Source organism: Desmodus rotundus, chromosome X (assembly GCF_022682495.2).
Source record: "Desmodus rotundus isolate HL8 chromosome X, HLdesRot8A.1, whole genome shotgun sequence".
NCBI lineage: Eukaryota > Metazoa > Chordata > Mammalia > Chiroptera > Phyllostomidae > Desmodus > Desmodus rotundus.
Window position 1 is genome coordinate 25,165,665 of NC_071400.1, and position 1,153,433 is coordinate 26,319,097.

General features: G+C 38.6%; 5 protein-coding genes, 1 non-coding gene and 3 pseudogenes across 9 annotated transcripts in view; 5 read left to right on the forward strand and 4 right to left on the reverse strand.

Moving 5' to 3' along the window:
- Window positions 1–8,904: 8,904 nt before the first annotated feature.
- On the forward strand, window positions 8,905–9,900 carry LOC112310549 (casein kinase I-like). Its single transcript, XM_024566749.2, has one exon. The coding sequence runs from the start codon at window positions 8,905–8,907 to the stop codon at window positions 9,898–9,900; it is 996 nt and encodes a 331-aa protein (XP_024422517.1).
- Window positions 9,901–17,769: 7,869 nt separating this feature from the next.
- Window positions 17,770–872,330, forward strand: TENM1 (teneurin transmembrane protein 1). The gene is made up of 36 exons (XM_053917142.1): window positions 17,770–18,261; window positions 33,780–33,846; window positions 69,276–69,376; window positions 161,564–161,593; window positions 271,967–272,247; window positions 337,582–337,842; window positions 339,467–339,523; window positions 502,415–502,655; window positions 535,459–535,697; window positions 568,906–569,058; window positions 602,316–602,515; window positions 603,757–603,967; window positions 609,918–610,019; window positions 611,375–611,569; window positions 614,458–614,658; window positions 688,026–688,211; window positions 689,762–689,785; window positions 692,403–692,549; window positions 703,849–704,065; window positions 721,178–721,297; window positions 728,515–728,776; window positions 730,999–731,266; window positions 746,605–746,748; window positions 753,756–754,005; window positions 762,829–762,849; window positions 768,058–768,290; window positions 800,569–800,723; window positions 830,409–830,775; window positions 832,425–832,935; window positions 845,831–846,003; window positions 847,136–847,371; window positions 855,603–855,899; window positions 861,899–862,286; window positions 863,134–864,354; window positions 865,326–865,468; window positions 866,838–872,330. Exons 5-36 carry the CDS (start codon window positions 272,031–272,033, stop codon window positions 867,594–867,596), a joined length of 8,199 nt encoding a protein of 2,732 aa, XP_053773117.1. The 5' UTR covers window positions 17,770–18,261; window positions 33,780–33,846; window positions 69,276–69,376; window positions 161,564–161,593; window positions 271,967–272,030; the 3' UTR covers window positions 867,597–872,330.
- On the reverse strand, window positions 389,323–389,400 carry LOC112310898 (small nucleolar RNA SNORD69). Its single transcript, XR_002975408.2, has one exon. It is a non-coding gene; the product is annotated as a small nucleolar RNA SNORD69 (small nucleolar RNA).
- Window positions 666,547–667,300, forward strand: LOC112310426 (small ribosomal subunit protein uS15m-like; annotated as a pseudogene).
- A 2,224-nt stretch (window positions 872,331–874,554) lies between the features above and the next one.
- Window positions 874,555–896,656, reverse strand: SH2D1A (SH2 domain containing 1A). The gene is made up of 4 exons (XM_024567139.3): window positions 896,315–896,656; window positions 882,624–882,687; window positions 877,646–877,787; window positions 874,555–876,238 (listed from the first exon to the last, which is right to left on the reverse strand). Exons 1-4 carry the CDS (start codon window positions 896,449–896,451, stop codon window positions 876,198–876,200), a joined length of 384 nt encoding a protein of 127 aa, XP_024422907.1. The 5' UTR covers window positions 896,452–896,656; the 3' UTR covers window positions 874,555–876,197.
- Window positions 896,657–909,343: 12,687 nt separating this feature from the next.
- On the reverse strand, window positions 909,344–911,753 carry TEX13D (TEX13 family member D). The gene is made up of 2 exons (XM_053917450.1): window positions 910,610–911,753; window positions 909,344–909,441 (listed from the first exon to the last, which is right to left on the reverse strand). Exons 1-2 carry the CDS (start codon window positions 911,751–911,753, stop codon window positions 909,344–909,346), a joined length of 1,242 nt encoding a protein of 413 aa, XP_053773425.1.
- A 71,100-nt stretch (window positions 911,754–982,853) lies between these two features.
- On the forward strand, window positions 982,854–983,382 carry LOC112310816 (ferritin light chain pseudogene; annotated as a pseudogene).
- A 7,186-nt stretch (window positions 983,383–990,568) lies between these two features.
- On the forward strand, window positions 990,569–1,001,143 carry LOC112310548 (ATP synthase subunit g, mitochondrial pseudogene; annotated as a pseudogene).
- A 96,454-nt stretch (window positions 1,001,144–1,097,597) lies between these two features.
- The window catches only part of STAG2 (STAG2 cohesin complex component), a 125,910-nt gene continuing 70,074 nt past the window's right edge, over window positions 1,097,598–1,153,433 (reverse strand). For 3 of the 4 annotated variants that reach the window (XM_045201051.3, XM_053916883.2, XM_053916884.2), the window contains exons 6-34: window positions 1,150,566–1,150,642; window positions 1,148,477–1,148,681; window positions 1,143,179–1,143,330; window positions 1,140,901–1,140,974; window positions 1,139,685–1,139,808; window positions 1,138,832–1,138,930; window positions 1,138,659–1,138,738; window positions 1,135,375–1,135,482; window positions 1,134,148–1,134,259; window positions 1,133,438–1,133,555; window positions 1,132,920–1,133,023; window positions 1,132,108–1,132,200; window positions 1,131,880–1,131,969; window positions 1,131,077–1,131,280; window positions 1,129,524–1,129,594; window positions 1,129,122–1,129,209; window positions 1,128,949–1,129,029; window positions 1,126,647–1,126,739; window positions 1,121,999–1,122,173; window positions 1,120,833–1,120,972; window positions 1,119,103–1,119,204; window positions 1,116,458–1,116,606; window positions 1,114,906–1,115,034; window positions 1,110,830–1,111,053; window positions 1,108,357–1,108,546; window positions 1,108,156–1,108,266; window positions 1,105,183–1,105,309; window positions 1,104,227–1,104,304; window positions 1,097,598–1,099,502 (exon numbers count right to left, since the gene is read on the reverse strand). In XM_045201051.3, the coding sequence (XP_045056986.2) occupies window positions 1,099,479–1,099,502; window positions 1,104,227–1,104,304; window positions 1,105,183–1,105,309; window positions 1,108,156–1,108,266; window positions 1,108,357–1,108,546; window positions 1,110,830–1,111,053; window positions 1,114,906–1,115,034; window positions 1,116,458–1,116,606; window positions 1,119,103–1,119,204; window positions 1,120,833–1,120,972; window positions 1,121,999–1,122,173; window positions 1,126,647–1,126,739; window positions 1,128,949–1,129,029; window positions 1,129,122–1,129,209; window positions 1,129,524–1,129,594; window positions 1,131,077–1,131,280; window positions 1,131,880–1,131,969; window positions 1,132,108–1,132,200; window positions 1,132,920–1,133,023; window positions 1,133,438–1,133,555; window positions 1,134,148–1,134,259; window positions 1,135,375–1,135,482; window positions 1,138,659–1,138,738; window positions 1,138,832–1,138,930; window positions 1,139,685–1,139,808; window positions 1,140,901–1,140,974; window positions 1,143,179–1,143,330; window positions 1,148,477–1,148,681; window positions 1,150,566–1,150,642 (3,422 nt within the window). In that variant the 3' untranslated portion in view covers window positions 1,097,598–1,099,478. The remainder of the gene's footprint in view (window positions 1,099,503–1,104,226; window positions 1,104,305–1,105,182; window positions 1,105,310–1,108,155; window positions 1,108,267–1,108,356; window positions 1,108,547–1,110,829; window positions 1,111,054–1,114,905; window positions 1,115,035–1,116,457; window positions 1,116,607–1,119,102; window positions 1,119,205–1,120,832; window positions 1,120,973–1,121,998; window positions 1,122,174–1,126,646; window positions 1,126,740–1,128,948; window positions 1,129,030–1,129,121; window positions 1,129,210–1,129,523; window positions 1,129,595–1,131,076; window positions 1,131,281–1,131,879; window positions 1,131,970–1,132,107; window positions 1,132,201–1,132,919; window positions 1,133,024–1,133,437; window positions 1,133,556–1,134,147; window positions 1,134,260–1,135,374; window positions 1,135,483–1,138,658; window positions 1,138,739–1,138,831; window positions 1,138,931–1,139,684; window positions 1,139,809–1,140,900; window positions 1,140,975–1,143,178; window positions 1,143,331–1,148,476; window positions 1,148,682–1,150,565; window positions 1,150,643–1,153,433) is intronic. The other variant, XM_024567024.4, reaches the window with a different exon arrangement.

Below are 1,153,433 nucleotides of genomic sequence, written 5' to 3' on the forward strand. Positions count from 1 at the left end.
TCCTGGGATATCTAGAAGCTAGAATGAAACGAACAAAAACATATTAGACTGAGGTCAGTCTATTGCCATCTGCTTCTCCGTCTCGTGATATCTAGGGTTTATTCACCCATTGCCTTAATTTCTGCGTCTTTGCTTCCTTTTGGTAAACTATCCTACACTACAGTCAGGCGCTTGCCCTACCACTGCAAGTAAACTGTTGTCACCAAGGTCCTTAATGTCTCCTGGTTGGCAAATGCAGTGGTCACATTGATTTGACATACCAGTCAAAGACTGTAGGCCATTCTTAAAAGACCATTCACTTTGGCTCCTATGACACTATTTTTCTCTAGGTTTTTCTCCTATCTCTTATACCCCTCTAACCATCCCTTACATATTAATGTTCCCCCACATTCTCTCCTAGGATCTCTCCTGTTTGTACTTCATACCGTCTCTTTTGCGAAGAGAATCCCTTTCCCCTCATCTCACTCCATTCACCACCATTACCATTACCCAGATGCTGGACCTGTCTAATTCTGTCTGGTTTGTTAGGGTTTGGCCCAGGAATTCTCTCTGAGGAGCCTTTTTGACTCCTTTCTCTCCCACTTCTCAGAACCTCTCATACTTCTTCACTTTTAAAATAGGTATTCATTAGCTCTTACCTTTATTTTGTCTTAAATTTTTAAATGTTACTTTCCCGAGGCCCTTGGTATATTATGTAACTATTTACAGGGTTTTTTTTCTTCGTTCCAGGTTTAAAAGGGGTCATTTTCTCTGACTGCTTCTATTGCTGTCATTTCCTCAGTCAGTTCTGCATTGTCAGTAAATACAAAGTCCAAAGCAGGGTTTCCCGTAGGTGCTTTCTCTTTCTTTGTGAGGAATTAAATTGTTAGCAACATCAAGACAAGAATGTACAAGTGTTCCTACTGTTAGCAGAAATAGGTCTAAATATGTGTATAGGTTAAGTTCTTGCCCCTATGATATCTTGCCTTTGTAAGAACTGGGATATTTTAAAACAGATATCTACCATAGTCTCTCTATTTTGGTAGTGTATGTATGTTTTAAAATCATATAATTTCTCTCTTCTCCTTTAACCTTATACAATATTCTCACCACATTTCTATACTAAGATTCTTGGAGTTTCGTACAGGTGTCCATTTTGAAGAAGTGTCATTCTACAATCCTTATTTTTTTTGTTTCTCTTATTATATTCCAATTATGAGTCACATTTGTCATAGGCAGCGTTCTGTAATGCTCCCAAAGTTTCCCCCCCTGTGGTGTACAGGCTTTGTATAAGTCTCTCCTCTTAAATATGATCAAACATGTAAAAATGATGAGATATCACTTTTTTAATTAATTAATTTATTTTTATTCAGTTACAACTGTCTGCATTTTCTCCCTATCCCTCCACCCCACCCCAGCCAGTCCCACCTCCCTCCCCCACCTCTACCCTCCCCCTTGATTTTGTCCTTGTGTCCTTTATAGTAGCTCCTGTAGACCCCTCTCCTCACTGTCCCCTCCCCACTCCCCTCTGGCTATTGTTAGATTGTTGTTAACTTCAATGTCTCTGCTTATATTTTGTTTGCTTTTTTCTTTTGTTGATTATGTGATTAGTTTACTAATCAGTTGGCTTTAAGTTAATCAAAAGATAGTGGGCCTAGCATAATCAGGTGAGGTTTTTGTATAGTATTTTCTTCCCCTTCCTTTTCTTGCCTTTCCTCTTCTATCTTCTTTTCTCTTTCCCCTCTTTGTACCATACTACTTTTGCAAGTTAATTGAAACTTATACAAATAATTTTTAGCTGCATGAGATGAGAGAAGGCAGTGAGATAAATGAGTCTTTCAAAGTTCTCATGGTCTAGAGTTACAAGAGACTTAAAAGTCTGAAGTCTTAGAGCTATGAAACTTCTCTGGGATGGATGTAATTCTAAAACATAATTCAGCGTGACCTAGCGAGTGGTCTAATCAAAATAAATGAAGTGAGGATTAGAAAAAAATTAGATGAAAGTGTTATTTCTATTAAGGCTTTCTGGAATGTCCAGGGATTTTTTTCCTAAAAAGCTTACTTAATAAGCATAATCTTTAAATAATATATTTTAAAAGTATATCTACATATAGGTTGTAAAAAAGAAAAAAAGGGATATCTATCTGAAAATCAGGGGAAACCATTATTGTTTGGACCATGAATTCCTATTTCACAGTACCTTTGCTAACTGGGAGTAGTGATCATATTTGCAATAAAAGCAGCTAAATGAAAAAAAAACATAACTCTAGTGAGATTAACTTGCAAACCTCAAGTTATGCAGTAATCGCAAACATCATGTATGTCAGTGTAATAGTTGCAAATGTGAAACATGATCTAGTTTAAACCATAATTAATCAGCAATGGGCAGTGGTTCAGAAATGTAATGTTTCCATTTTAAAGATGTTAAAATTCATTAGTATATTAGCTTCATGTTTTTAAAACTTTTGGACACTGGATTTAGGCCCAGAGGGATTTCAAAAATCAAAATTGACAGTACATATTTAACTATCATAACCACTCAGCCATTATGTTTAGCTGCTATATTCTCATCCAATAACTCTACAGTCTAGGAACTTCTGTGCATATTGAGATTCCTATGGAAGTTATAGCATTAATGAAATTGAGTTTTAAATTTCCCTAGGCTCAACCTATAAGAATATAAATGTAAATTAACAGAGAAGAACTAGCAGCCGTGAATACTAACACTCAAATCACATTCATTTTCATTTAAATTTTACGAAGACATCAGGGAAACAATTTCTCCTCCTTTCCTCCAAAGAAATTATATTAATAATGTTGGCAGTCTTCCTGTGAAGGAACAATGTGAAACATCTTTACATTACGTAGAAAACAAGCATATTGAAAACTAACAGTTGATGGATGATGCTTGCTTTGCCGGTAGGACAATTTTAGAGACTATATGGTAAATAGGCTACTACTGAGTTTAAGGAGATTCTAAGGTTTTAAAGTATGAGTTGAAAATACAAACCAAACACTGGCCTGTTAATGGTATAGAGTGCTATCAAGTGTAACAAATGGAAGCATAAAGTAAATGGTTAAAACAACTTTGCATAATGTTATAACTAGTAGATTCTCCTACCCACTGTCTTCCTAGAAGATTCTGCTGTGACTAGAGGGATTTATATAAACTGTGAGCTGTTTATTTGGTTTACTTGACATTGGGTAAAGGAAGGAGACTTCTATAGGTGGAAGGACAGTTCCAAGTAGTTTGGGGCTTCTGGGCAGAAGAGTGAATATCAAAGTCAGTCCCTACTGAGAGCAAAGTGAAAGTTATCCAGTGAATAATTTCACTTCAAGGTTGTTTATTCAAAATGTGCATTTATTCAATTAGGTAAGGTTGAGTAGGACAACGAGAGCAAGAAGCTTAGCTTATGTGTCCCAGCTCTTGGGCCTTTCATTCAAGATAAGGATTTGATCCTCCTCATTTGCCTCATGGGGTCTCCCCACCTAATTTCTCTGTGAATTTCTCATATGCACTCTCTTCTCCGATAGAGGGTTACTCCTTCGTGTTATGGATAACTTTCCTGTGGAAAATGCATTCCTAAATATTAATTGTCATATAACAATAACCCAAATTCACAATCAACTTTCCACAGCATTCCTGATAGACAGGGATGGGAGGTTAATATTAAAAAAATTCTGGATAGTAGAAAGATCTTGAAAGTTCCTATAGGTAAAAATGTGACAAATATATACTTTTATCCACAAAAAAAAGTTAAAAACAAAAGAAGAGTGAGAGAGGAAGGGAGATGCTTTACTGGAGAGATTTCAAAACACTATAAAATAATGTTAATATTGTATATAGTATGACATTAGTTCAGGAAAGTCAGTCAAATCAGTGGAACAGAATTGAGAATTTTTTAAAAAGATGTATAAAGGTAGGTTAATTTGAATTATAATAAACTTCAGATTACTGAGGAAAGAATGCACTTGCAATAAAAGTTTTGGGACAAGTGGCCAACTAAATGAAGAGAAGAAAATAGGCTGTGCCCTCAACAGAAGTCATTAGCGAAAATAAACTTTAGAATTATGATTTTAAAAAAAATATTGAAAATAATAGAAGAAAGAATGGATATTTTATTTTATTGTCCTCATCTGAGGATATGTTTATTGATTTTAGAGAAAGAGGAAAGGAAGAGAGGGGGAGAGAGAGAGAGAGATGAGGGATGAGAGAGAAGTATCTATTGGTTGCCTCCTGTAAGTGCCCTGACTGGGGATCAAACCCGCAACCCAATCAGGAATTGAACCCACAACCTTGTGTACAGGATGACACTCCACCTAACTGAGCCACCTGGCCAGGGTAAATTAAAGAATGGATAATTTTTAAAGCGTGGGTGGCAAAGTCATCCTAAGCAAACTACAAAACCCAGACTCTATGAAAGAAAAAACAAATGGATTTGGCAACATCAAGTGATATTGGCAACATACACAACAAAACAGTAATGACTAGAATATATCAGAATTCTAACAAATCCATGAGAAAAAAGAAAATGATCCATTGGAAAATTGAGAAAATGACAGAAGGTACTTCACACACAAAAAATTTAAAGGCAATAAGCATATGAAAAAGTCCTACCCTACTAGCAATCTAGGATACATGTATGAAAACATCAATGAAATATTTTTGCCCATTAAATTTAAATCATTTCATAATGTACACTATTGTTGAGTACAGGGAAAATGGACACTTTCACACACTCCTGCCTTTTTGAAGGGTTATTTGAGAGTATACAACTTAGTCTTTAATCCACCAAATGTACTCTAGGAGTCCTTTCTGAAGAAATTCTCATACAAGCACACAAAAATTTATAATGAAAAATGAATTCAAGAATGTTTATTGCAACATTATTTGTAAAAGGAAATAATTGGAAACTACCTGAGTGTTCATGAATAGAAAATAGTTACACAAATTATAGTATCTCCACAGAATGGAATGCTATGCAGCTGTTTAAAAAATGAGGTAGATCTACAGGTACTGACATCACCTTGCTATATTTTTAAATAGAAAAAGCAAGTTTCAGAATCTTGCATATAATGTGATGCAGTTTAGGTAAGAGAAGGCATATGAACATATTTCTGTACAATATGTGTACAGAAATAATAATAATAATAAATGTGTAGAAGGAGGCTAAAGAAATGCATACCACATTGTTGACAGAGTAAAAGTAGGGGCAAGACTAAAAACAGTTATAGCAAGTGGTTAAAAACATAGGCTCTGAGGTCACAGAATATAGTGGGGTCATAGCACATGGTGGCTCTGCTACTTACTATTTGACCTTGGCAAGTTTCTTAACCTCTCTCTGCCTCAGTTTCTTTATCTACAAAATGCTGGTGATATAATTGCTTACCTCAAAGACTTGCTGTGAGGGTTATATGGAACAATATATGTAAAGCACTTAAAATGAAGCTTGGGACATGGTATAAGCTTATAGTGTAGGAGTTTGCTATTATTATATTCCTTAAATATTTTACAATAATGCATTCATGGATTTCCTATGTAAGAAAAAAGAAAAGGAAACTAAAATGAGAATGTGACAGTGCTTCTGAATAAAAAAAAAGAAAAAAATTATATCACCTACATTGGAATTTTAACTATACCACAATGAATTGAATTTATAATAATTCATATTTTCTGCATATGGAAAAACAATAACAAAAAAGCATGACCACAATATTTTGCAGTTTCTCTTACCAAGAGATGAAGTCTATTTCTCTGGTCCTGTGATTTTCTTTGAATAATAAACAAACAGAAGTAATACTGTATGTGTTCTGGAGCCTAGGCCTTTCCACACATTGTAGCTCCTACCTTGGCCATCGTGGGGTGCTGCTCTGACACCAGCAACCAAGGCGGCTGGTGTTGTCTATTCGAGAATGAGAGACCATGTGTAGAAGGACAACTAAGGCATCTGGACAGCACTCAGCACCTATTGCCAAACATGTGAGTGAGGTTACCTTGTACCTTTCAGGCTAGCCAGCCCTCCAGCTGAAAGCAACTGCACACATGTGTCAAAATCCGGCAGAGCAAGCCTGTAGTTAACCCACAGAATTGTGAGAGATAATTGCTGTTGGTTAAGCCACTAAGTTTTAGGGTCATCTGTCATGCAACAATAATTAACTGACACAGAAAATATGAGATCTCTTGGAGAGAGACCACATGGAGAGAGAGGCCCAGACGCCTCAGTTTTCTAGCCACTCCAGCGTAGATACCAGACATGTAAAGCCATGTGGGATGAACCCAGCCCCAGGTGACCTGCCATAAATGTAGCTACTTGAGTAAGCCCAGACAAGACCAGAAGAAACAATTTCCATCTCATCCACAAAAAGGTGAGAAATGGCAAAATGTTGTTTTAAGCTATTAAGTTTTGAGGTAATTTGTTATGTAGCCATGGATTATTAATATCATATCCAAGAAGCTTAACTTACTAAATACATAAAATCTCTTTTAAATACAATATTACCTCTTAGCCATGGCCTAAGGATCATGTTAAATCAAGGCACTAGATTTTAAAGAGAGTTTCCTATATAAGGCAGGAAACGATAATTTGGATTAAATTTGATCAAACAGAACATACATATTTCTCTCAGTTCTTCCTATTTTAATCCCTTGTTTTAGAAACAAAGCTGTTAAATGAATAATTTGTGTCCAGTTATCTTTGTAGGGTCTATTACATATAACCAAGATATACAGAAAGACATCCCTACCTTCAAAGAATAAAAGTACAATAGGAGAAATAAACATCTAAATAAATAATTATAATACAAAGGATTGGGATAAGGGCCAAGAGAGAAAAAACACTTTGGCAGTTCAGAGGACAGACTATTTCAGGATGGAAGTTCAGGGAGGGCTTCTTAGAAAAGGCAGGAATGGAAATGAGTCTGGTAAGTATGGAAAGACAGCTGGAATGGAGAAGGAAGGGTGTCCCCGGCAGATGCAGAAGTAATGTAAATTAAAGACAATTTAGGCTCTATTCATAATACAATTTGAACAAAAGGATAGACTGCCACCATTGTAACCATCCATTTGATGGCTGGTGGGATAAACTGTACTGCATACAATTTCAAGACAGACAGACAGAGCTGGAGTAGTGTGTAGCATTTAGAACTTCGAACATGGCATCAGGTATCTGAGCAAACGGATGAACCTACTTTGTGGCAGTGGGTGACTCCTGCCTATGTCCATTCTGTGATTGGAATTCCCTTGGTGATAAAACAAAATGGTTCTGGGGCAGTTTGCATTATTAAAATAATTATTACTAAAAAAATATGTTAAAAGCAAATGATGGTATGAATAGAATCATACCTTTAAAATGAAAGGCAAGAAGAGGCATAGGACTTACAACAATGATTAGTTCTGTTTTACTTTTTAAATAATAGCTGATTATGTATTAATACATACTTATGGAAAATATAGACAAATACTTTATTTTTTTATAATCTTTCTCATGTTTCTTTTTTTTAATTTTTATTGTTATTCAATTACAGTTTCATGTTTCTTTTTAAAAAGATTTTATTTATTTATGTTCAGAGAGAGGAGAAGGGAGGGAGGGAGAAAGAGGGAGAGAAACAATCAATGTGTGGTTGCCTCTCCAGTGTCCCCAACTGGGGACCTGGCCTGCAACCCAGGCATGTGCCCTGACTGGGAATCGAACTGGGGACCCTTTGGTTCGCAGGCGGGCTCTCAATCCACTGAGCCACAGCAGCCAGGTCACAAACATTTTAAAAATTAAAATCACAAAAAATCCTCTTAATCACTATTAATATTGTGAGTTTTCCTAGTCGTTTCTCCATGAATGTATTTGTAAATATTTTAGTTTCAGCCAATTCATATGAACATGATACTAAGCTTTTTTAATCTTCCATTTTTCCTATTTAAAATATACATTGGGGAATTTTTCGTTGGCTGGAGCCATTATAACAAGAAGGCCGCGTGGGCGGAGCCACGGGCTACTTCCGGGCAGGAGCCAGCGGTAGCCATGGCAACAGTGTCATCACAATAATTATTGTTCCCCTTGTCCAGTCCTGGACGGAAGCGAGACTGCTGCGGGCGCCTAGAGACTAGTAGACCAGCCTGGTATCAGCGAGAACAGCTCACAAACTGCGGCCTGACTGAGCGGAGGTAATAAGGTTTCCTGTCGGAATCTGGACCCTTTCAGACCAAGAGCCTAGGTTTTCCGCTTTCTGTCCCTTTCTCCCGAGGGCGTCACTCCCATCGACGACCTGGTGTCAGAGGGAACCCCTGACAAACTGCGGCCTGTCTGAGCGGAAGTAATAAGGTTTCCTGTCGGAATCTGGACCCTGTAACACCAAGAGCCTAGGTTTTCCGCTTTCTGTCCCTTTCTCCCCAGGGCGTTACGCCAGTCGACGACCTGGTGTCAGCGGGATCTCCTCACAAACTGCGGCCTGTCTGAGCGGAGGTAATAAGGGTTCCTGTCGAAATATGGACCCTCTAGCGCCAGGAGCCTAGGTTTTCAGCTTTTTGTCCCTTTCTCCTCAGGGTGTCACTCTGACTGACGACGTGGTGTCAGCGGGATCTCCTCACAAACTGCGGCCTGTCTGAGCGGAGGTAATAAGGGTTCCTGTCGAAATATGGACCCTCTAGCGCCAGGAACCTAGGTTTTCAGCTTTTTGTCCCTTTCTCCTCAGGGTGTCACTCTGACTGACGACCTGGTGTCAGCGGGATCTCCTCACAAACTGCGGCCTGTCTGAGCGGAGGTAATAAGGGTTCCTGTCGAAATATGGACCCTCTAGCGCCAGGAGCCTAGGTTTTCAGCTTTTTGTCCCTTTCTCCTCAGGGCGTCGCTCCAATAGACGACTGACAGTCAACGAGCCCAGAGGCCTACTTACATCCTACCGGAAGTGTCCGGAGTTAGCTCGTCTGTCAAGATGGCGACCGGTGGTAGCAGCAGCCCCAAGCCAGAAGTCGTCATTGGGGGGAAATATAAACTGGTACGAAAGATCGGGGCCGGGTCCTTTGGGGACGTGTATCTGGCACTTAACTTAACCAATGGCGAGGGAGTGGCAGTAAAGGTAGAATCTCAGAAGGCCACTCATGCCCAGTTGCTGTACGAGAGCAAACTCTATAAGATTCTTCGTGGTGGCATTGGCATCCCTCGCATATGGTGGTATGGTCAGGAAAAAGATTACAATGTGCTGGTCATGGATCTTCTTGGACCTAGCCTCGAAGACCTGTTCAATTTTTGTTCAAGAAGTTTCACCATGAAAACTATACTTATGTTAGCTGACCAGATGATCAGTAGACTTGAATATGTCCACTCAAAGAATTTTATTCACAGAGACATTAAACCAAATAACTTTGTAATGGGTACTGGGCGTTATTGTAATACAGTATACCTTATCGATTTTGGTTTGGCCAAAAGATACAGAGACAGAAAGACAAAGCAACACATACCATACAAAGAAGAAAAAAGTCTCACTGGCACTATCCATTATGCTAGCCTCAATGCACATCTTGGTATTGAACAGAGTCGCAGAGATGACCTTGAGTCATTAGGGTATGTTTTGATGTACTTTAATAGAAATACCCTGCCATGGCAAGGAGTTAAGGCTGCCACAAAGAAACAAAAATATGAAAAGGTTAGTGAAAAAAAGATGTCCATCACTGTTGACCAGTTATGTAGCGGGTTTCCTGATGAATTTGCTATGTACTTAAAATACTGTCGTGGGCTTGGCTTTGAGGAAACTCCAGATTACAAATATCTGAGGCAGCTATTTCTCAATCTTCTACGTACCCTGAAACAACAAGGCGACAGCAGATTTGACTGGACAGTTTTAAAGCAGAGAGCAACACAGCAGGCAGCCCTTTTAAGTAGGCAGGCTCAGCCTGCCCAAGCCACCAGTGGTGTCCAAGCACCTAAGTAACAGAAGAAGTAGTAAAAGTACTAGGAACAGCATTTGTTTCTCCTGAAACTTAGAACTTTGAATTCATATGCACACTTGCAGACAAATGGTTGTGGACAACTATTTACTTGGTGTAAAGAATTTAACTTCAAAATAAACTACCTGTGGTCAGCATTATGTTGTGTTCTGAGTTGTGGCCTCTGTAATTGCGAGTATTAACTGAGAAAGCGAAACATAGTGTCCAGTGTACTATTGTATGCTTTTCAAGTAGAAAAGTTAACGGAATGGTTGACAAGCACAAATTGGTGGATAAATTGTTCATATGTTATTTTTTTAGTTAGAATCTTTTGCTGTGTTTTATTTCATTGAATTAATTTTACTGAATTCAGAAATTGTTTTTACCTAAATGTTTAAAATTAGTCTCTAAATAATCTATTTCACCTTGCAAATGTAGACCAGACTTTGTGGCAATTACTTTGTTTTTTTGTTAAAATCTTTTACTTTGAACTATACTGCTTTGAGATGTCATTTCAGAAGAACGGCATGAACAATCTTCAGCCACAGTTGTGATGGTTGCAAATGTTCACAATTGTGCATATATCCATCCCTGGGGTTTGCAAGTTCTTCACTTAAAACATTCTTAGAATGGTTGGCTTCTTGTTTGCAAGCCAGCTTGTATGGTAGCTACCAAAGATTCCAATGTTTATTGCTTACCTGTGCTAGAAATAACATCTAAAGTGAAGACTTAAGAAAAACTTAGTGACTATTAGGTTATACTTAGGACTCTGCATTAACTCTGTAATGTTCTTGGTATTTAGGAAAAAAGTATATGTGTCACAGAAATTTAGTTAACATCTTAAAACTGAACATGTATGGATGTTGCTTAGATAATAAGTGTAATACCTGTAAACATGTAAATGATGTGTGATTTTGTTTTTCTTTTGAAATGGGAGCTTTTCTGTTTACAAGTTCATTAAAAATTAAAAACTGAAAAAATATATTGGGAATCACTTCTGTTTTAAACAAGTTTAGTTTGAGGTAATTTTGAAATATTAAGGAGTAAATGTCCAGGCAACTGTTAGAGATGGAGCCCAGGAGGAATGTTGGGACAGGAGATACAGTCTTGAAGATATAAAATAGAAGTAATTATTTAAACCTGGAAATGGAGTGAGATCATCCACATTTTTTCAAGTGTGGGTTACTGGGTTAAGAAAACAATTGATTCAGTTGGAATAGAATAGAATAATTTCAAAATGCATTACACAGTAGTTGTAAGTAATCATTCTGGATTGCAACGTAACAGTCAATTTCTTATTGCCAATCTAAGGACTGAGGATTTTGGAACAGTAAAAGACACTGATAGAAAGGAAGCCTCAACCAGTTTTAAGAATAGTTGTGGTTTCTGTTCAATGGTTGGCATTGGTCTCTGGACCCATGTATACTCCTAACATTTTTTAAAGACCCCAAAGGGCTGTTGTCTTTGTGGGTTATCTCTATTGATATTTATTTATCAGAAGTTAAAACAGGCAGGAGTTAAATATTTATGTATTGATGTCCTTAAGGTAATGATAATAAACTCATTCATTCCATGTTAACATAAATAAGATTTACATGAAAAACTATTTTCCCAAACAAAAATTGAGAAGAATTGTATTGTTATTTTTTGTGCCTGGCTTAATAAAACATAACTAAATTCTCATATCTGCCTTTGCATTTTTTAAATATTTATTTTTTTTAGAGAGAGGGGAAGGGTGGGAGAAAGACAAAGAAACATCGATGTGAAAGAGAAACATCGATTGGCTGTCTTCTGTACACACCCAGACCAGGGATCGAACCTGCAATCCAGGCATGTGCTGCAAGCAGGAATTGAACCCACAACCTTTTGGTTTGGGGGGCTGATGCCCAAATGAGCTGAGCCACAGCTGCTTTTGCAATTACTTAATTGAGTTATATTTGTAAGAGAATGTGAATGAAAGGCAAATAACATCTTAGTATTATGGAAATAATCTTGACTACACAGATACCCTGAAAGTTTCTAAGGAACCCTCAGTACCATAGAGGTCAGAAAGAATAAGGATAGAAAAAGTGTGGTATCTGAGAGTTGGCCATGTATAAGGATTTGATTGATGCAGGTAGAGATGCACTGAACAGTAAATTAGATCATATCACACTTTCCCATTGTCCTCAGGGTAAAATCCAAAATCCTTATCAAGTCCCCTAAATATTTATATGATTTGGCTCCTTTCTGCCTCTCTTGTCTCATTTTATGTCAGCACCTCCCCTCCCCCCACATACACAAGTTGTGCTCACTACATTCCAGATGCTCTTGCTATTGTAAAGCTATTTCTCATGTAAATACTGTACCATAGCTTCTTTTCTGCAGGCCTGGGATGCTAACTACTATTCATTCTGGCCTCAGATTAGTAGCCACTGCCTCAGGGAAGCTACCTAATCACTCCAACCCCAATCTAAATGGAATCTCTTCTGTTGTTTTCTTGCCAATACTGTGTTCTTTTCCTTCAGAGTGCTCACCAGTTTAAAACTGTATACCTTATTGTGGGATTGGTTATGTTGGTCTCCTGCCGGTGGATTGTAATCTCCACAAAAGCAGAAGCAGGTGTGTTTTATCACCCTCTTTCCAGTACTGAGCACTGAGTAGACACATAGTGGGTTTTCTATAAATCTTTGCTTCACAAAAGTATGAATGAGAGAATGAAGATACATATGGGGGACCTGTTTCCTGGGTCTAAGGAGAAATTATTCATGTTTATTGTGTTGTATAGAAGATGATAACATCCTAGTCCCTAATTTTCATATAAAACACATTTAAAATCTGTTTATAATAGACTATCCTAATAATTGTTAGCATTTAATAGCAATTGTTAATGTATGTAGCTATAAAAGTCTGCTTATGGCTGTTATTAAGCATGCGTTTTAGAAGCACTAAATGCTTTAGTTATTTCAATACAAATTAATAGTTACCTGTAAGTCAATCATGATGATAATTCACTTAAAAGGTTAAGGTCACGAATTTAGAGAGAAGTTCAAGTGCATTTAAATGCCAACAGAACAATCCTAATTGTTCTGTACTCTTTTCAAATTCTTTTTCTGGAGTGTAATTTCATTTCTCAGACAGAAATCATGGCACATTTTGAAATCAGTATTTCCTTTTTTCAACTGTGATAGCTAAAATGTGCCAAAAGTATACTGTATTCTTAAAAGTATTTCCAGTAAAAAGACAAACACTATCATAATGCCAGCTTTCAGATCTGAAAGGGAAAGCACTATGTTATCTTTGAGGGTAAAATTATTGTTATTGCCATAGTTATAGGTGTATGCATATCACATATAAGTGAATTTCATATAAATTAAAGACCAAGCTGCCATTCTTTTAACTTTCTATAATTTTAAATTTGGACAATCATTTTAACCCACATAGCAGTAACACGAATGAAGTGCCACTGCACCCTATTGACACACGTTTGTTTTTGAAGGTTAAAATCAATCTGTATGAGAGATATTTTATTTTGAGAGTAAGGTGCAGCAGCATTGATGGGGCCTTTCCAATGAGGGATATTCTGTCTGAATGTACACTTCCATTAGCAAGGCTTGCTATGTTGAATACAAAGTGATTTGCTAAAGCCCAAAGTTTAAAAATTTTTTTTGCTTTTCCTTGGAACTCTACTCAGAAAAGTGCATCCACAGGATCCATTTGTCTATTTGGATACTAAATAGGAACAGGTAGAGAGAAGACTTTAATTGGCTTGTCACTTTATCTCCTGAGCCTTACTTGGGTATGTGAAAAATAACGTGTCTGACTCTGTTCTGAACAGATGGATGCAGGATCCCGGCCACCAGCTGTTCACATCCAGGCTCAAATGAGCTTCCTCCAATGTGGCTGCTTTCCCCAGAGGGGCCCACAGTGGGCCAGATATGGGCACTCCCTAGCAGCAAGCTGGTGACTGCAATTTTACAGATCTGTTTATGGAAACTGTTAGGGTAAAAAATCATTAAGCTACCCTTCCTCCTCCCAGTCTTTGTAGCCAAAGGGTAAGGTGCCAGGACCATTCATAATCTCTGGTAGCTGATCTCTGGATGACATTGTTATCAGTCGAAATGGGAAAACGGTTTACCACAACGAGTACATTTGGAAAGTGTGCCTTTGAAAACATCTTCCCATTAGACAAGAAACAAAACAAAACCCCTTCATTTCAGATGGTTCACATTGATTTTCTTTATGTGATTGTTATTGACTTTAGCCTTCTAATATTGTTGTACTTATACTCTTACTTATGAGAGTACTTAGAAACAAGATTGAAATAAGTGATATTTTCCATTATGCATTCTTTGTAGAGAATACAACCTATGGATTCAACGAATATGTTTAAAATATCAAGGCCAGAATATCTACATACTGTTTTCTTGAACTTTATTGTTCCAGGTACATGGTAACAGCCACTCAATATATGCTTCTTTGATTATTGAAATGTTCACATATCTTTGAAAATCTCTTAGCTTCTTAAAGCCTCCATTTTTTTTTAACATATTCCCAGGGCTGGCACAGTTCCTGGAACATAGTAGATACTTCAAGATCATTTTCTGGGTTGAATTTTTGTAATTGCATTAGTTCTGGGAATAAATATACAAGGGTGTACAAGTTCATGTGTGTGGTCTTTGTTAATGAAAAGGCACATCTCTTAAAATTACTAGCAAATTCTTTGAATAATCTAGGCAACTAGGCAAATGTCTTATACAGATTGCATGCTCCATTATGATTGGTTATATTTTCCTTTACATTGGCCATTCTGAAACTGGCAATTTAGTGTGCCTTCTCCCAGATGTCCACCTTTGAAATAGAGATCTTGGTCCTATGAGCAAAATGACTTGAGAGTGCTGCAATTTCCTGGTGCTTAAATGATCTAGGGAATCTCTAAAGTTTAATAAGTGCTTTAGGAAACCCAGCTACCGCATCAGGTTGTGGGCCTCCAGAAGCTGTAAATCAGTCCTTCAGTAAAGGAGAAAAGTGACAGAGCCCTTTGTACGTTGGAATTAAAAAGGGAAACAATGTTTTTGAGAGAACTAAAGGGAGACAGGTGCAGAGCAAATGAATTAAGGGCTCCAGGGAGCTGTGGAAGACAACTGAGGAAAATGAGAGGGAAGAATGTGAGAAAATATAAAGAAGAGGCGGTAGAGGAGAAAGTGTTTTCTTTTTTTAAAATGATTAAACCGACTGTTGAATTGCCAGGAGAGAAACAAGCTGTTTTCTTTCATGAAATCCCTAGGCATCAACTGTCCCTTCCTCGTGTCTTCAAAAAGAGTAACAAAGAGACAGCAAGTGTGAGAGTGAGATGATCATGGTTTTAAACCCTATATTACATTTCCACGGCTGCTGTGGCTTGTCCATGTCCCATTCTGCCTGAATTCCCTTTTCATTAATGAGGAGCTGTTTCTTTAATCATTGGTTACAGAATTCCTTAGACTTCACAGTGTTTTTGAATCACTGGAAAGGTGACTGGCCAAATGTTTCTTTTTCCTCCTTCTAGAACTCTTAGGTGGGAATTGAGGAGGTATCCTGAAAGTCTTTTCCATCCACAGTTCAGGGTGCGGGTAGTTCTTAAAGAGGACTCTTTTATTTAGGATTAAAAGCTATACACACATTTTGTTTTGGGTAAGGGTAGGTGGGCTTTAGTAAGGTTCATTTACATATGGTGCAAGACACAGGTTTTACAACCATCGCCTTCCTTATTGCTTCTTCAACAGCCCAGCAGAGAGATGGTTCTGAAAGCAGTTGTTATGCCCCTAGAGTCGGGTTGTCATCTTTTGTTTCTTTGTTGCGATGGGGTGGGGATGGGTGGTGGGGTGATGGTATGCTGCTGGGATCCAAACGATTCCTGCCCGAAGCTGAAGGCAGTGTTGGAAAGGGGACGATGGAAATAAACGTGCTTGATTCTCCGATTCTTTCCCCCGAGAGTGCTCAGCTCTGTATATTTCCAACCCTCGGTGGTGTGCTGGGCTTACAGTGCTCCCTCTTTGCAAATACCTGTACCAAAAGCCAGGAAGACGGGAACAGAAGGTTACGAGATCTCCCCCTGGCGTCACCCTATTCTACCTTTTTCGGAAAGCAAATCCGGTCCCCCAGCTCAGGAGCGCAAGAGACCATCCAGCCTGGAAGCCGTCCTCTCGCAGCTGCCACCATCCAGTGTGGAGAACAGCTTGAAGCTTTAGTGCGCGCCCACCGCACCGCGAGGAACTCTTCCCGATAATAGGGCCAGCCAAGGATCTAAATGTGCCTTATTGTAAGCCCCGGAGGGCTTTCAGCTCAACCATAGTCTCTCGCTTCCCTGTCCCTGCGCTAGCGGAGAAAAATTATAAACGTACGTGCACACACATAGATAAGCACACGCACCCTGCTTTCTTCACTCAAGAAAACCAACAGTATACGTCTTTGCCCCAAAGAAGGTTCGAGTCTTCGCGCTTTCTTTTCTTTACCTAGAGGTTAGTAGTCACTCTTTGCTGTTCTGCGCGCCCCCTACCTGTGTTTGGCCCCGGTGGCGTTGCAGGGAGGGGGTCTGGGAGTACTCGACACTCCGGTTTTCTCCAGTTGGTGCAGCTCCCCTGGCTCTGCACTTGGTATCTCCCACGGTCAGGCTCTCGCTGGGAAGCCGGGAAGGAGAAGGCGACTGTGGTCGTTGCCGCCGCCCTCCCTGGAACCGGAGTCAAACTCTAATCCGGCGCCAAAGCCTCACGCTTCAGACGCACATCTGGCCCAAACGTGCAGATGTGGGCGACTGGAGAGTTCCTCCACGCCAGGCTCCCCAAGTCCTGAGCATGCCCAATATGACTCCTAAGGCTCCCGAAGCGAGTTTATGGGCATGCAGATTCCGCTTTTCCGCTTTTTCGAGGAAGCTGAAGGGGTGGAAAGGGAGGGATCCAAGGCTTTGGGCAGCGTGCCGGGTTCGCTGGGGTACGTGCCCCGGTGCCCGGCTGGGTGAGGGGCGGAGCCGGTTGGGGAGCCCAGGGAACTGGGCGACCAGGCGGGGCTGGAGCTGGAGCATTGGACCCCCCTCCAGACGGACATTGTAAGTGCTGACTTGACGCGCAGCCAGGAGGCTGCATGTGGCCGGCCTTGGCGCGCTGGGGTCGCACTGTCAGCGGGAGGCAGTCGGCAGTGCTCTCACGCAGACTTACACGAGAGCTCGCGGGTCACTTAAGCTCCGCAGTCACGGGCTTGGCGTTTCTGGAAGGCGGGGAGAGGCGAAAGGAGGAACCCCAACAATTCCTCTCTCCCTCGCTTTTTTTTTTTTTTTTTTTTGCCAAAGTTATACTGGCAAGAGACTTGGCATTCTTTCTAAGTCAGTGTTGAGGTTTTACACATCGAGCAGTGATCGCACTCCATTGTGTGTGGTATGTGTGCACGCGCGTTTGCGTTTGTCATGACTATGGAACCCTGTCCCAGGTTGATCTTGGGGATGACAAATACTCTTCCGAACTCCCCATCCCATCTAACCCTTGGGAAAAAATAATAAAAGCTGCACGAGAGTCCCCTGGCCAGGTACTCATTGTACTAAACCTAAATTTTGTTTATCCATATTCCTTCCTCTGCTCCCACCCTCAGCTTTCTCCTACCCTATCTCCACCTTCTAACACCCCATCTTTCTTCGACTTCCCTTCCTCTGCCCGATACCTGCTCCCTCAGCCCTCCTGCTCCCTCAGCCCTCCTCCTCCCTCCCCCTATCTCAGCTGCGGCTAAAACCTGGAGTCTTGGGGAAAAGGGGGGAAAAAAACCCTCGGCTGTGGAGCTGTCAAACCGGGCATGCTCAGTAGACAGGGCAGGTTTTTGGTCTCGAGTAGCGGAGAAACATTTTTTGCACCGCCGCGACCAGCCTTAGAGCGCGGCGGCGGCGGCCACGGCAACATTAACGCAGCTGTGCAGACGCCCCGCACCCCGGAGCGCTGCAGGCTCCGGCTTTGCTTGGAGTTCACCTCCGAGTGCCCCGGGGGCTGAGCTCACCCCTTTTGCTCGCACAGACACGCAGACTCTTTCACGAACACACACGCGTATACACACTCTCGCACACACGTAGGACCCGGGGCGCAAGCACCCTCTTGGCAGCCGGCGTCCGCTGGCGCGGTGGTAGCCAGGTTCGGTCCCTGCCCTCGGCGGCTGCTGGCTGAGAGTACCGCTGCCCCAGGCCGGAGGAGAGCGATGCAGGGGCCGGAGCGGCAGTTCGAACAGTAATGTGGATTTACAGTCGTTTCCTGCAGGAACCGGCTGAGACGCCTGAAGTCTGGGGTGCCGGCAACGTCTGGAGGGGCTGAGCACCTGGCAAGGGGGCGGGGGACCGCACCTGGGGACCGCATCAAAACTTGTGCCCGGACCAGGTAAGTGCATTTCTCCCTCTGGCTCTCCCCCCGCCCCCCACCTCCCAACCCAAGGACTCCAGGCGAACTTCGCCCCGAGGCTGCTGGCGCTGGAAGGCGGCTCCCGGCCGTGAGCGTCGAGCTGTGTCGGCTCTGGGAGTCCTGCCCGAGGTGGCAGAACCTCTGCTCCTTCTTTCGGGCTCTGCCGGGCTCGGAGCTCGAGACCACCCGGGGGAGAAAGGAGGTCGGCCTGGTTCGAGGTTCAAGCGGGGCCGTGGGGGGCGCTGCCCTTCGAGGGCTCCCTGGGCTTCTCAGGTGACAGTTTTGCCAACCAACTCCTCGGGTTCTGAAAGGGGGGTCCTCGCCTGGACTCTCACGCAGAGTCCCGGCAGTCTAACAAGTGGACACGGACGAAGGGTGGAGGGGCCTGGGTCCCAGGAGAGACTATCGGGGCGCCTCTCCTTGGGTATCCCTCCCACCTGGAATGTCCGCCCGAGGCTCGGCCACTAGGATTAAGCTCCTGCCATCTCTCAGAAGATGCCTAGGGGCTAGGACACACTTTAGTACCTGTTTGCTTCTGAATATCTCTTCGAATCTCACTCGGGGAGCGCAGGTTCTGGGAGGAACTTCAGGACCTCCTAACCTATGCTGTCTGGGGCCCCACCCGATGCGTCTTCTCTACACCCCAATCTTTGTCAAAAGGGGCAGTCGTTACGCAGGAGTGGGTGCCCTGGGAACCGTCGGTTTTGGCTCTAACTACGCGCTCAGCTACCGGGGTTGGTGCGTTTTCACATTTCATCCTGAGAATTGGTCCCGGGAATCTAGCAGCAGCCAGCCCATCTGCCCAGCGCCTAGTACCTTCTCGGCTGCCTCGGGAAATGTAACCTCACTTTCGTCCACGCCACAACCGGCAGACTGCCAATTCAGTTTTAGGATGCTTTTTCCTAGAGGTGGAGAAGGGGAGACTGTTGGCGCTACTCGGTGAGTGGATATGTTTGCAGTCAGGAGTGTATTTAAACATTTCAGCGAACACAGTGCAGCCGGTTGTTTACAGTTACGGAGACAGACGATCTCACTCCACTAGTAGATGCCGTCTCGACATTCATTTCGCCACGGAGAGAGTAGGGGCGGGGACGGGGGCTGGTTTGCAGTTCGAGCTTGCCCTCGGCAGCTTCGAGTTTAGCCGATCTGCATCACTGCTACTGACTATATGCTAATATGTGGAGAAAAACTCTACATGTCCAATATGAAGCAAATGGTCAGGAGAAACCCTGAACTTTCTCATCCGCCCCCCTCCAGAGGTGTTTTTGAGGTGATCCGAGGAAATATAAAAAGAAGTTTCTGGTGCCATAGATGGGAAATTAGTAGCCATTTGGTTTTAGAAACCAAAAAGAAACGAAACACCCCAGTGGACTCTGATAGGTACTGTTATATTAGCATTTAATTGATCTCGTTTGCGATAAGTAAGGGTCGTAGCTTCCTTGAATTTTAGATGGTTGTTCTATGATTAAAATTAACAAACCGGGTACACTGTACTGTGAGAATCAATCGATACTCTTAACCTGTTTGGGGAAGGCATTGCAAATGTCTGCTCTATTATCTTTCGGCTGAATAATCCTAGTCCATCTTCTTAGTCCGCAGACTTTCGATTTGGAGCATAGGTTACTCCAATGCTGCCAAGAAAGAGTCTTAAGAAGGAAACAGTTATTATTTTTATTGTTATGAAAAGGAGATCCACAGCTTTACATTCTACTCCATGATTACCCAGCATTGGCTTGTTTGCTCACCCCCACCCCTTGCTCTTCATATCTGCAATGTGGGGGGAAAATGAATTTTCATGAGGCATAGTATGACCCTTAAAGTAACTAACTGGAAAAGCAGAATCCCGGTTTTGCCAATTTTTGTCTGAGTTCATAAGACTTTGTTTTGGTGATGTGTTAAATAATTTACTATCGCAAAGTTTTTTTTTTTTTTTTTTTTTTAAGGGTAGTTAAGAGCTTTCAAGTATGCCAAAGTCATGTTGGAACCTTTTAGTGATAACAAAAGTCACAATGTACATTTGAAAATGGGTTCATGTAATTTGTAAAATGAATCTATGCTCTTAAGTGTTATTTAAAAGTTTTCAGATCGTCCCCCAAATATTTTTGAAAAGCAGCTGTTCTGAAAAACAACTCTAGGAAGAAATGTTAGCATTTGCACAATAAAACTAAGAGTCTTGTCCTTAGAACAAGGCCAGGCACATAGTAGAAAACGAACATATTTGAATACATGAATTATTTGCCATTAGTTCTAGATTCCAGTTATGATTAAAAAACGGTCATGTCATTTGACGAACTATACAATAGGGCTGAAGGGAAGAATGCTTTGTAGAATCATTGTGCTGTAATGGTGATTAAGTGACATTCCAAATATTCAAACATGTAAGTGTGTTAAAAAGTAAAATCAGATTATATGTAACTACCATCTCATTCTAAGGCCTAATTGGAAGTCTGAATACCCTAAAGGCCTCAGAGTTTCAGTTTAGCTATCAGATGTGTAAATAACACTGACATGATCATAGTTTCCCTTATAGTCATTGTACCTTTCTGGTGCCTTTAATACAAAGATTTGGGCTGAAGCAGAACATTTAAACATTCAAGTTTATTCTGTACAGTATTATTTTAAATTGTCAAACTGCAAAATATTCTTTTGACATGTTGCTTCTGAGAACAGAAGGCTTAGTATGGAACTTCAAAACTTGGAAGGGGTAAGAAGGATCAATATTAATACAACAAATTTTCTATTCCGTTCCACGTTAGAGATAGCAATTAGAATTCATGTAGTCTTTGCTTGAAGCTTCCTGAAAGTCCATCATTTTCAGTTTTAAGTATATTTATCAAGTGCTTGGTATAAATTATGGTTAATAAATTTCCTGAGGTTTCCCAAAGAAGCGATTTATTTATTTGTGTATTTACCTACCTACTGACCTGAGGTCAAAAGAAGACCAATACTTTGAATACTTGACTCAGTGATTAATTTTTTAATGAAAACAAATTTTCTTCGTACTCACATATTTGTTCTCTCTCATACACACAGACAAATGCACACACTTAAAAGCAATCTCATGAGAATGCCATGGATCAGATAGACACGATGTATAATAATTTCATTGAAATTACATATTTCTTTAAATTCCTTTCAGTGTGCCTTCAAAAGTAGTAATCTGTGCATACTTAACAAAAAAGAAATTTCTTATCATTTACCATTTGGAAAAAAGGTTTGAACTGGATTACTAGCACAACTACAGGTAGATTAAATGATGAAGGGTATCGTAAGGGATAGTTTCTAGCAATCCTAATCAATAGCACATGTATATATATAGCTGGACGTGTAGCTGCTGATTACAATAAAAGTGTAAGGAATCAAATTTCAGAACTGTTCCCATATACAATAACTGCTTAAAATCATCTGCAGATTCTGAATGTTAAATCAGAATCTCTATTAAGTGGAGATTAAATCACTCTTCTAAATGGAGATTACTATTATTTTTTCCTTCCCGTTAACAGGTACAACATCCTGAAATCTGGATTAATATATAATTTCTACTCCTTTCTGTTTTCCATGGACTATTTTAGACCTGAGAAAGTAAATATCAAATAGTATCAGGTAGAACTGTGCTTAGTTTGAGCAGGTGAATGCTATAACATGTTTTATGCAGCTTTTGATTATTCCTAACACCCGTGATGGTCCAATCGTAGGTGTCTCTTCAGTATGCAGTACTCTGTTCTGACAATTTATATAATGTATAGAGTTTTTGTAGTTTGCTAGACGTACTATGGTATCATTTAACCAGACCAACAAAATTGCTTACATTGGAACCCATGAAAAATAGAGCTGAGGAAATTGGACCATGATGGCACAAACTGAAAATTATTATATAATAATATTTATATCAATTGCCCTGCTAACATTTCTATAATCAAAGCAAACTGGTTTTAATTAGAGATAGTAAATATTTTTACAGTAAATGTTAAAGCCTGTTAAATTCTTATGTAACATCAGGACTCATTTCTAGACCTGGAAGTATAATCTTGGATGATTTACAACTTAAAAAAAAATTCTGAATTTTACTTCCTGTCCAAGCCTCCACTTTAGGTAAACAATAGCATATGGTGAAACATGCATATATGCCAACTAACCACTACCTCTTGGATGATGTTTTCAATGTGATGTAATGATTCTGAAATATTGGGTTCTCCATCCCGCCCTCCTGTTAGTGTGTGAGTGGAGAAATTAATTGGGAAATGAACACAGGAAAATGTGTTAAATAATCTCTCTTCGTATTAGTAGCTCACTGTCTGTGAAGCTTATACTTAGGGGATTCAAATCTTTGTTTATAGTAGGTATGTGCCAAGATTAGTATGTTTTTTTCTGGGTACTTATGACAAGTCTTTATGGCTGTATCCAGGTGACACCCCAATATGTGAGTGAAAAGTTCCGTCAACCACCCAGCTGTTCGGGTTGATGCAAACAAACAATGGCTGAGAGAATTTTTTACTTAACTTCTGTACGATTTGGAGTCATTTAATATGCTGACAAGTTTGCATATCTCTGTCAAAAATAAAGAATAAAATGCAACACTTTAAAACACGGAGTACCTTAGACACTCTTGGGTTGCTGTAAAATGAACTAATGAACTAAATGCCATCCTGAATCTACAGCCTTGTATGATATGTACAAAGGATGTTGCTTGCAACCCTCAACAAGTACAAAAACAAAAACACATTGGCCTTTTCAACAAGCCAGGAAATTAAAAACTTTAACTTCAATTCTGCCTCTTCCCTCCACCCCCGGTACTGATTCATCAGTTTAAAGAAATCAACTTGAAGAGTTTGATATGTTGGCTTTTTACAATTTCCTGCACCTCATTTTCTACGATTCTTTTACTGCCATGGAAACTAGATGGGACAGACAGCTGGGAGTCACTAATTCAGGATGGGAACCTGCTTGTTAATTTAATTTCATGCCAGCCTGTTGGTCCCTGAAAGTAACTGTAAAAGGCTGGGGAATTGAATTTTCGAGCAACAAATGATTAAGCAGAACAAAAATCAGTGCCATCTTTGTCATTTTCCTGAGAATCTTACTGCAACCCTCTTTGTCCCTACTCAAGCAGTTCTTTGAAAATAATCGCAGAAACAGAGGTTTGATTTGTGCATTCCTATTAGTGTTTATATACGCTATAGAGCATTTTTGTTCTATGAGGATGTTCACAGCTGTAATAGTTTCATAATAGCTATTTCTTTGGAAAAATATGTTCTTTCAAATTATGATTTTGTAGGCTTTGAAGAAACCTAGTTAGTGATAACAATAAAGTATAAATGATGTTTAAATTTTCTGGTAGGATTGGTTATTTTTCCTTTTCAAATATAAAAACAATTTTATTAAACTATATATGTCCCACTTCTTTTTATTGCAGAGACCAAATGGATTTCAATACATTTCTTTGAAATCTGTAAGACACTCATTTTACCTGCCACCATAAAGCATACTGATGGTTTTAATTTTAATTGACTAAAGAGTTCAGTTGATAAATAGTTGACAATGAGGAAATTGCCTTTTAATGTTTCTCATATTCTGTTCTAACATTTTTGTGGTTGATTAAAACTTACAAAATGGAAATTTGGAATCACAAACTCTAATATGAGCTCAATTGCAGTCCATGTTAAACCCTTTGCAATATTATCAACTTGGCTCTGAGAAGCTAATATTTTTTTTCTGTAAATTTATAGCTGTGAACAAATTTCTAGATTATGGCTAAGAAAGAGTGATCCCCAAAAGGGATTTTAGTAATGAAAAGAGAATGGAGATCTAAATCTATATCTATACTGTATCTCGCCAGGTATTTTTCTGTTTGAAAGTGACTAGAATTTCAAAATATAAATACCCCAGACAGAATTATTAAAGATAGAATGAAGTAGTGATTTAGAAGTTTAGGAAGTATTCTATTTTCGTTTCTACATTTTAGGGAATATTGATGATATCAGTATCCAGTTTTGGGGTGTTGGATTACATAGGTTTTGTTAACTATTTAGTTTGTTTTCACTTCTTGAGCTGTATCTGTGTGATATCAGAATATCTGAGTAAAATATGAAAAATTCAGTCAGTCGTCATTGTTGAACATGTAGATTTCCTAGAATCTATCTGTGCCTTATCCTCTGTGTCCCATCGACTTCCTCAAACCTTTCGGCAGATGGCTCGCATTTGGATGCACAATGAAATAAAAATCAGTCAATCCGATCATCTGGATGGCTCCAAATACCTGATCAGTGAATTTTGACTGTTCATCCAAATGATGTTCTGGATTTATAGCCTCAGTTTCCTTTTTGAAATTACTATGTATTTACTTTTCAATTGTTTTCCTAATTAGCCGAGAAGTACTGTAGTTATTCAGAATGCTGATGCAGGTATGTGTGTGTGTTTGTGTGTAACTTTCAGGAGAATTCCTATATGGTTCTATCAAAGGGAATCATTTTCATTTTCATGTTTAGAAACACAATTTAGTGTTTTTAGCTGCCTGTATAAATGATGAAGGGTTTAAAAGCAGCCAAAAAAAAGAAGTACATTGCTATCAGTTTGCATACTTCAGGGAAAATTTGATCTTAGTTAAGGTCAAGGAGAAAATTTCCCAGTTGTATGGTTTTGCATAATTGGTGAATTTTAAGTGTTTATATTACTTCTGATGCCTCTATCTGCTTTAGACACCTGTCAAAGAGAAGGTGCCAGATTAGACGGACAATTGGTTTATTAGATATTGCAATCCCTGTGTCCCAGCTGTATGTAGACATTTGAAGAAAACTCTTCAGTTGTTAAGAGAAATTAGAAAAAGATATGCAGATGGCCTATCTCAATCCAGGTTTTTTCAAGTACATTTAAAATTAAATGTCCTAAGAGATGATTAATTCAGGAAAGTTATTGATAATGAACTCATCTTATGCTACACATCCTTTGCACCCATGATGATGCGTTATTAAAGGTGTCTCAATCTTGCTAATTACCACCTGTGTTTAAATATAGAGGTGTATAAATATACCACAACCACACAGTGACTTGAAGCCTTCTAGACCTGAAATATTCCTAGCTAACTCAGTTCCCATCAACAAAATGTTTCCGATCAACATTTTAAATTTGTTCTCTGCACATTACCCCCCTTTTAGTGTTAATGATTTTCATTTTTTAAAGCTGCTCTCTTCAATTGCAAGCATTTGAGTGATATTGATGTGTGATCTCCTGCTCTATTAACTAGCCCAAGAATATGTTTGTGTTCATGTGTGTGGGGATGGAATTTTTTTCCTAAAGGAATATTTATTGAAAAGTATATGTACATTTTAGACATAGATTCACAAGCATAATTTACAGATATATACAAGTACATCACCTATTTGCTTGCTCTATGCCCAAAAAGAATATGGTTTTGTGATTGTGACTCGTTATATGATTAATGCTTCAAGCAATTTAAGGAAGCATTGACAGAATTGCTATGCAAGTCAAATAAGCTCCTTTTGGAAAGATAGTATTAATTTCACTAATGAGATCTAGTGACCACGGAGGGAAAAGGCTGTGCAGTTGACTGACTAATTGATACCTATTGCTTAGCCTTGAGAAGACTCTTGTACCTTGAAGTACCAATAAAATCACTCTCATGTCTTCCTTCCTCACTCCCCTCTTTCCCTCTTTCCTTCCAGTCCTTCCACCTTTCTTTTGTTCCTTTCTCTTTCTTTCAACTATTTCCAAGAGTTGAGGTAGTATATATAGGTTTATGAGAAAGAAAGCTCTGGGCCAATTTACTGAAGTATTAAGATTGATTAATCTTTTTGTTCTCTTTCTAAATCTGACCAAGTCTTTATGTATATCCTAGATCATTATAAGTATAATAAGAAATATTATTCTTTATGTTGTTTTTGGCTCATACATTCTTTCAGTTATATTGGGTAGGAGCTAAAATAACACCTATTTCCTGGGTTGGTACTGTTTATTACAGATCTACTCTGTGCACATATCCATACATTGTTAGTACGTTTGTGATTTATCTCTCATGTTTAGTCTAATAAAATGTCAACACTTATGTGTAATACCATTTATGTTTGGTTGTGAATCCATGAAGTGTTAACACAAGGGTGCTAACATTTTTTTCATTGTTTTGTTCTTTTCCCCTGTTTGAGATATTGCCTTGATGAAACATTGGACAACTTGTGAAAGTAAGGTAATTTTAATGTAAACAATTAGAATTCAGTGCAAGGGCAGTATCTTAAGGGTAATTTAACACGGAACACAGCAAATTTTAACAATAGATTTCTATAAAACATGGAATAAAACATGTTTCAGACACTGCGTAAAACAGCAATAGATGTAGCGAGATAACAATGTCCCACACCTCTAGCAAAATCTTTCAGGCTGCTTTGCTGTTGAAAAGGCAGAAGAAGAATCAACATTTACACAGAGCTCTGGAGCAGTCTTCGAGTCTCAAGTGTTTTCCACAAAGACTACAGGTCTCATGGACTGGACTCTTTCCCCCCCCAAAGACTTTAGTATTGCATGGTTTTTGGTTATGCGTCATAAATCAATCTTCATGAAGAAAAATATCCATCTGTTCGTTCACTTCATTCATTCATTCATTCATTTATTTGCCAAAACTTTTTAAATGCTTCTGCTTACCCAGCCATACGAAGATATTAAAAAAATTTAGTGGAGGAGGCAAACATGTAAACTTATTCTTATCATGTAATGGATGCTCTAGAAGAGGAATAATTAGAATACTCTGGCAAAGGTACGTATGATTTTATAAAGGATATGTCACTTGAATTGGCTTTTAAAGAACAGCCAGGAATTTTTTTTCATTAGAGACTATGGAGAACTGCATTCCACGTGGCAGAAGGATTCTGAAAGGGCACATGGGTTAAATTAGCAATGGAAAATACCCACCCAGGATAATCAAGTGTCATTTTATTTCTTATCCGAGTCTGGCGAACAGAGCTCAGGAATAATGTCTTATTTTATTTACTTCTGAGTGCATGACATACAGAAGGTGCTTAGAACATATTTGTTAAATGACTGAATCTGTTTGGTTTTGCCTGCATGGAGAGTTATACGGAGGGAAGGGTGGTTTTTCTAATGTTTATCCAAAATCATGCAATGTACTACTTTGTAACAGTCTGCTGAAATAGATGAGGTGCTATAAAGTGGGGAGGGGAGGGCGGGTCACTGACTTTGGGTTTTAGAAAGATGACATCTGTATGAAGAGTGGATTGAAGTGGATTGAGTGTAGTAGCAGTGAGACATTGAGAGACTGTGTTGCAGTTGTAAGCAGTCTTGACGGTATGAACCAAGGCAGTGACGGTAAAGATGGAAAAGAGGAGAAACACTTGAGATCCAATCATAAGTTAATATCAATGGGGCCGGGAGATCGATTACATTTAGAGAGTGAGGGAGAGGGAGGACTGATTGAGGCTTTTGGTTTGGGAAATTAAGTAATTCCATTAAGCAATATAAGAACACAGAAGAAAAATATCTGTTTGGGTGTGGATAATGAGGTCAGGTTTGGATTTATTTAATGTGAGATACCATCAAGACACCCAGATGGAGAAGATTTGTGATGGATAGAAATTGCACATCTGCAGATCAGGTCCAGAGGTAGAGATTTGTGTGACATTAGTCAGTGTAGGTAGTTGAAATCATAACAATAGGAAGATGAGTTCACCTAGGGAGTATATACAGAGTAAGAGAAGCAAAGTTGAAATCTTGAGAAACGCTGAACTTGAGGCTGGTGAAATAAGACTGAGCCTTCAAAAGAGAGCAAGTCAGAATAACATTGCAGAGGTAGAAGGAAAACCAGAAAATAATGAAATAGAAGCTAAGGAGGAAAAAATTGTATAAATGCCTCATAAGAGGAAATAAAAATGGCCAGTAAATGTGGAAAACCCCTCAATTTTCTTTTTTTTTGAATACTTTATTTATTCATTTAGAGAGAGGGGAAGGGAAGGAGAAAGAGGGAGAGAAACATCAACTTGTTGTTGCCTCTCATGCACCCCCTGCTGGGGACCTGGCTTGCAACCCAAGCATGTGCCCTGACTGGGAATCGAACTAGTGACCTGTTGGTTCCCAGGCCCCACGCTCAATCCACTGAGCTACAACAGCCGCGGTGAAAAAAACCTCAATTTTCAATGATGAAAACAAATGCAAAAGAGAGCCAATAAATACAAGGATTTTTTTGTTTTGTAAGATCACACTCAGTATAATTGCTCAAGCCTCAAACCTTAGAGACTTTCTTGATTTCTTTTTTGCATCCAATCAATTAACAAATGCCAACTCTACCTTCAAACCATATTCTCTATCTGAATCATTTTCTCCTCCCTCATCTTTAATACCTCACACCAAATCACCATCATCTCCCACCTAGACTACTGAAATAGCCTCCTATCGCTGCCTGTATATACCTTCTTGCCCCCATATAGTTTTCTATACAGCAACCAGGGTGATCCTTTTAAAATATAAACAAGATTTTGTGATTTTCCCACTCTGCCCTCCAATGGCTGGCTTCTTATCACACTTAAAACAAAATTTAAAAAGTAATTTAGAACTGGCTGGTGTGGCTCAGTGGATTGAGTGCCACCCTGTGAACCAAAGGGTTTCCAGTTCGATTCCCAGTCGTGACAGATGCCTGGGTTGCAGGCCAGGTCCCCAGTTGGGAACGTGTGAGAGGCAACCGATCGATGTATCTCTCACACATTGATATTTCTCCCTCTTTCTCCCTCCCTTCACTTTTCTCTAAAAATAAATAAATAAAATCTTTTTTTTAAAGATGCAGTTCAGGTCCGCAGTAGGGGGCGCTCGAGAGGCGACTATACATTGATATTTCTCTCTTCTTCCCTTCCCCTCTCTAAAAAATAACTAAAATAAATAAAATCTTAAAATTCAGAAAGAAATGTCTACTATGAGTTACACGACCCTACATGATTTGCTCCCTGACTATTTATTGGGCCTCATGTCTTATCGTTCTCCCCACAAAACCTTCCTTATAACATTCTAGCCACACTGCTTTCCATTTTGTTTTTTAAACATGTTATGCATTGTTTTCTGTCAGGGCCTTTGCACTTGCTATTTCCTGTGCCTGAAATGAATTTTCTCCAAGATTTCTATAGGCTTACTGTCTCACTTCATTCAGATCTTTCATCAAATGTCCCCTCATCAGAGAGGCTTTCCCTGACATCCTGTGTAAGGAGTCCTATCATCATTCTACTTTTATGTGCCTTTATCCACTTTTTTAAAAAAAATTATTTATTTATTTTTATTCGGTTACAATTGTCTGTATTTTCTCCCCATCCCTCCACCCCACCCTAGCCAGTCCCACCTCACCTCTACCCTCCCCCTTGCTTTTGTCCTTGTGTCCTTTATAGTAGTTCCTATAGACCCCTCCCCACCATCCCCCCCCACTCCCCTGTGGCTATTGTTATAATGTTCTTAATTTCAGTGTCTCTGGTTATATTTTGTTTGCTTTTTTCTTTTGTTGATTATGTTCCTTTATCGACTTTTATTTTTACTCATATTATTCATCACTACCTGGTATCAAATTTATCAAATCTACTAGCATATTAACTCCATGGGAGCATGGTCTTTGTGTGTGTTTTGTTTATTACTGCAGCCATATGCATCACCAAGCGCAGTGCCTGGCATGGACATAGTAGGTGTTTAACAAGTTGAATAAATGAATAGTAAGGACATGATGAAGTGTCAGTTGGTATAGATTTTGCAGTTTGCAGCAAAAACCTTAAAAATGCCCCTTCCATTTGACCCAGTAATTCTGCTTCTGGGATTTTGTCCTAAAGAAATAATGTGAAGTGCAGAAATAGCTTTATTTGCAAAGATTTTCATCAAGCATTATTTGTAATGGAGGAAAAAATGAAAGAACCTGAATGTTCAATCAGGGAATTGTTAAGTGATTTATGGTACATCTAGACAGTGTAATATTTTATGGCCATTAAAGATGATGTTTACAAATATTCTGATAAGAGGAAAATGTTTATGTTATACTATCAAGTGATGAGGCAGTATACAAAATCATATATTCCCAATATGTGAGAAAGAAGAAAAGACAGGAAAAAGGTGCGTAAAAGTGCTAAAATAATTATCTCAGAGGTGGAGTGGGCAATAGGAGATTTTTTTCCCTTTATACCTTCTGTGTTTTCCAGATTTTCAATAATAAGCCTGTATAACTTTATTATGGAAAAAATACATTTGCAAAGCAAACAAGGAGGAAACAAAAAAAAACCCCACCAAAATAAATATTACCACCTTAGAAGTGTGGATTATGTAATAAATAACAAGGAGGATAAACCAATTGTCCTTGAATGATGGTGCTGGAAGGAAAGGAATTTACCAGTTGTACTGGGGCCAACTGGTTTTCTGGCTAAAGAAGTCTACAGACAGGGGAAATAATTGAGATCCACTGACTCAATCTAGTCTTCACCCACTGGAGAACCTAGGAAGGCTGAGTTTATCCTGGCAGGATTTAACCAGGATGTTCCAGGGAGATTAGGTAAGTTAAGGCTTCTTCATATGGAAAGCACCAGCAATTTGCTTCATGTAAAACAGAAGTGATTACTCACTATATTCCTTCATGTCATGTAGTAAAAACAATGAAGTGAAGTTGGACTATAGATTACTTGGCTATTCAGCCACAGTAACCTCTAATGGAAAAGAAGAAAAATAGCATTGACAAGTTTTGGCAGGTCTCATCATTAGAAATGCCCATATTGCCAGACAAAAAAGAAGCTGCAGCCAATAACGTGAACCTCGAAGTTCTTTAGGCCCTAAGGAAGAAAGTGACAATACGGAGTGTTGTAGCATTTATTGTCTGCGAGCACTGATCATTGTAATGGGGAAACTGTCTCTGTTATTAACGCAATTATTTTCTACAAGGTCTTTGAGGAAATGTCCCATTAGAAAAATAGCATCAGAGGTTTGAAAGCATGTGTAGCAAAATGTAAAGATATACTCATTAGTAAAACAAAGTGTTACCTATATGTAGCCCAAAGTCCCTTGAAAATAAAAAATAGTGTTAATATAGGTGTTATAATTAGTATATAATTGAGTAATTATTGAAACACATTTAAAAGCATCCCATTTTGTAAGCAAATAGAAATTATACTTTTTAAAATCCACCTGAGAAAGATATTTATCCATATACACGTATATGCATATTCACACATATGTACGTATTTTTGGACTGGACTTTTAAACCTTTCTTCTGCTCACCTCCAATTTACACATTTCATCTCCATAGCCAAGCTCAGATGCTAATTTCATTTGAGGAAGCTGAGAACTGAAGGATGTAGAATATTCTCTACGTAGGACCAAACGAGAGGCAGTAACACTACTGAAAGTCTGGGTTAGATGATCTCTTAGTGGGCTGTTCAGATTTGGAATTCGGACTCTGCTTGTAGGCTCTAGCCTTATCTCCAAAACCAATAGTCATTTCCGTGAGATGCATTTCAAACATTCGTGGCTTCTGCTGCTATTGCCTCTAGTATGCATTATTTGGCTGCATTTGATGACGGTTCTGTCAGACATTCTAACTTTTGTTTTTCTTAAAGGGCAGCTAGCCCACATGCAGTATTAAGACAGCCAACAGTTTCTCTTTTGAAAGTGAACCCTTGAGTCCAATAGAGGTAAAAGGTGAGGGAAGTGGTACATGTTTGGAACTGGTAAGTAATGGCAAGTAACCTGGGGGATCATATATAGATCAATGTGTGATGAACTGGCTTTCTCTAATCATAAGTGGGAGATACACTCCTAATGGCTATATCATTTTAAAGTCTTCTTTCCCATTCTTATGTGTATCTCACCGAGGCAAAATGCTGCATGTAGGGCAGTTTATTTTCTTAAAACATTTTTGCTAACCTCCTTGCAGAATAATCTTGATGGGTATGAAGCCAGTTTCTACAGAATTACTCTGGTCTGTGTGGCGGGAGAGCCAGAAATACTTTTTGTAGTCTAGACCCAAGTACTTTCTGAAATGTTTTCCCTTGAAAGATTCTAACTTAGCACTATTATGGGACCACATAAACGTTTGAGCAGAACTATGGCTTTTGTGAGAAACATTAACAGTGATGAAAATGTACATCGGCAATTAGATTGCAACTAATCAAGAGCACCACTTCAGTCTATTATGAATGATTTATATATAGTGTATTGGATATGGAGATCATTAATAATAATATAATACTCTATCATCATTACGAGGTCACCTTGGTGATCTTTATCAAAGGTGACAATGATGTTATTGACCTACATTTTTTAAAAAATTGTATTTAGATATTACCTTGTCTCTTACAGTGGTGAAATTTTAAATTATTGCCTTTACTACTGAGATTTTGCCTCAAATATAAAAAAATAGGTTTTGGGATTACTTGATTGATAAATTGGGGCCATAAGGTTAATTAAGTGCCAATCATAAAATATTGGAATGTTAAAGTTTTCTTTTTCTTTTTGCTTTTGCTTTACTTTACCATACTGCCTTTTCTAGAATGGGTTTTTGAAGAATTTAAAACATACAGCTTTTTAAATATAAGGGTAATACCTGCTCATTGTAGAAAAATTAGAAAATCCAAATAATATATTTTACATACATATTTACCTTTTTCTAAGCAAGATTTACACTGTGATTACTTTTTCATTTATCAGTATATTAATATTTTATGTCAAAATATATATCTGATCCATATACACATACCACCCACAGATATATATATATATATATATATATATATATATATACACACACATATTTAAAAAATACATGGCATTATACAAGCCAGAGAAGTGTATCTCTCAAGCTGAGTAATTGGTGGGGATCATTACAGGGCCCAGTTCCTGCCTTATTGCCCAGGACCAAGGGTGGCATACGAAGACATATAGTTAATTTTCTAACTGTTAAATAAAAGAAGTCACATGGGACATTAGAAACGTAACTGAACTAAAGTGAGGGGACATGGATTTTAGTCCTGGCTTTACCAGTAACCGCCCGTGTGTGTTTGTGTAAGCCACTGAGCCTCTCTAGGCCTCGGTCTCCCAATTTTGTAACAGGGTTGTTTTGAGGATTACATGATATATGTAAGGGACTATCTTAATGAAGGAATTACAATTACTATAAATTGTTTACATTGATGAAAACTTCCTGAAACTGCGGGCATTTCATTTCAAAATGAGTGAGATATTGAGCGAAAACTGAATAGTGTTAAACTGGGAGAGTCTTCGTGGGTAAGCGTTCCACAGGCTTCCAGGTATGCTCATCTGTAATGAAGGAATTCTCTATTAGCAACATAGTTAATATAATGGTTTGCAGTTTCAAGGAGGCCTTTTAAGAAACCGAAGTAAATGATAAAATGAAGTCAACCCCCACCCCTACTCCCAGCCCACATGTGTCTCTTCCTTTCTCTTATATAAGGACTGTTTTAGACTTGCTTGTACATATATTTGAAGGATAATTTTGCCTAATTTGTTTACAGGAATTACAAGGACGAACTTTATTCAGCTGTCTCCTTTTTGATTCCCGTAACCTCTGGCTCTATCAAGGTATGTGCATTCTACACTGAAATTTACTTCGGGAATTGAACACACAGCTATACCATGTGAAAAAAATGGAAAGTTCCAGTGACATATTTTGTTATATTTATTGAGTGCCACGTTAATGAAATTGCATTGTTTTAAACTTTAAAAAAACTTTCTGACCATTGTATATGTAAGCTTGTGTCCGTACTCCATAATTGTTATTGTTAGTCTTTGCAAAACCAAATGGGGAGGTTGTGCTACATATTTGAATAATTCTGTGACGTTTTCCACACACAGCTACTCCTTGACTAATAAGAATATCTGCCAGGTACAAGGGAACAGCAGTAGCCAATGAGGAATTCGGTAACACCAAAGTTAATAGTTCTCATTGACTGCAAAATAAACATGGCATTTCTCCTTATCACTTGCAAAAATATTTCCATTCAGATAATTTGATTGACAAAAAATCTTTGCCTCCTGAAATGAATGCTTAAATTTTTAAGAAAAGTTTGAAGATAAATTATGTGTATTGTCACGGTATTGCATTCATCCATTGATCCATATGCTGAATAAATATTTATTAAGCAGCTACTGAGTGCCTTTTCTTTTGCTCAAGGTACCAGTGTAGGTAGAATTAACCCGGAACAGTGAGAAAGTGATTGCTTCTATATTCAGCCCTCTGTTTTAGATGGAATATGTGAGAAACTGGCCAGATGAGGGGAGATCTCAGATTACAGTCGACTCTTGAACAAAACGGGGGGATAGGGCCATTGACTCTCCCCTGCACACAGTCAAAAATCCACATATAAATCTTGATACACCAATCTTACAATATATAGGACTTAAGTCAGAGCCCTGTGGTAGTGACCATGTTTTATTACTTATACCCTTTCTTTTTCCTTCAAGTTTACATTTCATTGAATATGAACTAAAACTAATTGAGGTTGATTGTGGAAAAATTGGCTCATTTTAACAATCTGGGTTACCTCTGGGACACTACTGGCCAAAGCTGTGTGACCCACAAGGCAAAAAGTAAGATAACTAGAATACTTTTTCCTGTTGTCTTGTTTCCATTATGGAATTTTTACAACTTGAATTTTGGATGGTGTTTTGTACTGTGTAATAAATTTATTAAGAGTATACGTAAGTAACTGATATTTTAGTAAACCATAAATTGACCTTAAAAAAGTCGGCATATATGTTTTGTTTCCCCCTAACTTAACTACAGCCTGCCTTCATCCGCACTTTCAACTGATCCGGAGGAAAAACTGTTTTCTCCCAACGTCTTGGACTCCATGCTTGGGAAACTGCTGTTCAGAATGCGAAAATAGTTTTCCCATCTGCGGTTGGTTGAATTTGTAGATGCAAAACCCAAACCGGATATAGGAAGGGCTGACTGGATTTATTTGAAAAAAAAATTGCGGGTAAGTGAACCCATGCGGTTCAAACCCTCATTGTTCAAGGATCACCTGTGATTGAAATTCTAAGTCACTTAAAGGGCTCCCCTCATTGGTCTGCATTCTTACGATTCCTTGGTAAATACGGAACAGGAGGCATTGCGTATCTGGCAGCGCTACACACGTCATTATTCAAACAAGAATTCTCATCCCAACTTACAAACAAGTCAAAAGGATGATCTGAAGTTTTGGTAAGTCTTTGGAATTCCTTGATAATTTCTCTAAGTATGTTAAAATAATGAAATTGCATTAAAAAATGAAATCCTTAAAATCTTGGAATTTGCATCACCCTTCAAAAAAATATAGTACAAGTACAAATACATTAAGGATTTTTTAAAAAATAATTGGGTTCCAGTTAATTGAGATTAACCAGTAATAGGAATTTAAATTGATTTGTCAGTTTTAACTTCGTGATTCTTCTAGGGTACTGTCTTTAAGGGAATACTACTGCCAAAAAGTTCAGATCACTATAGGGAAAAAAAATTAGGATCAGAAAATAAAATGACAGATTAAAAAAGAAACTTACCGAGGAAGTTGAGATTTTTGCATATTGTATCATTTGTGAAAATAATTTTCTTAATTTGGTAATTGTGAGTCTGATCGTTACGTAGTATTAACTTGAAAGGTATTTTTTTCAGACTAAGAAGGTAAAATGTGTGAAAAATGATTGTCTTACTAACATAATGTGAATGAATAGATCAGAGTGGAGGATAAATGCCTAAGAGGCCAAAAGAATGCACACTTATGAAAATACTGGGCTCTAAATATTTAAAAGGTTCAGAGAGCAGCTGTGTTTACTCCCTTGGAGAACACTGTGTAGTAGAAAAGCCCTTGACTGCCAATCAGTAAACCTGGGCTCTACTCCCAGTCTTACACTAAGGATGTGTTCCTCCTCAGGCAACTTCTCCACTCTGAGCCTTGGTTTACTTATTCTATTATAAAAGCTTTGGGATGGATAGCTCCAACTTTTTTCCTACTCAAACACTCTATAATTTTTAGAAAATTAAGGATTCTTCTCAAGTATGCAAATTGGAATCAAGATTGGCCATTAAGTTGCAATACACCTGTTGTTAAAAAGATTGCTGCTTGTTTAAGCGGCTTATTTCTGTGGTAATAGGATGTTTATTTATTTTTTATCTGAAAGCACTTGTGTATCTTAACACCACTAGCACCACCCCCATTCTCCGTGCACACCAGTATTGGCATTATATTACATAGATTCGAGTAGGGGTTTAGTTAGTAGTCTCATTTTCCTCCTTGATAAAAATGCTTAACTTTGGGATGCTTCTATGCTGCTCCTCTCTGTCAGTCTTTTGAAGTTCAGCAAAACTATGTTTTCTGCCTCTTGCAAGGTGGTCATTCAAGGTCAAGCATCTCTCTGTAACTTCGAACCAGCCAAGTGCATAACCTGATGACTTCAGACTCCAGTGCTTTCAATCTGGCACCCTTCATGAGCATCAAGTTTATATTAAAGAGTTTAAAATATATTCTCCTTCATCTACATATCACAGCAATAACAACCTGGGCACAGGACAGTTCCTGGGAGCAAATAACCACTTGGAGTTAATGATCTGAGGGGCAGCTGAAGGACCATTGACTCTTCCTAGTCATTCCTTCATCCCTATAAAATACCTATCCCTGAGATGCCAAGCTTTCAATAATTTTTCTGTTTCGCATCAGATTAAGTAGTGGCCATAAATAATAGCATTTAATACATAATAATGAGATGTGGTAATGCAGTAAAATGTCAACAATTCTAATACTGTATAAAGATGGCCATTCTGATCAACGCCACCCCCCCCCAAAAAAAAAACCAAGTGGTAAATGAAGTTCATGAATCATAATGTTTAAAAGTGACTCTCCCTTTATTGGTTTGAAATGAATATAAGTAAGAATTCATATGGTTTAAGGGAGCAGTTCCCTTTCTTTTGCTCCTTATTCCACTGACAAGTGATCTATTTTAGAAATAATAAAAAATGCCTCTGATATCTATTTTAAATGACTTTTAATACAGTATATGTTCAGCTCCCCCCTCCCTTTTTACCCATTGATTCAGTTTCGAGATACGTACGGCTCTGAACTGACAAATACAATTTTACAGCTGCTCTTTTCCAGAGGAAGCATTTTTAATTTCTTTATCATTGTGACAAACATCAATAGGTCCCTACAGTGTGCTGGGTACGGTGCTGGGTGCTAGGGAAACAAAAATCAATAAGGGACAGTGTTCCTAACCCCAGGCTCATGTTAGAGAGGTGAGGACTGATCTGTATACAAAGAAATAAAATAATCAAGTGTCGTGGGTATGGAATGCATATGAATTGATTTACTCATGGCATTCATATTACTTTTCTAACTTAGAAATGATTCATACATGAGAACCTACTCTGTAGGGCAATGAGATATATAATCTCAAATAGTTCCCACTCAAAAAATACACAGGAATCACTGGTCATGGTAGGCAGAATGTCCCCTCCCCCCACCAAAGATGTCCATGTCTTAATCCCTGGAATCTATGAATATGTGGCATCACATAGCAAAGGGAAATTAAGATTGCAGCTGGAGGCCTGATCAGTGTGTCCCAGTTCCACAAAGCCAAAGGTCACAGGTTTGATTCCTGGTCAGGGCCAGGGCACATGCCTGGGTTGCGGGTTCGGATCTCTATTGGGGCATGTAGGAGAGGTGACCAATCGATGTTTCTCTCCCTCTCTTTCTACCTCCCTTCTCCTCTGTCTCTAAAAATAAATAAAGGAAGTTTAAAAAAAAAAGATTGCAGATGGAATTAAGGTTGCTATTCCGCTGACCTTAAGATACAGAGATGATCCTGATTAACTGGGTGAACTCAACATAATCACAAGGATCCTAAAAAAGAGGAAGAGGGAGGCAGAAAAGAGAACCAGAGAGGTGACAGCATGAAAACTTGGCCTAATATTGATGGCTTTGAATCCAGTGGCCATGAGTGAAGGAATGAGAGTAGCTTCTAGAAGCTGGAAAGGGTAAGGGAAAGGATTATTCCCTAGAGCATCTAGAAAGAAGTGTAGCCCTGCTGACACCTTGATTTTAGCCCATCAAGACCCATGTTAGCCCTGGCTTGTGTGGCTTAGTGGATCGAGTGCCAGCCTGTGAACCAAAGGGTCACCAGTTCAATTCCCAATCAGGGCACATGCCTGGGTTGCGGGCCAGGTCCCCAGTAGGGAGCATGTGAGACGCAACCACACATTGATGTTTCTCTCCCTCTCTTTCTCCCTCCCTTCCCCTCTTTTAAAAAATAAATAAATAAAATCTTTAAAAAGAAACTTAAAAACAAAGACCCATTTCGGACTTCAGGCTTCCGGAACTGTATGATAAATCTGTTGTTTTACTTCACCGAGTCTGTGGTAGTTTATTACAGTAGCAGTAGGGAACTGCTACACTGAGGTTTACTTGGCACAGAAAATTTGGAGAGAAGGCTCTGTCCACAGTCATAATTGCTGCAAGGCATGGTACCCGCTGACTTTGGTGCACAGGAATGTTTGTTTAGTGACCAGTTTTTCCTGGATATCCATATCAAGTCCCTCCATTTCAAGTACAGCCCTGAAATACCTGACAGTTCCCCGTTGCTCCCAGTCTCAGGGGAAATATACCATTTTTTCTTCTTCTGTGGACCATTTGTACCCCTTCGTCCCATCCCCTTGTCCCCCATCCATCTGCCTTGATGTCTAGGATGCAAGGTTTGTGGATTGGTGAAAAGTGGAAAATTATCTTTCTTTCATGTGGTACCTAGAGCTGCAAGAAAGATATGGGCACTGCTATCCTAATAAATTATCCTGGCGTGGGTTTTATGACACACATAAAGTTGGGAATTGAGTGTAGTACGAAACAGGAGTCTCAGGCTACTGACCTTTTGCTTAGAATCAGTCCTCAGATTTGTTTTGTTTGTAACACAGGTCTCTTCTACTCCACCCTCCCTCCCCTCCCCTCCCCTCCCCTCCCCTCCCCTTTTAAAATGCTTATAGCTGGAGTGTACCTTTTCAGTTCCATAGTGTCTGCCAACCCTACTGACTTATTCCCTACTCACCTGACTTAAGTAAAATGAACCTGGTCCTGTGTTGTAAAGGTTAAGTGCATATGTTTAAAGTTTGTTTTTAAATTTATTGATTTTAGAGGGAGAGAGAGGAAGGAAATGAGAGAGAGAGAGAGAGAGAGAAAGAGAGAGACAGAGACAGACAATAGCATTGTTTTGTCATTGCCCTTAATCATGGATTCATTGGTTGATTCTCGTATGTGCCCTGACCGAGGATCAAACCCGCAACCGTGGTGTATGGGGATGATGTTCTAAACAACTGAGCTACCCTGCCAGGGCTTAAGTGCATATGCTTTGAGATTTAAATAGGTGAGATGATCCAGTTCTGCCAGACATTGGCTGTACAACTTGGGCAAGTAGATTAAGTATAATCTTTCTAAATGTTAGTCTCCTCACCTCTAAAATGGGGGTAATAATTATACCTCGTAGACTTGAGAGGTTTACAATGGAATGCACGTGACATATAAGGCACTTTGTACAATACTTGAAATATAATATAATACATGCTCAATAAATGTTAATTACCACTTCTACCACTAATATTGCCACTGTGAGGGCACAAAGGGGGGAGGGTAATCAATTCCATCTAGAAGAGGTATGAGAAGCAGCATCTTAAAAGACTTCATGGAGAAGGTACGTTAGCGCCATTCTGTCCGTGTGGACCGGTAGGGGGTAGGGAATAGCAACTTGGTATTATCTGATGAACAAGCAAATGGTAGGGGTGTGCAGATGTTTTAAGCAAATGAAGCCGTGGCACAGAAACATCAAATAATCTGGTCTCTTACAGGAACCTCAATCATTGTTTTGAGCTAGAGGGTGATGTGGAAGGTAGACATGAGAAGACATGAGGCTGGAGAGGTAGGCTGGGGACAGATGAAGAGGGACTTCTTTGTCCAAAGGAGCCTCTCCTTTTTCCTATAGGCCAGTGGTTTTCTAAAGCTACTTGTGAACTTCAAATTTTGGTGCATTACCTGCTGAGCCTGTCTGGCCTAAGGGCAGCCTTTGAAACAAATTCACCTAAGAACACTGTTTAAAAGCCACTTCTATAGGCATGGAGAAACTAGGGAAGGATTTTAATTACATTTTTTATAGAGAGCAGCAATTTTCAACCAGTGTGCTTTAAGAATTTTTAAAACATACAATATCCGACTATTTAGTCAGGGGCACTGACCTCTTTTCCCTTAGACTGTCACATGAGAAATTGACAACAACCAACATAACAATAGCCGTCTGGTGTGAATGCCTTGTCTTGAACCACAAATATCACTATATCACTTTTCACCAGAAAAGTTTATCACTATATTTGAGTTTGGTCATCATCTTCTCTTTATGTAAAACTGGAATAGTCAAGATGCAGGTCCAGATGTAGTTAGATTGAGCTTTCATCTGCTAACTTCCTGTATATTTGCAGTCAATCCTATAAGGATTTCTGTGTTAGATTTGCTCATAGCTGACAATCACCTTTTTATAGTACAGATTAATGAATCCAAAACATGTTTATCTTTAAATTCCCCTTGAACATTCCTGTGACCTAACTTTTACCACTTCACCAAAAAGAAAAATCAAAGTATGGTAGAATATCCATGCCATTAAGTAAGGAAGAATAAGAGAGTATCATGTAGATTGTCTTTTTTTCTTCCCTTCCCTTCCCTCCCCTCCCCTCCCCTCTCCTCCCCTCCCCTTCCTTTCCCTTCCTCCTCTTCCTCCTCCTCCTCCTCCTCCTTCTTCCTTCACCTTCTCATCCTTCTTCTTCTTCTCCTCCTCCTCTTCCTCCTCCTTCTTTTTGTGTGTTGTGTGTGGCCTATTTTATTAATGGTCAGATTTCCCCCTAGTGCTACAAGCTCTCTCTCTAAGGTTGAGAGTAGGCAAAGAAAAGATCTTACAACAGGATAAAGTACCTGTATGCAATGCTAAGATAAGGAATAAAACAGATTATTAGCCTTTAGAGGAGCAGAAGTGGATACTAAGTAAGAAGAATTAAACTGATACACTTGATTTCATTGCAAGGGGGCACTTATACAGGTAAGTTGATCTTTTGTGGCATATGATGTATACTGAGCGAGAGAGGGGGGCGGATTCTCAGTTCACTTACTTGTCAGCTCATAACCCCATGATATTGTATAATCGTCTTAATGTGGGGGCAGAAATATGGTAAGATGGTTAACTTTACCCATTCACTGCCATAGACTTCCCTGAAAAGACATTGAATAGTGCCATCATTCTTCTTTGGAGTCTACTAATCTTAATGCCTAATTACATTCTTTTATTTTGTGGATAGGACAGCCATTCATACATTTCCATGTATGTGCAAGGCACATGATGAACCTTAGCTTGTAGATTCCATTCATTTTCTTGTATCATTTAGCTCCGATCTTTTCAAGAAAAATAGAAGCATCGCTATTTTAGAAACACACACACACACACACACACACGGGATAAAACAATCACAAAACTGAAAACAAAGCCTTGGTTGTTGCTAAGTATTTATAGATAAGCCGGAATCTGAAATGCATCCATGTTTGCCAACAGTAAGTCCAACATTGGAAGTTTAAGACGTGGGATCAGAGTTAATAGAAATGGCTCTTGTGGTTTCTGGGAAACCTTTCTGGGCAGACGATCTTCCCCATGATATTGCGAGCCTGACAGCTGGATGCAGCAAAGTGTCTTTTGGGTGAGGCCAAGTCCAGCTCTTCATCTCACCTTAATAAATTTGAAATTATTATTTCTTCAGCCTAACACACTTACAAAGCTTATTGAGAATCGCTATATAGTCTTTTTTTGTAAGGGTAAAGAAAAATAAAAACCCAATGACAAAGATTCTGAAATAAGTACAAAGGGGCAATGTAATCTGAAGTAGTCTAGTCAGGGTGTTTACTATAGGATAGATGTTGAATTGGCGACTTTCAAATATTGTCCTATTTTCACTAGATGTCTCACAAATGTCATTTGAAACTATTCAACTCGTATGATTTTAAATGGCAGTTTTCTGAAAACATAGCACCTACTTATTTTGCCTCAGACTAAGTGCCTGCAAACTTTAATTTTAAAAGGTACACTTTAACACAGGGCTCCCCAACCTCCAGGCCACTGACTGGTACCGGTCCCTGCCTATTAGGAACCAGGCCACACAGCTGGAGGTGAGCTTGAATGTAATGCACTTGAATCATCCCCAAATCATTGCCCCCTCAGCCTGTGGAAAAATTGTCTTCCATAAAACTGGTCTCTGGTGCTTAAAAGGTTGGGGACCACAGATTTAAGGGACATTGACTATCACTCTGTGTAATAGGTAACTGATGTTGTTCTCTTATTTGCAGAATTCTCACTTGGTTAAATGGGATGGATATAATTCATAGTGTATGATGTAAACCATCAATGAAAGGTTAATATAGACAATACAAGTTATCAATGCCTTTCTTCGTTTTATTTAATCTCACACATTGCTTTGTTCAAAAGTGCCCTGATTGATGCTTGAATATTTCGTACACTGTGAATGAACACAAAATGAAAGATGCTCTTGTGTGCACACCTTCATCTGAGCTTCCATCTATGTACTGTATGATGTGAGTGCTACCCGTGAGTCCTAATTTGCATCAGGCTTCTGGTTTTAATCATAAGAGAGCACCTGAAGGTATTGCTCATTTTATTGTTGACAATAGTTTGAAGAGGTGGAGTAAAGAGCTCAGAGAAGAATGTTTGGTAATTCTAAGAAAGACTGATTTTCCGTTAAGTACATTTTTGTAAGTCATTTTGTCATTTGGTAAACACACAGTGATTATTCCTTCAGACAGATGAAATATTCATTAGCAAGAGAACTGAGGAAAGTAACAGTGCACTGTGCTATTACAGAGTAGCAAGGGAGAGGGCGGCCAGTCAATGATACCCTGACCCCAGGAGAAAGAATCAGAATTAGCATAGAGAGGGGCCACCAAAAAATGGAAACTTAAAAGGGTTATTTCCATAAAGTCTAAGGAAATCTTGGCCTCCTTTAAGATTTTTGTCCCTGAGAGCCTAAACTGTAAGTATGGTATGTGCTTTGTCTGCAGAATAAAAAAGATCTTCGCTTAATCATTATCTTGGGAGCTGAACATCCTGCTACATTTGAATAAAAATGCCTATTTCATTACTGATGGAGACACAGAGTTCGGTGTATCAAATGATTTATGGTAGAACCTACTGACAGGGCTACCATATAAATGAGTGAGCTATTTAAAGTATACTAGTTGTTGCCCTAGTTGGTGTGGCTCAGTTGATTGGAGCATCACTCCATAAACCCATCCTGTAAACTGGAAGGTTGTGGGTTTGATTCCCAGTCAGGGCCCATACCTAGGTTGCAGGTTTGGTCCCCAGGTGGGGCATATATGAGAGGCAACTGATTGATATTTCTCTCTCTCACATTGATGTTTCTCTCCCTCTCTCTCTTCCTCCCTTCCCCTCTCCCCCAAATCAATAAGCATGTTCTCTGGTGAGGATTAAAGGAAAAAAAAACTGTTATTGTGTTTACTATCAAATGAAGTATATCATGCACAGAAATTCTAAGAAATCTGCCAAGTGAGTGCTGTCTATTAAAAATAGTTCTATTATACCTTTAAGTAAAATGGAAAGTGATGACAGAAAAAAAAATTCCGATGCATTAACAATACAGTTTTTTTTTCCACTAGTGAAGTCTCTTAAACTGTGGGGATACATAGAGTTTACTGAGCTGCAGAGGACCTTGAGAAATCATTTAGTCTAGGCTTCTGCGTTCAAGCATGTGAACGTCTGCACAAAGGGTTAGAGAGTCATGTTGTACAGTAAGTCCTCATTTAATGTCTTCTATAGTTTCTTGGAAACTGTCACTTTAAGCAAAACTACGTAAAACCAGTTTTGCTGTAGGCTAATTGATATAAACAAGAGTTAAGTCCCTATGGCATATTTCTGGTCTCAAAGACATCATCAAATTCCTAAATAAAGACCCAAAACACTCCTAATATTAAACATTGAAATAAATGTGAGCTCTACATCCATTTAGGAAAGAGGAATAAAAACAAGTAAGAGAATTGCAGACTGCTTATTACAGTTCAGGGTCTCCGGTGGCTGGAGCCTGCCTGTTCTGGCAGCTCAGGTCGCGCAGCAGGACCCACCCTGGCCAGCACACCCTCCCACACAGGGGGAGGCAGTCACCCCCCCACACACCCACTGGGACTGGGACAGTGTGGACACTTCAGTTCATCTCACATGCACATCTTTGCGATGTGGAAGCAAACCAGAGTCCCTGGAGAAAACCCATGCAGACATGGGGAGAACATGCAAACTCCACACAGACAGCCATCCGGGCTGGGAGTTGATTTTCTTTCCTATCAACATTGTAATGAAACGCCATTATTTGAGGACCTGCTGTGCAGAACTCTTTATATAGCAAACATATAGAGCATTTACGTGCCAGGCACTGTTTTAAGCACTTTACAGATATTAACTGGGCACACTTATCATGGCACTATCCCCCGCCCCCCCAGGTCGTTCTCTTTCCCTTTATTTTTTCTCTATACAGGGGTGGGAAAAAGTAGGTTTACAGTTGTTCATATGGAAAAAGACATGCAGGTTATGATTACTGTAATAGCTTTATTAACGCAAAAGAATGTCACAGTGGCACATCAGCCTACTTTTGCCCGCCCCTGTACATCTTTTCTGTTACCTTTTCCACCACCCTCTTGTCAGGTTTGCCATTGGCCTTCCTTTGCACTGTTACAGGCTTGTCGGTTCCCTCCAGTGTAGTGAGGATCCTGAACTCTAGTGTAAGCCTTTTTGTCTCATTTTGTAAAAGAATGGCATGGTGTTTAAATCAGTTTTTAACAGAGATCAAAATAGATGATCGTTTTGCCTTCATCTCTGTGATTTGTCATTTTTATCATGGAAGGATATGAAATGGGCCTAGAATATTCAATATCCACATAGCATTGATGGTTACTTACAATGTTTTAAGATCATTTCTTTAATGACAATACTTTTTAATAAGACAACTTGGAACTACATATAGACTATTCCTTGAATAATAATTTCCCATTAAAAATTTCCAGCTTACCAAGCCCCATGAAAATCTACTCCTTTTTTCTCATTCTTGATATTCGGCAAAAGAGAGTGAATATGCTTTCTTTGTTTTATACTTTCTCATTCTTGAGTTTTCATTTTTGTTTTATACACTTAGTAGGTCTTTATAACTGACTTCTCATCTTGTTCTTTCACTTTTCTGTCAGGATGGAGATAATCTTATGTGCCTGACATACTTGTATATTAAATTACAGTAGAAAATTCAGTATTCAACCTACTTTAAAAAAGTTATGTCAGCTTCTCTACGTTGTTTATTGACAAGTGTATGTGTGCAGTATAGCAAGTTATGAACAATTATTTTATAAAAGCCAAGAACTGTTCTATCCATTTTACATCTGTTATCTCATTGAATAACAGTAACCTCCTGATGCCTGTACTATTATGTTGTCATGTCCCATTCGGAAGTTTAGAAGACTGAGGCCAGAAGAGGTTAAGTAGTTTGGCTAAGGTTAATAGTATGTGGTGTGGCCAGTATCCAGACAGGGTTTCAGCTACTATTTTCCCACATCTCCATTTGTTACTAAATCAATGACCAGGAGAATTCTGGGTTTTAAAAATCTGACTTATTTTTCTTGTTTGCATGTCTAAGTTTAGGAATTTCTAAGTTAAGGCATCTGAATCTTGAACCAGATTGTTGGATGTGGCAGGTTCGTTTCAGACACCCACCCAGACAGCGCTCTTTAATGTGACCCCTCCGAAGTGTGATTCTAATAGGTATATTCTGAAATATAATCTTAAAATATTTTCAGTAGCCAAAGTAAATGGATAGATAGACGGGTAGATAGATAATGGTAAGTGAATCAGAGGAAGCTCATTTTATAGTGCCCCTAATCCTTTGCTTAACACATACCACCTTCCTGAGAATAATCTGCCTGTCTTTTCTTTGATGTCAGTATTGTTCATTTCCCATGAAGCCTCCTTGAGTAAGGAAAATAGAGATATTTTCCTGGATTATTTTCTTTTTCCTATCCTCAAACTGTGAATATACTCAAGATTCCTTATTTGTTTTTCTTCCTCTACCTTTTTTTTCCTTGGGGATTTCATCTACCTTTATAACTCTAATTGTTATTTCTTATATAAGTGATTTTTAAAAACCTGTTTCTTACACCATGGTCCCATGTGTCCAACTTCTCGTCTCATGTTTACACATGAATATTTTGCTGAAACTCCTTGTGCTTCCAAAGATGATGTGATTGTGAGCACATCATCTTTCCAAGGTTGGATCTTCCATCTACTTTCTCAGTCTCTGTCAGCGATACCATCATTTTCCCAGCTACCCAGGCTTGAAACTTTGTTTTCTTCGCACCCTTCTTGTACTTTGCTTTCCGTATATAATCATTCATTATGTCCCATCAGTATTTCATAATGTCCTTCACTTTCCTCGTTTTTGGTACCACTGCCATGAGCTCTACGTCCAGCTTAGACAGTTTGCCAGGTTGCTCATTGATCCCCTACTAAAGCTTAGTGTACTGCCTTGCCCATAGCAGGGAATCTATGCATTTTAGTTTTGTGATTGATTAAGATGCAGGTTACACCTCTTACCTCCAACAATACTGAGCAAGTCACTTTTGGAACCACATTTTTTTTTGGAGTCTATCTTTTTCTGCATGTGTGCATCTCTCTGTTTGTAGTCAGGTATATACGAAAGGCCTGTCCGGAAAAAATCTAGCCACTGTTACTCTAATGAAAATGGTTTGCATGACATCAATGGAAGCTGGCAGCCAAGGAGAGTGGACTGGAATTCACATGTGTGAACAATGATGGCTTCACTGTACTAGTCAGTGGGGGCATTAGATGCCAGTGAGTAAACATGTGTGCTGTGTGACCGTCACATTCAAAATGATACCGTAGAGCAACGAATCTGCATCACATTTTGCATTAAGCTTGAACATTCCTCTGCGGAAACTATTTGGATGACTCAGAAGGCCGAAGCTATGGGCAACTGCTGATTGGCAGCTTCATCATGACAGTGTGTCAGTCATGAATCACGTCTCGTGCAGAGATTTTTGGTGAAACATCAAATCACCCAGGTGACTCAGCCGCCCTGCAGCCCAGATTTCACACTCTGCAACTTTTGGCTTTTCCCAAAACTAAAATCACCTTTGAAAGGGGACAGCCCTGGCTCAGTAGGTTGAGAGGTGGCCTGTGAACCCAAGGGTGTCTTGTTCCCAATCAGGGCCCATGCTTGGGTTATGGGACAGGTCCCTGGTTGGGGGCGTGCAAGAGGCAACCACACATCAATGTTTCTCTCCTTCTCTTTCTCCCTCCCTCCCCCTTCTCTAAAAAATAAATTTAAAAAATCTTTAAAAAAAAGAAAGGGAAAAAATTTCAGGTGGTCCATAAAATTCAGGGAAATATGATGGGGCAGCTGATGGAGATTGGGAGAACTGTGTGAGGTCCCAAAGTGCCTACTTTGAAGGGGACTGAGGCATCATTGTCTTATGTACAGTGTTTCTTGTATCTTGTATCTCAGGGGTGTTGAACTCATTTTCACGGGGGGCCACATCAGCCTGGCAGTTGCCTTCAAAGGGCCAAATGTAATTTTAGGACTGTGTAAATGTAACTTACCCATTAACAGTTAAGCGAGAGCTCGGTGTTGCTGCTGAGTAGAAACGAGGTGCCGGGCCGGATAAAACAAGGTGGAGGGCCGTATTTGGCCTGTGGACCTTGTGTTTGCCACCTGTGTTGTATCTTCTTCAATAAATGTCTCTATTTTTCATATTACATGGCTGGATACCTTCTGGAGAGAGAGAGAGAGAGAGAGAGAGAGAGAGAGAGAGAGAGAGAGTGTGTGTGTGTGTGTGTGTGTGTATATAATCTTGTGAACTACTGGGGGAAGGAGACTTAAACTGATCCTGAATTAATGAGTTCTAATGCTTTAGAAGGGTAATCAGTACAGTTTGTCCAGTAAGGGGGAGATAATACGCTCCATGACGATGGAGACTATACATAGACTTCATTCATTACCAGATCCCTCACCTAGCTCTGTACCCAGCATCTAGTAGTTATTGATGAATATGTGTTGGATGAATTAATAACACATGTCAATGGTAGTGATAAGTATGCTGTCCCAAAACAAGAGAGCAAAAGTCTCCTGATGACGTGCCTCATTCACTCTAATATATATTAGACGGAAGGGATTGTACCCAACAATAGTCTGGGATTTTTCTACATAGTTATATATTTAAGGCAATAATTGAACTTTTGAGTACAATTTATGTCCGTGACAAATTGCGCTTCGTATGGGATATCACGGCATGGTTTTATTTGGGCACTACCAACTTTATGATGGGGTGAAATGTGTCTTAATGTCTGTTTGTAAAATGTGGAATATTACTGAGTTACTTTCAATCTCCTGTTTGAGATGAGTTTAGGCTGGTTTCTTTGGGTTGGACACTTTTCAGTCTGTCATCCTGTCCTCAGAGAGATGGAGAATTAAATGGAGACACTTAATTTAATTCATAAGCTTGCTTACAGCTATGCGGTTTATCAAGGCAGATGTTGGTAGCTTCACTTTCTTGCAGCTCAGATGTTGCCAGAACATAAACTTGCTTCTCCACATCAGGGAATAACATGTAAAAAAAGGAAGAAACTTTCAGACGGTCAATCTTAGGGTAGTTCGCTGGGCAGTGACATTTTTTAAACATCATTGGCTGATTTTGAAAAAGAACAAAGATTAGATTATAATTCATCCATAAAACAGGTTTAATTCTATTTCTTGGGAAATCCTGTTCCCTGTGTATCTGATGACATAACTCCCATGTTTACAATACGACAGAAATGCTATTCTAGCTTCATCCCTCTTCCTCCCCAGAAATTGTTTTTTGTTGTTTAAGTGCAATAGATTTACTCAAGTTTTTATGGTTGTACTGTCAACATTTCTGGTTTCTCTTTTTAAAATTGGCTTAGACAGGCCTTGGCAGGGTAGCGCAGTTGGTTAGAGTGTTGTCCTGATATAGCAAGATTGTATGTTTGATCCCTGGTCAGGGCACATACAAGAATCAACCAATGAATGTGTCAATAAGTGGAACAGCAAATCGATGTCTCTCTCTCTCTCTCTCATCAAAAATCAATAAATAAAAATTAAAAAAATTGATGTAGACATACTTCCAGCGAGAAAGTATGCATCTGAGTTTCTCTCCCCCAGTGAGGTTTCATGGTGTAATGATCAGCACTCTGGCCTCTGAATTTATCTCCCCCAATAGTAAACAAAGAGCCTCTGATTAATTTAAGCAAGGCGGTAGGAGGTGGCCTGAAGTGATAGGAACAAGGAAGAATTTCTCCCGGCACAGCACACATCCATGGTGGGTCCTTGGGTAAGTCATTTGCTCGATCTGGGTTTATTTGTTCTCATGTAAAATGAAGAGTTAGTTTCCTTGCATGTTCTAGAATTCTCTGAGATGCTTTAAAGTCCTAGGCAGCCTTTATTTCAACACTCTTTATTAAATCCTTTCCATCCTTTAGGGCCCATGAAACATTACAAGCTGCATGACTCTAATTTGATTTTATTATTTTCCTACAGCACTTATGTAGTCAGAATAAAAAATTTGGCATGTTGGTATAGTCATATTTTGTTATCTAATTCCTTGTTATGGATCAAAATGATCTCCCCAACTATATTGCAAGAATCTTGAATATATAGGAAGCTGTTTCCTGCCACTCCTGTTTCCTTCATTAAATCTGTTACATTATGAAGTATATAAGATTATTGATTTGGATGAGATGCGCATCACTTATCACCTGGATTGAACTTTTAGTATAAGCAAAGGCTTTTCACTGAAGGCTGAGTCACTTGGTAGCTTAAAAGAATATAGTGCCCTCCCCTGAAATTACTGTTCTAGAGCCCTTAAATTGAAGTAGTATTCAAATCATAAAGGATTTTTTTCTAGGTCTTTAGATCTGGGGATTCCGTTTGTGAGAAACAAGTCCCTATTTGGCAGAAAAGAGCTATTTGGGGCACTTTTCTTTTCCGGACTTCTAACATCAACTTTCTAATCCAATCCAGCCAACACACATTGAGTGCACGCTATGTGGCCTGTACTGGGATAGACACTGTGCTGGGTAGAAGGAAGATCACTGCATGTAAAGATTGATAGGACATAATTTTTGCCCTTACAGGGTTCCCGGTGTAGAAGTTGGGGTATAAGTGAAATAAAACAAACAAAAATCCTTTCATTATAATGTAATAAGAAGAGTAAAAGATATAAGTGAAGTGGTTTGGAATGATAAACAAGGAAGCTTCTGGCTGTATCTCATGTTATATATCTGGGAATGTACTGCAGAAAGGTGAGGTTTATTTGGGCTTTAGGAAATGACCAGGAACCTGACTGTTAGAAAAGATAGGGAAGTTAATCTAAGGTGGATATGTTAAAATAAGTAAAAGCATAAAGGTGTGGAGGCTAAAATAATAATACATTTCTTCTTACCATCTAAGTTCTTTTACCTGGGCCAAACAAGTTAACAGAGGCGGATTCACAGGAGAAAATCAAAATTTTCATACACGTGCATGGGGAATTCACACAAACATGCAACTTTCAGACAGTGAGGTAGCATTGAGTAGACATGATGTTTTTGGATAGAGGAGAAAGGGGAGGGTGTGGGTACTAGGGTGGGAAGTAGGAATGGTGATTTACAGGTACTTGAGGGAGAGCTGGACACGCAAGGCAGGAAAATCCTTGCTAGGCACCTCAGAAACAGTGGGACCTGAAGGGACACATCTAGCTAACAGACCTTCCCTGCTTGAAGCCCTCTGTTAAGTTGGGCTAAGGCAACATCCTAAGATTCCTTTACTGAAGCAGATTTTTCTGTCTGAATCTCTTGGGCAAGAAAGGGGTGAGGATCAAAGGGTCTTTTCGAGTCTTTTGTTTCTTAGTAAACAGCTTAAAATCAGTATCCCCAAAAAGCTGCTTCAGAGTGGCAAAACTTTGATTACTTTCAAAAGCATACATTCTGTGGTGTGTCGGAGGGACCATTTGCTATGGCTACGTTAGGGTGTTTAGGGAACTATTTCAGAAGAAAGGATTGGAGTAGCAGGCTGGCTTTCTAACTTGTCACAGATCTTTGAAATTCACTTGATTCTCTAGATGATATACATCCTTGAGCATTTTCTAAAAGTAATGAAGGCCATGGGGTGAGAGAGATAGTATAGAAGAGGAACTTATGGAAATAGATTCCTTTCTGCCATGAAATTTTCAGAATCAACTTCTTCAACTGCCCTATATACCCAAGAGAGTAATTTTGGGGGACCTTTTCACTTGCATGTGTGTTAAGAATGATGAGATTGCCTTAATTCATTTTATGACTAATGAAAGTAGAAAAAAAGTCTCGAAGTATGCGTCTGAAACGGAAGCCTTCCAGCTCAGAGCAGTAGGCAGCAACAGACGCCACCGACAGTACATTGCACTCAGGCTTCAATACGGGAGATTTCTTCAGCAGGTTTGGAAGGTGGACCTCACTTTCTTGTGTATATTTTCACATCTCAGTGATGGGTGTCTCCTCTCCCCTCAGGCAACGAGGGAATTTACCCTCCTCCTTTGCGTGTACTCTCTGGAAAACATAAAACCTATTCTCACAAAACGAGCTAACAAACTTAGTCATTTAGAACCTTAAGCCACATAAGGCTCTGTGGGATGGTCTCCCAGTGCTGTTTGCATTTTAACCAGGGGTGAAGGGACTTGCTCAACCTAAATAACAGACCTTAGAATCCCCCGGTGGCTACCACCTCAACATGAACAATGAGCCACTGATAACACTTCATGTCCTTTTATTTAGTCCAGTAATATTAAGCTACTTGAAGTTTGGTCTTTCTTGCAACTGAAATGAGAATATATAGGTAGATTTTTATTTAAAAAGCACTATGAAGGATTTGATTCTCCGTGCTATTTTGCACCCTTACTGTTAGCCTTTATAGTAATGAATAACTAATCTTTTAGCTAGAGAGAAAACGAGTGTGATAACAAAACAGACTGAATGAAAAAATGAGTTTTTAGGCCTCGGGTTCTTTCCTATGGGATCTTAATTTTGGCTTCTGTATGTTGCTGAGTTTAAGAAGCTGGTTTTTGATTGGCAAGAAGAATGTTAAGGTTTTGATTAGAAACTTAGCTATTGGGAGAAGTGTATTGTTATTTTACATAAGCAGATTAGCACGGGGCTCAGGGTGTTTAGTTTTGAGATAAAACTAAATTTGTTAAAAACTCTCTGAGGGTCAGATATAAAATAGATATCTCAGTTACTTTTAAGAGCACATAGCCTGACTGAGAAGCAAATTAAGAAAGAGGAAAATAATTCTGATTTATACCAGCCATGTGTGGCCACCATAGCCAGTTTGTTAGTCAGTTCATTGTAATTGGATTTCTGAATTATTTTTTCATCCTACATTATTGCCATCTTTAAAAGGAATGTGATCATTTTTCAGCTTCATGCATTGATAAGTAGGTACACAACTCGCACTGTTTTTCACGTGTGTCTAATTTTTGCCACTCTGCTGAAAAAATATGTGGCAAAATAGAAGTCAGTATATTGTGTTTTACTTCCCCAGTCGAAAACAGTTTCAGCAGAGGGTAAATATAATACCTAGTGCTCACAAGTAGAAATAATTTATTCCGGCCTGCAAGCACGTCTGCGGTATTCTTGGCTGGGTCCTAGGCACCGAGAGAAGAAAGGCAGATGTGTCTTCTTCCCTCAAAATGCTTATCCTCTAGGATGAGAAATATGATCTGTGCACACACCGAGTATGTTGGTTTTCTATGGCTGGTAACAAATTATCACACCGAGTGGTTTACGACACCATCAATTTATTACTTCACAATTTCTGCAAGTCAGAAGTCTGGGCATGACTTAGAAGATTTCTCTGCTCAGTCTCACAAAATGTTGGCTGGGCTCATTCTCATCTGGGGGCTAGACTGGGGAAAAATCCACTTCCAGTTCCCTTACACTGCTGGCAGAATTAACTGCTTTGCAACTGTAGAATTCATGACAGCTTGCTGCCTCAACACCAGCCATGGAGAGAGAAAGTGCCTGCTGCTTCAAGTCTTGAACTTCAGATACGGCCTGTACCCTCTTCTAAAGGACTCTCCGGACTAGGTCAGGCTTACCCAGAATAACTGCTGTTTTAATTAAGCTAAAGTCCATGCATCAGAGCTTCTGATTATGCCTGAAAAATCTCTTTGCCTTGTCTATATCCTATTGATTAGAAGCAAGTGACAGATTCTGTCCACACTCAAGGAGAGGGGATTACATAAGGCCATGACTTATTGGGGGTCACACTAGGATGTGTTTGTCACATACAACAAACACTAAATACAAATGATGACAATACAAGGACCTTGCTACAGACAACAAAACTAAGTGGAAAGTGTGCGCAGGGTCTGAGGGGACACAGAAAACGGGCGATGCCTGTATGAGGGCAGCTCATTTATTCAGCCAGAGTTTACCGTGCACTTAACACGTACCAGGCCCTATCGTAAGCTCTGAGCCTGATGTAAATGCTGAATGGCAAGAGCCTTAGGTTACTCTGGAAGACATTCAGAAGACTGCAAAACCCTATTAGATGTATTTGTCCAAAAAAGAAAAATGAAAGAAATAGATGATAGTAAATATGTTTCCTTATAGCCATGAGTTCCTTGTATCTTGCTGTGGGCGTACACTAGAGACACACACACATGCACACATGTCAACCAAGCAATATGAATTTGACTGAATATAGCAATCTGCAAATAGTATATCCCCTGACACAAATTTGTGATGGCTTTATTCTGGCTTCTTTATTTACTTTATAAGGAAGGTGGACAATTGTAATGATCAAGGCCAGGGTTTGGTGATCTCAATATTGAGTCTTCAGATAATGCATATATGGTGAGCAAAGAAGCTTCTCAGATCAGTTGGTGCATTTAATGTGTTACGTAGTTTGCCCTGGCTGGTTTGGCTCAGTGGATTGAGTGCCGGTCTGAGAACCAAAGTGTCACTGGTTCGATTCCCAGTTAGGGCACATGCCTGGGTTGCAGGCCAGGTCCCCAGTGGGGGGCAACCACACACTGATGTTTCTCTCCCTCACTTTCTCCCTCCCTGCCCTGTTCTAAAAATAAACAAGTAAATTCTTTTAAAAAAGCATATTACATAGTTTGTTTAAATCTTTTTCTATTTATTACCTTAGTGGATCTGAACAACAGCCCTATTACATACACAGAGCAAAGCTCCACTCCCACTTTACAGAGGAATTCCTCATCTAGAATTACATGAGCAGGATAGCAGAATACAAGGGCTAAAACCCAGGTCTTTTCACTCCAAATCCAATGTTTTCTATATAGTAGTTATGACTCAACAGTAAGGAAATAGGATGTAGGAAAAAATAATATAGAAAACAAAGTATCCAGATTCTCCAGTTCTCCCTTTTATTGATAATATAAGATTTTCCCATCTTATTCTGTGTTTGGGTCCTTTAGCACCTTGTTTATTTTTAAGCCCCAAATTGTGGTGACTGGAATCAGTATTTATACTCAAGGTTTTATGAAAATAAAAGTCTTTGTCCCTAAAAAGTACCCTTGGGCTCACCTAAGTGGGACCACGTCGTCCAAATAGGTCCTAGGCTCTCTGAGCCCCTGAGTTTCTTGATGTCTCTACTGAGATTGCAAAGAAGAAAACCGTTTCACAGTGATTGTAATGATGTGAACATCTGCCCATTGGGAATGAAATTGAAATCCCCAAATCATTTCATATAGCCTATTGCACAGCTGACAGTTACGCTAATAAATTTTAGGATGCTGCTGTCAGCTTGTTCAAATCCGCTTTGGGATGTTTGCAGTTCATCCAATTTTGCCCCATATTTTCTGTTCTTACTATTATTCAAACTATATCAGGACAAACATTTGGTCAGGTTTTCATTTTGTAGCCTTACCGCCTGCATCCGGGCTTTACGTAGCGTACGGCTTGGTCACCTAAAGCTGCTGCAGCCCGTCAGTGGCAGAGCATGTGGGGCGCTAAGTCCTGAGAAGAATGGGCATTTGTTCATATGGGCACCTCACAAGTTCATTCCGAGGGCCTGCTCAGGATTCTACTACAGCGTTTGTTTGTTTTCTGCAGGTGAAACTCAAAGATTAAACAGTAGTCTCATATCTGGCTGAAGCTAATAGGCTCAAAGTAAACTAGTTATGGGGATTTGATTATGGGGAAATGGAATTTAGAATCTGTAAGTCATCAGATACTACCTAATATGCAATTTTATCTGTCTTCAATTATTTGTATTTCATTTCACAGACCCATTAAAGATATACCAACCCTCATATCCAACCATTTTTGGTAGCCCGTTTCTTCAAAAATCTCTTTACAAGATTAAATAAAAAAAAATTTCTAGTATCACAATATTTAATGTGTTACAGCATAAACATAATGAGACTTTTATTTCACACTACGAGTACATTAGATTAGTAATCTGGTCCTTGAATTTTAATTGCTCTTTGACGTTGAGAAAGTCATATATAACCTCTTTAGGCCTTGGTTTTCTAGTTTATTTCCCAAGGCTATCGTGATGAAAAACCACGTTAGTGTATGCAAAGATACATTACAGGAAATGAAGTGCTGCGGACAGGCTAGTTAGTCATAATAGCAAATGTTGGTGACTTGGTTGGGGTTGCCATTTAAATTTATCATATGGTCAAACTTTTGTAGATGATGCGAATACGGACATTCTTAAATCAGCATTGTTTCACTTCAGCCTCGATGCTGTTTTCTAATGAGGTTGTCACATTTTACAATGATCAAGTGTAAATGAAAAGGGCCCAGTTTTTCAAAGATTCCTAATAATATGTTTCTTAAAGTAAGGCATTATATGTTATTAAATTCTACGCCTTAGCAAGTAGGGCACAAAATGAGGAACAGATATTGATTTGTTTGGCCGGCAATGCTCTTATGCATCCACATGCATTTTAAAAAACATTCTCTGTCTCAATTTATATTACATGTGCAAAACTCGAGTGTCGCTGGCAACAAATCATTTGAGTTATTCTTTACTAAAATTATTTTTCTAAGAATTGTGGCTCTCGAAGCACGCAGAAAGTAAAACTGTGATGGCTTAAAAATGTGACTCCTGTATTAGTGATCGTAGTGGTAAAATATGTGGTAAACGGGGCGAAGACAGTGTTTTCCAAAAGAAATGTCCATGTAATTTTCACTGTCTGACTTCTCTGTTAGAGAAAAGTTAAGGAGTTTTAGCATAGTGCTCTTAGTGGTCTTTCAGTAGTAGTTTTTTTGTCTTCCTACTGTCATGGAAAGCATCTCTGCTTCTCTTCCCCCTACCTGTGTCCATGGAAGACTCCCCACAACAAGGAACGTTATCTGTCATTGTGATGGCTCTGTGATGCAGGAGTGTACGTTTTTCTCTTTCCATTTTTTATTTCATGCAGTGCAGGAAAGTAAATTTAGGCTTCCCATGGAGAGGACATCTTATAAATAAAATAATGTCTCAGATCTGCATACACATTTCTCTATGTTAGTGCCTAATGATTTTGTTTTGATCCATGGGTGTATTGTCTATTAATAGAGCCAGAGAATATGGCAAAAATCCAGCCTCCTCCACATTTCTGTTTAATATACAAAATCAATCCTTCTCCATCCTGTTTCTCCCGGCCTATTTCTCCTGTGACTCTTTCATCCTCACAATGGTTTTAAGAATTGATATACAATAATTTCAACCCTGACCAGTTTGGCTTAGTTGGCTGGGCATCATCCTGTAAAGCTAAAGCCCACCAGCCTGGTCAGGACACTTGCCTGGGTTGTGGGCTCAGTCCCTGGTGGGGATGGGTATGAGAGGCAACTGATCGATGTTTTTCTCTCATGTTGATGTTTCTTTTAAAAAATATATATGCTTATTATTGTTCAGGTACAGTTGTCTCCATTTTCACCCCACCACACTCCCCACTCCACCTTTTCTCACCTTCCAATTTTGAACCTACCCCCTTTGGCTTTGCCATATGTCCTTTATACATTTTTCTTGATAGCCCTTCCCCTATTTCCCCCATTATCCCTCTCCTACCTCCCCTCTGATTACTGTCAGTTTCTTCTTTATTTCAATGTCTCTGGTTATATTTTGCTTGCTTGTTTGTTTTGCTGATTAGGTTCCACTTAATAGGTGAGATCATATGGTATTTGTCTTTCACCACCTGACTTTTTTCACTTAGTATAATGCTCTCCAGTTCCATCCATGCTGTTGTGAAAGGTAGGAGCTCCTTTCTTTCTGCTGCATAGAATTCCATTGTGTAAATGTACCACATTTTTTGATCCACTCATTTACTGATGGGCGCTGAGGATACTTCCAGTACTTGGGTATTGTAAATTGTGCTGCTATGAACATTGGGGCGCACAGGTTCTTTTGGATTGGTGTTTCAGGGTTCTTAGGGTATAATCCCAGCAGTGGAATTGCTGGGTCAAAAGGCAGTTCCATTTGTAGTTTTCTGAGGAAATTCCATACTCTTTTCCACAGTGGCCTCACCAGTCTGCATTCCCACCAACAGTGCACTAGGGTTCCCTTTTCTCCACAACCTCGCCAGCAATTGTTCTTTGTTTATCTGTTTATGGTGGTCATTCTCACCAGTGTGAAGTGGTATCTCTTTGTGGTTTTAGTTTGCATCTCTCTGTCACATTGATGTTTCTTTCCCTCTCTTTCTCCCTCCTTTCCCCTCTCTCTAAAAAATAAATAAATAATAATTAAAAAAAAGGACTTGATATAATTTCATTAACTAGAGGTTATGCAAATTAATACAGAAAGATTCTTTTTTAAAGTATATTTTATTGATTATGCTATTATAGCTGTCCCATTTTTTTCTCTCCTTTATCCCCCTCTGCCCTTTAACCCCTTCTAACCAGCATTCCCCCCCCCCTTAGTTCATGTCCATGGGTCGTACATATAAGTTCTTTGGCATCTCCATTTCCTATACTATTCTTACCCTCCCCCTGTCTATTTTGTACCTGCCATTTATGCTTCTTATTCCCTGTACCTTTTCCCCATTCTCCTGTTCCCTCTTGATAACTGTCCATGTGATCTCCGTTTCTATGATTCTGTTCTTGTTCTGGTTGTTTGCTTAGTTTGTTTGTTTTTGTTTTAGGTTCAGTTGTTGATAGTTGTGAGTTTGTTGTCATTTTACTGTTCATATTTTTGATCATCTTCTTTTTCTTAGATAAGTCATTTCAACATTTCATATAATAAGGGCTTGGTGATGATGAACTCCTTTAACTTGGCCTTACCTGGGAAGCACTTTATCTGCCCTAGAAGGTTTCTTTTGATGGCCTAGATAATGTGACTGAGAATGACTTTCTCACTGTAAACTAATCTGTAGTGACAGACACTCAATGTCATTTGCGTCACTGATAGCTTTTTATGCAGGTTTTTAGGAACACCTCTCCTACTGAATCTAGCTTGTTTTCTCCTCATAAAGATGATATCCCATCATGAATATCATTTCATAGAAGTTGAATGGAGGAGGTGGTTGGTATTGGAAGTAAGCCATAACTCTCCAGAAACTTCCTTTACTTAGGCTCCATGCAGGTTGGCTCCATTTTGTTATGACTGCAGGGACAGAACAATGCCTGTAACTATGGTGTATGTTATGTGCCATGGAATTTGCTGTGAATTTGCTGCGGCCACCCTGTGAGTGAGTGACGTTCACAATGCCCTGTCCTGAACAGCCCTTCTCAGCTCCTGAAGACTCATGCCTATGGCATCTTTTATGGAGTCAATCCATCTCATATTTGTTCTTTCTCATTTCTTGTTACTTTCTATTTTCCTCAGGATTATTGTGTTTTCCGAAGAAACTTGCCTTCGCATGATGTGACTGAAGTAGGACAGCATCAGTTTCGCCATTTTTGATTCCAGCTATATTTCAGGGTTAATTTGTTCTAGGACCCAGTTATTCATCTTGCTGACAGTCCAGGTTATCTGTAGAGTCCTCCTCCACACCTTATTTATACAAATTAACAGTGATTCAGCGGAGAATTAAAGGCACACAACAAAGGAGCTTTCCCCTGTTACTTACTCAGCGAAGTATAATTTGGAAGGTTGCTATCACGCCTTAGATACGTGCTTACTTAGTCCAATGGAGCAAGTCCGTGAAGCAAGTGTCTACAATGTACTAGGTATTCTGTTAGGTACTCTGCCAGATCCAAAGCAATAATTTTGACATTTCAAGTGTTAACTTTATGTTCTTTAGATTTTAAGTGCAATGCAAATCCAGAGCAGAGAAACAGTGCAGACTGTAGTATTTCTGGATGCTTTTGTAGATTGAGACACTGGGGCTTGAGGAAACTACAATGTGGAGAGAGTGAGCAGAGGAGTGAAAACAATTCCATTTGGATAGAATGATATAATCAAAAGCTCAGACTTTATTTCGTAAGCAATAAAAATTATTTGATGATTTTAAGACATGATAAAGTGGTATAGTAGTTCCCCCTTATCCACGGGGGATACGTTCAAGAGCCCAGTGGGTGACTGAAACCACAGATAGCACCAAACCCTGCATAAACTATGTGTTTTCCCACACAGCTGAACCTTAAAGAACATGGGGGTTTAGGGACACTTGACCTCTGTGCAGTTGAAAATCCATGTATAGCTTTTGACTCCCCCCAAACTTAACTACTAATAGCTTACTGCTGACTGGAAGCCTTACTGATAGCCCAAGCAGTCGATGAATACATATTTTGTATGTTACATACTGTGTTCTTACAATAAACTAAGCTAGAGAAAAGAGCATGTCATCCAGGGAATCATAAGAAAGAGAAAATACACTTGCAGTATTTATTGAAAAAAACCTGCATGTAAGCGGACCCACTCAGTTCAAACCCTTGTTGTTCAGGGATCAGTTAAGAGACAGATCTTTATAAAGTTTGTTTATAAAGTTTATTTTATAAATTAGTCACTGTAAGAGATTAACAACAAAACTAATAACAAAATAGAACAATTATAACGATATACTGGAATAAAAGGTATGCTGATGTGGTCTCTAAAATTTTTCATTGTACTGTACTCATCCTTCTTGAGATGATCTGAGATGATACAATGTCTGCATGATTGAATGAAGTGAGGTGAATGAAGTAGGCATTATGACGTAGTGTTAGGGGACCATTGACCTGTCATTTGTCAGAACGGGGATCATCTGCTTTGGTGATCCTGGATCGTTAAGCCATAATGCCATCGATGGCTGGTGAAACTCAATATGTTCCAACTGAGGTTGACTGCGGGTAACGGAAACCATAGAAAGCAAAACCTCAGATAAGCGGGGGTTATTATGGGAGAGACTGAAAGTGGCTTGAGAGGGTGGGGGTATATCATTTGGAAGAGTATTACAGTAAGTGATAACATTACTTAAATAAATGGCCTGTTCAGGCTTTGTGTACACACATGACTAAAATCAGTCACAGAACTAGTTGTTTTGAAATTAACTGACTTGGAACTGTTGTGAAAACAACTAGTGTGATTGCATTCAGTCGTTTCTCTCTAAATCAGCTCATTGTTAGAGAAGCACTATGTGTTAATGACACGCAGAAAAAATATCACTTAAGCTTGTTGTTTCATGGCTCATAGGCAAACCAGCTTGTAGATTACCTCAAAATTTGGCTTTTCAGTTTGAAGTTTCAGTGCGGTGTTGATAGAGCCTTGTAAGAGCTGCATAGATATTGGCAGGCTGTGCTAAGATCTGTTAGAATTACTAGGTGTTAAAAAACAGACAAGTTATCACCCATAGCAAAATAAATCTTTGAGAAAGAAGTGACAAAAACCCATATGGTGTACTTATTTTATTTTTTATTTATATTTATTCTTTAAATACAGCTGACACACGATATGATATTAGTTTCAGGTGCACAACATAGTGATCAGCCATTATATGAAGTGATGACCCTGATAAGTCTAGTACTATATGCTATACTTATTACATTATTTTCAGTAATTTAGAATTTACTAACTTAAAATTAAAGTTCACAGAATAGAGAATGGAATAGAAGACAAAAGTGACCAAAAGGCACTTTATTGTATATACCACATTTTTCAGACTATAAGACTCACTTCCCTTGCCCCCCATTTTGGTAGGAAAATGGGGGTGCGTCTTATAGTCTGAATGTAGCTTACCTGGCTTGATACAGGATTTCTGCTTTAAAGGGTGTTATCAAATATTTTACCACATTTTTTGCTTCAAAATTTTTTTCCCTATTTTCCTCCTCTAAAACCTAGGTGTGTCTTATGGTCTGAAAAAATAGGGTATCATGTTTAAAATTGTCTATACTGAAGAATATGCTATTTTTAGGAAATAGGCTTTTCTGAAGAAGCATTCACATATTCCAAAGGGTTAGTACAAGACTAAACATTTAGTAGAGGTCAGGAATATTTCCTTTTAAAAAAAAATTGATTCCAGAGAGAGGGGAAGGGAGGGAGAAAGAGACGGAGAGAAACATTGATGTAAGAGAGAAACATCATGCGTCAGCTGGTTGCCCCCTGCACATGGCCCTCCTGGGGACCGAACCCATAACCTAGTTGTATGCCCTCACCAGGTATCAAACATACGACCTTTCAGTTTGTGGGACTATGTTCAACCAACTAAGGTACACTGGCCAGGGCAATTTTTTAAACACTTATCTTCTCAGTTCTGATTGTCATTTTAAACTTATTTTTCCTGAAGGAATGAGCACCAACCGCTCTATCTTTGATGCTATTCTGGGACATCTTTATTTTTACTTCTCATAGTCAACCTAAATATAATAGTTATATCGGTCTCTCTTCAATGTTAGCTACTGATGCTTTCTAGGTAGCCATTACAATGGTGTAGTCAATGCTGAGCGAGTTATCTGGTTGTGACAACCTGTGGCAGACATTACTCACTGGCTGATGGCACCCACCCAAGGGTAAATGGGACATTATGAGGCAAGAAAGTCCCTTTGAGAAAAGAAGCACTTTCTCTGTGGCAGTTCTTGCCCAACAACCACCTACTGCCAACTACTGATTTCTTTTCAGCTTCCAATGTATAGCTATATCGGCGATACAGTATCCAGAGAGATTAGAGGTAGAAATACCATGTAAGAGGCTGTCAGCACAGCCTAGGAAAAGAGTCAATGGGGGTCTGAATTAAAGTAGTGGCACAGGGGATAGCGAAAGATGAATGTATGGTATAGAAATATGACAGTTGAATTTTTAAACTCTGGTATCTCTGGAAAGATGACATGTTAAGAGAGGGAAGATCAGAATGAACCCAAAGGTCCAATGTTGGGCCCCTGGGAGTGTGGGCACTAGTATATGTAATGGGACATTCAAGAAGTGGAGTAGATTTGTAATAGGGAGGGATGTTCCATTGTGGACTTACTGTCTTTGAGGTGTCCCGGGGGGTGCTAGTTCACCGACTGTTGATCCTGTAATATTGGGGTTAGGTGAGAGGTTGGAGTAGGAGATGTACGTATGGGAATCCTCAGTATCCTCAGAATTTATTTAATTGCAGCTGTGGTAATGGACACAATTACCAATGGAGATAATGTGGAGATTCAATGAAACAAAATGAAATGAAATGAGGAAAATACCTGAGGTGCTGGTAAAGGGAGAGTAGCCAGCGTAAGAGTTAGTGAAGAGACAGAGTTAGAATGAGAACCATGATAATGTTAATGTTTTGGAGTCTAAAAGAAAAAACACAGAATCAAGAGGTGTGAGGGTGGTCAGCCCTATCAAATATTGCAGAAAAGTTGAAGAAACTGGAGATTGAACAAAGAAAGGCACTTGGATTTGGTACATGGGTGATCTTTTTTTTTTTTTAAAGGAACAATTTCAGTTGAGTGTGAAGAGGAGATACCAGATTACAATGCGTTACTGAGGAAGTAGAAATAGGAATTATATGCCATGTCACACATCATCAGTGATAGGAACTATAGTGGTAAAGTAAAAGGAAATGTGAAAATTGCCTTAGGTTTATGGATTTAACTGTGACAGTGCACAAACACTTCATTAGGTGGTGTCCTCAGTCCATACGCTTGTCCCAAATTAATCCAGTATATAGCACTGTGATATTCTGTCAACAGACATTATCATTTTCACAGCCAAAATAGGGAGCAAGAGAGGTAAAGTAGCCATTTCTCTTACTGAGTCCTTTTCCAAGTTCCTCTGGGTCTCACAGTGTCTGGCACATAGTAGGCACTCCCCAACTGTTGATTTAATTGAATTGAATGCCTTGAGAATATCTTAACACACTAACACACGGATTGTGTTAGGGAAAAAATTACCAAATAAAAGCTTTTCCACTGGTCAGGGTCCGTAAACTTCACGTCTTTGGGGAGAGAAGAAATTGGTATTTTAATTCCTCAGTCACAGTGTTTGGTACTGGGCTTGTGGTGAAATGCCCCTGATTTCTTTGTTTTTCAAAGCAATTTTCATTACTAAGGACTTCATGTATATTAGCGAATGATCTTAATGGAAACTTCTTGTAACCTAAAACACATACACATGCCCCCCACAGAGTCTTAAACTCTATTGTGAAATGAAGGATTTTCTGTCTGGAACTGAGAATGACGTAGAGTTTGGTTTCATTAAACATTTGTTGTGATTTTGCAGATAAAACATTGCTAACATTCCTTCATCTGATTGGTTTATTATCCAGACTTAAGAATCTGCATCAAATCTACTTAACCTGGTTATTATGATTAGAACAAGCTGTTAACTTACAAATTCTAAACTTTTTTAGTGCATATGCTTCATACCACAAATGTTTTTGCATGTTTTTCTATCATATTAAGATTTTTACATCAGATTACATACAAGGAAGAACTTTCTGGGAGACCTGTTTAACACTAAAAGTAATGGAGAAAGACAGTGAAACTAAGAAAATTATGTGTTAATTTTCTAAAAGCCTATTAATGGTTTAAATAATTAAAAAGTCTATTAGTGATTTAAATAATTCTCTCTCTCATAATAGGGTACAGAGGTAGGTGGTCAGATAGGGTTGATGGCTTTGGTAACTCTTATCTTTCAACGGTTAGCCACCTCAGGTCATTTTGGTTTAAGATGGAGTATAAAATAAAAAGCTTTATTTTGGATGTTCTTGCGTATAATTTGGAAAAAAAACACAATCCAGAGAGACTTTAACAATAAAGAGATTCATTATCTCACATAACAAGAACTCTGAAGATAGGATTGGTCCTTCTGTGGCACAAAGACATCATTTTATTTCCTGTTTTTCATCCACAGTGTGTAGGGGAGTTTGTTTCTCATAATATAAATATGGCTGCGACAGTTCCAGGCACCATTCTCATACAACAATGCAGAAAGGGACACAAAAGAGAATTATTTGTTTCTTGTAATTCTATGTGCTAAGAAATCTTTCTCAATCTTTTACCTCAAGAAACCTTTCCCTTTTGACCAAACACCGGATTGGTCAAAATTGGGTCACCTGAGTCTTCTTTAGTCAAAGAGAATTGCATCAACATAATCCACTTACATTGATCAATATTGACACTATGTGATTAAGTCTGGGTCTGGATCCAGGCTTGCAGTTTTAGGTGGGATTAGGGCTAGGGCTGGGCATAGACATTTTTTAAAGCACTTTTATAGAGATACAAGTTACATACCATAAAATTCACACATTTAGTGCGTACAATTCAATGGCTTTTGATCTCTTCACAGAATTGTGCAGTCATTACTGAAGTTAATTTTAAACATCTTCACCACCCCTAAAGGAAATCCCATACCCTTTAAATAGTCACTCTCTATTCTCCTTTCTCCCCAGCTCCTAGCAACCAACCACTAATCTACTTTCTGTCTCTGGATTTGTCTATTCTGGAAATTTCATATGATGGAATCATACATTGTGTTGCCTTTTATGACTGGTTTCTTTCACTTAGCATAACGTTTTCAAAGTTCATCCATGTTGTAGCATGTATTCACACACCATTCCTTGTTATGGCTTTATAGATATTCCATTTTATGGGAATACCACATTTTGTTTATTGATTAATCAGTTGATGGACAATTGCGTTGTTTCTATCTTTTGGCTATTGTGAAAATGTTGCTATGAACATTTGTGTACAAGTATTTGTGGAAACATATGTTTTCACATGTTGTAGGTATATCCCTGATAGTGGAATTGCTGGGTCATATCAAAACCCATTGCTGAACTTTTTGAGGAATTGTCAAACTCTTTTCCACAATGTTTGAACAATTTGCCACAATTTCTCCACATTCTCTACAATATTTGTAATTATCTGTCTTTTTAAATTATATTTATCCTGGTGGGTATGAAGTAGCATTTCATGGTGGTTTTGGCCAAGTGGAGGATCAATGATACCTGAACAAATCTGGGATCATGTTATTGAGAATGTAGAGGGAACTGGCTGTTACAGGCCAGGCATGGATTTTGATCACAAATCAATAAAAAATAAGTTTTTTCATTTTATATTTTTATTGTTGTACAGTTATAGTTGTCCCACCTTTCCCTCTGTTGCTCTCCCCTGCCCCATCCCCCACTCCCACAGTCAATCCCCCACATTGTGTGTGCCCGTGAGTCCTGTATTCGTGTTCCTTTGCTTGTCCCTTCCCCTTCTTTCCCCGTTATCCCCCTCCCCCTTCCCCTCTAGTCACTGTCACTTTGTCCTTTATTTCCAAGTCTCTGGTTCTGTTTTGCTCATTTGTTTGTTTTGTTGATTAGGTTCCACTTATAGGTGAGATCATGTGGTATTTATCTTTCACCGCCTGGCTTATTTCACTTAGCATAATGCTCTCCAGTTCCATCCATGCTGTCATGAAGGGTAGGAGCTCTTTCTTTCTTTCTGTTGCATAGTATTCCATTGTGTAAATGTACCACAGTTTTTTGACCCACTCATTCACTTATGGGCACTTAGGCTGTTTCCAACACTTTGCACAGCTGTAAATTGTGCTGCTATGAACATTGGGGTTCATAGGTTCTTTTGGATTGGTGTTTCAGGATTCTTGGGGTATATAATACCAGCAGTGGAATCACTGGGTAAAAGGGCAGTTCCATTTTTAGTTTTCTGAGGAAATTCCATACTGTTTTCCACAGTGGCCTCACCAGTCTGCATTCCCAGCAACAGTGCACTAGGGTTCCCTTTTCTCTGCGTCCTCTGCAACACTTGTTGTTTTTGATTTAAAAATAAGTTCTCATTTATTTATTTATTTATTTTATTTTTTATCTTTTGTTTTTTTTAATTTCTAAATTATTTTATAAAAACAAATTCTTATTTAAACTAATTTGATAACCTTATTTATTTTACATTAACTTACATATGATATGTTTTGAATTCTCAGAATTTCTCAGTTACTAATTCAAGAAAAATTCAGTATAATAAGCAAGTGTATCTGGGTATCGTTAATTCTGTAACTAAAATACTTCATGAAAAATGCATCTCTTCAAATTCATTCGGGCTGGTGTATTAATTACCTCAATAGATGATATTCATAATACACTAGTTAATCAATTCTCAGAAGACCGCAACATCTGCCGAGCCCACTTCTCCCAGGACTGGGAGTTGAGTTTGGTAAAGAATGGCAAGGAGTAAAAATTTTTGAAGAAACAATCATGGGCCTAAGAAGGCTTATTTAGGAGATAGGTGTGTGAGTCTTATAGATCCAGGCCCAAGCTAAATTCAGTGTGAGAGTTTTAAGGGGCTAGTGTGTGAAGTTAAGGGGCCGAAAACCAAGAGAGTCCACAGCTTCCTTCTTATGAGTAGCAACCATATGCCCATAGCTTTGTGTGGATCTCCCCGATCATTGGTGGGTCATGGTACCCAACTTATTTTTTTTGACTGCACTCAGTTTCCTACTGGTTAGTTGTGACATTTTTGCGTCTCATAATCTCACCTCTTCATGTGTTCATGAACCGTTTCTGCCTTTGTTTTCCTACACAGCTTGGATATCTGGAAGCTGACTCTAAGCCTCCTTATTTAAATAAGCACATTTATTTGTGATCAGATACTGCTATTTTCCTATTCAACAATCATTTTGTCTTCCTGTTGTTAACATAGTATCAGATTGTTCAGTTATCCTAGAATCCTGGAGTCATCATATTTGATATTTTATACGTGAAATGGAACTTAGAAGTCATTTAATCCTCATTTTCTAACTTTGGGAACTGCATTCAAGCCTATATCCTGCAGTTGGGCCTGGCACCTCAAGCACTTACCTCTATTAGTACTTATGTCCACAAATACACGCCGGTTCCTTCACACCAGTCTGAGCATCAGTGTGGGTGATTTTGCTTGTTAATGCCATTTGGGCCCTTATTCTCTCTTGGGAACCTATTAAATCAGAGTCTCTGGGAATAGAACCCAAAATTGGTACTTTACGAGCTCCCAGGGGTGATTAAAATGTGCATCTAGTGCTAAGAGCTGCTGGCTAGTCTAACTTTCCCAAAAATTGCTTTGAGAAATATGGATGTTAATGCCATAAAGGGCTATGCTCGGGTACAACCCTACATTTTTCTGGTGGATACCACATACCCAACTATGACCATCCATGTTCCAAAATGCACCTTGATACCCCCGGAAAAGACCATCTTGACTGGACAGGACCATAATTGATTCAGTTTGGTGTGTTTCATGATTTAAAAATATATATATTTATTATCTATGTCAGGATATAGGGAAGAACACATCCAAAAAATATTCCTTCCCCTCGATAAATTTGATGACTGTATTTTTGGTTTAGGGATGTGTGTCTCAGAAAGCTCATTTCTTCACATTAGTGTGAGGTATACATTCGGTTTAAAAGGTGTGTTTTAGGAATGCTGAAGCGTATTGAATATTCTTTTACCTTTTGTCAGTGAGTGAGTTTGTTCAAATCCTGACACTCTCCCCCTGATTTTTAAGATTATTGCTCAGTTATATGTTCAAGTGAAGGTTTCTGGCGTATATACCGTATTTAGGCATTTTTTGGTTATGTTCTGTGAATTGTACCGTAATTAAACTCTGAATAACATATGGTAGTATTTTCATACCTTGGTTTTGGACTCCTTTCACTTTAGAAATGCATTCCGAACATGGCCATCCGCATTGAATTCATAATGCAAAGTTATTTGGAAATCACGGCATGTTAGTTTGTTCACACCAAATAGACTTGTTGGGAGGTCAGCCATTCTTGGAAATTGCTCCCAGAGAAACCAATCATCATCAAGTTTTATTACATGTGCATGGTGCAAAGTGCTCCAAAATCTATAATAACAACAGAAACATGGTACCAGTTGAGGGATGCAAAAGCATATGTAATGTATAAATGTCTTATCTGCATGCACTCTTGTTCTGAGTACTTGGACTGTGACCTGCTGCTGACACTTCTATTTTCAAGCTGTATTGCATATTGGGCGATTTCTACAACCAGCTAGTTAAACAGAAGCAGAAATTTGTCCCAGAGCTTCTCATATAAGGCAGATAGCCTATGCCCTACATGTATGACTATGGAGCCATTTTCTAAGTGGTTTAGCAAAAATTTAGATTAGCTACACCAGCAGCTCTCAACTCTGCCTGCATGTTAGGATCACTAGGGAGAGGTAAAAAAAAAAAAAATGGCACCCAGTCTCTATTTTCACAGATTCTGATTTAATTGGTCTGGAGGAGGGCCCAGGCATCAGTATTTTTTAAGTCTCTAGGTGATTCAAACATGCAACCACAGTTGAGAATGACTGGGTTTGTTTATGCCTTGTGAGGATAGGCCAGTGTCTGACCCCAAGCAATTCCATAAATACTTGTTTCACGCAGAGTTAGCAGCAGTGCAGTTGGTAGAAAGCTGAACATTTAGATTTGTTTTTTCAAGCAGTCAAATGGCAACATTTGCTAAATGTTTTGAGTATAGGTGTACCTTGTTTTATTGCACTCTGCTTTATTGTGCCTCACAGGTGTCGTGTATCTTACAAATTGAAGACAAGACCCTCCACCAGCAGAAAGATTAGACTCGCTTTATCCTGTGGTCTGGAACCGAACCCACAAGACCGCTGAGGTATGCCTGCAATAAGAGAGCTGAGTGCGGTTACAAAGAATATGCTCTCACAAAAGCCCTCATTGGGGGAATTTCTTAACTAATGGTCAGTTATGCCTGTGTTTTGCCTACAATACAAAGGTGTCAAAAACAGAAATACATTTAGCCCCTGACCTCAGGGTGTTTGTAATCTACAGACTCTACTAATTTCCCATGTTCCCCTTACTGTGTGGTTTCCTTCCTGCTCTTAATTCCCGTTGATGTGGACAAATTCTACATCAGGTGGGTCTGCTTTTTCCTTACATAAAAATATGAAGAGGAGGAAAGCAAAAATATGTTGAATAAACAGCAAGATATCTCTGTGGAATTATTAAATTTGTATTTATTGATTTTAGAGAGAGGAAGTGGGGGGGGAGAGAGGACATTGATTTTTGTTGTTCCACTTATTTATGCATTGGTTGATTCTTGTATGTGCCCTTACTGGGGATCCAACCTGCAATCTTGGCTATTCGGACTATGCCCTAACCAACTGTGCTACCTGGCCAGGGCTCTCTGGAATTTTCAAGATCATTTCCAAGTCTGTTAGCGCAGTAATGTCTCAGTTAATACTCTTGCTGTCACTTCCTGCTTTGAGATCTAGTTTACTCTTAATTGCATCTCAAACTTTTCCAAGACAAAAGTTTTCAAACTAGTTGTGTCACTTAAACTTTGTCATAGTTCCATGACTTCGGAGTCTTATCCCAAACCCAAGGGTTATGACTCCAATTTAAATATGTAAATTTAGGAAATGTAATGCCAGTGCCCTTTCTTTTTAGTGTAGATTGGCTCTGAAAGCTGGCAAAGCTGGGACTTGATAATTACTTTGGCCTATAGTAAATCTAGTTGGGTCGTGAATCAGGTAACATTTAACTAATTGATTGTATTTTCTTTTTATTAATTCCATGTTTGCAATTGAGTTATGTACGAAGCAGTAAAAACATCCCGCTGTTCCTTGAATATGGTATTATGTTTTATCACACAGTGTCTTAAGGATACTAATATTTAAGGAGATGACAGGAGGATTAAAAGGCAGCTTTAGTTTATGGAAGAAATAGCTCTCAACAGTAGTCGATACAACATACGTGTAGTGAAGATGACAATCAACTGATCTATTAAGCATGGAGACAGATGTCTTGTGTAAAAGATTTCTGTGTTATTGCTGGGAGACGTGCGTGTGTATTATTCATCTCTACTCAGGCACCACATTCAAACCCCTTCAAGTGATTCTTTTGAAGCACTTTTGTGCTGAATTTCTGTCTGTGAATTTGTGTGCCTTACATTTAACACCCGATTTGACTTTTTGCAAGCACAGTAGTGAAGTAGGGTAGAAACAAAGGTCAAAAAACAGCTTCATCTGAAAATTCCAGCTTTATGTAGATACAGTTGATATAAGAGGACTCCAGTGAGTTAGTGCTTTGTGAAAATGAGAGTTCTGCAATGTTAGAGGGGATTATTATACATATGCTTGGCATTAAAACACCCTCTGTTTTGCTGCTTAGTAAATTTTCTCTAATTACCCATCAAGAAGAAGAAAAAAGATAGAAATAACTTTCAGTTCTCTTTTAGTAATATCACCTGAGGAATTTAAGCCAGGTTAGCCTTTTTGGGGAGTGGGATGAAGTCAGGATATTAATTCGCTTTACATCTAAAAGAGGAAAAGACTTTTTTCTTAAAAGGATGAACTAGTGCAGTAAGTGATATTATGGAAATTATGTTTGAATAGAATTCCCTCCCCCTAAGAGCATTTTAACAGTTGAAACTGATAGAGACAAGCCAACGTGTCTTACCTTTTCTGTGTTAAAAGAGAAGACTTGGTGGCAATCCTCCTTAAGCACCAAATTTCCTTGATTTTAGTTCTTTCTTGGGGGAAACAAAAGAGTTTCCCTCAAGCTTTTCTCCTGACAGATTTTTACTCTAAGTAGTAACTGAATTACTAAGACATTTCCTCCAGTGAGAAAACTGAAGTTGGGAGACTATAGCCTTATGATTGCATTTTCATTTGAGACTCTCCTTGCTCAGGAAGGAATTGTTTCTTTGGGATTTTTAGACACACTTCCAGTCTTTACATTATCACTCACTTAATTGTTCTCTACTCCTTTTCTTTGCTCCCTTTTTTCAAGCAAGTCTTTCAGCGACTGTGGTTTGGATTAGCCTCATCATGTGGTCCTCGTCAATAGCATGTACCAGCCTCTTGGCCATATAACACATCTTGACTCCATATGGTATTTTTGGGTGCCAGTAATCTTGGTTTTCACAGACTTCCTTCTTTACAATATCATTGTTAGCACAAACGATTCAGGCAAGTTTGGTTCTATATGCTCCTCGAACTATATAGCTGAGACTTCTCTGTAATAAAAGACATGTTAACGGTGGAAAACAAACAAGTTTAACAACTACTTCCTGTATACACTGGAGAGACCCAGGAAAAATAAGTAACTCCCCCAAATGGCCTAAGCCAACAACTTAAAAAGCATTTCCAGCTAAAGACAAAGGGAAGCTATCAGGAAAAACACAGTAAACAAGGGTAAGACTGATATGTAGACGTAGGTAGTTTACTTCTCCATTGATGAGAGTGTCTAAGAATTTTACTCATCCTCTCCTTCGGTACCCAGAGGGAAACCCCTTATAAATGGAGGTTTCCCTGGTAAGTGTAAATTTCTCTTACAAAGGGTAACTTAGCAGTTTTCAGAATTTTTCCTAAGTGTATTGTTTCTTAAAAGTAATCAACCTAAAATAACCTTTATATCAAATTGGCATGTTTTGCGGTGGTATATCCTACTCCCCTACATTGGTGAAGCCATTTCTTGCCTTCTTAAACCCATACACATTTACACACACAATTCTCTGCACATTCACATGACTTCTTACTCTTTTTAAAAAAATAATTTAAAAAATATATTATTTATTTACTTTTAGAGAGGGGAAGGGAGAGAAACATCAATGTGTGGCTGCTCTCGCACGCCCTCTGCTGGGGACCTGGCTTGGAACCCAGGCCTGTGCCCTGACTGGGAATTGAACCAGTGATCCTTTGGTTCACAGGCCGGTGCTCAATCCACTGAGCCACACCAGCCAGAGTGACTTCTTAGTCTTCACTGCCTTCCATGAAGTATACTGCCCTACCAGATGACTGTACCAAGTAGCTTTATTATAATGCTTTCTAGGAAAACCCATAAATTAAAAGCAAAGACTTACAGGTGAAAATATCTTTAAATATGTTTTCTACAGTACATGGACATGAGATTCAAGGTTATATTCTTTATACAAAAAGCAAAGATTTATAGGTGAAAATATCTTTCAATATGTTTTCTACAGTACTTGGACATGAGGTGAAGATTATATTGTTTGTGACAAATTTCAGTTCATGTTAGCTAAGGATGTTGTAATGTCTCAGTATATTCATTCACTTACGCCAGGGTTTTTCCACAAAGGCACTATTGACATTTGGGGTTGGGTAATCCTTTGTTGTGAGGGAGTTGTCCTGTGTATTGTAGGATGTTTAACAGTGTATATAGTTAAAGAACAAAATTCAGCTGAGTAAATTTGAAGATCTAATTGGCTTTATAAGTGATAAATGAATCAGGCAGCATCCCATCTAGCAACTACAAGGGTGCTTGGAGGGGTTGTACAAACTGGAAGGTTTTTATAGTAAGAGGGGTGAGGCAAGGGGAGCTATTAATAAGAGAAAGGATTATTTTTGGACCAGGACATCTTCGGGGGGCACAGTGGCATGGTTTTTTAAAAATTATGCACATTGCCTCTCTGTATGGCGGAAAGGGAAGGCCCACTAAGACAGACTACCCTAGTTGTGCTTCACCTGAAAATTGCAGACTGGTTGATTAAGATTACATATCTAGAAGTAGAAACTGCAGTTAGATCATGTATTAAATCTAGTTTTGGTATCATGAGCTTTTAGCATAAGTGACGCCATTTTGAGCCTGTGGTTTTTATATATATACAGGGTCTGGCACAAATAATGCCTCTGTTTATTACAAAATCATAAGCATGTAATTCTGTAATGTAACAATATCATGCTCAAGCACACCATATGACATTTTAGGTGAAATGTTCATATTACAACTACAAATAATTACATCCATATTATTACCCTACCAACAGTTGTTTCTTCTGCCAGACCCTATATATCTATACCTGTCTATAGCTATATCTATATAATATTCTATGAACCTAGTTCATAGTACACTATAGCTATCTATGGTGATAAGTCCTTCCTTGAATAGACTTTCTATCTTAAATTTCTTTAGGCTGTTAGGGGGAAGGTGAAAGATTCTTCTTGAGACTTTTGGACCTTAAAGATAAACATCTTAAAATAATCAATGTCCCAAAGAGGCATCATTGGAGTGGCAAACTCTGCTATTCTTCAGCAGCAACGCTGGCTTGTGCCTGCGACTCGCCACCAGCACACCCTCCACCAACTGCGACAATGGAAAATGTCTCCAGACATTGTCAAATGTCCCCAGGTGGGCATGGAGTAGGGATAAAATTCAACCTCAGTTGAGAACTCTTGGGTTCAAGTATCTGGAACTTGGCTTTTTATTAAAGAGATGCAATCACTTTTTAATGTAAACCATATATACAATTTTCAATTATTGCCAGTTATATTATTTGTTTGTACCACCCTTTTAAGCCTCGATGTACTTCCTGTATTTGAAGAGTTAAAAATAGCCTATCTGTATTCTTTGATTGTGACATGATTATCCAAGTACTTTATAATACCCTCACCCAAGCCCCATTTTCAAGCATTTCCCCTTACAAAGCAATAACCTCTAATACGCCACAAACAGTTCATCTGTGTCATTTTCTGCATTGGTCTCTCATCCATGTGTTGTGCTGACTTGCCATTAATTTTAAAGGAAAGATGCTAGACTATTTGAGATAAATACTTTCATTGCTTTGTAACTATGCTGGAAAGATTAAAGATACTTTATTTTAATATTTTGGGTGATTTCTTTTCTACTAAGGATTTTTAGCCAGCATTGCTTTTTAAGCTATCATGTTCTGATGATTTATTTGTTAACTTTACCCTTTCGGTGTAATTGCTGCTAGAAGCTCGAGATGCCTCATACATTTCCAAGACCTGTCAGCCCACTAGAATTTCAATTTTTTCCCCCCTCATATGCACAGGAATTTTATCCAGACAGATTTCCTATTTAAAGATAACTTTGATTTTGTATAAACCTCACTGTGCCATTTAAGTAATAAATATTGGTGCATGAACTGGTTTGACTTTCTGCTGAGAACTGCTAAAAGCCTTTTAATAGAAAACAATAGGGAATGTCAAACACTGAATCACGATCTCACAGAAGCAATTTTTCTTAGGAAGGTTTTCATCACACAGAAGTTTTATCCTTGCTCAAATTTTTTCCAGAAATTACATCTGGTTAAAATCTATTGCGATGCTTTCTGCAGCTTGTTTACCCCTGTTTCTATGAATAAAACACATGTTTTTCATATGTTGCTACCTTTTAACTTGTTTTAACTTTTATCTGTAGATAGATTTAAAGACAAAATGAGATTATGACTTTATTTTAGGTTAGGGATTCACTAGGAGATGTGGCATAATAACCACATGTATGTTTCCCAGTATATAACTGGTCGCTTTGAAGTAAATAGGCCAGTATTCCCCCAACTCAGCTACTTATTTTTACTCTGTCTCCTTGCCAGTCTGTGCCCTCTAACCCAGGCCAGCTGTCTCACAAAAGAGGCCATGTGAAAGGAACGTAGACTTGGCAGAGTTCAGTCACAACTACGGAAAAACTTCTCGAAAAGTATAAACTACTTGGTTTATTTATTTTAGTATTTTTCAACTGTAATATGCTCTCTATGAGTTTTGACTTAGTCTTAATTTTTACAACTCACATAGACGTATAACATTTAGGACAGTGGAGAAGGGGCCATAGAAATGAAAACCAAACAATAACTCAGACTACACACTCTGGTTTCATGTAAACACAGTGGGAGTGTGTGAAATGTGAAAAGTACCTTTCCACAGCTGCCCACCATTTCAGGTTTTTCCTTATCTTCCTCAATCCCTTCCTGTCTTCCTCTCTGTCTCTCTCCCTCCCTGTCTTCCTTTCTTTCATTTCTTGCTGGAAATGTTTAGCTGGCCATGGTTCTCAGTACACATGCTACGAATGTGTTTATTGCTGAAATAAGTTTAATAAGGCTAAAAAATAAGACTGCTGATTGCGTTGAAACTTGAAGGAGGTGGGTCCTAAGATAATGTAAAAAATTTAAGTTATGCTTAGATTGTATCGTCATATCCCTTCATTGCAGACTTCCATCCGTATTCAATGCTTCACATATGGAAGGTACTTAATTTTATATTTGTCTTTGATGATTGCATCTTTATAAAAAAAGGATCCTGTATTCTTCTACTTTTAGTTTCTTCAGTGATCAAGATTACTTCCTTTTCCCTGGTGGGGACAAAAAATGCTTTTATATATAAGTGTTACAGTGCAATATCTTAAATAGGCTCAACTCACAAATAAAGTATTAGAATGTATCCTTTGATGCATGGAAATTATTTTCCTTAGTAATTAAATGCATTAGTTCAATCATTTACTACTACAAATTCATTGAGAAATAAATATTTACCATATATATGTCCTATGCTAGGCAGTGGGGATGCATAAGTATGAAATGTCACTTCTGCCCTCAGAAACTAACAATCTAGTGGAAGAGAAGAAATAACCATGGTCTGGTGGAACAGAAGCTATAATACAGATCTGTACACTGTACCACGGCAAACAGAGGGAGACACTTTTGTGAAGGGAGACACAGAGTGGGCTATGGAGGGAGAAGACATTTGAGCTGGTCTTGAAAAGTGGATAGGAGCTTATCAGTTAAGGACACATGGACAAAATCGGGGGGGATGGTGGAGGTGGGGGAGGGAGGTGGGTTCAGCTGGGGTGGGATGGAGGGATGGGGAGAAAAGGCATACAACTGTAATTAAATAACAATAAAAATTTAAAAATAAATAAATAAATAAAGAAGTAAAGAAGTAAAGAAGTAAGAGTGTATGTTGGTGGTGGGGATAGGATCCTTTCCAAACTGCTGGAACAGCATGGGCTAAGGCATGAAAGTACATGACTTATCTAACATGTGTGTCATATGTTCCAATGTGGCTGGAGCACAAGTTGCATTTGCACAACTTAAAGCATATAATACTAGAAAGATAGAACCTGAGTGCCAATGAATGAATTTACACTTTATAGTGTAGGCAGAGAGAGCCACTGAAGTGTTTTAAGCGATATTCTTAAGCAGCATTGCTGAGAACCCACACATGGGAGGATAAGGTGTAGTGGAATAGAAATAAAAGAGTGTCCCCAGCTTCCCAGTGTCTCATCTCCATCCATCCTCCTGTGGAAGAAGTCCAGTTTTGTCTTCATGAAGCCCACCAGTAGGACCAAGGTCCAGAAATTATGTGCCATTGTTTTTTTGTTTTTCAATTTTGTCACCTGAGGACATGCTTATTGATTTTAGAGAGAGGGGAAAGGAGGGAGGGAGGGAGAGAAACATTTATGTGATAGAGAAACATCGATTGGTTGCCTCTCGAATACACCCCGAGTGGGGACCAAACCGACAACCCAAGTATGTGCCCTGACTGGGAGTTGAACCCATGACCTTTTGGTTTACAGGACAAAGCTTCAGCCAACCAAGCCATAGCAGCCACGGCTCTCCCATTGGCTCTTAGTCCAGTTCAGTTCCTTTCCCTACCTGGCTAGCTTAGCCTCTGTTCCCGGTTGCATTCCGGCTGCACTGAGGTATTCTACCCAGGCTTGCATTTGGAGCCTGCCTGGTGCCTGCATGGTTGTTGGGCCCAGACTTGGAGCCTGTACTTTGGGCCCATGCCTGGGGAACAGAATGTGGGCCTGCACAGCTGCTAAGTCTGCATGGCTGCTACAGAAAGAGAACATGCAACCCAGCAGGTGAATGAATACATGTTAGCAGGCCAGAGGCCTTTGTTAGCCTCTGATTATATTATCTCAGGCTTGGGATAGACCAAGCACTCTTTCAAACTAACCAATCAATTTCCCAATTTTTCAGGGCTTGTGCTGGGCCCTCCCCCTAACCAACCCATTTCCTGGACCTTCCAGGGTTCTGTGTCTCTTATCTAACCTGATTATTTTCCCAGACTAGAGACTTCCTCCTTATGGTTGCCATTTTGGCTTCTCCTGCATACCTCAAATAGGTTAATGACTGGTAATGATCCTTCCTTCCCGCTTCAGGGATTAGGTCCCATGTTTGGAGGATGCAGTGCCCCCCTGGAGAGCCTATGAGTGCTGCAATTTCTTGGTGAAACAAGATTATTGTCCAAATCAGCTCCCTACTAGGTTATGCTTAATGTCTGATTTCCTTTGATCCCTTCCTTTATTAATACTAGCTAGCTACTCACGCTAACATTCTGGTGTGATATGGTTTCCATTTTATAGACAGAAGTTTAGTAGCAGCATTGAAGACGAATTAGAGGGAGAGGATGTGGGATGTAAAGGAACCCATTAGGAGTTCGCTACAATTGTCCAGGTGAGAGATGTTGAATGCCCGAATTTGGACATGGCAGTGTAAATGAAAAAGAAGAAATATTTTGTAGACATGATAGACAGAACATAGTAACTAATTGTATGTAAGGCATAAAGAGCAATAAAGAAGAAGGGATCCCAAGGCTTCAGCTACCTCCTAAGGGAATACAAGAGGAGGAGGAGGAGGAACAGGTTTGATTTGGAAAGATGAAGTTGGATGTGTTTGTCATAACATACCTATAGAACACTGGGCTTTCAGAACTGTAGAAATGGAGCTCAAGAGAAAATTCAGAGCTGGAAATATCGATTTGAGAATCATCAGCATAGAGGGGATAGTTAAAACCATGACCCGAGTGAAATCGCTCAATGAGACCATTTAGAATGAAAAGAGAACAGGGAAGAGGACATAAGCCGGGGAAAGACAGATTTTAAGAAGCTGGTAGAGAAACCGAAGCAGACAATGACACCAAGAAGTGTGGCTAGGGATGTAGTAATTAGACTGGAGGAGAACCAGGATATAGTGCTGTTGAGAACTGAAAGAGGAGAATGAGACATGACAGAAGGAATGGTAGGAGAGAAGTTAAGGGAGGGAGAAAGATTGAGAGAGAAACTGAAACACTTGAGAGATTGAGAAAGAGATTCAATGTTGGAGGAAGCAAGAGAATGAGCAAGAGAAAGACAGGTTGAAAAGGAGAGTGAGATAGAGATATATGTTGAGTGGATTAGAGATAGAATTTTGAGAGAGAATATACAGTTGATCCTTGAACAACACATGTGTGGGTCCACTTAAACGGGGATTTTTCTTCAATAAATACATACAATACTGTAAATGTACTTTTTCTTCCTTATGATTTTCTCTGTGCTTTGTCTAGCTTACTTTGTTGTAAGAATACAGTATATAATACATATAACATACAAAATAACTTTATGTTATAGGTAAAGCTTCTGGTCAACAATAGGCTATTAGTAACGTTTTTGAGGAGTCAAGTTCCGTGCAAATTTTCGATTGCTTTTGTATGGTATCCCTCACTCTTGTGTTGTTACAGGGTCAACTATAATTGATAGAGCAGATTTTCAGAAGATGCTGTACAGGAGAGATAGGGGTTAAAAGCTCAGATGAGGGAAGATTCTTGGAAAATTAGAACATTTTTCCTCTTTGTAGAAGATAAAGGAGTAAGACCAGGTGAAAATATATTTCCAAGGTATAGGTAAGGGAAGTCAAGAGTTTAGACCTGATGACTTTTGGTTTTTCTTAAGAAGAAGAGAAAAAGTCATCCATGAAGACAGTGAGTTGGCCCCAGTGAAGTAGGGTTGAGTAAAAGCATTAATGGTACATTTTTAAGGACAGATGTTGTTTAAAAAGATCACAGATCTGCAATGGAACCAGCCAGCAAGAAAATGTGGATTTTCTCTTTCAGCAGCCTGTGAGCAGGAAGAGAAAAATAACAAAGGGGGTGTATCTTTAAGTTGTGAATTGGCAGGTCAGGGGCATAAGATAAGGGACCAGCAGTCACTGAGGGGGGTCAGGCACCCGTGAAGTGTAATCAGAAGAGGTTGATAGACCAAGAACTTAGAGAATAGTATGTGACCAGAGGTTTCATTGAGGCTGAGGAATAAATTTAGTGGGAGTGAAGAAGTATATTTTAAAGTCTAATTATAAGGTTATAGTTTTGCAGATTTAAACAGAGTCAGTTATGGCTCAACTAATTTTTATAACTAAGAAGTAATGTTGAGTAAAACATAAAAAGAATCTTTAAACTCCTGTGAAGTATATTCCTGTGATTAGAGTTGTGAAAGATTATAGGGGTAAGATGAGAAAAAGTGAAGCTGGAAAGAAGTGCATGCTTCTCTCTTTGATCACATACATATTGTCATACATATTAATATTTATATATAGTATGTATTTTATCTATATTTCTTTTAGTCTATTTAAAACAAGATAAGCTTGAAAAAATGTGATGAGTCTATATTTAAATGAAAAGGGAAAGATTGGACAGAGAAGAACTAATGGAAATCATTAGGGTCTGTGCTTAAGATTCTTGGTAGCTGGGCTTAGAATTCAAAGTGAGTTTAATATGTTGAATAAGTGATTAGAAATCAACCAAATTCAATTAGGGCATGTTATGGGGTACCTGGGAGGCAAAAAACGGGTGAGGATGGCTTGGCTTGCTAACCATAAACATTTTAATTTTTTAAATGCCTCACTAAATATGTGTTCTATTAACTTAACATCTGAGTAGGTTTACCTCATTAATAAGACAAAATCTGCCAAGTGACTCTACCCTCCACTCTATTTACTCATATTTCTCTTTGTCTCATTTGCTATTCAGTTGGTTTCTAATTATGTTTGGTTCTATTCAGAAATACCTTCTTGAATAGACCTTTATACCTCTGTGTTGACATACTAACCTTATGTTTGCATGAAATTTACATATGTTACCTGGTAAATTTTGCTCATTTTTTCTGTCCATTTAAAGGTAATACACTAACCACTCCCCCCCCCCCAAAAAAAACAAACAATAAAACTAAAGGTAATACACTGGGTGTAAAAGCTCTTTTTGAAAAGAGACAGAGTTTTAGTTAGTTTTGCTCTCACTAGTGGCCTGAATCAATACGGTTTCCATGATTAAGAAAGTTTGAAAGCAAGTTGTAAAAATTTAACTTTCTCCTACGCTTGTGAACCCAACCTTGATCAAACCAAACTTGCATTCTCAGCTCCAAGAGAGCATTTGTTCTCACTGTCTTTTCTGCTTAATTTCCCTCAGTTGAAGCGAAATGCATGAAGAATTTTAATTTGTCTTTTTTTGCATTCAAATATAAAAAGTCATTGGGTGTTAGTTGAAAATTTATGAAGTGACAGTCATGTTAATAAAGATAAATGAGATGGCTTGTTTTATTAATATTAATGTTGCACATAATATAGCTTTGCTAAGTAAATATAGGGTTCCAATTTGCAAATTTTGCAAACTAAGAATCTATGGCAGTCGTACAGCTTAAGGCCAAATTATAATTTTCAGGTGCATTTTAATGGGATGGTAAATTAAAAAAATTGGAGAATCACTTGAATTTATTTGAAAGATTTTGGGGAGACCTAGTTACAACCTTAATGATTTCCAGTATTTGTGGTGATCTCTCAATCATCATACCTACAATAATGAGGACTAATGCAAAAAAAAAAAACAAAACAACCCAACAACCTGGCAATTGAGAAGCAGAATCCTCCCTTCTCTCCCACTGCAAGTCAATCCTGTCACTATGAACTCCACAGAGGAGGCACATCTCTAGCTACAGTGAAATGCTTATAGTGCAAAGAAGAAACAGGGCTCGGATTTTCTGTGGGAGATGGGGATTAAATCATTAGTTAGAAGGGAATGGAAAATGGGAAAGGAGGAGGCCTTGGGCATGTCTTTATTTCTCTCATTTACTCAATGGTTAAATATTTATGAGTACCTATTATGTGCCAGGTCTATGATAGGTCCTGTGAATGAGACAAAGCCCTTGCCCTCATGGGTGGGCATTCATCACATTTCTCAGCTGTGATGCTCATCTGCCCCTTTTGGTAGCGTTAACTGTTTGGGGAATTTGGCTGGGTCTTTCCAGTCAGGCCTAACTTACCGAAGATCATTAAGATGTTGAGGTGGAGAGAAGGGAGGAAGAGTTGTAGCGGAGCAGAATTGATGTGAAGAGTTCACTTGTTCTCTCCTTACCTCTTGCCCTCTTCACTGCTTTTGTAATTTTCACGATGGATTAGCAAAGGTAATTTGTTCTATAGGCAGCACATGACTCCCTTTCAAATTTTCATGATCAGTTTGCAAAGTGACAGGAATTATAAGCCCAATATTGACAATACAGGATTTAAGGGTGACATTTATGCCAGACCAGGTTTTTTTCCTCTTTATTTTTATGGTGTAAATTCTGATTGTAAGTGTGACTGTATTATTCAGTCACAGCTTAAATGTTATATGTTTTCAGAGTGAATATTAATGTCTAAGAGAGGGGCACGATATAAAAATTGAGTCGTATCTTTGGATTTATTGGAAGGTTAGTTTTCCTAGCTTATACTTACAAATGACTCAGGAGCAGAATTTGCCCCACAGTTATCATCAGAATGATGCTCAGACCTTGTGCACATTTGGATTTACCCGAACACCATTCTGTACTTCAATAGGGATGGGCCATTGTCTTGAGGGATTTAGTTACGTTTTGCTTTCTTAAATAAAAAGATTTGCGTTATGACCCAAAGTGACTGTGTCAATGAGACATCAGAAATATTTATAAAAAATAAAAATCTATAAGTTATCCAGGTGCTTTTTAAACATGCAGGTGTTTAATTTCATGGTCTAGGAAAATTAACCTGTAGATTGACTATCTTTCCTAACACCTGAAATTGATATTTTAGATAATGTAAAGGGATAGGAAGTTAATGCTAGGTTAGTCTCTTTTCCAATAACACCTGTGGCTTTTTTCTAATTTTTTTCCTTATGGGGTCAATCATCACTGTATTAGAAAAATTCTTATTTCACAATCTAGGCTATATGCCTTTGTTTTGTGTAGAGAATAGTTAATTTTTTTTGATAGACTTTCTAATTCCTAACACCTCCTAGGTTAGCATATAGGTATTTTGTATTTTGGTGCTAGGTACTTGAAAGGAAAGTTACAAAAATGGTTACAATTCTTTTACCGAGCAGCTAATATTAGTTTCCATGGCAGAGGATATATAAGTTATTGTCAGTCTTGACAACATAGAAATAAGATCAGCTTTGCTCAAGAAAGTTTTCATTTAGGTTAATAATATTACAGTAAAATCCCAGCTGAGTCTATATCAGGAAATCTTTTATGTTCTGATATCATTACACATTCAAGAAAAACAACCTTTCCTTTAAATAAAATTAGAGAGACTCGGTTTGAAGCTGAGTAAAAAAATACATTGGAAAACTGTGTATAGTGGAGATATATGCTCTTGCTCTGTTGGGAACCCATTTATCTCTGACTCTGAGACTAATCATATTATTAATAGTCATACACACTCTGGGCAACTTGAAAAACAGTTTGTTCAGTTCCATAAGGATCCTCTGAGATAGCTTCTCTTGCCTGAGAAACCCTCAGTTTGATTCCCTCTCTTTATGAAATTATTAATATGTTCCTATGGGGTTTTTTTTTGCTTTTGCTTGTGTATGCATCCCATGGTGATGCTTTATTATTCATAGTCTTATATTTCATTTCTTCTCATTGCTGTGGCCCCTGTCAAGTACTCCTGATCATTAGCAGATGTGTTCTTGGTGAGCTAGTGTGGAGGCCTACATGCTCTTGCCAAAGGGGTCTCGGCATAGCACTGTCTGGTGACTTCAAACTTCCACTGCTCTTTGGGATAAGTTGACTCATGGCTGTGTATGAGTGCATATATCTATATTTAAGATACACTTAAGATCAGTTATATTTCCAGGTGGCAGTTCCAATCCCTGCTAGAATGACCTGAAGCCTAGTGGTTATAGCTGTGTTAGGGGGAGGTCACTAAAAATGTGGAAGAGTTGGACTCCCGGGAAGGTTGCAGCCTCGGCACAACTGTCTATGCCAAGGGCAAACAGCCATGCTGTACAGCAGTGTGGTTTTATAGTGCTTTTTCTTAGAGAAGTGCAACCATCTCTATAAGGGAAATCTTACGTGGAACCCCAATATCTAAAATTATTAAGAAAACGGAGTTGTCCAGGTGAGAGACAGGGCTGAGGCCCATTCTCTCATCTACTCGCCTTTTGCTTGGCCTCTTCCTCATGACCCTCAAATAACCTCTCTGATGTCCTAAAGCTCTGAGAAAAGAGATTGCAATTCACTGGGGATAATAATAATACATTTTTAAGAAACCATTGATCATTGAGTATGAATTGTTTTTCAATTTTTCACATGTCAAAATTGGAGTGTCAGCTATTTAGGAAATTCATATCAGTTCACCTAAAAATCATAGTTCTACTGTGCAAACTGGAATCTGGAAGAATTAAAAGCCAGTCCTTCTTTGCCACCTTCATAAAAGATTGAGTAAACATAAAAAAATGATGTAATTTGAAAGGTAAATTTCACACCCCACCCCCCATAGCCACTACACTGACAGAAGCGGGAGTAACATTGTTTGAGCACTTACTACCTGCCAAGCACCCTGCCGTGGGCATTATACTCTCTAATTTAAATCTCCCAACAACTATGGGAGATAGAGGTTATTCCTGTTTTACAAATAATGAAAATTTGACTAGGAGCGATAAAGAAACTTACCTAAAGCCACACAGCTAAGAAGTGCAGAACCTGGATTCTGGACCCTAGTCTCGGTGGTTTAAATGCCCATCCGTACCCTGTCCCCAGTGTTAGGCTTCTGTCTCAAGGATATAACGAGGGGCAGGCAAGGGCGTCATGAGAGATAAACATGCGAGTGCTGAAAACTTTGTGCAGAGGTGCCTTTGATCACAAATGCAGTCTTTTTTATTTACTACTATGTTTGTGTCTTTTTTAGTTGCAATATATTTAGAATTTTCTTTCTATACCCCTCTTTTCCCCCATGACTCTCTACTCCTTTCTCCTTTTTCTTCTCTCTTGCCAACTGCAAGGGACAAAAATAATTTTATTTCTTCTCCTCTAAATTGGTCTGGCTGGTATACTAATCAAATTGACATGAGACTGATTAACAGGAGAACGTGACCAAATTTATTACATATGTACATACAGGGTTCCATAAGAACATGGAAGCTGAGGATATACTGGGCAGCTGAGGTTTGTATGCCATTCTAGACTTAGGAGAGGGAGATAGGGGTCATGGACTACACAGAGAAAGTAGGAAATTCACAGGTGGATGACAAAGAACAAAGATGTGGTAAATGAATTGTTACTGGAACACCCGGAAACAATGGGGAGTCTAACAAACAAACCTTGCAGGCTCTGACGTGTCTGCCACACTTACATCATGTTATGCTAAGGTGACAGCTCTTTTGCTTTAAGTACACTTTTTTATTGTCAAAAGTATTCATTTTTTATTGATGTTTGAATACAGCTGTCTCCATTTTCCCACCACCCCTTTCCCCCACCCTACCCACGCCCACCTCCCATCCTCAATCCCAGCCCCCTAAGTATGCTTTTAAAAAATATTTTATTTATTTATTTTTAGAGGGGGTGGGAGGGGAGAAAGAGAGGTAGAGAAATATCAATGTGTGGCTGCCTCTTGTGCACTCCCTACTGGGGACCTCACCCGCAACCCAGGCATGTGCCCTGCCTGGGAATTGAACCAGTGACCCTTTGCATCACAGGCTGGCACTTAATCCATTGTGCCATGCCAGTCAGGGCTTAAGCACACTTTTCTATATTAATTTCTTTGTGCATGTAAAGGAGGATGATCAAAGTTCTTTCTGAGGTTTTTCTTTCTTAAAAATAACCAGCTTAAAAAAATCACTATCCCAAAAAGTATAATTTAGGGTGACAAATTCTGCGTCTCCTTACATTTCCTCACATCTTAAGGGAGTTGTTGAGTTTTCCACTCTTTCAGTTAGTTCCTTTTGGTTACCAAAGAAAAAAAGAAAAAGAAAAGAAAATCTCTTAACATCCTAAAGTGGGAAAGTTATTGAAAGAATCTAAAGATACTTCATAGAATGCAATGACAAGATGTCACTACTGTATTAGAAACTTAGGTGGCTCTTTGCACCTCTCTGTGAGTGCAGTTTTTGTTGTGTCTGCTCTTTCTCATGGCTTCTCTCTGTACATCTGCTCCTTCTCCCCTCACACCTCTGCTTTCCTTCATTGGCTTCCTCTTCTTTGTCATCTTGAGCATTGCTTAATATGGACATCTAGGCTCTAGTTCTGCGTGAGCTTTCAGATCCAGTACCTGGATTATTGCTTCACATCTCTAGGTTTAAATTCTTGATGCCATATGATTGGCTCATCCCAGCTCATGACTAAGCCCTCATTCTTGCATTAGGTGTTCAACCCTGGTGCAGTCAGCTGTATTGATGTGGTAGGTCACAGGTTCAAATATGGTCTCTTCAGTAGAGGCTAGAGTTAGGATCTGAACCCTAAAACATGTCCAGTATACTTTTCTTTATATTGGATTTTGCTTCCAGGCATATTCTCCTCCCTTGTACCTTAATTACTCTAGACTCAGAGGGAACAGGGTCTCCTGTCACTAGCAGGACATTCTCTCTCTCTTTTTTTAACGAGACATACTGAGAATAGAGAAGGAAGGCTTTGCCTTGTCCAGAAGGACTTTCTTCTTTCTTCCCTTTATTTTTTATTATAGCTTATTGATTATGCTACTAGAGTTGTTCTGATGTTTCCCCCTCTGCCCCCGCTCCACACAGCATGCCCACTCCCTCAGGTAATCCCCCTCCATTGTTCATGTCCATGGGTCATGCGTATAAGATCTTTGGCTGCTCCATTTCCTATACTGTACTTTACAGCCCCATGGCTGTTCTGTAATTACCTGTTTGTACTTCTTAATCCCCTCACCTCTTTGCCTATTCTTCCCCTACCCCCTCCCATCTGGCAACAATCAAAATGCTCTCCATATCCATGATTCTGTGTCTGTTCTTGTTTGCTTAGTTTGTTTCTTAGATTTAATTGTTGAGAGATATGTATTTTTTTGCCATTTTATTGTTCATAGTTTTGATCTTCTTTTTCTTAAACAAGTCCCTTTAACATTTCATATAATAATGGTTTGGTGATGATGAACTCCTTTAGATTTTTCTTGTCTGGGAAGCTCTTTATCTGTCCTTCCATTCTAAATGATATCGTTGCTGGGTAAAGCAATCTTGGCTGTAGGTCCCTGCTTTTCATCACTTTGAATGTCTCTTGCCAGTCCCTTCTAGCCTGCAAAGTTTCTTTAGAAAAATCAGCTGACAGTCTTATGGGAACTCCCTTGTAAGGAACTAACTTTTTTCCCTTGCTGCTTTTAAGATTCTCTCTGTATCTTTAAGCTTTGGCATTTTAATTATGATGTGTCTTGGACTGGGCCTCTTTGCATCCACCTTGTTTGTGACTCTCTGTGCTTCCTGTACTTGCCTGTCTATTTCCTTCACCAAATTAGGGAAGTTTTCTTTCATTATTTTTTCAAGTAGATTTCCAATTTCTTGCTCTTTCTCTTCCCCTTCTAGCATCTCTATGATGTGAATGTTGCAATGCTTGAGGTTGTTCTAGGAGCTGCTTATACTATCCTCATTTTTTAAAATTCTTTTCTCTTCCTGTTGCTCCAATTGGTGGGTGTTTTGTTTTTGTTTTTGTTTTTTTTTGCTTCCTTATGCTCCAAATCATTGATTTGATTTGTGGCTCATCCACTCTACTGTTGTTTCCTTGTAAATGGTTCTTTATTTCAATTAGTGTATCCTTTGTTCCTGACTGGATCCTTTGTATGCTGCTGAGGTCCCTACTAAGTTCCTTGAGCATCCTTATAACCAGTGTTTGGAACTCTACTTCTGATAGATTGCTTATCTCCATTTTGTTTAGCCCTTTTTCTGGAGATTTGATCTGTTCTTTCATTTGGGCCATGTTTCTTTGTCTTCTTGTTTTGGCAGCCTTCCTGTGCTTGTTTCTATGCATTAGGTAGAGCTGCTTTGACTCTGTGTAGTGTGGCCTAATGTAGTAGGTGTCCTGTAGGATCCAGTGGCACAGCCTCCCCATCACCCAAGCTGGGTAGTTGAGGTGCACTCTACATGTGGGCTGAGTATACCCTCCTCTTGCAGTTGAGCCTTGGTTGCTGTTGGCAGGTCAATGGGAGGGACTTACCCAGGCCAGTCAGCTGCAAGGACTGGCTGTGACCACTGACCACCAACCTCCACCCTCCATTGAGGATCAGCTGTGAAGGGGCAGGGTGGTGGTGCTCCGATGTGGTCTGTAGCTGTTCATTAGGTGTGCTGGCCCTGGAGTTTCCCCCGTGGTGCAGGCCAAGGTCAGCCCCCACCTGTGTTTTGTCCAGGGCCACCCTGCACGGGCTATAAAGCAATCTGAGATGGCTGCTAATTGTGCTGGGCTTGGAGATGCCCAGGTGAAGCCAAGCTGTGAATCTAGGCTGGCTGCTGCTAGTGTGGGGCCGGGGCTCAATGAGGCCAGCTGTTGCTTGTTTGAGAGGATTTAGGAAGTTGTGCAGTATGAGCCAAGACTAGTCATTCATATGGAAAAGCAGCTTGGGTGGGCTCATAAATTGGGTGGGGTCGAGTCTCTGGGGATCTCCAGGGCTGGTCAAACAGTGTTAGCCAGGTTGATGGAATCTCAGATATGGCACAAGCTTGCTGGCTTTGTGGCTCTGTCGGGGGTGAGGATTTAGAAAAGGGACAATGGCCTCTGCTCACCTCGATGCCAGACACTTCAGTTACTTCCTTTATGCCACTGGGGCCTTTCCAGCTGCTATCCCAGTGGTGGAGCTCAGAGGGAGTGAGTCTGAGTAGGTGAATCCATGTGTGGGTTTTAAGAGGAACTGCTTCTGGATCCAGAAGTTTCTTCCACTGACTTAGTCCCCACCAGTTTTTGCAGCTAGAAGTTGTGGGAACTTATCTTCTTGGCGCTGGAACCCTGGGCTGGGGGGCCTGGTGTGCAGTTGGGAGTCCTTGCTCCTGAGATATTCGCCCTGAATTTTTCTCCACCACACATGGGTGAGGGACCAGCCCAGCCCGTTCCACATCTGCACCTCTCCTACCAGTGTGGATGGATGTGGTTTCTTTAATTCCATACTTGTCAGACTCCATTCAACTCGATTTCTGATGGTTCTGCGTGATGGCTGTTCTCTCTTTTAGTTTTAATTTCGATGTGGTTGTGTGACAAGGTAAGCCATGTCTGTTTACGCTGCCATCTTGACCAGAAGTCCAGGACTTTTATCTTTAAAGGAGGTCAAATTAGGACTTATCGTGGGAGACATGTTAGCACAATCAGACCTTGGGCATCCCAGAGTATAGCAAAGGCTCAGAAACCTTTGTAGGAGAATAAGTGGAAAAATTGGATATTTGCTTTTGCATGGAGTCAATCCTTATGAAACAGCTCTTTAAATGAGAATGAACATGAAAAGCCTTTACGTGTGGCACAGTTGCTTTAGACGTGGGTGAGAAACATGACAGTAGTCCACGTTGCCTGAGGTTGACTTACTTGTGCAAATAGTAGGGAACATGTTTCTGTAAATTAGTGTTCTTCATTTCTAGCAGATTCATCCATACTTGAAAGAGAAGTACTTATGATGCTGCTGCTATTTAAGGCCTGGTAATACATTATAAAATCACCTGAAAGAACATCCTGAAACTAGTGCAGCCCCTTTTAAACTGTAATTTAATTTAGTTTTTTAATATATTTTATTGATGATGCTATTACAGTTGTCCCATTTTTTCTCCCCTTTACTACCTCTGCCCTGCACCCCTCCTCCCGCCATCATCCCCCTCCCCCACTTAGTTCATGTCCATGGGTCGTACATATAACTTCTTTGGCTTCTCCATTTCCCACACTATTCTTTTTATTTTTTATTTTTTATTTTTTATTTTATTGAATTCTTTTTTTTTTAAATATATTTATTGATTATGCTATTACAGTTGTCCCATTTCCCCCCCCACTCCACTCCATCCTGCCCACCCCCCTCCCTCCCACATTCCCCCCCCATAGTTCATGTCCATGGGTCATACTTATAAGTTCTTTGGCTTCTACATTTCCTACACTATTTTTACCCTCCCCCTGTCTATTTTCCACCTATCATCTATGCTACTTATTCTCTGTACCTTTACCCCCCTCTTCCCCTCCCACTCCCTTATTGACAACCCTCATGTTCTAGTTGTTTGCCTAGTTTGCTCTCGTTTTTGTTTTATGTGTGGTCGTTAATAACTGTGAGTTTGGTGTCATTTTTACTGTTCCTATTTTTGATCTTTTTCTTAGGTAACTCCCTGTAACATTTCATATAATAAGGGCTTGGTGATGATGAGCCTCTTCAACTTGACCTTATCTGAGAAGCACTTTATCCTCCCTTCCATTCTAAATGATAGCTTTGCTGGATACAGTAATCTTGGACGTAGGTCCTTGCGTTTAATCTTGGGTAATGTAATTATGATGTGCCTTGTTGTGTTCCTCCTTGGGTCCAGCTTCTTTGGGACTCTCTGAGCTTCCTGGACTTCCCGGAAGTCTATTTCCTTTGCCAGATCGGGGAAGTTCTCCATTATTTGTTCAAATAAGTTTTCAATTTTTTGTTCTTCCTCTTCTCCTTCTGGCACCCCTATAATTCGGATGTTGGAACGTTTCAAGGTGTCCTGGAGGTTCCTGAGCCTCTCCTCATTTTTCCAAGTTCTTGTTTCTTCATTCTTTTCTGGTTGGATGTTTGTTTCTTCCTTCTGGTCCATACCATTGATTTGAGTCCCAGTTTCCTTCTCATCACTATTGGTTCCCTGTACATTTTCCTTTGTTTCTGTTAGCATAGGCTTCATTTTTTCATCTGTTTTTTGAATAGATTCAACCAAGTCTGTGAGCATATTGATAACCAGTGCTTTGAACTGTGCATCCGATAGGTTGGCTATCTCTTCGTCGCTTAGTTGTATTTTTTCTGGAGCTTTGAAGTGTTCTGTCATTTGGGCCATTTTTTTTGTTTGTTTGTCTTGGCGCGTCTGTTACTTTAAGGGGCGGAGCCTTAGGTGTTCACCGGGGCGGGGTAATGCTGGTGGCTGCACTGTGACGCTGTACGTGGGGGAGGGGCCGAGAGGGAGCAATGGCGCCCGCCTCACTCTCCTCTGGATTTCAATCTTTGCTCCGCTACCCACAATCAAACTGGGCCCCTCTGGTGCTGGTTCCCGAGTAAGTGGGCCTGTGCACACTCTAGGCCCCTGTGGGTCTCTCCAACAACCTCTCCTGTGAGGCTGGGAGTCTCTCCTGTTGCCGCCCCAACCCCCACGGGCGTTTTCAATCAGAGGTTTGAGGCTTTATTTCCCCGAGCTGGAGCCCTGGGTTGCGCAGCGGTCTGCTTCGCTGCCCGCCGTTCGTCCGGTTTATCTGTGGGCGAATGTGGTGCCCCAATGTGCTACCCGCCGCTCTGCCTGCCCCACTCTCCACCACTCTGAGTCCGGCCCGCTGGGTTTATCTGTGCAGATGTGGGGCCGCAGGGTCTGCTAGTGCTCGGACTGCCTGCGCCATTTGTCCCACACTCCGCCAGTCTCAGTCCCTCCACAGCCACGCGAGTCCTCTCCACCCCGGTGCCCGTCTCCGCCCCTCCTACCAGTCTGGATGAATGATTATTTTCTGTTTCCTTGGTGTTGGTCCCCCTTGCTGTTCGATTCTCTGTCAGTTCTGGTTGTGCGAGGAGGCGCAGTGTGTCTACCTACGCCGCCATCTTGGTTCTCCTCCCACACTATTCTTAACCTCCCCCTGTCTATTTTGTACCTACCAATTATGCTACTTATTCCCTGTACCTTTCCCCCCATTCTCCCCCTGCCCCTCCCCGCTGATAGACAACCCTCTATGTGATCTCCATTTCTGTGATTCTGTTCCTCTTCTAGTTGTTTGCTTTTTTTTTTTTTCCTAAGGTTCAGTTTGTTGATAGTTGTGAGTTTCTTGTCATTTTACTGTTCATATTTTTTATCATCTTGTTTTTCTTAGATAAGTCCCTTTAACATTTCATATAAGGGCTTGGTGATGATGAACTCCTTTAACTTGACCTTATCTGGGAAGCACTTTATCTGCCCTTCCATTGTGAATGATAGCTTTGCTGGATAGAGTCATCTTGGATGTAGGTCCTTACCTTTCATGACTTTGAATACTTCTTTCCAGCCCCTTCTTGTCTGTAAGGTTTCTTTGGAGAAATCAGCTCATAGTCTTATGGGAACTCCTTTGTGACTGTCTCCTCTCTCTCGCTGCTTTTAAGATTCTCTCCTTTTTAATCGTGAGTAATGTATGTATTATGTGCCTTGGTTTATGTTTCCTTGGGTCCAACCTCTTTGGGACTCTCTGAGCTTCCTGGACTTCCTGGAAGTCTATTTCCTTTGCCACATTGGGAAAATTCTCCTTCGTTATTTTTTCAAATAAGTTTTTCCATTTCTTGCCCTTCCTCTTCTCCTTCTGGCACCCCTATGATTCAGATTTTGTTACGTTTAAAGTTGTCCTGGAGGTTCCTTAGCCTCTCCTCATTTTTAAAATTCTTGTTTCTTCATTCTGTTCCAGTTGAATGTTTATTTCTTCCTTCTGTTCCAAACCATTGACTTGAGTCCTGGTTTCCTTCCTGTCACTGTTGGTTCCCTGTACATTTTCCATTATTTCACCTTTCTTAGCCTTCACTTTTTCCTCTGTTTTGTGATCATATTCAACCATTTCTGTGAGCATCCTGATTACCAGTGTTTTGAACTCTGCATCCGATAGGTTGAGTATGAACTTAATCGTTTAGTTCTATTTTGGGAGCTTTGATCTATTCTTTCATTTGGATCATATTTTTTTTGTCTCCGTTACATAGTAAGGGACGGAGCCTTAGGTATTCACCAGGGTGGGGCAACCCATGTCACTGCGTTGTGGTGTTGCCTGTGGGGGAGGGGTCTGAGAGGGAACAATGCCAGTTGCTTGGCTCTAGGCTGGCTTTCTGTCACTTTCCCTGCTACCCACAAGCAAATTGGGCCCTTCTGGTGCTGATTCTGGGGTGGGTGTGTTTGTTTATATTCTAAGACCCTGTGGGTCTCTCCAAAGAACTCTCCTGTAGGGCTGGGAGTTTCTCCTGCCTCCACAACCCCCATAGGTTTTAACAGTCAGAGGTTTTGAGGCTTTATTTTACCCCACTGGAACCCTGGGTTGCAAGGTCTGTCTCCTCCCCAGTTGTTTTTCCCGGTTTTTCCACATGGAAATGTGGGACTGCCTGGTCCATCAGCTGCTGCCTTGCCACGAGTCCTCTTCACCCTGGCTGCCTATCTCTGCCCCTCCTACCATTCTGGGTGAATGTTTCTTCTTTTAATCCTTGATTGTTGGGCTTCCATACAGTTCCATTTTCTGGCAGTTCTGGTTATTTTTTGTTTTTCAATTTGTTGTTGTCCTTCTTTTGGTTGTTCGAGGAGGCACAGCATATCTACCTACGCCTCCATCTTGGCCAGAAGTCTTAGCACAGCCCTTTTATAGTGCTTGTGTGTGTGTGTGTGTGTGTGTGTGTGTGTGTGTTTTGGGGAGACTGATTTGCAGTGTGAGGCTGACTAATGCTTGTACTGTAGGCTAATGATATTATAGCAGACTTTGGCTCCACAAGTTATGATTTGAGTGTATATTAAGAGTCATGATATATAAGGACTTGGTTAAGAGAATTCTAGCAAGCCTGAGTCTATTCTTGGTGTATCATTTGGTGAGCTTGCAACTCTTTAATTTTCTAAAAATTCTAAAATGTTTTCCGTGGTAGTCCTCAGCCATCTTTTCTTCTGAACACTTAACTAAAGAAGTAACAATTATGGTCAAAATCAACCAGTCTTCAAATTTGGCAGCCAATCTCTTTCATGTTTGTGAGTTTTTCCTGGAAATGGTTTGTTTTTTGGTATCACCTCTTTTCTTCCCCACAGTGTCAGCAGGTTTAGTAGTAGCAGTGGAAGAGCTAACCACTCTGTGGTTGCTTAGTTAGGCTTTTCTACCCCAGGTCCTTTACATATGATGATTCCCCTAAAACTTCATGGATGATGACTTCTCACTTCAGGGAGGCCCTCCCCAACCAGCCTAACTAAATCAGACCTCCTCATCCTCTCCCATTATCTCACTTTATACTTCTTTTATTACATTTTATCACAATCTTCAGTTATTATATATCATTGTTTTATGCTTTACTGACCACCTTTCCCATCAGGCTGTAAGCTCTGAGAGGACAAAGACTATATACCTTGTATAAGTCAGTCACTATTGCGATTCCCAGGGCATCATACAGTGCCCAGCTTATGAAAGGTGCTCAAAGAGTATTTGATCGATAGATAAATGAAGAAAGCCAAAGCACACTCTCATCCATGATTACAAAGGAGGCATAGAAACCTTTGTTTTACTTTAGAACACAGAGAAATCTATTGGCACACTGGCTGTGTCTGTGTTCACTTGGTTAGTGTTAGTGTTATCCATGGGGAAAGGAATGAGGCATTTGGGCAAATCATACTGCATGGAAAGTCCCCATACTTAGCTTTTAAAAATAATATTTATCAAAATTTAATATACATAAGTGTACAGGATGATGATTTTTCATACACTGAACACACCCATGAAGTCAACATATGGATCAAGAAACTGAATATCTCCAATACCCTGGAAGCTCCCCTCATGCCTGCTTCCAGTCACCATCCTTTCAAGGTTAAGTACCATTTTGTCCACTAACCGTATACATTAGTTTTGCCCATTTTTACTTTATATAAATGGAATCATACTTTGCACTCTTTCAAGATTATGATTGTGAGAGTCATCCACCAGCCGTATTGATGCATGTTCATGCTTAATATTTTTAAACAAGTGAAAATGAATTCTAAGATAAGCGAGAGGCCAAGGTAATGGGACAAGGAGGTTAGTCATACAGAGTAGAGATTGGAGATTTATGTGCTGAAGCGAACCATCTTCTATTCAATTCATTTTACCTTCTTTCTCCCTCTAGCGTTGCTTCCCAAATCATAACATGTAGTTTACAAATACCTGCCCTTGGGAAAAATACTCATCCACTGAAAATCCGTCTCTGCTCCTGCAAAACGAATAAACAAATAATCTTTTGAGCCCATGTTCTCTGCCTGGAGTGTGTCAATTGTACCATTTCTTTTTATCAGGGGCAGAATTTTTGTTTAATTCATCTTTTTGTGAAAACATGTAAATTTTGTATATCTTGAATACAATTACATCTTTAATCCTTTGATGATCACTGTGAACAGAACCCAATTTATGTGAAAATCACATATTAGTGGTTTTGCTGAAGTTAATGGGAAAGAATAAATTTAATGGAATAAAAATTGGTAAATTTATGTAATTATTGATTTTTAAGGCACATGTCCTCATGGTGTTTATTAAACTTTAGGGATATTTTACTTTTCATCTCGATGCATCACTTCAGGAGATACCTATGGGTGGGGGGGGGTAGCCATGGAAAAAACCGTTTAAGTTTTTGGACTTTACACAGAGACAGATACAAATAAGGTACTGTAGGTAATTCAAAATAACAGGCCTTCTGTATGAAGAAATCTATTTGAGTTATTAATCAAGAGTCATATGTTTTTGTGACAGTGAAAGGTAAAAGCTTTAATTAAATATACCTTAATAACCTTTCTTTAGAAAATCTCTTTTCAAAAATAAATGTGGCACCCTATCCGGGTGGCGCAGTTGGTTGGAGCGTCGTCCTGTACATCAGAAGGTTGCAGTTCCTATCCCCAGTCATGGTTCGTGCCGGAGGCAACTGATGGATGTTTCTCTCTCTCTCTCTCTCTCTCTCTCTCTCTCTCTCTCAGTCTCTCTCTCTCTCTGAAGTCAATAAGCACATCCTGTCCTGGGGTGAGGATAAAAATAAAGAAATAAGGCATAAAAAAATCTATGGAAGGTGTGGAGTAGCTCTTCTAGAGGCCTACGTAATGAGGGAGCGCTCTCTGACATAGAAGCTTGCCAAGCTTTTACAAATTACTGAAGAAGGCTGGGGAATCGATGGCCATCTGTTCAGCCTGATTCTCAAGGAAGTGTGCCTGGAGCCAGGGGCCTGGATGACATGATCTTAGAAGGAAAGGACCTTTCGTTTTTCATTTGATAGTTATCAGGGTTCTTAAAACCTAAAAAATGAAATGTCTGAAAACTTAAGGAATGAAATAAGATGTTCCTTTGGCTTATTCATTCTCTCTGTCTCTGTCTCTCTTCTCTCTCTCTCTCTGTCTCTCTCTGTCTCATTTTCAGACTTTATATTGGAGACCACTTGGAGGCAAAAGACACCATTTATTTTACTGTTTCCACTCTTAGCACTGCACACTAAAAAAAGAGAAAGTATTGTGCTATTGCTTGGGTAAAGAGCTATTATTTACTAAACCTCATTTTAAAATGTTTTTATTGCTTTTTAAAGTGGCCAAAATGACACTTTTAAAACCCACAGTTTTGTGTGACCTGCATATTGAACCATGCCAGGCACCACTTGAGAGTTCTTTGTAGGCTACTATGGCTCCATACACAATAATAATCAATAGCACTTAGACTACTTAGTGAGTACATATTAGGTGCCAGGAACTGGTAGGCACTTTACATATATAATCTCATTTAATTCTCTGAATGATCTGGCAAGGTTCAGGTATCATTATCACTCCTTTTATAAATTAAGGAAGTGTGTCTTGGCCAAGTCAAATAACTAGCCCTCAGTCATAGAACTACCTTTTTTCAAGCACTGAATTATGGATTCAGGTCTGCCTGACTCCAGGGCCCATGTTTCTTTTCTATACAGTATTATACTTTCCTAACACTTTGAGAATCCCGGGCTATTAAAAATAAGACTCTGAAAAAAAAGCACAGCTTCTGATTTGGATATATTTCTAGACTCAACTGATTTGTTTCCTAGTGATTTTTGACATATTGCTAAGTTTGGGTTTTAGAATTAGATAGTCCTGGGTTTGAACCTTGCCTTTTCCACTTGTCACCTCTGTGACCTGTGACAAGTTACTTAATCTGTCTGAACTTCAGTTTCCTCTTCTATGAAGTAGATCAAATAATAGAGCCAACCTCATAGAGCCGTTGTAAGAATTAAAGGAGATGATGCAAATGAAAGCATATGTTAAGATAACAGAGTATGTAGTAAGTATTCAAGAAATATTAAAAACAATGATCCTAGGAATGGTTTTTAAACTTACTGAATTTTGGTAATTTCTCCCTTCCCCTGCTCAGTATTTCACTTGATCGCCTCCCTCAGAAGCCTTTCTTATCCCATCAGGCCCAGAAAATGTTTTCTACCATCCAGAGTTTAGGTCCACCAGTTGAATGGAGGCTGCCATTACTAAAGAGTCTTGTTTTTCAAACTTAGATTTTTTAGCAGCTTGCCTTCCCATCCCAAGATCCAAAGAATAACCACAAAAATCTAAATGAGCCCCAGTTGAATTCTCCCTTGTCCTGTTATCTCAAATCATGAAAATCTCATCATACCCAAATTCATGCCTGTTTACCTAGCCCTACAATTCTCATATATTCTAAGGCAAAGATGGGGACACATGGTCTGGAAAGAATTTTGTTTTAGATTTGTAATCTGATTTATAAGATAAGATTTATGGAGACATAAACATTAAATTGCATTTAGTTTGACGTTTTTATGAAACACTTTTATGGGAAAGAATATAGGAATTCCATAAAGTTGAATTCTCCCACAGATCACGTACATGTGCTACTACACATCTGTGAGTGAAAGCCTATCAGCAATCGCTTGAGTATCCTTGAAAAGTACCAAGGTAAAAGGTCATCAGTATCTTTTGCAATGTTAATAACTTCATTCCACAATTTTCTTTGGTTTCTGTTGTATAGCGTCATTCTTACTAATGCAAAGCTAAGCTTATAGAAACACTTGCATTATCTAATTTTTGGTGTTGGTAAAAGTGAAGCATATTCAGTGGGGGGATAAAGATAATTAGCTCCAGTGTTTGATAGATGTCATTTTAATCTAATATTCTGCATGTAACCAATTACCATTTTAAGGAGAACTTCAATTTTTAAATGCCCTAGCCAATTTCTTTCATTGTTGCAAAACATTTAAGAGCCAACGATGTGGAAGTCACTTTACATTATAAGCCTGTGTTAGAAATGGGCACATCCCAGGGAGCTAAAAACACAGATCACAAATGTATAATGATCTTTTTATTCTGAGTATTATATAATTTAGACTTTGAAAAATGTTTTATTAAGGAGGAAACCAAGCAACTTTTTAATGGTAAAAAGTACTTTGCAACCATGTTCATAAAAAACCCACCCAAGGCCTTATTTTCTACTGATCTTTCGAAAGGAATTGTACTATCTGAAGTGAATGTAGATAAAGCACATCGATGGCAGTGGGTGTTAGCAAGATTCTTGTTGGGATTCTGCAGGTTTCTGTGTGGCTTTTGCTGTAATGAGCCTTGCCTGCTTCTTGTCTCCCATGCACTTTCTTCTACCTGGTCTTAAAGAGATCGCCCTGTTAGTTGAGTGTGATTCATTTCTACTAGTGGTGAAAAGGCATTTTCATCTACTACTCTGAGGTAGTATTAATCTGCTAGGCCTTCATAAATTTCACTGTGAAGAGACTTAATTTGTTTCCATTATGAGAACTTTTGAGCCCATTCAGTTATCATAATCAGAAAGTACTTAACTGCATGTGTGCTACGCCGAGAGAATTACAGAGACACATTTTCTGCCCTCTGAGTGTTCAAGTTTAAGAGTAAGTGCCAGGTTTTGTGGGTCACTGTGCAGAAGAGCAAGATGATGCATGATCTTGGCATGGAAATTTAGGGTCAGGGTGTCAGACAAAACCAGGGGACTTGTGTCACAATCGGGAGTTTTGGGGGAGCTGGGAAGAGATATGAGAAGTTCAGCCATGGTAGGGACACAATTGGGAGCCTGGCTAATTTTTGTAGATTAGAGAACTGTGTCCATAGATCAAGTACAGCAAGAGGGTACAGGCAAGGAGTGGAGTTCCACATACAGGCAAGTTGGTCAGGATTCATGTTAGGCAAGAAGAAACGGGTGCATTTTGGCCCAGGTTCAAAACAGATGGACACATCCACTTAATACAGCCATGGTGGGAATCTATATTTCTTCCCCTGCCCTGATTTTAGACAACCTTTTTTAATGTATTTGGATTAGGAATATGGGTTTGTGCTGCTTCCTTAGGTGAGGCAAGCTGCTACAGATGCTAGCTATTGCAATACAGATCGGGGTCCTGGAGTAAGCTCTTCTAATTTTACTTTTGAGACCACATTAATATGAACTAACATTCTTTTGAAGGTCAGATGATAGCTAGTGTCTTAGGGTTTCAGTGTATGTGGACTTTTTCTTATGATTTCCTTTTTCTTGGCAGTGAAATACATAATACAGGCTGAGGTTCATCAAAGCAGCTTTTAACATTTACAACTGAGAAACCAATTGGCATCTGAATAGAGCCTTCTCACCCTCTCCCCTCCCCCCATAATTGCTTAGTCCCTGAAGGTGGCAGATACCCTAGAAAGGAATTTTAGATTGTAGTATATTCCAGGTGATCAGTGAATCTATTCAGTGATAAATACCAACTTGGTCCCTGTTTTTCAATTTTTTTCAATTTTTATTTTTAACTTTTTTTTGAGGAAAAGTAATCATCCCTTTAGCTGCAGGACTTTCTCTTGGACCTGTAGTCATCATTTAGTTTGATGCTCATTGGCCACTACAGTGATTTCAACTGGGATAATGATACTGTTTCTGCTTAGTGTCAGCTGTGATTTGATAAAGGGGTACTTTATTCCTTTATGGAATAAAGGCAAACATAAGGCCATGGCTGAGTGAGAGGGGAGGAGGCAAAGACTTTAAAGGATACTTAACAAGCTGGTAATTACTCTTGTTGGCATTATGCCAGTGTTTATGTATTAAGGATGATTTTGATGTTGGAGCACTGAGCCAGGGGAGAGATGGTTGAGGAGACTGTTCTAAAGAACTCTGGGGCAATCAGTTCACACAAATTAGGGCTTTACTTGAGTTTGGCAAAAATAAGTTCTCAGTGATACCTGAAGAATTGAATAGTCTCTTAGGTTCCTAAGAAAGGAAGAGGGAGAAATTGGAGAGAAAGTCACCCACTACTCATGCATTGTATCTTCATAATAACATCGAGTAGGTATATATGATGATCCTTGTTTTACAGTTGAGTAAACCGAGACTCGAAGAGATTCAGTAACTTGTTTAAGTATTATGCTTCACAATGAAGGCTCTGGAAGTAGAGGGAGCCGAGTTTGAATTCTGGCTTCCCCTCCTTTCTGGCACTATGATCTTTTTTTTTTTTTTTTTTTTTTTTTTAACATATCAAGATTTTTATTTGTGTGTGTTTTTTTTTAATTATTTTTTTATTTTTTATTTTTTTTATTTTTATACACAGATACTTGAGCTTCCTGTGCCTTGGCTTACCCATGTATAAAACAGGCCTACTAGTAGTACCTATAGTCAAAGGAGTTTTGTGGATATTTGATGATGTAATGTGTATTACTTAACACTCTATGCTTTTAGTGAGTGCTCAGTAACTGTATCTGTTCGTAGTCATCATCATCTTCATTATCACCATTACTGCCTAAATGTGTCAGACAGCAAAGCTCTTGCTCTTTTCACAACAGTATGAAGCCTCCAAGTATTGGTAAGAGGAGCCAGGGAAAGTCATTATGTACAAGTAGAAGAGGAAGAGGTAGGTGAAAGGAAAAACAGGAGGGGAAATCTAAAAATGATTAGAACTTTATACTAAGAGGTATGGTCACTAGAAGGCCACCGGCTAGCAATCATCACAGGTGCCATATTGAGTTTGTCCTGTCCTACAACTACTTTTTATTTCTGAACTTCTAAGAGCTCTAGATTATAGAGAAAAAAAAAATCCATGTGATTATGGGTGGGGAAAAATAATTCTCTTACCTTTCTAAGTTTTTCTGGCTGAACTAAGGAACCAACATGAGATTGATTAACAGGATAAAATGACCACATTTATGATGCATATGTACATACAGGGATTCCATAAGAACAGGAGGCCCAAGGACACATTGGGCCATTGAGGTTTATATTCCTCAGGAGAGCGAGGCCGGGGTCTGGGATTTCAAGGGGAAAGCAGGCAATTCACAGGTAGAGGAGAAAGAGCAAACCTGTGGTGAACAGTTTCTTACTGAATCACCCAAAACAATGGGACCCAGAGGGGAATCTTACAGACAGACATTGTTGGATCCTCCCGTCTGACACACTTAGTTCATATGTGCTAAGGTGAATATGCCAAGGTTCCCTTCCCCATGCAGGTTTTTCTATCTGCATTCCTTTGGGCATGTAAGGAGGGTCAAAGGTTCTTTTTCAGTTTTTTCTTTCTTGAAAATAACTCATTGAAAATAATCAATATCCCCAAAAGGTGTATTTTGGGGTGGCAGACTCTGCTCCCCCTCATGATCAATCAATGAGATTAATCTACCAACCTTCATTAACCTACACGTGTAAGACCACTGCATAAAATTCATATAATCAGTCTGGCCCCTAACTCAAAGGAGTTTATAAACTAGTTCTAAGGCCATTCATACGCAGCAAAAAATAATGGTCAACCCAACATGTTTATCTGTCTCAATGACTGAATCAAATCTGTTCCATGACCCGTGGCATACAAAGAATGGTCATTAAGTTTTAATTAATAAAAAAATTAAATCTCTCGACCTTCCAAAACCATGGATTTTCTGTGTGCCAAAAATCACTCAAATTGTGGAAAAGCTGTGTGAAAGTAGTATATTGCGTCGCTTTACCTCAATTTTAAATCATTTTATGAACTTTGAGGTCACTTCTTATGGATATTCAACACAACAGCACCCAACAAAGTACCTGACTATGCGCAGCCCCTGGAAGAGGAATGACTCTAAAATCTGTAGCTGTATGGGAAAGTTAACTTTTTTATAAGCCAGATGGAGCTAAATTAGCCTCATGAATTCATCTTCCCTGTGCTCGTTGGTTTGACCTTCATTCTAATATACAAATGAGAATAAATAGGATCCTTTTTACTTGTTCCTCTAGTAATTGATCACTGTTTGTACTAATTCATTCTCAGTCTCTACCCCATTCTCCAAGGGGAACCAGCCAGATGCCTTCCATCTGAGAGATCCCTGCTTCCATGCTTGAGTTACTTTCATGAGTATTGAAGTTCATCATACAAAACTATAGGACAATACCTGTTGAAGATTTAACTGTTTTTTGGCCAGGTAGGACTTTAAAGTTCTGGGTAGCCATTTCCCACACTCTGAGATTTGAACTTTTGACCTGGTGGGCAGCTGATACCTCAACCAAAGCAGAATTCTCTTTGTTCACAAGGTGTCAGGAGCTCCTTAATATAATTGTGCAGGCAATCTATAAATGCATGTTTAGACCAGTGCATCAGTAAAGCTGTCATCTTAGAGAAAGGAGAGTACAGAGTACATGCAAATGTGAGCCCATGAAATATTAAAACAGCCTATGAGGAAAGAAACCCTTTGTGTTAAGCACAGCAGTTTAGGATTTAATAAAAGTGAAACAAGACTATTGTTCCTTTACATAATGCCATTTTGAAGAAATTCCAGTAGGAAGTTAACTGAAATGGAGCGAATTAATCAAATAATTATTCCTATGTGTTTTGCTGTTTGAAACTTAACTTTCTGCCTATCTCTGCTAAAATGTTATCTTATTAGTGGGGCCTTAACTCTGCTAGCGCTCCCTAGCCCCCTGGTGTTGCCTTGTTTTTCTCCACAGCACCTTCTGCATTCTGACATACTTTATAGTTTACTTGCTTATTTATTTACTGTGTGTCTGCCCTGCCTGCTTTAGAATGAGAGCTCCATTAGGGCAAGGGCTTTGTTTTATTTCCAGTGAAATAATGTGAACAATTGTCCAGTGGACAATGACTAGTTCATAATGGGAGCTCAATATACGTTTGTGTCATGGGGGGGTGAATGACCATAAGCAAATGAATGTAAATTCACCCGGACCTAAAAGTTGAATTTGAAATTCTTATTTTAGAAACGTACTTTTCATTAACTGTGATTAAAGCAAACCTTTTATAGTATACATGTTTTACTTTTATTTTTCTATAATTATAAAATACTACCACGTAAGGACACTAGTCTTTAGGTTAACACTTGATGGTATCTAAGGTAATTAATTTTTAAGTAATTATGCCAAATTTGTCACCGTTTTTATATCATTAATTAAGATACTGAACCTTGTCACTGATAACACTACAATTTACAAGTATTTTGCTCTTTGATTTCAGTTTTTATTTGGTTTGTGCAGTTATGTAATATTTTAGGAAAAAACAGGGATTAAAATGGTGATGAAATGAACAAGTGAATTTAAAGAATGTCTGTTACGATTTTTAAAAACATATTCAAACTGCCTTGGGAAGTATATTTTTAAAGTTTTAGTTGTGCTTTTGTAAAGACAGTCAGGCTGTTTATTTAAAGGCGTAGGTTTATAAGGCAGCGAGAAACATTTCTCTTGGCTTTGCCACTTATTAGCTAGATGACTTTGGCAGAACAGTAAATACTTTCAAGCTTCAGTTTCTTTATATATGAAGTTGGGATTATAATTTCTGTGCTTTTTATTCATGGGGTTACTGAGATAGATCAGAAATTCTCTATGAAATGTAAATTTCTATTCAACTATAAGGAGTTATACGATGCTAGTAAATAATTTCATTGTCGAATGATTTGGCCTTTAGAGTTAGAGGTATTTTTTTTTAATGTGCAATATTGTCATGCGATTCTTTCCTTGAATGAAATACAATTGAGTTGAGGAGTATGTTAGTATTAGAAGAAATGCAGGGACAGAGCAGGTGTTTGTAAACCTGGCATGTGGTCATCAGTGTGAGCTTCTTCAGACTCAGGTAAAGAAAAGTGAAAGCTAAAACGCTATTGCACTTGCCTTTCGGGAGGTTGTTGGTTTCGTTACTGTGGCACTGGAAATTCAATTTCAGAGGGTGAAAGAAAACGTGGAAATAGACAAGGGAATATAAAGCACTTTGTTATGTGGTTTGATGGTGTAAGAAATCTGGGACTTGGTGATGAGCCTGCTACAACCTTGACAATGGATGATTAAGATGGGGGGAGAGGCTTCTATGTCAGCGTGCTGAAGGGTGTCTCAGGTGAGAGGTCAGGTCACTGTTACCTAAAGTATATTGTGTGTGTTTGTGAACGCCTGGAAGGCAGTGTGGAGAAGGATTCTGTAAGCTTATGGGGGAGCCCCAATCAGAGGCCTAACAAACTGGATACTCAGTCAGAACAGAAGACAATAGGTTATTAGCCAAGAAGCTAACAAATCCGAGGGGAAACATTGGTTTGTAGGTAGTGGCACCATATAGTTTTAAAATCTAAACAGTATATGTGGTAAGCATGTGAGCCTAGTGTGTTTTTCTTATCTATTGGCATTTTAGAATTGCTGAACCAGGGTAGATAGGCAGCAGGGATGAAGAGAAGATTCAGTTTCATTCAATCTTGATCATGGAAATTTTTTTCTAATGACAAAGGGCTAGCGTACATGATAGCAATAAACTTTGACAAGGATCTCAAGTTTCCTGTTGAATATTCAGCATAGATGGACCTTACCTAAATTTCTCTTCAGTGATACAGAATATGGCATATACTTTTCTGATATTCTCATGCAGGACTTTGGGTATGCTCAATCTGCCATGACAAAATCCCATATGCTGGGTGACTTAAACAAGAGAAGTTTATTTCCTCAGAGTTCCGTATACTACACATCCAAGATCAAGGTTCAGGCCAATTCACTTTCTGGTAAGAACTCTCTTCCTGGCTTGCAGGCGGCTGTCTTCTCACTGTGCCCTCACTTGACCTCTTCTTTGTACCTGTGGAGCGAGGGTTAGCTTTCTGGTTTGTCTTCTTATAAGGGCACCAGTCCTATCTGATCAGAGTCCTGCCCTTATGACCTCAGTACCTTAATTACTTCTTTAGAGGCCCCATCTCCAAACACAGCCAAATTGGGGATTGGGGCTTCATTCAAGGAAAGAATTTCAGGGTGTCACAAACATTTAATCCATAAGAAACCCCAACAACATCACCACAATAATGTTTATAATAACTAACTCTTATTGAGCACTCTTTTGGGTGTACCAGGTACTGTGAGAGGTACTTTAAATGAATTATCTCATTGTGTTAGTCAACTACTTTGGTGACTTATCACAATACACAATTATTTGTCATTCGTGTCACAATTTCAGGAGGGTCAGTGAGAGGAGCTCTTTTTCCATGTACTTATTTAAGACCCAGGCTCTTTCCATCTTGTGGCTCTGGTCTCCTCTAAGTCCCAGGACTCTTCTCATTTAGTCAGTAGATGTTTAAAGAGAGTGAGGATTTCAGTAGGTTTTTAAGCGCCTTCCGGGAAAGTGGTACATGACTACTTTTCATTTGCAAGTACTTCATCACATACCCATACCTAACAGCTCAGAAGTGCAGGCTACCTCCGTGTCCAGGAAGAGGAGAAGGAAATACAGGTATGGGCGTGCTTTAGCAGTCTCCAGCACACTCATTGACTCTTCACAATAATCCAGTGGGGCTCCTTCCTTCATTGTCCCTATTTCACCAATGAAGAAAGGGTGAGGGCTCAAAGTAACACTACTACTGCTTAGGAGTTGAACTCAGTCTGTCTTCAGAGGGTTGCTTTCAGCCACTGTGCTGACTTTTCTGAGCTCCGGAGAATGTTGCAAATGTTTGCAGCACCCCTTACAGATGTTTTAGCAAAGTATTATGTAAAGCTAAGTAAAAGATCAATCACATACTTTGTTTAGTTTTGATCTGTTTTGTTGCTAAAGGAAGGAAAGAAATAAGAAAGGAAAGAAGGGAGGAAAGGAAAGAAGGAGGGAGGGAGAACGAAGAGTAACAAGCTTTTTGTGGAGGTGTTGGATGCTGTTTGTTATAATCAATATTATGACTACTTGTTAATACTAGCTCATTCACCACTAGAGTATTTTCCCCTCCTTGGCATAAACTATAATGATGCCATGAATATGTTTAGGGTATCATTGTGATATCAAAATATATGGGCTCTTTTTTAAAAGATTTTATTTTATTTATTTTTGGACAGAGGGGAAGGGAAGGAGAAAGAGAGGGAGAGAAATATCAGTGTATGGTTGCCTCCACACGCCCCCTACTGGGGATCTGGCCCACAACCCAGGCATGTGCCCTGACTGGGGATCGAACCAGTGACCCTTTGGTTCTCAAGCTGGTGCTCTCTTCACGGAGACACACCAGCATATGGAGTCTTTTGTCTGTCCCCTCATAACTGCCTTTCACAAAGGAGATTGTACTGTCCAGGGAGACCATGTAAACTGCTCTCAGATTTTGACTCTGTTTGTCCATATTGAGCACGAGTTGGAAGGTGAAGGACTAGGAGACTGCTTCCCACTGAGCTAGGGGGTTCCTGAAGTGATTGGGAATATGAAGATTAGGAACTCCCCATTCCCTTTTCTCTACGAGAATGAAGTGCTGAACATGAATTACATTAGACTGCCACTTCTTTTTTGGGCCTGGGCTTCCTAACCATTGTCCCACCTTAAAGGATGCATTGGTTGGTTTGCAGTATTCAACAAACGTCTGTTGTTTTCCCATTCTTATATTGTAGCTGAGAGAGAGTTCATTTTCTTTTGATAGATAGTGCAGTGCTACCCTAATTCTAGCTAAGTTGCACTAACAAACTACAGAATATGAAATTCTAAGCTTCTAAAAGTTATTTTCCTACCATTCAGATGATATGTTTCTTAAAATGCCAACATATCCCCCAAACAATTTAATTCAGCCTTCTTAAAGCACAAGAAGGAAGTATTTCACTAGCAAAGCTGTTCTCTTACCATATTAAGTGAAATTCTTCCAATACTATAATAGATCTGGTAGCTTTTGAAGGTGGAGGGAGATAAACTGTTTAGACAGAGTGTGAAAGAGCTTAAATGTTTCCTTCCTGTATTAAGGAGAACAGCACTCTGGGATGGTTTCATCCTAAGATAAATGTGTGCTCTAGGGTTGATGGGAAAGGAATACGGAAGTACATTGAAATGACATGTTCATTATTGAAAAACAAGTCAAGAGTGGTGCCTGTGCCTATATATGTGGTCAACTGAGAATTCATAGACAGTGATATTATGTCATTAGGCTTTCATCTGCTGCTGTGGATAGTAACAATAACATGGCTGAGACCTATCTTACCAATTCTGAAACACTCTATAATCTGAGAAAACATTGCAATCAGACTTGTAGAACTGAATTAGAGATGTGTGGGTATTAAAATACTCCATCCAACCCCTTTCCACATGTACCATCTGTTGTTTCCAGATGTACTGTTTCCTAGAAGCGGTATTCATGGGCACGGCATTATAACAACAACAACAACAAGATCGGCATTCCTAGTTCTGGGACTTAATTCCCAGAAATACAAGTTTTCATTGGCCGCACTTCAGGGAATTAGACTCCTCTGTGGCTGGGGATATGCCTTTACAAGCACGGTAACAGAAATAGACCAATTCAGAGTTTATAAGGCATCAGGGAGCCTTCAAGTTGGGAACAGTGCAAAGTTTCTCTCAGGTGTCTGTAACTCAAGGTAAGTTAAGCAACACTATTAATGCTCTCCCCTTGGTGATTAGATATGCTAGCTCATTGTAGATAAGGTGTTGGAGGTAGCTCTTCTATGTTAAGTTTGATAAGGGAAGTTATAAAATGCTCCAAAGGCTCTAGAGTATATGCTTAAAGCCTCGTGTGTAGTCCAGCACCTTATTCTGGTGCTGTCTGTAAAGCAATGGGCTGTCACCTCCCTCAAGACCACTGCTTGCCTCATTAATACCACTGGAACAAATTATCACTTCACAGCCCAGAAATCTTCTATAGCAGTTGTGGTGATTGATGTAACAAGGCTAAAAAATAATGATGAAATGCATGTTCCAGAAGACAGATTCAAATGGCAGGAGCTTCAAAGGCAATTAAATGTGACAGAGAAGGAGTCTTCCTGGAATAAAGTATTTTCAAATAAATGGTAAGATAAGTGTGATAATCTCCTAGTCTCACATTACACATAAATTAGCTTGATATGAATAATTATTTCTGAAGGCTTAGCATGTATTGAAGTAAAAGTGTAGAAATAGCCAGTTGAACCATTCATTCACACACACACACACACACACACACACACACACACACAGAGTGTAAGATGGGGCAAAACAGCAATGCTTTTGGGAGTGGCATATATGCTGATGATAGAGTTTATTTAATTGTAGCCATAGCATTTGTTTGTGTTGCATTTTTAAAATTTAATCTGTATTGTACTTTTCTCCAGTAGCCATAGTATTTGAATGACATCTTTTGATATGCTTTAAAGTTTTCTGTTGGTTGTAAAGTAAAGAATCATGACTACAGATGTCAAGTTTAACTGCCGTCTTCCAAAGTGAGGCAGATGATTGTTATGATGTATTGATTCTATACCACTGAGTTACTAGGTAGGCTGCGGGAGGAGCCTGCGTACTTAAGAGAGTGCAGGTGTACATTAGACAGGCACATCAAGGTCGCCGTGAAGGGCGAATTCAAGACATGTGCAAGCAACTGGAACAGCTGGGCGAAGTTAAAGCACTCTGGCATCTGAAGCCTTGGAAAGGTAAACCTCAAACTGTCATTTTGAATCTGTAGGTATTACGCCCTGGTTTTCTTGAAATTTGAACACTGGACATATGAGAAATATACTGGGTCAGATGCTGCAAGAAAGAGATTATTTTTATAGGGATTTTTTAATTAAAAATTTAATTCTAGGACTGGATTTCCAAAGAGACATTTAAGAATAAGTTTTAAATAGTAATTTTTAAAAAGCATGTTGTTTTTGGTAGGTGTAAAATGATTTGACCTATATTGGATATTTGTTTAGAGTTTTCTCTTTACTAATCTATTCTTAGCCCAACCTGATAAGGTCATTTGTTAATTTCTTGGCATGGCCAGAGGCACACATTTATTTAAGGTTGAGCATATTTCGATCTCACTCAGAAGGAATATCTAGATATGAGTCACTGCAATTAAACCATCATTTACTGTACTTTAATAATAATCAGTTTGGCATTTATTTGTAACAATATCTTGACTGGCTTTTTCAGAGATATACTCAAATGATTCAGAAATTTGTTTCTATTTGTAGAGGCCATCATTAACACTGCTAATGACCCTGAGGGGGCTGAAGTGTTGTATTGAAATAAAAACTAAAGACCGCTTTGACCTAGTTCCTTCAGATAAGTAACACTTTTATGCCAGGACACTGGTTAATAGGTGGACCAGGAGCAGAAACACTCACCAACTGCCAAAAGCGACTCAGAAGTTAAAGCTGTCTGTAATTCACTAGGTCAGACAAAAAGACACATACATGACTTAAGTGACTTATCTTTTTAAGTGGGCTTTAAAAGAGTGTCTTAACCTCTTAAAAACTTTGAGTTTAGACTTGGGAAATTCTGCCTTTTACTTACCTGACCTGTTAACAGGTTAGAAATACTAAAAATACATACTCATATATCATGGATGGCAGGAAAGACATATGTCTAATACAACAGCTGCTTGAAATAGAAAAAGCAATAAAATGACTTTGTACTTTTATGACACATTTATAGACTAGTAATAAAGCTCCTTCCTTAATCTCATTCTCTCATCACAGCACCCAAGTGATTTGTGTAATTATTATTTTATCTATCTTTTTTTAAACAGTGGAAAAGCAAGATGAACCTAATGACCCAACATTCATTTTATTGGAATCATCCTTCAACTACATGTATACTCTTAATCATTTCAGAAAACGCTGATTTTTAAAGTTTTATCAAAAAGACATGTCACTAAATTCCCATATGTTAATATTTTAAGAAAGGAAATATATTTCCACGTGCTGAGTGCCTGCCCTGGGCCAAATACTGTCACATATGTAAACATATTTAACAACAACTTCGCAACAACATTGTGCTATAATTATTTTTATTCCTCTTTTTGTGGAGGAGGAAACCCAACTTCAGAAATGTTAAGTAGCTTCTTCAATGTCACACCAACTACTTAGTGGCAGAGCCAATATTCAAATGTACATCTGCCTGGTTCTAACTACTACATTACATAGCTTTTAAATAAATGTGAAGAATATGTTTGATAATAATGGCTAAATAGAAATACATTGGAATAAATGTGTATAATGGAGATCATATTGTAAAAATAGGCTTTCGTTTATTAACTTGCTTTGTCCAAGACATTGGGATCAGTTAAATGCCTGAGTGATATCAGAATTTACAGAATTGAGTTTATTACATTAATGCTATTTTATCAAGTATAGTAATGAATGATGGCTAGGAATAGTCTGTATTATTTCATAGATAAAATAAGGTTAAGTAAAGTTACTTGCATCTAAATAGTCATAAAATTATGGTTTTTAAAGGTGAAATTTCTGTTTTCTATAACTTTATATATAAAATAAACCAAATACCACAACTAAAAATGATATTGCTTCAGATTTGAGCTATCTGTTGCTCTGTGTGAGGACTTAGCGATAGTCTGGTACAAGTTACTCTTTAAAAAGAGGGCTTAAATTAAATATATTCAGTGGTATAATATACTCTTGGCTTTAGGTTATAATATAATCAATTATTTCATCGTGATTTAATATTGACACATTTCTGCAGGAGAAAAAGGCCAATTACTATGGAAAACAGTTGTATCATTCTACATGTGTACAAGTCTTGCAATATAATTGCATTCCTGTTATTTTTTCTACTAATCATTTATGAACATTTAAGGCCTTTTATTGTTTTCACTTTCAATTCAAATGACACTTTTTGTTTGCAGAATTACAGAAAAAATAAATTAAACCTAGAAACAACTGTGTTACTTATTCAAAATAGTAACTATTTCAGAAAGTGAAGCAAAATAAGTTTCCATTTCTTCACCAATGAGTCAGTGCTAAGCATCTATGACAACCCATTAAGTCCATATGACGTTGTAGTTCTATAACCTCTCGGAGCCCATAACGTTTTTACCTACAAAATTGGATAATAACTACTTCTCTGGGGTGCTATGATAACTACATAATACCGTGTATGAAAAGAATAATGAGCAGCACCTGGCAATGAGTAACTATCAAATTATTATTGAATAATTTCATATTTGTGCATATAACTCAGCATTTTTGAAATATGATTTGGAAACATCTTATAATCTGATGCAGAAATTGATTTTAAAAATAAGTGAAATCTCTCCGTGGCTAGTATTGCTCAGTTGGCTGGAGCATCGTCCCATGAAACACAGGGTTGCGGGTTCACTTTCTGGTCAGGGCACATGCCTGGGTTGAGAGTTCAGTCCCCTGTCGGGGTGTGTGCAAGAGGCAACTGATCAATGTTTTTCTCCGTCCTTTTCCCTCTCTCTAAAATCAATAAGCATGTCCTCGGGTGAGCATTAAAAAAAGTGAGATCTCAATTATCATGCAGCTGTTTATCAGATCTGTTTGATCGCTCCCTCAACACTGATCAGAACAATATAGATCTTGAGAGCACGTCTCCTTCGCTACATCTTACCTTCTGTGTTTCACTATAGCTTCTTCTCAGAGCAGAACAGTTTGATGTGGCTATTTGACATGACTATTTTGATAGAGGCATATCAGCATGACCACATCTAAAGAATTTTATCAAATGTAAAATCACTGTTTTTTATTTTTTTACTTCCAAGGATTGTATATCAGACACTTTTAACATAGTTCTTTCTTTCACTCTCAGCCAGACTGCATGGTTCTTTTTCTTCTTACTTTAGTCATATTTGAATTGTTTGGTTTTCCTTTTTCATTAAAATATATTTGTTTAGTAGTTATGAAAGCAGAACTATTAAAAAATGCATACAATTGAGTTAGCCTTCAAGTGGGGGGTGATTTTTGTCCTCCAAAACCATTGTTATAAGAGTATTACCTCATAAGTTATGTGTGTCACTGTGCAAATTGTTAGAGAGCTTATTGTCCTAACTCGTCCCCAGTGTCTTACAGGGTTAGCAAAATCAAGAAAGCTACTCAAAACAAGTAGCCACTTAAAAAAATATTTCCTTCTGGAAAACAGAATGAATTTCACGATTACAAGGCAAAATCTGTATTTCACTAGAGATCAAACAAATATGAACATTGTAGCTTTAAGAGATTAGATCATTTGAAATGGTGACCATTTAACAAACAAAATGAATTATGACCGATACCCCTTTATGAAAAAAACATGTATGATAAGCATGTGTGGCTCCTAGTTTTATACTGTGTGGACGGCAGGTGGTGCCTAACCCCTACCTCATCCTTTACCCCATTTCTGAGCTTCTTGACATCTCATACTCTCGGGGCATGTAGATCAGGTGCGGGGTGAGGCTGGAAGACAGGATGAGTATGATTGCTTCACATACTGCTTGATTTAAAGTGACCAGAATATTTAATAATTTTGTTATTTAAACCTTGTCACATTATCAAAATACTAGATACTCTCTTCCTTTTATTTCTATATTATTTCTCTTCCCTCTACCAAAATATCATGTGGTAGACAGTTGTGTTGCAGGTCAGGGTTTTATGTTTGTGTGTGTGGATATTGGTGGGTGCGGGTGGGGTGGAGAATAATGTGTGCAATTGGTATAAGAGGTTGGGCATTCTTTTCTTTTTTTTTTCCATTTTGATTCCCTGTTTTTATGTCATAAAACAAGTAAAAGTGGTATGATATTGCTGAATAATAAAGAATATTAAAATGTGCTTTCAAACTAAAAATTAATTCCTACTTAGAGATAATGTCTTGGAAAATGCAGTGGAAAGGCTAGAACATCTGCAAAATGTACAGTTTACTCATGCTATTATGGGAGAGATGCGATAGATTGTAGGGGTAATTGTGTAAAAAAAAAACCCAACAGGCCTTATTTTTGCAAGCAACCTGCCTGACTATAGTTATATAGTAATAGACAAAAATTTAAGTGAGTAGAACGATAGTAGAAAACACCAATGTAGAACAAGCTAGTGATCGCCTTTATAAGGCCATGTTGGTCATGGCTTGTCCCATTCAACAGGCAGATGTTAAGCTAGTGTTAGTAATTATGCACTTGTTGAACATCGATGAGCAATGTGTTTTTTATAATGTAATGGATGCAGATTTTTAATTATAACTATACAATTCTTTTTTAAGGTTTTATTTATTTATTTTTAGAGAGAGGGGAAGGGAGGGACAAAGAAAGGGAGAGAAACATCAATGAATGAGAGAAACATCAGTCAGTTGCCTCTCACCCTCCCCCAACTAGGGACCTGCCTGCAACCCGGGCATGTACCCCAACTGGAAATCGAACTGGTGACCCCTCAGTTTGCAAGATGACACCCAACCCATTGAGCCACACCAGTCAGGGCCAGACATTTGAATTCCTGCCTTTAGATGTCATTTAGTCTAGAGGGGAACCACAGAACATGCCAACATGCAATGGGTTGCACATACAATGGGTTGTAAAGAACAGTTTTTTTTAAAGATTTTATTTATTTATTTTTAGACAAAGGGGAAGGGAGAGAAAGACAGGGAGGGAAATATCAGTGTGTCGTTGCCTCTCACACACCCCGGACTAGGGACCTGGCCAGCAACCCAGGCATGTGCCCTGACTGGGAATCGAACTGGTGACACTTTGGTTCACAGGCCAGCACTCAATCCACTGAGCCATACGAGCCAGGGCAAAGAACAGTTTTTAAAATAATGCTTAGACAGATACTTAAATATTGTTAGTGCATAAGACTGACATAGTCTGGGTTAATCCAGAAAAGGTCTCTGAACCAAGTGAACTTTAAGATAAAATTTTGAGGAAAGGGTTTTATCACTCAGTCTTATTTTTGAATCAGAGTTATTTTAAAGACTATTCAAGGGATCCTGCAATTTATATTATTTTCTAAACCTAGCCTGAAATTTATTTTATTTTCTAAACCTAGAGAGGAAGAGTGCTGTCATAAGAAAAATTTTGTGAAGAAAGACTGATAGTGTCTTTGGTTGGGTTTAGTGCATGCAGATTTTATGGTAGCAATATGTCATCAATCGTACTATAAAGGTATTGCAAACCACCCACACAATTAGAAGATAGCAACCATTCATTGCCATTTTGATCATCTTTCTTTTTATCTAGGATATTTGTAGCTTATAAAATAGGATAACCTGATTAAATTTAGTCCCTTGAATCACAAGGAATTCTAGATTATTTCCTTTTTAATTCTGGGAGAATTTAAGCCATCTGTTGCCTTGAAGCAGAGAGATTTAGTAATCAGGCACAGCAGTAAGAAGATATTTGTCTAGGGATGCTATTAATTAACAAACTTGGGAAGCATTCTGAATTTCTTACCTTGAAGTCAAGGCACTCCTCACAAGTACATTGGACATTTATATCAGCAAAACCTGTCTTGGGTCAGATTCAGTATCGTTAACTGTGGTGATACTGCTATACATTAGACCTACAGAATTTACTCATCTTGCATAACTGAGCCTTTCTAAAAATTTTGTCATTATTATTTTATTCAATTAATGTTTTAGATATATCCACAGATTTTATTTACTCTCTCTGTTATTCTTTTTTTCAGTTAGTATTTATTTATTTATTTATATATTTTTTTTATTGTTGTTCAATTACAGTTGTCTGCATTTTCTCCCCACCCCTCCACCCTACCCCAGCCATCCCCACCCCCCTCCCCCGCCTCACCCTCCCCCTTGATTCTGTCCATGTGTCCTTTATAGTAGTTCATGAAAAGCCCTCTCCCCACTGTCCCCTCCCCACTCTCCTCTGGCTATTATTAGATTGTTCTTAACTTCAATGTCTCTGGTTATATTGTTTGCTTTTTTCTTCTGTTGATTATGTTCCAGTTAAAGGTGAGATCATATGGTATTTGTGCCTCACCGCCTGGCTTATTTCACTTAGCATAATGCTCTCCAGTTTCATCCATGCTGTCACAACGGGTATGCTCCCTCTTTCTCTCTGCTGCGTAGAATTCCATTGTGTAAATATACCATGGTTTTTGGATCCACTCACTTGCTGATGGACACTTAGGTTGCTTCCAGTACTTGGCTATTGTAAATTGTGCTGCTATGAACATTGGGGTGCATAGGTTCTTTTGGATTGGTGTTTCAAGGTTCTTAGGGTATAATCCCAGCAGCGGAATTGCTGGGTCAAAGGGCAGTTCCATTTTTAGTTTTCTGAGGAAATTCCATATTGTTTTCCACAGTGGCCTCACCAGTCTGCATTCCCACCAACAATGTACTAGGGTTCCCTTTTCTCCGCATCCTCTCCAACATTTGTCTGTTGATTTGTTTATGTTGGCCACTCTGAGCGGTGTGAGATGGTACCTCATTGCATAACTGAGCCTTTGTACCTCCTTCCCCCAACCCCTGCTGACTACCATTATACTCTCTGTTTCTATGAGTTTGACTATTTTAGATTCTACTTACAAGTGAGATTATACATTATTTGTCTTTCTGTGTGTGGCTTATTTCACTTCACTGTAGGTCCTCCAGGTCCATCCATGTTGTTGCCAATGGCAGGATATTTTTTGAGGCAGAAATATATATATATGACATTTTCTTTATCCATTCATCCATTCATATACATTCCATATATTGGAATAGCATGAATAATGGTGCAGTGAACATGAGTGTGCAGATATCTTTTTGAGATCCTGGTATTTTCCCTTTGAATATATATCCAGAAATGAAATTGCTGAATCGTTAGGTTATTCTATTTTTAATATTTTGAGGACCCTCCATACTTGTTCCCATAATGGTTATACCAATTTACATTTCCAAGAATGCACAGGATTCTCCTTTCTCCACATCCTTTCTAATACTTGTTATCTCTAAGTCAGGCGTGAGATGATATATCATTGTGGTTTTGATCTGCCTTTCCCTGATGATTAGTGATACTGAGCACTATTTATATACATTTTGGTTATTTGTATATTTTTTTTTGAGAAATGTTCATATTCAGGTCCTTTCCCTGCTTTTTAGTTGGATACTTTTTTTCTGGCTATTGAGTTATGTGAGTTCCTTATACATTTGGGATGCTGACCCCTCATCAGATAGATGTTTGCAATTTTCCCCCCATTTCATAGGTTGCCTTTTCATTTTGTTGAGTTTCTGTTTTTAAGTACCTCCAAGGTTCATAGGTAAGTCAAGAATGTCCAGTCCAGACTTTGACATCAAGCAGACCCGTGTTTGAATCCCAACTCTTCCATTTACTATTACCTTTTTACTTTTGGAGTTTACTTAACCCCTTTAAATCATTGCTTCCTCAATTCAGAGTTAATGATAGCACTTTATGGATATGGGTATTGCTAGAATTCCAGTGGCCAGGGGGGACTGGGGTGGGGACAGTGGGAAGAGGGGATTGCAGGAACTATTATAAAGGACACATGAACAAAATCAGGGGGGATGGTGGAGGTGGGGAAGGGAGGTGGGTTCAGCTGGGGTGGGGTGGAGGGAGGGGGAGAAAAGGCATACAACTGTAATTGAATAACAATAAAAATTAAAAAAAAAGAAAAAAAAAGAATTGAATGAGATAATGCATGTAAAATGTTTTTACAACAGTGGCTGCCACTTAGACGGTTCCCATAAATGTTAGGCCCTTTCTTTTTCTTTTCTGTCCCCCTAAGAATTAGCTTTATTCTTTTAAATTAAAAAAATTTTTAAAAAATTTAATCTATTTATCTTTCGAGAGAGGGGAAGGGAGGGAGAAAGAGAGGGAAAGAAATATCAGTGTGTGGTTGCCTCTCATGTGGCCCCTACTGGGGACCTGGCCTGCAACCCAGGCATGTGCCGTGACTGGGAATAGAATTGGCGACCCTTTGGTTCGCAGCCCTGCGCTCAATCCACTGAGCTACACCAGCCAGGGCTTTATTCTTCAATAGACTTCCACAAAACCCATGTTTTCCCAATCCAAACTATCCTATAAACCATAGCCATAGTAGGAATCTCCTAAAAATACCTTTTGGATCACATTGTGCCTTGCTAAACAGTCTCCAATATCGCCCTATTGTCTTCTGGATAATATTTAAACTTCTAAGCCCAATATGCAAGCTCCCCATAATCTGAGCCCAGCTATTTCCTCCCTACCACTCTACATAAACATTTCACTCAGGCTCACTTAGTAGGCAGCAGTGTTTCTCCAATGGGTTGGAGGGCTTGCTTCTTAAGGACAGGGCAGTTTGGTGTTATGGGATGGCTGGTGGTATGATAGTGAAGCTGCTGGTACAATTTCAAATCGGGTAGGGCAGGATCCAAGAAAAAAATTTCTCTACTATACCCCCTATGAAAATATTCCTGCATGTAATATGCCCAGATCCTGTTAGGAATTTCTGAGACCACTCACTGGGCACCAACTCTGTATAAGATAGTAACCTAGGAATGAAGGCTTTGGTGATCTTCTCCTTAGTGAGTTCATCACAAGTAGGGGAAGATAGACATAAAAATAATTTAAAAGTGATAATATGATGTGATAGTACCTTCCTAGGTGTACATGCATGTGTACGGGCATATGTGTGTATGGGTGTGTTATGTCAAAATAGAGGCAAGTGTGACAAATTTATGTAGCCCATCATTCTCTAAGAAGATAACATTTGAGTGTGAATTAGGTATGTGAAATTTTAAGGTGAATGAAAGCACTGAGTAATGGTAAGACAAGGGAAGACATTTGGGAAAGAAGAAATTGAAGATGGAGAGAAAGAGAGGTGAAAGGGTTTGTGTTCAGGGAATCACACAGTGTCTAATGAGGTTTCAGTATAGGAAGAGAGTGGGGATGGAGTGCAGAATACTGAGAAATGTGGCTCTGAATGTATATTGGGGCCAGTTTGTGGATTATGTTATGACATTTATAATTTATTGAACACTTACTACGTGCTAAGCACTGTGTAAAGTGCTGCATATGAATTGCCTTTTTCAAAGATTTCTATCAACCATATGAAAATGAAAGGATATGATATCCATGTAATTGCTCAAGGTCACCAACTGGAAATGACAAGGCCAAGACTAAAACCTAGGTGTATATGACCACAGAGTCCATGAATATGCATGAAGTAAGGTAGTGACTGTAGCGATGTGGCCATAAAGCAGAGGGAGTAGATTATGAGGCATCCTTTGAACTAGAAAAATAGTGTTAATGTGGCTTCCTTACTGATTGGATTTTGAGGGATAAAGTAGAGTGAGTCATGGAGGAACACTCTTGAGTGTTCTAGGTTCAGAGATATGGTTTTGGAGATAGGGTACTTCCGTTATCAGAGATGGGAAATTTAGAAGGGAAATGAGTGGGGAGGTTATTAATGTGCTTGGATTTGAATGTTTCATAAACTTCATGATCTTCCAGTGGACTGAAGGTGGTCATTAGACCATTATTAAATGCAGGTTGAGAGGTCTGGAGTGAACATACAGATCTAGTAACATCAGCATATTGGCAATAATAGGAGGTTTAATCAGAGATAAAATTACTTAGGGAGAATGTGTAAAGGTAAAAGAGAAGAGCACCAAAGGTGGAATGTTCCTTCCTTTCCAATTTTTAATTATTTTCCTTGCTAAATAGAATAAGCTTCCTAGTGTTATACAGTTTTCTTTTTTTCTTTTTTTTTTTTTAACATTTTCCGATATCTATGGGGTTATCAGCTACTTGAGGACAAATAACCTCTCTGAGTTTCTACAAGTCACCGACATTTAGCACAGAGCCTTAGGCATAGTGTGAGTTCATTATATTGGAATTTCCTGGAGCATGGGATGTGTTAGGGATGGGACTCCGAGAAACCGTTAATGAAGGGCTTGGACTGTTAGCTAAGAGTCAGGGAGACCACTGTGCATCTGGAGCAATGGAGGCAGGGAGAACATGTCTACTGCTCCAGTCTTCCCAAGGGTTGGGCTATTACCCTCCTTTAAAGGTAAAAATATAATCATGTAACAAAGTATAAATTTTATGTTTTATTAAGTAATTATTCTCAGGCTTGGAGCTGGATAGAATTTAGAAGTCTGAACTTGAGTTCTCACATTCTGAGGAAAATTTCTGATTGTAATAAATAACAACTGAATTTTTCTTTGTCCTAAAATTTAGGACTAATATTTTAACTATGCCTCACAATGCAACTGTTTAAATGAACTATTCACCCATTACTCTGGGATTTGAGAGGATACAGGGCACCCAATAAAAGCCAAGTATTGTTATTTCATTGTTGCTAAAAGACAAAATCAATACTTGATTACTCTGAATTAGTATATCCACCATGCAAATCTTTAACCTCAGATTAACTAACTGTAGGACTGTGACCCAACCTACAACAGTAACATTTAGAAGTAGAGAATTAACTGATGCAGAGCCCATTTGTAAAGCGTGGAGTTGCACTGATGCCCCAGCTAGTTTTCTGATTATCATTCTGTTTAAAGTAGCTGCAGAATTATGGCAGCCAGAATTTTAACTCATTGGCATTTCTGTGACCCTTCCTTCTTCCTATCTCAACTACCCATTATATAGGACAGCTTATAAATGAAATCTTCCTATGCCTGGTGGTACTTTACATCACAATAAAGGTTGTTTCCTCTGTTAACGTTCCAAATAGTTTTACAAATTGCCATTTGTCACATCCCTAAATATTCATTAAGTCATTCAGCATTTAACAATTATGTATGGAGTAACTGCCCTGTGTCAGGTAGTATAGCAGCATACTAGGCACTGGAGATGTTGTGATGAGCAGAACCGTCAAGGATCCTTTCTGCACACTCTGATAGGAGAGACAGATAATACATGAACAAAGGTGTACGTAAACTTGGCAATTTCTGATAGTGCTTAGTGCCATGTAGATAGTAACTTGTTTCTACATGGCACTATGTCTGGGGATAGAGTGATTAGGTGGCAATGGTAGTGAATGCTTAAAACACTGTCATCAGAGAAGGCTTCCCTGAGCAGGTGACATTTGACTTGAACCCTGAGTGATAGGAAGGACTTGGCCAAGCAAAGATATGGGAGGAGAGGGTCCCAGACAGAAGGAACCGCAGGTGCAAGGACTCTAAGCTGGGCATGAGTTGGCAGGTCTAAAGCCTATAAAGATCAGTGTGGATGGGGTGGAGTGATGGGGAGTGGGGAATACATGAGATGTGATCAGGGAAGCAGGCAGAGTCTGGATCACTCAGGGCCTCATGGGTCATCATGCACAGCTTGGATTTGATTCCAAGGACAGTGGGAATTCCCTGTTGGGTTTACCACTACAGCTTCTCAAATTTGCCTTAGTTTCCTCTGTTTCCTTGCTGCCTGCTTCTTCCCAGAGTGACTGGTGCCCGGTTTTCATTGTCATGGAGAACCAATTAGATCTCTGGTGCTTTAGAACCATCCATTCTGTGCTGTCACAGCCCTCCCCAATTTCACCTCTCCCTGTGAGGCTCTGAGAGGGAACTCATCATTGCTCTCAGCAGAGGGGCTTGCCTAGGATTTGGGGACCAGGCCAGAAAAAGACTCCCCCTGAAAGGAAAGGCAACATGAATCTTCCTGGAGGAGATAAGTGCACTTTCTTGCAGCAGCCCCCCTGTAACAGGTGCCTGAAGATGCAGCTGATAAGGTGGGGGTGTCCCTTAAGGCCAAATGGGGAAATATCCCCAGGAAGGCATCCATGGTAGAGGGAATTCATGGGAGAGCCCCCACAGTATCACTGATTTCAACATGCACCTCACGAGGAGGTGTCAGGATGGTGGAAGCTTTTGATGTCTGATGAGGAGTTTTGAAGAGGTGTGTTAGATATGTGGGATTTCTCTGTGTGTCCAAGAGACAGAGCCTGTGTGGAGGCTTCAAGCCCTACAAATGTGGTCTCTGTAGTGCAGTATGGATGTCTTGAATTCCTCCAGAGTGGGGGTAATATGGCCTACAGAACTCTCTAGGTCCCCTTTCTCAGATTCTCTGTGCACCAAACTGCCTTGTTATTGTGAAAAATAATCTCTTACATTTGTACTTTGCTCACAAGTATTGCCACATATGCAACGTAATTAGTCATCAAATCAACCCTACAAGGTAGATTTTATTCTATGTCAAAAATCATGAAACTAAGGTCTATCGAAATGCCCCCAGGAAAATATCAATCTCCACATAAAATGTAGGGAGATGAATAAATGTGGTGAATATCTTGGAAATAGAGCCAACAGGATTTTATTATGGATTAGATATGGAAGATGAATAATATAGCTTCTTTGTTATTGCTACATACAGGGAAATTGAATTATTAAATAGTTAAAATTAGTCCATAGTTGTCGCTAGAAAGCAGCTGTTAATTATTCCAACACATTGTTGTGTTTGGGATTCTGACAACTAAAATAAAAACTTTTAGAAGGACTTTTCCTTTTCTTTTTTTCTTTTTAGTTATTTCATCAATGGGGTAGTTTTAGATTAAGTCATCCAATTGTGAGTATTCTATTTGTTGATATTAAGTACTCTGTTTATTAATGTAAAATGCTCTTTTTTATTTTTTTAAAAGATTTGATTCATTTATTTTTAGAGAGGGGAAAAGGAAGGAGAAAGAGAGGGAGAGAAACATCAATGTATGGTTGCCTCTTGCACACCCCTACTGGGGACCTGGCCTGCAACCCAGACATGTGCCCTAACTGGGAATCGAACCAGCAACCCTGTCGTTTGCAGGACAGTACTCAATTCATTGAGACACACCAGCCAGGGCTAATAATGTAAATGTTCTTTTTTTAATGTGAGGAAATTGGATGTTTGCTTTAGCAGGTCAAGAGATGTGACTGGGGATACAGGGAGTTGGACCTTTGAAATGGGAGAAGATGCTCTTACTAATGAAGAGTAGACACCAGGGATACAGTGACAGATGGAGTCCAAGGAAGTCTGAACTTTTGTGAAGGAGATTTGCCAATGTCTTTAATGGCAGGATGGAGTTAGAGGTACATTTCGGTTTCCCTAGGCTTTTGTAGTCAGTGAAGTGCTGCATATATCACTTCCCTTTCACAGCGTTGTTGGTCTTAAGGAAAAGTTTTGAAGTAACTAGGAAAGAGAAATTGAACTCACATTCATAGACTACCTACAGTGTGCCAGGAACTGCGGCAAGGTTTTCCTGCATGTTATTTCATCAACTTTCCACAAAAACATGGGAAGGAGTAAGCCTTTAACAGACAATAATACACCACTGATCCTTAAAGAGGTTAAACAACTTGCTTAGGGGACAATGATGGTAAGTGGAAGGTTTAAGATTCAAACCCAGGTGACTCCACAGTGTAACTTCTCTTTGCACTGCAGCCCTTGTTGTGACATGAATGAACTGCTTTGATTAAAATTGTATTTTTAAATGTGTATCATAACCAAGCTTCTGACTGCAGCTGTCTTTTTTAAAGTATATTTTATTGATTATGCTACTACTTTTCCCAATTTTCCCCCCCATTATCCCCCCTCCACCCTGCAGCCCCCACCCCTCCAGCATCCACCCTTAGTTCATGTCCATGGGTTGTACATATAAGTTCTTTGACTTCTCTGTTTCCTATACTATTCTTAACCTCCCCCTGTCTATTCTGTACCTACCAATTATGCTTCTTATTCCTTGTACCTTTGCCCCCATTCCTTCCTTCCCCCTCCCCACTGAAAACCCTCCATGTGATATCCATTTCTCTGATCTGTTCCTGTTCTAGTTGTTTGCTTAGTTTTTGTTTTTGTTGTTTTTCTTTCATTTATTTTTTTAGGTTCATTTGTTGATAGTTGTGAGTTTGTTGTCATTTTACTGTTCATACTTTTGCTCTTCGTTTTCTTAGGTAAGTCCCTTTAACATTTCATATAATGGCTTTGTGATGATGAACTCCTTTAACTTGACCTTATCTGGGGAGCACTTTATCTGCCCTTCCATTCTAAATGATAGCTTTGCTGGAGAGAGTAATCTTGGTTGGAGATCCTTGCCTTTCAGGACTTCAAATACTTCTTTCCAGCCCCTTCTGGCCTGCAATGTTCCTTTTGAGAAATCAGCTGATAGCCTTATGGGCACTCCTTTGTAGGTAACTGTCTCCTTTTCTCTTTCTGCTTTTAAGATTCTTTATCTTTAATCTTGGGTAACTTGATGATGTGCCTTGGTGTGCTCCTCTTTGGGTCCAACTTCTCTGGGAATCTCTGAGCTTCCTGGACTTCCTGGAAGTCTATTTCCTTTGCCAGATTGGGGAAGTTTTCCTTCATTATTTGTTCAAATAAGTTTTCAATTTCTTGCTGTTGTTCTTCTCCTTTTGGTACCCCTATAATTTGGATATTGGAACATTTCAGGTTGTCCCAGAGGTTTGTAAGAGTCTCTTCACTTTTCTGAATTCTTGTTTCTTCATTTTGTTCCATTTGGATGTTTATCTCTCCCTTTTGTTCCAAATCATTGATTTGAGTCCTGGTTTCCTTTCTGTCAATGTTGGTTCCCTGAATATTTTGCTTTATTTCATTTTGGACCTATTTCATTTTCTGACCAAGCTCAATCAGTTCTGTGAGCATTTTGATTACCAGGGCTTTAAATTCTCCATCAGGTAGGTTGGCTATGTCCTCTGCGGTTAGCCCTCTTTCTGAAGTTTTGCTCTGTTCTTTCATTTGGGCCATATTTCTTTGTCTCAGGGCACCTGATAAGTTGTAAGGAGGTATTCACCAGGGCAGGGCAACCCTCCTTGCTGCACTGTGGCACTGCCTGTGGGGGAGGGGTCAGAGAGAGAACAGTGCAGCTTACCTGCTCATCTCTAGTTCATTTTTGAACCAACTCTCATGTGAGACTGGGAATTTCTCCCACTGCAGCAACTGCAATAGTCCACAGTCACTTCTGAGTCTCAGTTTCCCCTCAAGTCAGCCCCGCCCATGCCAGTTGCTGCCTTGTCACAGCCAGACCCTCCTGCACGGTCTACTGGCTCACATGGTCTCTCTCCGTCTGCTGCCTTACCAGTCTTGTTCTGTTTGACTGTTTAATTCCTTGGTTGTCGGAGTTCCGTGCAGTTTGATTTTCTGGCACTTCTGGTTGTTTATTGATTTTTATCCTCCTTTTGGTTGTGCAAGGAAGTGAAAGATTTCTACCTACACCTCCATCTTGGCTGGAACCCAGTTGTCTTAATTTTACATTAAGCAAGGAAGATTCACCTACTTCATTTTGGAAATCACATGAATGAGTTATGGAAAGATGCTTTATGGAACCACTTTATGTGACACTTCATTTTGTTGTCAGGCTTCGGAGAAGAATCCCCCTTAATATCACAGTTTTTGACTATTTGATTAGCTTCTTCTTGGGATTGTCAAAATGTATAAAGGATTATATTGAAAACAGAGTCCCAGAAATGTGAAAACACTAGCCAGCATGGGAAGTAAGGCACCTGATTATGTACTGAGACCTACATATATTAATATTAAGACCTACAGTATTAGCTTCTAATGAGAACAAAATGGGACCAGAATGTCTACAGTCTTCATGATGAATTTCTAATACTGAAACCAAATTAACCTAGGGAGCCATTTTATAATATCTGTGTCAAAAACAAAACTGCTAGAGCTGGGAGAATCTAAAAAAAAAGCCAGTAAGAACTGAAAACGGAAATCTGTTTCACTGGATTAAAAAAATAAGAGTATATAAATCCAAAAAACACCTGCCATTTGTATTATAGTTGTAAAATTTTTTTATTACAAAGGAACGTATGTTGGCAGCGTTAAGTCGGCAACCTCAATGAGAATAATTTGAGTCAATATGTGAGATTTTAAAATCATTTCAGATTACAATTATTGTCATCATGGGTATTGGTTAGTTTGTTTCTTATACTTGAGCAGAATTTTCCTCAGTATTTTGGCTTAAGTTTCCATCTCCAGGACCTAATCTTGCAAGATCACCTCTCACCCTTTTCTCTTGGTGACTGGGTACTGAGATGGGACATTATGAACTTGATCTGACAACTTAATAAGATGTAATAAGACCTGAAACAGGGGCAGTGCTCTCTCAACTGAGAAGGTCTAGATAGCAACAGAATCTTTTCAAGGGTATGTCTAACTAAATTCCCTTTAAGACTTCCCTGTAAAGCATTAAATGTCTTTTCCTGTTTGAAACTAGATTGTGATCAGTTGGAATATTTGTGAGGAACAGGTCATTAGCGAAAAGTCCAATGAAGACAATTGGCTTTGGGTTTGATTTTCCTGTTTTTGCGGTTAGCTTAGCACCAGATGGTGCCCTAGTGAGTTCTGTATAAATAATACAATCATAGGGTTGAGTGATTCTCTACCAGTCACAGACTGAAGCAGAAAATAGCACTTGTCTTTCCATATAAGCCCATGTAGATTCTCTTATTGCTGAATTGTTCTTATGTAGCTCGAACCCTTAAATTGTTGTTATGGTTGACGTTTTTTCCATTTCTTTATTGGGTTAGCAAGCAGTCAAATCCTCACTGTGACCAGAGGGAAGGGCTACTGATCTGAGAATCTTTAGCTGATACATCCACCTACTGCCCAGAGGAAGAGAGGCAAAGAAGCGAAAATCTCTACATTCCTTCTCTTGTTCCTGAAAGGGAGGGAAAGAGCGGCCCCAACACTCCCTTGACAGTTGGTGCGCATTAGGGGGTGATGGAACTGGCTTTGCTTACACAAGCACTGTGGCAAACCCTCACAGGCTTTCAAGGTCCATCCAGCTCAAGTGCCAACTCCAGTCCATGATGCTCAGTGATCTTTCCTCTTTATTGGTTCATATGGCAGTTACCTATTGCACCTCAAGATCGAGCTCTTCATTTTGTACCGTTCGGTATTACACTTTCCCTGTGCTGCTCGCTGTGAATGTTCCTATAGGATTCTAAGTCGCTGAAATCTATTTTCTTACAACCTGAAGTACTTAACACAAAATCAGACATTTAATACCTGTTGTTGACCTGACAACACACATGGGGGTCACAGCTCCCACACACTGGAGCATAGTTTTAATGGTCACTGCCCCATTCAAAGAACACAGTTCATCCATGGTGACTCAAAGAATTTTTTAAAAAGATTTTATTTTGTATTTTTTTAGAGGGACAGCAAGGGAGAGAGAAAGAAAATGAGAGAAACATCAATGTGAGAAACATTGATCAATTGCCTCTTGTATGTGTCCTGACTCGGGACTGAACCCGCAACCCAGGCATGTGCCCTGACCAGGAATTGAGCCTGCCATCTTTTGTTTTGCGGAACAATGCCCAACCAACTGAGCCGCACTGGTCAGGGCAAAGGATTTTAGTTCCTTAACAGTGATAGAGAAAAAAAAAAAGAGAGAGAGACCTCCCCTGCTCTTCTGTTTGTCTTTACTGTCCTAAGGATTTGACCCATACGGTAGCAAACCACAGAAAAGCCGATGTGGCATATTGGAGGAAAACAGGCAGAATCACCAGGTATCTTTCTTCTTTTGAAAGCTGCCTGTATTTTTACTTTGGAATCACAGATAACTATGTAATGTGTCCAGCCTTCACATAGACCTGCAATAAAATTGACCTACTCAAGTGTCTTTCTGAGCAAGCTTGGGGCACCTTTTCCACATGATTGTTACTTTTTATGTATTAGATGTTTGGAGTGACCTCAAAAATGTCACTTAGCTATTCAGATAATTTATTAATTACATGTGGATGATTCATTTCACATACTTCTTTTTTTAAAAAAAAGATTTTCTTTATTTATTTTTAGAGAGAAGGGAAGGGAGGGAGAAAGATAGGGAGAGAACATCAATGTGTGGTTGTCCCCTGCATGCCCCCTACCGGGGACCTGGCCTGCAACCCAGGCATGTGCCCTGACTGGGAATTGAACCAATGATTCTTTGCTTCACAGACCCCTGCTTAATCCACTGAGTTACATCAGCTAGGGCCATTTCACATATTTCCCTAAGTATTTTATGGCCTGCTGCAGGGTTCTCCAAGTCTGTCCTGTGCAATATTAGTGTTCCGTGAGATGTGAATAGATGCTTCTTGGGAAAAAATTGTCCGTTTGGTTGTTCGGAGAAGGGTTGCTTACTCTGTTTGCCTCTTGGGACATCACATAGCATATTAAAGACTCCAAGGAGTCCTGCAGGAAAAAGATCTGTTTAATTTGTTTAACTTGGCATTCAGCAAACATATCTGACCTTAGGTAGAGAAATAATCTTTTGTGAGTATTGTGTGCCAGGTATACATTAGCTTATGGAAGTTGCACAGTTAAGGCTCTAAATTAGGTATTGTTATCTATACTTAATGATGGGCAACTTAGGTTCTGCTTTATGTACTTATTTTTATTCTCACTCAAAGACATGCTTATTGGTTTCTTTTAAAAGAGAGGAGAAGGGAAGGAGAGTGAAAGGGCGAGATGCCTCTTGTAGGTATAACCTCTGGGGACTGAACCCACAATCTTGGCCTGTGCCTTGATTGGGAATCAAACGTATGATCTTTTGGTTTACAGGATGGGACGATGCTCCAACCAACTGAGCCACACCAGTCGGGCAGTTCTGGTTTATTGAAGGATTTGCTCTGGGTCATACAATGACAGATTCTTGTATAGTGAGTTCTCATGTTGACTCTGCCACCAATTAGCTATGTAGTACCATTATGGATAAATAATTCAATTTTGTCTAAATTTCCTCATTTAACAGTCACATTAAGTAATAATGTGGTTTGAAAATGGAAGGAGTTGAATGTATATGACCATATTTTGGTTTGAAAAAGTGCTACATAAGTATCATTTGTACGTTACAAAAATAGGGGGAGAAGGAAGAGGGCAACAAACAACGAGTCTCGGAAACCATGTTCACTCATAACATGTAATGCTAAGTGCTAGACTTTTATCAGAGACAGCAAGCCAAAGAAATAATAGTTGTGGCTGCCCTGAATGCTCGTCAGTGCACATACATTTTCATTTGTGAGCACTATGTATTTTTGATAGTCAGACCCTCTGACTCATGGATTGATCAAGTTGGGTAGTACAGCATTAACGCGCCCAGCGGTACTGTTGTGAAATGTTAAGACTAGAAATATATTATGCCTAGATACTGGTGCTTTGATCCTTAACTGCAAATTTTCTTGCTTCTGTGTCTTTAAGCCAAAAGCTGAGCTGCTTTCAATTTAGGTATGTATCATTCATTAAGCAGGCATTTTATAAAGCACTTGGGGCTCTGCCTCACTCCACCAATCCCATCATATGGTACCTGATTCTTTGGGCTCCCTTGTCTCAACTTGTCAAATTCACCATATGAGGTAAACCCATTTCTACTCGGCCCCTTGCAAGCTTAATTTTGAACAATTTTGATACAGATATACCCCGCTAAATTTTGAGAGTCTTTATATAATTGTTCTACCTGTAACGTCTCCAAATAAATACATAACCTACCATATAATACATACTTCCAGTTTTCCCTACATTTATTCCATATACTGACCTGAATGTGGTGACAGGTTTATGACAAAGGGAAAGACGACTGCTAATTAGATGTCTGCCATGCCAAATTGGAAACTGATTTCCTTGTTACCTAAGTTGAACTGAATCCCATTTTCAATCTAGAAGTAATTACCAAGGCAGTGCACAACGGAACGGAGGCAGACTACATTCTGCATTCTGCATCCCTGAACTATCATTAGCTGATATCATAAATATTGATATATAGTATAATTCTCCACCAAGTTTATTAAAAGAATTATTTAGAAGCCCATAGTGGGTTTATTATCCAGGGTTCTAACATTCTCAGAAGTGTGATGAGTGTTTTTGTGGTTTTCCTAGATTTTGTATTTATGAGTTGTTTATGGCTCTGACATTATTTTATGCCAGAATTCATTAACCTTTAAAAAGTTTCTGATATGGTTAGGCACTATTGTCACTTCTGGTTTCTAGACACACAGAATGCATCCTAAAAAAGAGAAAATGGAACTGATAGCATTCAGAGTCACTGGAAGCTGCTTTCTGTGGCCACTTGGTCTCTGAGGTGCATTGCTGGGTGTTGTGGAGAGGGCAGCACTGCCTTTGCTGTGGTGACATTCCAGTTCTTTTGTTAAGAGCCCCAAATTACAAGCTCTATTCTTTGATAACTGATTTTGAAAGGTGTGCATCTGTATCCTTGCTGTAAAGAATAGAAGAGAAATAGCGCCACTATTTAAAGAAAGGTTTCAATATACGACAAAGGGTAATTGCCATGGAATCTGTGCATAGTAGCCCCAATTGAGTTCATAACCATTTCTCTAAAGGCAACTCCAAGGGCAGATTAATCCTACTGTCTGGGTTCTGCCCAGTAGTGCTTAAGGGAGTGAATGGGATGGACAATAAAAAGCAAACAGCCATAAAAACAAAAACCTCTTCCATTCCTTTCTAAACCCTTTGGTCTTTATGTGGCTCAAAAGATACAGCAAGTGTCTGAGGTCCTTTTTTAAATCTTTTATTTATTGATTTCAGAGAGAGAGATTGATTTGTTGTGTCACTTATTGATGCATTCATTGGTTGATTCTTATATGTGTCCCTGTTGGGGATCAAACCCATGACCTTAGTGTATTGGGATGATGCTCCACCTAACTGAGCTGTCCAGCCAACGCCTCAGAAATACCTGTGACACGTATTAAATACTGAACCTCTTGCTGCTAAGCAGTAGCTTAGAAAGGACTGAAGCTGAAGTTAGGTCTATTTTGATATTCATCCTGGCCTGAAATAAATGTTTATGTCCTTGAAATAATTTTCTGGTGGTGTCGATACATTATTTTCTTTATATATCAAATAGGAATAAATAGCCGGTGGGTCTCTTTTAAGTTCTGGATGGGTTAATTAGCCATTTGTAAACCAATCCAGTACATATTTCATCTGGATAAATTAATTTATAGTTTTGTATTTAAATGTAATTAAAAGGTAGTTGCAATTAGGTTTTACTCTCTAATTAGCAATTACTGTTACTCTGTACATGAGTTGGATGGTGAATTTCATTAGCTTATTTTCCTGAGCAAAAGGAAGCATCTAATCACAGTCTCTGATCCATAAAGCTGAAGACCAAACCCTTGCCTTCAGTTTGCTAAGCAAACTGCTCTGTTTTAACTATATTAGGACAAAGATATTCCTTTTTGCCTTGATACTGTTTTTCATTTCCCTCATGTTCTCTTTATATTTGACAATACCTGCCCTATGAACTTGAAAAGAAATAAAGGTTTTTTTGGTTGCAGTTTAAGCCAACATTCACTTATTTTCTTCTACATAAATGTCAAGTACAATTGCTATCAATCCATTAGTTTGTCTGCCACTGCTGTGTAAAAGGAAATTTCAACATTGAAGCTCACCCATTCACTCATGTATTCTGTCACTCAAGAAATATTGGTGTGATTACACTGTTCAAAGTATTATGCTGAATAGACCCTATAATGTTTTTTTTTTGTGAACATAGTAAGGCAATTTATTAAGTTTAAACTTTAAAGTTAGTAAAATTAAAAATTTTACTATGATTTTTACTAGAATGAGGGCAAATTGGTGATGACGATATTTATCATAAGCATAGTGCATTTTCACAACTTTAATACTTAGTAACTAATTGTATAAAGAACAACATATCTGCTGAATGAGTGACTGTTTTGGAAATTTAAATTGTTTGGTAGCCCTTTAAGAAAACACTGACAGACTTTTCTGTAACAGTCTGTGCAGTCATATGACTCACATTGCTAAGCTTTTTTTTTTTCCTTGGAAGGCACATTACCTCGAGATCAAAATAAATACTGCATTATGTTTGTGTCACAGACCTCAATTTTAACACATTTAGTGAATCAAATTGGACGAATTAAAAGTCAGTAGGGCTTTTGAGTTGTGAGTTTATTTTGAATTTGGGGTAACAGCTCTTTGCACCTAAGGTGAGATTTAAAAAAATGCTTACTGTTGCTTCACAGCATTGCTTGATTTTTGTAGAAATGTGGTTTTGTAATTGTTTCTACACACACACGCACACACACACACACCAGTTGAAACCCCAGTTTAAAAAAAGAAAGTTGGATCTAGTCAAAAGTAGTAGATACAACATACTTAATGAATGCACTTGTCTAACTGAAAGTATACTTCCCTGATTGCTGAGGGAATGGGCCAGTATAACACTCTGGAGTGGGAGCTACATTACATTATCCAGAAAAAGGGTAAAGAAGGCGCAGAAAATACCCTATTACCTAAACTTATTGTCATGCGTCAGGTCACCACCACCACTCAGTAGCAGAAATCCAGTCTTCAGTAGGTTGATCCAGATAGGTAGCCAGCTGTCTGACATTAGGGTAGGGAGGTGGTGGTTGGTGAGCATGTAGGTTGGACAGCCCTCGGGTACAGGGCTGCACTGTTTTGTGGTGGCTGAGCACACAAAACAGGGTGCCACTCTTTGACTAGCTTCTCTGTGCCTTTCGTTTTTAAACATATTTTGTTGATTATGGTATTACAGTTTTCCCATTTTCTTCTCCTCTTTATTCCCCTCCACCCTGTATCCCTCCTCCCACCAGCATTCCCCCCACTTAGTTCATGTCCATGGGTCATACATATAAGTTCTTTGGCTTCTCCATTTCCCACACTATTCTTAACATCCCCTGTCTATTGTGTACCTACCAGTTATACTACATATTCCCTGTTTCTTCCCCTCCATTTCCCCACTGGTAACGCTCCATGTGCTCTCCATTTCTGTGGTTCTGTTCCTGTTCTAGTTGTTTGCTTAGTTTGTTTATTATATTTTTAGTTTCAGTTTTTGATAGTTGTGAGTTTGTTGTCACTTTACTGTTCATATTTTTGATCATCTTTTTCTTAGATAAATCTCTTTAACATTTCATATAGTAATGGCTTGGTGATGATAAACTCCTTTAACTTGACCTTATCTGGGAAGCATTTTATCTGCCCTTCCATTCTAAATGAAAGCTTTGCTGGACAGAGTAATCTTGGATGTAGGTCCTTGCCTTTCATGACCTGGAACACTTCTTGCCAACCCCTTCTTGCCTGCAAGCTTTCTTTGGAGAAATCAGCTGATAGTGTTTTGCGAACTCCTTTGTAGGTAACTGTCTCCTTTTCTCTTGCTGCTTCTAAGATTCTCCCCTTATTTTTAATCTTGGGTAATGTAATTATGATGTGCCTTGGTATGTTCTTCCTCTGGTTCACTGGCTGTTTTTCTCTCTCTCTCTTTTTTTAAGATTTTATTTATGCATTTTTATAGAGGGGAAAGGAGGGAGAGTTGTGTGCTTCCTTGGGTCTAACCTCTTTGGGACTCTCTGAGCTTCCTGGACTTCGTGGAAGTCTCTTTCCCTTGCCAGATTAGGGAAGTTCTGCATCATTATTTTTTCAAATAAATTTCCAATTTCTTGCTCTTCCTCTTGTCCTTCTGGCACCCCTATGATTCGGATGTTGGAATGTTTAAAGTTGTCCCAGAAGTTCCTAAGCCTCTTGTCATTTTTCTGAATTCTTGTTTCTTCATTCTTTTCTGGTTGGATGTTTCTTTCTTCCTTCTGGTCCACACCATTGATTTGAGTCCCAGTTTCCTTCCCTAACTGTTGATTCCTGGTACATTTTCCTTTATTTCACTTTTCATAGCTCTCACTTTTTCCTCTATTTTGCAGCCATACTGAACCATTTCTGTGGGCCTCCTGATTACCAGTATTTTGAAATCTGCATCTGATAGATTGACTATCTCATCATTGCTTAGTTCTATTTTTGGAGCTTTGATCTGTTCTTTCATTTGGGCCATATTTTTTTTTGTCTCGGCACACTTGTTATGTAGTAAGGGACAGAGCCTTAGGTATTCACCAGGCCGGGGCAACCCATGTTGCTGTATTGTGATGCTGTGTGTGCGGGAGGGGTCCAAAAAGGAACAATGCTGCTTGCTGAGCTCTCAGCTGGCTTTCATTCACTTCCCCCACTACCCACAATCAAATTGGACCCATCTGAAAAAAAAAATCGGGCCCATCTGGTGCTGATTCCCAGGTGGGTGGTTTGTGTATCCTGTGGGTCTCTCCAGGGAACTTTCCTGTGAGACTGGGAGTTTGTCCCACCTCCGCAGCCCCCACAGTTTACAGTCAGAGGTTTTGAGGCTTTATTTCCCTGTGCTGGAACCCTGGATTGTGGGGTCTGTCTGGTTCCCCAGTTGTTTCTCCCTGCACGCAAATGTGGGATTGCCCAGTCCTCCATCCAATTCCTTGCCACGGGTCCTCTCTGCCTCAGCTGCCCATCTCTGCCCCTCCTACCAGTCTGCATGAATGTTTCTTTTAACTCCTTGGTTGTCGGACTTCCATACAGTTCAGTACTCTGGTAGTTCTGGTTATTTTTTGTTTTTAAATTTGCTGTTGTTCTTCTTTTGGCTATGCAAGGAGGCAAAGTGTATCTACCTATGCCTCCATTTTGGCTGGAAGTAGCTTCTCTGTGTCTGACCCGGCTCTTGTTTTCACACTGCCATTTCTAACATCTTTTCTCCAATGATTGAATAATCCTTCTGCCAAAATTTTACCATAAATGAAGTTGAAAAGACAGTCCTTGTGCTTGTTGAAGGGAACCGTTTTCCCATCCTTCTGCTACTGTGGTAGATCTGTAGAGAAGCTTCCCTCACTAGAAACTCTGCTCCTGGTATCACAGGGCATTAAGGTTCTTTATTAGGTCCAGGTCATCAAGCATCATAGATTCCCAGGGTAAGAGGAGACCTTATGATCATTTAGGCCAACATTCATGTGATCTTTGGATTTCTTCTTCTTTTAAAAAGTGTCTCCACTCTGACCAGTGTAGCTCCAGTTGGTTGGGCATCATTCTGCAAAGCAAAGGGTTGCTGGTTTGATTCCTAGTCAGGGCACATGCCTGGGTTGTGGGTTCAGTCCCCCTGTCAGGGTGTGTGTGAGAGGCAACTGATCCGATATTTCTCTCCTGCATCAATGTTTCTCTCCTCTTTCTCCCACCCTTCCCCTCTCTCTACAAATAAATAAATAAAATATTTAAAAAGTGTCTCCCTTTTAAGGAACTCATTCATTGCCTCCTGAGACAGCCCTTATCCAATTTTTCCTCTGAGGTGTTCTCCGTAAAGCAGTCCCATAGAAGTACTTGAGAAAAAGAAGTGTTCCCTGGTCAAATAAGTTTAAGAAGCAATAGTTACCATTTAGGCTCTGAGTGTTCCTCAAGAAAATAGACTTGTTTAAATTAACCTGGAATTTCTCTCAATTGACTGGACCTCTTTCTCCCACATAATTGTTTTAATATTTTAATACAATTAAAGTATTAATTATATTAATTAATATTAATGATTCAGTATTGGATCATTACTGAAAATGATTCAGCATTTGTTTTTTTCAGATAATATTTATTAAATCAGTTTAAAATTGAAGTGACTTTTTTGGCCTCATATCAAGCTGCCCTTTGACTCCTTGAGTCTTTTTCTCTAGTTCAACTTGCTGTTTAGCCACATCTACTTCTCGTTTTGCTATGCTTGGGTTTTTGCACTCAGTATTGGTCTTTTTCACATTTTATGTTATTGGATCCAGCCCACTTCCGTAGCTTGCCTCTTTGGGTCCCAGCTATATCATATGGTACATTCGTCAGTGGTCTGAGATCTGTGTGATTCACTGATGTCACAAGCATGACATCTCCATCTTTATTCAATGGGTGGATTAGGAATGATCAACAGGACCGGGTACGGTTAGTACTGTTTTGGCTCAGGGCAGGCTGTCTCAAGATATTGCACAATGACATATTGATTATTTTGAACCAAAATCACCTGAGAGGTAGAACAGCAGAACGAAGAGCTCTCTGACTCTCCTCCATCCCCCAAAAGCAGGAAATAAATTTCCATGACAGGTGCCCTCCCTACTGCTGAAGAACTGTGAGACAACCTTATCATAAGGTTTATCAAATCCAGAGTCGAAAAAGCATGTATAAACACACCTTGTACTGTCTTTACTCACTTGCTGCCCAAGCCCAAACTTTGTTTAGATTCCTTTCTAATGAGCACTCACTTTCTTTGTCCTGTCAATTGTTCAAAAATTTATTGTTTGTCAAAAAAGTATAAAGAAGTGCCCAATTTGATCAGTTCCTTGAGCCTCATTTTATGATCTGAACATCGTATTGTGATTTTCCCCTGTGCATGTATTAAATTGTTTTTTCTCCTGTTAATCTACGCTCGTGTCTATTTTATTTTATAACTAGTCTAGCCAGGGGAACTAAAGAAGGGTAGGCTGGAGGAACTCTCTCCCCTCCCCAACAGCATCATTCCATAAGCCATCAATCACCCTTTGGTTTCAATTGCTAATCTCCCTAATTACTAACGAATACTTTATAAGAGTCTCCAATAGTCCATGCCTCTAGTTTTTGTGGTTTGCATACCTCTTCCTTCAAAAGGCAAATCATGTTTTACTATTTTTAGCTTCCCAGTTTTTTCCTCCAAAGCAAAACTAGTAATGATTTTGTTTCTAAATATAGTGGCTCATCAACTATTCATAAAACTTATTCCACCTCTTTTGAAGAAGTAATGTTAGTCAAAATACTGCTTATATTTTGCAGAAAGTATTTTTTGGATGTTTTATAACACTCATGGTGGCTTTTTGTGCATAAATAATTTAATTTGCGTGGTTTCTGTGTATTTGTGTTGCAGTTTTCTATCTGAAGGAATAGTCTCTTGAAATTGTATATAGTAATTAGTATAATTTGTAAAATAATAGATACTTTTGAATGTGTGGGAAGTGAGCCTTTCAAATGCAACATTTAAATATAATTGCTGTTTAAGCATTTCACTTGAAAGATATCTATTAATTACTTTTTTATAACTGCAGGTTACGATGGTCTGTTGTCAATTAATATCTGTGCAACGCCCCCCAAAAACTAAATCCAATGTATTTCTCAAACTTGCCCCGACCATCCAATTTTAACATTTTATTTATACTTACGCAAATATATTTGCAAAAGGTTATCCCCAATTATTTATTTCTAGTAAATTGAACCCTGGAAGAAAATTTTTGCATTGTTTGCAACCACTAGGATTTTTCACTGTTGAGGTCAGCTTAGGAAGGACCGTGTCAGAACCAGTGGAGAGCTTAAGTTTTGAGACTAAAAAGACAGGAATTCATCATTGATGCCATGTCATTTCCTAGCTGAGGTACCTTGAATGAGTTGGTTAATGTGTCTAAACCTCAGTTCCTTATTTGTAAAATGGAGATGAGGATGATGATGGATACCTACATTACAAGATTGCTTTAAAGATTACATGAGGAGAATTCAAATAAAGCACTTAGCACATTGCCTTACATTGAGAATTGGATAAGTGATTATCAGTCTTCTAAATTTCGTCTTTAAGCAAAACCCTTAAAATTCTAGAAAAAGTTGGAATGTTGTAAGTCAAACTTTTGTTTGCACAGGGCTCTGGCAATGAACATGGTTTTGTTTCTCAAAAGTCTTCAATTTTCATGATAACTATGGATCACATTATCTTACTTAGAGTGATACAACCGTTCCAGACAGTTTATGTCATATAGCCGCCGATAGCCCCCCAAACATAGCTCAATCACAGCACCACAGTATACTCAAATGTATAATTGAAGTATTGGATTGGCCAAAAAGTTTGGTTTTTTCCATATTATGACTCTAGTAGACTTAGTTGTCTTTAACTTCATTTGAAACAGTTTTGTTCGATTGTACTATGACAGCTGTCATCGCAGCATGCGGTTTTTAAAAAACTTATCAAAATTGGTGAATTTTTGTGTACCCATTTTAGCAGTGAGGATAGAAGAAAACACGCAACATTTTTTGCATATCATGCTTTATTATTTCAAGAAATGTAAAAAAGCAACTGAAATGCAAAAAAAGATGTGTGCAGTGTATGGAGTAAGTGCTGTGACTGATAGAATGTGTCAAAGTGGCTTGCGAAGTTGTGTGCTGGAGATTTCTCTCTGGACGATTCTTAATGACTGAGTAGACCAGTTGAAGTTGATAGCGATCCAATTGACACATTAATTGAGAACAATCAACATTGTACCACGTGGGAGATAGCCGACATACTGAAAATATCCAAATCAATAAAGTTATTGCTGAAAATGTAAAATGTCTTTCATATTACAGACAAAAAAATAAGTGAACTTTTTGGCCAACCCAACAGGGTAACAGGGTCTGCGGCACTTGCATGGCCCAGACACGGTCCAAACGGTCCGTTTGAAAAACAAAACAAAGCAAAACAAATCAGCAGTCCCTTTCTGCAGGGCATATGACTATTCGGAATTTGTCCAAGTGGAAATGGGCTTGTTGAAGATGACTTGAGTTTAGGACATGGTACTACATGTTTTGTTTCCCTATCAAAGCCACCTAATTTGGTTCAAATTTTGTCTGGGTATTTTTCTTTTCTTAGGAACAACCTAAGTTACAAAAATACAGCAGGTTGTACTGTGCCTCAGCATATAACATGTTTTTGGATGGAGCATACCCCTATTTAATAGTGAAAGGACAATGAAGTTCAATGATCACCAGTCCTGTAAGGACCCAGGTGAGGAGAGTAGCCAGCAGCCCGTGTACTTTGGAGTGACAACCCCAGAGATCAAATCCAATAAGTGGTATCAGGCACTAAGCAGGGTCTCAGGGATTCTTGTGCAATTAAATTCCTGCACAAAGATGCCCTATTGAGAGAATACAAGTTTAGGCTGAAATATAGCCTGCACTTCATTCACTGTGGGTCCTTTGTAGTTGTTCTGCCTGGAGATGGCATCTTGTGGTCATTCTTCCAACCAGAGGTGTGTCTTGTTCTATTTTGCACAAAGGTGCTTGAAAAAGCGTACAGACCTGGTCATCAATCAGTCACCACTCAGCCTTTTGTTCTATTACCTTCTGACTGTAGCTTGAAGGGACAAAACCCTTTTGTAAAGAGCTTGTCCTCTCATAGGGGCTGAGGAGACTAAAACTGCCCCCTCTCAGAATGATGTTCTTTGTTCCTGCACTATTGTGATTTATAAAAATATATATATTTGGTCATCCCGGGTTCCTAGCTCTTGGACTCCCAAAACCTTTGGAATTTTCCTGAAGTGCTAAGAATGGTGAAGGTGTCTTTGTTATTTGGCTTTTGGAAAGCTCCTGAGGATGGGGAACTGGTCTCCAGTCCAACACCAGATTAGAGGGTTGGAACTTTCCATCCCTCTCCTCCCCACCTGCCAAGTGTTGAATCAATCCTCAGTGGCCAGTTATTTAGTCAATCATGATTATGTAATGAAACCTCCATATAACCCCTAAAGAATAGGGTTTAGAGAGCTTCCAGATTGGTGAACACATGGAGGTGCTGGGAAAGTGGTGGAAAGGGCATGGAAGCTCCTCACTCCTTCCCCATACCTTGCCCTACGTATCTCTTCCATCTGGCTGTTCCTGAATTACATATTTTTTATATTAAACCAGTGATTTAATAAGTAAAATCTTTCTCTGAGGTCTATGAACCGCTGTAAAAAATTAATTGGACCCAAGGAGGAGGTCATGGGAATGTCTTATTAATAACCAGTCAGTCAGAAGCACAGGTAATAACCTGGCCTCGTGATTGGTGCCTGGAGTAGGGAGGCCAATCTTGTGATACTAGGCCTTCAATACTAGTCTGGTGCTATCTCTGGGGAGGAGATAATGTCACAATTGAGTTGAAGTATAATAGGACACCCAATTGGAGTCCAAGGATTGCTGGGTGGAGTGGGTGACCCCCCTCCACATTGGATACTGAGTTACAGAACACCGAAAGACTTCCACAATATTTCTAGAGATGATACAAAGATCACATTAGTGACATAATGAAAAGAACTGAGAATTTGTAGTCAGAAAGCCGAGGATTATAACCCTAATTTCAACGTTTACTAGCTTTGTGATCTTGGTTATGTTAATGAAAAATGTGAGATACACCATCCTTTCTATGACATTTTAAATGGTCATATATGCTGTGGATTTTATTAAATTTCAATGATATTTGATACATGAGTGGAAAGAAACAAATGGTTTTGAGGCAAAGAAATGAATCTGTTTGCTATTTTAAAGCAAAACTGTCATTGTGCCTACAATATTTATCCTAGGTAAAAATCATCTCTGGTCCATGTTGTCTGGTAATAATTATTACAATTGTATGAATTCTAGAATTCAGAGAACCACCTTTTGTATAATGACTGCCTCTGGGGTTTAAAGGAAGTTTCTCCTGTGCTGTAATGTGGCTCCCTGGGATTCGAGCTGCAGGGGGGACTGGCCCCGCGCCACTACATTTTTATTGAAATTTGAGCGCAGCAAATCAGATCACAGAAACTAGTCATTGCATTATGCACTGTGCCATCCTTATACATATATTTCAAAAACTGATAGGCGGCCTACAAGGATCCCATTCTGCTAAGTTTTATTTTTCTTTAATTTCTCAAGTAGAAATAGTCTGTGGAGAAGAACCCATTGCATATACATTTAGTTATCAGCAATAATATTCCAAGGTTGTTATTTACACAGGAATGATGAAAACTTACTGGAGGTTCTAAGTAGCTTTTTTAAAAAAAAGTTTTTTGTTTTATTTTTAAGTTTTAGAGAGAGGGGAAGGGAGGGAGAAAGAGAGGGAGAGAAAGAGCAACATGGGAGAGAAGCACAGATCGGCTGCATCCTGCAAGCCCTCAACTCGGAACCTGGCCTGCAACCCAGGCGTGTGCCCTGACTGGGAACTGAACCAGCAACCCTTAGGTTCGCTGGCAGGTACTCAATCCACTGAGCCACACCAGCCAGGGCTAGGTAGCCTTTGATTGTTACAATAAGCAGTGTATATAAATTCTGCAGTTAGTCAGGCAGAAGTGGTTCTGTAGGAATCCTGAGGTGTAACCTAAGAATACATAACCACAAAATCAAACTTCACTAATAATATTCTTATAATTCTTACTATCTCCAGAAATATCATGAGAAACCCTTCAGAAAATGATTTTCTTTCAAGTAAATACTTTTAGTAATTAATATTGAATCAGAATGTTTTGTGTATTATTTGCTAGTTTTATATCAATAATTTGATTTGTGATTGACATATTTAATTCTTTTCGTATCTGTTCCTTATTATTTTCTGGTGGTACTTGGGTCAGAACCCACATTAATTTGTGGCTTGTCTAGCTTACACATTGTTACTTCTGTGGAGCACAGTATCCCATGAGAGACCATAGAAATAAGCTCTACCCAGAAATTGGTTTTTCTAGCATTTACATTCCTCAAAATCACATCTGCTGTTGAATTTTACTTTCCTGGAGAGTATTGCCTTTCATATGACCACTTTAATGTATCTTGGGTTTTTTACATTGTTGCTTCAATGTTAAATTAGTTCTACAACTTTTTGGGGCTACTATAAAGTCTACAAAGTTTTAATTGCCGAGTAATATCTGGAAAAATAATAATCTCATAATGCATAATGCACTTAATCAAGTTTATTACGACCTTTGCCCTTCCTTTTCTTGATTGAATAGCTCTATCCTGTTGGGATCCTTAGATTGAGAAGCTAGTGAAAGAGGGAATATGTTTGCTCGGTAGATTGTTTGAGTTATCACATTCTAGATATGTGCCTTGATTAAAGAAATTTATATACAAGGGTGAATCATGATTTCAACAGTTGGTAAGGGATTATTAAGAAAATTTTTTTATACTCTCATGCCTGTATCTTTCTATTCAAATGTTCATATTGGCAGATACTGGTCTAAGTCTAAACCAAACCACAAAAAAGTTCTAACTATCCGTTGTCCTAATGACTGTAAAATCCATTTTTTTCCCTAAAAGATACTATTCATGGTTTAAAATATAGTTTCAAACAAAAGAAAAAAGAAACCCTGGCTGGTATAGCTCAGTGGATTGAGCGTGGGCCTGGGAACCAAGGGGCCACTGGTTCGATTCCCAGTCAGGGCACATGCCTGGGTTGCAGGCCAGGTCCCCAGTAGGGGGCGTGCGAGAGGCAACCACACATTGATGTTTCTCTCCCTCTCTTTCTCCGTCCCTTCCCCTCTCTAAAATAAAATAAACAAAATCTTTAAAAAAGTAAAATATAATTTCACATTAGATGCAAAGGAAACATTTTCTCTTCTTACTACTTCAGTTTAGATGCTGGGTTCGCTAGCTGATAGATTTGGATCTCATGAATCTGTAATGTGACTGAACAGTGGCTAGGCTTCCTGATACCTGAAAGGCCTTTGTGGTGTTCTGTTTCTCTGGGAGCAGGTTTCTGGCTGCCTGTCCTATACTCCCCCATTGATCAATTTTCATGACACCCCGGGTCATTTGCTTAACACACTCAACCTTCTTGGTCTCCTGTTAGTTGACTATACTACAATTTAAAGTTTCTGAACTTTGCTGAGCCCTCAACATTTCTAAAACAATTTTTTACCCCTTCAAAGTACGCTTCTTTTTTCTGTTCCACTCAATAGCTGTCTCCAGCCATGTCTTCCTCCCTCAGAGTAGATGATTAGGCCTCCTAATTTTACTAAAAAAGTGGAGGTTATCAAGCATGAACTCTCTCAAATTTCTTCATCACTGCCTTTAAAGTATTGTCAAGCCTTTTTCTCTTTCCTTCATTTTTGAGTAACAAGACTGTTTACCAGTATTTTTATTCTGTCCTTTGGCTTTCTACTTCCTTTGTACAAGTCCCATAATTCAGGCTGTCACCATCTGTCATCTTCTAACTATCATTGTCTCTAGTCTTGTCTCCCAGCCCGCCAATCCATTCTCCCCAGCGATGTACCACTCTAATCATGTCACTCCCCTGTTTCCAATTCTTCATTGCTTTAAGATTAAAATTTAAAATACTTAACTGAGTGAACAAAGTCCTTCCTAATCTGGCATGTGATAAACCCACTGTCCACCATTCCGTTTGCTGCAGACATAGTCACTGTTTCCTGATCACACCTGGTAATTTTAAATCTTTGTTCTTGGCCCACGTAGCTCTCTCCATTCCCTTCACCTAGAATGGCTTACCCACCTTCTGGATATGGTAATCTCCTATTTATTCTACAAGACCTAGTTGAAATATTGCCTCCATGGGAAGCCTTTTTCAGTCCATCCCTGTGCAACATTCATTCCCTTATTTTCCATGGCCCTCCTTGCATACTTCTATTACAGTGTCTCTGTATTCCTTTATAATGATCTGTATCCATTTAAATACCTTTTTGTCCTTACTAGTCTGGTGGTCTGGTGAGCATCATGTCTTTTTTTAAAAGATTTTATTTATTTATTTTTAGAGAGAGGGGAAGGGAGCAAGAAAGAAAGGGAGAGAAACATCAATGTGTGCTTGCATCTCGCACACCCCCTACTGGGGACCGGGCCCGCAACCCAGGAGTGTGCCCTGACTGGGAATTGAACCAGTGACCCTTTGGTTTGGAGGGTGGTGCTCAATCTGCTTAATCACACCAGCCAGGGCTCTTTTTAAAAAAATATTCACTCGAAGATATACTTACTGATTTTAGAGAGAGAGGAAGGGAAAGAGATAAAGAAACATTAATGTGAGAGAGAAACATCGATCAGTTGCCTCCCATATGCACCCTGACCAGGGATTGAACCCGCAGCCTTTTGGCATATGGAACGACACTCCCACCAATTTAGTCATCTAGTGAAGGGTATTTTGTCTTAATTATCTTTGTCTTTTTAAGCTTCTAGTGTAGTGTCTGATATGCCATGGATACTCCATATTGTTGAATGAGTAAGTGGAAGAATGACAAGTGAGTAGCACAGGTTTCATTTTGGATAGTCAGGCATAACTTGAAGCTTGAAACTCCAGACATTTGGAAACATAAGCAGCATTACAACAAATATGGCAAAAATCAAAGAGGGACATGACATGCACAGTGGCAGAGATAGTTACTAGATCACTAAAGCCATATACTAGCTGAAGCTTTTGTATGGTAGTGGGGGAGTAGGGGAGGCAGGGATAGAAAGAAAAGTAGCAAGGCAGAATGAATGACTGACAATAACGAGTCCCCTCTCCACCCCATGGACTTTACACACACGGAGATTTTCTCTGTGGCATCTTCTATAATTAATCCTCTTACATGACTATAAGAAGTCAGTATCTTTTATATCTCTCCAGAAGTACCTTCCCAAAGAGCCATGTTTACCATGTGACTGTGATGTTCCCTGAATGGCCGTCCCTGTGCCCCTCCAATGTAGAAACACCAAAGGGAAGAAGGTGGTTCACCTTCCTTCCTCTCTCATCTACTAGCGTCTTCAGACTCCTCCCATTTAGCTTTATCCCATACAATGTGCCAAGTATTTTTTATTATTCTGTCTTAAAAGGCTTGAAGTAGATCTAACTGCCCACTAAGGGGCATGAGATAAATTTAAATTACTAGCTTCTAAATCAAATGTGTTGAAAGACTGCCCTACTTATTCTTTTATACATTAACTCAACAATTGATTATGAGTGCCTACTGTGCGCCAAGCCACAGAGTACTCAGAAAGATGTTCATTATGCCCTCAGGAGCTAGTATATTTTTATATACTAATTGAAATCCTGGAGTCCCCCTACTTTTTTAATTTTAAGTAGTCTTTTTTGGAGTTTTGTTACCAGTCATGTACAAGGATGAGAAAAGTTACGTGGTACTAATCAATAATCTTAGACCCAACAATCTTAACATGATCTGATTGCAGGTAACTCCAGGACAATTTTGACAAAATAGGGTCTTATCAAATAATTGATTTTCCCAGCCAATTTGGTAAAAACATAATGGAGGGATCCTTAACGGTGAGGATGATCTTGAAAATTTATGAACCTTCTCTGCAGATCTTCATATGGGATGAACACCTCACTAATATGTTATAGACAATCATAAACTTGGATCAGTTGATCTTTTTGAGGTCCTTAAAAATTCTAAGATGTTATGGTTAGAATCAGTGCTTGATATCACGGATTCTAGGACAAACTTCTCTTCAGCTCCTGATCCTTTCTTTGACATCTCATTTAGGAAGGTGAACTAAAGTAAGCAGTCTTGGGGCTATTTTGGAATGCAGTGAGTCCCCTTTACATCACTGGTGATGGGGAAAAAGTGAGTTATATTAAGATTTTACTGTCTACAGGTATCTTTGAAGCTATGGTTTGACTCAGGACGTATCACTTTCTGTTCAAATGAGCTGTGTTTTGACATTGACGTTTAGATAAAGTGGATTTGATATTAGGAAATGCTTTTCTGGTGTTGGCTTTATACCTATTTTCCTCCAAGAGGTCCATTTTTCCTCTTTTTTCACTATAATCCCCTAATTTTCCTGACCTCTTTGCTGTTTTTAAAAATAAATGTAAAAAGTAATAGATTATGATTTATATTTTTAAAATATTATTCACTGTTATTGTTTATTCTATTATAGTTGTTCCCACTTTTTTCCCTTTCCCCACCTCCACCTTGCCCCACCCGCTTCTCTCCTTAAGTCAATCCCCATATTGTTCTCCCTGTCCATGGGCTGTTACATAGATGTTCTTTCGATAATTCCTTCACTCACCCATGCTCCCCATGTCCTTTCCAGCAGCTGTCAGTCTCTTTCCTGTATCTAAGCTTCTGTTACTATTCTGTTCATTAGCTTATTGTGCTCATTAGATTCCACATATAAGTGAGATCATGTGGTATTTGTCTTTCTGTGACTGACTTAATTCATATAGCGTAATGTTCTCCAGGTCCATCCATGCTGTTGCAAATGTAAGAGTTTCTTTTTTCTTATTGCTGTGTAGTATTCCATAGTGTAAATGCACTACAGCTCTTTTATCCACTCATCTACTGATTTTTAGAACTATTTTAGGTTTACAGAAAAATTAAGCAGATAATACAAAGATTGGTCATTTCCTTCCTGCCTAGAATTTCCTCTGTATTAACATCTTGTATTATTATGGTACATTTGTTAAAATTAATGAACTCACATTGATTCATTATCATAAACCAAAGTCTATAATTTATATAGATTTCCTTAGCTTCTATATTGTGACCTTTCCCTGTCCAGGATCCCATCCAGGTTACCACATTGCACTCATTTGTCATGTCTCCCTAGGGTCCTCTAGCCTGTGATCTTTTCTCAGACTCTGTTTTTGATGACTTTGGCAGCTGTGATGAGTACAGGTCTGGTATTTTATAGAATGGCCCCCTATTGGAATGTGTCTTATGTTTTCTTTATCATTATACTAGGGTTATGGGTTTTTTGAAGAACACAAAGGTGAATAAATGCCATTTTCTACACAGAATATTGAAGGTACATACAAGGGGGACCCCCCAAAACTGGAATTATCTTTCCTGGACATCCACCCCCTTGTAATACAGGCTTCCACCACTAGATGAATGTTCTAGGAACCCATCTGCATCAGTGTGCCAGCTGGTGTTGTTGTGAGAGGCTGAATTTGTCTTCAGTGAATTTTTTTTGAAGCCTCTTGCAACATGTTTTCCCATTTTATGATGGGTGATTTATGAGCTCACCTGCCCACAGTACCCTGAGTGTTCAGCAGTTTCTGACCAAAAAGGGCATTGACCCCCCCTTGCCCCACCCTCCTTATTCACCTAATTTTACCCCCAGCAACTTTTTTTTGTTTGTTTCCCTGGATGAAAAAAATCCTCAAAGGGAAACTTTTTGCTGATGTGGGAGAGGCAGAACAAAGGAAGTACTTAAAAGGCATCAAAACCAATAAGTTCAAAGACTGTTGTAGGCAGATGGGAAAACATCTTGATAGGTGTATTGCATCAAAAAGAGAGTATTTTGAAGGTGACTGAAGTTTAAATATGTAAAAACAAATATGCAATTTTTTATAAATAAATTCCATGTTTTGGGGGTCGCCCCTCGTAATACGAACATGGCTTATTGTAGATGTTGGCCATGGATCACCAAGACAATGTTTGTCAGGTTGCCCCACCGTAAAGTTACTCTTCCTCCCCCGCTCCTTTCTGTAATGTATGCTTTGGAAGGAAGTTGTTACGTGCAGCTACCCTTCATGAGTAGGAGTATGACTCCACCTCCTTAAAAGCAGAATATCTACATAAATTATTTGGAATATTGCACAGGAGATTTGCCACTTCTCCCATTCATTTATTTATTCAATCATTCACTGTTATCAGTATGTATTTATGGATATTTACTTTATAGTTTGGATTATAATTTGATAGTACTTATTTTGTTGCTCAAACAGTTCCAACTTTGGCCATTATGAAATATTTCATTGATTCCTATGCCCGTCTGACCTACCTACATCAATGTAGGTTTTTATTTTTTAAAAACGTTTACTTAACTTTTTTGAAAAATGGTATGCTCCTCTTTTTCATTCCATTTCATTTTGTATATGTACCTCTTTGCTTTCAGTCTCAGTGATCTTCATACAAGTGCTGGAAGATCACAGATGACCAGAAAATGCTTAATGGTTTAGAAAAGTAAGGTGACCTCATGCCTTCACTAGTCTCTCATCAGGTTGACTTCAGGTTGTAGGTAACAAGAATTCTTATGTTTTATATTACTTTCCCTCAAATTTTAACCGTTTTCTACATTAGAAAACCAGACCGATGATGACTTTGATATACAAAGTCTTCAGTGGATTTTAGATTCACTGAATAAACCTGCATCTTTACAAGAAAGTAGCTGATATATGTGAAAAGGTATCTGCACCCCCATATTCACGGCAGCACTATTTACGATAGCTAAGACAGGAAACAACCTAAGTGCCCACTGATGGATGAATGGATAAAGAAATTGTGGTATAGGTACACAATGGAATATTATTTGGCCATAAAAGAATGAAATCTTGCCACTTCATAAAATATGGGTGGATCTTGAGGTCATTATGCTAAGAGAAATAAGTTAGACAAAGGAAGACAAATACTATATGACATCTTTTATATGTGGAATCTAAAACCCCCCAAAAAACAAAAACCCACAGTCATAGATACAGAAAAAAGATCAGTGGTTGCAAGAGGCAGGGCTTCAGGGTGGGGACTGGAGAAATGGTTGAACTCCTGTTTTGTTTCTTTTTAGTTTAAGAAATAATAAAGGGCATGCATAATTTTTTAAAAGAAGATGAAACTAGCTTATCTGTTCATGCCCAGATATCATAGGCATTATTTCTAATGAATGAGTTAGAAGAGAATGCTTTTCTATATAAGATATTAAAAATATGATATATTGTTTATTGAAAAATTATATTGTAGTAGCTTAATGGGTGACAATGGACATTAAATATGATAACTAGAATGATTTTAAGAATAAAACCTTATTAGATTATATACACTACCTATGTATATAGATATTGTCCTTTACATGTAAGTGGCATTCGAGGTACCCGTGATACTACAGTCTCCTCTCATAAGGTCTGTCAGCATTTTCATTATAAACCAGCTTTTCAAAGGCATGTAACATCTCTAAAATTTCATTTGGGGTTTAAACTTGCCAAACACAATTGCAGACTGAAAATTTCTTCTGAAAATTTAATAAGAATCATTGTGTTTTTCCCAGTGCTTTGACTTGTGTGATAGCTACTTTCTTTCTTCCTGTGTCTTGATAAATGGTTTCGCCCTCATCTGAGAGTGATGCCTGTTGAATGAGAACATGGCCTTAAATTCCCCGGGTTTGATGGGGAGCGTGTAATGTCATAACCCTTTGATTCTGCAGCGGATGACCTTCCACCAGGGAATATGTTTCCTAAATGGCAGTGTTTGTCCTCCTCCTCCTCCTCCTCCTTCCTTCCTTTTTGTAGTGATCTATTAATGTAGTCCCTATGGGTTGTACTATAGTTTTCTGTTGACGTACCAGCAATAACCAGTTAGAAATTATTAATACGAAAAAAGAGTTTGTTGGCAGTATTTAAAAGGAAGACTTGTCAAATTCTAAGAGCAATTTAAACAAGAAAATCATAAGGCTTATATTTTTTTCAAACTACCATATTTCCTGGAGAAATGAAGTAAATTTTGAATAAATAAAGAGATATACTATGTTTTTGGCTAGGATATCTGAATATTTAAAATATATGTTTTTCCAGTTTAATTGATATACAGGTTGATAGGTGTAGAAAATTCAAAATTATTTTATAGGTTCTATATAAAGTTAACAAGATTCCTGTTCACTTTTAAGACAATGGTTCTGAAGTTCATATTGCAAGGATAAGCAGATTTTAATAGTTAAAAATACTTTTATACATCAATAAGAGATATTAAAAGGTACCACAGTTGTACTAATTACTAGTATGGCAAGGTTGTAAGAATGGAGAGATGAATAAAATGAAGTAGATGATGGTCTTGAAAAAATACTACTTTTTATAATAGAAAAAACATCATAAACAGTGAAGAAGGAATCATTTGATAGTTGTTGGAAAATTGGCTGTTTGGAAGGTGAGGGAATTTACCATAATATATCAAATTACAGTCACATTTCACACCATATGCCTAAAGAAATTTTTGAAATATTTAAGAGCTAATTGTTCACAAAGTTTAAAAATAGAAGCAAATAGAATTGACTAACTGATTTTATGAAAAAAATCACAGGAAAAGGATGATGAATTTAAATCTATAACAACTGATTTTTTTTTCTTAAAATCATCATTAACAGAATGAAAAGGCAAATTATAAACATGGAAATGCATATTTAAAATATATTATATGGAAAATATATATGAAACAGAGGCTTAATGTCTTAATGTATCTCTTAGAAATCAGTAAGAAAAGGATGAACACTCCTATAGGAAAATGGCAGAGATATGAACAGAACATGAAAAGGAATGTAAATGGAAAATAAACATTTGGAAAATACAAATACAAATTGAAAACAGGGTTTAGTGTTTGTTGTCGTCCATCACACTTACAGAGATTAGAAATAAGATTTTGTGAAGATGCTGTGAGACAGACACTCGTGTAGACTTCTAGAGGAGTGTAAATTAGTTTAATCTTTCTGGAATGCAAATGGCAGTATACACAAAGATCCTTAAAAATCTATTAAGCTTTGTTTTTAAAACTATTAAGCTTTAACCCAAGAATCTTGTATCTAGAAAATAATCAAGAGAAAATTATCAGGATATGTACAAATATGCGCAAGGACAATCATTTTATTATTACTACTAATGATGAAAAACTGAAAAAATCTAAATGCCAACAAGATGCAAACACGGGAAGCAATTCTGGTACAGTGATTGTGAGAGAGTAATGCACAGGCATTTACAGCCGTGGTGCATAAACAATTACAGTTGTCATTTGCGTAGGTAACTCTTTTTCCCCCTTGCACATTTCATCCCTGAGCCTGATCAAATTAAAATATCAAAAAGAAACTTAACAGAATTTCCAAAACTCTAGACGATCAACAGTTCACTGCTTTCTGGTTAGATCATTTGGCCTCGGCCAGAACAGCTCTTTGCTCTTTTATAGGTATCAGATTACATTCACGACTTGCTTAAGTGATCTAACCCCCAAAAGACCTCCGGAAGTTTGTCGGGTAACAAACTGGGCTTCTTTTCACAAATAGGCACATCAAAAGGTTGACCATTTCATTCGACCATCACTTCCCTAAAACTCACTTCTCTTTACTACTGGGTCATGACTCTTCCTCCTGGTTGTTCTCTCATATATCAGTTGTTCCTTTGCCATCTCCCTAGTATGATGGTGGAGGACCCATGCAGGCCTATCAAACAATCCTGCCATTCAAAATGGCTGTGCTTTGGATTAAGACTCTTAATCCACCGTGAAACAGCATTACAAATTCAGGATTTGGGGAGTGATTTTAGGCAAATTACTTAACCTCTCTGAGCCTTAGTTGTTATGGTTTAAGAGAGAAAATGTATATAAAACATTTAGTTCATTGCCTGGGATATAGTAGGCAATTAACATGGTCTCTATTGTTATTAGTATTATGCATTAAGGACTACAGGAGACTAATTTATTTCTAGAGACAATACTGATGTTTTTACGAAAAAGTACTTTATTGTTATTAATAACAGTTGATGCTACCAAGACAGAATATCAGCTGAGCTGTTAGTCTAAGTACTTAAGATATAAAGGAGGGAATTAGCTCTCAGGAAATTCTCCTTAAGTGGCACTTAAAGATCATGCTTCATCACCCCTCCATCCCAAGCACCTAGCACCATTCCCAGCAGGTTGTAATACTCAATCAAGATTTGTTGAATAGATAGATGGCTACCTGGCTGGCCAAGGTGTTACATATCATAGCCCCTGGTAGCCAGGGAGTAATGGGAAGGAATCTAGTGCGTGTGTATCGGGAGAAGAGAGGATATATGTATGGGGAAAGAGAAGGGACAGGTGAGACAGAGGGCGATGGAGTGATATGAAACGATACCTCCCCACGTTTTCAGCTACAAACCTTCTGTCCTCTGTTTTGTTTTCACACTCAGCTAAAAACACCTGGGAGCATATTGGAAGAAATGAAAACTCCTACGGTCTCACTGATGGACCTGAGAACCCCCTCCTTGATTCCCACCCTCCTAGTGAAAATTGGTGAGGAGATGACAAGGCAGAGACTACTCTCTAGTAGTCTGTGGGGATCCAGAATCTAGGCTAACAGACCAATAGGGCCATGGCCATAGTGACCTATTATCTGAGCCTTAAATAGGGACACATGGTCTGATCAAAGATTCTTTCCCCTAATATGTGAATGAATTCATGGTGACAATCTCACAAGATATATACATTATATCTCCTTTAATTAATTATTGTTATTGGAAATAAAATTCTGTGAAATTAGGGTTGTTCCAAAAAGCTAGAAGCATATGGTTGCCATGGTTTTTGGCATCTTTTAAAATACAAGGATTTGGGTGGGTTGTGAAAGCTTTGATGATGTTTTTGATCTCACACACACAGACACACTTCTTTGTTTTATTTATTTATGTTTATCCTCACCCAAGAACATTTTTTCATTGATTTTAGAGACAGGGAAACATCAGTGTGAGAGAAAAGCATGGATTGGTTGGCTCCCCTATGCACCTGAGCTGAAGATTGTCTGTGTCCGGATCAGGGATCAAACCCATAACCTACGCATGTGCTCTAACCGGGAGTCGAACCTGCAATGTTTTGGTTATGGAACTATGCCCCAGCCAACTGAGCCATACTGGCCAGGACACACCTTTCTTTATTTTAGGAGATCCTATAAGGTGGTTTTCCTACTGCTAGATTTTTCCATAGTCATGACAAGAGTACAAAAGCCCAGGTAGGACACGTTCAACCTCAGAAGTAGTAGAGGAGCAATAGATGTGCAGTTAAACAGACTTGACTGATGAGGGTGAAAAATACAACCTAGACCCCAGGCATTCAGGAATAACTATGGGGCTAGAAGGGAGGATTAAGCTTTTACTGGGATTGGAGTATGATAATTATGTATGCTTTGTAAGTAAACCAAGAAGCAGGTGCATTTGTTCAATGGGAAATTAAGTCTTTGTGGAAAGACCTTAAGAGATGTTGGGCTTTATGAAAGAGGAAAAATGTACATATTCATTTGGCTCAAAAAGAGAACAGAATGAGGAAGATTTCAAAGACAAAGGTGGTATCCGCCACCATTCATTCAGCCAACAAATATTTTTGGCTTGCTTACCACGTATAAGATAGTGTTCTAAGCTCCAGGGATCCAACAGTAAACAAGATCTACCAAATTCCTGCTTTCATGGAGCTCGCATTCTAGTGGGGCACAAACAATAAATAAATAAACAAATATACATATAATGGGCTTGGTAAGGATACATGTTATAGAAAAAAATAAACTAAGACAAGGGGATAAAGAATGGTGTAGTGCAGCTTGAGTGTTACTTTAGCTCTGATGGTCAGGGGCCTTCCCTCTGGGGGAGTGACACTGGAACAGACTCATTAATAAGTGAATACGCCCTGAGGTGTATGGTATTAAGCGTGGAGTATGAGAAGAACTGAAAGCAAGCCAGGAAGGTTGGAGCTTAGTGATAGGAGCAGTTTGTGTGGGGCACTGAAGCCCATGGTTGGGAAATCTGTTTGGTTTTCAATTTGATGGAAAGCCTTTGGAAACCTTTGGGTGGAAGAGTTGGGTGATCTGATTGATGTTCTCAAAAGAGCACCCAGGTTGCTGGGTAGAAAGAGTTTAAGGAGGCAAGGATTGAAATAGTGAGGCCAGTTAAGAGGTTATTGCCATAGTCTGGGTGCCTTTTGATGATGAAGTGGACAAGAATGGGAGTGGTAGAGGTGGTGAGCAGTGACTAGATTCAGAAGATATTTTGAAGGTAAACTGCTATTATAACTTGTTGATGGATGGATTGATTGGAAGGAAAGAGGGAAGGATGCCAAGGTTTTTGGTCCGAGTAACTAGGTAAGTAGTGATGCTATTTATAGAGGTGGTGTTATAAGGGTGGGGAAGGTTTGGGAGGGAATTCAAGGGACAGGTTTGGAACATTAAATTTGAGATTCCCATACTGTAACTAAGCGATGATTACCAAGTGGTAAGCTGTTGGATACATGAGTATGAAATTCAGGCTATGGTCAGGATTGAAGTTATAAGTTGCGGAGTGGACACGTAGTTTATAAACTGTGGGAATTGCCATAATGAATTGCATTGAATGAATGTGGATAGAGAAGAGGTCCAACAAATCTGCATTCCATAGAAATTGTTCCCCCACCTTTTATTTGTTCAGTCAACAAGTATAGTAGTCCCCCCTTTGTCTGTGGTTTCTCTTTCCACAGTTTCACTTTCTGCAGTTTCACTTATCCATAGTTAACTGTGGTTTGAAAATATTAAATGGGAAATTCCAAAAAAACCAATTCATAGGTTTTAAATTGTGTGTCATGACCTGGCTGGTGTGGCTCAGTGGATTGAGCATCAGCCTGTGAACCAAAGGGTCGCTGGTTCGATTCCCAGTTAAAGCACATGTCTGGATTGCGCGCCAGGTTCCCACTAGGGGGTGCATGAGAGGCAGCTACACACTGATGTTTCTATACCTTCCTTTCTCCCTCCTTCCCCCTGTCTAAAAATAAATAAATAAAATATTTAAAAAAATTGTGTGTTATTATGTTTAAATGTGATGAAGTTTTGTGTCATCCTATTCCACTCTAAACAGGATGTGAATCATCCATTTATCCAGCATGTCCATGCTGTATGTGTGCCTTGCATATTAGTCACTTAGCAGCTGTCTCAGTTATCAGATCAACTGCGTTTTATGGCAGGGCATGTGTTCAAGTAACCCTTACTTTACTTAAAGCCGTTCACATAACTTTTATTACAGCATATTGTTATAATTGTTCTATTTTATAAGTTATTGTTGTTAATCTCTTACTATGCCTACTTTATAAATGATCATAGGTATGTATATATAGGAAACCTGTGTGTGTGTGTGTGTGTGTATAGGGTTCCATAATCAGCAGTTTTAGGGATCCACTGGGGCTCTTGCAATGTATATCCTGCTGGTCAGGGGGGTACTGTATTTCTGAGTGCTTATGTCATGCTAGGCACTGTTCTAAGCTCTGGGGATATAGTGGAGAGGCAGATGGATAAAGCTACTGCCCCTACAGAATCCTGGCCCTACAAAGCTTGCAATGAAAAGCTACATGGCTGATAAGAGGATCAGGACAAAGGTGTCTCCCAGAAAGCTAGATTAAAACGTTGCGCTTTACAAAGAATAAAACAAACCTAACCATTGCTAAGTCAGTATGATTCAGTTAAGCCAGAAGACAGAGAGAATGAATGTTCAGTATATGTGTGGTGGATGGGGAAGCCTGAGAGGACCAAAGCCAGGGACACCTCCACGAGTGAGGTTATATATCTCTGGAGAACATGCAGGCAGAGCTGAATGAAACCATGAAGAAAAAATTTTGCACCTATTGGGAAATCGTCTTTCTAACCTAGAGTAGATATGGGATGGAAGTGCATTCACGTTGTGTCAGAAAAGACAGCCAGGAGTCACAACTAGAGAACAGATCAGAGAGGCAGTAAGTGGTTATGAGCTTAGGTTCCACAGTCAGACAGATACGGCTTTATGTTTCCCACTTTTAGCTGTGTGATTTAGACACTGTAGTCTTCCGGAGTCCCAGTTTTCCCATCTGTAAAGGAGGGAAGAAAAGTACGGACCTCATATAGTAGATGTGAGGATTAAAGGGACAATGCGTGGAAAGTATCTAACAAGATGTTTGATGCATAATAAATGCTCAATGAATGTCATCTTATAATAATAATACTGATTCTGATGATAATAAAGTGAGAATTTTCTACAGCTTAGCTAGTTTCTATCTCCTTCCGGCTGATATTTACTCCCAAAAAACTAAGGAAAGCAATGGGGTTAGCGCAAGTAAGTTTGTCCATGCTTGATAAATATGTGTGCTTTTGTGACTTTTCCCTTAATTTCACCCTTTCATTTTTCATTGTTTATGGGGCAAGACCTTTTCTTATGTTCCCTCTCAGCTCTCTCAGAGAGAAATGAAAATTTTTCTCCAAGTGGGCATCTTATCTCTAGAGCAGCGCTTCTCCAACATGAATGTGCAGGGGAGTCACCAGAGCATCTTGTTAGAGTGCCGATCCAGGTGCAGTGGGGCTGGGGCATAGCTGGAGAGTCTGCATTTCTAACACACTCCCAGGTGATGCTGATGCTGGTGCTGCTGCCCATGCACCAACCTTTGAGTAGCACTGAGCTGGAGAACACCAGGAAACATGAATGAGGTGCTGGAGCTGGGGCAGCCAGTGACCTGAATCTCAAATAAGTGAGGCATGCTAACCATGACTACTCCTGTTTCTCATCTCAGCCTCAAGTGGTTCCTTACATTGCAGCCAGTGTAAAGAGATGATTTAAGGGCAGGGAACAGGGTTATAAAAACAGGAATGCTGCACATGATCCCTTACCGCTTCCATGCTGCCCTGAAACAGATGTGAGTGCACAGCTGTCTGCTACACAGAGAGCTCCTGAGGAAGGTCTCCATGGAGCAATACATCTTACTTTTATTATTTTCCTCTTTATGATGTTTTCTTTACTCAATCCCATGAAAAATCACATAATGGGATTTTATTGTAGTCTGTTTGAATAGATAGGACAATGGAGAAATAATGTAGTCAAGAAAGTGTTCCCACAACTAAAAGAAGTTTATCTGAGAAATGTTTGTGGCAGAACATAAACAACCATTAGAAATGAAATTTGGGCAAGATGAGAAATCATTCAATATAAATTGCATATTGTTGATCAGAGATACTTGTAATATACAGAAAGATTTTCATTATGATTATTGTGATAAAAATGTGGCTTTCAAATATATTGTTCCAATATGACCAGCATTTTTTATTACAGAAATAGTCCTTACTCAAAAATGGTCTCTGATAAATGGAGATTGAATTAGACAGTATATTTAGATGCTACTGAATATCCTCAGATATCTTGCTTTTCAGCAAGTAAAACAGAAATTGATGGCAGCAGTATTCCTGGTTTGTTGGCCTTTCAACATGTTCCACCCTTTTAATGAATGAAACATTGAGTTTTATTCCATTAGTTTACAGACATTTATTATCTTTGTATATTATTCAGTCTTTCTTGGTTGTTTAAATCATTTCGTTTTCTTTTTTAAAAATAATTTTTTATTTTCAATTACAATTGATGTATAATATTATATGACTCTCAGGTGTACACCCCAGTGATTAGACATTTATATAGCTTAACACAGTGATCACCCTGATAATAAATCTAGAGCCCATCTGACACCATAGAAAGTTATTGCAGTATTATTGACTATACTTCCTATACTGTACTTTACATCCTCATGATTTTTCTGTAACTATCAATTTGTACTTCTTAATCTCCTCATAAGATCATTTAGTTTTCAATCCACAGCCCTTCATTTACTTTTCCTGTAGCTGATTGATATGAAAGGCAATATAGTGAGGGGTTTCAGAGCATGGGCTTTAGATTTGAATCTTGCCTGTGCGGTCAGTTTCTTCATCTGTAAAATGGGAATAATAATAGTCCTTACTTCGCAGAATTGTTGTGGGTAATGAGTTAATACATATAAAACAGCCAAAACAATGACCAGTGTAGTTGTAAACATTTAACAAAGTGTTCAAATATTTTTTTAACTAATCTGATGAATGATGTTACGTGGTAAACCATTTATGTCAATGCTCATGTTTATCTCCGCAGCCAGATGACAAACACATATTAAGGATAGGGACAGTATCTTTTATTTTTTATTTATTTCCTTCAATGCCTTTCTTATTTCTGCATGTTTGCCATCATCACTATGGATTTGGGCTGCAGATGCAACTACCAAGAGGTTCATTATAAACATAAAACTGGAAACTGTAATAAGGAAACACTCCCAATCAATAAGCAGTAGGTAATGAGGTGGGGTAAATGGGAACACGTATTTTCTCAGTAATAATACTAATTATAACAAACCTATTTATCAAGTACCTATTTTACTGTGAGACACTGTGTCTTCTCTTACTCTTCACAATAATTCTATGAGTTAGAAAACTGAAATTCATCGAGGTTTAATAGCAAGTTTCAGGGCACTAAACTAGAATTCCAACTGATTTCTCTCTCATTGCAAACACTTCATTGCATCATCCCTTTTTAAAAAAATTCATTCATTCATTCATTTTATTTTTTTCTATTACCATTTATCCTCTTCCACCTTCCCCCTAGCAGTCACCACAATGTTGTCCATGTCCATGAGTCCTTTTTATTTTTTGTTAGATCCCTCCACCCCACTGTGCCCCCAGAGCTGTCAAATATCTGGAACATAAATCTCAGTTAAAACAGCTGAACTGGGTTTACATAACAGTTCCGCTTCTCACTAACCACATGACAACTTAGAATCCAGAACTCCTGTCTATACAGAAAGACCCTCTAAGTCTGTATCTAAAGTTTCTTGCTAAAAAACTTTGTCCTCTGCCATTTTCCTGCCAGGCTGTTGCTCCTGCCTCCAGAATCCCTGAGTTGATCACTTCCTCCAAATTCCCCATCTTTGTTATTAAGTCCTAAGATTTGTCCTCCTTTTCATATAATTTATGATAATACATTTCTTTTTTGTAAAGATTTTATTTATTTATTTTCAGAAGAGAAGGGAGAGATAGAGCGAGAGACACATCAATGTGTGGTTGCCTCTCATGTGCCTCCTACTGGGGACCTGGCCTGCAACCCAGGCATGGGCCCTGACTGGACATCAAACCGGCAACCCTTTGGTTCACAGGCTGGCACCCAATCCACTGAACCACACCAGTCAGGGCTGATAATACATTTCTGATTTTTTCATTCAGTGGAAATAATCCAAGTATGGAAACATTGTATTTCTCCATCTGTTTGAACACTCGGGCCCACTATCACATTTTAATTAGTTAAGTACTACTCTAAAGCAATGCTCCAGAACAGAAAGAGAATGATCAATACTGCTGGTTTAAGTCCAGATGTATGATAATGAGCATCTTGCTCATAAACAGGATTACTTCTTGGCATTGGCAGATTATTAAACCACTAAAAATCTCCTAGTTCCACGTTCCCTGGGGCCAGTAATTTCAAGGAATTTTCTCTTTCTGATCACTTCTATTTATTACTATTCTTATGGAGCATGTGTCGGGTAAGGGAGTTGGTCAAAGGTAAAAGTAGAGATGTTGAGCCTTGGCTGGTGTGGCTCACTTGGAGCATCGCTCCATAAACCAAAAGGTCATGGGTTTGATCCATGGTCAGAGCACATGCCTAGGTTGCCGGTTTGATCCCAAGTCGGGGAGTGTATGAGAGGCAACCGGTCAATGTTTGTCCAACATGAATGTTTCTCTCCCTCTCTCTCTCTCTCCCTCCCTACCCCTCTCTCTAAAATCGGTAAGCATGTCCTCGGGTGCGGATTAAAAAAAGAAAAATAGTAGAGATGGCGATAGACCAGAGAATAGGAAGATCTATGTATGAATGTACTTTCTTGTTCCCAGGAGTCATTAGTATGAGAATATATTTTGCCTCGTATTGACTCAGCCACCTGAATAATATGTGTCTTTAAGGTTTTGATTACAGTTCCTTCATCATTTGCTTTTCTTCCAATTTGAGTATCATTTGCAAACTAGGAAATGTTTTCAATATCCTCATCCAAATAATTACATTCATATAAAAAATCTGTTAATGAAACATTAGAGCTAAGGGTTTAATTGCTGAAAAATCAACTCCCAGAGCTAGAAAATTCAGTTAAGTTTCCATGGCAACAAGATCTATTATTAACTGTATAAATGTTATCTAATAACATTTTGAAATTAACGTGCTGGTTTAGGTACTTTCAGGACTATATATAAGGTAAAGTGCTGTTTAAAAATAAAATCAACATTTAAATAGTTTCCCTAGTTGGAAATTATGGAAAACTTCATGTTCCTTCCAATTATTTTATTTCTTATCGAATTTTGTACTCATTTTTCCATCAGTTAATGAGAAAACGCTTCATTTCTTTTGAAATATGACAGCGTTTGATGCTCATGAGTCCTATTTCTGTCATTTTTCTAAACAAAAGTACTAGCAGTAAAGGAACCTGCAGACACAAACTTAGTGAGGCGGGCAGCCTGGTGTAGGGTGTGTCCTAAGAAGGGAATCCAGAAGAGCACATTGTCCTTTGAAGGGAAGAGTTCTAGACATGAGGAAGTAATTTTGAAATTTTAAAGTACGAAAAGGGTGACAAAATTATCTCAAGGTGAGGAAAGGTAATACATACTTATTTGCTACAAAGAAGTAAAAACTGACCCAGGTTAATAAAGATGAGTATAGGAAGGTGGTAAGAGTTTTTAGTAAGGACATTATTTATATCAAGGGAAAAAAGGCTGAATATTGAAACTGCTGAATATATGACTGAAAACTTCTAGTAAGCATATTGAAAAGATGATTCAGGAATGAAAAGCACTGGTGAGATTTTTCTCATTCAAACAGTGCCCATGCCACCGATAGCAAAGCAGGGGGCCAAGGCTGGGCAGTGATTTCCCCAAAGACACCCAGCACAATAGTAGTGAGCTGAGCACATGTAAGAATGCCCCACTCCACTCCTCCAGAGAAAAAGGAAATCATCTTGAGGGACTCCTTTATGATGATGGTTTTCAAACCCTGGAAGAAGTATTTATTAGACACATGCTGTTTATTCACCCCTGTTGCTTAACACGGGGATCCAAAACCAAATGACATGGCATTTGCCCATGAGAAGCTTTTCATCAGCTGGGGAAGACAAGGTCTAACATATTTACATTAACACCGAGAATAAATCCAAGTTCAGGCACAACATAAGCATCTAAAAGACAATGTGGTGCAGACTGTACACATGTTACTGGAACATCTCCAGTTAAAGGTACATGGTTCTGGGATGCATGGCTCTAAAATATGATGCAGCTTCAGCTGCTGGTGCTCTCTTGACACTAAAGGACAAAGGGAAATTGACTTTTAATAAAAGCAGAGGTTTAGGTTAGTAACAAGGATTACCTTGCATTACTCAAAAAATATTGAGCTGTTTTTACGGCATTTTCTGGGACTTGAGAAGAAGTCAAAAGATATACTACACACTTCCTGTTCTTCCTAAGCTAATGGTTTAGTTGTAGAGACAAGGTATCATTTTTGAGGTATAAGAAAGATAAGGAAGTTGCTGAGTACCTGAGGAGATATGTAAACAGGAAGTCAAATCAGCATTCTGGAGTGATCTCAGAGCAGAGGGACTCTGAGGATTAGTGACAGGCTGGTGATGTGGAAAATACTGTAAGCTGCGGAGTCACACACATTAGCTTCAAATTCAGGCTCTGATACTTAGCAGGTGTGTGGCTTGGCTGAGCCTCTATTTCTTTACCTATAAAACTGGGGATATAATACCTAACTAATAGAGATCCTGTGAAAATTGTCAGCAAGGATATGGGGCTTCTTTTCAGGGTAGTGAAAAATGTTCAGAAATTGATTGTGGTGATGGTTGCACAACTCTGAATGTCCTAAAATCCATTAAGTTGTACTCTTTAAATCAGTGAAGTGTAACATATATATATATATATATCCAAAAAAGTTATATACATATATATATACATATATACATTAACAGACACACATATATACATATATATCCAAAAAGTTATATCCACACATACATATATCCAAAATAGTTAAACATAAATTTACCATAGATCTAACAATTCTACATATATACATATATATACATAGTATATATATGTATAGTATGCATATACTATGCATGTTTTATATAGGCATAGTAAAAAATGCATGTCCAAAAAACCACGATTGAATGTTCCTGACAGCGTTGTTTTCCTAGTAGTCAAAAATCTGACACAACCCAAATGTCTATACTCTGGTGACTGGATGAGTAAAACGCAGTAGATCCATACGATGGAATATAATTCAGCTATAAAAAGCAGTGAAGTTCTGATACATGCTACACATGAATAAGTCTCAAAAACATTATGCTAAGTTAAAGAAGACAGAAGCAGAAGACCACATACTGTATGATTCCATTCATACGTAATGCTCTGGAGAGGCAAATCTACAGAGACACGTACTACATGAGTGTTTACCAGTGGCTAGGTGTGGGAACAGCAGGTGACTGCAAATGAGCACAACAAATGTTTGGGGGGTGATGTAAATATTCTAAAATTGTTTTGTGGTGATAGTTGTACAACTCCTTGACTTAACTAGACAGTCATTGAATTATACATTCTACATGGGTGTATTTTATGGCATGTACATTAATCTCAATAAAGCCAGAATGGATTCAAAGTGTCGAGTAATACATGCTTAATAAGTGGTAGCTTCTATCATTGCTGAAGCAATTAGGGAAAGCCTTCTGAAGAAAGGGACCTTTAATGATAGGTGATGGGTAGTGTGTGGCTAGATGTTGGGGAAGGGAAGAAAGAAGGGTAGGGACATAGTATGAGCAGTGGCCTGGAGTGAGAAATAATCCTGGTGTAATTAGTGTTGTTACAGAGCTGACTCGAGTTAGGGAGTCTGTGCTAAGGGATATTGGTAGATAAGGAACTGTTGGTAGAAGGATGGGTAGTACATGGCTGACACGTACCATTGATGAGTAGGTAGAAATGCAGAGGTTCAACTGGTAGAGGCTCTAGGTGATAGAGATAATATATCACCTGGGTGGTGCTGATCCATAATATTTAGAGTCAGGAAGAGCTTAGGTGTTAGGATGTGATGTGGTGCGGCATGGTAAGGTGTGGTATGACAGGTGCCTAAGCAGTAACTTATATAAGGTTAGTTTTGTGTCTGAGCAAGTAGGCTAGAAGGGTCAGCCAGAGGGAGGAGCCAAGCCTTGAGTGATTAGTATGAGAGCGGGCGAGGTAAAGATAGTGTTGTGGAGACATGTAGGGAAAAAAAAAACAAAGAAAAAGGGTGATCATCCAACTGACTATCTTTTCTCTGACTGCTCGAGGAATCATGTAAGCACTGACTAAGCTGCCTTCCAGTCTCGTGAGTTCCTGAAGTAAGCAGCCCTGTCAACACCAGACCCTCCAGCTTTCCAACGAGTGCAGTGAGGTTGTAGGGGGAGAAGTCTCGGAGTTTCTTCTCAAAGTTGTCTAGCATTTTAAAGATTTCCCAACCAACTTGAAGCAAACCCTTCTAGTGCTTAATCTAAGTGATGTGATAAGATCATGACCTTTTCAGAAGTGCCTTTGATGTCAATCCTAATTGTACCAAATTTTACCTGACAGGGTGAGAATGAAACATGATAAGCTAGTTTGTCAAGCATCTCAGTGATCAGTTGTGGCAATAATCTGCTGCAAGTCAGCGCTGCGGTGATGAGCCTGGTGAATGGTATTCCTTGACTTGGAAGGAACTTATTACGTGTTTGATCACTGATTAATGAAGTAGAAATGCACTAGGTAGACCTTGAAGTGATAAACTGAACAGTAACCTTGGCAACCGTTAGTGCCTCCTGCCCACGGTCCGTACTGTCATTTATTTTGAAAATAATGGCTGCTCGTTTTCTTATCCACAATGACTCAGAAAAACCAGTGTTGACAATCAACAGAAACAGAAATGAAAAATATTGCAGCTAACTCCTATTTTGAGTTTTCATCACCATTATAAAAATGGAAAAAGGGTGCCCAGAAAGTATTAGAGTTGTAAAAGCCAATTTTTCCTCAAATGGCCTTTCCGATGTGTAAATTAAAAAACTATGCTATCATTTCTGATACTATAAACATAAAAGATCAAGTAAATTGAAATTACATTTTTATTTTTTCAGGTGCACTTTATGATTGGCCATAACAGCAAAGTAAGTATGTGATATTTTTAAGTTGATCATCCATTCACTTTTAGATGCTTTTAATCCCTTGTTCATCAATGTATCCCATTTTCCCAAAGATCGTAGATAGATACCACAGTTCACAAACTGAAGGAATGGGGATTATTTTGGTCTTTATTGTTTTTCATAACAACTTCATAAGTTATCAGGTTTCTTTCGGTTAGAATTTCACCCCACGTGCACACACATTATTGAGCACGTAGAGCATGCAGCATGCTAATTGTCCCGCACTCTGCTTTGTACCTCAGTGTGATGCACAGGTGTGATCTGAAATGTCTAGATTCCTTTTATGGACTAGCAGCTCATGAATCCCTATTGAGGTTTGCCTGCCATGAGGAACTTTTTTCTTTTAAAAAAATTTTAAAAAATGAATGAATGAATTAATTAAAAATTTTATTGTTATTCAATTACAGTTGTCTGCATTTTCTCCCCATCCCTCCACTCCATCCCAGCCAATCCCACCTCCTTCCCCCACCTCTACCCTCCCCCTTGATTTTGTCCTTGTGTCCTTTATAGTAGTTCCTGTGAACCCCTCTCCCCACTATCCCCTCCCCACTCCCCTCTGGCTATTGTTACAATGTTCTTAATTTCAATATCTCTGGTAATTTGTTCGCTTTTTTCTTTTGTTGATTATATTCCAGTTAAAGGTGAGATCATATTCTCATTCCAGACTACAGTCTTTGAACGTTCTTTCTAGAGATAATCTCGCAATGTGATCATAGGTCAACTGACTGAAAATACCTCTTTTTATCATAAAACACCATGCATAACATTCTGAACATAGAATAACATAACGTTCATAATGTTCAAAACCACTTGAAATCTAAAACCAAGGTGGCACGGAAGTTTCCATCAGGCATGCAAGGTTGACCAGTGTTGCCTTGCAATTTCTTCCCTACACTTCTGAAGATTTTTTAGTTATTACAGCCCCTCAAATGTTTGAATACTACTACCCCAAACCTTGCTTCGGGACAGTCCCTGTGTGGGCAATTCATTTGCCAAGAATTACAGTTTCTTAACAGTGAAGTGAGAAGTCATTACTTTGATAACACAAAGCCACACTTCATGTCTTGGTGACCGACGGGTAGTCTTATAAATTACTGACAAATAATAGGAGATGGCAGTTCCTGCACTGCCGCTGCTGATAGATAAATCTGTGCCATATTATTCTGGCCTTTATTGTCTCTTAAAACATCATCAGATTGATTTTACAGTAGCAGGGATATAAAATAAACATACAAGATACCTTTACAATATAAGGGAGGAAAACCAGCCTTCTTTATGCCAGAAAATTCCATTGTCGAAATGGAATGACATTTCTAAGCAACTTCTTGTTTCAGCACAAAAAATGTATATCTGTTACCTACTTTACTTTAAAAACCGTAGCGCCAATTTGTTGTAGAAGGAAAATCACAGGACTGAGAGAAGGAGAAACCAATGTTTTAGTTCTGCCTCTGTCGCTAACAAGCTATATGACCTTTAACAAGTCGCTTAAGTTCTCTGCACCTTAGTTTCCGCCTGTGTAAAATTATATGGTTAAATTAGATGACCTTCAAGACTGCTTTTGGTTTTAATATCTTATAATCTAATATGATGAATGCACAATAATGCCACATGTACCATATTTATATTTCCATATCTTAATCGCATGGCCTGACAGCAGTATGCGACTGCAGAGAGCTTGCGCCTTCTTGAGAATGAAAAGAGAGAATGTGGCTACTGAGGCAGGCTAGTACAATAACTAACACTTGTATATTAATAATTCACCCAATAAATATTTACTGAACACGTAGGTGCCAGATCGGTGGTAGGTATATAGGTAAAAATGAAACATTCCCTTTCCCTTCACACATCATAGAGAAGGACATGGGTCTTTAATATAGAAAAGTCTTGATGAAGTAGATGCTTAGGGAAGAGGATGTTAATTGAGGCTTTTTAAAAATGAACACAGCTAACTTTTATTTGCCTTTGTAGTTGAAACATTTTATAAAACTGCAGACCATTTTACTATCATTATAAATACAGTTTAGTGAACATAATTGCATTTTATTTTTAGTACTTGGGAATTTTTTTCAGGGTCTCATGTTCATCATATTAAAAGCAGTTCTTACTGTACAGGACGAGTAGGAGATGGGATGATTTATAGTGGCCCAGGTCACCTCTTGGGAGATGAGTTTGTTTTTATTTCAGTAAATTCAACATAGCTGCTTGCTTGGTCATCATGTTTCTTTTTCTCATAAAAGTTGAGTATAGAACGTGAAACAAAATGTTTCATTAGTTGGGCTTCAGTTAATTAAAGTTTTACTTACATAAAATCCCAATTAGTAACCTAGGGATCTAGTTGCTTTTTTGGCAAGTAAGTAGGATGCTTAGTTTTTGGTGTCAGATTTAGTTAGGAACATGGGCTGACCACATATGATGGCATCCAGAAGAGATGAACCAGAAAGTGGCAGGTGAAGCATGCTGTCATTACTGGGTTTTTTTTTACCCAACGTTATTGACATATAATTGACATAAAACATTGTGTAAGTTTAAGATATATTATGCAACAGGGATAAAGGAAGTTAAAGTATTTGGGGTAAAGAAAAAAGAGCAGGAGATATCTCTATCTTCTGTCTATCTGAAGAGCTGTCTTGCGGGGGAGTGAGGAGAATCCCACTTGGAAGGGATCTGAAAGGTTGTTCAGTCCAATACTTCCGTAATATATTTATGTAATATTTGAAGATCTTCCAAAGCATTAGGTCACTGAGGACATTTGGGGAACTTCGGAAGCAGCTTATTCCACCCATGACTGCCCTGTGAGCTCTTCTTTATACTGAGCTCAAATACGTCTGTCTACTGGTGTGACTCACACAGGATGCATCACACCACAGCCCCTTAGATATTTACGAAACAGTTAAGCGTGTCCTCCTATTGGATTTAATGTTTGCTCTCCTGAATCTGTACAAGTAGACTTGTTCTCCAGAAGGTAGAGCTGGCATTTAAGGGCTCTGCCTGCCTTTGGCCTTAATTCTCATTATTTAACCTATGCCAGCCATACATCAGCCTCCCCGGAGCTTTCTCTCTGTCATTAACAGGTTATTTATTTTGTGCCCATCATGCCATTGGCTCTTCTACAATAGCCCCCTTTCCCTTCTGAGACCAGTGAGTGAACCTTTAAGTAATTGTTTAAGGCCCAGGTCAAATGCCCTCTCTTTTGTCAAATCTGCCTGCTCATCCCATCTCATAATCATCTCCTCCCCTCAGAAAACTATTCCCTAATATGTACTTATATTCATAGCCCATGCCTCTTTTAAATCATTTATAACATTTTAACATGTTCAGGTTTCGTGTATTTGCCCAGCTAAGATGTGAACACTTGAGGTTAAATACCATGTCTTATTCATATTTTCCCCTCAGTTTAATGTATTTTAAAAATTAATGTATAAGTGATACACTCATATAAAGTAGTAGTACTTCATTTCATCCATTGCTCATAAATTTCATTTATCAATTTCATGTGATGTCACCTAATTTTTACCTTCTAAAGTGTGATTTATTCAATCCAGAACTTCATTTGTTAGCCTCCCATCACACACCTTTCTTCCCAGCCTTTGTCTTTCCAGGTGAAGACACTTAATACTTTTTTGTCTGTTCCCCAGTCTATTAATTCAGGTTTTTCTGGATCTTCCCCATAAGATATCATGGAGCACAATAGTGAACAGGAATAACTGGGGGCGGGCTGGGAGGAGGGGGCCTAAACAGTGTCACTCCGCCGCCACCACTTGTCTTCATTCTGGATTGTTTCCCCCGGGACGGCTCCTGATTCTCACTGAGTCGCAGAGCAGTTGTGATTATTTCCAAGTCATTGGCTTATTATTAGTTTGCCTTTCTTTGCTCAGCAATGAAAATTAGAGAGTGTTTTACTTAAAATTATGTGCATTTTAACATATGGTGTTAGAATATTAGTTCTTACTCTGCCTTCGAGCATTGTGTCACAAAGCATTCAGGTCAGTTCTTAATCAGCTTTTCACTGGAGTTTATAGAAAATTATAGAATATGTTAAAGTCAACTTCTATTCTCTCAGAAAAACAAAAGAGGGAGGAGGAGGAGAAAAAGTGTAAAGGGTTGAATGGGAGCCTGAAGTTAGCTTGTTTTGGTCAAAGTTTGGTAACGAAAAAATCCTACTTCCAAAACAAAAAATAAAAGAAAAACAACCACCTCAATAAGCCGTTTCAGACTTTAGCAGCGTTAAGAAGCCCGTGGCCTGCTACGCAGTTCATTCATGATAGGATTTGCCTGCCTCACCACTCGTTTCAGAATAAACGCTCTTGAACTTGAGTTGCTGAATGCTCAGATGAGTGATACAATAGATCAACTGGAACCCAAGAAGTAATGACCAGAGATGAATACTTTTCAAAACAGAGGGGAGCAGTAGGAAAAGCTTTTATGAGATAAATTATATATCTTCCTCTCCCTGTCAACAAATAGCATTGCAGATTATTTCCCCTAGAGTCTCTGGCACAACAGTCCTTATCCAGAAGGCTCCCACATAAACTGAAATCTATTTGAACCCCAGTGTTATTTGGGAATAAATGGTCTAAAATACTTGGGAAGAAGCTGCTCGTGTAACTGGATTTTTGTTGAGATTGGATTAAACCTCAGACCCCTTGACTTGGATTCTAAGGAAAATTAACCTTCTCTTTGGTGGTATTGAGACAAGAATCTGCAAACTAATGTACTATTATGGTGAGAAGTAAACATTGATTTTCTGAGCTGCCATTTCTATTTCTGAGAAAAACTGTTTGAAAGTCACTGAAAATGAGGAATTTTTGTCTGAATTCCTATAGCTATAAATATTATATGTTTGGGCCTTTTACTTTTTCTTCATGCCAGATATTTTTCCCTTTAAGTAAATGACATATTTAGGCTCAGATATGTGAGTTGAATCAAAAACTAGAAGGAGCCATTCTAGCCCTGGGTTGTGTGGCTCTTGATGAGTGCTAGCCTGCAAACCAAAGGGTCGCTGGTTCGATTCCCAGTCAGGGCACATGACTGTATTGCAGGCCAGGTCCACTGTAGGGGTATGCGAGAGGCAACCACACATTGATGTTTCTCTCCCTCTCTTTCTCTCTCCCTTGCCCTGACTCTAAAAAATAAATAAAGTTTTGTTTTTTTTTAAAAAAAGGAAAATAATTCCGTGAAACAAAAAGGGGTCATTATAACTTCAAGAAACCCTGCTTGGGGAAATTCATAGCAGGCATTCCTAGGCTCACTCCTCTTCTGTGGTCTTGTAGGGCTTTAATAAAAATGTTAAATAGGATCTCTTTCAAGCATTGAACAAGTTCCTTTTTTTGCTTGATGTAGGATTTGCTGTGCTAGGAGGCAGCTCTTTAAACAACGATCATGTAAAATTCTACCAAATTGAACTAATGTTGAAAAAACTGGACCTAAGTTTAAACCAGTCAAACAAATATCAAACAAGAGAACATTTAAAGCAATTAGAATTAGAAATAAAATGGTTTGCATGAATCACTGAACTTGAAATTTCTTAGCATTCTCTGAACCCAATATGTTGCAGGGCAATATTTCATTCAGTTTAATTCACTAAATAAAATGATGGCTTATTTTCATGCTTTGTTATTGCCTTTAAGCAATCCATATAATATTATTAAAAAATTAACCCATTAGCAATAGAATTATAATAATATATTTTCTTTTTTTTTTTTAAATATATTTATTGATTATGCTATTACAGTTGTCCCATTTTCCCCCCCCACTCCACTCCATCCTGCCCACCCCCCTCCCTCCCACATTCCCCCCCCATAGTTCATGTCCGTGGGTCATACTTATAAGTTCTTTGGCTTCTACATTTCCTACACTATTTTTACCCTCCCCCTGTCTATTTTCCACCTATCATCTATGCTACTTATTCTCTGTACCTTTACCCCCCTCTCCCCCTCCCACTCCCTTATTGACAACCCTCATGTTCTAGTTGTTTGCCTAGTTTGCTCTCGTTTTTGTTTTATGTGTGGTCATTAATAACTGTGAGTTTGCTGTCATTTTTACTGTTCCTATTTTTGATCTTTTTCTTAGGTAACTCCCTTTAACATTTCATATAATAAGGGCTTGGTGATGATGAGCCTCTTCAACTTGACCTTATCTGAGAAGCACTTTATCCTCCCTTCCATTCTAAATGATAGCTTTGCTGGATACAGTAATCTTGGACGTAGGTCCTTGCGTTTAATCTTGGGTAATGTAATTATGATGTGTCTTGTTGTGTTCCTCCTTGGGTCCAGCTTCTTTGGGACTCTCTGAGCTTCCTGGACTTCCCGGAAGTCTATTTCCTTTGCCAGATCGGGGAAGTTCTCCATTATTTGTTCAAATAAGTTTTCAATTTTTTGTTCTTCCTCTTCTCCTTCTGGCACCCCTATAATTCGGATGTTGGAACGTTTCAAGGTGTCCTGGAGGTTCCTAAGCCTCTCCTCATTTTTCCAAGTTCTTGTTTCTTCATTCTTTTCTGGTTGAATGTTTGTTTCTTCCTTCTGGTCCATACCATTGATTTGAGTCCCAGTTTCCTTCTCATCACTATTGGTTCCCTGTACATTTTCCTTTGTTTCTCTTAGCATAGGCTTCATTTTTTCATCTGTTTTTCGAATAGATTCAACCAAGTCTGTGAGCATATTGATAACCAGTGCTTTGAACTGTGCATCCGATAGGTTGGCTATCTCTTCGTCGCTTAGTTGTATTTTTTCTGGAGCTTTGAAGTGTTCTGTCATTTGGGCCATTTTTTTTTTTTTTGTCTTGGCGCGTCTGTTACTTTAAGGGGCGGAGCCTTAGGTGTTCCCCTGGGCGGGGTAATGCTGGTCGCTGCGCTGTGATGCTGTACGTGGGGGCGGGGCCGAGAGGGAGCAATGGCGCCCACTTCACTCTCCTCCGGATTTCAGTCTTTCACTTCGCTACCCACAATCAAACTGGGCCCCTCTGGTGCTGGTTCCCGAGTAAGTGGGCCTGTGCACACTCTAGGCCCCTGTGGGTCTCTCCAACAACCTCTCCTGTGAGGCTGGGAGTCTCTCCTGCCGCCCCAACCCCCAGGGGCGCTTTCAATCAGAGGTTTGAGGCTTTATTTCCCCGAGCTGGAGCCCTGGGTTGCGCAGCGGTCTGCTTCTCTGCCCGCCGTTCGTCCGGTTTATCTGTGGGCGAATGTGGTGCCGCAATGTGCTATCCGCCACTCTGCCTGCCCCACTCTCCGCCACTCTGAGTCCGGCCCTCTGGGTTTATCTGTGCAAATGTGGGACCGCAGGGTCTGCTAGTGCTCGGACTGCCTGCGCCATTTGTCCCACACTCCGCCAGTCTCAGTCCCGCCACAGCCACGCGAGTCCTCTCCACCCCAGTGCCGTCTCCGCCCCTCCTACCAGTCTGGATGAATGATTATTTTCTGTTTCCTTGGTGTTGGTCCCCCTTGCTGTTCGATTCTCTGTCAGTTCTGGTTGTGCGAGGAGGCGCAGTGTGTCTACCTACGCCGCCATCTTGGTTCTCTATAATAATATATTTTCAATCTGAAAATTACCTGAGAGTCTAATCTGACTGCCTCCTTTCTCAGGTGACAAAATCGAGACCCAGAGAAAATGTGCAAATGCATGTCTTATATAACCTTGGTACTCAGCTCAGTGATTTTGCAGTACGGGAAGATGTTCCCTATGCAGTCAAGTCTTTTGGGGGCTGTAACTTGAAGAGAGCAATAATGAAGGATATTAAAAATTGCTGCCCTGGCTGGTCTGGTTCTGTGGATTGGGCATCATCCTGCAAACCTAGAGGTCGCTGGTTCGATTCCCGGTCAGGGCACATGCCTGGGTTGTGGGCCAGGTCCTCAGTTGGGGGTGTGTGAGGGGCAACTGGTCGATGTTTCTCTCACACACTGATGTTTCTCTCCTCTTTCTCCTTCCATTCCGCTCTCTCTAAAAATAAATTTTAAAAAGTTAAAAAAAATTGCCACTATTTTTCTGCTTCCCTTCATTAGCATAAGTAGCTAGACCCAGAATCAGGTTTATTGGAGGGAGAGCCTCTGGGCTGGAAGCCAGAAGTAGGTGGAACTATGGAAGGTAGTCCCAGACTATCTGAGTTTCGGAGAAAAGCGGGCCCAGGCAAAGATCTACCTGTGTAATACTCTTAACCCTGTAGCCATCCTGTGCTCTTTAGTTCCCAGCTTCCTACCAGCTCTCACTCCTAGCCCCCAGCTGCTTACAAGTTTGTCCAGTTTAAGTCACAGACTTAGATTTAGAAGAATCCTTATACATAAGTCATCTATTCCTATTGTTTGAGTCCTTTCCATAATTTTCTTCACAAGTAGCCATTATACATATGCAGCTATGACATAACTTCATGCCATTCAGCTATTCTACTCACTCTCTTCTCAACAGTCTCTCTTTGGTCCATGGCCTTTAAGACTTTTTTCTTATTTTAAATATTGTGGGTATACAATATTATATTGGTTACATGAGTTTCAGATATACAATATAGTGATTCAGACTTTTAAAGATGGGCAGCCCCTAACTGAATACACCACTTCAGGTATAGTTTGGGTACCCAAGTTAGATCCAGAATATCATCTTTATCTTTCTAGAGCCTACATTCCATTCACATAGCCTATGCTCACATCAGCCACATTTTCCTGCCAAATCATTGTGCTTGCAGACAACTAAAACTTCTTAGTCTCTCTATACATGCTAATTTAAAGCCAATTTTCCCCATGATGTACTTAGGTCGCAGAGATATTTTTTAATACAGATGCAAGATGTTAGATTTCTGTCTATGAAATTATTACATGTCATATTTGGCTCATAGTTACATCTTGGCATGAATTCGGGGTGTCACAATTGTATCATTCAATAGGCTAGCTATTCAGACTAGTTCTATGTCATTTAAAAACTATTTCTTCACCCATGGCCTGAATAAAAATGTTAAATAGGATGAGGGGAAGGAGATCACAAAGAGACAAATTAACCAACTACAACCGTGGTATGGTTGTTCATTCAATTATGTCAACTTAAGTGCACCATCATGTATCTTATATACTGTTTAATCCTGTGTAATAGTATATTATGAAAGGCATTGCAAACTGCTTTACGGATATGAAGTGCTTATATCCAAGCATTTCCTTGTCCTGTCAATTTAGTCAGTCTGCTCAAAAGGAAAGTGAATTAGTCTGCCAAGGCATATTGCAAGGATGCCTCTGCTGAGCACTGGTGCTCGCTGCTTCCTCATTCAGGGCTAATTCTGTACTCTCAGAAATCTTTTATGATGGCTAAGAAACCTAAATGTTATTATAATACTACCTCCTCATGAATCTTGGACTTCAATTTATTCTTACTAATGATTCTATTATTCTTTCTAGTCAAAAATTAAATCTCTTTGACAGAAAAGACAGATGGAAAATAAGGGCTATCTACTTATTGATTCCAGGATTTGTTTGACAAGTAGGATCACTGTACCACTGACTCCAGCAGTGTTTTTATTCACTCATTTTTAATCGTGCCCTAGGTATACCTTAAAAAACCTCCATGCTTGAATTTATTTATTTATTTATTTTTACACAGAGGAGAAGGGAAGGAGAAAGAGAGGGAGAGAAACACTGTGTGGTTGCCTCTCATGTGCTCCCTACTGGGGACCTGGCCCACAACCCAGGCAGGTGCCCTGACTGGGAATCGAACTGGTGGCCTTTTGGTTCGCAGGCCGGTGCTCAGTCTACTGAGCCACACCAGCCAGGGCTCTTCCATGTTTAAATCTTTTGGCCTGAACTTTTTGGCCTCTACATCTTTCACAGATTATATTAGTTTTAACTAGTTAGACCCTATTTTTAGTAATATGCTATTGTTTTTATCTTTTCTTATCACCTTAAATACTGTGTGACTTTGGCCATGCAAGAGGCAACCACACATTGATGTTTCTTTCCCTCTCTTTCTCCCTCCCGTGCCCTGTGTCTAAAGTGTAAATCAATAAAATCTTTAAAAGTATATATGACTTTGTCAAAAAGTTCTAATTTGTGGCCATATCTTAATCCTATGGAAATTTCTACTTCATCCCCCACTACTACTACTAGGATAATGATGGCGAAGCTTATGAAGATGCCAATGACAACAGAAGTATTAAAGGAGTTAATAGCAATTAAGTTCTTATTATGTGTCATGAACTATGCTGTCTTAGGCTGCTCAGGTTGCTATAACAAAGTACCACAGCTGGATGACTTATAAACAACAGTAATATATTTCTCGTAGTTCTGAAAGCTGGGATGTCCAAGATCAAGATACCAGCGGGTTTGGGTTCTGGTGAGAGCCTGCTTATTGCTTTGTCCTCCCATGGCAGAAGGGGCAAGAGAGCTATATGGGGTGTCTTTTATAAGGGCACCAATCCATGCTTGAAGACTCCATCCAAAAGACCTAATCACCCCGATAGGTCCCACCTCGTAACATTATTACATTGGGGGTTATGATTACAATTTATAAGATCTGGGAGGACATAAACCTTCAATCTATAATATAGTCAAGGTGCTTTTCCTGTGTTAACTCTAATTTTTACACTAACCCTTTGAGATGGAGTCTATTATTATCTCCACATCACGTATAGGCATATGAAGGCACGGAGAGTTTAAGTGCTTTGTCCCAGATCTCACAGCTGAAAGCCCAGCAGTATGATTTCATAGCCTGAGATCTCAACTGTATTGCTTGAGAACAGAGGTGAGACACTGAAAGGTTGAATTGTTGGGGGCATTATGCTGCAGTCTCAGAACATTTTGTAGGCAAACTCACAGGATATACAGAATTAGTTTTTGGCACGTCTCATCTCCTCTTCCACACATTTAATTCCTCTTATTGCTTCCTGGTGCCAGCCTCTGAGTTTCCTCTACTTGTAAGCTGTCCCTAGCTCTTCAGCTAAACTCTGAAGTTCGAGTGTATGGTTTAGGTTGTAGATACTCCTTTGTTTCCCATGTATTGTAGCCAAGCACATGCTACATTTGGCTTGTACGTGAAATCCTTGCGGAATTAAATAAATGACAAACTTTGGGATTCACTGGTTAAAGAACAATAATGAGTTGGGTTCTAGAGGAAGGTGCACACACATTCAGGGATGTTCTCAAATGAACTGCAAGTAGTGAGGGAAACACAATACCTGGCATAGAGCCGTGTTCAGTGAGTGTCTGCTAACTGAGTAAATGAATGGGTCAGAGAGGCAGAGAGTTTCCCTGGATTACGATCAATATCAATTGTCCCTGTACCTGATATCTGTACAATATAAACTCTTTTGGAGCTTAACTGATGCCGTGCACTAAAGTCTTTCATTCAGATCTGAGTCATAGTAATTATGCCAGCAGTTTAAAATACTATTTCATTACAAGTTCATTTAAAAATTCAAGTGCGGATCTGTATGCAGTGGATGCACGCACGGACACACAATCTCCAAAGAGAAATAAGGATATTGTGGGTTTTTGTTTGGGTAAACAGATCAACTCCTAGTGTCTTTCAGCGAGGTTAATACAGTTTTATTATCTGAATATCTGTGTAAATCTTGAGGTGCAAATTGACTCAGACCTATTCAAATTTGATATCAGACTTTAGACAAATCCTTTCATAACAAAAAATAAATGGAGAACATATGATGGCTTAGGTCTTTTATATATAATTATATGGTTCCCAGAGGGGACTTATAATTGAATTATAAGCTGCCTCATGAGTATTCTAGCTGGTGTTTAGAGAACCGCGAAGCAGAGCTGAGCAATTTTTTTTCACCAGCTAGTATGTGAACAAGACACCCTATAATTCAATTATAACTAGCCTCCAGGAACCATATAATTATATTATAAAGTAGTTTGGGGAAACTGGGAAACTGAATGTTTTTCAACACATTCTATATGTTGAAATGATAACTTGATAGTTTTGCTTTACGTCTCACCTTTCCTAATTACATAGGCATAGGGACTCTTTGTGACCTATTCCCATGTACTTTTCAAAACTTCAGAATAAATTATCACTGTAGGAAGTTCTTAGCTTATTCTCCTTTGTTGTAGGTCCTCAGTTTTCTCAACTATGAAATGACAGGATTTGATTTAGATGATCTGTAAAGTACTTCCTTACACTAACACTCACTGAGTCTTGTATCGGTGAGGATCTGCAGAGAAGCAGAACCAATAGGACAGATCTATCAATTGTGTGTGTGTGTGTGTGTGTAGGGGGGCGGGGGGAGAGACAGAGACTTTAAGGAATTGGGCTTGCACATCCAGAATCTGCAGGATAGGGCGGCAGGCTGGAGACCCAGGGAAGAGTTAATGTTGCAGCTTGAGTCTGACCCCAGTCTGAAGCAGAACTCCCTCTTCCTTGGGGCACCTCAGTCTTTTCTCTTAAGGCCTTCAACTTATTGGACGAGGCCCACTCACATCATGGAAGCTAATCTGCTTTACTCAAAAAAAGAAAATCTGCTGATTTAAATGTTAATCACATAAAAAAAAAAACACTTTCATGACAACATCTAGGCTGCTTTTTGACCAGTGAGTATCATGGCCTAGGCAAGTTTACACATAAAATTAACCATCAAAAGTCAATATAGCAAGAAAATTTTGGACTCTTCAGGGTCTGCTTTTCCAGATTGTGGAGTATGTTTCAGGGACGTGAATGTAAATGAGGAAGGTGAAACTTTAAATCTGAAGCTGTGGTATTATAATTCAACATTGCCGTGAATGTACGCAAGTAGATGTTTGTATTTGTAACAAACTCATCCTAAGTAATATGTTTTCACAAAAGTAAAATGACCCATTTAAGTCTCTTTCCTATTGAAGACCTCAAAATTTCCATTCTATAAATAACTAAAGGTGCAATAACTCTCCACAGACAATCCACCCATATCTACTTTTCCACGATCTTAGCATTTTAAGGGAGGTTTCCTCTGAGCAAACTAATAATTGTGGTGGCTATATTAATTTTTAAGCTTGAACTAGTTTTTAATAAAAAGTAATGCATTCAGCCCTGGCTGGTGTAGCTCAGTGGATTGAGTGCTGGCCTGTGAACCAAATGGTCGTGGTTGGATTCTCAGTCAGGGCACATGCCTGGGTTGTGGGCCAGGTCCCCAGTAGGGGGAGCACGAGAGGCAACCACACATTGATGTTTCTCTCCCTCTCTTTCTCTTTCCCTTCCCCTCTCTCTAAAAATAAATACATCTTTTTTAAAGTAATGCATTCAGATGCATGTGAATGCTCATAATGACATTATTCATAGTAGCTGGAAAGTAGAAACAACCCAAATGTCCATCAAGTGGTCAGAGGATAAAGAGAGTGGAATATTATTCAGCCATAAAAGTGAATGAAGTTCTGTTCATGCTACAGTAATGATAAACATTGAAAACACTATGCATGCTAAGTGGAATAAGACACTCACAGAAGGCCACATATGGTTCTATTTATATGATTATTTTCCCCCAAACACTGTTCGGTCCCTTGATTTTTCACTCAGTGATGTTTTCAGACTCTTCCTGTATCAGCATATATACACCTTTAACATTGTTTTGAACAGCTGTGTCTTACTCCTGTATGTGGATACGTCAGATTCTATTTAAACATTTCCCTCCTGAGGAATTCTTAGTTCTTTCCAGTGCTTGTGAAAATGCTGCATAGACACTCTTTCATATCTATTCACAAGGCAGTGCAAAATATATCTGTAGGATAAATTCTTAGACATGAAATTGTCTACTCCAAAGGAATTTTTAGATTTTGATAGGTACTGATCGCTGCACTGCCCTGTACACTAGTGGGACCAATTTAGATGCCACAGACAGCGCCTCAGGGTGATTGTTCCACCAAATTAACACTGGGTATTTTTAAACTCATTAATCTTTGTCAATATCATGGGTAAAAAAAATTCTCATTTCAGTTTTATTGTTAATGAAGTGGAACATCTTGTAATTTGCCACAAGTATATTTTCCCATGAATTTTCGGTACACTTTCTTCCCTTTTGTATTGGAGTATTGGTCTTTTAATTATTGATTTGTAAAAGCTCTCACACATTAAGGAAATTAGCCCTTTGTCCCTGGGTTCTTGTCTGCTGCCAGGATTCCCTACATTTTCATTTGTCTTTATCTTGTGTTTATGGCACTTTTTGGATTGGTACTTCTTCAAAGTTGTTGTTTTCTTGCTTTCAGTAGATTGGAATGTACAATGGAAAATATAGTCCAAGCTGAAATCACACATTTATATACCTTATTATTTTTCAATGAGGCCATCAAGTCTGCTCTGGAGAAATACTCACATCACCAGTGGGCTCACTATTCTACTTCACAGATTCTTGTCCTCATGGTATTGGGTTTCCCTTAATTCTCATCCTGAAGTTTGCTTTTAATTAAATTTTTTAAGAGATTTTTAAATTTATTTTTAGAGAGAGGGGAAAAGAAGGAGAAAGAGAGGGAGAGAAACATCAATGTGTGGTTGCCTCTCACATGCCCCCTACTGGGGACCTGGTCTGCAACCCAGGCATGTGCCCTGACTGGGAATCGAACCAGGGACTCTTTGGCTCACAGGCCAGCACTCCATCCACTGAGCCACACCAGCCTGGGCTGAAGTTTGCTTTTAGATAAGGGTATTTTTTGTGCTTTTCTTTTTAATTGGTCACAGATTGATCAATAAAAACATGAACAGTGAACAGATTTCAGATCTTTTCTCTTTGTCAAGTCATTCTCACTTCACTCAGTAGAACAGCTGCCACAGTACTTACGTATTTGCTAATTTAACTCTGTTACTCCTTTCTCATATACCATACACACAATTCTAACGTGGAGACAAAAAGACATAAAATAGTTTAGAGTAGAAAATGCAATTCAAAAAAAGAAAGGCCTGACAATAGTGTATTTGCTATTAGGAGTACTTTCATTTTCTCTTTCCTCCCTCCCTCCTTTCTTCTCTCCCTCATTTCTATTTTAGTTTTCTCATGTTTCCTTTTTCCCTTTCTTTCCCTCCTCCTTTCTTCCTTCCCTCATCATTCTCCCCTAATTATGAAAGAAATACATATCTACAGTAAAATATACACAGTGGGGTAAAAGTAGGCTTACAGTTGTTCTTATGGAAAATAATACAGTAATTAATAAATAATACAAGAATAAAATCTGTTTTGCATAGTTACTACAGTAAACCTACTTTTGCCCCATCCTATATGTATGTATGTATAGAGATAAAAACATAGTGATTTATCTTCACAAACAGGATATATAAATTTAAACCAGCACTACCCCTCCCAGACAACTCTCTGTTCACGTGACTCAGAAAGTACAAGTTTTCTTAGTGTATTTGTCTTCAAATTTTCTACTGGAGTACCAATGGGAGTGTGGGTAGGTGTATGCAATATAATATATTGTCTTGGAAGAGTATGTGCATAGAAGTGCATGTGGGTCCCTTGAGAATAATTATCTCAGGCTATGCCCTGACTTCAGTGCTATCATTGCTAAAATTTTTCTTAGGGTTTCTTTTTGCCTATTGATTTTAGACCTTGGGAATTGTCATGAAATACTCTTACTGGCAGAATTTGTTTTCTTTGAAGACGGGTTTGATTTGGGGTAACAACCAAATTGTATTTGCAGGCCAGTCTGTTGAATATAGGTTTTTAAAATGTGAGGTATGACCTTTGATCAAAAACTGTAGTAAAGCTGATTTTTTAAAGCAGCTCAAAAACAAACACTGAAGATAGTCATTAAGGAGGAATTCTAAAAATGTTTTCAGTAATGACAACATTATTTCTATGTTTAAGGCATCACAAGTCGGCAGAATCCATGAAGGAGCCAAGGCTCATTTGGATGTATGAATTCTGCTGTGCTGGTTTTTGGATGTCAGAGTTTTGCTTACAAAGTTTGCCTTAGTTCCCCTCCTTAAGAGCCTGAGAAGCCTCAAAGTAGGTTAGCAGTGTGGTACATCCAACTGACTTCTGCTTCTGACAGTAGCCCTGAGGGATATAGTGACAGTCTCAGAGGTGATGAAGAGCCCCCTGGGTTTCTTTGGTGGTCTTTAATAACCTGTTGTACAGTTGCTCCTTCTATTTTTTAAATCTATTTTTTTAAAATGTCTGATTACAGTCTGTTTTTTAAACAGACATATTGTTTCAGTTAAATTCATTTCTTATCTCTTCAGAGAAGCAAAATATATGTCTTATGACATTCTCCATCATCATTCACATGAAGCTACTTCCTTGAAAAAAAAAAAAAACCTTTTCCAAAGCTGCCACGTGATGAAATCATTATTATATCCTAATGTTCAAGAATTCCTTGCTTAAGACTGCTTCTATTTTCATTGGCTTTGATGGCCAGTATGGAAGCTTAAAATTTCAATTAACGAAGGGCACAATAATAATTGTTATTTTTTATTCTGTAACACGTGCAACTTCTTGGTGCAGTAGACCTAGCAAAGACATTTCAATGCGACTATAAAGAGGATTTGTGGCACTATGCGTGGGGCACGAAAGAAAGTGATCTTAAAAGCCATTCAGAGGAAGTGAGCCTTGATTTCTAAGCATGATAGGGTACTCAGGAGGAGGCCAGTTATTTGGACTTTTGATAAGAGCCCTGATCTTCAAAATGAAGGACAGTGTTCTCAATTAACTGCGTATTTCCTTCAACATTTGTTTAGATCCATGTGATGGGTCCGCCCTATGTTGATGAACTGTTTTCAGTACATACTGGTTGAAGTCTGCAGTGAAGCCTTCTCTCGGACAGCCCCAGCTGTTGTTAAATAAAGACTTCCGTGCTCCTTTCCCTGCGTTGTTCCTCTTTGACATGTGGCCTGTCGCTGTAACTGAATGGGTAAAATGTGGATGAAAGTGGCTTAAAATAGTTTTATGGAATCTATGTGAAAATGCCATTTCTTCATTCAGAGAGCACGTGTTGAATACCTACTATGTGCCAGACACTGTGGCAGTTACTGGAGATAGATGAAAGGAGGTCATGGCCTGTGCCCTCCAGGAACTCTAGTCTGAGGACAGAAGTTGGAGTAGGGAGATCTGATCACCAGGGCAAACAAGTATAAAAGGGGGTGGCAAAGAAGTGTCTGTGTGGTGTGGATTGGCTGTATTAAAGACTTCCTCAAATCTCCTCCCCCATTAAAAAAACTCAAAATAAAGAAAAGGCAAGCCTGAATTTGAATCTCAGCCCTACCTTTTACTAGCTGCACACCTGGGAAGAATCTGGTGAATGTTCTCCAAATTCTGTGAGCCTTTGTTTTCTCTTTGTACAATTGAGATAATGATAATCATTATGTAACAGAATTTAGATGAGCTTTATAATTTATGCTTATCGTATGACTAGCCTGTTTTTGAGTAGTCGATAAATGGTGGCTAGGATCACAATTCTTAATATATAATTTGTGCGTAGGGATTGCATGATGTGTGACTGAGTTTTTTTTCTTTTCAGAAACGAGATTTTTACAATTTGAAAGGTGACAGACGTTAGAAAAGAAAGTGACTGTATTTCCCTAAAGCCTTACACATCCTTGTAGATCACACCAAACATGCTTTTATGGGGATGCATTTTGTATCTGTCTAGCATGGCATGCATATTATGCTGGCCTTAACCACAATAATTTCATTTGCCACTTAACTTCTGTCAGAGACATTTTCCCTTCATACGTCCCTTGTGAAGAGTCCTGCCAAGAAAATCTGTGCATAGAAAAAGGTTGTCCTCCCCTCCTCCAAATGTCTCCTTTCTATTCTCTGATATCTTCCCCTGTCAAACTGAAGCCTTAAAATTGGACTCACTTTAGGACATGAAAGCCAGCACTGAATAAAGAAACAAAAGCACTTCAACCTGACCTGTGGCAGAAACTGGTATCTACTGTTTTCCTCTTTCTGTCCTTTACTGCTTTCATGCTTTCTGTACTTAATATGAAATATTCAGTCATTGAGGGAAAAAAATCAGCCAAATTAATGGGCCATTTATAGACAGATTTAAAAAAATATTTTTATTTATTTATTTTTAGAGAGGGTAAGGGAGGGAGAAAGAGATGGAGAGAAACATCAATCTATGGTTGCCTCTCGAGCGCCCCCTACTGGGGACCTGGTCTGCACCCAGGCCTGTACCCTGACTGGGAATTGAACTGGTGATCCTTTGGTTTGCAAGCCAGGGGTCGATCCACCGAGCCACACCAGCCAAGGCTGAAAGATTTTTTTAACTGCTTGAATTTTTTGGAGCTTTTTGACTTTATGATATGTTGGTACAGACTTAAATGTATTTTTCAAATGAGGAATAATATTTGCTTTGGAGCGGGAGTGTCAATTTAATCACATTTTTTTGTTAACTGGATATTAAACCTATATTTGTTTTCAGTTTATTGCTAGTTAAAAACCCAATGAGTAATTTTACTTCCTTAGTAAATTCAATATAAGCATGGACACCACATTGTATGTGTATTAAGACATATGTGTCTATTGTGTGCTAGCTATTGTGGTATGTATGAAGGAAGCTGATAAGATGTTAACCTGCTCCCCCCATCATGAAGAAAAGTCACCTTGTAAACAGAAACTTATTATAGAAATCTGCTGAGTACTATGATAGACATATGAACATACAAAATAACACACTTAACTGGCATTTATTCATTTAAGAACTATTTCTTGAGCACCTACTATATGCCAGTCACCATGCAAAGTGCTAGGTATTTAACAATGAAATAGATAGACTCAGTCTCTGCCTTTACGGATCTCACCTTTAACTGGAACATAATCAACAGAAGAAAAAAGCAAACAAAATATAACCGGAGGCATTGAAGTTAAGAACAATGTAACAATAGCCAGAGGGGAGTGGGGAGGGGACAGTGGGGAGAGGGGTTTACAGGAACTACTACAAAGGACACATGGACAAAATCAAGGGGGAGGGTGGAGGCAGGGGAGGGAGGTGGGTTCGGCTGGGGTGGGGGGATTGGTGAGGGGAAAATAAAGACAAATGTAATTGAACAACAATGAAATAATTTCAAAAATCAAGTTAAGAGGGACCAAAAACAGCTATAAATTAAAGTTGTGATAAGTATGCTGAAGGATAATTATCAAATGCTATAGGAAAATATATCAGGGGCCCGAAACCCAGTCTGGTGGGCCAGGAAGGCTCCTCTAATGTTCATCCTTCTGAAATCTTCTCTTTTGCTGTCCCAGATTGTAGCTAGAGATGTTACAGGAAGGTTAGTTGCTTTTATCTTGAGGCTACCCTGTGACTAAATTCTGATATTAGCTTAATATCATTGTAGAACTACAGAATTTTTAAAGAAAAAGAGGTCCTTAGAAGTCATATAGTTTAGCGGCGTTCAAATTTTACATTTTATTTATTGAGTTAATTTTTGAAATAACATTGGTTAATAATATAATACAAGTTTCAGTTATATATTATAATTCAATATCTGTATACAGTGTAGCTTACTCACCAAATTGTTAAATTTGACAAGTTTAGGTAAAATGTATAGTGAGGGATGGAAAATTTTACCTCTTATTTTTTTGAAGCAACAGAAACTTTTGAGACAGCACAGCACAGTGGTTAAGAGCATGTATGGTGGAGCCAGGCTGCCTGGGTTCCATTTCTGCATCTTTTCTTTACCAGCTGCAAGAACTCTGGAAAATTGCTTAACTTCTCTGTCAATTGATTCTCTCATTAGAAACATGGAGATCTGCCCATTGAATTGCAATTTTTTTCATATTCTGGCAATGTTTATTTTCACATTATTATTACTATTGTTATCCTTAAAGGAGGTGAGAAATCTGATTGTTTCCTTTGATAAGATATTTTAATATACTTGGTTGACTGGCACATGGTAGGACTTGAGCTTGCTCCTACAGGAGAAAAGCAAGGTTTTGGTGACTTGGGTTGGGTTCTCTCCAGCATAAGTGTCTTTGGTTAAAACTTAATGCCTTATATTTCTTCCCTGCATCCAAATACTTCAGTAATTGACGAGGACAACATTCACTTTCAATTTCTGAGTGTTGATTTTGCATTCTGCTTCTTTGCTGAATTTATTTATTAGTCTAATTGTTTTTTGGTAGAGTCTGTAGGGTTTTCTATTTACAGTATCGTGTGGTCTACAAACAATGGCAGTTTTCCTTTCTCCTTTCCAATTTGGATGCCTTTTATTTCTTTTTCTTATCTGATTGCTGTGGCTAGGACTTCCAATACTCTGTTGAATAAGAGTGGTAAAAGTAGAAATCCCTGTCTCATTCTTGATCTTAAGGGGAACACTTTTAGTTTTTGGCCACTATGTATGGTGTTGGCTATGGGTTTGTCATAATATAGACTTTATTATGTTGATGTATGTTTCCTGTATTGTCACTTTGCTGAGAGTTTTTATCATAAATGGGTGCTGGATGTTATCAAATGCTTTTTCTGCATCTATTGATATGATCATGTAACTTTTATCTTTCATTTTGTTTATGTAGTGTATCACATTTATTGATTTGCAGATATTATACCAACCTCACATTCCCAAAATAAATCCTACTTGATCATCGTGTTTGATCTTTTTAGTGTATTGCTGGATCGGGTTTGCTAATACATTGTTGTGGATTTTAATATCTACGTTTGTCACAGATATTGGCCTATAATTTTCTTTCTTTGTCTTGTCTTTATCTAGTTTTGGAATTAAGATAATGCTGGCCTTGTAAAATGACCTTGGGAATATTCCCCCCTCTTCTATGTTTTGGAATAGTTTGAGAAGGAGAGATGTTAATTCTTCTTTGAATGTTTGGTAAAATTTACTTGTGAAGCCATTCATTCCAGGACTTTTGTGTTTTGGGAAGTTTTTGATTATTGCCTCAATTTCATCATGTGCAATCACTCTATTCAGATTTTCAGATTCTTCCTGATTCAGTTTAGGAAGATCGTATGTTTCTAAGAATTTATCCATTTCACCTCCGGCGGACAGAATCCACGTTGATTTTTACAGCCAGATGTTATGTGAGCACCTCTTCCTGGCTGTGGCACTCCAGGCTGGGAACCTGACATGGATTGAGACCCCACCCTCCTCAGAGGGAACTTTTGCATCTGAGATAATCCTCCAGTCTCAGCTGCTACCTGCCCATGGGAGCGAGGTCGACCCTTTTTTTGTTTCTGCCCTTCCTGCCAGTGTTAACATGATGTTGCTTTTGTAAATTGTTGGTTATAACACTTCTGTTCAGCTAGTCTTCAGTTGATTTTTCAGGCTGATTGTTTTATTTTTTAGTTGTAATTTGGTCCTGGGAGGAAGTGGGTGTACCTTCCACCTCTGGGATCCTTTTTTACAACAGCATTCCACTTTTAATTATGTTTTCTTGTTTCTGTGTTTCTTTTAATTTATAGAATAATAAAAAGTAAAGCAATGAAAAAACAATCATTTGAAGAGCCATTTGGTACTGTTCCTATTTGACCCTGTTCATTTGAGGCATCCAGATTTTCAGTGATTTTTGGTCTGTCTGCCTTCCCAGTCATGGTTTGCTAGTTTCACTTGTTATTTTCAACAACACATTAAGTGTCTCCTGTGACCCTGATTTTTGGATAGCATTTAATGATGTTTCTGCTGTCACTTTTATAATTTCTGTGCTTCTCGGGCTGTCAGGTTCTGCAGTAATCATCCAGTGTTGCTTACATGAAAACATTTAGAAATTACAAGGAAACATGAATGAGGTTGTGATTGCATCGGTATTTTTGATGAGCATTTGTTTACTTCCTATAGTTAATAATAATAGGACGGCGAGGGGTACAGGGGAAGGAAAAGAGGAATACACTATCAATAAATTGAAATGAAGCCCCATAGAATTGGAGAAACTATTTGTAAACGATATATCTGAAAATGGACTTGAAGTCAAAAAATACAAAGAAATCTGTAGGTCAATGATATAAAAATACATAACAATTAAATAATGTGTGGTCATCAGCAAGATGATGAAACAGAATGTATCGCTCTCATAGCCCCCCCCCCAGCAAAAATCATTTGATAGCCATCTACGGGCAAGTGTGCTGTCATGAGAACTTTGAACTTCAAGTATTTGTGAAACCCTATTGGAGCCCATGACTGACGTGGGCCATTTTGAGGAGTCAGATCCCGCCCAGGTGGTAGATTCTCCAATTGTAATTTCCAGAAACAGCTCTGTTTCCTTGTAGACTTAGCTGTAATACCATTTGGCTTTGGTCCAGCCACCAGCATCATCTGCCAAGAATTGGCAAGAGTCACACCTGCCTATGCCCTGTGTAAGAGGCGTGCTGAACTCAGTCTTGGCTATGGACCATGAAGCAGCTGTGAATGGGATTCAGGCACCCTGAGCCACCAGTCCTGCCTGCCTAAGGACCAGGTAGGAGGCATGCCTTACTGTGCCCCTGAGACAGTGAAAACTACTCATTAAGGCATGAAAGAGGTATTTGCTCCGTCAAATGGACAAACAGCAATCCAAGGCTACACAAATCATGGAGAATCAGGCAAACATGACACTATTAAAGGAAACTAATAAAACTTCAGTAACTGACCCCCAATGAAATGGAGATCTATGAATTGCTTTATAAAAAATTCATATAATCCTCCTAAAGAAACAGGGATGTGCAAGAGGACATAGGTAGACAACTAAATATATTCAAGAAAACAATTTATTAAAGAATGAAATGTTTAATAAAGAAATCCAAACCAAAAAAAAAAAAAAAAAGAATACAGTGAGTGGCAGAAGAGAAACATTCTGTAGAGAGCTTCAACAGCCTACTCAATCATGTAGAAGAATCGGTGAACTTAAAGAGAGGTCAGTTGAAATTAGCCAGTTAGAGGAACAAAAAGGAAAAGACTGCAAACATACACATATATGGTCAGTGAATCTCTGACAAGGGCGCCAAGAATACAAAATGGGGAAAGGACAGTCTCTTCAATGAGTAGTGTTGGGAAAGCTGGATGTGTACATGCAAACGACTGAAACTGGACACTTACCCTACATCAGACACACAAATTAACTTGAATCGGTTTATAGATTTATATATAAGACCTGAAATCGTAAACTTTATTGTAAAAACATGGCTAAAAGCCTCTTGATACTGGTTTCAGGAATGATTTTTTGAATATATGGTGCTTATGGATACAATGCCAAAAGCATGGCAAGAAAATTGAAACTAAAAATGTGGGACTACATTAAAGTAAGCAACTCTACAGCAAGGATAACCATTGACAAAGCTAAAAGTCATCCAAGGGAATGTGAGAAAATATTTGCAAATCATATATCTGATAAAGGGTTAGTATATAAAATATATAAATATCCCCTACAACTTAACAACAAAAAAATAAAATTACCTGATTTCAAAAATGGGCAAAAGAGCTGAATAGACAGTTTTTCCAATAAGACACACAAATGGCCGATTGGTATCTGAAAAGGTATACAACATCAGTAGTTGTCAGGGAAATGTAAATCAAAACCACAATGAGATATCACTTCATACCTGTTAGGGTGCTTATTATTAAAAAGACAAGGGATACCAATTATTACCCAGGGTATAGAGAAAAGGGTACCCTTTTACACAGTTTCTACTACTGTTGGGAATGTAAATTTACAGTAATTATTGAAAATACTATGGAGGATCCTCAGAAAATTAAAAGTAAAACTTCAGTATAATCTAGAAATCCTACTTCTGGGTATTTATGCAATGAAAATGAAAACAGTGATGTAAAAAAGATATATGAGGTTTGTCCAGAAGGTATCCAGCCATATAGTATGAAAAAATAGAGACATTTTTGAAGAAGATAAAGACACAAGAAACATTGTACATAGGACAATGATGCCTCTGTCCCCTTCAAAGTAGGCACCTGGGGACCTCACACAGTTGTCCTAATTGCCATTAGCTGCCCCTTCGTATTTTCCTGAATCTTATTGATGATATGAAATCTCTTCCCTTTCAAAGGTGATTTTATTTTTGGGAAAAAAACAGAAGCTGCAGGCCACCAGATCTGGGCTGTAGTGGGGCTGAGTCACCTGAGTGATTTGATGTTTTGCCAAAAAACTCTGCATGAGATGTGATGCATGAGTGGGTGCATTGTCATGATGAAGCTGCCCATCACCTGTTGCTCACAGCTGCGGCCTTCTGAATCATTCAAATAATTTCTGTGGAGGAACGTTCAAGCTTCATGCAAACTGTGATGCAGATTCATTGCTCTCCTTGCTCAGTCATTTTGAATGTGACGGCCACACAGTGCGCATGCTCACTCAATGGCATCTACCACCCCCACTGACTAGTGCAGTGAAGTCGTCATTGTTCACACATGTGCATTCCAGTCCACTCTCCTTGGCTGCCAGGTTATATGGATGTCATGCAAACCATTTTTGTTATATTAACAATGGCTGGACTTCTTCTGGACAGACTGTACACACACACGCGTGCACACATATGTGTGTGTATACATACATACACACACACACATAAGCTGGATACACACACAGACTGGTTATGTATATGTATACACATACAATGGAATATTACTTAGCCACAAATAAGAATGAAATCTTGCCATTGGTGACAACATGGATGAACTTTGAGGGCATTATGCTAAGTGAAATAAGTCAGAGAGGGAAGACAAATACTATATGGTCTCACTTATATGTGGAATCTAAAACAAGACAAAAACCCGAGCTCATAGAGAACATATTATTAGTTGCCAGAAGTGGAGAGTAATGGCTGGGTGAAATGGGTGAAGGGGTCAAAATGTCCAAATTTTCAGTTATCAAATAAAGAAGTCATTGGTATGTAATGTACAACATGGTGACTATAGTTAATAATACTGAATTGCATGTTTGAAAGTTGCTAAGATGGTAAATCTTAATAGTTATCATCACAAGAAAAAAAACTCCTACATATGGTGCCATGTTAACTAGACTCCCTGCGGTGATCATGTCAGCCTACAGAAACATGTTTCAGACCAGAAACTGGTATGTTTTATGTTCCTTATACTTGAATCAGATATATAAATAGTGTAAGTATATTGTATTTAATAAATATCCATAAATATAAGTATTCTCCTATTTAAAAAGATATTTTTGTTTACTTTTATATCCTATCAGTTGTGAACATTTAAAATGTTGCCATGTTATCCTGTGCACACGTCTTGGACCTAGAGACCTTCTGTACTGATATAAAATGGTGGGAAAGAAAGTTCACAGGAGTTTTGATTTCCCATCTTGATGAAAACAAGCAAAAAATTCCCCCAAACATACATCCATTTTACTAGAGTGCTCATAGCAGCATTATTCATAGTAGATAGGAGGTAGAAGTCCACAAAATGTCCATCCTGCGATGAATGGATAAACAAAATGTGAACTATCCTTACAGTAGAATGTCATTCAGCCAAAAAAGTGTCCAGTTCTGATACATGTTATGACATGGATAATCTTAAATACATGCTAAGTGAAAAGGCAACACAAAGAAAACTATGTACTTTATGATTCTATTTATCTGAAATATCTGGAACAGCCACATTCATTGAGATAGAAGGCAGACTAGTGGTAGGCAGAGCAGGGTGACAGCTAGTGGCCGGCGGTGGGGGGAGGTTAAGGGGTGGATGCTGGGGGAGAGTATAAGGGGACTAAATGGTAATGTAAAAATGCAATGAAAATTCAATTAGAAGAAAAAATAAACTTGAATTAGCAATAAACTTAATATGATTTTAAAAATTAAAAAAATAGAAAGTAGATTACTGATTGCCACGTGGAAGAAGAAAAAATAGGGATTGATTTCTAATAGATGGAGCATTTTTTTTGTAAGGGATTGTTGGGAATATTCTGGATTTAGATAGTGGTTGTGGTTGCACAGTTAAGTGATTGTACTAAAAACAACTTAATTGTATACTTTAAAATGTTAATTTTATGCCCTGGCTGCTGTGGCTCAGTGGATTGAGCACTAGCCTGCAAACCAAATGGTCACCAGTTCGATTCCCAGTCAGGGCACATGCCTAGGTTGTGGGCCAGGTCCCCAGTGCAAGGAGCACAAGACACAACTGCCATATATATTTATATATATAATAAATACATATAATAAATATATATGAATACATATATTTATATTTATATATATATATATAAATATATAAAGAAAATCTTTAAAAAAATGAAATGTTAATTTTATAATGTATGAATTAGATCTCAACAAACCTGTTTTCAAAGGGTAGTAGAACAATAGCCAAAATTGAGCACTGAATCATTTATAGACATTAGGCTAAGTACTTTTCCATGCATGATCATGTTTAATGTTCACAACAGATGTATGTGCACGCAGATACTATATTTTTCCTCCATTTTACAGATGTGAAAATTGAAACTTAGTAATGTTATTCAAGTTACTTCATAATTTGCCTAATGTCCCATAAGCTAAAAGTCTAGCAACTGAAATTGAGGGTCTAGGTAGCCATCCTGTATTCTTTGTTTCTAATCCTCACCCAGGGGTATGGTATTAATTTTTTGAGAGAGAGAGAATGGAAAGGAGAGAGGGAGATGGGGAGAGGGAGAGGAGAGAGTGAGAGAGAGAGAGAAAGAGAGACATTGATGTGAGGAATATCCATCAGTTGCCTCCTGTATGGGCCTGGACTGAGGCCCAAGCCTGCAATGTAGGTATGTGCCCTGACCAAGGATTGAACCTGTAATTTTTTGGTGTTCCTGAGGATGCTCCAAGCAACTGAACTACTTGGCCAGGGCCACCCTGTATTCTTGAATATTACATGTACTTCCTGCCTATAGTTTTCATTATAGCTTTGTAAGATACAATCAACTTAACGTATAATTTGCCCACTTAAAGGTACCACCCATTTAATGTTTTAAGTATATTCACAGACATCTGCGACCGCCACATAGGCAATTTTAAAACATTTTCATCATCTTATAAACAACACCTCCCCACCCCCCAAGCCATCACTAATCTGTCCCTGGTGGTAGATTGGCACTGCCACCTATAGCCACCTGTGTTGTTGTATTATCTGTTAAAATTGTGTGTGTTTTAGTGGATACAACCACGGATTTATGAAACAGTAGGGTTTTTTTAAAGAGGGTTTGGAACCCTCCATTAGAAGAAAAGAGATGAACTAAATATGATTTAAATGTACTCCGTAAGGGAAAGGAAGGACATTACAGGTGTCGATTCGATTTGTTTCTGCCATTACTTGTATTGTTTTACTCTGCGGAGCTAGGTCTACTCAAAAAAAAAAAAAGAAAAAGAAAGAAAGAAAAAAGAAAAGAAGATCTCGATTGCAAAAAGTGTATTTTGCTTCTGAAAAATAAAGCAGAAATTATGAGGAACTTTCTTTGCCTTGGAAATTGGCATAATGCCCTCTAGCTAAATGGTTTTGCTAAGTGGCTTTGCTAGAAAACCTTTCCTACCCTGCTTGTCCTGAAGCTACTGCTTTTCCGCCTGACCCTCTTGACTTCAGTTTGAGTATATGTCTTCCAGTTAACAAGTAATTTAGGGGAGTGTCAAAAGGTAACTAGTGTCCCCTGGGTTACAATTAACCTAAAAATTAAAAGGTGGAGTTTAAAATCCTCATTAAGTATAATAAAAAAAGGGAGTTTCTAAATTGGACTTGGATTTAGAAAGTCACCTTTGAATTAATGAAACTGACCGTACTTGACTATATACCAAGCTAGGTATTTGAGAGAGGTTATCTATATTTGGGAGAGAGGGTATATAGTGTAATTTAGTGGCAATTAGTGACTTAGGCAAAATGAATAGAAAAAATTCTTTCTAGGAGCCTTTTTCTGTGCTCCCACTCACCGTGCACATATTAATGCCCTTCAGTTTTAATCACCTCTAATTTCTGAAATATGCTTATGACTTATGTTATTTGAATTGAGAATTACTGTTTTCTCATTTAACCTGGCCAGATATTTGGCAACATCTTATTTCCCTGAGAAATTTTCTTGATGATTTATTTTTAAAGGTAGAATAATAAAAACAACTGGGTTCTCTAAAAATGATTTATTGTGAGCTCTGATAGCTTAGTAGTAAATTCTATCTAATGTGTATTACTCATGATGGAAGCCTGTAGCTTGTGAACTGAGCTGATTATTGTTACAGTTCTTCTCATGTAAACTTTAAGACCATTTTCTGCTCAATATACTCAGAGCATGGTGGATGCTTAAATATTTAATAAGTGAGATATGTCTGTTTATTTTTAAATAACTCTAAAATCAGTTCTAAACACAACAAAGTTCTTAAATAAAATAGCCATTATAAGTTTTTTATAAATTTTGGATATTAACCTGTTATCAGATATATTGGTGAATATGTTCACGCATTCCATGCATAGTCTATTCATGTTAGTGACAGTTTCCTTTGCTGTGCAACAGCTTTTTAATTTGATGTAGTCCCATTCGTTTATTTTTTTTCTTTTTCCATTTCCTGGGGAGATACATCCAATAAAATATTGCTATGAGCAATGTCCGAGATTTTTTTTTTTTTTAATGTCGGAGATTTTGTTGCCTATGTTTTCTTCTAGGAGTTTTATGGTTTCTGGTCTAACATTTAAGTGTTTGATCTGTTTTGAATTTATTTTTGTGTGTGGTGTAATAAGTTGGTCTAGTTTCATTTTTCTGCATGTATCTGTCCAATGTTCCCAATACCATTTATAGAATAAACTATCTTTTTTTAAGATTGTATTTATTTATTTTCAGAGAGAAGGGAAGGGAAGAAGAGAGGGAGAGGAACATCAATGTGTGGTTGCCTCTCGCACACCCCCTACTGGGGACCTGGCTGACAACCCAGGCATGTGCTCTGACTGGGAATCAAACCTGCGACCCTTTGTTTCTCAGGCTAGTACTCAATCCATTGAGCCATACCAGCCAGGGCAGAATACACTATCTTTAGCTCATTGTATGCATTGTCTTACTGCCTCTGTCAACTATTAATTGACTAAAACTCAACACCACCCCTCCCCAAATGATCCAATTGAAAAATGGATAAAGGACTTGAATAGACACATCCACAAACAGGACATACAGATGGACAATAGACATATGAAAAGATGCTCAACATCACTAATCATCAGAGAAATGCAAATCAAAACCACAATGAAATACCATCTCACACCTGTCAGAATGGCCATCATCAAGAAATCAACAAACAACAAGTGCTGGTGAGGATGTGGAGAAAGGGGAACCCTAGTGCACTGTTGGTGGGAATGCAGACTGGTGCAGCCACTGTGGAAAGCAGTATGGAGATACCTTGAAAAATGAATCTGCCTTTTGACCCAGTGATCCCACTGCTGGAAATATATCCAAAAAAACCCAAAACATTAATTCAGAAGAACATAAGCACCCTTATGTTCATTGCAGCATTATTTACAATTGCCAAGATATGGAAGCAGCCCACGTCCATCAGTAGATAAGTGAATAGAACAACTATGGGACATTTACACAATGGAATACTACTCAGCCGTAAAAAGGAAGAAAAATTTACCCTTTGCAACAGCATGGATGGACCTGGAGAACATTATGCTAAGTTAAACAGCCAGTCAGAGAAAAAGACAAGTTCTATATGATTACACTCATATGTGGAATCTAACGAACAAACTGAACCAACAAGGAAAATAGAGACAGATTCATAGATAGAGAGCAGGCTGTCAGTTCTGGGGGCTGGGAATTGGGGGTGGAGGGATTGAGCAAAAGGGAGAAATGACTCATGGACATGAACAACAGTGTGGTGATTGTGGGGGGAGGGGGTTATAAGTGGACTAAATGGTGATGGAAAAATACAATTAAAACTAAAATAAAATAGCCTTCAGAATCCCATTTTATGGAAGTCAGTGTGTGCTCTCTAGAAGTAAAGCATATAAATATCGTAATTATCTACTGAACAGGAAACATTGTGGAAGGTTAAAAATTATTCCTGCTTTTTTTGAATATTCAAAACTAAATTGCTCTTACACATGTACATCCCCCTTGTTAAATGGTGCTTGGGTGTAATAAGCCTTGCTTACATAAATATTTAAATATACTTCTTTTACCGCGTCACCCAAACACATACCATTTGAATACTTGAATGATCACGTATGCTATGGGTTCACATATTGACTCTTAACCTTGTCAGTTCCCTGGCTTTTAGGGAAATTCATGTGGGGGTATGGAAGGATTTAAATAGGAAATGAAAATGACCCCACTGATTCACAGTCAGTGGGACACGCCCCTTGGGTTTAGAAAAGCAGGTGGCCTTGCCAGTTCCTTTGTAGCCTGTGGGCACGCATTTCTGCAGCAGCTGATTGGGTTAGGCTTTCTTCTGTATCCATGCAACAGAGAAAAGATAACTGGCCCATTTGAAGATCGAACCTCCACCTTGGTCTCATGAGTGCTGGGCTTTAACCAGTGGAGATGGGATTACATAGAAGCTAACAAGTAGCAAAGGGCAACTAGGAATTTCATAGCTGCATGACAGAGATGTAGCGTAGGTATCTAGGACATGTTCGTCTCCGTTAGGAATGCCTCTGAAGGCCCCCACACTTCAGTTCTTCGGAGAGCCATTTAATATATCTCATGTGTAAAGTTACTCCTGGATTCAGACTGTAGGTTTTTTGACTGATGTCAGAAAAAGATTTTTCGTTGGTATGACTGCATGAGCAATCTTGACTCTTTTAAACACATGCATCTAGATAAAAATAATACCTTCTAAAAGGGGAGTGTTTTTGTACTTATTTCCTTCATCTTTCAGTACATCTGTAAAAAGTGAACAGATTTGAATACTTAGTAAGACTCCTTGCTTTTTCACCAGAAATGGATTGGCAATATTTAGAATTTGATTTTTTTTCCCTGTTTTTAGTGCTACTCTTCCATTTTTTGCAAGCTACCTACAAATCAGAAATGCAAATGTAGGAACTGGTTGCTCTGCTTCTTCAAGAGTAAAAGATGTTTCTTTAAGAGTAAAAATAGATTTCTAGTGTTTGTAAATGGAAAAAATGATGCACAACACATATGGAGGGGGTCTTCTGATTAAAATTAAGTTGAAATTAATTGGTGAAACTGTTTTTGGCTTAATTTGAATGAGTCACTGATGTGCCTCAAACTCTCAATAAATGAAGAATATGGGAGGGGTGGGCAGGGAAGGGGAGAGCAACAAGGAAAATGGTGCGACAACTGTAATTGAACAATAAAAAATATAGAAATTAATATGACCACACACATTAATTATGAATATGACTTTTCTGAATCCTGAATTCATAATTTTATAATGTCCCTGATTTTTAATACTGATCAGCTACAGCCACAGGTAGAAAAGCATTCAGGAGTGAAGGATAAACAAACACCGACATAGCTCCAAGCTTTCCCATGGATACGTGTGTACAGATGCACTACATCTTAATCTAGACTCTAGTTTACTTTAAAACTGGCAACAAAACTAGAGAGCACTCTATAGCTTTGTGATTTTGTAGAATATCATTAATTTTAGGTATATTTCAGAAAGAAATCAAAGAACTAACCATTAAGAAATGAATCACTAATAACATCTCTAGTGTTATATTATCTTTTAATAAATTTGAAATTATTCATATGGCTAGAAGATTTGGTAGTATGTTAGCTCTCCATTCCTCCATTTAATGTAGAAGAAGGTTGAGTTTTGGCTTGGCTTAGGAGCGAGAGAAGCAAGTCTGAAGATTCTATTATTGTCTATTTTGCTACCAAGTCAGAGGTCTGTAAAATTACTGGTGTTGCCTGCTAAGACTAACAAGGGGAGGGGTATAGAAATAAGAAAAGAGGACTTAGATGGACAAGCAGATCTACAAACTCCAGCAGTACAAACCCCTACTTTACTGTTCTGTCCAAACCTGATTCAAAAAGCTAGAAGTAACTCAGCTCATTACTGGCATTCACTTCAAGGTATATTGTTGCTTTCAAACTGAAACTGTGACTAATTCTGTGATGAAGAGAAATTAATGAACAACCTCAGCTTTCAAGTACTTTTTTTTCTCTGAGAGTACTAAAGTCATACTTGAAGTTGTTGAAGGGAAAGGTGCCCATCAATTGAAGTGCAGGGTATGTCCAGACACGAAAGGCTTTATTATCGTGTGCAATGAATTATATAATCTTTAAAAGTCATTAAAGTACACACATTCAACTTGACCTGCTCTATATACATGAGCTTTGCCAGCATTTACCCATATGGTTATATCCTCTTCAATTTTCCCCCTTTTATCCTCTTTAGTATTTATCCATGCTTCCTTCAGCTGTTCTTGACATTGCTAAGCTAAAGGAATCTATAACCCCCTGAGGGATGCTACCAAGACTTATTTGCTAAAGAGTGTCTTCTGCTTTGCCTTACACTTGTACTTGAAATTTCCACCATTTTGGTTATGGTTTGTGGCCAAGGCACTAGCCTTAAAAATCAAACAAACAAACAAACAAACCCTAAGGATTGTGCATATATCCAAAACAAGTCAACACATTTATTCTTTAGAGGCAGAGAGAAGATAAAATGCTCCATTTCTTTAAGAATCCTATAACCCAGCATGTTAGAGTTGGAAAAGATCTTTGAGGTTATCTCTAGTTTTTAATTAAAGTTGGATTCTTTTGTTTCTTGTTTGTTTTGTTTTAGAATCCTTTCATTCAATGAGATTTAATGTGGCAGCCCAATGAGGAAGCCAGATGGAAGGCAGAACATTAGGGCTCCCCTTCTCTGTTCATGATCAGTGTTTTAGAAGCTCAGTGGTTCCATGGAGTTTGAAATGAGGTCACAGTCCCACAGCTCTTTTGTGGAGAAAGTATTACTGGAAGCCCATTCTGATTACTAATCCAGGGCTCCTTCCATTTATGCATCTCATCTTCGTGATTAATTTATTCTTTAACTCACTGGGGATTCTTCTCTTCTATGGAGGTATTCTTATCACCATGCTATATAATAAATCTATGGTAGTATTAAACAGTGAAATGAGAGCCATGGGGAAAATAATACCAAGGGAAAAGAAGAAGGATGGTTCTGAAACAGAAATCTTCTTTTCCAAATTTTGAAGAGAATCTCTGAAAGACAGCTGACTGTGAAGATTGGGTAAAAGTGTTGTATCATTGGTAACTTTTATTGTTTTAGCGACTCCCCAATTGACATTAAAGCGATATCCAAGTAAAGTGGCCTTTAATAGAAGGGGAAATGAATTGTGGGTCAGATTTTCCCAATTCCAGAAGATTACTTTCTGCAAACAAATAGCAATATCTGGTGAAAACCAGTTTACTGAGGTCATGAGCCTAAATTTTATTGCAAAGCTCCAAATGATGAATAGTATCAATTTTTCCCTTCAGCTCAGACTTTTAACATCAGAGGAAAGGATGTTATATATGGCAAAATAGATGTAATGAGCGAGTCCAAATAGAACAGTTACTGTGCGGTGAAACACTGGATCCAAATGGAATCTTATTCATCTGAATATACTAATTAGGACAGTTGATGTCATACTGTATGTCTAGTGATGCTTTAAAATATTGTAACCCATGAGAGCTGCCTGTATTAAACATCTGACTGGGTTTTTGCAGTGGCTGGACTGTTTCAATTTCCCAGCATGTGGGAACTGCAGTCTTAGTGTTGCAAAGGTGCTGACCACGATGCAGATAAATAAATACCGTATCGTGACATTTTATGGTCCTAATTTCCATAGAGTTCCAATTATTTGACTCGTTTGGTCCTAAGTTGCTACAGCTTTTTCTTCAGATTCAGAAACTCCTCTTCTGGAAGACATACAGGAAGGTGAAGATGAAGGTTTTGTTGGGACCTGAGGTTTATACAATGTGGGGGCCCCCCTTTTAAAAAGGGATGTAAGATCAGAAATGATAAATTGGGTGCGAAAGTGAATATTTAGAAAAGGACTACGGAAGTGAGGGGCCCTGAGGCTTAATCTTCAAGGTAAATCCACTCCTGCGTGCAGAACGCACCACTAAATAATTTAGTGGTTGATCAGTGAAGGAGAGGGAAGATTTTCAAAAGCCGCAACCCTTTGATATCAGAAGGGTTTCTGATATGTTAATGACATGTATAAATACAAGTGACAAGATTGCAATCATTTGGTCTAAGAAAGACAGAATTATAATGCGCTTTGATAAGATGAGATCTAAATTAGATCAATTAAACTTTGATAATGCCGTGGCAGTCTGGTTTGTCTTCATGCAATGCATCTTGAGGAATTTAGTTACAATTATTTTAAATCACTGATAGTATACTTTGTACCAATGATATGGGAATTACCAAGAAATATATCCAATCTCATCAAGGTTAATAAGAAAAGGCTCAACATTTTCATAAATGTCTTTTTAAACAGATGGTCTTGTATCACATGGAAAATGAAATCTAAGATTTAAGTAATGATTCACTTTTTAATTTGTGATATAAACTGCAGTTTAATCTGGACTCACTATACTTTTAGGCATCTGAATCTATTGTCTGCGTTGTTCACTAAATAACAGCATCTAGTTATATTCAGCCTCAATAAGAACCTTTGTGTGCATATTTTTTATGTATGAGTTTCTGGTTCGGCTATGTCTGTTTTCATTTAAATTCACTGGAAGCTTAATTTAAAGTCTATCTATATCATTACTAGCAGGAAAATTAGAATACATACTGATGATCACTTATGTTGGATGGACACAATAGATTCATGCATTAGGGACCAGCCATAAAGGTTAGGGACGCATCTGGCTCCCTGAGTGGCACCAGAAGATCTTCTTGCAAGGTGTCTCCTTGTCTGAACTACACTGATATCTGAAATTCTGGTTTTGGTTATGTCTGGGTGTCAAAATACTGGTCTTTTAGAAATACAAATCATCATTAAACCTGCTACAAATAAAAAAAAAAAACCTCATCTAATATCTATCCGCACCAAATATAAAACTGATAAGAGCTTGGCTATAAATCCACTTAAAGGTGTATAGTCAAGAACAAGATAATGAGTGTAATTGGAGTATATTCATAGGTACACAACTTGAATGTAGGGATAGAGGCATGATAACTTGGCTCATTGGTTGTTTGCTAACTGTATGACTTCAGCAAAGTCACTTGAATTCTGTAAGTTATCCCTCTCTGTAACATGTAGAAAGTGGTCCCTTCCAGAAACAAAAGTCTGTTTATTTAAATATATGTTGAGTATGTATTTGATTTTTTAGCTTAGTCTTCTGGAATGATGCAGACAAATAAATATCGTATCGTGACTTTTTATGATCCTAATTTTCATAGAGCTCCAGTTATTTGACTTTTTTGGTCCTAAATTGCTACAGCTTTTTCTTTAGATTCAGCTTTTTTAATCCAGCTTGTCACGGATGATCCTAGTAGTTACCATTGGCTGACGTACTACTAAGTTCACATTCAGTGTCCCTTCCCTACTATTCACTTTTGGTGTAGAGGTCTAGGTCAATTATAGTGGTTTCGTGAGATAAAAAATAAAGTGTAAACACCAACTTTATACGGCGACTTAAAATCTAACTTATAAATCGTCTGCTGTAGATATGCATGTCATAATTCAACACAGGTGTGTATGTCCATGTGACCACAATACCTGTTGCATATAGTTGAATGTGGCCCACAGAGAAAATTATAATGGAGGTCTCAGTTTGGATAGTAGACTATTCCATGTACCTATAATAGCCATTATAAATAATAAGGTGATTTTACAAGGCAAATGTATATATGTAGCACTTACTGTGAGTCAGGTGCTGTTCTGAGTGCTTTAATGTTTTCTGATTTAATCTTTAGAGTACATCAGTGAAGTTTGGCACTATTATTACCTCCATTTAAAAAAATATTTATTTTTAGAGAGAGGGGAAGGGAAGGAGAAAGAGAGGGAGAGAAACATCAATGTGTGATTGCCTCTTGAGTGCTCCCTACTGGAGACCTGACCCACAACCCAGTCATGTGCCCTGACTGGGAATCGAACCAGCGACCCTTTGGTTCGCAGGTTCATGCTGAATACACTGAGCTACACCACCCAGGGCTATTACCTCCATTTTACAGATAACAGAATTGAGACACAGAGAGGCTACGTAACTTGCTTAAACACACAGAGCTCAAAGTGGCAAATGAAGGAATTAAACTGTCTTGACTCCAGAGTCATACTGAAAAAAGTAGGAAAACAAAGGAAGGCTAACCAATCAAAGAGCATCAAAACATCTTATAATTAGCTAAGCAAAGCTATTTCACACCTGGAAAAATATATTCTAAAGAATATATAGTTATTAAGAGCTCCTTACAGCAATAATCTACAAGAGTGACTAGTATGAGAAAAAGATGAAATGTGAGGACAGCATGGCTGGGCACATGTGGACACCTGGACCACGAGGCTCTGTTGTTTCCCTGACTCCGTCTTGCTTTCTTGGGATGAAGGTTACAGCCCTTGCAGGACTATACCTCTGAATGCGGCGGTCTGTCTGCCAATGCAGAGCACAGCAAGTTCTTTCCTAGTTGCTTCTGTTGTCATGACATGTGAAGTAAAGGCACCTTGTAACAAAAGTCTGGGAAACTGTTGTGCACAGTACTGAGGACATCCCAAGAGTGACTAATTTATGAGTAAAGATTAAAAGGATTAATTACATAGAGCTCAGCTAAGTAATGACTAATGAGAAACATGCAAACTGTCTATAAAGTATTTGAAGAACAAACACACCAAGGAGAGAAGGGATTTACTTAGTTGGGCACGAGTAGACGAAACTAGAAGCATTGGTTGAAGTTATAAAAAGGATTGTTTTGGCATACTCACATAATAAAACTTTTTAAAAAAAGATATCCTCACTGGAGGACATTTTTTCATTGCTTTTAGAGAGAGAGGAGAGAGGAAAGGAGAGAGAGAGAAACATCGATGTGAAAGAGAAGTATTCTACCAGCTGTCCCCCCAGACGTGCCCAGACCAGGGATCATGCATGCCCGGACCAGGGGTTGAACCTGCAACCCAGGCATGTTCTCCAACCAGGAATTGAACCTGCAACCCCTTGGCTATGGGACGATGCTCCAAATAACTGAGTCACATTCACCAGGGCTATCAAAGGTTTTGACTGGTGATATCTACTAACTGTAAAATAGATTCAGAAAATAAAACAAGCAGGGCTCTGTGTGGCCTTGAAGAATATCAGCTGGGTTTTTGGGAAGGTGCAAGGATGCATGTTATAAAGTATAGTTTAGGTTAAATACTCTGGTTTGAGAGTATGATCTCTCTTAGATTTGGGAAGGTCACTGCCCATCTCGCTCATAACAGTGGTAATAGTGCAATGTAAGGTTTTTATGTTTTACTTTTCATTGCCCAGTGGCATGTACAGTAACTTTGGTGCGTGGTCTCTAGATAGGTGTTGCTATAGGAAGAGAGGGGCGCCAGTGAGAAACAAAACCATTCTCTCGAGGGAAGTCTTGTTTTAAGCAGAGCCCAGGTGCCGGAGCCCAGGAGATTATACATTGCAAGTTGAGCATTTTATTTAACATTGTAGATGTTCGCTTATTATTCACAGAATGCATAAATGGATGAATGAACAAACCTCACTGAATAGAAATATCCTGATCTGTAAAATAAGGTTAGCAAAAAAAACATACCCATTAGTTAAAATTTAGAAATTAACTAAAGCATATGAAGCTTGACAAATAATTTATACTCATTAAATGGTAGCTATTATCCGTTGCTCAATGAACTAGTACAGAATGATATTTAAGCTCTTCCTTTGACTGCTACCTGCCCTTGCACCCTGAGCGGGAAGATGTCTACAGGGGTCATATACTTAAACTCCTTGGGGGAAGTCAGGAGTACAGAATGAGGCACTATTGATACATTTTCTTTTGGATTTGAATGAAATCATTCTTCACAGAGTGGGAGCTTGATGGTGCCACTGAAAAGAAAAAAAATAAATTACCATGTTTCACAATATTGCTCTGATAGAGAAAATTAAGATTATTTTATACCACAGGTTGCTGAAGCATTTCCTGTCCTTTTGCTTCTCTGTCACCAGAAAACACCCGCGTTCATTAAGTTAAATGTCCCATTTGGCGATTGGAATATTCTCATAGACAGTCCAAGTTTGGATGGGCATCAGAATATATGTGAATACGAATATACTATGCCCTAACCTCTCCCAACACTCTGTGCTAGAGCGGAACTCTAGGTAGTCTTTGTCTTTATTTTCCCTTTACAAGTCTCTGTACATTTTGATACCTTAAGGCACAAGCATTTCAAACTTAAATGTGTTTCTAATTCTCAGATGTTAAAAATCAACACAAATATGTTGCAAAACCATGATGCTTTATTTAGGGTGAAAACCATTCTTTTTAAAGATATAGTAGTTGGGCTTTCAACAAATACATCCGAAAATGAATATTAGAAAAGTACTACTGCCCTGGCTGTGTAGCTCAGTTGGTTAGAGCACTGTCCTGATAGGTGGATTTTGTGGGTTTGATCTCTGGTCAGGGCACATACAAGAATCCACCAATGAAGGAATAAATAAGTGGAACAACAAAATGATGTCTCTTTCACTCTCTCTGTCTCAGAATCAATGAATAAAAATTAAAAACAAAACAAAAGCACTACCAAGCATAAATTACATTCAAAGATAAATCAGGTAGGAGTAAGAAAATTTTAACTGTCAACTGCTACATAATGTCCCTGCGACTTAAAGACACATCTCTCTGAAATGTCAGTTAATGAGGACCTGGCCCTGGCTGGTGTGGCTCAGGGGATTGAGTGCCAGCCTGTGAACCAGAGGGTCGCCAGTTCAATTCCCAGTCATGGCACGTGCTGTGGGCCAGGTCCCCAGTAGGGAGCGTGCGACAGGCAACCACACATTGATGTTTTTCTCCCTCTCTTTCTCCCTCCCTTCCCCTCTCTCTAAAAATAAATAAATAAAATCTTTAAAAAAATAAGGACCCAGAGTTTTTGTTAGAGTGAGCATGTGTTCTAATTGTTTCTCTGAAATTTTAATAATGATTCAATTGTCTTTGTAATTGGATTACTAACCCTCAGTCTCTAGAGTAGTCTGGGAGATGATACATGAAGTAGCTCCCGTAATCTTCTTCATAAACTTATGAGAGTGACATGCTATTGTTTCTAATGAAGCACCGTAATGGGAGACAGCACACCTTCTCCATTCACAAGGGATAGGCCCTGAGATCTTCCTGACTCCCCACATCCTCAAATACCACTCTAGCATATAATTTCCCTCATAAAATGCAGTAAAGTATAACTGAAAAATTTAACAGACCCTTTTTCAGATCATTAATGATTCTATAAATACAAGACTAAAGTCATTTACAAAGCCATTTTCTGGCTAAGAACTAGCACTTCCTTTTCACTGCCAGTATTAGCAGTAGCAGTTGTTTTTCTTTTCAGGGCCATTTTTCACATAGAAATAAAGTTAAATTTTATCACATCAGTGGAGTTGCTGTGTACAGCCCAACACGTATAGAAGGGCATAGAGTTTTGGACGCTGGGCAGTTGGCCAGCTCCCCTCACTAGCTGTATCAACTTCCCAATACCAGCCTCTCACCACCAAAGATCCAAGTTCATGGCTCAGCAACGTTACAAGTTACTATAGGTCACGGACCCACGGTGTCACTCGATGAAGAGTCGAAATTGCAAATGTTAAATCGATAAATCCCAAGGATCAACTATATTTACCAGCTTAATGAGGTTAGAAGTTGCATTTCACTGGTTGCATCAAATGCATTGAACTCTTTAAGGGACTCTTGGTGCTATTATCAAGTCTACAAAGAAATCTGGAAAAATGTTTTACATCATAGGTGTTGAAGGCCAACACTGGTCTTTATGCTTCTATTCATGTTCACTTTTTCAGATTCCCAAATGTAGTATACTGCTTATAGTCAATTTTATTTATTTTACTAGTAAGAATTTAGAGAGCATTTTATTTCTCTTAAAATTAGATGCTGAAGAGCAGCACGTACAGTTGTTGACCCTTGTACAACATGGGTGTGAACTGCACGGGTCCACTTCTACCTGGATTTTTTCAGTAAATACTGTAAATGTATTTCTTTTCTTTGATTTTCTTAACATTTTTTTCCAGCTAGCTTACTGTATTGTAAGAATGAAGTATATAATACATATAACATACAAAATATGTGTTAATTGAGTTTGTATTGACTGGTAAGGCTTCCAGTCAGCAGTAGCCTATTAGGAGTGAGGTTTTGAGGAAACAAACATTACGTGGGGATTTTTGACTGGGGGTGGTTGTTGCCCCTTACCCCAGCATTATTCAAGGGGCCAACCCTATAAACACTACCTGCTGTATCCAAACACTGTGCTTGGCGCCCTGGGGACTAAAAATGTTGATATAGATGCCTTCATTTATTGGGTCACTCACCATATGTGAGACATTGAGCAATGCCTTTACACGTATCATCTCGTTTCTCCTAATGATGAACCTTTGAGGGATTCTCCTTGCCCTTAAGGAGTGTGTAATCTGTTTGAAATGACAAGTCATAAATGTTACATTCGCTTGGTTCATTAGGATGGCCTGAGAGGCACAGAGAGTTTTACCCCAAAATATCCTAGGAGTCCAACATCCAGTTTTCCCAGTCAACTGCATTTTCTTTTTGTTCTTTGCTTTTCTTTTTGTTTCCTACAAACTAACTTACACTTTCTATTAATTTAAGTAGATATCTCTGAAGTTAACCGTTCTGTATCTAATTTTTAATGTTTTATCCAGAATATTAATAGGAAGATATTGTAGTAAAAACCTTAATCTTCACTGGTCAATCTGCTTTAGGGTTTTTCATTCCAAAGCTTCTAATTGGATATAACAGGATATTTATTTTCTATTAAAGTAGAATCTACAGCCCTGTTGGACTTGTATTAGTTTGGGAGTCACTATAATCCTACCAGTGAGCTTAGATCAAATTTTTTATTGTTTTCTATGCGAGTTGCAGGCATGAGACAGTCCCAAGCTTGTTCCTTTAGAGCTCAACTTACTGAGTTAGAATTTGTTGATCATTGCAGATTGTAGCTAATTTTTGCAAATGACAATTTCTGTTCTCACGCCTCCTCTGGCGTATAGTTCACGAACAGCATTGTAACATCGAAAATCCTGTGAAACCAAACAGATTGTAGAAGTCTAGCATCTCGGGTGGTATGTAGATTTGTTGCTTTTCCTGGAGGACTCTTCTTATCTATGAAGCAATAAAGGCAGATAAATAAAGTCTCCCTAGTAATATATTGTCTAGGGAGTCAGGAACACTGGCTTCTAGTCCAGGCCTTGACACAGACCATGTGATTTCTAAGAAGTTACTTTATCTCTGGGGACCAGGTTCTGACAGCTATAAAATGGGGTGGCGACGTCTCTCCCATAGTGCTAATATAAGGGTGAAGGCAAAAAAAAATGAGCTCCCTTTAGAAGAAACGCACAATATACATCCAAAGTAGTGTTCTTAGCTGTGCATATATGCATTTTTTTCATTGTTGACATGTTTAATGAAAACTGTTTGTCATTTTACTTAAGTGTTGCAGCCCAACAAGAGGTACAGATGAATAAAACTTGGTTATAAACAAAGAAGGAATGTTGCATAGATGAGCTCAGTAAATTTTTCTCCTGCAATGTATGCTCTTTATGATCGTTACAGTCAGGAAGAGGATATGAAAAAAGAAAGCAAATCTGCAGTTATTCAGCACCAATCTGTACAAGGTAAAATGCTCTCTCATCCACCCATGGTTCAAGAGAAGGAATTGTAGTTCCAATGCTTTACCGACACTTTCTTGTTCCCTGTCTCCTACTACTTATTGTCGGAGGCTGATTTTTCCACTCTCAAAACTTCATAGCTGGCCCTCAGGAGGTTTAGCATGCTCTGTTGTCACACTTGTCCTCTTCGTTGATTTCAAAATGCAGTGAGGATGACATGATTATCTGTAGAACCATCCGTCCCCTGGAGGACATAATATACATTGAACTTTAGGGTTTTAAAAATATGTTTCAAGTCAGTAAGTTTTTACCTAGTAGCTACCAAGGATCCTGACTAGTATTAGGTGCCACAAGGGACCATGAGAAAATACCCAGCACAGTCCTGATACCGAATGGTTTCCATGTGGAGATGTAACACTTTTATGTGGGGCACTCATGCCATATTCCCTTTGAACTCATAAGCTCATCGAGGCCATAACTCATGTCTGTTTCTTTTCCTTTTTTTATTGTTGTTCACGTACAGTTGTCCCCATTTTCCCCCAGCCACACCCCCACCCCACGCATCCCCACCTCCCACCCTTGAACCTACCCCCCTTTGGCTTTGTCCATGTGTCCTTTATACATGTTCCTTGATGGCCCTTCCACTGTTATCCCCCATTATCCCCTCCTACTTCCCCTCTTGTTACTGTCAGTTTGTTCTTTTTCATTTTAGGGTCTTTTCATACTCACCTTTGAAGACGGAGAATTCTTCAGATAATGGAACTGCCCCACAGCACTGAATGATAATTATTACCCCCGGCCACTCTGGCATCTCATAGTCACTCTAACAATCGGAACCACCTGCACACATTTTCAAATTTGGGGTGACTCTCCCCGCCAAATGAGAGTCGCTGTTTTATACTCTCATACACGTTACCTTGTACATTACAGGAGCTCTGTGAATATTATATGAAGAAATGAATTCATGAAACAACAATTGGAGAATAATTCAGCAGAGCATCAAATCACTTGCAAGAATCTTTAGAACAGAATACTAGTATACTAGGGCTCTGGGAAGAGAGACCACATTATGTTAAGCTGTGTGAATTACTATCTTGGTCTGTGCCTTAAAGCATAGGTGGGCTTTCAAAACTGATTGGGAGTACAGCAGGCCTTGTAAGTAAGAGTCACGATTTACATAAGCACAATTTTTGGAAGTGGCGTGCTGTCAGGCTTGGAGGACTGTTCTGGAGGATAGTATAAGGAATGTTTGGATATGTAGGAGTGACTCAGCTGAAGAGTCTGGACCTGAGCCTGTACCCAGCATTTTGCTCCCAAGGGCTTTTTTTCTTCAGTGTTATAACAAGATGGAAGTCTTCTTTTAGCAAGACGAATTTGGTTATTTGTATATAAGTGGATTTAAGGAGGTACATACATGAGACAGGTGACTAGTTAAGAAATTATTGCCATAATTTAGTTGGGAAATATGTTATTCTTCCTTCTTTTTTGTGTGTTTTCCCACCCACATTTTCTGTTTTGTTTCTTCACTTTTAAGTGGTGCAATATTATTTTGATACCGAAAGCCATTAATGTTTTCTTTCACTTCACCTTATCCGTCTAGTAGCAATGGAACATATTCTATTACTTTTATGATTTAAAAAGATCAGCTTAGTTTTATCTTCTAGCCCTTATTTCACAATTTAAAAACCTTACACTTAAAGTACTGGAAGATGAAAATAAAAATAAACTCAGTGATCAATCTCTTCTGCTCCTAGGAGAAATGGAGGAATAAGAGGAAATATTTAACCCTAAATCTGAAGGTTCTCATATATGAATGGATGAAGTTCACAGAGGAGCAATACCTTCTAGCTTCGGAAAAGAAAAACTTGATGATGAGTTGAATTATATTAAACTCATGCTTCTGTTTGCAGATTCTTTTTTAAAAGGTTTTATTTATTCTTAGAGACAAGAAGGGAGGGAGAAAGAGAGGGAGGGAAACATCAATGTGTGGTTGCTTCTTGCAGGCCCCAGTACCGGGGACCTGGCCTGCAACACAAGCATGTGTCCTGACTGGGAATTGAACTGGTGACCTTTTGGTTCACAGATTCTTTTGTTCAGCTGTCAGTATTTAAAAATTTCAGTTGGAAGGGGGTTAGGAGAAGGAATAATATATGTCCTTATTTCTCAGATCAATTGTTACATGCTAAGATAACCAGAAAAAGGGCACTATAGTTAATATAGCAATGTACCATGCCAACAACTCATTAATTTTTATTACTTTATTTATGCTAAGTGAAATAAGCCAGCTGGTCAGGGACAAATACCATATGATCTCACCTTTAACTGGAACATAATCAACAGAAGAAAAAAACAAACAAAATATAACCAGAGACATTGAAGTTAAGAACAATCTAACAATAGACAGGGGGGAGTGGGGAGGGGACAGTGAGGAGAGGGGATTACAGGAACTATTATAAAGGACACATGGACAAAATCAAGGGGGAGGGTGGAGGTGGGGGAGGGACGGGGGTTTGGCTGGGGTGGGGCGGAGGGATGGGGAGAAAAGGCATACAATTGTAATTGAATAACAATAAAAATTAGAAAAGAAATAAATAAAAATCATATTAACATATTAATACAAGGTTCCTTGGTTGGTTAAACTTTTAAAGGAGTGTATTTCAAAAAAATATTTTTATTCGAGCAGACATTTATATAAAAGTGATCAATATGTGAGTTTCAAAGTATTTTTATTTACTCATTTCATGTCCCAAGGGACCACCATATTGACACTTAGCATTACTGGAAATCATTGTTTGCAAATTATTGAAACTATTATATTTATTAAAACATTTTACAATTTAGATATTTAAAAATCACAATTTGCTCACATCACTATGATTTTACTCTGTATAATTTGTGTTAACATATAACATTAAGTGGAACGACTGTTAGATTGTTTAAGTGGAGATCAAGAACTTTTGGCATCTGTCATACATGGTTTCAAAAAGCATTCCAGGGGAAAGAAAGGATAAGATTGAACATTTTCATGAACAATTCACTAAAAATGTATAGAATATCAAATCCTAGATGATATAGCTAGTTATTTTTGTGGCTCAAAACCAGAGAAAACTAGAGCTTTTTACCTCGATAATTAAATTTCCTTTGACATCTCTGTGAACTAAAGTGTTTTGGTAGGCTAACAAAAGACCAATTAGAGAAAATACATTTACAGAGCAAATAAAACCATATAGTTACAAATGAGATGTGTATTTTCCCCATAAGTAACATTCTATTTTAGCTTTATGGGTTCCCAAATGCCAGCCTTCTTCAAATATTTCAGGATTTGACTTCCATAATTTTTAAAAAATATTTTATTTTTTTATTTTTAGACAGAGGGGAAGGGTGGGAGAGTGGAAGAGAAACCTCAATGTGTGGTTGCCTCTCCCACGCCCTCTCCTGGGGATCTGGAGACCTGCAACCCTGACTGGGAATTGAACCAGAGACTTTTTGGTTTGCAGGCTGTCACTCAATCCACAGAGCCACACCAGCCAGGATATGACTAAAACTTTTAAAACTATATTTTAAACTGACTCACTTTTAAATAAAAATGTATTATATCCTCCTACCTTGACAAATATACCTTCATAGTGATCTAGAGGGCCAAGTTTACACTTGGACACCTGTAAGTGTCCTCACATAGACACAGTTGACATCCCAGCTAATGTGTAAACTCCATTCACATGTCCTGCAAACAGCTCCCTCTTGATCCAGTTGAACCCGGGGATGTGTACACAAAAACCATGTCTACCGTTAAGTAGGTGTAAGGATTTGAGGTAGAAACCCTTATAAATCTTGGAAATGGATTCCACATATTTGGGTGGGAAATTCCAGAGTCTCAGACACCTGGAGCATGGTCTCTGCCTCCCTCTCCCTTTTCTCCCCCTCCCTACTCTCCCCTTCCTCTCCCTGTTGTCTTGTATATGGGAAGTTGTAGGTAATTTTATTCTGTAAGATATTTGACTTGTAAAGCCAAATGTCATTACAAGTACCTACCTTAGCAGCAATTAGTAATAAATTTTTAAATTTTCACTCAGCCCACAATTTTTAGGTTTCTTTGGTTTCTCTCCTGTCCCAGTATTTTTTTTGGGGGGTGGCATTACATTACATTGTATTCATATATATTTAAATCTGCTTGTCTGGTCCTTTAAATCAGTTAATACTGCATGGATTTATTATATTTGGAGTTAACATTTGGAAATCTTCAGTGGCATGTGAAGTCAGCATACAGCTGCTAAATGCCAACTTTTACTAGAACCTGAGTACAAAACTTTTAATTCTGGATGAGTTTATCCTGAATTTTTCATGGCATACAGGTTTCTAAACTGGAGACAAGTTTTTAGGAGCTTTCTATGAAAAAGTTTTCATTTTACTTTAAATAGATTTTTTATTACTGATGAAATATGTTAGATGTACAGGGATTTCACACAGCAAATACTCATATACCCATCACTCTTGTACTGAGCTCAAACCTAACATGTTAACATATTTTCTGTAGATTTATTTTCAGGAATTAGAACATTACAGACAAAACTGAATCTTCTTATGGACCCCATCCCACTTCTTTCCTCTCTAATGTTAACCCTCAGATGTAACCAGTGTACTAAATTTGAGATTTATCATGCCCCTTTATGCTTTATTATTATTTTTACAACATTTAGATAGGTTTTCCTTAAACACATATTCTTCTTCAGTGTTCTTTTGTCTGTTAACATTGTTTCATGGATTGAAATGTACTGGTACGTGAGGCTCTGTTTTATTCTGATCCTCCCTTGTTAATGGACATTTAGAGTGTTTCCCAAATTCAGTTTTGTAAACAGTGCTGCAGTAAACATTCTCATTATTATTTTGGGGGAAACAGTTTATATTTTTAATTTTTTTAAAGATTTCATTTATTTATTTTTAGAGAGGGGGAGGAGAGGGAGAAAGAGAAGAAGAAAAACATCAGTGTGGTTGTCTCTCCTGCGCCCCCTCCTGGGGACCTGGCCCGCGCAACCCAGGCACCTGCCCTGACTGGGAATCTAACCGGGGATCCTTTGGTTCGCAGTCTGTTGCTCAATCCACTGAGCCACACCAGCCAGGGTTCTCATGAGTATTTTTGTATCTGTTTGTGTGAGAGAGTATTTTGCTTTTATTTTCATTTTTATTATTTATCCTCACCTGAAGACATGCTTATTGATTTTAGAGAGAGGGGAAGGGAGGTAGGGAAAGAGGGAGAGAAACAGTGATATAGGAGAGAAACATCAATTGGTTGCCTCTTGTATGCGCCCCAGACCTAGGTAGGTGCCCTGACTGGGAATCAAACCTGGACTTTTTGGTTTATGTGACTTTTTTTTTGGTTTTTGGTTTATGAACTAAGCCATACAGTCCAGGGCTATGTGAGAGAGTATACATCTGGAAGTGGAATTTCTGAGTCAAAGAGAATGAATATCCTCAACTTTGCTAGGTATTGTGAAATTGCTCTCCAAAGTGCATGAGATGAGATTCCAACCATCAGTACGTGAAATTTGTTAGTGTTAAATTCTTGCCAGTCTGCCTTCACGTTACCAGTCCTCACTGACGTAATTCATATACTATGCATTGCTTATGAGGAAGGGCTTTTTCATGTCTATCATCCATTCAGATTTCCTTGTCCTAGGATTGCCTGTTGGTATCATTTGTTCATTTTCCTACTTCTTGTTTAGTTGTAATTTAAAAAATAAATGAATCCTGGATACCAATCTTTGCAGTCATGATCTTTGCAATTGTTGTCTCCAAGTTTGTGACTTGTTTTCAGCTCATTTCCTGCATCTTTGATTGGTATTGCATCAAATTTATAGATTAATTCTAGTACAATTCATATCTTTATGAGATAGAATCTTCCAATTCCTGAACATATTTTATCTCTCCATTCATTATAATTTTTTATGCCCTTCAATAATTTTTGCAGCTTACTCCATAAAAGTTCTGCATAGCTTTTGCTAGATTTATTCTTATGTTCTTTTTTGCTTTTGTTAATACTATAAATTGAATCTTACTTTTTTTCTATTGAATTACCTAATTGGTTATTACTTGTATGCTATTGATTTTAGTATATTGATTTTGATTCGAGCAACCTTGCTAAACTTTCTTTTCCTAATAGTTTGTACTTACTTTTGGATTTTTCGATGTAGACAGTTATAGCTTTGGAAATAAGAGTTTTGACTCATCTTTCCATTTTTATACCTGATGTATTGTCTTTGTTTTATTACATGGTCTAGGACGTCCATTAAAGTGTTAAATAGAAGGGGTGAGAGTAGGTGTTTTTGTCCCTACTTTAACGGGAACACTTCTACAATTACACTGTTGATTATTATGTTTACTGCAGGATTTTAATAGAGCCTTCACGAAGTCAAGGGACTACTGCTATATTCCTAATCGGTTATATGTAAAAACACTTTTAAACATAAATCTTAATTTTTGTTAACTGCCATTTCTGTATCTATTCACATAACATACGTTTTTGTTTCTTTATTTGGTTAATTACATTAATTCTTCTAATGTTAAACCAGCCTTTCATTTCTTGGACAAATTCAGCCCGGCCAGGACGTATTATCAGTTTTTACAGTCCAGGATTTGGTTGCATATTTTGTAGAGGATTTTTGCACGAGTAAGATTAGTCTGCAATGCTCCTTTCTCGAATTGCCCTTGTCAGGCTTTTGTATCGTGGCTACACACGCCTCAGTGAGTGCGTTGAATGGTTTTCCTTCTTTTTTTAGTCTCCAAAACAGTTTATATAGACGGAAGTTATCTGCTCCTCGAGAGTCTGGTAAATTTTGCATTTAAAATGGTGGGAACCTGTTGTATTGTAAAGACAGAGACTTTCGATTATATATTCCATTTGCTTAATGTTTTTTGTTTATTTTTAAATTTGTATTTCTTTACTCTGAGTGTTTACATAAAGATGATTATGGTTATATTTTGGTTTCTGTAATTTTTATTATATCAGTATTTTATCTTTTTAGTCTGTTTTTTTTCTTTTCTTTTTTTTTATCAGTTTTGCCAAAGGATTGTTTATTTTATAATTTTCAAAAATTCACCAGTTTTTACTTTTACAGTTTTTTTTGTATTGCAATAATTTCTGTGCTTATATTTCCTTCCTTTTACTTGTTTAGTCTGAGGTTATTTTTCTAACTTCTGGAAATAAATGTTGAACTCACTTATTTTTTTTACCTTTCTTGTTACTTAATAAAGGCATTTCATGCTATCTGTTTCCCTCATTCTGTACCTTCAGGTGTACCCCACACGTATTAATATGCAGTATGTACTTCTGTTCTCTAAGTTCTAAATATATTTTTTAAAATTTTCATTGTGATTTCATCTTTAACTCAAGAGGTAGTTAGCAGTGTTTTTAAAGTTTTTATACACCTGGAGGTTTAGGATTGTCATCTTGGTGTTGACCTTTTAGTGCTCATTTTGTGCTTTAGGGTGTCACTAACCGCGTCTCTGAGCCAGTGCGTCCCTACCGCATTGCTGGAGTGGGGAGCCTGTACCTTTCCTGTTCTCTCTTCTTCCTAGCTTAGCAGTTCCGTATCAATTTGTAACCACGCTCAAGAGCCCTGCCTTCAGGGCCTTTGGCTATTCATCTCGGCTGCCTCCGAGCACTTTTATTGCTGAACCGTCTCTGGAACTGAAGTCTTGGGCAGCACTGCGTACTTCTAGACTCCACACCCCACACCTGGCCGGCTTCCCACTGCTTTGCAGTTTCTCTTCTGTTCCTAGTCCAAAGAGATGTTGATCTTGTCTTTGAATTTAGCTTTTTATGTTTTGCTTTTCTCTTTTTATGAATTACCTATTATTTCTATGTACTGAGAGTAGAGGGATGAGTCATTTTCACCTTCAGTATCTTTCATCCTCCTCTGCAACACTGAAGAACTGACATCACATCCTCGCTTGCCACTTCCCAGCCCCCCCAAAACAGTGTGTGTACTTATGGTTTCAATTAATCTTTTATTTTAACTAAACCCTCTTCTTCGTGCAATCTTCAAAATTCCTCTGCTTTATAGTCATGCTGCACTATACTTACAGGAACATTGTCTTCTGGTTTTTGGCTCTTCAGAGTCATTATTCCCAAATAAAATAAGAATTTTGCCTTGTGTTGAATAGTCTCAATATTTTTAAAACTTCAACATGTCAGTATGAAACTGAAGGCAATGCTGCCTGTTGATAACTAGCTCACTCAAGTAACAGTGAATCATGAGGCCAAATGAAATTAACTGGGAGTTGGCAGGACGCTCTGCATTCTCAGTGCTTATCAGGAGATTTAGTGAAAGCTAATCACTCCCCTGCAAAAACAACTAAAATGAGAATAATAAAGCTCACTAACTACATTATTCTAAGCATATATATTGTAATGGGTAATAAGAGTATAGGTCTTGGCTTGAGGGGGAGGCATTGGAAAATGCATCCAGGACTGAGAGTAGGGGCTACACACGTTAGACCGAATCATCCAGGAGCATTATCGAGCATTACTGATACCATCGCCCCTCCACTAAATTTTAAAAAAGATTTTATTTATTTTTAGAGAGAGGGGAAGGGAAAGAGAAGAGAGAAATATCAATGTGTGGTTGCCTCTCGTGCACCCCCTACTGGAGCCCTGGCCCATAACCCAGGCATGTGCCTTGACTGGGAATTGAACCAGCGACCCTTTGGTTCGCAGGTTCACGCTCAATCCACTGAGCCACACCAGCCAGACCTGGTTTATTTCTTTTTAGAGAGGGAAAAAGAGAGGAAGAGAAACATTGATGTGAGTGAGAAATATCGATTGGTTGCCTCTCATATGCACTCTAACCAGGGACCAAACCCACAAGCTACGCACATGCCCTGACTGGGAATGGAACTGCAACCTTTCACCCAATCAACTGACCCATACCTTGAGGAATGAATTTTTTTTTTAAGGTTCTTCTGTCATTGTACATGAGGCATAAGCTACTCAGTAAATTTGTATGTATGTCATCGTCTTTTATTATCCAGAGTTACTTTTCTGCAGAATTATTTTCTCCAAAGTCTTAAGCTGCCTGCTTGATGAAGAACCATTAAGACTGTGGTCAGTCTTCTAAATAGAATGCCAGTACATATCCTTGGCTGAAACTTAACTCAGTGCTGGATCGCACAGCTTGATACTCGCGGCTTACAGAACTGAGGGGGTCCAAAACTTAGTGGGCCCCTTTGTTCCTTTAATTCTTTAGTGTATATTATTTCTACACATTCCATACGCAGAATATGTGATTTGAAATACATATACATTAAGAAGGATAATAACTGAACACAAGAAAGCTAAATGAAAAAAGGTTATGAAAGAGAACCAAGATGGCGGCGTAGGTAGACACACTGCGCCTCCTCGCACAACCAGAACTGACAGAGAATCGAACAGCAAGGGGGACCAACACCAAGAAAATAGAAAATAACCATTCATCCAGACTGGTAGGAGGGGCGGAGACGGGCACCGGGGTGGAGAGGACTCGCGTGGCTGTGGCGGGACTGAGACTGGCGGAGTGTGGGACAAATGGCGCAGGCAGTCCGAGCACTAGCAGACCCTGCGGCCCCACATCTGCGCAGATAAACCCAGAGGGCCGGACTCAGAGTGGCGGAGAGTGGGGCAGGCAGAGCAGCGGGTAGCACATTGCGGCACCACATTCGCCCACAGATAAACCTGACTAACGGCAGGCAACGAAGCAGACCGTGCAACCCAGGGCTCCAGCTCCAGGAAATAAAGCCTCAAACCTCTAATTGAAAGCGCCCCTGGGGGTTGGGGCGGCAGCAGGAGAGACTCCCAGCCTCACAGGAGAGGTCGTTGGAGAGACCCACAGGGGCCTAGAGTGTGCACAGGCCCACTTACTCGGGAACCAGCACCAGAGGGGCCCAGTTTGATTGTGGGTAGCGGAGTGAAAGATTGAAAGCCGGAGGACAGTGAGGCCGGCGCCATTGCTCCCGCTCGGCCCCTCCCCCTCGTACAGCGTCACAGCTCAGCGACCAGCGTTACCCCGCCCTGGTGAACACCTAAGGCTCTGCCCCTTAAAGTAACAGACGCGCCAAGACAAAAAAAAAAAAAAAAAAATGGCCCAAATGACAGAACACTTCAAAGCTCCAGAAAAAATACAACTAAGCGACGAAGAGATAGCCAACCTATCGGATGCACAGTTCAAAGCACTGGTTATCAATATGCTCACAGACTTGGTTGAATCTGTTCGAAAAACAGATGAAAAAATGAAGCCTATGCTAAGAGAAACAAAGGAAAATGTACAGGGAACCAATAGTGATGAGAAGGAAACTGGGACTCAAATCAATGGTGTGGACCAGAAGGAAGAAAGAAACATCCAACCAGAAAAGAATGAAGAAACAAGAACTTGGAAAAATGAGGAGAGGCTTAGGAACCTCCCGGACGCCTTGAAACGTTCCAACATCCAAATTATAGGGGTGCCAGAAGGAGAAGAGGAAGAACAAAAAATTGAAAACTTATTTGAACAAATAATGAAGGAGAACTTCCCTAATCTGGCAAAGGAAATAGACTTCCGGGAAGTCCAGGAAGCTCAGAGAGTCCCAAAGAAGCTGGACCCAAGGAGGAACACACCAAGGCACATCATAATTACATTACCCAAGATTAAACGCAAGGACCTACATCCAAGATTACTGTATCCAGCAAAGCTATCACTTAGAATGGAAGGGAAGATAAAGTGCTTCTCAGATAAGGTCAAGTTAAAGAAGCTCATCATCACCAAGCCCTTATTATATGAAATGTTAAAGGGAGTTACCTAAGAAAAAGAAGATCAAAAATTGGAACAGTAAAAATGACAGCAAACTCACAGTTATTAACGGCCACACATAAAACAAAAATGAGAGCAAACTAGGCAAACAACTAGAACATGAGGGTTGTCATTAAGGGAGTGGGAGGGGGAGAGAGGGGGAAAGGTACAGAGAATAAGTAGCATAGATGATAGGTGGAAAATAGACAGGGGGAGGGTAAAAATAGTGTAGGAAATGTAGAAGCCAAAGAACTTATAAGTATGACCTATGGACATGAACTATAGGGGGAGAATGTGGGAGGGAGGGGGGTGGGCAGGATGGAGTGGAGTGGGGGGGAAATGGGACAACTGTAATAGCATAATCAATAAATATATTAAAAAAAATAAAAAAAGAAAAAAAAAAGAAAAAAAGAAAAAAGGTTATGAAATTGTATTCCTTGGGGATCCATATAGAATATACACATATTTAATATAGACCTAAGGTTTTCAAATATATAATCTGCTGTACTTTAACTTATACGTCAGAGGAATAAGTGGTCTGTTTTCATAGGAACTCCCTTGCTCTAAATTAAATAGCACCCCTTGATGCTTGGGGTGCTAAATAGAAAACTTTAAAAGTAATGTAGTCATAGAAATGCTCTTTTAAAGGTCCATTATGTATCCTATTTGAGACCGGAGCGTTTAGAGCATTGGGATAGTATTGAATTTTCTAAAACTAAGGATCAAACCGCTACTTAGAGTAATAATTTTGCTACTTGGCCCCATATGATAATGCCACCTAATTCTTTGAGGAGTTAACCTAAAACTATTCAATAGATTATATGTTTTATACATTTGGACCTGGAAGTTTCCATGTTGTCTTCACCCTAACTTTACCGAACCTTGAATACCACTTCTGTTGGTTTTTTGTTGTTATTGTTGATTTTTTGTTTTGTTTTGCTTTGCTTCCCCCTTTGCACTAGATCACATCAGTATAAATAGGACTGAAACGTGTAAGGATCAGGTTTTATTTCTCCTATAGCTTTAGTTTCTTTGAAAAATCGATATGGGATTTTTAGTCACTGAGTATATGTGCATAGTAAATGAGGACCATCCCCGATGCAATGTGCCCAGAAAAGCAATAAAAGCCTGTCCAGGCAGGGGTCGGGGCCCTCTCTCACTCAGAGAGTGGCCATGCCATTCCTTTTTCTCCACAGGACTTCCACCGTCTGTGTGAATTTGTCGCAGCCACAACACACAGACCCCGCTGGTTGGAGTCCACATCAAGTACAGAGTCACTAAGTGCTAAAGCAAAGACTTTGTCCTTGTGGAGGAAATTATTTGACCTACAGGTGTGAGGCACATATTAATATTTGAATTTTGGGAGGAAATTTGGGAAGATTTAGCAACCTTCCTTTATAGTCAAATAAGCACTCAAGAAATAATTTGCTGAATGAATGAATGGTCATAAACTCTTCTGAACTTGCTGCAACTTCCTTGGTTTTTTAGTGCTGTATCTGTCATCATCAGAGGTAAACGGGGATACTGATTGCTGTCATGTTCAGTGTCCTGGGACTGCTTGGAGTGGGGGTTGGCAAACTACAAACCTCAGCCAAACACAGCCTGCCTCCTGTTTACGTATGGTTCATGAGCTAAGAATGACTTACATTTCTGGATGGCTGAAACAAAAAGCCAAAAGAAGGATAGGATTTTGGTACATGTGAAAATTATATGAAATTCCAATTTCTGTGCCCATAAACCAAGCTTTATTGAAACACAGCCATGCCCATTTACTTACATCCTGCTTTTGCATAAGGGATGAGCTGTGTAGTTATGGCAGATTCTACATGACCTGCAAAGCCTAAAATTTTACTATTTGTCTTTTTACAGAAAGAAAAGCTTGCCAACCTATTACTTAGAGGACTGATGAAATGGTTTTCATAAAGAAACCTACTAGGGGGGAAATGGTGCTATGTAAGCACAAAAGTGTTGTGACTTTCATTTCTAAATCTGTTTTTATTATTTCTGAGCTATTTGCTTGCAGGCCTTATAACGGTAACGGGCGCTAACGCGCAAGAATAGAACGATAGCTCCTGCCATAATTGTCCGCATTCATAGAAAACTGCAGGTATAGTTGTAGCCAGATGTTTAAAGAATGGGAACTAGAATGAAAATGTAAAAGTATTTACTGGAAGAAAAGGATAAATAGTATAGGACTTGTACCTAAGACCTGGGAAAAAGCCCAGGCAAAAGAATTATTTGTCTTTAATTCATGTTTATAATCCCCTGGGATGGATTTTTAATAGACAGCCTTACAAAAAGCTCAGAAATTTTTACAAGACCATAAAACAGTTTTCTAAGGCAAAAACTTTAATTTCCTTGAAAGTTATGTAGCAGCAACCACTTTAAGCTAGAGCTATATTTTATTACCAATGAATCATATAGAAAACTTTGGCACTTTATTTACAGTTATAATGTAAAGCCTTGGTGAGATGTTTATGTTCTTATGGGGTAAGTGTGTCAAGTTGTAATTCATTGGCAGAATGGGAAAAAGAATGAAAATTTAAAATTTTGAATAATCTAAGGAAACTTGAGCAAATTTTAGGACCACATTCATTTTTAGGGCCCAAAACTTACAACAAAGGTTATCTTAAAACAGAACAAATGGAAGTGAAGTTTAACTAATGGAGTTCATTTAACTAATGTAGACAATAAAACCAGATATTTCACTCTCCGAATGGGATTACATTTTGGCAGTTATCTAGTTAATTTGATTCATGGGGAGTTATAAATTGGATCATTCAGAGTCCACAGTGAAATGGTGAATTAAATGCAGCCCAATGGCCTCTGGAGAGATAATCAGTTCTTTAGAATTCATCTGAAGAATTAAGTTTTATCCTAATTACTCACCTGGAGAATTAGCTTGAATTTTGAAGCATTTGACTAGGAAAAAAATAAACCTGGGTGTTGCATTTAGGCCAAAAACCCTCTAGGGAACAACTTTGGAAAAATTCAAGCCCAAGAACTGATAGGCCAGAAGCCTACTTTCTTGATCGAAAGGGGAAAAAATCAGTTGTATTGCTTGCTGGAGTTCGCTAATCCATTCACTTCTGTATTTAGTAAATAGTTATGAAATAATTTTGTGTGCCAAGTACTTGTGTAACCACCGGGAATACAGAGGTAAACATGTAGACAAGACAAATAAATTCTGTACCTTCTTGGAACTCACATTCTTATGGAGAGGAGATAAATGATAACTACGTTGTAGTTTCAGGTGGCAACGCATTCCATAGAATAAAATAAACCAATTTTATAGAGATTGAAATAAAAGGCACTACTCTAGCCACTGCGTTCAAGGAGGGCCTCCCTGAGGAGGTCACTCTGGAGCTGAGACCTGCATGGTGAGAAGGAGTGGATCATGGCCGCTGTTAGAGAAGATACACCCAAACTGCGAACTTAACCTTAGTACGGAGGCAGATCTTATTCCAGAGACTGTGATTTTGCTCAACATCAAAACCCAACCCGTGTTTTCCAATCAATGCTCAGAAATGCCGATGAGGGACAATTATGCCATGGATTTATTACAGTCATTATTGTTATAATTAACCTTTTATAATACTTAGAAGTTAAGAGATGTTTTCACCAATATCATTCCATGTGAACCTCATGTGATGTGGGTACTAATATATCCTCATTTTATGGAAAAGAATTCTTGGGGTTCAGGGACATCAAGTAGATCACTCAAAGCCACTCAGGGAACTGTTCAGTTATTGTGGAGATAGGGCCTTGGAGCCAGAAGTTTTGTTCCAGATTTCCAAATTACTCATTTTATTACACCATTCCACCTTAAGCTATACCTGTAATTATAAGATAAGAGTCTGAATACTAATTAATATCCACAGCAGACACTATATTTGTGTCTGATTAAGTAAGATTGCTTAATATGGTGCTACTTTAGGAAAAATAATGAGAATAAACTTTTCCATCTGAAATTTCATGATGGTTTAGGACCAAAGGAGAGGATATGATTGGTTTTATATACTATCACACATGATTACCCATGGGAGTAAATATCAACATTGTTACTGGTTTACTTTTTAAAGGAAAATTGTTCTTTGAACATAAAATTAGTCTTAGTGTAAATTTGCAACTTCTGAGCAGTTTGTTTGGTTTATTTTATTTTAATTTTTAAAGATTTTATTTACTTATTTTTAGAGAGAGGGGAAGGAAGAGCGAAAGAGAGGGAGAAAAACATCCATGTGTGGTTGCCTCTCGCGCCCCCTACTGGGGACCTGGCCCACAACCCAGGCATGTGCCCTGACTGGGAATCAAACCGGTGACCCTTTGGTTCACAGGCCAGTGCTCAATGCACTGAGCCACACCAGCCAGGGCTGCTTTAGTTTTTGTTTCATTTTTGGTTTTGAGCTGCCCTGGCATTTACCCTAAAATGCCCACCTGCACTGGCCTGGGCCCGTGGGGTATTCATTGACTTTGTGTCCGTAGTAAAGTGGCTCACATCATCTTATGTGGGAAGCACATTTGGCTGTGGTTGACAGGATTTTCATTTTCCATTCACAGATGTAAAGTGTTTTCAGTATAACACAAGCCTCAGCATAACAAAGTCAGCAATTTATGAGAGGCACACAGCTCTGCTTACCTTTCATTTGTCAAAGGTTGATGGGAAACATCTATATTGCTTGTTCAATCTGTTAATTGTATGTTTTCATCCAAGCTGAACTGTCAAGCTAAGATCTGTTCATTCATATTAGTCTATAGGGATGTGTTTGTCAATAAGGCCTTTAAACTGCTTTACGTGTGACCTGTAACTCAAGTAATTCTTACTAAAACATTATTCAAAAGGTTATATACACTCTAAAATTACTGTTGTGCCACACTCTGAAGAACAGGTTACATCACCTCCAGTATAATCATCTCTAAGGCTTGTAATTTAGTTAATTTTTAGATGGGTTAACATTAACTTTGAGGAAGGAGTCGCAAAATTTATCACAGAAAACAATATGCTTTTAATTTTTAAATTACTCAAACTTTTACAAGGAATTCGGGGAAGTTTGGATAAGTAACATCGTGAGCATTCTGTCCAAATAAGGGCTGAAGGATCATTTCAAAATCCAGATTGTAGAATATCCACTTATAGAGGCATATTGGCCCATGAGCCCCTTGATAGGAGTATTTCAACTCCTTAGTGCCAGCTCTAGTATATTAAAGGTGTTCAGTAAACAACCGATGAGTAAATCACAAATCTAACTTTCTAATTTCAATATTTTGGATCCTGACGCCCAAAGAGGTGCAATGACTTTTGCATAGTCACATAATATGTTCATGGTAGAAAAGGAAAGAGAATTCTGGTCCCTTGAACCCCAGCCGACTAACTGCCCTTTCCTGTACCATGTTTCTTCTAATGTACTTACTTACTTCCACAAGCCTAATTTCCAGTGACTTGGGGTGAGTAGAGGAATGGCAGTTTGGGCTATGCCCCAATACAAGGCTGAACTCTCAAAATGAAGAAAGTGTAGATAGTGTATCAAAGCATGTATTATATCAAGCTTTAAAGTTGTGGGAGGAGAAAAAATAATTTTCTTTCTTCCCTTGTAAGTTCTTCCGGCTGGACTGAAAAATTAACATGAGACAGATTAACAGAAGAAAATGACTGAGTTTATTATATGTGTGCATACTGGGGTTTCATAAGAACATGAGACCCAAGACATATTGGGCTGTTGAGGCTTATATGCCATTCTGGACTAAAAAGAGGGAGGCAGGGCTCTGGGACTTTAAAGGGAAAGATGGCAATTTACAGGTAGATGACGAAGAGCAAGAATGTGGTAATCAAATTCTTTTAGGTCCACTCAGAAACAATGGAGAGTCTAACAGACCTTGTAGGTTCTTCCCCGTCTGCCAGACTTACTTCATATTATGCCATGGTGATAGCTCCCCTCAGGTTTTTCTATCTGTTTTCCTTGAGGCAGGTAAGGGCAGTGGAGTGGGGGTGGGGATTGGTCAAAAGCTCTTTCTGAGTCTTTTGTTCCTTAAAAATAATCACCTTAAAATAATTACTATATCAAAACAGCATGTTTTGGGATGGGAACTCTGCTTCCTCTCAAAGGTTAATAAGGTTTTCTCCATAAAGGGGTAAGTTTTTATTTGCTGTTTCCACCAGAGGTTGAATCTCTGGTGGTGACAGCTAGCACAGCTTTTTCTCACTAAGGAGCTATTGGGCAACACTGGGAGCAAGAACATTTTCTGAATAAATGATCCAGTTGAATTGCTTGCTATGACATATTACATATACGCTCCTATGATATATTGCATAATTCTTTAGGAAGTGTTATCTTATTGATGCGCTGGAGGGAAGGTGTGGCTCACTAAGCATTGCCAGATAAAACACAAGATGCACAGTTAATTTTTAACTTCAGTTAGACAATATTTCTTTTTAGTATAAGTATGTCCCAAATGAGAATTGTTCGCTAAATACGGCAATCCTAGATTATCTGTCATACAAAACACCCAAGGATGTCTTGATTTGTTTTTTGACAACCTGCTCTTTATTGCTTGCTTTCAATAATTGTGGTGATTGCTTTGCTCACCATCCTCTTTCATGGGTGTCGGTGAATCTTCTGTGCACTAACTGTGGGCCGGTTGCTAATGCTGACAATTTGTACGGCCTGCTAACAGAGTAGTTATTCAGGCATAACAGAAACCTTTCCCAGAGCCTTTTGGGAGCTGGGGCTGAACATTCAAAACTCATTTTTAACCTATTCAAACACATATCTCCTTTTAAGAAACATAAAAACTTATGTCCCTGAACTCCATTGAGAGTGTTATTTTCTATAGATTCTTTTATGAAAATATTTTATCTTTTCCATTTTATAAATATAAAATTATACTATGATAGTAACTTTTTTAAGTTACACTCCATATAACATTGCTGTAGAGACTTTGAAACGCACCCCTAGAGAACAAGGTCCCCAACTGAGAATCAGTGATCTAGGCGATGCCAAAACCGATCAGTGAAAAGTCAAGTATTGAATCAGGCTACCCATTTAAATTTTTCTTTTATCTTTATGTTTTTTTTTAACAGTACAGAGGTCTTTTTTCTTTGTTTCTTTCTTTTTTTCTTACACTCACCATGCCATGAATCTACAGGGAACGGGTTCCAGCAGCTCAGGCTCCTTTCCACTGGTTCTCACACAGTGTGCCGCTCTGGGTGGAGCAGGCCACTGCTTCAGTTGAACCCAGGTACCTTTTTCCTTTTCTTCTCATTATTTTACTTCATACATTTCAGGAAGCTACCTCAGCTCTTAGAGTGCTTAATATGCTCAATAGGTACATTAATTCCCTCGGCAAGAATCCTGCCCTCAACTTGTTTGTTTACAACAATGCCCACCGCATGCTGGGGGACACTGTACGCTCTTCCAGTTTTGCCCTGGAACATTTATGAGGCATTCCTTTTTGGTGATGTCTACAATATCACCTTTCTTCTAGATTTGCATGTCTGTGGCCAAAGGGACAACTCCATGTTTTGGCTGTTCCAGCCAAAAAGCTAATTTTTTCTTTCTTTTTTTTAAAAGATTTTATTTATTTATTTTTAGAGGGAGGGGAAAGGAGGGAGAAAGAGAGGGAGAGAAACATCAGTGTGCGGTTGCGTCTCATGTGCCCTATACCCGGGAACCTGGCCAGCAACCCAGGCATGTGCCCTGACTGGGAATCGACCCAGTGGCCCTTTGGTTCGCAGCCCACACTCAATCCATTGACCTACACCAGCCAGGGCTATTTTTTTTCTTTTTTATTTATTGCTAAAATCAGTATTTTGCAATGAGTAACTCCAACAGAAGTTAAATAATAATTACATAATTATTTTAATGTATGTTAGAAAACAATGTTTTCCATTCTGTTGTAGAAATAGAAAACTTCAGTTTGGAAACTACTGGTCCATGTAAAACCAAACGAATAGTTTGCTTCTATGGGGGCTGAAGAAATATAACTTCCCTCCCATCTTACATGTTCTTCTAGCTGGGCCAATAACCAAATTAACATGAGACAGATTGATAGGAGAAAATATGCATTTCGGAGGTGCCATAAGATAAGAGACCAATAGGCAGTTTAGGTTAATGTGCCATCCTGGGCAAAGGAGAAAAGGCGGGCAGGACTCCGGGATTTTAGAAAGTAGGCAGTTCACAGGTTGATGAGAAAGAGCGAGCATGTGGCAGTCAGCATCTCCCAGGGCTGCCCAGAAAAAGTGGGCCGCAGAGGGAAGTCTAACAAACACTTTACTTGGATGCTCCTGGTGTGACACACTTAATTCCTATCTGCTAAGCTGAATGTGTTAATGTCCCCTTCCTGAAGCAGGTTTTTCCATTTGATTCCTTTAGGCAGGAAGTGAGGAGAGTCGAAGGTTTCTCTTGAGTCTTTTCTTAATAGTGAGCTTAAAATCAATATATCTAAAGGCACATTTTTGGGGTGGCAAACTTTGTCCCCCCAACCTTTCAAAAAGTTCTGTTACCTTTCACTTTCCTCTCTTAAGTTGACCAGCTGTTTGGGTCTTTTGTAGGTAAGCAGAACACTGCTGCCTTTAAAGACAGCAGGCTACTCACAAATATGAAATGCCTTCATTTTTTGCATTGATACTATTACAGAGGGCCTCCATTTCACCCCCTTTGCCCACCTCCACCCACCCCAGTCCCCCACCCCCTTGCCTTTACCACACTATTCTCTGTGTCCATGGGCTATACATATATGTTCTTTAGCTAATCCTTATTATTAATGGTAACATTGTAATACTTTGCATTTGTTCTCATTTATCTTTTCAACACAGGAACGTGATTATTTTATTCCCATTTTGCAGATGAAGTTGCTAAAACTCAGAGCGGACAGACACCTGGTGAAACTATTGAGGGTCAGACTATAATCTTTATTATGAACTACAGCTTGTCTTTATTTCCATGGAATTACATTGTTGCACACTTCTGTGCTCCAATATCTACTGATATATAAACAATTAGATTTAAAGGAGGACGTTTTCATGAGAAGACTAATATCTAGGCAATTATAGCCCCAGGAAAGAAGCTTACAGATATGTATTAACTCTCCTTATAGATACTTGTTTTATTTTCACCCAAATGATAGGTTTAGTGTCATGCAAAGAAGTATGTAATAGCCAGGTTTTTATTGTATCGTCCACTTTTGGATTAGGTTTACTGAGCTGTGGTAGCAGCCCAGGGTTCACACACTTAATCTGGTTAGGCTGTTGTCTGCCGATTAACTAGGATTTATTGATTTCTTTTCAAGTTGGAGAGCAGTCTGACTCAGAAATCTTTACCCCTGATTTAATCAACCTAAAATAAATACCAAACTTAAACTGATTGCTGAGTTCATCACATAATATTGATAGAGTAGGCAGTTAAACAGGCATGAGCAGAGCAAGAACAATAGGCCAGGTACAGAGTATCACCGGGGCAGAAAGTTCTGGATGCCTAGCAACCAACAGAACTAGAGGAAACAACTATTACAGGCTAGGACCTTGCCCCCAGGGTGATCTTTTCTCCCCTAGCATGTCTCTAGTCACGTGGTTTAGACCCCCTGACCTTTCATATCACTAGCCTTGTGGTTTAGACTCCCTTAGATGCACAAGAAAGGGGTTGGAAAAAAGCCTCACATGAATCCCATAGAAGCCCTTGCATGACCGCTCCCTTAAGCATTAAGCTCCCAGGACAATGAAGCTCTGATCAGCATCAAATAATCTTAGGGAACAAAGCCTCCAGTCTATTGACCAAAGAGACAGATTTTTGGTCAAACTAGAGAAAACATTTAGACCTCAGTTGTGTTTCAGCTCCAAGACCAGAAAAGCAGCAAAACCAGACCAAGGGACACCAAGGCTGACATCAGGACCAGGTGCAATGAATAATGACCCCCTACCCTAGTGCTGACCAAGCAGTACACACACAACCCTGAAAGGGCACACCTGAAAAGCTGATGGATATTCTATTGAGATCCTCCCCTGAGATGGTCCTTAAAATTCCTGCATTTAGAAAACAGATAAAAACCCTTAACTCAAGGGGCACCAATGTGCATGCATGTTATCTCTCTCTCTCTCTCTCTCTCTCTCTCTCTCTCTCTCTCTCTCTCTCTCTCTCTCTCTCTCTCTCTCCCCCTTTCTCTCATTCTCTCTCTCCCTCCCACTTTCTCTCTCTGTCTCCTTCTCTGTCTCATGCCTTTGCCTTTCCTCCTCTTCTTCCCTTAGGTGTGTTACCTTTATTTTCTTTCTCCTGAGCTCCAAAGGCCCTTCTTTTGCCTCTGTACCTTGTTTCCTGAGTCTAGGCAGCCCAGCTGAGTCACTTCCTCTACTTCTCTGACTTTGTAAATGAACTTCTTGCATTAGAGTCCCTACCTCTGAATTCTTTCTTAGCCAAACTCAAGAACTGAGGTTGCTGAACCGAGGTCTAACACCACTGTTAACAACATCACTCAAGCATGGACCATCATTTATCACTGTGGCATGTCCTGGCCTCTTAAATAAAAAGGAAAACACAAATTACCTAGTGAAATTTTTTGGTGGAAAGTTTTGAAAACAGCATTTTACTGATTACTTAGATATCCAACATCACTTCTTCATGTTAAGCAAAGGCAGAAGTGAATACTCAGGATTTGTAGTGGTTACTGTAATATGAATTATGTATTTCAAGGGTATTGCAGATTACTAAGGCATTAAGCACTGATTACTATTAAAATTAAATACTAAGATATTTATCAGGCTCACTTTAAAATGCATAGTCTATCTTGAAACAAAATTTCTACAGCAATAAAATTTAGATAAAATGTCTAAAATGCTAACCTACAACGATCATTTTGTAGTTACTCTTAATTTATAATGCCTGCTCCTGTTTGCCTAAACATGTTGAGTTTTGACACAATTAGTTTCATGTTTTCTGCTTATCATCATCGAATATCTAAAAAGATTACCAGCTGCTTTGGAGGACAGGACAGTGTAGGAAGATTATGTTACTTCATGAAGGACTTTTCTAAACCTTCTTCCTCAGCTAGCACTAGAACAGAATTATAGATACTGAACATTTTGGGGTTCTGTCTTCCTGGTGAAAAAATACTCATAGGTAAGGTGAAATATTACCTGTTAAATTGGTAGTCAGTCTATACAATGCCCAACTTTAAAGTACGTTGAAAATATCTGGTTGATTATTTTTTATAAATCAGTCGCTTGACAACCTTGCTAACCTAACCATCTTGTATGTATTTACACAAAGCTAAAGAACCTTGTTAGTCAATCAGCTAGACACCAAACAAACTCAGCTAATACCTGTGAATTGTCTTGACCTCGTACACACTCATCTGTGGTCTTGTGCCACAGCACTGTTTTTGCATCCTTCCTTTGGCCTTCATTTGCAGTGATTTTCGGGATAACCAAGTGTAATTCATGTTAAATATACTTCTCTTTTTATTTGGCATGTTTTTGCAGATAGAATTATTATACTATTTTGTGAATAGCTAAGTCACTTTCAAATGACTATAATGAGATTATCAAACTACATATCAAAGAGAATACTTTAATTAAATTATTACAACCTAAAAACCTGGTTGTGGCTATGATGTGATTAAGTTATTATAATTATATGATACTTTTATTTTAAAAGACAGTTATAAATATATTTAATTAGGAAATAGAATTTAATAAGTTAAACTCGTAAGGAGTCAATTCACTTCTACATGAGTAGTCTCATTTTAATATTCGAAAGTGGACAGGAATCTGTTCCTAGTTTCTCTTACTGGAATATTATATCATTTTTCCTTGAACGTTTTCTTGAACACATAAAGCAAAGCAAGCCCTATATTCACCTAGTGATGCATTTATCAAAACATGTTTTCTGGAGATTGACCTTAAACAACAAAACACATACACAGAGCAACAATAACAACAATCCAAAGTTTATTATTTGATATAATAGAAAAATAGTACATACTTATTATAGCATCATCTTGGAGCTTCCCAATGTATATTAGTTTATTAGAGCTTTAAACAGTTTTGCAATAAATAAACCTGTCTATTTAGCCCAGGGTTTCCCAAACTTATTTTGACATACAACTCTTTTTGTGGTTAACACCCATTTGCCTGAAGAGTGACTATTATGTAGATTGTACCTTGGCCAAGGTGGGTCTAGCCTATGAAAGTAAAAGTACAGTATAAAAGTGTATGTTCTTTTTATGTACAGAAATATGAGTATGGAGGGTGAGAAATATTGGGTTGGCCAAAAAGTCCATTTAGGTTTTTTCTGTAAAATAAAAAACACATTTTTCATTTTCACCAATAACTATTGATTTGGATATTTTGAATATGTCAGCTATCTCCCACCTTGTATAACATTATTTGTTCTCAGTTAATGTCTTGATTTTATCACTGGCATTTTCAACTGGTCTACCTCACCGTGGAGCATCGTCCAGTGAGAAACCTCCAGCGCTGAACTTCGCAAACCACTTTGACACGTTTGATCAGTCACAGCTCCTTCTCCACACGCTGCACAATATATTTTTATTCAGTTGCATTTTTACCTTTCTTGAAATAATAAAGCATAATATGCCGAAAATGTAGCGTATATTCTTCCATCTTCAATATTAAAATGGCTGCATAAAAATTCACCAATTTTGTGAAGTATGTTTTTAAATGCACGCTGATAATGACAGCTGTCACCATACAATCTAACACAATTGTTTTGAATGGAGTTAAAGACAACTAAGTGCTACTAGAGGCATCGTTAGGAAAAAAAATATTTTTTTCTGGCCAACCGAATATCATGACATCTTGGATTTACTTTAAAATACTCTGGCTAAAACATAAATTAAGCAAATTTTTCAAAATGTAAGTAATTATTTAATAGAGTTGATACATAGGTAGGTGTTTATTATACTACTCTATTTTATGTTTGAAGATTTTCAGGTAAGTTTTTACAATTCAAAAAAGTTACACTCTTTTTATGTAAAGCTGGGTGCAATTACTAATTCAGACATGTTTGCATGATTTCATAGGACAGACTATAAGATCGCAAAGAACGATGCTTATTTTGCCATCTTGTCCTCTCTATAACCAAAGGCAGACATTTGTTGAACTGTCAAGTATGGTTAGGGTGGTCACATCAGAATTGTCCTCAGTGTTAAAACAATGGACTGAGCCCTGGCTGGTGTGGCTCAGTGGGTTAAGTGCTGGCCTGCGAACCAAGGGATCGCTGATTCGATTCCCAGTCAGAGCACATGCCTGGGTTGTGGGCCAGGTCCCCAGTGAGGGCACGCAAAAGGCAACTACACATTGATGTTTCTTTCCCTCTCTTTCTCCCTCTTTTCCCCTCTCTCTACAAATAAATAAATAAAATCTTTAAAAACAAACAAACAAACAACAATGGACTGAAATGAGCTGAGATTTGAATTTAAAACTTTAGCATCATTATGACCATGCTGTAACACGGTAATTCTCAAAGTGTCTCTGTTGAACCAGCGGCATCAACCTTGCCATGTGGACTTGCTCAAAATGCAAATCCACAAGTCCTCTTCTGGACTGAATCAGTAACTCTGGGAGTGTAGTCTAGAAATCTGTGTCATAACAAGGTTCCCCTGCCATGATTTTGATGCCTGCTCAGCTGTGAAAATCACTGCTCTTATCTATTGTGCTGATCTACACATAGACTTGCAGTTTGAAATTTCTACCATTAGCATTGTGTAAATGCTTTCTTCACTTGATAATAGGAAAATGTTAACAGGGATTGTGCCATTGGTTGCCATGCTGCTTCTCCATCTTTAGAACACTATTTAGACATGTTGAGCAGATTGAGTTAGGAACTGAGAATGTAGCTATTATTTTAATGATGCAACAATGGTCCCATCCTGCTTAGAGGATACAATGAGAACCTGTAAGTTCATTCTGCAAGTGCTGGGTTGACCAAAAAGTTTGTTTGGTTGTTTCTGTAAGATGGCTCCAGTAGTGCTTAGTTGTCTTTAGCATCACTCAAAACAATTTTGTTAGATTGTATTGTGACAGCTGTCATCAGTGTGCATTTAAAAAATACTTATCAAAATTGATGAAATTTTATGCAGCCAATTTAATATTGAAGATGGAAGACTATACACCACATTTTTAGCATATTATGCTTTATTATTTCAAGAAAGGTAAGAACACAACTGAAAGACAAAAAAAAGATATGTGCAGTGTATGGAGTAGGTGCTGTGACTGATAGAATATGTCAAAGTGGTTTGCGAAGTTGTGTGCTGGAGATTTCCCTCTGGACGATTCTTCACGACTGAGTAGACCAGTTGAAGTTGATAACAATCAAATGGAAACGTTAATTGAGAGCAATCAGTGTTATACCATGCAGGAGATAGCCGGCATACTCAGAATATCCAAATCAATAAAGTTATTGATGAAAAATGAAAAATGTGGTTTTTATTTTATGGAAAAAACCATATGGACTTTTTTGGCCAACCCAATATATTTAGACATGTCATTTGAGTTGTTGTTGTTGGCTTATTATCTTGGTGTTTGTGACAAGGATATTCTCTAGCAGGGTTTGTTTATCTGTGGATGGTGGATGGCAGCCCATCTCCATGTCTGCAGTGTATATAAAAGCACACAAGTTACTGGATCACAGAGTTTGGGTTCAGTTGCTATTTAAGTAGGAACTGGTCACTGAAGCAGAAGCATCCCTCTTAGTTTGGGTTAAAAAAAAAAAAAAGGAATACAGTCATTAGACCAAGGCTTCCAAAAGTTATAAAGCAGCCCAATCTTCCCCCCTTGAGGCTTTAAGGTAGAAGTAGCTAACATGTTATGTCTTGAAAATAAAACCCTAGATCAAGCTTCTTTAGAGGAATTCATAAAGCTTTGCATTCCACTATGAACTTGTTTAATTAGAGAAGAGGAGAATTACTTTTATAGATGGGGAGATTGATGAGGAAATGGAAATTTGGGGACTTTCCTTTAGTTGTATACTTGGCCTTAAGTATGTATTCTAATTGCAAAGCTATATAAAGCCCCTGTATTCTTACATTTTTTTTAAATGAGGAAGGCCATTTTGTTTATCATATTTCATTTCTCATGCTAATTCTTGGCAAAGGTTCTTCCCTAATGTTCATGGAAAGACAGGATCAGGTATAGTATCACAGGTGGTTTTCTCAAACCCTCTCCCTGTTTCTGCTGCCCCATCAACAAATAGCAGAAGCTTTTGGCTTCATAGACACCATGGCCATTTGTAATCATGACGGCTGTAGTGAGTTTCACTGACATTGTCCTACTGGCAAATCAAGGGCATGTACTTTGTACATGGAATCACTATTGGAATACATCTTACCATTTACAATGTTTGTTTTCCTGCTTACTTTCTACTTATGCAGTTCTCTTCTTTAAATATTTTTATTTATTTATTTTTAGAGGGGAAGGGAGGGAGAGAAACATCAGTGTGAGGTTGCCTCTTGCACACACCCTACTGGGGACCTGGCCCACAACCCAGGCATGTGCCCTGACTGGGAATTGAACTATCGACCCCTTGCTTCACAGGCTGGCCTCAATCCACTGAGCCACACCAGCCAGGGCTCTATTTATTCAATTCTTGAGCAATTAGGACTGTAATAAATTCCCAGTCCCATTTAACAAATGTCTTGGGATAGTCAAGAGTTAAGTCAGTTTATGAAGAAGTGAGTTGTCAAAACCAGAGGGCCCTTTAATTAGTTAATAGAATCAGTTGGGGTAGTAAAGGAAGGACCCTTTTCTGGGTCTGTATCTGGCAGTTGCTACAACAGAGTCTAGTAAGGAGAAAAGATGAGGGATCATTGTTACCAAAGTGGACCATTTCTTTTCTTTTGGTTGATTTTAATCTAAATCTATATGAAACATTTTATAACTAAAACCCATTTGGAGAGGGCTTAATTTTGTGAGCCAAATGCATAGCAATAAATGTTGATGCTATTTTTAGCTTTAGTAAGCTATAATTGGCAAATAAAAACTGTATGTTATTTAAGGGATACAATTAAGCTAATTAACGCATCCATTACCTCGAATGGTTACTATTTTTGTACAGTGAGAACACTTAGGATGTACTCCCTTCACAAATTTCAAGTACACAATAGAGTATTGTTAACAATCTACACCGTGTTATACATTAGATCTCCAGAATTTATTCATCTTATAACTGGAAGTTTTTACCCTTGGACCAACATTTTTCCCACTTCCCCTAACCTCCAGCCCCTGGCCACCATCATTCTTTTGATGTTGGAGACTCAGGCAGGAAACCAGGCTTTCAGTCTCGGTCAGGTTAAAGGCAAGTTTGAGATGAACAGGAACATGGTTCAGGAGATTTGAGGGTACCGAGACCCTTGAGCTTTGGCTTAGGCAGGAAAGGGCCATCAATCACTCACGGGGAGAGAAAGTGATTTAGGGAACAGGTCTGACCGAGGGCCTTTGCGTATACAACCCCAAAACTCTTTTGTTGGCCCCAGAAGGTATTCTCCACTCACGGTATTAAAAGAAATTCACCTAATTCAGACCTCGATTAAAGGAGTATTTATTGAGCACCTTGCTCCGTAAAGGAGACAGGCAATATAGATAGTGATCGCAATATAAAGTGATACATGCAATGATAGCTCAAGGACTGGGTGCACGATGTACTTTAAGCCTTCATTCATTCACTACTATTGAATGTCTAGTAATATTTCACAAATATTTACTAGACACTTACTATGCTCCCAGCACTAGGTTCTGACGATGCTGTCATGAATAAAAAAGACATGACCCCTGCCTTCCCGGGGCTCGTAGTCTAGGAGGGAAGAAAGCCTAACAGCTGTGTATTCCCCCAGGTGTGATCAGTCTAGTAATTCTCGGGTCATAGAAACCTTCATGATAGGGAGTACGAGTCAACTTTTGACATGAAGTGTGTGTTCGCGTGTATGTGTATAATGTCTAGACAGAGGTAGAAGCTGAAGTAGAGGTAGATATGGAGGTAGAGATAAATATATGTGCGTACAAAGTTAGTCAGGGCAAGTAATACTGCTGTAACAAAGAACCCTAAAGTCATAGTGGCTAACCACACAATGAAAGTTTGTATTTTTGCCTACTTCACAGTCCTATGTGGATTGGTGGGGGTTGGAGTTTAGAGATTCCACTCTCTGCACCCATGCCTCTCATTTTGATATACAGCCTTTTCCTACCCTGCATTGTTATGTATCCTTGTAGGAATATATTTTATCTCCCTAATTAGGTTTCTAGCCTCCTTCAGACTCTTAGACCTCTTTGTTTTCCCAGCGCTTATAATTTGTTTGTTGAAGATAATTTTCTAGTTGTGTGTATATTATTAATTCAAATAACGGAGCAGATTCAAAGAGCGTTGAATCATAGTTACAGTGGGGAAAAGAACTTGGAGGTCATTTAGTCCCAACTCCCTCTTTTTAGAGATGAGGAAACTTGAGATCTAGAAAATATGTAGTCCTAAGGTTATCACTTCTCTCAATGAATCTCACCAGATACAGTATGCCAAGCAGAAGCCCCATCTCATATAGAAAGGGCACTGTGGGACCAAAGAAGATGATAGCAGGTAATTAACTATGGTGTGCCTTGCTTCCTATTAGCTTGCAAGGTAGGCTAGGAAGGGTATTTTAGCTAATCCACATTGTTTCTGGTGTTTGCCTCCACCCATCCCACCAATTTATACATACAAGGATCCTTTAAAATTTAGAATTTGAGAATAATTGAAGATAGACCGAAAAACACATGTAATTATGGGATGTCTGCAGCACACTCTCTCAGGATACTGGCCAAACACTTGGCAGACTTGTTGTACGCAAAGTCTCCTCTGGAATTTAATCAAGACACTAATTTGAGCGGAAACAAGTGGGGGGCGGCGGGAAGTGAGCTCATTCAACTATAGTAAATCGAATTCCAGAGGAGTCAGTCTCTCTTTGGTTGTGATTAGAAGCCTTTGGAAGCCTTAAAAACTAGAAATAGGAACCTCAACCTCAGAGAGTCATCAGCTAAAGATGAGTTTGAGAAAGGTTTTATTTCCAAATATACCCCTTAAATGGCTGGACTTGCTGGCCAGCAAAAAACCATTTGGCTGTAACAAATACCACATATACATGGTCATTTCTCATTTTATGTGAAAAAGCGGACTCAAATAGGGTTTAGAATTTTGTATGTGGTTTATCACTCAGTGCAAACAAAAAGACTTATTATTTTGATATTAAGTCATACCTCTTCTGTTCATGCCAAAAGCTAACTCTCCTCTCATATTCATAACATTTGCATTTTGGAAATACACTTTTAAAGGGATCCCAGGAATATAAATACCACAAAGCAATGTAATTTTCCTTTGTTCAGGTTTTCTATCCTGACGTAAATAAAAAGATGGCTCCAGCGTTCTGAGACTTTTTTTCTCAACTGTGAATTTCAGGTGAACTTTCAAGTTTCCAACGTTTTCCTTGCTCTAGGTCAGATAGTATTTTCAATTATTAAAACCGTAATCTTGAAGACAAGCATAATTTTTGTAGCTTACTTGTAAATTTGTAATCTTAATGACTTAGTTTATGCTGAACATGAATAATAAACTATCACCTATTAAACCTGGAGAGCACCAGAAGTCACTAATATGATTTACAATGCACTGCAAAATGGGATTCATTATTATCTTGCATTTTAAAGATTTGCAGTACAGTAGTGTAAACAAGTATTTACTTTAATTAATGAAATAGCAAGGAGGTTTTAAGGCTGTATTTTATGTAGAAAATAATTATCCATCAACCAGAAAGCCCATACTTGGTAAAACCAATTCTTTGCATTTACTGAATTCCACCAGAAATTCTGTTCATTTTTTGGAAAGACAATAAGGCATTTCTAAGAGCTCATCTGCGAGCTGCTGATGGTCCCTTCCAGTTCCTGCAGCTTGCCCTGTCTTTAAAGCAAGGTCAGTGGGAGGGCCTTTACTCAAGGGAGAGGGAATTTGAAGAATCCATGTTACTTTTCTTAAATTGCCTTTGTAGAGCAAGACATCTGTTAGATGGCAGATTCTGGAGGTTACAAAACCACAAGTGGTGGTGGTGGTGGGGGGGTAACAGGCTGGCTTTAGATCATGTTCAGACTCCCCAGCCAGAATTCATGAGGTAACCCGTCCCCCTGTTATCTGGGTCCACCATGCTATGTTTGCCTCTCATTGCTCTCTAATATTAGCATCTGCTTTGGTTGGCATTTGGTTTCAAAATGGGCTTTAGGAGGGCTGCTGTTTCATATGGACTAGAATCTTTTTCGAGTCCACTTTTATTAGCTGATGAATGTGAATGGAAAGTAAGTAAGATTTCTCTCCCCTACATGGAAGATGTTTTCCCTCACTTACTGAAGTTTAACTAATTCTCTGAGCCCAGGTCATCCGTACTTCTTTCCATGAAGCCATTGTCAACTAATCTGTAGTCCTTGTTGATTTCCACATATTTGAGTAGCTATAGTACTTATAAGGTATCTGTGACTTATATCTCATATGTAGAAATATCATTCTCTTACAGAAAATGTGTGATGTAAGAATGAATAGACTCTGAATTTTAATATAAACAACATTTACATTTTAATATGAACAAACATACCACAAGCAGAATTTATAGAGTTCAGTTTTCTTCTTGGGAAGTGGTGACTGATTTTACAGATGCTGCCACTGTTCCAGAATTTGGGGGGATGCTTTCCCAGAAAAATTCCATCTCATTTCTTCATGTCACATCATATTTTTTAACTCCAAATGATTATCCATGGATTATCTAGCTTGATAACTCACTTCATTTGATGGACTTTATTCCAACTTATTTTTTTAGGTATTTCCAAAATTTAAATTTAACCTCAAAGATTTACACTAGTGAATAAAAGGGTGTGTGGAGGAGGAACAAAGTTTACTCTCAAGGTTCTTTTCTCTGTCTAATAATGAAATGGGTGTGAGACAGATTAACAAGAGAAAGTAACCAAATGTAAAATGTGCATATGTATGGGAACCCCACATATATGAGAGAGTCAGAGACCCCCACATACAAGAGATGTTTAGAAACAGAAAGGGAACATGGATATATAAGATACTATGAGCTAGGGATGATGTAATGCACCTTGGCGCTTCAGAAAGCCATAGCACAGAGAGCACATATTACATAGTTGTTCATTTGCCCTGCTGTATACATAAGTATCGAGTCATTTCTGGTGGTAACTCTTGTCATGGGTCAGGCTCCTAATTTAAATTCATTGAGATAGTTAAGGGCAGAAGTTTCTCTTGAGCCCGCAGGGTCTCCATTGCCTCTAGCTCAAAATAATCCATGTGCCACTGAGACACTTTTGGGGGGTTTGTTCTGAACCTCCACAAATGTGTTTCAGGTTTAGAACACAATCACTAAAGAAGAATTACAAAAGTGTTTGTGTAATAAGTGTAGGGCTCTCTATGGTGACTACTTTGAAAAATACAATTCTCATTTGTTTGAATGAATTTTGCTCTATTGTTAAAAATAAATCCATGGTTACTGTGTTCTCAGAAGTCATATATTAAAATTTGTATGTGGACAATGATATGCCTTTGAGTGGTGGACACACAATGCAGTATACAGGTCATGTATCATAGAACTGTACACTTGAAACCTATATGGTCCTATTAACCAGTGTCACCCCAGCAAATTTAATAAAAAGATAAAATAATATTTTAAAAATATTTTAAAAGATTTTATTTATTTGTTTTTAGAGAGGGGACGGGAGGGAGAAAGAGAGGGACAGAAACATCAATGTGTGGTTGCCTCTCAAGCGCCCCCTACTGGGTACCTGGCCCGCCATCCAGGCATGTGCCCTAGACTGGGAATCAAACCTGCGACCCTTTGGGTCACAGGCTGGTGCTCAATCCCCTGAGCTACATACTCAGGGCACATACCTGGGCGGCCACATTGAGCCACAGCCAGGGCGATAAATAATTTTTATAACATACTCCTGGCTGGTACTTTTAGTAAGAGAGAAACACTTATGAAATGGATGATTAAAACCAAAGGGAATCACTGATTTATTTCTGCTCTACTCAATACCAAGAGCACAAAAAGTGAATAAAGAACCTTTAGAAAAGACACAAACTTACAGTTCCAAGAAAAAAAATAGTGAGAAATATTCATATTGTTTTAGAGTAATCCTTTGAGCATTTTAATCAAGTTGACAAAAATAAATTTCATTTCCAACATTATTTAAAAACAAATAAAGTGTATGTCCAAGTCTCAGAGCCTCAACCAGGCATTTAACCTTAGGAAAGTTCAGGAACAAGTTTTCTGTGCCTCACTTTTTCCATAAGTCAAATGGTTATAATAAAGCCTGTCTCACAGGATGCTATAAACACTAAATGAGAATACACGGAAAGCAGTTATACATTGAGCCTGCCATGCCGAAAATACTTAATAAACGTTAGCTGCTCTTATTATCATTGGTTCTTTGGAAAGCCTTGTTTACGTCTACCCAGTTTAATCAAATCCTGGGTTCAGATTTCATTGTTTGGACCCCAGTTGTCTTTTATTTAGGTGACTATGCAGAACACTCCAGCTAAAATCATCTTTATCTGTTTCCAATCTCATTCCTTGAAGCCTCTTAGTGGCTTCCTATTTAATTCTATTCCAACTTCAAACCCCTTGAAGCCAGTTTCAACGTTTATATCCTATTACACTCATTGAAGTCAGAGACTATACTTCTTTATGGTATCTAGTATCATGTAAATTACAATAATAAATAACTATAATAACATAATGAGCTGCATTGAAGAACTAGAAGGAAATTGAAAGGCACTTAGGGGACATACTGGTGGGAAATCTCATTTTTCTAAAATGAAACTCTAGTTTGAAGTCACATGGTGATTGGCCATAAGTCAGGATCACACACGAAGCAATTGAAAAACCCACCCCCGTCTAAAACGAACATGGACAACTGATGCTGTTAATAAACAAACTCAAGGATCACTGCCTTGACCTTGTACACAGATGAAAACAGAGTGGTTTAGGAGATGGAGGCTGTCCAGAGTGGTTTAAAAATGGTCAGAGGTTGTTCTACTTGACCAATCTTACTATCTATGTTGAAAATGGGACAAGGGAGTAATCAGATCTAAAATAGAAAATTACAGCCCAATCTGTGTTCAGGTCTCCTCTGTGTCTCCTTTTGGTGTCCAGAGCCACTGCATCGTACCCAGCACTAAATATACCAGGGAATGCAAGACTTTAGCACTTGACAGAGTACATTGTCAAAGTTCTTATAGTTCACTTGACCTAAATTAATGGAAGGGTTCATGACGAGGACATACCAATAGTGTTAACGTACATTAAATTGAGACCTTTTGTCTCTGTGGAATACTGCTCTGTTTTGAGATTTCTCATTATATAAAGTAATGAAACAGCCAAATTATTATGTACATCTGTATTTGTTGATACTTGACATTTGGTTTTAAAGTGAGATAATCTGGGCTGGACTCTCCTGTGATCCAATTTATTTGCTGCCATTTAGATTTCATTCCTATAGTCGAAGCCTCCAGTTGCCCCAACCTAAAATGAAAAGGCCTTCCTTCCTTAATTAATTATACTTACCATATTCTGCTCCATTATTCAGCTCATTCACCTTGAAGAGTTGGAATTAACTGTATCTCAGGGCCATAGACAAATGACACTCTCAGCTAAACCAGTGCTTTGGAGAGGTTTTGGAATATAGTTGTAATTGCTATTGGCTCAGATTCAAACTCCTTAGCCTATCATCCGAAGCCTTCCATAATCTGGCCCCAATATACCTTATCCTGTCATAAAAATCCCTTCCACGTTCCTTGGATGCGTAGTTGCTTAATAAATCAGATATGTTCTTCCTCGTCTGCAGCTTTCCTTGTGATTTAATCAAGCTGGTGTGTCTATACTTCTACACTTTTTAATCCACCCATCCTTTAAATCCACTGATGTCCCACCCTTGCTTGAAAGTTTTCCTTGTAGTATTATGTTTGGCTACTCTTTCTCTTCAGTTTCTTTGTGATTAGGTGCTAGATGCTGGAGGTTAGTTGATAAAAGCTTCACATAGGTAGATATTTTCATCAAGAATATAATGGTCAAATGGGTAAGGACCACAACTTATGCACTTATATATCCTCCAAAATGTCACATACAGTGCTAAGCTGATCAAGTGATTGATTGGCCTGCTGTAACTTTGAAATAGGTTATTTGATGAGTATACATTGCCTACATAAGGGGGATTCTGAGAAAGTCAGAATTTCATGATAAATGATATATGGGGTTGAATTTCAGTTGAAAGTACAATTATATTATTCTGGAAGGATAAAAGTGGTTGATTTTTTTTAATGTTATTTGCCTTTTAGCTGTAATGGAATCAGTAAATCCCCTCTTGATTTAACATGGAATAGGTTGGTAAGCGGCTGTTAGGTTTCTAATCCTGAAATCCAGAAAATAAAATTGGACTTTCAAGTGGAATTTCTATTTTAGGAGTGCTGTATTGGACATATGTTTTCCTATGGACTACTCAGCACCCAACCACATCTGTGAGATAGTTGTTAACATAGGGCAACCTGAATAAATTAGTTTCTTGTGTCAGTAAAATATTTCCAGGGAATTAAGAATGTTTTCAAAAAGCTAGGTCAAAAGTTAATATGGAGAAGGATTAAAGAATTTGAAAGATCAGGCACCTATTAGATGATTATAGTACTTTAGGATTATAACTCGGATTTTTCTAAAGAATATGCACAATTCTAAGATTTCACTATTAATAGTCTGCTTATTAGTTTAAAATAAGAAGCTTCTATAAGTACTTTTTTCAGGAAAACATTTTATAAATTTTCTTTAATATTGCACATAGCTTTAAAAGTATTAAAATGTATATAGTTCAGTTTATGCTTTTTTGAAAAAGAAGAACAGTGATCTGGGATTTTTTTTCCTTCCGAATAAATAGCAACTTAGTCTGTGAAAGGTTGTGGTGTTTCTATAAAAACATTAGTCATTTAAAAGAAAAATGAAATTCAGAAACAAATTGAAAGTATTGGGGAAAAGCAGTGAGTCTGTTATGTAAAAAAAAAAAAAGGGGGGGGGGAGATATAAAGTGTAAAACTGTACCTGTGAGAGTAAGTGTGTGGAAGACACAGTGCTATATTAGAGCACAGAATAGGGGAATTTGAATAAGTCAGGAAAGTCTGAACAGGCTTCCCCAAAGAAGTGTTGATTAAAGCTTAAAGGCACAAACTAGACAAAGGGGGAGAGAGAGGATCATTCCAGACATGGGAAAAGCATGTGCAAAGTCCTGGTGGTTTTAGGCAGCTTGGGAAGTATAAGGGATTAAAAGCAAGTTAGAGCAGGGGAAGTGAGGATGAAGGTGGGAGAAGATGAGACTACAGAGGCCAGCAGGGGCTAGATAGTGTAGGGCTTTTGTGGGTTAAAGGGTTTGTCCTAAGATCAATGGGAGGTCTTTGAAGAGTTTTAGGCAGAGATAGGTTGTGATCAGAGTTGCATTTCGAAAAGATCACTGACTGCAGCATAGAGAGCAAATCAGAATGTGGCCAGAGGAGAAGCAGCGAGGCCATTTAGGAGATGGTTGCCGTGAATGGTACAGGGAACAGTGACGACAATTTAGACTAGGATGGTGGCAATGGAGTGAACTGGCAAGATTCAATTGGGAGGCTGTAAAATTGAAAAAGCTTAGATTGGATCTAAGCTGGGATGATGAAGGTGGAGGCTGTCAGGGATGGCTTGTACATTTTAGGTTTGTATGACTAGGTAGATTGTGCCAGTCCTTGAAATGAGAAACACTATAGAAGAACTGTTATTGTTTCGGGGGAGGCCAGCAGGGTAACAAAGACTATGCATTTTAATCAGATATATTGGGTTTGAGTCATTTAACCCGTTCCACTTCAATTTCCTAATTTATAAGATAAGGTCTGTGAATCATTGAGGTCTCTTCTAGAGCAGGGGTTAGCAAATTTCTTCTGTAAGGGACCAGAGAGAACACGCGGTTTTTGTTGCAACTACTCCACTCGGCTGTTGTGGCTGGACTAAAGCATTGCACGTCAGTCATGAGATACAACAACCCTTACACCAGGTCGGCACAAACCCTCCAACTTGGTCAATTGCAAGAAAAAATCAGTGAATTTTAATGAAGAACTGTTTGTGTCATGAGTTAATGAGCCAAATCAATAAAATTCTGCCATGGCCTGTGTGGCTTAGTTGGTTGCAGTGTCATCCTGTACCCCCAAGTTTTGGGGGATTGATTCCTGGTCAGGGCACATCCCTAAGTTGTGAGTTCCATCCCCGGTCTGGGTGCCTATGGGAGGTGATCAGTGGATGTTTCTTTCTCACATTGATGTTTCTCTCTCTCCCTCCCCCTTTCTCTCTCAAATCATTTACAGTATATTAAATTTTTTTAAATCAGTAAAATTAGTTGATGCAGTAGACTTGAATAGACATAACTATATGAATTACAAATATCACAGACCCTGCCATCCACCTAAGGGGTCAGAAGGGTATGGATTACCCAGTAAGGCAAAACCTAAACACGGTAAATCAGAACAATCATTGTGAAATGAGAACTCTACTAAGCACTTGCTCTCTGAGTACAAGTTACTGTTTTTGCTAATGTTGCTTCCTATCGTTATGGGTATTGGTACTGCCTGTGTCTTGGAGCCTCAGGTGTGACTGTTGGGACAGCCCAGCAATAGGGATGCTGTGTATATGGGCACACACACATTTAGGAAAAGGAAATTAGATGATATATATTATATTGTAATTTGATTTTTTTGCTTAATTGATGTTTTGAACATTTATTAATTTTATTTTTAAATTTATTTTATTTTTCAAGATTTTATTCATTTATTTTTAGAGAGGGGAAGGGAGGGAGAAAGAGGGAGAGAAACATCAATGAGTGGCTGCCTCTCACACGCCCCCTACTGGAGACCTGGACCGCAGCCCAGGCATGTGCCCTGACTGGAAATTGAACTAGTGACCCTTTAGTTCACAGGCTGGCACTCAATCCACTGAGCCACACCAGCCAGGGTTATTAATTTTATTTTTGTTGGAAACATGCTTATCCAAACTTTATGAATTATCTGTATTGAATTATCATTTGACTTTGTCCTTGCTGCCCATAATTTCAGAAATAGCTTCTTTTCCGCCTTGGTTGTTATATATTTTATCTATAGCCACAATTCAATATATGTTTGTGTGAGAGTGTGGTAAAAGCACGAAATAATTTACTCCTAAAGCTCAGAAAATCTAGGTTTTGAGCAATATTGTTGATGAAGTGATTTTCTGCCCCTTGCCATTAACAGGGATGTTCAAGGGTTAAGCATGTTCGAATATGACGTATACTAGGTATATGCAAAATGAGGCTTCTGAGTATATGGACTATGGCAATTGGGTGAGTAATTGACTATCAGGAAAAAGTAAAAAATTTAATCGAGTCATACCCATAATTCATCCTTATGAAATACTAGTTCATTTCCATTCTTTACAGCTTGTTATGAATGAATATAACAAAGCTAAGCTTACAGCCAAAGATATTTTTCATAAAATTCTTTCAATTTGAGACAGGTAGGTTGACATTTCCATGATTTATTTAATGAGGTCCTTTCTCTCCCATGCTACATTATTGTTTTCTAAAATTTATTGAACACGATAGACTGACTGAGGTGGTTGGAGGGAGAAAAGAAGGGAGTTTGTCAAGTCTTAGTTTTCACGAATTATGTGCGAAATTTTCCTATCGCCTTGAGTCAAAACCAGTAGCTCTGCCTATTGTGACTGGAACCTGGCCAGCAGTAAGGTAGCCCATAGCAAGTGGCGAAAATCTGGAAGCCAGGCAGACGGAGAAGGACTAGACAGAGCATTACCAAGATCCAGAACTCAGCAGTGGAGAGAAAATATGAGGAAATCGAGACATGTAGATAACTGCCTCTGACACGCTGAGCAATAAATACAAAACCTAACAAGTAAGTTTAACATGCATCAGAGAAGGAGATAGGTGGATATTCTGGTAGTCACTAAATGCCAAGTCTAGCTATATACTAGGGGATGATGGAGCCTGAGATTCGGACCCAGGTTTCTATTCCCCCAGAAGGACTGAAGGGAAGGCACTACCCACACCCTGGGGGAACAGTTTTAGGAAATAATGTTACAACGAGGCAAGACAGAGACTAGATTTCTGGAATTAGGACCAAGGATGTGGCTTAACTGTGAAGGAGCAATAATGAAATACTAAAAGAGTTCACAGGGTTACAGCAAGTCCAGCAGCAAAGCTGATATGATGCCAGACGTTTGAGTCATTTAGAGCCTTTTGTGTTATTCCACTTGTCTAGTTCATAATTGGTCTCAAATTCAGGAACGTGGGTGGGGTGGGTGCCGGATGCTAAGTGGAATAAATTACTTTTTTTTATCAATCATTTAACTGAAAATCTGAAAATTGTGATGAAACAGTTATGAGAATTTGCTACATGAATCTGAATTCTCTGTTTTCTCTCTCTCTCTCCTCTCTCACACACACATACACACACCCACACACACCTCACAGTCTCACAAAACTGTGGATCCACAAGAAGAGAGCTGTGCTGGCCGAAAGCATACATGCCCTTCCCTGTGGTGAGATGTGCTCTCTTCCAACCCTAGCCATTTCCCACTATGTCTGGCTTGAAATCCTTCTATTGAGGATTTCAAGATCCTCAATAGAGACCACCTCAATATAGAGACCACTCCTTTGGGAAGAAAAAGAGATGGTTGCTGCATAGTTGCACTGAGGAAAACATATTCCAGATTATTTCAGGGAAAACAGAGAAGGGTTAGGGAGTATCTCTTTATCCAGGGCTAATCCTATAGAAAATTTCCTACGCAGGGGTGAAATCGATTTTTGCCTCCCTCCTACCTCACCTTTTATAATAATAAGCTTGTGATCTAGTAAGTAAAATATTTCTCTGTGTTCTGTGAGCCACTGTAGCAAATTATTTGAACCTAATGAGGGAGTCCTTGGAACTTTGACCACCCCTCAGAAGCACAGGTAGCAACCTGGACTTGAGACTGACATATGGGGTGGGGGAAGTCTTGTTGTTGACTTAACCTTAAACCTGTGGAATTTGGTGCTTTCTCCAGGCAAATACTCAGAATTGAGTTGAATTGTAGGATACCTAGCTGTTGTCCCAAGATTTTGCTTGCTGGTGTGAGGGACCCCCACACACATTGGAATTGATACCAGAACCAATTTAATAATAATAATAATCCTAGCAGCAACCATTTTTTGAGCTTTCTTTGGGCCAGGCATTACATTAACCACTTAACATGCATTATCACATTCAGTCCTTAACACAATTCTGTGAGGGTTCACGTTGCCTTTCTCTCCAGGCACCACATTCTTTTCCATATCTGTGAGAAAGGTTGAAAAGGAATGTGTTCTTGGTGCTAGCCTTACTGACTGGCACCGTGGCTGTCATGTTATAGGCAGTCAGTGGAAGACTACTGTTTGAGTGACTGCTTTTCCTTTGCTCGTCAAATCCTCTAACCATGATGTGCTACGTGGTCTTGGGTACTTGAGCTCATCCTTAGCTCCACCCACATTAAACTGTATCTTTCCTATATGTGATACCCTCAAGGCTTTTATTTCTGCTGGACAGTTGATAAATTAATCCTGATAGGATGATAGCAGCAGATAATTACTGTGTGTATGTTAATGTGTCACCCCTCCTACATAACGTATTTGCATTTTAATGGAGCAATTCTGGAGATAATCCCTTAAGGCAAATGAATGAATCTTGAGGGTGAGAAAGCTTGGATGAAATCAAGCTGCAGTTGCGGGAGTGGGCAGGAAGGTGGTGATGTACACATCTCAGGGCTGACATCATAGGGACAGCTGCCACTCCACCTCTACGTTGTGCCAGCTTTGATGAATAATTGTTAAAAGCCAGAATTAGGATCTATTGCTGTCTTTCCTTACTTTTAAAAAATTTATTTGTAGAGGAGAGAGGAAGGGTAGGAGAAAGAGAAGGAGAGAAACATCTATAGGTTGCCTCTCACACGTGCCCTGTCCAGGACCGAACGCACATTCCACGCACGTGCCCTGACCAGGGATTGAACTGGAAACCTTTTGCTTTCGGGAACAACGTGCAACCAGCTGAGCCACACAGGTCAGGTCTGTCTTGCTTTAGTTTTATATCACCTTTGTTGATTCTCTAGAGCAAAACCTCAAGCCTTTTGGGCTAAGAGGAATGGCTAAGCCTCATGAGATGCAAGGTGCTATGAAATTAGATTAATTAACTAGGATTTGAATTAAAGTTGTCTTCTTAAATTTGGCCACAGTGTATTCTTGTGAAACGTTTGTTTGCTGCACCCTACCCTATGCCACACTGAATGTACTTCTCTTGATACTGGGAAAGGGAAGCATGTAGTGGGGCATCTCAGAAGAGGAGAAAAAAACATTACACTATACCCTTCTCTCCTCTAGAAGGCTTCAGTTTAACTCAGCATGGCATACTATATTTTGGTCAGTTATATCTTTAAGGGGTGTATAAGAAGTACAATACCTGGCATTTAAAAAAGTTTAGTACCTTCACCTAAGACATATGCGCATAGTCAGCTTTTATATGTAAATGATTTATTTTGAATTTTATAGAGCTAGGTTATTTTCAAGTAAGAGGATGATGTCTTTTACTACAGAGAATTAATTAAGTCTCTCCCAAATGGCTTATTGCCCTAGCATGAATGCTTAAGATGGTCATTTATTCAACAAATGATTGATGAACACCAACTATATACCTGAAACTACGAACAACATAATGGGAATGTAAGGATTATTAATAAATAAATATATTTTATATATCTTCAAATCAGATCTGGGGTTTCAGACTCTTTTCCCCTGCAGAAAACTTAACTTTTAGAAATTGCTTCCATTTAGTTCCATTGATCTGTTTATTTTTTCTTACACTACTATACAATACTATACTTTCTTGATTACTGTCATTTTGTAAGAAGTTTTACAATCAGCATAATTCCTTCAATATTGTTCCTTTTCAAAATTGTGTTTTGGCTATTCTGAGTCCTGTGTTTTCTACCTAAATTTTAGAATCAGATTATCAGTTTTGATTTAAAAAGCCCTCTGTTATTTTGATCGGGAAGGCAATTTGGGGAGAATCAACATCTTGATATATATCCATAACCACAGTATATTTTTACATTTATCTAGATCTTGCTTAATTTCTCTCAGTAATGTCACATAGTTTAAAGCATAGAGGTACAGGATATTTCTTGTTAAATTTTTCTGAAATATTTTATGTTTCTTGATGCTATGGTAATTGGCATTTTAAATTTGATTTTCCATTGTTTGTTGCTGGTATGTAGAAGTACAATTGATTTTCATATATTGACCATGAATCCTGTGACCTTCCTAAATTCACTGATTAGTTTCTAATAGCTACTTTGTCAGTACCTTAGGGTTCTCTATGTGTACAGTCATGTCATTTGCAAATAAAAGCATTTTTGCTTCCTTCTTTAGAATCTGTATCCCCTTTATTTCTTTTGCTAACTTCATTGGGTGGTCTAGGTCCTTTAGGAGGTTATTGAATAGGAGTGGTGACACTAGACATCCTATTCTTGTTCCTAATCATAGGAGAAAAAGTTTCAGTTTTTCACTACTAAGTATAATGTTAACTGTAAGTTTTTTTTAAAGATGCCCTTTAGAGGCTTGAGGAAATTTCCTTTATAGTTTACAGGAGGGTTTCTTTAAATTAAAACAAAGAGTGTTAATTTTTTGCAAATACTTTTCTGCACTTACTGAGGTGATCACATGATTTTTTAATATTAGCTTCTCAATAATGTGAATAACATTGATTTTTGAATGTCATAGCAACCTTGCTTCCCTGTGATAAACCCTGCATGGTTATGATTTATTATCCTTTTTTATATATTGCTGGATCGCATTTAATGATATTGTGTCAATGATTTTGTGTCTATGATAGGTATCGCTGTATAATTTTTTTCTTGTAAAGTCCTTGTGAAGCTTGAATATCAGGGTTATACTGCCCTAGTAAAATGAGTGGGGAATATTTCCTCTTCTGTTTTCTAAAATAGTTTAAGATTGTTGAAATCCAAGATGTCAGTGGAGTAGGTGGAAGCTACATTCACTTACTCCTAGGACCACACTGGAAGTACAATTAAAGTATAGAGCAATCAACCTGAATAACCACCTGACTACCTGCATAGAAGTCTTATAACCAAGGATTTATTGAAGAAGGCACATAGAAACTGGTAGGAAATATGGAGACCCAAAAAGGTTGGCCTTGCTCACATGGGTGGGAGGCAGCTGAAATTATGGAAGGATATCTCAGCTGTAAAGGTTCCCCCCTGAGAAGTGTAGGGGCTGTAAACCAAGCCTGGCTTCCCAGCCCAGTGCACCAGAGCTGGGAAGAAGTGCTCACATAAAGTTGTTATTAGTTATTTTTGAAATGTTTGATAGGATTCAATAGTAATACCATCTGGGTCAAAAATGCTCTTGGAATTGGTTTGAAAACTATAAGTTTAATATCTTTAGTAGCTATGGAGGTAATGAGGTTTTCTATTGCTTCTTATGTAAGTTTTGGCAATTTTTTAATTGTTTTTTAAGATTATTTATTTATTTATTTTTAGAGAGAGGGGAAGGGAAGGAGAAAGAGAGGGAGAGAAGCATCAATGGGTGGTTGCCTCTCATGTGCCCCGCACTGGGGACCCGGCCCACAACCCAGGCATGTGCCCTGACTGGGAGTCAAACTGGTGACCCTTTGGTTCACAGGCCGGCACTCAACCTATTGAGCCACACCAGCCAGGGCAGTTTGGGCAATTTTTAAAGGCATTTTCCCATTTCATCTGTGACTTTGAATATGTTGCTATAAAGTTGTTTCTTGAGGGGGAGTGGTGGGGGGTAAGTGCAGACAACTGTACTTGAACAACAATAAAATAATTTTTAAAAAAGTTGTTCCTTCAATTCCTCTATTTTATCCTCTTTAATCTCTATGGGATCTGTAGTGATGTTCTCACCTTCATTCCTGTTACGTTTTGTACCTTACTGGGTGGTAAGTAGAAATAGGTCAGTCTCAAATGATGTGTAATTATGCATGCCCCTCCTTTAGATTGCATAGACAGTCTTTCTCAATCTCCAGGCGCTTGTTTCTGTCTCTTCCATAATCTACTAATCCTTCCTTCTCAAACAATTAAAATTACAAATAAAAGCCATATTTTTCTATATAGTCATGTATCACTTATTGACAGGGATATGTTCTGAGAAATGTGTCCTTAGATTTCATCATTGTGTGAACATCATAGGGTACACTTAAACAAACCTACATGGTGCAGCCCACTACACACCTAGGCCATATGGTATAGTCTATTGCTCCTAGGCTACAAACCTGTACAGCATGTTACTGGAAGCATTTATAAAACAATGGTAAGTATTTGTTTATCTAAACATAAAAAATGTTCAGTAAAAATACAATATAAAAGGTTAAAAATGATATACCTGCATAGGGCACTTACCATGAACAGAGCTTACAGGACTGCAGGTTGCTCTGGGTGAGTCAGTGAGTGAGTGGGGAGTGAATGTCAAGGCCGAGGATACTACTGTACACTACTGTAGACCTTCTACACACTGTACACAAACATCACCACCTACATGTGAGTAATGCATTGTGCTGGGATACCACGAAGCAGTAGGAATTTTTCAGCTCTATTGTAATCTTATGGGACCATATATACAGTCCATCATTGATTAAAATGTCGTTACATGGCACATGACTGTGTAAACTGCTGCCGTTTTCTTCCAGGGAATTTTTAATCAATAAGAAACAATCTATTATCTCGAGTCAGTCAAACTGGACTCCAAAAATAGCTGCCACCTTTGAACTTTGATGAGCTACAGTAATTTTCAGATGGTTTGAAGAACAACCAAAAATCTGGTGTCAGTGTGAGTGTTTGAATTAATAATCCAGAGTTCACAGTCCTTTAAGTGTTTTTCTAAAATGTTGGGGAGTGAAACATAAAAGTAGTTAGGAAGTATAAAATCTCAGCTGAAAATTAGATTGATGTCTTTTAAGACAGCCTCATACAAACTTTGAAATTTAAAAGATATATAAGGGAGAGCTTGTGGACAATATACATCAACCACAATTTCAACTTCTTAACGGCTGTCATATTTATGCATTGTGATTTGGTCCTTTTTAAGTGCTTTCATTTGGTGCTTGTTTATGCACAGATTTGTTTGACACTTATAAACAATAGGGTATATTTATTTTTCCTTCACTTAACATATCATAAACATATTTCCAAATCTTTACATAATTTGCCTTTACAAATGGGCACATAACAGTAAATCAAGTGACTCTACCAAAATAAAACTGTTTACTTACTTTGATGCATTGGATTTTCCCCCCAGTATTTGAATTCTCTAAACGGCGCTGAAATTAACGTCTTCACATATATAAGACTTTTTTCAATATTATGCATTTTTAAATTAGGATAGGTTCATAGAGGTGAGATTATTATCAGATGTTTAATAGGAAAGCCACTGGATTTTTTAAAACTTTGGTTAACTATAGAGATGTTGTGATCATACAATTCTCCTTAGAATTTCTTTTTTAAAAAAATATTTTATTCATTTATTTTTAGAAAGAGGGGAAGGGAGGGAGAAAGAGAGGGAGAGAAACATCATTGTGTGGTTGCCTCTCATGGGCCCCTTACTGGGGACCTGGCCTACAACCCAGGCATCTGCCCTGACTGGGAATTGAACCAGAGACCCTTTGGTTCACTGTCCAGGACTCAATCCACTGAGCCACACCAGTCAAGGCATCTTGTTGGAATTTCTTATGTGTTGAAGACAGTGATTAGTATTGTCATAATGGGATCTCAGTTTGGCATAGTAAAAAAAAAAAATTGTAGCAAAAGGCAAGGCACAATGTAGCAGAAACATAGGCAAACTAAGCCTTTTAAGATCATGGATTCATAAGGACCCCAGAGCTTGAGGAAAGGTGCGGTGAAGGAATGGTGGGGCTGGGCATGCTTTTAATTCCACTGAAGAATGAGAAGGCATCTAACAGCTTAAGAAGTTTCAGTGCTGAGAAGTCTGAGACGCATCTATCTACTGAGAAGGTCCTTGTTTCACAGAAAAGTCATTGAAATAATTCTGTAATAATTCAAAGCTGCATACAATATGATTGCTTCTAAAGCTGCTGGGCATTAATACTGGCTTGTATTCACAGGGAAGCATTCAAGTATTTCGTAGGAGAATGCCTCAAAAATAATGGTGTATGGTCAAGTAAACCACTCCACACTTGAAAGAATCAAGGCTTTCGAAATCTTTCTCAGGATAAGGTTTAGGTATTATGATCGTGACAACTGTGTTTCATTTCTTAATCAAGAGGAGCAATATCACCCTGACCATTATGCTCAGAAAGATTCATGAAAAAATTCAGAAGTATTTTATGATACCATTGGAGAAATCGCACACCTTAATATTTCATTTTCATTGACTGTAAGGACCAGGCAAAAGCGACCATAAGAAATGAACATGAAAGAACTCTTTATTTAACATTTACCTGATTTTGAGTAGAATTAGTAGTAGTAGTAGTAGTATTTGTAAAAATTAACAGCGGTCACATCTCCTTATGTCACAGCTTGTACACCATTCTTTCTAACTGATGTCCTGAGCATTGGGCATCAAAGTTTAAAGTTTATACTTTCTGCTAGCACTCCCCCCTCCCAACCAGCACTGCAGCTCAGTATACTCGATGTGCCACGTTGAATTTCCAGTGCTTTTTAAAAATGATATTTGAGTTGTGATGTCGTGTAGAAATGTCAGGGCTGCTGACTTGTCAACCTCATTATGCCGTGCTCCAGTGACTACTTCCCACACATTAATTACATTGCACAGAGACCATGTCTATTGTTTTTCATTTTCCCCCCTTTACACTATGAACTTTAAATTGCTTGAAAAATTAAACGCAGCTAATTAGTGTTTATAATATTCTCTTAATTAAACACAGTTGGAAGTCCAGGCTGCGTGTTGTAGGGAACACTGACAGCATTGCCAAAGGAGAGCCCGCCCTCGTTCATTTTCTGTGACAAGTACTTTGTAAGTGATTACGGCTCGTGCCGCATTTATCATCCGATGTGTATTCTGATGTCAAGACACCTTAGAGATATAAATGACTACTTATCACTAAGCATGGTGGATGTCACCCATGTGCTAGTCACACTTGCTCATGAGTAAATGCTTTAAGGTGACACTGCATCAAAGAAAGTTGTAGCGGGCTTAGAGGGGGCATTCGAAAGTTCATGCCTTGATGGTAGTGCTTTTATAAATTCAGGACTGAAGAATCAGATGCCCCCTTTAATCAAATAATATGCTTTGTACCACTTCCAGGGAGTGAGAGTTCAGTTAACTATATTTAAATGTAATGCTGGAATGAATGGAGATAGTCCTTCTTTGAATATCCAGAAGGCACTTCCAGTTTATGCTGTTCTTCAGGGTCATTGTGAGACATATCTATTATGGTACCGTCTGAAGCTCCAATCAATAGACATTTCTTGCTGACAGTACGCCAGAACCTAGAGTGTTGACTGTAATTCACATGCTTTGTTGGAGACGAAAGGGTCAGAGTCAGTTACTGTGGCCTTTTTAACCTAGATATTTGAAACAAACACCAAATAAGCCTCAGTAAGAAAAATAAAGTTCTAGAAATACCGATTCCTTTTCAGAAACTCGAAGTCAATGGCTTATTAAGACTGAAGACTGACGGAGGAGGAAAAAGCCCTACCTTTGTATCACTGAATGCTACTAGAGAAATTGCGTATAGGCACATGAATACTACAGTTCATAAGAAGTGCCAAATTCTCAACCTATGCAGCAGTATTAATTCATATGTCCAAGCAACCAAGGGTGTGACACTGAGTCCCTCTGAGGCTGTAGAGGGGACAAATTCATGTGTTAGTTTCGATCTAGGGATGAACTTAATTCTCTTTACTTAATATTAAATCCATGAAGACATTCTGTGAGGATTTAGTCCAGTACCGCCTCTGTCCTCAGGCTTGAAGAATCGTGTCCAGCTGGAACTCAGTCCCATAAAGGCAGGGGTTGCTGGAATACTTTGCCTTTGCAGGCCCAAAGGAAAGCCTGCTCCACACAAAGTAATTTCCTTAAAGGTCTCCTGTGGGGCGTAAGTTTCAAAACTGGAAATTAATACCTTTAATCAAATATGCTGAATTTCCAAATGACCTCTGTAAAAATGAACTTCTTCCGGGAGGAATAACTCATTTAGCTCTGATTAGTCATTAATCATTTTGAATAAGTTGTTGACACGTAGACATCTGGAAAAGACATGAGAGAAACATGTATGTAGAAACATGTTTGATGAAGGAGAGGAAAGAGGGATCGATTTGGAGTAGGGATGAAGGGAAGGTGCTATAGTAAGACTTTTAATTCAGTTTGGAAACAGCAAAAAGACATTGGGATTCTGAAGAAGTGAGGGGAAGAGATTTCCACTGTGTGTGTGTGTGTGTGTGTGTGTGTGATCGAGAGAGAATATGCTGATGTTCAAGAAAAATTGTACGTGCCTATTGTAATCTATGAGAATTGGTAAATTGTTATTGAAGAGCATTGTTATTTTTAAATGTTTATCACTTTCTCCTTTTCTTGGTGTGATTCCATGACTCTCTGTCAGATCTTCTTATTACGTCTGGCACACACTGTCCTCTTTTCAAACTTCTGCTCCATTTCAAGCAGTCTGATTAAGTGAGAGACTATTGTGTGTTGCTCAAGTTTGGGTTGCTGGCTTTCTCAACCAAGTCTACTTATTCACGACTCATGGAATGAGGTGCAGCTATATATGTGTATATCTCAAGCAGTGTGTCAGACATTTTACTTGCTTTTGAGATATATACAGTTGAATAAACTGCTAAAACTCTTTAAGCCTCAATCTTCACAACTATAGTAGGAACAGTAATATGATAATTAGTTCATTGACGATAGCAGTGATTCATCCAACAATGAGGAAGTGGGTGCTCATTGTGTGCCTCAGGAACTTTACATGTATTATTTTTAAAATGATGTGTCATGATTCTTTTCCTCATTAGAATATTAGAATGTGCTCACTATAAAAGAAACATAAGAGAATAAAAGGAAAACTACAAAAATATGCCTTTAGTGCCACCATCTAATAACCCACTGAAGCATTGTACCATCTAGCTGTTGTTGGTTACTTGATGCTGTATATATGTTATACTTTTTGCTGCAAAGTACAGCCAGCATATGCTTTTGGCAATTCTCACACCAGCATGCAAGTATATGTTGTTATTACAGTTTTATAGGTAAGCAAACATGAAGTTATGCGAATGGAAGAGCTAGTCTGTCTGAATCAAAAGCTCTGAGATATGCTGGCTTCTCATTATTTGTAAAAGAAATATTCAAGGACGCGTATTCCTCCCTGTAGCCAGTAGATGTCTGCACTCGGAATGAACTCTAAAATAGTTCATTTCTTTTTTAGAAGATTTTATTTATTTATTTTTAGAGAGCAGGGAAGGGAGGAAGAAAGAGGGAGAGAAACATGAAATGGTTGCCTCTCCTATGAGCTTTGACCTGGAATCAGAACCAGTGACCTTTTGCTTTGCGGTGTGACGCCCGACCAACTGAGCCACACTGGTTAGGGCCGTAATGTTTCATTTCTTCTCCTATACACACCAACTTCCCAGCAAGGAGTCATCTGCATGGAAGACAAGGTTTGCCAAATGAAAAGTCATCCACAGCGACTGACACTTCTGGTAAAACCCTTCTGTCACCCAGTGACCCCTTTACGTAAACATAAGGTCTTCTTTCTCAATTGGTATTTTACCTGATAGTTTCTACAGAACTGTTAGCAAATGTTCTTATAGCAGAGCAAAACTTTCTTCTTCAAAATCTAGAAGTGTCTTCCTCAAATAGCTCATGGTACCCCACTCTCAGCATCTCCCTTCCTTGCTGGAGATGAGGTAACCTTATTTGCAATGATTATATCTTTTGTATCAAACTAACAGGCAAAACAACCCTCCATGGCAAAATAAAGTGACAAAGATATTATTCCGTATAGAAGCATTTAGTGACTTCTGCCCTACACTTTTAATGTTCTTGAACGCCTCCTGGTTTAACTTTTATTTTCTTTCCTGGATATTACTTCTATTCTCTGAAATTATAATCCTTATTCTCTAGCCAAAGATAAACCTAAGACTCCATTGTATCCCCAGTTTTTCTGAGCTGATAGGGAATCCAGATGACAACTTAGAATCCTCCACAGTGGATACTCTGGGTGGTTTGTACCCACAAATGGGTCAAGCATATTGCATTCAGTATTCCATCAAGTCATGCCAAGTCCATGCTCTCATGGGTTTAGATTTCAAAAGAAAGGGCTTGGAGGTTGTGCATTTCTTGGCATGTGGTATACCTCTTACTGCAATGAAAGACACTTTGCAGACCAAAAGCTGGCATGAAACATACCTTTGATTTCATCAGCAAGCATGCCATATGTCACAGAATTCTACTGCTTCCTCCCTGTTATTTCATCTCAGTGCCTCTTTCCTGCACATGGCTCTTGGTTGCAGTTAAGCAAAATGGATAGTATAGTCAATTGATGTAAATAACTGCAATTCAATTGGGCCTGAGTGAGGTAGTTAATCATTACTAAATTAATTGTATTCTGAGTTTGATACTCTTTATGGGAAGCCATGGTGTTATAGTGAAAAGAACACTAGAATAGGAGTAATGAAACCTAGGTTCTTATCCAAGGTCTGTTACTGCCTTGCTATGATTTACAAATATGTGAGGCTCTGTTTTCTCATCCGAAAGTGGGAGTAATAATATCCTCCCCATGTGGCATGTCAGAGGGGTGTAAACGTATAAACTGTAATAATACTGCATGTGAAATTTAAATGTTTGAAAATGTCTACAAGTGCTTTGCAAAAATGCAAGCTATTAATATATGCCGTCTAATGAATGGCCCACTGGCAAGAACATACAATGGGGTAAAGATAGTCCAGTCAATAAACGGTGTTGGGAAAGTTAGACAGACAGGCAAAAAAGTGAAACTAGGCCACCTTCTTATACCATAAACAAGAATGAACTCAAAATGGATTACAGGCTTAAACGTTTGACTCAAAAGCATACAAATCCTAGAACAAAACATGGATAGTAAAATCTTAGATGTTTCTTGTGGGAACATTTTTTCTGATATTTCCCTTCAGGCAAGGGAAACAAAAGAAAAAAATAAACAAATGAGACTATGTCAAACTGAAAAGTTTTTACACAGCAAAGGAAAACATCAACAAAAAGAGAAGACAACTGACTGAATGGGAAAACATATTCACCAATGATATATCTGATAAGGGGTTTATATCCAAAATTTACAAAGAATTTACAAACTCAACATCAATGCCCTGGCGAGATTACTCATTTCACTGAAGCATTGTCTTGTACACCAAAAGGTTGTGGGTTTGATCCCTGGTCAAAGCACACACCTGGTTTATGGGTTCACTCCCCTGTCGGGGCATGTATGGGAAGCAACTAATTGATGCTTCTTGTATCAATGTTTCTCTCTGTCTCCCTTCCCCGTCTCTAAAATCAGCAAGCATATCCTCAAGTGAGAATTATAAAAAATAATCTCAACACCAATTAAAAAATGGGCAAAGTACCTAAAAAGAGTCTTCTCTAGAGAGGACATACAGAGGGGCCCATAGACATATGAAAAGATGTTCAACATCACTAATCGTCACAGAAATGCAAATCACAACAACAATGAGATACCATCTCACACTTCTCAGAATGGCTGTCATCAATAAATCAGCAAACAACAAGTGCTGGTGAGGATGTGGAGAAAGGGGAACCCTAGTGCACTGTTGGTGGGAATGCAGACTGGGACATCCACTGTGGAAAGCAGTATGGAGATACCTCAGAACATTAAACATGGATCTGCCTTTTGACCCAGTGATCCTACCCCTGGGAATCTATCCAAAGAAACCCCAAACACTAATTCAAAAGAATATGTGCACCCCTATGTTCATTGCTGCATTATTTACAATCACAGCAATGAACATAGGGGCTTTGGAAACAGCCTAAGTGCCCATCAGTAGATGAGTGCATAAAAAAGCTGTGGTGCATTCACACAATGGAATACCACTAGGCCATAAAAAGGAAGAAAATCTTACCTTTTGCAACAGCATGGATGGACCTGGAGAGCATTATGCCAAATGAAATAAGCCAGTCAGAGAAATACAAATACCATATGATTTCTGTTGTATTTGAAATCTAATTAACAAAATAAACCAAATAGAAATAGACTCTGAGATACAGAAATGGACTGACAGTTGTCAGAGGGAAGGACGTAGGGGGTTTGGGTGAAAAAGGTGGAGGAATTAAGCAAAAAAAAAATAGAACAAACAAACCTCATATACAGACAATAGTATGGTGATTACTATAGGCAAAGGGGGGTTTGAGGAAGTAGAGGAGCATAAAGGGTTATAAATGATGGAGACTTGGCTTTGGGACTGGTGAACACACAATACAATGTACAGATGATACATTATAGAATTGTATCACTAAAATCTATATAATTTTATTAACTAATGTTATCCCAATAAATTCAATTTAAAAAGTAATATATATTTAATGTGGGGAACAGGGAATAAAAATCACACATACAAAACACACACAAATAAAAATATACCTCATAATCACAACACAGCGATAATTGCCATTAGTACAAGGTGGAGCAAAAGTAGGTTTACTGTTTAAATATGCGAAACACAGAATTTATTATTCTTAGTTTTTTAAAGATTTTATTTATTTTATTTTAAGACAGAGGGGAAGGGAGGTAGAAAGAGAGGGAGAGAAATAACAACGTGTGGTTTCCTCTCCCACACCCCCTATTGGGGACCTAGCCCACAACCCAGGGATGTACTGTGACTGGGAATTGAACTGGTGACTCTTTGGCTCACAGATTACACTCAGTCCACTGAGCCAATCCAGGCAGGGCTATTCTTATTTGTATTAATTATTGTATTATTTTCCATATGAACAACTGTAAGCATACTTTTGCCCCACCCTGTATTTTGATATATTTCCTTCTAATTTTAAATTTTTGTTCAAATAATTGGTAATAAACCTTTATGTATAAGGCATATTGTTTTTCTGATTAAAAATTAGTAGAAGTTAATTAAACAGAATTTAATAGAAAGTTAAAGTTCTTTGCAATCACCCCTTCTTCTCATGAAACTAATTTTAACAATTTTCTATTATTAATTTCAGTTTTGTATCCTACTGTTTCATTTAATATTGCATTCTAGTGTTTTGCCAAATTATTACCAGTTATTGGAAACTTTTTATTATCCAAAATTTTAAACATATAAAAGTAGAGAGCATAATTGAATGAACCTAACACTCATTCATCATATAACTTTGGAAATTTACAATGCATGGGCAATTTTGCTTCATCTACCCCCTCACCCAATTCCCTTTCTTACCTCCCTAGATTTTTTGAAGTAATTCCAATGTGTTATATATAATTTTATTCATAAAACTTTAGAGTCTGCTTATAAGAAATACAGAATCTTCTTTAACCTAACTATATTACATATTACACCTTAGAAAAAACCAATAATTTTTAATATGATCAAATATGCTGTACACTTCCCAGTTCCCCAGACTAGCTCATAAATGTATGTGTTTTCTCATTTCCTTCTTAAAATGTGAATCCTACAAAGGTGTACAATTACAATTTATAGCTGTATCACTTATATCTCTCTTTTGTTTTAAAGATTTTCTTTATTTATTTTTAGAGAGAGGGGAAGGGAGGGAGAAAGAGAGGGAGAGAAACATCAATGTGTGGTTGCCTCTCACACGCCTCCTACTGGGGACCTGGCCTGCAACGCAGGCATGTGCCCTGAGTGGGAATGGATCTGGTAACCCTTTGGTTCACAGTTCGCTCTCAATCCACTGAGCTACAGCAGCCAGGGCTCCCTTATATCTCTTTTAATCTCATTTCCCTTTCCATTTTTTTTCCTTGCAATATATTTGTTGAAGATAGAAACTGGGTAATTTTTCCTATAGAGTTTGCAGCCCTATTGCATTTTTTGATGTTTCTGTGTCCTAGTATTTCCCATAAATTGGATGTTAGATCTAGACTATTACTGCTTAATAGAATTATAATGCAGGATGCATAAATATTTGCTTAATTTTGGGAGCCACATTAAAGAAGAAAAATAAACAGGTGAAATTAATTTTTATAATATATTTTACTTAACCCCATATATCAAAATGTTATCAATATATAATCAATATAAAATTATTCATGAGACTTTTTTACATTGTCTTTCTTACATTAAGTTTTTGAAATCCTAAGTGAAATAGTGCAAATTCCTAATGTATAACATTTCTATAAAGTTTTGCTATTAAAAGGTCAGTGATTTAGGCAGGAGTTTTGGTTGTGGCCTGGTGAGTATCTACAAATTCACTTAAAAAAAAACAACTATGATGCATTAAGCTTGACAAGTAAGTTGTCAAAAACAACACTTTCAGCACCCTGGAAATCAAGCAAAGGCCTACAATCTAAGAATCAGTTATACTTGAATAAACTATTGGATAATAAAAGTGAGAACCTATGGTGTGTTGGCCTGGTGATGCTCATGCTCCCCCCCCCCCCACACACACAGGTTGGTCGATGCCCATGGTGGGGCAAGATGTAAGAATTGTGGCTGCACTGTCATGGCAGACGAGGTTCATGTGATACGGAGAGGTGCATGATGAGCACTTCCAGTGACATAGTTGGCAGTAGTGACCATCTTGGTGAAGGCGGGCCGGTATGGTGGGCCACTAGTTCTGCTAACCTGAGGCTGTGAAAACTGTATTCCTGTCTGAGACTGTGTACGTGCGCAGCAGACAATGGAGACTTGAGAGGGCTCAGGCCAGTCACATACCATTAATTAACCCCAAGGCAGTGCACAGAGGAGATATGAAAAAGCTCAGTGGAAAATAAAAGTTGTGGCAAACTTAAAAATGTATAAACTTTGAATGTGCTCCCTTTCCCATACACAGATCTATTGGCAGGAGATGGAACCCCTAGAGACTCGAGGTGGTTGAGCACAACCTCTGCGTAAACACTGACAACAAAACTACAAGGACACCGAGTTCACCCTTAGGAAACCAGATATATAAGAAAAACTCCTCATATATATTCAAAAATGTCCAATTTTCAACAAAAAGTGAATTATACAAATGTGAGAGCAGGACATATACTCAGTAAAAAAAAAATAGTCGATTTGAATTCCTCTGTCTCCTGATGTTGCAATTAGCAGACAGGTCTTCAAAGCAGCTATTATTAATATGTTCAAAGAACAAAGGGAAGCCATGAATAAAGACTTAATGGAAAGTATAATGAAAATGAACAAACTAGTGGTTTTCAAGAAGGAAGGTGATATTATAAAAAGAACCACATGGAAATTCTATGATTGGGAAGTACAATACAATAATTGAAATGAAATATTCACTGCGGGGACTCAACAGCAGATTCAGGTTGGCAGAATCTGTCTGTTAACTTGAAGACTGACCTACAAAAACTGTCCATTCTGAAGAGTAGAGGAAACAGATCAAAGAAGAATGAACAGAGCCTCAGGGACATGTGGGGCAACATATAAGAGGAACTTGGTGAGCAAAATAAACCTAAGAGCAAAATAGAACCAGAGGCATGGAAACAAGGAACAGACTCACAAGGACCAGAGGGGCTTGGAGAGGGGGATAAAGGTGGAAAGAAGGGGAAGGGGCTAGTCAAGGAGCATGTAAGGAATGACCTATGGACATGGACAACAGGGTAGGGAATGACTGGGGGAGCTGAGGATGGGCTGGGCAGAGGAGGGCAAAGGGTGAAAAATTGGGACAACTGTAATAGAATAACAGTAAAATATGTAATAATAAATAAAATTATGAAAGCACAAAAAAGGAATACTAACATATACATAATAACATGAATCCTAGAAGGAGAGGTGAAAAAGAAAGGGCAGAATATCCTGAACAAAAATGTTTGCAGTCCCCTCTGGTGTATCTCAGTGGATTAAGCGCTAGCCTGTGAACCGAAGGGTCACCGGTTCGATTCCTAGTCAGGGCACATGCCTGGGTTGCAGGCCAGGTCCCCAGTGTGGGGCGTGCAAGAGGCAGCCACTCATTGATGTTTCTCTCCCTCTCTCCTTCCTTTCCCCTCTCTCTAAAAATAAATAAAATCTTTAAAAAATATTTGCAAATTTAACACAACATGTAAAAAGAACTTATGTTCAGAAAAAAAGTGACTTGCAATACCGATACATGCTGCAGCATGGGTGAATAAGAGCATTATAGAAGTGTTCTTAAAGAAGCCAGATGTAAAGACCACATATTATATTATTCCACATGCAGAAAATGTCCAGAATAGCCAAATCCATAGAGACAGAAAGTATATTACTAGCTGCCAAGGCCTGGAGGGAGGTTAAACTGGGAGTGACTGCTTAATGTATGTGAGAATTATTTTTAGGGTGAAGAAAATATTTTAAAACTCAATGGTGGTCATGACTTTATAACTCTGTAAATGTACCCCAAATCTTTGAATTTAACGTTTAAAATGGGCAAATTGTATGTCATATAAATTACACGTCAATAAAGCTGTTTTATAAAGAAATAGTAAACAAACCAACAAGAATAAAACAATATCAGTAACGTTGACTTCCTGAATTTTTTTCAAAACTATAGATAACTTAGAATTGATACATTTATAGTTGCAAAACTTACGAATTTACAACTGTAGCTATAAAATACTTTTTACCATTTACCATGGTGTTCTCAGATATTTTATTGGAGTCATCTGCCAGCACTCTGAGAGAGAAGGGCATTTGGCCTTTATTATGCCAAGGAAAAGAAGTTAGCTGATTTATTCAATTTCATACAGTAAGTGACACAAGATGGGCCCAAACTCAGACTTACTGACTCCAAGTTCAGCGCCCTTTCCACTACATTATGCCAACCCTATTCTCTGTGGCGGCAAGCCACTTGTAATTACGTTGTATTACTCCCTGTAGGTGAATATGGAAACTTAGATATTGGAAGAGGGAATCACAAAGGTGAAAATTACTGTGCAATCTGTGCTGTGTTCTTACTGAGTATTTGTTGGTATAGAGGCTGAGGATCTAGTAAATTTTCTGCTTGTGGCCTGGAATGGTGCAGAGATGTGTATCTGACTGATTACAGATTGACCCAGCAACACCAAGTCAATTCGAATCTTCTCTCATCTGCCGTGTCCAGTAAATGCAAATTGTAGTAAGCAGGGGAAACCGTGTTGCAGACTGACACTTGATATCTTTGCAGAGAAGCCATGGTTTTATAGTGTGATTGGTTTCACTCATGGCATCTTAGGACCGTTCCACTCTGGTCTTAATTTCCTCTTTCCATGGTATCTTTATTATATCCTTGCCCAAGAAGCGTATTTTCTTTGTTACATAAGCAAAGCATAATACCACTCAGATGCTGTGTAGCATCTAGAGGTTACTTGTTCTCCTTCTGAGCTGCAAGCTAAAATCTTGCCTGAGTTTCCAACTCTGGTTCCACCTACAATACTTTTTTGAATCTTACTATCAGAGAATCTGTGACCCTTGTATAGCAAAGAGGTTGGGAGTACAGGCTCTGGAGCTGGACCTTTTGGATTTGAATTCTAGCTCCACTAGCTGTGTGATCTTGGTGAAGTTACTTAACCTCTCTGTGCTTCTGTTTGTAAAATGAGGAAAACATGCCATTTGAAACTTTCAAGGGTAAATTGTAATTACGGATGCAACAGTCTTAAAAGAGTGCCTGAATCTTCTTTCTAGTCCTTTTACTTTTGATTATTATTACTAGTAACAGTAATAATAATATTATTATTTAAGCAAGCCAAGAACTTGAATTTACACTAGTGGCTTCCCTGTGGTACTTGGTTTTTAAAACTTTCAATCATATTGCTTTTCATGTGCTAGCCATAACAGCCCTGTGAGGTTCATGGAATTGATGATATTAGGGTTCCCCCCAACTTTATAGATAAGAAAACGGTGGCACACTGCTGCGTCATAAACCTGGGTCTAGAACCTACGTTTTTAAGATTCTGTCATAGGGCTCTTTGTAATACAACCTGCCGACTTTTGTCTAGTTTACTTTTACACAGAGAAGGGGAAGAATGAGTGCGAGCCTCTGCAATCAATTACAATATCAACCCCTATTTCTACCTCTGCCATTAAGTCTCTTAAGAATCGGCTTGTTTGTAGCATGTGTTAATTTGCTTCGCTCCTTTTCCATCTAAAACTTAAGATAATTGAAAATGAGTTTCCTGTGGTAAGCAGTGAAAGCAGTTCTGCTCCCAGCTGTTATACATAAGACTTGAGAGGGTTACAGGTAAAGTGCAGATTTACCGAACTAATGGAGAAAATACACGGCAATAGAGAGCTCTGCTAATACTTGTTATTTGCAAGCTACAAGAACGTGATATCTCTGGTTGTTCAATACCATATTTAAAGCCTATCACTTTTCAAGATAGTATATTAAATTTGATGCTACAATTTGGATAAGTATGTTAATGCTAAAATTACTATGAAATTTACAAAACCCTAGTGGAATTCATTGTAAGAAAGATGAATTGCATATGATTGTTTACTTGGGGAAATAAGCAGCTATTGTTCTTCTCCAAAGAGTAAAAAAGCTTTTTATACATTAAATTACCTTCAATTTTCTTGAAGATTGTTCCCCATATTAACTGTTTAGCTCATTTACATAATCTATCTCAAAGGGTATTGAGAAGTTGTAAGGGAAAGATAATTTGAAATTACTTTAGGAAGTTGTTTCAGTTCCAAAAGAAATTGCTGTTACAGAGATAGATGTCACTGCAAGTCAGGGTTATAGTATTATTTTCAAATAACTCTGGGATAGAGATGTTGTAGGTACTTAGACACATTAAAAAAAGCCCTGTCTCAATGGATTTGAAATGTGAACCAGAGATTGTGGGCTCTCATTTTGGCATGCACTAAGCCATTTATCTAATAGATATTATGAAATACTCAATACCTTTACAATTCTGACATATATAATTTCAGTCCCCAAGAACTTTGCCCAGACTTGTTTGTGCATGTGTGTGGTGGCTGAGGGACTTTTACAGTCCAGATCCCTAAGCAACACTGGCGAACACTAAATGAGTAAAAGTCCAAAACAATTGTTCTGGAGTTCTGGCTGTTGATTTTTCTTTTAAAAACATTTTCCTGGTTAGAGTTTCTTTGTGGAGTCTGGTGACACCACCACCTTTTCTGTTCATTATTCTCTCTCTCCATTTGTCTCATGTGCTCCAGCATCAGTATCTATAAAAAAAAATATTTAGAGTTTTTATCCAAAAATTATGAGGAAAAAAAGATACAAGCATCCAGGAAAAAACCCCCACAGCATCTACAGAAAAAGGTGTGACATTAATTAATCATCACTATTAATACTTGTGATATTAAGTGACTTCCATGTTTCTCTTTCAAAATCGCCTGAAGGGCCATGAGCACTTCTGAAGCTATTCTTGCAACTGAGTCAAATCAGGTTTGGAGAGTTATTTTTCCAGGTGTGACCTTTTATCCTCCCACATTAATATTTAAAAAATGCTAATAGAATGATTAGCTTAAACCACAGGTGGCAAACACAAGGCTGGCAGGCTGAATCCGGCCCTCCACCGGGTTTTATCCGGCCCAGCACCTTGTTTCTACCCGGCGGCAGTGCCGAGCTCTCGCTTAACTGTTAAGGAGTAGTTACATGTACACAGTCCTAAATTACATCCGGCCCTTTGAAGGCAACCGCGAGGCTGATGTGGCCCCCGGCTTAAACAAACACATGTGAACCAATGTAAGCAAGCAGAATTTCAACTCTTGAGCGTTCTCTCTTCCATATAGTGAGTATCTTTGTGCCATAAAAGCAGTCTACTTCGAAAGCCATCATTTCCTAAATAAGAAGTTTCATATGAAATACATAAAATCCTCAGCTTATCTCCTGAAACATGATGATGTATTTCTTTTTATTTACTAAAGTGTTATGGTGGTAGTCATGAGACCGACATAACTGACCATTTCGATGACAAAATCAAACTTGTACCTTAGGCTTTATGTACCTATCTAGGTTCTCATCACAAAAAAATTGATTTTTTTTAAATAGTAAGATTCAATCAACGTACAGTTTATTTGGTGAATAACTCTGAAGTCCATCAAACAGCTGATGAGTAATTATTTACTAACAAATTATTTTCAGAAAAATTCTCGATTTTACCAAGTTTATCCTATTTTTCTAAAGCAACTGATTTATGTCTGGGCAGAGATCATGCTTTGCTCTTAGTATAATGTCCATTCATCTAAAAACGACAAAAATAAAAAGGACAAATGACAATCTATGAAAGGTACTTTCAGCAAATACTAGAAAGGCTTGATTTGCTCGTTATATTATACCAATATAGTTTCATTTTTTAAAAAACTTACTAATATCCCCGGTAGATAAATGCACAAAAGCCGTAAATAGGCGGTCCACAAAAAAGGAAATAGAACCAGGAAACACGTGTAGGGACAATATTCAGCCTCACTAAAAATCAAGGAGTGCAACTACAAGAAGATTTCTTTAATTTTCCTTTTTTAAATAGACATTAAAAATAATAAAGTTTCCAAGGACGCAGTGAGAGAAGAGTGTCCCCACACATTGCTCATAGCCGTGTAAATCTACCCTAAAGCCCCCAAACGTTCAAACCTTTTAGCTCATTCAGCTTTTTGGAGTCCATTCTAGGGAAATAATAAAAATATTGAAGATGCTCATGTTAATCTTTATATGACTTCAGTTTAATACTTTAAATGGGGAGAGAAGAGTGGAAATAGCCCACAATAGGGAATGACAATGTAACTTATGGTACGCCCACTCTGTATTGCTCTTAAAGATCATGGTTTATCGATATTGTGTAGAAATGTCCAGAAAATACCTACAATGAAGGAAGCAACATTACCAAAGTGTATGTGTGTATTGTGCCTAGAAGGAAATGAGCCGGCGTGACAGCAGGCACTGTTCCAGGCTGCTAGGGTTAGGGTGGAGATTTCTTCCTCTATTTTGTGAAGATTCCAGTGATTATGCTACTTTTATCGCTTCTTCCCCCACTTGTAATACTTTACTACTTAATTGTTTCCGTAAGAGAAACAAACAAGGGTGAGAGAAGAATCAGTGGAGAGTCCATATTTCTTTTAATGGCTTCCTAAGTCCAGGATTTTCTGAATCGGTATATATTCATGTAAAAGGTCCTTGTTGAGGAAGTTATTGTGGTATTTGCAAACAGTACTACCCCGCTTTGCTAGGTGTTCTCCAGGTACTGCGTGGCCTCCTTTCCTCTGACTGTTGTGCTATGAAGGTCTGCTCTCTTTGGACAATAGCCTATGACCCTTTAGTTATTTTCGGGAGTGGAGTGAGCCTGTTTGGTGAAGGCCCCAACCTATACATAGTTGCTCTGAGTAGGACAGGCCTGTCTGTGCTGAGGGTGAACCAGGTCCATTTTCCATTTGAAGGAGCATTGTGTATGACTAAGAATGAGAAATGGAACAGGAAGGGAGGTTATCCCCAATGCATAGATACAATATACACACACGTGTGTGGATTCAAAATCATTATTTTAGTTAAGCCGCCCTGTAATAGATTGGAATATGTATAACAGGGATTGGGAGAGAAAGAGGAAAGGAAGGGAAAGGAGAGAAGCGGCAGGGGGAATAATACATAATGTAAACTTAGCCTTGAAAATACCCACTGTTTTTGTTTTGTTCTGTTTTTGTCAGTGTATGCTTATTTCAATTTCAAATACAATCATGAGATTTTAGAGCTGGAAGAGCTCTGTGAGATAATCTAATCTTACTGCATTCATAGAAATCTTGTGAGAGGGGAAGTGATATACCTAAGGCCACTCTGCCAGGTGTTCTTTGATTTATTATTAACTAAAGTCCATATTTATTCAGATTTCCTTAGTTTTCACCAAATGCCTCCCCATTTTTTGTGCCAGGGTCCCATCCACGAAACCACACTACATATTGTTGTCATATCTCCTTAGGCTCCTCTTGGCTGTGACAGTTTCTCAGACTTACCTTGTTCTTTTTTTTCTTTTAAATTATATTTTATTAATTATACTGTGACAGTTGTCCCAATTTTCCCCTCTTTGCTGCCTTCTACCCAGCACCCCCCACTCCCTCAGGCAATCCCGCACCATTGTTCATGCCCGTGGGTCATGAGTGTAAGTTCTTTGTCTACTCCATTTCCTGTACTGTACTTTACATCCCCATGGCTATTCTGTAACTACCTATTTGTACTTCTTAATCCCCTCACCTCTTCACCCACTCCCCCTTCCCATCTGGCAACTGTCAAAATGCTCTCAATTGACATGAGCATTTTCAGAATCCATGATTCTGTCTCTGTTCTTCTTATTTGCTTATTTTGTTTTTTAGATTCAGTTGTTGATAGGTATGTATTTATTGCCATTTCATTGTTCATAGTCTTGATCTTCTTTTTCTTAAAGAAGTCCTTTTAACATTTCATAGAATAATGGGTTGCTGATGGTGAGTTCCTTTAGTTTTTATTCTTGTCTGGGAAGCTCTTTCTCTGCCCTTCGATTCTCAATGATAGCTTTTCTGGGTAGAGCAATCTTGGCTGTAGGTCCCTGCTTTTCATGATTTTGACTATTTCTTGCCAGTCCCTTCTTGCCTGCAAAGTTTCTTTTGAGAAATCAGCTGACAGTCTTATGGGAACTCTTCCAGGTATTCTTCTGAAAGACAGCGTGGAATACTAATTAAGAATGTGGCCTTTGGAGACGGATTGCCTGAATTGAAATCTCAGATCTATAGCTTACTAGGTGTGTGACCTTTGGCAAGTCATTTAACTGCTCTGTTCTTTGCTTGTCCTTATCTATAAAATTGGGATAAATCCCTGACTGAGTGGCTCAGTTGGCTGGAGCATTTTCCTGTACACCAAAAAGGTTGCAGGTTCAATTCCTGCTTAGGGCACATACCTAGATTGTGGGTTCCATTCTCAGTCTGGGCATGTATAGGAAAGAAGTGATCAATGTCTCTCTCTCCCTCTCTCCCTCCTTCCTTCCCTCTTTAAAATGAATAAAACATATCTTTGGGTGAGTATTTTTTTTAAATGTGGATAAAAATGGTACTTATCTCATAGCATGCTATAAGAATTAAAGGAGTTAATATGTGAAAAGCACTTAAAACAGTGCCTGGTAGCCTGGTACCTGATAATTGCCATATGAGGTAGCTGCTGCTGCTGCTGCTGCTATTGTGATAATTCTGCCATTCCAAGACCAATGATTTCCACCTGGGAAATGGTCTCTCTGTGGCCTTATGGTGACTAAAGAAATCAACAGAAACCTCCATGGGTCTCCTCTGAAGTCACCTTGGAGTTTATCTTGTTAACAATTAGAAAGTGGAAAGCACAAGGGTGAACCCCAGATGGTGACATTTGAGTTTTTATTGTGGAATCTATCTGAATGGGTCTCCTGCAGAAGCAGGGATAATTGACGTACTTGTTTTGCACACTGTTCCTTAGCATCATGCGTTTTAACGATACATTACAAAAAGAAGTTTATTATTATATCTCAAGATAATAAAGGCCATATAATATGACAAATGGATAGCTAACATCATACTCTAGGGAAAAACTAAAAGCATTCCCCTCAACATCAGGAATAAGACAGGGATGTTCACTTTCACCATTTTTACTCAACATAGTACTGGAAGTCCTAGCCACAACAATCATACGAAAGTACATAAAAGGCATCCAAATTGGAAATGAACAAATGAGACTGTCATTATTTGCCGATGACATCATACTGTCCATAGAGAACCCTGAAGATTCCACCAACTAACTAGTAGAACTGATAAATAAATTCATCAAGTAGCAAGGAACAAAATAAGTATTCAGAAATCAGTTATATTGTTGTACACCAATAATGAATTATCAGAAAGGGAAGCTAAGAGAATAATCCCACTTACGACTGCATAAAAAATAAAATACCTAAGAATAAATTTAACCAAGGAAATAAAAGACCTACACTTGGGAATTTATAAGACACAGAAGAAAGGCATTGAAGGAAATACAAATAAGGGGAAGCACATATCAAACTCATGGATTAGAATAATTAACATTGTTAAAATATGTATATTGCCCCAAACAATCTATAGATTCAGTGCAATTCCTATCAGAATTGCAATGGTGTGTTTTGCCGAATGAGAACAAATAATCCTAAAATTTATATGGAATGACAAAAGACCCCGGATAACTGTAGAAATCTTAAGAAAGAAGAACAAAGTTGGAGGTTTCACACTACCTGATATCAAAGTATACTACAAGGCTATAGTAATCAAATCAGTATGTTACTGGCATAAAAACAGACATTTAAAGCAGTGGAACAGAATACAGAGCCCAGAAATAAACCCACTGCGAGATGGTCAATTAATATTTGACAAAGGAAACAAGAACATATACAAGGATAAAGACAGTCTCTTCAATAGATTATGATGGGAAATTGGACAGATATGTGTGAAAAAATGAAACTATACCATTTCTTACACTAGATACAAGAATGAACACAAAATGGATTAAAGACTTAAATGTAAGACTTGAAACCATAACACTCCTAGAAGAAAACATAGACACTAAAATCTCACACATTTCTCTTAGTAATACTTTTTCTGATTTATTTACTTAGGCAAGGGAAAGAAAAAATAAACAAACGAAACTACATCAAACTAAAAAGGTTTTGCACAAAGGAAAACATCAAAAAATGAAAAGAAAATCCTCTGAATGGGAGGATATGTTCACCAATGATACATCTGATAAGGTGTTAATATCCAAAATTAATTAATTAATCAATTAATTTTCATTTATTTATTAATTATATGTTAGGTTAACTTTTTAATTTATTTTTTCCTTTCTATTGAATTTATTGGGTGATACTGGATAACAAAATTGTACAGGTTTCAGGTGTACAATTCCACAACATGTCATCAGTACACTGTACTGTGTGTTCACCACCCCAAGTGAAGTCTCCTTCCATCCCCTTTTATCCCCCCTATACTCTGCTCCATTCCCCTTCACCTCCCCCCTGCCTCCGACAATCAGCACAGTGTTGTCTGAACCCATGAAGTTTCTCTCCATTTTTGTTTTGGCTCAATCGCTCCACCTACCCGTAGCCTTCACCCCTGCTGCAGCTGTCATCCTATAAATTTCTTTCTTTTCTATAGCCAAGTAGATTCCATTGTGTAAATGTCTCTTCTTTTTATCCACTAATCAACTAGTGGGCACGTGGGCTGCTTCCAAATATTGGTGACTGTAAATAATGCTGCAATGAACATAGGACAACTTATATTCTTTCTGATTAGTGTTTCAGGTTTCTTTATATAAATTCCCAGAAGTGGAATCACTGGTTCTTGAGGCAATTTTGTTTTTAGTTTTCTGAGGAAATTCCATACTGTTTTCCACAGTGGCTGCACCAGTCTGCATTCCCACCAACAGTGCACGAGTGTTCCCTTTTCTCCACAACCTCACGGGCACTTGTTTGTTGGTTTGTTGATGATGGGCCATTCTGACCATGTGAAGTGGTATCTCATTGTGGTTTTGATTTGCATTTCTCTGATAATTAGTGATGTTGAACATCTTTTCGTATGTCCATTGGCCATCTGTATGTTCTTTTTGAGAAGTGTCTCATGAATTTTAAGACGAGAAGTTGTGGTTGAGGTCAGGGATCAAGGAAGGATTATTTTTTTCCCTTGGTTTATACCGGTTTTGTGGTTTTAAGGAAGATTGTTTCCAAGGACACTCAGTCACCTTGAATAGGTCTGACATTCCCTGGCTGAAGAATAGCTGTGAATAGCTGTAATTTGACCTTCAACAATGACTTGAAATGGCTATAGGAACCCTCCCCCTCTTTCTCATTGCAAAGAATGCTGAAGGAAAAGAGAATTTTTAGATTTTCATACATAAAATATAAGGGTGATTTGAACATGATAAATCATAAATGCCAAAACTCACCATTACTCATTGGAAGTGAGATGTTTTTCATTTTTAAATTTAGGTTGTTAGTTTTGAGTAGAGTTTAGATAAGTATAAACTCATCACCAACAGATACTTGAGAGTGCGTCTTATTTTGGCTGTGCTTCTGCCATGTTAATTCCACTCAGAATGAACCAAAGACTTGATTGCAAAACCTGGTGGCAGATGGGAAGTATACTTTAGAAAATAAAATGTTATCAATTTCTCTCTCTATTATAACAGAAAGTATTTTAAGTTATTTTTAAATATAATGTTCTTGATTGATATTTTTGTATTATCAATGTCCTTATGTGGAAAATGGCTCTCCACTCCTACTTGATAAACTTTCATTTTTTAATGAACAAAGAACTCTATGTGTGTGTCAGCTGAAATGAAGTTAGATGAATTTTATTGATTAAAGGGCGAAAGTACAATCCTCAGCTACAAAGATGCATCTCTGACGTCTGCTATCGGTACATTTCTCACTGTGTACTGTTTGTAGCAAAGTCAAGGCCTATAATCCAGGAAAAGATCCCTTACCCTTTAGTTCTCCTGTGTGGTTGAATAAATCAAACAACATACAGCAGATTAACAGGAGAAAATCAAAATTTTAATAATTGTGCATGGGGAATTTACAGAAGCGTGAACATTCCAAAGACAGTGAGGCACCACTGGGTACAATATAAGACATTTTTGGACAAAGCAAAAGAAGGAGGATGGGGTGTTGGACTTCAGAAGTTCCAGTGGGTGATTTACAGATATTTGAGGAGAAGTGAAACACATGACAGGGAAAAATTTTTGCTGGGGATCTCGGAAACAAGGGGACAGAACGGGTGGGGTGCCTAGCCTCACAGACTTGGAGTATAAGTCAAGGTTCCCTTCCTAAAGCACGATTTTCTGTCTGAATCTCTCTTTAAGAAAAGGGAGAGGTAAAAATCTGTTCCTGAGCTTGTTGGGCTTTAATTGATTTTAGTTGGAAACAATCTGTATGTGAAGGTGGTACATTTCAGGGACACTTCCTCTGGACCCCCACATAATTGTGTACCTTCTGACCAACATGCAATGGGAATCTAAGAATAAAGCAAGTAAAACTGCCGTTGTAAGGTAGATGCTGAATGGAATTTCAAGTGATTTTGGTGATGGCGTTAGTGAGGAACAAAGAAGCTAATCAAGTACAGTCCTTTCCCAATGTCTTCATTGTTGGTCCTCAAACACTGCTTTGTCTTTCTTTATGAGTCATTGCATTCTGCTTTGTAGTAGATTTGCTTATCACTTGAATTAAGCTGTGAGCTTCTTGGGCAGAGCATATGGCCTGCTCATTTCCTCATTCTCTTTGGCCCCTATTATGAGTTCTTAGTGGTCTTTATTCAAATCATTCAGTAAGTGTTATTCAAATGACTACTGTATGCCAAACATTTTGCTTATTCTAGGGCTATAGTGATGAATTGAACAAATAAAAGTTCCTAACAGCATAGAGCTTACATTTATAGTGGGAGAGACAGGTATCAGACAATCAACATATAACCAAGATAAAATAGCATCATCTGTTGGTAAGTACTATGAAAGACAGGAAAACAAGGTGACAAGTGACATTTTTGGTGGTGCACAATGGGAGGTTGCAAAGGGTCTGAGGTGGAAACATAGCTGTTCTTTTCAGAAATAGCAAGAAGGCTGGTGCATGTGGAGTACACGAGACAGGGAAATTACCAGGGCATGCGTTTGGAGAGGTTAGGTTAGGTTAGGTTGAGGTGGACCTTGTAGGAGCTTTCTAGGTTTTTGTAAGGATTTTTGCTTTTATTTTGAAATAAGCATGAGGATATGACTTGGATTTTAAACGCTTCATTTTGGCTGTCGTATGGGGAATGTGCTATAAGGGAGTGATGGCATAAGCAGCGGACCAATTAGAAGGCTATTGCATTAATGCAGGGGGGAGATGATGTGAGGGCTTGAACCAATGTGGTAGTAGAGAAGTGGAGAGGTGTCATTGGATTCTGGATATATTTCAAAGGTAGGACTGATAGGCTTTCCTGATGGCGTGCATGTGAGATGTGAAAGAGGAATCCCGGATGACTTCATGTTCTGTGGCCTGAACAAACAGAAGAATGGAGTTGCCATTTCCCAAATTGGAGAAAAGTGTGAGAGGAACAAGTTCGGGAGTGGGTGGGAATCAGGAGCTCAGTTTTAAACATACTAAGTGTAAGATGCCTTTTAGATATGTAAGTGGAGATACTGAGCTGGATAGTCAAATCTACAGCTCAAGGGTGAGACCCATGCTGGAACTACATGTCGGGGAGTTATGAGGGTTTAGGCAATATGTGGAGTCATGAGTTAGCATGAGATTAGATTGCTGTAGAATCATCAGTATATATTCATTTATAATGTGCAATCTGCTTTCTTTCTCTAAGTATGCTCATCTTTGACATTATTTTCGGACCACAGTAGATTTCTCTGTAGACCATTTATAGAGTCTGTAGGTTCAGGAGTTAAATAGCTTCTACTATGTATGTGCCTAGAGTAGTGCTAAGTGCTATGGGGGACACAAAGAAATATGAGACTCAAATTCTGCCTTTGAGGACCTTACCATTAGGTAAGGAAATAAGACTGACTTGTGAAACTTTGTCCATACTGCAAAGCATTATGTACCATTGAATGCGTAGCGTATCAATCCATCCATATGCTTCACTGAGTGCTTGTGTATGTGTGTGTCTGTTACACACGCAATGGGAAATTGGAAAGGTAAGGTGCTTCACATAGTTGAGGAGCCACCATCTAGATGTCCGTAGATTCCTTTGAAAAAGACATGTGGTAAAAAGCTGAAAATATTATTTTATTTCAGTATAAAATAAAATAATAGAGTTGTTTGTTTTCAAACTAGTTTTTTTTGTTTTTTAACGTCATATGAAAGGACCAAGTTGCAGAATTGCAGCGGTGGATGAAAATCATGATCAAATAATGTAAAGAATGAACATAAGCACGTTTTTCCTAGAGCTTTAAACTCCTCAGGTGACTTTGGCATCTCAGATGGCATTTGATCTTCTTGACCCTCTCAGGTCTGAATAAGGCAGATGATGCCTCGCTGGCCCTCAGAGCCTCAGTGGCTCCTAGCCCAGCACTCTGTGGAGAATGGGGTTCTCTCAGTGATTTATCATGAAGTTTACAATTTTTATTTCTAAACCTGATTTAGATCCTGCTGTTCCTCCACCAGTGTACTCACCCAGAAGTGTTGTTTACATTCTTTCGATACTATGAAGAACAAGAATTTACCACCACTCAGCTCATTAAAAATGCTCTGCAAGCCTGAGGCTTAAAAGCCACAATATGAACACAAAAAGCTCAGTGCCCCTCAAGGACACTATTTCCTGAGATTCTCTCACTCAGAATCCTTCCCTTCCTCAGAGCCTCTGTCTTAAATGCAGTATTAAACCAGAGGCAAGAAGGTGTTTTTTTCAGAATGTAGTTCCCTTACTGGCTTTCATTTCAAACATGGGCTGTGCTGGGTTAATATTTGTACTCCTGGCCACGTTCAAATCTTGTAATTTTTTTTTAATCAAACAATGGGCTTCAAAAACACATACGCACCATACAACAGCATGGTGCCTTCCAAAACAAGTATTTTTCAAGTCTGCCTCTCTTTTACCTTGAGTAATTTTTGATACGGCAACCTCCGGCTTAATCCTAAATTCTTGACAATGTATGCATGTAACTCAGAGTGAGTGTTATTATTGCCTCCGGCTAGCTTCATGTCATCTAGTTTGTCTTTTGCTCCACTCCTTTGATAGCAGGATCAGGACCAATTGTGAATCTGCCAGATGCATTTCCTCGCAAAAGGACAAACCTAAGACGGCTTATGTTTTCCCCTCCCTCTTTCAGGGCTGCTCACATTAAAGGAGTTCCTCTTGCTTTCTTTCATGAGACTGAGCTTGCTTGATCAGAGATGGAGCAAACAGACTGCAAGCCCTACCAGCCTCTGTCTAAAGTCAAGCATGAGATGGATCTAGCCTATACCAGTTCTTCCGATGAGAGTGAAGACGGAAGGAAACCAAGACCGTCATACAACTCCAGAGAGACTCTGCATGAGTATAACCAAGAGCTGAGGATGAATTACAATAGCCAGAGCAGAAAGAGGAAAGAAGTAGAGACATCTACTCAAGGTATGTTTCTTTTTATCTTTATAACCAATATTATTTCTCACTGGGGAATGTCTGCATGCATAAACTTATATTTCAAAAACAAATTTGCTGATGTTGAGTGGTTAATAATCCACACCGTTTACATATGTTTAGTGAATCCTTGTCATATGCCAGCCCAGCTGAGGTTGTAGGTCACATGTGCTTTTTACGGATTATGCATGAATTTGGATACAACAATCCTCTTATCAGAGCATTCAAAATTTGTCTAACCCTACAAATAGCCATTTACAGACTGAAGGATAAATAATTCCCAGTAAGATGAAAAGTAAATAGCTAAGTGCTTTTCCAGCCATTGCCTATATGGGATGAAATTCTCAAATATTTGCCTCGTCACAGAGCTTTGGAAAGGTTAGTGGAGACCGCCAAACAGGTGCCCAGAAAGTCTTTCCACAGAGCAGCGAAGCCCTCTGCAGCACAGTCTTAAGAGAAAGTAAGAATCGTTGGAACCTTTCCTGCCATGGCCGTCCTGTGGGGCGCCTCCTTAGGACAGCCTTGCTGTGCCGGTTATGCGCTGACGGGAAAGTTTCTAACAAATAGAAACAGGTGGATAGAAATACGGGTTTCTTATTTCTCTTCAGTTGAAAGGCAGGCAGTATTAGGCACTATTTTAACTACATAGAAAAAGGATACTGACATTGCCACATGCGACCTTTTTTAAAGAATAAGTCAATGCTGAGGTTAAAAAAACATAAGCGATGTGCTTATCTGGATCTGTTGTTCTCAAAGTGTGTGAGTTGAGCCGGTAGCAGCAGCATCGCCCACAGTCTTAATTCTCAGGTACCACCGGAGACATGTAAAATGTAGTAATTACAAATGAAAACTACTATAGTCTAATGAGTATTCGAATTTCATAATAGAGAAACTTTAAATTGAGTTAAAGATTTAAGGTAGTCATGCTAACATTGAAATATGCATTAAATGTTTATTATATTAAGTATATTGCTCATTTTTAGTTCTTAGCATAATTGGTAAAAGTTTTTTTTTTCAAGTAATTCATTTAAATATTCCCTATTGATTCGGTTAAAGACAGTGTAAATTTGGTACAAAATTATTTTATTATTCTGCCTACCTGGAGATTGGGAAATGTTTTCCTATGGGAACTTTTTGGCTGTATTATGCTTTAAGACATGTTTCTCTGTAAGTTTGTCTTTAAAGAATATGGACTTAACAGTTGTGAGTTGTAGCTTCTACGTTTGTAGTATAGTGACCTAACATGTTTTGAGTTGAAATAAGAACACACTTCTATATGCCCTGGCCAGTGTGCCTCACTTAGTTGGAGTGATGTCGCATAACCAAAAGGTTGTGGGCTCGATTCCTAGTCAGGGCACATGCCTTGTTGTGGGTTCAAACATGTATGATCTCAGTCCAGGCTCATATAGGAGGCAGCCAATCGATGTTTCTCTCTCGCCCTTCCTCTCTGTCTAAAAGCAATGGAAAAATGTCCTCAGGTGAGGATTTAAAAAAATCGAATACACATCTAATGACAGTTCTAAAAACACAAGCAGTTTTGTTCTGAGTCAGTATAAAGAGCTAGCCAGCTTCCGATTTTGTTTCTGTGCATTATGATCAAAATGAATTTACGGATGACAGATGTTTATCTTCTATGATGCCATCCTAATGTTCTTTCAAATAACCTATTACTCAATTGGCTCGTATTTACCACTTGCTGTGTGTCAGGCTTTGAGTCAGATACGGACGGAGATGACTATGATATTTTCTGCTTGAAACTCATAATATGGTGGAGAAAATAGACGTCAAAGAGGTCACTGCAATTAAATGTAGCAAGTACTTCTACAGATTAACAAAGTACTGTGGAAGAACATGAGAATTGGGGTCTAGAGAAATGTGGTATTTGATCTAGGTCTCAAAAGGTGAAGAAGAGTTTACTAGGAGAAGGGCATTCCAGGAGGGTAAATTAGCAGGTGCAAAAGTATAAACCTGTAAGAAGGCCTGGAACAGTGGAAGTTTCCATGTGGCTAGAGTAAGGTACAGTGGAGCCACGTCATGAAAAGTCTTGTATGCCTAATTTAGGAGTTCTTTTTTTCCCCTTAAAGATTGAAAGAAGAAAAGCTTTTAAGTGATAGGGCATTTCATGGTGAATTGTAATTGTTAGGATGAGAACTGTAGAAAAGAATTTTAGATGTATAAACAGTGGTATAGAAAATTGATTGCAGTTGGGGAAAATTTGATAAAGGGAGACAATTTGTGAAGCTACTGAATCAACCCAGGCTAAGAACAGTGCTAAAGGTCTGAACTCCGGCTATGTCAGTGGGGGTAGAGAAACATATTCAAGAGATATTAGTGTGGTGGCATTGATACAACTTGGTAATTGATTACTTGTCAAGGCTGAAAGAGATAACAGGGTGAAGGATGACTTGAAATTTCAAGTTTGGGAAACTGGGAGAATGGAGATTCATTTACCAAGACAGGGAACATGGGGGAAGGGACTTGACAGGAAGAGGACAAGTTGCTTTCTGGACATGTGAGGTTGAAAATGCTCAGGGGACATCCAGGTGGATTTTCTCATCAGGCAGTTAGAAATGTGTGTCTTCAGGAAAGATGTGCCCTGTTGATATACGTAGATTTGAGCTCATCAGTGTCTTCTAGTAGGAGTTGCCCGGGGATTAATGAGATCACCCAGAGAGAATGTGTAGGGCGAGACTAGATAAAAAGCCATGAACAAAACTCTGAACCTATCTTCCATGTACTGATACAACCATATGTTCAGGTTGTCTACACTTGCAGCTGGCCCTGGCCTTCAGTGTGCTCACATATAAACTGAAGTGTAAAGGTCCAGAAGGTGGAAGTCTGGAAACTGAGAATCTTATCGGCCAGCGACTTGCTGATTTTTATAGAGACCTAAGAGAGAAAATATGTACGTCTTTGGGAGAGAAATGAATTATCCTACATTAGGCAAAACTTGCGGCCCGATGATCATCTCTTTTGTGAGGTCTGGAATCTTCTTTCTTGTTTTATTTATTACCATATATTTACTACCTATAAGTAAAAGAAAATGTTCTTAATTTTCACAAATCTATGTCAGTGGTAGCATCGTGAATCAGTCTAGCTAGAGTTGAAGTTGATTCATTGTTTTTTTAAAGATTTTATTTATTTTTGGAGAGAGGGGAAGGAGGGAGAAAGAAAGGGAGACAAACATCAATGTGTGGTTGCCTCTCGTGTGCCCCCTACTGGGGACCTGGCCACAACCCAGGCATGTGCCCTGACTGGGAATTGAACCCGTGACCCTTTGATTCACAGGCCAGCACTCAATCCACTGAGCCATGCCAGCCAGGGCTGATTCATTATTTTTTAATGAACAAAATTATGAGAATATCATTGAGTTTTAAGTCAGGAGGGAATAAAGCAAACCTGTTGATGGGGCACCTACTACAGTGCCAGACACTGTGCTTCATGTAGCCTTTCAGTCTTACTAGCGGTGCAGCCTGCAGCAAGTTACTGAAGCTATCTGGGCCTCTATCTTATTTGCAGAATTGACTTCATCTTCATCATCATGAGCAGCAGCAGCAGCATAATCACACTAATAAAAATAGAAGTAATAATAATGTATCTTGGATAGTATCTGCTCTGTTCCAAGACTCTGTTAGGTGCTTTATATTTGTTCGTCATAAACACCTTATGAGGTATGGAATATTATCCCCAGCTCACAGATGAGGTGACAAGATTGGAGAGAAAGAACTTGCCAGAGACTCTACAGCTAAGAAGTGGTGAGAGTTGGGATTGAAAATCAAGTCCGTGACTTCAAAGTTCCCATTGTTCACTGTGTTACACTGCCTCCCATACCCACATCATGAGGGCGTGACAAGGCTTAATTGTAATCCTAAGTGTGAGAGTGTTTAAACACTCAATAAATGTTAGTTTCCCTTCCCCAACAGCCTTGCCAGCCTCTTGACATTCCAGTGACCAAGGGTTTACAAGGAAGTTTCAAAAGCCTTTCCTTTCTGATTATCTTTAGAAAAGTACCAATGATAGCCTGTAATTTATAATGAAGTATTCTTCAGTCTGGTTGTTAGTTTCTAATTCAGGGCTTGTTTAGGGGAGATAATTAACAAGAAGAAATACTTGCTTGATTCCATCTGAAAATATCTTCGTATTCTTATCTTTATTTGCCAAGAATGAGGCACCTCCCCTTCCCCATGTACACCCATAATGCTGGATTTTAAAACCGATTTTCTTATTTTCCAAAAGCTTTCAAATTAAGGGATGGACACTAATCTAATATTATTCACAATTCTTTACTAACAGGATGAATGAGCCCCGGGCAAGCTTATTTTATATGACTTTTGGCAGGTGTCTAATAGCAGGGCTGGATTTCCTGGAGGCACACAGTCTATAGCAATTGTTCCCAGGCAGCCTCGCCTCCAAGGGAGGCATCAATTAACTAAGAGATTAGTATAAGACAAATGAAAATATAAATATCTGGATATGTAAACCAAGGATAGTAATTTTGATGATGAGAATTGCCCTATAATTTTTATAACAGATAAGATTGTTTTTGAACATGCTATTTTACTGAATCATAATTATGAATAAAAAGTCACTCTTGCATAAAAAGGATGTATGGTGAGGACTTATTACAAGTCCCACACGATCATAGACTCCTGACATACTACGGCTGATACAAACGTCTTATTTCTTCCATCTTAAACTGCTCTTTTGTGCTTCTATTTCTTCTACTATGGGTTTTGTTTGGTTGGTTGGTTGTTTTTCTATATTACAAGGAAGCGTAAATCTCACATTATCGCCATCTGGTGGAAGAAATTTAAAATTGCCAATTTGTATTGACAATTGGATGGAAAGCTCATCTGTCCTACATCCATCCAGCTATCCATCCATCCATCCATTTTTTTCATTTACTCCTTTATGCATCAAACATTCATTTGTGTCAACTATGTTTGAGATACTTTGCTAGGTGGATGAAGTTCATTCTGAAATAAACAGCCACATGTGACTCTTATTTCCCCTCCTTGCCCCAGGCTTCATCCCACAGCTGCACAAATAGCATTATCACTTGTAGGTTCGAGAAGACAGAAGCCCAAACGTGAAAAGTACATTTCTTAATTCTTATTTCAAGCACTTAGTAGTACTATAAACTATTGTTTGCTTATATCTACACAGTTCCTACAAAAATCTTGAAAACAGAACTCGTAATCTCAAGGTCTGTATTTATGTGATAAAGGTCACAGATGGCAGGAATAATATAACGTTGCAAGGCTTTGAAAATGAAAATTTCAACCGCCTTTGATCATCGGTAGTGAATTTTCTGCTGTGAGCATGTTTATACTTCTAGTTGTCACAAGTTTCTAGTATAAAAATCTATAATGAGTGCCCAGAAAGAACTTAGATTCTAAGAGAAAGCTGTTATTTCACAGCAATTGCAATCGGCTCATGTCTTTCAGCATCATTTGTTCATGGGAACTTACAGTGCATCTAAAAGTGGAATGGAATGTCTGTGGTGCTTGTGCCACTGCTCCCTTTACCTGTCGTGCCCTACACATCCCGAATCAAATCACGGGGCTTGCTCTTGTTGAGCCAAACTCGGCCTCACATCCTCATCAACATTGCATTCCATGCAAGCATCACCAATCAATTAGAGTTGGCAAGACAGATGGCATCTATTTCCTATCTGTGGCCTGCTTCTCTTTGCCAAGTCCTGCGTTAAAATCTGAAGATATATAGATGAATAGGAAGCACTTGTTGCCCTCAAAGAATTCGGAGTACAGTTGGGAAGGCAGATATAAACCAGCAACAGTGGTGCAGTATAATTGATGTTATAACAGTGATATTTATAAAGTACTGTAGGAGTCTAGAAGCTAGAACCGTGTGCTCTGCTTGAGGAATGATAACAATGGTTATAAGAGAAATACTTAACATTTATTATGGACAGGCACTGAATAAGAATAAGGCACTTTAGATGGATAATGTTGTTTAATCTTTCTAATAATGTTATGAGGTTGGGATCATTATTCCCCCTATTCTACAGATGAGTAAAGTGGGGCACAGAGATACTAAGTCACTTGCCTAGTATTACAGAGGTAGTAAAGAGTAGGAGTGGAATTGGAACCCAGGCAGCCTGACATCAGAGCGCACTGCCAGAACTATATGCAGAGATACACAGCTCTGAGTTTGGATCTTGAGTTCAAGAAAATGGTGTAATTACGTACGTGTGTAGATGGACTCTTCTATAGATAGTTCCTGCACCATGTAGTAGAAGAGATCATCCAGTGACAATATGTATAGGTAGAAACAAAGAGAGCCAAATATGATAACCTGAGAAACAATGGAATGTAAAATAGTGGGTAGGAGGAAAAAGGCGGTCTTCAGGTGGCAGAGAAGACCTGAAAGGAAAGGGTATCAGATAAGCCAAGGGAGGGGACTTTCTAGCTGGAAGTTGCGACTAATACTGTCAAACACTTCAGAATCAACATGTACAATGAAATTGACAGAAGGCAGTAAAATAGGCAGTTTAGAAGGTCATTGCTGACTTTATACTGGAGATTCCCCACTTGCCTGGACATTAAAATTGCCTGGGGCATTTTTAGCCGTGGCCTGGTAGCTCAGTTGCTTAGAGTGTCATCCGGATGCACCAAGGTTGTGGGTTCCATCTCCGATGGCACATACAAGAATCCACCCATGAACACATGAATAAGTGGAACAACAAATTGATGTTTCTCTGTCTCTCTGTCTCTCTCTCTCAAGTCAATAAATAAGAATTAAAAAAGTAAAACTACCTGATGTATTTTACAAATCCCAGTGCCAAGATTGCTCTTCAAACCAACTAAATTATTATTTCCAAAGGTAGGCCCCGGCCATTTTTAAGTTCTCCTCAGGGTATTCCAATGTGCATCAAAGGTGGAGAGTCACTGCCTTAGAGAAAGATGCCAAATCATAAGGATTTGAAGAATAAATGCAAGTGAATATAATGACTGGAATAAGGCTCTGTTGGTGAGTGTTTCATCTCGGGTGGAAGGGAAGGCTTTGAAAATGTTCAGTGCTTCCTCTGAGACAGCAAGTAAGTTCCTACACAGAATGGCAAGAGTTCAAGTTCATGTCTTATTGATCTCAATTTTCATGGATAAAAAAGAGACAAGGTTAGCTTCTGGGAGCGTGGACTGAGTCAAGAGATTCAGATGAGTAACGAGAGAGATTTTTGACTGGGCCAGGATGGAGTTGTACATACATGGATCTGGAGCTCAGGTGAGGTGGGACTGACGATGGAGATGTGGGAATATTAACGATAGTGAATGGGATTGGCCATTATGTGTCAAGTACTCTTCCGGGCAGCCACACATAAAGAGTTTTTATTTATCTTTATCATAACTCGATGATGTAGAGATAGTCATCGTGACCCCTATTTTACAGAGTTACACAGCTCGTGTAAATAGCAGAGCTAAAATATAAATCCATGACTCTCTGACTAATGCCTGTATTCTCTCCCCTACATGATTAGGTGCAGCTCTAGTGGGTAACGGCCTCACTGTGCAATGAACTTTAAGTATTCATTCTCATTTGGAAAATGTGGTTTCCAGTCACAATTGAGTGCCAAACTAAAATTGGAAATTCTATACTTTGGGGGTGCCACTCTGTAACAGGTTTAATGGAGATAAGATATGTACTTTGTGTGTTAAAGTTCATTCTTCTAATGTAAAAGGGACTCCAGACTCTCCTCTGTATTGTTACCAGTGATCATTCTAAAACGCACATCAGATCGTGCCGTTCTTCTGAGAATCTTTCAATGGCTCCTGATGCTCAGAGAAATGGTTCTTCACAGTGGGGTGCAGAGGAGGGGACACTACCTAATTCTTTGAGAATCCGCTCAAAGGTCTGAATCTTTTTTTCAGGAAAAATGCACATATGCACAATATTTGTCACACATTTCAGGGGCTCAGGAAGCCCTTGAGGTCCCGCATCCATGGACCATGGGTTAAGTTTCTCTCCTAAGGGAATTTCATCTTGTCTTGGGAATGCTCCTTAGATCTCCCAAGATTTATCACTAAAAGGAAAAGCTGTTGTGGGTGGGAGGCCACCAAGTAGTAAACCCAGCCGTTGCATTTCAACTTGCTTTGGCGTGTGTCACCTTGATTTACTACTACCATCATCAACTGGGAGATTTTCCATGCAGTGCTACATCCACAGATGGTCTGGATTTTGTTTCTAACAAGGGAGGCAATATTTCTTTATATAGACATTTATATTACACACCCCTACATACAAATGATATTGTGAAGTGATGCAGATGTGTGCATAAGTTAGGAGCCCGGTTTTGGAGAAGAGAAGGGACCCCGATAGGAGGAAGAATGGAGGAAGGGGATTTACTGTGATTCAGTACCGAAGTTGCACCTTCAAGCATCTCTTTGAACGTCATCATTTCTGTAAAACTTCCCTTTTCGCCTCGTTCAGTTAGCCACGGTGAGTCACAATGTGTCAGTTGTTAGATACCAATACGTTATCCATTGGTAGGATTCACTTAGCAGGGCTAAATTTCCCTGGAAATAACTTAGGAAATCAATGGTTAAAACTAACTTTGTGAAACCACACATGGTTACTAGTAATTGTAGATACATGACGAAAGTGTGGGTTTACCTCACACCATCTCTCTGTCTCGTTGATGGATATTCTTAATCCAGGAATAGCTGGGTCACTGTCTCAGCTCTGTTACTGTGCTGCTTCTGAGGCTCTGTGACCTTCTGCTCTCAGTCTGAAAATATCTCTTGCCTCTGAAACTCATTGCATTTCTCCTGTCTATCCCTGAGCCCACTTTGCTTAATACTGTGTTTAACCCTTTAACGCTTCTCCCCAAATCTCAATGAAAGCCTGCAGCATAGTATAGGGAACAATTCTAGTGTGCTGATCTTAAATAACTCTTCCCTCAGTGGAGTTGTGCATTTTCCTTTCAGGATCTACATAACTGCAGAATGAAAAGACTGGCTCCCTGGCTAAGTGTCACAGAGATGGCTGTGCCCAGGGAAACAAAGCCACTGTCCTCTGCTCAGTACATAATTTGGTTCCTTTCTTTGAATTGCTTCAGTTACAGGGCAGGATCAAAAGGGGTATATATAGGCCTGGGTTTGGGAAGACTAGGGGAAAAAAGCTTTTCTTCTTTTCCTTTTAACTCTTTAGGGCCCGCTTTTTATATGGTTAACACAAGGGCTAGGCACAGCTAAATCAGGTAATTTGAATGGCAAACAGTAGATAACATGGCTGAAGCAGAGAAACTATTGAAGATTGATGAAACAGAGAGCTTGGTGAAATACAGGAGGAAGCAGCTCTTAAACGTAAAAAGTTTAGTGAAGGGGCACGGACGTGCTTCAATAGATAACAGGGGGGCTCTGCAGCATATTGAAGTATTTTAGTTCCTCGAGGTGATTGAGACTACATCCATATTGCATGTTGATTCTCTTTTATTACAAAGATTTGAACAAGATTCAGAATTGGCATTTCAAAAGGCAGCTTCATGGGAGCGGTCAAAGGCAGTTTTAAATACCTGCAAAGGCATGGCTGTGAGGCATCGCCAGCATGTCTCGTCAGGAAATCGTCCTGTCAGGAAACTGTTATTCTGCTTTTCTGGTCATCTGTGATGCAGAATTAGCTCCATATCCAAATAAGTTCTATTTATTTTCAGCACTCTTCTTTCTCATTATAATTCTGCAAAAGTCTATAGGTGACAGAAGATAAATCTTGAATCCCCTGGAACCTTGGAAATATTCTCATTTGAAGCCTTTCTACCAAAAGCCGAGGATTCTGCTGCCTTGTCAGTGTAAACCAAGCCATATGCAGTGCTAGTTTGGTGCCAATCGTTCCTGTAACACACGAAGTGTTTAATTTTATTGCTTTTGGGTCTTTAACTGTTTAAGCAGATGACCTCTAATGTCTTTTATGACATGTAAGAAAGCAGTTAGAAAGGAGCTCAAAGGCAAAAATAATTAATAAGTACATGCCCAAATCTTTTATAGAATTTAAAGGTTTGAGTTAAGATTAATTTCTCTATCTTCAACTAAGACATTCACAAGGCTTCGCTACTGAAGTCCAATTATGTCTCCTCATTAACGGTTCAAGTCTAGAGTTTGAAGAACACTTTAAAAACTTATCACATGGACATACAATCCGGCTGGATGCTAACATGTTTCAAGTTAATCAATAAATATGCCCAAACATCACCTTTGCAAATTGGAAGCCTTGGGAACCTCCTTCCCTCTAACCCTCTCAGGTGGCTCCTCCCACCTTCCAACCTACCTCAAACATGACTCCTCTGAAGCCATTGTTTCTCCACCAGCCACTGTCCTGGAGCCTGCCCCTCGCTGCCCCATTTCAAAAAGCCTCAGTTCCCACTGCAACCCTGAAACTGTTACTCTTATGTTAAACACCAACAAACATCAATTAAAAAAATAAAATAACCCTGTTCATTTGTGCAGTACTCCATCCAACTAGAGTACTTTACCGACCTTCCAGGCACACACAGTCCCTCATTTCTTTAAATTTTTTGTGCCTGATACATTTTTGCTGTTGATTCTCAGTTGTTGATATAGCCCTGGGTTCACTTGTACCAGCTTTGATTTGTGACTGAACCATTGGTGTAAACCTCCGTTCCCTTCTTCAGTTGGCCTCCTCACCCTGTGAGTCTCCATTTGGAGCCTGCCGGCCCTGGAAAGCCTTCCTTGACCCTGTGCAGTCTGGACTGGATTCCCTTCCTATGTGCTCCTACGGCACCCTGTACATGCTCCTGCCGTACTACCAGCCACCCTTAATTGTAATTGACTGTTAACTTTTTTGTTTCTCTAACCGAACTGTAAACTTCTTGAGGGCAGGGACTGTCTTTTTTACTCTTAAAACTCTATCCCATAGTGAGTGCTCAAAAATATATTTTTTTCCTTTAATGAGATGACTTTTACAAGGTTTTGTGTTTTCTTATGTGAAGTGAAGATGTTATTTCCTCACTGTGGTGCAGAGGATCGACTGAGATTGTATATATAAATCATTCTGAAAACTGCTGGGACACCAATGTTGTCCCTAATTGTCAAATCCTTTCACAGTGCCTTCAACTCAGAGGATGCCAGTTACAGCCATTTTCAGAGTGATTTCCTGCCCATCCTTAGGATCTAGGAAATTGTGTCACTGGAATTAACATGAAAATGAATGAAGTAGAACTTAATGCACGGGAATAAGGGAGCATCCCATGTCCACAGCCAATCCGATTTCATTGAAAAGTGTGGGTTTCCATGCACTTGCTCTATGCTCAACTATACGGATGAGCACTAGTGGAAACGGGCTAAACAAACTTTTTAGTCTTGTCATGGTGACTGTAGTTGTAACACCTTCAATCAAACTGCTATAGAACACCAGAGAGTGGTTTTCAGCTCAAATCTTCTCGAGAATGTCCCTCTTGAAAATGACATGGTTAACACCAGATAATAAAAGTTTTACATCCTGAAAGAGTATTGATGAATATCAAATTCCTACCACCCATCATTTTCAGTATTGTAGTCATGCGCATGAAGCAATTGGATTAGAAAAGTCATACTATTCTGTAATCTGCTACAGGCAGACTGGCTTTTGTTATAATGTAGGTCTTTTAAAACTCTCGCCAGAGTAGTTTTCAACACTAGAACATGTATTCCCAGTAATACTGACTGATGGCATTGACCTCAAGGATGCGGTTTTAGTGACCCTTCAACAGCAGATGAGACTTACCCTTTTGGAGTCTTCATCAGCTCTCTATTGCCTTCATGCCACAAACCCATTTGAAAGGTTTTATGATGCAATCTCATTTCAGTAACCATCATTGCACACCCATATTTATTCAAAATTCAGTGTCTGCTAATGCATCTGTTATGTTGGGAATGCTCAGGAACTGGTAAAAAAAACAACCTGAACAAATTAATCTGAACACTTTCCTTTATTGGTAGTGTATAGAAAGCACATACTATTGATGTTGTAGTTTGAAGAAGAGGAAATAGTGCTCTTTAGTTTATTATCCTGATGACCTTCCTAACTAAGCATCCACTGGATTAGTTTACAATTTAGTCCGCTCAGAGTGAGAATGGGAGAGTTTCTCATCTTCCAGGGGATTTTTCCCTTCCTTGAAAGGTTATGATAACTAGATTTGGTAGCTCATAAAAAGCCCAAATCAATATTGCCATTGACTTAATCCACATAAGAGGCTTAACTTCATAGGTGACTTCTGAACAACTGAAACAAAACAAAAATCAGTCTCTGGCGAGTCCCCAGATTAGAATAAAGTTGAAAGGTGGTGCAGAAAAATGCTTCTAGACTAACAAACACAGCAGGGCGGGACCTTGGAAATAATTATATTTCAGCAAATAAATCCTCTTTCCATTTTGAAGGATAATAAGAGCTAATATTTATTATGTTAGGCACTGTGCTGAGCATGATCCCATTTAACCTTTAAAACAACCCTATGGCGATGAGACACACTTATAACCCCCGGTTCACAGGTGACAAAGTTGAGATTTGGAGAAGGAGGTTAATTTTCCCAAGATAACACATCTGCTCAGTGGCCCAGTTGAGACTTTTTCTTGGGTGCTGGACACTAACAGTCATGCCTTTAACCTGTATAAAGTTACGTAGATATGAATAAAATATCATTCATCAGATAGAGTAGTTGATGTTCAAATGGGTCTTAAATGGAAGATGGTACTCCTTGCCTACTGTTAGAAATATCTGTGTAGTTCTTCTAAATATAGGAAACCCCCTGAGCCTTCTGCACTTTAATGTTAGGAATCCACTGTGATTAACATCAGGCCAGGATAATTTGCATGATGGCTGTACAAGACTGAAGTGTATGCCCTGGCCATGGACAGTGTTCTTTTCTTTGTCAGGATAGCTGTCTGGGATGAAGATCAACATCTTGACCTTATTCTTTCTCATGTTATGCACTAACCACCTAAATTAACGAGCCAGGGGTCATTTACTCATCGATAACCAATGTATTCCAAGGCCTTAAGTTTAACAGCCTTTCTTCTCGTGTAATTCATACCACCTGACTTTTGTTTTCTCCTCCCTCCTACTTCATTAATGTGGTCTATCAATATGCAGCTATTGCGAGGCGTTTTTCAGTGTCCAATTGTTGTACTGAGGTCTTCTTCGTTTCATTCTCTACTAATCCCTACAGGAAATCCAATATTTAGGTTGACAACTTTTCTAATGTCTAAGGCTTAGAGTTCCTTTACATTATTGGCGATTGCTCTTGTCAAGATCACCAAGGCCTCTGCCTTGCTAACTTCAACGATCAATTCTTAGTTCTCATGTTGACCTCTCAGCAGCCTTTGACATCAATGATCACTTCTTATGCTTCACTTGATCTTCAAGATATCATATTCTTCTGAGTCCTCTCGTGTCCCCTTGGCCACTCCTTCTCAGGCATGCTATGATTCTTTGTTGGGTCTTCTTATCTTCCAAACCATAAACCACTGGAGGGCATGAGGGCCCTGACTGAGGTCCTCTTCCCTTATCTGAAAAATTTAATCCCTTGGTCATATGATTTTGTCTCATGATTTGACCAAAAATATTTACAGCTGTAGCTTGGACCTGTCTCTTCAAATTCAAATTCACATGTCCAGCTGGCTATTTTTTTTTTATCTGCACTTGGATGGTTGATAAGTAACTAACCATTATCAGACACCTCTTGTTTTCTAGCGCACGTTCTCTCATTCCACCTTCTTATTGCAGCTGTTGCATCACTTACCAACTGCTTGCATAGTACGCTAATAGCTCATCTTCTCAGCTGCACCAGGTAGCTCTCATTACCTGCCTTTTCTGCTACCTCTATGTGGAATGCCTATAACAACCCATTCGACCATTCCGAGGCGTGTGCAAACCTGAAAGTGTGAGAGAGTTAATATAGCATGGGACAACTCTGACCTGGAAGAGATAGAAAGCCAGTCATGAAGGCCTCCCTCTTCTGAGTTCAAGCAGACAGTCTTTCAGGCATTTTACAAGCTCCTCAGAGCGTCCTCAGAAAGATTAAGCTTCAGTTGCTGGTAGCTGTGACAGCTAAAAAACTCACCCTTGGATTGACTTTTCTTACTTCCCTATTTCACTTTTACTGGTCCTCCATTCCCATTTTGGGAATCGCTTTCCAAAGTTCACTCCCTGTACATAGTCCCTCTCTCATGCTTTTCGGGAAACCGGACTGAGACATTTTTCAAAACCAAACTCCTGATCCTCGCTCCAAAACTTGCTTCTCCTTCATCCTGCTCCATCTCAGATTATGGAAACCCTTCTTTCCAGGTCCTTTAATCAAAAATCTTGATGTAACCCATAGCCTCATCCATTTTATCAGCAAGCCTTGTAATATCTACCCTTAGGATATATTGAGAATCTGATGAATTATTTCTACTTTCTCTGCTACTACCCTGGTCCAAGCCACCATCATTTCTCATTGAGTTTTGCAGTAGTCTTGTAACCTATCTTCCTGCTTCTGGCCTTGCACTCCTGCAATGCATTCTCAATACAGTAGCCAGAATGACACTTTTAAAACCTAAGGCAGATCATCCCTATCCCCCCCAGTCAGAACCTGCATTGGCTCCCTATCTCTATCTCACTCAGAACACAGGAATGTACATAAAGTGCTCTCCCTTTCATTGTGATCTCATCTCCTACTACTGACTCCTTCGTTTGTCCCGCTAAAACCACGGTGTTTCTCAAACAATACAGGCATATTTCTGCCCCAGGGCCTTTGCAATTACTATTCTCTCTGCATGATATGTTCCTCACGTTGATTATCTACCAGGTTTGGTCTCTCAGCTGATAGAGATTCTGAGTCAAAATGTAATTTTTTTTCCAGTGAGCCCATTTCTGGACTATATTATTGAAACTTACAATCCTCTTCCTGCATACTCCTTTTCTGCCATTTTTACTAGATAATTGTGATCACTTAGATGACTTAAGTAAAACTTATTGTTATTATATGAAATGTTAAAGGGAGTTACCTAAGAAAAAGAAGATAAAAAATAGGAACAGTAAAAATGACAGCAAACTCACAGTTATTAACGACCACACCTAAAACAAAAACAAGAGCAAACTCGGCAAACAACGAGAAGAGGAGCAGAACCATAGAGATGGAGATCACAGGGAGGGTTGTCAATAGGGGAGTGGGAGGGGGAGGGGGGGAAAGGTACAGAGAATAAGTAGCATAGATGATAGGTGGAAAATAGACAGGGGGAGGGTAAGAATAGTGTAGGAAATGTAGAAGCCAAAGAACTTATAAGTATGACCCATGGACATGAACTATAGGGGGGGAATGTGGGAGGGAGGGAGTGGGCAGGATGGAGTGGAGTGGGGGGGGGGAATGGGACAACTGTAATAGCATAATCAATAAATATATTAAAAAAGAAGTTGAATCTGATGCTGTATACCTGACATTAATGTAATATTGTATGTCAAATAAAAATAAATTTTAAAAATTAAAAAATAATAAAGTGAAAGGGTGCACTAGACATAATCACACTAGGAGCACAGTTGTAAATGAGGATTGTCTGAGACATCATACCTCCCCTACCATCTGACACCACTTTACTTACTTTTATTTGTACTTTATATACTGTATTTTCCCATGTATAATGCATACTTTTTTTGGCCCAAATTTTGGAGGGAAAAATACATGGGTAGTACTAATTCCACATCTATATAAATGTTCTCAAGTATTTTATTTATGCTTACGCATTAAAAGTGGAACTCTAGAAAGCGGTAATGATATCCATATGCAAAATAACACCCTGGAATATGATCATTGGCTTTGTTTCTAAATATAAAGAAATAAACATTTTAATTGAGAAATTGAAACAAAAGATTTTTTTTTCCTGCAAGTTTGGGCCAAAAAACATGGGCACGCAGTATACATGACGAAGTATGGTTATTTTTATTTATACTTTGTATATATACTTTATATATTTATACTTTATATATTTCATTTAAACCATATGACACTATTTTAGTTATTTTTATTTGTAGTTTATATACTTATTTTTATTTATACTTTATGTGTATACTTTATTATGTTATTTAAACCACCTGACATATTTTACTTATTTTAGTTGTACTTTATATAGTTCCTTGTAATTACTATATATGTAACATGTACTCTAGTCTGTAATAAATATTTATTTGTGCTCATCACTATGTTTTTTATTTTACTCATTTATTTTCTGCCTCTGCACAAATATCAACTTCTATGAGAATATGGATTTTTATCTATTTTGTTCTCTGCCGAATCCCACTGTTTAGAACAGGGCCTGGAACATATCAGGCATCTGATAAACAGTTATTGAATTAACACAAATCCACTAGAGTAGTGTCTGGCACCTAAGTAGTTTTCAATGAATATTAGTTATTGTTATCAATTCTTATTATTATTTATCACCAAACAGAGTGATTGATTTAGCCTTGACTCAGAATGCTGTTTCTTGGGTGGCTTTATTCTATTTTATTTACTCCTCAGTAATGTTTTTATGGGCTACCTGCATAGAAATACTTGCAACTGTCAGATAATTTTTTATGGAAATGGTCTGCTCACTCCTCCAGTTTTTCAATCAAGATGTCTAATAGTTGAGTGACTTACAGTCCTTTGTGATTTATGACATCCTGATGAATTGTTCTTTGTACACCAGGGCAGATAAAAAAATTAACTGGTAAAAGCTTGAAGTGCCTGTTTTAATACATTGGATTAACTTATTTAAAGTCCAGCTGTGAACATTTTTTAAACAATGCTTAAACTTATAATTGTAATACCAAGTAGCATATCTCTTGTAGACTTTTTACACTTTGAGAGCGTGGCTAAAAATATCTTTGAAGAGTGATTTTGAGTTCTTTCAGTAGTATTCTAGAAATGCAAATTTAGATAATTGTAATGATCAATCATTTACTGGTATGTTAATTTCTTAATGCATTCAATTTATCAGCTGCCGGTTTTTTTCTAATTCTAAAGAAGCAACGTGTAATTCTCTTTTTACTGATTAATTGTAGAGAATTATACCTCTGGCAATTGACAAAGGGACTTACATGGCTTGCTTCAATACCGTTCAAGACATAGGTAAACAATAAAAGTAAACAATTCATGAGAAGTGGAAACATAATTAACAGCAATCTTATGAACGTTTGTCTCTTCTTGCAAAAATCCTCATGTGCAAGCAATGGCATGAGTTTCCAGTTGTCTTTGGATGAGAAGTATTTGTTAGCTAATCAATGTGTAATCCCAAATGCTCCTTAAACGTTAAAAAATTGACATTAGCCAATTAGATAATTCAATTGGACAAGCATTTATGGAACATTTACTATTTAAAGAATTTTCCTTTGGTCACAGACACAAATTAAATACAGCAGCAATCTCTGTAAAGCTGATGTTTGGAAGCATAAATGGTAGCTTTTTAATTTCGGCTTTGTCTTTCTGAGCTTTTGTAGTTAAGTCACTGCGTTTTCTCTGCAGTACATCTGTAGCCTTATTATCTCGGGCTGTGTTATAACAGGATTGTGCTTTATTGAGATAGAACGGTTGCATTGAAAGTTCACTTGGTAAGTTCTTTCATTTTAATACTGAATTCCATGCTGAGAAGCTTTGTCTTCTAACCTTTTGTGCACATAGTGTCTCTTATTCCCATTTGCCCCCTTTTGGATTGCCTCTACTATATTGTCTACTAGAAAGATCACATCACTGGGTCAAGACACACGCTTTTAATTTTTCTTCATTCACTCACTGAATGACCTTAGGTCTTCTTTTAACTGCCTTTACTAGTGTATTAATAGTCACCTGGGGTCTTGTGGCACAGTTAATCAAAGTCCTAAAAATAATTTGAAATGTGCGGCCCTCCCTCTGCCTCTAGAGAGAATCTTTGAACCAAAGAAGAAAAGTAAAATGGAAAAGGAGATTTGCTGAGATAATCAACAATATCGCTGTGTGATGATTTCCTTTTTGGCACTGGCCTGTCTGATCCTTCTTAGTCTCCTAAAACTGAAATACTGTACTCATTTCTGACATTCTTTTTTATAATTCCTCATTTGAAGAACAGACCTTAGAAAATGATAAGACTGGCATCTATTTGAAATAAAAATCATAAAACTGGTGATGTTTCTTTATGATGCCCGAGTTGAGGTACAAGAGTACAGAAGTGGCTCCTAATATGTGCTAATCATACAATATTGGGCATGATCTGCATGTAGATTTGGCTCAGAAGACGTGATTGAACTCTAGCAATATCCAAATTGTAACAAGAAGTCAGGCAAGAATTTAATTATCCTCTAAATTCATTACCATCCTTTTTTTTCCCCACTATGTTTACCCCTCTGTCCAATGTTATCACCAGTATTCAGTGACGTCCTGTGGCCATTAATAGACTTCTGCTTAGTTAATTACAGCCTTATCAAAATAACTTTGAAAAAGTCAAAGGTACATTTTTTACCTATTCCTAGTGAGCCCAGTGAGTGAAAATGTACACTCTTCCAGGTAGACTTTGTTGTGCTCTAAGTAGGTTCCTTTATACCGGGGAGGACTTCATAACTTGCGCTTTCTGTTGGCAATGTGGTGGATACACTGCAAGAGTAAAAGACAGATTGAAAGTTACCAGTCAGGAAGCTATTGTGGTGACCTAGAGAAGGAGATGATGAGGGCCTTGACTCCCCATTTAATGCCTGAATAAAGAAAAGGAAAAGAAAGGAGACATACATCTGAGAAGATTTAGAATTGGCGCGATTTACTGGCTGGTTGGATATGGATGACAAAGGAGGGAAGGGAACAAAGGTTTTCACGGTTGATAAGTCAGTGAAGAAGGGTGCTAGCTGTCAAGGTAGGGGAGCAAGAAAGGCAGAGTTTTAGATTAAAAAACTGTTCTCTTTTGAATGTGACTTTGCAGGAACTGAAGGTTTTTCAGGTAGAAATATCTAGTATGAAGTTAGACATATAAACTTGGGGTAGTGATGCTAGAAAATGGATTTGGGGGCTGTTGATATATAAGTAATACATGAGAGTGGATGCGATCACACAGTAAGAGCACAGGGAAAAAAAAGTAATGTGCAAAATCATGCTGCACACCGACGTGGAGAGTGCTGGCAGGAAGAGGAGCCCAGAAGAAACACTGAGTAGTTAGAGAACTAGGTGGAAAATCAAGACAAAGTAGTATTACAAAAGTCAAGAAAGAACAAAGAATCTAGAAAGAGGAGATAACAGTATCATATAAGAGGGAAGGTCTAGTAAAAGACTCTGAAATCTTCACCAGACTTTGACCATGAGAATTTTTAACGTGATAGTTGATGCAGGAGGCAGGTTTCAGTGGGTTGAAGATTGAGTGGAAAGGAAAGAATTGGAGACTTTAAGCATAGGCTTTTAATATCCTTGACTCACAAGGGATGGAGTGGTCAAGGAAAGGAGCAGTAGTATAAGAAGAACACAGGTTCCAGGAAGGAAATTTTTGTCTTGTTTTATGGATTAAAGAAAATATTGAACATGTAGGCTGGTCTAACCCTGTACTTCTGACAGTTGCAGTTAATAAATATTTCAAATATGAATGAATGAATGCTTATGGAATGAGGGAAAAGGATCGATGAAGAATGAAAATTTTAAGTGATAGGCAAGAGAGGTAATGTTTGATGGAGCAAGGTCCTGGAGAAAGCTTAAAGGGATGAGATTTAGAATACATATGGAAGGTTTAGTCTCTGAAACACGAGAAAAGGAGGGATAATTGGGATAATTGAAGTAGTTCATGATGTCTCATGACATCTGTTTTCTATGATAAGTAAGAGACATGTCATTTGGCAAGTGAGAGAGGCTTGCGAGTAGAGTAGGAAACATCATTAGCAGAGTGAGTAATTAAGAGATAGAACAGACTAGGAACAAATATGCTAAGTGGTATGAGGGTTACAAGGAAGGTTAATATGTAAATTAGGATCTTGGATGTAAGTGACAGAAAGTTAACTCAAACTAACTTATGCAAAAAGAGGGGATTTATTGATTCAGGGAATTTTAGAAAAAAGTGTTTTAAATATCAAACTTCAGTGAGGGCAGAGGTATGACTAACATCAGAAACAACTAGAGCTAGTGAATCAAATATGATCAGCAAAGACTAAATCTTTCTAGTGGTCTTTATATTTAAGCTTCATTTTCTTTTATGAACATCTTCCTCTACAGAATGAGAAATATGACTGGCAAGGGCTCATGAGCTTCTCCTCTTATAGTTCAAGGCACCTTGATGGAGCAGGAATCTATTCTAGGAGGCCCAAGTCCTAAAATACTAAGCAAGGACTGATTATCCTTTCTTGGTTCAGTTGCCTACTCCTGGATCCATCAGTCTTGCCCGGGAGTGGGATGGACCTTGATTGACAAGCTTTGGGTCAGACGCTCACACAGGAACTGATCATCAATGACAATTTATTATATCATTCAGCAAGTAAGCATTGAGTGCTCACAATGTGCCAGGTCTTCCTCTAGGTGTTGGTGACATAATGGTGAAAAACAGACATGGTCCCTACTTTGGAAAGCTGATCCTCAAGTAAAGGGAGATTATCTCTGCCTATTGATATATTCTCTAAATAAAGCAAAACAGGTTTATAATAGAGAGTAACTAGTGGTGGGGTCTCCTTCTGACTGGACGAGCAGGGAAGTCTGAATAGTTGACACCTAGATCACAAGAAGAAGCCAGCTACTTGAAGAGTTGAGCGAAGATCATTCAGGTAGAGGGAAGAACAAGTGCAGAAGCCCTGAGCAGGGAATTAGCTTGGCATATTTTATTTATAGAGTGCGAGACTTTCTGTCAATTTCTGTGACTGGACCTTAGTGAGAAGAGTTGTATGAAATGATGTCAGGGAAGTGGGCAGGAGACGGTCACCACAGGACCTTGTAGACCATAGTAAGGAATGGCCTGTTGGGTTGGTCCACTTAAACAAAGTGGGCAGTCTCATAGCAACCATTTGGATGGAGGGCAATATCCCTAGAAACACAAATACAGAGCACAGTAATATTCAATTCCTTGTCAGTCCAGGTGTAGGGACAGTGGAATCCTACACGCAATGTCTTGCAGGATTGACAGGGAAGGTCAAGTGGGAAGATGAGGGAGAAAGGAGGGGTAGTGTAGCTGAGAGACCAGCTGAAATGAGTGCTCCTAGATTAAGGACCACCAGAGAAAAGAGCTGAAGCTATGGTGGGACTGACAGACTGGGAGAATAAAAAGAGCTCATCAGCCTGGTGGTCTTTGTGAAGGCTGAAAAGTAGGTTTTATGGCCATGTCCATCGGTACAAGGGTAGAGTATCATTGTCAGAGTGAGGTTTTCTAGTCAAAGACGGTGCAGTACCCTTTTGTGTTCAGATGAATACTTATTTTTCTATATTTACGTATATCCAACCTAAGCCATGAATGCCATGTTAATATACCTAGCTTCCAGGAACTCGCTGATGTGTGTTCAAAATACCTTCTCTGTTTCCCCCTCCCTTTTTAAAGTGTGATCTCTCCCATTATTAAACATTGGCTTTTTTCCCAGGGATGGCACTGAAGAAGAAAATCAATGACATATCTAGCCAGCCGCCTTGGACTGAATGGGCATTCAAATAGACTCCAAGGGCCAAGTACAGATGGTGATTTATTGTGCATACAACTTCTACAGAATGCCTTCATTTGAGCATTGATGTATATATAATTAGTTACCAGAATGCTGCAGTTTTACAGTTTAGCCAGGATTCTGTGGAGAGATTATGTCCACTAAGAAATCTACAAATGTACTTTCTCCCCTTCTCAGTAATTCTATGAACCCTCAGTTGTCTTCTGCAGGAAGAAAAGAGATTTCAAAGATAGTTCTTCCATTTTGCCATATTTCTCACTATTGTCATCCCTCTGCCATTACCACTTCAGAACCAATTGAAATTTATTAAATCATGTTCCTCTCCTGACTTGTAAATAGATGAAGTTGCTAGAGGCAAATCATTTCCTGTGGCTATTGCGAGAGATCGAATTGTGCCAGTCATCTGCGCACATCACAGGCTCGCTCATTGTAAAGGTTTCTTTTTAAGCATGTTTATGTGATACCGAAACAACCAATTGAAGGCTGAATGGTTTGCATAAACCAGATATTGGACATCTCATAGGCAGAAAAAACGATGAGGGCACTCCTAAATTTCTTTTTCTCATTGCAAATGGTTTGAATTACCAGTTGGTCCTTAAAATTGGACCTTTAGTTGAAATTGTAAAGCTGTTATTACCTTTAGGAGAACAATTTTTTAAATCTTGCTTTTTCTCTCTGACTGAATATCACCTCATTCCTGTGCTATTTTGGACATGACACCCATGTCCAAACATTGATGGGTTTATATTATATATGTGGTTGATAATGTTATGGAGAATGTTTTGTTCTGGTTTACAACTGGAATTGAATTATATTTTTCTTTGTACCAACATATATAGAATTATATTGCAATGTATTTTCTTTAGTATTTGGACTAAATTTCAGGGAAAAATGTTAATCATTTTAATAGAAACACTGCAGACCACTCTTTAATGCAAACAATACACAGCCAAGATTAATAATAGCTATAAATAAAAAGAAGCTGTAATAGTATTGATAAAAATCAGCTCAGCAAATGAAAATGAGGTAGCTCAATAACAAATAATATACAGCAGTGACATAGCCCATCGAGTTGCTATATGAGGCAGCATGAATAATAACCCTTCAAATTATTTTTATGCCTTGCAGTATAATCAACATCTTGGATGGTAAGCTACTAGAAGGGATAAAAAAAACTTAATTCGTATGGTGCTGAGCTTAGTACCACCCCCAAATTAAATGTGAATATGCATTTGATGCTGCATAATAGTGTTTCTCCTGATGTGATTATGCCCACCATCATTTACTAACTTTCTGTTTCTCATTAGGGTTTTTCCTTCGTGCCTATGTTTTCTGTGTCCTTTCTTAGGGAATTTCTCTGTTTGAATCTTACCATATTTCATAATGGCAAAGCCCATGGTCTGTGTCTCTTAATATAGGGAGAAACACTGACATGAGCCTTATTTATTTGTTGAGCAAATGGAAGTAAAATAAAATATTCATACACTACCCTCCATGTATAGACTCTAGATAAGAAGAGTGAGTGGATACCCAAAGAGAAGTTTAAAGACCCTTACATATAACTTAAAAGAATAAAAATAAACTGATAGGTCCATTTTAAAAATATTTTATTTATTTATATATTTAGAGAGAAAGGAAGGGAGAGAAACATTAAACAGTTGTACGCCCACCTGGGGACCTGGCCCACAACCCAGGCGTGTGCCCTGACCGGGAATCAACTGGTGACCTGTCAGTTTGAGGGATGACGCCCAACCACTGAGCCACAGCAGTCGGGGCAGCTCCAATTTTTCATTGGGTCTGCTCACTTATGAGAGGATTCTTTCTCTCTATAAATTGTGTTCTTAGTATTGATTCCATATTATTGTATCTTTTGTTGAGTGAATTAGTGAATAAATGAATGAATATTTTTAATGTTTTTTACCAATGTTATGGATGAAGTGTGGTGGATAAGTGCTCAATAGTTACACTACATTTTAAGAATTACGACTAGTTACTAGAGATCAATTTATTAAGAATGCACTCCTCCCCCATGATTAACCATGTTTTGGTTTGGCACCAAACGTAGACTTATCATTATTTGTACTCTCAGTCAGTATCTGTAATGTATTTTGTTTAGTATTCCATTCAAAAATACATAGAGACACAGAACACCTATTCTGTGCCAGGCAACATACTGCATGTTGAGTGTTGTGGTAAATGAAACAAACACAGGTTCTGCCTTCACTAAAGCTTATGGTCTCCTGGGCCAGATAGTCAGACAGTAAATGGTGCTATGAAAGTAATCAACAGAGTGTATTATTAGAAGTTAACTGAATAAGTCTAGGGATCTACTTCCTGCATTCAGGGAAGGCATATCTAAAGAAGTACCATATTTTGCCATGTATAATGTATACTTCTTGCCCACATTTTTGAGGGAAAAATAAGGATGTGCATTATACATGGGTAGTACTAATTCTGTATGTATAGAAATGTTTTAAATTCTCTTCCTTATGCTTATGAGTTAAAAGGACAACTCCAGAAAGCAATAATGATATCCATATGCAAAATGATACCCTGGAATATGATCATCGGTTTTGTTTCTAAATATTAAAAAATAAATAATTGAATTAAAAAATTAAAACAAAAGGTTTTTTTCTCAAACGTTTGGGCCAAAAACGTGGGTGTGCATCACACATGGCAAAACATGGTGTTTCAGAAGCTGAGGTAAAAAGAATAAGAAAGAGCCAAGCACATGGAGAAGACGAGGACAGAGCATTCCAAGCAAGAGAACAGCATGTGCAAAGTCTGTAAGGCATGAAGAACTTTCAGCAACTTTAAGTAGACCAGTGTGTCTCTAGTGCAGTGGGAAAGCTGCTGCTTGATGATGCTGGGGAGACAGGGAACAACCAGACATAGGGCTCTGGAGGCCATGCTAAGGAGTTTAGTCTTTCTCTTAAGGGGAATGGGAAGACATGGATGGGTTTTTAATCAGGGGTAGAGTCAGATTTACATATTTAAAAGACTACTTTGGCTGCTGTTTGGATAATGAATGGGGAATATAAAGAAGAACAGCAATGCATTATAATGTTATTGCAGAGGCCCATGCCAGAGGTGAGGCTACAGGGAAGTGGACTACATTGAGATGTAGTTTGGAGATACAACCTATAGGCCTTTCTGTTTTGGATTACATCTGAGTGGAGAGGGAGAGGGAAGAATCAAGAAAGCGTCCGGTTTCTGGGTGGAGCAACTGATGAGGAGAAGACTGAGATATTAATGGGTTTCAGGCTATAAATGGAGCATTCTGTTTTAAACATTTTCATTTTGAGATACCCATTAGAATCTCAGAATGTAAATAAGTAGTTCAATGTACTAATAAGAGATGTAATAAGTTCAGAAGTTTCTACAGTAAAAATAATCTATAAGAATGGTTTGATTGTCATGCTTTAATTCAGCAAATATTTGTCATGTGGCAAGTATTGTGCTAAGCATTCGGATACAAAGTCATAGTCACTGCCAGTAAGGTGCTTATTATAATCTAATGAGGATACAGAGAAAACAGGGATAATTTAAAATCCAGTGTGATAAGAACAGTAGGAGGGACATCTAACTCAAATAGGGGGTCGGGAGGATTCCCAGAAGATAGGATAGCTGACTTAAGTTCGAAAGTAAAATCTAGCCAGGCACACAGGAACAAAAAGCATTCTAGACTATCTTTATTAGAAAAAAGTTGTTATCAATTATGCACTTCAGGCATGTTTATAATGGAACATTTTAGTATTTTTCTGACCACAGAATATTTTTATAACGGTACAATATGACTATTGAATATGTCCATAATATTAGAATCGTACGCATGAAAGAGCTGTTAGAAGTCATCTACTATAGTCACCTAGTTTTACAGATGGGGAAATAGACTCAGAGACAAGTGACCTGCTCAAATAATCAATTCCACTATTGCTTTTGCATTTTCAAATATTCTAAATATACTGTGAATGCACAGTCTAAATAGTGCCCCAAAGCATTAATTTCATCCTCCTAACTGCCCACCTGTTAATAAGAGAGTATTTTATTCCTGAAGAGATTGTGTTGCACCCTGATTCTGCTCAGTTATTATTTTCCCCTTAATTCACAATGGAATGATGTGAGACAATTCTTCAATAAGTGGTGTCTGCAATTAAACAGCCTGTTTAACATCATTGACAATGAATATATGTAATCTTTCTAAAGAATAATTGTGGTCATGTTTTCTTTCCCTCCTGAGTCATTTATAAATCTCCATTTTCTTCCACTGGACAGACCAATATTGGCGGGAGGATGAAAGAGTTGACCCTTCAAAGTTCAGTTATACTTGGTTGTCTCATAGTCCTCTTTGTGTCTGCTCCTCCAACCCTTTGCCAGACTGACTTTCTGTTTAGTTGCCCTATTTATTTGTTACCTGTTCTGTCACCATTGATTCTAGTGCACACTCTAAGAAAAGCAGGTCCTCACAGACCACATAGGCTGTAAGCAAAAGAATATAAAAGAGAACAATATAATTTTCCCTTCCCTCCAGGGCCAGATGCAGTAAATGAACTGAGTGCTTTAGCAAAGAGGGCAAATTATGCCACAACAATAATAGCAGTGTCTTCAAACTCAAAGGGAAGAATCATATGGCAGGTCCTTGCTAATTTAGACTAGTAGAAGAATCTTATCTGAATGTTTGAATATATTACTAAGAATACAATTTTGTCACTCTAAAATACAGAGAATCGGGCCACTCTCGTGTAATGCAACCTATTTGGGGTACGATTATGGTCCTATCTGACACCCCCCAAAAAGAATCACCTTAAATCTGAAAATAATTGATTTGATTGTTAAAATTAAAAAAATTCTTCAGTAAGAATCAAATCAATTATTTTCCACAATGGACTTCTATGCAGCCAGTAAAAAAGATATAGACACATATATATAATAGCCTATGTCCAAAGTTTTCATACTTCATTTAAAATGAATTTTACACACATATACACAAATGGACACACATTACACCTTGATCCAAATATACAAAGGCACACACATACATATATGTGTGCATGTACATAAAAAGTACACAAATATTTTTAATTATTACCTCTGAGGAGTAGCACTTAGGAGCAGAGACAGAAGGAAATATCACCTTTTGTCATATTTTTTCATACTTTTGGAAATGTTTGCCATGTCCAAGTATTCTTTTCTATAACAAAGTAGTATGAGATGACATGTGAAAATATTTGTGTGGAAAATATATTGTGCAAAATAATATACATAGTATTATGTAGCTATCTAAAAATTATGATGTCAAATAGGCCAAAATGATTTTAAAATGCAGAGAAACTTAAACAGGGTAAATAATTGTAACCAAATAAAGATTTTTTGGCATCTGCTTTAATGGACACATAAGAATAATTACCAATTATGGGAATGTAAATTCATGCATTTTAAATGCTTTTAAAAGCTTATTTTTAATAGCTTAAGCTACTCCTATCCAAATTTTAGTTTTGAAGTTAAGTTGTTTTGCATGCATTGCTCACGCATAGTAAATATCTAACAAAGACTATTGGAATTTTAACAAATACTATATCTGTAGAACATTAATGAAGATTTTAAATATCTTTATTTTGTATTTTGTAAATTTTTTAGTTATAAATTTTTCATAATTTATTTATTTTTTCCTATTATGGTTTATCCCCCTTACTCTCTCCTTCCCCCAGCAATCACCACACTGTTGTCCATGTCCATGACTCCTTTTTCCTTTTTGCTCAATCCCTCCACCGCTAACTTCCCCCCACCACTAGCTGCCATCCTCCTCTCCACCTATGAGTCTGTCCCCATTTTCCTTGTTAGTGCAGTTTATTCATTAGATCCCACATATGAGTGCAATCATATGGTATTTGCTTTTTTCTAACTGGCTTATTTCACTTAACATAATGTTCTCCAGGTCCATCCATGCTGTCCCAAAGGGTAAATTTTTCTTTTTTTATGGCCAAGTAGTATTACATTGTGTAAATGTCTCATAGTTGTTTTATACACTCGGATAAAATGATGGACACTTGGGCTGCTTCCATATCTTGGCTATTATACATAATTCTGCAATGAACATAGGGGTGCTGATGTTCTTTCAAATTAGTATTTTGGGTTTCTTGGATATATTCCCAGAAGTGGGGTTGCTGGGTCAAAAGGCAGTTCCATTTTTAATTTTCTGAGGTATCTCCATACTGCTTTCCACAGTGGCTGCACCAGTATGCATTCCTTACCAACAGTGCAAAAGGGTTCCCCTTTCTCCACAACCTCACCAGCACTTGTTGTTTGTTGATTTATTGATAATGGCCATTCTGACAGGTGTGAGAGGGCATCTCATTATGGTTTTAATTTGTATTTCTCTGATGATTAGTGACATTAAGCATCTTTACATATGTCTATTGGTCGTGTGTATGTCCTCTTTGGAAAAGTGTCCACTCAGGTCCTTAATCCATTTTTTAGTTAAATTATTTGTTTTTTTGTGTGTGTTCAGTTTTGTAAGTTCTTTATAAATTTTGGATATTAACCCATATCAGATGTATTGATGAATATGTTCTCCCATTCTGTCGGGTGTCTTTTTATTTTGTTGATGGTTTCCTTCACTATGCAAAACCTTTTTAGTTTGATGTAGTACTGTTTGTTCATTTTTTCTTTTGTTTCCCTTGCCTGAGGAGGCATATCAGGTAAAATATTGCTACAAGAAATGTCTGAGATTTTACTGCCTATATAGGCCAATAACCCTGATGAACATAGATGCTAAAATCTTCAACAAAATATTAGCAAACCTAATACAACAATGCATCAAAAAAGGCCATATACCATGATCAAGTGAGATTATTCTGGAAATGCAAGGTTGCTACAACATTCACAAATCAATAAATGTCATTGACCACATAATCAAAATGAAGAATAACAACCACATGATCATATCAATAGATGCAGAAAAAGCATATGATAAAATCCAGCCATCCATTTATGATCAAAACTCACAGCAAAGTGGGAATAGAGGGAATATGCCTAAACATGATAAAGACCATATATGACAGATACACTGCCAGCATCATACTCAAGGGGAAAAAACAATAAGCATTCCCCTTAACATCAGGAGCAAGACAGGGATGTCCACTTTCACCCCTCTTATTCAACAGAGTACTGGAAGTCCTAGCCACAGCAGTCAGATAAGAAGAAGAAATAAAAGGCATCCAAATTGATAAGGAAGAAGTAAAACTGTCTTTATTTGCAGATGACATGATACTATACATAGAGAACCCCAAAGATTCCACCAAGAAACTACTAGAACTGATAAATGAATTCAGCAAACTAGCAGGATACAAAATTAATATTCAGAAATCAGTTGCACTTTTATAGGCTAATAATGAACTATCAGAAAGGTAAATTAAGAAAACAATCCCATTCACAATTGCTTCAAAAAGAATAAAATACCTGGGAATAAATCTAACCAAGGATATAAAAGTCCTGTACTTGGAAAATTTTAAGACACTGAAGAAAGAAATTGAAGAAGATACAAATCAGTGGAAGCACATACCGTGTGCATGAGTAGGAAGCATTAACATCATTAAAATGCCCATCTACCCAAAGCAATCTATAGATTCAATGCAATTCCTGTCGAGATTCCAATGATGTATTTCACAGAACTAGAACAAATATTTCAAAAATGTATATGGAACCACAAAAGGCCCCACATAGCAACAGTGATCCTGAGAGAGAAGAACAAAGATGGAGGAATCAAACTATGTAATATCAAACTATACCACAAGGCCATAGTAACCAAAACAGAATGGCATAAAAACAGACACATAGATCAATGGAACAGAACAGATTGCCCAGAAATAAACCCACATCTTTATAGTCAATTAATATTCAACAGAGGAAGCAAGCATATACAATAGGCTAAAGATAGTTTATTTAATAAGTGATGTTGGGAAAATTGGACAGATAGGTGCAGAAAAATGAAACTAGACCACCTTCTTACACCACACACAGAATAAATTCAAAATGGATCAAAGAAAGACTTAAATGTTAGACCTGAAACCATAACAATCCTAAATATCTGTTTAAAATTAACAACATACTATCTAATCCCTTTTTTAAAAAGATGTATTTATTGATTTTTAGAGGGGAAGGGAGGGAGAAAGAGAGGGAGAGAAATATTAATGTGTGGTTGCCTCTTGTGCACCCCCAACTGGGGACCTGGCCCACAACCCAGGCATGTGCCCTGACTGGGAATTGAACAGGCGACCCTTTGGTTTGCAGTCCAGTACTCAATCCACTGAGCCACACCAGCCTGGACTGTTTTTTTTTTTTTTTTTTTCCTTTCCTTTTTTAAAGCGCTCTTTGAAATACTGGAGGGATTGAGCAAAAACTTAAAAGGACTCATGGACATGGATGACAGGGTGGTGATTGTTGGGGTGGGGGGTATAAGGGGCCTAAATGGTAATAGAAAAAAATGCAATAAAGATTATATATTTTTAAAAAAAGAAATACTGACTTAAATATTGTCCATGAGTTGAGAAATCACTCAAGATTGTTCCAATCACCTTGGGTGAGTCTTTAGATTTATTTATCCTCTTTGGGATCATGGGCATATTCTGTTTGATTCTTGAATCAAATGCTCACAGCTTTGGGTGGTGAAGGAGGGCTTTCCCAGTTGGTGGATGGTGTGTGCCTTTCTCTCCTTTGTCTGCTGACCTTGGCCATTTTGCTGCGTATTAACACCTTCAGTGTGTGCAACGGGAAAGAAGGGTGAAATACAGAGTGGTTAATATCCCTCCCCACGAGTTAAAAATGTGGGAGGAGGACTTCATGAAAACCAGAGGTTAATTTTCTCTACTACTAAGACATGGATAATAAAGAGTTGGAATTATAGAGTTGGAGGATTTGTTCTTAAGATTATTCCTGTGGTTATAATTTAAGTAGAATTTATGATTGATTTGAATGTGAATTCACCAAGTGTAGTGATTGTATTGTGGTACAGGTTCAGAGGCCCCTGTTGGGTTTTTTTTTTTTTATTCTAGCACTGATTGTGATTTTAAACCTACGTATGCAGAGATGCCTGAAATTTAATTAAAATAAAAATTTCTAATTTATTTTTGTGTTTGCATTTTATATGCCAGTTTAGAAAAACCCTCATGAATTGTGGTGATTTATTTCACTTTAAACTCTAGGGACTTTAATTTCCATATTAATATGAATATCTACACTGATTCTTATACTCAGAAGTAAACATAGTAACTGTGACTCATGCTGAAGGTCATATTTAGAATCTCATAGTTCCCTCGAGTTTTTGTTACAGATATTCTTTCTGGAATTCCTTCTTGCATTTACAAATCATGTCCATCCCTCAAGATCTAAGTCTCCCCTCTTTGCTAAAGTCCTCCTTCCCAACTTCTGCACATACTGCTCACCTCCTTCTGTGAACTCCTGTGACTTTTACTGTGTGACATTCACAGTGTTGCAATTGACAATTTCCTGGCTTAAGCATTGGTTTTAAAGCTTGTCTCCCCAGTAAAATGGTAAATTCCTTAATGGTAGGGACTGTAAATACTTTTAATTATAATGATACAGAAGTCCCTTGAATTCTTTAAAATACTCAACACAGAGTACCTTGTACGTGCTTAGAAACCCTGGATTTTTTTAGTCTATTTTTAGGCTGTACATCAATTACATTTAAAATTTCTTCTATCTCGCTATTTCCACTGCCTTAATTAGTTCCATTCCTTACTACACCACTTTCTTTAACAAGGCAGGACAAAATATTGCCACTGATATTGAACTCTAGTTTGGCTTATCTTCTGGCAGCAGGCTTTCCTGTAGGGCATTGTGAGCGTTTATAAAGCTAGTATAGCTAATCTGTTACAGAGCTATCTTGCCCTTTTGGTCTGATTTATTTTCATGGGGCTGCAATATTCTCTGGGTTACTGTGGAAGCTCACAATTCGACTTTTCCAGGCATCAATGACTAAGTAGTAAGTGTGCAACCAGAAATTATGCTATGTTCACAAGTGACCATCTATACTTAAAGGGCAAATGCTTCATGTGGTGAGGAAGGGACTTTTGACAAGTGGGTTGGAGGAGGCTTGGTGATGAGTAACGCCCCCCCCCCCCAACCGCCAGCATCTACCCTACTAGTCTCAGTAGGCCTCATGCCACCTGAGATCTAAAACCTTTAATATAGCACATAATAATTTATCCTCTTTCCCCAGAGTAGGCCATAGGAAATGTCTGCCTCTGTCCTCTGTTCAGGTCTCTAAGGAAATTCCTTCTATCTGCCAGAGAATCAACTTGAGAGACTATGAAATTTAAAAGACGGCATGAAATCTTATGTGGCTACTCTGCAACCATTCCTGCCAAGGAAATAACTCCAGAGGAATCAGGGACAATATTTAAGGGTCATAAGAGGCATCCTATCCTGCTCTTGGGCGCTTTCTGCTGTTTCAGCCTCAGGGTTCCTCTCCCTGAAAAGAACAGGTGTGCCTGACAGCAGGTGTGTTTGTTATGCTTTTCCTATGGCAGCTGTCACTCCCCAGGTAACCCCCTTTTCCAGGTGGTGAATTCTTACAACCCATCATCTTCTTTCCTGGCTACCATTACTTTAAAAAAAGGTTTGGCTGTCAACCCTCCCTCATTGGACCTTAGATTCTGTTGAAACGTATTGTTGATTTTTTTTTTTTTTTTTGCTTTTGGGTTGATTTTTTTTTAAAAAGGGATAATATGTCTTCAAATGAATTCTATTTACAATTCAGACAAACGATGTTTTTCTTTCTGAAGCCTGCATGAAAGTCTGCAGCCTTCTGATTTGGACTGAGTTTTGAAGCCTTCTTCTGTGAGAGGTTTGGGTTTCTCCATTTCTGCATTTTGCAGTAGATCTTGGGGTCCTCAGTCAAGACACCTGCTGCTGGGACTGCCAGTCCCCAATGCTTGGCTTTCATCCTCCCTCGTTTCTATTCATAGCATGCACTTCTCATAACTTTAAAGGACTATTGATGCCCCCACGTTGTTTAATATCTACATGATTAAAGCAGCTGAGAGAATTAGCACGTGTCCTAAGCCTAAGGACAAATCCAGTCCAAAGGAAATTATATCACAGGCTTGGATCATTTTTAATAAGCTCTGCTGCTCACTCTTCCCTATTCCTCAGTTGTGCTCTCAATTGTGGACATTCTGTAGGTATTTGAGAGTTAGCTTTAAAACGATGCATTCAGGCATGTGTTTGGTTCTCAATATAACAAAATTTACTGAGCCCCTGTGGAGTGCAAGAAGACCCATACGGTGGTTCCATGATAAGATACAAAAAAAAGCAAGCATAGCATTCTAATACTCAAGGCATCAAATGACCTGGCAGTTAAGAGGAACTGAGGGAGACAAAACACACACGCCAAAATAGGTGCATTTTGAAGGCCTCAGGTGAGTAAGTGTGACAGGATACCAATTGTTTACATAAGGGGACCTTAAAGTGAATACATGATCACAGCTGAAAGGCAGACAGCTTCAGTGAGAGCCCTGGAGGAGTGAATGGTGTGAGTGCAAGAGCTTTTCTCATGAGGGTTCTCAGGGTCTACAGTAAGGCTACGCACCATGCAGAAAACAAGTTTGTCTGAGAGAGTTCTATGACAATAATAATAACTGGTTGCCATATATTGAATTTTTACTTTGTGTCAATGTTAAATGAATAGAAAAATAAGCGAACAAGAACACATAAGCTTTACAGTAACACATTCTTACAATGTCAAGTGTGTAGGTTGTAGTCTAGCTATGGAGGTGGGTGAAGTCTGTGTGTGTGTGTGTGCATGCAGATATGGGTACGAGAGAAAGACGGAGCGGTGGAGAGGGAGAGAGACAGACAGACAGACACAGAAAGAAAGAGAAACAGAATAGGGAAGGGTCTGGAAATTAGAGGTTATAGTACAGGTGAACAGTAAGTTAAGTGAGGAAGAGTATAAATAAAGAGAAGCTGTATTCCAATGGAAGGATTCATAGTTCTGGATCTTGGGATTACATTCTTTACCTTCTGAATGAATTTTTCAGTGAAACCTTGGACTTATTTTGCTCATGCATAATGAAATAGAACATTTGCATTTGAAAATAGAGTTTTTCCAGAAAAGAAAGTATTTCTTTAAAATGCTAAATTCTTGACTTCTAGAATATATCTAATTTTTCCACTATTTTGTAGTCCATCATTCTAGGCATAGCCTATTGGAAATTAGAATGCCAAAGCCATGTTAGAGAAGTAAGGAGGCAGAGATCTACAGTAAATTATTTAAGAGACTCACATCATCACATTAGGACATGGCTCAGCTGTGTTGTGACAGTAGACCTGGCATAAGAGCCTCCTAGAGCACCAAGTAATGTGCCTGAGGTCCCTTTTCTGCAGGTGAATTCTCTAGTGGCCATTATCTCAATTTATGCTAGAGGCTTGTTTTTATGCAGACATAATCTTTGGCAGAAATTTCACAGCCTCTGTTGACAGAACTGACTGAGTATAGGTGGAGGCTACTAGACGACACCGGCAATCGGTCAGCAGTCAGCAAACATTTATTATATCTTGACCTTGTGCCTAGCATCAAGCTAGAAATGAGGGGAATATAAAAGAAGTGGCACACACAGTCCCCCCCCAAAAAAAAACTTTACAGTCTAGATTGAGCAACAGGGCTGACATACTTAAAGTATCGAAAATAGTGACAAGGTTATATTTAATCAAATGCCATGTTACAGAGTATTTTATAAAAGAGATCAGTTAGCACAATAGATTGGGAAAGCCTTCATGATGGAACTGAAACTTGTCCTATAACTAAAAATATAGCTAGAACTTAAAGAGGCAGAGGGAAAAAAAGGAAATGCTTTTATATTGAGAATAATTCAAAGGAAGGCAAGGAAGAAACCTGGTATTTTTATAACGCAACAAGGAGACCAGCTTGATTGACATGGAAGACATGATTGAGATCAGTAGAAAATAAATTATGGAGGGCCGTATAATCAAAGAAACTTGACAACTAGGTCAAATAGTTTGGATTCAGTTTATTGAGAAATGGAGGACCATTGATAGTTGCATGACAGTAGTATAGCGTGATAATTAAGGGAGCATTCTAGGAAGAGTATGATATATATCATAATATATGTATATGATACAGATTCACATATATATTCACATATATATTCACATACATATTCACATATATATCATAATATATTTAGGATACATCATATATATAAATATATCCACAGCATACATTAGAGAGGGGAGAGAAAGGTCTACAAATATCACCATAGCTAAAGAACAAGTACATATTTGACTTCAGTCTCACCTTTCAAAGAAGTCATGCAGGCCACTCCCATTCCCAAGGAAGCCCTACATTCCATTGTTAGAGGGATTATCCCCTTATCTCAGAGGAGAAAATCTCTTTATCTCACTTTTTAGTTTATTTAAAATTATTACTTTACTTTTAATATAATCTTTATTTTTTTTCATTACCACTTAGTTCCCTTATCTTCATCTCATTTTTGATTTGGTTTCTTACAGCTGTTCCTTTAGGAATTGCCGTACTTTGTTATTAGAGTGACCTCACACTTTCTCCATCTAATGCTGATGGAGTAGCTTGGCAACTCCTATTGTAGAATAAGTGAGACACGTAAGAAGATGGAGTGCTTTTTAGGAGAAACAATATATTTTATGAGGAAAATATAAGCCACTCAAAATAATTTAGATGGATGATCCAAAACCTGGGATGTAGCTGAAAATAGAAGGACAAACAAGTGCCATTTCGCATAAAGACAACCCAGAACACAAGCGCAGACAATGCAGAGAACTCAGGACATAAACAGTGAGACAATTAGTTATTTCAGTTTCGATTCATACACTTGGGGATTTCCCTGTCAAACTTTGTAAGTGTAAACTTAGTTAGATATATATCTTCATCAAAGGAAAACTGATAGCTAGATTTAAGGGAAGGAGATATTTTTCTTTAGAAATATTAAATATGAAGACTCAGGAAAGCTACTTTTTCAATGAAAACCTTTTAAAGATAATTGATATTGAGAATGGTTCATTAAATTACACTCTAAAGGGCCCTGACTGGTGTGGCTCAGTGGGTTGGGCATCATCTTGCAGACCAAAAAGTCACCTGTTTGATTGTGGATCAGGGCACATGCCTGGGCTGTGGGCCAGGCCCCTGATTGGGAGTATTCGAGAAACAACTGACCAATGTTTCTCTTGCACATTGATGTTTTTCTTCCCCTCTTTCTTCCTCCCTTCCCCTCTCTCTAAAAATAAGTAAATAAAATCTTTCTAAAACAATTTTAAAAAATACACTGTAAGGGAAAGGAAAGTCCAGTCTGTCTTATTAGTCCTTTGCCTTCCTCAATACTTTATGTATGGCATGATTTCTTTCCTTTAGGTCAATGGTTCTCAATTTTGACTGCATATTGTGATCTGTGTGGGAACTTGCTAAAAGTCCACTGCCCAGACTCCACCCTAGACCAGTTCAAGCTTTGGTATTTTTTAAAGCTTGCAGGAGTATTCTAATAGTAGTCAGAGTTGAGAAGCACTGTATTCAATTAGTACCAGCAACTTTCCCCTAAACGTACTTAAATAATCCTTTAATGCATAACAGTTTTTGTAAGGGAAACGTATATCATGTGTCCAGAAGGTATCCAGCCATGTAATATGAAAAATAGAGACATTTATTGAAGAAGATACAAGAAACATTGTACACAGGACAATAATGCCTCAGTCCCCTTCAAAGTAGGCACCTTGGGACCTCACACAATTCTCCCAATCACCATCAGCTGCCCTGTCATATTTTCCTGAATCTCATCAATGGTCTGAAATCTCCTTCCTTTCAAAGGTGATTATAGTTTTGGGAAAAGCCAGAAGTAGCACGGCACCAAATCTGGGCTGTAGGGGGGCTGAATCACCTGGGTGATTTGATGTTTTGCCAAAAAACTGCACATGAGATATGATACATGAATGGGCACACTGTCCTGATGAAGCTGCCAATCACCAGTTGCCCATAGCTGTGGCCTTCTGAATCATCTAAATAGTTTCTGCAGAGGAACGTTCAAGCTTAACACAAAATCTAATGCAGATCTGTTGCTCTATTCACTTGTCATTTTGAATGCCACAGCCACACAATATACATGTTCACTCAACAGCATCTACTACCCCCACTGACTAGTACAGTGAAGTCATCATTGTTCACACATGTGCATTCCAGTCCACTCTCCATGACTGCCAGGTTACATCAATGTCTCACAAATTGTTCTAGTTACATTAACAATAGCTGTACTTTTTCCAGACAAATACATATATACATATGTGTGTGTGTGTATAATTAAGTTGACATGCAATATTATATTAGTTTCAGGTGTACAATATAGTGATTCAACATTTATATACCTTAAAAAGTGATCACCACAATATGTCTAGTAACTGTCACCATACAAAGTTACTATGACATTAGACTCTGTTGCATGTGCTGTACATTAATCCTCATGACTTATTTTATTATCAGTTTGTGCTTCTTAATCCCCTTCATTTTTTTTGCTCACCCTCCTACCATTCTTTCCTCTGGCAAGTATCAGTTTATTCTCTGTATCTATGAGTTTGTTTCTATTTTATTTGTTCAATTGTTTTGTTTCTTAAATATCATATATAAGTAGAATCATATGGTATTTGTCCTTCTCTGTCTGACTTATTTCAGTTAGCATAATACCCTCTAGGTCCATTTATGTTGTTGCAAATGGTGACATTTCATTCTTTTTATGGCCAAGTAATATTCCATTGTATATATGTAACACATCTTCCTTCCTTGGTCTATTGATGGACACCTAGGTCGATTCTATATGTTGGCTATTGTAAACAATGCTGCAATGAACATAGATAGGGGTGCATATATGTCTTTGAAATATTGTTTTTGTATTCTTTGGATAAATACTCAGAAGTGGGATTGCTGGATTAATGGTAGCTCTATTTTTAATTTTTTGAGGAACCTCCATGCTGTTTTTCACAGTGGCTGTACCAATTTACAATACTGCCAAAAGTGCATGAGGGTTCCCTTTTCTCCACATCCTCACCAGCACTTGTTATTAGTCATTGTGATCATAACCATTCTGACAGCTGTGAGGTAATATCTCACAAGCCACACATATTTTAATTAGACTAAAAAGTAATATTACACTCATGAATGAAAGCTCTTGACAGAACATTCTTGTATTCACTTTTATATCACTCACTGGGCTTTGGTCAGTAAAGTTCATTAAATGAATATTAAGTAGAGTTGTAAGTTGTAACTAAGATTGGAAATAGGTCCTAGTACAGGTGAGTTTTTATGTAAGGGGTGAGGGGAAGGAAAATCTGGACTGTAGGTTACAGTAGTGGGGTCTATGGCAAGAAAGTCTTAGGTAGCTCCTGTGGATATAAAATACCACTTTAGAACTGTGGTCTTGCTGGAATTTTATTCATACTGTGACTTTAGGTAAGTCGCTTATCACTGGATGTCTTTGATCTTTGTAAAATGAGGAAAATAGTTCCTGCCCCAGCTATTTCACAGGGTTGACATGAGATTCAACTGAAATTTATAGTTATGAGTGTTCATTTGATAGTACTTTTAAGTACAATATACTAGATATATGTAAAATTGCTGTTATTATGTCAGGATGAAAAGCTTCAAAAAATCAACAGATTACTAGGAGTGTGTGGAATACACTGCCTTTGAAAGGTTTCTTCCCTCATTGTTTGTATTCTCTGTAAACCTGAAGAGAATAACATCCATGTTGAGCATTGCATAATTTTGGCAGACTTCAGTGATGCAATGGAAATAATCTTAAAGAAGGAACTTGAAGAAGAAAAAAGCAAACAAAATATAACCAGAGACATTGAAGTTAAGAACAATCTAACAATAGCCAGAGGGGAGGGGGGAAGGGACAGTGGGGGAGAAGGGTTTTCAGGAAATACTATAAAGGACACATGGACAAAAGCAAGGGGAGGGTGGAAGCAGGGGAGGGAGGTGGGATTGGCTGGTGTGGGGTGGAGGGAAGGGGAGAAAATGCAGACAATTGTAATTCAACAATAATAAAAGAATTTTTTTAAAAATTGAAAAAAGTTAATTGCAGTGGGAAAAAAAGAAGGAATTTGATAGGAATCAAGTTTCAAGTACAGTGTTAACTAGCTTTATGAACTTGGGCAGTGTACATATGTACATACTTGCATTTGTTCATTCATTAAAGTGAAGTCAAGGCATTATCATTTGTTACTATCATTAATTAATCTATTCAGCATATATTTATTGAACACCTATTATGTGTCAGCCAGTACTTTCAGAGCTGGGGATAGAGCAGTGAACAAAATAAACTTACTGCCTGCCCTTATGAAACTTTCTTCTAGTAAGATGCAGGGCATACTGTAATTCAGGGCCCAGAGAATTGTTCTTGGGGAAAAAAATGAAAAGCAGGGTAGGGACACAGAGTGAAGAATAAGGCTAAGAGAGTGGTGTTTTCTATGTGTCAAGATCCCCTGCATGCACTTCCTATGTGTTATTTTTATTTAATCTTTTTTTAAAGATTTTATTATATTTAGAAAGAGGGGAAGGGAGGGAAAAAGAGAGGGAGAGAAACATCAATGTGTGGTTGCTTCTCATGTGCCCCCTACGGAACACCTGGACCGCAACCCTGGCCTGTGCCCAGACCAGGAATCAAACCTGTAACCCTTTGATTCACAGGCCGGTACTCAATCCACTGAGTCACACCAGCCAGGGCATTTTTATTTAATCCTTACAAGTAACCTATGCAACAGGATTAGTTATATTTTAAGGAGAGTGAAACTAAAGCTCCAAGAGTTTAAAGAACTTTGCCCAAGGTAATGTAGTAGACATATAACGAAGTTAGAATTGGAAGTCAGATTGCCTGAGTTCGTATCCCGCGTTTTCTACCACATGTGGCCAGCACTTATGTGACAGACTGTTCAGGCTTCCATATTCCTTTCCACAAAATAAAAATGTTGGACTTGAACAGAAATTTAAACCTGACACGCCATATACCCTGTATGTCTTTCAGACATGTGTTTTAGATAGTAACATTTTATATTTTATATTTTTACACAAAGTCTGGGATTTATTTTATTATTTAATTTTTATTGAATTTATTGGGCTGACACTGGTTAATGAAATTATAGGTTTCAGGTGTACAATTCTATAATATGGATAGCAACATTTGAAAATTAAATTAGTTATCAGAATCTAAAAGCAAGAGATTTCATCTAAAATTATTTATTAATTTTGTTTTTAAAGATTTCATTTATTTATTTTTAGAAAGGGGGAAGGGAAGGGGAAAGAGAGATAGAGAAACATCCATGTGTGGTTGCCTCTCATGTGCCCCCTACTGGGGACCTGGCCTGCAACCCAGGCATGTGCCCTGACTGGGAATCGAACCAGCGACCCTTTGGTTTGCAGACCCATGCTCAATCCACTAAGCTACACCAGCCAGGGCTAAAATTATTTATTTTTTTTACTTGTCTTAAAATATTGGAAACTTGGGCAACCCTGAGCCTGCATTCCTACATGTCAGTAGCAGCTGAAGCTGAGCAGCCAGTAGTGCCTCTTTTAGGCAGAGCATGTGCTCTCTGCCTCTCCACAGTCGCTACCAATCCAGGTAGTCATATTGGATGCACTGCCCTCACTTATATTACTTACCAGGCCCATGCAGGCATTTAAAATTGTGATTCGCTGGACCACAAAATCTGAAAATCTCCTTTTAGTTCCAAAGTTATGACCCAAGGCAGAAAATGCAGTTATGAGGTTTATATATATATTTTTAGCTTTTAACTGTTCATTTGACAGCCTTAGCTATATTCCAGTGAGTTTTCTTCCTTTGTTTCTTCCTCACTTGGCTTATTTTTTATGCTTTAGCAACCATGTCAACGATAATCAAAACTGCACACTAGCTCCTACATTTTTCCATTTTAAAATATGATCCAGAGTGAATCTTTATGGAGGAGAAACGTGAAACATGGTAAGCATTTTCAAAGTCTGAAATATGCATATAAAATATAAATAGCATAGTTAATAAGTAATTCATAATGGTAGTTAAATTCTGCCAGTGTGGAAGCACGCAAGTCAGTTTAGAAATCCATGTCTTAGTTGAGTCCGTAATTCACCACAGCCTTTAAAATCCAAATAATTTATTAAGCTAATATGGGGTAGAAGAGAAAATCCAGTGATAATGCTAACAGAAGTGTGGGAAAAGATCTCTTTCATAAAAATCATTCAAAGTATCATAATTTTTAAGCACAGCATTATTAAAATCTATTTCTGTAATATAAAAGTTGTTATTAGAAATCTGTGATGTAAGGTGCCCTGTTGCAGCATTATGTTAAATTCTCTCTCTCCATATTTATGTTTGATAACATTTGTTTTATAGCAGTAAACAATGGAATCTCTGCTAGACTCAGAGTGAATTACAGTTGTTTAATGGTGTGGGTACAAGTTGGTTTGTCAGCTCACAGGCCCAATTATCTGTCCGTGTGGTTGCCCTAGAGCTGCCCCGAGGCACAATAGCCTGCATGACCAGGATATTCAGCTTGTTTGGTGTTTCAGACTCTGTAGTTACTTGTTTGATTTCACACAGGAGGAGTAGAATCCCACTTACATAAGGCAAGGTGAAATATGACATGGAGTCCACCTCCCTTGTCCCAGCCATACGTGCCTCCCTATATAGCTTGTCACAATCCGTGGGATTCCAAGCCTTGGAGAGTCATTTCTTTGAGTAGTTACTATCCCTTTCTGGAAAGCAAAACCACTTAGAAAAGGTTAGGCCACTGTCCCACATATAAGTAATATTGGCATCTCTAAAAGGAAGAAATTATCCTTTGGTTTGCATGCCACAGTGTCACGAAGCACAGAGTAGGTCCTTGGGTGAACAGGCCAGAAACGAGTTAACTGTTAAGGAGGGAGATAGGAATGGTTGGGTCTAAATATAAGTTCATGCCAGGTTGCCTTCCATGACCAGGAAGGTCATGCCTGGCACGGTGCTCTTTGGTGGAGGGCCTTAAACAATACGTACTTGGTTGGAGATAAAGGGAAGGGACAGTAAAAATGTGAAGGTAAAAGTGAAATAAAGTTAAAATTTACCTACCTCCTGTCACACACTCCCTGGGGCTCGCCATCATGTTATCTGTTGGCTGTAAATGAAAAGGATAGTAAGCCTTCAATTGGAATGAGTTCTTGAAGAGTGGGGCAGTATAAGCGAAAGATTTTGTTAAATTAGATTGAAATATACTATAAAATAAATATACCAGTTAAGTTGCAAATTACTGTGAAGGAGCGGATAAGGGAAAAAGAGCCAATTTTTTTTAAAAAAGAAAATGGACAGATGAATAACACAGAAGAATATTAATGTCCTTATTTGATTTTTGAATTGAATTTTCATTATTGTACATCCACCCCCCAGTAATTTAGAATCTTACTGCTACCTACATGTTATAATGTTATATTAGTTTTCCATTGCTGCTCTAATAAATTGTGACCAACTTAGAGGCTTAAAACACATATTTGTTGTCTTACAGTTCTGGAAAGTGAAAAGTTTGAAATGTGTCTCACTGGGCTAAAAATCAAGGTATTGTTAAGGCTGTGTTACCTTCTGAAGCCTGTAGGGGGAGCACGTGTTTGCCTGACCTCTTCAGCATCTAGAGGCTGTCCACGTTCCTTGACTATTGGCTTCTCTCCCTCCATCTTCAAAGCAAATAGTGTTACATATCTTTGACCTTTATTCCAACATCTATCTCCCCCTGACTTTTCTCTGCCTCACTCTTCTACTTTTAAGGACCCTTGTGGATACATTTGTTGCACTTAGATAAGCTTGAGTAGTCTTCCTACTGTGAAGACAGTTAATTAGCAACTTAAATTCCACGTGCAGTCTTAATTCCTCGTTGCCATGGACCATAATATATTCTCACGTTCTGGCGATTAGGACACTGACAACAGTGGGGGCCATTATTCTGCTTCCCACCAATATAATAAACAGAAATTATTACACTATGATTAAGACATTGTATTTGTCACAATAGTATAAATGAGTTGACACCTTTTATTACCAGACAGAAACACACAGATTTTCAAACTTTAGCTAAATAAATATACATGTAAGAGAGAAACACTAAACATAATGATGAAAATGTTTTAAAATAGAGGAATGGACAAAATGTGTAAGTAAATTTTCAGTAGAGAATAGAGTAAGAATGCCAGTATTAGATAAAGTGGCATTTAAGGCCAAAAGCATTAAAATAGAACCTACATGTATTCAATCATTAAACATATATTTATTGGACGTAACTATTTGGAATGATAAATGATTCATCTGATTCATAAAACTACAATGACAGTTGTGGAATACGGCTCTCAGAATTTGAAAAATAAGCGGGCAAAAAAGTAACAATATAATGGATTTAATTAATAAAATTAAGAAGCTTGGCCTTATATTTTGACAAATACATAAAATTTATACTCTAATGCAAAGGAATACACATTCATATCTGGAGCATTTACAAAAACTGATCATGTGCTTTGCTACAGGAAAAACCTTCATAAATTCCCAAGTAGAGAATCAATAAGTTACATTCTCTGATGAGAATTTGATAAAGCTAGAAGTCAACAATAAAATTATGACAAAAAGGAAACAGAAAAATATCTTGGAACCATAAAGAAGATTTTGTAAATATTTTTTGGATCAAGAGAAAATATAAATGGAAACTTAAAATTGTTTAAAAATAGACAAAAATAAGACTACTTCATAAAAAGCTTAAGGAGCCCTGGCCAGGTAGCTCAGTTGGTTACAGCGTTGTCCTGATAAGCCAAGGTTGTGGGTTCCATTCCCGGTCAGGGCACAGACAAGAATCAACTAATGAATGTGTAAATAATTGGAACAACAAATTGATGTTTCTCTGTCTTTTTTCTTTTCTACATCTAAAATCAATTTTGTAAAAGATCAGAAAAATTAAATAAAAATTAGAAAGCCTAGAGATGTTGCAAAAGAATTCCTTAATTTTTAAAGGCACATAGCATTAAATTAATTTAAAGAAATATTGAAAAAATCATCTAACGGGAACAGAAAAAGAAAAAATATGTATCACATAAAAGTAATAATACAAAACTAATAAAGGTATAAGCTAAAATTAATTATAGAATTTAAATGTGGGCTACCAAAGCCAAAATCTGGTTTTACAAAAGCTGTATAGAAGAGGGATTCCTTGTTCTATGCTGAAACATACACTGATAACGCCCCTGAACTCCACAGATGAAGAGAAAATCTTGCAGGCGTCCTGGCAAGACCCAGTTAGCTCCACAGAAAAAAATAAGACTGGTATTGGTCTTCTCATCTATAACACGGAAACTAGAAGACAATAGAATAACATCTAGAAATTTCCAAGAGAAAAGGACTACAGTCAAAGCATCATACTACCCAATCAGTATTATCATTCACCTGTTTGAGTCAGAGGACGCTGTTTGCGAACATGTAAGGATTCAAAAAGTATATTACTCTCATACACAACTGAAAACAGTATTTGAGAGAAAACCTCAAACCAAACAAATTTGATTGAGGCCTCAAAGCCAGACCTCAAGATGAGAGAAGATATATGAGAGGAAACAATGATGAACAGTGGACTTGGCTCTCTGGAAAAATATTAAAATCTAAATGTAGCCCTGGCTGGTGTGGCTCAGTGGACTGAATTCCAGCCTGTGAATCAAAGGGTCACTGGTTTGATTTCCCGTCAGGGCACATGCCTGAGTTGCAGCCCAGGTCCCCAGTAGGGGGCGCACAAGAATCAACCACACATTGATGTTTCTCTCCCTCTCTTCTCTCTCCTTTACCCTCTCTAAAAAAAAAAAATAAAATCTTTTTTAAAAATCTAAATGGAAAGACATACTGCTTAAAGTAAAGTTTCAAACTAGCATTCTTTATAAACTGAAAGCATATTTTGTAAGGGAAATGTAGTAACAGTCCAGAAGAGATTTTTTTCAATAGAAAAATAATGCAAGATATATATCTAATTTTATTTTTTAAAGGTTTTATTTATTTATTTTTTAGAGAGAGGGGAAGGGAGGGAGAAAGAGAGGGAGAGAAACATCAGTGTGTGGTTGCCTCTCACATGGCTCCCACCCACTGGGGACCAGGCCCACAACCCAGGCATGTGCCCTGACTGGGAATTGAACTGGCAAGCCTTTGGTTCACAGCCCATGCTCAATCCACTGAGCCACACCAGCTAGAGCTACATGTCTAATTTTGAATTTTTTAGTAGCCACATTTTAAAAAAGTAAAATATAAATAGATGAAATTTTATATATTTTATATGTTTATAAATTTTATATATTTTAACTCAATATTATCTATTCTTTCAATTTGTAATAAACATATAAATTGTGAATGAGATATTTTGCTTTTTTATGCCGTCTTAGCAATGCCACATATACATTTTTTTACTTATAGTTTGTCTTAATTCAGACTAACCACATTCCAAGTGCTCAATAGTCATATGTGGCCAGTGGCTACCATACTGGGCATTACTTATACTACAATAATTATAAAATAATTATTTTATAATTAAAAATACTTAGCCATCTCAGTAAAACATAAGAGTTGGGGTGAGAATGAGGAGGGAAGTCACAGCACTCAGAAGACCTCATGGGGTCAGGGAGATAAGGGAGAAGGATGTTGAATGCAATATTGTTTCTCTGGTTAACAATAACAAAAGCCCTTCTTGGATGTCTAAAAATCAAATATTTGTTTAAAAACTTAATGGCACATTCATGATATTGAATATATCCAGATATTAAAAGAATGAGTAAGAGACATATCTTATCCTAGAGGAGTATCCATGTTATATTGTGAAATAAAGTGAACAAGTGAGTATAAGCACAAAATATTCCATTTTCACAAAAAGAAGAGGGAAATCTTTATATGTGTATGTATATTTGTACATATTTTTATGGGCCTATTTTTCTTATTTTTAAAGATTTTATATATTTATTTTTAGAAAGGGGAAGGGAGGGAGAAAGAGAGGGAGAGATATAGCAATGTGTGGTTGCCTCTTGTGTGCCCCCTACTGGGGAACCTGACCCACAACCCAGGCATGTGCCCTGACCGGGAATCGAACCAGCAACCCTTTGGTTTGCAGGCCAGCGCTCAATCCACGGAGCCATACCAGCCAGGGATATGGGCGTATGTTTCTTTACCTGAGAAAGGTAAGGAAAGATACTCTCCAATGAATATTAGTTGCCTTGTGATGTGATCAGAGGAGGCAGAGATGGAGATATTAATTCATTTTGTCTTTATGAACATTTGTATTGTTTGAATTATTAGAATGAGGAATTTGGGGGGTAAAACACTTTATATAGAATAAATGAGACAGAAAGATAATGGAACAGCAGTAGCTCTTGGTGAGTGGAAAGGACTCGATTTCTGTTGATGGAGTCAGACAAAGCCTGTGCTGATAGCTACTATCAAGTTATTAATAGTGGGGTTGTGTGATTAAAGGAAAATGCAGGTGAGATATTTTAAAAATAATCCTATTATATAGATGACCTTCCTAAGTAAACCATCAAATGCAGAACCCCAAAAGGAAAAAAATGTACAGATTTGACAACGTAAAAATGGAATACCCATAAATGACTGTAAGGGAGAAGCAACAGTCTAAGAAATAATACTTGGTTCACATAAAGTGCAGTGGGATAGCACATTCCATATACCAAGAAACGTTGAAAAGATATTCAAATAAAAAATATAAATGCATATAAATAACATCAAAAATTTCCAAATATTTTTGATCTGTGGTTGGTTGTATCTGCACATGTGGAATCTGCTGATACAGAGGTCGTCTGTTATTATATAAACCCTAAATTATTACTGCAATAAGTGCTATGGAGAAAGAAGGACCCAATCTGTTCCAGAGGGCCAATGATGTGAGATAAAATCTGATAGATAAGAACAATTAACCAAGTGAAGAGTAAAGAAATGGCAGAGGTTAGGAAGGGGACAATATGTAGAAATGTGATGAGGTGATAGAGAGGGTGGCACATTTGAGAAACTGGAAGAAGTTCAGTGTTGCTGGAGCAAGAGAGTAAGAGGCCTGAAAAGTAGACAGGGAACCAGATCTTATAGGGAGGGCTTTGTTATATTAAGGGTTTTGGTATTTATTCTAAATGTGACAGGAAAATATTAAAAGGGGGTAATGTATGGGATTAGTTTTATGATACCTTTTATGGCTAGGCAGAGAATGGGTTAGAGGGTAACAAGAATTGAAGCAAGGAGACCAGTTAGGTTACTGAAGTTATACAGACCTGAGGTTGTTGAAAGTAGAAAAGGAAAAATGGGATGTTCAAGGTATAATGAGGAGATAAAAATGGCAGGCTCTGACTGCCATGTTGTATTGACTATGGGGCGGGGCACAGCTCCTGGGTTTCTGCCTTGTGCAAATGAGGGGAGGGTGGTTTCATTCACTGAAAGTGCGAAGAGGAGAATCGGTTTTGGAGGCAATTGAAATCATCATATTAGCTCAGGACATTTTTAAAATTTGAGGTGCCTTTCACACATCTAAGCTAGATGACAGGCAAAAAGTTCTATGTACAAATCGGGAGCGTGGTATTGGGGTCTAACCACTTTCCTTTGTTCATTCAGACCTTACCCATTCATTAAATTCTAACAATCTTATCTGTCACTGCCATGAGCATATGCTTGCTTCTCCATGCTTTTGTGTAGAGTAGGATTTCCCATCATTCTCTACTTCAGATCCCATCAATTTCTGCGCTTTGTCCCTGGCTGGAGCTTGGCCCCTGGTTTTAGAGAACATTCTTAGTGGAGCCAGTCTCTTGTGCTTCCCAAAGCATAAATTAAGGTATGGCTGAAAATCACAGTGTGTGCACATGTGGATATATGTACATACATACGTATCTGTTAATCATTTTTATTAAGAACACCCATTGCTCATGCTGTGTGCCATGTATTTGTCATTTTGTTACTGACAAGTAAAAAGAAATCGCTCATTTTAGAGGAGAGAAACACATTAACTCTTCAAGCCAGTAGGGGGTGCTTTTAGTAAATTACTTCTTCCAGTTGCTTTAATGGCACCCTAGTTACCCCACGCTAATTTATCTCTGAGCACTGAGTAGTTTTCTGTCATCTCACTGGGAGAAGTAACATATTTCTTTTTTCATGAAGAGCTTTGGGAGGGGGTATGGAATTTTTTCTTTATGTTAATGAAATATTTGTGGAATCACATGGGGAAGGTATATAAATGTATAAATAGTACCTTACATCTACTAAATGCATAGCAGATGTGCTATACATATACACAGTACTATAGTAGATATACTATACATATACACAGTACTATAGCAGATGTACTATACATATACACAGTACTATAGCAGATGTACTATACATTTAGTAGATGTAAGGTACTATTTATATTTATAAAAATTCAGTATCTCTTTTCAATGAATTATAGTAGTAAGAAAAAGTTATGATAAATGTTTTCCTACTTTTATATACCAATGAATCTAATTTTATACTTACTCTACTAATTCTTATTTTAAAGGGTTTATTTATCGAAATGTGGCTTTGGAATTTAGTGGTATTTTTAATATACCAGTAGATAATATGTATTTCAATTTCAGATATGAATAATTTACATTTGAAATGTTCTTTCCAGCTAGTTCTCTCTTCACACCTCTCCTAAAGCCCATTTGAATTTTATATAGATTAAGAAATCAAACTGATTTCCTAAATGAATGAAAGTTATTGTTCTATAATTTTAACCTAATGCTAAAATTAAACTGTTCACAAATGGACAGTTTTAAATAACGCTGCCCAGACTTGAAATTCTTAGAGCAAATACTATTTGGCATGTATAAAAAATGCCTTATCCAGAATGGATTTTCATTTATTGATTATGTATCATGAAGTAGAACAGTAATATGCTTATAATTTTATAGATAAGCTGTGGAGTAATTCAGTTTTCCTCTTCCTCCCCAATCCAAGCCCCAATCACTGAAGCCTGCCCTCCCCCACTTTCTCTTTCCCTCAAAAGATTATTTTAGGTTCCCAGGTTTTTAGTCAAAAATCTTCTGGGCACCACTGTGAATATATGTAGCAGGGCCAAATGCAGCGTATCTTAGCATAGCTTCCCAGGGTCCTTCACTACCCTGATGCAGGATGCGCAGAAGGTATCATTTTCACACAGTAGATTTCATTGTTACAAGAAGCTGAACTCCTGTGTGTCATTGCTTTCGTATATCAAGGTTTCATAAAGCCTCTGGAAGGACCCCGAATTACTACCCAGATGAAACACACAGACATTAATTTACAGATTAGTATACAGATGAAAATCTGTGTGATTCTCACAGAGTTTGTTCTGAACACTGTTATTACAAATTTATTCCAACATGAATATGCACTCCGCGATGCCAAGGATTTTTGTTTTGTTCATTGCTTTTTTCTCTAGTACCTGGAACAGTGCCTGCCCCACTATATGGTTAGTAAATATTTGCTAAAATAGATCGGTTTCTTGATATTCTAGATCAGGGGTGTCAAACTCATTTTCACTGGGGGCTCTATCAGCCTCGCAGTTGCCTTCAGAGGGCTGAAATAAGTTTAGGACTGTATAAATGTAACTACTCCTTAACTGTTAAGGAGTTGAAATTACATTCGGCCCTTTGAAGGCAACCACAAGGCTGATGTGGCCCCCGGTGAAAATGAGTTTGACACCCCTGGCCTAGATTAAAACTCGGAGCTCTAGAATTTTCTGGGCTGCATTGTAGATTTTGGATAAATTATGAAAATTCAATTATTGAGAAGAAGATACAAGATGGCAGAGGAGTAAGTGGAAGCTACACTAACCTCCTCCCAGGACCAATCTGGAATTACAACTAAATTGTAGAGAAATCATCTTCCATAACCAACTGAACACTAGCTGAAGAGAAGCCTTATAACCATGAAGACAGAAGAAACCATTTCACCACAACACTGGTAGGAATTGTGGAGGAGATGTGAAAGGACTGGCTGGGCTCCCACAGACAGAAGCTGAAGTTCCGGGGGACATATTTCAGAGGCCGGTGGGGGGGGCGCCCCATGAGAAGCATAGGGTCTAAACCCCAAGCTGCACTCCCCAGCCTACAGCACCAGAGCTGGTAAGGACCAAGATAGTATACAGCTGTGAAAAGCAGCAGGTTTTCTATCTGCAAGGGAGAGAGGGCTGGAGATGCAGAGAGCCTCTTAAAGGGCCAATGCAAAAAATTTCATTTGCAGCCACTTAACCCTGGGCTCCAGTAGAGGGAGGGCAGAGTGGACTAGAGACACTTAAGGGGAGTCTGGGGTTGGTGGCTCTGGGGAGAGGACTGAAGGAACAGCCACCAGAACCCCAGAGCACTCCTCTCCCAAGTGGCATCAGCCTGAGGGGAATCAATAGCGCCACCTGCAGGAATTTCTCTGCCGCACTCTGTGGTGCTTATGCTTGGCTGCCGATTACAGCTTGCGGCTATATCACTGTTTAGTTTAACAACTAAGGTGGATTTCTGGGAGCTTTATGACACTTCAGCTGACTCTCCCCAGGTCCCAGTGCTGAAAACACTGGCCTTGGTGTGCAGACCTGCCTTAGAATCATGCCTAAGATAAACAATGGGGCTAGTAACAGAGCCAAGTAACTATGTTGAAAGTGAAAATTCAGCCAGGCAGATATTTTGTGAATATAAGGTCAAATCACTGTTTAGGTTTGTTTGGGGTGTTTTTTCCCCCAAGGTGACAATTTGGGGACTGAATGGAGTCCACTGTTCAGGCATTGTGTCGACTCTGATTACATCTCACTTGTGTATCATTAATGTCCTTGGGCAATCTTCATAGATTGTTTGACCTATACATCTTTCCAGAATCTGTAAAGTGAACACATATTCATTAATGTATCTTGATCGTCCATTGCTTTTTAAGTTTCTGAAATGTTCATTTGCTTGTTTGGGTTAAATTTTTAGGGCAGCGTTAATAAGGAATCAGGCCATATAAGTTTCCAATTCAAAAGCACTGATGTTATTGTTGCTCTTGGTATTTGCTTTTTAGCTGGGTTTTGGAAAAACACGTTCTGTAGAAATTGCCTGCAGTGTTGGTACTCAATGATAGCTAAAGAGAAGCATGCCTTTATCTAATTTCATACATCCTTGATAAATTTAAAATAAAGAAAAACTTTCCTCAACATTTAATCAGAAACCATAGAATATTTTCAGCTCACAAAGCCTTTCCCTCAATGCTGTGATATCAACACATGCAAATTTGTTACTGCAGATCACAGATTTAGGCTCCATCTATTTAGCCTGAGATGATAATGTTACCTTGTAAACAGTAAATACCCCCAGTTTTGATCTGATCTTGTCTCCTCTGGCTGGGTGACAATGTGCTGAAATAATAACGCAACTCACATTTCCCAGCGAATAATATTCCTTTCATCTTTGTTAATGTTGTTAAATAATTTCAAAACTTTCCTTGACGCAGCTGCTGTGAACTTGGGAGCTAAACACAGGGGACGTCAAACTTTTATTTGTCCGCCTGTAGACACAGATGTGTGTGGCCTGCAATCAACGAATGAGCTCTAAAACATCACTGTTATTTTCTGTGAGTCAATGTCATATGGCGCTGGTGAACTGCATCCATAAGAATTAGTACAAAGTGGAATATTCTTGAAATGGAGATACTAAAATACGTTAAACTCATGTAAGAACAATGAGCTAATATATGCATAGTTTCAGGGTCTCTGTTTTATACTGAGTGCTCATTGTCTCCCAGCTGCCATATAATCTAGATGGAAACCACAGTGAACTGAATGAAACCTAGGAGGCAAGAAGCAGGAAGTTCTAGCATCAGCCGCATGCCTGCTGCATAAATGAGAACTAGACTGTGAATTTTAATGTGCTACTTATAACTTCATATGCTGTATAAGGCGATTAGTACTGTGCTAAAGTCATTCTGAGTTAGCTTTGCCACTTGGTATCTGTGTGGCCTTGGACAATTTACTTAATCTCTCTTTGAGCCTCAGTTGCCTTATTTGAAAAATAGGGATAATAATAATAACCTTTCTCATAGGGCATACTGTGAGGATTAAATAAAATAATGAATGTTTTGGGGTCTGGTACATAGAAGAGGCTAAATTCACATTTTCATGCACTTTAAAAAAATATGTAAAACTGCATATTCCTTGGTAGCTTGACCGTTACCCACTTGTACTAGGACTAGAGAAGGTATGCTTTGAAATCATAACTACTAGTTATAGAGCTTCCATCTAAAACCTTGTACTTTTTCAGTTATAAGTGAATTCTTGGTAACTGAAATAGAGTAGTTGACCAGTTTCCACAGTAAATAGAGAATGGCCTTTTTTCCTAAATATCATTTTTAACTGGTGGGACTATAATGTAAACACTCTCAAAAAATACTCTCAAAAATAATTCTATCAGTTCAGATCAACTGTCCTTCAGAGTGAGGTCATGACTGGTCCTAATTAATGCAGTGTTTGACTACCATGCTTTTGTTTCTCTATAATAATCCATTCTGCCATTTACTGGGTATACATTATACTACTAGAGAGCCCTTGTAGAAATTAATGTTAAACAAAGGGGACATTACTAACCTCTCATTGTTGAGAGGTAGGTTTTGAGGATTGTTTAAATAATAGAGCTTCACAGGTGAATTTTATCAAACATTCCAAGAAGAAATAACACCTCTCCTTTCAAACTATTTCTTAAAATTCAAGAGGAGGGAAGGCTCCCAAACTCATTTTATGAGGTCAGCATTACCCTAATTCCAAAATCCGAGAAAGACAGTGCAAAGAAAGAAAATTACAGACCAGTATCCCTGATGAGGATGCTAAAATCCTCAACAAAATGTTAGCAAACTGAATACAGCAATGTATCAAAAAGATTGTACACCACGATCAAGTGGGATTTATTCTGGGAATTCAAGGTTGGTACAGCATTTGCAAGTGAATAAATGTGATTCACCACATAAACAAAATGGAGGATAAAAACCACATGATCATATCAATAGATGCAGCAAAACCTTTGGAGAAAATATAGAATCCATTTATGAGCAAAATTCTCAGCAAAGTGAGAATAGAGGGAACATACTTGAACATAATAAAGGCCATGTATGACAAACCCACTGCCAGCATCATACTCAATGGGCAAAACCTACAAGCTTTCCCCTTAAGACTGGGAACCAGACAGGGATGTCTGCTTTCATCGCTCTTATTTAACATAGTGCTGGAAGTCCTAATCCAAGCAATCAGGCAAGAAGAAGTAAAACCACCCAAATTGGAAAGGAAGATGTAAAACTGTCATTATTTGCTGATGACATGATGCTGTACATAGAGAACCCCAAAGATTCCACCGAGAAACTATTAGAACTGATAAATGAATTCAGTAAAGTAGCAAGATACAAAATTAATATCCAGAAGTCAGTTGCATTTTATATGCCAATAAAAAAACAATTCCATTCACAATAACTTCAAAAGGAATAAAATATCTAGCAATAAACCTAACCAAGGATGTAAAAGACCTGTACTTGGAAAATTATAAGACACTAAAGAAAGAAATTGAAGAAGATACAAATAAGTGGAAACATATACCATGTTCATGGGTAGGGACAATTAACATCATTAAAAAGTCTATACTACTCAAAGCACTCTATAGATTCAATGCAATTCCTGTCAAGATTCCAATGATGTATTTCATAGAACTAGAACAAATATTTCAAAAATGTATATGGAACCACAAAAGGCCCCACATAGTAACAGTGATCCTGAGAGAGAAGAACAAAGGTGGAGGAATCAAACTGTGTAATGTCAAACTATACCACAAGGCCACAGTAATCAAAACAGCCTGGTACTGGCATAGAGACAGACACATAGATTATAGTCAGTTAATATTCAACAGAGGAAGCAAGCACATACAATGGACTAATGATAGTTTATTCAATAAATAGTGTTGGGAAAATTGGACAGATACATGCAGAAAAATGACACTAGACCACCTTCTCACACCACACACAAGAACAAGTTCACAATGTATCAAAGACTTAAATGGTAGACCTGAAACCATAAAAATCCTAGAAGAAAACATAGGCAGCAAAATCTCAGACATTGCTTATTGAAATTTTTTATCAGATATATCTCCTCAGGCAAGGGAAACAAAAGAAAAAGATAAATGGGGCTTCATCAAACTGAAAAAAAATTTGCATAACAAAGGAAATTGTCAAGAAAATAAAAAACAACCCACAGAATGGGAGAGCATATTCACCAATACATCTGATAAGGGGTTAATATTCAAAATTTATAAAGTATTTACAGAATTCAACAGTAAAGTAACAAACAACCCACTTAGAAAAAAGGCTAAGGACCTGAATAGACACTTCTCCTTGGAGGAATACAAATGGGCCATAGCCATATGAAAAGATATTCAACATCACAAATTATCACAGAAACGCAAATTAAAATCACACCTAAATACAATCTCACACCTGTCAGAATGGCTATTATCAATAAATCAACAAACAACAAGTTCTGGTGAGGATGTGGAGAAAGGGGAGCCCTTTTGCACTGTTGGTGGGAATGCAGGCTGGTGCAGCCCCTGTGGGAAGCAGTATGGAGATACCTCAAAAAATTAAAAATGGATCTGCCTTTGACCCAGTGATCCCACTTCTGGGAATATATCAGAAAGGACACAAAATACTGATTCAAAAGAACATAAGCACCCCTGTGTTCATTGCACTGTTATTGACAATTGCTAAGATATGGAAGCAGCCCAAGTGCCCATCTGTAGACGAATGGATAAAACAAGTATGGGACATTTATACTTTGGGATTCTATTCAGCCATAAAAAAAGACAAAAAATTTACCCTTTGACATAGTATGAATGGACATGGAGAACATCATGCTAAGTGAAAATAGCCAGTCAGAGATGACAAATACCATATGATCTCACTCATATGTAGAACCTAATGAACAAACTGAACTAACAAGCAAAACAAAGACAGACTCATAGATGGAGAACAGATGACAGCTAGTGGGACAGAAGGTTAGGGGGTGGAGGGAGTGAGCAAAAAGGAAAAAGGACTCATGGACATGGACAACAGTGTGGTGATTGGTGGGTCTAGGGGTGTATAAGGGGTCTAAATGGTCATGAAAAAACACAATAAAGATTAAGTCAAAAAATTAAGAATAAATAAATAATGAGGCTGTATTTGCACTGTGTCCACCATATCCTCTCCTCTAGACTTCTTTGAAACAAGTAACATCCATTGCGCTAGAATGAAAAGGCAGGACTATGAGAAAAAGATTTTAGATATAGAATAAAATAAAGGCCACTAGCTCATTAAGGTGGGAATGGCAAATGTGTTTTGCTGTTGTGGGGCCCACCTGACTTGTCACAGTACTTTATCCTTCAGTTCACATTGGCCTGTGCATCGTCCCTGCCACATTAGAATGAAACCTAGTTTTTTTTATTGTGTTTGCATTTTTCAGACTTATCAATCATGGTACAGTGTTTCATTTTTCCCATTGTTCAACTGGAACGTTTATGTAAAGTAAGCAAGCAGAATATTCTAACTTCCCTGTTTTCTGAAAACTTGTTTATTAAGGTATAATTAACATATAATAATCTGTATGTATTTATAGTGTACAATGTGGTAAATTTTGACAAATGTATATACTCATGAAAACATCACCACCATCGTCATAGTGAACATAGATATTACCCCCGATACTTTCATTTTGCCTCTTCACAGTGTTTTTTTCTCTCCCACTTCCCACCCACCCTGCTCCAGGTAACCAGTATAGATTAGTTTGCATTTTTAGCATTTTACATAAATAGAAAAGCATACTGTATGTAGACTTTTTTTAATGTTTTCTTAAAACTCTGCTTTGTTTCATATTTATCCATGTTATTTTATGTACCAAAACTTCATTCCTTTTTATGTCTCAACAGTATTACATTGTACAGGTACATAGTTGAGTTTGCATTTATTCATCTGTTGATGGATATTTGAGTTGTTTCCAATATTTGGTTATTACAAATAAAGCTGCTAGAACATTCATGTACAAGTCTTTGTAAGGATCTGTGATTTCATTTTACTTGGCTAAATATCGGGGGTTCAATTGTTAAATCATATGGTAGGTGAAACATACACCTACCATATACCCTGTTCTATACCTTGTATGTTTCACCTACCATATGTTCAAGGTATGCTCACCTTGCAAGAGATGAAGTTGTAATTAGCCATAGAGCAAATGCTGCTCTCAACCCACCTAACAAAGCTTAACAGCAAGACAAAAGGATAAAACTATTGCCAGGTTTTGACCACATTCCAGAACAAAGTTCAATTATATATATTTTAATTTATTAATACAAAAACCTTTTGGCGAACTCTACTCAATGGTCATGAATTAGAAGACTTTTCACTCTTTTACTCTGGCTTTTGAGAACAGGGACTAAGATAAGTGAAGGATTCAGTTGTTTCTCTTAATCCTTTCAGGGGTTTCTCTCTCCAGTCACAGGAAGTGTCCTTACATGCTTATTCCTGCTGTTCAGGAATTCAGTGAACATCCTGGGGGATCCTCTGCAGGTCTCTGGAGTTCTGTTTCTGTGCAGCGCTCTCCTCTTTGGTGCTCTGTACTGCAAACTCTAGCCATCCTGGCCTTCCCATCCTACCAGGTTCTTCTCAACTCAGAGAGATCGACAAAGTCACCTGTGTTCTCCCTTTCTGTAGTAAGGCCTGGACGCTCTTTGCACACAGGAAGCTGGGGCAAGCATAAGGCTCACCTTGTTTGAGTCCCACATATCAGGGGTCTCTGTGCTTCATTGCCTAATTCCTGAAAACCGTGGTTATATATATTTTGTGTTTTGTTGTTGTTGTTTCAGGTAGGAGAATAAATTTGGTCCTTGACATCCCATGTTGACTGGAAGTGCAAGTCTTCTCCAGAATTTAATGTTTTCCTGTAAACAGAATTCCAATTCAAAAGTGCTGGATGAGTGTTCTAAAGGTTCTTTCCATAACCTGTACTTTCATAATGTTCATTAAGCACGCGAAACTGTTTAGTGTGTGTGTGTGTGTGTGTGTTCATTTTAAACTACAGTAGCCTGAGAGTTTCTTCTTTTCATCCCTGACAAAGAAACGTCTGAGTGCATGAAAACAGAGCCTCTCAGAGGAGCCACCGACTCACTCCAGCGCACTCTACAAACTTACCAAGATCGTAATTTCTATGCGCTTTCTGAAATGAAACAGTGATGAGAAAGAAGGATGAAAGGTGATTCAAGCCAGCTGAAAGTGTCTTTTATGTAATGAGGCTTTGTGACTGCTTTTACCGAAAAGCCCCCCAGTTCTATACCTTAGGGTATATTTTGAAGAATTTTTACGGAGAGTCATTTTCCAATTCATTAAGTCAAGTGTATGGTGAGGGAAGCATCCTTTGTGAGACTATTTCAGTCAGAAGATGATGCAGAGAACTTGTTTTCCATTAGTCTAACATTAGTATAAGTGTTTTTTCCTGAATCCACCCCGAGTGGGCTGCTATATTTCTTTTTTGCCAAATTTGGTGAATATCTATTATTTGAAATTCATAGCTAATTTACCAAAATAACAATTTTTCAATTTGCATTGGCAGGCATTGTTTTTGTAAAGCAAAACCATCTTATATATGCCAAAATCATATTGAAGAAGTTAACCTTTTTGTGAGTGATTTCCTATTAATTACTGACTTTAAAACTTTGGTACTTAATAATCATTCTTTGCCTAGAATTATTCTAGAGCCTGAGGGGATAGAAATACTGCCTTACATTTACATAGTCCTTCACACATCCTAGGACGCTGTGCCAAAATGATCTCATTTGATTTTGAGAGATACCGGAAGTTTAGAAAACTTTCAGATTTGCAGGTATAATTCAGGAGGTAATACAGAAAGTATAAATATTGAAAAAATACGATCAGGTATAAAATTCTGTAGGAAATGTGAAAAGTTCTCTAGGGAAGGGTAAGATTAATGGGAGGGGAGGGTGTTAAGTTGGAGCAGCCTCATATTAGGGATTAGATCAGTGAGACATCATAGGGAAGGATTCCAGGTGGCTGGGAAATTATGTCCAAAGACGCAGAGGCAAAACTAAAAAGGGCACCTTTGAAAGATGGTGCGAAGAATCCTGTAATGGAGCAGAATATAGTTCATTCAGTAGCTCTTCGTGGACACTCACTCTGGTGCACGGTTCTATCTTGGCATCTTTAATCATTAACCACAAAGTAAATGCTGACAGATTAGTGCAGAATGTTACAGCAGTCACATTGTTTGCCTTTACGAGTATGTGCTTGAAGTATTTGCAAGTGTTTGCCGTGCTAATTTAACCCTTTAACTCACCGGTCTCCCTTCTCTACGTGGAATTGTGTGACAGAATAATGTACTTTGAAATTAGCACACACACACACACAGACATGCACTACACAAACAGCTTCATGCTGCTTGATGCACATCATGAAAATACAGAAGTATATGTGGAAGATCACAGTGCTCAATAAGGATTCAGGCTCCAAAGTGTTATGAACAGACAGAAAATTGGACCAACAAAGGTAACAAACGAGAAATTTTTAGGGCCATTGAGCACCATGCATTTGCAGGGCTCAGTAGCCCTGAAAATTTCCCATTTAGACCAGGAAGTCTCTGTCTCATTGGAAATGTTGAAATAAAGGGACCATGCTCGGGTTCTCATTGATCTGAATTTCTGATGGAGTCCTGGACCTCCCACTATTTTTGTAGTCCCTGATTCTTTTTCTGGACCGTTGTTATGAAGGCTGGAGAGCAGGAGCCACCTGTCCAGTTGCAGCGGTGATGCGCTCTGAATTAACTTCAGAGCTAGTCTTATGTGAGGACAGAGGAAATGGGGCCCTGTACTAAGGTGAATAGTAGTTCAGGGAAATAGAAGTTGCTTATTCCCATGTCAAATGTCCTTGCTCCTTTGATTGCTAAATGATGTTTTTCATCTCTCTCTAAATATGACTGGAGTCCCTTTTTGACTTTTTCAAAGTTCCTACCACATCCCTCCTCCCTTTGACTTTATGTGCTAATTCTGTGTCTTTGTCTGGTTTGAGCCAATTTTATGGATTTGTAACTCATTGTACTTCTGAGAGCATCCTTTTTGACATTAACATGGTCTTTTAACTATGTTCTGAGATGGTTCCAGTTAGACAATGTTGGTCACAAAGCATGAATGTTTCTACTTCAGGCTTGAACTCTCCCCAGATTTTTTTTTGCCATGCTTTTCACTATACTGACAGATGGTAAAATCTCAAAAATTAAATAAGGCGTAATTGGTAGGCCCCGAGTACTGAGATAATGGGTGCATTTGGAACTGTGAGGGTGAGATTAGGCTGCAGGAAGCTTAGTTATTTTCTTTAAGTCCTCTGATAACCACAGGCTCCAGCTTTGCATTTGGGAGCACTCCATCTCTCACCGCTGTGCCCCAGAAAAGGCTGATGAGTCCTCAGCAGAAAAAAAAAAGCCAGGTCTGGGTGGTGCCTTTATTACCGGGTTGTCATTTTTGGCCTTTTAATAGGCGCTCTGTGGAACTTGCCAAAGGACACAACGTGGTCCTGCTACCTCACTGCTTACTGCCCAGTTCACTGCTGTGCGTTTGATAAAGCTTTTACACGTAGTGAAAAGAAGAGGAAATGAAATTGGGCTAATTTTGTAAGACCGTGAGAAATCAGAGAAGTCTATTTTGTTTTGTTTCTTGACTTGAAATTGAGTGCGTGTTCCGTGGAGCTATGTTTAAGTAAGCTCACATGAACTTATTTGTTTGACAATTTGATATCATTTGCTTTTCAAAGTCCCCAAACTGAGAAATACAAAATGGTACCCAGTAGTGAAAATTATTTGTCTCCTAGCTGGTGTTGCTCATTTCTTTCTTTTATATTTCTGGCTTAAGGCTGCAATAATCCATGGCATTTTCCCTGGAGTTGTTAATGAATTATTAGTGAGTCAGTAATATTTTTTAATTGTGTGAATTTTTATTCATTATACTATAAAGTACTGTGTTGCAATAACCATGTTTATAAACCGATAATTTTATATTTGGTGAACAACTATTTCTTCAGTTCCTTTTTTATATTATATACTTTATCATTAACTTCAAAATTCACAGTATATACTTAGGTAATATCAGTACTTGAATATATCAAGACTTGTATTCATGATACAAGATCTTAGCTAACATGGGTGATTATCCTTCACAATAGATGTGTGAATAGCACCCTGATTCATAAAACCATTAAAGTTTATTCCCATTTGAAAATTTTACCCTTTTCACATTTTGCCATAGTGGGCACAAGTTACAGTTATAGAATTTTAGAACATGGTAGTTATGTAGAGATTTATTTCAAGTTGGATCTAAACATATTACAAATGAGGGAACTAAGGTCCCTAAGATGTTGAGTGACTTATCCAAAAACCACATGGCTAATTAATACCATCTGCTTTTGTATATATTCCATAAGGGTTCTTATAGTCATAGTAATTAAAGCTAAGAATTGTATCTCCTCTCCCTCTTCCTTATACTGAAAATGGACTATATTTAGAAGTTATATCTCAAATCATTCAGGTCATGGTGAAATTTAATCATGGTTTTTGACCTCCAATTATTTATTTTTTAAGATTTTATTTAATTTTAGAGAGAGAGAGGAAGGGAGGGAGAGAGGGAGAGAAACATCAATGTGTGGTTGCCTCTCACACGACCCCTACTTGGGGACCTGGTCTGCAACCCAGGCATGTGCCCTGACTGGGAATCGAACCAGTGACCCTTTGGTTTCCAGGCTGGCACTCAATCTACTGAGCCACACTAGCCAGGACTGTCCTCAAGTTATTTATTTGCAGTGTGATGCCTTAAAGCTCCCTTTTTAGAGGAAGTGTGGATGGGTTCAATTTTAAGAAAAATAAAGTCTTGAGCTTATCAGCAACTCAAAAATGGCATTTGCAGAAAGAAACTAGTATAGATGACTCTTACTTTCTCTTTTAAGTTTTGATAAATGGCTTCTCCAGGCTTAACACTTGCAGATCAATCCACAGATTTAGAGAGAAAACACAGTAGTTCATTTTATTTGGTACTTTATATCATTTTTAAAAATATGAATTTATTAGCATTAATAGAGCACTAAATTGATCCTATGTGCTAGATCTACTCAACTTACTCTATGAGCCCCAATGATAGAATGTTACGTTAGCTGCTGAAAGGTCCTCAGTGATCAGTTTTATCCTTAATTTTCCCTTAAAATTGGCTTTCAACTATTACATTCCTAGGAAAAATATGTTCCCTAGAGGATCACCATGCAACAGTTAGCTTTGATTGCTTAAGGGCTTAGATACAAGCAAGATACCATTTTGACTACCTTTCCATTCTTGTTATAGTTACCTTCCACTAGGAAGGAAAGAGCGGGGCCTAACGCTAGCTGGGAGGAACTTTGCTCCATCTACGAAAATTGTCTGATTCTTTGTTCTCCTCATTGTCTTACTATCTGGTGGTGTATAGTCCACTAAAAAAAATTATAGAGGTATAATCGAAGTGCAGTAAAGTACACATACTTAAAATATACGGTATGACAAAGTTTGTCACATGTATGTATATTAAACTATTGCCACAGTCAAGGCAATAGTCATTTAGGTCATCCCCAAAGTTTCCTTGTACCCCTTCTTCTCCATTTCTTCCTTGCTCTTCTTCAGGCAACCACTGATCTACTGCCTGTCACCGTCAATTGGTTTGCATTTCCTGGAATTTTATTTAAAGGGAAGCATACAGTATATAGACATTTTGTCGATCTTTCACTTAGCATAATTATTTTGAGGGCTATGCATCTTATGATATATCAATAGATCATTCAGGACTGGATAGTACCGTATTTTGCAGACGATAAGATGCACCTAGGTTTTAGAGGAGGAAAATAGGAAAGAAAATTTTGAAGCAAAAAATGTGGTAAAATATTCAATAACATCCTTTAAAGCAGAAATCCTGTAGTGAGCCAGGTAAGCTGCATTCGGACTATAAGACACACCCCCCATTTTCCTCCCAAATTTGGGAGGGAAAGTGTGTTTTATAGTCTGAAAAATATGGTACTCCACTGTGTGGGTATACCACAGGTGTATCCTTTCAGCTATTCAAAGACACTTGGGTTGTTTCTACTTCTTCTGCTATTATGAATAAAGCTCATTAACAATCTTGTACAGGTTTCTGTGTGATAAAAGTTGTCTTTTCTTAGGGAGAAATGTCCAGGTGTGCATTGCTCTCCTGTTAAGTACAGCTTCACCTTTTAAGAATCTGCTGAACTGTTTTCCAAAGTAGTTGTGCCTTTCTACTTTTTTACCAGCAGAATATGTAGTTGCTCCATTGCCCTGTTAACACTTGATGGGGTCAAAATTATTTTAGCCATTCTGGCATTTCTGTAGTGGTATCTCACGTAGTTTTAGTTTGCATTTTTCTGACAACTAGTGATATTGAACATGTTTTCATTTGCTCATTGGTCATTCCTCTATCTTTTTTGTAAAATGTCTCTTCAAATCTTCTGTCCATTTTTAAAATTAGATTTCAACTCTATTAATTTGCTCAGATTTTGTCTCTTACAAGGGTGGAAAATAGGTAGGTTCTCCTTGAAATAAAAATTATGTACATGTCTGTGAGGTCCCAAATACATCATTCACTTGGCAACATCTGTATCTGTTTATTTCTGAAGTAGTTCCTCATAGTACTAGTCTATCCATTTAAATCATAGATATCCTAAGATTGTACTTACGTTTCTCTTGTGGCTAGCTTTTTGGTAAGAATAGATCTATAATAAGTTCAAATAAACTTTTATATTATCTAGGGAATATGTAGTATTTTAGGTAACAAGGTTATATGTACAAAGCTAAAAACATCCACTTAAGATGCATCGTAAGTGCTTTCTAGAAAAATGCTTCTTATGGGACTTTTGAACACCACCAAGACTTTCGTGTATTTAAGGAAATAATTTACAATGGAAACATTGATTTCAAGGTAGGGAAGTGAGGCAGTTCAATGAACATCACTTACTGTAAAAAACAGAATCTTTCTCTTTTTCTTTCATTCTTTGTTTTCTAAGTATATATTGACAAGGAAGTGTACTTTTATCTGACTATTTAATTAGAGAATTTGTGGTTTAGGCTTTGTATTCAAATCAAAGTATAGTTTCAGTAAATATGCAATTTTTGATCATGTTACACTACATTTCCTTAGAAGGGAACAAATCCATGTATCTAGTATTTTATGATACGGAGTAATAGATTGGCTGTGTATTTAGTTTTATTTGCTCATTCCTTTCCAATGAATGTCTTTACTACGACTCACATGCTCATATTAAAATCTTTGCAAAGTCACATCTCAAATGCCATTGTATGAGTGAAAATAAATGCAAGTGTGTGCTTTTGAAAGTGAATTTCCTAATTAGAGCCCTGAATCCATGGAAAATAAATGGGGGTCCTTCACAGCAATTCAGCTTAAATGCTTTCTTGTGTCTCCACATAGAATTATAGCTGGTTACCGCAAAAGCCTTGGTAATGCCACAAAGGTTGTTCTCTCACTTTCTCTCCCCTTTTACTGGCTCCCACTGCCCTCAGAGAAGTCTCTAGGGAAGTAGTTTGCAAAGTGTGGTCCCTGGATCGGTAGCATAGGCCTTACCTGGGAACGTCTTAGAAATGTGGAATCTTTGGCCCTCCTCCAGACCTGTTGAATCCAAAACTGAAACGGTTGGAATGCACAACAATCTGTGTTTAACAAGCCTTCTAGGTGATTCTGAAGCATGCTGAGGTTTGGGCACTACAGATCTAGGGGAATGAAGAAAGTTGTGAACGCAGGCCCATGTAAGACTCCTTTCCTACGGCCTCAAGCTTGCAGGTCCATTATCAAGTTGCTGTACCAACAACTGCACAGTAGGATTGGATAATGCAACATTGTCAAATTCAGAGGCATGGATATTAACCAATATTCTAGATCACTAAGATTTATATTGGGCAAAATGGATTTTTACTTTTAGCCTGATGTTGAGGAGAAGCACCTTTCATAAGCTTTTGTACTTGACAAGTGCTCTGGAATTCAGACAAATTTTTGTAGAGAAGTAGAATTACTCTTAAAGACATTCATCACAGACATCATAAGGAGCATTCTCAGCAGTGACTTATAACCCTGAAACAGTCATTATAATTGACTTTTCTGAATACATTATAGTAGCTTTATTTGCCTACAATCTCTGTTTCACAGAGCACAGTGCTGGGCACATAATGGTGATTAAATAAGTATTAAAATTTGATTTGTTAAACCCTTGTTTGGCCATTAGGTCACAAAAATAGCTATTTAAAATATATTCATATTCTGCGCTCTCCTTTCTAGAATATAGCTTGTCTAAATTTTAGCACTTTCTGTATTTAAAGAATTAAATCTATTTTAGAGTTTGCATTTTATTGATATGTGCCAAGGATTAGATGCACTCAGTTAAGCTTCTTCTTGGCCAAATGACATACCCTGTCTCTGATGTCAGTCTGAGAAAATCCCTTATAGTGTACAACATCCCCGGATTACCTTATCTAAGTATTACATGGACATTTCAGATGATACGTCTTGGCATGTGGTCATTTTTCATTAACTTATTAGGGACTGTTGAAGCATCTTGTCCCCTTTTTGACACCTTGCCATAACTGAACGCAAAATTGACTGTAAGACTGAATGCCTGATATTAATACAGTAAGTTGACGGGGCTTCATTGGTGTCTAATGGAAACCATGCGCAGATGGGTGTTTAGTTAAAAGGGGCTCTGTTCTTATCTCACGTGGGCTATGGGCAAATGATATCTACCCTCTGGACTTTATTTTCCTCCACCATAAAAGGAAGTGATTAGTGGCAGCATTTCTAAGATCCTAAACATTTTCTGATTCTAAGACTTGGGGTGGAAAAAGGTAAAATCGAAACCATGAAGCACTACTGAGGTGCAGTCTACAATTAAATATTTTTTATGTTTTTGTTGACAGAATGAATGAAACAGAATAATTAGCATAAAGTAGGCCTCGAACTCCTTTGGAAAAAATGGGAAATAATGATATTAGGTACTTATAGTTTTAGAGATTAGGTGAGTGTATTTTAGGAAAAATACTTTAGAAGAGTATGTTTAAACATAATATTTTCCCTCAGTTTTCACATTGAATTATTTATTCTTAACTCTAAGGTGTGTGAAATGCTTAGATAAGCCAATAATTTTAATAGTTTAAGCCTAGGTATGCTCTACAGATCATACATATTCTTCCTGGAAAAGGAATATTTTTTAAAGGACAGCTTTCTACACTTTATACTCCTCTGCACTCACTTATTTCATTACATTTTGTGCAACCTAAAATTGTAGCTGTACAGCTATTTTGGGCATGCTTTTTCCAAAACCTTGTAAGAATCAACAGGAGTATAATTTTAAGCTACAGAAGTGCAAAATAAGCTCAGGATGATAACTACCATAAATAAAATAGCCAGAATTCCAACTTTGCAAAAACACATTACTAGCAATGGGGGAGAGGCCCATGAGGACAAAAAGTGGAATTTTATCAGGTATTTCTTCATAATGCTAAACGTTTTCTCTGGGCTTTGTTTCTTCACAGAGATGGAATTCTGTGAAACTCCTCACAATCTCTGCTCTGGCTACCAGACTGACGTGCACAGTGTTTCTCGGCGTGGCTACCAGTTAGAGATGGGATCTGATGTGGACACAGAGACGGAAGGCGCTGCCTCGCCTGACCATGCGCTGAGAATGTGGATAAGGGGGATGAAGTCAGAGCATAGTTCCTGCTTGTCCAGCCGGGCCAACTCTGCGTTGTCCTTGACTGACACTGACCATGAAAGGAAGTCTGACGGGGACAATGGTAATGGAACTTCCTATACTGTTTCAATGCCACTTTTAGCCTTTTAATTTATTTTCCTTCCCTGCGTCTGCCCTTTTTTAAATTTAATATGAAGAATGGAAATGCTAGTTAGCAGGGTCACATGGACAAGTCACTTATCTAAGTACCTGGTAAATAGACATGTCTATTTACAATATTAGATAAATTATTTTTTATTTCGAATGATCCCTCAAGGGAAATAATCTCATGTAGTCAGCGATATTGTGCATGTGTTATTTTTTACTCACCTTTTATTTTCATCTTTATTTTCCAGTGCAATATTTATTAGTATTTATTAGAAAGTACTCATTTTATATATGTTGGCTTTATATCAATATATGAACAATGAGATAAACAATTGTATAGCAGGCATATTCTGGACATGCTTTCTATTTTGATTCAGATTAACTTGTCAACTGTACAGACAGATTCAAATCAATTAGGTTAGACTGCAATTATTTTTTTTAAAAGACGGCAAATTACCATCAGCTATTTGCCAGACAATGAGTAATAACAGCATCATTAAATTGTAATTATACGAGTACATTATTTTCTTACAACTTTTAAAAATGGAAAAGTTTTCCGTTTTTGATTTGTTGGGAAGAAGTTGATTTATTTCTGCTCTTCTCTCTCTACCAAAGAACAAAACCCTTCCCTAAAAAGCACATTAATGCTTATTAAACACATTCATCTATTGTCTTCGTCATTCTGCTTGTGTAAATGTGATAGGTCCACGTCGCCGTGACCACAGGGCGCAGCTGCGGTAGCCCTGGCCGATTAGCGTTTTCTCAGGTGGGAGACGGATGGCCAGCAGCCCTGCATATGCAGAGTTTTCTGTTCTGTCCCCCTTGCATCCTTTAGCCCATAGGGGACCCTGGGCACAGGATATAATTCAGAATGACCATTTGCCCACTAGTTAGAATACCATTTCCTATATGATAGGCCATAACACGTTGTAATATTGCCAAGTATCCTGGCTGCCTTGATTTTCTTAGTTTACTTTCATGTGGAAATGTATGTATTGGGTCAAGAGTATTGGAAGTGAAGTATGGAAACGAGAAGGGAACATATTTGATACATGTATGCCTATCTGTGTAAGCGAAAGAGCATTAGGATGCAAGTTAGGAGACCTTGGACTGGTCCCTGTACTTTCAGGGCTTCAAAGGTCAAACAGGAAAAATAGTAACCAAATGTATGGGAAATGAGGGGGTAGATGATCTCCTGTATTGCCAAGACTTCTCATTCTGCCTCATCTCACTCCTGCCATTGGAAGTTATAGGCAGTCACTGGGTTGAAACATTAAAATAAAAGGAAGAAGTTTCCCCATGGGGCTCCATCACCCTTCTGTACCTGCAAGATCCTAAGTGGGGGGTTTCTTTTGGGGTGATGAAGTTATTCCGGAAATAGATAGTGGTGACGGTAGTATAACTCTGTGAAAATACTAAAAACCACTGAATTGTACACTTAAAGAGAGTTAACTTTATGCTATGTGAATCACATTTCATTGAATCTGTTAATTAGAACAACCGTTACTGTATATAAGGGTTAAAGAGGAATCTCAGATGACTTGGACAAGGATTAATTAGTAACATGTTTGATGTTACAGGTTTTAAATTCTCCCCTGTTTGTTGTGACATGGAGGCTCAAGCTGGGTCTACTAAAGGCAAGTGTTTCCAGATATTTGACCTCTAATTATTTTCATCTCGGCCTATCCCTGACACCCACCACCCCGTGCGGGGCCCTGCCCCTCTGACAAACACCACACAGGCCTCGCTTATTTACTTGTCAGAGATCAGTCCCTTGGCAGTTTACTGATTTGCTTTCCTCTGGAAAACTTCATGTGTGTGTATTGGTGATGAAGAGGAGGTGAGGTGGGTGGGTGACGGGGAGAACAACAAGCAAGGTTTAAGGTGGGAGAGGGAGACGCCGATTTAGCATGACGGCAGAAATTTCTATCACGTTGGGCTGGGTTTGGCCTCAAGACTTCTTGTGTTGTCTACATCCTGCTGCTGGTCTCTAACCGTAAAGTTATTATAATTCAGATATTGTCGTAACTTTATGGTGCCTTGGTCTTTTCCTTCAGCTGCTCCAGCTTGGCTTTACAATCACACTATCTATATCCCCATCATTAATTATAAAGAGTGCTTTCAAATGAAAGAAATGTTGTTCATTCTTTGTTGTAAACCTGTATTTATATTGTGGCATTTGTCCGTGAGGGGACATTGGTGTCCTTTTACCTTTGCCCTTATTGTGCTTATTGATTGAGCTTCGACCCTTTGTGGAGGGATCCTGAAAACAATATTGATAAGTGATTTTGATGAAAACCAACACTTTGGGGAGAGCTGCACATACGACGACAGGACAAAGTCTCAGAATTTGGTAGCGGGCTGGGGGAAATGGATCAGGGGAAGATCTGTCACAATCAGCTTTATCTAAAGGTCCATTATCCTCCCGCACACCTTCATGAGAGCTGCTCATCCTGGGGAGCCACTGCTCTGTGTTAATGCGCCATCTCTCTCAGGTGTGTTAATGACTTTCAGGAGTATTTAAGGCTGTTCAGTTTCATTTATCCTTCAGTCTAATCAATCATCCACCTTGATCGTGTAACTATTTATTCAGATTTGGAAGACTCGGGAATAAAGGACATGCATCTTTTTCCTTATAGGTTTATTTCCCTTATGGTGTATGTTCAGAACTGAATAGGGTACCATAAAATTGGGCTGGACTGCCAAGGTAAACCTATGATTCAGTCTGCTAAATACTAGTTTGTAACTGCAAGCCTCTTTCGGCCCAATGTGCACCTCCAAGGATGATTTCAACTTGTGAGACAGTAGTGAGTAAAAGTTTGCACTGTGCAGTCAGGCAGCCTAGGTTTAAATCCCAGCGGTGTGACCTTGGGAAAGTTACATAAACTTTCTGGGCCTGAATTTCCTCATCTGTTACATAATGATAAGATTAGTATCTGCCTCTAGGATTTTGTGATGACTGAATGAATTAACACATGTAAAGATTTACAGCACTACTTGCAACATCCAAGTGTAAAATGAATGTTCACTAATATTATGGATCCGCACTTCATAATTTCCAAATGCACTTTTAATGTTTTTATCTCATTTTATCCTCATGGCCACTCTGTGAAATCAATTCTATTGTTATCTGCATTTTAAACAGGAAGAAGAGTTAAAACAGCAATTGATATACTAGTTAGCTGAGTGCAGTTGATTGTTTTCCAGATAACCATATTTTTCCTCTCTTGGATCACATAGGAATATAAGATATGAACTTGAACAACTTTTCTGTGCTCAGTTACAGTTCTGTAAGTTATACTCTGAACTCTCACTAGTGATTTTCAATAAGGAGTATATACTTTGGCATCTTATTTATGACCTATAGTAAGATTTCACCAATTTGGATTTCATAAATTTTCATTCATTGATAAGCAGACCTGACCTGCCTTCAACATTTTCGTAGATTCTTGTTGAGATGAAAGTATAAATGATTTTTCTGAAAACATGTTAATTTGAGTAAATACGTTATTTTCAATGAACTGAACTTGATGTTGGTGTGCACATGTAGCTATTTATTTCCCATTGATCTCATCCATTCATGAAAGCACGCTTAGCAAGGCATCTATTTCCTTAATTTGAGTTTATATATACTCTATTTTAAAACAGTGAAATAGCTTGAAATTTTAAAAATATATATATTCACTGTTGAGACTCCATGCCGGCTTCCATCCCTGTGCCTCAGTGAGTGTCAGTGACATTTTATTTTGTTTCTGTCTTCTTATGCATTCTGAGCTTTAGATTATTGATGAGGCGATGCACACAATGCTGTGGATCAGTTTAGGATGATTTAAATCTCACTCTTGTGGGAGGAAAGTGAAGATAGGAGAAATTGTTACTTTGGGTGAATAGTTCAACTGAGAAAGATTCGGAGATGGAATTTCAGACACTTTCAGTTCTCACATTCTAGGTGATTATGATATGGATTTTCTACTTACATTTCGAAAATTGTGTCTATGAAGGACTTATTTCTTTTATTTCATTCATTGGTCAAGCCTTTCAAAATACTTATGTTTTCTCATTTTCATAGACTGTATTTGGTTACCTGTAATTGAATTTCAGTCTCTGACGTACTATAACCCATGAAGAATTAAAATAAATAACCCTTAATTTCGGCCCCAAATGCGCAGAGAAAGGAGAGCATCAGCTAACAGAAGACATCTGTATTTTTTGGCTTTCACAAGGGAATCAGAACACTTTTCGTTTCTATTCCCTCAAATTTGTTCGAAGTTAACCCTTCGTTGTCTGTTGATGCTTGATGATTTATTTCCATCTGATGGAAAAATGCAGATCCTACTGAGGCTACTTGCATCCTGAGCCCTGTGAACAGGAAACTTTGATATCAGCCATAATGCTTTCTTTTTTTTTCATTTTAACCCTTTTCCCCTCTCATTTCACCTTATGGCCATCATTACTATTAATTACAGGCTAATACTTGAGTTGTGTGTTTTGTGTTCTCACAAGAGTTCTTAATAAATACTGACCAGCCAGCTACTTGAAGGTAGGGTCTGCTCTATTCACTGTTGCAGCTTCAGTACTTAGTCACTGCATCTGGAGCGCAGTAAGCACCACATAAATGAGAAAATGTGCATTATTCTGAGGGGAAAATTAAAACTAAGAGATAATATATTTTTGTAGATCTTCTCTGATCTTTCAAGGATGGAAACGCTGCAATGGGTCAAACCTCTGCCCATCTAAGCCACAGCTCTGTCTCTGATAGGTGATCCAATGGGGGCTTCTTAGAAGGATTTGACAGTCCTGAGCATCAGACTCAGTGATTAGGGTACTTATTTTAATAATCACGTTTGACTGTGCGTTAGACTGGAGGAGCAAACTGTATCAGCAGCTAACTTTAAATAATCAATTTCCAAGAATGCATTTTTCCCACTGCTTAAGTGAAACAGTTGGATTTAAAAAAGTGACAATAAAATTGCTTCTTAAGAAGCTAAATGGAGGAAACTATATAGAGAAAAAGCATTTGTAATCTTTAACTAATAAAGGGTAATTTACAAAGAAAAATTTTTATAGCTATATGTTGTGAATAATAATGTTTCTGTGCAAACGGTATTGAGCACCTACTCTTAACCAGGCTCTGTGTTGGAGACCAGTACATGGTAACCAACCTCAAGGAATTTACAGTCTAATGGGAGAGATTGATGTCCTGTTAGTTAGGATTGTTTATTTGTTATTGGCATAACAGGTAACAGAAACCAACTTGAGCTAGCTTAAATTAAAAAAAAAATTATCAAAAGGATATGACAATGCTTCATAGGGCCACAAGACTGTTACTAGACCACAAGAAGGGACTAGATTAGGAGAATTGCCCAGACTTTGCCTCTTGCTTTTGAATCCATTTCCTTCAGTCCCACATCTGCAGACTGGCTCTCCAAATCTCCATCCCCAAGGCAGGGATAAAACCCCAGAAATTCCCCCAGTTTATATTTCTCCTACTTATGAAAGAAGTTGGGATTAACTGGATATTTTGCAATGCCATTTCAAAATTCCAAGGAGACAGAATAATTTTCCCATCTTCAGTCAGATGTCTAGCACTGGCCCATCAGCTATAACCAAGGACTAAGGTCAATAACAGAAACGTTGCTTTCTGGGAAGCCACCCGTTGGAGTTTCGGAGCAGTTCTCACTGCAGAGCAGAGTGAAATGGGCGTGTGCGTCCAAAGAGGTGTACTAGAGAGGATAAAGAGCTAATTTTAATACAATTTAGTTAGTACTGTGATAAGGATAGGTACAGCTCGCTATGAGGGCACAAAGAATGTGAAACCACTTATAAAAGTAAAAATGGTCATAATGATGCAGTCTGAATAAGCAATGGTCTCTGCACGGTGAGTGGTTAAGAACACGGACTACGGTATAAGATAGACAAGTCTGTGCTCTGGGTCGGCCAGTTACATGCTGGGTGTCCTTAGACAGGTACCTGAAGCTCTCTAAGCCTCAGTTTCCTTATCTATCAAATGGAGACATTACCATTTCAGGTTTTTAAAAAATGTGTGAAGATTGAATGAGAAAATGGATATACAGTACTTCCACAGTGTGCCTACTACATATTAAATGGTCGGTAAATGTTAGTTGTGGTTGTTATCTATCACTGAGCCAGAATTTATTATGTGTCTGTTGTGGGATAAGGTATACAGGATGAAGTCTCTTTCCTCAAGGATTAGCCAGACATGCAATGTGGCTTCTGAAACGTCTAGTGTCCCAGGTAACTCTCTAGCTTAGCAGACTCCATCCAACTGTCTCCTCATTTCAAACTGTGTAAAATCCCTTGCATTATTTTTACTTTAAGTAATACCTCATTTCAATAGCCATCTACTTTATTCTGCTAAGTATTGATAACTATGAGGGGAAATTCACTGGAGTACTTCAGACCTGGCTGAGGGTAGCTTGTGCTAGTATATTTCCTATTGCCATTGGAGTAACCCCTAAGGTAGAGCTGGAATTTCAACTACTAAGGAGCCCTGTTAATTTCTATGATAGTTGCGCAGATGTGCTGCTCAGGAACTTTACAGGTAAAGGATTGGCTGCTACCATCCCGTAATAACTGAAACATTCACTAGTACTGCTCTCCACTGGCTCTGTACATAATACCACAGAAACCTGGTAATATACCATGTGCTACAAATAAACACCATACCATCACAGGCATGCGTATGTCGTACTCAGACCCTAAATTGCTTCATTGGAACAGCAGGAGTTGTGAAAAAATAGCTAGCTAGCACCTGCGTTTCTTGAATGACTTGTAATAGTTATACCCAAATGAGGAGTTAGTCCTTCTGATACTTGACTATGTGGGGCCGTTCATGTGTATGTAATGGAGGGAATCTGTTTGTTTGTTTTACATTTCTTTCCTTTGTCTTTTTGTTTGTTTGTTTGTTTCCCCTGGTAGCGTAAGCTATACAGGGTACCCATAACAATGATAACAGTTCCTTGGGGACCATCTAAATGTCAAAGGAAGTGTGTAAAACAATGCAATGACTTGGTAATAGCTTTAGCAGGAGCCCTGCCATATAACTGACATCCTAACGGCTCTGTTGGAACCATTAGGCATGTGTAAGACAGTGCAGTTGACTTTGTAATGGCTCCTTTGGAGATGTTACGCGATCAGAAAACCGTGTAAGTCATTGGGATTACTTTATGTGTGGGTGAGACACTTCTGTGGTGACTGTGATCCATTGAAAACAATTTTGATGATACTGAAATTTAAACCATTATAGATATAACAAGCTCCTATTTGTTATTAGTAGTTAATTTTAACTAATGTTTCTTAGTATGAACATGATATCAGTTGATGATTTAAAAATTAAGAGTAAAAACAAATTAAAAGTGTCACATCCTTCTCCCACTTTACGCTTCAGAACCACTGTCAGAGGTAGCCAGCGTTAGCACGGTGCTATGTATCGTCCTCAGATGTTCTTTGCATGTACAGATGGGATAACATGCTATAGAAAGCCCAATACTTTTAAAATTAATACTATATCTTGGATAGTTTCCCATATTTTTAGTACAGATCTGCCTCATTCTTTTCAGTGACTAGATAGTAGTCTGGTTCTGTATATTTTATTTTTAATTTATGAACAACTACTTGTCCAGTGCTTTGAAATTAAAAATAGTTCTGCACTTAACATCCTTGTATGTATCTTTTTGCACACCTGTTGGGTAATTTCTTAGAAGTAGAATTGAGCCCTGGCTGGTGTGGCTCAGTGGATTGAGCGCCAGTCTGTGAATGAAAAGGTTTGCTGTTTGAGTCCCAGTCAGGGCACATGCCTGGGTTGTGGGCCAGGTCCCCAATAGGGGGCACACAGATGCAACCACACATTGATGTTTCTCTCCCTCTCCTTCTCCCTCCTTTCCCCTCTCTAAAAACAAATAAATAAAATATTAAAAAAAGAAGTAGAATTGATGGCCAAGAACATGTACATTTAACATTTTTCTATAGATGTAACCAAATTTCCCCCTTAAACAACCAATTTCTCTTCCCACATACTACTAATGTACCATTTCCCATATCCTTGTCAACACTGGTAATGATGAAAAAGGTTTCTAATCCCTAATCTGCTAGACGAAATGTTGTATCTGTCTGTGCTGTTTTGTATTTTATTCATGAGTGAGCGTGGGCTTCTTTTTATATGTTAATGGACAATTTCCATGTCTTTTACTCCGATTTGTCTGTTGATACCATTCATCCATTTTTCTATTTGAATTTTCATATTTCTTACTAATTTTTAAGTATACTTCATGTCTTAAGGTTAAAAACCTTGATCACATATTGCAATTTTTTCTATTTTGTCATTTGCCTTTTGAAATAGGCTTAAAGGATGTGTCTGTGTAAAGCTCTGTATACAGAGCTTTATATTTTTAAGTGGTCAGATTCAACCATCCATACTTTTGGCTTATTGAAGTACATGGAGGTGATAGATAGATAGACAGATAGACAGACAGACAGATAGATAGATGTTAGGAAGATAATGTAGATGTAGATATAAGTATAATTGTTAACAATATTATAATGTCCCCAATTCTAAAAGTACACCACTTGAAAATGTGTTTTAAATGGGATTATAAATGTCTGCATACCGATAATCTAAATGTATGGCATGCATGCCTGTACTATGCATCGTGAATACATTTACATGAAAACACACTTGAAAGTAAAAGAAGTTAAATACAGTGTAAATAATGTAAACCTTCGAATAAATTAGAATTATTTAGATTAGTCTTTTTCATTGATCTTGATAGATTGTTTAATTACTTCTTTACACATTGAATAGTCTAGAGTTAATATGTTTACAGAGATTGCTTATCAATATATTTTTTAAAGTGTTTAGAAAATTCAACCAAAAAATGGCTGAGCCTATATTTACCGGAAACAAAATGCCAGTACTGTCATCTGAGTTTGAAAATAATGCTTCAGTTGTCATAGTTAAAACATATGCTTTGGTTGTTCTTTTCCGGGTTTGCAAATAGGTCATCTTAGGCCGTTCATGTTTCCTGGCATTGTCTATCTTTTAACTGTTGATAGATATTCCTGAGATTGCTGTTAATTCTTCTGTGTGTATGTGTGTGTGACAGAAAATACATAGTAGCCCACAGTTTACATTCATGCAGTTGGACTTTTGTTCATACATCCCAGTTAATTACTTTTTTTGAACAATAACTTTAGAGCAGGAGGGGATCAAACTGGCTATTTGAGAAGCAAGTTTACTTCCTTTAGTGAGTTTTCTCGTTATAAAAGTAATACTTTTTGTTAAAGAGGTTACTAAAGTATATTTTGAAATTACTGAAAAGTAGGGAAAAGAAAACCTGAAGATACTCTCCCCAATAAAATATCACTCACATTTTCTTGTGAATTAGCATCCTTCTTTTTTCCCCCATTCATCATGTTACTTTTTACGGATCCATAGTACCTGAAATTTCACTTGAAGTAAAACGTACACCTGTTGCATGTTACCAAATCTTAATTAAATAGTATTTTAAATGTATTAGTTAAGTAGGTGTAAGTAACTTAATTAACTATGTTTGGATATTAACATTTCCAGTATTTCATTAGCATAAAAAGATGACAACAGACAGCTTTGTGATCAAAGCTTTGGTCCTTTTCTGATTTCTTCTTTAGAATAGATTTCTACAAATAAAATTACTGGGTTAAGTAGTATTTACATGAAGACACAAGATATATATTAGTAAACCATTTCTGCATTTATTCTCCCCTATTAGTAAAGCATGAGAGTGGCCATTTTGGTGTTCTTTCATTGGTACTAGATAATTGACTTTAAAATATTTTTTTACTGATTTTTTCAATTAAATGTAAAAAAATCTTTAAAATTACATACTGTTTATTGAATCTTGAATTTTACTTTTTATCACCTTTTTTTTTCTGATGACATTTCCCCATTTGTTAAAAAATTTATTTTCTATAAATTTATATTATAAAATGCCTAGAACTAGTAATCCACCAAGATCCACTTGGGGGATAATAAAACAGATAACAATTTAAAAAAAGAGAAGACTAGAAATAAGCAAGTCAAAATAACCACAGATAAAGATGAAATTGAAGGACTCATAAGAGAGTACCTCTTTTTAGATACCTCTGAAAACCTAGGTGGAATGGATGATTGTATAGGAAAAATATAAATGATCAAAACTGGTCTCAGAAGATAGGGAAAAATCTAAACTTTCCAATTTATATAATAGAAATAGAATTGCCAAAGAACTATTCCAACCAAAAAGAAGTAGCAGAATTAGACAGTTTTATAGGGAAAATCTGCAAAACCTTTAAGGAACACATCATTTTCATAGTACTTAAATGTTTTCAGAGCATAACAAAAGTGAAAGTTTCCAAATCTTTTCTTTCAATTTTTGGGAAACAAGAAAAGTCTTGACATCTAAAGGAGAAAAAGGATTCACAAAATAGCCCTGGCTAGTGTGGCTCAGTGGATTGAGTACCGACCTGGGAACCAAAAGGTCTCTGCTTCAATTTCCAGTCAGGGCTTGTACCTGCATTGCCGGCCAAGCCCCCAGTAGGGGGCGCGTGAGAGACAACTACACATTGACGTTTCCCTCTCCTTCTCCCTCCCTTCCCTTCTGTCTCAAAATAAATAAATAAAATTCATGAAATAAATCTACAAACCAGTTGTACTTCTGGATAGTGATGGAAAATTCTTAAATAAGATACTGGTAAATAAGGTCCGTAAATAAAGTCCAGCAATATAGTAAAAGAATAAAACACTACAACTAAATGCAGTTCATCTTAACAATGCAAGGATGGTTAAATGCTAGGAATTCTGTTACCCTTATTTACTATATGAATTGATAAATATAGATAAACCATAGGAAAAATTGGATAGTACACCAAATTAATATTTCTTCATACAAACTCCAACCAATTAGAAAATATATTTGAATAAATTATTAATTTTACAATAGCAACGATAATTAAAATGCCTAGGAATTAACTAACAGAAAAGAAAGGTGTGCGCATGTGCATGCAAATACACATACACGGAGGATAATGTTACTCAGGGACACAGAAGGAAAGAAATGCAGAAGCCATATCTTGTTCTTGGATGATAAGTCTCAGTGTCATAGAATTACACTTAAATTAATCTGTTATTTTAACATGTCTCCAATAAAATATCAGTTGGATGTATAAAAATATTGAGTCCCTGGCTATAATGTTCAAATGCATAATAAGCAAACAAACACCTTACAAATATTTGGGAAAAGTGTAATGATGTGAGAGTAAGTTTGCAGATATTAAAACATGTATCAGTTCATTTAAATGAAATCAGTGTGGTGCTAGTATACGCATAAACGAAGTGACAGAATGGAAGAGGAAGCCTGAAAATGGGGTCAAATACAAATAGGAATGTAGTGAATGATAATGATGGCATTTCAGATTAATAAGAAAAACATGATTGCTTACAAAAGCTCTTGAGACAATGAGGGAGTTATCTAGAAAACAATGAATTTGGTTCTCTGCCTCACTCCCTACACCAAAATAAATTCTAGATGAATGAAAATTTAAATGTGAAAACAAGTCCTAGAAGGAAATATCGGAGAATTCTTTTCTAATCTTTTCCTGAAGTAGGGAAAACTTTTCTAGATATAGCACAAAAAATATAGAAAACATAAACAAAAGCGTTGCTCTACAATATTTGTAGTATTCAGGAACAAAGGGTTAATTTCTTCTTATTTAAAGAGTATTTATAGTCAAGAAGAAAAGTGTCTCAAATATAAAATGGGAAAAATGTATACAGTCCCTAGAAAAGGAAAGTCATTAACAAGCATCTGAAAAATGTTCATCCCGTTCCTAAGAGAAATGCATAACAGAACCCTGTTATCATTTATCACTGATCATATTGGCAAAACAAAACTTGGTAATGTACTTTGTTGACAAATGTGTGTGAAGTGCTGATTATTAGAATATAAATAGATATAGTCTCTATGAAAGGAAATTTGGCAATAGCTAGCAAAAAATAGGATGCCTTCTTTGACTCAGGAGTTTCACTTCTTGGAATTTGTCCTACAGATACTGAATGAGTATGCAGGGATAGGTAAGAGGATGTTCACAATAGCATTATTTGAAATATCAAAAACTCAATGAATGTTCATCACTAGGAGGCTATTAAATAACTTACTGTACTGTCATGCAATGTAATACTCTGTGGCCTTAGAAAGAATGACATATACGTGGTAGAATGAGAAGTAGAATGATTTAGAGCACAGGTGGCAAACATAAGGCCTGCGGGCTGAATCCAGCCCTCCACCTTGTTTTATCTGGCCCAGCACCTTGTTTCTACCCGGCAGCAGCGCCAGCTCCTTGCCCCTAGTTAAGGAGTAGTTACATTTACCCTCGCTGCTGTGGCTCAGTGGATTGAGTGTGGGCCTGCAAACCAAAGGGCTGCCGGTTTGATTCCCATTCAGGGCATGTGCTTGGGTTGCGGGCCTGATCCCCAGTGGGGAGCACAAGAGGCAACCACACATTGATGTTTTTCTCCCTCTCTTTCTCGTTCCCTTTCCCTCTCTTTAAAAATAAGTAAGTAAAATCTTTATAAAAAAGGAGTAGTGACATTTATACAGTCCTAAAATTACATTCGGCCCTTTGAAGGCAACTGCGAGGCTGATGTGGCCCCTGGTGAACATGAGTTTGACACCCCTGATTGGGGAGGGAATAGCATAGCAGGATTTTCACTCTATTGACACTATATTTTTTATAATATTTGCTTCTTAAACTAGCTGATGGGGGTATGTGGGTGTTTATAATATTCCTCTATTTATCCTTTTATGGATGTCTGAAGTGTTTTTTAAACAACTAAATCAAAATGAGGCAACTCTGTATGTATCATAATACAAGAGTTTTCAACATACATCATTAAACAAAAGCCATTGTGTCTAAAGTGGCTTTTTTGTCTGTGACCCAGCATAAGAAATACATTTTACGTGGCGCCCCAGTCCATAATGAATCTATAAATAAAAACAGAAACTAGAAACAAAAAATTCACAAGACAAAACCTACTCTATGAACTGCACATTCTGATACTGTCTATTCTATCTTTTTACATGTCTTTATAATGTTCATTGGGATTCAGTAAATGTATTTCATAACCCACTATTAGGTCGCAGCCAGAAGTTTCAAAACCATCATGTCCAGTACCTTACAATTGATCTGTGATATATATATATATATATATATATATATATATATATATATATATATATATACATGTATATGTGTATATATATATATGCTTATTTACGCATAGGACTTCTCTGGAGGTATTCATAATGAATGGGTGATTCTGACTGAATTGCAGAAGGGAACTGGGTGATGGTGTGACAGGGTTTGGAGAGAGACATTTTCCTGTGTGCTCTTTTGTACTCTTAGAACTTTGTACTGTGTGTTATTAAAAATTTTAATTAAATATAATTAAAATGTAAATAAAAGGAAGATATCACAGAGGAATGAATGCAACACATTTGTTTTCTAGACTACTTTTTAAAATTACCAATAATTACTGTTTACAGAGCTCTTTCCAACATTTTAAAAGAAATGCAAACATAACTTTTCTGAAAACAAAAAAACAGCACAAGATTATAAAATATTCCCTTTATGGAAACCTCCAGGTTCAGCTCTTGATTTATTTCTTTAACATAGCTTTTTTGGTGTGAGCTCCTTCTAATAATAAAACGAAAAACGACTCTATTAGACTGAGGGTAATATTTTACTTTTTAAATTACTATTAAGTCACTTCCTCTTTCTGATTGTAGTAATGGCTTTAGAGCCCTGTATGTGGAAGAGACACACTCGTTTGTTTACTTGAAAAAGCTGTGTTTGCAGATCAGGTTTCTGTCTTACAAAGGGAGCAAGGCAGGAAAGTATAACAATACTTCCAATGGGCCAGCAGTTTTATGTTTCCAAGTTGTCTGCCAAAATTAGCAGTTTAAACCAAAAAGACAGCTGTGAATGTTAAACCTTCCATGTAATGTATACCATGCTATTTTCCTTTGCAACCCAAACATGTATTTGTCCTTTAACAATTTCAGCAGTGTACACATAATTTTGTTTCCATGAACCAGTGAGTATTATGCTAAGTGGTTGGTTTTAAATAGCATTTCCTTATTCACCAAAGTCCATATTTTTAGGGCTTTTTTTTTTTCAATTTTAAAGTCACTATCATTTGTATATTTGCGTGTAAGTAATTTTCATTTATTTTTATTTTGATGTTTGCAAGTGTAAGACTTTCTTGTGATAATGTATTCTTTATTTTCATTATTCCTTGGCATGTTTATATTTGTTGAAATGATTCTGCAGCTAGAGAGGGTGTGTAGCCGGCAAAAGTCTTCTGTACAACAATTTAATAACTTTTGCTATGAGAACATTGGTAGCCTTGTGAAATCATCCAAAAATTTCCCTTCTACTATATGTTTTATAAACCTGGGTCACCAGTCTTAAACAAGGACCCAGTAAAAGAAGGATAAAACTAAGGGAGTATCCCATTACCTGTCCAATTTGTGAGTTCTCTATGCTCTCTTTGCATAGCTTTAGGGTTACCATGTTCTTAGTTTTTTCTCTTATCTCAGTGCTTACTTCTCTATCTTTATTGCTGCTTCTTCCCTTTCACTCTGACCTTGTAATGTTGGAGTGTCTCAGTGCCTTTGTCCTAGAGTCTTCTCCATGTACACTTGCTTACTTAGTGATCTCACGTGGTCTTGAGGCTTAAAACACTATCTAATATACTGATGGGTCCCAAATTTATATCTCACACAAGGCCTCTTTTCCAACAACCATTTTCAACTCTTACTTGATAATTTCACCTGGATGTCTAATGAGTAACTTAAATATCACTTGTACAAAACCGAACTCTTAGTCTACCCCAAGCTTTCTCCACTTGGAGACTTGCCCATTTCAGTTGATAGAAACTCCATCCTACCACTTGCTGAAGCCAAAAGCCTTGGAGTCATCCTGAACGCAGTCTTGCTCTCATATCTTACATCCACTCTTTCAGCAAACACTGTTCCTTTACTACCAATTCTACTACTGCCACCCTTGTCCAAGCCACCATCATCTCTCACCTGGATTAATTCTGTTTAACAGGTCTCCCTGCTTCCCCGAATGATCCTTTTACAGTGTAAGTCTAATGTGCTAAAATTATTGCAATGGCTTCTCACTTCACTCTGAGTAAAATGTTTACATTGGTCTAAAACGCCCTCCATGATCTAGCTCCCTGATACCTCCCTCTCCTTCTACATTTTCACTGGTTAGCTCTGTTCTGACCACGCTGGCGTCTTTGTCACTCACCAAAAAAACTTCAGCACATTTCTGCCTTAGGGACTTGACTCTATCTGATTCCTCTGCTTGGAACTCTCTTTCTCCAGACGTTGGATGTTTAACTCTCACACCTCAAGTTTTGTTCAGATGTATCCTTCTCAGTGAGGCTCACTGTGATCCATACTATATAATACTGTAAGTTTCACCCCAAGCCCATACTTCTGATACCCTTTACACTTTTCTTTTATCTTATGGCATGTGTCATCTTATAATTCACTTAAATACCAGCATTACTGTTTATTGTCTTTTCCTTCTTGAGAGCCTTGTCTTTTTTGTTCACTGAGGGAATTAAAGCTCCCAGAACTCTTTTGAACACTTAGTTATTCAACAGGTATTTTTGGATGAGTAAATAAATATAGATAGGTAATTCTTGGTATATATATTTTTGGCTGTGCCTTTACACAGAACTGAATAAGTGTTTTTGATTGATTTGAACTGTTATTTCTTGCACCATTGATTTTTTTAAAGGCTTTCTCTATATGTGTAATCCAGTTTGGTTTCTGAATGACTTGGTCAATCAGCTCGATAGAGTCAGTGGATTTTAAACCCCTATGTCAATAGTTGAATAAGTCAGCCCTATTTTCTGGTCCCTTGGATTTGTTTAGTTTCAGCTTGTAATGACTACACTGGCTTTTATAGGGAAAAATTCAGGCTAATTATGCATGAAAAAACAGCTGTGATTGATAATGCCAAATCAATACATGTAGACATAACCATATTCAATCACAATTAGACTACAAGTCAAATGAGTATTGTAAGAGAACTTTATGGTCAGCATAGTTCGTTTCAAGACTAAGAAATAGCAAGTACCAATTGATTGAGGGTCCGTAAATAAATAAATAAGCACATACATATATCTTTTTGAGTGATTTATGAAAATAAACAAGCCAATCAGAATTGGCAAACAGGTTGACTTATCGAAAACATTGCCTGCATCGATAGGTCGTCTTACTCACTTGCCCAGTCATTCCAGTGGAACTTTTTATTTATGGAGAAACAACCACATTTTATCAAATAACTCATCAGTTGATTTTTAAAAATTATTCCAATTAGAATTGATCAGTTCAGTCAAAATTGTCAAGAAATGTGATTGTACGGGGCAGTAGAGTCTAATGTAAACCTAAGACAAGAAAGTGTAAGAAGATGTTAAAGTGAGATTTTACTAATCCTGATTCATGTCAGAGTTTGAGGAAATGTCTGTTAAAGTTGAAAAAAAAAGGAATGGGAAATGAAAGTTTAATATTTCAGCCTTGAAGGAGTCATAAACCCATCAACCTTGACATTTTCAAGAGTCCTCCCATTCTTACTGGTGTCAAAACAATGCCACAACTGATATTGAGGTACCTCAGGGAGGAAAAACAAGACAAAACAGGACAAAAAACACCAACTACAATAAAGAAACAAAGGAAAAGGAAGGAAACAGACAATAGTATTTCCATGGATTAAATACTTGATATATATTTTATTTGCCATCAATATATGTACATAAATGATTTTAACTATTGGCTGCTTTTGTTTTAGTTCTGGATCTACAGGATATCTTTTGTTAATTTTTATAACTTGCATAAAGGAGCAGTAAGGACTTAAAAGTGATTTTATCTCTTCCCTCAAGTTCTGTCCCTCGGCTCTGTCATTTGTACATCAAGCTAATACTATCATTTTAGCTTCAGCCACAAGTAGCTTTAGCAAGATGTTGCTGCTTTACTTCTTGTTTCTAAGCAGCTGCCTAGAACTACAGTCACAAGTCTGCTAAATTGGGCAGTCATTTGGAACTATTTTCTCTCATGATCTCCTAAGAACCATAATTTTTATAGAGAATTAGGTAAATCTCAGCAGAGAAGTGATTTTCTCTGATAATAGTTTGCCTCCAATGAAGATGCTGGTCTTTACCCATAAGAGATAGAAAGAATAATTTGGACATGTTTTCTTTTTCTGAACATTTTTTTATATATAAGAAGTTTTTTTATTTTTTTATTTTTTTTAAATTTATTTTATTTATTTATTTTAAGAGAGAGAGGAAGGGAGGGAGAAAGAGAGGGAGAGAAACATCAATGTGCAAGAGAAGTGTCACTTGGTTGCCTCTCACATACGCCCTGACTGGGACCAAACCTGCAATCCAGACATGTGCCTGACTGGGAATCGTACCAGCCACCCTTGGCTCTGCAGGGCGATACCCAACCAACTGAACCACACAGGTCAGGAATGGATATATTTTATTGTACCTTAAACCATGGGCTTGCGAGACTTAAAGAAATATCTTGCTTTCCAACAAGTTAGGTTTCGGTTGTCCCATATTGAATTAGTGTAAATAAAACAGAAAGAAGGGCCCTAGCAAATCAATACTGCATTGGTAGTAAACTGGAAAATACTGACAAATTATCCTTTTAGGCCTTAGCGAGGTTTAATCTAAACATCGTTCTCTCCTGACAGTATGTGAGAGAAGAGGGTAATTTATTACACAGTCCTGATATGGATGAGAAAAGACTGCTGCTTGTTCTTCAGTGTTCTGGCCTTTTCCTCTCCATGCCACTTCAATTTTTGTTTTGCTCCAGAAAATCATTCTCCAATAATATGTGTGTAGGTCATGTAACTTTAATGCATAGCACTGCTACCTTATCATGGTACATCTGAGTACTTGCCAGCTTGTTCAAGAATGTAGATTTTAAAGTGCGCTGTTGAGACACAGGTGTCTCTTATTACCTGAGTGAAGCATGTTTGTTTCCAAAGCTTTTTATGCAAATCATTTCATCGTTTTACCTGATGTGTGAAATCAGTATATAGAGATACCTTTTAGAACATCTGGTCACATTATAATGTGAATAAATACCGTGCCTCAAACTCTAGATTTCCATAAATTGTGATTTTTTTCTTGATGGGGTTAAATAAGGTGGGTGTATTTCCAGTGCAATTAAAGCATAATACCCCTTTACAGGAAAGGGGTAAATTGTGGGTTTTGAAGGAAAAATATTTAGTGTGGGCTCTTTCTTTTTTTTTTAATTTTTATTGTTCTTCAATTATAGTTGTCTGCATTTTCTCCCCACCCCAGCCAAACCTACCTCCCTCCCCCTTGATTTTGTCCATGTGGCCCTTATAGTAGTTCCTGTAAACCCCTCTCCCCACAGTGCCCTCCCCACTCCCCTCTGGCTATTGTTAGATTATTCTTAACTTCAATGTCTCTGATTATATTTTGTTTGCTTTTTTCTTTTGTTGATTATATTCCAGTTAAAGGTGAGATCATATGGTATTTGTCCCTCACCGCCTGGCTTATTTAAGTTAGCTTAATGCTCTCCAGTTCCATCCATGCTGTAGCAAATGGTAGGAGCTCCTTCTTTCTCTCTGCTGCGTAGAATTCCGTAGTGTAAATGTACCGTAATTTTTTGATCCACTCATTTGCTGATGGACACTTAGGTTGCTTCCATTACTTGGCTATTGTAAATTGTGCTGCTATGAACATTGGGGTGCACAGATTCTTTTGGATTGGTGTTTCAGTGTTCTTAGGGTATAATCCCAGCAGTGGAATTGCTAGGTCAAAGGGCAGTTCCATTTTTAGTTTTCTGAGGAAATTCCATACTGTTTTCCACAGTGGCCTTACCAGTCTGCATTCCCACCAACAATGTACTAGGGTTCCCTTTTCTCCGCACCCTCTCCAACATTTGTTTGTGGATTTGTTTATGTTGGCCACTCTGACTGGGGTGAGATGGTACCTCATTGTGGCTTTAATTTGCATCTCTCTGATGGCTACTGATGCTGAGCATCTTTTCATATGTCTCTGGGCCCGCTGTATGTCTTCCTTGGAGAAGTGTCTGGTCAAATCCTTTGCCCATTTTTTAATTGGGTTGTTTGTCTTCCTGGAGTGGAGTCATGTGAGTTCTTTATATATTCTGGAGGTCAGGCCCTTGTCTGAGGTATCAATCGCAAATATGTTTTCCCATACTGTTGGTTCTCTTTGTAATTTGGTGCTGTTTTCTTTAGCCATGCAGAAGCTTTTTATTTTGATGAGGTCCCATTTGTTTATTCTTTCCTTTATGTCCCTTGCTTTAAGGGACGTGTCTGTGAGGATGTTGCTGTGTGGAATGTCTGAGATTTTCCTGCCAACATTTTCCTTGAGGACTTTTATGGTGTTACAACTTATATTTAAGTCTTTTACCCATCTTGAGTTTATTTTTCTATATGGCGTAAGTTGGTGATAGAGTTTCATTTTTTTGCACGTAGCTGTCCAGATCTCCCAACACCATCTGTTGAAGAGGCTGTTTTAGCTCCATTTTATGCTCCTGCCTCCTTTGTCAAATATTAATTGACCATAACGACTTGAGTTTATTTCTGGGCTCTCTGTTCTGTTCCATTGGTCTATGTGCCTGTTTTTATGCTAGTACCAGGCTGTTTTGATTACAGTGGCCTTGTAATACAGTTTGATATCAAGTATTGTGATCCCTCCTGCTTTGTTCTTCTTTCTCAAAATTGCTGCAGCTATTCGGGGTCGTTTATGGTTCCATATAAATTTCTGAAATGTTTGTTCTATATCTGTGAAATATGTCATGGGTACTCTAATAGGGATTGCCTTGAATCTATAAATTGCTTTGGGTAGTATGGCCATTTTGATGATGTTAATTCTTCCAATCCATGAGCATGGTACATGCTTCCATTTGTTTCTGTCTTCCTTAATTTCTTTCTTCAATGTTGTGTAGTTTTCTGAGTACAGGTCTTTTGCCTCCTTGGTTAGGTTGATTCCTAGGTACTTGATTTTTCTTGTTGCTATATCAAATGGGATTTCTTTCCTGATTTCTGTTTCTGCAGTTTCATTGTTGGTATACAGGAATGCCTTTGATTTCTGAGTATTGACTTTGTATCCAGCTGTCTTGCCAAATTCATTTATTAGGTCAAGTAGTTTTTTGGTGCAGTCTATAGGACTTTCTATGTACACTATCATCTGCAAACAGTGACAGTTTCATTTCCTCCTTTCCAATTTGGATGCCTTTTATTTCTTTTTCTTGTTTGATTGCTGTGGCTAGGACTTCCAATACTATGTTGAATAGGAGTGGTGAGAGAGGGCATCCTTCTTTTGTTCCCGATTTTAGTAGGAAAGCTCTAAGTTTTTGTCCATCGAGTATGATGTTGGCTGTAGGTCTCTCATATATGGCCTTTATTATGTTCAGGAATGCTCCCTCTATTCCCACTTTGTTGAGTGTTTTTATCATAAATGGGTGTTGTACCTTATCAAATGCTTCTTCAGCATCTATTGATATGATCATGTGTTTTTTGTCTTTGCTTTTGTTTATGTGGTGTATTATATTTATTGATTTACGAATATTGTACCATCCTTGCATCCCTGGGATGAATCCCACTTGATCATGGTGTATGATCATTTTAATGTATTGCTGGATGCGGTTTGCCAATATTTTGTTGAGGATTTTAGCATCTATGTTCATCAGCGATATTGGCTTGAAATTTTCTTTCTTTGTTATGTCTTTATCTGGTTTTGGGATTAGGATGATGTTGGCTTCATAAAACGAGTTTGGGAGTCCTCCATCTTCTTGAATTTTTTGAAATAATCTGTGGAGGATGGGGTTAGCTCTTCCTTAAATGCTCTGTAGAATTCTCCTGTGAAACCATCTGCTCCAGGGCTTTCATGTGTTGGAAGGTTTTTGATTAATGTTTCAATTTCATCAGGTGTTATTGGTCTGTTCAGGCTTTCTGCTTCTTCTTCATTCAGTTTTGGAAGGTTATATTTTTCGAGAAATTTGTCCATTTCATCTAGGTTTTCACATTTCTTGGCATATAGTTCTATATAGTAATTTCTTACAATCCTTTGTATATCGGTGGTATCAGTTGTAATCTCTCCTCTTTCCTTTCTGATCTTGTTTATTTGGGTCCTCTCTCTTTTTTTCTTGATGAGCCTACTTAAGGGCTTGTCGATTTTGTTTATCTTTTCAAAGAACCAGCTCCTGGATTCATTGATCTTTAGAATTGTGCTTTTAGTCTCTATGTCTTTTAACTCTGCTCTGATCTTGGTTATTTCCTTCCTTCTACTTGCTCTGGGCTGTCTTTGTTGTTGTTCCTCGAGTTCTTGTAGGCATTGGGTTAGGTTGCTTGTTTGAAATGTTTCTATTCTTTTTAGGTAGGCCTATATTGCTCTGAACTTCCCTCTCAGGACTGCCTTTACTGTGTCCCATAGGTTTTGGATTGTTGTGAGTTCATTTTCGTTTGTGTCCAGAAACTTTTTGATTTCTTCCGTAATCTCATTTTTCACCCATTCATTGTTTAATAGCATGCTATTCAATCTTCATGACTTTGAGTATTTGGGGGTTTTTTCCTTGAGATTTGTTTCTAGTTTCAGTCCCTTATGGTCAGAGAAAATGCTTGATATGATTTCAGTTTTCTTGAACTTGTTGAGGCTTGTTTTTATCCTATCCTGTGGTCTATCTTTGGGAATGTTCCATGTGCATTTGAAAAGAATGTGTATTTTTGCTTCTTTGGGATGAAAGTCTCTATATATATCAGTTAAGTCCATTTCATCTAGGACGTTGTTCAATGCCACAATATATTTTTTGATATTTTGTTTGGAAGATCTGTCCATCTTTGACAGTGGGGTGTTAAAATCCCCTACTGTAATTGTGTTGCTGTCAATATCTTTCTTAAAGTCCTCCAAGATTTTCTTCATGTATTTGGGTGCTCCTATGTTGGGAGCATATATATTTACAATGTTTATGTCTTCTGGGTGGATTCTTCCTTTGAGTATTTTGAAGTGACCTTCTGGGTCTCTCTTTATGGCCCTTTTTTTGAAGTCTAGTTTGTCTGATATGAGCATTGCTACCCCTGCTTTCTTTTCCTGTCCGTTTGCTTGGAAAATTTGTTTCCAGCCCTTCACTTTCAGTCTGTGTAGGTCTTCTGTCCTGAGGTGGGTCTCTTGTAAGCAGCATATGTATGGGTCATGCTTTCTTATCCATTCAGCTATTCTATGTCTTTTGATTGGAGCATTTAATCCATTTGCATTTAAGGTTATTATTGATAGGTACTTATTCATTGCTGATTCTTTGTACCTGTGTTCTCTCTCTCTCTTTTCCTTCCTTTCCTTACAGCAGCCCCTTTAGCATCTCTTGCAGAGCTGGTACGGTGGAGGTATATTCTTTTAGACTTCTTTGGTCTGGGAAACTCTTTATTTGGCCTTCTATCTTGATTGAGAGCCATGCTGGGTAAAGTAGTCTTGGTTTCAGGCCTCTGGTTCTCATTACTTGGAATATTTTGTGCCATTCTCTTCTGCCTTGGAGCGTTTCCATTGAGAAGTCAGTTGCTAACCTTATCAGGGCTCCCTTGTATGTTACTTCCTGTTCCTCCCTTGCTGCCTTTAAGATTCTTTCTTTGTCTTGGAATTTTGCCATTTTACTTATGTTGTGTCTTGTAGTAGGCCTCTTTGGGTTCCTCTTGATTCGGACTCTGTGATTCCTAGATTTGTGTGACTTTTTCTCTCCTCAGATTAGGGAAATTTTCCATCATTACTTTTTGAAACAGGTCTTCTATCCCTTGCTCTTCCACTTCTCCTTCTGGTATCCCTAGTATATGGTTATTATTACATTTCATGTTGTCCTGTATTTCCCTTAACCCCTCTTTACTCTTTCTGAGCCTCTTTTCCTTTTCTTGCTCATTCTGGGTGTTTTTTTCTACCTTGTCTCCTGCTCGCTGATCTAATCCTCTGCTTCATCAAGCCTGCTTTTGATTTCTTCTACTGTGTTCTTCAGTTCAGAAATTGTATTCTGCATTTCCTCTTGGCCCTTGTTGATAGTTTCTATTTCCTTTTTCATGTTGATATAGTTTGCAGTGAGTTCATTGTAGTTTTCCTGTAGCTTTTGGTAATTCTGTGTGAGCTCATTAAGCTTCCTTATAACCAATTTTTTGAACTCATTATCTGATAGTTGACTTGCTTCTTTTTCATTTAGCATTGTTTCTGAGACTTCCCCCTTTCCTTTCATTTGGGGATTGTTTCTTTGTCTTCCCATGTTTTGTGAAACTCTTCCTGTTAGCCTCTGCTTCTTAAGTTGCTCTGTTCTGACACCCTGGGTTTTTGGTGTAAACTTCTGTGATAGAATACCTGTGAGATACAGTGTTACAGTCTCCTTGATCTCCCAATCATATGGATCTTGGGCTGTTGTTTATGTTGGCTCTGTGTATGTCTTTGGTTTTTGGTTCTTGTTGGGTCTTTCTTTGGTGGATCTTTCCCACCAGCTGTTATTCTGAGGGTCAGTCTGACCCCCACCTCTTGTTTTCTGTTGTGCAGGTGTGGGCAGGTTGTGTTGGAGCTGGTTCTTTCATGTGTGCAAGGTTTTGAGGCTTTTCTCTTGTTCTTGTTCAGTTATTTGTTCTTAGTAATTTCTTCACCATTTAGTTGTATTTTTAGATAGGCCGTGGGCTGACTTAGTGTGACTTCCACTCCCTCCTTCACCTTCTTCTGTTCCTGTATGTTGGTGTTTCCTTTGTTGGTGGGTTTTCTTTTCCAGGAGGTATCCTGGTGTTCCCGGCTTCTACCTACTCTTTTTTATGGTAGGCCTCCTCTGGGCTATGGGCGTGCATTTGGGGCCTTCCTTTATTCTCACTCTCCCCAGTGCCTGTGGTCTCAGTTCCCTCCAAGATGAGGTGCGGACACTCCCTGGTCGATGTCCACACTCTGTGGTTGGTGCCTGTGGTCTCATAGTGGGGATTCTTTCTAATTTCTTACAGTGTTTAATTATTTCATCATAGAACTCATTCTATGTGATTAGTGTGAAGTACAAATAACGTGAAATGTGTGGCAGAAAAATTAGGTCAGAAATTCATCTTTTACTGTTAAATACATTAGTTGTGTGAAATGTCACATTTCCAACATGGATATGATAAAATAACATTCTTAATTAACCCAAGAGGGATATGGACATGAGAGAAGCAAATGTCTGCTCCAGGCAGGATCGTATCTCAAGACAGTGTAGTATGAACAATATTTAAATTACTGGTTATATTTATCTCACATATTTTGCAAAGCTCAAAATCTTAATATATTAATATTATACTTCAACTGTTAATATTAGAATAATAGGGAAATAAGCCTGTACAGAAAGTATACAGCCATGCAATATGAAAAATAGAGATATTTGTTGAAGAAGATACAAGATACAAGAAACATTGTACACAGGACATAGGCCTCAGTCTCCTTGAAAGTAGGGAACTTGGGACCTCACACAGTTCTCTGAGTATCTCTTCCACTGTTCAAAACACTCTGCAAAATCTTTTTTTGGAATCGCCATCAACTGCCCCGCCATATTTTCTTGAATCTCATCAATGGTCCGAAATCTCTTGCCTTTCAAATGTGATTTTAGTTTTTGAAAAAGCCAGAAGTCTCAGGGTGCCAAATCTGGGTCATTGGCGGTTTAATCACCTGGGTGATTTGATGTTTCACCAAAAAATTCTGCAGGAGATGTGATGCATGGGTGGGCATGTTGTTATGATGAAGCTGCCAGTCACCAGTTGCCCATAGCTGTGGCCATTTTCATCATATGGCGTCTCTCACCCAATGAAGAACATTGAGGTAGTACTCCTTATTAATTGTTTTGCCTGAAGGGGCGTACTCATGGACAACACCTTCCCAATCAAAAAACACAGTTAACCTGGTCTTGATCTTGCTGAGACTTTGCTGTACCTTCCTCAGGTGTGGAGAACCAGGAGACTTTGATTGAGATGACTGAGACTTCGTTTCCAGATCATAGCCATAGACCCATGGTTCATCTCCAGTTATGACATTCTTGAGGAAATCTGGCTCATTGGTAGTGGTTTGAATCAAGTCATTAGCAACTGCAGCATGATGTTCCTTCTGCTCTGGTAGCAGAAGCCATGGAACAAATTTTGCCACATGTTTCATGCCAAGATCCTGCATCAAAATCTCAGACACAGTATATTTTGAAATCCCCAGATCAGCTTCTAGTTCTTGCACCATCAGTTGCTGATATTTGTTGATTGCAGCGTGTACACGCTCAACATTCTCAGGTGTTCTGCTTGTTGCAGGCCTTCCAGAATGCGGATCATTTTCAACAGATTCACGACCATCTTTGAAGCATTTGTGCCACACTTTTATTTGCACTGCACTGATTGCATCATCCCCGAAAGCCTTCTGAATCATCCAAATAGTTTTCGTGGAGGAAGTTTTAAACTTAACACAAAATTTGATGCAGATTCATTGCTCTACTCGCTCTGTCATTTTGAATGCTATGACCACACCGTACACATGCTCACTCAATGGCGGCCTCTACCACCTCCCACTGACTAGTACAATGAAGTCATCATTGTTCACACATATGCATTCCAGTTCCCTGTCCTTGGCTCTCAGGTTACATAGATGTTGGGTGCTAACCATTCTCATTATATTAACATGGCTGGACTTTTTCCAGACAGACCTCATAAATGTTGCATTCTTAATCTACTATAGACCAAACCATTGTGACAAGATTTCCCTATATAATTAGCAGCACACTACATATGCCAGCAAATTAAAACAAGAAGAAAAGAATCAATTTGATATCCTAAACATAATTAACTACAGGGTATGAATTTGCTTAACTTTACATACTGTATGAAACATTAATACTATTTTGTGAGATCTTTTAAGTTATTAAACATTTTTAAATTCCCTTTGGGAGCAAGGCACTGTTATAGAAGAGATATGGGGAATTGTGAGGGGAGAGATAAGAATTAAAAATTAATGTTGTCACAGGCCTTCTGCTTAGCAGCTTGCTTACTTTGACCTAATGGTGCTGATGAAGTAATTCTGATAGCATTATTAGCCTATTTCTATACAACTAAGCCAATTGACCAGAATACAATCAATATTTTTTCCCACTTGTCAAGACAGTCAATCACCATGGGTTTGATTGGATCACTGTGTGGTCGATCCAATTCATTAGTTAAGATTACTGTATAACCATACTTGGAGAAACTCAAATGCAAGTTAGTGGACAAGTGCCAAGCAGTGGAACAGCTCTATAAGAGCAAGCTCATCAAATGATTTCTGCAAGTCATTATTTATGTTCAGAATTGATTCAATGGGTAAAGTAAATTGAAAGGTCCAGAAGATATGAGTAGAAAGAATGCTTTTTAAAATTTAAAGTGAAAACATGTTAGCATTTATTAAAGTCTGTTTCAGTATTAGAATTTATTTATTCAATGAGCATTTGTAAAGCACCTACAGTGTGCAAAACACTGGGCACTGAGAAATGAGTAGACATTTTCCCTGACCTTGAGAAGTTCACAATCAGTGGCCAGAATTGGGAAGTAGATAGATAAAGAATAAATTATGTTATGATGTAGTAAGTTTTATTTTATACACACACACACTCACACACACACATATTGCATGTAATGAGAGCATAAAGAATTAAATAAAAATCTTGGGAAATCAAGGAAGGCTTCACATAGAAGGTGATATTTGAAGTATGAATGCAAATTTACCAGGTAAAAAAGAACAAAAATGTGCAAGAACACAGAGGCATTAAAGGGCATGGTATATTCTGGAAACTGTAAGAAATTGACTAAGTGATAGCATCTTAAGAGACAGGTAAAAAATGATATTTAAAGATTATTTGGGGCTATTTGCAAGAGTGTCATATGCCATGCTAAAGAGTTTGGATATTTTTCTCATGAATATGTTGATCCACCAATTCATTTGTCAATGCGATAAGATTTGTGCTTTAGAAAGACAACTCTTAGGGCATTGCTGAACATGGATTGGAATTCATTCACTAATTCAACAATATTTATTAAATGCATACTAATTGAAAAGCAAGTGGTGGAAATAAGAAGATCAATAAATCGCAGCATGTGCACTAGAAAACTCAGATGGGTAGAAAGACAAATGTGCAAACAATTACAGTTCAATATAATATGTCATATTATAATGATTTCCAACATACAATGAGAATGTAAAGGAAAGAGTGCCTGAGTCATCGTGAGTGAGTTGATTAAAGCTTCATAAGTATGTGACAATTGAGCTAAGTTATAGGTTGAGTAGTAATTTGTCACCTATGCAGAGAAGAAAGACTTTTTCATATAAGGAAAATCTAGAGGTGTCTTACATTTGTAGAATAGCAGACTGAATTTGATCTTTCCCTTTCTTTTTTCTAAAATAACCCAAATATAACAAAGTGAATGAAGAAAAGAATAACTTTCTGTCTGAACCACAATGAATGGATAAAGGTTGCTAAGTGCCCTAATGATCAAAGAGTGTAGGAATACACCTAGAAATAACATTTTTCAGACAAATCAGAGCATGCTTCTCCCATAGTACTCAGATCATGCTATGAAATAAACGAACAGTTCTTTATTTAGAAAAACGGGAATAGGTTTTATAGACTGTTGCCTAGGGCCAGTCACAGGCAGCATCTGACAAAGGCTGCCTGCACCAGAGTCTTTGCAGATCTACCTAACACATAGAAACAAGCACAAAGAGGCAGCCAAAATGGGAAGACAAAGAAACAGGCCCCAAATGAAAGAATGAGAGAATTCTCCAGAAGAAGAACTGAATGAATTGGAGGCAAGCAATTTATCATATATAGCATTTGGAGTAATGATTATAAGGATACTCAACAGCATGAACAAAGACATAGAAACTATAAAAAGAACCAGCCAGAAATAAAGAATGCAATATCTGAGATAAATAATGCACAGAACAGTAGGTTAGATGAAACAGGGGATCAAACTGGTGACTTGGAAGACAAGGGAGTTAAAGCCTGAACAAGGAAATGCATACATGCCCCATCTTTGCAGTAATCATTTTGAGAAATGATAGAAGAAACAGATTTGATTTTGATTATCCTACAGTTTCCAATATTAATTAAATGGAGATGGAAGCTCAAACAGCGCTCACCTGCTCTCTCTCTGTCACACATGCATGCACCCATGCTCACACCACATCCAAGGGAACTTCTTTCTGAACCAGGGAGAATGCCTGTTAGGAACTCTGCATGGCTTGTCCCCTCCATGAGCCTACTACTAATAGCTGATCTAGGAAGAACTAAGTTCATTCAAAGATGAGTTTAAGAAACCTTTGGGACAATATGAAGTTTTGTATTTGCCACTTCTCCTCTTTTCTCCCTTCCTCTAATTGGAACACATTTATTGTGAATGGTGCTATCTCAGTCATTTTGGGCCACTGATGGAGACTATGTTTTGAGGATGGCAGAGCAATAAAATGGAAGGAAACTGAGTCACTAATGATTTAATGACTGTGAAGATGCCATATCAATTCTGAACTACCTATCCATGTATTTTTACATGAGAGTGAAATAAACTTCTTTTTGGTTTTAGAAACAAATTTCTGTCACTTGGAACTGAACTTAATCCTAATTAACACACTCATCTACTACAAGAAAGAAATTCTCAGATTGTATCACAAAATGTACCAAGTTTCTGGTAGGCAGCATTCTTACATGGCCCCTGTGATCTCCACTCCTTGTTACTCCCAGGTTATGTTATGTTACATGGCAAAGACAGTTTTGTGGATGCAATTAAGGTTACTAATCAGTTGACTTTATGGTTGGAAGATTGCCCAGGTATGCCTTAACCTAATTGCATGTGTTCTTTCAAATCATAGTGTAGCTGGTGGCAGAAGAAAAAGTCAGAGAGACCTGAAGAGTTAGAAGGACTCCATGTGAATAAGGTTCTCTGTTGATGAAATGGATGAAGCCATGGGGTAAAGGCCTGAGAGTCATCTCTAGTTGCTGAGAGTGGTACTTGGCCAACACAGAGCAGTAAAATGGGGGAACTCAGAACTGCAGCCACAGGGAATGACATTAGACAAGGACCCTCAGCTCCACATGAGAATGCAGCCTAGTCTACACCTTGGTTTGAGCTCTGCGCAATGTCCTGCTGTTGTCCCTATTTTCCAGGTCTTGGACCCTAAGACTCCATCTCTTACTGCTACTAACTTTTATGTGTTATGCTTTTGAAATTCCAGCCATATCCATTCCATCTTCTCTCAACAGCCACCTTCAGTTCAGGCCTTCATCACTTTGTGATTGAATGACCCTAATAATATCATAGTGTGTTTCCCCAACACACATTCCCTGCCTTGCCCATCCCATGGCCTATTCTATATTAAACTATATTTTTCAGCTTTTATCACATCATTTCTTTATTCTAAAACCTTCTTTTACTTTCTAATTTGTCTTATGTTTAAACTTTTCTTCTGACGTTTAAAATAATCCATAATGTGACTCCTGTTAATTTCCCCAGTTTAATTTCTCCAGTACGCAAATTCTGTTAGAGTCAGTTCTGCTGCTTCTTGACTTCACTTGGGTTGTTCTCCTGAGAATAGGCTCAAATATTTTCTCTATTTAGCCATATACTACCCAGTTTTCAAAGTGTGTCTCACATATAGGGTCATCGGAGTCTGCTTGCTATGTATTCCAGTCCACATTGACCTCTTTCTTTTTTTTTAAGATTTTATTTATGTCCAGACAGAGGAGAAGGGAAGAGAAAGAGAGGGAGAGAAACATCAGTGTGTGGTTGCGTCTTGCACGGCCCCAACTGGGGACCTGGCCTGCAACCCAGGCATGTGCCCTGACTGGGAACAGAACCAGTGACCATTTTGTTTACAGGCCAATGCTCAATCTACTGAGCCACACCAGCCAGGGCTGACCTCTTTTTTTTTTTAACTCTTGCAGTAGTCCTGTTTTGTACTATCCTAATTGTTTTCTTAACTCCACAGTACCTATACTGTCTGTCATTGTTCTTTATATGTACACGTGTATGCGTGTAATATTTTCCTATCTAGTCTATAAGCTCCTTGAGAACAAGGAGAATGTTGTGTACTTCTTTGACAGTCCTTCAGTACTTATCTCAATGCTTTGTGTAATGTTGACGTGCATATAAATAGTTATTTATTGATTTCATGCAGTGAGTGTAGTTGGTAATGTGTTTGTTAGTCAAAAGGACGCTTATTGATGCCTCTTCTAATTAGACAATAACTGTCATGTCTGCCTATTCTGTAAATACATATGTTTAGTGAACTGTTACTAATATAAACACATTATATAAGCCATGCCCTTAGGTCCATGTTTTGTTTTTATTTTTCCTGATTCCCCACTTATTTCCATATCGAGCTGATTGGAAACTGAGAGTGGTACTTCTGACTTTGCTGAGTTAATTTTTGATATATATCTGCAATAATTCTATATGCTATGATTACTAGTTGGTGGTAATTTTGCACTTGCACTGAGTTAATACAGTGATAGTTCTTTAAGGCCACTATAGCAAAGTGGATATCCTTTCAAAGTAAATTGTGCTTTCTCTTGTGGTTTTTAGCAAGTTTCATTCTCCTCACGATGAGCATCTTGTTTTTCTTTAAAATTTTTCTTGTATGAGTGTGCATGTGCATGCACGTACATTAGTGTGTATATCAACTAATATCCTGTATTCTGAAAGCAACAGATTACCCAATTCAGTGTGGACTAAGGACAAAGTGGATGGTTCCAGGTGTATACTTGTCTTCATGTATGCCTTCTTCCGGGCTCAGTTTATGTCACCAATATCCAGTTCGTACCTTTCTCATGGCTCAGGTCTACTCCCTCGGTGTTAGCTACGTTGTCACGCTGTATAATGATGGCAAAAACTCTTCCAGTGAGGGGAGAAAACCTTCCTTTTCCCCCAAAATTCTAGGAAATGTGTAAGTGCATCTCATACCCTTTTGGATACTCATTTGCCCATTCACCACGGCCAGAATGAGTGAGACTTCCTGATTATTTAGACTCATGAAAGGCCCACCTGTGGAGCTGTGAATGAGGTTAACCTGCCTCCAAATATGAGAGTTGGATAGAGGGAGTTTTCAAAATTTAACGTACAGTTTTACAAAGAGAAGGTTGAAAAATACTGACTAGCAAAGCAGCAGCTCACCACCAGTCTGGCTTAGTGGTCATTTTCCTGATCTGTGCTTCAGATTTACATTGCTTCTGAACCTCTTGTTTTGGGGGTAATTCTCTTGTGTGTGTGTGTGTGTGAATACGACATTTTAAGAATGTCTTAAAAACATAAAAAGACAAATAAAACACAATTATTAAAATAAATATAAGTAGAATACATTAATCTACTAAAAGACAAGGACTTTTATGTTAATAGAAAACAAGTTCACATATATCGTTTCCAAGACATGGCTCTTGAAACAAATGAAAAAATGAAAGTGTGGTAGTGTTGAAATCAGTGGTGGGCACACGATGCAGTTTACAGATGATGTATCATAGAATTGTACACTTCAAATTTGTATAGTTTTATTAACCATCACCCCAATAAATTTAATTATAAAAATGTGGGATAAACCGTGCTATACAAGGTAAATGAAAACTAACAAAAAAACAGATGAGCAATGTCAAAGAAGAATTGACAAAGAAGAATTCAAAGTAAACCCACATTAAATGGGAGAAAAAAATGTTATCTTAAGATAGAAGTTATGATTTACAATGAAGCACACATGTATTGCTATGAACCTAGAGTATTATACCATATTTAAAGGAATAAATATATACCACATTTGAAGGAATAGCTAGCTATATATAAATACCAGAGAAACTAAAAGATCTCATAGTAAGAGGCTATATTTATGAACCATTTACAAAAATTGGTAATGAGGAAAACTGAATAGATCCCTGAATGTTTAGTTTGAAACACAAAATTACTGTTTTCACATGTCACAGAGCAGCTTCCTACAGACAGACCCAACCAGCACAACGGACTATTCTCTGCCCATTGCAACGGAGCTTTGAATACACAACTAAAGATTGAAATACATTTCCCCTTGGAAAATAATTTTTAAACACCTTTTATTTTATATTATTTTTTGTTGTTAAAGTACAGTTGTCTCCATTTTCCCCCACCACACCCCCACCTCACCCATCCCCGCCTCTCACCCTTGATCCTACACCCTCCTTGGTTTTGTCCATGTGTCCTTTATACATGTTCCTATAGACCCTTCAACCTTTCCCCTCGTTATTCCCTCCCACCTCCCCTCTGGTGACTGTCAGTTTGTTCTTTACTTCCATGTCTCTGGTTATATTTTGCTCACTTGTTTGATTTGTTGATTAGGTTCCACTTATAGGTGCAATTATATGGTATTTGTCTTTCAACACCTGGCTTATTTCATTTAGGATAATGCTCTCCAGTTCCATCCATGCTGTCCCGAAGGGTAGGAGTTCCTTTTTTCTTTCTGCCGTGTAGTATTCCATTGTGTAAATGTACCACAGTTTTTTGATCCACTCATTTACTGATGGGCACTTAGGTTGCTTCCAGCACTTGGCTATTGTAGATTGTGCTGCTATGAACATTGGAGTGCATAGGTTCTTTTGGATTGGTGGTTCAGGATCCTTAGGGTATAATCCCAGCAGTGGTATTGCTGGGTCAAAACATAGTTTCATTTTTAGTTTTTTGAGGAAATCACATGCTATTTTCCACAGTGGCTGCACCAGTCTGCATTCCCACCAACAATGCACTAGGGTTCCCTTTTCTCCACATCCTCATCAGCACTTGTTTGTTGATTTGTTTATGATGGCCATTCTGACTGGTATGAAGTGGTATCTCATTGTGGTTTTAATTTGCATCTCTCTGATGGCTAGTGATGCTGAGCATCTTTTCATATATCTCTGGGCCCTCTGTATGTCCTCCATGGAGAAGTGTGCTCTTCTGTTTTTTAAGACAGCTTTATTGAGACATAGTTGACACCCCATACATAAAACTCAGTGCTTTTCAGTATATTCACAATTATATGCAACCATAACCACAGTCAATTTTAGAAATTTTCATCACTTCAAAAAGAAATCCCCTACCCTTTAGCTATCACCATCCACCCCAGCCCTAGGGTATTTCCCAACCTTAAAAAACCACTAATCTATTTGTTGTCTTTATATATTTGCATATTCTGAACACTTTATACAAATGGATTCATACAATATGTGGCATTGTTTTAAGCTTCTTTCACCTAGTATGATTTCAAGATTTGTCCGTGGTATAATGCACATTAGCATTTCATTCCTTTTAGTTGCCAAATAATAGCCCACTGTATGATACCATGAACTTTGTTCATCTGTTCACCAGGTGACGGCTATTTGGGTTGTTTCTCCTTCTGTTGTTCTGTTTCACAGGGAGTTTTCCCCTTTTTCCTTTTATGTTTCCGTTGTTCTATTTGCTGGCTTTTTTTATCCTCTTCAAGATTTATATGCATCTATATATCATTTTTTCCCAGTTGAGAATTATTTGTTCTCTTGAGAATGAGGTAAATGTGTTTTTTCCCCTAAGATAAAAATAATCTTCTGTCATATCTGTGGTCATGAGTAAAGCTTTTCTCTAATCTCTGTGAGATGTAGAGGCAGCTCCTAAAATGGGAACTTTCGAACTTTTGGGGGGCAGCGATCCAAAATTAGAACTCAATTTTCTATTGTAACAGAGTAAACTCATGTGTGTATATACATTAAACAAGTTTCACAAAACAATGTACTATGTACAGACAATGCACTATGATACCCTGTCCTATTCTATTCTAATCTACCCTACCCTATCTTACACAGCTCTACCCAACTCTACCCAACCATACCTGACCCTACCCTATCGTATTATATTCTACCTTACTTTCTCTTACCCTACCTCACTATGTTTCTATTGTTTTAAATATGCCTTTCATGACTCCATACATTGATCTTCAACCCACCTGAAGTTTCTACCCTGAAGTTTCAGAACACTATCCAGATCCTTTCTTATCTTTCTGAGATGATGGCTTAAGAATGATTTTATATTTTACTGTCTGATACCCATCAAATACTGTTGGGTAATACAAAGCCCCTGCGCTGACAACTCTATTCTCAATCTAGTGAACTTGAGAAGCAAAAGAACAAATTTTGGCATTATTTATCATGTTGGGAACACCTAGAGTAACTGTGCTATGTACATGATCCCCTTCTCTTGGGAATGAACTTTCCTGTTATCCCTCATAATATTTATTTGTATCAGAAATCTAATATTTACCATTTAAACTTGTTACCATGACCAACTCTTTATGGGCCTTCCCATCTGTATTTTAAAAGATGCCTTAAGGTGATAAGGTTCCTCTGGAGTGACAAGTCTAAAGGAAGCATAGACAAAATGTTCCCTATGGAAACTAGAGTAACCTGAAAGAAAGTTCAGACTCATTTCTGATATGATCTGTTTTGCTAAATTTGGGTTTAACACCTTAGGTTCTAGAAGGAAGGATAATTGCCAGTCAAAATTGAAATGGGGGAGAACCAAGATGGAGGCGTAGGTAGACACACTGCACCTCCTCGCACAACCAGAACTGACAGAAAATTGAACAGCAAGGAAGTCCGACACCAAGGAGATAAAAAATAAACATCCATCCAGACTGGTAGGAGGGGCGGAGATGGGCACAGGGGCAGAGAGGACTCGCGTGGCCGTGGTGGGACCAAGACTGGCGGATTGTGGGACGAATGGGGCAGGCAGTCTGACCACTAGCAGACCCTGTGGCCCCACATTTGTGCACAGATAAACCGGGGAGAACAGCAAGGAGCAAAGCAGACCTCGCAAGCCAGGGCTCCGGGGGAGGGGGGTGGATAAAGCCCCAAACCTCTGATTGAATACACCTGTGGGGGTTGGGGTGGCAGCAGGAGAAACTCCCAGACTCACAGGAGAGGTCGTTGGAGAGACCCACAGGGGCCTAGAGTGTGCACAAGCCCACCCACTCGGGAACCAGCACCAGAGGGGCCCAGTTTGATTGTGGGTAGCAGAGGGAGTGACTGAAATCTGGTGGAGAGTGGAGCAAGCACCATTGCTCCCTCTTGGCCCCTCCCCCACGTACAGCGTCACAGCGCAGCAACCAGCATTACCCCACCCCCAGGGAACACCTAAGGCTCCGCCCCTTTAAGTAACAGACGCGCCAAGATAAAAAGAAAATGGCCCAAATGGCAGAAAACTTCAAAGCTCCAGAAATAATTCAACTAAGCAGTGAACAGATAGCCAACCTATCAGATGCACAGTTCAAAACGCTGGTAATTACGATGCTCACAGAATTGGTTGAATTTAGTCAAAAACTAGATGGAAAAATGAAGGAAGGCTATGCTGAGAGACAAAGGAAAATGTACAGGGAACCAACAGTGATGAGAAGGAAACTGGGTCTCAAATCAACGGTGTGGACCAGAAGGAAGAAAGAAACATCCAACCAGAAAAGAATGAAGAAACAAGAATTCGGAAAAATGAGGAGAGACTTAGGAACCTCCGGGACATCTTGAAACATCCCAACATCCGAATTATAGGGGTGCCAGAAGGAGAAGAGGAAGAACAAAAAATTGAAAACTTATTTGAACAAATAATGAAGGAGAACTTCCCTCATCTGGCAAAGGAAATAGACTTCCGGGAAGTCCAGGAAGCTCAGAGAGTCCCAAAGAAGCTGGACCCAAGGAGGAACACACCAAGGCACATCATCATTACATTACCTAAGATTACACAGAAGGAGAGAATCTTAGAAGCAGCAAGAGAAAAGGAGACAGTTACCTACAAAGGACTTCCCATAAGACTGTCAGCTGATTTCTCCAAAGAGAACTTATTGGCAAGAAGGGGCTGGCAAGAAGTATTCCAAGTCATGAAAGACAAGGACCTACATCCAAGATTACTGTATCCAGCAAAGCTATCATTTAGAATGGAAGGGAAGATAAAGTGCTTCTCAGATAAGGTCAAGTTAAAGGAGTTCATCATCACCAAGCCCTTATTATATGAAATGTTAAAGGGACTTATCTAAGAAAAAGAAGATAAAAAAATATGAACAGTAAAAATGACAGCAAACTCAGAGTTATTAACAACCACACCTAAAACAAAAACAAAAGCAAACTAAGCAAACAACTGGAACAGGAACAGAACCACAGATACGGAGATCACATGGAGGGTTATCAATAGGGGAGCAGGAGGGGGAGATGGGGGGGAAAGGTACAGAGAATAAGTAGCATAAATGATAGGTGGAAAATAGACAGGGGGAGGGTAAGAATAGTGTAGGAAATGTAGAAGCCAAAGAACTTATAAGTATGACCCATGGACATGAACTATAGGGGGGGAGGGGTGGGCAGGATGGAGTGGATTGAAGGGGGGAAATGGGACAACTGTAATAGCATAATCAATAAGTATATTTTAAAAAATTGAAATGGCAGTGAGTAAAATATGTCTTTAGGATACAATATGATAATATATTAATAGTAACATATTTTTTTAAATAGCAACATATTTTTTTAAAAAGCTAGAAGTCCTACCACCTTACATAATATACATCTTCATCATTCCTCAATAGGGCACTTTTATTCTCTTCCTATGATGACTTTATTGCTGATTTTAATCTTTTCTCTCTTCCACACCTCTCCTCAAACAACATAAGCTGGGAAAATTCCCTGCTATGTACCTCCTTACATCCTATGTACAAATTTTTTATTCCCCTTGCCTTTATGCCACCACCACTCTTCCCCAAGACTCTTCTTTTCCCTGTTGTACTTGTGAGTGTCATTCCAATACTTTAAAATGTAAGATTAACTGATATAGTCATACCTCAGTACTCACTGGCTTCAGAACTTGTCAGACCCTGTACTCATCATATTTTGATGAGAAAACAATGTTTCAGCGCTCAGCACTTGCTTGGGACTCATCGCACTTGCTAGAACTTGTATGAGTCATGACACCGCCCTGCAAGAGAAAATGCTTCGTTGTGCAGCACTTGTTGGTTTTGGCACTTGTCCTGAGTTCTGGAATGAATTAACAAGTACTGAGGTACCACTGTAACACAATCTGGACTAGAGGGAAGGGGAGAAACTTTAACTTCCTTTTTTTCCTCTTCATCTGTCATCCTGATATGTTAGAGAAGTGAATTTTTTGTTGCAAAATTAAAATTGAGAGGTAACCACACACATGCAAGGGCTGAATGGATCCAGAAAGGAAGACTGCATCGACATCAGAATTCTCCAGCTTGTCACATGTCTCTCATTTTACTTACTCTGTCCCTTTTAAAATCTATACTTCCAGCATGGTTTATAACAGCTCCATAAAACATTCAATTTTATTCATTTTTTTTTGCATGGCATTATCATTTCCGTGGGTGGAGAATTTCACCCAAAGCACTGCATGCCCAATAATTGCTAGGAAAAATGGTGTCTGTGTGTGTGTGTTTGTGTGTGTGTGTATTCTAAATGCAGATAATGCCCAAATCAGGTCAGAAAATAGAGAAAGGTCATAGATAAATATAGTTAAGGTGTATCCTGACTTCAATTAAGGTCTGTGACTTATAAATACAGGAAAAGTTGGATACCAGTTGTCAAATGTAAAATATATGAAAGTCTCACACACCTCTCAAATAGCAAATACACTTTCAATTATTTTGGTGTGGTAATGACTTTGATTAAGCCAGAACATCTCAAAATAACAATAATTAAATTGATATAGGTTAGAAGAGTATAAAGGAAAACTTGAATTAATGCTTTTTTTCTTTAGGGATATTGGCTAATATTCAGTCTTCACATTCGGTATAAAATATTCTGTACATGCCCAGTTGCAAAAACAATTAGTTTTAACCCAATTCAATTTTATGTTTTTCTATTATTGTACAGAGTTTAATGCAGTATAGCTGGACTTGTGTTATCTTTTATTGAATAAGATTATCCTACTTGTCCAGAGTTAACATATTTTACTACTTTGAAAGTCATTATTTAAACTTAAATGTGTTTTCCACTATTTTGTGTAACAACAGTTTAGAGTATCTGTTTAGTTGAAGTATGCCTTTAGATTGTGAGATTCTTTATCCAAATAGTATTTACAGAACATATTTTCTGTTGTTCTGTAGTTGTAAGTTTTTTTCTATAATTAGCATTTTAATGTTTTTGGCCCATGGACTATATGTACTAGATTTATGTTCCCTCTTATTTTTCATTGGGACTGCTAAATCTAGGTTTTTGATAGAAAAAATACATATATGCCTGAAAATGATCTGCCTTTCTTTTTTTTAAGTTTATTTTTTAGAGAAAGGTGAAACAGGGCAAGAAAGTAGGAGAGAAACATCAATGTGAGAGAGAAACATCAAGGTCAGTTGTCTCTCATATGCTTCTTGACTGGGGACAGAACCTACAACCCAGGCACGTGCCCTGACTGGAATCAAACCAGCGACCCTTAGCTTTGTAGAATGACACCCAAAAATTGAGCCACACTGTTCAGGGCTGCCTTTCTTTCTTGACAGATAACTCATCTGAAAGCCTAACTTCATGCTTTCTTGACCTTCTTTAAGCCAATGATCATTGCCTCCGCTCCACTTAAGCAAGTCACTTCCACTCCTTCCCTCTCACTAAATCACCTCTGGTATCATCAAGAACTGTTAGGTCCTGCCCTGGCTGGTGTGGCTTAGTGGGCTGAACACCAAACTACAAAGCAAAGGGTCACTGGTTCAATTCCCAGTCAGGGAACATGCCAGAGTTGTGAGCCAGGTTCACAGTAGGGGATGTATGAGAAGCAACCACACATTGATGTTTCTCTCCTTCTCTTTCTCCTTCCCTTCCTTTCTAAAAATAAATAAAATCTTTGAAAAAAGATCTATTAGGTCCTCATAACTCTGCAGCTATGTATTTACTGTTTAGACCTTTTCTTACTAATCCTAACACATTTTATACCATGAACTCATTGACATCCTTGTATCACACCATCTTGCCAATTCTAAACATTGGATCATTTTCACTCAGTGTTCTCTTTCTTTTATCTGATATTATGCTAATTATTTCCAAAGAATATCATATACCTGATAGACTGCTGTCACTGCAAATCCGTAATAGCCAATCTTAGCCAAGCCTTTAAGACCACCCATATTCCTTTCATTTTGTCCCTAAGCCAGCTCCCTTTCAAAGTACCCCATTCTTAATACTCTAACACTACTCTCTTTGAACCACGTACTTCACCCACGCCCTCACAGCAACAGAAGATGTTGCTTACTACCTCATAGACAAAACAGACATCATTACTCATAAATTCCATCAACTTCGTATTACCCCACCTTCAACATACCTGTATTTATACTTGGCCTTACCAACTTAGTCACAGTCAGAAATAGCCTTTCCCTTTTCTTTTTTAAAAAGATTTTATTTATTTATTTTTGGACAGAGGGGAAGGGAGGGAGAAAGAGAGGGAAAGAAACATCAATGTGTGGTTGCCTTTTGCATGCCCTCTACTGAGGACCTGGCCTGCAACCCTGGCATGTGGTCCAACTGGGAATTGAATCTGTGACCCTTTGGTTCGCCAGCCAGTGCTCAGTCTACTGAGCCACACTAGCCAGGGTGCCTTTCCCCTTTTCAATGTCAACACTCATTTTTTGCTTTCAATCCTGCATACTCTTCATCTCTTCTGGGGTGGTGTAAGCCTTTAATTCTCTCTCACTTGCATTATTAATTTCTCCATTGTCTTGTAGATATTTTCTTTATTATTCAGCCCTCAGTCGTCACATATTACTCCTTAATTTTTTTCAAGTCTACTTAAATATGACCTGCTCTCTCTAAAATTACATTATCTAAAATTACAACTTCAGATACCTTATCCACACATGTAATTCCTACCCTCTTCTTTGCTTTAAATTTCATTTTAGCCCTTGCTTCCATCTAATATACTTTAATTTGTGTTAATTATTTACCAATTCCCCCCCACCTAGAATATAAACTCCATAGACTAGAGATTTATTTTGAATCCTTATCAGCTATAATTATGTTGGGCATAGCATAGGAACAAAGTATTTATTGAATTAAATGAATAAATGTACTATCGTTTGACTTCTATTTTCAGGAATCTAGTATAGTCATAAAGATCAGCACTGATGTTTTAGCCAAATCCTCACTGTAGTTTTCATCCTACTTGCACGTTAGTGGAAGTTATCACTGCTGTCCAGTTGTTCCCTTGGGGAAACTGATTGATTTCTCTAGGTTCTTCAAAAATTTTAGACTCCTTCACTGATGTCTCTTCATCATTCTGCCCTTTAAAGTTATCAGTGTTCTTCAGATGTCTGTCCTTGGACATTTTCATTTCCTTTTTATACTCTTTTTCTGACAAATACCCATGCCCGCAATTTTAAACACTGCCAATGGCTTCCTAGTCTACATCTCTAGTCACCATTTCCGTACACAACTATGTGTGTCTCCTATTGGGCATCTATAGGATGGCCCACATGTTCTTCAGATTCAGTGCAGCCAACACCAATTCATTAGCTTCCCTTCTTTAGGAATGCCTTGTTTTAATTAGTGGCATGAACATCTGTCCAGTCTCTCAAGGTATGTGCATTTTAAATTTACTCTAGGCTCCTTCTTTTATATTTTCAATTCTGCTCCAGATTCGTACAGCTCTACTTTCCAATTCCATTTCTAAAATATCCCCCCTTTTTCATGTCTAACACCTCTGCCTTAGTTTAAACCCTCATAATTTTTCACATGTGGTACAACAATTCCCTAACTGACTTTTCTACTTTCAGGTCTGCAGTTATCTGATCCAGCTTTTACACTGTCACCAGAAATGCCTTTTTTCATGCAAATCTGACCATACTAGTCCGCCCGTACTGAAACATTTAATGACTATCCCTTCCATTATGAGATAACCTCGCCTCAACCTGCCTGTCTAACCTCTGAAACTCTACAGAGATACTCATTTATTCCATTTTCCTTCAAGTACACTAAGCTTTTTCATGAATCTACACATACAGTGTTTTTAACCTGGACTATCAGTTTCTTTGCCCTACATCTAGCAAACTTGTAAGCACTATTGAATAGCCAGTTCATATACCAGGTCTTCTGTAAATCGTCTCCAAGTCTCCCAAACAAGTCACCTTCCTCTGTGACCTTACAACGTTCTATTTTAAAACCATGTTTGCATTGTAGTTTAGACATTTGTTCCGATGTTTGTCTCTGTGAGCTCCCCACTCTCAAGTAGTTAAGATAGCCCACCTGAGGAGATAGAACATATACTTAAAGGATTGCATAGTGTAAGTTACGATACGATGGTCATCATAGGAGGGAAATAGACTAGGAATAGAAAAATGGAAGCAAGGAGGATTGGGTTGGATGGTCAGGGAGGGCTGCGCAGAGTAAGTGGGATTTGAAGGCTGAATGGGTTTTGGATCAATCAAGAGTCAAGGACCCAGCATTTCACTCAAGTCTTATGCTCTGAGCCAATATGAGAAAATTCAATAGGAACAAAAAGGTCAGGTAGAAGAATAGTGAGATGTATATTGGAGGAGGGATATCTGAACTTGATTGTGGGTTGCCTGACCATACAAGATTTATTATTGTGTTGTGTATGTATGGGCATAGGCACATGCATGTCACTTAGATACAAGACAGATTTTGATCTGTCATATGTTCTTTTCTACCCATTCTCATCCCAAAATGGCCAGTTTTAAACCAGAAGTTTTCTAAATTCCTCAGGGAGTCTGATTATCCTCCTACATTATGCTGTGTTACTCAAAGCAGTCCTCCTGGAGTCTGCTCAGTTTGTTTTGACCTCAGTCTGTGATCTCAAGGGCCAAATTATACATTGCACTGATTGTGAAGGGAAAGCAGAATGAAAAGAGGTCATAAATGGGGTAAAATGTGGATCACCGAGATCGTATTTTCTCTGTGACAACAATTTTCGGCTGATAAGATGAAGAGGCAATAAAAGCAGCAGAGCCTATGGTTTTGCGGTTCGAACAGCAAATTGCAGTCCTGTTGTTGGACGTCCCTCTTGCTCTCTAGTTGTCTCTTTCTTCTGAAGTCTAAGTTAATTAAACGTGGCTCTTCCAGTGTTTGAATGCCAGTTTCAGATGCCTGGGGTGAGAAAACCACAACCTACAAAATCAGTCAAAATGCACATTCTGAGAGTCGTCACAATTGATTGTGATATGTCATAACGTCCTTTCGTCCTAGTACTCCTGCTTATTTCTATTCTGTTGTCTCTAATTATTATCTGTTGAGATTCGTGATGTGCCCTTTGCTTCCTGGCACGGCACATTGTACAAATGTTTCATGGTAGAACTTTAATTTCTTCATGATGACACTCTTTCCGCCTTTGCCCGTGGGAAGAATAAAATTGAGTCATTCTTTCTCTGGCCTTCTTCAGCTACATATCCGGTCAGTGCGATGTTTATCCCAACTTGCCCATGGATGACATTGATTGTGTCATATTGTAGTATGCGTCTCTGTGCTTCTGGCTTCTTAGTTTTGTAAGGTTTACTTCCTTTAATAAAAGGAAGCCCTTCTGAACTTAAAACTCATAGATCTCCTGATACTAAGGAACACAACTACCCGCGACATGGGTTATCAGCCACTGTATTTGGTATAACGCAAAGAGGAAATTGTATGAATGGCTGAATATCTGAAGCTGTGTGATAATGAGCCACATCATAGCCAGGTCGTACTCTAACGACTCTCACTGAGTTCTTATCTGAAATCACGACAAACAAGTGCTGGAAAATGTAACAGGTTTGGGGGGAGAGAGGTAACATTAGATCTGCTACCTTTGGGTGGATAGCCAGACTACCAACTTCTCTTAATCATTGATTTTTTAAAAATTCCATGTAGATTTAAGTAAAAACAATCATATACCAATATAAAAAATATTTTATGAAAAATAAGTGTGTAAATCCTGGATCATTTGTTGATTTCTTATTTTTTTTATGTCCTCTTAAACGCTTAGCTACCTACCAGCTGTGCCACTTTGGGCCAATTTGGTAATGTCTTAAAGCCACAGCATCCTAATCACAGGACTAATGTGAGGATTTTGTAAGATAAAGAATGTAAATGCATAGGACAGTGCCTAACACACAGAAAGAGATTTGTGAAGTTTAAGTGTATGCACGTGTGAGTGGTTCAACAGGAGGAAGTTGGTAGACAAAATAACTGATTGATTGTACTCTCTTGTCTTCTGGTTAGTATGGTATCAGTCAAATTGAAGAACAAGGTAATCATATTTGTTTTCTTTTTTTTTTCATATTTCTCTCTTTTTTCACTGTTGTTCAAGTACAGTTGTCTCCATTTCCCCCCATCACTCTCCCCCACACCAGCAATTTCCCACCTCCTACCCTCAATCCTACCCCTCTTTGGCTTTGTCCATGTGTCCTTTATACATGTTCCTTGATGACCCTCCCCCCCTCCATTATCCCCTCCCACCTCCCCTCTGGTTACTGTCAGTTTGTTCTTAATTTCCATGTTTCTGGTTCTATTTTGCTTGCTTGTTTTGTTGATTAGGTTCCACTTGTAGGTGAGATCATATGGTATTTGTTTTTCACTGCCTGTATTCGTTTTCTACTGCTGTTTAACAAATGAGCACAAACCTAAGAACCTAAAACAACATACATTTATTATCTCACAGTTGCTATGATCACGAGCCTGGGAACACCCAACTGGAGTTTCTGCTCAGGGTCTCACCAGGCTGAAATCACAATGTTAGTTGGGACTGAGGTCTCGTCTGAGAATCCTCTTTTGAGCTCATATGGCTGTTGGCAGAAGTCAGTTCCTGCAGCTGTAGGAGTGAGTTTCCCATTTTCTTGCTGGTTGTCAGTCGGGAATCACCCTCAACTATCAGTGACTCTCCAAGTCTTGTCACATGGCCACCACCATGGCCCACTCACACCCATGGCAGTCTTTTCTGAAGTTAGCATCAGAAGGAGAGGGAGAGAAGACAAAGGCATCTTATATGTATAAGTAAAAAGAGTGCGAGGAAATGGTGTATTATATGTATAAATGTAATCAGGGTAATGATAGCCCATCACTGTTGCCATAGTCTCTTAGTTAGAAGCAAGTCACAGGTCATGCCTGTGCTCAGAGGGAGTGGACTATATAAGGGCGTGATCACACGGTACACTCTAGGGTGTGTGCACCACAGCACTCACAAATAATGGATAATTCACTGGCCCTAAAACTATGAGAAATAATGTGGTGTCCCTTAACAATGCCTTAATCTGCCGATGAGAAGTAGTATCAAGGGCTTGTCATTTGTTTTTCCTGAGGGTTTGACTTTTGAAACTCATGTTTTGGAAATTATTGCAGTTGAATTTTAGTTTAATATTTGTTATACAGATAACACATGATTGTACTCTTACTGTAAAAATGAGACAAACCATACAGAAGTATAATTCTGAAAAGTTCAGTGTTCCCTCCAAAACCTGTCCCAACCCATTCCCCTGTCTAGAGGTACTCAATGGTAACAGTGTGGTAGGTATCCTCTAATGTTTCTAAAACCTAAATTTAGGGATCATGCTATACGTGCTGTTCTATGTCTTGCCTTTTCCCTTTCCAATCACTGCTCATTGGACATATTTCTATGATAGTATGTCTAGATCCGCCTCTGCTACTTTATATTCCTCTATATGTATGGGCAATTAGGCGATTTCTAATATTTTACTTTTATGAATAACACTACAATGAATTTCATGTACATACATATTAGTGCACCTGTGGAATTATCCTGTATGAATAGACACGAATAGATTCCTTAGAAGTGGAATTGATGAGTTAAAGGTTATACGCATGTAATAGTTTGAGAGGAAAACAAATGAGAGATATCTGGCATTTATTTACTGCTAAGACATCCTGCAAATAGACTACATACGTTTATAGTCCTCCCAACAGTGTCTATGGGGGGATGCCCATTCTTTTTCACAGAACAGTCTTTTCCAAAGCAAGTGATGTACTACTTTTAGCAACTTGATAAGGGGAGCAATAGAAGTTGGTGAACATAGGAATGAATAAGAGTGGGGAAGCATGAAACTGTGGGCAGGGGAAGTGCTCATTTGGCTGGCCACAGAAAATTTAGGAACACTAATAGTTTTTGGAAATGACTTTTAAGGCTGTATTATATCAAGAGATGCTATCTCTTGTGATATATAAAATTAGAGTACTCATTCTAATTCAGTCCACATTATGTTCACATGCCTGCATGTACGGGGAGGGACAGAGAATGAGATTGGCTCATTTAGAGAGTGGACATTTTAAGAGCATAAAAAATATCATGGAATGTTGGTAATGTGTGTTATTAACTCAACAGCTCGAAGAGTCCTTCTTCAAAGCCATTTCCAAATCACCTATGATAACATTATTAGAGACCTCTTAAAACTATTGAAATAGTTCTGTAAACTAGGTTATCTATCAGAGTACTAAAAAGCCTGCTGAGAGCTATCATGTAAAAGTGTCACAATGTGTATCCCTCAGAAAAGAAATGCAATTGCCTGGATATAATATGTGTAGTAATGCCAAGAGATATATCGGAGGATGGTATTGCTAGAGCTGCATGGACATTTTTCAATTTGCTGACCACAAAGCCTATTCAGAATCTCAAGGCTCATTCCAGACTGCTGTGGTGTGTTGAGACCTGCATTTCTTGTTCAGGCTTCTGAAAGTAATTATGAATGCTGCAGAAATACTCAATTTTATTTAACTTCTGACAGCTACATTCTGATAACGACTCCCATTTAGTTTTCCTGTTTTGAATGAAAATATATAGGAGGAAGGCAACAAGCAAATAAGCCTTCTTTCTCCGTGCTTTCAGTTTTGTACACACACACTTTCAATTAATTATGTCTACAATTTGTGGATCGATCATGTAAAGTGGTAATCTCGGCTTAGTCCAATTGGCTTAATCACCCTGAATGACATGTCCAATACAGAAGTTATAGACACACTTATAGACGTACTCCACTGCCGACGCCGGAAGTTGCTGATTACAGGACAGCATTAGTGAATACTGTTTTGAAAAAACAGTATTTGAATATTTGAAGATATTTTGTACACACACAATTTTTAAAGAAATAGCTAAGTAAGATTTATACTATTTCTTAAGTTTAGAAATAAATGACCATTTCAAATAGATTCTCATTTCCTGAAACACGTTACAGGGAAGCTGTAGTTTCGTACAATGCTATGCACTGTGAAAGAACAACAGTCAATGTGTTTAGGACACGCTGTGCGCCATGCCCAGCTCCTGGTAGTCGTAGATGCACATTAGCATATGCAAGGCCCTGGGAAGTCCTATAATAAAGAAACCTGTCTTGATGGGTCTAACACAAAGTTCTCCAAATTCATTTGTATTGAAAACTCTTTTTCCTTAAAACACTTACGAACCGTTCCACACATTAGGAAATGCTGATTTGAGAGACATTATTACTGGGATTAGCATAATTTAGCTGGAAAAGAATTATTTCAACATTTACCATGCTAGGTTCATGTCATTCCTTTTGATTCATTTGATGAAAATGTTCATTCTTTTTAAAAATACAAATGTTTTAAAATATTAACATGACCCATTTGGCTGGCAAATTGATGGCTGCTTTTGTTCATAAAACTCATCATGAAAGACGTATTAAAATTGTTGAATTAGCCGTGCTAGGGGCAGAAGATGATTCTGGATAACCACGCCCCTCATTTCAAAACATTATTTCATTCATCTTTGATAAAAATGCAGCCCCCAGAAGATGGCATTTGATAAACCCTCATCTTTGAGTTAATTTGTTTTTCCTGTTATCATTGTAGACTTTGCTTGTGAAAGATAATCTAAGGCCACCTCGGGAATTAGATAAAGGAGGACTGCTGAGTCACCTTCATCCAAGTGATGAACTGATAACTGTGATTGGAAATGGTGGTCAACTGAAAACAAAACAAAATAAAAAAGGAAATTACCATCAGATGAAAGTGTACATTTGAAAGCTGAACCCTTATAAATTGTATTGACAGGGAGCCTGCACCTGAGCTGTGGTGAATCACTTCACATGGATTACATTTAATGGCAACTGGAAATATCCTTGTTCCTCATGTTTTTATTGTGTGGCACTTGTTTGGTGGTTCAGCTCAGAAAGTCAAGTTTATTGGAAGACACATTTGCAGTGTTTCATATGTTGTCTTTAAAGAAACAGTAGTCACCGCCTGCTGCTTGACACCAACTGATGTCGTTTTTCTTCCCAATCAAAAGAATCAGGTCAGCAATTTCCTAGCAGGATGAAAGCACTAAAGGTTCCTTTTTTCATTGCACTATCTCATGGACAAGGCTTACAACTCGTACAATTTGGGGCATATATCATCCTAACCTCCCTCCAACTACCCCCCTCCACCCAAGAAGAAAAAAGTATTTATACAATTGTCACAAGGCCTGAAATTCCATATTACCCTTTCCTTTGGGTCTGAATGAACTAGCTATATTTCTTTGAAGGCTACATTCTGGCCCAGTGCTTATTTGTGCAAAATTTCTAAACCTCTGTATTTGTTCTGTGTCTGGAATATTCCTCTTCCCTCTCGCCTCCCCCATCCACTCCCCCAACTCCTTCCCACCCTACCAGACTTCTATGTATCCTTTCAATCTAAATACAGATGCCACTTTCTCCAGGATGCTTCCCCTGTCCCTTCTGCACACACCCAGTTCCCCTCTGTAATGTCCTTACCTTGTCACTGTGTTTTTTTTTAAAGCATAAGTCCCGGAGTTTTATTTTTTTTAAACAAGACAAAATGTAATTTTAATTTTTAAAATAATTAATGATGTTAAGCACGGGCTGGTGTGGTTCAGTTGGTTGGGCATCATTCCCCAAAGCAAAATGTTGCCTGTTTGATTCATGGTCAGGGCACCAGAAAAAAATAAAAGAGGTGTTTGTTTTATTTTTAATGCTCTCACTCCCCCCTCCAAGAATTCAGTGGTTCCTCAGCTGCAATGGGCCTACTAGTCACCTGGAGTGCTTACAATACATGCAAATTTCCAGACCATGCCCCCAGAGAGATCCTGTATTACATGGCCTGTGATGGGTTCATGAATGCAGTTTTTTTAAATTTTGTTTTATTTTTTAAAGATTATATTGATATTTATCCATTTTGAGAGAGAAGGGAAGGGAGGCAGAGAGGGAGAGAAACATTAATGTGAGAGAGAAACATTGATTGGCTGCTTCCTACCCCCACTGCACACACCTTGACTGAATACCAAACCCAAAACCCAGGCATGTGCCTTGACTGGGAATTGAACTGGTGAACCTTCACCTTGCAGGGTGACACCCAGCCAACTGAGCCACACCAAGTCAGGGCATGAATCTACACTTTTAACAAACTATATAGGTGGGTCTGATGCAGATGGTCCATGTACCTCATTTTTAGAAACAATGGGAATTTGAGAGTGCTAAGCAGAGAGAATGCAATATAAATATATTAAAAGAAACACTATCTGCATCGAGCCAATTGTAGATACTTTCTTAAAAATATGATGCCAAATTCAGATTGTTTTCAAGGACCAGGTGAACAAACATATTTTTATTCATGTTTACCAAAGTTCCACAGATGGTGACATGTAATTTTTCAACATGAAATATTAGTTCTGTGGAAGGGGCTGTGGTTAAAAGCCTTAGCTATCATTAGCTATTGGAGCATATACAGTCTTTTACTGGAAGCACTCAACACATAGTACAGAATAATCACCCCTTCCCTCTACTACTGTCACCCCATTCAACCACACAGTCCATCAAGACTGAGAGATTGCTGCTGGGAGCACCAAATGGAATGTTACAGGACGGGAACTTTCTCTTAATGATCCAATGTAGGCCCATAGACTGTAGTCCATGCATTTATAAGAACTTGAGAATAAGCTGGGTCAGGATGTGTCCATTTGCCTGGCAATAGATTCTCAATTCAAACAGAACTGAGTAATTAGATACACTGGAAATGATAACCTGGAATATACTTTTACAGTAGTTTGGGTGCTATAAATAGTAAAGTATTTCTATTTATATGTCCTTGAAAATTGCCTCCTACTTGGCGTGAAGATTCAGTGCCGTGAACTCTAGGTACAGCAGTAGAGGAGAGGCTTTGCCTGTGTCTAAGTAAAAATTCCACAGAGCGCTGAACTAGAGAAAGATAGTCTGTTACGTAAACTGCATCTCGAGAGAAAGGTGAGGAAAACCATTCGTGCCTAATGTGGCTCCCCTGGGAACAGAACCAGGAAGCCGGGAAGTTGATAAAGTTCTTGATTCCATTCTGGCTGCTAATGGTAATGAATCACTGGCGCATTTGCTCGTTGCATTCCTCTGGCATCCCAGGAGGACAGGAATGTAACACTGAAACCTCAAGGAAGTTAAACAAGAACACAAAATGAAAGCACACTAAGGCAAGTAGGCACCTCAGTAAGTGGAGCTCTAAGCAGCAAGAGTTGAGGAGGTTGAGGTTTCCAAGGAGGTTGGAAAGCCCTGCTGAGATCCGCATCGTGATATGTGTGACTTTATAAAGGAGAAGCAGAGCCAACTCTGGACCCCTCCTTTAAAACAAAACCGATTTTTGCTGAATGAAAAATGTTAACAATATCTGATTTTCCTCCAGTAGACTGCTGCAGGGTTTTATGAAATATGTGAAAAATAAATTGGTTAGCTTCCCACTCAAGGTTCATGCATTGTTCAAATTAGCTAAAGAACCACTAAAGAGGAGTGGTGAAGTGAGGAGCAGAGTTCTGAGACGGGGGAGGTTGTGATGTGGGTGAGAGGAGTGGAGAGGCAACAGGGATTGGCTGTGGTTGATACACTCCTAGGCTCTGAATGATGTGACAAACAGCACATTCATTACACTCCCAAGTACTGAAGGTGTTGCAGATAGCAGTAAGAAGAAGGGGTTCCAGATGAACAGAATGCTGGACAAAGATGCTCAGGGAGTTAATGAACTTGACATATGTCTAGAAAAGTAGAAGATAATGCATCTTGGATAAAAACACTGTCTCATTTTGAGAGTGAAACAATGAATAAGGGGAACAAATTTTATTTGTTTCTTACAAGTAATAGAAATACTGTTTGCTGTCTAATTCTGTTATGGCTAGTATGCCAATAGGAAGACAGTGAAACCTCAGTACTCATAATTAACTCATTCTGAAACTCGTGACGAGTGCTGAAACCCACAGTACAAAATGCGATGAGTGACGAAGCATTTAATCTTGTGGGGTGACGTCATGACTCATGCATGTTCTAGCAAGTGCTAAGTGCTGAAACATTTTTTCTCATCAAACTGTGATGAGTACAGGGTTTGATGAGTTCCGAAGCTGACAAGTACCACGGTATGACTGTATCTAGTACCTGATCACGTCCTGTTACTGCTTGCATTTGACCTTGGACAAGGCAACACCAACATCCTAAATGACAGCATTTGAGGCTTCCATTATTAAAGGTACATTCACACTTGATAAAAGAACCTGAGGTTTGAAAGAAGAGGTGGGACTATGCAGGCAGCAGCATCATTTGATCCAATGGAACATGAATTGAACGACTGGCAGTGATAGTGTCAAGGAATTCTATGTAATTTGGTGAATTCAAGGGAAAAAAAAAACTATTTGGTATCCTTTTTCAGGAACATGATTTCCTTGTATTCTGACCTTCAGACAAGAAGTCCTTAGCATTAGCCTTAAAATGAAACCAGTGGGCTCTGGACTGAATTGTGTATCCCAAAATTCATATGTTGAAGCTCTTACCCTCATGTGAATGGTATTTGGGGATGGGGCTTTGAGAGGTAATTAGGTTTAGATGAGGTCATGAGAGGGGAATCCTGATAATGGTACCAGCGCCGTTGTAAGACCAGACACCAGAGAGCTTGCTCTCCCTCTCTCTGTCATGTGAGGACGCAGTTAGAAGGTAGTCATCCATGAGTCACAAAGAGAGCCCTCACTGGAACTAGATCGTGCTGACACCTTTATCTCAGATATCCTACTTCCAGAACTGTGAGAAAATAAATTCCTCAAGTTTAAGGCACCCCTTCTATGGTATTTTGTTACAGAGCCTGAGTTGACTAAGCAGTGTAGCTGTCTCAATTTCCAACTCGGTTTCCTTTTCAAAAGTAAATGCAGACGACTGTAATTGAACAACAATAAAATAATTTTTAAAAAACAGTTAGAATCAACTATGTCACTGGAGATTTCATGATGAGTGTATAAGATCCAAGAATAATGGCTACCCTGAATTTTCCTAAAAACATTTTTCACTGACATTTTTTTTTTCTGGAACAAGAGCTGGAAGTTGATGGAGGTACTAGTTTATCTGGAGGACAAGAGACAGAACATGAAGCTCAGGATTGGATTGAACAAACTCAGCATAGTCCATCAGATCCAGTTTAACATCATTTGTTGACAGATTTCTGTGGTTTTCAGTAGTTCTGAAGTTCCTTCTGTTATATATTATGTTCTGTAAACCCCAAGTAGACACATAACAAAAAATCTCTGACTTCAATTTATGATAAGAAAGTTTTCAAACCAATGAAATAAAGACTGTTTTCAAATACAAAAACAAAATAGAGCATCAGCAAAGGAATCTGCTGCTTGAGAGTAAAGAATGGGTGATGTTTGCATATCAACCTTAATTATTTCAAACCCATGAGCTTATCCTATTTTTCAAGTCATTTTGCAGAACCTGGGGAATTCTCTTAGGCCTAGGAGTTTTCATTCATTCATGTGTTGATTTCCAAATATTTATTAAGCATACACTTTGCATCAGAAGGTACACAAGACATTGGGTCATAGTAATGTGGAATTCTGGGCAGTAGACTGATAGTTTAGAAATCTCAAGGGGTGATGAAGGACTATCAGAAGAGATAGGGAAAACTAAGGGGGGGTTGAATGTAAACACCTATGTCGCTTTTGTCCAAACCCAGCTCGGATAACATCACAGTGTGAGATTAAATGCTGCAAATTTTAGAATCCTTCTAAGGAACCAAATTGACTTTCTGTAGGACAGCTGTTCAATGGTAAATATACTTTGCTGTTGGAAAACAGACCACAAATAAGACAGCTGAGGGTAATTATACATAAGAGACAAAGTCACTCGACACGTTCTTGATATGCCCTGGAAACTTTGTTTACAGACCTTTGGGAGTTTATATCATCCCCAGCAGGGCCTCTGTTTCCATCAAGATGATGCTGGCATCACAGATCTTCCTGTTCAGTAGGTAGACGGTGGTTTCATAGCATCTGAGTTGATAAAGACGTGGTAGGTCTGACCACAGGTGGCATGTTGATTCCTTATCTGTCAAATCATCCCCAAGTGCATTCCTCTCTTTTTTTTGATCATTCTCAGAAAGAGGCAGCCAGATAACTCACCTGTTAGCCAAGATGGGTCACAACCTATGCTATGCATGCAGAGCTTTTGAGTAGCCCCAGGTTAGCGGGGTTCCTGCAGAAGCAATTGTACAAGATTGGTACTCCCGGGCCGAGTTTTGTCCGCTCTTTCCTAATAATGGGGAACACGTGTTGCATACCGAGCAAGTCTTTTTGCCTTTGCAGGAGTCCTTGCTTTCATTTACAGAATACAAGCCCCTTAGATATTGTGCTGACCTTAGTTTTGGTTTAAATTCCATAGCTTATCTATTTGCTCCCCTGTTTTCCTTTTCTTTCTTCAACCGAAAGGACAAAACTGTGTGCTTTCTTCCACTGAGGTAGAAAAGCACGGGGAAAAATACTTTCTCCACCCAAGTGAGGGTAATATTCAGAGACAGCTAACTGTTATCTGACTATTTTTTGTTGTCTTGTCATTTTACCCAAAGTACCTAGTTACATGGAAAGGTTTATGCTCTTCTGAACCCTCAGGAACAAACCCTCTAGAAGTAGTTTTAGGCACAAAAGTATCTTATCCATGGTGACTGTGTCCCTGTTTTGATCAACAAAAAGTGTAAATCACCTTGAAATAAACATAGCAAATCATAATCTAACTTCATTACTGTCTGTTTAGAGAAACTGCACTGAAATTTACAAAGGGCATATTAATTCAGCTGTAACATATTAATGCCTGGGTAAAATAAAATTATTGTGTGTGTTATCTCCAGGTATCTTTTTTAGCTTTTTTAAAAAGCAAATTCCATTAGTATTGAGCACCTAGAGCTTCACTCGAGGTAGTCAAGTAGGCAGGTGGCTACTGATTATCACTCATAATTTAAGCGTGATCTGATTAACCTAAGGAGAAGAGATCAACAGCTTTTTCATTATAAGGCATTTCAGAGATGTTGTGCCATGTCCGCTGGCAGCGCTGTGTGGAGTTTACACCCCTCTTCATTATCTTTTGCACATTTACCTGCAAATGTGCATTCAAGGAGTTAGTCTTAATAAATGTCTGAAGAGGTTTCCATGTTTCTGCCATGTTTATTACTACATCACATTGAAAAATGAATAGTTAATGCTGAGAGTTGGGTGATACTTAATCTGGAAACTTAATAAATACTTTATAATTGTATTTTGCCCTCAAAATATTCAAAATGAAGCAGATAGTTTTGAGGCTCTCCCAAGAGCGTTTAGGTGATGAGAATACTAAAATAATTGATGGAAGTGGCTTTTTTCTGTAAGGGAATCTCCTGCCATAAGTTGAAATGCCAGTATTATCATCATAAGGTTATTGTATAGCACCTTGCATTTATCTGATGGAGACATACAGGAAAAGAAGTATATTTTAAAACAGCGTGTGGTGGTCGACATTATTATCTTAATTTGAAAGATGGAAAAACAGAGGTCCAGAGAGGTCAAGCCACATGTCCAACTTATAAGAACTCATTGCCAGAGATTGAATTCTCAAGGCTCCAGTCCTATACTCTATCCACTCCTGTCACTCAGCTGTGAAGCCATCAAGATTTACTATAAGCAGAACTAAAAACAGCAGGACCTCCTTCACTTCTGATGTACCAAAGAGATAAGGTCCAATCACTTGACAGAATGGATTGAGGCTGATTGCATCTGAAGGACGTGGGCTAGGTGACTTAAAAGGACGTTTTTTGGCTCATGCCTAAAATGACCATTGAAGCCCTTCACTTAGAATAAAATCACTGCAAAGACAATGTTCCATTAAGTTCCCTGTTCTGAATTTAGTGCCCTTTTATGCCTCGCTGGTAAACATTTTCATTGGATGAACAGAGCTGATGATGTCACTTCTGTCTAATTAGCCACTTTCCCTCACCGCCATACACAGAGGCACTTCATTTTCTGTCCCTAGTCTTTTGTAAATGCATGTGGAGAAACTTAAACAAACACTGATTTTGTTTTCTGGATGAAATATTTTTGACATGCCAAAAAATTGCAGAAAATAAAACATTTATCTGCCTACGACCAATATTAATACTCTTTTAACATCTTGCCACATTTGTTTCATAGTGCTCTTTCTTTTTAAAGAAACAAAATGTTAAAGACCTGCGTAAAGCTCTACCTGCTCCTTTTCTTCCCAGAGTTAATCACTCTTCTGAAATTGGATTTGGTTTGTATCCTTTCAGTATGTTTGCAGAATTTTATTTACATGAGTACCCATCACTGAGACTTTGTAAAATTATTTTGCCCCTAAAGTTTGCATAAGTACTGTGCATGTTTTGTAAATTGATTTTTTCAAGCAGCATTATTTTTCAGATTTGTTCATGTTGATACAGACAAATCTAGACAATTTGTTGCTGTGGAGTATTCCATTGCTTGAATAAACCACAGTTTACCTATCCATTTAGCTATCCTGATGGACATTGAAATTAACTAATTTTATTTTACTACAATGAACAAGACTTTGTTTTCCTAATTGATTTGTAGGAATTCTTTATTTATTCTGGATACTGGTCCTTTGTCAGTTATATACACTGAAAATATCTCTTTTCAGTATGTGGCTTGTCTATGCAGTTTTAGCCCTTCCAATCTTTTTTTAATTTAATTTTTCTCTGTCTTTTTTATTTTTAAATCATTTTTTATTTTTCAGTTACAGTAGACATACAATATTATATTAGTTTCAGGTGTACACCGCAGTGATTAAACATTTATATAACTTACTAAATGGTCATCCTGACATATCTTGTACCCATCTGACACCATATATAGTTATTAGAATATTGTTGACTATGTTCTCCACACTGTACTGTACATCCTTATTCTGTAACTATCAGTTCGTACTTCTTAATCCCTTCACTTTTTTCACCCATGCCCTCAACCCCCCTCCCATCTGGCAACCATCAAAATGTTCTCTGTATCTATGAGTCTATTGTTGTTCTGCTTGTTCATTTTTTTTCCTCTATTTTCTTCTTAAAGAAGACACTTTAATATTTCATGTAATAATGGTGATGATGAACTCCTTTAGCTTTCTCTTATCTGAGAAGTTCCTTATATGTCCTTTGATTCTAAATCATAGCTTTGTTGGGTAGAGCAATCTTGGTTGTAGGTCCTTGCTTTTCATCACTTTGAATATTTCATGCCAGTCCTGTCTGGCCTGAATTGTTTTTGTTGAGAAATCACCTGACAGTCTTGTGGGAGCTCCCTTTTAGACAACATAACTGTCTTTCTCCTGCTACTTTTAAAATTCTCGCTTTGTCTGTAATCTTTGATATTTTAGGTATGATGTGTCTTGGTGTGAGCCTCTTTGGGTTCATCTTGTTTGGGACTCTCTGCAATTCCTGGTCTTGTATGTCTATTTCCTTCACCAGGTTAGGAAAGTTTTCAGGCATTATTTTTTCAAATAGGTTTTCAATTTCTTGATCTCTCTCTTCTCCTTTCCGTACCACCAATGTGTGAATATTGGTATGCTTGAAGTTGTCCCAGAGGTTCCTTACACTGTCTTCATTTGGGGGGAATTCTTTTTCTTTTTGCTCTACTGAGTCAGTACTTTTGTTTCCTTATATTCCAAATCACTGATTTGGTTCTCCATTTCATCTACTCTACTGTTGATTCCTTGTAAATTCACCTTCATTTCATGTTAATGAATCCTTCATTTCTGACTGGTTCTTTTTTATGATTTCCATGTCCTTTTTTATGTTGTTGAAGTTTGCACTAAGTTCAGTGAGCATCCTTATAACCAGTGATTTTGAATTCTGTATCTAGTAGATTGCTTGTCTCAATTTTGTTTAGCAGTTTTTCCAGAGTTTAGTTCTGTTCTTTCATTTGTGACATACTTCTTTGTCTCTTCATTTTGGCAACCTCCCTATGTTTGTTTCTGTGTATTAGGTAGAGTTGCTGCTTCTCCTGGGCTTGGTAGTGTGGCCTGATGTAGTAGGTGTCCTGTAGGGTCCAATGGCACAGCCTCCCTATTGATGCAACCTGGGCACTCCAGGTGTGCCCCCTCCATGTGGGCTGTGTACACCCTTCTGTTGTAGTTGAGCCTTGATTGCTGTTGGCATATCAACAGCCAATTAGCTAAAAGGACTGACTAAGACCACCATGGAGGATCAGCTGTGCATGGGCTCACCCCATGGAGCAGGGCTCACTTCAGTGGGGTGTTGGTACCTGCTGAGTCCATCCCTTGAATATATCACTTGTGGAGGGGTTTGGGTGGTGCTACAACATGGTTTGTAGCTGTCCACAGGGTGTGACGGCTCTGGGGCCTCCCAGATAGTGCAGGCAAAGATCAGTCACCACCTGTATTCTTATGGGGGCATCCTGGCATGAGCTACAAAGTGAACTGCAGTTGCCTGCTATTGGTGCTGGGCTTTGAGGTACCCAGGCAAGGCCAAGCTATGAACAAAGGCAGGCTGCTACTAGTGCCGGGCCTGGGGCCACTTAGTGAGAGGTATGGAGCTTGCTGAGGCCAGATGCTGCTTGTTTGACAGAATTTAGGAAAATCTGAAGCATGAGCCAAGAGAAGCCATTTGCATGGAAAAGCCACTGAAAACAGCTTGGGTGGGCACGAAAGTTGGGTGGGGCAGGGCCTCAGGGAATCACCAGGACAGGGCAAACAGTGATAACCATGTTGATGGAGACTCAGATACAGTGTCCCCCTGCCAGCGCTGTGGGTTGAGGGTGGGTTCACCAAAGGAACAAAGGTCTCTGCCAACAGTTCTGTCTGGGAGAAAGCTGCTCCCCAGCTCTTGCCCTGATGCCAGACAATTCAGTTCCTCCTTTGGTGTCCCTGGTGCCTTTTGAGCTGCTACCCAAGCACTATAGCTCAGATTGAGTGAGTCTGAGTAAATCTGTATGTGGACCTTTAAGAGGAATGTCTGGACTCTGGCAGGACTCTGGAAGCCCTCCATCTCACTCAGCCACAACCACCACTGGGTTTTGCAGCCAGAACTTATGGGGACTTCTCTTCCTTGCACTGGAACCGTGGGCTAGGGGGACTGATACTGGGCCAAGACTGCTCGTTCCTCAGGGGTTCCTCCACATCTGAGATATCCTCCTGATTTTTATCTGCTACATGTGGGTGTGGGACCAGGCTGTACCTCATCTCCCCCCCCTCCTACCAGTCTTGATGTGGCTTCTTCTTTATATTCTTTGTTGTAGGACTTCCATTCAGCCAGATTTCAGGCAGTTCTGAATGATGGTTGTTCTGTACTTTAGTTGTACTTTTGACATGGTTGTGGGAGGATGCATGTACCACATTTACTTATACCACCACCTTGAATGGAAGCTACTTTTATTTTTCAAATGGAAAACAAACAAATGATGAAAACCTTAGGTTCAAAGGTCGCTGGTTGGATTCCCAGTCAGGGCACATGCCTGGGTTGTGGGCCAGGCCCCCAGTAGGGTGTGCACGAGAGGCAACCACACATTGATGTTTCTCTCCCTCTCTTTCTCTCTCTCTGTTCTCCTCTCTCTAAAAATAAATAAATAAAATCTTTAAAAGAAAGAAAACCTTAGGTTCATACCCTATTAATAGACAAAGTCAGCTACCTATTGTAAATAGTTGTTTTTATCTTTCATTATTCCATATAACTTCCAAATGTACTAGAAATCCAGCCTAAATTCTAAAAAGATCACTGCATCTCTATGATTACAGAGTGAAATAAGATTACTTTTGGATTGTATTGATGTGGTGTGCATTTATTCCTTTCCCTCTTGGTCTTTCTGCTTCAGCACAAAGCTAATTGCTTATGCATTTACCAGGCCCATCTGCCCAGTTGAAGGAAGAATCTCTCTAGCTAGAGAACTGCTCTTCTTCACAAGTTTGTCGAGACGGTATGCCTGGGGAACATGTCTGAAGTCTCTCTGCTCATGTTTTATCCTGTTTGATTTCATTTTCTTTAAGTGTGAGCAATGTATCTTCTGTTTGTGAATAAGACTAGGGAGCACACTTTTTCAATGCACATGTTTAAAATAAAAAACGTTTGGCAATGCTTTTTTTGGTTTTTTACCCCTAACTGGGCAGCAGTTAACATCCATCTTTGCAGCATTGCAAACGTCTTTCTATCTTTTTTTTTCTGTCTAGCCTATCATGAAAATAATGCTGTGCTTGAAATATTATTCCATTGTCCTCATCCTTGTGCATTTCAGCAATTTATTTCTGTTATTTCATAGGCCCAGTTGAAATTTGAGATGTGGAGGAGGCCATGTCACATTCACTCAGTGTGATTGTTTAGGGTTCCTCGACGGATGATAACATGATGTGTTTAGAGGCGGCATTTACATGGTTTGGACATAACCCATTTTACACTTCACCGATTTTCACCAAGCAGAGAACATTCACGCCTTTGTTTTCTAAGTTGATGGATCCATATTCACCTCTTTATACATAATTGCCTGCAAAGGAAGGAAGTAATTTTTTAACTCTATTTTATAGAAGTCTGTGCCCCTGAACCAACTGATCACAGCATGATGGAGGAAACAAGATCTGTGTGTCATAGATGGATTGAAACCTAAGGCTCAAGCTAGAACCTAGAATATACCAGGTGGAGGCTGGTGAGCAACCCAGGAACACAACCTGATTGACATCCCAAGTCAAGGGATTAACATAGTGGAATCATTAGAATAATAGTCCAAATCCAGGTAGGGAACAAGGATCCAAAACCAATACTGTGTGAGTGACAAGGAGCCAAACTCAGAAAGCCAGAGCAGGAAGAGAAAAGCAAAGATAAAGTAATCACAAACCAAGAGACAGTATGGAGACTCTGTTTTCTTAAGCCATTTCATTTTTCTGAATCTCAGTTTAATAATCTCCACATGTAAGGATTGGATTATTGACAAGGGCTTTTCCGGCTTTAACTTGTTTTAATTCTGTTTCTAGGATGTAAGACATCACGGAGGACTCATGCTAAATGTAGGTATCAGGAAACTGCCTACTTTTATGAGAGAGGCAGATCAATAGGCAAACAAGAAGGTGGTATAGAATATTTAAGTGGTGGTTCTACATTTTGAACATTTATAAATTTTCTAGAGTTTGTATATATGGGGGTAATAAAGTACCAGGAAAGTATTTACTTTCTTGAAAGGATAAAGACTTATTATGCTTATGTAGAGGTAAAGGGTAGTGGTAAGACTCTAGTGATAAGTGGGAGAAGGAGAAAAAAAGTAGGAGAAAGAGGAAGTAGATAGAAAGCTTTTGAAGTACTATTTTTTAGGGAGCTGGGAAAGAAGCTCAGATGCTCAGAAAGAGGATTGTATGGGACTTAGATACAAAAAATAGATGGTACTTTAAAAAAGAGGGGGGCTTATTTTCTTTCATTATCATATAGTAAATGACATAAAGTCTTAGACGATTCTTAATATCAAATTATGTTGAACATTTTTTAAAGGTATGACACAAAATTGTAATTAAAATATATGTACCTGCTTATCCCTTAAACCAGTATCACTGAGCCACCGGTGGTTAATGGAAAATCTTGCTGTTACCAAAGTCATCTTGAGCTTTTCCAGGGTCCACACCATATATTCTAAACATAACTTCACCCCCTCAAAAAACCACAGTGCATGCAACAGCTATGCTTCTTTCCTGTGAGAATGTCCTTGAAGCAACTTTTAATGAATGGCTGAGTGGGGTGATTCCCCTGAGAAGTGATATTCCGGTGATCATTTCTCATTTGCAGAGCCCCATTTTTACTGTTATTTCTTTAATTTTAATATTTCCCATTATCTTGAATCATTTATGAAGGTAACTCTGTGCCACGTCTTAGTGACCAGACAAACTGAAAATAAATCAGTGACCTCTTAGAAGCCAATGTGTGGAATGTGTCCTGTTGCTCCCAATAGGATGGGAAATATTAACACTTAGGGTAAGAGGTTAATAAAAACTTGAGTCCAACGTTGTAGTGAATTTATTCATAGACTGGAAGTGTATTTTAACATTTTGTAATATATACAAAACATTTGTAAATATCAACTAATGTATATTTAATAAACATAGCAAGGATTCTACTGCCTAGTATGCAAACATTATATTTCATAATTATGATCTGCTCACTGGGCAACATTTCACAGATGTGAGGTCATGGCTGGGAAAACAATTTTTAGAAGCATAAGCCTCCAATGCATGTTTTTATGGCATGTTAGCAAATCAGATTCCTGTACTTACCCATGTTCATCTCTATCCCTTAATTTGGAAAAGGAAGTAGCCTGTATTATTGTCGTTTTGGTCAGTAGGTACATAGTGAGCACCTCCTGTATGCTGAAGAGTCTTAAGGGATATTCAGGAGTTTGCTAAGTGTCAAAATGGGGTTGGCCTTTTCAGACAGTGGAAATCACATGTACAATAACTCAGAGGCATGAGTACATGGAATTAGTGGGGAAAGTAAGGCTGGCTTAGTTTACCCAGAGCAAAAGGTGCCTGGGTAAAAAGCTAGAGAGGTGAGTAGGGGTTACTTTATCAAGGGCCTTCTATATCATCTACGGAAATTGAATTTCATTCTAAAGACAGTGGGGAGCATGCAAGTGATGTGATTGCATTTGCATTTCAGAAAACTAAATCTGGCAGCAGCTGGAACTAAAGATTGAGTGAAGGGTGGTTAAATGTGGAGACAAGGAAGCCAATTAAGAGGTTACTTCATTGATCCAAACGAGAAATAGTGGTTTGGAAGAAAAGGCAGCATGGTGCGAGCGTGGGCTTTGGAGCTTGAGAGCAATAACTTTGAATTCTAGCTGTTCTATGTGCTATCTGCAGGGCTTTGGGAAGGTTATGAACTTCTCTGAGCCTACAGTTGCATAGCGCCCACTGTTGACTTCTCAATAAGGGATTAATATTCTGTTATTATTTGGATGGTATGACCCACAGGACTGGTAACCTACTGTATTGTATGTAGGTGCTGAGAGAGTCAATACCGTATTTTTCAGACTATAAAATGCACTCCCCCCCCAAATTTAGGAGGAAAATGGGGGTGGGTCTTACAGTCCGAGCGTAGCTTACTTGGCTCACTATAGGATTTCTGCTTTAAGGGATGTTATTAAATATTTTAACACATTTTTTGCTTCAAAAATTTTTTTCTTTTTTTCCTCCTCTAAAACTTAGGTGCATCTTATGGTCCGAAAATATGGTAATTTATTGTACAGTGATCCCCCAATTTTTCCCTCAGATAAAATTGTCATTGGCTGCCAAAGCCCATAAGAAATTGAAAAGTGGTATAAACAGTTGTTTTTCAATAAGAAAAAGTATGCAGTCCTATTTGTACATCTATAGTTGAGAGATATGGTTTACAAATAGGAACAGTGGCCCTGGCTGGTGTAGCTCAGTGAATTGAGTGCCGGCCTGCAAATCAAATGATCGCAGGTTCGATTCGCAGTCAGGGCACATGCTGGGGTTGCAGGCCAGGTCCCCAGTGGGGGGTGCACAAGAGACAGCCACACATTGATGTTTCTCTCCTTCTCTTTATCCCTCCCTTACCCTTTATAAAGAATAAATAAATAAAATGTTTTAAAAAATAGGAACAGTGGCTGGTGACTGTGGGGTAGAGAACTGGGGATAAAAGGAAAAGTTAAGCAAGATAGATGAGACATCTAGAGGTAAGGAGTTACTCTTTATGGGCCTTAACTGAAAACTAGTGGACAGTCTTAAGAATGCAAGTAGTCTAATAAAAATATGAGAAATATTTTGAGTCACAGAATCATAGAATTCTAACACTGAAATGAACTATAGATTCCATCTGTGCAATTGCCAAACCTAGGACTCCTAAGACCTCTAAGTACATAAGCATCTCTTCACAAAATCTACCTGCGGTTCATTCAACTCAGTATCTTCTTGGGCAGAACCTTTTTGGAAAGTATGGTGGTGATTTCTTTAAAAAATGCTTCTCTAGACCTAGAGGAATCATTTGAGAATCACTCATAGATCTAGCACTGAAAAGTGTTGGTAAAAACCTCTCGAGCTGATTGAGCCAGTGTTGAAAAGTTCCATCCTTTTCTCTTACAAAGCTAACAATGTAACCTGTAGTGTGTACCTACCTTTTAGCTGTTGGCTCTTGCTAATTTCCACCTATCAGTACAGAACATATAATTTCCATTGAATGAAAATTCAGCTGTTTTATTTTTTTTACTATTTTCAATAAAAATATTTGCTTTGGTAGCCAAAAAGCATAGAACCAAATTATGTTTTTTTCATTAATAGTGATGAATAATAACAATAATAAACCATGTGATTGTTACATGCTTACTATGTGCCGGACATTGTTTTAAGCACTTTACATACATATGAACTCCTGTACTATGTGAGATAGACACTCTTATTATTCCCATTTTACAAACGAGGAAGCCAAAGCTAGAGATCACAAGTAGTTTGTCCAAGGTCATACAGCTAGTAAACTGCGGAGCCCATATTCAAACACAGGCAGTGGCAGTCCGACTCCAGAGCCCAGCTCTTAACTGCTCACCATACTGACCGATACGTTTTGCTGTCTAAGAAACAGACACCATGTTGAACATGACATGGCACTGGTCTATTCTGTTATAATTATAACTTCCTTACTAACATTTATTTCTGTCATTCGCCTCTGCCAAAGTCTTCATCCCATTTATATCTGTTTTGTCAATTGTCTTAAGATACATATGTTTTCATTTGTTCTCATTTTAAGGTTTTTTTGTTTTGGATGCATGCCCAGAGAAATAGCAAGGGTTACATTTTTTTAAAGGGAGGGGCAATATATAAATAAATAAAGCCTCCCCCCACTTCTTGGATCTAGAGGGGCTCTGGGATGTGATGAAGGAAAACACTGTTTAAAATTCATGCTAGTAACTTGTGTCGTATATTATGCATGGCAACTAAACTTTTTAGTGTCTTGGCAAAGCCCTGGGGCAGCAGAGAGGCACCTCAGAGCACAGAAAGTGCATTTGAAATGGTAATGAGCAGTGAGCAGTGTGACAAAGTGCTAGTCAGTGAAATATTTCTCTGAGACAAACATATATTTGGAGAGGGTGCAAAATCATCGGCTGCTGCTACACCATGACCTATTTTAATGTTTTCTTTTTTCCTCCCACACTCTGCTTAGATGACTTCACGGAGGGCACAATTGTAATAATGCAATAAATACCAATCCATTTGGAGCCTGGTGCTAACATGTTGTAGTATTCGTTGTCAGAATGGCAACTTTGGGTTTCATTGTTTGTTTGTTTTTTTAACACATAAAGGTTTATTTTGTGCTCTCCTTACAGTTTACTTGGGTGTTTGGCAGATGATCTGCCCCATAATTCAGGAGCCATGGTTTCTGGTTCCTTGCTTTGCCACAATTTTTACGACTTCCTCCGTGTCCTCCACTGGGTCCTCCTTCTTCATTCAGCCATGTAGGAGAGCACTGAGTAGAGAGTCTGCATGACAGTTCATGACTTCCTTGATTTCTTTGCAGAAACAATCAGTTGACCCCAACCTAACTGGAGTAGAAACTGAGGAATGTGTGTTCAACAGGAGGAAACTGAATGCTGTGCATGTAGCTAGTTTCTACCAGTGCTGCATTGATGAGCTTAGCCGGGGTTCTGAGGTTAGACTGCCTGAGTCCAAGTCCTCACTATGGTGTATCAGCTCTGAAACTTTCCCTCAGTGCCCCAGTTTCTTTTTTTTTTTTTAATAGTTCATTTTTATTGTATTTTTTCCAGCCTGGGTTTCATTATTTTAAAATAGCAACAGATCCTATATTAACGTACTTCCAAGGTTTAGAATCCTTGGAATACTACTTTTTGTAAAGAAAATTTCAAAGTTCTTTTTCATCATGCCTCAATCATCTGTAAACTGTGTCTTTCTCTGGACTGTTGGACAAACAGTGAGTGAAGTTCCTTACATCACACATTTCTGTTGGGATAAGTTTGTTAAAGTCTCAGCCTTCTGGTTGCTAATGAATAAAACATGATAATGAAAAAGAAGCAGCTTCCAAATTTACAAGAGTCAGTGAGTACCGTCTCTCATCACACACATCCACCCTTCGATATTCAGTGCAGCCTGTGGGATACTGGTTCAATGAGCGGCCTTAAATCAGCTGAAACTTCCAGCTCGAGGTTTTTGTTCAGAACTTTTGAGTAGGAGATTAGGAAAGAGAGGTTGTTGAGGGAAGCTCTCGGCCTCAAGTTCTAAAGTGAAATTTAAGGGAGGAGAAGGGGAAAGCGGCCATGGATTGTGAAAACTAAAGATATACTCTGTAGACATAGAACCCTCAGGGGACAGAGAGTGACGTTGTGAAAATGTTGTGTTGGGAACAAGGAAAAAAGACCAGGGACACATGGATCTTCAGAATTTTTTTGTCACTAAGGTAAATACAACTATGGACTGGCCCCAAGCTAAATCGCCACAGCCTGTTACCCCCAGGAGCTCCAAACTTGGAACTCTATGACTTTTAACATAAATGTGATGCTCTTCGGTACTCTTGCAAGGGCTTGTGAGTTCAGTATCCTAACTTAGTTACAAGCCTTGTGTGTATAAGAGGTGGGAGTGGTCGTGGGTAGGCTCAATGGCCTCTTTAGAAAATGCGTTGAATGCTTTCTTCATTATTCAAGGGCCATAGCCCTTCATCAATCTGGGAACAAATGAGATCCCATGAATGTCGGTGCTCAGACTTCTAGCATCCCAATAAACGTTCACAGGTGTTCCCTGCAATTAGCACGGTCATCGCTTCTCACTACCCGAGTCTCTCCAATTATTCCTGGGATCAGCCAGTATCGCACATGCTCAAAGCCAATTCTCCCATGGTTTTCTGCTCTGGCCTTTCTATTGCCATTGCCACAACTAATGGTACACTCTTTACATGGACTGTTTCCCCTTCAGGACTTCCAATGTTAACCACCCCCTTAAAGGACCAAACTGCTTGTCAGCCCTCACTGTATTGCCAGAGCCATACTATGTTCCATGCAGAAACGGACCAACTGCTTCTCTCCCCTATTCTGTGTCCTTTTTGTGTTCACCTGTTCCCTGAAGCAGTACCACTTACATTCAGTCCTTCATGAACATACGTCCTTCAGTTTTGTCAGCAGCCCTCATTAACATATGGCCTCAGAGTCAGGCAGAGAAAATGTATTATGTCTTGCTATCCTCAGTTCTCCATCTCCAGCCCCCAGATATCCCTCATTACAAATTTCCATATAGCACATATACTCACAGCTCAATCCCTCTTACTCCTTACTCAGATCACTAATGCAGATATGCTTCCCTGGGGGGTTGTTGTATTCCCCATGCTCACTGTCAATTCATGCTAAATTAGGACCAGCTAACCACCTAATATGTGAGATACCTAGTGCTGTGGATACTTACTGTGTTTGAAGTTTTGGAGCCAATGATTCTTCCCAGGTTTTGTATGCAGTCTGAAACAACACAAAGAATGAGTATTTAAGAAGATTAAAAAAAATAATTAGAAGTGCGGTTGAAGTAGATAGAGCCTGTGGTGAAAATTGCGCATATCATAGATCACAGCATTAGACACCATGTCACGGCTGCCATACAAGCATGAGCCCATGCAGTCCCAACTGTGAGCTTCACAGAGAGAGGGACAGCACTTGCAGGAAGCAGTAAAGATGTCCAAACTGAACGATTTTTATCCTTCCCTTTTCATGCCTTGGACCCTTGCTTTTGTTGCCTTGGACCTTTTTAAAGTAGGGGCCACTAGTCTTGTATATTATGCTCCTGAGACCACGAATATGCTGGTTTGAAGAATATAACGTCTTAGAGGACACAGGCTGTGTCTCCTGTGTATCTTTCCATCATCTAGCATGCGCGTACTCTCAATGAATATTAAACAATAAGGTATGACCCTCTTAACCATAAGAGATGATTCCTCGTTTTGAGATGATGTGCCCTGGGAATAAAGAATGCTTCCTTCATTTTCCATGCCTGTCAAACTGGCATCTTTCATCAACACTAAACTCCCTTTTAAGTAGTGGAATGCCTTACACAGCTTTAACAGGAAATCTTTCAGCACCTCTAGCTATTTGTTGAAAAGAAAACAAGTCTTTTTTTTTTTTTTTGCCCAGATACATCTTGCAGGAAACTATTTCCTAAATAAAATACAAAAGCGTGGTTTCATATTTAGAGGGAAAGAAATAAACCTCTGAATCATAGTGCCAGTTTCATGTTTTCCTTAATATTGCAAAGGTGATTGTTTTTGCCATAATCTTCTGGCTGGTAGCCCAGGATGGCAAGCTGCATAGCCGCCTTGTTAAATAAAAGAGAGGGGAGACTTTCTTGATGCCATTTTTTTTTCGGAGGACTTGTGCATATGTGTGTGGGAAGAGTGTGGGTAGAATCCACAGGACAAAAATTTGCCATCTACTACTTTTGCAAAAAAGAGAGTGAGTTCTATCACTTATTAATTTCAACCCTGGAAATATACTCTAATCATCAGTATTGTTTCCAAACAACATAAAAATATCATGGTGTGTTTCAAACCACCAAACAACTTAACATTCATGATGCATTCTGTCGTTTCTTTTCTTTTCTTTTGTTGTGAGTCAGAGTTGGTTTATCACAGACAGGAATGGATGCGTGTGGAACGGCTTGGTTCCTTATCCTCAACCTCTACGATAATCATTCCTTACAGTTTTGCGGCCTATTCAAATGTCTACAGTTCCAAAAAGAACAGTTTATTTTAAAAATGTCTAATTGGCATGAACTACCGTAGCTGACGTGCCGAAGTCCTGCTGACAAGGCTGAGGTTGGCAGAGAAATAAATAAAAGCAACTGATAAATGTCAGAAGTGGGTTGTAGTAAAACATACTGTTTGTTTAATGTTGGTAAAAGGGCAGGTGGAAAGTACATCAAATTCTCTTCTCTGAGAGTTCTTGAGTCATAAATTGCAAATGCTTACCAGTAATTAAATTTATGTCTCATTTACTTGTGGCTGAAACAATACAATAGCAAGTATGCTTGGAGTGGAGAATAAAGCAGACACTGTTACTATCCCATGCATGCTTCTGAGAGATCTGAGAATTATGAAAAATGTGTTTCAAAGGCAAGATATTCTAATGTATCCTTTAGCTATTATAAATATTTAGACTTTAATATAAGAGCAGAAAGGCTGTGGTATTCTAGGAGAAGATGATTTGCTGTCTAAAATGAAAAAAATATATTTTGTATAAGTTTCAGGTGTACAGTCTATTGGTTAGACGATCATGTACTTTACAAAATGTTCCCCCCAATATTTCCAGTACTTGCGTGGCACAATACATATTTATTACTATGTTATTGATTGTACGAAGTTGGTCCACAAGGTATCCAGCCATGTAATATGAAAAACAGAGACATTTATTGAAGAAGATACAAGAAACATTGTACACAGGACAACGATGCCCCAGTCCCCTTCAAACTTGGCACCTTGGGACCTCACACAGTTCTCCCAATTGCTATCAGCTGCCCCATCGTATTTTTCTGAATCTCATTGACCATCTGAAATCTCCTCCCCTTCAAAGGTGATTTTAGTTTAGGGAAAAGCCAGAAGTCACAGGGTGCCAAATCTGGGCTGTAGTGGGGCTGAGTCACCTGGGTGATTTGATATTTCACCAAAAAACTCTGCATGAGACGTGATGCATGAGCAGGACCATCAGAGAGGGCACAACGCCGCTCTGCCTGGCCTCTGGGGTTTTGTCTGGCAGGAAGCTGTCCCCCAGCACTCACCCTGTTGCCAGTCACTTCGGTTTTTTCCCATGTGCCACTGGTGCCCTTCCAGCTGTTGTCCTGGTGCTGAAGCCCAGACAGTGTGATAAGTCCATGGTGGGCCCTTTATGAGGATACTCCTGAGAATCCTGCAGTTTCTTCCACCGATTCAGTCCCCACTGGTTTTTGCAGCCAGAAGTTGTAGGGACTCATCTCATTGGCACTGGAACCCTGGGCTGGGTGGTGTGGTGTGGGGCTGGGATCCCTTGCTTCCGAGGTATCACTCCCGATATTAATCCACCACATGTAGGTGTGGCACCGCCTGTTCCACATCTCCAAACCTCTCAGCGCCTCTCTGCATCCCAGCACCTCTCCGCATCCCAGCACCTCTCCGTGTCTCCAACCCTCCTACCCGTCTGGATGAATGTGGCTTCTTTAATTCCTTGGTTGTCAAACTTCCATATAGCTAGATTTTCTGACAATTCTGGGTGATACTTGCTTTATAGCTGAGTTGTAATTTTTGCTGTGGTTGTGTGAAGAGTCAAGCCATGTTTGCCTACTCTTGCATCTTGACTGGAAGTCCTGTGACCCTCAATTCTAATTGCTTTTACATTGCCTATGACTCCTAATGTTTAATCATAAGTTTTAATTTCCTGCTTTCTTTATGTTATCTGACAATAGTAGCACTGGGGCCCTCTGTACTTTAAAATACAGGATCTGGCAGATGTAACACCTGCTTGACTGTGATTGGTAGGGCGATAATATGGGTGTAATAATTTATAGTTTTAATTTGAACATTTCACCTAAAATGTCCTATGGTGTGCTTGAGTGTGATATTGTTATGTTACAGAATTACATGCTTATGACTTTGTAATAAGATTCTGTAATAAAACAGGGGGTGTTATTTGTGCCAGACCCTGTATATAAAGAAAATGGTTAACTTGCACTGTGAGTAATAATTTACCTGTTTTTGCTTCTTGTGTAAGTTTGTGTTAGCTATATTGACCTCTCCTGAAGAGGGGAAATTGTGTGGTTAACTCAGACCAAAAATATTTTAAATTTTATGTTAATATTTTTTAATGCAGTAAAACTATGAAGTTCCTCTTGGCATTATAACCATGCTCTTCTTGGGATAGTAAGAGCACACACATGCTGCTTATCTGATTGACTCTACTTTCAGAAGCAGGAGATTGTTTTATTCACTTTGGTGCAAATCCCATAGTCACTGGGTTTCCTTCATGTAAAAAACAATAATGTAAACCTTGGCTACAGAGAAGGTCATATAGACTTTGGATCTGAGCCAAAGATCCTAAGTTTTATTTGGCACTTCCAAGCAAAATTTTCACACAAGAACTAACTGCTCAGATTCACTTCGCTGCAAAATGAGCACATTTTCTTCCCTTCCAGGTTTGGTGTGTGAGTCCCCTTTGGTGTACAGGGCTGCCTGGGTAGTATTTACATTTCCAGATTGAGTTCCCTTAAGCTTCACAGCTAGAAGAGTGAAAGTCATCTAGGTGGGCCTGAAAAAAAAATAAAACAGAAAACCTGCTTCAAAGTTTCAGCAAATTCACCTTTCTTGACTTGCTTTACTCTTTTTTTAACTTTTATTTTTTAATTACATTTGAAATTCAATATTATATTAGCTTCAGGTGTAAAACATAGTGGTTAGACAATTGTATTTTACACCGTGATCCTTCCATAAGTCTAGTACCCACCTGACACCATACAATATAATAAATGCAATAAAGTATTTATTAAATAAATATTTATTGATTGTATTTATTGAATAAAGTACAGTGTAGGGAAGGGAGAGGGAGAAGGAGAGGGAGAGAAACATCAATGTGTGGTTGCCTCTCATGCGCCCCCTACTGGGAACCTATGAATACAATACTGTATTTCCTATGTTGTACTTTACATCCCATGACTGTTCCGTAACTACCAGTTTGTACTTCATAATCCCTTCACCTTTTTCACCCAGCCAGCCAACCCCCATCCCCATCTCCCCATACAACCATCAGTTTGTTCTCTGTATCTGTTTTTTCTGTTTTGTTTGTTTATTTAGTTCTTTAGATTCCACACATAAGTGAAATTATATGGTATTTGTCTTTGTGTGACTCATTTCACTCAGTCTTATTTACTCTGATAAACAATCTGCAATTTGAAGAGAAGTGACACATTTTTGCTATTGGAAACATTTGTTATTTTTTGAAACACCACTAATGTAAGAAACAGCCAAGGGGTGTGGCAGTGGGCAACATGTGTGACCTTCACAAATATTGGTCCTGTCCAAAAACTTAAGAGTCCAATCTTTTGACATCAAGTGAATTAAATTTTTTTTCATTTTTGAAGAAATACATGATTATTGTAGAAAATTTTGAAAGCACAGAGCAGTAAATTTAAAAAAATACAGAAAAGTATAAAAATGCAAGGAGGGAAACTGTTTATTCTCCTACAATCTAGAAGGAAAAACTGTCACCATATTGCCTTATTTTTCTGCAAGTGTTTCATTTTTTATTTCATGTAGATGTTATTATTTATGTAATGTTGCTTGCCTTTTGTTTAACACTAGCCATGTATAAGTTATAATACCAGTAAACTGCTTTTTGAAAATTATTGTAATGGCTCCATAATTTTTCATAGTTTACTTAAATATTCTCCTGCTGCTGGACATTTAGGTTGTCTTCCATTTTTTAACGTTTTAAATAATTCTACATTGGCTACATTTTTGCACGAATCTTTGCCTGCATTTTAGATTATCTCCCTAGGAGGGTTTCCAGCAATAAAATAATAGAGCAAACAGAATGAACACATTCAAGATTGCTGTTATTATGGCTTCAAATAAATCTACAGAAAAACTTAAGTGATTTATATTACAATGTATGAGAGTACCTGTCTTGTTTCTTACTTTCACCAGCACTGTTTCAATATTTTTTAATCTGCCTTGGCTGGTGTGGCTCAGTGGATTGAGTGCCAGCCTGAGAACCAAAGGGTCAACTGAATCGATTCTCAGTCAGGGCACACGCCTGGGTTGCTGGCCAGGCCCCCCATAGGGGGCGCATGAGAGGCAACCACACAATGATGTTTCTCTCCCTCTCTTTCTCTCTCCCTTCCCCTCTCTCTAAAATTAAATAAATAAAATCATTAAAAATATTTTTAATCTTTATTGATATTGTTGGTAAAGTGTGGTTTTGCATTTTAATTACTGTTGCTACCTTTGACTAATTTTCAAAGTAATGGAAATTTGTTCAGAGACCTGAAGGCCAGATTCAGCCTTTATTGACAGGAAGAACTGTATTAAGTATTGATGCATATTTGAAGTGATATAAAAACTATATCATGCGCACATATTTTATATTAGTTAAATGCAATGAATGATTAATTGGGGATCAGGAAAGCTCAAAAGGACAAACACTTGTGTAATTAATGCTTGATTATTTTATTTTTAATCATGGATATTACAGCCCATTGACTTCAAAATTAAAATATGTAGGGGTAGTAAACTTGAATGGTTTGGATCTTTTTTTACTGATATTTTCTGCCTGATTTTCCACCTAAAAGAGCATAAAGAAAGTTGACTCATGTACGAAAGAGAAACTCATCATTTTCCACTTTTAGAATATCATTCAATCCAAAAATCAAGCTATAGTATAATAATATTTTCCCAATCTTCCATTATCACCTTTCTGGGAAGAGCTTGAAAGAAAAAAAAAAGAGGCTAAGCATAGTCTTTCCCTTCATGGAGTGTTTTGGTTTTGGTTTGGTTCATCTTTGTGGTCAAGCCTGGATATGTGATAAATGTTTTCATTCCACCCAGATCTGGAAGCATGAATAGAAAGTTAAGACACTAACTGCATATGGTAAAAAATAATAACAATAATATGGTGAAAAATAACTCTAATAACATTTTCCTTTTTTTCCAGTATCTCATTACCTTCGTATTTCATCATTTTTATTTTAGTGGAAGTAACGTTTGTAATGAAAAAGGAATCTCTGTGTTTTTTTTAATTTTGTTTTTGGTAATGGAAAGACTGAGATGTGAAATTAGTTTATTTCTAGAAATCCTGTAGTTGGAGAAAATGCTGTGCGTAAGAAGAACATTACTCTGACCTTAAAGTATAAAAGATAAAAAGTAATATTGCACATTAGCAATATTGCACATTAAATGGGTTGGTTTTTTTTTAATTTTCTTTTTCTAAAGATTTTATTTATTTTTAGAGGGGGGGTGGGGAGGGAGAAAGAGAGGGAGAGAAACATCATTGTGGTTGCCTCTCACGCGCCCCCTACTGGGGACCTGGCCTGCAACCCAGGCATGTGCCCAGCCTGGGAAACAGACCAGTGACCCTTTGGGTATAAGGTTGGTGCTCAGTCCACTGAGCCATGCCAGCCAGGGCTTTAATTTTCAAAGTTACATTCTGCTGTATTGTTTTATGTGAACAGAGTAAGGACCACCTAGCAGTAGTTAAGAGCATGAACTTTGAATCTCAGCATACTCATAGTTTCAAGTTCTGGTGCTGCCCCTTTTCAGTTGTGTGATCTTAGACACTTTAACTTTTTGGAAACTTAGTTTTGTTATCTGTGAAATGGAAATAATAATACCTCTAAGGCTGGCTTTGAAAATAATATACTTATTGGAAATTAGGTACACACACTGTTCATTGCAGGCTACCCATTTGGGTGTGTACGTGGTACTCCATCTTTGGTTGTTGCTTCCATCATGTGTGGCTACTAAACACACTTAATGTGGTGTTTCTTTTGAGCTCCTCAATGAAGTGCATGAAAAAAAATCTAAAGTGGATCTAGCAGCTGAGAAAAGGAGGTGCTGACAGCTACAGAGAATCATACATGCAAGACATTTGTCTCATTTACCTTTAATCAGCTGCGTTAAAAAAGCAGCAATATTTTTTAAAGAAAGTTTAAGAAAAATTTTGACAAAACACAAATTTCTCATAAAATATTTTACTACATAATTGATTATTATTTTTACCCCTATATTTTGTGTGATTAGGTATAAGTGAAATAAATGTGAGAAATGAAGAGGTACAAAGAGAAGAGGGATATCCTATAATGTAGGTCTGGTTAAATAAATTAGGGCATGTATATACAGTAGAACATTCTTCATCATTAACCACAGTGCAATAGGAGACTAATGACATGAGACATTTTTCTTGATATGTTAAATGGGAAAAAGCTGATCATAAAACACTATCTATGTAATGATCACAGTTTCTTGCAAGACATTATATATATATATATAATTTATATACATAAAGTCAACCAGAAGAACACCCACTGAATTGTTTATGATATTATCTCTGGGTAATAAGTGTATAAAACCTATGTTACTTTGTAAATATAAAATATTATTTTTAGAGAATGGAAGAAAAGTGAAATCTATATGGATAGTATATTCACATTTTAGTTTTTTGGGCTTTTAGATAATAAATTATTTTTTACTGTTTCACACTTTTGTCCTTTTTAAAATTTTTATTTATTGACTTAAGAGAAAGAGAGAGACATTGACTTGTTGTTCTACTGATTGATACATTTATTGTCTGCTTCTTGTACGTGCCTTAACTGGGGATTGAACCCACAACCTTGGCATAAATTTCCATTTTTGCCAATACCTTTTGTTCTTTAGTAACAGATGTAGCATGTAGGCCTGTGCCATATTGCAAAACTGATGGTGAGATATGAAAACAAAAGAAAAACAACTTAATGTAACGGTGTAGGTTTTAGATTCGAAATGATTCTTGGCTTACTTAGGATTTGACTCTACTAACTCTTTGTGAGAAAACAAAAGTTGTTTACAAGGAGCATTTTGCCAAAATTCAATTGGGACTTGGTCATGAGTGTAAACTCTTCAAGGTTAACTAACACACGTTACTTTCCTTTATCTTCTTTGGTGTAATGTTGGAAGTAGAAGGAAGCATAAGGTATAAGCTAGCAGAGTTATGGGTAAAAGTTGTTTGGGGATCAACCTATTATCAATTCTGGGACCTAGTTTTTATTTATTTATTTATTTATTTGCTTCTGTTGCCCATGACACATACGAACTCACTCCCAGCTCATTTAGCTACATTAGTAGATTATAAACAAACAGCATGAAGCACAAATGTTTCAGCCCTCCAGCTAGTCAATAGGCAGTTCTTTTTTTAAGTTAAATTTTCCCTTTTGTAGTCAATACCTTTTTTAATTTTATTTTTATTTTAGAGAGAGGAGGAGGGAGAAACAGAAGGAGAGAAATGTTGATCGGTTGCCTTCTACAAGCACTCCAACCAGGGACGGAGCCTGGAACCCATAATCCAGGCATGTGCCCTGACTGGGAATTGAACCAGCGACCTTTTGGTTTGTGGAATGACCACCAACCAAGTGATCCACACCAGCCAGGGCTCAATAACCACTCCTTGAGAAAGGCACAGTAATGGTATTTTAAAGGGTACGCAAGGATGAGATATGAAGTCAGTCTCATTATGTTTGCTCTGATAGGAGACAGAAGACGTAGACAAATGGAATTTACTTTATGAGGTTAGAAAATGAGAAGTCCAGTGAGAAGGGAACAAACAAGGTTATGTTCAGCTGGGGGGCAGCTTGGAGGTAAATCACAAAAGGATTTGTGGAGAAGTTGCCCTTCAGTTATAACCTGAAGTATGGGGAGCATTTTGCCACAAGCAGATGGATGTAATGAACACATGTAATCATAAGCTTTTCAAAGAGTTTCTGGTATACGATCAGTGTTAGTTACATTTGTTAGGGTAAAAGGCTTAGTCGCTGAAACAAAATGACCCAATAAAGAAAATTATTTTACTCTCATGTAACAACAGCCCAAGGTGGGTGAGCAGACACCTCTGCTGCACACAATCATGTCAGGTCACAGATTCATCTCTACACATTGTCTCATCACCTATTGTTATCATCCAGACAGTTATAACTGCTCCTTCCATATCCTAATTCCAGCAGGTAGGAAAGGGAGAGAGTGTGGGGGGGAATACACTTGCCATGTGTTAAGGCTTCTGTTGGTGGGCACATAGTCATGGCTGGGAAACATGGCTGAAACATGGCTGGGAAATGTGGTCTCTGACTTGGCAGTCATGTGATTTCTATAACTTTGTTCCTCTCATTAAGGAAGCAAGGGAGCACAGATTTTGGTGGCTAGCTAGTAGTCTTTGCCCCAGCTAGTATTACTGTTGCACAGTGCATTACCAGCATGCCGTAAATGTGCCCTACCAATCATAGATGGGTAGTCCTCTCCCTTTAGCACTGCATTTTCTACTATTTAAGTGGCTTAAGCTCAAGATATACTTATCATTATTTCTATGGAATAGAAATCAAGCCATTCCCAAGGACCAGGTCAAGCTATCACCAAGTATACTTCCTTCACTGCTTAAAGCTCAGCTCTTTGTCCCTAAGTATCCCAGCCTATGAAGAAATGGGTTATAAAAGAGTGATTACAAAATCAGGGCATCTACCTGCACTGAATTGCCTGCTCTTCTAATTAATACATTTCACAATAGAGTGGCAAGGGGAGATTGCTTGCAATGTTTTAATCTGTACTAAATTCTTTTCCTTTGCCTTTTAAAAATCATTTTCACCAAAAATCTTCAGCAGGTTCATTTTCAAATTTAAATAATGATTCTCCTTTTGTGAAATACTTTGTCGTAAATTAAATGGGTAATATTCAATGTCATGGGAAGTTTATAGCTTTCATAATATCTACTTTCCTTAATTGTTCTAGTTTTTCATGGTCATCTTCCATAAGAAGGGGTGCATCACTTTATCCAAGCTTGGGAATTATACCAATTGGGGATTTTGAGTGCTGTGTAGAAATGTCTGTTTTTGAAGCAACTTTTCATTCTGTATCCTGTTGACACAATGATTTATTTGTGACTCAGAATGGAAAGACAAGCCACCTGTCTGTAGTGATCACTTGTCTTCCAGAAACTTCATCGCAGTGCTAATTCAGTCTTGGAGTTAGTGAGACAGTCCACTAAATGATAAATTCAAGATGTTGATAAGTGAACATAATCAGCAGAAGAAAAAAGGAAACAAAATATAACCAGAGACATTGAAGTTAAGAACAATCTAGCAATAGCCAGGGGGGAGTGGGGAGGGAACAGTGGGGAGAGGGGATTAGAGGAACTACTATAAAGGACACATGGACAAAATCAAGGGGGAGGGTGGAGGTGGGGGAGGGAGGGGGGTTCAGCTGGGGTGGGGTGGAGGGATGGGGAGAGAAGGCATACAACTGTAATTGAATAACAATAAAAATAGCATAATCAATAAATATATTTTTTAAAAAAAGATGTTGATAAGTGACAAATAAGGGAAGTATTTAATAAGTCATTGGTAAATATGTTTTATTTTAATATGTTGAGAAATTTGAAAATTAAGAGACAAAAATAAGAGCGTATTTATGAAATCTGATAAATTAACTGCTGTGTACCAGATACCACTCTAGATGTTGTGGAGGGTTATATAAAAATGGAAGAGGGAACTCAGCCTTTATTTGATCTTTGCTTTTACTGAATGGGAGAAAACATGCTCAAACTGGGAAGCAATACTTGGCAAGGCAATATGTTCAGTATAAGTTACATCAGAAGACAGGAACTACGTTGTAAGGCAGGGGATGTGGCTTTCAGGATACCCACGACCTTGACATGTGACCCTAAGCATGTTTCTCCTTCTCTGTTAGGCCTTAGTTTCCCTGCCTGCAATGTGAGGGTGTTGCATTAAAGGGACAATGATCCTCTTAAAACTGTATGATTATTTGAATTATGTAGCTAAATACATAATAAACTACCAACTTATATTGAAAGGATGGAGAGCACTGAGGGAAAACATAAGTGTGAGAAGTTCACATTCCCAGTAATGATGAAATTTCATGGACAAAGATTATCTAAGATTTTCAAGTGATTGCTTTCTGTGACTTTCAAGGACCCTTCTAACTCTGGGACCTTATGATTAGTGGTGGGAAAAGTGAGATCTCTCTTGTTCTATCTAAATCCCTTAGAAGATCTAAATTGGATGCTATTTTCATGTCTGTATCTCAACTCATCAGATGAATTGGAAAGAATAAAAAATGAAGGTCTGTGTGTGTTTGAGGTTTGTTGCGGTGGAGGGCTGTCTTTGACTTTGGGTAAGATAGGAAAGAACTTTAATTTGCACAATCAGTATAAGGGAAGACATGAAAATAATGTATGATTTAATGAAAAGTGTAAGCAAAATCCAACCAGAAAGAGAAATGAGTAGTCTGATATAGTGAAGAATTGGAATAAAAATGATGGGCTGCATGTCAGAAAACTGAAATCAGGGTAGAACAGTAGGGAAAAAATACATTGACTGACACATGAGGAAGGAATGGGGCTGGAATATTTTAAATTCATATGGCCCAGTACCATCCAGATTAATTTTAAAACTTAGAGCTTGAGAATTTTATGGTGCTTGTACAAGAGGGAGGACTAAGGTTAGCAGTAATTAAAGGGGAAGAAATTTCTTAAAACTATATAAGCCAGAAACATTTTCTATATTCTCTCAGGCATTATGTTCTCTTGCCTGTCACCTGAAGAAGAACCTATGTTGGTATAGTTTTAGTTATACCGCTTGGTAATAAAGGAAGAATTATAGCTGAAGACTCTGGGTGTTGAACCATTGACACCACATGATCTAATGTCAATTCTATATTCTGGTGTACACTCTGCCAATGACATCAATGACATGTCAGTGACTCTAACCAAGCCACTCGACCTCGCTATCTGTTTTCTCATATAACCAATGGTGAGTACCACTGTGTGGAGTTGAATATCATAGGAATTAAATAGAGAGTAAGTCACTTGCAGATTTTAAGACGCAATAAAAATTCACTGATTTCCTATACCTTTTCATTGCTGTCCTATTTTTTAAAGAGACTTGGTTCATAACATGGTGCAATGAAAATATTTTAAAATTTGAGATTGTTTGAAGCACCTGTACGTTTTGAAATTCAGATGAATTTCTCACATTATCTTCATACAAACCCTTCTTGATTTTTCCATTAATAATAATAATTCATAGCCTGATTAATCTAAGAGCAAGCACTTACATTTGTGGTTGGATTGCTTAAAATTTGTTGGGTGATGTTAAATATATAGTCTCACCAGAGTCATGACATCATTACCTTATTTTGTCCAAAACTGCCCTGGGATGCATACCCTTGCAATAACCTCACTCTGGGGTTGCTGTATTTGCTCTCAGGCAACTTGTTTAATGCTTGTTTAATGTTTACAGTAGTCTTACACAACGTGGCAGCTTTTTGCTCCGCACTAACCTGAGCCAATTTGATCATGCAGAACGCCTAGGTTATTTTTATAAATAACAGTAGTCTCTGAAGAAATATTGAGATAATTGAGAGTTACTCTCTCCAAAACCTCATTATCTCCTAAAGCAAATCTGCCCTGGCTGGTGTGGCTCAGTGGTTGAGTTCCGGCCTGTGAACCAAAGGGTCACCGGTTTGATTCCCATTCCTAGTTGGGGCATATGCCTGGGTTGCGGGCCAGGTCCCTAGTAGGGGGTGTGCAACCACACATTGATGTTTCTCTCTCTCTCTTTCTCTCTCCCTTCCTCTCCCTAAAAAAAAAAAAAAAATCTAAAAAAAAAAAAAAGCAAATCCTAAACCAATTCCCGCCATATGCACATTTGTTATTTAAACATTAGCAATTCAACATATAAAACAGTTCATTCAACTTGTTCTATAAGCTCAAGGAAATCCCAGTTCACCATCCTTTCAGGTGCTCTAGTGATTCGGAGTGATGAGTTCCCTAAAAAAGATCTGAAAGTTTATGTCTTCTAATAAGTGCCCTTAATAGTGAGAGGACATATGTAACCATGGTATTAAGTTCAGAGATGTGCATCCTTGGTTGTTGGTTGGTTGCTTGATGGATGACAATGATGACGATGATAAAAAAAAAATAGTAACTATAACCCTGACTGATGTGGCTCCGTGAATTGAGTGCTGGCCTGTGAACCCAGGGGTCACCGGTTCAATTCCCAGTGGGGGCGCCTGCCTGGGCCTGGGTTGTGGGCCAGGTGGGAGTCAGTCAATGTGTCTCTCGCATATTGATGTTTCTCTCCCTCTCTTTCTCCTTCCTTCCCTTCTCTTTACAAAGAAATAAATAAAATTAAAAAAATAACTATAAAAGTAGTGACTACATAATCACATGAGAGTTACATCTCCAAAAGGTAAATTTCAATATGGTAGGAACTTTGATTTATTTACTACTCTATCTCTAGCACCCAGAATTGTGCCTAGAACATAGTAGACACTTAGTAACCTCTAGTTGCATGAACAATGAACAACAGTAACAACAAACATTTCGAGTAACTGGCCAAGCACTGTCCTAAGCTCTTTACTTGCAGTATCACATTTATTTACCTTATAAATGTATGAGAAAGGCAAGGTAAGTAGAGGAAAGCTTTTACTAATATAAATATTCAGGAAATCAAGTATATTTAATAATTAACTTTTCTAGTTAACAGAACATTACACTTCAATTCATTTTTTATTTTAACCCTTTTAATTGCAAATGAAAAAATCAGTGACTTTCCTGACTCAGTTAATAGACTCTAGAGGACATTCTTGAAATTTTGGTTAGCTGATTAAAGATTTTCTTAGGGCCCCAGGAAAAAAACCCAAATATCAGTTTTTTGTGCCAAATCATAAATGGATGTATAATACATTAGTTTAAATGTATTATAGTCTCATAACACTCTCTAGCAGTTATTTTTCTTTGTTGGGGATACAGGTAAGGTTATGGTGTTAAAGCCTTAATATACAGTTGACCCTTGAACAAATCAGGGTTTGGGGGCACCCCCTCCCACAATGGAAAATCTGCTTATAACTTTGACTCCTTAACATTTAAGTTTTCTCTTGGTATGCTGAGGGAATTGGTTCCAGGACTCACTGCCGATATCAAAATCCGAGCATGCTCAGATCCCCTCTACATAATGGCACATATCAATGCATACTGTGAACCCTCCGCATCAGGGACTCCCAGCCGCACATCGAAAACAGTACAGGTACTTAGTGAAAAACATCCAAGCGTCAGTGGACCTGCACAGTTCAAACCCGTGTAGTTCAAGGGTCTACTGTACTCTGTTTTCCTTTGCCAATTTTCTCATTCACTCTTACAGATTTCTTGGAGAAACAGTACAGCACAGTAGAGAAAGTACAGGTTTTGGAGTGTGAAAACACTACATTAGAATCCTAGTTCTGTCATTTTAACCACTCTGTCATTTAAGCAAGTTTCTTCATGTGTTGGAGCCTTAGTTTCCTCTTCTGTGAAATGGAGAGAATCCCAGTTAGCATGAGGTTTGTCGTGAAGATTGCATGACGTGGTGCATGTGAAGTTCCTCTCGTGGCTGCTACTGCTATGAGACTCTCATGAGATCTGAAGGCAACTTAAATATGTGTATATAACACTTGCTTTAGAAACACATGAAATATGTATTTGTGAAAACTGGCAAATTTTGTAGGGAATGTATACAAGTATTTGATTAGAAAATTGTTCTGCTAGTAAGAAATGGCAATGGTAAAATACTAATCTGCAATAAGTAAGGTAATTTAAAAAGTTTTATAGCAAATGGTTCATTTTATACATTCTCTATAGTAATTCTGAAACTCTTAATTATTTATGATTCTGAGTGCAATGGCTAGGGCACATCCCAGTGCTCTGTTTAAGCTGTGGATTTGTTAAGCAAATTCAGATTTGAAGTAAGGTGGCAAAGGGCATACAATACTTGAGAGAAAGCAAAGTTTTTTCAAATACTTTATAAGCACTCATTTACATATAAATAACTGACATGCATATTGTGAGTCATTCTTTTATAGTTGCAAAAGCAAGCGGTAAGGGGTATTTCCTTAGCCTATGTTGAACTCTTATATATACATTAAATATAGCATGTTTCCATTAGATATGGTTTGTGCACAAACACAGAAATGCATGTGCACATACACACATATATACAAATATGTATCTATTAAGTATAATTCTTACGAGGGTTTTTGGAAATTGGTCTGAGAGAAAGGTAATTTTATATATTATTTTATCAATACTTACTTTAACATCTCCTTTGCAGTGATGCTGATTATAGTTCCCATTTATGCCCAATGGCTTGTTTTGTCTTTATGACAGCCGTTATGATTTTCATCCTTGTAGTCATCTCTTGCTATTACCACATAGAATGATTCCCAAAATAGTCAGAAACAGAAACATGTTCTGTCTATTTTCAGATATCAGATCCAGTTATTTTTCATTAACACATTTTTCTATTTTAAAATACTCTTACTTATTTTCAAATATATTTAACCCTTGAGTAAACTGTCTTTAAGATTGCTTAAAATTGGACACAAACTCCATTGTTTGCACAGAAGAATCTTTCATCTATTTTACTTTGTGGGGGCTAAAAAAAAATAATAGGTTCCCTGCTACCTTTTAAGTTCTTCTACCTGGGCTAATAATCAAATTAGCAGAGACAGATTAACAGGAGAAAATTAAGTTTTAGCAGGTGCACATGGGGAATTCACATAAGCATGAAAATTCCAAAGTCAATGAGGCACCATTGGGTATTTATGACGTTTGGGGCAAAGGAAAAAAGGGAGGGAACAGGGTCTTAGATGTTAAAAAGTGAAAATTAGCAACTTGTAGGTAACTGAGGAAGATCAGAGTACACGTGTCAGGGAAATTCCTGCTTGGCACGCCAAAGGAATGAGACATAGTGCGGGGTTGGGGGGGTGATAGTGGAAATCTAGTAAACTTGTCCCTATTAGACACACTCCCATCCATTATGCTGAATTCGAATTAGGCTGCTAAGGCAGACATCGTACGATTTCCTTCCTGGAGTAGGTCTTTCCCTTTGAATTTTAGGCAAGAAAGGGGGGAGGGTCAAAAGTTCTTTCTGAGTCTCGTTTCTTCATAACAGGCTTAAAATCAATATCCCAAAGGCAGCTTTAAAGTGGCAAAGCTTTGTTCCCTTTCCACTTCCCTTTTGTTTCATACAAGTGTTTCTGTTCTATCTAATATCCAAATAACTATTTGCCAAGTCTCTTCACATTGTTTCACTGAAGGATTCTGCTTCTTTGAACAATTCACGATGTCTTAAATCAGTTTTATTTCCCCGAGTACAGTGTTTAGATAAAAATTTTCTTTATTTACCTAAACCACTTCTTTTTTAATTAACAAAGAATCTTTTATTATTGAGAATTATCTCTAAACTATAAAGTGCCATGTACATACTGATGGTATTGTAAAGAAAAAATAAAATCTACTTAGCGTCTGCCTATAATTTTCCTGGCAACTATTTCAGAGGACAATAGTCATTTAGAATTTAATATTGTTTGGTGTTTTGCAAATTCCCAATGAGAACATTATAATCTACCATATAATGAAATCATTGTTGGAATAAAAATCCCTGGCTTTAACAGAGTATCTCAGTTGTGTCTTGTTTTGGGGGAAGTTTCCTTAGGGCATTGTTTCATGCCACCAACCTGAAAAGCGGCTTTATGAATGCTGAAGAACTCTATAAGTTACATTGTTTGGTTTCATTTATTTATCTACAACTAGCCTACAGCACATCATTTGATGAGAATAATTAGAGAGCAGATCTTTTGTTTTATGCAAGTGGGCTCCTTGGAGTGTATAAAGAAGCATTTCTTACAACTCTGATCTGCCTCTGATAGACCCAAGGTATTGATGTAGTAGCCTGCCAGCCAGCTATAGTCACGCATAGCCTCTTGAACCTCCTCATTAGGAAATAATGAGGAGACAGGCATAAACATAGTCACTTGGTTAAGCATTACTACTGAATGCTTGCATTCCCTTTCACTACAGGTTAGGCCTACCCTAGAGGTTTTTTAAAAAAATTTTATTATTTATGCTATTAGAGTGGCCTCACTTTTTCCCACTGTGCTCCCCTCCACCCAGCCCGCCCCCCCAGTCCCATTGTCAATCTCCACAGCATTGCTCATGTCCATGGGTCCTTCATATATGTTCTTTGACTAATACCTTCCTCCTTCTTTCAATCGGTTATCACCTCCTCCTCACCTCTCTTACTGCTGTCAGTCTGTTCCATGTTTCCATGACTCTGGTTCTATTTTGCTCCTTATTTTGTTCATTAGATTCCTTTTATGAGTGAGATCATATGGTATTTGTCTTTCATCAACTCTACAGTTTTAATTAATAGTTAACACACTTGCTGATGGAAATATTAGATGTGTGCCATCAAGTCAGAAATAAGACCTTTGCTTGATTTAGTAAATACGGTAAGTCCTGTTAAGACTTGCTTACTACAATAACTTCAAAACTACTTCCTCCAAAAACATTGGAGGTTACTGTCAGTGTGAACTCACACCCGTGAGACATGAAGTAAGACTGGTCAGGAACTGGAATGATTCCTGGTCACCAATACCAATCACATCCTGCCTATCCTCTATCCTTTGTCACCCCTCTTTGTGTTGGTCCCCCTGTATCAATGAAGAATTAACCAGGAAAAGAGAAACAGAAAGTAAAACAGACATTTAATATTGAAACTCGGTTACACATGTCATGGAGGAACCCACTCAACTATAAGTAATGGCAGGGAGCCACCGCTGCCTCTAGGCCAAAAAGACAAGGGAGGAGCCAGCTGACATGGCAACCTAGGAATGGGGAAGTGTGGATGGATGGAGCAGAGGAGGACGAGCTCGATGAATCTGAGGGTAAACAGACCCAAAACAAAGCACAGTTGAGGTGGGCTTTTGGAAAGAAAATGAGAGAACAAAAGGATGAAAGTGAGTTTGAAGCTCTGTAAAAGTGACTCAGGACATAGCCATGTTAATAATAATAACAATAACAATGATAATGGTGGTACATTAGATATTTTGTCATTTTTATCCAACCATAACCTGGTGAGTTAGACACTATCATTATGTCTATGATATAGATGAAGCTAAGGTAAAGAAAGCGTACTAAGCTTGCCCAAGGTCAAATAGCCAAGATTCATACCTAGGCAGTCTGGCTGTAGCAGTTGGGGCTCTTAACCTCTAACTTATAACTACCTCCCAAGGAAAAACTCTGCTGTTTCCCCTGGCCATTTCATTTTCCAGCCATCTATCTACACAACTGACCAGGTTGTAAATTCACGTGATGGCACTGTACTAATTGTGGTAGAAAACAACAAAACCTTTTGCATGCAATGCAGCTTTTAAAATAACACTTCTTTTTAAAAAAAATTAAATTTATTGGGGGTAACATTGACTAATAATGTTATGTAGGTTTCAGGTGTACAATTCTACAGTCTAACACATCATCTGTATATTGCATTGTGTGCTCTCCACCCAAAGTCTAGGCTCCTTCATCTCCATGTATTTTCCCTCCTTTACCCTCTTCTAACATGTGCATGTAGTAGAAACTGCAATGGCATTTTCAAAACCATATGAAATTGCTGTTTTTGTATATCCAAAGCAGTTCATTATTGGCAGTTTCTTATAATTCAACCAATGCAGAGAATATGCAGTGAAGATAAGTATCTCCCTCCTACTCACCCCACCCCTACTGGTTTCTCTGAAATCAATCATTCCAACCAATTTCTTAGGTATCTTTTCAGGGATATTATGTAAATATACAATTATATGTGCAAATTCACCATACCATATTTTGTGGCATTTTTTTTCATTTAAGAGAGTATTTGTACGATAATTATTTTAAACAGCTACTGAGTTTTCATTTGCACAAATGTACTATAATGTATTTAACCAATGCTGCTTTAAAGTTAATTTCATTTAAGTTAGCATCATTCATTTGCTGTTATAAAAAATACTATAGTTAATATTTTAATTTTTGTTCTAAATTATGTGTGCATTTTTAATTTTGATAAATATTGACAGTATTTGCCAAATATAGTCAAATTGCCTTCAATAGAATTTGGACCCATTGGAATTCCTGTCAGCAATGTATGAGTGTCTGTTTCCTCAAACAGTTGCAAACACAGGGTATTATCAAACTTCTTGAATTCTGCCAACCTGGTAGACTCCAAATTCAGTATTATTGTATTTTCACTTAGCAATTTTTCTTATTTCTTATTTCTATATCTATTCATATTGTTTACCACATTAGATTGTTGGTCTTTTTTCATTTACTTGTAGGTACTATTTATTTTTTTTAAAGATTTATTTATTTATTTTTAGAGACAGGGAAAGGGAGGGAGAAGGAGAGGGAGGGAAACATCAGTGTGTGGTTGCCTCTTGCACGCCCCCAACTGGGGACCTGGCCTGCATCCCAGGCATGTGCCCTAACTGGGAATCGAACTGGTGACCCTTTGGTTATCAGGCTGGTGCTCAGTCCAGTGAGCCACACCAGCTGGGGTACTTGTACGTACTCTTTATACATTAAGGAAATTAATCATTTATTTGGGATTTATTTTGCAAGTATTTTTTTCCAGTTTGTTGTTTGTTTCTTTACTTTTTAATTGGTGTGTTTGTGCGTAATTTGTTTTTAAAAATATTATGTTGTATATACTCTAAAAATACTCTTACTGGCAAAGACAGACTATACCTACTAATCAAGAAATCTGAAGGAAATGTGAAGGAAAAGATTACGTTATCAAGTTTCAAATTCGCTGGCTAATTTTGTATGTAATGGGGAAAGTTCTCGTGTTTTGTTTTATTTTAATCAAAGCTATTTACTTACATCCTTCATTTTAAAATTTCTATACTCTGTTTTTATTTCATAAAATGATTTTGTATAAGCATTCATTGCATGCTTGGGAAACTACATCATATGATATGTATGAAAAACATTTCCTTTGTTACCACAGTGTATGCATATAAAAGTAAAAACAGAATAACAAGGAAAGAGAAAACCCATCAGACTTTCGTGGTTGTAGTACTTGTTTCTGATTTGTGGAAACAAATTGGAAGCCTTTTCCTAAAGGGATCTCTTGAAGGTTATCAAATTTTATGATACTGATGGTTCACTAATCCTACTGATGAAATCATGACATTTGTTAGGTAGATGTTAGAGTTGAGTGCATCTATGGGAATGTAAAATAAACCTTAATATATTCCAATGATTGAGATCACTAATTTGTTTTCATTTTGGCCAAACATGAATATTTTTAAATTATTGATAATGATACATTGAGTGCTATCTTGTTTTAGCTGCTTTTAATTTTTGAAATGCTATTTTAAGCACTCGTTATTACATAGTAAGTCTATTTAATAACTGTTAACAAATGATTTAAATGTTCATTAGTTATTAGCACAAATAAGTTCATTTGCCTTCCAAAGTATTTTCTTAGGTAATTTTCAAGCTAAATTTCAGTCTGGTTAATGTCCATGGTGTCACATATATCTCCCATAATCATTCATTGCTTTATTCATTTATTATGCTAATCAACATGATTTTACTTAGCACTTAATATAGAGGTAATGTGCCAAGGGCTAGAGACATAGCTGCACTGAAGAGCCTATGTTCCGGCTTATTTGGTGAAGTTGCCTTTTTTAGCATCATCACATTGTACTTCCACTATAATACCGACTCCATTCCTCTCGGCCTCTTTTTATTCTGTCAACCTCTGAAAACCCAGTATGTTCCATTTCACCATGTAACTCGTTTGATTTGAATTTATATCTCAGCAAGTCCAAACTCTTGTTTCAGGCTTTGAAGTTTAGAAACACAGTAGTCCTCCCTTATCCACAGGGAATATGTTCCAAGATCTTCATTGGATGCCTGAAACCACAAATAGTACTGAACCCTATGTGTACATTTTTTAAATGTATATATGTAAGTGTGATAAAGTTTAATTTATAAATTAGGCACAGTAAGAGATTAATAATGGTAACTAATAATAAAATAGGATAATTATAACAATATACTGTAATACATTACATGAACGGCTTTGGGGTCATTATTAACTACAGTAGTGGTTACTTGAACACAGGCACTGTGATATCACAACAGTGGATCTGATACCCTAGATGGCCACCCAAGTCACTAAAGGGCAGGGGGCATATACAGCCTGCATACCCTGGACAAAGAATGGAGTCGTGTCTCAGGTGGGGAGGGAGTAGATGGCATGAGATTTCATCATGTTTCTTATAATGGAGCACAATTTGAAATTTATAAATTGTTTATATTTGGAATTTTCCATTTAATAGTTTCAGACTCCTGTTGACCATAGATAACTAAAACTGCGGATAATGGGGGATTAGTCTGTCATCTGTCACTTTCCTTTGTATCTCTTTGATGTTATTTTCTGTGACCCCTCAACATATTTGCTGTTGGAATAATTTCCTCAGCATAGTACACTTTAGAGTCACTCTTCCCATTACTTATGTTGCTCTTCTAACGTTATCTGTTTTCTCCATCCTTCTAGGCTAGCATGCAGCTGGGTGAGAAATGTGCATGTGATATCTGGATTCTTGTCCCAGATTTTATTAGCTCTTAATGGCCATGTGACCTTGAACAATTTGTTTTTTTTTTTTTTTTTTAATATATTTATTGATTATGCTATTACAGTTGTCCCATTCCCCCCCCACTCCACTCCATCCTGCCCACCCCCCTCCCTCCCACATTCCCCCCCTATAGTTCATGTCCATAGGTCATACTTATAAGTTCTTTGGCTTCTACATTTCCTACACTATTTTTACCCTCCCCCTGTCTATTTTCCACCTATCATCTATGCTACTTATTCTCTGTACCTTTCCCCCTCTCTCCCCCTCCCACTCCCTTAATGACAACCCTCATGTTCTAGTTGTTTGCCTAGTTTGCTCTCGTTTTTGTTTTATGTGTGGCCGTTAATAACTGTGAGTTTGCTGTCATTTTTACTGTTCCAATTTTTGATCTTCTTTTTCTTAGGTAACTCCCTTTAACATTTCATATAATAAGGGCTTGGTGATGATGAACTTCTTTAACTTGACCTTATCTGAGAAGCACTTTATCTTCCCTTCCATTCTAAGTGATAGGTTTGCTGGATACAGTAATCTTGGATGTAGGTCCTTGCGTTTAATCTTGGGTAATGTAATTATGATGTGCCTTGGTGTGTTCCTCCTTGGGTCCAGCTTCTTTGGGACTCTCTGAGCTTCCTGGACTTCCTGGAAGTCTATTTCCTTTGCCAGATTAGGGAAGTTCTCCTTCATTATTTGTTCAAATAAGTTTTCAATTTTTTGTTCTTCCTCTTCTCCTTCTGGCACCCCTATAATTCGGATGTGGGAACGTTTCAAGGCATCCGGGAGGTTCCTAAGCCTCTCCTCATTTTTCCAAGTTCTTGTTTCTTCATTCTTTTCTGTTTGGATGTTTGTTTCTTCCTTCTGGTCCACACCATTGATTTGAGTCCCAGTTTCCTTCGCATCACTATTGGTTCCCTGTACATTTTCCTTTGTTTCTCTTAGCATAGGCTTCATTTTTTCATCTGTTTTTCGAATAGATTCAACCAAGTCTGTGAGCATATTGATAACCAGTGCTTTGAACTGTGCATCCGATAGGTTGGCTATCTCTTCCTCGCTTAGTTGTATTTTTTCTGGAGCTTTGAAGTGTTCTGTCATTTGGGCCATTTTTTTTTTTTGTCTTGGCGCGTCTGTTACTTTAAGGGGCGGAGCCTTAGGTGTTCACCAGGGCGGGGTAACGCTGGTCGCTGAGCTGTGACGCTGTAAGTGGGGGAGGGGCCGAGTGGGAGCAATGGCGCCTGCCTCACTCTCCTCCGGATTTCAATCCTTCACTCTGCTACCCACAATCAAACTGGGCCACTCTGGTGCTGGTTCCCAAGTAAGTGGGCCTGTGCACACTCTAGGCCCCTGTGGGTCTCTCCAACAACCTCTTCTGTGATGCTTGGAGTCTCTCCTGCTGCCGCCCCAACCCCCAGGGGCGCTTTCAATCAGAGGTTTGAGGCTTTATTTCCCGGAGCTGGAGCCCTGGGTTGCACGGTCTGCTTCGTTGCCTGCCATTCGTCAGGTTTATCTGTGGGCGAATTTGGTGCCGCGGGGTGCTACCCGCTGCTCTGCCTGCCCCACTCCGCCACTCTGAGTCCGGCCCTCTCGGTTTATCTGCGCAGATGTGGGGCCGCAGGGTCTGCTAGTGCTCGGACTGCCTGCGCCATTTGTCCCACACTCCGCCAGTCTCAGTCCCGCCACAGCCACGCGAGTCCTCTCCACCCTGGTGCCCGTCTCCGCCCCTCCTACCAGTCTGGATGAATGGTTATTTTCTATTTTCTTGGTGTTGGTCCCCCTTGCTGTTCGGTTTTCTGTCAGTTCTGGTTGTGCGAGGAGGCGCAGTGTGTCTACCTACGCCGCCATCTTGGTTCTCTGACCTTGAACAATTTGAATGAGATAAAGGAGCTAGCGTATTTCCCAGCACATAGAAGACACTATATTGTTTTCTCTCCACCCTCACTCCGAATGGTTTTCCATGAAGACTTCCCTGAATACACACTCTCTCCTCTCATCTATAAGTACTCCCTATGTCACACAAACCAATGGTGTCTTTCAGTTATGTTGTTGATAATTTTTTCTCCCTAACTACATTACAAACAGCTTTAAGTAAAACTTCTCCTTGTGTATCCATGATCCCCCTCCCCAAAGCTCCTGTTATAATGCTAAGCCTATCAAGCATTCAATATATACTTGGTGATTTGTTTGTCTATAACTAAAATAGGATTGTAGCGTCAACATTTCTTTTATGGCAAAACATAATTCTAGGAACACATATAATTTGAGGACCTGGTACCTCTTTTTTTTTTTTTTTTTTTGTAGTTTGTGCTAATGTCTACTTCCTTAAAGATGAATGGAGAAAAAAAATAGCAAGAGCCATTTTATGACTGGCAAAATATTTGCTATTAGAAGTTACTTTTGAATATCTCTTAATTGGTTTTAGAGTTGTAAGGGGAAATGGAATCAAAATTGTAGTGATTTAAAATATCATAGGATAGAGGAACCAGGAAATTAACATATTTAATTATAGATTTTGAATGATTTCAAAGGAAATTCAGTTTTTTCAAGGGATTAAGGCAGGAACTGGGCCCTTATTATAAGAGGCCGCTTGGGCCTCCATTTAGCCAGTTTTTGGCACATGCATTGACAGGAATAATTTAATGATTGTGAATAATTACCAAGTGTAGGAAATAAGGTCCTCTTTCAATCATAAAGCTTTTAAACATGAAAAATATTTTCCATTTGTTTGAGAATGGTGAAACATGTGAACTAATTTTATATTGTCCTACCAATTATGAATATGTTATTTCTGGCAAGCAGGTCCTTTTAAAATTGCATATGCTTAATTCTTTTCCAGGGAGGTGAGAGAAAAACATTGTCAGCCTCTTTATACCCAGCTGGGGCCAGGTGTTGTTCATTAACATGTAAATGGTGCAATTACTGCCAATTAAGATTTTTAAAAACATTAAAGTCTATGGGAACAAAATTATATCACCTATAATGTTTTTAAAAAATATATACAACTTAGTGTTTTAGGTAAGATAACTTGTAATCTGCACTACACAGTGCAGCAAGTAGCTGTTCCTTTGTAGACTCTCACAAATGTGGTTGGAATGGAAAGTAAAAGTATGTTGGTTGGGTCAATGATCATAGCTAAATATCGAGATTTTCTTCTGTATTATATTGATTATAAGATTGTAGTGATTTGCCCTTCAGAAATATTTTTGACTTCTTACTGTGCGTGAGCAGCAATCGTGTAAGGTGGGAAGTATTCAGCTATGAAAAAGGCAGACATGGTGTCTGTTCTAAGGAGCTTATAGTCTAGTTGGACTCCACAAATAAACACATGATAAACTTAAAATAAACACAGAAATAGATCGATATTGTTATGAGCACTCATGTAAAATGAGAGGGTGCTATAGAAAACATGATGGGATGGCGTAGACACAATTTGTGTAGAGTTAGAAGGCTATCTAAGATGAGTAAGCAACATTTCAGCTGAAATTCAAAGGATGAGCAGGTGATATGCTAGTGAAGACAGTGGGGGAAGAGCAGACCAGCAAGAGAAAACCCTGCTTAGGAAAGCCTAGAAGCAGCAATTGACAAAAAGAAGACACACTTGAAGAAGCACCCACTTGAAGATAGTGCATGCTTCTGGAGAGCAAAGTAGAATAGAATTAAGGAGAAGTAAGAGTAACTGAAATGTGTTGATTCTTTCATAAGGGATATGAAGAAAATGTGGTAAAAAAATTATATTTGTTAATAATTTAAGGAGGACTTATGGATTTGTTATGCTGGTAAAAGTAGTCCTTGGTGTGCAGCCTGGTTCTTTCTGCACACTCTGAGGCCCAGCAGAGGGAGCCACAAGCTGTCAATCTCTGAAAGCTCCAAAAAGGTTGCACAGAGCCAGTTACAGGCAGCATCTGACATAAGTCTGGACCAGAGTCTGAGCAGATCTTCTTAGTACATACAAACAAATGCAAAGAAGCAGCCAAAATAGGAAGACAAAGAAACAGGCCACAAATAAAAGAACAAGAGAATTCTCCAGAAGAAGAATAAATGAATAAAATGAATAAATGAATAAAATGAATAAAATAGAGGCAAGCAATTTATCAGGTATAAAGTTTGGAATAATGATTATAAAGATACTCAATATCATATAAAAGACATGGAAACCATGAAAAAGGACCAGTCAGAAGTTAAGAATGCAATATCTGAAATAAATAATACACAGGAAGGAATAAACAGTAAGTTAGATGAAGCAGTGGATTGAATCAATGATTTGGAAGAGAAGGTAGAAAAAAACACCCAGGCAAAGCAGCAAAAGGAAAAAGGAATTTTAAAAAATGAGGAAAGCTTAAGAAATATTTTGGACAACATGAAGCATAAAAACATCTGCATCATGGGAATACCAGAAGGAAAAGAGAGTGAGCAAGGGATCAAGAACCTATTTGAAGAAATAATGACCAAAATCTTCCCTAATCTGCTGAGGGATAAAGACACACAAGTCCAGGAAGAACAGAGTGTCCCAAATAAGATGGATCCAATGAGGCCTACACTGAGACACATCAAAATTAAAATGACAAGGCTTAAAGATAAGGGGAGAATCCTAAAATCTGCAAGAGAAAAGTAAGTAGTTACCTACAAGGGAGCACCAATTAGACTGGCATCTGATTTCTTAACATAAACATTTCAGGCCAGAAAGGAGTGGCATGAAATATTCAACGTGATGAAAAGCAAGGACCTACAACCAAGGCTACTTTACCCAGCAAGGCTGTCATTTAAAATTGAAGGACAAATAAGGAGCTTCCCAGACAAGAAAAAGCTCAAGGAGTTTGTCAACAGTAAACTAGTGCTGCAATAAATGTTAAAGGGCTTGCTTTAAGAAGAAGAAGAAAAAGAAAGAAAGAAAATAGAGGAAAACAGTCTAACAATAAAATGGCACTGCATAGGTATCTATCAATAATCACCTTAAATGCAAATGGCTTCAATGCTCAACCAGAAGACACAGAGTAGTTGAATGGATAAGAAAACAAGACCCATATATGTGCTGCCTCCAAGAGACCCATCTCACATCAAAAGATACACACAGACTTAAAGGTAAAGGAATAGAAAAATATATTTCATGCAAATGGAAAGGGAAAAAAAGCTGGGGCAGCAGTACTTATATCTGATAAAATAGACTTTAAAACCAGGCTATAGTAAGAGACAAAGAAGGACACTACATAATGATAAAGGGAACAATCCAACAAGAGGATATAACTCAGTACTTTTTAATGTGATTAAAATATTTGATCACTGGGAAAAAAAAACAAATAAGAAGTGAGAACATGGAGTTAAACAAATTTTTGTTTAGATATTTTTTCTTTTATTGATCCTAGAGAGAGAGGAAGGGTAAGAGAAGGAGAGGGAGACAATCATCCATGTGAGAGACAAACATTGATCAGTTGTCTCTTGCACGTGCCCCAATCAGGCACCAAACCCGCAACCCAGGCATGTGCCCTGACTGGGCATCAAACCTGTGATGATGTGGGATGATGTACGACCAACTGAGCCACACCAGCCAGGGCTGTGTATTTGATTTTTTTTTTCAGTAGCATAAACTGAGCTTAATTTTTTGTTAAGATAAAGTTAAAACTTTTAATCTATTTTTGCCTAACTCTAGGCTTTGGGAAAATACTCTTTATTTTACTTGAAGGTATTCAAAATCTTTAGCCGTTACTGACAATTACTCTTGAATCCTATGACCTATTGATAACATAAATACTGTGATATTAGTACATGCAACCTGACAACACGCACATCTTTTTGCTTCCCCTTACTTGAGGTACAGCAATTGGTTTTTACATTAATAAGGCCAATTTGGGCTAAAACAGAGGAACTGAAAAAGATACCAGTGTAGCTAACTCTTTCAGGTAACCTAACCCTTTCATTAAGAACAACTAAATAAGCCCATCCTGTATCAAATGCTGTTATCACTCTTCTAGCTCAGATATAATGTTAACACTTTAATTATGTTTCCAGGAAAAAAATAAGTTATGCTACCCTCTCTGAAAACTGCCACCAAGTATATAGGGAGCCCTTGAAAGGATGTCCTCAAACTGCAGTATTTTAAACCCTCTGTCTTATCAAGGCAATTTTATACCTGGGTTGTCAAATCTCTAGGAATATCTAGTGACCAAAATTCCAGAGAGAAAAGGATCCTATAAATTATCTCTGGCAGACCCTAAACATTATGAGATATGTAAAACCATTCAGAGAATAATCAACTGGAGAGTGCCTTTGGTTATCTGCTCTCCTAACTGAGGACAGGGAGCCAGAGCCATCCAGCTCAGTAACATCAGCACTAAATTTCAGTTCAACAAATATTTGAGTCATTACCATATACAAGGCACTTCATGGGCTACAAAATTGGGTAAGATACAACCTGAATACCCAAGGAGTTTACAGTCTACTTGTGGTGATTAAAAATAAATTCTAATCCGTTTCAGTGTAGGAGTAAGAATGGGACTGGGGGACATAGTAAGGTGGTCAGGGAATGGGCTATATAGAATGACTGTATTTCTTTCAACTCCTGAAAAATTGATTCCAATTCTATGGATAACCCTTATTCTTCTCACATTCTTGTGGAAGACAAACTAGTAGAAATATAGAAATATTCGTTGTAGTTAAATGGCTGTTTTAAATACCAAAGTGATGATAGTTGTATTTAATTATCTTTCACAATCCAGTTAAACTTTTTTTTTCCATAAAAAGTTCAATTATAACCACGTGGATCTTATAGCCAATGCTTAAATAACTAAGGTGATATTTGGCACTTCAGAAGATATAAGTTGGTATGTTATATAAAAATTTTATTCTGTCTGATAAACTGTGTTGTCTATGTTTAGTATAATAACGACCTCTTCCCAGCAGAACACAATATTCTAGAAATCTAATGTTTGACTCTGGTCCTAAGATAGTGGTACTCAAGGTACTTGTTTTAGAAAGGAGAAAACAGAAAGATGGTCCTGTGCTTTAATGTTGAGAAGTACTGATTTTATAAATTGACTTGGATAGAAAAGTGCATAAAATAAAATGCAGAGGTCATAGGGGTCTGTTATCTGTTCCAAAATAGGGATCCCTGGTGGAAAAGCAATGTAGTGCATATTGCCGTGTGCTGCAAAATGAAAATGTGTTATATATACTCCCATTCATAAGCAGGACCTGCTGAACTGAATAAGCACAGATGTACTTCAAATTAATATTTAATCTGATACCAAAAGCACTTAAAGGAGTTAGGGATATGAGTTCCTTGTAAGAAATGACTTTCTCACAGAGAGCAATTATGGTACCACCAGATAACACAAATAAGACTGTCATATTCTCCTTAGACTAAAATAGGCAGTCTGGAGGCGAACGTACAGTATATTGTTGGCTCTTTTTTTGAATTATTGACATGTTCCTTAAAAAATTGTTTTTGAATTTCATGGCATGGAACAAAACTAAAGGTGGTAAGTGATTTTGATCGAGAGACTATCTCAGTCCTTGAGAGTAACTTAATTGACTTCATTAGAATATTATTAGAATGAAAGAGAAACAAGTAACTCTTATTAATCTTTAAAAAGAAAGTGCCTATAATCAAGTTATAGTTTTAATATCTTCCTGTTTCTTTTTGAGGTCATCGGTAGAGCAAATCTCCAAAATAAGTTTGAGGCTAGAGCCATCTCGTGTCTGGCATCAGCTTTGTTCCAAGTGTTGGCCTGTGAAAGATTTCAGTATCACCTTACATATTGAGTACTCAGAAACTACCACCTTAGGTTAAAGTGACATTTCATTTCCTAGGGTGTTGTTGTTAATTATCAGTATAAGAAGTGACTGAACCTACTATGTCAATTAGAGGTTTAAAAGCTAGACATTTTGCAAGTATTATAGATATGAACTATAGGAACACATTGTATGACAAGAAAAACAGGCAGTAGTATTACACTTATTGACTGTCATGTTTGCCTCTAAAATGTTAGCTCCTTTGAAGGATAGTTAGCTTTTGTATGATCAGAATGCCATTTGGATATTGTATTAAGGTAACTATTTTTAGGTGATGGGTTGAGTGTTTTACAATGTGGCAATTAGAAGGTACCTTCATCTTTTAGTTTTAGAGGAGATAAAAAGCATTCCTTTCCAATCATTGATTCAAGTATTGAAACATAGTATTTATTCATGTATTCAATACATAGTTGTTGAGTACCTACTATGGCAGGATGCTGGAGACACTACATTGCACATTGCTGCTTATGTAGTTTATATTCTAGTGGACAAAGGAGGGGAAATTAAATAAACAAAGAAATATAATAAAGATGTAAGCACTACAAAGAAATGTACAAGATGGGATGAGGCAAGGGTGGTGTGGGGATGACCTTTGCAGCATTCACAAAGGCCTTGTTTTGGGAAAGGGTGACACTACTTACAGACTGCAAGGAGACCAGTGTGTGAACTAGGGGAGAACAGTTCACCAAGAAACTGTAAGCTAAACAGTGTATAAGTCACATAAGGCTTTGGAAACCATGATGAGTTTAAATATCTTCTTAAATGTAATAGGAAGCCATTAACCACATTTAAGCAAAGGAAGGGAGTATCCAATCTGTTCTTTAAAGATTACTCTACAGCCGATTATTGCATAGAAAGAGACTGAGGTGGGTAAAATTGCAAGAGGGGAAGCAGGAAGGGGACTATTGCAGTTATTCAGGTGAGAGACAGTTGCTTGGAATATGAAACACACAAGTTTAAAGGGAGCCAATTGAATTTGGTGATGAATTGGATGTAGGAGGTATGGAAGAAGGAGAAATCTGAGGTGATTCCATTTTCTTGTTTAACAACTGGGTAAGTTGTGTGTCACCAGGTGAGATGGGGAAAGAATGTGATCAGAGTAAAGGAATCCAGTGTTAGATTGTAGGCATGTTAAATGTATCTCTCTCTGAAATGTCCAAACTACATATTGAATTTCAGTTGGATAGACAAACCTGGACTTTAGGAGCTGTGGAGTTAGCTTTCAGCTAAGTGTGGAGAGTCAGCAAACAGCAGCATTTGGAGTCATCACAGTTCCTGATATCCCCTGAATATTCCTTTTGGATTCGGACATTGGAGGCTCTATTCAAAATATCAGCAGTACTTTCGTGGTAGTTCGTCGTACTAGGTGCTGTCTCTTGACACTGACTTGAATGTGTCAGAAGATGAAAGAGTTTTGTTTAGCTACAGGATGTTATAGAATAAAAAGGTCTGGGTTATACAGTTTTATTCAAGAATGTAGATTTGGATGGGATTTCACAGCTTGAGGGAAAGGGCCACTTGGGAAGAAAGGAGGAAGCTTAAAGGAAAGGGTGTTGAAAGAAAGATGGAAGAAAGTGCTCTAAAGGAAACTTTGAGTCATTTCACAACTTTGCATAGGATGGCAGCTTCTACTAAATATTTATCCATAGATTATTCTCGGTTTCTTGGTATTAATAAGAATTGCAAAATTTAGTGAGCACCTACTATATGCTTGACACCATTCTAAGTACATGAACTAACTCATTGGGTTCCCTCTAGGAAGCTATGGGATATTTGTTATTTGAGCACTTTCACAAATGAGGAAACAGGCACAGAGAGGTTCAGTCATGCCTGAGTTAGGGATATTTAAGTGACGTGCTGGTATTTGAACCTGGGTAGTTTGTAGAACTCGTGGTGTTATCACGACATTATACATTTATGTTTGCATGTAATATAAGATGTGATTGTAAATGGCTTTTGTCTCTAATATCTAGGTCCTTAACATGAATGCCATTGATATCTAAATATTCATTATTTTTTATTCTATAAGCTCCACATGTTTTATGGCATAGAAAATGATTGTTTTGATGGTTCTGTAATATTAAGATATCTACTTCCTAGTGTATATATTCTGTGATTTTTATTTTATTTTTGTTTACTTCTCATATTTCTTAGCTTTGGAAAACAGGGAAAAGAGCAGTATTTATAGAAACCACTACCCAATTCTGCATTCCTGTTCCAGGTACCATATTGTATTGATAGAAACTACCATCTTAAACTCTTTATGTATATTTCTTCCCACAGGGAGAAAATTATAAAATTATTTTCTTGCCTGGCATGTTTAATTCTAGAAACTTTTATCGAACTACCATTGTGGTGAATAACTTCAGCACCCATGACAGATGCAGAGCAATTTTTTAACCCTTAGAAAAAATTAAGTATGCTAATTAGCTAATCTATGTATTATTGTATTTATTTATTAATGATAGAGTTTAAGTTAGTTTAGCCATATATTTAAAACCATTTTTAGGAACCAGTCTATTTTCAAAGTATTGTTGAAGAACTTTCCAAATTTAGAGACAAGATTGACTGACTGAAATAAGTAGAACAAAACAAAATGATCTTTTATTGAGATTAAAATATGGTAAAGTTACTATTTTAATCTCTAAATACTTAAAACTCATAAAAACTTTGTCATAATCAATTGATTTTTCAGTTTCCTAATTTAAACTGTTTTGTATTTTTAAATGATTTTTTAAGTATTAAAAAACCTTTTTTTCCTTATGACTAGGTCCCATCTGTCTTTGTACACATGGGCTTGCCCTTGTCCTTTTGTAAATTGTGTATTTCCCTTCTAACAAATATGTTCTCAGTTTTCATAGAAAATATGAAACAAAGTTTGCATTTATCCTGTGACTGAGAAATGGCATAAACTTAGGACTCTAAACTAAATAGTTTATTACTGAGAAAGTATGTCCTTTGGAGTTATAGATGGGTCTTACAAACAGAACCGGAAACATTTCTCTCTTCTTATCATCAACAACCTTTCAGCGGAAGTTGTGTTTACAGGTATTTCCTGTGTCCCTGGCATGTTCTTTTAATGCACCAACCAAGCAATAGACATAATCTAAAAATAAAATGGCCTACAGTTACTGGAAGCTTGCAGGCTATAAAGACTCTGAAAATTCACCTACAGGATACTTAGCACAAATTATATTCAGCATTTAGTAGCAAAGAAAATGTAATCTTTTAAGAAAAAATATATCAGGAAATATGTTGGGGGGAGGAGGGAGTATGGGATTAGAGGAGGGGAAAATCAGATTACTTGAATTATTGAAATGATTCAGGCTAGAAAGTTTCTAGAAGTATTCCTGGTTTCCCTCTGAGACAACTCAGTAGTCCTCCCAAAGATAGATAGGTCAGGTGTTTCCCAGAGAGAGGATATATTGTCCTGTCTGAAAGAAATAAAATCCTTGCCTGGATTCATCTGTCATAGAGAGGTTAGCATTTCCCTGAAGGCTCTCTGTCACCTCTGGAGACACAGGGTGCTATGTCGAAGAAGTATATTTTACACACACACACAATCACTTTCTCACACACACAGAAACCACTAAATAAGACAGAGAAATAATGACTCTACTTATTGCCAGCTTCTGACTGAAGTATGCCAATCCCATTCCTCTCATAATGGAGAAGATTAATATATCCTGTCAGGGCCACATGATATGAGTAGGGAAGTGCTGTGAAGTGACTGCATATAGAAGAGTTGGGAAATCCACTTTGATCTACATTTTTGATGTGTGATAATTGCACTTATTATTGGGTCCTTTATGCTCTTTTTCTTTGACACAAGATCCATTATCAGTGACAGCATGAGTGTAAGTATGGGTTTGATCTGACAAACTACTTAAGATGAGGTAATGGGAAAAAAGCTTTTTTGGTTTATGCATATTAAGAGAATGGGAGGAAATTTAAGTCTCATCATACAGTGCCCCACTTGAATTATTTCTCTTTTATGTGTGATATAGTTTGGGTGCCTTATGAAGTTACTTTTTTAAAAGAATTTGTTTCCTAGTGAAATATTTTGTGGAAGATACAAGATGGCAAAGGAGTAAGTGGAAGCTACACTAACCTCCTCCCAGTACCAATTTGGAATTACAAAAAAATTGTAGAGAAGTCATCCAGAATAACCAACTGAACACTAGCTAGAGAGAAGTCTTATAACCACAGACAGAAAAAAAAAAAAAACAAACACTTCACCACATGAGACGCCTGGTTGGGCTCCCATGGGCAGCAGCTAAAGTGTCAGAGGGATAGTTCAGCAGCCAGGGGATTCCCCCTGAGAAGTGTGGGGTCTAAACCCTAAGCTGGGCTCCCCAGCCTACAGCACCAGAGCCAGGAAGAAACCCAGATAACATGCATCTATGAAAAGTAGAAGGGTTTCTGTCTGCCAGGGAAAGATGGCTGCAGATGCAGAGAGTGTCTGAAAGGGCCAATGCACAAAATTTCGTTTGTAGCCACTTACCCTGGGCTCCAACAAAAGGAGGGTAGAGTGGACTAGAGATGCTTGAGGAGTCTGGGATTGGTGGCTCTAGGGAGAGAACTGAAGGAACAGCCACCAAGATCCCTGTGCTGAGTCATTCCCATACTACAGACACCATTTTCCTCAGGCAGAGCACTCTAGTCCAAGAATGGCATCAGCTTGGGGGAAGCAATTCCCGCCCAGGGATTACTCTGCCCCACCTTGTCGCACTTAAGCCCAACTGCTGATTACAGCTTGATTGCATTAACAACTGATTAGTTTAATGACTGACTAGTTTAACACCTAAGGTGGAAAATACTAAGAAGCAGCCAGAATGGGAAGACAAAGAAACAGATCCCAAGTGAAAGAACAAGATAATTCTCAAGAAGAACTAGATAAAATGGAGGCAAGCAATTTATCAGATAGAATTTAGAGTAATGATTCTAAGGATACTCAACAACGTGAAAAGAGATATAGAAACCATAAAAAAGATCAGTCAGAAATAAAGAATGCAATATCTAAGATAAATAATACACTGGAAGGAATAAACAGTAGGTTAGGTGAAGCAGATGATCCACTCAGTGTTTTGGAAGACAAGTTAGAAAAAAAAAAAAAAAAAAACACCCAGGCAGAGCAGCAAGAGGGAAAAAGAATTTTAAAAATGAGTTTAAGAAACATTTTGGAAAACATAAAGCATAACAACATCCACATTGTGGGAATACCAGAAGGGGAAGACAGCGAGCAAGGGATCAAGAACATACCTGAAGAAATAAGGACCAAAACTTTCCCTAATCTGGTGAAGGAAAAAGACATACAAGTCCAGGAAGCTCAGAGTCCCAAACAAGTTGACCTGAAGGGCCTGCACCAAAACATATCATAAATAAAATGAAAAGGCTTAAAGACAAGGAGAGAAACCTAAAAGCCACAAGAGAAAAAGCAGGTAGTTACCTACAAGGGACCACCAATTAGACTGCCATCATATTACTGAACAGAAACATTTCAGATCAGAAGGAAGTGGTGAGAAATATTCAAGGTGATAAAAAGCAAGGACCTACACCTGTGGCTACTTTAACCAGCAAGCCTATCATATAAAACTGAAGGAGAAATAAGGAGCTTCCCAGACAAGAAAAAGCTAAAGAAATTTGTTAACAACAAGCCAGTACTGCAACAAATCTTAAAGGGCTTGCTTTAAGAAGAAGAAGAGATAAATTAAAAAAAAAAAAAAAAAGAGGAAAACAGCCTAACAATAAAACGGCATTATATAGGTATGTATCTAAAATCACCTTAAATGTAAAAGGCTTCAATGCTCCAACCAAAAGTCAGAGGGTAGCTGAATGGACAAAATAATACGACCCATATATATGCTGCCTCGAAGAGACCCATCTCAGATTGAAAGACACACACAGATTAAAATTAAAGGGATGGAAAAAGATATTTCATGCAAATGGAAAAGAAAGAAAGCTGGGGTAGCAATACTTATATCCAACAAAATAGACTTTAAAACCAGGCTATAGTAAGAGACAAAGAAGGACACTACATAATGATAAAGGGAACAATCCAACAAGAGGATATAACCCTAGTAAACATTTACACACCCAACATAGGAGCACAGAAATATGTGAAGCAAATCTTGATGGACACAAAGGGAGAGACTGACAGAAATACAGTCATAGCTGGGGATTTTAACACACCATTGACTTCAATGGATAGATCTTCCAGACAGAAAATCAACAAGGAGACAGCAGCCTTAAATGACACACTAGATCAAATGTATTTAATTGATATCTTCAGAGCATTTCACCCCAAAGCAGCAGAATATACTTACTTTACAAGAGCACATGGAACATTTTCTAGGAAAGACCAGATGTTGGGACGCAAAACAAGTCTCAATAAATTTAAGAAGATTGAAATCATATCAAGCATCTTCTCTGACCACAATGCTATGAAATTAGAAGTCAATCACAAGAAAAACACTGAAAAACATGGAAGCTGACTAAGATCTTACTAAACAATGAATGGGTCAACAATGAGATCAAGGAAGAATTCAAAAGATACTTTGAAACAAATGAAAATGAGGACACAACAATCCAAAATCCATGGGACACTGGGAAAGCAATTCTGAGAGGAAAATTCATAGCATTACAGGCCCATCTCAAAAAGCTAGAAAAAGCTCAAATGAACAATTTAAGTTCACACTTAAAGGAACTTGGAAAAGAACAACAAACAAAGCCCAAACTGAGTAGATGGAAGGAAATAATAAAAATTAGAGCAGGAATAAACAAAATAAAGTCTACAATAATGATACAAGATATCAATGTATCCAAGAGCTGGTTATTTGAAAAGATAAACAAGATTGACAAACCTTTAACCAGACTCATCAAGGAAAAAAAAGAGAAAGGACCCAAATAAATAAAATCAGAAATGAAAGATGAGAAATAACAACTGACACCAAAGAAATACAAAAGATTGTAAGAAAATATATTAAACAACTACATGCCAACGAACTGACAACCTGGACAAAATGGATAAATTCCTAGGAACTTTTAGAAAATTTTAGTATTCCAAAAATAAATCAGGAAGAATCGGAGAATCTGAAGAGACAGATTACACCTAATGAAATTGAAGCCGTGATCTAAAAATCTTCCAACAAAGAAAAGCCCTGGACTGGATGGCTTCACAGGTGAATTTTACCTAACATTCTGAGAAGAACTAACACCTCCCATTCTCAAACTATTTCATAAAATTCAAGAGGAGGGAAGGCTCCCAAACTCATTTTATGAGGCCTGCATTATCCTAATTCCAAAACCAGATAGAGGCACTACAAAGAATAAAATTATAGGCCAATATCCCTGATGAACATAGATGCTAAAGTTCTCACCAAAATATTAGCAAACTGAGATTTATCCCAAAACTTAAAAAAATAGGAAAACAACCTGAATAGACACTTCTCCAAAGAAGATATAAAGATGGCCAATAGCCATATGAAAAGATGCTTAATGCAAATTAAAACCACAATGAGATATCATCTCACTTCTGTCAGAATGGCCATCATCAATAAATCAATACATAACAAGTGCTGGTGAGGATGTGGAGAAAGGGGAACACTTTTGCACTGTTTGGAATGCAGACTGGTGCAGCCACTGTGGAAAGCAGTATGGAGTTTCCTCAAGAAATTAAAAATGGGCCTGCCTTTTGAACCAGCAATCCCATTTCTGGGAATATATCTGAAGCAACCCCAAACACTATTTTGAAAGAACATAAGCACCCATATGTTCATTGCAGCATTATTTACAATTGAAAAGATATGGAAGCAGCCCAAGTGTCCATCAATAGATGAGTGGCTAAAACTACTATGGGACATTTACACAATGCAATTCTACTTGGCTGTAAAAAAAGGAAAATGTTCCCTTTGCAACAGTATGGATGGAGCTAGAGAACATAATGCTAAGTGAAATAAGCCAGTCGGAGAAAGACGAATACTGTATGATTTCATTCATATGTGGAATCTAATGAACAAACTGAACTAACAAGCAAAACAGAGACAGACTCATAGATGGAGTCAGATGACAGCTGTGGTGGGGGGAGGTTAGGGGGTGGAGGGATTGAGCAAAAAGGAGAAAGGACTCATGGATATGGACAACAATGTGGTGATTGCTGAGGGTACAAGGGGGATAAGTTGTAATGGAAAAAACTACAATAAAGATTAAATTAGCCCTGGCTGGTGTGTCTCAGTGGATTGAGTGCCGGCCTGCAAACTGAAAGGTCGCCAGTTTGATTCCCAGTCAGGGCACATGCTTGGGATGCAGGCCATGTCCCCAGTAGGGGGTGTGCGAGAGGCAACCACACATTGATGTTTCTCTCCCTCTCTTTCACTCTTCTTCTCTCTCTAAAAATAAATAAATAAAAATCTTTAAAAAAAGATTAAATTAAAAAATGTTTAATTTATATTTAATTAGTCTCTCTATATAAGCTGCTCTATTCTTTTAATCATTTTATTTTTTGACAAAGTATTGAGTGAACAGTTAAACGAAGGTCACAGATAAGACAGGTCATGTAGCCCACTTGGCATTTTCATAAGTCATTATAAGGAGAACGCAAAGGCATATGTGGATAAGATAGGACTAGAAACAGAAAACAAACTCATTTATAGGAAGATGGATGATTGGTAAATTCATTAATTAGGATTCATTCTGTATTCTGTTAATTTATTTTAAATAACACAAGTTACCTTGATGCAAGTCATTATTGTCAATTAATATGTGATAATGCATTTGAACTTTCTTGTGTGTCTAAATTTCGCAACAAGGGCCAAGGCTAATTTAATGCTTTAATGCAGAAACTTGCACATTAACAAATTAGTATTCATCGCTGTAGAAGCTTAAGTAAAATGCTGATTCATTTCCTTATTATTTCTTTCTGTTACAGGCTTTACCTAATGTTTGGTCTTTCTCAAGATTATATTTTTAAATAAATATGATATAAATAATAGGTCGTTAAATAGTAAAATATAAAACTCTTTCAACCAAAAGTAAATGCTATTGCTATATTTTGCTTATATACTTTTTCTTTGCTGTGTGACAAAGTAAACTTTTATTACTCCATAGAGTTAAGTGGTATTTAATTGAGGGCAGCTAATAATGAAAAGTCTTTAATATCCCTCTGTGGGGGAGGAGAAATAACTTTCGCTCTACCCTTCTAGGTCCTTTTCTAAGACTTTCTATAATAAAAAGACAGATTGACCTCACTGTGTGGCTCAGGTGGTTGGGCATTGTCTGGGAAAGTGAAAGTTCACCTGTTTGATTCCTGATCAGGGCACATGCCTGGATTGTGGGTTCAGACCCCGGTCAGGGCTTGTGTGGGAGGCAATCAATAACATGTTTCTCTCTCACATAGATGTTCCTCTCCCTCTCTTTCTCTTTCCCTTCTCCTCTCTCTAAAAATAAATAAATAAAATCTAAAAAAGACAGATTTACAGGAGAAAAACAAACAAAACTTTAATAACATGTTAACCTCCTGTATACCATATTTTTCGGACTATATGATGCACTGGATCATAAGACGCACCTAGGTTTTAGAGGAGGAAAATAGGAAAAAAAATTTGAAGCAAAAAATGTGGTCCTGCTCCTGCCTCCTGTGACCCCACTCCACCTCCCCTCAGTGAGCTAGGTAAGCTACATTCGGACTATAACATGCACCCCCATTACCCTCCCAAATTTGGGGGGGAAAGTGAGTCTTATAGTCCACAAAATATGGTACATGGGAGAGACCCAGGACAACTGAGCAATTCCCCTAAAATAGCCTATGCCATCATGTAAAATGTCATCTCTAGCTGAAGACAAAAGAAGATGTTAGAGGGTGGGGGAGTTCACTTATGGGAGGTTACCAGGAAAAGTACAGTAAACAATGCTATGGTTGTTATGCAGAATTAAGTCCTTTCCTTTTCCATTTGATAAGAGTTCGGAGAGATTTAGTCATCCTTCACTTCCTGGTGCAGAGAGGGAGATATGCTTACACATAGAGATTTCCCTTATAAATATAAATGTTTCTTACATAAAGGTAACAGGTTTCTGAACTTCACCTATCTTCTGTTCCCTAAAAATAGCCAGCTTAAAGTAATTACGCTAAAGAGGTGGTATGTTTTGCTCTTCCTATTCACAGTCCAGAAGCTGAGTTGTTCCATGTCATTGGACCAATCTCTTGAAGGTGGGTCCCCAAAGATAGACCTATATCATGTTAGCAATCAGATATTTAGTAAGAGGGATTTCTATGGAAACAAAATAAAAACAAAGTTTAATAGTTGGAGCAAATTATAAGATTAGTGAGTCCTTAGAGCTTCCCGCCAAGATTTCAAAATGCCAGGCTCGAAGATGGAGTGAGGGCAGGCAATCTGAAGGCTTTTCCTGGTTTGCAGTTTGAATGTCTCTGATGACGTCATCGGCCATGCTGGCAAACTTTCTGAGTGGCCCACATGACAACAGGCATGAGGGAGATTGTCTAAGCACAAGCTATTGTGATTTCTTTGAAGTTTACATCAAGTCTTTCATATTCAGTTTTCAGGACTTCAGGAGGAAAGGAGCAACTTTTGTTGTTAGTAATTCTAAGTCAAAATGGTGGGAGAAAAGGAAAAGGTTAGTTTGGTGCTGAATATGAGGAAAATTGAAGATTCAGGAACCAGTCCAGTTTATAGGTAGAAAACAAAATCTGAAAGGCAATGAACAGCACTGGAATGTAGTATCCACAAAGGTGTGCTACTCCGACATATTTTCCCCCTTTAAAATCACCCTTATCTCTACCATGTATAACCAAAGTAAGACTCATTTGTTCGCAAAGTGAGTCTAGTCCAATTAAATTGGCCCATTTATTTACATAAGTGCAGCAAGAATAGGGATTGATCATATAGGCTCTTTTAAATCTGCCTTACTGGAAATTTTCGTAAGGAATCTTAGTTTGAACTCTTAAAAAAGTCTCTTGAGGCTCTGAAAGCAGGCCGAGGAATTGCCATTAAATTTTGTCTGCAGTACCTATAGATTTGGGTGAATTCCTCTTTTCTTTATTTTTAAAGATCTTCTTTATTTTAGAGAGAAGGGAAGGGAGGGAGAAAGAGAGGAGAAAAAACCAAACCAAAACAAACCAAAACATCGATTGGTCGCCAACCAGGGAACCAGGCCCAAAACCCAGGCATGTACCCTGACCAGGAATCGAACTAGTAACGTTTGGTTTGCAGGACAAAGTTCAACCCACTGAGCCACACCAGTCAGGAGGAATTACTCTCTTCTTGAGGTTCCCCAAATGTCCTGAGGTTTCTGTACTTGCCAGTAAGTGACCTTCCTTACTCACCTGGTTAGGCTCTTGGGAACCCTGTAAGCAAGGTACCAGGCTTCTCTTCCAAGGGGCTTTATTGGCTTCATAACGTCAACTTTAGTTCCTTAAAACTGTCTGGTCATAACTGATTTTATGCACATCACTCTCAAATATGACATTCCAGTGAAATCCTTGCTCGTATAAGCAGCTTCCAATGGTGCCCTGTTACCAGAAGCTCACACTCTTACCGAAGTCATGCCAATAGCTATATTGCCATGAAAATAAGAATGTTTACTGACTAAAACTTCCAAATTCTAGAAGGATCAGTAGAGAGAAAAATTGTTCGGTATTTGCTCACAAAGGTACACTTTGCCAAATTTGTCTAAGATAATCAGTAACTTAATAGAAAAAAAATACTTTAAATCTGGAAAAACAAAACTTTAAAGACCACCAATGTTTCAAAAAAATGACAATGATAATCCTCATTTCATTCCGTTCCACATTATTAATTCTTGTTCTGCTTGAATTGATTTTTTTCATTAGTTCTGGTAATTCTTACCCCTTCAGTTTTCTAATCTTAAAGTTATCTGAAACCTGTTCTCGCCAGAGTTCTTTCCATGAATCTCCTTGAAGATTAAGCATTTATGCAGAAACCCTTTTACAAAATCATTCGAGTAAAACAATAAATATAAATGACAAAGGACTTAAAAATGGCCATGGTTAAAGATTCCGTGAAAGTTCATTACAATGTAGTTGACAAGGAAATTTGCTTATTTGTGTAACACACATTTCAAGTTAACTAGATTTATGACTGGTAACATTATATGAGGTCTGCCCGGAAAAAGTCCAGCCATTGTTAATATAATGAGAACAGTTTTGCACCTGACATCGATCTAACCTGGCAGCCAAGGAGAGCATGAACAATTATGACCTCACTGTTCTAGTCAGTGGGGGCAGTAGATGCTGTTGAGTGAGCATGTGTACTGTGTGGCTGTCACATTCAAAATGACTGAATGAGTACAGCAATGAATCTGCATCAAATTTCATGTTAAGCTGGAACATTCCTCCATGGAACCTATTTGGATGATTCAGAAGGCCGCAGTTATGGGCAACTCATGATTGGCAGCTTCATCATGACAACACCCCCAACTCATGCATCACGTCTCAGGCAGAGTTTTTTGGTGAAACATCAAATCACCCAGGTGACTCAACCCCACTACAGCACGGATTTGGCGCCCTGTGACTTCTGGCTTTTCCCAAACTAAAATCACCTTGGAAAGAGAGGAGATTTCAGACAGTTGATGAGATTCAGGAAAATACAATGGGGCAGCTGATGGCAATTGGGAGAACTATGTGAGGTCCCAAGGTGCCTCCTTTGAAGGGAATTAAGGGGTCATTGTCCTATGTACAGTGTTTCTTGTATCTTTTTCAGTAAATGTCTCTATTTTTCATAGTATGTGGCTGGATGCCTTCTGGACAGACCTTGTACAAGGACAGACCACAAGTTTGAGAATTTGCAGAATGCTTATCTACCTGTAGAAGTGCAACATAGGGAAATTTTAGTATTCTCATTTGACAATGCTTCTAATGTAATTTAACCCTATCAAATAAGCCTAATTAGTTTAATATCTCAGAGAGAGAATATTTTGAGGTGTTCCAGGGGCCCTCTAGAAAATCTCAAAGTTATGTGCACTTTGAGAAAGCTTCATTTAGAATTATATTTTGGGATGTTTTTCAAAAATGTCAATAGGTTTGGACACTTGACTAAATAAGCATCACTGATCATTATGAAACAATATTTAGTAATGTATTTAACCAAAGTGACAGTAAAAGATTTTAAGGGCAAATGTAGAATTTACATACTTGTGAGCAAAGCTTTGGTCTTTTTTTCTTTTTTATCCTCACCCAAGGATGTTTTTTTCATTGCTGTTAGAAGAGAGGGAGAGAGAGAGAGAAACACTGAAGTGAGAGAGAAGCATTGATTGCGGACCAGGGAGCCCACATGCCCAGACCAGGGATTGAACTCGCAACCCAGGCATGTGCCCTGACTGGGAATCAAACCCATGGCCTTTCAGTTATGGACAATGCTCCAATTAACTGAGCCACACCAGCCAGGGCAAAACTTTGTTCTTTTAATATTGAGAAGATTCAGTTTAGTTAATAATGAAAGACCTGATTAAGGCAACATGAAACATAGGAAGTTATTTTAGTAAAACACAAAATATTTGTTCTCTAAGCAGATAACTTAAAATGTCAAGAAAACCCTTTTACAGTCTCTTTATCAAGAGCAGACCAAAAGTCCAAGAGAAGCTTTTCCTTCCAGAAGATGAAAGAAAATTAAGTTTCAGTTTATATAAGTACACTATTGATATTAAAGCTTATATTTTAAGTTTTTAAAAAAGATTTTATTTATTTATTTATTTTTAGAGACAGAGGAAGGGAAGGAGTTTCTCTCTGTCCCTTCCTACTGAGATTGCCTCTTGCATGCCCCCTACTAGGGACCTGGTCTGCAACCCAGGCATGTGCCCTGACTGAGAATCTAACCAGCAACACTTTGGTTTGCAAGCCGGCACTCAGTCCACTGAGCCACACCAGCCAGGGCTAAAGCCTTTTTAAAATCCTTATAATAACAGATCAAAGTTAACCAGCTTGATTACAAAAGGTAAAATTTTCTCTTTCCCTCCAGCATTCTATATACTTTTAGTCTACCCTTCATTTTCCTACTTCCCATTCTGAAATAACAGCTTCACCGTAGTACCAAATGACTTTCATTTTCCTCAATAAAAATGCATCTCTATACTTCATATATTTTCTAACCATGTAAACATATCCTACTTTCTTTGCATATACACTAGTTCTCTTATTATTTCTAGTAGCTTTAGCTACATATGTTAATTAGAATTCCGTACTCATATAAACTTTAGCAAATACTGAAAACTAAGAAGTAAACAATTTTGAACTGTATTTTACAGCAGCATTTTGTAAATTGGCAAATTTGTGAATACATTTCACAATTGGTAGGGAAAAATGTGCCCTTTTTTAATAGTATAATCTTTCAGTGCGGCGTAAGACATTTTTACTTAACAGACCCAAATATATTTAGTTCCTCTGCAATAAGAATCCAAAGGTGTATAAACCTATGTTTAGTCATTGTTTCATTATTTTATCTTATTTGGAAATGATCTAGCTATTCAACGACTATCCTTTATTAAACTTAACTATTAAAAATGCTAAGATTTCAAGTTACCAGAGATATTTGGAAACTATTTTTTAAATAGACATACCATAAAATAATTAGTGCTGAAAAGTTCTCCTAAAAACTCTTATCCCACTTACATTTAAATCTTCCATTTATCTAAATCACTTGTTCCCAGTAGTCGTGTTTAGACTACCGGTGAGAACTTCCTGTGACTTTAGTCACAGTCCGCCATTATCCCCAGCTCTTTTTCTTGTTGAAACATTTTGTAACAGAGATAACATGAATATGACTAATAAATCAAGGTGTAATACATGTTATCTGCATTACATTTGAGGCTGATAAGTCTGAAGACATGTGTATTTTATTTAGACCAACAAACTTCAACTAGCTTTTATTTATTGAAGATTATTCAAGATGACATGAACTTGAAAAAACATTTGGTTTTGTTTCCATGTTTCTGAGAGTTTTAGAATACCCAATCCTCATAAACACTTGTCCTTTTAACCCAACTAAATAGAGCTCTTTTTCGAACTAACTTTGGAAATATCATCTGGAGGTAGAAAAATTTTACACAATTACAGTATACGTATGTAGACACATGTAAACATACAAAAAAGTGCAGAAACCTTATAGCAATTTTTCTAAAATTTTAGTCATGAATCAAGTGCAATAAGACAAAACTGACTACTTTATAAAAGAACTTTTGGATCCAGAATTGTTTTGGCAATTGCAATAAATTAAGTGCACCTGCTGAAATGGCTAAAGCAGGGGTGTCAAACTCATTTTCACCCTGGGGGGCCACATCAGCATCACGGTTGCCTTCAAAGGGCCGAATGTAATTTTAGGACTGTGTAAATGTAACTACTCCTTAGCTAGGGGCAAGGAGCTCAGCGGCGCTGCTACCAGGTAGAAACAAGGGGCCGGTCGTATAAAACAAGGTGTAGGGTCGGATTCAGCCCATGGGCCTTGTGGTTGCCACCTGTGGGCTAAAGTTTTGGGAGTAAAATATCTACCTCAAAAATCACACCAAAGAAGTATCCAAGTTTTCTCTGAGGAGTTATTGAGATATATCTGTTTATTATCAGAGGTCTAGTGTAATTGCTATTTAAAATTGCCCCTTTTTCTGAAGTGCAGGATAATTCTGTTTCCAATGTCCCATTATCTATAAGCATTTTGACAAGAATAGGTGAGGTGTGGGGATGGGTAAAGACAGGTAGACTTGGGGCAGTTCTGGGCTTACAAAGATTTGCAAGACAAATACAGTTGTTCCCAATTCCCCAAAGAAATGGATTGCAGCCTGAATATGAAGGGGCTGAGTGGCCAATAGAACAGAATTTGCTTCTTTGCAGCAGTGACTTTTCCAACTAAGACGGGAATCTAAAGAAGTTCAGGTTTTAATGCACTATGCTTTTTAAAAGTCTGTCTAGAGTGTTTAATAAAGACTTTCTTTCTGAGTGCAAAATTAAACCTTGCACCAATTAACCTGAGGGGGAAAACGTCCACTGATGCTTCTATCAACCCTAAACATTGGCCTCCAGATGATGCATTTCAAATATATCGTATTTTTTGGACTATAAGACACACCGGACCATAGGATGCACCTAGGTTTTAGAGGAGGAAAATAGGAAAAAATTTTTTGAAGCAAAAAATGTGGTAAAATATTTAATAACATAAATAACATAATATTTCACCAATGTAAATGTAAACAGAACTCAACAGCAGCATTAACAACCATTATGACTGACTTTAAGCTTTAAGTACGGAAACTCCTCTAATCATCAGGGAACCCCAAGAACTCCTCATCACTACTGTCCACATTTCTGAAGCTCAGTTCCTCAGAATCACTGGTATCACTGTCTTCACTCTGTTATAGAGGATGACATCTTCAGAGCTGTCTAAGGCATTGCTGGCACTGTCATGGGGGAGATCTGCTGCTGACACTGTTGTGGGGGATCTGCTGCTCACACTGTTATGGGGGGATCTGCTGCTGACACTGTTATGGGGAGATCTGCTGCTGACACTGTTATGGGGGGATCTGCTGCTGACACTGTTGTGGGGGATCTGCTGCTGACACTGTTATGGGAGGATCTGCTGCTCACACTGTTATGGGGGGATCTGCTGCTGACACTGTTATGGGGGGATCTGCTGCTGACACTGTTATGGGGGGATCTGCTGCTGACACTGTTGTGGGGGATCTGCTGCTGACACTGTTATGGGGGGATCTGCTGCTGACACTGTTATGGGGGATCTGCTGCTGACACTGTTACGGGGGATCTGCTGCTGACACTGTTATAGGGAGATCTGCTGCTGACACTGTTATGGGGGGATCTGCTGCTGACACTGTTATGGGGAGATCTGCTGCTGACACTGTTATGGGGGGATCTGCTGCTGGAGGGACACAGGTTGTGCAACACTCTTGTATGGGGATGGCAGTTTTGCACAACCTGTGTGGCTCTGCAGCTGTTGCCAAATTACAGCTCCCATCATCCCAACCTGTCCAAGCATGATGGGAGTTGTAGTTTTGCAACAGCTGTGGGGCCACATTGACAGGTGACCCTGCAGTGGAATTTGCCTATGTTAATGTTAATGGGGGGGAAACACCAGTCACGGGATGGAAGCACATAAGGGCGCTGCAAGCTTTCTTCTCCTAACGTGCCTGCACCGCCTGTGCCCTCCTCACTAGCACTATAGTATGCACAGCGGGGACTCTGCTCCTGCCTCCTTTGCTTTGCACCGCCTGGGACACCCTCTCCTCCCAGCCCAGGGCCCACAGCATCTCCCCACTCCTGCTGCTGCCGGCTTCCTACAGCGGTGACCCTGCTCCTGCCTCCTGTGACCCCACTCCACTGCAGTCCCCCCTAGTGAGCCAGGTATGCTACATTTGGACTATAAGATGCACCCCCATTTTCCTCCCAAATTTGGCGGGGGGGAAAGTGCATCTTATAGTCTGAAAAATATGGTAGAACCTGGATGATCATGATCTGATATGAATTTGAATTGTGACACAAACCAATAAGCCTTTTTATGGCTTAAATGTGGACTTTAGAGGCATTCAAAAAGAGGCTAAAAAATCCAGCAACTTTACTTCCAAAGTTACCCTAAGAAAGCAAAGACCTTCATTGTCACAGGTGGGAAGAGTGGTGTAGTGAAAATGGTGTCTTTGGTTTCCCACCAGAGTGTGAGATACCTTTAGTCAGAGACTCACTGTTCCCTGATACCATGCAGGCACTAATGGAATGGTACTTTTCCAGCACTGATAAGACAATGAAGGTTGAGACTATAAAGGCCCCTTATGGATCATGACCCCTTATGACAAACTCCTCTGAGAGCCAGCATGGTTGGGCAAAGAGAACGCTGCTTCTTGGATCCACAGTCTATTGGGCTGTCTGCCAGGTGCTTGCCAGTACATGCATCCTGTGGCTGGCCAAGACCAGACTGAATATTTCACTGGTCACAAAGCCATGCCTTCAAGTCATAAAACAAGACAAAGACAAAAGAAAACAAATAAACATCTCTGGGAGTTAGAGGTCCAGTAGAAACAAAACTACTCATAACCAATTTTTTACCAGAGTCACTATACCCAAGGAACTCGTTCACACAAATATTTTCTCCTACTGGTCTAAATTTGGGAAGAAAGGGACAAGGTGAAATTTTGCATTCTTTCAACTAACCGGCACAGAGTGAGATCAGGAAGAGCTGGCTCTGTTAAGAATTCGTACTTACCCTTTGCCAGTTTTCCAGAATCTTATCCTCAGGCTCCAGAGCACATATGGTGTCTCAGAAAGTTTCTTCATAGTTGCCACGGCTGTGGGAAAGGAAAAAGTAATTTTCTCTCTGTCCTTATAGGTTCTTAGCTAAGACATCCCTGTAATAAAAAGACAGATTAACAGGAAAAATACAAAGAAGTTTAATAACACGTATAACTCCTGTATACATGGGAGAGACCCAGGAAAACTGAGTTACTCCTCAAAATGGCCCAAGCCATCACTTTACATATCATCTCCAGATAAAAAGAAAAGAAGATATTGGGATTGGGGGTTGTGGGAGGTTATCGGGAAAATCACAGTAAACAAGGTAAAGTTGTTATACACATTTAAGCATTTGCCTTCTCCATTGATAAGAGTTTCTAGAGGTTTAGAGGCACCCTTCTCTTCCTAGTAGAGGAAGTAGGACACCCTTATAAATGGAGATTACCTTTATGCATGTAAATACTTTTCAAGTGGGTGACTTAGTTGGTTTTCAGAGCTTCTCCTGTGTTTGCTATTAAAAATAAAAAGATCAAAATAATCTTTATGCCAAAGAGGCACATTTTGTGGTGTCACATTCTGAACCTCTTCAGGGTCATTTTTTCATCCAATTTCAGAAATAATAAAAAAGCCTACATGATTTTAAGAACTCATGTAGCCCCAAACAGCCAAACTGATGCTATTACTTAAATATGATCTCTAGGGATGAGAGAGAGCCTGTTGGGTAGTGATGACCCTCCAATACTTCTTTAAAGGAGGTTGACCCTTGTAGCAAACAATGAATATCAGGCTACATCAACATTATCATTAAAGGCAATACCTGAAGTTAAGAGATTAATGGAAAGTATAAAGGGGCCAGAAGCAAACTTAATCTGATCTCAAATTCTGCCGATAGCCGAAACCAAGAAGACAGGATTTACAAGAGGGTACCCTTTCCCAAAGTTTGTAAAATCCTCTAACTGAATTAATTTCATATGGCGAAGGTACACACAGAATGTTCATAGAAAGACATTGTCAGTAATTACACTTCCCAGACATATTCACAGAATATTAACATTGATGCTTCACCAATACATAGCTGATGACCTCAGATATTTCAGTTCAACTAATATGCTCTGCTTTTATATAGAAGTGCTAACAATTAGCACTGTAATGAAGTGCTGCATAATAATTGGAAATTGAGAGTTGTGTTGGCCATAGCACTTTTATTTAAATAATGGAATAGGGTATAGAGCACAGGTGGCAAACACAAGGCCCACGGGCCACATCCCGCCCTCTGCCTTGTTGTATCTGGTCCGGCACCTTGTTTCTACCCGGCGGCAGCGCCGAGCTCTCGCTTAACTGTTAAGGAGTAGTTACATTTATACAGTCCTAAAGTTACATTCGGTCCTTTGAAGGCAACCGCGAGGCTGATGTGGCCCCCTGTGAAAATGAGTTTGACACCCTGGTATAGAGTGAAATTACTAATGTTTGCACGAACCCTAATAGGAAAATATAGAATTCCTGTGTTTACAGAACTACTAACCTCTTTCACATTGAGATTTTGGTGTCACATTTTCATATTGAGTTACGTTATTTTTAAGAGAACTGGAAGTAGTGTCTTCATCACATATTGGCACTGAGTTTTTAGGCCATGCTATTTCCTTCCTTGGTCCTTCTGGCTTGCTTTTTGCATTGTCGTGGATTTCACGGGCAAGTGTTCTGAAATAACTTGCTTCGTCCATATAAACAACAGCTCAAATGAAAAAATAGTAAGTTGTGGAACCATAATAATATTGCACTCCCTATTAAACTCAGCTACAGGAACACCAAGCTCCCATTGGTTTTTCATTTCTCCTTACCAAGTGCATATGTATTTCTTTTAAGCTCTTTCATTCAGATGTAGTTGATTTTCAGAAATGTTCAATTTGTGGGTACTAAGAATTTTATGAGTGTTTGAGAAATAATTTGAATGTTGACTGGTGGTCCACTAAAGCCTTTGAAGTTCACCACGCAGCCCTCCCACATACTGTAATCCTAAATTGGTAAGTATTAGAGGGGGTAATCTATAGAAAAATGACTTTCTTTTAGAGATGGATTTATTACAAGTTTATTTTAGATAATGTGGTTAAATATAATTAATAGAGCGGTAATTATGTAGGTATATTTGCCAGGGCACACATGGTTCATATAGAAGTGATATATCTGAAAGCTCAATGGCAGAAGCAAATAGCCTTTATTATTTTCTCTTTCCGTACAAATATCAAGTGTTTCCTACTTTGAAAATGCGGAGTTAAGGTAGAGAATATAGAACAGCTTTTATTTTCCTGCTTCCAAATAAGACATTATCATTGTGAATATACATTATGTGAATATACATATGCTTTATATTTAACATTCTTACAGTTTACATTTTTCAGCTTTACCTGGAAATGTCACAATATATTTGTATATACATAGATTATTTTTTATATTCAAGAGTAACACAGTTCTATTACACTGATAATAAGATACATCAGCCATATAGAGTTCCTTGAGACAAATGTATTTCTGGTATGAAGATACTATAAGATGTTCCAAATATTCATGGAGTATTCAAAAGTAAACACTATTGAACAAAGTTCATGTTGATTACAGAGAATGACAAGATAGAATCATTATTTAGAAAGACTGGATTGCAAGTCTGGGATTCTTGCGGAGGTACCATTCTGTTCCACTCTTAGCTACTTCAAGTCCATTCCATTTTTTACAGCATCCAGCCTTATTTGACCACCAGGGGTCTGCCTTACCTTAACCAAATGCCTAAGAGGGTAACATATAAAACCAGTAGGCCAACTGATCCATTTAAAATATGAAATACAACTTTTAAACAGATAAAAATATTCTTGTTAGTGGTACAAGCATTAATTTCCTGTTGAGAAGTTATATTGGATATTAAATGACAACCACAATTTTTTCTTGACAACAATGGGTATGATAGAAAAAAGGAGTTAGAAGATCAAACTCTGGCTATATCAGAATGACATATGCCTAGTCAAACACCAGATTCTTAGGTTCCTTAATCAGTGGACCCCTTTAAGTAGGTAGATAGCATGTGAAGGATGATGATAAATTCTTTCTAAAATTCCTGTTTTCTGTGTCATTTTACTGATAGCACATTCTTCCTTCAGATTAACCATTATAAAGTATTAGCATGATAATTCAATCGCATCTGACTTTTCTGAAGTACTTGACCACTCAGTTATAGATTATAGTTCCAATTTCATTCTCAGTTGATGGCTTTAGTTTTCAATTTGGGAAAGTGCCTTTTTCTTCACGTCATTGCTTCTAATTCTCAGCCTTGAACTATTGGCACATCCAGGACCACATTAAGAGGTGATTGGCTAAATATACATAGGCAGGTAATCGACATTCTTTTGATAGCAAGTAACAGAAACACAAACCAAAACTTGGGAAACTGAATTTATTATAAGAATATAGGATTATATCAGAGAACCCAAGGACAAAAATCATTATAAGCCCTAATAAGTGGCTGGAACCAGAAGTTAGAAAGAAATCAGTAACTCCCACAGTCTCGTTTTCTCCATGTATTTTTCTTTGCACATTTGTTTCCTCCTTTTCTCTGCAGAAGAGCTCTGTTTGCTTATCCCTGTTCATGCCGTAAGGACCACACAACTGATTTTGAATCGACAGGAGCTCTCAATTTAAAATACTGAGTGAGACAGACTAAGGTCTTTTCCAATTTTGAAGTCCCAGGAGAGATCATATAACTATTAAATCTTGGGTCGGGAGCCCACTGCCAGAATATTCAGCTCTCAGAACATTAGGGGAAGAATCATGTAACTGTCATGGGAGCCTTATCTCTGTGGGTGTTAGGCAGGCTCCAGACAATGGGGAAAGGTGACCTAAGCAAATATGCTAAAGTTGACTGTTATTCATGAAGAGGCTAATGATAACTAGATATGTTCTTCACTTGGATTTCCTCACCTTTTATTTCAAATATTATAATTTTCACTTTAGAATTCTATTTATCTTTTTTGTATCTTTTATTTCTTTGGCTAGGTTTCCTTTCTTCCCATTTATTAAGAGCATATCTTCCTTCATATCCATGAGCGTAGTTATTATAGGTACTTTGAAATTCTTGTCTGTTAATTCCAACAGCTGGGTTATCTTGGGACGAATTTCTGTAAGGTTTTTACTCTTGGTTATTGGTTATATTTTCCTATTTTATTATATATTGAATAATTTCAGATTGTGTTTGACATTGTGATTATTATATTGTGGAGACTCTGGATTCTGTTCTATTCCTTTAAAGAACATTGATTTTTTTATTATCTTTAGCAAGCAGTTCAATTTTTTGTAAATATTTTATTTATTTATTTTTAGAGAGAGGGGAAGGGAGGGAAGAAGACAGCGATTGAAACATCGTTGTGAGAGAGAAACGTCAATCAGCATGTGCCATAACCAGGAATCAAACTCTCAACCTTTTGCTTTGTAGGACGATGCCCAACCAACTGAGCCACACCAGTCAGGGCACAATTCAATTTTTTTTTTACTCAAACAGCAAACTCTGCCCCTTGGGTTGCAGCTTAAATCTCAGTTCAGTTCCTTTATTCTCAGTGGCTCCAAACGTGTGGTTCCAGGATTAGCCAGAGATTTGGGCAGAGTTTATGCACACAATGTGGGGTGCAGCCTCTCTTTATCTTTTTTTAGGGAGTCTCCCTTGACTTTCTAGTAGCTGTGGTTGCCTGAACTCTGTCTTCTGGTTCTTGAACCCAGAGGTACTGAGAATTTACTGTCACGGTTTTTGTCACCTTGTGCTGCTCTGATAGCTTCCTACCCTCAAGTTAAAAAAAAAAAAAAAAAAAAAAAACCCAGAAAATCTGGAAACTCATTCATGTACTCTCATATTCCACACGTTAGTTTCCCTCCAAAATCTGCTTGCTGTTTTTACTCACTCTCCAGCACCTACACTCACTGATTTTTTTTTTTTAATTTTGTCCATTGGTTATTATCTGCAAGAGGACAGGGTATTACAGAAGTTTACTAAACTATACCCTTCTCTTCACATATTGGATGACTCTCACTGCTCTTTATGATAAGTAAATTTTTAATTGTTTTTTTTAGTGTAACACTTGCTCACTGTGAAAATGATAAGGAAAATAGCTAGCATGTATATAACGCTTATATGTGCTAGGCCCTGTTCTAAGCATTTTACACATAAAAGCTAGCTCCTGACATCAAGTACTACAGAATTATGTAAAGTACCTTTAAAAAGTCTAACTCTGCCGTTATTCTACTCCCCGACAGTTCAATATTCTTCCTGATGTTTGCTACACAATTGAGGTTTTACTTATATATCATCTTTCTCCAATAGGCTTTTTTACATACTCACAATATATCATAGATATGTTTCAAAATCACTTTAAATCTTGAATTCTCTAAAATAAATTTCCTACCACTGCTATTGAAACCCACGTACTGACACACGCTCACAGACTGGGTACTTTCAGAGAGAAAGTGTCATGGTTATTATTATGAATGAATTTGTATGGTTAGGGTAGCTTTAGCTAACTTTCTTTTCCTCCTCCATTAGGTTGTGAAACCATTCCCGTGCCCAGTGTCAGGATATTGAAATCTTGACTGTGCAATGAACTGCACTCTACAATGAACTAACTGCCTTTATTTCAGTCAAGTTATTTAACACTATGCAATAATTATGAGGCTAAAAATTAAATGACATATATGAAAATTACTTTGAAAAATTTAAATTGCTAAATATGACGGGGGGGACCCAAAAATGTAATTTATTTATTTAAAAATGTGTATTTACTCTTACATGTTTAAACTGCAGTCACTTTCAAAGCACTCTCCATTTGATGCAGTGTGCCTATTGGGACATTTTTTCCACTGCTCAAAACAGTTTTTGAATTCATCGATTTTGATGCCTTTTAGGGCTTCTGCCATTTTTTGTTTTGCCTCTTCGACATCAGCAAAATGTTTCCCTTTGAGGACTTTTTTCATCTGGGGAAAAAATAGTCGCTTGCAGCAAGATTGGGTGAATAAGGAGGGTGGGGCATGGGGGTCATGTAGTTTTTTTGGTCAAAAACTGCTGACACTCAGTGTGTTGCAGGCAGGTGTGCTCATAAATGACCCATGATGAAATGGGCAAATGCATTGAAAGAGTCTTAAAAAAATTCACTGAATTCAAAAGCAGCCTCTCACAGTGACACCAGCTGGTGCACCGATACAGACGGGTTCCCAGAACACTCACCTAGCACGGGAAGCCTGTACTACAAGGGCCTGCCCTCCAGAAGATAATTCCAGGTTTTATTGGGTCCCCCCTTGTAAATCCAAGTAATAATAATTCAACCTACATTCTTGAATGATTACTACATTTAAGAGTGTGTGCTTATTGCTGGGGATGGTAAGAATGAATGAAATGCAATCCCTGTCTTCAAGATGGTAGCACTCTACTTTTGAAAATAGATATATGAATAGCAAAACTACATTTCATTTTAGAAATACAGTTATTGCTATGATACAGATTTTTAAAATGTGTTACAGAAAGACAATTGATTCTGGAAAACAGGATGATAAAAGATATCTTAGAGATGATGACATGTGAATTGGACTATGAATGAAAAAAAGAATTTCAGGTATGGGACAAAAAAAAAAGAATAGATTTTAAGATGAAGGAACAGCATGGGTGTTGGCATGAAAGTACTTTTTTTTTTCTTCTGAGAAAGTCAAGTAATTCATTGTGTTAAAACAGAGGATGTGGTGTCTGACCATGGGAGGGTGAAAGTTAAGGATTAAAAGTAGAATGAAAGTAGTAGAGTGATTTGCATTTAGGTTATAAAGGGCCTTATACATATCATTCTAAGGAGTTTGTGTGAAGTATGATAGCCAACAGGTGAAGGATTTTGACCAAAGGAGTAGCATGCTATGTTAGTTAAGACAATGCCAGGTTCTGTTACACACTAACCTAAAAACGTGCAAAGGCTCAAAGTGAGTAATTTAGTTCTTATTCACCTAAATGCAACCTGAGAATTCCTCAGTTAGTTGGCAGTTCTCTCAGGTTCGATCAGGTCCCGGGCTCTTGCGTCCTATGGCTCCTCTGATTTGTATATGTGGCTCAAACAGTTACCGTGTTTGTCTATATTAAGCTATAGGAAGGGAGAAGAGCAAAGAAGATCATGAGTGGGAGTTTTTTATGGACCAGACCTAGAAGTGGTACTCAAAACTTTGATTTTGTAGACTCAGTCATATGTGTAGACCTATCTGCAAGAAAGGTTGGAAAATGGGGTCTACCTATATTCCCTGGAAGAAGAAGGAAAAGATTTAGTAAACAGCTAAGTTAGATAGTTTCTACTTCCATAGCCAGATTTAGTTTTTAGAAAACATATCATGGTGGCGATGTTGATGATGGGTTGAATTGGGGAGACACTAAAGGCAAGAAGAGCAAATAAGATGCTGTTGTAATGGTTCATATGAGGCTTAATGAAATCCCAAAGGCAATGCCTAAGGCTTTCGCAGTAGGAGTAAAATGAGGCTACATCACAGAGGCAGGATTTGGTGAATGAGATTTGGGGTGGTGGGGAAGTTGTTGAAATGATCAGCTAGATGAATGGTGAATTTTCTACCTCATGCTAATAATGCCAATCCAAAAGTAAAAGGTTGCTTTTTTTAGATCCATAATTATTAAGTGCTTAATGGATAAGTGCCTTTTACTAAGAAATATACAAAAATAGAAGAGCAATATTTGATATGGCCCTTTCCCTCAAGGAGTTTTTGAAATATTTGGGGAGAGATTATACATTCAAAGAACAACTTGAGAATTTTATGGATATCAGTAACACAAATTAATTCACCACAAACCGAATCCAGTATGCCGAAGGTACTTGTGAGAGCTGTGATAAGGAGTGCATGGGATCATTTGGGCTAAGTTTGGAGTTTAGACTTTATTCCTTCATTTCATTAGTGGCGATGTGGGCTCTTGATTATTGACTTCATGCAGGAAAGATTTCACAGTGCGAGTCCAGGTGATTTTGAGAGTACATTTATTAAAGCTGGGGACAGTGAAACAAAGGAAGGACTTAAGATAGAAGAGGCAACAGAAGTGAGCCTAGGTGGAGCTGCCTTGGCCCTTTGAAAGGAAAGTCACAGAAGCAGAAGAAGTGAACCAGCTGGGCTCCGTGGACTCGGGAAACAAGTTACAGAGGCAGAAGAAGGGCCCTTGGAGAAAGAAAGCAAAGATATGCATCTTAGGAAATAAGGGCGGGAGTTGTGGTTTTGATGGAATGTGGGGAACAGGAAGGGATGGAGGGAGAGAGGGAGAGGGAGGGAGAGGGAGAGAGAGAGAGAGAGAGAGAGAGAGAGAGAGAGAGAGAGAGAGAGAGAGAATAAACATACCATTGGGTCCTTTTTCTTAAGGATGTTTATCTGTTCTCTAAAGGTGTGAATTTTAGGGGCTGTCTCAGGGGAGGATCTCAATAGAATATTCACCAGCTTTCCAGGTGTGTCCTTTCAGGGTCCTGGTCTCTAGGGGCTCATTAGTCTTTGCATCTGGTCTTGATGTCAGCCATGGCATCACTTTGTCTGGTTTTTCTGCTTTTCTGGTCCTGGAGCTGAAATGCAACTGAGGTCTAGATGTATCTCTAGTTAACCTGAGGCTTTGCTCCTAAGATTATTTGATATGTGTCAGAACCTCATGGTGCTGGGGGGGACTTAATGACTAAGGGAGAAGACATGCAAGGGAGAAGGAGGTAGGTGAGCCAGGGTGCTGGATGAGACCAGTTTGAATCAGCTGTCTCAATATCCCCATTCCACTTGCCAAAAAATTTTCCTAACTTCTTACTATCCTGCCTCAATTTAACAAACATGTATGAAGTAACTGTAGTTATCAAGCTTACAAAAGGGCTAATTAATATTGATTGAATGGAATATTAGTTGTTTAATGAGACAAAGAAAACACAACCCTTGCTTTTGAGGTTATTGGAAATGAATAATAGGTTCATAGGAAAACAAGCTAGTTTGATAAAGCGTGATGGGTTCTATGATACAATGGGCTGATTGGGGGCAGGGGAAGGAGTATTCAGGATAATGTTTGTAAAGGAGGAGGTCCTTGAACTTGTCTTGGGATAACAGTACATGTGATCATACAAACCAAAGATGAAAGTTGAGGGAAGAAGGTCTTTCTAATGCAGAAGCCAAGAGTAGGCAATGATGAGTAAGCAGGAATAGAAAAGTATATTGTTCTTTGAGGGTAGGCACCGGGTTGTGTTAATGTCCATACCCTCTTGCCTACCATAGTATTAAGCCTTTTGCAGATGCTCAGAAATGTTGACTACTCTCCCGGTATACATTCTCATAGTCCTTGCTAGTGTATCTAGTTTACTTCTCTCCAACTTTATGCATCGAACTAATTAACAGAGGTGGTAAAATAATGATTTTTCCATCAGTAGTCGAAGGCTCTGCTTGTTCCTGCGTGTGACCTCACTTTGCATTCCCCCATGGCTACACAGTCATTTACAGGTGTATGTGGTTGCTTTAAATCACAGTTGCAAACCGTTCCTGATATAAGCCATCTGAGCCCCCATTTCTGTTTAAAGTGAAATGCCTAACTGAAATAATAGTATCACCAAATACCATCTTGAATTCAAAATTAGAATGAAGCAACAAATGAAGTTGGATGTGATGTGAATCAGCAACGGTTTGGATTTCTCTTACTGTAGCAGAACTATATATCTTAACAACTATCAACCATATTTTCTTAGCAAAATTTACTGTTTAAAATGTTTAAGTACACTTTGGTTCTTGAACGTGATAATATTAACATGAAATATTTCAGAATCAGATAATAAGTTAAGAAATGAGCACTTGGGCAAGGAATTTTAAAATGTAATTTTATTTCATTGGAATTTTTAAAATCTACCCTCATTTGTGTGTTTGTGCATAAAATAAGTATCTATTATAATTTAGACTGTGGTTTAATTTTCCATGAACTCTATATCTAATCCACATTGGGCAAAATGATATTCTTTTAAAATGAGGAATATCTAAAACCTTTTTTTGTTCTTCTGTTTTCTCCTTAAATTAAAATAAAAGTAGGGTAGGGTGGATATTCGAGGTCACACAACTCAAGTTCAAGTCCCAGGTTTGCCATTTACTAACAGGGTGGGCTCTCTGAGCCTTGGTATCTTCATCTGTGTCATAACCCATGCATGCTGCTTTAACAGAATACCGTAGACTGGCTAGCTTATAAACAACAGAAATTTATTTCTCACACTTCTGGAGGCTAAAAGTCAGGATCGGGAGGCAGCAGATTCGGTGTCTGATGAAAACCCACCTCCTCGTTCATAGGCGGTTGTCATTTCACTGTGTCCTCACATGGACAAGACAATGTTGTTCTCTGGGGTTGCATTATTAAAGGCACTAATCCCATTTATGAGGGTTCCACCCTTATGAACTAATTACCTCCCAAAGGCCCCCCACCTCCATACGCCATCAATTGGGGTTTAGGTCTTAACATAGGAATTTGGTGGGGACACAATCATTTCACTTATAGCAATCTGGGAAATGGGAATAGTAATAACTACATTCTGGCAAGGTTTTTGTGAGAATTACAGATTATATCATGGAAATTACCAAGCATGAGTTCTTTAAAGATTGGAAACTTCTACTGCCACCAGTTTTGTTGTTTGTATCTTTCAATTAAATGATGATTTCTGGGAGGGAAAAGTGTGTTGGGAAAAAAGTGTAGAGGGAAAAGTCCTCTACATATAACAATATTAAAACGATTCCCCTGTGCACCAAGATATAATGGGCAACTCCACTGTAGACAGTAGGTAAAGTGAAAGGGAGGACTCGGAAGCTCCAACCCCCATCCTAGTCTTTTAAGACGTGTTCCTGAAACACAATCTGAAAACCGTTCCTTCATTGCAACACAGTTAAAAGACTGGGGTAACTTAAAAGGTGGTATTGAAAACAATAGCAAGACGATTAGGTAACACTGTGTAGGCTCTGGTAGATCCCTATAAGATCTAAATCACAGGTGGCAAACACAAGGCCAGCAGGCCGAATCCAGCCCTCCACCTTGTTTTATCCAGCTCGGCACCTTGTTTCTACCTGGTGGCAGCACCAAGCTCTCGCTTAACTGTTACGGAGTAGTTACATTTACACAGCCCTAAATTACATTCGGCCCTTTGAAGGCAACCGTGAGGTTGATGTGGCCCCTGGTGAAAATGAGTTTGACAGCCCTGCTCTAATAGTTGTTCTGGTCATCATGATAACAGCACTGCAGTGGAGACCTACAAAAAAACTGTGCATTATGTATACTGACCCTTCATTTTACAAACAAGCAGATGGAAATGCAGGTCCTTTGAATTGGGAACTATAAACTTTTCATGGTTTCCTATCTTTCCTGCAGTCTTACCAAGGAGGTTCGCTACAACCCGTGTCTGCAATTATTAGAGGAAAGGACTAATTCCCTGAGATAATGCAAGGCCACTAATACACCAAATGGCTTTAAAAAAAAAACTGTGAATAGGAACGGCAATGCTTCCTCAAGATGCTTCATTGCAATCCATCAGAAAATTACTCTGTAATGCAAGTCATTAGAATAAGACTCTGTACAGCCATCTTCCAGGAAATTCGTTTGATGCGACTGTAAATTTTTAGTATCCTCAATGATCCACAGTGTCCCCAGTGTCGGTGGCACACCCTGACAGGGAGAACTCTTGTGTAGTGTGCAATCTGCATACCATTATACAGTGACCCTGCCAATATCCATATTTTTTAATGAAGGTGAACTCTTTGGGTAATTAAAAATGACAGGTAATTAAACATATAATTTTTACTTAAATTTTTTCACAGTATCTTTAGGAATTGAATTCAAATAAAGCAGTAAAACCACATAGGTTCCTGAATTTCAAGGGCTTCTCTGTTGGTAGATGAAAGAGCAGAAATTCAGCTGTCAACAAAATTATAAACAGATTACATGCTATCTATGAATTTGAATGCAAAATATGTAATAATCTTCCTGGAGGTTATTGAGTTGAATATAATTCACTCAAATTGACAGATGAAACTCCCTCTTTTACTTTTTTATGGCCTATATTGGAAATATCAATGCATCCCCTCGACTCTTACACTGAATTACCTTTAGAATATTGAAAAACCAAGGCAACATTTCTTTCAGTCTTTAAAAGCAAATTTTTAACAAAAGTTACACTCATTGGAACAAAAGTAGTTTGCAGTTTAAGAAAACGATTAAATAATCTGGTAGCGAACTCCATTTTGTGAAATGCATCCACTGGGTAATAAAAAACCGAGCCAGTACAACAAGGGTCAGAAAACTATGGCCCGTGGGCCAAATCTGGCCCACCGCCTGTAACTGTAAATGAAGTTTTACTGGAACACAGCCACACTCATTCATTTACATAGTTTCTATGGTTGCTTTGCTGCTACACTGGTGGACTTGAATACTTGCACAGAGACCATATGACCTGCAAACCCTATTTACTGTCTGGTCCTTTACAGAAAAAGTTTGCTGACTCACAGAGTAGAAAATGATTTCAGTTAAATTTTACATTCTAATTTACTATTGAAATATTTTAATATTAAATGATAGGGCTGTGTGAGCGAATTTATAAATATAGGAAGATTGTTTCATACCACTTTACTTCAAATGTTAATTGTTCGCAGGTAAGGTATTTGAGATTAAACAATAATTTAACTCCTTGTTGTATAGTTTTGGTGCATCCAGGCAAAAGATCACTAAATGGCAGCAAACACCAACACTGACAGCAAGCCATCCCACAGAAGAAATGGTAGTGACAGTCATAAATTTTTTAGACTTAAAAAAATTTTTATTTTTGATTTTAGAGAGAAAGGAAGGGAGGGAGAAAGAGAGAAATAGAAACATCAACGCTAGAGAGAAACATTGATTGGTTGCCTTCTGTACATGCCCCGACCAGGGATCAAACCTGCAACCCAGGCGTGTGCCCTGACTGGGAAATGAACCGGTGACCTTTCAGTTTCCAGGATGACACCCAGCCAACTGAGAGCAACACTGGCTGGGGCATGACAGTCATTGTTTAAGGTAGAAACAGGAAGTCAGTTCTGGAATATACACGTTCAGTATCAGAAAGACTGGGGAAAACATGATTAGGAGGAATGATGCTCAGACTACTTGCAAAACCCTTTCTTCAAACATAATTGCAAGGGGAAGCCCAACCAAGATATGAAAATCATAGAAGTGAAGGTGGTGATGAAGCTGGGGTGGAAGAGTGCTCAAGTGTGCTTGCATGGCTCCTGCTCTTCTCTCTCTCTATTTGGAGAGGAGCTATTTATTTTCAATTAGCAGTGTATCACTGAAAGTGAATCAGAAAGCTTACTCAGAGAGGTGGAATATTTATTTGTGTGTTCAGCCCATCTAATTTCCACTGTGTCCTGATACATTTCTTATGATCTCTTGTGCTCTCCCACTTATTATTTCATTTTTCTGCTATGAAATATTCACAACATATTGAAAAAAGTTACATTTAATATTTACTCATGAAACTTTGTAAGACTTGAAACCTAATAAATTCGTGCATAAAAGAAATATTTTTGGTAGGCTGCTCAGTCACTATTCATAGAAAAGTTTATTACTTGTTTGAAAGAAGTAGTATTGTTTTTACATTCTCTTCATGATATTAATGTGTTTATGTATTATTAGCTAAACTCATACTATGGCAACAATGAAAACTTAACAATAATGAATATAAGGTTTTTTTTCATTGTGTGGTTGCCTCTTGTGTGCCCCCTACTGGGGACCTGGCCCACAACCCAGGCATCTACCCTGACTCAGAATTGAACCAGTGACCCTTTGGTTTGCAGGCTGGCACTCAATCCACTGAGCCACACCAGCCAGGGCTGAATATAAGTTTTTAAAATTATTTTCTCTTTTAATGTAATTATTTTTTATAGAATTGTAATTTTATTTTTAATTTTGTTTTCACTTTCATTTTTATTTTTTCCAAGTCAAGTCTGTTTCCATCACCATTTACGCCCCCTGTACTGTCTTCTACCCCCCACCTCCTTTTCCCTCTGGTAATCACCATACTGTAGTCTGTGGCTATGATATTTTTTTTTTGCTTAATCCCTTCAGCTTTTTTACCCAGCTCCCAAACCCCCTCCCTCTGACAGCTGCTAGTCTGTACTCTGTATGTATGAGTCTGTATCTATTTTGTTTGTTACATTCATTAGATTCCATATATAACTGAAATCATATGGTATTTGTCTTTCTCTGACTGGCTTGTTTCACTTAGCATAATGATCGCTAGCTCCATCCATGCTGTTGTAAAAGGTCAGATTCCTTCTTTTTTATGGCAAAGTAGTATTCCACTGTGTAAATGTACCACGGCTTTTTTATCCACTCATCTACTGATGGACACTTGAGCTGTTTCCAGATCTTGCTGATTGTAAATAATGCTGCAGTGAACACAGGAGTGCATATATATTTTTAAAATCAATGTTTCAGGTTTCTTCAGATATATTCCCAGAAATAGGATCATTGGGTCATAAGGCAGTTCCATTTTTAATTTTTTGAGATATCTCCATACTGCTCTCCACAGTGGCTGCACCAGTCTGCATTCCCACCAACAGCACAAAAGGGTTCCCCTTTCTGCACATCCTCACTGGCACTTGTTATTTGTTGACTTATTGATGATGGCCATTCTGACAGGTGTGACAGTTATTGAGTACTAACTATGTACCAGGCACTATTCTTAATACTTTCTTTGGAGTAATTTATTTATCTTTATAAAATCCCTGTGATGTAGAATCTACTATTATCTTCATTCTAAGTGGAAGAAACTGAAGCACAGAGTAGTTAAGTAACTTACTAAAGGTCCTAGCTAGTGACTGGGAGAGACTGGGAGTGCTTTCATATCATTCTTTCATGATCACTAATGTTTTATGTTTATCTTTTCTTTGCCTCTGTTGATTGATTTTATTTGTTTCTTCTCCTCCCCCTGCCTCGACTAATAATTATTTACTTTAGCCTTCCTTTTTTAGTACATTCCTTTAATTTATATCATCCTTATTTGGCTTGAAGTCTAAAACTAATCCACTGTACCCATTTGATGGATCTTACAATGCTTTCATTTGGATCATCCCTCTTCATTTATATATAATTATTATCCGGTGTTTTAGTTTCCCTTTTTCTTAACATACCACAATTATTATAATATTGTCCACATTCGGTACTCATGTAGATTCACCCATGTGTTTACCAATTACTTTACTCACCACTCCTTTTTGCAGGACTCAGTTCTAACCCTTCTAGATTCAGTTTTATGCTTCCTGAAGTGCATCCTCTCATAGTTCTTTCAGCAATGGTCTGTTGGCATTAAGTTTTCCCTCCTTGTAGGAAGTTATCTTCATTTCACCCTCAGTATTGACAAATACATTCACTAGATATACAAGAATTCAATATTGACAGTTCTCTTCTCTAAGCATTTTAAAAACATGGCTTCATGAACTATTAGTTAGGATCCTTCCTGATACAAGTGACATAATATCCCAAAATAATGGCTTAAACAATAAAGATATGTGTTTTCCTCCTATAACAAGCACTCTAGAGGTAGGCAGAATCAGGGTTGATAAATTGATCAGCTCCATATATCAGAGCTCTGGATCAGCTTCTCTGTCACTCTTTTGACTCTTTTATTATAGTTGCTAGATGACTAATAACTCTGAACATCATGTGCTCACAATGACAATGTCCAAATACTGGAATGAAGAGCAGATTTCTCTTTGTTTATCTCTCTCTATTAGATAGTATAATCTTTCTTAGATGCCTCTTTCAGTCTTCCACTCAGCCAGAACTGGGTTGACATGTCCACCCTCTAATCTAGTCCCTGGTAAAAGAGACTGAAATACTCTGATTTGCTTAAACCGTTAATGAAGCTCGGAGTGAGGCACATCTTTTATACCAGAACACCTATGGATTCTTTAGCAATGGAAAGGTGTTAATGGCTATTGGGTAAGCAAACAGTCTTTGCCACACGTTATCTTACACTTCAATGGTACAATGGAGAAATCTGCTGTCAGTCTAATTATAGTTCCATTGTAGGTAATCTCTCTTTCTAGTGGTTTTAAGGTTTTCTCCTCCTGTTTGATGGTGGACTAATTCACATTATTCAAGGAGCAGATGCCAAGATGAGACTAGATGAGCAAGAGTTTGAGGGAAGAGTCTTTGAACGATGATGGAGAAGGAGCAGCAGACAGGAAGACTCTTCAGTACAGGATGCAGGTCCTGACATGACACCTGTGAGGGATGGAAAACTGAATAGGAAGAGTTTCAGACTACTCTGTGGATCCAAGAAAGTTGTGACCACACTGATAGAGAACCCTAGAACCAAAGTTACATTTATGGAGTCCCCCATCCTGCAGGAATGGCCTGTATTAGTACCCAAACCATGTTTAGTCACTGGCTAAGAGTAGCCCATAGGAAGTCATCTAGTACTGGATTCAGAAGGGCAACAACTGGGGCTGCTTGTCAATCATGCACCCACAACACATCTGAGTAGTGCATTTTCATGGCTTCCTCAGAGGTTCCTAAGTTGTGGATACTTAAATTCATCCTGCTCAAGGGTTGTGCTTTTCGAATCTGAGAATTTTCTCAGAATCTAATTTGTGTGTGTATATGTCTGTCACTTATATATTATTGTTTTTGTTTTCTTGATTAAATTTTATTGATTATGGTTTTACAGTGTTCCTGATTTTCCCCCTTCACCCCCCTCCAACCAGCACCCTCCATTCCATCAGACAATCCCCCCACCAGTGTTCATGTCCATGGGTTATGATTATAAGTTCTTTGGCTACTCCATTTCCTGTACTGTACTTTACATCCCCATGGCTATTCTGTAACTACCAATTTGTACTTCTTCATCCCCTCACCTCTTCACCCATTCTTCCACACTCCCCTCCCATCTGGCAACCAAAATGCTCTCTGTATCCATGATCCTCTCTGTTCTTTCTTGTTTGCTTAGTTTGTTTTTTAGATTGAATTGTTGATAGATTTATAATTATTGACATTTTATTGTTCATAATTTTGAACGCCTTCTTTTTCTTAAATAATTCCCTTTAACATTTCATATAGTAATGGTTTGGTGATGATGAACTTATTTAGTTTTTTCTTGTCTGGAAGGCACTTTATCTGCCCTTCCATTCTAAATGATAGCTTTGCTGGATAGATCAATCTTCGCTGTAGGTCCCTGCTTTTTTTGACTTTGAATATGTCTTGCCAATCCTTTCTAGCCTGCAAGGTTTCTTTTGAGAAATCAGCTGACAGTCTTATGGGAACACTCCTGCAGGTAACTAACTGCTTTTCTCTTGCTGCTTTTAAGATTCTCTTTTTATCTTTAACCTTTGGTATTTTGATTATAATGTGTCTTGAAGTGGGCCTCTTTGTATCCATCTTGTGTGGGACTCTGTGTTTTTGGACTTGCCCGTCTATTTCATTCACCAAATTAGGGGATTTTTCTTTCATTAGTTTCTCAAATCAATTTCCAATTTCTTGCTCTTTCTCTTCTCCTTCTAGCATCCCTATGATGTGAATGTTGGAACGTTTGAAGTTGTCACAGCAACTGCTTATACTATCTGTATTTTTTTTTATTCTTTTTTCTTTTCTTGTTCTGATTGGTTGTTGTTTGTTTACTTATGTTCTGTATCATTAATTTGATTCTTGCCTTCTTGCACTCTACTGTTGTGTCCCTGTAAATGGCTCTTTATTTCCATTAGTGTATCATTCGTTTCTGACTGGGTCTTATTTATGCTGCTGAGGTCCTCACTAAGTTCCTTGAACATCTTTATAACCAGTGTTTTGAACTCTGCATTGGACAGATAAAATATCTCCATTTTATTAAGCCCTTTTTCTGGAATTTTGATCTATTCTTTCACTTGAGCCATGTTTCTTTGTCTCCTTGTTTTGGCAGCCTCCCTGTGTTTGTTTTTATGTATTAGGTAGAGCTGCTATGACTCCATGTCTTGGTAGTGTGGCCTAATGTAGTAAGTGTCCTGTAGAGTCCAGTGGCACAACTTCCCCTATCACCCAAGCTCGGTGTTTGAGATGTGCCCTTCATGTGGGCTGAGTACACCTTACTCTTGTAGTTGAGCCTTGGTTGCTGTTGGCAGGTCAATGGAAGGGATTTATCCAGGCCAGTCAGCTGTGCGGACTGGTTGTGACCACTGACCACCAACCTTCACCCTCTGTGGAGGGTCAGCTGTGCAGGGACAGGGTGGTGGTGCTCCAGTGTGGTTTGTAGCTGTCCACTGGGTGTGCTGGCCCTAGGGTTTCCCAGATGGTGCAGGGCAAGGTCAGCCCTCACCTGTGTTTATCCTGCAGCCACCCTGCCTGAGCTGTAAAGCAACCTGAGATGGCTGCTACTTGTGCTGGGCTTGCAGACTCCCAGGTGAAGCCAAGCTGTGAATCCAGTCTGGTTGCTGTTAGTGTGTGGCCTGGGGCTCACTGAGACCAGCTGTTGCTTGTTTGAGAAGATTTAGGAAATTGTAAAACAAGAGCCAAGACCAGCTATTCATATGGAAAGGCAGCTTGGGTGGGCCTGTAAATTGGGTAGGGCAGAGTCTCTCGGGATCTCCAGGGTGGGGCAAAGTGTGTTAGCCAGGTTGATGGGGTCTCAGATATGGCACCAGCTTGCTGGCTCTGTGTGGTGAGGGTTTAGAAAAGGGACAATGGGCTCTGCTCATCTTCATGGCAGACACTTCAGTTTCTTCCTGTATATCTCTGGTGCCTTTCAAGCTGCTACCCCAGTGCTAGAGCTCAGAGGGAGTGAGTCTGAATAGATGAGTTCGTGTGTGGGTTCTTTAAGGGGAACTGTTTGGGCTCCAGAAGTTTCTTCCACCAACTCAATCCCCGCTGCTTTTTGTAGCCAGAAGTTGTGGAAATGTACCTTCCTGTCTCTGGAACCCTGGGCTGGGGGGCCTGGTGTGGGTCTTGGACTCCTCACTCCTGAGATATCCCTCCCAATTTTTCATCCACAATATGTGGGTGTGGGACCAGCCCATTCCACATCTGCACCCCTCCTACCAGTCTGCATGGATGTGGGTTCTTTAATTCCATAGTTGTCAGACTTCCATTCAACTCGATTTCTGATGATTCTGAGCTTCCCTCTTTGTACAATCACATGAAAATTAAAACTATAATCTAATTTTTAATCAATCTTAGAAAATTCTTAGTCATCATTGTTTCTTCCCATTTTATTTATACTCAGCTTCTAGAATGTTTCATTAGATCTATAATTTATCATGTCCATGTACCTTTCATGACTCTTCATCTTTTAGATTTTTCATCTCTTTGTCTGCCTGTACTACATTCTGTGTAATTTCCTCAGATATACATACAGGTTTACTAATTCTTGCTTTATTTGTGCCTTACTTGCTATTTAACTTGCCATTTCTGTTTATTTTATATTGTTTTACCCTTTTATATTTTTCAACTTTAGAATTATCTATTTATTCTTGCTAACGTCTACATGATACATGTGTATGTATGTTTTACAAATAGTGATTCGTTCTTATGTTTTCCATTCTTCCTTTATCATTTTAAACATGGTTTTTCACCTCATCTTATAGTTTGAGTCTCTTGACTTTTGTTTATGATGGATTGTTTTCTCATATAATTTTTAAAGTATATTTTATTGATTATGCTATTACAGTTTTCCCATTTTTTTCCCCTTTATCCCCCCTCCCCCCTGCACCCCACAACCCTCTAGCATTCCCCACCCTTAGTTCATGTCCAGGGGTTATACATATGTTTTTTGAGTTCTCTGTTTCCCATACCATTTTTGACCTCTTCTTGTCTGTTTTATGCCTACCAATTATGCTCCTTCCTCCCTGTACCTTTTCCCCACTATTCCTCCCTTCCCCCTCCCTAGTGAAAACCCTCCATGTGATGTCCATTTCTCTGATTCTGTTCCTGTTCTAGTTGTTTGCTTAGGTTTTGTTTTCATTGTTTTTCTTTTTCTTTTTTTTAGGTTCATTTGTTGATAGTCGTGAGTTTGTTGTCATTTTACTGTTCATATTTTTTATCTTTTTCTTAGATAAGTTCCTTTAACATTTCATATAATAAGGGCTTGGTGATGATGAACTCCTCTAACTTGACCTTATCTGGGAAGCACTTTATCTGGCCTTCCATTCTAAATGATAGCTTTGCTGGATACAGTAATCTTGGGTGTAGGTCCTTGCCTTTCATGACTTGGAATACTTCTTTCCAGCCCCTTCTTGCCTGGAAGGTTTGTTTTGAGTAATCCGCTGACAGTCTTATGGGCCCTCCTTTGTAGGTAACTCTCTCCTTTCCTCTTGCTGCTTTTTTTTAAAGATTCTCTCCTTCTCTTTAATCTTGGGTAACTTAATGATGTCTTGGAAGCCCAGAGAGTCCCAAAGAATTTGGACTCAAAGAAGAACACACCAAGGCACATCATCATTAAGTTACCCAAAATTAAAGACAAAGAGAGATTCTCACATAATTTTTGACTTTGGATTGCGATCTTGTTTGCATTTGCCTCTGCCTGGGCCTTCAGGTACTTCTATACTAATGTCCCATAGTGGCAGTTGCTTGACCACACAGAAAATGTAAACTCAGCTCTAAATTCATATATGCTATAGGCCCGCGTTTCTGAATTCTCAGGAATGAGTTTTGGTTGTTTACATCAAGAGCCCAGTCTAGGAAAAACAAGATTTCTTCTGCACCCTTGTGGCAATGAGCAGATTTTTGTTCCCTACTATACCATGTTTTGAAGTATACCATTGTGAAGGTTCATACATGGGCAACATACGCAGGTCTCACTTGAAACTCCCTGCCTTGTGAAGACCCAAAGCCTCATCTTCCCCTGCCTCTCTCACCTTAGCCCTAAAACCCATGTCCTTAAGTCAGCCACCTGCAAGGGACCTGTAGCATCAACTCGTGGACATGCCACTCTCGTTTAGAATTTCTGCCTTGGTTTTAGCTTCTGGGGTTTTTTTCCCCCCTCACTTCTTCTGAGTGTCATTCTTCATTTAAAAGAACGTTCGTCCAGCATTTCTAGGTTTTTATAGTGTAAAAGTCTACTATTATTTCCAGAAGCTGAACTCATAATTCCTACTCTGTAATGTCTCCCTGCAGTTTCATTTCCAAGCATCAAACTTTGGTTGCCATCAATACATCTTCTCTCTGTAATTTAAGAAATCAGGATATTACAAAAAAAATCTTGATGTCTCTGACTTCAGAGAAAACTTTAGTGCTTCCAGGGCAACTAGAAGAGGCTCAGACATGCTAGGCAAAGAGATTCTAAAACATGTTTGGAACAAGCTTACCACTGTGTCCCTGAAAGGAAAGCAGAAGTCTTTTTTAGAGAGATTACCAGAAAGGCATATTGCTCTTTTTTTTTTTTTTTTTTTTAGCATAGGTCATTATTTCAAGTAAATTGCTCTAAATGTTATCTGTTTTCTATCATCTACTAAGACACAGTGAAGAAATAAGCCTACTGTGATGCAGCTGGCTAGTTGTGTAAGTCATAAAGTTTTATTTTATCAATAAAGACTGACTGTGTTTAAGAAGGTCTGTGTCCACGAGTCGTGTGAAAGCCAGATAAACAGAAGGTAGCTGCTGGATTATCACCACAGATGCAAGGTCCCATCTAGTGGCAAATGTTCATGCGGACTCAGGTCCATGCAATTCTCAAAAACAAAAATAGGTTCATTTTTTTTTTTATGTAATTGACAGAGAATGGCATATGTCAGCCTTTCAACACCAGCTTTTTAATAAAAACCTGCTTTGCAGTATGTTGTCATATGGGTTTAGAGTTTGTATAAAGGAGATTTCAAATTGTTATCTACCAAGTAAGTATTTTAAATTAGAGATTGGCTTTTTAAAACAATGTTTACACCTTTTATATACCATTTTAAGGGACACATTTTTGGTTATATAGCAAAGTCTCCTAATTTTAACACTTATCATATTGACAGAGCAGAGCTGAAGTTACCCTGAAATACCCTATGAAAAAGATACTATGAAGATTATAGAGAGACTGTCTCACCAGATAAAGAGCATAAACTATTTAAAATAAGTTGGAAGCAATAATAAGATACGATCAACATTTTTATTGTTTTTGTTTAAATCAGTAACCCTAAGGGCCTCTCTCTATAAGACATCGGTAGGAGTAAAACGGATGCAGTGCACTTGAAAATAAATATCACATGCTTATATTTTAAACGACTTGGCCTTAACCATGAATAAAGCTTGACTCTCTGAATTAGGATGAATTAAGAGAGTTTAAAAATATTTCTGTCCATTTTCTTAAACGTAAATATTTTATGTGCTGAGGGAAAGTATAGTATTTGTTTTTTAAGCTGTTTTCTTAAGGAATCACTACATTTTAATGACCCACACCTTTGTTTTTACTTACAATTCCAAACAGAGCTGTTCACGTCTCTTCTCTATTTCAAGCAATTCTTTGTCCCGTTCCTTTGGAAGATGTGGTCAGAAACACGGGGTGAGTGGATAATATTCAATCCAAACAACATGACTACACATAATTTAAAGCATTCGCTGCATTTTAAACTGACATTTGAGGATTGCTCTGGACTAATTTATCCTGCCCTCTCCAGCCTACATATTTCTTCCATGCATAATTCTTTCTTGAAGTTAATGGGAATTTGGCATGTGGCAGGAGTACATGTTTCATGAAATGGGAATCTAGGGCCTGTCATTTAATAAGAAATCTGCTTCTACTTTAATTGGTCTGTCTCCCTAATTTCTTTCACCTTGCACGAGCAGCCTAGGCAGGCCTTCCATTCCAAAGTGAAATGAAACTGTTTTACAATTCAAGGTATATGTGGGTGACCGTGAGCAGAAGGCAGGTGGTATCATCTATTAGACTGAAGATGGAAGGATTTTGAAATGTTATGTTTGCTGAACATAGCATAAAAATAAACATTTGTATGGGCTGCATTATAAACATTTTCACATTTTCATTATAACATATATTTTCACCAACTCATGCCAATAAAGCCTGGAAAGCCTCTTATTTATGCAGCGTACTTTGGGACGGCCACTGGAAATCGAAGAGCAAGTAATGTTTTTCCTAGGTCTTCTTCAGTGCCGTGCGCACAGCCGTGGAGTCTAGCCTTTACCTTACTACCTACATTTTGTACATTTCTGTTGTGTGGATAAGTATTTCTTATATGTAGAGTGAAATGATTTTTAGCAATTAAATCCTTTTCAGTTAGTTATTAATAATTTGCCAACACAATGAATAAACTCTAGTATCCACGCAAGGGAATAGTATGCATCTTAAAAGGAAAAAAAATAATGAAGATTTATGTGCACTGAAAGCAATCTGAAGATACATGTTTAAGTGAAAAACAAGAGCAAGATAAAGATTTGTATATGTGTAGTGTATTTTGCATATGGAAAGGGGGAAATAATAGCCTGTATTCATATGTTGTGTATGGGCATGAAAATATACTGGAAAGCTAAATTTTTAAAACTAGTAAAAATGGTTACCTTCCAGGGGTTAGAGGAAGAATGGGCTAGAGGGGGAAAGAAGAAAAACTAAAACGTCTTGGTGCATTGTCTTATATATAGGTTTAGGGGTTTTTTTGTTTGTTTAGTTTTTGTTTTTAAGTTTTAACATGTGGCTCATTTACTAAAGTAAGGAGAAAATGAACTTACCTGTACATAAAAGACTTTTTCACCCTCTGATTCTCTAGGAATACATGACGTTACATCTTGGACCTACATTTTTTTTTCTTGACTCAGCCACTAATTAGCTATATGACCATAAGAAAGTCACCTAAATCATCTGGATTTCAATGTTATCAAGTAAAGAAGTTAGAATAGATGATTTCCAAGACCCCTTCGAGCTATAACACTCCATGACATGCAAATGAAATACTATGACAGTCTAGTATGTGTATATGAGTATGTCTGTACATCTTAAGTACTGGTATTGTGTCTCATTGATAAAAACATCGCCTTGACTGGTGTGGCTCAGTTGGTTGGGCATCATCTGTCAAAGTGAAAGGTCACCTGCTCGATTCCCAGTCAGGGCACATGCCTGGGTTGCAGGCCAGGTCCTGGTCGGGGCAGCTGTGAGTGGCAACCGATTGATGTTTCTCTCTCACATCGATGTTTCTCTCCCTTTCTTTCTCCCTCCCTTCCGCTCTCTCTAAAAATAAATAAATAAAATCTTTAAAAATTATTTATCGCTACTCTAGGGTTTTTGTTTTGACCAACATTTTCTCCAAATAAAATAACTGTTAAAGAGAATTTTCTTACTCAGGCAGATAAGGCATGTATTGAATATAAATGACCCAATTTGTGTTTTCGAAAACCCAAATGCACTGCTATGCTGAAGAGAACTTCTTTAACTTTGGGCAGAAAATGCAAATACAAATATTTTTTAAGATATAATATGTATACTAACACAGACGAACTCCAAACATTGACTTTAATTGCTAATCAGCATTTTGATAAGTTTCTGAGTCTTTATTAAATATGTGTTTGTGTTTGATACCCATTCTGTTTAAGCTTCAATTATTTAATTACAGGTCTTGATATGAAACTAATCATGCATATATCTATACGAAGCTTGCATGCTGACAGGATGAAACCATTAAAGAGTCATTACTGTAAACTGACGTTGGCCTGAAATTTTTTCAGTTAACGGGGGAGTTGATGCTTGATGAACAGTCCAATTAAAACTGGCAACAAAAGACCTAAAATGTCAGCCAAATTGCTTTTTAATAGTCAATGCAGCCGTCATAAAACATAAACATTAAAGTCCCCATAGAAGCGTAAAGCTTCATGGTGAAACAATTCTAGAAAATGAATAATAATTACAGCATCTTGAGGATTCTTTTAATAGATGTGCACTCATTAAAAATATTTCATTAGTTACAATCAGATGACAAAATATGTTTCCTTGAATACTTTCTTATACGTTATAGTAATGGTTTTTATGTAATCTTAGGTAGGTAAAATTTCTGTTAGGATCCCAAAAAGTTATTTAAAAAGCATTTTAATAACCTAGAAAACAAGGTTCTAAAAAAAAGAAGAAGAAGAAAATTATACAGTATGACCTAATAATTTAAAATATAAAACAATAACGATTCCTTAATTATGCTGAAGTTCAAATGCAAAACCAGTGAAGTCAACTGTGATTGCCACCAAGCAGCCTAAAAGCCATAGCCAACAGTTTGACTGTTGAGGCTCTCAGTGTACAATACTGAATATGTGAGTACATCTGTCACCTATCCAGCAGTTTGATTTTTAGTGGAAGATACAAATTCAAGTATTTTACTGAATTTTTCGCCTTTGGCTCAACTGTTTCACACATGGAGGCCAAAGTGTTAGATTGCTATAAAAAAAATCATCTTGTATGAATAATCTAACTTCTCCCTCTGTCATTATTGCCATGTTTTTTCAATAAGCAAAGGAAGAAATTATGAGGGTTTTATCTTTGTGACATTATAACACAGGAGGAAACTTCAAATGGCTCCTAGGGGAAATCTTTAAAACATCAGGGTTTTAATAGTACATTCATTTCTTTTCCCAATAAACATTTGTTGAATACTTATTATGTGTCAACACAATGTTGACTACTCTGGGAATCTGAAGATGAGTAAGATCTGGATACCATCCTCAGCTTACTATTTAGTTGAAGGTTAAACGTGTAAGCAATCAGCTGTAATACCAGGGAAAATGTGTGAAGAATTCAAATCAGGAAAATAAAAATACTTGTCTCCCAGATTCATATGTGAATTAGGATTCCTTAGCCATCCATGTAGTTACTGAAAATATTCTGTCTCATAGATATACACAGTAGAGTCCTCAAACAGATGGCATCCTAATACATTTATGTATTAGAATATCTGTCAAATATTGCCTTCCTTTACAATCAGCGTGTAATTTCATGTGCTATGAAGGGTAAATTGACGTTCACACTTCTCCAGCTGTGGTTGCTCTGTTTTATCTATTGAGCAACTTAGTGCTGTGTTTTCAGCACAACAATAAAAAAATGTTCTCAATAGAGTGATAGACACATTGGGACTTCAAACTCTATTAGCTGAAAAAGTGAAAAGAAAACCCTATAGGAATATAAATGAAACTTTAATGGCACCATATCACAAAATATTAAATGACCCAACTATCCATAAAAAAATTGCTTATGTTTTATTTTTTTTCTTAATACAGTGATGACTAAACTATTGAGTGAAAATTCTAACATGTGGGCTGTATCTGCAAACCACCAGCTCAGTCTGTGGGAAAGTAAAAATGCCTGGACTGTATCATGCACATAATCAGAGAAAATGATGTCAGCGATTTGATTAAGTGCTGGCTTGAACAGACCAAACCAGCTAGCTCTTTTACCAATATATGGGCCACAGAATAATAGATATAAATATAATTTTCTACCTCTAAATTAATATTTTAATATTCAGGCATTTAGAAAAGAACAATGAAGGCTTCAGTGTGAAAAACAAATGGATAATAGGTAGATGAGAGATACATAAAAATTCTTATGCCCTCATCTAAATTGTTGTCTGTATGTTTTGTATCTGCCAATGTCTATTCCAACTAAATCATATGTCTCACATATTTAACAAAGAATCAGGTGCCATGTATGGCCTAGGCATTGTCTTGAGCACCAAGGATTCAAAGATGAATGAGATGCAGTCTTCACCCTCCAGTGCCTCGCTGCCTAGCTGAGGAAACTCACACAAAGAAATAATTATAATGGTGTTGTGACATCTCTGATAGATAACTGTAAAAATTTATGTGTGAACACAGAAAAAGGCATGGATGAAGGCATCACAGAGGAGGAAACATTGTCCAGAAGACTTGTATTCATCCGTTAAGGATTCATTGAAGAAGGCGGGAGACAATGGCGTGCAAGCAAAGGAAGGAAGCTATGGCCTACATGAAGTGGAGGGACAGGAGCTAAAGCTGTCAGTGCTTATACGCTGTCCTGAGGATTTTGTATTCTATCTTATTGGCAATGAAGAGCCACCATATTAATTGTAATTAAGAAAATAGTTGTGGATTCATTCCTTTTGATTATTCAATGATAACACATATAATTAAATATCAGAGATATTAGGTACCCTTATTTTTATAGAAAATCAAATACTTGAACTTTAGGATATTATCTAGAGCCAGTGTTTCCTATGTTCCCCTAATACATTTAAGTCAACTGAAGGTTTTTCTAAGACGAGTGCTTTATGAAGCATGATTAGCATTTGTTTCCCCATAAAAGCAGGAATACAACTAGTATCATGCCTATTTAGAAATTTCTAAACATAATATTCAAGTAGAACTTTTAAAAAGAAGTCAAAGATGAAATCATGCTATATAATACCTAACTCAAGGATTGTCATAAAGTATATATTTGTTATTCACAATTATCTTAATGTTAAAACCAGTAACCTGGAGGATGTTAGAATCATAAATTACTTTTGAGCAACTTAATGATTTAATAAGCAGCATAGTATAGTTCAGTAACTTTCAGTTTATTTTTCTCACCACTTTACACAATCAGAAATATATTTTTACATCACATTAGACAAAGCTGAAACAAAAAATTTATGAAATAGTTTTTACTTTTAATAAATAAATTATTTACTACAAAAATAAAATCATAGAGCTGATACTCTGTGATGCACTCTATTCGATATCATTTTTTTTATGCTGGTCAAAATCACTTTCATAACCCATCAATTGGTCATAGCCAGAAGCTTGTAAAACATTGTTATAAATAGAATGGTTAAAAGAAAACTGGATCTGAAGGCAAAAAATCCTGCATTAGAAGTTGAAAGACTTGGGTTCTTTTCTGAGTTCCTGTTCACTACTTACTATCTCTATGACCTTGGTAAAGTCAGCTAACGTCTCTGGGTTTTTTTAATTTAAAAAAATGTAATTGATTTCAGACAGAGAGAAAGAGAGAAACATAAATTTATTGTTCCACTTATTTATGCATTCATTGATTGATTTTTGTATGTGCCCTGGCCTAGGATTGAACTGGCAACCTGGGCATACCTGGACGATGCTCTAACCAACTGAGCTACCCGGCCAGGGCAACTTCTCTGCTTTTTGATGTACAAAGTGAGGATTATGCCTTCCTTGTCTATCTCACAGACTCCTATTGTGAGGAGCAAATGAGATAATATATTTCCGAGTGCTTTGCAAACCATAAAACACTATGTAGGTGTAAGGAGGTGATATCCATAAAATGAGACTATACTTCATTGTTATAAATTTCATGTGACTTGGTGAACCTTTTAATCCTTCAAATTTATTCTTGAAAAATGATTTCCTTGAGAGTATCTAGTCACACCATATATATCTGAAAATATGGTTGACAAAGTGTTTCTCATTCTGAGTAAGAGACAACAGTGACATTAGTTCAAGTACAGTTTACATTTTTGGCCTCTCAGAAAAGAACCTGATACAGATCACTACCCTTTAAACTAAGAAAGTGCTTGTTAAAATAATGGGAAGAATGCCTGGCTTCATATTATGTAATTTGCTTATATGACACCTTTTACGATACATGGTGCTACTGCTACAGTTAGCCCTCAGCAAAGATATGTCATAAATACGTTTACAGAACTCTAACAGGAAGAAATCCATAAGAGTGAAGAGGGAGACAGGCACACTATTCATTTGAAAAAGCAATGTTTAGTAACATATTATTATGAACTACCTGTGTTCAGTTTTAGCCATGCTAAAAATGACTTGAAATTCAATGTGACTTGATGATCACTTGTCCAGTTTTCTTCATTCATTCTTCCAGCAAGCATTTTTTGAGCACTGACTAAGTGCCACACTGCAGGTGTTATGGAAGTCTTGAAAAAGAAGTCACTGCTTTCAAAGAACCTATGCTCTGTTTGGGAAGCTAAAATGAGTACTTAAATACAAGGCACAATATTAGGCCATTTGGGTTACATGAAACACAGACTTAATCATACTAGCTCAAGTGATAAGGATTTCTCGTAAGTGTATGTATCCACAGATTGTACATGAATCCAGCTCTTGAAACCTCACCTGCACAAATTTGTCGCTCCATTGACAAGTTTATCTAGTGAGGCATGGCCCTAGGCAGTGTGTGGATTGATAAAATGAGAAATTTCTTGTCTTTAGAATTCACCATTTAGTTGAGGGAGAAGACAAACAAGCACAAACAGCAACACACCAGACGTAGGTATTTCAATACAGCTTTCACCAAGTGCTTGCATAACCCCTAAACACTGTGCAGTGTACCCAACCTCCCTCATTAGCTTTCTTGCCCTTTTATCTTTTTTCAAATCCCTCACTCGCTGGTCTGCCCTATGCTCCACAGCAGCACAAAGAGATATCTGACTGGTTCTCAAATTAAAACATCTTGTCTTGGGTTTAAAGGCCAACTACCAATTGCTGCCTCCTCCCCATACTTACCTGACTGTTCAGTGCCATTTCTACCTAGCTATGTGCTTGTCTCCAGGCAGGCAAACTTGCTGTCTTGGACAATAATTGTCTTTTGAGGATTTCAGAGTCTTACTAGAAGATAGAAGAGCAAACAATGAATGACTGAAAATTCGATTGTCTTTCACAAAGTAACACAAGGTCTTAACACATAAATTCCTTGATAAATGTTTCAAAATTTAACCAAACCACGGAAAGAGCAATTATGTGTTAAATAGTCAAGATGTACCAGGAAAAGTCTTTTTTTCTTTACAGTTCTCCAGTACATAGAGGCTAATTGATTCAAGATGACGCAATTACAATAAGAGTCAACAAAATCTTAGTCTGGTAGACTGGATTGGATTGCACAGGAAAAGATGGATAGGATAGGATAGGGTAGGATAGGATAGGATAGGATAGGATATCCTCTCTCAGGACGGAAAGACATCTTCTTGAATTTTTAAAATATCCTTCAGAAAAGGAAAGCCACATCCAAGCATGTTCCAAATGAATTCTACACTAAAGAGATACCTGTATGCCTATCACCTAATTCAACTACTGCCATAGCTCTGATCATCTTGTAAAGCACACATACAACTGTCTCTATGAAGAAATAAACTTGTCCTCATGTGAAACCTAGAATATGTGAGCAATGATTGTATATACATTAATGAGGAAGCAGTTAGTAGTGGCAGCTCTACTGAGAATAATAGACAGGTACCTTGGGAGACAAAAAACCTCATATGTCAACATTTTTTCCAACTGAATATAAGCTTTTTGAAGATGTGTGTATATGTTTGCATGATAATAGAATTAAGCTATTTTATGTAATCTGAAGATTTAACATGTAGTTTTATTTTATTCAACTTTCTAGAATCTTGAATTAAGAATATTTATGGAGTAGGAAACAAGATAGTGCTAGTTTAGTATAAAACATTATAAGAAGTTCATGATGGAAAGTCATTTACTACAGTAAGCAAATAATTCTAAAATGACTGGACTTGGCACCTGGAAAATGTATGCATGTCTAGTCCCCATGCCCTGACCTCCAACCCACCCAACTATCAGCTTCTGAGAGCAATGACATTCACTCTCACATTGTATCTTGGGTACAAAACATGCCTAATAGTTATTAAATAGTCTATAAATGTTTGTTTAGAAAATCAAATAACTACTTTGGGGTAGAGAAGGTATTAAATGAGCATTAGCATGTCTATTTTTTTTTTCCATTTCTTATTATATTATTTACTCCTGCCTCCTCACCTTTCTCAAATGCCATTCGCTAAGCCAGCAATGAACTCTGATCCTTTTCAATAGGCCCATTTGCCTTCCCTCTGCATCATTCAACTTTTCTGTAAAATCTTCTAGACTAGTCTGTTTTCTCTTTTTTTTTTTTTGACTCTGCCATTGTTTACTATTCCCTGCTGCTTCAGTCAGTTGCTTATGTATGTGCTACTCGCCCCCCACATGTCAGTTGTCTAACCTTCTTCGCTGATGACCACCCACTGTTTCTTGTGGTAATTTTTCACACCAATGCGTACGTTAGGGGAAAGGTAGGAAGGGTTGAATGGCAGATCAATGTCTGTAACCTTTGGAATGAGGTTAGTCAGTAAAGAGCATAGAAATAAATCTTTTGCTCTCAGTTCAATATATAGTGTATTTTGTGAAAGACATATGCTGCTGACCATTTGGTGTGAAGGTGGAAAGTGATTATGACATGGAGTGAAGCATCTTCATCAGACTCACCACTCGTAGGTACACACAGGATTGCAAGTCCTCCACTAACAACTGTGAGAATTCAGCAAGTCACAGCACCCTGAAGCCTGGACCAGAGTCTCTAAGGTTCTCTTAAGCTCCAAAATTCATGACTCTGCATGTGGTTTTAGTTCCCTTTGTTCTGGAAGAGTTAGACGGAGATGGAGGATAGTGGAAGATTTGCAACCCTGTCGTGGGTGAGAGGATGAATGGGAGCAGGTTTCAAATAAATTAACCACTGGCACCTGACAATAAATCTGAGGCCCTCCGGCCATAGACCCTCATCCACGCTACATTAAAAAGTTCAATGTACAGGCACACAATGCAATATACAGATCATGTATCATAGAAATAGTCACAGGAAACCTATATAAGCTTATTAACCAATGTCACCCCAATACATTTAATTTTTCAAAAATGCCACCCCTGGATGGCCATGTGATCTTGACCAAATAACAGATTTCCCATGCTTCATTTTCCTCATCTTAAATTTAAGTATATTTATGTATTGTGCTGGCAACTGTGTGATCACAGTAGCTTGGCACGTCTTATAATGGCAATGGTATATAAATGGAATGATATTTGCACCTCTCTCCGTGTCAGAGAACCAAGAATAATTAAATACAGTGGAAAAGCATTCATTCAGAATGCCTGAGACCAGATCCGCTCTAGATTATTATATCAGTTTTAGATATTTTAATTCCAAATGAGCATAACAATTTTGAAAGGAATGTTAGCTCCTAAATTACACTACATAGTGTGAGATATAAAGTATTGTGAGAAATAACTTTTAAAGTCATCTGCATCTTAGAAAGTCTGATTTAATATGGAGCATAAGATATGGTGGAAAATAAACACGTTTTAAAAATATGAGTCTGAGAAAATGTTTATTTAGTGTTAATATACCAGGTGGAGCAAAAGGTGGTTCACAGTTGTTTGTGTGCAAAATAATATAATAATTAATTAATAATATTACAAGAATAAACTGTTTCATGTACTCACTCACAACTGTAAACCTACTTTTCCCCACTCTATAGTATCGATATCAATTGAAGAATAGGTTGGAGCTATAGACCGAATTGCACCCCACCCAAAATTCATATGTTGAAGCCCTAACTCCTAATGCAATGGTGTTTGGAGATGGCATCTTTGGGAGGTAATTAGATTTAACAGTGATCGTGAGTGCAAGGCCCTTATGATGGGATCAGTGCCCTTATAAGAAGACACATGAGAGAGCTGATACTTTTTGTCTTCCTGGCCATGTGAGGAAAGAGCGAGAAAGTAGTAACCTGTAAGTCAAGAAGAGAGTCCCCGACGGAAACGAAACATGCTGGAACCTTGGTCTTGATCTTCTAGCCCCCAGAACTATGAGAAAATTTCTGTTGTTAAACCACAGTCTCTAGTGTTTTTTTATGGCAGTCTGAGCTAACTAAGACAGATTTGGGTGCTGAGAAGTTGGGTGCTGCTATTGTAACAAATACCTAAATATGTGGAAGCAGCTTTTGGAAGTGGGTAATGGATAGAGGGTGGAAGTGTTTTGAGGTGCATGCTACAAATATGGATGTTAAGGGCAAGTCAGACGAGGTCTCAGATGGAAACAGGAATATATTTTTGGAAACTGGAGGAAAAGTGCTGCAGCAAAAAAAAGTTGACTTAACTATGTTCTAGTGTTTTGTAGAAAGTAGAACTTGTAAGTAATGAAAGTAGATATTTAGCTGAGCGTATTTCTAAGCAAAGTATTGAAGGAGTTGCTCGGTTCCTCTTGACTGCTTATAGTAAATTGTGAAAGCAGAGATATGAATTGAAGGATAATTGTTAAGCAAAAAAGAACCTGAACTTGAAGATGTGGAATGTTCTCAGGCTATTCATATTATGAAAAATAAGAAAGCTTGTTCTAAAGAAAGCACTACAAGTGTGGCTTAAAAACCATTCAGTAGAGAGCTTATGGCATTCTACAAGCAGAAACACTGCCAGCTTGAACTGAAGGGGATATAGATGCAATGAAATGAAGGAAGGCTGTCAAACTTCAATTTGACAGAGCAGGATGATAGAGCTATTCAGTTGCTCTTGAAAAAGAGGGGAAAATGACTCTGCAGGCAATTCAGAGATGATTAGGACCGCCTCCTTGATTTCTACAGGCTACATGGCCTCTGACAGGAGCCTTCTGGGTGGGACCTCCCCTCAGAGCTAAGGGGGTGACACTGCCACTGCAGTGGTCCTGGAAGGTGGGGCATCAAGCCAAAGAGGATTATTTTCCAGCCTCAAAATGTAACAAAATTTGCCTTGCTATGTTTTAGACTTGCTTAGGATCCATCACCCTTTTCTTCTGTCTGATTTCTCTTGTTTGGGATGGGAATGTCAATCCTCTGCCTATTCTTCTATTGTATTTTGAAAGCAGATAAATTGTCTGGGTCACAGGTTCACAGCTAGAGAGGAATGTTGCCTCAGGTTGAATTGTCTCACCCAAATTTGACTTAGATGAGAATTTGGACTTTAGACTTTAGAATTGATGATGGAGTGTATAAGGACTTTAGAGGCTGTTGAGATGGAATGAAGGTATTTTGCATGTAAGGATGTGAATTTGAGGGAACCAGGGGCAGAATGCTATGGGATGAACTGCATCCCTCCAAAATTCATATGCTGAAGTCATAACCCTCAGTGTGATGTATTCGGTGATGGGGATTTTGGTAGATGGAGTCATGAGTGTGGGGAAACTCATTATGGGGTTAGTGCTCTTTAAAGAAGAGACATAGGAGACTATCTCCCTACCGTGTGGGGACACGTGGCCATCTGCAAATGAGCAAGAAAGCCTTCAGCAGAAACCAACCATGCTCTCACCTTGATCAGGGGCTACTAGACTCCAACAGTGTGAGAAAATAATTTGTTGTTGTTTAAGCCACCTAGTCTATGGCACTTCATTATGGAAGCCTGGCCTAATAAAGACAGTTGTCTATTTAAAACCCTGTTTATATAAATACCTAGCTTTTTACTTCTAAATTTGGTTGATTAGTAAGCACATGACTTTTTCTTTTATCATCACTTGATAAAACCAAAATTTTTCAAAGGCAATCACTTGAATTCTCTCTCTACTGTATAAATTAAGGAATAGAGTATATATGTTTTCACAATTCAGTGCATTAAAACTATTCTTACCCATTAAAGCATAAACGACAGAGAATACCACAATTTTTGTGTTACCGGCAAGGTCCATGGTGATGACTGTGGGATGCCACCCTGTCCATAACACTCACAATCGGACGCAGCAATATCAACAACCCACACTATCAAACCATTACCCTGTGCCTCAGGTAAAATAAAGACTCAACTAATAAAGGAATGGCATCACTTTTGTTTAAAGATTTTATTTATTTATTTTTAAATATTTTATTTATTTTTAAAGAGAAGGGAAGGGAGGGAGAAAGAGAGGGAAAGAAACATCAGTGTGTGGTTGCTGCTCATGTGGCCCCCACTGGGGACCTGGCCTGCAACCCAGGCATGTGCCCTGACTGGGAATTGAGCCCTGAACCCTTTGGTTTGCAGGCTGGCACTCAATGCACTGAGCCAACCCAGCCAGGGCCGGCATCACTTTTCTATTATGGCACAAGAACACATAAAATGTACTACCCTAATCATTTTGTAAGTTTAGAGTGGCTTACTGTAACTATTTGTCCATTGTTGTATAACAGATCTCTAGAAATTTTTCATCTTGCAAAACTGAAAGTCTATACCCATTGAACAACAACTCCCCATTTTCCCTTATACTCCTGTTAGCTGTTGTTCACTTTCTAAGAGTTTGACTACCTTGTATGGAGTTAGAAAACTTGTATAAGTAATCTCATTCAGTATTCTTATGACTGCCTTATTTCATGCATAATATCCTGAAAATTCATCCGTGTTCTAGCATACAGCAGGATTTTCTTCTTTATTAATACTGAGTAATATTTCATTTGTGTATATATATAAAATCACAATTTCATTTGTAATTCAGCCACTAATGGACATTGAGGTTGCTTCCACATTTGGGCTATTGCAAATAATGCTTTAGTAACAATGACTGTGCAAATATCTCTTCAAGATCCTGTTTTAAAATATTTTGGATGTATACTCAGAAGTGAGATTGCTAGATCATATGATAATTTGATTTTAATTTTTGGAGGAACCTCCACACTATTTTCCATAGCATTGGCAACATTTCACATTACTGTCAGCAATGCACAAAGTTCCCATTTGTTTACATCCTCACCAACTCTTGTTATTTTCTTTTTTTGATAGTGGCCATCCTAATGGATGTGAGGTCATATCTTATTGTAGTTTTGATTTGCATTTTCATGATGATCAGTGACGTTGAGCATCTTTTCAGATGCTTGTTGGCCATCTGTATGTCTTCTTTGGATAAATGTTTGCTCAAGTCCTTTGCCTACTTTTTAATCAGGCTACTTAGAAAAAAATATCTTCACCCAAGGACATTTTTTTCATTTCTTTACTTTTACACATAGATGAAGGGAAAGAGACAGAGAGAGAAATATTGACGTGAGAGAGAGAGAAACATTATCGGTTGCCTCCTGCACATGCCCATACAGGGATCGAACCCACAACCTAGACCTGTGCCGTAACTGGAAATCAGACCGGCAATGTTTCAGTTTACAGGATGACACTCCAACCAATTGAGCCGCACCAGCCAGGGCCAGGCTATTTTTTGATGTTTTGATGTTGTTGAGTTATATGACTTCTGAATATTAACCCCTTGTTGGGTATATGATTTGAAAACATTTTCTCTGATTTCATAGGTTGCCTTTTCACTCTGTAGATTTCAGTCTGCTTCCTTTGCTGGTCAGAATGAGCAATCATTTTATAAGTCATGTTAGAAAAAAAATTGTTGTTCAGATACTTGTACTCAGTAGACCCTGGTTTAAAGCAACCTGTTGTAATGTTTAGAGCATTGGAGGTTTATTTGTTTGTTTACATTTTGGATTTTTGAATGGAGGTGCCATAGAAATTACACTGAATGTTTGTGTTATGAAGAATATAGTAATTGGTGTATTGCAAGTTACTAAAATGCATAAGATACAGAATAACATTCAATTCACGTTTTAAAAACAGTCAGTTCTAATATCATGATGAATTGTAGACTTTAGATTTTGGCATATCCAGGAAGCCTAACACTGTGAGTGTGCGTGACACGGACGGTCTTTAGAGCTGCCTTACTGAGGGACACATGTGCTGGTGCTATTTCTACAGTTGCTACTTGAATTACCCTAAGCCATCGTCGTCATCATCCCTTGGTGTGACTCCAACATATATTTAGAAAAGGAGAATCCCTGCACATGGTCCCTAGTTTAAGGAAATTCACTTTACTTTAACAACATTTATTTGAAACCAATTTGGTACTCACCACGAGTAGAGACATGACCCCTTGTAGTAGTTGTAGAAAACAAGAATTTATTTTATAGCCATAAAATTTCATTAGTAAATATGGCTAGATTTTAATGTGCAGAAAGAAAACTAGCATATATAAATTGCTGAATTGTCTTTTTAAAGCAAGCCCATTAAGCTATCTATCCTGGTATTTTCAGGATCAACTTGGGATGAAATGATATACCAATTAAGCTAAAGACTGTTAATAAGGTCACATAAATTATATAGGTACTAATTAGGCGAGGCTATTTGCTACGGAGCATTAAAAGGAAGCATTGAATGATGTATACAGAGCTTACTTCAGTTTACAAAGTCACCCATTACCTAGATTTCATTATTACGTTGTTAAATAAGTAATTCAGCCACAGGATTCTATGTTCATTAGTTGCAGTAAACATGGTTGGGAACTGCGACAAGCTCTGTGGTACGGTTAGCTTAGCATCCCAGGAGACGTGGCTGAGTGGTAGCAAAGTCAGTCAGTGCTGTGATACCCAAGGCCCTGGACTAGGTCCTTCACTTCTCTAAGCCTCATATTCTCCATCTCAAAAATGGGCATTATATTTTACTTTATAATAATGCATTTTCTTCAAATAAATGGTAATTATTCATCCCTCTGAAGACTCTTAAAATTCCACATTCTTAGCACTAAAACCAATTTTTTTAAGTAGTTCAATTTTACAGCATACTGGTCAGTCATCTGAGCAAGGAAGTACACTTATGGAGTAAAGAAGGCAAAGTAACAATCAGAAACAGTAAATGAAGCTGATAATATACTATATCTCCACAGTGAGTGTGTATAGAATAATGTTGAGTTTTCATGGCACCAAATCAATTGATGAAAACTCTTGTAAGTCAGTTATTTTGTTTGTATTATAAAAAGTCCCTAATCTACTATTGTCTTCCTCTCTCCCCACCAAGAAAAAACTGAACCATGTGTTTTAATGATGTGTCCACAGCCACAGGCTCCTTGACAATAAGACACTGTGTAAATGAATCCAGTCAGAAGACTGAGAGGTCTTAACATCTGAGTGGCGATGCCTCTCCACACCTTGAGCTGCTGTTCCTGGGACAGAAAAGGGGTGTGTTTTTCTTTTCTTCTTCCCTCACAGATATGCGTCTTGACAGGGAAGAGAAAAAGAACTAGCAGCAGCAGCAGCAGCAAATGTGACCATATGATAGTTTTCACTGAATTCTCTGAAAGAAAACTGTTTTCTTAATCTAAATTTATGATAACAATTACAATAATAATTATATTGGTCTCTAACATTAACTGAGTTTGTAACATCTACCAGGCACTAAGCCTAAGTACTTGGCATACGATCCTGGTCGGGTGCCCTTGTTTTTTACATATACTATAGACCATTGATACTTTCATAAATATAAGTAAATGTATTATGTGGCAAGTCATCTCCCCCAAATTAGATTGATACATGGTTACAAAATTGTCAAATGTCATTAGCTTTTAATGCAAATATTGGTCTCGGTGCCAATATGACAAAGTTCCTGTGTATTTATTTAGAATGACAGCTATACCTATGAAAGTCCATGCTTTTCAGTAGTCATCACAGTTTGTTCGGTGGTATTCAGTATATACTATTTCAAAATATTTCTGAATATTCCTGACACTTTAACCAGCTATCTACACCTCCTTCCCTTGTGGGGTTTTACGTACTTTGAGGGAATTCTTTGGGTGTCGGTTCTATTTGCTGCTCGGCCCTGTGAATAAAGCCTCCAATAATATCTGTGAAGGTCTTTGAGAGATGCAGATGAAAGTTGCTTCCTAAATGCAAAGCACTGATACTGTATTCATGAAAATGGCTTTTCTCCCCATCCTTTGCTGTCACGTCTAAGTCCTGAGGTGTTATTGCAATAGGTACTTTAGAACTGCATGCATCCCCCAAATCATTTAGCACATACAGGGCAAAATGCAAGTGAACACATTCAGAGCCCTTAAAAAATGTGAACGAGACTCTGTTATATAAAGTAAAAGCAAATGAAAGCATAAGAAAGCTAATCAATAAAGAGTGTTTGGTGTTTGGTGTGTCTTGGAGGAAGAGGAAAGGATAGAAGTCAACTGTTCTATTATTGACTTGTGACTTTGATAATAGCTTAGAACTGTTGGGAAGGAAATAAGAAACCTGTGAAAATTGTAAAATGTTTTTTTAACTATAATGGAGAAGTTTAAGATAAATATCTTGGAATCAGATAGGTTTTCTCTTAAGTTACTTACTGGATGGTACCTGAATTTTATAGATTTTGGGGTGTTCAATAATTGATCATTCATTTAATCATCTTATTTAGTGGTTACTCTGTACCAGGTACTGTATCAAGTATTTTGTACACATGACCTCATTTAATTCTAACAAAAAACATTGAGATGTTCATCACCGCCTCTATTTTACAGAAAAGAACACAGAGGCTTGAAAATGTTTCATTGCTCAATATCAAATTATGATTGAAGGCCAGATTGATCTAATCCTTGTCTCTAACTTAACCACTGTGTTATTTGGAAATGTTACAACATACTTACTAATTTAAACATGTTATGTACAGATAGGCTCTCTGAATAAGTAGATTAGTAGTAGAGAAAGTATTCTACTTTACATGCACCTTATTGAAAATTGACAAATGAAACCAAGACACTCTCCTTTTTGCCTTCTACTTCTGAATGCAAGGTTTAATTCCCACTCTACTTTGGCTTCTCCATCATTTCTTTTGGGTGTTACAAGCAGTAAAAACATATTAGTAAGATATGAGCCCTACCTCAAAGAAAAGCATGTTCTAGTAGTGGGTCACACTTGACCTCTTATCCTTGACTTACAACTAACTTTTCATGATTACTATTAGAAAGCCCTATGGTGTACTCTGGCCAGACTTGCCAATGGAAATCCCCTGAGTGCGAATAAATGGGAAATAGCTAGGCCCTGTGTTGTGTGTACGGATAAAGGGAAATTGCCTTAGTGCTGCCATAGCAAGAATTTGAAGTTCAGGGAACTGGATAGTAAGCCTGCACATGACTTCCTGAGTAACAGAATTATGCTTTACACAAGCCGCTTCCAAATGCTTATGAGGCTAGGAGTACAGAAGACAACAGTCCCCTAGTACTACGTTCTTTCACCCTGTTAGACATCTCCATCTGTGCAGACTAACAGGACCAGTTGATCCAGACTTGCCTTTCTGAAGTATGAGGCAGGCAACATGGAGCCATGTATACCTGCCTGTGTCCTAATTTTATTTGTATCCTTTGCAGTGCTTATTTGCAGTTGGCGAGTAAACCAGAGTAAAAGCAAACTTGAATCCAGTCCAGGTTGTCATCACAGCCATCCATGAACCCAGATGACACTCTGCAGTTTGGTCCAGTGCAGAACCTGCTATTAATATGTAGGAAAGAGTGTCCGTCCGTGCTCTCAGTCACTGATTTCAGGCACTACAAGAGGCTTCTTTGAAATCTGCTTCACATAAGCAATGTGTGTTTGATCTTCTGTCCCTCTCAACATCTTACCTATCACACATAAAATGTTTCCCCTGACTACCATTTGTGAAAGTTATTTAAATGACCTTAAGTAAGAATTAAGATACTTTCTTCAAGGAAACAGTTATCAATCACTACCTCTGAAATATTTTTTTTAATTTCTGGAATTACCATTTACATTTATTGCTGAAATCACATATATTCATAGTTTCCTCAACACATACTCTCATTTTTTCTTCTCTTTATCCAGGCTTACTTTCTTCCCCTTGACATGAGCTAATTTTTTTAGTTTTCCTAAGGCATCGAAACATTAAATCTCAGTAGATGCAGATGGGAATGAACCAGTCTGAATTCACCAGTTGTTCAACCTACTCTAACATTATATTAGTAGATTCTACCAATTTACTTATCTTGATGGACATTTTGGTTGATCCACTAGCAGACACATCTGTATCAATATATCAGTATATTTCCTAATTGAGCTGACTTCTCATGACTTCGTTAGCCATCTTCCAGTTAATGAAGTCTCAAGTGCAGTCTATACGTAATTTGAGGCTACACGTGAAAAAACATCATTACGAAAGAATGTGTCAGATAACTTTTTTGTATTCTGGGAGATGTTCATCTGGAATGTTGCATTTTGTTTGGGGAACCATAAAGACCTAGTTAAATTGGAGGGAGGCCAGGGAGATAAGCAGTAATGTAATTGAGGGAATGAATCAGATTTTGAAGGAAAAATAAAATGAGTTAAATATGCATAGCTTAGCATAAGCAAAGTTTATAAGGCACACTTAGTAATAGGTCTTAATGTTGGCACCTCTCCAAAAAAGCTCTATTTAAATTTCACTAAAATAACATGTTGAGAAACAGGAAAATGAAAATTTGTAATAATGAGGGAATTAATCAATGAACACTTCAGGCAGAAAACTTCAGATATAGTCTGTGCCTATGTAATGCCAAGACAGCTGGTGGAAATGTGAAGAATTCAATCAAATAAAATATTTGGCATCATAAAATACTCTCTTACACCATAGTCGCTATAATTGTTTCTTTTATATAAAATTAACTTGATTGAATTCAAACTTTAACTTTTTAATTTATTCAAATTAGTTAAATTTGCAAATAAACAAAATTATAAACTTGTATTGAATAAAATTATGGGCTAAGTGTGTGCAAGACATAAAGATGATTCAGACCTAGATCTTGATATGAGACAAATAGATGCATAGCTTGAATGCAAGAGAGAAAATAAAACTTACTCTTTTCTTCATATGGAACTGTCACTTGCCAGCGCTTAGTTCCTGGGAGACTCCCTCAGTAACCCAATGGATATCAGGCAAAAAGGTTGATGGCCGCCAGCAGTGTTCTACCATTAACCATCAAGAGCGCAGTTCTCAATTTCTTTGGCCCCCATACATTTGAATAACATGTGCATGTATAAAATACTCCTGTGAGAATGCCAAGATTTTTCCCCCAAACTCCCCATCTTTTTATTTTTGAGAGGAATAACCAAACTTTCATCACCCCTATGGTATACATGGAATTATTTTACAGGCAGGTGGGTATGGAAACGAAGTATTCAAATGGTTTATCCAACCCGCTGCCTGCAGGCCACATGCAGCCTAGGATGGCTACAAATGTGGCCCAACACAAAACCGTAAATTTAAAAGGTTTTTTTTTTGATCATCAGTTTTCATTAGTGTTTGTGTATTTAACATGTGGCCCAAGATGACTCTTCTTCATCTGATGTGGCCCAGAGACACCAAAAGTTTGGGCACCCCTAGGTTATAGGATCAGAATGGTACCCACTTCCTAGCACTAGCTCGAACCCCTTTTCTCCCATCCAGGAAAGCACACCTAAGTAAATGCAGCTCAGTACAAATGGCATGATTACAGGTATCTCACTCCCGTTTACCAGTTTTAGAATAAATAAATCTGTGAACTTTAGTCCCGTATTATAGTAACAAGTAATTGCAAGCACTGGTATGTCTGGATCCTGTACCTGAGATCTTACTTACTGAACTAGAGCAATGCGCCAAAACACAGGTGACATGTAAGACTCATCTCATCATTTTTAATACTGTTGTGACAGTGCCATCTCTTTTTATTGTCCCAGACAGGGGCTATACCCCTGTTCAATCCCCAAATACAGGTGCTGGAGCTCCTCCCCACTTCTCCACTGGCTGTGCATGGGCATCCTTTGCTTCCAAAGTCATGCTGGGCTGGGAGGAACTACAGGGTTTGGAGCAACTTTCTCCCCAAATAGCCAGACAATGGTGGTTACATGGTGGTATTAATAATCAGTACTTTTTTCTTCAGTCTTTATTTGAAAATAAAAGTTTGGGGTGGAGGGGCTAAAAAGTTCCCCAGCCTTCTCTAGATCTCCATGCTATGTTTTTATCTTCTAGGATTTTTGTCTTTTACTTTTTTTTTTTAAATTACTCCTAATATAGCTTGCCCTCATTGTTTAACATATGATAGTTTGAAAAATATTTTTCTTAGAACTGTATACACAGTCACATTTTCTTGATTTGTGCTTCAAACATTGAGCTGCATTTTCATAAATAACATTAGAATTATTTTCATCCATTGCTTTTTGAACAAATATAGGGTGACCATTTATAACAGTCTAATAAAAATGAAGCTCTAAAAATGAAAACCTGGTAAAATTTCAGAATATTTATTATTAGCTAGTTTGTTAAATGCGTCACTATCAATTAATTTATGACCCTCCATTACCTAGTTGCAAATAAATAATGAATTTGGGGATTGAACATAATTGAAATACCTACATACTACTTTAGTTTGAGTATAAGCTAAATACAAACTTTTAAGGATCATTACATTTTTATATTTTCTTTTTGCTATACTTCACTGCCTAATAATAGAAGCCACAGCATCATTGTCAGCATAAGATAAAACAGGGCAATTATCTATTTCATATTTCATGATTCATAATGGATAATAGAGTTTCCTTCAACACCATAGTGAAAAAGGCCTTGACCAACCAATAATTTTAATTGTTAATTAATACCATATATTAATATGTAGAATTTGACATTTATATTTCCAAATTGTGCAGTAAAGTAGAGCTCTTTGCTGTTCTGCTTAGAAAAATGAATACATAATAAACTTTTCTTTTTTTAACATTGCCAAACCACTCAGAAAATGTAAGCAAATAAATGTCCATTCTGTATTTTCACAACCAAGACAATTAGACAGTTTGAACATTTAATAATTCAATCATTTAAGCAAAGCAGCCCTGTCTTGTGTGGCTCAGTGGGGTGGGCATGATCCCGTGAAGTGTCAGGTCATTGGTTCAATTCCCGGTCAGAGCACATGCCTGGGTTGCGGGCCAGGTTACCCCTTGGGGCTTGTGTGAGAGTCATTTGATCAATGTATCTCTCACACATCAATATTTCTTTCCCTCTCTTTCCCCCCCTGTTCTCCTCCCTCTAAGAATAAATAAATAAAATCTTTAAAAAATAATTTAAGTGAAACAATGTTTATCCATAGTCCTTTTTCTCTTGGTTGTAAAATCCTAGTTTGTTTGTCATCTATGTCAGAGAGTAGATTGTGTTAATAAAGTAGCATTGATTGGCAGGGATATTGACTATTATGCCTAAGGTCGGCTAATTGCACTATGTAAAGCCAATACAGAGCACAGGGCAGGTGAGTTCCCCTTGTAACAGAGGCAGGGAGAAATGCGTTAGGGGAGCGGTGCCTTGTGGATATTCGATTCACTGTCACTCTTGTACAACATACTAGAGAACAATAAAAAGAGATTAACGAGACCTAGAAAATAGAAAGTTTAGACTTTCTTGCACTAGACCAGCACATCCTTTGAAGATAGGTATCAGCTTATGGAGAGATTGAAGTGCAAATACGAGTTTCACTACAAACATGTCAAAAGAGTGTAGGTGCTTCACTGTCGACCTTTATTTGTAGTGGTTGTAACAAAGATCAGCCTTACTGACAAAAATTAAAAGAATATACTCTCTTACTTGCTGGCTTAGTGAGAGGGCCATTCAAAGCCCTCAAAGGGATATACTTTACAATCTCAAAGATAGTGCATAGTATTTCAGGGCTCAAGAGCCAGGCATAGAACAGTAATCCACAAGGAGATTGAAACCATGTAAACTAGAAAACATTGTAATTTATTGTTAGCCTCTCCCCAGAGGTTCTGTGATTCTTCTGCACTCATCTATTTTAATTGCAAATTCTCCTGTTTCTCCCTCCTCTGCCTCTTTTCTATTGTTGTCTGAGTCTTCCTCATACACACGCCCATACGTGCACACAAATATCTACTAAACATCAGCTATTTAATAGAGTCTCTTTCTTTCTCAATACAGTGGTTGACTTACCTAATACATCTTCTTTTATTACGGATATATTCATATTGTATATTAATATCCAAGCAGTGTTATTTTAGCCAGAAAATTTATGATACTGATACAGGTCCATAATCCCTTGTCTAAAACCTTTAGGGTCCATATGTTTCAGAATTTACCATTTTTCAGATTTGACAGAGGTAATGTCATGCATGTGACACCCGGTTTGGGACGCGGGCCGGCGCTCCTCCACAAAGTACATCAGTACTTCCACAGCTAAATACAGGAAAACCCACTAACTGAAATAAACGCCACACATATTCTCGTATCTGTTCTGACCAAATTTTCCCACCAGATGAATTAGGGAAAAAAAAAACATGGTTTTCAGAATTTTTTGATTCCAGAGTTGCAGAGAAAATAGTGTTGAACTATCTCCAATGTGGCCGATGTGATAATGACACAGACTGAAGCCCAGAACAGCACAGACATGTTCCCTGCCTCCTTGTGACCTTTCTATGCAGCTGCGGGGACATATGCGTCCCTGCACAGTTACTTCACGGGGAAAATGATTAGGAGGGCATTGTCCTAGTAATGCTACAGAAAGAATGATCGAAGGGGTGGGGGGAAAAGGCACACAACTGTACTTGAACAACAGTAAAAAAAAAAATGTTAAAAAAAAAGAAAAAGAACACGGATCTGGGGGAAAATAAGCATGTGTCTGGCCAAATTTTTTAAGAAACAATTATTTATTATTACTGTATTAATGATAATATTTAGTTTTATTTATTTTTTAAATGCTTTTGATTTTTATAGTTGTCCAATTAGTTTTCTGCCTTCCCCCCACCCCTCCCTGCCACCCCAGCCCTTCCTACCTCCCAATATTTAGTTTTAATACCTACAGAAAATTATGTAGTCTCAAGCTCCAAAGCTTGCTTTGAAAATATTAATGTGTTCCTATGTTGTTGCTATACTTGAGAACAATTTAAACATAACAAATTTTTCCTTTGCGTATGTGTGAGTCTATCCTTTAAAAACACTAGCTGAATTCAGAAGACTACATACAGCAGAATAAGTCACGTAGGAATACACAAAATGCACACATACATACAAAGTTCTGTCCAGCTATGGAAGGTATCCAGCCATGTACTATGAAAAATAGAGACACTTATTGAAGAAGAGACAAGATACAAGAAACATTGTACACAGGACAGTGACACCTCAGTCCCCCTCAAAGTAGGTACTTTGGGACCTCACACAGTTCTCCCAGTCACCATCAGCTGCCCCGTCATATTTTTCTGAATCTCATTGACAGTCTGAAATCTCTTCCCTTTCAAAGGTGATTTTAGTTTTGGGAAAAGCCAGAAGTCGGTGCCAAATCTGGGCTGTAGGGGGGCTGAGTCACCTGAATAATTTGACGTTTCACCAAAAAACTCTGCCTGACATGTGATGCATGAGTGGGTATGTTGTCATGATGAAGCTGCCAATCACCAGTTGCCCTAGCTGCGGCCTTCTGAATCATCTGAACAGTTTCCGTGGGGGAATGTTCAGGCTTAACACAAAATTTGATGCAGATTCATTGCTCTCCTTGCTCAGTCATTTTCAGTGTGATGGCCACACAGCGCACACACTCATTCAATGGCATCCACAGCCCCCACAGCCCCCACTGACTTCATTGTTCATGCGTGTGCATTCCAGACCTCTCGCCTTGGCTGCCAGGTTACATGGATGTTGTACAAACCATTCTTGTTATATTAACAATGGTTGAACTTTTTCTGGACAGTCCTCGTATATGCACCTGAAAAACACCAACTACCTTAGTTCACCATGTGGGTCAGGAGCCTTACCTGTGCATACCTAGTGTTAGAACTTCCTGTCTGATTTAAACACCACTCCATCCACCGCTTCACAAAAACTCGTGAGTTCTGACACCCACTTTCACAAGTCATGTGTTCCCACCCCATTTTCCCATAAGCCCTTTGCCCATGTGTGATTTCGCACAGTGCTGTGAACTTTAGAAAGGCAAACATTGCCTTATAGCTGAATTGACTACATGTGCTAATGAAATTAAAGGGGCAAAGAACCCCAATTGGCATCCTGATTAAGTTCTCACATTGTGTTTCTGAAAGATATTCTAATTTCTGGTGAAACATATCTGTGATACATGATCCACAGTAAGGTTTATTTGAAGAAGAGAGAGAAACAAGAAAAAGATGTGCCTGACAATTTTCTTCTCCTGCTTACCTTTTGGAGACAAAAGCAATGTCATTTCTGAAGGCTTGCACTTCCGTTAACAACTCTGCCGCACCTACAATGCCGTGCATTCTGATATGCAGAGGCGTCCAACCTTTTGGGGTCTCTGGGCCACACTGGAAGAAGAGTTGTCTTGGGCCACACATTAAGTGCATTGCAACACGTAATCACAAGAAAATCTCTTTATGTTTTAAGTAAATTCATGATTTTGTGTTGTGCCGCATTCATAGTCATCCTGAGCCACATGAGGCTGGTGGGTTGCAGGCTGGGCACCCCTGGTAATCAGTTGGGAGGAATATCTGCAGCCCCCCTACTCCCTGGGAGAGATTTTCTTAGCAAGTTATTTTAGGACCTTAAACCAGGAACTGGCTCCTATTCAAGTATATTATGTGGATTGGACCTTTCCTTCTGAAAACTTAATTTACTTTCAGAAAGCTTTATAACTATGTCTCCGTATCCACATTTGCATAATCACTACCCCTCTTCGCCTTTGCATTTCTCTCGAGCGCAGAAATATATGGTTGCCAGATACACATGGAAGTGAGTGCATATGACTCTTAACCCTTAGAATTGGTGTTCTAGAGCTCCTGACACTGAACCCTAATGTATTTTTCATTAGTGTTTAATGTTGGGAAATCCCATTTCATGGAGCCCAAGGATTACATTACTTCATTTGGGAGGGAACAAGTGCATTCTCCATCTTTTTCCCGAGGTGAGAAAAAGAATGAAGCTGAGATGATTTGCATTTCGTATGGGCGTAAGGTCTGGAGAGATGCCACTCGGTGCAACAATCCAATATTGTGAAAGCTTTTAAAGACAGTATTAACAAGTAGGGAATCCTCTCCATTTAAAATGCAGAAACAAAAGTACACAATAAAATAGATGTAAATCAAAACACAAACACATACACATATAGTCAAAATAACTATACAAAGCAGTTTTATTTACAGCAGAAATGGCATAATAATATGATGATTGTACTTTTTGACGAAGTAGAATTGAAGTAGATTTTTATCATTTTTTCCTAATAATAAGTGAGTTGCAAAAATTCTGAGGAAATCCAGAAGCAATTAATCCAAATGATAATGAGTGATTCTTTTTGAACAATTGTAATGAATAGAATCTTTCTTTCTTTTGAATAACTGTGCTGAGAGAAACATGGCCGATTAGAATAATGGATAGCATATATATTGTATGGAGGTATTCTGAACCCAAGACCTAAGCTGATTTCTTCTTCCAACTCTGGATCTCCCACACTCTGCTTTCCTTCCCTGTATCATTAAGTTCACGAATTTAGATGGCAAATCTGTAGAGTGTGTTACTGCTGCTCTTTTCATGACTTGGAGGGGCATGATCCTAAGCACCCTCTTCAGGGTATTACTGTTCTTTCCCATGGTGCTGGGATAGATTTGACACAAACCTCCAAGGGGGAAACCTACTGCTCTGTGAACTGTCAAATAGATATCCAGTGGCTACATCAGAAAGAAAAAGCCAAAGGAACATTGAGATGGTACTCTATTCCCATGGACCAGTGAAACAAACACTTTTCTACCAATAAAGGCTCTTAGAAATCTTACTCTGCGCCTCCATTGTGCTCAATGTTATGTAGCATACAAGAAAAGTAGATGATCCCGCTCTAAGAAACACGGAGTCTATTTTGGAAGATAAGATGAAAACATGAGGTATCAGTGGGATGCTGTAATAGTGCAAACTCTAAAGCCAAATTTATTTTTTTAAGATTTTGTTTATTTATTTTTAGAGAAGGGAAGGGAGGGAGGGAGAGAGGGAGAGAAACATCAATGTGTGGTTGCTTCTCATGCGCCCCCTACTGGGGACCTGGCCAGCAACCCAGGCGTGTGCCCTAGACTGGGAATCATACCCTTGACCCTTTGGTTTGCAGGCCGTTGCTCAATCCACTGAGCCACACCAGCCAGGGCTAGAGTCAAATTTATAAGCAATGGTAAGTGTTAAATTTGGAGAAGAGAGTCATTTATTTTCTAGGATAGTGTAATGGAAAGAATATTCTGCTAGGAATCGTCAGACATAGGCAGGCAAATTCATACATGTTGAATGACCGAACAAGTCATTTCACCTCTCCGAGCCTTGGGTTCCTCATACATAAGAAGGAGAAGGGAGGATGGAGAGCTGAACTAGGTGACCCCTATGGTCATTTCCAGTCCTTCTTCTACTACTTTGAGTGAACAAATAGCCACTGGCATACTATGTTCAAGCACGTTTTACATGAAGTAAACTTAATCATTAGGGGAAAAATTATTATCCATTTTACAAATGAGGCGTTAAAGTTTCATAATGGCAGAGGCAGAACTCAAATCCAGACTGGTCATATCCCCAAGTATGCTCTCCTTCCATGCTGCTGTATTGCAGAGCATTATACCACACCGCCCTGTTCCCTAAATTCAAGGAGATGTGATCTAGGAGGTAAGCACACAAACAAGTGACTGCAAAGCAAGCTGTTATGTCGTAAGTGAAGAATCCAGAAAACGTGGAGGATTCTGTGTCTCCTAAGGAAGTGGAAGAAGAACTCATTGCAGAGATCTGCGATACAGTGAATAGAGCCCTGCGAGTCAGGCCTTGCGAGTTCTAATCTAGACCATACCGCTCACTTACCAAGTGTCCATGGACAAGCAGTTCTCTGAGCATCAATTTCCTCATCTGCGAAATGAAAGGATCTCCACGGTCCTATCAATTCCAGCATTCAATGCTTCTTTGAGACCCAAGGATGGAAAGCATGCTACTGGTTATGACTATGAGTATGAGACCAGAGGATTAAAAAAATTAATGGGATGTTAACTACTGGTGATGATTTTGTTAGTGGATATGGGATTTGGTCTGGGCCTAGAATAATGGAGGTGATTTAGAAAATTCATGAAGCATTTTAGGTCCTTTCAAATATACAAGATTAGCTAACTATTTAAAAGAATTCTTTGTGTAAAATGAATGATCTGTACTCCCTTTCCTATCTATCTTTTGTACATTTCCATGTTTCATATAGCAAGTTTATTTACAAGGAGAGCCACCTATACTAGAGAGCACAGTCAAGAATTTGTCATGCTCTTGGGGCACTAGTATCATTTTTAAATATGAGAACCATACCAGCGTGTTCAAAAATCAAGTTTAAAATGGAAGAACTGAAAGAAGTGATTTTTTTTTTCTGTGATCAGCCACTGCAAAGTATGTCTCCCCACAAACCAGCCGAGCCCTTTGCTGGGCATCAAAAGCCTCTGGCATTTTTCTGCTTTTTAACTCTCAGTCATTTGGGAAGTGGGGCAAAGCCATGCAGTCTGCAGAGTTTATCCAGAACGTGCTGGTGCGACAAGCAATCACTTGATGTCTAGTGTGTTTATTCCATGGAAGAGAGGTGGCTATCAGCTACACTAGCGATTTCTTTTCAAACGGGTTTAATTGGGGGTATTTCTCATGGGCCAAACTGGAGCTCACTGACTTTACTTGGGCTTGCCAGGAAAACAGTGGCAAAATACCAATAACAGCAACAACAGAAGTCTGAGGACCACTGCCCCATGCTGCCCTGTCTGCAACAGGCAAAAAAAAATGGTGTCCCTGCTGCTTAAGCTGCTGCTAATATGGCAGAGCTCCTAGAAAGGTGTGGCAGGGGCGCTCAAGGTACAGACTGTGCTTTGCAGGACCATGGAAATATACCTAATAATGTGAACAAACTCCCTTTTGCCTGTTTTCACAAGTAGCACTCTGACTAGAGGGGGCCGGCAAAGACATTAGCTTCACGCAGTTGAGTTACACACTTGTGAGCTGCTTTTCTGAGGTATGGATTTGCTCCTGTGTAGGCAGGCTAGCATCCTTTTTTGAGGTAAGCCAGAAAGTGGCCTTATAGTTTTATTGGAAGTGTTGAATGATTTTCCTTGCAATAAATTTGTGTCTTTCACTGGTATTTTCTGAAGTGAGATTTTTGCAACTGATGGAAATCGGTTCACTTCCGTTCTGTAACTTGGTGTCTCGTTGATGATTTATTTGCTCAGTAGCAGAAACTATGACAAATTGTGTGAGGCGGTCTCATTTACTTTCTTGCTGCAATAGCCCTGCAGAATTTACATGTAAATGCAGCTGTGAATGTTTTACATTTCATGAGCATGTGGGCACGTGTGTTTGAAACTCAAGTGACATTTTTACCCTACACCTCACAGGTTATATTATTCTGAAATCTGAAGTCTGACAAGCTGTGTTTTCCTGGCTGCCAAGTGGGAAAGTAAGTCTCTATTTTGTGTTTTTCTTCTATCCTCTTTAGACATGCAGAGCAGCCCACACAACCAGTTCACCTTCAGACCCCTGCCGCCACCACCACCACCTCCTCATGCCTGCACCTGTGCCAGGAAGCCACCCCCTGCAGCAGACTCTCTTCAGAGGAGATCGATGACTACCCGCAGCCAGCCCAGCCCAGCTGCTCCTGCTCCTCCAACCAGTACACAGGATTCAGTTCATCTGCATAACAGCTGGGTCTTGAACAGCAACATCCCATTGGAGACCAGGTACTTACACTATTACTGATTCCACTAAACTTACGGATTAGCAGAGGATGATTCTGCTGGGTGCAGAGACTCATCTCACAACAGACATGTGCAGAGGCACACAAAGGGACAGAGAGATGCAGATCCCTCCGCAAGCACAGATGTGCACACAGGCACACACATCTACATCCAGGCACACCAGCAGACACAGACCAAAGCAGCGATATACGTGAAAGGATGAAGGCACACGTGCATAAACAGCCCACAGGCAGACACCTGTGAAAATGTAGGAAACGAAACCTGTATCTAGACAATCATTGCATCCTCAAACTGGTAAAAGGCAATCATCCCTTATTTTAAGAAACTGCAACATTACAGAAAAATCCAAATACAATTGGAGGAACAGTGATAAGTTGGCATTCTGTTTTTTATGGGATTCTCTGGAAAACTAAGTCTCCTTCAAACATTTTTTAAAGAAGATTTGCTTCATGAATTGGAAGTCCATGTGTAATTTTATTATTTTTAAAATATATTTTATTGATTATGCTATTACAGTTGCCCCCTTTTCCCCCTTTATTCCCCTCCACCCTGAACACCCCCTCCCACCCACATTCCCCCTCTTTAACTCATGTCCATGGGTCCTACATATAAGTTCTTCGGTTTCTCCATTTCCCGTACTATTCTTAACCTCCCCCTGTCTATTTTGTACCTACCATTTATGCTTCTTATTCTCTGTACCTTTTCCCCCTCTCTCCCCCTCCCTCTCCCCACTGATAACCCTCCATGTGATCTCCAGTTCCTTGTGTGATTTTAAAAACTTGATTATGCCTTTGGGATAAAGTTTGGTCTTCTGAACAAAGAATTTTGCCTCTATTTTTCTGTCAGTTCATGTATTTAGGTTTCCAGATTCACTCCTCAAATTTTTGTCATGTGATTAAAATTCTCCTCCCCCACAGCCCTAGGTCCCTTGAGCATAATATATTTTTAGCACTAGAAGCAATTAACTGAGAAATTGTTCATCATTTCTAGTCACTATCTTAAATTGAAAATTACAACTTTCTATTAACATAGAACATCACCTAATAAAACATAGTATTCTGTTGTCCTTATAAAGTGAACGACTTCCCCTTTTCTTTTGTATGCCTTATTTAGATGTACCACCAAAGCTTTTTCTAAACATATTTGTATATAAACAATGGGTATATCACTTCATAAGCAATGTCTGGTGTCAATTCTGATCAATTTCTGTCCCAATAGCTGGGAATTGGAATGGAAAGGGGAGGACTAATAAACCTACATTAGAAGGCTGGTTATTTGTTTCCTAAGCAGCATATTAAGCTAAATGCCAGCTATGGCATCACAGAATGTGTCACTACAAACCAAGTGAAAGCACTTTGGCCCAAATCCAGGAAACTCAGTATCATTCATCACATACTAGATTACATAGTTTTATAAAGTGATATTGCTGCTGTCTCCCAAGAGAAAATATAGCAGTCAGCACCTATAAGATAACCCAGTTAGAACTGTGCTAGTGACAGGGTTTGTGTATTCTTTTATATTTTTTAATTGAAGGCAGGGTGGTGAAGGAAGTGAACAAAGCAGAGATTGATGTACAGTATATCTTGAAGGAACTTTCACTAACAGTGGTGATTTACGCATTCCTCTAATTCCTTTGTAGGGCTTAGCGATAGAGAGCTAAGGAAGTACTGGGGCAATCTGGCTAACTAGCAATCCTGAGAAGCAAATACAGTCCTTCCCTGTAAGAGGCCAGACACCAGGAAATCTGAAAGGAGGGTGGGCAATGAGCTGAGGCAAATGGAGAGAGCAAACTATTCTTATTTGAAATGTACATCTAGGCATGTTTGTACAAACTGCACCCACAGACCTTCTGTATCTATGCAAGGAATGTATTAATTGTTCTCAGTTTCATAAGATGCAGAGAAGAACATAAGCTTTCGTGTGAGCCTGAGCAAGAGTACCTTTTTAGTATATTTGAAAATATATTCAGCATCACAAAGATGGATTTTTGAAGATTTTATTTATTTATTTATAGAGAGAGGGGAGGGGAGGGAGAACGAGAAGGAGAGAAACATTAATGCGAAAGAGAAACGTCGATTGGTTGCCTTTCGTATCTCCCCCGCACTGGGGCCTGAACCCACAACCCAGGCATGTGCCCTGACTAGGGATCGAACCAGTGACCTTTTGTTTTGTGGGACAATACCCAACCGACTGAGCCACACTGGTCTGGGCCACAAAGATGAATTAAAGAAAAAAAAAGCTAGATAACCTATTAGCCTGATCAGGTAGGATCTTCCAAATAGATCCTTTAACACGTTTTCATGTGTACTCAATCAAAGGCAACTCTGGGCGCCCTGACATTACTCATGAACTGTATGACGTAAGCTGTCTGAGGCTCAGCTGCCTCATCTGTAAAAATGAGTATCAAAATGCCGGTCTCAACAGGTTGTTTGGAAGATCAAGCTAGTGCAGCAGGGAGTGCCTCATACATTGTAAAACAGCATCCTACGATGCAAAAGAAATATCATTATGCAAATAAGTGGTCACCTGTCTCTGCTTAAATATCTCCAAAATAGGGAAGTGCCTCATTCCTTAGACATTTTATGTCATCTCAAATGACTACTGGAATGTTCTTCTTGCACCATAATGTCTCACCTCTTTCTTTAAACTTTATTACTGACACTACTAGAGATGTGCCCATTTTCCCTGCCTTCACCTATCTCCACACAGCACCCTCACCGTCGCCACACTGCTGTCCCTATCTGTGGGTCATGCATATATGTTCTTTGGCTAATCCCTTCACTTTCTTTCATGCAGTCCCTCCCTCCCCTCTGACAGCTGTCAGTCTGCTTCACGAAACCATGCCTCTGCCCATCTGTCCCAGATCTAGGAGACAGAATGAATAAAATCCCTCTCACACTTGAAAGCCCTTCACTATTCCTGATTCTTCTCTTCTTAGAGCTTAATGTTTCCCCCAATCCTTCAGCTATTCCTCACATTAACTGGTTTCAAATCCTCCATCCTGGTCTCTGCACTCCAGTCCCACACTCCAGTTTGTCCAAACTACTTCTGAAATGTCACGGCCAAGGCTGAACGTATATGTGTGTTCTTATTAGGCTGTTTGGTTCCAAGGAGCAGAGGTCATTCAGGTTGCCTGGAGTAGTGGCAAATGTCTTTTTAAGTATATGGGCAGTTTCTGGGAACCCAGGAAATTTTGGTCAACTCCCATGGCAGGAAAGGCCTAGAGATCTTCGGCACTAATATGACTTGGCGATTGTCTGCATTCTTGGCCCTCTCGGTGTCCTTCATTGCCCAATAGCATACTACCACACATATTCTCTTTTGTCATAACAGTGTCTGCTTTGCGCAGTGCGACATGACTCCCAGTGTACCTCCCAGCCCCCCTCACTCCATCCCTTCAGCTGAGGGTTTCATTGGTAACTGCCCTATACTGTTGCTAATGCTACATCTTGTAGGGATGGAAAATTAGTTTCCTTTTGTTGATTCTTGGCTGAAACCACCATATAATAAAAGATTAACAAAGGATAAATAAACACAAGTTTAATAACATGTATGCATCCTGTATACACAGGTGAGACCTGGGAAAATCGAATAACTTGCTAAAATGGCCCAAGCCATTACCTTAAATACCATCTTTAGATAATGACAAAAGCAAGATGTTTGGAGTGTGGTGATAATATCCCACTTATGGGACATTATCAGGAAAAGCACAGTGAACAAGAGCAGCATTGTTATGCCGTCTCCATTGTTAAGAATCTCTGGAGACTGAGTCATTCTTGTCTCTCTGGTACAGAGAGGGAGACACCCTTACAAAGGGAGATTTCCTGTATACATGTTAACGCCTCTTACAAAGGGTAACTTCTACTGGGTTTTCAGAGCTTCTTTGTGTCTGCTGTTTCTTAAAAATAACCAGCCTAAAATAATAAATATGCCAGAGATACACTTTTGGGTGTCAAATTCGGCTCCCCTTTAGTTCAAAAACCTAAGAGAGGGAATTCAATGAGCCCAGTTCATCTCTTTTGTACCAGGCTGCCTTTCAGTTTCTTGGCCCTATCAGTTATCCCCTCAGTCAGCTGAGGCTAGAGGAGAGAAATGTCCTGTGGTTTATAAAAGCATCGGCAGAGTCATGTCTGGCCTCCCCTTGAGCAAAGCTGGGAGCAGATCTGAAGTGCCTTCAATGGAACTCTCTTCTCAGACAATCACCTCGATTGACTCCTTTAGGAATGGCCAACAGTCAGTTGTGACCCTTGATTAACTGTATGTTCCTGTTAATGCTGTCCACTTCAACATCAGCGTCTTTTTGGTGGCCAAATACCTTACTGATACACATCAAGAACGCTTGTTAACTAAACTCTTTAAACTTTTTAACAAGTTCTGAAGCTAAGGCCACATTTTATTTAATCCGTAATTATATAATTGAAGCTATTTTAAATAGTGTGTTGGGGATGAGGGTGGAGTGCAGGCGGAAATATGTTTGGAGGGTTGATTTTACCTGATCTGAGTTCATCCTGTTAGCTTGTGGAGATGTAGCCGCATTCTAATTCTGCCCTACACAGTATTTGCATAGTATTGCTATCATGACTGTGTCATCTGTAGCTTTAAGTATGCTTTCTTCATTTTTATGTAAGTCATTCATAAAAATGGCACGTATGGCAAGATCAGCGTAAGAACTCTGTGGCATGCCACTGGAACCGCCCTGCAGATTGACACTTTCCCATCAGGCAGCATTCTTTTACTAACATACAGCCCACATTTCTCCATCTTGTTCACAGGCATATCATGAGAGACCTTGTCAAGTGCCTTGCTGATATCCAGATACAGAATGCGTATGTTTTTACTGATCTGCCAATCCAATCACCGTGTCAAAACTAGAAATGAAATGAGATTTGTCTTACATGACTTGTTCTTAGAGAATTTATGCTGCCTTCTCATGGGTACGACTTTTTTCTAAGTGCTTATAAATCATCCTTTTAATAGCCTATTCTAGAATTTTGCACTCAGTCAACACGATGTTTCCTGGTCTACCCTAAGGAGCCCATCGGTTTCCCATGCCTTTTGAAAACCCAAGTCAATATTTGCTGTCTCCTTTCTTCTGACACATTTCACTATAGCACAGTCTTGAAACTTTACTACTCTGACTAGGTAATCCAACCAGCAAGGTTTCTCACCACTGCGATATAATGTTAATTCATTTAGAACAGTTGAGTGCCTTCTTCTGAGCACTTTGCCTATCTTAGGCTTCAATTCCCATGTATTGATCATTATGTTAACCCTTTGAGGTCGATGATTCTTCTCATTTTTTATTGTTGTTCAATTACAGCTGTTCCCATTTACCCCCGTTACTCTCCCCTGCCCTACGCACCCCCCACCTTTCACTTTTTTATGCACACAAAAAACTAGTCATTGAGAAAGCCTCCCTGATCTCCAGTAATGTTGCACGAGGTGCGCATCTGTGCTATCTTTGCTCTTCTTGCTCAAGACACACCTTTATCAAAACAAACCAAAACTCTTCAGTCATCTTTAGCAGTTTTTGGCAAGCTTCGGGCTCATCTGGGGTATGCGGCTTCTTGGCATTATTTTCATCACACCCTCTCATATTTATTTATCCTTGATTTTCATCCCTTTATTTTGGTACGTGGTCTGTTTTTAAATTTTATTTTTTAATTACAGTTTACATTCGGTATTCTTTTGCATTAGTTTCAGGTATACAGCGCAGTGGTTAGACAATCATATACTTTATAGAGTATCCCCTTGATATTTCCACTGCCCACCTGGCCCCATATGTAGTTATTACAATACTATTGACTACATTCCCTGTGCTGTACTTTACATCCCTGTGACTATTCTGTAACTACCAGTTTGTGCTTCTCCATCCCTTCACCTTTTTCAACTAGTCCCACAGCCCCTACTCTCTGGCAGTCATCAGTTTGTCCACTGTATCAATGAGTCTGTTTCAGTTTTGTTTGTTTTTGTTCTTTAGATGCCACATACAGGTTAAATCATGTGGTATTTGTCTTTTTCTGACTGACTTATTTCACTGAGCATGATACCCTGTAGATCCATCCATGTTTTCGCAGATGGTAAGGTTTCGTTTCTTTTTATGGCCAAGTAATTCATTGTATAAATTTTTTAGAAACCTAAATTGAATGGTGAGCACCCAGTATAGGCACACAGGTTTCAATAGGTAACAACTGTTCCCAACTTTTAATTCATCTCCTTTTTAATTTTTTTATCATTTTTATGGTTGTTTGAATATAGTTGTCTCTACTTTCCCATCACCACTTTCCGCCACCCCATCCACCCTCATCTCCCATCCTCAATCCTACCCCTCTTTGCCTTTGTCCATGGGTCCTTTATACATGTTCCTTGATGACCCTTTCCCCCATTATCTCCCTCCCCTCTGGTTACTGTCTGTTCTTAATTTCAATGTCTCTGGTTATATTTTGCTTGCTTATTTGTTTTGTTGATTAGGTTCCACTTATAGGTGAGATCATATGATATTTGTCTTTCACTGTCTGGCTTATTTCACTTAGCACAACGCTCTCCAGTTCCATCCATGCTGTCGCAAAGGATAGGCACTCCTTCTTTCTTTCTGCTGCATAGTATTCCATCATGTAAATGTTCCACCGTTTTTTGATCCACTCGTTTCATCTCCTTTTTTAGTGTTTCAGGACATGGGATTATACCTACTTCACGTTAGCGAACTGCTTTCCCATAGTGTAGGAGTTTTACTTCATAATATACTTACGGACTCTAAGCTAATATGGTTGTTTTAATCTCAAGGTGTCTATGACCTTCAACTCAAGTTTCTCTTTTTTGAGTCAGTGAGAGGAGCATGTCTTCTTATCATTTTCCCTGCCTTCTGGGAGATGGAGACATCAACCAGGGAGGTTGAGAACTTGTCATCTATTTACCTTTATTTAAATGATATGTCTAGCAGATGTCTATGGAGTTGAAAACATTCTTGTTTACTACACTATTCTTAGGATACTTTTATGGTCTGTGTTAGAAATGAGCATCTATTTCCTCCATCTGGCCAAAAGGCTTACTGTAGACTTCCCGATCCACCATCTATTAGCTGTTTGACTTTGGGCATATTACTTACATTGCCGTGCCTCGGTTTTCTCATCTTTAATGTAAGGGTGATAGTAACACCTACTCATAGGCTGTTGTGAGGAGTAAGTGAGTTTATGGTGGCAGTGTATTTAGATCAGCCAGGCACATAGTAAGCACTTCATAAATGTTAGAATAATAATAGCAATAATAATACACAAGAAACGACTCTACTTTTTGTCCTTTTCGTCCTTTTCTATTTCTGTCTTCATCTAATTAAAGATGTTTCTACTTTTATGTTCATGATTTCCCCCAAGTAAAAATATACATCATTTCACTTCCTCTCTTAGTGTACTTTTAAAAAATACACTCCTTCGTCAATGTATTAGTCTGTTTCGGCTGTTATAACCAAAATGCTAAATACTGGGTGGTTCAAACACAAACACTTACTTCTCACAGTTCTGGAGTCTGAAAAGTCCAAGATCAAGGCACTGGCAAATTTGGCATCTGATGAGAACTCACTTCTTAATTCATAAACTGCCACCTTCTCCCTATGTGCTTGCATGGTGGGACAGGTGAGGGCGCTCTTAGGAGTCTCCTTTATAAGGGCACTAGGCCCAATTATAAAGGCTCCACCCCCATGACCTAATCACCTCCCAAATGCTCCACTCCAAATAATATCACACTGGGGATTAAATTTCAACATATGAAGGCAGGGAGGAGGAGATGCAAATATTCCATGTATAACAACCAGCACATTCAAATTATCAGAACCATTCCCTCTCCTAGATTTTGATGTGACATATCTGTGAGGCTTTGTTAGATTACTCTGTGATAAATCTCCAGAACATCTTATGGATCTGTCATTCATAGAAACAATGCCCAGACTACCTAATACATTCAGATATATGTCCTGCCGTGAGCCCTTCCTCAAACAGAGTCAGCCTTTCTGGCTCCTCCTCCAAGACTTCTGTTGACATTTCCAATGTCTGAATTATCTCTTTTAGGGTGGGATGAAGGGAATGTCTTTCACAACTTGGAAAGATGGGCATATTGCCAAAGATGGAGATGGAGAGGTGGGGGTGATGTGTTAACCATACATGCTTAAGTAGCCTTGGACTAAGCTACTTATGTGGTTGTGAACTTGGACACATTACTGAACTTCCGTGGGCCTCAGTTTCTCCATCTGTTATGTGAAGAAAATGACAGACCCTACCTTGTGGGGTTGTTTTGAGAACTGAATGAGAAAATGTATGTAAAATATCTACTCAGGGCTGGGCACGTAGAAAATGTGCAATAAATTTTATTATTTTCAATATAGGAACCTGGCACTGCCCTGCTCTAAAGGATAGAAATTTAGAGTCACTACAGTTCAGAGAGCGCGTTATCTTTAGTGGGCTCTAAAAACACCCAATGTTTACATATACCTACCAGCCTGTGGACTATTGAGCATGTCCCGCACAGGGAGGCATTCAGCAAAGCATTTCCTGATTGTTCATCATGTGCTGCGGCTACTCTGAGGGATGAGAGTCCCTGTGCTCAGAAAACTCAGGGTCTAGTCCAATGGTAAAAATAATGGTACCTAAATATATACTGTCACTACGTTCCAAACAGTGTTGTAAGCCCTTATTAACCAACTGCTTTAATCCTTACAATAACTCCATGTAGTAGGTACTGTTAGTACCACCTTCTTCATTGACAGTTGAGGAAACTGAGGTGGAGGGATTAAGGAACTTTTAAAAGTCCTACAGGTAGGAAGTAGCAGATCCAGGTCAGATTTTGACCCCAAGCTATAGGTCCGGGGTCTTCACATTCAACCGTTTGTTGTGGTAGGGAAGTCCAAGCAAAATAAACATGATAAGTAGGTAAGTGCTTTATTAAAGTTATTCCGTGGTAGGAATACTTGGAGGTAGTAGACCTAACCCAGATGGGGGAATAGTGATAACATAAGAAGTGTTGAGGTAGTTAGAAAAGGGAAGGTGGAAATTTCCCTGTGAAAATGGCCTAAAAGTCATTTTGATCTAAAATCATGAGGAGGCATTATGGGAGAAATGAAAGAAAGGACATTATAGGAAGAGCGTACTGCACTCAGAATCATTTGTAGTCACCAGTTATTCATTTCAGTAATACTAGGCATTATTCTTCCTATTCTTCCTCTCCCTTTTCCTCCATTTTCCACTGAAGCCCTCTTACTAGGCTGGCTATACTGTGAGCAAATAAGTTTCTTCTAATACTAATAAGAGGTAATCATTCTGGAACCAAAAGCCCGTAATTTTAAAGCTATGCCAGAAATCTAAATTTCATTCTGAAATTCCTAGTGTTAAATTGCCATATTCTCTTTCCTTACGAAGAGACCCACCCTTGGATATGCTAGAGTTCTCAGATCCTCTTATTCTGTAGTTTTTCTCCAGAAAGTCTCTTTCCCCTCCCTGTGGAATAAACCTCAATCCCAAAGGTTTCCTGTTGTGTCTTCTTCATAAAAGCTGCTGAGAGTGGCTAAGAGTTTGGATTGTAGAAACCAGCAGATGCAATTTGAGGTTCAGTTCTGCTCCTTATTAATTGTATCTGCCTGGGCAAATCATTGAACATACCCGAACCTCAGTTTCCTGACTTTAAAAATAGGTTTATGGAACTCATTTCAGAAAGTAGTTGCAAGGATTTTTTTTTTTTTTAATTTTTGGACATCACACGTAATTTGCACTTTCATTTTCTTTTCCTCCCCTTTTTCTGTCCTCCCTCTGTCACATTTCTTCCATCTCCATCTCTTTGGCACTGCTGTTTGCTCCACTCAAGCTTCTCGGAAGGTTCACTTACTGCTTTCCTTTCTGTATTGGTCTCTCTTTTCTATCAGGATGTCAATCGTAGCCACTTCCTGCAGAGTACTGGGCCAGTTCTCTTAGCTCCTCCACCTCTTCATATGAATTCATTGTGAAGTGGAATTACACCCATTTTTGGTTTCCCTTAATTATTCTCTTTGCTGTCCCCAATTCAAAGTCCTAACTCAGTTTAATCGATATCCTTACTCATTTGGGATTTTTGGCCAAGTGTTGACTCTAGACTCTTACTAACTTTGCTTGATCTGCTCTCAGTGATGATGGACATTAACCATGATCTAGTCACCAAAATGAATTTTCACTTAAAGATTTTGCTGTGATATTCAATACTAGAGAGAACCAGAAGTTGCTGTTCACATAAGCACTTCAACTCACAGAGACAAATCAGAACTGTGTAGAGGAGTCATGCCTGGTCAGAAGAGTGGGTAGCAACTATCTTCATCGGTTTTTAGCATCTTCTGACAGATGGCTGTGGCTCGGTATGAGGCTGACCGCCCTTGTTGGCTTTAGGCCAATGTAACAATTAAGTAGAGTCAAAAGGCTTATTTTTATGAAAGAATAGCCAAGGCCATTGGCGGAGGAGATGTTGGCAAGAAATGGAAAAAGAAATGAAATCTATATGACCAATGCTTGTTACCAGAATTCTAGAGCTAGTGTCTCTCTTGGGAAAATAAGAATCATTTGGAAGTGGTGATGGCAGTGATTTAAACATCTATGGCTAATACTCTTTAAATACTCACTCATAAAGGTAAGTTCCCCCGTGGTGGTTAGACTCTTTATTATATAGTACCACTAAAATCTAGCTAACATTTATAGGTAGTTTTCCCCCTTAGGACATTTGTGATGGAAAAATAGATTTAGAGACATAACGTTTTCCTTCTATAATGACTAGAGAAAAAAAGCTCAAAATATACATATTCAGTGCTTAGATTCAGCAATAGCTCACGCTTTAATCCCTAAACAGCACTGGGGTTAGCAAAATCTGTGTGTAGCCCCAGATTTAAAGATTCTTTTTAAGACAGGAAGTAGACTTCGCAGAACTGATCTATGACCTATGCATTCTGTTTACTACAGATGAACAGGAGTCAACCAAGCTTTTAAGCCTACACCGGATGATGCGTGTGGAATTTGTTCAGTTTACATGGAGGAGAGTTCTGCAGCCTTAAAAATATATTCTGCATATTGAGAGTAAAAATATATCTGTAATAGTCTATTGTGCTTAGGCAATGAAGGGCAGTAGTTTGGAGATTATTGTGATACAGTCCCTAGTCACTTTGGTGGCAGTATTATTTCTAAAAATGCTTTTGAATGGACTCTTCTCAGTTTCATTTCAAAATAAAAACCATAGGCAAACATCATGTGTTTTAGTTTATACAGACAGGAAATTTCACCATAGGTGAGGTGGTCTGGTTTTAATATAGAGAAGATTTATTTAGCAATTCAAATGTGAATCTAGACAGATGTTTTACAGAATTTTAAAAAATGAGATGCTTGATGAACTACTGAGTATAGCAAACAAAAAATAAATTTTAGGGGACACTCTATACCAACCATTTTGCCCTCCCTCATCATATATACCTCCCCCTCCTAGGTTGAATATCTAAAAACAGAAATATGTGGGTTTGATCAAGAGAGAAACTAGTTCTTAAGAACTACAAAGTTGCTTATCCAGTTATTCATAATAAATATTTTCATTGTCATGTCAAGTGAATAGTTGTCTGTTATATTTTACTATAAGTGTGAAATATATTTGAAGTAGCAAAAAATTATTCACCTTATTTTCTACAGAGGTGTGTGTGTGTGTCTGTGTTCATAAGACATTCTACTAAATATCTCCCTTTGGGAGAATCTAGCTAGTTCTTTATTAATTCCACAACACAAAAATGTTTGTAGCCTTTATAGGCAAAAGATGTGATCATGTTATGTTTTCAGGTCTTTGAAATATCGTTTCAAGAATTGTGAAAGTGCAGTACTGAGTATTACATTTAAAGAACAGGGAGAAAAGGCACACAACTGTAATTGAATAACAATAAAAAATTTAAATTAAAAAATGATGATGGAATGAGTGAGAAATTAATAAACTTACAAAAAAAGAACAGGAAAGCTGAAAAACTATTGCTCTGTTTGGTGAACAGATAAACAAATAAAGAGTAACATAAGCTTCTTCATTCCGTTAAGATGTTTGGTGTGATATCTAAGGGTGTAAGAACGTGTTTAACGCTAATATTTTAAATGAAGAATGGTTCAGTACAACTGCTATGATGAATTAATTCTGGCATAGGAAAGTTTTAACAAATTTTGACAAATCTGTATTGAATGCCTACTATGTACCAGCCACTCTTCTAGTTGCTGAGGCTACAACAGAGGACAAAACAAGAAAAATCTCTGCTTTTACTGAGCTTACATTCTAGTGGGAGAACAGCCTGTACTCTAAAATGTTAATCATATTGAGCCTAATAATATTGCCCATGGTGTGGCTAGACATAATATGGGAGAAAGGGGAGAGGAGTCAAAGGTACCTCTTAGGTGTCTTGCTTTTCCTGCCTACACTTCCATACAGTTACTTCCATAAAATTCCCCCTCGTATGTGGTCTCATAGCACCCTCTGCATATTTCCATGAAGACCTCATTTCATTTTATATTTCCACTCCAGGTATTTCATTTACTTGTCCTTATTCCCTGCTGCAACTTGAGTAATAGATTATATCTTTTGGTTTCTTTTATTAAAAGATTTTTAAAAAGATTTTATTATATATTTTAGAGAGGAGAAGGGAAGGAGAAAGACAGGGAGAGAAGCATTAATGTGTGGTTGCCTCCTGCGCACCTCTTACTGGGGCCTGCAACGCAGGCATGTGCCATGCTTGGGAATTGAACTGGTGACCCTTTGATTCACAGGCCACCACTCAACCACTGAACCATACCAGCCAGGGCTGTCTTGTAGTTTCTTAGTGTTTGGATCATGTTGTTCAATGAAATTTTTGCAGGGTATATGGATAGACAGAGTACGTAACTGAGGAGAGAACTACAGATGGCATAAACTCTAAAACCAAACACACTAGCTGCTATAAGCAGATAATGAGGGTTTTGGGGGGAATACTAAAATAGCTATGTGGATCATTCAGTTTGAAATGTCCAGTATCCAATAGATATTTGAAAATAGAGATCTGTGTCCCATGAGAGGAAGAAAGAGGGAAAAAGATTTTCTCCTGTTACTTACTGAATGCTTACTACATGGCAAACATTATGCGAAGTTATTATCACATTTATTCCAACTTAGAGTTTTTAAAACAGGCTTAGAGAAGTTGAACAATGTGCAAGAAAGTCACTGTTTATTTAATATGTAATGGATCCAGTTCCAACCTACTTCTGTCTGATTCCATAGCTCGTGATTGACATAGATAATTAAGAATTTCATAAGTGAGCCTAATGATTGGATTTTTATGAATGATAGAAGAAATGTTGAAAGACCTAGACGGAGAGTTTTGTGCAAGAAAAAGACTATAAAGCAAATCGTGGGAACACACCCGAGGGGTCCACGAAGGAGAAGAAGCCAGCATAAGTGATTGAGGAGTAATCATAGAGGAGAACACGAGAGTAGAAAATTTCAAGGACACAGTGGTCAGAGAGAGTGTGAATGAGAAGAGACCACTGATTCTGTCAATTACAGACTTCTTGAATTTTAAGCAGCCAATTTCGGTACAGTGATGAGATTGAAACTAGACTGCAGTGGGTTTGAAGAATTTTTAAGAGGTGAGAAAATGGAAACAGAAGGTTTCAGAGACTACTCTTCTGAAATGGAATAGTAGATTGAGAGGAAGCTCAATCAAGGAAAACTTTCATATAAATCGAGACGAAGGAGAAAGGAGGGAACTGCATTCAGTGAGGAAGTACACAGTACTCACAATGATGGCAATGTGGTTGACAGAACAAAACCAACACACCAAGTTAGAGGTGAAGTCTCCTTAATGGGAAAGAATAAGGAAACTTACAGTGATGGTCCCATAGTGCTGAAGAAAACAGCATGATACCACACAGTGGGACAGGCTTCCTAGGTAGCCAAGTCTTAACAAGGGCAGACAGCTGATGGCGACATCATCTTTGCGGAATAACAGATCCCTTAGGTGCCACAAGTTTGCCTTTGCAAATCTCGTACCAGAGGGAGGTATTTTTTAAGTTAGATCTCAAATATAAGTCATATTCCTAAGAGCAAACAGGTATCATGGGCTGACCCAAGATTATAATTTAGACTTCCTGTCTCCATCTGGCATACACAAAACACTAGGCAGTCCCATGGTACTAATGAAGATACTTAATAGTGACAGGTACGCACAGGACTTGCTTGCATTGAGAACATCCATGCTAACTTATAACTGTTTCCAGTTCAACTATCAAAGTATCAACTACAACATAAAACCACACATATCATTGATTCTTTCCTTTTGTGGCACAGTATTAACTTTCTAAGTAAATGGATTTTGCTCTGGAAAAAAATATTCACAATCTGTTATTTTCCCACCCTTCAGCTAAAATAATTGTTTTGTTTTATCTATGACAGTCTAATCTTTCAAATTTTGTGATTTACTGTTCTGCATATTACTATTAACTCAGATAACTTTATAGCAACATGGCTGGATGCTTTTTAGTAGGTACACTTGTAGCTAAATACTTTTTATTGTGTGTCATCTTCAAAAGACTCGGATTTGGGATTACATAGATGCATGTATGAATACATATGTAGACATATATAAGTATGTATGTATAATTTTTGATTGTCCAAAGCCCTTTCACTCATTATCTTATTTTAAACTAAAAAAAAAAAAAAAAAAACCCTGAGAGGTAGACATAATAGAAACTATGTCCGACATTAATATAAATATGAAGAAACTGGGTTTTAGGACATTTGAATAATGTGTCTATACAGCAGTTAGAACAAGACTGAGAGCTGAAGTGCCTGTCTTCACGCAACCGCTCCAGCATTCTTTGCACTATAACAATTTGTCTCTGAAATATAGAGAACCATATAAAGAATCGCAAGTCATCCCTTTTTGTCTTTCGGTGAATATTTATAGTTCAGTGAAATTCCCCTGCCTAGAGACATGATCTGGGTTATATTCTATTTATATTAAAATCTTGATGAGCCTAAATGCCCAGAAAACTGGGGGTTCTGGTTAATTAGATTTGGTGGCTAGCTTAAGGTTAAATAGACCTTTTAAAAATTGCCATTCTTGTTGCAAATTGTTCTTAAGTATGAATCTACTTGCCTTTTCAATCCTAGTGATCATAATTTAATTTTTGTAATTGAAAATCTTGCCGAGTATCAGGGTTACCATTTTGAACGTGATTTTTTATTGAACAGCAATGTAAGTATAAAGGATATGGTGGAGTGAACAAGGTTTGCAAATTTTGGATGGCTTCCTGTGAGTAGTTGACAGAGCACTGGGTTTAGAGTTAGAAATCTTGAGTCCAAGTCCACTTCTCCCACTGAATAGAAGTGTGACCTTGAGAATGTGTATTTCTTCCTCTCAACCTCATTTTTCTCAACAGTCAGATGAGGGAATAAAGGTAAATGCTATCTGAGATCCTTTCTGGCTTTGCTATCTCTGTTATTCTATGGCCTGACTTCTTGTCATTTTCCCCTCCACTGAAAATATCCTGCTCAATTGAGCTTTTCAGTTAGTTGTCTTCTAATTAATTGCTAAATTACTAATTCTAGGTGAGGTCCCCAGACAGGTCAGATGGATTTAAGTTGAACAGTCAAGATTCCTTCAGAATTCCCAATAGCCAAGGGGAAATGAGGAAGACTATACATATCCCTTTCCAACAGGGGTTAGTGATTAATGGCAGGCAAATATAGTTAAGAAGGCAGTCTTAGGCCAATACATGAGTAAACTGTGATTACATTTTGCCTGATTAACAATACATGCTCAGTGAAAGTTTGTTAAATAAATGAATGTAAGAACAAAATGTTTTATAGAAACAGGACTTTAAGCCCTGGCTGATGTGGCTCAGTGGATTGAGTGCCAGCCTTCGAGCCAAAGGGTCGCTGGTTCAATTCTCAGTCAGGGCACATGCCTGGGTTGTATGCTGGGTCCCCAGTAGAGGACACGTGGGAGGCAACCACACATTGATGTTTCTCTCCATCTCTTTCTCCCTTCCTTCCCCTCTGTCGAAAAAATAAATAAAATCTTAAAAAAAAAGAAACAGGATTTAAGATGTAACACCTTAGGTAGAACTCTACCTTGCTTTGGGTCACATTGTGAAGCTACAATTGTTTTGATATTTTCTTTCATATTGTCTGTCTCTGACTAGTGTGAAATAAATGCAACTTCATTTTATGTTTCTTATTCAAAGAGAAAAATACAGTCTAAACTGGGTTTAAGTTTCAACCAGCCAGTTTTATACTGCCTCCTGTGAATCCATGGTGGGGTTTTTTTTCTGAGTATTGACAATGATACAGAAAGAAAATAATTTTAAGTTTAATCTTTTTTTTTGCAAAATACAGATGTAATTTTAAGAGGTCAGAGAAGTCCATGAAATCTCTATATACTCTTGCAGTTGACATTACCTTGTTTATCTCCCTGTGCTGTCCCTGAATAATTAAAGTGAACCAATGAGATTTCTTTTTGAGCTCTGGAGTCCACACTGCAGGGAACCAGAAAGAGAACCTTTCTGTGAAAGGAAGGCCTGGTGTTCACAAATTCTCCTGTGCTCAGGTGGGATTATAGTCACTGAGCTTTAGAGCACAGCACGAAGAGGAATTTGACTATTTCTTAGGTGGCCTAAACTGACGGGAGTTAATGTTTCATTTGCTGTAATTATTATATATTCTGCATGTTGTCATGAGTAGTGCAGGTTTAGATTTATGCCTCATGACAGGTTCATGACGGGGATGATTTGAAAAGCAATTTTAAAAATTGAAAGTAGAAAATATTTTCTATTCTCCACTTCTTGTGAAGATTTCCTTCTTTGGTCAGCAAGCATAAGCAAATGTTTGAGGCAATTATGAGTGAGTTGCATGTGTTCTCTGGCCCTAGGATTCAGGGTATTTGTTTGGATAATAGGCCAATCTCAAGTGCAAATAGCCCCCACACAGGAACAACTGTGAACTTAGGGAAGAAGATGAGGCCTTAAGGGCCCAGCAAGACAATCTTTCTAGAAGTCTTTCAAGACAGACAGATTGCCTTCCATAGGGATGTTGAACACTTCAAAACTGTGTGTTCCAATAGGAGGAATAGTTTTAGACCAAGGTTTGTCACCTTACCACTATGACATTGCAGGCTGGACAGGTCACTGTCCTGTGGGTTGTTCTGTGTATTACCACATGTTTAGAAGCATCCTTGTCTTCTACCCAGTAGATGCCAGTAGCAAACCCTCTCAGTTGTGACAACCAAAAATGTCTCCAGACATTGCCATTTGTCCCCTGTGGGCCAATTTCTCCCCAGCTGAAAAATACACTCTTAGATTAATGGTGAGGCAAATCTGTCATTTCCCTACTGCTCACGTTACTCAACCTCTGTTCAGACTGATAGTCCCTATTTTCCCCTTCCATGTCCCCTCTTCCCATTTCATTCCCTCTGGAGCCTCAGTTGGAGGGTTTAGGTACTTCCCTACTCTATAGTGTGATTTGGATTGGAACCACTTCTGCAGATTGAATGTTTGTATCTCCCTCAGATTCATGTGTTGAAAACCTAATACCCTTCTGAAGGAGACTTCAGATTCTCCATAGCCTCTTCCACCACAGGGGGACACTGTGAGAAGCTGGCAGTCTGCAACCCCAAAGAGGTCCTTCGTCAAAACCCAGTGATGCCGGCACCTTAATCCTGGACCTGCAGCCTGCAGAACTGTGAAAAGCATATTTGTTTTTTATAAGCCGCCAATTTATGGTATTTTTGTGACAGCTTCCTGAATGGACTAAAACAACCAGTAAACTAAATCCACTTAGCTTTAAGCTCCTCACAGCCTGTCAACTGGTTTCCTTTTAATATGGTGGCAATTCCTCATGTAATTTTATCCCCAATTAACTTGTCATAACCTGCATTTCTATGTAAGAGTCTTAAGCAACAGGAATATATTTTTGACAGACTGAATATATACCTGTTTGTACATATACTTAATTGGCTTGTCTGGGAATGCAAAAAGCGGGAGAAATACATTGTATCATCGCTGACTATTTAGATCAGATCTAGACAGCCTTCCAAGAAGGGAGACCAAAGTGACCCCCAAAGCAACTAATAAATGATCCTCTACACTTGCATATGTAGCCATATCTATCTACCTACACCTACCTATCTATAAAATTTCCTTTCTTATTCTCTTCCTTGTCCTTCTACATTCTTCATTCTCCCTGGGTTCATTCTTTATTCTCTCTCTCCTGCCTTTACTTTAGATCTGCACTACTCTTGGGCATTTCTCAGCTCTTCTGATACTGTTCTTTGCTAAAATGCTTACAAAAACATAGAAGCCTGAAAGAAAATGGCATATTGGGGAAACTGCACGTGAGATGTGATGGCCACAGCTTAGAGGGCACTGGGGACAATAGCAGTAGTGAGCCAGAGAGGCCTGCAGAGGCCGCATCATGAAAGACCTTGTCAAAGTGCACTTTCACTTCAAAACCAAAGGGGAAGAACCACAGGGACTGGCAAAGAAAACTAACGATCAATTACATTACCCAAATATAATTATTTCGGTGAAAATTTCGGTGTCTTTTCTTCTAGATCAGATCTCGGTGCAGTACAATTTGGAGTCCTACTTGACTTTGTGTTTGTGTGGGAGGTGACAGCACACAGTTGTGGTTGGGCTACATACATGAAGTATGTTGTTGTTCCCCCAGCATGGAAAATTACTTCTTGCCTCGGAAATTATTTGGTGAATGGGGAAAGCAATTCTGTAAAATTAAATCAAGTTAAAAGGATGTTTTTAGAAATGGAGGTGGGCGCCCTGACTGGTGTGGCTCAGTTGCCTGGGTTGCGGGTGTAGTCCCTGGGCAGGGCACACACAACAGGCAACCAGTTGATATTTCTCTCTCACATGCAGATTTCCCTCTCTTTCTCCCTCCCTCCCCCTGTGTCTAAAGATAAATAAATAAATATTTAAAAAATTTAAAATGCAGGGGGCAAAGGAAAGGATAGTGGGGACATCTGTAAAAGTGTCCACAATAAAAATAAAGTAAAATAAATAAATTAAATAAACAAAAAACAACACAGGATCAGCTCACAGGGAAAAGAAAGGGCAACCAGAGGCCTAACGAACAATGGAACTCTTTTCGTTGTTCTTTTTCTTTCTGGGGCTACATGATAACTCATCTCTCCTTCTCTCTGCACATATGCTCTATTCTCGGTCTTCATTCTAAATGGGATTTCTCTATCTGTCCCTCTATTATGCTCTCACCCCAGCTATGGGTCAGTGTGACCATGCATCTTGGCTTTGCTAAGCTGACTGGTTTTCTGTGTCTAAATTTCTGAGAAAGATGGAGATAGACATGGGGGAAGGAAGACAGAGACAGAGAATACAATTGTTTTGGAGGTTGGATATCCAGTTGGTCCCATTAAGAGTTGCTGTAAGCATCAGGGAATGGGCATTGTGTCTCTCAGCACAATGCTCATTTCAGGGCATTGCGCTGGGAGGTAATGATCAGCGTATCTACTATCTCATGTGGTTAAAAATTCTTAATGTTTTTCATGACTTTCTAATATTCCATGGAATGAATGTCCTAGGCTCCTCCCATATTTGAGTCTGCTCTCTTTTCACTAGTGGATGAGGAAGAAGCTTGAAGATAATTGGTGGGAAGTATTTTTTAGGGGTGAAGACTGGAAGTGTTGAATACCACTTTTGCTCACACTTCACATTTCATTAGCCAGAACTCAGTCACATAACCATTTTTAATGGAAATGGCAACTGGGCAGTGCGGTGAGTTTGAGAGCTCAGGAAGAAGGGAAAACATAGATGCCGGTCAGGAGTGGACACTATCTGCCTCAGGCCACATCTTCGAGTTTGAGGCTGGTATTTCAGAGGACAGCGATGCCCTTTGCTAGCTTGTCCCTTAGGGAAATGTTATGCTGGATAGGTTAGAGTACTGATTGGAGTGGCATTTCATATTTTACGGCATTATAAAGCATTCTCGTCTTATGTATGTACCTGTAGGACTTTCACAGAGATGAAAGCTACTGTCAGGCAAATGTTGATCAACAGCTTTCAAAAGCAGTTTACAATGTTAATCTAGATTTTCAACCTGAAGAGCTCAGTGGGAAACTCTTAAGTTTTGTCCTTATTGTACTCCTTTGGTAATTAATTTGAAGTACTATTTCTCCAAAGTGAGCTGTCCTTACTAACATAGATTACAGTTCAATAAAAACAAATGATACAGAAAAGTATACCATGTCAACTGCCTCATAAAGCAAACGATGAAAAAACATGTCTACAGAAAATGAGGTTGAATAAAAAGACAATCAAGGTATTTAATTCTCTGCCCACTACCCCCTCCTCTAAAAAGAAGAATAAATAAATAAGCCAAGTAATCAGTGAAACTAGTTCTATAAAACCAGCAGTTTGCTCTGTTGAATAAAATCGGGGACAGACTTTCAGCTTTTGCAAAAGAAAATACACAATTGAACTTCTTTACGAAATTAAGAAAATTTTTAAAATCCTAGAAAATTTGGGATCAAGTTTAATTTTAAACGTGTCTTCATAATTGTTGCCTAGGTCATATGTTTATTCCCATTTAAAATGGCCCCTGTTGGGAAATGAACTACCGTAAACTGTGGGGTGGAACTCCCTAAGTCTTTCATGGAGAAGATGTATAAAATTGTAAGAGGACTGAAAATCGCACCTACCCATAGCTTTCCGAACTTTTTCTGGTTTGAAAGGATTACAGGTTCTGTGCAATATCTTAGGTCCTAACTTCCTATCTAATAAAGAGAATGAAAAAATGATAAGCTTACATATCAAAAGTAAATAATTTTGATGTATCGGCCAGAGTCTTTTCATACAGGAACATTTGCATTAATGGAAATATTAATTTGGTATTTACCATTCAGCTGGTGTAGGGTTTTTAACATTACTTTTTAAATTAAAGTTATGTCTACAGAACATTGATCTAACTCAGAACGAGAGTGAGAGGGTGACTTGCAAGGGCATTATCGTAAAGTGGAGAATAATTGTAAGTATGTACCCTAATATCATTTCCTCACTTCTATAATTTTAGGATCTGAAAGAAATATTTCCTTAAAAACATATTCAATGGAATACTAAGCTTATATATATATGTATATTCATTTAAAAAAGATAAAATGCCAGATGATCATATGAATTAAGATTTTATTATCTTAATGATTAACATTATGAGTGATAACAGTGATATTGTAAGTTTATATGTGCACAATGGTTAAGTGATTGGGTTTTATAGTTCATGCGTGGATTTAAAAATCTTTGTTGAATGCCAACTATTTGCTAAGCACCATTGTAGATGCTGAGGATACAGAAGTAAATAAGGCAAATGGACATTTCTCCTAATGTAGGAGCATAAGCTACTCGCATGTGGCTTACGCTCTAACAGTTGTGTGACCTTGGGAAATTAATTTTACCTTGATAGCTGATTCTCAGCCTCCTCAACTGTGAAATGTGGAGAGTACCATCTACCTTATAGGGTTATTGTGAGGATTCAGTGAGGAAAAAACACAGTGTTAGCAGAGTGCCTGGCACTAGTAGAGTTCAATAAATGGTCATTGCTGTTACTGTTATCTTTAATAGTGGTCCTTTCTAATTATTACTGTTTTTTTCAAGTGTTTATTTTTATTGTATTTTTCCATTACCATGTATCCCCCTTATGTCCCCTCTCCCCAACCCCCATGAACCTCACTGTCATCCATGTCAACGAGTCCTTTTTCCTTTTTGCTCAATTCCTCCACCCACTAACCACGCCCCCGGGGCTGTCAGGCTGCTCTCTGTCTATGAGTCTGTCTCTATTTTGCTTGTTAGCTCAGTTTGTTCATTAGCATTTTTTTCTTTCATTACCCAAATGTCTCACAGAAAGGGATGAAATGTGAATCAACTATTTCTTTGAAACTTTTGTTTCTTTTAAATTATTGGAGAACAAAATGAAAGCATATAGTTGTCCTTTTTATGTTCAATAAACCAAGAGATAGCTGCTCACAAGTGAAACATTTGTTTTAGAGTCCCCGAGAGTCAAAGAATGAATTTAGACTCTCATTCATTGAGCACAGTGAATCAAGAGCCTTTTGGAAGACGCAATGGCATTATTCAAATCATTATATTCACTGAGTACCTTTGGAGTATGAGACAGCATATTTGGAAATTAAGACCTAGGCCCTGCCCTCAAGGAATATATACTCCAGAGGTAGCTATTATTTCTGATCAAAAAAAAGAGAGGAAATAAAAGTCTCAAAATGATTTTAAAAAGAGCTATGCCAATACTATCCCAATTGCAAAATCACAAGAATAGCAATCTAGACCATAAGAGTTTTGCCATTTAAGAATAGATTGTGGAACTAAAGCTTAAGTCTAGAAAAATTAAAGCTTAGATAGGTACCCTGCAAATATTTTTAAAAACCCGTAAAATTTATGAATGACATGGAGTGAGTACTGACTTTTTTATGAACACTTGGCATATAAGGTTTGGAGGGCACCTATGGATGGGGCAGCTTAAAATTTGGAAGAAAGAACCCTGGGACAAACAAAATTAAATCCTTTATTATGTAGATTTTAGCAGAGAAAAATAATTTGTTACCCCATGAGCTTGTCCAAGCTGATAATAACATTGAAACTCAAGAAAAAAGTATCGGCGATGGGCTATTAAGGGAACTCTGGAGATGCTGAGGTTGATATCTTGGCCAGACACCATGTTTTTCTACAAACCAGCACTAGGTGTTCTTGTCAGAGGAGAACATGGGGCTGACTTAGCATGGCATTTTGTTTTATTTTCTTGTGTTTTTGGAAACATAAGAATAAATAATCCTGGATAGACATTTCTCTAAAGAAGATATACAAACAGCCATCAAGCCAATGAAAATGCTCAGCATCACTAATTAACAAAGAAATACAAATCAAATCCACAATGAGATGTCCATTAGGATGGCTACTATCACAAAAATAGGAAGTAACTGTGAACAACAACATAGAGAAACTGGAACCCACGTGTGCTGTTGGTGGGATTGTCAAATGGTGCAACCGTTATGGAAACACTATGTATGTAAGTTCCTCAAAAAATTAATAATAGAGCTTCCATATGATCCAGCAATCCCAATATCCAAAAGAATTTACAGCAGGATCTCAAAAAGATAGTTGCACAGCCATGTTCATAGCAGCATTGTTCACAATAGCCAAGAAGTTAAAGCAGCCCCAATTACCTGCAAATGAATGGATAAAGAAAATGTGATACATAGACAATGGAATATTATTCAGACTTGAAAGGAAGGAAATTCTGTCACATACTATGCATGGATGAACCTTTGGGACATTGTTTTAAGTGAAGTAAACCCATCACAAAAAGATAGACAAATACCATATGATCCTACTTACATGGGGTATCTAAGGTTATCAGATTCATAGAAACATAAAATAGAATTGGTGGTTACCAGAAACTGTGAGGAGAGGCAAAAGGGAAATGGTTGGTTTATGAGTATAGAGTTTCAGATTTGCAAGATGAAAATGTTCCTGAGATCTGTTTCACAACAGTATAAATACACTTAACACTACTGAGCTGTACATTTCAAAGTAGTTAGGATGGTAAATTCTATGGTTTTTTTGGGGGGGGTTATCACAAAAAATGCATTTAATAACTTTTTAATAAAAATAATATTTAAATACCTAGATTACACTATCTTATCAGAATGTGATTTGGCCCTAATAATTGATTCCAGGCCTTTTTGGTGAAGTTTTCTTTTTTCTTTTTCTTTTTTTAAATCAACCTCAGTGTCTAACTGAATGTAAGTTAAATTCCTTCTTCTAGGTGTAAAACTGAGTCAGATGCTTATAGCTAAGGGAATACAGGTTTAGATATCCATCTCATAAGTATGTTTACAAGACGTAAAAGAAAAAATGCATTGCTTATTTATGCATCTGTTGTAACAAAGCTGTAGATTTCTGTCTGTTTCCTATAGAATTTTAAGTGCCACATTATATCACATTATTTAGTGCTAACAGATAACCCTCAGAATTATGTAGCGTGAGGGTTTTAAAAAAAGAAAGTACATTTTCCCTTTCTTTATAGATGATTTTAAAATCCTTACAGAAGCATTTATTATATTCCCATTTACCACTACTGGGTCTCATCAGTCTTGAAGATATTTTTTTTTCAATTTCCTTATATGCCCATTTCCTTTGGCAATATCTTGCTTTTCCTTTTTAAACTTGAACTTGAATATTAAAACAGATGCAAGGGAGAGTACTACTTACACATAAACTCTTGAACTGCATTTTTATCATTTGCTGTGTGGAAAAAACCCGATTGTATGAAATTGATAGCAACATTTTAGTATATCTTCAGGTCCCCAGGGAAAAGCAATGTGCTTAGACAGATGATCTGATTTTATGAGCACATAGCTGAAGTCTAGCACTGTGCATTTGTCTTTATGCGGCTACTTTTGTCAGGGGCTGCGAAAACACATTTAAGCAGTAGCTTCGCTTTCCAACAATGGACTGCAAAGCCTATGACAATACAGAGCATTTACATTGCTGTTTTTCAGGATGCACATTAAAGCAGAGATCTCTTTCAGCATAGAATTTTAAACTGAGCTTGTTAATAAGAAAACAGGAATCTTAGTATATGAACTCATTTTATTATCTCCCTTCACTGAGGACTGTGATTTGGATTCTTTTCAAATATGAATTAGTTTAAATGTTGCTCTGCTGCGACTGTTGAATTTATTCATTACACTGTAATATTTTACTTATGAAACTGCATTTGGAAATCCTTTGGTGTATATCAGGATGAAATTACAGTGCTCAGGGATATCGATTATTGCTTGTAATTGCCATCATAATAGCCAACAATGCTGTCTTTCTTTGTCTTTCTTCTACCTCTTAATGATATACCAAACCAAATCAATATCCAACATATTGGGCCACTTATGATGTCTCAAAAATTCAATTGGTTTCCTTCATAAATATGCAAAGGATTGAAGGTTTTATCTTCAAACATTAAATAAAAGAGCCCCATACTGCTGGGTTTTTGTTTTATCACATCAGAACATATCAGAGTGTTGCGGTATAGGATCTTTCAGACATGACAATTGTCACCTCCAGAGTAACCACAGGGCAGGGTGGGGAGATGGGGAAGCTACCCCACTATGTTGTCTGTAAAATGCTATAATTTCTGCTCACTAGTCAATTGGATATCCAAAGGGGAAAACACAGACTGGGGAGCTAAACAGACATTAAAGAAGAAATCCGCTTCCTTATGACATGAAAAAGCTAATTTCAGGGACTAAAAAGGAGGTGCATTCAAATGGAAGGAGCTTAATGCTGTGCCACTTTTTCAATGAAATACAGCATTTCTCCATTCTGGGGATAAATTTGGGTGCTTTTAGAAGCAGCAATGACTCCTTTAGGTTCTTAACAACTAAAGGGCACCATCTTTGTACTGCCTCCCCATTCATCCAAAATAATTAAGACGGTCTTTAAAAGTTACTGAAAGAACATGTGACCCGGAGAAGAATAGATGTGTATTTTGTGGTGCTGCTGGAACAGATTGTATTTGTTTAGCCTGGTTCACTTAATTTGGCAGATTAGAACCTGGCGCTAATCCAGTGAAGAGCGGTTGGCAGGTAGCAGGGGACAGTGGAAATACACTATTTGGGAAGCCCCCAGTCCCAAATTCATTCAGGCTTTTAAACTACCTATGTTACTTTTAGGTAATCCACTTTTATTCTCTGGGCCTCAGTTTCCCTAACTGCAAACTGAGGTATTAGGCTACTAGAGGATTTCTGAAATCCCTTCCAACTCTGATTCTGTTGCCATCATTCTCACATTTTTGTCACTGGTCCCAAAAGAACAGTCCCAAAAGCATGGCTCAATCCAGTATAACCCACATGCCAAAATCAATACCAAGCAGGCTTCTGTGCATTCACGGGCCTGGATCCAAATTTTAATGTATTCACTAACTGCATAACCCTAGTGTAGTATAATGTAGTGTAGTGGGTAAGAGCATAACCCTGTAGCCAAACTGCTTGGATTTGAAACTCAGCTTCACCACTTACTAGTTATGGGAACCATGGACATGTTACCTGACTCCTCTGTGCATGGGTTTCCTCATCTGTCTGGCGGTACTTACGTAGTCAGGTTCTTGTAAAAGTTAAATGCTATAATACTTTTTGAAGTATTTAAAACAATGCCTAGCACAAATGAGCATTTAATGAGTGTTACCTCTTATTATCATTATGATAACTACAAAACCACAGTCACCACTCTACTCCTACTGAACTTCTTTTGATCTCAGTTTCATCATCTCTACAACTGGAATCATAGTATCAACCTCACATATATATGAGGATCAAAATAATGAGTATAAAGTAGTAACATTGGTGCCTAGACTTTCTGGATACTCAATAAATCATGATCACATAAAAAGAACCAACTGTGCATGTGGTTGACATTAGCCAGTTCAATTTTTTCACTTGCTCCATTCTTCTTTATACTAGTTACAAAAGCAATACAAACTCAAGACACAAAACTTTAAAAATACCCTTTATTCCCCCAGGCTGATGTGGCTCAGTGGATTGAATGGTGGCCTGTGAACCAAAAGGTTGCTGGTTTGATTCCCAGTCAGGGCAAATGTCTGGCTTGCGGACCAGGTTCCCAGTTGTGGGGTGGAGGGGGCGTAAGAGGCAAACACACATTGATGTTTCTCCCCCTCTCTTTTTCCCTCCATTCCTATCTCTCTAAAAATAAATAAATAAAATGTTTTTAAAATACCCTTTTTATCCAAAGGTAACAAAATTACCATTTTTCCATGAGAATATGTCTTTTTTAATTAAAAAATTATATCCTGTTGCCTGTACTGTCTTGAAGCCTACCTTACTTCACTTGGTGATAACTGTAAGGACTATTTCTAGTGAATAGATACTTTTTTACTACAACACAATCTATAATGGTTGTACAGTATTCTACTCTGTGGGACTTTCATGGTCACCAGTGCAATGTGAGAATCATATATGAGGTCTGTTCAGAAGGTATTGAGCCATGTAATATGAAAAATAGAGACATTTATTGAAGAAGATACAAGATACAAGAAACATTGTACATAGGACAACGATGCCTCAGTCCCCTTCAAAGTAGGCACCTTGGGACCTCACACAGTTCTCCCAATCCCCATCAGCTGCCACATCATATCTTCCTGAATCTCATCAATATTCTGAAATCTCTTTCCTTTAAAAAGTGATTATAGTTTTGGGAAAAGCCAGAAGTTACAGGGTGCCAAATCTGGGCTGTAGGGGGGCTGAGTCACCTGGGTGATTTGATGTTTTGCAAAAACACTCTGCAGAAGATGTGATGTGTGAGCCAGTGTGTTGTTGTGATGAAGCTGCCAATCACCAGTTGCCCACAGCTGTGGCCTTCTGAATCATCCAAATAGTTTCCACAGAAGAATGTTCAAGTTTAATGCAAAATTTGATGCAGATTCATTGCTCTACTTGCTCAGTCATTTTGAATGCAATGGCCACATAGTACACATGTTTATTCAATGGCATCTACCACCCCCAATGACTAGTACAGTGAAGTCATCATTGTTCACACGTGCACATTTCCAGTCCACTTTCCTTGACTGCCAGGATACATCAATGTCACGCAAACTGTTCTTGTTATATTAACAATGGCTGGGCTTTGTCCAGACAGACATTGTATGTGCTTTTGTTCTTTATAAATGGAAGCTAGAAGTCAGTCTTTAAATAATCTTGATGATTTATGCTTTGTGACATATATCACATGTACAAGATGATGTTGGCTCTTTCCTTAGTCAAGGGATTTTTTGTTGTAGTGCATTAAAATGCAGCACTGGAATTGCTCTCTTTTTTTAAGTATATTTTATTGATTATGCTATTGCAGTTTTCTCAATTTTCCCCCCTTATCTCCCCTCCACCCTGCACCCCTCAACCCTCCAGCATCACCCTTAGTTCATGTCCATGGGTTGTACATTTCTTTGACTTCTCTGTTTCCTATACCATTCTTTACCTCTCTCCATCTATTTTATGCCTATTAATTATGCTTCTTATTCCCTGTACCTTCCCCCATTCTTCCCCTCCTCCTCCCCATTGAAAACCCTCCATATGATCTCCATTTCTGTGATTCTGTTCCTGTTCTAGTTGTTTCCTTAGTTTCTGTTTTCATTTTTTCAAGTAAAGTTGTTCATAGTTGTGAGTTTGTTGACATTTTACTGTTCATAGTTTTGATCTTCTATTTAGATAACTCCCTTTAATATTTCATATAATAAGGGCTTGGTGTTGATGAACTCCTTTAACTTGACCTTATCTGGGAAGCACTTTATCTGCCCTTCCATTCTAAATGACAGCTTTGCTGGATAGGGTATCTTGGATGTAGCCCCTGCCTTTCATGACTTTGAACACTTCTTTCCAGCCCCTTCTTGCCTGGAAGGTTTCTTTTGAGAAATCAGCTGATATTATGGGCCCTCCTTTGTAGGTAACTGCCTGCTTTTCTCTTGCTGATTTTAAGATTCTCTTTATCTTTAATCTTGGGTAATTTAATGATGATGTACCTCGGTGTGTTCCTCTTTGGGTCCAGTTTCTTTGGGACTGTCTGGGCTTCCTGGACTTCCCAGAAGTATATTTCCTTTGCCAGATAAAAGATGTTTTCCTTCACTATTTGTTCAAATAAGTTTTCAACTTCTTGCTGTTGTTCTTCTCCTTCTGGCACCCCTATAATTCTGATGTTATAGTGTTTAAAGTTGTCCCAGAGGTTCCTAAGTCTCTTCTCAATTTTTTGAATTCTTGTTTCTTCATTGTGTTTTGGTTGGATGTTTATTTTCTTCCTTTTGTTCCAAATCATTCATTTGAGTCCTGGTTTACTCACCGACACTGTTGGTTCCCTGAATATTTTGCTTTATTTCACTTTGTATAGCCTTCATTTCTTCTTTCATTTTGTGACCAAGCTCAGTCAGTTCTATGAGCAGCCTGATTACTAGTGTTTTGAACTCTACCTCTGATAGGTTGGCTATCTCCTTATCACTTAGCTCTTTTTCTGGAGTTTTGATCTGTTCTTTCATTTGGGACATATTTTTTTGTCTCAGTGCACCTATTATGTAGTAAGGGGCAGGTCCTTAGGTATTCACCTGGGGTAGGCAACCGTCTTTGCTGCATTGTGGCACTGTCTGTGGGGGAGGGGTCAGAGAGGGAACAATGTGACTCACTTGCTCTGCTCTAGTCCTCCTTCCAACAAACTCTCTTGTGTGAGATGGGATTTTCTCCTGCTGTGGCAACCCCCACAGTAGTTTGCAGTTATCTTTGAGTCTGGTTTCCCATTCAGCCAGCCTTGCCTTGCCCACTCAGTCTGTTGCCTTGCCACAAGTCCTCTCAGCCAGCCCACCGTGGCGCGCAGTCCGCCACCTTGCTGCACATGTCTTTTCCACTTGGCTGCCCACCTGCTGGTCTCAGTGAATGTTTTTTTAACTCCTTGATTGTCAGAGTTCCATGGAGTGCTTTTCTGGCACTTCTAGTTGTTTATTGATTTTAGATTGGTTGTTATCCTTCTTTTGGTTGTGTGAGGAAGGAAGCATTTCTACCTATGCCTCCATCTTGGCCGGAACTCTGGACTGGTAGAATGTGCTTTTTTTTTTTAATTTTAATTTTTTTATTGTTATTCAATTACAGTTGTGTGCCTTCTCTCCCCATCCCTCCACCCCACCCCAGCCAAACCCCCCTCCCTCCCCCACCTCCACCCTCCCCCTTGATTTTGTCCATGTGTCCTTTATAGTAGTTCCTGTAATCCCCTCTCCTCACTGTCCCCTCCCCACTCCCCCCTGTCCATTGTTAGATTGTTCTTAACTTCAATGTCTCTGGTTATATTTTGTTTCCTTTTTTTTTCCTATTTATTATGTTCCAGTTAAAGGTGAGATTAGCACTGCATTTTACTGCCTTAGCCAGCACAGTAAAGTAGTTAAGATTAAGTACTTTAGAGCCAGAATGACCTGCACCTGCTAGGTATATATACAAAAGTTATAAACTTTTTAGGCTTCTAATTCCTTCAATGTACAATGAAGATAATGTAGCCTATTTCATACAAGTGAAGACTGAGATAATGTGTTTAGCACAGTTCATGACACTTAGCACTCAGTAAGTGTAAAGTATATGCACCAGAAAACTTTCACTTATTTGTTTTTGTCTACTCCTTCCATGTGAATAAATCACTGTTGATGAGATATCTATGTTACAATAATGATGACCAGTCAGTAAGTATCCTATAGTAATTCAAACATTACAGTGGCATAAAGTTATAGAACAGGCAAAACTGGCACATGGTAGAAAAATTGGAAGATAGTGGTTGCCTATGGGGTTGAGGATAGGGATTTACTTAGAAAGGTATGAGGAGATGCCCGGGGCGATGGAAATGTTCTATAATTTGATAGGGGTTTGGGTTGCATAAGTTATTGTATTTGTCAAAATCTCAGCAAATGTACGTTTAAAATTTGTGCATTTTATGGTGTACAATTCTTTTATACATACAGACATAATACTTTTATTCACATTGCACATTGGTATGGCTGTACCCATTGTTTTTTTAATGTTTTTTTTTTATTGTTCAAGTACAGTTGTCTCCATTTCCCCACCACCACACCTCCTGCCCCACCTATCCCTGCCTCCCACCCTCAATCCTACCCCTTTGTCTTTGTCCATGTGTCCTTTGTACATGTTCTTTGATGGACTTTCCCCTATTTTCCACCATTATCCCTCTCCACCTTCCCCTCTGGTTACTGTCAGTTTGTTCTTTATTTCAATGTCTCTGGTTCTATTTTTCTTGCTTGTTTGTTTTGTTGATTAGGTTCCACTTATAGGTAAGATCATATGGTATTTGTCTTTCACCATCTGGCTTATTTCACTTACCATAATGCTCTCCAGTTCCATCAATGCTGTCGCAAAGGGCAGGAGCTCCTTCTTTCTTTCTGCTGCGTAGTATTCCATTATGTAAATGTACCAAAATTTTGTGATCCACTCATTTACTGATGAGCACTTAGGTTGCTTCTAGCATTTGACTATTGTAAATAATGCTGCTATGAACATTGGGGTGCGTAGGTTCTTTTGAATTGGTGTTTCAGGGTTCTTAGGGTATAATCCCAGCAGTGGAATTGCTGGGTCAAAAGGCAGTTCCATTTTTAGTTTTCTGGGGAAATTCCATACTGTTTTCCACAGTGGCTGCACCAGTCTGCATTCCCACGATTAGTGTACTAGGCTTCCTTTTTCTCCACAACCTTGCCAGCACTTGTTTGTTGATTTGGTTATGATGGCCATTCTGACTGGCGTGAAGTGGTATCTCATTGTGGTTGTAATTTGCATCTCTCTGATGGTATAAAATTTTTAAGTGACATATATTTACATATAACACTATGTAAATTTAAGGTGTATAACACATTGATTTGATGCACTTACATATTGCAGTGTGCTTGCCATTGTAGTGTTAGCTAACACCTGTTATTCACATAATTATTCCTTTTTTGTGATGAGAATAATTAAGATCTAGCCCAGTGGTGTCAAACTCATTTTCACCAGGGGCCACGTCAGCCTCGCAGTAGCCTTCAAAGGGCTGAATGTAATTTAGGACTGTATAACTGTAACCACTCCTTAACAGTTAGATGAGAGCTCGGCGCTGCCACTGGGTAGAAACAAGGTACTGGGCCGGATAAAACCAGGTGGAGGGCTGGATTCAGCCCACAGGCCTTGTGTTTGCCACTTATGATCTAGTTTAACACATTTGATGTTTATTACACAGTGACTTTGTCTATAATCACTATACTGTACATTTATATCTCCAAGACTTATTTATCTGACAGTTGCAAATTTGTGCCTTTAAATGTCTCTCCTATTTCCCCACCCCCCACCCTCAGTAACCATTCTGCTGTCTGTTTTTACACGTTCATGGATGGACCTTGGGCACAATCATGCTGAAATAAGTTAGAGTAAGACAAATATTGTATGATATCACTTATAGGTGGGAATCTCAAAAAGCCAAAGTCATCATGTATAAATTCTACATTAAAAAGTCTATAAATATATTAAAGTCTTGATAATAACATGCAAGATGAAATATGTGAAAGGAAGTATACTGATGTACCAACTTTAAAATGCTTAGAAACTAAGATGGACTGAAGGATGAAGATAGGAATGGAAAGATGGATAGAGATGTGATGAAGTGGGTATAGGCAAATGTTAACTGCTGAGTCTAGGTGGTAAGTATATATTTGTTAATCTTAAAAATTTTTCAACTTGTCTGTTTGACAATCTTATAATAAAATATTGGGTGAAAATATGTCTGTACAAGCTAGTATCTAAATAAAATATTCATTTCTAGGCCATTCAAATTACCAAATGCCTATGATACTTCTGCTTTTGAATCAACTCTCGAATATCATAGTTAATGAAACGGAGCAGTATAGAAAATAACATCAAATGTAGGAGGTTACCTCTCAGAGTGTGAGAATTTCACTAGCCAGCAAGGCAGGGAACAGAGAACGTCATTCTTCATCTTAAAGGTCTAAATATGAAACTAGGAGGGAGACAGATGCAAAGGGCAATTTGAAGTTCAGACTTAGGTATCTGAAAATACTGTTGAGCCCCTCCCAGTTCCCCTGAGCTTTGTCAAAGTCTGGTTGAAATTAGTGGAGATTTTGTTTTTGTAGCAACTGCATTGGTAAAAGCCCAATTTTTTCTTTCCTTTTTTTCCAGACATTTCCTGTTCAAACATGGATCTGGTTCCTCTGCTATCTTCAGTGCAGCCAGTCAGAACTACCCTCTGACATCCAATACCGTGTACTCACCCCCTCCCAGGCCACTTCCTAGAAGCACCTTCTCCAGACCTGCCTTTACTTTTAACAAACCCTACAGGTGCTGCAATTGGAAGTGCACGGCCTTGAGCGCCACTGCAATCACCGTGACTTTGGCCTTGTTACTAGCCTATGTGATCGGTAAGCCCTCTTTGCCATGCCTCATGTTTCTTCTTAATCAAAGTCTCGTTTTGTTTTTAGTGTGGGGGAGTAGTTCTCTCTCTACTCTGGGTCCTACAAATTTGAACCAAGGCTTAGTATTATAAATAACAAATGGATTCCTAATTAGTTTTTTTATACTTTCAAACCTTAAATACTGCTAAGGAGAGTATGGAATGCTCTTTGAAAAGAAATATTTATACTGCTAACACAATCTTATTGATTGCAATTACTGTAGTTAACCATTTTCCCTTCAATTAAAAGGTTGTTATGGTTTTCTCATTAGAAGCCATAAGTACCAATCTACAATAGCTTCTTAAATTATAGTTAAACAATAATAGTGCTACGGAATTTTCAGGTAGCAATTTCATTAAAGTAGTCGTTATTTGGAAGCTATCAGAAAATCCAGTACCTAATTTCTTTCTAAGGATTCAGGGTTGTACACTGGGACTTTTAAAAATGCGTTCTTATTTCTACAAGGTAAATGGCTGTAAAACTGTGTGGTTACAGTGTTTGGGAAAGTAAAGGAGAAAACGGTCGTGAGGCACTCGTTTTTACTTTTAAGAAAAATATTGTTGCTCTTCAGTCACCCTGATTAAAGACACCCTCACTTGATAGCAAATGGTATTGATTTTTCTGGATGGCATTTTATTTTGACTGAACATTAATTTCCTTGCTCCAGCGGTTCTGCAGTCTAAAATGTAAATTAACTTAAGCAACATGTATTTGGTGGAAGCACTATTCCTAGAATGAATAGAATATCATGGTAGGACAAAAAAATCTATCCAGGTATGTCACTAATATCTTCTTTTCAAGTTTAACCCGATTTCCTAATTGAAGCAGAATCACCCACAAAGATATAATGAGTATGATTCTGAGAGGCCAATAAAAAGGGATTTCGATTTTCTTATAACTATACCTAATAAGCTAAGTTCGGTTGATTCTGATTTATTCAAAATGTGAACAATAAACAAGTTTACATAATCGGGTTTTAAAGGAGTCATAGGACAGGGTATGGTGAGTAAATAAACGGATACAGGCTGTAGAGAAGCCACTGATGATGCCAACAGTTAGAGGAGTGTGGCCCATATTGCTGTTCATGATCAAGTCTTTTATATTTTTGTTGTACAATCTGAATTTCTTTGACCAATGTATCTATTCAATGTGAATAATATTACCATATAATATCCAAAATGTTTGTTTTGTCTCACATTTCAGGATAACCCAACATGTTTATTTATTTGTTTTGTAATAACTGTAATTAGAAATAATGCGGAAGGAATGGAGGTGGGGAGTGAGAAAGTACCGTAATACCAACATGATTTTAATATGGAATCGTTCAATAGAAGCAGAAATTTGAAAAGTTTAAATACATTAGAGGCCTTTTAAAATGTTCTTGTTCAATTATGAGACAAACTCTTACCTTATATGTTATCTTCTGTTAACTTTTACTATATAGAAAGAAAATGTTTGAGATCCAAGACTTAACCCCAGGTATAAACAAATACAGGTAATATCAAGCTCTTTATCAATAGCTTTATACTGTGCTCAAACCTATATTTCAATTTAACTTTATTATCATGGCTACTCTTTCATCAAAAATTGTTTATATACTGTGAAACCTGTTTAACTAGGTTGTAGATGGATTCATTTCATTACCCTGTCTTTTTATAGGGTAAACAATGGCAGACGAATGTATCATGACAGCGAGGCTATATAGTGTAATAGTTATGATCATGGATTTTTCTGACCTCTGCCACTTATTTGGCAGGTTACCTTGAGCACATTATTTAAACCTTTAAGGCCTCAATTTCCTCAACTATAAAATGGGCTTAAAACAGGTATGGGTATAGGATTGTTATGGCAATTAAGTGAATTGATAAAAACTAAAGTTCTTGGCATAGTGCCAAAAACATAATATTTGTGCTATAAATGTTAAATGTCATTATTGTTTTTACCGTTATCATTTTTATAATTATTGTGCACTGCTAAAATTCACGGGTTGTCAGAATTAACTGTTTTGTTCATGGCTGTACCCCAGCACCAAGAACAGTGCTTGATACACAGTAGCCCTGTTACTAAAAATTTGTTGAAAAAACTGAATGATGCTAAGCACTTTACTTGTATTATCTCATTTAATTCTCATAACAATCCTTAAGGGTAGGTCTCAGGATTAAATATGTTTTGTATGTGAGGAAACTGAACCACAGTATAAAGGTAAGAGATCACATAGATGTCACACTGAGGGTCAGAGGTCACCAAAAAGTAGGGATTCTGACCTTCAACCCAGAGCTGACTGACTCTAGTCACATGCTGTTGAGCACTAAGCCCTGTGGCCCCTCTAGGACTGCGGTAAACTCTTCAGCTCATCTACCTCTCAGTCTACTAAATAAATCCACCAGACCATTTTTTTCTTAATACATTACAGATGGCATTAGATTTCCCAGGTCATCCATTGCAATGGGGAGTGCAAGCAAGATTTGTTGATTGGTGAGAGAGCTTTGTTGAAATCATTTCCTATAAGATATTTTAGACACAGAAATATAAGGCTAAACACTAGCAGAGGAGGTCAAATGGGTTCAACATGAGGAGATGTTAATGGCAAACATTATAACTTTGCTGTGAGTTCTGTCATGACCTGGACATTATGGGACTTTGGAAAAATCAGTTAAAATCCCTCCTTTCATTTACCCCATCTGTGCCATATTGCTCACCCCCTCAGAAGGGTAAAGTAAGAAATTCATAAGTAGTCATTCAAGTGAAAGATAACACGTAAGAATTATAACATACAAGATAAGATGACTTTTAATTGGCTTTCTGTGCTTGAAATTTTGAAAAGTATATTTAAAAATATGAAACCATTTAATTTTCCATTCTTGCTGAATCTGCAAGAGTTATTGGTTTGTTTGTTTTTTTTTCCAATCCTCCTTTGCACTTGCTGTATAACCCAAGTAAAATCTTTCCCTGGAACTATTTGCTGCTTCTGTTTCCCGTGCAGATTCCTTTCCACTATTTCATTTTTCTCTATTATCCATTATACATAACCTTTAGATACTAATGGCTTTATGCTGTGCTGCCCTCGTTCCACTAGGGAAAATCACGTCAATATCAATGGGACATCAATAGACATGCTGTGCATTATGGCTCTGCAAGTGGTCATTGGAAAGCAGCAGAAATCCAGCCCCATCCCTGCAACTACCCCACTATACCTTTTGGGTCAGCAAGAAGATATTCCTTTGAATAAGTTTTGAGGTCATAAAATTTGGTGAAGGGAGGCATGGAAAGATACTGATTATATGAAGATATCACAGAATGGCTATTGCCATCACTTCCCCATAAATCTGTAATATTTTCCATCTGAATCAAAAAATATGTCCTTATGCTTCACCCTCTGTGATATTTTGGCATCAGTGATGTATCAGTGCCAGTTGGAAGCACATTTGCTTGCATGTACAAATAAGCCATATGAAGTAGTAGTCAGGAAGGCAGATGACCATATGCAAGGCATCAAGAGAAGGCGAGGTTAAAGTACTTCATCAGTGGCTGTGAAGGGCACAAACGCGGCTTCTCTGCTAATCTTTGATGTTTTGATCAAGTTTCTCTACAGTCAGCAGTTTGTGTAAGAGGCAATAGAATCTCACAGGAATACATTGTGCTGGGGATCAAGTGGGCTGTTCAAATGAATGAACTGCGGAGTAGGGATTCCTGGCTCTCAAACTCAGTGTCGCCAGTTAATCACATTGATGTTCCTTTTCATTTGCCATGAAATTAGTAGCAATCCATACCACCTTCAGGGGATGTGGGCAGTGTCAAAATTCTACAGATGAAATTAGTCTATAAATCTCCTTGCCATGGCATGTGATATAGTCCCCATGTAGAAAGTTGACCAGAAAGGATATTAATACAGAATTTGAAGAGAGAATATTGAGGCCAATTCTTTGATCGAAAAGTTTAGGGATGAAACTGTTCAAGGGGACAAAGGCCCTACTTCACCTCACTGTCTTCACCAAAGTTGAGTAACAGTTATTCTAGTGCTTTCCTCTGCCTCCTTTCTGCTAGTCCAAATTGCCCTACTTTCTGGGGCTGTTATCACAGTGGAGGAAGAAAGTGCTGAAAATGATGGAAAGGGAGGAGTGAAGTGTGTTCATTTTGCCTTCCTCACAAAGAAAGGACAAATACCTCACAAGGCAGGGTAAGAATAAATAGAATATGGGAAACTGTGATTTTTTAAAAATTCAAGAATTTAGATTTTTTAATGAATTTTTTATTGTTGTTCAATTACAGTTGTCTACATTTTCTCCCCATCCCTCCATCCCAGCCAAACCCACCTCCCTCCCTTGCCTCCACCCTCCCCCTTGATTTTGTCCATGTGTCCTTTATAGTAGTTCCTGTGAAACTCCATTTCTATTCTTAATTTCTATTCTCTCCTTTAAAAAAATCTAAATTCTTTTTAAAGGAGAGAATAGAAATGGAGTTTTCCCCACCGATTCTAAATAAGTGATGCCCTTTCACACAAAGTTTACTAAATGTGGATAAATAATACTTACCAAAAACTATCTCTTTCATTTACTAGCAGCATCATGAATGCCTCAGTTTACTCATCTATAAAATGGGAATACTAATAATACCTTTATTGTGGCTTTTCTTTTTAATTAAATGAAATGAAGCATGTAAAACATCCAGGACATTGCTCAGCAATCTAAATAAAGATTAATGATTATTATTAGTAGAACAGGATTATTATTAGGATTATTAGTTTGAGCCAAGGCAAGCATAATGAGCATATAATTTCTCCTAGCATGCGCTACTTTTGTTTCTCTTCTTCCCAAAGTCATCTAAGACAGTTCTTCCAGAGCTGGAATGTCTATTTCATAGGAATCCTGTAATGGGTTTGTTGTTTCCTTCTGCCTAGCCTCAAATATCTGTAACTTTGTCTTTATTTTACTAATTCCCCATTTCCTTGGTGCTTTGACCCTTCAAATGATTTTGTGTTTCTATCTAGAGGCCTTATGTAGGTTGAAACACATTTTCATTAAAATGCATTATAGCTTATAACATTCAAGAAATGACTCGGAATAAAATGCTAAAAAGCATTTTACTTTATCCTGTAGACCATTATCAATCCTTTTGGTGTCATGTTTAATACTTATTACTACTGCTAGTTCACTCTTATGCACCCACTCATGATAATGATGGCAGTTTCTGCACCAGCATTGACTTTGCCTCCTACCCATGAATCTACCAACTTTCTAGCTATCTCTCTAAGCAGAGATCTGGAAAATGGTGGTATAATTTCAGTCTAATTATAAATCTGCCATCCATGTATTTATCAGAACTCTTCTTTAAGACAGATTTATATTTTCATCTGACATCACCTTTTGGTGTAGTGTGTTTCATGAGTTCTATCCCTGCTATGTTAAGTGGCACTTTTACCTGTCATAAATAAAAGCATAAACTGAATCCAAATTACACATACTGAAATGACAGGAAGAACCTGTGTCACGTGCAATTAATTTGCAGAGCCATAATTAGCACCTATTGGTAAAAATGAAGGCACTTATTTTTTCCTTGGAACTCTAGCATCTCTGCGGATTTAAGACATAGAATAAGAGAGAATTTCTTTCATGGAAGAGTACTGGATACTACGCACTAAGATTATTTTGTTGTCCCATGGATAGATAGTCACCCTACTAAATACTTCCTATTTAGCACTTTTTTTTTTTTTACTGGGGAAGTTAACATAAGGCTTTGTCTAATAGATACAAATCAACGGCAAGGCACAGTAAAAGAGGACTGGACAGCATGTTAGTAATTTTGGAGCTCTACGTATTTAAGAAATTTGAGAACAGCAAGAGTCAATCTTGCAAATTCAGAAAGAAAGTTTCCCCTTGAGAAATCTCTGATTTCAAATTAAATCACTTGAATTCTGTTGCATAAAGGAAATTTCACTCCTGTTTAACTTAATTTTTCCCCATTCATATTATGTATATGTATATATAATAAGTGTATATTATTATATGAATATTTTTAGACCCACATTGCATAAGCCTTTAAGTTACCCTTACTCTGAAGTGAACATGAATAAACAAAGTTGGAGCATTGGCTTTGAAACAGAGAGCAAGTTAAGCCACTTTAAACTTCAGAAATGTGACTGAGTTTTCACACTGAACAGCCAGAATGGGAAAGGTCATTATGACCAAGAGAGAACCTGGCTCACCATGGTAGACTAAGGCGTGACATTTTACAGGGTGGAGACATTCATTTGGGCCTTAGCGATATTCCTTTCATAGAGAGGTGAAAGGTACAATATGTTTTGTTTAAAACAAATATATTGGAAAACCTGAGAAAGTAAAAATGGAGTATATGGGAGGATGGCAGGAAATGAAGATAGCAAGCAGGAACAGATCATGAAAGGCCTTTAAGCTATGGTAGGGAGTTTATCATTCATTCCAAGAACAAATGGTGAGGGTTGTTTTTATGGTTTTTCATTAGGGTAAGAAAATTATTTGCTCAGATTTACATTTAGAAAGATCACCCTAACGGCATCGTGTAAGTTGGAGTTGGCGGTCATGCTGATGGGGTTTGTAAAATCAAAGTCATGAAGACAAATTGAGACCATAATAGTGACCCAGGTGAGTGATAGTGAGAGCATAAACTTCCAGGAATGGAGAAAGAGTAGATGGGATGGAGGGAGTTTGGGGGACTGGATGAAGAAGGTGAAGGGAGTAAGAAGTTAAACAAATAGTCATGGGATGTAAAGTTCAGCATAAGGAATATAACCAGTAACATTACAATAACTATAGTTTTTAAAAATTTTTATTGTTATTCAATTACAGTTGTGTGCCTTTTCTCCCCACCCGTCCACCCCACCCCAGCCAAACCCACCTCCTTCCCCCACCTCCACCCTCCCTCTTGATTTTGTCCAGGTGTCCTTTATAGTAGTTCCTGTAATCCCCTCTCCCCACTATCCCCTCCCCACTCCCCTCTGGCTATTGTTACATTGTTCTTAACTTCAATGTCTCTGGTTATATTTTGTTTGCTTTTTTCTTTTGTTGATTATATTCCAGTTAAAGGTGAGAACAATAAGTATAATTTGTATGTATGTCAGATGGGTACTAGATTTATCAGGGGATCACTTCATAAATTATGTAGTTGTCTAAGCACTATACTGTACACCTGAAACTAATATAAAATAATATTAAATGTCAACTATAATGCAAATTTTTAAAATAAATTAATTGCTATATCATTTGGAAGAAAAAGAAGAATTTAGAAGATAAAACACACTTGACTCAGTCACTGATTAGACACGGCAGGCAAGAGAACAGCTCTTGTTGGCTTATGGACTGGGTAGATGGTGATGTTATCAGCCAAGATAGACTATGGAAGAAAGGGGTTTAAGAATGAAAATATATACACAGGTCAAGGTACCTAGTACCTTATTAAATATCTGGTACTGAAACTTTAGAGGCATCTACCTTTGTGGACACCAAAATTGCAGGAGTAAACGGCAAAAAGACTATGAAGGCTGGAACTCTGGGAATACTAATACTCAAGGAGGTTGAGAACCAAAACTGGTAAACAGACTGAGAAGGAGCAACTAGAGAGGTTGGAAGAAAACCATTAGATGGCGGCAATAAAAGAACGATGTTCCTCAATGTGTGGTCTAGGAACCACTAGAGACCCTGAGACCTGTTGGAGGATCTACAAAGTAAAACTGTGTTCATAATATCACAGAGACATTATTTATCTCTTTCACTATAATTCTTTCATGAGTGTACGGTCTTGTTTTCCAGAGGTCACACGATATGTGACATCACAAGAGATTGCATGCAAAAGTACATGTGAGAATCTGCTGGTCTCCCACTAAGCCAGACCAACATTAAAGAGATTTTCAGAGACATACAACAATGCAACTCTTCTCACTAATTTTTTGACTTTGTAAAATATAGTTATTTATCACAAAATACATTATTTATGTTAAAATGTAATGGTTTATTCTTATTAGTCAATGCATTAATAAATAAATACTTGGAAAAGTTATATTAATTTCTAATATAGTAAATATTGATAAATATAATCTACATCTCTAAAATCTCTGACATCCTCAGTAATTTTTAAGAGCAGAAAGAGGCTCTCAGACTGAAATATTTGCAAAGGGCTGAGATAGGGAGACCTAATACATTGTGTGTTTCAAGAAGAACAATTAAGTGAAATAAGAACTATTTTTTGTTTGCACCGAAGTGGAGCTTTCAGGGAAAGTGCAGCAAGAAGACAAAAGGGATAAAAAAATTATAGTTGCTTATGATAAAATTTTTGAAGTGATGAGCCACATAAACATAGTAAGGAAAGAAAATAGGGGGAGGAAGCTGATGGCATTAGAAATGGCAAGAGATGGTTCCAGGTGTCCAGAGATGCTAATGATGTCGTAGGGTAGTTATTACTGTAAGCAAACAGAATAGCTGGGATGAGATGGCCAGAGGGTACTATATCAGAACTTTAGATTTAACTCAGAGCCCCAAAATGTGCTTCCTCTATATATTTTAGACCTAATTAAGGACATAAAGGAGTTCTTTCCAGATGAATCATTTCCTCAGGGAAGGCTAGATTCTTGGCCAGGTATATCCCCCAAGGTGGTCATCGCTGGGTAGATTCACAAGCCTGCCAAAGTATGGCTAGTATTTCAATGAAAGCACTACATTATATTAGATCCTCCACCATGGGAAAGACCATGTGGAATTCCAGATCACAGTGTGATTTCTCAAGATCTCCTTCCTTGGGGTTCTTATTCATCTCTGTGGAGTGATAATGAACAAATTGAGAGAATCTAAGATTACCCACTATAATTTTCTGCTGATCAAAATTTCATCATAGTGCCCTGCCTGGGGTGGCTCAGTGGATTAAGTTCTTGGCCTGCAAACCAAAAAGTTGCTGGTTTGACTCCCAGTCAGGGCACATGCCTGGGTTGCAGGCCAGGTCTGGAGCACACAAGAGGCAACCATACATTGATGTTTCTCTCCCTCTCTTTCTCCCTCCTTCCCCTCTCTCAAAGAAAAAACAAAAACAAACAAACAAACAAACAAAAAACCCTCACCATAGCCCTGGCTGGTGTGGCTCTGTTGGTTGGCGCAGTGTCCTGTTACCAAAAGGTTGCAAGTTCAATTCCTGGTTAAGGGACAAACCTAGGTTGTGGCCTTGATCCCCAGTCTAGGGATGTACAGGAGGCAACCAGTCAGTCCTCTCTTGCATCTATGTTTCTCTCTTTCCTTTCCTCTCTCTAAAAGCAATGAAGAAAATGTCCTCAGGTGAGTATAAAAAAAAACCCCACAACTCATCATAACATTGCCAATCTAGTTAACATAGACCTTACATAACATAGTATAGTTAACTTCTAGGGCGATTGCTGACCATGAGAGCCCCAAGTGTCTGATTGTCAGGTTGGATGTGAAACAGGAAATCCTTAACTGGAAGAAAAGACATGATGCTTTATAGAGAACTCTTCATTCCATTTAATTTCTTTTTTAAAAATTTTTATTGTTATTCAATTACAGTTGTATGCCTTTTCTCCCCATCCCTCCACCCCACCCCAGCTGAACCTACTTCCCTCCCCCACCTCTACCCTCCCCCTTGATTTTGTCCATGTGTCCTTTATAGTAGCTCCTGTAATCCCCTCTCCTCACTGTGTTTAATTTCTTTATTAAGTGAGTTTTGTGTCCTGATCAAGAAACTGAAGGCTAGCATATGTACATAGAACATCACAGGAGGTTGTTGAGCTCTCAGATACACTAGTTGTGGCTGTGGCCAGAAATGAATACAAATGTGATTATGGCAGCAAGCAATCTGTGCTGTTTTACCACCTGGTACAGAAAAGGCAAATTTTGTTTTTTGATATTCATAGATATCACCAAGTCAAATGCAGCTTATGGTGTAGACCAGGTTCTTAATTCAATGTTGACCTTTGTTCACTGAAGGAAGAACCTAGATTCCCCTTGATCTCAAACTTTAATTTTGATTAAACACAGATATTAAATGTGGCACACACTACATGGTATATTTTCTGTACACTAAATCTCCATATACTTTGCAGAATTAACTAATAAAGTGGTGGAGCTAAAATTAAAATAATATTACATAGAGGAAGTAGATATCAGATTTTGAATTTTACTCATAATAAGGAACCAAGCTAGTGCTAGTTGCACAATGCATGAGAGAGAAAGAGAGATGTTAAGAAGTTAGGAACTAGTATGCTGTGCTGTGAAAGAGAGTGGAAATATTTTAAATGGACTATTTTAGTTGAAGAGCATGTGCTACCTCCAAGCATAGAATCCAGATGACTCCAAATCCTCTGAAGCTATCAAACCTTCAGTAGTTTCCCCACCACCTAGCTGAGAGTCAAGAAGTGTTATATTTTTTACCTTGTTGGTAAAGGTAGTCTCGTAAGTCCATAAGTAATTGCAGGGTCATAGGACTTTTAAATCTGGTTGAACTATTTGGCTTTGGGGGCAGGGGTGAAGAGTTTATGCCAGCGGGAAAATGTGGTGAACTCTGTTCATGCTCAGCACTGCTCCAGGCTATCATCGCAAATGCTCAAGAATTATCGTGTAGGATCTTGCAGAGATGGCACTAGTTAAGATTTACCAACATAGAAGGCTGTGGGAGTATTTGAAAGCCAGATGGTACAAATAGATCATTTCTTTGTCATGCCTAAAACACAGCCTGTTCCAAGATAGAACAAAACCCAAACAAACTATTAGTATCTTTGGTTTCTGTTCCTGTCTGCTGCATGCATTTTTTTTTGCTGTTGATTTTACTTTGGTTTCCCCTACCAAATTCTGCCTGTGGATTAGCCAGCATAGCTCTGCTTGCTGGTAGCCATGAATTTAATCATTTGAGTCAGTGATATATAAAATGCAGAGATAAGGGCCAATCAACAGAGGGGGGAAAGCTAAATTTTAAAAATAAAAGATTCATTGGACAATCAAGATTAAATATGTAAATATTCTTTCAATAAAATGAAAAGTTCATAGAGGCCCATAGTAGGTATGTCTTTCGGTCCAAAACAAACAGAATTAATTACTTAGCATACATCACAAGCTGATGAATATAGTCCTCTTTTCATAAGAAATTAATAGTGTATGTGTTTGTGTGTGTGCGTGATTTGTGTAACTAGGAAAGAAACAAAAACATGTAGTAACTCACTATCTCAGAAGCATTCCTGCTAATGAGGCCAAAGTCGTGGGCTTCGTCCCTACTTTATACTTTTACCTCTGTTCTTTTTCATACCCAAAGCCCACAGTCTCAAGCTCCCATTTTGCTCTATCCCCAAGATCAGGAGCCTAGTTCTGCCTCCTGCTCCCGAAAGAAACGTAAAACTCAGAAGTGAATCTGATGAACTAGGACAGATTTTGCTTGGCACACGTAGAACTTGTTAAATGTTGTGAACTAATTTACAAGCTTGTCTAGAGATTTTATGTAAAAACCTCTAGTTGACATAAAATTTCTGGTCTCCTTTGAAACATACAAAGATCTGGCATGCCCACACCTGCATTCGCCCCCTTGTCCACATGTATATTGGGTGCTTATGTGCCAGGCATTGCTGTAGGCTTGTGTGGCAAAAGTAATAGGACAACCAGTGACCGGAGCTACATAGGGGCTTCTTCCAAAAGGGCCATGAACTCTTCAGTCCATCAGCATACCCATCCCATCCTCTTCACTCTTTTACGTTACCTGCCTTCCTTCTGGGTGGGGACTGAAGCTTGCACCCCTTGTAATAAGATAATTCATACCACAGTAGAAATGGCTGTGACAAAGAAAGATTATTTGTATTATAACTGAAGACAGAGTCCTAAACCAAGAATGGCAAATATCAAACATTAATGTTACCACTTCCCTGCCCCAGACCCAAGGAAAATATAAGTAATCAAATGCAACAAAACATCTTTTTCTGTTTCAGTCTAGATTCTGCAGTTAGAGTTTACTCAGAAGCCAGAATATGTTTGCCATCACCAATCACCATTTTAAACCAAAGAAATGAGGAATTCATTATGAATTTCCTAGTATTAGAAAACGAAGGGGGGGTGGGATTAGAGGGGATGGTAGGGATGGCTGGGGTGGGGGAAGTGGTGGGGGAAAATGGAGACAACTGTAGTTGAACAACAATAAAAAGTTAAAAAAATAAAGTAATTATTGATAAAATAAAAAGAAATATAGGAGGAGGAATTATGTAAAGGACAGGCAAAGACACTTGAAAACACAACATAATCACCTTTTTAGTACATCTGGCCCTGTTCACAGTTACAAATGGTAGTCCTATCCTTGGTCAACAATCTTATAATGCTTGGAATGTATACATACATTCATCACTGCACAGGTAGAACTATAACACATCCCCATCGTTAGAGACTAACTTCAAATGAATATCCTCTAGGTACTGACTACACAATGTTCAGGTGTATGTGCCTGCATGTATGTTATATAAATGTAAAATTAGATGTTCTGAGTTCCCACAGAATAACTTTGGCCCCATCAATACACATCTCTCCATACCATCCTCCCAAAAGAAATTTAAGTCAACAAGGAGAGCAAATGAAACCACATATAACCTACTTCAATAGAATAACTAAGGGACAGAATTCTACACAGTTCAAATTATACATAAGTAGAGAAATGAACACCGAAAAGAATCAGAACTACTTTAAAATCTCCTCGTTTGCTGATGGGCACTTAGGTTGCTTCCAGTACTTGGCTATTGTAAATTGTGCTGGTATTTATCATGTTGGTTTTATAGTAGTGAAAAATGCAAACAATTTAAATGTCCAATCATAAGAGACTAAATAAATAAAACTTGGTAATTAAAAAAAAAGAATCAGAACTAGCTCTATAGCCCATGCCAGAGCCAACAGTCAAAAAAGACTAAATAAAAAAATATGTGTATATGAGAGCTGGGTTCTAGCGATGGTAGAACTGATCAAATAAAAGTCCCATTAAAAAGAAGTCCCACCATTGGTAGACAGACACTAAGAACAGATGTTAGACATGGCACTTGAGAACACTGGCTAAAGGAATTTGACAAGAATATTAAAGCACACAGAACTAGAGTTGGTAGTCTTGGAAAGGCACAACTTTTAAAGGTGTGAGGGCATTGACTCGTAAGGAGTATCCCTTGGTGCCTTGATGTTTAAGGGAAAGAAGAAAGGAAAGGGTAGTATTTGTGGATCCTGCAGATATAAATGTGAATCACAAAACTAAAGGATATACCAAAACCTCTACCCAAAGGTTATCATTGATTTTTAAAATTGCACTTTAACTAGAACTGTGAAACCTAGTAACCTGGTAAACCACCCCAAACTCCTAATTCATGTCTGCATACAACTCTCCTTGCTGATCCAGGAACATGAAATATCTCAGAATGAATATAAAAAGTGTTAACACAAAGTTCCATAAGAAGAAAACAGAAAATAAGAATCAAGTCATTTCAGCTGATGGAAAACCTCTCCAAATAACCACCCTCGAAGCAGAAGAAAATCGCAATAAACCTCTCAATCTTAATGATTATTGAACAAACATTTGAAGATATGAAAAAGAGATTCAAATGATGAATTTTAAAACTCAGTAGAAATGTGCAAAAGGAAGATGCAAAATCAGGGTTGACTGAATTCAGGATATACATTTAAGAAAAAGACAAAACCATGTTGAAAATGAAAACCGTACTGAATGGTGAACAAGAGAAAAAAGAGTTGAAAATATAATGAGAAGCCCATGGGTCATTCACACATGGTCTTTATCTAGTCCCTTCCCCTTCTTCCCACCATCATCCCCTCCCCCCCCTCCCCTCTGGTCACTTTCAGTCAGTTCAGTTTCCAAGCCCGTGGGAATTAACTGTAGGAGCGGGAGTTGGGATGCACAGAGGAAGGCAAACGGGGAAAAATCGGGACAACTAATAGAATAACAATAAGAAATTAGTTAAAAAATATAATGAGATGCAAGGATTGCAGACACTACAATAGCAAAGACAGTGAAGTTGAAATACAGAAGTAAACATGATTAGAGAGAATAATCTATATAGAAGATAAGCAAACAAACCTGGACTATATATAATTGTAGTTCCTCATAAAGAAAACTAAACAATGAAATAGCACTAATATTTGAAACTGATCAAAGATAATTTTGCAGAAATGAAAGACCTGACTGCACGCATTGAAGGGAAAATCCAGACGTACTTTGAAAAAGTAATTCAAAACAGTCAACTCCCAGTTATATTCTAGGAAAAATATTAGACTTTAATGATAAAGAAAAAAATAATAACCCCCTGGGCCTACAGTGGGAGAAGTCATTTATAAGGACAAGAAACTCAGGTTGGGCGGCATCGCACCTCATGACAATGGGTGGAAACAAGCTAAGAGTAAAGCAACATTTTCAAATAATTCAAGAAAGGAAGTGTGAGCCAAGGAATTTATTCAAACAAGTTGTCTTTCAATTATGAAGGGTATAGAAAAACAGTTTTAAACATGCAATAACTCAGGGAATATTGTACTCACAAGCTCTCCTAGAATTGGAGTCGGCAAACTTTTTCTGTAAAGGACCAGGTAGTAAATATTTTATGCTTTGCAGGCTATACAGTCTCTGTTATAACTATTCAACTTATAACCAAAAGCACTCAGAGACAGTATGCAAATGAATGAGTGTTACTATATTCCAATACATTTTTATTTATGGACACTGAAATTTGAATTTCATAAAATTTCAAATGTCCTGATACATTGTTATTCTTTTGATTTTTTGTTCAACCATTTAAAAATGTAAAAGCCATTCTTAGCTTGCAGGCCATACAAAAACAGGCAGTGGGCCAGATTCGGTCAGGGGTTGTAATTTGTAGGCTTCCGGTTTAGATAGCAAGCTTCACCCAACTAAGGATGATGAGGGCAACTTTGGCAAAAGGACTACTGGTGAACGTTACAGGTACTTAATGGTAGATTTAATATTAAAATAAAGGTATGTACAAGGATGGAAAAACAGTATATAAATTACATGCATTTTGATGAAGTAGTAATAATGCAGCTAAAACTGGGAGGAGAAGAGAAAAGGGGAAAGTACAATAAAATAAAGTCACTGACTGTCACACAGAGAGTCAAAGAATATAATTTGAAGCTGACAAACCAAATAGTAGGTCAAGCAAGAAGAAGCAGGACTAAGGGCATTACAAAAGGTAATATCATAAAGGTAACCAAGAGAACAAAAATACAAACCTTAAATACCAAAAGAAATTAAAAAAAAAACTCAACTAAGAAGCAAAACTTAATTTGGGGCTGCCTGCATGAGACACACTTAAAAGGAGGCAGAAATGGGTAAAAATTAAAGAATAAGCAAAGTGTTTACCAGGTAAATGGGAGCAATACAAAAACAACACTACTATCTTTGTATCAGGCAAAGTAGAACTCAGGTCAAAAACCATTAAACACAACGAAGACGATACTCTATCAAAAGCAATGACTATCTGTGCACAAAAATTCCAACTAATGTCATTCTTTATAAAGCGGAAACTACAAGAGATACAAGGAGACATAAGCAAAAGCATCCAGTAATAGGAAATGTTAACCCACCATTCTCAGTTCAAGAAAGGTCACATGGATATAAACCTAGTAAGTGTATAGAAGTCCTAAAAAACAGAATCAATAAGATACAGGTACTTTGCTTTACTGCACTTTGGTTCAGTATGCTTCTCAGACACTGCATTTTTTTACAAATTGAAACCTAGCAAAGATTATAACTCATGGAAGGCTCAAATGACGGTTAGCACTTTTTAGCAATAAAATATTTTTTAAATATGGTATATATAATGTCCTTTAAACTTAATGCTATTGCACATTAGTGTATTAAGTGTATGTAATGTAAACACAAATTTTATGTGCACAGGGAAACCAAAAGAAAATATGTCAATTGCTTTATTGAGATATTGGCTTTATTGTATGGTCTGTGACCAAAACCCACAATATCTCCAAATTATGCCTGTAGATTTTATGACTATTTCTTGAACTTAACAGCCTGGTAATAGAGAATATACTGTCTTCTCAAGTACTTACAGAACAGTCATAAAATTTGATCATATCGAGGTGTCATTATTTTTGGTCACAACAGGAACCTCAGTGAGTTTCATAAAGTAGAAATAATATAAACATCATTCTCAGATCACAATGGTATGAATTTAGAAATTCTAAGAAAAATTTAAAAACAGAAAATCCCTTCTACCTGGAAATTTAAAAAATCTTACACAAGCCATGAATGAAAAGGGAAATAAAACCTAAAATATAAAATTTCTAAGATTTAATGAACATATCACATGTCCAAATTTATAGAATACAATTAAACCCACTATAATAAGAAAATTCATATCAATAAGAATGAAACAATGAAAATAAGGCTTAAAAACAATAAACTAGCCCTGGCTGGCGTAGCTCAGTGGATTGAGCATGGGCTGTGAACCAAAGGGTCATCAGTTCAATTGCCAGTCAGGGCACATGCCTGAATTGCAGGCCAGGTTCCCAGCAGAGGGCACACAAGAGGCAACCACACATTGATGTTTCTCTCCCTCTCTTTCTCCCTCCCTTTCCCTCTCTCTAAAAATAAATAAATAAAATCTTTATAAAAACCCTAATAAACTAAAGTATATACACATGTTAAAGCAAATAATAAAATCTCAAAGTTGTGTTCTATGTGTATATAGCCTTGCTCTGTCCCCTGAGAATGCTTAAAAATAATGACACTTCAATAGCGATGAGCATATTTTATACCCAAACTTTGGTTTATAAATGCATTTCCTATTGAAAGCTCTTTGGAGAAATGGCTTTTTTTAGGTCCGTGGCACAGAAAGTAACTACAAGGTAAGTATGGACCACCTTTTGCTAGAAAGCAAGGAAGTATTTGCACATGTCAAAATGACACAGAAACTAACTTAAAGGGGCTCACACTGGCCACATTTGAGCATCAAAAAAGAAAAATGATGGTAATGGATTATACATTGAATAACAACAAAAATGATTCTGTGAGTCTATTGTAATTTTAGTATTACAATTTTTAGTATTAAGTGGGTACCTAATGTCTAAAAATAGACATGAATTGTACTTTAACTTATGTAGGCCCCTTTATGAATAGTCATAGCATCTTTCAAAGTAGGTGTTATTATTTCTAATGTACATTTGAGAGAACCGACACTCAGAGAGATAAAGTGGGTGGCCCCAAACTGCAGGGGTAGTTAATAGATGAGCCTTCCCTCTTCAGGTCTATCTTACTTTTCAAAAGGAGCCTATGCCTTCACTTATTGCACTAGACAGCCTCTAAAAATGAGCTCCTGTGATAAATACAGTTTTAAAACATGCTTTGTGAGCATCTTTATTAGTTAATATGTTTCTACACTATTTTTAGTTTTTTAGTTTTATTTTTTAGTTTCTACATTATTCTTAATGGCAACTTCAGCCTCTATCATGTAGATATAGGCATTGACTTAATCCCTATCTGCTGCATTTTGAAGTCCTTTACAATATCTTGCTATTAAATACAATATCATGTTGGACATCATTGTTTTTAAATCTATGCAGATCCCTCTCTTAGTATAAATTTCTAAACATGGAATTGCTGCATGTAAATTTAAGAACATTTCCAACACTTTGGATATGTATTGCCAAACTGCTGAAATGTTTTGCAACAATTTACACTCCTACCAGCAGTATGTTAGAGTGCTCATTTTTCTGAACCCTTAAAAACGTTTGATGTCATCATTCATAAAAAAGAAAAGAAAAAAGTCATTTTGATTGTACATGATATTTCAGGGGTTTAGCTTGCATTTTTAAGTGACCATTGTGGTTAAACATTTTAAAGCGCCACTGCCAACTTGCATTTCTTTTTTTATGAATTGCATGTTGATGTCTTTTGCCCATGTTTCTACTAGAGGGTTCAGCTGATATTTATTGATTTACAAGGATTTTCATATGTTAAAGATTTTAACATAAATGGCATATTTTAACACTGAATTAAAATAATTAATATTATCATTTTAAATCACAGGAAAAAAAATCGAGAGGTTGCCATAGTCTTTCCCCATGTCTTCTGATATTAAGAAAATTTTAGACCCATTTACAGTAGTTACATAAAGTTGGATAAACTTCCAACAGACTATGTCTTCTCTAAAGCAGAACTTGAATCTATTTCAAAAATACCAAACAAAGCTTTGGACAACAAAGTGATCAATTTTAACAGAAATGCTAAAAAGAATGAGATTTAAAAACAGAAGAAATTTTAGAATCGGCAGAAAATATATAGTGTAGAGTTCCAGCCAAGATGGAAGCTTATGTAGAAATGCTTCACTTCCTCACACAACCAAAAGAAGGATAGCAACCAATTTAAAAACAACAAACAATCAGAAGTGCCAGAAAATCAAACTGCATGGGACTCCAATAACCAAGGAGTTAAAGAAACATTCACCCAGTCCGGTAGGAGGGTTGGAGACGGGGGGCAGAGAGGACGTGTGGCAAGGCAGTGGCTGGAGGACTGGGCAGGCAAGGTGGTGCCTGGCAGATTGGATGGTCCCACATTCACATAGGGATAAACTGGAAGGAACAACTAGGGAGCGAGACAGTCTGCAAAACACAGGGTTTCAGCACAGGAAATGAAAGATGCAAAAGCCTCTTGCTGTAAAAATCTGTGGGGATTGTGGTAGTGGGAGAAACTCCCAGTCTCACAGGAGAGTCCATTGGAGAGACACACAGGGTCCTAGAACATACACAAGCCCGTCCACCAGGGAATCAGCACAATTTGCTTGTGGGTAGTGGAGGAAGCGACTGAAAGCAAAGGGTATTGTTCCCTCTTGGACCTCCTCCTCCACATACAGAACCACAACACAGCTAAGAGGGTTGCCCCACCCTGGTGAATACCTAAGGCTCCTCCCCTTAGAATGTAACAGGTGCACCACGACAAAGAAATATGGCTAAAATGAAAGAACAGATCAAAACTCCAGAAAAAAGAACTAAGTGACAAAGAGATAGCCAACCTATCAGACGTAGAATTCAAAACACTTATGATCAGGATGCTCACAGAAGTGATTGAGCTCAGCTGAAAAATGAAGGAAGAAATAAAGTCTATACAAAGTGAAATAAAGGAAAATATACAGGGAACCAACAGTGAATGGAAGGAAACCAGGACTCAAATCAATGATTTGGATCAAAAGGAAGAAATAAACATCCAACCAGAACAGAAAGAAGAAACAAGAATTCAAAAAAAATGAGAGGCTTAGGAACCTCTGGGACAACTTTAAATGTTCCAACATCCGAATCATAGGGATGCCAGAAGGAGAAAAAGAAGAGCAAGAAACTGAAAACAAATAATGAAGGAGGACTTCCCCAATCTGGCAAAGGAAATAGACTTTCAGGAAGTCCAGGAAGCTCAGAGAGTCCCAAAGAAGTTGGACCCACGGAGGAACACACCAAGGCACATCATAATTACATTACCGAAGATTAAAGATAAGGGGAAAATCTTAAAAGCAGCAAGACAAAAGGAGAGAGTTACCTACAAAGGAGTGCCCATAAGACTATATCAGCTGATTCCTCCAAAGAAACCTTACAGGCAAGAAGGGGCTGGAAAGAAATATTTAAAATCATGAAAGGCAAGGACCTCCATCCAAGATGACTCTATCCATCAAAGCTATCATTTAGAATGGAAGGGCAGATAAAGTGCTTCCCAGATAAGGTCAAGTTAAAGGAGTTCATCATCACCAAGCCCTTATTATATGAAATGTTAAAGGGACTTATCTAAGAAATAGAAAAAGATCAAAAACTATGAACAGTAAAATGACAACAAACTCACAACTATTAACAAATGAACCAGAAAAAGAAAAACAAAAACTGAGGAAACAACTAGAACAGGAACAGAATCACAGAAATGGAGATCACATGGAGGGATATCAACAGGTAAGGGGAGGGAGAAAATGGGAGGAAAAGGCACAGGAATAAGAAGCATAAATGGTAGGTACAAAGTAGACAGGGGGAGGTTAAGAATAGAATAGGAAATGGAGAAGCCAAAGAACTTATACATCCAACCCATAGACATGAACTAAGAGAGGGGGATGCTGGAGGGATGGGGTGCAGGGCAGAGAGGATAAGGGGGAGACAAAATTGGGACAACTGTAATAGCATAATCAATAAAATATACTTTAAAACAAAAAGAAAATACATAGTGTATATATGACTTTAGTTACATGTGACCCAGTAATCCAATAAAATAGTCAAAGTGTCCATATAAAAAGATTATTTTAATGTATTCTGAGTTGATGGAAGGTATTTATAGATCTTTCAGTCTTCTCGTATACACATACCTGAGATGGATGGACAAAATTAGTTTGAACAATCAGTCTGTGGGCAAAGAGCAGTTTTCCTCTGTGCAAAAGCAACTGGTTGGCATTAAAATTTAACCTATAATATTGGCCTCATTAGCCCAATATACCAGTCACATTACCTCAGTACTAAATGTCAATGAATAGAAGAAATAGACTGCATCCTCTCTTGGTCATGAAATAGAGAGAAGCTAGTCTCTGTTGTGTTTCCCAGGGCAGAGCACTTCCTCTCTTTAGCTTTTAATCTCCTCTTGTGCAAAATGAGGAGTTTGAGCCAAATGGTTGGTCTGTGTTCTTTGCATTATCTAAAATAAACTCTTAATTTTAGAACACTTTTAGACTTCAGAAAACTTGCAAAGAGTGCAGAGAATTCCCATATAATCCTCATTTGGTTTCTCCTATTATTGACAATCTTTATCATCATGGTGCATTTGTCACAACTGGGAAACACTGATTAATAATAACTATTAACTAAACTTGACACTTGATTTGGATTGCACCAGTTTTTCCCAATGTCCTTCCTCTGTTCCAGGATCCCATCCAGGATAGGATATCCCATTAAGTGTCATGTTTCTCCTCCAGTCTGTGATAGTTTCCCAGAAGATCTTGGCAGTTTTGAGTAGCACAGGTCAGTTTTTTTTGCAGGATGTCCCTCAACTTGAGCTTTGCCAATGTTATTCTCGTGTGTAGAATGGGGTTCTGATTTGGGAGGAGGAAGACCACAGAGGTGCCATTATCATCACATCGTAACCAGGATACATACCATCATGCATACACTGTCACTGATGATGTTGACCTTGATCACTCGGCTGAGGTAGTATTTGCCATGTTTCTGTGCCATAAAGTTACTCTCTCCCTCTTTTCCAAGGTTTGTTCTAGTCTCTGGTGTTTTTGAGCTCTAATATACCATGGTTTTATCAATATTATCTTACAGACAGCATTCCTTATCTGCACAGATCAATTTGCTAGCATTGAATCCATCAGTCAGGAATGCATACTTGTGGTGTGTAACTCAGCAGAAAAATATTGGGGGACCCATTTCATACTATATGGCTATGTGAGAATTCTCAGTTACATTTCCTAAAATGAGGCTTTAACCAGTTTCTGCAAACCTTTCTAGAAACGCACTCTACCAAGAAATGATAACAACTTCACAAATCTTAGGGATGATCTAACCTCTGAAAAACGTTTACTAAGACAACCCAAAACTCTAAAACTTCCAAATCCTAGTAATTATGATGATGGAGAAAGGAAAATGAGCAGCTTTGAAAAGAGAGGGAGTTTGGGGCACTGGGCTAACTAGGTGAAGGGTGTTAAGTAGTACAAATTGGTAGTTACAAAATAGTAAACTGGTCATGGGGATGTGAAGTACAATACAGGAAATGTAGTCAATTATATTGTAATAACTATATACGGTGCCAGGTGGGTACTGGAAATGTCAGGGGAATGCTTTGTACAGTATATGATTGTCTAGCCGCTATGCTGTACACCTGAAACTGATACAAAATTATATTAAATGTAACCTGTAATTGAAAAAAATTTAATTAAAAAATGAGTGGCTTTGGGGATGCTGGTGGGGGTGAGGAGAGAAATGAATGTCTGATCTAAATTAAGCCAAGGATTTGGAATTAGGAAATTCAGGGAGCTTTGTTGTTTTCTGTTTTCTTCTGCTACACAGCTGCGTGGAGATGACAGCTGCAGTTATTGCAGAGACTTCAGTCCCTCTACACTGCTCTCTCCAGGCAAACAAAACTGCACAAACCTATTCTAGGGCAGGAAAACAGAGGATGCAATAGGCAAATGACTTTGTGCCTTTCTCTACTTCCAAGACGGTTTTACAAAGGTTATAACCTGGTTTATATTAGTGGCTAACATTTATTATGTGCCAGGCAATTGTCTAGGTCCCTTGCAGGCACTGACTCACAAGATCCTCACAAGAAGCTGACTGGGAAGGTGCTATATTATTCACATTTTATGGTGAGAATACTGAATGTCAGAGATTAACTGGCCCAAGGTTACTCTGCTACTAAGTGTAGCAGAGTTGGGATTGGAAGCAAGACACCTTTTCTCCAGGGTCTCTGGTTTTAACTGGCACAGGACAACTGCCTCCATTTAGGTGGAATGTAAGCCCTAGGAAGGCAAGGGTTTTTGTAATCAAATAGTTACTCTTGTATCCTCAGCATATAGGACAGTGTCTAATACATAGTGACCAGCTTCCAGTAATTACTGCGTGAAAGGAGGAGAAGGCTCGAGGATCCTGATCATGGATCAAGCCCAAACATGGGTGACTTTTCCAAAAGAACACTGTCATGATGCCACCTCAGAGAACCCAGAACAAACTGGGCCATATCATCTCCTCCACTTCATTCTCTGGGATTCCCCATCTGATCAGATTTTATGAGTCAGCCAGGGAGGCTGAGTACATAGCCAGCCATAGTTTTCTACCACTGATTCGTTTTCCACCTTCTCTCGTACTTGTCTTATCTCCTGACTCCCCAACCTCATATGAACCCTACTCTCTTATACTAATGGTGAATAATCAGGTAATGGAAAGAGTTTTTAAATCTCACAATCTAAAAATGTGCTGAAGAATACATATACATATATATATATATATATATATATATATATATATATATATATATGGCTAAGATGACATGATACTAAATCAAACAAGTGAATTTCAAAGTATCAGCTATCAAGGGTCGAGGATATAAATAAATGAATGTATCCCCATTAAAAAATTTAAATACATACAGGGCAAATGGTTAAGAGGAAGAAAGAGCTTCTGTGTAGGTCTTTTTATCACTCTCCATAGTCACCAGTTTTATTTAGATCTTTTAAACTATGTGCGTATGATAAGCACTTCAACCAGGAAAGAGTGTGAGAGACTATTTAGGAATCTAAGAGACTTCCATCATTGATAATGATGAAGTGATAGGTAGTGATTTGTACCATAACAAAAGGGAGAATTCATTGAGCAGAAAACAAAGTAAGATGGGAAAAAGACAATTTTTGAAAAGAATCAAAAGTGCTGATTCCTGGCTAAATTGATATTTCTACTGCATTATTCATTAAGTTGGGGGGGGGAGTTGAAAAAAATTATCCCATAACTATACTGCTTATTCCTCCTGACTCCACAAAGCAAATAATAATATAAAAGTAAATAAGATTTGAATTATGGAGAGCACCTATTGGTGCTGTGACTTGAGATGAAAACACTAAGTAATTGTGTCTGTCTGATAAGGAATACACAGATGGGCCTGTTATACAACTGCAAACGGAGATCATATATTAAACCTGTGATAAGCTACCCAAATAGACATGTTATTTGTAAATATTGCTGCAGCCTTGGAATGGAGAATATAAAATACATAATAAATGAACGTTTTAAGATAATATAATATACAACCGGGATATTAAAATGATTTACCACTTCGATAGAATCTTTTCTAGCCTTGGATAAAACTAGGACCATACTAAGGCAAAAAAGTGCGCTGCAATAGAGAAGAATTCATTTCACTGACAAGAGGAAATGTAGAGTTTCCAGCGTGTGGTGTGACAAAAAAAAGGTGTCCTTGTTGCCTCTGTTGTACTGTCTCAATCTTTTCTTTAATTGGCATTTAATTTTACAGTTTCACCATGGTAGACCTGCAAAATGTGTAACATAAAACTGTTCAATTTAAAAATACCTTCTTTTTGCTTCTTTTTTGTGAAATTAGTGAAGTCCTTTCTTTCAAAGGATATTCTACCCCTACCCGACTCAACAGCTTTTCAGGCTTTTAAAAGTATTTGAAAGGGATCTCAAAGCCATATTGACTCCATTCAAATTGCTTTGAAAAGGATCGTTTAAGTATGTTTAATTTATGCTTATGATGTAGTGCGAGCACAGATGATATTTTAGTAGAAAATGTATATGTATAACCCTAGGGAAAAAAAGAGAAAACTTGAATGAAACTGCTGAGGCAAAAGTAAGGCACCATAAATAAACATGCATTACTTCCTTTATGTAGTTCTTGAAAAATGCTTCTCTGGAAACTAATGGTTTTCAATCCTGCATGTAATCTGCTTATTACCAGGATAAAACCAAGATCCGAAGGTAATTTATCAAAAGGCTATATGTAATGAGAAGGGGATTTATTTTAAGATGGAAAGATAACCTGGTTTCTATCATATTAGCAGTCGCTGCATTTAATTCAAGTAGCATTTATTTTTGCAGTGATGTTTCTTATTACAGAAGCATCTAGCTTTACATGACGTCCACTGAAGTATCATTCTGGTGAGATTGCTTCCCATAGGAGTTAACTTGAGAGCCTGAAGTCATCAGGGGTCACCATCTGGGTAATGTAATCGGTATATTTCTCAGGAAGGGAAGCGCTCAACATCCTAGGAGATCTGTAGCTTTGACAAGCTTTGGAAGTAAAATACAAAAGCAGTAGCGTTCCTTAGCCTGAAGGAACATGAAGGAAGATATATAAGGGAACTGGGGGGGTTGGAGGGGATGGCTGAAAATAAGAAAAAACAAATGATCTTGAAAAAATGTTATGTGCCTTTGTCTTGGTGTGACTTGAAACATGACATTATCCATCAATGGGCAGGACTGTATTTGCGAAACAGTTTCAAAGTGTCCAAATAGTTGATATAGTTGAATTACGAAATAACACCAAAACACTTGCAACAAATAAATACAGCATTCTTAGCTGAATATGTGTGCGTTTTGAGAGGCAACATGAATTCCTTGAAAACAAAGCTGCATTTGCCTTGCAAATATTACAATTTCAAGCTTTACTTGTATGTTTATTATCAAAGCCCTATTTACTTTATTATTAATTGGATTCAATATTAACTGTAAGAGAGTGGACGCAAAACACCAAATGACACAAAATAACATGGAAGCTTTCCTATCTTCTGATGTGAACTTCATAAAAATACTCCAAAAAATTTAACTGCCTGAAAAGAATTTTTCCCAATACCCAGATTTTCCTCTACTGAGATATTTGGAGGATAATTTTTTGGGCCAATAGATTTATACCTTTGGCCAAAGCTGTTGGACATGCCCCCAATTCCTTTTGGTAAAGAGTTCTGCTTTATCTGTTTTCTTGCATTTGGGTTTATTCCTATTTAATATGTTAGTTCTGCTTTAAATGTTTTGGAAACCTCTATTTTAGACAGAAAACAGTAATAAAAGAGATGGAGTAAAACAATGCATCCATTCATTCAGCTTTTAAAAAGGTTTGTGAAGCACCTAACTTTTTTATCATTTAACAATACATGAATATATTATCATTGTAAAAGATTCTAACAGTACTGTGAGAATGTTGACATTCCCCCCCCCCGCTCCACCAGTTTCCCACTCTAAAGACCAATAGTTTTGTTTTTTCATTTTTTTATTGTTGTTAGTAATCCTTCCAGTTGTCTTTCTGAGCGTTTATATCTATGGAGACACATATTTTCTTTACTTAAATAGAATTATCAGGTATGTATTGTTCTACAATGTTTTTCAGACAACTCCTAGAGCTCTTTCCATGTCAGTTCCTATAGATCATCCAGTGGTGTGCTGATAAATGTTTAATAGCCAGCTATCTGGGCAGAAAGGCCTTGATTTGCAGCTTTTGCCGATTTCTGGAGTGTTAATACACTCACCATGGGTGATTTCAACTACCAATTAAAGCCACTGAAGGTGGAATTGGTAAGAGACGTGTACAGCTGGCTCCAGTACAACCCTGGATCAGTCCTTTTTCTATTTTGAAATAAATTTACATTTACAGAAAAGTTGCAATGCCGCACAGAATTCCTGCACACCTGCCACTCGGCTTCTGCCAGTGTTACCATATTGGATAACCACAGTACAATCATTAACAGTAAGAAATGAACAGTGGTCTGGTGCTGTTAACTCCACTGAGAGTTTAATTCTGACCTCTCCAGTTTTTCTATTCTCTTTTGTTCTGTTCCAGGATCCTATCTGGGGTCCCACACTGCATTTAGTTGTCATATCCCTTTAGTTTTCACCAAACTGACAGTTTGGTGATTCTATAGTATCCCATAGATTCGTGATTTTCAACCGCTGTGCCACAAGAATTTTAAAAATGTGCAATACCTGCATGTTTAGTCAGGGGCACTGACCTCTGTTCCCTTAGATTATCAAACAAAAAAATGACAACAGCCCACACAACAATAGCCATCTGGTGTGAATGAATCAAAATTATACCTAGTTTTTGTCAGATCGGCAAAAAGTGTATTTTTTGGTGTGCTACAGATTCTTAGTAATGAGTTAATGTGTCCATGAGAGGGAAAAGGTTGAAAATTGCTGCCATAGAATGATATATTGGTGGTTCTATTGTTTTACTGTATTAACAGAGTCATTACATTAACAATGCTATAATGAATTTGCTTGTGTCTGTCTGTTTGTGCACATAATGTTGTTTCTTTAGCACACATTCCTAGAAGTAGAATTTCTTGGTCAAGGAATATTCCCAATTTAAATTTTCTACATATCACAAAATTTCCCTCCAAAGACACTTTACCACTGTACATGTGTTATCAGCAGTGTATAAGCAGAGTACTTCCTGATAACAGGCACTGAGTTATGCACCAGAGATAGAAAAGTGAAGAAGAGATGGCCCCTGCCCTTCAGGTGCTTAATAATAATGAGTCCGACATGTAAATGTGTATCTTCAGTATAACATGGTAGGTTGTATGATAAGATGCTAACAGAGAAACGCCATATCGCTTTGTGAAATGTTCTAGATAGTCAAGACCAACACTGTCCAATAGAAATACAACATAAACCACATATGTAATTTAAAATTTTATAGTAGCCACGTTAACAAAGTAAAAGGAAATGGGTGGAATTACTATTTTTTGTTTATGCAATTACAGTTGTTCCCACTTTTTCTGCCTTTCCCCACCTCTACCTAGTTCCACCCTATCCCCTCCCTAAGTCAATCTCCAAATCATTGTCAATAATCAACAAATAACAAGTGCTGGTGAGGTTGTGGAGAAAAGGGAACCCTACTGCACTGTTGGTGGGAATGCAGACTGGTGCAGCCACTGTGGAAAACAGTATGGAATTTCCTTAAAAATCTAAAAAGAGGAACCCCTTTTGACTCAGTGATTCCACTCCTGGGACTATATCCTAAGAATACAGAAATACCAATAGAAAAAAAATATGCATGCACCCCCATGTTCATGGCAGCGCTATTTACAATAGCCAAGATCTGGAAACAGCCTGAGTGCTCATCAGTAGATGAGTGGATAGAAAACATTATGGTACATTTACACAATGGAATACTACACAGCAATAAAAAAGAAGAAGCACTTATCTTTTGTGACAGTATGGATGGACCCAGACAATATTACGCTAAACAAGGTAAGCCCGTCAGTGAAAGACAAATCCCACAGGATCTCACTTAAGTGTGGAATTTGATGAACATAATAAACTAACAAACAGTGTAGAAACAGAAACATAAATAAATAGCACAGGCAAAATTATTTTAAATAAATTTTTATTTAATTGAACATACATCCCAAATATTATCGTTTCAACATGTAATCAGTATATAAATTATTAATTCAATATTTTACTTTTTCTTTCATACTGTTTTTGACTGACTAAAGCTATATTTCAAGTGCTTGGTAGACACACATAATGTTTGCTACCATGTCAGATACTCTAGACCTAAATGGTATAGCACATATTTTCTATATTTACTTCTGAAACATTCCTATCGTCTCTGCCTTGTAAGTGAATATTTGCCTTTTGAAGGAGAAGGCAATGAGGACGCATTATCGAGTATGAATATTACTAGAGACCATCAGTCCTACTTAGGACAAAGTCCAACCATCCTAACAGTGAGTGCAAAGAAATAACTGCTGAGCAACTTGGAAGTGCAGCCTATAGAAATGTGCAAGGTAAGAACTGCCCCTGGAACCAGGTTCCTTTGAGACTGAAGGTGTTTGACTAAGTTTGGCAATTGGGGACATTGAGATAATCCATTTGTTACCTTAACTTGGTAATAAATTTATAATTTCAAAGCGTAGCTGCTTGCACTTGGATAAAACAAAAGGGATACCAATTATAAAATGTACAGGGCTCAGCACTCAGGTACCTATGTTAGGAGAGTATCAGGCACTGTCTTTCTTAATCAGCTGACAAGACATTACTCCTGGAATATCTAAATAGGCCACACATTCTGTCCGGCCATAGAATTTCAGTGAAGTACTCCTGAGAGATCTGGGTAGTGCCCATCTCTACTCATTGCGGTTGTATATTTTTATGTATATATGTCTTTAGGAAAAAGAACTTGGCCTTTATTTGGGGTCAGGGGCACTTATATTAGATCTACTATTACCAGAAAAACTTATTTTAGGTATATGCTTAGGTATTTGTGATTTTAATTTTATTACTTTTTTTCCTATTCACCTGTGGTTTATTGATGACCAGTACGTGGTATTGGTTAGAACACAGGGGTAACATGATTATGGTCCCATCCTTCTGTTATGAGTTCTTATAACACTCTCCTCCATCTTCACTGAGCTGCAGTCACACTGGGCTCCTTAGTGTGACTACAGCTCAGTGAAGATGGAGTCTTGCATTTCATACAAGACTCAGTGTTTTGTGTAATTGCTGTTCCTTCCTCCAAGCAGGTTCAACTAGATATTCATATGGGTTCACGTCATTCAAATCTTGTTTCAATATTACCTCCTTCAAGAGGACTTCCCTATCTACTCTTGTTTCTTCATAGCACTTATGCCACCTGACATTATTTGTTTCTTTGTTTCCATAGCCACATTATACTAATTACATCATATTCACTTTCTGCTTACTTAACCCACCACCCTCTCATATGAGTTCTGAAAGGCTTGAGATTTTTTAAAATTTTACTCACTGCTATTATAAACTTAGACTTTGTGACACAAAGTAAGCACTCAAGAAAGTAATTGTTGAATCAGTCAATGAATATAATTTAGCAGTGCCCTGTTTGTTCATTACTATACCTTTAATTCTAGCCAGCTGGGACATACTATGTGTACTTTGGTTTGGGGGAATTGCCTAAAGATTATGGCTATAAACACATAGCAGGGATGTGGGTAAGAATCCACGGGAAGCTAAGGATTTGTATCTTCATTCTCTAGCCAAGGCTGATATGCACCCAGTGTTTCCTCGTTAGGCTATATTGGTTGTTTATATCCAATATCCATCTTGGCCAGCCAGTACCTTTTCTGTTCTGGCTGTTAAATATTTCATTGCCCTTTCCTCTATTCTCAACATTCCCAGTGTGCCCAGGTATGCCTTGAAAATACTTGTTTAATGAATCAATAAGTACATCTCATAGTGGAATTACTACTGTATCTTTCTAGTGGTATGTTGGTATGTCTCCACATGTCAACGTAATTTTATTTATTGGTCTTAGTATGAACAAAATATTATTTATTTCTAATAGAATTCAAATGCCAGTTATTTAGTTATCTCAGATTACCCTGCATATAAGTACAGTTTTTTTTATTGCTTTTCACAACTCGGTATTTTGAAGTTCAGTTTGGAAGAGAGAAAAGACCAGTAGCCTTGCCATAGTATCCACAACCTGTAGCAAGTAAGTTAACTTTCATGATATATTCAACAGAAATAGCCTGTTGCCTAGAGAAGACTTAGTAAACTCAAAAAAATACAGAACTTCCCTACCCTCAAAGGGTACCCTACTGAATGTGTCCATACCTCTTTATGTGTCTTGATTGGCTGGAAGCAGGCCATTTCATTTGATGATGAAAAATTAATCTTTACTTTATGATTTTGAACTAATTTGCAGCCATGCATTTTTTCTAGCATTTTTGAGTGCCCTCAGGAAACTGCCTTAACTTAAAGTATGGAAAATAGCCCCCTTGATCTTCAAAATGAGAACTACTGTGCCTTTTGCTCCTCATGGCTCATCAAATTCACAAAAGTAACTGAACCGAAGGAATCAGACACGTTTTCAGTGTAGTGTTTAATATCCATTATATTCAAAGTATTCGTGGGGCAGAATAGACCAGATTTTCTATAAAACTGATAAACAGCTTTAAATGGAACAAGTGTGTTAAACAAACCATACTTGGCGTCTCTCGGCAGGATAATCTCCGAGATGTCACTAACGGGGCTTTGTCAGCATGCTGTGCCGAACCAGGCTTAGAACCGCTATGATCTCACTTGCAGTTGTTTCCAGTAATCGCAACAGAAATTCAGGCAGCACTGGCCTTAATCCAAAGAAAAGGGTATAAACCAATTAAATGCTTAACACTTTTAGGACTAAATTAGAAGGTAGGTGTTAGAAATATCTTTAGCTCCAACTCAGAGTGGATAAATGATTTTTTAAATAGGCGATCTGGCTGGTTTTCCTGTTCTCGGTTGCTAACTCATATCCTATGCATGAGTATTAGAGGTACAAATGAGCCCCTTTCAGTGTGCCTAGGAATGTAAAGAAAACTATGGTATGGCTTATGAACAGATTCACTTTTTTCCCCCTTTTGGTAAGATTTGTTTGATTTGAAAATTACAATGAGAAAACAAATAAAAGGATTTCCCCAGCTTCTGTCCTAGACACTCTTTTCTCCTAAGGTTCTCTTCCCTCCATGACTTCGGTTGCTGCCTCTGACCATGTATGACTCTGTAGTCTTGCTCTAGCCTTAATATTTTCCCCAATGTCAGAACCCCAAACCTGTGTTGACCATGGCTGTCTGGATAACCCATCGATCCTTGCAACCCAGCATCTCTAGAATACACTGTACTCCTGCCATCACCCCATCCTGCCCCAAACCAATTATCATTCACCAAACACGTGTCCAGCACCAGCTATCTGTACCTAGCACTGGGTCAAGTGTGGGATTCCCTAGCTCTATTCATGGTTCCACTATGCTACCAGTTACTCAGGCTCAAGCATTAACCATTTTGGATTTCTGTCTTTCCTTCACCTTTTCCTATGCGCACCCTTACACACCTACACACATGCATGAGCACGCTTGGACACACACACGTGTGTGCAGATGCAGGGCTCGTTGCCAAATGCGGAGATAACTTTCATGCAATTTCCCCTTATGGAGTCGCCTTCTTTGCATTCGCACTGCCACTGCTCTACTTGATATACTCAGTTCTCACCTAGATTATTGTAATGCCTTCCCAATTCATGTTCTCGCCACATCTTTAGGCCTTCCATTCATCCGTCTCCCCACTGCTACTGGATTTATCTTCCTACAAAGGGTGTTCTGATGATATCATTTATTTGCCTAGAAACCATCAGTGCTCCCCATTGCTATCAAATTAATCTTCCTAAAGTAAACTGATTATATCAGTCTTCTGTTCAGAAAACAGCAATGCCTGCCTGTTTCCTAGTAAATAGAATCCAAATATCTAAGTGTGACATTCATTGCCCTCCACAGTGCAGCCCTAATCTGTCCTTCCAGCTTTAACTTCCACTACCATCTACACGTTGCTAAACTCAGATCCAACCCCAGCAGCTTCCTTTGCCTCAAAGACATCTGGTGCTTTACAAAGTCATTTTTTTGTACAACCCACCCCCTGGCCCCATGCATTGCTGCCACCTGTCAAAACCCTACACATCCCTCAGGGTCCATCATTATATCATCCCTGATCAGCCCAGCCAATTTTAATCTATTGTTTCTTGAATCTAGTCTTTTGAAAAACATTCTTTTTCCCATATGGCAAACGACACACATATTCATTGTACAAAATAGACAATGCAGAAATCATAAAGAAGAAAATAAAAATCCTCCAGCAGCCCTCCGTGCTGTTGTGTTGCTGTATATCCTCCCCGCCCGTTCTTCCAGACATCAACACGCTTACATACACACGCACTAGAGATTGTACTAGTCATACTGTTTAGTAGCCTGATGGTTCCCCTTTTGATGCATCATAAATATTTCCCATGCCACTACATAGTCTGCTGCAACATGATTTACTAGCCATGTAATCCTGTATTATTTATAATATCACCCATTTAATTAATCTCTTTTTGATGAATATTTAGATGGATCATAGCTTGGTACTCATTTTTAAACATTACATTGAATAGCTTTGGAGTTTGGTACATATTCATAGTTAATTTATAGAAATTGAATTGTTGGCTAGAAGGGTAAGCCAAGTTATAAAGATATTTTGTTGAAAAATGGTGCCACATTGCCCTCCCAAAAGGTGATTTTTCTAAATACTCCCATCAAGACTATATGGGAGTACCCATTCTCCTGCATGCTGATTAACACTGAGTATTTTTTAATCCTCTGATAGCGATTTGAACCTGTGCCATGTCAGTTATTTTGCATTATGTTATAGCTATTTTACACTCGTATGACTTCAAACTCTTACCCTAATAGGTGTCTAGATTTTAACATCCGCAGCAGCTCTCATGGACCTTCTTCATCCTAGGCGCTCAGGAAATGTTTGCTGAGCCTGAATTGAATCGGAGGCCTAGAGAAGGTCTCCCGTGCTCTCACAATAGCCTGTGTCCTATGTTACTCTGCAGTTTCCATATGCAAACTAGATGTACTCCACTGGGGGAAACATAAAAGGAAGGGGTCACAGCACTGAGGAGGAGAGTCCAATCCCACTGTAGTTGTTTAACTCATACTCCAACTTCTAATCCTCAAAATTTTAACAGCAGCTTCTTAGAAAAGTGGCTACATGTATGATGCAGGTATATAATTTAAGTTGCTTGGCCTAACTGTGAGAACGCTGGTCATGACCTGGCTAGGTGCAGAGGGACAGCTGGTTTAGAGGCCTTCTCAGCGAGTCTGGAATAAGTTCATGTGTGGCTTGTTTTCTTGCAGCAGTGCATTTGTTCGGCCTGACTTGGCAGTTGCAACCAGTTGAAGGACAGCTCTATGAAAATGGAGTTAGCAAAGGGAACAGAGGCACGGAATCCATGGACACTACTTACTCCCCAATTGGAGGAAAAGTTTCCGATAAATCAGAGAAAAAAGGTACAGTGATCAAAGTGATGGATTGATTATTGATTCCTTTTCTTCTAATTTGGTCATTGGAACCAAATCTGGGATGGGTTAACGTCACATTAAATTCCTTGATCACTTGAAAGAAGTCACCTACGTGGACAGAATAAATACATGTAAATGTCTTCTGACAGCAAATATTCCTTTCTCCAGTGCCTTGAATATAAACCAATTAAACTTTTCGAATATGTTGGCAATTTTGAAAATAGATAAATATTTACTGGATGGAGATTTCAATACAATGGAAATTGCATTTCACATATAACTACCCCGAAGCAACTTGGGATTTTGATTAAGTCCTCTGTGTCCAAGTCCAGCATTTATATATAACATTTTACAAAGGGTATATGGAAATTTCTTCTTATAATAAGAAAAAGCCTTTTATGCTTAATATAAGGGTGAATGTTTATGTCAATGTGTGGGAACGTGAATTTCTTTCTAGTTAGGGAACATGAATTCTTCCTAGTTGGGGAACAGAAAAAAGCACTTTGAGTGCTGAATTGTTAAATTTAAACAACATAAGCTTGAACTGCCCGACTTATTTACAATAGATGTCACCATGCCAGCACTCTCGGTGTCTTACTCACACTGAGTGATCTTAGTCTTACTATATAAGCACTGAAAATAGCTGGAAGCTTATATTATAATTTCTCTTGAAGTAGGATTCAGTACAGAGAACTTGAGCCATGTTCAGTTCAAAAGGTAGAAATTGAAAACAAAATGGATAGCCAGCAGTGTCCTGAATACTTTAAGGATATCATATATAAACGTGAGTGAAGGAATGATCCAAACCCTAACCTCAAAAAGCTTGCAATCTTGTAGGGCTGGTAAGAAAGTTTTATTTTGGTTCACCAGTTGCAAATAACATATTTTGTTTTGTAGTTGTTTGGGTTTCTACTCATTACTAGTGTTTTGTTCTGTTTTGTTTTTGTTTGCTTTTGAAAAAGGAACTTTGCTTTGGTCTATGCCTCAGTTAAAATTAATGCTAGGGTTCAGGAAAACATTATGATTTGTTCTAGTTTTCAATTCATGATGCAGTTTGTTTTATTTAGTTTCTAGCCTGGACTGACCTTTCCAAGCAATTTCACTGTTGCTGCTGAGTGGGGCGGAGGGTGGTACGAGGGTCGCAGATTGCAGAGGAATCAGTCTGAGTACACTCGGATTTGCCCTTTTTCTCCCTTCGCTCCTACACTGTTTGATTCCTTTATATCTACAAGTATAAGAGCCACCACTGGGCATCACATTGCCTAGGGGTTTCTTGCCATTCACACTGAAAATCGTGAATGATCTGAGGAAAATTAAACAGACAAGACAGGAGAAAGTCGTCCACATAGTTGTGAAAGGGGTTCGGAACAGGCCTCCCCAAGATGTGCCACTTTGGCACGTGCATTATTTTGAGCTGCAGGCAATTGAGACCCTGTAGCCTCCAGAGAAACCTTTAGCTCTCCTTAAAGAATTGAAATTTGGGGCCATCCTCATAATAAGAGTTATCACCAGAAATAACTTTTTATGACCTATCTATAGGGCAGGGCAAACTACTCATTACTGAACATCTGCTCTTCATGTCATCCTGCAAATTACTCTCCTCCCCTCTGAGGCTTCAGGGCATCTTACCTCTTCCTTAGCTCAGAATGCCACATACCTCATTCTCCCTTTCTGTCTCTGAACCTGTCATGTAGGTGGGGTTCCCATACATACAGAATTCATTAAATTTCACTTTGTTCTCTGGTTCATCTGTCCCATGTAGACGTAGTGATTAGAGCAGTCAGAAAGAACCTAGAAGGACAGAGTGAAATCTCTTCCTCCCCCAACAGTTGTTATCAGAGCATATTCATTTCTATATTTTAATTCAGATCTCTATAACACTTGTTTTTTAAGGATTTTGTTTACTTATTTTTAGAGAGAATGGAAGGGAGGGAGAAAGAGAGAGAAACATCAATGTGTGGTTACCTCTCATGCGCCCCCTACTGGGGACATGGCCTGCAACCCAGGCATGTGCCCTGACTGGGAGTCAAACCGGTGACCCTTTGGTTCTTGGTTCGCAGCCCATGCTCAATCCACTGAGCCACATCAGCCAGGGCAGGGCTTTATAATTCTTATTCACAAAGTAGTTTGTTGATGAAGACTTGAATTTTTTATTTTATTTTATTTTATTTTTATTCAGTTACAATTATCTGCATTTTCTCCCCATCCCTCCACCCCACCCCAGCCAGTCCCACCTCCCTCCCCCACCTCTACCCTCCCCCTTGATTTTGTCCTTGTGTCCTTTATAGTAGCTCCTGTAGACCCCTCTCCCCACTATCGCCTCCCCACTCCCCTCTGGCTAACAAAATATAACCAGAGACATTGAAATTAAGAACGATGAAGACTTAAATTTATTAAACAACTACCACATGGGAAGAATGGCTCCAGACACTTAACCTGAATTATATTAGGAACATAAATTTATGGTTTCCATTTTCCAAATGAGCAACAGAGGCACTGAGAGGTTTAGTAACTTGCCCAAGGTGACGGCTAGAAATTGCTGGTCTGCTTCCAGAGCCTCTTCTATGCTTTACTGAAATCCACACACAAAATGTATATGATACCACAAAAGACACTTTCTACAATGAGAGTGAAGCCCTAGAGTCTATCTATTCATGATTTCAGTATATTTTAGACAACCCTATATACCTGTGTTTTAATCTATTGTGACAAGTTTCAAAAACAAAAATATTTTTAAGTTTCTGCTTAATTATATCAAGCAGCCCAAACCAATTCGAATTTAACATTTTATTAAGAAAAATTATTAAGACTTGATGTGATATATACCAAGTTGTTATGTTAAATTGAATTTTTAGGGAAATCTGAACAAAACCTTAACTATAATTATACATTATACTTCTGCTATATTAGATATAACTGCATATTACTTACCAAGTAAAAACATAGCTTCTCTTTTAAATGCCATGTGTATACTAAGCCAAACCTTGTAAAAGATACAATGTAAGGCTCTTTTCAAATGATAAGATATGTCCTTTTATGATTTTCTACCATCACATACCCCATAAGTACAGTTCTAGAAACTTGTTTTAGTGACGCTGTATGCCTTAAAATATAAAACTGAAAACCAGATCATTCTTTCTACATTGTTTTCCTCACTCTGCTAGAGAATTGGGCATTGTAGCACTGTAGTTAAGAGCCTGGACTCCGGAGTCAGTCAGATCTGGCTTTGAATACTCACTGTCATTCACTGGCTCTCCAATTCAGTCAGCTAATTCACACAACCTTCCTGAGCCAGTGTTCCCATCTATAACATAAGGATGATAGTAATTGTACCTGTCTCATAGGCAGCTGTGAGGAATAAGTGAAACAATGGAAGTAAAACATATAGCACAGTTCCAGGCACATTGTTTTACTTACTTAGCAGTAACTATTATTGGACCAAATCATTGGAAAATTACCTAGAGTTTATTGACATCCTATTGGGTACTACAGATCCTACTCTCAAATTGGTATCAACTTTTCCATGAATAATGACCTTCCTGGGATTTAGATGTTCTTAGCAATTTAAGATCTATTATTTTTTAATTGTCATCACGTTCATCATCAGAGTGGTGGATAAGTAGAATGGTACTTTAAAAATAATTTATTTGTATCTTCTTCAGTTTCTTTCTTCAGTGTCTTATAATTTTCCATGTACAGGTCTTTTACATCCATGGTTGGGTTTATTCTTAGGTATTTTAGTCTTTTTTGAAGCAATTGTGAATAGGATTGTTTTCTTAATATCCCTTTCTGTTAGTTCATTATTGGCATATAAAAGTACAACTGATTCCTGGATGTTAATTTTGTATCTTGCTACTTTGCTGAATTCATTTATCAGTTCTAGTAGTTTCTTGGTGGAATTTTGGGGGTTCTCCATTCACAGTATCATGTCATCTGCAAATAAAGACAGTTTTACTTCCTCCTTTCCAATTTGGATGCCTTCTATTTCCTCCCCTTCTCTGATTGCTGTGGCTAGGACTCCCAGTACTATGTTGAACAAGAGAGGTGAGAGAGGACATCCCTGTCTTGTTCCTGATCTTAAGGCGAACACTTGTAGTTTTGCCCATTGAGTATGATGCTGGCAGTGTGTTTATCATATATGGCCTTTATTATGATTATGTATTTTCCCTCTAATCCCACTTTTCTGAGAGTTTTTATCATAAATGGGTGCTGGATTTCATCAAAAGCTTTTTCTGCATCTATTGATATGATCATGTGGTTTTTATCTTTCATTTTGTTTATGTGGTGAACGACATTTACTGACTTGTGAATGTTGTACCATCCTTGCATTCCCAGAATAAATCCCTCTTGATCGTGGTGTATGATCCTTTTGATGCCTTGCTGTATTCGGTTTGCTGATATTTTGTTGAGGGTTTTAGCATCTATGTTCATCAGGGATATTGGCCTATAATTTTGTTTCTTTGTAGTGTCTTTTTCTGGCTTTGGAGTTCAGATAATGTTAGCCTCATAAAATGAGTTTGGGAGCCTTCCCTCCTCTTGAATTTAATGAAATAGTTTGAGAAGGAGAGGTATTATTTGTTCTCAGAATGTTTGGTAAAATTTACCTGTGAAGCCATCTGGTCTAGGGCTTTTGTTTCTTGGGAGTTTTTGATTACTGCTTCAATTTCACTAGGTGTAATCTGTCTATTCAAATTCTCTGATTCTTCCTGATTTAGTATTGGAAGACTGTATGTTTTTGGAATTTATCCACTTCATCCAGGTTGTCCAGTTTGTTGTAATGCAGTTGTTCATATTTTCTTACAGTCCTTTGTATTTCTTTGTCGTCAGCTGTTATTTCTTCTCCTCTTTCATTTCTGATTTTATTTATTTGGGTCCTTTCTCTTTTTTTCTTGATGAGTCTAAATGGTAATAAAAATATAGCAAAGATTAAGTAAAAAAAAAATTTAAATAATCATTCTACTGTAATTGGTTCCCTATTCACAGTAGTTACATGTATCAATCTGCTTCTTGGTAGGATATTAAAGAATTTTCTTACCACTTACTTTTCCAAATAAGAGCAAAAAATAATATTTGATTATAGCCATTTAGTATGCTAAGATTTTCTTTTTGAAATTTATTTGAATAATCCGAATTTAATTTCCAAAAGAAGATAGAAACTATAACCACATGTTAGAATCTAGCAGAAGAACCAGTTGTCCATTGTTTGATAAATATTTATCGAATTGAAAGCATTGTACTAAAACAGCTCATACTACCTTAGAAATTTATAAACTGTCATAACTAGTAAACTCGTTAACTAGTAAACATTATATAACAACTACTTTAAACTAAGCAGCAGATATGAACAAATAATAGAAGACATGTCTTGGATATGAGTCATATAGTATCCATAAACTGAACTAAAAATAACTGCAATGTAATCTTTCAACAAATACAGAATGTTAAAATCTCGAAGATTAGTAAGTCCAACATCCTTATTTAAAGATGGAGAAACTGAAGTGCAGCAGCGTCAAGAACACACAGAGACCAGGTTCCTGCGACTAGGACCCAGGACTTGTGGTTCCACCTCTTCTGTTTTATTTTCATCTATTCTTATAATAATATAACACAAACTAAACATAAATTGTGTTATGGACCAGGAAACTTTCCTTCTTCCTTCTTCTGTCTGTTCAAATAATTGAAATGACATGCAGCAGATTACCAGCAGAAAGTCAAGTTTCAATACACGAGTATGTGGAATTCCCATAAGCATGAAAATTCCAAAGACAGTGAGGCCAAATGGAGGTATAAATGACATTCACAACTAAGGAGGAGGCAGTAAGGTCGTTCACAAGGAGGTGAATAGAGTTAATGTTTACTAAACAAATGTATAGTAGACCTTGTTGAAACAATGAAACACAGAGAGAACTTTGATCAAATGGTCCAGAGGGAGGTTCCGCGCGCTCTGTCTGGATCTCGTATTTCAGCAGATTCCAGCAAAGGGTACAGGTCTGAGTTTGGTCTTTGCCCCAGGAGTCCTGAGAGAATGGCAGAGAGCCTTATCTAATAAGTCATAAGGGAAAGGATTTTTTAATTTGGTTATTTTGGTTTTTATTTGTTTTGCATGGCAATTTCCTAAAACAGAAAAGGGTGGAGGGATTTCAAGTGTGGGGGAAGGTTACGGGGATTTGTTAATCAACACCAGGAGCATAGGGATTAGGAAGGGCACAATATTGTATCTGAATGAAAAGGAAGTTTATTAGGTAGTTGAATGTATGGCATTCCTGCAGGTTGGATTCCACAGTGGAACACCAGGAACATGCAGGATAGGTGGAGAGACAGAGGACGAAAGGATCTTAAAGACAACCTTTACCTCCTTTACAGTGTTTGCAAAGGGCTGGCCTTGGGGGAAACTGGAATTTCTTTTACATTTACCCTACAACATCTATCTCCATGAAGTTGAAGATAAAATAACATTTTCTACTCAGTGTCTGCTGAATATATGACCATGTAAACAACATATTTTATAGCCTGTCATGAAGATGCTTTAGCCAAGACCAAATATTGTCTATAGTTTTGTTACATGGGAGCCCTAAGTCAGGGGCTCCCTGCCTCTATTCTAGCCCTGCTTGGAAGAGAAGAATTCAAGCAACAGATGACACATAGGGTGGACATGACATAGAAAGTTTATTTATGAAATACACCTGAGAAAAAGCTGCAAGTGGGCACCCAGCTAATCTGAGTGCCCTGACTATCGGGACTCCAGGAGTTATACACTTTAGCCAGCTTCTAGGTACCCCTCCTTCTCCCCCTTCCAGACCTTGGCACTTATGGACAGCTACAAAGGCTTTCTTTCTCAGCTAGTAAAGGCTTTCCACCTTAGTTAGTGAAATTGCCACAGTGGCTTCCTTTCCCAGCACAGAGTTTCAAGGACTCCCGTCCTCCTTTGCTATCTTCATTTGTGATGTTTAGAATGCCTGGCAGTCTTATTGGACCAGAGTCTGGACTGCTGAGTCAGTGGGTGAGACATTTCATTCCACTCTTGCTTTGGTTTACTATCCATCCTGCTTAATATTCCCCCCTCAAGTGACACCATCCAAATGCTCTTAGGGTGGTGAAAGTCAAAGGTCAATTTTCTGCATCTGCCTCAGGCTGATTAGGGATGTGGAGCTGGTTCTGGGACGGTGTCACTTGTTCCCTCTCTAGGCAGGTGAGGGTTATGGTTTTTTATGGAATATGTCAGCAGCCTGATCCAAGGGGTTATGAGGTACACTTGAATATTCTGATTATGTGACCATTTACAGGTGAATTCTTGCTAGCTTGGAAGACACCAAATGGGCAAGGAAGTTAAAAATGAAAGGTCTAAAAAAGTAGTAAGAGAAGTAGTGAAGCCAGAGGACCTAGGAAGGGCAGTATCTAAGATTTCCATACTCAGAAGATGGACTGGTAATTCCACCCCTACTCAGCCTGTGCCTAGAATTGCCTGGCCTTGTCTGAAAAGTCACAAACATGGTTTTGTACTTGACCTGTTTGGTTGATCCCCAAAACAGCATTCTTCCAGGAGCATGACACAGATACCTCCTGGAGCAGGACCTAACATATCTAGTCCATGCTGGTTTTGAAGAATTATAGCTGCTGAGGAATTAATTTGAGCTTGGATGGTAAAAAGGGAATCATATAGAGTTATGGTTTGTCCTAATGATACTGTAAGTGCTTCTTCTAGAAGCAAAGCTGCTGCTGCTGCTGCTGCTGCTGCTATTTCCCTTAAGGCATTGTGGCCAGTCTCAGGGCACAGCATCTAATTCTTTTGAAAAAATAACTATAGGTGTCTCAGTGGGCCCTAGGGTCTGAGTCAGGACCTCTAATGACATTCCCTGTTTTTCATTAACAAATATATAGCTGGAAGTGTTTCTCTAAATCTGGCAAACCTAGGGCTGCTGCCTACATAAGAGCTTCCTTTCATTGCTCAAAAGCTCTTTGTTGTTCCTTTTCCCAGTAGAAGTTAGTTGGTCCCTGTTGACAACCTTCCTTTAAGGCTTTGTAGAGGGTCTGGCCTTTTCTCCATATCCTAAAATCCACAATCTGCTGTATCCTGTCTGTCCTAAGAATGCTCAGAGCTGTTTATCAGTGGTGGGCCCCGGGAGGCCGAAAATGGCCTGTATCTTATTTGAGGATAGCATTCTTTTCCCAGGGGTTAATATGAAGCCTAAACATTCTACTTTTTCTTGTTAGATTTGAGCCTTATCCTTAGACATCTTATACCCCGTGTCTGCTAGAAAATTTAGGGTCTACATTACACGTTTATGGCCTAGTTTTTCTGTGGGGGGAACAGATAAGTAGGTCATCTACATATTGGATCACTAGGCCACCCCTCTCAAGTGACAGCTCCCTTAAGTCCTCTGCTAATGCTTGTCCAGATAAAGGAGGGCTATCCCTAAATTCCTGAAGGAGGACTGTCCAGGCTAGTTGTTGCTTATGTCCCTGTGAATCTGTCCATTCAAAAGCAAATAGAAGCTGAGAAGCTGAGTCCAATGGAATGCAGAAGAAAGCATCTTTTAGATCTAGCACACAATACCACTGGGTTTGGGAAGGAATTTGTCCCAGGATAGTGTAAGAGTTAGGCACCACTGGATATACAGGGATGACAGCCTCATTAACTGTCCTTAGGTCTTGAACTGATCTCTAGGTCCCATCTTTCTTCTTGATAGATAAAATGGGAGTGTTACCGGGAGAATTACAAGCTCCTAATAATCCATGATTTTAGGAATGTAGTAACAATTTTCTTTATCCGTTCCCTGGCCTCTGAATGTATGGGATATTGCCTTCTAGTAAGAAAATTGGTTGGATCCTTTCATTCTACCAGAACCGGTTTAGTTCTATGAGCTCATACCAGAATTGTTGTTGTCCAGACTTGGGAGTTAAGCTCTTGTTCCTTATCTATATCAGTTTCAACTGACTCTCTCTTTATGAATAATGCCATAATAGGAACAGGTTCCTCAGTGTCTATAGAGAAAATTACTGAGTGCTAACCTTACTTAAAATATCTGCACCTAACAGTGGAGTAGAGCATTCTGCCATGACCAACAATTGGTGTGCAAAGGTGGCCATTCCCCAAAGGCAATGGGAGGGCGGAGTAAAATGTTTTGCAGAGAGCATGCCATCTACTCCTACTGTAATACTATTGTCGGAAGAGAGGGGTCCTCGATAGGAGGTCAATACAGAGTAGGCAGCTCCTGTATCCAAAAGAAAATTAATAGGCTTTCCTGACACTTTAAGGGTCACCTTTGACTCCATCCTTTTTATCATGATGTTCCTAGTGGGAGCCAACTGGAGCATAGGGCCCCATCAGTTCAAGGCCATGGCGCCTGAGGGCTCCAACCTGGGGTCCCTTTGGCCCTCGGGGCAGTCCCACTCCAATGGCTGATTTTCTGGCTTAAGGGACATGGCTTTCAGGTAGTCCGTGTGCCGGGGCATTCCTGCTTCTAGTGTCCAGGCTTCCCATGTTTATGATGCTTATTAGAGGGAGTGCTTTTAGGTTTTCCCTTTTGTGGACCTTGAGTCCTCTGCCCTAGCAGGGCAGCTAATAATTGAGCCTGCTTCTTCTCATGTTTCTCTGTTTCTAGGGCCCTCTCTTCCTCTTCTTGATCTCTGTTATAGAACACTGAGGAAGCTATCCCTAGCATATCTTCTATGGGGATCCCCGGTCCCAATCTTAACTTTTGTAGTTTTCTTCTGATGTCTGGGGTTGCCTGCTGGATAAAATGCATCCCCAGAAGTGCTCGGCCCTCCACAGACTGAGGGTCAATGTTTGTGTACTTTCATAAAGCTAATTGTCCCTGGAAAAGGGCAGGATTTTCATCTTTTCCCTGAGTAACTTCTTTTATTTTGTTATAATTATTAGGCTGAATTGTGAAGTTTTTCATCCCCTCTATTAGGCAAGTAACTATGTGGGTCTGGCAATCTCTTCCCTCCTGACCTTCATCAGTCCCAGTTTGATAGACCCAGTTAGGATCCTAATCTAGGATTGTAACTCCCCCTGGTCGATATATGAGGTGTATTTGGAAAAAGTCCAGCCATTTTTAACATAATGAGAATGGTTTGTGCAACATCCATGTAACCCGGCAGCCAAGGAGAGTGGACTGGAATGTGCACGTGTGAGCAATGACTTCACTGTACTAGTCAGTGGGGGCGGTAGACACCACTGAGTGAGCATGTGTACTGTGTGACTGTCACATGCAAAATGACTGAGCAAGTAGAGAAACAAGTCCTCATCAAAGTTTGTGTTAAGCTTGAACATTCCTGTTCGGAAACTATTTGGATGACTCAGAAGGCCACAGCTGTGGGCAACTGCTGATTGGCAGCTTCATCATGACAACACACCCACTCATGCATCACATCTCACGCAGAGTTTTTTGTAGGAACATCAAATCACCCAGGTGACTCAACCCCCTTACAGCCCAGATTTGGCGCCCTGTGACTTCTGGCTTTTCCCAAATGTAAAATCACCTTTGGAAGGGAAGAGATTTCGGACTGTTGATGAATTCAAGAAAATACTAGGGGGCAGCTGATGGTGATTGGGCGAACTGTGTGAGGTCCCAAGGTGCCTACTTTGAAGGGGACTGAGGCATCATTGTCTTATGTACAATGTTTCTTGTATCTTCTTCAATAAATGTCTCTATTTTTCATATTACATGGCCGGATGCCTTCTGCACAGACCTCGTATGCGACGCTGAGCATGACAACCGGCTGATTCATCAGCATAAGCCCCAGTGGCCTCTATAATGCGTTGCTTTTCATCTACAGTGCAGCAGTGGGAGAGAACAATCTGTAAATCACTGCAAGTTAGGTCCTAAGTTAGTGCTAAATGATTAAACTCCTCTATGAACTCACGAGGATCTTCAGAAAACCAACTGAGTTTTTCTTTGCAAAGAGTTAAGTCAGACATAGAGATGGAAGTATATACCCAGGTAATTCCTCCACCAGGCTCCCCACTTGCCACTTCCCTCAGGGATAACATATTGGGATTTGGGTGATACTGAGTTCCGCTCTTGGTAGTGGAGAGACTACAAGCAGGGGCTGGTGTTGGCAGTTCTGCAGTGGAGGAGGGATTAAACAGTGGCAGGTGCTATTTGGGAGATGGTGGGGGAGCAAGCTGGGAAGCAAGCTGTTCTGCCCTTGGGGTGGGTCCTGTTTGTTCTGATAGGGGCAGATGCTGACGGTGTTTTGCCAAGGCTGCAAGGAAGGTGTTCTTCAATTCGCCTGACATTGTGACAACATACATTCTGTGAGACTTTTTGAAATCCCTATCTTGGTAAAGGACCATGAACATCTGAGTATAAGGTATTTCAGTCCATTTGCCTTCATTTTGGCAAATCAAATCTAATTGGGCAACAGGATTATTATTCAGATACCTACAGTACAGCTGATGACTGGTTAGGATACCTCCAGTACCAGGATGTGGGGTTCAGGTAAAGTGTCAGTTCAGTTATTTCTTAGAGTTCTGTAAATCTTTGTCCCATTTAAAAGTTTGATCTGAAAATTTTTATTTAGAAACTTGTGATTTAGAATAGGTCAGAGTTCTTTCTATGGATTTTTAAGATGAAATGTGTTTACAAATGCATCAGAACAAAACAACCTCAAATGACAAAACCCCAGAATGACCTGGTCACAGATCTGATTATAATGGAATGGATATGAAACTCCATCCTTTCTGCAAGACACAATATTCCAAAACAACCCATCAGTATTATAAATGAAAGCACATTATAACTTTGTAGACTCTTGGAGATTTTTATATAATTTCTTTATTTCACAAAGCATCCCATGTATTTCAAGTATATTAAATAAGCCTGATTAGTTTGAAATTGCTCTTTCATAAGAAGAAAGAATAAATCCTTGAGGTATTTCAGGGGCCCTTTGAAATACCTCAAAGCCATTGCTAGGTTAAGAAAAAGTCTTTTAAAATTTGAAGCCTGGAAAGCTTGTCAAATATACCTGACCTAAGGAATATATATATTATGAAATTACATTTGACTATTTAAGACGATAATAAAAGGTATGCAACATCGATATACAAAACTTACAAAACTTCAGCTCTTAGGATCGTCAGAGATTATTTTTCGTGACAGTTAATCAAGTATATGATTAGCCCAGTATGACACATAATTATTTTAATACTTTGCTTTTTAGGCAGATGTAGGAAAAACTGTCTCCTGTTTATCACACTGAAAAGAACTGATCAAATGTTGTATTAGATTATTTACATAATTTCCTCTCAAGATTTTTTCTTTATAAACCTTTAATTTGTGCAGACTCTTTGCAACATATGCAAATGTTCTGTGATTTACACAGTCCCCTTTAGTTTGTTTCTTTTAAATTAATTTAGAAATAATCACTTTTAGAATAAAGCATTTTTTCCTTTCCAATTTTTACTGTCTGAGGGGCGAGTAAGATCTTTTCCCCTCTTTAAGCTATCAATTTAAATCCTTTTTCAGTTGAATCCTTGCCTTGTATAAAATAAATCCAATTGTAAAATTGTGTTATGATTTAGACTGCCATTCTCAGACTAAACCTCCCCACCTTCTAATTTATGTTGGGGCCATGCTGTATTACAGAAGAACACTAATCTCTTTTTCTTTAAAGTTCGGGGGTCAAATTTATCCCAATTCTTAAGGATGCACCCCAGAGGCGTATCTTGTGGTACTGGGCCTTGGATTCCCATCTGTAAGAGAATAGAGGAGAACATGGGAGAGGCTGGGCATCCCCTGCCTCTTCCATGTATACCATCTGGAGAGAGAGTCCCCTCTGAGACACTGCGTTTCCAGAATAGTTAGCGTTCACTGTGTAACCCAACCCTACAGGGCTAGAGGATGATTTTCTCCTTAGCTTTGGGTTTCCAGACTTAATTGGACTTACTGTGTAACCCAAACCCTGACAGGTTGGAGGGGGTTTTCAGAATAGCTGAACTTGCTGCCTAGCCCAAAGCTGCCAAGCTAGAGGAGACTTTTCTCCTCATCCCTGGGATTCCAGACTTAACCAAGCTTACTGTGTAACCCATACCCAGCCTGCCTTGCTTCAGCAGTCCCCTGTTGCATCTCTGTTCTCAGGAGGGGAACCTCCTTCTCCTTTGCTTTCATCCTCCCCTGGGGGAGACTTCAAAGGAACTTCTATGCCCTCTGGGTGTACCCCTTCCTTATGTAGGCAGTAGATTCCTAAATTATTAGCCCTGATTGACTGCCAGATCTTCTGCTTGTATAGAAAGTAAAGAAGGAATATACCTGCTAGGCATGGGAGCAAAGATACCCCCTGCATTTGTTGTAGAACTTCTAGATTTTTGGCAAAATTTCTTACCTAATAGATATGATCAGCTGAATGCCTAAACACCTGCCAAGGTGCCATGATCTGGGCATTTCCCAATCTCGTGGAGGTGGTGCAGAGCTTAAAGCTGCAGCTAACAAGTGAGCTTTTTATTTTCATTGCGTTGGTTTCTGCTTTTCGTCTGCCCTGTCTCCATTGTTAACAGCTGCTTTACCAGCTGCTCAGTGGGGCTCTGGGGTCCCAGGGCTAGCTTTTGTAACTTTCCCCTGGTGTCTGGGGTTTCTGTTGGGAAATAACAATTGGCCTTGGAAAACAAAGGGAGCTCTTGCCTTTTTCATTTGTCATTAGAATTATCTTCACCATTTATTTATATGCCTTTCCTTTTCTTTTTTTCTGTTTCCATTCCCTTTCCTGAGTTTTCTATTCCAATGTCCTTTCTTCTTGCCTGTCGCTTTTGTTTATCTTTTCTCACCTTTTTTCACTTCCTCAATTCCTTCTCTTTTTGCCGCTTCTCTCTACACAGTCCTTTTTCAACTTGCGCAGCATGTGCGGTCCTTCTGTAACTTCCCTAGTCCCTTTTAACTCTTCTGGAAATCACTAACTAACCCAGTTTCAGTTTTATAATTTTTCTTTTATTATCAAAACCATATATTTTTCCAACTTGATTACAATTTTTAATGTTTAGTGACAACAAAAAGTAATTAATTAGCATTTTTTAGATTAATAAAATGGTGAATACATTTTATAACTTTTGGAAGCAGTTCTTTTTCTCACTGAAAGACACGCACAGTGCTGAAAAGTGAACTGTTTTATTATCTAGTGACCTTGACAACTCCAAGGAGGCTGAAGAATAGGTGTGGGGGGGGAGATGTCAGGCTGCCGTGACTTTTAGCTGCTTTAATTTTAAAAGTACCAGTTTCTCTTTTGCAAAAGAAGGGGAAAGGAGTTATTGCTTCTGGGTACAGCTAAACACAGGAAAGACTTAGGGTGGAGGAAGTAACAGGAGAGAGCCTAGGTGGGGCTGCCTTGTTTCACGTGGAAGTCAGAGGAAAAGGAGGCCCTGGAAACAGAATCAGCGGGTAAGCCCAGGTCAAGCTGCTGCTGCCCACTGCTCCCCTGGCTGCAAGTCTCCTTGGCACCCTTAAAATTTAGAGGATATAAAAGTGTTTTTTGCCCAAGAAGGGGCATGGCTAGTTCATGAGAGGGAGAGAAAGCAAGACGCTTGCCCGGTAAATACAACAGTGCCCCGTGAGGGAGAGATGCAGCAGGCTTACAACACATCGATAATTTAAACTTATTGTTCCCTGGGCGTGGTTTAGAGGCAGAAAGGACTAGGGACTTGTGTAGTGGGTCAAAGTGTGCTATTTATGAGAGAGGCTTCCAAAGGCCATTACACCTTTGGTCATCCCCAGCTCTCTTTCGTGCCTCGGTGTCTCCTCTGATCATCTAAAACAATCCAGAGGGCTGGGAGTGCTGGGTGACCAACCCTTATTTTGCACATTCCTGGAAGAGCCAAAGTTACATTATAGTTATAGGAATTCCCCATGGGGCACCTGCATGTCTGATTGACCCCAGGCACCTCTGCGAGGCCCCCACTCACATAGGGATGCCTGAGAACTCCAACTGGATGGAAGAAGTGACTCTTCAGTCTTTGGAGCCCAAGCAAATCTGAGCATTCATTTTAGATCTTATCCTTGTTTCTGCCTCCAAACACAGGCCCAGCACATCCAAATATCCCTCCTCCACAGTGCTGCTGCATTTCCCTTTTGACCCTGAAGGTGAGTGAGGCAACAAAATATTGCCATCCATACTCACTGTGTATGTCTCCAGGTGTATGCTCCAGGTGGCTGGAGACAAAGGGTGGAATCCGAGTCATGGCACCAAAAGATGTTACCAGGAAGACCTGAGTCAGGGGACTCCTTATCCTTGGTTCTTGCCTCACTTGGGAGAGAAGAATTCAAGCAAGAGACAACAGATACAGTGGAAATGAGAAAGCAAACTTATTTATGAAATACACTTGAGCAAAAGGCTGAAAGTAGACACTCAGCTAATCGGAGAGTGCCTCGTGCATATTAGAAAATTAAGCTGCAAGTTTGTGTATATGCTTGAGCAAAAAGCTGAAAGCAGGCACCCAGCTAATCTGAGTGTCCTGACTATCGGGACTCCAGGAGTTCTATACTTTAGCCAGCTTCCAGGTACCCCTCCTTCTCCCCCTTCCAGACCTTGGGACTTATGGACAGCTACAAAGGCTTTCTTTCTTAGCTAGTAAAGGCTTTCCACCTTAGTTAGTGAAATTGCCACAGAGGCTCCCTTTCTCAGCACAGAGTCTCAAGGACTCCCCTCCTCCATTGCTATCTTTGTTTGTGATGTTCTCCCACCCAACAGTCTTATAGGACTGGGGTCGGGACTGCTGAGTCAACCAGTGAGACATGTGTCCCTCCCCCTTCCTGCCTTGGTTTACTGCCTAACAGTTTCACCAATCCGGGCTCCAGTTTCTAATCTGAAAAACAAGGGACTTGGCTTTGTAAGGGAGGAAAAATAATTTTTCCTCTACCCATCTAGGTTCCTGACTGAGACACTCCCTGACCTCTCCACCCCCATAATGAAAGCACTAAGAGGTAAAAACAAGAACAGAAGTTTAATAACATGTATACCTCCTGTATACATGGGAAATACCCAAGCTAACTGAGTAACTCTCCACCACCATCTGAAATACCATCTCCAGCTGAAGACAAAGGAAGATGTTGAGGCAGGGAGCCAGAAGGGAAAGTTGTGGAGCAAAGCACCATAAAGGGGATAATGTTGTTATGTAGATTTAAGTAATTCCCACCTCCATCTATAAGGGTTTCTAGAAATTTAGAGTCGTCCTTTAATTCCTGGTACAGAGACAGAGAGAGACACCACTTACAAGTAGAGATTTCCCTTATTAAGCTAAATGTCTCTTGCAAAACAGTAACTTCTACTGAGTTTTCTGAGCTTCTCCTATGTATGCTGTCTCTTTTCAGCTCAAGACAATCTTTATACCACAGAGGCAAATTTTTGGGTGACAAGTTCTGCTCCCCTTTAGTTTGCAAAACTTTTAGGTGTGCGGGAGGAATAGTGAAACACGTTGTGCAAATTACATCTTACTGGGAAATTACAAATGTACAACAGATAAGAGCCACATTTCTCCTGAAAAAATGGGGGGGGCTCAGATTCCTGCCACACGTCTCCCTCCCTTTCCCTTTCTTTTTCATCTGTATACATCTTTATTTCATAAAGCCTGAAATCATGACATGATTGATATGTCTAAACATTTTTTGAGGCCCAAAAGTGTTCTGGGGGCTATCAAACGTAGGGTGACAAATATGATGCAATAGAATTGAGACCACTGATCCCCAAATATAGTGCACAACATTAGCAATTCACAAACAATAAAACTGTTTTTCATATGTAATGGTGGCTTGAGAATAGTTTTTTTTTTTTTTAATGAGGCTCCCCATTGCTTCTGTAAAATGAGCATGATATCAGAATGTATATACAAAAGGAGATTTTGTCAAAGATACAAAAAATGATTTATATAAAGTTTTATGAAGGGAAATAGTACCTATATTTACAGAGCTATATGAACAGGAAGTATTTCAGTTCTATAGTTCACCTGGAAAAGTTACTTAATCCCTCTAGACCTCAGTCCCTTCAAGATAAGTGAGATACCTCCCTTGAAAGGATAAAATGGGATAATGTAGGTAAAGTGCTTAGCATTAAGCTTAGCAGAGAGTCAGCATTTGTCACCTGTTAGCTAGTATTATTACTTTGGTTGGCTTTTATTTTGTTTATTCTGATCATTTTTATACTTATTTTTCCTTGTTTGTTAGCAAGAGTTTTCAGGAAGACCTAGAAAATGAGAAGCAACCACACATGAGAAATGAGAATCAGGTCACACTGAATTGGGCCTCTGAAAAGAGTTTTCCACATTAGCAATGATCATATATTTTTGGAATACATTTACATTTAGGAAATTTGGGAAATTGTAGTTGGTGCATTTACACTTTCCTTAAACGGGTATACAAAATTCTTTCTCAAAAAAATGCATTTTATTGATTATGCTATTACAGTTCTCCCAATTTTTCCCTTTTGCCCTCTCCACACAGTCCCCCTCCCCTGCCCCATTCACTCTGGCAATCACCTCCCTTAGTCAATGTCCATGGGTCGTACATATAAGTTCTTTGGCTTCTCCATTTTCTACTCTATTTTTAACATCCCCCTGTCTATTTTGTATCTACCATTTATGCTGCTTATTCCATGTACCAATTCCCCCATTCTCCCCTTCTGCCTCCCTGCTGATAACCCTCCAAAAGATCTCTACATCTATGAATCAGTTTCTGTTCTGTTGTTTGCTTCGTTTGTTTTTTAGATTAAGCTGATAGTTGTGATATTGCCATTTTAATGTTCATAGTTTTGATCTTCTTTTTCTTAAATAAGTCCCTTTAACATTTATGAAATATTAAAGGTAAAGCTTGTCTGGGAAGCACTTCAATTACCCTTGTATTCTAAATGATAGCTTTGCTGGATAGAGTAATCCAGCTTGTAGGTCCTGGCCTTTCATCATTTTGAATACATCTTGCCAGTCCCTTCTAGCCTGCAAAGTTTCTTTTGAGAAAAAAGCTGAGAGTCTTATGGGAACTCCTTCACAGGTAACTCTCTGCTTTTCTCCTGCTGCTTTTAAAATTCTCTCTTTATCTTTAAACTTTGGCATTTTAATTATGATGTGTCTTGGTGTGGTCCTCTCTGTGTCAATCTTGCTTGGGACTCTCTATGCTTCCTGGACTTGTATGTCTATTTCCTTAACCAAATTAGATTTTCTGTCATTATTTTTTCAAATAATTTTTCAATTTCTTGTTCTTCCTCTTCTCCTTCTGGAACCCCTATGATTCTAATGTTGGTACATTTAAGTTGTCCTAGAGGCTCCTTAGCCTATCTCTGACTTTTTTTAATTCTTTTTTCTTCTTGCTGTTCTGATTCAATGTTTTTTCTTCCTTATGTTCCAAATCATTGATTTGATTCTCAGCTTCATCCACTCTACCATTGGTTTCCTGTAAATTTTTCTTTATTTCACTTAGTGTAACCTTCATTTCTGCCTGGGTCTTTTATATGCAGTCTAAGTACCCCGTCAGGTCCTTGAGCATCCTAATAACCAGTGCTTTGAACTCTGCCTCTAAAAGATTGCTTATCTCCATTTCGTTTAGCTCTTTTCTGGATTTTTGTTCTGTTCTTTCATTTGGACCATGTTTCTTTGTCTCCTCATTTGGCAGCCTCCCTGTGTTTGTTTCTATGTATTAGGTTGAACTGCTTTGACTCCCTGTCTTAGTAGTGTGGCCTATTATAGAAAAGTGCACCCATTAAGTTGGATGGGGCAGAGCCTTAGTTAATCACCAGGGCAGGGCAACCCGTGTCACTGCTCTGTGGCTCTGTTGGGAGGAGGGCTCAGAGAAGAGACAGTGCTGCTGCCTAACCTCTGGAGTTTTGTCCAGGAGGAAACTGTCCCCTGGCACTTGGCCTGATGCCAGATGCTTCCATTTCTCCCCATGTGCCACTGGTGCCCTTCCAGCTGCTGCCCTGGTGCTGGAGCCCAGAGGGAGTGAGTCTGTGTAAGTCCTAAGTCTCTTACAGGCCCTGAGAATTCTGCAGTTTCTTACGCCACCTCAATCCCCACAGGTTTTTACAGCCAAAAGTTATGGAGACTTACCATATTTTGCCATGTATAATGTACACCCACATTTTTAGCCCAAACTTTCAGGGAAAAAATCATTCGTTGAATGATTCATTTAATTTTTTAATTCAATTATTTATTTTTGTTTGTATACTTGCTTTTTGTTTTATGAAGGAATTTTAGCATTTATTCTTGTACATATTATGGTACAAGAAATTTTATGTAACAAATAATTACAGAACACAAGAACAGATAGGAGTTATTTTAGGTACTACCTGTGTATAATGTGCATCTTTATTTTTCCCTCGAAAATTTGGGCAAAAAAGTGCACATTATATGTAGCTAAATATGGTATCTTCCCGGCACTGGACCCCTCGTCTGGGTGGTCTGGTGTGGGGCTGGGATCCCTTGCTCCAGAGGTATCACTCCCGATTTTTATCCACCACTTGTGGGTGTTGGGCCATCTGTTCCATGTCTTTGCATCTCCGCCCCTCCTACCTGTCTGGATGAATGTGGTTTCTTTAATTCTTTGGTTGTTAGACTTCCATACAGCTCGATTTTCAGATGATTCTGGGTGATAGTTGTTTTGTAGTTTAGTTGTAATTTTTGCTGTGGTTGTTTGAGGAGGCCAGCCATGTTTACCTACCCCTGCATCTTGACTGGTCTCCTTTCCCCTTTCATTTCTTTGTTCTCCTTTCTCTTCCCAGCTGCTAAGGCTTTGATAAACTCTGGGTGAAACTCAATAGGACTAGCTTATTCCTTTCAGCTGTATACATTGTGAGTCAGTGAATTCAGATTCTGCCATTAAGGTAGAACAATTAGCCATTCCAAGTATAAGTAGACATATTTTTGCAAAAGGGGTATACTCCTGGAAAGTGGTTGAACTATATGCCTGTAAAATGTATAAACCACATTTGCCATTTAAATTACTTGCAGAGAATTCTGTTGTAATTCAGATGATTAATTCACAGTTTTCTGCCTTATAAATTTGGATTTTGACATGTATGTAACAATAACAGTCTGCACTTAGAGAGCATTTACAATTTCAAAACACTTTAATGTCTTTTATCCACATAACAGTTTTATGCTGTAACAGCTAATTGTTACCCTTGTTTTACAGTTGAAAAGGAAAACACAGGAAGGTTAAGTGACTTGCCTTGCATAATAGACTTAACTACAGGCAGAGCTGAGATTAGGATCTAATCTCCCCTGACTGTTTGCTCAGCACCCATCTTTGAGCCTTTTCTTTAAAAAATTCGTTTCTCAAAGCCAATTGTTTTAGTAACAGCTGTCTTGATTAAAGATCTCAACGCATATGGTCAAATGCATAGCCCTTCCCTGAGAGTACTTTGCAAGTGCTAGATTTCACATCAAAGATCTGGGTTCAGCAGGCACACTCCCTTCTCCTTAACACAATCCACACACGCATGTGCACACAAGTACCCATGGGAACTTAAACAACAGTACAAAATGTACCTTTCATTACTTCCTTTCATCATAGACTTAGCTGGAGGCATGTGCGCACATGCGTTGCTTAATTTTTGGCTATTTTTACATGCGGCCTAGTTACATTGGAGGCAATTTATGCAATGACAGTTGTGGACCTTGAATAAAAGGTTGAATTCTAAATGTACTTATAGTTTCACTGAAATGTATCTCACAGACCCAGTCAGTAGATAGAGATTCATTTATTTTATTGCACCACAAGCCATGAACTGCGCCAACCCCACCCAGGCGATCATTGCGCGTTCTCATGGAACAGTATCCTATACTTCTGTGATGCTCCAATACTGGCTCACAGGACATGTGGATATTAAAATGGACTCAGCTACCCTTTGACTCAACTCTAGTATCTTTTACTTAAAGGATATCAGAACCCAGGACATTGTGGTAGAATCGGGAATAATTCATACAAGCCCAGCAAACCGCATGAATAATATAGTAGTAATGCACTAACAAAGACAACAGTGTTGGGAGCATAACATTATTATTTTTAAACATTAATGGCAAATTACAGTAAATGTTTCCTATAATGCTATATAGATGTTTTCCTAACACCAGGTTTCAGGAGGCCCAGCTAGAGTACTGCAGCTGGTTTTCAACTATATTAAATCACTTTATCAATATACTTCAGTTTTAACAAAAGCTTCTCTAAAGCAAGCTGAAGACCTTACTTCTAAAACAGATTTATGGAAAGGGTTCACTATGCTAAAAGGCAAACTTATTTACAGTATAAAATATTCATCTTAAATGTTCCTGATCATATATGTTTAATGTTTCATTCTTGTTTCATTTTAATCCTTACTTTACTTTTTTTTTAAACCTAATACCTTTTCTGTGATGCTATAAGAAATGTATCTGCCTTGTGATCCCTCTAGCCCAGTGATTTTCAACATTGTCATCTATGGCCCACATAAACTAATTAGTAAATTGTGCAACACACCAAAAATATATATATTTTCCCCTGAAAACACTTGGGTATGGTTTTAATGTATTTACAACAGATGGCTATTGTTGTATTGGCTGTTGTCATTTTTATATTCGACAGTCTAAGGCAGGGATGTCAAACTCATTTTCACCGGGGGCCACATCAGTCTCGTGTGCCTTCAGAGGGCTGAAATAAGTTTAGGACTGTATAAATGTAACTACTCCTTAATTGTTAAGGAGTTGAAATTACATTCGGCCCTTTGAAGGCAACTGCGAGGCTGATGTGGCCTCCGGTGAAAGTGAGTTTGACACCCCTGTAAGGGAAAAGAGGTCGGCATGCCTGACTACACACCCAGGTATTACATGCTATAAAAACTCTGTGGCACACCAGTTGCAAATCATTGCTTTAGCCCAATAGTTTACATCCAACAGTCACACCAAGGGGTATGCTATAGAATGCCGCATTTATCTTCCTAGACTAGTCCTTCAAAATCTGGGCTATGTTACCATAACATCCTTATAACATCTTAGTTGTTTGGAAGAACCAGACAGTCCATTGTTGAAATTTATTAGCCATGTGTATGTCTAATTCTGTGGAGTATCCATTTATATCTTTCAGACTCTATTACTTTTGGAGGAATTTCAAACATTTGCCAGCTTTTTTCATGAAGTCAATGGTAATTCTAGTATGTAAAATTTAGTTTTGAGAATAAAGTCATAGAGTTCCCAGATTTAATGCCCAAGTCTGCATTTTTCCCTTTGTGTAACTGGCAATCTCACGGAAAATAATCACATATCCTCTTTTTGCCTTCACCTCTCTAATATAAAGATCCTCAAGTTTTCCTTCTGTACTCTTCTTGTAGCTCCTATTTTCCCTTTGTCCTTGTAGTTGCCTTTCCCTGTTCTCACTGTACGAGTACATCCTCCTGAAGGCCTCCTTACCAGAACCATACAGGCACCATCGTCCCATTGCCAGTGATTTAGAGAGAGAGAAGAAGAAAAATAAGTATTTGCATCAAAAGAGAAGTGAGTTTTGACCACCTTACTTCAGACCCTTCATTAAAATAATATCAAGGGGAAAACAAAGAAATCTTAATATTCAGAAACACAGAAGCTTATCCTTTTTAATGCCAAATATACAAACGAATAGTCAAGATGCCATTTTAACTGTACTGAGTACTTGGAAAGGTTAACAAATGAAGCAGAAGACATAACTTTTGCCCTTGAGAACGTTCCCATTAAACAGGAGAGCTGAAAGAACATGCCTGTGCACACACACGCGCAATGCAAAACATCATGCGACTGTTGTACAGAAATAGAAATAAGATAGCTAGGTGATTAAGAGGCTTAAAAGAAAGAACATGAAAAGATGACTGTTATTATACAAGTAGTTTGAGCTGGGCCTTGAGAAACAAGAAAAATCAATCCTATTTGACCTTAAAGAGTGCATATTTAGGAAAATGGAGTAATAGAGTGGTAACGGCAAAATGCAGATGGTAATAGCCTAAGTGGTAAATGGATAATGAAGCAATAGAGACAGCAGATGGAGACAGTTTGGCAAGGAAAAGGAGATAAATGTATGACAACGAGATGAAGGGACAGTTGGGTCCTTTTGTTCTTTCTTTTTCTTTTTTTTTTTTCCAAATGAAGAGCGGTTTGTGCTTGTTTGAAAACAGTCAATACAGAAACAATGGAAAGGGAGGCCTTGAGAATGCTAGTAAGAAAGGAGATTCTGCCTGAAGCTGGACTAGCCCAGCTGGCTGGGCATCGTCCTGCAAAGTGAAAGGTCACCACCGGTTGCGTTTCCCGTCAGGGCATATGTGCGGGTTGCACGTTCAGCCTGGAGGGGGTGTGTGTGCGAGAGGCAACCAATCGATGTTTCTCTTTCACATCCATGTTTATCTCCCTCTTTTTCTCCCTCCCGTACCCTCTCTCTAAAAATAAATAACTAAAATCTAAAAAAAAGAGAGATCGTCAAGGGACCAGAGTCTCTGGGCAAGAGAGAAGAGGAGGGAGGAGCCTTAGAGGTAAACGGGGACACCAAATAGTATGGCACGCTGAGTATGAAAATGGCATTTTGGTATTGCAGAAATCAGAGGTAGGGGCTCAAAAAAGGACACAAATGCTACAATCAATTATGATTATTGGTGCTCTTATTATTACTGTTTGTAATGTGTTTTGTTTGTGAGAGGTGTTTTTTTTTTTAGTTGAACTTATCATTTAATGTTGTTGGAAAAGAGGATCAGGAGATTTTACAAGGTTGTTTTTCTCCTTTGAGATTATAATGAACATGGTCACACCACAAGTAAAGTCGGAAGTATTTTTTCTTTACATTTTATATTTTTGTACATATTGTGAGAAGTTTTAATTTGATGTTATTGAAGGTTTTCTGAGTTCCAAAAAAGTACAAATCAAAGGTGTAGCAATATGACAACCCAGGAGAACTGGCTGCTTCCCTTTCCCGAGACCTGGCACAAGAAGATATACATCCCTCTTATTACTCTCAACTCTAGGATAACTGCATCATAATATATTATCTTTATTAAATGTCCAGTAAGTCAGTGTCAAGAGTTTAGACAGATGGGACTGCCCTGGACTCTGGGGACCTTTTCTAAGATACAAAAGGAGGAACTGGATAAATTGATGCATGACCAACTCTCCTGTCCCCGTCCCAAAGGCCAGAATGATTTGATGATAATAACCCCCATATAACAAACATCTAACATTGTATAAAATACAGAAAATAGGTATCACTGCTGTATGCTCTCAATTACAATTTCTAAAAGGACTAGGTAGGAGACAGTTTAGCTTCCAGGTAACAAGTGACTTAAAAACACTTGGAAACACAGCAGCGCTCTTGTGACAGCGGATGAAAGTGTGTGTATGTGTGTGCGCCATGCACGACAATTTACAACTTGTAACTATAATTATCATAACATTTTTGTTGAGATGTAATTTATATACTATGTAATTCACCAATTTGAAGTGTATGATTCATTGATTCTTATATATTCAGAGTTGTGTAGCTGTCACCACTATTTAATTCTAGAACGATTTCATCATAACAAAAGAAACCGCATAGTCTTTGGCAGTCATTCCATATGCCCGCCTCTCCCCGGGCCCTGGCAACCACCAGTCTCCTTTATGTTTGTATATATTTGCTTATTTGCAGAGTTCATGTAATGTGTAGCCATTTGGGCCTGGCTTCTTTCCCTTTACTGATGTTTCCAAGGTTTGTCGATGTTGTAGCATGTATGTATCAGTACTTCATTCCTTTTTATGACTGCGTACTGTTCCGTTGTGGGGGTATCCACCTTTCATGTATCCATTCATTAGCTGACACATCTTTTGTGGATTTTCACTCTTTTTGAGCTGTTATGAATAAGGCTGCCATGAACATTTATGTAAAACTTTGTTAGAACATCTGTTTTCAATTACTTTCACAATGTACTAAGGTGTGGAATGACTAGGTCATATGGGAATTCTATGTTTAATTTTTTAAAGAACTGCCAAACTTTTCCAAAGAAGTGGCAACGTTTTACATTTCCACTAGCAGTGGAGGAGGGTGCCCATGTCTCCACACGCTTGTCAATACTTCTTATTGTCTTTGGTTTTTATTTTAGCCTAGTGGGTGTGAAGTGGTATCTCATTGTAGATTTAATTTGCATGTCCTTGAAAACGAATGATGGTAAGTTTCTTATCCTGTGCTTGTTGGCTACTTGTATATTTTCTTTGGAGAAATGTCTATTTAGACCTGTTACTCGTTTTTTAATAAGTTTGTCTTTTTATTGTAAAGCTTCTCAATGTATTCGAGGTACAAGTCCCTTATCTGGTGTATGATATACAAATATTGTCTCCCACTCTGTGGGAGAAAAAGGCTCTCTCTCTCATTTTCTTGATGGTGTCCTTTCAAGCACAAAAGTTTTTAATTTTGATGAAGTCATATTTATTTATTTATTTTTGTTGTATGTGCTTTTGACGTCATATCTAAGAAACTATTGCCAAATCCAAGGTCACAAAGATTTATGCCTGTTTTTATCTGAGAATTTTATAGGTTTAGTTCTTAAATTTAGATATGTGGTCTATTTCGTGTTAATTTTTGTGTATGACGTGAGGGAGTGGTTCGACTTCACCTGTTTGCTTGTGGATATGCAGTTGTCCAGTACCGCTTGTTGAAAAGACTATTCTTTTCCCCATTGAATTATCTTCATGCCCTTGTTAGGAAAATCAATTGATCATAAACGTGATGTTTTATTCCTGGACTCTCAATTCTATTCCACTGATTTATGTATCTATCCTAAAGTAAGTACCACCTGTAATAAGTTCTGAAATCAGGAAGCGTGAGGCCTGTAATATTTTTTAACGATTCTTTTAGTTTGTCTGGGTCTCTTGCATTTTCATGTAAATTTTAGCTCAACTGGTGTATTTCTGCAAAAACAGGAGTTGGAATTTGGACGGGGATTGTTTTCAATCTATAGATCAGTGTGGGAAATATTGCCATCTTAACAATACTAAATCTTTTGATTCACGAACATGGATGTCCTTCCATTTCTTTAGGTCTTCTTTAATTTCTTGCAATGATGTTTTATGTTTCTCAGTGCAAAAGTCTTGCAACACCTTTTGTTAAATGTATCCCCAAGTTTTAATTCTTATTGATGATGTTATAAATGAAAACGTTATCTTTAATGTCATTTTTGGATTTTTCATTGCATGTACCCATATTCATTAATCTTTGGATTTTTTTGCAAATAGCAATATTATTTTGAGAAGGTATTTTATTCCATGTTGGCCCATGACTCTGAGTATATGTTTGAACATATAACAATGTGAAGATAATTTTGAGTTTTCTATCTTTTCTAGTTTTCACCAAAGAAATTCAAAGGAATTGGCTATTTCCTGTTCCATTGGTAATCAGCATACTGAGATTCTGCAAACACAATTTATATTTCACTGTGTGAGATTATATGTCAAGTCAAGAGAGCCTAAAATTTGGAAACTAATTTCTGTGAATACTGTACTACTTAGTGGTCAGTAGACTACACCAAAAGAGCTGGGAAGCTTTAAAGGTTTTTTATGAATGTGGAAGTCCTTGCAATGAAATTTTAAGAAATCCTTCTCAAAAAGAAATGATGTCTTTAAAATTATATGTTCAAGAAACAAATATACAGAGTCAAAATGCAATTCAAAATTAGTCCTGTAATTAAGTGTAAGGTTTTAACAATTCCATTTCCCTTCTCACTGAGAAGGTGTATGCAGTACTAGATAAACTACAGGCCAGGAATTTGCAGTCTCTCAGTGTCTGGGCCTAATCTTTACACTTACACAGTAATGTATTTCTCAAGGGTAAGATTAGTTAATGGACTATTTTACACAATCAACTATTATCAGTGTCAGTAAGACAGAGGGATTTTGTTTCTAAACATTTTATTCGCAGTTATTTCCCAAAGGTCTGTGCGTGCAGATGGTTTCAATCCTTGCTCCCACCAAAACTTGCACTGAAATTTCAAAATAAATTAGAAATATTACTAAGTAAATTATCAAGATTACTATTGAATTGATTCATATAAACAGTATTTACCAAGTGCCTACTATGCGCAAGTTTCATTCTTTTTTTTTTCTCTCTTCTCTCCTGCCTACTCCTGGGTATGTAATGGGAATAAAACTTCATGTATAAGCCACAGTCTGGAAAATCTGTCCCCGAAGAATTTACAGTTGAATACATATTGCTCTTCACTAGTTCATATAAGGAAAGCTTTACCAGGCTACCGAGATGGAAGGGATAGGTTTTCACGTCTTTTTTCATGTCTTCTCTGCTTTTGATCACAAGGAATAGGGCTTGACTTCACTTCCCCATTTTGCTTCAAGCCCTGATATTCTAAATTTCACAAAGGTATGTTACTGTGAAACAATTATTATATATTTTTTAATTTTTTCAAAGATTTTATTTTTTGATTTGTAGAGAAAGGGGAAGGGAAGGAGAAAAGAGAGGGTGAGAAACATCAACGTGTGGTTGCCTCTTGCATGCCACCTACTAGGGAATTAGTCCACAACCCAGGCAGGCATGTGCCGTGACTGGGAATCAAACCTGAGACCCTTTGCTTCCCAGGCCCATCCTTAATCCACTGAGCTACTACACCAGCCAGGGCCAATTATTATATTTGAAAGAACACAAAGAAGATGGTCCTTAAATCATGGGACTCACACTAGGGCTAATTCAGGTGAAAGACCATACCATAGCTTTTTGATTATATCTTTGGAAGATTTCGAATGTGCCATAGGGCGAAGTGAAGGGCAAATATGATCTTAAGGTGTATTTCTTTTTCATCTCTTTGGACAACATTTTCTTTAGTTAAAGCAGTATCTTCTTAGCTTTCATACTTTGCATTGAATTTGAAAACACCTTTAGAAGACTGCTAAGATTGCTGTCATGGACAATACCTCAGTCTTTAACCCTGGTCATTTTTATACAAGGACCTAACACTGAAATCTTTTCAATGACGATGTGTCACACAGTGGTTGAATGCAGCATGTCTAGCTATATTAAGTAGAAAAAATAAATGCGTATGTCCAGCGTTTAGTTATTTACCCAGTATCTGGACAAGACCATGTTATTAATAATCATGTTATTAGTATTCAGGTATGTGTCTGAGTCTAGATATAATGAAGGATTGGTTTACTCAATACAGCTACTGCATGCAGTGTCTGTCACAATTCCAGGCCTCTGTCTTTACCCTCCAGGTAGCTTGACCTTTTCCTCTTGAACTTAACTACCATCGGTTAGTTTGCCGTCCTTCAACACAGCCTGTCCGCCACTGTTTTTTTCCCCCTCAGCAACTCATGCCTGTGCCTGTATTATAACGAAAAAAGAGAGCATTTAGTTCAAACTAAATGTGTGGATATTAGTAAGACTGATAAGTACAGTTCCGCAAAGTTGGATACAATCCGTGGCTCTCTGCGCTTCATCTTGGATTTCTGCAAAGAAATCGCTGGAGAATACAGTATTCCTGGGGTTTCTGGTATGCTTCAGGAAAACGAGTGATTAAATTGCAATCAAAACATGTGTATTACAAAAACTGTACTTAAGTGCTATATATTTTTCAACTTTGCTGCTGCCAGTTTGCAAATGAAGGATCAAAGTTAATGATAAGTTTGGCCAAAATTATTCCACTTACCTATATTGATGCCGAATTTCTTCATAAAATCACATTACATGCTGTTTTTCCTGCACAAATGTTTTCCTCTTTAGTTTCCCACTTTGGGCTACGTTATGAAAAAGAATGAAATAATAAAGAAACTAGTGATAATCACTACATTGTAATTCATAACTAATTTTGAGAGAAGATAACATAGAGCAGACTGCAAACAGGGAGGTATCTTCCTTTCTGATACACTAACCTCTAAAAGGTTAGAGGCTGAGAAAGTCTCCGTCTGCAAGCTGTGAGAATTTCTCTTCTCTAATACCCAATGACTGCCGCTAGCTCGCTTTGCTATGTTTATTTAAATCATAGTTCATTCATGTTGTCATTGCTCTCTGCCTACCTTGCCTTCACTATGATATGCAGTCTTAAAGGGTACGGCCATCTTCTGTTAAACTTATTCTTATAAATATCTCAGGATCACATGCTTCGGATATTTAGTGATGCTAATAACCAGGGAACCCCAACAACGTAACTTCATGTGTTTCTTTTGATTTAGTGAATACCATGTAAGTAGCTTCATGATGCAATACATGATGCGATAAAATACACACAGAAGAGATGGTGTAGCATTTGATAAATCTCATATAAAATATAGAGGTTCATGTTCATCAGCCAGTTTTGCCTTGATTTTTTAGAAATGACAGTGTCCGTATTAATTAAAGGCCATTCACAGCATCTTTAAAATAGTGTTTGCCAAACATAAAATATTTTAAATTGTTTTATATTTATAACATGGTTTGCATGACTGAATGATGCATGTTAGGAAATGGTAAAAAGCCCCCAATGAGGATATCAGTTGAACAAACTAAACATTAAGTTGAGAACAGAAGTAAATGTACACATAAACATGGGCTCTTAATTGCCTGCTCATTGAAGACGTTTATCAGCTCCAGGACGTTAAGAGTTAAATGTATAATCAACCCTTTGGGGACCAAACTGTTCTGTCTTACAGGGAAAAAAAGTAACTTTCAGTGAAAAAGAAGGTCCTCCGTGGGTCATTCATCATCTCAAAGGGCATATTTTATTATAAATGTCAATTCCACGAAATGATGTGTCCTGTAATACATAATTATGTTCAAAATTGCATTTGAAATCTATTATTAACAGTTAATAGTGAACAGTCTTAAAATAGTTATTACTCTTGGCCTTAACACAAAAAGCAATAATTAGAGGTATTTTAGGGAGTTAAAAGCTGTAAGGCATTGGCCTCTGAATAAAGCCACTGCAGGTGTGTTTCTTAATGGGCTGTTAATTTTATAACAGGTGAACACAAAGGACAGAGACCATGTGTGTTTTTAAACTGTGTTTGCTGTGGAGAAGGCGTTGATGGCTGAAAAATATAAAGGCAGTGTGAAATGAAGCCAAATTGAACTTTCCCTCCTGAGGTGCAATCTTCCTCGCTTAAGATAAAGGCAATCCTCTTGGTATCCCTTTTCTCCCCACCACCACATAACAAGAGAACTCCACAGAAATATATACTAAACCAGTACATCAGAAATTACTGGAAAATATGGCAATAAATAATGAAGATCTGACTGTCCGAACCTCAATATCCCCCCACAAACTCTCTCCTTCTAGGATTCTTGTCTTTGCTACCACCGCTATGTCACCCAGACTCACAATCATGGGCTCGAGTTTGACCTTCCCTTAGCCCCCACACCTGGTGTCCCGGTGTCCTAAGAACTTTGCCTCTTGGTGTGTGGGCTGTGGACCACTCGACATGGGCATCTAATGGGAACTTGTTAGAAATATCAAATCTCAGAACAACAGAATCATAATTTGCATTTTTAACAAGACCCCCTTCTTATGCCCATTCGATGTTGAGGAGACTCTCCCTGCAGTGTCTTCCCTCTTTCCCTTCTTTCCCTTTTCCTCCTGGGGAAATAACTTTTTAATGTTACAACTCTATATTTTAGAATTTCTTTTTTAGAAAACATGTAATTCAGTTTTACTCTTTGGTTCAAAATGATGGTTCTTACCTTTTAACACAATCATTTAGTTCATTGTTCTTTGTTTTAATTATAAATATAGATATATGAAATTTATCTTCCCTCTTTTAAGTTTTCTATTTAACCATTCTAGTCTGTGTCTTCCGTTTCTTTCTTTTGTTTGAACTGTTTTTATCTTGGTATTATTTTCTCTATGGTAGTTTAGAAAATAATTTTTTGCTTGTTAATATTTACTCTTGAAAATACAGTGAGATTTTAAAGATATTAATATAATAATCTGAAAATAATTGATATTTCTACCATTCTTCAGGATAATCCAGTTTTACACTTCCCAGATAATATGTGCTTATTTTTTAACTTTATTGAGGAATAATTGACAAATATAATTATATTATATTTAAAGTATACAACATGATAATTGGAAATACATATACATTGTACAATAGAATGATTACCAAGATCAAGATAATTAACACATCCATCACCTCATATAGTTAACTCCTTTTTTGGATGTGGTGAGAATGCTTAAGATTTACTTGCAAGTATACAATACCATATTTTTAATTATAGTCACCGTGTCATATATTAGATCCTCAGAACTTCTTATAACTGAAAATGTGTACCCTTTCACCTATATCATCCCGTTTTCCCCTCCTTCCAGCCCTGGCAACCACTATTCTATTCTCTGTTTCTATAAAATCAGCTTTTTTTAGTTCCACATGTGATACCATACAGTATTGGTCTTTGCCTGACTTATTTCACTTAGCCTAATGCCCTTCAGAATCATCCATTTTGTTGCAAATGGCAGTATTTCCTTCCCTTTTTATGGCTGAATACCATTCCATTGTTCGTGTGTGTGTGTGTGTGTGTGTGTGTGTGTGTATCAAATCTTTTAGTCATTAACCTATCAAAGGTCATTTAGGTTGTTTCCATATCTTGGCTGTTACAAATCATGCAGCAATGAACATGTATGTTCAGATATTTCTTCGGGATCCTTATTTCAGTTCCTTCAGATTTATATCCAGGAGTGATATTGCTGGGTCATACAGTGGCTCAATTTTTAATTTTTGAGGAACTACTATTCTATTTCCCAAAATGGCCATACCATTTTGCCTTCCCACCAACAAAGCATAAGGCTCCCTTTGTTTCTTCATCCTTGCCAACATTTTTATCTCTTGCCTTTTTGATAATAACCAACCTAAAAGGTCTGACTTGATATCTCATTATAGTTTTGATTTGTATTTTCCCAAAGATTAGTGAGCACCTTTTCATATACCTATTGGCCATATGTGTGTGTTCTTTGGACAAATCTGTTCAGGTCCATTGCCCATTTTTTAATTTGAATTATTTTCTTTTTTATAATTGAGTTGTATGATATATGTATGTCGTATATACATACATACAGCATATGTATGACATTAACCCTTTTTCAGATATATAGCTTGATAATACTTTCTCCCATTCTGTAGGTTGCCTTTTCAATTATTGATTTTTCCCTTTTGTTGTGCATAGTGTCTGTGGTTTGATATAGTCCCATTTGTTGATTTTACCATTGACTAGAGTGTACGTTTCCATGTGTGCTCTTGGGCCCACCCTGAAGTTAGACATTCATGTCATTTCACCCGAATTTTTGTCCTATATTATTCCTATATCATTCTTGTGCCTCCCTGCTTAGATCATCCTATCTTCTGCCTTAAGGTTAGCCTTTCTAATGTACCCACACCTCTCCACTCTTCTTAAAAGCCTTCAGTGGCTTCCCATCCTTTATTAAATACACCCATTAGGACTGGCACTCAAGGCCCTGTACAATACGATGCCATCCTTTCCCTCCAGCCTTATCTCCAACTGCTCTTCTATGTATACACCTTAGCTTTACAGTTTTCTCTCCTCTTTTTTGTTGTTCAAGGTGTTCCTTCCACGTGGAACAACCTTCCTAACAGCTCTGTTGAAATCCTCTCCTTTTAAGGCCCGTATTCAATACCACTTCCCATAAATACTCTTTTCTGATTCATTCATTTATTGAATAAACACGTACTTATCACATACTATTTGCCTACATTCTTCTAGTTCCTGGGGATAAAGCAATGAACAAAACACCCACAGCCTCGTGGAGGTTATATTGTATTCAGAGAAAACAGTCAATAAACAGTAAATAAGTAAAAACTGGTTGTATGTTAGGTCACTATAAGTGCTAAGGAGAAACACAAAGGAAGACAAAAGGCATAGAGACAGTTAGGAATGAGGAGTATCCTCCAACCAAATAGCTTTCCTTTCTTTGAATAACGAGAGTACTTATGTTCTTTTACAACATAGTTATCTGTGTACTTGTCCTATATTCTTTCTTATGTTCAAAGCTCCTTGAGAGCAAAAACTGCATCTTACTCATCTTTGTATCTCTTGCAGCTTCTGAGACAGCATTCAGTGAATAATGGTTAAAATGAATCAAATGATGGAAATAAGTGCAATAGTAGTTTAATAGAAGGGAGAGACTGATATAGTGGTTGGCTAGGGAGGGCTCCTTGGAAGATATTTAATTTGGGTAAAGCCTTGAAATCTGGGTGGTGTGGGGAGGAAGAAAGGACTGAGTAAGTCATTTTGATGTATCTGTTCTTGAAAAAGCAAACACTGTTGCTTTATAAATTGAGATTAATGTGATGTATAATTTTTTTTTACCTTTACAATCAGTATTTCAGAAGGGACGAGCAATAGACACCGGAGAAGTTGACATTGGCGCGCAGGTCATGCAGACCATTCCCCCTGGCCTATTCTGGCGTTTCCAGATTACTATCCACCATCCAGTATATCTGAAATTCAATATTTCTTTAGCCAAGGACTCTCTGCTGGGAATTTATGGCCGAAGAAACATTCCACCCACACACACTCAGGTATGTGATATTAGAGGTATTTCTTGACCCTTTGAAAGGGTGTTGGGATGACTAGTTTAGGGTTTGTGACTTGAAACATGTGGGAGCCAAAGGTGAAGGCAGACAATTTTTGTATTCAGCAAATATCCAGAATAATCACACTGAAGCAAAAGTAAACAAAACTGCCATTAAGAAATAAGGAATCATATTTAGCAGAGCAGATCACGAAAGGGAGTTTAAGAAAATATTCTGGAAACTTGAATTCTATTTCCTGAAACAGGATGATCATGAGCCTCCCCAACCCCCTCATCTCACGTGGCTATGGCATCCACACACCCTTCACTGGTTCTGTACACCCATGACCCCTTTCCCAATGAAGGAATGCATATCAATAATGCAAATGAGTAAAAAAAAAAGCAGGTTTTATCTCATAGGTAGAAAATTTTCCTTGTTATTGTTAATAATAACTCAAATGTGTAAAACCTCTATGGTTTACAAAGCCCTTCTATAAACCTTAGCTACCTAATTTATCTCATTTTCTTTTCCTTATCTCTTTCTTACATGAACCCATTTGGGGGCCTGCTCCATCTAAGAAGTAGCATAAGGAATCATAATCATCTGGGGCTTTGCTTTGTTTTCAGCAGATAGAACTGTAGTCCTGACCTTACCTTCTGGGTCAGGCCAGGCAGGGGATTAGAATGCCATTCAAATGTGACTATTAAAACAATGTTCAAGGGCACGTGTGCCGTTTGCTTGTCCACTGATTAGGAATAAAAAGAAAGTGTAAATATGCTACTACAAAAATAGTAAATTATGATGAATGTTCTCAGATTTGTGGCCTTTTGTTCATTTGTTTTAAAAAATTAAGTCTTTAATTTGTAAGTAAGGTCGTAGTAATATTTCTGAGGGAAGTATGTGGTTTTAAGTGTCTTCTATCAGATACTTTATTAAATATCAAGATTCTCTTGTATAATACTAAACAAGATTTTTTTTTCTATTTCTTGGTTTATTTATTTTTAAATGACTATTTTGAATACCCCAAAACTCAAAGGTTTATAACATTTGTAAGTAGAGTAGATCTTTTTCAGAATTAGTAATTTACTTTCAGGTTTAAATTTACTTAAAAATTAATAACTTCCTCTTCCTCTTTGCCCACTTCCAAAGCAAAGAACTATGAAATAGGGCAAGTGAAGTTAAAAGGAGATGTTCATCAGTCCCGAAGTCAAAGTAGAGGCTCACATTTGTCTTGGTATTTGTTTCAGTTTGATTTTGTCAAACTAATGGATGGAAAGCAGCTGGTCAAGCAAGACTCCAAGGGCTCTGATGACACCCAGCACTCCCCTCGGAACCTGATCTTAACCTCGCTGCAGGAGACAGGTTTCATAGAGTACATGGACCAAGGGCCTTGGTATCTGGCATTTTATAATGATGGAAAAAAGATGGAACAAGTATTTGTGTTAACTACTGCAATTGGTAAGCTGCCTTGGCTATTATTGTGAATTGACAGTATAACTCAAGAAAGACACAATCAGTGATTAAACTAATATAGATGTTATTTAAACTTATTGCTCATTCTGCCTTAAAGTCATTATTCAGGATAGGTCACTATGTGAAAGGCTTATGTTGTCATTGTCATTAATGTTGCTTAAATGCTGATTAAGATTCTTTCAAAGCTCCATTATTTGCTGCTACTTTATGATACTTACCATTCACCATTTAGTATGTTTTCAGTAGAAATAATTATCTGGATAACATTATTATTAAGGCTACATAGGACAGCTTCAGTGAAGAAGGGACTAAACAGGGGAAGCTCTGTTAATTCAAGATCTATTAAAAACAAAAAGCAAATAAACACCTTTGAAAATGGACAAACTAGTATTAGTCCAGTTCTTTACGATGACTGATTGTAGAACTGACCTCTAAGGTTTCAAAATACATCCTTAGAGTATTTAGAGAAAACTCTTAAAGCATAATAACTTGGGTCATTCAAAGCCCTTTCTTTTAGAATTTTTAGTTTAAAAATAATCACAATGGCTCTTTCAGTGTTCTAAGGGTCTTTTTAGAACATGTTCTTTTCAACACAATGTCTTCACCCACACTTATTCACAGTTCACCCTTGTCAATAAGAGACATCTCACTCTTGTGGGGTTTTTTATCTTTTTTTGGTGAATTCATTCCCCTTGACCCCTTGTGTGAATAAAGCTGAGGTCTTTAGCAATTTTAGAGCCCAGAGGGTAAACAACTCATTGACACAGTATTTTATTGTGTGAATTTTCCTGAACCACTAGTCTTTCAAAAGAAGAGAAAATGTTTTGCAGCTGTCAGTTTTCTATAAGTCTCACCACTTTATCCTTTAGTTAACCTGTTCAACCATATGTTTAGGAAGATGTATTGACTGTTAATAGATATACCATCTGCTCTTTATAACAATTATGTTCTATTTTTACTTTATGCTGTAGACCTTCACTCAGTAGAAAATGGTATTCCGTCCAAAAACTTTCTTCTAATTTAATCATAAAGGCAGTAAAAATACACTGATGATATTTCCCCTAGAGAAATGCTCCACTGATTTTTTTATCTTCAAAAGAGCAACTATTTGTTAAATTAGAAAAAAAAAATTTAAGTCATGGCATTGTTTTGCCACTTGCAGACTCGTTGGGGCAGATTGAGAAAACATATACCTTTCATGCTTTTTTGTTTCTTACCAAGGCCCAGTTTTGATCATGCAAATGCCAGTGAGTTATGAGAGGATGCAATTCTCCCAAGAAATTGAATAATTAGAAGATCTAAAATATTTGTAAAGATTTTTCTCTCTTCTGGTTATCCTTACCCCTAAGCTTAAGTGAAAACACTAACCAAACGATTAACCTTTTAAAAAAATCAATAGACAGCTGTTGAAAGCTGTAAAGGGGGCCTGGGGGATGGAGGGATTGAGCAAAAAAGAAAAAGGAATAACTCATGGACACAGACCACAATGCGGTGACTGCGGGGAGTGGAGGGAGGTGGAGGAGGCTAAGGGGGGATAAAAGGTGATGGAAGGAGACTTCACTCGGGGTGGTGAACACACAATACAGCCTACTGATGACGTGTTGTGGAAGTGTGCACCTGAAACCTGTACAATTTTGTTATCCAGTGTCACCCCCAATATATTCGAAAAAGAGGGACAATCAATAGATCCAGAAACATGCTTGGAGTTTTTTCTGTCCCCTACTTCCTCCCAAAAAGAACTTAACCTTTGAAATATAAGTGTTATCTTCCAGATATTAAGCTGTCACTTTTCTATGCAACGACATAACTTGTTTTTTCCTTATACAAGTCAGTGTGTTTACTATTCTGTTGTCTTTTAAGATTAGAAGTAAGGGAAATATTTCTTCTATAATTTTACTTACAGAGAATCCAAACAAACTTCCAAAAAATCAAAGGTATATAAGGTAATTACTCTAAATTCTCCCCATTAATTTTTTAATGTTTTTCTAATTTATTTTAATTTTAGTAAAAAGAGGCTAAAATATTTGATTAAACGAATTAAGATTTGTGGGAGTGAGTTTAATACTAGAATTAGCTCATTGTTCTTAACTCTATTTGGTCTGCTACTAATAAGGCTTGTTAACATAAGAAAAGCATTTTTATGAGGTTTGGGTTTTTTTAGCCAAACTAACAACAGTTGCCAGGAAGCAAAATCTGAACAGATTGAGAAAATGCTCCAGACAATGGCGGTTTCACCACTTATACATCAGAATCAAAGGGGAAGACATAAGGGGTTACATGAAATTCATTGGTGATAAATTAGGGTGGCAGGAGAAAGCAAAGAGGGGGAGGGGAATCCCTGAGATTGGATAAAAAGTAAAACAAATAGACACCTACTTCTTTTACATTTGTGGGTATAGGATAGTTAACAATTAACATGGCAATATTAATAATGAGGGGATTTGTGGTCTCTGTTCTGGTGGGTGGTTGTGCTTTGAAGAGTCCAGAAAAAAGGAAATGACTTTGACGTTGCAAAGGTATGCTCTCAGGTATGTTATAGTAGATGCAGAAAAAGACAACACAGGTCAGTTAAGTTAAAGATTGACCTTGCTTAGGGAAAAATACCACCTGTGACATGACTACCCTCCATGACTCACTTTTAGTTAGAAAGTGTTAATTTTGGACCATCTGATGTGGTTCCTTTAAGTCTCTGAGTTTGTAAGGCCACCACACAGGCCTCCCCTGAGCTGGTCAGGTTTAGTGTGTGGCCCCTTTTTCGTCCATAGGCTCAAGGCAGTATTAATAACCAACATTTTTTGAGTGGACTAACATAGGTTAGCCCCTGGTCTGTATTAGTATGTACTATTTTTCCAGTAGTGTGGGCAGAGTTGTCAGTACCCCCTAATGTCAGCCAGTCTGCTCTGTAACATGATAATATATGGAGCGCCAGTTTGCCCCAAGCACAGCACTAGATGCTTTACATTCATTTATCTTGTTTGATTTTCAAGGCAACCCTGATAGCATAGGTATAGTATACTTATATAATAAATAAGGAAACAGGCTTGGAATTTGTAAATAACCCGGTAAAGTCCCACAGCCAGCAAGTGGCAAAATTGTGATTTGAAACACCCAGTATGTCTGATTCCAAACCCATTCCCTTTAAACCATACTCACCCATGGATTATTCATTACCTTTAGTTTCTGTTAGGAGAAAACCTGCCAGGAGCCAAACTCACCGTCAGTGTAGATGCGGATATCGAGGAGCTTTATAAGTATAAGCGAGGGGTTTATACTCTAGTATAAAAGCAAAATTATAAGCATAGAACTTTAAAATGAACTTCTGTCTAGGAAGTGAGTCTGCAGTAGGATTAAAAAGACAGAAGGCAAAGCTTCCCGGAGGGCAACAGAAAGAGACAAACACATTCCACATTCTTTTTTCATTCCTGGCTGTGGATGTGGTTATGCTGTAGACGTCCTCCTCCTGGAGTTCCTGCACCATCCCAATGCCTCTTTGATGCCCCGTGGAGATGGCAGGTTCCAAAAGCTCCTCTATTGCCTTCTCTTCTCATTTGCATTGCTGGTGTTAAGCTCGGTGCAGCAGTGTGGGCCCAGGGTAGATAAGTCAATAAGATGTAGCGATTTTTATTTATTTTGATAGCAAACTTTATTAAATGTTTTTTTCTACAGTAGCTACATTCCCACAAGACTACTTCCATAAAGTTGTCGATAGGAACAGGTATGAAATTAAATTCAACTATATTTACCTTTGAAAGCTTCCACCATGGCCTCCTATTAACCATCCAGGGCTGGGGAAATCCAAATGTGGATTTAAAAACTGTCAATACTGCTTAGTACAAGAAAGCTAGATAAGTAGAAAATAGAGAAATAATTGTCCCATCTTAGTATGAAAAAAAAAAGACTTTTTGTGCTTTTCATGATGACCTTTTAAATACATTAATGATTTTCTGAAAATAACAAATGTTTTAATTAGTTAAAAATGGTTAGCTCTTTGTCCAATGTTAGCATTCTTGCCAGCGCAGTTGTAGTGCAGAAATGCCAAATGCCAATTTCTTATCCAGTTCAGTTTTCTAAAACAATAAGAGCACAGACCATCACAAACCTACAGAAGGCTCTCACATGTATTCACTTGGGGTTGAGAAGGATGATGTCCTCTGATTGGTAATAGGATGGCTATCCACACAGCCACTGGATTCATGCTCAGCTTTCTGACACTCCCCCAACTGGACTAGATACCGTTCCTTCCTCTTGTATTTATTCTGCCCAGGGCAGAACTCCAAGTCTAGATCAAAAGTTCTCTAACTATGGAAGTTTATTTGAAGCATTGGTTCTCACTGCTTTAATGCTTTGGGCACCTGCAGGATTACCTGCTGTATTGGTTAGTATGTAGATTGCTGGGCCACATTCCTCAGAGACAGACTCAGTAGATCTGGAGTGAAGCCCAGACATCTGTGCTGTAAGTGCCTGGTCAAAAGGTGGTCAGAAGGCCTCAGTTGAAGAAATGCTATTTCTCGACCCTCATTATAAATGCTCATAGTTCAGGGGAAGATGCCAAGACTACTTCCTAGAATATCTCCTTCTAATTGAAAGTAGCTCATCCAAGTAAAACTAGCTGAGGTAGATAATTTGGATTGAAAAGGAAAAACTGGTGCATATGAGAAGTATGAGTTCAATAGACCAGAATATAAAACTCAGAATCCAAGAGTCCTAAGTATAGAGAACATACAGAAAGAGTAATAAGAAGATGATTTTTTAAAAGATTTTATTTATTTATTTTTAGAGAAAGGGGAAAGGAAGGAGAAAGAGAGAAACATCAATGTGTGGTTGCCTCTAGAGCACCCCCTACTGGGGACATGACCTGCAACCCAGGCATGTACCCTGATGGGGAATCAAACCTGCAACCCTTTGCTTCGCAGGCCTGCACTCAATCCACTGAGCTACTCCAGCGAGGAGGAGATGATTTTTTAAAAACCACAAGAGTAAAGCATACATCATCATAGTTTTTGAACTTAGAATTTGATTGCTATTGTATATGCAAATACAATTTTAAATTACACTTTTTTAATTTTTAATTTTTATTACGGTAACATTGATTAACAATATTATATAAATTTCAACTGCATAACATTATAATTTTGAAAGTCATTGTCAGAGTGAAAACTTTATCCATTTTCAGTCAAAATACTGGAAGACTTATGCAAGTTCTGTTACAGTGTACATTGTTATGTCACCAGAACTACCTATGGGCACCTTTAAAACCTTCTCAATTCCCCTAAAGTCTGTTCTTCTCTAAGAATGGATTGAAGAGAAATTAGTGGCAGAGAACTCATAAGCATTTACAGTCAAGAAAGCATTTCTCAACAAAATACTTAGGTTCCAATGCTTTTAGTGGTGGTAAATTTAATATGAACACTTACTTTAAAAGCCTTCCATTGTCACTTGTTAATGAAAATGAAATACTGATTATCACATTTAAGCTGTCAATATAGCAGATCAAACATTGTAAGGTGCTAGGGAAGAAAATTTTATTTGCTATGACCTAAATTTGAGAAATAAACAGTAGACTTAGTCTTCTGGTTGCATTTTTTAAGCCCATTTTGCTTTTAAGAAATGTCCTATAATCCTAGTACATTTTTAGCTTCATCATGAATGCCTCATAAGAATACAGTTCATCCAGACCCTTTATGCACTTTAGAGATGAGGTTGGTTTTTAGTTCTACTCTTGAATAGCAAGTTCAGCAAATCCAGGGTGCTTTAAATAATTTGGAACTGCATGTGACATCTTACAGAAATCTTTGGCATCTATTTTAAATAGTAAGTGCTCCATAGACAGCAGAGAGCAAGACTGTTATAGGCCCAGAGTTTTTGCAGTTTCAAAAAATTAAAGACTTTGTAGCATGTAAATTTGTTCATTTTTTCTTTTTCTCTCTATTAATAGAAATAATGGATGACTGTTCAACTAATTGCAATGGAAATGGAGAGTGTATCTCTGGCCATTGCCATTGTTTCCCAGGATTCCTTGGACCTGACTGTGCTAGAGGTAATGTCGCTCTTTATTCTGATTGATTTGGGGAAATGATGTCATGTGAAAACTCAGGAGGAAGAGGAGTGGCAGTAGTGGTCATAGGAGCAGGAGCAGTAGCAACAGTACTGCCCACCGCCACGACCAAAAGTTGAGCACTTACTCTGCCAGGAACTGTTCTAAACGCTTTCTGTTATATCTTAATTCCTACTTCCTTCCGTAGTCCTAATAGGTAGATCTGCTATTATTCTAGTTTTATGGACAAAGAAACAACCTCAGAGAGGTGAAATAACTTAACCAGGGTTACCTAAGTAGCTGGGATTTGTGCCTGGATTGTTCAACCCAACCACTACATGGTACTTCTATGTCCCGCATGAGCTGATTCATAATGGATGAAATTTAAGAGTGGGCAAAGTGGGTAACTGCTCATCCATACCCATGGAAATTGGATTCAGTGGACAATCATCAAATGGGCAAGTAGCCCAACCAGTAAAGACTAGAAAGTTGGATGTTAAACTTAACAAACTTTACTGTTTCCTAGACTTGCCCACAGTTTAATTCTTGAGAAGCTTTAGGTAAATCACATCATGTTTTCCCACAGGCTTACAGTTACAACCCTAGAGGTGCTTTCTTCTCATCTTCTGTGCTGCTCTTTAAAGTCCTCAGTCTGCTAATACTTTAATCTCAGGTTTCTCAACCACTTAATCTCTTTAGGTTAAATTCTATTCAACAGAGAATTCTATAGCACTTGCTAGGTTCCCAGTACCATAATAGATCTTGAGGAGGTAGGGGCAGGAGTGGAGGCAGTGGCTAGTATTAAAACACAAGACAGGAGATACAAGCCCTGCCCTCAAGGAGCCCACAGTTTCAATAGAGAGGCAAACAGTGACAAAGCAGAGTAAGTGTTCTAATAAAGGTCTGCACGATATGTCATGGAGCTAGTCAGCTCTCCCACATAAATCTCTTTAAATGCACAACCTTTGAAAGATAACATTCTGTGAAATGAATAATTCCCTATTTATTAGTTTTTCAGATTTTCTGGGGTTTTTTCCCCTTCTGTCTGCTAGAGGAAAAAAAGCCACAAGGGAGAAAACCCCTAGTTTATATAAATGATGATAATAATTATTATTTAAGTGTATGATGGAATCAAAATCAAATACTTGAAATAATTCCTCCACTCAGGATAGGTTTATAATTTATCCTTATCCTACTCCCATAAGAGGAAAACTCTGTAATCACAAACGTGTCCCTCTTTAATACAGAAATAGTACAATTTTTTGCCTGAAATATTATATAAGAATCAATAGCGAATTGCTTGTTGGAGATTTTAGAAGCATTATGAGAACATTACAAGTTCATTTGCCAATCTTCAGATTCATGCCCTGTGCTGTGTGGTGGGAATGGAGAGTACGAGAAAGGACACTGTGTCTGCCGAAATGGCTGGAAGGGGCCCGAGTGTGACGTTCCAGAAGAACAATGCATTGACCCAACATGCTTTGGTCATGGCACCTGCATCATGGGAGTCTGCATCTGTGTGCCAGGATATAAAGGAGAAATATGCGAAGAAGGTCAGAGCCCCATTTCAATCTATTGCTTCAGGCTTTGCTCCCCCTGAATTGTCTAAGGCACCATAATATGTCTGTACTAGTGATAGAAGTGGTCTTCGCAACTCATAAATGCCCAGCATACCTGCTTTGTACATGGAGCAGGGGGTTGGAGTTGGGGGGGCAACTCCTCGGGTCTCTCCTGACAGTCTCTAACCTTAACATGAGGCCGTATCTGCGACACTTGGAGAGCAATAATGAAAGATGGCATTTCCCCCCTCATTTTAACACTGTTTTATAACTTCAGAATTTCCATATTGATGATTTTAGGTGTTGATGTGTATGCTTTCATTATTACAGAGTGCACTAGGCTATATCTTATTTTAAAGCACATAATAAAAATAATAATATATGCACATTTGGAACCATTTCATGAATGTTTTCTTCGGGAGTGATCTGTAATTACCATTATGATTGCTTCATATTATTTATTTCTACACACCTCATGCTGAAGCTTGACCTCCATGCCTAAAGAAGCAGACTTATCACTAATGAGTTTCAAGGCAGTGCCTTTATATTAAAATTCACCCCAAAGGATCCTTTACACACCCAAAACATATTTTGAAATGACAATAGTTTTATCATTGAAAGAGTCACATTGGAAAACAAGTTTACTAGTAATCAGACCTTTTTCATGCTACATTCCTCAAGTAAGAATGATTTCAGAAATAACGTTAAACCATTACCATGGGAGATGGTCTCATCACAACTATTGTTCAGGAAAGAAGCTGCTGAAAATGCTCTATAATTGCTTTTTAAAGATGGCTCATTAAGACCATTACACAGCATTCTAAAGGATTTAATCTCATTCCACTCCATGAGCAAGCAAGAGTTTAGCTTTTCACCTCCAATGCATTAGCAGTAGTAGAATTTTGGTGTGAAGATTCTATCTGTTCCAATGAATGACGAGGCACCTGAGCTCCTGAGTTACTTTTAGAAATTGTTTGTATGCTGATCCAACTGCGATCATGATATTTAAGTTGTAAATTCAGATGCTCTATGGACACACACATTCACCCCCAAAATGGTGCTATCACAATATCTACAATTTGCCATGAAAACTAACCTAATGAATTTAGGATCTTTTGTTTAAATTACATAACTAATTGAAAAAGGACTTAGCATTCTAGGCATCACTAAACAAATTTGTAGTATAAACAGGATAGCATGAAGTACCATATTCAACGGACTAAACTTTTCAATTACAATAGAAAAAAATGTTTTAAGTCAGACATCACAGCCCAAGAACCCACAAGTCGAACCGGGCTCGTGCTTCTCCTAGTGGTGGTGGTGGTGGTGTTTTTGTCATTGTTTAATGGGAAAAATTTTAAAATACAGAAGTGTCATAGAAAAACCTCTATTGCTAGCCCATTGTGAACAACTTGAAACCCTGGGCTCACACTGCTGTGTGGGGGCAGTCAGCTGGAGCCCAGGAGCAATAGCTTCCTCTACACTGTTCCCAGTTCACTCCCTGCACGCTCTGTTTTCTCACATCCAGCCCACCGCGTAACTGCGTGCCACCTGCCTGGCCCCTTCAGCCATGTGACTGTATGCCTCCGATTTAAGTATATCTTACCTATTCATTGAAGGTGGCCTTTTAATACAATAAATTATATTAAGTTAATTATTAATAAAATGTTCTTTTTTATTGTTGTTCAATTATAAAATTTTCTTGTATTTTAATATAACCAAATGGCTTCCTCTAAAACAATATTCTATACTTTAAACGTTTCCCTGCCCTCCAAATAGCAAATGAATAAAATTAGATGCACCTTCTGCTATTTAATCGCTGACTAGCTCAGGTATTAAAGCGGTGTGCTAATGATTCTGAGATCATGGGCTGATTATAACGGCAATCATACTAAATGCTTGTTTAAGCTTCCCCTGTTCCGTGGCCACACCACACCCTCAAACTATGCTTGTCTGGCAAATGATGGCAGATTGTATCAATCTTTTTCCATTGCTGGAAAAGTAATTCAAAGCATACATCTGCATCATGGTGAATTATTTGCTCTCATCTTATCTGAATGTGAAGACTAAAAGTTTGGACATCAACTTTTCTAGCTTCCAAGGTCACGCAGGTAAAAGGATAAAAAGCAATTCTCCCCAAGGCAAGAATAAGAATCTAGTTCTAATATAGTGCATCCATTTGTCCAAAAAATGTATATGTGTGTCCAAAAATTATACATGTGTTCAAAAGTTTCCAGAATCATGCAAAAGGAATGGAGTTTGCGATATTCTGAAACATTAGAAACTGTCACCGTGTCCTGACAGAAGGGAGAAGCTGCACAAATTTTTCAGTTGGGTTTAATCTATTGCATTTTTAGTGCTTCTAAGGAATAAATGAGAGGTTATAATAAATTTGTTTATTGTATGATTTCATGCAACAGCAGTCACTTCACTCGTTGCCTTGAACGATCCAAACTTAAAAATATATCAACTCCTCTATACACGTTAAGTAGAAGGCATTCCTGGGTGCTCTGATCCCAATTTCAGAAAAGACAAGGAATGACTTGCTAAATGTTCTTGGGCGTTTTTTGCAGAGCCAAGGAATTCCAATCAAAGGCCTCCACTGGTTTGTGTGGAAGTGCTACACGCTGCTGAAAATTTCACACAATATATGTATGGTTTCCTTCTTTTTGTAAATTTAGGATGCGATCTTTATGATATCAAACCATGTTTTTAAGTGTTAATAATCTTTTGGTTTAAACACAGTCATGTTGACCTCAGTCTTATGATTGCCTACTTAAAACAGCAACAATGGCATAATATTAGGAAATCAATGCGAGGATCTCATGTCATAGAATGGCCATACCTACTCACTTCCTTTTTCCCACGTTTTGGGCCTTTAGAGGACTGCTTGGACCCAATGTGTTCCAGCCATGGCATCTGTGTGAAAGGAGAGTGTCACTGTTCTACTGGTTGGGGAGGAATCAACTGTGAAACTCCACTTCCCATATGTCAAGAGCAGTGCTCAGGACATGGAACTTTTCTTCTGGACACTGGAATGTGCAGCTGCGACCCCAAGTGGACAGGATCTGACTGCTCAACAGGTACCTCAGAGTTATCTCCTTCTCATTCTCGCTCTCCCAGGTTCTCACTGGCCTTTGCCTTAAGGTAGTACTCCTTAAAGGCTTATCTGTATGCCTTTCATGGGGTGTAAGGGTCTCCCCAGTATTTCCTAGGCTAGTAGTTTACTGGATTTTTATATACAATGTACTGCTGGGTTTTTTAATAGTATTTTCATTGTCATCGGTCTGTGCTAGAACCTCTGTCTGCATTCTGTATTCTCCTGCAGTGTTTCATCCATTCCCAAGGCTCCTGTTATTGGTACTCTATAGATTATTCCAAATCCAGATTTCCCCAAACGCAAATAATCCTTCATTTCCAACCATCTGCTACATATTTCCACTTGACGTCCCATCACTTAAAAACACAACCTAGCACAGAAACTCCCTGTATTTGCTGTATTGTTGCCCAATTACTATTCCAACAAGCTTGATTTCATTTTCCTATTCCCTACCTTAACATCATCTACAGTTCTCCATTGTCCATAGGTAAACTTCAAATATCCTAGCCTCTTATTACAAACTATTTTAAATCTCTGTCTCCAGACTGTCTTCTACTTCTGCCTTCTGAATAAATCCCTCCCCTGCTAAAGTAATCTGTGTGCCCCCTTTACCCCCATTACATCACACTGTTCTCTATGCCCTTTCCTCAGCAAGGAATGCTATTACGTTTCCACCAGTGAAAATCCAACCCATCCACCTAGACCAACTACATTTTTTTCAAAGAATTTTTCTAAACATCAATTACAGTATACATTCAGTATTATTTTGTATTCATTTCAGGTGTACAGCGTAGTGGTTATATAACGATGGAATCTACACAGTGATCCTCAGTGATATTTCAGGCATCCACCTGGCCCCATACATAGTTATACAACATTATTTACAATTGCAAATATTCTGTAAAATGCTTTCTGATCACATACCAAGATCCTCTGAAGCCCTACAATACTCAGCGCCAGAGAGTAAAAAGGGCATCATGCTGCAGGAATTTGTGTACACGACTTGTTTTCCCACCTAAACTAACGGATTGTTCTTTATAACTTTTCTTCTTATCCTCAGACCATGTGCTCATTAAATGAGTAGAATTACTCAATGATAACTCCGACAGAGCCTCTGTCTATTTTTGTTAAGGATGTAAAATGACATGTGATGAGCAGGAGCAGAGCGATGCATGCTCTGTGGGACCTTTTGCACCACTGAATGAGCTCATGACCCAAAGTCTGCAATCCTGCGCTATAAAGAAAGGGGCAAATCTCTGTTAAGACAATTAATTCTAATCTAACACTTCACTGTACAAAATTTTTCTGCCTCATATGGAAATAATATAGAAGATTGCATGTTATAGTTTTATTTTTCTGATGTCGGGCACACAGTGTATAGTGAAAGATGGTTTCATGGCAACACCTCATCAACATTTCTGTGTTAAATGATATTGTTTACAGACTCCAGATTGGTACAGTTTCAGTAAAAAAAGACCCGTGATATTTTTTTCATGGCCACATAGATTGCTAACATCCATCCAATCTTTGTTTTTTCTTTAGGTTTAATCTTTATTATATTTTATTCCATTACCATTTAGTCCCCTTATACCTTCCTCACCCCAGCAATCACCACACTGTTGTCCATGCCCGTGAGTCCTTTTTCCTTTTTGCTCAATTACTACACCCACTAACACCCCCCTACTAGCTGTCATCTGCTCTCTATCAATGAATCTGTCTCTATTTTGCTTGTTACTTCAGTTTGTTCATTAGATTCCACATATGAGTGAAATCAGATGGTATTTGTCTTTCTCTGACTGGCTTATTTCACTTAGCATAATGTTCTTCAAGTCCGTACTGTTGCAAAGGGTAAAATTTTCTTCTTTTTTATGACCAAGTAGAATTCCATTGTGTAAATGTCCCATAGTTGTTTTATCCACTCATCTACTGATGGACACTTAAGCTGCTTCTGTATCTCGGTGATTGTCAATAACACTGCAGTGAACACAGGGGTGCTTACGTTCTTTCAAATTAGTGTTTTGGGTTTCTTTGGATATATTCCCACAAGTAGGATTGCTGGGTCAAAAGGCGGATCCATTTTTAATTTTTTGAGGTATCTCCATCCTGCTTTGTACAGTGGTTGCACCAATCTGCATTCCCACCGACAGTGCAAAAAGATTCCCCTTTCTCCACATCCTCGCCAGCACTTGTTGCTTGTTGGTTTATTGATGACAGCCATTCTGACAGATGTGAGATGGTATCTCATTGTGGTTTTAAATTAATTATTAGTGACGTTGAGCATCTTTTCATATGTCTATCGGCCATCTGTATGTCCTCCTTAAAAAACTCTCTGTTCAGGTCCTTTGCCCATTTTTTAATTGGATTGTTTGTTTCTTTTGGTGTTTTTTAAGTACTTCATAAGTTTTGGATATTAACCCCTTATCACATGTGTAAGCAAATATGTTCTCCCATTCTGTGGGTTGTATTTTTATTTTGTTGATGATTTCCTTTGCTGCACAAGAGCTTTTTAGTTTGATGTAGTCAAACATAAGAGTTGCATTGAATCATTAGATTGCTTTGGGTAGTATGGACATTTTAATGATGTTAAATTTTCCATGCACATGGTATGTGATTCCACTTATTTGTATCCTCTTCAATTTCTTTCTTCAGTGTCTTATAATTTTCCCCAATTATGACTATAGTTTTTTCAAACTCTTCCTTTATGTCCATCAAAATTTTCCTCACATATTTAGGTACTCCTATGTTGGGTGTGGAAATAATTACTAGGGTTATATCCTCTTGTTGGACTGTTCCCTTTATCATTATGTAGTGTCCTTCTTTGTCTCCTATGGTAGCCTGGTTCGAAAGTCTATTTTGTCAGATATGAGTACTGCTACCCCAGCTTTTTTCCCCTTTCCATTTGCATGAAATATTTTTTCCATCCTTCTACTTTTAGTCTGTGTATATCTTTTCATCTGAGATGGGTCTCTTGGAGGCAGCATATATGTGGGTCTTGTTTTCTTATGCATTCATCTACCTTGTATCTTTTTGTTGGAGCATTGAAGCCATTTACATTTAAGGTGATTATTGATAGATACCTATGCAGTTCCATTTTATTGTTAGGCTGTTTTCCTCTGGTTTTTTTTTTTTTTTTTTAATTTCTCTCATTTTTCTTCTTCTTAAAGCAAGCCCTTTAACATTTGTTGCAGTACTGGTTTGGTGTTAACAAAATTCTTTACCTTTTCCTTGTCTGGGAAGCTCCTTATTTTCCTTCGATTTTAAATGATAGCCTTACTGGGTAAAGTAGCATTGGTTGTAGGTCCTTGCTTTTCATCACCTTGAATATTTCATGCCACTCCCTTCTGGCCTGAAATGTTTCTGTGGAGAAATCAGATGACAGTCTAGTTGGAGCTCCCTTGTACATAAATACCTGCTTTTCTCTTGTGGCTTTCAGGATTCTCTCCTTGTTTTTAAGCCTTGTCATTTTAATTATGACATGTCTCAGTGTAGGCCTCTTTTGGTCCAACTTGTATGGGACTCTCTGAGCTTCCTGAACTTGTGTGTCTTTATCCTTCACCAGATTAGGGAAGTTTTTAGTCATTATTTCTTCAAATAGGTTCTCAATCCCTTGCTCACTCTGTTGTTCTTTTGGTATTCCCATGATGTGGATGTTATTATGTTTCATGTTGTCCAAAATGTTTCTTAAGTTCTCCTAATTTTTAATTTTTTTTTCTTTTTGCTGCTATGCTTGGGTTTTGTTTTTTTTTTTCCTACTTTGTGTTCCAAATCACTGATTCAGTCCTCTGCTTCATCTATCCTACTCTTTATTCCTTCCTGTGTATTATTTAAATCAGATATTCCATTCTTTCTTTTTGACTGATCCTTTTTTATGGTTTCTATGTCTTTTTCATGCTTTTGAGTATCCTTATAAGCATTACTCTAAACTCCATTGTGATAAATTGCTTGCCTCCATTTCATCTAGTTTTTCTTCTGGATAATTCTCTTGTTTTTTCATTTGGGGTCTGTTTCTTTGTCTTTACATTTTGGCTGCCTCTTTGTATTTTCTGCCTTAGCTGTTAAACTAATCAGTCATTAAACTGCTCAGTTCTTAAAGTGATCAAGCTGTAATCAACAGCCCAGCTTAACTTCCACAGGGTGGAGCAGAGTAATTCCTGTGGGAGAGGATATAGCTTTCCTTTAGGCTGATATCTCTCAGGGGGTATTGCTCTGCCTGAGAAAGATGGCTTCTGCAGTATGGATAACGACTCAGCACAGGGATCCTAGTGGCTATCCCTTCAGTTTTCTCACCAGAGTCACCAACCTCAGACTCTCGTCACACATCTCTAGTCCACTCTGCCCTCCCTCTGCTGGGATCCAAGGTAAGTAGCTGCAAATGAAATTTTGTGCATTGGCCCTTTAAGAGGATCTCTGCATCTCCAGCCATCACTCCCTGGCAGACAAAAATCCTGCTGCTTTTCACAGCTGGACGTTATCTGTGCTTTTCTCCCTGGCTCTGGTCCTATACACTGTGGAGCCCAGCTTGGGGTTTAGATCCCACACTTCTCAGGGGGAACCGTCCTCCCACTGAAACATCCCTCCGGCACTTCAGCTGCCACCTGTGGGAGCCCATCCAGCCCTCTTGCACCTCTTCTGCACTACCTCTCAGTCTCATTGTAGAGATACAGTTTCCTCTGGCTGTCTGTTGTTATAAGGCTTCTCTCCAGCTAGTGTTCACTTGCTTATTCTGGATAATTTCTCTACAGTTTAGTTGTAATGCCAGATTGTTCCTCAGAGGAAGTTAGTTTAGCTTTCACTTCATCATCTTGGATCTTACATGCTATTATTTTAGAAAATGATTAAAATGCTATAGACAATGTACTAATGACTAAAATGCACATCTTAAAAAAATCATTCATTGATATACTTAGCAAATATGTGTGTGCCTGTTATGTGCTTGGTGCTAGAGACATAGTGGTGATCGAGCTGGTCATGGTCCATACACAAAAGGAACTTACAGTGTCCTGGAGAAAGCACATTGAACAAGTTAGAGGAGGGTTACAAAAGGGAAGTGACTGGGCATTATGGGACCGTACAGTATGGCTCTAACCTGATTATGAATTTATTTACTAAATGTTATTGAACACATTTCATTCTTCCATGTGTCAGATATAGTATGGCCTAGTGCTTCAAGTTTAAAATAATAATACTAACATTCGTATTATCATTAGAATACACATGTACATAATAATTACTATGTCTTAGGCATTATTCTAATTGTTGTACATATATTCCCTTAATCTTTATAACAACCTAAGAGATAAGTACTATAATTATGCCCCCTTTACAGGTGTGCAAAGTGAAGCACAAAGAGGTTAAATCACTGGCCCAAAGTTACCCATATAACGAGAGTCAGAGTTAGAATTTGGACTAAGGTATTCTGGCTTCACATTCCGCACATTTACCCACTACGCTGTACCGTCCTCTAGGAGCCCATCATCTAGTTCACCATGAATAAAAACATACCGTTGAGCAATGTCTAGGGCCACGTGGCAGAGAGCACAAAGAGGGAACAGTAAGTTATTTCTGTGAGAAGAGGCCTTACAGTCAGGCAAGACTTTGGAGGAGGCTTAACACGTGAATGAACAATAGTGTTTTGAGTTTCTTGGGGTATACTGTCAGAAGTGGATCTCTGGGTCATAAGGCAATTTCATTTTTAAGTTTTTGATGAACACTAGAGAGATGATTACAGCAGGTTCCCAAATAAGGTTTTGTTCCATGTCACTTCGTTATAATGTTGATGAGATGCCCTAGGAACTTGTCTTGTTTATGTCAATTAGCCTGTGGTAAAATTGATTTCTTTATATGTTGTTTCACTTAAAGTCTCAAAACCTATCGATGACGTTACGGGAAGACTTACCATACATGTTTTACCAAGTGGACAGGAGAGGAAAGAATACTCCAGGCAGAAAGCGTAACTTCAAGAAGTAGAGCTGTGAGTCCAAATGGCACATTTTGCGGACTTGCAAGTCACTGGGTACAGCTTCAGCATAGGAATCCAGAAGAAGGTAAAATTGGAGAGATGGGCAGGAGCCAGAAACAAGAAGAGTTTTATTTGCACACCATGCTAAGGAATTTGCATTTTCTCCTGACACAGTAAGAAGCCATGGAGTGGTTTATAAGAAACTGCATCTTAGATAGACCACCCTGACAGCTACTGAGAGGACCAGGTGCAGATGGATGACGCAGGGTCGTCAGAGGCAAGGGCGGTGTGACTTGGAGTAGTCCTGGAGTGAGACAGTGGAGACAGCCTGAACTGAAAATGCACTTGTGAGAATGGCAAGGTGGAGACAGACCAGGAAAGAGTTACCATGGTAGATGAGAGACAGTGAGGAGCTAGGGATAACTACCTGGGAGGCTGGGTAATAAGAAGCACTACCAGCTGAGAAAGAAAAGAAGCACAGGTGGAAAAGCAGGTTTGCGGCGGAGCGACACAGTGAGCTCAGCTGTGGGCATGCTGAGTTGGAGGTGTCTGGAGAAGATCCTGGTGGATATGTATAGTGAGGGACTGATAGCCAAGAATGAGCCTTATGGGAGAAATCTCAGTTCGAGCCAAATATTTAGGACAGAGTTTAGACCAGAGGAAAGCACGTTCTTGTCCAGGAAAAGTGGAAAATGAGCCTGAAGAAAACATAGAGAACATCAACATTTAGTATCTTCTCCATGATTGGGTTCTTAATGTTTAAGGAAAAACTTTATCTTTATGTAGGACTTCATAAACACTTAGTGATTGCATAGTGATTCTGTATCATACAATTTGTCCCTCTTGCTACTCACACCCCTTATGTGTCCTTCCTGGTGGCTCAGAAATGGGTAAAATTCCTGCTCATGTGCCACTCAGCAGTTGCCCAAATTCAGATATTTGTATTCCATATGAATTGACATTAAATTTGGTGTGCTGCGAGTTGCTCTTTGCCCAGGCCACCCCTCCTACCTAGTACAAACAGGCGTGCACAGTTCTGTCGGCAAAGAAGACAATTATCCAGAAGGGGAGCTAAAGGCTAATTATGAACGTGCTTCTATACTTGCCATCCTCCCCTCTCTGCCAGATGAAGTACCTTAAACTCTACCCTATTCCTCCCTCACTTCAAACCACACTTATCAGAACTAATCAAATGATGAGAAAAAGTGGTAGCCCCATAGAATATTAGATCTGGAGGAAACTGTAAAGATATCTGATTGCATGTTTCAGAGATGCGGTTTCTAGTCCACCTGGCTTGGCGTCCCTAAGGATTCTAATATACTGAGGTACAGAGAGGTTAAACGATTTGTCCCTGGGTGTAAGAGCCACCCCACTACTCTGATCTCATTGAAATGTTCATTAGCCAAACATTTACTGAACCCCTAATGTAAATAATGATTTAGGATATCTTTCACTAATTGCTACAAAAGGGAGATAGATGCAAAACACAGGGTGTACTTAACAATACCTGAAGGTCTAGGAAGTGGTCACAAAAGACTTTGCGGATCATTAAGGGCCCTGTATGCCATTCCTAGGAGTTCGGACTTGATCCTGAGGACAGTGGGAAAGCTGTTGAAGGGGTTTAAAGAGTTTAGCATTATGACCATGTTTGCATTTTAGAAAGATCACTCTGCAAAGAGGTTGGAGAACATAGTAAACAATGATGAATCCTTGCTATAAGGGAATTTAAGTGCAGATGGAGAGGAATGGTCAGACGTGAGAGAAGTTAGGATGTAAACCTTGATGACTATGTAAGCGTAAGGAGAGGCAGAAATTGACACTGATTTGATGATTTCAGCATTGCTAGACTGGATAAATAGTGACACTGCTAAGGGAGATATGAAATACCCATCTGCTAAACAAATTTTCTTGAGCACCTACTATGTGCTAGGCTCTTCAGCTACATCAGGGGGGGGAACAGAGATTCCTGCATTCATGGGGCTTAAAGTCTGCAGGGAGAGACAGATAGTAAACAATGAACAACAACTATACAAGCTTCTAAAACACAAGGAAACTGAGGGCCTGAGAGGTTAAACAACTTGTACAAGGTCATAGATGTGACTAGTTACCAACCTGAAAGTAGAAACTCAGTTTGCTGATTTTTTTTCATGTTGAGCTTTTTTTCATCCCTCCACCCTTAGCCCTGCCAAGGGAAGAAGGAAGAGTTAGACAAGGAGCTGGGACTCAGGTAGATAGATTAGTTTACTGAAATGGGAAAGTTCAAGGAGATGAAGGACATCAAATACCAAGTGCATGAATGGCACATATTTGTCCAGAGATCCTGGACTAAAGCCACACTAGTCTATTCTAGACCCAATCGAAAGAGAACACTAGAAGCACCTCTTGCTCAGACAAATAGAGGTGGATAGGTATGATCCAAAACTCAGCAGCCTCTCAGGCTAAAGCCTTCCTAATAAAACTACCAACTTGAAAACTAGTGGAGGGAAATACACTCCAAATCTCTAGTGTCATGGTAGGAATAGTCCTTCTGTGATTTTTAAGCTCCACAAAGGTTGTTCCCACAGAGCACATTTAACCATCGAGATGATCTCACTGTGCAGTCTTTTAATTGAGCGTGCTCAGTACAGGAAGCAATTTAACATTTGATTCTTATAATGGATCACGTCATTTCAAACGTGGATATGCTCTTTGCCATTGATCATTTTCTTCCTCTAAGCGCGTGAAGCTTAGCTGTTAGCATGTTAACAGTGCTGCTCTGACACCAAGGGGACTGCAGTGAATGGTGTACTGATTATTTTCCATCTGTTTTCTAGGTACGTTGAGTATTGTTAGTGGCACTGAATTGATATTTGATATAGGCTTCTTTAACCTGAAGGTCTCATGGTACTTCACAAAGGTTAACTCATTAGTCTTTAAAAACACCTCAAGAGGAATGCGATAGAAGCTTGTTATAACGTGGCTTAGATCTGGATATAGCATAGGCCGCATCATGTTCCCTTACAATGTAACTCCTTGCCCTGAAATCTCAGTGATACAGTTAGCCTGTACTAAGGATATTGGCTCTAACCTCTAGTATCAGCATTGTAAAATGTATCTACTATATTTCTTTCATAAAATCTGGCTTCTCTTGGTCACATAGTCTTTGAGGAGGAGCACAAAAGCAGAGTTTAGAGCTTTATACTCCTCTCTTCTTGTTAAACTTCCTCTCAAATCTGTTGTTATTCACAAATGCCTGACAGTGAAATTCACAGATGGTAAGCATTCACATAGAGAGGAGAACTCTTGCTCTTGTCTGCTGTGATCCCCTCTTATTATACTATATCTTAGAAATGGATTAATCGGCTAGAGAGATATGAAACATTAGGCCCAGGGGTATTTTTGAACACAGTATTTGCAATACTACAGAAATCATGAGTTACTCTTAGTGTGTAGCTGACCTAAGCAGGGTTAGTTCCTGAAGCTCCCGTAAGGATTTGTTGTAAGGGTATTTGCTTTCAGGCCATCCTATGACTTGTGGCCATCTTGTTTGTCCATCAGAGAGGTGACTCTGTGTGTGTGTGTATATTCATAGCACAGTGACCCTGAGTAACTCACTTAACTTCTTTGAATCTCAGTTGCCTCATTTTTGAAATGGTAGCAGATTAGCCAAATGGCCCTTGAGGCCCCTGCCAACACTGAGATCTATCATTCTTGATACTATATATTGAGCTGTTGACACTGATTATGAATGGTTGGTTTATGGATGCAGTCCATAAACTCTCTTAACTCCATATTGTTTATGGTGAGAAAACATTCATTATAAACATGTTTTGTTTTCATTATAAGGACAGTTTGATATATAGACCATGTTGTTTGAGAATTTAACCACTCTTTATAGAGATACATATGAACACACACATATAAATGTGTGTGTGTATATATCTTCATTAAAACAACGTCTCGTTATGTTTTTCAGTGTCCCCTAATGAATGGTGATATGATCTACGAATTAAACAGATAATTAGAGGAGGAACTTGTAAGAGGCTTGTATAATTGTTGTTGCTAGGGAAATTTTCCTTGATTATGCAAATAATACATGCTATGAAAATATGAGTTTTCTCCTTTATCGAAAGTGCCAATGATCGAAAGACCGTTGCCTGACTCTACATGTCTATCACATACAGTACATCACAGCTCCTGCAATTTCCAGGTATTGATTCAGCCATTTGAAATGATTAGCATGTGCATTGTATTTTTCCTACAGACATTACAGTAACAGCAGGGCCATACACGCCGCTTGGTAAAGAAGCTTTGTTCAGAATGTAATGCACTTGCTACTGCCACAGCTATCATTGAAGATAAAAATCCACTCATATATAAAGTAACTAAAATTTAGCATCTTCAAGAAAAGAGACAGTTAATGTAGCCAGATTAGGAATTTAAGATTGCAGGTACTTTTCCATGTTTCATTCTGGACACACCTGGCTTTTTCAGGAACACTAGCTGAGTTCTCAGAAGAAATATTTCTGTTAGTTAGCAAGCAATGTGAACTTATCATAATGCTACAAATTGCCTGGACTTAAAGAAAAGCTCAAATGTAGACAATTAGTCATTGAAACATGATGGGAGGTTTTTATAGTGCTTTGTAGCACAGAAGGACAAAAAGTTTATGACTAATTCCCATGCAGGCTTCTTTGTCTTTAACTTGCTAGTCAGAGTATGACAACTTCTGATCAAATTCATTTTCAAGCAATTCTTTTTTCTACTCAGTAGAGAATAAGGGATAAATCTTCAGGTGATTCTGATTTGATAAAATAAACTCCTGCTTAAAACATAGTGTCTGCACCATTAATAGCATTAACTGTAGATAATTGAATCAGTAAGCGAAATTCATCGATGCCACTAGAAACAACCCACAGCATCCTTAGGAGAATTCCAAGTCGTTAAATGTGTGAAATCGAATACACAAAAATGTCTTTGGGAAGTAGATATGAAATGGGAAAAAATTACATTATTATCATGATTTCCTAGCAACACATCCTACTTAGGGATGGTTGGTTGTCATCCCTTAAGCCTTTTTTTTTGCGGGGGGGGTCTCAAGTGAAAGTAGAAATTAAATGCCAACATATTCTCAGACTCAAAAATCCCTTATCTTTATAAAAGAGAATTCCTTTACTGGCCATAAGATTGTGTACACAGAGCACATGAAATGTAAGATGTTTTCATATCACATCTTTTACATTTTGTTCTGAGACAATAAAAGCCACACCTGTTATACCATCATTAGCAGGCGGCAATGCAAAAATCCAGTGAAACTTTTGACAATTTGACAAGTTTGAACTAACGGGAAGATTTGCAGCCGTCTCTCTATAAATCTGAGCTAACTCTGCTGATTGGTTCAGGACATCAAAGCTTTAAAATTGTTTTTCCAACTAGGGAAGTATATTTTTTAAAGGCTGCAATTATGAAGCAAGAAAACATAAGAAAAAATGAGTGTGAGGATATGTGATTATTTCCGTGGTTAAAGTACAGTTAATAATAAGGAATGTATTTGGACAGGCCAATTGGGGCATCAAAAGAAAACAGGCAAATTTTGTATTTTTCAATTAAATGCATTCTTATTTACTCAACCTTGTATTCTAAACCCCAGGTTCTTTTGGTAGCTGACATTTTTCTCATTTCACGTGTAGCTACATGAAATCAAAATAGACCCAGAAAAGCGTGCATCTAAAACATGTATTTGGCCCTGTAGATGCGATCCTATGTGGTGCCTCACTAAATATCTCTGTAACTGTGCTTGTTGGGCTGTTTAATCCTTCTAGTCAATTTTTAAGTACAGTAATTACTTTTTATTTCTAAAATTCTAGTTTAGGTTTTGTTTCAAGTATGCCTCATTAATTTTTGGTAATGTCATGCTCCTTAATCCCTTTTTTTATTACTCTCTTTTCTTTAAACATATTCAACTTACTTTATATGTTGTACCTGATAAATATAGCAGTTAAATCTTTGTGAACATAAGTCTCTGGTTTGTTGTTTCCATCGACTCTTGCATATGATGGCTTATTTTTTCTTGCTTCTTTTATTTTTTTATTGTAAATTTAAATATATTGAAATTCTAAGTCCTGTATGAAAAACATATTCCTCTGGGGAGCATTTACATTTTTTTTTCTGTTACAAACCTGTCTGCATTAGAGATCAGGGGAAACTTTAAACTAGAAACCTCACATTACACTCTTTTGGACCATACAAACAGTATAAATTGAGGCCCCAAGCCCACCAGAAACTCGGTTAGACACCGTAAAGTTTCAGAGGAGGCTTATTATTTAACATCTTCATACACCCAAGCCTGAGACAGATCATTTTTTTCTAGTCTGTCTTAGCAAAGCACAATTTCTTCTCGATTGGTTTCGAATATTGGTCCCTTATCCCATGTAGGCTCCAGGTTTAGCTAACAGTTTCTTTACCACTGTGGACTTTGACCAATACTCATATCCTCACATGTTTCTGGTGTCCTGATAGAGCTCTGACTCTCCATGGACTCTTGGGCAAATCAACCACTATGGGTCTCATTTTACACATCTGCAAAATATGTATGTCAGCTAAATTAACAGTTAAATATGTTTTTAGTAATTAACTTTTTTCACTCTTAAGTGGTGAAAAAATTCATTTTATTGTTGATACTATTCCAGTTTTCCCCACTTTTTCCCCCTTTGTCCACCTCCACCCAGCCCCCTTCCCTCCCTTAGGCAATCCCCACGCATTGTTCATGTCTGTGAGTCATGCATATATGGTCTATGACTAACTCCTTCACCATCTTTCAACCAGTCCCCTCCCTCCCCACTTCCCCCTGACAGTTGTCAGTCTGTTCCATGTATCTATGCGTCTGCTTCTATTTTGTTCATTAGTTTATTTTGTGCATTAGACTCCACATGTAAATGAGATCATATGGCATTTTTCTTTCACTGTCTGGCTTATTTCACTTAGCATAATGGTCTCCAGGTCCATCCATGCTGTCACAAAAGGGTAAGACTTTGGGGGAAAAATTTTAAGTTCCAGTTAAATCAAGAATTCTTTCGACTAAGGTAATCAGTAGACACATCAGAGTCCAACAAACTTAGAAGTGTCCATTTCATGACAGGAAAATGGTTGCTTCATGTACATTGGAAGAGTGTCTGAATGTTGTTCAAAAGACATTTCTGAAACCATAGCAGTCAAAGTTGATAGTTTCATCAAGAGTAAGCAGTTTCAACAACCAAAAAAGCTTCCCACACTCCTTCCTAGGCCCATTCAATTTTTAAATTGAATTCTGCATGTCAAGCCATGAAAGTTACAGCACTCTAAATATTATTGCCTACTTTCTTTTTCAAGTCTTCCCTTTGTTCACTTCTTCTTTGACATATTTGTTGATGTAGTCATGGGATAGTGGCACTAGATTAGATCTTAGGAATCACCTGATTCTGCCTCCTCCTTTTATAGCTGAGAAGACTGAGGCCGAGAAGGTTAAATGACTCATGTAAGGCCATGCGGATTATTAAGCACGTAGTTAATATGAAAGGCAAGTCTCATGACCGGTGATTTCAGCCTTTTGTCCAATACACCATTCAGAGAGCTTTGTTCAAATTTAACAAATGTTAACTTTCCACTGACTCTCTAGAATATTGACATTATACATCTACAGGGCAGGATCCCAGCATCTCTAACTTGACTGTCAGAATGTTATGAAAACTGCCAGAGATTCAGCATATGAAAATTCAGGCAGAAATGAACTCAAATCCCAGCTCTGCTTCTAAGTTACTGTGTGACCTTGAATAAGTTACTTGGTTTCTCTGATCCTCTCCTGTAAAACTGGAAAACAATTCTTACTGTGTAGGGTAATTGTAAGGGTTAAATAGGATAATATATGTAAAACACCTAGCATAGTGCTTCTCCCATAATAGACATTAAATTATAATAATAAATGGTAGCTTATTATATTGTCATTATATTTCAATTTTCATTGCAAACAGAAATTTCAAAGACATCTTTTGTAAGTAGAAGATAAATTAGTAACTGTCTAAAAGAAATTCATTTTTAGACATGGTAAAGCTGAGTTAATTTAAAAGAGTATGACAATTCTTTCTACTCCAAAGTCATTGCCTTCTTTTGTTCCTACCCATTTGGTGTCTTTCCTATGTTTGTAATATAGATGTTTTACTGAAAAGTTGGCTAAAAAAGTAGTTGTTCTCTCTCTTTACTCTCTTTACTGTAAGTCCTGCTGTTTATTATAAAATCACACTCAAGGAAAATTTATATTCCTGGTGTGTCAACTAACATTAGAGTCAGTAACAGGAAATACCTCCCTCAAGGACAAAAAAATAGGAGTAGCTTAAATAATATGCAAGTATGAATTTCTCTCACACAAAAGAGATATGGAGGTAAGCAGGCCAAGGCTTGTGTGCTGACTCCAGAAAGAAAGCTTCGTCTAGCTCACATCTCTACTAGTCCTAGGATGAGACCCTTACTCCCATAGTACACAGTGGCAGCCAGAGCTCCAGCCACCACATCTCTATTCCAGTCAAGATGAAGGAATTAGGAGTGGGGCAGGGAAGGAAGGGCCTGTCCCCTCTCTTTTACAGATACTCCATTGAAGCTACTGTTGGGAACAGTTACTTGTGTTTAATTGACCAATAACTAAGTCATTTGACCACACATAGAACCAAAGGAAGCTGAGAAATGTAATCTTTACTTAAGGAAGACATGTGCACAGCTAAATAACATTAAATTTCACTGTAGTTTTCTGGCTCTCAACCAACACAGCAAGGCACTATGACCAGTCTTCCCATTTATGTGTTCTCAACATAAAGACAAATCCATAGCTCAATGGAACTTTTTTTACATTGAGACCAATGGCACACTTCACCTATGGACCCTCTTCAAAATTTGGTGTGGAAAACAAATTAAAGTATCTCATTAGGTTTTATGTAGCTCACATGTTGAGATGATACTACTTTGGAAATATTGTGTTAAGTAAAATATATTAAAATTAATTTTACCCGTATTTTAAAAAAAATTTAATGTGGCTACTAAAAATTTTAATTGCTTATGTGTATTACATTTGAATCTCACATTATATTTGTACTAGACAGAATTGCATTAACATATGGCAGTATTAAGCCTAGCCTGGAAACTATAACCAAATGTTTCTTCCAAATTAAACTGATTGTGTGGCAATACTAAGACAAATGAACAAGTAAACTTGTAGAATAAGATTATTGACAAAATCAGTTGTGTGTGTGGAGAATGTCTACCAGAAATGACTTGAGTTTTAGTGTAATTGACCCAACAATTCTTTTTGACAATAATAAGACAGCAGGGTTAGCCATTAGTAAATCTACTTTTAATTTATGACAATAAAACCATCACAAGGAAGTATAAAAGAATGCTTATACTTATATTTCCTAAGACAAGAGAAACATCAAGTCATTAATCCTCAAGAATTGTGCAAAATACAATAAAGAATACAAATGTAGACCAATAGTAGAATAATTAAATTCCTAATGGGAACCTACTTCTTATATAGAACACAGGCCTAAAAGCCAGGCTTTTGATCTCTCAAGAAGAAAACCAGCATATGTTTTAGATAAAATGTTTAATAAAGCAATAGGTTTATAACTTAGATAGAATAATATGGGGCTTGGGGGGGTCATACAATGAGTTAGAACACATAGAATGAGTCGGTTCTATTATCGTAGATAATTATGTAGATAATTACCTACAGAGATAATAAACAAACTAGCAAGGATTACAGCCTGTCATTCAGAGTGGTTCTTGCATAGTTCTTAGGCCATGAAATCTTCTTCAGATGCTTTATTTAACTTGAGTGTCTTAAAAAAAAAAATCACATGTGCCATAGAAGGGAGAATTACTGGGACGTAGACAGAGGCCCAGAATCACTAAGTTGTCAGCTGGCATGTGAGCTGCCATGACCTGTTCTTCTATTTCGTGCCTTACGTAACCACTACAGAGCTTGGCCTCTTTATGGGCGGGGACGACCAAATTCAGATCTTTCCCCAAAGTTATTAAATCTGAGTTTTTAATTATCAATAAGCTTTTTATAAACAGAATTTGGTTTTGATAAATATCCAAATGGCTGTTTTTATTCTTGTGAATGTCACCACATGAATCTGGCCAAACTTTTTATTTGTTGTCTTATGTCCAACATTCTTGTCAAGCTAGATTCTAGGAATGTAGAGACAGAGAATATATCCATTTTAATCACCCTCAGTCCATTCATAATGGAAGAGGAGATGGCCCTTACTTGAGACACACGTGGGGAGGGTTGATAGGGTCATTGGGAATTGGTGGATTACTGCCAGAGTATAAAAGCCTCAGTCCATCTCATTCTTCTCAGCCTCTTTGCATTGTTAGTCCAAACATAAATTCAAACAAGCTCTGGAACTATAATCCAGGGTTCAAATAGTGAAGAAATTAATTGATTTCTGCTTTTTTCATAATATCCATCTTTAGCATGGTAGATATCAGAAGCTAATCCTAGTCAATAATCTTATATAGCAAATAAAATCTATAAAGTTTGCCTCCAAGCTAAATACAGACACAGTTTCTTGTAGATTTATCCCACATCTTTCCCTTCAGTACCAGCAGATTTGATGCATAAATACATTTTTTTTAAGTGTGAGGAAATTTCCTTGTGGGTAATACATCTCTCTCCAAAAATATATCTCTCTAAAAGATTGGTTTATGGGGAAGTAACCCACATAGTCCCTGAAGACTTCTGGTAGAAAGCAAAAGGATCCACCACCATCCCAGAATTCAGCTCCTAAGATGTGATTAACTCTACCATAAGGAGCAGAGAATGGATAAAAGTTTAAAGATGATTTTAAAAGGACCATATATCTAAGCAAACTGTGTGCATCTTGACAGGAGATATACAAGGGCAACGGCAAATCATTTCCAGATTGCCAGAGAATTGAATCAGGACCAAAAGAAAGATAGTCTAGTTATAGCAGGCAGACATTCAATAGCAGTTCACCTTACCTCTGTCAACTTTTGTAGTTGTTACTGTTTTTGGCAAAACTCTCATGTATGGGAAGACACCTGTGGTGTTGTAAAAACAGGGGCTCATGGATACGTTAAAAGCAATTGGAAAGGGCAATGCAACAACAGGGTCTCTACCTGTGGAATTCCGGCCTGGGATGTTCCAGAAAAATCTTAGCCATCAGAGGACCCTTTGGTGATTCTAAGGAATGTATTTAACATAAATAAATACACCCAATGTCATTACCTCCACTGAACTAGCTCACCCTAATCCGGCTGACGAAAACCTCTGGCTGCAAAGTTTGCGCAGCGCTATTTCTAGGAATGTATTAGGCATACCTTTTCCAGCACAGATAATCTGTCTTATGGTGGGGCTTATTAATGACCATAATGATGATTAGGGTAATAGTAATAATGCTGATGATGATAATGTTACATTTGTTTATGGAGTTCTTACTATATACATGCTTTACAAATATTCTCCATTTAATCTTTATCATAAGTCAATACCAAAAGTACCAAAGTATTTTTTTATAACTTTTTCCTGCAAAATTTTATAGACAAACAAAAAACATTCTGTGGTGATAAAATAAAAGCAGAAATACATGTGTTAGCTCCCCACTTGGAAATTCATAAATCACACTCTCCTATTCCAGATTCTAAAAACTCCTTGCAAGAGGAAAGCTGTCTGGCAGACTTTTCGATAAAACTTTGAGCAGGAAACCCAGGCTTTGCTTAACATTTCTTCATATCTGTGTTCTTTGGAACACACTTTGGATAAAGGTGCTATACAATGCTATCGTCATTTTATAGATGAGGAAATAAAAAATTAGAGGAATTCAGCAGTGTGCCTGGGATCACGCAGCCAGGAGGAGGCAGCACTTCTGAAGCTAAGTTTATGTGTTGCCAGAGCTCATACTCATCTTTAACTTGTAATGACTCAGATCATCGCTATGATGTATTAAAGGTTTATTATGTTCAAAGTGCTTTATGTATATTGAGTCTCATCCTTGCCATAGTCCTGCAGTGAGAACACTGTTTTTCCCACTTTATGAATGAAGAAAATGAGGCTTGATTAGATGCTGTGACTTACCCAGACCTTGTCAAAAAAGAAGCATAGCCGGGACTGTCAGGAGGGCTGTAGAGTTGGCTGGTTCTGGTTATGCAGTCTTAAGCAAAAGCAAGTTACCTCACTTCTTGAAGCTTTCATGTCCATCTCTGTAAAATGGGTGTAATACCTCTGGCACATAGTAGTCCTTCTGTAAATAGTTTCTATTCCACAGGTAGTAACAAGTTTAATCAAGCCAGTTGACTTTAAAATAAATACATAGTGAGGCTTAACATTGGGAATATGGTTCATGAATTTATTCATTGCCTCTAAGGTAGACATGAACTTGCTATCAATCAAGTTTTTAGGCATCATTAGAGAAGGCAATTGAGGGGCAGAGAGTAGCAGGCAGCCAAATAAACCCCGTGCTCAGTGAGGGAAGACATAAGTTCTGTAAAGGTCATACTTTCACATTCAATCAAAAACATTCAGCACAGCACAGTGCAAAGAACACAGTTTAGAGTTAGAACTGAATGTGATGCCAGCCTCACCTCTAATTAGCCATGTGACCTGAAACAACTCATTTAACCTCTCTGAACCACAGCACCTTATCTGAAAAATGGAATTAACACTACCTTGCAAGGTTGTGCTAAAGATTAAATGAGATATTGTATGTAAAGATTCCAGCACTGAACCTGGCACTCATTACATGGTAGCATTCGCCCCTAGGGCTTTGCCTTCTACCTTCTACCTTCTACCTTCTAGAGCACCGTGCCTTAACCAGCAACAGAGAAAGATACCGGTGAAAGGGCATTGGCCCGGTCCCAGAAAGTGCCTGGTGCCCTCTACAACTTTAAGGGTGGTCTTGGTTGTGGAAATGGATGTTAATTAGTCTTTTAAATATTAATCCCAATCACTGGGATAGTGACACGTGTCACTATGAATGAGGAATCCTGAGAGAATAAAGTCATCAAAAATTATTTTAAGCAAGGGGGAAGGAAGATTTCCCCAACTTTGGCAGCTGATTTACATCGATTACAGTGATAGAACCAGGTGCAGAACCCTGGGATAAAATTTGAATATTGCTCTTTTTGTAAATTTCAAGCAAGGTATAAATTGTGTGCGTGTTTATGCAAATATTATATAAATGTGTTATAGATACAGTTGGGGGTAGAGGTACATTTCCTCCCTTCTGTGTAAATGCTTATAAACTCATTCTAGAGCATGCTCTACGGGCTGCCTAAACAAAAGCTCAGGTAGCATTTCATCTCTAAGCATGTACTTAAACCAGAAAGTCACATACTTGCACACTGACACAAACACATTTCTGCACATGCAGTCACCCAAATGCACAAACGTGCAGATGCTTACACCCTTGTGCACATAGAAATACTCAGATACTTGCACTTTGACATATCCAGGCATGTGCACAGCCTCACATATCTACATGAGTGCACTATTGCACACTCATGCATGCAATCAGACACATGCTTGGCCACTCACACAACCATGCATACCTGTATACATTCACATGTTGCTGTACTTACACACTATGAGCTTGTGTCCATTTATGTGATATTGTCATTCATTTGAATATAAAGAAAATTATTTAATAGTAATGCCCTCATCCTAGGCTTTTTTTTCTTGACCATTGAGCACTTAAGATTTTGTTTACCTAGGTTACATTCTACAGCAGAGAGGGTAGAGAATTTTAAAGGCTGTAAATTGTATTCATATCCTTTTAAAAATAACTTAATTCTCATTCTATCTTCAAATACTGAACATCTTTAAAACTGAAGTGCTTTGGGGGAAAAATGTAAAATTTGTAATAGTCATAAATTGGTATGTGCACTGTAGAGTAATTTAAAATCATTAGAATGGTGCATTTTTTAAAGTAAGTGCTTCACAAGAAAATGAGTAAAGCAATATTGCAGTATATTAATGGAGCTCAAGACATCTTAAATTGATTTTGAAATTAAACATCAAAAACTGCAACTTGAAAAAAGTAATTAGGTAAACCATCATATAGCAATCAAAAAGAAAAACTACTCTTGAAATTTAGGAAATTGCAAATTATGGGTGTCAGTCATCCTGATTTGGCAAGTGCAAGGATTGTCAATGGAAAGAAAACATATGCTGCTTAAAATGTTCTTGGAAACTGGAGAACTGAAGATGGCAGCTGAGTAGGTGGAAGCTGAGTCCACTTCCTCTTGCCCCCAACTCCAAGTTTCAGCTGATCTTTCAACAAATAACCTGAACAATCAATGGAATCATAGTTGATACGAAGTTTTGAAGCCAAGGAGTACAGAAGACGCTTCACAATGGCCATCAGCTCACATTCTTTTTCCCTTTCTTATAATGTTCTTATTTTCTTTCCACCGTTATTAATCGCTGCTTGTTTGCCATAGATATTGTGGTTATTGCTCTTTTTCTTCAATTTTATTCCCGTTTGCTAACTTTTTTTTTAGTTTCAAATCTCATAGGTTACTCTCCCCTGACTTACTCCATTTGCCTTCTGCCTGCCCTTGCTTATTTGAGTTTGGAATTTTATTTTCTCCCTTTCTTCACCTTGTTTCTATTCCTTACTCTTATTATTTCTCCTCCCTCCATCCTCTCAAAATCATTTTTATTTACCGTAGACATCTCATATTCTTTTTCCTCTTATGGTATTCTTATTCTCTTTCCACCTTTATTAATCTTTGCTCATTTGTTATTTTTATTTACCCTGTTGTGGTTTTTCTTCAATTTGTTCCTATTGGTTCAGTATTTTTTTTAAATTTTATTTCACCCTTCATTTTATACTCTTCCCTTTTCTTTCTCCATTTAGCCATCTCCCTTCTCTTTTTTTACTTACATTTGAAATTTTATTCTCTCCTTTTCTTCACCTCATTTCTATTCCCTATTCTTATTATTTCTCCTCCCTCTCAAAATCATTTTTCTTTCCTTTAGTAATCTCATATTCTTTTTTCCTATCTTATAATATTCTTAATCCATTTCCACTTTCATTAATCTTTACTCATTTGCTGTTGATATTGCTGATGTGGTAGGGGTTATTTTTACTGATATGGGATTGGTTTTCTGGGTAGTTTTGCTTTGTTCTGCCAGTACCTGTATAACACCATACAAGATGTGGTGGGGGTTGTGGCTCTCTGTCAACCAGTCAGAGGGGAGAACCCGCCAACAAATGAGCCATCAAAGCCAAAGTACAAGACAGCCCACAGAAACATAATAAAAGGCAACCCTAGAGCATCCAGATCAGGAGATCAAAGAGACTACACCACTGAGTCCCACAGAACTTCTACCAGAGACAGCCAACTCACAAAGACAGGGAGTCTAAGCAGAGCAATCTGAAATGCAGAAACAAACAAAAAGATTCACCTAAAATAAGGAGAGAGAGAAACAACCCCCAATCAAAAGGAAAGGAGGAATACCCATAAAAAGAGCTAAGTGAAAGTGAAGCAAGCATCTATCACACATAGAGTTTAAAATAATGGTTTTAAGAATGCTCAAGGAGTTCAGTGAAAACTACAAGGAACTTTATTAGAGCTACAAGGAACTTAGTGGGAACTACATCAGCAAGAAAAGGGGCATAGAAACTATGAATAAGAGCCAGGAAGAAATGAAGAATACAGTATCTGAAATGAATGATGCACTAGAAGGGGTTAAAAGCAGGCTAGATGAAACAGAGGACCAAATCAGAAAGCTGGAAGAAAAGGTAGAAAAGAACACTGAGTCAGAGCAACAAAATGAAAAAAGACTCAAAGGAATGAAGATAGTTAAAGGGAGCTTCAGGACAACATGAAAGATAACAGCACTCACATCATAGAAATACCAGAAGGAGAAGAAAAGGAGCAAGTGATAGAAACCCTGTTTGAAAAAATAATGACAGAAAAGTTCTCTAACTTGGTGAAGGAAAAAGTAATGCAAGTTCAGGAAGCACAGAGGGTCCCAACCAAGATGAACCCAAAGAGGTCCACTCCAAGACACATCATAATTAAAATGGCAAAATTTAAACAAAGAGAGAATCTGCCCTAGCTGGTGGGGCTCAGTGGTCTGAGCACTGGCCTGTTAACTGAAAGGTTACTGGTTTGATTCCCAGTCAGGGCACATACCTGGGTTTTGGACCAGGTCCCCAGTAGGGGCATGTGAGAGGGAGCTGATTGATGTTATCTCTCACACATCAATGTCTCTCTCTTTCTGTTTCTCCCTCCCTTCCCCCCCCCTAATAATAAATAAATAAATAAATAAATAAATAAAATCTTTTAAAAAAAAGACAAAGAGAGAATCTTAAAGGCAGCAAGAGAGAAACAGCTAGCAAATTAAAACCACAATGAGATACCATTTCACACCAGTAAGAATGGCCATCATTAACAAATCAAGAAACAACAAGTGCTGGCAAGGTTGTGGAGAGCGTGGAACCCTAGTGCACTGTTGGTGGGAATGCAGACTGGTGCAGCCACTGTGGAAAACAGTATGGAATTTCGTCAAAAATTTAAAAATGGAACTGCCTTATGACCCAATGATTCCACTGCTGGGAATATAACCTAAGAATCCTGAAACACTAATTCATAAGAACTTATGCACCCCTATGTACATAGCAGTGCTATTTACAATAGCCAAGTGTTGGAAATAGCCCAAGTCCCCATTGGTACATGAGTGGATCAAAAACTATGGTACATTTAGACAGTGGAATACTACACAGCAGAAAGAAAGAAGTCCTACCTTTTGTGACAGCATAGATGGAACTGGAGACTATTATGCTAAGTGAAATAAGTCAATCAATGAAAGACAAATACCATATGACCTCACTTATAACTGGAATCTAATGAGCAAAATAGAACCAGAAACATAGAAACATAGAACGGACCGATAGCTGTAGGAGGGGAAGAAGGAGGGGGAAATGGAGGAAGGAAGAGGAAGGGACCAGTCAAAGAACATATATGAATGATTCATGGACATGGACAACGGAGAGAGGATTGACTAGGAGAAGGATGGACTGAGTGGAGAGGGGCAAGGGGGGAAAATTGGGCAACTGTAATAGATTAAACAATAATCAAATAAATTCAGAGACATACTGTTGATAGTTCTTATTTTGTTTGGTTATTATCTTAATCATTAGTAATAACTATTTCCTTAAAAAGAATGATATCGGCTCTGGAAAGAACTTTACTGAGGTTCTGTGTAAGGCAATAGGCATCTAATAAGCTCCTGCTATGTACTGAATCCTGTCTATTGCAGGAATAAGACATACAAAAATTAATTCCAACAGTATTCTAGGTATCAATTTGGCAAATGTACAAGGGTGTTCATAGAAGTTACTCGAAAGAGAAAGAAATCAGCCACAACCTAACTATGCAATAGTATCAGAAAGATTAGGTAACTTAGGGTGTGTTTTGAAGTACTATATTGCCATTACAATATTTACAAAGAACTTTTAATTTATATTAGAAAGTTCTGAAGATATAGGAAGTCCAAAATAAGCTTAAAAATGTGTTGCTGATATCACAACAAAATGCCAAAAGTACAGAGTAGGAAAGATGCTAAAATATTGACAGTGTATTTTGCTAGGTTGGTGATGCTTTTTCCTTCTTTACTCTTTCTTGTATTGGAGACTCTGAGGATTTAATAATATAGGAAACAATATAGTTTAAAATGGGCAAAAAGATTCTTGAGGACAGGTTAAGGCCCTTATGCATTCAGGTAAAAAAGAGAGGTCATAAGAGACTTAGTAATAGCCTTCAAGCATTTGAAAAGCTTTCAGATGAAGACTGCATGGTGACCAGGTCTTCTCAAACCCCATAAAATACATATATTTAATATATATTTATATATAAATATGTTATATATATATGTAGACAGATTTATATACAAAGGCCAGTAGATGTAAGGCTTGCTTGAGTGTGGTTGGTAGGGTACGTGAATGTCTCGCACAAGATGGACAGCAGTTTGAACATTTTACTTCAAATGTCATTGGTATGCTTGAGTGTGATATTGTTATGTTACAGAATTATATGGTAATGATTTTGTAATAAAAAGGGGCATTATTTATGCTAAAACCTGTATTTCTATAGATACATAGAACAAAGATACAGGTACAATAAGATACAAGTAAAATAAAAAAGATATAGGTAAAATACAGCAAGAGAAACCAAGCTTGGCTATGTGGGAGAATTTCATTGAGGGAGGGAATAATTTAAAAATCAGAATTGCTTAATCATGGCAAAACGTGACATTTCCTTTTTAGGAGGATTTAATAGCAATTTTTTCATCTCCCTGTGAAGATGCAGGAGTAATCCAGGCAGTCTCCTGAAGGCAGAAGGCTTAAATGTACTCTTGTCCTTTGATTGTTATCATTTGTTGTGTACCCTGAGAGCATATGGTACAACTCTGGCTTCTGAACAGCATACCCTTTACTATGGACCATTCTGAAATCTGTTCATATCCATCTTGATAGTCTTTAGGAAAGCAACTGGAAAACATGCTCAATTCACTAGTAATCAGGGAAATACAAATCAAAAAGAGACTTCTTTTTTCATGATCTAGAGTATTGGGAGACAAGTATTTTCTTACCCTGTTTGTGAGTATATTAATTAGCATAGCCTTTTGTTAGTATTCATCAAAATTTTAATTGCTCAGTCTTTTCCCAAGTAATTCCATTTCTAAGAAACAGCCTAGAGAAATGCAGGTGCACAAAGAGGCATTGTTTATAAAAGAAGTAAGTTTAGAACCATGTAAATGTCCATTAGTAAAGGATTAAAGTATAGAACATCTAAACTATGCTATACTATATCATAACAGAATGAGTTAGCGCTAAATGGACTTAATAATATGTCTTGGTAATATATCCCAGTTCTAGAAAAATATATATCACTTAGATTAAAATATACCTACAAAACCATCACATCTCTATGTACATACATTAATTTAATGCATTAGAAAGATGTCAAGGAGAAGTTTTTATCACAGAGTTATTGGTGGTTACCGTCTTAAGAAGGAACTACAATTGGCAGCACAAGAAGGATTATTATTTTATCTGTAGTCAAAAAATTATTGTTTCATTTTACACTGAGAATGTATTCTTTAAGTACTTGGAACAACATGTAATTAAAGACAAACAAAAATTAGGAAACAGGACTTCTGACCAAGATGGAGGCAGAGGTAGACACACTTTGCCTCCTCACACAACCATAAGAAGGATAACAACCAATCTAAAAACAAAAAAACCAAACAGAACTGCCAAAATATCAAACTGTATGAAAGTCTGACCACTAAGGAGTTATAGAAGAAACATTCACCCTGACGAGTAGAAGGGGAGGAGAGGGGCAGCTGGAGCAGAGAGAATTCATGGCAAGGATGCAGTGGTGGCAGCTGGCAGAACAGGCAGTTCCACATTCATGTGCAGCAGGTAAAAACTGGGAGGGACAACTGGGGAGTGAGCAATCCCAGCCCCAGGACAGACTGTGAAACCCAGGGTTCCAGCACTGGGAAAATAGAGCCTCATAACGCCTGGCTGTAAAATCCAGTGGGGGTTGTGGTGGTGGAAGAAACTGCCAGTCTCTCTCGGGAGAGTCTGCTTAAAAGAACCACAAGGTCCTAGGATGTACACAAACCGATCCATTCTGGGAATCAGCACCAGGACAGCAGCTAGACGGGCACCAGTCACTTACAGGAAGTGTGGAAAGTGACTGAAAATAGGGAAAGAGTGGAGCAAGCAGCATGGTTCCCTCTCTGACTCCTCCCCCACATACAGTGCCATAAACTGGCAAAGCGGATTGTCCCACACTGGTGAATACCTAAGGCTCTGCCCCTTACAATGTAACAGGTGCGTAAAGACAGGGAGTCAAAGCAACTCTACCTAATACACAAAAACACAGGGAGGCTGCCAAATTGAGGAGACAAAGAAATATGGCCCAAATGAAAGAACAGTCCAAAACTCCAGAAAAAGAAGTAAGCAACACAGAGATAGCTAACCTATCAGACTCAGAGTTCAAAACACTGGTGATCAGGATGCTCAGAGAAATGATCGTGTACAGCCACAAAATAAAGGATGAAGTGAAGGCTATATAAAGTGAAATAAAGAAAAATATACAGGGAACCAACAGTGAAGGGAAGGAAACCAGGATTCAAATCAATGATATGGAACAAAAGGAAGAAATAAACATTCACCTGGAATGGAAAAAAGAAACAAGAATTCAAAAGAATGAGGAGAGACTTAGGAAGCTCTGGAGACAACTTTAAATGTTCCAACATCTGAATCATAGGGGTGCCAAAAGGAGAAGAGGAAGAACGAGAAAATGAAAACTCATCTGAAAGAATAATGAAAGGACACTTCCCCAATTTGGTAAAGGAAATAGACATACAAGTCCAGGAAGCTCAGATAATCCCAAACAAGTTGGACCCAAACACACATCATAATTAAAATGCCAAAGTTAAAGATAGAGAATCCTAAAAGCAACAAGAGAAAAGAAGTTAGTTAACTACAGGAGAGTTTCCATAAAAGTGTCAGCTGATTTCTCAAAAGAAACTTTGAAGGCCAGAATAGATTGGCAAGAAATATTCAAAGTCATGAAAATCAGGGACATATGGTCAAGACTGCTCTACCCAGCAAAGTTATCACTTAGAATGGAAGGGCAGATAAAGTGCTTCCCAGACATGGTAAAGCTAAAGGAATTCATCATCACCAGCCATTATTACATGAAATGTTAAAGGCACTTATTCAAGAAAAGAAGATCAAAACTATGAACAGTGAAGTAAGAACAAACTCACAACTATCAAAAACTGAACCTAAAAAACAAACAAACTAAGCAAAGAACTAGGACAGGAACCAAATTACAGAAATGGAGACCACATGGAGGGTTATCAGTGGGGAGGGATAGCGGGAGAATGGGGAAAAGGTACAGGGAATAAGAAACATAATTGGTAGGCACAAAATAGTGGGGGCGGGGGGGGGTGGTTAAGAATAGTATAGGAAATGGGGAAGCCAAAGAATTTATATGTATGACCTGTGGGCATGAACTAAGAGGGGGGATTGCTGGAGAGAATGAGGGTACTGGATGGAGGGGACAAAAGGGAAAACGCAACAACTGTAATAGCATAATCAATCAAATATACTTAATTAAATTTAGGAAACAGGTATACAATACAGAAATGCAGGCAAATGTTGAAAATAGATGTTGGTGACATTTGGGAAGGAACAACACTAGGAAGATTAGGGTAAAGCTAGAAAGGATGGTGCAATAGGGGTCACAGGGGGAGACAGAAAATATAATGGAAAAAAAACATACTTACAAAACCAAAAAGATTGTAAGATTAAATAACAAAATGTGCAGAACTGTGAAGAAAACTATGGAACTCTAGTAGATAATGAATGATGCTCTACCACTTGTGAAAATATGTAATAAAACTTAAGTAAATAAAATATGTTGATATCACTGCCAGAATAGACATGTCGTGGAATAGGATAGAAAGTCTGGAAAACAACTGATTACACATAAGGATTTGGAGTCTGATAAATCAGTAAGGATGGAATGGGTAAACCAATATATTCCAGAAAGTTTTATCCCAGCCTAAGCAGCATGAAATTCTGATCACATCTCTCTGAATAAGTAGGAAAATGACGGGTGGAATGGGAAAATCCCAGAATTCCCCAGAATAGGAGTAACCCACACAGGAAAGCTTGAATGACACTGGTTTAAATATATTGATTTTCAATGGTTCCTACTTAGTTCTGTACTTTTACATACAGATTTTATTTTCCTGGATGACCCAGGAGAGGGGAGGGGAAGTTCTTAAAGATCACTGTGTTTGTGGAGGGAGTCAAGGTATTATTTTCCCTTAATATTTAACCCTCACTTTCATTTCATTAACAGCCTCTTGCCTCTTCTGGTGAAGTTATAAAGACGGCCTTGTCCAGGAATGTCATTGTTTCTCTTGTGGAGTCTAAAAGAACTTGGGGTAGTGGCGGTACTGACTGGTGAACTAGTTTCCTTTCTGGGAAAAAAAAAAATCATCATCATCATAACAGGAAGAAAAGCTTAATTCAAGTCCCTGAGGAATTTAAAGTGAAAATCATAGGGCAGCAATACGGAAACCCCTAGGTTTTTGGAGCCAGTCCAAGATGAACCAGAAGGGCCTAATGCAGTCATTCATTGATTTGAGAGATAGGATATGTCAAAGCTATTAGAGTTACAACAAGGCAACCTACAAGGCAGAGGCTTGCCTGCCAACATTTACTTGATCATTTGCTGCTTGATATTACCGGCAGGAGGGTCAGAAATATTACCTCTTCCCTGACCCCTTTCCTCTCTGTGTTGTATCTAGTCAATTCTCAATTCCCCTCTGCTTCAGCTCCAGTTACCTCAAAAGTAAACCTTCTCCAGAAAGCCTACCTTTATTACACATACATCATTTTCCTCATACTTGGCACTGTTCAATCTAGTCAGGTGTGAAAATTAGGGAGGGACGATTAGAAATGCCTTAGTATCCTGTTTTTGTCTCCAGCCATCCTTGTCATTCCTATTTAGTGACACCTATTCAGTGACACTCTTAGGGTTTATGGCAAGATTCCAAGCATTTTAATTTCTACTTGAAAGAGGGAAACCTTGGAGAACATTATGCTAAGTGAAATAAGTCTGTCAGAGAAAGACAAATACCATATGATTTTACTCATACGTGGAATCTAATGAACAAACTGAACTAACAAGGAAAATGGGGACAGACTCATAAATGGAGAGCAGGATGACAGCTCTGGTCGGGGAGGTGAAGGGGTGAAGGGATCGAGCAAAACAGAAAAAGAATTCATGGACACGGACAACAGTATGGTGATTGTGGGGGTGTGGGAGGTATAAGGGACTAAATGACAATGGAAAAAATACAGCAAAGATTAAATTTTAAAAAGAAAGAAGGAAATCTAATTAAATATAGTAGTAGTAATAATACTCAAAACTTTGGCATGATGTAAAAGAAGTCTAAAAAGTATAAGAATAGCCTAAGTAACAAACTTCATATATTGGGGAGTCTCTGAGGACTCTCCTAAACACCACTTTCCCTTGTTACATGTTTTTCTTTTCTTAGCACCAGAACCGCAGCAGGGGAGGACTCTTGATATGATAGCAACTCCCTCCTTGAGAGTTTTCTTTTCTCTTCTTTGTTCTTCCACTGATTCATACAATAGATACTTACCAAATACTCTGTGTCAGGCACTGTGCTTAAATGATACAGATACAATGGTGAAAAAACCAAACCTATTCCATGCATTCGTAGAATTCATACTCAAGGTGGTCTGGTACATAGAGACTATGTGTTCTCTTTCTATTACAGCACACTCACAAAGAATAAGGACTCACTCCCTTGTTGAATATGTTTATTAAAGCTTGACAGACTCTGCAGCAGTATTTCTTAAACTTGAGCGTGCATGACAAATATCTTGCGTGCTAATTGAAAATGCGCGTTTCTGCCCATCCCGCAAACCCCACCCCTTTGCACAGAGATTCTAATGTGGGGAGTCTGGGATGGGGATCAGGTATCAGCCTGTTCCACAAGCTTCCCTGACCGTTGTGATGAAGATGGTACAAGGACAACACATTGAGAACACTGCCTCCACCCTTGCTTGTAGCTAATTAGTATTTCATGTATTCTAATGGAAGGCAACTGTTTTTTGTTGTCTACTCTGGACACAGAAAACAGATGCTCAGCATCTTCTTCATATAAGTAGTCTAGACACAGCCTGGAATTGACCATTCTGTGGTTGATTTGGGGCTTTTGGCTATATTAATAGCCAGTTGCTGTGCAATCGATCAGAACAGATATGTGGTCAATTCCACCATTAAGCCAGCCAACAAAATAAATGAGCTGATGGTGCCATGCTAACATATGTCCAAGGTATGAGAAGTCACAGCAAAAACAGTTATTTTTTAATTCCTTTCCTAATCATGGTAACAAAGCTTAAAGAATCCTCTAAGTTAGTTCCATCGATTGGTTTAATTTTATGATCCACCCGTGGCTGGTTCAGATCTGAGTGTTGCCAATTAATGACTGCGTGGAATATTTCTGTCCCTTCTTAAAGAAACATAGTAACAGAAACTTATTTGAGGCTTAAATGATATAACATGTAAAAATGCTTATTACATGGCTCTTGCAGGTGCTCAATAACGGTCTTTTTCCTACACAATGATCCAGACTTCATAGAAATTAACCTACATTAAAAAGTCATTAAGTACTTGTGACAGTTGTATATATGACAGCATTAAAAACCCAAATAAAAAAGAAAGACTAAGAGACAACATGTAAGTAATTCATGAATTATTATTCTCTTTCCATTTTATTTCCTGGAAGTTATTTTTTGTATGAGGCTTTGGCTGAAAATGTTGCTACCGTCCCTTTGGGTGGCATTGTACTTTTCAAAGCTCTTTCCCAATCATTACTACATGTGATACCACAACGCTGTCAGGAAATGATATTGTTACCGTGAGGTAGGTGAGGAAACCAATGCCCTCTGAGAAGTGATTTGCTCTCATGCGTCCAGTCCATGAAGTGCGTGGAGTAAATGCAAAGTTTCTTGAGTAGGTACTGTTCTCCTTCTACAAGCTCTTTAATGACTGAGAGCATGCTCGAGTGTCATTAGTGTTTGAATTTCAACAACCTTTCAATTCAGTGCTTGAAGCCAAGACACTTCAATGCACAAACACCTCTGTGATCTAGGCATGAAATGTTGCTGCAGCCAACATTTGCTCAGCTGCCTTGCTTGTCTTTCTATACGCAAAGCTACACATTTTTTTAAAAAGTAAGTGTTAATATTTGTATTATTATCAAGGCACATTGTTTTTTTCTTCCTTTTGTGGAAGAATCAGGAATTAAGAATGCTATAGAGCAGATGGCTCCTAGGTATGAAATCGGATAGTTTATAGTTACTGCTCTGGTATTATCTTGGGCCTGTTCCTAGCAAAGAGACCCTATTTTGCTCTTGGAAATACTTTTATCAACATTTCCAAGAGAGGAGTGTTTGGCCCAATGCACTAAGCAAACCAGGACACACACAAAGGAAATTCCCCACTCCCTGCTCATATTTTATAGATGTAGATCCTGAACCATTTGCCTTCAAACATCTGATAGTGCAATTTTTGTTGTTTTTTCTTTCAACTTCTTTAATTGTGACATTTAAACATCCTCTACCTTCATACCTTCAACCACATCCCCTCCAGTGTGTTCGTTTCCTCCTAGTCTCTGTCCTTGGTCCTGTCTTCTAGCTACTGTTCAGTACTTCTAAAATGCTCCCTGGTTAACCTCCGTTCTGGCTGTACTAACCCTGGCTCCTTTTCTCCTGTATTGCATCCCATGCACAGCCACCCCGTTTCAGTCTAGTTTTGTTTTATATGCATGACCTAGAAATAGAATTGCAGATTGTTTTCATGGGCCAGCAAGCATAGCATGGAGTTTCTTGGGAAGTACATAGATTAACTTGTTAGGAGCAACGATCTATCCCATGGCTAATTTCCCAGATTACCTTGAGATTTCACATCCTGCGCTGTTAAAAGAGAATCTTATGTGAGGACTGTCCATTCTTTACATGTATAAGAGGAGTGAAAGGGTCACCCCTCACATCTGTGCTTCATTTTTGGAGCCTAGAGCAAGGATACCTGTCTCTGTCCAGACCCCCTTCTCCTCGCAGCCTTGACTCTTCCACACCATGAGGGGCTTCATACAGATGTACCTGGATGTAGCAGCCAAGAAAAACAGAGAAGGAGGGAAAAAAATGAAAAAACAAAGAGGAAGGAAGGAAAGAAACAAAGGAGGAAGGGAGGAAGGAGAAGATGATTAAGATAGATGGGAGGGGGAAGAGACAGGAAAGGATAAGTGGAAGGGAAGGAGAACATTCAGATTAATAGGTCTTCCTCTTCTCTCCAATATTTCCCAACTTGGAAAATATTGGCCTCCAAAAAAAAAAAAAAAAAAAAAAAAAAACCCTTCATTCTGTGTATAGTTGTATAATCAATTCTCCTTTCAAATGTATAGCACAGTAAGAAATCTCTTTTATGAATCTGTTGTTAGTTTAAAAAAGTTTGCCTGCTTTTTATCACTACAGATGGGGATGGGTGACATTGTTGGAAGGAGGACAATTCTGGGTTTAATTCTTAGGAAAAACATTGTCATATACATTTACAGGACAGAATATTGTTTCAACCTAGTAGATTTCAACCTTTTTTGTTCTACCTAACCTACTTTAAGGGTATGACAGGCCCCTCTCAATAAGGGTGACTTTTTGCCATATAGAGTTCTTATTTTAAGATTTTATTTAATTATTTTTAGAGAGTGGGGAAGGGAGGGAGAAAGAGAGGGAGAGAAACATCAGTGTGTGGTTGCCTGTCATGTGCCCCCCACCAGGGACCTGGCCTGCAACCCAGGCACATGCCCTGACTGGGAATCAAACCAGCGACCCTTTGGTTGGCAGGCTGGTGCTCAATTCCTTGAACCACACCAGCCAGGGTGATATTTCTTAAATTGAATTTATTGGGGTGACATTGGCTGATAAAATTATATAGGTTTCAGGGGTACAATTCTATAATACATCATCTGTACACTGTATTGTGTGTTTACCACCCCAAGTCCAGTCTCCTTCCATCACCATGTACCCCCCATACCATCTCCTACCTTCCCCACCCCCCTTCCCCTGTGGTAATCTGTTTATCTTCACTGCATTTCATCCCAAAGCAGCAGGATATACATTCTTTTCAAGTGCACATAGAACATTTTCTAGGATAAACCACATATAGGACACAAAACAAGTCTCAATAAATTTAATAAGATTGAAACTATATAAGCATCTTCTCTGACCATAATGGTATGAAACCAGAAATCAATCACAAGAAAAACACTGAAAAACACATCAAAACATGGAGGCTAAATAACCTGTTACTAAACAATGAATGGGTCAACAATGAGATCAAGGAAGAAATCAAAATATACCTTAAAACAAATGAAAATGAGAACACAACAGCCTGAAATCTGTGGGACACTGAGAAAGCAATCCTGAGAAGGACGTTCATAGCATTACAGGCCTATCTCAAGAAACAAGAAAAAGCTCAAATAAACAATCTAACTTTATACCTAAAGGAACTAGAAAAAGAACAACCAACAAAGCCCAAAGTAAATAGAAGAAAGGAAATAGTAAAGATCAGAGTCATATAGAGTTTTCATTGGAGTAGTTATCAGAATGGGTGTAGTAGAATGTGTACAGTTTGAAAAAGCTCCCCCCAGGTCATTTTGATACACCCCCTCCAAGCATGCACATGCGCCTTGACATCACTGTTCTAACCATTTTTATTCTATGCCTAAAGAAGATTCCCTAGAATATACATATACTTTGATTTTTCTGTCTTGATTGAAACTAGTGACACTGATTGACCGGCCACAATCCAATAAAAGAATTTTTGTTTTCTGAACAAATCATATTTTAAAATTCAGCAAGGATGAAAAGTTGCAGGCATATTATATTAAAACATTTACTCTCGCATGCCAGGCAAGTTGTTTAGTGGTAAGAGGCAGCTGTGGAGTTTAAAATGAATCTAAAAATGCGTACCTCCTTTACAATTTAGTTTCTAAACCATGCTGTGCACTTGAGATTTAGCATTCATTATATGTAACATTAAGTGCACCTAACACATTGTGGTATGAAAAGTCACAATATTCTTGAGGAGTTTGTATATCACAGTGGGAGAACAAAAGTCTCATGAGTAGAATAAGAGACAAAGAATGGATCGTTCTGTGATCTGTTCGCTTTCTAGCTTCTACTTTATTTTATGATACTGAAAGAGATTATTGGTCTCTTTATTTTGAATATAAACATACTTATTCTGTATGTCTGTTTTCTATGCATGTTGGGGCAATGATTTTGAATTGTGTTCACTAAATCCTGAAATTCTCTAAAGGTGAGCAAAGGAAAATTATGTAGGTTTGGTAAACCTCTTTACCATGTTGGATCTGCTTCATATAATCAGGAGTTCTAAATAAGATTTTACTTGAAGCCCTGACTGGTGTGGTTCAGTGGATTGAGTGCTGGCCTGCAAACCAAAGGGTCAGAGGTTCGATTCCCAGTCAGGGCACATGCATGGGTTGCAGTCCAGGTCCCCAATAGGAGGCACATGAGAGGAACCATACATTGATGTTTCTCTCCCCCTTTCTCCTTCCCTTCTCCTCTCTAAATAAAATAATAATGATAAATTTATTTTTAAAAAGATTTCATTTGAATAAAGGTATTGTGGCAAACATGTTAGTGTTCACTAAAATTCCCATTGTTTTCTCTTATGGGTCACGGGACCCTTTTGTAATTAGGTGTGACCATATGACTGGCTTTGGGTTAGGAAATGGGAGCGTGCTTTTGCGTAGCATTTCTCAGTGGAATTATTTAAGAACTCCTTCACAGTTCTTCATGTTCTTTTACCCTGCCTTGAAGGACCCTAAAAATCTCATGTTATAATGTCAGAGTTGTAAATGGTGATCAGAGTGCCACCTTTTGACATGTGGCATGGATGAGGAATAAGCTTCCATTGTCATAAGCCACTATGTCTGGGGGCTCACTTGTTACCTAATCTAACCTATACTGACTCTTAGGTTCTTTCAAAGCTGCTGCCATAAAGCAAAGAGCTAAATATCAGGAATCCTAGATTGAGCTCCAGTTATGCTACTGACCAGTCCCTGTGACTTTAGTCAAGTCATTATTTCTTTGAGCCTCAATTTCCTCATTTAAAAAAGCAGAAATAAGCAAGCTTCATTATTCACAGAATGTTGAGGATATCAAATGATTATTAGATATCAAAGAGTATTTAATTATAATAGTTTATAAATCTATGTATAAACAATATGAGTTTGCAAATAAGTATAACGCTGAAAATTTCTAGAAAAGAGAGGACAAAAGACCAATTTCCTCACTGTTTTCTCTCAAGTATTAAAGCACCTCCCTGGTAGAAAGGATCCTGATTGAAGGTATCATCCCTTTTCTAAGCCACTAGTACACCTGAATCTGGCTGATTCATTTTACTAAAGATCCAGCAAAAAATAATATTTCCTGTTGAGATTTGACTACACACACTTAGTAGGAATAAATGCAAGATGTGTTATAATCAAACAATCTAGATGGCAATAAACTTCCCAAAGCTTATTAAAGACCAGAAAGACTAAGGTAAAATTCATAGCTTTTCTGTATCATGACACTTAATTACTACACAATAGATTCCAAGAGCAGTGAAATTTGAATATTTGAAATTCATGTTCCTCTTATAGTGACTTCATATTCAAAGGTAAAGAATATATTCCTACTCTCCAAACTGTATAAATTTGTATGTCATGGAAGGCAATCTTTTTCCCTATTCATTTCTGAAGTATTAGCTCCCATTACTAGACTATAGGCAGAATCAGGTAATATTTTGAACTTATATATTGTTGGCTTTCTTAAGGGTTTAAAGTAATGCAAACCACTATAGGATTTTGGACAAATTATTCTGGGCCTCTGTTACCCAATCATCAAAACAAAAATAGCTATCCATCTCTTCTCTAATGGGGTGATTATGTGCCTTTGTTAACTTGGTCTAGTGAATTAGAAAGCGTTGTGAGCTGTTGAGAGAAAGCCGCCACACATAAACTGATTATAGGAAATTTCGATTATTATCTTCTGGTCACCCACGGTGATCACAATGTGTACTTATTGACATTATCTTCATTGCCTAGGCTGCCGTTGGGTGATTCCAGGGTAAAATCTATATCTGAATTTTTAATATCCACGTCGTGTGGTGACTGCATATTGATAGCCATAGCTGTGCATTTTCCTTACCTTCATGCTTCCTTGCCTTTGGGCATCAATCTTACACTCAAGGGTCATAATCCTTAGGGACAGTGTTGCTTTTTCTTGTCCTCCAGCTGAATTATTTCTCCCCGTCTTGACCCATTGTGTGCTCCTGCACTGTAGTTTTTCACTCCACTTAACTCCAGTGAGGGCGACCAAGGGTTACATGAACAGGAGACAGGTAAGTCTGGGTTATAGCTGTTGATGAATTTCATTTCCCCAGTCCAAGTTCACTAGAAATGATTGAATGCAGCTCCTTTGCTATTGCCACAGTTCTGATTAAGCACGTTAAAAGGCTTGTTGGCTGCAGTTTGAACCCCTGGCAGCAGCTGTCTTACACTTTTCATGTGTAGCATGCCTAGCTCCGAGCCGAGTGCTGGAGATACATGTGAGTGGAGAAAAAACAGCATCGGTTCAAGGACCTGGAAATCTGTCTCCTAAAAGCTTGATTTTTAGAAAGTTGGTCTTGGCTTGGGAGACTTTTATTTCTTCAACGACGATGTCAGTCTAATTTTCTATGCTATCAGATTAAGGTTTTTTTTTCATTTATTGTAAACGATTTCCCACAATATCCTTATTTGATCTGCCAACTTGTACAATCTATGGGCCTTAAGGGGAATGAGGAAGGCAAGTTCTACTATTCAAAAACCCCTTGTGTGTTGGCCACAGCATAATTGTATTTCTGCTTTACACCTATATCATGGTTGGGTAAACAAAGTTATACCCAATGGTGAATGAGTAATCCTTTTCAGTAGTATCAATTTCCAGAGCTTTGGCCCCATGAAATGAAATATCTGTTAGTATGTTTACCATTACCAGTCCAACTCATAAGATTGTATTGATTAGATTTTGCACTGCAAAAATACTATTTTAAACCAGAGTGAAATCAATATGGGTGTGTATTTTTATATACAAATTGGATTTAGCTCAAAAAGAATATTCTTCATTGGAGCAGAAATAAATCTGGAAAGAAAATCTGATAAAGCATCCTAAAATGAAAAAAAAAAAAAAAAGTTTACCGTTCCTGGTGCTTTAGTCCTTTCCCCTGACTATTAATCTGAGCTCAGTCCTGACTGTCTGAGTGGAGATTTCTTCTCTGCTCAAAGCAGATCAATGCTTGCACAAATTAGGACTTGAGATAACATCATCAGCGTGCAAATGCCTTCTTTAGATTTAAATGACACAATAGCTCTCTGGGAAGCAGCACAAACTGAAGCAGAAAACAGCCAGTGAGGCTCCTGATGGCAGCGCGCTTACTGTAAAGCACAGGAGCTCTTTTTCTTGGAGCACTTAATGCTTCAGAAACATCCCACCAGATGGGGTAGGATTATTTCCAGAAAGCAATTAAGGCAGTTACTGGAGCGATGGTAAGGCATCACTATGAGTAAGCAAATAGCAGACTTGCAGCTCCTCAACTTGTACTAGTTTTCATTTGATTTGGTTAAAGCTGAAGTTGAGAGATAATGGATATGGCCTCGAAAAGCTGAAAAGCAATGTATGTGCCCTGAATGTGGACTTACCATGCACGTGGAAGACTGCAGCTTATTCCTGAAATAATTTTACAAGCACTCAACTAAAATTAAAGCCAGTGTTCCCTGGTTCCTTTATAATACTAACAAGAGCATTTTACTAATAAAATCCCAAAGTACCCAATCCTGGGCTCCTCACACAGGGAGTGCTCATGAAATACTAGTTGACGGACTGTTCTCACTTTGTCAGCTGATTCACACATATACTTCATCTTCCCCATACCTGCTTTCCCATCTCAGAAAGGGAATTTCATTCCTCCAATTGCTCAGGCAAAAAACTATGGAGTCACCATTATCTCATGTCCATATCCAGTCTATCCTCAAAATATATGCAGAATCGGACCACTTCTCACCACCTGCACGGCAGGCCACCATCATCTCTTGCCTGGATTATTGCAGTAGCCTCCTAACTGATGTCCCTGTTTCCACCCTGACCTCTTAGAGTCTGCTGTCAACACAGCAGCAAGAGGGATCCTGTGTAAGTGAGATCATGCCACAACTCTGCTCAGAACCTTCTGTTGTCTTCCCATGTCACTCAGAGTAAAATCTGACTTCCTTACCATGGCCTACAAGGCCCTACACAATCTGTTCCCTCCTACTCCCGTACCTCTCTCCCACCATCTCCTACTACCCTCTCTTCCTCTCATTCACTCTGCTCCAGCTACATATTTTGGACTCTGGTTGCCTTGTTATTCCTCAACACTCTGGGTAAGGTCCCTCTTCCAGACCTTTCTACTCACTGTTCTTTCTGCCTTTCTCCCAGATAACTGCAAGGCGCTCTCTCTCTCTCTCTCTCTCTCGCTCTCTCTCTCTCTCTCTCTCTCTCTCTCGTTTTGTCTCTCCAGGTATCTGTTCTATGGATACATTATTAATAGCTGATACATTATTAAAGAGACCACACAATGTGAAATAGCAACTCCCCACCCCCTATCACTCTGTACCCCCCTTACCCTCTTTAATTTTCATCATAGCAGTTATCAATACCTGAAATATCCCATATTCATTTATTTATTTGTCACACCCCCACCCACCCACGTACACATCAGAATATAAGCTCCATAAAAGTAGTAATTATCTGTCTCTGTTGTATCTCCACTGCCTGGAATAGTACCTGGTACATCATAGGTTCCCAACCAATGTTTGTAACCATTAAATCCACTACACTAGCCAGATGCCCACCATTTTGTCTTATTCCTTATTGCTTCCTTCTTCCTTTTCCCCCTCCTCTTTCCCTTCCTTCTCTTCTGCATTACAACTATTACTCATTGAGAAGCTATTGCCAGGTGCTGTTACAGATACTGCTTTATCTCTTTAAATCGTGACAAGACTCTGTAAGGTATATTCTCATGTCAATAAACATGGAAATCAACGTCCAACGTGTAATATAATTGGCTTAAGATAATGCAAATAGTAAATCAGAGCTGTGACCTAAACCACAGTCTGATTCCAAAACTTATATTCATTCCACTCCTGCGAACCTACTGACTTCTTCAGCTTATCTTTCTCTAAAAGATGGAACATTCATGAAATCTAAGAATGTTGGATCCAGACAAAAATCTTAGACATGAGCTTATCAGACAATCTTGCTTTTTCCCCTTCCTTTCTTACTTTTACCATTTTGCAGTTGGTGAAGTTAAAACTCAGAAATATTAAAACTTGTCCAAATGTCATGTGGATAGTAATTGGCAAAATGAAGAGTAGAACTTTCTTATTCCCAATCTTGTATTCTCACTGGAATACCTACACATCTTTTAACAGCCAACAGGACAGCATGAGGATACCAAGAGGGGTTCCAACTAAAGGGATGATGAAGGTTTTATGGAAAGAAAAGAGATGGAACAGTGCTTTCTCTCCCCTCACCAAATCAGTGATTCTAAAATTTTAGAATACATTAAAACCACCTAGGATATCGTTAAAAGGCAAATTCTTAGGTGCCACCCTTACCATTTTGATTCAGTCAATCTGGAATGAGACCCAAGAAGTGATATATCCAACTAGATCCCCAGCAGGTAGTCTGTGAGCCATACTTTGCTAAACACATATAATCCGAACACACCAGGTTTAGGGTGACGGTGTATGGGCTTGTTGCAAAGGTGCCATAGAAACTATTTTTAAGAGGGTAAACACCACATTGCTTCACTTAGAAAGCTTGATGAAAATCTAATTGTCATTTCAATACTGAAAATAACTTGGATTGGTTTATAAATTTTTGGCTCTAATATACACGGCCACAATAATAATTCCACCTTTGAAGTCAGCAAAAGTAACACAAGATGAGAAAAAAGTCCACTTGGTTTGATATACGCTGACAGAAATATGCATGCTAATTAAAAGCCTCTCATTTAATGGGAACTGTGCATTTATCAATGATGCACGACATCGGCATTCCAGTGGGACAGTAGATCATGTTCCATATTATCAAGTGAGTTGTATTACAGTAAGCACCCCAAGGATTAATAATGTTTCATTATGAGAAAATCGAGTTTCAAATCATTGTTAGGTTACCGGACATGGTTGCATCAGTCCTCAGAGGCTGACAATACAAGCAACACTGAGAAAAGCAAATACTACCAAAGGCGAAATTGGAAGAGCAAAACCAGAAGGGTATTTGTAAATGTTAGGGAGCTGTCCTTTCAATATTGGAAAAAGATACTGGAGATTAGGAAATGGAATTTGCTCCCAAAGCTGGCCACAATTCTCTTGCCCCTTGACTTCATACATAACAGAAGGTCCCATAGATCATACCTGGCGTTCTCTGAGGAATAGGCCAAAAGGAAAAAAAGTTGTTTTATGTTTGATGTTTAAGACAAAACTTTCTGCTAGACCTAAGAAAAGACAAAAGTGTTCTAATACACACAAAGCCACCTAGTCAAAAGTAATAAAATTCACCCCTTTTATCATCTTTACTGGGGGGAAAAAAGCCCATCTAGTATGGTGAAAGTGGTATTGAATTTTAGATAACACTTTGAAAACTCATACTCTAGATATTAAAGGCCAGTTTTCCAAAGTGCAAGCTTCTTTTTTGGTCAGACTCAAATTGATTTTTCCAAGAAAATTTGGGGCCTGACACTCACACTTTATAGTAGTTCCTCAAGGTTCTCTTCTCGGGACTTTTTTTCTATGAGCTCCATGTGGGGGGAAATCTACCATTGCCCCTACGTGGATTATCATATTTGTCCTGGATCTACAGGTGTTCTTCAGAGATACAAAGAGCATACAGGGAAGGGAATAATATCTGCCAGTGGGTGTACTAAATTCTTTCATATCATCTATAGAAAACAGCTCCTTTAAGGAGTTATGTTTATGCCATTTGATTAGAAAACTAAGATTAAAGTATTGCCATAATTCTGCATGACTAGTAGATGGCAGATCCAGGATTCAAATCCATGTCTGTCCATCCTAAAAGCTCATGCTGTTCCTATACATCACAGGTGGCAAACACAAGGCCAGCAGGCTGAATCCGGCCCTCCACCTTGTTTTATCCGGCCTGGCACCTTGTTTCTACCCGGTGGCAGTGCCGAACTCCTTGCCCCTAGTTAAGGAGTAGTTACGTTTACATAGTCCTAAATTACATTTGGCCCTTTGAAGGCAACCACGAGGCTGTTGTGACCCCCAGTGAAAAGGAGTTTGACAGCCCTGCTATATATCAACATTACTTTGGTTTATTATTTACATTTTCAATGTTTCCACATATTTACACCATATTTTTAAAATTTTTTAAATTAGTTTACATTTGATATATTATTTTATATTAGTTTCGGGTGTACAACATACTGGTTAAACAATCATATGCTTTACAAAGTGTTCCCCGTGATACTTCCAGTATCCACCTGGCAAGATAATAAGCCATAGTTATTATCTTACCCTTTGCGACAGCATGGATGGACCCAGAGGGTATTATGCTCAGTGAAATGAGTCAGACAGAGAAAGACAAATACCACATGATTTCACTTATATGTGTAATCTAAAGAACAATATAAATGAACAAACACAACAGAAACACAGTCATAAATACAAAGAACAGACTGAGGGTTGCCAGAGAGGCGGGGTTTGGGGGACTGGGTGAAAAAAGTAAAGAGACTGAGAAGTACAGATTGGTAGTCACAGGATAATCATGGGGATGTTAAGTACAGCAGAGGGAATGTAGTCAGTGACACACCATATTTTTGATACTCCTATAAGTTAGGGTGGGTGATTGCATACTTCTCTCACAAATAAGGGCACAGACTCGGAAAGAATAAACCATATATTCAGGCTCGCATGGCTAATAATTAGCAAATCTGGGACTCCCGGTGGGTCCCTTGATCAAATATGAGATGGTTTGACTCCATGAGAGAAGCCATAGGCATGAGTCTGCAGGAGCTGAGCAGGGCTGTGAAAGACAGGACATTGTGGACGTCACTCATTCGCAGGGCCATCAGGAGTTGGAGCTGACGCAATGACACGTAACACACACAACGAACTCTATCCCTCGAAGGAATGAAATTTGGAAAAAAACAATGTTATTCTGTTTGAGGAAGCCAACACTTTAAGATATCTTATACGTAGACATTTAAAAATATGGTATTGAACCTAGTATACATTAGTACTCTTTTATGTCATTGTTAGCTACTGAAGTAAAGATATAATTAAGAGATAATGCCAAAAGAAAGGAAGGGACCTATGTACAAGAATTTCCTATCAGAGCTGAGTGATCCAAACGTCAAGGCCAAGTAGAGCACCTTCTTTTCTGAGGAGGAGCTGCTGATTTTTGAGATGGCACCATATTACTGTGTCTTTTTTCTATTATGCTGAATAATTTATGCAGATTAAATAAATCCACAACAGACTATTAGTGCAAAGATGTGAGAATAAAGGAGGAATATAGTCAAAATTAAAGGGTGAAAATGTTATTGTGATAATGTAATGACTTTATTAAAGTGTAATCAGTATATATTATAAAGCAAATAGCTTAACTGAAAAAAAAAATCGGACACTTTTATTAGAATAATATCCCGATTTAATGCTGGCTGGAGTAAGTATGGGTTATAAAAGTTGTTTTTCTGCTTTACTCAACTCAGGTCACTGGAAGTAAGTGACAAAACATCTAAAAATTCTTGCATTTCATCGTGATGTACACTTGTACTTATAGTACAGCAATAAACTGTCTGGATTTCGATTGTACTTCAAACAGAATTTCCTTTATTTTTCCAGCCAATCAGACTTACTTAGGATATAAACTCCTAACAGCTACTGTAGGGCATCCAGCCTGCTCTCAAATACAGTCCAGTATAGGGGTTAAAAGTATGGCCTCTAAAGTCATACTGTGTGGGTTCAAATCCCTACTCTTTGCCTAGTAGAAATAGGACCTTAGGCACGTTGCTAAGCCACAGTTTTCTCACCTGTAGAGTGGGGTTAATAGCAGTACCTCTGTCATAGAGTTGTGAGAACTAAGGAAAAGAATTCATTTAAATCATTGAGCACAGTGCATACTATCTAAAATTCCCAATAAATTTTAGCAATAGCTATTACTATCATTATTCTTACACAGGGCCTAGAGATCTACAGGTTCAAAATACATTATGTGGTCTTGATAACTACAGTGAAACCACTATTCATTTAAATAACAATAGAAATTTATTCTTTCACAGTTTGGGAGGTTAGAAGCCTGAAATAAAGGTATCAACAGAGGGAAGCACTCCCTCTGGAGGCTGTGGAGGAGAAGTCTTTCTTGCCTCCTCCAGCTTGTAGTGGCCGTCAGCATTCCTTGGCTTATTACTACGTAGCTCCAGTCTACGCCTCCATGTCTGCGTGGCGTTCTTTCTCCTTTTCTGTCTCTTCTAAGGACACTTGTCATTGGATTTAAGGCCACCAGGTTAATCCAGTATGATCTTAATTCCACATTCTTAACTTAATTATATCTTCAGAGACCCTTTCTCAAAATAAGGTCACATTCACATGTTGCCGAGGTTGTGACAAGGACATATTAGTCAAACCACTATACTCAGTAAAACATATTTAGTTTTATTTCCTCTATCTTTATCACCCATTAGAGTGATACATCCAGGAAAAGGGTGTGTCTTAGTGTGTTCGGGGTGCTATAATAAAATTCCACAGACTGGGCAACTTACAAGCAAGAGAAATTTATTTCTCACATTTGTGGAGGCTGGGAAATCCAAGATGAAGGCACTGGCAGAATCAGTGTCTGATGAGGGTCTACTTTCTGCTTCATACATGATGTCTGTCTTCTTGCTGTCCTCACATGACAGGAGGGTACAGGGAGCTCACTGGAGTCTTTTTTAGAAGGTCACCAATCCCACTCATGAGGGCTCCACTCTCATGATCTAATCACGTCCCGAAGGCTCCAGCTCAGATTATGATTTCAACGTATGAATTGGGGTGGGGGAACCTCAAACATTTAATTTATAGCAGAGTTGTATTATTTCATTTTCGATTTTGCCATGTCAAAGACATGACATCATCAAAATTGTAGAAATACCAAAGTTTATCTTCACTGGCCTATAAAAGTCCCAGAGCTCTTGCCTTTTCCTATGTGGCTCTTTCGGGCCTTGCTCTTCTCCGCTGCACATAGCACCCCCATTCTGCCTAGGACCTCCGTCTGCCACCCCACCCAGGTTTTCCTTACCCTGAGCAATCTCTCAGACTCTGAACTTATTTTTTTCCTTTCAGCTTTCCAGTAATCTTATCATTTATTTTAACAATGCTCTGTTACCACACTCTTCCAAAACTCTGGTGAGGAAAATAACACAGGCATTATAGAATTAAGTTTTGCGAGAAAGAAACACTGGCAAAGGGTTCTTTTCACTAGGCCAGTCAGTAGTTTTTGAACTGCAGTCCTTGGCAACGGAAACCTCCAGTTAAGCCTTGTTTAGAACCCTGGTAGATAAAACAGACGGAAGTAGCGCTGCCCTGCCTGCGCGCACCTGGAGGTGTCTGACTTCTCACGGGATAATAATACCTTAGTTGTTGAGACTTCAGGCACTGCGAGCTTTCACTCCAGAATCAAAAAATTTAACCCATTTCTAATGATACTGAACAGATAGGCCCTCCTCAACCTGCAATCTATAATTATATGTAGCACTTTAAAGTTCTGATCAATGATTCCAAGTGATAAGCAAACAAAAGAATGTTATCGTAATGTATTGAGAAGAATAACATTTTCAGCTTGGAGAATATGCAATTGTATGTTTATTTCTGACACCTCAGAAGTTTGGTTTTTTTTTTTAATTAAAACTTCTTTTTAAATTATTTTTTATTGTTATGCAGTTACAATTGTCTGCATTTTCTCCCCATCCCTCCACCCCACCCCAGCCAATCCCACCTCCCTCCCCCACCTCTACCTCCCCCCTTGATTTTGTCCTTGAAGTTTTTTGAGTTATAGTTTCAGTGTTTTCCCCCCATCAATAAAAAGTAACAGAAATTCTATATACATATAGGAGTTCTTTTAAGAGAGAATATACAAAAACTTATTTCTTCCTAGTTCCAATACACATTGTCTGTGGTCTATCATTCCAATTTCTCCTGCAAATACCATTAAATCCCCTGCCTCATTGGGCATCCCTGGCAAAACTTCAACAGTGAGTGATGTCAACTGTTAGGCTTTTCCAGGATATCAATATGTTATTGACGTTAAATGAAGGGCGTCCATAGAATATAGTACATCAAAAAGAAAAATAAAAAATAAAAAACCTCTCAGGCTTTTCCATGTGTGTACCCAACAACCAAGTTTGTCGGGAAAAAAATTCCATTCTGGATGTGCTGATGCTAAGACAAATCCATGGTCACCAACCTCATCTGGGCCCTCAAACACTGTCCAGGATTATTACTGCATTTCTCAGCTTACCTCATTCTGTCATCCTCTACAACTAATTTTTCAGTTTCTCTACTTTTCTCCAACTTTCAGCCTCCCCACTGTCCATGCATTCTCAATGCGAAGCCTCCTGCTGCACAGAGGAAATAACCACCACATGACAACTCCCTCCATTTCCTTCCACCAGATCTAAAATCAGATTGTGTCTGCACCTGTGCTCTCTTTCTTCCTCCCGCTACAATGCAGGAAGTGTCCTGTCAAAGATTAGTTCCTCCACTTGTGCTCTACATCCCACCCCAGTCCTGCTTTCTCGCGTGTGTAAGTTTCACTCCCAAGTTTCTACTAGATCTTTGTTCAGAGCTTTGAAACGTGATCTCATCTCTCTCACTTGAAAAAAAGAGTTTTCCTCCTACATTCTCTTTTCACTAGCTAATCACCTCTTGGCTCCCTTTAATGATTCAGTGTCACATCTCCACTTCTTTACTCTTCATTTATCTTTTTATTTTGAAATAATCAGAAGCTGACAGAAAAGTATAAGTACAGTATACACATTTTTCTCCTGAAACATTTAAGAATAAGTTGGAGGCCTGTTTGTTCCCCAAATCTTTTATTGTGTATTTCCTAAAAATAAAAGTATTTATGAGATGGATGAATGGATACAAAGTTGAAAGGGAGGAAAACGGATCCTCACAGTGACAAATATTTGGCTAAAAGATAAACATTTGAGTCAAAAATTTAGATATATCCAAATATATACATTTTTACATAAATATAGGCAAATTATCTTTGTCAGGCCTAAGAGCCATTGTGATTGGCTGGCTTCTAATAATTTTAGTTTGTGTCATTCAGAAATTATCTGTGATTTTGAAAACTTCTCTTAACTCAGTTGCTCAAAAAATGAAATTGGATTGTACCCTGGGCACAGCAGGAAGGTAATTTAAAGAACCTAGGAACATTGTTGAAATTATCATGCAAGCTTATTAAATGCAATGTATATTTAAATTGAAAAAAAACTTTCTTTATTAAACCTAGATAGGTGAATTTTTACAGCTTCCAGCACTAAAATATATTAGATTTGAGAGTCAGGTTAGATTAATTTCTAATCTTTATGGAGATCATTTTTATTAAAAAGTGGAAAGTTAGGAATTTGACAGTGACAGGGTTCGGATAACTCTAAAAGGGTCATCATTTAAATTTGCAGGGAAAGTAAAATCAGGGTGCTTTCATGATAAAGATGATTTGTTTATTTTATATGCTCATTTTTAAAAGCTGTTTTAATATTTAGGCTTGTTATGGAAAATCTGAATTGTGGTTGAATATATTAAAACCTAAAGGATTTTGCCTTTCCTTTCATTTTATGAGAGCCAACCAAATAAATCTTGGCCTGGACTCCGATGCTAAAATGAAAAAGATTAAGGGAGTGTTTTCACTTACGACATATGTGATCAAAATGTTTGCTGTTTATTTGAGAATAGGTTGTATAATTTTTAAGTTAGCTGAATTGTTTACTTTTCTAAAAGAGTATTTCACATAATTGTGACTTACTAGTTGATTATTTATATTTCACATTCTTTCCATTGAAGGACACTTTGGTTTCTTGGGGTGGTTGAATTAGAGGTGCATAAAAACATTGTTTTCCCCAGGAGATGGCTAACAATAGAGTGGGAGGAAGCTGCCTCTCTCCTTTGAATTTGGATTGCTCTTGGTGTTCTTGAAAGTTGGAAACCAAACCACAAAGAATACAACACTTTCCTCTGCCAAAAGAGCAAGAGCTTTTGTCTAGTGTGTTTACTGGTAGTGTGCAAGTAGCTGGGGGGTTTTAACTTGTGAAAACTGACTTTTGAAGTCTCAGCAACAGTTAACTATCCTCACATTGTAGGCCTTTAAACCAATGATCGCATAGAATGAAGTACTCACTAGATGAAGATAAGAATGAAAATGGAGATTCAGGTGTTTACTTTTGAGTATCTACCAGAGAACTTTAGAAAAGAACTTTAGCAAGCACACATGAGAAAAGGCAACCCTGCTCATGGTCCCTGAGTTTTATCTTGTTACTTGATCTAGTGTTAATCTCCTCCAAGTGACAAAGAAGGCCCTTTCCTGCCTTCTTTTTGTATGTACAATAGCACTTAGCGTGGAACTTTCAGTGTACCAGCTTAGTAAACATCTATCACTCTGCATCTTTTACCAGCATTTTAAATTCAATGCATCCAAAACTAACACAACTCTTATCCCATTCAATCATGGCCTTTTCCACACCTTCTGATTTCCCTCAGTGGTGCCCACATATTTCTATATTGACCCAGACGGAAAATTTCAGTGAGATACTTTTATGCTTATCAGTAATTTATTTTTTAAAACATATACTAAGGTCCTATTATACCCTGAGCTACACAGGGTACTCAATCAATGTTTACTAAATGAATTAGTGAAATAATTTCACATTTATTTATTGAGTGCTTATCATGTGTTAGGAAAATGTGAGAGAAAAATGATTGAGACTCAACTACTGCCTTCATTACCTTATAACATAGTAGAGAGAATATGCATATATATAGTCTGTCCAGAAGGTACAATATCGTAGGGAGAATATATATAAAGAGAGGTCTGTCTAGAAGGTATCCAGCTGTGTAATATGAAAAATAGAAACATTTATTGAAGAAGATAAAAGAAACATTGTACATAGGACAATGACACCTCAGTCCCCTTCAAAGCAGGCACCTTGGGACCTCACACAGTTCTCCCAATCGCCATCAGCAGTCCCAGTGTATTTCCTGAATCTCATCAACCATCTGAAATCTCTTCCCTTTCAAAGGTGATTTTAGTTTGGGGAAAAGCCAGAAGTCACAGGGCGCCAAATCTGGGCTGTAGGGGGGCTGAGTCACCTGGGTGATTTGATGTTTCATCAAAAAACTCTGTATGAGACATGATGCGTGAGCGGGCACATTGTCATGATGAAGCTGCCCATCACCAGTTGCCCACACCTGCAGCCTGCTGAATCATCTGAATAGTTTCCTTGGAGGAATGTTCAAGCTTAACGCAAAATTTGTTACAGATTTGTTGCTCTACTTGCTCAGTCATTTTGAATGTGATGGCCACACAGTACACATGCTCACTCAGCAGCATCTACCTCCCTCACAGACTAGTATAGTGAAATCATCATTGTTCACACATGCGCATTCCAGTCCACTCTTCGTGGCCACCAGTTTACATGGATGTTGGGCACAAACTGTTCTCGTTATATTAACAATGGCTGAGCAGACTATGTAGTCCGTCCAGAAGCAATAAGGAGGCATTTGAGAGGTTAGAGGCGAAGGCCCTGATAAGCATATTAGAACCAGATAATCATAACAGCTAACACTTGCATAGCATTTATTATGTACCCAGCATGGTTATAAGCACTTTTCATATATTTACCCATTTGATCCTTACAAGAACCCCAGTTTATAGATAGGAAGCCAAAGCACAGAAAGACTTAGTGACTTGCCCAAGGTCAATGGCTGAGCTACTATTCCAGCCCAGGGTATCAGGCTCAGAGGCAAGGCTCTTAACTACTATGCTGTAAGAGTGAGGAAGCAACAGAAGGAGGGACAGAGGGAGGGGAGGGGAGGGGGAGAGAGAGAGAGAAGTGGAATTGAAAATGGAAGAATTGAAAGGCCTGGCTATATATGAGCATATGGGAAAAAGAAAATGAAAACATTATGCCAAGTTTCCTAGCTTTAGAAACCTGGAATGTTATTATGGTATTAACAAAAAAAAAGTGAAATCAGGGTTTTAAAAGAGATTATAAATAGAGATTAAAAGGTAGGTTATAAACATACTAAGTTGAAGGTGCTGGTGACCTAGCCACATAGCCACATAATATTTGTAAAATTGAAAGTAAGTCAAGGACTTTGTCTAAATATATCTAGATTAATATACTGCCTACGCATAGCTTTCTTGCAGTAAGTGCAACCTCACCAGAGTGTTGATATTATGAGACAAGGATAGACACGAAGTCAAATTCTTTATTGCATTATTCATCCTTAGAAGAGTGAATATGGCAGCTTTTCGGAAACATATAAAATGTCTCTTAAAGTTCAGGTGACAGTAATACCCATATAGCCTTTTAAACATTTTAATGATCGCCATAGAGAAAAATTATAAATTAAAAAACCTAAATATTAAATGGCACCAACTTGTGCATAGAAATGATATATAAGGATGTTTATATGCTTTTGTCTTCATCATGCAGAGGATTTTGTTGACAATGGATTCTTTACATTTCTTTCTCCTTGTCATATTTATTTATAGGGGTAAAAATAAACTGTAGGTGCATGGTCTGCTGGGCAGTGATGGCATCTTTGTAAATATTCATGTAGCCCTTCCCCAGGCCTTTGACGCTGCTTTCCTGCCTCTGTAATGCCTTGAACACACCTTCTGCATTAACGATGCAGGAGCCTACCACAGTAGCGGAGCATTGTGATGACTGCTAGCATTGTCTCTCACACAGACTCCAAGGTGACTTCATTTTCTAAAGCTGAAGAGCCCTTACCAAGAGTGTTGAATGAGGGGAAACATCTCCGTAAGCTCTCTTTCATTCGGAGTAATTTTTTAGTCTGCATGAAGTGTCCTTCCAACAAACGGCTTTGGCTTTGCCACTGAAGTATGCTATCAGATGTATTTTCGGGCTTGAATATATCTTTGAAGATCTCTTAGTCCATCATTTGTAGAGCTGTAGGGAACGCAGACCTTTATGTGCTAAATTGGGAGGCATATTGCCTTAGAAAAACACTGTGCAGAAGTTTTAGATGTGCATCAAGGGGATTGATAGAATCCATTTTGGGGAGAAGAGATGTAATATCACATTTTTTCAAGAAGGAAAAACAAATCTAATATCAGTCAGAGAAAAGGGAGAAAGTTCTTTGTGCAATTTCAACATTGTTAAACCATACCTAAAAGAGTGCTAAACTGTCTGTATAAAGAACAGCTTCCTAACTTACCAATAAATGCCTCTTAAGTAGCCTCTCTGAGCCAGAATGTGGTAGTACTTGTTCCAGTAGTAGTTGTATATAGTGTTATAAGTGCGAGCACTGTTTTACAGAGGTCAAGGACACAAGTTTGATACTCTAATGAGCCAGTTAGGCTTGCCCTTCTATGTGGTCACAGACTAAATAGGTAGCAGTGATCTAAATAAAAAGCTGTGGATAGACCAATACAAACCTTCCCACAGCTAAATGACCAGTTCAGAGCACATGGCTTACCACTAACAGAAAGTGAGGAGTTTACAAAGTTAACATTTTCTCATTATGAATGATGGTTTTACCCTTACAATCTGGTACCTACTGGGCCAAGTGAAAAGCATTTATGAGACAAGCATCTTAGATTTCAACATTCTTTGGCAAGTGGAGATACTATTGGATAGGCAAGTGTGTTGGGTTCGTAATCAAAGACTTGAGACACAGTCCTGAGTTTCGTAGGCATAAATGAGTAGACGTTCACCTCGGCCTCAGTGCTTCCAGCTTCTAACTGATCACAGGTCTAAGCGACCTCTAGAGTCATGGGAGAATATTTTACTTGACCAGAAAAGAAACAAGATTTATTCGAAAGGAAAGATTTGAAATATTGAAAAAAGCCAGCTGACTATTTTATCAAATTCAAAGGTTGTAAGCCAGGCATGATATTTTTCTGTCTTGTCAGGTTTGTTCAGTTTTACCGAAGGTCAGTTCATCATTTTTATAAAGGAAATCCAAGGCATGTGATAAGCATAATCCACGAGACATTAAACTGAAAGTCAGTTTAACTCTTGATCTTCAAATACTAGATTCCTTCAGATTTTTCCTCTTATCCATCAATAATTTGAGACTCATCTCAAGATTTTTATGGGGTGAAGTGTGTTGTTATTGTTCTTGTTGTTGCTCTGCTTGTGTGTGGCCATCTGTACAAAAAGAGGTAGCTAACATTTTGTAATCTCTTCAACCAGATTGTTGTTCAAATATAAGATCTGGTTAAGATTACTGAAATATATTGAAGGCAGTTGTAATGCTGGGACTGAGCAAACAAGGGTTATGCTTATGTCATAGGTCTTCTCTGTAGAAATGAGAGATGCACCATTACACCGCAAACACAGAAAATATGACATATAGCTATAGTAAAACCAAATGCTTCTCATAGCAAGATGCTTGTAAAGATCAGGTGGTATTGAAGTTAATTCTGTGCAATGAAATAGAGATGTTATTAACTAATATTTTCCCCAATGTGTTCCAGAGAAACAGAAAACAACGTGTGTGTGCATGTGTATGTGTACACTTGCATGCATACATGCACACGTGAGCATATGTTCTGTAAAATTAACCATTATTTGTAATACTCCCACTCTTAAGTAGTATGCCCGCCACTGAGGAATGGAAGAAGCTGAAAGTAATAAAATTAAAATGACTCAAATATTTCAAAAAAATACTGAGTAAATAGCCTTTTGTTCTTAATAATATTTATTGTTCTCAGTTGACTCATTGCTTGATTTTAGTGAAGTCTGGTATACACTGTGAAAACTAGTCCAGCCCATAAGCAGCACTGCCCATATTACCAAATCAACTTATTGTCCTTTTTTTCCCTAACTTTTACTTCCCACATTAATTACACAAAACAATGAAAAAATTCTCATAAGTCCCCCAGCAAAAGTTGTATTATAGAAGTCACCATGCTGAGGGTGGCATGGAGGCAGGGCACTGAGTTCCATTCGCACCCAGGCCCCAGTCCTTGGACTGCCAGGTGCAGGGTGTGCCCCGCTTCCATCCCACCACTGGCACCTTCCCTCACCTCCTCACAGTCTTATCCTCTTGGCCACCTGCGGATATGCCATCCAGAATCCCATGCAGCCCAACCAAGAAGATGACCCGGCCCCCTCCACACTGCTCAAAGATTACCAGAACATCCCTGGAACTGACATGGTTGATGATGTTGTGCAAAAACTCTTGACTTTGGAAATGGCCAACCAGAAGAAGAAGCTAAAAATCAAATAAGAGCAGATGATGAGAAAGATCATGACAAACCCTGAGGACACCAGCTCTCCAGAGGCTTGAAGTGTTGCCTTGATGGTCAAGATGTGCAGTTATGAAGAACACGTGCAGAAACGCCGAAAAGACAAAAGCCCATTGGTCAGAGGAATAAGATGCTCCAAAAACCTCCATAAGACCAACTCTAATGTCTTTGAGAAAACGTGCAAGGAACTGGGGGTTGAGTACTTCTTTCCCCCTCTGTACTACCGAAAAGCCCACCTCCACTGGGTGACCACAAAGGCTCCATGCATGTGGGTTTTCCAGGGGGCTCAAAAGCTGAAGAAGCAAAAAGGCTTATATGCTGCAGCAGCAGCCATGGCTACGTTGCTCAGTTCATTGCAGCGTTGTCCCATACAACAAAAACTTGCAAAATCAATCCCCAGTCAGGGCATATAATGGAAGGCAAACAATCGATGTTTCTCTCTCTCTCACTCTCTCTCTCTCTCCAACAAATATATCGTCAGATGAGGATTAAAAACAAACAAAAATGCTGCAACAGCAGCCCAGAAACAGAGCCAGACAAACCCAGAGCTGGATCAGAGCAATCAAGGAAAACCAATAAATTTTGTTACAGCTAAAAAAAAAAAATGTATTTTAACCTACAAATAGAAGGGCGCTGTTCAGGTTCATTCATTCCCAACTCTTATGCTCACAGCCTGGTTTCCTTTGATTTTTAACTGATTCTACTAAATGCTGGACAAGTAAGCATGTAATAGTTTCTCAATTTTTAAATTAATTCTCACATAAAAATGTCCTTTCCTTGTTTAGAATGTCATATTGTATTACTGAAAATTTTGTGAAAATGTATATTTTAGAACCTAAGTGAAATCAAGGTTTAGGATTTTGGGGTGCCCTTTATTGTCATTGTGTAATATTTCGAACAGCCAAAGTGCCAAGAATAACAGAATTTACTGGGAACTTTTGTCTAAAAAGTATGTCTCAGAGAAATGGTTCTCAGGAGGGCTCTGAAGGATTTACTGTTCAATCAAATTGTTCTTTGTCAGCATGCAACAAAGAAGTGTTCAGTTGTATCCTAGTTCAATTTTTACAAGTGGTGTTCAGTGTTGACATGTATAAAGAAACTTATTAAAAATGAAATATCTCAATAGAACTTTAAAGTGTCTCCCTATATTTTTCATCTTCTTTTCTGATACATTTGCACAGAAGAAATGTTTGTATTTTAGAATTCTTTTGTCATATTTTGTAGCCTGTAATGTTAATGTATTTTCAACCACATAGAAAATATTACACATAGAGTAGAGCTTTTCATGACACAAATATATTAGAGCAAATATTCCTTCTATCACCTTTATGAATTATACAGTTGCCAGCATTTGTTTTCTGTTAGTTCTTCCCACAACACCCATCTTAGAATCAGTCCAAAAATTCCATTTGGAACTGGATACAATTGCAGGAGTGTTGATGCATTTCACAATGAGGAATGCTTATTGTGTAAGATCTGCTTCTCCATTTGTAGTCATTTATTTCTTCGAGGATTCTCTTACTCCTGGGGATATTCCTTCCCACCTGGATGCTTGTGGTCCTGAGACTGTGCATCACGTTAGCGGTCGTGGCTGTGTCTGGGGAGGGCTTTGAGTTGCGGAGTGCAAGAGTCAGGTTAAGTCATATCTTCACTTATTAATTCAATAGAGCTGTCCCTAGAGACAGTTGTTTCGCACTGATTCTTTCATTTCTTTTCTCTTATTAAATATTTCAGGCATATAATGAACAACTTTAAACCCGCACTCTAGCTTCAAAAATTAACAAACACAAATGAAGTCCCTGGGGTCCCATTCCCCTCCCTCTCTGCAGCGGAAACAACTATCCTATATTTAATCATTCCTGTACATATTGTTAGACTTTTACAGATAAGTATATACCTGTAAAAATACATTATATTGTTCTGCACGTGTTTAAATTTTATATGAATAACGTACTTTCTTCCTTCAGAATTGTTTCTAAGGTTTTTCCATAGTGAAGCATGTACCTCTACTTTATTCGTTAACATTCATATGTTTTATCCTGTATGAATACACCAAATTTTATATATTCATTTTCCTATTGATGCACATGGCACATTTAGGTTAGGACACATACACACAGGCACACACACCAGTGAATATGCTCCTTCCAAATGCTTTTGGGTATTCTTAGTTTTTTCTTTAGGATCAGGTTTCCAAGCGCTATGAAACATGTTGCGATACTGACTAAAACGACACGGAATTGACAGAACTAGTAGAGGAAAATTGCCATCCTAATGATACTGAGGCTTGTGAGCCATGAACACAGTATATCTCTCCATTGATTGAGTCTTTTCCCATGAAACAATGTTGATATGTTTTGCTAGATTTATTATTGTGAGTGAGATTTTTTCTTGAGTGAGATTTGTTTAAATTACATGTTCTAGTCTGGCTGTCCCTGTTATGCATAGGCACGCTGCTGATTTGTTTTCTGCTGATCTTGTGCCCAGCAACCTTGCTATCCTCTCTTCTAGTTTTCATCATCTCCCTGTACACTCAGTTTTGTTTCTTTCTTGCCAGGTATTACACATTTTATATTTTTGAGCTCTAGTACAACACTAAATCACAACCAGTAGTTAATTGTAGTACTTCTATCTCTAAAGGGGCACTTTCTATTATTTTATTACTAAGTGTGATGCTTACTTTAGGATATTTGGTGAATCACATTTATCATATTCAGTAAGTTTCCTTCTAGTCCTATCTTGTTAAGAGGTTCTACCATAAATAGGAACTAAATGTAAGATACTACTCTTTCAGTATATAAGATGATAATTTGGTTTTAATCCATTATGAAGTGAAATTACAGTGAAATAGATTAATTCAATGATGAATTACATGAATAGATTTTCAAAACTTAAACTATCCTAGTATTCATGCCTACTTGGTTGCAGTTTATATATTTGTGTGTGTGTGTGTACATTGCTAATTTTATTTCCAGATCTTGTATTGGAAATTTTTGCAGCTGTCTTTATGAATGAGATTGGCCTATTAAAAAATGTCCCGTTTCCTTCACTTCCCCCATTTTAGAGATTATAGTAGTCTCACAAAATGATTCAGGAAAAGTTCTCTGTTTTCATAAACTCTGGTATATCTTAAAATAGAGATTATCTGTTTCTTAGAAATTTGGCAAAATACCTAGGCCATTTTCACTGTCTTTAATGTGTGTTCAGGCTTTCTATTTCTTCTCACCCATTTGTTTTCCTTGAAAAAAGTCTACTTTTGGCTAAGGTTTCAAACTTACTGGCATAAAGTTGTTCATAGCACTCGTATTTATTTTTATATTTTAATATTTAGTGTTTATTTATATCATTTCCTTTCTTTTGTTCTTGTTCTACCTTGCCAGACAGAGGTTTCTCTATTTTATTGTTTATGTCAAAGACACAAAGCTTGGTTTTATTGATCTTCACTATTGTTTCTTTGTTTCTGATTTCATTAACTTCTGCTTCTACCTTTATTCCTTCCTTCCTTCTAGTTATACGCAGTCCTATTCTAATTCCTTGAGTTGGATACTTTTATTCATTAATTTCCTTTTTATATTTTAAATTTTATTAAATTTATTGGGGTGACATTGGTTAGTAAAATTATATAGGTTTCATGGGTACAGTCTATAACACATCATCTGTATGTTGCACTGTGTGTTCACTACCCCAAGTCAAGTCTCCTTCCATCACCATTTATCCCCCTTTTTCCACCTTCCCCCACTCCCCTTTCCCTCTGGCAGTCACCGTACTGTTGTCTGTGTCTATGAGTGTATTTCTTTGCTTAATCTCTTCATCTTTTCCACCCAACCCTTTGTTCATTAATTTTTCATTTTTCTTCTTTTCTACCTAATGTACTTAAGGCTGTAAATTTCCTTTATATTACTGTCTGAGCTACATCCCACAAGTTTTTATAAATAGTATTTTCATTGTTATTCAGTTACTAATTTCCAATATAATTTTTATGCAGTACATGAATTATTTTAAGAACACTTTCCTGCATTTTTTCATTTGCTTTTTGTTTATTGATTTCTGATTTTAGTGCATTTTGCTGAAACAGCATGATCTGTACGGTGTAGAATCTTTGCCGTTCGTTGAGCCTTGCCTTGTGATCTAGTATTTGTCAGTTTTTTGTGGGTATTCTGTGTTTTAAAAGAATATGTATTGTATGTACACCTGAAACTAATACAAAATAATATTACAGGTAAACTGTAATTGAAAAAAATTTAAATTAAAAAAGTATGTATTGTATAGTCATAGCTTTGGGGTTCTTTATACATCCATTATATTAAAGCCGTTAACTATATGATTCAAATTTTCTACATCCTTGCTAACTTTTTTATCACCTTATAACTGTGAAATTTTCAATTAGTCTTATTATCAGGCTGTCAGTTTTGGGTATATGTATGTATATTGAAGCTATATTTTCTTACAGAGTCTGAATTATTGCATCTTCCTCATGAATTATCCACTTTATCATCGTGTAATGACTCTCCCTACCCATTATCATGCTTTATGCCTTGAAAACTATTTTGTCTGATAATGTTATAGCTACAGCATGCTTCTGTTGGTTAGTTCTTTTCTAGAATGCCCTTTTCCTTTTATTACTAACTTTTCTGTAGTAGTACATTTCTGCACGTCTCTTAGTAACATGAAGAAAGTAACTAGATTTTCTTTTTCACTCAGTTCCAGAGTCTCTCTGTTTTAAGTTGCAAATTCAATTTGTTTGTATTCACTGGGATTCCTGACATGTTTGGATTTATATCTTATAATCATCTTTTGTGTCTTCTAGTTACAATATTTGTTTTTCCTTTGACTTTTTTCCCCTTTCTGCTTTTGCTTTGATTTAATGACTTCATAGTCATTCTTTTTTCTCCTCCCCTGATTAGGAAGTTATATATTCTGTTTCTGTTCTTTCGGTCATTACGCTTAATTTTTTAACATTTTATTAAAATATAACACATACAGAAAAGTGCAGAAGTCATAAGTGTACAGCACAGTAAATTATCCAAGTATGAAACACCTGTCAACCACTAATGAAGTCAAAATATAGGTTACAAACCCCCGGAATCATCCTTTGTGCCCCTCCCTAATTATTACTTCCTCCATCCTTCCTCCCCAAGGTAAATATCCTGACTTCTAATACTTACCTGCTTTCTGAACATTTTAAGAATGGAATCTTACCAAATGCATAATTTTACATCTGATTTCTTTCACTCAACATTATTTTGGGGGTGGGGAGTTCATCTATATTATGGCAGGTTGCTGTACATCATGAATTTATATTGTGGTATACTATTTGTTTGCAAGATTACAATTAATTATCTATTCTGTTGTTGATGGGTATTTTAGGTGTGTCCATTTTATTGGCTAGTACATATAATACTTCTATGAACAATCTTATACATAGCTTTCCATGAGCATATGCTTGCTTATACTTACGTTGAATAAATACTGAGAAGTGTAATCGCTGAGCCACAGGATATGCATATCGAACCTTAGCGGATAATGTCGGAGCTTTCCAAAGTGGGTGTGCCAATTTACATAATCAACCCATAGTGTATGAGATTTTCTACTACTTCACATGGTCATCAGCACTTATTACTGTCAAGCTTTTAGATTTTAACCATTCTTCTGGGTGCATAGAGGTATTTCATTGTTATTGTATTTTTTATCTTCCTCATAAGTAATGATGTTAAGCATGTTTTCATATACTTTTGTACATTTGGATATTCTGCTTTTAAAGTACCTCTTCTGGTCTCTTGCCCATTATTCTGTTGGCACATGAGTCTTTTTATTATTGATTTGAAGAACTTCTGCCCTGGCTAGTGTGGGTCAGTGGATTGAGGGCCGGCCTGTGAACCAAAGGGTCGCCAGTTCGATTCCCATTCAGAGTATGTGCCTGGGTTGCGGGCTAGGTCCCCAGTAGGGGGCATGCAAGAGGCAACCACACATTGATGTTTCTCTCCCTCTTTTTCCCTCCCTTCTCCTCTCTAAAAATAAATAAATAAAATTTTTAAAAAAGAACTTTTTCAGTTTTATGTGCTGTGAATATATTCTATCATTTATAGTATGTTTTTTGTTTCTCGTTTGATGAGAAGTTCTTAATTTTCATGTAGTTCAAATTATTTGTTGCCTTCATAGTTGATATTTTTATGTATGGCTTAAATGTTTTCCTGCTCTAAGATCATGAAATAGTTTTCTAGTGTTTTGCTTTAGAAGTTTTGTAGGTTTATATTTACTACATTCTATCTGAAATTGATTTTGTATATGGGGTAAGGTGGAGATGAAATTTTTTCTAATGGATATTTGGTTTCCCATAACCATTTAATTTAAAACAGTACTCATTTCCCACTTGCCTGCAGTGCCACCTTTACCATAAATCAAGTATCCTTGTATGTTTTAGTAGCCTGTGTATTCTTCTTGGTCTATTTACCATTGTGCCAATACCCAGTGTCTAAATTAACACAGCTTTATAATAAATCTTGCTATTAGCTAGAGTATATCTTCTTACCTTATTCTGCTGCTTTTTTTTTAGTTTTTCTCCTCTAATGCTATTGTTCAAGTACATTTCTCTGCCTTTTCCCCCCACCCCAGCCTAACCCCCAGCCCTCCCCACCTCCCTCCCATTTCCACCCCCCCCCACCCCCGTTACTGTCCATGTGTCCTTTATAATTGTTCCTACAAATCCTTTGCCTTTTCCCCCTGAAATTCCCTCCCCTCTCCCCTCTGGTCACTGTCAGCCTGTTCTCAATTTCAGTATCTTTGGTTATATTTTGCTTGTTTGTTTGTTGTGTTGATCTGCTGCTTTTTTTACTGATCACTATTTACACACATGTACAAACACAGACATAACAACTGCCGAGATGTAGATTGAGGTTGCATTGGACTACATTTTGGGCAATTGGCATCTTTCCTTTTGAATTTTTTAATTGATGAACTTTCTATAGCTCTTCATTTATCCTGGCCTTCTCTAATAACTTTTCTGATTTAAGTCTTGCAAATTTACTAGATACATGACATCGAGACACCATTATAAGTGGTATTTTCTTTCTTTTTTAATTATAGTTATTGATTATGTTATTACAGTTGTCCCGATTTTTCCCTCTTTGCTCCCCTCCAATCCCTCAGGCAATCCCCCCACCATTGTTCATGTCCATGGGTCATGCGTGTAAGTTCTTTGGCTAGTCCATTTCCTATACTGTACTTTACATCCCCATGGCTATTCTGTACCCACCTACTTGTACTTCTTAATCCCCTCACCTCTTCACCTGTTCTGCCTCACCTCTCTCCCATCTGGCAACCATCAAAATGCTCTCTGTATCCATAATTCTGTCTCTGTTCTTGTTTGCTTAGTTTATTTTTTAGATTCAATTTTTGATAGATTTGTATTTTTTTTACCATTTTGTTGTTCATACTATTGACCTTCTTGTTTTTATTAAATAAGTTCCTTTAACACTTCATAAAATGATGGTTTGGTGATGATGAACTCCTTTATTTTTTTCTTATCTGCGAAGCTCTTTATCTGCCCTTCAATTCTAAATGATAGCTTTGCTGGCTAGAGCAATCTTGTCTGTAGGTCACTGCTTTTCACGACTTTGAATATTTCTTGCCAGTCCCTTCTAGCCTGCAAAGTTTCTTTTGAGAAATCAGCTGCCAGTTTGATGGGAACTGCTTTGTAGGTAACTCTCTGCTTTTCTCTCGCTGCTTTCAAGATTCTCTTCGATCTTTAACCTTTGGCATTTTAATTATGATGTGTCTTGGAGTGGGCTTCTTTGTATCCATTTTGTGTGGGACTCCGTGTTTTTGGATTTGCCTATCTATTTCCTCCACCAAATTAGGGAAGTTTAAACTCATTATTTTTTCAAATAGATTCCCAATTTCTTGCTCTTTTTCTTCTTCTGGCACCCCTATGATGTGAATGTTGGACCTCTTGAAGTTGTCCCAGAGGCTGCTTATACTATCCTCATTTTTTTAAATTCTTTTTTCTTCTTGTTCTCATTGCTTGTTTTTTGATCCCTTGTGTTCCAAATCTTTGATTTGATTGTTAGCTTCATCCACTCTGCTGTTGTTTCCCTGTAAATGGTTCTTTATTACAGTTAGTGTATCCTCCATTTCTGACCAGATCATGTTTTTGCTGCTGAGGTCCTCACTAAGTTCCTTGAGCTTCCTTATAACCACTGTTTTGAACTCTGCATCTGATAGATTGCTTATCTCCATTTCAATTAGCTCTTTTTCTGGAGTTTTGGTCTGTTCTTTCATTTGGGCCATGCTTCCTTGTCTCCTTGTTTTAGCAGCCTCCCTGTGTTTGTTTCTGTGTATTAGGTAGAGCTGCTTTGACTCCATGTCTTGGCAGTGTGGCCTAATGTAGTAGGTGTCCTACAGGTTCCAGTGGCACAGCTTCCCCTATCATCCAGGCTGGGTACTCAAGGTAAATCCTTCATGTGGGCTCAGTACACCCTCCTCTTGTAGTTGAGACTTGGTTGCTGTTGGCAGGTCAATGGGAAGGATTTATCCAGGCCAGTCAGCTGCACGGACTGACTGTGACCACTTACCACCAACCTCTGCCCTCTGTGGAGGATCAGCAGTGCAGGGACAGGGTGGTGGTGCTCCGATGTAATCTGAGCTGTCCACTGGGTGCACTGACCCTGGGGCTTCTCAGGTGGTGCAGGCCAAGGTCAGCCCTCATTATGTTCTGCCTGGGCCACCCTGCCTGAGCTATAAAGCAATCTGAGATGGCTGCTACTTGTGCTGGGCTTGGAGATTCCCAGGGAGGCCAAGCTGTGAATCTAGGCTGTTTGCTGCCAATGCTGGGCCTGGGGCTCACTTAGGTCAGCTGTTGCTTGTTTGAGAGTATTTAGGAAGTTATGCAGTATGAGCCACGACCAGCCATTCAGATGGAAAAGCAGCTTGAGTGGGCCTATAAGGTGTATGGGGTAAAGTCTCTGGGGATCTCCAGGACTGATCAAACAGTGTTGGCAAGGTTGATGGGGCATTAGATATGGCACCAGCTTGCAGGCTCTATGGCTCTGTGTGGGGAGGGTTTAGAAAAGGGACAGTGGCCTCTGCTCACCTTGATGCCAGACACTTCAGTTTCTCCCTGTATGCCACTGGTGCCTTTCAAGCTGCTACCCTGTTGCTGGAGCTCAGAGGGAGTGAGTCTGAGTAAGTGAGTCCATGTGTGGTATGTTGCTACCCTTCAAGGCCAGGCATGTCCATGGTATTCTTGCAGACAACAAAATATTCACAGAGCTGTTGGGATGTCTGGCATGCCTTTATTCACGGGTGGGAGAGCCACACGTGCTGCAAGCTGCGTGTCTATCTGCATGTCTCTTACGGCCCTTGCTCCCCAGCATGGCACCCACTGTGGCTCCTGTCCCCTTGCATGTCTCTCCTCATCATCGCCCCAGCAGGGAGTCCCTACCTGTTTAAGTACTAGAGGGAAACAAAGCTGGCAAGATGCCAGGAATTATATAATATAAGATAATTCTGTGCATGCGAGCCCACTTCATGTTATGGGAACAATTTTTTGGACTTAGTTTCAAGGCTATGAGAACACTAGTTATCAGGCCCCTCCAAGGCTATGGGAACTCTGCTTCCCTTAGCTACCTAGACACCTTGGTGAGGAAGCCAGACTGCCTCCACTTATCCTACATGTGGGTTCTCTAAGAAGAACTGCTTGGGGCTTCAGCAGTTTCTTTCACCAACTCAATCTTTGCCAGTTTTTGCAGCCTGAAATTGTGGGGACTTATCTTCCTGGCACTGGAACCCTGGGCTGGGGGTCCTAGTGTGGGGCTGGGACTCCTCACACCTGAGATATCCCTCCCAATTTTTTATTCACCACATGTGGGTGTGGGAGCAGCCCATTCCCACATGTGCTCCTCCTACCAGTCTGGATGGATGTGGTTTCTTTAATTCCATAGTTGTCAGACTTCTATTCAACTCAATTTCTGATGGTTCTGAGTGATGGTTGCTCTATATTTTAGTTGTAATTTTGATATGGTTGTGCGAAGAGGTGAGCCATGTCTGCCTACATTGCCGTCTTGACTGGAAGTCATAAGTGGTATTTTCAAAATTTCTCATTGTGTGCTATGATATAAAGGAATAACTTCAATTATTAGTATTATCATCATCATCATCAACACCATCATTATTTTAGAGAGAGGGGAAAGGACGGAGGAAGAGGGAGAGAAACATCAATGTGGGAGAGAAACATCAATCATTTGCCTCTTGTAGGCACCTCAACCTACCACCTAGGCATGTGCTCTGACTAGGAATCAAATCTGTGACCTTTCGCTTTATGGGTTGACACTCCAGCCAACTGAGCTACACTGGCCAGAGCTAAAGGAATAACTTTTTAAAACTATTTTTTCCTTTTCAGTTACACTTGATGTACAATATTATATTTATATCATTGGTATAACCCATTGGTTAGACATTTACATAACTTACTAAGTGATCCCCCAACAAACCTAGTACCCATCTGACACCATACATAGTTATTACAATATCATTGACTATATTTTCTATGTAGTACTTTACATACCCGTGATTATTTTGTAACTACCAATTTGTACCACTCACTTCACCTTTTTCACTTGTCCTTTCAACCCCTCTTCTGTCTGGCAACCATCAAAATGTCGTCTGTATCTATGAGTCTGTTTCTGGTATGCTTGTTCATTGATTTCATTTTTTGGATTTCACATGTAAGTGAAATCATACAGTATTTGTCTTCCTCTGTCTGACTTATTTTACTCAGCACAGTACCCTCTAGGTTCACCCATGTTGGTGCAGATGGCAGTAATTCAATCCTTTTTTTTTAATGGCTGAGTCATATTCCATTGAATATATGTACTACTTCTTTACCCATTCATCTAGTGATGGACAGTTAGGTTACTTCCATATCTTGGTTGGCCACTGTGAATAATGCTGCAGTGAACATATGGTTGCATATGTCTTTTCTATTTAGTGTTTTGTGTTTCTGAGGATAAATACCCAGAAGTGGAATTGCTGGGTCCTTCTTTGTCTCTTGTTATATCCTTTGTTTTAAAGTCTATATTGTCTGGTATAAGTATTTCTACCCCAGCTTTTTCTGTTTGTTCATTTCCATTTTTATGAAATATCTTTTTTCATCCCTTAATTTTCAGTCTGTATGTATCTTTCGATCTGAAGTGAGTCTCTTGTAGACAGCATATGTAAGGGTGTTTTTTTTCTTATCCATTCAGCCACCTTATGTCTTTTGATTGGACCATTTAATCCATTTGCATTTGAAGTAATTGTTGATAGGTATGTATTTATTACTGTTCTAGTATTCATTTGTTTTATTTTTTCTTCTTATAAAGAAAATCCTTTAACATTTCTTGTAATACTAGTTTGGTGGTGATGAACACCTTTAGCTTTTTCTCATCTGGGAAGCTCTTTATCTGTCCTTCGATTCTAAATTACAGCCTTGCTGGGTAGAGTAATCTTGGTCGTAGGTCCCGGCTTTTCATCACTTTGAATATTTCATGCCAATCCCTTCAGGCCTGAAATGTTTCTGTTGAGAAATCACCTGACAGTTTTATGGGAACTCCCTTTTGTGTAACTAACTGCTTTTCTCTTGCTGCTTTGAAGATTCTCTCTTTGTCTGCAACCTTTGTCATTTTAATTATGATGTGTCTTGGTGTGGGCCTCTTTGGGTTAATCTTGTTTGGGGAGCTCTATACTTCCTGGAATTATATGTCTATTTCTTTAACCAGGTTAGGGAAGTTTTTAGTCATTATTCTTCAAATAAGTTTTTAATGTCTTGGTTTCTCTCTTCTCCTTCTGGCACGCCCATGATGTGATTGTTGGTGTGCTTGAAGTTGTCCCAGAGGCTCCTTATACTACCCTCATGTTTGTGAATTTTTTTTCTCTTTCTGCTGTTCTTATTTGGTGTTTTCTGCTACCTTGTCTTCTAAATCTCTGATATGATTCTATCCTTCATCTACTGTACTGTTGACTCCCTGTAAAGTATTTTTCATATCAGTTATTGTATTCTTCATTTCTGATTAGTTCATTTTTAATGTTTTTATCTCCATTTTTATGTTTCCTATCTATTTGTTGAAGTTCTTACTAAGTTTCTCTACTCTTCTTTAACGTTCATTGAGCATCCTTGTAACCAGTTGTTTTTTGTTGTTGTTTTAATATATTTTATTGATAATGCTATTACAGTTGTCCCAATTTTTCCCTTTTTGCCAGCCTATGCCCAGTACCACCATTCTCTCCAGCAATCCCCAACTTAGTTCATGTTCATGGGTAGTGAATATAAGTTCTGTTCCTGTCCTATTGTTTGCTTAGTTTGTTTTTTAGACTCAGTTGTTGATAGTTGTGAACTTGTTGCCATTTTAATGTTCATAGTTTTGATCTTCTTTTTCTTAGATAAATCCCTTTAACATTTCATGTAATAGTGGCTTGGTGATGATGAACTCCTTTAGTTTTTTTCTTGTCTGGGAAACTCTTTATCTCCCTTCGATTCTAACTGATAGCTTTGCTGGATAGAGTAATCTAGGTTGTAGGCCCTTGCTTTTCATCACTTTGAATACTTCTTGCCAGTCACTTTTAGCCTGCAAAGTTTTTTTTGAGAAATAAGCCAAGAGTCTTATGGGAACTCCTTTGTAGGTAACTCTATGCTTTTCTCTTGCTGCTTTTAAGATTCTCTCTTTATCTTTAACCTTTGACATTTTAATTATGATGTGTCTTGGTGTAGTCCTCTTTGGGTCCAACTTGTTTGGGACTCTGTGCTTCCCAGACTGGTATATCTATTTCCTTCACCAAATTAGGGAAGTTTTGTTTCACTATTTTTTGAAATAAGTTTTCAATTGCTTGCTCTTTCTTTTTTCCTTCCGGCACCCCTATGCTTTGAATGTTGGTACAGTTGGAGATGTCCCAGAGCCTCCTTAATCTATCCTTGTTTTTTTGAATTCTTTTTTCTTCTTTCTGTTCTGACTGAATGCTTTTTTCCTCCTTATGTTCCAAATTGTTGATTTGATTCTCAGCTTCATCCCTTCCACTGTTGGTTCCCTGTAGATTTTTCTTTATTTCACTTAATGTAACCTTCATTTCTACCCAGGTCTCTTTTATGCTGTTGAGGTATCCAGTGAGTTCCTTGAGCATCCTTATAACCAGTGTTTCGAACTCTGCATCTGATAGCTTGCTTATCTCCATTTTGTTTAGTTCTTTAGCTGGAGTTTTTTTCTGTTCTTTAATTTGGGCCATATTTCTTTGTCTTCTCAATGTGGCAGCCTCGCTGTGTTTGTTTCTGGGTATTAGGTAGAGCAGCGTTGACTCTCTGTCTTAGTAACATGGCCTATTGTAGAAAAGTGCACTTGTAAGTTGTATGGGGCACAGCCTTAGGCAATCACTTGGATGTAGCACCCTGTCACCACTCTGTGGCTATTTGTGGGTGGGCTCAGAAAGGGGACAGTGCTGTGGCCTGGCCTCTGGAATTTTGCCCAGGTTGAAGCTGTCTCCCAGCACTCGCCCTATTGCCCTTCTCTTCAATTTCTTCCTGTATGCCACTGGCACCCTTCTAGCTGTTGCCCTGGTGATGAATCCCAGAGGCGGTGGGTCTACTAAAGTCCTAAGTCAGTTACAGACCCTTTAAGAGGATTCTGCTGAGCATCCTACAGTTTCTTCTACCACCCCAACCCCCACTGGTTTTTGTAGCCAGAAATTATGGGGACTTGGCTTTCTCAGAACCCTGGGCTGGGTGGTCTGGTGTGAGACTGGGATCATGCTCCTGAGGTATCTCTCCTGATTTTTATCCACCACACATAGGTATGGGACCATCCGTTCCACATGTCCACGCCTCTCCACCTCTCCACACCTCTCCATGCATCTCCATGTTTCTGACCCTCCTACCTGTCAGAATGATTGTTGTTTTAAAAATTCTTGCTTGTCAAGCTTCCATACTACTCCTTTTTCTAATGAATCTGGGTGATATTTGTTTTGTAGTCTAGTTGTAATTTTTGCTGTAGTTGTACGAGGAGGTGAAGTGTGTTTATCCATGCCTCCATCATGACTGGAAGTCATAACCAGTGTTTTGACCTCTATATCTGGTAGATTGCTCGTGTCCATTTTGTTTAGTTCTTGTTCTGGAGTTTTGTTTGTTCTTTTGTTTGGAATATGTTTCTTTGTGTCCTCATTCTGGCTGCCTCCCTGTGTTTGCTTCTGTGTATTAGGTTGAGCTGCTACGTCTTCTGGTCTGGTAGAATGTCCTTATATAAATGGTGCCCTATAGGGCCCGGTGGTGCAGCCTCCCTGGTCACCTGAGCTGGGCACTTCAGATGAAGCTCAAGTATGGACTCTATGTACACCCTACTGTTGTAGTTGAGCTTTGATTACTGTTGGCATGTCAGTGAGACGCATTTACCCCCAGGCCAATCAGCTGTAAGGACTGGCAGCAACTATAGTAGAAGAGCTGCTGTGTAGGGGTTGACCTCATGAAGCAGGACTTACTTCATCAAGGCTCTGGTGCCTGATCGGTCAGGCCCTTGAGTGTGTCACTCATAGAGGTAGTTGTGTGGTACTCTGGTGTAGTTTGAAACTATCTACTAGGTGCACTGGCTCTGGGGCCTCTTGGGAAGTGCAGACCAAGGTCTGCCACAGACTTGACCTGCCTGGGGCCACCCAGCATGAGCTACAAAATGATCTACAGATGGTCACTACTTGTGCTGGGCTTGGAGGCCAAGCTGTGAACTCAGACCAGCTGCTGCTAGTGCCAGGCCTGGGGACACTTACCAAGAGGTATGGGGCTCACTGAGGCCAGATGCTGCTTGTTTGGGGTTTGTGAATCTTTAAGAGATTTTAGGAAAGTCCAAAGCAGGCTGTTTGTATTGAAAAGGCACTGGAAACAGCATGAGTGGGTCCACAAGTTGGATGGGGTGGGGTGAGGTCTCAGGGAATCACCAGGTTGGGGCAAAAAGTATTAGCCAGGTTGATGGAGACTCAGATATGGCATCTGCCTGTACCTGCAGGGAAGGGGCTCAACAGAGGAGCAATGGCTTCCGCCAGCACTTCTGTTTGGGAGAAAGCTGCCCCTCCAGCACTTGCCTCAGAGCCAGACAATTCAGTTCCTCCCTGTCCCTGGCACCTTTTGAGCTGCTGCCCCAGTGCTGGAGCCCTTGCTTGGCTCCTTATGAGGGACACCTGTGAATTCCAAAGCCCTCCGACTCACTCAGCTATACAGGTCCTGCTGGTTTTCACAGTCAAAAGTTATGGGGACATCTCTTCCTGGCACTGGAACCCTAGGCTGAGGGGACTAATGTAGGGCTGAGATCCCTTGCTTTTCATGGGGCACCTCTGCAGCTGAGATACGCCTCCTGATTTTTAACCACCACAGGTGGACATGGGACCTGCCCCTCATCTTTGTCTCCATTCCTCCTACTAGACTCAATGTGGTTTCTTCTGTATAGCCTTAGTTATAGGGAGTGTGTTCAACTAGACATCAGGTGATTCTGAATGATGGCTGTTCTGTAGTTTAGTTGTAATTTTGATAGGGTCATGGGAGGATGCATGTACCACATTTAACTACTCCATCATCTCGACCAGAAGCCATAACTTGTTAAATATATATTTGCTTAGTATGTAGTGATCTTGCTAATTTCACATATTCTAATAATCTGTCTCTATGGTTTCTTATTGTTGTTTGCATATACTCAATCATACTGTCTGAATAATGATGGTATTTATTCATTCCTTGTTAATTCTTACACATTTTTCTTTTTCTTATATTATTGCACTGGTTAGAACCTGTAGAATTATGTTGTATAGAAATGATGATTAGCCCTGACCAGCATGGCTCAGTTGGCTAGAGTGTCACCTCACAGCCCAAGGGGTTGCAAGTTTGATTCCTGGATGGGGCACATACCCAGGGTGCAGGTTTGATCCACGATCTGGGCCTGTGGGAGACGGCAACTGACTGATGTTTCTCACATCAGTGTCTCTGTCTCTCTGTCTCTCTCTTCCTTCCTCTCTCTAGAAGCAATGAAAAAATGTCCTCAGGTGCAGATTGAAAAAAAAAATGAAAATTATAGTCATCTTTTCTCAGTTTCAATAACAAAAAAAATTCAACATGTCTAATAATGATGTTTGCTGTGGGTCTTTTGTAGCTAACGTTTATCAGATTAAAGTATCTTCTAGTCTTAGTATGCTATGAACTTTTAACATGGGTAGATCTTTAGTATCTTATCAAATACTTATTATTTACCTATTGAGATAATCATATGCTTTTTCTCATTTATTCCATATATGTTATATTATATGGATTGATTTTTAAATTTTAAAACAATCTTGCTTTCCTAAAATAAACACAAGTTGGTCAATATTTTATGTCATATAATGCTAGATTTCTTATATTTTGCTTAGTATTTTTGTATCCATATTTATGAGTGAGATTGGCCTGTTTTTTTTATAATATCCTTGTCAGAATTTTATATCAAGGTTTTGCCGACCTCATAAAGCATATTGTAAAGTATTTTCTCTTTTTCTATTTTTTGGAAAAGTTTATTCAAGACTGGCAATTTTTCTCCTTTCAATATTTGATATATTTACAAGTGGAGTCATCTGTGACTGTCTGTGGGAGTATTTTTCATTGTGCCGTAGGGTTCTTTAGAAACTATTCAGTTTCTACTTTTTCTTGTGTTTATTATTGTAAGTTATCCTAAGAATTTGTCTATTTCATTGAAATTTTCCAATGTATTGACAAACAATTTTGTAATATCCTCTTACATTGTTTTATGTCTATAGGATGTATAGTGATGTCATCTTACCTATTCTTGATACTGGTTATTTGGGGTCATGTATTTTGTTCTTGATCAGTCCAAACAGGGGTATATCAGTTTTATTGGTCTATGCAAATTATCAACTATTGCTTCTATTGTGTATTTATTCCTATTAAATTAATTTTAGCTTTCATAATTATTCTTTTCTTCCTTTTATCCTCTTTGAGTTTACTTTGCTCTTCTAATTTTGTAGAATAGAAGTTTGGGTCATTGTTTGTCAACTGATTTTTTTCTACCTTGTAAATTTTCCTATAAACATGAATTGAGTTAAATTGCACAAATTTTGACATGTTGCACCTTCATTCTCATTCATTTCAAAATATCTTCTAATTTTCATGATTATTTCTTCCTTGTCCTATAGTTTATTCAAAACTGTATTTCTTAATTTCCAAATATATGTGGACTTCATAGTTATCTTTTGTAACTGATTTCAAGTTTAATTCCATATTGGGCAAAAAACATGCTATAAATAATTTCAATACTTCGAAATACATTGAGACTTGCTTTATAGCCCAAAATATGGTCTATATTTGTAAATGTTCCATGTGTACTTTAAAATTATGTATATTTTATGGTTATTTACTACAGTGCTGGTTATATGTCAATTAGTTCAAATTTGTTAATCATGTTCTTCAAAATCCATATATTTCCTGATCTGTCTGTTTGTTCCATCAGTGAATGAAAAGGAGATGACATTAAGGTCTCTATAATTGTAAAGTTGCCTTTCTCTCTCTCTTTTTAAAAGATTTTATTTATTCATTTTTAGAGAAAGGGGAAGGGAAAGAGAAAGAGAGGGAGAGAAACATCAATCTGTGGTTGCCTCTGGCACGCCCCCTACTGGGGACCTTGCCCACAACCCAGGCATGTGCCCTGATGTGGAATCGAACTGGCGACCCTTTGGTTCACAGCCCACACTCAATCCACTGTACTACACCAGCCAGGGTGCTTTTTCTCTTTTTTGTTCCCTCAATTTTTCTTCAAATATTTGGCTTGATGTTTTCTTCAATATTGAAAATATCTTAGCCATTATCTAGTCAAATATTTTTTTCTGTACCCATGAGCATGACAAAAGCTCGACCAAGTCTGAGTCTTCCAGCTGCCTCTAAGAGAGCTGACAGACACTGAGAGAGGAAAAGCATCCATGAATGTCAAGCTCACCTCTCTGGGTTTTCTTTGTCTCCTGGAACTTGGCCCAATAATTCTTCACTCTTTTGTGAACTCCCGGAATATCTAACAGACTTTTAAATACTTTTTGTCTAGATATATTCATCAACAGAGAAGAGTAAAAATTTCTTAAGTCAATAGAAACAGAATTCTACCTTTAAATTTCTATATGCATACTTGACATAGTATCTCTTACCTTATTCCTGAATAATTCAGGCTTTAGAAATATTTCACTCAAGTCACTTCATCACACATATTATTAGGTAGTATTTTATTTCAGTATTGTTTTCTAACCCCCAAGTTTTATGATTATTATTGTTATTATTATTGTTGTAGTCATTGTTTCTTTGCTATCTTTCTAGGATAGTAGAAAGTTTAGTAGTCTCTGCCTCACTAATATTTCAGCCTTTCAAAGGTCCTGTTTTCTTCAGGAGTTTCATTTCAATTCCCCCTTAAATGGTCAAAAGACCTCATCTCTTTTCCCTTTGTGGACATAAATACTGCAGCCCTTGGTTATTACACATCAAGGCTGCCAGAGGGTTAATTTATATGATTACTTTTTTGGCTGTTAGCAATGTTTTTGCTTCTGGCATTTGAGAATTTCTGTCTTGTGATCTAAGGCATGCTATTTTTTAAATTATTACATTATATTCAACATTTCTAAAGGTTTATATTGAAATGGATTAAGGATAGCCTAGTCTGCCATTTTGCTGATACTGTTCATCTAGTCCTATTACTTTTTAGGAAATGGCCAGAATGATGCACTCTTATAGGCCTAAAATGAATAGTTGTATAAAGCAATAAAGGAAAATTTTTGTCTCAAATTGTTTCAGTTAGCTCTGGCCTCATTGGCTGTGACAATTTGACTTCCTATCTTAGAAAGGTGCTTTTAGTTCAGCTTTTAGTGTCTTGGGGGAGGTCATTAAGGGGAGCATAAGTACAATCTCAGGTTCACTACAAGAATTAAAATTACAAATCCAGATTATCAAGCAGAGATTCAGAACCAAAATATAGAGAGTAGGTGCTATTTCAAGATTGCCCTACTTGAACTACATTTATTAGACCAACCCCTCCTTTTTTATATTTTCTGGGACCTGAACTTTTCTTACCACTTTGGTGGGCACACATACAGGTTACCAGTCACTCTTTCCATTTACCCATTCCTATCTTGCTTTACAGCTACCACTTTGTCAGTACAGCTCTTCCTAAAGTCACCCACAATTTCCGTCTTGTTAAATCCAATGGGTACACCTCTGCTCATGTATCACTTGATCTATCAGCAATATATAGATAACTACTCCCTTCTTATAAAAGTGTCCCCTTTTGGCTTTAGTTATACCACAGTGTCCTGGGTTTTCTCTGATCACTCACTGCCTTCTCCCTCCCAGTCTCCTTTGATGGTTCCTCCTTTTTCTACTTTATCTTTAAATTATGGGCTATTTCAGGGCTCATTTTTGAAGCTCTTTGATTCTTTGTTCTTTAGGATATCATCCAGTCTCATGCTTTTAATATCACCTGTATGCTAATAATTGCCAATTTCATATCTCCAACTCAGGCCTCTCAAATTTCTCTTACTACTTAATTGATATTCTTCATTTGGCTATTAATACATTTTCTCAAAGATAATCTGTTTGCTCTTCCACCCTTATTCTTTTTTATAAATATTTTATTTATTTATTTTTAGAGAGAGGGGAAGGGAAGGAGAAAGAGAGGGAGAGAAACATCAATGTGTGGTTGTGTCTCACGTGCCCCCATCTGGGGATCTGGCCCACAACCCAGGCATGTGCCCTGACCAGGAATCGAACCAGTGACCTTTTCTACCTTTATTGTTAATGGCAGCATTATCTACCCACCTGTTTAAGCCAAAACTTTTATTTTTCCCTTTCCTTCATTCCCCATATCCAATCATGAGGGTGAAATCCTGTGAGTTCTACCTCCAAATATATTTCAAATATGCCCAATGGTCCTATTAAGTGTAAATATTATTACTGTCATTATGTAGTTACATAAGCAAGGATTAAGGCAGCATGTTAGTAATTTGCCTAAGGGCACACAGCTTTTATGTAGAGGAATCCTTATTTCAGACCCACTATTCTTCCTATGAGAGCTTCACCCTCAAAGAATACTTTTGAATGAATTAGTGAGCAAATAGATCTAGATAGTAATAAAATCCATAACCATGGCTTTATCAGAGAAACATTCTCTCCTACTGAAAAATAACTCTGCTATCTATAGAGTAGAAACCTTTGTTACAAAGAAAAAGCTTTGTTACATGTAAGATAGGGTAATACTGATATCATCACATGCCAATACCTCTTAATACATAAAACCAGTTTCAGAATTTAAGACTATGGAAGACAGACAACTTGGCTTCCAGAACTCCCTCTTTTTTTTTTTTTTAAGGATATATGGCCAATTATACCCAAAACCTATTGCATTTTTTCTGTAGGCTTTTATCTCCCTTCTCCTCCTCAAAGCAAAGGTATTCAATCAAGTAAAAGGCTTGCCAAACTTGTATTTTGGCTTCTCTACTGTCATAATTTTATTAATAATCAATATTTCTCAACAAAAAGTCAAGGGGACAGAGGAGAGAACCTCAGCAGGGCCATTGTATACCTTGATGATATAAAGTAAATATTGGGTGACATTTGGAGATAAGAAGACTGTGTATTTTAACCAAGTAGGAATCATTTTAAATGCAAATATTGTTAGTAGGATCAGGGAAAACAGTTGATTATCATCATTGGCAGCTTTACCTTTTGTATATGATAAAATTAACTAGAAAGTTATCTTTTCAGTTGTAGAACGTCTCTCCCTGAATGAAGTTAGGGCACTATTTCAGTTTGTGTGTTTTGCAACCCCCCAACATTATTTGTGATCTTAAAGAATGTTTGGTGAAACCCACTTGACTTTTTTTGGCATTAACTTCATTTCTAAGCCTTGAATGCCATTATCACTTTATGAACTTCTCAAAATCAATTTGACTTAGAGTTTATTTTATACTTAGAGACTTAATGATCTTTTTAAATGAACTTCCTTGTACATTCACTCAAGTGCTAGAGGTCTTTGTGACATTTTGGTAATTCTAATGTCTTTGGACATAGTAGATTCTAGTTTTAATTAAATGTGTGAGTATATCTTCTTTGAATTCCTACAGAGCTCTGTACCCTGGAGTGTGGCAACCATGGGGTCTGCTCAAGGGGAATTTGTCAATGTGAAGAAGGCTGGGTAGGACCCACATGTGAAGAGCGCTCTTGTCATTCTCACTGTGCTGAGCATGGCCAATGCAAAGATGGAAAATGTGAGTGTAGCCCTGGATGGGAGGGCGACCACTGCACAATTGGTAAGTGCCACTATACTTTAAACAAAGGAAATTGGATTAGTTAAGAAAAGCAGTGTAGTGAGTCCATCGCCAGGCTTGTCATAGAATTTGAGGTTGAAGGAGAGAAGAAGGAGAAGGGTTAGCCGTAGTTGGAAAGTTTCATTAACGGGGAAGTTTCCTCTTTGGTTGATAATATCTTATTTCTTCTGTCATTTCCTTTTGAGTTAGTTCAGTATACCTTTTATTTTCTGCTGTCAAGTACTTGGAGTTACTCAAATGAAAGATGATACATTGGAAAAAAGTGTCATTAGTTAATAAGAGAAGTGCCTTTGTTGTGAAGGTAACATTCACTGCCCACTTTTCCTTTTGAAAAGTATAGGTTGTTTCAGTTGCAAACAGTTAGGGGTAATTTCATTAAATAAACTACTTTAACAGGGGTCATTTGATATCATTAGACTCTGTCTCTAATGTATATGAGGAAGACACTCCTGACCTGCCATCAATAGAACATCTGTGCTCAATTGCTTATTGGATAGCATAGAGAGTTTGTACTGAGGCCTCCACCCTCTGTTATCCTTTGTCACCAATTTCACTAATTTTCAGCATGGTGCCTCTGAGATCAGTCTGTGGGTGTGAGAAAGCCTATGTAATAATCTGTCATGTGGTCTTCACACTATAAAAAACACTAATAATAATGACGGTTTCACTTTTAAAATACTTTCTTTTTCTGGATAAAACCATCAAAGTACTTGATACGTACACATATCTGCCACAGAGTTTTCCTGTATATACAGCTAAGGAAAGTGGGTCACAGAGTCTTCCAGTGGCACTCCACAAGCATGCAGAAAATTCATGGACAGCAAAGGCGAGCATGGGGGTCTGGATACCCAGTGCATTGTTTGTGGGCTTTTTGCCCCCTCTAGACTGTACTACTGGTTCCAATTGTAGGTAAAACTATTTTGTTATAATAGTTGGAACCTGCCAAAGAAATGTATAATTTAGGTAATATACATAATATAATCTTAATAAACTGCATTACTCCTCTACTAAAGGTACAGTAAGTCTTGTTCTGTGACTGTGGAAAATATTTCAGATGCTTTAAAAAGGTGGCGAGGGGTGAGACTCAGATGCAGCTTAAGTAATTATATTCCTGCACTACAGTAAGTTTATTGCCTTCAATAAGAGGATTTAAATATTATGATGATTACTAAAGGTGGTTACTCCAGAACTTCCTTCTAAAGATAGTGCTAATAAGACGTTCTAGCTAGTGCTCTTTCACAAAAGTTATTACTGAAATGTAAAAATGCAGTTCTTATACTTTTAATGAAATATGACACTTTTTGGGGAAGCCTAATAGAGTTTCTTGCAGAAAAGCCATTAATATCTTTCCAACAGAAAATATGATTCCCAAACTACACAGGCCAGTGTACCGACTCTTAAGCCGCAGGCATTCAGCAGTTCACAGTTTGTTGTTCTCCTTCCAGGGAACAGATGGTAAACCATTAGTACATGTTGTATAGCTTTGGTCTCCCAGAAATTCATTTAATCACTCTTTCCCCCCCCCCTTTTAGCTCACTACTTAGATGCCGTCCGAGGTAAGATTTTTTCCTCACTAGTTTTATAACAGAAAAATATTTTAGAGAAAAAATGTGCATGTGGGAAAGGAAGGGTTGGTGATTTCTTTTTTTCCTTTCACTTTTGGCAGTTCTAAATGTAATATTGTCAAGTTTATGCTATACTAGTCAGACTAAAAAGTAATTTGTTTTAACAACATCCAAGCCTCATTTTTACCATAGTGTGTAATGGATGGATAAGCAGTTTTAAGAACTAGTTTTCCTTGCCTTTGAGTTGTCTGTGGGTGAGTGTAACACATGCAGGTAATTATGAAATTAACTAGGTTTGGGCAGACAGTTCAATTTTTCTTTAACATAACAATATAGCTCTAAGTCCATGTACAGTGTCCTTACAAGGTTAGAGGAATCACCCCTGTGTAAGTACTCCATCATTCGTCCCTTCAGGGATCTGCCTCTCCTGGTGCCTTTCATTACCTCAGCCTCAGAAGGCTGACTACATTCCAAATGATTCCTAAATTCTCTTATCCTTTGTGTATCCATGAGAATGGAACTAGATGAATGGAACTAGATATATTCCTTTCTTAAACCTACATATGTTCATCTTATACCACTTCTTGAGGAATTATATGTATACACACGGTCATGTGCCACATTATGATGTTTCAGGCAATGACAGACCAGAATACAATAGCGGTCCCAAAAGATTTTAATGCAGCCGAAACATTCCTATCACCTAGTGACATCGAAGCTGTCATAATGTCATAGCACATATATTGCTCACTTAAACAAACCTACGCTGCAAGCCACGTAAGATTATAACACATACAATTACAGTAGTAGGCTGTCCCATCTAGCTTTGTGTAAGTATACTCAGTGATGTTCTCACAACAACATTGCCTAATGACACATTTCTCAGAATGTATCTCCATTATTAAGTAGTTGTTGGCTATGTGTGTACACACATACACACATACACACACACATGACAGTTGGTCCTCCCTATTTGTGGGTTTCATATCCACAGATTCAACCAGCCGCCAATTGAAAGTGTAGGGTGGGGCAAAAGTAGGTTTACAGTTGTTCATATGGAAAGTAATACAATAATTAATAAATAATAATACAAGAATAAATTCTGTGTTTTGTGTACTCACAACTGTGAACCTACTTTGGGCCCACCCTGTGTTAGGAAACAAAAATTCTAGAAAGTTGATTCCTAAACAATGCAGTGTAACAACGTTTACATAGGATTTACATAGTATCAGGTATTATAAGCAATCCAGAGATGATTTAAAGTACATAGGAGGATGTGTATAGGTCCCATGCAAATATAATGCCATTTTATATAAGGGACTTGAGCATCTTTGGTTTTTGATACTGCCGGGGATCGTGGAACCAGTTCTCCACAGATACCAAGGAACAAGTATATATATAATCTTTTCATATTTTCTAAGAACCGTCTGCCACGTCATTTTAAAGATTTTTTTCTTCCTCTGGTCTATTGATAGTTGCTTGGAAAACCATTTGAAAGGAACTGTGTTGCATATACAGATTTAAAAACAAAAAACTTTCTTTTGCCCTTTGTATTTATGGAATTTTCTTACAAAGAAAATGAAAAAAAATATTGATTGGACTATCTCCAGTAAAATCCAGATCTGGTCCTGTATTGCTACTGGGGAAATTTCCACAAGTTCTATGCCTTTATTACTATCTCCTTTCATCTTCCCACTGAGCACTTGGTATATGCACAGTTGCCCTTTGGAATAGCCTAACTCTGAATTACTGGTACAAAGAGTAGGGTATCCCTGAGAAATGTAGTCTACATAGAGACCATTGCCAGTGTTTGTGGTTTATCAGTGGATAGAAGTCATTTAAGTGAGCATAACAATTTTCTCTTCACTGAATGTATCCAGTTATCCTCTAGAATTCCAAAAGTCTAAATTTGGCAGGCATTAATTCCATAATCATTTGTTGAACGCTTACAACAGGCATAATACTATGCTAGCTTCTGAGAGAGATACCAGATAAGTTTTTAAAAAATCACTCTTTAGCCCTAAGATTAATATCAATCTTGCAGAAAAAAAACTGAATAGATGTAAAGCAACTGCAGCAATTTTTATGGCAGCATATGGGCAACTGCTTAATGGGAAAGTCTGAACTGTATCCCACATACCTAAGTCCTAAAGTCGTACATCCCAAGTAAAAAAATCCACACGGACTAGAAGTAGTTAGGGGATGTTTCTCTTCATAGAAACTGCTGCCTTTTCCCAGCTTACTGGCCATGACTATATACAACACCATCCATCCAATTTTGATTGAGATGAGGAAATACATCTTTCAAAAAGAAACAGAAAACATGTTTTATCTGCCTCACAGTTTTCCTCGTATCTAAAACAGAGGTTGGGAATTGGGGTTAGCATTAATAATGCTTAATTGGCTCTCCAAGGAAAAGCACGGCAGAGTGTGGGATAACAAGTTCCCTGGGAAGTTTGGGTAAGCAAGCAAGCTCCTCTTCCATTTATTCAACACCTCATCTGAATGGAGCACAGGTGATTCAGTGCTGCCCTATAGGGAGATACAGCAGTGTTGGTCAATCCCACTCTGATGTCTCTGTGACTGTTACTCTCTGCTGTCATTTCAGATGGCTGCCCGGGGCTCTGCTATGGAAATGGGCGATGCACTCTGGATCAGAATGGTTGGCACTGTGTGTGTCAGGTGGGTTGGAGTGGGACAGGCTGCAATGTTGTCATGGAAATGCTTTGTGGAGATAACTTGGACAACGATGGAGGTAAGTCATTTATAAAATGTTCATATAAGAAAGGAATAGCCCAGACTCTAGCAAAGTGATAACCAGTCTGGCCAAGAGTGAAAACTAGGAATCCTTAGCATAAACAATATTGAGTTATATGAGATCATACTATTTTTTTAAATTTCAATTTATTGAAAATGTACTGTGATCAGGCAATACTCCAGACTCTTTGCATTCATTATATCTCATTTAATTCCCATACCAACACTATGAGGGATAGGTACTATTTTCCCCATTTATAGATGGGAAAACTGATGCTTGTAATGGCGATGGTAAATGACATTTCCAAGGTCACACAACTAGAAAGTAACAGAACCAAGATTCCAATTCAGGGATATGTGACTTGAGAGTCTGTTTTTGTAACTACTGCAACCATGCAGCTTCCCATACCTGTGGCATTTACTATAAACCAAAATAAATCTGTGTACCCATGTCCAAAATGTCAGATGCTACTGTAGCTTGCACTATATGGAATGTGAAATAGTCTTCTTTGTTGTTAGTTATTTAGAGAGTCCTCTTGTGTCTCTACCTTTTAGTAACACTTTATATCTTTCAAAGGACACGGCATCAACACAATTCACAGTAGAATTTTTATATTTAATTCAAGAACTACAAACAAAAAATTTTTAAATAAAATAAAATAAAAAGAGTTGCACGCGATGTTTCAAAAAGCCATTTGTGGCCCTGACCGAGTAGCTCAGTTGGTTGGAACGTCATCCCATACACTAAAAGGTTGTGAGTTCGATTCCTGGACAGGACACGCACCTAGATTTCAGGTTTGATCCTCAGTCAGGGTGCATATGGCGGACAAACAATCGCTGTTTCTCTCTCTCCCCCCTACCTCTCTCCAGACCAATAAACATATCCTCAGGCAAGAATTCAAAAATAAAATAAAATAAAAAGCCATATGTGGCTCTGAAGCCTCAGGGTAACCACTTCTATTTTAGTCAAGCAAACAAAATCACTTTATACATTGTACAGTTGGACATCAACCCAGCTCACATCACCTCTAAATGAGCTTCAAACAACAAATTTTCACTTTCCTATAACTTTCTATTCAAGAAGACATAAAAATAACAGAAAGCTTCTTTTCTAATTTTTGTATATTAGCTTAAGATCAAGTAGATTATTAAATCTGACTCCTCAGTTTTCTATACTGCTTAAACAATTATATGCCTTGTCATTTGAATGCAAACATGGGGTTTAAATCAGTAAGGTAGCAATCATCATTCAAGCACCAAATTGGGTGTGACTTTCCTCCTTGAATTTTCCTGGCTAGTAGTTTACCTTAGAAAGTTTTAAGACTTCATCAATTGTATGTGGAAGCAACTTTGTGGTTAAGAACACAGAGCTTTGGAGATAGATTTTCTGGGTTGAAATGCTAGCTCTGCTGTGTACTTCCTGGCTGTATGATTTGGGGAAAGTGAATTCATGTGATAAATTATACCACTCTCCCCCCTCCACTCACACACATAAACATACAGTAAGCTTAGAGTAACAGACCATTTTCTGACAAGATTGTTTACCACCTAACTAAATTGAAGTTTTTGTTTGGGAAGCCAGAGTGAGATTTTCAATTAAATGTCACACTAATCAATTATTTACTTGACTTTTATGGTCCTCCAAGACTTATCTTTTCCATCCTTTACTTCCTTATCATTATATGCCTTTTTACCTGGTGAGACCTCTCCTCTATACTCTTCGTTCTCAGTCTATCATTTCAGTCCCAACTCAAGCCATATCTCTTGGGCAACCTTTGACACCCACCACCCCAGTCTCCCCTGGTGCTTGTCACATGCACCATAAAATCAAGCACTTACTTATATTCTGTCTATATGATTTTCTTGTTGCATGTTAAGCATGACCCAGAGTCCATAGTCATATGCTCAATATAATCACCGACAATATTAGCTTGCTTGTATTTAGGATTTACTCTGCACATGACACTAGGCTGAGTCCTTTTTGTGAATTATTTCATTCAATCCCCATGAGGTAAAACTACTATTAACACTACTTTACAATTAGGAAACCAAGGTGCAGAGAAGTTAAATAAGTTGCTCAAGAATATATAACAAGGAAATGATAGAGCCAGGGTGTAAGCCTAGGTGGTCTGCCTCCTTCCAAACAGGATTTGAGGTAGTAATAGAGATTTCTCCATTGATATGTTGATTAAAAGGCTTATGCTCAGGAAATATAGTAACACTCTATGCGATTACAATTTGTGACTCAATTAGGGTTGAACCAAAATAAGTTTCCTGCCTTAATATAGTACAGCTTGATAAAAATAATTGAATATTTAATTACCAAGCATTTTTATGGCCTCAAGGTTACCTCAAGACAGCCAACATGTTTAATGAATGAATCAATTAAACATTAATGGATTATTAATTCTGAATTGGTGGTATTATATAGACACACATGGTATAGAAGATTTTGCTGAATGTGTATTGACCTCTGAATATTTCTTTAAAATTATGTATCTCATTGGGAATCAAAGACCCCATATGGGTTCAGTGTATTTTTACATATTTTTTACAGCTTTTATTTTTATTATATTTTTCCCATTACCATTTAGTCCCCTTAAGCCCCGCTCCCCTCCACAATCACCACACTGCTGTCCGTTGTCCGTTAGTCCTTTTTCCTTTTTGCTCAATCTCTCCACCCGCAACCCTCCCCACCTTAGCTGCTCTCCTGCTCCTTCTCTCTGTCTATGAGCCTGTCTCTATACAATCCCACTGCCAGGGTCAGTATATTTTTATGATTGTTTCTTTAGGGAGTATGGTGTGGGGGTGGCTCCTTGAAAGTTCCAATTACCATATTTTCTCCTTTAGTAGGATTAAGATGATATTGATTGTAAATATAAACTCAATTTTATCTTGAGATGGGAAGATGGATTAAATAACCTCTGAAAGTCCCATGACTAAGATTTTGGACAATAATTCAACTTTTATACTGTTTAAATATTATCCCTAAGAATACCTTAAATGTCCTTCATTTGGTATTTTCAGCTTCCAGCTATCCAGAGTGGCTGGATTCATTTAGTTGACTATGACTAATGATTAATATTTGCATACTTGTTTGTGCATATGTGTGTGTGTGTTAATTAAATCAGAGCGCTAATTGAACCTTTTAGAAAAATGTGGTCCTGATTTTTTAAATGTAATTCTTCAGAAATCTTCCCAATCAAACAAAAAACACTTTTAAGCAGTTGCTTCAAGTACCTGCTATCTAATTACTTCATATTATAGCTGGTACTTAAAGAATGGCTGTGTTTTTTGCATTCTAATCAGCTCTGAATACTCATTAGTATTGCTGCTACTTCCTGCAGCTTTGACTTTAGTTACACTTTGATTCAATGCATTGTGACTCTTAGTAACTAATTGGGCTGCATTGAATATGTGAGTGACACAGCTGGTCTAGGAGCTCCCTAACAGCTCCTTGAAGAGTAAAACCAGAACAGAGAACAAATAACCTTGGATTTTTTAATTAATATGCAAGAAAAGGAAAGGAATCTTATATATTATATATGTATGTGTGTGTATATGTTTATATATATATATAAACTAATTACTATAGAAATCACAAACCTATCACTCAAATGTCTTGACCTTATTTATCGACCATGCGCATAACCCTGTGCACGGAGGAGTGAGTTAACATCATGGTTACCACATTTTCATGTGTTAATCACGTGTCCTGATTTGGGGTTTGAAAGATATGATAACCGTACATTACATGCACATAAGAATTGACACAGGAAAAAAGTTTAGAGATTATGTTAACTGAATCAGAATGGCTAAAACAAAGACTAGTGAGAGCAAGCCAGAACTGCCAGACAAAGAATATTTTAAAGCTATGATAATTAAAACAAAGTTGTTTTGATGTATGAACAGACAAATTAGTATAACTGAATAAAAGCTCTGGAACACACCTCAGCACAAATATAGATTTAGTATGTAATGAAACCAGCATCCAAAATTAGGGGGGAAAAGAAGCGTCATGGAGTAAATGGTCCTGAGGCAAATATTAAAGACAAACCCCCTAGATTTTCAGTTCATACCATATTCCAAAATATAAGATAAATAAAAACACTCCAGCTGATTAATGAATTAAAGGTACAAGAAGACTCAAACACAATTAGAAGAAAATGTCGGTGACAGATCTCAAAATGGGAAGGGACGTTAAAGATAAAAAAGCAAGGGGAAAAACCACAATAGGCAAAAAATGATAAAGTGTACTTCATAAAAATTTCTAATTTCTTGATGTCGTTTGGCTAAGTTTATAGACCATGCAATATCTAACTACTTGGAGACATCACAATTGGTACTACCTGATATATAGCCATTAGTCACATGTGACTGTTTAAATTTAACTTAAATGACATTAAATATTCGGTTTCTCATTTGTACTAGCCACATCTCAAGTGCTCAGTATCACATGAGGCCAGTGACCACAGTATTAGTGCAGGTCTAGAGCATTCCTGTAACCGGGGGAAGTCCTGCTGGATAGCGCTGATTCAAATGTTTGACTCGAATGTTTTCTTCTCAGGCAAACATACAGTGTTGGGTACCCAGTGTTTCATTTATTCATGACTACTTTGTGCCAAGCATTATGTCTGGCACTGAGGAGAAAATGACAAGCAAGAGAAGTTTCTGGCCCTGGCCATGGCTCAGTTTCTTAGAGCATCATCCCTTAGATTTAAGGGTTGCCAATTCGATTCCTGCTCAGGGCATATGTGAGAAGCTACCAATCGGTTTTTCTTCCTCTCTCTCTCTCTCTCTCCCTCTCTCTCTCTCTCTCTCTGAAAGCAATGAAACAATGTCCTCAGATGAGGATAAAAAAGAGAGAAGTTTCTGTCTTCTTGGAGCTTATGGCCTAGGAAGGAAAACAGATATTAAATAAGAAATCACACAAATAATTATATATGTGCAACTGTAAAGAGTTCTGTACAATGTTTAGAGTGTTATAAACTTTTTTAGGGGGACCTAACCAAGTCTACATGATTATGGAGGCCTCATATGAGTCAGGGGAAGAATGTTCTAGGCCAAGAAAATAGCAGGTACAAATGGCCTGAGGTGGAAATATAGTAGCCTCTTATAGGAAGGAACAACAAGTCATGTGGCTGGAATACAGTGAGTCAGGGAGAGATTGGTGGGAGATGAGAATATGAAGGTAGGTACTGATCATATCATCCAGTACAGTGTGAATTTTACAAGATCTTCACCTATGAAACAAAGATTACATGTTATTCACACCAGGTATAGAGGAAAGATACTCTGGAAAAACTGTGAAGGAAATTTAAAAGATACAGAATAAGAGTGTTTAATCCAAATGGCCCTTTTCCCCCCTGATCTTTTAAGTAGCTGTCACATGTTTGCCCAAGCTTCCCTGGTATGAACTCTTCCAGTGGTCCATATTCATATTCACTGGTAAAATCAATAAGTTAATTGCCTAAAAGAGAATGATGTTCCAGGAATCATTCTTTATAATAAGTCTCCATTCATTAAGAACAATGGCTTATTTGCAAGCCTGTTTTATGATGTACTATTTCTAGACGTGGAAATCAGCACCGTGGGTGAATTATGAACACATATAAGCTCATGGATCAATAAGCTTCATGTTTGAATGTCACTAGCACGCTGCAGTGTTTAATAAAAAGGAAAATGAAATAAAAGGAAGAGTGAATTGATAACATTTGCTCTGTTTAAGGAGTAGACACCCTCTCCACATTTACTTTTAAGATTTGGCATCAGACCCAGCATCAGAAAGCGTATTTCTAAGTATTGTCTTCTGACCATACCCCCTCATTTTCCAGCATCCATTTGTTAAAGGATATAAGAGGACATAGTTATAAGAGCCTAAGTTTCCAAGTGATTCCAGATACAAGTGAAAGTTAGAAAATCTAAACCCTGTAACTCAGTTAACCACTCTGACTGGACCTGCCACATTGTGAACCAACTAAGGCTAGCGAGACTTGGCATCTGCCTACTTGTCAGTGGTGGAAATAAATGAGATCATTGAAACACAGCAATTTAAAGTAGGTAATAAAGGTGTGATATAAATGAAGAATCTATTGATAACATATATTTCGATGCATTAGTTGGATATTTATTAGCTGTAGGTGATTTACAAAGGTCAGAAAAATAGAACTTTTAGGACATACAAGTACATTTTTTCATGCAGTAAATATTTATCGAATGCTTATTTTGAGCCAGGCACTGTTCTAATTGTTGAGGAAATGACGATCAACAACAACAACACAAAAACTAAGCCCACACTTTCGTGGAGCTTACATTCTAGTTGTGAGAGGCAGACAATAAACCAGTAAAAAATAGTATGATAGAAGATGATGAATGTGATGAAGAAAACATTTTGAAGCAGGGGAAAAAAGAATAAGGGAGTGTGGGAGAGGGGTGACATTTTAAATAAGGTGGTCAGAGAAAGCCTCACCAAAAGGTGGCATTTGAGTAAAGACTTAAAGGAAGTCAGGGGTGAGCCATGTTGCTATTGGAGAGAACATTCCAGGTATAGGAATAGTGGGCAGGAGGCTGCAGGTTAACAGGAGGTAAGAGAGATAAGAGGGAGAGAGTGAAAAACCAGACTGTGAGGAAGTAAGTCTGGTCAGTAAATATTGCCAGGACAAAGGTTTTACTGTGAGTGATGTGGAAAGCTATTGGTAGCAGGAGGGGACCGGGAGGACATGAAAATTAGTGGCATAAAAACAATTTACTTTCCTTACAGAAAAAGTAAGTTGCATGTGGTTATAGCAATAACAATGTTGTGAACAGGTCAAATCCTGAGTGCACTTGAGCCTCTGCCACTCTCTTTGTACTAATATGGCAAAATGCCAGGGTGAAAATCAGTCTGAATAGATGAAAAAAATGAACTACAGGCTATTTCCAAAGGAAATAGAGTCATATTATCTTTAATGCATATAACAGCAACAACTAAGCTAACTGGAATGCCGAGTAGGGAGCCTGCTGTGGTAAACATTTATGAGTGATTTATCTGATTTATCATTAGTTCACGGTTTATGGGTTTCTAAAATGCCTAAGATTTTGTTTAACTGAGTCATTGGAATAAGCAGCCCTTCAATTTCTTTTTCACTATTAATTTGCTTAGCAGACCCTCTAGTCTATAGATGCTGAAAAGGTTAAGCTTCAGTCCAGCCCTTGTCCAAATGATAACAAATTCTGAATTTGTAAAATTTAATGAAAAAAGATTTACTGTGACACTAGTGTCTATTTAGAGCCACTTAGGATCCTACCTCTCTGACAACCTATCCAAGCAGAGTTCGCAAAGCAAATGCATTCCCACAAACCGAATATGCTGCACAAAAGTTCATTGCCTTCTAGCCGGTGATAAGACAACTTCAATAGGAGTGAATCTGAACATTTTAAGCTGCCACTGCAGACCATTGGCATCTACCCCCAGGACACTATCCCTAGACTTCTCTTTTAGTCTGCACAGCCTAGAATTTGGTTAATGGCAATAGCTAATATTTATCAAGACTGCTAGCTACATAATAACCCTGTGCTAAGCTCTTTGTGATTATTATAGCATGTGATCTTTACAACTGTACAGGGCAGGTATCTTTATTATCCTCACCTTGCAGGTAGGAAACTCATCTACAAGAGAATCCAACAACTGGACTGATTTGTACAGAATCCCATAGATTGTCAGTGGCACAGTCAAGATTAGATAGAATCAGAATAGTCTGGTTCTTTGATGGCAACCACGTCAACTGTTTTAAAAAGCTCCGTTAATTAGGCAGGTGCTTGGAAGTCTTGGAGCCTAGCTCAGTACTAGTAGTACTTCTCACAGGGATTTCCAACCTGTGGCACAACACAAAATCGTAAATTTAATTGAGACATTATGAAATTTTGTTGGTGATTACGTATTGCAATGTATTTAACGTGTGGGCCAAGACAACTCTTCTTCCAGTGTGGCCCAGAGAGGGAAAAGGTTGGACTCCCCCGGTAGATGACGATGATGAACATGTGATTTGTAGGCAGAACACTGGGTGTGATATGAATGCCATGTTTCTTCCGACTGTGCAACCACACGTAGCCTCCCCTCCCTTATTGGTAGAATAGAAACGAGAATGCTTACCTAACAGGGTTTTTGCAGGGATTGTTGCAAGTAATAATGTGGAAGTACCTAGTGTCATACCTGGCAAATATTAGCTAATTTATACATGTTTCCATATCCTTTTGGTTACCCTACCATGAATTACCTGTCCATTTTTATCAAGGCGATGATATGGGTACTGTTTCTGAAAAGATGCATATCTTCAAATTCATTTTAAGGATTAGGAAAATAGGGGTTTTCCATATGTCACATATATTCCCTTATCCAACCTTTCTTTCAACCAAGGGCATACATGTAGTAGGTAAAAGTTTAATAGTGAATGACTTGATCACGTACAGAAGAAACCAGGGTCCTTGATCTTCATCAGCCCTAACTTGAGCCAACTGGCATAGTCTCTAACTGGTTGGCAAAGCTGGGATCAGTGAATGCCATGTTTAGTCCTTTAAGACCATTTAACCTCCCTCTCTCTGGCTAGCTTTAATTTTTAAAGGGAACAGGCCCCAAAAGAAAAATCAGTTAATGTTTGACATGCCCATATCTGACACCCTGAGCCTGGCTGTCAGGAGGGTGCCACAGCTTCCATTTCAGGATAATGAAAGAACCGTTAAAAGCTGAAAGAAACCCACACATGCACTGTGACTGTCATTTGCACTTCTTTGTAACAGTCTAGACATACTGTATGAGCTGTTATCCAGTGTGATAATTGGTAGGTAAGACTTGGCCCATGTACTAGGCTTACCTATGAATTATTATTTGGGGTTTTCATGCTATTATGATCTGCTTGCTTGTGGACTTTCTACAGTCTCCAGAAGTCTTGCTGTTCTCTCAGAAAACAGAGGTCTTAGATGGTCAACCCTGTATCATAGGCAGTTATTAAATATGAACCATTAGCTTGGAATTTATAGCACATAACTAGACGAGAATGTGAGTCCCAATTTTGTGTTTAGTTTAGAATCCAGTTTTGAAAATCATGTGGGCATTGCTATTTATTTCGAATCTATTTCTTTCCACAAGTCAGTTAGAATTGTGTGGCTAGTGCATTGAAACCTGTGACTGCCCAATCTGATTATTACTAGTGCATTTTTTACCAATTGAAAGATAAACGTGACTGCCCATTCAAACAGCAGTTTTTCATGGTGTAGCATATTGTGCACCAATTCCAAACATCAGAGAACTCTTTTAATCAGCCCGATATTTCTGCCAGCTTCTCAGTGCATGCAGATGTTTAATTAGCGGAGTTTAGAGGTCTTGTGCTAACAGGAGACTGAGAACAACGGATTGGTGAGAGAGGTGGTGGTGGCGTCTAAGATCTATAGAAAATCTGTTAATATAATTTGCTGAATGAGGAGAGAAAGGAGAGCAGAAAGGGACTGCTTACTGAAACAAATCCACAGTAGTCATCAGTGAAAAAAGAAATGTATATGCAGAGAAGTGGAAATCAGGGCAGAAATACACCGAACAAACAGGGAAGGCAAGAAAGAAGCAAACTGCATTTTAAATCAAAGCAGTGTCTATGGTACATGGAATTTGAAAGGACCGCATGTAGGGAAAAATATTTCCCGGGTGCCCTAGGGCTATTGTTCCAACGCTTACTCTCCTGGTGTTCCTGGCTTTCATTGCCCCCCAGCTGTGGTACATCACCCTCTGGAGCAGCCCTGTGAGGCAGAGAGAGCAAGCACAGGAGCTGCATGAAACCCGTGCCAGGAACTTTCATCATCAGCCTCAGGAGCCCGTGCTCCGTCTGAACCTCCATATTCCACTGCATTCCAAGATTAGCATCTCTATATTTATTCTTGTTATGAAGTGTCCATAATGCTCACTTAATCACTCTTTGGGTGTAACTCTCTTACAACACTCCCTGCATTTTTAACTAGTATAAGTGAGCTGTTTTAGTCACCTATTTCTCCTAGTAAGCTCTCAGCTCCTGAAAACAGGAAAAGGATCTTTTTATAAAACTCTTTGCTTCCCCAAATACCTGATATAATCAGTCTCTTGCACCTTTCATATTCTCAATAGTCTCCTCTTCTCCTGTAATCCTTGTGTCCCACATCATTCCTCTACCAAAGAATGAAGCCTATCCCTGACCAGTGTGGCTCCGTTGGCTGGGAATTGTTCTGCAAAGCAAAAGGTTGCCGGTACAATTCCCTGTCAGGGCACATGCCCAGGCTTCAGGTTCAGTCCCTGGTTGGGGTGTGTGCAAGAGGCAACCAATCAATGTTTTTCTCCCTCCCTTTCCTTCTCTCTAAAAATAAACAGGTAAAATCTTAAAAAAAAAAAAAAAAAAAAACAGAACAACATTGAATGCTATTTAAAAAAAAGAATGAAGCCTTTATGTGATTTTTTTCCTTGGGATAACTAGATTCAGGAATCTGGAGTAAATGGTGAAGGCCTAGGGAATGAAAGAGAGTGACTCATCACATTCATACACCTGAGGTTTAGTGGTGTTTGCATCAAATCCATAACTACTATTAGGAACAAGTAAGCTCTAGTTGCTTCTACAAATTCCTTAAAAGCACTTCTGAAACTTCAGTGTGCTTCAGAATCACCCAGATTAACTATGGATAAAGCTGAGCTCTGAAGAAATTCGGATTCAGTGGGCGGGGCTGCAGAATAGGCATCTTTAATAAAATCCCAGGTAATAGACTACACATTTGGAAATCACTGCCCTGCTCTAGACACTCACTTGGTCACCGTGAGAATACCAGTATCTATTTTGAGAATTACTGGTAGATAAAAAATATTAGGAGAATCTTATACAGTTGCCAACAAAGTCACGTTGGCAAACATTTGTTAATTGTTTTCTCATACTTGTCTGTGGTGTGAGAAATTCAAAATAATTATAAGGGAAAGTTGCTGGGCTGGAGGATGGTCTTGTTCAAGAAAAAGGAAACTTCTAAAAAGTGCTATCTCACAGATACTCTATCCAAATGCTGAGCGATGTAATACAGTCCTCAAATGCTAGAAAATTCAGGAAAGAAGGGTTCGTAAACAAAACAGTTTGAGTTTTACTGATTTGCCATATATACCCAGAGTGAGTGAGAGTTCATTCAAAATGGAATTTCATGGATTCTAAACTCAACTGTGGACAGTTATCTTTGGCTGTATTCTACATCTTTCTCCATTTGGGCCGATTTTAAACTCTGTTGCTTCTTTTGAAGCTAAAGTGCAGCGCTATTTTTTTTTTCAGATGGTTTGACTGACTGTGTGGACCCCGACTGTTGTCAACAAAGCAACTGTTATGTAAGCCCGCTCTGCCAGGGCTCACCGGACCCCCTCGACCTCATCCAGCAAAGCCAACCCCTGTTCTCTCAGCGCACTTCAAGACTCTTCTATGATCGAATCAAATTCCTCATTGGCAAGGACAGCACTCACGTCATCCCTCCAGAGATTTCATTTGATAGCAGGTATATGTGTACTTATTTTCCTCTGTAATGAACAGTGGGCATGTTTGTCCTGAACTGTGAAAGGAAGAATCTCTTCTAAACACCAGGTGACTTCCCATTCCACCATTCCACCGAGTCCACACTGATCTTTTTGGGGCTTATCTGGAATGCCTAAGTCCTTACTGATTAGTTAAGGGGGAGAACTCATTTCTAGAGATTCTGTATCCTAAAAGATACACACACACACACGCGTGCACACACACACGATGTGTATTATTTTTACTGAAGTATAGATGAGTGTTTTAATGACAAAAACAGATGGAAGTATAATTTGCAAACTCATAGTTTAGCTTCTGCATCGATCCTTTGAAAACTTGAATTTCAAGAGCTAAACTGTAAGTTTTATTTCATGATGTAAATTTTTTTCCTTATGAAAGAGCTGGGTAAATTGGACTTCCTAACATGAAATGGAAGACCTGTGAAAATCTTTCTACGAAAGTTCAAATATATGAGTTGTCACTAAAGACCCAAGACCAAAGTCCAACTCGTTAGGTGAAGAATTTTTTTTTAATTGCTTACTTATTTGAAGTGGTGGTGAAGTTCTTCATTGTTATTCTCAGCTTCATCTTCAGCAATGACATATTTTACTAATTAGCACTAGGTATAAGTAAGTCACCAAAGTCAACATTTCTAGTCTCTTAAATGTGTCCTCCTTTGTTCATTCCACCAGCTGATATCTCACAAGCTTCTACACTATTGCAAACAGGAGTGTAGAAAATAAACGTGGAAACTATTTGTCCAGGAGCTTCTGTCCACACACCACCCACTCAGTTACATCCTACTGCGTGTTATCAGTCCCCAGGAAAAACTCAGTCAAGAGGTTATATTGATATCAGTGACAATCTAAGCAAACTGAAACTCACTTTTGACCTACACACAGAAGAAAAGGGGGGAAATATGCATGGAAATTTAAAATACTCAGTATCCTTCCCCCAAATTGTGTACTAGAACTGCTATTGAAATGTAAACTTTACTCATTAGGTTTCTTATTGTGCAGAAATTCGTGCAGAATTCTTATTCTGACCTTGTAGGTCTCTGACAGAACCCCAGACCAAAATGTCAGGCTGTGATAACAAAGACCTTTTATTCCCAGGGATCTAGACAAAGCTTGCCTTCTTTCAAGAGACTCAGCCATTCCCGTTTTGAAGCATTTCTCCCAGCTCAATAACAACACTGGGGAAACTTTCTAGTGGGCTACAGTCAAAGTCATTATTTAGGTGGTAGACACTTATTTAATATTCACCAGAGGAACAAAAGGAACCCAAAACAGCCACGATTCCCATTTTCCTATATAAGGCAATGGTAGGCCATCCACTCTGTAGTTTTTCCATGCTTAGGGAGAAGTCAGTCCAAAAAGAAAAAAACAGTAAAAGAAATAACAATCTCGATGACATGGAGCTATATTAAAAGACTCGCTAAACTCAAGTAACGCGACAAAGTCAGGGCCTGAGAGAGACAAGAGACAAGTCATTATGACCCAGAGCAGGGCGTTTGAGCAATAAACTTCGAAAAGTGAGAAGAAACTTCAACCCCTGCCGTTCAGCTTCATGCTTCAGCAGCGCTCGCCATCCGCTCACAGAGCGAACAAACCTATTACTTGCAGTGGTGGTTAATGCCCTTCTCCTCCTCCTGGTTTGATGAGTTTTCTCCATTCTTTTGTAAAATGTTGCAAGTTATCATTTGGCTCTACAAGTCACATTTGAATTCAGAATGACAGGTCTCCTCCATCCAGTGGTCTCAGTTATTACAGACATATCTAATCTGTCAGAAAAGGTGCAGGCCTTTTCCAAGGAAAATAGTTGAGGACGAGTCAACTATTTCCTCTAAAACTCAACGCATGCAGTGTTACTTGGGGTAAAATAAATCCAACTCTGGTCACATATGTAAATAATAATAGTCACAAGCTCTTAATTCTACATAGTACATGTTAGCTTGCAGAACGTGCTATGCATTTCTTTTAACCTCACAGTGTTTCTGTAAAGTAGTATCTGTACTGGTATATTTTGTATATGAGGAAACTGAGGTTCACAGAGAATAAATAACTTGCCAAAGCCAGCAAGTTTGGATTGTAGTAAATCTTGTAACCTTTCCATTATAGCACAGCTGCCCAGTTTCCACTTGTCCTTAAATAAGCCTTGTGACTTGGATCGAATTTACACTAGACAAATGGCATCTGGGTCAACGCAAGAAATTTAAAAACCAAGTGATGTTTAAAAATCCAGTTCAATGTAATACATTTCAATGACATTATTTACAAACTTCAAGCCCATACTAATGAACTTCGTCTTGGTAGGAGAACACAGTTGAATGACTGGTAAAGTATGCCTTTTGCTACATGTAAATTGTTACTGAGCACTTGCTATGTGTCAGGTCTCGTACTAAGTTTTTACATGTGCTATCTCATTTAATTGTACAAAAAAACCCCCATATGTTAGACAGTGTTACTATCCCCATGTTTCAGGTGAGAAAACAAGAACTGAGATGCAAGCTACATCTTTTGTCTCAAGTTACAACCACTGAGTGTCATAGTCAGGATTTGAACCCAAGCAGACTGATACTGAGAGTTGACTGTAAACCAGTAGGCTGAGCTACTTTGGCTACTTAGAAGGCTAGGCTAGCGGAACTTGCAAAGACTTATGGCCCTAAGGCATCCCTGACTGTGCAGTGGTTCTCCTCACACAGATCTAGAACACTATGTGCCATAATCAGGTGAACCGCTCTGCACATTTGCATTTGCCGTGTAATTGAGAGATAGCTGGGTGGGCAGATGAAGAATGCATTGCCAAGGGGCTCATTTGCCTGCTGGCAAAACATGACCCACACAGATGACTCACTGCTGAGTGTTGCCACCGTCAGAAGGCCTTAAGGCTAAACACGGTGGCATACAGGGAACTAACTGTTGCAAGGACATATAAAGGTTAAAGAACTGTTCATCCCTGTGCATCCAAGTGAGACTAGCCTTCCTTGTTCTGAATTTGCTGCACTGGCATGTGAAGCACACAGAATGTGTGCCCCTGTGCCCCGTGATGGTGCACTGTCGCTGTGAACACGCACCCTGCCCACAGTGGAGTCTCTAATGAGCGCAACTCAATTACCGTGTGATGCTAAATACATTTTACCCTGTAGCCTGAGTGTATTTCTTTTTTTTCAATCTCCTCCAAACATGACTACAGAGTAAACCACATATGCTGCGTGCTCTGTATGACTTATTACTTTTTAATAATGTAAATAGGTGAACAGAAACATTATTGATCTTCAGTGTCTAAGCATTTAATCACTATTAATAATGTAAAAGGTTTTTATAAATATGTAAAAACAAGAGTACATTAAACTAAATGACAGTAGTAATTTGAAAAGCCAGACATTTCACTCGCCATCACTAATGGAGAAATGCATTTAAAAAACAAAATCTTACCAGGGTTAGTGAAACCACTGACAGCAAGGTCTGGCCAAACTCATTTGTTTATTTTGCAGCCACGAGAGGCTGATCTCCACATCCATCCATGTCAAGTGTCGACATCACAGATTGCTTAATATCAGCCCACAGACATATTTCATTTGGTCCAACATTTTGAAATTAGGAAGTCTAACAGAAAAATTGGAATGTCTTCCTTCTCTAGAAAATTTACAAAGTGTGGCATCTCCGGGCCCATGAGCATGGCATAGGCACCCTGGAGCTGAGACCCAGCTGCCCTTCTGGATGGGACCAGACATGCCTCTCTGGCTCACTACTTGCTGTTTCCCTGACACCTAGCTCACTTCCCTCACTTTCGGTGTCATGCCTGGCCCTGGTGGCATTTGACTTTGTAACCTCTGGACTACACAGCTTCTATAGCAGTCCTTGGAAAGACCTCAAGTGTTTGCTTTTTTTTCTTTCTGATCTATTTCCCTGAGAGTCCTTAGAAATCCAATCTTAACTTTTCACTGAATTTTTGAATCTACTATGTTGATTTAAGAAGAGAAAAAAGTTATCTCTGAACATGAACTATTGTAGAAATCACATTAATGAAATATTTTCACCCTTAGTTTACTAGGATACTTGTGTATACCTCATGAATAAGTTGGTGCACACTCTGCCTCACACCTTATACTAAAAATGTCCCCCAGGGCAGCAGACTTTAACCTATAGAAATCTTACATCCCATCAATCATGACTCCAGATAATCCAGGTCCCACCATAGTAAAAGCAAAACGTTCACTTTCTGTGAGAAGGATGTGTATGTTGAGAAGCATCTGACTATTATGTTTATCACTTAGAATAAGTTTCAAGAACAAGTTAAAGATCTGAAAATTTGCGGCAGTGCTGCTGGGTGGAATCGTGGCAGCCTCTTGTGCCATTCCCGGTAGAATGCCTACCCTTAGTTGAAAAGTTCTAAAGTTGGGACCAAACTTAGTACAGCACTAAGCACATAACAGCGCTGTTAACGGGCCACAAAATGAAAGGGACAAACAAGACGATAGGTTTCTTCTACACAGTTTCTGTTAAGCTGCTGCATTTCAGTTTCTTCCACCACACCAGCATGTCCAATATAACCATATTTTGCCATGTATAATGTGCACTCTTTTGCCCAAAGCGTTGAGGGAATAATAAGGATGCACGTTATACATGGGTAGTACTAATTCCGTATCTATATAAATGTTTTTAATTCTTTTATTTATGCTTATGCATTAAAAGTGGAACTCTAGAAAACAATAGTGACATCCATATGCAAAATAATATCCTGGAATATGGTCATTGGTTTTGTTTCCAAATAAAAATAAATACAAAATTGAATTAAAAAATTAAAAAGAAAGATCTTTTTCCTGAAAGTTTGGGCCAAGAATGTGGGTGTGCATTATATACAGCAAAATACGGTAGCTCTGAATTGTTTTAACTGCTCAAACTTAATTTCTGTGAGGACAAGGACCGAGTCTGATTTGTTCTGTCCTTGTTTTGATTATCGCTGTATAGTAAACTAAAACATGATAACTGAAACAAATTTTATTATTATATTTTGTGATTCTGTGAGTCAGAAATTCAGACAGGGTAGAGCCAGGATGGCTTGTCTCTTCTCCAGGATGTCTGGGCTCTCAGCTGAGATAACTCCTATAGCCAGGGGCTGGAACAGCTTGATAACAGCCAGGAATCACCCTTTCTACAGCAGACTCCTTACTTGGGCTTCATATTAGCATGTCCGCCAGCCTTAGGTTTGTCAGAGCTTTTATATTGTGGATCAGGGCTCCGAGAGGGAGTGTTCCAAGAGACAAGAAACTGAAGATGCAAGTCTCTTAAAGGCCTGGATCCAGAAGTACTAACAGTCATATTCGTGCTATATACTATTAGTCAAAGTAGTCACAGAGCTTGCCCAGATTCAAAAGAAAGGACATAAATCCCACTTCTCGAGGACAGAAGTATCAAAGAATTGGTAGCCATCTTTACCATAGCACTGTTTCCCCAGATCCTAAAACAGTACCTGGCAAAAAGTAGGAAAGAAAAATGAGTGAATGAGTGAGCGGCTTAGTTGTAGTGATATGGAAGTGCTCTTCTCATATTCGCTAAGGAAGACTCATTCTGGTTGCCTAGAGCACAAAGACGATATTAGGACCTCAAATAAGTCAATTCCCAAATGTACAACCAGACTGAAGGTAAGATTACTGTTCTCCAAATAGTGCAGGAACAAATACTTAAAAGATGAACTGATTACATAGCATTAAGAAAGTATTCTTTTTTTTTTTTTGAAAAATTTATGAGGCATGTCACCACTCCCAGAGCCTGCCCGTAATTGACATCATTTATAACTTTGTATAAGCAACAATCCTCTTTGCCTTCAGTGGGCTAGATAATCAAAATTTGGAACTGAGAAAAATTAGAAAATGAAGAGCAATATGAGGAAGCCAGTGGGAAGACTGCCGTTAACTGGTTCACTTCGGTCTGCATGATTATTCTGTCTCATGAGAAAACCACAGATGAGAACCCCCAAACAAATTCAGGTACCGCAATTCCTGGCAAACTCTTACTTACCCAAGCCTTCCCTCTCCTTTACTGCACCCCACTCAATAATAAAATCTTCATTCAGTCTCCTGATTCTTCATGATACCTGGTAACAGCCATAATTACTTCTCATAACTTGTTTAATAAAACATGATTTTCTGCACTTAGCTGAGCTGGGAATTTATACCATTTTATATCTTGTGAACAGCAAAGCAAGTTATTGAATCAGGACTGAGGTTACAGGGAAGGTTGCAAGAAGATGGTTATTGCCACAGAAGCTGCTGCTATTGAGTGCAGATGAGGACTTAAGAATAACCATACTTGACAGATACTAATTACTGTTTTTTTTAAATATGTATTTTATTCAAATGTTAGTATTTCCAGAGTAACAGTGGCCTTTGACTCTGGAAGAGATACCAAAGTCCTCTGCTATTCCTAATATAACATAATATCCTGATATCAAGTCATTTTTAATAAAAGTATCAGGGTATGTATTCACTCCTTTATTCAGCAAATATTTCTTGACTACCCATTCTGTGCTACGAACTGGGCAGATGGTGGTAATCAAAAGAAATAGGGTCCCCTTATTCACCAAACTCCCCTTACATCTAATGGCAGATGGAGTCAAATCATCAAGTAAATATATAAATGATTAAATTAATTGCAAATGGCAATAAATTCTGTGGATTATGGGACATCAGGTTTCTAAGGGAGGTTGGAGTTCATCAACTAAGGGGTCTCAAGTTCAACTGCTCTGATGAGGGCAAACAGGTAACCTAAACGGCTGTAAGACAAGACATATTCTAGCAAATGAGGCAACATCATTGAACAATTAGAGAAGTGAGACTGACCTGGAGGTTTTCAGCAGAAACTCAGAGATGGAACCAATTGACTCAGGTGAGCAAGAAGCAGTACTAAAATTGACACACACAGGAGACTATTAGTGACTTGCGAGAAAAATACAAAGCTTATTTGGACAGTGAGGAGCATAACTGTTTGCAAGAAGTTTCACCCTTTGACATTTGGGGCTATAAATATTTTTTCTATAGTGTAAAAGGTTTTTATTAAACAGATGAATTCAAGGGAAAAACAATCATTTTAAAAATTCCCATCTACCACAATGAAAAAATTCCTATTAACGATGTTCTGGCGTCATTTCTAATGATAGATCTAACAGTTTCTTTCAGGATAACGCACATTGGGAAAGATTAATCATTTCACTCTGCAGATTGATGAACATTCCAGTGTTTACTTGGTTCATTTAGTCATTCAGTGATCGGCACTGCCCTAGGCTCTGGGCTACAGCCGACAGGGTGGCTTCCCCATAGTCTAGTGAGAAAGACTGGCAATAATGAAAAAGGGAAATGCCAGGTAGTACTGTCAAGTGAGTTAAAGAACAGTTAGGGACAAAAAGTCACCATTTTAGACAGAGTGGTTCAGGGAAGCCTCTCTGGGAGGTGACACTGGAGCAGAGACCTCATAGCATTCATCCTTATATTAATGATCTCAGGATGACTGCCACCTGGACCCTTACACAATACCACCTGGACCCTTACACAATACGTTGTCACAGAATTCACAGTCTTGCAGTAACTTTTAGGCGCCCACTGAGTTAAGACTCCACGGCATTGTGTGAAATGGAAGGTAAGACAAACCTTTCAAGGAATTACTGCATACTGGTTACTATGCTAGATTTTACTGGTAAATGAATGGGGTGCCTGTCTTCCAGGACTGCATTGAGAAAATTTGAATACTTCAGACAAACTGAGTAGCCTCTTAAAAGAGAAATCAGCAACAACCCTAAACTGTTAGTCATGAAAAGAAACAAAATAAGAGAGCTTGATCAATTAGTGTCAAACCTAAAAGAGGTCAAATGCGTAGAAACCACTTACTGATTTGGAATGATGAACATGAAGAGGTAAGAAAAGCTTTTATTTTAGAATAGTTATAAGGAAACACAATGTTCTTATAGTATGCAAGCATTCATGGAATTCCCAGTTTCATCTACGAACAGATAACTCCCAGAAGGCCTGTAACATAATTATTTGTGATTTTGCTTAAGGACCTCCAAGTCTATTTGCTAGTGGCAGATTTTTGTGTATTTTTCATCTAGGAACATGGAAAACGTTATAGCAGGTACACAACAAGGAGCTAATAAACACACACTGCAACAATTGCTGAACAAATTGAATAAACTAAGGACCAGGGGAAGCTCTGTCTAAGGCATCGGCATCCACAACTCTATCTTGTGTTCACCTTTCTTGCTAAGGGGATGCGCTGCACATGACCTGCCCACATTTGGGAAAGGAATCCGCGTGTGGCTTGGCTCAGCCATGGTTCCTTGTGATTCATGGTTCCTTTGTCTTCCCATGTTGCTTTTCCTGAGCAACTGCCTTTGCTTTTTGCTTCTGCAGTTGTTGTCCTAAGTGAGATGGTTGGTACTTGCTAATAAAGCACTTTGATCTCGTTTATATGAAAGGTGTTACGTGTGTGAAGACGGGATCTCCTGATTTTCAGACAACTGCTTTTTCTAATGCTGTAGTTCAGGAAACACATGTTCAAGACACATTTAAAAACTTAGAAATTGCTGAAGGTTCCAAGATTTATAGTGCTGACTAGCTCCTGAAATCAGCAGTCAACACCTAAAGGTACCAAAAAGAAAGAATGTGTGACTTTCACTTCTTTGCAGATGCTCTTAAGCCAGGGGTGTCAAACTCATTTTCACCAGAGGCCACATCAGCCTCGCAGTTGCCTTCAAAGGGCCGAATGTAATTTAGGACTGTATCAATGTAACTACTCCTTAACAGTTAAGTGAGACCTCGCTCTGCGGCAGGGTAGAAACAAACGGGCGGGATAAAATAGGGTGGAGGGCAGGATTCAGCCCGCAGGCCTTGTGTTTGCCACCTGTGTTAAGCAAAGAAGAATAAACAGAAATCAGGGCACAAATCCTCTTTAAAAAGCTGTTCACTTGATTATTTGTGATATTTGGAAAGTCAGATGTTCTCAGATGCTTAATAATTGTGATTAGTAATACCAGTAGCTATCTACAACTTATCTCCGCATGAACAGGTACTTCCTAATATTTTATCCATCTTACTGCAGAATTAGGATTGAAATTTGAAAGGCTCAAATCCTTATTACCTACTACTTAGCCATATAGTTTGCTTGCAGTGTCTCTAGCTGAGTCTATCATATAAATGTATCCCTAGGGAGGGCAAAATTAATGCATGTTTAGGGAGAAAGAATGAATGATATGTTGTAGCTCATCTCCACTACACACCCTTCACATAGAAAGTGCTCAGCAGTTGATAAATGTCTACAAGATGTCCTCTGGATGGCACCATCTTTGTAGGCGAGCATTTCCTTTTCATTTGTGGCCACATTTTCTACATCTTAAGAAATATCTGTGTACAGTTCAGGCCCATTAGTGTCCAGGTCAAAAGCCTTCCACCACTCCACCACTTACTTAGCTGTGTTGTCTTGAACAATTTTTTAACCTCTCTGAATCAGTTTCCTCATTTTTAAAACAGGGCCAATAGTTGTACCAAGTCAGGACTATATCATTATTAAATGAAATAAGATAAGGAAATTGCCTGGCATAGCACCTGACTCATATGTACTTAATAAATATTTATACAAATATATACATATATTACATATACTTAATAAATATCAGGATACATCATTGAATATAATTTGAAAAGTCAATTCTAAAGGTAATCCTTTTAATTTTATTTTTTAAATTTATTTCTTGATTTGAGAGAGAGAGAAAGAGAAAGAAACATCAATCTATTGTTCCATCCATCCATCCATCCATCCATGCATGCACCCATTGATTAATTCCTGTATGTGCCCTCACCAAGGATTGAACCCACAACCTTGGTGTATTGGAACAATGCTCTAACCAGTTGAGCTAGCCAGCCAGGGCAAAAGGCAGCCGTTTTATTGGGTTACTTTATCGTTACAGTGTCTTTGTGAGGTGATTGAGGATAGGATAAGGAAGAACTATTATTTTCACTTTCCAAAAGGAATAGATGAAACCAAGAATAATTCCGTTTCTTAGGAAAAGCCATAACATTGGTTACTAGCAAGCCAGAGCTAGAACCGGTGTGGACAGAGTTAGGTCAGCTTTATTCCTCTGTGAAGGGAAGAGTCATCCGTTGTCAGGCTACAGCCAACAAGACAGACTTTCCCTATATTAATGACTGCGTTATTTGAAGGGCAGACTCACAGAGAAGTGAAAGGAAAGGTTAATGAGGGTACCAAATCCCCATAAGGCTGATTACAAAGATAAACCATTTGCGTAATGTGTAAAACAGGCAAAAACAAAAAAAAAAACAAACAAACTTGAGACTATTTAAGAGTTGCAAGGGCTTATAGGACAAATATTTCAGGATTCAAATTCTGGACAAAAATAAACATGTGTCTAAATGAAGGAAACTGGCACTTAGTCCTGAAAATGTGACTGTGTCGTCAGTTTTCTTATTGCTTCAAAACACTTGATCTTTTTCCCATTACTTTGGGGATCTCAGGCATCCAAAGCAAGCCTACTTTTGACAAGCAATTACCAGGGCAGATGGGAAAATAGCCACCCTACCTCAGGGTGAGTGCCCCCATTTTGTTTTACTTGAAACATCACTAGCCATGAGGAAAATAATTCTGCTTAAAAAGCTATCTGCATTTTCAATAGCACCACCTGTCCTAGAGCCCTAGAATGTTGATGGGTAGTGCTCCCAGCTGCTTTTAATGTTACCCATTTGGTAGGTATTATTTATTTGGGCTAGTGACCAACAGAGTAGGATTAAATCAGCCTGCTCTATTTAAGTAAAAACTAATGAGATTTTATTGGGTTCGTATATGAACATTCACTGCATTCGCATTTTGAGAACATGAAAACAGGTTTATGCTATAACATTAAATGTTTTCATGGTGCTGTACTAGCTTAGATAGCATATGTCAAAAAAACCAGCATCTGTTGTTTAGAAACCCCCCAAATATCTGAATATTAGAACCCTCAAATGTATATAAATTATGAAATACCAAATTGTAATTATACGGTAATATATAAAGGAATAACGGGGTAACTGTTCATAAATTAAGCATTTGAAGAGGACCATTCATTCCTCGCAGTCACAGTGGTGCTATCGAATTCCCTGAAGTAGTCAATTATCAAACAAAACTCTCATGATGAGAAAGTCCTAATGCACAAGCCATTTTGCTGGCGTCTAATGAATGAACTGCAAGGCATCTGTCACACAGGAACTTCAAAGTAGTCTCTGAAACCCTTGAAGCAGTGCTGTGAGGATAGGTTGCAAATCTCTCACAACTTCATATAAAAATATTTGACTGGAAATCCTCCGAAGCTTTCTTGAGCATGTGCTGTGTATGCCAGACATTGGGGAGGATGCAAAGAGGCAAATCACACGGTCCTTGCCACAGAGTGACTATCAAATAAGGACAGGCAGATACGGAACTTACCCAAGACTGACTATGCTAAGTGCAGTAACGGATATGAGTACTGTCTCTTGAAAGTAATAGGGGTGGGGAAGAAAATGTCACTTATTTGGGACAAACCGGGATAAAACATTTTTCCACTTTATAATCACCGGAGTTGAAGAGGCCCTACAGCTCATCCTGTAGTCCAACTGCCACTTTGTCACGACAGTTCAACATGAGTCCCCAAACTACAGTTTTGCAAATCATTCCCACGAGGTTTTCATGGGAGAGTTAAAAAGTCACTCCTCACAGATTTCATACTGGTGAGACTGTGAATCAGTTGGTGACTTGCCTGCCTTTGTATGGTTTACCACCCCCTGCCTCCCTCCTCAGATCATACATTTTATTTTTTTAAGATTTTATTGATTTGTTTTAGAGAGGGGGGAGGGAGGTAGAAAGAGAGGGAGACAAACATCGAAGTGTGAGAGAAACATCGATTGGTTGCCTAATGCAGGCACCCCAACTGGGGACCTGGCCTGCAACCCAGGCATGTGCCCTGACTGGGAGTCAAACTGGTGACCTTTCACTTTGCGGGATGATGCCAGCCAGGGCACTTCATACATTTTAATTGGCTGATTATATACTGTTCTTGCTTTCCCTACAACAGTGGTTGTCAAATTGAGAAACTTGGGAGGGAGAGGGGCAGTCTGTTTTAGCAAGGCCTCTAGGTGATCTGGTACATGAGCAAGTTTGAGAATCAGTGGACTATATAAGAGAAAAATGACCAGAAAGGACCGAGGACCAAAACCACAGTCCCAAAATCACACTCTAAAGAGAAGATTCTTTATTCATTGCATTTTGGCAGGGGGAGGGGGGGGGTGGCAGTAAGAGCATCTTAAGCACTTGGTCCCAACCACTCCAGTATTTGTATTCCAATAGGGTCCTGAGAAGCTGCAGTGCTTTAGACCAAATGACACAACCTATAACTCTGGCTATAATAAGCCAGCAGGAGAAGATGTCAGGAGAATCATCAAACCACACCTCATATGTACAGGTTTCTGTTCCTTGGAGACTTGAACCAAATGCCAGCTCATAGAGGAATTTACTGGGCAAGATTCCGAAGTGAGCAGAGGAGTCACATGGCCTCTCCCAGCCCAGTCCTTCTCAATGCTATGTTGATGAGAGCTGTCACCTGTGGAAAGGATTTCTTTCATTTATTTCTATGGAGAAAACCACCTAACCTGCCCACCTGATGCTGGATCCCCTGCTGGCCAAATCCTCGAATCTAAATGTAACCCTTCAATAGTTGCTTATGCTCACGCTAGCAACAAAAGCAAATAGCTATAACTTCCCCAGCCCCGAGCCTAATTTCCTTAAGAAAGATTTTAATCAGAAACACAACGCAGTAAATTACATCTTCTTTCAGCAATTTAGTTTTCAGCCTTGTTTTTCAAAGCAACTTTTGTGCTTGAGGTTAATGTTTTTGCCTGAGGTGTTGAATGAATATTGGAAATTTGACACAGAAGACAAAAGACAACAAATAAGGGAAGAGGAGAATGGAACCAAGAGTTTATTGAAGGCTGCGGATAATTTGACTATGCCATGAAAATAGCAAATACAGAATGAATTAGACCTTTTGCATCAGAACTGTAACAAGCTGCTTGTTAGTTAAATAAGGCTCTCAGTAAACTGTACTCTGCCTTCCATGTCCCATGATGCCCTGTTCTTCAGACCAAGCTCCAAACACCAAGAGGATTTAGCATTTAGGTAAAGGGAGAAGCAATTTCTTTAGGGTTTCTGCTTTAGCATAGGGAGAGCAAGTAGACAGCTTGGCAGCAACCTGTACTCTCCAGAGAATAGGAAAAGAGACACTTGTGGAGGGTGATTTCCCCCCATACATGTTTTTAAAGTCACACTGGACATGTCCATCGAAGTTCAAGTTCTCATGCTATAATCCACAGCAGCAGGGAGAGGTTCTTGTTTTTCAGGATTCAAGAAAGCAATGCATCTCACCCGTGTCAGAATTGAAGAAAGAGACTCCCCAGGCAAAGATGGACTGCCACTGAGTGTACATGAACATATACACATCAACACAAAAGACAGTCACACAAGTCCTTGAAGGATTCAGACTCGTATTGAGGGTAGTTTGATGTGGCAATACTTCAAGAGCTCAACATGTTTCCCCAAGACAGGCCAAGTATGGCTGCCTCATGTAGATGGCAATTTGAAGAAGCCGGAGACTCTGGGAAAGGTGACAGGGAGGTACCACAATGGGAATGATGAAAAGCACAGAAAGCAGAATTGTAGCACTCAGTAGCAAAACCAGACCCCCCCATACACATCTCAGTACTTCAGCAGGTGGGGAGATGCAAAAGAAACTACAATAAAGATTAAAAAAAGATGAACTCTACAAGCTGCCTTGGATATAAGAAGCATAATCACAACAGATTGTACAGATGGGGCAGAAACTACATGTTAGTGGCTGTGTGGATCAGGAAAAATAAAGCAGAAAATGGAGTTCAGAAGCTGGGAGTTCACTGGCAGCTGAGTGAACAAGTGGCACAATGCACCATACTTGCCAAGAATGGATGAAGGTTCCCTAAGGGCCGTCTGAGGTGGGAGGAACCCAGGGAAGCAAGTGGACGCCGAGCTTTCCTTTTTGAAATGGAGAGTTTGCCTGTGCAGTGCCAATCAAGATCCCTGCAACTTTAAAAGGAATTCTTTAACACTGTCCCAAAATTTAAACAGTTTACATGGGTACAGGATGACTGATGTTGGTCAAGGGTTGTAGTACTAGTAATCCAGGAATAAAAGGAGCTAAGAGTTGTTCTTGTGAAAAATGGATGACATGGAGGGTGTAAATAATGGGAGCGAATGCAGCAAGATACAGGGAATCGTAGAACATTTAAAGTCTAGTACATTACAAAGAGAGTCCAGTGCTGATAAATGTAGAATAATAAGTTGTGGGGGACTTCATCATATGTTGTGAGTTGGTGTGGATCATAATATACGAGCAATCAAAAAAGTAAGGGAGTTAAAAGACATGTCTGAGCATTATTTATGAATGAGAAGAGGAACAGGTAGACAATGTCTGGAATAACGATGACGTTGATGTGTTGTTATCACACAAATCTGCGTGCTTCATAAAATAGGAGGAATACTAAAGAGCAGAAGGGTCAAAAGACAAGTCTACTCAGAATGAGATACAGAATGAAGGAAAAGAAAAGCACAAGAGAAATGCACAGAATAATGATGACTTTTAAGAGACTTCCCCTCACCAGCCTGGTCCTTCATAAATATAAGCTGTATAGAAAATGAAAGAGCAGCAGCAAAGAAAAGAGACAGGTCTGTGTCCATCATAAAATATGAACAAATAATGCCAACGAGGCTTGACAAAATAAAAATAAAAACAATTGAGCCCAGTACATCTGTGGGAACACACAATGTCTAGATTAATGTGAACAAATAAAATGAGCGCATGTAGAATTGTCTTGGCAATAGGGAATCAGCGACAACCTAGGTGGGCATTATTGTTACGAAGGCCACCTGGTTACCTGGTAGAGTCTTGACAAGTTTGCAATTACCTCCCACCACACTCCCCAAAAGGCCATCAGCACCTAGGGCTCAGGAAGCAATGTTTAACTGATTTTCAAATGGTGTGGCCTCACTAACACACAGGCTCTTCTCAGTCCCTCTGCCTCCAACCCTTGTGTGGTTTGCAGGAGATTTTCTCACCTTGTTTATACTTAATCTATACCCAGCTTACCAAACTTTGCTTTGTAAAGTTCTTCAAAATGTTACTGTGTCAAACTGGAGTCACCCTTTTATTTTCATTTCTTGTTACTTAGGACCTAGAACCTAGGATCAGATCTGTCAGGATTAGCTCCAGAACAGAGTGACTTTCAATCATCTTCTCTATTAAAACAAATGGGATTTCAAAATCTTCCCAGAAGACACAGCGGGGATCAGACAAGACAAAGCAAGTGGCGATATGCCATTTCCTTGCCATTCAGAACCATGACTTAAAGAATTCATAAAATGCCCAACTCATTGGAAAGAAAGCCACCGATCCACATCAGAACTAATAATGTTGGTCTGTGAAGTCAATATACAAAAACACTGAGAGCAACATTTATGCTTTCATTGCATGATAGTAATGGTTTGTAGTTTGTGCTGTGCGAAGGCCTTAGGTAATGCAGGATAAATCCTATTAGTATAACATATCCAGTTCCTCTGATTGCAGTAGAATTTAGTAGTGAAGTTTATTAGCTATAGCATATAAAACAAGGTTTGGCTAGTAACTGTCTTTTGCTTTTTCAGAGATATTTTTTCTTTCACTCAGATGATCTTTGTGGCCATGAGTCTTTAGATACATGGCCTTGAATTGCTAATTCTGTTCGAATAATGTCTAATGCCAGGGTGAAATTATCATGGTTAGTTTGGAAAGCCATGTTTGCCTAAATAACATGGCCCCTTTTTAATTCAAGATTTAGCTTCCCTGGATACCCTGAATCCCACTTAGTGAGAAAACCAGCACTGATGTCCTAGGAAAAACCATTGACTTTGCCTAGCCTTCCTCAACCTTATCAGCTCCAGCTATAAAAATACACATCATAAAGCTCAGGGCTGCCAACACTAGGATTGGACTCCAGAGACTACCCCCCCATCCCCTGCCACTGCCCAGTAACTGAGGAGTAGTGAAAAATCTTTGTTGGGATTTGCCCCTGGACCCTCACTGCCAAGCTCCTGAAATTTGTTACACTTCTTAGCCAGGCTAGAGCTGAAAGTATAGTGAACTGTGTCCCTGAGAAAACAGCCCTGGTTTAAGAACTAGTTTAACTTAATCCCATTCTTTGGTAAAGATGAAACTCTGTTTAAAGGGAAACCTCCTGAAATACTTTACTTGGATTAGGCAAGAGAAATGGTGTACTATAGTCAGGGACCATGTGTCTTTTGCTGAGTTTAACTTGTAAAATTCACCAAACTAGGTATGCTTTTTTTAAAAAAAAAAATGTTATTGCAGAAAGGCAGTTTGGCAATATGTACTAAGAGCCTTAAACGATGTTTACACCTATGCATGTAAATGCATAGAAAATGCTCGTAACAAAATAATACTGCTGATCACTTCTGGGCTGAAGAGCAGGAGCTGGAGGGAGGCGGTCTGCAGGGATTGCAGTCATCTCCACAGTGTATTTATGGATTAAGTAATATAATTAATTTTAATTTTAATAACAGAAAAATACCTTCCCACAGCTAAGTCTGCCTCCCAAGGAAATAATAAGAAATTCAATGCAGGAAAAAAAAAATCAAGAAACAATGAAATGTCTGAAAATAGGGAATGGCTTAAACAAATTAAAGAATAGTATTTTGAGGCTATTTAATAACAAAATGCTATATTAAGGAACTTCTAGTTACATTAGACAGTGTTAATAACATACTGTTAACTAAAAAAATATCAGGATACAGAACTACACCAAGTATAATCCCAATTTTGACAGGTAAAGAAAATACACATACCCTCCCTAACATGTTATTAGTACTTACTACTGGTCGGTGAAATTGTTTGCTTCGTTATACTTGACTGTGTTTTGCAAAGTTTCTCCAACTTGGCTTCTAGAATCTAGTTTCAACATGCTTTTATATTTGTCTTTGGTCTTGTGTTGCAGGCGCGCCTGTGTGATTCGAGGCCAAGTGGTGGCCATAGATGGAACCCCACTAGTAGGGGTGAATGTTAGTTTCTTGCACCACAGTGATTATGGGTTTACCATCAGCCGCCAAGATGGAAGGTAGGTCAATATTGCTTCTGATGATTGAGGGGACTAAGTACTGACTTCTAGATGTGAGTAAAACTGGGCCTCAGGGGCTATAATGTTTATAAGTCCATCTTCTAGCTGTATCTCAAAAAGTCACTGGTGATATTTATTTCCTGTATTCCCCACCTAAATCTAACCAAATTTGTCTTCTAATCCTGCACTCACACTCTCAAGCCATATGGGAAGTTTTCTAGTCATCATGTAATTCCACTTATAAATCCAGCTTCAACATTGAGTGAAACAATGCAGGTAACAAAGAGGAAGCCCTGGAACACTGACACTGTTCTTCCGTGATAGCCTAAAAGTACCCTAGAGATGAATGTGTCAAAAATGTTTCTTTCAGAAGTACACAGTTCAGCAACATTGACATATTTGAAAAATGTGTCCTTCCTAGACTGCCTCTTTTACTAGTGGCTGTAAGTGGTTAATAAGCATGGTCAGCCTAACCGTTTCCATTGGTGTCTGTCTAACCATAGTGATTTCACCTTCAGCACCAGCCACAAGGCTGCTGCTCTCTAAGGACTTCTCAAGGTTCTCTGAGACGTGGGAAAGCAAGACCACTAGGCAAAATCTTTTCCACCTGGAGAAGCACTTGCTCACAAAGAAGTTTTCGTTGCTGTCATTTAGACAGATATTTGTTCAGAATAGTTGCATCAATAGGCCCAATGTGTCCAGCTTAAAAGCACCTATTTATGAATCACAGGAACATTGTAATAATGGCTTTGAGGTGCCCTGATCTCCAGATGGCTACCCTTAAAGTGACATACTCGTAATAAGCTGTTTCAGTACTCATATAAAGAGACCTACCTGTTGACCCGGAGCTTTATCACCATGTGAGAAACTATCTCATTTCAAGAACCTACGATCAATTCCTAACCACTTCAGAATTGTTCATTGTTCAACTAGGGCTATGCTGAATTAATTTTTTCAACTGCTTGTCAATAAAATGCTTATAAAAATAATTAGTTAAAGAAGATAATAAGAGAGAATTTTAACCTACATGGTAAAACAGTTATTAAGACTTTAGTAAATCATATGGATTTTTATATAAATTATATTACTTATTAAGTAGCCATCTATTCATTATAACAAGCACAACAGAACTAGTCTGGATACAGAGAGTCTGAAAAAATATATATATATATGTATACACACACACACACTCTACACACTCACACATATATGTTGCTTATACATGTATATATCAGTATATTTCCTTTCAAATGTTCCGTAATCGGCTTATTAGTAATTCAAATGGACCTTTCTCCCAATCAGATTGAATGAGGAAATTTCAGTAGCTCACTCAGCAGTAACTAGTACACAAAACTGGGGTCTCCCTTGCCAGCATGTTCCACCATGTTCCAGAAAGTAAGAAATGGATTATTTCTTTAAATAGGATATGCCCTCAGGGGCATTTGACTTCTCATGAAGAACTGATGGGCCCTCGGGTTTTTTTTAGCTTGTGTGCAAACATTTCAGCGAATTATTTGATATTCACAAGAAAATGTAAAAGAAGCTTAATGTCTAAAAAGTCTAAAAATTCGTTTGCAGTTTATAGAAAACATTAAAAAGGGACATTTTCTGTGTTTTTAGTTTTAATTAAAATTTCAAGACCCTCCTCCCTGAGCTCACTGTGAGAACTAGGTTTATGTAGATGACAGACACTAGGTAGAGTCCCCTCTGGCAATAACTCTCCTCTCAGGCTCCACAAAGGGTGTCAGCATTCAAAATATGTGCCCCAAATGCCAACCAGACTGTCCCATTGTCATCTCTTAGACATAAAATGACAGTGTGATGAAACTTTCCATTTATATGTCTCCCCTTGTTGCTACCTCAGATTGAGTAAGTACATTTCAGAAGTAGCACTAACATAAGGAAGCTAGACCTAAGGGCAACAGGATCATAGAAAGGCTGAGATGAGCCTTTAGGTACCTAATAGGACAGAGGGTGATATGCAAGTGGCTGTGAGACATGCAAGACCCTCTGTCTCCAATGCTCAATCCCACTGGTCTGCCACTGTGCCAAAGGGATCGCTTCTTTGGGTTAAGCTATTGATTCTCTCAAAGTCCCTGTTAAATGCAAATATGTTGTGGGGCATATGGAAATAATTACCTCCATTATCATCCATTTGCACAAATTAATTGACAACTTTCCCTAGAGAACCAGGAAATGTCTAGATCGTGAGACCAAAATGATGTATAAAAGCCAGGGGGAAAGATGGGAGTGGACTACAGGGCCCCTGGAAAGGAAGAAAAGAATAGATATACAGATTGTGAGGGGCCAAAGAATCAGAAAAGGAGAAAAGGACAATTATAAAGAAAAAGCAGATATATGTACGAGTATCTATTGTATGCCAGGCATTTACATGAATGTCATTGTGTTTCATCCTCACAACACTGTATGAGGCAGGAATCATTATTATCACCCTCCCCATTTGGCACATGAGAAAATGTATCCAAATGAACACAGCTAAAAAGGGTAGAGCCCAAAAGTTGAACCCAGTAATCGAGCTCTTGTCTTCTGTGATTTAAAACCTTCAACTCAGAGAGCAGGAGCTCAGTTAAAATGTTGAAAGAAAATGGTTTATAAATACTTCAGCTAGTGATAAACCAAATAGATGATTCTTGAGAAGGCTTAAAGGGCTCAAGAAGTTTGTTGGGAAGGCTGTAAGATGAACAAAGGGTTCCCTCCGATTCTCCTCAAGGCACAGTCTGTTCACTTAGGATGCCGCAAGACACAGGTGAGCATTGGCACAGGATTCAGTAGTCTCCCATCTACCCATAGGGCTGGTCTCACCTATGCGGGATTGACAACAGCCTCCAAAGTAATGTGTCTTCTCCTTTGGGGCTTTTATTCTCTCTCTCTCTCTCAATCTCTCTCTCTCTCTCTCTCTCTCTCTCTCCCCCTTTCCCTCTCCCCCCCCCTCCTTTATAGCCTGTTCTCTTTTTTTAATTTTTTTTATTGTTGTTCAAGTACAGTTGTCTCCATTTTCATGCCACCACTTTTCTCTGCCCCACTAACCCCCACCTCCCACCCTCGATCCTACCCCCCTTTGGCTTTGTCCATGAGTCCTTTATACATGTTCTTTGAGGGCCCTTCCCCTTCTTTCCCCCATTATCCCCCTCCCCACTTCCCTCTGGTTACTGTCAGTTTGTTCTTTATTCCAGTGCTCTGGTTCTATTTTGCTTGCTTGTTTGTTTTTTTGGTGAGGTTGCACTTATAGGTGAGATCATATGGTATTTGTATTTCACCGCCTGGCTTATTTCACTTGGCATAATGCTCTCCAGTTCCATCCATGCTGTTGTGAAGGGTAGGAGCTCCTTCTTTCTTTCTGCTGCATAGAATTCCATTGTGTAAATGTACCACAGGTTTTCGATCCATTCATTCACTGATGGTCACTTAGGTTGCTTCCAGCACTTGGCTATTGTAAATTGTGCTACTATGAACATTGGGGTGCATAGGTTCTTTTGAATTGGTGTTTCAGGGTTCTTAGGGTATAATCTCAGTAGTGGAATTACTAGGTCAAAAGGCAGTTCCATTTTTAGTTTTCTGAGGAAATTCCATCTGTTTTCCACAGTGGCTGCACCAGTCTGCATTCCCACCAACAGTGCACTAGGGTTCCCTTTTCTCCACATCCTCGCCAGCACTTGTTGTTTGTTGATTTGTTTATGATGACCATTCTGACTGGTGTAAAGTGGTGTCTCATTGTCTAAATTTGCATCTCTCTGATGGCTAGTGATTCTGAACATCCTTTCATATGTGTCTGGGCCCTCTCCTTGTCCTCCTTGGAGAATGTGTCTGTTCAGGTCCTTTGCCCATTTTTTAATTGAATTGTTTGTCTTCCTGGAGTGGAGTTGTATGCATTCTCTATATATTTTGGAGATCAAACCCTTGTCCAAAGTATGATTGGCAAATATATTTTCCCATACGGTTGGTTCCCTTTTCATTTTGCTGATGTTTTCTTTAGCTGTGCAGAGGCTTTTTATTTTGATGAGATCCCATTTGTTTATTCTTTCCTTTATGTCCCTTGCTCTAGGGGTCATATTGGTGAAAATATTGCTGCATGGAATATGTGAGATTTTCCTGTCTATGTTCTCCTCTAGGACTTTTATGGTATAGCCTGTTCTTAATGACCCTTTACAATAAAGATAATTTGTTCTGGGGGAAATCCTAAAGAATTAATCATTGTGAGAGCATTTTATTTGGCACTGAAATGGTTCACGTGGGTTTTTGGCCACAGATCCACCTTCCACCTCCATGTCATGAGTTAACCAAGCAGTGTTTATTCTATGTAACAGCTAGGTGAGAAGAGGAGAATTTAGTCAGGGTTCTCCAGAGAAACAATACTGGTAAGAAAAAGGAGAGAAAGAGGGAGATCTCAAGGAATTGGCTTATGTGATGGTAAAGATTAGTAAATCCAAACACTAGGGAAGGCTGAGAGACTGGAATCTCAAGGAAAAGAATTGATACTACCTCTGCAGTCTTGAGACAGAATCTCTCCCCCCACAGAGAAATTTCCGTTTATTTCTGAAGGTCTTTCAACTAATTGAATGAAACCCTCCCACATTATCAAGGGTAATCTCCTTTAGTTAAATTTACCTAATTGTAGATATTAACCGCATCTACAAAATACCTTGGCTGCAACACCTAGATTAGTGTTTGACTGAATAACTGGGTACAATTGCCCACTCAAGTTGACACAGAAAACCAGCCATCACAGGAAGCCTAGGGGAAGTTTGCTGGAAAACTTAAAACCCAGTGTCTACTTATGGAGATCATCGAAAGCTGGTCTAGAGTTCATCTGAACTACAAGAGAAAATATCTATACGTTTAATACATCAGTACATCTCATTTGAGAAGAAAGTTAACATTTGTTAAGTTCCTAATATATGCTTGACTCTTAAGTGTTCATGTCCCTTACTCATTTACAGTAGTAGCTAAGTGATAGATCATATTAACCCATTTTACTAATGAGGAAACTGACACTTGTGAATGTTAAATAACTAATAACTCCAAAGACACAAAGTTAGTATAGCAGAGCTGGGATTTGAACCCAAGTGTGTGTGAGGTCAAAACCACATTCTTCCTGCAAAACAAGTAGTCTGCCCTGTCAGCTTAATCTTTCTAGAAGTAAGAATGATTCCCAGCTGTATATGTTCCTGTTTGGAGTTTATTTTTGTAGAGTTTTGTTGTTGTTTGTTTGCATTTGTTTTTGTTTTCAAATAAATAAGCACTTCAGTTTTAAGGAGTCAAGAACTAAGGTTTCGGTGAAGCAGATGAACCTGCCCAAGGACACAGAGTTAAGTCAATGTAGAATGTGAACTAGACGAAAGATCTCTTGACAAGTAATCTTGGATTTTCCCTCCTGTACTTGCCTTAAACAGTTTCTGTATTATCATGAATTCATCCTCTGTTTTTTTTTAAATTTTTATTGTTATTCAATTACAGTTGTCTGCATTTTCTCCCCATCCCTCCACCCCACCCCAGCCAAACCCACCTCCCTCCCCTGTCTCCACGCTCCCCCTTGATTATGTCAGCCTCTGTCTTAAACCGTAAGCGGTTGGAGCTTCCTTTTTTTAGTACAAACCATGTACTCTTTTTGGAAAGTGCCTTAATATTACAGCTCCTTAACTGAAAAGGCAACATTAAACTATACAGTATTAGCCATCCTTTATTACTGCCCATTTATCTTTACCTGGAAGATTTCTGCAACAAGTCACCAATGGTAATACTATAATAAATACAATAAATGTCATATGAAAGGAGTGGTGAGAAATCCACAATTAACCTGGTTACCTCTCAGCACATTTTATCACTAAAAAAGCATTTTACAGAAAGAAGTCTTTTAATACAGGAATGATATACATCTCATGTGGATTTAAGTCACTTTGAATATTAAGAAGCATCATATTGCCCTTTATCCACTTTTAAGTTATAATAATAATTTATCATTATCTTACTTTTATATAGTATTTTATGCTTTTTGAATGCTTTCAAGCACATTTTCTCAAAGACATCATTATACTTGAAAGAGAAGTAAGGTAGAATCAACTAGTGCAGAATAAACTGAAACCGGAATGTTATGCTCCAATGCAAGTCATGTCATAGATGCTCTTGCAGGAGAGGCAGCCTTGCCTTGTCAGAGATACAGAGGGAGTTGTCAGCGGAGATGGACAGGTTCCATTACAGGCCATCTTACAAAAGACCACGAGGCTCTCTAGAGGGAACCAGAAATCCTAAATCTAGAGTTCAAGTGCAATTAAGAGCCAAAGTGGGTAACCAGATGTGGAGGGTTCAGGCATGGTATTGTTCAAGCAAATTCAGTGAACAGCTCTCCTCTGCCGGCATCTTTCTCCGAAGGCCACCTCAAAGACACCATCAGGCTTCCAACACTGCGTTTGTGATCCTGAACCAGATATTTAATGTTTTGGCTCCTTACTTTTCTTGTGTTGCATTATAAGAATTTTGGAGGGGATGAATAATGCATTAGATTAAAGATGCTGCTGAATGTTGAAATGGTCATCTTTCAATTACCTCTAGCACAAAGGGTGGCAGTGATGTCAGAGTTGGCTTTGCAGAAATTCGTGCAGTAGTTTTGTTTAAAATGGTATGAAATTGGGCAACTTGAGCCAGTCAGAGAAGGACAAATACCATTATGATCTCACTTATATGTGGAATCTAGTGAACAAAATCAACTGACAAACAAAATAGAAACAGAGGCATGACATGGAACAGACGGACAGCTGTCAGAGGAGAGGGGGGAGTGGGGACTGGTTGAAAGAAGATGAAGAGAGTAGCCAAAGAACATATATGTACGACCCATGGATGCGGACAATGGTGTGGGAATGACCACAGGGAAGGGGGGGCTAGGGTGGGAGGAGGTGGACAAGGGGGAATGGGGACATCTGTAATACTGTAAACAATAAAAATAAAGTTAAAATTAGTATTAACTTAGCTTACAAATTCAGAGTAAATATCAACTGGTAACAGGATTTTTTTTTTCCAGAAGTCTACTGTATAAATGAAGTCATCCATGAATAAATATTGAGCTAAAGGGAATTTATAAAATAGAGAATATGAATGAGTATAGTTGAGTTCCAAACGAAGGAAAATACACTAAAATTACCTATTTTTAAACTTTATTTTGGTTGTTCATCTGGTTAAAGCTGTCTTATAATTTTCCTTCTCAGCTTTGACCTCGTAGCTGTGGGTGGTATATCTGTTGTCTTAATCTTTGATCGCTCACCTTTCCTGTCTGAGAAGAGGACACTGTGGTTACCTTGGAATCAATTCATTGTGGTGGAGAAAGTAACCATGCAGAGAGTCGTATCAGACCCACCATCCTGCGATATCTCCAACTTTATCAGCCCAAACCCTATTGTGCTTCCTTCACCACTCACATCATTTGGAGGGTCCTGCCCAGACAGGGGAACTATTGTTCCTGAGCTGCAGGTGAGTACATTGGCCTTTGAATGTATAAAATCATAGTTTCATGGGGTGCTCAACGATGTATAATGGCTAGAGGCCTTTTCTGGTACTCCTGCCAGTACTATAATGTGCTGCCCTTCATTTATCAAGAGAAGCCTTCAAATATAATCTCTCCGGTACACATTTGCAAAGTGATTGGCCAGGGCTATAGGGCGCTCTCTGTGTCCATGGAACAAAGCAAGATGAACTAGCTGTCATGAGAATTAAACCCCAAACCTTGACCTAACGAACACTGTGCTCTACGGAACAAAGCTACCTGGCTCAATTGTGATAACAGTATAATCAATAAGGTGGGACCATTTGTGCTTCTGAAGTGAAAGCTCTCTAAAACATCTAGTTTTCTTTCATTATAAAGTTTTCATCCATTGTCATTGTTCTTAGAAGTCATGACAGTTCCTCTTGTTTAGCTGAAGGTAGTTTTCAAGGCTATGGGTTTGTTTAAAGCTTTGCTTTTGAGTGTTCAAGCTTTATAATGCAAGGAACACATTTTTGAACCCTGATATTTTAGGATTCCAGAAAATTTTTCTTTGTTGAGAATTCAATATTTTCACTTCAATATTAAGTCATTCGAATATTCATAATAGAATTCTCTCATGACATTATGGAAACAGGTTAATGATAGTTAAATGTGGAAGCCACCAAAATGGACTCATAAGTCATACAGATCCAGAATTCAAAATGTATACTCAGGAAGAAGTAAATGGAAATTCCGGGATTGAATTGGTTTTTCTTCCCTCACAACATCCCCACCAACTGTTAGCAGTGCCTACAGGATACCACTTAAGAATGGTTCACAAAAAATAGTGCCCTGCAGGAAAGGGAGTCTAAATAGTTGCCACTCCTGTCCATTCCATTGTTTCTCCTTAGGAAGAAAGAAAAAAGTATTAAGTACTATACTCAAGTATTTAATGAGTATATTTGACTGAATGCCAATCCCTTCACAGGCATCATTAGGAAGTATGGGTCTGTTTCACCACAAAAGTTTTCAAACTGATCTAGGATTGCATGTTTCCTTGGGGAAGTGAAATACTAAGGTGGTAAGTGTCATGCTATTTTTCTCTGCCGTGTTCTGCCACCATCTAAGAAGACAGAGCCAATGGACAGCTTGGTCTCAGATAGCTAATGTAGAGGATGAAAAACTGGGCAACAACTTGACAAGAAGGGTTTGTGCCCTCAAAGAAAAGAATGACCAGAAATCCTGAACAATATGAGATACCATGTGTTTCACCACTAGTTCTACTATGTGGGCTAGTTTGGAAAATGGAAGAAGGGACAGGGTTCTGAGGCAAAAATGAATGAGTGCGCAAAAATATCCGCAACTGTCCATGTCACTTTCGGTGTTTGAACAGAATGAGCTCTTTCTTCAGCTGTATTTTGAAAGTTGAAAGTCATGAAATGCAGAACTTAGTTTTAGTGACCATTTTTGGTTGTTTAACTCTATCTGTGCTAATCAACAAATAAGTAATAGCAATTAATTAAAGAAGCCAAGTGGTATTTTCACTCTGGGACCAACATTTACTATAAAATTTGCACGAAGTTATTGGGAGTTATTTGCTTTTCAGTCACAGTTGCCAACTTGGAAAAACTTCTTCCCAGCTATTGGTACATCTAGGCACAGAGAAATATGTAAGCAAAATTTGATTAAATATTTGGTCCTCAGGGTCATTCCAAAGCTCCAAAGAAGATGAGTTTGATGGCATCAGTAAAGATTAATTCTAGGGAATCTATAATCTCTGTCATAAAATATCGCTTGCTAAGCCTGCTCCTGGAGACCTTCCTCTTAGAGAGCCCAGCCAAAATCAGGGTTACACCCATAGTTTTGTGATATATGACTGAACACACCGAACAAGATTTTGCGTATGGGCATACATAAGAAAAAGACCACTTATTGGATCCCATATAATTTTTGGAACACTGTGGAAAAACTGAAATTGTACTTGTCACAGTTTTTCCTAGCAGGGACAAAAGGAGAACAGTCCTCAGGGTTGGCTGGATGTCATGTCGCCATACAGATTCAATGCAGAATTTGAAACCCTTGGTCACGTAGCCTCATGCGGATTCTAGAACAAATCTTAATAGCTGCCTGTAAGGTCTCTCCTTTGTCCAGTTTCTAAACCAACAAAGCATGCAGTATTCTTGTCTACCTGTGACCACTGGTAAGAGCCCATTTGGCTTTCTTCTTTCAGGTTGTCCAGGAGGAGATCCCCATTCCTTCCAGCTTCGTGAGGCTGAGTTACCTGAGCAGCCGAACCCCTGGGTATAAAACCCTCCTACGGATCCTTCTGACCCACTCAACCATTCCCGTGGGCATGATTAAAGTACACCTCACAGTAGCTGTGGAAGGGCGGCTCACCCAGAAGTGGTTTCCTGCTGCAATTAATCTCATCTACACATTTGCTTGGAACAAGACCGACATCTATGGACAGAAGGTTTGGGGCCTGGCAGAGGCCTTGGGTATGTCGAAATAATTCTATGTAAATAGCAGTGTGATTGTTACAAAACAGTTGCTAGTACTAGTTGCATATTAATTTATATTTGGAATGATTATGGGTTTTCTTCTATATAAAGGATCTAAGGCTTTTATTTATTTATTTATTTTCATTTAAACACTTCCTTTGGGCCTGTTTAGAGTTCCCTTCTAAAACATTCTTGCTTGAACTGGTGCTAGTCTCACTTTCATGATGGCTGCATACCACTGGAATCTCACACTTTCTGACCTGGAACTGTCTCCAGAGCTGACCTTCTAACTGTGACCTTTTGTGTGGCATTCTTTAGGCCGTGTTTTTGGATTTGACATTTATACTGCCGTTTCCACATAGAAACTGCAAAATTTTAACTTACAGGCATCTCCACTTATTACCTTTTATGTCTAAGATGGTTAGACTCCATTAAATTGTTACTTTGGCAGGTTAAATAAAAAAATCATCCTGCCTTGCAAGTCCTTTTGATTTTCTGTTATCTCAAGACTTTAACACCAAGAATCTTACAGATAGCAGAGACCTTAAGAGGTCCTTTGGGCCTACGGTTTTCACATATTTAGTTCTCTCAGACAAATGACATTTTAAAAAACGAGGCTGATAAAGATTTGCCAACTTTTTTATTTTGCCAAGTAAGGCTATTTTAAAAAGAAGAAAGCCCACTACTATATACTATCACCTACCATTACCATAATTTTATAAAGGAGGGATACTTTAACACTAACAAAAGGAATAGCCTGTCTTAAGAAATAACAGTAAGCAATCTAATACTGATGCTCAGAGACAAAGAGAAAGAGAGAGAGACACCATTGTCTTTATTTTCCTCACTCTGTACATGACAATGAAAACTTCATAAGGGACCTGACAGGTCTATGGAACCGCAGTTGGGAGCCATTGTGCCTTCGGGCAGTATCTCATGGAAACCACCCCTGGATGGATAGAAGACTATTTTTATAGTTCTCCAGAAGAGATGTTTTCATATCCTCCCTTGGAAGTGTCTATCATGGTACAAATGCCATATAACTGACCTACATTTTTTAGACTAGTGTGTGAATTTCCTCTCTTTCTTTCCAGAGGAAAATAGAGAGAGAGAAAACAAAAAGACTGGTGACTCTTCTTTTCCCATATATCTCATATATTGAAATAATTAAATCATCTCTGTTGGACTGTTAGTATGCAAAGAACACATTGCGTTCGCTTGTCCTCAGTTAGTGGAGAATGACTGTAAAGACCCAAAGGAAAGTAAAAAAGATCACTTCTGGAGCCAGACCCCCTCCCTGGGTTTAAATCATCCCTCATCTACTTACTAGCTAGTCAACATTGAGTAAATTACTCAATCTCCAAATGTTAAGTTTCTCCATGTATAAAATAGGATTCATAAAAAGAATGTTACTTATATCGGTTATTATGATTTGAGGATAAATGAGGTGAGTAATGCAAAGTGCTTTACATGTGGTAAGCTCTCAAAAAAGGTTAGTCACTGGTGTGGTTCTTTCACTTTGGCTGTGGCCAGCATATTGGGATCCAAAGTATAAAACACGGAGTCTATGCAGCTATTTCCTACCACAGCTTCTCTAAGAAAGGAGCGGTGGGTGTAACAAGTAAGCACTGTGTTAGTTATTCTCCATTTGCCCTCCCTGCCAAACACACACAAACTCTTCTCTGTCCAACTCTGTTATCTGAGAGGGTGGACTCCATGGACTCCGTGGCCTGCACTCCTTTACAGTCTGGCTTCCGTTTTGATTGAATCAATGGGTGGGCACCATCCAGACACTGCAGGGTAGAAGAAACAAGTGAGGACATCTCTCCCTCTCTCTCTCTCTCTCAGTGACTCTATTAGAAGATGGCAGCTCCTCCTCCAAATCCTCATGCCCTCTCTGGTCTTCTGTGTCATTATTCCCTCTCCTTCTGTCCCCATAAGGTTACCCAGGGGTGTCGGTCTCTGTGAGTCACCAGCCCTTGCCGAGTCCCTTAGCTCTGCTCACACCTCTGTAAGTAATCCCTTCATTCAACTTGGGAGTGAACACTTGTGAGCATGACATCTGATTCCTCCTGGAACCCTGACTGGTGCATATGCAAAGCCTCATAGTCTCCTCTCCAGGAAAAAATATTCTCCTAAAGGCTTTGCTACACTAGAATAACGCAGCCTTCTTCTAACTTTCTCCATAAGGCTTTGTTCTCCAATTCCTTGGGAGCCTCCTCAGAACACCTGTGGTGTTGTTGGGGTTTTCTTTTTGTTTGTTTGTTTTTTTAAGCCCTTTTTTTTCTTAAGTTGAGACACTTAGCAGTTTACCCCATACACTCATGAAAACCTGACCAGGACAATATCCAGGAATCATTTTTTGCTAGGGTTCATATAAATGCAGTTCAACCTTACTTTTTAAAAATGACAGCTATATTGAGATATAATTCATGTATCATAAAGGTCACCCATTGAAAGTGTACAATTCAGTGGTTTTTAGTATTTTCACAAGGTTGGACCACCATCACCAATATCTAACTCCAGAACATTTTCATCATCATCCCACAAAGTAGCCCCACTAGTAGTCAATCTCCACTCCTTCCTCCCCTTTAGGCCCTGGCAACCACCAACCTCTTTTCTGTCTCTGTGGATTTACCTATTCTGGGTATTTCAAACCAACAGAATCATACAATATGTGGTCTTTTGTATGTGGCTTCTATCACTTGGCACAATGTTTCCAAACCTAATCCATATCATAATATGTACCAGTTCTTCGTTCTTTTTTATGGCCGAATAATATTCCATTATATTGATATACCACCTTTTTTGTTCGTCTATCCATCAACCTGTGGACATCAGGTTATTTCCACCTTTTGGCTATTGTGAATAGTGCTGCTATGACCATTTATGTACAAGTATTTATCTGAATAGCTGTTTTCAATTCTCCGGGGAATATACCTGAGTAGAATTATTGGATCCTATGGGAATTCTATGTTTGACTTGTTGGGGATCTGCCAAACTGTTTTCCACAGTCTCCGTGCCATTTATCAACCTCACTTTATGCACAAAATGTGCTACAGCTCTACCTTTTAAATACCGCTAGTGCTAAAAATTCAAAAATTTTCCTCCTTGCTATAGTTAAGCACTCTTACTAAATCAGTTTCTAATATGTCCACGGATGATTGCATAAACAACTAATACACAAAGAAAAGCAGGCTTTCCAGTATACACACCAGTGATGAAGCCTCCATTCCTATTGTGTGCCTCTGTGTATAGGTTTACTTCCTATTTCTATAATTTGTTCCTGGCTTAAACTTCCTCAAGCATTCTGACTTTAAAGTGGCCTTAATTGAAATGCTAAAATATATGTTATGGGTCCTTTTTTAAGGCTAATAACAGTAATAAAAGCAAGAGTCAGTGACCCACTCAGAAATTTCCAGAGACCAGATGGGGCGGGGGTGGCGGGGGAGGAAATGTTCTTTATGGTGTTTTATATGCACTAAAGGGACACATTTTTTTAGGGTAGAGAAAGAAAACTGGTAAGATTCCCAAGGAAAAAGCCAATAGGATTTCAAATGTGGCACCTCACATAGAATGTGGACTATTTACCTTGTAGGAAATGTCCTGATAACTTGATCGTGGTAAAAGGGATTTTATTTACTACCTATGCTCCATTCCCATCTCCATGGAGACTAAGAGAATTTTCCCAACAGTTGTAAAGCATTAGAATAAGTGGCAGAATGAAGTTGGAGAATCTACTTCTCTGAAGATGGATTGTGAACCCCTTAAAAATGCAACAGGAACTACTATAAAGGACACATGGACAAAATCAAGGGGGAGGGTGGAGGTGGGGGAGGGAGGGGGGTTCAGCTGGGGTGGGGTGGAGGGATGGGGAGAAAAGGCATACAACTGTAATTGAATAACAATAAATTTTTTTTTAATTTGGAAAAAAAAGAATGCAACAGAAAATAAGTAGTTCAAGTGACAAATGGATGGGAACAAAGGGATTAAGAATATTACCCTTTAGCTCATACCTTAATAAGTATAATTAAATCTAAACAAACAAAGAAGAAAACATTTAGTTGTATTTCTGGCCATATTTTATAATCATTTCACTGAGGAAAGAAGAAACAGACTCAATTTTGCACCAGATAGTAACAATTATGCCAAATATAACACTTCTCAGATTTGCTTTAGATTCAGAAATCTTAGTATAGTCTTTTGGTGGGCAGAATAGCCACCAGCCACCAAATATGTCTATCTCTGGAACCTGTGAATATATCACGTTACACAACAAAAGAGAATTAAGGTTGCTAATCAGCTGACCTGGAGATAGATTAGCCTGGATTTTCCAGGTAAGCTCAATGTCCTCACAAGGGTCCTTAAGTGTGGAAGAGCAAGGCAGAAGGGGAGGTCAGAGATAGACGATGTTATAACTATAGAAAAAAGGTCCAGCAAGATGCAACATTGCTGGCTTTGAAGATGGGGGAAGGGAACAACAAACTAAGGAATGCCAGTGACCTCTAGAAGATGGAAAAGGCAAAGAAATCGATTCTTCCTTAGAGCCTCCAGAAGGAACTCAGCCTGCTGACACCTTGATTCTAACTCAATGAGACCCATTTCAGACTTCTGGCCCCCTTAACTATTCGATGACAAATCTGACTTATTTGAAGCCTTTAAGTTTAAAATAATTTGTTACAGCAGCTATAGGAAACAAACCTTGACCAATATTCTTACAGTCTCACTTACAGCAAGGATTTTGGTTTAAACTATGAGGTTTAAACAAAACCTACAAAGATTTTGTACTCTTCTTCCTTCTCATGCCAGTTAAATATGAACCTCTGTCCCACCCATTTCTGGGTGATGGAGAAAGAGGAGGTCAGATTTCAAGAAGCTAAATTTGAACTGATGATGAATATCTAAGTTAGAATGTCCACTTAGTTTGAAATGTGGGGCTGTTGTTTCCCACATAGCCCGGCTGTGGGGAATTGGTGGGATCTGTAAGGGCTAGAGAGTCACAAAAGAAGGGTAGATTATTGAGGTTACAGCCAAAATGAGAAAAAGACTGCTTGAGATCCTAGGATATCTCACCATTTTTTCTAGTAAAACAGACTTTGCGACCAGACAGATAATACCAGAGTGAACAAATTAGCAGCAGAGGTTCTGTGAATGACTTCCTTGGAGGAGTATCAATGGTAACTAATAAGATTGATTAATCCAAGTACAATATTGATCAAGTGGAAGAAGAGTCAAATCACCCCCAGTGCTGTAGTACAAAAACCACAATCACTAGTTCATCTGGCTTAAAGATTTTGTTGTCTGATACACAGACATGACTCTCCTACTAAAAAGTCCATGTGGGCATTTGAAATAAGTCGGCCTTAGTACTTTGTTTTCTAGCTGTAAATAAGGTATGATGTCCAGAAATCATTGTATATTATTTAGTTTCTTTCCCAACTCTGCTTCTTGCGAAACAGTGTAAAAACATCATTGTTAAGTTCACAGTGCTGTTAGAATTCTAGAGACGGCTTATTTAATTTGACAAACTGGCTTGTTAGGGGGCTCTGATCTGCATCCATTATATGAATTTTGTCAAAATAATTCCCTATGTCTGCCTGTGTTCGCATACATTATCAGTATGTAATAATGCATTCTGCCTGGTCTTCGTTTTAATTAAATTAAATTGCAGTGGTTTGGAGTCCTGGAAGTTCAAGAAATCAGCCAGCCGCCTTTAACAGCGCTGCTACAAACAATTCTAGTTTTCTTCAAGATTATTGGCAACAGCAATTGCGTAATTATTTAGTACAGTAGTTTGGCTAGAAAGAGTAGTGTTTCAGGGAGAAGTGGACTTCCTAAAGCAGGGCTGTCAAACTCATTTTCACCGGGGGCCACATCAGCCTCACGGTGGCCTTCGAAGGGCAGAATGTAATTTAGGACTGTGTACATGTAACTTACTCTTTAACAGGTAAGCGAGAGCTCGGCGCTGCCCCTGGGGTAGAAACAAGGTGCCGGGCCGGATACAACAAGGTGGAGGGCCGGATTCAGCCTGCTGGCCTTGTGTCTGCCGCCTGTGTCCTAAAGGTTCACAAATGCATACGAGTCTGTCCAAATTGTGTTAGAGAGAAATGGGAACATTAATAGCAATAGGTGCTAAGCTACAGTTCCTTTGCGCACACAAAACATCCCTGAGAACGATGCTTTAGTGTTCAGAAATTTCTCTTCAGTAAAAACTAAGCAGGCTGGGAAGCCACAAAAATAACATCTGCTGCATATTTTAACAATAAATGGGCAGTGCTTTACAATTTGCAAAGTACTTTCACATACGTTATCTCATTTTAGTCCGCATAACATTCCTGCCTGGTAGGCATGGCATGATTAGTATGATCTTCATTTTACAGAGGGGGAAACTGAGGTTCGGAAAGAGCAAGTCACTGGCCTAGAGACCTTTTCAGAGCAGGGCTTCAAACTCGGCCTCCCAGTCCTGAGTTCTGTAGGCCTTTCACTGCTGCCTCTCTTCACTAAAGTGACCGGCCCACCTGACCGAGTACCCAATTCAATGCCCCAGTGGCTTCCTGTCAAAGAAGCTAGCCGAGATAATAATCTTTCATCATTTCTCTCCACTCATGAGTTCATAATCGTTAACTGCGAGTGGGGCTCTTTTATCCACTCAGCTTTATAGGCACAGCACCAAGGATATGAGTTTTTCAAGGACCTACAAAAATGTTTGCCACCTGAAAAATAAATTTATTGCCCCAAAATATGAAAAGAAAAACAGAAAATCAACATTAATAAATGTTTAAATAAATGTCTGCAAAATGGAGCATTATGTCAGCTGGTCAACTGTAACTCAATTTTCACACTTACATATGAAATATGTTCAATGTTGGATATGGGTTGTGGGTTGTATCCCTCTTAATATGTCTGATAAGATATGAGAAAGCAACTCAAAAAGTGCCTAGATCCTACCAGGATTTTTTTTATGACCTTGATTGATACTCTCTCTGGGAAGCAGCCTGTGTCCATTTCTAACTGCTGGTTATGCCCATTAGATTGTGAAATCCATTTGGATCGTCAATCAAGTGTTTTTTAAGTGGAATAAAATGCAATGGAATGTAATCAGACACAAAAGAACAGAATAGAAAATAGTGGAACATAACACTATTAAGAGAGTATTGTTTGGGGAAAATTTGTTTCCATTATATGCATTTGTTTGTGTGTGTCTTCCCCATGTGAATGCTGGGTCACAATGTAATGGCTTTAGGCGTAAGACTTTGAAAGCTATTGGTAAGACGATACATTCAAGATACAGAGAAATGAAATGGTTTACCAAAATCATATGAATTATTTTCCTGAGTCACCATTTATGAATTTTCTTGCCTCCCAGTGCCCTCTATGAAATCATGGCAAGGCATTATTTAGAGAGGGGGGGGAAGGGGAAGAGAGAACGAGAGAGAAAAAGAGAGAGACCAAGACCTAAGATAGTTTTTTTTTAAATATTTTATTTATTTTTAGAGAATGGGAGGGAGAAAGAGAGAGAGAAGCATCAATATGTGGTTGCCTCTCCCGTGCCCCCAACTGAGGACCTGGCCTGCAACCCAGGCATGTTCCCTGACTGGGAATTGAGCCAGCGACCCTTTGGTTCACAGGCTCGCACTCAATCCACTGAGCCACACCAGCCAGGGCCCAGCATACTTTTGAGAGTAAAAGGGATGCTGTTCATAGTGGCATCAAAACAGCACCATAACCACGTACTGTTCTAGTATATATAGTGCTTCTATTTCAAGGCTATCCATAGCTTCCAGTCCTTATCTTTTTAATTCAGAAGAAATAAAAGGTTATTTCTTTACCATTTCAGAATTCTGGATCTTTCTCTTAATAACTATGATCTAGCATAGTGGGAAAAAGCATTTACTAAAGAGTCACTGGGTTTGAGCTCTGGTTCTGCCATTTACTAGCCAGATGACCTTGGACTAGTCTCTTCACTTCTCTGAGTCTATCATCTCATCTATCAAATGACAGTAAATATAGCTTTCTCACAAGTTTTTATGAGTCATCAAATTAGGTAATATACACAAAAATATATTTAAATATTAGGTATTATGCAAATGTGAGCTATTATTCTACCTTACCACCCTGAACGCACCTGATCTCGTCAGATCTTGGAAGCTAAGCAGGGCCAGGCCTGGTTAGTACTGGGATGGGAGATGATATTATTCAAAAGAAGCCATGAGTGAAAGTTCCAGAAGGGAAGTAACCCTTCAGGGTATGGCTTCTCTCACATGACAAATTATCTTGCCCTCTGTAATATCCATGGTATCCATTAGTGCTTAGCAGATCACCTACCTGCCTGGCACAGAGTGACTCACTGAAGGTTTACTGAGTCATTAGATAACAGCTTCTTCCTTTTTTTTCAATTTTCTTACTCTTTTTTTTATTGTTGTTCAAGTACAGTTGTCTCCATTTCCCCTCCTATCACTTTCCCCCACCCCACCTACCCCCACCTCCCACCCTCAATCCTACCCCCCTTCAGCTTTGTCCATGGGTCCTTTATACATGTTCCTTCACATCCCTTCCCCTTCTTTCCACCATTAACCCCCTCCCCCTTCCCTCTAGTTACTGTCAGTTTGTTCTTTATTTCAGTGTCTCTGGTTCTATTTTGCTTATTTGTTTTGTTGATTCCACTTCAATAAGCATAGGTTCCACTTACAGGTGAGATCATATGGTATTTGTCTTTCACCACCCTGCTTATTTCACTTAGCATAATGCTCTCCAGTTCCATCCATGCTGTCATGAGGGTATAAGCTCCTTCTTTCTTTCTGCTGCATAGTATTCTACTGTGTAAATGTACCATAGTTTTTTGATCCCTTTGCTAACTGATGAGCACTTAGGTTGCAGTCCTTATTAAAGTACCAATGACATATTTCACAGATATAGAACAAACATTTCAAAAATTTATATGGAACCAAAAATGACCCTGAATAGCCACAGCAATTTTGAGAAAGAAGAACAAAGTTGGAGGGATCTGAATACCTGGTATCAAACTATATTACAAAGCCACTATAATCAAAACAGTCTGGTACTGGCATAAGAACAGACACATAGCTCAATGGAACAGAACAGAGAGCCCAGAAGTAAACCCAAGTCTCTGTGGTCAATTAATATTTGACAGAGAGGGCAGCAGCATAAAATGAAGTAAAAATAGCCTCTTCAACAAATGGTGTTGGGAGATCTGGGAGGCTACATGCAAAAAAATGAAACTCGACCACCAACTTACACCATACACAAAAATAAATTCAAGGTGCATAAAAGACTTAAATATGTCACAACACCCCATTAACAGCCCCTTTCTTTCCATTACAATATTGCATCCTTTTAATCAATCACATTGTTTCAAAGGATAAAGAGTCCATTTTCAAGGTGAATGTATTTCCTAAAACCTCCACAAAGAAAAATGCCTAAATACTGCCAGAGAATCGTAATCTTTTGTTTTATTTTGTACTGGGTGGAAGAAGTGGAGGACGGGGTTGTTCTTCATTTGTTTTCAATGCACTAGAGGGCAACTGACTCTCTAGCCATGCTGACCTTCTTTAAATGTTTCAGAGATACCAAGCCTCAAGGCCTTGCACTCATACAGTTCTCTCTACCTAGAATGCTCTTCCCTATACTTCACAAGAGAAAGCCCTTCTGCATAAGGAGGCTTTTCCTCGCCTCTCTATTTCAACTTAAATTCTCTCGTTACACTCTCTTAAAGCCCTGCATTTTCCCATCACAGTTTTTTTTGACTCCCGTCACATTTATGACCTATTTGCGTGTTTGTTTGTTTATTGACTGGCTGAATTCTTTTAGTGATGTTTTCTCTCTCACCGTATTAAAGCCTCTGATGTTGCCGAGAGGTACAGCTTTGGGTGTACGCAGTTACTTTGGGATGACAGTCCATCATAACATTTATCGCAGTTTGTGTATATATATATATGTGTGTGGGTGGCATTTGATTTTGTTTTATGTTTGTTTCTGTCACTAGAATGCGAGCTCCAGTGAGGGGAGTGCTATCTTGTTCTGTTTTGTTCATCCTCATATCCCCATTAAGCATCGCATATTTTTGGATGACTGAACAACCAAATGAATAAGGACAGAGACTAAGTTGGATCCTTTCCTTGCCTATACAGTTGACCCTCGAACAATATGGTTTTGAATTGTGCGGGTCCATTTATAAGTTCATTTTTTCAAGAAATACTGGAAAAGTATTTTCTCTTCCTTATTTTCTTAATAGCATTTTATTTTCTGTAGCTTACTTTATTATAAGAGTACAGTGTGTATATATAATGCATATATTCTATATATACTCTATATTATTATTATACATATATGTATTACACATATAACATACAAAATAGATCATCCATAAGGCTTATGGTCACAGTAAGCTACCAGGAGTTGAGTTTGTCGGGAATCAAAGGTTATACTCGTATTTTCTACTGTGCAGGGTTTCATCGCCCCTAACCAACACGTTGTTGAAGGGCTAACTGCATAATGGGATGGTGGGCCTGCCAAGGGAGAGGAGGGCGTTGCCTAGGTACACAAAGGCACTGACAGATGTGGATGGGAGCCAGTACATCCCCCTGGCTTCCGTAGCACGTGGGTCATCCAGGTTCCAGGCTTGCTTTTATACAGCTAGGCTCGGACAAAGCAGCTAGAAAAAAATTAGATTTCAGAGTAGAGAACCTCTTGTCAAAAGTTTTGTGTGATTACCTTACTCCAGGATGCTTTTTACTTTTCCTACGTATACTTTCTCTTCATCCAGCTATCACTTTTTTAGCCCTGTCATGTTAAAACCGTATTTTTGTAAACTAGTAGGGTACAGATCCTAAGTAAAATATTACCAGATTAAATCTAGTGATTCATTCAAATGCATAACCAAGTAAAGTTTATTTTAGGACCAACAAAGATAGTTCAATATTAGGAAATCTATAATTATAATTCATCCCCTCTAATAGATTAAAGGACAAAACTGTGACTGTTTCTGTAAGTGCTGAAAGAATGGGACATATTTATTGTTCGATTTAATTATTCCTTTTGGGTAACAAGGTTTTGGATCTACCATTTAAATGCCATGAAAGTATTTTTAGATGTTCCTTGAGTTCATGAAAGTAACATGTAAATTTCTCACACTGACTATCAGACTACTTTTAATTATATATTGCCTTCATTATGAATTCTGAAGGCTTAGCCTGAAGCTGTTGAATCGTGTGCTTAGTCTTGTCATATTTTGCACATCATCTTCATTGCATGGAGTCTTTACCTCGGCTACTTAATGTCAATATCCTATACTAGTCCTTAGAGGTGAAAGTCACAGCTACTAAATCGGGTGTCAGGAGCATTGTGGCCCTCAGCCTTCTTGTGGTCCCCACATCATGCAAATGCTGCTGCTATGATAAGCACAATGAGCATCCACTTATTTTTCCAATGTCAAATGGGTTTGGGGCAGCAAGCTGCAGTCTGTCTTTGTAAAGCCACTGTAATATTGGCAAGATGACTAATGGTGAAATTAGAGGTGCAATCCTGTAACGATAGGACAGAGTCCTGTGCAAAAGTAACAAGGCTATCTTGACAATAATTCTTGTTTAAGGAATATTACAGTAATGGTTCTGTGAGAAGGTGAGGAAGAGAATACAGGAAGACAGAAATCCAGACGAAATTGAAGGGTGTCCCAGGGGAAGTGGTCACATGGTTCACAGAAAGTGTTCTGTCTCATTAATGGCTTTTTCTCAACTGTCTTCCCTATACATACACACTAGCATGAGACCCACTATGCCAGCCCCTGGGAAGTGTAGTCCAGGACCCCCCTTTTCCACCTGCCTCTACTCACTGCCGGACTAAGCTATATTCTCCAACTCCTCTGAAATGTGGATGCATAATTATTTTTTCCTTCCTATTACAGTATTCTTCCTAGTCTTCACTTCAGAGGGCCAGAGGCTGAATCTGTGGCCTGCACCACACAATGTTGATATCAAATGTGATAGGCAACAGGCTGCCAGGGAAATGGTCATGGTCTACCCTGTTGTCTAACTGAGACTAGGCTGTCACAGTGCCAGACAGAGTGTAATGCCAGGGCTCAGCATTTTCAGTGCCAGCCCCAGAGTAACCCCTTCCCTCCCTGCATATTTAATTATGTGAAAGAGTAGGCATTTAGTGCATTACGGTCTGCTTCTCTGAGAGGAAGTCTAGGATTGGCTGGTACTGTATTTGGAAAGCAGCTCAACTCCATGGGGTGAAATGTCTACATTCTCATGAGCCGATCGCAAGCTCCAGGATTATGTCTCATTGGGCTGCTGTCAGAAAGAAACCTTGCCTTGTTACTCTGAGTAAGGAGCCACATACAAAAATACCCCAACACACAGCTATTCTCATTAAAGTCGGTTGGAATTTTGGACAAGTCTTAAGTATAAATTATAAGTTTATTAGCTCATAGAGCTTTCTCACGAGAAGGTAAATCTAGTAAAAATTACAGGGAACTTATTAAGTGGCTGCCTTGTTGCTCTTTGCTATGACTTGGGGGCTGAGGTGGAATAATATAATTGTGGGCCTTGCAGCCAATGCCCTTTTTTTTTTGTTGTGGACTAGAGAGCAATTCAGAGAGCAGATATGAGGAGGTGAAAAGAGTTTGTCTCATTACCATTGCTTCGAGAACTCTTTAATGGATACTTTATGTAAGCATTTCCTGCTACAGAGTTGGGAAGATCTTTAACTGTTACTGAGTGGAAAAGCAGGCTCCAAAGTACCACTGGAGGTCCCTGGGGCATACTGCTGATTCACAAAATTTCACCACTCACCTTCCAGAAAAGGGATTGTAGGGGAGCTCACCAGGCTTACAAGGTACAAAAGGCAGGTCCTGGCAATGGTAGGGAAGAAGTTGATGGCTTTAAGGGCACTTGTAATCATTGCCACTGTGATTATTTATTAATCAAGACATATAAATGTTGGCAAGGGAAGCAGAAACTCTGTTGTTCTTCACACCAACTTGACCCTAAGTGTGATTTCCCGCCACCTGAGTTTTCCAGCACGAGATTCAGTGCTGCCTTTGACTTTTTGGTTTGATCCCCAACTGGAACTGATCAAATACAATCTTGAAAGAATGCACTTTAGAATCATAGGCTGTTAGTACTAAAAGCGAATTATAAAAATGACCTAATACAGAGGTCTTTAATGTGAGATCTTCGTTTCAGGAGGCCAGTGAACACCCCCTAGAATTACATATCAAATTTTGTGTGCATATGTAATTTTCTAAGAAGAAGATCTCTGTTACCAAATTCATAACAAATGGTTCCCTGACCCCAAAGTTTGTAAGAACTCTTAATTATAGTCCATACTTTGCTCTTCCTCACCCTCCCCCACACACACTTTATTGACCATGAAGAACACAACTCCCAGAGATGAAGAATAATTTGCCCAAGACCACGCAGCTAAGCTACTGGCAAAGCCAAGAGATGTCTTTTCTGACTGTGGGTCTGAAACCAACTCTTTGCACTCAACCAGTTTATTTTAGCCACGATAATACATCAAGGAGATTTCAGACAGCAATGATTGCTGCCAAAGTGTAACCTGAACTAGATCACCTTTGAGATCCTTTTCTTCACCGAAAGTCTGTGTTTCCATCCACTTTAATGGAGAACAGCATTGACACATATGATCCCAAACTAATTTCCGTGTAGAAATTATTTCCATTTCATGATTAGTCTTTCCCATTCCCCATTGATGTCACTTGCTAATCATGCTTGGTTACGGCTAATACTAAAATGAGTCTGCTTTCCGTGAGCCTTCCCCAGCTGATGGCAAGGTAGGAGGGCATCCCCATCAGGACCAGCTACATAATTTGCAGGCCCCAGTGTGAAATGAAAATACAGAGCCTCTTGTTAAAAAATTATTAAAGATTTCAACACAGGGACAGCAGAGCATTAGACCAAGTGGGGGACCCTTCTAACCATGGGCTCCTGTCAGACTGCAGAGGTCACAAACCAGTGAAGCTGGCCCTGACCCCTACTAAAGCTTTGGTGGTGTCGGGGACAAATAGAAGCCAGTCTGGTTTAAAGTTGGCTGCAGATGATCCACAAAGTTAGAGAGTTGTATATTCATAACCATAAGGCATTTTTGGCTTATCTATGCATGTGCTTCTTGCACACACATGCACATGCACACAGAAATCAGTTTGACTTAAAATACCATCTTTTCCTTTCTTCTAATGCCAGAAACCAAATCTGGCTTGCTTTACCTTTTCATCTGTGGACCTACTGTGCTGGCATTGTTTAAGCACACATTTTCATTACCGGCCTCCATAACGAAACGGTAAAAGAAGGAATGAGTTCTTTAGGGACATCTTAAGAATCAGGTGGAAGCACGGACTCGAAAGCAATGGCAGACAATCAGCCAGGGATATTTTAAGCTGCCAGAAAGTGGAAAAGAAGCTTCAGGGTATGCAGTGTAATGAGCCAATAATCTCAGTTTTTCAACACGATGAGGACAAAAGGCATTTGAAATTCACAAATCAGAAAGCTGGGGTTCCAGTAGGTAAGCAGGTTTCCCAACTGAGACAATGGCTGGACCTTGGTATACTTGAGCTGTGCATATTTCAGTAGAGTCGCCCAAGCTCCCACATTCCACTCTTCCCATTTTAGTGGCATACCAGGGTTCCGAGTTTAATGCACAACATCTGTGCTTTATAAGACTCGAAGCCAAATGTTGCGTGATGCCCCACTGGTTAGCTAGCTATATGCCGAAACCAAAATATAATGTGCACAACATGCAATTTACACTGGAAATGCTTGCAACACTCGAAGCAACTCAGACTTCTAGACAAACTGAAAGGCACTTAGCACAGGAGAAAATATAAATTGGGCAAATTGATTTTTATCACTCTCATGCAGTCAGTTGTTATATAAGGTACTCAGTACCCCAAAGCCAGCTTCCTAAGTGCCTTTTGCATTCCAGAGAGACAAGAAACTAGGCCTCCCTGCACGTCTACAGCTTAAGTCTTCAGAGAGCTTATTTCTTCGGTTTTGCAACAGCCTGCAACCCAAAAGCCCACACTAAAGCTTAATGTCTATAAACATATGGTACGCACGTAATGACAGCACTCATTCATCTGTTTACCCGATGTGCACTGACTGGTCACTTTTGGATGCCCGACGCTGTGCTGAGTGCTATGCTATCCTGTGCTGGGTGCAAGGCATTTGCAGTGAAATTTCAACCCAATTCAGAATTCAGTAGCAAATGCCACATCCACAGCATTACCAACCAGGATAAAAAGGAAAGAATTTTTTTTGAAATTTTCTAATGTGTTATTCATTCTTTGTTTGCAGTATCTGTGGGATATGAATATGAAACCTGCCCTGACTTTATTCTCTGGGAGAAAAGGACAGTCATCTTACAAGGTTTTGAGATGGACGCTTCTAACCTAGGAGGCTGGTCATTAAATAAGCATCACATTTTGAATCCTCAAAGTGGTAAGCAGCTTTTAAAATATTCATCAATGCTGTTTTCCTAATGCTATATATACATATATATACATATGTAATACATGTTCATTGCAGAAAATTTGGAAAATTACGAGGAAAAAATTACCTGTAGGTCCGCCACCTGGAGATGACCATGTTAGTTTATTTCCTTTCAAGTACAACAGTCTGATTTCTAATCGGTGCTAGTACAGTGAGACCGCTTCACCACAAAGTTATATGAAACTGGGTTTTACTATCGTTATTGCTCTATCCCAGGTGATTTAACGAGTGTATCTGACATTGTAACCAACTGTTTAAAAGTGGAATAATAATCAGCATATTTCACATAATCTAAGACACCATCGGTTACAAGTACACCATTATTTTATGGGAAATGCTGCTAATTAAAATATGACATGCATTGATAATAAGATACATACTTATTTCAGAGATGTTTAAATGTGAAGCACAATGTGCACCTTCAAATTAAATAATCATCTATGTAGTACAGTTTCGAAGGGTTTAGTGAACTCTCCCATTTTAAACACAGAAATTCTGCAAAGTGGCATTAGCCACATTTAAAATCTCAAGAGTCTGAGTCTTAGATGGTCATGTGACCTTCCCCAACGTTGCACAGTCAGTAAGTGGCTAGAGCCGTGTGCTCTTTCTCCTGCACCATCATTGCTTATCCACATAAATGTCAGCACATCCAATAAGAAGCTAAGAGTAAAGGGACAGTGATTGGGTAAAACAAGAGAAGAGGTAAGAGGGAAAGAGTGCTGTCCTAGACTTCACTTACTTTTAAGGCTCCTAAGCCCTGGACTTAGGAAAAGAGGAAAAGCAATGAGAACAAGACACTCACATTTTCAGTCTCTGCCTTCTTTGAACCACATTTCCTGCTGTGACTTTCTCCTAGCTTCTAACATAAATCTTAAATAAATCAGGAGAAGGGACCACAGGTGGCCCTTGCGCCCATGTATCCGTCACACAAACTGATGTTGCTACCCTGGTCATAAATGCTTCAACTCAGTTCCTCCACCTCCCTTTGCATCCTACTGGGAAACCAATCATTGGTGTTTCCATCCAGCTTTCATTCGAACATCTGCTGGTGAGTTTTCACTGTGAAATCACATTCCTTTTCATCTAAAGAGGCAGAGTCTGAGCAGCCTTCAGTAGAACACATACTTTGGGTTATTTGTCCAGGACTGAGGATGCAAACGTATTGAGGCAGCTACACTCTTGCATTCAGCCATCCCCGTATCCACATTACCTTTGTAGAACAAGTGGCTAACATCCGGTTCTCTTATAAGGCCATGAATTGACCAAGGCTAAGAGATCCATTTAATACTCAAACCTATGATCTTACTTCGTTTGCACCATTTTGGATCTGCCAAGCCAAACGGCCAACATAGGCTGGGAAATTTTGATTGGCAAAGCCAACCAGGTTCGCTTAACCATAAAATGAGACCATGCACCACGGTCCCAGTGTGGGATCCTGAAGGTGAAAGTGTCCATTGTTGTATGCCCTGCTCTACCTCCTTCCCCCCTTTCAAGGAAGCTTCAAAATTGTATTCCAAATTGTTTATTTTTTTTAAGAGCAAAGATTCAGGCACATATAAAATGTCAACTTCTTTTCCATTGTCAAAAGGAGAATCATAGTTTTAAAAGTACAAAAACGAAAGGGCAGATGCCACTTATTAAATTATTAGGTTTTTTGTTTTGATTTGAAAGAGTTTGACATTTTAAGCAGCCATTTCTTTACCACTCACTTTTATTGGCTTATACGGATTGTCTCTTTGAAATGCCTGTCATTGACATTAAACACAAAATGGGAAATGACCTCAATCGAGCCAGCCCCCAGCTGTGTGCTCCCGGTCCTGTAGCCTCTTACCATTTGCTTCCCACAGGCTGAAAAATCCAGAACAGAGGGTAGCCATTCAGAAAGTTGGGTTTAGGCCCCCTCCCATTTCCACGAATGTATTCTCTGCACCCCTTATTGGCCAATCATTAGTTTTTAGCTAACAGGTACCAATTTATATCTAAGAATCTTTTTAATAGCTGTATTGAAATATAATTTATACACCATAAATTTCACCCATTATAAGTGCACATTTCAGTGATTTGCAGTAAATCATAGAATTGTGCAGTCATCACAACACAGTGTCGGAATATTGTTATCACCCCAGAAGGATCCCTGGGCTCACCCCAGTCCCACTAAATCTGCTTTCTGTATCTTTCTGAAAACTTTATTCTGAGAAAGACACCTTACTTTAGTTTGGTTTTTTTTAGGGAACATTGGTTCATTTTGTCATCTCAGTTTTAGGCACATTGTTTTCCTAACCACGAACAGATCGCTTGCCGGGAACAGATCTGAAAGTAGCTCTGCCACTGCCTTTCAGCCTGACCTTGGACTCCAACACCTCTCTTGGGACATTTTCAAAGCCTAAATCCCACCCACAAAGGCAGTTTTAGAAGCAGAAATTATAAGTGTGAGGGAGCAGCTTTGGGAAGACCAATTTAGAAAGCAGTGCTCTTTCCCCCTTAGGTCAGACAGTCTTTTCTGACTGATTAAGGCAAGGGCTTCGTCTCTCCAAATTCCCTCACTCCCCTTCTTTCTGGAAAAAGCCTAACTCTTTAGGCACCCTCCTTTTTTGATCTGACATGGATAACGGGTTAGAAACAAGAATCTATCTTCCCCCAGTTTCCTCTCACTGGTTAAAAGGACACCTGTAATTAGATTGGATGTCTGCTGCCATTCAATTCTTCAGTTTCTCTTGGCTCCACAATCATCATGCAGCGGGTGGTTTCTAGTAGGCAGTGTTTTCAGATCGTTTGTCATTTCTGTTGCAGCAATTATATTTACCTGACAATTAACCATTGCTTGTGGAGAATTGTTTCCCAATAGTATGCCTGGTACATATGTATGGGTCCTACTGTCACTAAGATAAACACCAGGACCTTGTGGTTTTTAATATTTTTTCTTCGAAATACATCTGTTCAGTGATTACAAAGATTGCATATTGTTTCCTTTTAAGATAAATCAGTTCTTTACAATTACGTGAAATAAAAATGTGTACATGAATCATGTATTGCAGAGCTAAGCTGTTTGCTGTCATATGTATATCTTTATATCAAATATATCCCCTCGTGTTTCCTGCCAGTTGAGTGTTAAAAATTATTCCAAAGAACAATCCAGAGTACTAATTGGGTCTTGTCATCTGTCTGAAATGGATGAAGGATTTCCTTTAACTTGGCCTCCAGGATAGGCCAGTAGTGTGTCAACAAATGGTTTGACTGGGAGGGGAAGTAAATTTCCATTGATCACACTGGCATGTCTCCCAGTTTCTGTTTATATCCTCTCAGTCAAGTCCTGAGAGAAATATGTATTGTGTCCCTTGTTGTTCATAAGTCTGAAAAATGGTTTCTTCTTGGAAATCAGCATAAAGCACCACCCACTGGCTTCCAGGGGGAATTTTTATTTCAAACTTATTTATAAGCTTCAAAAGAAGTTCTGAGAAGTTCAAACTTATTTATAAGCTTCAAAAGAAGTTCAAGTAGGATATGAGTAGTGTGTTTAAAAGTATGCTTAACTTATTATACAGCAGACTTGGCTTTTGGGGCAGAGAAAAGAGAAACTTAGGAGAGAAAATGTGCAGTAGGCTCTGTCCAGTGGGGTTTCTTTGTTGACTGTAAATAAACAAGACACCCAATCTTTAGCAGGAAGTTGGCCTTCATGTAAATAATGTGTATTGTCCTAGGATCATTTGATTCTGTTTTCCAAATGAGCATTTATGGCAGAATAAACTGGAAGGGAGGCAGCAGTAATTGGTCAAGATTTCCAGGAACATAAACAAAATATTTTCAAAGCAACCTTTTGCAGAAGAATTGGTGTTAAATCATTGTTGCTAGATGGTATGCCCTGGTTCTGTGTAATGGAAGGTTAAACAGATTCTTGAAACAACAAAAACACCCTTCAAAATGATCTATTTTTCCAGGGCAATACAAAAGGGGTTTGCCCATTTTTGTTTTGATTGCTTCATCTTTAAACAGGAATGGTAATTTCGGTACATGGGCACTTTAGTACCTTGCATGAAAGCAAGACATCAATTGTTGAGATGTAATCAGAAAGTACATTGCCTTATGTTTTATTTCCTTTAATCATTCTTCTTCTTTGATGGAGTGCTGGGCTTTTTAATAGAAAAGAGGAGGTTTAGAATTGCAGGCTTAGAAGGATGGTTTAAAATAGCCATCTTTAGTTTTTAAATTGCCAGGAGCCTGGTAATCACATGTCATTTTGAAGGTAATTGTTAACTATACCGTTACATTGATATTAAAAAAAATGGAGATCTACCTGTGAAAATAGACATTAATAGCAAATCTGATGTTTCCAAGCCAATAATTGGAAATATTTTGGAATGATATACCCGATAGTGCATTGCTGAAATACTGACATGCTAAACAGTTGGTTTTCTCATTTATTAGAGCACATGGACTCACCGGTAGGATTTTCAGTCCGTGATCATCAGGAGATTTCTTTGCACTGATGTTGTACAACTGTCATTCCCATTCTCATTCACTGTCTCCGAATTCATTTAAATTACAGTATCGATCACACTGCAATTAAGTGTTTTGGGGAAATGAGATTCAGTCCTATTAATCTTACTTAATTAACTATTCTAAATCTTAAGAAAAATTTTACTGCCTAAGAAAGTTATTAATAAAATTAATAAACTAGTGATCTTCGAGATATCTCATAGTTCTGCAATAAAAGACCAATTTGTTGGGGCATAAACTCATAACTGCTCCTGCAGATCATATGTTGAAAGAAGTACCCAGAAATCACCTTGGGAGGGAAAATAATATTTACCTATGAAATCTAAAGACTGTATGATGTATGGGATTTCCGTTTTCTGGAAGGCCCCTTCCAGGTCCATATTTGGTGCCATGGTGTTGTACCTGTTTTCCCTCCTTATTCATTTTTGCCAACAATGTTCCTATTTCAGAGTGATCAATAGTTTCTATTGTAAGACTATGGGACCAAATGTTGGAAGAATACTAAGGGAGACATTTTAGGAAATGTTTAGGGAGAGTAACAGGGAGTCCAAGGAGATAGATAGCAGGCATCATGGGAGAAAAAATATAAGACTGTACAAAATAACTGCATTCATTCATTTGCTGTCAGTTACTTCAGTCTGACACATTGGTATGCTGCTCACAATGTGCATATTTTACCTGCCCTGGCTCATTCTGAGCGGACTTGAGCTATTTATTTAGCACAACAGCACCTGTTCTTTGGATTATCTGCCTGGGCTTAGCAGGTTTGCAAAGTCACTGGGATTTGGACAAGGAAACTCCAAGAGCCTCAAAGTCTCTTTTCAATATTTACTGAGCACTTATGATAACTTGGCCACAGGGATTGGCACTAAAATGCACAAAGTAGTAAGACCACGTGTCTGCCTTGAGGAGCTCGTGTTCTAATGGAGAAGGTAGAGAAGTAATGAACAATGCATCCCGCAGTGGGGTAGATGTAATGATAGAGCTATGTAAAACAAGCTGTGGGCACACAGGGGAGGAAGTAACTAATCCTGCCTGGATGGAACATTGGAAGAGACCTGAGCTGAGCTCTGAAGGATCGGTTAGAGTTCCCCAAGCAGACAAGATTAGGAGGGCATTCAAAACAGAGGGCACGGCATGTGCAAAAACAGAGAGGAATGGAACTACGTGAGAGTAATTGTAAATAGTCTACTGTAGCTAAAACTCAGCATACAAATGACAGGATGATGAGAGGAGAGACTGAAGAAGTAGGCAAAGGCCAAATCATGGAGGACTTTGTATGCCTTAATAATGAGTGTACCCTTTATCCCATAGAGAACACAGACCTACTGAAAGATTTTAAGCCACAGACTGAAATAATCTCTATAGCAGGTATGTGGATGATCGTTTAGAGATAGGTATACATGGAGGCCAGGTGACTAAGAAGTTAGGAAACACTCAACTAAAACATAGCAGTACCAATGGAGATGCCAAAACTGCTTCAACATATTTTAAGAGATAGACCAGATTGGGGGAGGAGAGTTATATTTCTTTAGAAAATGAGGAAATGAAGAGTGACAGTGATGCCTACATTTCCAACTTAGGTAACTACACGCATGGTGATAGCACTTATAAGGTGATTGGGGAGCACAGCAGGGAGAGCAGGGTTTGATAAGGGGTGCAAAAATAATGAGTTCGGCTTTAAACTTGTCGAGTTTGAGGTACCTGTGGGGATCCAAGTAAAAAGATATCGTAGATAATTGCATGTCAGGTGAGAACTCTGGACAGAAAATTTTAGCATATAGAAATGGGAGTTAAAGCAGTGAGAATGGATGAGATTGCCGAAAGACAATGATTACACAGTCTTTTCTAGCATTTTCATAAGTCAGTGTCTCTATTTCCTGCACTGATGATAGTGAGATATGGTCCAAAAGAGTGGAAAATTCAAGTCCCTTTCTTATATCTTTCAAGTGCATTCTAGCAGTATGATTTCTTTTCACAGAAGTAGATTACCTTCCTGATTGTGTTTTGCTAAGGTTCATATTAAAATTGACTGATATTCTCTTTTCAGGAAGCAGTTCCATAGTGAGGGTAATTTGAAGTCAGACATCTATGTGCCAGGTATCAGGAGAAAGTCAGCTAGAGATGAAAAATAAGCCACAGATGATTCACAGAGCCTAAAATGAATAGGACATAGTTGAAAGTCATCAAATTCTTTACTGAGGCATTTAGAATCAGCATTAAAGGGACTGGATGTATTAACCCATTTCGCAGATGGACAAACCACAGCAAAGCATCATGGTGCTATTTGTGGTGGCCGAGCAGTTAAACAAAACCAAAAGCAGTGTGTTGCATTCTCAAGTTCTTTGATGCCAATGCCAAAGCTCCTTCTTGCCTTGAATGATGAGAGAAAAGTTAAAATGTTGCTGAGAATGTTGTGTGGTAATTGCTTTGGTTTTATTCTCTTTGTGTCTTCGATCTAGGAATCATACATAAAGGGAACGGAGAAAATATGTTTATTTCCCAGCAGCCCCCAGTCATATCAACCATAATGGGTAATGGGCACCAACGGAGCGTCGCCTGCACCAACTGCAATGGCCCAGCCCACAACAACAAACTCTTTGCTCCTGTGGCCTTGGCTTCTGGCCCTGATGGTAGTGTGTATGTTGGCGACTTCAATTTTGTAAGGCGAATATTTCCCTCAGGAAACTCTGTTAGTATTTTGGAATTAAGGTAAGTGTCTTCTAATCTCTATGCTTAGTGGATAAGGAAAAAAACAAGAATGAGGTAACATGAAGAGACAAAGCATTATCAGAAAAAGCAGGACATACAGTTGCCCATACTGTACCACTGAACTAAGACACAGGAATTAGGGACAAAAGACATAGTGTGGCATGCCTACTCCTCCTACTTGAAGGAGACTTTGAGCACTGCTTTGGAGAACCAGGAAGTGTTGACATCCCTGTATGTGCGGCTTTCCCTGTGTGCACTGCCATCACCAACATGGATCTCAATACTTCCGAGTGTTCAGGTAAGTCATTGAACCCCCTCTGGCCACTACAAAGACTGATAGAAAATATCTATTCCATTCTAGCACATAGAGGTACTTCCAGATCTGAAAGGCTGAACTTTCTTAGTTCTTCAGGTGCAATCTTTTGAAGTGGTCACTTCATATAAAAGAAAATGGAAGTCTGTGTTTGTGTGGCATGGTAAAGAAGGAAGAATGAGTGTTTTACACTTAAAAGCTCTATCCCTTTGGGAGAAAAATGATTAAAGCCTTCATCTTTAGACCTTCTTAATCTGTCCTAAGAATTTTCTTGAGAGTGCCAAGTATTTTGACATAGCTTGAAAGGAATTCATACCTTTCGATATATAATGTTCTGAAGTTACACAACGATTACAACTAAGTAAACCATGGTTTAATCAGCTTTATTTATCCTTTTATGGGGGTAGCAGACACAAATATATGCCCTCTGGAGTCCTAGAAAAGGCAAGCATCAACCTCTACCCGAGCAGGGAGAAGCAGACCTGTTTCTTTTCCTATGGGTAGATTGGTAGAGCCTTCCTCCTAGTTGGCTGTGGGAGCTATATCTTTCACACATGCCTTTGAAACATTAGGCTGAAAGTTTCTCTATGTTCTGGAAAGTTTTGATGCCATAACATATTCTGATCCTATACACTGGTGCATAAAACAATTGTTGCCTCAGGCATCACCTCATTGACCGGAAAAGTCTTGGGTCATTTCCATTTAACACTTACGTTCACAAGAGCATGGAAATTTGAAGGCACTTGGACATTCCTCGAAATTTTTCAGATTCTTGTGCTTACTTTGGAATGTACCTCCCTTGTGTCAGACTGAGTTAGTCCTTCACACCTAGCGAAGGAAATCTTCTAGTCCCATGCCCCCATCTATTTTTCACATTAATTCACTCCAGTTTTAATACATTCCTTAATTATAATTGCAAACGCTGTCATAGAGAAGAAAGCTGTTAAATCCCTTGGCTAATAAAAAATAGACTGTAAAATTAAGATTTTATAAAGATAAAGCACATCTAGACAGTCTAGAGAAGTGCTAATTCATATCACCCTGCCCTAATCAAATGTTCATGTTCCTCAGGATGTCACACCTCACAGGGACTTGTCATTTCCAGCAGTATATCTCTCTGGGCAACTACTTACTGGAAAGTCAATGAGAAAGGCCAGGATGGTTGTATGCCTGGATTTCAAAATGATTTATACAACATTCTAGATTGTCTTCAAATTCCTAGGGATGCTCTGTCTACTTGGTGCCAAACATGGGTGGAACACTGAACAATCCATCCACCATCTGAAAGTTTGCAGTTCCGCAGACATGGGCTGTCGGGTAGACAGAGACCTTGTCTCACTCTGCCTGTATAGTGAACCTTATAAAGATAGTCCTATATAGCCAACTCCCCAAAGAAAAAAAACATAGGATGATCTATAAAAAATAAAGAAAATATTACCATAAGAAAACCCAGCTAAGTTTAGTCCTTTTTATTGTAATTTAAATGCAAATTTACCTAAGGTGGAACAATTGCCATTCATTGATGAGAGTCTCCCTTGGTCAAGGATCCTTAACAGCTCACACATTTGCATTTTAGTCCAAAGCACCTTATGACCTTCAATACAAAGTCATTTGAAGAATAAAATAGAATAACGGTGGACCCTAATTGCAAAGTGATTTTCTCAGTATAAAGGAAAATTAGCTTCTGACAGTATGAAGTATGTCCAGTCTCTTTATTCAGCCTTACACCTCAGCACTCTTTTTTCTCATTGTCACAGCTCTTCATGCACATAGACATGCACCCACCATGGGCTCGCACACCCGGGCTCTCTCACTTAGCCTCAGTCTCCCTAGCCGGCTCTTCTGAACTGACATCCTTTAGAGCAGCTCATCTTCTTTTTTTGTTGTTGTTCAATTGCAGTCGTCCCAATTTTGCCCCTGCCCCTCCCACCTGCCACCCTCCCCCCTTCCTCCCCCTCCCCCTCCCTCAGTCAGTCCCCATCCTGTTGTCCACTATCATGGGTCCTTTATACAAGTTCCTTAGAGCAGCTCTTCCTAACATTTTTTTTAAAAAAATTCTCAGACCACCCTGAGAATCAACAGGGGTGAGCAAAAGTAGGATTACAGGTTCTATGGCAAAATATGTAATACAAGAATAAATAATAACATAAGAATAAGCTCTGTGTTTCATGTACTCAACTGCAAACTACTTTTTAAAAATTTAATTAATTAAGTTATTTTTATTCAGTTACAGAGGTGGGGGAGGGAGGTGGGACTGGCTGCAAAACTACTTTTGCCCATCCCTGTATTGAAGGCTATGTATGGGCCCCTTCCCCAGAAAAAAAAACAAATTCACACAAAATTATACATATAATTTCAGGGGCTCACATTTTTCCTCTCTCCCTGCATCTTCCACCACCCTCAGCAGTCTACCCTCATGGTTGAAGCCATTTCATAGACTCATATGTAAGATTCTTATCTCAGGTTCAAGGAGGAAAAAAATAGTTCTCCTTTGTCTACTCCAACACTCCTGTGATTGGCCACCAGAGAAATGAAGTGACTGAACATACATGATCATTTTGACTTAATTGACAGCTAGCTCCCTAACTGTGTGACTGTAGTCAAAACCAACAAACCACTTCATGTCAGCAAACATTATCTGTCAAGTTTACTCAGAAACTAGTATACTTATTAGATTGTTTTTTTAAGTATCTATCCTGGTCAGTAACCTATACTGTGTGCATTACATCTTTCACATGTAATTGGTGAATTTAAACATTTGCTTAATAACTTTTCCAGATTTAAACTTCCTAGAGACAAATAAGTTGATAGAACAAGACTTTGCTATCTTAAGAACCATAATGTTCATTGAGTTCTACTGAATGTAGATAGAAACTTTATTTTATACCATTTTTTTTGTTAAAATCAGTTAATTTAATTGCCCCCCACATGCATATAATTCATTTTACTTGGTTGAGTTATCTGTTTCCTTGGGAACAGGGACTAATATAGTGATTATGTTATTTGTTGCATTTAAAACTGTGAATAGAAGAGCAATATTGTCAATAGGTCATTACATAAAGGCATAGAGAACAGTCTGTATCTTCACTCTCTGTCAGATTATTCATTATATAATTTAATTACACTGCTCTGTGCTTCCCTGTCTATAAAATTGACTTCAGGTTAATGTTTGACCTGAAGAATAGGAATAAATGTGAAGAGGAATAAAGCATCCTCTCACATGTTTTATACAGTTTCACTTGTTTTAGGACCTATAGATATATAGTTCTCAACTCAAAGTTTGACGAAATTTTGAAAGAACATAAAGGTTGCTCCTACTGGGTGTCCTTCTAGACCTTCTTCTCTTCCATTCTTTGTCCCCTAATGGGCCACACCGAACAATTCCTGATGCTCCTCGGCATTTCAAAGATTGGAAGACTATAGTTTGTTTTCTCACTCAGCTCTATTGATCTAAACTGTCCCCAATTGAGTTTCACCTGACCACAAAAATAATTTTATTCTCATTGGTTGCCAATCATTTATTTGGTCCTGCTGGTCCTGCACTAACTGGCCCTGCCGTGGCAGGAATAGAAAGGATAAGGGGAAAGTCAGATATGGCACGATCGTTAGCAATATAGCAGGAGCAACAATATTATTTCTTGGTACTTAAGTATATAGTACCTTTTGCCTGTTCACTGCAATTTCATCCACATGTACACATCTTAGCGCTTCTTTCCAGTGGGGAATTGAGGGAAGATAATAAAAAAGGAGAGCTTATAATATCATGCAATTAAACATAAGGGAGTGTCAAAAATACATTTTCTGAAGATTTTTTAAAGACAGAGTTATTTCTAGTTTACGTCTAGGTATCTCTAGTGATTTGTTTCTCATGTTAAAGTTTTATACACAGAGAGACACACACATTTCTGAAATGCAAAAGGGGCATCACAGATTCACGAACTTCGTGTTAGAAGAGTCCATAGATGTATCTGGTGCAACATAGTGCCCACCACGCCCCTGATAGTTGGTCATCTCTACTTTGTTTGATCTCTTTCAATAACAGGAAACTTAAATGCCCCTCCAAACAGCACACTGAATCTTTGGAGGGCTCTATTAGAAAATGGTTCCTTATACTGAACCAAAATCTGCCTTCATGGAGCATGCCCTCAGGAGTGGCAAATGTCACCATCTGAAGCACCCCAGAAGCCACTGGCCTGTTTGCCTGATAAGCTTTCACAAGTGTGAGGATAAATATCATAGGTTCCTGAGCTTTCTCTTCTTCAGCCTAAATATCCCAAAGTCCTTCGATTATTTCTTATAAATTATGACTTTGTTTCTTTTTCCTTTGATTATGGTCTAAAGGCTACTTTTCAGTTTTCTAAAACTAACAGGGATAATGATGTAAGCAAAAATAAGAGACACATGTCAAGTGCTCTGCAAGAATTCAAATACGACTACCCGTCTTGCTCCCCTCTCATCTTCTAATTTCACAAATCTATTAGGAAACCTGTTGAGCATGACTAGAAATGATTTATTCTTAATAAAAACCTCATGCCGTTATTGTTCAAGATGTTGTGAATCTTCAGATATTTATTGTATCGTTCCCTTTAAAATGAAAGAAAGAAGAAAATAAGAGCTTTGCAAATGCTTCTTGGTGCCTTATGTAATTTGGACTCGACAAGCGTCAATGTAACGTGAAAATTTCTCGTGACATTTTACTGTTTCCTTCACAGTGACTGGTTAATATGTACTCCATTGTTCTCAGGACTTAACTCCTGTCATTGGCTGGACATTTAGTAGAACTGAAGTAGCACCCACTTAGGGACAGTTATCATGCCAAGAGACAGTTAACATGCTGAGGGGCAGTGCAACTTGTAGAGCGCTCTGCTGAAGGGACAAATGGATCCCGAGTTTTAAGAGCTCTGCTATTATCTGAGAAATGACCAAGAACCATCCTCTTGTCAGCAGCAGTGGAACTACACATAGAAAAACACTACGTGTAGATGAACTAGGTGGTTACCTCCCTAGGATGATCTCATGTCTTAGCAGTGGCATGCGAAGGTTCCCCTTGCCTCACCCTAAAACATCTTCACTGCCCTTGCATAGTGCCCCAAGTTTCTGCTCTAAGAATTGTGTTCCTTTGAGTTGGGACATTGCACCTGTAAGAGTCCTCACTACAAGAATATCTGTTAGAATGACCCATCGAGCTAAAATCATCATTAGTCCCTGGCAATGGATGTATTTGTCAGTTTGATTTTCAAAGGAACTGCTAGCTGAAAGCTGGGCCCTAAAACACAAGCTGGGTAAGTGGTGATAAGGGCAAGGGACAGAGCTGGAGCATGGGGGAGGATAATCTCAGGTAAGCGTTGCTGGAGTAGTTGGAAGCAAGTCAGTGAATGTCAGGAGCGGGAACTTGGCCTTCAGAGGAAGAATGCCATGGACAGATGAGCATGGAGCAAAATCTGTTCTTCGACATCAAATATTTCTGGCTAAGTATTAAAGAGAGAAGCTGAGAACAGCATGAAGAGTGAATAAAGTGTTGCAGCACCGCAGAGCAGGCAGGAAAACTCTCATGATGCCAGGTCACCAGACAGCAGCTTCAAGGTTGACATAGTGTCTCTCCACCCTCGTCACAAAAATATAAGAAAAATAGGTTGAACATTGTGCTAAGTGAAAGCAGCCAGACACAACAAGAAGAGGATAGCTTTTCTCTGGTTCCATTTATATGAAATGTCCAGATTAAGTAAATCCATAGAGACAGAAAGCAGATTAGTGGTTGCCTGGGGCTGAGGGAAGTGGGGAATGCAGAGTGGCTGCTAATGGATACAGGGTTTCTTCAGGAGATGATAAAAGTATTGTGGAATGGGATAATGGCGATGGTTGCACAACTCTATGAATGCAGTAGAAAGTATTGAATTGTACTTTTTAGAAGGGTGAATTTTATGGTATGTGAATTATATCTCAATCAAAATTTTTAAAGATTTTATTTATTTTTAAAGAGAGAGGGGAAGGGAGTGAGAAAGAGAGGGAAACGCTGATGTGCAAGAGAAACATTGATTCGTTGCCTCTCACACGCACCCAACTGGGGACTTGGCCTACAACCCAGATATGTTTGTTCCCTGACCAGGAATCGAATACGTGACCTTTCAGTTTGTGAAATGACACCCAATCCAGTGAGTCACACCAGTCAGGGCTCAATCAAATTTTTTCAATTAAAAAAGAATGGATGGCTCCTTTAATGATGTACATCATGAACAAAATCAAGGACCAACTGCAGGGTCCTGCCATCAGGAGCACTCCTTGCGCTGAAAAGATTTGCAATCCCACTTCTTTCTCCTCCTAACTCATGGCAAGCTTCAAGTCGGTCAATTGCCAACTGGCAATGTCACCGATGGGAAGAGGCCTTGTGAAGAGCTCACATAGTGGCACCTCAGCATGCAGGTTGTTGTTAGCTAGACAACAGACCAACTTTTGGTGGTGGCTCAATTCTAAACCCTTAACTGAAAGTAATTCTGAAACAGAACAAGGTCACACACTGGAAATAAATTCCGTCATTTTCACTTCCTCCCTCTGAGATGTTAATGAGAGAAGCTGCTCTGCATAATATGGGACATCTTTCCAAATTCAGAGTGACATTATTGGCAGAATCAGAAGCAGCTGCAGGAAAGGCAAACCATCCCTCTCCCCACTCCTTGCCATCACCTAAGAATTTCAAAGCCCGGCATAGGCACAGAAATGGTTCTGTACAATGAGGATCTGTTATGGATGAAATCAACTTTGAATGAGGTCGTTCTAGTACTTTCACAAGTCAACCTCCTTCAGGAGAATCAACCATGTAACAGTGATGAAAGCCAAGCTCCAGCACACTCACCCTGTACTTTACAGGCTACAAAAACAAGCAAGTGTCTAGAGGCAAAGAAACTCAAAAAGGTTCAAATACCTGAGGCAATTTTCTTGTCAGAGCTCCCTGTTCTTACCTTTTGACCTTTTGTGTCAACCCACAGGATACTTACTCTTTTGAGGCAGGTGGGAGAAACAGAAAAGTTAGTGGTCCTAGCTGGCTAGCTCAATTGGTTGTGGCATCTTCCTGTTATGCCAAGGTTGTGGGTTCAGTTCCTGGTCAGGGCACATGTAAGGATCAACCAATGAATGCATTAAAAAGTGGAACAACAAATCAATGTTTCTTTCTGCCTCTTTCCCTCTCTCTCGTGCTCTAAAAAAGAAATCAATAAATTAAAAGAAGGAAGGAAGGAAGGAAGGAAGGAAGGAAGGGTGAGTCAGTGAACTGTGGCCCAACGAGTGAAATCCCAGGAATACTCTCTTAATTTAAAGAGTATTGAATCAGTATTAGCAGATAGCTTCAAATGAAATCATTTTGTGTCTTTTCTTCTTTCTTGATGTTCTGAAGGATAAAAACATTTTCTAGTTTAGATAAAAAGATTTGTTATCTTCATGTTTTTCAAAATGACATAAAGGGCCAATTTTAAAAGGACTTTAAAATTAAAATGACTGTATTTTACAGATGATTACAGCCTTTTAATTCTGGGCAGATCTGACCCAAAGTCAGGCTTGTCACAGACTGCACTCCCTCTGTAAGAAGCCTCATACCAGGTCCCAGAGTGAAATACCGCAGGCAGTACCTGTGCCAAATGACTTACAGATCAGGGTGCCCAACGTGTTCTGCTTCTTTTGACCTGACAGTCCTGTGTCTCCCACTCCAGTTGCCCCCTTGGAGGGTGACAGCTGGAAGATACAAAGTCCTAGTAGTTGATGTACATGATGTTTTACTGAAGCTATTTGATGCCAGGGACCTTCTGTCATGGTTTAAGAGAAAACCTGTATACTTTAAATTTTTTTTAAAAAACTTTAAGTTTTTTTTAATATTGTTGAGCAATGTACTAATGTGCACAAGGGATGTCCTTTTCTCATCTCTGAGATCACATAAGTGTTTTAGGGTTAAGTTTGGCATGCTTGTTGGTACCCAAGACTCGATAATAAAATGATGATTTTGCATTTTGTTAAGGTGGCTTTCAAAACAAAGTCTAGAGTGGTCAGACCTTTTGCAGGGGCTATTTCCTCAAACCCTAGCCCGGCAGTTGTTAACCTTTATTTTGTGTCAGAATCACCAGCTGAGTTTGTTCAAAATCAAATTCCCAGGTTCCACTCCCACCTTGAGATTCTAATTCACTATGACTGGGGAGAGCCCCAGGACACCCACACGTATTACAAGAACCAAACTGATTCTGATAAAAACAGTCCAGAGAGGACTTTTTGAAAAAACTGCCTCAGAGTTTTTCCCGTCCACCAAACAGGATGTTCAATCACCTTGATATGATCTTAAGAAGAGATACCAGGAGGGACTGGGTCTACTTTGGCTTGCACATCTGACTAAATGGTCCCTATGGAGTCTCTGTGACAGCCACAAGCTGAGTTAGGAATAGGTGTGTATGGTGCGATTTGGCTTGTTGAATGATACTGATGCCTCTCTATTTGCTTTTACTTGCTACTCACGGATACCTTGTGCACCCTAGAAACAGAGATACCAGACATAGGTAAGCAAATCACATGGGCAGCTGCCTAATGCCCCTTCTTGCCTAAGAGGCCGTTTCCTAACAATGCGCTAACAGGGGAATTTTACTTCTTAAATAAGGTTAAAGGAATAATGTGAAAGTGAACTTGTAAGTTATGACTCAGGTAAGTGTCTTTCCTTCAAAAGAAGAGAACTCCGCTAAGTGAGAATTTGCCAGAGGATCAAATATACCAAAAAGAAAACAAAATAAGTGAAAGCTGGCAGTTCAGTACTTTATGAGAAAGCAAAACCTTAAGGCTCTTTATGTTTTCCTTAGGTGATATCACAACTGAGACTGTAAGTTCAAATAGCTTCTATGCTTTCCAGTTGCAGGTGGAGAGAGAGGCAGTACAGCAGGATCCTAGATCCCGAAATATAGTTGATGAGGATGTGAAGAGACCACAGTGACCTTCTGGAATAAGATGTTTCCTTTTTTCTTTTTATGTGACCTCATGGTTTCTAGTTCTTCTCAACACAAAGAAATAATACGAAAGCTTTAAACTGACTGTTTACCAACAATAGCACAAAGCTCTGAAACTCATCATAATGAGTATTTATATTCAGTTTGTTTACACATTACACTTGTCAAAAACTGTTCTAAATTACCTGAGATTACCAAGGAGAAAATTGAATTTGTTCACTTCCGAATGCCAATTGTCGTCACAATGGCACTGATAGGATTTTTAATTTGGATTTTGTTGGGGAAGACGCCACTTCCTAAATGCCAGTGCACAAGCTCAGCCTTGTTACTTTGGCATAACTAATTTCTTAAGCAAATTAAGTTGGTTGTCAAATTGCTTACTGGTAAAGTGTAGCACAGTATTAATTATAAACATTAATTGCCCGTTTTACAATCTATGTGATTTTTAACTAGCATGAATGAAGTGCTTTTGCTAAATTGAAGGGCATTGCCCGAATGTGAAGCTAACCAGGAGGTGACAGCAACTCACAACTCACAATGAGGTTATAAAAGAAATCTTCACATCTTCCAAATTGCAATACACATCTAGACACCAGGCATGGGAACAGATTGGAATTTCGTCCAGTGGTTTTTCTTTCTCAGGTACGGCATGTTTTCAGAAAGTAGAAAGAAACCATTCTCAAAAGAGCTGAAGTACACTTGGGAAATGGCACGAAATGGCAAGAAATTACATATCAGTGTAGGATACCTTCCTGAGTGTTGGCTGTCAACAAAATAACATTAATCAGATTTGAATTTGGTTTGTTGGGCTATTCCATTGTCCAAAGGCCAGTGCACAAAGCTTAAGAACAGCCTCACTGTGCAAAAATAGGATATGCTACTCAGGTAGAAGGCAAGAACACTGATTTTTTTCTTGGCCACCTTCAGAACAAGAACATTCTGAAGGTATTTTGTACTCCCAGTCACATATGATCGAATCTAATCTTAGTCCAGGCACAGGCTTGTTAGTGACCCTGGGCAAGCCCTCTATGTGTCTGGGTTTCCCCAGCTGAGATTTGAGGAGAATGATAATTCGAACTTCCCTCACAGGCACATTGGGGATAGTCAATAATAAATGAGCGTAGTACATTCCAAAGTGCCTTTGTACGAATAACATTTCTCTTGGAAAAACAGCCCATGGACTTTTCCTGAACAAACTCTGATTAATCTGGCTTAGGTGAAACTTCCATAAATGGGCTACCAAGGTATTGAAGTTTCAAGGAAGGGTTGTGACCCCTTGTTCTTTATTCTAGAAACATATAAGGGCACTGGAGAAATTTTATTCAGAAGGCAAAAATTGAATTAAACGTGTAAAAACTTCTACTCAAACCCCTATTTAAACAGTCTTTGCGACAGAGATGCCTTTTCTAGTATAATTGCCAAATCAGTTCTGGAGACTGTTGGGCCCTTTTACGGTTTACTTACAGCAGCTGTCATGGTGGTTCCAGGGTTGACGGTGTCCCTGGAACCTACCAGATTCTCCTATGTGATGAAGGTAAGTAGAAAAAAAAAAAAATCAAGTATTCCAATTGGATCTGATTTTTTCCAATTAAAACTAAAAGCTGGCTCTCGAATCAGTATTTGACAGCCTTTACTATCATTAACATACATAAATATGCTTAGAGGGCAAATACAATTACAAATAGAATCAGTAACATGCCAGTCCTTAAGGATATCTTAATTATTCTGATGACCTCTCCCCTCCATTTTGCTTGGCTAGGTACCCAAGGTCTGAACTCTCCCACGTCTTCGTTTCATGTCCTTCAGTTTAGTTTAGTTCAGCACTTACGGACATCGGCTCTGTCAGACACTCTGTTGGCACTGAGGATACAGAGATGAATATGGTTCCGGACGGCAAAGGGCTCACAGTGTAGCTGGAGAAATATGTGAAAGTAATAGTGCTTAATGCCCAGCACTCAAATCTCGGTTTCTAATACCATTTTCCAATAAAAGGAACCAAGGGTCCTTAGAGAAATGACTCATTCTAGTACTGGGGCAGCGATTGTATAAGATGAGCCTGGAGCATCTTGTAGTTCCAGAAAGTAAGGAAGTGGGGAAAAAAGAAAGAAAACCACATGTCAAAGGGGCACACAAGCCAATAGAAATTCTGCTCCCCAGGGCTAAAGCTGGAACAATTTGACCAACAAAATAAAGTAGCATTGGATTTTATTGCAAAGTACAAACAAGTATCTATGAGTCCATAGTGCTGTAAATGGTTTAATTCATAAAGAAATGGAGGAGAAAAGATATAGCTCTCATGTAGAAGAATTTCAGATAATTTATGTAGATACTCCACCCTCAAGGAGGTGGAGTCTAAGTCCCCCTTTGTTAGGTATTACCTTCCCTGAATGGCTTCCTTCCAAAAAGTACAATGTGAAGTGTGGGAGAGAAAGAGTAATTTTACAGTGGAGAAACCTGACAAACACTACCTCAGCCACGCAATCAGGGACAACATCAACTGTGATAAGCTGACATTATGTACCCTTGATTTGATTTGATGGAAATGGCAATTTCCTCCTGTGGTCTTCTACCCCCAAACCTATAACCTCTGTCTAACTATGAGGGGAAAAAATGAGACACGTTTGAGCAGAGGGCATCCTACTGAATACCCAAGCAATACTCCTTAGAATTATTAAGGTCATCAGAAATAAGAAAAGTCTGAAAAACTATCACAGGCATGATGACTAAATAGAATTTGGTATCATAGATGGAATCCTGGAACAGAAAAAGGATATTAGATAAAAACTAAGGAAATGTGAATAAAATATGGACTTCAGTTAATATTTTTTTAAATAATGCTAATACAATATGATAGGTGCTGCTAGGTCACGTGTCCCTCCTCTCTGCTCATTTCTCTCCCTCCCCACTTCTCTTGTAACTCTTGAATTTATAGCCATCACAGCCTGTTTACTGATCTAACTCCCCCACTAGACTGTTAGTTTCATGAAAAAGGGCGCTGTTGCAGGTCTCCAAACCGTACCACAGTTCTTATGCACATTGTTTGCCCTCAGTAAACACGTTTTTAATGAATTAATGAACAAATACACAGTACAGAAATGGCACCAAGAAAGGAGTTCAGGTAACAGATGATGGGGCCTTAAACTAATGACAGTGGAGATAAAAGAGAAATGGGCAGATTAGAGAAGAGTTTACAAGGTAAAATTTAATTTTAAAAAAAAAACCATGATGTTTTCCTGGATATGGGGAATGATGGAAAGGAGGGATAAATGATTTCTGGTTTGACAACTGGGTATGAGGCAGAGTCTGGGCAGTGACCACTTTAGAGGTCAAACAAACAAACAACAAACAAGCTTGCTCTCCAAGCTCTCGTGGTTTATGGGGGGATACAAATACAAATACAAAAAAATACGATATGTAATCAATCCCCAGAATGGAGGTGAGTGTAGTACAAATAACCCAGACTGGAGATTTAGGGAAGGCTTCCTTTGGGAGAGAATGCCTGAGTAAAGCTTTAGAAGGCATGTGAGAGTTCATTAAGTACAGAAAGACTTGTATACCACACCAAGGAATGTTAAAATGTTTTTAGAGTTTTTAAAGATAGGAGCCAAATGATCAGAATAACTCTGGAGGCAGTGTGGGGGAAAATGCATTTTAGAGTTGAAAAACAGCTCCTATGGACAGGACTGTAAAAAATATTCCAGGCCAAAGATGATGAGAGTTAGAACTGCTGGAATGGCTGGAAAATTCAAAAGAAGAGAATGGTTGTGAAAGCTCATTTACAGGCACAGTTGCATGTGGAGAAAAAAGGAGGGAGTAAGGCTTAAACTCGCAGGTTTGGGGCTTGGATAATGTCAATAGTACATGAGCCTTAGGTTCAAGCAAAACATCCCCTAAACCAAGGTTACTCCAGCCATGAAAAAATGAAATTAGGAAGAATCAAAATTAACGAATGAGCTCAACCATGTATGCAGATAAAAAATATCACAAGAGACCCCATGTGAATATGTAGTTGAAGAGTTTCAGGAATACCAAAATCCAATCAAGGTAACTTTAGTGTCACCTTTAGGAGGTATAGCTGATTGTGATTATAACATTTAAAGAAAAGGTCAAATATAATAAGTTCTATCATGTCCTGAAAGAAGAAAAAAATGGACTAGAGAAGTGTGGCAGTCAACTAAAAAAAAAAAAAGAAGAAGAAGAAGAAGAAGACGCTTGGAGAGAGAAAGTTTGGCAATATATCTCCAGCACACCCCTCCCTAAGCAACAGTCCTCTACCTTGGTACCCACCTTTCAGTTTACAACAGGAGCCTGGAAGGATGATAGTGTCTGCAAGTGAGCCAGGAAGCCCAGCAGAGAGGTAGGTTTATGAGGGATAGGGAAGGCAGGAAAAGAGAATCACTTAATGTTTGGGATTTGTTGACTTTGAGGTGACTGCGAGACTTGCAGGCAGTGATCTTGTAGTATTTGGAGAACTGGGTATGAAAGGTATGTATCAGAAAAATTACCTCCTGGGACTTACTCTCTCCTGTTTCTTCCTCTACCTGCAAATGGATGGTATTGAAATAGCAGCATCATTACAGGTTAGCAGTACACAGTGAATTTTTTTATGCTCAGAAAAATAAACAAGTATCCATCTCCTCAGTACATAAAAAGGAAGGTACTTCAACTCTCTCATCTGTTAAGAAAATTTTCCATTTCTGACCAGAGGCAGACCCCAGGGGCACATACTGAAACAATTGCTTTGAATAACTTTAATTTTCTCTTCCTTAGCACAAGTCCCGCTCACAAATACTATCTGGCTATGGACCCTATGTCTGAATCACTTTATCTGTCAGACACCAATACTCGAAAAGTCTACAAGTTGAAATCTCTTGTGGAAACAAAAGATCTGTCCAGGAATTTTGAAGTGGTGGCAGGAACAGGTGATCAGTGCCTTCCCTTTGATCAGAGTCACTGCGGAGATGGTGGGAGAGCATCGGAAGCTTCACTGAACAGCCCTCGAGGTAAAAAAAAAATCTTTTGGTCATCTAAAGATTTCATTTGAATTCTCAAAATCTTGAGACTATTGCCATGCTGTGGTCTATCTTTTTTTTTTTAAAGATTTTATTTTTAGAGAGAGGGGAAAGAAGGGAGAAAGAGAGAGAGAAACATCAATGTATGCTTGCCTCTTGCACACCTACTACTGGGGACCTGGCCTGCAACCCAGGCATGTGCCCTGACTGGGAATTGAACCAGCAACCCTTTGGTTCGGCAGGCTGGCACTCAACCCACTGAGCCACATCAGCCAGGTGTAGTCAATCTTAACATGCCCCTGACAGACATCATCTCTGCAGTCCATCCTGGAAGATAGGCACAGTCAGGACTGATGTTTAGCCAACATGCATTAGTATAGTCATAACCATTATTAAAATGCTACCTTTCTGGTCAATAATTAATTATTGTCCAGAGCCCTGTGAGTGCCTCCCTCACATCCCAACCTCTCCCCAGAGATTACTTCCTGGAAACTCCCACAGTCCAACAACTAAAGGGTTAATTCCTGACTGGAAGAGAGCCTCAAGAATGCAACCTTCTTGCCCTGGCCAGTGGGGCTCAGTTGGTTGCATCATCATCCAGCAAACTGAAAGGTCACTGGTTCATTTCCGGTCAGAGCACATGCCTTGGTTGTGGGTATGGTACCTGGTCCAGGCATGTACAAGAGTCAGCCGGTTAATGTTAGTCTCTTGCATAAATGTTTCTCTCTCTCTCCCCCCCACCCCCCATCTCCCTCTCTTCCCCTCTCTCTAAAATCATTGAGCATGTCCTCAGGTGGAGGTAAAAAAAAAAAAATGCAGGTTTCTTCTACCACTGTTACCATTTAAAAATGTTCACTACGTTGACTATCTCAGAAACTCCAGACATTTATGGCTTTTGCTTAACAACCAACCTTTAATGAACCTTTCCTCCATTAATTTATCTAAATCATTATCGAAGCTATTTATATTTTCAATTTATATCACCCATGGGATAACAAAGTCCAATTCTTTTTGCCTTCTGTGAGTTTGGCCTTTCTTTTTCTTTGATCTAAATTGACTTCTCAGCCTTTAAGGGGTAACACTAGGTTCTATTGCCTGGGATTTGGGAATAAACTTGTGTTCTCCCCATGAGCTTCATGATTTTATAGACTTGGATCATAGTCCCTTCTTGTGCCATAAGCTGAAGGATAGTCAACGTTTAAGTCTATCATCGTATATCATCTACCCTATCTCCTTAATTATTTAATCATTCTTCCCTATCCCTTCTCCAAGATGGTGTGTGTGTGCTTTTATGTTAGTAGGTTTTATGAAATATGTATTTTAGTGGATTTTAAAAAGTCAAAGTAGGATTTGTTGAACCCAAACCAATAGGGTGGTAAGAGGAACTGATTTGGAACACTGGTCGCAGACTTTTAGAATCCTTGTTCACACATGTTAATTAATTCCACATACAATAAATTATTTTATTTCAGTATTTCTAACCTAAAAAAAAAGAAGTCAACGTGGTCTTTTTAAACTATTCCACAAATAGAACACACTTGTTGCACAAAAATTAAGAAGAGAGAATACAAAAATATTTTTAATTAGAGTCACCCATAGTCCTACCCCACACAGAAAACCACTGTTAACATTTTAGTGTATATCTATCTAGACTTTTTTCTATGCATATCATATATTTTATTCTCTACTAATGGAATCATACTATAAGGTGCTATTCTAAAATCTGCTTTTCACACTTAATTTATTATGAACATCTTTCCACGCCAAAAAGATATAGTGAGATCAATGTGTTTAATTTGTTAGATGATCACTTATTATTTCAAACATTAAGAGGTTACTCTTCAGCCATTTGCCATTTGCCATATGGGGATGAAATTCCAACCACAATCAAAGTTTACAGCTTTCCCTTTCTTCAAGGCCATATTCAAGTTATATCTGTGTCTTTCATAAAGCCCCTCTGGCTAATCCCAACCCATTAAATCAGGATTTCTTTAACAGTGTCTATACTACCCAATTAGCACATGATTATATTTTGCCTTCTTTTACTTTCCAGTTCTTTCATGAATGGGAGATTTCTTATTACTGAAGTACGTTGCCTGGGATGAGAAACTACATCTAATATTTCTTTTGAATCTTGCCCACCTCCCCAGCAATATCTTGCACAGTGTGGGATCCACTACACATGTTTGTTGTGTAATTGGTCAGTGAGGTAACTTTTACCTGCATCAAGTATTCCTAACAGGAATTTCACTGGTGCTTAAAGAAAATAAACTTTTTTTTCCCTAAGGGAACATAAATCCCCCACATATTATGTTAAAATGTTTTGAAATGTTTTTTTCTCTCGTGCTAGCTCTCCTTTCTTACACATAGTAGGTCCACAATAAATATTTGAAGAGTGAATGCAGAACTCAGGAGCAGCATGTGATCGGCTCATCTTTCAGGGCTGGGCCCCACCTTTACACAGGTTTAAAACTCTTGTGGGTATTTTAAGGTTTTCTGCATAAGAAATAGGGAGGAATCAAGTGTGCATTGTGTCTGAAATTGACATCCTCCTGAGTTGCCACTAGTACGAAAACCACTCATCTCACCTACCACATTCAGCCTGCCACATACAGGATGAATATGTCAGCTTTTCCAAATAAAGCCAATAGTTGGTCCATTGCAGCTTTTTTTTTTCTCTTGGAAAGGCATAGTAATAGAGTCCTGATGAAGAGAATTCACATAAACTCCTGAAGCATCAGTAATGAGAGTGCCAAAAATTCTGTATCTATTAAAATTAATAGTAGACTAAGTTTTTCCTGTCATGGCTAGTAGTGTATTCTCCATTAGGTTGAATTGCTCATCTTTCCATTCAGGAATGGCCTTTGCGATAATGTTTATTCATCCCAAAGCAGTCAGGGGCCCTAAGAACATTTGTCCCAGGCTTCGGACAGCTGAATGTCTAATCCATCTAAGACAGCTTTCACATAATGTACTGAGCTGATGTTGGAAACATCTGCTCTGATCCAGTGTGTGAATGAAGATGTTAAAAGGAAGAGAATGTGTGGCTCACCCTAAGTATCCACCACATGTCCTTCAACCATGTTAACAGTGCTTGAAGGCCCTCTTAGTGATCTTCACAATCACTCAGACAGCAGAACAAATGTCCAGACATCAGTCATTCTTGAATATGCTGGTCAGAACACTTAGGTGTCTGTCCAGGACTCCTGTCTCCATGCCGAATACAGACAGCACTTCCGCTTGTCAGTAAATCAGAAGTGAGTCTCATTATATATGGAATGCTGCAGGGCAATTTCATAGACTTGCACAGAAGAAGGAAAAAGCATGCATGAAGTCATTAAAACACAGGGTGCAAAGTGAGAGGAGAGTCTTGCTAATTGCTAATTATGTCTTTGAGGTTCTCCTGCAGGTTCTTTATCTCTCAAGAAAGCCCAGTTTGTTTGTTTTTTGCTTAAGAACTACCATGTACATCAATTCCTTCTTCTTTCCCCCTTAGAAAACAGCCAATGTATAAGGGATTTCTTTAAGGAAAGGTTTCATTTCTCTCTCTGTCTCTCTCTCTCTCTCTCCATCTATCTCTTTATCTCTCTATCTCTATCTCTATCTCTATCTCTCCACATAGAAGCTAATAACGAAAAGCTGAAACTCTGTAGATGGGTAGAAAATGGAAATGCACATCTAGGGAGTAGCAGTTTGAGGTTAGGAAAGAGAGCTCACCCTAAGACTTTAACAAGCAACACATTGCAATTACAGGCAGGTTCTCCAACATGTCCTTAATTAGTCAAGGTAAATCAAATAAATGTTAATCTGCAAGACAGCTAATTTATTTTCTGAATCTATTCTAAAAATAGGATAAAGTAAAATTTGCTTTTGAGATCATTTGTCCTAAAGTTGGAGGAAATTATCAGGAGGGATTAAAAACCAGTCAGCAAAGGCTAAAAGGCCAGAAGCCATGGGATTTTGTTTTGTATTGTATTGTATTGTATTGTATTTATTTATTTAGAGAAATGACAACAAATTGTGATGAATACCGGGTTAGGGAGCCTAGATATTCTTGTTCAGTCCATGTAATGCCAGTGTTCCTTTTAGTGACCCTGTGTAAGTCACCATACCTCACTGAACTTTCATTTCCCTAAACACTAAAATAGACTTAATGATGCCATTGCCTCGTTTTGTTACATTGGGCTAGTCATTCAAACACTGGTCCTAAGATTCCTCAGCTGTAAACTGAAGGACGTGGGATGGTCTCCCTCCCAGCTTTAGTGTATTACAAATAACCACAGCTATAATTTACTGTCTACTCTGTGCCATATGCTGGGCTAGATATCTTACATCCAGTGTCTCTAATCTCCACAACAACACACAAGATCCATAGATTTATCTCCATTGGATAGAGGAGGAAACAGAGACTCAGAAAGGTTAAGAAACTTACCCAGGGTCACACAATTTACAGATAATGCTGACATTCAAACAAAGTCTGCCTAACTCCAAAACCCATGATCCAAAAAAACAAAACGTTAGGAGGGCTTGCAAGGCCTCCACTATACCGCACCGCCTGCCCTTCAGTTAAAACCCGTGATGTCTGTTGACTTCTCCAGGTGGGTAGGAAATATTGGGGGGAAAATGCTTTGGGAGCAAAATGTTTGTATTTGGACAATAATGATTTTTAGCCTAGTTTCTTTTACTTATTAAAATTCTTCCTCTGATTTTTCTGACCTGGCAGTGTACGTGTAGTACACTACATAGCATTTACATAGTCTGTAGATGTAATTATTCAAATAAATGTCCAGGGAAGCTTGTCACATCTTTTTGTAAGATTCTGCAGTTAGGAACTTCAACAACATTTTCTTAAGGGATGGAGGAAGGAAACCTTAACTTTATCAAATTTCTTGACTACGACTTGTAACTACAAATTTTGTTTAAAGGAACAATGGAAGTGGCTCTGAATAGTATTTCATATAAGATAGCCCCTGGGTACTTCTCTGGGAAGAAATCTTTATCTGATCCAGTTTTATACACTTTGATTTGAGTTCAATAAAAGGAAACATTTGGCATTTAACTCATCAATACTTCAATGTAATGGGGCAAGGAAGAAAGTTCAGTAAAAGAGCTTGGTGGTGTGCTAATCCCTAGCATTGTATATGAGTTTGAATGGACTTTGAAAGATGCTTTTAAAACATGCATGGATGATGTAGTTGGAACTTAGGTTCCATTTATTATTTTTACTGCAACTTTCTTTAATTCTACAGAGAACTCAAACTAATGAGTCATGTAATAGATGACCAAGTACTTAAGCAGAATGTGAAATGGTACTAGGTGGGGATATAAAATAAAATTTGTGACAAGCTGAATACATTTATTTTTTTAAGTACATACAGAGGGTGAAGGAGTGACTGGACAGGATGAAATTAATCAGCGACTTAATTTGGTTCCCTTGGCCCTCACCAAGGATTATATCTCTATTTTCATGTGCATCTTTAAGCACACTGACCTCAGAACTCAGCAGGTCTTAGGCAATATCCAGATGAGCACAAACAGCCCCTGAGCTGTTCCCTAGGAGGGAAATGATCCTTAAATCTTGACAGCTTCCAAAAGTGTTTTTAGGGTATTCATAATCCTAATCATATAGGAGTTACTTTAACTTTATTAGCAATTAAGAAATCTGGGTATGATAGAGTCGAGGCCAAAACCATCTGTTTTGTCTCTACCCAGATCTATCTGAGGTGCATCCTGAGGCTCTGCTGACTCCCCTGGCACCTACATGCTATTCTGAAAGGCTACATTTGAGGTTATTGGAAGGATGCTGAGACTCTGATCAGTAATATCTTGCTAATGTCACTGGTGTCTATGAAGGAGAATGTGTAGCATGCAAACAGGTGCAAGAATATCCTTTTGGTTCTCCTATGCAATGGGGAGCAGCAAGGTTTTCCCTATGGTGACGTAACCATTTGGAGTGACACTAGGGCCAGCCCTCAAGAAAATTCCAGGCAAACCACAGCATGAGTAAAATGAATAGTGCATTTCAGAAACTACAAATAACTCAGTATTGTCCAGGTAAAAGTGTTTGAAAGTAATAGAAGGGGCAGGAATAGGAAGTCTGGGTTTTATCTTAGAGACAAAGAATTTGAAGCAGCAGAGTGACACGATCATCCTGTGTGTACATTTTGATTGGTTGTTTTTGTGGCAGGGTAGAAAATGCACTGGAGTAGGTTGGGGCATAGAATCATAGGGAAAGTTACAGTTTAGGAAATAGGAGAGAATCTCATTGAAAGAGAAAATAAATCTTCAGAAAAAAAAAGTGAACAGTTTGGCATCTTAAGAAGCCAAATAATAGTTTGTTTCAAGAAGGTGCAAAAACAGTTTCAAATGTAATGCATTTGTAGCCATTGGACTAGGCAATAAGGAGCTCATTGGTGAGTCTGCCGTTGGTGGTTTGAATGGTGGTAAGAGGTGGAAGCCAGATTTCAGTCACTTGATGAGCCAATGAGAGGTGAGAAAATAAACAGCACTACTGAAGGTCACTCTAATGAGAAGCTCGGATATAAACAATCGAGTGTTAAGTAGTGAGAGGACAAGGCACTCAGGGGAGGTTTCTCTGTAGGAGAGATGGAGCAATGGAAAGATACAGAAGACGGAATAAATGACAAAACAAGATCTGGAGGAAACTAGAAGGGAATAGGCTTTTAGTGGGAGGGGAGATTGAAGAGACCATCTTAAGATAATATGTGGATGTAAGGATGAGGATAAGTTTGTGGACAGACAAGAAAGAAGTGACACTGCCCTGGCTGGTGTGGCTCAGTGGGTTGAGAGCCAGCCTGCAAACCAAAGGAGCTAGAAGGCTGATGGTACATCCTTCTGTTAGCCTCAGTGTTTTCAAGGAGGTGATAGGTTTATTCTGCTGAAAAGGAACAAGTAAGGTGAGGTTTTGAGGTATATGGGAAAGGTTTAGGAAAGCCAGTTATTGAAGTAGGATTTCTGGTTAAGAACATTCTACCACCCATCGGCAAATTCCCATCTCAACTTCAAGGCATTTCCCATGAGAAGTTTCCTCCCACATACTTGTCTTAGAATCAGAGGCAACTTGAAAGAAATATGTTTGAGAAAGCCTTGAGATTCAGGCAAAATATTTGTTATTTATTGCTCAGTGATCCCATGCTGTTTTCACTTTTGGAGATTGTTTTTCCTAAACTATATCACTGGTCGCTCAGTTTACAGTCGCTACACCAGAGTGAGAGTTTAATGTGCTATTCACAGTTGGTCTAATTCATCTGTTTATGACGGTCAAAAGATTTTGACCTTATATTATGTCAGCATACTGGAACTTGAGAACCTTTCTGTCTTTTCTGTCACAGTCCTAAAGCCATAAACTGTTGGTGGGGAAGACAACAAAAGGAAAGCACTTACATCTGGCTTTGGCTAATTGCTCTAAGTAACATGCATGGTTAATACAGAAAAACCAGCATTAAGTTCATTCGAGTTTTATAAAGCTACAAATGCATTATTAAATGACATTTTCTTCTTCATTTATTTTAATATTCATGTATGCATAAGATTCTTGCAAATGCAGAGATATTATTTTAGAGGCCAAATGCCATGAGAGATAAGGTCCCAGGTTTTGGAGTCAAACAGAACTGTATGCAAATCCCAGATCCACCACTCAATAAATGTGTGACCTTGGGTAAGTCACCTAACTTCCCTGAACATCAGCTTCCACATCTGTGAAGTTAGCATGCTGGTAATAGTGCCTACACAACAGAATGTTCAGTAATGCATAGAAGGTGCCTACTGCAGTACCCAGCATGCAGTGTGTATACAGTAAATGTTGCCAGCCATTATGATTGGGCTTGCTGTTTTGTTGCTAATAATAATCCTGCTTATAGTAGTTATCCAAGCATGGAGTAAGTTACTTTGGAAGGAGGCAAGTTCCATGTCACTGTAAGTCAATCCGAGACTCGATTATTTCTAGGGAGGAACAGTACCACAAAATAAGCAAGAGTCAAGGTAGGGTAGGATTCGGGTGTTATATGTGACTTGACTAGTTGATCCCTCCCAACCTTAAGATGCAGTAATTCTAGTGCTGGTTCCTTGTATGTGTATTTTGAGGAGTCCTCTGTCCAAGGCCCACCTAACGAAATTAATTTCCTGATCAAACTACCATTTCACCATTACATTCATTCTGTAAGGGTTTTCTTCAGATGTGAACTTCAGTGTTTAGTGCAGGATATTGCCTGAGAGAGCAACACATGAATTCCTCATTCAGACACTTGATGGGGGACCTGGGGGCATGGAGCACTGGCTGAGTGTGTTTGGATATATGAGATCACCTGAGGGGACAAGCCAAGGTGGGACTACTCCAGATAGCATGGGGACATGGGGTGCTAGGTATCTGACAGAATGGCAGCAAAGTGGGGAGAGATGGGGCAATAACAGTGATATGCTCCTCTGCAGTGTTGTCTAAATCAATCTTATACCCCTACATATCAAGACAGACACTATGGAATTATGATTCTTACTCTTTTTATTTAAGATCACAACCCAAAATAGCTTTGCTTCCTTATCACGGCTCCTTACTGTCACTTCTTTCTTTCTTTTTAAGATTTTATTTATTTATTTTTAGAGACAGGGGAAGGGGGGCAGAAAGACGAAGAGAGAAACATCATTGCGTGGTTGCCTCTTGTGCACCCCCCACCAGGGACCTGGCCTGCAATCCAGGGAATCAAGCTGGTGACCCTTTGGTTTGCAGGCTGGCTCTCAATCCACGGAGCCACACCAGCCAGGGCAGTGTCACTTCTTTCTTGTCTGTCCACTTAAGATGCACTTCCTCTGACGATAAGAAGAACCCCCTCCCCACCCAACCAAAATGACAGAGATCGCACACTAACAAACTGAAGATCATTGAAGTCATATTTTGAGTGGTGTATTATGGTAACCTATAAATAACTAATTGCATAAAATTGCTTTGGTAGTTTCTAGATGGCAGCTTTAATTAAAAGCACCAGAGACATTTAGAAGTTTAGAAATGGATGGCATGTAATTTGCCCTTTTACCAACCATAAAATGGTAATTAAGGAATTTGATTCACTTCTTCCTATTAAAAGTTTTATGAGAATAGCAAGTTCCTTCTAAATACAGTTTCTGTTCAGCAGAAGGTAGTATGTTTGCTTTATCAGTCTTCTCCAGCAGGGTAAGATGTTTTAATGTACAAATTCTTCAGAAGTTAATTAGGAAATTTCTTTCAATGCAAAATGTTTGTTTTTAAGGCTCTAAAACATGAAACTGTATTAGAGCTAAACCTTTGATCATTGCCCCATATTGCTCCACCATCAGTTCAAGTTGTCTCAGTAATTTCAGGTTTACCAAATGCATGGAGGTGACTATAAAAATCTAAGAAATGAGAAAGTCATTTCCTGGTGAGTCCAGCATGCTTTGCTGATTCTTGAAGGAATCTAAAATCTACAGTGTGCTGGCGTCACAGATAATTCAGAATATTCACTCCACTTCAGAGGAGTCATCAGAAGATTTTTTTACCTTCATTGATCTTCCAGCAATACTGGTTAAATTAACAAATATAGAGTGTAAAATTCACACAACATGCAGCAAACCCAGATCTCTAGGAATCCATAATTTTAACATCATCGCAGGCCAAAACACAGGTGGAAATGGAGCCAGGGAGCCCATTTTATTTTATAATTGATCAATTGATTGCATTTCTGGGCCACTTCAGACCACAGATTATAGACAGCACCACACAGGGCATAGAAATCAGCATTTCAAAGGCAACTCATGACTTAAGTTACCTTAAAACCAGGGGTGTCAAACTCATTTTCACTGGGGGCCACATCAGCTTCATGGTTGCCTTCAAAGGGCTGAATGTAACTTTAGGACTGTGTACATGTAACTACTCCTTAACAGTTAAGCGAGAGCTCGGTGCTGCTGCCAGGTAGAAACAAGGTGGAGGGCCGGATTCGGCCACCTTGTGTTTGCCACCTTTGTCTTAAACCCAAAACGAAGCTGCTAGTTTGTTTTTCTTTAAGTCAAGCAGATGCTCTAAAGCTATCTAAGCAGCAATGGGACAGTGAGAGGAATGTTTTATCACTGACATTGTTTAGAATTTCGAAGGATTGGCAATAGTAAACATAGACCTGCTATTCATCAGTTTTATTATTGCCTTTAATATTTCCACCAAAAATGCACTCTCCATATTGTCTGTACCCAGGACCTACCACTCCTAGCTCCCCCACAATTCTGCAGGTATAAAGAAAATATTAACAAAATAATATTCAGTGGAAACTTCAAGATATAAAACTGTATACGCGCTGTATGCTGCTATATCTGTAAGGGCGCAGGGATGGTGTGGACACAGAGGGAAAAAGTTTGAGAGGAAGTTTATCTAAATTTCGATGTTAGTGATGATAATTGCAACATAAGGAATTTTTTTAACATAAGGAATTTTGAGTGGTTTTATTTCCTTCTCTTTCATTTTCTGAGCATTTATTATTTTTACAATTCAACAAAAGACAAAATATGTTTTCTTAAACACACACACACACACACACACACTTTACTGTCTCACAGCCAATCTTTGAGGACTCAGGTGTCTTTGCTTTCATAAATGACAGCTCTCCAGAAGGGGTGTCATAGTGCAGATGGGTGACAATGGGTTTCGCTCATCCGAGCATGTTACTGGAGACCTGCTGAAGGGGCAGTACCATAAATCAAAAAATAACATCCATGCAAGACTGTGAAGACATCCTGGCAGGCCGTTAGTACAAGATGCTCTCCTTGCATTTATTGATTTTTGAGAAAGAGAAGTATGAAGAATACAAATTAAAATAGCCAATAATCTCACCATCTACATAAGCCCCATTGCTCTTGAAATATAAAATTTATAAAATAATAAAATAATAAAAAGTAATGTTTGTCTATAGTTTGAAAGCTTGAACTCCATAGAAAGGTGCAGAAAGGAAATCCCAGGCTTCTTCACCACAAACAGACACACTCCAGTCTCTCTCTTTAAAGGTAAACTGTTCCTTGCTATTCCTTTATATGTATTTTTTCCCTTACATAAAAGGAATCACAGTATATAAATTACTCTTCACCCTGCTTCTTTCATTTGATGATATATCCTGAAGACTTCCATAAAAGCATGTACATATCTACCTCTTTCTTTTGAAGAAACTGTATATTATAACATATGGATGTACCATAATTTATTAAGCCATTTGCTTCTTTTTTTAATTATATTTTATTGATTATACTATTACAGTCGTCTTGATTTTCCCCTGCTGCTACCCCACCCTGCAGCCCCCACTCCCTCAGGCAAACCTCCCACCATTTTTCATGTACATAGGTCATGCATGTATGTTCCTCGGCTTCTCCATTTCCTATACTGTACTTTACATCCCCATGGCTATTCTGTAACTACCTATTTGTACTTCTTAATCCCCTCACCTCTTCACCCATTGTCTCCCACAACCCCCTGCTATCTGGCAACTATCAAAACACTCCCTGTATCTATGATTCTGTCTCTGTTCTTGTTTGCTTAGTTTGTTTTTTTAGATTCAAGTATTGATAGATTTGTATTTTTTTACCATTTTGTTGTCCATACTATTGCCCTTCTTGTTTTTATTAAATAAGTTCCTTTAACACTTCATAAAATGACGGTTTGGTGATGATGAACTCCTTTATTTTTTTCTTATCTGGGAAGCTCTTTATCTGCCCTTCAATAAATGATAGCTTTGCTGGCTAGAGCAATCTTGGCTGTAGGTCACTGCTTTTCACGACTTTGAATATTTCTTGCCAGTCCCTTCTAGCCTGCAAAGTTTCTTTTGAGAAATCAGCTGCCAGTTTGATGGGAACTGCTTTCTAAGTAACTCTCTGCTTTTCTCTTGCTGCTTTCAAGATTCTCTTTTTATCTTTAACCTTTGGCATTTTAATTATGATGTGTCTTGGAGTGGGCTTCTTTGTATCCATTTTGTGTCGGACTCCGTGTTTTTGGACTTGCCTATCTATTTCCTTCACCAAATTAGGGAAGTTTAAATTCATTATTTTTTCAAATAGATTGCCAATTTCTTGCTCTTTTTCTTCTTCTGGCACCCCTATGATGTGAATGTTGGACCTCTTGAAGTTGTCCCAGAGGCTGCTTTTTTCTTCTTGTTGTTCTGATTGGTTGGTTTGGTTTTTTTGCTCCCTTGTGTTCCAAATCTTTGATTTGATTGTTAGCTTCATCCACTCTACTGTTGTTTCCCTGTAAATTGTTCTTTATTTCAATCAGTGTATCCTTCGTTTCTGACCAGATCTTGTTTATGCTGCTGAGGTCGTCACTGAGTTCATTGAGCATCTTTATAACCAGTGTTTTGAACTCTACATCTGATAGATTGCTTATCTCCATTTCATTTAGCTCTTTTCCTAGAGTTTTGATCTGTTCTTCCATCTGGGCCATGTTTCCTTGTCTCCTTGTTTTGGCAGTCTCCCTGTGTTTGTTTCTGTGTATTAGGTAGAGCTGCTTTGATTCCATGTCTTGGTAGTGTGGCCTAATGTAGTTGGTGTCTAGGGTCCAATGGCACAGCTTCCCCTATCACCCAAGCTGGTGCTGGAGGTGTGCCCTTAGAGTGGGCTGAGTACACTCTCTTGTAGTTTTGAGCCTCAGTTGCTGTTGGTGGATCAATGGGAGGAATTTACTCAGGCCAGTCAGCTAAAAGGATTGACCACTTGCTACCAACCTCCAACCTCCATGGAGGATCAGCTGTGCAGGGTCAGGGTGGTGGTGCTCCAACGTGGTCTGTAGCTGTCTACTGGGTGTGCAGGCTCTGGGGTTTCCTGGGTGGTACAAGCAACGGCAGCCCTGACCTGTGTTTTGCTTGGCGCATCCTGTCTGAGCTATAAAGCAATCTGAGATGGCTGCTACTTGTGCTGGACTTGGAGATTCCCAGGCAAAGCCAAGCTGGAAATACAGGCTGGCTGCGGCTAGTACCAGGCCTGGGGCTCACTGAATCCCACTGTTGCTTGTTTAACAGGATATAGGAAGTTGTGGAGCACGAGCCAAGACCAACCATTCATATGGTAAAGCAACTGGGGTGGGCCCATAAGTTGTGTGGGGCAAAGTCTGTGGAGATCTCCAAGGTGGGTCAAACAGTTTTAGCCAGGTTGAGAGTCTCAGATATGGCACCAGCTTGCCAGCTCGCCAGCTCAATGGCTTTGTGGGGAGAAGGTTTAGAAAAAGGCCAACGGCCTCTGCTCGCCTTGATGCCAGACAGTTTAGTTTCTCCCTTTATGCCACTGGGTCCTTTCAAGCTGCTCCCCTGGTGCTGGAGCTCAGAGGGAGTGAATCTGAGTAGGTGAGTCCATGTGTGGGTTCTTTAAGAGGAACTGCTTGGAGCTCCAGCAGTTTCTTCCACTGACTCAATCCCTGCTGGGTTTTGCGGGCAGAAGTTGTGGGGACTTATCTTCCTGGCACTGGAACCCTGGGCTGTGGGGCTTGGTGTGGGGCTGGGACTCCTTACTCCTGAGATACCCCTCCCAAATTTTTCTCCACCACATGTGGGCATGGGACCAGCCCATTCCACGTTGTGCCCCTCTTACCAGTCTGGATGAAGGTGGTTTCTTTAATTCCATAGTTCTCAGACTTCCATTCAACTCAAGTTCTGATGGTTCTGAGTGATGGTTGTTCTATATTTTACTCACAATGTTGATGTGGTTGTGAGAAGAAGCGAGACATATTTGCTTGTGCCACCATCTTGACCAGGAGTTTTGCCATTTGCTTCTTGATGGCCATTTTTTTAAAATCTTTTGTCACTACAATCCTACATTGAACAACCTACTTCATATATTTTGGAGCACTTTCATTAGAATATAGGTAGGATTAATTTTTAGCTATAGTACATATTAACAAATTTTCTTCCTGAAGGATTGAACACATTCACACCAATAATGTATAAGAGTACCAATTTTACCACTCTGAGTATCATTAAATCTTTTAACACCATTTGTTGTGACCATTTGTATTTCTTTGTCAGTAAGCTCACACTCATATCCTCTGCCAGTTTTTCTACTGAGCTGTTGATCTTCCTGTCTTATTGAATTAAGAAACGCATTTCTTTGTTCTCCCATATGTGTGGCAAATATTTTCCAACTTTGTCATTTCTCTTTTTTTTAACCACATAGAAGTTTTCTAACTTTATATGATCAGGTTTAGCAATATATTTCCTTAAGGTCTCTAAAGTTTGTGTCATTCTAGGAAAACCCTCCTGTAATAAAGGTATTTTAAAGGCAGGTGGGCAGGCCTTTCAATGACCCTTAAATCGTACTGTCTTTCCCATTTGGACCTCATGAAATTTGGAAAACTTAGGAAGTGTTTAGAGTAATTAAACCTAGAGACGCTGGAATCAGGCAGATCAAACTGAGCTCAAATTTATTATTAATATCTTCAAGCCACTGTTTTCTCATCTGTAAAATGCAGATCATGCTTCGGCCTTCCTTATGAGGTTATATAGGATGAAATTACACAATATGGGTTGAGTCAGTTCCTGGCACAGATTAAATACTGAATGAAGTATGATGATGAGAATGAGGCTAAATAAATTTTAAAACTAATTACTGTTATTAATTGGATTGTTTTCAAGGCTAGTGATAATTATTTTGTCTTGAAAATTTTTTGACTATATTCAAATTCTCTTCTGTCAAACTTCATTAATTGTGTATATGTACACAGCCCTGATTTAACTCTGTTTCAACCATATATTTAAAATACTTGGAGAGAGGTACTGGTGAGAGCATGACTGCAGAAAAATGTGTAAAAAGTCACAGGTGCAAATATGCATGAGAAGACATGTGCTAGGATGACATTACAGTTAAAAAAAAAAAAAGAGCCAACATAATAATCTGTCAACAGGGCTTTAGTCAGATGATGAAATATTATACAACAGTAAAAATGAATTAACATGGTCAATATATATATATATATATATAAACGTTAATAGTCACAAAGCATAAGGTTATATGAATAAAAGAGAAAACTGCAAAAGAATATAAATGGTATGATACCATTAGCATTTTTTATTGTGGTAAAATATACAAAACATAAAATTTACCACTTCAACTATTTTTAGTGTACAATTTAGGTGATTAAGTACTTTCACACTGTTTTGCAGCCATCACCACCATTTATTTCCCACATAAATTTTTGAAGCACAAAAAAATGCTATATACTATTTGTAGACATACACCCACATATGTAGAAAATGGGTAAGAGAAGAATAATGGTTACCTGAGGGAGGTAAGGAAAAAAACAATACAAATAAAGACACGGGGTTTTGTCTGTATCTATAACATTTTTTAAAAGTGATATGTGAAGCAAATGTTAATATCTATTAAAATTGGATGGTACATACATGGCAGTGTATAATGTTATTTTCTGAGTAGTCTACTATTCGAAATAAAATAAATAAGTCACAAGTAGGGTTAGGAAGGCAACTTGCAAATTTATACTTGACAATTCAATTTTTAAAAGTGATTTCTTTTGGTTTTTTGTTTTTTTTCTTTATTGTTGACACTATTACAGATGTCCTTATTCCCCTCCACCCACTTTGCCCACCTATACCCACCTGCCACAACCCCCTTCCCTCTGGCCACCACCACAGTCTTGTCTGTGTCTATGGATGATGCATATATGTTCTTTCATCCTTTCATCCCTTCACTTTCTTTGATCCAGTCCCCCCACCCCCTCCCCTCTGACAGCTGTCAGTCTGTTCCATGTATCCATGTCTCTGTTTCTATTTTGTTCACCAGTTTATTTTGTTCATTAGATTCCACATATAAGTAAAATCATAGTGTTTGTGTTTCTCTGACTAGCTTGTTTCACTTAGCATAATACTAACCAGGTCCATCCATGCTGTCACAAAAAGTAAGAATTCCTTCCTTTTTATGGTTATGTGCTACTCCACTGTGCAAATGTACCACAGATTTTTTTATCTACTCATCTATTTTGTTTTAAATAAGGCTTTTACTCATACAGAGATGATATTCAAAATATTTAACCACCTCTGAGGCACAGGTACCAACATATCAGAATACACACCAGCTTTGGCCCTGGAGTAGGGTTTTTAACACTGCCTACATTGGCCAGCATTAATCCCTTATTTTTTGAACTGATTGGATTTGGGGCTTTTGTTAGCTGCAGGGTTCACCAACACCTCTAGTATGTGTCCACATGTGGAGTTCCTTAAATAGTTGATAGTGAACTTCCTCAATGTTAAGGAGCCTCAATATATCAAGTCAAGACTACTCTGGCCAAGATGGAGGTGTAGGTAGACTCGATTCACCTCCTCACACAACTATCAGAAGGATGACAATCAATCTAAAAACAAAAATCAACCAGATCTGCCAGAAAATCAAGCTGCATGGAAGTCAGAGAACAAAGGATTTTAAGAAGAAACATTCATCAGACCACTAGGAGGGGTACAGAGGACACAGTGTGGTGCATGCAAGGTGGTAGCAGCAAGGCAGTGATGGCGAGGCAGTGGCAGTGGCAGTCAGAAGAAGGGCGGTTACACATTCACGTCTGGCAGACAAAAACTGGAAGGGACAACTGGGGAGTGAGCCATCCCAGCCCCAGGCCCAACTGTGCAGTCCAGGGTTACAGTGCCAGGAAAATAAAGCCTCATAAACTCTGCCTATAAAAACCAGTGGGGGTTGGGGCAGTAGAAGAAATTGCTAGTCTTGCAGGAGATTCCATTAAAAGGGCTCACAGGATTCTAGAATGGACACAAACCCACCCACTCAGGAAATTAACCCCAGGGCAGCACCTAGAAGGGCACCAGCCACAGGAGGTGGGGAAAGTGACTGGAAATGGGGCAAGAGCTGAGTAAGCAGCATTGTTCCCTCTCTGACCCCACCCCCACATACAGTGCCATAAAGTGGCAAAGTGGGTTGAATCACTCTGGTGAATACCTAAGGCTCTGCCCCTTACAATGTAACAGGTGCACCAATACAGGCAGTCAAAGCAGCTCTACCTAATACACAGAAACAAACACAGGGAGTCTGCCAAATTGAGGAGGCAAAGAAATATGGCCCAAATGAAAGAACAACCCAAAACTCCAGGAAAAGAAATAAGCTACCAGAGATAGCCAACCTATCAAATGCAGAGTTCAAACACTAGTGATCAGGATGCTTGGAGAAATGATTGACTATGCTCGCAAAATAAAGGAAGAAGTGAAGGCTATACAAAGTGAAATAAAGGAAAATATACAGGGAACCAACAGTGAAGGGAAGGAAGCTGGGATTCAAATCAATTATTTGGAACAAAAGAAATAAACATTCACCTGGAACAGAAAGAAGAAACAAGTATTCAAAAAAATGAGGAGAGACTTAAGAACCCCTGGGACAACTTTAAATATTCCAACATCTGAATCATAGGGGTGCCAGGAGGAGAAGAGGAAGAGCAAGAAACTGAAAACTTATTTGAAAGAATAATGAAAGAAAACTTCCCCAATTTGATTAAGGAAATAGAAATACAAGTACAGGAAGCTCAGACAATCGCAAACAAGTTGGACCCAAACACACATCATAATTAAAATGCCAAAGGTTAAAGATAAGCAGAGAGTCTTAAAAGCAGCAAGAGGAAAGGAGACAGTTACCTACAAAGGAGTTCCCATAAGACTATCAGCTGATCTCTCAAAAGAAATCTTACAGGCAAGAAGGGGCTGGAAGGAAGTATTCAAAGAGATGAAAAGCAAGGACCTACAACCTAGATTACTCTGTCCATCAAAGCCATGATTGACAATGGAAGGGGAGATAAAGTGCTTCCCAGACAAGGTAAAGTTAAAGGAGTTCATTATCACCAAGCCCATATTGTATGAAATGGTAAAGGGATTCATCTAAGAAAAAGATCAAAACTCTGAACAGTAAAATGACAGCAAACTCACAACTGTCAACAACTGAACCTAAAAAAAAAAAAAGAAACAAAGGCAAACTAAGCAAACAACTAGAATGGGAACAGAATTACAGAAATGGAGACCACATGGAGGGTTACCAGCTGGGAGGGGGAAGGGGGAGAGTGGGGGAAAAGGTACAGGGAATAAGAATAATTGGTGGGTACAAAATATACAGGGGGAGGTTAAGAATAGTATAGGAAATGGAGAAGCCAAAGAACTCATATATATGACCCATGGACATGAACTAAAGGGAGGGATTGATGGAGGGAATGGGGGTACTAGGCAGAGGAGGCAAAAGGGGAAAAGTGGGACAACTGTAAGAACCTATTCAATAAAATACACATATATATATATATTGTATGTATATATATTTATATATATAAATATATATATATATTGTATGTATATATATATATGAAATATATATGTATTTCATATATATATATATATCAAGTCAGCATTATCATTAACCAAAGAAAGTCACTGTTTACTTGGGAGTGAGTCCTGGCCCATTTAAAGTTTTTCCCTGAGGAATCAAAGGCTCAGTAACTCAAATGCGAGGTTATCTTCAACCCCTAAATATCAATGCCTGGCCAGGAAGCCCCAATGTTATTTGTTCCATTTTTCTTCCAGTTTAATTTACTAGCTATTCCATTTTGTTTTTTTCAAACAGCTTGTTAGACTATGTAATAATTTTGAGGGAAAAGGAAGGTGGGTAAGTGCCCCATTTTACCAGCATTTACTCAGGAAAGAAAGCTGATTACAGCTGTAATTTCCCTTCGAGGACAGCACTCCTTCCTCATTTTGGAAAGCATCTCTAACCCAAGGAAAGTGAAGATATGGGAATATATTGATAGGTCTAGCTTTAGGACTTGGGGTCCCTCAAAAGGCACCTTCCCACCTTTCCCAGAGTGGAAAACTGGGGGCATTTCTGTAGAGAGTGGGCTGAAGACAGGTGGCTTTTAAATCTTCCTATCATACCTTGTTAGGCTTGCAGTTTTTGAGACACCACAGAGCAATATTCAGCACCCTCAAAAGCTTTAATTTTGTTCTTATTTCTTTTTTACTAATGCTGGGCACTATTTTATATCCCAAGTCTATATGGTCTAGTTTTATCAGGATGATTTTATTCAAATAATCTATTTGAACGTTTAAAAAAATAGTCAATTAGCAAATGACCAAAACTACTGCTTTCTGAATTGAATCGAAATTGATACCTTCGTAGTTCTTGGAAACACTAGAGATACTTAAACAGTTGAATTAAGGAACCATTACAGTTGCAAAAATGGTATCTGGAAGTATTTTAATATGCCTCATTTTCCCTGTATTTTACTTACTTTATCAGACTATCCAGCTGTTATTAATTACTCTTTTTTACTAATTGTTCCCAAGTGTTCTGTTCTTTTGTTTGTTTCTTTGTTTTTAAGTATCTGAATGATTTTTTAAAGATTTCATTTACTTATTTTTAGAGAGAAGGGACAGGAGGGAGAAAAAGAGGGAGAGAAACAGGTTGCCTCTTACACGCCCCTTACTGGGGACCTAGCCCTCGACCCAGGCATGTGCCCTGATTGAGAGTCGAACTGGTGACCCTTTCATTCACGGGCCAGCACTCAATCCACTGAGCCACACCAGCCAGTGTATCCAGTGTTCTGTTCTTTATATATACTTTAGTTATTTATTCTAGAAACATATAAAGCACTCCTTTATGGCAAGAACTATGCCAAATGCTGTCATCTAACACTGCAACCACCCCTTGTTACAGCAAGAACCTCCTGGTTGTGAAACAAATATCCTGAGATGCCATCATCTTAATTAATGTTTTCAATGTATTTAACTGGTGTCAATAAGACACTGGTTGTCAATGATCCACTATACTGTTTATGACATTCCCACTGGTTTTAGCTGCTCTATCAGACCCACATCATGCTCCCAGTGTATCTTGCTAGGAAAAGAACCATGTTCACTAAGCTCCACTGTTTTGTTAAACTTTTCAAGCAGCAAACTAGCTCGTCTGCATTGAGAAGTCTAGAAATTACATGTGGTGTTAAAAGACATGATCCTTGCCTGTGAGTAGAATATGATCTGGTTGGGGAGATGAGGAATCATTAGACGAAACTGCACTCCAGCATTAGGTTGTGTGATACACACTGTAAACCCTCCAGGGGCGCAGAGGATAGAGAGCTGATTGGGATTTGGAGAAAGAGGGAGAGAAAAATGAGCAGAAGGGGGAATATTGGAGATAAGGAAAGAAATCTGAAAAATGACTTGACGTATGGGTGAAGAAAAACTGCCAACTGAATTCTGACCTCTATTCCTCATAAGTTAGGTTAAGTGAATTGAAAAAAGGGTAATAGAGCAAAGAAAAAGGCAACAAAGAGAAGATAGGGCAGTGGACAACAAAGGGACAAGGCTGAATGGGGAATGAATGACTCAGCCCTTCTTATGAAGGTTGGGGTGTCCTCAAATGGATTTGTTAAAATGGCCCTCGCTCAGTATGCAAAATGCATTCTTGAGTCCAGTCAGAACACCCCATGGTCTTAATGACAGGCTAGGCTTTAGATTTGAGATCTAATGACATATTATAGCTGTTGCAATCCTCTTTTCTACCCACTTTACTTGAACACATCTCTTCTCATAGACTCAGAACTTTCTACCATCAGACAAGACCAATGAAATTGCTTGATATAGTTGACAAGGAAATACCTGCATCAAGATATTTGCAAGTCTTTAAGTCACTTTGTATATTGTAGTTATTGAAGCTAGACTTGCACTGTGCCTTGAATTATGGATTTGGATACTAGGAGAAAGAAAGGGTATTCCGGGCACAGGGAATAGTGCAGGCAAAAATGGGGTATTGGAAAGCGAAAGGTGTGATTCAGAGCCAGTTTGATCAGAGCCAATTGATTCATAGACCAATTTGACTGGAGACGTAACACAGGATCCTATCAGACCCACATCACCATCCGCATGGAGGAGATGCTGATGAAATTGCACATAGGGTTCCTGCTGTCTGAGTCGAGCAGTGCTGAAGCAGGTAATCAAATAACAGATAAACCACAGCACGAAACCAGAAAACTAACAGTTAATCAAAATCATAAATATTAACATCACTTGTGTTAACCTTTCAGAAAGATTACATAGATGGAATAGATGGCATTTTATTTGGTCTTTACAGTAATCCGCTGACACGGGCAGCTCAGCTTTTATTTGCACCACTAGACAAAGGCAAAAATCTGAGGACTGGGAGATTATGTAAATTTTTGAAAGTCACAGTCAGTCTCACAATAGGATCTCCCAGCTTCTGTCCCAAACTCTTTCTTCCTCCTCTCATATCTCTCCTGAACAAGTCTTCTCTCATATCTTTCCTGATTGCACTGAGAGGGGGGAGGGGGGATGGCCTTGAAAACCCAATCTCAGTCAAGACAAGGCTAGGGAAGTCACCAGCTCCCTCTGAAGGAGGCAGCCTAGTTTTTTCAGTACCTTTCCATGTAAGCCTCTTGTGCCCACAGACTGTCAAACTTGTAGGTCCGAGCATGAAAAAGGAAAATATGAAAGGAATTGTTTGTGTCATCAAACAACTGTTTTGGCTAAGTTGTTTCTTTCCCTCAACTGTCATAGTTGCGTGTGTGTGCGTGTGTGTGTGTGTGTGTGTATGATTGGTGTTGTAATCATATATAGTTGCTTAAGCCCAAATCAGTCCTCCTACTTGTCTCTTAACTTTCCACTGGAAGGGTTTAAAAAGTGTATGCACACAATGTTCATTACCCTGCCTTGCCTGTTGCAAATGATTGTCTACCACTTCTGACTTTGTGAACCTCTCTTGCAGCATTAGCTTCATTATTCAAGATGTACAGATGCTGGAAGAATTTTAAATGGGCCCTCTGTGGTGTTTTTGAATGGGCATTACAGACAAATAATTATCCTACCGAATTTTTAATTCTTCTGGAGTTAGCCCACTTTGGTGAATTGCAAGCACTGTCAGGCTTAATTCCTCATATCCTGCTTTTATTGAGTATTCAGGCCAAGGTATTCTACTTAGTTTGCTTTTTTATTAGAGTCTCTTGTGCAGTCACATACCTTGAGAGAGACTCATTTCCCTAGAGTGTAACAACTACAATTAGTTTTTCACTGGTCCATGGGCAATAAATGAACTTTCGTTCCTCAGCTAATTGTTCACATAAGGCTCTTATGAGACAGTTTGTTTCCTTAGGATGACAGAGGCATTTCTTCAAAATGTATCTGAGTGGTTTCCCAGGTGTAGTTGCTTGATGGTTGAAGAATTTTTTAAAGGGGAGATGGATATAAATTATTCACCTTGTATTTGGTAAACCTCATTTATCTTAGCCCATACATACCAAGTCCCCTTAAATCTCATACTGTAGGCATCTTTTGAGCAAGAACTCTAGCACAAAAGTAAAACAAGAGATGTGCATTTCAACTGAACTAGAACCATACACTTACCCCAGTCTCTCTTATGTATACAACCTACCTCTATAAAGCAAGGAAGAAACAACTCACACCATTATTAGTGTCTGGTGTCACTGCTAAGTGTTCAGACAGTACACCCAGGCCAGGGTACCCCTGAGTGAGTTGGACAGCGTAGAGCATCATTATTTGGTTCTCTGGGTGAAAACTTTAGCCATCTTATAAAACCTTGAAGTCTTTTTACACCAGTAGTTCAATAGCACAGCATTTCTCCTAAGCTAACAAAATTGTTTTCAATCACTGCTTGTCTCTGTGGTGAATCTAACGTAGGGCCCTCTACTACTAACAAGGGTTACACAATGCTTTGTGGACTTACATTTTATACTATGTCTGTCCAACATAGAAAAGCCTAAAATGTTGGAGCACTGCCTATGTGGAAATCTTTGTCTGTGATTCTAGACTTAGAGGTCACTTTCAGGAAGAATGATAGCAATGACTGAGCAACTAGGACACCACTTAGCACTACCATGATATTTCATTCTCTTCCAAGTGCTTTCATTTCATTGGCTCTTGTGAGTGTCACATCATTTTACCCCATGTAGTAGGCAGGATATGGGTTAGGAAATCTAGACCCTGAGTGGTGAAATATTTGCCTTACCCAAAGTCCTACGGCTAATCTGCAAGAGAAGTAAGCCTGAAACTCAGATCCCCTGATATGACCCTGGAGCCAGCATTCTCTCTGCTTTCCCTTATGTGGTCCATACGGAAGCATATTAAGGCAAAATCTTGAAGTATTTCTCTTTCCTTAGAACTCCTAAGATGGTAAGTTTAGAAGAGGTCATAAGATCATAACACAAACCTGTGTTGACAGAGCAATGTGAATTTGGAGGCATTCGGAGCTATTCAGTATAGCTATTTACGTAGCTCAGGTTCATTTGCAGTTCATTTGATCCCTGGTTTTTACTTCACTTGCTCTTGGTTGTTAACTGCCCCTTTCCCCCATACTCTAATCATCACTAATTGATAGGGGACTGTATTGCTCTTAAAGGTCTTTAGAGAAAGACATTACCATTGCCTCCATTCTAAACTCATTTTTAGAGAAATTCATCTGTGGCTCTTCACCTCATGGCATGTTTTATTTGATTCAAGTTAAATTTGCTTCAATATAAATGTGTCAATTAAGTCTATAATTCAAAAAGGTTTATTGAACTTGTGTGCCCACGTCTACCGGGTTTGTGGGGTATAAAAATTAAGACCCAAAATTCAGTTCTTGTCCTCAAGGAGCTTATTGCCTGGACAGAGTATGATTGGAGAATTCACATGAAAAAAACCCAGCTTCTGTAGGTTAGAAAACAGAGCAGAGTGAACTGGAGTTTGCAAGGAAGGCTTCTTGAAAGAGAAATGTCTTGTAGAAGCCTTGAAAGATGAATAGGGTTCAAGTTGGTGAATGTAATAGGTCAACCTAACAATTTTATGGAAAAAAACCCACATGTGATCTCAATAGCTTAGCAAAATAGTAGTTTACTTCTTGCTCACATCACAGTCCAATATGGGTTGTCTTGTGGGTGGGAGGAATCCCTGCTCCAAGCAGTGACTCGGGGAACCAGGCCCCTTTCAGTCTAATGGCTCCTCATTTCATTATGCCTTGGAGTCCTCCACTGGATGCTCTGCAGCCAGCCAGCCTGCAGGGGAAGCAGGTGATCCATATAGGAGTTCAATGGAGGCTTTCTTAAGGACCAGGCCTACAAGTAGCATCCATCACTTCGGCCCCATCTAACCATAGCGGAGGCTGGGAAATTTAATCTACCTCTAGTCTCAGAAAAAAAAAACAGGTAGGATGACCTGAATACATAACATTGTCTCTGCCATACTAAAGAGGGAGGGCTTTCTGAAGGGGGTGAGGAAGAGAAGGGCAGCAGAACAAGAGCAAACTTGAGTTCTGCTTGTACACCTAATTTTCTGGTTTGATTCGAGTAAATCTGATGAACTTGTCACAAATTCTGAGCTTTGATCTTGGTGGGAGCAAAAGAGGCTGCATTCTTAGTAAGTATTGTATCATCAGTCTTCCAGGTATTTCATTTTCCAGTGATGAGACTCACAACTAGATTTGATTATCTTTGGTTTCATAGCACATGTACCAAGACATAACTTTTTAATAGATTTTATTTTTTAGAGCAGTTTTAGGTTCATAAAACAATGTAGCAGAATCTTCCTACACTGAAACCAGTGTAGATATATGTCATTATGTATTTGTTTAAACCCACAGAATGTACAACACCCACAATGAATTCTAAGGTAAAATATGGACTTTGGGTGATAATGATGTGTCAGTGTAGGTTCATCTGTTGTAAGAAATGTACCATTCTGGTGTAGGATGTTGACGGGTGTTATGGATGTGTGGAGAAGGGGATATATGGGATATCTCTGTACTAAGACACAACTTATTTTAAAGATTTTATTTATTTATTTTTAGAGAGGGGGAAGGGAGGGAGAAAGAGAGGGAGAGAAACATTGATGTGCGGGAGATACATCAATCAGTTGCCTCTTGCATGCCCCCAACTGAGGATCTGGCCCACAACCCTAGCATGTGCCCTGACTGGGAATCGAACCGATGACCTTTCAGATTTCAGGCCAGTGCTCAATCCATTGAGCCACACCAGCCAGGGCCCAAGACATAACTTTTCATGCCAGTGCTTCACTGGTTCAATCTTCTCTGCTTACAGCGACCTCTTCACTGATGATATATTCTTCCTGATCATCCTATACTAAGCATCATAAATTGACAACTCAGGGAATAAATGCAGTTAAAATATATAATTCATTTGCCTTACACTACACCTTTATTTTTTAAAGAAGATTGAATGCATTTAGATAGGACATGATCTCTTTGGTTAACCTTAGTTTCCCATAAAATCTATATAGCCTAACACGTGACCTAACTTACAAGTTTGTGTCACCTACCTAACCCCTAGCGACGTATGAATTTGTGACCCATATTTCTGGGGCCTCCCTTTTATGTGATAGATCATGTGATGATAGTCAAGTTACAAAAATCCTCATCACATGGAAACTGAGTGCTTTCACAAACTCACCAGCTTTGTGGGGATGAAGCCACAGACTATTTTTGAAGAATAATTCTGAAGATGTCCAAGAGATCTACAGGTATATAAGAATTCTTAACAATATTTTTGCGGGGATCATGGATCACTTTGACACTCTAACAAATGCAGTGGACTATCTCCCCATGATGGTATCCATACACAAAACCTTCTGCAGATAATTTCATGGAGTTTCTGAAACCTCTTTGTACACCACTCCTGTGGTAAAGTGATTGATAGCCTCATTTAAGCTACATAGGAGAGTAATTAGAGAATTAATATTGAACTCATAAAAACATGATCTAAATCAAGCATTTTCTAGGTAGGTAATGTGGAGTTAGTCATTCAACCTCTAAACCTCTATTTCCTCATCTAAAAAGTGACATAAGTAATACTTATTCTACAAGGCTGCCATGATGATTAAATGAGAAAATGTACATAAAGAATGTGGCACAGTGCCCTGAACAGCGTAGTTCAGTTGGTTTGTGAACCAAAAGGTCATGGGTCCAATTTCTGGTTAGGGCACATGTCTAGGTTGCCAGTTTGGTCCCCATTCGAGGCGTGTACAAGAGGCAACCAGTCAATGGTTCTCTCTCACATTGATGTTTCTATCAGTCTCTTGGTCCTTCCCTTCCCCCTCTCTCTAAAATCAATAAGCATTCCTCAGGTGAGGATTTAAAAAGAAAAGAATCTAGGTCAATGCCTAGAATATCATAGTACTCTCAGCAAATGAAAATCATTATTATTTAGTGATATTAATCGTCCTTCATAAGTGTTCAGTGGTGCTTACCTGGATTTCACACAAGGCTCATTAGGCATTCCACATGATTCTTCAGATTTCTGCTTACATGTCACTTAGTTTGAGAGATCACTTGTGACCTTTATCTCTCCAGCACATCCCCCAAGTTTACCCCGTCACACCCTGGACTTGCCCCAAAATAGTGCTTATCTCAAGGCATTGTAACTGCCTGGTCGTTTGTCCACCTCCTCTACCCATTGCTGAGCTCCTCAAAGGCAGTGCCATGTCTGTTTTATACTCCACTCTACTTTCAGTACCTAGCACATAATAGGTGCAAAATCAATCCAGAATAAATTAATAAGTAAGGAGGGAAGGTTAAAGCCTTGAGTCATCAGAAGGAGCTGAAGAGAAGGTAAATGTTAAAAACTGGCCAGATCTGTCTTTCTCTCAGAATTCTTGGTTAACTACCCATAAATCTATTGTTCCTTATGATGTCTCTGAAGCCCTTTAAAGTACCTTCTACATCATGCAAGAAAGAACATTTTGGTCAATAGAATAGTTGTTTGAATGCTTACTCATTTTAATTTGTATTTAAATTATTTGGAAATGGACTTTTACTGTTTAGAATATATACATCTTTATTAAATAATATCTGATTAAATAACTCACAGTATTCAGTAGCCATACAGTGTTACAGTGAATTTATTAGAGTCTCTTATTAAAGAAATCCTGCTCTCATTGTTAACCGCACAGTGAAATCGTCTCAGCTGGTCATTAAGCTCTGCCTCCTTCCAACCCTAGTGACACACAGTTATTTGTAATCCCTCCAAGTTTTACAAGCTCCATTTAGTGGCTGCCTAGCAAGAGAACTTAACAGGCTTATTGTGCAGAAGTAACTTGGCCCTTTCTGATCCCAGTGGGTAATTAAGAAGACAGTCGTCAGATCGGTTGGAGAATGGACTTTTCTGCCTGGTGGAGAATTTCCATATAGATCACGCATATGATACCCATCTTCAGAGAATTGAAATGCACAGAAACAAAGCAAAATATTTGAATCTGTCTTTGATTTAATGGGCATTTTATGATCAATGGCTAATATCAGTTCCACATACAGCGGTCTCAGTATTGGAGATTGAGCTGACGCCATATTGCACTCAGGACATTCCCTGAAAGTTTATTTTAATCATTTATCTCTGTCTCATAACATTAAAGAACAGATTGTGACAAAAAAAAAGAAAAAGAAAAAGAAAACACTATTTCAGCTTTCTGGTTGCTAGGGATATAGATGGAGAAAATTTCATGACTACTTTCCAAAGCTTATATTCTGAAAGAAGGTTCATTTTTAATATAGAAATAATAAAAATGTAGGTTGCCTCAACAGCCATAATTTTTATAAATTACACACATACTGTCTGCCAAGACTTGAAATTGGCATTCTGCACAGCCAAAAACTCTGTTCTTAGCTGTCATCTAATTTGGGATTTTAGCTACTATTTCCAGGCTATTAACCTTCACATCTGGACTCCCAGTGACCCCACATCAGGATGCCACTGCTGCTTCAGTATTGATCAGCGGCATCCTCTTCCCCAATAGGTGATAAATTTATTAGTAACCATCCGAGCTGTCCCAGCTTTAGGCAATGGTCTCCTGAAGAATTATAGTATTTATTCACTGGAGGATAATAAGACAAGGGAAGAAGTCAAATAATTTTGCCTGTAATTTGCAGCTGTTTCATACAGACTTATGCTTCACACAGAAAAGAGCCTGCAGTTCAGATATTATATAACATCCTCTACTTTGCATAAGACATTGTAATTTTTTTTTACAAGATGCACTTTATTTATGAGCAGGTCTCTCCATAGAAAGAGCTTGTTAGGACTTAATGCTGATGAATGGAGACAGCAACATTCACACTTCCAGGTTATGGTCTGTCAGTGCTTTCATTATATGCACTAATTTACAAGGATTTATTTATTTTCTCACAAATGTAAAAATGTGCTCCAAGCAAAACATGCTGTCTGGGCGTCTCAGCCCAATGTTTTCCTTGATGGACGTAGTGGTGTGCCATTCTTCCCACCTCCACCCCCACCCACCCTGCTTCACTGCCTAAACTTATGGTAATATCAGAGATCTGTATAGTTTTGCTTGCTCAAAAAAAAAAGATACTGGTGAAAATATTAAACCCTGGAAGTAGTTCTCTCAATGCAGTTTAATTCCTTTCTTATCAAAAGTGCCCATGAAAACGCTGTCAGCAAGTACATCAACAGATGTGGCCGATGGAACAAAATATGGCCTCAACATTGGGTACAAAATTTTGGAAGTCCGGGTACAACAATATCCCCTCCCAAATAAAAGTCAATTGAATCTGCAGATCGTGCTAGCCCCAGATGGCTTTATGTGATCTGAAATCGCTCACATCCCTATCTCTGAAGAATAAAGCTTAAAATATACTGGGCATGTACCACCTCCTCCTACTCAGTCCAACAGACAGTAATAGATCAGACTGCATCGTCAACATCCCTGTGCTATACCAATACTCCTTATGGGAGGAAAACCACCCCTCTGAAGTAATGGCAAAAATAATTCTTTTTCCTGCCTGGGATTTTAAATTTGGTTTTTAACCTCAGTGAAAATTAAATACCCCTTCATCCTCACCAGTGAAGAGTTTGTAAAACTCGTTGTTTGGAGAGTGTGTGTATGTGCGCAGGTTGGTTCATGTGTTGCTTGGTTTGTTGGTTGGGGGAGGAAAATGAGAGGAAATGAAACTATGTACAAAGACAATATGCCCAGTGCTTTCATAAGCACTTATCACACAATCCCTCAAAGCCCTTTTTCCTATTTCTTTTTCAACTCCAAATGTAAGTGTAACCCAATCAAATTTAATTAAAGAGTCTCAAGGAAAAAGAAGTGTTTTAGAATTTGGATGATGATAAAAGAAATTGCTACACAAATATATGAAAGGAGAGTATCTTACAAACTGTCAGCCAAATAAGCCCTGAAGGCCAATAGTGAGTATGTAATAAGCCTCATCTGTGGAAATCAGCTGATATGAACAGAGGTAGCAAGTTCACAGTGTTTAGAAGTTCACAAAAATGAAAAGTGAGGAAACCATGTAAACACCAGGATTCTCATCTCTGGATCAATACAAACTTCACCCTTGATGGGGATGATGAGTGTTTAGTGAACAAGAAACAGAGTTATCCTCCCTGGTGTCAGCATAAAGATGTGTAATTACACACAGGTACAAATACACTCGTTTCTGTAGGAATCCACTTCTCTGTGCCTTTTGTGAATCTGCTCCAGTTTTCAGGGGATTAGATTCTCTAAGCGTACTACCTCCCAGTTAGAGCAACACTTTCAGAGTATTCTTAGTTTTACTTTCCACGTACTTGGATTCTTTGTCCTTTGGCCCTCACAAAACTTGGCACAGTGACATCCAATATGTGTTTGGTAAAGAACTCGTGATCTCACACCCTTTGAGCCCATCTACTCTCAGCCTTTCTTTCTCCAGACTTGAATCTTGATCTTTCAGCGCATCCTGTTATGACAGCAAAACTTTAAATTTCACACTCAGTGCTATTTACAGAGGTCACAGAAGGTGATCTCAAATTATATGCCTGCCACAAACCAGACCACATTCTAGGCATTCAGGGAATTGATTTTACCAAAACACAAACAAAAAATAAAATGTAGAGGTATCCGTCGGTTCATCCTCAGTCCAGACTTTCTGGAGATAAAAGAAATATTCATGTGTTATTATCCTATGGCCTAACCCAATCTTAAAGGTCTATTTACACACCTCCTTAAAGGTCCTTGTGCCTCTAAAAATGATAAAGGGCTTATTGGCATGGAATACCCCTTGTTTGGACAGGCTGGTCTCCTTGGGGAATTCACCAAAACATAGATGACTTTAGAGGCATTCCGGGAAGGTTCAAATGAATCTGTAACTTTTATAGATGTTAAGGATTAATACTGCATGAGGAACATCAGGATTAATCAAACTACACCATAAAGCCGAGTCTTAATAATAACCTCCTGCCAATGAATTAGCTCATCTAAAAGCAGTTTATTAAGCCGGGTTTATAAACTGTCTTTAGATGAGTTCGCTCTTTGCCAGGAAAATTACTATGTGTATGTGTATGCACTGAAAGAGCATGCCTGTTATCACAGATGTTCCTGATTTTAACATACATTCTGAGTTTCACAAGGTCTGCATAAAAGGAGAGGTGGGAAAAGACAAAAAAATTGTAGACTAGTTTTAAAGTAATGTCATGTAGTTATTTCAAAAGCACTGTCAAAAGCACCAAAGGAAGCAGGGGTTGAATTGTGTGTTCTTTATATGTGTCTGACACTTTTTAAATGTATTATTTCCTATGATACTTATAACAACCTAGGCTTGAGTAACCAACTCATCTCAGTTTGTCTAGTCCTGTCCCAGTTTTAAAACTGAACGCTGTCTCAGTCCCAGGCAAAGCAGAACAGTCAGTCACCTTCCCTAGGTAAGGCAATCAAAGATGTTCTAAAACCAATTTCCAGCATAGAAGGGATGGGTGTGAGCGGGTTTCCCCCACATCACCCACAAGCAATTCATGGACACTAGCTGGGTACCCTAAAATTACACTCAATTCTGACACTGTCTACCTGCAAATAGCATCAGAGCCCACAGGTTAAGGGCTCAGTCCCACAAGACTCCCCCGCCCCCCGCCCCTCTTCAGACACCAATAGCAAGTCCAGGTTGTCACCTGTGCTTCGGACCAGCTGGGCTATAAATCAGAGGTTCCAACGACCCGCAACTTGGGTTTTATTAATTTGCTACAGCAACTCACAAGATTTGCAGAAACATTTTACTTACTAGATCACCAGCTTATTATAAAAAAGATTTAACTCAGGAACAGCCTGATGGGAGAGATACATAGGGCAAGACATGGGGAAAGGGCATGGAGCTTCAACGCCCTCTCAAAGTGAGCCACTGCCCCCAACTTGCCACGTGTTCATACAACCAATAAGGTCCCTGAACCATGTCCTTTTGAGTTTTTATGGAGGCTTCGTTACATACACACAATTGATTTAATTGGCCATTTGTGACTGAAGTCAATCCCCAACCTTCTAATCACACAATTGGCTCCACTGCAAACCAACCCATATTTACATGAGGTTCAAAGCTAGTTCATTAACATAACAAAAGATACTTTTCCCTCTCACCACTTAGGCAATTGCAAGAGTTTTAGGTGGTGCTGTTTGTTAGAAATAGAGCTGAAGACCACATATATATTTCTTATAACAAATCAAAATAATATCACAGGCAGATAATCTTTTCCATATTTTAACAAATTGGGAGAGATAAATTTCTGCATCGAAGTCACACATCAATTATGGTATATTCAGTGTTAGAACCCTAGCTTTCTAACTGCTATTTTTTTTCCCCAAGAAACGAGGCTGTAGTTAACACAGTGAGTAAAAAGTACTGTGAAAATTTTATTGGCTTTTATTTTTTCTAGAAGCTCAACCATTCCCTTTGTGACACCATAATTTTTCTCTCCAACTACCCCCCCCTTAATAGACACTACAGAGATAAAACTCAGTTCAATTTATCAGGATTATTACAAACTCCTTGTTAACTGAGTGTGAATTGATAAAATAATTTTAATGCTTTCCAAGTCAGTTATTTCTAGTTCAACTATGAAAATAACCAAGTAGCCTATGCATCTGCACCCTAAAAGAAATGTAATACATACTACCTCCTTTGCTTTTTTGCATTTATCTTAAAGAAGTATTTATATTTTCTGTTTATGGGAGTAAGCAAGTGTGAAGAGGATGGAAATGTAAAACCGGACAACACAAAATTGTTAGAACTGGCTTTATCTCCACATGTTACATTTTGTCATTTCTTCCCAATACACAAAAGAAAATGTGTGCCCGAGCAGACCTCTCCTATTACGGTCTTATCTGTGCTGAGCAAAATTGAATCCATATGTCTTTAAAATGATTTTCCATTTCTATGGCTTTTTTCAAATTCCTGATCTTGGTGAAAATGTGGCCCACTAGCCTCCTAATGCTCATTTGCTCTTTCCCAACAGGCATCACAGTTGATAGGCACGGATTCATTTACTTTGTGGATGGGACTATGATTCGGAGAATTGATGAGAATGCTGTGATCACCACTGTAATCGGCTCCAATGGTCTGACTTCCACACAGCCACTGAGCTGTGACTCAGGAATGGACATCAGTCAGGTAGGCGCCACTGGTTCTCAAGCGTTACCACTGTTTGGCATCATGGAAATGAAGAACCATTTTCTCATACAGAAATTAGGTAGAAAGGAAGCCTGGGGAATCTGCTATAACACCACATGGCAGAAGTTTCTTTCTTTGCCAGTTACTTTTTTCCCTCGTCAGAAAACCTCAGTTGGGAAAAAATGGCTACACGGAATGTTGGCATAAAAATTAAAGTCTCAAATTTGAATCAGTTAAAGGGCAAGGCCAATCTCATTTGTTAAATGTGTTTCTAGATATATCATTTTATTATTTTTAAATAATAGAGTATCTCACATTTGGGAAAGTACTGACGGCTAAACTCTTTAGAAATCCTTTAAAATGAATATATGAGCATGATTTGTTATTTATGTGTCTGTAAATAGCTCTTTCTAGGGCATTTGAAAGTTTTGTTAAATAAAAGCAACATTTCCTTCGAGATCTATTTTCTATGCATTTAGGAAAGCTTTATGCCAGTGAGAATAAAAGGGAAAGTTCAGTGTAGATCTCATGTGAGTCCAAAATTCAGATTTTACCACAGTTCTACAAAATCAGGATTACACATGTAGAGAGATTATAGAGCATACAACAGAGTCCCAGCACCCTGTGGATGACTTTGGTAGTCTCAGCCACAAAAGGTTTGTATTTAAAATTAGGGAAATAGACTAGACATTCCCAGAGGGCCTTTTAAGCCCTAACATCCCATGAATCTGCAACTCTGATGAAGTGGATTATTAGATAATCTTTTCAAATGAATTAGAATAGAAATTGGGAGTTTTAGGATGGATTAGTGTATCACGGAGGATGGTTTTGCCAGCAAATAATAAAACACCTGTCTAAAAGTGGCTTAAACAATAAAGTTTCATTATCGCACATAGTGAGGTGACAAGAGGTAGGCAAAGATGCCAGCAGATTTTCTTCTTGTGTCACAATGGCCAGAATGTAGTCACATGCCCATGCCATCACCAGTCACTGGCAAAGGGGAAATGAGATCTCCAAAATGGATTCAAACCCTCTGGAACTGGGTCACCATCCCTGACCATATTACTATTAATACCTAGTTCTTGAACCAAAATCAGGGTTCTGTTAACAAGGGATGAAGGATTGCTCTTGGATAGGCAGCCAGCAATATCCTCCACACTTAGGATATTCCTGTTGCTTCATTATTCATGCCACCTGAAAGCTAGCATGACAAGGAAAAGAAAGTGAACACATCACCCAGACATCTTGCTTTAGTCATTAGCTCTAATATCCCCTCCCATCTCCATCCCCCATGCGCACACATCTCTGTAAAACACTAGAAATGTACCTATTTGGGGGTTTCTTCTCCATGTGCCCCTGCCTTACCCCAGAAACTGGGAAATTAGTCAAATAATGTAGAGTCAACTATAAAAATAAAGTGGGACTTGGAAAACAGACAAAATGAATGAACAATTCTTAAGAGAGATTTGAGTATATCAGGCTATCAAGTCCTAGAGCAATCTAACTGTGATTCAAAATCCTACAGACAGAAGGCAAGGAAAAGGAACATTATTTATGGCAGTAAGGAAGGGTGTGAATGTGTTCATATAGAGGAGGGGGACAAGAGAGAGAAGATGCACATATATGATTCACTTGTAGGATATTTTTAACCTAAAATAGCACACTTAGAATTGCAATCAATCAACTCTAAACAACTTATCTGTTTCTGTGTGGGAAAGTTATTCTGAAAAGAGAAATCTTCATCTAAATTCTTCATCTAAAAATCACCACGAGGAGGGTTCTTTTTCACATGACACTTTACAAGCCATAACTGCCACCATAAAAGCGAGCTCATCCCTTTCAGGTTGCAATGTGTAATGCAGCCCATTGAAAAGGGGCCCTGGCAACCAAGAGACAGAATCATATTTTTTCTATGACGTTTCATTCCAAGCCTCAGTTTCCCTGACATCCCTGTCCCTTTTCCTTATACAAAAGATTTATTAAAAAAGTAATTTGGGGGGATGTTGGCAGGGGAGAAAGGTTTCATGTCCAAACTACTTGGCAGCTGTCTCTGCTACTGTCCATCATTTCCTGTCCTGCCCTTAAAACCCCCTAAAAAGTAGAATTTTTTCTCTTGGGCTGGCAGAGAACAATGAGTCCATACTGATCTCTACCTCGGTGTCCCAATGATAACCTTCCATCTTTATTAAGGGCTTGCTTCCACGGCTCCATTCCCTCAGTCTGGCGTTACCTCTGCTGATCCAAATCCCACTCCCCTCCTTGCTCACACCTCATCTCTTCCATGAGAACCTTCCCCGATGGTTCTAGTCCTCTCTGTTGTATCATTCCCTTACTGAAAGTTAGTATCACCACATTTAATATGTAATCTGTTCTCCATCACCCAAATGTATATCCAACTAGTCTCCCAAAGTAGCCTGCATGTTCTTTGGATGTGCATATAAGTGCTCAGTGGGTATGGTTAACATATATGCCAATATCAAAAAAATACTGTGGTGCAAAGACAATGGAGAAATAGTGAGAGATGAAGCTAGAGCTAAGTGGGGAGTGTGTGGTGAAGGACATTGGACACATGATAGAGTTTCAGTTTTATCCAGTGGTCAATAGAGAACCAATAATAGCATTTATCAGGGAAATGCATTTTTAAAATAATATTAAGCATGGAAATGCATTTTTCAGAGATCATTCTAGCTGTGATATAAAGAATCAAGTGGAAGACAACACTGTTAGAGGCAGGGGGATTACTTAAGAGGCAGATGACTTTAGGTGTGATAGGGACAAAACATATCAATATATAAATGATGAGCACCTTTTCAAGAGACTTCCTTACAAATTAAATTGCTTTCCAATGTTTTAGGTGGTTTTTTTTTTGGAGGGTGGATATTCAATTGATATTTCTTTGGGATACAATTCTGTGATGACACTGACCACAAAGTTTCTCAGCTTTGTGTGGTTACTTGGGGAAGCAATGATAATGGCCACACCTGAAGTATCAACAGTATGGATTAAGAAGGCTAGGAAGATTGGTAAAATGTTGGAGCTAAAATCAAAGAACTTATTGACTGACTTAATTTCAGAATAAAATAACTAGGTATCTGCTGGTACCATTCCCTGAAAGGAAGGATACAAGAGAAGGCAAAGCAGGTTTGGGTGAGGGTTGGATAACGGAGTCAGTTTGAGGCATATTTGAAGTGCCTGTGTGCATCCAGGTAAATATTGATATATCTGGGAGGCAATTTGATACAGGTCTGTAAAACTCAAGGCCTAAAATGAAGATAAGATTTGGGAGTTTTCATTTACACCTGATAATGGCAAATAGAGGAATGGATGAGATTTTCCAGGGAGACTACATAGCATTAAAAAAAAATAAGTTTTGCCCTGGCTGGTGTGGCTCAATGGATTGAGAAGCAGACTGCTAAGCAAAGGATCACTGCTTCTATTCCCGGTCAGGGCACATGCCTGGGTTGCAGGCCAGGTCCCCGGTAGGATGTGCACAAAAGGCAACCACACATTGTTGTTGTCTCCCTCCCTTTCTCCTTCCCTTCCCCTCTCTCTAAACATAAATAAACAAAATCTTTTTTAAAAAGAGGACGTTTAAGGCCAAAGTCCTAGGGGTGTTGAACACACCACGCAGTGTACAGATGATGTGTTGTAGAATTGTGCACCTGAAACCTGTTAAGTTTTGTTAACCAGTGTCGCTTCCCCCAATAAATTCAAATAAAAGACCCAACTCTTAGGAATATCAGTATTCGAGAGAAGGCTGGGGAATGGGCATCCACAGAGGAGACTGAGAGGAAGAGACCTGACAGGTAGGAGGGAAACCAGGGATGTGTGTGGTCAAAAAAGCCAAGGAAGGCAATCTTTGAAAAGGAAGGGAATGGTTAATATGAAATGCTGCTTAGAGGTCACGTAAAAATAAGGTGTTTTTTTTTAAGGAACCATTTAGTTTGACAGCATTCGTGACTCTGATAACAGTGCCTTTGGTAGAGTGCTAATTAATTGGAGTCAGATTGCAGTGGTAGAGTAGGAGGTGAGGAAAGGGAGAAAGTGAAAATAGATCACTCTTTTGATATATTTGACTGGGAAGGGGAGGTTTTGGCATTGAAGCAAATCAGTCCCCATGCGTGGCACAGGTGGACGAAAGTTGGAGAACACTGAATGAAATTAGATGGGTGAGTGGATAGAGTGCCGGAAGCCAATGTGTGGCACACCTTCGCAGATGCTCAGCCTATATGGCCGGAATTCCCCCTTTCTGTGTAGACAACTGTGGCAGATTGGGGACCTATGTCTCTCATGACTGTACTTAAGAACATGGGCTGTCATCAGCTAGAGGGAAGAAAGCTGAGTAGGGAGCTTCAAAACATCCTTCCAAAAATAAAGCCCCCGTTGTTTATAGTGGCACTTACCCTGATCCAGCTGAGCTTACAGTGTGCTCAGTTTCATATATCAGTAAATCAAAAACATTGATGACTGAGGGTGGAGACAGATGTCTAAATGAGAGCACACAGATTCTGCTGACAGGACCAGAGAGGAGAAAAAAGAGAGGCTTCTGCTACAGCATCAAGCTTTTAATCAGACCTTATGAAGAGCTTACTGATTCTAAGGCTGTATGGCAGCATCGTACATTACCACAAGATCTTATAGAGTCCCCACCTTTTGAAAATTTGAAAGCAAATGTTGCTTGGCAGTAATCTATGAATGTTTGAAATACATGCCTCTCTGGAGTCAGGGTCATGGATCAGCTGTTTTCTCAAGGTCCCTTCCAACTCCGTGAAGGTTTCTCTCCAGAAATATCACACAGTTCCTAAAGTTCTTTGTTACTTTCCCTGCATTTCAAAACCAAAGGTCCCCAACAAGGGAAGCTGGGAAGCTGGGAAGCGATGTGGACAACAGTCCTCTTTCTCTTTCTTGCTGTTATCTTCTGCACTTTTCTGAGGCAAACCTGAGCCCCAGGAAGAACCAGTCCTCAGCTGTCTGCCCTAATCTTCAGCATACCTTGATGTTCTCACTACAGTAATTCTTATTGTAACTGCCGCCACTTACTGAGAACTTACTATGTGCCAGGAACTATGCTAAGCATCTTATCCACATTTTATCTACACAACTGAACCCCCCTTGAGAAGAAGTATAATTACCCCCACCTACAGAGGAGAAAACTGGTAATCAGAAAGGTTATGTATTGTACTATGACCACAGAGTTATTAATTGATACAGCCAAGATTTGAGCACAAGCTTTCTGACCCCCATGTGCACCAAATATCATTCTATTTAGTAGGTGACAAATGTAATGTGGTTTCGTTGAGGAATATGCTGCTTATTCACAGAAGTGTTTTCAGTGGCACTTAGGAAATAGTTTAATAAAATCTAATCATCTCAAGAAATGAAATTTGCTTTGACAATAAAATCAGCCATTTGTTCAAAATCAATATCTTTTTTTGATTTACTGAAATGTGAAACTGAACTCTCGGTATAAACTCTGAAGCATAACTTCCCTTTGTAAGCACTGCTATAAACAACCAGGCCTTTCACTTCAGGAGATGAGTTGATTATGAAGAGATTGGGCTCTTTATTTCTGTTGCTGCTTTTGAATCATCCTGCTCTGGTAACTCACTTCCATCTTGTGCCTGACTAGCATGGAATTGGGAGTTAAACCAACTCTCTTGGTGCAATAGCAGATTTGAGAATTGATTTCCTCCTTGGAGCCTGCCTAATGTGCTCCCCCAAATCAGCCCAATCGCAGAAGTATAAGCAACAGGGGCCTTCTTTAATGACAGATAATCCTATTGACCCGTTGTTCCTAAGGTACACACTCTGAGGTGTTTGCCTACTGAGGGTGTCCAGCCCACAGGCTGATGCCGTCCAGGACGGCTATGAATGCAGCCCAACACAAAATTGTAAATTTACTTAAAACCTTCTTTAGCTCATCAGTTTTCATTAGTGTTTGTGTATTTAATGTGTGGCCCATGACTACTCTTCTTTCCCAGTGTCTTCTTTCCCAAACTCTACCTCAAATGCCTCTTGTGACAGGGAACCCACCACCTCCCCCAAGCAGCTCATTCCATCTCTGAATGCCTCTGACTAATGCAAAGCTCTTTTGGGATCCCTTTAACTTTTTCGTCTTCTTTAACTTTCACTGTCTAGTCTTGCTGCAACTCTTCAGGCCCTGTGTCATCAATTTAATCTGTTCTCTATGAAATAAATGTATTAGTGAACCAAGCATTATACTGGGTGCTTTCATATATGTTATCTTATTTAATCCTCATGACAATTGTTCAAGGTATTATGTTCCCCTATTTGTAATAAACATGAAAAACAAGGTTCAGAGAAGTTGAGTAACTTCATTAAGGTCACACAGTTGAAATTTGAACCTGGTCGACCTGACGCTGAAATCCACATGTTTTTCTACCGGACTACTATATCAAAGTGCCTCCTCCACATGACAGCCTTTTCAATATATGTGAACAACTCTCTCAGGCTTCCTAAGTCACATCCACACTTTATTTAACTGTACCTCACTTGGAATAGTTTTGACTTTCTTCACCATTCTCCTCACTCTTCTCTGTACATGTTCCCACTCTATCTCTTAGAAACATGTTCCATCTATATCTCTCTGAAAATGAGGCTTCTGGAAATGAATAAAATAATCCAGATGTGCCCTGACTAACTCAGGTAGAATGAGGACTGTCACAACTCCCTGTCTGTATTCTCTGTCTCTGTTATTTTTGCCCGGTTTACAAAAGTTTTTTTTTCCATGGAATGTTTACCTCAAACAAAATAAGTCCCCATTTATAAAGCTGATGCAAATGGCAGATTCAAACAAGTCGTATCCCAGAACCTTTTCTATTCAGGATTATTCCCACCCAATGGTAGTTTTCATAGCGACCCCGAAGGTACTTTTACAAAATGCTAAGGAAATAAAGAGCACAGGTTAAGAAACCACAGCTGAAGTTGAATTGGATTTTTAGACACTTTGGATATAATTACAGAGGACTAAAAATTCATATGTCCCTCAGCCCCATCTCCTCATCTTATATTTGCACACTTGGTTATTTGCATCATAGTCAGGGATCTTACATTACTCTGTATTCATTTCCATCTTATTAGATTCAGCCCATATCTTTTTATTCTTCTGCTCTTATAAAATATCTTCACTATCCTTCCCATCCTTGTATCACTATAGATTTGATGTGTGCCTTCTACATCTTCATCCATGATAAAATTGATGGATAGATGTACCCAGATGAAATTGTGGCACCACTAGAACTAGTTACCTGTTACATTATGAACACATGTGTTTGAACTATCACCTATGCGTTGTGTGAGTCATGGATCAGGAAATCCACATAATGGCCTATGACCAGATTTTTTTTTTGAAAAAATGAAATAAAATAAAAAACCTCATGTGTAGTAAGGGTAAGTAAGTACAGTTTCATGAAATTTTCATTTCAGTTGTATATCCCAAATAATGGTGTAAAATACATCTTACCGAAGGTCACAGTCAAAACAAGTTTGAAAGCCACCACCCTCACTGATATTTCCCCCAACTTATGCACAAAAGTATAATGAAAAACCTTAGGAGGCTGGTAATTTTGTTTAAAGGGAAATAAGAATCCCTTGACATAATTTTTTTCTAGTCATAGGATCCATAAGCACCATTTCCTCATCTGAGAACTAAAAAATAACTGTTGAATAACAAATTTGAGGGCCTTTTCCAAATCAACGTCAGGTTCCCGCCATGCAGTTTGTGGCACATATCTTCTGATTCTTCTTGAAGTCAGAACTATGTTTAACCATCTGAAATCCTCTAGCACATCTTGTACTGCTCACTACTTGTCAATAATCACCAGAATGTGTTCTAAAAACCCATTTGCAAGTTCTCTGTAAGAAGTAATGATTCCTGTCCAGGAAGCTTGAACTCCATTTAAAAAAGTTAGCTGCTCTTGGACTTTTATAACTTTGAATCAATGCTCTTTGTGGTCATTCTTCTTAAACAGAAAACAAAACTCTCTTTTATCCATCAGCATATACCACCTACCCCAAGCAACAGACCTCTGCCTTCCCTGGTTGTCTTCCGCTTTCTACATAACTGAAAAGCCATTATCTATTGTCCATAGAATGTTTTGCAAGCTTCAGATAAACTAACCACAAGTGCACAGAAGAGGAAATACAAAATCTACATGTCAATTCCACTTTATCAAGTGGGTTCAGCATTTTCTGTTGTTTTGAAAAAAAAAATCTATACAATAACATCCAGGCATGAAAAGTTACAGCAAATAGGGAAGAAAGAAAAGAAAAGAAACAGTAGTTTTGGAACAGAAAAGGCACCTTCTTTTTCCCCTTCCTAAAACTCTTGCCCAATGTCTCTCATTGTCTCTTCCTCTCTCCCCTGCCAACTGTTTCATGTCTACAGAATGTCTTCCATCACCCTGAGTGATACGGATGATATAGAAACTCAAGTTCTTCAGGGGTTACTTGCCTTTCTTTGTGCACTTCCATCACTCTCCCATGTGCACAATGAAAGAGGACAGAATTAGATCTTTCAAATGAAGGCCATGATAAGTGAAATTCCCTGCAGGGACAGACTTCTGAATTTTGTGAGGCTCTGTAGGGAATCAAGAAAATCTGAATTATAATAAGTTTGCTTGAATAAAGGGATCTCCAGGAGGGAAAAAGAAAGTTTATTTTAAAAGTTCTTGCCACCAAAGATGAAAATCTCGCCACCTCCACCCCCAACACACCGTCCCAATACTTCAGTGACTGTGGAACCTATCTCACTGTCACAGCACAGAGAAGGCCTGTGGCTGCACTCCAGATCATTAAGACAGAGTGCTATCTGGTAGAAGGAAGGGGTGAGTTTCAGGTAAACATTAAGACAAGGAAGATGAAAGCAAGTTATTTGAAATATCTCTAAACATTTCTATCAGGGCCAGGAATATCAGTGGGCAGCAGGCATGGCTAGGTGGAAGTAAAAGAAAGGTGGCAAAAGGATAAGAGAAGATCAGGGACTGGAGAATAGCTCAAACAGCAGATTAATAAGGCCCATGGGTTAGTAGTTTGAAACCAAAAAAGTTGTTTTGTAGCCCTTGTGCAAGCATTTACTTTGTCCTATTTGGTCATGGTTAGTTTAACTGAGTCAATCACTTCTATAATGACCACTAATTAATGGGTGAGATGGCATTGAAACTTATACCAGGATAAATAAAATATGATATAAATGGTGCATATACTGGAATATTATACAGCCTTAAAAAAGAAAGAAATCTTGTCACACCCTATAACATGGATTAACCTTGAGGACATTATGCAAAATGAAATAAGTCAGTCAGAAAAAGATAAATACTATAGGGTTCCCCTCATATGAATTATCTAAAAAGCATAGAAACAGAAAGTAGAAAGTCGGCTACCATGGGGAAGGGAGAGAAGGCATTAGTGTTTAAGGGGTGTAGAGTTTCAGTGTTACAAGATAAAGAAACTCTAGAAATCTGATGTACAACAACATAAATATACTTAACACTAACTACTGAACTGTACACTTAAAAACAGTCAGTATGGCAACTTTAATGTTATGTGGTTTTTTCCAATACTAAGAAACTCATACCAACCAAACCTCCAATGAATTTTCCCATTTTCTTTCTCCGTTCTTATGCTTGTGCATCATTAGTGCAGACGTTTAACGGCTCAGTAGCTGGTTGTTGCAGCAGTCCAAATGGAAACATCCTAAATCAGCAACGTTCTGCTCTATTCATTTCGGCCACATGCACTCAGTCAATGCACATCAGTCACAACCAGTCCCTCCCATGGAACCAAAGACTCATGCCAGAAATGGGGAAATGGGAGTGGGGGAAGTTCTAGTCCCTACAAGGTGAAGAGGGAGCACAGTCTACCTCAACCATGGCATGAAGATGCTGCTAACTTAGCCACTCTCTTCTCAAAGACCTCAATATTTCAGTAACCTTAAATGTGAAAGTATTTCAATTACAAAGTAATGACTATTGAATAAAAATGAGCACACTTTCTAAACAAACATGCTTATCATCTTGGAAGAGTATTCATTTCTTCAGGAGTACTGGAATATATTTTATCAAACTTATCCGGACATATGCCTCATCACCCATTTCCTTTTGATCAAAGTAGCCTGTCTAGTAGCCTGTCTAATAGACTAGACAATCCTGACTGTGGTTCCAGATTCTGCCATTTATCAACAGTGCAACCTCAGGCAAGTTACTTAGGGTCTCTGTGTTTGAGCCTCCTCAGTAGTAAAAAGTGGGATGAAAACAGATTGTCTCCTAAGGTAATAGTTAGACAAAAAAATAAGCGTGAGAGAACTTTGGTTTTTGAAAGGTCTTGCAACTGTAAATTGTTGGTATTGATCAGGAATGAAAAGAGAGGTCATGTGGCATTACATGTAACCTTGGCACTTAGGTGTTCATTTGCCACAGCACTTAGGTGGGTGGCATATGAAAAGAAGGTGGCACAAATCTGATCTATATAGCAATCAAAGTATGTTGCCATAGATCCCGAGATGGCCGTTAATGTTGTTCAGACTCTGATTTGACAGCAGCTCCAAGAACTATTCAAAAACATTTTCTTCAGGAGTCCCTAGTGGCTCTCTACAGTGCTCACCTGTAAATGAGTGATCTGTTACAGTTTATCACTAAAAATTACATAATAATGCTAAATAAGCACTCCTTTTAGTTACCATTTCTGTATTTTAGACAAAGAACATCTATTTTTGCTCATTTATTCTGTTCTTTTCTGAAATATGGCTGTATAGAAAAAAATGTTAAATCATTTTTGTCTACTCCTTGACCCAGAAGAGGTTTCTCTGTAATTTCAGATTCAGCACTACAGCTGGAAAACAGACCCTAGAATTTTAGAGCTGGTTCATTATTCCTCCTTATGAGGCTAATTTAATAAATGACCCAATTGTTGATTGAGTGTCCTCACTTTTGTTAAATACGAAAGCACTTGGAAAAGTATGAACTGCTTTACAAATATAAGAAGTGATGTAGGATGTTAATTGTCATCTTCAGGAAATATTTTTTCTTGATTCATCACACATTTACTAAAGTAGGAGGACACAAGAACAAAATAAGTCCACAAAGTGCTTATTCTGGTAGTGTAATATCTGTGGTTGTCAGTTTCTAATTTAAATGCATTCCTGGATAAAGTCATTTATTGCTCATTCAGTCCAAACCTACTCTCCTCACACTGTCAAATGCAGGAGGACACCTTCTGGAGCTGCAAGGGAGAACCAAAGTTTTCTCTAACCCTTTTATAGAGGGTGCCAGAGACAAAAGCAGGCCTTTAGGGTAGACTCTCCTTTCTAGTCATACTACTATAGAAAGTCAGTAAAGCATAGTTGGGAATGCAGACTACCTAGGTTTGAATCCCAGGTCCACCACCTGCAGATGTGGGAAAAATACTTTACCTGTAAATGGGATGATAATGCTACCTTCCTCTATGGGGAAGTTGTGAGCATTAATAAGATTATATATATATATATATATATATATATATATATATATATATCACTTAGCAAAATGTCAGGGTCATAGTGCTCAATAAATTAGTAGTAGCAGCAACAGTATGACTAGTATAGTCATGCTGCAATTAACAATAAGGATATGTTCTGAGAAATGTGCCGTTAAGCAATTTTGTCATTGTGTGAACATCACAGAGTGCAGTTACACAAACCTAGATGGTATAGCCCACAACACACGTAGGTTATATGGTATAGCTTATTGCTCCTAAGCTACAAATCTGTACAGAATGTTACTGTACTGAACACTGTAAGCAATTGTAACACCATGATATGTTTATCTAAACATATCTAAACATAGAAAATACAAAGTAAAAATATAGTATAACAGATTATAGAGAGAGACTCCAGTCAAGATGGAGGTTGACATGCTTCACCTCCTTGTACAACCATAGAAAAAGTTACAACCAGATCTCAAAACTAATAACACCCAGAACCATCAGAAAATGGAGCTGTATGGAAGTCCGACAACCAAGGATTTAAAGAAGAAACATTCATCCACACAGGTAGGAGGGGTGGAGTCACAGAGATGAGCAGATGGGTGGTGTGGTGCAAAAAGGCAGCAGCAGCAGTGGCAATGGAACAGATAGGAGGGATATCTTGGAAGTGAGCAATACCAACCCCAGACCAGACCACACAGCCCAGGGTTCCAGCACCAGAAAGATAGATCCCTGTTACCTCTGACTGTAAAAACCTTGGGGGTTGGAGCAGCAAAAGAAAACTCCAGATTTTTGCTGCTTAAAGCGCCAGCATGGTCTTAGAATGTATGCAAATCCTCCCAGTCTGGGATTCACCACTGGGGCAGCAGCTAAGAGGGCACCAGTCGCACACAGGAAGGGGACAGAATGACTGGAAACAGGGCAAGTACCAGGCAAACCTCCAGAAGCCAGGTGGCTGCATTGTGCCCTCTTGGAGCCCTACCCACACAGACACAAAGCAGTGAGGTGGGTTACTCGACACTCAGTGACCTACAGCTCCACCCCATACAATTTGCAGGTGCCTTTCCTACATAGGCCACACTACTAAGACAGGGAGTAAAAGCAGCTCTACCTAATGCACAGAAACAAACAGGGAAGCTGCCAAAATGAGCAGACAAAGAAAAATGGCCCAAATAAAAGAAGAGATCAAAACCCCAGAAAAAGAACTAAGCAAAACAGAGATAGCCAACCTATAAGGTGCAGAGTTCAAAATACTGATTATCTGGATGCTCAGAGAACTTCTTGAGTACTGCAAAAAAAGTAAAGGAAAAAATAAAGGTCACACAAAGTGAAATAAAGAATAATCCACAGGAAACCAACAGGGAAGGGAAGGAAGCTGGGATTCAAACCAATCATTAGGAACATAAGGAGGACATAAACATTCAACCAGAATAAAAAGAAGAAATAAGAATTCATAAAAATGAAGACAGTATAACAAGCCTCTGGGACATCTCCAAACATTCCAATGTCCAAATCGTGGGAATGCCAGAAGGATAAGAGGAAGAACAAGAAATTGAAAACTTATTTCAAAAAACAATGATAGAAAACTTCCTCAATTTGGTGAAGGAAATAGACATACAAGTCCAGGAAGCACAGAGAGTCCCAAACAAGTTGGACCCAAAGAGAATGACACCCAGACACATCATAATTAAAATACCAAAGGTTAAAGATAAAGAGAGAATCTTAAAAGCAGCAAAAGAAAAGCAGGTAGTTACCTACAAAGGAGTTCCCATAAGACCATCAATGGATTTCTCAAACTTTGCAGGCAAGAAGGGACTGGCAAGAAGTATTCAAAGTGATGAAAAAGCAAGGACCTACAACCTAGATTACTCTATCCAGCAAAGCTCTCATTTAGAATGTAAGGGCAGATAAAGTGCTTCCCAGACGAGGTAAAGCTAAAGGAGTTCATCACCACCAAGTCATTATTACAAAAAATGTTAAAGGGACTTATTTAAGAAAAAGAAGAAGATCAAAACCATGTATATTAAAAAGGCAACAAATTCACAACTGTCAACAACTGAATCTAAAAAAGCAAACTAAGCAAACCAGAACAGGAACTGGGAAGGGGATAAGGGAGAATAGGGAAATGGTGCAAGGATTAAGAAATATAATAAACATAATTGGTAGGAACAAAATAGACAGGGGTAGGTTAAGAATAGTATAGGAAATGGAGAAGCCAAAGAACTTATATGCACGACCCATGGACATGAACTAAGAGGAGGATTGCTAGAGGGAAGTGGAGTACTGGGCAGAGGAGGGCAAAGGGGAAAAAAATGGAACACCTGTAATAGCATAATCAATAAAATATACTTTTAAAAGAGAAGAAAAAAGATTATAGAAGCACTGTAATCGCATGGGAATCTTAAGGGATCACAGTCATATATGCAGTTTGTCTTTGACCGAAATGTCATTATGTGGCTCATAAGTAGAGTAGTGTTTGACCTTCCATTCACAGAACAGAGAATTGAACTGATAATTTATAGAACCAATATAAAAAGGACCAAGAAGAAGTTTGGAACTGCTATAGAAATTTTGTAATCTTTCCTTCTGTCCTTCGTACATAGGTGTACCTTTTATATAGAGAGAGATATATGCATATGCCTATAGATGAGTTTGATGGGCTGTAAGAAGCATGTGCTCCAGAGACTGGTCTTAACCCACTGTGACCCTCACAGAATGTTTCACCTGCCTAATATTGATGTGATGTTCCATCTAAATCACTTAGAGGATGTTCACTATAATCATTGAATGATGCCCCAAATCTTTCATTTTCTTTCTACTTTCGAGAAGTATCATGCTGACTATAGAGCTAAGGCTGGAATGTAGTGTGAGTTTCAGACATCTTTAATTTGAGGTGTATACATTTTAAGTCATCTTCTGTCTATTTGAAATCAAGAGGCAAAGGAGCAGCATATTCAGTGGGTGGCCTGCAACCATCCTGGGTGTGTCAATTTCATGAAAAAAATTAAATATGAGAGCAGATAAATAAGACAGAGTTTATCTAGGTCAATATGAAGCCTATGACTTTCTCAAGAGAAAACAAAGAGGCTTCCAGCTAATTTGAAAATCAAAATGAAAGATGAGGCTGACATATTCATAGGAAGAAAGCAGTGTCCTAGGATTTTTGGAGAAATTTTAGCCTATGAGTTGTTTTATCTATCCAATGACCTTTCTTTCTTTTATCATGATATTCAGGTTACAAGCATGTCAATCAATTTTTTTAATTCTAATATATAAAAACCCAAATTTAACAAAATAATAAACTTAGAAAAGCATTGCAGTAAGATGATCCACGGAACTCTTTTAAATGCCATTTTCCTTCACCAAGTTCATTTAAACTCTGTTTTTTAAGTGTAGTTGTTAAGCCTGCGTATCTTAGGTAAAATCACAATTGGGGTACAATAACCTGTTGTCAGAGATATTTTCATTGCTCCCTCCAAAGTGACAACTCAAGTTGTTTATATAAGAAGGTAGAGAGCAGCAGGCCAACACTTCCAACTCCAGCAGATCCAAATGCCGTTGAAATGTCTGCACACAAGCAAATAGTCAACATTGTCGGGGGCCTTAAAATAAAAGTCAAGTACCATGCTCAATGCTATATCAAAAACATAATTTATCACATCAATAAAACTCTCTCAGCAGCGTCCTCTTTCCACACAAAGGACAGTGGCACGTTGGCTCTTATTACAACTGTTAGGCAATAGAGGAAAAGCCTCTTCAAAGTTCAGGGAGAGTCACAAGATGCAAAGCTTACAAACTTTGAAACCACTCAGTCTTCCACGCATTTGGCTCGGCAGGCGCCATGACCTGCCATAAACCTGAAACTCTTCTAAACACACAGAAATACACAGTTGGTAAATTCAGTGTTACCATCTAGGGCTTATACGACCAACATCCTGGGCTAAGTCATAATGTAAGCCAGTTAGCCTAACTACATTTGAGACTACACCTTTAAACATTATAGCCCTACTCCACTAACTATGGGAGGAGAAAGTGCATGAGTCAGTGCCAGCACATCTTATGAAAGGGAAACACAATTCAAAGGGAAAGTTCTATTGAGTGTCTTCAGGTGTGTCATCTTTTCATGCGAAAGTTAGTGTGTTTGGAAAAGTGCATCCAGGGACAAATAAAACATTTACGAACAGGCTCCACCTGGTGAGAGGTATTTATCATGAGAGCCATAAGAAGAGCAAATGTTCATTTGGTCCACCTCAGAATGCCCTTCCAACTTTACATCATGAAGAGGACTCTGAAGGAGCAATACCAGTGTCTGACAAGGAGACCTGAAAAGGGGAATATACGAGATATTTAGTAGTGTATTATTTGTAAGTCAATTGTAAGCCTATGGTAAATGCCATGAGCCAATCTTCTGAACCATTCAGTATGGAATTCCATCTTCAAACGGCACATGGGAGGGTGGCAAAATCCATGAAATCATCTTCAAAAATCACAAGATGGGAAGTTTCTGGAGAATAATGACATCAACATGGCTATTCCAGAGAGTCAGAGAAACTCTGGATAGAGCCAGTCATAACCAATTTCATAGAGTCCAAGCCCAGTGAATTTATTTTGTGTGTGTATTTTCTAGACATGGCAGCTTCATGGGCTTGTAGATACGCAGAGGATGCTAGTGACTAATAAGTTCTCTGGGGCCAGTGCGGTCTTTGCTGGTTCTTGTTCCCCTTTGTTAGTTTTCTATTACCGCTGGCCTGCGATGGGTATTGTTGTCTCTCTGTCATTGTATACGAGTTCATGCTGTGAAGATCAGTCAAGATGTAGTCAGAAAAACAGAAACCACATTAGTTATTTTAGCAGAGAGACTTGAATATAGGGAATGAGCTGCACAGGTGTTAGAAGGTTGAAAAGAAAAGACAAATAATATCTGAAGATTGAAAAGAAAAGAGAAATAATATCAGCAGCCACCACCTCTAGGGCTGGGGAAACAAACAAAAGAGGTTGGAATCGTCAGAACCTACAGAGATAGAGGATTTATTGACACCATCAAGGTGGGTCCTACTCCTCTGAGAAAAGGATGCCAGCCAGCTGCTTTAGGCACCTCGGAGGGGTGATGATGGGACTGATTCTCCGAGTATGGAAAGCAGTTATTCAGTGCAGCCAGCTGCTGCTGCCAGGATGAAGGGCTGCTGTTGCAGGAACAGAAAGCAAGCAGGAGGGAGCAAGTCCCTTCTCTCCCTTCTAGCCTTCCAAAATCCCTTTATTTCCCATATTGTCAGGGCCTATCAGAAATCCAGCTGCCAAAAGAGAAATGTAGTTCGCAGAGTCCCAACCCCAGCATCATAAGGCAATGTCTTCAAAGGGGTGAATTTGGAGCTGTGAGACAATAGCTTAGTTAAATTTCCATGTCATTGTTGCTGCTGGAATTGCTCAAATATGCTTACAGCTTGGGCGTAACATTAATTACAGTGGACTGTTTGCCACAGAGAATCTCATCAGTGCTGAATCCATGAGAAGCTCGTATTGGGAGACCTCAAGTGGAGGCGCTCAATGTGTTTGTGAGAGTGATTTGGACTCCTCTCTTGTTGAAGCTCAGGCATTCATGGTCCATGTTTACATCCATACCCCCCTGCCTGCTTCCTTAAATGATTCTTTACACATGGTAAGTGGTCAGGTGGCCAGTGTCCAGAGTTCTGCAAGCATGAAGCCTGAGCTGGGCCATCTGTTGAGTGCACGGTGTTTTGTACTACACACAGGGAAGTGATGGGCAAACCCGGAAGCACAGTGGAGGCCTGATGAAAATAGGACCAGTTAAATCTTCCCTCTCAATGTTCATTAGGCCATCTGCTCTTATCAGTGTCCTTATCATTTGGAAATGTTACAGAGTTAAGATAAAAGAGACAATTTGTGAAATTCTAGTGCCACTTGAAATGAACTTTTGAGGACAGCAATCATGACTTGTGATATTTCTCTTCCCATTTAGAACTCTGTCCACTTATATCTTAATATCTCCATAATGAAATTTTTAATAGGTCTTGCCTGAAATATTATACTGAAAAGAAGCGTTAGCAGTAAGTACAGAAATGAAAACATAATCTCGGAGTGGCTGATCAATGAAAGCAGACCATTTCATAAAAGCCATGCAGTCATACTTCACGCCTCTAAATTGCTTTAGGTGCCAAAAGGAATTGGAAGCTTGGCCTATCCCGTTGAGCCAATACTATAATATTAACAACCTTCAACAGACAAGGTTCTGCAACTTCTCAGCAGGAAGAAACTCAGCAGAGTGATTCCAGGAACTTCTTACTCTCTGGTTCTTAGGAGGATAGGAGCCTCACCTCTTAGTGCGCGAACACCCACAGTGGCCATCTCCTCACTCTGAATTCCCTGAGAATTTGTGGCCTCATCACCTGGCCTCACATTTTCTTTCATGTCACTGTGGAGTATTTCATTGCTGTCTCTCCTTCTATATGTATATTTCCTACAGTGCTAGATATACAGTATGTATTTAATAAATACATATAAAATTAGATTAAAATACAGACTCAAAGGAAAAAGCATAATGCTTTCATGTTCCTCTTCCTACCTTCAGAGCTGCTGAAAGGGTTAAGTTCTCTGTCTCTAATGATAAAACCCAAGATACAGAGAGATACAAATAGTAAGTCTGCAAGTAGCATCATGTACAATATGTTCTTCTTACAATAACAATCAAATTTACAAACAAATTAGCGTGGAGTCTGAAGGACATTCTGCAGTTTTCACACTGGGCCTTCATCTCCTGCTGATAGATGACTTTGACGGTAAATTGGAAACTGGAAGTGGTTAAACATTCCATGTATTCACAAGTGCCATTTCCAAAATTGAGGCTTCAGAGAGGAGAGGCAAGAAAGGGTCGACGGAAACTCAGAGCAATTATGCCTGTTATTAAGATGAGGTAGTGGCAATTACACAACAGACTCATAGAGAGTGTGTATGTGCTGACTGCTCCAAGGGAGCCTGTAAGAACAAACTTTTATAGCACCCATCAGGCCTTGGGTCTCTGGAGGAAATGAAGATTTTCAGCCATTTTGTCAGGGTGCTTTTGGACAGAGCTTATGGCTTCAGAAACCATCTTGGAAAGGATACATGCTTTTTTCTTAATAAGCTTGGATGAAACTCTTATATAATGGGATGGCTTTATTCACTGTTCCTTTCCTCCAGGATAACCACTCTCAAGCTCTTTGGTGTCAGGATCCATTTACATATCTAAAGATTATTGGGGACCCCAAAAAGATTTTCTTTATGTGGGTTTTAGATGTCGATATTTACCTTTTTTAAAACTTTTTTATTGTTGTTCAAGTATAATTGTCTCCATTTTCCCCCCACCCCACCCATCCCCACTTCCCACCCTTAATCCTACCCCCCTTTGGTTTTGTCCATGTGTCCTTTATACATGTTCCTGAAAACCCTTCCCCCCTTTTTTTAACTTTATAAAAATTAAAAGTGTGCATTTTTTTAAACATAAAGGTGAACTAGCCTTAGTTACCCCCTGGAAAATCTCACTGTATACTCATGAGAAAGCATAAACATCAAACAATATTATTTAAAAAATAGTTTTTACCTCATATACCTCCTTGAAAGAGTTTTGGGGATCCATAGAGTCTGCGGGCAAAAATGGAAATACTGTATTTCCTCGACTGTAAGACACCATGGATCATAAGACTTAGCATCAATTTGATAACTTTGGCTGGTGGGGAGAAATGCTCCATGAAATGTGTGCATTGATTATAAGACATCCTTCACTTCAGAAAAGTTAAAATACAGAGAGAATAGGAAATGCACATCTTAAAACTGAGCAGGTATGGAAACTCCCACCAACTTTAGTGGGTGTCTGCAAACCCAGATTTACTGACTCAAACATGCTGGTGAAAAATAGTTTTTCTTAGAGTCTATTTGTTTTATAAAATTTTTAATGCTTTCATGGACTGAAAATGTTACAGTCAATGAAGCACTAATCTTTTCATTTAACATTTACCAACTATAACCCCATGTACTGGGAATACAAAAATGAATGAGACCTCATCCCTGCCCTTGAAGGCTCACAGACCTAATGGAGAATATAGGAAGGCAAATAAGTATTTACAGTATAATAGAGAAGCACTGTTTCTGAATGAATCATGAAGCTGGAAGAACAGCTTGAACAAGTACCCAAAGATGGAGCACTGGGTATTCAAGAATGCTTGAGGTTAATCACTAAGTTTAAGTGATTAGTCATCCTCTTAACAAAGGGCTGCCCTAGTGCACTTTACCACATGTGTCAGTCACTTTTAGACATTACTTTATTTCAATTTAATTTAATTTTGCAAACAACAGTGATACATGCAGTGATGTAAAACTAGGTGGTGTAATCCGTAGCCCCAGTCAAGAACAAAGACCAACAGAACATTTTCTTCATTGTGACTAGATTCAGTTGAGAATAATAGAATGACCCCTCCCCCCAATGTAATAGTGACATAAACAACAGAGCAGCCAGGCTAGACATATAGTCCAGGACTGGAATGGCAGGTCCATGAGGTCATCTGGGACTCAGGCTCCTGTATTTCTACTCTACCGTCCTAGCACATAACTTCCATTTTCATGGTCACCTCATGGTCTAGGACAGCTACTAAAATTCTCACCACTATATCTATATTGCAGAATGGAAGGAAGGGCAAAACACAAAAAGTCTCCTTCCAGTTGGGTCAGGTCTCCTTAAAAGCCCTTCAAAGCAAGAATTTAAAAGTGTGGACGTTTCTGCATTTCCTCTTTCTTACATGTGATTGCATTGACCTTGATCACATGGCTACAGATAATTGCAAATAACACTGGAACATCTTCTGTTCTAGTCAGCAGTGTGCACAGATGAATCATTGGGGATTTACTGCTAAAGAGGAAAGAGTGAATGGATGATATAGTAGGCCTGGAAGTAGTAGTCTCTAGTACAGTCATCTTAGTAACAACAAATTCTACATTTCGTTTTAACGCCAAAACTGTCTGACTTCCTTCAAACTTGTAAAAGCCGTTTAGAGAGAGGTTGCTTTTCTGCAGTTGAAAAGCACAATGACACCTTTCAGTGTGACGACCCCTATTGATCTTGCTTTTAAAAGGTGGAAAGTATTAGAAGATGAAATACAGCAGGACTGCTTGGGGTTGTTTTGTTTTGCTTTGCTTTGCTCTGTTTCCTCCACTTCCAAAATGTTTTAGGACCATTGGTGTAGATGCACTTTCATCTATAGGTTGTGCAGCAAAATGATTCTAAGGAGCAGTCCAGTTGTGACTCTTGATTAGATTGATCCTGGCTATTCGTCTGCAATGAATAATTCGACTGAAGTGTCAGTTATTCTGATTGGGCAGCCATGGACACAGACCACGCTGATGCATTTGACCAAAGGTTGAAAGGTTCCTCCAACTCTCCAGCCATTATTCAGAGAAACAACAAAAGTATGAATCTGAGATAATGGGAAATAATTTGCCGGTTGACATGTCCATGTAGTCCTGGTGCATTTCATCTTCTAATAATTTCCACTTTTAAAAAGCAAGATCAATAAGGTTCATCACTCTCAACGGTGTCATGGTGTTTTCCGACTGCAGAAAATGAAACTTTCTCCAGACTGCTTTTCCCTTCTTTTGTAAAAGCTCAGACAGTATCAATGTCAAGAAATGAGAAGGCCATTTGAAAACTGACAAAAAGTGATGCTAACAGTCTGGAGTTGTCAGCTTTTAGAAGCACAGAGAAATCGACATGGGGCTGACAGAACAGCTGGCAGAGGGCACTCCGTCCCGTCACTGTGTCTTCTGCAGGGTTGGCGTACCGCAAAAGAAACAATCATCCTTCCTGGAAATTCTTACTGAAGAGGCCTCAGAGATAAAATCAAATGGCATTGTCTTTCCGATGAGCCGTAAAGCTAGAAATGGAGTCAAGGAGGCAGAATTGAAGTGTCATGTCTGGGATGGGGAGAGGGCCTGTTGTTGTTTTGTTTTTTGTCTGTTTGTTTTTGTTTTTGTAGCACAGTTGAACTTTGAGAAAAGAAGTTATTAGCACTTGGTGGCAATTGTAAAAGATATTAACAGCATAAAATGTTTTTGAGGCTCTTCCATGAAAGTTAATTTCTTAAAATGGATGGAATGGAACAGAAATAGTTTACTGTTCTGTGTAGATAGCAACCCCTTGTACATGCTGGAAAATAAAGGAAATGAAGTTAGCAAAAGAGTATAAACTCTGTGAGGGCAGGATCCAGTCGGTCTTGGTTAGAACTGGCTCCCTCATGCCTAGCACAGTGCCTAAAGTGCAGTAAACAGGTGTTCACTGGCACCACAAAGGAAAATAGTTGAAGTAGCATGTTCTGCTCTTGTAACTGTACCAAGTCTACTGTTAACTGATAACAGTGGGGGATCCGAGTAATAAGCTAAAATGCTAGCCATAAAATTGGCTGGAAAATATATGTGAAAGAAGAGGTCCCAATATAAGCCAAATACTTCTTAGAGGACATAGCTTAGAAGGATTGTCAAGGAATGGAATACATGACCAGGAGGAAATATCTAGTAACAGAACCGGGAAATGTTAAAAGACTATACAGTTGGAGTTAGGAGTTCACGTGGTAGCCAAGAAAGAGAACATCGCAATAGTCAAACGGGCACCAAAAGAAATACCGGCATATTCTATAATAATGAAAAAAAATAGCCTTCACAGAACTCTTTCTATCAGGTACTGTGCTAAGTCCTGTCTGTAGATTTTTTCCTTGATAAGATATTATTACTGTACCCAATTTCTAGATAAGGAAAGTCAAGGTCAGAGAGGTTACCTGATTTGCTCCAAGGTCACAGAGCTAGCAAATAACAGATAGAATGTTGAACCCAGGAAGTCTTGGCTCCAGAGCGTAAGCTCCTAACCACTTTCTTCTACTACATCTGGGCCTTTTTCTAGAGAGAGAGTACATAGCTTTCATTGGATTCTCAAAGGGCTTTGTAAATTTAAAAAAAAATGTGAGAAGCAGTTTTCCAGACTCTTGGCAACATGAAGGCATGGACTATGTCTGTCTGGATCAGCATTCATATACTGTCAGGTGGTTGAATGGAGGATTGTTTTTCTTTTAATTTTTATTTATTAATTTGAGAGAGAGAGAGAGGGAGAGATAGAGACAGAAACATCGATTTGTTGTTCCACGTAGTTATGCATTCATAGGCTGGTTCTTGTATGTGCCCCGACTGGGGATCGAGCCCATAACCTTGGCGCATCAAGATGATGCTCCAACCAACTGAGCTACCCAGCCAGGGCCTGGAAGACTGGTTTTAATGGATTGCAGGTACTGGTGAATAGCTGGCCTCCAAATTGGTTCTCTTGCATCATCAGTCTGGTCTCCCTCCAGCCTGCCCCCAAACTGCAGCCTAAGTGATCTTTCTAAAATATAAACCTTACCGTGTCAGCCCCCAACTTTAAAGACCTTCAATGACTCCCCAACACTCACCATTAAAGTCTAAAGTTCTTAGTATACACGGACCCTCTGTGACTTAATCCAGTGATTCTTAACAAGGAACAATTTTGCCCCTCAGGAGACATTTGGCAATATCATGACATATTTTGGGTTGTCACAACTTGGGAGGAGGTGCTGGTGGCATTCACTGAATAAAGGCCAGGGCCGCCACTAATATGTTACCATGCAAAGGACAGCCCCACAACAAAGAAATTTCTGGCCCCAAATGACAATAGTGCCTCAGTGGAGAAACTTAAACCTTGTCCCCGGCAAACATTTTAACTTTATTTACCACCCCTACCTACCCTACTTTATGTCCTGGTAATTGCGGAGCATAGTTAGTTCCCTCTCTCCCACAGACTTTCATGCTTCTGTCCTTTTGTTCATTCTTTCCCTCTGCTGGGATCACTCTTTCCCCCTTGTTTCTTCTCAGTACCTTTGCTTCATCCTTCAAGATTAAGAGCCCACATTTCTTTTCTAGGACTACTGCTCCAAACTGCCTCCTCTGTGTTCCCATGTCACCCTGGACATATGTCTATCATGGCATTTAACCACATTATTTTGAAATCACTTGTTTCTGAATCTGCTTCCCTGCCTTGACTTTGAACTAATTGAGGTCAGGGACCTGCTTTATTTACCTCTATAGTAGTGCCTGGCACCAAGTAGGCACCCACAAAACATTCAACTGAAAGATCACAGATGACAAAGACAAATCACTCAACTCACATTGAGCTTTGACCTTCTCAGCCAAAGAGAGCACCCCTTTAGGTTGATTCAAATGAAGTAAAGGGGAAGCCAGCCTTGGTGAGGAGAACGTGAAGGGGGATGTGTTCACTCTTCCCGATGAGGAATCAGATGGCTAAGAGCACATATCTGACAGTGGAGATAGTAATAGTTTCTTTCTCATGTGTTTGCTCTAAGAATATAAAGTAATAACCTATGTAGAGAGCCTGACATGTAGGAAGAACTCAATAAACAGTAGTTACTTTTATTAAAGGTTCTGATAAGTGGACCTGTAATTTTATAGATGTTATTGATTAGGACCAGTTCAAAGGAAGGGACAGCACCTATTTACATTTTTTAAAGGTTTTATTTATTTTTAGAGAGAGAGAAGGGAGGGAAAAAGAATGGGGGAGAAACATTGATGTGCAAGATAAACATCGATTGGCTGCCTCTCCCATGCCCCCAACCTAGGACCTGGCCCACAACCCAGGCATGTACCCTGACCAGGAATTGAACTGTCAACCCTTCACTCTGTGGGATAATGCCCCACCCACAGAGCCACACCAGTCAGGGCACACCTCTTTATATTTTTAAAGTAGGTCAATTTCAAGAAGAATATTACGTCAATAATAGTGCAAGTGATGTATAGCTAAGGCGAATCTCATGAAGACGTTACTTGGACAACTGAAGTTGGAAACAGAGTTGAAAGAGAACTATATTAAACTTAATGAGATTACTTGTGGCTCTAAAGGTCTATGGCTTTGAAACCATTGCTAATGTTAATACCAGTTACTATCTCATAGGCACTGGACTGAACACCTTATATCACTACCTCATTTAACCTACAGTGGGAGAATAGCCCACTGTAGAGTAATAACTCTCAGAAGTAGCTAGACCGTCATTAGCCTCTTTTCCTTGTTACAAATGAGAGAAACAGAGACTCCTAGAGGAGACCTCATTTGCCTAGGGCTATACACTAGTAAAGGAAGGACCCAGCCTTCAGACTGCCAGAGAGAGCCCAAGTGTGCAAATTACAGTGTGTGTCTACATTGTGGGATTAAGCTTATAATTGAAGGATTTTCTACTTTAGTCTAATCAAGGGCTCATGTTTAGATATTGGTTTTACACATGGATTTTTCCCTGTAGGATTCTGGTGCTTTATAAAGTGTTACTTTAAGTGAAAATTAACTGGATCTTTAAATCAATCATGGAACTGGCTGACCTGAGAGTCAGGTCCCTTCAAGGCAAATCTGCAGAGGAAGACATAGTGCTGTCAAGGCTTGACATCCAGACCAAGAGCTCCTTCCTGCTCAGACTTATTTCTCAGGGAAGGTTGTCAGGACATGGGCACACCCACCAGCTGGCGGCTACACCAGTGACCTTTAATGCTAGTTTAGCTTAAATACATTTTGACATTTCATACAAATTAATGTATTTTTACAAGGTGGGGCAACCACCACAAATCAGGCCAAATGGTTTGCCTGTAGTCTGGGTCAGTGGGCAGATTTTCCAGAGCTTTACTGTTGCGTATACATCACTTTCTGCTCCCATCGCCCAAGGAGAAACATTTATTTCTCCCCAGAAACTCCTTGGATACATGCCAGCAGTCCTCAGAGGTTACTCTTAGCCCCACATCAGTCACATATAACTCTTGGGTCTCTACAAATAATAGGTGCTAATTCTGACTGCCAGAAGCAGCTCAAAGACCCCATTCCATGTTAGGTTGTGTTAAGGAAATGCCTTGGTCAGAAATACAGTGTTTCTATTGTGTGGGTCTGAAGCACCAATTCCTTGAAAATTTACCTGGAAATGGGAGTATTTAACATGAGAAGGATATAAAAGGATCTGACAACCTGAGAGAGGTTGAAAGGTCCAGTTTCTGAAAAGGCACACCCTAGACTACTAAGCAGCCACACATCTTTCATCTGAGTAGATTTCATAGACAAGCTGCCCAGCCAAATCAAATGGGAATTAAAGGGATTCTGTGGAGCTGGTAGAGAAAGTGTCTCAGACGCACAAAGGTCACTTTAGTTACAGAAAACTGCCAGAGGGTGAGTTATTTGATGGAAAAGAAAACAAACAGACACAATAGCTGGTGTATTTTTGAGGTAATATTAAATCTAATAAACATGACACCAATAGTATTGACTTAAATCAGGTTGGGCGAGTTGGAAAACTTAACAGCTTATCTTTCAATGACCAGCCTTTATCTCAGAGGCAGCCTTGACAGCAGAGAACAGAGTCTGAAACATGTCCTTCTCTGACTCCTGCCAGGTGTGTATTGTCCCCGGCCTCTGCCTTGGCCTCAGCTCTCAGACTGGGGATAATTAGAATGTCATTTCTACCAGCTTTGTTTTTTCTGGGTCACTGGCTTCAGACTCGATCAAACTTGGAGTGCTGTACTGAAGTAAATACACGTCGTCCTCCTCAGCCAGCCCCAGCTTGTTTCCTGGGCAGCAGTGCGCATAGGGCCGGCACATACAGGCAGCATCTGTACAAGTACAGTGGTGTCTATGGAGGTCCCAGGCAGGAGCATGTGGCATTAGAGGAGTCAGCACCCAGCACTGAAGCAGGCACTCGCCCTCTTAGTGGCGGCACACTGACGTGCAAAGGCCTCAGACAGACGTGCTGAGGAACACATCACAGCAAACCGCTTTGGGAGCTGTTAAAGCTGGTGTTTAATGTTTATCCAATGGCCTCGGCCTGAAAGGCTCTGTAGAACATGCACAACACAAGTTCAACTTTATACTCCATTAGCATTCAAATTCCTAGCTGCCCAGAGGCATATGGTACCAAGCAGAGAAGGCCAGCCTGTGTGGAGGTTGAGGGCATGCAAAGACACGGGGACAGAATGAGGTTGATGATTGTCTGGGAGAGACACTCACAGACAGGGAGCAAAGAGCCCCGAGTGGTGCTAGAGAGGAGGTCAAAGACAACCTTTGTCTTCTTTACAATATCACTAGTTGCCCTCCATTAAGAGACAGAATTAGAGGGAGGGCCTTATCTCAGACTGACCTTTATCTGCTTCATTGCTCAGTGTAAGGTCTGTTCCATCCAGGGAAGGAGTACACCTCAGAATGCTATGACAGTCTATACGTGTTTTCAAACATTCAGATTCATTAAGAAAAACAAAGCTTTCCTTGGGAATTCACTCAAGGCACCAAGAAGAGTAGCTACGTTACTGTTACTCTCCTGGGCAGGAAAGGGACAGATTTTTCTGACTTTGTCTAGGCTTGGAGAAAAGAAATAAGGTACAGAATTAGTGAGTGGTGGGGTGAGAGGGCATGTAATACAGTTCTCTGAGAAATGCGCAGTGATAAATAGTACCTATTGAGAAGTCAGGGCAGGCATTGTGCTAACTCCTCTGTCCAGAAAGGTACTAGTGAATGCATGCTTGGTTGGTCTGTGGGTCTCCAGTGCCTACCACATGGCACAAGGTACATGAGACATATACACACAAACACTCACACACCAATCCTTATTTCAAACTCCTTAATGTGTCTCAAATACATTTACTTCTCTCCTTCCTGCCACCCTAGTTCGGGCCACTAGCATCCCTCACCTGAAACACTGCAGGACCCTCCTATCAGCCTGCCTCCCATCTCTCCTCCTCCTCCATTACGGTTTCAACAGCAGCCAGTGTGATCCCTCTTGTACCCAAATATAACTATGGCACACCCCCACTTAAAGGCCTTCCGCAGTTTCCCACAGCCATCGCAGTAAAGCTAAATATGTCCATCCCTCATTACCTATCTTGTGTGTTAGTCTGCTGGGGCTTCCTTAACAAAATGCCACAGACTGACCAACTTTAACAAAAGAAATTTATTTTCTCACAGTTCTGGAGGCTAGAAGTTCAAAACCAAGGTGTCAACAGGTTTAGTTTCTCCTGAGGCCTCTGTTGTTGGTTTGCAGAAGGCCACCCTCTTACTGTGTCCTCACATGGAATTTTTCTCAGCGCATCCACACCCCTGGTGTCTCTCCCTCTTCTAATAAGGACACCAGTCCTGTTGAATTAGAGCCCCACCCTTAATACTTTATTTAACTTTTATTACCTCTTTAAAGGCATTATTGCCAAATATAGTCACATTTGGGGTTAGGATTTCAACATACAAATTTAGGGGTGGGGCACAACTTAGTCCATAATACCGAGTCACTGTTTGCCTCCTGATTCCTTTGTTTACCCCTCCCATACATTCAGCCTTTATTATCACCCTTACTGAATGGGCCATACTGTCTCTAACCTCTGGGCCTTCACCCACACTGTTCCCTCTGCCTGGATTGCCCTCAACTCTGCTTCCCCTCCCCCCACTTTCACCCCTTTCCTCTCCTGATCATTTCCGACCCTGCTTAGGTAGCACCTTCTGTGGTAATACCTTGCCTCCTGACTCCTAGTCTGGGTGAACTGCTCTCATACTCTCTCTGCTGCCTGCTTCTTCATAACATGGAGAGTCATGTCATAGTAGTCTTTTGAATCTCCAAAGCCTAGCACAAAGCTTAACACAGAGAAAGCACTCAGCAAACATTCAGTGAAAGAACAAATCGATCCATTTCTTGCCTGAGGAAAGAGAGAGATGTAGTGAACCAGGTCAAGCTAGGTAACGGTACATTACGACTTAAGATTCCAAATCACCAGCTGATGTACTGTACCCAAATATTCCACAAGATGGAAGCTGGGTCTATGCTAATGGAAGGCCCTGTCCCGAGAGGTTACTGTTAGCTATGCTCTTGCACACATCTACAGGACAGTGAGAGAGAGTTGCATATCATAGTGACACAGAAACCGCGGAGCAGTGGTCCTCAGACTTTAGTGTGCATTAGCATCACCTGGAAGGCTTGTTAAAACAGCTGGCTGGGAGAAAAACAAAACAAAACAAAACAAAACAAAAACACAGCTGGCTGGGTTTTCACCCCCAGAGTTTCTGGTTTGATAGATCTAAGTCAGGGCCTGAAAATTTGCATTTCTAACAAGTTCCCAAGTGATGCTGTTGCTGCTGCTGGTCCGGAGACCACTCTCTGAAAAACACTGCTCTAGAGCAGTGATTTTCAACCCGTGTGCCACAAGAATGTTTAAAACATGCACTTCCTGACTATTTAATCAGGGGCACTGACCTTTTTTCCCTCACGTTGTCAAGTAAAAAAATGACAACAGCCAACACAATAATAGCCATCTGGTGTGTATGCCCTGTCTTGAACCATAAATATATAGGTCATACAATAGAGTTGCATCTTATTGGTCACATTACATAATAAGGCTGTGTCTGATTGGTTAATTCTTCATACCAAAAATCCTTATACACAAGTACAGGTACCTGATTTTTTAAAAAGTCACTTCGGATCAAAAAGGGTAGATAGTTTCTATTTATTATTATTATTATTATTATTATTAAAGATTTTATTTATTTATTTTTTAGAGAGAGGGGAAGGGGAAGGGAAAGGGAAGGGAAGGAGAAAGAGATGGAGAGAAACATCGATGCATGGTTGCCTCTCTCATGCCCCCTACCGGGGACCTGGCCTGCAACCCAGGCATGTGCCCTAGGCTGGGCATCGAGCTGGTGACCTTTTGTTTCTCAGGCCAGCACTCAATCCACTGAGCCACACCAGCCGGGGCATCTATTATTATTTTTTAATTAATCAATCAAAAGTACACCTATTTTTATCAGATCGGCAAATATATAATAGATTTTTTGATGTGCTGCACATTTTTATTAATTAGTTTATGTGCGCCATGAGATGAAAAGGGATGAAAATCGCAAAATTGCTACTCTAGAGGATCCTTCCGAAATTATTGCAAAGAAATTTACATTATGCTGCACATGGTATAAGTGATAAATATGTTTCCCAGAACACTGGATCGACCATCCTCCTGCAACTTAGCAGACAACACCCACATTGCTGAAATTCTTGAGAGGAGGGCAGCCAATAAGCCAGTTTTTCTTTCAAGGTAAAACTGCCCCTGGAAAGATATTGTAACCTAATGGTGTGTGTTCTGTTCTTTTTGCAGGTGCGATTAGAGTGGCCAACAGACCTTGCAGTCAATCCCATGGACAATTCATTGTATGTCTTGGATAACAACATTGTGCTGCAAATTTCTGAGAACAGGCGTGTGCGGATCATTGCAGGGCGCCCCATTCACTGCCAGGTGCCGGGTATCGATCATTTCTTGGTCAGCAAGGTGGCAATTCACTCCACTCTGGAGTCAGCTAGGGCCATCAGCGTCTCCCACAGCGGACTGCTCTTCATAGCTGAAACAGATGAGAGGAAAGTAAACCGCATTCAGCAAGTTACCACCAATGGGGAGATCTCCATCATGGCTGGTGCCCCCACTGACTGTGATTGCAAAATTGATCCCAACTGTGACTGTTTTTCAGGTATGACCTTTTCAGCAATTCACCAGCTCCCCCTCTCTGTTTTCAAAAGAAGAGCATGCACCAAAAAAGTCAAAAGGAAAACAAGTTGTTGCCTGTGAACGTTAATGTAAGCTAGTGGAGAAAGCAATATGTTGGGAGTCAGATAGCCTGGTATCTGGCGATCTGCAACTGACTCACTGAGTGGCTCCAGGAAAGTTGCAAAATCTCTTCATGACTCTCTTACTTCATCTGTTAACTAGAGATGTCATTTACCTTAATTACATCATCTTGCTGGTTTGAGGATAAACTAGTGCACAAATTTTGATAGCTCTAAGAAGTTAAGACCACTGCACAAATGTGGGATCATAATAGCATTTGTACTTTTGAGAAAGAGAAACTAGGTAAAAGCTACACTTACTAATTTAGCTCATGAAAATATTACTCCCCTAAGTGACTGGTTTCCCTATTAATAGCATGTGGTATTTGAAACCCAAAGGGGCTAGGAACAGACTGCTCTGGGGACACATGGGTGCAATGAAATCCCACAATGCAGTGTTCTCAGGACATTAGTCTGCTACACACATCGTTTTTTTAAAAAATGCAAAACTTTCTCCATAACCGGCCCTGACTGTTGTGGCTCACTTGGTTGGGTGGTTCGACTCTGGGTCAGGACACACACTGGGTTGCAGGTTCAATCCCTAGTCAGGGCACATGCAAGAGGCAACCAATTGATGGTTCTCTTTCACATCAATGTGTCTCTCCCTCTTTTTCTCCCTCCCTCTCTCTAAAAATAAATTAATAAAATCTTTTTAAAAACTTTCTCCATAACCATTAGTGCCCTTTATTTTCAGTTGAAATAGGAAAAAAAAATGAAGAAAGAAAAGAGTCTTTTCCCCAAAACATGGACTGGATATTCCAGATAGCAAACAGTCCTCGAAATATCAATAGATACATTCATTGCTGGGACATGAAAATCCCTCCATGGTGCCTACAGCCCTATTAAACTTCTCATCCAGGCCCAAATGGTTCTCTTAACATTTGCTTTTACTTGGGCCGCAGGAATGTAGAGTGGGCAACTTGGTCGATATGACTTTTGATCAATATTTCTGATGTTTTCGTGGACAATTAGTTTTATAGTCACTTTTCTAACTAATATCTTTCATTCCAGACAAATCTAATATTTAGTCCAGTTATCAAATTTGATGTCCTGTGTCATTGTTGTGTTTACATACTTTGACAATGTGACAATGGAAATTAATCGAAGAAAGGCCCTCTAGGCAAAGCAGGGTTGGAGAATTCTGGGATAGATCCTACAAGCATTGACAGGCATAAGTCTCATGGATTTCCAGGCAGATTTTGATGGCTGTTACTACTTGCTGTTTTTTATCTTATAATATTTTGCAATACAATAAATACAACACAGCAGGATTGAAGATTTCACAAAATTGGTGTTACTGAGATAATTGCATCTTACTGTTTATCTTCAGTAGTCCTGACTCAAGAAGTTTGAATAATGGGTTCCAAATCCGTCCAGTAGGACATGTAGAGGATGTTGGCTCACTGATTATTCCCTTTCAAATGATTCTTGATGCGCAGTGATTTCTGTATACTGTTTATTCATATAAATGATCATGATGACAATTACTAAAATCAGGGTCTTCTTCCCACAGGTGATGGTGGCTATGCCAAAGATGCAAAAATGAAAGCCCCTTCCTCCTTAGCAGTGTCGCCTGACGGTACCCTCTATGTGGCTGATCTTGGGAACGTTCGAATTCGAACCATTAGCAGGAACCAAGCCCACCTGAATGACATGAACCTTTATGAGATTGCTTCACCTGCTGATCAGGAACTCTACCAGTTCACCGTCAATGGAACCCACCTGCACACCTTGAACTTGATAACAAGGGACTATGTGTATAATTTCACCTACAATGCCGAAGGTGACTTGGGCGCGATTACCAGTAGCAATGGCAACTCGGTGCATATTCGCCGGGATGCAGGCGGGATGCCCCTTTGGCTTGTAGTGCCTGGTGGACAAGTATACTGGCTGACCATAAGCAGCAATGGAGTCCTGAAAAGAGTGTCAGCCCAAGGCTATAATCTGGCCTTGATGACCTACCCAGGAAACACAGGGCTTCTGGCCACCAAAAGTAATGAAAATGGATGGACAACCGTTTATGAGTAAGTTTCTAATTCTTACCATAAGCTTTGTCAGGTATTTATTTGAAATTGTACTATATAGTAGGAAAATGCTTTAGTAATTGCTGGTTGTTATATGCTATTTTCTCCTAACAACCACAATAAAAAATGAAAAGTCAAGGAGAAAATGTTACCCAATTCCTAGAGTTTGGACCCATTTCTCCAGAGCAGTTTTGCAGAGCATAATAACAAAAACATAGACTGAATGAAGAATCACATGTGGCACTGCAGGGTACAGGAATGATGTAGAAGTCCATTTACTCAAGAAATTCACGGCATACCTTGGACAACAAGATAAACTATATTTAAATAACAAAACTAGAAAATTGTTCCAAAGCTGCAAAGAAGCAGTGTGGTTTAAGTAGTATTTCTTGATCACTAATGAATAAATGAATGTGTGCCCAGCGCAGGCCAGCCCAGCCCAGCTCAGTATAAGTTGCTGTGGGAGATAAACGAGAGGTTAGAATTTAAGGAGTGGACCCTAGAAAGCAAGTGTGAAATGACGTGGGTCAAGGGCTGATAGGAGGGCCAGCTCTTTGTTGGTTGCTTCTGTGAAACATGGAGCCAAGTGCTCCTGTACAGTGTTGGGCTTCCTCCTTCCCCTGCACAAGTCAAAGAATCCGGCACGTGTTGGCATTCACAGACTGGATCTGTGATAACTTTGTTTAACAAGGCATTAACACAAGATGTGTCTGACAGCGAGCTACAAGGAGGTGTCATGACACGGAAATAGAGACCATTGTCCTTGCCTTTTAAAGCATGGACAACCTTGTTTGCAACTCAACACATTTAGAAAGCTAGTCCACCCGCACTCAGCAAGCATCTTTCCCACAAAGGGAACTGCTGAATTTTTAACCAATTTCCTGAGTGAAGATCATCCATGGAATCTGAACCTTTGGGTCTGAAATGGCATTAAAGTGAAAAATGTGAGAAGTGAGGATATTAAGTATGAAGAGTTCCAAGTGTGATTATTCTGTGAGGATATAGGGAATATGTCCAGTCCCAGGAAAGCCTCCTAAGGAAAGCAACACAAAAATTGGCCTTCAAGTTTTGGCTCATTTCCCAAAGAAATACCACTTATACAAAAAAGCTAGACAGCTATTTTAGTTTCACTTAGAAAAATGTATTCAGTTGTTTCTGCTGCAAGTCTTCCTGCATTTTTTGAAAATTTTCTCTTACATCTTAATAACAGTAATAAAAGCCACTCCTCACTGAAGCTTTACTATGTGCCAGGTACTGGGTGAGGTGATTTACATAGACTATTATTTTCATGATCCCCAAAGTAACATCATAGGGTAGGTGCTTCCAGTACACCTGTTTTACAGATGACGAAACAGGGGCACAGAATGGTTAACTTGTCCTGATTCACACAGGTAGATGTCCAGCACTCAAAGCCCAATGGTCTGAGTCAAGAGCCCACATTTTTAAATACCCTAAGAAAGATAAAGATTCTAGTCAGAATATTTCTTTAAAAAATGTATGCAAGATCACACTACACGTGAAATTAGACAAACGATTTTGAAAGCTAATGTTTGAATTCAGTCAACCAATGAGAAATGTCTTAAGTCTCAACTAGTTTTCAAAATAATCAGTTCAGTCATTCGTTTATTTATCAGATCATCACATTATACGCTTTAAATGTTTTATTTATTTGTTTTTAGAGAGAGGGGAAGGGAGGGAGAAAGAGAGGGAGAGAAACATTGAAATGAAAGAGAAACATCGATCAACTGCCTCTGGTACGCACCCCATGGACTGATCCTGCAACCCAGGCATGTGCCCTGACCAGGAATCAAACCGGTGACCTTTTGCTCTGTGGGATGACACCCAACCAATTGAGCCATGCCAGTCAGGACACATTATACACTTTAAATATATATAATTTTATTTGTCAATTATACCCCAATAGAGCTAGAGAAAAAGAAAACACAAAGTAATCCATGTCACCATTCATTTATTTATTCAAGAAATATTTCCTAGGCACTTATTTGTGCCAGTCAGTTTGCTGGGGGTTGTGATACAGACGTGAACAAACCGGATAAAAATCTCTGCCTTCATCGAGCTTACCTTGTAGTGGAGGGAGACAAGCACAATGTACAGAACTTCAGATGGGGAGGAAATCAGGCAGGATAAGGGAGATCAAGAATATGGGGCAGAAGGGTTTAATTTCAGGTTCGGTGGTCAGGGAAGGCCTCACTAAGAAGATGACATCTGAGTTCAGTAGTCTCCTTCATCCGTGGTTTTGCTTTCCATGGTTTTTGTTACCTATGGTGAACCACGGTCTGCAAAATATGAAATGGAAAATTCCATAAATATTTTATAAATTTTAACTTGTGCACTGTTTTGAGTAGTGTGATGAAATCTTGTGCCCTCCCACTCCTTCCCACCCAGAACATAAATCATCCTTTTGTCCAGCAGATCCGTGCTATAGACACTCCTCCCCATTGGTCAGTTAGTAACCTTCTCCTTTATCAGATTGCCTGTCGAGATATCGGTATCTCAGTGCTTGTGTTTTAAGTCACCCTTATTTTACTCCATAATGGCCGCCAAGAACTACAGGAATGATGCCGCAACTCACATGTGCCAAGAAGAAGCCGTAGAGAGCTTACTTCCTTTAGGTGAAAAGGCAAAAGTTCTCGAGTTAATAAGGAAAGGGGGGGGGGGCGGGGAACATGCTACTATGGTAAGAACAAATCTTGTAGCCATTAAATTGTGAAGAAATTTATGATTGTTTCTCAGTCACACCCCAAACTGCAGAAGTTACGGCCACAGTGCATGGTAGGTGCCCAAATTATAGATTAAACTTTATCATAAATGTGTACAATGTATACAAAAAAAACTTAGTATATATAAGGTTCATACTATCTGAGGTTTCATGCATGTACTGGGATTCTTATAATGTATCTCCTGTGGATAAGGGGGGACTACTATACAGTGGGGGGCAAAAGTAGGTTTACAGTTGTTTGTATGGAAAATAATACAATAATTCATGAATAGTAATACAAGAATAAACTCTGTGTTTTACGTACTCACAACTGTAAACCTACTTTTGCCAGAGCCTGTAGGGGGTGAGGGAGTGAGCCATATGGCTATCTGGGGTAGTGGGGGAGGAAGAGAGAGAACATTCCAAGCAGAGCGAACAGCAAGTGCAAAGGCCCTGCAGCAGGAACAAACCTGATGTGTGCAAGCAATAGTAAGGCAGCCACTGACTGGAGTGGAGTGAGTAAGAGTAATGGGGAGATGAAATCCATGAAGTAACAGGGATTACTTCGTGTGGAGCTTTGAGTAAGAGGTGGAACCACTGGAGAGTTTTGACTAAAGGACTGACATAATTTGACTTATATTTTTCAAGCATCACTCTGTGTTGAAAACAGATTTTGTGGTGGAAACAGAATACCTGATGTAGAGAGGGTTTGCAATAATCCAGGTGAAAGATGGTGACTTAGATCAGGGAGTGCAGGCAGTCAAAGCTGTAAAATCCTAAATATATTTTGACAGTAGATCTATCAGGACTTGATGACAGATTGGATGTGAGGTGTGGGAGAAAGAAGGGTTAGCAACTTCAAAGTTTTTTTGCCCTGAGCAACTCAATGTTGGACTTTCTATTTACTATGCAAGGAGTACATTATACCAGGTGAGAGATCGGGAGTTCCATTTTGGATATGATCAGTTTGGTTGGACAGCCAAGTGAAAATATCAAGTAAGCAATTGGATATATGAGTCTGGAATTGAGGGGAGAGGCTGGCGATTTGAAATTTGGAGATCCAAATTTGGCATCTACCAGTGTTTAGATTGCATTAAAATTCCTCAGATGGGATGAGATCTCCACAGAAGTGACTATAGACAAGGAGGAAAAGAGATCTATGACTGAACCTGGAGCACTCCCATGTTTAGACTTGAGGATATGAAGAGGAACAGCAAAGGATTCAGAAGGAAAATCCAGTGGAGTAGGAGGAAAACCAGGAGAGTGGGATGTTCCAGAAGCAAAGTCAAACAGGAAGGAGTGATCAGCTGTGTCAAATACTCCCCGCCAAGTGAAGGAAGATGAGGACTGAGAATCAACCCACCTAGCACCATGGAACTTGTTGACCTTGAGAAGAGTAGGTGCTGCGGTGGGCCGAGGGACCAAAATGTGAACAGAACAGGTTTAAGAGAGAATGATACACAAATGTGTTTATTAGTGTTATTCATGACAGCAAAAAAGTGTAAAGAATCCATGTCCATACAGCTGTGACTAGCCTAACAAAATAGGGGTGTGTCCATACCACAGAATATTCATTTGTAAGAAGGAATGAAGTCCTTCCACATGCTACAACATAGGTGAACCTCAAAAACAGTACACTACATGAAAGAACACAGGCACAAAAAGATAAATATTGTACAGGTCCATTTATATGAAATGTTCAGAAAAGGCAAATTCACAGGTGTGAGGAAAGGAGTGAATGGGGAATGAGTGGTAATGAGTATGGGGTTCATTTTGGGGGTGATGGAAGTGTTCTAGAAGTCATAGCAATGGTTGCACATATTGTGAATGTACTCAAAGCAACTAAATTGTATACTTTAAAATGGTGACTGTTATGGTATATGAATTATATCTCAATAATAATTTTAGAAACAGTGACTGGAAGGAGAGAGATTGGAGACAGTGAGCGAAGAGCTCTTCTGAGGGGATTGGCTGTAAACAGGATCATGGAAATTGGAGCTGGAGAAATGGAGTAAACAGTAATGGCTTTTTTTAAATGAGAGAAACACACCCTGGCTGGTATGACTCAGTGGATTGAGCACCAGCCTGTCAACCGAAAGGTTGCTGGTTCAGTTCCCAGTCAGGGCACATGCCTGGGTCACAGGCAGTTGGAGGTATGCGAGAGGCAATTGATTGATGTTTCTCTCTCACATTGATGTTTCTCTCCCTCTCTTTACCTATCTGTAAAAAACTAAAATCATTTTTAAAAACGAGAAAAATTATAGCCTATTTGTATGCTGATGAAAATGATGCCAGATAGAGAAAAGAATGTAGTGATATCAGCTTGTGTGCCTGGTTCCCACTGGCAGTACGTTGATGCATCATTGTATGGCAAGCAAGACACATGCTGAGTGCGGCCCAGGCCTGTTACCAGGACTTGGCTGGCAGTGGGTAAAAAAAGTGTCAACTAACTTCATTGTTGTTGAATAATCAAATCTGGAGCCACTAACCAATGAGAAACAGAGGCATTCACATGGAGTAATCATGGCATTTTACAGCCAAAAGAGACAGTAGAGGTCATTTTACATATCAGGAAACTGAGTGCCAGATGAGGGAAATAACTTGCCCAATCTCATCACTACTTGGCTGAGTCTTGAGTCAGGTCTTTGAACTTCTAGTCCAGTGCTCTTCCCACTACTACTACACTGCCTTCTAGAAAAAGGAGGGGGGTTGGGATTACAACTGTGGCCATGGGAAGTCTGTGGGGCTACAAAATTTCCCTTCCAGTAGCAGGAAAAGAGGAGTGTGATACCACCATGAGACAGAAAGGAAGGCCGAGGATCCATTTCGTTCTTCTCCCACCTCCTTAACTCCAGCCAGCAAGACGCAGAAAACCCTCTTGACCAAATAGCACCTGTGCAGAGCAGAACGTCTCTCTTCCTCCCGAAGCAATCCATTCTGGTGCTGAACAAGTCCCCACAAAACACTGCCCCATCCTTTCTTACCTGCATATAGAGAAATGAGAAAATTCCAACCTATGTAATGTAACAAATTCTTCCTTTGGTGTTCTGCACAAAATCTCACTTTCACTTTTATCGTCAATGCCTCAGCCAGTGGTGAAGGATCCTTTCCTTTGTCCTTCTGAAGTTGGGGGACACAGAATGGGACCTACTATTCTAGTCAAGGTCACAGCTATGCTGATGTAGTGGAAGGTGGCCTTGCCCACTGCCACCGTGCCCTCCTAAAAGGATGGAGCATTTCTCTGTGGTGACAGGGAGGCTGCCTTCTATGGCCAAACAGGATGAATGGTTTGCTAAGGTGGAAATAGAATGTCCATTCTGAGATGAGACATGCAAAAAGAGAAACAGAAACAGAAGCAAAATTTGGCAGGATGGAGGGCTGCTGTGGAGAGGTAGCTAAGTCAGTAATTTATTCAACTTTCAATGCTCTGCAGCAATGGGGAAGAGAAATGACATAGGTGACCCTGAGCACTGGATAATCCGCATGGGATTTGAAAATGCATCTCGTGCAGTGGCAGAATGTGGGCTTGTATTGTATAGTGTGATGTTGTTTAAATAGTCCATTGATTTTCATAATTCCGTTTGACTTGGACCAGGATCAAAATTGCACACCCCAAGTGTTAGTGCTTGATGCTCGACTGCCCCTAAATGTCCTGAGTGTCAGGGGAAAAGCTGACCACAAAGAAATGGCTAACAGGAAGGTGACTGTGAAGGCAAGAATACTGACTGAATGAAGCAGGGGTTCTGGCCTAATGGGCTGGCGGGCTTCTAATTGCAGTGACCCTGCCACAGTTGAGATCTGAGGGAGGAGCCCAGACACTCAAACGGCAGGCAAGCCTTCTTTGCCCGCGAAGCTGTGGGAGTAGCCAGGATGCCCTTGCTTGTTTCCCAGGAAGTTCTCTGACAAAAGCTTCTGCCCTAGTAAACTGAAAAGGTCCCAGACTGAGGCCAACAGCGTTAGTTGTGGGTCCACACTGAACTGACAGTTCCTCAGGCTTTTGCCCTTTGTGGGAGCCCTCCACTCAAAAGAGGAGATGGTGCACGTACATGATCTCCTGATCTGTGATCTTCTGTTTCAGAAGTTTATTAGCATATCCTCCACCTCCATTTCACCTCCCCCCCCATTCAAAAAAAAACGCCATTCACTGACAACTTGGAAAAACCCTCATAATAGCTCTTGGTGTGTTCTAGACTGGTTTACAAATGCTCAGTTTTATGGAAGATGGCTAATGAAGGATTCTCCATCCTCCCTGATAAGATTTAAAAAGGATTGAGGGCCCTGGTCCAGTACCTCAGTTGGTTACAGCATTGTCCCAATATGCCAAAGTTGTAAGTTCAATTCCCAGTCAGGGAACAGACAAGAAGCAAACAATGAATGCATAAATAAGTGGAACAACAAATCAACCTCTCTCTCTCTCTCTCTCTCTCTCTCTCTCTCTCTCTCACACACACACACACACACACACACACACTCACACTCAAACACACACACACACTCACACACACACACTCTCTCACACACACACACTCTCTCTCACACTCTCTCTCACACACACTCTCTCTCTCACACACACACTCTCTCTCTCTCTTTCTCTCTCTCTCTCTCTCTCTCTCTGTTTCTTCTCTCTGTCTAAAATCAATCAATAAATAAACAAAAGGGAGGATTGGGGCAGGGGGCAAGGTAAATAAGCCATGCAGAACTGGTTATGTAAATGAATAGTCAGTCCAAACATATCAAAATGCTTCCAGTGATTTCTAGAATCTCAGACTACAGAGGGAACTGAGGCACCATGTGGTCCAGCCCCCTGCCTCCCGGTTTGATTAAGGAGGACAAACATAGAATAGCCAACTGTTCCTTATAAACTCTGTTCCAGAGACAGGCAACACCTTTGCGTAGTCACCTGTCTCTCCTTGTGCTTTATGCCCTTGGTAAAGATCAAGAATGGGCAGACAGAATTGTTGCGAGTAATGCTGGGGAGAATTGCAACAGAGACACAGAGTGAACAGCAGAAAGAGAGGCTGCTGGGGAGATTAGCTGCACAGCATAGGACATCTATGTAAGCTGACTCCGGCCTCTCTACACCACCATAAACAGCTCTGTCTGTTCCCTAACCACACTGACTCACACCCATCCACCCCAATATCTCCCCTTTCAAGATTCACTGCCACCAAAACACCACTTAAATCATACTGTTCTCCCTCTGAAAAAGTTTTTAGGCCTCTCCATTATCTACTGACTACCTACTTTCCTCCAGAGCCTGGAACTCCGATTCCAACATGCCTCTCCAGCCTTATCTCCCACTTCCCTCCTAGAGGAATGCTGTGCTCCTGCAACCCCATCCCTTCAATGGACATCCCATCCACCTGTGTGCTGTTCTTCATGCCTCTGAAATGCCTTCCTCCCTTCCCAAATCTCTACCTAGCAAGGGATTGATCTCTACCACCCTTCTAGGATTCAGATACCACTTCCTTCTCTTCCTTCTCCTCTTCTGCTTAGCCCAGCTCCTTGTTTACAGAAGTACATGACAATATTCTGGCATTAGAGTGATTCATGTGCATATCTTATCTGCCCTACTATTTGAATTTCATTCAGCACTGCATCCCCAGCACTTAACATGAGACTGATATTTACTGAATGAAGGACAAGGGAGGATAGAAAGGCATTATGGACTTGGACCTGAATCTGAGGGGTGCTTATTAGGTTTCTCAGGTTTCTGGCACAAGAGGATAGGGAGGGTGTGTTTCCATTTTTTTAAATGAGTAATTAATTTTTCTTCTATAATCTTCAATATGTTCTTGAAAGCAAAAGTAGAGAAGCTTCTAGTTTTTACTCCACATGCTTTAGCTCTGGCTTAAATTGTACTCAAGGAAAAGGACAGGCTATCCCTTGTGAGAAAATATCAGACCCAATATACCTTTCAGAATGTATAAACATCATCTCCCCAACTAAACTATATGCTCGTCAAGGACAAGAATGAGTTCTGAATTTCCTTTACAAATGTTTTTGCTTCACAGCGATGTGTATGTGCACACAGTGTACCTCTGTGAAATTAGGACAAGAAGGGGCAATTTGATGGCAAATCTCCTCTTACGAAACCCACTTCTGATACCTATGAGGGCCACGGTCATTGCCTGATGGCCCAATTCACCAACCAGACTTCCCACGCCTAGATAGGCGAGCGCTACTCCCTGCCTGGGAGGAGGAGGACGTTGCTACCATGTTGTGACCTGAGGGGATTGGTTCCAGCATATTGGCTTGTACTCTCTACACCAAAGATACAGGCACCAAAGGGAAACACGCGGCATAAGAGGTTTTGATTAAACTTGTTTCTTTGACATTCCGTCTGGAAACACACAGTCCCTTGTGATGGAGGGAAAAAAATGCTCAAGCAAGCCATAGGAAATCAAAGGCTCCCTTTATTGCTTTGACTGTGACTAGCCGTATTGGGGTGCGTGAGTGTGTTGAGTAGTACAGTGCTTTGGGTTTTTTGTTTGTTTGTTTCCTTCAGTTTTTTAGAAAAAATCCTCACCTGAGGATATGTTTATTGATTTTTAGAGAGAGGAATGTGGAGGGAGAGAGAGAGAGAAAGACAGAAACATCAATGTGACAGGGAAGCATCGATGTCAGAAACATCGATTGGTTGCCTCCTGTACGCTCCCCGACTGGGCACTGAATTGCAACCTAGGTAGGTGCCCTGACTGGGAATTGAACCTGAAACCTTCTGGTGTACAGGACAATTTTCCAACCAACTGAGATACTTGGCCAAGGCTTTCCTTCAGTTTTATTGCGATATAATTGACATGCAATACTACATAATTTTCAGGGGTACAGCACGACTTGACTTATGTATGTTGCAAAATGATCATCACAATAAGTTTAGTTAACATTCGTCATGTCATATAGATACAAAACAAGAAAAGAAACAATGGGTGTCTTTCTTATGATGAGAACTTTTAGGATCTGCTCTCTTACCAACTTTCATGTACGTACCATGCAGCAGTGTTAACTATTGTCATCGTGTTGTTCATTACCTCCCAGAGACTTATTTACCTTGTAACTGCAATTTCGTAACTTCTAACCACCTTCCTACCTTCTAACCACCTTCCTCCAATTTCCCCATCCCCAGTCCCCACCTCTAGTAACCACAAATCTCATCTCTTTCTCTGATTTTGGCATGTGCAGGTTTTTTGGTTTAGGTTTTGGGGATATTTTTACATTCCACCTAGAAGTGAGATCATACAGTATTTGTCTTTTTCTGTCTGACTTATTTCAGTTGGCATAATACCCTCAAGGTAGAGTGCTTCGTTTATGATAGAGTTAAAGTCAAATGTGCATTTTCAAATAAGGATGCCTATTCAGCCACAAAAACGAAATCAGGAGATATAAGTTCCTAGCTCCCCAGTGACGGGGCAGGACTGTGGAAAATTCTACCTGATCCTCACACCATTGCCTCCCTTACCAGAAAAGGACAAGGCAGCAGCCTCAGAGCTAGATCTATCCGGATAATTACACTTTTACCCAGGAGTATTTAGCTTTCTTTTCAAAATATATTCCTGTCAATTTGGGGAGTGGGAAGGGAATGGGAACAGAGTATATAGGAACATGGCGGTGCTGCTGAGAATAAACTTTAAAATGTACCGTATTTTACTGTGTATAATGTACACTTCTGGCCCAAATTTTAGAGGGAAAATGTACATTATGCATGGGTATAATGATTACAGACCATGGGTATAATAATGTTATAAGAATTCCATGTATAATGCAAACAGAAAATGTGGGTGCGCATTATACATGGCAAAATACGGTACTCTCGATTGGACTGGTGTGGCTCAGTTGGTCGGGCATCTTCCTGCAAAGCCAAAGGTTTGATTCCTGGTCAGGGCACATGCCTGGGTTGCAGGTTCAGTCCCCTGGTTGGGGTGTATGCGAGAGGTAACCAATTGATGATTCTCTCTCACATCAATGTTTCTTTCCCTCTCTTTGTCCCTCCCTTCCCATCTCTCTAAAAATAAGTAAATAAAATATTTTTAAAATGTATAATTTCAGACAAAGAGCACCTATGACTGAGCATAAAAGGTTTTGGGGACAGGGAGTAAGAAACTGGATTCATCCACAGGCCACTGCTGTGTGTTGTGATTTTGAGCCCTCGTACCTCTGCTCACGGATGACTCGGTTGGCCTCTGATCTTAGTAATCTTGCCCTGAGCAGTGACCCTTACCTTTAGATAAAATCTCACTTTAAAACAAGGGGCTGAGTGGGAAAGAAGGAAACTTTCCCAAGCTGCAAAGCCCAGTGGGAACCTACATGCATAGCATCTTAGGTAACTTCCTGGTGAAATGATGAAGAGTGACCTTGCTGAAGGTGAGGAAACACCTTAGAAATCAGCAAAGGGACACCAGAGGTGCTGATGTTGGTTGTGCAAGACAGGAACTGCCTGCGTAATCCAGGTGGTGGGGCCGAGGTCTCCACTGTGAGGCAGGTGTGCAGCAGCTCCCTCCGGGGAAAAGCAGCTTGGGACCTTGGCAGAATCAAGGCTGGACATCATTTTCTTCTCCTAGAAGGAAGACAAGGTTTGGCTGTGCGAAGTGTTCAAGCCCTAACATGTCCCTTTCTCATCAGGGGCCTGCTTCTTGGAGCCTCAGAGCCCCAGAGCAGCGAGGGGGGAACAGGCTGAGCAGGCAGGAGGATTTAGCCATTAACCCCAGGCACAAGCAGCACCTTTCGGCCTTTCCTTGATAATGACGCCTTAGCTGTAGAGTGGCAAAACGCCAACAACACATTTTGTCTGAAATCCAGTTAAACAAAGGGTGTGTCCAATGAAATAACTAGGGCTTGGCATGTCTATGATGTCAAGTGTCCTATTTGCTTACTTGTATTTGCATACATGACTGTTTTAACTAATAGCATGTATGTGCTCACATATCTGTGCTCATGTCCACACAGAACTCAACTTCAGGCTGGCAGCATTGTGTAAAGCCTCAAGTTCAGGTCTGTCCAATAAATAAAATAGGGTCCAGCCCCTTTTCCCAAACCTACCAAAAGCTAATCTAGGTTTTAAAATTTGAGCGACTATCAAGGCTGAGCTCTTGAAAACCAAGTGGATTAACACCAAACCACTATATCGTTTTGCAAAATTGTTGGGCGAGAAGGTAGCAGAGCCAGACTCCACCATTGTATCCAGGCTGTATCCCGTTTAGTTTTGGTAAAAAGAATATAATTGTTTAACATTTTAGAAGCAAATAAAAGTGCTTAAATATTTTGTAATTTGCAGCTTGAAAAGAAAACAGTAATGGGTTTCCAAGTACATGTCTTTACTTTTAATGAAGTGTTTATTTTTCATGGTTCTATTGGCAATAAAAGAACAGCTCCACATCAAAAGCCTTCAGGGAAGCAGTTTTCATTTGGAGGACAGTGAGATTGCCAATAATTCTGATGATTTTTTTTTAAAAAGTAAACTCACTCGACTATATTTCTAGATATAGGTTATTGCCGATTATCCCAGGTAATTATTTTTTTCTCCTACCCATATAAGCAAATTACAACACATTATGAGCTATACTCTAAAAAGATAAAAAAATTAAGTGACACTGACATCAAGGGGCTACAGAATGTTCTAATGAACATGCTTCCATTATCTTCTGTGCTTGTTCATTTTGTTGCAAGAATGATTCATTCATTTCAAATTTGGCAACTTAAACGGCAGCAGATATAATTTTCCAATCACAATGCAAAGTCAGTTTATTAGCCTTCTCAAGCTTGGGGCCCTCGGTGGTGCCTCCGTTTGCTTTGCCAACAGCACCCTCTGCTGGGTTCTGTCATCCATCGCACCTAATGGGATCGACCCAAATTGCAAAAGGGAGGCTGCCCTGCAGCATTGCACACAGCAGGACATGATTCATAAATCAGTTTCCCACCCTGGTAATTCATTACCAGATTTTTTTTTTTCTGTTAAACAGCACAGCTCAAGAAAGTCATCAAGAATTCAGAAGCTGCAAAAAAAAATACCTTCATTTGATTAATCATCTCTCTGACCTTTTTCTTCTTATTGCACAAGGTTAATAATACTTGTTATCACTCAAAGTTAAACTGCGTTAGCTGCCAAGTGGTTTTTGATTTTGCAAAGGCCTGTTATCACTGCCGAGAGGTTTCAAAGTTGACATTGGTTCCATTCGTCAGGTATGACCCCGAGGGACATCTGACCAATGCAACATTTCCCACTGGAGAGGTCAGCAGCTTCCACAGTGACCTGGAGAAGCTGACGAAAGTGGAGCTAGATACTTCCAACCGTGAAAATGTGCTCATGTCAACCAACTTGACAGCAACAAGTACCATATATATTTTAAAACAAGGTAAGACTATTTCTAACTTCACCTGACTATAGTAGCACCTATCTTAACTTCTACCTTCAAACCTCTGCACAGCCTTTATAAGTAGAATTCACTTCTGTCTGAGAAGATGGCTTCTTCTCCCTATTTTTCAGCTCTGGAGGCTGAAATTCAGACAAAACCACCCCTTTCACAAGTTCACAAAGCAACCTTGAGGCACATCTCTGTGGGAGTCATGAGATTACATCCCTGCCAATTCCCCTTTTCCATCAAGTCATTTCCCAGCACCCAACTGTGTGTAAAGCTCTTTTAGGCGCTGAAGGAGTTATGGCACAGAAATGGAGTCTGCACCCCATCTGAGATTAACATTCACAATCCATCCTGATGTGGGGGAATAAAAAGGATGAATTAGGGTTTACATCGAGCAAGAATTATAAGTGAAATGAGAGAATTAAAAGCCCATTCTATTAAAAGAGAGGAAAGTAAGAGAGAACTGAAATGAGAATGGAAGAGAGGGACACAGGGAGGAGAAAAGAGAAGGAAGGAAGTTGGACCTGGAAAGAATGTCTTGGAAGCTGAAGTGGAAGTGAATACACAGAAACTTTCTCTCAGTCCCGTCTTTAAGGACTCGTTCTGTTGTTAGCTTGTGGGACCAGACACAGAACTGCCCCACAATCACATCCACTTGCAAAGGATCCATGGCAATCTGTGTCAGTGTTACTGTTTTGTCAGGTACAGCAACTGTGCTGGCGTCCCCAGGCAGTAAGGATGCTAAATTGAACTTGATACTCTTCTCATGCTAGCTAGCTCCCAGCATATCCAACTGAGGAGGCCAATCCACCAAGTCAGAAAGAGAGTTTGTGAAGGAATTCTTTAAAAATGAGAGAGGAAAGAAATCAAAAACAGCCTGCGGTATTAGACAGGAGTCTTTTATCCAAAGAACAAGCTACCCCAGCTGTGAAAATAACAAGACCCAAAAGGACAGAGGGCGCGTCTGCCTGTCAGATTGTTGTCTAGCCCAGAAGGCAGTCAGGTCCAGAGTGCCCCACCTGCTCATCTCTTCCCAAACCTGCCTCCTAAAGCTAAACTTGTCTCTCCTGTGCTTCCTGCACTTCCCTTTCTTTCCCTTCTTCCTCCTTTGCTCTTCTGTCTACAGAAAATACCCAAAGCACCTATCGGGTGAGTCCAGACGGCTCCCTGCGTGTCACCTTTGCCAGCGGGATGGAGATCAGCCTCAGCTCAGAGCCCCACATCCTGGCCGGGGCAGTGAACCCCACCCTGGGCAAATGTAACATCTCACTTCCCGGAGAGCACAACGCAAACCTCATTGAGTGGCGGCAGCGGAAGGAACAAAACAAAGGCAACATTTCAGCTTTTGAAAGGAGACTGAGGGTAAGGCTTGACCTTATACAAGATAGAGAATTTTTGTTTCATGTTTGAAAACTGCAGAGCCTCCCTGATCCCAAGTCCCATTTCTCTAAAGCTTTGCTAGGTGACTGACTAGCTAATATGATATACTAATTCAAGAGGGGGTGCTAATAGCTGATAATGGTTCAGGATTCTTAAATGAACATTCTAATAGGAGCTTTCTTTGTCATTAGCCAGCTAAAGTGCTCTAATAGTACCAATTTCAGGCACCAATAAAGTCTGTGTAGAGAAACGAGTTTCATGAGGAAGCTCTCCAGAATCCCTCACGGCATGCCCTGGACATGGTTGTCAGGCCCATCAGGTTGACCCAGGTTCCTGTTTTTGTGCAGTTTACATTTTATTTGGAAAGACCAGACAGGTACACACAGAAGATAAAAGCAAAAGTCACTGAATGAGATCATTGGCATGATACATACATATGAAGGGCCAGAGGGGCAAAGGACTAATGAGGTTGGATAAGTGGTGCTCAAAGAGTGCTGCCTGGGGGGCAATGAATGATTTGGGAGTTTGCAGGTCCTTACCAAGCACAGTTCACTGTTAACCTGAGCTCTCTCGCTCCACATTGCCTTTCTGCAGAGCACAAAGCCTGCAAACACCACAGAGCTCTGTCTGCCTGTCCCTTCTTACACGTAAAGCCATATTAGGATAATATGACCAACTTTGCAAATCCAATAACATTCAATATTAGCCCCAAAGCAACTGGCAGCCTGAGGGAAACAAACAGTCGGCATTGGGGCCAGGCCTACTTTGAGCACGTGTGTCATGCCTGGGGTACACGGAGTTCTTGCATGTTGTTCACTCACAAGAAACATTTGCTCGGAGTGAAAACGTGGGAACGTTTAGACTGTGCAAATGCGACAGTGAACAACCAGCCAACTCCAGCGAGAAGCCATCGAACAAGTCTCACGGCTTGATGCGGACAAAACAATCTATAACAGTGCTCGCTTGTCAATCAGCTCTATTGGTGACACCAAGACACAGATTTCAGTGGGTGTGTTTTCGAACAGCCACTAAAGTTGTCTACATGCACGAGTCAATTTGTATGTTTTGATTCTATTGACCAATGTCTAGCAGAACATTTACCAGATACACCAACAACTTGGGAAGTGAAACCAGTCCAAATACTCGAACTTCTCTGTGTGGGTAGCAGGGACTGTTTCTATCAGGTCCCTGCTTAGAAAGAACCCTGGATGGGGAAGTTAGATTACTTGGCCTTGCTACCCAGTTTCACAACCGACTTAAGAAACGCCTTTATTTCCTTCACCTGTGAAATGACAATGGCGTACTAGAGAAAAGGAAGAGTTATCTACACATGGCTTATCTACCTCCTGGATTCAGAATAGAAAAATTGTATTGAACAAGTCACTTCTTAGTGCCTCCCCCAGCTCGTAGCCTGGATAAAACCTTGTGAACCAAATCACACGCATACAGTGACTGGCATTTTCCATTCTTTAGGATAATGCATCGTTTACTATGTAACTTTGGGATTTTCCACTTTCTAAGATAACCGACCCTCTTTCACCCCTGCATGTGTATGGGTCATGGAGAGAGACTAGAAACTATCACTTACACCTCATATCCCAAGTTGTTCTCACTGTTGAGAAGTTAATGCTCATAAAACATTTGGGAGCTCTTTACTGTTAAGGAGTAGAGTCAGGTGTTATTTAGTTAATACTATTTATAGTTGACCCATTTCCCATCCAGTGGTGGAGTGGAGCAGCTTTGTGGAGTTGCATATAAGGGTAACGCATTCAGGGACTTCTTTCTGTGGCCTCTAGGGTGCTTCTGGAGGTCCTGGGACTGGAGAATGGAGCTCCGTCTTGGCTAAGGGGGCGTTACTGTGCCTGTCCCTAGAAATCTAACAACAATAACAATCCTGTTTAGTGCCTTAGAGTTAACAACATTCTTTCAGAGCCAGGATTTTATTTGATAACCTCAACCATCCATTGTTGTTATTCCCAATTTATAGATACGGATACTAAGGCCCAGAGAGGTTAAGTGATTGGCCGAAGGCAAACAGCTATTAAGAATCAGAGCCAGCACTAAAATGCAGGTCTTTGCACAGCACAGCACTCTTTCTACTACATCATGCTTTGCTGCCTTGCTCCTTAGAATAATGAGTCTACAAATCATTGCCCCACTCGGTGGAGCCATGTTGGCAGGACCCGAATCCTCATTTTAATCCTGACAACAAGAGACAAATAATTGACTCTAATATACTGGCAAGTGTGGCTGGTACAGGACGACTGGCCGGCCTCCAGGCAGAGAAAGTGTGAAGGAGACAAGAAGGTGAGGGAAGCTGTTTCTCTGGGTCATTCTTACCCGCTCTCCCCATCGTCAGGTATTTGTGTGTATACTGCTGCCTCTGTTTCCCTAGGCTAGGCAGATCAGATCTAGTAGAGTGATTATGTACCCCAAAGGTAGGTGTGGATCCAATTTCAACAGGGTAAATTTTCCTTCCCTACTGATTTTATTATTTCAGACATGGTGAGCCTTCACTTTTGGTACCTTTCAAGGGGCAAGCTGATGACACATGAGATGTCACTTTCTTCTGGGCCAAACATGCAGTGACTCATTGTAACCATACATGTAAAAAATAAGCTTCTCTGACGCTTTCAAGTACCCTGAGAGCTTGGACTGAACCTTTTCCTTCTCCTGGTGGAGCTGCGGTATCAGAGCTCTTGAGACAGAATACTAGCTTCAGGTAGTCACAGAACATGGAAAACCCTACTGCGCTGGGGGAAGTAGGCTCCTGCTTGAAAAACCACACAATTGTGTGACTGTAATTTGCAAATGTGCTTGGACAGCAGGTATTAAAGCACTAATTGTTCAGGCACAAAATGACAGGTTCATTGGAAGGCTCACTTGGTAAGATGATGGACATCAAACGTTCCAGAAACGTTCCAAATGTTCCTATAACATCCACCTCAGATCTTCTACCCGGAAAGAAAAACATCAGAAAAGGATAGACCTCTCTTGGAGATAAAGCAACAAGAGTTGCTTTTCTCCAGTGATTGGTGGTTCATTTTTTCAGACAAAATCAGGGTCCCCTTCAAGGTGAAGGAAGCAAACTGCTAGGAAATGTGATATCCTCCTCAGCTTTAGCAGGCAAAAGGGACTTTCTACCTCTGGGCCATCCTGCACCAGCTCCGTTAAGTGAAATAAATCATATTAACATCCTGAAATTTCATTTATTTCAAAAATCCATTTTCCCCAACCCGAGCTGTATTTGAATCATCTTCCTTGCAAACTACTTTTACATCTAGTCCATGCATTTCCTCATCTGCTGCATCAATCTGTCCTCATAAATACATTTCCCGGGACAATCGGGAAATTAGAATGCAGATAACAATAGAGGTAGTTGTAAAAGAATTGGACATTCACCAAAAACAAACTGGTTTAGGAACTATATCCAGATTGCACCTTGCCGTGTCTGGGGATAGTAATGCCGTTATGTGAGACTTATCCCAGCACTGGACCCCAGAGCTCTGTATAGGATTTTGCAGACTGAGATGTGAGGTTATAGAAAAACTCAAGAACTGCAGATACATACATATGTATATATCGATGAAACTTAAGCAAAAACCTATCTAAAACCCTCACAGCTGACTTTTTTATTTTCTGTTCACAGACAACTGAGAATGGGGTAAATTGGCTTCTTAATGAAACCTGTGAATGTTCATATGTGATCAGAGCTGTGGAAGGGGCGACAGGCCTAGTTGAAACACAGGGTCTTGGGCTGACAAATGATGGGGAATCTGGGAGGTAGCCAACAGGATTCCAGCATCTCCCTCCATTCTCAGAAAATGCCTTTGCTGTGCCAGGGCATTTCTGCTCCACTCTCAAAGATTCCCCTGTGTCTGCTCCTTCTGAAATAGCCCAAAATAATCCTTGTACCAAAGAGATATTATTTTGGGACGGCAAGTTCTACTCCCCTTCAGAGGAATGAGTAAGATTATGAGGAAGGAGAGGTATGCCCATAATCTAGAAAATGAGGGATATGGGCTGTGCAATCCTTGTTATCAGCAGTATTATTATCACGCATCACAATTACAGCAGCTAACATTCACAAAGTTCTTACTGTGCATATTGTGTCAAAGAGGGGGAGGATTCTTCCCCTCTACCCTTAAGCTCTTATGGCTGGACTCAGAATAAAATTGACACAAAACCAGATTAACAGGGAAAACAACAATTTAATAGGCCAAAACCAGACAAACATCAGCAGTTGCCTATAGATCAACCTTATACGTATATTCATATCTGTACCCTACTAACCTGATGAGTCTCAAATTGGAAGTCCTGAAAGGACATTCCCTTAAGCAATTAAAACGCAAACTCCTAGGAAAGAGCAAGGAAAGACACTTTTCTTTGGAGCTTCACCCTGTACCAGCACTTCACAGGCACTTTGATTTCTGCTGGCAAGACAATCCATGATCCCCAGGGCACCCTCTTCCTTCTTTCCTTCCTGGTCTAAGTACGAACAAAAAGCAAGCCCTTCTCCTTACTTCTCCTTACTTCTCCTTAGCAGAGCTGAAAAAACCTAAAGGAAACCAGAAGATATATTAAAGCAGAGCTACTTTTTCTCCTTTAAAAAAATGATCAAGTCCAGCTTTCTTACCCCAATGTACAGCTCGTTATTTGCCAAACTCAAAAGTGTTGTTCAATGTGCACCCTGTCCAAACAGACCTTATTCAGCTTGGGGCTATTCCCAAATAGCCCCAACCCTTTCTTTGCCCCTCTCTTTTCCATGGTAAGGATTGGTGTGAACTCTTTGGAGTAAGAGTAAAAATAAGGTTGGATGGCCCACACTTAGGTCAAGGGTTATTATTGTCTTTCAGGCAAAGAAGTGCTTGTATGAATGTGGAGCTTTCTTAACCTTGCTCATGTCCCCAGCAGTCAGACGCAATCAGCCTAATCTCTGATGCCTGCTATGGAGGCTGCAGGCACATCAGCACTCAGGAAGGAGGGTGGGGCAGCTCACCTGGAAAAGCCTTCTCCTTGCCAGTCTTCTCGCATGGGCTTTCCACAAGAGACTCAGCTGGGCGAGGGGCGGGGGCATTCTGTGGCATCTTCAATTCCTTCATGTCCTTTCAGCTGTTTGCCAAATTTTACATTATTTTTCAAACCTCACTTTGAAACTAGTGTTTCGGCAGCATCTGCGTATCAGAGTGCACTCTCCAGAAAGAGAAGCATGGTTGCAGAAGTCTTGACAGGTGGAGTAAGAACATCAGGCAGAGATTCCCTCTGCTTTGTAGTGGATTTTGAACAGTGATCCCTGCCTGTGTAGCTGTAATGACTTTATTAAGAAATGTGTTCTTGAGTTGTAAACTTAATCTATCAGACAAATAAAACCACAAATTTCGTTCAACTGGAAATTACTTGTTACTTTGGCTCTTTAAGTATCATTATAACATAAATTGTAACCGTTACAACCGTCGCTGGGAGTACATGGATATTTTACAGCTATTGTAAATGAACGGTATTACAGCTGCAGATATGTGGCTATAAAGCCACAGGAAAGCTAGTTGGAGAAAGAACACCTGGTTTCATATAGGTTTCCAAGCCCCGCGTATCAAAAGACAGAAAATATGTGCTTATCACCTTTTAGGTGATAACAGTGGGTTACTATATATTTATGCCCTGTAACACTGTCGGCATTGGCTACAGATGGTTTAAAGGGTCATGATTCCCAATCGGTGGCTGTGTTCCCTGAATTAAACTCACCCCTGAGACTAACAGCACTTCCTTCCAAATAATTTGAGTATCTAATCACTAGTCTTCTGAATAAAACTCATGGCATGGAACATTTGCTAGGCTCTATTTTTGCAGAAGCTCAAAATTAAAAGCAACTATAATTAGCCCCAGCTGGTTGATGAAGAAACTGCAACCAAAAGGGGTTTTAAAAAGCAAAGTGCCACACCCCAATAGAAAAATGAGCAAACGACACGAGCGGACAATTCATAGAACACGTACATTTGACCAATAGACATTCGAAAAGGTTCAACCTCACTAGTAACCAAATAAATGCAAACTTAAACCCCAGTAACGTGCCATTCTCCCACTCTCATACTGGGAAAAGTTGACTAACCATGATAATACTTGATGCTGGTAAGGACAGAATGAGATGGATCCCCTCGAGGTTTCGTGTTTGGGTTTCTGGGCCCCCTTGAGATTTTATTTTAAACGTATGTGCTTATGTGCATTTTTCTGGGGACATGGTGCATGGCCTTCAGATATTCAAAGGAATCCTTGACCATAAAAAGGAACATAAAGTGTAGTTGAATAGCTAGTGAATCAGTTCAGTCTGACTGTGATTAATGTAGTCAGACCCTCATGTTCGGGTTTCCCTACCTACCTCATTAATCTGATAATTCACATTCTGTGTGGAATCATGTTGACAGTTCATATACTTATAAACCTACTACACCAAGCTATAATCACCTTGGAATGTGACACATGGGCCCATTCAGACGCCTAACTAAAATTAGGAAAGTAATCATTATATTCTAAACATAACAATTACCTGCTCTGACCGGTGTGGCTCAATTGGATGAGTGTCATCCTGCAAAGCTCGAGATTGCCGGTCACAGCACAGGCCTGCATTGCAGGCCAGGTCCCCTGTCGGGGGCATTTGTGGGGCAACCGATTGATGTTTCTCTCCCTCTCTTTCTCCCTCCCTTCCCCTGTCTCAACATAAATAAAATCTTTAAAACTAATAATTCCTAATACTATTTTTACGCTTCACCAGGTACATGTACATGTAATCTCATTTCATTCTTACCACAACTCTGTGGTGTAGAGTGGTCATATCACTCCATTTCACAGATAAAGAAAGTGACGCCCTGATAGAAGACATGACTGGTGCACAGACAAGCAGCTAAGTAAACGCCTCCTGACCCCGGGCCACTGCTGTTTACACTTCTAAAACTCTCTTCTTTTTCATTCTTGCTTAGTTCCTTGCCTTGGACACCTTCCGCCCAAATTTAAAACCCTAACCACTGAAAGCTGGGGGAATGGTGACTGTATCATTTTTGCAACTTCTTGTGAGTCCGACTCTTTCAAAGTAAAAAAGTTATAATAAAACACAACAAAAAAACGCACTAAAACTAAAACTGAACTAAACTAAAATAAATAAAATCGTTTTAAAAGCCCTCCCCTTGGCTTTCTACCCACCCTTCCTTCAAAGCTCCCCGCTTGCACAGAGCCGCCTTCAGCTCTGTTGTGATCAGCTAGCCATAGCGGAACTGACTAGTGGGACTGCCGAGCATTGATGCTTCAAGCTGAAGAGTGCAAAAAATCAGGTCAGTTGTCCAGTTGCTTTGAAAGGCCAGTGAAAGTTGCCTTCTCGCCGATTTTGAAAGGTTTTTTTTTTTTTACTGTGTTATTTAGTTGTTTGGTCATCTTTTATGGGCCCAGCTGAATTTCCCAGGATTCAGGCACCACTGAGTGCTGTCCTTCATGGAATCCACCTGAGACCCCTTGCATCAGGCTCTCCCTAGGACAACTGCATGGCTGTAAGCAAGCTGAGAACCAGAACCAAGCCAAACTCTAAATTCCATGCTTTAACTTCATGTAGGGGCACCACCCTTGCCAATACTGGGGGACCTGCCAACACCTACCACATTTACCTGCTGGCCTCTGTGAAAGTATTGCTGAGTGGGGTTCCATCACGAGGGGGCCGCCTGAATTCTCCTGTAATACAACTCTAAGCCCAGGTGAACAAGAAAGCCTGAGAAGGGGATCTGTGTAAATAGAGGGGACTCAATATATTCCTTCTTTCCGATGTCTAATCTCGTACATAATTCACCCTTGAATGTTCTAGTCACTTCACTGGTAAAGAGGGAGCAGGAAGTCCTGCTCCTTAGTAGGCATCTGACTCACATAAATAAGATGACATAATTTTCGAAAAGTATGTCAGTACCTTTGAGGCTTGAGTTGGGAGAAAACGATCAGCAACCTTACAGAGAGGATCCCGCGTGTGCCAAGAGTTAAGACACAGTCCACCCCTGCAGGATTGCACAGTCTGGTGGGAGAATGAAGATCAGTGTCGTCTGAGGAAGGTGAAAGTCATGCAGATTCAAAGGCCAGAGACACCCCATTGTGAGAGAATCAGAAAAAGCTTTGCAATTGTGAATGCACTAGATGGGGGGAACCAAGGCTGAGCTTAAAGTGTATTTTGTATCTCTTTGTTGTAGGCCCATAACAGAAACCTGCTCTCCATAGACTTTGATCACGTAACGCACACGGGAAAGATCTATGATGACCATCGGAAATTCACCCTTCGAATTCTTTATGACCAGACCGGACGGCCTGTTCTGTGGTCTCCTGTGAGCAGATATAATGAAGTGAACATCACATATTCACCTTCGGGACTGGTGACATTTATTCAAAGAGGGACGTGGAATGAAAAAATGGAGTATGACCAGAGTGGAAAAATAATTTCAAGAACTTGGGCTGATGGGAAGATTTGGAGCTATACCTACTTAGAAAAGGTAAGTATGTAGGCAAGACAAACTAGTTCTGAGTTTCTGACTGACAATATTGAAAGTGGCCCTAATTACCCATCTTGGTAAGGACTAACAGGAGAAAAGTCGGTATTCTGGATGTTCTGTTGGCAGAAGTAACCGAAAAATTACATATATATATAATGATACATAGGGATATATCATTGTGTGTGTGTGTGTGTATAACATATATCCTATAAGGATAAGCTGTTTTGCAACTGAAAACTTTCCCTAATCCCCAGTCTGCCAGGGACTTCAAACTAAATTCAGGATAATAGTTTAGCTTTCTCCTTATTTGAGGATATTTGCTCATTCTCTTAAAAAGGTATCTTTATTATTATGAAAGCTCATACTGAAGAAAATAGGTAGAAAATTCTAAAATTGTGTGTTAATGCATCTCAGCTCTGGAAAGGAGCCTACTACACAGAAGATAAACACTTCTAAGTTTGGTAGGACAGTCAGTGAAATTTTAGTAGTATACATTTGAGGACTAATTTTCACAAGTAATCAACCAGTCTGAGGAGATGGTGGCATCGGGCCTCATAGGTAACAGCCCTTTTTGTGCAGTGAGTGTCCAGTCGCATCCATAATGGGAGCTTGTGGCCTCTGTTTGGTAGGAATAGAGAAGGATTTGAATCCCACCACCAAACCCACTTGTCAGACATTGGCCCTCATGCAGCAAAATAGTTTCTGGTCAGATCTGTAGCAGAGGACAATCAGAGCAATTGATCTCCATCTGCCATTTCAATTTCTAGCGTCCTAAGATAGTGTGTCTTGTTTCCCAAATCTGTCCGTTCAACTGAATTTATCAGTCCTGAATTAATTTCTGGGAATATGAAAAAATGTTTTTCCTTGAGCAGCCAGGGGTAATGAGTATAAGGTAATCCCTAGAAGTTCTTAGAAAAGTCAGAGGAGTTCATAGCTCACAGGGCAAAATTTGACGATTTGCACCCGGTGACGCCAAGCCTTGCTGATACACCTCCAGGTTTAAAATAAAAGTGTGCCAGTGGTTGTATGTCATTATAAAAACTATTGTACTATTTCCAGGAGTCAGTTGCTGGGGAATTTGCCAAGTTGCAAATGCCTAGGAGATAAGGCTGACCCCACTTGGGAGCCAGGATAAAGGAGAGTTCTCTGCCATATCCACCCCGTGTCCTTTTCTGCTGAAGAAATTGATCAAACCTATAATCTCTACACTGGGAACATCTGAATCTTACAGAGTGGGACTCTCCTCTTTTGAATTGCAATAACAAGAATGACTGGCAAAAGCATATGAGTAGTGCCCGCAACGGGCTGAACTTCTTACAAAATAAACTGAATCCAAATATTCGGTGGTATGTGTACCACCAAATATGCAAGGCATATAATGATGACCTTCATATTTAAAAACAGATGCCACTTATTACTGGTGGAATATAGGTTGGCTTGTTTTTTCCCAGGGTGAGGATGGGTCTGCCACTTCTCTTTAGGGAACTTGCAGGGATTTGAAGTCATAACCCTGACCTTATTAGCGTCATACCCCGGCCCTGAGCTAATTGCCTATGGACAGTTGCATCTGGCTCTGTGAAGACTTTCCCTTTAGGCTGTCTATACAATAACAAAAGAGCCTATTGAAAACTCCCATTTCAGTCCTGCATGCAGTTATTAGCCTCTGAAGCAATTTCATTGTTTCTCTTTTCTGAATTAGCTGATTATTTCATCAAACTTCTTTGAGTGAAGAAACACATGAAGCAAATTCCACATGAGTTCTCTTTGCTACAGAAACGTGGTTGGCAATAATTTTTCAAAACAAAACAAAGGGAAGAAAACTCTGTGACACTGTCAGTGTCTGCAGTGGACATAAATAAGACCTTATTGACGGGATCGTGTATCAAGTAAAGCTCCAGTGACTTCTAAAGACTAGTTTCCTGAACAGTGACACAAGCCAAATCACTTGTACCTTTTCGTCGATTTTTGTCCCTTTCTTGATTCATATTTAATTTGTCCTCTGATTAAAAGGTAACCCCGGCTCAAGCAACCCTATTATGGATTCAAAACCCGCAAGCACATGGCTCTTTACTTTCTAAAAATCATTTATCATGACATTGATTTTATTAACATTATTTTTACCAGTGATAATAAGTAATTCACTAAATAAAATGATGATTAAATGAAATAACAATATAAAGCACCCAGCACATCCAGTCATTCAACAACAGTTAGTTTCTTTTGATTTGAATACTGAATTATACTATTTATTTGCAAGTCGAGAACTTAAATGCTAGCACTTCCTGCTACTTGAAGACAAATTAAAACAGGAAAGAATGGAAGGAAGGAAGGAAGGAAGGAGGGAGGGAGGGAGGAAAGGAACTAAAGTATCTTTGAAACTGTGGCTCTAGGGGGAAAGGGGGAAATACTGGATTTATAAAATACAATTTACATATAACTTTTTCAGTGAGGTGATGAGGTTCTGTGCCTTTCTGTGCTCATTTTACTCCTTTCTTTAACGTGGTCTTTGCTGGCACATTTTTCCACTATATCTGGGACAGAGCAAGGACTAAGAGGCTGGCTCTTGTAGTGTATTTTAAAGTAAGAATTCTCAAACTTTAAAATGTATACATCTTTTTATACCTCAAAAATACTTCTGGTATTAACCCTATAATTTGGCTTGCCATCTGTATACCATGAAATATTAAAGAGCAACAGCAGATATTTCACCTTAATGTGCAGAAATTTTGTAACAATTATTTGATTTCCTCTAGAATAAGTGAAACTTACACATATTACTCATATTTTCACACACAAGGGTTTGTAGCCACTAGAAGAAAAATAATTATTTGGGTAATAGCTGAAGTTGCTTAAGTAATCTCTTCTCTATTAAAAAATCAATTATTGTTTCTTAAATTTTCTCTGTGTGGTCATTAATTCTCTATCTTGATTTATGAGACTTTTCTGAGTTAATTACATTTTGAAGACGTGGAGCTAAAATTTTCTATTACAGTAAATGTAAATCTTTCAGTTTCCTGAAATTACTCTTAAGAACTTCACTTTTAGGATGCATTTAAATATATTTTACAATCATGTAATAAGATGTTTTAGTCTGATACATTTACACAAAATTGCCTCTTCCAGGCTGAAATTTTCAAAGGCAGCCTGGAGGGACAGAATGCAGCCTGTGGCTTGAGCTTTCAGGTGACCCCACACTGCCATCTGGTGGTCACTTGAATGCCTTAACTTCTCGAATTTCTACCATCTCATTTCTATTCTTGTTCAAAGGGAGTATACAGCAATGATTGTTCTTTTTCTCTTCTTCTTTACAATGATCTCTTTTAGGATCTCATAATCAATTTTTAAAAATAAAAAGCCTTCTGCTCTATTGTTTGGAGTAATAAGGAACGGCCTTTTATCCTGCAGCAGCACAGTGGGCGTTGGATGCATTGTTTATGAATAAACTGATAATAATGCCCACCCAAAGTGAAAAAGCAACCAAGTGAGAGCGAAATGGTATTCCGGCAACACAATGGTTACATTCACGAGATTTCTAATCACGTCATCCACATTCTTGCCATTGGCAGGGAGCTTTAAAATAGACCGGGGAGTTTTCGAGAGCACAGCATCGGCACCACTTAGAAACAGGGTCAGGCAGTGAGTGGATGACTGCAGCATGGAGAATGAGAGCAGGAGAGAGAACACAGTGGCGATGTGCTATAAATGTTTGGAAAGGCTGATACAGCGACTGGGAAAGGCATGGCCCTGGCAGCCTGGTACTAGATAATGTGCAGAAGCCATATGGTGATTGTCTCTGGCCTGCAACACAGGTGACAGATGTCATTTGCTTATGGCCAATTGACAAAACAGTGGAAAAGAGCTGGAAAATCTGACTTTTAGCATAGAGGTAATATAAAGGCATTTTCCACAGTTTTTTGCTCCGGGTTCTGTTCTTAGTCAAGGAGGAGGCTCTCCCTTTGTGTCCTAATGCCCACGCAGGAATGCCAAGTCTTCTGCCCTCTCTTCAGTGGGGTTTTTGGAGCTGCAGATTGTCCACAGGTGATGAGGTGACAGCGTTTCCGCTGGCAGCTCTGTTTAGCCCAGCACAGTACTTGGTGGAAAGAAAAGAAAGGATGAGTGAATGAGCAAATAAATGCTGACTTTGACTTCACAGTACTGATATGCAATTCAAAATCGATAATTTTCAGAAGGGCAGGGAGGATATGCAGCTTCAAAGATTGAAGTGTACATTATGTGCATTTCTGTAATTCATAGTCAAATACTTATGTAATTGATATTTAGAAGATGAAAAAAATGCCTATTGTTTTCATACCAGAAACTTCAGAAAATAAAGCTCAATTAAACCCCAGCTGGTGTGGCTCAGTGGATTGAGACCTGGCCTGTGAACCAAAATGTCACCAGTTCGATTCCCAGTCAGTGCACATGCCTGGGTTGCAGGCCAGGTCCCCAGTAGGGGGCACACAAGAGGCAACCACACACTGATGTTTCTCTCCCTTTCTTTCTCCCTCCCTTCCCCTCTCTCTAAAAATAAATAAATAAATAAATAATCTTTAAAAGCTCAACTAAGTCTTTATGCTTGAGAAAGTAGTTCTCAAGAAGGGAAGGGTAAAGCTTCCTTGGGGAGTTACATCAGAATTTTCCCATGGTGAGTAGTTTTTATTTTTATTAAAAACTGAGATTTATGCCCTGTTTGGTGTGGCTCAGTGGGCTGGGCATTGTCCCACAAAGCCAAATGTCTCCAGTTTGATTCCTGGTCAGAGCACGTGCCTGGGTTGCGGGCCATGTTCTCAGTTGGGGGCATGCGAGAGGCAACTAACAGATGTTTCTCTCACATATCAATGTTCCTCTCCCTCCCCTTTTCCCTCCCTTCCCTTCTCTCTAAAAATAAATAAATAAAATCATTTTTTTAAAGATGAGATTTAATGCTTTTCAATTAGAAATAGGGTTGACTCTTCCTTAAAACAATGCTTCTTCTATGTCTAGGTTTAAGATTAAAATAAAATAAGCCAATATCATTGAAACAATACATGCAAGGCATTACATTTCAACAAATAACTGTTTCTAAAATACAGATCAGGTTGGAGAGAGAAGGCTAGCATAACCGGAGGATTGTCCACTTTTAATGGCATGTTCCCAAAGCAATAATAATAATATTTTACATATACCTTTTTAGGAAGACATCTACTACATGAAGTCAATGAATACTTTTCAGTGACTATAACTTAATACGTGGCAAACCCTGACATTCATTTACCTCCTTCCAATCCGTCTCCAAATTGAAACAACAGTTAACTTTTCTGGAATACGGACTTCAGCATTTCTCCCAGCTGTGTGAATGCCCTGTCCTTCAACTTGTTTTCAGTTCCCTGTTGCCAACATGTTTAAGTCCAGACTCCTTAACATGACTTAGCAAAGCAGCATGACCCAGACACAGCCTACCTAACTGGCTTCATCTCTTGCCATTCACCATCATCCCCACCCCAACACCATGCTGTGGCCACAAAAAAGTCCTTTCATTCCCTGAACAAGCCATGCTTTCTTTCTTATCCAGACCCTCACAATGCTGTGCCCTCTGTCAGGAGTACTCTCTCCCTACTCCGCTCCACCCGCCTCCCTGCCTTCACCTGGCCAATCCCTAGTCATCCTTTAGGTCTCAACTCAGATGTCACTTTCTCCAGGAAGCTTTCTGTGATCTGTGAAATCTGGGTTAACTGCTTCTTTTTCTGCCTTCTGAAAGCACCCTGTACTTTCCCTGTCGTAACACAGTTCACACTGTATTGTAATGGCTTGGTTACTTGTCCCTCTCCTCCACTAAACTGTAAATTCTATGAGGATAGCCACCATTATTGACCACAACTGTATCAACTGGGGTCCATCGCAATGCCTGGCACATACTAAGTGCTCAATAAATTTGTGTTGAATGGCTAAATGTGTATTTTCTTTAGTCTCCTCAACTTCAGTGGTATGCATTATGCTACTCTGCCTTTGTCTCGTTTCAGTCTGTGATGCTTCTCTTACATAGCCAGCGGCGTTACATCTTTGAGTATGACCAATCAGATTGTCTGCTGTCAGTCACCATGCCTAGTATGGTGCGCCACAGCTTACAAACCATGCTTTCAGTGGGCTACTACCGGAACATCTATACCCCACCAGACAGTAGCACTTCTTTTATCCAAGACTATAGTCGAGATGGCCGACTGCTACAGACCCTGCATCTGGGGACAGGGCGCAGAGTTTTGTACAAGTACACCAAGCAAGCAAGACTGTCTGAGATTCTGTATGATACCACTCAGGTCACATTAACCTATGAAGAGTCTTCTGGAGTGATTAAGACAATACACCTGATGCACGATGGCTTCATTTGCACAATCAGATACAGGCAAACAGGTTTGTTGTGAAAGAGTGGTGATATGTACACCACATCATATTTTTATGGGATGTTTGCTGCCCACAGTCTGAGATAGAAGCATTAACTTATAGGTGTTGAATCCAACCGTTGCTTTAGTTCTCAAGGTATCTTCTATCGAGAATTCAAAGCATGTTATACACTGCATGAAAACTGATTCCTTCAAAACATGCACTGTGTTTCTCTTTTTCTTTCTCAGTTCTCAGGAAAGTAGAGATCTAAGTCCCCACTCTAACTGTGAACTCGGTCCTGCCCACCACCAAATCTTCCCAAAGATACAGCTGCAAGATATCAGTCTCACTGACACTAGCTCACACCCTATGTAACCTCTGCAGGCCTCAGCTGATGGCAAATTATCTTCAAATGTCAGAACTTTTTATTATATTTCATCCTTAGGGTTTCTAAAATGCCCAAATCCAGTTCCTTGAATGCTGGACTTTGTCAAAAACTGACCCTCTGACTTTGTAACCCAGGTTAAATGAATTGAAAGTATTTTTGTCAATGTTTATAAAAAGAAAGCATGTTTATAAGAACAGTTTCCTCATCTCAGGCAGTGGATGGGTTATTACTTCTGTAGTTCGTATGATTCATTTATTCTGTAACTGTAATATACAGTATTTTAAATGCTTTTTCAAATTTGGTGACCATACTATGAGAATATATACTGTGAAATGATATACCCAGGCATTAGAAATCGGAGGTTAACATGTAATATTTTATTTAGAAAATAAAAGCATTAATACTAAAGAAAATAACACGAGACCTTTCTGATTGCTCAACATTAAGTACCTAGCATTATTCTCATTATGTTGATTTTGATTCCCCCAGGACCTCTTATTGGACGTCAGATTTTCCGATTCAGTGAGGAAGGTCTTGTGAATGCCCGGTTTGACTACAGCTACAACAACTTCCGCGTCACCAGCATGCAGGCTGTGATAAATGAAACCCCGTTGCCCATAGACTTGTACCGATATGTTGACGTCTCTGGTAGAACAGAGCAGTTTGGAAAATTCAGTGTGATTAATTATGACTTAAATCAGGTGATAACTACTACAGTGATGAAGCACACCAAGATCTTCAGTGCCAATGGACAAGTTATTGAAGTCCAATATGAAATCCTGAAGGCAATTGCCTACTGGATGACTATTCAATACGATAGTATGGGCCGTATGGTAATATGTGATATAAGAGTAGGAGTAGATGCCAATATAACAAGATACTTCTACGAATACGATGCTGATGGGCAACTTCAAACTGTTTCTGTAAATGATAAAACCCAGTGGCGTTATAGTTATGATCTGAATGGCAACATCAACCTTTTAAGCCATGGAAATAGTGCTCGTCTAACTCCTCTCCGATATGACCTCCGGGATCGCATCACCAGACTAGGAGAAATTCAGTATAAAATGGATGAAGATGGCTTTCTGAGGCAGAGGGGAAACGACATCTTTGAATATAACTCTAATGGTCTGCTACAGAAAGCCTACAATAAGGCTTCTGGCTGGAGTGTACAGTATTACTATGATGGGCTTGGGCGACGTGTCGCCAGTAAGTCCAGCTTAGGGCAGCACCTCCAGTTCTTTTATGCAGACCTTGCCAACCCCATAAGAGTTACTCATTTGTACAACCACACGAGCTCTGAGATTACATCCCTGTATTATGATCTCCAAGGTCACCTTATTGCCATGGAGCTAAGCAGTGGTGAAGAATATTATGTAGCCTGTGATAATACAGGCACCCCACTCGCTGTGTTCAGCAGTCGAGGTCAGGTGATAAAAGAGATATTGTACACGCCTTATGGAGATATTTATCATGACACTTACCCTGACTTTCAGGTCATCATTGGTTTTCATGGAGGACTCTATGATTTCCTTACTAAGTTAGTGCACCTGGGGCAAAGGGATTATGATGTCATTGCTGGGAGATGGACAACACCTAATCATCACATATGGAAACAGTTGAACCTCCTTCCTAAACCATTCAACCTCTACTCCTTTGAAAATAACTACCCAGTTGGCAAAATTCAAGATGTTGCAAAGTATACCACAGGTATTTAAACGGTGCAAAACTTTACACTAACGTAAAGAGATAACTCAGTGCTGTTTATCATTTAATCTCAGTGCCTTTGTAAATATGCTTCCTCTTCCTGCCAGTTAGCCCACAAGTTATTGTGCAGTCACTGTCTTCCTTAGTCTTCTAGAGTGAGTAAAACTCTTCATAAAACACGATGCTTTTGCATCCTGGTACATTTTTTCTTCCTTCCTTAAAAATATTTTTTTTTTATTTATTTTTAGAGAGGGGGGAAGGGAGAAGAAAGAGAGGGAGAGAGACATCAATGTGTGAGAGAAATATGGATTGGCTGCCTTTCACACCCCCCCCCCAACTGGGGACCTGGCCTGCAACCCAGGCACAATCCCTGACAGGAATTGAACCGGTGACCTTTTGGTTCATAGGCCGGTGCTCAGTCCACTGAGCCACATGAGGCAGGACTTTTCTTCCCTTTTAAGCTTCCTGTTTATAGTTTTCACTCTTAAAAGCTTATACGAATAATTTGATAAAAGAACAATTCAGGATTCTGTTGCCTCTGATAAGTCTAACATCACAGTCTCTGTGGCCTTAATACCATGTTAAGAATTTCAGTACAGGCCTTGGCTGGTATGGCCCAGTGGATTGAGCACCAGCCTGCAAACCAAAGGGTCACCAGTTTGAACCACACATTGATGTTTCTCTCTCTCTCTTTCTCCCTCCACCCCCTCTCTCTAAAAATAAATAAATAAAAATCTTTTAAAAAATTAATTTCAGTGCAATAAAATGAGCCTATCTCTGTGATTATCCAAGAATTAAAAGGTTTCCTTGCAGAGAGAGGATCATATGCTTTAGAGAGAGTAATATAAGGGGAGTTTTATTCCAAACTTCCCATTGGCTAAACATATTGAAGGCAGGAGATCATTGTTAAAGCTTACCACAAAGGTTGTAAAGCATGGGCTTTAATTTGTTTTCTTTAATTTTGTATCTCACAGACATTGGAAGTTGGTTGGAGCTATTTGGTTTCCAGTTACACAATGTACTACCTGGATTTCCCAAACCAGAGTTAGAAAATTTAGAGTTAACTTATGAGCTTCTACAGCTTCAGACAAAAACTCAAGAGTGGGATCCTGGAAAGGTTAGTAAAAGTTTTACCACGTCTACCTACCTGAAAAAACATAAGAGCGTCCAACACCATGAAATAGTATTAACATATACTTGCTTACTTATTTTTGAGTTGTTTTCAATATTCACTAAAATGGCCATGATTAAGGAGGAGGTAGGAAAAAATTGCATGAGGAAATGAGCTGAGGATTGGAGCTTTTGGAAAAAGAAAAGATGTTGCAAAGTGACTTGTGACATGTGACTTGATGACTGTTGGGTTAGACAGACAACAGGAGAGAAGAACTGAACTCATAAAATTCTGAAATGGACTACCAAGGGCAATTATGGATTCTATACAGGGAAAATTGTCCATTAAGAGACAGGAAAACATCAGATTTCCAACTGCAAAATAATCCGGGGCATAGTGCATGAAAAGCGTGGGAATAACAAAACTAAATTATTCTGGTAAAGGAAAATACATATAAGCAGTGAAACGAAAATAATAAGTATTATAGTGATAAAGTCTCTGGAAAAATAAGAATACCCAAACATTCAAGTTTTGGCAGATGATTTCATTAGGAATATGAGGTACAAATGAAAATGAGAAGGAATTTTTCTTTCAGTGGAAAGAAATAAGAATATCTGTGTTAACAAAATAAAACTGAAATTTGGGTGGAAGGGCTTGAAATTTAAGTGTAAAAAATTATAACACAAAGGAAATTCTAAATAAGTACTATAGGCTTTTCCCTTTTTGTAAACAGATATAATATGTTAATGCTTTTTGTCACTAGAAGTCCTAAAAAAGTTTAGCAAAATGTTTAAAATTGCCAAAGCTTTGTAATGGATCCTTGGAGGTTCATTATTCTCTTCTCTCTATTTCTTAGTATGTTTTAAAATTTCCATAATAAAAAGGGTTTTTATTTGAAGTCCATGTAAAAAGGTCAGTGAAATTCTTGCTGGTTTGCTGTTGTTATTTATAAGGTCATAGCTGCTGGAAAGCAAGACTGATGCATCTCTTTATATCTTCCTGGGCCTAATGTATTAGTCTACACACAGTTATAACAGCTAGTTGGTGTTAGTTAAATTGGCAAAAATGGAATGTCTTTGTTTGAGGGGAGCTGGAACTACCTAATTTGAAGTGCTTTCTAGCTCTTAGTCTCTGTGACATCAAGTTTGAACATATTTCCTTATGTTTAACTCACCAAGATACCAGGAAATGTATGCCAAGTGATCACATCACCTGTTAGTCTTCTCTCTCCAAACCTCTGATGAAGAGATTCCAAATTTGGGTTGTTTTTAAATTGCAAACCAGCAAGTTGCAAGCCTTTGCTTTTCACAACACCAGACGTGTGATGGGTATTTAACCTGTGCTACATTTTCACTGTGCCTTTCTTCTTTCCTAGACTATCTTGGGTATTCAGTGTGAGCTCCAGAAACAGCTCAGAAATTTCATTTCCTTGGACCAACTTCCTATGACTCCCCGATACAATGATGGACGATGCCTTGAAGGAGGGAAGCAGCCAAGGTTTGCTGCTGTTCCGTCTGTTTTTGGAAAAGGTATAAAATTTGCCATCAAGGATGGCATAGTAACAGCCGATATTATAGGAGTAGCCAATGAAGATAGCAGGCGGCTTGCTGCTATTCTCAATAACGCTCATTACCTGGAAAACCTACATTTTACCATAGATGGGAGGGACACTCACTACTTCATTAAGCTTGGGTCTCTGGAGGAAGACCTGGTGCTCATCGGTAACACTGGGGGGAGGCGGATTCTAGAGAATGGTGTCAATGTCACTGTGTCCCAGATGACATCGGTGTTGAATGGGAGGACTAGACGGTTTGCAGATATCCAGCTCCAGCATGGGGCTCTGTGCTTCAACATCCGGTATGGGACGACGGTCGAAGAGGAAAAGAACCATGTGTTGGAGATTGCCAGACAGCGAGCTGTGGCCCAGGCCTGGACTAAGGAACAAAGAAGGTTGCAGGAAGGGGAAGAGGGTATTCGGGCATGGACAGAGGGGGAAAAGCAGCAGCTTTTGAGCACTGGGAGGGTACAAGGTTATGATGGGTATTTTGTTTTGTCTGTTGAGCAGTATTTAGAACTTTCTGACAGTGCCAACAACATTCACTTCATGAGACAGAGCGAAATAGGCAGGAGGTAACAAAAAAAATCTCTGCCTTTGCGTCACCAAAGACTGCCTGTTTTTAAAAACATAAAATGGTTTATTGTATTGGTTTTCTAGATCAGAACTCTGTATATGTAAATATGGAGGAAAAACATATCCAACTGCCTTTCAATGTGACGGAAGATGGTATTTTAATATTGTTTGTTTAAACTCTTTAAGAAATGACAGAGATTTTTAGTTCTTGTGTGGCAGTATTCAAAAGAACACAAGTAGAACTCAAACAGCAAAAAAACAGTTTTCAGAAAGCACCACTTTTAAATTTAAAGTCGAACCATGCATATACATACGTTCAAATACACAGAAAGAACCCAAGGTTCTATATCCGTATTGTGACACAAAGTTTCATATGTCAGTGTTGGCGGAAAGGTGGTGCAATAGTCTCTGAACCTTGCATTTTGAAAGACTGCCAGCCCTTTCACATTTTCCAGATCTGTCATAGGGAACTTCAAAAGAAGTGTAAAATGTCCTCAACCACCATCTCCTAGACGGGAGAACCATCTCCCCTTCCTCCCTGATTATTCCCTCTTGCTTGTTAAAGTAAATGCCATGTTGTTGTGCTGTGTTTTGGCGTGTGGTGGCTGGGTCTGTGTACCACACTGCCCTGTGGGCGTGGTACCCAAACTGAATTGCCACTATTTGCTTGTGTGTACATGATACCAAGGCAGCTGGCCAATGTAACTCCTTCCACACAACCTGTTTTTACTACATTATGTCTTACTAAATTGTCCAGCTATACTGGCGTCGTGTAAACATAGCTTTTATTAACCTGGGTAGGAATTTCTCATTTATATACAGGGTGTGTTTTGGTCATAATTTCATTACATTAGCAATTCAGCATTTACACACTAATCCAATGGTTTTGTGCACACAAAAGGTAATTCAGTATAAAGTATGATTCTGGTACAAAAAAAAAAAAAAAAGAGGCTTTAGCAGGCATGCATGCCTGGGATGCTGATAAATTACATGCATGACTACTATACAAATTCATAAGGGCCAAAACCTTAAAAAACTAGACCGAGGACTAAAGTTGAAAGGAAAGTACCAAAGAGGAGACCAAGCTAAACAGCACAGTAGTTGCTCTACATTGTTTCAGCCCACTTAGGTTTATCTTTCAAATGTGCAATTCTGTATTGAACATCTCCCAGCCATAGTCAGGAAATTTAAGTACGCATACCCTTTCCGACCTAAAACATTTCAAGTAATTATAGAGAGGTAGACTTTTTTTTTTTTGACCAAAATCATTTATATGGTTACTTATTTTAGTTCTCACTCTTTGCCCGTGTAGTCTGATTTAATCATATCTCCTGCCTAGGAAAATAACTGTTTTCCAGGAAGGGTGATTTTGTTCCATGATGATTTAAAATTTGGGAAAAAAAGATCAGGATTAGTGTTAATATCAGCTGTAGTTTCTCAGTCTCTATGAATCCTGTAGTAAAATAAGCCCCTTAGTGAGCTGGGAGATTTGTGCCCAGTGACAAAGAGACAGTTTGTAAAGTGCTGTGTAATTGGAAGTTACCACAAATGAAAATACATAACAGCATGAGGTGGCCTGTAGAAAATTCCCCTGAGCCGGCTTCAGCACTTTCATCCCCGAGTCTGGACATTTACTGTGTCTGAAGGAGAATTTATGATGGGATGTTACAGTTTGGATTATTTCCAGCTACTGCCTAAATGCAGCATGAGGGTCATTGCCTTGCTTTGTGCTGACAGTGTCTTTGAAAAGATGCAAAGTCAGAATTCAGGCTCAGGCTAAGGTTTTTAAAGAGTCTGGTTCCTTAGTACACAAAGTAGAGTGAGGAGGAGACAAGGACCCACAGATAGTAGGGGAGGATGTATCCAAACATTTCATTGTCAAAACCTTCAGACTGGCATTACCACATTGTTACACATGTATTGAAAGACAGTAAGAGAGAGAAAGGATTCACGATGAACTCATCTCTCTTTTTAATTGGAAGTGTACCAACTCAAGAGATTACTAATCCAGACTACAATCATATTATTGGTTTGTTTTTTTTCTTCCTGAATCAGGCCTGTGTCAATGGTACAGTATCTATTCAGGATGGGATTCTTAAATGATTAACAAACTTGTTGAAAATTTGAATACCTCCACACCAGCCTAAAAATGGACCTTAAGTTCCTAGAACCTCTGATGTTCTTTTAAATTAATGGAAAAATAATTTGTGAACTGTATATAGAGAGTGCATTCATAAATGTGATGATGTATTTTATCACTAATCCCAGATGTCAATATTAGAGTCTATTTTGCTTATATTTTAAGTGATTATACTTTTTTGCAACCCACTGATGATGTATCATTTTCAAACTGCTTTAAATATCCATTAGAGACAAATATTTGAAGCTTTTGTGTAATAGTAATTACCTTGAACTGTGCATTTCTAGTTTGTAATACATATTTATTTAGTTTGTGCCTTTAGTTTCTTAAAGTTATATTTGTATTATATTCAGGAAATGCACTTTTTATCACTTACAGCTGTGGTTTTAATACTGCCTTGAACTATTACTGTTCTCTTTACCATTTCCAAAGTTTTTGGAAGGAAAGAGAAAAAAACCCAAAAGGTTAACACTAATGAGTAATAAATGTAAGAGAAACATTTTGGCATTGCTCAATAAGAATGTGGAGATACTGAGTACAGTACATTGCTTCCTGTTTGGCTGAACACAAAGAATGCCTTCATTGACTTGCAGTCCTAAAGTTTCAATTAATGACAGAACAATTCGTTTGCACTTCCTGATGAGAGGAAAGGCATTTTAAAAGGAAACATATGAATTTATCATACCCAACAGACAGGCACTGGCACTCCACAGACACACCCCATTCAAGTAAGTCTGAGACCACAGAGGTTGGCTCTCCTATGAGGAACATTCTGGGCTGGAGGCAGGGAATACTCTGCGCTTGTTTCTTTTTCCTAGTTAGGCCTATTTTATTTGCGCTTCTTTTGTCATGTTTTGTTTTCACTCTTGCACTACAGTCTAGAGAGCCAAATGAGCTGAAAAGTTCACAGCGTAACAGACACTTAAAGACATTTATTTTTAGTTGTCATTCTAATCATTATTGATTAGAAGCATGACTCCTGAAAGAAACGGACATAAAGCCCAATTTTTAGCAAAACACCATATATATAGGCATATATTTTATTTTTAACCCAGCAAAATAATGTATAAAATAAGTGTGTCCTTTACTGTCAATTTACCTAGAAGATCTATAATATAGAGACTATATATATATATATAATATAATATATATGGCACAGCCAAATGTATGAAAACTTGACATTGTATAATTTGGAATTCACATGCTAACTATATAAAGAGGTATAAAATTAAATTATAATTTCATATGATTTTTCTTTTTAATCACTGTTGGCCCAATTTCAAGTATTCTACCATGTTATTTCTACTTTTTTCTTCTTTCTTTCTTTCCTTTTTTAAAAAAGAATATATTTTTAAACAGACCAGGCCCCACTGTAATATGACCTGAGAGAGTCAGGGCAAAGTTTTTACATTTATGCAGATATGTTCCTGTAAGGGCAATTGTAGTGGAGTTCAGTGGTGATGGAAGCAAAAGTACAGTAATCAAGTATTGAAAGAAACTGTGGACAGATTGGAGTATATTACAGCTTCTGGAAAACGGAAGGCTACAGATTGGATGCAACCTTCTTGTTTTCTTAGAGAACCTCACATACACATAGCTGACCTGACCAGTACTTCAGATCTTGGACTGCTCTTCCACAGCCTTCTCTAAGGTTCTTTATTCTGCAAAACAAAGCAAACAAACAAACAAACAAAAAAAACACAAAAACAAAAAAAACAACAAAATCACAAAAGCAAAAAAAAACCAAAAAACACAAAAAAGCAAGACAAAAAAAAACCCCAGAAAACAACAACAACAACAAAAGAATTCAACCACAAAATAGTGACTGTTATTTCAGTGTGTCCTTCATGTGAAAGCTACCAAGGACCAAATATACTACTGTGTGTAAGAAGAAATTACTTCCTAAACAGTAAGTGAAAATAGTTAGAGTTAAACTTGCTGTGGATTTTGTCTTGGCAGTTGTCATCTTACATTATTTGTCAAAGGAAATGTGTTTGGCAGTTAAAAATCCTTCCTTAGATTTAGTGGTGGACTTTAACCTCTTAAATAAATGTTAGTATATCAGATTGTGTCCTTGAAAAATATTTTACTTGTATGAATCATGACAATGTCTAAACCTTTACTATTCTTCTGGCAAAAGCATCAGTAAGAGAAAAGGTGAAAAGGAGAAGTATAGCCTTTACGTCAGAAAAATATTCTTTTTAGCTGCTTACTTTCTCATGAAAAGTAAAGATGTTTACAGTGTATGCCAAGATTTTCAGTTTCAATATAACAGCAGTTAGAGGTTCTAATCATACTGAAAATTGTGTTATAATGGCCTGAGCCGTGTTGCTAGGAAACAATAGGTTCCAATTTTGTATTCCTGCTCTCACTCCTGTGCTGAAAAGTCAGTGGATACTGTACAGGTTCATGTTCTCTGGCTGCAGTTAAATGGTCTTTTGCATTTTGCTCTGGTTTTCAGGCCAGAAGCATGCATTTTTCTACAAGAGCATCACAACAACATGCTGTAAATATTTAAAGTTCAACATTATGTGTCAATATTTGAAAGAAAACGTACTTTGAATATTTCGTTTTTAAAAAATAAAATTGCAAATGAACACTGTGTCCCATTTTATTCACGCGCCAAACAGTCAGCCTCTCCAGTCAGCCTGGTCACCTGAGATATGAACAGTGGCTCCCTAACGGGGAAAATAAACCTGCGTTATCTTGAAAATGTAGGTGCAGAAATCAAAAAAGTACTAATCCTAAGGAGACATCTCTTCATTTTTATTTTTCATACAAATAGAATCTCTGACTCAAATGACCATTTAATACAAAGAGAATAGTAGCTGTTGAAAGTTTACATGCCTCTAGGCTATGATTTTTTAAAAGGTTTCTCTCCTTTCGATGCCTTTCTGGGCACTAGAAAGAAAATAAAGAATTGTAAGAGGGGGTGGGGGAGAGTTAGGGGAGCAGGGCACCCAAATGCATTGGCAAAAAAAAAAAAATGAATGACGGTTGAGGCATTCAGAAACAGCAGCTCTTCGGAGGCTCTAGGTCCTGAGCAATCACAGTGGCCATTGGCCCTTACTTTTTCACAACAAGAACTTTATGAGTGACACCGACCAACAGATCTTCCAAAATGCAACTTAATAATAATGGGGTATTATAGTCCAAACAGCCAGTTCCTGAAACTGGCCGGGAATGTATGGAACTCTGAATGGCTCTGCTGCCACTCAGGCACTGATATATACACGGATCTAGTGAAAAGATTTGGGAAGCGAAACACACTCCTGAATGTCTCAACACAACCCACCTGCAAAATGCAACACGGGGTGTGGGTGGGGATAGATATTAGTGTCATCTGGAGTTTTTATTTTTTCAAAATATGCATCGCACCCTCAGAGTACAAACAGTTAAAAGAGGGAATTTTTAGAGAGTTAAGTGATTTCTCTGTATCACTTCCCCATTCACCCTCACTTTGAGAGATCTTTGAATGTCAGTGTTATTTAAACCTGTAGTGATAGTACTACCTTAAATGTAAATAATTGTAGCACCTCAATAATCCTGTGAGTTAAGCAAGACTTAATTGTTCTTACTTGGCAAATGCAATAATAGTAACAGACTGACTGACTTAAGGTCATGTGGATAATAATCAGTGACAAAGCCCAAAAGAAAATTCAAGTCTCATCTGTTATGTTGACGGGCTCTCTCCAGTCGCTCAGGTTTGTTATATCTTTCTTCATAAAAATGTTCATTTCTAAAGTCACATGACCTAATGATGAGCATTCAGCCTTTTATTACAAATTTGGCCAATGATCCCAAATTATGAAAGTGTCCAAAGTGGGTAGTTTAACTTCACCTCTAGCTGCAGACTGCAAAATAATGATATCCCATTTACTGCAAGGGCAAACATAGGCAACAAAGTTGAATTTATTGTCCACTAACAGAAAGATTAGGCATCTTGTAACCTTGAAATGCTCAAGGGCAAATCTGGGTTTTATTATTAATAGACTCTGGAGTCTGAACTCAATAAAGTGAATCTCATAAAACATAAGCTGATGTCTAAACATTTTTAACAGATTTTAAAGCTTTCTCACACTTCAAATTCTCTATCCTTTCTACAACACATATTTTAAATCCAGCCCTCTATTTATACGAGAACACTTAATCAGAGGCGTTCTCTGTAGACTCACTGTACCTACGTGCTGCTACCACCAAGATTCCCTGCCTATAACAGCCAAACTGACAATTACCTAAGCTGGTCTCCCTACCGACCTTATCTCTTCAGAACAAATTTCAGAGGAAATGAACGAGTATTTGATCAACTGTCAAGTTCCTTGTGGGCTTGCTGACACACTTTTTTTTTTTCTGAAGAGAGGTGTACACTTGGAAATATATGAGCATTTTTCTATCTTGACTCAGCATCTTAAAGGTATATGTTAGCATGGCAATATTTTAGATATGGCAAGGATATGACCTTTCTGTAAAGGTGCAAGCTATTATGTGCCGGGAAATAGCACAGATGCTCATGCTGGGAAAGAAAAAGTGAAAAGAACTTGATGAGTAAAAGGCCAGTAAAAGAAGAAAGTGGATGAGCACATCAGTTGGAAAGTTTGACAGTAGCAAAATCAGAAAAGCACTTACCCTTTTTAGGGGATCTGTCCCATAAGATAAGTAAGATGGCCTTCATCAATGTTTGATTGAATAAATGAATAGCTCCTATCTCTGAATACTTTTAAAGGGACATTAGGTAAATAAAGCTTTCAGATACTTTATTAAAATATGAAAGACCATTAATGATTTCAAAAAACTTTATCAAAAAAAGATCTGATAAACAGGCAAACATAATTCATATATTTAGGATTATTCCAGAATGAACAAATTACAGTAAAAAAATAGTTATACCTATTAAAACTTAAATGGTTAAGAAGTATCTAAACATATGCATTTTATTTTCAAAGTCAGCTTTCTGAATTACTTTACAAGTTAAAAGTGAGGCTTTTACTTCTACAACAGGTAAATGGCCCACAATACATATTGCACTTCTGTAACAACCGCAGTAAATGCTCAGAAATCAGCCCCTGCCAGCACACAGAGAGTAACTCTGACTCTTGGCAGTTGACTAATTATTAACCAAGCTCACCACCACCTATGAGCGATCCAGAATTCCAGTTTATTAGTTTACAATGACACATAGTCCTTTCCTCTGAACCATGGACCCAAGCCTTTGTGTTCACTCACTCTGCCTCTAAAGACAGACATACCTACACACCAGAAACCTCACTTGCCATGTACTTATTGCCTTTTACTGTTAGTTTCTTGTTGTTTCATTCTTACTTTCTCTTGGCTTTTACTGTTTCTTGCTCAACTAGATAGTGAGCTGCCTGAGCACAGAGACCAGGTGAAAGGTTACTTCTCTACCCCAGTGTCTATTGCATTTGTTTAGTGAGTGAATTCTCTGAGCCCTTAAGCAACCTGACATAATCAAATCACAAGTCACAGAAACATAAAATATGAGAAGAAACTACAAATCCCCATCATTGCATAAAATCTTGGCTCTCACTTTAGGTTGCATTCCCTTGGGACTCTTAACAATTAATGCAACCATAAGCTTTCCAATGATTTATAGGGCTACCTAATAGGGAGACTGCCTCAGCCGAGGAGCCGCAGCTGCTGAAGCTTCCCCTTTAAAATGAGGTTTGACATGGAGTAGCAACAACTGGGGCTGACACAGGTAAATGAAAAGAAGGCAAGTCCACTTCATCAGATTCGCAATATAATTTCAAATCCCGTAGCATCAACTGTAATAAACATTTAGGACATATTTTAAATTGTGGGATTTTTAAACTCCAGATTGATCTGTGGGTTTTATTCTCCAACATCAGAGCACTAGGCAAAAAGGTGGCTTTCGGAATTAAACAGAAATTCTTCAACCTTTATCTAGTACTTGTTTTAGCCCACAGTGGACAGCTTCATAAATCCGAAAGGAGCCTACATTGTGTAGGCTACGCTGGTAGCCGGTGGAGAGCAGAATGTCTAATGCAGAACCGCACATGACAAAGAGGAGGGACACGAACCAACCGCCTGCCATATAATTAAGCAAGACATTTCAAAATCAGTAGGTATCAAATAATATTTTACTAGAAATGGTGTTTTTGAGAAAAACTGAGGATAGTTTTTATTTATATTTGCCAAGAATTAAGACTAATCTTTTGTAAAGTATCATGTTTTCAATCATTTTCCATTTGCAAATAAAATAACTGAAAATAACCTGTGGAATGACTTTTTCCCAATCCTCACTTCAAAGCTCCTCATTATCCAGAAAGTCCATTTCTGCTTTAACATCATGTTAGAGGCTTCCATTGCAGGGCTAAGATGGTACTAGAAATGCATTTGTAGCTCACTGAACTGTATTATCTACTATATATAAACAGCATATATTTAAATTATTGAGAATAAAGTACAAGGTGTTTTATTTTTCTTCACGGTGCTTTCAGGAAGACATCAGGATCTCCTCTTCTCCCTAAAGAAAAATAATAACAAAAATCAAGAAAAGATAAACTTACAAGCTATTGTATTGATATTACTAGTTAACTCAAATTTATAATCATAAAGTTTCTAACTGCATAAAGCTCACACAGATACGACCCAATGATATAGCTCAAGGAACTAGTATTTAAAATTGAGTTATAAAGAATGGAATACTGAGCAGAAAAGAACAATTAGCCAATTTGTAAATCAGAGTTCTATTTCCATTTCTATTATAAAAGCCAAGTATTCATTAATTTAATTTATGACTGGAGTCTAATTGTCAGTTTATGCTTAAGCCTGGGTCCCTGTCCAAAAAAAAAAAAAGGATATAAAAAGGATATAACAACTCATTTTCTTTTACCATAAATACTTATTGTTGCAATCAGGCATATCTTCTTCCTCCAAACAAATGATTAACCCCTTAATCAAAAGATGAAGGAACAATTACATATCAAATGGCCCCAGACATTGGCTAGTATTTGCTTGTTAGCTTGACCCATGCACTAAAATAGCTTTGCTCAGGAGATGCAACAATTCATGCCTGTGGAATAATAAAGTCAACTAGTTTCATTTCCTTTGCTACAGTAAAGCTTCATTAATTCGAGCACCACAAATTCAGAAATCAAGATCACGTGGGCCAGGCTAACATTAGCTATTCCCTCCATGAAGGGAAAATGTAGATTACTAAGCAAAGGTGAAGGACACCCAGGTGCTCCCTGAGCTGTCCCATCTTGCACATCATTTGGCTCTAACTTAGTGAAATGAAATGGTACTTATGTGTTGACAAAAGAGAATGGGGAGGACAAGATGAAACAAGAGAGCTTGAATGTTATGGGCTCATAGAATTTTGTACATTTTTGCAGGAGGGTTTATTTACTACAAATTTTGTTTTTATTCTTAAATTACACTTTACATTCCATATTGTTTCATATTAGTTTTATTAAAAGTTTATAGTACAGCATATTTAAATCAAAACGTGGGAATCATCCACACCCTTCTCACTTGATGTGTTGGCTACATGTACTTTCTCATTGCATTTTCCTCATGGTACTTCCTGTAACACTATGTTCATGAACAGGCTGACTCACAACCTGACCTTCCAGACCCTGTAAAAATTAACAGTGGGGTGGGGATCTGGGAGGAAAAAGCAAAGGGGACTAAGAATTACACACTTCCAGTTACAAACAAAATTATGGGGATTAAAGTATAGCATAGGGAACACAGTAAAAAATACCGTAGTAGCTATGTATGATGTCAGATAGATACTAGATCTATTGTGGTGATTACTTCGTAAGGTAATTCATGTTGAATCACTATGGTGTATAACTGAAACTAATGTAATGCTGTATGTCAAACTGTAATTAAAACGAAACTTTAAAAAATTAGCAGTAAACTATACCTGTAGTACCGTGTGTACTTCTACCTGAGGACTTCTCAACTGGATACTGCAGTGGTATTACAATACCTTGATCTGGCTTCTGAAATGCTGAAATGAGATTTTTTATTTTCCGGAAAAATCTTTTATGAACCCCAGGAGCTGTCTGGAAAATAAAAGGCCAAGCAAATTATTCACCTACATCATAATGATATGAAAAGCCCTGAAAAATGTGTGAGAGATGCTTAGAGAGGTAACACTTGTGTAACTTGTTCAAATATTTGAAAACATAAAGAAGAAGAAAAAACATCCCAGAAGACTTTACTTTGGTTGGCTGAATTTCCCTGCAAGAGGAGCTAATGAGCTGTCATTTCAGTTCTCCCAAGGGTGGTATTAGTTTGCACAACCTCTTGGTCATTGCCTTGCCCTTCCTGCCTGCTACCCATCATACATCCCGAACCTCTAAGGGTATACAGGCCATTACCCACAATGAATTCACCTACTTAGAAGATGCAGTTAAACACAGGAAAAATACAGATTCTACAGGTCATTAACAAAAAGCCTGAAGAACAACAGTGACAACAAAAACAGTACCACCAACAACAACGTATCCTCCCTGTCATCATCACACAATAGAAAATGCTACACAGGACATTAAAATTGACTGTTATGATACACACAATGCATGGCTAGTTAGTCCTTATACACTCGCTTCTCAACATGTCCTGCCTCATCCTTCACATTAAATTTTTTCCTCCTTGGGAAAGCTCCATATTCTCCCTAAAATTACTCTCTCCATTTAACACTTCACTGTGACAAAGTTTCATCTATGACACAAAAATGAAAGGCTACATAAGGTTGCTCTTATTTATTTGTTTGCTTTTGAAGAGATCATTATTTGCAAGTGACTATTAAAATGTATTCCTTTCCTGACATCAATTCTCTTGCAAAGACACAGCTTGAAATCAATAACAATTTCCTGCAAAGGCTTATGAGCCAAGCTTTAGGCATCAGCTCAAAAGTGTCATTTTACATGAAATAAAACAGTATTGCTATAAGCAATGGAACAATCACTAGTTTTTTTAGAAAGCTGTTTTTCAGCTATTCCATCTGGAAGATTTTTGAGGTGGGAGCTGTTTGTTAGCATTTAATGAGAAAACATGAGGGCTGGCACGCAGACTTCTGCCAAACAGACTAAAAGCGGAAGATAGTACACTGTCCGTAGTAACTCTCGGCCATTTCCTACATTGTGGTAAGTAACTTTTCATTGAAAGCACTGGCAAAGTTCTTTTGAGCTTTAAATCAATGTGTCCACTCATGGGCTCACACAGCTTGGAGCATCAGTAGCTATAGACCATCCTCCCACTCAGCTCCACCCCTATGGTAAAAACACCTTCCCGGAACTCTACCTCATCCAAAATAACATGGCCACTCTTACAGGGGTCCAATCAGTGTGTTGGCTGCAAAATAAAATCTGCAAATTGCAAAGGCAGGTTGTAGGCACAAAATACCTCCTTATAGCTTCCTTAGAGCCCCTTTCTCAAAGCACTTTCCCGTTTCTTGCCCCTACTAGTTCCTCAGAGGTGGGCAGTTATTGGCTGATTTGGTTAGTCCTGTTTGACAGATTAAAAAATGGAAATACAAAGAGATAATTCAGCTTGCCCGAGGTCCCATAGATGACCAGAGACAAAACTGCCTCAAGATCCCAGGACCTAGTCTCTTGCCTCAGAGCATGACTTAACCAGACTGTAGTGAAGTTAGAATCACCAATCATAAGAGGAACTATACACTCCCCCAGGGTGGAAAGATTTCAAACCACACATCTTCTTAGCTGTTCTTGTGGCTTGTAAAACAATTTATCAACAAAAGCAACTTTTTTATGGGGACTTAAAGCAGTTAACACCTGATTGTCCACACTAACACAGGAATAACAGCACTGGATATACAAAAGCAATTTCAATTTGGGATGAATGCTTCATTGGCAAATGACCTCATTTATAGTGCTTTGCTTAGGTTAGTAAGTAAAATTATTTAGCATCTACTGATGTACTGATGATCAAATATCCAGAAAAGCCCAAAGGCACTAAAGTTGGCAGGGGGGAGGTTAGTCCAGTCATCACAATGTACTGCTGGCGGTGCACATATTAATAAATGATAGGTGACTGTGTAGAATTCTCTGAATTAACAATATAGCAAAATTTGAGCCTGAGTCACATGAGAAAAGTTAATACACTAAGCAATGATAAAGCCCAAAGTCCTATCAAAAAATAGAAATTCAAAAAAATATTTGTCTTTCCTAATTCAGTGGATCCAGGGTTCAATTTTGTCCCACTCTTTGAAACAAATCTCACACTTAATCTAGATTTCTTGCACAATCTTTGCACAGAGGATGGAGCGCTACCGCTGTGATTTTTCCTGCAGTGTGGAACTAAAGCATTGTTCCAAAAGCACTGTAAATATCTCTCACTTGCCCAATTTTGAAAATACATTTACCACAAGAATTGCAACACTGACAACTCCCATCCTGTCACTGAACTCAGCTCTTGTATACATTTTCACATTTCCTATATTGCTATCTCTTAGTTATCCACAGAAACATGTGTTGGGTCACAGCTGGTCTTCAATATGCTCTAGAGAAGTTTCTTCCAGTCAGGTGATATGAGCTCTGGGAATACACACTAGTTTAATATCCACCTTAGCAAAAAACACAACTGAGAAGGCAAATTTAACAGACAGAAGAAACGCAATGTGCATCGCAAAAATAAATTTAAAGAGTTTTTTTTTAAACCTGTTTTCCCTTTGGAGGAAACCTGCCAATCTTCTGCTCTCTTGGTGCAGAGAATTACATTATTTTGTAAACAGGGTCAAAACAGACAACTGCATGAGACAGTATTAATGTTCAATAAATTCTCTCTTCCTTAACATGATCACAAGCTTGTAGCAATCTGCATATGATGTTATACTTGAAATGAAAGAAAACAAGTTGGAAGGCAAGATTAGCTAATCCCTAATCATTTAAGATCCTTTCCATAAAGAATATTGGTCAGCGGCTGAAGGCTACTTCTCTAGTGAGAAGAGCTATTTCAGGTCAAATTATATACAAATATATGTGTAAATATCATATACAACTCTTCTTCATAATAGGTGAAATTTAACTTAATCATCCCTGTAGTAATGCAAATAATTTTTTAAATAAACAAGTATAGTTTTATTTAGAAATGCTACTACTTTTCCTCTAATTAGTATTGCAATATTAATTATCCTGATATAAAGCAACAGTGTGTTCGGAAACTTGACCCAATTCATCTCAGCAGTTCAAAACATTTGTAATCTGCAATTTGTGCTTTCTGGTGTACAGATAAGTTGGTAAAAGTTAGAGCTATTTCAATTTGTTTTAAATCTAGGATTTAGAGTTTCTTAAAGACATAGTGATTGAGTTATTAATAGAGGTTGATAGTAGCATTTCTGTTTTCAAACAGCTCATAACGAAGCACTCTCATTATAAAAATAGGCTGTTTTAAAGAGTCAGATATCAGAGAAGGCATTTTAGGTCAAAAGTTTTAGTTGTCGAGACCTCTACATTGGTAATATATAATATACTACCCTCATGCATGGAACTATATTCATTCCACAGGCATTTCTTGCAATGGTACAGTGACTTTCAAATGTTTTCATAGCCATCAGAACCCATTTTTCTAATGAAATCTTACTCAGAGCTCCAGTTGATGAGCAAAATAAAAGAGAACTGCTCTGATTAAAGACAAACTAAAGACCCAAAAGCATATCTGCGTAGGTCCTTCTCTGCCTCTGCAAACCTCCAGGCAAACCCAATGTACCCAGGTAGAAGAATATTACAATTTTGCAGAGCATAGCTTAAAAACCACTGCAATGTTCCCTCTATCTCTAGTCCACCTCTCCATGTTCTTCCCACTTGGCTCATCTAAGAGTCCTGCCTTCACACATAGAGCAGCCCTGCTTACCCTAATACTTAAAACACCCTCCCTCCTTTGAATTCCTACAGTAAATAAGGTAGCACTTGATTATACACAATGGTATTGATAGCAATGTGGCCAGTTCACATTTTTGAGGATTTACTATGTTCTAGGTCCTGTGCCTAAGAGCTTTCTTTATATTCATTATCTCAGTTAATCTTCAAAATGAGCCCTATAAATAAAGAACTAGTTTTAGGCTCATTCTACAGATGAAGAAACTGGTTCAGAGAAAAGTTAAATAACCTTCCCAAGGTCACAGACCTATCAGGGAGGAGAGTGGACCTGACCTGGAGCCTAGATCCACCTGACAGCAAAGTTCAGGCTCTCACATGGCTATTTAATTCATGTCATGTCTCCTCAAGGGTATTATAAGCTTTTAGAAAATAATCCACAATAGCACCAACACTTATATTAGTACCATTCGCTAAATAATAGCTGATTTAATTATTTTGCACATTTTCTGTGCTTTCTAAAATTTAACATATTTTTCATATGCTTTCTAAAAGTTTGACACAATCCTTCAACTTTTTAAAAAATCTTTTCCCCAAGGTGACACCACTCCAGTACAATGGTGGTTGAACAGAACTGGCACCAAAATTCTCTAACGCTTTCTTTTAATTTTTTTAATTTATTTATTTTTAGAGAGAGGGAAAGAGAGGGAGAAAGAGAGAGAAACATTGATGTGTGAGAGATACTGTACATCGATTAGTTGCCTCTCGCAGGCCCCCAACTAGGGACCTGGCCCACAACCCAGTCATGTGCCCTGACTGGGAATCGAACCAGTGACCTTTCAGTTCATGGGCTAGCACTCAACCCACTGAGCCACACCATCCAGGGCTTTAAAAGCTTCTTAATGACCCCTGAACAATTTTGTGAATTGGAGCTTTAGTAATTTGAATCTGAAGAATAGTTGGGGAATGTAGAATTTGCCAGCTCTTTTATAAAACCAGCCTAAATTTCAAAGACCTCCTGGACACCCACAGAAGTAGAAATAAATAAAAAAGCTATACCTCAGCACTCCAAGAACCTGTTTCTGTCTGGGACACTCGGTATGTATAAATGTAACCTTGATACCTGTGAAAGAATAAACTCCATTACTGAAAAATTCCAAAAGAACAAACAGATGCTCTCGGTTTGAGCTTAACTATCACATACAAATGTTACATATACTGGGACACACATATATGGCATCATGAATTCATAGGAAGAAAAACCGGGGGAATCTAACTGGCTTGTTTATTATATCCAGCTAATCACAGTTTCCAGTAAGCCTTCTTTATCTTTTCTTTTAAAAAAAAATGTGGGAGCTCACACTTTTAAAGATATGTCTAATTGAACAGGAAGAAACTAGAGACCCATTGTGACTGGTAAAAATCATGAATTATTAAATAGATTTAATTAAGTGTAGTCTGATTATTTTTAAGAACATATAGAGCCTTAAAGTGAAAACATTTTGCTGGGATAAGGTACTGTCAGGCCCACTTAAAATACTAGTAATAATAATATTAATTATAAATATAATAAATATGATGCTATATTCCTATATTACTATTACTGTTACTTTATAATATATTATAAACTAGTAATAACAGCAATTTGAATTAAAAAGGAGTCTTGTTAAAGAACTTGAAAGCAGCTTGTCCTTTCAGATGGGATAAATATTCTCCCTCATTACTCAGTGTGTATGCATATTGTATATCTATATATTCGATTTGTACTACATACCAAGAGTTTCATAAGCTGTATTAGTTTGCTTATGCCCCCATAGCAAAATGCCATAGACTGGGTGGCTTAAACAAAAGAAATTGATTTTCTCACAGTTTTGGAGGCTGGAAGTACAAGATCAAGGTGGCAGCAACACAGGTTTCATTCATTCTGAGGCTTCTTTTCTTGGTTTGTAGTCAGCTGCCTTCTTGCTCTGTGCTCACGAGACCTCTTTGTGTTTGAGCACAGAGAGAATGATCTCTGTCTCTTTTTCTTCTTATAAAGCCACCAATCTCATTGGATTAAGGCCCCACCATTATGACCTCATTTAACCTTAAATACATTTTAAAGACCCATCTCCAAATACATCCACACTGGGAGTCAGGCTTCAACATATGAATTTGTGGGAGACGTGATTTAGTTCACAGCATTCCACCACTGGTGCCCCCAAGTTCATGTTCTTCTTACATGCAAAATACACTCATTCTGTTGCAATAGCCTGCAAAGTCTTATTCCAGCAACAACTCTAAAGTCCAAAGTGTAATCTAAATATCATCTAATCAGATTTGGGTGAGACTCAGGGTATGAGTCATCCTGAGGCAAAATTCCTCTCCAGATGTGAACCTGTGGAACCCGACAAGTTATGTGCTTTCAAAAAATAATGGTGGGAGAGGCATAGGACAGATATCACTTTTCTAATATGGAGAAATAGGAAGGAAAAAAAGTCACAGGTCCCAAGCAAGTCCAAAACCTCATAAGGCTAATTGCTTGAGATCTTAATGCTTGAGAATAATCTTTTTTGGGTTGATACTCTGCCCTCCAGGCACACAGAGTGGTACTGTCACCCCCATAGCTCTGGGGGTTGGCCTTGCCCACTCAGCTCAGTTAGGTTCTGGTCCCACCTTTAAAACCTATCTGGAAACAGACTCAACCCCCTGGACCTGTGGCAGGAGTGGTATCCTTGATGATCTCTGAATCACAGTCAGGGCCATTCTTCCCTTTTCTTGAAAGATAAATCATGTCTGTAGTCAAATTGCTGTATTGTCCTGCTGAACTCCTTGTGGTCCAAACTGACAGTGTCTCTGAGGCATTGTCCCAAAGTCTCTTCCTGGCTTCTGCTGAGGTGGTAGTCTACGTCATGGGTAATCTCCTTAAGGAGTGATTATCTGGCCACACCCTTGGTGTTCTCTCCAGAAGAAGCTTCTTTATTTTTTGCCATAAGGGTATGCTGAGAATTTTCTTGAATTTGTCTGTCTGCCTTTGCATTTTACTATAAGCAGTGAGGAGGAACCAAGGCACCCCTTCAACACTTCGCTTAGAAATTTCTCCTGCTAAACATCCAGTTTACAAGTTCTACCTTCCACAAAACATGAGAACACAACTCGGCTAAGTTCTTTGCCATTTATAACAAGGGTGTCCTTCCCTCCAGTTTTCAATAAAATGTTCGTTATTTCTATCTGAGACTTCATCAGAAGGAACTTTAACATTCACAGCTCCACCAACATTCTGTTCACGGCAATGTAGGCTTTTCTTAGTGTGCACCTCCAAACTTCTCTAGCCTCTACCAATTCGCCCAGTTCCGAAGCCACTTCCACATTTTTGGGGATTTGTTACAGCAGCACCGTACCTCTTGACACCAAAATCTGTACTAGTATGCTCAGGCTGCCATAGCAAAATGACTTAAACAAAAGAAATTTATTTTCTCAAAGTTTTGGAGGCTGGAAGTGCAAGATCAAGGTGCCAGCAATATAGGTTTTATTCTAAGGCTTCTTCTCCTGGCTTGTAGGCAGTCATCTTCTTGCTCTGTGCTCACATGACCTCTTCTTTGTGTATGTGCATGGAGAGAGATCTCTCTTCTGCTTCTTATTATAAGACCACCCTTCTTCTTGGATTAGGGTCCCACCCATATGACCTCATTTAATATTAATTGCTTACTAAAGTCCCTCTCTCCAAACACAGTCACATCAGGAGTAAGGGCTTCAACATATGAATTTGATGGGGACACGATTTAATCCATAGTACACATATTATCTCTTTTGGACTCCACAACAGTCTTATGAGCTTTATATTGTGAAATTCATTTTACAGACTAGGGAACTGAGACCTTGTGAAGTTAAGTAACCAAAGCCACAGTAGAGATCAAGCAGCAAAGAAGGATTTCAATCAGGCCTATTTAACTGTAGTCCAGCTCTTGATACATGGACTTAACTTGCCTAATAGATTTTACTTCATATAAAAGTAAAGTAAACTTTATGCTGAATTATTTCAAATTGTGAATCTGAATTTGGATCAATAGAGTTTTAACACATTTTGTGATCGTTATTCTTAGGCACAAATTTGGGCCAATACAGATCTTTGGTTAGAATACATACTGAATTGAGATAAAAATAAATGTGTTTAAACCTAAAAGAAAAGATGATTCTAAAGCATTCTAAACAGAAGGTCATCCTTAAGTAACTGACCTCATTTATCATTAACCACCTTTAAAACTAAGTCTTTAAATATATGGATTAAATTACTATATATTTAATCAATATCCATCAGTACCGATTACCTACAGCACACACACAAAAAAAACCACCACTCTAATCAGGTTCATACTATTTGTAAACCTTTCCCCTCTCCAAAATGAACAATTGAATTGCTGGTGTGATGACAAGAAATGTTTCATTTTTGTTATGGAGGTTTGTCAGAACATTTAGATCATATATAAAATAGGTTGATATATGCCTATGTAGAATATGCTAAATAATATAAAATACTACATTGTTAAAGTTCTTTGTTTTTCTAAGCAATTGAAATCTACCTCAAAGCCCACTGATTCCAGTAAGCACTCTACAGGGAACAAGGCAAGAGCTTTGATTTCCATTTTTCACCATGGGAACTGAAATGTAAGGCTTGAAATGATTTCCTTAAAGTCTCACTGAAAAATGGAGATATAAGCAGGGAAATTGGTCCTTAGTTGTATTTTCCCTCTGGGAAGTGATTAATGGCAATAATTCAGTACCATTAAAAGTGATGAGGAAAGGTATTATTTAAAATCTCAGAAAAAGTGAAAGCAAAATTCTAAGTAACTGGTTTTCCACTTTCTAAAACAGTGGGTCTCTTAAAAATACAATGAATCTATCTCCCTACTATCATTCAGCATCATTTAGTCAAAATAAATGAGTCTGTTTTGAAAATTGTTTCCTAACGAATCTGATCTTATCTCACTTTCAGTTAAGCAGCAGGAACTCGAGTACCACTTCAAAAGTCCTTACCTCCTTCAGTCTCTGAACAACCTGGTGTCGGTGACACATAAAATTTCTTGTGATTAACCCATCTAATATTAACAATTTCCTACTCCCCAACGCCTCAAATTTCTGAATGAGCAAAATTCTTTCACCCTTTAGATAAGCCAGCAGTTCATCTCTTCCACTTTCAACTTGCTGAAGTAACTGACCAAGGAGGGATCTCCTATAATCAACTCCAGCTATCATATGGCATGGATGGAAGAGACCTAAAACAGTGATATTCCAATTACCCTGTACCCAGGGTAATACCCTTAGTATCATTTAGGTGCTTGTTGGAAATGTAGAATCCAGGCCCTACCCCAGAACTGCTGGATTAGAATCTGCATTTTTACAAGATTACCAGTGTGGAGAAAAGGGACCCCTAGTACACTGTATTTGGTAATGCAAACTGGTGCAGCACTGTAGAAAACACTATGGAATTTCCTCAGAAAACTAAAAATGGAACTGCCTTTTGATTGAGCAATTCCACACTGCTGGGATTATACCCTAAGAACCCTGAAACACCAGTCCAAAAGAACCTATGCACCCCAATGTTCATAGCAGCACAATTTACAATAGCCAAGTGCTGGAAGCAACCTAAGAGCTCATCAGAAAATGAGTGAATCAAAAAACAGTGGTACATTTATACAATGGAATACTACGAGGCAGAAAGAAAGGAGCTCCTTCCCTCTGAGACAGCATGGATGGAACCGGAGAGCATTATGCTAAGTGAAACATGCCAGGTAGTGAAAGACAAATACCATATGATCTCACCTATAAGTGGAACCTAATCAACAAAACAAACAAATGAGCAAAATAGAACCAGAGACATCGAAATAAAGAACAAACTGACAGTGACCAGAGGGGAGGAGAGAGGGTGATAATGGGGGGGAAAGGGGGAAAGTCAAGTAAAGGAACATGTACAAAAGACTCATGGTAATGAACAATGGGGTGGGAATTGTCTTTGGGAGCAGGGGTTGGACAGGGTAGGGAGAGCAACGGTGGGTACGGAAATGGGGACAACTGTAACTGAACAACAATTTTTAAAAAAAACAAGATTTCCAGTGGACCTCTAAGAACATTAAAGTGACTAAAATGCAAAAAGAATACCCACACCTCATTGGGAATATTCATGGCAATTTCTCCAAAGTCAGCCTGGCTCCTGTCATTCACCCGGGACACTTCTGTGTCATCTCCCCCAGAGTCATCAGTCTATGATCTAAGAATGTAACTTTATTTAAATATAAGCTGAAGCTTTTTCAATTGTTTCAGTTCATAAAGCATTGTTTCTGAAGCATTTACTCACACTGCCCCAACAAATTTCATAGTTTTGTTTCCTATAGATTTTATTATGAAACAATACGTTTATAACAAAAAATTCAAGTAAAGTATTGAACATGGTTTTTTCCAAACTATGCATACTTCCTCCCTGTCCAGTGAAAAATCACTGTTCTAGCAAATAAATTGGCAAATTAGTAACAAGAGCTATAAAATTGTGCATAATTTTGACCTAATAGCCTTGCATATCTTCATATACTCCAAGGAATCAAAAGGCAAAAGCAATTTGACAAAGATTTTCATAGTAGTTCTATATTAATAGTGAAACAAATGGAATTCACCTAAGTATTCCTAAATAAGAAATGTTACTCAAAGTAGGGAATGGTAGCAGAAAGAATGGTTCAAAATTATAGTAAAATTCAAAGGAATTACAGAGGTGTATTTTTCAAACAATTTTAAGCACATGGTCTATGTTGATATAAACTGATAATATGTGAAAAAAGTGGACACCAGGAGATGACACTGTGATTACAACTGTTCAAAATTGTCTGTTCCTGTATCTATATAAACGAAGTAAATGTAAACTAATATAAATGTGTCCTTGCACATTAATTTTCCCTATAAATTACATAAGTGACTAATAATACTTTTTTTAAAGAGAAAGCAAAATTACCACTTGAAGCTTTAAAAATCTAGCCTATGCAAATCACAAATCAGAAAAATATTATTCATTTTTTTAAAATTTTACAATCTTTTCAGCATTATCTTTCCTGTGACACCTTCCATTAACACAAACAAACCAAGAATGTAGTGTAATCATAACTGTCTTCACCCATCAAACCCTTTGTCAGATTTGTTAATAAGCCTGCAATTTAAATTTTATCATGAAAAAAATCTAGGAAATGAATAATTGGTGGAAAACAGTAGAGTTTTTTGTTGTTGCCATTAATTTTCTTAAGTAATATTTTACACTTTAATGATCACACAGCATATGATGATTCAGTCCCTGCTGATATTAAAATTTGCCGTTTTTCTCCTCAAAAGTGGTCCCCAACCCTTAAAAGCATGTTCTGGTTAGAAATGGACAAGAAGAAAGCAACATGACTTATTTCTTATTTTCTCGAAGGGTCAGTGTTGGGGACAGATTTTGATGTAGAACAGATGAAACCACATCAATTCCTTCTTTACACCACTTCAAGTACTACACAAAAGGAAAAGGTTAGCTGTGTCTGGCTTCTTCATGACACTGCAAATAGAGCAGGCTCATGTCCATGCTGTCTACGTCTACATGAACCAATGCTGCGTGCAAAGTTTAAGGCGCAATTATAATGTGATGAAATTTTTAACAAATATTTCAAAACTTGTATATCCAGAGAAACAATATCCAGTACAAAGCCATCATTATTGATACCATACTCTGATTCGAGAAGTTTCTTCATTTCCTATGGCCTAATCTCCATTCTTTAAGAGTGAATTTGAATTTTCAGAACTGTCAAAAGGCATTCAGCTTCAAGTCTGATAGTAAAACTATATAACACCAGTTTTGATAAATCATAACAATAAATATAATCTCTTCTCCTGAACGGCCACATAACATATTATTTATGTACTCCTATGGTGGTATAACTTTGTATTACAATTATTTATAGTAACAAATATCTGCTCCCTGTTAACTTAACAAATATTAACTCATGCAATAATCCTCATAAACAACCCTATGAGGTAAGTACCATCACCCTTTTCACAGATAAGGAACCTGAGACACAGTAAGTTTAGGTAACTTGTCCAAGGTAAAACAGTTGTTTAAAGGCCACAGTTGGATGCATACCCAAAGAATCTGGCTGCCAGATCTGGGCTCTCTCTTATATCGGGGAGAATGAATTAACAAACTGGTCTTAAGGTGAATCCAAAACACAGTTCCAGAAATGGAGGAAGTCTGCTGGGCCTTTAGGCTGGAGGTGTACACTGAGGGGAAGGGAGAAGAAGGGGACTGAAGGGAAGAGGCCAAGAGGGGAGATCTCAAAAGAGGTCAACCCAGACACCCACTTTCCTTAAGCTAAATGCCATCTTCACACTAATATTGCAACATCAATTTTATAACGTCAGTCAGAGTCAGCACTTCATTTGCAGGCCTATGAATTGTCCATTTTAGTGTTCTATATGTTGCAAATTTCATCTTAGACTAGCCTTCAGGCTTGCTGTGCCATTTATACATTTTACTCAGATAAACCAAAATAATTGTCGTATTGACACCAAATCACATATACAATGGTATTCAAAAACTTTAAGTTATAATTTCTCATTCTTTCAAGTCTTTTGCCACACTGTTCCTCTCTGTTACAACTGATAAGTTGAAATTTTATTTTGTCACCTCTCCCTCTCCCACTTCTCCAGTTAAATTGTTTGATAGGCACTTTATTCCCTTTATTCCCAGTCATCCTTTAAATCTTCAAGGACAAAAAGATAATTATCTTTTTATCTAAGAATATATATGTCAAATGACTTCATTATGTGTCCTTGATGCTAAAGACTATAACAGCATTTCTTCTTTCAAATTTCCCATCAGATAAGTAGCAAACAAAGTCAGATATGTACAGAAGGATGCTAATTATGGAAATACACTATTTCTCCAAACTAAGTATTTTAAATACTTTAAACTAGTTCTTCTCTTTTTGCCATCAAACTATCCCAGTGGGCATTTAGGACTTTCCCAATATTCTACATTGAGGGGGAGAAGGGAAGAAATGTGAGAGCTCATATGTACCTTAGTGAGAAGAAACGTCTTATATCTTAAAAACCAAAAGAATAAAATAAAATAATAACTATTTACATTAATAAGAGTATTTTGTATACTAGAGGAATACATGAAAAACACATAGAGTCAATAGTTTTCCTACGCGACAGAAAATATAGTGGAAAAAGATTCTACTTACGATAGAAACAAAAATATCAACACATTCACACACATGATAACTAGAAATAAACTTAACAAATACATGCAAGACCTATGGGAAGAAAACTACAAAACTTTCTTGATGGATGTAAATGAAAAAATTAATACATGGAGAGGTATGTCAGGTTTTGGGATGGGAAGACGATTCTTTAAAGATAATGATTCCTCCTTAATTTATTGAGTTTAAGGTAATCCCGATGGAAGTTTTTTAATTTAAGAAAACTATTCTAGATTTCATCTTGAAGAACCAACAGATAAGAATAGCAAATATTTTTTACTCTACTTTTATTTTATTTTATTTTTAAAATTTTTATTGTTATTCAATTACAGTTGTATGCCTTTTTTCCCCATCTCTCCACCCCACCTCAGCCGAACCCCCCTCCCCCACCTCCACCCTCCCCCTTGATTTTGTCCATGTGTCCTTTATAGTAGTTCCTGTAATCCCCTTTCCCCACTGTCCCCTCCCCACTCCCCCCTGGCTATTGTTAGATATGCATTAAAATATTATGATATAGTAAGGGCCCAAAACAAGTATCCCCAGAAAGTGCCATCTTTACATACAGATTATTTACAGCTAAAAATAAAGCCCAAAATATTCAAGAAGTTTTTTCAACTTCTCCTTTACATGCCCAAAGGAATGCAGATAGAAAAACCTGCATGGGGAAGGGAACCTTGGCATATTCACCTTAGCACATATGAACTAAGTGTGTCAGACGGGAGGATCCAAGCAATGTCTGTCTGTGAGATTCCCCTCTGGGTCCCATTGTTCTGGGTGGCTCAGCAAGAAACTGTTCACCACAGGTTTGCTGTTTCTCATCTACCTGTGAATTGCCTGCTTTCCCCTTGAAATCCCAGACCCCGGCCTCGCTCTCCTGAGGAATATAAACCTCAATGGCCCAATGTGTCCTTGGGCCTCCTGTTCTTATGGAATCCCTGTATGTACATATGCATCATAAATTTGGTCATTTTATCCTGTTAATTGGTCTCATGTTGATTTGATTATTAGTCCAAACAGAAGAATTTACAATGGTAGAAAAAAATTTTTTATGTCCTCTCAATACCATAATGCTGGTAATACAAGAATAAATAGATCAATTGAGCCAAATAGATTGCTGCAAAACAATAACTGTTACATGTAAGAATGTAATATATGGTAAAGGAGGCTAATAAGTCAATGGGGAATTGAAGGTCTATTAATAAATTATATTGAGACAATTGTTAGCTATTTCAAAACAAAATCAAATTATATCTTTTCTCCACATTAAAATAAAATTCTAAATGGAATTAAAGAGTTAAATATAAACTAATCAAACCATAAATTCAAAACAAAAACTGCAGTAAAGTTTTATAACATCTCTGGAGGAAAAAGAACTTTCAAGGCTGGGAAGCAAACAAAGAAATCAAACACAAAGAAAGTGAATGACGGCTTTGACCACTACAAATGTTAATATTTTTTGTCTGTCAAAGAAACCTAATGGCAAACATCAAACTAAGAAAAGATACTTTCAACAGACCAAGGATTAGTGTATAAAAAACCATATTGTGTTAAAAAAAAAAAACACTAATATCCAAATGGTTCAATGGACAAAGAAAAATGCAACAGCTTACCAAGCATATAAAAGACACTCTATCACTAATCAAAGAAATATGAAATAGTGAGATACCAAATTTCAAGGAGAATTTTTTTAAAAGAATTCCCAAATGCAGGAAGGGTATGATGAAATGGACACTCTTGTGCATTACTGGTGAGCGTATATATGAATTGGAAGGATAATTTAGGAAAAAATATTTGGTGATCATGTATACATCAAGAATCCTAAGTTATTCATGTTTTTGACTTAAAAATTGCACATCTTTAAAATGTATTATAAAGAAGTAATCACAAATACAAGGAAAAGTTTATAGACTGAAATATGAATCATAATGGAATTTGTAATTAAAAAAATGGCATTACCTGAATGTCTAAGAATAGATGACTGGTTAAGGAATATATAGTACATGCACTGGCTTGACTATCATGCAACCATTAAAAATAATGTTTGAAAATCATTCATAAGAACATTATATATAAATGGAGTTTTTCCATGCAAAGTGGAAAACTCATCAGAATACAATATTGTAAGAACATATATGTGTTTACAAAGTAATTTTAAATTAAGATATAGAAGAAAAGACACTTCATTTTCAATAATAATTGTCTTTAGGTTATAAAACTACAGATGGTTTTTCTCTCATTTCCATTATCTACATGTTTTAAATTTTCTATAATATGATTAGATATTAGGAACATTTTTAATGGACTTACTATACAAAAATCTAGATTTATTTATTGAAAATAGTTAGAAAAACAAGTTTTCACTTTAAATATGGGTGAGCAATCTTATAGATAGAAAACTTGTTTAGTACTTTATGAGATTCAATTTTCCAAAACTGAACAGGACAAAAGGACATATCTGATGCCCATGACCAGGGGTTTAGAACTGGGGAAAAGAGTTTTAAAGTATAGTTTACAGTTGAAAAGCATTCCTACAAAAAATATAGACTAGGAAGTGGGGGAGGGTACGGGGGGCATAAACGGTGATGGAAGGAAACTTGACTTGGGGTGGTGAGCACACAATACAATATACAGATGATGTAGAATTGTACACCTGAAACCTGTATAACCAGTGTCACCCCAATAAATTCAATTAAAAGGAAAAAATACAGAAACTAAATCTCAACCAAACTTTGGATAATGGGAGTAAACAAAGGATGGAATGAGAAACTATTCTGAGCAGACTGTACAATCACTGAACGTTTGTGAGCTATCCTTTCTTGTTCATGTGCATATGACACCATTTACATTGTTATTCCTTCTGCACATCATAAGCATACATGTTTTAGTTTAAGATGGATATGCGGTTTCTTTCCAAATGAAATGTCATTTTGTTACTACATCATAGTACCAAAATGGGGAAATGAAAGTTTTATATTGATCAAAAGGGACCCTTGGCTCAAAAAATTTCAGAAAGTGTCATAAAAGATAATGTATCCTTGTGCCTTCCCTCGGCGGCACAGTCTGGCAACTGCGCTCTAAGACTTGGAGGCCCCAGTCTGCCCATCAAAAGATACGAAGGGAATTCCCAATTTGCCTACTCTTTTCTGCTACTTCATAAGGAGGTTTGCATGGAAAGCTAAGAGTCATAAAAACTGCACTTATGCAAGATTCACTTTGGGTGAAAACTTAAATGTTTGAGAATTTCCCATCTGCCTAAATTAATGACTTACATGATGCTGGCCTACATGGACAAAAAGGTAAATTTGTCCTTGTCTCTTGCATATTTTACAAACAGCAATCTTATGCAGAAGGCTGGGAAAACATTATTATTTTTGTTTTACAAATATTGAAAGCAAGACCCAGAACAGTTGAGTGACTTCCCCAGTGTTCCACACACTGGTCTCCTCATATCAGTCCGTAGCTGCTTGCAGTAAAGAACAGTATTTGTTTTGACAATTCATTCATTAATGCAAAAATATATATTGAGTGCCTCATAATGCCTTTTACATTCCAAGCTGTGTGCCTGGTGCAGGAGACAATGTTGCTACCCTCATGGAGTTTACATTTTACCAGCAGAGCCCAGCAATAAATAAGTAAACAAACAAATGTCAGATAGTTTAAAGCTCCTTGAAGACAAATAAAGGAATACAGTGTAATAGGGAGAGGAGAGGGCATTTATATTAGATCAGGTAGTCAAGAGGCAGAAGGAGCAAAAAGTGCAAAGACCCCAATTGGGGAGCACGCTTAACAAGCTTGAGAAACAAAAGAGGCCAGTGTAGTTGAAGCCTTAAACAAATCTTACGAGTACACTGTCCCCTGCTCTCCCTTTTCCTGCCCAGGCTTTTTTTTTTTTTTTTTGCCTCTAGGTTAAGAGACACATTATGTCGGCTTCACTAAAGAAGCCCTTTTGTTGGTCTACTCCCTCTTCAATCTTCTTTTGATAAGAATATGACCTAAGAACACTACTTGGTTTTCATTGACCTTCCCCAGTTTCCACTTGGGAAAAACAATAATATAAGCAAAACATAAAGATCTGAGCCCAAGAGCTTGAATAGCTTCTGTGTATTTCACTTGAAGCCTTTACAATAAATGCATGTAGCATGGCCTCAGAGTTGCCACAAACATGGCTCAGCCATTTAAATAAATAAATAAATAAATAAATAAACAATGAAAATCCTCTATTACCAGCATCAGTATAATCTTTTTTCATTGGCCCAGAAGGTACTTTAAAACCTTGCAGTGTATCAGTAGTTACTGAAAATACTACCAAGCATTTTCCTTCATTTTGTTTCTGTCTAGAACCTACTGCGCAGAGCTGGTGTTTTCATGGGTGTTTTTATCCTGCTGACAAAAAGTAATTCAGCTACATACTTCCTTAGACATGTCCCATGAGTACTGAGAGAAATTGACTGAAAAAATGATATAGTAATAATAATAGTAACAGGTTACATTCACAGAATATTTACTATGTCTCGGGTCCAGTGCTAAATATTTTACCTGCATTATGTCATTTAATACTCACGATTCTATGACATAGGCAGTAATATTATACCTATTTTGTGGATAAGAAAACTGAGGGACTGAGAGGCTAATCTGTTGAAGTCACAAACCTAGCATTGGACTAGCACAAGATTAGGTCTCAGATCTGCGTGACTCTGGAGCCCTGAAGCAAAGATGAAGTTGCTTCTGATTCAAAATGGGGCGTTAGACAAAGACATGCCTAAGTGAAGGGCAAAGCTGATTCATAACAAGGGTGTTTTCCCTCCACGTCCTTTACAACTATGTCTGTCCTAGCTTTTATCAAGAAGGAATCCTGCCCCACACACATCTTCTAAAGGAAGCTAACTAAGTGGGTTCAGAGAGGCAGTTTTACTCACAAACATACCCCCTCTCAGCATCCTACCTAACTAGTATTGCATTCTTCAAGTAATAAATTTAGTTTCTTTGCCTGCTTTCTCTCCCTGAATTTGATGGTCTTCCTTTAGGATGACACCTCCGAATTCCTTTAAAGAGAGTTGGAAAGAAGCCTTTTCTCTTCTCAGGAGCTGCTGCCCCCAAATCTGGCCATTCCACCATCCCAGGGCTCCACCTTGCTGGCCTCTACTAGAGGTCAAAATTGAAGTCTGGATCCTGGGTCTTTCCCTGACCAAAGGTAAATTCCAGGCTGCATCTCCCCACTGAAAAAGGTTTTCTCTATGGGTGCCCCAAAAAGTCCTGGGGAGGCGTTTCTGGTGATCGGAAGGTCCAAGAAGAGAAGTCCCCAGTGAGGGGCCTAAGCCAAATCATGGTCCACCATGGACCTGGGCTGGACCTGAGGAAGCCCAGGAGACCATTGGGTGGGCAGTGGAGGCTGGGACGAGCTCCTGCCACCTGTACATTGCCTGCCCCCACCACCCATGCCCACTGCCTGTGCCCACCCTCTGCAAGCCCTCGGCCCAGCAGCAATGATGTACTCACAGCACACACAGGCAGTACACGCCTGGGACACTCTCGCTGTCCCTCAGCAAATAGCTGCCATCCAGACCAGTGGCAAGCAATAGCTTCTCCCCTGTCTCCCGGCTGATTTTGCCATGATACACAGGCATCGCGTCCATGGCCTGATGGACTCTTGGGCGGGCCAAGGTGTGGACCAGGAGAAAGATGTGGCTGCTGCTGCTGCTGCTGCCGCTCCTGCTGCTACTGCTGTTGCTGCCAGGCAGGATTCAGTGAACCTGACTCCCAGTTTAGCCAGATGTGCAAAAAAGAGAAAGGAGCACCGGAACAACAGGATGTTGTCTACCTGCCTTAAAACCTCCTTCTCACACTTCAATTAAAACCAGCTAAGCAATTTAGCAGCTTGGTACTGCCACAGGGTTCCATCCCCTCCCCACCCACCCCGCCCCCAACACAGGGTTTATGTGGGAGAGTGACTACAATTAGAAGGTCCTTGCAAGATTTGAGCTGTACTACTAACACACACACAGCAATGCTTGCTAATGCTTCTGTTCTTGCAGTTTTCCCAGAGGCCACCAGGGATGACTGAGCTTAACTAGTCCCCGAAGAGGTTGATGATAGAGACAAGTCGTACCCAGCCTTCATGTGAGGTAGAAACGCACTGACAGAGAATGAAAGGGCCAAAACCTTTGAAATCGAAACACAGAATCTATCAGTACTGTCAGTGTGCAATCACTACTGAACATACTCAGGAGGCCCCTACGGAATCAGAAGCAGTAGGTGAACAAGGGACTTGGGGCAAGTGCCTCCTCCCCCTCTCCCTCCCCCTTGCCAGTCTTCTTGAGCAATCTTGATCCTAAGCAAATAGCGAGTTTTTTCTACTTCCTTGTCCAAGAACCAGAGTGCTCATTGAGGTTCAAAAATTAGTCTATGTCCAAAGATGTTTCAGATTTATCTATTTGATGGGTCTTAGATAAGAAAATAAATCATTTAATTAGAGTTTTGCCTTTATGTCACCTTCTATGTGCCCCTTGATATATAGAACTCACATTTCAGCATTTGGGGCATAAAACCTCTTTTAAATCACATTGCAAGTGTTGATCATTATGTTGTAACTTTTATCCTCTAATGTTAATAGAGAATATGTTTCTCTTTAGTTGACGCTAAACTACATATTATTAATTTTTTAAAACATTTCAACCTTCATTTTCTTCTCTGAAATAAAGACTTGCTTCTATTTCAAAATGTACTGTTAAGTAATATTTCCCCAAAACTTCTTCCTTTTTCACTAGAATAACACTTTGTTTAATGCTTGAAGCCAAACATTTCTCTACATTTTTCCCTTTGATTATATAAAACACTTTTAAAGTTGGAATTTAAATACCTGCAGTTATGTTGTCTGTTGTATGTCTCCCACAGTTTCAGCACCGAGTTCCTTGAGAACACAGCAAAGTTGGGAGCTCAACGGCAAGAACAATTTTTAAATCCTCACGTATCTTACCAATGGATCAGATGCACAGAGCTGCCTTGCACCAAAGCCAGATATTTGTTCTCCACCTACTAAGATCGAGAACAATTCTCTAAGATTTCAGTGACAGCTAATAATATCTCTCCTTCTTGATGGAATCATGCTAAGCCTTAGACTCTGTCAACCTGAATAGATAAAGTATAAATATATGCTTCCTACAGTCATTTGCAACACCAAGAATAAAAATAAACAAAACAGTATTTGAGATGATATTTGGGAATGGGTCTGGCCAACTGAGCCAAGATTGTCCCTTTATCTTCCTACCTCACTCGTTTAGGGCCAGCTTCACCTCTCACCCTTTTGCATGCTTTGGGTGGAGGAAGAAATTGATCTGGTAAGTGAATGCATACACCAATGTTAAGGACTTGAGAGATTAATACTCCCTGAACTCTTTATATTTTGAGTGGGCAAATGATGAGCCCATAGAAATTAATCACAATGGTAGAGTTTCAAACATGAAAGGAGAAGACAGGGAAGAAGATCCCTTCATGCAGGGCATATGGACAGTAGCCCACCTGTGAGGTAAAGTGTGAGAATGTTCAGTATCATATTGGTTAAAAATGAAACCTTACCTCTTCTGTCTCTGAACAACCCTGAGCAAATCATGCACAAACTTAGGAACAAAGCAACTTGGATCTGACAGCAAAACCATACAATGCATTCTTCTTTTCATTCTCTGTTTTGTTCTGTGTAGCTGAAATAGCACACCTGTCAAAGCAGCCAGGTACGACAGGGTTCAACACCACGAATCATATAAAAAAAGAACATAGAAATTATAAGGTAATAGTACAACTCTCACATCCAGTACCTCATTGTCATCTCATAAGCAAGCTGACAGATGAGCCAGCCCACTAATGCAGTGTTGATGAAAAATACTGACATCTTCACTCTAGTGCTACACCGGTACTACACCTGACTTGAACAAATTCAAAACTTCACACTGAGCTTAAACTGTAGAGAAAGAGGGATTGAAAGGGCTCTCTTCCTTCTCTCTCACCATACTCACAAAAGAGGAAAAAGGAAAAAAATGAAAGAGTGGAGCAATGGAGGCATCAGTAGAGAGTTAGGAAGAATGGGCCCCCGGTACAAGTATAATCCACTTATAAGCAGAATGATCTGATTGGTTTTTGTCTGTCTGCCCCCACGAGAATGTAGGGTCAATGACGGCAGGATTTTGTTTACCTTGGTCACTACTGTATCCTCAGTATCTGCCACACGTTAGATGCTACATATATTTGTTGAGTGAGTGAATGAATAAACAAACACACACATTTAGTTCTACATGCCTCTGGCCCACCTTTGAAATGGGTAGATATATTGGAAGGAGGACTAGTCCAGCAATTGCGAGAGGTGAATTATACTGTATGTTTTGCCTCTAAATCACTTCCTCTCTCTGAGCCTCATTTTCTCCCTCTGCCAAATGGACTTGAACCAGGTGACCCCTAGAGTTACTTCCAGATTTAGCATTCTGAGCTATAAAGGAAAACCAAGCATACTTTATAAAGAAAGAGAGGGGAAATGGACTGAACTCATTTGTGTGCAATAAGCAAGAGCTGTTTCTTCCCTTCTCACCCCATAGGGGAAAGATTTTTTTTGTTCTTGTTTTTAAATGGCCTGAAAAATAAAAATCATGATGTGGGGGAAGAAAGATTCACAGTTGAAAGCAAACTACACTGTTTAGAATATAGATGCCACTTAAATCAAATATAAAAGCATTGACAAACTGTCAGCCAAGGTTGAAAGTGTCTTCTTATCTAAACTTGTCACCTCCTGAGGCCTCTGAGAGGTGACAGAATTTTGCATGTGGATGCCCTGTCTGAGGTGCTAATTGTCTTCATTTCAAATGCCCTAGGCTATTCTCAGACCCAGGTAGATGAAAAGGATGATGCCAAGGATAGTCAGTTTTACAGAGTAGATGTGACATTTCAGAATCTTTTTCTCTAACCTTCCAAAACTAACTTTGTTCTTCAACTAACTCATCTATAGGTGTGAATTTGCCTGTGACAGTGTTATAATATTGTCACTTGTGGTGAGTTTACACATTCTCTTGACACTAAAATTCACTTCCTTTATAAAAATGAGAAAAAAATTTTTTTTAAATTTTAAAGAGCACCTCCTTTTGATAATCTTTGAGTTTATCTCTGAGGCTAATTTTTCCAGTGCCCTTCTGTACATGAGAAGCCAGAGACAGGCTTGTTATGTGTGTGAAGTTAAGCCTATTTTAAAAATGTTTATTCTTTGAACCAACATTTATGAGCATCTATTGTATGACAGACACTGTAGTAGGTACCTAGGTTAGACAGAAGAAAAGCGCATACGTGCACTCCAGTAGCTCACAGTCTAGCAAAGAAGACAGACAAGCAACAGACAATTAGTATTCACTTATTAAGACCTATGATAGAGGAAAGGATGGGGCTCTAGGGACATAGGCACTAGGCTCTAGGGCTCTAGGGACATCTAACTCCATTTATATTCTAAACCTGCACAACCTACTCCAGAGTGCAAGTTCTTTATCTTTCTGTCTGCTATGTATAAGTCCTTTAACTTGTCCTAATTTTAGCTCCTCGTGACTCAGAGGGTGCTCCCTAAATTCTAGCTAAAACTCTGCTTGCTTCTGATTCTTGCAATAATAGCTAATGTTTATGGGAAAAAATATTTGCCAATGATACCTCAGACAAGGGTCTAATCTCCAAAATATATAAAGAACTTACATGACACCACTGTAAGGAGACTAGCAACCCAATTTAAAAATGGGTAAAGGACTTGAACAGACACTTTTCCAAGGAGGACATACAGAGGGTCCAGAGACATATGAAAAGATGCTCAGCATCACTAGCCATCAGAGAGATGCAAATTAAAACCACAGTGAGATACCACCTCACACCACTGAGAATGCCATCATAAACAAATCAACAAACAAACAAGTGTTGGTGAGGATGTAGAGAAAAGAGAACCTTAGTGCACTTTTGGGATTGCAGACTGGTGCAACCACTATGGAAAACACTATGGAATTTCCTCAGAAAACTATAAATGGATCTGCCTTTTGACCTGGCAATTCCACTGCTAGGATTATATCCTAAGAACCCTGAAACACCAATCCAAAAGAACCTATGCACTCCAATGTTCATAGCAGCACAATTTACAATAGCCAAGTGCTGGAAGCAACCTAGGTGCCCATCGGTAAATGAATGGATCAAAAAACTATGGTACAGGGCTGGCAAGAAATATTCCAAGTCATGAAAAACAAGGACCTACATCCAAGATTACTGTATCCAGCAAAGCTATCATTTAGAATGGAAGGGAAGATAAAGTGCTTCTCAGATAAGGTCAAGTTAAAGAATTTCATCATCACCAAGCCCTTATATGAAATGTTAAAGGGACTTATCTAAGAAAAAGAAGATAAAAAATAGGAACAGTAAAAATGACAGCAAACTCACAGTTATTAACAACCACACCTAAAACAAAAACAAAAGCAAACTAAGCAAACAACTAGAACAGAAACAGAACCACAGAAATGGAGATCACATGGAGGGTTACCAATAGGGGAGCAGGAGGGGGAGAGTGGGAGGAAAGGTACAGAGAATAAGTAGCATAAATGATAGGTGGAAAATAGACAGGGGGAGGGTAAGAATAGTGTAGGAAATGTAGAAGCCAAAGAAATTATAAGTATGACCCATGGACATGAACTATGGGGGGGGGGAATGTGGGAGGGAGGGGGTGGGCAGGATGGAGTGGAGGGGGGGAAATGGGACAACTGTAATAACATAATCAATAAATATATTTAAAAAAACTATGGTACATTTACACAATGGAATTCTATGCAGCAGAAGGAAAGAAGGAGCTCCTACCCTTTGCAACAGCATGGATGGAACTGGAAAGCATTATGCTAAGCGAAATAAGCCAGGTGGTAAAAGACAAATACCATATTGTCTCACCTTTAACAGGAACTTAATCAACAAAACAAACAAACAAGCAAAATATAACCAAAGACACTAAAATTGAAAACAGGCTGATAGTGACCAAAGGGGAGAGGGGAGGGAATTTCCAAGAGAAAACGGTGAAGGGTTTGTAGGAACAATTATAAAGGACACATGGACAATAATGGGGGGGGTGGAAATGGGAGGGAGGTGGGGAGGGCTGGGAGTAGGGCTGAGGTGGGGGGAAAAGGCAGAAAACTGTACTTGAACAACAGTAAAATTAAAAGAAAAAAATAAAGCCTTAGAGTGACAAGAAAAAATAATAGCTAATGTTTATTAACTGCATATTACATTTCAGGCATTCCTGCTAAACACTTTGCATATATGATATTTGTTTGTTTGTTTGTTTAAACAACCCTATGAAACATATACTATCATCTTACCAATGGGGAAGCCAAAATTGAGAGGTAGCCTACCCAAGGTAAGACAACTGGTCAATGTCAGGCTCAGGATTTGAATACAGGCTGCTGACTTCAAAGCCTGTGCTTTTCACCACTATCCTCTTCTACCTCCAAAAATTATTCCTGAGGTCACTGCACTAGATTGGTTGGGCTTCAGTCACCTATCTGACAACTAATTTTATCCTTCTACAGTTCTCAAGTGTCAACTGTTCCCATGACCTGACTTGTAGCATGTCTATATCTATGTACATGTCTTGTGAGATCAGATACACTGTTTTAGCCTGGGCCTCATTGGTTAGTGTATCTTGGAAGACTCTTAAAGAGTCAAGGTCTATTCGCCCAGGCTTACAGGTCTGGAATCTGAAGCTCATCTATCCAAAGTAATAGAACACTGGACAGTTTATTTTTCTTACATGGTTTGGGCATCTTCTGTCCTGGTCAGACCTGGATACACAAAATAAAACTCTCCTTTTTCTAGGCCAAATGAAGGCCACTCTTAGCCAGCTTTTACTTATCTTTCCCTGTGAAGATAAAATGAAATGACATGTGTTATGTGCCTGGAATCTAAGAGATACTGAAAGCTTTTTTCCCTACTAGTCTGTGAACTCCTCAAAGACAGGGATGATGTTGTAATCATACTCTTTGCACACACAGATCCTAACACAGTACCCACACTGAGTAAGCCTTGTTGTTTTTCCCCTCCTCTTTCCCTTTGCTGAGAAAACCCTCTGCAGACTGTGGCTTATTTGCCTCAAGGAGTATAGCATTTCTGATGTTGACTTCTTTCACATTCATCGTTTACCAACGTCTATCCTGTGGTCTGCCTCATTTTGGTTTATAGAAACAACTCTGCACATCTCACACCTTGGCACCTGACAGACAAATAAATCATCATGTAGCATTTTTGGTCTCATCAACCCAGTCGCTTTTGGATCGTGACTGAATCTTCTACCTCCCTTCATGCTGGTGCAGGCGCTTGAGGTATGATATCAGTATGAGAAAATATCACTTCTTTGTAAAAAAAAATTTTTTTTAAAGTCTCCAGCTTTCCTTCTAAACATCTGTTCTCTTTCTTGGAGGCTCAAAAATAAAGTTCCACCACTGGAGTTTAAACTAAAAGATTAAAGTCCAAGAGACTGTTATTTCATCTATACATATATACTTTTTTGCCTAAACATTTTTTAAGAAACCTCTATTTTAGCCCTGGCTGCTGTGGCTCAGTGGATTGAGTGCCAGCCTGAGAACCAAAGGGTCACTGGTTCTATTCCCAGTCAGGGCACATGCCTGGATTGCTGGCCAGGTCCTCAGAAGGGAGGGGTGTTTGGAAGGCAGCCACATATTGATGTTTCTCTCCCTCTCTTTCTCCCTCCCTTTCCCTCTCTCAAAAAATAAATTAATAAAATCTTTAAAAACTAGGAAAAGAAACCTCTATTTTAAACCATGGACTACCACTTTGATCTATACATCACAAACACCAAAATTTGGCAAAGGAATGGAATGAATTGGACTATATAAATGTTTCTCCTGAGCAGCTTTGTGAGTACCAATGGAATGTTATAATCCAGCAAATAAAACAGCTAATGGTGGGTTTCTAAATGCATTTTGTAGTTACAGATGCAATGTTGTCATTTTTTCCTTCTCAGGAATAAATGTTTCATGAAAAAAATGTCAGAAACATTGATTACCAGGTGAGCTGAATAGTGTGAGTCTTCTACAAAGTAGGTCATATATGTTCTGAAGTTTCAAAACTGTCTAGACAATATCAGGAATTGTAGTGGTAAAAGCATAGAAGTTTTTCAATACTTGCTTGAGTCTTTTTTTTTTCCCTGGAACCAATATGTCTCACTAAATGATCAAAATAAATATATATCAAGCAAAAAATAAATGAGATTAAATATCCTAAGACTTTTACTTACAAACAAAACCCTCAGAGAGCTCTTTGTCATCATTTTACAAACACTGGGGTATGGTTTAATGTTGCCTACCACAAAAGTAATCACAGGTTTCTGCCTTGAGTGCAATTATTTTGTAATGTAGTGCAGAATGAAGAATAAAAACTAAAATAGTAGATATAAACATAAAAAACAAAGAGCTGGACAATGTCACAAGTGAAGCTGTAATACTACATATTATTTTGAAGTAAAACAAAATTAACTTTCCTAGCAACTTTTTTGTTGACTAGGGGCACAATATGAAACCATCTGGTTATTGTGAAGCTTTGCTTTGCATCCCAAAATGGTATATACTGAACTTGGACTCCACTAAAATCTGTTAGCACTTACTGGTACTTAACATGTACTAAAACTATTAGCTTCCTACAGAAATTGTACCTAACTTTCTTTCCAAAGTTCATAGAAGTTAAAGAAGGTAGCAGTGATGGATTCTGAGATATTGGCTGTCTAGTAACATGGTCCATTTGTCTGTGATTAGGCTGCAAATAATAATGATAATAATAATAATAATATTCATGGAATCCTCACAGAAAATCTTAAAGTTAAATGGCAAGTTGCCACTTTTACTTGGAATTATATCAACTTTGTGTTAGGGGACTTTAGGCATACAGGCTTTCTTCATTTTAAATGAGAAAATAATTATTTATTAAATAGTGCTGTTTGACACACAGGATGTTTCAGAAGTTGATATCTACCTACCACAAAATATGATAGAACAATTGATGAAAACTGTTGTTTGATGTATACTGGTCTTCTTTCTTCTTTTTAAAGATTTTATTTATGTATGTATTTTTAGAGCGGGGACGGGAGGGAGAGAGAATGGGAGAGAAACATCAATGTGTGGTCTTCTCTTGCGCATCCTCCACCAGGGACCTGGCCCACAACCCAGGCATACGCCTTGACTGGGAATCGAATTGGTGACCCCAATTCACAGGCCGGCACTGAACCATTGAGCCACACCAGCCAGGCGGTCTTCTTTCTTTCAATATAACAGGAGATCTTCAAGAGCAGTAATGATCACTTCCACAGAGCCTACCACAGTGCCCGGGACAGAGGAAGCCTTCTCTACACGTGTGCTGTTTGCTTGATTTGTATAGTAATAATAATTTTAAAAGCTAGAGATTCCTATTAGCATTTCTTCTAATATTAATACTAGGGAAGATATGATACTTTTCTATAATTCTTTTATGCCCCAGAGAAGTCGGGCTAGACGGACTAGGATCTGACCTACTAGAGGGATTGATTCTTAAGTCCATTGAATAGAGTGCTTCCAACAGAGAACCAAATAGGGAGTGGTACTCAAGCAATTAATTGTACTAGGTCCCCTAGGGGTGTAGATACCCATTACAGGAGCATATCCTATGCCTATTTTATTGGGATCCTAAATACTTGTCTGAAGTGCCAAAGAGCAAACACAGTCAATGAGAAAATCTGTTCAACAGCAACTTCATAAGGTCAGAGGCCAGGGCTATTTGATATCTTTAAGTTTATGTGAGGCTCAGTGCCAGTTTATGCACTCACTCTATCATGCACTGTAAGTGAGGAAACCACTCAAGAAAGCTATGCACGGTGCCTGTACCACATAATAAGAATCTGCTACTATTTGGTGTTGAAGCTTTACCTAGCATGAGATAAGGAAATTATGTATTTCTTTGCCACTCCATCATAGACTTAGTAGCATGATTTTAAAAACATTAATTCCACTCCCCATTTTGCAACATGAGTCTGAAGCTTCTGAAGTCTCCTTTCCCCCTGCTTTCTCCCTGAGAAGTATATATGAGTATATATTGGACTCTTAGAGCTGGGACCTTGGCCGCTTAAAACAAAAATGGAGTAATTCAGAGAGACTTTAGATGAGCAGTCAGGATGGGATCTATCTTAACAGTATTGAACTCAGGCTCTGTGAACTTTTCATAAGGCCAGGCTGCTTACTCAAGTCACTCCCATTGCCTAAAGTGCCACCTTATTTTTCTTTCAGTCCTGAAATAATAGGTGGACCTACTCACTGGCAGCCTAGCCTAGATGGTCACATACCCCAAAGCCTGAGAGATTCCAAAAGAGCAACTCCACGATCACCAGACTGCCACTATGTTTCCAAGTCTCTGCATTACAGTGATTTCATTGGATTTAGGCAGTGACATTAACATGCAAATATGCTTCTTACTAAGTAAGGGTCAAAGATTAAGGCTCTTGTGTGATATACAGGAAAGAGCCCTGGCACTATTAGGGGTGTCAAATTCATTTTCACAGGGGGCCACATCAGCCTCGCAGTTGCCTTCAAAGGGCCAAATGTAACTTTAGGACTGTATAAATGTAACTACTCCTTAACTAAGGGCAAGGAGCTCGACGCTGCTGTCAGGTAGAAATAAGGTGCCGGGCCGGATAAAACAAGGTGGAGGGCCAGATTTGGCCTGCAGGCCTTGTGTTTGCCACCTCTGCATTAGAACCAACAAAATTTCACTTTATAGCCAGGCTTCATCAATTCCTAAATTTGGGTATTGAGTTGCCACGTGTGTAAAATGGGGGTAATAATACTCACTTTTAAAGAACTATTAACACAAGTGCTTATTACACCTTACAGTCATCAGAAGGGATGCCTGGCCCATTCAGTGGTAGTTCTTACCATGACTAATAATCCCTTACACCCATTAGCCCATTGTCAGAGAGAAGAATACTGAGAGTAGAAAGGAGTGAACACTTTTGGGAAGATCAAAAAAGTTCAGTAACTTATTCAAGGTCACACAGCTAGTGAATAGCAGAGCAAGTATCTGAACTCAGGTCACTCTAACTCCAAAAGTCCAGGTTCTTGCCTCAGAAACCTGCTGCATTTTCTTGTGTGTACCCACCCCAAAAGAAAGCAGTGATTTGACAGCGTCAATGATTCATGTAGCTTCAGGAAAAGTCAGCCCTGAAAGACTTGAATCATATTAAACTATATAAAAGCTATGCACAGTGTGAGTCTGCCTTCATGGCGACCTAAAGGCATGGCAATGAACAGCAGAGACCATTTGAAACCGTAAATGAAGCAACTGTGGTGAGATCCAGAATGACCTGATGGTACATCAATCGGATAATGCTGAAACATTCCCAGGTCTCCATCTGTGTCCCATCCTCCCAAAATTCCAAGGGAGCTGTCAGCACACAAAAGAGTATCACAAAACCAGCCCCAACCCAGAAAACAGAGCTTTATCTCGATGTCCCTGATGGTCCCCTGCCTCCCCAGTGCCCTCCCAAGTAACCAAGGCCTCCCGGTAATCAGGCCTCTGGGGAAAGAGAAAGCTGGTGGGGCAGGATCACTTCTGTGCTCTGCCCCATCTCTGCCCCTATACCAAGCAGGTAGTGAGCCACCCACATTTGAGTCAGAGAACATTTGTCTTGTTAGCAGACCGAGCCTGGCTGTTCTCCAGAATCCTGAGCACCTTGATGGGACTGTGCACAGGAAGGAAGGGACAGTGTCTTGGAAAACAGAAATGAAATGCAGGATGGGGGCTGAGTGGAGGTGGGCAAAGGAGGGGAAAAGGGGACATCTGTAATAGTGTCAACAAAAATAAAGTAAAAAAAAAAAAAAAAAAGCCCTGGCTGGTGTAGCTCAGTGGATTGAGTGCAGGCTGTGAACTAAAGGGTCGTTGGTTCAATTCCCAGTCAGGGCACATGCCTGGGTTGCTGGCCAGGTCCCCAGTGGGGGCCATGTGATAGGGAACCCCACATTGATGTTTCTCTCCCTCTCTTCCTCCCTTCCCCTCTCTCTAAAAATAAATCAATCTTTAAAAAAAAAAAGAAATGAGGGAAATTTCTACTGAGAGGGGCAAGGCCTCAGAGAGATGGTACACACAGGGAGGCTGAACATCAGGCATTAGGTCTCCTAGCCTAGGCAGAAACCTCCTCCACACATCACCTCTCACACCCCATGGGCCCAGGAGCAGCAGAGACGCCCACCTTCCAGGGACCATGTGGACTGGGACAGCGAGGGTAGCAGAGACAATTACAAAATAATTGAAGGCCTCACAGAAGACCCCCTCCCTCCCATTCTTAAGTAACCTAGGGGAAGAGGTAGGTCCCTTCAACAGGGAATGAGATTGACTTTCCACCTCTGTGGGATGGAAAGAGATGCAGATTTAAGCTGTAGCGTCTGAGCAAGCCTGCCCTGGGATACATACCACACAGAAGACACAGCAGGAAAATGCACACGCTTTATTACTAGTTAGAAAAAACTGACAAAGGTTGAGCTTGGTGAACTGGGCAGAACTAAGAGGAGAAACTCTAGGACATCTTTTGTTCAAACTGGGGGCTGATCTAAGTTCCCTTCCCCTGGGCTCCAACTGCCTTTCGGGGCCCACAGAGAACACACCAAGTAGAAGACAAGAGGCACAGAGGCATTCTCAAGAGTGCCTGTCCCACCCAGTCCAGTCTATTTTTCAATCCAGTTAGCCCTCCCAAGGGAAGCGCCATGTCTGTCCTTGGAATTCTTTTTGTTCTTTATCCACTCTTGACTGGAAAGGGACTTGAGATGAAAGTGGCCAAGGCTCAGGCATTGCATATATAACCAACACTCCCCCAAACACTGCCTTTCTTTAACACAGTCACCCAGTGGTCTTTCAGACAACAAAATGAAGGCCCCACGGAAGCCCCCCTCCCTCCCTATCCTCGAGAGGATAGCTGTCCCTCTCAAAGGAGGAAATAAGCAGAACCAGAAGAGTGCTGCTTGCATTCTCATGAGGCCACTTTCCCAATATTTACCACTGCTCATTTGTCTCACCTGGGACCAACGAGATGAGCAGTTACGTTACTCAAGCTTTTCATGAAAGTCTATTTGATGTTGCTCTCAAAACTGCAAAACTATCTGGATATTATTTCAGTTGGGTTTACCCGAAGGTCGTTTTACATGCAAGGCAAAGAAATCACCTCTGATCTATTTTGTACCTCAAATTATGCTCTCTCTTGTAATCTAACCAAACTCACTAAATAAGGTTATAATGTGTGCACCAGATATTCAATATATGTCTAGTTCCAAACACATACTAGAGAATAAACTTGTGTAATAAATTTCATGAAATTTGTCAAATTTGCTATCTGTAGAATTTAACACTGCAATTTTATGAATTAATTCCTTGTCCCAACAGAGAGATTACATTCTAACAAAAATCATTTTGTTCTCCCCTTCCCCCCTGATGAATGCCAAAGTATCTCTTCTTCCCTCACTTCTCACTCTTCTTGGCTGGTGTGATTTCTTTAGATTCTTGGGAAATCTTCTCCTGGGACAGGTTCAGCTTCTTTATCAAGCAAGTTCCAAATTCTGTGACACTCAGAAACACAAAAACAGGTTTACCTGTAAAACTTCAAAAAGACAAGAAGCAAACATGAATGCTGCAATAGTTTACAAAGTAACAGTAGCATTTTCAAGGAAAAGCAGCCCTCCTAAAGTTTAATGTAGTGTATAACTCTAAAAACCAGATGGCTGTACCCAGCCAAAGTCATGGCATTTTCAGGAAAAGGAGGTCAATAAGAACACAGAAAGGAGTGGAAAGGAGAATAAAGGCTTCATGGCTTCAGTGTCTCCAGGTGCCAACCAATCAGCATCAGCATCCAGAATCCACCACCTGCAAACTTAAATGCAATTAGGAGAAATCCTCTATTTAAACAGTGTGATACTCACCCTGGCTGGTGTGGCTCAGTGGATTGAGAACCAAAGGGTCGCTGGTTCGATTCCCAGTCAGGACACATACCTGGGTTGCAGGCCAGGTCCCCAGCAGGGAGCACTCGAGAGGCAACCACACATTGATGTTCTCTCCCTCTTTCTCCCTCCCTTCCCCTCTCTAAAAGTACATAAAAATTTTAAACAAAGAGTGTGATACTCGAAAGCAGTCCATCTTTGTTCAAGTTCATTTTTTAAAAAAAGATTGCTAAACAATGTTCCCCCAATAAATTTAATTTAAATTAAATTAAAAAGAAAAATATATAAATACATATGTGTTTGTGTATGTGTACCCATCATGATAAAAAGCTGTTACTTTGGGTAATGTGATAATGGATTATTTTATTTAATTTTTTTCTATGATAACTTTGGTTTCAAATTTTCTGTGAAGTAAATAAGTTTTGTTTTGTTTTGTTTTGTTTTATCAGAAGGGAGTCTTAGGAAATTGGTTTTTCTTTAGAGTGTTTCCATTCTTACTTACCTTCCTGAAATTAATGAGCTTGTCCTGGGTTCACGTCTCCCACCTCACCTGGTATGTAGACTATCCTGCATCTAAAGCAGGCCTTGCGCCATGAAAAATTCATCATTTTACACCATGGACAGTCCCAATCGCGTGGGGCAGGCATCTTCTGGCGCTGGGAAGCTGAGGCTCTTCTCTGTTTTGATTGCCAAAACCTCTGCCCCTGAGGCCGTTGTTTCTTTGGATTTTGTCTCACATGAAGGCTCCTACTGCCCCTCAGGTGAGTCGCCTGGGGCCTCTCTGGATCACCTTCCTGGCTCTGGTTACCCCCCAAGGGGACAGTCACCTGGGACATCTCTCGATCTTTTTCTTGGCTGTGGCTTTCATTCCTGTCACCCACGGTAACCATGCCGTGGGGTCTCTCTAGATGTTGTTCTTGGCTCTGGCTGCAGCTATCCCCAGTAGGGACCATTCCCTGCAGCCCCACTGCACTATCTTCCTGGCTGTGATTCTTATTGTCGCTCAGGTTGACCATCCCCTGGGGCCTCTCTGCATCTTGTTGGCTAAGGCTGTTGATGTCCCCTAAGGGGACTGTATCATGGAGGATCTCAGGACCTTCCTTGTGGCTGTGACTCTTTTGTTTCCCCAGTGGGGCCATCTCCTCCTGGGTCCCCAGTACAGCCCGTGGGCCAGGGGGATTATTCCCCAGGGGAGGCATCTTAGGTGGGATTACTGCCCGTTCTGCTTCCATGAATACTGGTGGTGGTGGCAGAGGTTGCAAGGATGGGGATGCCATTGGGAATGGTGGGTAAAATGGAAATGGATACGGCACTGGCAGAAGCGGTTGCATGGCCGGGGCCCACGGACAGCCAGGCATCCCCATGGCCTCTACATTTCTGTGCTGCTCTTCACTCGGGGACCGTAACATGGCCCCGAGTTGCATTGGTCGAGGCCCAGGCACTATTCCATGGGCCAACAAGGTCACTTTGGCCAATGTCTCGGTATGGAGCAGCCACCCATGAAGCATATCACGCTCATTCAGTGCCTGCCGCTGGGCGGCCTGTGTGAAGCGCAGCTGCGAGGCCATCTCATCACGCTCTTTGCGCAGCCTCTGCAACTCGGGAGCCAGAGCCCAGGAAGCCCCCTCAAGCTCCTCCACCCGATCCTGCAACTGCCGAACCCGATATACCAGGTGCTCACGTTGCCTCGCACCGACACGTATGCCCAAGGTCAGCGCACTCCAAGTGCAGGCCCGCTTGACGGTGCTCGGCAACTCAGGGTCATTCAGGATGGCCTGAAGCTGGTCCTCTATCTCGCTCCATGACTGCGAGCGGAAGGTAGTGTAGAAATCTGGGCCACCGCCATTACTGAGGACTTCATTGTTGATGAAGCTGATCACTTCATCATGGCGGAACCCGCTGGCGTATTCCGCATAGTCCACATTCGAGGCCATCGTAGCCTAGTTGACGGACTGCCTCACAGGCAATGATGTGCCTGCCACAACCACCAGTAAAGGCTGCAGCCACTAATACTCGCACCCCTCCGCTCTCTGTTCAGTCTTAGTTGAGTCCTAGCCCAGTCCTGGCCTCCTCTTAGGCCTCTTTCCTCCCTCAAACCTCTTTTCCTGACGAAGACCACAGCCGATTATCTCACCTCACCAACGCCTGCGAGGCAACCGCGTGACGCGTCATGGAGACGAGCTGTGCGTCACGCCCACCGCAAGGCCTTCTGGGAATGACCTCCCTTGGTCCATTCCCTGAGAATTATGGGAAATGGAACTCTTCCGTGCAAACAGTAACCACTCAACAGCTTAGAGTAGCTCTCTAAATATCAGACAAGGTAGATTTTCACACAAAAATTGTTAAGATAAAAAGGATATTATACAATGTTAAAAAGGTCAATCCATCGATATATGAATTATAAATATATATACACTTTACACATGCACCAAAAAAAGAGTTCAAAATATATGCCAAAAATAGAATTGAAAGTAGGTTAAGGCAGTTCTAGAGTGATAGTATAATGGAGTATAGAGTTCAATACCCCATGTTCCAGGATTGATGGAAAGACTTGACAGATCAATAAGGAAATACAAGACTTGAATCACACTATAAACCAAAAAGACCTAACAAACATGTACAAAATAGTAAACCCCAATAGTAAACTACATATTTTTCTCAAGTGCACATTAAACATTCTCTACCATAAACCATACATTAGGCCACAAAATAAGTCAGTACATTTATGAAGATTAAAATCATACTAAGTATGTTCTCTGACCACAGGGAATGAAATTGGAAATCAATAACAAAGGGAAACTTGAAAAAATATACAAATATGTTAAAATTAAACAACACTAATAAATAACCATTGCATCAAAGAAAAATATCACAATGGAAATTACAAAATAAGTTCAGATTAATGAAAGCAAAATACAACATACCAAAATTGATGGGATTCAGTCAAAGCAGAGGGAAATTTATAGCCACAAATGCCAACATTTAAAAAGAAGAAACATATAACTGTTACATATTCACATTATTCAATGTAACTACCCACCTTAATGAATTAGAAAACTAAATCCAAAGCAAGCACAAGAAAAAATGGATAAAAGTTAGAATGGTAATAAAACAGAGAAGAGGAAAAAATATGAAAACTTAAATAAATCCAAACATTGGTTCTTTGGAAAGATCAATAAAATTGACAAATTTTAAAGAAGATTTTTCAAGAAAAAAAGAAAGATTCAAATTACTAAAATCTGGAATGAAAAAAGGGCGTTTCCTACTTACCTTATGGAAATAAAAAGGATTATAAGAGAATATTATGAATGATTACATGCAAACAAATTAAATGCCTCAATGAAAAAGACAAATTCTTGAAAACATATGAACTAACAAAATGGATTCATGGAAGAAAATCTGAACAGGCCTATAAGACATACAGAGACTTAATCAGTAATCAAAAACCTGGCAACATAGAAAAGCCCACGACCAAACAGCTTCACTGGTAAATTCTACTAAATATTCAAAGAGTAATTCACAGAAATATTTAAAGATAGACATGCATAGAATTGAGAGCCTATAAATCAACCTATGTACCTATGGTCAATCAATTTTTAACAAGGGTGACAAGACCACTCAATGGGGAAGGAATAGTCTCTTCAACAAATGGTTCTGAGATAACTGGATATCCATTTGTAAAAGAATGAAGGTGAACTATTACCTCAGCCCATACATTGGGTGGGCCAAAAAGTTTCTTTGGTATTTTCTGTACGATGGCTCTAGTAGTACTTAGTTGTCTCTAACTTCATTCTAAACAATTTTGTTAGATTGTATTGTGACAGCTGTCATGTCAGCATGCATTTTTAAAAAACTTATCAAAATTGGTGAATTTTTGTGTAGCCATTTTAATATTGAAAATGGAATAAAACACACAACATTTTTGGCATAGTACCCTTTATTATTTCAAGAAAGGTAAAAATGCAAGTGAAATGCAAAGAAAAGATTTGTGCAGTGTATGGAGAAGGTGCTATGACTGATCAAACATGTCAAAAGTGGTTTGTGAACTTTGGTGCTAGAGATTTCTCACTGGACGATGATGCTCTATGGTCAGGCAGACCAGTTAAAGTTGATAGCGATCAAATCAAGACATTAATCAAGAGCAGTCAACATACCAAGGGGGAGATAGCCAACATATTCAAAATATCCTGATCAATAAAGTGATTGGTGAAAATGAAAAATGTGTCTTTTATTTCATAGAAAAAAAACTAAACGAACTTTTTGGCCAACCAAGCACAAAAATTAACTCAATTTTTGTTTGTTGTTGCTGTTTGTTTGGGACTGTTGTTGTTTTAGTTGGTTTTCTAAATTATTTTTGTAAAGTTTTTTTTTATTCTTCATCATATGTGGCCACTGAAGTCTGTGTTCCATACGCTTAGTGGTCAGTTAGTGTATTAAGACTATATCTATAAACCCCTGAAACTTCAAAATATATTTTTAAAAAGAATTTTTAAAACTCTCCTACTCTTTGCCCTGGTTGGTGTGGCTCAGTTGGTTGGAGTGTAGTCCTGTAACTGAAGGGTTGCTAATTCAATTCCCTGTCAGGGCACATTCCTGGTTTTGGATTCGCTACCCAGTATAGTTGCATATGATCCTGGTACAGGTATGTACAGGAGACAACAAATCAATGCTTCTTTCTGATATCAATTTTTTTCTCTCTCCCTTCTTCTCTAAAAAAGTAATGAAAAAATGCCCTCAGATGAGGAAGAAAAAAAACCTTTTCCAGTCTTTGAAGATTACCTCTGTGTTGGGACACTCCTTTCAATGCTTAGCCAGGTCATTTGCACTTCACTTTTACTTCCTGCTTGTGCACAGCCTGAAGGTCAGCCAGAGGTGGAAGTTTAGGATCTTTTCTGAAGATTAGGCCTTTTCTGAGCATGTCTTAGACATATGCATGGCCTTGTTGATTCCCTGATTTACACGGGAGCTTTTAAAAGCCCTCACTCCCCCACATAATCTCCTTTCCAAAATTGTTTCTTCCCAGGCTTTTTGATGTGTCTTGCTTGACCTGTCTGTTGCCCCAGACTGCTATAGCCCATACTTTTGCCTTTAAGTGCTTTTATCAAATGCCACCTGGGAAGCTGCCCCAAACCTGAGAATACTCTGAGTTGAGTTAAACAGAGGCTAGTCCTTGTGCACCAGTCCTTCAGGGAGCCACCAGCCAGATCAAAATACACAACCACAATTTTTTGAGAAGAGGGTCTGTATTGCCCCCTCAGGTACTTGGCAACTTGCACCAGGAGTACAGGCTTCTCTTTTCATGGCCACCTCCCATCTGGTCTGTGGAGAAGGGTAGATAGACAATGTACAACACCAGAAAACTCTCTTGCTGCAATGTAGCAGCTTCCTCATTAAGCTTTCCCCTGGTTGTTGTTAGTTTTCAACTAGATTCCAGAGTTCTGCAAAGTTGATTCTGACAGCTTTTGCCAGCTCATTAGCTGCTTTAATGAAGGAATGGAACCCTGGGGTTCTCTACGCTGCCATTTTTGGTATAAAGATAGCTATCACAGCCAAAAACCATTAATATTCCAAATAAAGTTAATTTCATATCCACGTCGTCTCTCACTCATCCTTCCAACTCAGCTATTACCTACTCCAGACAGACTTTCCTGACCCCTCCACAACCAATACTGTAATTAGGTTTTTATTCTTCTTTCTCACCTACACTTAGTCTCTTGAGAGCAGAGATTGACTGTATCCTTGCATTTCAGAATCCCTAGTACCTAACATGGTTGCAGTTATATGATAGTGCTTGTAAATGCCAAAGGGAGGGTACAATGGAATAATGAAAGATAGAGGGAAAGAAAAGAAACATGGAGAAACAGGCTATTCCATGATTTCTGTAACACTTGTTAAAATTCAGACTTGAAACCTATAAGGGGATATCCTTGTCATAGTTTTAATCCAAAGAAAAGTAAGTCTTAAAAAGATACATACGTCCCTAAAGAAAAAAAATTCACCATATCCAAACTGATACGTGTATCTTTGGGGGGAGTGCTTTCATACAGTGCTAAACTTTATACCTTCAAACTGTTTCTAAATTAATGCAACAACAGGTCATAAATGCCAAGGTGTTCAAAGTTATTATTACTAAATTTAAGATACTTTTGACCTTTAAGACCTTAATGGCATCAATTTCCACTGTATTGAAATAGGAAGGTGATATATAATGGCCTATACAGTGAGATTTCAAAAGTAACCTGAGTTATCATTCTTGATGAAACAATGATAATATGACAAATACCACCACACTTTACTTTGCAGGTGTGCAAGTTTGCAAAGTGTGAACGTATGTTTACAAGAGAGTAGAACAATTCAATTGCATAAATTAATCAATCTGAGAAACCACATTAGAAACATAGCTAATTTTTACATGAATTTCAGTAAGTTCGTATACTTTCAATTTTAGTATAACCTCTGTCACAAAGCTTTCATAACAACTTTAAATGATAATCATTGATGATAAAGGAAGGAAAATAACATTTTAAAGTTCATCATATTAGTATGTAGCTACGCTTGTGCAGATTTAATCTCCCAGGAATCAAAGGTGGTAAATAGAATAGAGAAAAAGCACACACTATAAATATAAGCTATATATGCTGAGTACTGAGGAACAGTTTTATACGGCTTTAGGAAAATTACACCTTTTATTACATATGCTTTCTTTTCTTGTATTTTACAACCACAGTGACCACTGTAATTTAGCTGCCCAACACATGCCAAAAGAAAAGAGAGGAGGCCCTGGCCAGGTAGCAGCATCATCCCGATGTGCCAAGGTTGTGAGTTCGGTCCCCGGTCAGGGCACATATAGGAGCTGGCCAACAAATGCATAAATGAGTGGAACAACGAGTCCAACAAATCCATGTCTCTCTCTCTCTCTCTCTCTCTCTCTCTCAAAAAAGAAAGAAAAGACAGGAGGGACCATATTGCAGAAATATTAGAGTCACATTTCCTGGTCTTTTTTCTGTGTGAGCAGAATACATGGGTGGGAAACCATAGTAGATAATCAACACAAGTATGAGCATAGCTAAACACAGTGTCACATTGTAAATAAATATAGCTTACAATCAATTTCATCTGACCCATATTGACAATGTGCATGGTTATCACTGTGCATATGGTAAAATTGGCCATGAAGAATAAGCAAATCTCGTAAATTCAGTTTATACAAACTGGATTTCCTTTCTCCATGTTAGTTCTCAAGTATGTATAAGTAACATCATTTGTGAACATTTTTACTGAAGTCATTCACAATTTTAACTCTTCCTACCCCCATTCCTGCCACAAAAACACACTCATACACACAATCTCTTACATGTGCTCACATTCCAAGGTGCCATGGCGAACTCAAGGAAACAAGAACTCTGGGACATTGAGCTCCAGCCCACTAACTGGCTGGCAGGACATGCTTATATCACCACCCTTGGAGGAGAGGGCAAAAGGAATGAAGTTTTAGTCCATAAGACATAAGAGTCTTAAGTGTGGGGCATTACGTATGGGGCTGAAGCAGGAGAGGAAGAACAAACTAGGTGGCAGATTTGTGGGCAGCTAGTTTTCTCAGGACAAGCATAGACTGACTGGGAAAGAAAGACTGGGGACACAGCCTTTGAGGAAAAAAAAAATACTGTACTAGACTGGAAGAGACTGACAGGCACTTTTGCCCTAAAAGTTCTTACAAATAGTTTACCAATAATGCCACCTCCAAAAATATATTTATATTGTTAATATAAATGCATTTGTACTGGAGTTTAAAATGAACACTGCTGTGGTTTTGATCCAATGGCAAAGAGAAGACTTTTGAGGGCACTGGTTATCAAAGGTCAATAGGCTATAGCTGATGATTAAATAAACAGGAAGAGATAAAGTCAACTTCTACTATCTCTAGTGAGGGTAGTAGCGACAAGCTGAAAACCATGCTACCCCACAGCCTGTTTTTGAGATGCTACTTAAAGTATCCCTGTGATTTTTCGATAACCTTTTTGACCATTGCCCAATGGACTATATTTTGCTATTAGAAAGGAATGGGCAATAGGGAGAGCCCTCAGGACTGTATCACATCTTCCTATCCTAAGAAGGACAGGCCTATAAAGCCACTAATAGAAGAAATCAGATATCCTTCCAGATGTGCATCAGGGCTGAGAAGACAATAGTGACTTCTTCACCAACTCTGCCAGTGCCTGGATTCCACACTCCACTATTGTCCTGCTCTTCACAAGACAGTGGCTTGGAAGACAGCAGAGCACTGCCTGGAGGTGTCATCCTAGAAATTCGGGATTATAGCTTTGAAGAACCCAGACCACACAGTGCCTTGTGCCAGAGAAGGGAATTCACTACCCACTACCCTAACAAACACAAACTCATACAAATGGTTCAGGGAAGACAGACATGGTGCCCAACAGAGCAACACAAGAAGGCATTATTTCAGCCCTGCGCTCTCTGCCCCAGGGCACACTCAGCACTGTACTCTCACCAGAGATGCTTCTGCTCTGAAGCACCACATGTCACCTCCCTGTGGAATGCACATTTTGCCATCTGCCCTTAGTGACTCACAGCTGAATGAAAGTTTTTGACACCTTCTTTCCAGTAATAATAACAGCTATGATTTAGGAAGTGCTTATGTGGTTACTATACAAAAAATTATATATATTACCTCACTTAATCTTCAAAACAACTCCATGAATTACATGTAAAATTATTATACCACTTTACCAATGAAGAAATTGGGGCTTACAAAGATTAAGTAATTTGCCCAAGATCGTACAGCTAGGAAGTGACTAATTTAACACTTCTGTAAACACCTTGCATACTTGCTCTAGGTCTTTTTCTTTAAGGAAATTTAATGTTATGATACAACTGCAGCTCTACTTCATCACATTTTCTCCCTCCCTTCCTTCCTCCTTTCCTCTCCAAAAATTACCCAAGGTTGGTATATATCTTCCTGTGTATGCTTTTATAAATATATATTTATCCATAAAGATCATACAGTGTTACCTCTGTGATAAATGGTATCAACTTTTTTCAAACTTGCATTTTTCGCTTTATATGTTTTCTAAATCTTCTCATGTTGATAACTGTAAATTAATTCATTCATTTTAACCGCTGTTTAAGAGTCCACTCTATGACTATGCATTTTCCAGTCTTTTCACCTTTAGCAGCAACAGTTGCAGTTAACAACATTGTATATATCTCCTTGTGTACACCTGTGAGTATATGCTTAAAAGTAGAACACTGGCTGGTGTAGCTCAGTGGATTAAGTGCCAGCATATAAACCAAAAGGTTGCTGGTTTGATTCTCAGTTAGGGCAAATGCCTGAGTTGCAGGCCAGCTTCCCCTCTCTCTAACGGTAAATAAGTAAAGTCTTTTTTTAAAAAAGTAGAGCTTTCCCTATGCATGGTCCGCTCTCTTATATTATTATCTTATATTCTATTTTATTGGTTTCTCTTCTTTCTGACAATGTTAACCATTATCTGAGACCTGTGTTCCCACCCTTTTTTGCTCTGGCTAACGTGCAAAGCACCATATCCTTAGAGAAGACCCACCTCCATTCTTCCTCAGGACTCACGTAAGACTTATCTATAATTCCCTTGTTTGCTTGCCTCATTAAAGAATATTCACCTAATTGCAATAACTTGAAAAAAACCATCTCCTTAATTGTCCAGTGTATTTTGTCTTTCACATCACCTTTATTGTTGTCTTTCTTCTACAGTCTTTTAACTAATATTTTTAACATCATAAAATTAGCTATTTAATTTTCAACCTTTATTCTTTGTAATATAGGCATTTGAGGCTATACCTCCCCTTCCAAATAGTACTTGAAGTGCATTCCATAAGTCTCAATATGTTATATACTCACTGCTGTGAAATTCAAAATATCTCCTAATTTCCATTATATCTTATTTGATCCATGAATTATTTTAAAATGTAGTTGTTAATTTTCCAAATACAGAATTTTCTAGATATATTTTTGTTATTGATACCTAATTTAATTGCATCAAGGTTGGAAAATATATTCTCTATGATTTCAACTATTTGAAATGTGTTAGGACTATCATATGGCCCAGTTTTTGATCATATTTGATCAATGTTCCATGTGTACTTGAAAACAATTATATTCTGCAGTTTTTAATACAGTATTCTATATCTTTTCATTAGTTCAAATTTGTTCATTTTAAAATTTGAGCAATAAAATAATGATAATATCGGATTATAACTCAGAATAAAATAACACTTCTGTAAACACCTTGAGTCCATACTGACATAAATAAATACATAAATGGGGAAAAGGGACAAAGTTCCCATGCAAAAAAAAAAAGGGAATAAATTATGTAGATACTCCACCCTAAAAAGGGGGGAGCATGACTCCCTACTCCTTGAGTATGGTTGGACTTAATAGCTCAATTTCAGCCCTGACTGGTGTGGCTGAGTGGATTGGGCATTGTTCTGCAAACCAAAAGGTTGCCAGTTCAACTCCCAGTCAGGGCACATGCCTGGGTTGCAGACCAGGTTCCCAGTTGGGGGCATGCAAGAGGCAACTGATCAATGTATTTCTCGCACACAAATGTTTCTCTGCCTCTCTTTTCCTTCCCTTCCCCTTTCTCTAAAAAATAAAATAAAGTAAAATCTTTTAAAAAATAGCTCAATTGTCCAAAAAAATAGAGCATGGAAAATGAAAATAGTAACTTCACCGTGGACAAACCTAGCAGACACCACCTTAACCGAGTGATAAGACTTAACATCACCTGTGATGTCATGTTGAAATTATACCCCCTGATATGATACAGTGACATGGGTACTTCACTTCTATGGTATTTTTCCCAAAAAACTATAACCCCAGAGAAATCATGCAATTTTAATCATGAGAAAATGTTGCATCAAATTAAAATTGAGGGACATTAAGAGAAGGAAGAGATACTACTTGTAATACACATATACAATAACAGACTCAAAGGCAGACTATAGAAAGAACTGCAAACCAATAAGAAAAAGACAAACAACCCCAACTTTTTAAATAGTGCTTCACAAATAAGTTAGCCAAATGACCATTAAACATGTAAAAATATTTTCCAACATCATTAGTCATCAAAGAAATGCAAATCAAAATAACAATGAGATACCATTAAGCACCTATTAGAATAACTGAAATTTAAACGGCTGACAATGCCAAGCATTGTCAAGGACGTGGAGCAACCAGAACTCTCATACATTGCTTATGGGGTATGTAAATTAATGCAATCACTTCACAAAACTATAGACAAAACCTTCTAAACTTTAATACTACTACCCCCTGACCCAGTTATTCCATTCCCAGGTGTGCATACCCAAGATAATTAAGTACTAGGCCCTTCAGAAGACATGTGTAAGAGTACTAATAGCAACTTTATTTATAATAGCTACAAACAGAAACAAGTCGAATGTTTATCACTGAGAGAATAATAAATACATTGTGGCATATTCGTACAATGGGATATGAGCAGCAACAATAAAAACAGAACAACCTACTGCCATACACAGAGACATAATGTTGAACTAAAGAAGTCAGAAACAAGAATACTTTTGGTGTGATGCCATTTATATGAAGTTCAAGAACAGGTAAAATTAACAAATGGTAATGTGATGAAAAAAATGACCACAAGCTTTTTGGCAGCTCCTGTTATCAAGAGGTAGAGTTTATTTCTCCACCCCTGGAATCTGTGATGGTATTGTGACTTGCTTTGACCAAAAGAATGCAATGGGGGTGATATTGTACAACTGGGCAATTTATTGTCTTCTTGTTGCTCTGATATCTCCATATAAAGCAGCCCAGTGTAACCTCTTACAGGATTAAACACCCATATGGAGGGAAGAAGGTTCAGCTGACAACCAGCACCAACCACCAGATACATATATAAGACCATGTTGGTCCATCCAGCCCCGGTCAAGCTGCCAAATGACTGCAACCAAATGAGTGACTGCAAGTGAGACCAGCAGAATTGCTCAGCTGAGCTCAGCTTCAATTGCTGACCCACAGAATTATGAGCAAATACAATGGTTTTTCTTTTAAGCCACCAAATTTTGGAGTGGTTTGTAAAAGATAACTGATGTAGTTATAGAAGACAGAATACTGGCTACCTCTGGGGGAGGGTGAGTATTGACTGAAAAGGAGCATGTGATGGCCTTCTGGGGGGCTAGATATATTCTACATCTTCATCTGAGTGGTGGTTACACAGTTGTATTTTTATGTAATACACAGGTATATATTTACAAAAAATTCATCAAGTTGTAAACTTAGGAAGTCGGCACATTTTGTATGTTATACCCCAATAATGTGTTTTAAATGAAAGTCCAGTTTGGTTTGGTGCTCTGAGTGTGGTAGTCAGAATAATGCCCCCCAAAGACATCTTAATTCTTGGAACCTATGAATATGATAGGTGCCCTGAAAAGAGGCAATTAATGTTGCAGAAGAAATTAAGGTTGCTAATCACCAGATAAAGAAGGAGATTATCCTGGATTATCCAGGTGGGCCCATTGTCCTTAAAAGTGGAAGCAGGAGACAAAAGAGTAGAGTCAGAGGGAGATCTGCATATAGGAACAATGAGCAGAAAAATGCAACATCTCTGGCTTTGAAGATGGGTAGGGAACCACAAGCTAAGGGATAAAGACAGCCTCTAAAAGCTTGGAAAAGCAAGGAAATGCATCCTCCCCTACAGTCTTCAGAAGGCACTAATGCTGCCAATCAATACCTTGATTTTAGCCCAATGAAACCCAGTTCAGACATCTGAACTATAAAAGTACAAGATAAGAAATGAAATGTGTGTTTTTTTAAGCCACTAAACTTGTGGCAATTTGTTACAGCCTCAATAGGCAATGAAAACAACGACCTCAATGGATCTTGCTATAGCTCTTAGGGACCAGCAATTTCATTTCCCACCCAATTACTTCCTCAGGTAGTAAGGCAGCCCTAGAAGAGTGAGGACAAGAACAGTTCTTTTGTGCACAGCCTTAGAAAACCAAGACCCCCATCCAGGGTTGGCTTCATGGGTGTACAACCTGTGTGGCTACACAAAGTCTTTTACTTAGAAGGCCCCGCCCTTGGCTTAGTGCCTTGCTGCTGCTGCCTTGAAATTATTAATACTTTTTAAACAAGGAACCCCACATTTTCATTTTGTACCGGGTGCCACAGATTATACTGTCAGTCCTGCAACCATCCCTGGCTCTCCTCTTTATGCAGTACCAGGGCCAGCCCACCAGACCAGCTTGTCTAAATTGTTGGTGACTTTATTTCATGGGTCCTATTATCCTTTCTTGCCATTAAGCCTTGAAAAGGGCCACTCTCTCTACTTTGATAGATCCTCCTAATTCCAAATCTCAGGGATTGGACATAGAAGTCTCTTCCCTACCAGGACTTGTCATCTTGATTAGGCCTTCTCACTGCAGACTTCTATACATCTGTCTGGTGAGCATCTGTATAATTGAGATGGACTCAATTATAGACATGCTCCAGGATACCCTTCTGACTGTATGGAGAGTGACTGGCAGCTTCTTTTTCTTAAAAGGAAAAAAATGTAATTCTCTCAGATAAGACACCTCACTACAAGTAGAACACTAGTGTCTGGGGATATTAATAAGTGTTACAAGAAAGAGGAATTATGTGGCCAAGGAACTTGGTCAAACTGAATTTTAAAAATGAAATAGCTTTTTTTTTTTTTCTGGGGGACTTCTCAGCTCATTTAATGTGCTAAAGGATATTCTGACTCTCCAGGGTAGGGGCTGAGGGAGAACTAAAGAATGTAGTGCTTTGTGAACTTATTTGACATGGGACTTCTTTTCTCTTGGGGATCTTGCAGGATGAATTTTCCACAGAAAAACAGTTTAGGGGACTGTTCTAAACAAATTAAACCCTTATCAAGCTGAAACTTTAGTTTTTCTTCCTTTTCATTGAATCACCTCCTGGCAAGAAAGCACTTTCTTTTTCTCTAATTCTTCCCTTCCTCTGCCCCTCTGTACCCATGTATACTTCATACAGAAGGACAACAGCCTAGGGAGTCCTAGTCAGATCTATGGTGACTGGGTGGAATGCTGATGATAACTAACATTGACCAAGCACTCCCTCTGTGCCAATAAGCGCTGTTCTAAGCACTTGTCATGTATCACTTTATTTAATACCATGATCTACTTTAAAGAATAACCTGCAAAAAAAATTACCTTGTGTTTGTAAGGAACCTCAATTTACAATGGATAAATTGTAAGTATGTCACTGGGCAGCAGCATTTCCTGTGGTACATCTCTTCCAAAGACAGTATAGAATCCCTTTTCTCTACATAAAACAAACAAAAGTGGTGGGAGGGGGGTTGTCTAAACCAATAGCAACTACTGACAGCTTAATTGTAAACCTATTTGGGGGGGGGGATTAAAACACCTGGCACTTTTTCCATTGAAATATGCATCAATGAATGACTGATGATACTGCTGTTCAAGAAAACTAAGACTTGTTCTTGAAGCTGGGAGCTGATTACTTGAGTTAGCTCTAAAGCAAATGTTGGGGGAAATATGCTCTCAGCTATATTTCTGTAAACGCATGTACAGGATGCTCAACTAATGGAATATTGAACACAAAACAGAGAACTCACTTGGTTTTTTATTTTTTTCTATGAAACTGTAATTTTAAAAGCGAATATGATGGCTGTCACTCTCACAACAAATAACTTTAGAATTCAAATTTCTTCTGGCCTCTCTAGCCTGTGGGTACATTAGAGGTCTTATTTTACTGGTTCTTTTATTCAGTGCACCCCAAGCCCCAGCTGTTTCAATTAAGGGTATTTCTACATGTTCCTTAGGAGTGGATATTATCTGTGAGCACTAATGACTCTAACCAGTTGTCTAATCAGCTACCATGTGGTTTCTGCCATTTCTTCTGTTTTACTTCCTCTGTCCCTTCCCTTCACTGAGCATCATGGCATCAGACAGGCACCACCCTCCTCTGCTAGGCTTCTCCTGCCATCTCCCACTAGGCTCTCAAGGTCTCCCTGAAGCTGATGCACTAGGGTCTACAGATGTCAAATCTGCATGTTGCTCAACTGACAAGTGAGGAAGACAGCTAACTGTGCCCTGTTATCTGTTTTAGTAAAAGGAGGAAAACTGGATAGTATATGTGAAATAAAGCCTCAACATTTTTATTGGAAGGATGCAGATATTGCTTTCATCATAAACTATTGAAGGGAAGCATGAATTCGCCGAACCCAAACTTACTTCTTTGGCTTAAGGATTATTTCAGCATGGTTATTTTTAAGAAATAGCAGATACAGGGGAAGCTCTGCAAACTGAGCTAAAGTTACCCTTCTGTGAGGGAAGTTTACATTTATAATGAGAATCTCCATTCATAATGGTGTCTCTGTCTCTGTACTAGGATGAGAGGATGACCAAATATCTAGAAACTCTTATTAATGGAGAAGGTAATGACTTAAATCTGCATAATAACCTTACCTTTGTTTATTGGGCTTTTCCTAGTAATCTCCCATAACTGGCTCCTCCCCCCTAAAAACACTCTTCTTTTTTTTTCAGTTGGAGATGTTAATTAAGGCAGTGGTTTGGCCATTTCAAGGATTTACTAATCCTAGAAATCCTGGGTTTCTCCCATGTATACAAGAGGTATACATGTTATTAAACTTTTGTTTGTTTTTCTCTCATGAATCTTTTATTGGAAGAGAAAGGTTCTCAACTGAAAACTTGGGTAGAGGGAAAATTATTTTTCTTCATCTACTGTACTGTTCCACATGTAAATGGACAGGGGCAAACTTAAGTGAAAATGTTTTTTCCTTAAGTAGGAGCTCTTCACCTTTTTGCATGCCATATACCCCTTTGGCAATCTGGCAAACTTTATGGACCCTTTTGCACAATAATGTTCTTAAATGCATAAAATAAAATACATCAGTTACAAAGGAAACTAATTACACTGGAATACAGCTACCAAACTATTTTTAACACATTTTATATGGTAAGGAGTATGCTTTTTATTAACAGTAAATAAATGCTCTAGCAGCAATCCTAATACCACAAAAATTCAAAGTAGTACATGAGTAAATAATATTTTGAGCCATCTGAAAAACTTGCAATGTGATAAACATATCTGTGATTTCCATCCATGACACAGTCACAGATACTACTACTACTACCATTGTGGTTTGTTGCCTATATTCATAATTGAGGGAAAATGCTAAATTTCAAAGGTGTAATTGTTCTCCCTTCCAAGTTCACAGACCCCTATGAATTCTATTTATGAACCCCAGATTAAGAATGAGTTAGTTCTCTTTAAGGAGTCCTCACAGGGCCTTGTGCTAAAATACTTATAGCTGCCCATCCTTGCAGTTCATTGTGTAAACTCACATAAATCCAAATCCCAGCCATGAGTCAATATGGGAACCTTACTATATTTAGATAAAAATATATATATATTTATCTAAATAAATAAATATATTTATTTATTTAGATAAAAATATATATATTTATTTAAATATTTAGATAAATATTTTATCTAAATAAATAAATATATATATATTTAATAGATGGGTCTATTATTAGGATATTTCTAGACCATCAAGAGATCTTCTTGACTGGGTCAGTTTTCCCCTGGCATTGCTTCCCAGTCTCCACAGTCTCCACCAATCCACCCACCACACTGCTCTTCTTATAATCTTATGAATTTCCTTCCTCTCCTCTGAAGCCCCAGGCACCTTACGTCATTCCTCGGTTCAGAATGCCATATATACCTTTCTGTCTCAGAAGCTCTCAAGTATGTGGGGTCTCTGACTCTCTTAGGTATGTGGGGTTCCCATACATACATATGTAATTAAATTTAGTTATTTTCTGTTAATCTGTTTCATGTCAACTTAATTATTAGAGCACTTGGAAGAACCTAGAAGGGTAGAAGAAATTTCTTCCTCCCCTACAATATAGTGATTCAAAATCATGAAACCACATGCAGTTGTGCATACACACCTCCTACTTTTTGTAGATGTGATTTCCTTTTCCTAGAATGTCCTCCTACCTCATTGTCAACTGGCAAAATTATTTTTGTTCTTTAAAATCCAGCTTAAGCACTGACTCCTCTTAGACAAAGTGTCAGGCCTTTCCTGGCCTCCCTGGGAAGAGTTTATTACTTTCTTCTATGTGTTACCACTCACTGAACCTTGACTGTACATATAGTATGGCACCATATAAACTAGTTTATTGAATGAGCTAGATACAGTAGGGTATAAGCAGAAAGCGATATAATTCTTTCACACCACTACTTCACACCATAAGCTCTGTGGAATCATTTTTCCCCACCCTGCATGAAATTTCAGATAGACCTCATACCTTTTTCAGTCACTCTTACATATTAAAAAAGTTTTATTTTTATAAGCATTCAAAATTTCAGTCCAGTCTAATATATCACAGGTTCAATCTCTCATCCATTTCCAAACTGCTCCCCTTCCCCTGCTTAGTTCTAACTCAGCCAGGAAACCTATGTGGGAAGGATAGAGAGTGTGGATGGCTTCCCTTCATCGGTTTTCTCTTCTATTTCTCTTCCCACACTCACTGTATTGCATCAAACCCTGCCTGGGTTGAGGCACAGAGAAGAACTAGAAGACAGGACCCAAACAAGCTTCCCTTTACTGATTCAACTTTAACCTGCCATTGGAGAGTGTTGCAGATGAACAAAGCTGACACTTCTTCTAGAGCACAGGCGGCAAACACAAGGCCCATAGGTCAAATCGAGCTCTCCACCTTTTTTTATCCAGCCTGGCACCTTGTTTCTTCCCAATGGCAGCGTCGAACTCCTTGCCCCTAGTTAAGGAGTAGTTATATTTATACAGTCCTAAAATTATATTTGGCCCTTTGAAGGCAACTGTGAGGCTTATGTGGCCCCCAGTGAAATGAATTTTGACACCCCTGCTCTAAAGGGTTGTTTGGAGCTCCCCTGTCACTGAAAATCTTTCACCTGCAATTTCCTCTACCTAGACAATACCTCCTCTGTCCCTAGTTTCTATTAGCCCATTCCTCTACTGGGGTCTCTTCACACCTCTGAATGATCTTCTTAGGGTAAATCCCTTAACAGCAGTCCCCAACCTTTTTGGCACCAGAGACCAGTTTCATGAAAGACAACTTTTCCAGAGATGGGGGGTAGCGGGGATGGGAAGTAGAGCTCAGGAGGTAAGACGAGCAAAGTTTCACTCACTTGCTCACTGCTCACCTCCTGCTGTGTGGCTCGGTTCGTAATGGGCCAAGGACTGTTGCCATTCTTCGGCCAGGGGTTGGGGACCCCTGCAGCAGTCTTATAAGATGACTCAACTCTGAAGTCCTACTGTGGGAACCATATCTGGCCTCTGGGAAACAGACAGCTTTGCTCATATGTTGATGGAAGCATAGCTCCCTGCAAATGCATCCCTCTTTTTCTTCTGTTGTCACAAGCTGCTTTAGCCATAGCCTTTCTCACCTTAAGATTTTGTTTTCAGAGGTAAGTCAGTTGCCAGTCCCTACAAATGTCAATCCCTTGGGAATACATGTCAAAGCCTTGGAGTGATTCTCTTGTGGCCCCATTCCATTCAAGTGAGTGGGAAATACCTCCTCAAATTTCCCCATGAGAAGAAGAATCTTCAAGGCATTCTCAGAACTCTGTTCAAAAGCATTCTCTCTATAAAACAGAACCCTCATGCACTGTTGGTGGGAATACAGACTGGTGCAGCCACTGTGGAAAACAGTATGGAGGTTCCTCAAAAAATTTTAAATGGAACGGCCTTATGACCCCACAATTCTCCTTCTGGGAAGATATCCTAAGAATCCCAAACAATAATTTGGAAGAATATGAGCACTCCTATGTTCATAGCAGTGTTATTTACAATAGCCAACACCTGTAAACATCCCAAATGACCATCACTAGATGAGTATATAAAAAGCCTGGTATATTTACACATGGAATACTATGCAGCTATAAAAAAGAAGGAACTCCTATGTTTTACAACAGTATGGATGGACCTGGAGAGCATTATGGTAAGTGAAATAAACCAGTTAGATGAAGACAAATACCATATGATCCCACTTATGTGTAGAATCTAATGAATAAAATAAACTGACAAATAAAATACAAACAGTCATGGTCACATGGAACAGAATGACAGCTGTCAGAGGGGAGGGGTTGGGGGTGGGGGAATTAAATGAAAGAAAATGAAGGGATTAGCCAAAGAATGAATATATATATTCTTGTTGTCACAATAGTGTGGTAACAGCCAGATAAAAATCAGGGTGGTGGAGGTGGGCAAAGGGGGGCAGGGAAAGAGGACAGAAAGAGACTGCCTAGGATGATGGGTGCACAATGCACTGTGCAGATGATGTTTTATTGAGTTGTAAACTTGAAAACCTGTATGGTTTTATTAACCAATGTCACCCCGATAAATTCAATTTTTTAAGTAAAAGCATCTTCTCTACTACTTTCCTCTCAAACAATCCCCTAGCTTCTCTTTATATACCTTTGTGGTAAGTAATATGCTTTGGGTGTCTCAGATCATGTCTTAGATGCCATCTTTTTTAAAATAAGAGTTTTATTTTATTTTATTTATTTTTAGAGAGAGGGGAAGGGAGGGAGACAAACATCAATGTGTGTGAGATATATCGACTGGCTGCCTCTCACATGCCCCTACTGGGGACCTGGCACACAACCCAGGCATGTACCCTGACTGGAAATCAAAGTGGTGACCTTTTGGTTCACAGGCTGGAATTCAATCCACTGAGCCATACCAGCCAGGACTAGAAGTTATCTTTTCACAAATTCTATAAATATGGTGTGTCACCTTTCTTTAGAATATGTAATCCCTTCATTTTCAGCTTTGCATTCTCATCCAAAACCAAAACAGGAAAAGTCCCCTTGTTGTATCTGTTAAATAGGACTGCAGCCACTACTATACTATGAGCTTCTTGACATCAAGAAATAAGTTTCATTCATTTTTATTTCCCCAACACCTTGCATGGTACTGGGTAAAGGGAAGATGCTCAAAACTATTTGATGACTCCAGTTCAAGATTCTGGACTAGGTACATGCATTACACACAATCTCTCCTAGAGTCCATTAAAATAAAACTATATCAGTACATAAAAGAATACATCTCTAATAGGAAAAATAATGATGGGAGAGAATGGGGGAAATGGTGCAGGAATTAAGAAGCATAATTTGTAGGAACAAAATAGATAGAGGGAATTTAAGAATAGCATAGGAAATGGAGAAGCCAAAGAACTTACACACATGACCTATGGACATGAACTAAGGAGGGGGATTGCTGGAGGGAAGGGGGGGTACTGGGTGGAGAGGGGCAAAGGGGGGAGAATTGGCATGATTGTAATAGCATAATCAATAAAATATACTTAGAAAAGAAAAAGAATGAGATAAAGGCGAGGGATTGCCAACAAAAGAGACACTAACACATTTGAGAGAAGGAAAGTAGATGTGAGCAAGTTGGCGGGTGAAACAGATGTATGAATCCACAGTTTAGAATACGTTATGAAGAAGCAACAGAAGAGATGGGAGCCAGCCAGTCTGGCAGAACCCTGTAGATACTCTGGGCTCTGAGTCAGCAAGTGCAGAAGGGAGCAGGAGTGAGAAATGAGAATTTAAACTAAGAAATTACTTGACAATTTGTAAAACAGAACAGCTACATTAGTCTCCACCACCATATTCTACCCCAAATCTTTTCTCCAGAGTATGAATTAATGGCATTTGCCAGCAAGCAAAAAATAAAAAATAAAACCCAACCTAGAGAGCTTTTATCTGGGAAAAAAATAGAATGCTGTGGAAAAAGTTATGACTGCTAGTTTGGATATCAGCTGCTGGGAGAAATACGTTTTGCACTGGGCATTTGTAGGGTTCATAGCCAGATAGCCAATTCCCAGCCTACCTACCTTAAAACAAAGCTTGTCAAGCAACCAGCCCCTCCTGCCCTACCTCATGAAGACTTCCTTGTCAGAATTCCCAGTCAACCATTAAAGGAGAGAACTACCTGACAACATACCTGGAAAATGTTGTCCAGGTATGTTGTCAGGTACTTTACTTGGAAAACAGGCCAGCTTTCCAAAACAGCAAAGGGAAAAGCCACCTCAGCTACCCAGTAAGTTTTCCTTAAAAATAAATGAACAGAGTACTTCCTGTCAAGATGATGGAGTAAGTAAATGTGGTCTTCACAACCTCACAAAACCACATCAAAATTGCAACTAAGCTATACAACAACCATCATTCAGAATGCCTGAAATCTAGCTGAACAGAAGTCCTGTAACTAAGCATATAAAGAAGCCATGTTGAGACTGATGGGAGGGGCAGTGATGCAGAGGCTAGTTACACACCCATGTGTGGCAAATAAAAATTGGGAGGGATATCTCAGCTTTTGAGTTCCCCCCTGAGGAGCAAGGGATCTCAGCCCCACACCATGCCCCCCACCTGAGGGTTCCACTGCTAGAAAGAAAAGAATCTATAATGTCTGGCTGTGAAAACCAGCAGGGATTGTGGCTGAGTGAAACAGGGCTTCTGGAGTCCCAGGAACCATATTTTGCCATGTATAATGCACACTTTTTTGTCCATGGTTTTGAGGGAAAAATAAGGATGCACATTATACATGGGTAGTACTAATTCCGTATCTATATAAATGTTTTTAATTTTTACTTATGCTTATGCATTAAAAGTGTAACTCTAAGAATGCAATAATGATGTCCATATGCAAAATAGTACCCTGGAATATGATAATTGGTCTTGTTTCTAACTATAAAATAAATAATTGAATTTTAAAATTTTTTAAAGATTTTTTTTCCTGATAGTTTGGGCCAAAAACATGGGTGTGCAGTGTACACGGGAGCTCATTATACAGAGCAAAATATGGTATTTCTTTTAAAGGGCCCACACACTGACTTACTTGCTGATGGACTCACTCACTCTGAGCTTCACCACTGGGGCAGCAGCTTTAAAGGCACCAGGTACTTAAGGGGATAGACTGAAATCCCTGGCATTAGGGTAAGGGCTGGAGGGATAGCTTTCTCCCAGACAGAAGTGCTGGCAGAGGCCACTGTTCCTTTTTTGACCCCTCCCCTGAAAGAGCCACAGAGCCAGGAGGTGGAGGCCATAGCCGAGTCTCCATCAACCTGGCTAACACCGTTTGCTCCACCCTGGTGTTCTCTGAGACCCTGCCCCTCCCCAACTTGCAGTGGATTTTTCCAGTGGCTCTTTCCAGTGACTTTTTCACACAAAGGGCCTGTTTTGGTACATGCTGCAGACTTTCCTAAAATACCTCAAAGGTTCACAAACCCCAAACAAGCAGCATCTGGCCTTCACATGCCCCATACCTCTTGATAAGTGGCCGCAGGCCTGGTACTAGCAGCAGCTGGCCTCTGTTGGCAGCTTGGCTTCTTCCCGGCACCTCCAAGCCCAGCAAAAGTAGCAGCCATCTGCAGATCTATTTGTAGCCGATGCTGGGAAGTCCTGGGCAAGCCTCAGGTAGGGGCTGACCTTGGTCTGCACATCCTGGAAGGCCCAGAGCCAGCACACACAGTGGACAGCTTCCGACCATATCAAAGCACCGCTCAACAATCTCTACTTAAGGGTCAGACTCATTGGGCTCCAGAGCCCTGCAGAAGTGAGTCCTGATCCCTGGAGTTGGCCCCTGCACACTAATTCTGTTGCTATGTTTGCAGCCACCCTTACAGCCAATTGATCTGGGGGTAAATCCCTCCCATTGATGTGCCAACAGCAATCAAGTTTCAACTACAACAGGAGGGTGCACACAGCCCACATAGGGGTGGGATGATGGGGAGGAGGACATGTACCTGGAGGGCACAGTTCAAATGACAGGGAGGCTAGGCCACTGAGCCCTACAGGACACTCACTAGATAAGGCCACTCTATCAAGACCAGGAGACATAGCAGTTCTACCTAACACATAGAAACAATGACAGGGAGGCTGCCAAAATGAGGAGACAAACAAAATGTCCCAAATAAAAGAATAGAACAAAACTCCAGAAAAAGAACTAAACAAAATGGAGACAAGCAATCTACCAGATGCAGAGTTCAAAACACTGGCTATAAGGATGCTCAATGAATTTAGGGGAAGAGTAGAGAAACTGAGTGAGAACTTCAACGAAGAAATAGGAAACATAAAGATGGAGATAGAAAACATGAAAAATAACCAGTCAGAAATAAAGAATACAATAATTGAAATACAGAATATGTTATAGGGAATCAACAGCTGATTAGATGAATCAGAGGATTGAATCAGTAATTTGGAAGACAAAGTAGTGGAAAACACCTAATCAGAACAGCAAAAAGAAAAAAGAATCCAGTTGTTTAGAGTTCTGGCCAACATGGAGGCATAGGTAAAAACACTTTGCTCCCTCGCACAACCAAAACAAAGATAACAACCAATTTAAAAACAATAAACCACCAGAAGTGCCAAATCAAACTGCATGGAACTCTGACAACCAAGGAGTTAAGGAAACATTCACCCAGACTGGTAGGAGGGGCAGAGACAGGAGACAGGGGATGGTCATCTGAACAGAGTGAACAAGTGGCAAGTTGGCGGACCACACAGGTGAGGCACAGCTGGCTGAATGGGAAACTAAAGACTCAAAACTAACTGTAAACTACTGTAAGGGTTGAGACAGCAGGAGAAACTCCCAGTATCATAGGAGAGTTCACTGGAAAGTGGGGTAGAGTGGAGCAAGTGAGCGGCATTGTTCCCTCTCTGACCCCTCCCCCAGAGACAGTGCTTCAACCTAACAAAGAGGGTTGCCCCACCCTGTCGAATACCTAAGGCCCCATCCCCTTACAACATAACAGGTGCACTGAGACAAATAAATATGGCCCAAATGAAAAAACAGATCAAAACCCCAGAGCCCTGGCTGGTATGACTCAGTGGATTAGGCACTAGACTGCGAACTAAAGGGTCACCAGTTCAATTCCCAGTCACGGTACATGCCTGGGTTGCAGGCCAGGTCTCCAGTAGGGGGCATGTGAGCAGCAACCACACATTGATCTTTCTCTCCCTCTCTTTCTCTCCCCCATCCCCTCTCTCTAAAAATAAATAAATAAAATCTTTAAAAAAAAACAGAAAGTGTGCTAAGCTATGAGGACATTGACAACCTATCTGATGCGGAGTTCAAAACACTGGTGATCAGGATGCTCACAAAACTGATTGAGTTCAGTTGCAAAATGAAGGAAGAAATGAAGGCTACCCAAAGTGAAATAAAGCAAAATATACGGGGAACCAACAGTGAAGGGAAGGAAACCAGGACTTAAGTCAACGATTTGGAACAAAAGGAAGAAATAAACACCCACCTGAAACAGAATTAATAAACAACAATTCAAAAAAATGAGAAAAGGCTTAGCAACCTGTGGGACAACTTTAAGCTCTCCAACATCCGAATCATAGGGGTGCCAGAAGGAGAAGAACAGAAATTGAAGAGGAGAAATTGAAAACTTATTTGAACAAATAATGAAGGAAAACCTCCTCAATCTGGCACAGGAAATAGACTTCTAGGAAGTCCAGGAAGCTCAGAGAGCCCCAAAGAAATTGGACCCAAAGAAGCACACACCAAGGCACATCATCATTAAGTTACCCAAAATTAAAGATAAAGAGAAAATATTAAAAGCAACAAGAGGAAAGGAGAGAGTTACCTACAAAGGAGTTCCCATAAGACTATCAGCTGATTTCTCCAAAGAAACCTTACAGGCAAGAAGGTACTGGAAAGAAGTATTCCAAGTCATGAAAGGCAAGGACCTACATCCAAGATCACTTGATCCAGCAAAGCTATTATTTAGAATGGAAGGGCAGATCAAGTGCTTCCAAGATAAGGTCAAGTTAAAGGAGTTCATCATCACCAAGCCCTTATTATATGAAATGTTAAAGGGACTTGAGAAAAAGAAGATGAAGAAAAATATGAGCAGTAAAATGACAACAAACTCAACTATCAACAACTGAACCTAAAAAAAAAAACAAAACTAAGCAAACAACTAGAACAGGAACAGAATCACAGAAATGAAGATCACATGGAGGGTTTTCAGTGGGGAGGGGTAGAGGAAGAATGGGGGGAAAGGTACAGGGAATAAGAAGCATAATTGGTAGGCATAACATAGATGGGGAGAGGTTAAGAATAGTATAGGAAACAGAGAAGTCAAAGAACTTATATGTACAATCCATGGACATGAACTAAGGAGGCAGGGGGCAATGTTGGAGGATGGGGGTGTAGGGGGATAAAGGGGAGAAAAAAATTGGGACAACTGTAATAGCATAATCAATAAAATATACTTAAAATTAAAATTCTGTTGTTTTTAAAAATAAGAAAAAAATAATCTAAAAATGAAAGATCTTAAAAGCAGCAAGAGAAAAGTAGTTAGTTACCTACAAGGGATCTCTCATAAGCCTGTCAGCTGATTTCTCAACAGAAACTTTGTAGGCCAGAAGGGACTGATGTGAAATATTCAAAGTGGTGAAAAGCCAAGGACCTATAGCCAAGATTACTCCACACAGCAAAGCTATCCTTTAGAATGAAAAGACAGATAAAATGATTCCCAGGCAAGAAAATGCTAAAGAAGTTTACCACCAAACCACTATTACAAGAAATGTTAATGGCTCATCTTTAAGAAGAAGAAGAAAAGATAAAAAAATGAATAATAAAATGGCAATAAATACATAGATATCAACAATTACTTTAAATGCAAGTGGATGAAACAGTCCAAACAAAAGAAATATGATGGCTGAATGGATAACAAAATAAGACCCTTATACATGCTGTCTATAAGAGATTCACTTTAGATCGAAAGACAGACACATACACTGAAAGTAAAGGAATTGAAAAGGGTATTTCACAAAAATTGAAGCACACAAACAAAAAAAGCTGGAGCAGCAATACATATACCAGACAAAATAGGCTTTAAAACAAAAGGTATAACAAGATACAAAGGACCCAGCAATTCCACCTCTAGATATTCATCCAAAGAAACCCAAAACACTAATTTGAAAACACATGTGCATCCATGTATTCATTATAGTATAATTTACAATAGCCAAGATATGGAAGCAATCTAAGTGTCCATCAATAGATGAATGGAGAAAGAAGTGGTACATATTTACAATGAAATATGGCTCAGCCATAAAAAAGAATGAAATCTTGCCATCTGCAATGACATGGATGGACTGAGAGAGTATTGTGCTGAGTGAAATAAGTCAGACAGAGAAAGACAAATACCATATGATTTCACTCATATGTGAAATCTAAACAATACACAAACAATAAAAACAGAAGCGAACTCATAGATACAGAGAACATTTTGATGGTTGCCAGATGGGTGAGGGGTCTGGAGATGAGTGAAAAGGTGAGGGAATTAAGTACAGGTTGGTAGTTACAGAAAAGTCATGGGGACGTAAAATACAGCACAGGGAATATAGTCAATAATATTTTAATAACTTTGTGTGGTGTCAGATGGGTTCTAGATTTATCAAGGTGATCACTTCTTAAGTTATATAAATGTCTAATCATTATGTTGTACACCTAAAATAAGATATTGTATGTTAACTATATATAATTGAAAAATATTTTTTTTAATTTTTTAAAATAATTAAATGGACAGAATAGTGAAATCACCATAAATGGCAGAATAGGGAGCTCCACTGATCCTTCCCTCCACAAAAGCAACTAATGAGCTGGCAAAAACCTGTCAGAATCAAGTTTTGCAGAACTCTGGAATCTACTTAAAAACTTATCTAGGAAGGGTTTAATGCTAAGAAAAAAGTAGCCCCTGTGTGGTAAGAGAGAGATGCAGCATTTTGAATTGTCTGCCTATCATATCTTAATCTGAAGATGTCAGCCCACACTGTTGGAGCAGGCTATTAGTACCAGAGGAAGCAACAGAATTTATTCTCAAAGAATGGTGTTTGTCCATTTCTACCTGTCTGGCAGCCTTCTGAAGAAGCAGAATAATTGTACTATTGTTATGAAAGACATTAACATATTGTATATGCAAGAATTCTTTGTACTACTATTACAACATGTTTTAAGCCAGAAATTATTTCAAAAAAGGAGTTCAAAAATTTTTTAGTTAAATAATGAGCAACAACCTTCGCCAGGTGGCTCACGTGGTTGGAGCATCATTCCATGCACCAAAAGGTTGCGAGTTCAATTCCCAGTCAGGCACATACCCAGGTTCCAGTTTCAGTCCTTAGTTGGGGCATGTACAAAAGGCAACTGACCAATGTTTTTCTCTCACATCTATGTTTTTTTTTTTCTCTTTCTCTCTCCCTTCCTTTCTCTCTAAAATTAATAAACAAATCCTCAGGCGAGGATTAAAATAATAATAATAATGAGAATCCAGTGTCAAGTCACTACTTTTTTTTTTATCTTATTGCTTAATCTTCCCCAGGGTGTTTATGTCAAAAGTTATGTTCCAAGTTGTTGTACCATTGTGTACATCCATATTACAGGCAACAGGATGGAGATGGTAATGAAAGAGGAAGGAAAGAAGGATAAGGACACAATCTGGAAATCCCAGATGACAATTTCCATGTCTAGAATTTAGCTACATAGTCATAGCTACCTGGAAGGAAGGCCAGGAAATATCTTTACTTGCCCTACTAAAAATGGGAGGGGGTTATTACTATTTTAGAAGGGAAGAATGGAAATTGAAGGGCAACTAGCAGTCTTAGTCACAACATGATCCAGAAAACAGTGGATTTATGTCAGCAGAGCAGGAGAGGGAAATCCTAGTATTCTGGTTGTGCAGTAGGCTACAAGAACAACCAATCCAGATCAGAGCAGGAAAAAAGGCTCTACAAGAAAAAATTGTGACCTCAATGAGATAAAGGGTATAATGAAAAATTTGGAAAAACTGAGATATTACAAAGTTAAATAGAATTAAAAGAAAATGCAAATGCTAATTGGTATAATTGAAGGTGACTTCCATGCAAAAAAGAGGCTATTATTACATGGGTTTCTTTAATTTAAACTTATTAAAGTTAGAAAGCTTTAAACATAAGTTTTTCCTGAAGTTTTCATTTCAATTTACAAATGGTATTCTGTTAGTCAGGCCTATGACTTAACTAAATTTCCTTAAACATTTTAAACTGCATTTGCAAATATGCAGTTTACTTACAAAAGTACTTTTTACAAGTACTTTAAAAAAATACTTTAAATATCCCCAGGAAGCACTAAGTGATTAAACAAGTTAATTAAACAAGTACATAATTGTAGTAAATATATAATAAATGAAATCTATAGATGATGTGATATAATTTTAGCACACTGACTGGCTTGGCATTTCCTGGACCAGCATTATGTGACTCAGCATTGAATAATAATACAATATATAAACATATATTTAAAAGCTGAACCATTATGAGTATTATGAAATAAGAGATTTCTTATAGGAATACAACCTTACATAACTGTGAAAGAGGCTGAGAAAGTAAGAATCAAAAAGAGAGTTAGAAGATCGGAGGAAAGTCACAGAACAGCCAGGCATGTTATGCTGCCAGAGTGTCCTCACAACTGTAAACCTACTTTTGCCTCACCCTGTATATATAAAATGTATATGTATATAAGTCTGTGGAAAGCTGTATGCATACTATATTTGTAAGATATATATTATATATACATATGTGTGTCAGCACATGTATAAAACACATGTTTAAATGTGTGTGTGAAATGTATATGTGTATGGTTTAAACATATGTTTTACATGGATGTTTTACATGCACACTATATATGTGCATGTATACACATATGAGCCATAGTTATACTAAAAAATTATTCATTGTTTTTCTGAATTCAGTGTAACTGGTATCCTGTACTTTACCTGGCAACCTGCAACCCTAGCCTTGGATGCCCTTAGCAAGGCTGGCAGATGGGAAGAAGAGCTGGACTGAGCAGGGGAAAGCAAGGACAAGCTGGAACCTGCAGGCACCTCTGTGTCTGGCTCTCACTGCATGTAACAACAGCCTTCAGAGAATGAAATAGCAGTGTCATTTCTTGCTTCCAAACCTCACACAAATTTCTCCTTTGGCTAATTCTAATCTGGTACCATAGAGGGAAGGGTATTCTGGGAAACATAGTTTCAGTTTAGCCAAGCTGATAAAAATTACAAAAGATTGAAACCCATCTAATATGTTTAAATCATAGGAAGTATACCACTGGGTAACCCAGTAGTAGAAGGAAATTGCTCTTTATAAAGGTATTCCAACTAATGAATTGAAAAGAAATTATAAAATTAAAATACCACCCTCTTGCAGCCTTCATGGCTGCTAACATAACAAAATGAGAAATGACCAGCCACTATATGCTTCCTATAGTCTTAACAAACAGCACCTATAGTTTTGACAAAGGAATCAAACCTGACTCTGATCCATTCTTAGAATCCCCTGCTAATCTACAAGAAACACAGAGGACACAGAAACATGTTGGACTCTGCCATGAGTGTGAAATCAGCAAACCCCAGACTATGGGAAATTACAGATGTTATTCTCTGAGTTCATCAAGAGATAAACTGTCAAGAAAAGAAAGGGATGAAGACTGAACCTATAGACCAAAACAAATTTAAAAGACATATCAAAATGTGTACATTTTATTTTACTTTTTAAATATGCACATTTTAGTGATTAAACTGTTTTTAAAATACAAGAAAGGGATTACTTTAAAGTCAGGACAGTGGTTTCTTAGGATAGGAATAAGGGAGTTGTGATTGAGATGGGCAACATGGAAGGACTTCTTCAGGAACTGGCAAAGTTCTATTCCTTAAGTTCTGGCCAATGACATATCAACAGACTCTATCCTTTGAAAAAGAAACTGACTGTTCTCCACTCCTCATTCCTTCTCCCCATGGTTGCAATGAAGAAGTCATGGTCATTATCCAGCGCAAACCATGTAGATGTGGACAGCACACTAAGGTAAGGGTCTGCAAACCTTTTCTGTAAAGGACCAGAAAATAAATATTTTAGGCTTGAGTAATTTTGCAGGCAATATAGCCTCTGTCCCAATTACTCAGCTCTGCTGTTATAGCTTGAAAGCAGCCATAGATGATAAGGAAACAAATGGATATGGCTGTGTTCCAATAAAACTTTTTTATGGAACACTGAAATTTTAATTTCATATCATTTTCACATGTCACAAAATATTCTTTTTTTAAAGATTTTATTTATTTATTTTAGAGAGGGGAGGGAGGGAGAGAAACATCAATGTGTGGTTGTCTGTCATGTTCTCATGCACCCCTTGTTGGGGACCTGGCCTGCAACCCAGGCATGTGCCCTGACTGGGAATCAAACCTGTGATGGCCTTTGGTTCACAGGCCAGTGCTCAATCCACTGAGCCACACCAGCCAGGGCACAAAATATTCTTTCCATTTTTGTGTTTTGAAAGTTTTGTTTTTCAAAGTCTTCAATCATTTAAAAATATAAAAACCACTCTTAACTCATGGTCATAAAAAAAAAAAAAAGCAGTGGGGAGAAGAATCCAAGATGGCAGAGGAGTAAGTGGAAGCTACACTAACCTCCTCCCAGGACCAATCTAGAATTACAACTAAATTATAGAGAAATCACCCAAAATAACCAACTGAACTCTAGCTGGAGGGGAGCCTTATAACCACAGACAGACAGAAGAAACCATGTCACCACAACAAGACTGGTAGGGAGTGAGGAGTCATGAGAGGGCTGGCTGGGCTCCCATGGGTGGCAGCTGAAGATCCAGAGCAATATTTCAGTGGCCGGAAGGGTTGCCCCTGAGAAGTGTGGGGTCTAAACCCCAACCTAGGCTCCCCGGTCTATAGCACCAGAGCTGGAAAGGAACCCAGATAACATCCAGCTGTGAAAAGCAGCAGGGTTTCTGTCTGCCAGGGAGACCCTGCTAGAGTCACAGAGTGCCTTTTGAAGAGCCAACGCCCAAAATTTATTTTGCAGCCACCTACCCTGGGTTCCAGCAGAGGGAGGGCAGAGTGGACTAAAGATGCTTGAGGAGAAACTGGGGTTGGTGGCTCTGGAGAGAGAATTGAGGGAACAGCCACCAGGATCTATGTGCTGAGTCATTCCCCATACTGCAGGAGCCATCTCTCTCAGGCAGAGCACTCCTCTCCAAGTGGCATTAGCCATCAAACACAAATTTGAAAGAACATAAGCATCACTATGTTCATGGCAGTGTTATTTACAATCACCAAGATATGGAAGCATCCCAAGTCCCCATCAATAGATGAGTGAATAAAACAACTATGGGACACTTACACAATGGAATATTACTCGGCTGTAAAAAAAGAAGAAAATTTTACCTATTGGGACACTATGGATGGACCTGGAAAACATTATGCTAAGTGAAATAAGTGAAATAAGCCAGTCATAGAAAGACAAATACCACATGATTTCACTCATATGTGGAATCTAATGAACAAACTGAACTAAGAATCAAAAGAGAGACAGACTCATAGATGAAGAGCAGATGACAGCTAGTTGGGGTGGGGGTAGGTTAGGGGAGAAGGATTGAACAAAAAGGAAAAAAGGACTAATGCACATGGACAGCAGTGTGGTGGTGATTGCTGGGGGGAGGGGTATAAGGAGAGTAAAAGGTAATGGAAAAAATACAATAAGGATTAGATTTTTAAAAAATAGTAAATCAAAAAAAAAAAAAGCAGTGGACATAATTTGGCCTGGGACTGTAGTTTGCAGATCCTTGCCATAGAGAATGTCAAAGCACTGTGGCACAAGAACCTGGGTTCTGCATTACCTCATGGGACAGAGCCAACCAACTGAACTGGACTCTAGCCTGCTACATGAGAGAAGTATACTTCTCTATTGTTTAGGCCAGTATATTTTGTACCTGTTATATTGACTTAGTCTAAACTCTAATACAGGATGCTCTTATAAATTCTTGGAGAAACTGAAGTTAAATACTGGTTAACAAGCTACTAAAGCATTTGATAAGAAGGGGGAGGGTGCACAACATACAACCTAGCCATACCACTTCTAGGTAAAAACCGTAGAGAATCTCTTATATATGCACATAAGGAGACTAGCAGAAGAATGTTCATTGCTGTATTTCTTATAATAAAATTTAGGAGCCACCTAAATTACCATCAGCAGGAGAATGGAAGAATAAATTGTGGTACATTGATTCAATTAAATATTACAGAACAGTTATCATGAATGAACTAGCACTATATGTATCAACATGGAAAAATTTTCACAAACATACCATTACACAACAAAAGCAAATTGCAAAATAATGAATACAAGATGATGCTACTTATGTAGTTTTAAAAAGAAAAAAACACTAAATATTATTTATTGATATATGTGCGTTAAAAATATATGCATATGCATATGCATGGAAAAGTTAAATATCAAGTTTAGCATAGTGATTATCACTAGGAAGGGAAGAAGAGAGGGAAATGGGACCCCAGGAGGTTAAAGGAGGTATTTCAACTATATCTTTAAATGTGTGTTGAATTCATAAATATATACATGAAATAGCCTGATATTTGTTATATTTTCAGTTTCATCTCAAGGTTTACATTCAGAAAGATTTCACAGCTAATTATTCAAGACCAGGTAACATAAGAGAAGTAATAAATTCACTCATTTCTGTTTATATATCAAACAAGGTCTCTCACCTGACTACCCAGCAATGGTAAACATGCATTTCTCCTACTAGTAAGGTTTCCAAACACAATGAATCAATTAGGATATAGGATTTGCATCATATAGACCTATAAAGATTATAACCAGATACAGAGCGCTGCCAGCAGGAACTAGTACCTAAAATGAGTGAGGGGGTGTTGCTAGGGTCACATCTGTTTTGTGTTCAGTAGGTTCTGGTGGTTTGTTTATGGTAACAATATACGATGAATGATAAAGGTGATTAGGATGTGGAAGAGATCCAAGCTAAAGAGAACAGCAGTGAGTGTAACAGAAAGGCAACATTTTTTGCAACAAAGCTAACTGTAATCAAAAGCTGGATTTGGTCGGTGATGTCTAGGTTTATAACTAAACATCTATAATTTTTAAACTCTACTTTCACTTAAAATTCTTAACAGAAAACAACCTTAAAACATTCATCAACAGGAAACTGGATAGACAAATTACTGTATATTTATAAAATGAAACACTACATGTCATTTAAAAGAATAAACTATTGATATGTACAAGAACATGAATGAATCTCAAAAACAGTATGCTGAGTGAAAGAAGCCAGACATAGAAATGTATATACTGTTTGAGTCCATTTAAATGAAGTTCTATGACAGGCAAAACTAAACTATGGTAGCACAAGTCAGAACAGCAGCTGTGGGTCAGGAAGGATTTCTGTGGGTCAGAAAGTTACAAAGAAATGTTATTCATCTTGATTGAGGTAGTAATTACAGAGGTTTATACATTTGTTAAAAACAACAGATAAAACCATCTTATTGACCTATACGTTTAAAACATATTCATTTTATTGTATGTAAATTATATACCAATAAAGCTGATTATTTAAAATCCTTATAAGAAAAATTGTGCTGTGATTATGAATATAAAAACCCTCTAGCCCAGATATCACTAACTGATAGCCCACAGATGTGTTTTGTTTGGATTCAATTTTTAATGTAATTAGTTGCCAACATCTGTAAATCAACATTAAAGTTTTAAAAAATGTCCAACTTTTCCTGAAAAATCTTGAGATGTTGCAATTTTGGGCCAACATCTTTGCATGACAATAAATTTCTGGTGCACCTACCTTTTACACAAAGCATGTACTCTCCATTCTCCACAGCTCCCACCACTGGACATTGTCTTACACCAGACCAATTTCATTCAATCTATATTATCTATCATAGACAGTAACTTAGAGATGGAAGAGCAAGAAAGGATACGGCACAGTGACAGAAGCCAAGAGAAGAGAGAATTTAAAGATATCAACAGTATCAACTATTACAGAGAGAACAAGAAAAATGAGAACTGAGAAAAGGTCATCTGGGCAATTAAAAGGGTTGTCGGTGAGAGTAGACTTGAATGGTTTCAGTAGATGACAAGAGGTTAAGGAGTAAAGGGGTGGTTAATAAATAGGAGAAGAAAATAAGAGAAAGATGATGAAACATAAGTAAATAACCAATCCTAATTTTTAAAGCCCATCACCAAAGTTCCCTGGGTTACAGAATACATCATTTCCTCATCCATCTTCTTACATCTCTCTGATCCAAGGAGCTGAGAATAGAATGGGGAGCAAATATAGACACTGTCCTTGCCCTCTTCGAGCTAACAGATGAGTGAAATAGTACCAGGTTAACAGTCACTGGAAGGTAGAATAAAACAGAAATGCAAAGCAAAAGGTTAACAGGAAAAGAAAAAAAAATCAAAATGTGTTATAAAATTTAAAAACAAGGATAAAATTGGAAACTTTCCTATTTATTTTTCAAACTAATCAGTATCCATATTTCAAGCTGATAAAGATAGCACACGCACACACACACCAAAGAGCAATTTTAGTTATGAGTATATGTGTAAAAATTGCATATAAAGTACCAGCAAAGTGAATTCCAGCATGTAAAAAGAATAATATACCACTAAATATGGTTTATTTCAGTAACATAAGGATATTTCAATATAATGAAACCTAACCATAACATCCATCACATCGGTGGAGCAAAGGAAGAAAATATTATTTATAAACACAAATAGAAAACATACATTTGATTAAATTCAATTTTTAAAAAACAGAATGAAAAATAATCTCTTAACTTTGAAATAGAAGGATGTTTCTCTATTAGCATGAAAATTTTTTCTTAATCTAAATATCACTTTAAGGATAAAACACTAGAAGCATTTTCTTTAAAGTCATAGACAAAACAAGAAGACCCCTACAGTTAGCATATGTACATTTTCTAAAACATGAGAAATGAATTAGAAACCTAATTATTAAAAAGGATATGCAATTGTAATTCTTACAAATGATATGTTTTTAAATACGATCAATCAACTGAATTTCAGAAAATAAATGACTGTATACAAAATAAATAGCCTTTCCATATAACAGCAATACCCTATGAGAAAATATAATGGGTAAAAAAGACCCCATGCATCTTATCAAACATTATACAAAATAATTAGAAATAATATCATTAAGAAGTATGTAAGAACTATTTGAAGAAAACTACATGAATAAACTGAAAGGTAAAAAGCAAAAGACTTAAATAAATGGTGAGATAGACAAAGTACCTGGGAGTAAGCATAAGGCTGATAATCATAAAGATATCAATTATTTCCCAAATCATATCTGTAAGACAATTTCAATCAAGTTAATAGAGAACTTGTTAAACTATTGGCAAAACAAAATAGTGAGAACCTATCTTCAATTTTTTTTAATTTTTTAATTTTTATTGTATTTAAAAAACATTTTTATTGTTGACATTATTACACACATCGCCCATTTTCCCTGCTTTGAGCACTTCCACTCAGCCTCTGCTGCTCCTTCCTCTGGCCTTCACCACACTATTGTCTGTGTTCTTGGGCTATGCATATATATTTAGCTAATCCCGTCACCTTCTTTTATCCAATCCTCCCCAACTCCTCCCCTCTGACATTCTCAGACTGCTCCATGTATCCATACCTCTGGTTCTATTTTGTTCATCAGTTTATTTGGTTAATTAGATTCCACATATTAGTGAGATCATATGTTATTTGTCTTTCACTGACTGGCTTGTTTCACTTAACTTAATATTCTCTGGGTCCATTCATGCTGCCGAAAAGTTGTGGAGAAAAGGAACCCTAGAGCACTGTTGATGACTGATGCAGCCACTGTGGAAAACAGTATGGAATTTCCTCAGAAAACTAAAAATGGAACTGCCTTTTGACCCAGCAATTCCACTGCTGGGATTACACCCTAAGTAACCTAAAATACTAATTCAAAAGAACCTATGCACCCCAATGTTCATAGCAGCTCAATTTACAATAGCCAAGTGCTAGAAGCAACCTAAGTGCCCATCAGTAAATAGTGGATCAAAACACAGTGGTACATTTACACAATGGAATACTACACAGCAGAGAGAAAGAAGGAGCTCCTACCCTTCTTGAGTGCAGATGGAACTGGAGAGCATTATGCTAAGTGAAGTAAGCCAGGTGGTGAAAGATAAATACCATAAGATCTCACCTATTCTTCAAAATTTATACCAAAATGAATTCCAAGTGTATTCAAGAGTTAATTTCTTTAAAAAAAAAACATCAACTAAAACACCTAGAAGAATATTTAAGGTAGATTGTAAATATAAGGTGAAATATCAATCTGGTCGAGGAACGATCAAGGACTTTCCAAGCATAAATGCAATGAAAAAATAAAGGAAAGCATTTATAGATAGTTACATGTACAGATAGTTAAAGAGTATAATGTAATTAAAAAGACAATAAACAAAATGCCAACAGGAAAAAATTTCAACAAATATGGTGGACAAAGTATTTATATATAAAGGACTCTTTATGAACAAAGGACATAAACAGACAAGCCACAAAATAAGATATATAAATGGTCACTTATTAATAATCTAAAAAACACTAATCAGATTATTAACACATCTTTTTTTCTCCTATCAAATTGGCAACTGTTAAACAAGAAAAAGGGGACTTCTAGTTAAGATGGTAACATAGGCCAAAATGGTACATACTTCCTCCCACAACCACATCAAAATTACAACTAAACAACAGAATAACCATCATTCAGAACCACCTGAAACTAAGCTAAATGGAACTTCTATAACTATGGAATGTAAGAATAAACCACATCGAGACTGGTAGGAGGGGTGGAGCCGCGGAATGGGCTGGACCCACACCCAGATATGGCGAATGAAAATTGGGAGGGATATGTTGCTTATGGAGGACCCCTTGAGGACTGAGGGGTCCCAGACCCACACCAAGCCACCCAACCCAGGGTTCTAGTGCCCAGAAGAAAAGTCCCCATAACTTCTGGCTGTAACAACCGGTGGGGATTGAGACTGAAGAAGACATAAGCTTCTGGAGTCCCAGGCAGTTTCTCTTAAAGGGCCCATGCACAGACTTACTCCGACTCACTCCTTCTGAGTTCCAGAGTGGTAGCAGTAGCTTGAAAGGCACCAGAGACATATGAGGAAGAACTGAATTGTCTGGCATCAGGGCAAGAGCTGCAGGGGGCGGCTTTCTCACAGACACAAGTGCTGGCAGTGGCCACTGTTTCTTTGCTGAGCCCTCCCCCAACATAGCCAGCAGGCAGACACCATATCTGAGTCTCCATCTACCTGGCTCACATTGTTTGCCCCACACTGGTGACCACACCCCACCCAACTTTCAGGCCCAACCAAGCTGTTTCCAGTGGCTTTTCCATACAAATGGCTTGTCTTGACCAATGCTTCAGACTTTCCTAAATTCCCTCAAACAAGCAGCATGTGGCCCCAGTGAGCCCTGTACCTCTTGCTATGGTGCCCCAGGCCCAGCACTAGTAGCAGTGGGCCTTCATTCACAGCTTGGCCTTGCCTAGGTACCTATAAGCTCAGCACAAGTAGCAACCACCTGCAGATCGCTTTGCAGCTTATGATGGGTGGCCTCAGGCAGCACACAGGTGGTGGCTGACCTTGGCCTTCACCTCACAGGAGGCCCCAGAGCCAGTGCACACAGTGGACAGCATCAGACCACATCAAAGCACCACCACCAACCATCTCCACAAGTGACACACTCAAGGAGAAAATTTGGTGGGCACCAGAGCCCCTCCAAAGCCCTGCTGTGTGGGGAGGGCCCCTGCACAGGTAATCCACAGTGCTCAGAGGTCAGTGGTTAGTGGTTATAGCCAGTCCTTGCAGCTGATTGGTCTGGTGGTAAATCCCTGCCATTGATGTGTCAATAGCAATCAAGGCTCAACTACAACAGAAGGGTATACTCACCTCATACAAAAGGTACACCTCGAGTACCCAGCTTGGGTGATAGTGGAGGCCGTGCCACTGGACCATACAGGACACCTACTACATTAGACCATGCTACCAAGACAGGAAGTGAAAGCAGCTCTACCTAATACATAGAAACAAACACAGGCAGGTTGCCAAATTGAGGAGACAAAGAAATATGGCCCAAATAAAAGAACGGATCAAACCTTCAGAAAAAGAACTAAGCAAAACTAATATATCAGATGCAGAGTTCAAAACACTAGTGATAAGGATACTCAGAGAACTTGCTGAGTACAGGTAATGAATAAGGGAAGAAATAAAGGCTACACTAAGTGAAATAAAGAAAAATCCACAGGGAACCAATGGTGAAGGGAAATAAGCCAGGGTTCAAATCAATGATTTGGAACATAAGGAAGAAATGAACAGTCAACCAGTATAGAATGAAGAAACAAGAATTCAAAAAAACCAAGAGAGAATAAGAAGATTCTGGGACATCTCCAAACATACCAACATCTGAATCATAGGGGTGCCAGAAGAAGAGGAAGAGCAAGAAATTTAAAACTTATATCAAAAAATAATGAAAGAAAACTTCCTAATTTGGGGAAGGAAATAACATACAAGTCCAGGAAACAGAGTCCCAAACAAGTTGGACCCAAAGAAGGCCACATCAAGACACATCATAATTAAAATGCCAAAGGTTAAAGATAAAGAGAGAATCTTAAAAGCAGCCAGATAAATGAACACAGGTACCTACAAAGGAGTCCCCATAAGAGTATCAGCTGATTTCTCAAAAGAAACTTTGCAGGTTAGAGGGGACTGGGAAGTGTTCCAAGTAATGAAAAGCAAGGATGTACAGCTTAGATTACTCTATCCAGGAAAGCTATCATTTATAATCGAAGGACAGATAAAGTGCTTCCCAGACAAGGTAAAGTTAAAGGAGTTCATCACCACCAAGCCATTATTGTATGAATCGTGAAAGGGATTCATTTATTAAAAAAGAAGATCAAAACTATGAACAGTAAAATGACAACAAACAACTATGAAAAACTGAATCTGAAAATGAAAGAAAAACATAAACAAACTAAGCAAACAACCAGAACAGGAATAGAATCATAGATATGAAGATCACATGAAGGGTTATCAGCGGGGAAGGAGAAGGGGGAGAATGCGGGTAATGGTACAGGGAATAAGAAGCATAATTGGGGGGTGGGAGGGTGGGGGGAGGGGAGAAAATGCAAACAACTGTAATTGAACAGCAATAAAAAATGTTTAATTTTTAAAAAACAAACAAACAAAAAGAAGCATAACTGGTAGGTACAAAATAGACAGGGGGATGTTAAGAATAGTATAGGAAATGTTCCAGTTAAGGGTGAGATCATATGGTATTTGTCCCTCACCGCCTGGAGGGAGGTGGGTTCGGCTGGGGTGGGGTGGAGGGATGGGGAGAAAAGGCATACAACTGTAATTGAATAACAATAATTTTTTTTTTAAAAAAAGAATAGTGTAGGAAATGGAGAAGCCAAAGAACCTATATGCATGACCCATGGACATGAACTAAGGGGAGGAATGCAGGACGGAAGAATACCAGATGGAAGGGGGCAAAGAGGGAAAAATTGGGACAACTGTAATAGCATAATCAATAAATATACTTTAAAAAAAGAAAATGATGAGATACATGGACAGACATTTATGTTTAAATTAGGATGACAACATAATTTTCCGCAAACCAGTATATTTTTGAGAGTTAAATAATTATTGTTAATAATTATTCCAGGACAACAGGTATTAACAAGGATGGTCCCAGGCAAACTGGGTCAAAATATCAATAGTTTAAAGCCAGTGATTGCTGCACTAAAAGAAACTTGTAATGTACAAAGGAAGGGCAGGGGTTAATTAATAGTACATCTATATGATAGACATATGTAGCTAATTAAAATCATGTTTCAAAATGCATTTAAATACAATATTGTAAGTGTATGTTAAAATTAGGATAATAAAAAATTAGGATAATATGCTACATATAGTATGATCCAGCGTGGCTAAACATCTGTGTTTGAACATCTGTGTAGTGAACATTTGTTGGTTGCCTATCTAACACCCAATGCTCCTTGTCTTCTCCTAAAAGCATCCAGATTTCCCTCCTTGTGACAGTGTCTCTCCATAGATGGGCAATATTGAACCTAGGGCGAGAGCCCACAGATGTCATCTGGCCACTGTTATTAGTTCATATTGGCCAATGGGAGAATTTAGGGCTTTCATTTAAGGCTTCCTATGGGTTACTGGAAGCTATGCTCCTTTTTCTTTCAAGATCTGAACCCAGGGAAACTGGTCCATTGAAGAGAGTAGCCAAGAGAATTTCAGAGAAACTTAGCTGGACTCTTAATCATGCAACATTAGAATCCTTCAATACCTCTAGACTTTTCAATTAACAGGAAACCAAAAATACTCTTTATTTTTTAAGCCACTTTCAGTGGTGTTTCTGTTACTTGCAACCAAAAGTCCAAGATAATGCAACATACAGATACATTACAGTAGTACTCAACCTGAACTACACATTAAATTTATCTAGGGAGCCTCTAAAAAATACCTATTCCTGGATCTCCCACCCAGAGATTCTAATTCAAATGTTCTGAGTATGGGATTCTGTCACTGGTTATTTTTTAAAGTCTCCCCCTGGTGATTTTTTTTTTTAATGTAGAAAGAAAATTTATTTTTTTCCACATTTTTTAGTGTTATTGAAGTACAGTTGTCTCCATTATCCCCTCATCACTCCCCACCCAGGCATCCCCACTTCCCACCCTTAATCCTACCCCCATTTGGTTTTATCCATGAGTCCTCTATACATGTTCCTGACAACCCTTCCACCTTTTCCCCCTATTATCCCCTCCCACCTTCCCTCTGGTTACTGTCAGTTTGTTCTTAATTTCACTGTCTCTGGTTATATTTTGCTTGCTTGTTTATTTTGTTGATTAGGTTCCACTTATAGGTGAGGTCATATGGTATTTGTCTTTTACTGCCTGGCTTATTTCACTTAGCATAATGCTCTCCAGTTCCATCCATGCTGTCCAAAGGGCAGGAGCTCCTTCTTTCTCTCTGCTGCATAGAATTCCATTGTGTAAATGTACCACAGTTTTTTGATCCACTCATTTCCTGACGGGCACTTAGGTTGCTTCTAGCACTTGGTTATTGTAAATGTTAAAGCCCACAAATATATTATACTATAAATATTGGCTATACAGAAAAGGTTATAAAAATGCATCAAAAAGTTAAGAATGATAATCCCCAGGTACTGAATTTTTTTAAAGCAATGAAACATTTTTCAAAAATTTATTTTGTTACTAAATCTAACTCATCTTTGGATAATTATTTATGATCTGGTGAAAATAAATGAATAAATACATATATTTTTTCTTTACTGGTTTTAATTGCAGAAATAATAGAAACTCAAGTAATAAATTCAAGGACAGAAGGGTAAAATGCAAAAAAGTGAAAGTTACTTTAAAAAGTGAAAGGTCCCTCTTGCTTCTTTTATACTTTCTTTTTTCCTACAATGAACAAATATAACTTTTACCTTGAGAAATAAAATACCGTATTTTGCCATGTATAATGTGCACCCATGTTTTTGCATAAATAAAAGAATTAAAAACATTTATATAAATATGGTGTAAGTACTATCCATGTATAATGTTCATCCTTATTTTTCCCTAAAAAATTTGGGCAAAAAAGTACACATTATACATTGCAAAATACAGTATTTTTAATAAAGAAAGCATCATATGGAAAACGTGGTATAGTCCCAAATTATTGTGTTAGAAACAATTCCCACTGACCTATGCAATATGAAGGTTAGGAAGCATAGGCCTCATTAAACATAAGAAAATACAGCTTCTTTTGTGACATGTGCTAAGTGAAGAATGGAATCTCAATTGATCAAGAATATGAGGAAATCTTTGCTTACAATTATCCTGGATCTATGGAAGGATCACCTCTGTCTAAACAGCATGCTGCATAGCACAGGTGGCAAACACAAGGCCCTCGGGCTGAATCCGGCCCTCCACCTTGTTTTATTGGGCCTGGCACCTTGTTTCTACCCCAAGGCAGCATTGAGGTCTCACTTAACTGTTCAGGAGTAGTTACATTTATACAATCCTAAATTATATTCAGCCCTTTGAAGGCAACTGCGAGGCTGGTGTGGCCCCCAGTGAAAATGAGTTTGACACTCCTGCTCTAGGCTAGAAACACAACATGCAATGTATGTGTGGCACCTCTCTGTGGGCAGGTTGCACTTATAGTATTTGATTTTACACAAATGTTTAATATAATAGGACTTTTTATTACATCAGTTGTTATCACAAGTAATAATTCTCTTTCTATCTAATTCCAAAGCACAAAGTTCCTTTATTAGCTCAATTTATTCTAGTACTATTTATGTATACCATATAAATTTATTTAGGAAATAATATAGAAAATTCATATACATATTATAAATCTACAAATTATTTACAAAATGTATAATTTATAAATACATTTATTCCTAACTATTTTCTTTAAAATTTTGTAATTTTTATAAATGTGAGTTGTAATATTTTTAACAGAATTTGTCTAATTCTATAAAGAAGCTATATAACACTTGTAAAATATATTTGTAGAACTAATATTTTATAAACATAACACAAACATAAAATATTAATTCTATAAATATATTTTATAATACAGATGTCATATAGCTTCTTTATACATATAGCTTCTTTATAGAATTAATTTCTGAATATAATTTCTAAACTCAATTATTTTCTAAGTGGTCGATAGAAGAGGGAAAAAAGAGGCATTTTGAGACATTTCTTTCTGGATTCCTTGTTTCCTTCCCATTTTGACCTCCAGAAATCAAAGGAATGATTCAATCACTAAGGAAAGAATAGCTTCCTCATTGTGTATGCTTCAGTGGAGTGTACTCCAGATAAGCTCATAACTGTTTTAAAGCCACAGGAACTAGATTCATTCTAGGGACTCACTAAATAACAGATGAATGGGGAATGGAGGCACTTGTTATTCCATTTAACTGCTCTGTTCCTTCCCCGCTAATAATTAAACCTCTTTCAGCTGTGGTAACAGAAAGCAGTAACAGCATATGCACAGTAGAATAATATAGCATCACTTCGCTAAGATTTTGAAAAATTTAAAAAGATATTGTCCAAATAATGTAGCAATTGTTTTTGTGGTGCATCCATGGAGTGAGACATACTCCAGCAGTGTGTCAACAAAGTGTCAGGCCCTGTGAGAGACACTTGGGAACTACTTAAACCATTCTGTTTAGTTTGCTGAGGGATTTTCTTACAAGATTCTTTTAAAAATTTCATTGTAAAAGGTTGCTATTTGTGAAGGCTCCTCTTGGTTCATAAAATGATGTTATCAGCAGAGAAGAAGATGCTTGACGTCCTATGTGTTTGTCAATATATTCAATAATTATCAAGTTATTTAAGTGGAAGACATACAGAAGGACACCTAGGACATAGTCTTGCTTTACACTGCTTTTATTTATAATTTAAGCTATCAGGTATTTTGACCGACTTCAATTCTTATAGAATTGTCTTTTTTCCAAGGAACTTCAAATGTACATAAAACTTCAGAGGATAATATGACAAATACATGTATTTTCATCATACAAAACTGAGGGTTGTTAACATGGTCATGAATGCTTCAAGTTTTTATGCACATACACACACACAGTATGTTGCACTTCGGCCAGCTTATATTTATTCTTGAGAGCTGTTTGTTAAATTTGGGGGAATTTTGAGAGCTGATTGCTTAATTTTTAGTAGCTTGAAATTAGCCATGATATAAGTATTGCACCACAGAAATCCACAAATGCTATAAATCAGGGATTTTTTTTTATTCCTGGAGAACCACTTATTAAACATTTATCAGCACACTACTGCTCACATGTAAAGGAAAGGAAATACTACAGGTTAAATGTAGGTCATCTTAGATCCGCTTCCAATCCCATTATCCTTCCCCCTCCTTTAGAGGCTATCACCATAATACATTGAGTGTGCATTACTCCAGAACATCTTCTTTACTTTAAATGCATTTACATGCATCCATGAACAACAGACAGTATAGTTTTAGAATGTTTTCAAAGGTACATGTATGTACATATACTGCAACTTGCCTTTTTCACCCAACGTTTTGTTGCAAATGGATCTGGGTCATTCCTTTCATCTACTATTTAGAAGTCCACCAGATGAATATACCTTATTTTATCTATTTATGCTTCCATTAATGGACACCTAGCTTGTTTCCAATTTTTCAACATTAGAACCAATGCTAAAAGGAACAGTACTTGTGCATGTGTACACAAGTTTACATATGTACCTAGAAGTATAACTGTTGGGTTGTATGCATGTTGTCAAGTGTTCTAGATATTGTCAAATTCCTTTCTCAAGTGTACAAAACCAATTTATACTCCTGTTCAACAAAGAGTACAAATTCTCCTTGTTCCTCATTTTAGCCAACATTTGGTACTGTCAGACTTTTAGATTTTGTCAGTCTGATGGGTGTAAAATGACATTTCATTGTGGTTAATTGTCATTTCCTTGATCCCTAGCGACGTTAACCTTTTTTTCTCATAGTTACTGACATTCATGTTTTCTACTGTATGAATTCCCTTCTCTTTGCCCATTTTCCTATGGGGTTGATTGCCTTTTTCTTCTTGATTTATAGGCATTCTCAATCTACTCTGTATTTTTTTCATTTTTATTGTTGACATTATTGCAGATGTCCCCATATCCCCCCCACTTTGCCCCCCCCCAGCCTCCAGCTCCCCTTTCCTCTGGCCATCACCACACTGTTGTCTGTGTCTATGGGTGATGCATATATGTTCTACAGCTAATCCCTTCACCTTCTTTCATCCCCCTGGCCCTTCCCCTCTCACAGCTGTCAGGCTGTTCCATGTATCCATGCCTCTGTTTCTATTTTGTTCATCAGTTTATTTTGTTCATTAGATTCCACATATATGTAAGATCATATGGTATTTGTATTTCTCTGACTGGCTTATTTGACTTAGTATAATAATCTCCAGGGTTAGAATACTTTGTATTCTAATACCTGTCCTTTCATGTTGTCAATGGTACTTTTCCGGGGGTTGTTAAACAAGGAGACAGGCAGTTGCACTGAGTCACTGTGGACTCTTTGACGATATGGTTTGTGGGCCTAGTGGTCAGGCAATTTGTCTCGCCTGCCCAGGGTGATGGCTGGCCTAACAAATGTAGTTTTCAAGGTCACAATTTCTGGCTGGAGGTAGATCTAGGAACTATAGACTTATTATCTACTCCAGCCAAACTGAAATTTTTAAAGATTTCTCCACATTGTTATTCCTTTGGCCTTTGCACATGTTGTTTCCTCTGCCTGGAACTCTCTTTAGTCTCCTGTCTGTGTCCCCAGAGCACCTTTTACTTTCCCTGTCTTAGCACTTACCACACTTCACGGCAGTGTCCTGTTACTTTGTCCAACTCCTCCACCAGATAGTGCGTTCCATGAGAGAAAGGCAGTTTTCTTTTTCTGCCTTTGTAACTCCAGCACTTAGCAGAAGGCTTAACAGAGTCATTACTAAAAAAAAAAAAAAAAAAAAAAAAAAAAAAAAAAAAAAACCCATGTTGAATGAATAAGTGAATATTATTGAGGGTCAGAGAATGTTTCATCCATTCATCCAACAACAAACCTGTAGCCCCTGCCAGGCACTTGCTAGTGGTATGAACCCTTCCTCACCAAGCTCATAGCTGGATGTGGAAGACAGACTTATATCTGCCAAGCACAGTACACTGACATCAATGTCTTGATGGAAAGAAGCCCAGATTAGTGAGAACATGCAGAAGAGGGACACACCTATTCCAGCCAGGAGTGAAAAGGAGTTTGGAAAAACATCTCTCTCAAAGATGGAGATAAGCCAAGAAGAGATGATTATTCAATAATCAGCCCCTTAATTAAAAATGTAAATCAAATTCTCCCTGGAAATCCCAGGGGCTGCAATTTGGCTTTCTTAGATTATGACAATAAATGAGTTTGACCAGGATTTTCCTCTTCGGTTCAGGCTATAGCAACACGGATCAGTGAATTCCTAGTCCTAGAGCCCAGGCATGGGCCTCAACTCTACCCCTTGACAACATCTGTAACCCAAGGGTTACCCACTGCTCCTCCCCTGCTCACTCTACTCTACATTCTCTCATTTTAGCCTCCCAGCCCCACCTTTATCTTCATCCTTATCCCCAAACCTAGCCTCTACACCAACACTCTGCAGCCCCCTCCTGCCACCAGGCCAAAATAAACACAATCACCCCACTATAATCTGCTCCCATTCAGTGTTTCCTTAGTTCCAAGTGTGCACTAGGCACTGGCTAGACCCTAAGAACTGAAGAATAAGTAGGAGCCAACCATCAAGGATCTTAGGGAAGAGCTTTTCAAGCAGAGAAAAGAGCTAAGGGCAAATCCCTGCAGCGAGGTAAAGCCTGAAGTATTCTAGAAACTGATAGAAAGGCAGGGAGACAAGAGCATAATAACTGGGGGTAGAGTAGCATAAGATGAAGTTATAGAAATGGAAAAGAGAAATCCACTGGAAGGTTTAAAGCAAGGAAATGATAGGTTTTTCTACTACTCTTTTTCTGTATGGCATCTACCAGTTCTCACCATATAGTTGGGAACGAATAGAGAATGTATTCTGGCCCTGAGGGAGCTTCTGTGCCTTTAGGGAGGATCTGTGCATAGTCAGGGACTTCCAGCAGAAATATACAGATAAGAAAAGTTCTGGGGTCTTGCCAAAGGGGGATTTCAATCTAAGGAAAGCAGTGTAAGAAAGCACAGGACTGGGAGAGCTAGAAACGTGTTTCTCAAGTTCTATCACTAGCCCTCCCCGTCCCTGGTTCTCTGGCTCTTCCTGAATCACATTGCAAAGCTTTTTCAGTCCCTATCCCCAGAGTGATCAGTACCCAGGCATTAAGGTCCAGAGTGGGCCAAAGTGATAGTTATAAATTGGAGGAAGCGCAAGTTTATTTGTGACTTACTGTCTGGAACTCAGGTATGTGCACCTGCATGGGAACAGTCCTCACTCCCAGGGCAAGGGACAGCCTGCACATCTCTAGTTAGAAGTCATTTCAATTGAGCATTACATCATTGATGCAGCATAACAGCCACCTGGGTCCCCTTGTTATTATTCAAACATCTGTTTCCTCCCCCCTCCCCTTGCCTCCTTCTGTGGTCCAGGAGCCCTCCTTGCACATGGCTCCCTCCTTAAAAAATTAATCATTCTTATTTATTTTCCTTGAATTGGATAAGAGTTGGGAGGTCTGGCTCTCTCCCTTCTAGTGTCTGCCTCTCAACTGTTAAGGCCTCTGACACCACAAAGGTGTTGGAAACAGAGGGAGCTTCTCTTCTCTCAGGGACAAGAAACCTTATGAGAGCTTTGCTCATGCTTCTACTGTGCTCACAATGCCTGCTGTTTGTTTGAACACAAGGTTCCTTGCCCAGGGCCTGTTTTCTTGATCTCTGATCTGTTTAGAGTTACAGCAGCATATGTCTCTGGTGGCCACGTTTTGCAGCTGGCTGAAGTGTCTACTAGACCAGGACAGGTAGTCTGCAGTGAGGTGGAGTGCCCCAGGTGGAGCAGCCCACAGAACCAACCCTCCTTTCAAAGGAATCCAGTGGTTTGCTGTGGGAAATATGCCAGAAACCTCTCTGAGATCTCCTCCTCAGAATTTAAAAAAAGGCAAAACCAATCACCGGGACTTTATTCCTAACAGATACCTGTCAATGGAATGAAAAAGCTCACATATTTACCAATGAAATATAATGTTCCAATCAAACAATAAAAGATGTTTATCTATATTCAATTTTAGATCTCCTAACATAGAAGGAATTATATTTTCATAAGGTGATTATTTTTAATTAGTGCACAGCGCTCTCCAACTCTTTCTGGATCTAATATGAAGCCAATACTTTTCAATACTCTTTGGGGGAAAACTAAGAAAGGAGAAGACTGAAGAGCAGCAGTGGATCAAGTATGCTTTTGTTTGTGATTCTATGTATCTAAACTTCTACCTCACCTCTCCTGCTAACTCCTGAATCTTCTAATAAGACGGCATCAGAAGGAGAAAAATATAATTCCATCCCCAAAACGTAAAGCACCCATTTCTTACTTATATAAAATAACTCGCTTTCTTACTTATATAAAAAATACATTTCATTTCAAAGTCTCTTCAATGATGTTTTTCTATTCACAAGCAGTTTTTCATGTCCCTCTACAACCATACATTCTCATAGTCCCTACTAAGAAATGTGTCATGAAAGAGAAAAGTTATAAAGATTGTATTTTTTTCAGCTTTGAGGTATAATTGACAAAGAAAATTGTAAGATAGAGTAACCCTCCCCCAATCTGTGGTTTTGCTTTCCGTGGTTTCAGTTACCTGTGGTCAACTGTGGTCTGAAAATATTAAATGGAAAATTCCAGAAATGAACAATGCTTAAGTTTTGAATTGTGCACTGTTGCCCTGGCTGGTGTGGCTCAGTTGATTGGGCACCACCCCGCAAGCCAAAAGGTGACCGGTTCAACTCCCGGTCAGGGCACTTGCCTGGGTTGAAGTTTGGTCCCTGGTCCAGGTGCATACAGAAGGCAGCCGATCAATGTTTCTCTCTCACGTCGATGTTTCTCTCCTTCACTTTCTCCCTCTCTCCCCTGATCTCTAAAATTATTTCTTAAAGTAGCTTTTTAAGAATTAATAAATTGTACACTATTCTGTGTAGCATGATCAAATCTCACAATTCCCACTCCATCCCACATGGGGTATAAACCATCCCTTGGTCCAGAGTTTCCACACTGTATATGCCCCCACCTGTTAGTCACTTAACAGCTGTCTCAACTGTCAGATAGATTGTCATAACATGTCAGCGCTTGTGCTTAAGTAACACTTACTTTACCTAATCATGGCCCCAAAGTGCAAAAGGAGTGATGCTGGTAACTCGGATATGCCAAAAAGAATCTGTAAAGTATGTGCAAATACAGAAAAATATGTAGTATATATAGGGTTTGGTACTATCTGAGATTTCAGGCATCCACCAGGGCTCTTGGAGAGTGGAGAGGGAGTACTAAGTTTTAACCTTGAAGCATTTGGGTTTTTCTTTTGCTTCCATGACCCTCACTAATCCTCACTAAAAGAGGAAGAACTCATTTTTTGAACACTCCTCCCAGGCCTGGGGACACTGAAGCACTTCTTCATGTCACTAGTCACTTCCTTGTGCCAGCTAGTCCCTTGTGATTGTAACACTGGGCTTCATGACCCAGGTCTGACCTTCATCTGGCCTTGAAGGTGAACATTCTTTATGCACCATGCCAAGAGGCACAATAGTTTATATAAACCTAACAACTAGAAAAATAGATTTTAACTTACCCAGTGAAAGGAGAGGGACATCATTGGCAAAAAGTCTAAATTAGGCCTGGGTGGGAAGAGAAAAGGAACATGCCTAACTGCCTGTGAAGATGTGAAACTAATAATTGCTACCATTTATTGAACATCTTCTATGTGCTAGGAACTTTGAAAATACTATCTCTTTGGACTTTTAGAACAATCCTGTGAAGGAAGTTTTGCTTTTAGTCCCCCATTTAAAAAATGAGGAAACAGGAACCAAAACATTAAGTATTTGCTCAGGTCATGCACAGCTAGTTTAGTGAGGAAAGAATTATACTCCTCCCTGACCTGTTGCCCAGCTGTAAGCGCTGTAAAATCTCCATGATCACTACATATAGCTAACTTTGGTTAGTGCAGGAAAGGATGAGAGCCTAAGGCCCCATCTGTTTTCTACCCTTCCTCCCCCATGGCCCCAGTGAAGTTCCTCAGAACCCTTGGCACTCCACGAAACACTATTTAAAGAAAACTGGGCAATTCTACTCTACCACCCCCCGCCCCCGGTCTGCTTCCTTCTCCCTTAGTTGGGCCTCTGTTAGGTCTGTTTGGCCTCCCTTCTTCTTTGTTTTTTAATTTGTTGAGTTGAAGTTCATATAATACAAAATCAACCATTTCACAGTGACAACTCAGTGGTATTTAGTACATTTGCAATGTTGCACAACCACTTTCTCTATGTAGTTCCAAAACATTTCCATCATTCCCAAAGGAAACACTATACCCATTAAGCAATTTTCCCCACCTCCTCCCACCCTAGTCCCTGGCAACCACCAAGCTTCTTTATGTCTATATAGGTTTATCTATTCTGGGTATTTCATGTAAATGGAATATAATATGTGACTTTGTACCTGGCTTCTTTCACTTGGCATAATGTTTGCAAGATTCATCCACATTGTATTGTAGCATATATCAGTATTTTCCTCCTTTTTAAGGATGAATACTATTCCGTTGTATGGATATATCTCATTTTGTTTATCCATTCATCCATTAATGGACTTTTGATCTGGCCTGTCTTCTTGAGCCTCCTCCTCTTGAGGTCATGAAAGTCTTTGGATCCTGTCTGTCAAAGCAAGTGAGGCAGAACTGTGTAGTCTGTAAAGAACTGGAGTCAACTTATCAGAACTCAGCCTGAACCTGTAGCATTTTCTCAGTGGTTCTCAAGTGGGGGCAATTTCAAGCTGCCTCCTCTGGGTCAATTGGCAATATCTGGAGATAATTCTGGTTGTCAAAATTGGAGGTGTGCTACTAGTATTTAGTGGGTAGAGGTCAGAATTGCTGTTAATATATAAAGAAAACAAACCACAATAAAGAATTATCTGGCTCCAAATGTCAATGGTGCCAAGGTTGAGAAACCCTATCAATTTAATTTAAGAGATCACCTGAGTTGACAGAGGTTCCTGTCTTGAGTTGACTATCTTGAAACTTATGAAAGTTATGTATATACAACATTCATCAATTCAATACACATGTACCGAGCACCTATTTAGGGGCCAGACATTGGTCTGACTCTAAATATTCACAACCTAAGTCTTGTATAAAACCATTTATTTGTGTAATATATATAATACACATGAAATGTTATAAAGTTAAGAAATTTGCTTCCTAGGGGTGTGAGGTTTTTGACACTAACTTTTTAAATTGTGGAAACCCTGAGAAACTAGTTACTACATCTACAGTATATTGTGTTAGTACCTTTTCAACACAATAAACCATCTTATTTAATTTGTCATCCCTCAATTTATGCATTCCCTCTCCTGTGGCTAGTGCCCCACACCTCAGCTAATTGTATAAAAGATTTCACAATGGACTCTATAAACCTCAAATCCCATATTTTAGACTGAATGATTCTTTCATTCCTTTTAAAAAATTTAAAAAGCTGTGCTTTTTCTTGCCTTTTCTTATTCTTGTTGCAGCGATTGTTTTGTGTGTTTTGAGTTTCTTGGTGTTTGTTTGATGGCAAAAGGGAGAAAATCAATGTCAAGGAAGAACAAAGCATAACATGAAAACCCAAAGTGTGAACACAGGACATGTCAAAACTGCCTCTCCATTTACTGTGAAAGACCATTACATAAATGGGTCCCCAGGAAATGCAGTGTCAACATCTACCAACCTCACTTTGCCCAACCCATGCCACATTGGTTTACAATTAAGAAGAACTCTTGACTGTCTTGGTCATACCCTACGTGTTATTGTGAAGCAGGTGGTTGGTCCTGTTAAGATCAGTACCATTTATTTTAATATTGCCATGAGAAATTAAAAATTAAATCAAAATTTAAAATATTTTCATAAAGGTTAGGTAGGCATGTTTAATTTCTTTGTTGTTCTATTGAATGTCAAAGAGTAGAGCACTCACAGAGGACTGACAGTGAGAAATGATGTTATTTATGGAACAAATGTTATTAACTTTACCTTTGAAGAAGATACATTCTTGACTAAGCCTAGAAAATTACATATGCATAACATTAATTCTTATGATAAACTAGTTTTTTCCACACCAACATTGGTATACTCTTTTTTTAATTATATTTTATTAATTATGCTATTACAGTTGTCCCAATTTTCCCTTCCCCCTGTCCACCAAGTATCCCCCACTCCCTCAGGCAATCCCACACCATTGTTCATGTCCATGGGTCATGCGTATAAGTTCATTGGCTACTACATGTCCTGTACTGTACTTTACATCCCCATGGCTATTTTGTAGCTACCTATTTGTACTTCCTAATCCCCTCACCTCTTCACCCATTCTCTCCCACACCCCCCCTCCCATCTGACAACCATCAAAATGCTCTCCATATCCATGATTCTGTCTCTGTTCTTCTTGTCTCCTTAGTTTGTTTTTTAGATTCAATTGTTAGGTATGTATTTATTGCCATTTTATTGTTCATAGTTATGAACTTCTTTTTCCTACATAAGTCCCTTTAACATTTCATATAATAACGGTTTGGTGATGATGAAGTCCTTTAGTTTTTTCATGTCTGGGAAGCTCTTTACCTGCCCTTCAATTCTAAATGATAGCTTTGCTGGGTAGAGCAGTCTTGGCTGTAGGTCCCTGATTTTCATGACTTTGAATATTTCTTGCCAGTCTATTCTGGCCTTCAAAGTTTCTTTTGAGAAATCAGCTGACAGTCTGATGGAAACTCCCCTGTAGGTAACTAACTTCTTTTCTCTTGCTGCTTTTAAGATTCTCTCTTTATCTTTAATCTTTGGCATTTTAATTATGATGTGTCTTAGAATGGGCCTTTTTGCACCCATCTTGTTTGGGACTCTCTGTGCTTCCTGGACTTGCATGTCTATGTCCTTCATCAAATTAGGGAAGTTTTCTTTCATTATTTTTTCAATTAGATTTCCAATTTTTTCCTCTTTCTCTTCTCCTTCTGGCACCACTATGATGTGAATGTTGGAACACCTGAAGTTGTCCCAGAGGCTGCTTACACTCTCCTCATTTTTTCTGGATTTCTTTTTCCTCTTGTTGTTCTGATTGCTCTTTTTTTCTTACTTATCCTCGAAATCATTGATTTGATTCTCGGCTTCATTCACTCTACTGTTGTTTCCCTGTAAATTGTTCTTTATTTCAATCAGTGTGTCCTTCATTTCTGACTGGATCTTTTTTATGCTGTTGTTCGTTGAACATCCTTATGACCAGTGTTTTGAACTCTGCAGCTGGTAGATTGCTTGTCTTCATTTTGCTTAGTTCTTTCTCTGCAGTTTTGTTCTGTCCTTTCATTTGGACCATGTTTCTTTGTCTCCTGATTTTGGCAGCCTCCCTGTGCTTTTTCTATGTATTAGGTAGAGCTGCTTCATCTCCCAGGTTTGGTAGAGTGTCCTAATATAGTAGGTGGGTGTCCTTCTCGTCCAGGAGCACAGACTCCCCTATCACCCAAGCTGGGTATTCAAAGTTCACCCTCTGTGTACACCCTCTTGTAGTTCAGTCTTAATTGCTGTTGGTACATCAATGGAAGGGATTTACTCAGGCTAGTCAGTTGCAAAGAGTGACCATCAATCTCCACCCTTCACGGAGCATCACCTGTGCAGAGGCAGGGTGGTGGTGCTCCAATGTGGTCTGTAGCTACCCACTGGGTGTGCTGGTCCCTGGGGTTTCCCAGGTGGTGCAGGTCAAGGTCAGCTCCCACCTGTGTTCTTATCAGGGCCATCCTGCCTGAGCTACAAAGCAATCTGAGATGGTTGCTACTTTTGCTGGGCTTGGAGATTCCCAGGCAAAGCCAAGTTGTGAATCGAGACTGGCTGCTGCTAGTGCCAGGCCTGGGGTCACTTAGCAAGAGGTATGGGTACTTGCAGCTCCCTGAGGCTGGCTGTTGCTTGTTTGAAAGGATTTACGAAGTCATGAATCATGAGCAAAACCTGCCATTCATATGGAAAAGTCTCTGTTAAGAGCTTGGGTAGACTGGTAAGTTGGGTGGGACAGAGTCTCAAGGGGTCTCCAGGTGGGGCAAACAGTGTTATCCAGGCTGATGGTGTGTCAGATGTGGCACATGCCTGCTGGCTCTGTGGCTCTGTGGGGGGAGGGTTTGGAAAAGGGACAAGGGGGGAACTTCCGGCCAAGATGGAGGTATAGGTAGACACACTGTGCCTCCTTGCACAACAAAAGAAGGACAACAACAAATTTAAAAACAAAAAAGTAACCAGAACTGACAGAAAATCAAACTATATGGAAGTCCAACAACCAAGGAGTTAAAGAAACATTTGTCCAGACCAGTGGGAGGGGCAGAGACAGGCAGCCGGGTGGAAAGGACTCATGGCAAGGCAATGGCTAGAAGACCCAGGCAGGCAAGGAGGAGGCTGGTTGACCAAGCAGTCCCATATTCACATGCAAATAAACCAGGAGGAACAACTGGGGAGAGAGACAGACCTCACAACCCAGGGTCCCAGCATGGGGAAATAAAGCCTCAAAGCCTCTGACTGAAAACACCTGTGGGGGTTGAGGTGGCAGTGGGAGAAACTCCCAGCCTCACAGGAGTCCCTGGGAGAGACCCACAGGCTCCTAGAATGTACTCAAACCCACCTACTCAGGAATCAGCACCAGAAGGGCCCAATGTGATTGAGGGTAGAGGGGGAAGTGACTGAAAACTAGCAGAGAGCAGAGCAAGAAACACTGTTCCCTCTTGGACCCTCATACACAGTGTCTCAACACAGCAACTTGGGTTGCCCCGCCCTGGTGAACACCTAAGGCTCCACCCCTTACTACATAATGAGTGCACTGAGACAAAAAAAAAAAATGGCCCAAATGAAAGAACAGTTCAAAGCTCCAGAAAAAAATATAACTAAGTGACAAAGAGATAGCCAACCTATCAGATGCACAGTTTAAAATACTGGTAATCAGGATGCTCACAGAATTGGTTGAATATGATTGCAAATTAGAGGAAAATATGAAGGCTATGCTAAGTGAAATAAAAGAAAATGTACAGGGAACCAACAGTGACGGGAAGGAAACCAGGACTCAAAGCAATGGTTTGGAGCAGAAGGGAAAAAGAAACATTCAACCAGAAGAATGAAGAAACAAGAATTCAAAAAAATGAGGAGAAGCTTAGGAACCTCCAGGACATCTTTAAATGTTCCAACATCTGAATCATAGGGGTGCCAAAAGGACAAGAGGAAGACCAAAAAATGGAAAACTTATTTGAACAAATAATGAAGGAGAACTTCCCCAATCTGGCAAAGGAAATAGACTTCCAGGAAATCCAGGAAGGTCAGAGAGTCTCAAAGAAGTTGGACCCAAGGAGGAACACACCAAGGTACATCATAATTACATGAGCCAAGATTAAAAATAAGGAGAGAATCTTAAAAGCAGCAAAAGGAGAGAGTTACCTACAAAGGAATTCCCATTAGGCTATCAGCTGATTTCTCAAAAGAAACCTTGCAGGCAAGAAGGGGCTGGAAAGAAGTATTCAAAGTCATGAAAGGCAAGGACCTACATCCAAGATTACTGTATCCAGCAAAGCTATCATTTAGAATGGAAGGGCAGGTAAAGTGCTTCCCAGATAAGGTCAAGTTAAAGGAGTTCATCATCACCCAGCCTTTATTATATGAAATGTTAAGGGGACTTATCTAAGAAAAAGAAAATAAAAAATATGAACAGTAAAAGGACAACAAACTCACAGTTATTAACAACTGAACCTACAACAAAAACAAAAACAAGCTAAGCAAACAACTAGTACAGGAACAGAATCACAGAAATGGAGATCACATGGAGGGTTGTCAGTGGGGGAGTGGGAGGGGAAGAGAGTGGGAAAGGTACAGAGAATAAGTAGCATAGAAAATAGACAGGAGGAGGTTAAAAATAGTATAGGAAATGTAGAAGCCAAAGAACTTATAAGTATGACCCATGGACATGAACTAAAGGGAGGGAATGCAGGTGGTAGGGGGTGTGCAGGGTAGAAGGGAATAAAGGGGGGGAAATGGGACTACTGTAATAGCATAATTAATAAAATACATTTTTTAAAAAAGAAAAGGGACAATGGCTTCTGACTCCCTTTCTGTCTGGGAGAAAGCTGTCCCCCAGCTCTCACCTTAATGCCAGACATCTAGTTCCTCCCCCCTGTACTTCACTGCCTTTCAAGCTGCTACCCTGGTGCTGGAGCTCAGACAGAGTGAGTCTGAGTATATCTGTGTGTGGCTTCTTCAAGAGGAACTCCTTGGGGCTCCAGAAGTTTCTCCACTGACTCAGTCCCTTCTGGTTTTTGCAGCCAGAAGTTATGGGGACTTATGTTCCTGGCACTGGAACCCTGGGCTGGGGTGCCTGATTTGGGGCTGTGACTCTTTGCTCCTGAGATATCCCTCCCAAATTTTAATCCATCACACATGGATGTGGGACTAGCCCATTCTGTATCACTGTCCCTCCTACCAGTCTGGATAGATATGGTTTCTTTTAATTCCGTAATTGTCAGACTTCCATTCAACCAGATAGTTATACTCTACTTTTAAAACCATGACAACAAAATATATCTGAAACAATAAATGAGCCCTGGCCAGGTGGCTCAGTTGATTAGAATATCATCCCATAAACCGGAATATTGTGGGTTCAATTTTCAGTCAGGGCACATACCTAGGTTGGAGGGTCAGTCTCCAGTTGAGATACATATTGGAAGCAACTGATTGATGTTTGTCTCTCACATTAATCTCTCTCACCGACCCCCTCTCTCTCTCACACACACACACCAATAAACATATCTTCCAGTGAGGAGTTAAAAATGAAATAAAAACCCTCAGAAGGCTTCTGAACACCTCTGGCTTGCCTACACAGCTGAAGATAGCAGTGAGGCCCTCAGGAAGGCTATGCAACTGTTCCTTGGGGCCCAAATCTCAGCTTTCTGCATTGTTTGACCCCAGAGAGAAAGGTGAGAGCCAGCCAATACAGAACTCAGTTCAATGATAGAGCCAAAATGTTCAGCCAGGCTGGTCATCTGAGGTGAGAATGGGAGTCCCAAAGAGAGATAATTGAACTGGAGAGTGTGAAGCCTGAAAATGGAAGCAAATTTGGGGGATGATAAGTATGTGCATATCTTTCCTGTAGGAGTTCTGCACACCTTTAGTATGCTAATATGCATTGTAATTTTCTGAGAAGTGGCTTAGTTTATTCTGCAAACATTATTTCACCATTTGCCAAGGTATGCTCACCTCTTGTGGGACTCTATGGTTTCTTGAAACATGGTTTGGAAAACATCACCACAGGCACGTTATCTCTAGCAGTCAACAAGCCATGTGATAAAGTTCTTATAATATTCTTGTGAATAATACAGAGTAATGAGAACTGGATGAAAACACTCTTATAGGGTTGCCAGATAAAATGCAGACAACAAATATTGCCTGGGACATAGTTCTATTAAGAAATTATTCATTGTTTATCTGAAGTTCAATATTCAAATTTAGCTAGGCATCCTGGGTTTTTGTCCATTTTTGTTCAATCTGGCAACCCTCTACTCCTGATGAAGTTTGTGAGTCTCCTGACAAACATATTTTTGTCTGTCTTCATAAGATAAATTTTATCCCTAACAACCCATTGTTCTATTATCATGAGGCACAGTCCAGAAAATTAGATCCTTTTCAACATTATGAATGTGGTCAACTGTTAATTTCCTGTGTCTTCTATTCTCTGCCAAAGTCACACCTTTCACCCTATGAAAGAAATAAAAATGCAACCTGTACTCTCAAAGCCCTTCAAATTTCACATCCAACATTAGAATCACTAAAGGACCAGTTCAGTCTATTTTGATTATATTATTTGTATCCACATGAATCAGCAGATGTGGTTAGAGGTCAGTGAGCTTGACAAATCTTGGCAAATCTCTGCTGTGTGGCTGTACATTCCAGGAAGAAGGAACATTGTGGCAGTCCTGCATTGCCCTTATTGTCCTCTGTCTTCCTGATTTATTCATTGAACAAATAGCTTCTGATCACCTAGAATGTACCATGCTAAGTATGGGATATATACACAGCTGAACAAGACAGACGTGGTCCCTGCCTGCATAGGGATTACATTCTAGTGGGAAGGGAAGGGAAGAGGGGGAATAAACAAGTAAATATATTAGACTATTTCAGATAGTGGTAAATTGCTATGAAAGAAATTAGAGGAATATGATACAGAGAGTGAGTAGGCTGGGGGGATGCTGTCTACATTAGGTAGGATGGTCAGTGTAGGCCTCTTGGAAGAAGTAATATATAAGCTGAGAGATAAAGAACCAGGAGTTCAACATGACAAGAGCCAGGGGAAGAGCAATCCAGGCAGAACACAGGCCACAGTGCTTGTTCCTAGAGTTAGTAACAGGACTGACGCTAAGGTAGCCTAGTAAATGTACCCTGTAATCCTTGCCCCATGCTCGGTTTCACAGTCTTTTCTCAAAACAACAGCAACTTAAAAGCCTGAAATGGAGGAAATAGTACTAAAATTAGGTTGTGAAGGAACAGAGAGGCAAATGGCATTTGACCTCCATTGCCATTTGATACAAGAGAAAAAATACAGAGGCCAATGGCTGGGGAATAGTGTTTTGTTTTGTTTGTTTTTTAAATCACATATTGCCTTTATTTTCAATGATGTTCTGGAAGTTCTCACCTAAAATCTACTGTGATCTTTCAGATTTCCTCTCCCTGGCTTGTTCCTAGGGAAAAAATATAAACCAGTGTTGGGTTTTTCTTTTGTTTTTGGACTCAGCACATGATTTGGCTGTGAAGAATGGAATGAAAATGATCCTCAAATAATTTGGGGAACATTCCCTCCCTAGACTGGGTAGCAAAAACAGCAATCGTTATTAGTCCTCACGTTGCTCAAGCCCACGTTGGGCTTGAGGTTTTTATATTTATTTTAAAATGACTCCCAAATTACCTGCTTTCTGGAGTGACAGAATGATTGACTGTTTTCTCAAGAGTTTGGTGTGGTTTACTAGGGAGATGCTAAACGTGAAGAAGGCGCCCAACTGAAAACTTGAGTGTCAAATACCACAAGTAAGAGATGCAGACTGACTAATATAGGTTGTTACAGAGTGGTATTTACAAAATGTAACACAGTGAATGTAGGCCAGATATAGAAAAGAAGATAAACTAAGATTCAGTGTTTTAACTATGTATGGAAAATGCAAAGTGACTTTAGCTTTCAGATAAGAGGAAAAGGTGTTAGTACTGCCAGAAGGTGTTTTTAAGGAAGTTTCAAATAGAAAAAGACAGATTGGGGGCTCTTCAGGAGCCTAGGCTACATGTTTTCCAAAAACCCTCCTGGGGCAACAGCAACCTTGTGAATTTACCATTGTCTCACCTTCAGGCTTGTGATCCCAGGAACCTTATTTGTCATCATACCCACAGCAAACTCAATTTCCCAGAAGTCTCACCTTCATTCATTCAACAGTGTTCATTAAGAGTCTTCCATATGCCAGACTCTGTTCTAAGCACTAAGATATAATAGTAAGCAACACAGATATTAACAAATCCCTTCTGACAGGTGCATTCTTTCTTCAATTTGGTTAAAACACTTACAACCTAAATACCTCTGATTTCACTGGTCTACAAGGTCACACAACACTTTAATGACCAAATCTGAGCATTCATCCTATTTAACTGCACAAAATCTAGTCTTTTACAAAAACTCCCCTTCTCAGGAAGTTTTGAGAGTCCCTAAAAAAACATATTTCTTAGATCCATCCTAATTCTCTAGCACAGCATTTACTGAATTTACAGTATTCAGTAAATTATTATTATATGCATGAATGAATTTTGATAGTCTCTTACATCTAGCTTTACAATGCACTTTCATGGTTCCTTTATCTTTTTTTGTGGTTCTTTCATCTTAATTAATCACTTACTGTGTTCTCTGTAGAATTCATGGGACTCTGGGGGGAGTAACGCTCTCTGCCTTCAGGTGAGTCAGATCACATTTTTGGAAGACACTTAGCTAAGAATCCCAAATGAACAATACAGCTAGTGAGCATAGTAGAAGAACTCAATGGGGCATTTACTAGCTAGGTAAATTCTCACATTTAGAGATTCTTACCTAACAAAAGGAAAAGCTAAGAGTTTGAGTTGTGCATAGTGCTTAGGCCCAATGGTAAGGCCCATCTGGCTGGAACAGGAGGCATGATCAGAAACAGATTTGGATAGGTCAGATAAGGTCTTCAAGGTAAATGCCAGACCTTCAGTGCCAGCTTCAGGAGTTTGGGCTGTGATGGCAGACAGGGAGAAGTCATTTCTGAATAGTGTTTATGCAGAAAGAAACATAATTATATTGCTAGCATCGTCCCAGTAGGGTTGAAGGAGAGGACAGAGTCTAACTTCACTGATAAAAAGAAAAGTGATAACCATTGATGGAAAAGGAAACATTTTTATTTATCTCCTAAAAGTATGAAACATATAAATATACAAAAAGAATTGCTGCAACAAATTTGAGGTAAGAAAAAATTCAGAATGCTTTGCCAAAATAAGTTATTTTAGCAGGGAGAGGGAAGTAAATTGGTTGAAAGTCTGTAATCTCAGGTTGCACTAGGCCCCTATATCAACCTTGTCTGATATGTCTTTCCCACTAATTCTATTCAGTTCAACAAGTACTGAGTACCTACTGTATGCTTATCTCTGTGTAGAGCACTGTGGGTATAAGAAAAAAGCATAGAGCCTCTAGCATGGTCCCAACCATAAGAAGGTGACAGTCCAGTGGATAATGCTATTGTTGAGTGACCAGCTATATGCCAGCTTCCTTGCTAAATGCTTTCCATGAGTTTACATGACTTTAATCTTCCCCACCACCCTGATAGTTATTGGTATCTTCATTATGTGGGTGAAGAAACTAAGATTTTAAACAATTAAATTAACAACAACAAAAAAGGTTAAATTACTTGCCATAGGTCACAGAGTCAGCAAGCAACCATTGGAACCAGGATTCAAATTAAGGTCTGTCTGATGTTCTTGCTTTTAACTACTATGCCATTATCTAGGGCTTACATGCATAAAACAATTAAGAAACAATACCAGATAATACGGCTCAGCACTTCTCATTCCTCTTTGTGGTCTTGTGTGCTTTGTGTGGCTTGAGGCAGGTTCATAAGGGGAATGAAATGTGCTGAAGAATACTACCTTAAGATGATTTTTCTGAGGACTAAAGGAGAGTCAAGCTGGACATGGAGAGGGCACAAAATATTAATCCCTCCATACTCTTATTTCATTCCTCCCTCTCCGGTTATTGATCTACACTCCTTCTCTAGCAACGTTCCAGCTCTACTCTTTCACCTTGACCCATCTTTAGCCCTTCTACCTTGAGCCATGGGTAAAATACATAACACCCATAGAACTGGGGGGCATGTCCCTTATCTAAATATCAGTTTTCTCAGTCAGGCTCTTTTTAAGAGCTGGGACAGACAATTCAAGGTTATGTTCACTATCAAAGGTCTGGAGCAAATAGGTAGTTTAGTTCAGTGGCTTCCAAAATTTTAGTTCAATGAGTTTTTAAAAGCACATATTCCAAGTAAAAGTAAATACAAATTTGTATACACATACTACAACTATACTAATATATTGTATACATTATGAAAAAACACAAAAATAAAAAAATTTAAAGAATGAGAAAAGATAAAGTCAGCAGTATTTGAAATAAAGGTTTATTTTTTATGAATGGTACAAAGTAACTTTGCTCTCACTAAAAAGTATTATTCAGCATAATTTATTAAATGACAGCAGTATGACTTAACACAGTTCCTTCATTTTCAAAATCTTATCATATATCCATTTGAAAGACTGATTCTAACTTTAGGTTTTAATAGATACCTTGGTGAAAGATAGAGGTCACAAAGATACATAGATCCAAACAAAAGTGTATCATTGTGCTTAATACATCATCATGATTCATTTTAAAAATTTCATATGCCAGTTATTCAAGGGTTTTGTTGTAATTTGTCTAGTAAATTTCTGTATTTCCTGGCATCATTCCGTTATGCTGCAGACTAATCAGCAGGCATGGTATCTTAATATTTTGAACAAACAGGTTCAGATTTTACTAACATTTTTTATTTGGAAAAGTTTTAAAAAGGTTAGAAATCTTTTTTCCAATTAAAAAAAGTATAGATACCAAAAGGTTTTCTTAGGTGACAAAGCAACGAAACCACATAAAAGATAGAAACATTTTCCAGTATGTGTTTAAAATACATTTTTTAAGCTGCTACTTTTCACTCACTAAAATTCACCTTGAAAGAATAGACTAAGTCTTTTTTTAGTAATATCTTCTGGGTATCATGCTATTATTGCTAACTATTTAGCAACTGAAAGTCAGCAAATTTGGAATACCCATCTTTGTTTAACAGAAAAGACTGTAAATTATCTCTAAGTTCAACAACTTTTAAAATCTTTTCCTCAAGAGAACCAGTGAACCATCTGAGTGGTATAAAAGATTTTCCATGGCCATTCTCCTTTCAAGTTATTCAAGAGATTCTATTATTTAAGCTTATATAAGCCATAACCTTCTCCCTGCACAGGTGCCACAGAACGTTACAATATACTGAAAGCAAAAACAAGAGAGGCCACTGCTGAGAACCGCTTTCAATTGTGAAACACTCATTCCTCCTTCAGGGCGTTGATGCTGTTCATGACACCAAACCCAGAGATCCAAGTGAGTGAGCAGCATCAATCCAAAGATGAAACATCGGTGAGGCTTAATTTCTTTCTTTTTTCAATAAAAAGTGAATGTAAATTTTAACGTTTTCCCCACGCCAGAAGAAATCATCTTACACACCTCTGGGGATCCATTCTCCACCACTTTGACCTAGGTTACTGATTAAGTGCAAGCATGAACTGGGAAGCCAAATGAATAGGTGGGTGGTAGGGAGAGCATTTAATTAAGAGAATGGAGAAGTTCACACAGTGTCCTCAATGAGGGCAAAGCCATCCTAAGTCAGCTCAGAAGTGGGCTGAAGGAATAGTTAAGACAAAATAGGATCTGTGGCTAAACTTAATACGATCAGGTGCTAAAATATTTTCAGTTCCATACTGTGAGACATACTTGGGAAAGTAATAGACATTTATGAGGAAGAAAAGCTAATAAAGAAATTTCATATAGAATGCACATCTAAACTATAATTACTAGTAATTACTAACATTTCTAATGCTCTCTATAGACTTAAGCTGTCACCCATTTATTAACCTGTTTAACCAGCACAACAAGCCTATGAGGTATATATAGTCTCATCCCCACTTTATCAACGAGGAAACTGAGGCCCTCAGGGAAGACTTAACTTGCCCAAGGTTGCACACCTACAAAGTGGCAACACCAAGCTTAGGATCCAAGAGTTGCTGCTCTTCCTTCTACCCCCGGCCTAATATGGCACAGAGCGGTGCCAGTCTGGGGCCAGTAGCTTAATTCCAATACAAAACGAATAAATTCCACTTCGGAAGTCCTCTACTCCTTGGGTCCTTGCCTTCAAATTCCAAACCAAATGCCTTAACTTATCCTGGTTCCCTGACTTCCCAGACATGATTAGTAAATCCCCTGAAAGTGTGCACTTTGCCGTCTGCATTCCTCAGTCCTGCAAGGACCAAAAACAACTCTGGAAATGTACTTAGAGCACAGATTCCATGTGCAGCCTGGTATTTTTTCACCTGAAATATAGGCTTATGCTTACTCCTCCTGCCAGACCATAAAAAGCTGCAAAATGGCCTATGGTCCATTCACTGGGGATATGCAAAGGTTCCTCTTAGTTACCACCTGACAGCCCCTGGGACTGGGAGGCAATGCACAGAGTGGGAACTACTGTAAAATTTTATCAACTATGACATATGTGGATAGAATAAAGGTGAAAATATTAAAATTCCTTTGGCTTTAGCACTTTGAAACTTAATGTAGCATCCTTCATAGAACTAATTTGTTCTTCAAGGTAGCTTATTAATGGAAACGAGAAATGGGATATTCCTAAGGGAATAATTTTAGTACAGATGAAGGTCAGCTACTCTTTCCTTTAAAACGTGTTAATACCTCAGCAAGGCACAAAGTGGAATAGCACACAGTTAGCAAATTTACCCTCAGTCATCTATATACATATATACATAGACATACATTTTTATATATATACATGCCATATATATACACAGATATACATATAAATGTATGAATGCATTTACACACAAATATGTATTTGAAAAAAATAAACATATAACCAGAATAGTCTTAATAATTAGAGAAGCTACAGAACATCATAGAAAGATATGGGTGAAACTAATAGTGTGAACCTGGGCAAATCAACTCAGTTTCAGTTTATTAATCTTTAAAATGGCAAAATAATTTCTACCCCTGTTGGATTATTGGGAGGATAAAATGAAGTACTGTATTTTTCAGACTATAAGACACACTTTTCCCCCCAAATTTGGGAGGAAAATGGGGGTGCATGTTATAGTCCAAATGTACCTTACATTTATTTACATTGGTGAAATATTATGCTATTTATATTATTAAATATTTTACCACATTTTTTGCTTCAGAATTTTTTTTCCTATTTCCCTCCTTTAAAACCTAGGTGCATCTTATGGTCTGAAAAATACGGTAATACTTGTTAAATACTTAGCACACTGCCTCGCAATTAGCAAACATTTAAGAAATCTCAGGTTTTTTTCAAAATGATGATTATTAACTATTATTATTAGAATTATTGTTATAAAATCAAGGAGCCTAAAGACTCATTTCTTCCAGAGTGAATTAAGAAAAGCCTATGTTGTCACTACAGAAAGTTATTGAGCCTGGGGAAGACTTGAGGACTATGGTCCAATAGTCTATGAAGGGATTTGGTGAGGACAATGCTGAGAAGTTATTGTCAATGTAAATGAAACACTGACCAAAGAGAAATAGGCAAAATTCAAGTAGGAAGGACGTGGTTGGAAATAGTTTCTTGACTTCTGTGGAAGTGGAAGAGGCTACTGAGAAAGCTGGCGGTATCCCCATCCCCAGGAACCACCCCAAAGTTACAACCATCCATTGGTCTGGCAGAAGGCTGGTCCCAGGCCCCCAGAATTCTATTAATGAATCTCTAATACATCAAATGTCCAAAAGCTGTAATGGGAAATTTCCATTAACAGTCTACAGGGAAACCACACCGGAACCCTGGTTTCTGCCTTTGACAAAGCCAATTCACAAGACTGCAGCAGTATCTCTCTGCCCAGTACCATAAAGATCCCCAGGTACAGCTTCTCAGCACCATTATCACTTTTTGCCTTTAAATGTCATCATCTGGAGAAATTAATGGGCACATTACATTTTCCACCTGCAAATGAACAAATCCAATTATTTCAGATGACTCAAGCTGAGAAATAATCTGAATTTTCCATCCAACACTGATCTCAGAAAAGCCAACACCACACCCACATGGGGTTTTGTTGATTTTCTTTACCCCAAACCAATCTGAAAAGTACATTTCTTTTTGAATACTAATGGTTCCATTGTAGAAGTACCAAAGTGACATGGGTTTGTGAGATGACAAATTAAACATTTCATGTCAAAGAGGTGTCAATGCATATGGCATTAGGTTTGGCCCTAGATTTTAAGCTCCATAAAGCTCCTTCTTTGTAGGTGCAATGCTGCTTCTATATTCTGAGGGTTTGAAGCCTCTGGACTGATTTTACGTGTACATTTCAAATAGTCAAGTTCAACTTTTAATGACATCCTGACCATCTTCATAGCTTCTTAGCATACAAGAAAAAGGATCTTTCTGTGTTTTTCCAGCTAGGTGAGGTTGGACTGATTGATTTAAAAAAAAAAAAAAAAAAGCTTGGAAAGAGGAGCCTACAGGCTATTTTGTTTTGGGTAGTAAGGTCAGTTTTCAGGATTTGAGGCAGGACCACACCTTGGGTGTCAGGTACAGAAGGCACAATCAGAAAGCTTGGCTTTCTGTGTCACTTCGTTAAGAACGTCAGGCCTTCTGACACTCATCACACATACCAGACCATCCTGCTTCTAACCTAAATATCTAGGTTATTTCTAGAGGAGTAATAATTTCTGTAACAGCTAATCTCTCCACTCACTTCATGGGCTTCACACTTCTCATTCTGCTCTCACTTCTTGTGAGGGCTGGCTGGGGGGAGTTTAAGAAAGCTCTTTGAGATGTTCAGGCCAAGGATGCCTCACAGGGCCATCTTCCTGACCAATTCTCAGTAAATCTATGTGGTTAAGCTGTATACCTACTGATGCTAGAGATGTTTGACACCTTGGAGAGTAAACCATTGCAGATGAGCTGAGCCAATGAGCTGAGATACATACATGTGCACTAAATCTCGCCATTCTAATCTGTATGAGGCCAGCTTTTGCAAACACACTGACTACCAGAATGCGCACACATGCACACAGTTACACATGCACACATGTAAATAGATATGCACATGCACACACATATATTCACACCAATCTACCCTATCCCATGGGTCACACTTTCCCCCCCAGTTCTGGTAAGCTAATTAGATAAACTGCCCCACAGCAAATCTCTGATAACTCTTTCCAGCTCCCTATCTTTTTAAGAGGGGCTCCAGAACACACAATATTTTGTTTCTTTCTCTAATGGAAAGTTCAGGCCTTGGGGCCTGCCTGTAGGGGAAGAATGTGGCAAAGGAACATCCTTTCCCCACACCCTACAAATCACAAGGCTTGGGTGGCTGCCTACTCCCTCGACATAAAGCTGGCTCCAAGTCTAAACACACACATATGGTGTCCAGCTGTTCCTCACTTCAGAGTCAGAGACTTGGCCTTCCTCTTTTCTTCCCCAACCTACATTCCATCACCTCCTCATAGATCACTGATGGGAACCATATGTTCAGAATTTACATCACTGTATTCATAACGGAAAATTCTAGTAAGACTTCTGCAATAGATATCTGGATGTCAGCTTTGTTCAATTTCTCTGGACACAGAGCAAGACCATTTGGCAGTCATATGTCTCTCCATGTCTTATAAAACTAAAATAATAATTTTTTGTACTGAGGTAGACTTCCTTGATTGTAGATCCTGAAGACCTTTATAAATATTCTCACAAGCATGTGATTCCTTTCATCTGTGTAGACTAATATATCACTTTCAGAGGTGAAACTTAACTCTTTACATTTCTAAATACATTCCAATCTGTCCTCAAACAGAAAGATATAGACACATACAAGTCATATATCACTCAGTTGTAGAAGCCTATAGTCTAGCCTAGACAGATGCTTTCCCATCCTCTGATCTGTGCCAATTTAGCACTTGCTTGCACAATGTCTTATATGGTCGTCTAATTGCTTCCAACATATTAGGCTGATCTTGCCAACCATACTGTAGCATCCTTAAAGCCCTTGTTTACATATGACACTCTTACACAGCCTGCAGAACCTACCACAGTGGTGAGTATACAGTAGGGACTCTAAAGTGAATGGTTCAATCAAATTAATCTTTTTAATCTATTCTCTTAAAATATAGGAAAGGACATTTTAAGACAAAATCAAGACACATGGCTGAGAGGAGAGCATGACTATAAAAGGATAGCATGAGGGAGTTTTCTGGGAAGATGGTTAAATTCATAGAACTGTGCACTTCCCAAAAAGTAAATCTTAGCATGATAATCTTAAAACTTAAAAAATGTAAATCAAACCAAAAAGTCAGTGATTTGACTTACAGTAAAATTTTACTATTTCTCTCAGTAATCTTAAAACTTACTCTAATCCATTCTGACTGGTGTGGCTCAGTGGGTTGGACACTGTCCTGCAAATTGAAAAGTGACCAGTTTGATTCCCAGTCAGGGTACATGCCTAGGTTGTGGGTCAAGTCCCCTGTTGGGTGGCATCTGAGAGGCAACCACACATTGATGTTTCTCTCCCTCTCTTTCTCCCTCCCTTCCTCTCTCTCTCTAAAAATAAATAAAATATATAAAATCTTTTAAAAAAAATTTACTCTAATCCTTGTTTCCTATCCAGAATTGAATAAAATGTTTCTTTCAAATCACCCTGAATCTCTTAAGAGTTAAGTTCCCCAAAACACCTTTTAGAAGTGAGGGACAATCATTACATAGGTTTCACATACCTCTGCTCTTTAATAAAGGCTATCTTCTAAATCATGCCACAGGTTACAATAGCCAAGCTAATCAATGGCAACTGAAGTTCTAAGAAGTCTGTTAAAAGGACAAAGCTTGGCTCAGGAGCATCATCCTGTAAACTGAAAGGTTGCAGGTTCAATCCCCAGTCAGGGTACGTACACAGGCAACCTATCGATGTTTCTCTCTCTCTCTTCCTGTCTCTCTAAACAGCAATGAAAAAATGTCCTCAGTTGAGGATTTAAAAAATGACAAAGCTTGGACTAGAAGCTATTTCAAACCCAATGCTTTTCCACTGTACTACAGAGGTCAAATAATATAGGATTTTTCTATTTATATGTCTATAGACTTCCTTATACCACAAAGGATTTGAGGCAACTTACAATAATATAATCAACACATTACATATAAAAATATTAACTAAAAATCTAGACCAACAGAAAAAAAAAAACAAAGCCAGAGGGAAGTAGGAGTACATATTCAAGCCATAAAGTCCTACATGGTTAATAAAGTTGGAGCTGAAAATTTGGCTCTGAACATCCTGGCAGCCAGATTTGTATTGTCCATGAGGAATAAACGCATACCAGTTTCTCAGGATAAACAAATTTTTCCTGGCACTTAGTTCTAAAATTTCTCACGTGGGGATGTCATATAGAGGACACTGAATAATAAAATGGATAAAGTCTTCAACAACATGCTTATAATATATTTAACTAGTTCTGCAGGGTACTAAAAAACATCCTGTAAAAAATGCTTTTGGGTCAAACAAGTGGTGCCTTTAGCAAATTAACTGCCACTCTCTGAGCCTGAGTTTGCCCCAAATCAGGTGTTGGATTAGTTGACCTAGTTTTTTGTTTTTGTTTTTACCAGCTGTGACATTCTTTAACTCTGTGACTTAATAAATTAAATTTTGATTTCCAAGATACCAAGATAGCTACAGAGTAGGTGGAAGCTACACTTACCTGCTCCCAGTGCCCAACTGGATTTACAGCTAAATTGTAGAGCAATCAACCTGAATAATCAACTGAAGACTAGCTGAACTGAAATATTATAATCAAGGATTTATAGAAGAAGCTACATAGAGACTGGTAAGAAGGGTGGAGACAGGGAAAGGGCTTGCCCCTGTACCCACATGCAGAGGCTGAGTAGCCAGAGGAATATCTCAGTTGCACCACTCCCTCTCCCCAGGAGTATGGGGTCTTGACCCCATGCAGGAATCCCCAACCCAGAGCAACAGAGATGGGAAGAGGAGCCCACATAGCATCTGGTGGGGAAAAATCAGTGGGGATTCAGTCAGCCAGGGACAGAAATGAGTCTGCTAGAGACTCAGACACCACCTTCCCAGGGTCAAGCACTCCCATTGTTACAGTGCCAGACCGAGAAGTACACTGCCCAGTCCTCCAACTGCTGGCACTACCACTATGTAGTGCTTGGGTCCTACAGAGGGGTCTGCTGGCTACACACAGCAGGGACTTTTGGGGTGCTCTTTTTCTGGACAAGGTCTTGGTGGAGACTCAGACAGTGATTGAACTGTGCAGCTTTGGGAAGGGGGCCATTCTTCCACAACTCACACACACAGCCAGTGTCCTCTACCTCCATCTATTGAATCACTTGGCCTGCCCTTCCACCACCAGTGGCCCTGCACCTCTTGAATTCAGTCCTGCAGGGATCAGATTGATGTACAGAACTGGAACTTTCAGAGCACATCTCCCATCTCCCATGGAGGCTTTTGTCCAGGGAGCAAATGTGTGGGTGCTGGGTTGTATGTCAGTGTGTGTGTGTGCGGAAGGCGGGGGGGCGTCTATCTCCCATGGAAGTTCAACCCACACTATTCCCTGAATAGGAGACTCATTTGGCATGCCTTTCTGGCATCTAGGGACCCCACTCTGCTGAGCTCACTCCCAGGTGGGATCAAAGAGGTACTCGGAGCCAGGCCCTTCAGAGCACATCGCCCATACCTCAGAGACTGTTGCCCGGGAAGGGGAAGAAGTGCCCACCCCACTACAAGCTTGCTGGCAGCACCCAAAAAGGAGACTGTTTGGATCTGATCTCCCAAGTCCTGGTGTCACCAACCTGCTGAGCTCAGTTCCACAGTGGGAAAGGAGTGCTACTAGGAGCTGGGACATTCTGAGTATGTCGCCCTCAGAGGCTATTGTCTGGGACTAGGACAAAGTGCTTGGCCCACTGCTTGGGGCTCGCCAGCACTACCTCCAAGGGGAGACTCTTTTGATCTGTCCCCCCAGCCCCAGTGGCTTTGCCCTGCTGAGCTTGCTCCTGCAGAGGGGACAACTGGCTGTACCCAACCTGAAGCTACAGCACACTTTTCCTGGGGCAGCTATGGTTGGAGACTCCAGCAGACACTGAATGGTATGGCTCTGGAGTAGGGGCCACTTTCCCATCATTGAGTACCTGACCATGCTGCTCCCAAGTAGGGGACCTGCTAGCCCCATCCTCCCAACCCAGACCCTTTTCCCTACTGAGCTCTTGACCTGTGGAAGGGTCTGTGGGTGGTGGCCTCCTCACAGCTCCCACAGTACACCCCCCAAAACTAATAATAATAATAATAATAATAATAATAATAATAATAATAATACCTTTTCCACAAGCCCTGAGACTATAATTGTGCTGTTCCTTCGCCAAAGGGTAGAAGAAAGGAAGAAAAAATTTATTGATTACCCACTATGTGCTAGATACTTTTACATGGATTTTACTTCATTTATTCTTTACAATAATCCTATGAGTTAGGTATTATTATCCTCATTAAGAAAAATGGGGGGCTTCCAGCCAAGATGGAGGTGTAGGTAGACACAGCATGCCTCCTCGCACAACCAAAATGACAACAACAATTTAAAAACAAAAAACAACCAGAACTGACAGCAAATACAACTGTATGGAATTCCAACAACCAAGGAGTTAAAGAAGACACATTCATCCAGACCGGTAGGAGGGGCGGAGATAGGCAGCCGGGGCAGAGAGGACCCACGGCAAGGCGGCAGCTGGCGGACTCAGCAAGGTGGCAGATTGTGGAACAGGGCAGGCCAGGCGGCAGCTAGCAGACCCCACAAGGTGGTGGCTGGCAGACCCTGTGGCCCCACATTCACACATAGATAAACTGAGAAGAACGGTGGGGGAGCAAAACAGACCACGCAACCCAGGGCTCCAGCAGGAGGAACTAAAGCCTCAAACCTCTAATTGAAAACACCCATGGGGGTCGAGTCAGCAGCAGGAGAAACTCCCAGCGTCACAGGAGAGGTCGTTGGAGAGACCCACAGGGGCCTAGAGTGTGCACAAGCCCACCCACTCGGGAGCCAGCACCAGAGGGACCCAATTTGATTGTGGGTAGTGGAGGGAGTGACTGGAATCCGGCAGAGAGTGGAGCAAGAACCATTGCTCCCTCTCAGCCCCTCCCCCACATACAGCGTCACAGCACAGCAACCAGCGTTACCCAGCCCTGGGGAACACCTAAAGCTCCGCCCCTTTGTGCCCCTTGGCATAACAGGCATGCCAAGACAGAAATATGGCCCAAATGAAAGAACAGATCAAAGCTCCAGAAAAAATACAACTAAGCAACGAAGAGATAGCCAACCTATCAGATGCATAGTTCAAAACACTGGTAATCAGGAAGCTCACAGAATTGGTTGAATTTGGTCACAAATTAGATGAAAAAATGAAGGCTATGCTAAGAGAAACAAAGGAAAATGTACAAGGAACCAATATTGATGGGAAGGAAACTGGGACTCAAATCAATGGTGTGGACCAGAAGGAAGAAAGAAACATTCAACCAGAAAAGAATGAAGAAACAAGAATTCAAAAAAATGAGGAGAAGCTTAGGAACCTCCAGGACATCTTTAAATGTTCCAACATCCAAATTATAGGGGTACCAGAAGGAGAAGAGGAAGACCAAAAAATGGAAAACTTATTTGAACAAAAAAAGAAGGAGAACTTCCCTAATCTGGCAAAGGAAACAGACTTCCAGGAAGTCCCAGGAAGCTGAGAGAGTCCCAAAGAAGCTGGAGGAACTGTCCCCAAGGAGGAACACACCAAGGCACATCATAATTACATTACCCAAGATTAAAGATAAGGAGAGAATCTTAAAAGCAGCAAGAGAAAAAGAGAGAGTTACCTACAAAGGAGTTCCCATTAGGCTATCAGCTGATTTCTCAAAAGAAACCTTGCAGGCAAGAAGGGGCTGGAAAGAAGTATTCAAAGTCATGAAAAGCAAGGACCTACATCCAAGATTACTGTATCCAGCAAAACTATCATTTACAATGGAAGGGCAGATAAAGTGCTTCTCAGATAAGGTCAGGCTAAAGGGTTCATCATCACCCAGACCTTATTATATGAAATGTTAAAGGGATTTATCTAAGAAAAAGGAGATTAAAAATATGAACAATAAAAATGACAGCAAACTCACAGTTATTAACAACCTCACCTAAAACAAAAACAAAAGCAAACTAAGCAAACAACTAGAACAGGAACAGAACCACAGAAATGGAGATCGCATGGAGGGTTATCACTGGGGGAGTGGGAAGGGGAGAGGGGGGGAAAGGTACAGAGAATAAGTACCATAAATGGTAGGTAGAAAATAGACAGGAGGGGGTAAGAATAGTATAGGAAATGTAGAAGCCAAAGAACTTATAAGTATGACCCATGGACATGAACTATAGGGGGGGAATGTAGGAGGGAGAGGGTGGGCAGGATGGAGTGGAGTGAAGGGGGGGAAATGGGACAACTGTAATAGCATAATCAATAAATATATTTTTAAAAAAGAAAGAAAACTGGGGTTTACAATGATATACCAACAAATTGGACAATCTGGAAAATATATGAACTCCTAGAAACATACAATCTATAAAAAACTGAATCAAAACAAAAGAGAAAACCTGATCAGACCAATTACAACCAACAAAAGCAAAGCAGTAATAAAAAAAAAAAAAAATTCCAAAACAGTACCCTCAGTGGTCCCTGGGGTCTGTCTCTTGCTTCAACAAGGTTTGGATGGAACAGACCTAGGGATTCCCCTTCTTCCAGACTCCAATCACCCTCCAACCTCTTTTCCAGTCACCACCTTCAGAACCACCTCAGCCATCCTCAGCCTCTGAGACCAGCCAACACCATTTTGTTTACCTTAACTCCTCATTGCCAAGCAACCATGAGCTCCCAAATTTGTCAGAATTATTCCACCAAGTTGGAGGCTGCTGTCAACTGCCAGGCCAACCTGCATCTGCAGGCCTCCTACACCTACCTCTCTCTGAGCTTCTATTTTGACCATGACAATGTGGCTCTCTCTGGAGGGTGTGAGCCACTTCTTCCGAGAATTGGTTGGGAAGAAGCTCAAGGGCACTGAGCAACTCTTAAAGCTGCAAAACCAGCACAGTGGCCATGTTCTCCTCCAGGACGTGCTGAAGCCTTCCCAAGATGAGTAGGCAAAATCAGGATGCCATGGAAGCTGCCTTGGCCTCGGAGAAGGACCTGAACCGGGCCCTTTTGGACCTGCACACCCTGGGTTCTGCCCACACAGACCCTCATCTCTGTGACTTCCTACAGAAGCACTTCCTGGATGAGGAGGTGAAACTCATCAATAAAATGGGTGACCACCTGACTAACCTGTGCAGGCTGGCCAGCCCCAGGGTGGGATGGGCAAGTATCTCTTTAAAAGGCTCATTCTCAAGCATGACTAGGAAACTTTGGAGCCCAAAGGCCTTTGAGGGGCCCCTCTGCATTCCTCTGGTATTTGGCTTTTGCCTGAGCCTATCCCAGAAACCATTAGGCATCATTTTAACCACATGGAGTCCTCTCCCTTGCATTAAACCAAGCAGAAGCAATAAAGCTTTTTGTACAAAAAAACAATATCCTCCCAACAAACAAAAGTATTAGACCAGATGGCTTCACGGGTGAATTTTAACAAACATTCAAAGAACTAATACCTATTCTTCTCAAACGATTCTGAAAAATTCAAGACGAAGGAAGATTCCCAAGCTCATTTTATGAAACCAGCATTAACCTAATTCCAAAACCAGACGAAGAAACCACAAAGAAAGAAAATTATATATCAATATTCTTGATAAACATAGATGCCAAAACACAAAATATTAGCAAACTAAATCCATCAATACCTTAAAACTATCATACACCATGATCAAGTGGGATTTATTCCTATTATGCAAGGTTGGTACAACATTCACAAATCTCCTGGAGCAATTGACCAACTACCAACTATCTCTCATCAGGATAACAGCTCCTGGCCAGAACCATATATCACACTTCTATGTTATCACATAACTGTACCCTTCAAGGATCACTTCAAACCCTCCCCTTGCTGCATCCACCAATCCTTAGGAAAAACTTGCCTAATCTAATCAGCCTCCCTGCATTGAAAATCCCATATTATAACAGATCCTAAAAAAAAATCTACATCCTTCCCTAACTGGTGTGGCTCAGTGGATTGAGTGCTGACCTGTGAACCAAAGGGTTGCTTGTTCAATTTCCAGTCAGTGCACATGCCTGGGTTGTGGGCCAGGTCCCCAGTAGAGAGGTGCATGAGAGATGATCACACATTGATGTTTCTCTCCCTCTATTTCTCTCTCCCTTCCCATCCCTCTAAAAATAAATAAAATCTTTTTTAAAAAGTTTCAAAAAAATCTATATCCTATTCTTGAAACACACCAAATATGTTTATATTAATACATTCACAATAATACTAAAAAAATTTTAAAAAATAAAACTTCAGGGATTTATAGAGGCTCCTTCCAAGATCACAGACCAGAAGAGAAGCTTTGTGCTGCACAAGCTTTAACAAGAGGCCCAATGATTAGTATTTATGATGCAAAGACAAAACTTCTTTTAGGATCATATTCCTGGGTGCTATATTCCTGAATGTCTGGTTGAAGCCAGCTGATCAGCAAATAATAGAGAACTTTCTACTGTACCCCTGGCTGAGCCCCCTCTCTTTGTTGAACAAATTAGATCTACCTTGATGTTTTGTTTTGTTTTTTTAATACCGATCTCCAACGAACACATTATTTCCTGAAAATAAAGCTTTACTCTACCAAAAAAAAAAAAAAAAGAAAGAAAGAAAGAAAGAAAGAAAGAAAGAAAGAAAGAAAGAAAGAAAGAAGGAAAAGAAAACTGGAGATGGCTTATGGGAAAAGATCTATTCTCCAGGAAGCTAAAAAGAAAAATTACCAAAGAAAGCAAATTTTGGTATGACAAAGACCATTACTAAGGGTTAGACAGAATATGAATTTGGAATCTACATTGGTTGAGTCTTAGTGCCTTTCAAGTGACTTTCAAAATAAAATCTTATTTTGGCAATGGCAAAAAAAAAAAACAACCCAGAATTGTACTGGCATAAAAACAAATATATAGGAGAATCAAGATGGTGGCATAGGTAGACACACTGCGCCGCCTCGCGCAACCAGAACTGACAGAAAATCTAACGATAAGGAAGTCCGACACCAAGGAGATAAAAAATAAACATTCATCCAGACCAGTAGGAGGGGCGGAGATGGGCAGCCAGGGAGGAGAGGACTCACGTGGCCGTGGCAGGACCGAGACTGGAGGAGTGTGGGATGAACGGGGCAGGCAGTCCGACCATTAGCAGACCCTGTGGCCCCACATTCGCACACAGATAAACCGGGCAAACAGCGGGGAGCAAAGCAGACCGCGTAACCCAGGGCTCCAGCACGGAGAAATAAAGCTTCAAACCTCTGATTGAAAATGCCCGTAGGGGTTGGGGCAGCAGCAGGAGAGACTCCCAGCCTCACAGGAGAGGTCGTTGGAGAGACCCACAGGGGCCTAGGGCGTGAGCAGGCCCGCCCACTCGGGAACCAGCACCAGGGGGGCCCAGTTTGATTGTGGGTAGTGGAGTGAAAGATTGAGGTCCAGTGGAGAGTGGAGCGGGCACCATTACTCCCTCTCGGCCCCTCCCCCATGTACAGCGTCACAGCACAGCGACCAGTGTTACCAAGCCCCGGTGAACACCTAAGGCTCCGTCCCTTTAACAGACGCGCTAAGGCAAAAAAAAAAAAAAAGAAAGAAAGAAAAGAAAAGAAAAAAAATGGCCCCAATGACAGAACACTTCAAAGCTCCAGAAAAAAATACAACTAAGCGAGGAAGAGATAGCCAACCTATCGGATGCACAGTTCGAAACACTGGTTATTAAGACGCTCACAGAATTGGTTGAATTTGTTCGAAAACTAGGTGAAAAAATGAAGCCTATGCTAAGAGAAACAAAGGAAAATGTACAGGGAACCAATAGTGATGCGAAGGAAACTGGGACTCAAATCAACACTGTGGACCAGAAGGAAGAAAGAAACATCCAACCAGAAAAGAATGAAGAAACAAGAATTCAGAAAAATGAGGAGAGGCTTAGGAACCTCCAGGACATCTTGAAACATCCCAACATCTGAATTATAGGGGTGCCAGAAGGAGAAGAGGAAGAACAAAAAATTGAAAACTTATTTGAACAAATAATGAAGGAGAACTTCCCTCATCTGGCAAAGGAAATAGACTTCCGGGAAGTCCAGGAAGCTCAGAGAGTCCCAAAGAAGCTGGACCCAAGGAGGAACACACCAAGGTACATCATAATTACATTTCCCAAGATTAAAGATAAGGAGAGAATCTTAGGAGCAGCAAGAGAAAAGGAGACAGTTACCTACAAAGGGGTTCCCATAACACTGTCAGCTGATTTCTCAAAAGAGACCTTACAGGCAAGAAGGGAGTGGCAAGAAGTATTCAAAGTCATGAAAGGCAAGGGCCTACATCCAAGATTACTGTATCCAGCAAAGCTATCATTTAGAATGAAAGGGCAGATAAAGTACTTCTCCGATAAGGTCAAGTTAAAGGAGTTCATCATCACCAAGCCCTTATTATATGAAATGTTAAAGGGATTTATCCAAGAAAAAGAAGATAAAAAATATGAACAGTAAAATGACAGCAAACTCACGGTTAACAACGACACCTAAAACAAAAACAAACTAAGCAAACAACTAGAACAGGAACAGAACCACAGAAATGGAGATCACATGGGGGGTTATCAACAGGAGAGTCAGAGAGGGAGATAGGGGGAAAGGTACAGAGACTAAGTACCATAAATGGTAGGTAGAAAATAGACAGGGGGTGGGTAAGAATAGTATAGGAAATGTAGAAGCCAAAGATTTTATATGTATGACCCACGGACATGAACTAAAGGGAGGGAATGCGGGTGGGAAGGGGTGTGCAGGGTAGAGGGTAATAAAGGGGGGGAATGGGACAACTGTAATAGCATAATCAATAAAATATATTGTAAAAAAAATGCAAATTAAACCAGAATGAGATATCACTTTACACCAAACAAATGTTAGTGAGGATGTGGCGAAAAGGGAACCCTCAGGCACTGTGGTGGGATGTAGACTGGTGAAGCCATTTATAGAAAACTGTATAGAAGTATCTCAAAAAATTAAAAATGGAACTGCCTTATGACCTAGTGATTCTACTTCTGGGTATACATCTGAAGAAACCCAAAACACTAATTTGAAAGAAAATATGTGCTCCTATGTTCATCACAGCATTATTTACAATAGCCAAGCTATGGGAGCAAAAAAAAGTGCCCATCAACAGATGAGTGGATAAAAAACTGGTGCTCCATATATACAATGGAATATTACTTGGTCATAAAAAAGAATAAAATCTTACCCTTTGCAACAGCCCAGATGGACCCAGAGGGCACTATGCTAAGTGAAATAAGTCAGTCAGAAGAACACAAATATATGATTTCACTTATATGTGGAATCTAAAGAATAACATAAACAAACAAACAAAATAGAAAGAAGTTTCATAGATACAGAGAATAGATTGATGATTCCAGAAGGGAGAAAACTAGGGGGCTGGGTGAAAAAGTTGAAGGATTTAAGAAGTACAAATTAGCAGTTACAAATTTGTCACTGGAATGTATAGTACTGCATGGAAAATATAGTCAATAATGTTGTAGTAACTGTGTATGGTGCCAGGTGGGTACTGGAAATATTGGGGGGGACACTTTGTAAAATACATGGTTGTCTAGCCACTATGCTGTACACCTGAAGCTAATACAAAATAATATTGAATGTAAACTGTAATTTAAAAATAAAATTCTAAATCATTTTTTAATGCCTACTTCTCAACAACCTACTGATAATGCTGTATGTCAAACTTTTATTTTATCTTTGCCAGAATGACAGGTAAAAACTCTACTTTTTTTTTTAATTTTTAATTTTTAATTTTTATTGTTATTCAATTACAGTTGTCTTTAAAAACTGCTATTTCATTGTTTGGGTTTGTATTTCTCTGATGATGAGTGATGCTGGGCTTCTTTTCAATGTTTTTTTTTGCCGCCATTTATATATTACTTTCTGGGAAATTTTTTCCATTGATTATTGGTCTTATTTATTTGTAAGAAATATTTATACATAAATATCTCTTCATATTCTGCAAAAAAAAAAAAAAGAAACAGGCTTGTGGTGGATTTGTATTCCATCAACCTAGCTAAGCTGGAACAAGCATTTCTAGAATTTTCTTCCCTGTTTGAAATAGTTCCAATGTAGCATGGGCCAGGAGAGACATTTTGCATGAAATCTGAGAGGTGGAAGTGAAGTAGCAGCATTCATCTTCTTATGCCTAAATGGTGGGTGGGTTCAGGGTGCCAGGTGCTATTGCAACTTAGGCATGTTATCTCTTTTCTCCTCTCAGCTGTGGCATGGGACAGTGTCTGAACTGCCAGCAGCTCCTAAACCTTCAGCTTCTCTGAATTTGGGGGCAACACACAGGCCACACCTCCTCCAGTTTCCATGGGATCTCCTACTTCATTTTCTCTGACTCAGGGGCCAGGTGTAGATCCAGATCCATAATGAAGCATATCACCTTTAACTGAAGGACACCTCCAATCTTTGAAGTTGATTTGAAGTCTGCGAGAGACTGATGTGGATTACAGTTTATTCTCATGTGTTTCCGCCTTTCCTCTTAAATTCTAGTTTGACATTGCTGCTCCTCCCCTTCACGTTCATCTTTCATGACTATCTGTCCTGCTGACCTCAGGCCCAGCACCAGATGAATAAGCAAGAACCTGATGTAAACTGTTTAATCAGCTCCTGCAATTACATAAGGTCAAATCCCCACAATAAGCCTTTTTTTTTTTTTTAAATCATACCTAATGGTTCTGCTTCTCTGATTCAACACTGACTGATACAAGGCTCAATGATGTACAATGATTTGCCCAAGTTTGCAAGGCTAGGGAAGCACTGTAAATTATAACAGGTTTATCTGACTCCAAAGTCAGTGCTTAATTGCTGCAGTAAGGAATTTCCTGTTACCTGAACTCTTGATGAGAACTAGTACCAATTTTCCCAGGCTGATGGTAAGCAATTGTATTCAGTGCTCCAAGCCCCAATTCTCCTTTATTTTCTGCCATAGAATTTATCATTTAACACACTATACATTGAACTACTATATTTTGTTCATTTTCTACCCAGTCTACCAAAATATAAGCTCGAAGAAGGCAGAAATGTGTGTTTGCTTTGTTCATTGATGTATCTCCAGTGCCTAGAAAAATATTTTACATATAGAAGATGCTCATTTGCTATGTATTTCTGGTTGAATGAATGGAACTATATCATACCAGTCAACATGGATCGTACTTTGGGGTAATAAAAAACACTGGAGAATCCAAATTTACTCAAAAAATAATAATTATTATTATATGTGTTATGATTATCAATCTCTCCTAAAACCAAAGCAAATTGTGAGAGCAAAGTGTTTTAATAGTGTCAGGAACTCATAGCAACCTAAAGAAAACCATCACTAAGAACATGAAAATCTAAACAAAAGTATTGTCTGTAGCAACCTGCTCTCTCTCACACTAACTCATATATATAGCTACAGTTTAAAATATTCTTATAATATAAAATATAGCTACATTTTAAAATATCCCTACTTCAAAGTCAGCCTTTGTTGACTTCTGGCCTTTATCTCCTTATGAAACAATACCAAGACACCCTGGCTGGTGTGGCTCAATGGTTGGGTGCTAGCCTGTGAATCAAAGGGTTGCTGGTTCAATTCCCAGTCAGGGCACATGCCTGGGTTGCAGGCCAGGTCCCCAGTAGGGGACATGTGAGAGGCAACCACACATTGATGTTTCTCTCCCTCTTTTTCTCTCTCCCTTCCCCTCTGTCTAAAAATAAATAAATAAAATCTTAAAAAAAAAAAAACAATACCAAGAGGACAGTAAGAAGAAACTCAGGCACATAAAATCACAGAGTGTCACAGCTAGAAGTCCTTAAAAGATAACCTTTCATTTTACAGGTAAGGAAGCTGAAGCCCAAAGAGAAGTGAGTTGCCTAAGGTCACACAACTAGATCTAACTCTGGGTCTCCTACTACTTACTTAGAATCAAACTGCTACTATGACCCTCTAACCAGTAAAAGGAGAATACTAGCTATTTCAAAGTTAACATCAAAATTAAACAAAATAATACACGAAAAACAGCACAGTGCCTGGCACATAGTAAGCATGTTAGTTACTTCTCTCTGCCAGACATATGCACACACATACCAAAACCCATCAATACAAATCTTTCCCTTTCTCTCCTCCTTTGTCCATTACACATACAACTCACACCATCTAAGTAAGCTTTTCTACTTATTTTTACTATCATTTGTAATGACATTCTCGAGCCACTTTAAGAATCTAAGGAACCTCAATAAAAATGCAAACTTCAGAAACACAGATACTTACTTGCTGAATAAACAGATTCATAGTTGGCTTTCTTTAGCTAGCATATTCCACAGGCACATTAAAAACTGGACTTGTCTACCAGAAGTGCATTTACTGACTACCATTTCAGGATGAGGAGCAATGGCAGGAATCCAGGCACACCTGCATTCATTTCAAGCCATCTGGAAAAGTTTTGACATCCTCATTTCCCCCAGTGTAAGTTTCATGGTCCCCATGCTGTTGTCTACCCTCCAAAAGTTGGTGAGAAGGAAAAGAAATCACTTTTCAGGGGTGTTTACTTCAAAATAGCATTAGTAGACTCCATACAAAATATGGCATTTTCCTAGCACATTTTTTAAATTTTGCTTAAGATTTATTTATTTATTTATATTTAGACAGAAGGGAAGGGAGGGAGAAAGAGAGGGAGAGAAATATCAATGTATGGTTGCCTCTTGCACACCCCCAGTGGAGATCTGGCCTAGGGGCACCTGGCCCACAACCCAGGCATGTGCCCCGACTGGGAATCAAACCAGCAACCTTTGCTTCACAGTCCAGCACTCAATCCACTGAGCCACACCAGCCAGGGATCCTATCACATTTTTGAAAACACAAATAAATTGAGAAATGGTGGTAGAATTTGTAGGGAGTGATGCGCTGCCGACTGTTTCCTTAAATCTCATTCTGTAGATGACCACATCTTCTGCCACTTCTTAAAACTAACTCTGTTGGGGTTAACTTGAAGATGTCACTAAAAAGCTGAATATGCTCTCCAAAAGAGACTGTCCAAAACACCAAAGTGAGAGCAGATACCTGTCATACTTCAAGGGCAAAACTGAATTATGTTCCTATTTCCAGTCATCAATCACTAATAGTCTGTCCTAAAAGACTGTCCTTCTCCACGTGTATCAAACTTAAGTACATCTCATCTTGTGTATGCTGGTAGGGCCATGTGACAGGCAATTTGAACCAGCAATCTGAGCAGGCACTGCTGTACAATAGTGGCAGGACAGAAAAAGTGGACAGTGAAGCTCAAGTCCAATTCCCAGTCCACTCCAGGATCACACAAACACTAAAGCCATCATTAGATCCTCCCAGACACCCTTAACAGAGACCACCGCTGCTGTTTCCCATAATCTCTCATTGCACTTGAGCCTTGCTATGTAGCAAGCTTCTAAAAGGACCAAAGACAGATAATGAAGCCAGCCAACCATTTTCTACCTATGAGCCAGCTTTCAACCATTAAGAACATTTGGTGTTCCAAAATTTCTTTTAAAAGCATTTTTCACATAACAACAACAACAAAAAACCCCGATAAAATAGATGCTATTAGTCATAAAGTAATGCTTAAGAAATATGGAGTCTCAGAGAGCTGGGTTGAAATCCAAGGTCTTCTACTTACTAGCTGGGCACCCCTAAACAGACAAGTTAATGCCCCTAAATTTCAGTTTCCTCATCTGCAGCATGGAGACAATTCTACCACTACTTCATACAATTGTTGTGAGTATTAAACAACATAATATATGTGCTACAATGTGTAGACAAAAAGTAGGGCACACACTAAACCTGACAAGCTCAGGGGAGGCCTGCATAGTGGCCTTACAAACTCAGACACCAAAGTAACCACACAGGATGGTCTGAAATTAAAACTTTCTAACTAAACGCCGGTAGTCATGTCCTAGGCCTGTAGCTTCTTGACAAAGGTCAATTGTTACCATAACTGAACCTGTCTATTGCCTTTTTGCATCTAAAATAACATACCCTTGGAATGTCAAGTAACTCCCTTTTTCCACACCCCTCAGGGTACAACCTCCCACCAGAGCACAAGACCACAGAGCACCTCATTGTTATCTTGTTCCTCAAATACTATCTATGTGCTGCAAATGTTAATTATCAACTATTTTGTACCCTTCAATGTAAAAGAAGTAGGTGTCTCTTCATTTTACTTTTTTTCCAATCTGAGATTTCCTCACTTTGCTTTCCCCTGCCGCCTTAATCTACCACTAATGAATTTCACGTAGCCCTCTTTATGTCTCTTCCTTGGTTTCTAATGTATAAAATAAGCTGCAAAACTGCCATTATCTGGAGCATTTTCTCAATCCATTAAGATTTTACTTCCTGGCAATTGTCATCAGGTTGGCTCAAACAAACTCATAAAAATTCTCTGCAAGTTCGGATGTTTCTAACATCAACAAATATTTGCCACCTACTTTATGATACTTAAGCATAGACAGTGTGATATTAAGTATGTGACAGTGGGTTTCCGCTTTACCTCTAGGGTCAGTCCTTTGCCCTCATCAGGATGCACAGATGGGGGCAGGGAGCCAGAATTATGCCAGAAAGGGCCACAATCCAGAGGTGATGACCACAAGTGCTTCTGTTACCTCTATATCAGATGCAGAACCAACTATACTTTGCTAATTACCATAACAAATGTCAAAAATTGGTTTCATTGATGAAAAGCAGTGGCCTGTTAACATCCACAATAAGAGCTCTGACTGGTTACAAAAATATATTTTAAAGACACTCCCACCTTTGTATGAACAGAGTATAAAAATCTAGGGAACCCTATAGCCTGTCTGTACCCCGAGGGAAAAACTTGAAAATTTATACCTATAGTGTCCTGTTCCAGCCATTCATTTAAATTTTTTTCTTGGCCCTGCCTGATGTGGTTTAGTTGGTTTGGCATCATCCTGCAAACTGAAAGGTTGCCAGTTCGATTCCTGGTCAAGGCAGATGCCTAGGTTGTGGGTTCTGTCCCTGGTCGGGATGTGTATGGGAGGCAAACGATCAATGCTTCTCTCTCACTTCGATGTTTCTCTCCCTCTCTTTCTCCCTCCTTTCTCCTCCCCCTAGAATCAATAAAACAAAATAATTAATAATAAAAAATAAATGTTTTTCTTGATTGTCTAATATCTACTGTAAGGCACAAAAATCCTGCTTCTGGGAGGGATATCACTGAATACAGAGTAATAGGTAACTAACTACAGGGCTCCTCCCTAAAAGCAACTAATGACCTGGCAAAACTGTCAGAGTCAACTTTTGCAGAACTCTTGAATACAAAATCAAAAACTGACAATTACCAGAGGAAGATGTGAAGAAAGAAGAGACTGCATTGTGTAACAGAGCACCATGTTATTTTAAATTACCCACTAACCATTTCCTACACATTAGTGGCTGTGCAAACCACAGCCTGCATCTCTGATGCAGATTGCTGGTGCCAGGGGGAGCAATATAGACTTTATTCTTTAAAAGTTGGGTCTTGACCTGTCTGGCTTTCCCTTGAAGATCAGGGCAAAGGCTGCCCTTTGTTTTGCCCAACTCAGACAGTGTCCAGTAGTAGGGCAGTTTCCTGGGCAAACACATTTAAAGGCACAGGTACTGGATGCAGCAGTATGAAGAAAGGGACAACGGTCTGCACAAGAAATAGAACAAGAGAAAAGTTCAGCATAGGAAATGCAGCCAATAATATTTTTTAAAATGTATGGCATGAAGGGGATACCAGACTCATTGGATACACCAAGTCATCAGTTACATTAATGTCTGATCACTATGCTGTACACCTAAAACTAATATAATATTAAATGTTAAGTGTAAGTAAATAGAGCAAGAATCCTGGTAAGGAAACATTTGGGAAAGGAGCTACATGTAGGAATATGAGGTTTAAAAACTCCCACATACACCAGGAAATTGAGGAATGCACATGTATGCCCTATGTGAGATGCATATTCAAAAAGAGCAAGAGAAGACCCTAAGTTTTAAGCTCTACCTAGGCTTCAGGCTCTAGACAAGTTGGAAGTAAAGACTAAGATGTAAGTGGCCGGGCTAAACACTGAAGCAGTACCCAACATAGAACCAATCTTCAAAGACTAAAAGAGTAGTGCTTTTCTTTTTTAAAAATTTCATTTTTCAATTATAGTTTACATTCAATATTATCTTGTACTAGTTGTGGGTGACAGTAGTTTTTTTCTTCTTTATCTTCTCTCTCTTTCTTCTTTTTTTTTTTTTTTATCCTTTTTTGGCTCTAGGCACTTAAGGTAACTGTCAAAACACCAGTTGACAACTATGCTAACAGAACAGAGACTTCAGAGGCCACATATGACAAAGAATGCAGACTTCATAAAAATAGTTTAGAAAAGCCCACAACAGGCAAAAACAACAAATTTTGGGTGAGATAGAGAACCGTATTTCCAGAATTACCACACTGTAATATTCTAAATATCTAATTTTCAACAAAAAAAAATTACAAGGAATGTAAAGATACAAGACAACAATGGCTCATCCACAGGGGAAAAAAATCAATTGAAACAGTTCCTTAGAAAGCCCAGACTTTGGACTTACTGGACAAAGACTTTAAATGAACTGTCAAATATGCTCTTTTAAAGTAGGTATATCTATGGAGATAGCATGTAAATTAGTAGTTGCCAGAGGCCTAGAGGTGGGGGGAAGGGTTGAGAAGGTGAGTGGAAAATGACTGCTTCATAGGTATAGTGTTTTCTTTGATGGTGACCAGATGTTCTGGAATTAGATAGTGGTGATGCCTCCACAATATTATGAATGCACTAAATACCACCAAGTTATATATTTTAAAATGATTAATGGTCAATTTATATTACATGAATTTTATCTCAATCAAAAGAATTTTTTTTTTAATTCTGCTTCTGAAATGTGGTTGTGCTTTCCTCCCATGATCCTTCTAAGCACATTGTGCTCAAAGCCTTTTAAATGACAGATTGCCAGGACATTATCAAGCTTACAGAACAGGCTGCAGGAACTGTTTTGTCACTAATATTAATGAATGTTCACTTCATAAATGTTAATGTGTACGATGAAATTTAGTCCAAGACTTGGTCTCATTATAACCTCATAAGGAGATTGTGAAAAAGTAAATAACTCTCCCCCATCTCAAACTTAGACCTTTTTGATGGCTACCATTATCCCCAAATTAATAAATATAAATAAAATCAGCCCTGGCTGGTATGGCTCAGTGGATTGAGTGTCAGTTTGCGAACTGAAAGGTCGCCAGTTCGATTCCCAGTCTAGGGCACAGGCCTGGGTTGTGGGCCAGGTCTGCAGTAGGGGGGGCATGTGAGAGGCAACCATTTGATGTTTCTCTCCCTCTCATTCTCCCTCCTTTCCCCTCTCTCTAAAAGTGGAATAAATAAAATCTTTAAAATATAACCAGAGACATTGAAGTTAAGAACAATCTAACAATGGGCAGGGGGGAGTGGGGAGGGGACAGTGAGGAGAGGGGATTAGAGGAACTACTATAAAGGACACATGGACAAAATCAAGGGGGAGGGTGGAGGTGGGGGAGGGAGGGGGTTCAGCTGGGGTGGGGTGGAGGGATGGGGAGAAAAGGCACACAACTGTAGTTGAATAACAAAAAATTAAAATTAAAAAATTATATATATAAAAAAATAAAATAAAATAAATATAAATAAAATCAAATTGACTAAGGCCAGTTTACAGTACATGGTAAGTGTTCAAACAATGTTCATTGTTAGTATATTTCAAAATGAATTTAATTATCACTTATTAAGACACTCAAGAACGGTGAGAAGGGAGGGAAGTGATTTACTTATAGTGCAAATATGAGAATTTCCAAATAAACCAAATATGTATTACCAGATAAAGTAAAGTCACATGGAGTACAGGATTCCAAAGCTCACCACCACCACCACACATGCAGAACTACAAACACTGCAAGGAGAAGGGTTGAGAAGCCATCAAATACCTTAAGACAATAATACAAATCTTATGCCTAATCACAAAAGCAAATTTACCAACTCCCAGTGGTTAAAGAATGTTCCCTTGAAGTCGCATTGTATTTAAACTCCATTTAAAATAATACATCCTCACATTTATTAAGGCTTTTAACATTCCTAAGCAAGCCTACACTGCTTATCACCTTATCTCCACATCAAAGTGAGCCAGATAGGGTAGGCATCATTCCTATTTTATAGATGAGGAAACTGAGGCACAATGAAAAGAAGAAACTTGGCTAAAGGCAGACACAGATTCAGGTCTTCTAATTTTCTGCCCAAGGCTCTTCTCAACTCAACTTCCAGTTATTTAGATTCAGGTTCAAATAGGTTCCAGGCAAGGGGAACACCACAATTGAAATAAACAACCAAACAAAAGAAACCAAAACTGTGTGAAGCCACAAAGAAAAATACATGTTGCATTTTTCTCCAACAAAGAGTCACACTTTTTTAAATTGTCATTTGCAATATCACCTTGTGATAACTTTGATAACACTTAGAAGCAATGGACAAATAGAAGATCATACCACCACACCACACAATAATCCCACCTTACGGGAAACCAAAGCCATTGGCCTTTACCAGTGTGATGAATAGGCCACTGAATGCAAGCTCAGAGCTACAGCAAGGCAGGCTTCCACCTCTCCCCAAGAGTGGAAGCAATAGAAACTTCAATGGAGATTCCTCCGTCTAAATAAGATCACCTGAATCTCTGCCTGGAACCAAGCATGGAAGCTGCTGACTGGAAGAGAGGTAACAAAAAAGGAAGTAACTCCATCTGGCGTTCTATCCCCGTAAGCCGCAGATAGTTCTTCCCTCCCAGTTCCTCTAGTACTTTCAGTTTGTGCTGCTTAATACTTACAAAATTGGCAAGCATCTGTGGAATACCTTCTATACTGGCTCAGCACACAACAGGAGAATTTAGAAGGGCACAGGAAAGAAGTAGCAAGCACAGGTGACCTTGAAGAACACAGGTTTGAACTGCACAGGTCTGCTTCTTACACAGATTTTTTAAAAAAATAAGTATACAGTCGTCCCTCCCTATCCCTGGGTTTTGCATCCACAGATTCACAACTGTGGATGGAAAACAGTATTTTATTTCCTTTTTTTCTGTTTTAAATTTTAGTTTTCAATTACAGTTTACATTCAGTATTATTTTGTGTTAGTTTCAAGTGCACAGCATAGTGGTTATACAACATATATTTCATGAAGTGTTCCCCCTTATATTTCCAGTATATATAATTATTACAATATTATTTTTAAATATTTTGTTTATTTACTTTTAGAGAAAGGGGAAGGGAGGGAGAAGGAGAGGGAGAGAAACATCAATGTGTAAGAAAAACACGGATTGGTGCCTCTCACACACCCCCAACCAGGGACCTGGCCTGCAACCCAGGCATGTGCCCTGATCAGGAATTGAACCAGTAACCTCTTAGTTCACAGGTCAGTGCCCAATCCACTGAGCCACACCAGCCAGGGATACAATATTATTGACTATATTCCCTATACTGCACTTTACATTCCCATGACTATTCTGTAACTACCAGTTTGTACTTCTTAATCCCTTCACCTTTTTCACCCAGCCCCCAGCACTCCTCTCCTCTGGCAACCATCAGTCAGAAAACACTGTTTTTGATCCATGGTTGGAATCGGCAGGTGCAGAGGGCCAGCTTAAATTATGCTCTGAGTTTTCAAGTGCAGAGGGGTGGAGACTGGCATCCTAACCCCCTGCATTATTCAAGGATCAACTGTATGGTGCCTGCCCTTAAAAGAGCTTTACTATCAAGTGGGGAAGAACAGGTACTTACATCCATGAAAAAATGGGGCCAGAGTGCAGGGCATCAGATAATAAAAGATTCAGTTATGTAGTAAAGAGTAGGCAACATAAGAGGTCAAAAAAGAGGCAGAGAGAAAAGGAACTCATTTAATCCTAATAATAATCCCCTGAGGCAGAAACTAATATTATTCCCATTTTACAGATAAGGAAACTGAAACTCAGAAAAGTTATGCAAATTTCAAAAAACATAGGTAATAAGTGTTGATCAACCAAGATCTTTCTGAATCCAAGAGGATTGGCCTAAATGAAGACTGCTTCTTGGAGGACCTAGGCCTCCAACCAATCCTTAAAAGATGGGAAGGGTATGAAATTGAAAGCGTCTTGAAAACAGGTAGAAACTTGATAACCATAAAAAGGCATTGTGCTGAGTCACAGAGTGAAGGGAGTATCTTAGGAATGAGTTTACAGTAACATGCAGGATGACTGATAGAGTGAAAGCCTGGTATGAGGACACCAGGTTGATAGCTATGAAAGAATGCAAGCAGGAAATGCTGTAGGGAAACCTAAACCAAGATAGAAGGGGATATAGTAAAGTAGAATTAAAATATCTCAGGGAGAAAAATCAGGGTGAGGTGACTTTAAAAATAGGGATTAAAAAAAGGATAAGAAAATATTCCAAGAATCTGAACCTGAAATACCCTTAGAATGCTGGTACCACATGATGGAAATAATGTCATCAGGAGGAGAAGCAGGCTGGAACACTTGGTTTGGAACACATTCAGATTGAGATGTGGACAAAAATCCAAAGAGAAATGCCAGGAGACAATGGAAGAAATAGGTCAGGAGCTCAGATGAGGTCACAGCCAGAAGCATCAGTCCCCATATAGAAGTGCTAGTAAATCATGAATGCTGATTAGTTACTGTGGCAGACACTGTGGTTTGCCTACCGAAAAGCTATTCCTTATTTCTTCCTTGCTTCCAGAATCCCAATTTTGTCTTATAGCAGATACTCACGTTCTTAAGGGAGGTTGGGAGCTCTTCTGCTCCAGAGGGGAAAATCAGAGGAAATGGTCTAGGCCAGTGGTTTTCATCCTTGGATGCAGAGAGGAGTCACCTGGGGAAGTTTAAAAATGTTGATGATGCCTGGGTCCCACAGTCAAAGTTGAAATCCACAGTCTAAGCCAATCATAGTAGTTTCAATCCCCCTGTCAGTGATTGATATAATTAACCCTAGCTGATGGGTCCTAAAGGGAAGTTGGGTGGGGGCATGGAAGATAGATTTTTCTTACTCAAACTTAAATACAATGCAGGAAAAATCATTTTTAGATGAATATCATTTCTACATGTAATGCATGGAACTGATGTAACCATATTGCAATTTGGGAAGGGATATACTAAACAGCAAATGAAAAAAACAGAAAATACCTGGGTTCTTAATGATGTCCCTGAGTTACTGAATTGACCAATTCTGGAACCTCCATACCTTTAGATATTTTGTTATAAGAAATAATATTTGTAGCCCTGTCTGGGGTGGCCCAGTGGATTGAGCACTGGACTGCAAATTAAAGCGTCACCAGTTCAATTCCCAGTCAGGGTACATGCCTGGGTTGCGGACCAGGTCTCCAGTAGGGGGCAGTCAAGAGGCAATCATACATTCATATTTCTTTCCCTCTCTTTCACCTTCTCTTCCCCTCTCTAAAAATAGATAAATAAAATCTTTTTTAAAAAAGAAATAATATTTGTCCTTATAGTTTAAGTCATCTTGAGTTGAGTTTTCTGTTACTTGCAGCTGAAACATCCTAATTGAAAACACATATATTGGGTTGGCCAAAAAGTCTATATGTTTTTTTCCATAAAATAAAAGACACTTTTATTTTCACTAATAACTTCATTGATTTGGATATTTTGAGTATGTTGAATATTTCCTGCATGACAGAACATTGATTGTTCTCAATTAATGTCTCCATTTGATTGCTACCAACTTCAACTGGCCTACCCGATTGTGGAGCATTGTCCAGCGAGCACTCTCTAGCACAAAATTTCACAAACCACTTTTGACATGTTCGATCAATCGCAGCACCTTCTCCATACACTGCACAAATCTTTTTATACGTTTCTGTTGCATTTTTACCTTTCTTCAAATAATAAACCATAATATGTCAAAAATATTGCATATTTTCTTCCATCTTCAAAATTAAAATGGTTACACAAAAATTTACCAATTTTGATCTTTTTTTAAATGCATGCTGATATGACAACTATCACAATACAATCAAACAAAATTGTTTCAAATGAAGTTAAGGACAACTAAGCACTACTAGATCCATCATACAGGAAAAATATCAAATGTACTTTTTGGCTAACCCAATAGATGCTTCTATGGATTTCCATATATTTGGATTTCTGCCATGGATTTCCATATATTTCATAGTAAATATTACATAATATTGTATTCATTGAGTTCCCAGGAGACAATGACTGTGTCTAATACATTTATGGATCCCCAGAGCACAATATAGGTCTCCAAACATAAATATTTAAACATTAAAAAAATGTTTGATGGATGGGTGAAAGAGACATAAAAAAAAGAGGAGAATGTCAACGACTGTATCTTCAGGAGACTCCACAACTAGGATAAAGAAGAGAAAAGAGGGAACCAGAAATTTTTTTAAGAATGGTGTGGTCAAGGGGATAGAAGGAAAACTAGCATAGGTCTGGGTCATGGAAGCCATACATAAAAAAAGTTAATACATTAGGGTAGTCAGTGTCAGTGGGGATGAGACAAACATGGAAGTAAAGAAAAGGCTATTGAGGGGTTCTTAGGGGGTGACAATCAGCCAATTGTTCAAGGCTATAGAGTTTCCATCCTAGAACCATGGCCGATTTGTCTGTAACCTTGTGGAGAAGGCCTCTGGGCTGGTCAACGCTGCTGTGACTTACTTGAAGCCTGGACTGGCCACATTTTGGCACTATGCCAAGGTTGAGCAGGTTCCTCCAACCTGTGCTGAGATTCCCACAGCTATTCAGAGCTTGAAAAAAATAGCCAATAATGGTCAAACTGGTTGCTTCAAAGAGCTCACAGTTAAGGAAGCTGTGCCGAATGGTTTGGTGGCCACTGAGGTGTGGATGTGGTTTTATGTTGGCAAGATAATAGGCAAAAGTGGCATGATTGGCTAGAATGTTTGAATACCAATCTTTAACATCTGTTTCTTTTTGGTTTATTATTTGAATGTTCTTGGATCATGAGTGATCAGAATACTACTTGAATAAAAAAAGATATGTCAAAAAAATTTTTTAAAAAAGAAAAGGCTACTGAGATTTGGTGAGAAAGAGATGCCTGGGAACCTCTAGTATGTATTTTTACAAATAGACCCAAAACTTCATAGAAAGTTTTCTCAACAATCTAAGTTATTTGTCCTCTGTAATGAAACCTTTGGCGTGATTAGTGCTTAAGGTAAAATTACTATTTTTAATCAGTGCAGTAGCATTTAATGGAACCTCAATAACTCCATCTTCAGTTTGGTTTCTGGTGATATCATTAGTTTAGGGGACCTCATGCCCAGCAGAAATTAGATCAAAGAACTATTACCATCATCATGAAATACAGTTAAATATCCTTAGAGGAAAAAAAAGAGATCAAATTTTCTCTGCAGGAAAGTGAAAAGTTTTGGGTGTCACTTTTTTCTTTTTTTTTAATTGTGATTTTTTTTTACATTTCTATAATTTATTTATTATTATTTTTATTTATTTTTATTCAGTTACAATTGTCTGCATTTTCTCCCCTTCCCTCCACCCCACCCCAGCCAGTCCCACCTCCCTCCCCCACCTCTACCCTCCCCCTTGATTTTGTCCTTGTGTCCTTTATAGTAGCTCCTATAGACCCGTCTCCCCACTCTCCCCTCCCCACTCCCCTGTGGCTATTGTTACAATGTTCTTAATTTCAATGTCTCTGGTTGTATTTTGTTTGCTTTTTTCTTTTGTTGATTATGTTCCAGTTAAAGGTGAGATCATATGGTATTTGTCCCTTTTTTCAAACACAGCACAGCACCTGTCACAAATACATCAGGTAGCATGAAAAGGTCACCTGCTTGCAGACTTACTTTCTCGCTCACAAGTCAAAGGGGGTTTCCCAGGATAGTAACACTTTCGTTTAAGACATTCTGCAGCTCTAATTTCCATTTCAAATTACAGGTTATCTCTACTTTCATTTGAACAAGTAACTTTAACCCACTACCATGGAATTCTTCTGTATAACTTTGTTCTCTGAGAATGCTGTGTTTCTGGGAAAGAGTCTTGGGGAAATACCCCCTTTTCCTTGTACAAGCCCTTCCTCTTTTTCCATCCAGGAGCTTTTGCCACTGCCTCACAAGTAGAGAGCATTAGATTTTATAGGTAATAAGCAGCCTCTGAGAATTCTGTGAGATCTGTGGTAGCCCATTATAAACTCAAATAGCTGAGAAATGTCAGGAAATCCCCAAATCCAATGAAGTTTAACCTGGGCATAATCTTTGAAGAGTAGGATTGTATTAACACATTTAATACCATAGTGCAGTGTTTCCCATTGTTCTCCATGATAGGTAAAATAATGGTCCCCCCACCCAAAGATGTCCAAATCCTAATCCCCAAAGCCTATGAATGTGTTACATTACCTGGCAAAAAGGACTTTGCCATGGGATTAAGTGTTTTGAGATGAGAAGATTACCCTGGATTATCTGGGTGGCTGCAATGTAATCACAAGAGTTCTAGTAAGAGTGAGGCAGAAGTGACAGAGTCAGAAGATGTGATGACAGAGTAGAGAGGAGAAGGGAAGGTGAGGGTTTAAAGATGCTATACTGCTGGCTTTGAAGATGGAGAGGAATGTGGGCAGCGTCTAGCAGCTGGAAAAAGCAAGGGAACAGATTCTTCCCTAGAGCCTCCAGAAGAAACTCAACCCTGCTTACACCTTGATTTTAAGATTGCTGAACTACAGAACTATAAAATAATACATTTATGCTTATTTAAGCCACTAAGTATGCTAATTTGTTACAGCAACAATAGGAAACTAATATACTTGCCATTGTGACTTGTTTTGAAAAATACAACTAAGTGGTGAAATAAATTTTCTCTAGACTTGTTTTGGAAATTCACACTGCACATTGGTTTACTAAAGGCTCTGAGAAATCCTATAGAAAAGAAATCTAAGTTTAACTCAGTGTTAACCATGGGAAAAGGTTAGCTGCAACCGTCAATTATCATCCTGCAGAACAATGTTTCTTTCTCAACACTGGTTTGAGGTAATACTCTTGATAATTTATTGCACATTAATTTGACTGAAGCTAAAGATAGATGTGTTAACCAAAGGAAAGGTTGGTGTGGATGTTTAGAAGGTGGTGAGTCAAAGACTCCAAAAACTCAATGTTCTGCTCAACTATCCAGGAAAGCTCATTCTGACAAACAAATACATGAGTATTTAGTCCCTGCTCTGTGATCTATCCCCAGGGTGGGATTCTCACAGATGAATGGCAGATGCCAGTAAGATAATACAAGGAGGTCTCCTAGTTCTCATTCCTTGCTCCCCAAACAACCCTCTGCCATCATTAAGCTTCCCTTTCAAGTCTGGTCTGACAGGCTGACATGCCAACTTCAGTCTGAAAATAAATAAATTGAAAATCTGACTTTGTATCTCTATCCCTTGTGGTTTACATTTGGTTAGCATGAGTTCATCTCCAGAAGATTACTGACCTCTAAGTCCAACAAAATTGTTTCTGGGCCTAACTACTACTCCGTAAGGTTCTGCCTAAATAGCCAGACACTGAAACTTTCTTTTTTTAAAAAAAAGATTTTATTTATTTATGTTTTTAGACAAAGGGGAAGGGACGTAGAGAGGGAGAGAAACATCAATGGGTTGCCTTTCATATACCCCCAACCGGGGACCTAGCCCATCTCCCAGGCATGTGCCCTGACTGGCAATCAATCTGGTGACCTTGCAGTTTGCAGGCCAGCACTCAATCCACTGAGCCACACCAGCTAGGACTGGAGAGAAACTTTCTTAATGACACGTCCACCCTGCCTCATTCCTCTAATTGCCACAATCCTTCTTGGGGATAATTTCATTGTCCATAACAGGTCTGTCACCCTGTATAATAAAAGCTCATCGAAAGTGTATTCAGTTGACTGAGTTCACCTGCAGGACAAGGTCAAGCAGTAGTAAATATGAACAGAAAAGGGCCATAGGGGCAGAGAACAGAGGATAACTAGGGACAGATATGGGGATCCTCCATTTGGACCAATGCAGTAAGTGCACATGAGACTACCATATCCATTTTCTGTATTGGTACAGCAAGAAGGTCAGAGCGGACAGGACAAGCCGTACCATGTACCAATTCTGATCACTTTGTAGAAGACAGCTGGACTGATGAATTAAGGTGTTGTGGACAGCTATTGTCTTTCCAATACTTCATTTTAAGGACTTTTCCTTTCCCTTCTTCTATCCACATGGTATCAGTGGGAACTGCCTATTCCTACAATGTGATGTGCAGCCCTTTGTCTGTGGTTTTGTAAAGCCCTCTTTTATGAGTTCCATTTGCTTAGCAGAAGCTGATCCCCAAGAGCTGGACACCTAACCCAACCTGAGTTAATAAGTTTCTTCTGAGGGGATTTTTGAATTAAGAGAAAGATCAGGTACTCTCTCTAGATCAGGGGTGTCAAACTCATTTTCACTGGGGGCCACATCAGCCTCGCAGTTGCCTTCAAAGGGCCGAATGTAATTTAGGACTGTATAAATGTAACTACTCCTTAACAGTTAAGCGAGAGCTCAGCGCTGCCGCTGGGTAGAAACAGGGTGCCGGGCCGGATTCAGCCCACGGGCCTTGTGTTTGCCACCTGTGCTCTACCCAACACATGTAATGCTTGTGTGGTATTAGCTACCATATTTTCCTCCATATGGACTAGAAAGACAAAGCTGGCCTAATGTAAGGGAGAAGAATGCAACACAGATACTAGATGCAAAAGCAAGTGGTAAAGAGAGAAACCAGACAGCATTTCTCCCATGATTTCAATTGATCTCTGAAGATAACTTATATTCAGGAACTTGGGTTCTGTGCGACACCCCCAAATCCATACTAAAAAAAATCTCCTTTTCATTTAATCTGTAAAATTGGGATAATAACTTTATCTTCTATGGCTGATTTTAAAGAGTGTAAATTTGTAAATTTATAAAACCTTTAGAACAGTCTGGCATATAGTAAATGCTACATAAGGATTTATTTAAAAGATTTTCTGTCATTTACAACCAAGAACATCTTAACTAATAACAGGATACAAAAGGCACACCCAAACTCATGGGTAACAAAGCTGTGATCAAATAACAGTGTCTGCCGTGACAGCAGAGAAGGGAGGCAGAAGGTAAGATGTACTTTTTACCCATATATATATATATCATGGATAAGAAATACATGATTCTGGTGACTTGCTCAGAAGAAAGGAAGAAAGCCTGAAAGGGAATCAATGTCATTACTAAACACTGCAGTAATACCCAAATGGCAGCTTCCCTGCTTAGAAAATAAATGGAGTCCCTCTTCACTGGGACCCTTAATGCATAGGTTTGCCATCCCTCAGTTAGACAGTGGCAAGACATGGGTACCTAGAGGGAGGGAGGGAGGTAGAGGAGTTTAAGTTGATGGAGGTACAAATAACACTGGAAGCAACAAATCCAAAGCACAATTTTACTTATCACCAACCTAGTAGTCCAGTGCAATTATGCAGCGAGTTTAATGAGGGCAACATAGGTGAATTCACACTTGAAGGAGCATTGCCAGGAAGCCCACAGACAAGAGGCCTATGAAGCTTTCTGCTTGCTTACTATCAACTTGGCAACAAGAGCTTCATTCCCATTGGTTCTGTTTATTGAGGTTGTGCTAGAGCAGTAGCTCCCACAGTATGCTCTCCAGACTAGTAGCAGCAGCATCTGGGAACTTGTTGGAAATGTAAATTTTGGGGCACCTCTCCAGATCTGCTGAATCAGAAAGTCTGGGGGTGGGGACCAGCAGCCGGTGTCTTAATCACCTCCAGGTGATTCTGATGCATGTTTGAATGTGATAACCACTGGCCTAGATCTATTTTAATCTATAAACTCTCTGCTTTGTGCTGGGATGGAGGTGGGAGTGGGGTTGCCAGATAAAACACAGAACACCAAGTTAAATTTGAATTTCAGATAAACATTAATTTTAGCATACGCCCAAACTATTGCATGGGATATATTTATTATTCATTTTATTATATATACAAGCATTGGTTGTATATCTGGAATTTAAGTTAAATAATTTGCCAAGTCTGGCAACCATAGGTGGGGAATCTCTAGACAGGATGATAATAGCACAAGCCTAGCCTTTGAAGTGGAGCAGAACTTGCCACCCCAAATATACCTTTTTGGCATAAGGATTATTTTTGGCTTAGAAATAGCAGACACTGGGAAATCTCTGAAAAAGGAGAACTTTGTAAGAGACGTTTACATTTATGAAGGAAATCTGCATTTCTAGGGATGATTAAATCACTAGAAACTCTTATCAATGGAGAATACAACAACCTAAATCTGGCTAACAGCCTTACTTTTGTTTATCGTGCTCTCCTTTATAACCTTCCATACCCCCCATCTTTTGTCTTTAGCTGGAGATGATATTTAAGGTGATGGCTTAGGACATTTCAGAGTTGTTTTCCTAGGTGTCTCCATGTATAGAGAAGTTATACATGTTATTCAACTTCAGTTTTTATTTTGTTACTCTGTCTTTTTATTATGGGGTGGGGGGGGTGTCTCAGCCAAGAACTAGAAGGGTACAGGAAAAATTAGTTTTCCTCTCCTGCACTCTCAAGGGCCCTCCAGATCAGTAGAGTGTGCAAAGCTTTGAATAAATCAGAGAACAATTACAAAGAGCATGTACTTGAGAGTGTAAAACTTAAATTTCAGGGAATTCTAAGCAAGCACAGATCATGGTGTCAAAGCGCTGTAGGATAAACCGGAAGAGAATTTAGGAATTGGATTTCAGTTCACAGTTGAGACCCAAGGGGTCCCAGCTGCTGTAGTTCCTAGAAATAAGAACTAGCCCTGGCTGGTATGGCTCAGTGGACTGAGCACAGGCCTGCAAACCAAAGGGTTGCCTGTTCGATTCCTAGTCAGGGCATATGCTTGGGTTGCGGGCCAGGTGTCGAGCTGGGGGCGCACAAGAGGCAAACACACATTGATGTTTCTCTCCCTCTCTATCTCCTTCCCTTCCCCTCTCTCTACAAATAAATAAATAAAATCTTTAAAAAAGAGAGAAAAAAAACCTTTTTTTCTTTCTCTCACCAAACACTTGCCTGTACCCATAAGACACCTTTTGAATTAGCAAAAGTCACCCTTTCCTGTGTGACCTGGGTGCAGAGCTTGGAGCATGGATCTTGGGCTAGAGTTGAGCCCCCAGTTGTCGCTCAGCTAGGCACAAGCTGCACAACCCTTTGTGGCAGCTCTGAACCTACTGCCCTTTGTGACAGGTCCGCCTTTTTGCCAGTGACTTGGACCCATTCCAATTGCTTATGCTCTATCTGCTTTGTTTAGGGGTCCTGGCCATCAGTGTGGGGGGCCTGCCCCCCACCATTCAAGCCTCAGTTTTCTAAAGCCATGTTTGTCAAAAGCATCCGTGTGCAAATTCCTTTGTTCATAATGGTGGCATTCAAGTTGAATTGTGCATGAAATTGTCTTGCTAAAGAAGCAGCTTTCTCTATATAAAAGGGGGTAAGAGAAATTGAAGGATCTGATTAGTTAATAAGAATTCTAAGTAGTGAAATTCCAAATTAGCATAAAACAATTTCTTGTTCAGAGCACGTGCAGCACCAGAGTAAAAGAATTCTTTTCTTCCTCTTTTTTTGTAAAAGCATTTGTTCTAAAATAGTATAATCACAATAAGACATTTCAATGTGTGAATTATAGTATATTAAGTCATGACTAATTGCATTGATTTGCATTCGGAGTTTTTTAACATCTGTATGGTAATTATCCTAATCCAATTTGTTATGCAGAATACAATCAATGTTATGTATGTTAGTGTTTAGGGCCCCGACACAATTTCCTGTAATAAAACAGAATGAAATACAAAGGTAGCTCAGGTGCAAAGACAGGCGCATCTTTTATAGATAATCAAGCTCCCTTTCTAGATCTCCAGAATTAGCTGGGGTTGGGAGGCAGTAGAGATCAAGCAAATTCAATTAGCATTTTAAAAGGAAGCCCAAAAAAAGAGAGAGAGAGAGGGAGAGAGAGAGAGAAAGAGAGAAAAATAGAGAAAGAAAGCGCTGAGCTCTTGTGAAGGAGCAAGAACAAGCTGTATTAAACCCTCAGGAAGAAGACTTTTTATAACAGGCTGTGGCTTTCAGAACCTGCCAGAAATAATGTCCTGACCTCACCTGATAATGAGCCAATGAGACCATGTTCTGCTGACATACTGCTATCTCAGTAAGTGTTGCATTTTATCTAAGAGTCAGGGTTTAGCTTTAAATCTTTCATTTTTCTGTCCTTTTAGGAAAAAGAACTCTGCCTAATATCTCCCAGAAAGTCGCAAGAATCTGGGGCACAAAGTATCTGAGCAGACTTTAAGCACAGGGAAAGAAAGCAGCTATGTCTGTGTAATCTGTCGGGTTACTAATGAGTCTTTCCCCCAGTACCTCCAGATCCATGCAAACACACGCATGCAAAACCTTTCTGCCCCCTCTCAGATGTATGAATTTCTGACTTTGGGACATCCAGTCCCTTAGCTTCTGGATTTGTCCCCATTTTTTAAAACAGCCAATGTGAAAGCCAAACAAACAAACAAAAAAGCCAATCTGCCTCATTAAAAGCAGAAACCTTAGTGAGCAGTACTTAACCACCCTCTTTCCAAAAGAACAGATTAGAAAGGGAAGATGAGGGTACTGTGGATGAAAAAGGGGCCACACACTAAACCTGGCAAGCTCAGAGCAGGCCTGTGTGGTGGCCTTACAAACTCAGAGACCTAAAGGAACCACACAGGGTGGTCTGAATTAAAAAACTTCCTAACTAAAAGTGGTTCCTGGAGTAAAGTCCTGTCCTAGGGCAGTAATTTTCCCTAACAAAAGTCAATCTGCACCTTAACTGAGCCTATTGTTTTGTTTTTTGTTTATTTGTTTGTTTTGCATTTACTGATCACATACCTTAGGAATGTCAGGGTTATTTCCCTTTCCCAGACCCCTCAGGGCACAATCTCCCACCAGAGCAGAGACCACAGAGCCCCCCATTGTTATTGTTATCATGTTAATTGTTGATTGTTAGCTGTATTGATCTGTGTAAAAGAAGTCTGTGTCTATCATTTTACTTCTTATACAATCCCAGAGGTTGCCCCACCCACTTTGCTTTGTCCCACTTCCCTAAACTGTCACCAGTGAATTTCAATTAACCCCTTCACGTCTTCTCCTTTGATTCTAATGTATAAAATACGGTGTAAAACTGCCATTCTCTGGAGCATTTTCTCAATCTGTTGAGATTTTGCTTCCTGGCACTTGTCAGTTTGGCTCAAATGACTCAAAGTTCTTACTGGTTTGGACTTTACTTATGTCTACAGTACTAAATTGTCCAAGGGGCAACAGAGGCCCTAAAGGAGTTTAAAAAAAAAAAACCCACCAGAGAAGCAAAGGTGTCAGGTACTACAAACAGTATTCACTTAGTTTGCCATTTTGCTGAGTACACAATTCCTAGCACCCTGCAAGGGTAGAGGGAACAACTCATATGTCTATGGGGAAAGCAACAAAGTAGACATCAGACCCTCTCCAGCCTCCCCTACTTCTTGTCTATCCACCTCCTCTCCAACAACTAGTTCCCATGCCCTTTCTGTCACCATCTTTGTCCATAGTGTAAAACCGTGTAAATCAGTTGGCATCCATGCTGCCTGGCACTACCAGAACCAATAAGCAGAGACAGGGATTGAATCTTTTTGGGTGCTTTATTCAGATGGCCAGTGATCTGAGAAGACGGTGGGTTTGTACCCTAACACACTATCTTACGTTTCCTTTCAATCCAGCCTTTTTTATAACCAGAAAAAAGTGTAGGTAAGGGATTTGGAATTCCAGAAACAGGTTAATCAGATAAGAGCTGCAGTCCAGCAATTTCCCTAACATCCTTTCATCTGCTGACCGGTGATTTTCCATCTGGATCCTGGGTCCTCTGTCCTGGGCAGCAGACTATCTCTCTCTGGAACACAATGACTCAGATACCACCTTGATTGCTTATGGTCTGCTCTGCAGCACAAAGGTTCATTGTTTATGGTCTCCTGCAGTCAGAGTGGGCTGTACCTTCAGTACTGAAACAATAGCTGTTTACATGCATTAACTACTAAACTTATTAAGTATTACCTAAAACTAAGATTTTCCAACTCTCAAGTTCCCCCATCAAATCCATGGGGTACACCAAGAAGACAAATAATCCAATTAAAAAATGGGCAAAAGACCTAAACAGACACTTCTCCAAGAAGGACATACAGTGGGCCCAGAGACATATGAAAGGATGCTCAGCATCACTACTCATCAGAGAGATGCAAATTAAAACTACAATGAGGTACCACTTCACATTGATGAGAATGACCATCATAACCAAATCAACAAACAACAAGTGCTGGTGAGGATGTGGAGAAAAGAAAACCCTAGTGCACTGTTGGTGGGAATGCAGACTGGTGCAGCCACTGAGGAAAACAGCATGGAATTTCCTCAGAAAACTAAAAATGGAACTGCCTTTTAACCCAGCAATTCCACTGCTGGGATTATACCCTAAGAACCCTGAAACACCAATCGAAAAGAACCTATGCACCCCAGTGTTCATAGCAGCACAATTTACAATAGACAAGGGCTGGAAACAACCTAAGTGTCCATCAGCAAATGAGTGGATCAAAAAATGATACATTTACACAATGGAATAGTATGTAGCAGAAAGAAAGTGGGAGCTCCTACCCTTCCCAACAGCATGGATGGAACCGGAGAGCCTTATGAGAAGTGAAATAAGCCAGGTGGTAAAAGACAAATACCATATGATCTCACCTATAAGTGGGACCTAACCAACAAAACAAACAAGTGAGCAAAATAGAAACAGAGACATTGAAATAAAGAACAAACTGACAGTGACCAGAGGGGATGGGGGATAATGGGGAAAAGAAGGGGAAAGGTCAAGTGAAGGAACATGTGTAAAAGACCCATGGACAAAGACAACGGGGGCAGGGGGGGATTGAAAGTAGAAGGTGTGGGGTAGGTAGGGCAGGGGACAGTAATGGGGGGAAATGGGGACAACTGTAATTGAACAACAATAAAAAAATCATTTTGGGGAATTCTGTACACCATACTTGTATTTGGGAAAAAAAAATAATCCAGGGGCCCCCAACCTGACTGATAATGACAATCACCAGGAAAGTGTGTTAAATATATAGTTGCCTTACCCTCTCATCAATTCAGATTTGATAGGTATGGGATCGGGCCCAGGCATAAGTATTTTGAAAGCTGCTCCCAGATGATTGTAATGGACAGCTCCATTGGGCAACCACTGGCCTGAGCTGAGGATTCCCCCTGGTATGCCTGCCTATGCAAACTTTGCCTAGGCAAATGGAGGTTTCAATGGTATGGCAAGTGCCAGACCTAATGAGCAAAACTATGCTCTCAAAAAGACTACCTCCTTGAACTAAGATTGGTCAGGGTCCTCTAAGCCCTCATTTTAACTAGGCCTCCTCTTTGGCCCTGTTCTTGGCCTGCCTTCATCAAAGAATCCTGCTAAGTCAGTTTAGTGGAATATCCTCCCACATGAGATATGTGATCACCCTTGATATCTGATCAGGTTCCTCATCCTCTACCTTTGATTTCTAAGTCCTTGTCTTGCCTTTAGCAATAATCCTGTTAAGTCAGTTTAGTAAGAATTTCCTCACCTTTGATGTCTGTCTTAGTCAGCTTAGGCTGCTATAACAAACTACAATAGACTGGATGACTTAAACAACATATATTTCTCACAGTTCTGGAGGCTGGGAGTCCAAGATCAAGAAGCTGGCAGACTTAGTTCCTGGTGAGAGCCTTCTTTTTAGCTTGCAGAAGGCCACCTTCTCACTGTTGTCTTCACGTGAGGAGGAGGGAAAGGAGAGGGGGGGAAGAAAAGGAAGGTGGAGGGGAGAGGGAGGAAAGGAGAGGGAGCAATGTAGAGCTAACTCTGGTTCCTCTTCTTTTTTTTAATAAGGTTTTTTAAAGATTTTATTTGTTTATTTTTTAGAGATGGGGAAGGGAAGGAGGAAGAGAGGGAGAGAAACATCAATGTGCAAGAGCAGCATCACTTGGTTGCCTCTTGCATGCCCCCAACCCAGGCATGTGCCCCGGCCAGGAATCACTGGTGACCCACCCCCAGTGGTCTGCAGGATGACCACACCACTGAGCCACACCAGTCAGGGCTCTCTTCCTCTTCTTAAAGGGACACTAATCCCATTATGGGGTCCCACACTCAGGACCTCATCTAAACCTAATTACCTCCCAAAGACCCTACTTCCAAACATCATCATACTGGGGGTTAGGGCTTCAGTGCATAAAGGGGGATTGGGGATACAAACATTCAATCCATAATGACATTTAATCAAATTCCTCTCAGTAATTGCATCCACCGACTCCCTCACTCTGCTCATTGGCTATAAATCTCTACTTGTCCTTGTGCTATTAGGAGTTGAGTTGAGTCTCATCCCTTATTGCAATAGTCTTGAAGAACATCTTTACCATTTTAACAAGTGTCAGAATAATGTTTCTTTAACAGGGCCTTAAGGGGGAAAACTACTCTGCCAGACACCAGGGATCCATTTAGCCAACTACTTTCTAGTTAGTCAAGGCCTGTTCCAGCCCATTAAACAGGACCCCAGTGGCTCCACCCAGGTGCCTAATATATAAATAGGAAAGACTCTAAGGGTTAGCAGTCCTTGATTGGAATTTGTTAGCAGTATCTGTGAGCAAAGTTGTGAAATTCTCATCATTCAATGAACAAACATTTACTGAGCATTTACTCTAGGTCTTGCCCTCTGCTAGGAACCGGGTAATAAGACTAGGCCCCTTTGCTCCCAAAACTCATAGAAAAGCAGGGAAGGCAGGCAAATAAACAAACAATTACAACACACTTGAGGGCTGTGACCATCTGATTACTGCAACCATTTGCTGGAAGGCAAGGAGCCAGTTATAGCAATTAATTGGCACCAAGCCTTCACTGGATCACATCTCTGAGGTAATTTCTTCACCTTGTTTACCCCTGCAGAGCTTCCTCTCTTCCTGCTTGTCCTTCGTGGCTAACCTCTGCCTACAGGATGAAGCCCAAACTTGTTAACCTGTCATTTCAAGCCCTCCATGGTTCTGAATGGATAGCTTCATTTCCATGAGCATCCTCTATTAGCAAGGCATGCTGGACATTATCTAATGAAGTTAGAAGACAGAGCAATGCAGAACATTTCCTTGATTCCTGTGTTCACAGTGTCCTTACTGGATCTCCGTCAGTGGCAAAACAAAAAGCTGGAGGGGCTTTCTGATGGTGGGGGTGGGGTGGAGCTGAAGAACAAAGAACAAAAATGAGTCAGAAGAGAGCCCAGAAAAGCTGCTAGTGTGGTCAATGCTTCTAACCACCTCAACCCCATGAAGGAGCATATGGTGCCAGCTGTGGTGCCTCCCCTTCCCAGCAACCAAACTTTTCTACCTTCTCCCAAAGGCCTCACAAAAGAGCAGGATGAGCTACTAGGAGCTTTGAGAAGCAGGAGGGTAGTCAGATATCTGGGATTCCAATCGGACGCCACTCAAACACTACCTTGCCAAAAAACCTTGAGGCCTCTCCGAGCCTTCATCTTCTCACCATTAAAATGGGGATGATACTGCCATCCTCACTACCTCATAGACAGCAGGTAGAAGTAAAGAGAGACCAATGACATGAAAGTGCTCTATACGCTTTTAGACATGAGGCTTTATTATTACTATTCTGATGGGCCCTGCAAGGCACATTGAAGAGGTTTTATAACAACATGCATGAGGACAACAGGTTGCTTCCAGAAATAGGAACCACCGACTCAGATTTGTGATCTCCAACGGACCTCTCACCCAGGGGCTGGGTGCTTGGTGGGATAAACAGCCTCTGTCACCACCCTCCCCCACCGCCTGTCAATATGGCAGCAAAGTACATGCTATATCGACCACAGATACCAAGACCTATTCACAAATAACTACTCAGTTGCCTCCCCTTCCTTTTTTTATTTTATTGTATTTTTTCCATTACCATTTATCCCTCCACACCCTCTTCCACCTCCACTCACCCCCCTCACTCTCAAAATCACCACACTGTCATCCATGTCTATGAGTTCTTTCTCCTTTTTCCTTTTTTGCTCAGTTTTTGAGCCCCCCCAACCCCCCCAGGACTGTCTCCCCTTTCTCAAAATCCTAGTCCTGGCCTGCCCTTAGAAACACCTATTTTTTTAAAGTATTGTAATTGCTTTCTTAGCTTTATTCTTTTTTAAAATATATTTTATTGATTAGGCTATTACAGTTGTCTCATTTTTTTCCTCCCTTTTATTCCCCTCTGCCCTGTACCCCTCCCACCATCATTCCCCCACCTTAGTTCATGTCCATGGATCGGACATATAAGTTCTTTGGCTTCTCCATTTCCCACACTATTCTTAACTTTCCCCTGTCTATTTTGTACCTACCAATTATGCTTCTTATCCCCTGTACCTTTTCCCCCATTCCCCGCTCCCCTCCCCGCTGATAACTCTCCATGTGATCTTTATTTCTGTGAACCTGTTCCTGTTCTAGATGTTTGCTTAGTTCATTTTTGGTTTGGTTTGGTTTGGTTTTTTAGGTTCGGTCGTTGATAGTTGTGAGTTTGTTGTCCTTTTGGAGAAACATCTATTTATGGGACTTATAGTACCAGTGAAGAGCCTTTGCAAACCTTCCTTCCTTTCTGCATTTGAACTAGCAGACAGGGTGACCACAGGTCACAGGTCTGGCCTGTTTGCAACATTTCAGCAAACTACTCCCCACCCATCAAAAAATCCCCACCCTACACTCTTCTGCAGGCTCTGGGTTGGGGTGGGGGTGTAGAATGGGAAAGAGTGTCAACACTGAAGTTGTTATGTAGCAGCTAGAAATGAGCAACCAAAGGAAAATAAAGGCAGAGCCCTCACCATTACAATCTAATGAGGAAAGGAGGCTAGAGGCAAAAGGAAGATATGTTTCACCAATTAACTCAGCAGTCCTGAGCTCGGTTTGATAAGATTGTTGGGTGTCCTGAGCATCACAAGCAACATAGCACAGGAGGAAGAGGAGTCCCTGAGACTGTGCTGAGAAGGGGAATTGGCTTCTGCAAGCTTCTGGAACAATCTTGCTAAGATTGCCACATATCCTGAACATCACAAGCAGGAGGAATGGGGGTAGTCCTTGAGATTCTGTACTGGGAAATGGGAACTCTGTAACAATATCACTAGACAAAGAGCTTTTACTAACTAAGAAAGAAAGCCTTTGTAGCTGTACATTATTGACAAGACTTAGAAGGGAAGAAGGAGAGGTATTTCTAGAAGCCAGCTGAGGTATATAACTCCCAAACCCCAATAGTCAGCTTTTGCTCAAGTGTATAGATAAACTATCTCATTTCTACTATATGTGTTCGTTTCTTGCTTGAATTCATCTCTTGCAGCAAGAAAAGAACCAAGTCAGGGAAAGAAGGCCTCCTAACTCCGTTCTCTCTCTCCCCACCATAAACAAAGTGATAAGTTGACCATCAAGTAAACTTCACACTTTTACTCTGAAAGGGAAAAGACATAGCAGACTTCCTACAAGGTCATGAGGAGGTTTATTTTAGGGGTGCAGGAGCATAGAGCCTTGTCCATTTCCCTCTAGATAGCCACCTGCTGGTAAGGAGGATCCCACTTTGTTAGGCCTCGGAAAACCCACACAAATCTCCTTTGGTCATCATCGTCAATCACTTGGCTGCTGGCCCTAGCCCTGGAGAATTTTGTGGTGCCTATAAATCAGTGTAGCCAAGGAAAACTATTGCACACTTTGATTCTGTGGCTCTTGTTTGGAAGCTTCTTTATTTTTTCTCTTTAGACAACACATCAGACTGATTTGATAAGGGCCAAGGTCTGGAGGCAGAAGTAGCAAGGAGCTAACAGCCAACACCCTCTTGGCATCTTTTCTTTCCCTGCCATGATTTGGAGTTTCCAGAAAGGGTCTGCAGGCCTAACACAAAGTCCAGAATAGAATCTGTGGCTCTTCAAACACCAAAATATCATTAGAGGCCTCACACCGGGTGGGGGAGATAGGAGGTAGGAGGTTAGTTAGTAGAACAGGCTTAGGTCAGAGTTTGGAGGTAGGTTTTAAAAGGGCTGCAAATGCTACCTTCTTTACCAATCAAGCTAAAAGACGGGAATGGGACAAAAAATTGGAGAGCCCTGGCCGGTGGCTCAGTTTGTTTCTCTCTCACATTGATGTTTCTCTCCCCTCTTTCTAAAATCAATAAACATGTCCTCAGGTAAGGATTAAATAATAATTATTATTATGATAATAATTATTATTATTAAAAAATTGAGAGCAACCCAGTTACATAAAGATATGTGCTCAGATTGTCCTCTGAGTGGGCTATACCATCTAAATGGCTTTTTTTAAAGTTATTTTATTGTTCAATTACAGTTGTCTGCATTTTCTCCCCACCACTCTCCCCGAACCCCAGCCAAGCCCACTTCACCCCCTTGCTTCCACCCTCCCCCTTGGTTTTGTCCATGTGTCCTTTATAGTAGTTCCTGAAAATCCTTCTCCCCACTGTCCCCCCCACCTCCCCTCTGGCTATTGTTAAATTGTTCTTAATTTCAATGTCTCTGGTTATATTTTGTTTGCTTTTTTCTTTTGTTGATTAGGTTCCAGTTAAAGGTGAGATCATATGGTATTTGTTCCTCACCACCTGGCTTATTTCACTTAGCATAATGCTCTCCAGTTCCATCCATGCTGTTGCAAAGGGTAGGAGCTCCTTCTTTCTCTCTGCTGCATAGTATTCTGATGTGTAAATGTACCACTGTCTTTTCATCCATTCATTTACTGATGGGCACTTAGGTTGCTTCCAGCACTTGGCTATTGTAAATTGTGCTGCTATGAATGTTGGGGTGCATAGGTTCTTTTGGATTGGTGTTTCAGGGCTCTTAGGATATAATCCCAGCAGCGGAATTGCTGGGTCAAAAAGCAGTTCCATTTTTAGTTTTCTGAGGAAATTCCATACTGTTTTCCACAGTGGCTACACCAGTCTGCATTCCCACCAACAGTGCACTAGGTTTCCCTTTTCTGTACAAACTCTCCAACACTTGTTTGTTGATTTGTTTATGATGGCCATTCTGACTAGTAACTTTTGAAAAGTACAGCATCTAACCTAGTGCTATGCAACATAATTCTGTGATGATGAAAATGTTCTATAAATGCAATATCCCATACAATAACCACTAGCCACATGTGGCTATCAAGCGCTTGAAATTGGCTGGTATGACTGAGAAACTAAATTTTTCTTAAAGGGTTTTTTTTAAGATTTTATTTATTTATTTTTAGAGAGGGGAAGGGAGGACGAACGAGAAGGAGAGAAACATCAATGTGTGGTTACCTCTCTCACAATCCCTAGTGGGGAACCTGGCCCAAAACCCAGGCATGTGCCCTGACTGGGAATCGATCTGGCAATGCTTTGGTTCACAGGCCAGTGCTCAATCCACTGAGCCACATCAGCCAGGGAAGAAACTGAATTTCTTTAATTTAATTTAATTTTAATTCATTTAAATTTAAATAACCACAGATGGCTATTGTCTACCATATGAACCACCATAGGTCTGAAGTTATCACAATCTCTGGGTTCAAATCCCAGCTCTACCTCTTATTTGGGAGACTTTGGCAAATTAAGTAACTTCTTTGTGCCTCAGTTTATTCATTTGTGAAATGGGAAAAATAAGGGTTCTCACAAGGCTGTTGTGAGAATTACATAAGTTAATATGTATAAAGTGATTAGAGAAGTATGTGGTGTATAAGTGCTATATAAAAGTTTTTTTCCAATTACAGAGACTCAGTAGAGCAACCTTCCCACAGCCCCTGTGAGGCCTCTGCAGAGGGAGAGGAGCTCTTCACTGCTACAGAAAATGCAGTCTTACACTCTTTTTAAACCAGATCTTGGGAGAGATGCAATTCAAATCCTTACCCTTCTTGTGAAAACCTGAGAGCAGTGTGTGCGTGTGTGTATGTGTGTGTGTGTGAGGGCACAGAAGGAAGTGTTCAACCCTCATCACCATCTGGTTGTAGCTTTTCATCACAGACACACAGGACACTCCTTGTATCTCCAAGCTCATCTAGTTACAGGTATGTTAGAGAATTCTGGCAGACATTTGTCACCATCCTCAGCAGTGGGAGAGACACTGTGGTGTAGCCATGGAGATCTGAATTTGACTCCTAGCCTAGCCACTAACTTACAAGGTCAGGTTAGGCAAGTGGTTTACCTTCTCAAAGCCTTGGTTTCTACACCTATAAAATGGGGGTGTGTTAATTTCTATTTTTTAAGACAATTGAAGTAAATATCAACAAAGCACTTAGCCCAGTGCCTGGTTGCTGCTATTTTTATTATCCATACCTCAATGTTGGAATGAGAACCAATCCAAAGTAAATAAGTGAAGTAATTTCACAATCCATCATCAACAGCTCTTGAGTTCAGTTGGGGATAAGGAAGTCTAATCTCTGTTGCCCAGAAAAGTGGAAATCAATTTAAATCCAGGGCTAAAACCTAGTCCTACTGCCTCCTAGCCCCAGGCCAGGCATCCACACAGAGCCCTTTCAAAAGGCCTGCTGGCTGCTAATTTCTGATAGGGTCCTAAAGTGTTCTGGGGGGGGGGGTTGTTGGGGTTTTTTTTCCCATCAATCACTCTCAATGTAGGGAACAGAAGTGCAAGGTACTTCATTAAAACCACTCACACATAACTGGATACATTTACATATTAAGTAGGCAATACTTGAGACTCTAATCTTTCTGTTTTATGTACAACTGTAATCATTACTCAGCATCAGAATGCTTCTTAGATAACTCAGGGTACTTATCACAGAGAACTCTCAAAACCTTTTCTAAGTACTGATGATCATTTGAAAGTACTCTAGTTTATAAGCTGTATGCAGTCTCCCCTCACAATTCTTTGTACCTTGGTGACCACGTATACAGGCACTCCTGGAGCTCAGTCAAGTTGACCCTAAGCAGAGATAGAGATATGACGGCAGGATCTCTTGGGCTGCTGCCCGCTGCTGAGGTTTAATGTGTCTGCTTAGGTAACTGTTAGATACAGGGAGCAGGTCTCTGTTGTCTTGTGCTTTGTGTTGTTGGTTTGGAAGTGAAGCAGAAAAGGCAGACAGAAAATTCCAGAGCTCTGAACAGCACAGGGACTATTTAAGGGTCCAGCGCCATCTGCAGTTATGGGAAGAAAGGTCGATAGTGTGCTTCAGAAGAGCAGAGGAAGGCAAAGTGAGTGCTTCAGAGAAGCATGGCCTCCTCATAACACTGCTGCCCCTCTAGTTAAAAAGTAACTCCAATACAAAACCCAATTTGTATCAAATCTGAAAGAGACTGCAGACCAATATCGTTCATGAACATAGACCAAAAAATCCTCAACAAAACATCAGCAAATCAAATTTAACAATACATAAAAAGAATAATACCTCATCATCAAGTAAGATTTATCCCAAGAATGCAAAACTGGTTAAACCTTTGAAAAGAAATCAATGTAATTACCCATATCAAGAGAATGAAAAATAAAACCCATATGATCATCTCAATTCATGCAGAGAAGGCATTTGACAAAATGCATATTGAATCACAATAAAAACTTTCAGGAAACTAGGAATAGAAGGGAATTTCCTTAACCTGATAAAAAGCATCTATGAGAAGCCAACACCTAACATCACACTAGATGGAAAAAAGACTGAAAGCTTCCTTCCTAAGATCAGAAACAAGACAAAAATGTCTGCATTTGCCACTTCTGTTTAACATTGTATATCTAACCAGAACAATTAAGCAAGGAAAAAGAAAGGAAGGACACAAAGATTGAAAAGGAAGAAATAAAACTGTTTGTATTCACAGACATTATGCTCATCTACCTAGAGGATCCCAGAGTGTACCAAAAACCTACTAGAACTATTAAGTGAGTTTGTGAAAGTTATAGGACACAAGGTCAATATACAAAAACCAATTGTATATTAATTGGAAATTGACATTTAACAAATAGTACAATTCACAATAGCATAGTAAGAATGAAATATTTGGAAATAAATCTAACAAAATATGTGCAAGATTTGTATGCTGAAAATTATGAAACACTGATAAATAAATAAGATCTAAATAAATGGAGCGGCATACTGTGTTCATGGATTAGAAGACTCAATAGGGTTAAGATGTCAGTTCTCCCCAAATTGCTCTATAGATTCAACACAATCTCAATCAAAATCCCAGCAGGCTTCTTTGTAGAAATTGATAAGATGATTCTAAAATTGCTATGGAAAAGCAAAGAATATTAAAGAGCCAAAACAAGTTTTGGAAAGAACACATTTGGGAAACCTATACTATTTGATTTCGAGACTTACTACAACTCTACAATAAATGGAGCAATGTGGTATCAGCATCAAGGTAGACAAATAGATCAACAGACCAGAATAGAGAGTCTACAAGTAAACCCACACATGTATCGTCAGTTGATTTTTGACACAAGTGCAAAGACAATGCAGTGGAGAAAGGATAGTCTTTTCAACAAATGGTATGGGGACAATTTGATATCTACACTAGTACCCTCTTGTATGTGAGGGATGCATTCCAAGATCCCTAGTGGATGTCTGAAAATGTAGATAGTACCAAACCTTATTTATTCATTCATTCATTCATTCATTCATTCCTATAGCTACATACCTATGATAAAGTTTAATTTATAAATTGGACACTTTAAGAATTAACAATAACTAATAATAAAATAGAACAATTATAAAATATACTACAATAAAAGTTATATGAATGTAATCTCTCTCTCTTTCTCCAGTAACTTTTATATTTTCAGTCTAAACCTACTCTTGAATCTGTGTAACCATCCCTTACTTGCAGTGAACGGCTTGGTGTCACTCAGTTCATGGGATCCCTTGCTGAAGTCTTCATGTAAGCTCCGTGCTTTCTGGCACGACACGTTGTCAATCAAAATACATTTCCTGTTAGTGTCTCCTACCCTGTAATTTAATGCTTTCTTCGTCTTACCTCAACACTTTCACACACTGTGACCATAACGTTTGCAATTTGAGGTACAACAACAAAGCTAGCATAAATTTCCTTTCTTCACAATTTCACAGATAGAAGACTCATTCTTACCATAGATTTTAGCAACCTCAGCATACAGATTTGTTTCTTGCCTTATTAAGTCAAGAACTTTTCACTTTTTCACTTAAAGCACTTTATGGCTTCTTTTTGGTACATGTGAGTTGCCTACATCACTATTCTTGTGTTTGGGGGCCATTATTAAGTAAAATAAGGGTGACTTGAACACTGTGATACCAATATTGCGACAGTTGATCTGATAACTGAGAAGGTTACTATCTGATTAATGGGCAGTGAGCATCTATAGCACAGATCTGCTGGACAAAAGGATGATTTACATCCCGGGTGGGAAAGAGCGGGACAGGGCAAGATTTCATTAAGCTACTCAGAACAGTGCACAATTTAAAACTTATGAATTATTTATTTCTGGAATTTTCCATTTAATATTTTTGGACCATGTTTGACTGCTTGTAACTGAAATCATGAAAAGCAAAACACTGGATGGGGGGAACTACTGTATATGCAAAAAAATAAACCTCAACCCTTACTTTGTATAATATATAAAAATTAACTCAAAATGGATCATAGATATAAATATAAAAGCCAAAACTATAAAACTTCAAGAATATAACATAAGAAAAATTCTTTTGACCTCTGGTTAGATGAAGATATCATCTTACATATGACCAGAGAAAAATTAGCAATAAGAGAAAAAAATCAATAATCGAGCTTCACCAAAATTACAAACTTCTGCCTGGTTGGTGTGGCTCAGTGGATTGAGTGCAGGCCTGCAAACCAATGAGCTGCCAGTTCAATTCCCAGTCAGAGCACAAGCCTGGGTTGCAGGCCAGGTCCCCAGTAGGGGGCATGCAAAAGGCAACCACACATTGATGTTTCTCTTCCTCTCTTTCTCCCTCCCATCCCCTTTCTCTGAAAAGAAATAAATAAAATCTTTACAAAAAAATTACAAACTTCTGCTCTTCAAAAGATAGGCTTAGAAAATGAAAAGTGAGCCACAGACTGGAAGAAAATATTTGCAAAACATGTATCTGATGAGGGATATGTATTCAGACTATATAAATAACTCAAAATTCAATCATAAGAAAACAATTTAATTTAAAAATGGGCAAAAGATTCAAATAGACACTTCACCAAAGAATAGATGCAAGTGGCAAACACATGAAAGGACATTCAGCATCATTGGTTATTGAAAGGACAAAGCCAGCACTGTTTGCTATGGTGGCACCATTTTCTGAGCCTATGACCTTGTTAAACATGACTGCCATTTTACTTTTCTGAGATTCTGTCCCCGAGACTGGAAATTACTGGAAAGCAAGAACAAAACATGACTAACCGCCCCCCACTGTCACAGGCAAAAGGTAACAGTGGAGCAAACTGCAGTTTATGCTAAACCAACCAAAACCTCCTGTGTTACAACACCCAAACAGCCCCGGGGCCACACAATAGCACCCACCCTGTCCTTTTACAATCCAATTATAAACCAATAAAAAGCTCAAAGCCCTCACCCTCTTAATGCTGGTGCGCATCTCCACACCTAGCCCTTTCCCTCTCTCAGGAAAGTAAAATAAAAACTTGGCTCTCTGCATTTTCTTCTGTCTCGCCAACCACCCTAACAGTCATTAGGAAAATGCAAGGTCAAACTACAGTGAGATAAAATGCACATCTGTTAGAATCACTAAGATTAAAAAGATGGACCTAATGCAACTGTTAGTGAGAATGCAGAGCAACTAGAACACATGCACTGCTGGTGGGAATTTGAAATGGTGCAGCCACACTTTGGAAACAGTGTGGCAGCTTTTGAAAAAAATAATGTTAGTTTAAAAAACATAAAGTGAGGTATACACTTCCACAATGACCCAACAATCCAACTCATAAGTATTTACCCAAGAGAAATGAAGATGAGTGTTTATGCAAAAACCTGTATATAAATATTAATAGCAACTATATTAATTCTAATTCAAAGCTGGAAATGACCCTATTGTCTATGAACTGGTGAATGTTTAAAAAATTATAGTACATCCATACAATGGACTATTACTTGGCAATAAAAAGAAATGAACTAAAACATAGATGAATCTCAAGAGCATTACGCTAAATAAAAGAAGTCAAACCTAAAAGCCTACATATTGTATGATTCCATTTATATAACACTCTGGGAAAGGCAAACTGCAGGAATAGAAAATGGATCCATGGTTGCCAAAGGTCGCATATGGGGGCAAGTGGTTGACTGCAAAGGAGCCAAGAGAACTTTTGGGGTAATGAAAACATCCCACATTTTGATTGTGTTGGCGGTGACACAACAGTATACTTTTGTCAAAACACATGGAACTGTACTTTATGAAGGAAAATTGTACTGTATGAAAATTATACCTGAATAAGGCTGACTTTAAAAAAATCTGAATCATATTAGTAAACCTGTGGTACAAAAGGGATCTACTAGGCTTGTCTTATTTAGCGTGGCTTCCATACTGAAGGTGTGCGTGGTTGAAGTGAGTGTCTCACATTCAGGAAGGACCTGCATCCTTTCCCTGGTTGTCAGAATGTCAGCCCTGGGAGGTTTGCCTTTTGGGTAACAGTTGGGCAAATAAGCTTTAGGGAAGATGGGGGAAAGGGAGGGAAGTTAGTATTGCACAGTAGTTTAGGGTTTAGGTTTTGACATAAAATCAATGTGGGTTCAAATCCTAACTTTCCTATTTCTAATCTTGGGGTGTTTCCCTCTCTTGCCCTTCTTATTTATTTATTTATTTATTTATTTATTTATTTATTGGCTGATTGACCAAAGAAAGATTAACAAGAGAAAAAAAATACAATTTAATTCATACCTCCTGAGGTCTCACAGAAATAGGACTTAAATGACCAGAGCAGGCAGCTTTTATATTTTTTGAGAAAGAAACAATATATTTGTGAGCAATTGGCAAGACAAAGAAATTTAGGTTTGGGTGCTTAATCCATGAACAGTCTAAGCAGAGTTTGGGTTTAGGGGAGTAAGTTAGTAAAGAATTAATGAGATTTGTGTGTATACACTTCTCAGTCCTGAATTCCCTATCTCTGGAGATGAGGTTGTCTCTTTATCTCCCGGTGCAGGGAGGGTACCTTTCATATGGGAGATTTATTTACTGCTTTTAGGGGGACAGAGACAGGAGAGTCAGAATGTTACTCTTGCACCAGCTGTTGCTTATGTAACTTTAATTCAAATTAATCAATATGCCACTTTAGCATATTTCAGCAGCTTGCCCTGAGCCCCATCACTAAGCTGTGTGACCTTGGGTAACTCACTTCCTATCTCTGAGCCTAAGTTTCCTTATTTCTAAGACAGGAGCAGTAATATCCAGTTATCCCCCATGGTACCTCAGTAAACATAAGCATGTATAACATAGTGGTAAGAGATAACATAGGAAGTAATATATATGCAAGTGCTCTGTAAATGATAACTAATCATTCCTAAATCAAAAGATGATATGGGGTAGAAGAGCAGTCTGGCTGGTAGGAAAGATACGTGGGAGGCATTGGTGCCTCCCACCTGCAACCACATTCAACTCTTCTCTCCACTTGTGGCATTACCCATTCAGTGGGTGACCTACATTCCGGAATTTCCAGGACAGCCACAGTTCTAGTCCATCCTCTGAGGGGACCACATGTCAGAGTTGGGGAAATTGTGGGGGGCTGTAGTTAGAGGATACATTCCTGGCCTCTCCCTCCCCCACCCTTTCTCTTTTCCTCTCCTCTTCGTCAGTGGGGATTTGTGCAGACTTCTTTCACATGATATCAAACAGAACAAGGAAGGTAAGTCTTCTGGGTGGGAAAAAAAGACAACAAAACCCACCACCTCTGTACAATACATTTGAACACTGAATAGAAATGGTTGAGAGACCACTGCTGTTCTGGTCATCTGTGACACCCCTCCCCCATTCCCCATCCCTTCTCTCTTTCTCCCTCCTCTTGTCCCCTCCCCTTGTTTCTCCAGAGGTGGCTAAGGTTGAAAAACCATTTGTCTCCCAACTGATCAACTGGAGCTGAGAGGAAGACAAATGAATTACTTCAGTTCAGCAATAAGTGCGAGCTTGGGGTTTTCAGTACCCGCCTGCCCCCCTTTTAATTAATGAACAATCTGCCCCGTTGCTGCTCCCTTAGGTATGCAAAACAGCTTCTTCATTTGAAATCCCTGTTGTTGAATGTACTCAGTGGGGCACAATCACATTGCCGCCCCCTGTTTTGCATAAGAAACCGCTGTTTCCAAGATAAGAATCTTTTCATTTAGCCGTCATGAGCTTATCCTTTTCCTGTGCATTGTGGCTCCTGCTCCTTTGAGTCAATACCCAAACAATGACTGCCTGCGCTTGCTCGGGCACCCTCGTGCCCTAGCCCCGGAAGACAGAAGGCTGCGGCCTCCGGAAGCCTGCCAAGGCAGGCAGGCAGCCCAAGTTCTTTTCAGACCTCAGATGTCAAGAGGGCAAGAAATAAGAAGATGCGAGACCTCTGAAAATCTTCCACCCTCTTTAGAGCAGACCCTGGGAAAGAAACCGTGAATGACATGGTGTGGTAGGGGGCGGACCGGCAATGCCCTAGGATCATGAACTTAAACAGCCTGGGAAATCTAAGGACAGAGAGTGAGGGACCCACAAATGTGCAAAGCTGCTCAACCACTCCTCATCTGCCCCTGATCATCATACTGCATCCTGTCCCTGCCCTTTGGTTTAGAACACGCCCACAGCAGAAACCACACAAAGGCACAACACTCCAATTAGAAACTGGAAGTGGCCTCATATTCTTTGGAATGCAAACCCTGTCCTCCTTCTGTGGGTAAGTAAATCGAGGCCCAGAAAGGGGAAGCAACTTTCTTATCAACACGCAGATAGTTAGTGGAAGAGTTGGGTGCTAAAACTCCAATCTCATGCTGTTAATTCCATCACACATGGCTGCTTCTGGAGAGAATCGATAACATTTGTGTATAAAGCACTGAAGAAAAAAGCAAGATAGGAGATTAAATGAGATCACAGTAAACTACAAAGCCTATACAAACAGTAGGGGTTTTATTGTTAGCTTTCTCATTTGTAGGTATTTTCAAAAGAGCCGGGAGAATAGGAAAATTTAACCTTTACCAGTGTGAAAGAATTCTGCAGAAGGCAGTGACTTTCCAGGCAAAATGTATGTAGTCACTTTACCTAGGAGAATGGGGCTACAAGGTTGCATCAACTCAGCACTCGTTATTTCCCCCTTGGGGAGAGGAAATACTGCAATAAAGAAGCCTTAATCAAACCAGAAGGAGGCCAGGTGCACTGAGGCCCACAACCACTGGGGAAGACAAAAGCCATGCCTTAAGAGAGGTTCAAAGCTGGTTGATAGGATGTTTTGTTTCAGCAAATTGATCATAATCCCCTTCAGGGCAAAGCCCATGTATCCTTGGTAACTTCAAGCATCGTTGAGCTGACGGTAAGAATCTAATCTATCCCTGCTGCTTGGTTGGTTGACTAAGATAGATAAGACCTCCCACACTGACTCTGAAGGGTTCCTAGCATTGTTTTTACTCCATGTTTGGTGTACAGAAACCTTTATTACATTTCAAACAAATAGTTCTCCTGAGGCTCTGAGGAAGCTCCAGTGAATCCCAGGGTGTTGAGCCCTTTGTGGGCTAATAGGGATGAATAGGTGGAGCACAGAGGATTTTTAAGGCAGCAAAACTACTCTGTATGATATTATAATGATGGATATATGTCATTATACATTTGCCTAAACCCATAGAATGTACAACACCAAGGATTCTGGGTTATGATATGTCACCCATCACCCAGCTCATCAATTGTTACAAATGCACCACACTGGTAAGGGATACTGATAAAAGGGGGAGGCTGTGCCTGTGTGGGGCAGGAAGAATATTGGGGATTTCTGTAACTTCCTCTCAATTTTGTTGTAAACCCAAAACTTCTGTTAAAAAAATTAAATCTATTAAAAAACATAGAAAAAAACAAGACAAGAATCGCTGGACTGGATGAATGTTTCTAGTTATAATATTTCAAGATTCTGTTGGTGAAGATGAAACTATCCCCTCAAGGTTCTTTCACTGGTATAATATTAAAATCTATATGAGACAGATTAACAACACACAATGACCAAATTTAATTATATATGTATGCATGAGAACCTCACATACATGATAGTATCAAAGACCCCCCACACATGAAAGTTTCAAACAGATAAGGAAAATAGGATATATTTGGCATTCCAAGATACAGATGAAGTAAAGCAGCCTGGGACTACACAGGGAAGGAAGGTCATTGTAGGACAACATGAAGTGCAGACGTTCAATAATTAGCTTTTCCCTGCCATATAGATAGCTCATAAAAAGTTACTTTTGGGACCTCTGGCCAAGATGGAGGCATAGGTAGATACACTATGCCTCCTCCCACAACCAAAAGAAGGACAACAACAAATTTAAAAACAAAAAACAACCACAACTGCCAGAAAATCAAACTGTATGGAAGTAGAACAAAGAATTAAAGAAGAAACATTCCTCCAGACTGGTAGGGGGGGCGGAGACAGGCAGTCAGGGCAGCCACTGGCAGACTCGGTGGTCCCATATTTGCATCCAGATAAACCAGAAGGAACAACTGGGGACCAAGACAGATAGTGCAACCCAGGCTTCCTGCAGGGAGAAATAAAGCCTCAAAACCTCTGACCATAAAAATCTGTGGGGGCTGCGGTGGTGGGAGAAACTCCCAACCTCACAGGAGAGTTCATTGAAGAGACCCACAGGCTTCTAGAATGTACACAAACCCACCCACCATAGAATCATCACCAGAACGGCCCAATTTGCTTGTGGGTAGCTGGGGAAGTGACTGAAAGCCAGCCAAGAGCCCACCAAACAGCATTGTTCCCTCTCAGACCCTTCCCCAACAAACAGCACCACAACACAGTAATGTGGGTTGCCCTGCCCTGGCAAATACCTAAGACTCCACCCCTGAGAATATAACAGGCCCACCAAGACAAAAAAAATATGGCCCAAATGAAACAACAGATGAGAGTTCCAAAAATAGAACTAAGTGATAAAGAGATAGACAACTTATTAGATGCAGAGTTGAAAACACTGGTAATCAAGATGCTCACAGAAATGGTTGAGTACGGTCAAAAAATAGAGGAAAAAGTGAAGGCTATGCAAAGTGAAATAAAGGAAAATATACAGGGAACCAACAGTGACGAGAAGGAAACCAGGACTCAGATCAATGATTTGGACCAGAAGGAAGAAATAAACATTCAACAAGAACAGAATGAAGAAATAAGAATTCAAAAAAAATGAGGAGAGGCGTAGGAACCTCTGGGACAACTTTAAAAGTTCCAACATCTGAATCATAGGGGTGCCAGACAGACAAGAGGAAGAGCAAGAAATGGAAAACTGATTTGAAAAAATAATGGGAGAACCAAGATGGCGGCGTAGGTAGACACACTGTGCCTCCTCGCACAACCAGAACTGACAGAAAATCGAAAGACAAGGAAGTCCGACACCAAGGAGATAAAAAATAAACATTCATCCAGACCGGTAGGAGGGGCGGAGAGGACTCGCGTGGCCGTGGCGGGACTGAGACTGGTGGAGTGTGGAACGAACAGGGCAGGCAGTCTGACCACGAGCAGACCCTGCGGCCCCACATTCGCGCAGATAAACCGAGAGGGCCGGACTCAGAGTGGTGGAGAACGGGGCAGGCAGAGCGGCGGGTAGCACCCTGAGGCCCCACATTTGCGCACAGATAAACTGAGACAAAAGGCGGGGAGTGAAGCAGACTGCGTAACCCAGGGCTCCAGCGCGGGGAAATAAAGCCTCAGTCCTCTGATTGAAAATGCCCGTGGGGGTTGGGCGGCAGCAGGAGAGACTCCCAGCCTCACAGGAGAGGTCATTGGAGAGACCCACAGGGGCCTAGGGCGTGCACAAGCCCACCCACTCCGGAACCAGCACCGGAGGGGCCCAGTTTGATTGTGCGTAGCGGAGTGAAAGACTGAAATCCGATGGAGAGTGGGGTGGGCGCCATTACTCCCTCTCAGCCCCTCCCCCACGTACAGCATCACAGCTTAGCTTCACAGCTCAGCGTCACAGCTCAGCGACCAGCGTTACCCTGCCCCGGGGAACACCTAAAGCTTCGCCCCTTTAAGTAACAGAAGCACCAAGACAAAAATAAAATGGCCCAAATGACAGAACACTTCAAAGCTCCAGAAATAATTCAACTAAGCAGTGAACAGATAGCCAACCTATCAGATGCACAGTTCAAAACACTGGTAATCAAGAAGCTCACAGAACTGGTTGAAAAAATGAAGGCTATGCTAAGAGAGACAAAGGAAAATGTACAGGGAACCAATAGTGATGCGAAGGAAACTGGGACTCAAATCAACACTGTGGACCAGAAGGAAGAAAGAAACATCCAACCAGAAAAGAATGAAGAAACAAGAATTCAGAAAAATGAGGAGAGGCTTAGGAACCTCCAGGACATCTTGAAACGTTCCAACATCCGAATTATAGGGGTGCCAGAAGGAGAAGAGGAAAAACAAAAAACTGAAAACTTATTTGAACAAATAATGAAGGAGAACTTCCCTAATCTGGCAAAGGAAATAGACTTCCAGGAAGTCCAGGAAGCTCAGAGTCTCCCAAAGAAGCTGGACCCAAGGAGGAACACACCAAGGCACATCATAATTACATTACCCAAGATTACACAGAAGGAGAGAATGTTAGAATCAGCAAAAGAAAAGGACACAGTTACCTACAAAGGAGTTCCCATAAGACTGTCAGCTGCTTTCTCCAAAGAGACCTTACAGGCAAGAAGGGGCTGGAAAGAAGTATTTGAAGTCAGGAAAGGCAAGGACCTACATCCAAGATTACTGTATCCAGCAAAGCTATCATTTAGAATGGAAGGGCAGATAAAGTGCTTCTCAGATAAGGTCAAGTTAAAGGAGTTCATCATCACCAAGCCCTTATTATATGAAATGTTAAAGGGACTTACCTAAGAAAAAGGAGATTATAAAAAATATGAACAGTAAAATGACAACAAACTCACAAGTATCAACAACTGAACCTAAAAAAAAAACAAACCAAAAACAAACTAAGCAAACAACTAGAGCAGGAACAGAATCACAGAAATGGAGATCACATGGAGGGTTATCAGCGGGGATGAGGAGGAGGGAGAATGGGGGAAATGGTACAGGGAATAACAAGCATAAATAGTAGGTACAAAATAGACAGGGGAGGTTAAGAATAGTGTGGGAAATGGAGAAGGCAAAGCACTTATATGTATGACCCATGGACATGAACTAAGGTGGGGGAATGCTGGTGGGAGCGGGGTGATGCAGGGCAGAAGGGAATAAAGGGAGAAAAAAATGGGACAACTGTAGTAGCATAATCAATAAAATGTATTTTTTTAAAAAAGTACTTTTGGAGATAACTGTTACAGACAAGGTTCATAATTTAAATTCTTCAAGGGACCAGTAAAAATTTCTCTTGAGCCTGCAGGGTTTCCATTGCTTTTAGCTCAAAATAATCTGCATACCATAGAGGCATATTTTGGGGTGACTTGTTCTAACCCCTACAATTCTATGAAATCCAGTTTTTGTTCATGGGATCTGCTTTATAAGGAACCAGGGTGACTACTGGAAGTCCTAGCCACAGTAATCAGAGAAGAAGAAATAAAAGGGATCGAAATTAGAAAGGAAAAGGTAAAACTGTAATTATTTGCAAATGGCATGATACTATATAGAGAGAACACCAAAGGTCCCATCAAAAAACTACTAGAACTTACAAATGAATTCAGTAAAGTAGGAAAATACAAAATAACTATTCAGAAATCACTTGCATTTTTATATAACAATAATGAACTATCAGAAAGGAAACTGAGAAAACAATTTCATTTACAATTACATAAAAATAAAATAAAATACCTAGGAATATATTTAACCAAGGAAGTAAAAGAACTGTACTCAGAAAATTATAAGACATTAAAGAAATCAAATAAGATACAAATAAATGGAAGCATAGACTGTGCTCATGGATAGAATTAGCATCATTAAAATGTCCATACTACCCAAAGCAATCTACAGATTCAACACAATCCCTATCAAAATACCAATGGTGCCCTCCTGGTGTGACTCAGTGGATTGGGTGCCATCCTATGAACCAAAAAAGGTCGTTTGATTCCCAGTCAGGGCACATGCTTGGGTTGCAGGCCAGATCCCCAATTGGGGGTGTGCGAGAGTCAACTGATCAATGTATTTCTGGCACACTGATGTTTGTTTATCTAGCTCTGTTTCTTTCTCCCTTCCCCTTTCTCTAAAAGTAAATAAATAAGTTAAAAGAAAAAAAATACCAATGGGGTTTCTCACAGAACTAGAAGAAATAATACAAAAATTTGTATGGAACCACAAAAGACCCCAAATAGCCACAGCAATCTTTAAAAAGGAGAACAAAGTTGGAGGTATCACACTACTTGATCTCAAACTATACTACAAGACTATAGCAATCAAAACAGCATGGCACTGGCATAAAAATGGATATATAGACCAAAAGAATGGAATAGAGAGCCCAGAAATAAACTTACATCTATATGGTTAATTAATCTATGACAAAGGAAGCAAGAACATACAAGGGGTAAAGAGAATCAATTCAATAAATGGTGTTGGGAATATTGGACAGATGCATGCAAAATAAAATGAAACTAGATTACCTTCTTACACCATATAAAAAAGTAAACTCAAAATGGATTAAAGACTTAATTTTTTTATTCTACTTAATTTTTTTTTGATTTAGTCTTTATTGCATTTTTTTCCATTACCATTTAGTCCTCTTATACTGCCCTCCCCTCAGTCTTTTTCCTTTTGGAACAAGCAAGATTTTTAAATGGATTAAAGACTTTAAATGTAAGACTCCAAACCATAAAACTCCTAGAATAAAACAGGCAGTAAAATCTTGAACACTTCTCTTAGGAACATCTTTTTTGACATATTTCCTCAGGCAAGGGAAACAAAGGAAAAAATAAGTAAATGGGACTAGGCCATACTAAAAAGTTTTTGCACAGCAAAAGAAACCATCAACAAAATGAAAAGTCAACCTACTATGTGAGAGAACATATTTGCCAATGATACATTCAATATGTGGTTAATAATCACAAATTATAAAGTAGTCATACAATTTAACACCAGAAAAGCAAACAACCCAATTAGAAAGTGGGCAGAGGACATGAATAGACACTTCTCCATAGAGAACATACCGATGGCCAATAGACATATGAAAACATACTCAACATCACTAATCATCAGAGAAATGCAAATTAAAACTACAGTGAGATATCGCCTCACACCTGTCACAATGGCTATCATTAATAAATCAACAAGCAACAAGTGCTGGCAAAGATGTGGAAAAAGGGAACCCTCATGCACTGTTGGTAAGAATGCAGATTGGTGCAGCCACTGTGGAAAACAGTATGGAGGTTCCTCAAAAAATTGTAAATGGAACGGCCTTATGACCCAGCAATTCTACTTCTGGGAATATATCTGAAGAAACCCAAAACACTAATCTGAAAGAATATATGCACCCCTATTTTCATTACTGTGTTATTTACAATAGTCAAAATATGGAAGCAACCCAAGTTCCCATCAATAGGCGAGTGGATAAAAAAGTGTAGAAATATTCCATATATAAATGGAATATTACTCAGCCATAAAAAGAATAAAATTTTACCATTTGCAACAACCTGGATAGACGTAGACTGTATTATGCTAAGTGAAATAAGACAGACAAAGAAAGACAAACACTACATAATTTCATTTATATGTGGAATCTAAAGATCAAAATATATGAACAAACAAAATAGAAACAGACTCATAGATACATAGAAGAGACTGACAGCTGTCAGAGAGGAGAGGGGTTTGGGAGACTGGGTATAAAAGGTAAAGGGATTAAGAAGTACAGATTGCTAGTTACAAAATATTCATGGAGCTGTAAAGTACAGCACAGGAAATATAGTCAGTAATATTGTAATAACTATTAATGGTGCCAGGTGGGCATTTGAAATATCAGGGAGATCACTTTGTAAAGTATATGATTGTCTAACTACTATGTTGTATGCCTGAAAGCAATATAAATTAATGCTGAATGTAAACTGTAATTGAAAAATAAACTTAAATAAATAAATAAATAACCTGTTATTTCCACAAAAAAAGAAAAAAGGAACCAGAGTGTTTGCTATTAGGTGGAAAATAGACAGGGGGAGGGTAAAAATAGTGTAGGAAATGTAGAAGCCAAAGAACTTATAAGTATGACCCATGGACATGAACTATGGGGGGGGAATGTGGGAGGGAGGGGGGTGGGCAGGATGGAGTGGAGTGGGGGGGGAAATGGGACAACTGTAATAGCATAATCAATAAATATATTTAAAAAATAAAAAATAAAAAAATAAAACACCTCCACTTATTTAAATCTGGCAAATTTAACACATGCACTTACCAGATTTTGCCAGGTATAATGCATTCTTATGTATACTGCTCACCCATGTTTTTGGCCCAAACTTTCAGGAAGAAAAATCTTCCACTTTAATTTTTTAATTCAATTATTTATTTATTTATATATAGAAACAAAGCCAACTATTGTATTCCAGGGTATTATTTTGTATACAGATATCATTATTGCTTTGTAGAGTTATACTTTTAATGCATAAGCATAAATAAAAGAATTAAAAACATTTATATAAATATAGAATTAACACTGCCCATGCATATTGAGCACCCTTATTGTTTCCCTCAAAAATTTGGGCAAAGAAGGACTCATTATACACAGCAAAATATGGTAAGTCCTTCCTGAGACACTACAAAAAGACAGTAAAGGAATTAAAAGATGAAAACACCACATGGACCAAAGAAACAGAAGGCAAGACTACAATAGACAATATAACATCCCCACTCACCACCCCCAAAATATGGAAACTAGAAAATGGATAAATGAGTAGTACCTGACTTAGCAGACTAGAAGAATCTGAAATCTAAGGAAGCTGTTTACACTATAAACCCCAAAAGGCTCAGAAATTGAAAGTACTAGGTAGTTCTGAAAGTGTTATAGAGTATAAATCAGGATGATTGATTGAGCATTTTTATAAGGAACAGTTAGTTCTCAGATCCCTTCCTCCATTCCCACTAAAGATGGGACAGTTAAAGCATGTACAGCTGAGGACCCACTGAGATGCCATGCTGACAATGAGGATTAAGTTAAAGTCTACATTTTGAACATTGAGACCTCCAGTCTCTTTTCTTGGCTCAGTTCCCAAAATACTGACAGCCAGGTTTATACACTCCAAGCAGGAGATTAGAAAATTCTACTCTGGGAAACTGACTGAAACCAGAGAAATAAAACAGAGATGATATGGAGCAGTATGCAGGGTGTCAAACTAAGTAGCGTATTGTAGACCGTATTAGAGGCTTTTTGGTTTTAGTCTAAGGGCTGGAAAGTCATTCAAAGGTTTAAGTAGGGGAACAACAAGATCAAGTTTGCATTTTTAAAAGATGATAAAAAAAAAGAAATAGCGTGCATATTCAAAGACAGAGGACTCTTGCCCAAGTATTGGCCAGTTTTGATCATGTTAAAATTGTTTACCTTCCCTTTCCATGTTGGAGAAGTCAAGCTTGGAGGAGTCAATGGCAGTGAAGAGAGCTAACACATGGTGACACATCAATGGTATTCCTACTGGTACCTGAAGAGGTAGAGTGCTAGGGAGGGAGTGCAGGAGATGCCATATGGAGGGATGTCAATAGTATGCCCACTGGTACCCAAGGATATGGGATGGTAAAGGGAGGGTAAGAAAAGAGCTGCACAGAGATACATTGAAGGTATGCTTGTTGGTACACAAAGATATAGGGTGCTGAAGCAGTTTAGGATGACACATGGAAGCTCATTGTTCATGTGCTTGCTGATATCTGAGAATGCAGAGTGCTGGTGGTAGGGTGTAGAGGTGGCAGGTAGAATAAAAAGCTGGTGTGGTTGTAAGACTTGTTCCATTAATTGAGCAAATAAGTGGGGATTATACTGAAGATAATATTCTTAATGTTGGACAAGATACAAAAAACATAGAAAAGAGGAAGATCAGACTGACTCCCAAGATTCTGAATTGAAATTGGAGGCTTTGTTAAGAACTCATGCTTTTTAAACATACATACTCAGAGAGATGGAGATATAACTATATATTTTTTAATATTTATATTTGTTTATGTTTATGTTTATGTTTGTAAGAGGGCCTAGAAACAATGGCAGCCCATAGCAATGAGCACACCCTGTGCCCAGATCATGATATCTATGTCACTCTGCCATTAAGGAAGTGCTCAAAGAATAATGAGAACATGTGAAAAGGACACAGATAGTATCATGAAAGGGTCTCACAATGCTCAAATCTGAGACAGTTTTGACATCAAAATAAGTAATTATAGTAATGTATTACAACCATGAGTCCATATTGATATAAACAAATAAGTGCATAAATAAATGGGGGATAGGGCATTTTACAAAGACGCCCACCACAATATGTTCTATCTGACATGCTGTTCTTGCAAAATGATGTTAACATTCTTCCCATTGTGTGATAAGGGCCATGTCCCCTCCCCTTGAACCTGGGTGAATGAATATATGTGATTGCCTCAATCATCAGAGTACAATGAAAGTGAAGCTATGTGAATTCTGCAGTTGTATACAAAAAAGGCCATGCACTTCCACCTTGTTCTCTTGGGATGCTTGTTGTTGAATCTTAGCCACAATGCTGGGATGAAATCAAGCAACCACATAAAGAGGCCTTGGGGAGGGTTATGACTGATAGCCACAGCTGAGGTCCCGGCTAAAAGCCAACACCAACTTGTTGGTCATGTGAGTGAGTCACTCTGGAAGGGGAGCCTCCAGTCTTGGTTGATGCACATCACCTTGCTCAGATACAGATTCATGAGCTGGATAAATGATTGTTGTTTAAGCCACTAAGTGAGAATAGTTTGATACATAGCAATAGATAGCTGGAACAGGGGAGAATTCCTTCTCTTCCTTATAGTAGAATGCTAACTAATAAATGTAAAAAGAGTAATAGATATAGAAAATCAATATTTTCTATGATACTAGTGGTTGATTCAGGAGGCTAAGGGTGGTAAATGGAGGATTGATGAGAAATAGATGTTGACATAATCTGGGAATACCTCCCCACAAAATACTAATTAATTACAAAAAGAAAACAATGTTGTCTTTTGGTGAAGACACCTGCAGACACCAAAATGACAAGGTGATCAAGGTTAACATTACCAGTGCTGGCACAGCTTGTCATTATGTGCCCTCTGATGTGATTCACTGAGAAGAGCCCAGTGTCATTTCTGGGCTATACTTACTAAGACAGGGCCTGAGTCTAGTCATGAGCAAATATGTGGGTCATCCTACAAAATGTAAAACCAGTAATTTCTAAAACTCCTGATGACATGAAAGATCAGAAAAGACAACAGAACTATTTCAGATTGGAGGAGCCTGAAGGGATATAACAAATAAATGCAACATGTGTTCCTGGACCAGAAAGGAAAGAGAAACATTGTTAGAACATGTTGATGTTGATGAAGGAACATCCAGCCTAAGAAAAAGTCTGTAAGAGTTTATTTGAGCCAAAGTGATGACAATTGCCGGGAAGCAAAATCTCAATGGATTGAGAAAATGCTCTGGAGAATTGCAGTTTTACAACTTATTTTATACATTATAATCAATGGAGGAAACGTGGGGGTAGGTTACATGAAATTCATTGGTGGTAGATTAGAGAGGTAGGAGAAAGAAAAGTGGGGAAACCTCTGGGATTGGACAAAAAGTGAAAAAGAGAGACACGTGCTTCTTTTACATTGAAAGGTACAGGACAGTTAACATTTACAGCACATAGAGATGGTATGTGGGCAACAAAATAATAATGAGGGGTTCTATGGTCTTGTGCTATGTTGGGACATTGTACCCAGAGGGGTCTGGAAAAGGAGATTACTCTGATAATTCAAGGGTATGTTATCTTAGATGCAGAAAGACAATAAACAGGTAAAGGCTGACCTTTGTCAAGGAAGATACTGCCCTAGGATATGACTATATGCTAGGAACCACTTTTAGTTAGGAATTTTTATGTTCACACCATCGTGTGTGGTTACTTTGGTCTCTGAGTGTATAAGGCTGCCATGCAGGCCTACCCCAAGCTCATCAGGTTTAGTATATGGCCCCCTTTTTTTATCCACAGACAGTTGGCACAATTTTATTTTATTTTTGAAAGATTTTATTTATTTTTAGAGACAGGGAAATGGAGGGAGATTGGCTGCCTCTTGCATGCCCCCAAATGGGGACCTGGCCCAAACCCAGGCATGTGCCCTGATCAGGGATAGAACCAGTAACCTTTTGGTTTGCAGGCCAATGCTCAGTCCACTGAGCCACACCAGCCAGGGCAGCACAATTTTAATAAGATCTGGAGATTGGAGAAAGAGAGAGCAAGGGAGCACAAATGCAGTGAAATGCTAATTGCAAAACTAGGCAAAAGGGACATAGAGGTTCTTTGTACTGCATTTGTGACTTTTCTGTAGGTTTGAAAATATTTCAAAATACATTATTTTTCAAAACCATGCAATTGTTATTTTACCAAACCATTTCAGATCAAAGGCTCATTACTTAATTTCGACCACTTGACCAGTTCTATTCTTTAAGGGAAAAGAGGTAGAGATACAGTATGCATGTCCCCAAACCACAGGTATGTAAACTACATTACCAACCAGGCCCTGATTCATAATAATTCATCAACATTTCTATGCATAGTGCTGCATCAGCTCTCCTCAAGTCTGACCAAGACAGCAGAGTTTTAGGACTTCACTTCCAATGCTGCAGGTGCTCATTGCACAAAAGAGATCCAGCCCTGATGTGACACAGCAAAGAGGTACTCCTTTGTGGTGATAGAGGCCCTACCTGTCATCTGTTAGTCTTTAGCAAATTTGTAACATAAGTTTTCAATGTCCTTCCAATTTATTTTCTACATTGCTCTTCCTTTTGTCACCTCATTCTCTTGTAGGGGAGGGAAAATAATTTTTCCTCTACCTTTATAGGTTCTTGGCTGACACACACCTGCCCACCATAATAAAAAGACAGATTAACAGAAGAAAAAGAAGTTTAATAACATGTATACTTCCTGTATGCAAGGGAAATATCTAGGAAAACTCCCCCAATGACCCAAGCCATCACCTTACATATCATCTACTAATGCAAGAGAAAGATTTTTGGTGCGGAGAGGGGAGCATTAAGTGTGTGGAGTAAGTTATGGGAGATCAGGCAAAGCACAATAAACAACAGTATGGTTATTATGCAGATTTAAGTCCATGCCTTCTCCACTGATAAGTTGCTAGGGATTTAGGCATACTGGTACAAAGAGGGAGACACCCTACAAATGGAGATTTCCCTTCTACATGTATATGTCTCTTATAAACATGTATAAAGCACACATGGACAAAACCAAAGGAGGTAGGATGGAGGGTGGGAGGTGGAGATGGCTGGGGTTGGGGGGAGTGGTAGGGAGAAAGTGGAGACAACTGTACTCGTACAACAATAAAAAAGAATAATTCTACACAATTTTCAGAACTTCACCTGTGTCTGCTGTTTCTTAAAAATAATCACCTTAGCCCTGGCTGGTATGGTTCAGTTGGTTAGAGAGTAGTTCCATAAACTGAAAGGTTGTGGGGTCGATTCCTAGTCAGGGCACATGCCTAGGTTGTGAGTTCAGTCTCAGGTTGGAGTGTGTACAAGAGGCAAATGATTAATGTATCTCTCTCACATTGATGTTTTTCTCTCTCTCTCTCTTCCCCTCCCTTCCCCACTGTCTAAAATCAATAAGATTAAGAAATCTTATTGATTCACCTGTCCTCTGGTGAAGATTAAAAAATAATGATAATCATCTTAAAATAATCCTCATGCCAAAAAGGCATATTTGGGGTTGACAAATTTTGTTCCTGTTCTCTCTGCTACTCATGCCCTGATGGTTAAAGGGGTAGTTTTGAGGTTTGCCCTCCTTAGTTAGCATCCCACAAGGTAGGGCCTTCCCTGACTTCCCTCCAAAGTGTCCTGCCCCTCAAACATACCATTTTTACAGCAGGGTATCCAAATAATAAGTAACTATATGAAAGAAATTAAACAATATGAATAAATAAAGAGTACAAATTAAACCACAATGTGGTAGTCATTGATTTTAAACTACTACCAGTCTTCATGGCAACATGATGCTAATATATACTGAGGATTGTGGGGGAGGAAGAAACTTTCCTTTATCCTCAGGGTTCTTTCAGCTGGTCTAATAATCCAATAGACATGAGACAAATTAGCAAGAGAAAATGACCAAATTTAATTACATATGTATGTATGGAAACCCCACATACATGACACAGAGACCCCACACACAAGAGGGTCAGAGACAGAATGGGAAGATGAAGTGTATATGAAATTCTGAGCTAAGGATCATCTTGGGGCTTCAGAGGGGAAGAAGGTTATGGCAGGATAATAAGAAGAGCAGATGTTCAGTAATTAGTAGTTTTCCCTTCCTTATAGATATGTTTTTTAAAAGGTTCTCTCTGATAATCTCTTATTATGAGCAAGGCCCCTAATTCACATTTGCTGGGTAGTTAAGGGGGAGTGGAAGTTTCTCTTGATCCCACAGGGTCTTGGTTGTCTTTAACTCAAAACAATCCACAAGCAACAGAGGCACCTCTTGTGACGACTCATTCTGAACCCCTACAGGATCATGAAAATATTCCTACCTTATGTATTATATCTTGATACAATAAGCTTACTTTTAAAACTTTTCTCAGAAAGTTTATTCAAAAGATAAAAAGAATGTTTTTTGTGAAGGGGAGCAGATTTTGCAACTGCAAATATGATTTTCTTGTGTAAGGATTATTTTGAGATAAAGCAATCAAAACCCAGCAGATTCAGAAAAGGTTTTTTACCTCCCCTTCAGGTGTCTAAATTTACAATGCAACTGGGGGCTTGTAACAAGAAGGGGGATATTACCAGAGATATCTTTTTACCTAAGACACTTACTTACCTGCATTACAGAGCAACCTTTGTTTTCCAAACATTGCCTCTTCCCTTCCTGTAAATGTCCTTACTCTTCTTTGTATTCTCAGACCCGTACCCCTTTCCTTAGCCTAGGATGTTATATGAACTTCAATTACCTGGCTGCCTTTTGGGTCTCATATTTATATGGGGGCTCCCATGGGTACTATTGACATAAGAAATGTCCAGACCTGCAGAGACTTTTTGAGTTTATTTGAGCCAACCTGACAATATATGGGGGAACAAAATCCCAAATGCTCTGCAGAATAACAGTTTTTCAGCTTCTTTTATGCATTTGAAATTAAGGAGATTCAAGGAAGATTGGAGAAAGCAAGGTGGGGATTAGATTACAGGATAGTTAACAAGATCATGTACTCTCTAAAGGGTTAATATTGCTTCTTCTATTTCAAAGGTGTGTTAACCTAGATGCCCAAGAACAATGAACAGGACTGGCTTAAAACCTTTCACTAAAGAAGTTACAGACCTGGGGTGTGACTGACTGCCAGGACTCGCCCAGTTGGGAATTTATAATAAGTTCACTCTGTGAGGTTACATTCCATAGAAACCTCCTTTTTCCCCTCCATAGTACATAATTGTATTTGTTTTTCCGCTGTTATGCCAATTTGATTAGACCAGCCGAAGAACCTAGAAGGGTAGAAGGAAAATTTTCTGCCCCTTAATTTGCAATATTGGAAAGACCCACAAAATATAAATTTATGATATTTATGTATTCTTTCAACAAATATTTACTGAGAAACTCCAATGAGGCAAGTATATAATATAACAGAGTAAGGTTTGAGTATTATGATACATTGACACAAGGAAATGTTACATAACTATTAAAATACTGACTAGAAATACTAATAGGAAAGTGTTCATGAAACTATAAATTAGAACACACAATTTTATAGACATTATGTAAAACTATGTACAAATTATAAATTATAATAAATCCAGAAACTTTATTAGATGCTTAAGCATGTCATTTAAGTGCTCACAGAAATTCTAGTATTATTGCCCCTATGGTATAGATAGGAAACTTAGGCTTACAAGAATTATGAAAATACAACACTGATGTTAGCTCTACAAGCTAATGTTTTTGTCTTTCTCATTTACTGCTGTATCCCCAGTGTCTACAACAGTACCTTGCAGATAGCAAGGTAAATAGTTCTTGACTGCCCAAAGGGACTGAACCATTATTTGGCCCCAGTGTTCCCATCTGAGATAATACCTTATTCAAATAAGTTAGACCCAACAGGGACACTGGGGGATGGGTTCACAGATGGGTTTAGGTAACTATGAGTTCTTCATGGTATTGCAGAAGACCTCACAGTCTTTCCTCTTGTTTCCTTTCTCTTTTGCTGCCTGCCCTCTGGTGGAGGTACCAATGAGTAGCAGGAATCAAGGAAGAAAGGGACAGGGTCATCACTGACTGGACAGATTACCTATGTCTTATCCATATGTAATAAACATCCTGTTTTGTCTGTTTCTACATGACATTGAAACAGCTACACAGATAATCACCAAATTTGGAGGTTATGTTTGAAATTGTGTGACTTAGAATACATTATATTGACAAAATTAACTTCAGAGACTCTGTAGGACACCTTGGTTATTCTTTTCCTTTCATAGTGAGTTGTGAGTTAAAGATTTGTATGAGTTAAGAAATTTAGCCCTTGCTGGGTAGTTCAGCTGGTTGGAACATCATCCTAATATGCCAAGGTTCTTGGTTCAGTCCCAATCAAGTCACATACAAGAATCAACCAATGAATGCATCAGTAAGTGGAACACCAAATCTATTTCAATCCCTCTCTCTCTTTCTCTGTCTCTCCAATCAATAAATAAAAATCTTTTTAAAAAAAGAAAAGAAATTTACACTATGAATTTTGCTAAAATGCCATAGATGTACATGACATTAGAAAATTTCATTAAATAGGGGACTCCTGGCCAAGGTGGAGGCATAGGTAGATACACTTTGCCTCCTCACACAACCAAAAGAAGGCCAACAACTAATTTCAATACAAAAAACACCAAGAAGTGCCACAAAATCAAACTGTATGAAAGTCCGACAACCAAGGAGTTAAAGAAGAAATATTCATCAAGACTGGTAGGAGGGGAGGAGACAGGCAGCCAGGGAGGAGAGGATGTGCAGCAAGGCAGTAGTCCCATATTCACTTGCGGATAAACTGGGAGGAACAACTGGGGACCAAGACAGATCGCGCAACCCAGGGTTCCCGCAGGGAGAAATAAAGCCTCAAAACTACTGGCTGTAAAAATCTGTGGGAATTGCAGCTGTAGGAGGGACTCCCAGCCTCATAGGAGAGTTTGACGGGGAGACTCATAGGCTCCTAGAATGTATACAAACCCATCCACCTGAGAATCAGCACCAGAATAGCCCAATTTGCTTGTGGGTAGCTGGGGAAGTGACTGAAAGCCAGCCAAGAGCCCACCAAACAGCATTGTTCCCTCTTGGACCCTTCCCCAACATACAAATACCACAACACAGAGACGTGAGTTGCCCCATCCTGGCAAATACCTAAGATTTTGCCCCTTAGAATGTAACAGGCATGCCAAGACAAAAAAAAAAAAAAAATATATATATATATATATGTATATATATACATATATATATATATAGCCCAAATGAAAGAACAGATCAAAACTCCAAAAATAGAACTAAGTGATAAAGAGGTAGCCAACCTATCAGATGCAGATGCAGAGTTGAAAACACTGGTTATCAAGATGCTCACAGAAATGGTTGAGTATGGTCAAAAAATAGAGGAAAAAGTGAAGGCTATGCAAAGTGAAATAAAGGAAAATATACAAGGAACCAACAGTGACAGGAAGGAAACCAGGACTCAAATCAATGATTTGGACCAGAAATAAGAAGTAAACATTGAACTAGAACAAAATAAAGAAACAAGCATTCAAAAAAATGAGGAGAGGCGTAGGAACCTCTGGGACAACTTTAAAAGTTCCAACATCTGAATCATAGGAGTGCCATACGGACAAGAGGAAGAACAAGAAATGGAAAACTTATTTGAAAACATAATGAAGGAGAATTCCCCCAATCTGGCAAAGGAAATAGACTTCCAAGAAGTCCAGGAAGCTGAGAGAGTCCCAAAGAAGTTGGACCGAAGGAAGCACACACCAAGGCACATCCTCATTACATTACCCAAGATTAAAGATAAGGAGAGAATCTTTAAAATAGCAAGAGGAAAGGAGACAGTTACCTACAAAGGAGTGCTCATAAGACTATCAGCTGACTTCTCCAAAGAAACCTTGCAGGGAAGAAGAGGCTGGAAAGAAGTATTCAAAGTCATGAAAGGCAAGGACCTACATCCAAGATTACTTTATCCAGCAAAGTTATCATGTAGAATGGGAGGACAGATAGTGAAGTGCTTCCCAGATAAGGTCAAGTTAAAGGAGTTCATCATCACCAAGCCTTTATTATATGAAATGTTAAAGGGACTTATCTAAGAAAAAGAAGATGATAAAAAAATATGAATAGTAAAATGCCAACAAACTCACAACTATCAACAAGTGAACCTAAAAAAAAAAAAAAAAAAAAAAAACTAAGCAAACAACTAGAACAGGAACAGAATCACAGAAATAAAGATCACATTGAGAATTATCAGCGAGGATGGGAAGGGGGGAGAATGGGGAAAAAGGTACAGAAGCATAAATGGTAGGTACAAAATAGACAGAAGGAGGTTAAGAATATTATGGGAAATGGAGAAGGTAAAGCACTTATATGTATGACCCATGGACATGAACTAAGGGTGGTGGAGAATGCTGGTTGGAAGGGGGTCTAGGGCAGAGGGGAATAAAGGGGAGAAAAAAGTGGGACAACTGTAATAGCATAATCAATAAAATATATCTTAAAAACAAAACAAAAACAAAAAAATTTCTTTCAGTTTTCAAAAGTAATCATTTTAATTTTTTCTCTGAACACAAAGAAATTAAATACCACAAAATTCACCTCAAATATTTTGAATAAATATTACTTTCACATCACCAAGTACATTTACCATTTTTTTCATTTATTGATTTTTAAAGAGGGAAACATCGATTTGTTTTTCCACTTTCTGATGCATTCATTGATTGATTCTTGTGTTTGCCCTGACCATGTTCGAACCCACAACCTTAGCGTATCAGGAGAATGCTCTAACCAACTAAGCTACCAGGCCAGGGCATCAAGTGCATTTTTAAATGAGAATTTTTGGAAAGAGGGAAACCCAATTTGACAGGCACACCCATGTGAAGGCCAATTGGAAAGATAGGCTCTTCAAGTGTGAATAGAATTGCAATGAGATGAATGCTCCATGTAAGATGAGGAGAATCATGTTCTTTCACAGACTTAAAACCAAAGTCCAGTTCAAAGAGACATTTCATTGCTGATCAGGAGGTATGTGAGCTATGATTTCCAATGCTTTTGCTAGAAAAAATAGTGCTTTTAAATTTGAGCTCCAAATCAATTACACCGAAGAATCTACGCCAGTTCTATATCTGGAACCTGAAAGGAGAGTCTAAATGTTCCAATGAAAAGGTCATATTGGAGCTGATTACTAAGCCCCTAGAGTCGCTAAAATAATTATTAATGGAATTCCAGGATCTTTAAAATAATACACATATAAACTGTATATTTCATGGGGTTCAGTAGGGAGGAATCAGTCTTTAACTCCCCCAAATCACTTGTTCCTTCAAAATTACCCCTTTATCTTTTAAATGACTGAAATACCAAGTGAGTATATTTTCCCCCACAGCTATTAATACAATACAAGCACAGATGCCTCAAATAATCGGCATTGTTTTGTGATGAAGCTGCTTCTCATATGCAACAGTATGTAATGTGTTCCTGAGTGATTAGCAACAGGGATCTACTCAAACATGCTTCAGAGTATAATATATATGACCTCTAAAGAAACTTGTTACAAAGTGGAGAATTATTACAGCTCTGAATTAATTATTTCAATTAGAGAAAATTAGTTCTCAACATTCATGTTTTTATTGTTTCTATTAAGCTTTAAAGGTTTATTATTTATTGTTTCTTTTTAGAGAGAGGGGAAGGGAGGGAGAAAGAGAGAGAGAGAAACATTGATCAGTTGCCTATCATCCATGCCACACAGGGGACCAAACCCACAACCCTGGCACTTGTTTGACTGGGAATTGAACCAGAGACCTTTTTGCTTTGCAGAATGATGCCCAACCAACTGAGCCACATCAGTCAAGGCTGTTTCTATTAAACTTTATACAATGATAGTTATTATACTCCTAGAGTTTCTAGAGCCTCTTTCTTTCCTGGCACTTATAATGAATGCTTATAGAGTTAACCCCCAGTTTTCTCTTATTGACAGAAAGAGATTAGCCTATTAAGTACATGGAAGGCCTCCCCAGAGACTAGCACAATACTTAAAAATAGTAAATACTTGTTGAAATAAATATTTGCTGAGTGATCGACTGAATCACCTTTCTGAGTCAGGGGTTCTGGGTTGTGAATAATGAAATCCAACTCTGGCTAATTTAGGACAAAGAGTAATTTATTTGAAAAAATACAGGAGAGCAAACAGGTTTAGGAAAGGCTGGAGAAACCAGCTCCTTAGAAACTAGGGCAGATTCACAGATGACATGATATTGTACATAGAAAACCCTAAAGACTCCACCAAAAAGCCACCGGATCTAATCAATGAATTCAGCAAAATAGCAGAATACAAAATTAATATTCAGAAATCCATGGCCTTCTCATACACCAATAATGTACTCTTAGAAAGAGAAATTAAGAAAACAATCCCATTTCGTATTGCAACAAAAAAATATATGGTACCTAGGAGTAAATTTAATGAGGGAGATAAAAGACCTGTACTTAGAAAATTATGAGATACTGAAGAAAGAATTGAGGAAGATGCAAATAAGTGGAAGTATATATAACACGTTCATGAATAGGAAGAATTATCATCATTAAAATATCCATAATACCCAAAGCAATCTATAGATTCAACACAATTCCTATTTAAATACCGATGGTGTATTTCACAGACCTAGAACAAATATTTCAAAATTTTATCTGGAACTAAAAAACAAACAAACAAACCCCGAAAAGCCTCAGTAATCTTGAGAAAGAAGAACAAAATAGGAGGTATCACAATACCTGATATCAAACTCTACTACAAGGCTATTGTAATCAAATTAGCCTGGTACTGGCATATATTTGTAGATCAATGGAACTGAGCAGAGAGTCCAGAAATAAACCCACACTTTTATGGTCAATTAATATTGAGAAAAGAGGCAAGAGCATACAGTGAAGACAGTTTCTTCAATAAATGGGGTTGGGAAAATTGGACAGATATGCACCAGAAAATGAAACTGGACCACCAATTTACACATACACAAGAATAAACTCAAAATGGATAAGAGACTTAAATGTAAATCACAAAACCATAAAAATCATGGAAGAAAACAAAGGTAGTAAAATCTCAGATATCTCTCATACCAATTTTTTTTTTTTTGCCAACATATCTCCCTGGGCAAGGGAAACAAAAGAAAAAATGAATGGGACTACATCAAATTAAGAAGTTTTTGCACAGCACAAAAAAAAATCAGGACAATGAACAGGCAACCCACCGCATGGGAGAATATATTTGCCAATGATACATCTGATAAAGTGTTAACTTCCAAAATATATAAAGAACTTACACAAATCAACACCAAGAAGACAAACAACGCAATTAAAAAATGGGCAAAGGACCTGAACAGATAGTTCTCCAAGAAGGACATACAGAGGGCCAATAGACATATAAAAACTCAACATTACTAGCCATCAGAGAGATGCAAACTAAAATCACAATGAGACACCATTTCACACCTGTCAGAATGGCCATCATTAATAAATCAACAAACAACAACATTTATGAGGATGTGGACAAAAGGGAACCCTAGTACATTGTTGGTAGGAATGCAGACTGGTGCAGCCGCTGTGGAAAACAATATGGAGTCTCCTCAGAAAATGAAAAATGGAACTGCCTTTTGACCCAGTGATCCCATTTCTGGGTATATATGTGAAGAAACACGAAACAGTAATTCAAAAGAATATATGCACCCCTATGATGTTCTTTGCAGCATTCTTTACAATAGGCAAGATCTAGAAACAGCCCAAGTGCCCATAATTAGATGAGTGGATAGAAAAGCTGTGGTACATTTACACAATGGAATACTTACTATTCAGCTACAAAAAAAAGGGGAAGCTTACCTCTTGTGACAGCATGGATGGACCTGGAGAATATTATGCTTAGTGAAACATGCCAGTCAGAGAAAGACAAATACCATATGACCTCACTTATATGTGGAATGTAATGAACAAAATAGACAGAGGCATATAATCATGGAACAGACTGACAGCTATCAGAGGGGAGAGGTGTTGGGGGACTGGATGAAGGAAGGTGAAGGGATTAAGCAAAATAACATGTACTGTATATGTAATACAAAGACACAGACAACAGAGTGATGATGGCTAGAGGGAATGGGAGGTGGTCGTGTAGGTGGAGGTGGGCAAAGGGGGGCAGGGAATGAGGACAGAAAGAGGCTTCATTTATGGCGATGGGCACACAATGCAGTGTTCAGTTGATGTTTTACTGAGTTGTACACTTGAAAGCTGTATGGTTTTGCAAACCAATGTCATCCCAATAAATTCAATTAGAAAAAAAGAAAAAGAAAGAAACTAGGCCAGGAACAGTTAACTCCAGGCATTGAGTAAGAACTGTTTAATGCTTTATCCAGTCTCTTTTATTACTGTATTCATGGATCACATTTGAAAGGAAGCTTCTAATAAGTTCAGCTTGGACCCACATCACTGCTTCTAAGCTAGGAGAGGATAGAGTGCTTTAATTCATATTTGTGCAACTCTTTATCTAGTATATATAGAGAGAATTTCTCAAAATAAAATTGGGGTGCTATTGTTAGCATAGGTAGCTAGAATTAATAAAGGAAAGAAGCAAAGGGAATCATTATTGAGCATAGTCAACTGGGGAGCATGAGCTTATTTGCTTCACAAGGAAGTTACAGCTTCACACACTTCAAACCACTGGTCTGACCCACAGATCACTGGGGGAAGGGATAGAGCAATAAAGGGGGAGGTAAGCACATGCACAATAGGAGACAAATGGTGACTATAGAGGCCAGTCAGTCTAGCCTGGGGAAGGGATCCATTAGTCAGCGGGTGGACCCATCCGAAACCCAGGAAAACTTGGGAAGTTGATTGGTCATTTTGAAAAAGCTCCTGGTCCTTCCCAAACCAGAGATGATATAATCCCAGGGAACAAAGCCCTTCTCTCTCTGACCCAGTAACAAGTGCAACCAGGATGGAAAGATGAGTAAAGCAAAGATCTCCGAGCAGTTTTCTTACCACGAGTCAATCTTCCTCTTGGGATCTCTTCATGATAGTCATCTGTTGCCAGTGGAAGTGGGACTCTTTCATGAGATCAGGAGAAAAGCATTGCATGAACCCATGCATGGGAGATTTTGGTGTGGCAAGATTTATTCAGGTAGAAATAGAAGGCTGCAGCTATATCCCATTTCCCTCCATCCTGCCATGGGAAAAGTCCAACCATGTCCTCAGCAAGGCCAAAACAAAAGCCAGTGTCCAGAGTTTCTGTGTTATATTAAAGCTTAGTCCTTTCTGAGGTCTGTTACAGTGTCCTTCTGTCTGGTTTCATGGGAAAGTAGCTACAGGGTCTTTCCACTTTAGGACTCAGGAACTAAAACACAACTTAGGTCAAAGTGTTACCTTTATCCTGCCAGAGCTCCCAACCTTATGACCATTAGTCAGGTCTAGACTACTGTCTTCTGCTGCCTGGGGGTTGCTGATTATGGAGCAGGGGGGAAGGAGAGCTCTCTAAGGGGTATATGGGGTTTTTTTAGATTTTATTTATTTATTTTAGAGAGGGGAAGGGAGGGAGAAAGAGAGGGAGAGAAACATCAATGTGGGAGAGATACATTGATCGGTTGCCTCTTGCATGCCCCCAGCTGGGGACCTGGCCTGTAACCCAGGAATGTGCCCTGACTGGGAATCGAACAGGCGACCTTTCAGTTTGCAGGCCGGCACTCAATCCACTGAGCCACACCAGCCAGGGCAAAGGGTGTATGTATGTATGTATATATACACACACACATATACATACAGAGATGATTTCTAGAGCTAGGATTTAAACTAAATTTAATCAAAGTTATAAGGACTCTTGGTTTCAGGCGTTTGTACCAGGAATGTGAGCTATTGTCTTCAAGCCTACTGCCAAGTTTGCAGGTGGGGAGTGGTACCAGGGAGATTTTAAATGCCACATAGCTCACTTACCAAGATTCCAATACAGTTTCTTTTTAAAAAGATTTTATTTATTTTATTTTTATACAGAGGGGAAGGGAGGGAGAGAGAGAAGGAAAGAAACATCAATTGGTTGCCTCTTGCTCAGGCCCTGACCAGGGATCAAACCCACAACACTGGCATGTGCACTGACCTTTCGCTTTGCAGGACAACACCCAACCAACTGAACCACATGGGTCAGGACCCAATATCATTTCTTGATTAAGCATTTCCCTGTTTGCTGTAACCATTTGATTAGTTTCCAGAGTTCTGAAAAAGTTTGTTCTGACAGTTTTGCCAGTTTCTTTATCACTTTTATGGGGGGGATGGGCTTTTGGAGTTCCTTATTCTGCCATTTCACTGATCTTTCAGGCAATTCTTCAGATGAAAGATAAAAAATAGGTGATCAGTTGTCATGAATAGCTCTTCAACCTCCCTAGTTATTAGTGAAGTGTTGATTAAAGTGAGATTATGGGCCATAATCTCAGTCCATCAGTTAGCAAAAACTAAAAAGACTGAGAATATCTAGTATTGACAATAATGTGTGGGGAAATGAGCACTCAGATACTATTGGTAGTATATAGAAATAATTTTTAGTGTGCAATTGGTAATATGTCTCAAATTTTTCAATGTGTGTTCTTTTTGACTCAGTAACTCCACTTTAAGGAATTTAACTTATGGACCCACACAAATCCATAAAGATATATTTACAGGGATGTTTTTTGCAAGATTGTAATAGTGAAAATCTGAAGACAAACAGGGGTGCTCAGTAGGAGCAGGGTTAAGTAAATGATTTACCAAAACCCTGTGGTACCAGAAATTCCAACCTAACATCATTGGCAGTTAGCTTCTTTTTATGCCTAAATCTCAGATGTGCAGGGCTAATATTCTTATCTTAGTGTTGAGGGGGTAGGTGAGGGAGTTTGAGACTTGGAGGGGAAATAAAAATTAGCAAAACTGCAGGCAGCTATAGAGTGGGAACGGGGAGTTGGAGATGAGTCCCTTATCTCCTATATTTTTCTAGTTCAGATTCACTCCATGAAAGTAAGTAATAAACCAATATGTGTAGTATCACCCCATTTACCTAAGTGTGTATGTGTGTGTACTGCATTCATGTGTGTGTATTTGTGCATGCCTGTAAATGAATTTTGAAAGAACTGGATGGAAACACAGAAACTAATAACCGAAGCTACTGCCAGGAAGAGAAATCGGGTAATGGGGAAGGAATGGACTCTCACATTTTACTATATGTAACTTTGTGTTATTTGAACCTTTAGAACAGGAGGGAGTTCATCTTGCTAAAAAAAAATCATCTAATCCAAAAACTTGTTTAAAGTTTTAAACAACATTAAAGCAAATTGGGATGGGGAATCAGTGGTAGCCCCGTTACTCCAGCAACAACGTGAATGGTTAGAGAATGCCAGAGCCCAGAGTGAACTGAAGGGTCTCAACCTCAAGAGATATGACTCATCCAAGTTGACATAGTAAGGTAGTGACACAGTTAAGTGTACAATTCGGGTCTCTTTAATGCCATAGGAAAGCTGAATTCCTGAACCAAGGGAAAACTTGAAGTGACAGTGAGAATCAGTGGACCACTAAGTCTGAGAAATGTGCCAGAGGTCAGTTGCGGGTCATCCGGTCCTTTATCTCAGAGGAAAATGAAAGAGAGAAGGCCGTGGTCTTGTTATGAGATCATGAGTTGTATTGGGTTGGAGGTGTTCAGGAAGAGGCTGTGGCAATTTTGCTTTCTGTGAAACCTGCAGTGCTGGGACCTGTCACTTAGAATTGCCCCCCAAAGCTGTTTGACAACTAAAAAAAGGAAATTAAGTACTTTATTGGAATCAGTGAAGTCATTGACTTTAAAAGAGCCCCATGCCATATTTAGCACTTAGAAGCAGCAGTAGTAACAGGCTCTTCTCTCTTCAAGGTATACTTTTTTTAGTAATTCTTTTACTTGGGGAAGCCAGGAGAAGGTAGCAGAACCTGACTCTGGCTAACTTGAATATAAAGGGAATTTACCAGAGTGGTCTGGTCAGTGATGCACAGGTAAATGTTTAACATCCAGCTCTGCAGGACAAAAAACATCTGATTTATAATGTTTACTTATTTTCATCATATAAATTCTCCCTCCATGGCCTATTGCAAGCTACTAGTGTGACATCATCTGGCTCACAAAATTCCTGAAATGGTAATAATAGGCCTTCAGAGCTCATAGGGAGAAGCTTACAGGATGGAAGGGAAGCACAAGGTTAGCATCTAGCCCAGGCTGGTGTGGCTCAGTGGACTGAGCGCCAGTCTGTGAATGAAAAGGTTGCCGGTTCGATCCCCAGTCAGGGCAAATGCCAAGGTTGCAGGCCAGGTCCCCAGTAGGAGGAGTGTGAGAGGCAACCAATCAATGTATCTCTCACACATTGATGTTTCTCCCCCTTTCTTTCTCCCTCCCTTCCCCTCTCTCTAAATAAAGTCTTTCAAAAAATCTAGGTGGTGCCTGAGGGTTTCCACAGCAAGAACTACTCCACAGTATTGTTAGGTCATCAGGCCATCATCACACTAGCCTCTCTGCACAGACCTCTATACTGCCCTGACCACCTGTTGTGGGTTTTATGCCCTTTAGGGGAAAAGTAACTCACTCACCTCAATATGCACAAACTATATACTCCAAAGCGAATGTCCATGGCCACACAGTTACATCTCCAACTACCTTTAGTTATGGGCCTCAGTTCATACTTGCAAGCTTCAACTTGCAAGGACCATTCCTGCTGGTCCTGCTAAACTGTAGAAAACAAGTTTGCAACAAGAGATTGGGCAACATCTGAATTTAGGGTTTCTGGTTTCTCATCTTTTAAAAACTGTTAATTATGGAAAATTCCCACACACATACAGAAGTAGAGAGAATAATACAATGAACCTGCATTCTCAATAATCGTTGACTTGTGTCCAATTTTGTTCCATCTATGTTTGCATTCTTTTTTTTCAAGGAAGAAAAACATCACAAGGAACATTAGGAGAGTGGTTAGGGCTGTTATTTGAAATTGTAATTACCTGGTCAAATAATAATAGTTACAAATTCAAGAGTAACCATGGGTTAAGTGCTAAAAAGAAGGAAGGCAGCTATAACTCTGGGGCCTCAAATCTGTTTGGCTCAGAGGATGATAGGAACATTAATCAAAGTAAAACAGTTTGGAGCCCTGGCTGATGTGGCTCAGTGGATTTAGCACCAGCCTGGGAACCAAAGTGTTGCAGTTTGATTCTCAGTCAGGGCAGTGCCTGAGTTGTGGGCCAGGTCCCCAGTAGGGGGCGCATGAAAGGAAACCACATATTGATATTTCTCTCCCTCTCTTTCTCCCTCCCTTCCCCTCTGTCTAAAAATAAATAACGAAATGTTTAAAAAAAAAAACCAATTTGGAGGAGAGGAGTTTAGTTTAGCATAGATTATATATGATATGAGGGGTTGATAAAACATCCATATGGAGATACCTGGAATATTAGAATTTAAAGCTTTGGCAAAGTAGCCAGGCTAAAGGCAAAGATTTGAGAACATGTGCAGAAACATGATAGATGAAGAGTATAAATTCTTTGAAGGTAAGGATTACACTTGCTTATAGTTCTATCCTCAGGGCCTAGCGTAGTGTCTGGTACACAGTAGATGCTCAACGAATGTTTGTTGAATGAGTGGATGAAACTAAGACTGCAGAGCAGAATAGCAGGGAGGGTAGAGAGTGCAAATAGAGGAGTGAGCTTTGTATAGATGGAGAAATCTTTCTTCTTTGAAACAAGAGGCAATAAAAAGGAGAAGAGGTGGCTACAGGAAATAGTTTTGAAATGGATACAATATATTGCAAGATCTCACTGTGGACAATTTTGGTATTACCAAAGTGCAAGGTGAAGTCATCAGTGAAGACTGTTACTGTCAGTGGCAATGACATTTCAGGAAAGTAAGCCATAACATGCCAGAACTGAAAAGGACCTCGAGGGTATCCAATCCACAACCTTCATTTTACAGATTGGGAGACTGAGGCTTAGAGACAGGAATAAACTTGCTCAGGTCACCAAACCAAACAGAATTTGGTTCATTCGTGCAACAAATATTTATTAAATGTTGAGCCTTTGCCAGACAGACCCTATGCTAAGTGTTGGAAGCCCAAGGCAGACATAGGTCCGGAACTCATTGAGTTTTTGTTACAGTGGGAAAGATGGAGAAGGAAGCAGGGTGGTAAGTGCTATGGTGGGAAAAGCTTAAATGATTTAGGGGAGCACAGCGAAGGAAACATGAGTTAACCAGCAATGAATAGCAACACTGGAGAGCTGACATAGCAGCCCAGCTGAGGGTAGGCAGTGACTTGGCTGCTAACTCAGATAGCAGTTTCATGACCTAAATGATATTTATAATTCCAGGGGGAAGAAAAGAAGGCAACTCCCAGGACCTTGACTCTGGTTCCAACATTCCTTTGTACTTGGCTCTTTTCTTCACGTTCCCCAGGCAGACCAGAGCCACGGGAGGGGGAGCACTTCGGTAAGCAAGTGATCAAGTGGGAGATTAAATCCTATAAACTTGAACAGATGAACGAATGTGAGAAAAACTCACAAGTTTTGTTCTGCTTTTCTGGGAGCACCTAAGGCTAAAGAAGCTGATGAGCAGGGATTGGCTTCCTGAAGAGAGTGAGGTTTGCAGTGAGATCTGAAGTCCACAACAGGCAATATTAACAGAGGGGCAGCCCGCTTTGTTTCACTAACATGTCACCACCTCTCTCTTAAGGATAGTTGTGCTAGAGCCAATAATAGCTTAAGGCAATTATGTTTGGGGAAAGAACAAATAAAAAGTGTAAAACAATACCACTGATTTACCTCGAAGTGAAACAGTTAAATTTCTATTACTTTTCTGATTAAACTATTCATAGCTCCTCATCTTACCTATCATCAGAACATGCTTCTTCCCTCTCCAGGGCCCTGCCTCTCACAGGAGTTCTATGAAGCCCAGGGGTGCATACTCATCTCAAAGGCTCAGTACTGGCCTCTGTTGCTTTGAGGAAAGAAAGCTGGAAGCCTGTTCCATCCACCTAGGAAATGTTTTCTTCAGCTGCTGTCGCTGTTACCACAACACAGCGTTGCTAGGAGTCCAGCAGTCCAACACCATCCCTGGTGTCGTAGTGGTTGAGGCTACACTGGCACAAAAACTTCTCCAGGTAGAGTGACCTTCCCATGGCCGAGTCTAACACTCCTGAGTCACGCCACCCACAGGCCTCAGCCTCAAAGGTGGTCAAGCCCAGGTTGCAGCAAGTCTCCATCTGCATCCAGATGAAGGAACCAAAACACTCTGGAATTCTTTTCTATTGTTGAGGACATGAGGGTAGTTTCCCAAGAAAGGGGGTGACAATGCTGGAGGGACCACAGAAGAGATACGGGGCGGGGGGAGTTTAGAGAGACAGAGAGAACTTAAGAGAGTGTGTGAGGGCCAGTGGGACTCCTCTCTTCTGAAGGCCTAAAATGGTGAGATTTCTTCCCATCCCCCTGTGTGATTCTAGTGAAAGATTTAATAGATAAAGCAGAGCTGCTCAACTAATGAGCCTTGACACACTGGGGTGGTGCCAGTGGATTAGAAGTGGACAAGAATTATTCATCTTCTCAGTGTTTGAGGCAGTCAGGCAGAGCTTGGGGGAGCCAGAGCCCCCAGGCCACTTGCCACCAGCTGCTAGCAGCCTAGATGGATTTTTCTTTCAGAACACAGACCCTGTAGTACAGAATCTGGAATTTTGCCCTACAGTTTTCATGAGCAGCCAGCACAAAGGGCACTTCAGGCCGCTCACTGCTCCACTGCACCATGCTAACCATACCCAGGGAGGTGCTGCAGTACCAGGACATGGGTATGAAGGAGGCTGGCAGAGAGCATGAGGAGGGGAACCACTGCTGGGGAGGGGGTGAGGGACTTCAGGTACCAGACTCAAATCCCTCTCTTCACATGTCACATACTTTGAATCTGTTCGATACGCCTTTTTAGTTGCATCCAAGTTAGCCACATGGTGACTGCGTGTGTGTTCTGCAAATTGCGCCATCGTCATCATTTAGAAAGACTGTGCCTGACACGAAAAATTCATTTGGATTTGCAATCTATTTGTGTCAGCACAAGATATTTCATCATAATAAATATCAACAGCAGAATATAAACAGTTATTACACATTTTAAATATAATTTCAACTTTTGTAAACTTTGGAATGATTGTAAAACAAGGTTTAAATTGTCTTTGTCACCTACTTGTGGCAACACAACTCTCTCTCGGTGGTGACCATGAAGAATTCAGAGTCATGACTAAACTTTTGATAGGAAATTGTGTGTAATCACTTCAAACACAACACCTGATATAAAAAGTACATTGAATGAAGCTAGCTCAAGTTTTCGTTGAACCTTTTTGAAAATGTTTTATTTATAAATTGGATGTGAATATTTAATGTGCTCTTTAATATTTTATATTTATTTTTCTCATAACTATATGATACAAAAAAGTAATGAATGTTGCCAATAAGTCCCACATAGAGACGCGCAAATCCCCTCCAGTAACTTCTAGGTGCCACACAAACGTTAGCACTTCCCATTTGTGTCGCGATGTAAAAGAATTGGGAAATGCTGAGCAAAAATCACATTGAGCTACTGAAACCACTTTATTAATCAGCACTCATTTAGTTGTAAGTGGCAAAACTAGCTTGATTTAAATAAGCAGTGGGGTGCGGATTACATTTCTTATCTCAAGAACCAAAAGTGTATAAATGGCAGGCATGGAGCTGGCCTCAGTGATGACCAGATGAAGCCACGTAAATACAATCTCAGGTCACTCTCCCCCACTATCTGCAGATCTCCATTCCTCTACTGCTCATTGCTGCTTCTCTTGAAACATCCACTTTTCTACCTTCTGCTGTCAGGTTTTCTAACCAAACCAGGGAAGAAGGCTTTAAACAGATCTGAGCTTATCTTTATAGCTTGTGTCCTATATTAATGTGAAAAATTTGGGGGGAAGGATTTCAATTAGCCCACTTTGGGTCAGGTGGTCACCCCTTGACCAAAGACACAGGGTCTGTTAGCAGAAGAATAGTCGCTAGGGACTCATGACTCTGATAGCCCATGAATTTTGTTTCCTAAAATCTGCATTGTGATTCAGTGTGCCTGTGACCTGAAAGAGACAGGATTGGAGGCTTGCTGGAAGGGAACAGTACCAGCGTACAGATTACCTTTCAGCACCTCAGTTGTTATAGGACTAAATGGATACCAGTCCTTCCCAGGTAGATCATTAGGGGAAGCCACCAAATAGCTTTAGTGGGGAACTACAGATGGACAGATGGCTGCTCTAACATGACAGACTTTAAGATTAACATCCCTGATTGTTCCTCTGTATGGAAGCAAGGCCCACGCTTCACATGCCTATGCCACATATAATCAAGATCTAGGATCTGCTGGGGTAACAACCCTCAAATCTCAGTGGCTTCAACTGACACATATTGATTTTTCACTCCTGTTTCATATTTGTCATGACTTGGCAGGGGTCTCTGTTCACTATGATTACTCATTGCCCCAGCCTGATGAGAAGAGAGCTCCAGAGGGTTGACCATTGGTAACTAAGTACTCTAGTCTAGAAGTGACATATCATTACCACTGTCTTAGCTTGGACTGCTAAAACAAAATGCCGTAGACTCTGTGGCTTGACAGACCTTAATTTCTCACAGTTCTGTAGTCTGGGAAGTCCAAGATCAAAGTTCCAGCTGATTTGATTCCTGGTGACAGCCTTCTTCATAGTTTGCAGGTGGCCACGTTCTTGTTGTGTTCTCACATGTCAGAGAGACAGCATTTCTCTTGTGTCTCTTCCTCTCCTTCTCCTTCTCCTTCTGTTATTCTTTACTTTTTCTTATCTTTTCATGTCTCTTCTTATAAGGGCACTAATCCCATTCATGAGAGCTCCACCTTCATGACCTAATTACTTCCCAAAGGCCCCACCTTACCCTCACAATGGATATTGGGGTTTCAACATTTGAATTCTGAGGAGACAAAAACATTCAGTACCATAGCGACTACTCACAACTCACATGGCCACACTCAACCCCAAAGAGGCCAGGAAATGAAATGTTATCACGTGCTGACAGACAACCAGAAAAACTTGGGCAATAGCAATAATGTCTACAACATTGGTTTATAACTATATAATATTGGAGAGTAGACAATTGAGGCTTACAAAAATATGGCATGGGTAGGTGATTTCTCAGTATTATTGTGCCTGATCTTAGAAAAATTTAATATAAAAAATGCAAATTATTAAACTAGATCAAGTATGGGTTACTTATTCATAGTGCATGTTTTTTTCTAATGTACAAAAGAGTCTAGCTTAGAATTTCTTTAACACATCTAAATGTTTATTTACAGCTCATTTACTAAAGATTTCCGCAACCATTGTGTTGAACCTTAGGTTAACTCATCATACACCTTTCAACTTTCACTGTATGTTGTCTATCTCAGTGTTTCCAGGACATAACATATAAATTAATCCACAGGTTCTCCGGGGTGAGTTTTAAAGAGTCCATGGTTAGTGAAATTCAACAAGAAGACTAAATAGCACAGTGAAATCAAAACTGTGTTGTTAACTATGCAGAATAGGAAAGTCACAAAGGTATGACAAGAGTAATCTCTTCCCCCAGATGTAAAGTGCTCCTTTTTCTGTTTAAAAGTGGCTGGTTTCCACATTAACATGAATAATGAAGACCTGGAAAGACTTTATTCCCACAGTAAAGTTGTTGTAACAATAACTCAATAATAGCACATGGCAATGCCTTTGCTCAGGGGGATACCCCACACCTCTATAAAACAAAGGCAAAGGTTATGTCTCCAATGAGCCTCAAAAGCAGCAGCAACCAATGCTCAGCCAAACTCTGCTACTTCTTGCAAGGGGAGCTAAATAAAACATTCAATCTCCCTGCACACAAACTTTTAATCAGCCTCTGAGGCTGCTGCTTATCATGTGTTAAGCATAGGACCAGCAAAGATGGAGGCTTTCAAAACTGGTAGAAAATTTGGCACCAGTCCACGTGGACTAGACCTTCTACTTGAGAGAGACAGATGTGATATTAAGAAAAGTTGTAATTTATAAGTATGAAACACAACAGCTTTCAACTACGTAGGCCATGCTACAAACCCACCAGGAACACGAGCACTGCCACCACTCCATTGCCTCATCCTCAATCCTCGAACTTGACTGCTGGGCCCAGAGTGTATCTGGAGATTCACTGCCTGTCTAGGGCAAATCAAATAAGATTAGTGGGGTTCCTTCCCAGGAAAACTTGCAAATTCATTGGAGGCTGAAGCATCAGTAGAATTCTGACACCAGGAGATAAAGAATGTCTGACATTTGCTCATTCCTTTACTTAGTCATTCATTCACAAATGGTTATGAGTACCCATCAATTCGAAGCTGTGTGCTGGACACCAGACAAGGCAGACATGGTCCCTGCCCTTACAGTGCTCACATCCTAATGAGAGAGACAACTGTGACAGGAGGATACAGAGACCTGTGGGAGGACAGAGAAGGGCATGTCAGCACAACTTAGGTGACTTGGGGAGAGATTCTGGTGACATCTAAGCTGAAACCCAAGGATGAATAGGAGTTAGCCAGATGACTGAAGTGGAAAAACAGTGCTCTAGGCAGAGTGCATATAATGTGCAAAAGCACAGATAAAACACTCAATGCAAGAACTGCAAAAGTACTGAATAGCAAGATATTAGAGTGCAATAGAGGAATGGGAGACTGACAGGATATAAAGCCATAGAAATAATCAAGGAATAGGTAGGTGTTGGAGACCATTACAATCCATGGAATCAGAATTTGGGCTTTATCCTGATGGCAGTACGAGTTTTAAGCAGGGTAGTGGCAGGAACAGGTTTGCATTTTAGAGAGATGGGACTGGTTGCATACAGAAGGAATTAAAGCAGGGGCATCAAACTCATTTTCATTCGGGGGCCACATCAGCCTCTCGGTTGCCTTCAAAGGGCCAAATACAATTTTAGGACTGTATAAATGTAACTATTTCTTAATAGTTAAGCAAGAGCTCAGCACTGCTGCCAGGTAGAAACAGGGTGCCGGGCCAGATAAAACAAGGTGGAGTGCCGGATTCGGCCCATGGGCCTTGTGTTTGCCTCCTGTGGTATAAAGGAAGGCAAGAGTTAAAAGAACGGAGCTCAGTGAGAGGGCAGTGTTTGGTAGCCCAGACAAGAGATGATGGTGACCTGAGAGAGGATATTAGATCTTATAGTAGGGCCTGAGAAAAGATGATGAATTAGACAGGTGTTTTGAAAGTAGACTTGACAGGATTTGGTCATCAATTAGATAAGAGGAAGAGAGGTCATGGATGACAGATCTCTGGTGTAAGGAATGAATGGTGCCATTTACTAAGCTAGGGAAGAATGGGGGAGTTGAAGATGGCAGAGACCTCAGTGGAAGATAGAGATCTTGCAGTTATCACCGTAAGTGGTGATTAGAATCATAGTCATAGATGGAACCACACAGTCTTTTTGTGACTTTTTTTTTTCTTTTATTGATTGTAGAGAGAAGGAAAGGAAGGAGAAAGAGAGGGAGACAAATATTGCTCGGTTGCCTCTTGCACTCACCCCAGTTGGGGACCCAGCATGAAACACAGGTATGTGCCCTGACTGGGAACCCAACCAGTGACCTTTCTGTTTGCAGGAAAATGCCCAACCCACTGAACCACACTGGCCAGGGCTGAAACCACAAAGTCTTACTACACTAAGTGTGGTCCACGGACCAGCAGCATGGTCATCACCTGGAAAATGTTAGAAATGAAGGATCTTCAGCCCCACCCCAGACCTACAGAATGCAATTCTGCATTTTAACAGGCTCCTCAGGGATTCCTGTGCACAGGAACAGATGACAAGCACTGCTCTAGGGGGCATATACATTTCCCAACCTGGGCATGATATCAGAATTGCTTCTGAGGCAGGGTTTTTTTTTCCTCCTCAAATGAAGTTGTTCATTTGCAATGACAAACATTTGTAAGGCAAAATCACTTTCACATACAAACTTATTCATGATAAACAGAGAAAAGATTCAGAGGCCATAGAATCGCACAAAATATGTGCGCCTTCCTAAAAGAAAGACAAAGGTGCATTTTGATTAAAAAAATCAACCCCCATGATAGATAGGCAGTTACATAGATTAAGAATGATTTACCAATTTGTTTAATACCTCAAAGCACAGTTATTAGTTACAGAATTTTATTGGTACCTCCTGTAAATGAAAATTTAATAGATGCTGTTTGTATTAGTCAGGGTCCTCCAGAGAGACAGAACCAATAGTGTGAGTGGGGGGGGGGGCAGGGAAGAGACAGAGACAGAGAGATTTCTTTTTATAGATTTTATTTATTTTTAGAGAGACGGGAAGGGAGGGAGAGAGACACTGACATGTGAGAGAAACATCAATTGGTTGCGTCTCACATGTGTCCCAACCTGGAGCCAGGCCAGCAACCCAGGCATGTACCCTGATTGGGTATCAATCCGACAACCTTTCTCTGCAGGATGACACTTGACCAACTGAACCATACTGGTCAGGACAAGAGATTTGTTTTAAGGAATTGGTTTATACAATTGTGGGAGCTGACAAATTTGAAATTTGTAGGGCCAGATGACAGATTAGAAATGTAGGTAAGAAATGATGTTGCACTCTTGAGCCTGAAAGCTGTGGCTCAGGCTAGCAGGCTCAAACTCAGGCAGAATGTCAATGCTATAATTTTGAGGCAGAATTTACTTCTTTGGAAACCTCAGTCTTTGCTCTTAAGGCCTTAAACTGTTTGGATTAAGCCCACTTACATCATGAAGGGTAATCTCCTTTACTTACAGTAAATCGATTACAAATGTTAATCACATCTAAAAAAATATCTTCATAGCAACATCTAGACTTGTGTTTGAGCAAACAACTAGGTACCGTAGTCTAGCCAAGTTGACACATAAAATAAACTTTTTCCTTTCAACACGTTGCTGTGGTAGTCTGTGAAAACCCAAAAGGATGGAGTGTTATCCTACATGTCCTTCTCTCAGCAGTGGGAGTAAACTTCTCTAAAGAAAAATGGCTCCTTCCTCTCCACAGTGTGCCACAGTCCTATATCTGACAGGCTTGTAGTCTGTGGCTAAGAACCTACATTTTCACTTATTTTTTTATGACACAATAACTTGCAAGTCAAGGAAAGATCCTCAGGCTGCATGTCTGTGGTAGAGACTCCTAATGCTCATTAATGTCTGGTTCTCTTCAACCAAGCACATAGAAAGTTACATTTCTCCATCCATCACAAAGTTGGTCAGGGCCATGTGGCAAGTTCGGCCAGTGGGTTGTGGGCTAAGGTGCCATGTATCTGTTCTGGAATGCAATATTTAATTGCTTGTACAAGATCCTCAAACTCTCTTTCTTCCCATGTTACATCAATCAGGTTTGAAACAACCATATGTTTAAGATGTGCAATTAAACGGTGAGTCCCCCATCAGCCTGGATGGTATAGTTATCACATGGAGGTACAGTAGTGCTATGAAGTCCCTTGGACCTACATTGACTATGAGGGACAAATAAACCTTTGTGGAATTAAGACACTAACATTGGGAATTATTTGTTACTATATCATAACCTAATATTTCCTCAACTACTTGTCACTGCAAACTTGGAGGGATAGGAGGAGGCAGGTGGCCAGCTTTAACCAAATTATCCATTCTTCTCCTCTGCCTAAGAAGGAGCTGTTTGCCTTCCTCACTTCATGTGTCTTTCTAGTGTACTTTCTATTATATACAGACACTCTCACCCCGTTTCCTATCCTACACCCAATATACAAACTTCTTTGTGCTCAGAGGGGAAGAGCAATGGGCAAAAGGTGGGACAACTTTAACTGAATAACAAATAAAAAAATAAATGAGATAAAACATAAAAAAATAAATTGCTATTATTTAGCAAGAAAAAAACCCAAAATGTTCTGAAATTCAGTGTTTTAAGATACTTTTGAAACACCTTGTACTTCTATGAAATAATAAATAAAAACTTGCTATACAGTGAACACTGATTTTCAAATTTAAAACCCAATAGAGAGTCCTTTCAAGTACTAACCTCTTCCTTATTGGTAAGAGATTCATTGTCTCTTTGATGTATTAAAACCTCAGTTTAGGGTTCTTAGCCACTTAAAACACAAGACTACAGAATGTCAAGTTGAACACTTGACTCCATTGTACTAAGGACTATCAACCCGAATGATTGCATCTCTGGCATGTACTGGAAGAATGGAAAAGGCATCACTGGAATAAAATATTGCCACAGAGGTGCCTGTTTTCATAAGCAAATGTATTGGCAACACCTATTTAGCAGTAGGCAGCTTTTATGAAAGGCAGCATTGTAGGTCATCAATTCTTGTTCCATTTAAACTATCCAAGGTTGGGAAGGCAAAAGATGGAGGAAGGATAAGTTGGAATTTGTCTGTTATGGAAAGTTAACAAGGTGCCTAGGATGAATTGTGAGGCCTAGGTGTTTTGAAAATATTGGTGGTTAAAGTTGAGAAAGCTGTTACTGAAAATACACAAGCAGAGAACTTCGGAAGTGGAAATGTGAATTCATCTTTAATTCAAGCTATTTCTTTTGGGGGAAAGGTTGGGGATAACACTTGAATGGGCCCTTCTGTTCCATATATGCAAAACAAGTAATGATGCTTCGTTCTAGAAGGAAACTGTGAAGCAACAGAAATGAAGATATTTTTAGACTGATGAACTGAGTTCTGTTTGGTAATATAAATTATTGAAAAAATCATTGATTTTTAAAATCATTGGCTATAGTTAAACAAGAGTTCACATTATGTTCATGTAGATTCATTTTTTGCCCTGAGGGTACTGTCTTTTGCCTTATAACTACTGCTTCTTCATGTGGAAATATGTCTTCTCCTGTTTGAGGAACTACACATAGGAGATGAAGAACTGAGCCTGAAAGAGCACAAAAGAATAGCTTCTACCTCAAGCAGAAGAAATAGAAAATAAAATGGAACTGAATTAAATGCTAGTTTCCCAATTTTGTAATTGAGGGCTAGATTATTTGGACAATCCTGCTACTGAAAACAACTGGAAAAGCTTGATAAAAGATAAAAATTACCATTTTAAAAGCACACAACACCTAACATGGCAGTACAGAATTACCCAGCCAAAATTAAAGGGAAAAATATTCACCAAAGAGGTGAATAAGGACAAAAGCAAATTTTTCATTGAGGGTTTTTGACAGTTCTCAAAATATTGAATTTTCGTTTTGAAAAGTCACAGAATAAGTAGCAGCAAGACAGAACTCAAAGGCCGGAGCCCTCACAAACAGGAGACGCTCCCCACATTATTCTCAGACCCCAAAGTGCTACCCGCCCCCAGGGCACAGGTGAACCAGAATTGGGGCAGTTCTTACATGGGACTGCAGCTTAAGTCTGATTCCATGGGTCATTCAGAGAACCTCAAGACTTGAAGTAGACTTAAGGTAGTGCCATATTGTTAGAGCACCCATAAACAAAGAGCCTGACATAAACAAATATATATCATTTTTTGGAAGAAAATGCCTTTACCCTTGATCTCAAATAATTCTTACCAAAAAAAATAAATACAATGAGCAATACACAGTCAAAAATGACCAAGCGGCCATGGCTGGTGTGGCTCAGTGGATTGAGCATGGACCTGCCAACCAAAGGGTTCCCATGCCAGGGTTGCAGGCCAGGTCCCCAGTAGAGGGCATGCAAGAGGCATCCACACATTGATGTTTCTCTCCCTCCCTTTCTCACTCCCTTCCCCTCTGTCTAAAAATAAAATAAATACAATCATTTTAAAAAATGACCAAGCACACAAGGACTCCAAGAGCAAGAACCAGTAGAAATAACAACAACAAAAAAAATCAATACTGTTTTTTAAAACAGAGAAATCAACAAGATACACACAAATACAAAAAATGACAATAAATGGACTGTAAAAAGGTTGTTTGTTCACAGTAGAAGAGCTGAAACAATGAGGCAGAACATCATCTTGTTTGACCTGAGCTGGAATTATTCAGGAAGTAATGGGAAAATACATAAATAACCAAGATAGGATCAGAGATGGAAAGCACATTTCATGTTATTTAAAAACAAAGAAACTTTTTTTAAAATAAGAAAGATAAAAATGACTGGAACTGACTCAAGAAGAAATAGAAAATCTAAACAGAGCTATAACAACTAAAGAAACTGAATCAGTAATCTAATACTTTCTAATAAAGAGAAGCCTAGGGCCGGATGTCTGTGCTGATGAACTCTATCAAACATTTACAAAATAATTAACACCAGCCCTTCTCAAATTTTTTTTTGAAAATGGAAATGAAGGGAACACTTTCTAACACATTGTTTTTTAAAAAATCCTCATCCAAGAATATGCTTTTTTAATTATTGATTTTAGAGAGAGAGAGGGAGAGAGAAACATCAATTGGTTGCCTCCCGTATGGGCCCCCACCAGGGTTTGAACCCACAACCTCTTGGTGTAGGAGATGATGCTCCAACAAACTGAGCCACTCAGCCAGAGCTCCTAATGCATTCTTGAGGCTAGCATTACCATGACATCAAAATATTACAAGAAAGGAAAACTGCAAACCAATATCCTTTATGAATATAGATACAAAAATCCTGAAGAAAATACTAGCAAATCAGATTGTACAGCATATTAAAAGTATTACAGCCACAATAAGATACCACTCTACACCCACTTGGATAGCTATATAAAAATGAAAAGTAGCAAAGTATGACTGAGGATATAGAGAAATAAGAACCTTCACAAAGTGGTGCAGCTGCTGTAGAAACCAGTTTGGTGGTTCTGAATGAGTAAAACATAGAGATACCACATGACCCAGCAATTCTCCTCCTAGGTATACATTCCAGAGAAATGAAACATATGGAGGGGACCCCAAAAGACCTGGAATTTATTTATCAAATTGTGTATTTATTCTTACATGTTTAAACATCAGTCACCTTCAAAGTACTCTCCATTGGATGCAATACACCTATCGAGATGTTTTTTCCACTGCTCAAAACAGTTTTTGAACTCTTCAGTTTTGATGCCTTTTAGTGCTCCTGACATTTTCTGCTTTACCTCTTCCTCATCAGCAAAACGTTTCACTTTGAGGATTTTTTTCATCCAGAGAAACAAAACGAAGTCACTTGGAGTGAGATCCGGTGAACAGGGAGGGTGGGTGTGTTGCAACCAATCAAGGTCGAGCAGATCTACTCTTGCCTCCAGGAGATGGAAGAAAATGTGCAGAGCCGTGGGGATACTTGATATGCCTTTATTCACAGGTGGGTGAGCCACACGCGCTGCAAGCTGTGTGCCTATCTGCATGTTTCATGTCGTGGCCCCTGCTCCCCAGCATGGCACCCGTCGTGTCACTTGTATCCTTGTGTGTCTGTCATTATCATCGCCCCCAGCAGGGAGCCCCTACCTGTTTAAGTACGAGAGGCGAACAAAGCTGGCAAGATGCCAGAAATTATATAACATAACAATTCTTTGCATGCGAGCCCACTTCATGTTATGGAAACAGTTTATCGGACCCAGTCTCAAGGCTATGAGAACACTAGTTATCAGGCCCTTCCAAGGCTATGGGAACACTGCTTCCACCTGGGTGAGGAAGCCAGACTGCCTCCATTTACCCTACAATGGGGCACAGGGGTCATGCAGCTTTTGGTCAAAAACTGCTGAACCCTCCGCATGGTGTGGGCAGGTGTACTCATAAATCATCCATCATGAAATGGGCAAAAGTGTTGAACAAGTCTTCAAACAAAATTCACTGAAACTGAATGCATCCTCTCACAACAACGCCAGCTGGTACACTGATACAGATGGGTTACTAGAACACGCACCTAGTGGGGGAAGCCTGTACTACAAATGGCCTGTCCTCCAGAAGATAAGTACGTTTTTCTTTTAGTCCCCCCTCATATGTTCACACAAAAACTTGTAACAAACTTTCACAGTAGTGTTATTCATAATAGCCAAAAAGTAAAAACAACTCAAATGTTAATTGACTGATGAATGGATAAACATAATGTGGCATATCCATATAATGAAATATTATTCAACCATATAAAGGTATGAAGTATTGATACATGTCACAACATGGATGCACCTGAAATAAAACCATTATGCTAAATAAAAGAAGCCAGACACAAAAGGTCATATATGATTCCATTTATATTAAATGTCCAGAATAGGCAAATATATAGAGATGGAAACTAGATTTGTTTGCCAATGGCTTAGGGGAGGAGGAATGAGAAGTGACTGGTTAATGGGTACAAGATTTCTTTCTGGGGTGATGAAAATATTCTGGAATTATATCACAGTGATGGTTGCACAACCTTGTGGATATACTATTGATAAAAACTACTGAAATACATAATTTAAAATGGTTAAAGTGATGAATTTTATCTCCATTAAAAATCACTAGGGCTGTTAACTCTGATTATGCAAGACTTATCTACTGACCCAATATAGTATCTGGTACCTATTACCTGCTCAATATACATTTATTGAATGAATGCTACAATGGGTAAATGAATACATAGAAATACCCAGACTAAATTGTAATCTCCATCAGGACAGAGATTTTTCTCTGTGCTGTTTTTTTAATGCAGTATTCCTCAGTACCTGTAACAGTACCTAGCACATACTAAGTGCACAATAAATATTTCCTAAAGGAATGGATAAATGAGTTTTACTCCTTTCTTATGGGGGTATTAACCTGGTTGCGATGACAACAGCCCAGAGTCTGAACCTCACTTTTGGATGTCTAGAAAATTGGTTCAGTCACCATACCAAGACTTGCTTAGTATCTACAGAACTACCACACACTAATCAAACTGTCAGGAAGCTCTCTTTTGCAGTAGGGTACCTGGTGAAGGACATAACTAGAAAAAAATATTATTTTCCTAAATTTAAAAAAAAAAAAAAACACTGCTTTCTTCTTCCTTGCAGAGGAGATGCAGAAAATTTGGTAAAAGGAATGAGGTAGGATCAAACTTTATTTTTTTCCCAAAAGGCTAACCAACTATTCCAACATAATTTCCTGAAAGTTCATCCTTTCTAGTATTTGGTTTGAAATGCTACTTATATAATTAATTTCCAAAGAGATTTTGATCTGTTTCTGAACTCTCTATTCTGTCTAACTTATTAATGTTATGTGGAGTTTCTATTTTTCCAGTTACCATTTTGTTTCCACTCACTGCTGAGTGTTGCTTTTCTGGTATCATGGTATCTCTCAGACCAAGGCAGGAAACAACTTGGTAAGCATGAAATGAGAATCAAAGGAATGCCACTATTCAGGGATCTTTCACCCAGGCTATATGCACCATCTCTGTCCAGCAAGAGAGAGCACCTCTGTAATGACCAATGGTACACAAAGCCCTTTTGTCATTTAGCTCTTGTCTCTTTCCAACATCATCTCTGGCCACTTTCCATTCTCTCCTCCCCTCACCATTTGCATAAGAATTCCGCAAACCTCTTGTCATTTCACATCTTCTTGCCACGCACATGCTATTCCTTCTGCCTGAAAGGCCTTCTCTTTCTTGTTCACCTGGCAAATTCTTGTTCAGTCCTTTACAACCCAGGCATGCAAAAAATTGTCTGTCATTCTTGCCACCCCATAATGCTCTTTTACTCTAAAAAATGAACTCTTGACCTGGCCGGGTGGCTCAGTTAGTTGGAGCATCATCCCATACACCAAAATTTGCGGGTTCAATTCCAAGTCCAGGAACATAAAGGAGGCAACCGATCAGTGTTTCTCTCACATCAATGTTTCTCTGTCTCTGTCTCTCTCTCTTCCTTCCTCTCCCTAAAATCAATAAACATATCATCAGGTGATGATTTAAAAAAAAGAGTGAACTCTTTTTGACTCAGGAAGTATATTATTCATATTTGTATTTCTGATGAGTAAAACCACAAGGACATAGATGTTCAGTGAGTGCTTGTTGAATGAAAAAGTTAATTCAAATTATGTCAATGTTTTAATTGTTAAATGTGTTCTTATACTACCCTGGGTGGTTTGCATTCAGTAGTTTTTTAGAAAAAAGTTTACTCCAACCAATGTATCACTCCTTCTGTCCCAATGCCATTGGTCTAGTGCACTTTATTAAACTGGGCAGGGTGGTGACAAAGGAAGGGGAAAAGGGAGAAGAAAATGAGTAGTGTCCTTAAAGCAGCAGAACCATATTAGACAGAAGCAGTGGAGGATATGATTCTATTTCCATATGCATTTTCCTGAATTCATTACTTTTATAAAACAAGACATACCATAAAAACAGCAGGGTATTGATAATGTAATAGCACAGTATTAAAATTGTAATAATGGAATTAAGTCAGATATGGTGCTGCTTTGATTGGAAAAATATTTTTAAAATACTTGAACTGTGTTCTTATACTGATAGGCATGCTATGGTATAGTTTTGAAATTGAAGACAGTTTCTCTCATAAGATAATGTTCATTTGGGTCCAAAGGGACCTTTATTTGCATGAACTACATTTCTAAAAAATAAAAATCGTAGTAGCAAATGTGAGCTTTAAAAAGCCTCAAAATTTTACTAAAAACTTGGCTGACATGGAAAGTACTTATGTATTCAAATTCCTTTTCTCCAGGGACTACTCATTTTTATCTGTTTTACATATACTCGTAGAGTTCTTAGAGTCAATTGTATTATAAATGACACAGATTGCCTGGATTGTGTCAAATTTTCTCTAAGTTCTCAGTGCAATTTTTAAATCTCAATATTTCACTTTAAAATTTTTCCTCTTGGCTTATCAGCATACTTTCCACATCTTCAACCACTATCTAATTTTATAGAAACAAAAGAAGATGAGTCTAGCCCTGGCTGGTGTGACTCAGTGGATTGAGTGCTGACCTGCAAACCAAAAGGTGACGGGTTTGATTCTTAGTCAGGCACATGCCTAGGTTGCCAGCCAGGCCTATGGTTGGGTGTGTGCGAAAGACAACTGATTGATGTGTGTATCTCTCACACATCAATGTTTCTCTCCCTCTCCTTCTCCCACCCTTCCCCTCTCTCTGAAAATAAATAAATAAAATCTTTAAAAAAAATAGTCTATTGCCAGATGATGAAGATGTAGCCGATTTGTTTTAAAACCAGCAATGAAAACTCCTTAAATCATTTTGTTTCTCTTAAGTATATTTCTTAGAAGTGGGATTTCCTTAAAACCTTGTATATTTAGTTTGCATCATTTTTTCTGGTGGTATTTTTCTAGAATGATGGAAGAAAAAGGAAGGTTTATCTGGATAAATTGCTTTGAACAGAGTCAACTTAGGAAATCAAGCCACTGAGTTATTTGTACCCTCTGAGATCTGTTTGGAGCAGCTGTGGAAGGATGAGCAGTAGCTTTGTATATTTCACTTTGGTAGAGCTGTTCAGCACCCACCAGTGTTCTTATCAGCAGACATCAATCAGCAGGTAGCTAAGATGTCATGGAAGAGAGGGGAAGCAATATGATGTGGTAGTGGTAAGCCTCTCTATAACATGGTGCTCATAGTCTGTTTTTGACTTTCTATTTTGGTCCTTTAAAATGTGCTATGTTTACACTGCCCCAGAATAAATAGAACTATGATTTCTATTTTACCAGCTTTCCCCCACCCAACATCTTTTATATGTGTAAACCGATCTCATTAAACTGAGAGACATTCATGCTAATCCTAATGTCATCACCATATCTTACAATAAACACTATTGAATGACATCTACATGCCAGGCCTGGTTAATAATACCCAAAAGGCCTATAAGCAAGGACTCTAACAGGAAATTTCCTGGCATCAGGCCACGCGAAGAGCTATTTTGGGGTGGGAGGAACAGGCTGTACAGAAGACTGGCTCTTCTGATGGAGCTAGAGTGTCTTGAGGTTCCTCTTTTCTTCAGTATATTCTCTAATCCTGATCCTTCAGTCACCAGAAGATTGATTTACAGAATTATACAAGAATTAGTATGGTCAGGATGAGTATAGCCTTTATAGGAGTTTAAGGACAAAACAGAGGATCTAATCTTTGCCATTAAGATTTTTACAAAAGCTTTCTGGGAAGTGAAGTTGCTAGGGGAGCCTTCAGAACTCTTGGCAACAGCTTAAACTAAGTGAGGCAATTCCCAGTGTCCTCTCACCATGTCATTCTACACCTTGTCACTCACTTCCACAGTTCCCCAAAGGGGTTATTGCCTATACTTTGTATTCCAGATCTTTTCTAATTTCTTATCAAAGTTTACCATTCTCTAGGATAAGACAAATCAACCTATGCTAATGTATCAATGCCTGATCATATAGTATTCCAAAGAGCAATTGCACTCCAGTAGGGTACTCCAGAAAGCATAGGCTTTTACAAAAGGAATTTGTAGGGCCATGTCCACAAAAATTACCAGGGGAAATGAGATTGTGTATTTCAGGTCACCTATGTGTGGGGCAAGCTCTGGAGGCACTGGGCTTAATTAGATGACTGGCATACATATTTCTTCAAGCACTGCCTTGAAGGATGCAGCATTTAGATTTTTAACCAAATGCCCTTCCATAGTCCCTACTGTCATCACACTATATAAGGTAAAATGAACACCAGTATACATCTGCAGCATTAGTAAATTGGACTTTCAATGAAAATACATGCAAAAGGTTCTAATTATAGACATGACCTTCAGTAGAATTTAATACCTTTACTTGGTATTTAATATAATACTCCCTTATTGCTGATTTATTTTCTCACAGACACATCTTCCTAACTCAAATGGGCTCAGAAACCATATCTAATACTTTTCCCTCCACAGTACTTAAATAAACATGTGCACAGCATTCACATTCAATGTTTTCTGAGGAATTTAAGCAACACCTGATGATCAGTTCTAAAAGAATGTTCAATATCACATGGTTTATGTACTTGTACATGGTTCACACAACACTCAAATATGTTTCTTCCTTCCATTGTGGTCACCAACATTTCCTATAGCAAATAATGTTTCTGGTGTCTGCACAGCTCACAGCACTTCCTGCTTCTCTCAGTACTACTCTTCTATCTCTATGAATAGAAAGCCATGTTTATACCATGTGACTCTGCCCTCTTGGTTGCAGTTGATTAGATTAGGGTAGTGCCTGACAGGAAGTTAGCCAATCAGATTGTCTCCCCTGAGCCTAGACTCAGCCAGTCAGTCACTGTGTAGACAGAGAAGCCAAGAAATTCATTCTGCAAAGAGAGAGAAGCATCGGTAAGATGCCAAAAGAGAGTATGCTTCCTGGGTTCCTGTGCTTGCTTTCTGGTTCCTGGTTTTAGTTTTTTTCTGAGGTCTACCCATATTCTTGCCTGTAGATACCATGAGACCTCCAGACCTCCACCATTTCCTCTTTGTAAATGACCATTTACAGATTTTTGCTTAAGTTGGCTTGAGATACTATTCACTGCTTAAAACCAGAATCTTACCCAATCTACCTTCCATTATCAAAGTCTACCAAAGGGGAGTGAGGCAATCAAACTGATTGGGTGGCACAATTTACGTACCTGACTGGAGTACACTCTAGGTGGTAGAATATCTTGTGACTTGTTACAAATGTAGTAACCTTGTATTTAGAAATACAAGCTGTTGTGATCTAAGGACCAGCCCTCATTTACTGACTCAAGGGACATGACGAAGGCCCAGACTCATTACCAAAGCATCTCTCTTGTATTATGTGGTTAAAAAAAAGAAGGCACATGTGGTTTATAATCATTTTTGAAGTTGTTTAATATTTTAAATGTAAAATTTGACAGTATGAAACAACATGCTAAGAAAAAAATTGAGGTATCTCACTCAAAATCTAAGGTTTAACTACAGTTCACATCAAGAGGGTAGAGGTGAAAAAATACATCTGGCTTCTTGTAACTCTCACCAAAGGTGGCAAATGTCAATTCTACATGAATTGGACATTGGCTGATGACTACATAGCCTATGTTAGAGAATGACTTTATATTAAACCAACCATTACTACTTGACTTTAATATACATATTAATTACTATTGAGATATTTTCCTCTAAATTTGCACTAAATACCCTGATGTGGGTCTATGTGTTTCTTTTCCTTAGCTGTGTTCTACTACTTTACCCTCTAGCCCTTATGTCCTTCTAATCTGACCTTCTCTGTTGGGTTGCCTTGCCCCAAGAGTAACACCTCTCTACAAAAAACTCAGCAACCTACTTTCAAATTAAAGCCACCTTCCTTACCCCAAGTCAGGTTTAGTTCTTTAATTTTTTGAGTAATTTTAGATTTATAAAATATTCGCAAAGATAGTACAGACAGTCCCATATATCTCTGTCCAGTTTCCCCCAAGGCTAACACCTTATGTGACCATGGTACATTTGTCAAAACCAAGAAACCAAGACTGATACACTACTATTAACTAAACTCCAGAATTTGATTTCACCAGTTTTACTAATAATGTCTTTTTTTTGTTCCAGGATCTAATCCAGTATGCCACAATGCCATTAGCAGGCTTTCCTTTTCATCTGCAAGAACCAGGAGCTTGAGGAAAACCATCTCTTGTTCAAAACACCCTGTGTTATAGAAAAGTGATTCTCACTTCTTACAAAACTATAAAGACATCAAACTGGAAAGCCTGCCCAGTAGTCAGTATGTTCGCTAGTTTCACAGAATTCATCATTCCATTGGTTATTCTTCCTCACCCTGAGATACTGCCTCAGTAACTTTCTCCAAATTTAACATGGTTTCTTCCATCAAAGAGTGTTTTTACTAAAACTTATAATGTTCACACCCATACCTAGGGGAAATTAGAGATAATGAGTAGCCTCCAACAATCATTCAATAACTCAAATAATGCCCTACCTCTGCAGCCTTCTCTAAAGAAAACCACAGTCCTTCCTCTCTGGTTCTTCCCATATCCTATCCTAGTCAAGTCCTTTTATCTTTTTCACTAGTATCTCTCTTTCCCCATCACAGGTGAATGCTCCACTTACTTGTCCACTCTATTAGTATTAAAAGGGCCTAGCTCACAAATGGAAGAAATTTCTGTCTGTTGGGGTAGGTGTGGAGTGTTAGTGAAAACACTTACCAAACTTCTGGTCAAGATAGCAGATTAGGCAGACATGGCTCACCTCTTTGCACAACCACATCAAAATTACAACCAAAATATTGAACAACGAGTCCTGGCTGGTGTAGCTCAGTGGATTGAGCATGATCTGCAAACCAAAGGGTCAGCTGTTCAATTCCCAGTCAGGGCACATGCTTGGCTTGCAGGCCAGGTCCCCAGTGGGGGCTGTATGAGAGGCAACCACACATTGATATTTCTCTCCCTTTCTTCCCCTCTCTCTAAAAATAAATAAAACCTTTAAAAAATAAAATATAGAACAATCACCACTCACAACTGTCAGAAATTTAGTTGAATGGAAGTCTGACAACTATAGAATTAAAGAAATCACATCCTCCAGACTGCACCAGCAAGCTGGTGCCATATCTGAGACTCCATCAACCTGGCTAACACTATTTGACCCACCAGGGAGATCCCCAGAGACTCTGCCCCACCCGAATTACAGGCCAACCAAGCTGCTTTTCCATATGAATGGCTGATCTTGGCTCATGCTGCACCACTTCCTAAGTCCTCTGAAACAAGCAACAGCTGGCCTCAGTGAGCCCCCAGGCCCGGCACTAGCAACAGCCAGCCTAGATCCTCAGCTTGGCTTCGCCTGGGAATCACCAAGCCCAGCACAAGTAGCAGCCATCTGCTTTATAGCTCTGCAGGGTGCCCCAGGCAAAACACAGGTGGGGGCTGACATTGGCCTGCATGACCTGGGAAACCCCAGGGCCAGCATACCCAGTGGACAGCTACAGACCACATCAGAGCACCACCACCCTGCCCCTGCACAACCGATCCTCAATGGAGGGTGGAGGCTGGTGGTCAGTGGTCACAGCCAATCCTTGCAACTGACTGGCCTGGATAAATCCTTCCCATTGATCTGCCAAGAGCAACCAAGGCTCAACTACAAGAGAGTGTACTCAACCCACATGAAGGGTACACCTCAAATACCCAGCTTGGGTGATAGGGGAGGCTGTACCACCGGACCCTTCAGGACACCTACTACATTAGGCCACACTACCAAGACACGGAGTCAAAGCAACTCTACCTAATACATAGAAACAAACACAGGGAGGCTGCCAAAATAAGGAGACAAAGAAACATGGCCCAAATGAAAGAATAGTTCAAAATTCCAGAAAAACAGTTAAATGAAATGGAGATAAGCAATCTATCAGATGCAGAGTTCAAAACACTGGTTATAAGGATGCTCAAGGAACTTAGTGAGGACCTCAGCAGCACAAAAAGAGATCCCGTCAGAAATGAAGGTTACACTAATTGAAATAAAGAACAATTTACAGGGAAACAACAGTAAAGTGGATGAAGCTGAGAATCAAATCAATGATTTGGAACACAAGGAACCAAAAAACAACCAATGAGAACAACAGGAAGAAAAAAGACTCCAAAAAAGTGAGGATAGTATAAGCAGCCTCTGGAACAACTTCAAGAGGTCCAACATTCGGACACATCATAATTAAAATGCCAAAGGATGAAGATAAAGAGAGAATCATAAAAGCAGCAAGAGAAAACCAGGTGGTTACATACAGGGGAGTTCCCATAAGACTGTCAGCTGATTTCTCAAGAAACTTTGCAGGCTAGAAGGGACTGACAAGAAGTATTTAAAGTCATGAAAGGCAAGGACCTGTAACATAGATTACTCTATCCAGCAAAGCTATCATTTAGAATCGAAGGGCAGATAAAGTACTTCCCAGACAAGGTAAAGGTAAGCTAAGTTGTCACCAAGTTCATCATCACCAAGGCATTATTAGATGAAATGTTAAAGAGACTTATTTAAGAAAAAGATAAAAAAACTATGAACCTTCAAATGGCAATAAATTCACAACTATCAACAATTCAATCTAAAAAACAAATTAAGCAAACAAGCAGAACAGAAACAGAATCATATATATGGAGATCATTTGGAGGGTTATCAACTGGGAGGGGAAGGAGACAATGAGGGAAAAGGTGCAGGGATTAAGAAGTACAAATTGGTAGGTACTGAATAGCAATGGGGATGTAAACCACAGTGTAAGAAATGGAGTAGCCAGAGTATTTATAAGTATGACCCATGGACATGAACAATGGTGTGGGGGTTGCTGGAGGGGATGGGGGATACCAGGAGAGAGGGGCAAAGGGGGAAAGCTGGAACAACTGTAATAGTATAATAAATAAAATATATTAAAAGTAAATAAAATAAAATAAAATATAAAGTAAAATAAAGTACAAGTTTGGGAAGCTCAAAAAAAAACCCCAAAACCCTCCTAAGGGACAAAAACAATACCAATTCCGAAAAGCAGAGAGCACTAAGTAAATAGTGTGTGAGACACTACCTTCATCTGCATAGCACAAAATTAATTTTTTGTGTACAAGAAGTCCTATCAGGTCAAATTATTTTGCTCAGCATAGGGTTACACTAACAAGTATTTGAAAACTAGAAACCAAAGCAAACAAAAGAAAAATGGGATTTATAAAGATGTAAGTCTCCCAGACAAGGTGCCTATATTTTTAAAAGAATACCATCTGACAGGTTTAGAAAAAAATATTAAATTAGTCAACTCCCTATCCCAGTAAAATACTTGTTTCAAAAAGTGTCTAACCATTAAAAAAATCCATCCTACCTATTAAAAATATCTACCATGTGCCAAAGGCAGTGCAGGACACTGGGCATACAGTGGTGGAGAGGACGGCAATAATAAATGTGCAAATCTATTTATTTCTACAAGGCACATACCTGTACAGCCACCTAATACTAAACATAGGAATACTAAATTCCATGTATCAAGACATATTCAAAGTCATGAAAAGTAGGGACCTACCGCCAAGATTGCTCTACCCAGCAAAGCTGTCATTTAGAATGGAAGGGCAGATAAAGTGCTTCCCAGACAAGAAAAATCTAAAGGAGTTCATCATCACCAAACCATTATTATGAAATCTTATAGGCACTTATTTAAGAAAAAGAAGATCAAAACTATGAACAATGAAATGGCAATAAATACATATCTATCAACAATTGAATCTAAAAAACAAACTAAGCAAACAAGAAGAACAGAGACAGAATCATGGATACGGAGAGCATTTTGATGGTTGCCAGATAGGTGGGGGATATTGGGGATGTAGGGGAAAGAGTGAAGAGGTGAGAGGATTAAGAAGTACAAATAGACCCTGGCTGGTGTGGCTCAGTGGATTGAGTGCCAGCCTATGAACCAAAGGGTCTCTGGTTTGATTTCCAGTTGGGGTACGTGCCTGGGTTGCAGGCCAGGTTCCCAATAGGGTACAAATGAGAGGCAACCACACACTGATGTTTCTCTTCCTCTCCTTGTCTCCCCTTTCCCCTCTCTAAAAATAAATAAACAAAATTTTTTTAAAAAGTACAAATAGGTAGTTACAGAATAGCCATGGAGATGTAAAGTACACTATAGGTAATGGTGTAGCCAAAGAACTTATACTCGTGACCCATGGACATGAACAATGGTGTGCAGATTGCCTGAGTGTGTGTGGGGGGTGCTGGGTGGAGGGGTGCTAAGTTCCTGCAGAGGGCAACCACCCCTCAGTGCCCCCATAATCTTCCCTTTAGGCGTATCCCCACCACATGGAGGAACATCAAGGCTCTTAATGCTTGAGGTGAGGAGATTCTTGCTGAAACAAAAGTAGAGGACACCCCAGAAAACAGGTTTATCACTTACCTAGCAGTGCTGTCAGCCAATTTGGCCAAAACTTTCCTTTTAATTGCTATTATACTTTGCCTAGGTGGGCAGAGCCTAGCCACTGAGGTTAATTCTTCTTATATCTATTGGGGCCACATTACTGATCCACCAGTATTTAAACTACATACCTGGTGGAACGTTGAGCCTCCCTTTTCCACTAACAATACTCAGTGGACTGGAGGAGTGTGGATGCCCCCTGATGGCCCACTAGAGGAAAACAAACACTGGTTACCAGTGCTAAAAAATACTGTTTATGCTGCTAAGAACTTACCAGTTTGTTTTTCTGTCCTTATTAACACTTTATGCTTTCCTTTAAAGGAGCAACTACGCTGCAAACAAAGAGCAATGCAGTGATTACTATCAGCTCTCCATGGTGGCCATGGTTGGCCTGCGTGCCCACGAGGGGGGTTACCATACTTTCAATCCCCCTCCACTTCCTCCATGTGCCTTAGACACTAGTCATAATGGCTCAGTCTTCTGGTCTTTATGCAGAGGAACAAATGCCACTGTTGCTTGTCTCCCCAAAAGCCCTTTTGTAGTAGAGAATTGGGGAGCTAACTGGAGAATATTAGCTAAGCCTGACACAAAAACAGTTCCAGCTCAGCCTCAAAAACTATATGCTAATATGTGGTGGGAGGGGCCTGGCACCAGGGCACCTATCATCAGAATTGTTTCTCCCAACCACACTAGCCCGTGGCATTATAACTCTTGGAAAATGGGCTTGCCTTTTATTACTAGGAAGCATCTGTATATAAAAATTGGTTGTGACCCTAAAGGTGTTCTGGGATGTTCCTACCAGATTGACCCTCCAGATCAAGATTGGGTCATGGTTTGTACCTCTCACCCCTACATGTTTCTATCAACCCCAGGGACAGCCCAGGTATTTTATAGTGGATCAGTGAAAATTTATTCTGTTCCAGTCCCTGCAGGCTCTATATATGCCAGCTGCCTTACTCATCTCAATATTACTCAGTTAAATTTCACTAAGGTTTATATAGTTAGAAGACAAACTCAAGTATGGGTACCAGTTGATGTGACCAGAGAGTGGGAGGATCCCAATGGCATAGTAACGCTTAACAATGCGCTGGCCTCTATATGAGTCCGTCAGTTCGTGGGCACCCTAATTGCATTCATTGTCTCTGCTATAGTTGTCGTAGCTACTGCTGCCATGGCAACCACTGCCCTCATTGACTCAGTTCAAACTGCTCATACTGTGGATGTTCTTTTAACCAATACTACTTTAGAAATGATTCAACAGGCTCAGATCAATCAAGAGATCCTGACTTGCTTTTCTGTGGTTGAATCAGCACTCAACTGGATCAGCAAGCACCAGGAAGCACTAGTGACCCACCAACAGCTGACCTGTGATCCTGGGTTTGCCAAGCTGTGCATTACCCGACTCCCATGGAATTCCAACCAATACTCCTGGAGTGATATTCAGTATCACCGAAGAGGGGCTTCTTCTACCAATTTAAAAGGACAAATTGATAAATTGCAGCTAGAATTACATCAGCAGTTGCAGGACATTCAACGCTTGACTAAGCAAGAGGTTTTCCAAACCCTCCATGACGATCTCAGCTGGCTAAACCTAAAAACTTGGTTTGATGAACTTAATCTGAGAATGTGGGTCTTTGGAGCCACTGATTGCTTACTGATTCTAATAATGCTCTGTGTACTCCACTGCATTTGGAAATTATTTTCCCAGAGTCATGTGAGAGACCAGCAAGTAGCAAGCTTTGTGGGATCTATAGTAGTCCTAACTAAAAACGATGTAGCCCAGCCCCCACTTGGAAAGGCCAGTGGGGAGTGAGGTCCAGCACACAGGACCCATGCTCACGGATAGGTTTTCCCGTGGGGAATCAGTCCTGCATTGTACCTAGGTTGCTTGTGAGGCTTGCTTGTGCTAAAACTCCCTCACCCTGTTGAGGCAGCAAATGCTTACTGTATATCTTTAAAGTAACTTCCTAAAATCTGAGCTAAACCTCCTAGGTGTGGAGTGTAACCAGTTCAGCCACTTTTCTCTTTACATTTGCAAACATCCTTCTCGTTGATGTAATTAGCAACATCCTTTCTTTTGTTTTCTGTAAAAGGTAACCACCTAGAGCGAACCTGTGCATAGTAAATGAGGACCATCCTCCGTGTAGTGTGCCCAGATAAGCAATAAAAGCCAGTCCAGGCAAGGGTCAGGGCCCTCTCTCTCACTTAGAAAGCAGCCATGCTGTCCCTTTTCTCCACAGGACTTCTGTAGTCCATGTGAATTTGTTCATCGCAGCCACAACACATGGACTTCACAGGCCAGAGTCCACATCATAACTGTAATGGCATAATCAATAAAATAGAATTAAAATAAAACACTTGATGCTATGTGGAAATGGACTAGAATGAATCATTTTTATCATGTGCCTCTTTGTGTTGCTATGGATTAAAATCATCAGCACTTTTCCAAGTCACATCATCCAGGAAAGCTCTGGAGCAGAAAAATAAGTGAGTGTCAACTGTAGGGGTACACTGAAGTATTTGGTCAAAATCTTCTCTCAGCTATGGCCTTGCCCTATCCAAATGCCTACCTCAGCATCTTCTGCCATACCAGTACATGTGCAGGATGTATGTTACCATTATATGTAATCGATATAAAAATGTCAGTAATATGAACAAAGAATATGACTTAATTTTATTTTTAATATCTGAACATGTTTTCAAATACAGGTGAAAATCTCCCTATGTGCTTTATATGTTGAATTCTTTGTCATTTGAAGTATAAGCGCACAAGACTAAAATGCTATGATGATGATTATGAAAGCTTTTCATTTTATGTACAAATGTAATTATTAGGAACTTACAGTTAAATAGGTAAATAGATAAGTCAATACAAGTATTAAGAAAACATGTAGTGAACCAGTACATTTAAGAGCATCATATCCTCTTGAGGCAATAATTTTTAAATATAAGACAAAAATAAAAATTGGATATAATTCTAATCTTTGTAGAATTTTTGTATTAGCATTCACAATAAACAAAATAACCTTTAAGAACTGTATTTAATTTTTATTTAATGATAAATAAGGCCATTAGTGCTTTAAGAAAGTCTTATTTGAAAATCCTCATAGCTTATGAGGATGAAATAAAAGTTAAATGTGAAGTTTTCCACTTCAAAATTTCATAAAGGAGAAAAATATCAAAATCATACACTTCATCCATGATAAATCATGTTCTATCCAAACAGTAATAAAGAATGTAATGACAATAAAGAGAAGAAAGTATTAGAGACAGGTGAGGTGGCCAAAGCTTGTCTGATTATCAGTAAGCACACTTCAAAAATCTAAACAAAACCTGTGGCAATAATGCTTATAGATTACAGAGCATTTTTTAGTACTTGAAATTGAAAGATTTTTGAGATTTGCCCAAGCTATGAATCCCAAGTACAAAGTTTCTACTAGAAATTAAGTTACTAGAAAATCTTTTATATGAATTATATTCTACTGTGCATGAAATGATTAGTGATACTATTAAATGTGCTACTTTTTTTATGTTATGCATTGTACACAAGGACCCAAAGAAATACTCACAAATCTTTTTTTTAAATTAGCACAATGGATTGATGCTTTTGTTTTACTTGCTTACAGTATCAGTTAGCTATTGCTATGTTTAGAAAGCCCAATAAAACAAAAAACAAACTACCCCCAAACTTAGTGGCTTAATATAACAACCATTTTCTTTTTAACAACCATTTTTTGGCTCACAATTCTTGGGGTTGGAGATTTAGTTTGCATTCAGCTGGGCTCCTTTATGTGTCTACGGGCAGCTGTGGGTCAGGTAGGCAAATCTGCTTCTGAGGTTGACTGGATGTATGCATGCAGTGAATACTGAGATATAGACGGAAAATCATAGATCTTTTCCTATCTTGTTTTGTTTTTGTTTTTGTTTTTTAGCATTTCATGCTGAATTTACTCCTGGGCCATAAGTTTTGTTTCGTTTTGTTTTTAATTCTGGAATATCTCTTTTTTTTTTTTTTCCTGTACAACTTCTTCTTCTGGTTTAGGAACAATCTGCTCTTTTTCAGGGAGGACCACCTCAGTGTGGCAGGGAGAGCTCATGAATGGGTCAATCCACCCGTGAGCTCTGTAAGTTCTGCGCTGCATCTTGGGAGCTTTGTTCACCTAGATGTGCTAAATGACCAGAGAATCTACATCTGAACCCTTAAGTCCAGCATAACTCTCCACATTCTTAAGCATGTGCAACAAAAGTTCATCACTTTTTTGGGCCACTGACCCTGCATCCCAATGGTTTGGCCTGGGCACACCTACCAGCTCCACCATTGTAACGATAGGATGACATACATTGCCTCTGTAAAGTGACTTCAGATCCTTGGTGGCTTTTCCGATATACATGCCCTTGATGGTCTGGATAGTTTCATGAGTGTTCATAAAGTGAGCACGAAGATTTGAACCTCTTGATTTGCATGATTTTGTGAGGTTTGGGGATTAAGAGAATTAGAAAACTATTTTCAGAGGTCACCTCAGGCCACTTTTAGGAAGAACTTTCCTATCTTTTTTCAATTAAAAAAATTCTTTTCAAATTATAGCTTACATTCAATATTATTTTGTTTTGGTTTCAGATGTACAGCATAGTGGTTAGACAGTCATATACTTACAAAGTGTCCCCCACCCCAATATTTCCAGTACTCACCCGGTATCATATACAGTTATTACAATAGTATTGACTATATTCCCTGTGCTGTACTTTATACTTCATATCATGACTATTCTGTAACAACAATTCTGTCCTTCTGAATCCCTTCATCTTACTCACCCAGCCCCCCCAGTCCCTCCTCCTCTCCGGCAACCATCAGTCTGTTCATTGTATTTAATTCTGTTTCAATTTTGTTTGTTCATTTATGTTGTTCTTTAGATTCCACATATAACTGAAATCATATAGTATTTGTCTTTCTATGACTTATTTCACTTAGCATAATACCCTCTAGGTCCATCCATGCTGTCACAAATGGTAAGATTTCATTCTTTTTTATGGCTAATATTCCATTGCATATATTTGTATGTACCACCACTTTGTATCCACTTGTCTATTGATGGCACTTGGGTTGCTTCCATATCTTGGCTGTTATACACAATGCTGCAATGAACATACGGATGTATATATTCTTTTGAATTACCATTTTGGATTTATTTCGATATATACCCAAAAGTGGAATTGCTGGGTCTTAAGGCAGTACCATTTTGTATTTTTTGATCAACCTCCATACTGCTTTCCACAGTGGCCGCACCAGTCTGCATTCCCATCAACAGTGCACTAGGGTTCCCTTTTCTCCACATCCTCGCCAGCACTTGTTTGTTGATTTGTTGATGATGGCCATTCTGACAGGTGTGAGGTAATATCTCACTGTGGTTTTAATTTGCATTTTTCTGATTAGTGACACTGAGCATCTTTTCATACGTCTATTGGCATCTGTGTGTCCTCTTTATTTAACTGCATACTCAGGTCCTTTGCCCATTTGTTAATTGGACTATTTGTTATGGGGGGCTTTGAGTTCTATGAGTTATTTATAAATTTGGGGTATTAACTCCTTATCAGATGTATCAGTGGCAAATAGCTTCTCCCTTTTAGTGGGCTGTCTTTTTATTTTGTTGATTGTTTCCTTTACTGTGCAAATTTTTTTTTAGTTTGATGTAGTCCCATTTGTTTTTCTTTTATTTCCCTTGCCCAAGGAGATATATTAGAAAAAACATTGCTAAGAGATATGTATGACTTCATTGCCTATGCTTTTTTTCTAGGAGTATTATGGTTTGAGTCTTACATTTAAGTCTTTAATCCATTTTGAGTTTATTCTTGTATTTGGTTTAAGAAGGTGATCTAGTTTTATTTTTCGCAATGTCTGTCCAATTTTTCTTATAATCCTTTGCATTTGTGTGGTTTCAGTTGTTACTTTTCCTCTTTCATTTCTTATTTTATTTATTTGGGTCCTCTCTCTTTTTTCTTGATGAGTCTGCTTAAAGGTTTATTAATCTTTTTTCACTTTTCAAAGCACCAGCTCTTGTTTTCCCTGATCTTTTATATTAATTTTTTAGACTCTATTTTATTTATTTCTGCTCTGATCTTTATTTCCTTCCTTCTACCCACTTTGGGTTTTGTTTGTTGCTTTTTCTAGTTCCTTTAGTTGTAACGTTAGAATGTTTAGAGATTTTGTTTGTTTGTTTCTTGAGGTAGGGCCATACAGACCAAGATTTGGCCGTGTGAATAGAGAGCCCTGCACAGGAATGGTGGTTCCATTTGGGTGTGTGAGGGATAAATGGCCTCTTTCCTAGAGCCACACAAGTCAGTCTGTCCCAGGTTCTGCTGGGAGCTGGAGCCCAGCAGGATGGGCTGCTGGGAGTTGGGAGGGTGGGGCTAGTGGACCCCAAGAGAGGGAGGTACTGGTCAGGCTTTCAGGAATGGGGGGAATGGCTCTTGCACCAGAGCTACACAACCCAGTCACTGACACCCTCTGAGTCCACTCAGACTGCTACACCCTGGGCCCAGGCAGCTAACTCTTCCTCAGGGCATGAGCTCAACAGAGTTGAGGACAGGGGGTCAGGAGGGTGGGGCTATTGTAGTCCCCCAGGCTGAAGCCATAGTGAGGGGAGTGCTTGACCTAAGAAAGATGGTGTCTGTGGGTGGTGTGGGAGAAGGACCCAGCACACAGAAGGGACACAGAAGGTCCCAGGAACTCTAGCAACTGTCCCTTCAGCTATCTCCCCAAGCCCCTGAACTTACATGACTCTTGTCTAGTCTGCCCTCCCTCTGTAGGAGCCCAGGGTAAGTGGCTGTGAATGAGATTTTGTGCCTTGCCTCTTTAAGACAGTGTCTGAATTTCTAGCAGCCTCCCATCCTCCCCTGGCAGGCAGACTCCTGATTTTCACAGCCAGATGTTGTATGGGTGCCTCTTCCCAGCTCGGAGCTCTGGGCTGGGGAGTCTGGCACGGGATTGAGACTCCTCACTCTCTCGGGGAACCTCTGCAGCTGAGACAGTCCTCCAGATTCTCAGCCACCACCTGTGGTGCAGAGCCAGCCCTTTTCGAGTTTCCTCCCTTCCTGCCAGTCTCGATGTGGATTCTTCTGTAAATCCTTGGTTATAAGATCTGTCCAGCTAGTCTTCAGTTGGTTATTCAGTTTGATTTTTTAATATTTTAGTTGTAATTCTAGCTAGGTCCTGGGAGGAGGTGAGTGTAATTTTCACCTACTCCACCGCCATCTTAGATGCTCTGATTTTCCCATCTTGACTCAACTACCTCGCTCCATTCTCACATGTCTACATCCATAGTTAAAAGGCAAATTTTTTGTCAAATTATTTTATGAAATACCAAGGGGCGGTTTCCATTCCTGCTTAGATGTAGAACCACCCTCCGCCCTCTCTCTGAATAGAGCTGAAAAGCCCGGACAGAACGCATGAATCAGCATTTTGAGGACTGTGTAAAGTAAGTGCTAGTAGACATCTCAGAAAAGAAGACAAGAATTCAAAGTATTGTACCATCAAAATGGCGACCCTAAGCAATCCTGTGGTGGCAAGGGCAGCAGCACTGACAACAGCAGTGACAGACACCCAAAGGGGCCTAAAACTTTGAGGGAGGAGCACCTTCTTCTTTAGGACAAGGTTGTGCCAAGCAAACCACCATTGTTTTTTCTCTCTCTTCTCAGACGTGGGCACAATCACAAGAAGTACATAGCAGAACAGAGTAACTAAATCCCAGCGTTCTGGCTAGAAGACTAAATAGGGGAGTCCTAAGAACCAGAAAGTACCAGGGAGATGGTGGAGGAGGTGTTCAGAAAAATAACTCCATTAAGTGGTTAATGAACTCCTCATAGAAATGTACACCAAAAAAAGGCCAATTTTACTGTATGTTATATTAGCAGGTAAGATAAAGCAAATACAATTTAAAATAAAAGTTAGTCAAAAGAAAAAACATCAAGGGCATACGAAATATCAGAAATGAAAACATAAGTGAGGGCAACAATCTTTAAATTGCCTCTAAAAATGTTCAGAAAGCAAGATTTTCAGTTTCCAGTACAGCATGAAAGAAGCTGGTAAGTTGCTACTAGGAAGAAAAAGGGATATTTTCTACATTTGATTCTATACATTTGGGCACAGAATTGGGGAGTTCAGGAGGGGGCTATGAAGTCTTGCTGAAAATATCTGAAAATTGTTTTGCCAACATTCATTATTTCATTCATTTATTTTCTCACTTAACAAATGTTAGATGAGCACCTATTATGTTCCAACTTATGTAAATTGCTGATTTTATGGCAAGGGTTAAGACACAGTTGTGACCTAAAGGATATCAGAGCTTACTAACAATACAGGTCTAGTTTCCAGTCCAGCATGTAAGGAGGTTGGAAATTATTCCTCCATCCTAAAAAGTAAAAATCTGAACAAACTGAACAATGAACAACTCTTCTTACATCTGTAAGAGAAGTGAGGGCACAGGGCAAATTGCTGCTCACAAAATAGGAGAGACTAACAGGTGAATACAGAGAATCTTAACTTACCCCACAAACCCGTTAACCAAATAGAAACGTCCATGGGAACCAGTGCTGGGGTAGGGAAACCTGAACAGTAATTGATGAGGTGCTGGAGGTTTAAGTCTGACACTTAAAAATTCCAGGGCGACCCAACCATCATGGGTCCCCCACCACTTGTGTGAGTTTTACCTCCTGGATCTCTGCCAGGTTCTCAGTGATTATCAGAGAACAATCCCCACCCCCCGCCCCTGTTTCTGGCAAGGGGAGGGGAAAAGGAACCATTTTGAAAAGTGCCAGAGCATTCTGTTCTCCTTAACAAGCTCTGCACTCAGAAGAAACTAATAAACCAGAGCCTAACCTGCTGGGGTTTAATCAGAGCCTTACTCACCCAGAGAAGGGAAATACTCAACTCCAGCCCACTCTAACCATTCCGTCCCACCTAAGGGTGGTAGGGGAGGGGGGAACTGGGAATAGTCTGAGAAGCACATGTGAAGTTCACAGTCCAGAGGGACAGGCTCACTGAAAGTCTGAACACTTACATCCACACAAAAACCTGCGTATGGATATTTATAGGAGTTTTATTCATATTTACAAAAACTTGGAAGCAACCAAGATGTCTGTTCTTCAGGTGAATGGATAAACAAACTGTGGTATAACTGGGCAATGGAATATTATTTAGCCCTATAAAGAAATGAGCTATAGCCCTGGCTGGTGTGGCTCAGTGGGTTGAGCGCTGGCCTGCAAACCAAAGGGTCGCCAGTTTGGTTCCCAGTTGGGGCACATGCCTGGGTTTCAGGCCAGGTCCCCAGTATGGGTAACGTTAGAGGCAACCACACATTGATGTTTCTTTCCCTCTCTTCCTCTCTGTCTAAAAATAAATAAACATAAAATCTTTAAAAAAAAGAAATGAGCTATAAAGCCATAAAAATACATGGAGGAAACTTAAATGCATATTACTAAGTAAAACAAGACAATCTTAAAAGTCTACAGACTGTATGACATTCTGGAAAAGGTCAGACTACAAAAACAGTAAGAAGTTCAGTGGTTGCCAGGGGTGAGGGAGGGGAAGGATGAATAGTAGCACAGAGGATTTTTAGGGCAGCGCATATTACAATGATGGATACACATAATCATACATTTGTCCAAACCCATACTGTACACCACATCAATAGCGAACCCTAATGTAAACTGCGTACCGTGGGTGATAACGATGTATCAATGCAGGCCCACTGATTGTAACTGATGTACCACTGTGGTACGGGATGTCGATAATGGGGGAGACTATGAAGGTGTGGGGGCATGAGGTATATGGGAAATCTCTATCTTCCAGTCAATTTTACTGTGAACCGAAAACAGCTCCCATGGACAAGGACAATGGGGGGGGGGGGCTGAATGTGGGGGTGGTGGGCAGGGCAGGGGAGAGCAATGGGGTAAAAATGGGGACAACTGTAAATGAACAATAAAACAATTTTAAAAATTGTCTATTTTAAAAATATTCCGAAAGCATTTTCTTCAAGCTGTGCACAAAACTGACAGTGCCGAGAACTGTGTTTCTGCAGTGTAATGTTAAAATTTAAATGTGAAAACCTCATTTTTCACAAAAGTTTTAAACAAAATTTTGCGTTTGTCTACATAAGTTTTTTTCTGTGGTAGTGTTAACTTAGCCTTGGCTTCAGGAAATACTGATTCTAACACTTGACCATTTAGCATTTTGCCTAAATGTATTCAGTGCACTTCTAAACACCAATTAAATAAGAATATCGGATTCACTGGAAGTATTTCATTTAACCTGCCGTAAACTTTCTGATGCATTCACCAGGCATGTGTTCTATCTCCTTCTCAATTTCAGGTGTACCTTTATAACGTAGTATGATTTTGAAGAATGTAGGTGCTTTATCGATTCCCACATGTACAAGGTATTGTCACAAACTAGGAATGACGATAATAAAGGGCTTCAAACTAACCTTAGAAAAATCAAAGCCACCGTTTTTGGTAGATGTTCCCTAACATTTCTCAAGCGCAGCACTAACAATGCCATCCAGCAAGTCAAATCTTCAGTCACCTGGGCATTACTTGTCACTAGTTTCTCTTTGGTGGCTGGCTGATCCACAGCTTACATTGTTCAAAGCTCATCTTTCCTGTTCTTTTTCAAGACTGAGATTTGGTTACACCTCTAAATTTTTTCCAGCCTAGAATTACAGTAGTGTTGCTCTCTAGCTTAGAATTTTGGGTCTGGTTCATCCATATGCTAAAGCAAATCACAACGTACTTCTCTAGTTATATTGGCCCTGACAGTGAGTATTCCCTTGGCCTGCCTCCATTATGAAGGGCAGTGGCTTTCTATTCTAGGACGGATTCTTGTTTGGCTCATTTTTCACTCGGGTTGACTTTTAAAACACATGGCTCTATACTCTGGCAAACACAGAATAGCTGTGCTCTGAGGAGTGTCAGATAGCATGCCTTCAAACCCAGTTGCTCAACTCATCAAAAACTCAGCTGAGAGGAATCAAATGTAGGAAGTCCACTCATTTCTCTAGTGTACAATTTACCCCTGGAATCCCTAAATGCAAGAAAACTGTCTGGATGGAATTATTTTGGCCCCCACATAATTACTTTTAAAAAATTGAGATATAATTCACACACCACGAATTTCACCTATTTAAAATACGATTTACTTTCCATTCATCTACCTTCCATTGTGTGCATTCCAATCTTTTGCCCTTTTTTTATTGGATATTTACATCATTGATCTGTCAGGACCTTCTTCATATATCCTGGGTACCAGTCCTTTTACAGATGATATTTCATGAATATTTTCTCCCAGTCTATGGCTTGCCTGCATTTTTTCTCATTGGTGTCATTTCATTACCAGAAGTTTTAAGTTTTGATGGTGTATTTTACTGATTTTCTTCAATAGATATTACTTATCTATGTCTTAGGAAACCTCTGCCTACTTCCACATTGCGAGGATATTCCCGTTTTCTTCTAGAAGCTTTAGTTCTATAATCCATCATAGAATGATTTTGTGCATGGTGTAAGATAGAGGTTGGGGTTAACATTTTTTTCATATGGCCATCCAGTTGTTCCAACACATTTTACTTAGTAAGGCAGCAAAATATAAAATTAAGATACAGAAATCAACAGTCTTCATGTATACAAGTAATAATCAGTTACAGAAGATAGTGATAGAGAAAGAACCCATTCAAACTGCAATAATAGCCCTGGGTGGTGTGGCTCAGTGAATTGAGTGCCGTCCTGCGAGCCAAAAGGTTGCCAGTTCCATTCACAGTCAGGGCACATGCCTGGGCTGCAGGCTGGATCCCCAGTTGGGGGTGTGTGAGAGGCAACTGATCAATGTATCTCTCGCACATGGATGTTTCTCTCCCTTTCTCCCTCCTTTCCCCTCTCTCTTAAAATAAATAAATAAATTTTTTAAAATTGCAATAACAAAGATTAAATACTTAGAAATAAACTTAACGAGAAATGTGCAAAACCCATGTGAAGAAAACTTTTAAAACACTCCTAAAAGACACAAAGTAGACTTGAACAAATGGAAACATCATGTATTCTTGAATAGAACATCATAAAGATAGAAATTCTCAATTTTTAAATTTAACACAATCCCAAGAAAATACTAAAAAGTTTTTTTTTAATGGAGTTCAACAAGTTGGTACTGCCTGTATGGAAAAATAAACATGCAACCATAGCTAGGAAAACACTGAAAAGGAAATCACATATGGGATATTAAAACATACTATAAAGCCTTTATAAATAAAACGGTGGTACTGCCCCCATGAATACACAGATAGGCCAGTAAAACAGAACAAGAAGTTCAGAAATATAAGCCGAGTACATAGAGAAATTTAGTGTATGATAAAAGTGACATCTCAAATCACTGGGGCAAAGATGAACTTTTAATAAACAGTGCAGGATAGCCATTTGGAAAAAGATAAAATTAGATTCATACCTCACACCATTAACTTCAAATGGATCAGAGATCTGAATAAATATATTAAGCTATGTAAGTCCTAGGAAAAAATTGGCGAATTCCTGTATATCCTGGGCGCAGGAAAAGGTTTTCTAACTATGACTCAAAATTCAGATGCAGTCCAGATTGACTCATCTGACCGCATAGAAGTTTTTAAAAACATTTAAGTTAAAGACGAATGACAAATGTGGAGAAAGTATTTGCAACACGTATCAAAGATAAAGGGTAAATATCTCTAACATCTAAAGAATTTTTTGAAATTGAAAACACCAAAGACAAAAAAAGTTAGCAAAAGACATAGACAATTCACCCCAAAAAAGGCATAACAATGACTCCTAATAAAAATGTTCAACCTCACTTAAACAGAAATGCAAATTGAAATTATACTGAATCTATTTCTCAGCTATCAGATTGGCAAAAATTAAAAAGACAACAGTCTGTTGGTGAGGCTGCAGATGGGCACATGCTGGTGGGAATGCAAATTTGTATAGCCCTTAGGGAGTGGGGAACCTGGCGATATTTACCAAAAATCAAAAGGCATTTAACGTTTCCACTTCTAGGAATTTACTCTGTAGATATACCTTCAATGATACAAAAACATACATACACATGGTGGTTCATTGTGGCATTTTTTGTGAAAGCAAAACAATGAAAACCACCTGAATGCCCACACATAGGAGAGCGGTAACTATAACATACCCACACAATAGAGTATTATGTGCTGCAAGAAAGAATGAGACTCTTTCAATGATATGAGTGATTTGTAGGAAATATTAAGTAAAAAAGCATGCAAGGGTAATAAAAAGGGAAAATAAGAAAACAACCATGTATCTGCTTATTTTTGCAAAATGAAATACAGGAAACATAAGCCAGAAACAGGGAGCGAGCGCGAACAGGATGGAAAACATGGTGGATACGAATGGAATAGAAAGAGTTGTTAACAGTGGGACTTCTCTGAGTATATATTTGAGTATAGTTTTGGCTTTTAGAATCATGGTAATTATGTTTCATATATTCAAAAATAGATAAAATCAATTAAGAATTGAGAACTTCAAAATGCAATATAAACAGATAAGTGAACCTAAGTGTATGTCAAATGAATGACAGAACCACATTGCGACAGTAGTGGCAGAGGGAAGGGGTGCACAGACTGTGCATATGGATATAGTACCAGTGAACACATGTAGATCCCACGTCCTGGTTTCTAAATACCATTCTCCGATAAAAGGAACTGGGACTTCTTGGAGATATGACTGATTGTAAGGATGGGCAGGGAATGTAAAAAAAATAAGCCTGGAATATCTTGTGGTACTAAAAAGTAATGAAATGATCAAAAAATGAAAACATGTCAAAAAACACAGGAGCTAGTGGGAAAGGACTCCCACTGGCCAAATCTGGGCCAATTTGATCAAGAAAATAAATAGATATTAATGAATTTTAGGCACGGTTTAAAACAAATGCTTCTGAGTCCATACTGATATAAAAGTAATAATTTAGGCAAGAAAGTTGGTGAGTTACAGGGTATTTAAGTAGACTCAAAGTATCTCCCATGAAATACCAATTTTGGATTAAAATAGAAACTTCACAGTGGAGAAACCCAGCATCACCTCAACCAAATAATCAATGTTAAAATTACCAGTAACCAGACAAATCCACATCGTGTGCCTCCTGATACAATGCACCGAGCATACATTGCTTCTGCAGTATTCTTGCTAAAAGAGCATAGCCTGATCGCTTCTCGGCCTTTTGGCTAAGATCAAGTGTCAAAGAGCATAGCCTGAATCTACCTATCTAATCATGAGGACATACTGACGGGCCATCCAGTTTGGGCTCATCTAATAAAGTGACTGGCCTGTACTCTTCATAAATGTCCGTGTCATAAAAGACAAATACTAGGGATGTTTCTGGATTAAAAGAGACTAAAGACACATGACAACTAAATGCAATGTGTCGTCACAAATTAGTTCCTGGACCAGACATGTTTTCTCTTGATGTGCAGTTCAACATCAGTTGGGCAGTAGGAAAAATGTGAGTTACAGTCTGTAGAGTAAACGATAGGGTGCGTCAGTGTTAATTTCCTGACTTTGTTCATTGTACTGTGGTTATGTAAGTGAATCTCCTTGCATTTTAGGAAATACACATTACTTAGGGCTAAAGGGGCATCATTTCTGCAACATACACTTTTCAGAAAAAAACTGCAAACGTTGAGAGAGAATGATAAATATGATGAAATGTTAACACAAGGAATCTGGGTAAAGAATAGACAGTATTTCATTTCTGTAAATGTTCTAAGAGTTTGTGCAAAGAAATAATATATGATATTATTTCAAAATAAAACATTTAATATATAAAATTTACATCAAAAGAAGAAACTGGTAAATATTGAGCTCCAGTGAATGAGATGCCTGCTGAAAAAAATAAAGCTGTAAGAAATGAGAGAACTTTCCACTTCCGGCCCAGATAATTGAGGACTCACAGCCTAAGCTAGAACAGCTAGCTACCCTAGACTGGAGAAGAGCAAAAAAAGAAGGAAAAAAAAAAAAAAAACCCTCTTCTGTGAGCCACTGTAGGTAAGTCACTGTGGGATCTTGTAACAGCAGTGTCTCCTACAGCAGCTAATACAGACCAGATACCTTAAAGTAGGATGCTGACAGACTATTGCCATTGTCCGATTCAGAGGTGGCTGTGGAAGGTAAAATTTTCAGAGGGAGGATACAAAGACAAAGGGTAAGGAAATCCCATCCACAGAGTAGAACCAGAATTTGACCAAAGGACTTCCTCCACTGCCAGGGCAGGAAGTCTTCACCATCTCTGTCTAGCAGGTTTCCTATGGACCAGTTGCTGATACATTTTTCATCCTTCCCTTTTCTGAGTCACTGTGGAGATTCTATGTTCCACCATTCTATATTGGGGGTTAGAGGATATCCATTATCTGGACCTGATGGAGAAGACGGAGTAGAACCCAGAGAAACTAGACTTTGAGCCACATATAATACCTGAATAGAGCTTTTGGGTTGTTTCCCTTGGGAAAGGAGTATATCGTAGGAATGGCAAGAAGTATGTACATACATGGAAAGCCAAAGGAGACTGAGGCAGATACTGTGAGTGGTCTGCCAAAATTCACTCTTTCATTATCCCTGGGCAAAGGCTAGAATACATTCCCCAGCTCTCCTGAGCGCACCCCCAAGTTGGGTGTGGCCAAATAACTAAATTCTCTTCAATGGAATGTGACCGGAAGTGATGGGTGCCACCCTCAGACCTGACTCACTGTACCGTAATCTCTGCTCACCTCCTGTGGGCTAGTATGATGAACCAAACCACCTTAGAAGACATGTGTTAAAGATGGTAGAATTTCCTGCCATTGCAACCGAATAGAGAAAATGCACCTACCAATTTGGAAGAGAAGTCCTGAATTGCTACCAAAGGGAGAAATACATTTATGTATTAACTTACTAAAATGCTATTCTCTCTCTTCTTACAATGGCTTAGCCTTCCGAATAGAGGCCATTGGGGCTCTCAAAGTAGACAAATAAAAGGAAAGGCTTTTGAAAGTGCTAAAACCCTACGAATATGCCCGATAAACCTTTAAATGCTATGAAGGGCTAGTCAAATGTGCCTACACTTGAAACTTGGTACAAAGGACATTCATCCTGAGATTTAGAATTGTGCCCTGGCTGGTATGTCTGAGTGGGTTGAATGCCGGCCTGTGAACCAAAGGGTTGCCAGTTCAATTCCTAGTCAGGGCACATGCCTGGGTGGCTGGCCAGGTCCCCAGTAGGAGGCGCTTGAGAGGCAGTCACACATTGATGTTTCTCTCCCCTTCTCTCTCCCTTCCCTTCCCCTCTCTAAAAAAATAAATAAATCTAAAAAAATTAAAATACTTTGAATCGGCAAATATGAATCTGATCCAAAAAGGTTTTGGCAGGTGTGAAATTGAGTGCCAGGCTCTGTTCCAAGCTTAATCGTAACACCCCATCCAATCTTCTCTCAACCCACCAGCACAGCCATTTGCAGAGAGGAAGATGATGAAATTGGTTGCTCCACTAACAAGGAGACAGGGAAATACAGGGAAGTTTCCATGTGGCATAACCTAGACTCTGACAGCTATGGAGACCGGGGACTTACTATGGTAGTTCCAAGTTCAATTACTATCACAAGAGCTTTGGGAAAGCCAAATAGGCACAGCTTTCTGTCAGTTCCCTGAGAGATGGCTGCCAAATAAAGGCATCCCCAGAACTCCACCAGAAGGGTACAACTCTCAACCTGCTATTGAGAGGTTATCCTGGGGTACAGAGGAAGACACCTGAAAGAGAAATGAAGACTCTGTAGATAGGTTAGGGAATACTGCTAAGACAATTTGGCAAATTGAAAATCATTGGATTTTGGAGAATTCCAGTGAAGTGGTAAGGATGAAAGCCCAATTAAAGTGTGTTCAAGAGGGACTGAGAGAAAAGGAAGTCCAGGCAGCAAAGAGGGAGAAACAAGGCAGTGGGTGGCTAGGGAAACATGTTTAGTTTTGAAAATGGGAGATGTTTGTATGTTACGAAAAAACCAATTGATGGGGAAACTAATAATGCTGGGGAGGGGAGAAAGGGGTATCCAGAGTCTTACATACAATGACTGCTTATCCATTGTAAAGAAAGAAAATGCAGTGTACATGAACACAGAGGCAACCACGTGGTACATTTAGTAGCACAAAGATGAAGAGAGGTGGTTAAGAGCATGGGCCGTGGAGTTAGATGGCCCAGCCTCAAATCTAGACGCCGTCACTTCAGTTATGTGCCCTGAGGCGAGTGCATTTAACCTGTGCATCAGTTTCCTTATCTGTAAAATGTGGATAATGTCAATTATACATTTGCCGCAGGAATTAACCACCGAAGCACTCTGAGTAATGTTTGGCACACAGTAAACACCCAACAAGTATTGTCTATTATTTCTTCAAAATTAACTATAATTTTGCTGTAAGTACTGTAAAATTATTTAAAAGCTAACGTGCCAGTCACTAAACTCCTCACTCCTATCCTCAATTTAAGATGGCAGAGGGTTAAGAAAAAAAAAAGTAAACTTGTAGCTGACTTTTCATTTTAAGTTCACACAAGCAAGCCTCAAAATGACTTCAATTGAGGAACCTACTTTTTAAGAATTTACAGCTCATTTTTAATACAACTACACAAATGATAAAACTGCAGGAAAAGCATCCTTTCTCTCATCGGTAGACTAAGGCCTAATTTGACTAAAACATCCATATTAAACAAACCAATCAATCACAACTCATTTAAAGGCATCCTACTTCTTAGGGTATTTGCCAATTCTGAGAACAATGTATGTAACACTTAAGTCACCAAAAGTACCAGTTGTGAATGCCCGTCATTTTTAAAGGCGATGTGATGGCCAACTACCTTCTGGTCTTGCCCCACGCATTCCTAAGCGGCTATTAGTTTGCGCTTCTGACTTTTATGCTGCCCCATTTGCCTGGAATTCTCGGCCTTGTTCACCGTGTCCCCCACCTTCACCCAGCCCACCGCTCAGCTTTTAACATTAAACTTAAGTAGCAGCTTTATTCATAAAAGCCTCCAAGTGGAAACCTAGATGTCCATCAACTACTGAATAAGCTGTTGATATACAACATGAATAAATCTCAGAAACGTGCCAAGTGAAAGAAACCTTGCACAAAAATACCTACTGTGTGATTTGCATCAAGTTCTAGAAGATCCAAATTTGATCTATGGTGGCAAGAAACAGTTGATGCCTCCATAGAAGGGATGGAAGCGGAGCTTTGATTGGTAAGGCGCATAAAGGAATTTCTTGGGTCAATGGTAATGTTCAATACCTTTGGGGTTTGGCTTAAGCCACTCTAAGCATCTGTTAACTCAAAAAATGTATGCTTACAGTTTGTGTAGTTCATTGTATATGAATTTTATGCCAAAAGAAAACGAGAAAGGAAAATACCTCTTGACTCCCTTAACACTCAGTAAAAACATTGAGCTTACTCCCTTTTAGTTTTACATCTGTATCCCAACGTCCAGTGGAACTGTAATCAATTTAAAAACAAAGTCTGTTTCATTGGGCTCTGCTCAGCTGCTAGCACAAGGCCAGGCACACAGTAGTCAAAAGATTTGTTGACGTGAAGTGATATTTAGTGAACTTCATCACCCAGTTTCCTCATAACCAGAGGTCTTACTTAGGCTTTATTGCCTCATTTTATTCTGATGAGTAATTACAGCTACCAGAATAATCTGTTTGACCTGGAACTCATCCATGTAAATCCTTATCAATTTCCTTCATGGCAGCATGTTGAAGGCATCTCTTTTGGGTTATCCTACTCTTCCTTCCCCCGCCTCTCAACTCTAGCAACCATTAACTCTATTAATTATCAATGGACTCAGGGCTCAGATTTAATTTGTACTCTCTTTAGAGAAGCCAGCTGGGTAGCACATTGAGGACGATGTTGATTCATACCTCTCAATGAAAGATGCTCCGTACCCTCGCCATGGCACAAAGAATGTGCCATTTTATCTTTATGCAAGTATCTATACTATGTGACACCGCCAACACTCTCAGGAAAACACAGCCATCACTTACTAACCATAAAACCTTGTCTGAGGTCTTTTAACTTCTCTGTGCCTCATTTTTCTCACTGCCTCCTGATTTAAAAAAAAAAAAAAAAAGAGGAGGTAGATTGGGGGATAACAACAGGTATCACATTTTCATGATGCTAAGTAAGTTATTGCATGTAAACCACTTAAAACAGTGCCCAGCTATTCGCTATCACTTAGAATATTCAATTCTGAACCCCAGTGACAGAGGACTGGTCTTACGCTATGTTCTACAAACTAGCCTAACATGACCAGTTTGCTAGCATTACACTGCTTTGAATCAGTTTACAATGCAAATCACAGTACGATGCAAATCTTGCTAACACATTAAAGACTAAGAGTTTTCAGTAAGAGTTCAATTACTGAATTCTTTTTTCAAATGTTGGCTTTCACTCACCTCCAAGCACAAGCCCCTGAACTAAGAGAGGTTTTACTTAGACACACACTCATTCTCTACCTAAGCACACCCTGATAGCACCCTAAGCACACCCTGATAAGTTTATTATTGTTTCCTCATCATTATTAGTTTTCCTTATTTGTTTGCCACACTAGATCTATTGATGGGGGTTGGGAGGGGTGGGGGGAACCTTGTCCATCTTTGTTTACCATTAGATCTCTAACACATGCCCAGCACATCGCAGGCACTCAAATGTATCCCAGATGAACAAACAGTGTTTAACCCATACCAGATAAAAATTGAAGTAATAATGGTCATGGGTTTCTACTTTAAAGCTGTAAGCCAATTAGGAATTTAGTCTCATTTTTAAAAATACATAAAATGTCAATGTTTTCTACAAATTACTCCTACCCAAACATGTCAAAAGGTGTGATAATAGATATACTTTCTAAACCATTTATAGCCACCCTCCTCTTTCAATTATAAAAGATAAAACATACAACACACTGTAGGTTTACTTTTATTCAAAAAGTTACTGTCTCAAGACATAAATACAAATCAGAAAACAGTACAATTAGGACAATAGAATGTGGAGGACAACAGGTTAGAGTAATATATAAAACATTTTTAGCTGGTTGAAAACAAAGCTGTAAGAACTGCTTTCACAAAAAAGTACTCCTTTCAAGAGTGAGAAAAAAATCAACTTAGGTTTAAAATCATATATACAGTCCTCTCAGCAGTTCTAGTAAATGCAGTGGTGTGAAAAACAACATAGGCAATACTTTTGCACGTAACAGTGTTTGTTGGTGGAAAATCTGTTAAACAAGTTTGGTTTCATTTATTAACCATGACTTAATAAAATAATTGTATTTCGTCATGATCTTTTAGCTAATCTATGGTTTTTGGCTACCACAGCCCAATGCTTGTTGATTTCTGACTCTAAGAACTGGAAGCCTTTTGGTATTCACCCATTTGAAGATATCCTTGTATTGCAAGCATATTAAGGCATGGAATGATTAAAATAATATACCTCAAGAACTGAGAGACGACTGACAAAAGATACACATGTAATATAAGTTAATATTTTGTTTTAAACGATGTCTAGCTGCCTAAGCCTCGCAAAATGAGTTGATGTCAAAATGGCAAGTGGCCACTTTCTGTTTTAAACTAATTTATTTGTGAAAGGACATAAAATGAAGTTTAAAGCTTAGCTTTCAAAGAATATTATGGGTTATGAATTCTATTATCCCACCTAATTTACATACAGAGGAAATGTACTGTAACCTGTTAGAAGTATCTTTAACCTGAAGACTGCTTGCAAAGACAGATAGATAAAACAATATAAAATACAAATTTAAAAATCATTTTAAAGCATGAACACTCATGCTTTTCTATTTTTAAACATTGTTAAACTTTCAATATATTTCTGAAACCTCATAATTTTAAGTTGGAATTTAAAAGTAAGAAAAAACTAAACAAACTGCGCAATTATAAAATCAGCACCAATTTATATATATATATAATTTTATTTAAAATTTAGAACCCTATTCCCACACTCTAATAAGCTGTATAATTTTTGTTTAGAATTTTTCTGCAAACATACTACAATAAGCTTCTTTATTTGGAGACAAAATACAGTGGCACTACTGGAAGGAATATCACAACATTACATTTTTATCTTAAAGGACAAGCAAACTTTCAGGGTTGATAATGGGATAAGCATGTTTGAGACTGGTTACCTTCTGGCAGTTCACTGCATCTGGATATTTCTGAAAAGTATAGAGAAGCTCTTGAATTTTAAAAATATCTTAAAATACATTTTAGATGAAAAAATTGTAAAAGTTCTGCTTATAAGTTTACTTTTTTCCACAATTACAATATTTAAAAGAAAGCTTTGATTGATGTTTTAAGCATTTAAATTTAGAATGCTAAAAACAATTCTATCCTATACTTTCAGGGTAGGGGAATAAATCCATCCTTAACTTTGGACGTAAACAGAAACCCAGCAGAGGTCATCATTACTTAGTTCACCCAGTAAATAAATGTGAGAGAATTCGTGTCTGTACCAAATGCCTCTTCAGATTGTTATATTTTCTTTTAAAAAAAGCATGAAATAATTGATTCAAAAGCCAACTAACAGCGCATAAATAAAATATTTACTTTCTAAGAAAAACTGTAGCTTATCATCAAACTGTTTACTTGTCCTTTACTTTTTTCAGGCAAACAAAACTGCCCCTCAATGCACTTGATCTTGGTGAGCATAAGCATGTCATATTCTCCTTAGAGAAAAATCTGTACAGGATTTCACTGTATCTACCACACTTTATTTTAAAATTTCGTCTTCCACTTAGAAAATGACTTCACCAGAGATTTAATTGTGTACTGGTATTAAAACATTGACACCCCAAGAACCTAATGAGAGAGAGGAAAAAAAATCTCGTTAAAATTGTCATTCATTTCTTTGTAAAATATATCTGTAAATTACTACCACACTTGATTAATGTTAATAACATGTTAATAAAACTACTTTGAAAACCCCCTCTCTTTTGATATGCAGTTCTACAGTTCTAAAATTAAAATGACCATTGACATACAATGGAATAACAGGCCTAATTAAGATGTTACTTACCTGACGAATATAACTAGGAGCAGGAACCATGTATCAGTTATATGTTTAAACACACCCCAATGCCTAGATAATGCCCTGAACATTGGCACTTAACACTTGTTGAATGAACAAATGAATGTGCTTCTTGATACAGACTTCTGGCACAGGTGTGCTGCAAAGAGCTTAAGGATGTCTTGCAAACTCGTCATTTGCACTGTGAAGTGGGTATAATTCTTTAAAAACGCATTTGAACATGCAGAATAAAAACATCCAAGAATAGTACCAGTATGTATAAAACAGGAAGTTTTCTTTAGACAATATGGGCTGAGTGAAAGGACAGAATTACAAAATGTTAAGAAACCAAGTAAGTAAGGTGAAATCGGGGCAAACATACTTATATTGATTGATGCTTTCTTTTCTTTCCATTACAGTCGGGGAAAGAATTTAGGTAAAACCTAATAATTACTTGTCACTAACTAAAATCAAAAAACAAAAAACGGAAAAAAAGAAAAAAAAAAAAGAAAAGCCGATGATGAATGGAGTTACTCCCCTCGTTTATTAAATAAGAACAAGATGTACCTTTGAGCTGTACACACTAAAAGTTAGGCTATTCAATTACCATCCAGCATTTCTTATGATAATTAGATAATATTTTTAAATACTATAATAAACTAGTAAGAACTGATATGAAAAGCCAGAGGTAATGAGTTAAGATTGGGATTACAGAGGGCTCTTCCTTGTAAATTAAATCTCATTTTAGCAAAAGTCACAGACTCATGAATTGTTTTGATCTGAAGAAACTGTGTGTTTTCCGACCAGGAAACTAGTATCCATCTGATTGCAGCCTCCCTGTAGTGAATAGTTAAGTAAATTGTTTGGAATCCCCGGTGTTGAGAACAAAGAGGATTAATTCACCCCACTTCTTACCTGTCATCCGTCAAAACCACCACCACTACTACTCACCCCTTGTCCTTCCCTACCCTCCAACAAGGTTCATGGTTCTCCTTTTTTGGTCAGAGTCAGAGTTTGGGTGGTTAGAATGTTTCCACCAAACAGGCCTAGATGTTTACAGGTCCCTTCTAGCTATAGCACTTGTGACTCTGGGTAAGGGAAGGTCTGATGATGAATGAAAGGATAAAATCTTAGTTAGCAATTCTTAGTGTAGAGTGTGGCATGAAGATGAACTCAAGTTCTTTCCAAACAGCGTGCCTTACTAACCACCACCTGAGCAGAATCTTTTTTGGTACGGACTGAGTTTTCAGTAGATTCTTCTATTAGAACATTAAATGAGCTCCAGCATACGGAGCGATTGTTTTACCAATTTTACACTACAGATATTTGTAATAAGAGAATACCAACACAGGAGAAAAATGGCATTAGTGACACATTCTCTTTTTGTGCTGACCAAAACGACTCCTGTTTCTGGTCTCAACACTAACAACACTTAGGCATAAATGTAAAAAGTACAAATAGCAAGCTTCGGTGTGCTGTGGCAATACTGGCCCACTAGTAGCAGAAAGCACCCGGTGGTACAGTGTGATAAACCAATGTTCTTTCCAGATATAAAGCTAACTAAATCATAAATCTAGAATCTTATGTATATGCAACCCCAATCTGACCTGCTTGCAGTTTTTATATTAGCATTTCTGAATTACATGGATATCACATTACAAAAGATATATTTAGGGCCTATTTAGTACTAACTCGAAGTATCTATACTAGGCTGCTCTAAGTTGTTCCACTTACAGAATCTTAGAACTGGGTATAAAAAGATTTAAGTTCCAATTTTACTATTGTTTTAATGACTCACTTATCACAGGCTTAAGTAAAAACAGATGTAGGCTACTGTATTAGCGCAAACAGATTTTTGCATTAAAAAATTTCCATTATTCCATTTTCTTAAGCTGTTATTGAGACAGTATGAGGTAAAGTTTAATGTATACCTAAAAATAAACTAGTATTAACTTACATATATATGTATGGTCAAAGACTTCTAAAGATACATAACCTTTTAAAGATTGAGCATTCAGTTATGTGACTGCTGCCATCATGTGGTGGCAGCATCGAACTACAGACACACACGCATGTGCTCATTTTCCTCATTTCAGTACAAGCACCTGAACTACTCTCTCCTTACTTATATGCAATAAAAACAAGAATGCCAAAAGTATTCTATAAATAATTATTAGATCCCTATCTTTGGCCTCACTCAAATTGCAATTTTTTCTAAATGTTAAATGACAAAAATATGTACATTATAATTTACATTGCTATTTCATTATTTTAGTACACTAAATAACATCTTTCTGCAAATCTATTATGTGACCAAGGAAACAAATGCCTAAAGTTTTCCTGACTTTAGATAAACAAATGAAAAAACAAGAAGATCTCTAATTGCTCATATCAATTTTGATTATAGTTAAGGATTTCAATTTCTAAATTACTTTTCTTGGTGTTTCTTCCAAATGAGGTCTGATTTTAGTTCTGCGAACTACAACAGTAGAGAAAGCACAGGATTCTTAAATCAAAAGGAACTCAGATGAAATTAATACTCTGACACTGAAGTTCTGTAAGTGTGAGCAAGTCACTGAATCCCTTGTTCAGTTCAAGTTTGCTTGGGTGTAAAACTGGGATCCCACCACCTTTCTTACAAGATTACTGAGAGATCAAACTACATCATGCCTAGCATAGTGTCAGGTGCAAAAGCTACAGTCAAGGTGGACTATATTATGAACTCCTTGAGAGGGCAGGGAGATTATTATCTTGTCCACTTTAGCACCAACTTGTAGCTCAATAAATCGCTGAATTAATGGATTTTCATCACATTTGCTTGAAAAGATTCTCCTCATTACAATCACTACCTTCATGTTTTATTTAACAAATTGGGAAGATATATACTCCTAGATTATCAGGGAACCATATACTTTAATATGCATTTGAACTATAGACTTATGGGTAAGCCGAGGTCACCTGTGCTACTCATTATGGTCTGCAGACCTAAAGCATCAATAACACTTGCTAGAGATGCAGAATCTCAGGCCACACCCCAGGCCTATTGAAACAGAATCTGCATTTTAATTAAGACCTCCAGATGACCCAAAAGCACATTAGAGATCAACAAACACTAATTTAAAAAGGATCTCAAAGTGGCTTGTCTGAGTATTTCTATACCTACTGCTCTATAAAACTGTCTTTTGGCTCAAACGACTAACTGGTCTTACTAATATGTTAGTATGAGTTACTCAAAATTCTTCCAAGAGCTATCTGAAGGCAGATTATGAGGTGAGGGAGGGCAAGGAGAGAATGGTAAAAATTGGTATATAGAAAGCAGGTCTCATAGGATGAAGTCACTTGAGGTAGTAGACGTTAGGAAGGAACATATATAGTGAGATGAAAGGGCACTTAACTGATTTATTACTTTGACAAATAAAACTAAACACCTACTATGGTAGGCAGCATTCAAAATCAATAAAATCATCACTGCCTGGAGTTCAGTCTATTGAGCGTTATATCCTATTTCACTATACCAACCTGGTAATTATTAAAATGAAAGTGTATACAACATGTTATGGAAGCTGAGAATAAAGTATCTACCTGGAGAAGTCAGCAAAAACTCCTCAGGTAATGTCAGAAATGGCTATTAAAGAAGTAATTCACTAGGAGGAGAAAAAAGGGGGGCGATTCCGACAGAGAAAAACTTATACAGTAAGTCACTAAGTCATGAAAGAGCAAAATGTATCTGAGAAGAACCACAAGATTTGCTATGGCTGGAGCACAGGATACATGTAAGGAAAAGGCCAAGGCTAATAAGCTGGCAAAGGAGCCAGAACATTTTTCTTCACATCAATAGGGGGGTGGGGGAATCAATGAAAGACTTAAAACTGTGAGAGAATCTGACTTGCATTTTAGAAAGATGACCCCAAATGAGAGATAAAGGGGAGATATGGCAGGCAAGATTAATTTAAAGGCTACTGAAATGGTCCCAGTGAAAACTAAGGAGGACTTGAATGAACCAAGGCATTGTTTGGGAAAATACGGCAGTGGGGACTGATATAAGAGGTACTTAAGAAATAGAATTGACAATACTTAGTAACCAATTATCTCAATCCCCTTCTCTTTATTATCAAAGTCTTTGTTCAGTTCTATTTTTCACAATGCCTTTGTATGATTATCATTATTATTCCTCTCATTCATCCTATCCATCCATAAAGGCCAAGGAAATCTCTCTGAAGCGCAGTTCTGATCATGCCGCTCCTTCAGTCAAGATCCTTCAATGGGTAACTCAAGCCTAAGCGAAAAGTCCAAATTCCTTAAGTCCCATGTGCCAGGGATTCAAACACACTTTAAATCTGTCACCAACACTACATCACCCTTCTCCCCTTCCCCCGAAATCTCTCCTGCCTGCTTTTTCTCTTCTCCAACTGTTTTTATCCATTCTTGATGTGCTGTATCAGCTCTTCAACCTCAAACTTAGAGGCTGCCATACTTTTGATTTCGCAATCCTGGGGTACATTTAAATTAAACCTACTGATTCATCCATAATTGAAGCTGGATCAAAGAAATCAGGCTTCAGTTCTGTTCTCTCTCGTCTGTTCTTTGATGGCGGCTAAAGGGGAAAAAAAGGAAGTAAGTTGACAATGGTCTCATCTATAAGTCAGATAGTGACTGAAAATATTGAAATTTATTAGCATTAAATGTTCACATCGCCTATGTAGTTGCCAAGTGTCCATCACAATACTTTTAAATACTGTATATTCATTCCAACTACAGAAAGTTTAAATAAGAAACAAAACAAGTCATTCGTGGAAAATTAAAAGATGAAAACTGGAAAACTCATTTTTCACTTTACTTTAAAAATTCCTTTCTCAAGTCATTTTTTAAAGGCACCAGATTACACTACTCTGAAGACAGACCACTTACTTATTTCTTCCCTTTGAATAGAATACACCATGGCATACTGAAAAGTAGAATCAGAAGACCCGGCTTCTAAGTCTCAGCTTTACTGCTTACTAGTTCTGTCTCCTTGGACAGGCTAACCGTCTAAGCTTCAGTGTCCTTAATCTTTTCAATCCCCCTCACCAAGTTGAATGAGACATGTGGCAAAATGAAATACTGATATGAAAATCTGTCTCAATAACAGGGTAGTATTAAGGTAATAATGTATTGTTTTAATAATGGTAAATAAGTGGAAAATTATAAGGTAATGTGATACACTTGGTATAATATTAAGCAAAATGTATTCTTTACATTTATATGTTCCTAAATTAACCTGGAAGTTAATCACTGTAAACTAGGATCTAATACCCTCACCCTGTCCCCAACCCCTTGTCATATATATACCTAAACACTTAGCAACTATCTTATTTAATAATTTTGCAAACATACTTCTCATGGCAAGTATTTCTCTCCTCTAATAAATGCCCCACTTAATTTCCAAAGGATCTGAACTTTGGAAACTTTTACAGAAATCACTAAGTTGCTTACCAAGTCTATATCCATGGTGTCGAAATCCATTCCCTCGTTAAGATCTTCAATCCTCCCTTCTGAGGACATCATAACATCTTCAACAATTGGCTCTTCATCATCTTCCATTAGGCTTGTACCACGCCGACTAGAGAAATATAAAACAAGGTTAAGATCTGAACCAATGTTGTGATTATTCATATATTGGCAGCAACTATGTAGCTCTCTATATTCAGGTGTAATGGAAAATGATGGAATTAAAGGTCAGGGAAAATGATTAGGCATTGATTATGTCATCAATGATGTCGAAACCCCAATGTTCACTTGTCTAAAAATGTTAAGGAGTTATGTTTATTCTACATTATTTCAGTACATTTAGCTCGATACTTTTGATATCCCATATAAAAGTTCAATGAGAATATCCCACATGGGAACAGACAAGATACCTCAAATCCTTTTTGACAGTAAGCAGGGCACAAATTAATAAACAAATATAAAACAGAGACCAGAGAAATAACATTTTAAGAATACATATATTTTCATTAATACATAATGTTAATTTTACCCATCACTCACTCATTCACTCAGTACCTAATGTATACCAGGCACTCACTCACTCATTCACACAATGCCTACTATGCGCCAGGCTTCTACTTTGTTCTATGGATGGAAAAAAAATGAATTAAGGCATAATTCCTGCTCTCAAGGAGCTCACAATCTACCATGGGAAAAAGAAATAATTAATTATGACAAAATGTGACAAATATTGCAAGAGAAATATGAATCAAGTGTTATAAAGATATACTGAAAGAGGTTAATTCTGCTTCAAAAGGAAATGAGCAACATTTATGCTGAAACTTAGATTGTGTCCTCGAAAACTCAAAACTAAGACTTATATAGGAAAGTAAAAATTAAACCCAAAACTTCTGTATGTTATCACACATTATAAGGAATAAACTCTAATTTCAAGTTCACAAATTAACCCAGATCAGCATAAAGTCATCAATGTAATTTTGAAATTGAGGGTGACTTATTTTTCCCCAGTTTGGCCAACATTTCCTTCTTTTCTCACTATTGAAAGATCTTACTGCCTCCCATTAATTATTTACTGAATGCTTGCTTACAATTTACACAATACTGTGTTGAGTCTTAGTGGAGGCAACTGTAAAGGGAAAATATGTGCTTTTTGGACCATGTTATAGAAATCCAGAGGCCCATTCTGTATTTCATTTGGGGTGTAAGGAAGATTATATAATATAAAGTATTAAAAAACAAAGAGAATTTGGAAGTACTTTCAATTATAGGGCAGATATCATTATAGAAAAATCACTGTAAAAATATTTTAAAACACTAGGTGATTGATCACTTTTGGTACAACCACCAAAGATTCTTCCAGTAATAGTTATTTAACTGGGATAACCTCTTGTAGTCACCTCTAAGGGGAATGAAAACAAATTATAAAAAAAGAATAATGATAAATGGTACTGAGTAATGAGATGTTGTGGAAGAACTTAGTGACTGGTGGAAAGTTTTCAGGGGAGAAATATGAACCAAATGATTGCAGACAGATTCTAGAATGTTTGGACTGGTGACTGGTTGGAAGCTATGAAATCAGCTGTTGAATCCAGCATTAAATAAGTGCATATATTAAGTGGAATGTGGCTATAGAAACGGGAATAGGAAACGGAACCAGGATAGTATAGATGCTGACCATATTAGACAAGTTGAGATCAGAATCTATACATATGAGAGTACACTTTTGTAGACATTCTTAAGATTGCCAGATACCTAAAGTGAATTTAAATAGGACACTATTCATGTGGTAAATGGTAATTTCTTAAGAAAAAATAGGTGAGGTTTTCGTCACTTAAAAACCAACAAAACAAACTAAAATTTAAAAAGGTAACAATTACTATCTCCCAGTATTAAAATACGTACCACATTATGTTACAAATACAAAGCTTTCAAACCACAAACCGTAAATAATCAGAATCATCATATCTTTCCCTTTGTGCCAATCATCCAAAGACTGACACTTCTTTTAGAGCCAAAGCTAATAAATATTTATAAAGCTCTCATGTAGACGCCAACAAAAACAAAGTATTTAAAAGTTAAACTACCATTTTTTTAGCAATGGACATTTATTCATTCAATGAACATTTACCTAGCACTTTTTATATGCCAAGCACTGACAGGCAATGAAAGTGGTCCCTGCCCTTGAGGAGCTCACAGTCTAGAGAAAGGGAAAATTTATAAACAAATAACTACAATACAACGTAGTGCTATAAGAAAGATAAATATACATAGTGTTACGGGAGCACAGATGACCGCAGCTTCTCATAAAGGTGATACCTGAGCTTGTTCTTTTACGATGATTTTACCAGTTGCCAGGGAATGGGATATGATACTAACATGTAGGCAGGGGCCATATTTTGAAAGATCTTGCATGCCATGAGCTAAGGAGTTTGAACTTTATCCTGTAGGCAATGGGGAGCCATGGAACGGTTTTAAGTAAAATTGCATAATCGGATTTTTATTCTGGAATAGTAATTCTGGATGGCAGTGTGAATGATGGAGTGGTGGTGGAAGGAGTGAGGGGAGGAGTTTGGTGAGAGGATAAATGGGACATTTGAGGGAAAACAAGTTAAAAAGCTAATGTACTAGTTCAGGTGAGAGATGAAGGCCTGAACTAAGGTGGGCAATCAATTAAGATGTAACAAAATGGATTTCAGCTGTAATTCTGTGTACCAAAATAAACAAGGATCGAGATTTAAATTTTTCCAACAGATTGACCTAAGATTGGTCCTTTAGCTAACTAGTTAATATTTTAAAAGTTCTTTTTTTTTTCTGTTGGAAAGACCGATTTTTAGTTCCTTGATTATTTCAGCTTACTCTAGAGAGTTTGCTGAAAGTTTTAGGTAAGGCACACATTAAAATATGTTAAAATGAATTAGTGAACTTCCTAGACTCAGACAACAAGGCACTCTCACTTACATGGCATGCTGAAGATTAGTTCGTAGTTTTACATAGCCCATTGCTGCTCTCTCCTGTTGTTGCCTTGCTTCCTCTTGCTGTCTTTGAGCTAACATCCATGTTACCTGCGTGCTTCAAGGAGAATTTTATTCTTCTTTTAACTTAACTTTTTTCTATGTAATTAATAAAGTCATAGTGCAGAAAATGATCAAATGTACTTACTTATAATCAAGAGGAGTTTGATGGTGTTCAGTCTGCATTGGATAAACACCCATGAAGCTATCCTCAGGTCGTAATCTTTTGGGCTCTCTCATAATTGTTGAGGTGAGTTGTGGTGTCTGCATCATAACTGGGGTGTGCAGTGTTTGCTCTCTGCTTAACCACATACTGTCACTACTACTGCTTTCTTCAGCTGAAAAAGAAAATCAACAGCAATGAAGTTTAGTCAGTAAACACGTGCTTTTTCACATGCTAAGTGCTTGGAAGGGGGGGGGGATATAAAGTTATGTAAGGCGTAGCCCCTACCCTGCCTTTACAGCCCAGTTGGGAAGAAAACACAGGCAATTACAACACAGTATGGTATGTGCCAGAAGAGAGGGAAACATAGATGGAATGGGAGCAATGAGAGGGATCAGAGCCAATTACCAGGAAGTGACTTCTAACTAGAGTAGATACTGGGTGAACTAGGCAGGGGAAAGAACATAAGCAAAAGCACTGAGGCATGAAACTACTAACCCATACTATTTGCTGCTAGTTAGCAGTTATTGACCTACAAAAATGGCAATTTCATATGGTTCAAACTAGGAGTTTGGTACTCTTGGGGTAAGCAGCAAAAGGTACTGCTGCCACCTGATTGAACCTGAGTTTGGAGGAAAACTATTTTATTAGAAGATTACATATGTGCATATATACAGGTAACTTTTTAGGGGAAAAGTGCAAAGAAAAATGTGCTAGTGGCTAATACCTTAATAATAGATGGATTAGACATAAATTTCATAATTTATGAAATATGCAATTTATGCATATTATTTATGCATAATTACTTATGCAATAATTACATCAACCTTTAAACTTTACTGCATTTAGGCTCCAATTTTGTCTTCCAAAGGTTGCACTGATCTGGCCAAACTATCAGTTTTTATCCTCCCTTCTTCAAACTTACTACTGCCTCAATTTCTATGGCTCTCTCCAAAAGCCCAAACAGAGCACCAACTCTTTCTATAAAAATTTAAACTATCTGGTTTGATAATCTATCTTTGTTATATAAATACCAATTCATACATGCTCCATAAAGTCTAAGGAAAAGGAGATCTGATGGTCCAGCACAAGTTTATAACTATTAACTACTTGTTCAAATGAGAAAAACTTTTAAAGAGTTGTAATGATATGCAGGAAACATCATTTTTTAATTTAATAACTTTTCTATTAAAATAAGGAAAATTAAGTGGTCAAGAACACCATAAAAAAAATTTCCCCTCAACTGGGATATTGGGACTATATAACCAATCAAGTACAATCTAAGGTTGTACAAATTATTCATGGACAAATTATTCATTATTCTGCCTATATATTATTGGACAAAAGATTAAAACCATTAATCCATGGGATGATCAAGTTTTAAACACTATACACCTGGATAATGGCTAAAATTTTATTTGGTAATTAAAAAAAATAGCCCCAAAATCTTTGACACTCCTCACATTAATAAGAGATAAGGATTATGTCCCATTCTCTTGAATCTGGGCCCTGTGATCAATAGAATATGGTGGTAATTTATGCTATGCTTGTTTCTGGCCTTGAACTGGCAGCTTCCCCTTCCTGCCTGTTTAGACATTTATTCTTGGAGTCCAGTCATATGCTGTGAGGAAGCCCAACAGCCACATAAAGAGGTCACATGTACGTGTTCCGGGAGACAATCCAGCCGAGGTCCCAGCTGATGGCCAGTATGAGATATATATCTGTAAGCAATGATGCCCCCATACAATTCCAGTCACCAGCCTTTGAGGTTTCATAACTGAAGCACCAGGCACCATGTCCCTGCTATGTCCTAAATTTTGGGATAGTCTGTTACTCAGCAATAATATCTGGAACAAACTTTGACAACTATGCCAATTTGTTTAAAGGTTCCCAAGGAAAGGAAGAAAGTGCCCAGGCTCATTTTAAATCAACCCTGGAGTGCTAGGAGTTCAAGAGATTCATGTGTCATAATGCATTACTACCTCTAAGATTCTAGATAGCAACTTGTGTTTTTATAAAGTTCTTCATAATTAATGACCTCTTTACAGAAATCCAAAAGCCGCAACTTCTCTGAATCTGTTGCTCCACTTAAACTAGATGGAGCTAATCTCTTAGATACTTATTAGCTCTGCAATACCAAGTCCATTTCCCTACGCATACAGTACAGTACAGCGCAGCGATTAAAGAGCAGGCACCGTAGAGTCAGACTGCCTGGTTCTACTACTTAATATCTGCGAGACCTTAGGTAACTTACTTAACAACTCTGTATTGGTTCCCTCATCTGAAAAACGAGGAACTAAGTTTATATATTAAAAAAATGCTTAAAACAGTAATTTACATCCTATGAACACACTGTAGAAGATAATTTTTAATAATACAAATCTCAAATTAAAAAAAAGGTGAACCTTAGTTGGTAAACGTAAGGGATAAATATAAAGAGAATACGCTATATACTTACTGAGTGTGAGCTGCATGCCTTCAACCACTTTCCGTTTTCCTGTAGATGGTTTTGATTTTTTACTCCGCACAGTTGACCCCCGACTGCTGATTCCACTAATGACTGACATAGTGTCATCATCACCACCAGCTAGCAAAGAATTTCGGTAAGACATCAGTGGAAGCCACACATCTTCTCTTCGGAGTGACATCTGAAATGTCATAAACTTTTCCAAGTAAACATACCTTAAAAAGAAGTAGAAACCATTAGCTTTGATACAGAAAGCTGCAATAGCTTTATTTTTCTATTTGTTTATTACTCCTAACAATCTTAAGGCTCACATACCAAATGGAACATTCAATGATTTACTTAAAATTAAATAAAAAACAAAGTACATTAGAATTAAACAAAATAGTGGTTGAGAATCCACATTTTCTCAAAACAGTAATAATTATAGGACATTAATATTTTCTTTCTCAAGATATCTCTTTCTATCCTTACTTTTCAGGTCCTCTGCTAGAACAAACTCAAGCCATATTTCTGGAAATAGAATTGGATTTAAAATCATACAATTTGGGTTCTAATCCCAGTGCTATCAACCCCTACCTGTGTGAGCGAGTGCTCATTACCTTACTACTCCATCTCAGCTTCATTAGTACACTGATGAGCAATTCTGTCTCTCAAGATTCTCACTCTAAATTTATGACCCAAGTATGGGGGGTAGACACAAGGATGAATGAGATATGGTTGGTCCCTACCTGCAAAAAAGTTTCAGCCTCATGAAGTCAGACATTTATTTATCCTGGGACCCAAACTATCACACAGATTCTATGGCTTATATGTTTAACGTAGCAATCAAAATTCAACTAACATTTGTGTGACTACTATGTGCTGGGCATTTTTCTCTTGGGTGCTTTACTTAATGCTTACAACCTTGTGAGGGAGACACTCCCATTTGACATTGATGAGGAAAGAAAGGATAAATAACATTCATGGTCATAAAAATGAAAAAGCAGTATAACCATGACTCAAATCCCAGGCTTCTGACAATAACAGTTCAGTGCTTTATTGTCTAAATCATGCTTCAAATACATGAACACAATTTTTGTCAATTAACTACAAGGTGCAATTCAAATACTTACTTTCTGTCACAATAATGCCTAGTTGCAATTAATTCAAAATTACCAGTTTTGAACATCATTAGAGAGAGAGGACAGAAAATATCAGTTAAAAACATACTGTTTGGTGTTATTTGCTTATTAACTGCAATATTATTTCAGCTATACACAATAGTACAGCATTCCTCAAAGTGTGGTCTGTGAACTAGCCATCAGTCTGAGAACTGTTACCAATCTGCAACAAGATATGGAGCTTGATCCCTGGCCAGGTGGGCTCAGTTGGTTGGAGCATTATTCTGTACAACAAAGGTTGTGGGTTCGATTCCCAGTCAAGGAACATACCTAGGATGCAGGTTGATCCCCAGTTGGGGGGCACATGGCAACCAATCAATGTTTCTCACATCGTTGTCTCCCCCCACCCCAAATCAATGAACATGTCCTTGGGTGAGGATTAAAGGGAAAAAAAAAAAAAGATATGAAGCTTGAACCAAAATATACTAACTGGTGGAGGGATTTACAACTGTGCATTGCCCAAATACATAGTTTAACAGAACATTCTAGCTAAGTAGCCTCCCTGATGCTATTTCCCTGCCACAGAAGTTAACACTAACCTGATTTTGCTATTTGTCATCCCCACGCACATTTTTGTACTTTAATCCTCACTTGAGGACATGTTTCCAATTATTTTTATTTTTATAAATATTTTATTTATTTATTTTTAGAGAGAGGGGAAGGGAGGGAGAGGGAGAGAAACATCAATGTATGGTTGCCTCTCATGTGGCCCCCACCGGGGACCCGGCCTGCAACCCAGGCATGTGCCCTGAGTGGGAATCAAACTGGCAACCCTTTGATTCACAGCCCACGCTCAATCCACTGACCCACACCACCCGGGGCTTCCATTAATTTTTAAAGAGGCATTGATTTTTAAAGAGAGAGGAAGGGTGGGGAAGGGAGGGAGGGAGGGAGGAAAGGAGGGAGAAGGGGTGTGTGAGAGAGAGAGAGACAGAGACACACAGACAGACAGACAGAAACATCGATGTGACAGAGAAACAGGGACCAGCCACCTTCTGTACCCGACTTGACGGAGGACAGACCTGCAACCCACCCATGTGCCCTGAGCAGGAATGAACCCAGCAACGCTTTGGTTCATGCAGTGACACTCCAACCAACTAAGCCACGCAGCCAGGGTGCATTTTTGTACTTTTAATACACATTTGTCTGTAATATCACTGCACACTTGGCACTTTGCTTTTTGCAATCAACCTTATGTTTTTAAACTCTATTTTGGAAAAGTGACATCAGCTAATGTAACAGTGATGATCATTTTCCAATATATAAAATCAAAATGTTGTACACCTTAAGCTTACACTTTATATGTCAACTATATCTCAATAAAGTTGGAAAAATATTTAGAAAAGAATAAGATCTGAAGACCTTGGTATAACATGGTGATTACTGCTGATGAGATATAATACTTAGTAATTGAAAAATAGAACTTAAATGTTATTTTAAAAGGTAAATGGGTGAGGTGATGGATGGTTCATTAACTTGATTATGGGAATCCTTTCACAATGTATACATACATAAACCACCATGTTATATATTTTAAATATGTTACTGTTTTGTCAATCACACCTCAATAAAGCAAAATTTTTTTAAGGTTTCAAAAAGAGAATAATTCATTAGAATGTGTGAGTCTTATTTCACTCCCAATTCAATCAAATAAAAGTATAAAAATAAAAGTAATTTATGACATCTGACACTACTGGAAATTTGAATAATGACTGGGTATTTAATACAATTAAGGAATTTTGTTTGCTTTAAAAAAAAATCTAACCATTTTGACTGCTGTATGGTATTCCATTGTATATCAATGTATTGATGCCATTTTTCTCATTGATAGGTGTTTTCAGCTTTTCCCTACTCAAACAATACAACAGTCCATCCTTTACGGTTCTTATCCACATGTGCAAAAGTTTCCCTAGGGCATCTACTGATGAACACAATCACTGGTTCATAAGTAGGTTAAACTTTACTAGACACTGCCAAATAGCTCCTCCACAAAGTGGTGTTACACCAATTTACGCTGTTACCAGAAATGCATAAAGCCTCTATTGTTCCACATCCTTGGCAATACTTGGGACTCTCAGGCTTCTTAATTTTATCTAATCTGCTAAATAACAAATGGTTTTTCATTGTTTAAAATTGTATGTCTCTGATTGACAGTGTCAATGAAGTTTTTAACTGAAACAAGTTTATATATAATAAAATGCACAGAAATTGAGAGTATAGTTGGATCAGTTTTGCAAGTGAATGTAGCCATGTAACCAATACACCTTTTAAGCTTAATTCCCATGGACATTCCCATGACCCTAGAAAATACCTTGTGTCCTTTCTCCCACTCAGTCTCCCCAACTGCAGAAGTAAACATGACTGTGATTTCTATCACTATACATTTGTTTTGTGTGCATCAGAATTTCATATAAAATCTGTTTCATCTTTAAATGTAAATTACTGGCGGACTTTCAGGAGAGGTTATCTATACTATAAGTTATTTGTTTTCTTTCTTTTGATGCTATTAAAGAATCTTTATTTTTTAATTTTTTGTTGTTCAAGTACAGTTGTCTGCATTTTCTCCACACCACAGTTATGTATTTTCTTTTGCCCTTTTATACAACCCAGGATGGGGGTGGTAAGAGAGTATTTTGAAATTTAATTCCATTTGTTGGGCCCTCTCAGAATGTAAGCCCCCATTTTAGGAGACTATACCATAAAAGTATCCTGTTGAAATGACCTGTTGAGGAGAGGACTAGTAGTTAGAGTAAAAATATAAAAAGGGGGAATTTTACTTCCCAGTGTAGTCACAACTCAGGACACAGACTAAGATAATTCTAATGTCAGTGTGTAGGAGGGGGAAAATCAAATGTAAGTATTGATCTTTAAGAATTCCCCCCCAAATTAAGTATTTATAACACATACACTGTTCTTTTGTCTTGTCGGAGTAGTTTAGAAGAAAATTCACTCAGTATGTCAAGAAATGCCAAGTTTAAAGGTGGATGGCTCTCTCCTTGTGGATTAGGTTCTTTAAAAGCAAATTCTATGCCATCTCTGCAAGAAAAAAAGACAAATTAAATATGTAAGTGACAACAATACAAAATAATAACTTAGAAAATTTCTCTCTGTAAGTTCGTTCCACTACTAAATGTTTTCTTTGCCATGCATTTAATCTGGAGAATAGAGAGAATAAGAGGCTATAATGCGAGAACAAGCAAATATATTTACATTTTATGCCACTGTTACTTTCTTCAAAGCAAAACAAAAAACACACTCAGGTACACAAACACACCAGCTAGCCCCTAGGTAGAATGTGGTTTGGTACATCTATATTCTTTCCTCAGTTCTCTTGTCCATAGACAATAAACCAAAGGATCTCACATAATGACCAATACATTTTCTGTATTCATTAAGACATAAAGAAGAACCACTCTAACACACAGGAGTAACTTAAATATAATGAATAAAGACTATTTGTAATGACCTATTTAAGAGTAAAGTTTAAAAATTAAACTCTACTCAGGACCCATTTTAATTAACAATAAATTCTTCTATTAATCAAGACAACAACCCAACATTACTCTCTCATCAAAAATGTAACCGTGTAAAAAAATAATACAGATGATAATGGGGAAGCAAGGATGAAAACTATTACATGAAGGAAATAATATATTACTTCTCAAAGTAATTACCATATAGGTGGTCTTTAAATAGTACCTGAAAGTATCATCCAAAAGGAATTTAAGACTTTTTAGAGCAAAGTGAAAAGGAAGAATAAATTAAAGTTGGGGAAGGTATGGGATTAACTTAAAAAGCAAGACCATTTCTGTAGGAAGACATTTAATACTGTTTAAGTAAGCAAGATGAGTAAAAGAGACACAAATAAAACAGAGCTTTCAATGGAGGAGTCTAAGCCTCTTGATTTTCCCAATTAAAATGTAAAGGGTATTAATATCCACGTGTTGGTTATGTTAAAGGTCTAAAATACACTCATACTTAAACGTATAACTGATCACTAAATTACATGCCCCGAATAAATTGAGATGATTTCCAATTTTTATAATGCAAAGAAAATATGCAGATAGAAAGGCGGCTGTGGCTCAAAACAATATAGAGAACAGAACCAGAAAGAGAAAACTTCAAATAAAGGAATCAAATCTCAAGTGAAATTATGACAAAAGCTGTTAAGAGATATTGTAATACCTGAAGAATATGTGCTGCTTTTCTTCACATAATTTATAAAGATTTTATATGGTTTTAATTAAAGCAAAGACTTTCTATGAAAGGAGTTTTAGTCCCAACTCATGTGTTAATGGAGATAGCACTATAACTGGTTCTTAAGAAAAGAGATATGCCACAGATTTATAAACAAATAATTAAGCATCAACCGAATTTGATCATTCTAAACAAAAGAGCTAGGTCAAAAAAATTTCATGATTAAAAAACAGGAGAGCTGAATAAAATATTTGGAGATTACTTGTGTAGCATAGCAATGGCCTCTCTTGTTTTCAACTGATCGAGTCCAAAAGTTAAAGCAAAACGTCGAGCAAGTTCTTTTATGCCGCTGAATGTTGAGGATGATCTATCAAAATTATAGCCATTTTCCTGTATCATTTCATTAAAAAGCTGTTTGAAAAAAAAGAAAGCAAGCATGTTAAAGTTCTTTGGTAACTATGGATTATTAACATCTTTTAAAATAACATACTGCCTACTTAAAATATACTTAAAATAGATGATCCATAAATAAGGCATTGCATTTTATTCAAAAACAAGGATTTTAATTTTTTTTACTTTGTTGAACTATCTTTTATTATATCATTGATAACATCTTTTATTTCATCTTTCTTGAAAAGGTGAAACTCAGGCCACTTTTCTAGATGAGGTTTTACAGACCAAAGCTTTGACGCATACAAAAATAATTAGGATTTATTTGCTGTTTTACTTTGGGGACAGCCTACTTGCTGGATACTTTCATAACGGTATTATCTTGTTTATGGCATAAGTCTCACAAAATAATTTTATTTTTATCTGTTTAGCCATCAATGTACACTTTTAATTCTGAGATTGTTATCTGTGCCCCAGAAAACAAGGATTTTTAAAACACACGATACAAATGACCAAAATTGTAGCACTTCATGTCTTCATACTAGAGACAGTTACTGAGATTAGAAACTGATCAGGTTAGTTATGGCAGAATTCTACACTGTTAGATTAACTGGTATTATGATAGCATGTAAAATCATAAAGGAAAAAAAAGCCCACTAAATTATTAGACAGCCATGCTCTGCTATTTACCTTTAAATAATGAATCTCACATCAAGATCTTTCATTGTAAAGTAGTTAAAACAACATGCAATTTTTCAACTACCAAAATGCCAAGCTTTTAAAGAGCTAATGGCCATCACCACTGATACAAATGCAGTGCAACGAGCACTCTGATCTGTTGGGAACACAAATTGAGATAACCTTCCTTTCTATAGAGCCATCTTGCAAAATGTAGTTAAAAGTTTAGAATTTTGATGTCCTTTGACTAAGCAATTCTAATTATCAGAATTTATCCAAAAGGAATAACATTATTTGTGCACAATATATAAGTACAAAAATGTTGCAGTACTATTTATTATGGGAAAGATTGTTAAACAAACCAACCCTCAAAATCAAACAGGAAGAGATCTGGTTAGGTTATGGTCAATCTATTAACATGGAATACTACATAGTCATTTTAAATGCAGGGAAAGTATTTAATAGCATGAAAGTGTTCGGAAATTATTAATATGAAAAGTTCCAGCTTGCAGAATAGAATGCACAATGACTTACTTAATTTTGAAAAACTAAGATTTCATACAGGCATAAAAAAGACTAAGAAGGCTACACAATCTAAAAGCATTACTGAATCAAAAGTTAAGGATAAATTTGATTTTTCTAGTCCCTCTATTTTCTAAACTTTCTACAGTAAGTAGCTATTATTTTATAACAAACGTTATTTAAATGCTGCCTTTAAAACACTTTAAGCTCTATTAATTTTAATAAAGAGTATGCAAATAAAATTAAGAAATGTCATACTTATATTTCTAAAAAGCAAAATGAAAGTTCATCAAATTGAAATGGGTTATACTTGGCAGGCATTTAATCTCTAGAGACAAAAGTATACTAAGCAAATGATTTTTACCTAATGAAACCTGCCCTGCCACTGCCAAAGGGAAAATGACTATTGAATTTTGATTGTAAGACTGATACAGAAAAAAATAGGTGAGGAGGAGACTAATATAAGACTGTAAACATATTTCTAATTTTTGTGGCAGTTAAAAGCAGTTTTTCATTATTTCCATTAATGGATTTCTAACTGTTATATATTTATAAAATAAAATCACACTAATAATAAAAAAGACTAATCTCATTTAAATAAATATAAAAATATACAAAGAAAAAAGGAAAATTCACCTGAAACCTACCAAAGCAAGTTAACTACAGCTAACATTTTAGTGATTATTTTTCCAGATAGACATAGAGATATGTACAATTTTATAAGGATGCTGTACTGTAATCTTTTTTACTTTATTTTCTAACTATGTATATTGTAGAAATCTTTACATATTTAACGAATATAGGCCTACTTAAAACTAATTTTACATGTTATATAATAGCCATTAACAGAGATGTATCACGTAATATATTCATCTAATATCCTACTGATGAACCTTCAATTATTTCTAACTCCTTGTTATTGTGAACAATGTTGCCATGTGTCATCTTGTATACTCACTTTCCCAAACTTGTCCCATTACTATCTGGGATTAATTGTTAAAAGGAGAATTGCTGCCTTAAATGGCACACACATTATAAATTCTAAATGTATTGCCAAACTGCCTACCAGGAAGGTTATACCAATATATACTGGTGATAGTACTGATTTCCTCCATAACTTAGCTATAGGTTTTACCAAATTAGCACCTGAAAGCAAAAATAATCTAATTTGTACAATGTCTGCTAGTAAGACTGAATATCTGGTGTATCTACTTTTATGAATTGTCTATTGCATCCTTTACCCATTTTTGTCACCGTTACCTTGAAAACTATATTGTTAGTTTTGTTAGCCTAAAGCGGGTACTCTTAATGTCTTACCTGTTGCAAACTGAGAATGAGGGTCTTTGCACATTGAATCTTGTCTATCTGTCTTGTTTTACTCATTGTTTCTTTGATGATATCTCCATAGTCATTATAATACTAGAAAAGAAATTTGCACAAATTAGAGCTTTATCTTGTAAAACTATTGGACAATAAGACTAATTTTAGGTTAATCATGTAAGCATGTCACAAAATATGTATTGACTAAAGTTATGTCTTCAAAGACATAAAAATGTTACTGAAACATTAAGGTAATTTCTAAGCACACAACTTCTAACTCAGTTCAGAAATATCAGACTGTTAAGCTCTAATCACATTAAGCTCTAAACTTGGTTTTAAGCAGGTAAAGAGGTATGGTATAAGACAATAATTAGGTTATGTAGATTTTCAGAAATAACATGAAGAATATAAACAAAGTTTTTGTGAACTATTAAGACAATGAATATAATCAGTTACTTTCACAAATTATCCATTGCTACACGCATACAGTTCATGTGTCATTTCAAACTTTATTAATTTGGCTTATAAAAACTAATAGTTATCATTTAAAAGAAAATTTATGGTGACATTTACATCACACATTGCACATGAAAATTTTTTTCTTATGTAGGATTGTTTCAAAATGCATACATGATGGATATCCATGCTCCTATGACTAATAAAATTGACTTCAGAATACTGAAGTCTAAAATTTCAAAGTTTAAAATTTGCAAAATGACTTCATAAACAACCTTAGTTAAAAAAAAAAAATCAATGATCATGCCACATAACTTAGGTTCCAAAGTAAGTTATAATGGTGCTAGAGCTCTATCATGTAGGAAATTGTTCCAAAGAGAATTAACTAGATTCAACAAATTAATTATACCTTTTTTTGTGTGAAATCAAAGGCTTAAAAGTTTACTTTTATAATTAGATTTTACCTAAGGATTAAAAAAACTATCTTACCACATTTAGTCATAATCCATTAGTATAATTAACAATATCCTTTATACCACTACTTAAAAATTTCATGTGTATTCATGAAAATCGTGAATAATCTACTCAAAATCAAATGAGATTTTGAACCCCTAAAGCAGGGGTGTTGAACTCATTTTCACCGGGGGCCACATCAGCCTTGCAGTTGCCTTCAAAGGGCCAAATGTAGAGCTCCTTGCCCCTAGTTAAGGAGTAGTTACATTTATACAGTCCTAAAATTACATTTGGCCCTTTGAAGGCAACAGCAAGGCTGATGTGGCCCCCGGTGAAAATGAGTTTGACACCTCTGTCCTAAAAAGGAACCTTAGCCATCACAGTGGAACAGATGAAGGCAGGGCATAGAAAGTATTGAGTTACTCAAGCCACAAGGTGCATAGTCACCAACCCAAAACTATTACCATGTAGGTCTCCCAACTTCTAAAACATTACTTTTTAATGCTACATCAAGCAGGGGGAAGGACATCATCCCGTTATCTTAAACTAAGTCACAAATACAAAGTCTAATAGTGACAGTTAACATAAGCTGTTTCCAATATTCCAAGTGCAAAAGAACTTATAATAAACCTAAAAATGTCCATTATAATGGAGGAGTAAAAGTATGAGAAAATGCCACTGAAAATTGTTAAATATTTTAAGAGATTTCTTTAAACTAGAAAAGTAAAAAATTCAATGACAACCAAGCATAAAAGCCAATGTTACTTTATCTTTCAAGCATTATAAAAATATCTTGTTATCCATTTTTCAAACTTTACCTTCATATACTGCTTGAAGATATCTGCAGCTGTATTCATCTCCACAACAGTATATACAATTAGCTTACAAAATGCTGCAAGTAAATTCCTCCTCTTGTGTAGAGCTTCAATTTTACTGGCTTCATCCTCCTGCTGACCATCTGGGGGGAAAGTTCCAAACATTAAACCATCTGTATTTTCTCACTATAAAAATACCTTTATTTTGGATAATTTGAAATGTAAGAAAAAAACATTTAAGTGAAATAAAAACTATAATCACTCTCAACATCTTAGTAAATGACCAGTCCATTCATTCCAAGAAACAAAATTTTTGTGAAGTCAAATAAATCATCAGAAGGCTGGCTGGTGAACATGGAACAGGAACAAGTGGAGTGAGTCAGAGGAATTGATGTTTAGTGAAATCAGGCTAGGCTCGCCTAGCACATTCATCAACTTCCCTAATGGGATAGTTTGTCAATAAGATCTACATATTCAATGTCTGTTGGCTAGGTTCCTTTGTTTCCTGGGGACAGTCAACCTCGGATACTCTCCAATCCCTTCTAAATGATCTTACCCCAACTCTTATTCACACATACTTCCTTTATCCAATTCTACATATTCAGTTAGGCTGGTCTAGGAACCATGATGTCTTTTTAAGAAGACTTCACATATTTCTGCTCCAATCTAGTATGTGACATCTTGACATTCAGTTATCAAGGGGACAGACCACAGCCTCCATGTACTACCCAAATGATTGCTTCTAATTATTTGATACTGAAAATAAATTTGTGATGAAGGTTTCCTATGTAAAGACTTTTCCCCTGAACGAATTTTATAAATGGAATTACTTTATAAAAAATATAACCACCTTATACTGATTTACATTTCTCTGGCTGTCAGTGGTTTGTTTTTTTAATATTTATTTAGCCATCTGTAGCCCCCTCTTCTGTGAACAGTAAGTACGTATCCTGTCGGGTTTTCAATGTAAGATTCCCAACATTAAAAAATGTAAAATAAGAACACATTTTTCAACAAGTATTTATTTTATTCTGTCTCTGATAATCCTTGAAAATTGTTTCATGTTTTTGGAATAAACTATCAAATAGCAGTGCAAAACTTTACATCATTACTTAAATTTGGTTAGTGGTAGATACACAGGTTTAACAAAAAGCTGACAATAAAATTACCTGCACTGTTGTTATCGTCATCCTGCTCAATGAAGACATGATCCAAAATAAAGCTGAGCAACTCAGACTGCAACGAAGAATCAGGGGTATAAACTAATGGCTCTAACATGTCACGCCCTCCTGACATAATCTGATGGCTGAAGATCATCAAAATATCACATAGAATAGTGAAGGCCTATTTAAAAAAAGGGGAACAGTATGTTAAGGCTTATCACCAACTGCCACAAGTAACTTACACGATTAACACAGAAATAGAATCTAACTATTTGGAACTCTTCGGAAAAGTCAATGGATAGTATTTTCCTAAGGAAATACTTCAAACCTGGGGAGTATAATTTCTGTAACAATGACTAATATTTACCGTATGTTTCAGACTATAAGATGCACCTGACCATAAGATGTACCTAGGTTTTAGAGGAGGAAAATAGGAAGAAAAAACCCCACTCCACTGCCGCCCCCCCAACCCAGGTAAGCTACATTCAGACTATAAGACGCACCCCCATTTTCCTCCCAAATTGGGGGGTGCGGGGGGGAGTGAGTATTATAGTCCGAAAAATACGGTACATCATGCTTTACTAACTGCAAGGTAGTTTCAAAAATATTCTTTTCTTATTTTCAGCAACTTTAAATGACTTGTATAATATGCTTACACTACCAAAACATGCAGTCAGGACTCAACCTCAGGTTTTCTGACTCCAAATCCTACACTCTACACTGTACCACGATACCATGAGGTATACATTCTAAAATATGAAACAATAAACTTGGTACCATTTTTTCTACTATAGAAGAAAAACCTGCTGCCAAGGGGATGAACATCTCATACATCTCTTAGAAGAGAGACCACAAAGTCTAAGGTACTTTTTAAGCACTCTCATGCTCTATGTATGTGGTGTTTAAGTAGAAAAACATAACTAAGTACAGGCCTCCTTACTACTCATCATAGTACCCTAATAAACTTAAGGCTGAAGTTATATCTCAATGAGCTTAACAAAATTGTAAAGGAAGTGTTAACTTTAACTTTAAAAGGAGTTTTAAACACCTTTTAAAATTAATCAGGTAAAATTAGTCAGAAGGTAACTGGAAAAAGCTGTTTGGAAGGGTAACAAAAACAGAATTTGGGGGTCACAAAGTCAACAGGAAATTACATTTAAAGGAAGACTACTGCTAGAAATACTGATTATAATACAGACCTTAATACTAGTTTTCCCTTTTTCAGAACCATATTTACATTTTTCTCTTTACTTTATGATTCACCTCTTTTTTCATTCTCTTCTCCTGATTTTACTACCACTTATCTAGATATAAGTTTACAAAAACTTTTACAACACACAAAGAAATGATATAAAGTGGTAAGTATGGTGATATTTATTAATTAGGTGAGCTGGCAGGTCAAGTGAGTTGACCAGGACATAGTCCTAGAAGCTTGGAAGTAAGTCAGTACCACAGGCTATTTAATGACCAAATCAACTCCAAGACTTGAACAAATTACATTAAGTCACGGACAACAGTGTGGGAATTGAGTATGGGAGTGGGGGATGGGATGGGCAGAGGAAGGCAAAAGGGGAAAAATTGAGAGAACTGTAATAGACTAACAATAAAAAATGACAAAAAAAGAAATTGTGTTAATACTGTAAAAAAAATAGGGAATATTAAGGCAAATATCTTGGTGGCATGTGAAAATTTATCAAGCAGTATTTTGTGTATGAGGTTTGAATTGTGCATATTTCATTAAAATCCCATTCTAAGAATTTATCTCTAAACTCAATTTACTACTGTCTTAAGATTTCCTCCTTTCATCTGAATTATACAGATAAAAATTCAATTCCCAGATCCCTTATTGCTACAGTACAAAACTAAATACTTAAAACTGGAAAGAATTCAGCAATGTAATAATTGTGGCAATATACTTTATACTTCTTCAAGGAAACACAAAATCCAGTAATTGGATTTTCGCCATTTAGTATATTCTCATTTATTTGTGCCCAAGTATGTATGTATGGGAGGGACAAAGGGATGGAAATAAAAAGAAAAATGAGACCAAAAGTTAGATAGTAAATGTAAATTTTTATTTATAGATTCAGCATAGTCCCTATTAAAATACCAGTAACATATTTCACAGATATAGAACAAATATTTCAAAAGTATATATGGAACCATAAACAACCCCAAGTAGCCTCAGCAATTTTCAGAAAGAAGAACTAAGTAGGAGGGATCACAGTACCTGCCATCAAACTATATTACAAGGCCACTGTAATCAAAACAGTCTGGTACTGGCATAAGAACAGACACACAGATTAACAGAACAGAAGAGAGAGCCCAGAAATAAACCTACGTCTCTGCAGTCAATAAATATTCGACAAAAGGAGTAGAAACATAAAATGGCATAAAAATAGCCTCTTCTTCAAATGGTGTTGGGAGATCGGGACAGCTACATGCAAAAAAAAAAAAAAAAGAAAGAAAGAAAGAAACTTGACCACTATCGTACACCATAGACAAAAATAAACTCAAGACAGATAAGACTTAACTCTCAAGATATTCCACACACCAACATTTTCACCGATATGTCCCCTATAGCAAGGGACATAAAGGAAAGAATAAACAAATGGGACCTCATCAAATTAAAAAGTTTCTGCACAACTAAAACATAAGCAAAATGAAAAGGGAATCAACCATATGGGAAAATATATTTGCCAATTATACCTTGGACAAGGGTTTGATTTCCAAAATATATAAAGAACTCACACAACTCCACCCCAGGAACATAAACAAATCAGTTAAAAAGTGAATGAAGGACTTGAACACACACTTCTCCAAGGAGGAGGACATACAGAGGCCCAGAGACATATGAAAGGATGCTCAGCATCACTAGCCATCAGAGAGATGCAAATCAAAACCACAATGAGATACCACTTCACACCAGTGAGAATGGCCATCATAAACAAATCAACAAACAACAAGTGCTGGGAATGCAGTGTTGGTGGGAATGCAGACTGGTGAAGCCACTGAGGAAAACAGCATGGAATTTCATCCCCCCCCCCCCCAAAAAAAAACCCACTAAAAATGGAACTGCCTTTTGACCTGGTAATTCCACTGCTGGGAGTATACCCTAAGAATCCTGAAACACCAATCCAAAAGAACCTATGCACCCCAATGTTCATAGCAGCACACTTTACAACAGCCAAGTGCTGGAAGCAACCTAAGTGCCCATCAGCAAATAAGTGGATCAAAAAACTATGGTACATTTACATGATGGAATACACTATGCAGCAGAGAGAGAAAGAAGGAGCTCCTACCCTTTGTGACAGCATGGATGGGACTGGAGACTATTATGCTAAGTGAAATAAGCCAGGTGGTTAAAGACAAATACCATATGATCTCACCTATAAGTGGAACCTAATTAACAAAACAAACAAGCAAGCAAAATATAACCAAAGACGTGGAAATAAAAAACTGACAGTAACCAGTGGGGAGGAGGATAACGGGGGAAAGAAGGGGAAGGGTCAAGTCAAGGAACATGTATAAAGGACCAATGGACAAGGCCAAAGGGGGGTAGGATTGAGGGTGGGAGGTAGGGGTGGGTGGGGTGGGGGAAAGTGGTGCCAGGAAAATGGAGACAACTGTAGTTGAACAATAAAAAAATGAAAGAAAAAAGGTAAATTAACAATCCAAATGTATTTCTTGAATATTAATTTTGATTTTTAAAAAAGAAATAAAGACAAGTGACAAACAAAAGGGTTGAATGACTTGGTAGCTTTGTAGTTGGAGAATTATATTTGAAAAACTTTCACGGTAGCTTTAATAAGTAAATACACACCAAACTAAAACAAACAACGTCTAACGTAACATGAGCTGCTGAAAATAGCACTTATAATGACTAATGGGGCTCTACCCCAACACACAAAGGCTAAGCAAGATGAAAGGATCATAAAATCTTGAAATCACCGTAAGCATTTTCACTGTATCATTGTTAATGTCATATTACATGATTATAAAAACAGCTATCCCATAAAAGCATTTAAAAAGCATGTGTCCAAAAAAGATTAATCGTCTTTTAGGGAATTAGAGTTAAATAGGTTCTTATTCCCAGGTCCACATTTATTTTACAGATGGGAATACTACCTATGGCACCAGGTAAATCTATTTCCAGAATAAGAAAGTTGGCAGTACTGGAATCACGAGGTAATACGGGGTGAGAAGGTAATACTTTAAAGGCAGGGAAGCGATTATCTGACAAAGTCCACATAAGAAAAAATACCTTGCACAATCAGGACAGGCAGGAATGTCAACATCTGATAATACTGTCAAAGATAAGAAAACCATACAGACCTTTCCTCCCTGAGGCATGCTTGGTGTACTTGTTGCTTTCAGGGATAACATTTTTAATTTCATATACTTAATGTATATAAGGGTCTGTTTACCAAGAGTGTCATAAAGAAACAGAATATCTACAATTAGGGTACTCAATAAAGCAATTATAAACTCCATAAAAAAATCAACCCATTAGTCTAATTTTTGAACATGGTATATACATATATGGGTATAAATTACTTCTACTTTGCTCAATCTCAGTATTAAATGTTCTATATTAGTTCAGATTATTTATTAACATTCCTTAAAAATAGTGCTATCTATAGTAATTACTAACCTGTTCCTTAACAGTAGTATTCACGTTGGTCAGGTAATGCTGACATATCTGACAGAATACCCTCATTTGTTTCTTTAAACGTAGCAAGTCCTCCTTGAAAAAAATTCACATTTAAAAAATACTATATAAAAAACTCAGTATTTAAGATCATTTAAATCACATAAACATTATCATACATTTAACTACATTAACTCTGCTTGTGCATTAGATTTAAATTCTTTACTGTTTATCAAAAAGGAAAATAAACAAATGAGACCATTTTTCTTAAAAATCTCAACAAATTGAAGCCTTAAACATATGAGGTATATTGCCACGGCCAGGTGGCTCAGCTGGTTGGAGCATAGTCCTGTACACCAAAAGGTTACAAGTTCGATTCCCAGTCAGGGCACATGCCTAGGTTCTGGGTTTGGGGTTTGATCCCTGGTCAGGGCATGTACGGGAGGCCTCTCTCTTCTCTTTCACATCGATGTTCTTCTCTCTCACCCTTTCTCTGTCTCTAAAATCAATAAACATTTATCCTCGGTTAAGCATTAAAGAAATAAAAAAATAATCAGGTATATTAATGGTAATATTCTAAGTACTCTGGGCCCTTTAGGATGAGAAAACTTATCTGACTATTTATGGCTATCTCTAATAAATCCATTAGCATAGAATGCTTATTAAAGTTTTACACTCCATTCTCACTCTGTAATGAGAAGGGCGGCCAATTTATGAAAGGGGAGAAATTAATTTTAAAAATAAAATAAAAAGAACCGGCCTGAAATCCAGTCATGTCCCCTGACCGGGAATCAAACCGGCAACCTTGCAATTCGCAGGCCGGGATTCAATTCACTGAGCTACACCAGCCAAGGTGCATCTTTCATTTCTTATTTGAAGGATACTGGTTGTACTTTTTAAAAACAGAGAGATAAAAATCAGCTTTGTAGTATTACTTAAATGTCTCATTTAAAAAGATTAATCTTTTTATTACATTTTCTCTATTTCTAAATATTTACCAATTATTTTAAAATAGAAAAACATTCTATAAAGACCATCCACATTAATTTATTTGTAACAACCTTTGATCTATCTTCTGACACTGAATAACAAGTGATAGAACAGCAGCATATATTTGGTGCATGTAATAGACTAGTTAAATAAAAACTGGTTTAACTTGAACATTGATTTGGTGAAGAAAACTCAACCAAGCTTCAGCATGAATAATTTTGTATTCAATAATATTCATTTTACATTTTTTCATCTTCTAAAAGTATGACCTTTTTTCTCATTTTAATTTTTAATTCAGGACTTTCAACTTAGGTGAACAATCATATTTACAAATATGGTCACTGTTTCTTGGGGTTTGACAGAAAGTACTGTATTTTAACAACAAAACTGCATTACCTTTTCAAGAGGGGGAATATCCATTTGCAGATATAACAGCATTACAGATATAAAAGCTCAGAGAAATTCTAAGCATTTAAAATTTTCCATGGTTTTATGCAAAACAAACTTATTACCAAGAGAATTCCTGGGAGTACCTTTTTATTTACTAGATGGGATGCTGCCCAATTCATGAACTGTTCAATAAAGTCAATTAGATTGTTAAAATAAAAGAGAGAATTCCTTTATGAGGAAAGTAGCTATAAGCTAATCCTATAAATTCCAGATAATGCTTAATATTTATAAATGTGTGACCAAATACTTAAGGCAACATCTACTACTATGAATACAACGTTTCGAGCTTCCGATTTACAAATGGAAAAGACAGTACAGTATTGTTTAGTTCAGTTATTAAACAACACATCAAGGATTATCATTATGGATAAAATTTTAAAAGTTGGAAGACATGGTGGCTGGAACATAACACTCAACCAGAGGTGATTTATCCATTTGGAACATCGCAGAGAGATCCTGAGCATGACCAAGGTGACCCTAAAACTACACAAAGGCAACTAACTGGCTTGTTATCATCAGTTTATATAATCCAACAGCTGCATCTGCTTGTTTCAAAGGCTCTTGGTCATCATTTATAAAATCTGTATTTCTATTATCCACTCAATACTTTTGAGAATTATATGGAAATCCATAAATTGTGCCACCTTCAAATGTGAATGATTTTTAATTTTAAATCATACCCTGAAGCAAAGTATGTTTTCAGTCAGTATACATCAAACAACAAACATGACTATTTTTAAAAGTACACATGCCTGAACAGTAAATCAAAAGTTTTGAAATAAATTAGACCTATTAAATGTTTAAGTTTGCTGAAAACAGTTAATGATATTAATCTAATTAACAACTCCACTGAACCGCCACAAACCTTTGTAGAGCTGCTTTCAGTTATCTTTGCAAGCTGCCAAAGGATTACATAGTGAGTACACTGCAGTGCATGAATAACAATCTGTAAAAAGGACCAAGAAAATGCAGTTAAAATTAAAAAGTCACAAGTCTTCATTCTCAAAGTTAAGTATGGAACTTGTAAATAATAAAAACCTGCTCAGGCATGTCTCCATTTTCAATTCCGGTTTTCAATAGTTTGTAATTACAAGCGAACAAATCCCACTTTGAAAGGTCATGGGCACTGTAAAAAAGAATTAAGTTCTATTAAAAAGTTAAGCTTAATCACATTTGTTATGGAGTTGAGTGTTAACAGAATGCTGTTGCAATACAGTAAACTTTCTAACATGCCCCACAACAAAAAAGTGTATTTTTTAAAAAGTATGTTAGTTGGTAATTTTTCAGTGATTATCTAATTCAAAACATGACTCTACCCACTACCCGCCCCCCCAAAAAGGACAGGAAATCAGGCAAAGAACCTGATAACACTGAAACTCCAAAACTTGCAAGTTCAACTTCTACAGTTTTAAGAAATCAGAACTTCAAGATTCAACTTACTTGTGAAAAGCAGTGATTCTCTTCAATGTTGACAATACCTGGTATGCATCATCTTCATCAGGTTCTTCACCCTATGAATAGTAATTATATATTAAATATTAATAACCATCAAAATGATGATACCAACTTGAAAGAATAACCTAGTAACAACCGCATATAAACTATGTCATTTAATACCAAAATCTGGCCAAATTTAAAGCAATATGGCTGAAGTAATGAGCAGACACAGTTGTTATCACAGGTACATCACACCCAAAAAAGAGGAAGTGAACAACATTCTCCCTTTTTCCTTTAAGTAATCTTGACACAAAACTATGAACACATCTGCTTTTTCACAGTATTGGGACAATAAAGAAAAACACATTAGAGGACAAGAGGACAAGCAAGCAATCAGAAAAACGACACCTAGATGACAAAACCCACACAAAAGAAATACAGTGCCCAAGAAAGATGTATCAGTCCGATCATAACTAATTTGGAAAAAACCTCTGCGTAAGGACTGTCCATGCTAGTCCTTTCTAGATATCAACATTCCAATTCAGAGTAACTTAAATCTTTGAAAACTTTATGAGTTTTATTACATGAAACTTATAAAGTTTGTTAAATACTATGCAAATTACTATATCAAACACTGGGTCTCTCAAAAAAAGCTTAGTTGTTTTTAAATTTTAATTTTTCTACCAAGTAATTGAACTTAATTAACAAAAAAAACATCGCTTGTTCTAATCACAATCATATCTAGCCAAGACTAGAGCCATTAAAAATTTTAACTAAGAATGTGATCATTCTACACTGACATATTTGCACAAACTGCCAATTAAGCAAAAATTAGTAAGTATGGAATGTTATACACGCAAAAAAAGGAAAGTTAAAGAAATAATTCTTAAACAAGAAACCTGAAAATTACGAAGTCCATATGATTTTTGCAGCAGTACTGGTAAAAGTAATGTGGAAAAGGCTAAATACATTAATTTGAGAAGGATTTTTATTTTATGCAAATCAATTAGACTGCTGAATATATTTCCAGAAATGATAAAAATCACAATAAAAATATAAGTGTATTTGAGTGCCATGCTTTAAGCCTCTTTCAAAATACAACAGAATATCCAAAACCCAAAAATCAATCGTGGCTACAACAGCAATTTCTCAAGGCTTTATAATATCCAAGACCATACAATAAAAAATACCCTACTTTTTCAGACTACATGGCCCACAGGCTAGCTCTACTTTTCTGTTCCATTAATACCCTGTTCCCAAACAGCCTCTTATCAACTAAACCCTGGTAAGTTCCCAGGTCATTTCTATAAAGTAACAAAAGATGTTAGTTTTGTGTTCGCCTTCTCCAAGTCACCGATTTTTACCACCTTTCTAGGACGGTAGAGGAGTAACAGCATGGTGAATAGGATGGTAGAGGAGTAACAGCATGGTGAATCACAGAACAAAAAGCCTGAGATCTTTTGAACTTACTGCTAGGGACTATCACCCAGACTGGTGACTAATTCAGTAACTGAAGGGGAAGAGGACCCAACTGACAAAATACTTGTAATCCATACCTCTTGCAGAAAATCTTCAAGAAGCCGGTTAAATTTATCCGCCAACTCGTCTATCAGTTGACTTCTTGAAATATCTACTCTGTTGAAGATTGTAAACTCTTCATTACAGAGTGCATGGTAAGTTTTAGAACATGCTTCCAAAACATCTGTATCTGTGTGCTTCTCTACAATATTTCGGATCTGTCGTAATAAGGCATCCAAATGCTGCAAAATCAAAGTTTTTTTCATTAAAATCACTGGTAATGTATACATGATAGGCATAAAGCAATTCCACCACCATGGTTGAAAAGCTTAAAATAAACTTACTCTACAACCAGCAGGACATGCATTTTAAGGTGTTTTTCTAGTCATGGAAAATAAATACACTGACCCACCCATGCTTATTTTCTTAATATTAACAGGAATAATATCACCTATTTCATAGGGCTTTGATGAGAATTTTAATACATATGAAGAACATATAACAATTCATGGAAGACAATAAAAATTTTCAGTGGATATTAGCTGCTTTTGTTTTATAAGTGTTGTGGTCCTTTTACCCACCCCCAATCTCCATAAATGATCAGTGACAGTAACATAATGGCTAGGAATCAGAATATGGCTGTGAATATGAATCAAAGCCTCACTAGTGCCATTCTCTAAATCCAACCAACGTACCTAAATTACAGAAGACATGTAAGATATGTTTCCTTAGCATTAGAAGTTACAAGACTATATTTTTAAAATATGAAAAAAACAATATAATAGGATGAACTAAACTAATAATTTTCAAGGTTTTTTAATACACAGAAAACAGCACATACCTTTTCTAATCGTCCAGTGGTATATATTTCCAAATCAAAGTACTGAGGCAACTGCAACAAGTTAGTCACCTTTTCTGCATCTACAGAGTACTTTGAAATTTAAAAAAAAAAAAAAAAGTAAAAATCATCACAATAATGTTAAGCAAGTATTATGATAAAATCTTGTGTGACATTCCCAAACAAAATGTACTATTTTTTAGTAACATTCTGATAGTGACACAAACTTACTTTAGCTAGTAACTGAGGAAGGGCCACAGCAAAAAGTTCAGTGATTTTTGTCCTGTCATCCAACTGGGTCTTCTTCTCCTTCGCTGTCAGCACCTACAGGAACACAGCATTTGGTACTTACTAAACCACTGACCCTGTTAGGCGCTCAAGTTTAAGATATATAAAACAAACAATAAAACTACATTTTAGATGATGGACACAAAAACTTTTAGTATTAAACTTGAAACTCAAAAGTGACAATAACTTGCATGTTACAAGACAAAAAAAAGCCACCTAAAAAACAATAAAAACTTTGAATAGTCCTAAAGCAACAATCAATACACAACTGGACTAACCAAGAAGCAGCAGTTAGGAACAGGAAGTTTAGGAACTTTTGTAATAACAAGTTTGAGTAGCATTTCAGCCTATTCTAAGCTGTGGGCCATGACCCATGGCTTATGAATTCAACATAGTAAGTTATTACCAGCAATTAAAAAACAAAAGAAAAAAAAAAACAGAAAGAAAATAGAAGGCTTTACATAAACCTGAACAGACAAATGCATCATTCTAAAATGGTGCACTACAATCAGTCCTGAAGGCAAGAATTGTCAATCATTGTAATTCTGTAGTAACTAACAAAGTCATCTTATGGAAGAAATGTCCCAAATTGCTAAGGCTTTAAAAATTTACTTCTAAACACATATTTACAAGCAAAGGCCACCTGAAAAATAAAATGTAAGATTCAAAAATCTGGTTCTATGGTTACAAATAATTTTATAAAAGACACTGAAAAGAAAAACATAGTTTAGAATACTGAAAATATATTGGCATACCCTTTTTCCTGTCCCTCTTCCCACAGGAGGATGACATTCGGCTGCTTGTCTAATGGTACAAAGCATTATTTCAATCAGAGCACTCTCTTGTCTGTCTGTCAGCGCTGAAAAAAAATCAGAAAGTCCATCTATTTCTCTTCCCTATATGCCATTTATAATTATTACATAACAGTTCCTTCTGGCTGTGATAGAATCTGACCTAACCCACTGAGTAAAATTCCATTACTGTATCACAGAAAAGATCAAAACAAGTTAAACCTTCCTAAACATTACAATCTGTATACCACTGATCCACAATTTTAGCAAAGAAAAATGAACAAAGATACAAAAACATTCAAGAATGCTGACGGCAATTACATCTGTCTATGTGGCACAACATTCATGCATATGAAAACAAAATTATTCATAAAGTAAGGTTTTCACTCAATTATTTTAACACTAAAAAACAAACAAATGGAGTAAGTAAAATCTATTTTCAAAACTGTCTAAACAACAAAAACACAATTAAACATCCTTACCTTCCTCTCCACTAAGTGGCTCCTCCAGCAACAAGCTATTCATACATTCCCAGTCCTTCAGCAGCTCAGTAGCACAGTCCCACATGCTATCCACAAGGTATGCTGCATGCTCATGTAACTAAAATGTAAAAAGAGCAATGTGCCCTTAAACAAGCAGCGCACTAGGCGTAACTCAAAAGAATGGAAGCTTTGTGTACACCACGTACAAACTTAAACAGCAATCTGTTTTTTCGGGTCAGATGAAAGAAAGGACAGAGAAGAAACTGCCTTGGCTTGCTGTGTATAAGTAAACCTTCTTAGGTAGTATCACTAAACATTTCCCACAATAATCACCAACATGAAAATTATTTTTAGATTATATGCATGTATGTTTAGAACCTATTTGGAATAAATATTACATGAGTTAACTGCTCTCAATTATAAAATATAATGCAAATGTGTTTTAACTGAATGGGAATGATTATGATTACAAGAACAAAATACATGTTTATTTATCCATTCAATATATAAGCAAATTATTTCTCTTAATTCTGTGAAGTTTAAATAGCCCTAGAGCTTCCCGACTCATTTTATGGAGACAGTATCACTGTAACACCAAAACCTGTCAAAAACATTACAAATAAAAAATACATGTGCCAACATCCTGCATGAACACAGAGGGAGTATCCTCAAAAAAAGTCAGCGTAAATAGAAAATGCACATAAACTAACCTCACTTTCCAGGAAGAAAAAAACCAATGTCTTAACAAGGTTGGCATTTGGACCTTGTCGCCCCCTTCTTTTCATCATTCCATCCTCCTCTGGATCTCTACGACTGAAGAGCCTGCAATCAATGCAAAATATTTACTTGTAAAACAAAAAAAACAACATTTCCCAATTAAAAAACAGTCTGGATCTTATATTTATGAAGTAAACTGGAGTTAGGTAGGTATAATACTGTCCAACATTATATCCAAGCAAATAACTGCCATAAACCTTTTTCATTTTAACTTCATGGTACTTCTAAGCCCTCTTAACCTCTCACGTTAATTGTACAGGGTGAGGCTAAAGTAGGTTTATAGTTGTTTGAATGGAAAACAGTACCATAAATAAAAAATAACAATAAGAATAACCTCTGTGTCTCGTATACTCACAACTAAACCTACTTTTGCCTCCACCCTGTAACTGCATTGCGAATTATTATTAACTTCACTGCATTTTATGCAACCATTTCCTATCATAAAGGTTACTGCAATGACTGACTAACCTATACCACTTATGCATATAAATCTAAGATAAATATTCTTCTCTTTAAACTGAGCATGTTTTACTTCTTCTCTTTCTTGTACAATTTTCCCAAAGTCTAGACTTAGTGGCCACTTTCTGTGGCTATCATGGCTCTTTTTCCTTATAAATAAAAAAAGAGAACACTGGATAGCGAGAAACAGAAAACTGTAGTGTGAACATTGTACATCATATACTCTTTTTAATAAATGCTTCACTCCAAATGCGTATTTTGGGGGAAGTTGACGTCAAAAAAAGTGAAAAATTAGGAAAAGGCCTTAACACTGTGATATAGTTAGGTACATTTTTAAGCATATCCATTAAAAGATATAGGTGCATTCCCTTTTAAAGGAAATAGTACAAAATGAGAACATTTTAATTTGGCCTGTACGGAATAATTTTTTTTCATCCTCACCCAAGGACATTTTTTCATTGCTTCTGGAGAGGGAAGAAGGGAAGGAAACATCGATGTGAGAGAGAAACACCAATTGGCTGCCTCCTGTACGCTCCCTGACTGGGGAGGGTGACACTCCAACCGACTGAGCCACACCAGGCAGGGATGGAATTAGTATTTTTTAAAAAATAAGCTATATATATTTTAATATAAATTATAACACAATAAATTACTGTCATAAAAGTATACTATGAAAATGAGAAACAGAAATGTAGATTTACTTTTTGTAGAGAAATTCTCCAGCTGCTACTGCTACTGGCCGGTGAGCTGAATATACCAGATGATAGACATTTTCACAATCTTCTGCAGTAAGAACTTCTTCACTACTCCTAAAAAAAAATAAGCAGTAGCAGTCGTTTGTGTAATGTTGTAATTTTAAGTGTACTGAGTATAGAAATCCATGCTCTCATACTTTCAACTAATTTGTATTAAGAAAAATTTAAAACACATCAACTTTATCTGATTATCATCTATCAGTAAAAGCTTGCACTGAGAAAATAGCTGTTTTGTTAACATCTAAAATCAATGAAAGGTAAAATTAGAGTCATTAACGAAGGAAAAGACATACATGGTGAAGAGAAGTAATAATGTTGACAAGGACACTAAAGGAAAATATAGAAAAAATATATAAACTAATGTAGAAGTAAAGTGGTGGCATGCTAAGAGCTTAGTTAATAATCACAGAGAATACTGCATATATTTCACAGTTTCGATAATATTGAGACAATATTGTACCATTAAAATATACTAACACCCCAGTCTGTCTAGCACCACACAATACTGAAGAATACTTCATCCATCATGTATTGAACACCATATAAGGCAATGAAAATGGATTTACTAATTAAAATTTAAGTGCCAAAAACCTTGTGTGTTTTTAGTCTACTGTGAAATAAACAATTCAGGTTTTTGCTATTTTATGTAAATTAAGAATCACAGGACCATCCCAGAGAGAAAAGCCTAAGTACATTACATGTTTAGCTGAGGATCTCAGATCCTTTTTGGGTTTTTGTTGTGCTCAAGATCTCCAGAGTCTGATGTCAAAGGAAATATCACTTCTTTTGCAGAAACAAAACTAAAATGTTAAAGTACAAGTTTCAAAAGCACTTTGATTTAAACTATTCTATATATAATATTGGACCGTTTTTGGAAAAATCACTTATTTATAATAAAAAAAGATACACTGAATCAAATTGGTCACAAATTTTAACTATTTGAAAAGGAATGATCTTTGTAAGATGCAGTTATTAGTTATATACACGGCTGAACCAACATAAATGGCTATCATCCTTCATAAAAATATCAGCCATCAGAACCAAGGGAAAAAGTATCTATAAGGTATTATGGAAAAGTGAGAGGCTCCAGAAATATAGGTAGAATACTATTAGTTTCTTGTTTATTTCAGGAAATTTTCAATATTTTAGTTACGCATTATAATTTCACTTAGAAATTATAGAAAAATATAGTAGTCAAAACTGCTCAAAATGCCTCCAGTTAAGTGAATTTTCAGAAAATGTCAGCACATCTAGAGCTGCCTCCTTGTTACTGACTATGAGGTCGTGCATTTTATGTAAATGTAGAGCGCCACCACCACATTCCCACAGGGCTGTTGTAGTCTTCAACCGCCATAAGGTGTTTATATAAGCTATTATTTTATATATTAACTTAATTCTTCCACTACTGATAATCATCTAGGCTATTTCCAAAATTCTATTACAAACATTGTTAGAAGAACATGACTATTTAAAAAAATTTAAAAGATATTGCCAAACTTTTCTCTATAGAGATATCAACTTGTAGTCCCATCAACAATACATTAGGGCTTGTTTCTACATAGTCTCAACAATACAGTGTATTACCAAACATTTTTGTATCTCTGTCAAGCAAAAGGTAACATAATGGTCCCATTTTAGTACGCATTTCTCTAAAGTATGTGGCTAAATATCTTTTTATATGTTTAAATTTTTCTTTTCTGTCAATGATCTGGTTACTAACTTTTGTCTACTTTACTTTTGGGTTTCTGTTAATTTTATTGATTTATTGAAACTGATTCCTATGATACAAATATTTTGCCCAAACTACCATTTGTTTTATGAGTATTTGTTTATGCCATTTGTTTATGGTATTTTATATAATACATTTTTAATTTTTTATGTAGTTATTAATTCGATGGCTTTTTTATGTCTAAGTTTTATGTCATGCTCAGAAAGATCTTGTTCATTTTATATATAAAATAACAATTTTTAATCTTCCCAAGTTTTGATCTAGTATTTTAATGGTTTCATTTTCTTGCATTTAAACATTTAATCCATCTGAAAATTCTTTTTTTATGAGAAATTAGATAGGAATCTAATTTATTACCCCCCAAAACAGAACCTAGTTGTCACAAAACCATTTATTTTCTGATAGGAAAAGCCACCCTTGCCCAATACTAGGTTCCTGGATGCACTTCGTTTATCTCTATATTGTTCTTTATTCCACGCCACTGATCTCTCTGCCTATCCACCAGTACCAAAATTTAAAAAATTACTATGGCTTTACAACATGATTGAAAATCATAGTGGACAGTCATCTCTCATTAGTTTTTATTGAATTTCATCAGCTATTCTTACATGATGAAATTTCCATGACTATCAGAATTAACATGCTATGATTTTTTTAAAAAATCCCTTTTGCAATTATTTGGATCATGTTAACAACCTGAATGTCCACTGACAGGTGAATGCAAAAGGTACCAAAAGGTACCAAATTCTGATACATGGTACAACACAAACACTGAAGACAATACGCTAAAGCGAAATAAGCCAGATACAGAAGGACTAATATTGTATGACTCCATGTACATGAGGTACCTAAAATAGTCAAATTCATAAAGATAGAAAGTAGAACAGTGGTCACCAGGGACTGGGGTGGGGGAAGGGGGGAGGAACGAAGAGTTAGTCTTTAATGGGTACAGAGTTTCAGGATGAAAGGACAAAACAGTTCTGCAGATGGATAATGATGAAGGATGCACAGCAATGTGAACATCACATTATGCCACTGACCTGCCCGATCACATATATTTAAAATGGTAAATTTGATGTTACCTATATTATCACAATCCTTTAAAACGAAAAAAATGATTTGCATCACTATTACATTTTAACATAATATGTTTAAAATCAGGTTGTTTACAGAGAAGTTTCCATAAATACTTATTTGTAAAAGTGCGACAAAATGACAAAATACAATAAGCACAGTTTATTGCACTCAACTATTTAACCTTATTTTGAGACCATATTAAGATAATAAAATGGAAAGAAAACTGACCAAGAGAATGAGAACACATGAATTCCTAGCTCAGAATTTTTCTAATCAATGATTTCCTTTTCCTATTTTCTGAACTTCACTGTAAAACCCCATGACTTAAGTTATTAAAATTTAGATCTAGATAATTGAAAACAAGTTCTCTAATGCATTCTGTAGATATCTGGGCATCAGTAATATGCAATAAATACATACTTACTGTAAAACAAGAGTAAGTAATTTTATTGCTTGTACTGCAACATCATATTCTTTGTCAAGGGTCATAGACACAATTCTATCCTAAGGACAAAAAATAAAGATTTTTAAAGGGAAAGCAAGGGAAAAATACTTTCAAAGAATAGGTAATTTGTTAATACTTAAAGTAATACTAACCTTGAACCTACTGGTAAAAAGTTCCAGTTTGGAATTAAGCTCTTTGTTATAATACAGCCCTTGTAGAGCAGTGAGACATTTGAGTCTTACTTCACCTTGCTAAACGAAACAAGAGGAGAAAATGCATTAAAACTTTGCATGTTTGCAACATGAATATTCAAGATGTATTCAATATTTCCCACTTTCTACAACAGTACTTCTTCAGAAACTCATCTTTGATCCTGTGAAAATACGAATCAATACATAAATTTAAGACTAAATACCTTTGGGGTTTTCATTTGTGTAGATCAAATGAAAATGTTTTGAAAATCTATTCTCAGAAAAAACTATTATGGAAGGTAATAGTAGCATATTTCATACTAAGTTTTCCTTTACAAAAAGTAGTACTTGGAAGGGATATATACAAGGAATTTAAAGGCCAATGAAGAGGCAACTTCAGAGGAAGATGAATTAAGAACAATAAAAAAATCAAAAAGTTCAGAGGCCAAGTTGTAATTTATAATCTGGCTAAGATACATGTTTATCAAAAGAGAAATTTTTCAGAATATAATACTCACATATCAACGAAGGAAGGACTCTACTTACTGGTCTACGAAATGCCTTACCACCCCACCTACGTGATCCTAGTATTTCATTAAAAAATAATTGAAGATTAAAGGCTAATTCAGTGGCCAAGATTCAAAAATCTACAGGACTTTATGTGATAGGGACTATGTTTTCATGGAACTGACAGAAGAGAATAAAGGAAGATGGTCCCAGGTTAACCTACATTCACATAACTCTTTTTGAATGAAAGCTGCAGGCAGCTATGCCTGTGGGTAGACAGACAAGCAGTCTGTACGGCATTTCTTACCTTATCATGCATAGTCCAACCAACATATTTTAAATAACTGTCATTAAGAAAGGCATCACTATACATTTTCATCCAAATGCCAATTTCTTCAATACAAATAGCTCGGATCTCAGCTATTGCATCGCTGAAGGAAAAAAAATTATACATTATTAGTGCCACCATACCATAGGACTTCTTTATTCAAGAGATGCCAAATAATTCAAACCTACTATGAACGTACCACTATGATAAGTATTACTGGGATTTAAAAGTAGGATTGAAGCATAGACTGTGAATGTCAAGAGTTGTAGTTTAGTCAGCAAAGCATAATTATTGCCACATAAATATTTAAAAATAAATGAAACTACAAACAAAATCTGTTTCCCACCTTTTACACCATGCCGTATCACAGCCTCTGCTCATACCTGCTGGGCATGGTGTGTTCAGAAGACAGTGGGTACACTGGTCTGGCTAGAACGTACTTTTCCAGGCGAGAATTAGTTACACATAACACTGAGATGAAGCTCAATTTGGATTTGAATGGCAGACTAAATTATTTTAATTCATCCTGTAGACACCAGTGAGTCACTGAAGGCTTTTTAGCAGAAAAATAATGCAACAAAAGAATGTTTTAGGAAAAGTTCAAAAATCTCTAGGCATGAAAATGATGGGAACAGACAAAGGTAATGATGACAATAGAAATAAAAACAAAGAATGGACAAAGGAACATTAAAAAATATTAACCTAATTCGGTAACTGCCAAATTACAGAAATGAGGAAGAAGTTGAATAAGAATGCCACCAACATGTAAAGAATAGGTCACAGAAGAAATAATGGTAAGATTACCTACGTCTTTCCTCTACACACAAAATAGAAAAAGAAAACATAACACATCTATCCAAATTTTCCCACTGATATTCAAATGGAAAAGAGAGCCAGGACTCATCATGTACAGGCTCTACTAACATAACACATTCAAAAGAAATGAAGTACTCTATACCCTGGCTCCTAATAATAGCAGTAGCTTCCATTTGCTGGGCAGCCACAAGTTAATAATCAACACTAACCCATTTTTCAGATAGAAAACATCAAGTTGCCTTGAGTGCCTCATTTCCATGGAAGAACTTAGATTCTAACACTGATCTTACTCCATCACTCTTTCCACTAACTTGTATTACCTAAACCCTTACAAACTTGAATAGAGTGAAGAATTATATAGAAAAAAAAACGGACTTACCGGTATCTATGTACAAACACTCCCTTAAATATTGCATTCATCATATTTTCTATTTCATCCTGATTTTCTTGAAGCTGAAAAACACATATAGTTTCTTTTCAATTGAAACAGAAGACAACCAAAAGAACATTTAAAATGTGTTAAAGTACTAATGCAGGGTTTTGGCGGTTACATCTAATTTTTAATTCCACTAGACAAGAGTAACCACATAGAAAAATCAACAGCTGTTGTATATTGGGTTAAGTCCCTTGATATCTGGAATATTTGACTTGACTGTGAATGTTTGGCTGGTAGATTAATTTTTCCTAATGCTCACAAGTTTCTATTTGCATAAGGGCGTGTAAAGAAATCTGCTAAGTAGTTTATCATAATACATATTATCTATAATGTAACATATATGTTCATATCAAAAAAAGCGTAACAATATTTGATTACATTGGTCTTTATCTTCTGAAAAAGAAGTGTCACGCTAACTAGTGACTGTTTAAAAAAAAAGGGATTTGAGTAGCATAACTCAGTAAAACATCTGTCTCCCTGATAAACTGTTTTGAGGAAAACAAGGCTCACCTGAAAAAAAAATCAAGTAAGTATTTCAAATTTGGTTTATTTCTCTACTCCCATATATTTTCAGTTCAGAGTCCAAGAGTTAAGAGAAAATTGTTTTAGAGCTTCAGAGTTACAAGAAAAAACTTTCACAATCTACATGTCAATTAGCTTTGAGGTTATGTTTTGTGCTTTTATAAAATGTTTTCTTTTTCCTTTTCATGAATATAATCTTGTCCTGGCTGGTGTGGCTCAGTGGATTTAATGCCTTCCTGCGAACCAAAGGGTCACCAGTTCAATTCCTAGTTGGGGGGCACACAAGAGGCAATCACGGTGATGTTTTTCTCCCTCTCGTTCTCCCTCCCATACCCTCTCTCTAAAAATACATAAATAAAATCTTTTAAAAACTTATCTTGCATTTCCAAATAATGCTAACAAGGGCATGCATGCACTTCTGTTCAGTAGCACCGATAGTCACAGGTACAGGTGGTCTTTCAACGTGTTTTTTTTAAGATTTTATTTATTTTTAGACACAGGGGGTGGGAGGGAGTGAGTGTGGGAGGGAGAAAGAGAGGGAAACATCAATGTGTGGTTGCTTCTCATGCATCCCCCACTGGGGCCCTGTCCCACTCCCCAGGCATGTGTCATGATCAGGAATTGAACCCGTGACCCTTTGGTTCACAGGCTGGTGGTCAATCCAGAGCCACCCAGCCAGGTCAACGTATTTTAAAACTTACAACCTAACTTAGAAGTATTAATACCCTCTATTTGTATAGAAATTTTAACCTAAAAATTATTTTCCCTAAATCCACTCATTCTGTGTTTGCAATCTTAAATTTATGTCTAAGAAATAGGCCATAATTTCACGGACTAAGACGTGTTATATTTGCCTAATAGATCATCTGATGAAATATATTAATTAAAGGGGAAAAAGGTCAGTTCTTCATTGCAAACTATATGAAACGGATGAGGTATTTAGGTATCAGGGAAATGTGAGCAAGATTTTTCTGGCTTTTCTTGAGTCCAGGCATTTTTAACAAAAGTTATGGCTACCTCAGAAATAACCAACTTTAAATTACAGCTATGCCCTCAATGTCAAAATCAAGTAATTTACAGATTACCATAGCAAGTACTTTAACTCAACAGCACTATTAACATTTTTGAAACATCAGGCTTCACCTATTGTAAATAAAAGTAAACACCCCCAATATCAGATAGCAAAATATTGTATCATCAAGGAAGGAACAATTTAAATCACAAACACACTGTCAAAAGATTTTATTTACTATTTAGCAAAAGACTGAAAATATATTTTCCTCTACGTATTACACAAAAAAGCCACCAAGTGAAATACCATAAGTAGTTTTAAGTTATTTTTCAAAGTGATTTCACATAAGTGAAAACTTATTACATCCTGGCAACAAGCTGAAGTTTAGATATTTTCACTGTAGAGATAATACTAAAGCTTAAAAACAACTTGTCAAACCTGCCCAGGACTCCATAATTGAAAAGCCTCAAACTCTTAATTCCTAGTCCACACAGAAAGAAAATATATGCAAAAGGTCCTGCTGGCATGGATGGCCAACAAAACTAAGACATATAAACAACCTGAAATATGTTATTTAAATTTAAATCTTACCAAAAACTTTATCTGATGAACTAGTCCAGTTATATCATTAATGGTGACCAAGTTGGTCACATATTAACAGTATAAATAGTCAATCCAGAAGTTTACCTCTTTCCGCTTTTGTAGTAGGAGTTCTAGCCTCTCATTGGCTCGTTTTCCAATCATTTTATTTCGTTCTGCCTCATATTGTCTCTGTGTATTATCCATATTAATGCTAAGATTTAGTGCCACATTCACCAAAGCTGTCATCAACTTCATAGCTATTTTTAAATGGAAAAAACACTGAAATTAGTCTCACAGATAAAAAATTAACAAATTAAGATCAAGTAAAGAGAAATTAAGACCAAAATGGGCTATTATGCTTCCAACAGAGAAGTATAGCTGCCCTGACTTGTGTGGCTCAATGGACTGAGCACCAGCCTGTGAACAGAAAGTACACTGGGTTCGATTCCCAGTCAGGGCACGTGCCTGAGTTGTGGGCAAGCAAAAGGCAGCCAACAGATGTTTTTCTCCCTCTCTTATCTCCCTCTTGTCCCTCCTCTCTAAAAATACCTAAAAGAAAAAAAACTTTAAGAAAAAGGAAGAGAGCACACCTGCTATATCTGACAACAATAAAACACCTAAGGAATGAGTATTAAATACTTATTGTATGTCACTCAGTCATTAAGAACTTTTCATAGATTATCTCCTAATCCTTACAACAGCCCTCAAAATTAAGTTTTATTAGGTTGGCCAAAAAGTTAGTTACATTTTTTCCTGTACAAGGGCTCTAGTAGTGCTTAGTTGTTTTTTAACTTCTTTTGAAATAATTCTGTTAGCTTGTATTATGGCAGCTGTCATATCAGTATACATTTAAAAAAACATCAAAACTGGTCAATTTTTGTGTAGCCATTTTAATAAGGAAGATGGAAGACACACAACATTTCCGGCATATTATACTTTATTTCAAAAAAGGTAAAAACGAAACTGAATGGCAAAAAAACCCCCCCAAAAACAACAACAAAAACCCTCGTGTACTGTATGCAGAAGGGGCTGGGACTGATTGAACATGTCAAAATTGGTTTGTGAAGTGTCTTGGTACTATTGACATTTGGGCCAAATATTTCTTTGCTGTGGGGCTGTCTTATGCATTATAAGATGCCTAACAACACCCCTGACCTCTACCCATTAGATAGCAGACATACTCAAAGTATCCAAGTCAATAAAAGGACTTGGTAAAAATGAAAATTTTTAAATTTGTAATTTATTGATTATGCTATTAGAGTTGTCCCAATTTTTCCCTTTTGCCGCCTTCCACCCAGCACACCCCACTCCCTCAGTGAATTCCCCCACTATTGTTCATGTCCATGGGCCATGCCTGTAAGTTCTTTGGCTACTCCATTTCCTATACTGTACTTTACATCCCCATGGTTATTCTGTAACTACCGATTTGTACTTCTTCATCCCCTCACCTCTTCACTCTTTCCCCCACACACCCAACCCATCTGGCAACCATTAAAAGATTCTCCATATCCATGATTCTGTCCCTGTTCGTTTGTTTGTTTTTTAGATTCAATTGTTGATAGATACGTATTTTTGCTACTTTATTGTTCATAGTTTTGATCTTCTTTTTCTTAAGTCCCTTTCACATTTCATGTAATAATGGTTGGGTAATGATTAATTCCTTTAGCTTCTTGTGTCTGGGAAGCTCTTTATCTGCCCTTCAATTCTAAATGATGCTTTGCTGGGTAGAGCAAGCTTTGCTTTATGTCCCTCCTTTTCATAACTTTGAATATTTCTTGGCGATCCCTTCTAGCCTGCAAAGTTTCTTTTGAGAAATCCAGCGGGCAGTCTTATGGGAACTTCCCTGTAGGTGACTAACTTCTTTACTCTTGCTACATTTACAATTCTCCCTTTATCTTTAATATTTGGCATTTTAATTATGATGTAGCTTGGAGTACACCTCTTTCCATCCATCTTGTTTGGGCCTCTGTGCTTCCTGGACTTGCATGTCTATTACGTTCACCGTATTAAGCAAGTTTTCTTTCTTTATTTTCTCCAATTGATGTCCAATTGCTTGCTCTTTCTCATCCCCTTCTGGCACCCTTATGATGCGAATGTTAGACCTTTTTAAGTTGTCCCAGAGGCTGTTTATAAGTACCCTAATTTTTAAGTCTTTTTTTCTTCTTGTTGTTCTGATTGGTTGTTTTTTGGTTCCTTATGTTCTAGATCGCTGATTGAATTCTCAGCTTCATCCACTCTACTATTGTTTCCCTGTAAGCTGTTCTTTATTTCAATTAGTGTATCCTTAGTTTCTGACTTGAATTTTTTTTATGCAGCTGAGGTCCTCACTAAGTTCCTTGAGCATCCTTATAACCAGTGTTTTTAACTCTGCATCTGATAAATCCTGTATCTCCATTTCATTTAGCTATTTTTATGGAGTTTTGAACTCTTCTTTCATTTGGGCCATGTTTCTTTGTCTTCTCATTTTGGCAGCCTCCCTGTGTTTGTTTCTATGTATTAGGTGGAGCTACAATGACTCTGTGTCTTGGTAGCATGGCCTAATGTAAGGTCCAGTCTCGGTAGCGTGTCCTGTAGGGTCCAGTGGCACAGCCTCCCCTATCATCCAAGCTGGGTATTTTGAGGTACACCCTTCATGTGGGTTGAGTACATCCTCCTCTTGTAGTTGAGCCTTGGTTGCTGTTGGCAGATCAATGGGAAGGATTTATCCAGGCCAGTCAGCTGTAAGGATTGGCTGTGACCACTGACCACCAGCCTCCACCCTCCATTGAGGATCGGCTGTGCAGGGGCAGGGTGGTGGTGCTCCGATGTGGTCTCTGTAGCTGTCCACTAGGTGTGCTGTCCCTGGGATTTCCCCCAGGTGGTGCAGGCAGTGGTCAGCCTCAAACTGTGTTTTGCCTGAGGCACCCTGCCTCACCTTTGAAGCACTATCAGATGGCTGCTACTTGTCCTGGAGCTTGGACATTCCAAGATAAAGCCAAGCTGTGAATCCAATTTGTCTGCTGCTAGTTCATGGCCTGGGGCTCACTGAGGTCAGCTGTTGCTTGCTTAATAATAGGACTTAGGAAGTTGTAGGGTGGGCCTGTAATTTGGGTGGGGTGGAGCCTCTGGGGATCCCCCCAGGCAGGTCAAACAATGTTAGCCAGGTTGATGGAATCTCAGATATGGCTGCAGCTTTCTGGCTCTGTGGCTTTGCTGTGGGAGAGTTTAGAAAAGGGACAATGGTCTCTGCTCACCTTTTGCAGGACACTTCATTTTCTCCCAGTGAGCCTCTGGTGCCTTTCAAGCTTATGTCCTGGTGCTGAAACTCAGAGGGAGTGAGTCTGAGTAGGTGAGTCCCTGTGTGGATTCTTTAAGAACTGTTTGGGGCTTTAGCTGTTTCTTCCACCAACTTGATCCTTGTTGGCCTTTGCAGCTAGAAGTTGTGGGGACTTATCTTCCTGGCACTGGAACCCTGGGCTGTGAGGCTGGTAATCCTCACTCCTGAGGTATCCCTCCCAAATTTTTATCCAACACATGTGGATGTGGGACTAGCCCAATCTGTGCATCTGCATTTCCTACCAGTCTGGATGGAGGCGGTTTCTTTAATTCTGTAGTTGTCAGACTTCCATTCAAGTCGATTTCTGGTAGTTCTGAGTGATGGCTGTTCTATATTTTAGTTGTAATTTTGGTGTGGTTGTGCAAGGAGGTGAGTGATATTTACCTATGCTACCATCTTGGCCGGAAGTTCAAAAATTGTATCTTTTATTTTACGGAAAAAAAACAGAGTTTTTGGCCAACCCAACACTATCCCCATTTCATTCATGAGAAAGCAAAAACTCAGCAAGATTAAGAAATTTGCCTCAGATTATGTAGTTCCTATAAGCAGGATTCAAAATTGGTAATCTGTATCCAGACTATATGTTCCCTTATCATGATCTTTTTCAGAGACCAAGACTCACCTTCTGTGTAAACTGTGGTTCATACAGCGATTAGCTATCTCAGTAACCAAAAAAAGAGGGAACCTGGGTGCTTTATGTTAATCTACAGTGTATAAAAATGTTGGGAGAATTTTACCAATATTTGATTTCCTTTAATTCTATTCTTTTACATAGCACAAAGACAATGGTCAAATTATGACAACCACATAGATAAAAAGTCCAAAGTTCAAAAGTGATATTTTAATAATAAAGTAATGAGAGACTTCCTTCTTCAGTTCACTACCTTCTGTTAATGAACTCTTGCTACTCCGACAATACTCACTGCCTGTGATTTAAAACTTAATAATTGAAATATCTGACCACTTCACTCTTTCTTTAGCTCACTCGAGGCTATTTCTCAGACCTGGTTCATTGCATGACAGAACACAACACTAAATCAATTTGTGGCTATTGTCTTTCTTTAAAAGAGATTCACAATTTTCGGCTCTGAGCTATTTCACCTCCTCAGCAAACCAGTTTTTCATTCTGATCTAAATTTATTCACCGTACATTGTCATACTTGTTATAATGTATTTTACCCATCAAGTTCTTAACATTAAATACTACCTATACTCATAGAACAAGATCACATTTATATTTTTGTGACTTTGAATCTAAAAACAAAAAACTTACAGGGAGACTGCACAGGACTTAGCAGAAATACATCTTTAATTATTTGGGAAAATACTCTACAGGGAAAATAAATATCCCCACACTTAGAGAATGAAAAATAATCCATAAATACTGTAACTATAGAAATAATCAATGCCCATTTAATTTATGCAAACTCAAATCAAAAAGCACATATCCTATAATAGTGTATCAATAATTTTACCTTTAGCACAAAGGATAAACCGAAAGATTTTATCAACATCAACACCAAACATCATTGTTTTAGAATTAATTATGCAATCCATTTCATTAAAATTTAAAGATCAAAGAATTTGACTCAGCCTAAAGTTTCTCAGAGACATAAGAAAAATCAACTTTTTCTGATGTGGTTACAGAGGAAGCATCATCTCATAGGGACCATCATACCAGGAGGGACTATACATACCAGAGATAAAATAAGGGTCATTGGTACCACATATCCAAAACGACCACCTGTTTCCAAATTTGCTGTCCATATCCTCCTTGATAAAACATCTCATCTTTCAAGAACTCAACACATTCCTACCCAACTCTTCCCTTTCTGTGGCATAATATTCAAGTAGGTTTACCACAAAAAAGTCACTATATACTAATGTAAGTATGCCTTCACAGAACCAAAACTGAAAATACCATCCCATTCCCAGTAATTCATGGGGGTTGAGTTGAAGGAGAGGTGAGTGCCCTCCTAGTGGTTACTTTATAAATAAAATTAATTAATTGTGTCATTATTATTTCATAGAAATTGTTTGCATCAGTAATCTTAGGAAATACACAGAAAACATTTCTAAATACTGACCTGCCAGGGTGCTTGTATGTCGAAATGCTCTGACCTGTGAATCAGACAATCCTGTAAGAAGTGAAATGACTGTATCCATCATGTATTCATCATATATGATACTGTATTGACACTGCCGTACTAATACGCCAATGAATTCACAAAAACTGGATTTGAACTTCTTCCACTGAGGACCGGCCATGGTAAGTGGATAATCTCCACTATCCTAAAAGAAAAAATTGAAACAACTGTTTCATTTAAAGCACATGACAATAAAATTTTACTTTTTTGAAATACCCCAGGTAGAAGCTTAAGTGTCTCTTTTATCTCACACTTCTCTTTCAATAAAATCCTTAAAGTAGGCAGAAAAACAATACGCAGAGGCAGAAGTACCTCTGAGCACTTCTGCTTTTATTTAAGACCAAAATAATTATTCTGAATTTACTTTAACCAATGAAAATATCAATTATTCAGAGTTTAAAAATAAAAGCCTCTCCCATCAGAGTGAAACACTATTCTGATAAGCAAAGATATATTTTTAAAATTTCTTTAGAACAAAAGCAAACCAATGTTATATTTTTAAATGAATTCAAAATGATGAAATAATATTCTCAACCAATCTAATAGGCTGACATATGATTTATAAATAATCAAAAGATTACAATGCATGTTTTCATTAGCTTCAGGACATCAAACAGTCAACAGACATAGACAACCAGGTAACTTTTATAGAAATGAAATGTAGCTAGTACAGCCTGGAAAGACTGGTACTCGAATACTCTTCCATATAAAGGTGGACTATTCTTCAATGTAGTTACAGTGAGAATCTCCATAAATAATTAAAAATCAAGTCCTTAAATATAAAAGCAGAGACCAATACTATATAGAACTTCAAAAAGAATTTCTGAGAAGAGTATCCTAGAGACTAAAGATCATTGTATCAGTAGTGGAGTAAAAAATTTTAACAATTAAATGTTGTCATTAGAACAGTATTTCTTAAATCTTAAGCTATGCCATATATAAATGATACTATTTCTCATCTGAGAATAAGGTAATACTCCACAAAAAGGTTTTTTTTTTAATATTTTCTGGTTGACTCATTTAAGTCACTATATTAAAATGTATCATCTTAATTGTAGTTAGCAACTTGGTTTGCTAATTACTTTCAACTCATATTTCAGGATTCTTATCTCAAACAGCTGTTTCCTTTTAATTAGAAGGTTCTCGCTAAAACATTTAATATTAGAATGCTAAAATAATACCATTACTCATAATTACCTCTTAACTACTCGGAGACTGATTAATAGCACTTAGTGATCAACAAAGCCATTTTACCAACTCTTGTCTATCTTTTAGAATGACAGCTGAAAGCCCCTTCATCAGAGTAAGCTCGGAAAAATGATGAAATTAAACTCAAATGAGACAAGGGTTTCTACTAGAAAATTCACAGTGAAAAATTCTGAAGAGTAAAAACTACTGGTATTGAAATACAGCTGTGAACAAATAAAACTCCCTGCCCTGAAAAAGCTTACATTATCTTTATCGGCAACAGTACTTCAAAGACATCATGCGGATAAAGGGATCAACTGAAGTCTAAGCTACTATTTATTTTTTATTGCTCTTATTATTCATATTTGAAACATAAAGGAGATATTAAACTAAATTATTTATGTGTATATGTACATATATTCCTTTACCTAAGCTACTGGTTCCCTAGATTTTGACCAAATCTTCCTTTTACAACATTCCAAGATATGTTCTTAGACTCTAAACTTTATTCTTCCTTGATATTTCCATTTTTGACAATAATAGAAGCTACCATTTATTAAGTTCTTACTGTGTACCAGGCATTATAAAATGCTAAGGAATTTTTCAAACATTACTGAATTTAATCTTCATAACAGTCTTATAAGTATTATCAGCACCATTTTACCGATGATGAAACGGATCCTAAGACAACAACTTGCCCAAGGTCGCGCTGCTACCATCTGACTGATTCTGATGCCAGAGCTCTTATCCATAACACTAACATTCAGAATGTAAGAATACTTTCAAGCGTGAATCAAGATCAACATGAATAAAATTATCAAAACATTTAGAGTAACGTTACCTCATCAAACTCTTCAGTCATTTTTCGAATTATTTCAGAGTTCTGCATATGTCTAAACATTTCTGCTGTGACAACTCCTGAAAATTGCAAGTACGAGAAGTTAATACATGGAAAAATGAAAAAAAAAAAGAACTTGTAAGACAGTCTCTAATACTAAAACATCTACACTCACATAATAAGGCATAACTCTTCATTAAGTGACCTTTACTGTGATACTCAACCCTATAAATGAAGCATAAATACCAATCTCAATGTGCACAAGAAAACAACCCCACACTTCTGACAGGTACCTTTTTTCTAGCGCCTTCTACCCTGGCCATTTCTGCCTGACTTAACTTTACTCATGCCTATAATATGTATACTGGCTTAGTTCCTTTCATGTAAAACACATGTCATGAAGAGTGAGGCAGAATCCAGAGTACTATTTAAAATCTTGAGGATGAACCTAAAGATTATAAGGGAAAGAGTAATAGTAGGTAGAGTTAACTTTAGCCGGGATTCTTCATTAAGCACTATGTCATGTAAGGTGACTACATCCCATCATTCCCTAGAAGAGCTTCAAATAAATGTAAGCTATAGTCCTTGCCCATCCAGAAGCCTGTAATCTAGTTGGAAGTTTAAATAAATAATAATCTAAAGAAAAGAAAAATAAAATATCAATGTAGAATATAAAAATGCCCCGACAAATGGCAATGCCAAGAAATCCTACAGCTCAGACCACCCCACCAAAAAAATAAGATTAGCATTAACTCTGGTATTTCAGAGAAGAAATCTGACAAGGATATTCAGGATTTTAAAGAACAATTGCAGAAGAGAGGAGAAAGACACATTACAAAAAGCAGTAAAGGCTCTCCAGGTAGAGATCAAGTATCTCTTGATCAAGTAAAGGGATTTCTAGGGAAAAATTACAAGTAGGAAACACTGCAGAAAAGAAGATGAATATGAATTTCCACTGGTGGTGGTGCCAGATTTGTTTAAAAATTGAAAGCTGGATTTTCAAAACCTTATTTGTATCGATGAATTACTTTTCTTGCCAATTTTATCACTAGAAATGCCCTAAATATAGTAACATCTAAAAAAAGAATGTCTTAGCATAGGAAGATGAAATTATAAAAATTAGATATAATATTTATTTCAATTGGCCAAGCTATATTTTGTGTATGCAGGTACTTGTATGTACGTATAAACTTAAAAACAACAGTAAGAGTACTTCTGGCCAAGATGGAAGCATAGGTAGATATACTTTGTCTCCTCACACAACAAAAAAGGACAATAAATTGAAAAACAACAACAATAAAAAAACCCAGAACTGCCAGAAAATTGAACTGCGTGGAAGTTCGACAACCAAGGAGTTAAAGAACAAATATTCATCCAGACTGGTAGGAGGGGCGAGGACTCGGGGTGGAGGGGTGGAGAGGACTGGCAACAAGGCAGCAGCTACAGGACCTGGGGGTCCCACATTTTCATGTAGATAAACCGAGAGGAACAACTGGGGAGCCAGACAGACGGTGCAACCCAGGGTTCCACAGTGCAGGGAAATAAAGCCTCAAAACTCTGAAAACACCTGTGGGGGTTGCAGCAGTGCAAGAAACTCTCAGCCTCACAGGAGAGTTCGTTGGGGAGACCCACAGGCTCCTACAATGTACACAAACCCTCTCACCTGGGCATCAGTATCAGAAGGGCTCAACTTGCTTGTGGGTAGCAGGGGAAGTGACTGAAAGCCAACCAAGAGCCCAGCAAGTAGCATTGTTCCATCTCAGACCCCTCCCCCCACATGCACCATCACAACGCAGTGACATTGGTTGCCTCACCATGGTGAGTATCTAAGATTCCACCCCTTACAATGTAGTAACAGGCACACCAAGACAAAAACATATATGCCCCAAATGAAAGAACAGATCAAAACTCCAAAAACAGAAATAAGCAATAGCCAACCTATCACATGCAGAGTTCAAAACACTGATAATCAGGATGCTCACAGAAATGGTTAAATATGGTCACAAAATAGGGGAAAAAGTGAAGGCTATGCAAAGTGAAATAAAGGAAAATATACAGGGAACCAACAGTGATGGGAAGAAAATGGACTCAAATCAATGGTTTGGAGCAGAAGGAAGACATAAACATTCAACCAGAACAGAATGAAGAAACAAGAATTCAAAAAAAATGAGGAGAGGCTTAGGAACCTCCAGGATAACTTTAAACATTCCAACATCCAAATCATAAGGGTGCCAGAATAAGAAGAGGAAGAGCAAGAAATGGAAAACTTATTTGAACAAATAATGAAGGAGAACTTCCCTAATCTGGCAAAGGAAATAAAGTTTCAGGAAGTACAGGAAGGTCAGAGAGTCCCAAAAAAGTTGGACCCAAGGAAGCACACACCAAGGCATATCATAATTACATTACCCAAGATTAAAGATAAGGAGACAATCTTAAAAGCAGCAAGCAAAAAAAGGAGACAATTACCTAAAATGGAGTTCCCTTATGACTATCAGCTGATTTCTCAAAACAAACCTTGCAGGCAGGAAGGGACTGGAAAGAAGTATTCAAAATCACTAAGGACAAGGACCTCCACCCAAGATTACTCTATCCAGCAAAGCTATCATTTAGAAATGGAGATCACATGGAGGGTTATCAGCAGGGAGGGGGAGGGACGACAATGGGGGAAAAGGTACAGGGAATAAGTAGCATAAATGATAGGTAGAAAATAAACAGGGGTAGGTTAAGAATAGTATAGGAAAATAGAGAAGCCAAAGAACTTATATGTACGACCCATGGACATGAACTAAGGGGGAGGAATGCTGAAGGGAAGGATGGTGCAGGGAAGAGGGGGAATAAAGGGGAGAAAAAAAATGGGACAACTATAATAGC

What these genes read in the sequence shown, in the direction of transcription:
- LOC112310549 (XM_024566749.2), top strand. Translation starts at nt 8,905, where the DNA reads ATGGCGACCGGTGGTAGCAGCAGCCCCAAGCCAGAAGTCGTCATTGGG.
- TENM1 (XM_053917142.1), top strand. Translation starts at nt 272,031, where the DNA reads ATGGAGCAAACAGACTGCAAGCCCTACCAGCCTCTGTCTAAAGTCAAG. An exon ending in TAACTTGGACAACGATGGAG is followed by an intron (nt 692,550 to 703,848) that starts GTAAGTCATTTA and finishes TTTTTTTTTCAG; the next exon opens with ATGGTTTGACTGACTGTGTG. An exon ending in TGTTGCAAAGTATACCACAG is followed by an intron (nt 864,355 to 865,325) that starts GTATTTAAACGG and finishes TGTATCTCACAG; the next exon opens with ACATTGGAAGTTGGTTGGAG.
- SH2D1A (XM_024567139.3), bottom strand. Translation starts at nt 896,451, where the DNA reads ATGGACGCGATGCCTGTGTATCATGGCAAAATCAGCCGGGAGACAGGG. An exon ending in GTGTACTGCCTGTGTGTGCT is followed by an intron (nt 882,688 to 896,314) that starts GTGAGTACATCA and finishes ATTCTTTCACAG; the next exon opens with GTATCAAGGTTACATTTATA. An exon ending in AAGTACACACGGTACTACAG is followed by an intron (nt 876,239 to 877,645) that starts GTATAGTTTACT and finishes ATTTTTCTTTAG; the next exon opens with GGAGAAGAGGAGATCCTGAT.
- TEX13D (XM_053917450.1), bottom strand. Translation starts at nt 911,753, where the DNA reads ATGGCCTCGAATGTGGACTATGCGGAATACGCCAGCGGGTTCCGCCAT. An exon ending in GGGTAACCAGAGCCAGGAAG is followed by an intron (nt 909,442 to 910,609) that starts GTGATCCAGAGA and finishes TGAGTGTCACAG; the next exon opens with AATTTGGAACTTGCTTGATA.